Below are 1,143,735 nucleotides of genomic sequence, written 5' to 3' on the forward strand. Positions count from 1 at the left end.
ATCCTTTTTATTACTGTCCATTTTCTGCAGCTTACAGAGTTAACCTGGATGCGTGTACCTGGCAGAAAGCCGAATCTTTTTTTTTTTTTTTTTTGGTAATTTCCAAATGAACTGAATTAAAACTAAATAGATTACTGAGCGCCAAAGAAATAAGAGTACCCAAAGATCTCCCTTACGCTTAAGATATATATTATATTACGTCATATACGGGAAGATCCCCTGGAAGAGGAAATGGCAACCCACTCTAGTATTCTTGCTTGGAAAATTCTATAAACAGAGAAGCCTGGCAGGCTACAGTCCATGGGGTTGCAAAGAGTTGGACATGGCTGAAACAACTTAGCACACACACACATCATATATAGTAAATATGTTTTCAACATCTTAATGAAAATCATTGAAAAGTATTTTTTATTATAAGCTTCCATTTAGGGCACTACTGTCTCTTTGTAATGAAAGATATAATGATCTTTGTCATGGTCTTTGTCCCTTCTGCCCTAGTCTCCTGATTATGTTGCTTGTAATATTGTTACTTTTCCGAACTTTCATATATACAGCTGTGTTACATCTATGCATCTCCCAGTTGCTTGATTTCTTCAGTCTGTAATTGAGTGGATATCATGCTCATTGCCACTTTTTGTTACAATTTCCTCATTCCATTCTTCATTTTGATTCATTTATGGCTTGGCTGGGTTTCATTACAGTATTTCCTTTTCCCTCTTTGCTTTGTTTTCCAGGGGCCCTGTGGGGCTGGTCCTCTACTCCCAGACCTCTTTAGTCTGTGAGATGCCTGATTAGAATATTGGCTGGATATTCATGGATTCCCGTGTTCTCTCCCCGCCAAGAACTTTGTAAACATCATTATTCCGTTGTTTTCGGGTGTTGAAAGTTTCTAGGGAAAAAGAGTAAGGCCAGCAGGGTTTCTGTTTTCCCTTTTGCGGGTGACTTAGTTTTTGTACTGAAGTGGGATTAGTCAAGACACTTCCAGAAAGAACACATTCTTAAAAGTGCATAAATTTTAAACCAACTAAATCTTTGACAATTTCAGCAGTTTTAACACACACACAAACAATAGTCAAAGTTGAATCACTCCCACATAACCAGAGACAGCCTCTCTGGAAAAGTTTGGTAGGTTTCTTTAAAAACTAATGAGTTGGTCAAAAAGTTTGTTTGGGTTCTCCTTTAAGATGAAAAACCCAAAAGGACTTTTCAGCCAACCCAAAAAATATGCAATTACTATATAGTCCAGCAGTTGCACTCCTGGGGATTTATCCCAGAGAAGTGAAAATGTATATATACACAAAAACCTGTACACAAATACCTAGATCAGTTCAGTTTAATCACTCAGTCGTGTCTGACTCTTTGCGACCCCATGGAATGCAGCACGCCAGGCCTCCCTGTCCATCACCGTCTCCTGGAGCTCACTCAACCTCATGTCCACTGAGTCAGTGATGTCATCCAACCATCTCATCCTCTGACGTCCCCTTCTCCTCCCGCCTTCAATCTTTCCCAGCATCAGGATCTTTTCAAATGAGTCAGTTCTTCGCATCAGGTGGCCAAAGTATTAAGAGTTTCAGCTTCAGCATCAGTCCTTCCAATGAATATTCAGGACTTATTTCCTTTAGGATAGACTGGTTGGATCTCCTTGCTGTCCAAGAGAATTGTCATGGTTTGCATCGTTACATCAATGTCCCCACCATCACAGTAACTCTATTTGATAAGTACAAAGTACATTAAATGCCTTGGAGCCCCACACTGACTTAGGCTTCTAGGATGTGCTATTATGGCTTTCCATTTCAGTGTATCCAATCTTATTTTTAACCTGCAGAAAAACACCATTCCTGTCCTGGCTGCACATTTTCCTATGTTACAGATGACTCAGAACTTCTCATTGATCATTTCACACTGTGTACTTCCTTTCTTAGCTTAGTTGGAAAAAAACAAGTTTTTACCACATTTTATCACAAAACATCTTCCTGCTCATTGAGATGAAACACCATGTGCTCTTCTGTAAATACTGCTGACCCAAGCTCTCATCACCATGGCAATGTTTCACTGACATTTAAGCAAGCAAACAGCCTGGCGATTCAGCCACCGTTGCTTTTTTTTTTTTTTTTTCCTTCAGATCATGTGGAAAAGACGAAGTGCCCAGGAAATATGTATTTTGAGAAATCCTCGCCAATATGCTTGACAAAGAAACAGCTTGGCAGTTGCCTTCAGATAATTTTTTTTTAATAAAATAACTGGGTTGGATAGATGCTTTCACTCCAGCCCTCCATGGAATCAATTACTTTTAGTTTTGCTAACTAGCTTGTACAAAAGCACTGTCTATTCATATGAAAAGCTGACAACAGGTTTCAATAAAATAAGGTGAGCAGCACACATGGGCTCCCTACCAGCGCCTCACTTAAAATGAGAAGAAAAGAGCTTTAAAAATAAATAAATAAACTTTTAAAAGACATAAATCCATATGAGGGGCTTCCCCCGGTGGCTCGGGGGTAAAGAATCCGCCTGCAATGCTGGAGACGATGGATATGTGAGTTCCAACTCTAGGTCTGGGAAGATCCCCTGGAGGAGGAAATGGCCATCCACTCCAGTATTCTTGTCCAATCCCATAGGCAGAGGAGCCCGTGGGTTCACAGAGAGTTGGACACACAGAGCGATTGAGCACCCACTGCACCAAAACCATAAGAATGAAGGAAATGGAGGAGGAGACAACAGCCAGTGATAACGGGCAGCACAGTTATGGAAGCTGGTAAACTCATTCAGCAACCGGAGACAAGCTGAGAATTTAGCCACTGCTGGACAAAAAGCCAAGGGGCAGGCAGTGGGTTCCCAGTGCAGAATCTGCCGAGGCCCAGGATTTGGACAAGGCTGGGACGCCTGCAGGGAGAGGAATGCAGCTTTATCCCCAGAGCGGCACAGGAGCTGTGCTCCTGAGTTCTCAGCACACAGACAGCACAGGGTGAGGGTGAGACAGGGCTAAGGAAGAGCAGTCATCCTGACCCTGCCCTCTGGAGGTCCCAGGGTGCTGGCAAGACTTAATCCCACCCTGCACCCTCCAGGAGGACACTGGAGAACTTTTCCTGGGGAAGTTGCCTGACCCAAAAAGAAAAGTCCCACAGCTATTCACATTTTTCATCCCTCCAATGAAATGACCAGGTTGTGACATGGTCACTGGGAGGGTCACCAGTTCACAAACTCTGCCCGGTATCTGCAGCTCCCAACAAGCTTTGTGATGCTTTCCATTTAATTATGAATAGCCAGCCAAAAGCCACGGAACATTTCAGTACAGCCTGTAACCCCAAAAACAATAAAACAGAAAAAGAGAACTAGGATAAACAGAGATTCAAAAAAAAAAAAAAGATACTGAGGGCTTCCCTGGGGGCTCAGTGGTAACTAATCTGGCTCCTATGCAGGAGACATGGGTTCAACTCCTGATCCAGGAAGATCCCACATGCCACAGAGCAACTAAGCCCGTGAGCCACAACTACTGAGCCTGTGCTTTTGAGCCTGGGAGGCACAACTAGTGAGCCCAACTACTGAAGCCTGAGTGCCTAGAGCCTGTGCTCTGCAAGGAGAAGCCTGCATATAGAAACGAAGAGTAGCCCCTGCTCAGCACAACTAGAGAAAAGCTGGCTCAGAAACGGAGGCCCAGCACAGCCAAAAATAAATAAATCTTTAAAAAAATAGGTGTGCAATCTACTAGGTCTGTTACAGAGGCAGGTTTATTTCCTCTATATGAAGCAAACCAAATGCTGGGAGATGGAGATTTGTCACAAAGGTTTATTTACAAGGCAGCCCCCATAAAACTCTCCCCCAATTCCCTTCTGGCCCCTCAACTCCAGCCCCTGGGATTGGGGGAGGGGACTGGAACCACTGCTTCCTTATACAGCTGCAATTATTTGATGTTTTACACAATTCACTTCTTAATCACCAAATACATTTTAATTACATCTCTCTTCCCTGTGTTTCAAAACTGATGAGTAAAATGGCCCTGTTGGTAACAGATTTTCAGAGAATGAAATGCCTTTAAAAGAAAGTTGGCTGTCCTTTCAGAAAATGAAAAAGCCCATAAACTTCCAACATCACGTGGAGACAGCGTGACTAATTATCCAGAGTACGTGATGATGTCCCTGCGCGCACACACACACGTGCACACAAGTGAGAGCAGCTGGCCCAGACAGAAAGAACCTTCTGACTCAGCTTATGCTGCCCTCACATAGTCGGAGGTAAAAGACGATGCAAGAGTACTGAATTTGTCTTTCCCCCTACCTTTCAGGTGTTTTTTTCCCCCTATAAAAGCAAGAAGAATATATAAATAACCAGGAGGGTAATACTCATTTCCTGACATCTGCCTTTTAAACCTTTTGTGATCACGCAGTTGATTATGCCTTTTTTTTTTTCCCCCATAAGCGTCACCAGCTCCTTTCCTCCGGAGTTTTTTTTAATAACAAGGCTTTCCAGGTGGCACAGTGATAAAAAAAAATCCGCCTGCCAATGCATGAGATTAGGGTTCAATCCCAGGACTGGGAAGATCCCATGGGGTAAGAAATGGTAACCCACTCCAGTGTTCTTGCCTGGAGAATCCCGTGGACAGAGGAGCCCGGTGGGCTACAGTCCATGGGGTCGCAAAGAGTCGGACATGACTGAGCAACCTAGCACACACACCAGCCCTTTCCTCCAGACTTGTAACAGCAGCAGCCTACATCTGTTTAATCATATCAGCTGCACAAATGTCCTCAATTCAAATATGCCTTGAACTAATACTTTTCAAACTGTAACATGCATTTGGTCACCTGGAATTTAGTTAAAATGTGTGTTCAGTTTCAGTAGGTCTGGGAAGGGTCTGAGACTCTGACCAGCACCTAGGAGATGCTGGGCTTGATCCTTCGATTGCATTTTCTGCAGCAAAAACTTCAACTATCTGTGAAATGAGATTCTGCACTCTGCCAAGTATGGTATTTCCATGTGCTTATAAAAAGCAGATGCTTTCCAATGTCCTAGCAAGTTCACATGTGTTTATTTTTAATTACTTAAAGAGACTTGGGCAGTTTCTTGCAATTTTTCATTCTTTCATTTCACTATTGATGCATTTCTGTTCTGCTCTTGATTGTGTATCAATAGACTAGAGAAACAGAGAGCAAAAAAGATAAAATTGACTAACACTACAATCTGAGTCCACTCTTTCATAATCTGTAGAATTGGCAGCAAGTAGGAAGCAAATGGCACCCCACTCCAGTACTCTTGCCTGGAGAATCCCATGGATGGAGGAGCCTGGAAGGCTGCAGTCCATGGGGTCACTGAGGGTCGGACATGACTGAGCGACTTCACTTTCACTTTTCACTTTCGTGCATTGGAGAAGGAAATGGCAACCCATTCCAGTGTTCTTGCCTGTAGAGTCCCAGGGATGGGGGAGCCTGGTGGGCTGCCGTCTATGGGGTTGCACAGAGTCGGACACGACTGAAGCGACTTAGCAGCAGCAGCAGCAGGAAGCAAGGACACTAGAGATAAGGAAAATCACATCAAATGACACCTGATTCTTCTTTCAAAAGCCTAATGTATTTCAGAGTAATCCAGTTAAATAATAGACACACATATATAAATATCTAAATGAATAAGTGAATATAAAAAATACAATTAAAAGAGGAAAAGCTATGGAGATAATCCCCGACAGTAGCTGCACTTTTCCTTATGTCATTCCTTTCTGGGAAGCGCTGCTGCAGGCAACCTCAGGGGCAGACCCGCTTCCTCCTGGGAGGTCACTCTGGCTGCCCCTGCAATCTCCCTTCCTCTCTTTGCCCCTCTTGGCAATAGTCACCACTGGCCATGAGCCCTGCTGATGCTCTTAGCCAGGAGGGAATGCTGGGAAAATCCTTCCAGTTCACACGTGTGTCCGCCATCACTGCCATCATCACCTCCATCATAAACAACAAGGCTAACGGAAGGCATCCACTTTAATTCTCCCACACTGGGCATCCCACATACACGTGCTCAGTGCTCAGTCGTATCCAGCTCTCTGTGACCCCATGGACTGGAGCCCGTCAGGTTCCTCTGTCCATGGGATTTCCCAGGCAAGATTACTGGAGTTGGTTACCATTTCCCAGTGGATCTTCCTGACTCAGGGATTGAATCCGCATCTCTTGTGTCTCTTACATTGTAGGCGGATTCTTTACGCCTGCGCCACCTGGGAACATGAACACTCTATATATATGTGTGTGTGTATGTGAGTGTATGCTGTGCTTAGTTGTTCAGTTGTGTCTGACTCTTTGCGACCCTCTGGACTCTAGCCCGCCAGCCTCCTCTGTCCATGGAGATTCACCAGGCAAGAAAACTGGAGTCCGTTGCCATTTCCTCCTCCAGGGGATCTTCCCAACCCAGAGATTGAACCCATGTCTCCTGCATTGAAAGTGGATTCTTTACCATTTGAGCCACCAGGGAAGCCCTACACACACACACACACACACACACACACACACACATACACATATATAAATATTAAACCTTTGGTACCTGTTACTGCCTTTCTTTTTTTCATAAGAAAAATTGCCAGCAAATAGTAACAGGGATGAGGAAGTAGAAATAACCAGTGGCAGTGGAAAATTTTCAAAGTTGATTATCTCATGATAATAGTAACTAATATTCAATGTGCTGGTGGAGAACTGGGTACTAAGACCTCACATGGATTAATTCAGTGCCGTGTGGCTCTCAGAGGAGTTAAGAGGAAGATGCTGTTAGTTCCTCGGCTGGTAAGAAGTGCCTGTTTGACAGTGGGCATGTTTGTGTGTTTTGTGGATAGATGCTCTGGACGTGATTTTATTTTATATGCATCTATAGCTACATTTTTCAGCTTCTTAAATCGTTCCTAGTGAATTTGGTAGAACTGTGCTCTCCAATATTGTAGCCACGAGCCAATTTTGGCTCTTAAACATTTGACATCTGGCTAATAAGATGTGACATATGTGCCCAGTACACACAAGATTTTGAAGACAATGAAAAAAAACTAATGTAAAATATCTCTAAGATTTTAGATTAATTGTTGAACTATTATATTTGGGATATCATGGGTTAAATATCATAGATTACTAAAATCAAATAAATTATTAGTAATACTGCAATATAGTGCTATTGATTTCACCCATTTGTTTTTCTTCTCTCTTTAACGTGGCTACTAGAAAACTGAAACTCACTTATGTGGCTTGCTTCCTATTTGCTGGAACAGCACCGTGTTACGAGCACATTTTCTATGTTCTTTTGCTGAAATCAGGCAGATGAGATGAAGAACTTGTACTTGATTAGTTGCTGGGGGCTGTAGACAAGGTCTTACCTCTCCCAGGTGCGTGTCTCTCCTAAGACCTGTGTCTTGCTCTAGCCTGGTATTTCTCAGCCCCAGTGGAATCACCTTGGAAATTTCAGTAAAAGCTGCCGCCTGGATCCTGCGTGCAGAGATTCTGATGGTCTGGACAGCTTGGCCATCGGGGGTTTTTTAAAGGCCTGCAGGTGAGCTGAAGAAGCAGTGGAAGCTGAGAACCTGATGGGAAAAAAGGATCTGCAGAACTGAGCCCTGGGGACTGAGGTTGTGGGAGGGAGCGGAGGGGGCGGGGTGTTGGCAGAGGGGCTTGGCTCACTCTGCATCTCTCGTACAACTAGATAAGCATGGTGTGGAAAGGCCCAGGAGAATGGTCAGAGCCTGCACAGCTCATTAAAAACTAAACTCCCCTCCCCTTCAGGGTCCTGCGGTGGAGAGGGGAGGAGTGGAGCTCAGTTGGGGTGGGGGTGGTGAGAATGCTTTCAGCTGTGTGAGGTGACACTTCCCCAGGGACCCCAGGGAGGGCTGGCTGCAGAGGTGTATGCCTCTCTCACCTCCAGGGGCCACAGGGCCGAGAGATGCTGCCCTGGAGGAAACCACAGCACTGAGCTGAGACTGGCCTTACCCCCCACCACACCCCCAGCCCCCAGCCTTTGTCCACAGGCTCTGAGTATCCTCCCATCCAGGCCGAGAGCCAGAGTCCAGGAGACGCTATAGCAGTTCTGTGTTTGGTCAAAGGAAATACTCAAATCCATTCATATGATATTCTAAATGTCTACCTACTACGTACAGAATTTCAGAATTCAGGCAACTTTCAACTCTTGAAGGTTAGATTATTAGCATCGAGACAAGAAACTGCCCCCTCAAACCCCCGCTGACTTCAATCAAAGCTGCCCCCCCGCCTGCAGACTTGCCTGTTGAGCAGGGGTCTGGCTACCACTTTATTAAACATATTGGCCCAGATCTTTCTGAATAATTTTTTATAAAACTTCCCCTGCATACCTTCCTGACAAAGTCACTGTTCCAAGGGGGCAGATGGTCCCACCTGCCACCCATCCTTCCATGCTGGAGCGAGACATCTTTTTCGAAGCACATGTTCTCTGAGACCAACCACCAGATCTTCCTCCATCTATCTCTTCTATTTTTCTACCATCCGTTTAGGATTCTGCCATGTTTTGTGAACTTACCCTATGTCCAAGTTGATCAGGGCTCACTAAATGAACAACTTTTGCTCTCAAATTCACCATCATGAACACAACTTGGAAAATGATTACTTTTTAGGATTTTTACCATCAGATACTGCCAGGCGATGAAAACAGCTGTGTCCATGTACGTAACCTTTCCTTCTCAGATCTTTGGGGGAGTAAGTGGGCGGTGCTGAAGACTGTCAGAGCACTCTCTCATTTCCAGACTCTTAAAGATGAAGGGAAGAGCTGCCCAGCGGACGCGAAGCCGCATTTATGAATGAACGCATTCATGGCTGGGTTTCCTGCCTTCTGTGTTTCCTTACAGATCTAAAGTTGTAACTTCCACACAGTACTGAACTACATGAACAGTTTCTATTTCTATTCTCTGTCCCGCGAGGAGAGAATACTTGGCAGCGCATGTAACGTTAAAAAAAAAAAAAAAAATTCCTTTCCTCTGGCTGGCATTCAACTTTTATATTTTTAGATTTGGAAATACGTTTTCCTCTCCCTCCACCCAGCATGTATATTTTTATTCTCCTCTGACTCCTTCCAAACTGCAGCAAAATCTGTTTCCTGGCAATTTGAGAAGTGAGAACTGTCAGAGTTGGGGGAAAAAAAGTGAGGAGACATGTGATGCTGTCATGTTAGCATGGAAACATTGCCCAAGGACAAAAGCAGGGGTTGTCTTGTGATGTTTTCTTCTGCTCACACCAGCATCCTATTTTGATCTCACCGAAGTTTACTCCAGCTGTCCCCCATGCAGACATTGTGACCCTCGTGAAATCAGCAGTGTACCGACTTCGGAAGATAAGGAGAGCTGACGCTCTCACAACCATCAGGACCAAACTGTCATTTGCAATTCATTGTAAATATACAAAGCAGGCAGCCCGCTCAGCTATAGCTCTGATCTTAAAGTGCCCATCCTACTGCTGGGTTAGAAAGTTCGTTCCTTCAACAAGGACTTATCGTGCCATTGCTCTCTGCCAGGCTTGGCTCCAAGCAGCAGGAACAGGGCAGCCTCTGCAACGTTGGTTTTGCAACAACCCTAAACTCTCAGCCTGGGCACTTTAGAGGTTACATAAGACCTGGGCAGCAGGGGCTGGGGAGAGAGGGAGCGGAGTGGGGAGAGGAGTGTCTGCAGAGCTCCCAGAAATGCCAAATCCTTTCAGGTTAGAAGACCATCTTTTCCTTCTGCTGCTGGATTTTTGCCTCCTATCAGAATACGAGCTGACTAAAAAAAAAAAAAAAAAAACAACACATCAACTTTTCTGTTTCCTGTCTGAGGATTATCTAACCACAAACACCAGCACGGATTCCAGTTTTACGTAACACTCTGTGGTACATCATTACACTCCGCTTCCCAAAGAAAAAGAGACAACGTGAGGATATTGCAAGAATTATTTTCACACATGAATTATCGTACAGTATTACAAAGAGTTATGTGCAAAACTCCATTAAAAATCATTTACAAAAGGAAGTACAACACAGTATGTGTTGAGGGTTCCAGATGTATAGCAAAAGCTTGAAAAGGTACAAAGTAGAAAGCCAAACAAATCAGATGACTGGGCATCTTTACACAGTACAATAACATATTTCCATAACTACCTGTGTGACACAAATACAAGAACTCATTCTCTGTGCAACCCCCAGACCCCCACCCAAACAGGTTTCATAAAACAGAAATTGAACTTCACCACACATTCCTACAACACAGACAGGCTTTTTTGGTGCATCGGCAAACTCCTTTCCAAAAGGTATTTATTTAACTCGATGAAACTCACATTATGTGGTTTCTGCCCCATAGAATTTGATGCTGTTAGTTTTGATTTATGTGGAAAAGAGGGGGAAAAAAACTGTTGCTCTAATTTTTTTTTTTTCCTCGTGGGGTTTTCAAAATTGCTTCCAAAAGCAAATAACATGGGACAGATTTTGCAAACCTCACTGCATATTTACAGTATTTTCGGCATAGGTGGTTCCTTCTATCTCCTTTTCCCACTTCCTGTACGGAGCCTGAACCAGCAGGCTCCACTCCTTAGTCTTCTGTTAAGAGTCTGTATTTCCCTCTCAGTCTCTCTCTACATTCATTTCTCTCCTGATCGTCAGCATCACTTGGTGAAAACACAAAACAACACGATAGCACTGAGCGTGAACAAGGTAAAAACAGTACATCAGATCCCCAAAGGCATCCTGTGGCCAGTGTCAGAAATACACCGCTGTAAGAAACCCAGCCGTCTCTCCCCACAGAGTGGCCGAAACATCCAGTTACGGGAGAGAGACTTTTAAAATGCAATACTCTCAAATCCAGCAAGAGATTTCTTTTTTTGCATCAATGTTAAAATCACATGCATAATTATAGAATATCTTAAAAGTTACAAAAATATTTTAAAAACCAATCCTGACAGTTTACCTGCAACTGCTATAAAATTTTCTATGAAATATATAAAAACACAAAGGCTCTTTGTAAAAAAAAAAAAAAAAAAGGAAGGAAGGGTGGATGAAGGCATCCACAGAACTGAGAGGTCCTTGATGCACTGCATCGGACAGTCTTGTCAAACGCCTGCTGCTGAACTCGAGAGGAGCTGGTTCTTAAATGTTTATTCAGTACATATACACACACGTGAGCCAACCTGAAACCTGGCTGAGGGGTAGGCAGCAAGCTATCCAGGACACTTGAACCACTGGATGCAACTCTCCACCTCTGAAGGACAGGTCCTCCTCTTTGCTGAACCTCAGCGAGCTCGCTGGGGAGTCGTGGTTAAAGATGCCCTTGGCCAATTGGGCCTGTGGATGGCTCGGTCACGGGTCCTCAAGGAGGTGACTGCACAAGCCCGTGGACGCCAGAGGCCAGGTTCCTAAGTCTTCCTCTTTGGATGCACCACTGGGAAGCCTTGTGAGTCCCCTAGGAGGTGCTGAGGTCTTCCTCCCCGTTCTGGAAGATGATGCCATAAGGATCCTTCTTGATGCGCTTGTAGACGAAGTGGAAGACGTGGGGCTGTGGCCGGCTGTGCAGCTCGGCCTTGATCTTCTGTGGGTATGTGTCCTCTGCGAGCTGCTGCCACGTTTCGTCCACAAAGAGGAAGAGGCTGTACTCCTGGGGCTCGGCCACCTTGAACTTCTCGGCACAAAGCTGACACACATCTTCAGTGGTGACGTACGGCCTTACGAGGAGGGTCTTTCCAGTGCAGCCACTGTTGACCTCCTGGAATGCAACCCGGAGGTAATTCTGCAGGGGGGATGGGAAAGAGATTCGGGGGTACAGAGTCAGAAGAGGAAGAGAGACGGCACAGGTGAACCCATGGGATGCCAAGGAGAGGCTGGCAGGTGAGCCTCACCAGGACATCCGGTGTCAGGACACGAGGCCCCAGGTAGGGAAGGGGGCTGATCCCAGGCGGGACAGTGGCGAGCACGCTGTGTGGTCTGGGTTGCTGTACTGTTGTTGTCGTTTAGTCGCTCAGTCGTGTCCGACTCTTTGCAACCCCACGGACTGTAGCCCGCCAGGCTCCTCTGTCCATGGGATTCTCCAGGCCAGAATACTGGAGTGGGTTGCCAGATCCAGGGGATTTTTCCAACCCAGGGATTGTACCCGAGTTTCCTGCATTGGCAGGCGGATTCTTTACCAACGAGCCACCAGGGAAGTCCTGTAATTCATCTCAAATGTCAGAAGCAGGAAGTCTGTTCAGACCTGCTCTTTCAGTCCCTTTTATAAAGCTGGGCTGAGAAATTCCTGGTAAAGAGTGTCAACTTACTGCTACCCCGATCTTGTCCCTCTAGCCTCCAAAATTGTGAGAAATAAATTTCTGTTGTGCACAAGCGAAAAAAAGAGTGTCAACTAGAACTGATGCCGGGTTTATTCCCAGTTTGAAAATTAAACCAAAGGGCAGAAGAACCTGAACCAGAATAGCAGGGCGAGACACATAACGTGAGGACACAGGCCCTGTTGGTTTGGACTGCCTTTCACAAAGCCTAAGCAGGGGCTCTGGTGTTACTGCAGACAGCTGACCATCCTTCCCCTCCCCTAAGGGCAATTTCACACCACTGAAGCCAATGCAAGGCTCCAGGCGGCTCTGAACGCCCTGTGGAAAAGTTGGTGGTGGTGGTGGGCGGGGGGGACATGGATTCTGTGGAAAGACTTGGGAGATGCGCTGACTGGGTGCAGGGTGCTGCCATGTGGAAATGGGAGGTGTCGGGGGGGTGGGGGGTGTTGGCAGGCCCCGTGTCATAAGCAGTGCCAGGCGAGCGGCATCACAGGACAGACTGGGGTCCTGACCAGGGGCAGGGTGTCCCAGCCTCCTGCTCAGTTCTCCCAGAGTCTGTGGCCCCGAATTATTCTTCAGTTCCACTTCTTCAGGAGTGGGGGTTATAGGGGAGGCCCTGTTATATCGGATTTTCAGAAAGAAAATAAATACATCTTCCTTTTCAAAACATGGCCGCCCTACTCAGGCATGAAGGGGAGTGAAGCCCTCTGCCTGGGTCCCATGAGGTTCCCCTGAAGGTTTCCTGGGCTGATGGAAAAAAGAGCTCTCTAGGGAAGGACAGTGCACTCTGCACATGAATGATAAAGTCGAGGCTCTGAACCAGAACGTTTCAGGGCACCTCTGAGTACACACCTGCCCTGTTTTACTTACCCCTCCTCTCTCCTCCCGCACCCCACCCCCAGCACACGTGGTCCACACGCCTGGTGTGCATTCACTCACTGACTCCTAGAGAGGACTTTGTGGAGGAGGCCTACACTATCCCCATTTGACCAAGGAAGAAACTGAAATACAGAGAGGCTAGGTAACTTGCCCAAGGCCACACAGCAGGCGAGTGGCAGGGCCAGCGTTCTAGCCTCTTGCCCATGAGGTGAGGTGCTGCCACTCCAGCGTGAGCAGACGCGTCTGTGAGCCTGACTTAGCTGTTCCAAGTGCAGCCTCGCTTCCTGGCTTTGCTCCTACAGCCAAGCTGAGAGCCGACAATCCCCATCTTGGGCCTGTTCTAAGAAGATGTCCGTCTGCAAGGTGAGTGAGGCCAGTGGGGAGGGGTGTGCGTGAGACAAGGGCTCCGTGGACTCCGGGGGGTGTCTCTGGTCGAGAAGCTCCAGATAGAGACAGGGGACTGGGGGAAGGTGGGAATTGGAAGGACATGCATTTTCCTTTTCTCCTGCCCTCTTTCCATGATTCTCCTTAGAGGCTGGGCAGCCTCAGGAACCACTGCCTAGATGGCTAACAATCACTGCATCCCAAGGGCCCATGAATGCTAAATCCCTTAACACCTGGATGTTCTTCAACCATCCCAGGGGTGGGAGGTGCACAGGATGCCTTCTTGCCCTTTAGATTTATGTGCTTGGGAAGGAAGTTTCTGGGAGCACAGCTATCCTCAAGAACACCTTGCTGACCCTGCCTTTCCACAACAGGCTCCTTTAAACCAAATGTACCTTTTGAGTGTTTTCAGAGCATTAAAAAGGCAAAAAGGGCAAGGAAAGTGAATTGGGACACAGAGACAAATCTGGCCTGCCTGGGAATTTACCACATGGACTCAGTCCGGGTTCACAGTTCTGCTGGAAGCTTTTGAAATTGTATTCGAAGACCTATGCAGACTCACTCATCATTTCATAGACTGTAAGCCCATGAAGTGATCCTGTGTTGGGTCAAGATTTCTACAGCCTCAACCAGCCTCTCCTCTCCAGGAAGCATGCACCATAGGAACCCCACCTTCCCAAGCACCTGTCCATGCACAGAGAAAATTCTGGATGAGGAATTCAGAAGACTGGGCTCAGATGCTCATGCTTCAGCTCTGGCCCTACCAGGCTGCCAGAGCTGACACTGCCGGTGAGACCCTAGGGTCTTCTGTTTTGGGGGTAGGGGACAGGGAAAGGAAAAAAGGAATGGGGTCACTGCACCCCTCCGTCTTCTCAGAGAGGCCAGGTCAAGTGCAGGGCCTCACAGAGCTGTTTCCATATGGCAGGTCACCTGTTTGCCACCTGTGCCAAAAGCATCCTTCCTGTAGGCTTCCTGAGTGCCCAGGTGCTCAGTATCCACGATGAATCTTCAGGAGGAAATCCTGCCCTCATCTGACTATTTCCTTAAGGGCAGCAAAACTTGGGCCAAATCCACACACACACACACACACATACACACACACACTCTCTCTCTCTCTTCCTCTCTCTCTTTTAAGGAAAAGAGAGAAGTGAAACAACAAGGTCAGAAGGTGGTTTAAAATATCCCTTTTCCACTGGATGATCGGACAAAGTGGGGCGGGAGGGGGAGTGGGGGGCGTCCCTGAGCCGCATGGGCCGTGAGGAAGCAGCTGGGCCCACCCAGGCTGCTGGCCACACACACCTGAAAGTCATCCACCGAGGGGACGGTCCGGGTGGTGGTCCTGCGCTTGTGCCACTGCCTCAGGGTGTCCCTGGCCTCAGAGCTGAGTAGCCGCGCCGCCTGCTCTTCCTGGAAGTTCTTTATCAGGGAGAGGGCCCCGTAGGCGCTCGTCAGGTAATAGCCTCCTGGAAAGGGTAGACAGAGTGAGTTCTCCAGGGGTTCACCTCTGGGGACCACAGGAGGGTGACCACAGAGTTGGAGGTCAGGCTCCACCTTGCCCCTTCTCTTCCACATGCATTTTTTATTTATTTTTCTTTTTGAGCAAAAGAATCCTCTTCCATCCATTCCTGCATTCCTCCCCACGGATGTGCAGCTAACCCAGACCTGAGCCACTGCACTGCCTGGGGACTGAGGACCAGGCCGTGCTTTCATTGATAGAATTTCCATTCCAAAGCTGAGACTCACAGAATCAACCGAAGTGCAACTGTGAAAATGCTTTTCCAGAAAAGGTCAGAGCTCTGGAGCCTGACCTATTGAGGGGGAGGGGGTGGTGGCTTATGAGGGCGGTGGGGTCCACTGCTGAGGTCAGAACACCTTCCGGTAGGAACACGAGTCCACACACATCCTAGCAACACCTGCTTTGAAGCTTCTCATTTAAGAATTCATATGTTCTAAATTTTAAGTGAACTATACACTTTGAAAGAAATACAGAACATACAAGTGTGCTTACAATAATATGGGTTTTTCAAAAGAACCGCTCCCTCATGCTTCCCTTTCCTACCCTTACATAGGGACTCACAGAACAGGACATTTAAGAAAAGGTTAATTTATAAGGAAAAGGAAGTGACGCCCCTTTTGCCGGAGCATTTGGGAATGATTTCCTATGTTTGTGCTGTGCTGAGGTGCTCAGTTGTGTATAACTGTTTGCGACCCCATGGACTGTAGCCCACCAGGCTCCTCTGTCCACGAGGATTCTCCAGGCAAGAATACTGGAGTGAGTAGACTTTCCCTTCTCCAGGGGATCTTCCCGACCCAGGAATTGAACCCGGGGTCTCCTACATTGCTGGCAGATACTTTACCGGCTGAGCCACCAGGGAAGTCCTCTTATGTCTGAGGGAGTGTTAAAAACACTTACAATACTCCGAAAGGCATGTAAATGTGTTCACAGGTTGGTCCTAAACTATAGGGTTGTCGAATAAGTTCATTCTGGTTTTCCTATAAGATATTACAGGAAAACCGGAAAGAACTTTTTGGTTAACCCAATACGATGGAGGTGCCTTTCTGGAACTTGTAAAGCTCTTCGCTGGAGAAACACTAGAGGGCGCACTAGATGTTTATTACAAACTCCACAACGGGAGCCTGGTAAGCTACAGTCCATGGGGTTGCAGAGTCGGACACTACTGAGCGACTGCACTTTTCTTTCCGCAACTGGACACTGCATGTTGTGGACTGAGAGACATTCTTGGTCCAAATACCTGTTGAATCTCCACCTTGAGCCAGGTACAGAGCCCGGCTGGGTTTGTAAAAATTAGAATCTGAGTCCCTGCTCCATAAATACATTAAAAGAAAACGGATATTGGCCTGTTATTCATGCAGGGACCAGAAGTTAGCTGCGGTTAAATGAGCTTTGTCTGCCAAGTGTCACTTCCACCGCCAAAGTACTGAGTGTTAACACAAGACCCTAAGTTAACACAAGAACTTTCTCTCTGGTCAACACTCAAGATGGCAGGTGGTCCACCATCTAGGAAACCAGTTGAACGCCCCCCTAAGTCATACTGGACGTGGAATCTGAGAAACAGTTTTGTGGTTTTCAGGTCACCGGCAGAGATTTGGGGGTCTTTTTTTTTTTTTTAAGGTTTTTTGATGTGGACCATTTTAAAAGTCTTTTCTGAGTTTGTTACAATACTGTTTCTATTTTATGATTTGGTTTTTTGGCAGGGAGGCGTGTAGGAGCTTAGCTCCCCGACCAGGGATCGAACTTGCATCCCCTGCATTGGAAGCTGAAGTCCTAACCACTGGACCACCAGGGACGTCCCTGGAGGTTATCACTTACTGTAGCATCCTCTCGCCCACTCTGAGCAGCACACCTTCTGTGTATCCATTGTAGGTCAGCCTTTTTGTTCAGAGTCATCTTAATTTAGCAGATTTACCACTCAGCTATAAGCTTTCTAAGGCAGCCCCCACGGTACACAGTAGAGAGTTTCGAGTGGCTGAGTTTTACTAAATATTTTACCCATGAACAAATCACATGATTGAGTGAGAAACTCAGTAGTATGGAATTTAAATGTGACACAGAGGATTTCAGAAAAAACCAATGTGGACCTAAGGACTCAAGAGAGGCTTGTGGAGGTGTCAGAATTGGAGCTTGGACTTGGAGGGACCATGACTGTTGAGTTGGGGAGGGGTTGGTTTCCTTTGAATGTCAAATTTTTCACTCCATGGCTCAAAGTTCAGGCCACTAAGGAGAAAACTCCAAATGCTGGAAGCACAAAACTGACCACACTTGGAAACATGTGGATGCAATTAAAGTTAAGGTTTAAATTTCAGCAAAACTAACCCTGCCACTAGGGCTGTGCACGTCAAAGGGATTCTATGATGTCTTTTGCGTAAATGAAATTACCTGCTTAAACGGCAGAAAACTGGTGTGGGCTGTGCTTTGGGCAGTGGGGCAGGATGCAGGGCAGGACCAGCCATGTGTCTCCTCCTGGTCTGCCAGCCTGACAGGGCCGCCCGGTCCTCCCAGCCAGGAGCCCAAGAAGCCAGGACATGGCTGAGTGAAGGCAGGCTCCAGTGAAACCCTGACTTGACTGACTGCTCTGTGTGTTTTTTAGCTGTGTCCTTGTCTTTCTCTGTGATTCCCGGAGGTGAGGACCCGCCCACCTGTCACTGACACAGTACCCTGGGCAGTGCCTCACTCTGGAGAAATGCTGGGAAAGGTGACAGGAAGTGGCTGTCTCCATCCTCAGGTCACAGGATGTAAGCACGTGTTTGTCCCAAGTGCACACTGACAGCAACAGAATGGTAATTTTCTGAGGGAGGCTGGCATGCCCTTTCCCCGAAGCCCCAAGAGTTCAGCACACTTATCACTAGAATTAAACATGACTGAGGCTCAAAAAAATCCTCGATGCATATTCAATTATAATAATAATGCCGTGGAAGAAAGAAAAGAAGGGCACGGAGATGAATGTATGTCTCCTCCTGGTCCCTGGACAAAGCCACGTGCTCCCTCCCTCCTGGGAACCCCAGGGCAGAGCCAGGGAGGAAGGCTCCGGGCAGGGTCTGGGCAGTTTATCCTGGAGGGTCCGGCCTCAGCATCAGTTTATATTAATGAGGGGAGATAAACCGGGAAGAGGTAAAGGGATGGGTGAAGATACTCATCACTGGTCCTGAGTCAGCGGGTCCCTGCAGGGCTAGAGGGGGACCACAGGGCTCCCTGGAGGTCAGACCCTCTGACCCAGAGCCAGGTCCTGGGGACCAAGGGAATTAATGCACACGTTTGGGGGGTGACTGCACTGCTGTCTCCTCCAGGGAAAATCCCGGGATGATACATTCCCTGGGGAATCCCATCGGCATGTGGATGGACCTTTTTACTCAAGCCCAGACTAAAACTCACTAGAGGAAAAAATGTTAGGTGCCAATTCATCACTCAGAGTCCATCTGGGCTGAGACACATGAAATGAATTGTCAGGATACACAGGCTGAACAAGCTCCGATCTGATCCCCTTTAAGACAAGCTCATACAAGAGTCCTTGTTATTTCAGGCCTGTGCACCATGGTGACAAACACCCTAATTATTTCCATGATAAAATACCTAACCCTTGTGTAAGGAGAGGGATTCCTGTGAAGACGTGTTGCAATGAGGCAGACAGGAGGAGGATGACTGAACTGACAAAGTAAGTTGAAAGCAAATCGCCTGGATTTTTTTACTCCACTGTGGTTTTATGTTAACGATAAGCAGGTGCTATCTTTTTTTTTTTTTTTTAAGAAAAGGAAATCACTGATGCTATTATCATCTTGAAAATCAAATTTAAAAAATAAAGATGAAAACAAAAGATAGGCCTTTGTCCGATTCACAGACACACAGTGGGCAGTTGTTCTGGCAGTGGAAATATTCTGCAGCAAAACTTTACAGCTTCCCTGTGAAATCAAAGAAACCATTTCTTTTAAAAAATGGCCCTGATTCTACTGAATGGTATATATATGTATTTTTTTTTACTGCAACTAAGCAATCTCGGTGAAGTATAATTATGGCAGGGTTGCATTGTTTTGTGTGTTTTTCCGACTTCTCCAAATTTTCTGCGACCAACACTATGACCTCTGTAATCTGGAAAAAAGTCAGTACCTTCTCATACATGAGCAAAACTAAAACGGCTGTTAACCCTGAATATGTCAAGAAGCACCCATGTAAGTGCCAGGTGGATCTGAGGTTTTATTTGGAGGGATGAAAATGTTTTGGAGCTGAAAAGAGTTGGAGGATTGCCCCAAATTGCAACTGGACTAAATGCTACAGAATTGTCACTTTACAATAGTTAATTTTAGTTTAACCATGAATGTACTAAGGGCTATTGCATTGCTCATTTTCTTAACCACTGGACTGCCAGGGCATTTGCATTGCTCATTTTCAAATGGTTATCTCATGTTCCGCGAACTCTGCTTCAATTTACAAAGAAAAGAAAATAAAACTGAAGGAAAGCACCCAGTTCCTCCCACTTCTCCAAAAGCCTGCTACCTTCTCCATGTAGCAGGGACGGATCCAGAAGCTCCATCATGTACTCGACCTCCGTGTCTAGCTCCAGCATGTCACATTGTGCTATGACATAGGTCAGGACCGGCAAAAAGTCATCTGCTCCGTACATCCTCCCTGGAGTAGGAAGAAAGGGGGGGACAGACGGGGTATTTTTAGCCACATTTCTCCCTTTCATGTCCTACTTGCTGCTTTTATTAGCAAACAGCCATGCAGGGGAAGTGAGGTGGGTGTTTCTGGAATTCTACGGTGGGAGGGCTCCTCCCCACTGCCCTCATCAGAGGCTGACCCTAACTCACAATTTCAGGATGAATGTCCGAGTCAGTGAACACAGGGGAGATTGTTTTCCCACTTCCATGAGATGCCTCAATGCAAGCAATAAAATGGGGCTTCCCTGGTGGCTCAGCGGTAAAGAATCCGCCTCAGTGCAGGAGAGGCAGGTAGACGCAGGCTTGATCCCTGGGTCGGGAAGATCCCCTGGATCTACTGGAGTGGGCAACCCACTCCAGCATTCTTGCCAGGGGAATCCCATGGACAGAGGAGCCTACTGGACTACAGTCCATAGGATCGCAAAGAGTCGGACATGACTGAGCATGCACACACGTGCAATAAAACAGTCTTTTTATTTTTAAAGGGTTTAACTTTTCAGCAAGTGACAGAATAAAACATTTGCGTTAAGTGTCTACTTATGATGTTTCTCCTTTGTGTCTTCCTTCCTATTGCTTTCTGTGCAAATTAACCAAAACATAGTGACCAAAACCAACTGGAGCAAGGAACAACTTGTCCTTCTCCATCTTCAGTGTGACTTAAATGTGCTCAATCGCTGTACACTGAATAAATACATCTAATTAATATCTGACCAAAAAAATGGTCAGTCTGTACTGTTTTATTATGACAGAGATTCTCAACTAGCGGTGACTCTGCCTCCTAGGGAAGTCTGGCACTGTCTGGAGACATCTTTCAAGCTCATGACTGGAGGGTGGGCGTGCAAATAGCATGCATCCGGATGCCAATAAACTTCCTAGAGGAAGTGGGATGTTTCCACAGCAAAGGACTAGCCAGCTGTAATGCTATTAGTGCTAAGGTTGAGAAACTGCCTGAGAACAGAATCCTGTGCAGATATAATGTAGGGGACTTCTTATAAATAATTTGACAGACTACAGAAAATACACTTTTTGGGACTTCCCTGGATATCCAGGGGTTAAGACTCTACATTTCCAAGGCAGAGGGCGCAAGTTCAATTCCTGGTTGGGGAACTAAGACCCACATGCTGCTTGGCTCAGCCAAAAAATAAAAGAAAATACATTTCTTCCATGTGAAGTATGTTTCAGAGGCGGTGTTCATCCGCCAGCATCACCACCTGGGCGTTCACATGTTAACGTTTCTGCTCAACAATCTGCAAAGTGCATGCGCATGGTGACCTCCTCCAGCCGTGAGAAACAGAGCCTGTGTTTTCTCTCTGCTGTCTCTCCAGGAAGCAATTTCTCTCCTGGAAACACTGTGACCATCCAGGAAATTAAAAAGGCTCACCCAAGACCTGGGGTACCACAGGACTCATCACTACCCATAAATCAGGGTCACTCTCACATCTACATGGAGGAGCCCTGGGGAAACCTGAGGGCTGACATGTGTGAATTCCTATTGCACTGCATCAGCTCAGGGCAAAGAAGGGATGGCCGATAAATGACTATAACGAGAGCTGAATGCTCCAAGTTTCTGACCCATGCTATCATGGACACAGGCTCTCACGGGCCAGAATGCAGTAACAATAGGAATAATTGGAACTATCTCCACCACGCTTGGGGCTGTGCAAACATTGACCTGTCTAATGCCCACCTTAGGAGGAAGGCTAAGGTCATACCCAGGACAAGAACAGAACTGCAGCTTGGAAGGTTGATTACGGAGGCCGAAGCCACACAGTTAATGAACCCATTCCCAGAGCCAGGTCTCAACTCAAACCCCAAGACTGAGTCTGTATCCACTGCCCTGAATTAAATCTTTTTTTTTTTTTTATCTTAACATAACTTCTTTAAAGGTTTTTTTTTTTTTTTTTCTTTTTTGGATATGGACCAATTTTTAAAGTCTTTATTGAATTTGTCACAATACTGCTTCTATTTGTTTTGATGTTTTGGCCACAAGGCATGTGGAATCTTAGATCCCTGACCAGGTATCTAACTCTTGCTCTCTGTGTTGGAAATGCAGTCTTAACCACTGGATTGCCAGGGAAGTTTCTGAACTAAAGCTTTTATAAATTGGCATTGTACAAAACTCTTGTTGCCCTGTCCTGGATTTTTGGTGCTGTAGTTTGTTGCATGTGGACTAATTTGCCAGAACCAGAGTAACACCTGCATTTTTATGAGGCCCTTGGTGAGGTCAAGAAGCTGAAAGGAAGAGCAGTTGGGGACTGGAAAGCCCAACACGTCCCAGCCCCATCGGAGGGCCAAGAGCCTGGATGGGGTGGTAGCCTCACCTGAGTTGTTCTCCATGACGGTATAGATGAGCTTGCAGACTCTGAGCAGCAGCATGACCTTCTTTTCTGGCGAATACATCTTCTGCATGGTCATGAACTTGACCTTGATTTTCTCCACGTCCACAAAGTCAGGGGTGGGGGCAAAGACGCCTAGCTCCTGGGGATTCCTCTGCCGCACGAGCTGTAGGTTCTCCTTGAGTTGTTTCCATGAGCCATCAGCCACGTGGAAGTGCTTCAGCATGGCCTCGATGTGGCCCTTCAGGGGCTTCAGGATGCACTTGTGCATGGCTTTCTCCAGCACCACGTCTGCCAAAGAAAGCACAGCTACTGTGACCATTGTCTAAAGAAAGAAGAAACGTAGGGCCTGCTTTCTGGAAATGGACACCCGCAACTCCGTGCATTGGTTATCGGGCAGACATGTCCCAACTGCACAGCCAATCAACCAAAATTTAGCTCCACATCAGGCTTCCCTGGTGGCTTGGACAGTAAACAATCTGCCTGTGGTGTGGGAGACCTGGGTTCGATCCCTGGGTTGGGAGGATCCCCTGGAGAAGGAAATGGCAACCCACTCCAGTGTTCTTGCCTGGAGAATTCCCATGGACAGAGGAACTGGCAGGCTACAGTCCATGGGATTGCAAAGAGTTGGACACTGAGCGACTAAGCACAGCACACACGCATTCACACACCACACTTTTTTTTCTTCAGTAAAGCCAAGAAGAGTGAATCTCCCCTAACATTTTTACAGTCTCTCTTGCATGCAGTCAATACAACTGAATATATTTGTTTTAACTACTTTTATACCTTCTCACCCATAAGCACAGGTGAATATTCTAGAAGGTACGCTTTTGACCCAGTCTTTCCACTGAAGAGTCAGTGAACAGCTAAGCAAATGTGTTATGTTAAAAGAAGGATTTGCTAATAGCAAGGGTACCAGCTCCCTCAAAATATTTCCTGAGGGAAAAATTCAACTAAATGCACATGGTATCTTGGATTGGATTCTGGACCAAAAAAGTCTTTCTGTCATTTACTATAAAGGACATAGTGGGGCATTAGATGAGATCTGAATAAAGTCTGCAGATTAGATAATATTGTTAACAGTGAATCTGGCTTCTTTCACACAGACTGTATCTTGGAGACTCGGCCAGCTGTGTCTGGAGCAACAGTGTGCTCTTTTTCAAAGAATGACTCTTCCGTGAAAGTTAATGAAAGTTAATGTTACTGCAGTTTTGTAACACAATGTCCCTATTTTTAGATAAATACCCACTAAGTATTTAGGGAAAAAGGGATACAATGCCTGCAACTAGTGCTCATGATTTAGATAAAAGGAGGGGATGTGTGCATGTGTATATGTGTGTGTGAGCGTGTGTGTGCACATGAGTGCGTGTGTGTGTGTCAACAGAAAAGCACTAACACCGGGAATCCGGGTGAAGGGCAGACATGATTTCTTCATTGACTTTTTGCAACTTTTTTGAATGTCTGAGCTGATTACAAAGTGAAAATTTAAAAATTCTTGAAGTGCGTTTCTGTTCAGAATTAGGAAATGCCCTTAGGTGTGGGAGGCATTATTTCCCCCTCTTTCTTGGAATGGTTTGCCCAATGGAGCTGACGGTACAGTAACCAGGACCACGAAGCTGGAGCTCTGGTCTGAAGAGGGTCTGTGCCGTGAGAAGCTCTCTCTGCTTCTTCCACATCAGTTTTTCCATCTCAAATGTTTCACGTTCTCATCAAAGCTGCCTGGGTAGCAACCACCCCTAGGATACGACACTTAGGGATACGATTTCATCTTGGAAGCCCAGGAACCCACAGAAATAGCCAAGTTATCTCTCTGGCCCTTGGCATTCCTGAGAGACATCAGATGACACAGACTGTAAATGATCACCTATTATTAGAAGATCAGAGGCAAAGAGAAATCTAAGCAGGACATACCTGTAGAAACCAAGGTTGAAGCAAAAGAGGTTATACAGTAAGAAGAAAAACAGAACAACATTTCTTCACATCTGGCATTAAAACAAATTACTGTTTTAAAACAAATTAAAACCAAGTTTGCATTGGTTATGCTGTGTCAATAAACTTCTAGAAAGTCATATAGCATCTCTGACTTCACTTCCAATAGCCACTAGGATGAAAAGTCAACAATAGGAATTAACATTGAGTGCCCAGTTGGGCTAGGCTTTATTTCATTATCTCATCTAATTCTATAGTATCGCTATTATTTTTGCACAATATGACTATTCATATTCTTTTTATAGAATAAGGAAACAGATATAGGGCTTTTTATAGATAAGGAAACAGAGACTTGGAGATGTCTAATGGTTTGCTTGAGCCCATAAAACTGAACACCCTGCTTTTCAAAGTCAATGATTTCTTAGTTCTAAAGTTCATGGTGTTTCATAAACATTCACCAGTTTACTGCTCTAAAGATTCTGCAGCCACATTCCTGGTGACCCCTCCCTCTGCTGGAAGGAGGTCATCAAGGGGGGAGAAAGCCACGTCAATCATTAATTAGGACGCACATGAATGTTGGGAGCAGTGTTACTCATAACAGGCCCAATCTGGAAAGCACCCAAGGCCCAACCCAATGGCATAGATGCCAGGAGATATACACACAATGGAATTCAGAAAATGGAATGCAGACATGGAAGATTCATTCCATGAAAAAGAGCATGCTGCTGCTCCGGACACAACTGGCTGAGTCTCCAAGACACAATCTGTATAAAAAAAGCCAGACACACAAGAGTTGTCTCCTTTAGCACGATGCTTACACAAAGCTCAAGGACAGGCAAAACCAATTTATGATGACAGGTCGGGATGGCAGTCGTCCTGAGAAATAAACGGGGCTTCGGGGGACACTCTCAGGGGGTGGAGATGGTAGATGCCTGTGGTTGATACATGGATAAAGAATTGTCAAGCTAAGCACTTGAAATTTATACACTTCATGGATACACGTTAAACCTCAATAGCCATGTGTATAAATCAAGCCAACCGAAAACACCTAGAGACCAGCCTGGGCTTTTCACCTTGAACCCCAAGGGCAACTTTTAAATTCCGAGCAAGTCTGATCATCTCAGGGCCAGAGTGTGCACACAAACCATCTCCAAAAGGTTCTATGCTGTTCCTGGGGCTGACAGCAGACAGCTCGTCACCAGCCAGCTGAGTGAGTCTCTTGAGCAACTCATCCTTGTCCCCAGGGAAGGGGTGCTGATGCTGACCTTTGAGCCACAAACTCTAGTCTTAGTAGGAAATGCAACAGTGGAAATTTGCTAGGAGGGTTGACATCCAGGACCCATTGCCTTAAAATCCCCAAAGAAACAAATTTTTAGAACATTTTTAAAAGGCTATAATTTAGAAATAAGAAAAACTGGTCTCTCTGCTTTCTTTTTCATGTCTTCACTCCTAATCACCCCTCCCCATCCTCACAAATCTTTAATAAATACAATGAATAAGAAAAAAAGTCCAAATGACAAGGACCCAGTACCTGAGTCTCTCCAAAAGGAAAAGAAGGTCGTGCTTATGAAGCAAGAGGGAAAAATGATTTTAGGAAACAAAAGGAACAGAAAATCTTTCAGAATGTGGACTAGCTCAGAACAAAAGATCAGATCAGTCATATGGCTTATAAATTACTACTATCCGTTTTCCCCTACCATCTCTGGTTGCTTTACATCCAAGAATGATGCTATTCTAGGCACTTTACATGCACTGACTCTTCAGCTCCTCCACCAAACCCCTGGTGGGAGGACTGTGATTTCTTTATTTTATAGCTGAGGAAACCCAGAGACATGGATGCCACACAGCTGCCAAGGGGAGCCAGGACTCAAGCCCAAGAACTCTGGTTATGTCAACTGTGTTTATCTACAAAGAAACAAAACGATGCCGGAGAACTGTCTGCACTACAACACTGTGAGTGTTAGAAACCGATTGCTAACTGGATAACCCACTGGAAGCACAGTTTCTAAAAATATTTATAGAGATCCTATCAACTGGTTCTAAAGTTCATCCACTCAGGGACGTAGTCAGGGGCATCGGCCTAGAGCTCCCTGCCTTAGTGAGACCTGTAAATGCAGTGATTTACAAGAAGCGCTAAACGTGTCGGCCTCTAGAGCCGTGAGATGATTGCCCCGTCTTAGGAATAAGGACAGAAGCCTAAGGTCTGTCACTTCCCTCTGATCAGAGGCATGGATTCCAGAGAAAGTCAGGCACGAGACGGGGACCCATCACAGGACAGGCTCACTCATCAGCTCGTCTGGACACTTTCTGCTCCCCCACTGCTGCTGAAGAGGAAGCGAGAGTCCAGAAGCTGAAGTTCAGCGAAGGCGCGTGTCTTAGAAAGAGTGAGAGGAGGTGGCCTGGCAGCTGGCCCAGCTGTGTCTTTCTAAGTGACTCTGGCCTCTTCACTTCACCTCTCTGACTGTCACTGCCTGCAACTTCTGAACTGCCATCTACTCCTCGCCCAGGGCAGGGAAGACAGAAGGAGCACTCTGAACCTGGTTAAAACAAAATAATTCCCGGTATTCGCCAGGAATTCTAACAGAACCCAAAGTCTAAACAACATGATGTCCAAAAGGGGTAGGTTGCAACCTACATGACAAAGATCAAAGATGAAGTGAGGTCACACAGCCTCTTGGCTTATTCAAGTTCTAGCATTCTTTCAAGAAAGTAAAGTAGAAGCAATAGAAGTTAACATTTGATGACAAGAGGCAGACCTCTTTTGTGGGGAACTCAAACTGCGAAGTGCAAACGTGCACCACCACGAATACCAATGGGCACATCTGTTTGCGCAGTTCCTGGGCCAAGGGGCAGGACGGAAGCCTGTGCTCTGTGCTGGCCCTCACTTCAGCCCTGTCACAATGAATGGGGGCCCTCTCCCCGAGGCACAGAAGTTAAATGACCTTCCCTGGACGGTGGGGAACCTGGTTGTCCCTACCGCAAAGAAGTCAGGAAATAGCATAGTGGCCCTCGCTCTGTACAAGAAGGGCAAAAGGAGCTGCTTCTGTCTTTCGGTGCTAACATGGTCACCTCTGGCTGCACAGCTGGATTAAAAATCAGGGCTGAACTGGACGGGGTACTAAAGTGATTTCCAAGCATTACAAACACTTTTATGTACTTTACATGTATTTAAACTACCCTTTGACTGACATGAATACATAACTCCTATGTGTTTTCCCTTGGGTCTTCTGAGCTATAGTCAGGAAAAGAGGGGCAGTCTTCTGTCTATTTAAACTAACTCTCAAAAATAGTATAGACGTGCTTTTCCTAGGCTGCAAGAGGTCGATCTTTCTCCTGCTCTGTACCTTTTGATAATGTACTAAGAGATCCTCTCCTTCCAGGTGACATGGACACAAGGACTAGCTCAGAGGTCAGAATCAAGGTGGTTTAACTCTTAACTCTGCACCACTATGTCTCTCGGCCTACTTTCAGAATGACTGTCTAAAACACAGCAGGTAACACAATAACTCAAGGGATTAAACCAAACTCTGAATTCAAAATTAAAAGCAAATCACACTAGATATTGAAGCTTGAGTTAGACTTATGCGTGCATGCTCAGTCGTATCCAGCTCTTTGAGACCTCATGGACTCTATGTAGCCAGCCAGGCTCCTCAGTCCATGAGATTTCCCAGGCAAGAATACTGGAGTGTGTTGCCATTTCATCCTCCAGGGGATCTTCCCAACCCAGGGGATTGAACCCACTCTCCTGCATTGGCAGGCAGATTCTTTATGAGTGTACCACTGGGGAATCCCCAGGTTTGAATGTTCATTAAAAAAAAATGACATGAAGCAAGGCAGTTTTAATTGTTTAAAACCCAAGGAATGACTTCAGACTTCTTTCTTACGCACACTATGCTCTCTGGTGTTTAACCACATTTCAGTATCATTTCTCTATAAAGAAAATAAAACACTCATGTAAGTAAATTGATGTTCTCTGAGTTTTAAGGCTACTTTTTCTTCAAATAATGGTAATACTCTTCAGAAAAAATACACATTTTGACAGCCACTAAAGAAAGCAAAACCGTATCTTGTTTTTTATTACTGACTTTTATAAATACAGTTGGCTTATCTGTATCTTCGTTGAGTGTTTGTGTGCAATTTGAATGAAGTAGAAAGTTGAGGATTACTAACATTTTGGGAGTTGGAAAAATTTTGTTTTTCTTGAAACAAGACTTGAAAACAGAGGGATTTCCTTAAGATTAATATCAAATCAGAAGTAAAAATTCTTTTGCTTTAAGAAAATCAAAACAGTATCCACAAAAATGCAACAAGTTCTGCAAAGTGTAGATTTCACTACCAGAAAGTTGGGACTAAGAGAATACCAGTTGAGAACACCAGCTGGGTTTCTCTTCTTCTTCAAAAAAATCTAGTCCTGTCCTCCTTTCCCACAGCTTCTGGGGGAGAGAGTGCTGAATGAGGAGGTGGGAATGTAAAGCCTAGATCTACAGAATTCCATCCTGAAATTAAGGAAGTTGGAGGAGGTATTTCAGTGCTGTAACCCACTTTGGGACTATTCTCTCGTTGGTTGAAAGAGACTGAGGCGGAAGTGGTATGATGTGAAAACCCACCAATAAGGAGCATGTGTTGGGATAACAAATGATGTCACAGGGTCTATATCTTACTGGGCGGGGCACTCAGGAGTGAGTACACTTCACTGTGTCCATGAAGTTACCGATCCTGGGCTTTTGAGGAGGATGCCAAATGGTATACATGCTTTTGTTAAAGCAGTTGCTTGTCCCTCCACGTACCACTTTTGCAGTGTGAAGGGTAGAGAGCTTGTCAAAAGGGAAACAGGATATGTGGCCCTGGAATCAAGAGGGAGCTGGGTCAAATGGGAACTTATCTTATCCTCCCATCAGGAGAGCAAAGCTGATGTCAATCAACCAACATCTGCTCAAGAACCTCTACATGGCAAGGTTTTGTGTGGCAGTGCTTTAAAGAGCAGTCTAAACAGAAGTCAAATTCTCTATGATAGGGCACCACCATTTAGGCTGGCAATTTTACAGCTTTGAGACTGTTTTTATCGTGTCATTCTCACCTGAAAGTGCTGCCCTACAGGGCTATGACAGGAGCAAATGGACAAAGTTGCAGTTGGGTGAGAGCTATTTAGTTTTTTCACTGGCTTTTCTCTGTGCAACTGAAGAACTCCTTTGTGAAGAAGATTAGCACTGTATCCAAACACTAAATGCACATGCGTTCATATGGTTCTTTTTTACATATGAGGGATGGAATTCTACGTGGGTTACAGCACTGAGATACCTCCTCCAACTTCCTGAATTTAAGGATGGAATTCTGTAGATCTAGGCTTTATATTCCCACCTCCTCATTCAGCACTCTCTCCCCCAGAAGCTGTGGGAAAGGAGGACAGAACTAGATTTTTTTTTGAAGGAGAAATCCAACTGGTATTCTTGAAAAGCCTTACAAGCATCAGTTGACACCGGTTCTGAAGAAATTTGAGGTTTGGAATCCTGGGGGTGGCATTTAAAGTGAATCCATTCAAAGTGAATTATAACCTCCCAGGAAGTGAGATTGGTGAAAATAAACAGATAAACCAGAGGAGACCAGGGCTGAATCCAATCTCCCCTACCCACCAGCAGCATAACCCTCCACAAGTCACTTTATGCATCTTGACCTCCATTCCTGAATTTGCAAAACAGAACAAAATCTACACAAAGGTACCACCCGTGAGTTGATCACACAGTTCAAAGGAATCACTGTGTTAACAAGGTCTTAGTAAACTAGTGAGCCCTTCATTTAGGAATATGTAAAACAGATCATTTAGACTCCATTTTCTTGCCAGAGTCCGAATCTAAACGGGCACATTTAAGGGGATTGGTTTTCTAATCATTAGGATCACATCTTTCCTCACAACTGGGCACGTGATGAGTTTCTTAGGTCACCTTCTGCTTTGGCTCGCCTTCCTCTTAATTTCAAAAGCCCAGCACATTCTCTGCACTTTTCAAAACAGAATAATGGTTTCATTGATGAAGCAACAGATAAGATGAAGCATCTGCTTTAATGCAAAAGCTTAAACAAAACAAACCAATAAAAAAGTGTGGCAGTGTGTCCCACATCCGCGTCCGCAGACAGTAGCACTCTGAGCTTCCTCTACCAATGGTGAGCCTACTATCCTAATTCCCTTGAATTTACAAATTAAATGTTTAAGTTAATTTTCAATGAGATATAATTGACAAATATCATATTCCTATTAGGTGCATAATACAATTAAACAATGTTTTCCAATCTCCTTAGTTTCTTATGAGAAAATATGAACATAGGCACCAGCAAGGGAGAGGCTGCTGCTGCTGCTAAGTCGCTCAGTCATGTCCGACTCTTCACAACCCCATGGACTGCAGCCCACCAGGCTCCTCCGTCCATGGGATTTTCCAGGCAAGAGTACTGGAGTGGGGTGCCATTGCCTTCTCTGGCAGGGGACAGGGGTAAGGTTCAAAACACAGGGTTTAAAAAAAATAAATTGGGTTGGGGGGCTTCCTTGGTGGCTCAGTGGTTAAGAATCTGCCTGCCAATGCAGGAGACACGGGTTTGATCCCTGGTCCGGGAAGATCCCATGTGCTGCTGGACAACTAAATCCATGTGCCACAACTACTGAGCCGGCACACTAGAGCCTGTGCTCTGCAACAAAAGAAGCTGCCACAATGAGAAGCTGTGCACCGAAACTAGAGAGCAGCCCGTGATTGCCACAACTAGAGAAGAACCTGTGCAGCAACAAAGACCCAGCACAGCCAAATAAACAAAGTAAAAAAAATTTTTTTAATTTATAAGATTTTTTAATGTGGACCATTTTAAAAGTCTTTATTAAATTTGTTGCAATATTGGTTCTGTTTTATGTTTTGTGTTTCTGGCCACGAGGCACATGAGATCTTAGCTCCCCGACCAAAGGTTGAACCCACGTTCCCCGGTGGTCCAGTGGAAGGCAACCACTGGGCCACCAGGGAAGTCCCCTCAAAAAAACAGGCTCTGAATCCAGAGAAGAAAGTTCAGAAGCTTCACAGGCTAGGCCGGGATAGCCCTGGACACCTGGCTCCAGCTGGCAGAACCCAGCCTTGCCAGGGCACAGGATGCCTGCTTCACAGGGCTGAGGCCAAGACCTACTGCCATCGCTGGGACAGGCAGCCTGGATGTCAGCTTCCCTCCTCCTCAGGACCTTAGATTTTTAGATGGAAAGCTCTATCTTTCCAGAGCAGCAAAGCGTTTGTGTCAAAGACTGCTGGCCACATTCAAATCTGTTTTTGGAGAAGATGAGATCCGGGGCTCCAACCAACAGCAATACCCTATCTGAACTGGCACCTTCCGAGAAGCTAGGAGGAGAGCGTCCCCCGCACCCGCCGGAAGGACCGGCAGCTTCGGTCGGTGCTCATAGCATCGGCGGGGAAGGAAGGAAAGGCCTGGCTCCCCAGGGAGGAGCCTCGTCTCCGTGGGCTGGCTGGCACTGCGGCCACATAGCCCAGCGCTGACATCAGCGCCCGCCTGGCTCTCCCGCCGGTGCGGGGTCTGAGCCGGTCTCCCCTGAGAGGCAGGCTCTGGGGGTGGGGGCGGGACCGAGAGGGCCCGGGCCGCTCTTCCGTTGTCTCGAAGGCAAGCGTTTCCATCCCCAAGGCACATCCTGGGGCACATTCCTTCCAGCTTTCTCTCCAGCAGCCGGGCTCTAACCACGCCCCACCCACCCAGGCGCAAGCCACAGGAAAACAAACAAGGCTTTGATTCCTTTGTGAGAAAATAAAAAAGCTGCTGAAACTCACTTCAAGGAGAGGGGGAGAGAGAGAGAGGCGGGGAGACCCCACCGGCAAACCACACGCTGTTTACTACTTTCCACAAACAGACCCAATCAGAAAGAAGCCGATTCCAGCTTTGCTTTATGAACGGCCTAGAAATGTCGGGTAGCTCTTTTTGATTGCTGCTGCCCAGTGAATGAGGTCTCTGAAATTTGCCCTTCAGAGTCAATCTTCTGAAGTTAAAAAAAAAAAAATCTCTTAAGACTCTAACCCTGGAAAAAGAGAGGTCTTGCCAAATTCAATCTTCCCTTGGCCAAAGTAACTATTAGCAATTCAGCTCTCCAATGAAGTTAGAAAGAAAGTTATTTCCCCTTGACTTTGGAGAAAACACCTTTCATGTGACGTCCAAAATTTGATACTTATTTTTAAAGATACACAAAACAAACTTGTCCATTTGACTTTTTTGTTTTTGCTTACTCCCAAACTTACTGAATTCTGTGATTAGAAGCCAGCAGGGCAGTTTCCCTTTGGGAAGAAGGGGGGCAGGGAGGGGTTCCCTGGGGGCTTTGATGCTGTCACGTTCTGCTGCACTGGTGCTTGCTCCCTGTGGCAACTCACCCAGCTGCACACCGTGGCCTCTGCCCTCCTGAGGGTAAAAAAGGGCACTTTCCAACCAATACAGCACAAACCCCCATGGCTTGCTGAGACACACCTTCAGGAGACCCTCAAAGCCCACACAGAGCACAAAATCAGGCAGGCAACCAGAATGGTCCAGCCCTGAACAGACCCATCTGCGGCTCCCATTAGTCGCTCCCCAAAACGTGTCTGAGCCTGATGCTCAGCCCCCAAACCAGGTATATAACATGAAGTCAACTTCAAGAAGCTGTGTTTCTAGTTCAGATGAGCCCAGGGGGTGGAGTGTGTTGCTGTTTTGAACTCTGGAGAAAACGTCACCCAAGAGAACTAACACAGGATACACTGTCCTGCCAGGCCACAGTATATATATATACTATATATATATATATATTTGTCGTTTATTGAACGTTGATTTACAAAGTCCTATTAGTTTCAGGTGTATATTAACTGATTCAGATATATGTACACAAACACATCCTGGAGGAGGAAATGGCAACCCACTCCAGTATTCTTGCCTGGAGAATCCCATGGACAGAGGAGCCTGGTGCGCTACAGTCTGTGGGGTTGCACAGAGTTGGACACAACTGAGCGACTGAGCACATATATACACACATATATAGATACACACATATGTATTCTTTTTCAGACTCCTCTCATATAGGTTATTACAAACTATTAAGTATATAGGTCCTTGTGCTCTACAGTAGGTCCTTGTTGCTTACCTATTTTACCTACAGTGGGGTGTATCTGTTAATCCCAAACTCCCCATCTCTCCCTCCCACCCCTTCCCCCTTTGATAACCCTAAGTTTCTTTCTACGGCTGTGAATTTCTGTTTTTAAATAATTCCACTGGTATGTATAAGCAATTCTATACACACACACATGTATTTTAAAGGCAAGGTGGCACCCACCTATCTGGTCTTCGGGGATCAGCGATTCGATGGGGGGGTCCAGCTCGGAGCTCTGGGACAGGTAGTTCTTCACCTGGGTCATGAACTGCCGGATGGTCTGCAGGAGGTCGGTGCTGGACACGTGGCACTCCTTGTTCTCCTGCAGAAAACTCACGTAGTCCTGCACCAGGCAGCCGAAGTAGGTGCGCTTGTCACGGGCCAGCTCGGCGATCCGGCGCACCATGCGCTTCTCCGGGGTCAGGAACGAGCTGAAGACGCCGCTCATCTTGCGGAGCTGGGACTTGACGAGCTTAGGCAGCACGAAGGAGCTGTTCCGCTTCTTCTTGGACTTGATTGGGGGGGCCATGGTCTCCTGGTCGCTCTCGCCGTCGTAGTCCTCCAGGCTGCTGTTGGTGTCCGCCTCGTAGCCAAACAGGGGCATGCTGCGGTCCAGGTCCAGCGAGTCGGAGGAGGAAGTGGAAAGGCTCATGTCACTCAGCCGCTGGCGGCCCGCGCGCCACGGGGCCCGGGATGCCGAGGCCGAGGCGGCGGCGCGCCGGGCCCTTGCGCAATCCCCGGAGGCCAGGACCGCCTCCGCCTCCGTCTCCGCCGGGGCAGAGCCCCCCCCTGCGCCGCCCGCCGGGCCCGCCGCGGGCTCCGGGCGAGGCCGGCCGCCGGTCAAGGTCTTGGCGCCGCCCTCCGCCTCGAGGAAAGACGCCTGCTTCTTGAGCCGGGGTGGAGGCACGGGGGTGGGTTTCGTTCCAAGGCGCGCCGCGTCCCCGGGCTGGTGCAGGGCGACGGTTTCCGGCATGCCGGCCGGGGGCGCCACGGGCCCGGCCAGCTGGGGGCCGGCGGGCTGACTATGAATAGCGGGCGGCGGGGGCCGGGGCGGCGGGGACCGAGGCCTCTCGGTGCCATCCGCGTCGGGAGTCCGAGTGCAGGGCCGCCGGGGGCCCCCGCCGAGGTCCTGGCTGTGCACTTTGAAGAACAGGGGATTAATAAAGCACAGGGCCCCGTTGGTCTGGCTGCACTCCAGTTCCGAGGGCGTCCTGGTTTTTATAGAATGCACTCCATTTATCAGGCAGAGCTGACGCGAGGAGGCCGGACTCACACCGTCGTCGCCGCCGTCGGAGGAGGGAGGCCTATGGGGAGGTGGAGGGTTTGGGGGTTTGTTGTCAGCTGGAGAGCTCCAAAAATCTGAAAGTCATTATCGTGAACACAAGAATGTAAATACAGTGCACTCGGCCTGTCCATCACAAACAGCACACTTGCCTGGCAATGCATGGCTTTGGAGGGGAGGTGCTATGCTGGAGTGTGGTGTTTTCCTTTCTCTCTCTCTCTTTTTGCTTTTAACTGCATTCCTTTACTGGAAGGGCTGGAAATGCTGCCAGGCCCAGCTGCGGGCTCCCAGGAAGGTTCGTGAGGCTTTGGGCTTCAAGGCTCTTGAGAAATGGCTTGGCTGTTGCCCACAGAGGGCCCAGCCCTTCCCCAGGTGAGGAAAAAGGAACAGTGGGAGCTGGGAGAAGGCTGTGGGGTGGGGGGGTCCCCGGGGAGGGGTGGGAGGCGGCTTCCCACTTGCTCCACCAAGAGGGAGTTTGCCTGCCCGGTGGCAGCACCCTTTCTGATGGATCCCCTTATCCTGGGGTGCCCTCCTCCACCCCCTAGGGCCTGCAGTTCCCCTTTAATGGGCAGGACGAGCAGCTGGGTCTGTGGACATTACACAATCTGCCTGGGGTTTTACACATTCAGCATTAAAACCCAAAAGCAGGAAAAATGCACTCGCAGGGCCCATCAGCAAAAAAAAAAAAAACAAAACAAAACAGGACAGCCGGGCTCAGGCCAAGGATAAGTGCAAGTTCGACTGTCTTTGTGGTTTGCTGCCCAGTCTTCCCAAATCTCCAGCCTTCTAGCCGTGGCCACTGCGGCTCAGCACACTCTGGAGTGGGGCACATCGCTGTGACTGTAGGCACCCTGCCTGTGCGTCCTTGGACGGACAGGTCGGCCTTCCATGCAAATCAAGGGAGGCTGATAAATAAATACCTGGTGTCATTTCCATCTGGAATAGGTTGCTCTCTCTACCGCTTTGCCTTGCTGTGTTTGCTGAAACTGTGTTTCTTTCCTAAGGGCCCAGAATGGCTGGTCACCGGGATCCTGGAGAGAGGGTGAGGCCAGGAGCCCTGGGCCTGCCTTGTCCTTGCCATGCACACCCCTGACCTTGGCTCCTGTTGCCCGCTTTCTGTCGTCCTTCCTTCCCTCTAGGTCTGTGCTGTCCAACAGGGAAGCCAACAGCCACCTGTGGCCAGTGAGCGCTTGAAATCCAGCTTGTGCAACCAGGGACTCAATTTTCCATCTTATTTCATGTAAACCCATTTAAATGTAAAACCGAACAATTGCATTACTGGGAAACTCAAAGAGGTCTGGAACTGGGGTATGTGAAACTACTTCTTCAGTTGTAAATTTAATGGAATCTAAATACTGATCCATGTATTTTTGCTGAAAATTTAGTGCCTGAATAGAAGTGTGCTGTAAGGATATAATATATACTGGATTTCAAACACTTAGCAAGAAAAAAAGAAGGTAAAATATTTCATTACTATTTAAAAAAAATAGGGATGATATATTGAAATAGCATTTCACATAGTAAATAAATTATAAAAATTAACTGCACCTTTAATCCTCTTCCATGTGGCCACTAGGAAATTTTAAAAGTGCGCGCTGACTAGCCTTACATATTTTTATAGTGGCCAGTATAGGGCTGCTCTAGCTCGAAATTTAACCCTCCTTAAATTCCCACTGTCAACCGTTGTTAAGATTTTGCAAATATAGAACGTGTAGTTCTTGTGTATGTGTTGTTCCCATACAGACTATAGAGCTGGGGAGTGGGCAAGGGGGAGAGACCCTATGGATCCTTAAACCCTTGCTGTGGCTGCCACATAGCAGACCCTCCAGAAACACTTGTTAGATGAACAAATACATGAGATACAGGGTTTTAAAAAGGGATGTCTCTTCACAAAATGAAGTACACAGTAAATATTACACGTTCAATATCTATGGGCTTCTCTGGTGGCTCAGACGGTAAGGAATCTGCCTGCAATGCAGGAGACCTGGGTTTGAGCCCTGGGTGGGGAAGATCCCCAGGAGACGGGAAATGTTACCCACTTCAGTATTCTTGCCTGAAGACTTATATGGATAGAGGAGCCCAGGAGCCTGGTGGGCTACAGTCCACAGGATCACAGAGACTGGGACATGATTGAGCAATTAATACTTTGGCTTTTAAAAAAATTTTGCTTCTGGTGAGTGGCCACCAGAACAGATTTTTTTTTTTTTTTTTGCCTTAGCCTTTTCAGGGCACAAGGGCTGCCCCCAGATACTCTAGTCCTTGAGCCCTGGCACGAAGCACACGTAGCAGGTGGACCACCCACCTGGGAGACCCAGGGACAGAGGTCACCAGAGGAAACAGAGACCTGGAACACGTCCTCAGCAGGGCTAGAATCTAGGTGGTGATGTGACCTTAAACTCAGGAAATGCTTTGAACTCTTTCCAAGGGGTATAAAACTCAGTGGCAGAGATGGCATGACTTTTCAGCAGGGACTCTTACATGGCCCTGGTATTTTTACCAGGACTCTGCCTCCTTGTCCTGCAACGCAGCTGCCCATCAGGCAGGCCTTGGTTGCATGTGGCAATTCTTCTGAGGCAATCTAGGTTTCAGAGAGGAACATGACTCTTAACTCCAGGCTTCTCTGTGAATTCTGCAGGCTCCCCTGGCAATGGCACCCCCTTCAGAACAGATTCTTTAGAGTAAGGGGAAAACGTGCCCAAGGAAGGACATTTCTTATTTGCTGGGTCAAGTATCACAGTTTCTTAGGTTCTAAGAATCCTGGGACTTGCACTTCTGAATCCCAAACTCTCACTCAAATACCATGGCCTTGTTGCTCATCTACCTGAAGACTGGAGCCCTGAAATCTTAAGAGAATTCCCCTTTCCCATCAAGGAGGAAAACTTTGTGTGTGTGTGTATGTGTGTGTGTGTGAAAGTCAAATGCACACAGATTCCCTAGGGCAACAGGACCCAGAAGTGACACTGGGGCAGTGGTGTGTCCTGAGCCCCTACCATCCACTGCCCAGCATGGGGCTGGGTTGAGAGGCACGAGGGGAAGCAAACATCTGGCTGGCCGGAGTGGGGATGCTCGGCTGGGTGAGGGATGTGGCCGAGAACACCAGGGCCAGAACTGAGGCAGAGAGGAACTGAGACAGATGTTCCCTGGAAGCCTGTGCAGTCAGATTCCTCAAAGCACAGAAGTGCCATCTACGCCGTGCGTTCTAGAATAAAACTCAAGCAGGGGAGGTGCCTGCGCCGGACTTCCCTGTCCATCAGGCATGGCCATTCCCCAGCAAGATGCCATAGAAAGGCAGGACCTATGACAGACACCTGCTGGACATTTGGGGGAGCACAAACTCATCAACAGGAGGTGCTGGGGAGAATTGTGGGAGCTCCCCAGGCAAACCTAGCACCTGCCTCTGAGAGCTGGTTCAATGCTTGACTTAGAAAAAGACTCTCAAAAGGTGTGACTCAGGGCCTCCTGAAGTTCTGCCATGGAGGTGAGGGTTACATTCTGATGCAACAATGTTTCAGGGGCCACTGGCTCTGCTCCACACATGCATGACAAGAGACTGGGCAAGGGCACCCACTTACTTAGTCCCAGCTGGGCAAGTTCTTCAAGCTGAGCCTCGGTCTTGGCTGTTGAAATGGCATAAGGCAACTTCAAGGTAAATGGCAGGACGTCCCTGATTTTTCAAAAGAGAGAATACACATGATTACACATCTCATTTCTGTCTCTTGCTTTCATTTCCATCCTAGAAAGGTTTCAGCTGAAAGTATTTTATTTTCTTGTAAGTCTAGTTGATTTACAGTGTTTCCGATATACAGCAAAGTGATTCAGTTTACTTTGCCAACAAAGGTCCATCTAGTCAAGGCTATGGTTTTTCCAGTGGTCATGTATGGATGTGAGAGTTGGACTGTGAAGAAAGCTGAGCACTGAATAATTGATGCTTTTGAACTGTGGTGTTGGAGAAGAGAGTCCCTTGGACTGCAAGGAGATCCAACCAGTTCATTCTAAAGGATATCAGCCCTGGGTGTTCTTTGGAAGGAATGATGCTAAAGCTGAAACTCCAGTACATTGGTCACCTCATGTGAAGAGTTGACTCAGTGGAAAAGACTCTGATGCTGGGAGGGATTGGGGGCAGGAGGAGAAGGGGACGACAGAGGATGAGATGGCTGGATGGCATCACTGACTCGATGGACGTGAGTCTGAGTGAACTCCGGGAGTTGGTGATGGACAGGGAGGCCTGGCGTGCTGCAATTCATGGGGTCGCAAAGAGTTGGACACGACTGAGTGACTGGACTGAACTGAACTGATAGTCTTTTTCCAGATTCTTTTCCATTATAGGTTATTACAAGATATTGAATACAGTGCCCTGTGCTGTGCAGTAGATCCCTGTTATTTAACTACAGCTTTATTTCAACATCGCATCATATCCAACCTGACTTGTCTTGACTGGTGACTGGACTGGGGGGTCATGACTTCTGCCCATGCAGGACAGACTGAGTTCCTGGTTACAGATCAGCAGTGAAGACTGAGTTGCATTCTCAGGCCACTAAACTGTATCTAGAGTTAATATTGGACTCACTGACTATGATGGTTGATCCATCATGCAAATAATACATTAGGTATCAATTTGCTACCTGCTCTGGATTTTGGGGCTTCTCTCATAGCTCAGTGGTAAAGAATCTGCCTGCAATGCAGGAGACCCAGGTTCGACCTCTTCCAACAACACAAGAGAAGACTCTACACATAGACATCACCAGATGGTCAACACTAAAATCAGATTGATTATATTCTTTGCTGCCAAAGATAGAGAAGCTCTATACAGTCAGCAAAAACAAGACCAGGAGCTGACTGTGGCTCAGATCATGAGCTCCGTATTGCCAAATTCAGACTTAAATTGAAGAAAGTAGGGAAAACCACTAGACCACTCAGGTATGACCTAAATAAAATCCCTTATAATTATACAGTGGAAGTGAGAAATAGATTTAAGGGCCTAGATCTGATAGACAGAGTGCCTGATGAACTATGGAATGAGGTTCGTGACATTGTAAAGGAGACAGGGATCAAGACCACCCCCATGGAAAAGAAATGCAAAGAAGCAAAATGGCTATCTGGGGAGGCCTTACAAATAGCTGTGAAAAGAAGAGAAGTGAAAAGCAAAGGAGAAAAGGAAAGATATAAGCATCTGAATGCAGAGTTCCAAAGAATAGCAAGAAGAGATAAGAAAGCCTTCTTCAGCGATCAATGCAAAGAAATAGAGGAAAACAACAGAATGGGAAAGACTAGAGATCTCTTCAAGAAAATTCGAGATACCAAGGGAACATTTCATGCAAAGATGGGCTCGATAAATGCTATGGACCTAACAGAAGCAGAAATGGTATGGACTTAACAGAAGCAGAAGATATTAAGAAGAGATGGCAAGAATACACAGAAGAACTGTACAAAAAATATCTTCATGACCCAGATAATCATGATGCTGTGATCACTCACTTAGAGCCAGACATCCTGGAATGTGAAGTCAAGTGGGCCTTAGAAAGCATCACTACGAACAAAGCTAGTGGAGGGGATGGAATTCCAGTTGAGCTATTTCAAATCCTGAAAGATGATGCTGTGAAAGTGCTGCACTCAATCTGCCAGCAAATTTGGAAAACTCAGCAGTGGCCACAGGACTGGAAAAGGTCAGTTTTCATTCCAATCCCAAAGAAAGGCAATGCCAAAGAATGCTCAAACTACTGCACAATTGCACTCATCTCACACGCTAGTAAAGGAATGCTCAAAATTCTCCAAGTCAGGCTTCAGCAATACGTGAACCATGAACTTTCAGATGTTCAAACTAGTTTTAGAAGAGGCAGAGGAACCAGAGATCAAATTGCCAACATTCGCTAGATCATCGAAAAACAGAGTTCCAGAAAAACATCTATTTCTGCTTTATTGACTATGCCAAAGCCTTTGACTGTGTGGATCACAAGAAACTGTGGAAAATTCTGAAAGTGATGGGAATACCAGACCACCTGGCCTGCCTCTTGAGAAACCTGTATGCAGGTCAGGAAGCAACAGTTAGAACTGGACATGGAAAAACAGACTGGTTCCAAATAGGAAAAGGAGTATGTCAAGGCTGTATATTGTCACCCTGCTTATTTAACTTATATGCAGAGTACATCATGAGAAACGCTGGACTGGAAGAAGCACAAGCTGGAATCAAGATTGCTGGGAGAAATATCAATAACCTCAGATATGCAGATGATACCACTCTTATGGCAAAAAGTGAAGAGGAACTAAAAAGCCTCTTGATGAAAGTGAAAGAGGAGAGTGAAAAAGTTAGCTTAAAGCTCAACATTCAGAAAACAAAGATCATGGCCTCTGGTCCCATCACTTCATGGCAAATAGATGGGGAAACAGTGGCAGACTTTATTTTGGGGGGCTCCAAAATCACTGCAGATGGTGACTGCAGCCATGAAATTAAAAGACGCTTACTCCTTGGAAGAAGTTATGACCAACCTAGATAGCATATTGAAAAGCAGAGACATTACTTTGCCAACAAAGGTCCGTCTAGTCAAGGCTATGGTTTTTCCAGTGATCATGTATGGATGTGAGAGTTGGACTGTGAAGAAAGCTGAGCACCGAAGAATTGATGCTTTTGAACTGTGGTGTTGGAGAAGACTCTTGCAAGTCCCTTGGACTGCAAGGAGATTCAACCAGTCCATCCTAAAGGAGACCAGTCCTGGGTGTTCATTTGAAGGACTGATGCTGAGGCTGAAACTCCAATACTTTGGCCACCTCATGCGAAGAGTTGACTCATTGGAAAAAAACCTGATGCTGGGAGGGACTGGGGGCAGGAGAGAAGGGGACGACAGAGAATGAAATGGCTGGATGGCGTCACCAACTCGAAGGACATGGGTTTGTGTGAACTCTGGGAGTTGGTGATGGACAGGGAGGGCTGGCATGCTTCGATTCATGGGGTTGCAAAGAGTCGGACACGACTGAGTGACTGAACTGAACTGAACTGGATGTTGGACCTCGACTCCCTGGGTGGGAATGTGTGATCCTAAACTGAGATGTGTTATCCACTCCCTTTTCCACGGTAGGTTCTCAGTGAATGTCTGTTGATTTTACTTGTGAGGGGTTCCAGCTGGAGCCCAAACACTGTCCTTTGTGTGCTGGTGGCAGACCTTCCTCTTGAGTCTTCAGGTAGTGTTTGTCTAACTGTGATGTGTGCCTGAATCCCTGAGGGTCTTGTGAGGCTGCGCTTTGATTCAACAGGTCTAGGGGAGGCTGAGGTTTGGCATTTCTGCCAAGCTCCCTGCCCCTGGATCACACTTTGAGCAGAAAAGTCAAACTAAAGGACCTCATGTGACAACCCTGCCCCTAAACAGTCTGATGCCATGTATGGACCGGGAAACACATGCACTGCAGCACTGCAGACCAGCAGGCCCAAGAGGAAGGAGCTGGGCTTGCAAAAGGATCCTGCCATGGCCAGAGCATAGCGTCACCACCGAGACCTCCTGCTTTGTGATCTCCTGCTTTCTCCAAAAGGGCAAAGGCAGACTTGAGAAACATTTGCTCATCTTCATACACAAGGATCTGGACTTCCCTGGTGGCTCAGATGGTAAAGATTCCGCCTGCCATGCTAGGAGACCTGGGTTCGATCCCTGGGTTGGGAAGATCCCCTGAAGAAGGAAATGGCAACCCACTCGAGTATTCTTGCCTGGAGAATCCCATGGACAGAGGAGCCTGGTGGGCTACAGTCCATGGGGTCACAGAATCGGACGCGACTGAGAGACTAACACTTAGACACAAGGATTAGGGTCACGCTCTCAGCACTGGTGAAATCTAAACAGGATTCAGCACACAGCCTGGCCTGATACAGATGGGAGAGAGTGTGCTTCAAATAAATAGATGAACGAACGTGCAATGACAATAATGACTTCTCAGGAAAGGACTTTTTTTTTTTTCCCCATTGATGGTATTGATCTCACAAAGAAAGCATTCATTCATTCATCCAGCAAAGTCTATGGTCATCCACAATGTGCCAGACGCTCTTCTAGGTGCTTCAAACAAAACAAAGTCCACACCTGCGTGAAGCGTCACTCCAGTGGATGCCAGCAGACAGAGAACAAGAACGCAATTCATAGAATCTATGAGAAGCGGATGTGCTCCATGGATAAAAATAAAGCACAAAAGCGGAAAAATAAAGGGGGTTCACGTGTGAGAGTTGGCCTCACATTCCAGGCAGAGGGAACAGCAGGTGCAAAGGCCCTGGGGTGGGAGAGTGTCTGGCGTGTATGAAGAACAGCCAGGAGACACCTCCCCACCCATGCCTGTGGTGAAGTGTGTGAGGGCAACGCCTGGAGTGTTTGTCTGCACAAGATGCTCTGGATATTTCCACTGAAGAAAGTAACTACACCAAACAACTTGTCGTTTACAGTAAGACTGGGCAACACTCTGGGCTATAGCAGATTAAATCTGGACGAGCAGAGAATCTTGGGGCCCTTGAGGCTGTTGACAATGAACAACAAATTAGTAAGATCGATGAAAACAGCAAAACAAGAATAGAGTGTAACAGGGTCAGGAAGGGCTCACATAAAAATATTAGGAGCTGGCAGTCAAGAGGCTCCTCTTTCCAGGGTGTCAAGCCAGGGTCACATCCTGCTTCCAGGAGACCCTTCTTCCCCTAGATGCTGTGATCACCTCCCTCTATTTGTCCCCGTGCATCTGTTCTGGATGAAGCAAGTGGAGTGTCAGGGGACACAGCATTTGTGTAAGAGCTGCTGCCTGACCCAGGAGAGGTCATGGACCTGATGATAATCTTAAATGAAGGCTAACGAGAACCAGAACTTTGTAACGCCAAAGCATCATGCAAATATATGTTTCCATGGCTTGCCCACTTCATGAAAACCTACTTTCTTTAGACGATCTGGGAGGAAAACCACGTATTGTCTGACTCAGGCGGGTTCTTTACCACTGAGTCACCTGGGAAGCCCCAAACAAAAACCAACCTACGTTTATTTTAAGATTTTACTTTGCCCAGCACAGTACCTAGAGCCTAAAACATCGCGTGCTTGGTTTTGGTTTTCCTTGATGACAGAGATGGCAGGAAACCACACCTGTCATTCACTCACGGGTGGTTTTAGGCTTTGATCTACTAGAAAATTAGATGTTTGTGAGTCCTCTCCTGCCGTGTTGGGCAAGGGCACAATCCAGCCCCTCCTCACGTACACCCACAAAAGAGGGTGCCTCCTTCTCACCTACACCCCGGCTCTAAAACTCTCATGATAGACAAAATAAAGCCATCTTTGTTAAAAATGTTTCACTCAAGAGTGTTCGTACCTGCGTACTCATTTTATTTTTTAATTTTGTTTTTACTCCATGTGTACATTTTCTTAAGAGGAGGAGACGGGCTATTAATCACAAAATGTCAACAGAGGGGTCTGCCTGTGAGCACCTATCTTGGCATCATGTGGGTAGGTCACCAAGGCTTCTATGGACTCTGTCCCCTCTAGTCATCCAGTGGCCCCGGACAGCGGTCCCCAGTCTACCATGACCACCGATGGCAGAGATGATATCTTTCTCAGGCTGCCAAACCCTGTATTCTGGGTGGGACGATCTTTTTTTTTTTTTAAACTTATTTAGTTTTAATTGAAGAATAATTGCTTTACAATATTGTGTTGTTTCTGCTATACATCAACATGAATCAGCCATAGGGACACATATGTCCCCTCCCTCTTGGACCTTCTTCCCACCTCCTACCCCATCCTACCCCTCTAGGTTGTCACAGAGCCTAGGTGGGACTATTTTTCGTAACAACAGCAGGCCCATCAAGACATGAACTATGGCGTGTGAATGCTGGCCAACCTCGCCTCTGGCCCACATGCCAGGTTGATCGTCGCTATCAGGGGCTTGCGCCACAGCAAGTGTGCATGTCTGGGGATGTGGGGGTTCTACACTGCCCTCCTCAATTGAGTGGATTCCCTCACACCCGGGCAGGTGGTGTGGGGTTCCGGTCAATCCCATTTAGGGGTGTAAAAGCCCTGTCTCTTCCCCCTCTGAAAGTGCCTCCCTCATCAGGCTGCTGACCGTGGCTTCAGCTGGCCTGGTCTGGGGACCTCCGGGAGTGGACAGCTTGGTGCCTCCTCTACCATCCCTCACCAAGGGTCTAGTCCAACAGGTGTAACAAACATCTAACTCAGTTTTTGAGAAACAGCCCATATATTATATTAACATAAAATAACCCGATTCCAAACAGACTTCTCAGCCACAGGTGGGATGGGGATGAGAAGTATCTTTTGCAAAATACCCCAGGAACACATGCCCATCTCTGCTCTGTCAGCTGCAACAGATGTGCAGAAAAACCCAGGGAACCATGCCCCGCCCCCCTCCCCGCCACCCCCGAGCCAGGCTACCTAAGAGGAGGCAATGTCAGCCTCTGCAGACAATGCGTTTCGATCCTGATTCACAGAAAGAACCCTTGATTTGAGAAACCGGGGTGGCTCACAAGAAAAGAAAGAAAGAAAGGCTTTCCCAATTTGCGCCCTCCTGACACTTGTTAACATCGGGGTTTGGGGCTTAGCTTCATGTAGACTGAAACAGTTCCTTTAGTTACAAAAAAGACAGGGGTACCCAGCAGGCCTGAAGGAGAGGGACACAAGATTTAGGGGCTGAAGGCACCCACAATTCTAGATGAACTGCATCCACTGGGGAGTTTTCAGAGACATTAGGACCTTGATTTATTTTGAAGTAGAAAAGGATATATTGCTTTGCCAGGCAAAGGGGGACAGGGAAGGCCTCTGCCTTGAAAACCTATATGTTCCAATCCCAGAGGAGGTTTGTTTTTTTTTTTTTTTTTGATTGGAGTATAGCCCGTTAACAATCCTGTGATAGTTTCAGGTGAACAGCGAAGGGACTCAGCAACACACACACATGTATCCATTCTCACCCAAACTCCCCTCCCATCCAGCCTGCCACAAAACATTGTGCCGAGTTGCCTGTGCTATACAGAAGGTCCTTGTTGGTTATCCAGTTTATTCTTTTTTAAAAAAATTATTTATTTGGCTGTACCGGGTCTTTATTGCAGCATGTGGGATCTTGTTCCCCAGCCAGGGATTGAACCCAGGCCCCCTGCATTGGGAGCACAGAGTCTTAGCCACTGGACCACCAGAGAATTTCCTATTCAGTTTAAATATAACACTGTGTACATGCCCAACCTAAACTCACTAACTATCCCTTCCACTCCCCCCTCCCCCCGGCAACCATAGGTTCCTTCTCGAAGTCTGTGAGTCTGTGAGTCTCTTTCTATTTTGTAAGTTCATTTGTATCATTTCTGTTTAGCTTCTACATATAAGGGTTGTCATACCATGTTTCTCCTTCTCTGTCTGACTTCATTCAGTGTGACACTCTTAGTTCGATCCATGAGTAATATTAGGATCTTTAAACATTACAGGTTTGCATCACAGGTCCCTTTCTACGTGAGTGTGTGATTTTACATTTACAGGGGCCAGGGCAGTCATTTTGATCTTAAGCCTGGCACAGGGGGGCCTGGGGACCCTTTTACCTCAGGGGCCAATCCTTCCAGGGACATCCAGTAGCTGACAAGCCCTCCAGAGCCCCCTGCCCAGGGTTAATCAAGAAACGTGGGGGCTGTTGACAGCACAGTCACCAAGCAGCGGCTTGACATCAGGAGACAAAGGGAGCCTTACCTGCTGATGCAGTAGAAAGCAATGAGCCGGAATAAATCCGCAAAGCTGATTCCTGAGCCTTCCAGGGAAAAGGCTGGAAAAGAGAGAGTTCGGAAACCAGCTGAGTGTCCCCGAGTGCATCCTGGGAAAGGAAAGGCCCTCGATATTGCTGGCTGGGAGGGCAGGAGCATCTCCGGGCTCCCCGACCAACTCCCGCGCCTGATGGGAACCAGATGTACGGAGGATGCATGGTGGTGGGAGATAGGCCAGGGGAGGGTGGGCGGCCTACAGTAAGTCCAGCCCCTGACTCATCAGAGCACGTGCTCCAGTGCTTGGTAAACAGAGCAGCCCAGACTCAAATTACACAACTGTCTTTTTTTTTTAAGTTCAGGATACAAAACTGGGCGGAGTCAAGGAGTCAGACGGGCTGGAGCCAGAGGCCAGCAGAAGACAGGGCTTGGGGGGACACCAAGGCCCCCCCAGCCCTTGACCCTCCCAGGCCAGACCTCCTGGATCACAAATGTGCCATTTGTGGTTAAGACAAAAGGCAGAAGGAGGGTGAGCCTGGAGGATAACACAGGTTCCCATACATCAGCTTGAGCTCGACTTCGCAGGAAAGATGCTAAAATTGATTTACTTTGAGAGCCCCCGCCCCACCCCACTACTGCCACTAAGTGTGCAACCTTCCAAGAAAGAAGTATTCTGGCAAGACGGTGTGCCATTTTGTAAATCTTCCAAATGATAGAACAGAGAGAGTGGCTTGACTTCAAAAATTCATGTATTTGCCAACCACTCCTTATGCTGTCTTGGCTGAAATACCACCCCGGCAGCCCTTCTTCCAGAAATTCTCCAAAGAGCTTCAGTTCTGTGACAATTCCCTAACTTCAGATGAGTTTCTCTCCCTTCCACATCCTCATTCATTTTGCTTATTAGTTGCTTATGTTGTATTATTTCACGTACTTACTCTTTCTTTACTACCCCTACAGATACACCCTGACTGACAAACACAGAAAGAGAAACACGCCCATATGTACCACAATTTTGTGAGTGGAGTAAAAGGGAACGAACTTGGGTAGCTTAACATCTCTGGCCTTGGTTTTCTCATCTGTAAAATGGACAATAATTATACTTCCCTTGTCTCCCAGAAGGAGAGTAGTGGGTAGTGGAAATTTTTAAAAAATGGAGTAACTTCTGTGAAAGCAGTTCTATGCAGATATGAGTTGGTACTTATTATGCAAAACACTGCTCAGATGTTACGATGAAAGAGCTATGGGGTTTTGGGTTTTGGGTTTTGCTTTTTATGTTTATTTATTGGGCTGTGCTGGGTCTTAGCTGTGGGTGCACAGGAGCTTTAGCTGAGGCATGTGACCTTTCAGTTGCAGCATGTGGGTTCTAGTTCCCTGACCAGGGATCACACCTGGGCCCCCTGCATTGGGAGCATGGAGTCTAAGCCACTAGACCGCCAGCAAAGTCCAAAAATATCTATGTTTTTAAGGCCAGCCCTTCCTCGCAAAGAAGGTAGACCCTGCCCGGGAAGGGGTCATCATGGGAGGCCTGTGGTAACCAGTTATAGGCAGGTTCGTGTTTTGCTCAGACTAGGCAGACTAGCTCTTTCAGCTACTTTAAAACCAGAGAAGTGATAAAGATCTTTGCAAAATAGGGAGGAAAATCATGCAGCCAGGGAGGGATCTCAGACAAACAACGAGAGGAGTTTAAAATACAAAACACTAACTGTACTTATTGTAGGAAGGGAAGGTGGGTGGGATTTTCAAGGTGACTTATCACGGTAAACTGTGGAAATTGTTGTTCATTTGTTAAGTTGTCCGACTCTTTGTGACCCCATGGACTGCAGCACACCAGGCTTCCCTGTCCTTCACTATCTCCTGGAATTTGCTCAAATTTATGTCCATTGAGTTGCTTATGCCATCCAACCATCTTGTCCTTTCACCCTCAATCTTTCCCAGCATCAGGGTCTTTTCCAATGAGTTGGTTCTTTGCATCAGGTGGCCAGAGTATTGGAGCTTCAGCTTCAGCATCAGTCCTCCCAGTGAATATTCAAGGTTGATTTCCTTTAAGATTGATTGGTTGGATCTCCTTTCAAGTCCAAGGGACTCTCAAGAGACTTCTCTAGCACCACAGTTCAAAAGCATCAATTCTTTGGCACTCAGCTTTCTTTACGGTCCAACTCTCACATCCATACATGACTACTGGAAAAATCATAACTTTGACTAGACGGACCTTTGTCAGCAAAGTGATGTTTCTGCTTTTTAATACACTGTCTAGGTTTGAAATGGCTTTCCTTCCAAGGAGCAAGAGTTTTTAAATTTCATGGCTGCAATCACCATCTGCAGTGATTTTGGAGTCCAAGAAAATAAAATCTGTCACTGTTTCCACTTTTCCCCCATCTATTTGCCATGAAGTGATGGGACTGGTTGCCATGATCTTAGTTTTTTGAATGTTGAGTTTTATGCCAGCTTTTTCAACTGTGGATGTTAGAAGGGATTTAAAAACCTCTTAGATTTATCACCTCTTGTCTAGCTGACTTTAAAAAGCCAACTCAGCATCGCCCTTTCTCACTTAATATTTAATTCATTGTCTTTCAGAGGGCGGGTTTGAAATCTACCTTTTGACTCCCTCCTAATGTAAATAAACCCGCAGATCATTAGCCAAGCTTAGTGACTGCTCAGATGACTCTGCACGTGGGAGCTTTTCCCTGACGTCAGCGACCTTGAAGAGGTCTGGGGGTAAACATCACAGGACCCCGTCTACAGCTGACCTGAGGCCAGTCGTAGATCACACAGAGGCTGGCAAGTTCCGCTGGGGCCAGAAACATCTCCTCCAGATCCAGTTAATAGATATTTGGCTCAGCAAGACTCTGAACTCCAGGCTGAGTGGAAGCCTGTACCTGCCCTCAAATCAGTCTCGGGATCTTTGGCTCCTTCCAAGACTGAGGCTGCTCAGCTTATAAATAGAATCTGGCCTACATCAATATACAAACTGGCCTTCACACCTGGGCTTGCTCACCTGTGGCTGAGAGAGGCCTCCCCCTTGGGGCTGTAGGTCCACCTTCTGATTGTCGCTGGGAGGCACAGGGCATCAGGATTGTATGTTCCCCTTTTCCTTGAACACTTGACCTCCCAAAGACTTCACGTTTCCAGGGACCACAAATCAGCAGAAAGAAAGCAACACTCCTGATTCTCTCCTTCCAAAACTTCAGCCAATCCATTTCTCCAAAGAGCTCTGGATTCAGCCTATGACCAGTTGCCCCTTTAGAACACTGTAGAAGGATGGCCTAGAGGGGACAATCCCCTCTAGGGCTATTCAAGGGCTGTGCAGACACACACTTTGGAATGAGATCCCCAAAAAAAGACTGTTGTGCAGCCTGTCCTTCAGCTTAGCCATCAGCAAACCTGGGGACCACACCCAGTGTAACTGGGAAACTAGCCTCTGTGAGGCCCTGTCATTTGCCAGGCAACAGACTGTGAACCTTGCACACAGGCTGTTTAACCGAACTGTCAACAGCTCTCTGAGGTCACCACCATCCCATTATACAGATAAGAAAACTGAGGCTCCTGTGCTAGGTTATCTACAGAGGATAAGTGACAGCTCTGGGACTCAGACCCACGTCTGTCCATCTTCAAGTTGCAGGCCCTCTCCCCCTCCACTTACTTAAAGACCTCACTTCACCAGGACCTCACCACCTGACGACCACTTACTGTATGTGCTTTCCTTTATGGCAAATTCCTTGAGTGGGACTCCAAATTCACAGGGCAGGCGAAGGCAGAGGACCTTCTTCTGCATTTTGGTGGATTTACGAACCAGGAAGATCTAGAGGAGGGAAAAGAAATACAAGCTTAGGAGACATCTAGAAGGCTGGGACCTGGGTGTGTCCCTGGGAAGCTATACACGTAGCTTCCATGCATGGAACCCCTCTTGTAGCCAAACTTCAGGGCTTCAGGTGCACACTGCTGCCATGGAAACTGATGAGCCAGCAGGCCACGGATGCCCACCTTTGGTAACCAGTCTGAGGAGGATCCCACTTTCTCTTTGATGGGAACTTCTCCACAAGACTGAGAACCTCCCCAATCTGTGAAACATTTTCAGTTTGGTGACTATTTTACAGCTCATGATACATACTCTCCAGCCTATGTCTGATAAGGCGTCCTGGCTGATGAACCCTAAATTCTAGACACAGGTAACACGGCTCAGCCATTGGTGGAGAATTGGAAGTTCATTGGCTAGTCTGGCTCATGGGTGTATTTAAGATAGAAATCTGAATTTGTTGCCAACAGTGGACGAGCACAAGGTCTTTCACTTTACACATGAAAATCTGAATGGCCAGTGTCTCTTGGAAAACGGGATAATAAGGCAAGACCTGGCTTGGCCACATCTACTGGAGCTGAAAATGGGAAGTGCTCTGAGGTTCGCTCCAGCCAAGATGCAGGCTGGTGGTCCCTTTACTCCTGATTCACTTTGCTTTACAACAACTCCCTCCAATTCTAAATGGTGTCTTTAGATGTAAGTTTAAACCAGCCCAAGCCCAGTGCTGATCTCAGGAGACCATCCAAGCATATGTTACTATGGAGCTGGGTAAGCCACATACAGCTGTGCACTGCACAAACCTGGGGGCATCATCTACCCAGGGTGTCATCTACCTGGTGGGCGTCATGACAAACAAAGTGGTACTCCCTGGAGTTTGTGGTGTGGTGGCCTGGCTGCAGGCCGGTTTCCTTCTGTGACTCACGACCCTTCTCCAAGGAGACCATCCTGTCCTTTTTCTTCATTCCCCTTTGCTCTGTGTTTGGATATCTGCTCCTAAGGTTCTGTAGTCTTTCACTTTTCCCACCTAATTGTCATCTCTTTCTTGATGTCCGGTCAATAGCTCCTAAGATACTTTTATGAGGGGAGAAGGGGCAATGGGAACTGGGTGTCTGTGGAAGACAGGAAGGTCATCTTCAGGGCTCTCTTTTTCCGCAGTGACCATAGAGAGGTGGCCACAGAATGTGCCAGTTGTGGGAGTCAATAGTTCTGGGTCATCCTGAGGCAGAAGCAGGTGTTCCCACCATGCTTTTGTGATGAGGAAAAGCCTCAAAGTACTGCTAGGAGGCAGCTGCTGGTTGGTGGAAAGAAGTATCTCTCCCTTTGGGAGGTGGGGGTCTCCTTGAGTCTTGACGCTCAGGGAGGGTACAATCTCTGAGCCTTATCTCTTGAACATCCAAAACCTTAGGTCAGCAGTTGGCAGCGCATGGCCTACAGACCAAACCTATCCTGCCACTTGCTTTCATAAATAAAGTTTTATTGACATACAGCCTGCTGCTTGGTCTACATATTTAAACAGCTGCGGCTGCCCTATGATGGCAGAGTTGAGTGGCTGTGACAGAGGCTCTATGGCCACAAAGCCCCAGATACTGTCATTCTGACTCTTCACAGAAAGAGTTTGCCGATCCTTGTCTTAGGGCTATAGATGAATTAGGGATGGTGGCACCCTAAGGACCAGATGCCACTAAGGTTGGTCTTTCAAACCTTTCTCTTTCATACACCCACTCCTCCTTCTGTTCAGGATCCTTGCTTCTCCTGGTGAACTGTGGCCTCTCTTCTCCTTACCCTGCCCTCAGCCCCATCCCATCAGGCAGATCCTGCAGAGGGATCCAGTAGGTGGAGAACCTCCTGCCTGACTTGCTCCCCACCAGTTTCCAGCAGGAATGGACATGCCTGACTCCAGGTGCTGGGGTGAGTTGCTAGGAGGTTGCCTAGCAACACAGCAACCTGCCTCTTTAGAATTTTTTTTGCAGAAATACAAAAGCAGACAACTCAACTTGCAAAAACTGGGGGCCTCACAGAAAGGATCCTGATCATACAGACCTAAACCAGAGGAAACAACCTGGTGTGACGGCCAAGGAATTCTCCACAAGGATGATTCAATACTGTGCCTGTCCTCCCAAACGTGTTCCAGCAGAGGACTTAGTCCTGTCTGCTTCCGTCGGATGAGGAACAAAGACTCACTTGTGAGTCAAAAAGTAACAACCGACAAGCTCTGGCTGATAGGAAACTGGAAAGTTTATTTTTGTGTCCAGCTGTTACAACATTCCTCCGCCAGCTACTGAAGGAATTTTCTCCCCGCCTCTCCATCTATTTCTTAGTTTCTATCTCTTGTGGTGTGTTGTTTCCAGTCTTATTTTATCTGTGATTTATTGTATTTACCCTTGTTTTAGAAGTCTACATTGTACACAATCGCTGTCCCCAAGAACTTTCTATAATGGTGGAAATGTTCTATACTTTGCATTGTCCATTCAATATGGTAGCCACCAGACACTGGGGATAGTGAGATCTTAAAATATGGCTAGTGCCACTGAGGAACCAAATGTTTTATTCTATTTTATTAATGTAACTTAAATAGCTACATGAGGCCAGTGGCCACCATGTCAGATAGCACAGAATATATCTACCTATCACTGAATAACATTTTCTAAGAAACTTCTATAGCATCATGGAGTGGGCTTGAGTTAGATGACACTAGCCTTGGGTGAAAGTGAAAGTTGCTCAATAGTGTCTGATTCTTTGCAACTCCATGGATTATACAGTCCATGGAATTCTCAGGCCAGAATACTGGAGTGGGTAGCCTTTCCCTTCTCCAGGGGATCTTCAACCCAGGGATTGAACCCAGGTTTCCTGCATTGCAGGCAGATTCTTTACCAGCTGAGCCACACGGGAAGCCCTTGTGTAGCCTTGGGTAGGGGAGTGCTGAAGAAACCAAACTGGGCCTTGATTTGTCACTGAGACTACACAAGGGAAAGAGGATGACACTGGCAGCCAGAGTAGACAAGATTACAGATGTGGAATTTTTGAAGGTTGGGTCCTGAATTGGATGGCTGGACCCAGGCCAGGGCTCCCAGGCTCATAATGGAAGGAAAACCACAGACTGAGGACCCCACAACCAGGCTCATCCTCCATGCCACATCTCAAGAAGTCAGGCCTGGGGCCCGTGGCCAGCGGCCCCTCCTCAGTACCCAGGTGCCCTATTATCCCTCAGAGTCTTGAGGTCCCAAGGTCACTGAGCATATGAAGGGCTCTATTTTGGGAGCTGCTCAAAGTTTCCAGAATTTCTCTGCATTGTAACGAGACACACAAACTGGGAACCGTGCTCCCTAGGGGCTGGGAAGAACTCTCTGGAACTCGCCGTCTTTCTCTTTAGGGAAGTGACGGCCCTGCCTGCCTCCCCAGTTGCCCACTTAGGGTCTTACCCCCGGAGGCTGCGCTTGCAGGACTCCCGCCGCCTCCTCCTCGCTCAGGCTCAGCTGCAGCCATATGGGGTGGGTGTGCAGGAGTCGGTCCAAGATGCTGAGCCTGTTGGAGAGGCTGTCGTAGCCCGAGTCCCGGGGGCAGGTCTTGGCGTCCGTTTCCTCGGAGTAGTGATCGTCCTTGTGCCTTACCATGCTAGGAGAGAGAGTTGGCAGGGGTCAGACGGCTGCAGCGAGGTCTCCCTCATGAGGACAGCACCCTGCGCTCTCCTTGGCTGGACCTATCCTGGCCCGAGGCCCCGTCCTTCATCACCACTCCTTCTGTCTTCCCCTCCAGACTGAAAGCTTTCCAGGGGCAGACACTGGGTTCTATGTCACTCTATATGTCTAACATTGTAGCGAGTCCTCAACACCCCTCAACACACTCAACCTTCCCCTTCTAACCCAGTTTTCACAGGGTTCTAAATATCCTAAATGCTGTTTACTCTGTTTTCTGCAATTAGGGCATGTCTTCACCTTGAGCAAAAAGAAACTCTAAGTGCTAAATTCCATACAATAACCATGAGGCCAAGAGTATGACTAGGCAAGCTCTGAAAACACAGACAAACATTCCTCAGGCACACTCATTTCATACCCATATAAACTGGATTTCATTTCCTTTCAGGCACTTTCACTATTAATATTATTTCTAACAGAATCCCACAGTGGAATGGTATTACACTATTCATGAAACCATATTAATATTATTCATAGTTGCCCTAAAGTGGAAACAGTCCAAATCTCCATCAACTAAAGAAAGGATAAATAAAATGTGGTATATCCAGAAAATGGAATTTTATTCAGCCGTAATGGTCACTCATTCTTTTTATTACTGAGCCATTGATCAATGCTACAAAATGGAAGACTTTGAAGACTCCATGGAATGGAATGAAACCTTGAGAATCCCACACAAAGTGAAAGAAACCAGGCACAATAGCGTACTGATCCCATTTATGCAAAATATCTGGGTTAGATAAAAACACAGAGACAGAAAGATTAGTGATTGCCAAGAACTGGGAAGGGGTTGGGGTAGGTCATGACCACTAAAGGGTTTGGAGGTTCTTTCCAGGTAACAAAAATGTTTTGGAATGAGATGAGCTGATGGCTGTACAACTTTGTGAAGTACTAAAAAAACCCACTGAATTTTATGGTATGTGAATGAAATCTCAGTACAAAAATATCACCTTGACGTATATCATCTCCTCTGCCTCCCAACCCTAACCCTATTTCTGAGTACTTAATCCCGATTTTACAAGTGAGGAAACTGAAGTTCAACAAGCTCCAGAGTAATAAACAGCCATGAAATGGCAAAGCCGGAAATCCCAGAAGTTTGGTGTTTCTCCAGCTTTGCAGCTAAGAGGTGAGATCACAAACACCATATGGCTGTAACCTGGTGCTGTCTACTGTTGGCCAAACCTTCAGAAATACTCTCTTATCTGCTCCTCACAGTAGCCCTGAAAGGAGGTGCCAGGATCTTAGCTTTCAAAAAGAGGACCTGGAGGCTCAGGCCAAGGAACAGCGCTCTGCTGAGAGAGCGTGGAGGTCCCCGTCTAAGGCTGCCTAAGCTCTGGGGTATCTTTCCTCTGCCACATTCAGAGTTCTCCATGCTGGTCATCCCTGTGGTCCCCCGTGGTCATCCCCACTGGCCCCAACAGCCAGTGGGACCACCAGGCCTGACCACCCATGTCTGCACGGCTGAGTTCAGGTGGGATACACACCATCTTCAAATGTGTGCACTCCAAGAGACCCATACATGTGGTCTGAAGGAAGCCTTCAACAGTGAAGAAGAAAGGTGACAGGGTCTGAATGTAAGGGGAGAGGGGAGAAGGGGTATGCCACCCCACTATGGGCCACTCTGCTCTAAGAGATCACGTGGGGCATGCAGACCTAGGAACCACACACCCCCCGCCACCCCATGACAGCACATGGGCCACTAGAGACCACACCCCACCTTCTCCCCTGCCATCTCTAGACCTGCTCCAGATCTAAAGACTCTCCAGATCTAAAGAATCTAGGGCTTCCATTCAATATTTACATTTCATCTGTTCTCAAGTAAGGAGTGTTTTCCTTTACTGCTGCTACAAGTTTCCATATGGGGCCACCTGTGCCCAGAAAGGGTAGTTCCTCATTCTGGAAATGCCATTCCAGGGCCTCCAGGTGTTTTGAAGAGAATCTCTGCAGTGCTCAGGACAAACTCTTCACAATGAAGCTGGCATAAACATTCCTTTCCCATGAGGTAAAGAAGGCAACTTTACAGCACTGGTTTCCACCCTCGGCTGCACATGAAAATGCCTGGGGAGGATAAATTTTTGTGATGGCTAGACAGCACCCCCAGAACAAACAAATCAGACACTCTGGGGGCAGAATGCAGACGTCAGAATGGTTCAGCTTCCCCAGGCAGCCCCAGCCTGCACCCAAGTTTATAACCATTGCTTTGCATCAGCGCTTGAGCCTGGGGGAGCAATCCCCTGGGGATGTGACCACATGCGCTTCCTGGTTTCAGCCCCAAAGGTTTTGATTCTGCAGGTCTGGGGTGGGCCCAGGACTCTGCATTTCTACCAAGCTCTGGGGGAATTCTGATGCTGCCAGCCCCAGAGCTCGAGGAGCACAGGCTTGAGGCCTAAGAGTAAAATATGCACTTGAACCCAGACCCAATTAGGTGGTTGGCGTTTGTGTTTTGTTTGGGGCTGAGAGGACACAGGTAACATGCCATTGAAAGAGCTCTTAGGTGATTTCCCTGGTGGCCCAGTGGCAGATGCCATGCTCTCAATTCAGGGGTCCTGGGTTCGATCCCTGGTCAGGGAACTAGTTCCCACATGCTGCAGTTAAGACCCGGCAGAGCCAAATAAATAATAATTATAGGAAACTAAATAAAGACACATGTCAGCCCTGCCATCTCAAGTTGGTGATATTTTGGAAGTGTGAAAGTGAAAGTGTTAGTTGCTCAGTTGTGTCCGATTCCTTGCGACCCCATGGACTGTAGACCACCAGGCTTCTCAGTCCATGGAATTCTCCAGGCAAGAATACTGGAGTGGATTGCCATGCCCTCCTCCAGGGGTTCTTCCCAACCCAGGGATCAAACCCAGGTCTCCTGCATTGCAGGCAGATTCTTTCTTTACCGTCTGAGCCACCAGGAAAGCTAAGAGATGTTTTATCAAAACCAAATTCTCCTTCCCCCAACATGGCAGTCTGGATACTTGTGTACTGAGAGTGAATAGGTTGATACCTCTTCCTTAGAAGGGCCCAGCCTGTGTGGTTAAGCAGCCTTGGTTGTTAAGCAGCTACAAAGCCTTTGTTCTGACAACTGACCTCACCTACAAAAGCCAGGGCCCAGACAGGAAGGCGGTAAATATGATTCATGGGACCTCATAAAGGAGCAACCATAAATTAGACCTTGTCTTTGCAAATGACTAAGCTCACGCCTTTATGCAGCCAGCTGTCTGAGGTTTATAGCCTATGATTACAGGACAGATTGGCTTTTATGGGGACAAGGCTCAGGAAAGAACTAATGAGGGAAACACTGAAGCTGTAGTGGATGCTGTTGGCACCCTGCCTGCCAAGATCCCCTCGATCAACTAGGCACCCGTGCCCCTGTTACTATGAGTGCTGGCTGCCAAAAGCCCACAGCTGCTTCCTTCCCTGGGCAACCCAGGAAGCTAGCCACCCGCACCCACTGGGAGCAGATGCATGGCTCAGGACTTGGTGACACAAGTGGAGAAGAGGCTTTCTGGCTTCAAGGTGGGACAGGTCCAAGGTGGGTACCAGTCAAACTTCAGGGCTCCCTGCAGGGTCAGGCGGAGGCCATACCCCAGCTGATCCCCCATCTCTGTCTGGTTTCCTCCCATCACATCCTATTAGCCCTGTCTCAGGCTCTGCGTCTAGGGAATCCAATCCGAGAAAGAACCCGATGAGATTCGATGCCATGATTTCTAAGACAGATGTGAGGAAGGACAAAGGAGGAGAGGCTTATAAAAGACAAACCACTGAGCAGGAGACACAGGACGTGGTCACAGTGGGGAGGCTGGCACCTGCGATCTGGCCAGCTCCCTTTTTAAGCTTTGTCTGAAGGTGGCAATTAATATCTCCGCCACCGTGCAGAACTGATGAACGGCAGACTTACGTATGGATGCTGACATCAGTAGGTGAAAGATTTAGGGAACAGAACATTTACAGCCTTAAAATACCACCCCAAGTGTTCCTTATTCTGAAGAAGGAAATGTGCCCTGACAAGGGAGAAGCCACTTTGACCGAGTGACCGGGATTGACATCTCCACCACCTCACCTGCTGCCTCTGATGCGATGCTCTGAAAAGGTTATAGCATCACCGGGTCTTCCTGCCCCCAAACGCCTATAACCTGAATCCCTATGGGAGGAAACAGAAAGACCCACATTCAGGGACTTCTGCAAAGCCACTGGCCTGAACTCTTCAAAAATGTCAGTGTGGTAAAAAATTAAAAACAAAAAAGGGCTTCCCTAGTGGCTCCATGGTAAAGAATCCACCTGTCAGGGCAGGGGACCTGGCAGGGCTGGGAAGATCCCACCTGCCGCAGGGCAACTACCCATGCGTCACAACTACTGAAGCCCATGCGCACTAGAGCCCACACTCTTAATGAGAGAAACCACCACAATAAGAAGACTGCACACTGAAATTACAGAGCAGGCCTCGCTCACCACAACTGGAAGAGGTCCTTGCACAGCAACGAAGACCCAGTGCAGCCATAAATAAATAAATAAATCTCACACACACACACACACACACACACTGTGAGTTATTGTAGAGAAAAGGAGACTAAACAGATGTGATAATCTCACTGAGCGCACAGAACCAATCACATACGGCCTCAGAATAAAATGCAGCTAGAAGGAACAATATCTGAATGAGGAATACATATGCAATACTACTGTGTTGATATTTAACCTCCTGACTGTGATAATGTTATTACGATTCTGCAGGAAAATGTTCTTGGTCTTAAGAGAAGCATACTCAAAAATTCAGGGGCCAAGTGTGAAAATGTTAGAAATTAAGTACCAAGTAGTTAACTCCTCCTCACCTCTCACCTCCTCAAAAAAAGGGAAGAATACAGAGGGAAGGAAAAGGAGGTGAAATCCCGACAACTGGTGAGCAGTTATAAATAGTACTCTTCTTGCAACTTTTCTGGAGCTTGAAATTTCTCAAGTATTAGGTTGGGAAATGAGACGGGAAAATACATGGCACCTCACTGTTGTTGTTTTTGTTTTGACTGTGCTACATGGCATGTGGAATCTTAGTTCCCGTACCCACTGCGTTGGAAGGGCAAAGTCTTAATTAACCACTGGACCACCAAGGAAGTCCCTTACTGGGTTTTATGAGCAGAGGATCCATTTATTTATTCAACTATTAACTAGTATTTCCAAATATCTAGGCTACTTTCAGGGAGGGGGGAGATGAAGCTCAATTATGGATTCAGTGAGCCCCCTACCTGCACGTGAAAATCCTGGGCAAATCAAAAAATGCCCTACAGCCCTAAGATGGCTTTAGAGGCAGAGAATAAACACTGAAAAACTCGGACCCTGTCTGCTCTCGTTCCAACTGGGCTCCAGGGCCCGGCAGCAGATGGCCGATGACCACACCTAGCCTGGGGGGCAGGGCTCTCCAACATTCTGGTCACATTCAATGCCAGGCTGTTCAGAGTGTGGGACAAGAGTGGCCTTTCCACTTGGCTGTATTCCTGTCATTCCTGGGACCAGGCGTTGGTAGCCTAGGCAGGTGCAAGAAGAAGCAACGGCAGGCAGTGCATTCTAATTCAGGACCAAGGCCTGCTTCTTCTATCACACATCACAGAATCAGACTCATCTCAGAGGAACCATGAACTTGCAGCAGTGTTCCCAAAGGATGCTTTCTGATCCTCATCCAGAACCCCAGAGTACAGCACAATCCATCCAGGCAGCTATTAAGGTCCAGTGTCTAGACCAAGCGTGTTCAGTAAGGCTCCCTTGTCTTTCCAATACATCACTCCCTCCCAAGCTCCTATCCAAAACAACACATTACTTTACACTTCAGTCTTTCTTAATGATGGGCAAATAAGAAAGCAATATTAATACAAAGGTGCTTCCCTGGTGGTCCAGGGGTTAAGAATCCACCTGCCAGTGCAGGGGACACAGGTTCAATCCCTGGTCTGAGAAGATCCCACATGCCGCAGAGCAACTAAGCCCGTGTGCCACAACTACTGAAGTCCGAGTACTTGGGGCCTGTGCTCAGCAGAAGCCACCGCAATGAGAAGCCCAAGCACTGCAACAAAGAGTAGCCCTGGATCACCACAACTAGAGAAAACCGGCCCACAGCGATGAGAACCCAGCGTGACCAAAAATAAATAAATCTGTTTTATTTTAAAAAGAAAGCAATACATAATAGACATGAAACTTTGATGTGAAGTTGTTTCAGCGCAGCGATACAGTCGGCAACGTTCTGTGTATAAGAATCTTAATTCAGCTGTTGAATAGCAAAAATGCAGTTTAAAGGAACGAGATACAAGCAAATACCAAACTGTCATGCTCAACAAGGGCACACAAGTCTGTTTGGCAAATGGGTCACAGAAAGAGTTCAGTGGTCCAAAGGGCTCTGTCCTCAGTCAGGACATGGGGACAGAAGTATAAACCTCAAAGAGAAAGTTCTCCAAACCTATCCTATGTGCATTAGAAACACATCATTAAGGGACTTCCCTGGTGGTCCAGCTGCTAAGATTCTGTGCTCCCAAAGCAGTGGGCCGGGATTCAATCCCTGGTCAGGGAACTAGATACCACATACTGTACCTAAAGATCCTGCATGACACAACCAAGATCAAAGATCCTGAGTGCTGCAAATAAGACCTGGTGCCGCTAAATAAATAAAATATTAAAACTTCCTTTCCATTAAAAAAATCATTAGGCCAAACAATTATACTTTTTAAATGGACAATTTATATCAACATCTATGATAAGCTGTACTTGATTATTGTTCAAGGGCAAACGCTATTTCAACTAAATCATTTAAATGTGTGCTAAGACTGTTCCTTTCTAGAGCAGAGTGTTAGATCATAGTTCAAAGGAAAAAGGGATTGGTTTAGTTCATTAACAACTTTAGAAAACCTCTCTTAGAATGACTGGCAAGTGCTCTGAAGACTTATATCTATATAATGATATATATAAGGTGGGCTCCCAAACCAGATTCTACGGCTCCCTTCTGGGTGTTTGCATGGAGGAGGAACAGGCATCTTTGCACAAACCCATCCCTTCTGCCTGGGAATTTGGTACCTTTGTGATCTTCACGGAAAACCCATCCTTACTTTAACCAAGTTTTTTGTCTTGCCTCTACTCAAAGAACTCTGTGAGTTGAATCATCTGAGGACACTGGATGACTGAGTCTGCAGGCATTTGGAGGAAGGGTTATTGCAACTCCTTAAAATGCACCTTGGCTTTTGGCCTTTGTCCCTTTTCTTCCCTACATCCCAGCTCTCTGGCCCTACACACCACCTTTGGTCTCCTCTATCAGGTAGTTAGTTCTCTTCTTCAAAGGGGAGTCTGCCCACTGTGCCTGCTCCTTCCTGGCCAATCCCAGGTGTGGGCTGTAGGACTGAGTAACTCACAAGGGCACTGGATTTAGGATCTGAAGGGGTAAGAGGCAGGCTCCACCCAGGTTTCACCTTCCAGGCCCTCCCTGGATTTCCAGCAAATATAACTCAACTCTCAAGGAAGACTCAGAGTTCTTCCTGCAACCTAAGGGCTGGCCTTCCACACCCTTAAGAAAACTAAGAGTTTGTCTTTGTTTACACTGTAAAGGCCTATTACACAAAGAATGAATCAAGAGAAATGGATGGGGCTGGTAATTACCAATAAGTTGCTAGTGTTGTCAGTAAAACAAAATGAAAACAAACAAACAAAAACAATAAGAGCAGAGTCCCGGATTTCAAGTTGCTTTTGCTGAGGACTTTATTACGACTTAAGATTCATCTCCTTGCCTCTTTCCCTGACATAAAGAGCTGAGTCTGGCTACAAAGCAAAGAACTCAAAACCAACCCCCCCCCCCCCCCCCCGGGGGGACAGAATAGATTACTTTTCATATTTTATAACTTTTCAGTGGTTTACAAAAATTGAGAGTAATTCCCAGAGAGTGCTGGATATACTAAGATAGTATATGGAAGCATGGTTTTCATTTTAATGTCCAGCATTTAATAGCCATATGGATTTAGTGTAATTCGCCATTATGGTGGAGGTATTAATTGACTTTTCCCCCCATTTTTTATTGTGGAAAAACACACATAATATAAAAGTTACTATCCTAACCATTTTTAAGTGGTGTTGAATACATATGCATATTGTTGCACAACCATCACTACTGATAAAAAAGAAATGACAGGCTCCAAATGGAGTCATTTGTGCTGAGCCCACTAAAACTTCCTAACCAAGCTAAGTATGGTTTCAACCTTCCTCAAGAATGTGACCTGTAAGCAGCCAACTTGAAATTTCCTGGTTAACACTAATAAGACATACTGTCTAATAGGCCCCTCCTTTTCCTTAGGAGGGTGACCTTGCTATAAACGATGAATTCTTTGCTAATAATTTCATTTTCCCATTTCCTCTCTACCTTAAAAAACCTTTCCTTTCCTGCAGCCCAAGGGAGCGCCTTTTTCCTCCGTAGATGGAATGCTGCCTGATTTGTGAAGTATAAATTCATGAAGCCATTCACGTCCAGACTTCTTTTCCTTTTGCAAATCTAAAACTACCTTTTATTTATTTTTTTAATTTAATTTTATTTTTTAACTTTACAGTATTGTATTGGTTTTGCCATATATCAAAATGAATCCGCCACAGGTATACATGTGTTCCCCATCCTGAACCCTCTTCCCTTCTCCCTCCCCATACCATCCCTCTGGGTCATCCCAGTGCACCAGCCCCAAGCATCCAGTATCATGCATCGAACCTGGACTGGCGACTCGTTTCATATATGATATTATACATGTTACAATGCCATTCTCCCAAATCAGTGCACCCTCTCCCTCTCCCACAGAGTCCAAAAAACTACCTTTTAAACAGTAATTCCCATTCTTCCCTTCTCCCTAGTGCCTGGAAACCACCATCTACTTTCTGCCTCTATGAATCTGACGACTCTAAATCCCTCATATAAGCAGAGTCATGTAGCACTTGTCTTTTCATGGCTGGCTTATTAAATTTATCTTAAATGTAACACGCAGCCAACTTAAAGAAAAATATCAGGCAAATGAATAGCAAAGATGGCACATGAATAAGTGAAAAACTGGACACAACGGATGATGGGCTAAGACGATTCGAGTAAGAAGACTATTTTTCCTGTATTAATCTTCACAAACCTTCTCTTAGTTTCAGCAGGGAAGACCACCCTGAGAAGAGCATCTATCGCCTCTTCTCAGCCCCTCCTTGCGACACTCACACTTTTCCCCCCATTTCATTTCCTTTTATTTCCATTTTTTAAAAATTGGCGTATAATTGCTTAACAACGTTGCGTGAGTTTCTGCTGTACAACGATCTGAATCACCTATACGTATACGTCAAAACTGCTCTTGAGTGTCTGTAACTGGCTGCAACCCACCTGTCAAAACCCAGCACAGGGAGTCCCCTGCTGGTCCAGTAGCTAAGACTTTGTGCTCCCAATGCAGGGGGCCTGGGTTCCACCCCTGGTCAGGGAACTAGATCCCACACGCTGCCACTAAGACCCAGAGTGGCCAAATGAATAAACAAATAAATAAACAAATGCTTAATTTAAAAAAAGAAAAAGCCTCTTAGGTAGAGAGACAGAAAAGATCAGCTCATCCCAAAAAGATACATCTAATAAAAATTTCTGGCAAAGGGACCAATTCCAAATGTTGCTAAACACACATACACATATACATAGCAAACACAAATTTCCCAGAAAACCTTTCATTTCAGAGATGCCTGGTAGCTGATGTACAATGATTTCCTAACACTCTCAGTCATGCAAACACTTCTTTAGAATGTGTGAAGCCAAATAAAACCCACTGTGTAGTGGTCCAGTCTGGAGGAGGGGGCCCCAGTTCATTCAGGCTGTATGTGGCTCCTTTCTCCATTTATAACAGAGAATTTGCCAGGTGAGCTGAGAAGACTCTGACCTACCACTTGGGATGGAAATGTGATGGGCAGAGGCCTGGGAGGTGGCATGTTCTCATAAGGAGTGTGGCAGGTCTACCTTCATTGAAGGGAAATTAGAGGCCATCTAGAGGAAACTAGAGGCCATCTCCTTCTTTGAGGTCAAATGCTAGAAATTGGTAGAACTGGGCCCAGTCCTGAATTGTGCAGTTTCCCTACACCACAAAAATGGGTATTTTCATTCCCCACGGACTTTTTGTCCCCTTGAACTCCGCAAGGACAAAGATGAACAGATTTGAGGTGACGGGCTTTATCCCCCCTGGCCAAGGGTTGCTACTTGCTGGGGGAGGAGGGGAGGCCTTGACTTCCTCAAGAAGATTTCTAAAAGCAGTGACAGGAGGATTTTTATGAAAAAGCTCCATCAACTGAGGACCAGTTGGAGAGAACAGCACAGGAAAGGGAACATCAGGGGATGCGGCCCTGCCACTTGCAGGAGAGGAGAAGGATTCAGTGACTTTTTTACTTATGAACTTCCTGCCAATGACTTACCAGTGAGAGATGGAAAGGGCAGATAGGAGCCTGTGCTGGCAGGGTCTCCCCTCATTCCTGTAAAACTAAGAAAGGAACAAAGGACCTGTTGTCCTGGGCACCCTTGAAGCTGAAAACAGGAGCAGGAGCCAGGCGGGCTGTGTCTCACCCGCTGATCCCGGAGCCCAGCCATTGGCCAGCGTGGAGCTTCATGGAAAAGCAATTCTCCTTAGGGTCACACCACGGGTGTCTCAGAGCCAGATTCAGTCAGACCCTGCATCTAACTGACCCGATGTTCTGCAGCAAAGTCAACTACCAATCCAGTGGCCAGCCAAGGTCTGTAAAGGCCGCAAGAGATCTGGGCCACCAGCCCCACAACAAAACTGGAATCTACTTCCAGGACACACTGTGCCTTTCCAGAATTCTCCAAAAACGTCCTTGTAAGTCAGCGAAAATCATAATCTACCACTCAGATGCCCAGGAAACACTGGCAGGACATGTACCCAGGCAAAGAACGAAAATAACCAACGAGCAATCAGAAGGGACTATATCTCAGGGGGTGGGTTCGTGGTAATACTGATTTTTATTTTTTGCATTATGCTTTTTCTACAATGTGCAGGTTTTGCTTTTGCTGATCAAAAAAGAAATCTTATATGTTCTTTTTAAAAGCCTTCCCTGGGACTTTGCTGGTGGTCCAGTGGCTAAGACTCTGAGCTCCCAATGCAGGGCGCCTGGGTTCCATCCCAGGTTGAGGAACTGGATCCCACATGCTACAGCTAAAACTTGGCGCAGCCAAATAAATAAACAAAAATAAATGTTAAAAAAAAAAAAAAAAACCTTCCCCAATATCACCAGTCAAAATGGGCAAAACAACTGTTTCGGGAACTGTTGATTTAGAGGATGTCTTTACACCTGCTCACCTCATTCTTTAAGGCTGAGTCGCATTTTTGCTAAAACCGCCTCCCACCTGGAATTACCCACATCCTCGCTAAGGTCCCCAGGACATCTGGCACAGTCCACTATTATGTCCTCTTCCCATTATATGATATTTGTTGACCATTCTTTCTTCCTTAAGTTGTGCAACACTTTAGGCTCCTGTCTAGGTATGTTAGCAAATAGCACCTGCTCGAAACATATTTTCTGTAAATTGAACTTAATTGTTGCCACTTTGGTAACAGTGTGAGAAAAGAGTTGGTCAGTCCACGTAGAATTCCTTGATACCATAATCCAAACACCTGCATAGTGGTTGGAAATCAGGAAACATCTTAAGGAACTGGGAGAAAACTGGTCAGGCAAGTCATGGCAGAATATCCTCACGGGCATGATGGGTCACTGTCTTACTGCAAAACTATTTCTGCTTCTGATGAACCGAGCTCTGTCCCCCCAAAAGCACCCCATCATCCTGCTTCCATTGAAGGAAAGAGCAGCTGTGTCTATGGTGTCACTTGAGTGTTTCAGACAAATGGGTCTTCAACTCAAGTCAAAGAGCTTCTCTATCCTGTTTGCCATCAGATAGTCTTCGAGAAAGAAGGTGAACAGGCGAGGGCTGACAAATCAGAATTAATGGAAATATGCGTGGGGCTTCGCTGGCGGCTCAGTGGTGAACAATACACCTGCCAATACAGGAGATGTGGGTTCAGTCCCTGGGTCAGGAAGATCCTTGGGAGAAGGAAATGTCAACCCATTCCAGTTTTCTTGTCTAGGAAATCCCATGGACAGAGGTGGCTGGTGGGCTACAGGCCATGGGGGTCTCAAAGAGTCAGACACAACTTAGTGACTAAAACAACAACAGTGTTAATAATTCTTAGAAATAGATCATGTGTAAGATGAACATAAACTTTGATAACAGTAAGCATTTTTTTAAAGAAAGAATCTAAGATGCTACAAGATATAGCTAAGATTCTGTAGCAAGTGATTATTATGAGCTTCCTAGGAGACAAACCAACTTTTCTGACAGGTGTGGTTGGTTCTGGGCACGGTCTGCTCTCAGATGCTGTGGGACCTAAGGATGAGCCCCAAATTCTGAGGGGCAGACAGGTTTCCAAATATGGCAAAAGAGGAAAATATTGCTTTGCACAGGACACAGACACTATGTCAGGAGACAAAACACAAAGCGATTTTGCCTTTGACGACTTGAACTTGTTCCAAAAGACCTCATGAAAAGATCCTCCAAGACTTTCAGAAGACCAAAAGTAGCTATAATCAGTGGAGAATAGTCACTCTGCATGTACTATTTCAAGAGGAAAAGATGGAAAGGAATAATACAAAGTGACATTAAATTCTGTATTTAAAGTCACCGATATTGAGGACATGTATTTATTAACTATGGGAAACTGTATTGGAGGCTAAAATGTATTCTGAGTTTAAATGAAGAATTTAAGCCCCCCAAATAGCCAAAATGGCTCTACCAGATTTGGGTGCATACGTTTCTTAGTTAGGGATTCTCAGGCAGCACTAGTGGTAAAGAACCCATCTGCCAATGCAGGAGACATAAGAGATGCAAGTTTGATCCCTGGATCGGGAAGATACCCTGGAGAAGGGTATGGCAATCCACTTCAGTATTCTTGCCTGGAGAATCCCATGGGCGGAGGAGCCGGGTGGGCTACAGTTCATAGGGTCGCAAAGAGTTGGACACGACCTAAGTGATATAGGACACACATACTCACTGCAACTAAGAGTGTGCATGCCAGAACTAAAGATCCTGCTTGCCACAACTAAGACCCAACACAGCCAAATAAATAAGTAAATAAATTTAAAAAGGTAGATGACAGCAAGTGTAGATAAGAACAGAGCATTCAGAACTCTCACACACTGTGGGTGGAAGTGCAAATTGACATAATGACTTTGGAAAACTGTTGGGCACCATTTACTAATGTTGACTATATAAGTATCCTACAACCCATCAATTCATTCCTATGTCCCGAACTGAAGCTTGTCACACATGTTCCCCCCAAAGACACAAGAATGTTTAGTTCAGTTCAGTCACTCAGTTGTGTCCAACTCTTTGCAACCCCATGAATTGCAGCACGCCAGGCCTCCCTGTCCATCACCAACTCCCGGAGTTCACTGAGACTCACGTCCATCGAGTCAGTGATGCCATCCAACCATCTCATCCTCTGTCGTTCCCTTCTCCTCCTGCCTTCAATCTTTCCCAGCATCAGGGTCTTTTCAAATGAATCAGCTCTTCACATCAGGTGGCCAAAGTATTGGAGTTTCAGCTTTAGCGTCAGTCCTTCCAATGAATATTCAGGACTGATTTCCTTTAGGATGGACTAGTTCAATCTCCTTGCAGTCCAAGGGACTCTCAAGAGTCTTCTCCAACACCACAGTTCAAAAGCATTAATTCTTCAGTGCTCAGCTTTCTTCACAGTCCAACTCTCACATCCATATATGACCACTGGAAAAACCATAGCCTTGACTAGACGGACCTTTGTTGGCAAAGTAATGTCTCTGCTTTTCAATATGCTATCTAGGTTGGTCATAGCTTTTCTTCCAAGGAGCAAGCGTCCTTTAATTTCATGGCTGCAGTCACCATCTGCGGTGATTTTGAAGCCCAGAAAAATAAAGTCTGACACTGTTTCCACTGTTTCCCCATCTATTTCCCATGAAGTGATGGGACCAGATGCCATGATCTTCATTTTCTGAATGTTGAGTTTTAAGCCAACTTTTTCACTCTCCTCTTTCACCTTCATCAAGAGGCTTTTAGTTCCTCTTCACTTTCTGCCATAAGGGTGGTGTCATCTGCATATCTGAGGTTACTGATATTTCTCCTGACAATCTTGATTCCAGCTTGTGCTTCTTCCAGCCCAGCGTTCACAGCAGCATTATTCAAAATAGCTCCACACTGGAAACAATGCCAATATCCATCAACAGGAGAATACAACTTGTGCTGTATTCATAGAATGGAATACACACTGTATGATTCCAGTTGTATTAAGGCCCCAAACAGGCAAATCTGACTGATGGCAACAGAAGCCAGGAAAGTGTTTACTCTTGGGGAACGGAGATCAGAAGGGAGTACACTGGGGGGCCCTCCCTATGCTCTGGAGGAAGCTTAAAGCCTATCCCACATCTTCAACATTTTATTTCTTTACGCACGAGACTATTTTCTTGGGCTCCAAAATCACTGCAGATGGTGACTGCAGCCATGAAATTAAAGGACGCTTGCTCCTTGGAAGAAAAGCTATGACCAACCTAGACAGCATATTAAAAACCAGAGACATTACTTCACCAACAAAGGTCCATCTAGTCAAGGCTATGGTTTTTCCAGTAGTCATATATGGATGTGAGAGTTGGACCATAAAGAAAGCTGAGCACTGAAGAATTGATACCTTTGAACTGTGGTGTTGGAGAAGACTCTTGAGAGTCCTTGGACTGCAAGGAGATCCAACTAGTCCATCCTAAAGGAAATCAGTCCTGAATATTCATTAGAAAGACTGACGCTAAAGCTGAAACTCCAATACTTTGGCCACCTGATGTGAAGAGCTGACTCATTTGAAAAGACCCTGATGCTGGGAAAGATTGAAGGCAGGAGGAGAAGGGGACGACAGAGGATGAGATGGTTGGATGGCATCACTGACTCAATGGACATGAGTTTGAGCAAGCTCTGGGAGTTGGTGAAGGACAGGGAAGCCTGGCGTGCTGCAGTCCATGGGTTCGTGAAGAGTTGGACACAACTGAGCAATTGAACTGAACTGAACTGAGGTCCCCTAATTGCTTTATGAGCCTGGCGTCTTGCTCTTCCAAGAGGCTTGAATATGTTTAGAATCTCAAAGGGGCTGGTGACTGTCATTTGTCCATTCACTGAATATTTACTAAGTGTATGCTACCTGCCAGACACCATCCTGCGTGTTGGAAAAAAACAGCATTGGGCACAGATGAAGTCTCTGGTCTCACACAGCGTAGTTTTTAGTGTCGGGGGCAGAAAACACAAACGTAAGCCAGTGAGTCCATTTCAGGTCTGTACAAGTTCTACAACTTTGAATAAAGCCAGAGACTTCCCTGGTGGTCCAGGGGTTAAGAATCTGCCTTGCAATGCAGGGGACACAGGTTCAATCCCTGGTTGGGAAACTAAGAGCCCCTACTCCACAACTAGAGAGTCCATGAGCCTCAAATGAAGGTCCCTGCAAGATGCAAAGAAGATCCCACATGTGGCTGCAATGAAGACCCAATGCAGCCAAAGAAATAAATTAATATTAAAAAAATAATAATAACAGCCAGCTGCGGGGACAGGAGAAAGGAGAGTCCATGGGTGACTGCTTCCTGCAGAAAGGGCATTCCAGGCAAAAGGAACGGTAGGATAAAGTCTGGGAGGTGGGAGCTTGCTTGGCCAGGAGCCCAGGGGCTGGAGTAGACAGATGGAGTAGGTGACACTGTCAGAAGAGATTTGCGGGGCAGGGGTGGGGGTTGGATCCCCGAAGGACTGAAGGCTATGGTGAAGATTTTGGTTTTAAATGGAAAACTACTAAAGGACTTTGAACGGGAGGGACATGACTTGGATTCAGATGAACTAAAGTCAGACCATCCTCTGACTTAGATAACAGTTCAGAGGGACTTCTCTGGCAATCCAGTGTTTAATACTCCACCTTCCAATGCAGAGAGTATGGATTTGATCCCTGGTCCAGGAAATAAAGTCCCACATGCTGCGGGAGCTGTGCCAAAAATTAAAAACAAAACAAAACAAAAAAAACCAGTTCAGAGGTGGTGAATCGGTGAAGATAAAGCAGGGGCAGCAGGCAGGGTCTACTGCAGTGCTGGTGAGGAGTGGTCCCACCCTGGATCTATCTTATTGGCAGAGCTGCTAGAGTTTGGAGATAGAGGGGAAGGCAGTTATGAGACAAGAGGTGTCAGGGTTGAAGCGTTTGTGAAGGGAAACCAAGGGCTCAGTCCTGGTCTTTGTAAGTTTGAAATGCCAAGGGTCAGGCTGTGGGAAGCTGGATGCAAACACGTGGATCCAACAGAGGACCAGCCTAGGGATGGATACAAGCTGGGAACCTGGGAATGTTCTGGAGGTGGGAATGCTCGTAATGACGGATGGATGAGACGGAGAGAGGTAAGAGGAAGTGGAACCAAAAAGATTCCATTTAACCTATGGTTGGATCATAAGCCACAAGCCTGGATGGGATCACACAGGAAGTGGTTCTAGAGATGTCTCTGTAAACAAGATACTGTGCTTTCCACGTGCTAACACTGGGCCAAGTGCTTCACAGCTGTTAACTCCATCTTCCTAACAACTCAGAGGTAAAGCTCCGTTATTGTCCCTATTTTACTGATATGGACACCGAGGGTCCTATTCAGAAAAGAAAGGGGATGGTGCAGAGGCCGCTGGGAGTCCCAGGGTCAGGTGGGCAGGGGGACAAGGAGGAAGCAGCCAGTGGCAGGCGAGGTGAGAGGAGACCAGGGAGCCTGGTGTCCCCGATGCCCACGAGTGTCCCTGCAGGGGACAGAAGGTGGGAGCTGACCATGGATAGAAAAAAGGGACATCTTTACTTCCACTAACCTGCTTCCTTCTGAAATTAACTTCCTCCCAGTTTGAATGCAGGCAACACATCTCAGTAGTGCTCTCAGCCCCTGAGACCCTGTCACCACCAGCAGCCCCAGACGCTCTCAGTGTCAGTACAGGCCTCCCTGTCCGCCTCCAGATGAGAGCGGCTCCTCAACGCACAGCCTGACCTGGCTTTTAACATGTCAGTAAAGGAGCACCTACGCTATGAAATCACACGTTAACGATTCTGATCCTCGTATCTCAGTTGTTCCCGCTGTCGCGCTACATATTTTATTTTATGCATGTAAAGTATTATCCTGAGGAGGGGCTCCATGACACCCGAAAAGGCTAAAGACCTCCAGCTCATCTCAATATTAACCACAGAGCAGCCACCGCAGGCAGGAAACCACATCCTAACCTGGGGAGTCAGCCCGTACTTCATTTCGCATCCACCCAGACGCTTCCTGGTGACTGCCTGGGGCAGGTGACGGTAGCCCACAGCGCCCAGGCACCCTCACCATGGGTGATGTCACAAAGGAAGGTGACTGGGATGCCTTCCTGCAGCCACCAGAAGGTGCCCTGCCCACGTCTGGGGGTGGGGGTAGGAGATGAGGGTGGGATGGGGTTAGGGTGTGTCTTCTCTCTACAAGGCTCTCATTTGACTGGGTTCTGCTCCCCTCACTCCCACTGCTTCCCGGTCATCTGCCCTTCAGGGTGCTCTGTGCCAGGCTGACCCACTGTCTCCCTGTAACCACAGACCTTCTCTGCCCTCATTTGCAAACAGCTCAGAGTCCTCCTCGCAGTGCCTCTCCATCATCTGCCTCTCTTGACTTCTTCACTGGGCAAAATGGAGGGATTAAAACTGAGTCCCTGTTCCATGCTCCAAACAGTCAGTGAGAGATCCCAGCACAGAATCCAGAGGCTTCTCAGGTGGGCTTTTTCCATGTCACATGGGTCCCAGATCAGCAGAACTAGGGTCACGATAGAGTTTCCTTCAAGGGTCGTTAGGAGATTCAATGAGCTGGCAGATGTAATGTACTTAAAACAGTGGTCCACACGTGGTGAACACTGTACACATTGTTAAAGATAATCTTGGAAACAGACATTACCGTATGTAAAATAGATAGCCAAGGGGAATTTGCTGAATGACTCAGGGAACTCAAACCTGGGCTCTGTAACAACCCAGAGGGGTGGGATGCGGAGGGAGGTGCCACGGCTGTTCAAGTGGGAGGGGACATGGGTAAACCTATGGCTGAGTCATGTTGATGTTTGGTAGAAACCAACACAACATTGTAAAACAACTACCCTTCAATTAAAAAACAAACTAAAAAAAGATAATCTCAACTTTCCTATTTCCCTTCTAAAAGCCTTTAAAATTCATAAATTCCGTATCAACCAGTATAGCATTCAAGAATAACTGACACTAACATGAAAAAGAAAAAGGTTTCGTGGGATGTTTATAGTCATTCTTAAATTTAAAAACCTTAAAGGAAATGTTAAGGGTGAAGAGAAAAAACCTGGAACTACATTGAACACGGGGCAGAAAATCTCTGATCAAAAATCACTGTGTATTTGTCTAGTTTCTGGGGAAAAAATGAACCCATTAAAACTGTTCATACCAAAGTCAAGGGGAAGTCACAGAATGCCAAGTGGAGGACCATCTAGTCTACCTCCAACATTTTTGTACAAAAGGAGAGGAGACAGCACAGAGTATTTGCACAGCTAAGGGGGGACTTATTCCTCCAGAGACCCAGGGTGTGGACGCACAGACTCTCAGCTGCAGGGTGGCAGCTGCAGGGTGGCAGGGTGCTGCCCTGGGTCAGCTGATTCTCCTTCCTCTATAGCAGGAACAGGTCGGGCTGGTTTGAAACTTGCCCTGACAACCAGATTCACCTGGTTTGCCTGCCTCTGCAGGACTCCTCCTGCCCAGCTCATGACTTGCAAGCAAAACCAACTCCAAAAATCTCACCCTCACACTGCACCGGGCAGCCTCAACCCCATTTCCTGAGAAAAAGGGGAAACTACTAATAAATCTGGCCTCCGAGGCACCAAGTGTCCATGGCATTTTCTACTGACTATGCCCTCCTGTCCTTGCAAAGAACTAGAGCTTCCAAGAACTAGAAGAGGTCTGGGGACTCTCCTCTAGCCTGCCCGCTCCCCACCTCTGTATCCTCATTCTGCAGAAAATGCCAGTCCTTAACTACCTACTTAGACCTTGTGTGTTGTGAACACAGCGTAACACAGGTAGCCAGTGCCTTTCTTCATCGCTTACAACCACATCCAATTTCCAATACGCTGGGTCACATTTTGGGCTAAGGGCCATGGAAGGTGCTGGGGTTGTTTCTGACCTGAGAATGCAAAACGAGTCCATCCTCTTTAGTGCTCCCTTCAAACCTTCTGGAGACAGACACGGGCTACACTGAATTCTGTTTTGCACACGGAGGCTCCCGCTGAGTTACTGTTTCCATCACTGTGAGAAGGTGGAGGTGGCAGACAGAACTTTAGGTTTCCGGGTTCTGATGCCAAGAGGAATGGAGAAGGTGTAAAGTTCAAGTGCCTTCAGATGGATTAATGTGAACCCAGACAACTGGTTCCTAGGCCACTCCCACCTCCTACAGAAGATTCTTCTGGAGTGGCCACCACACCCCCAGTTCCCAAACCTGCCAGGCGACCGGAACAGCTATCCTGGTGGCTACCAGGGTCACATCGCCCCCATCGTGTCCCCGATGCCTAATCGCCTCGGTCACCTGTGGGCTTCGGTGGGTCCCAGGCCATTTTCCAGGCTGACATCTGTCTGCACCATCTCCTGTTTCAGTTCGCCGATCTCCGAGGCAATTGTGTCAATGAGCTATTCAAAGACAAAAATAGTGTGACGTCAGGAAGTGGAAGAGGCGTGCCCAGAGCTGGGCAGCTTCAGCCACTTCAATAGGAGCACAGAGGTGACCACTTTTCTTTTCTTTTTTTTTAAATCCTGGCTTTGTGAATTTCCTTTACCCAGAGGAGGGGGGAAATAGGGAGGGAGCAGCTTCTGAGAAAGAGGAAGAACTTAGGTTTCGGTATCACCCTAAAATATGACATAAATAAAACAAAAAAATATGACACCCAGTTTGCTTTCTCAACATGAACTACAAAGAGGAATAAACAAATCTTGGCAAAACCAGGCTTCAACATTCCTACTGTCAAAGTGAACAGTCAAAATGGATGCCCTGGATTAAACTTTATACCATCCTTATTCTGGTTACAGAAAGATGTCTATTTCAAAGATACATACAGTTGGCAAATCAACTTCCAATGACTTGTTAGGGGAAAGGGAAGAGAGAGGATTGTGTGGGGGTAGGAGTGGGTGAGCAGGCAGTCAGGGAGCCGCAGGGGAAGAGATGGGGAAACGTGTCTTCTTCTCGGAGAAGACTTCTGTGGTCTTGCATGCCTTGCCTACATGCTTGGGAAGAAGCTACATCTGACCCTGAAGTTTGGTCTGAATTCTTGAGCCCCACTTCCTCCCCACATCCACTCATTCAAAAGAATCTTCATGATGCTAATCAGGATCTGTGGAACAGCTACTCAAAGTGTCACCGCTCATTCATTTTTTAAAAAAATGTAGTACTTTTGCCTAGAAAATCCCATGGACAGAGGAGCCTGGTAGGCTGCAGTCCATGGGGTCGCTAGAGTCTGACATGACTGAATGACTTCACTTTCACTTTTCACTTTCATGCACTGGAGAAGGAAATGGCGACCCACTCCATTGTTCTTGCCTGGAAAATCCCAGGGACGGGGGACCCTGGTGGGCCACAGTCCATGGGGTCGCTAAGAGTTGGATATGACTGAGCGATTTCACTTTCACTTTTAACTTTTATGCACTGGAGAAGGAAATGGCAACCCACTCCAGTGTTCTTGCCTGGAGAATCCCAGGGACGGGGGAGCCTGGTGGGCTGCCGTCTATGGGGTCGCACAGAGTCGGACACGACCGAAGCGACTTAGCAGCAGCAGCAGCAGTTATTTTTTCATATGGGGCTTCCCAGGTGGCTCGTGGTAAAGAATCCACCTACCCTGCAAGAGACACAGGTTCAGTCTTTGAATTGGGAAGATCCCTTGGAAAAGGTAATGGTAACCCACTCCAGTATTCTTGCCTGGGAAGTCCCATGGACAGAGGAGCCTGGCAGACTACAGTCGATAGGGTCACAAAAGAGCTGGACACACCTTAGCGGCTAAATTAACAGATGTTTTCATATAAATGTTACTTATGTCAACAAGAAACCAATTAATATTTTAAAATAAACATTTAAATTATTTCTTTCCTAATATAGCAGATATCTGTAGGTGTAACCCACATGTCAAGCCCTCCATAATTTTTCACAGTGTAAAGGGGTCCCGGGGATAAAATGCTTGAGAATCATTGTTCTAGCTTAAAGATGTTGTCGTCTTGCCTCAAGCAGCTTTTATTCCACCCAGACTCTGGAAGAAATTTCATTTTGAGTCTATAGGCTGTACCAAAATGTACCCTTATCTATTCATTCATTCAGATTTTTATGTCTACTCACTTCATGCTAAGCACTCCATGACATTTCTCATGGAGATAATACTGTATTTGGGACACAGACCACAGCACTGAGCATCGAGAAGTTACAGAATGAAAAGAGAATTGAGTGATGCTGTAGGCGGCAGCTAAAGGGTCACCCTAGCTATGGTGGGTGGTCAGGACAGGTCTTTTGAGGAAGTGATGAAGCCCTGAATGACAAGGGAGCCAAGAAAAGATCAGGGGAGGAGCCCTCCACACAGCGAGTCCCAGAGGCGAGGGAGGTTTGTGGAAAACTGTGGTCTGCCTGCCACCAGCCTTTGTCCACCTTCTAGATTACAGTACCCTTGGATTTGAATTTTCAGCTGAGAACCATTGGAGGGCTTTAGTAGGGGAATGGCCATTTTACTTGTTTTATGTTCTAAAAAGATCTCCTTGGCTGCTGGCTACACATGGTTTGTAAGGAAAAGCAGCAAAAGTAGTTACGAGGCAACTGCAATGGTCCAGGCAAGAGACAACGGTGGTATGGACCAGAGTGGTATCAGAGAGAAGGGGGCAAATCCAGGAATCACTGGACATGGAAACTGAGAGATGGATTGAATGTGAGAGAAGTCTCAAGGCCACTCCTAAGTTGTTGGCTTGAGCTATTAGATAGACGATAGTGCCTTTCACTGAGGAAAACATGGGGAAGGATCAGATTTGAGGAAGTAACCCAGTGGACACTGCACAGGTTAAGTTTTAACTGAGTTGCTGGTTGGTCATCAATTCAATGTATTAAGTGACTTCTAATACTAAGGGTGGAACAACTTATACATTTGGAAGTCACTGGAATAGGTCACTGTGACAAGGAGAGACTATCTATGGGGGGTGGGGGGATGGATAAGGGGCCCCAGCAAACAGCTGTGTGCACTCTCAGCACTTAGAGGTCAGGGGATAGGGGGCCAGCCAAGTCCATCCCCTTTGTGTGTGACTGGGGTGCAGGCTGTACGTGGAGCTCCTGGAAGCACTGGGGCCTTAGAAGAGGAGATAAGGGGATTTCCTTTGAGACACATTCCAGAGGCAAAAATTAAAGGTCTGACAATGTCAAATCCTTGAGGATGTGGGAAAACAGGAGCACTTACATGTTGCCGGAGCCATGTTTGGCAAGCACATTGGAAAGCCGTGTGTGGTACCTTATAGAGACACAGACTCCCGTGCACACGCTTGAGAGAAACCCACGCCCCTGGGTGAGATGAGAATATTGGCCGCACTGCTGTTTGTAAGAAAACCAAATTATAAGCATCTAAATGTCCACCAACTGGAGACACTGGATAAATGGAGGTATAGAATACTCCACAGCGGTTAAAATGAATGAACTAGGACTTCCCTGGTGGTCTAGTGGTTAAGACTCTGCATTTCCACCGCAAAGGGCATGGGTTCAATCCTGGATTAGAGAAATAAAATCCCATAAGCCTGCCCAGCGTAGCCAAAAAAAAAAAAAAAAAACGAAAGAAAAAGAAGCAGATTATATACATCAACACACAGGCAAAAGCTCAAACAAGTTTTCATAAAAGCAAAAAAAGAAAAGTGAAACAGATTACACTCAGTATATGAAGTTTAAAACTAAGCAAAATTGTACTGTTGAGTGTTTGTAGATACATATATGAAAACAGATGACTCCAAGATGCAGTATAGGGTTAATCATCCTAGTTCTCAGGAAGAGAAGTGGATGCAGGTGTGTACAGATGGATAGAGGTGTGCACAGGTGGGTGGAAGTGTGCACAGGTGGACAGAGGTGTGCACAGGTGGACAGAGGTGTGTGCACAGGTAGATGGAGGTGTGCACAGGTAGAGCATCTCAGCCACTTGCAGCACTTCATTTCTTAAAGTGGCAAAATGATGATACTAGATGGAGCTAGTGATGAGTGTAATATCATGCGATTTTCTGTATGTTTAATTGACTTCGTCATCAAACTTATTTAGTTCAGTTCAGTCACTCAGTTGTGTCCGACTCTTTGCGACCCCATGAATCGCAGCACGCCAGGCCTCCCTGTCCATCACCAACTCCCAGAGTTCACCCAGACTTGAATATGTAGGAAAATGGAAAAAGGAAGGACTAAAAAGGTGGGAGTGAGTAGGGTGAGCTGGGGGTGTCTGAGTGTCTGTGCAGGGGTCCCCCCTCCACTTTCTAGGGCAGGAAGGTCACACATGGCCCATGAGGGAGCAAGCAGACGTGCCCTGGGGAGGCCCAAACTCGACCTCCAGCAAATCTCAAAGGAAAGATTCCCAACCCAGCACATTCATCCTTTCTGCCCTCAGTCCCCTTCACGGCCATCATCATGAACTGAATGGCTTTCCCTGAGAGAAGCAGCTGACCCCTCCAGCCAGCTTTCTTTGTCCCAAACACACACTACAATCTGTGGTTGTCACTCAATACACCCAGATGGCAAGCCACAGGTGGCACCCCTTACCTGTAAAGCAGAAGGGAAGGGCCAGGGCCCCAAGGCATGAAGGTGGCTGACCACAGAAGCTGCCCTGGCTGGATGACTCTGGGACGCTCTGGATGGATTGAGGGCGTTTTCACCCCTTTCATCTCCCCTCTCCACCCCTTTTGACCCCAACTCATCCATCAGATGGCACAGATTTACCTGACGGATGGACCAGAGGCTAGGGTTCCAGAGCCAGGCCGCCAGAAACAAGAGTCACCCTAAAATGTCTGCTGCTCCCTGAGGTCAGCCCAGAGGTCCCTGATGGGATGTAAGCTGCTCCCCACCACTGATCCCAGATACAGGTGTGTTTGATTGGTTTTAATTCTGGCAGATGTTTGACCTCACCCCTTATGCTCTCATGTTCTTCCAGATTTCATTCTTTGAGGGCAAACAGGGATAACTTAGCACCCACCGAAGGGGAAGCAGTGTGAACCGAAGTTTTAACCTTTTCGTGTGTTAAAGCCAACAGCAGTCAGTTTCCGTGTAAGCTGCTTCATTCAAGTTTCTCCAAATCCACTTACACAACCTGAGACCCCAGCACATCCGGGTCTCTGTTAGAACTCCTCCAGCGGGGAAGGGGCTGCCTACGCATGTGCCAAGCTGGAAGCCAGTGTGGCTTTCCGCAACCCTGAATGGCTGCCCTAGACATGTGTGGATGCCCGAGGGGGTGGCAACACAGCCAAACGGCTGTTACTCAGTGAACTGGCACCAGAGATGGGCCTCAGGTTTCAGGGCACAGAGCCAGTGAGATAGTAGTACTTGTTCAAAACACAGTAGCTATGTTCTCTCCAGAAAACCCCACAAGCAGCAACATAGTCAGGGCACAGACAGCCTGCCCGGAGAAAGTCAAGGCATGGCCTGTATTCTGTATACCCCTCAGGGCTGGGGTGCAGAGCAGGGAGAAGGCTGCTGGTAGGATCAGCTGTTTCTGCATCCGCCACAGGGGGAACAAGCCTGGGGCTGGGTCTCTGCGTCCCTCCTTCATTCTGCTCAGAAAGCCAGTGCCCCCGCCCTGGGCTCCAGAACAAAGTACAGGTAGTACTCCTTGGGATGAGTTTCACCCTACCCTGCAGCCAGGCCAAGGGCAGGAGAATTCGGGAAGCCCCAGGTTCTTTCCCGAGATCACACCCAGGGCTCGACAACATGGAACCTGTGCAGCTCCAGCCAGGCCCATGAGTCTACACTGATATGGACCAATCTGTAATTATTCTGTGTGGGTCATGTGCCTGTCAGGGGAACCTCACCAATGGGGCCACACTTCCAGCAGCAGGGGGTACAGTGTGTGAGGCAGCCCGCTTTGCAGCCCCTACCTGACAGAGAAATGAAGTGCTTCCTACCATATCAGTAAACAATGATGTCACAGTCGTCAGCGATTTCAGCCCTCCAGGGCATTCAGGAAGGAGGAAAAATACCTGAGATCTAACAGCCATCAGATTGCAACCACTCCCTTCAGAGAGCCCAAGGGAGCTCAGTTTAGTTCAGTGGCTCAGTTGTGTCCAATTCTTTGTGACCCCTTGGACTGTAGCACACCAGGCCTCCTTGTCCATCATCAACTCCCAGAGTTTACTCAAACTCATGTCCATCGAGTCGGTGATGCCATCCAACCATCTTATCCTCTGTCGTCCCCTTCTCCTCCTGCCTTCAATCTTTCCCAGCATCAGGGTCTTCTCCAATGAGTCAGTTCTTTGCATCAGGTGCCCGAAGTATTGGAGTTTCAGCTTCAGCATCAGTCCTTCCAATGAACATTTAGGACCGATTTCCTTTAAGATGGACTGGTTGGAGCTCAGGATGTGAAAACAAAAAACACCCAGGACACTGGCCCCAGATAGTTGAGATGCATATGAAAGGGATGATTTCAGTGAGCCCAGACTCCTGCATCTTCCCATATACAGAAAAGCGCTAAATTCCTTGTGATATCTGGTTCTCTTTAATTCACAAAAATACTTTTGATGTTCAGACTACCTACCCTTTGTTGCAAAACTTCTATATAACCTGGCTCCTCACCGATCCCCTCACCCCCCTCCCCTGGAGCAATTCTCTCAAGACTACTTGAGGTGCTACCTCCTGGGCTTAAGTCCTAAAAATTTCCGTTGAATAAAACGTAACTCTCATCTTTTACGTTGCAACTATTTTTTGTTTTTTAAGTCGAAAGAGCGGTGGTGAGGACCCCAGCTGCGGCTCAGAAAGACCTACCTTCCAATCCCAGCCCGACCCCTGTCAGCTGAGTCCTGAATCCCTCGGTACCGACTTATTCCTGAACCCCTGATATTAGGGCTTGGGTTTGGATGAGTTCATAGGATGACGAGATGAAAACACCTTGGAGCCTGCCCCTAAATGCTCTCACATTTTCTTCCTAGTTCAGTCCTCTCTTTATATGAATGGTGACCCGCTAGGAAGCAGAGAGCTGATAAAGCTGACACTTAAAAACAGACTCATTCACCTCCCTGCCTGCAAAGAGGTTGTTTCATCTCCGCTACAAAAGATTAGTGTTCCTGGACTCCAACCCTCCTTCTGCCTGTCTGCCCCAAAGTCTCTAAGCTTGAGATGTGCACACTAGATAACAATTTTCCCCAATGGACTGATGGACCAGGAGAGAAGTTGTCTGACACCCTTGCTTGCAGGGCAGGCTGGAGGGAGGGGAAAGGAGGGACTCAATCTTGCTTTGTTTATTTTAGAGTTAGATAAGAGGAGAGAGATTCTCTTGAAGGTCAAGTTAAAAAGAAAGTGTTTTTAGAGCAAGTTCTGATACAGGAATTCCAGGACTAACTCAGGAATGTTATCAGCGGTTCTTGAAAGATGTGTCACTGACAGATGAAGACTTGAATCCTAGAATGTGGGAAAAGTCTGACTCCCAGCCATGGAATTTCTATTCCCCAAGTGCATTGAGTTGGCCTTGGGATATGATGGGCCTTGACAATCTTATCAGCTCTGTGGGCTTAGACCCACCTCCAGGTCACAAACAACCACTGACCCTCACAACTGCCTTTCCTGTTTCCGCTGAGCTGGCGGAGCCTCTAGGTCTAGTGGGCATACCCCATGCTGGAGTTTTCCTAAAGCAATCTGGAAAATAATTGGCTTGTTACAAACTTTCAGAAGATTCTTGCCCCAGGAACTGTCACCATGGAAACAAAGAAGTAATGAAGGCTGCTTGCCTTCACTTGTAGAGGAGTGTCTGGGGACTGACACTGGAGCATCTTGGAATCTGGCCCTTTTTATGTTTTTATGTGTTAGTTGCTCAGTCATATCTGACTCTGCCACCCCGTGGACTATAGTCCCCCAGGCTCCTCTGTCCTTGGGATTCTCCAGGCAAGAATATTGGAGTGGGTTGCCATTTTCTCCTCCAGGGGATCTTCCCAACCCAGTGATTGAACCTGACCTCAGATTGAATCCTCCCTGCTCTGCATTTGAGTCTTAAAGTCCAGAGTCTTAACCACTGGACCACTAGGAAAGCCCCACCCTTGGTTAATTCGCTTCAAGTGGGAATGGTTTTCCACCAAAGGGACAAACCATGTAGGGATATACTTAGGAATACCCCATGTATCCATTCTATTTTGATAAATGCTTAGTTCGTTTCTAATATGTTGCTGTCACAATCATGATTGTGATGAGCAGCCTTGTGTACCGTGTGAAAACTCAAGAGAAAATGCCAAATTGTAGGCACATAGGAGGTTATGAGGAGGTACCATGTGGCTCTCCAGGGGTCTGTGCCCAGCTGCAGGGCCTCCACCTTCTTTGAAAACATCCACCTCACTTGTCAGCATTTACTGTGTGTTAGTCGCTCAGTCCTGTCTCTTTGCGATCCCATGGACTATATAGCTTGCCAGTCTTCTCTGTCCATGGGATTCTCCAGCCAAGAATACTGGAGTGGGTTGCCATGCCCTCCTTCAGGGGATCTTCCCAACCCAGAGATTGAACCTGAGTCTCCTGCATTGCAGGTGGATTCTTTACCATCTGAGCCACCAGGAAAGTATCAATTTTTTTAAGCTTTGGCTAATCTGATACATGGCTTTTTATTATCTTAGTGCTTTTCAAAGATTATTTTTGTTGGGAAGGAAGAAATTTTTCTCTGCCCTTCTACACTCTTCTGGCTGGTCAAAGAATTAAGAATTAAAAAAAAAAAAGTGGGAACGTCCTTGGATGTCCAGTGGTTAACACTCTGAGTTTCCACTGGAAGGGGTGAGGACTCCATCTCTGTGGGGAACTAAGATTCCACATGCTGTGTGGCAGGGCCAAAATAACTAAAATAAATTAAATTAGGATGAAACAGGTTAACAGCAGAAAGTCAAACAAAGTGTAATAACTTGTACACATAGAGGGGAGCCAAAAGAACCAAAATGGCCAAACCCTTTAAATATCACCTTCAGCTGAAGACAAAAGAGGGCTTCAAAGGGAAGGAAGGTAGTTCTTAGGAGATGGACCAGCAGCTGTTTGGAAAACAAAGGTTTGCTGGCCCCTGCAGATACAATGGGCCATGACTTCCCATCCACTGCCTCATGTGAGTTAGAGGCTTCTAGGCAACGGCTCCCTTCCTGGTACAGGTCCTCTATCTGCGTTTCTTTAGGCAGTTTAAGGGGAAGATCAAAGGTTCTTCCTGAGTCTTCAGAGCTATTGTCTCCAGCTTCAAATAATCTGCATGCCAAAGAGATATTTTGGGGTGGCAAGTTTTTCTTCCCTTCATATTTTGGTCATCTATTTGTATTCCTTCCCAGAGGGGTTATCTGTTCGTTTATTTGTTGCCTGTTTAGGGGTTTGCTGATTTTTCTTAAGTTGTGGATATGAATCCCTTGTCTCAAATACTGAAGATTCCCCCTCATCCTGCTTCTCTGCCTTTTAAATTTCCTTAAATTAAAAAAAAACCAAACATATTTATTTTGCCTGTGCTAGGTCTTAGTTGCTCTTCATTGCAGCAGGCAAATTCTTAGTTCTGGCATCTAGTTCCCTGACCAGGGGTGGAACCCGGGCCCCCTGCTTTGGGAGCAAGAAGTCTTAACCACTGGACCACCCAGGAAGTCCCAACTTCCCTTAAACTTTGAACGTTGATAGAATCAAAAGTTACTTAAGGCTCTTGCTGACTCTCCGCTGTCTAGGAAGACACTCCTTATCTGGAAGTAAGAAAGTCTCCTTGGTTTTCTCTAAGACACATGTCATTTTGCCTCTTCACGTATGACGTATTGTTTCTTTGTAGGCCTGTCATCGTCTGGATTTAATCCTGAGTGTGATGTGAAGTTGGGACAAGGAGGTGAGGGGTGACTGTGATAAGACCAGGGCTAGTTCTACATTACCCGCTCTCCTGGCCTAAACCCTGCCCCGAGGTACCTTCTGCAGGCCAAGGAATGTGCCCAGAAGGCTGCCTTTTCCCAGTTTGCCCAAAGGCTGGGCGTGGCTCAGGACAGGTGAACTCTGCACTGGATTTTTCACCCCATATGGAGAGTCAGAGACACCACAGTATTTATGCCACAGTCCTTACTGATCCAAAACAGCCCTTCAGCCACAATCAGAACTTTGAAAGAAAGTGAAAGTGTTAGTCCCTCAGTCATGTCCAACTCTTTAAGACCCCATGGACTGTAGCCCGCCAGGCTCCTCTACCCACGGAATTCTCCAGGCAAGAATACTGGAATGGGTTGCGATTCCCTTCTCCAGGGGATCTTCCTGACCCAGGGATTGAACTTGGCTCTCCTGCATTGCAGGCAGATTCTTTACCATCTGAGTCACCAGGGAAGCCAATCAGAACCTTCCTAGTTACCAAAAAACAACACCCACTACCTTCTTATTCCACTTTCTTCTTTGGAGTTAAAAAAATACAGCGCACCTCCAACACACGTAGAGGAAAACTTAATAAGCAACCCACCCCTTCCCATCCTCTGTGTGAAGTCAATGGTTTGCCATGAGTAATTTTCTGTTTTTAGCACAAAGTAGTAAATAGCAGTATTTAGAAGAAACAAATATGAGTGAATAATTGAATTATTTAAAAGCAGAATTTTGGCTAAAGGCCCGGCTTCAAATTCCTTTGGCTCTGTTGATTCAAGCCGTGCATTCCCTGAGGAAATCATTTGACCCCCTTACATTTTCTCATCCGTGAACGGATGATGTGTTGAGGGCTGTTTCTCAGGGCCATTTAAGGGTCCAAGGAGGTGTTGCAGGCCATGTCCACAATAGATAGGCCCCTTTATTGTTTGCTGGAGGGTGGGGGGTGGGGGCGGCAGGGAGGCGGGTGTGGAGAGAGGCTTTCAATTGATACCACCCTCCTCAGAGGACAGCAAGGTGAGAAGTGTGGTTTAAGGTGTGCCACCAGAAGCTCCAGGTGGGGTTAAGGATGCTGGATGTGATGGCTGATTGTATATGCTGGGGACGCAGGTCCTGCTGCAATGCCCACAAGGGAGAGGGAGGCCTCCATGTGCTATTTCCCCCAAGCACTTGAATTCCATGGGGCTTGCTGGGGGCCTGAGAAGCATGGAGATTCTTTGAATGGGTCTCTTGGACTACAAGGAGATCAAACCAGTCCATCCTAAAGGAAATCAACCCTGAATATTCATTGGAAGGACTGATGCTGAAGCTGAAGCGCCAATACTTTAGCCACCTGATGCGAAGAGCTGATTCATTAGAAAAGACCCTGATGCTGGGAAAGATTGAGGGCAGGAGGAAAAGGGGACGACAGAGGATGAAATGGTTGGCTGGCTTCACTGACTCCATAGACATGAGTTTGAACAAGCTCCAGGAGTTGGTGATGGACAGGAAAGGTGGTGTGCTGCAGTCCATGGGGTCGCAAAGAGTCGGACATGACTGAGCGACTGAACAACAACTTAGAATGGGTAGAAATATTTGAAAGGCAAAAGCCCCCATCAGTACTTGGTGCACCTTAGGTGTGATGGTACCCGCTGCAGGACTCACCCAGGGACCAGGCTTCTGGACTTTTAGCCTCTTGTTAGACCTTCCTGGTATCTGCAAAGCCCTGCAAACATCAGGTTGCACAGCGGTCTCGCTGACACTAGTGCTTCTGCCAGACATGCTGGGTGCTTCCCCAAGGCCGTCAGGGGGAGGGAACTTGGCCCTCCACGGCCAGCCCCAGGTCCCTGTCAGAGGACAGAAACTGCTTGGTCTTGTGCACAGAGACCCAGAAGGACCCTCAGAGTCAGTTCTGGACCACTGACTGATGGGCGCTGACTGTAAACGCTCCTGCTCCCTCACCTCTGGTCCTTGAAGACAGAGCCAGAGTTACCCTCAAGGGACTTCCCTTGAACTTGGACCCTCGCTCACCCTCTCTGCCCCACTCCGCTATGGGGTTTTCTTGGGAGCACTTTCTGATAAGCCACTTTCGTGAAAAATTTTAGCTCTGGGCTTGTTTCTGGAGACACTGACCCAAGGTGCCCCCAACCTCCCCTGTTTCCTCCCTCCCCTCCATTCACCACTTGAGGCTGATGGTCCTGTGTCTGAGACCATCCTGAAGCCAGGGGCTCTCCCCAGTGGCCCCCACCTGGACGCAAATTCCGCAGAGCAGGAATGGTGTCCTTGTGTTCTGTGGAGACCTCCAAGCTCAGGACAGTTCGGGGCACTTCCCTCTCCTGCCTTCCTCTTGGTAACTTCCCTGTCCATTTCTGTCTAGACCAGGGATAAATCAGGACACGGGGTGGGTGGGGCTCCAGCCTGACCTCAGCTGGACACCACGGGGAAGTGGCTGACACTGTGGCAGCTGCTGCAAAGGCACAGCTCCAGAGTTTTCAGCTGTTCACCAGCGATCAAACCAAGGGAGCTGTACATGCAGAATTCAGAGCTCTGAACCACTGTTCAGGTCTCACTGAGCAGAAGCCATTGGTTGGAAACCCTGGCCCCAGACTTCCCTGGCGATCCAGTGGTTAAGAATCTGCTTGCCAATGCAGGGGGCATGGGTCCGATTCCTGATCCGTTCCAGAAGGATCCCACATGCGGAGGAGCAACTAAGCCTGTATGCCACAACTACTGAGTTTGCACACCTAGAGCCTGTGCTCTGCAACAAGAGAAGCTACCGCTATGAGAAGCCCATGAGCACCGCAACTAGAGATAGCCCTCGAGCAGCAATGAAGACCCAGCGCAGCCAACATTAATAAAGACATACGAAAACAATAATGCGAAGAACTGACTCATTGGAAAAGACCCCGATTCTGGGAAAGACTAAGAGCAGGAGGAGAAGGGGGTGACAGAGGATAAGATGATTGGATGGCATCATCAACTCAATGGACATGAGTTTGAGCAAACTCCAGGAAAGAGTAAAGGACAGGGAAGCCTGGCATGCTGCAGTCCGTGGGTTCGAAAACATTCGGACTCAACTTAGCAACTGAACAACAACCTCTAATGACTAAATTGTAAGCTGCTTCTATCCAAGGGTAAGAGATCTCCACATTGGCTCTACCCTGCCGGACACTCACCTCCAAATATGGGGAGGCTGTGGAGGGCAGAGAGGCCTCTGCCATCAAACACACCAAAGGCTCAGTACAACTTGAAGAGGCCCAGCCCAGAGCTGTTAGTTTAATTATATTTGAAATGATCCTCCACAACAAACACTAATATAACTTTAAACTTAGTGCATCTTTGGGGAAAAATTATTTTTTAATGTATTTATTTACTAATTTAAGGGGAAAATTTTTTTCCTATATTTATTTATTTTTATTTATTTATATTTGGCTGTGCCCGGACTGTGCTGCTGGATGTGGACTTTCTCTAGCTGCGGTGAGTAGGGGCTACTCTCTAGTTGGGTGCCTGGGCTTCTCACTGCAGTGGCTTCTCTTGTTGAGGAGAACAGGCTCTAGGCACACAGATTTCAGTAGTTGTGGCACACAGGCTTAGTCACTCTATGGAATGTGGAATCTTCCTGGACCAGGTATCAAACTCATGTCCCCTGCACTGACAAGTGGATTCTTACCCACTGCACCACAAGGGAAGTCCCAGAAAAAAAAAATTTTTTTTAATGATACACAGAGTGTCCATATAAAATAAGGAAGCAGCCGGTGTGATGTGCCTTGAAATAGTCATTCTGCTGAGGTCCCGATTTACTCTGTCAGTTGTCCGAGGTCGGTGTTGCGTTGGATTCTTCAATGAGTTCAGAAGTTACAGATACCTCTCTATCGCTGCTTGTGGCTTTGAGTCGTAAGGTGAAATAACAAGATAACCAACAAACACCAGGAAGAGCAAAGCTCTTTCTAAGGCTCTGGCACTAATGTTTCTACAGCCCTGGTTTTAGCATCTGTGTCTGAAGTTTTAATGTCGTATGTTTTAAAAAGATTTTTAGAAATGGGTACAGTGGTAATCATCTTGCAATGCAGAGAAATTTTAAGTCAATATATGGCGCACCAGAAATTAACTCAGTCTTACAGACCAATTGTTCTTCCAGCAGTCATGTAGATATGAAAACTGGACTAAAAGAAAGCTGAGTGCAGAACAATTGATGCTTCTGAACTATGGTGTTGGAGAAGACTCTTGAGAGTCCCTTCCAATCCCCAGTCCATCCTAAAGGAAGTCAGTCCTGAATATCCATTGGAAGGACTGATGCTGAAGCTGAAACTCCAAAACTTTGGCCACCTGATGCAAAGAACTGACTCACCAGAAAAGACCCTGATGCTGGGAGAGATTGAAGGCAGGAGGAGAAGGGGACAACAGAGGATGATATGGTTCGATGGCATCACTGACTCAATGGACATGAGTTTGAGCAAGCTCTGGGAGTTGGTGATGGACAGGGAAACCTGGTGTGCTGCAGTCCATGGGGTCGCAGAGAGTCAGACACAACTGAGTGACTGAACTGAACTGAACAGACCAATTATACTTCAAAAACAAACACATAAAAAAAGAGATCAGATTTGTGGTTATCAGAGGTGGGACATGAGGGTGCAGGGGAGAGGAAATTGGAGGAAGGTGGTCAAAATGTACAGACTTGTAATTATAAGATAAAGAAGCACTAGGAATGTAATGCACAACAGGATTAATACAATTAACATTGTATGATATATATGAAAATGGTTAAGAGAGTAAATCCTAAGAGTTCTCATTACAAGGAAAGAAAATCTTTTTTCACTTCCATCAATTTTGTATCTACTGGGTTGTCCAAAAAGTTAACTTTCTGGCCAACCTGCTATATGAAATTATGGATGTTCACTAAACTTATGGTGGACATCATTTCATGATGTATGCAAGTCAAATCAGTATGCTGTACGTAGCTGCATGTCAATTATATCTCAGTCAAGCCGGGGAAAAATAAGAAAAGAAAAAAGAAGCATGTACAGAGTACTTTAAAAACCTCAGACTCTAGGTCAACAACAGGAAAGATGCACAATCTGCTCCATCAAATTGAAGATACTATCATTGAAAGACATGGTGTTACTTTGTATACCACCAAGAAAAAAAAAAGCTGCCAGTAATAATTATAACATATCATTGATCACTGAAGTTGTTGTTCGGTTGCTAAGTCATGTCCAGCTCTTTGTGACTCCATGGACTGTGGCATACCAGGTTCCTCTGTCCCGCTAACTCCCAGAGTTTGCTCAAATTCATGTCCATTGATTCAGTTCAGTTCAGTTCAGTCGCTCTGTCGTGTCCAACTCTTTGCGACCCCATGAATCACAACATGCCAGGCCTCCTTGTCCATCACCAACTCCCAGAGTTCACTCAGACACACGTCCATCAAGTCAGTGATGCCATCCAGCCATCTCATCCTCTGTCGTCCCCTTCTCCTCCTGCCCCCAATCCCTCCCAGCATCAGAGTCTTTTGCAATGAGTCAACTCTTCGCATGAGGTGGCCAAAGTACTGGAGTTTTAGCTTTAGCATCATTCCTTCCAAAGAAATCCCAGGGCTGATCTCCTTCAGAATGGACTGGTTGGATCTCCTTGCAGTCCAAGGGACTCTCAAGAGTCTTCTCCAACACCACAGTTCAAAAGCATTAATTCTTCAGCGCTCAGCCCTCTTCACAGTCCAACTCTCACATCCATACATGACCACAGGAAAAACCATAGCCTTGACTAGATGGATCTTTGTTGGCAAAGTAATGTCTCTGCTTTTGAATATGCTATCTAGGTTGGTCATAACTTTCCTTCCAAGGAGTAAGCGTCTTTTAATTTCATGGCTGCAGTCACCATCGGCAGTGATTTTGGAGCCCAGAAAAATAAAGTCTGACACTATTTCCACTGTTTCCCCATCTATTTCCCATGAAGTGATGGGACTGGATGCCATGATCTTCGTTTTCTGAATGTTGAGCTTTAAGCCAACTTTTTCCACTCTCCACTTTCACTTTCATCAAGAGGCTTTTTAGTTCCTCTTCACTTTCTGGCATAAGGGTGGTGTCATCTGCATATCTGAGGTTATTGATATTTCTCTGGGCAATCTTGATTCCAGCTTGTGCTTCTTCCAGCCCAACGTTTCTCATGATGTACACTGAATAGAAGTTAAATCAGCAGGGTGACAATATCCAGCCTTGACATACTCCTTTTCCTATTTGGAACCAGTCTGTTGTTCCATGTCCAGTTCTAACTGTTGCTTCCTGACCTGCATACAGATTTCTCAAGAGGCAGGTCAGGTGGTCTGGTATTCCCATCTCTTTCAGAATTTTCAACAGTTTATTGTGATCCACACAGTCAAAGGCTTTGGCATTGTCCATAAAGCAGAAATAGATGTTTTTCTGGAATCCTCTTGCTTTTTCCATGATCCAACAGATGTTGGCAATTTGATCTCTGGTTCCTCTGCCTTTTCTAAAACCAGCTTGAACATCAGGAAGTTCATGGTTCACGTATTGCTGAAGCCTGGCTTGGAGAATTTTGAGCATTACTTTACTAGCGTGTGAGATGAGTGCAATTGTGTGGTAGTTTGAACATTCTTTAGCATGGCCTTTCTTTGGGATTGGAATGAAAACTGACCTTTTCCAGTCCTGTGGCCACTGCTGAGTTTTCCAAATTTGCTGGCATATTGAGTGCAGCACTTTCACAGCATCATCTTTCAGGATTTGAAGTAGCTCAACTGGAATTCCATCACCTCCACTAGTAATCCAAGTCTATGCCCTAGCCAGTAATGCTGAAGAAGCTGAAGTTGAACGGTTCTATGAAGACTTACAAGAATTTTTAGAACTAACACCCAAAAAAGATGTCCTTATCATTATAGGGGACTGGAATGCAAAAGTAGGAAGTCAAGAAACACCTGGAGGAACAGGCAAATTTGGCCTTGGAATACGGAATGGAGCAGGGCAAAGACTAATAGAATTTTGCCAAGAAAATGCACTGGTCATAGCAAACACCCTCTTCCAACAACACAAGAGAAGACTCTACACATGGACATCACCAGATGGTCAACACCAAAATCAGACTGATTATATTCTTTGCAGCCAAAGATGGAGAAGCTCTATAAGGTCAGCAAAAACAAGACCAGGAGCTGACTGTATCTCAGACCATGAACACCTTATTGCCAAATTCAGACTTAAATTGAAGAAAGTAGGGAAAACCACTAGACCATTCAGGTATGACCTAAATCAAATCCCATATGATTATACAGTGGAAGTGAGAAATAGATTTAAGGGCCTAGATCTGATAAGATAGAGTGCCTGATGAACTATGGAATGAGGTTCATGACATTGTACAGGAGACAGGGATCAAGACAGAAAAGAATGCTAAAAAGCAAAATGGCTGTCTGGGGAAGCCTTACAAATAGCTGTGAAAAGAAGAGAAGTGAAAAGCAAAGGAGAAAAGGAAAGATATAAGCATCTGAATGTAGAGTTCCAAAGAATAGCAAGAAGAGATAAGAAAGCCTTCCTTAGTGATCAATGCAAAGAAATAGAGGAAAACAACAGAATAGGGAAGACTAGAGATCTCTTCAAGAAAATTTGCGATACCAAGGGAACATTTCATGCAAAGATGGGCTCGATAAAGAACAGAAATGGTATGGACCTAACAAAAGCAGAAGATATTAAGAAAAGGTGGCAAGAATACACAGAAGAACTGTACAAAAAAGATCTTCACGACCCAGACAATCACGATGGTGTGATCACTGACCTAGAGCCAGATATCCTGGAATGTGAAGTCCATTGATTATAGGATACAAATAACTTCAGAGATGGTGGTGACTTTCGAAGCAGTAAGTCTTAGAATTGAAATGCACTATCTTTGTCTTCATGCGGATCAAGGGGAAGGGCCTGAGGCTGTTTTGGTTGATTGTTAGCAGCTCGTTTTGTTGTTTTGATAACAACAAACATGCTGTGTGGGACCAGCATCCTGGAACTTACAAAACAGTGGTGGGCAGATGACCAGCCGGCCTTCCAGCCTCCTGGGCTCCACCTGGCACTCCCTCCAGGTGTGACAGGCCTCGAGAGGGTGTTCCAACAAGCTGGAGGCTGGAAGCCTGGCCAGAACATATTCCTGCACACCAAGCAGGCTTCTCTGCCCAGGAACTGCAGTGTGGCTAAGTTAACCACTACAGTCAACCTTGTCCACCCACTCATCGGTTCTGTCACAGAAACTATTCCTAACAAAACTATACAAAAAAGTTCCCTCCAAAGTCAGAGCTGGGCACTGTCTAACAAGCCTGCCTAAGCATCACCTGGGATCTCATTTTGTTTGATTCTTTTTTTTTTTTTTGGCCACATCGTGAGGCTTTCAGGATCTTAGTTCCCCAACCAGGGATTGAATCCAGGCTCCCAGCAGTCAAAGCTCCGAGTTCTAACCACGGCAGGGCCAGGGAAGTCCCCAACTCTTTTCTTTTACAGAAGGCTCAGACTCTGTAAAGTCAGATGCAGAACTTGTGGGAGAGTGATACGTCACAAATTATGTTTGTTTGGCAGAATAGATATCCCCAAAGGCTTTGGCTTTTTTGCCCTGTCCATCTTGAGCCAGTTTTGTGTTGCTGCTGCTACTGCTGCTAAGTCGCTTCAGTTGTGTCCGACCCTGTGCGACTCCAGAGACAGCAGCCCACCAGGCTCCCCCGTCCCTGGGAATCTCCAGGCAAGAACACTGGAGTGGGTTGCCATTTCCTTCTTCAATGCATGAAAGTGAAAAGTGAAAGTGAAGTCGCTCAGTCGTGTCCGACTCCTAGCGACCCCATGGACTGCAGCCCACCAGGCTCCTCCATCCATGGGATTCTCCAGGCAAGAGTACTGGAGTGGGGTGCCATTGACTGCGCTATATAAAACTGCAGTATTGGAAGGTCAAAAAGTGGTTGCATATCAGTTATCATCAAGCCCATATCTAACCTTGCAAAACTAGATTCACAAAGCTGGCTGATGGTAGATGGTAAAGCTTGTTCAAGATAAACTTCTTCGGCACATTCTTTATTTACTGCTGCTGCTGCTGCTGCTAAGCCACTTCAGTCGTGTCCGACTCTGTGCGACCCCATAGACAGAAGCCCACCAGGCTCCCCCATCCCTGGGATTCTCCAGGCAAGAACACTGGAGTGGGTTGCCATTTCCTTCTCCCTTTATTTAGTAGCCTCTGCCATCTGTGACTGGCTCCAATAGCCTACTGATTTTCTCCTTAATGAGGTAAACAAATCTGTGATGCACATTCACTGTGTATTTGTTTGAGAATTAAGTTTTTTACTTCTATTCATTCTAAGAGACTTGACAGCTGTGTATGTATGCGGTGGGGTGGGGGTGAGGACTGCTTAACCTCTCTGGACTTCAGTTTCCTGAAGCATTAAATACATCATTGGACTTCTGACACCTCTTCTGGCTCAGACTCCTGATGACAACCAGCTGCCCCGCTTAGCCTTTCCGGAATGCAGTGGCATAAGTGTCTGTCACATTCACTTCCCTTTTATCACCTCCAGCTTCCTACCAAGCAGCTGCCTGCACTGGGCTTTCTACCAGCCCTGGAGAAGAAATAATGACTCACCCTTTCTGGAAGTTGATCTGAATGTATACATCCACAGCTCAGTATGCAAACTATCAAATTTGGCATTTCCAATTCTAGGAGATTCAAATAAACACTCAGGTATACGTAAAGAAAGGGTCTTGTGAGCATCACTTACAATAGTAAACAATGGAAAAAGGAGTAAGTGTCTAATAACAGTGACCTCATTAAAAGTATGGTACAGCAAGATGCTGGAATATTATACAGCCCTTAAAATGGTGATTCTATGTTTATTCCGATGGCACCCCACTCCAGTACTCTTGCCTGGAAAATCCCATGGATGGAGGAGCCTCGTAGGCTGCAGTCCATAGGGTCGCTAAGAGTCAGACAGGACTGAGCGACTTCACTTTCACTTTTCACTCTCATGCATTGGAGAAGGAAATGGCATCCCACTCCAGTGTTCTTGCCTGGAGAATCCCAGGGTCAGGGGAGCCTAGTGGGCTGCCATCTATGGGGTCACACAGAGTCGGACACGACTGAAGTGACTTAGCAATATATCAGTACAGAAATTTGTTATTCAGTGGAAAAAACTTGCATATATTGCCTAAGCCCATTTAGGCAATATATTTATTATGGATTACCGTAATGCAGTATAATTATAGACAGAAAGCAAAATTCTGGACTCAGGGACATCCCTAGTGGTGCAGTGGTTAAGACTTCACCTTCCAATGCAGGGGGTGCAGATTTGATCCATGGTTGGGAAGCTAAGATCCCACATGCCTCGAGGCCAGTAAAACCAAAACATGAAACAGAAGCAATATTGTAACAAATTCAATAAAGACTTTAAAAAATGGTTCACATTTAAAAAAAGTATTTAAAAAAAATTCTGGATTCATCAGCATCAAGATTCTCACAGGGCTCCTTTCCAGGTAGAGCAATAAAAGATGGTAAAATATAGGTAACATTCTCTTTCTTCTTTACATTAAAATTTTTTCTACAATAGCTTTTATTTTTCCCATAGAAAAAATAGCTATTTTCTTTGGGAAAAACAGAAGTAATAGAATAGTTCAGCAGGTGGAATTTATACAGAGCCTAGAGTTAACATCATGGCAGTTAGACAAGTCTTCAGAGCTCCTAGGTTTGGCAATATAATGCTCCAGTTTGGGCAATACGTATATGTGTGTGTGTGTGTGTGTGTGTGGGATCAGCTGCTCAGTCACGTTCAATTTTCTGCGACCCCAGACTCCTGTTTCCAGGCAATAATACTGGAGCAGGTTGCCATTTCCTACTCTAGGGGATATTCCAGATTCAGGGATTGAACCTGTGTCTCCTGCATTGGCTGGCTGATTCCTTACCACTGTGCTACCTGGCATAGCAGGTGCTTAAGTCGTCAAATGGAAGGGCCAGTAAGAAACCACTTGGTCAGTGGAGGCCTCAATAAAACAAAGAAATGGGCTGTTCTGCCAATTATCATGGTCTGAGCTACTGAATTAAATTCCTTCTCTTGAGGCCAGACTGACACTCAAAAGGGTTATACCTTACCCACCCAGCCTACCTTTTTTTGGACAAATCTACTCAATTACACATCAGGGGTTGACTTCAATATCAAATCAGGGTTGCTTCTCATTCCAAAACATCAGTTACACATAAGGAAGTTTTCTCTCTCTTTCTTCTTTCTTCAAGTTACAAAAACCAGGGCAAACTCTGAGCTGCACTTTTCCTGTGCCCACTGTCTCTACTCAGCCCCTAGTGCCCCCCTCCCACAACGCTACCAGTTTTAGATGCAGTGAGAGAGAGGGTGTTTCTAGTGGCATTTCCTCAGATGGTTTTCACTCAACACTAGCGGTGTGGGATGTAAACAGGCATGATTTCAAAAAAAAGTTACTGCTCCAATAACACTGGAAATATCCAAGGAAACCGGGTTAAACATTCAATTAAACAAGGTCATGTGGACTCCTCAAAAATGTTTAAAACGCAGGTGTGAGTGAGGTTTCCGAGAAGAGAATGGAGTATCCAAGATTCCACTGTTCTCCTGATCTGGTCTTCTTGTTTGTTTGGTTGTTCTTTAGCTTTTATTTTATATTGGAGTTGTTGTTTAACCACTAAGTTGTGTCCAACTCTTTGCAACCACAGGGACTGTAGCCCACCAGGCTCCTCTGTCCACAGGATTTCCCAGGCAAGAATACTGGAGTGGGTTGCCATTTCCTTCTTTAGGAGCTCTTTCCGGATACAGGGATTGAACCTGAGCCTCCTGTATTGCAGGCAGATTCTTTACTACTTAGCCACCTAGGAAGCCCATATTGGAGTATAGTTGATTAAAAACATTGTGTTAGTTTCAGGTATAGAACAAAGTGATTCAGTACTATATAAATACATGTATCCATTTTTTTTCTAACTCTTTTCTCATTTAGGTTATTATAGAATATTGAGCAGAGTTCCCTGTGCTATACAGTAGGTCCTTGCTGGTTATCTATTTTAAACAGAGAAGCGTGTACATGTCGATCCCAAACTCCCAATCTACCCTTTCCCCCCACCCTCTGCCTCAGTAACTATAAGTTCATTCTCTAAGCCTGAGAGTCTGTTTCTGTTTTATAAATAAGTCCATGTCTTAGTGTTACTGCTGTTTTTTTATATTCTGCATATAAGCCGCACCCCCCCCCCAACCCCTTCGATCTTTAAGACTATGTTGAGGACAATTTTCAGGTTCTACAGAAACTCTTAAGGAAGTGATGGCCTAAGGAGATGCTGACATGGTCCCTAGGAATAGCAATTGCCATATATGGGATTTCAATTTTATTTTATTTAATGATAAGAAACATTTTAAATCTCATTTTGTTCACATATTCTTTTCCTGAATTGGATTGTTTATCTGTGTTCAATTTTATTTTTTTTTTAAAAAAGAGAAATACAGGAGTAAGGAGTCAAAGGGAAAGTAATAGGAGAAGAGCCATGAATCTACAACTTGCAACATTAAGGTGAAATTTTTGAAATTAATCATTGAAAATGTTTTTTCTGTAAATTGAGGATGACAACATCCTCTGAGAACATATACTTAATTTAGGGAAGGAAGAAGGCAGAGGGATTCTGAAAAGGGAATTTGGACTGTAAGAAAATGTAGAGTCTGGTCATTTTCAGTCTTGTGAAGATGATTAACAACTTGGAGGTGATGAATCACAGAAGCACTGAAACTTACTAAAATGCAAAGGCTTAGTTCCTCATCAGGAACTGAAGCACCGATGTGGATGTTGGCGAGGCACCCAGCTCAGAACATCAGATGTACATGCAGCAAGTACAGGCAGTGCCCACCCCTGCCTCCTGGGGTTGCCGCTCCCTCAGGTTCCACTGCAGACACCTGGACCCCCCTGCCTAAGGCTGTGGATGCTCTGAGGACATGTGCAGCGGGGGTGTGGGGGTGTGGTAGGGCTCTGTGCACAGGTTCCCTAGCTTCCTCCCACCCTGGAGGGACAACTCTGACCAAAAAACAGTTTTGCAATGACAGCCACAGTCAACTCACATTTACAGAAGACCGGCCACCTTTGGGGCACCAGGCTAAATGGGCACCAGAAGAAGGGTAAGACATTGTCCCCATCTCTAAACCTGTCACTAAAAAGCCTTACAATGTGACTAGAAGGTTAAGACAGAAAAGTAACAAGAAATACACACCTGGTGAGTGGCCACAGCTGGTGATAACTGGGACACCTCTGATTTACCCCAAAGTCATAGTCATGCCCCCCTGCTCACCGAGTAGACTGCAGGGCCCTCGCTCCGGCCAGCAGACACCAGGAGCCACATTTTGCAAGAGACTCGGGCTTAACTTCAGTTCTAGCGCACATCTCTCACCCTCTGACACATGCTTGTGTACCTTGTGGGTGATGTGCCTTTAATCAGAGAAGTTTTAACGTTCTTACTCAGGGCAAGAGAACTAAGACCTTTAGAAACAGAAGCCATGCCATGTTCACAGCAGCATTACTCACGACAGCTAAAAGGTGGAAGCAGCCCAAATGCTCATTATGGATGAATGGATAAACAAAATGTAGATTACACATATAATTATTATTCCTCCTTAAAAAGGAAAGACATTCTGACACACGCTCCATCACAGATGAACCTTGAGGACATTATGCTGAGTGAAATAAGCCCATCACAAAAGGACACTGTATGATTCCACTGATACGAAGTTCCTGGAATGTAGTCAAGTTCATAGAGACCGACAGTAGCATGGTGGCTGTCAGGGGCTGGGGGAGGAAGGACCGGGAAGTCAGTGTTTAATGGGGATGGAGTTTCAGTTGGGGAAGGTATAAGAGTTCCGAAACTGGTTGGCAGGAATTGTTACACAATAATGCGAGCACATGTAATGCCATGGAAATGTACACTTAAAATGGTAAATTTTGTGTATGGTTCACCACAATTAAAACCCCAAATCCATAAAAATCAGAAAGCAGGGTATCAAAGTTTTTTGTTTTGTATTTTTTTTTTTTTTTTTTACAGATCTGTGCTATAGGGACCATCTTTGGAGAAAATAAGCTACAATAATCCAGTTCCAGCTTTTAAGCCCTGGGCTCCCCTAAGAAGGTAATGGTCATCTGAAGCAAAGCCCCAGAGGCTCCAAGATGTGAAAAGGTGTGACCTCTGGACAGCACGTCCACGAATTCCACACCCGTGGACCCAGGGCCAACCCAGCTGGCACTCTGCAGGTGGTGCCTCTTGGCGCCGGGATAAAGTACAGTTCCCGCAGCCAGGGGTCCCCACACCTCTGCATCTTAAACACTACATATAGAGAACAGACGGATGCTCCACAACCAAGATAGTCAGGAGTGACCAGTCCAGCCTAGGAGGCCTGGAATCTTCCCAGTGCTGGACAGACTCCTGGAACCAGGGGGCCAAACCAAGATCCCCCAGGAGGGAAGAGCTGGCCTTATGACGAGCATCCACCGGCGGGCCCGAGGCTGAGGCCAGAGCTGGACAGCTGGGTCCTAGCCCACATGCCTTCCTTTTGTGCCCCCGAAAAATGCCCCAAAGCTCTCGCCTGGTTTGGGGTCTGAGCATTTTGGTTCAGATGAGACACCTGCTTATGGCCAGATGACTTCTGTGGGTACACAGAAGTCTCTTGAACTCTTCTTGCAACTTTCTAAGGAAATGTGAAATTGTATCATATGAATACGTGATGTTATATAACATGCACATATATGTCAGTACACGAGGAATCCTTTGTGCCATCCTTACAACTCTGCTGTAAATTTGAAATGATATCAGTCAAACCCCTCACTCCCGACTCCTGGGTGGGGTTGAGGTGGGGGGCAGGAAATCAATACAACATACTTAAGAATGAAAACCAGACTGCCAGCAGTCACTTCCCTCTTTCTCCCAGCTCATCTCCAGAGCTTACTCTGCACATTCTTCTTGTTGGGAAATCTCTGCTTTGGAAAGTTCAGGCCACTCCGTTCCTTGTCCTCAAAATCTTTGTCCAGGCACCCTCGGCCTAGTCAGAGGAAGGGTGGCCCACACACCTCTTCCTGCACAGCAGCTGGGCTCCAAGGCCTGGTTGTGCCTCGTTTCTGTGTGCCCGACCACACCCAGCCCCCGGGGCTAACACTTTGCCCCCTGGGGACCCAAGGCTCAGGGGTCACCAGGAAGACCTGCCAAGCTCCCTGATAAGCCCCAGGACCACACAGCCCTGGTTGGAAGGCCAGTTTGAACTCCTGCCCCCTGGGTGGCCTGTGAGGGAGACCATAGATAAGCTCCCTGAGCCTCAGTCTTCTCATCTGTAAAAGGGGCAATAATCAGTTAGTCGGGGGGACGAATGGGAACTGGCTTAGGGGAGGTGCCCAGCCCCTCTGTGGCCAATAAGAGCCCTGGCTGGTTCTGGGTGGGGCTGTGGAGCTCAGCATTGAGTTGTGAAAGTTTCTAGGAGGGAAGCATTTTAATTTCATCATTAAATTTAATTCCATCATCAATTTAATTTCATCATTCAAAGTTAACTTCTGTGTCACAGAGGAAAAATAAAAAATTATTTAAAATTACACACAAATGGTGGTGGGGCACAATTCTTTAGGCTTTGCCCACATACTGTGACTACTAAGCCCATGCATTGACAACACTGCAATGAACAGGCGTGGCCATGTCCCCGCCACAAACACAGGTGCCAGCCGGCTCTGACTTGAAGGTGACAGCTGGCTAACTCTGCCCAGAGTGACTGTCCGGGTCCCTGGGTGGCCCCCCTCCAACCTACTCTGCATATTTCAGGTAGAGGAGCTATTTCAAAGACTCTGGGGCAGGCCTGAGCAAAAAACACACACCAAGACCTCACAACCTTCCTAAAGTGGCAGTGGGCAGCTGGCTGTAGCCCAGAGTTTTCAAGACTGATTCCAAGAAGGTGCAGAGGTGGAAAACACAAAGTCCATGGCTCCAGACGGGCTAAGATGATATGCACAATAAAGATGAGAAGGTGGAGGGCAAGACAGAGGGAACGAGAAGTGATGGGAAGACTTGGGAGTGTTTTGAGAGCAAGGAGAGGGGGCATTTCTGGAGGGGCAGCTGGGCACAGAGACATGGGTAGGTTGACCAGCAAGCCAAGCTGTGCGGGGATGGAGGTCTGCTCTGCATCCTTTGACGTTCCCACCCCTAGAGTCTGATTGGAGATCTGCACTGGAATCCAAGAACCTACATTTCTAAGACATCTCCAGGTGAAGCTGAGACCAGAGCCAGGACCACACATTGAGAACCACTGATCGAGGCTGCCTTGGTAACAAACTCCGGCCAATGAGAACGCTGCCCTTCCATCAGAAGACCACATTTCATGTGTCAATTACTTCCTACTGCTGCTGCTACTGCTGCTGCTGCTAAGTCACTTCAGTTGTATCTGACTCTGTGGGACCCCATATACGGCAGCCCATCAGGCTCCCCCGTCCCTGGGATTCTCCAGGCAAGAACAATGCAGTGGGTTGCCATTTCCTTCTCCACAATTATTTCCTAACACGCAGGTAAATGCAAAGACACATACTCAGGCATCTCACCTTGAGAGGCCTACCTAGTTCATCAGTGTCTTCTGGTCTCTCCAAAAACAAGAATCACCAGGGCCCTTGTTAAGGCAAAGGGTTCCGTTTCCTCCCTTGGTGGTTCTGATTTAGTGGATATGAGAATCTGCATGTTAACAAGAACCTACTGGAATTCTTATCTGTGACTGTTCAGGGAAGGAAATCCTCCTCATAGGAGACCCTTACTTAACAGCCAAGAGAACGGAACCAAGAAGGTAACACCTTCCCTCAGGGGGATGTCCTAAGATTCAATTCAGTTCCAACACCACCCAAAGTCAGCACACTTCACCTGCCCAAAGGAGAGGCCAGTCTCTACAAAAAAACCTGTGCCCCAAACAAAGCAGTCAAGTTCACAGCAGGATGCAGGGTTAGGCCAGGTGTGGCGCCTGGCGCTCAGGGACCCTGCAACCACTGAACCTTAATGTGTTCCAGGTGCTTGGGGGTAATATCACTGAATTTGTGTAACAGCAGCCTTAGGAGGGAGGGAGCCTTAATCGTCAATTTCCAGATGAGGCAACAGGTCCAGAGAGTTGAGGTAAGTTGCTCAAAGTCACATGAGAAGTAGGTAACAAAACTGGGATGAGACCAGGTTTATCTGCCTCCAGAGACCGACTCTCAACTTGACGCCTGTCCTACCTGCACTATTGTAACATCATAAGGATACTGTGTGATGTCACAGTATATGGTGTTAGAATATGCGCCATCATAAGGGATATTTGACTCATTTGAAAAGACCCTGAAGCTGGGAAAGATTGAAGGCAGAAGGAGAAGGGGATAACAGAGGATGAGATGGTTGGATGGCATCACCGACTCAATGGACATGAGTTTGAGTCAACTCTGGGAGTTGGTGATGGACAGGGAAGCCTGGCGTGCTGCAGTCCATGGGTTCACAAAGAGTCGGACATGACTGAGCAACTAAACTGAACTGAACTGAACTGATAAGGAATATTCGGTCTTTGATCCAAACTCTCAGGATCTCCTGAGAGGTAGAGGGAATGGGAGTGTCTTTAGTTACTCACTGCAAACCTTCTTCTATTGGGCCTGAGTTTAAGTCATAGATGCCTGATGGCTAGAAGCCCCTGGAAGGCTTCAGGATGCAGGCTGGTTGCCAGGGGGACCAGGCATATAATTAGAGGGTTGGTATTTTCAGCCCCACCCCTACCCCACCACCAAGAACAGGGGCTGGGGGTTGAGCCAGTCACCAGTGGTCAATGATTTAATCAACATGCCGACAAAACATGGCTTCCCCAATGGCTCAGTGGGTAAAGAATCTGCCTGCAATATAGGAGACACAGGAGACTCGGGTTCAATCCTTGGTTCAGGAAGATCCTCTGGAGAAGGAAATGACAAACCACTCTATTGTATTCTTGCCTGAAAAAATCCCATGGACAGAGAAGCCTGGTGGGCTACAGTCCATGGGGTCGCAAAGAGTCGGATACTACTGAGCAACTAAGCACGCGTGCACACGCACACACACACAGCACAGTAACCTCCGTAAAAGCTCTATGTGGAGGGGTTTGGAGAGCTGCTGGTGCGAGAGGCTAGAGGGTGACACACCCAAACTCCCAGGGACAGATGCTCCTCTGCGTTGGTCCCTTCAGCAGCTTGCCCTGGCTGTTCAACTGCATCCTTCATAACACACTGCTAACAGTAAACAAAGTGTTTCCTGGAGCTCTGTGACCACTGTAGCAAATTACAGCAAGATAAACACTTGCTTTATGGCACTCTGCTCACCAGATACTGCATTTTTTACAAATTGAAAGTCTGTGGCAAACCCACATCAAGCGAGGCTGTGGGCCATTTTTCTAATAGCATTTGCTCACTTCGTGTCTCTGGGTCACATTTTGATAATTCTCACAAAATTTCATACTTTTTCACTATTATGGTATTTGTGATGGTGATCTGTGATAGGGGATCTTCGATGTTACTATAACCAAATGATAATGACTTGCTGAAGGTTCAGATGATAGCAAAATTTAGCAATAAAGTATTTTAAATTAAAATGTGTACTTTTTTTTTAGTCATAATGTTATTGCAAATTAACAGACTATGTTGCTGTTCAGGCACTAAGTGGTGTCTGACTCTTTCGCGACCCCATGGACTGTAGCCCACCAGGCTCCTGTGTCTGGGGGATTTTGCAGGCAAGAATATTGGAGTAGGTTGCCATTTCCTTCTCCAGGGTATCCTCCCCACCCAGGATTGAACCCACATCTCCTGCATTGACAGGCAGATTCTTTACCACTGAGCCACCAGGAAAGCCCCTTAATAAGACTATAGGATATCGTAAACATGGCTTTTACATGCATTGGGAAACCAAAATATTGGTGTGGTATCTGCTTTACTGTTGTATTCTGGAATGGAACCCACAATATCTCCAAAGTCCCCTGTACTGAACTTAAGTACAAGCTGGAAAGAGTGTGGGTGACCAGGAAACCCCCCTACTTGTGATGGCATCGGAAGCGGGGGGCAGTCCTTCGGGACTGAGTCCCTAACCTGGCAGGTCTGTGTAGTGTTAGACTCTGGGTAGTATTAGAATTGAGTTAATCCATAGGTCATCTGCTGGTGTTCACAGAGAACTGAAGTGGTCAGTGTAGGAAAAGCCCACACATTTGGTGTCAGAAGAGCTGTGAGGAGAGAAATGATTTTCTCTGAGCAGTGAAAGAAGATGTGGAACCACACGGCCTCGTCACTGACTACTTCCTGAGGCCCTCCCCACTCTGGGTGACTGGTGTCCTGCTTGCTCAGCCCACCGACCGTGGGTCCCTGAGTCCTGTCCTCCCCTCGGAGATCCTAAGTTGCCTTTTTCCATCCCTTCTCCTTAACATTCATAAACTCAAGTTTCTTCTCTGGGCTGATCTCAGCTAACAGTTCAGAAAGTCCTCATTTATACTAAGTTGTGAATGATGGATGACGTCATTCGACATTCTGTCAGGACGTGCTAACTCAGGGGAACCTCCAGCTGGTGTTACTGGAAGGTGGGGGAGGTATTTTTGGACAGGCCATGCTCCTTTTTAGATGGTAAGGCAAAGGAGAAAGGAGACTCCACCCCACACTAGTTCCTCCCTGGGCAGCTTTCTATCTGGGACAGGGACTCCTGGTACCCCATAAGTTAATGGCAAGAAGCTATTCCTAAAATTCTAGTTTATAATTCCTCTGTCACCCAAGGGTTGTTTATTAGAAAGTGTTGAGGTTTCCAGGTGGAAGACTCCTTTGCTTGGAGTACACCCTCTCATTGTCATGCTCTGGCACTGTTTCACTAGGTCAACTGAAACACTAGTTACCTAAGGGTTGCATCTGTATTTGACTTTGCTCTGTGCTGTTAATGAAGGGCTCAGGCACTGTGAAGTTGCATATCTGCCTGGAGATTTCTGTTCAGAGAAGAGAAAAGATTATCCCAAAGGTTACAGTTGTATTGCCCTGTAGGACTATCACTCATTTTGACTTTAACTTAGCAAACTTTTTACAAAATGACTCTTTTTTTTTTTTGGCCACACTAGGTGGCATGTGGGATCTTAGTTCCCCAACCAGGGATCAAACTGGTGCCCCCTGCAGTGGAAGCACAGAGTCCAGGGCACTGAACTGCCAGGGAATTAATTCCCAGAGTGACTTTTTAAGTCAACTACAAATATATCATTTGTCCAGGTATTCTATGAACCAGCTTTATTTATATTGGCCTCCTAGATTCATGCTTGGTTTGAAGAAAGCTTCAAAAGATGTTCATTTTATATTGCATGATTTAGCTTTTTGAAAATCATACAATGAAACAACAGTCCTTCAAACCTACACCTTCCTCCTGGGTACCCCCCCTAGTTATGAAAACTCAGAGTTACAAGCAAGCCTGCAGAGATGATATGGTTGACGGGGACTGGGAGAATCTTTTTCCTTCCTGATGTTCAAAAGGCAAAGTTCCCTGGAGCAAGTGAGAATGTGCTGAGGCCCAACCAGGCTACATTTAATGTCAGAAAGGGATGGCCAAAGTGTGCTGGGAAAGCGATGCTATAAAACCATGAAGTCCACTGTGTTCTGAAAACATGAACAGGAAATGCTATCCAAAATGTTTGGGGTATTCCTAGAAAGTCATGCCTGGGGAGGGAGAGGACGCTGATCTGTGTCCTAGAGGCATTTGGAGCAGATGGTGAAAGATATGCTTGTGTATCCAAAAAAAGCCATAGGTCTTCCAGAGAGAGGACACTGTCCCCACGACCTCTCCAGATGGAGTTTCCTGGGGAATCTCAGTGGAGAAGGGAGAAGGGACCAGAGCAGAAGCCTCAGGAGGTCTACACAGGGTGGGGGTGGGGCGGGGGGGGCACATGAGAAACTCAGGCTGAGTCCCATTCCCACCCCTGCTGTGGACCAACAACCAGCGCCTGGGGCTTCAGCCTCCCTGGACCTCAGTTTTCTCCTCTGTGAAAGGAGGAGGTTTTCACTAGACAAAATGCAAGCCTTCACTCTCCAATACTTAGCCACCAGCCACATGGGCTCCACAGCCCTTTATAATGCTGATAGTCTGTATCAAGACACACTCAGTGTAAAATACACACTGGGCTTCAAAGGCATGGTACCAATACAAATGTAAAATATCTGATTAATAACTTTATCTTGATGACATGCTGACAATATTTTAGATATACCGTTAGATAAAAATATTAAAATCAATTTTACTCTTTTTTAATGTGGCTGCTTGAACATTTAAAATGACATCTGCAGTTTATTATGTATTTCTATGGAGACAGCACTGCTCTAAGGTCTCTCCAGATGAGCATCTAGAAGCAAAGAAAAGACACATCGAATGCTGATGTCAGGTTTGCTTTGCGTTATTATGAAGAATAATTAGCCATGTGTCAATTGCTCTGACCAAATCTCTAATCACTATTTTGTTTCTACTGCAAGGCACTTAGTCCTCTCCTGGTCAGAGTCAGTGGACAGAAGTCCGCCATCCAGGGGACATGCTGGGAAACGAATGCTCACGTCTCTGGCTTTTAAGCACCCACATATTCATGTAGGGATTTGATCCATGAAACTACTAAAATGTGATTTGGGATTCCATCCATTCCTTTTTTTTGAAATTTTATTTTTAATTGGAGGATAATTACTTTACAGTATTGTGATGGTTTCTGCCATACATCAACATAAGCCTGTTATACAAAGGGAATTAAATCTGAAAGGAAAGATAAGTATTGTATATTAATACATATGGGCTTCCCTGGTAGCTCAGCTGGTAAAGAATTCACCTGCAATGCAAGAGACCAAGTTCAACTCCTGAGTCAGGGATCTTTCCGAGAAGGGATAGGCTACCCATTCCAGTATTCTTGGGCTTCCCTGGTGGCTCAGATGGTAAAGAATCCACCTGAAATGCGACCCAGGGAGACCTGGGTTCGATCCCTGGGTTGGGAGTATCCCCTGGAGAAGGGATAGGCTACCCACTCCAGTATTCTTGCCTGGAGAATTAAATGGACAGAGGAGCCTGGAGGGCTACAGTCCATGGGGTTCACGAAGAGTCGGATACGACTGCGTGACTAACACACACATTAATGTGTATACATGGAATCTAGAAAGATGGTACTGATGAATCTATCTACAGGCTATCTGTTACTTTTTGCAGCCCCGCCATCTCTGACCACTGTTACACAGCACTGACTTCTTGTCCTAGGCGGTGCGTTCGGAGACGTGACTTTCCATAAAGGATCATCTTAAAACTCAAATACTGGGAATCCCTGAGACCTGAGATGGGCAGGGGTACCAGTTCTGGATGATCGAAAATGTGCCTATAGTTTTCAAAACAGAGTAACTTTTCAAATGCCAAGGAGAGACCAGTCATTAAGGAAAGTCAGTTGGGGTGATGCAAACCATCACCCCCAGTTTATCTACTTTGCAGAGTCGGATTTTAGTAATTAGGTTTCTTCAAAGCCAGTCACACCTTTGCTCTTCATGGGGCCAGAGAGCACTTCCAAGCCTTGTCTGAACTCCAACCCCAGGCTTTGTTTCTGAAAGACAAGCATCATTCACCTGCTATTCCAATTGTGCAAAATGACCAAAACGGGATTTCTCAAATGGAGCCTCTGCTGCTGAACTGGGCCCTTGAACATCCCAATGGTTTGTGAGTCCAGGCTCTGGGCATCTCCCTACAGGATAAACGAGGGCTTGAAGGCACAGGACAGCAGGGGCCCTGTGGTCAAACACATTTTCTTTCTGATCAGTTAAGACCAGCCGTTCCCCTGTCCCAGGAGTAAAGGAAGGAGAGGGATCAGCCATGCAGCAACAGGGAACCCTACCAACATGTGGGTGGCCGAGGGCAGGCAGGCCTGGAAGCAAGTAGAAATGCCTGGCAGCAGTCACACTGGTCCTCTTCCAGCATATTCACTGCTCTAAGAAGATCCTCCTCAGGGTCAGAAACACAGTAGCACAAGACAGAACAAGTCCCTCGTGGCAGAGCTCAAGCTATGAATGGAGGGGGATGTCCTGGCACTAGGCTGTAGCCCACGGCTAGGTCTATGTCACATCTCTACTACCGGGTGGACACCAGCTCAGCCCCTGTTGTCAATGGAGAAAGGGGGTGGACACCAGCCTGGAAGGGCAGCTGGGAACCTGATGGGGAGAAAGCAGAGGGTGGGGAAGAGGAAGGACATAGCAGGTTTGGGCTATGGGAGCAGACCCAAGGGGACACAGGGGTAGGATGGGTGAAGGACAAGCTGGGAGGAAGTCTGAAAGTCCTTAAATGTCAACCTGAAGAGTGCAGACCTGGTCCTGGATGTAGCACAGAGCCGGGGTCTGCCAGCAGGCAACACGGATGGATGGAATCATTGGGAAGAACCAACCAACCAACCATCTGCATTCAGAGGTGGTGCAGACGGATTCTGAGTATCACCTGTAGTGCCCACAAGGAAAGAACCAGACCCTAGGTAGGGTGGAGGATGCAGGGAAGGGGAGGAGGGGTGGAGCTTGAAGACCTGAGGGGGATCTGCCAGCACTGGCTGCCTGGATGCGGAAGGGGAGGGGTGGCTTGGGAAAGCTAGGGATCCAGCAAAAGGAAGGATCTGAGATGATGAGGAGCTGCTCAGCCCTGGGCCAGGACTGCTGATAACTCTCCCAGCTCACATGATATCTTCCTTATACAGTCTTCCACACCACACGGCCGTGCAAGGTCACAGCTATTGGTGTCCATGTTGGTGTAGGTGCAAATAACTTTGCTGCCTCCCCCAGGTAAGACCTTTCAGGGCAGGAAGATACTATTCTCACAGGTGGTTGAGGAACATTAGCAATGATGCTGGGAGGGGCCGTGGACCATGCGTTTGTTCAGCACAGGATTTCTGTGTCCAGGATTCCATGATGAGATTTCACGAGCACCATAACCCCAGGGTGTTCTCAATTACCCCAGAATGTTCAGACCATCCGCCTTACCCAGGACCTCATGTCCAGCAACTTAGCTGAATCACTTCCAGGAGCCGGGACAGAGGCAAAGCCACAAATCGAGGCTTGTTGCCAGTGGTTAGCAACTCTAGCTTAAAAGCACCAACTGGGTAGGGAAGATGAGGCTGAAAAAGAGGTCTGGTGATTGCCTTTCAAGGATTCACACTTTGCACAAAATCAGACGAGCCCTAATAACCAAGAAAGGGATAATGACTGTGTGGAATTCAGCTCTGAGTCAAGAATGTAACCATGAACTCTCACATTTATGAAGTGGTCCTACCCGGATGTAGGGCATCACGAGTCTGTGTGGAGGGTGGAAGGACAGTGACACAAGAAAGTCACTCTGATACCTAGATTCAACCTCAGCTCTAGGTCAGACACCACTTTCTAGGAAAGACTGTTCTGGGACCCATGTCGAGTTATCTGTCCTCAGAGTCCCTTTTACTTCTCTCACGAAGCAGTGTTTTCTCCTATGATTATTATTATAGGTTTACTATTATATTGGATTAATATCCTGCTTTGGTACCAGACTGAAAGCTCCATGATCTGGAATGGCTTCTGGATTTTCTCTTCCTGGTGCCTAGGATAGAGCCTGGCTGTTCACAAGTGCTTAGTCAATGTGAGTCAAAATGAAGCTTGAGGAATAAAGGAGGAGCTAGGGGGTTCAGACAGCCCATTTCAGCAGCTGAACACTACCTGGCATTTTCAAAACAAACCTCCAAGGGGTCAATATTAAAGGTTCAAAGGGCAGCTGACTCCATTTTTGCAGGTAACCACATGGAAAAATTGTGGAATAATTAAGAAAGCCTTCCTCAGTGATCAATGCAAAGAAATAGAGGAAAACAACAGAATGGGAAAGACTAGAGACCTCTTCAGGAAAATTAGAGATACCAAGGGAATATTTCATGCAAAGATAGGCTCGATAAAGGACAGAAATGGTATGGACCTAACAGAAGCAGAAGATAATTAAGAAGAGGTGGCAAGAATACATGGAAGAAATGTACAATAAAGATCTTCATGACCCAGATAATCACGATGGTGTGATTGCTCACCTGGAGGCAGACATCCTGGAATGTGAAGTCAAGTGGGCCTTAGAAAGCATCACTACAAACAAAGCTAGTGGAGGTGATGGAATTCCAATTGAGCCATTTCAAATCCTGAAAGATGATGCTGTGAAAGTGCTGCACTCAATATGCCAGCAAATTTGGAAAACTCAGCAGTGGCCACAGGACCGGAAAAGGTCAGTTTTCATTCCAATCCCAAAGAAAGGCAATGCCAAAGAATGCGCAAACTACTGCACAATTGCACTCATCTCACACGCTAGTAAAGTAATGCTCAAAATTCTCCAAGTCAGGCTTCAGCAATAAATGAACCGTGAACTTCCAGATGTTCAAGCTGGTTTTAGAAAAGGCAGAGGAACAAGACATCAAATTGCCAACATCTGCTGGATCATGGAAAAAGCAAGAGAGTTCCAGAAAACATCTATTTCTGCTTTATTGACTATGCCAAAGCCTTTGACTGTGTGGATCACAATAAACTGTGGAAAATTCTGAAAGAGATGGAAATACCAGACCACCTGATCTGCCTCTTGAGAAACCTATACGCAGGTCATGAAGCAACAGTTAGAACCGAACATGGAAAACAGACTGGTTCCAAATAGGAAAAGGAGTACATCAAGGCTGTATATTGTCACCCTGTTATTTAACTTATACGCAGAGTACATCATGAGAAACGTTGGGCTGGAAGAAGCACAAGCTGGAATCAAGATTGCCCAGAGAAATATCAATAACCTCAGACATGCAGATGACACCACCCTTATGCCAGAAAGTGAAGAGGAACTAAAAAGCCTCTTGATGAAAGTGAAACTGGAGAGTGAAAAAGTTGGCTTAAAACTCAACATTCAGAAAACGAAGATCATGGCATCTGGTCCCATCACTTCATGGCAAATAGATGAGGAAACAATGGAAACAGTGTCAGACTTTATTGTTTTAGGCTCCAAAATCACTGCAGATGGTGACTGCAGCCATGAAATTAAAAGATGCTTACTCCATGGAAGGAAAGTTATGACCAACCAAGATAGCATATTGAAAAGCAGAGACATTACTTTGCCAACAAAGGTCCATCTAGTCAAGGCTATGGTTTTTCCAGTAGTCATGTATGGATGTGAAAGCTGACTGTGAAGAAAGCTGAGTGCTGAAGAATTGATGCTTTTAAAGTGTGGTGTTGGAGAAGACTCTTGAGAGTCCCTTGGACTGCAGGGAGATCCAACCAGTCCATTCTAAAGGAGATCAGTCCTGGGCGTTCTTTGGAAGGAATGATGCTAATGCTCAATCTCCAGTACTTTGGCCACCTCATGTTAAGAGTTGACTGATTGGAAAACACTCTGATGCTGGGAGGGATTGGGGGCAGGAGGAGAAGGGGACGACAGAGGATGAGATGGCTGGATGGCATCACTGACTTGATGGACATGAGTTTGAGTGAACTCTGGGAGTTGGTGATGGACAGGGAGGCCTGGCGTGCTGCAAATCATGGGGTCGCAAAGAGTCGGACATGATTGAGCGACTGAACTGAACTGAACTGAACTGAATAATGTTATTTATCTAATAAAGAATCTGCCTGCAATGCAGGAGACCCAGGTTCAATCCCTGGGTCAGGAAGATCTCCTGGAGAAGGGAATGTACTCCAGTATTCTTGCCTGGAGAATCCCATGGACAGAGGGGCCTGGCGGGCTACAGTCCATGGGGTCGCAAAGAGCTGGACACGACTGACTGACAAACACTTTCACTTTCAATATTATAATAACAAATGATATTATTATTCCATGATAACTAATTATGAATAGCTATAGTAAAGAATAACAATGTCTATAAAAAAGAGGAGAGAAAGAAATATAACGTAACTATCAACTTGGAGCATCTAACAAACAAACGAAACAATTTTTAAGCTTTGTGGTGGGGAAGGGGAGACAATACCAAGTAATATAGTTCAGGCCACTTGTCACATTTTCCTCAAGGGCATTTGACTCAGGAGAGAAGTAGACCTGCCCTCAGTCTCTCACTTCTTGTCTGATGGATTCTTTCATAGGACATAACAAGTTAACTACTTTACCTGTTATTAAACTGAAAACACTAAAACAAAAAGATTTTCCCCAGGTGCCGGGAGCCCTCACGGGAGATCCCACCCATGACAAAGGTCGTGCAGAGAAGACCTGACAGGTAAAGGCAGAACAGGACTCGAGGGACTCCCTGGACCTGCTCGATCATCTGCCCCGAAACCAAAATCTGTCTGTCTACTGTTTACTATATTATGCCTTTTACCAACTCTTCTGACATTAACAGGGGGCTGTCCCTAACCACTTTTCTCTGAAGAAAATCAAGTTAAGGCTCTAGTTAATAAGTCTCCTGGGCTTGAAAGGAGCATTTTAATTCTAACCCCTCTGTTACTATTTTAGCTTGCTTGGCAGGTTTATCCACATTCTTGCAACTAATGCACATGATTGTTCACAACACCCCAAGCATAACCTTTGAGCAATAAAAAAGCTTTATTAGAATAATACTGCATTGTTGAGCCAATGTTTGCTACCGAGTTTCCTTATCCCTTACCCAATGTGCGCCTGGGAGTGCATTAGTTAATATAGTTGGTATGCAAGAAAGGAGCCGTGGTTGCACGGGCGCAGGAGGGCCTAGAGGAGCTATCCCACGTTGAAGGTCAGGAAGGGCGGCAGTGAGGAGATACCCCTCGTCCAAGGTAAGCAGCAATGGCTGCGCTTTGCTGGAGCAGCCGTGAAGAGATACCCCACGCCCAAGGTAAGAGAAACCCAAGTAAGACGGTAGGTGTTGCAAGAGGGCATCAGAGGGCAGACACACTGAAACCATACTCACAGAAAACTAGTCAGTCTAATCACACTAGGACCACAGCCTTGTCTAACTCAATGAAACTAAGCCATGCCCATGGGGCAACCCAAGATGGCTGGGTGACGGTGGAGAGATCTGACAGAATGTGGTCCACTGGAGAAGGGAATGGCAAACCACTTCAGCATTCTTGCCTTGAGAACCCCATGAACAGTATGAAAAGGCAAAATGATAGCGTACTGAAAGAGAAACTCCCCAGGTCAGTAGGGGCCCAATATGCTACTGGACATCAGTGGAGAAATAACTCCAGAAAGAATGAAGGGATGGAGCCAAAGCAAAAAGAATACCCAGTTGTGGATGTGACTGGTGATAGAAGCAAGGTCCGATGCTGTAAAGAGCAATATTGCATAGGAACGTGGAAAGTCAGGTCCATGAATCAAGGCAAATTGGAAGTGGTCAAACAAGAGATGGCAAGAGTGAATGTTGACATTCTAGGAATCAGCAAACTGAAATGGACTGGAATGGGTGAATTTTACTCAGATGACCATTATATCTACTACTGAGGGCAGGAATCCCTCAGAAGAAATGGAGTAGCCATCATGGTCAACAGAAGAGTCTGAAATGCAGTACTTGGATGCAATCTCAAAAACGACAGAATGATCTCTGTTCATTTCCAAGGCAAACCATTCAATATCACAGTAATCCAAGTCTATGCCCCGACCAGTAACGCTGAAGAAGCTGAAGTTGAATGGTTCTATGAAGACCTACAAGACCTTTTAGAACTAACACCCAAAAAAGATGTCCTTTTCATTATAGGGGACTGGAATGCAAAAGTAGGAAGTCAAGAAACACCTGGAGTAACAGGTAAATTTGGCCTTGGAATATGGAATGAAGCAGGGCAAAGACTAATAGAGTTTTGCCAAGAAAATGCACTGGTCATAACAAACACTCTCTTCCAACAACACAAGAGAAGACTCTATACATGGACATCACCAGATGGTCAACACCAAAATCAGACTGATTATATTCTTTGCAGCCAAAGATGGAGAAGCTCTATACAGTCAGCAAAAACAAGACCAGGAGCTGACTGTGGCTCAGATCATGAAATCCTTATTGCCAAATTCAGACTTAAATTGAAGAAAGTAGGGAAAACCACTAGACCATTCAAGTATGACCTAAATCAAATCCCTTATGATTATACAGTGGAAGTGAGAAATAGATTTAAGGACCTAGATCTGATAGACAGAGTGCCTGATGAACTATGGAATGAGGTTCGTGACATTGTACAGGAGACAGGGATCAAGACAGAGTGCCTGATGAACTATGGAATGAGGTTCGTGACATTGTACAGGAGACAGGGATCAAGACCATCCCTATGGAAAAGAAATGCAAAAAACCAAAATGGCTGTCTGGGGAGGCCTTACAAATAGCTGTGAAAAGAAGAGAAGTGAAAAGCAAAGGAGAAAAGGAAAGATATAAACATCTGAATGCAGAGTTCCAAAGGATAGCAAGAAGAGATAAGAAAGCCTTCTTCAGCGATCAATGCAAAGAAATAGAGGAAAACAGAATGGGAAAGACTAGGGATCTCTTCAAGAAAATCAGAGATACCAAAGGAACATTTCATGCAAAGATGGGCTCGATAAAGGACAGAAATGGTATGGACCTAACAGAAGCAGAAGATATTAAGAAGAGATGGCAAGAGTACACAGAAGAACTGTACAAAAAAGATCTTCATGACCCAGATAATCACGATGGTGTGATCACTGACCTAGAGCCAGATATCCTGGAATGTGAAGTCAAGTGGGCCTTAGAAAGCATCACTACAAACAAAGCTAGTGGAGGTGATGGAATTCCAGTTGAGCTATTTCAAATCCTGAGAGATGATGCTGTGAAAGTGCTGCACTCAATATGCCAGCAAATTTGGAAAACTCAGCAGTGGCCACAGGACTGGAAAAGGTCAGTTTTCATTCCAATCCCAAAGAAAGGCAATGCCAAAGAATGCTCAAACTACCGCATAATTGCACTCATCTCACACGCTAGTAAAGTAATGCTCAAAATTCTCCAAGCCAGGCTTCAGCAATATGTGAACCATGAACTTCCTGATGTTCAGGCTGGTTTTAGAAAAGGCAGAGGAACCAGACATCAAATTGCCAACATCCGCTGGATCATCAAAAAAGCAAGAGAGTTCCAGAAAACATCTATTTCTGCTTTATTGACTATGCCAAAGCCTTTGACTGTGTGGATCACAATAAACTGTGGAAAATTCTGAAAGAGATGGGAATACCAGACCACCTGATCTGCCTCTTGAGAAATCTGTATGCAGGTCAGGAAGCAACAGTTAGAACTGGACATGGAACAACAGACGGGTTCCAAATAGGAAAAGGAGTACGTCAAGGCTGTATATTGTCACCCTGTTATTTAACTTATATGCAGAGTACATCTGCATATAAGTACCTATGAGAAACGCTGGACTGGAAGAAACAGAAGCTGGAATCAACATTGCCGGGAGAAGTATCAATAACCTCAGATATGCAGATGACACCACCCTTATGGCAGAAAGTGAAGAGAAACTAAAAAGCCTCTTGATGAAAGTGAAAGTGGAGAGTGAAAAAGTTGGCTTAAAGCTCAACATTCAGAAAATGAAGATCATGGCATCCGGTCCCATCACTTCATGGGAAATAGATGGGGAAACAGTGGAAACAGTGTCAGACTTTATTTTTCTGGGCTCCAAAATCACTGCAGATGGTGACTGCAGCCATGAAATTAAAAGACACTTACTCCTTGGAAGGAAAGTTATGACCAACCTAGATAGCATATTCAAAAGCAGAGATGTTACTTTGCCAACAAATGTCCGTCTAGTCAAGGCTATGGTTTTTCCTGTGGTCATGTATGGATGTGAGAGTTGGACTGTGAAGAAGGCTGAGCGCCGAAGAATTGATGCTTTTGAACTGTGGTGTTGGAGAAGACTCTTGAGAGTCCCTTGGACTGCAAGGAGATCCAACCAGTCCATTCTGAAGGAGATCAGCCCTGGGATTTCTTTGGAATGAATGATGCTAAAGCTGAAACTCCAGTACTTTGGCCACCTCACGCCAAGGGTTGACTCATTAGAAAAGACTCTGATGCTGGGAGGGATTGGGGGCAAGAGGAGAAGGGGATGACAGAGGATCAGATGGCTGGATGGCATCACTGACTCGATGGATGTGAGTCTCAGTGAACTCCAGGAGTTGGTGATGGACAGGGAGGCCTGGCGTGCTGCGATTCACGGGGTCACAAAGAGTCAGACACGACTGAGCAACTGATCTGATCTGATCTGATCTGATGCAAGAAACACAAGCAGTAGCCTTGGCATTAGCAACACAACACCCTTGAGGTAATAAGTTCTTCCTTTGTTGTAACCCACTGCACCTTTGCTCCATGTAGCTTTGTTTCCTGAGGGGGACTGCAGTTCGGAAAGATAAAGGGAAAAAAAGTCTTCTGGTTGACCAACCTTTATCGGGAAAGAGTCACAAAATGTTAACAGGCCACAGGGCCAGAAGATAATGTACATAACGTAAGACTCTTATTTATGAAAAGCTATGCAGAAAATGTCCTGGTTCGATAAAGGTAAAACTGATGTAATGTTGAGCTGACTCTGCATGACTTTGTGTCTTTCACTTCTGGAAATGTGTAACTCAGGGTATAAAAGCCCCTTTTGAAAATAAAGCTGCGGATCCCACTTCTCCAGAGCTCTGGTCTCTGTCTTTCTTTCTCTTTCTCTCTCTCTCTCTCTTCCTTTTTCAGGCTGACTCCTTGGAGCACAGATGCTGAGTTCACTTTTTTGCCCGGGCTTCTAAGACCCAATCGGGAAGGCACCCCACGTCTTCACCCAGGAGAGGTGTCCTGTGTCTTCACCCCACCAAGAGGGTGCCTGTGGCCTCCGTGATCAGAGCAAGTCCCATGTCAGGGGCTTTATTGGCTTTCTGTGTAAACCAAGAAATATCAGCCTCTTTCTTTCTCCCTTATTCTTTCTCTTTATTTTTATTTTGACCCCAGACCACCAGGTCCCAATCCATTAAAAGACCCATGTCATCTCTCTTGCTGATGCCGTCCATCCTGAGGGTACCCTAGGATCCTGCTGGGGCTGGACCCCGACACCAAGGACTGCAGGAAAAACTGATTATGTTGAACTTAACAGTAGGTAGTATTAGGTCCAATAAACTCCTTAGGAATTTTTAAAGGCAATTTGGACTCTGTTTTCTCCTTTTACCTGGACTTTAACTACTATGTGAGATTCAGCCCTCTCTGCTTCCTGAGGCTAGGGTGGTGATTACGGACAAGCTGACATTTAGGCTGATGTAGGAGAAGGAAATGGCAACCCACTCCAGTACTCTTGCCTGGAAAATCCCATGGATGGAGGATCCTGGTAGGCTATAATCCATGGGGTTGCATAGAGTCAGACACGACTGAGCAACTTCACTTAATCACTTAAGCAATGCCTTTGGGGAGGGGGACTTGGGTTCCCCCCTTCCAGCAAGATGAAATGAATATCTCAGCATGAGACAGAATCCAAGAACTGGAGATGAGTCAGGAGCCTGGTGGGTTAGCGTCTGGTCCACGGGACACTTGGGGGGCCCCTCCTGTGCCTCTGCTGGTGGATTTTACACAGTTTTGATTCAAATTGACTAAATGGTTTGTGAACTAAGACAGCTACGTCGACAAAGCTCAACTCTCAGGACTGAGAATCGTGGCCATCTGTGTCAACATGACTTGACTAGTTCTTCCAGGAAGTTATTGTAAACCAATAAATAAATCTGCTGTTCACGGCAGGATATTCCTACAAAACAATCTGTCCTGGCACACTAGTTTGCTCACCTGGGAAAACAGCTTTGCTGATCAATGGTTTACTCTCGAAGACTCCCTTTAAGACTCTTGACATGCTGAATCCACCCACCCTGAACTGTATTATGTACTAAGTGACCACAAACTTTGCTGAAACCCAGCCAATTCTCGGCCTGAAAAAGCACAGCTTAAAGAGCCTGGGCATGGACCTCTAAACCCTGTAAAGACACCTCCTAATCCTCTTTGCCTAGACACTGACAGGCCCAGGCCCTGGCCATGTCTTCTTTTGACAGTCACTTGAATGAACTTGGCTTTGCTTTACCAATAAGCTTTTGTGATGAAAATTTTGGAGCCCAGAACTGACACAGGAAATCAGGTTTGAAACAGGAAGCATCTAAATGTGAGTTACTCTATATCTACAACCCACCAGGGTGGGGTAATCAGTAAATATATAGTCAGTTTTCCTCCAAAACATGAAGGCCTCTATCTCATTCCCTTTTTGAGGAAAAGACCTGGTATTTGAACACCTGCTTGTGACACAGTGCAAATGCACGATTTACCTCTGTGTCCCTCTGATTTTACATTTTCTGCATTTCCCAAATTTTCTACAATGAGTTTGCATTATTTGGAGGGTGAGTGAGAGGAAGCAAAGCAAACACCATAAAAAGAAAAGTAATTCCCTTGTGTATATTAGAAACAATTGTCAGGTCTTAATTTAAAACACACACTCAAGAGTATATAAAATACCCACTGAGAAGCTCATCTCATTAACCTAGCAAGGTCCCCCACTGACATCAACAGGCATGTAGAAAAGTGGTCCAGCTTTCATCATGCTGCCTGGGTTCTCTCTTAAGAGGCCTCTGGCGGTGTTTGATAAAATATACCAGCAAAAGCATTCAGTCAGTCTAAGGTAAGGCCCAGGGATCTGTGTGTCCTTCTCTTCTTTTAATGAGCACTTAAATGATTCTCAAAATCAAGCCAAGGGTAAAGCACACTCAGATGCTGAGCCCAGCTTCCATCAAACACCATCCAGATGAAAAAGGAGCAGGTGAGCAGTTGACAGGGAAGGTTGCCTCACCTGTCTCATACAGGTGGCATCGCCCCGTGCCTGGGTGCTGAGCCTGTCTGGAAGCACAGACTCACGAAAGCCCCCATCTCCCACCAAAGCCAGGAGGAGCTTGCAGCTGGGCTCAGGCGAGCTCCCCAGCCAGAGCTGGCTCAGGGAGCAGGCTTCCCCTGCCCCTCTCCACAGTCCTGCAGCTCCCCGTGCAGCCCAGCACCGGCACCGGGAGCAAGACACCCGTCAGCAACCCCGATCGAGGCTCCCTTTTACCTTAAAGAAACTTCCTCGCTTGTCCAGACCGCGGGTGCCCATGGTCTGAGCTGACATGGCCCCCCGACGAGGCTCTCCTGCACGCCGGGGACTCCTGAAGGTAGAGACATGTGTGATGGTTAGTCCAGCCTGTAGGAAATTCCTTTCTAAGCCACAGAACACTCACAACAACCCTCCTGCCAAGATCTTTTTCCATCAACAACAAGAGTGCCATTTTATTTCCCACCAAAGCCCTTCCATCTCCTTTCAGGCTGATTTCCTGCCGCCCATGGCTCAGACTCGGCCCCACCTTCGCCGCCCCCCTCCCGCTCCTCCAGCTGACGGCCCAGGCTCCCGGGGACTGCGGATAGCATAATGATTGCTCTGTGTGTTTGCTTGACCTCACGCTCAAGTCCTAGAGGGACAATGCTAGATGTCACTATAATCTGCTCCAAAGCTCACGGACTTAATGCGGCCGATCACAGAGGCCAGCGGAAGAGTGAGGCCTTGCGTGTCCCAGAAAATCCTGCAGGAATGGGATGAGGTCATTAACAGCTCTGCCAGCCCTCTCCCCCCAGGCAAGGTCAACACAAGGGCACCGGGAAGAAATCCCTCTCTTTTCTCCTAAGAAATCAAAGCTTCGGATGAAATTCTGTGTGCCTACTGACAGAGATTAGTTTGTGTTAAGAAACAGCATGTAAACAGCTCCAGGATAACCCGAGGGGAGGCGGGGTGGACACTGGAACGCAGAGAGGAGTTTAAGGGCATGATCGGGTTCTGAATCATAACTGCAGCTATTTGAGCTTGGAACTGCCCTCACTGGAGCATCAAAACCCAATAATCTTGTCTCCCGGCTCCAACGCCTTCCACATCCACTTATAAATAAAACACACATGCACACAGGCAGCTGGCCCCGCCCCGGCCAATGCGTGCTGAGGAAGCACCTCTGATCCGGTCTAGTGCACCAGGGACGATGATCAAACTGCCCTCTGGCTCTCAGAGGTAGCTGACCCTAACCTCGACCAGCCCGGTAGAAGGACTGTAAAGGAAACATTAAATGAAAACGTGTCCGGGGGATCTTAGAGGGTTCAGCGGCAGGGGTGGGGTGGGAAGGCCCCAAAGACACATGAGCTGCTGCCAGTTTGCTGAGGCTCTTTCATCAAGCACTTGGGGGGACAGAGGCAGCAGCAGCCCACAGACATGTCAACAAACGGAAGAGTTGTAGAGAATTGCTCGCGTTAGGAAGCGATGACCGCTGGAGACAGGCACGTTTCCGCCCTAAGACCCGCCACTCCTTCACATCCGCAGGGGGCTGCAATGACCGGTGGTTTCCATCTCAGAAAATGAGAACACAACATGGACCCGCCCTTCCTTCTGGAGCTGTCACCTATTTCAGTTATGTCTCTGTGGCTCCGTCCCTTTAAAGGTTCAGAGCTGTCTTCCCTCCGATTCTTTCCACTCGGAATCCCAATGGGATGAAGGTCAACCTTCCAAAAGCCTCCTGAGAAGACTGGTGAGTTGTCCATGGCAATTCTGTTGACTCTGAGATTCACATTCACAGGCTCAGCTGCTGCACGGAGCCCCAGTTCCAGGCCCTTTGAAGTTCATCACTTAATTAGCAAAGTCCAGGGGCTGGAGTGCTCCCAAAAGGAAAACACAGTGCTGTCTTCAGAGCACGGAGCAGAACCACAACCACAGTGGAACCTTGAGGGGCAAATGATTAACTGTTTCAACCAAGAAGCACACAAATTAAAAAGTACACTTGAATCCAAGCCTAATGCCTGTAATTCTTTTCCTTCCAGATGCTTTCTCGGCAAGAAATTTGACATTGCACAGCAGTGAAGGAATGGCACGTTGAGAGCCAAGACTTCATTCCTCATCCAGACCTAAGTCTCTTTGTTCTGTTCAGAAGTTTTCCGTATACAAACCCTTTCTGATGAGCCAGGACAGGCAGGGGATACTGCCTATAACCACTGAGAAGTCTGGATTCCTCAAGTTTACTAGCTTACTTAGCTTCCTGAAAACTGAACGTGAACACGTCTACCTCAAGTGGTTCTCAAGGAAACGACCAGCCTGGATTCTGTGTGGAATTGGCAGATGCATCACATTTCTTCCAAAGGATGCAGATTCCATCTCTGCTTCTTCAAAAGGCTATGAGAGCAGGTGACAAAGACAGGCTGCCAAGGGCCACAGCAGGTCCTTTGCAGAGAATGAAATCCACATTATTCGAATTCTTAAATAAAGCTCTCATGGGTCGGGAAGAAGTTTGGGTGTCAGGTCTTTCCTACTGGAGCAGTAGTTTCCTTCCCAAACCATAGTCTCTGACACCCCAACTCAACATGGACAGAAATCTAATACAATTGATAAGGAGACTTTCTTTCCACTTGTGGTTCTCACCTGATCCCTCACCTATCCTGGAGTTACACCAACAATCTCATCCTAAAACCACCCCAGTACACAAACAGACTGAACCAACAAACAGAAAAGGAACGGTAGTTAGAGAGGCTGTCAGATTCCTCCAGACTTACACGGTGGAAGCTTGCTCCTTTCCTGGTTTCCCTGAACAGTGGAGCAGAGTCTCCAAAAAGGAGCCCAGCGTGTCCAGTGGATCTTTCCAGATGCTAGCTGAACGCCAGCAAAAAAGAGAGAGAGAGAGAGAAACCCGAATGGGACCGAAGGACACTGCGAACACTTTGGAAGGACACGGCCAAGCCCTTTCAGTAACAGCACTGAAAGAATGTAAACAGAGCCGGCGCTGTGGTCCAACTACAGGACAAAGGCAGGAAGCGAGTATTCCCAACTCTTCCCCTATGCCAGGCTCAGCCACTTTGGAGGAAGCCTGGCGATGGCTTCCATGTGGCCCCAAGAGCGAGTGCCGAGGTGAAGTCTGTCCTGGGATTTCAGTGTCCAGGACTCACTGCGCCGTCCGACCGGGCTCCAGGTGGTGTGGACCGTGCTGAGCAGGACCGCTCCCGGCCGGCCTTCCAGCCCCTTCCACTGGGAGCCGCTGAGGACGGCGCTGGGCTACCACCACCTGACCTTGGGCTGCAGGGCTGGCCGACAGGGCTAGAACACCCGGCACTTGGGCTCCAGTTCACCAAGCCACGGAGCCAAGTCACTGGCAAGTTTCCAGCTGTTGCTTAAAATTCCAGCTTGCCAGATCTTGGCAAGAGAGGCTGCATCTGAGACGGACCCCAGCCACCCCCTCCCCCCACCCTGATTTATTTAGCCAGCCTCTACCATTCTATTCTGTTCGTTTCAGGTACAAGTTTGAACCCCAAAAGCGGCAGCAGTAATACAGACTCTGGCGACCTCCACTCACAAGTCTGGTTTAAAAGACTCAGCTTCTTGGAGTCATGGGTTTCTCATCTCCTGCTGCTGTGCAAGTCGGCTCTGAAAGCTTTCTAATCACTCCTGTCTTCCTTCTTCCTTCTAACAGCTGAATGAAGCGAGGCAAAGTGGACTTCGGCTCTTGGTAAACAAGCTCTCATTATTATAATCATTTTACAGCCAAACGAACTGAAGTAGAAGAAAGTGACTCACCCCCCGGGGGACCTGTCAGGTCGAGGCCAGTCCTGGGACAGGCATGTCACCTTTCTGCCTGGTTCCTTGCTTGAGTGGCTCCAATGACGGCAGGTCCTCCCTCTTGTGAATATTTTTTGTCTTTACTAAGAGGTAAGAGCCAGTGGGGCGGGTCTGCGTCTGGGTCCAGGGAAGGTCTCTGAATATTTCCATAATTATCTTTGTATGACCAAGGATTTTACAAGTTGGATAGAAAAATCTCTATTCCAGCCCCTGGCTGGACGATTCAAGTTATTTAAATTTAAAATTTGTTCTTTGAACATCTTGTCTCCCTGCCCAGCACTGATTTTTTTCCTCTTAGTCGTCAAACTCTTTAAAGCATTTTGAAGATCATAAACATCTTTTGTTGAAAAGAGAAACTAATTTACAGGAAGTAAGAAACCAGAAGAGAAGAACTGTATTCCCAGGCTCTTGGTAACTGTTTTTAAAGAGAATTAGAAACAATGCTCTGTGTCTTGACTTTCACAAGAGTAACAGAGGAGAATAAAAATAATCTTTCTTCTTTTTTTAGGAAGGTGTTCACAGTGAGACTGTGCATTTCAGCCACTCACAGGGTTGTCCTGTAACCAATTCCAGGGGAGGTCCTTCCTCTTGGAAAACAGCGGGTCTCACCGAGACCCTGCAGAAGCTTTGTTGATGCCTACAAAGCAGGCGTGGACACCTCCACCAAGGGCAGTGAATGTGCCCTGGACACAGGCGGGCAGCTTGGCTGTTACAAACTCCTCCTCCCCACTGATGGGAAACTGCCCCCTCTCCCCCCACCCACTGCCCTCATCTGACCCCTTGGGCCATCCAAGAGTTACTGCCCGCCTCCTTCTCCCTGTCCCTTCTGAGTGACACTCCTCGGGCCTTGGGGCTGCTGCCTGGAATAGGGCTAGGAAGGGAGAGGGGTAGCCCCTAAGGTCATTCTCAGAAGCATGCGTCTTTTAAGCTCCTCACTTGAAAAGCGCCACGTAGTTGGTGGTCACAGACGACACACGTGTGCAATGACCACATGTAAGTGAAGAAGCCCCATAAGCTGCATCGGCCCTGAGCCCAGAGGACACCATGGAAGGAAGTCACACAGGTTTACCGTCTACATGTGAGCACCTGAGTTTAGAGCTCTCCTTCCCGAAGTGCTCTGGCCACAATGGTGTGCACGTGCGCGCGTGTGTGTGTGTGTGTGCACGCGTGCGTGCGCACGTGTGTCCAGCCGTGTCTGACTCTTTGTGACCCCATGGACTGTGGCCCGCCAGACTCCTCTGTCCGTGGGATTTCCCAGGGGAGAACACTGGAGTGGGTTGCCATTTCCTTCTCCAGGGGATCTTCCTGAGCCAGGGATGGAAACCATGTCTCTTGCACCATCTTCTGCACTAGCAGGCATGTTCTTTACCACTTTGCCACCTAGGAAGCCCCCAAAGGGTCTACGCTGGTGGTTCATTTTAACTGAAGGTTTATAACCTGGCGGCACCTAGATGGAGTCCACACTGAAGATACAATAGATGACGTAACACACTTTTTTTTAACACATTGAGTAAACTGTCTCCAGAGACCCTCAGTCAAGAATTCATGTCCAAGTGGTTTATTAGAGGTGCCTTCATGAATCACTGGTCAAGGAGAGGGTGTGACACAGGGGAGAAAGGGCAGCCAGTACAAAGTGCAGCGTCAAGCAAGCAGCCAGGGGCGAGTGGACTGCAGCCCTCCAGGGCTGGAAGCTCTGAAAGCTGGCGTAGACTGGCCTTGGGTCCCAACTGAGGGGCCAGGGAGCTGGGATATTTGTTCAACTCCCCCCAGGTAACTGTGGGAAGCTGCCCCTAAGGGGCCTTGGGTCACCAGCTGCTCCCATATACCCCTGTTGTGGGTAAAGTGGACTGTCAGAGCCAAAGAGAGCCCTCGGGCAAAGCTGGCAGTTGGAAATCAGGCCAGTGTGCATGGAAACACTCAGTACCCAAAGGAGACGGGAAGGACTGAACAATGTCCCCTACACCTGGTAACTCAAACCAGGACATTTTGCCTAAAGTGTGGGTGTCTTGCTTCTCTGTCACAGCGAGCTGTCATCCTCCGACACTGCTGGTGGGAATGTAAATTGGTGCAGCCACTGTGAGCAACAGTGTGGAGGTTCCTTAAAAACTGAAAATACAGTTACCATATGACCCAGTAATCCCACTCCTGGACATATATCTGGAAAAGACAAAAACTCTCTAATTTTAAAAAATACATGCACCCCAATGTTCATTGCAGTACTATTTACAAAAGCCAAGACTTGGAAGAAACTTAAATGTTCATCAACAGAGGAATCAATAAGATAAGCTATAGATATTAATACAATGGAATACTGCTGCTGCTGCTAAGTCACTGCAGTCGTGTCCGACTCTGCTCGACCCCATAGACAGCAGCCTACCAGGCTCCTCCATCCCTGGAATTCTCCAGGCACGAACACTGGAGTGGGTTGCCATTTCCTTCTCCAATGCATGAAAGTGAAAAGTGAAAGTGAAGTCGCTCAGTCGTGTCCGACTCCTAGCGACCCCATGGACTGCAGCCCACCAGGCTCCTCTGTCCATGGGCTTTTCCAGGCAACAGTACTGGAGTGGGGTGCCATTGCCTGCTCCCAATGGAATACTACTCAGCCACAAAAAAGAATGAAATAATGCCACTTGCAGTAACATGGATGTTGATCATCTTACATCATCAGATCTTCACACTAAGTGAAGTAAGCCAGAGAAAGACAAATATCATATGATATCCTTTATACATAAAATCTAAAATATGATACAATGAACTTATTTATAAAACAAACAGACTCACAAACATAGAAAACAAGCTTATGGTTATCAAAGAGGAAGTGGGGGAGGAATAAATTCACAAATTATCTGTGGATTGACAATTATACCCTCCTGTATGGAGAAGGCGATGGCACCCCACTCCAGTACTCTTGCCAGGAAAATCCCATGGACTCCCAGCGACCCCATGGACTGCAGCCTACCAGGCTCCTCCGTCCATGGGATTTTCCAGGCAAGAGTACTGGAGTGGGCTGCCATTAAACTGGGGCCGGGGGTCTCGCTATGACAAAGCTACTATTGGAACAGGGCCCTAACCTGTCTGTGGTATTTTTATTGACAAAGAATTTGACCCACATATCCTCATCTCACCTGCCTGCTAGGGCATCAGGGGCTCCATCTATATACACAAGGCTCCCCCGCAGCCCAAAGCTACTGTTTTAACCAAGGCTTCATCACGGACTCTGTTCTCAGAGTTCTAGTGCTTCCTTTTCCTTCCTGCTCCCTGATTTTGATTATTTTCAATTCCGCTATGATTCCACTAAGGTGCACAAAAGGAGCGGACAGAAGTCAAATCATTCAGCTGGCAGGCTCGTGTGTGATTTCTGGATCACAGCTCTTTGTTTTCTCTGCTTCCAACTTAGGGGGAACAAAAACAAATCAAAATCAAACCACAAAGTGTTTGTGGGGTCCTATTCCCTACCTCCCCACTCCCTTTGCTGAACTCAGAAAGATCTGTCTACAAAAAAGTACAGAAAGAAGCACTCCTTTTTGCTCTCTGTCTCTGAAATGCTGTCTTTCCACTCAACATTCCTTTCCCCTGAAGTCCAGGCTCCCCTCTCTTAATGACAGCACCAGGCTTGAATCTCTGCTTCACTCTGCCCATCAATCACTCCCAGTGCTGCAGGGTCTTTCATCCAAACCTCTGTCATCTTCCCCCCCGTCCTCCGTGTGCACTCAGACCTGGACTGCAGCACCCTTAATGGTTTCAGCATCTCGCTGCTGTCTGTGGTCCCCACTGTCTGTCTGCTCCCCTCCATTCTCAGAGGGATTGGTCCTTTCCAGCCTCCCGCTTCCTGTTGCTGCGATGCACAGGCAGAAACCTGCTTTTAGGAATCTAACGTCCACAGTCCCTGGATGAGTACTCAGGGCCCTTTTCCCATCTGTTTTCAGTAGTGATGTGTGTGCAGACTGGCCCTGTCCCTTCTGGAATGGAGCTCCCACAATACTAGACACTGAGAACATTGCTGATCGGCAGCCCCCTCGTCATGGTGTTTTCACACCTGACATTTGCACACTGTCACCTCCGGTCACACAGCAAACCTGGGCCAGCAAGTTGATGAGTCCGAAGCTGGTAGCCGTGGGCAGGTGAGATACTGAAGGTACGTGACTCCCGGCTCCCTGACCACCCAGGTGGGAAAGCTCTCAGGTGCTGTCCTGTGCTGTCTCCCAAGGTCCTCGTGAGATGAGGCTCCAGTCGCCCCCAGGGAGCTGGCTTGATCACACAGCCTTTTCCCTCCCCCTCCTCACGACGGGCTCAGAGCTGGTGCAGAGATGTCAGCTGGGGTCTGGGTCGCTGCCTTAGCGACCTCGCTGCCTAAGCTTCAGCTCTCCCTTCTTGCTCGACCTCCTGGTGACAAGTGACCAAAGATTCTCTTTGCTGTGAATTTCCACTGCAGCCATGGGAGATCTGAACTTTGGTTTCCTCTGACCAGTTGTAATAATAATCACCCCAAACTCATGCCTGAGCCTCTCTGACTCTGGACCTTCCCTGCCCTCCTGCTAGGACGTTTGGTCACTGCCTGTTTCCGCTCTGTTCAGTGGCTCCTTATTTGTACTCTGTGACATGCTGCAAAATGCTGCTTTTATGTATCCAGAGAGGTCATTGCTATAACTTTCAGAGTTATAGCTCTGGTGGCATGGACAGAAGCGTTTGTGACACCCACAGTAACGCATTGTGATGTCTCTGAGATATTAAAGTTTGGTCCTTATAAAACCCTTCCTTGCAATCTGCACCTGAATCCTTATCTTAGGGTCTGCTTTTGGGGGCAGCCAAACCAAGACAATCACAGTCACACACACACACACACACACACACACACACATACACACACACACTTTAATGGCTGCTCCCCCTTCCCTGTGTCCAGCCCCACTTTCCTGAGATCACCTCCCAGACAACAACTTCTACAAGAATCCTTGTCTCAGAGTCTGGTTCCCTATTTCTCCTAGGAATGCTGCTCACTTGGTACTGAATTCACAATTAAGGGAAACACCTTTGCCAACATAAAATCCACAAACATATTTTGAATAAAATTTCTCTGACCCTGTAAATAACCACTACTCTTTGTGAGCATAATTTACACTCTCCAGGTAAAAATGGAAACAACAGACCTCTACTGCAAACTGTTGCAAAAATTTGACTTACTTGAAAATGAGTTAAAATGTTACATTACTCAATGCAACAAATGATCAATCTATTTTGAACTGAGGATATAATTTTTCCTACCAGAGAATCTTTTTTTGGGGGGCGTCCTTCACTTGCAAAATAAATTCAAAGATTAAGAAGCACACTGGATGATAAGTCCTCTCAGGATACCCACATACTGTGGTCCAGCTCTGCTCCCATGTGACCACAATTAGAGCTTTTAAGAAACTCCTCTGATTTTTCTCATCATAATCACTTGCTTGTTTCCCCCACGGTAATGAGCAATTAATCCCACATTATAAATAGGCCCTTGGATCAGTGAGGGGCTTTTATGTTGTAAGTAACAGAAAACCCAATTCTAATTGGCTTAAGAAGAAACAGTCATGTCTCCTTATAGACGGCTGATTAATTGCAAGAGGAATGATAGTAATCAAACAGTGGAAAAACCAGACAATGCCAGGACCAGGTGAGTGAGATGAATACCTCACTGAGGCCAGAGAGATGCCATGTTCCTCCAGGCCCGAGATGAACACAACATCAGTTAAAGTGCTTCCCAACAGAAGGCGGGGGATCTGAAACTTGTCATAAGGACCACATATGCTCCACCTAAGGGACAGTCAACAAAAAAACTTGCCTGGATTTTGCAAAAATATTGATGTCATGAAAGACAAGGAAAAACAGGAATCGTTCCAGATTAAAAGAGATTAAAGAGATCCAATGCTCCCAAAACTCACAATACTGGACTCAGAGAAAGAAACATGCTACAGAGGGTCCTGGGCTTACCAGGGGGCTCAGAGGCAGAAGAATCCGGTTGTCAATGCAGGAGACACAGATTTGATCCCTGGGTTGGGAAGATCCCCTGGAGGAGGAAATGGCAACCCACTCCAGTATTCTTGCCTGGGAAATCCCATGGACAGATGATCCTGGCAGGCTACAGTCCATCGGGTCTCAGAGAGTCAGACACAACTGAGCATGCATGCACGCGTGCACACACACACACACACACACACACTTAGGGGGTGTTACTGGGAAAACTGATTAAAATTGGTATCTGTGGCTTAAACTACTATATCATACCTGTAAATCAAAGAGGACATGTCTTACATTTGCTCATTCTAGTTTATTTTCATTTAAAATCTTTTAGGTTAATTTTAAGCTTTTTAAAAGTTAGTTTTGAAAATTGAGACACATTACTAATACTGTAGGAACTGGTGAGGCCTTGTCTTACCACTTTCTTTGTACTGTGACTTCTTTTTGGATGTATTTTGCTAAGTGAAACTTGTTAAAATCTTTTGTTATAGTATGTGTGCTGTGTTCGGTCATGTCTGATTCTTTGTGATCCTATGGTCTGTAGCCCACCAGGCTCCTCTGTCCATGGGATTTTCCAGGCAAGAGTACTCGAGTGGGTTGCCATTTTCTAATTCAGGGGATTTTACTGATTCAAGGATTGAACTTGCATCTCCTGCTTTGGCAGGTGGATCCTTTACCACAGCACCACCTTTGTTAACTAAGACTTTTTCTTAAAAAGACTTCCTCACAATGAAAAAAAAAAAAAAGATTAAGCTGCAGTCCTAGATGACAGGACTGTGGGGATGTGAGAGAAGGTCCCTGTTCTGAAGAACATTTGGAAAAGCACATGCTCAAGGGGTGTGATGTCCACTGCTCTCACCGGGCCCAGAGAGGATCCAACCGCAGGGGACAAAGTGGAACAAATTGGCAAATCAGCATAAATGGAAAATAAGGGTTCTCTGAACTACTCTTGCAAATTTCTGGAAGTTTGGAAGTATTTCAAAATCAGAACTTAAAAAACAACTGAGCAATGAAAGTGATTAGGTGACCTGGAGGGCCAAGCCAGTGGCTCCATGATTTTAGCAGGGCCCCACTTCCCTGGCTTTCTTCTGTCTCCTGATTCTACCCTTCTGGGGTCAGCACACCTGTCCTCAGAGTGACAGGTGGTGGACTGGCTGGGGGACCTCAGGCTTCACACCCTCTCAGAAGGGGAAGTGAGGGCCTTCTTTCCCGAAACTCTTCCTTCACGTTTGGAAACTCTGCTCCATCACAGAGAATCTAATCAGGCCGCCCTGGCACTTAGGACATGAAGTCCCCTTACCCACCCACTATAGCAGACACCCCAGGTCTCCTCCAGTTTCACGCAAACTTTCATTCCCATTTCCAGCTCCCCCACGAGCCCACCCTCATCTGCCACAACCCTGAATCTCTGCAACAGACCCTCTCTCTAAACCTGCCCCCTTCACCACCTGGCAAACACTTTCTGTTCCTCCAGACTTGATTCTCGAAGCACCTCTTTTGTGTGACCTTCCAGGGTCCCCCAGTGCAGGGCCTCCTCTTTCCTGGGGGTCTCGACCCTCCAACAGCCTCTCGTGACATTATGAGGCCATATTTCTACTTATTGCCCACAGGCCCTGAGCTTCTGTAGGGCAAAGCTGGGCTATGGTCCAAGGTTCAGAAAGTGCCCACACCCCCACCACACATGGACCCAGCATCACGCCTGCCCCGCCGACACCACGTGCTTCCTGCCCAGTAGAAACCTGTGGAATGAGTTTCATGAGTGAATCTGTGAAACTGCTTACAGCAGGGCTGGACCTGAAATAATTCACTGAAATAAAATGTTCTCCAGTAAAATACATCTTAATTAGGTTGGGTATTTTACTCTGGGAAGGAAAATTACCCTGTTATTCAAGCCACATGGAACCACTGAGAAAGGCATCATTTAGCCCATACGTGGCAAGTGCATAAGTTCTAATTTCCTGTTTTTCTCCGAGAGGCCGCCGTCCCAACCTGGGTCGGGCAGTGCTTGATCGCGGCCCAGCCTTGGCTCAAGAGAAAGACTGTCTTCAAAATATGGGGAAAAGGGAATCTCAGAAAAGCCACGAATCACAAATACCACATCATCAAACAGGAGGGACAGCCACGGTCGTCGGCCATCCCGGCAGCCTTCACGCCCGGGGTCAGGGGCCACGCCAGACACGTGGACTTGATGGTTTTGCAGCCCCTGCTACCCAGGGGAGGCCCTTTCCTGGGGCACAGAAGTGCATCACAGCTGAAAAAGCAGACCGGCTCATCAGCTAGATGACTTTTTCAGAGCAACTAGGGACTCATCCCTCTGAAAAGTCTAAACAATCCCTGTGCTTCATTCATCCTTCATTTTTAGTCAAATCATGGCTCTTAAAAACCTCCCACCGGAGGACATGGCCACAGTCACCCGCGCATCCTGAGACTGGACACCAAGGAGGACACAGCATCCTTTAGGGGGCCAAGAGCATGTGACCCGAATCTCCCTGTCAGGCACACCGGACACAGCAAACTGAGGGGAGCTTGCAAAAACCAGCCTGAGCCCTCAGAAATGTCAGGGTCTTAAAGAGAAAGGCTGAAGACCCATTTCAGGTCGAGGGAGAAAGTACAGATTTAAATGCAATGCATGGTCCTGGACTGGATCTGAATCTAAAGAATAAAAAAGAAAATGGCTCTAAGTAGCATTCCAGGGTTAACTGGTGAAACCAGAATATGGGCTAGAGGTTAAAGTACTGGATCAACATTAGGTGTCCTGCATTTGACAACTGCACTGTGGTGACATGAGAACTACCTTGTTCTCAAGTACACACTGATGTGTTAAGTAGCACACTGACTCTCAAATCACCTAGAAAAAGAAGTGCAAGTGTGTGTGTGTGTATGTGAGTGTGCGTAAGACAGACAGAATGAAAACTGATGTGGGAATATGTTAAAAATGTATTAATCTGGGTAAATAAATGGCATACAAGTATTCTTTGTACTACACCTGCAATGTGTATCAAGTTTGAAATCTTTTTAAAATGTGGAAGTGCGTTCCATTGCCTCATTTTGTAAAATAAAATAAATGAGATTCTTAGTGACAATGGTTTGGAACAGCTCACCATGAAACACTGGAAAACAGTTAATTAAGCAGAGAGGGTGGGAAAGCTTTATTCTATCACTTATACAAAGAGAGAAGGCAATAGCACCCCACTCCAGTACTCTTGCCTGGAAAATCCTGTGGACGGAGGAACCTGGTAGGCTGCAGTCCATGGGGTCGATAAGAGTTGGACACAACTGAGCGACTTCACTTTCACTTTTCACTTTCATTCATTGGAGAAGGAAATGGCAACCCACTCCAGTATTCTTGCCTGGAAAATCCCAGGGACGGGGGAGCCTAGTGGGCTGCCGTCTATGTGGTCACACAGAGTTGGACACGAATGAAGCCACTTAGCAGCAGCAGCAGCAGCAGCATACAAAATAAGTTAGTCTGGCAGTACAATTTGATTGGTGAGTGGTTTTTAAACATTTGACACTTGATATAAAGTGTATTTGTGGGTGTGTTTTATTATTCATTGTGCAATTTGACTATGCCAAACCTTTTGTGTGGATCACAATAAACTGTGGAAAATTCTGAAAGAGATGGGAATACCAGACTACCTTACCTGCCTCCTGAGAAATCTGTATGCAGGTCAGGAAGAAACAGTTAGAACTGGACATGGAACAACAGACTGGTTCCAAATCGGGAAAGGAGTACATCAAGGCTGTATATTGTCACCCTGCTTAGTTAGGCTTTTGAAAGAAGAATCAGGCGTCATTTGATGTGATTTTCCTTATCTCTAGTGTCCTTGCTTCCTGCTGCTGGAAAAACAATTGGTCTGTATGCAGGTCAGGAAGCAACAGTTAGAACTGGACATGGAACAACAGACTGGTTCCAAATAGGAAAAGGAGTACGTCAAGGCTGTATATTGTCACCCTGCTTATTTAACTTATATGCAGAGTACATCATGAGAAACGCTGGGCTGGAAGAAGTACAAGCTGGAATCAAGATTGCCAGGAGAAATATCAATAACCTCAGATATGCAGATGACACCACCCTTATGGTAGAAAGTGAAGAGGAACTACAAAGCCTCTTGATGAAAGTGAAAGAGGAGAGTGAAAAAGTTGGCTTAAAGCTCAACATTCAGAAAACGAAGATCATAGCATCCGGTCCCATCACTTCATGGGAAATAGATTGGGAAACAGTGGAAACAGTGGCTGATGTTATTTTGGGGGGGCTCCAAAATAACTGCAGATGGTGACTGCAGCCATGAAACTGAAAGATGCTTACTCCTTGGGAGGAAAGTTATGACCAACCTGCTGCTGCTAAGTCACTTCAGTCATGTCTGACTCTGTGCGACCCCAGAGACGGCAGCCAACCAGGCTCCCCCGTCCCTGGGATTCTCCAGGCAAGAACACTGGAGTGGGTTGCCATTTCCTTCTCCATTGCATGAAAGTGAAAAGTGAAAGTGAAGTCGCTCAGTCGTGTCTGACTCTTAGCGACCCCATGGACTGCAGCCTACTAGGCTCCTCCATCTGTGGAATTTTCTAGGCAAGAGTACTGGAGTGGGGTGCCGTTGCCTTCTCCAACCTAGACAGCAATTAAAAAGCAGAGACATTACTTTGCCAACAAAGGTCCACCTAGTCAAGGCTATGGTTTTTCCAGTAGTCAGGCACGGATGTGGGAGTTGGACTATAAAGAAAGCTAAGCACAGAAGAATTGATGCTTTTGAACTGTGGTGTTGGAGAAGACTCTTGAGAGTCCTTTGGCCTGCAAGGCGATCCAACCAGTCCATCGTAAAGGAGATCAGTCCTGAGTGTTCATTGGAAGGACTGATGTTGAAGCTGAAATTCCAATACTTTGGCCACCTCATGCAAAGAGCTGACTCATTGGAAAAGACCCTGATGCTGAGAAAGACTGAAGGCAGGAGGAGAAGGGGACAACAGAGGATGAGATGGTTCGATGGCATCACTGACTCAATGGACATGAGTTTGGGTAAACTGCAGGAGCTGGTGATGGACAGGCAGGCCTGGCATGCTGCAGTTCATGGGGTCGCAAAGAGTCAGACACGACTGAGTGACTGAATTGAACTGAATATTTAAGTGATGCTAACAGCTTTAAGATGGGACCATACACCTCACTGCCTGCTAGCATTCCTTCCATCACATCCTCGTCTCCTTTTCAGAAGTTAACAGAATTCTGCTGTGATTGCACAAGTTTATATTCTCACCAACAATGTACAAGATGAAGGGTCTTCAAAAAGCTAAAATTAGAACTACCATATGACCCAGCAGTTCCACTCCTGGATATATATTGCCCCCAATCCTCACTAATTCAAAAATATATATGCACTCCAGTGTTCATAGCAGCATTATTTACAATTGCCAAGATATGGAAGCAACCAGTGTGTCTATCAACAGATGAATGGATAAAAAAGATATGATACACACACACACACACACATAATGGAATATTACTCACTCATTTCAAAAAAGAATGAAAATTTTCCACCTGCACCAACATGGAAAGATGAAGACAGATGAACTTAGAGGGCATTGTGCTTAGTGAAGTAAGTTAGACAGAGAAAGACAAATACTATATGATATTACTTATATGTAGAACCTAAAACAAACTAGTGAATATAACAAAAAGAAACAGACTCACAGATATAAAGAATAAGGTAGTGGTCACCAAGAAGAAAGCAATGGCACCCCACTCCAGTACTCTTGCCTGGAGAATCCCATGGACGGAGGAACTTGGTAGGCTGCAGTCCATGGGGTCGCTGAGAGTCGGACACGACTGAGCGACTTCACTTTCACTTTTCACTTTCATGCATTGGAGAAGGAAATGGCAACCCACTCCAGTGTTCTTGCCTGAAGAATCCTAGGGACGGGGGAGGCTGGTGGGCTGCTGTCTATAGGGTAGCACAGAGTCGGACATGACTGAAGCGACTTAGCAGCAGCAGCAGCAGTGGTTACCAATGGGGAAAGGGAAGAAGGGAGGGGCAACATAGGGATACAGAGGCACAAACTATTAGGTATAAATAAGCTACAAAGAGAAGGCAATGGCACCCCACTCCAGTACTCTTGCCTGGAAATCCCATGGACGGAGGAGCCTGGTGGGCTATAGTCCATGGGGTCGCCAAGAGTTGGGCACGACTGAGTGACTTCACTTCCACTTTTCACTTTCATGCATTGGAGAAGGAAATGGCAACCCACTCCAGCGTTCTTGCCTGGAGAATCCCAGGGACGGGGGAGCCTGGTGGGCTGCCGTCTATGGGGTCCAACAGAGTCGGACACGACTGAAGTGACTTAGCAGCAGCAGCAGCAGCAGAGCTACAAAGATACATTGCACAACACGGGGAATATAGCCAATATGTCTTAATAACTATAATGGATTAAAATCTTTAAAATAGTGAATCATTATATCGTACACCTGTGACATATAATATTGTATCTCAACTGTACTTCCAAAAACAAAGACAAAATAAAAAAAGAAGTTACAAGAATTCTAAACTTAGTGTTCATCAGTCCCCTATATTTCTTTACATGTCTGCTACATTTATGTGCATGTGTACATTTTGTCATATTTTTTTTAAATACAACTTTTAAAAAGAAAGTTGAATTCAGTTTGTGTAACCCCTGAGGGACCGTCAAGGAATATTACAGTTTCAGGTATTTTAATCTTAGAACCATTGGATGGGCTAATCTCTTAGGCTCTTTAGAGATAGTTACCTAGTGACCATGATTTCACACTTCTGGCAAATAACTTGAACACCATGAAATAGTCCATAAAACATGGATCATACTTACAACAACGTCCTGGAACCAGAAAATACCAGTGAGCAGTAGTGACTTAGAAATCTCTTCCTCACTTTGTCTTCAGTGCCTGCAACCACACCATGTTATTAGATTGAAATTCACCATGGCTGGAGCATTTATACCACAGAAATAGGCAAGAACTGCAGGCAGGGGTGTTGTAAACACAGCAAAACACTGAAGGCACCCAGATCTAAGGCATCTTGGATGTAAAAGCGACAAAGTATTTCAGCTAACCTTTCAGATATTCAAAAGGGGGGGAAAAAAGGAAAAATGAAGAACTAAACTTTGTTAAAGATTAAGATTTCACAGCCCAGACAGACTAGTATAGAAAATGTCAAAGTGAATTCAGATGATAATTTAAGAAAATACTGTGCAAAATATCTGGATATAATCATCCAAAGTAATTTACAAATTACATTTTGTCCAGTAGAGAACAAGATTATCTCTTTAAGAATTCTTGCCCTGAGGAAATACCTCCTCCTATAAAGAAAGATATAAGCATCTGAATGCAGAGTTCCAAAGGATAGCAAGAAGAGATAAGAAAGCCTTCTTCAGCGATCAATGCAAAGAAATAGAGGAAAACAACAGAATGGGAAAGACTAGGGATCTCTTCAAGAAAATCAGAGATACCAAAGGAACATTTCATGCAAAGATGAGCTCAATAAAGGACAGAAATGGTATGGACCTAACAGAAACAGAAGATATTAAGAAGAGATGGCAAGAATACACAGAAGAACTGTACAAAAAAGATCTTCACGACCCAGATAATCACGATGGTGTGATCACTGACCTAGAGCCAGACATCCTGGAATGTGAAGTCAAGTGGGCCTTAGAAAGCATCACTACGAACAAAGCTAGTGGAGGTGATGGAATTCCAGTTGAGCTATTCCAAATCCTGAGAGATGATGCTGTGAAAGTGCTGCACTCTATACGCTAGCAAATTTGGAAAACTCAGCAGTGGCCACAGGACTGGAAAAGGTCAGTTTTCATTCCAATCCCAAAGAAAGGCAATGCCAAAGAATGCTCAAACTACCGCACAATTGCACTCATCTCACATGCTAGTAAAGCAATGCTCAAAATTCTCCAAGACAGGCTTCAGCAATATGTGAACCGTGAACTTCCTGATGTTCAAGCTGGTTTTAGAAAAGGCAGAGGAACCAGAGATCAAATTGCCAACATCCGCTGGATCATCGAAAAAGCAAGAGAGTTCCAGAAAAACATCTATTTCTGCTTTATTGACTATGCCAAAGCCTTTGACTGTGTGGATCACAATAAACTGTGGAAAATTCTGAAAGAGATGGGAATACCAGACTACCTGATCTGCCTCTTGAGAAATCTGTATGCAGGTCAGGAAGCAACAGTTAGAACTGGACATGGAAAAACAGACTGGTTCCAAATAGGAAAAGGAGTATGTCAAGGCTGTACATTGTCACCCTGCTTATATAACTTATATGCAGAGTACATCATGAGAAATGCTGGACTGGAAGAAACACAAGCTGGAATCAAGATTTCCAGGAGAAATATCAATAACCTCAGATATGCAGATGACACCACCCTTATGGCAGAAAGTGAAGAGGAACTAAAAAGCCTCTTGATGAAAATGAAAGAGGAGAGTGAAAAAGTTGGCTTAAAGCTCAACATTCAGAAAATGAAGATCATGGCATCCGGTCCCATCACTTCATGGGAAATAGATGAGGAAACAGTGGAAACAGTGTCAGACTTTATTTTTCTGGGCTCCAAAAATCACTGCTGATGGTCACTGCAGCCATGAAATTGAAAGACGCTTACTCCTTGGAAGGAAAGTTATGACCAACCTAGATAGCACATTCAAAAGCAGAGACATTACTTTGCCAACAAAGATCTGTCTAGTCAAGGCTATGGTTTCTCCTGTGGTCATGTATGGATGTGAGAGTTGGACTGTGAAGAAAGCTGAGCACTGAAGAATTGATGCTTTTGAACTGTGGTGCTGGAGAAGACTCTTGAGAGTCCCTTGGACTGCAAGGAGATCCAACCAGTCCATTCTGAAGGAGATCAGCCCTGGGATTTCTTTGGAAGGCATGATGCTAAAGCTGAAACTCCAGTACTTTGGCCATCTCATGCAAAGAGTTGACTCATTGTAAAAGACTCTGATGCTGGGAGGGATTGGGGGCAGGAGGAGAAGGGGACGACAGAGGATGAGATGGCTGGATGGCATCACTGACTCGATGGACGTGAGTCTGAGTGAACTCTGGGAGTTGGTGATGGACAGGGAGGCCTGGCGTGCTGGGATTCATGGGGTCGAAAAGAGTCGGACATGACTGAGCGACTGATCTGATCTGATCTGATACCTTTAGACCCGGAGAAGGCAATGGCACCCCAGTCCAGTACTCTTGCCTGGAAAATCCATGGACAGAGGAGCCTGGTAGGCTGCAGTCCATGGGGTCGCTAAGAGTCGGACACGACTGAGTGACTTCACTTTCACTTTTCACTTTCATGCATTGGAAAAGGAAATGGCATCCCACTCCAGTGTTCTTGCCTGGAGAATCCCAGGGATGGGGGAGCCTGGTGGGCTGCCGTCTATGGGGTCGAACAGAGTCGGACATGACTGAAGCGACTTAGCAGCAGCAGCAGCATACCTTTAGACCAGAGCTCTCTGGATCACTTATCTAGACCATCTCTAATTCCTGAAACCAAAACAAAAGGGAAGGAAGACTTAAAAAAATTTTTTTTCCAACTGTTATTTACAATTAGAGTTTTATATTGTGATATCCGATTCATAAGTTTGGAAAACAAAACTATAACATCTCTTGGGTCTATTTGGATATATGTATGTCTCAGTGTGTGTCTTTGTTTTGGGATATTGTTGGGATTGGTTTGTAAATGAGCTCTAATCTAATTGGCCTAAAGAAAAACAAGCACTTACAAATCAAATAATTCTAAATACAAGAGAAATTAACCTAAATGAATTTCAGGTTCACGTGAATTGGGAAATAATCAGTATTAAATACCTGGTTTTAATGTTTGTTTGTTGATCTAACTAATATAGACATGTCTAAGAGTCATTAATATTAAGCATAAAATTTCCATTGGCCTAGGTTTAATATAAGTTAAATATTGTTATTTTGGGCTTTCTTGGTGGTTTAGACAGGAAGGAATTCACCTGCAATGTGGGAGACTTGGGTTCGATCCTTGGGTTGGGAAGATGTCCTAGGGGAGGGCATGGCAACCCACTCCAGTTATTTTTGCCTGGAGAATCCCATGGACAGAGGAGCCTGGTGGGCTACAGTTAATGGGGTCACAAAGAGTCAGACACGACTGAGTGACTAAGCACAGCACACAGTAGGGAACAACTCCCAGAGGCATGGGGATTGATTGCCCTGCAGGACAGTAACTACTTTGGTCTCTAAAATTGTGAGCCTATTTTAGCAGCTTTGCTTTTAATCGATTATATATACATCAGTCTCCACTTTTTTATAGGTAAGAAATAGATTTATTTAGAGAGAAACTCATTCCACAGACAGAGTGTGGGACATCTCAAAAGGCAAGAGTGGTGTCCTGTGAATTACCTTGGCCATCTTGCTGATGCTTTCTAAACCAGTGAAGTAAATCTTTAGGTCATGCATCTTCAATATCTGCAAAAGCGCTATATTTTAAAAACTCTTTAACGATCACACTTTGACAAAGGAGATACGGGCTGAAATTAAAAGACTTCGGTCACTTTTCCTTCTCGTCAAATTCATGGCTGTCAGCCTTGAGGAGGAGAGACTTTGGACACGTGAGGAAGGAAAGATTCAAAAGGCACTGAGTTGGATAGCTGGTCGCCTTATTCATCAGAGCCAAGCCTCATAGTTCTCGAAACGTAACCGAGTCTGGTTATAATAAGAACCGAAGAAAATCTTAACCACAGACAGATAGATGTTTTGCCAAAAAGCCTGGGCCTCTCTGGGCAAATTTCACCAAAGAACTTTAGGGAAGTTCAGGTTTTCACTCCCCGTTCCAGAAAAGAGGATACGAACCCTGTAAACTAAGCAGTGCCACCAAGATGGTCCATAGGCAGCGTGATGTCAATAGGAACAGTTCCTGCCTGTTAGGAGCTGGCGGGGTTCTGTTATTGTTGTTATTATCTGCCCCCCTCTTCCAGGAGCCTTTAGATGTTTTCCTATTGACTGCACTCGTTTTTTCCCCCTTTTTCCCCTTTTCTGGTCATACCATATGGCAGGCAGGATCTTAGTTCCGAACCCAGGGATGGAACTCATGGCCCCTGCGGTGGAAGCCTGGTGTCCTAACCACTGGACATCCAAGGAATTCCCTCATTAAATGTTAACACCACAGATATACTATATATTTATTTATATGTCAGATGTGAAAAAGCAAGAGAGTTCCAGAAAAACATCTATTTCTGCTTTATTGACTATGCCAAAGCCTTTGACTGTGTGGATCACAATAAACTGGAAAATTCTGAAAGAGATGGGAATACCAGACCACCTGATCTGCCTCTTGAGAAATTTGTATGCAGGTCAGGAAGCAACAGTTAGAACTGGACATGGAACATCAGACTGGTTCCAAATAGGAAAAGGAGTACGTCAAGGCTGTATATTGTCACCCTGTTTATTTAACTTATATGCAGAGTACATCATGAGAAACGCTGGGCTGGAGGAAGCACAAGCTGGAATCAAGATTGCCAGGAGAAATATCAATAACCTCAGATATGCAGATGACACCACCCTTATGGCAGAAAGTGAAGAGGAACTAAAAAGCCTTTTGATGAAAGTGAAAGTGGAGAGTGAAAAAGTTGGCTTAAAGCTCAACATTCAGAAAATGAAGATCATGGCATCTGGTCCCATCACTTCATGGGAAATAGATGAGGAAACAGTGTCAGACTTTAATTTTCTGGGCTCCAAAATCACTGCAGATGGTGACTGCAGCCATGAAATTAAAAGACGCTTACTCCTTGGAAGGAAAGTTATGACCAACCTAGATAGCATATTCAAAAGCAGAGACATTACTTTGCCAACAAAGATTCGTCTAGTCAAGGCTGTGGTTTTTCCTGTGGTCATGTATGGATGTGAGAGTTGGACTGTGAAGAAGGCTGAGCACCGAAGAATTGATGCTTTTGAACTGTGGTGTTGGTGAAGACTCTTGAGAGTCCCTTGGACTGCAAGGAGATCCAACCAGTCCATTCTGAAGGAGATCAGCCCTGGGATTTCTTTGGAAGGCATGATGCTAAAGCTGAAACTCCAGTACTTTGGCCACCTCATGCGAAGAGTTGACTCATTGGAAAAGATTCTGATGCTGGGAGGGATTGGGGGCAGGAGGAGAAGGGGATGACAGAGGATGAGATGGCTGGATGGCATCACTGACTCGATGGACGTGAGTCTGAGTGAACTCTGGGAGTTGGTGATGGACAGGGAGGCCTGGCGTGCTGGGATTCATGGAGTTGCAAAGAGTCAGACATGACTGAGCGACTGATCTGATCTGATCTGATGTATTTCTGTGATTTATACACAAAAACAGTAGGATTTTGAGACTTCCCTGGTGGTCCGGTGGTTAAGACCCCACATTTCCAAGGCAGAGAACTTGGGTTTGAGTGCAGCCAGCAAGAAAAAAAAATTTTAAGTAGGATTTTAAAATTCACCCCACCCCCACCCCAAATACCCCATTTACTGTGAAATGGGCTTCATGAACTTAACAGCTGCTGAGTTTGAGCTGTCAGTAGGGAAGTTCAGGAGTCAGGTGCTTCAACTGACCTGGCATTTCATGGGTGGATACACGTGGGAGTGGTCAGCATATACACATGCTATGGATTGAATTTTGCCCCCTGAATCCATATGCTGAAGCCCTAATCCCATGTACGTCAGAAGGTGGCTGTATTTGGAGACAGACATTTACAGAGGTAACTGGGTTAAAATGAGGTTGTTAGGTCAGCCCCAAGGCAATACGTCTGGTGCCATTATAAGAAGAGAGGGTTAGGATACATAGAAATACCAGGGATGCACACACACAAAAGACCATGTGAAGCAGCAGGGGGAGGGTGACCGTGTACACACACCAAGGAGACGTCTTGGAGGAACCCAATCCCACCAGTACCTTGATTCTGAACATCCAGCCCCCAGAACTGCAAGAAAAGTAATGCATGTTGCTTAAACCACTCAGTCTGTCTATGGCAGCCCTCGCTACCACAACATGGTAGCTGTCGTCATGGAACAGAAAGATCTACCTGGGAGCCGAGCAATCTCAAGACTTTGAGACTGTTCCGTGGAGCCAATACTGCCAAGTGGGCAGAAAGGACAAGGCCTAGAAGCTTCCTGTTGGGTGTAGCAACATGAAGGAGGAGCTAAAAAAATGGGAGGGAAATGGAAACGTCAGCCTTCTACACATATTATTCTACTTGACCTTCTTGTCCATCTTGGGATGGAGGTACCATCTACAATTAATGACTGCTGCAGCTATGACTGGGCTTCCCAGGTGGTGCTAGCGGTAAAGAACACACTTGCCAATGCAGAAGATGTAAGAGACGTGGGTTCAATCCCTGGATCAGGAAGATCCCCTGGAGGAGGGCATGGCAACCCACTTCAGTATTCTTGCCTGGAGAATCGCACAGACAGAGGAGCCTGGAGGGCTACTGTCCATAGGGTCACAAAGAGTTGAACACAGCTGAAGCAACTTAGTATGCAAGCACAGAGCTATGATGGAAACCAGGTGTGTTTGACTCCCAAGAGGCCCCTCCCTCTATGGCACCTTCTATTCTGTTCCTGAGGGTGAAGGCCCAAGGCTGTCAGTGTCTCTGCAGCCTCCGCCAGCTCAGCCCCCTGGAAAGTGAGTGGCTCCTTCATTTCCTGTCCCTGCCAGTTACTGTCCCCTAGGAGACTCAGCTCCATTCCAGTTGTCCCAACATTCTAAGGATGAAAGCCCTGGGAGCGCCTGGTGTGTGGCTGGACCACACTGACTCCCTCCTAAGCCTGCAGTCGCACCCTCTTCCGGCTCCTGGTGACTGAGTTTCAGCCTCCTCACCAGCAATGCACCCAAGCCAGCTGAGCTCCTTGTCCACCTGCACCCTGTCTCCATCTGATATGCAAACTGGAAGAGTGCCTTTTGCTGGACACAGATGGGGAAGGGCCATGAGACACCCGGGTGGTGGAAAACGCCTGGCTGCAGTCGACGCGGTCACGTTTCTCACTCAACAGTCAAGATTCAGTTTTCCCCTTTGGCCCCTTTGGTCCTACTGTCCCCTCTTGGCTACCAGGAGAGCAGCTTCGAAGGCCTCTGGAGTGTATGTCCACTCAATCCTGCCTGCCTGTATGTAAGTTCCCCAGGACAAGCTTCACAGCTGTATTTTATGGAGCTGCCTGCTCCACTTCTCAGTCTCAGAAGTCCCTCTCAGTTCAGAGTGTATTATTCCACATCTCCACTTCCCAGCACCTGGCATGGTGGGGTGCTCCCACGTCTCCCCAAGATAGTCCTGCAGCTGCCACAGCCTCCAGGGACCCTCTCCCAGCTCTGGGGTCTGAACTCAGCAGCTTCGACCTGCTCTTGATCCACTTTGAGACACAGAGTCGACAGCAGTGGTCCCGCCTTCTTCCTGCATGGCCTGTGGCTTCTGCCAACTTCCTCCTGGCTCTGCCCACAGCCTGGGCAGCTCCACCCCAGTTTTGCCAGGGTCTAATTATGAGAAGCAGACCTAAACATTCATCCTGGTCTGTAGGAAAACAGATGAGATCATGGAACTATTGACATTGATCTTTTTTTAGGAAAACTTATGAAGAATAGGGGAGGAGTCAGAAGATTAGGATTGGGAAAATGTTATTTCAAGGGGAGATTTTATTTCCCAAATATGGTCAAGAAAGAAATATTAAGCTAGTGGGTTGTGCAGAACAGTGATGCCCTGGAGACACGAGCATGCTGCCCCTAAAACACGAAGCTCTTGACGTTTTAGTATTTCTCAGCAATAGGGCAGGGGCTATGTTTGACTTCATGAAGGAGTCTGACAAGCCTCTCAAAATATTCTAAGAGATGCAATGTGGGTGGGATGGCAATACAGTCTGCTAACCTAACCACAAAGCCTCTAGAATACATCTATTCTTCATGTCCTTGGACCAAAACCTAACAGTGTTGGGTCTCTTTCTGCTTCATTTCTGCCAATCAGCTGGATTCATCTTCGCAACTTAACCTCTGGAATACTTCCAGCCTCATGTAGATTCAGCTTGACCCAACTTTCATTCTCCCCTTGGAAGAAAATACATTGAACTCGGCATGCAACTGAAGTGTTGAGAGAAATCAGAGAATGGCAATGACAGGCGGGCAAAGATTTTTTAATAGGATACAAAGAGCAAGTGCATGCAACCATCTCCATAGAACATTTAAAAGGGGTAACCATTCAAAAAGGGGTAAAGTAGACTTCATTAAAATGAAAAACTTTGAAAATTAAAAAAATTAAAAATTGGTCTAACGAAACACATTATTAAAAAGCAAATATACAAAGAACTTATACTCAGAATATGTTTTTTAAAAACCCTGAAAACCAGTAAGAAAAAAGACAAAATGAATTTTTTAAAGGAGCAAAAGATTTTAACATAATCCTTCACGAAAGAGACTATGCAAATCTAAAGCACATGAAAAGGTGTTCAATGCTATTACTCCTAAGGAAAATCAGAATTAAAACCAAAACAAGATACATGTAAGCAGTTGAACAGATAAAATTTAAAATCATATCAAGTCTTCCAACAATAAGGAGCAACTGGAAGTCTCCTGCATTGTTGGAAGGAGTAAAATTTGGTCCAACCACGCTGGGAACCTGGAATATCTACTAATATTTATGCTCACTCTGTAACAAGGAGTTCTAGGTCTAGGTATACCTCTAGGAAGGGGCTTCCTAGGTGGCACTAGTGGTAAAGAATCTGCCTGCCAATGCAGGAGACATAGAGACTCGGGTTCAATCCCTAGGTTGGAAAGATCCCCTGGAGGAGGGCATGGCAACTCACTCCAGTATGGACAGAGGAATCTGGCGGGCTATGGTCCATAGGATTGCAAAGAGTCGGACTTGGCATGCATCTAGGATAAATGAGTGTACACGCCAACAAAAAGACGAGAATATCCATGGCAGCCTGATTCACAGTAGCGCAAACTTCTAACAACTTAAATATCCACAAACAGGAAAATGGATAAACAAATGATGTTATTCATACTAAGAATAAGTGTTCAGGGATTAAAAGGAATAGATTGTTGATACAGAGCAAAAGAAGCCAGTCAGAAAAGTGTATATACTTTATGCCACAAATCAGGCAAAACCAAACTATGGTGACAGCTATCAGAGTATCGGCTACTCTTATTTGGGAATAATATTGACAAAAACCATCTGATATGATGGAGACATAAGAGATGTGGGTTCTCTTACAGCTCTTGGTTCTCTCATGTCTCCCACGTCTCCACAGCGCTTTGTGGACTGAAACATTGAGGCTACAGGTGTGTGAGAGAAAAGTTCACTAAGCTGCATATATAAGATTTTTCTTTTATTGTACGAAATTATGTCTCAATAAATATAATTGTTTTTTTTAATGAGGGCAGATAGAGGCTAAGATACTCCAGGAAAGGCCTTAAAAATACAAAAGCAGTCTCTCTTCCTATTTCTTCTTTACTAGCCACCCTGCAGAGTCTAGAATCACTCCATTTGGGGTCCTAGACCCACTTCTTTTTTTTTTTCTCATATCACTGCCAACTATGAATCTTTTATTCTAGCTCTAATAAATTTCTTGCCACTATACAAAATGTGAAAATACCATGAGTCCACCTTTTTTTATTCTTACTGAGATTGCCTATATCTTTTTAAAATTTATTTTTAATTTTATATTGGAGTATAGTTGATTTACAATGTTGTGTTAGTTTCAGGTGTGCAGCAAAGTGGTTCAGTTATACATTCTTTTTCATATTATTATATCCATTCTTTTTCATATTCTTTTCCCATTTAGATTATTACAGAATATTGAGTAGTGTTCCCTATTTCTGTTGACCAATAACTGGAATGCTTCAGTGGAGAAATGCTAAATGTGACAGCCTCTAAGCCACCGGCGATCGCAGACGGTCCATGGTTTCACACACTACCCAGTACACTGAACGCTGCCAGTTAAATCATCACATCACACTATCTTATCCTTTAGAATTCATTTCAATTTTATTGAAGGAGGTCTCAAGCCAGAAGGCTTATCTAGACATATGATGCTATTATATATTATTTTTCTGTATACATTAAAAAATTAATTGGTTGATATAGTCCTAAAACTCCTTCATAGACCGAATCTGGTCTTTCAAGAGCATCACTGTGCAGGACCTTTTAAAAGAGTGCTCCCCACTCTAGTCTGTGGGAATTTCTCCCCAGCCTTTGCCACCAACAGCGCACGTCTGATGCTGGTATTTTCTTTATCTCACAGGAGGAATCAATGAAAGGTTTTCATATGACAATCTAAATTCTTATTCCTTCCTCGAATGGTCCTGAAATGCTATCTGGACTGAAATGCTGAGGCTCCAGGTGTCCACTTAGACCCCCAAGAATAACAAGCAGGTTTGCCCACAACCAGGAAAGGATGACCACTCCATGTTCACGTGGCCCGCAGAGACTACAAGATGCCCCCAACCTGTGATACTCACAATTTCAGAGACATAAATGAATATATAAAGTATCTCATTCTAAGTCATGGTCAGTGACTGACTGACTGGAGGGTTTTGCAAACACCTTAAATCTCAACAGGATGATCAGCCTGAGGTCACAGAAGAGTCATTTCATTTGTATCTCTAAAACTACCATCCAGTTGTACCTAGAGAAAAAGTGGAGATTGAGAGTGACCTGAGCAGGGGTTTCAAAAGGGTAGGACAAAAAATAAGTTGACCACACTACTCCCACCTAAAGGGAGGTGGCCTCCTGGTACCTGTCATGGGTATTTTCCTGTAGAGGAGGTGGACACCTCCAGGAACCAGACCTGTATCCTTCAAGCCATTCAGATCATCCCACCGTGCCCCTTGCCCAGTCTCCACGCTCATAAGCACAATTTGAATTATGACCTGGTGCTGTAAGTAGGTTTCCTAGAAGAAAAGGACACACTGAGTGGATGGTGAGAATTACTGATCCACAGCATATCCCTCTTTCTCATTGCAAATCCATCTGCTGGCACCTTGGTTCATGTGACAACTGTGAGTTAGGTCAGTTAGCAGGAGTCCATGTGAGCTGCAATCACCACCTGGACATGCTGGCAGAAAGCAACTGGATCCAGCTATCCACCGCCCCCCCCGCCCCCGCCCCCCAGTCTTCATGCCTTTCTTCATCTGTACCCTCTGCTACGTGACCTTGCAGGTCCCCCCAGGAGAGGCAGAGCATACTTCCCTGCCCCCGTGACACTGGGCTTGGCTGTGTGACATGCTTTGTCCAACAGGATCAGTGACGTGGGCAGCAGCTTCACAAGTACTTGGGCAGCAGGATTTGCGCCCTGTCTCTGTCACCACACGAGGACCCATCTCAGACAGCCCAGGAGGCTGAGACACATGTGCACCTGAACCAGCCCAGGCCTGGGATCCAGACACAGACGAGCTCCAGCCAACTCACAGACGTAAGCATGAGAAGGAAATGCTTGTGGTCGTGAGCCTCGAGTTTGGGGCGCTTTGTTAAGCAGCACCATTGAAGATGACAGCTGACTGATGCACATTTCCAGCCAGTCTCACTGTAGCTGTCACAGTGCCATCAATGACGTGCAGTTATCCCATCTGGAGCTCTTGGGAGCCTAGGGCTCCTGTCCCTCTGGGTCTAGGGCAGCTGGGTAGGCCTCCCTGGGGCTGGGACTTCTTCCAACCCTCTTCAACTGTCCTTGTCTCCAAGCTTCACCTGTGTCTGGGAACCCAAAACTGCAAATCCTTCTTCCCTCCCTTGAACTGAACCTCCCTTGGCCCAGTATCACCTCTGCAGCATCTAGACCTCTTCCCCCAAACCCACCTTGTCTGCTTCAAGGCTTTCTCTCTGACCCCCTTGCTCCACAATCTTCTGCCCCTGCCCTGGTCCCCAGCTGGCTTGGAGGTCACTGTCAGAGTGCAGTGCCAATGGGATATACATATAATGCTGTATAATGGAATATACGGCACCAGGGGCGAGCATCGGGTGAGAAAAGCGCAGGGAGCATCTTTGCTGAATTCAGGTCCCCCCACCCGACCTCCTAGTAGCCTGTGCTGCACTTTTAGCCACATCTAGGACTATGTTGCTGCAAACAGAATGCAAGATGACACAGGGGCCAAATGGCCTGTGAGAACCGTAAACTACATCACCCATGACCACGTGTGCTATGTCCCCCGTCCAGAATCCAGCCAGAGTCCACACTGATGAAGAGATGTACAACATTTCTCCTTACAAACCATCACCCTTAGGAGAAACGACAGCTTCCCCGGAGCCAGACGGATATTTGGAGACAGAGAACAGCCCCGACCTCCTCGGGGGCCTCACTCGATTCTGTGCTGGGCAAAATGGAGGGCTGGGGGATGGGGCTAGACCTGCTCAGAAAAAGACATGGGGAAGGTCCTCGCAATGTTAGTTTATGGGGAAGGTCATCAATGATGTAGGGTTAAAGCAAAGGTCAACAGCCTCTGTCCTTGGGCTCATTTTCCCAAGGGGCCAGGCTCACAGCTCTCCAGGGACGCCGTGTCCACAGCATGGCCACTTTCAGAGAACACTGAAATTTACTTTAATGAGAACAGTCACTTGTATAAAATCCAACACAGAGGCAGGAGGAGATGCAGGAAAAAGGGACTTGTTCCTTTCCGATAAATCACAAGGAACAAAGAGGGAAAACTTGGATCTCTAAAAAACTGTTTTGTTTTGTTTTTTTTCCCCTAGCCTCATAGATGAAACTTCACATTTTCTGGAGGTTGCTGTTTTGCGGCATTAAGAGACTTGTATTTTAATATAAAAACCACACAACCCTTGCTTTTTCTGTGCCGTGCCATTATCTGACTCTTGGCAGACTTCAAATTCTTCCTTTTAAAATGATTTCCTTTTGGAGGTCAGCTGAAAGGCCGGCTCAAGCACCACATTGATAGAACTGAGCTCTTAAAAGCAGCCATTATGGGTCCCAGTAGAAAAACACTCCGTGGTGCCAGCCTTCCGAGACATCAGGCCTCAAACGTGGCTTTGTGTCAACGCAGCTGGATCCACAGGCGAAAAGTTAAAAGACTGATTTAAAAATGTTTCCACTTCTGGAGAGGGAGGCCCCTCTCCCTGCAACTGTGATGCCGAACACAAGCAAAGAGCTGGGCTAGAAGGCTGTTCCACCAGGGCAGCCGTGGACCGAACTTCCATGCCCAGAGCTTGACTTGTCTTCCAGCCTCTCTCCTTATATCCTGGTGGGCAGGCGGCACCCACAAGTGCCCTGAGAGCTGGTGAGCATCACAGTCCAGAAGGAAAAGTCACACTTTTCTGATTGTTAATATTTCATTGACAAAATCTTAAAACCGTTTATTCTGCAGGCAGGACAAGCTCATCGGGAACCAGAATTTTTTTTTTTTTTTTGACTGGCAGGCAGCTTTAATACAGCCTAAGATTTTAATACCTGCTGAATTCTCTTAAAACTTCTCCCAGGAGCTTGACTTTTCTCTCTGCAAGGTACTCCCTAAGGTAAGGACCGTCGTACAGACTGAATGAACAATAAGACAGGAGTCACAGATACTTAGGGCAAAAGCCAAATTATTTGGATGATTTAAATGGTTGACCACTGGTGAAGAACTGAAAAATTGGTTTCACTCTTGTTAATAGAGAAACGGAGGCATGTCAACATGAGTAGGAGTTTACTGGAGCAAAAAGAGATTCAAATTGAGCAGCACTCAGTCTGAAAGGTAGAAGGAGCTCCCAGGAGCTGCACAAAATGAAAGACTTCCCCAGGCAGAGGGAGTGGGATCCAGGAAGTTATACCAGGTAAAAAGATGGGATGGTTACGGCAAAGTCATTTCCTTTGGGGGACAGCAGTGGTCTATCAGGCAGGCGACCTCACTGCCCCTGATCACATGATTCCTGAGTGTGACTGGTTTAAGATTCCATTTCTGGGAGAGCTGAAACTGTCATGAACTCGGTTTGGTGAAGTAGGGCTTAGCATCAGCAACTGCACTTGGGGGCCGGTTGTCTTATTTTTAATACTCAACGTGGGAAGAGGATTGTCACTGATTGGTAGGGACAGACCACTCATCTTTGACTCTTTTTAAGTTAGCTCTTTAATATATGTATGCAAAAGTATGCCAATTATACACAAACAGCCTGAGGAATTTTCAGAAAGTTAGCACACCTGTAAGCCAGCACGCAAATCAAGAAACAGAATGCCACCAGTCCCTCAGAGGCACCTTCATCCTCTCCTTCCCCCTGGCTTTTATCTTCTCAGGCAGGCATCAGCAAATCCATCCCTGACTGTCTGTGTAAAAAAAGTTTTACTGGAATACAACCACACCCATTCACTTACATATCATCTATATCACCGTGAAAGACATGGTGAGTAGTTGCCAGCAAAGACCTATGGCCTGAGGAGCCTAAAATATTTACTATCTGGACCTAGAAAAAGTTCAAAGACCATTGTTGTAGGGTGGCACTGTCCAGTAGAATATGTAATTTTAAGTTTTCTAATAGCCAGATCAAAAAGTAAAAGTGGCCAGAAGATCTCAGTTGACATTTCTCCAAAGAAGACATACAGATGACCAATGGGCCCATGAAAAGATGATCAACATCACTAATTATTAGCGAAATGCAAATCAAAACTATCAACCACTATAAGGAGGTATCACCTCACACTGGTCAGAATGGTCATCACCAAAAAGTCCACAAGTAACAAAAGCTGCAGCACGTGTGGAGAAAAGGGAATCCTCCTACACTGCTGGTAGGAATGTAAAACGGTGCAGCCACTGTGAAGTTTCCTTTTGTGTTTGTTTTTGGGCATGCCATGTAGTCTGTGGGATTTTAGCTCACTGAGGAGGGACTGGGCCCCTGGCAGTGAAAGCACAGAGTCCTAAACACTGGACCACCAGGGAATCTCCTGGAGGTTCCTTTAGAAAGTAAAAATAGAGCTACCATATGACCCAGCAATCCCATTCCTGGGCATCTACCTACCTGGAAAAGGTGAAAACTCTAAAAGACACGCCTCAGTGTTCAGTACCAGCACCAGCACAATCACAACAGCCAAGACATGGAAGCACCCTAAACGTCCATCAGCAGATGAATGGACAAAGAAGATGTGGTAAATGTATACAATGGAATATTACTCAGCTATAAAAAAGAATGAAATAATGCCATTTGTAACTACGTGGATGGACCTAGAGATTATCATAATGAATGAAGAAATAAGCTAGAGAAAGACAAATATTATATGATACTGTTTATATGCAGAGTCTAAAAAAATGATACAAACAAACTTATTTACAAAATAGAAACAGACTCACAGACAGAAAACAAACTTACGATTACCAAAGTGGAAGAGGAGGAATAAATTGGGAGTCTGGGATTAACAGATACACACTACCATATATAAACTAGATATACCACAAGGATTTACTGTATAGTATAGGGAACTATATTCAATATCTTGTAATAACTTATAATGGAAAAGAATCTGGAAAAATATATATGCATAAGTGAATCACTTTGCTTTACCCTTGAAAGGAACACAATATGGTAGATCAACTATAGTTTAGTAAACAAAAAAAAAGTAAAAAGAAATATGTAAAATTAATCTCCATTTATCCAACACATCTAAAATATTATCACTGTAGCATATAGTCAATATGAACAACTGAGATATTTTCTCTCTTTCATACTGTTTCCAAGCCTATGTATGTTTCACAGATCAATTCACTGCAGCTACACTTAAGTGCTGGACAGTCCTATACGGCCAGGGCCCACTCCAGTGGACAGCACAGTTCTGGAACACCTTCTGCTCTTGGAACCAGAGCTCCAGGACTTATTCCCGCCCTCCCCTCAACCCCAGCTCACCCTACTGCCAGCCAGGTTCCTCCCCTTCAACTAACTGCATGCGCCATTCTGTATAAGCTTCCTTCATTCTTGAAAATATGAATGGAAGACAAACATTCAAAAATCCTACAACTCTTAGTTGTAACACGTCCCTAGGGCAAAGAAAGGTGAGAGAACTGCTTACAGTCTTTAGAGAAAGACTGAGTTGAAAGAGAAAGAATGAGTTGGTGAGGAGAATCAGACTTCATCAGACCTTGTTGGGGGAAATGAGGCTAATAAACAAGCTAAAACAAACCAACACTAAAGCTGTCAGAAGAAGAAAAGAAGGAAAAGAGGACCTGATGAGCATCCGTTCAGGTATCTTTGGCAATTCAGCCATGTGATTATTCTACTGAGCCATGAAAGAATGTTGACTGCAGGACAAAACACGAATTTAATTTTGGTCTGCCTGATGTTACAGAAGCAAACGAGCAAAAGAAAAACTAACTAGCTGCCAATATTTAGAAATTAAGACACACCACTTACCAATGAATTTCTGGCATCTTTGGAAAAATGACAAGGGCAGAAGCAAACGAGCAAAAGAAAAACTAACTAGCTGGCAATATTTAGAAATTAAGACATGCCACGTACCAATGAATTTCGGGCATCTTTGGAAAAATGACAAGGGCCGGGAACAAAGTTTGGATGACAACAGTTGGTGGGATGGACTGGCAGGTGCCCCCCACCCCAGAAGGTGCATGTGCTTTCTAACCGGCCACAGTCACCTTCTTCCAAGTCATCAAACAGCAGTTATGCACCTGTTGACATGGCTCCCTGGCTTTTAGTTTGTACTTTTGCAGTAGACATAACTTTGAGACAGCAAGATAACTTTTTGAAATTATGACAGGGTAATGTTGAAAGCAAAGCAGTTACATCTACTGGCAATGGGGAAATTTTTAGCCGGGGTAAAAACTACTATTTATCAGGTTTATAGTCTAGTGTGGTTTCAATCTGGAGGGGCTTTGATCCTTTAGCTTATACTGGTAGAATAGTTGGTCCCAAATTCAGAGGCTGGCAATTTTTCTTATCCTTTAATTATCTGAGCAGCTCCCAAGAGCACACAACTGTGATCACAAACTCTTTCCAATCACACCAGCCAAACTGGAAAAACAGTCTGCCGACATCATTTCTAGAGTTATTGCCTCTTAAATTATTATGGCTTTGGACCTGACACACTCAGGGGTTTAAGTATGACAATCAGGAAATGAACAGTTTCATCTTTGGCATCCCCACTTCAGCTGCTTGTACCTTGAATTTTGTTCATTGACCTATGTCATGCTGTATTAAGTTACAAAGAGTTTATGAGCCATAGCACTGCATGTTTTATAGACCTATGAAATGTATTCTTTATAAAGTCAACATCTTTTATTTGAAAACATTTTGAGGACCAAAATTTACTTGGTCAGAATAATTTTCTACTTCTAACAAGAAGTTCCTCTCAAAAGAAACTCAAATAAAGTGACTCTATTCTTCCATGTGGCTTGCCATTTTGTTTTGGAACATCCTGGTAGCCTAAATCTGTCTTTATCAAGCTGGACAGTTTGCAAAGGAGCAGCCTCACTGCTCTGAGCCTCAGTTTCCCTGTATTTAGCATGGGGTAGAGACTGGAGTAGCCAATGTCAACATTACTTATTTACACCAGAATCCCTTTCTTCAATTTGTTTTTCTATGGCTGCACCACGCACAGCATGTGGGACCTTAGTTCGACCAGGGATCAAACTCCCATCCCCTGCCCTGGAAGCGCAAAGTCTTAACCACTGGATCACCAGGGACGTTCCCATTTTCTTCGATTCACCAGAAAAGGGCAGAGCTGCCTTGATGATGGGGATGGGTGTTAGGGCCTCAGCTGGGACACCACCCACTTACCCTCCTCACAGGCAGCCCTAGTTGGTCTGATCACAAATGCCCGAATGACGCGCTCATTCCTCTTCTAGGGTGCAGAATTTCTGAACCAGTCGTTAAAATGGCCCAGGGCAGCGGGGCAGCCTGCTGGGAACAAAGAGTTCCCACACCTTTATCAGATGCCTCAACAACCCTGGACTGTCCTGTGATCCACTGTCCCCCACGCCCTTCTGCTCTCTGACCCCCACCCATCTACAAGCTCCACCTCCCTCCAGAAAGCTCTCTCAAACACCAGGGGTGTCCTGCCCCCATCTTGTTCTCCCCGGTCCCTTCTCCAGCACGGAGCACTTCCATCGCAGGGACCTTAGTGCAGCATCACAAACACCTCGACAGGACGGCTGCACAGGGGGGGGAATTGCCGAGGGCCACGCGTCCCCATCACTGGTCTGCTGTTCTCCACGGTGAGTCCAGAGCCTCCCCCCTGATTTCTGACTATGGTAGAGTCTCAAAGGTTTTGACCTTTGAGGAGGTCACCTTCATCACACAATACACCCCTTTACAATGAGGGTACATCACTGTATTACCGGATCATCTTCCACAATAATAATTTTCAGAATAATTTTCTACTTCTAAGAAGACGCACCTCTCAAAAGAAACTTAAAGAAAGTGACTCTAGTCTTCCCCTTGGCTTGCCATTTTGTTCTGGAATGTGCTGGTGGGGTATGGTAGCTGAAATCTGAATGAGAATAGAGAAAGGGGAGGCCCTGCCTCTATGGGTTAGTTGCTCATTTCAACAGGGGTCTTTTCATTCCATTGGTTGGCAAACCCTGTGAGGCTGCAATGGTTACTCCCAGCTCTGAGTGAAGCTATAGATTTACTTCACTTCAATTGAACTGAAAGAACAAAGGCCAACCCATGTTCAAGGCAGCAATGTCAAACAATCCTAGTAAAGTCCTTTTTTGAAAAAGTTGTTATGTGGTATATACAAGGGACTGAATATAACCCATATGATCAAATGCATCCCAAAGCACAGACATCTTTTAGGGAATGAGAGGAGCCAAAGCAGAATGGAGAAAGTGGGGCTTAAGCCCCATGTTGGAGATGATGGAAACATTCCTGAATCTCATTTATGTTTCAACAAAATACTTCCAGCAAATTTTAAGATTTTTAACCTGTGAGTTCCCAGAAAAATAAGGCGTCTTGCTGCTTGACTGCTTTGGAGTAAGTCCAGGCACAAGGAGGTGCCCAGGACAGAACCTCTGAAAACGTGCATGGAGAAGGCCATTGGGGCTCCAGGATCCTAGGGATTTGAAGCTTGGTCCCTTTCTGCGCATCCCAGACTAGACACTCTCCCAGCAATTCAGGGCTTGATTGGATGTGTAAAGACACTTCTGTAATGATCAGAAGTATTTCTGGGTTGGACTCAAGGGTGTGGAGACAACATTCCTGAAAACTGTGGGGAGGGGCTCGCTGTGCAAAGTGAATGATGATGAGTGTTTGTATATTAAAAACAAAACTGCAGTGACCTGAATGGGGAAGGAAACCCGAACAAGAGGGGATATATGTATACACATGGCCGATTCCTTTTGCCGTACAATAGAAACCCACACAAACTGTGAAGTCACTATCAGTTCAGTTCAGTTCCGTCACTCAGTCGTGTCCGATTCTTTGCGACCCCATGAATCCCAGGACACCAGGCCTCCCTGTCCATCACCAACTCCCAGAGTTCACTCAGACTCACGTCCATCAAGTCAGTGATGCCATCCAGCCATCTCATCCTCTGTCATCCCCTTCTCCTCCTGCCCTCAATCCCTCCCAGCATCAGAGTCTTTTCCAATGAGTCAACTCTTCGCATGAGGTGACCAATGTACTGGAGTTTCAGCTTTAGCATCATTCCTTTCAAAGAAACCCCAGGGCTGATTTCCTTCAGAATGCACTGGTTGGATCTCCTTGCAGTCCAAGGGACTCTCAAGAGTCTTCTCCAACACCACAGTTCAAAACCATCAATTCTTCAGCGCTCAGCCTTCTTCACAGTCCAACTCTCACATCCATACATGACTACTGGAAAAACCATAGCCTTGACTAGACGGACCTTTGTTGGAAAAGTAATGTCTCTGCTTTTGAATATGCTATCTAGGTTGGTCATAACTTTCCTTCCAAGGAGTAAGCGTCTTTTAATTTCATGGCTGCAGTCACCATCTGCAGTGATTTTGGAGCCTCCAAAAAATAAAGTCAGCTACTGTTTCCACTATTTCCCATGAAGTGATGGGACCAGATGCCATGAGGGAAGTCACTATACTCCAATAAAAATTAATTTAAAAAGCTAAATATCGAACCTGGACTGGTGACTCGATACTGGATGCTTGGGGCTGGTGCACTGGGACGACCCAGAGGGATGGTATGGGGAGGGAGGAGGGAGGAGGGTTCAGGATGGGGAACACATGTATACCTGTGGCGGATTCATTTCAATTAAAAAAAAAAAAAAAGTTAAAATAAATAAATAAATAAATAAATAAAAAGCTAAATAAAATCAGCAACTTAAAACCAGGAGTGTCTCCTTATTTTAATTTGTGTCTTTCTAGATGCCGCCTGCTCCAAGTCACATAAGGGGAATCCAGGCACCTGATGGAGAACAGACAAGCAACAACCCCCAAACTCCCGCCCTAGTTAAGTGCTGAGAAACCTGACCGCTCTCTCCCAGGCATGGCACCAGAGGCGAGCCATGGGGACGGGAGCCGTGACACCTGGATTCAGCCAGTTCCATCGTGTGACCTTGGACCAGGTGTGTTCTCTAAGAGTTTTGGTCTCTTTGTTCATAAAATTTGAGGTTGAAATTTTGAGTCCTGAGAAAACTAGCTTTTAGTACTTTTAATCCCTTGACTATAGGAAAAATAAGTGCTCAGTGTAATAATACATGGCCCATTCAGAGGATCAGTGAAAAAAGAAGACCCTGGGGACCACATGGCACCAGAAGTGGGGAGGGCAGGCACCCGGGGAAGCAGAGGTGCAAGAATGGAGCCCAGGGGAGCAGCCAGGGCTGAGGGGCTTGAAGGGAGCAAAGGGACCAGGGCTTTCTCACCTCCGACAACAGTCATGGCACAGCAAAGGAAAAGCATTGGGCCAGGAGCCAAGGGACACGTCTGGCTCCGTCATGGAACTGGTTTTGTGACTTTGGGTGGGTGACTGAGCCTCCCTGAGTTTCCATTTCCTCATCTGTAAACTGTAGGCAATGGTTCCTATTTCAAAGGGATCTGCTCATGAAAGCTGCAGGCAAGCGCGGAGCATCTACACAGCAGGTCATTCCCACCCAGACAGAAAGGAGGCCTTCCCCTGCCTCGGTCTTGGTTTTCTTTCCTTCACAAGGATTTGGGCAGCTACAGACCCACAGAAGGGCCTGTCTGCACGGAGCTTGTTTCCTGGGGTCCTGTGCTCCTCCCGGAGGACCCGCGTGGTGGTGGAGCCAAGGTTGCATAGAGCCAGTCCGGGTGAGAACAAACCCCGGGCACATCAACGGGGCAGCGAGCAGAGGCCAGTGCAGGGTTGGACCCGGGCCCTCTGCCCACAGTTCCTGCTGGAATCCTGCTAATAGACAGGTGGGTCCACCTACATACAGATTCAAAAGGACTGCAGAGGCCTGCCGAACTGAGCGGCTGATGCTGTCAGGCCACCGGCAGGTGTTCCAGGGACCAGTGGAGGCTTGAGTGAGGTCCCCAGGGATCCGTGTAAGGGGTAGGGTGGTATCCTGGCGTCACCCTACACCCAGAGCCACCGCCGACACTGGAGAAACAGGCGCTGGCCGGTGGGTGTGCCAAGGTCTGCCACGTCACCCAGTCCACTGTGGCCACGGACAGTCCCACACTTCCTCAACAGGCTTACCCAGGCCTTGGGGTCAGAGCTGACCACATCTGAGATGCGGATTTCCCCAGACAAGAAAGAGCTGTGAAAGGCCAGCCAGCAGCAAGGCCCAAGGTGATGCCCAGTGGGGAAGGGTGTGGCGATAGCCACCATCTGCTCCAGGTGCCCCCTGCAACCACCCAGAGTCCCGAAGGCCCCACTCCATCTCCATTTCCTGCCAGTGCTAAATTAAACAAAACCCCTCCACCACTTATTTATCCAAGTTTTGCTCAAAAAATCTTTTTTCTCCTGTTTTAAAAGATAATTGCATAAAATTATAATCATAAAACTGTGTTCATGGCCTTACAGTATATAAAGAGGTAATTGGCGTGACAAAATTAGCACAAAGGAGAGGACCCAGAACGAGACAGAAGGGGGACTTCCCTGGTGGTCCACGATCCCAAAGCAGGGGGCACAGGTTCCATCCCCGATCAGGGAACTAGACCCCACATGCTGCAAGTAAGACCGGGCACAGCCAAATAAATGGATAAGTATATGTATATTTTGAAAATAATTACACAGAAGCAAAGTTGTTGTTTTTGTTGTTGTTGTGTGTGTGTGTTTCTTTTTCTGTCAAGCCACATGGCATGTAGGATCTGAGTTCCCCGATTAGGGATCAAATCCACACCCCTTGCAGTGCATCATCCTAACTGCTAGACTGCCAGGGAAGTCCCAACATTATAATATGTTACCTAAATAATGCTGGGATTAATCCAAACTTAATTGTTAGAAATTAACATGTTAATTGCAATCTTCAGAGCAACACTAAGAAAGTAACTAAAAAAGAAACAGGAAAAAGGGATTAAAATGGTACACCAAAAAGTATCTATTTAATATAAAAGAAGTCAACATTGGAGGAACAGAGATGCAAAAAGGCATAAGACATACAGAAAATACACATCAAAGTGGCAGATGTAAAGCATATATTACCAGTAATTACATTAAATGTCAATGGATTAAACACTCTAGTAAAACAGACTTGGGCAGAATAAAAGAATTTCTGATGATCTAACCATATGCTGTCTGTGATGGTTAATTTTATATGTAACTTGATTGGACTAAGGTATGCCCTGAAACCTGGTAAAATATTTCTGGGTCTGTCTGTACAGAGGTCTGCAGAAGAGATCAGCATTAGGATATGTAGACTGAGATAAGCCTGAGTGCTGAAGAACTGATGTTTTCCAACTGTGGGCCTGGAGAAGACTCTTGAGCGTCCCTCAGACAGCAAGGAGATCAAACCAGTCAATCCTAAAGGAAATCAATCCTGACTATTCACTGGAAGGACTGATGCTGAAGCTGAAGCTCTAATACTTTGGCCACTTGATGTGAAGAGCAGACTCACTGGAAAAGACCCTGATGCTGGAAGAGATTGAGGGCAGGAGGAGAAGGGGACGACAGAGGATGAGATGATTGGATGGCATCACTGATTCAATCGACATGAATTTAAGCAAATTCCGGGAGATAAGGGAGGACTGGGAAGCCTGGCGTGCTGCGCCAGTTCATGGGGTTGCAAAGAGTTGGACATGACTTAGCAATTGAATAACAACAGCAGTGTAGACTGAATAAACAGCTTCACATGTGTGAGTAAACACCATCCAACCTGCTAAAGTCTTGAACAGAACAAAAAGGTAGAGAAAGGGCAACTTTGCTCTCTCTGTGTCGAGATATTCATCTTCTCCTGCACTCAAGACACTGCTGCTCCTGGTTCCTGGGACTTCAGACTCACACTAGTACTTCCACCCCCGCCCCACAGCCTCCTGATTATAGGGTCTTTGGATTTGGACTTAACATCACCAACTCCCCACACTCTCCAAGTTTTGGATCTGGACTGAACTGAACCCCTTGCTTTCCTGGTTCCCCAGCTTAGAATGCAGATTGTGAGACTCCTTGGTCTCCAAAATCACGTAAGCCAATTCCTATAATAAATCTCTTCACATATCTAGACCTATATTTATATCTATGTCTTACTGGTTCTATTTCTCTGGAGGTACGCTATCTGTAAGAGATTCATTTTCTCTTCAAGGACACACAGATTGAAAATAAAAGAATGGAAAAGGTTATGAAAATAGTATCCAAAAGAGAGCTGGTAGGGCTACCCCAAAGTCAGACAAAGTGGACTTTAAGACAAGTTACTAGACAAAGAACATTTATCATGATCACAGGACCAATCCATTTAACAACAGAGCCTCCAAATACATGTCACAAAACCTGACAGAATTAAGGGAGAAATAGAAATGCAACAAAAACAGTTGCAGATTTCAATGCTCACTTTCAGTAACGAACAGAAGAATTAGAAGATGAACAAGGAAATAGAAGACTGACTGACACTAGGAACCAACAAGACCGGACAGATACCACAGAACACGCCACCCAACAGCTGCAGAATACATTCTTCTTGAATGCACGTGAATATTTTCTGAGAAAGATCATATCTTAGGTCATAAAACAAGTCTCAACACATTCAAAAGGATTAAAAGCACAACAGATGAAATTAGAAATCAGCTGTAAGAGAATTAGGAAATTCTATATATGTGGAAATTAAACAATATACTCAAGTAACCAATTAATCAAAGAAGAAATTATAAAGGAAATTAGAAAATAGTTTGAGATGAATGAAAACAAAAACACAACATGCCAAAATTTATGGGATGCAGCTAAGGCAGTGCTTAGAGGGAAATCTGTATTTGTAAAATGGCTATATTTAAAATACATGAGGTTTCAAATCAAAAGCCTAACCTTTCACCATTAGAAATTTTAAAAACAGCAAACTAACCTAAATCAAGCAGAAGAAAGGAAATAAGATCACAGGGGAAATAAATAAATTAAAGAAGAGAAAATTGAGGAAGTTGTTTCTTTGAAAACATAAACAAAATTGATAAACCTTTAGTTAAACTGAATTATAAAAAGAAGACTCAAATTACTAAAATCAGGAATGAAAGAGAAGACATGACGACCCACTTTACATAATTTAAAGAATAAAAAGAACTATGAGAATTTATATCAACAAACTTATTGTTGATATATAGAGAATACTACAAACAACTACATATCAACAAATTAAATAACTTAGATGAAAGGACAAATTCCTAGAAAGACACAAACTACTGAAACTGACTCAAAAAGAAATAGGAAATCTGAATAGATCTATAATGAAAAGGCAGAATTAGTTTTAAAATACCGCCCTAAAGTTCCTAACATGAGGAGTCCACAACTAGATGACTTCACTCGTGAATCTCCCCCAGTGTTAAAAAGTTAACCAATACTTCACAAACTCTTGCAAAACATAGGAGAGATTGCTCGTGGCTGGGAGGAAGGAGGAGTTGGGGTGACTGCTAATGTTTTCTTTCTGGGGTGACAGAAATGTTCTGAAATTAGATGGTGGGTTATGGTTGCAACCAGAGAAGGCGATGGCACCCCACTCCAGTACTCTTGCCTGGAAAATCCCATAGATGGAGGAGCCTGGTAGGCTGCAGTCCATGGGGTCGCTAAGAGTCGGACACAACTGAGCGACTTCACTTTCACTTTTCACGTTCATGCATTGCAGGAGGAAATGGCAACCCACTCCAGTGTTCTTGCTTGGAGAATCCCAGGGACGGGGGTGCCTCGTGGGCTGCCGTCAATGGGGTCGCACAGAGTCGGACACAACTGAAGCGACTTAGCAGCAGCAGCAGCAGCAGCAGCATGGTCGCAACACTGTATATACTGAAGACCACGTATGCTTTGAAAGGGTGAATTTTCAGTCATGTGAATCATATCTCAATTTTTAAAAAGTAAAAGTCTTATTAAAGTTAGGGACACTATTAAATTTAGTTGATTAAAGGAGTTAGCTAACCACAGCATCCAGTCTGTTTGTCCAGAGCAGACCTTCGCTCCTCAAGACACAGAGCAGATGCCAGCTCATCTCACAATGACGAGCCCTGTGTCGTAAGAGAAGACCTGTCTTAGGCTGACGGTGCAGAATCTGTTTAAAAATAAGTTAGAGGTAACAACTAAAGTTACTTCATGTTGAAAGAACAAAATAGCCTCTCAAATGAGAAAAGATGTGCTTTTATTTTCAAGCTAAAAATCTCTGAAGATCTTTTGTTTTTTGTTTTTTTACATATAGAGAAATCACCAGGATCAAGCAGGTATCCTTCCAAGAATTTGGAAGACCATTAGAAACTATGAAAATACTAGACTGTTTTCCATAATGTCTAATGTGTGGTATCAATGAACACTACTTCATGGGAGGATGAACTGCTATGGCATCCAACCATAAAACAGGCTTCCCATACGGCACCAATGATAAAAGAACCCGCCTGCCAATGCAGGAGATGTAAGAGACGCAGGTTAGATTCCTGGGTCAGGAAGATCCCCTGGAAAAGGGCATGGCAACCCATTCCAGTATTCTTGTCTGGAGAATCCCATAGATGGAGGAGCCTGGCGGGCTACTGGTTGCAAAGAATCAGATACAACTGAAGCAGCTTAGCATGCATGCATGCACCAACCTCTGAAGGTCTTTTGAATAAAAAAGAAAAGAAAAAAAAAAGACCTGATTATTATGAAGTGACTGTATTACCCAGCTAAGTAAAGTACTTTCTTTTTCTTGTCCCCCAACTCAAAATGCATTTCAGGTGCATTACAGAATTGAAAAAAAAATGAGTAGTAAGACTAGATGAAAGAACAGGCATTCATCTATTTCATCTCTGCATGGGAAAGGTCATTTTCAGCATACACCCCAATCCAAACAAAAAAAGAATCAAAAAGGAAAAGACTGATAAATGTAATTATATTTAAAAGTAATCAAAGTATTTGTATATTAACCACATTATACACACAATTAAAAGGTAAAGCAAAGGGGTGGTTTAATATTTGCTAGGGATTTGACAAGAAATAATATAAATACTTATATAATTAATTCAAATAAGTCAGTTAAAAAAAACCTACTTAAATTTCCCAATGGTGAAATTAGCAGAAGTTATGAATGGAAAAATAAAAACCCATGAGAAAACAGGATAGAAAAGATATGTGTTTAATCTGAAAATGTTGAAACTTCTTAGGAATAAAAATGCAAATAAAACTGACAATTAAAGGCCATTTCTCCCTTGAGAAATCAACCCAAATTATGAAGGAGACAAAGCTCAAAGGTGTTGATTCCTCAGAGCCTTTATTTTCCTTTAAGGTGTTTTCATTTTCTTTGAACAATTCCCATGTTTATTGAGTTAAATTCATTCCCAATTATCTCCTTTTCTGCTATTAAATGTAAAGGCTTTCGACTCAGCCAGAGCTAGATCAAAACCCAGCACTGTAACTTGTGGTGTGAATATGTGTGTGTGTTCTCTGTTCTGTGTTACTTCACCTCTCTGAGACTCAGTTTCCACATCCATAAAATGGGGACAAATAAGGCTTTAAGGGAAATACCTGTACATGACAGGTGATAAGTGACAGTAATAACAATGGTGAGACAGCCATGACGACCCTGTCTTGAAACCCTCTACTTCCTCTAAAATGAGCATCTATTGCTTCCACAATTATGAGTCTGTTTTTATACTGGTGCTTTTGTTTTATACTGATATGATTTATATACCTTCAGTTCAATTCAGTCACTCAGTTGTGTCCGACTCTTTGCATCACCATGAACCACAGCACGCCAGGCTTCCCTGTCCATCACCAACTCCCGGAGTCCACCCAAACCCATGTCCATTGAGTTGGTGATGCCATCCAACCATCTCATCCTCTGTCGTCCCCTTCTCCTCCTGCCCTCAATCTTTCCCAGCATCAGGGTCTTTTTGAATGAATCAGATCTTCGCATCAGGTGGCCAAAGTATTGCAATTTCAGCTTCAACAACAGTCCTACCAATGAACACCCAGGACTGATCTCCTTTAGGATGGATTGGTTGGATCTCCTTGCAGTCCAAGGGACTCTCAAGAGTCTCCTCAAACACCACAGTTCAAAAGCATCAATTCTTCGGCGCTCAGCTTTCTGTATAGTCCAACTCTCACATCCATACATGACTACTGGAAAAACCACAGTTTTGACTAGCATCTTTGTTGGCAAAGTAATGTCTTTGCTTTTTAATATGCTGTCTAGATTGGTCATAACTTTTCTTCCAAGGAGCAAGTGTCTTCTAATTTCATGGCTTCAGTCACCATTTGCAGTGATTTTGGAGCCGAAAAAAATAAAGTCTGACACTGTTTCCCCATCTATTTCCCATGAAGTGATGGGACTGGATGCCAGGATCTTAGCTTTCTGAACGTTGAACTTCAAGCCAACTTTTTTACTCTCCTCTTTCACTTTCATCAAGAGGCTCTTTAGTTCCTCTTCACTTTCTGCCATAAGGGTGGTGTCATCTGCATGTCTGAGGTTATTGATATTTCTCCTGGCAATCTTGATTCTAGCTTGTGCTTCCTCCAGCCCAGCGTTTTTCATGATGTACTCTGCATATAAGTTAAATAAGCATGGTGACAATATACAGCCTTGACGAACTCCTTTTCCTATTTGGAACCAGTCTGATGTTCCATGTCCAGTTTTAACTGTTGCTTCCTGACCTGCATACAGGTTTCTCAAGAGGCAGGTCAGGTGGTCTGGTATTCCCATCTCTTCAGAATTTTCCACAGTTTATTGTGATCCACACAGTCAAAGGCTTTGGCATAGTCAATAAAGCAGAAATAGATGTTTTTCTGGAACTCTCTTGCTTTTTCCACGATCCAGCGGATGTTGGCAATTTGATCTCTGGTTCCTCGGCCTTTTCTAAAACCAGCTTGAACATCTGGAAGTTCACAGTTCATGTATTGCTAAAGCCTGGCTTGGAGAATTTTAAACATTACTTTACTAACTTGTGAGATGAGTGCAATTGTGCGATAGTTTGAGCATTCTTTGGCATTGCCTTAAAGTTGCACAAAAATCAACAAAAAAATTTTTTTGAGGGAAGGGGTTCAGGAAAATTACAGGATCTTACCTATAAATGAAAAATCAACTGCAGTGTCAATTTTAGTAACAGAAGAGAAACTCACTATCTTGTCCGATCATAATAGCTATAAAAATTAAATAGAAAAGAATCATTTGATTCAATAAATATAAGAATCATTTAAGATTAGGTAACCTTAATGGAAAAATGAAGAAAGATCTAAATCATGGGGAGAGATATCACAGTCTCCTTGTTGGCAGTCCAGAAATACTCCAGATGACAACATTCTTTAATTTAGTAGAGATTTAATGTAATTCCAATTAAAATACCAACACAACACTTAGGAATGAGGCTGAACTGAATCAGCTGTTTTTCCAAAGAATGAGCTGGTGATACACAATGAGAATTAAAAATCTCTTCATAGTGCAATTTTTAATTTGCTGATTTGAGTGTTGAGGATAAATCCTGCTAGCTTTGGTGTGATACTATAAGAAAACTGTCAGTTACAAATTCACTCTCATTTTCTTTAACTGAAACTAGAATTTACCTGGAAGAAATGGGGAAGGAGAAAATTAAATCTATTATGTTCAGCAGTATCATGGTGAGGCATTAAATACATTTATTCTTTTTTTTTAAATACCTATGGTTGAATTTATTGTGATTTTTAAATTAGGTCTAATTGACATACGATGATAGTTTTAGTGGCTCAGACGGTAAAGAATCTGCCTGCAATGTGGGAGACTTGGGTTCGATCCTTGGGTTAGGAAGATCCCCTGGAGGAGGGCATGGCAACCCACTCCAGTATTCTGGCCTGGAAAATTCCATGGACAGAAGAGCCTGGTGGGCTATAGTCCATGGGGTCGCAAAGAGTCGGACACAACTGAGCAACTAACACTCAAGGATTCACTATTCACTTATATTGCAAAATGATCACAATAAGTCTAGTTAACATCCACCACCATACACAGTCACAGAATTCTTTTCTTGTGATGAGATCTTTTAAGACCTACTCTCTTAGCATCTTTCAAACCTGCAGTACAGTATTACTAATTACAGTCACTGTGCAGTACAGCATCCCATAACTTATTTTATAACTGGACGTTCATACATTTTGACTCCTTTCACCCACTTCCCACACCCCACACCCCACCTCCAGCCTCTGGGAACCACCCAAAGGTGGCTTCTGAGCTCGGTTTTTTGTTTTAATTTCTCTATGTCAGACAGTATAGCACTTGTCTTTCTCCCTCTGACTTATTTTACTCAGCACAATATCCTCAAGTTCCATCCATGTGGTTGGGAAGGCATTCGCATTCATTCTTTAATCCACTTTGCCCAGTAGAGCACAGGACGGAGTGGGAGTGTGCAAAACGATGGCATCATGGGATGACATCACACGAATAGGGAGTGGCCATGTTTCAACCCATGGTCTGTCCTGAACACGCTTGGTACAGAGCTCACATCTCCCTCTGGGTGTGCAGGGTAAGGGGGCGTGTCTGTCACCCCAGACAGCCATACAACCCAACCCAGGCCTGCTGGTTCCCGGCACGGTGCTCAGGCAGTGACCAGGGGATTGGCAAGGGGTGCCCTCAGCTTCCATCACTGTGGGGACCACATGGTGGGCCAGGTACTAGGCCAGTCAGGAGGCAGAGGGAGACGGGAAACCACCGTTTCTAGAGTCTTGCCTGTGGTTTCCATGGGGAGATACAGGTGAGGAGGGAAGGTAGGCTGAGAATTGGCTACCTTGAGTAATTTCAGTGGGCTCTGGGAATAGCAGCTGTCCTTAGTGGTCCATCTACTTCCTGGCCCTGGGGTGGTCAGGACTGGGAGAACAGTGGTCCAGAGTGGGAGAGGCCCATAGAGGAGGTGGTGGAGTTGTGGGCTCCGGATGGGTCAGTCTGCATTTCAAAGATGCTCTCACTGGGTGAGTGGTTTACTGTTTCTGGGATGTTACTCAATTCAGAGTCAGCAGGACCCCAGATGTTAACACATCAGAATGCAGAAAATACAGGACATGGCTGATGCACAACCAAGCTTGACCATCCACGGCACTCTGAGCAGCCCAGGCAGCTTATTATCAGGAGGGTCCTGATCAATCCCTAGTCATGCTTCTGCTGCCTACCTGCTTTTCCCCACATCCCCGGGGCCCTAGGCACCAGGTTTCTTACTTCAGTTAAGCAAGACTCCCAGGAAAGCCCAGCCATGCCCTCAAACACGATACAGTACACTGGGATCTTTCCATAAGATCTGGCCCCATCCAACCCAACCACACATCCCTTCCAGCACTGCTCTTCTCCGTGCCTTCTGTCTTCAAGGAAAGTGAAAGTGAAGTCACTCAGTCTTGTCCGACTGTTTGCAATCCCACGGACTGTAGCCTATCAGGCTCCTCTGTCCATGGGATTTTTTAGGCAAGGGTGCTGGAGTGGATTGCCATTTCCTTCTCCAGGGGACCTTCCCGACCCAGGAATTGAACCCAGGTCTCCCACATTGCAGGCAGACGCTTTACCGTCTGAGCCACCAGGGAAGCCAAGGGGCAGGTCCTAAATACCAGAGCTCTCTATAGTAGTGTGGCAGCACAGCAGGTCAAGTGTAAGACCCCAAAGGGGAGCCACAGGGGAGGAGCCAGCTCTGCCTTTTAGCAGGTGTGCGATGTGGGTGGAAGTAATAATACCAACCTACAAGGTTGTTGTGTGAATTAAACTGGATGAAGAGCGCCTGCACCACTGAGTTGTCGTCATCATCAGTTATAACCCCTAGATGCTGCCTTTCCAACTTATAACATTCAAGACCCAACCAGGAGCATCATCTTCTTAGAAATAGGATGTTGCCAGAGACACCAGTCAGAATTCCAGTTCAGCTCTGTGACCTTTGCAAGTTACAACCCTCGGTTTCCTCACCTGTAAAACGAAGATAAAAACAGTTCTGCTCACAGGACAAAGGTGTTAGTCCAGGTCCTCTGAGATGAAGATATGCACACAGGATCCACTGTGCAAAGACTGTCTTAGAGTGGGAGGGAATGTCTTAGAGGGAGCTCCCCGCTGTGTGGGGAGAGGAGGAAGAAGCAGGAGGTGGGGAGGGTCACCCAGCCGGGATGCAGGTCTCATCCGGTGAAGCAGAGAGGGATGGAAGGGAGCAGAGAGGTATACCCTAGGATGCTGTGCAGCCTGAGGAAGGCTGGGGAGGCCCCAAGGGCTGATGGAAGCAGTAATGACTATCACCGGGGGTTCCTTGTCTCTCAGCAATGGGCCTGACACAGTATCCCTGCTGGGTCAGTCACTGGCTGGGAGACTTGGCGACAGATTACAGAGCGCAGTGGTTGGCGCTATGGTCAATCATGTCCCCTTTAGCTGGAAATCTGCCTTCTCATGGCCGCAAAAGTGTAAGGATGAAATGGATCAAAACAAGTTGTAGAGAAGGATAAACATGATAAAATAAGTATTGTAGAACGTTAATGGTAGAATCTGGGCTTCCCAGATGGTGCAGTGCTAAAGAACCTTCTGCCAATGAAGAAGATGCAATAGACACAGGTTCAATCCCTGGGTTGGGAAGATCCCCTGGAGGAGGAAATAGCAAACTGCTCTAGTATTCTTGTGGGTTGGAAAATCCCACGGACAGAGGATCCTGGTGGGCTACAACTGAGAACCAAGCACACATACAATGATAGAATCTAGGCAGTGTGTATACGGGGGTTCACTGAAAAATTCTTTTGACTTTGTTTGATTTTTCATTATGAAATAGTGGAAAAATAAGTATGCATAACCTTTCTAGGAAAGGCAGACTGGGAACCTTTTGTGAATTTATTTCAAAGATAAGGTCAAGCCCATCTGGTACTGAAGATCATATCAGTATAATTTCTCTGATGTTTTGAATTTGTTGTTTATTCAGCAAACATTTAGGTTCACTGAAAAATTCTTTTGACTTTGTTTGATTTTTCATTATGAAATAGTGGAAAAATAAGTATGCATAACCTTTCTAGGAAAGGCAGACTGGGAACCTTTTGTGAATTTATTTCAAAGATAAGGTCAAGCCCATCTGGTACTGAAGATCGTATCAGCATAATTTCTCTGATGTTTTGAATTTGTTGTTCATTCAGCAAACATTTATTGAACATGTACTGTGAGCTTGTATATACAGAAGATGTTCTAGGGAGGATAAAGAAATAGAAGAGCTTTATCCTGCAGATGTTACAGTAGATAAAACAAATACATAAAGAAAGTTAAATGACAACATTTTATGTCATATCTTCCAGGGCATACATTTTTAAATGTGTTTATTGGTTCTACTGTACAAACACTATGCCTGACAGTTGATAATAATAATAGTAGCAGTCACTTCAGAGAAGGCAATGGCACCCCACTCCAGTACTCTTGCCTGGAAAATCCCATGGAAGGAGGAGCCTGGAAGGCTGCAGGCCATGGGGTCGCTAAGAGTCAGACACGACTGAGCGACTTCACTTTCACTTTCCACTTTCATGCATTGGAGAAGGAAATGGCAACCCACTCCAGTGTTCTTGCCTGGAGAATCCCAGGGACGGGGCAGCCTGGTGGACTGCCGTCTCTGGGATCGCAGAGTCGGACACGACTGAAGTGACTTAGCAGCAGCAGCAGCAGCAGCAACAGTCACTTAACACAAAGCTCCCCACATGCCAGGACTTGTTCCAAAGGCTCCAATATCTGAATGTCTGTCTCAAGACTCATGCTGAAAATTTAATGCCCAAGGTGGTAGAGTTAGGAGGTGGAGCCCTTGGGAGGTGATCAGGTCATAAAAGCAGAGACCCCATGAGTGGAATTAGTACCCTTTGCAAAGAAGGCCTCATAGAGCCCTCTAGTCCCTCCCACCACATGAGGACGGGACAGAAACCAGCAACCAGGAAGACCCTCATCCGTCCACGCTGCCCTGATCTGAGACTGCCAGCCTCTACAGTTGTGAGCAGTAAATTCCTGTTGTTTGTCGCCCACCCAGTTCCTGGTGTTTAGATGCGGCAGCTTAAAGGGACTGACATCTCACTACACTCCATCCTTTAAGAAATAAGTTCCCTCCTGAAGTGGACACCTGTCCTCCATGGATGCCCCAGAACTCTAACCATACTCCTCGCATCAGTAACATCTTACAGAGTAAAGGCAGTTTTTCCAACAGAGAATGAAAAAAATTAAACATTCAAACCCTTATTTCCTGGCTTCCGTGCTCCTGGGCCACAGTCGTTTGACTTGGGTTCTGCCAAGCAGACCGGCTCCTGCAAGGCTTTGCCGGGAACGGAGGGATATGGAGAAAGAGGCAGGATCCAGAACGGGGCAGAGCAGGTATGGCCTGAGTGTCAGTGGGGGAAGGGTCCCCTGACTCACCAGCTTCCTGACCCTTGGCGGGCTGATTCTGACGTGTCCTTCAGGGAGTCAGTCCAACCCACTCCTGAATCCATCCTAGGTTTCGGAGAACTCTGCTCCTCAACATGGCTTCCTGCATCAACCAGCTAGGGGTGATGCAGGGCAAGCATCTGAAAACCTGACCGCTACATTTCCTGATGCCCACAACAGTGGAAAGAGAACTATGACCTCTTTTGGACCCAATCTACTTTGTTCCACCTCGTCTAGCATGCCTTTTGTTCTGCAGTCCTACCCAACAAATCCCCATCTCACGCCCTACAACTCCGGGTCTCCAGACCCGTTTACCTTTCTTCTTCCTAGTGTGTCGGGCACGATGTTGTCTGCCTATGTGCTCTTCCTAACCCTCTCTCCAGCGCTGCTTCTCAGCCTCTGATGGGTAATTTCAATAGCCCTTAGCACTCATGGACCTCCCATTTGCAGATGTAACTATTCTGCATTGGAAGGACTAATGCTGAAGCTGAAGCTCCAATACTTAGGCCATCTGATGCGAAGAGCTCACTCATTGGAAAAGATCCTGATGCTGGGAAAGACTGAAGGCAGCAGGAGAAGGGACGGTAGAGAATGAGATGGTTGGATGGCATCACTGACTGAACAGACATTAAGTTTGAGCAAACTGCAGGAGATAATGCAGGACAGGGAAGCCTGGTCTGCTGCAGTCTATGGGGTCACAAAGAGTCTGACATGACTAAAGGACTGAACAACAAACCCAGGTAATCTGAAATTTTGCAGAGGCACAAATCTAAATCACTAATGCACCAAGGTTGATCAATTGCCTTGGTTTTTCTCTTCCTTCCACTCTAATACCTATCAGTGCTCACACTGGCCAAACCCAGCACAGACCCAGTTAGCAAAGGGAGCCTGAGGCAATGTAGCTGGTTGGGCCAGTCTGGTTGCCAACACAGTAGAATTTGGGAAAAGCAAAACCGGATCTGGGGCCATGGAGGATATGACAATTCAGCAAAAGCTCACGGAAGGCAGGGGGACCACAGGAACCAGGCTCTGGTTAGATTTCGACAAAGGGAGATGCCATGCACCATGGTCTGTTCATAAGGAGTAGGCTTTTGTTTGGTTGGTTTGGACAGTCAGTAAGCTGTCGCCGTAAGTCAATAACAAATAACTCTATATGCATGTCTACCCCAGTTCTCATGTGGGAAAAAAAATGGGGATGAACAGAGAAAAGTGATACAGTAACAGCAGGACATCACAGCCACTGCCAAATGTGGGAAATGAATGCATAGCGCTGCTACAGGAATCAGGAAGAAACATCGAAGACATAACTGGTGGGGATTCCACCGTGTCCACACGTTCTCATCGTGTCACTATGATCGAAACTGTGCATGACACACCCTTGGCCTAACTGGCTGACAGATCCAGGCCTCAGAAGGTTGAGAAAGCAGCGGGAGCGGCTGCTAGTCTTGACTTATTTCCAATTAACGAGGAGGAAGTGATTCGAGAAGTGGAAGTGATGGGTATGGAGAGAAGACGTTCACATCATCTTTATGCTCACGGCAGCCGGGAATGAGAAACCCGGTACAGCTGAGAATCTGTAGTTCATGAGCAGAGACCTCAAAATGCTGAAAGGTGAGCTGACATCTAAAAAAAAATATATACGTCCTCCTTCTCAACTAAGGTGAGCCATTCTTGAAAATGGGGTCTGACACCACAAACACAACTAAATAATTAGCAGAGACATAGAAGAATCACAGTAAGCTGACGTGACTGCACAGACAACTCTGAAGTGAACTCAGAGCTAGAAGGGACAAGCTATGAGGAAAGCTTTGAGGCAGAGACAGATGTAAGTGAGTAGCGTCTATAAACCTAAACCCCAAGAAAGGGTGTCTTGCAAACAGAGCTAAAGAAAATCATCAAATAATTTTTTAAAGGTTCTTTTTTGAAACAAGAGAAGGTTGACCAGCAGCAGAACAAAAGCAAAACACACCTACTCAACTCCTGTCCACTGGAGTGTTTAATACCCATGATGTGTGCTTAGCTGCTCAGTCGTGTCTGACTCTTCGTGACCCCATAGACTGTAGCCCTCGGGGCACCTCTGTCCATGGGGATTCTCCAGGCAAGAATACTGGGGTGGGTTGCCACGCCCTCCTCCAGGGGATCTTCCAAACCCAGGGTTTGAACCCAGGTCTCCTGCACTGCAAGAGGATTCTTTAGCAGCTGAGCTACCAGAGAAACCCTAATACCCATGATACCAACAAATAAAGAAGTAAGACTTTGGGACTCGGAGAAGGAGACCAGCATTAACAAGGAGCACGGGATCCTCAAGGTCACAGAGCAGCTGTAAGAGGGTGTCTGGGTGTTCCACTGGCACGTCCATTTGCCAGCCTGGAGGGAGCAGGTGCCAGGCTGTGATTAAAACTAAACTGCACATGAGATTATTTGTGGTCATCGTCCAGCATTCACAGAGAACTGAAGAGGTGCTGGGGCAAGGCTGGTAGGTAACATGGACCCTGGTTTCAAGACCAGAGAAGGAAGCTGACTCTTGCCTCTAAGGTGTGAGCTTGGGGGCCATCTTGTACATGACTTTAACTGCGGTTACTAGCAAAATGGTCTATCTTTGGGCAAAAGTGCTCATCCCCAGGGTCAGCTTGATTTCCAAAGACAAGGTCTGTCACTCAGTGACACTATGTTTTTGGTAGGGCTATTAGACTAGGAAATCAGTAAAATAAATAAATAAAATAAAAAATGAACCTGTTAGCCATGGATCTGAATTGCAAAAAAGGAGCTGACAAATAATGACACCTTTTTAGTAAGATGGAACATTGTGTGTAAGAGGATGACAAAACAGTAGTCACATGTCCACACGCCCAGAGCCCCCATTGATAAATCATGATCACACAGGAGCAGGCCCCACATTTCTTTCCATGGCCATTCTGTTTAGGGTATTTACTCAAAAGGTAAACTAGAAAAAGGATTGCATCAAGGTTAAGTTTAAAGTAGAGAGAAGTGGTAAATCTTCTAAGCCAGTGTTTTCTAAATCTCAGTCTTGAGAGAAATGCCTTCGTAATTCTTATCACTGTGTACACACGGGTTTTTCTTTGATTAATTTTAAACTTTTTTTTTTTTTTTAAAGAAGCTATGTATTTGATGTGTTAATTATATTTTATACTATAAATTAGGTTCGTAAGAATTAAACAATGAAGTGAAAGTATAAAAATGCTCATCTGAGAACCACTGAAAAATCTTCTGGGCTGTCTCTACCGGTGTCTGTAACATGCTTTGGAAAAAATGGAACCAGATGACATCACTGAGATACAAAAAACAACTCAACTGGCTGAGACCACAGGCTCACAAAATGATGTTTGGGAAAAATCAGTGTGAACTCCTTCGAGCAGGGGGACAGAATGCATCACTGGGGAGCGTGCTAGAGAAGACAACCGAGTGCACACGTGGAAGGGACTCCGGTTGAACTGACTGTGCAAGATGACGAAAGTGCCTGAGTCCCCATTGCACACGGGCTCAGGTAAGCCATTTCTAGGGCTATCCAGGTGGTGCTGCTGGTAAAGAACACGCCTGCCAATGCAGGAGACCTAAGAGACACGAGTTTGATCCCTAGGTTGGGAAGACCCCTTGGAGGAGGGCATGGCAACCCACTCCAGTATCCTTGCCTGGAGAACCCCACGGACAGAGGAGTCTGGTGGGTTACAGTCCATGGGGTCGCAAAGAGTCAGATATGACTTAGTGTGCACACACGCAGAAGCCATTTCTTTGTTGCAGCAAGTCCTGTTCCATGAGTCCCTGGCTCTCACAGAGAACATGGGGCTCAGTTCAGGGGGCACCTATGCAGGGATTCTGCCACATCAGACGAGGTGAGGAGAGAAACCAGGAGGTGAGAGAACAGAAGCCTGGCCACACAAGGATGAGCTGACTGCCTGAGTAGGGTTTCCCAGGGAAGACTGGGAAGCGGGGAAGGATGGGGCAGGTGGGTCATCTCCTTACAAATAGGTTCAACCTACTGGGCTCAGCCTAGGTAAGACCATCAGATGATCCGAGCTGTCCTGGAAGGCCCAGAGCCACTGCTAGAAGGTCAAGCACAGGCTGCTCAAGCATTTGGAGATGAAAACAGCTTAGTCCTCAACCAGATTCCCCAGAAGTAGAGCCCAGGATGGGGATTCAGGTGCACACGGCTTGCTGGGAGTGTCTTGGGGGCGAGGAAGGCAGAGGGGGAAGGATGAAGAGCCCAGCAAGCCTGTGCCCACGGTTAAGTGTGGCCTTGGCCTGACCCCACAGGCAGCTCTATAACATGAATGGAACCAGATTTATCCCACTGGAGGCAGGACCTGTCTTCTATACCCACATCTGCCAGTCGATGACTGGCCTTTCCTGCAGGGTCTGTCCTTCTAAGTGTCACCAAGAACAGCTCTCTGGAGAAGGGGGCCACAGAGAGGCCATCAGAACCCGAGGCCCACCCCAGACTGTGGGGAGACCTTGGTGGTTTAGGAGGATGGTCACTACATGGTTGTTTGCACTTTGGAAATGATTGATGGGACCTGAGTTTTTGTAACTGATGTCTGAGTTCATTTTTTAAAAACTGTAAAAGGCCATTTTTTCTTCTACTTGGCTCCTACTGTGTCCCTGACAGCCAGAACTTGCAAAAATCTCTCTTCCTGAGATCCTAAGAGGCTCCTGTAATTGTTACTAAGTCCAGCAGGGACAGATCCAGGTTTTAGGGAGCCTGAGGCTTATTCTATTTGGGAAGCCTCTGTTATGGGAAAGAATACAAAATTACTAATGCAGGGAATTCCTGGCGGTCCAGTGGTTAGGACTCACTGTTTTCACTGTCATGGACTGGAGTTCAATCTCTGGTCGGGGAACTAAGATCCTGCAATTCTGAAAATTGGCCCCATAGGATGGACAAAAAAAAAAAAACCTACCCTCTGCCCCCAGACATTCACATGATTACTGTTAAAATTGGGATCTGTGACCAGCACAATGGTGACAGAAGATAAAAGGTGTGAAGTCTTCTGAGAAAGACCAGGATGGTTCTACAAAGACGGCAACCTCAGAGTTGAGTCTCGAAGGGTGAGTAGACAGTGGAAGGGGTTCTTGTCAGAGAGAAGAGCATGAGAAATGCCCTTCAGAAGCAAGGGATGAGCAAGTGCTTTGGGATGACCATAAATCCAATTTTTTTTAAAAATTGGAATATAGTTGCTTTACAATGTGTTAGTTTCTGCCATACAGCAAAGTGAATCAGTTATACATATACATATATATCCTCTTCAGAGTCTTCTCTTTTTTTTTTTGGCCATGCTATGCAGCATGTGGGATCTTAGTTCTCTAAGTGGGGACTGAACCCAGGCCCCCTCCAGGGAATGCAGAGTTTTAACCACTGGACCACCAGGGAAGTCCCTATAAATTCAATCTTGCTCACTATTGCTAGGGCACCAAGGGTTCTGTGGAAGGGGAACTGGCTTTGCACAGAACAGACCATCTTGTAGGCCATGCCAGCTAATGAGGATTTGACCATCTGGGTGATGATGAGATACCACTGAATACCTCTGAGCAGTAGGTGACACTTCAGGGGGCCACCCAGGGTGGGAGGTGGAAGGCTGATCCATGCAAAGGGTGGAGCATATGGGTGAGATTCTATTTAAAGGGTCAAGACTTGATACCTGTGGGAGGTGGGTAGAGGAAAGGGAGTCCCAGGTAAGTTTCAGGTTTAATGTGTAAGAAACTTGGATAGAAGGTGGTACAATTCACCAATATACAGCACCCAGAAAAACAGCAGGTATAGTGGGAGAAATGAAACAGATGAATTTTGGCGCAGTTAAATTGGAAGAGGCTGTGGGTGGAGGTGACCAAGAGAGTTGGATGTGACTCTGGAGCTTGGGCGCATGGTCAAGGCTGGAGAGACAGTGTTGGCATAGGCAGGATGACCCACAGATGGCAAGGATGAAATCTGAACTTAAGCCTGAGGATTCTGCTCAAGCATCTGCAGCCATGTCCTGGGACCAGCTCACAGCAGGTCCAATTAGTTCTCTAAATTAAGTCCTGCAAAACAGCTAAAATACGGACTAAAGAAAAGGCTAAAGAGAACAAACATTATGGAAATCACATTGACACCAACTGCTCTTCTTTCCTGTCCGAAGCACGAGTGACAAGATCATCACAGCTGAACATTCACGCCTACACTATTAGTGGAATTGTAAGTTCACTATGGAGAACAGTAAGGGGGTTCCTTAAAACACTAAAAATAGAGCTACCATATGATCCAGCAATTCCATTACTGGGCACATATCTGGAGAAAACTCTAACTTGAAAAGATACTGGTACCTCTATGTTCATAGCAGCAATATTCATAGCAGTCAAGACATGGAAGGAATCTAAGTGTCCGCTGACAGAGCAGTGGATAAAGAAGACACAGTACATATATACAATGGAATATTACTCAGCCATAAAAAAGAATGAAACAACACCATTGCAGCAACATGGATGGAACTAAAGATTATCATACTAAGGGAAGTAAGTCAGACAGAGCAAGACTGAAGAGTCATGCCTAAATCACTTTCTGGCCAGGGCTCAGGCTAGCTAGTGATTTATGATGTTAATAACAAGTAGGGCTTCTAGACTTGTCACAAGTCACACCTGAGGGAGCTGCTGGCCAAGGGGAGCTGAGAGCTCGCTGAACATGTGGACGGCAGGTATTGGCCGCCACCTCTCTCCCTGATACTGCAGACACTGACACCAGCTGTGGTGCTTTTTCCCAGTGGGGTCCCCAGCACCCTCTTCCACACAGCATCCTGCCCACCAGGTAGAGCAGCCCTACTCTGATTCCACCAGTGAAGAAGGGGAGACCCAGAGGTTGCTACCTATCCACCAGCATCAGAGTCAGTGTAGCACATGACTCTCCTGAATGCCTCACCCACATGCTAACACTTAATTTCTAACTGAGCAGGAGGGTTACCGTGTTCTGGATTCCCCAGGCTCCAGATCATCAACAGGACAGACAAAAGCCGAACCTCCAGACGAGAGCTCCGTCATCCCAGGGAAACAGGGCTGGTGATCCTTCTCACTGCGAAGGTTAAGGACTTGTACTTCCTGTACATTCATCTAATATTTGCTCAGGCTTTGTTTGTGTGACCCAGTTCTGACCACAGGGCCACCACACCCAGCCCTCACCTGGGAGCACTGTTAGGGGTTGGCCTTTCTACCTCCTGCCACGAATGCTAATAGACTGACAGAAACAATCAGGTGCAAACACAGCTCCCCAAAGCCACCTGGGGCTCAGACCAGAACATGATCTTCTGTTACCTTGTTCAGTTTATCAAACTGCTTAACCATGGGTCCCTGCTCTTCAGTTGCTCCAGTCTCTTAAACTTGAAGAGGCTTCACTCAGAACAGAAAAATTAAAGAATTCTCCCAATTGTAGATGTCACAGCCATAACACCCTTAGGTCAGGCTGTATTAAGTGGGGACTGGTGGTCAAGGCTGTCAATCAATGTTGCTAAATGTAAGTTGAAACCTAGCAACAATTACTGATATAATTAAGGCATGATCTTGGGAATGTCTTTATAAGTCTGGCCTATGAAGAAAAATCCTTGGCCTTAAAATGTTCTGAAATTAGACTCAAGTGAATTTGATAAAAACATGTTGGACATAAATAAATCTGTTCCAAATTTTTCAAAATTGCATCCATATATCTGTTTCCTCAGGGCGCCTGAAAAGCTTCTGAACCAAATGAGACCTCTGTCTTTCTAACCTGCCTGTGTGCTGTATTGTAGAGATGAAGCCAAGGAGTGTGACAGGCCATACAGACCCCCCCTAAACTAAGGCCTTATTCCTTCCCCAAAGGAAGATGGTGCAGCAGTTTTTACCTTTTCCTCCTAAACGCATGATTGTTGGAGCTAATACCGACCATGGCACGCAAGGTGCCTGGCTGGGCTGTGACTAATCCATTTCCCAGAGGACCTGGTGGTTTGCTGAGCTTGGGAGGAAGTGGATGGCTATGAATCAGTGTCCAGGAGTGGAAAATACAATGTGATTCACATTAACTAGAGGAAAAGGTTGAGGGAGAAAAAACAACCAGAAATTAAAACCACACGCACTCTTATACATCAGCAAATGCCACACTGAGCATGTCACTGTGACTTCTGCTTTTAAAAGTCCAAGGAAGGAAAAAAAAAAAAAGGCAAATTTCAAAACAAAGCCTAATTAAATTAGTTACAGCAAAGCTGAACCAGTACAGTGCATAATGTAGTTATATAAAAACAAATGAGTTCTTTTTAGTGAAGCTGGTACTTGTTACAAAAAAATAAGAAGCCAATACAATATTTGTCCATCTCAAACAGTCCTTTATATACCTTCATTAACTTTTGTTGAATAGTAGAAAACTTTTAACGTTAACTTTCGCTCAAACTGCACTTTTTCTTTGTAGTGAGAATTCTGGCCTCATTTAAGCCTCCTCTCAAGTAGCATCATTTAATTTTCCAATAATGAGGGATCTAGAAATGTAAAATGAAGGAGTGCCGTGGGGCTCCGTAGAATCCAATCAACAAGGAAATAAAAAACAAACAAGAAACCTCAAAGCCACTGGGATCAATCCACCGGGAATCACTGGAAACACTGAAATCACTGGTTCTGAAGAGAGACACAGAACTCAGACTCAAAGTAAGAGCAATTAAGTATCCACATGAGGACTTCCCTGGTGGTCCTGTGGTTAGGACTCTGCACTTCCACTGCAGAGGGCATGGGTTCAATCCCTGGTCAGGGAACTAAGATCCTGCATGCCGTAAGGGATGACCAAAAAAAAAAACCCTCCCCAAACAAAACACTGAAATTGTAAAAACAGAATCATGACTAGAAAATATGTATTAAAAATATATTATATATAAGAATCTATGTGGGCACAGATTATGAGTTTCTTTATTGGTGCTACATGGATAATTACGAATTCAAATTAATTAAGAAAACCTGAACAAGCTTGTGCCGGCAGGCTCAGTTGTGTCCAACTCTTTGCAACCTCATGGACCTCGCCAGGCTCCTCTGTCCACGGGGTTCTCCAGGCAAGAACGAGAGTGAGTTGCCATGTCCTTTTCCAGTGACCAAGCCTGCAAGCCATCAAATGAAGTTACTATTTGGATAGGATTTGATTTATTCCCAAGTGGATTTTAAAGTCAGGCTAGACCGGAAATGGAGTGAATGACGACTGTGTGGGGCGGAAGGTTTTGGGTGGATGTTTTGGGTGGGAGTGTTGTGTGACCTAATGAGTTTCTTGAACAGCTGTAATAATCAGTGGAGACGTTAGGAAATAAAGTGTCACTGATTTTGGAAAGTGGCACCAATCAGTGAAAAGGCAAAGTCAGTTGTGTGGAAGCAGTGGGGAAGAAAAGAGGAGGGAAGGAGAGAGGGTGGCACGGTCACCACCCCACTCCCATCATACATGTCTGCGTGTTCCAGGGATCTGAGCCCCAGGCAAAGAGTCTGGGTGAGGGCTGAAAATGTTTTATTTTTGTCTAACTTTCCCAAGTCTGGGAGTCTTCTTGGGTCGAGCTAACCCAATAACTGAAATCTGCACTGTATGATACGTTGTGTGAGCTCCTAAACACACATCTGCAGCTCCCTTTGCCAGTGAAAACAAAGCAATATTAGAACCAGCATTTGGGGCTCAGATGGTTCAGTCTCTGCATCCTGCATTTAATGCTACTATTTTCTATTCTGACCAACTTAGCAAAATGTGTAATTTACCAAGACTTGAAGAGATCACTCATCATTCCAAGTTACCCATCAGAAAGGCATTTTATAAACAAGTCTGGTTTTCCATAATTTATTGATCATATATTTCCAAACATCAAACTTTCTAAAACATGCAGAACCACATCACAGATAATAAAGACTAGGTATTATTTTCCAGTTGATTTTTCTTGCTGTATTTTTGGTTATAAAATTATGATACAATGAACCATATGGACATTCAAATTTAATGCTTTTGGTAAGTTTGGAAAAACATTTTTTGCCAAAAAGAGCAATACAAATTTGTTATAGAAAAATTAGAAAACAAATTACTAAAATAAATTCCTTAAAACTATCATTCTATTTGTTAATCCTCTGTAGTGCATCCTTCCAGAAGCTTTATGAATGCATCTGTCTCTACTTCCTTACTGGGTTTTATTTCATTTTGTAATGCTTATTATAACCTGCTATCTACAGTGTATTTATTTCTTCAATTATTTATTGTCTCTTTCTCCCACTTCTATGCATCTGTTCCTTCCTTTTAAGAGAATAGACAACTTCTTGGGGGAAAGCACTTTGCCCCTTTTGTTCACTACTAATTGCTCCCCCACCCCCAGACTCAAATAGTGCTTGATGCCTATTAGGAGTTTTAAAGGCCTCGTGAATGAATGAAACAATGAACAGTTGATGCTCACTAACTATTTGGAAAATTGAAAGCTGGTAAGTACAACCTGGCTGACGTCAAGGTGATGGCAAGTAGGTGAGAAGGTCTTCTCCTCATCATCCTGATTCCTTCTGCTGTTGACTAAATCAGCCCATTAATTCTTGTCTGAATTCAGTATATGTAGCTACAGGCATGAATTTGGTTCATGTTCACAATGTGAGAAGTTACAGAAAGAAGAGAGCCTTGAAGCAGAGGCGAGTCTACAATCAGGGTCAGTGTCAGGGGGCAAGAGCAGGGGTCTGTTGGACACAGGTGAGTCTGTGCTCTCAGTGCCACAATGGGGACCACCCAGCCCTCCCAACCCTTTAGATCTGCCATGTGACCGGCACGCCAGGGGCCTCCTGACCGTACCCAGCGTGGAAGGCTGAAGGAGTGGAGAAACTTGTGCCTTAACTTAAGCAAGAGAGATACTAATAAGCTCTTTCATGCTTTTGTTTATGCAACATCTGGACACATTTTAATCACCAATTTCCCATTAACAGAGAAAAAGCGGCCAAGGAAGTATGCCTTCATTTAATAAAGAGCCACTGTGTCGTGACCAGACGACTTTTTCTGGCAAAAAAATCAAAGTTTGATCTTGCCCTTCCCTTTGATTCTTTTAGCAAGCACATCCATGCTGTGAGACAATTTCTGGGTGCACCATCCTGATGGGGTGTGGGGGCTAGCCTTTTTTTAACTTTTTATTTGGACATAATTTCAAACTTCCAGAAAACATGGCAGGAGTCCAGAACCCTTACTAATTAATAAGGAGACAAAAGGACCCAAAATAAACATAAGAAAAGATCAGAAGAGACACACTGCCAAGAAGATAAGCCAATAGCTAATAAGCACATGAAAAGATGCTCGACATCCTTAGTTACGAGGAAATGCTAAATCCACAGTAAGATGAGACTACACACACACACACACACACACACACACAAAGATGAGACTACACGTCTATCAGAATGGCAAACAACAAAAAAGCTGACCACATCAACTGCGAGAATGGAAATTAGTCTCCCATTGTTGGTGGGAATGCAGTAAAATGGAGCAGCCTCTCTGGAAACAGGTTTGCAGTTTCTTAAAGAACCAAACAAATACTCATCCTATGACCCATAAACTTCATTTAAGTACCTACCCAAGAAAATAAAAATCTATGTCCACATAAAGGATTGTATGTGGAATGGAACTGAAACCAATCCAAATGTCTATCAACTGTAGAATGGATAAAAAAAGTGCTATGTCCAATCAATGAAACACTATTCCACAGTAAAAAGGAAACAAACGATGGGCATGCTGCAGTCAGGGATGACCGAGAGCAGCCAGACGCCGTGTTAGATTCCATTTGCATAACATTTCTAGCAAACTTTCAAAGTTTACTAAAACGCCCATACCTGTACACTTAAAGTGGGTTATCTTTATGATACATAAATTAGATCCCAATAAACTAATTTTGGCCTTTCCTGGTGGCTCAGTGGTAAAGAATCCATCTGCAATGCAGGAGACCCAGGTTTGATCCCCGGGGTTGAGAAGATCTCCTGGAGAAGGAAATGGCAACCCACTCCAGTTTTCTTGCCTGGAGAATTCCATGGACAGAGGAGCCTGGTGGGCTACAGTCCATGAGGTTGCGAACAGTCAGACACAATTGAGCGACTAAACAACATCAAAGCTATTTTGACAAAGGGGAACATATTCTAAAGATAGCTCTGTATTGTGCTTTTTCTCTACTCAGAACTATAACTTGAAGACAGTTTCCTATCATCACCATAGTTCTACCTTTTTTGAAAAAGTGAAAATGTTAGTCGCTCAGTCATGTCTGACTCTATGTGATCCCATGGACTGTAGCCCACCAGGCTCCCCTGTCCCTGGAATTCTCCAGGCAAGAATACTGGAGTGGGTAGCCATTTTCAGGGGATCTTTCAAACCCGGGCCTCTTGCACTGCAGGCAAATTCTTTACTGTTTGAGCCACCAAGGATGCTCTCTATCTTTATAAGTGGCTGTCTAACGTTTCACTGTATGACTGTGACCAAATTTAAATAAATAAATTGCCATGGGCACACACACACACACAAAAATGCTCTCCTTTCCGCATTCTGTCCTAAGGTCTCAGAAGGATTTCGCTTCCATTGTGCTCAAATTTAAAAGCTACAAGACCCCCTCCTTCCATTCCCCAAACTGCCCGGCACCCCGATATCAGATGCAAAGGTACCTCACCCACGTCCCCTTATCACTTGCCCTCCCATACATGCCACTTTTTGACTTAAAAAAAACAATCAACATTACTTTTGTTTTGATTTTCTTTTTTAAATCACAAATTACCTACTCCAAAATATCCATCCTCTGGTACCCGTGGCTTTCTTTGATCTGAGGACAGACAGCCGGAGCATGTCTGGGTAGGCCAGAAGACCAAGGAGCTATTGCCTTGCGATGATCCGTGGCAATGATGAGTGGGAGTTGGTGGATGAATGCCCTGTGTCCTCACTCCCGAGGAGAAGTAATTCCAAGGGGAGATCAATGCCACCTCCCAGAACTCCTGGGCAGGCTGGACCCCAGCTGCCCACAGTGGTCAGGGGCTTGTGAACACAACTGCTCCCCTGCTGCATCTCACCTCTCCTCTCCCCCTGCATCCTTCCCACCCAGAAGGATGGTAGTGGTACTTTCTGGCTGGTCCTTGCGCATTCACGAAGATGGAAATCAGCCATAAAGTCCACAGGCATGTCAGCAGCATTCATAACGCGCATGCTGGCATGGATGAGTTAATTAGAAAGCTCTGTTGGGCCAAATAGGGTACCATCACAAAGACCCTAGAGCACAGTCTTGTTTGAAATAGGGTACCACCGTGAAGACACTACAGTACCGTCTTGCTTGGTTGGCCAAGATGCAAACACAGTATAAATAACTTATGAGTGTTTGGAAACACATTTAATCATTTGAGGCTTAGGTTTCTGCCGCAGACCTCCAAGAACACAACTGTCAAGCCACCCTTAGCAGATGCTTTATGACTTAGAACTCACAAAAAGCATCAGATGGCAAGTCTTTTCCATGCTCACTTGGAAAAAGCCCTGTAAATTTATGGCTGCTAATTCCAACCAACATAAAAGTGTCGCCTCCTCTCCTTCCAGCTTCAACTGTATTCGTGCCAGATGGGAGAGCCAAGGTACCAAGAGGCAAAGAAATGACATTTTCACCAAACTCAGAGCACTCTCCCCAATTGTAGGAAACTATACACTTCAGTGTAATTGACAATTTAGTCATCCCACTGGCTGCTCTTATTTCATTCTGACGCACTTGAGCAACTGGTATGTGCTGATGCCAAGTAAAACCATTTCAGGCCGCTGCTGGGGAGGTAGTAGTTGTCACTGAGGGAGCCCAACAACCCTAGACGCCTCCTGAGTCCAGGAGAAGCAAAGCTGTGATACCAGAAGGGGCAGAATCGCCTGCAAAGGGCTGAGCCCCCAGAGGTTTCCAGAACCCGGGGCTGTGTAGCTTCTAATAACCACATCATATGGCTTCCTTGGTGACTCAGTGATAAAGAATCCACCTGCCAATACAGAAGATGAAGGTTTGCTCCCTGGGTGGGGGAAGATCCCCTGGAGAAGGAAATGGCAACCCACTCCAGAATTCTTGCCTGGAGAATCCCATGGACAGAGGAGCCTGGTGGGCTACAGTCCATGGGATCACAAAGAGGCAGACACGACTTAGGGACTGAGCGTGAGCACACAGAAATATCACTGAAGACTTGGGGTTTTGCCCAGAGTTAGAACCAAAACTGCCACTGGAAAAAGCCTTTAAATTTCAGCTTGTCTTTGCCCAATTTGACAGAAGCAGAGGCCGCATAAGAGAGGGACTTCTGGGTTCTGACCAAGGCCAAGGCCAACAGCAGACACCCCACACCCAAGACAGGTGGACTTCACCACTCAGCCTCTTGACTCGGGCATGGCCATGTGACTCGCATTATCAATATGATCACAAGGGAGCACCAGTGAAGAAGTCTCTGCATTTCCGCCTGCACCCCCGCCTCTCTCATGGTCATGAGAAGAGCTGCTCTTGGGCTGCCACTGCCCTCAAGCCTAGATTTAGAATGCAGTCAGGCGGAACAGGCTTGAGCCCAGACCTGAGCGAGAGGCCTTGCTGGATCAGGTTGGAAGCAGTGGTCCAGTCGAGCCCAGCCCGGATCAGCCTCACCCCTCAACCCTCCCTGCGAGGTCAGCAGAGTCACCCAGCTGAGTCCACCCTCGATCAGACCAGCTGTGGCCAACTTCTACAGAGTGTGCTGCATAAACCCTTATTATGGGCTTCCTTGGTGGCTCAGATGGTAAAGAATCTGCCTGCAATACAGGAGACCTGGGTTCGATCCCTGGGTGGAGAAGATCCTCTGGAGGAGGGCACAACCCACTCCAGTGTTCTTTCCTGGAGAATCCCATGAACAGAGAAGCCTGGCAGGCTACAGTCCAGTTCAGTTCAGTTGCTCAGTCATGTCTGACTCTTTGCGACCCCATGGACTATAGCACGCCAGGCCTCCCTGTCCATCAGCACTCCCAGAGTCAAGGGGCTACTCCATGAGCCTACTCAAGGGGTTGCAAAGATCAGACACGACTGAAGGACTAAGCACACAGCCTTGTTTCCACTGTGTCGGAGGGCAATTTGCTGCACAAGATGAACTAATGCAGAGAACAAAGGGAAGTCTAGGAAGCCAGGAGTCCTGCTTCATACATTCTCCTTCCTAACTTCCCTGGACAAATGGGGTAATTTACAGGATATAATTGTGATGATCGTACTTGCTTCAAAAGGTTCCCATGATTTCTCTAGGAACCCCCCAACTTCTGTGTCCCTTACTGGGACAATTCCTAGATGCTCCCTACACGGTCTGTCACAGGTTCCCAGCAAGACTGAGCCCTGGTTACCCACAGCAGTCCCCTGCTCAGGGTCCCACCTTGAACAGCCTCCCACTTCCCCGCCATACCCCTTACTCCCGCACTCTGCCCCCATGCATCACTGCCCATAGAAACACTTGCACTGACTGTTCCGTGGTTAAGACTCCAAGCTCCCAAGGCAGGAGACACGGGTTTGACCCCTGGTCAGGGAACTGGATCCCACATATCTCAACCAAGAGTTCGCATGCTGTAACTAAGACCCAGCACAGCCAAATAAAAAAATAAATGCTTTTAAAAAGATCACTCCTGAAGAACTGAGATTTTGAATTTTTAAAAAAAGAAACACTTGCACATGAATGCTCGACTCAAACTAACACATGGCTCGCTTTACAAATAACAAGAAGCACTTGAATGTGCCAGGCATCATGACACAGAGGTGACTTCACCTCTCTGTGCCTCAGCTTCCTCATCTGTAAAATGGGCTCAAACCACTGCCCAGCAGGGCTGCTGTGAGAAAAGAATGTGTAATGCACCTCAAACAAGACCTGGCTCATGGAAAACCTTCAATAAACGCTACTATTTTGAAGCAAGAATTGCTTCTCCTTGGGCTTTCCTTGTGGCTCAGACAGTAAAGAATCTGCCTGCAATGCAGGAGACCCGGGTTCGACCCCTGGGTTGGGAAGATCCCTTGGAGAAGGGAAAGGCTACCCACTCCAGTATTTTGGCCTGGACTATACAGTCCATGGGTTTGCAAAGAGTCGGACAGGACTGAGCAACTTTCACTTTTCTTCTCCTTATTACCAACAGGCTTCCAAGCTGCATCCTCCTACTGGAAGGAATGGGTAGAATGGAGAAAAAGAAAGCCAGAAAAAAGAGGATGAAGAACAAGGAATATCTTCCATCCTCAAGAAGGTGCAAATATTAGCTGCTCAGTCATGATCGATTCTTTGGGACCGCATGGACTATAGCCCCGCCAGGTTCCTCTGTCCATGGGATTTTCCAGGCAAGAACACTGGAGTGGGTTGCCATTTCCTTCTCTAGGGGATCTTCCTGACCCAGGAATCAAACCCAGGTCTCCTGCACTGCAGGCAGATTCTTTACTGTGTGAGCCACTTAGGGGCTAGATGAGATCCTCCCCATGAACCCACTTTAAATTCCTCCACCAGCTGATGGCAGCACTTGCCTTTAACTAAACGTGAGCTGGGCCAGCAACAGGCATCCTCCATGGATTATATTTGGTTCAGGACATTCTGCTTACTGAGAACCAGAGGCGGTACAAGAGGGGTGTCTAGGTGAAGACACAAGCCACCGATCCCATGCACAAAGGCTGACGGTGATGAGAGCGCACGACAGGTCACCTTTCAACATTCATACCGAAGTCAGTTCTCCCGCGTTGCACATCTGAAAATACTTTCCAGTTGAATAACCCACAGAGAAAAGCAACGCAGAGCCCCGCTGGTTCCTGTTATTGTTTAGCTTACTGTTGCATCTTGTGGAAGCCGTTTATTTATAAAAGTGAGACCCAAAGATGTTTCATCTCACAGGAAAAACAAAGGAAGTGACAAAGAAACCTTGACCTCAAAAGACAACCCCTTAGCCCCATGATAAGACTTTAGTGCTTATACCTGGAATTTTGCACTTCCTTATGTTAACCCTCTTCCTTCTCAAGAAAATTCATACTTCCTGCTTTTAGCTGTTGATTTAGCTCACATTTATCCACTGTCTGCTACAGATTACAGCTTGTGCTAAAAAAAAAAAAAGAACAGGAGACACCGATCAGGCTCTGGCCTCACGGAGCCTGAAGTCAAACATGGGCAATCCAGAAACATGAACATCACTCCACATGCTATGAATCTCATGTAACATGAGCAGAGACCATGAATCTAAGCTCTTGGTGGGGTGGTGGTGGGGGAAGCAGGCAGCCTCATGAGAGGACTGTAAGGCAGGACCCCAGGGCCCAGCTAAGGGCTTCCCAGGTGCTGCAGTGGTAAAGAATCTGCTTGCCAGTGCAGGAGATGAAAGAGACACAGGTTTGATCCCTGGGTGGGGAAGATCCCCCAAAGGAGGAGATGGCAACCCACTCCCGTATTCTTGCCTGGAAAATGCCATGGACAGAGGAGCCTGGTGGGCTACAGTCCATGGTGTTTCAAAGAGTCAGACATGACTCAGCAATTGAGCATGAGCAACGAGTTTAGCTAGGATTCAGATTAAGAAAACAGAGTCACAGCAAACTATACGCACGTAAATCTAGTTCTCCAAAGCTGTGTTTGCTGGTCTGCCTGCTTCAAACGGTCTGCCTTCTCTGAGCAGAGCTGTGTTTGAAGGGCAGCTCCTGGTCCAGAAGGAATGGGCACTGGGGTCAGAGTTCATCTCACAAGCCTGGCATCAGAGAGCCCTGGGGGTTCACATCCCAGCTTGTCATCTGGCCTTGGGTGAGTCACTTTGTCCCAGTTCCACCCGGCAGCTCAAGACTGGAGGCTGGAGCCACCTGAAGTCTCCCTCACATATCAGTGGGGCCTGGCGCACGCACACACACACACACACACACACGCACGCATGCACACGGGGCCTCAGCCGCCTCGCAGCGTGGCGGCTGGTCTCATCGGCAAGTCTGCCCCAAGCCTGAGAGCCAGCCGGGAGCCACGTTGGTTTTGCTGCTCTCAGCTTCAGAGTAACTCAGCGTCGCCTCTGCTGCCTTCTCTGTGAAGGTGGTCACCGAGTCCCCACCCAGATTCCAGAAAGGAGAAAGCAGACTTCCCAAATTGAGGGGACCCAGGGAAACTGTGATCCCCCACAGTGACCTACACAGATGTCCCTCTGACGTTCAATCCCTTTTGTACAGAGATCTATGATTGCATTAAAAAAAAAAAAAAAAAAAAAAGATGAAAAGTGGGGATGGGAAGAGAGGCAAGTGGGGAATGTACCTGAAAGAGGAAAAAGGCTTTTAGGTTGGGACAGGGCCACCATCAGGACCATCTATTCTCGGTAACCAGCCAGCTTCGGTGTTCTCATTTCTGAGACGAGAATGAAATGAGTTAACCCATTGAAGGGCCGAGTCTGCCACACAGTCGGAGCTCTGTTACTCTGAGCACTTACAGTGAGCTGTCCTGACCTTGGTTTGGCCCCGCTGCTTACTGCATCATGACAGGATCCCTTAGGTACCTGAAAATAGGTAAGCATCCTCCCTGACCCTTTTGGAGAGAGGTACCATCCATAGCAGCACACCACAATAGAGCACACAGGTCCCCACGCACAGAAGAATTTGGAAAAGAGGATCCAGGGCCTCAGGGCATGAGGCTTTAGTTGTCACTTACCCTTCACACCAGCATCTCTCAGTTCAGACTCCACCTGCTCACCATCCTGAAAGGGCTTAACGGGTATCTTCCCCAGTGGAAGGTCAGAAGTCCGCAGGTCCTTTCTTCATCTGCAATACACGGAGTTGGCCGTTTAGTGTCTTGTATGCATTTTTTAAATGCCACAGGGCTTCCCTGGTGGCTCTTTGGAAAAGAATCCGCCTGCCAATGCAGGAGACACGGGTTCAATTCCTGGTCTGGGGAGGTCCCATGTGCTGCTGCGCAAATAAGGCCGTGAGCCGCAACTATTGAGCCTGTGCTCTGGAGCCCAGGAGCTGCAATTAACTGAAGCCCATGAGCTCTGGAGCCCTAGCTCAGCAACAAGAGAAGTCATGGCAATGAGAAGCTTCCAAATGAAAACCAGAAAAAAGCCCGAACAGCAACGAAGACCTAGTGGAGCCAAAAACAAACATAAAATTTTTTTTAAATGCCACAAAAACCACCCAGGGACTTGCCCATCACTTGGCTGGGAGGGGTTGCTGAAAGCTAAGGCACAGTCATCCTCGGTGTCTGGAGGGGGGGGGCAGGGTGGATCCAGGAGCTGCAGATACCAAAACTCACCATGCCTAAGTCCCTTATTAAAAGGGTGCAAAAAAAAATAAATAAATAAATAAAAGGGTGCAGTAGTAGGTGAATGAAAGTGGCCCCATATTGGTGGTTCTGTGTCCACAGATTCAACTACTGTAGACCCAAATTTTGCAAAACTGAATCCAAGGACGCAGAGAGCAGGCTTACAGGATGGAGGGCAGACTGTACGGCTAAGGGCCTTTCCTTCCTGTTTTGATCCCTTTTCCCACCTCCTGGTCAGGTTATGAACAGGGGACTTGCCTTACCAGAATGTTGTTTATATCCCTATGCTGATGCTCAGATTTCTAAAATTCCAAATAGTCTTCTGTGGTAAAAAATAAAAGTAACTATAAACAAGGATTCTGTCTTCTCCATCAATCAAGTGACAATTTGTTCCTTTATCCCTTGCATTACATCTGTTGCAACAATTTAAAGAGTCCTGCAATCTGCAAGTGTAGGATTTGGAGATGAAACTAAGTGCAATATGAAATTCTCAAATGACCCCGTATCTTTTCTGTCCTGTCAACACCCTAGCCTTTACAGAATTACATAAGTCCATGAATGCAGTCATCTTGCTTACAAACAAACAGAAAACAAAACACAAACACTAAATTAAGGCTCAAGTTTCCTTTAGCAACCTAAATATCCAGACAAACAAATGGATAAAGAAGATGTGGACTGTAGCCCACCAGGCTCCTCTGTCCATGGAATTTTCCAGGCAGGAATACTGGAGTGGGTCGCCATTGCCTTCTCCAGGGGATCTTCCCGACCCAGAGATCAAAGCCTGGTCTCCTGCACTTCAGGCAGATCCTTTACCATTTGAGCTACCAGGGAAGTCAAGGATGTGGTACATACAATGGAATATTACTCAGCCACAAAAAAAGAATGAAAAATCTGCAGCAGCATGGACGGACCTAGAGATTATCATACTAAGTGAAGTAAGTCAGACAGAGAGCCGCCATCTGATCCCACTTGTATGTGAAGTCTAAAAACATAATATAAGTGAACTTACTCACAAAAGAGAAACAGATTCACAAATATAGAGGACAAACTAATAGTTACTAAAGGGGAAAGGAGGGGAAAGGGATAAATTAGGAATTTGGGATTAGCAGGTACCCACTACTATATATAAAAATAGATAAACCACAAGAACCTACTGCACAGGAGAGGGTATTCTATTCAATACCTTGTAATAACCTATACTAGAAAAGAATCTGAAAAGGAATATGTATAACTGAATCACTTTGCTGTATACCTGAAACTAACACAACATTGTAAATCACCTACACTTCAAAAAAAAAAAAAAGAGTATGTTACTTGAATCTTAAAAAAAAAAAAAAGGTTGAAAAGAACAGGCTGCCAATGGATTGTGCCAACAGTAGTTAAGTGTCAAAAGAAAACATTGTTCCATAATCCTAGTAAATTGGGAAATGAGGAGTTACACAGAGTAAAACAGGTTACTTTGTTGCAAGATTTCTAGGGTCTCTCTAAATATGACCTGGAAGAGTTTTAAGTATGTTCCAGCTCCTATCTTCCAAATTTTTCTGCCCAAAGAGCTTTTGTTGGTGAACACCTCAGGGTCACTGGCATATTTTTTCTCCCTCTCTTTTTCTTTCCTTTCTTCCTCTCCTTTTCTTTAATTGTCTTAGGAAAAGGTGTTGCCATCTCTCTCTCTCTAGAGGAAAGGCTAGAGAGGATGCTACAAAGCAAACTGTGCCACAACCATCAGAGGAAGACCCCTGATAGCTGGGCCATCCAGTAGAGCAGCCTCCAGCCCTGCGTGGCTATGGGTCACCCGAGCCGTGCAGAGTCCGAGTTGAGATGTATAGAAAATAGACACCAAGTTTTGAAGACTTAGTACAAAAAAGTAAATTACCTCATTAACAATTTTTTACACAGACCTCATGTTGAAATATTTGATACACTGAATTAATTAAATAAAATATATTATTTAAATTCATTTAACCTGTTTAACATTTTTTTTAATATAACCACTAGAAAATTTAGAATGACATGTGGCTCCCACTACATTTCTATTGGACAGCATTTCCCTATGGAATAGCCCTCAAGGCCTTCCTGGCTCCTGGCACACCAGAATACAGTTGGTGTACTTGGTGTCTTCTGAATACACACATACACAAAGACACACACACACATACACACAGAGAAACACACAAAGACACACACATGGAGGATGCTTAGCCTAAAACCCCTTGTTCTTTGATGCCAGTTCCTGCTACAATCCAAGCTTTCTCTTAAGCTCTATCTCAAAACAGAGCAGGTCACGGCTGGCATGTATGAAGAATTGATGACACTCCAGGCACTACAGCATGTACTATCCCCCTGATGCTCTTAAGCCATCCCAGCAGCTGCATGAAGAGACTAGCAACAGATTCTCAATTTACAGCAGGACAAAGTGAAATGACCTGGTTTTGTCGGATTGGGCTTCCCTCATAGCTCAGCTAGTAAAGAATCCACCTGCAATGCAGGAGATCCTGGTTAGATTCCTGGGTCAGGAAGATCCGCTGGAGAAGGGATAGGCTACCCACTCTAGTATTCTTGGGTTTCCCTGTGGCTCAGCTGGTAAAGAATCTGCCTGCAAAGCGGGAGACCTAGGTTCAATCCCTGGGCTAGGAAGATCCTCTGGAGAAGGGAAAGGCTACCCACTCCAGAATTTTGGCCTGGAGAATTCCACGGACTGTAAAATCCATGGGGTTGCAAAGAGTCGGATATGACTGATCAACTTTCACTTTCACTTTAGCACCATGAGCTGCTCATGGCAAAACCCAGACTTGTCATCACTGTCCCCACCTTTAACCCCCTTGGCGGTCCTCACCCCCTCCCCACGTCTGCTCTGGGGTCCCGGGTATCACGCTGTCTCACTCCTTTGAAGCCTCGCTGCACTTGGTTAATACATCTTAGTTTACATACATTTCCACAGCATGAATTACTACGTTGTACTATTACAATCTCAATTTTGTCTGATCCACACAGTTTTCTCTGAAGACCAGGATGAACTCTGCTCTTGCTTGAGTCTTCACAGAAAATGGCACTTTGGGGCCTCTGTGACTGTTTGACTAATATACAGAGTATTATATATTATACTTGAATGTCTTCCTCTCACAACCTTTTACAAATTATAGACTTTTGCTGGTGAAAGGGGAATAAGGGAAATTGATGTGGACGCCCACTGCTGACAAGCAGAATAAAATTAGGGGCAGGGCTTCCCTGGTGGTCCAGTGGTTAAGAATCCACCTGCCAATGCAAGGGACACGTGGGTTCGATCCCTGGTCAGAGACGATCCCATGGGCAGCAGAACAACTAAGCTCACACACCTTGACTACTGAGCCGGAGCGACCTAGAGCCTGTGCTCTGCAGCAAGGGAAGCCGCTGTGATGAGAAGCCTGCGCACTGCAGTTAGAGAGTAGCCCTTGCTTGCTGCAACTAGAGAGAGCCCATGTGCATCCGTGAGGACCCGGCACAGCCAAAAATAAATAAGAATCACAACCTGAAGTACCTCAAATCACTAAAAATTAGAAAGAAACTGGGGGCCAAAGAGAGCAGCTGAGTGTCTGTGGTTCCCTCCGGCAGGACCACCTCTAAATACCTTCGCAGTTTCTCTCTTTCAGCTCACACTGTCAGTTTTACCCTATCCTTAACCTTGTCCCCAGAAGGCATCCTGTCCCCTACTTCCCTGACCACAGAAAATTGCCTGAGAAGAAACTGATGGGGGAGGGAAGGAAAAAAATGCAAGGAATTAGGAGAGTAATTACGGGTATTTCCAAAGCAAGAACATTTCTGGTAAGTTTAGAAGACTCTCATCCTTTAGCTACTTTGTTGTCAGAAATGGGCACCCCCAAAAAAAGTCAGAATGAAGATCCCCTAGAAGTTACAATATCTATGAAAAATAAGGATTCAAATTTGTTATTTTCTATTCCCTTTCCAAAGACTTTTGTGTAATGGAGAAATTTTAGATGTTTCCAATTGCTTTAAAACAGACTTACTGCTTAACTTTCCTTATGCAATGATCTCAGTTTTTCCCTCAGAAGCCAGCTTGCCATGACTTCATGAAATTTTTCTCACTTCCGTGGAAAAACATCCAAAGACAGGGCACACCTTCTCTTCTGTGGATCATTTTATTCTAATATGTATTCTTGCAAAGGATGAGCCAAGAATCCTGTTGCCCTTTGACGATCTAAACCTTCCCACTGTACTAACTCACTAAATTAGATTCTTTGATCTTTGCTTAAATATGTAAGATTAAATTAAATAAGATCAACAAGATTGTTTTGAATAATCTTCTCAAATAGGTTCATGGTTTTGGAAACGTTCTCTCATCTTCAGAAATGACCTGCAGGTCTGGGAATGCATATGTATCCATGATGATTCTCTAAACATTTCTATTTCTGTCCTGCCAGTTAAGGAAAGGGGCCAGTAAGAACATTTGCTTATTCATTTTAATGAACATTTGCTGGATTTTGCTCAGGGTCTCAGCTGGACACTGCAGGGACACAAACAGGGTCCTGTTTTGAAATGTGGGGATCTCAAAGGGATGCAGAAGATGAGGGTAGTTTCAATCAGGGGGCAGGAAGAGAGGCATTTTAGAGAAAACCACTTGGTCAAAAGCAGATGTGCCAAAGTCAAAGGATTAGGATCGTCGTTGGCCCTGGGAGGACTGGGGAAGGAAGCAGATAGGCAGCCCAGGAAAGGGCCCGGACCAAGGGGAGGGGGCTTCCACTGTACAATGTAAACACAGCAGAGCTACTGAAACCTGTTGCAGGGTGGGCTGCTGGAGGTGGAAGGGCCTCTTAAGGCAAATAATGAAGGCCTGAACTATGGACTACGACCTTGAACTAGGCAAGGTGATACCTGACACGAGAGCTGTTACGGAAGACTGCTGCTGTATAAGAGGAAGCTCTAAACAGGCCCCCAGAGAGGACAATGAAGCCTTGAAAAGCAGCTGGTGTGGGCGGGTAGAGGATTAGTACATCTTTCGATAAGCTGAGTCTAAGTTGAAAAGTCCAGCGCTAGTTGAAAAATTAAGAGGAGTAAATGTGTATTTCTGTTTCAGGACAGAAAGTCCCCTCCCCGCAAACCCACAGATATACAAATCTGTGTATATCTCTACACACAGATAGAGAGTAAAGAAGAGTAGTCACAGCCGCCCTTGTGATCAACAAAGCCAGGGGTCAAGTTTCCTGTGTGGGAAGCAGGCATCCTGACCACTGGCCTTACTAAGACGAGAGGAATTGCCGGTGTGAGTGGGTGTTGGATTTTTTTTTTTTTAATATAAGTTTTTTATTAGAGTATCAGTTCAGTTCAGTTCAGTCACTCAGTCACGTCCAACTCTTTGTGACCCCATGGACTGCAGCATGCCAGGCCTCCCTATCCATCACCAACTCCCAGAGTTTACTCAAACTCATGTCCATCGAGTCGGTGATGCCATCCAACAATCTCATCTTCTGTCATCCCCGTCTCCTCCTGCCTTCAATCTTCCCCAGCATCAGGGTCTTTGCAAATGAGTCAGTTCTTCGCACCAGGTGGCCAAAGTATTGGAGTTTCAGCTTCAGCATCAGTCCTTCCAATGAATATCCAGGACTTATTTCCTTTCAGACTGACTGGTTTGCTCTTCTTGCAGTCCAAGGAACTCTCAAGAGTCTTCTCCAACACAGTATAGTGGGTTCACAAAGTAGTGATAATTTCTGTGTATACATATATCCCCTCTTTTGGGGATTTCCCTACCATTTAGGTCACCACAGAGCACTGAGTTCCCTGTGCTATTCAGTTATCATTAGTTATTTATTTTATACATATTAATGTAATACATCAATATCGCTCTTCCAATTCACCCTACCATACCCCCCTTCACATTTACCCCTTGGTATCATATATTTGTTCTCTATATCTATGTCTCTGTTTCTGCTTTGTAAACAAGATTGTCTGTATTTAATTTTTTCAGATTCTACATAAATGCAGTAATATATTTGCTTTTCTCTTTCTGACTTTTCTCTCTCTTTCACTCCATATGACGGTCTCTAGGTCCATCCACGTCTCTGCAAACGGAATAATTTTGCTCCTTTTGCCATCTAGTCAAGGCTATGGTTTTTCCAATGGTCATGTATGGATGTGAGAGTTGGACTGTGAAGAAGGTTGAGTGCCAAAGAATTGATGCTTTTGAATTGTGGTGTTGGAGAAAACTCTTGAGGCCTTTGGACTGCAAGGAGATCCAACCAGTCCATTCTAAAGGAGATCGGTCCTGGGTGTTCTTTGGAAGGAATGATGCTAAAGCTGAAATTCCAATACTTGGGCCACCTCATGCGAAGAGTTGACTCATCGGAAAAGATTCTGATGCTGGGAGGGATTGGAGGCAGGAGGAGAAAGGGACGACAGAGGATGAGATGGCTGGATGGCATCACCGACTCAATGGACGTGAGTTTGAGTGAACTCCGGGAGTTGGTGATGGACAGGGAGGCCTGGCGTGCTGCGATTCATGGGGTTGCAAAGAGTCGGACACGACTGAGCGACTGAACTGAACTGAATATTCCATATATACATGCACCACATCTTCTTTATCCATCGTCTGTTGACGGACCTTTAGGCTGTTTCCATGGGTCTATGATTATTTCACTTTTGGATGATTTGGTCTGAGGTTCTGGAGGGCAAGGGATGGACTGCACAATTAGGAATAAAATTCATCCCAACCCTCTCTTTGAAGTCACTTCTCTCTATTGCGACCCAGGATATTAGACAATTTGTTCACCATGCAGCCAATGCAGGAGCCACCCAACCTTGGGCTTCATCAGAAAGCTTAAGACTGGTACCATGTTCTCAGTTCCTGCATTTATAAGGGTTATCGAATTCAAGGACAAGGTAAACAATTCTCCCAAGAATTCTCGTGTTACTTACTTTTGCAAAAAGCAGTAGATTAAAGATCTAAAACTACAAAGAAGAAAACCACCTGAGGATAACTCAGTTCGTTTCCAGTAGAAAGGTTAGTTTACAAGGTACATTTAGAAAGCAACCTAATTCTTCTTAAAAGAGACATGTTCTGGGCTATTAATGTCCTCTTTAAAAATCTTCCAAAACAAAACTACTGAAAAAGGCGCTAGTAGTAAAGAACCCACCTGCCAATGCAGGAGATGTAAGATATACGGACTCGATCCCTGGGTTGAGAAGATCCCCTGGAGAAGGGAATGACAACCCACTCCAGTATTCTCTCCTGCAAAATTCCATGGACAGAGGAGTCTGGCGGGCTGTAGTCCATAGCACCGCAGAGTCAGACGTGACAGAGCAACAGACACACACCCACCCATACACAAGGGATTAGGCTAGTTACTCCTCCTCTCCTTTCTTCTGACATTCTACTCATTCTGGATATCCATCACTGCATAACAAATCACACAAGACTTGGTGGCTGAAAACAACCAGCATTTTATTATCTGGTTTCCGAGGGTCTGGAATTCAGGTAGGGCTCATCCCCTAAGGTAATACAGTGTTATTTCTGCCACATTCTACTGGTTACAAGTGAGACTCAAACCTGCTGCTGCTGCTGCTAAGTCGCTTCAGTCGTGTCCAACTCTGTGTGAACCCATAGACGGCAGCAAATCAGGCTCCCCTGTCCCTGGGATTCCCCAGGCAAGAACACTGGAGTGGGTTGCCATTTCCTTCTCCAATGCATGAAAGTGAAAAGTGAAAGTGAAGTCGCTCAGTCGTGTCCGACTCCCAGCGACCCCGTGGACTGCAGCCTACCAGGCTCCTCCATCCATGGGATTTTCCAGGCAAGAGTACTGGAGTGGGGTGCCATTGCCTTCTCCAGACTCAAACCTAGCCAGATGCAAAGGGAAGAGAGTAGAGGTCACCCCTGAATGGGGTGGGAGGACAAAGAAAACAGGCACAGTGGTGATGGTGGCGTGTCTGTCTTTAGAGAAATACAGTGTCCCCCAGCCTAGAGTTAGCTTGTACAGCAGATGTCTCATTTAAGGAAGCCACGGACAGTCTTGTTTTCTAGGTAAATCAGACAAAGCATTTCTAAGCTGTTTGTAACACAGAGGAGGGGAAGGAAGCATCAAATCTGTGGTTTTTTTTTTTTTAGCCCATATGCAACTTTAATTTAAGCTTCAATACTGTGGTCACCTGATGCGAAGAGCTGACTCATTAGAAAAGACCCTTATGCTGGGAAAGATTGAAGGCAGGAAGAGAAGGGGATGACAGAGGATGAGATGGTTGGATGGCATTACCGACTCAATGGATATAAGTTTTAGTAAACTCCTGGAGATGGTGAAGGACAGGGAATTCTGGCGTGCTGCAGTCCATGAGGTCACAAAGAGTCAGACACAACTGAGCAACTGAACAACAACAGCAGCAAATGCAACTTTAAAGAATATAACACTTGGAAAGCACTTTGTGAACTATTAAATACAGCCGAACTTGTGTTCGCTCAAAGCAATTTGGAAACGTCTCTGAAGTTCTATATCTCTGAAATTCTGACATATTATCAACGGAGATGACACTCTCCTCGGCAAGTTTTATCTACTTAACAAATACCACTTGAGCCACCCTAGGAAAGTGTTTGGGTAATTCTTAGAGTCCTTTTTAAATACAGAACTTGGAAAGTAAAAACCATCACCAAGACTAGCCTTTTAAACTGTTTCTCCTTGGAAGAGGCAGTAAGTACAGCTGTGGGCAAGGAATATTTGCCTTGGGCTGCGGTTTAGGAAAGAAAGTACAGCAAAGTAGGAGCCAGGTGACCGGTCACTCTGCTCCCTCTGGAAGGGATGGTCCCATGGACATCCCAACACAAGTCCATTCATGGAAGCTGAAGTTTATTTCTTCTAGGTTCAGCCAACTCTCATTTCACATCTTCCTGGGTTTTGTCCATTTTAGCTCTGATTTTTAAAAATATCTTCAAGGTTGACATATATAAACATATATGTGACAAATCTATATGTATGACAGCCTTGAGTCAAGAATTTATAAAAAGAAAATGCTTATCTCAGGATATTTAATAATGTTGGAAGGCTGTTTGCTATTATCTTCTGTTTTGGGGTTTGTAGATGTGTTTATGGAGAAGGAAATGGCAACCCACTCCAGTATTCTTGCCTGGAGAAGCCCGTGGACAGAGGAGCCTGGCAGGCTACGGTCTAAGGGGTCGCAAGAGTCGAACACAACTTGGCGACTAAACCACCACCACCAGGTGTGTTTAGAGAGGGGTGAACATTTATCCCCTGAAGTGTTTTGATTCCCAAACTGTTTTCTTCTGATTGCAGCTCTGCGCGTGCATTGCCTGCCACGTTCTGTTCTTTTTGTAATGGATTTTCTTTCCTGGACCAGCAGTGAGCAGATACAGACAAGGGCCTCGGGTGGCTAACGAGGTTTCTCGAGTCCCATGCGCCCTCTGCTGTTGACTTGGTGAAGTGCACTTTCTTTACTGCAGAGAGCGCTTCTGGGCGAGGGGGATTCTGCTATTACAATACTCTTCTTTTTTTTAAAATCTCTGCAGGACTCCTCCAATTTTACCCCATTCGTTGTACTTGCTACACATTATCTACAAGAGGCAATGACCTTTCAGGGTTCCCTTCCTTCTGTTTTGAAGCCTTGGGTCCCACATGCATTCCAATATTTCCACCCAGGACAGGTCTAGGGGTGATGTTGTCTGGTTTGGGTCACCCCACACTCCCTAGAGTCCTGTCCTTTGCTCCAGATTTTCTCTGCTGTCTCTGCCCAGTGCTCCTGACAGGGATGGGCTCAGAGACGCCTGGCTGGACTTGGGTGTTTATCTCATTACTCACAGGAAGTCCTCCCCCGGTTTCAAACCCCACTTACTAACTCTGTGACTTGGGACAGGCTCACTTAACTTCTCAGAGCCTGTGTTTACTTGCCTGTAAAATGGAATCAAGGCACTGCTCTCACAACACTGTTCAGGGTCCCTGAATGGAGTGATGTCCATAAAGTTTCCAGCACGGTGGGACCTGTTTTTCTTTTAATCACAGCCTTTTCAAAAATTCTCATCAGAAAAACTCTATTCAGCTCAGACTTTTTTTTTTTTTTTAATCATAACCAACCTTGGAAAAAACAAAAAATGACATCTAGGAGCAAAACTATTTCTTTTCATTCCCTGAATCCAGCTCCTCTGGGATCACTGTTATTCTCAGACTTTTTAAATGTAACATTGTCCTCTGTGATTTCAAGAGCAAAAGGAGCAAGATGATGCTGTTTGGTTTTCTGCATTTTTGAAAAAATTAGAAAAAGATCAGTTTGAAATTAAAGTAGCCAACAGACCAGAAGCAACAGACTTTCAAAACAAAATACCAAATGGCCAAAAAAAAGTCAGTCTTAAAAGTACAATTTACAAAATTGCATATCTCATAAAAACAAAAACATGAAATGCCTTTCCTTCTAGATTAGACTGTTTTCTCTCCAGAAAGAGGAGGAAAAAAGCAACCAATGATGTGAGATTAAAATAAAACATAAGTGTTATCCATCCCAGCAACGGGCTTCCCAGGTGGCTCAGTGGTAAAGAATCTGCCTGCCGATGCAGGAGCCTCAAGTTCAAACCCTGGATCCAGAAGATCCTGGGGAGGAGGAAATGGCAACCCACTCCAGTATTCTCACCTGAGAAATTCTGTAGACAGAGGAGCCTGGTGAGCTATAGTCCACGGAGTCACAAGGAATCAGACATGATTGAGCAACTGAGTGCACACACACACACACACACACACACACACACCAGAAACATCTAAAGAAATGGCCCACAGGGCATCAAATGTGGAGTGTGTGAGTTGTAAAAACTTGGGCACATAAGTTAACTTTTCTAGGACTCAGTTTCCCCTTCTGAAAGTTAGGTGCTATGAGTCAACAATTTGGGGGTCTTTTGTTATCTGAAGTTCTTTGTCTATATAAATGCTCACAAAATTTAATTCACCATCTTGTCTGAATACCAATACTGCACCTGTTTTACAACACCTCTCGGGGAAGCACGTTCATGTAGATAAGCCACAAATTTGTAAATGCCCGGGGCAGTAATACCCCTTGCATTTCTAAAGTTGTCTCTTTAGGAAATAAAGTCTCAAAGGAGACTTCATTTTTCCTCCCCCCAAAATAAAAATCTACTCAGCAACATTTCAGAGACATGATTTTTTTCTTTTCATTGAAAATATAGCTTCTATAGTATTATTTGCCTTTCTGGGAATTTCATTCGATTTGGAGGAAAATAATACCCCATAAGACTGGATTGTAGCACATGTCACTTGTAATCAGAGATTCCAAGCCTCCCAATATTCAATTATGTTTTTGTCTGTTTTTAAGGGTGAAATCTGACTTAAAAAAAAAAAGTAAAAGCCTAGGGAGGTCACAAAGCAAGGCTTTGCTCTCCCTGAGCATTTTCTTTGTTTATTCACAGTATTCTTAAGTCCATGTGGAATGACAACTGCACCAGAGCCATGAAAGATTTCATGTGAATAGGAAATCCCCCATCACAAAGAAAGTTGATTTTCAGCTGGACACAAATGCAAAGTTAGAGAAAAGTATTGGCAAATGTTCCTGCTTAAGTCAAGATGCTGCAGTTTCATATCTGCTGCTGCTGCTGCTAAGTCATTTCAGTCGTGTCCGACTCTGTGCAACCCCATAGACAGCAGCCCACTAGTCTCCCCCGTCCCTGGGATTCTCCAGACAAGAACACTGGAGTGGGTTACCATTTCCTTCTCCAATGCATGAAAGTGAAAAGTGAAAGTGAAGTCGCTCAGTCGTGTTCAACTCTTCGCGACCCCATGGACTGCAGCCTACCAGGCTCCTCCGTCCATGGGATTTTTCCAGGCAAGAGGACTGGAGTGGGGTGCCATCTAGCCGACAATTTATAAAAGCCTCTTTAATCCCTATAGTGTCATTTTAAGGTAACTGGAATGCAGGATTTAAAATTTCATGTGCAGAAGAAAAAAACGTGTGAAGACAGCAGAGCTCAGGTTTCAAACCACCTTTTCCTTGGTGACACTGGGCTACCGCACCCTGGCTCTGCACTGGGGCAGAGACCCAGCAGACAGGCGAGCAGCAAGCCAAGGCAGCAGGCGCCAGGCGAGGTGGGAATGGGGAGGAGTTCCCTGGGCTTCGAAGGGAAGCAGGTGTGTGAACCTGGCCACCAGTATGGGGGTCAGCCCCACTCCTGCAGGTATAGCTCAGTTAGAGCTCAGTTAGAGCTCCCTTTGTCATCAGTGTCCTTCCCTGACCAGCTTCAACAGGATTTCCACAGCCTCTGCCGGCATCCTCAGTCCTTTTATAGGCTCTGCATGCAAACAGAATGAATAAACAAAAAAAACCCAAACCCTCTGCCATTCATGATGGAGAAATGAGGATTAAAAAGCACTCTCCTCTTGTTTCTAAGATCAGAATTAAAGGTGCCCATTTTATTCACTTCTATTTAACACAGTACTGGAAGCCCTAATCAAAGCAACCAGCCAAGGAAAAAAAATAAAAGGTATCCACTGGAAAGAAAAGAGTAATCTCTGTTCAGAGATCACATAATCGTATATTAGATAATCCTGAATATTCTGCAAACAATTAGAACAAAGAAAGAATCCAGCAAAGTTGCAGTGTACAAAGTCAACACACAAAAATCAGTTGTGTTTCTATACCTTTAAAATGAATACAAAAAGTAAATTAAGAAAATAATTCCACTTACAATCACATTAAAAAGAATATAATATGTAGGAAAAAATTTAAATGTTGCCAAGGGGGCAAAAGACATACTCTAAAAACTAGAAAATGTTGCTGAAAGAAATTAAGACGCAAATAAAGAGGAAGACATCCAGTGTTTATGGACTAGGAGACTTCATATTGTTAAGACAGCAATACTAACCAGATGAAATGCAATCCCTAAGAAAATACCAATGCCAATTTTTTGCAAAAATTGAAAAATTCATCCTAGAATTCATATAGAATCTCCAGAAACCCTGAATAGCCAAAACAACCTTGAAAAAGAAGAACAAAGTTGGAAGACTCACACTTCTTGATTCCAAAACTTACTATAAAGCTACAGAAATGAAAACAATGTGGTACTGGCATAAAGACAGATGTGAAGGACAACAGATTAGGACGGAAAGCACCCAAATAAACCCATGCGTATATGGTGAAATACTTTTCAATGTGGGTGCCACGATGGTTCAATGAGGAGAGGCCTTATAACAAAGATCTTTGACTTTCCTAGCACAAAGACTCAGTGCTAGGAAAACTGGATATCCACACGCCAAAGAATGCAGTTGGCCCCTTAACTGATACCATATACAAAAATTAAAACAGGCCAAAGACTGAAGTGTAAAAGCTAAAATTATGAAACTCTTGGAAGAAAATATAGGAGAAAAACTTCAAGATATTGAGTCTGGCAGTGATTTCTTGGTATGACACCAAAAGCACAGACAACAGGAAAAAAAAAGAGATAAATTGGACTATATCAAAATTAGAAACATGTGTGCCCAAAAGGACACACGCAATTAAGTGAAAAAGCAACCCACAGAAGGGGAGAAAATATTTACACAGCATGTGTCTGATAAAGGATTAATATCTAGAATACAGAGAGAACTTCTACAACTCAATAACAAAAACAAACAACTAGGGTTAAAAATGGCAAAAGGCTTGAGTAAATATTTCTCCAAAGAAGATGTACAAGTGGCTAACAAGCAAATAAAAAGATGCTCCATGTAACTAACCATTAGAGAAAGGCAAATCAAAACCACAAAGAGACACTATGTCATCTATTAGAATGACTATTATCTCCCCTGCCCCAAAAAACCCCACAAAAAAAAACAAAATAACAAGTGTTAGCAAAGATGTGGAAAAACTGGAACCCTTGTGAACTCTTGGTGGGAATGCAAAATGGTGCAGCTGCTATGGAAAACAGTATGGCAGTTCCTCAAGAAATTAAAGAATTACCATAGAATTACCATATTATCTACGGTAATAGAGTATCTATGGTAATAGAATTACCATATTATCTATGGTAATAGAATATCTATGGTAACAGAATTACCATATTATCTAGCAACTCCACTTCTGGGTATACACCCCTAAAAACTGAAGACAAATATCTCTTTTAAAGAGATATTTGAACATGCATTTTCATAGATGCATTATTTACAACAGTCAAGACGCAGAAGCAACCCAAGTGTCCACTGATAGATGAATGGATAAACAAAATACGGTATTACATACAATGGACTAAATTCAGCCTTTAAAAAGTAGGAAATTCTGACACATGCTACAGTATGGCTGAACTTGGAGGACATCATGCTAAGTGAAATAAGCCAGTATTTCACGTGGTAAGTACACAGTGGTATTCATGCAATATGACGTAGGCTGATAAAACAAATGCTGTAGTGTCCCACTTATACGCAGTACCTAGAGTTGTTAAAATCAGAGACAGAAAGTAGAATGGTGAATGCCAGGTGCTGGAGTTATGGTGTATTGGGTTTTTCAGTTTAGAAAGATGTGGAGAGTTCTGTGGATGGATGGTGGTGATGGCTGTACAAAAATCTGAATGTACTTAATGCTGCTGAACCGTGCCCTTAAAATGGTTAGGATGGTAAATTCTGTTATATATACTGGAGTGGGTAGCCTTTCCCTTCTCCAGGGGATCTTCCCAGCCCAGGGATCGAACCCAGGTTTCCCACATTGCAGGTGGAATCTTTACCAGCTGGGCCACCAGGGATACTGGATTGGGTAGCCTATCCTTTCTCCAGCAGATCTTCCTAACCCAGGAATCGAACTGGGGTCTCCTGAATTGAAGGCGGATTCTTTACCAACTGCGCTATAAGGGAAGCCAAAATTCTGTTATATTTCACAACTAAAAGAGAAGGAAAAAGCTATAACCAGTTTGTTAGCTGAAATTCTTTTTGTTAATTAAAGATGAGAATTTGGCGGTCCAGCAACAACCCAGCCTTACAAATAAAAATAGAAGACAGGTAAAGTCAGGGTTGGGCGGGGCTGGAGCAGTGCACCTCGGCCCTCAGCCCACGACTGCCTCCCTTCACTCCCTTTCCTATTTCATCAACTCGCTGCAAAAAAATTAATGATAGCCTTTAGGGCACAGAAAGGATGCAGGCTTGAGGATACCTAGGAAACTGTTTAATGAACAATAAACATCACAAAAATATTTGTGTATTTCTATTTCAGAGGAAATTGTGCAACCAGATTTCCTGGGTATTTTTCTACAGCCATGGGGAGGGGGAGGATCAGACAATGGTGGGGGGGGGGTCAGGGGTCACAGGCTCCTGGAGGCACTGAGTCCCACACCCACCCACACCCTCCATCATGAGACAGAAAGTTCCTCAGCCTGCTGACTCTTGAGAATCAGGCTCTGTCCATGGATGGCACCTGGGGCCATGCTGTCCAGCCCTGATTAGGTTGACCTTGAGCAGGTCAGGTCACTGGTGCGGTCCAAGCCTCCATCTTCCCCATGTCAAACAGGTATAAGAAGACTACCCATCTTTAGGACTGGCAGGAGCAGATCTGATAAGACATCACATGGACTGTGCAGACTCAGTAAAGGTCAGTTCTCACCAGGACTCCCAGGATGGTCAGCCCTCAGGATTCTATCAACAGGCTCCTGCCAAAATCAAGTGGTTTCTTCAGTCTCAATGGAGAGGTCTCCAGCCTTTCTCCATCAGACTCGGAAACCCTGAACCCTGTGTTAGAGGGCGCCACATGTGAAAGTCCTGAGTCCCAACTGCCCAAGGGGCTCTGTCTGCCGGGAAGACAAGCAGCTAAGAGAAATGAACCAGCATCATCCCTTGAGCTGAAACATTTTCAGCCTATGCACATCCTCTCATATACTTTATTTTTTACTGCACTTTGATGCGGCGCATGGAGGCTTCTGGGATCTTAGTTCCCTGACCAGGCATCAAACCTGTACCTCCTGCATTGGAAGGCAGATTCCCAACCACTGGACTGCCAAGGAAGTCCCCCGTCCCATATACTTTCAGTCATCTCCAGGCTACTTATGATGGCTAATACAAGGGAAACAGTTGTGAATACAAGGCAAATGCTACAAAACAGTTGCTGTGTGCTAAGTCGCTTCAGTTGTGTCCAGCTCTTTACGATCCCATGGACTGTAGCCTGCCAGGCTCCTCTGTCCATGGGACTTTCCAGGCAAGAATACCAGAGTGGGCTGCCATTTCCTTCTCCAGGGGATCTTTCCCACCCAGAGATTGAACCCAAACCTCTCACGTCTTCTGCGTAAGCACTGGCAGGCAGGTTCTTCCCAGGCGCCACCTGGGAAGCCCAAATAGTTGCTGGTACAGCAAATTCAAGTTTTTGTTTTGGGGGAGTTTCTGGAATTTTTTTTTTTTTAATGTTTTCTATCCGCAATTGGTTAAATCCACAAATGCAGAACCAGCAGATAGAGGGCAACAATAACATCCTCCCCCTCACAAGATATGAAGATGACCTGGACTGGGGCGATGGCCAGGAAGACTCAGAGAAACACAAAATGGGTACCACACAGGTTCATTTCAGGGCCTGAGCCATGGGACTCAACAGCACTTTGAAAGAATGCAAGGGTTTCACTCCCATCTAACCTCTTTTCTAGGATAGGAATGCTTTTCTCCGGGCACTTCCAATTCCTTTACACGCCACGGTGGCAGCAGACCCGGGGGGAGGGGGCGGAGGGGGAGGTGGGTAATGGCTTTTTCCGTCTAAATATTCCTCTCCATCTTCTGCAATCTTGGGCTTCTTGATCTTTTCCCCACTCCTCTACTTGAAAAAATATCGCTTTTATCACATGTTGCTCCAAGAAAAATACAATGTGCCCAGAGCACATTCCTGTCTGACTTCCTCTGGAAACACAAGTCAGGGTTGATTCCACTCACGGCGAGTGTTCTCACCCATCTTCTTGAACAATCCCAAGGCTCTCTCCCAGCTCAGTGCTCTCTTCAGTGCCCGGCTCAGGGGGGCAGGGAGGGAGGGGCAAGGGATGCTGGAGCCTGTTCAGATGCAAGATGAGTTCAGAAACCTGAGTTCTGCCTGCACCAGTCTTCTGGGGGAAAAGAAGAGTAGAGATCTACAGAGATCCCCAACTCCTGCCCCGGCAAGACAGTAGTGGTTCCACGGGACAGAACCCCAGGGTTCCAACAAAGGAACTGCCAAGGTCATGGTGTTGATCAGGGGGAAAGCAAGGGCAGGTCCATGAGTTTTGTACAAAGCTAAATTTTTATATTTTTAATAGGCTGTGATCAGCATCACTGCACTATTTAGGGATCTGAAAGTTTTACTACTCATTTCCCCAGTCAAGTCATTTGGTCTCTACCTATCCTGAGTCAGCAGAATGAGAAGCGGGTGGTTCATTAAGGGTCAGCCTCTCCAGGGACCCAGACCATGGCAATCGCTGAAACCACGGCGGTGGTTTAATGGCCAGCACATCTCCAAACCAGCAGTCAAGACAGCAGTCTGCCTGTCATTTCTTTAACACTTCTCCTCCCATTCTCAGCTTCCATCCACTGCTGGGAGGGTGCTGAGAACTCCCTACCCTAAGAATGAGGCAGGAGGGCAGGAGAGAGCCGATTCCTATCGGGCACTTTGACCACAGAGTAACCACTCACCACTGAGAATACCCGACTCTACTTCTGACCATGTGAGCTGGTCACACTTCCTGCTCATTTGATCAGTTTCCAACTTTACATCCTGCTATGGGTTGAATGATACCCCCACAGAAAGATCAGTGAGAGACCTGATCCCCAACACCACACTGAACGGGCCCTTTATTTAGAAATAGGGTCCATGCAGATTTCATCAGGTTAAGATGAGGTCTTTGCTGCTGCTGCTAAGTCGCTTCAGTCGTGTCCGACTCTGTGCGACCCCACAGACAGCAGCCCACCAGGCTCCCCCATCCCTGGGATTCCCCAGGCAAGAACACTGGAGTGGGTTGCCATTTCCTTCTCCAATGCATGAAAGTGAAAAGTGAAAGTGAAGTCGCTCAGTTGTGTCTGACTCCTAGCGACCCCATGGACTGCAGCCTACCAGGCTCCTCTGCCCATGGGATTTTCCAAGCGAGAGTACTGGAGTGGGGTGCCATCGCCTTCTCCGATGGTCCCTAATCCAATATGACTGGGGTCCTTATAAAAAAGGGAAATGTGAACACACACATGCAAAGAGAGGGCCATGTGCAGACCCAGAGAAAGGACTCTGTGGGAGGGTGGGAGCGGAGACTGGAGCCCTGTGTCTGCAGGCTGAGAACTGCCCGAGGCCACCCGAAGGCAGGAGAGGAATCCAGACTGTACCATCCTTGGCACCTTCAGAGGGAGTCACGGCAGCCCCAGAAATCTAATATATCTCAGTATTTTCACTAAAAGATGCTCTGGAGATGTGATAGGATGCTGCTAAGCGCATAGGTCCTGGCATTTGACAGACCTTTGTATTTTGGCTTCCCCACTTTTGTGCTGTGTGACCACACACATTACTTAACCTTTCTGTGCCTTGGGTCTATGATCTGAAAAAAGAGGGAAAATAAAACCACTTGCTGTGTCCCACAGGGACAATACATGAAGCAACCATCTCATGCATTGAGATGAAGTAAGGCGTTCGGTGACCCTGGCTGGTGTGACCGTCAGTTGGGATCTTGAAGCCCTTGTCAGTGGAAGCTCATATCTCCTGTAGCCCATGGCGTGCTCCATGGTCACACAACCCTGCATTCAGGAAGGCCTCACTCTTGGTTTAATGCTCTGCTGACACCTTCTTGAAATTAATAATTTTTGACCAGGGGCCCCCATTTTCATTTTGCCTAAGTGAAGTCACTCAGTCATGTCTGACTCTTTGCAACCCCATGGACTGTAGCCTACCAGGCTCCTCTGTCCGTGGGATTTTTCATTTTGCCATTTTCATTTTGCCTGGAGCCTCGCAAATTATGTACTGGTCCTACCTGGCCCCTCCAGTCACACACGTGGGTTGAAAGCTTAAGGTCCCTGGTGTGTGCAGGAGAGCATCTTCTTTAGAAGTGAAGCAACTCTTCAGGGTTGGGAGCCTTTATTAGCTTTAAGCATCTTTATCCCTCAGCCCATTGCTCAAGTCTTTCTGGAGGCTACATTCAAATATCCCAATGTCTTTCAGTTAAGTTCAGTCACTCAGTCATGTCTGACTCTTTGCAGCCCCATGGACTGCAGCATGCCAGGCTTCCCTGTCCATCACCAACTCCTGGATCTTACTAAAACTCATGTCCATCGAGTTGGTGATGCCATCCAACCATCTCACCCTCTGTCATCCCCTTCTCCTGCCTTCAATCTTTCCAAGCATCAGGGTCTTTTGAAATGAGTCAGCTCTTCACATCAGGTGGCCAAAGTATTAGAGTTTCAGCTTCAGCATCCATCCTTCCAATGAATATTCAGGGTTGCTTTCCTTTAGGATGGCCTGGTTGGACCTCCTTGCAGTCCAAGGGACTCTCAAGAGTCTTCTCCAACACCACAGCTCAAAAGCATCAATTGCTTCAGTGTTCAGCTTTCTTTATATTCCAACTCTCACATCCATACGTGACTACTGGAAAAACCATAGCTTTGACTAGATGGACCTTTGTTGGCAAAGTAATGTTTTATAATATGCTGTCTTTTTAATATGCTGTCTAGGTTGGTCATAGCTTTTCTTCCAAGGAGTAAGTGTCTTTTAATTTCATGGCTGCAGTCACCATCTGCAGTGATTTTTGGAGCCCAAGAAAGTCAAGTCTCTCACTGTTTCTATTGTTTCCCCATCTATTTGCCATGAAGTCATGATATTAGTTTTCTGAATGTTGAGTTTTAAGCCAACTTTTTCACTCTCCTCTTTCACTTTCATCAAGAGGCTTTTTAGTTCTTCTTCACTTTCTGCCATAAAGGTGGTATCATCTGCATATCTAAAGTTATTGATCTTTCTCCCGGCAATCTTGATTCCAGCTTGTGCTTCATCCAGCCCAGCATCTGGCATGATGTACTCTGTATATAAGTTAAATAAACAGGGTGATAATATACAGCCTTGACGCACTCCTTTTCCTATTTGGAACCAGCCTGTTGTTCCATGTCCAGTTCTAACTGTTGCTTCTTGATCTGCATACAGATTTCTCAGGAGGCAGATCAGGTGGTCTGGTATTCCCATCTCTTGAAGAATTTTCCACAGTTTGTTGTGATTCACAAAGTCAAAGGCTTTGGTGTAGTCAATAAAGCAAAAGTAGGTGTTTTCTGGAACTCTCTTGCTTTTTTGATGATCCAATGACTTTAATCTCTAAATCTGAGCACTATATGCACTTAAGAAAAAAAATCTCTCCTGCAGAAACTTGTTCCAGGTTTGAGGAAAAGAATGAAGAGAAAGCGTTTTCATGGCTCATGTTCTTCCTAACTTCATGGCCTGAGCCCCAGCGCCCTGGGCTGGGGCTGCTGAGAGAGGGGTGGCTTCTACAGAAACTGGCAGGCTGCCTCACAACAGGCAAGCTTTTATTTTTAGCTCAAAGGGATATTTGGCCTCTTTAGTCACTGTGCCCAAGCCTTCAAGAATCTTCATGCCTTAACTGTTTAAGTCAACAAAGTTGTATTAAGTACCTGCTAGAGACGATGTCGGAGAAGGCAATGGCGACCCACTCCAGTACTTTTGCCTAGAAAATCTCATGGATGGAGGAGCCTGGTAGGCTGCAGTCCATGGGGTTGCTAGAGTCAGACACGACTGAGCGACTTCACTTTCACTTTTCACTTTCATGCACTGGAGAAGGAAATGGCAACCCACTCCAGTGTTCTTGCCTGGAGAATCCCAGGGACAGGGAAGCCTGGTGGGCTGCTGTCTATGGAGTCGGACACGACTGAAGTGACTTAGCAGCAGCAGCAGAGACGATGTGGAGAAAAGGGAGCCCTCCTATACTGCTGGTGAGAACGTGAATTGGTGCAAGCCCTATGGAGAACAGTATGGAGATTTCTCAAAAAACTAAAAATAAGAACTATTATTATGTCCCACTCCTGGACATATACTCAGAGAAAAAATGTAATTCAAAAAGACACATGTACCCCAAAGTTCTTTGCAGCATATTTATAATAGCCAGGACATGGAAGCAATCTAAATGTCCACCAACAGATGAATGGATAAAGATGTGGTATATATACACAGTGGAATATTACTCAATCATAAAAAGGAATGAAATTGGGTCATCTGTAGAGATGTAGTTGGACCTAGAGTCTATCATACAGAGTTAAGTAAGTCAGAAAGAGAAAAATAAATATCATATATTAGCAAATATGTCTGGAATCTAGAAAAAATGGTACAGTTCAGTTCAGTTGCTCAGTCATGTCTGACTCTGAAACCCCATGAACCGCAGCATGCCAGGCCTCCCTGTTCATCGCCAACTCCAAGAGTTTATCTAAACTCATGTCCACTGAGTCAGTGGACATCCAACCATCTCATCCTCTGTCATCCCCTTCTCCTCCTGTCTTCAATCTTTCCCAGCATCAGGGTCTTTTCAAATGAGTCAGCTCTTTGCATCAGGTGGCCAAAGTACTGGAGTTTCAGCTTCAACATCAGTCCTTCTAATTAACACCCAGGACTGATCTCCTTTAGGATGGACTGGTTGGATCTCTTCGCAGTCCAAGGGACTCTCAAGAGTCTTCTCCAACATCACAGGTCAAAAGCATCAATTCTTCTGTGCTCAGCTTTCTTTATAGTCCAACTCTCACATCCATACATGACCACTGGAAAAACCATAGCCTTGACTAGGTGGACCTTTGTTGACAAAGTAATGCCTCTGCTTTTTAATAAGCTGTCTAGGCTGGTCATAACTTTCCTACCAAGGAGTAACTGTCTTCTAATTTCATGGCTACAATCACCATTTGCAGTGATTTTGAAGCCCCCCAAAATAAAGTCAGTCACTGTTTATACTGTTTCCCCATCTATTTGCCATGAATTGATGGGACCGGATGCCATGATCTTCATTTTCTGAATGTTGAGCTTTAAGCCAACCTTTTCACTCTCCTCTTTCACTTTCATCAAGAGGCTCTTTAGTTCTTCTTCACTTTCTGCCATAAGGGTTGTGTCATCTGCATATCTAAAGTTATTGATATTTCTCACAGAAATCTTGATTCCAGCTTGTGCTTCTTCCAGTTCAGCATTTCTCATGATGTATTCTGCATATAAGTTAAATAAACAGGGTGACAATATACAGCCTTGACGTACTCCTTTTCCTATTTGGAACCAGTCTGTTGTTCCATGTCCAGTTCTAACTGTTGCTTCCTGACCTGCATACAGGTTTCTCAAGAGGCAGGTCAGATGGTTTGGTATTCCCATCTCTTTCAGAATTTGCCACAGTTTGTTGTGATCCACACAATGAAAGGCTTTGGCATAGTCAATAAAGCAGAAATAGATGTTTTTCTGGAACTCTCTCGCTTTTTCGATGATCCAGAGGATGTTGGCAATTAGATCTCTGGTTCCTCTGCCTTTTCTAAAACCAGCTTGAACATCTGCAAGTTCACAGTTCATAGTATGGCTTGGTGAATTTTAAGCATCACTTTACTAGCGTGTGAGATGAGTGCAATTGTGTGGTAGTTTGAGCATTCTTTGGCATTGCCTTTCTTTGGGATTGGAATGAAAACTGACCTTTTCCAGTCCTGTGGCCACTGCTGAGTTTTCCAAATTTGCTGGCATATTGAGTGCATCACTTTCACAGCATCATCTTTTAGGCTTTGAAATAGCTCAACTGGAATTCCATCACCTCCACTAGCTTTGTTTGTAGTGATGCTTCCTAAGGTCCACTTGACTTCACATTCCAGGATGTCTGGCTCTGGGTGAGTGATCACACCATCATGATTATCTGGGTGGTGAAGATCTTTCTTGTACAGTTCTTCTGTGTATTCTTGCCACCTCTTCTTAATATCTTCTGCTTCTGTTAGGTCCATACCATTTCTGTCCTTTATTGAGCCCATCTTTGCATGAAATGGTCCCTTGATATCTCTAATTTTCTTGAAGAGATCTCTAGTCTTTCCCATTCTATTGTTTTCCTTTATTTCTTTGCATCGATCGCTGAGAAAGGCTTTCTTATCTCTCCTTGCTATTCTTTGGAACTCTGCATTCAAATGGGAATATCTTTCCTTTTCTCATTTGCTTTTCGCTTCTCTTCTTTTCACAGCTATTTGCAAGGCCTCCTCAGACAGCCACTTTGCTTTTTTGCTTTTTTTTGGGGGGGGGGATGGTCTTGATCCCTGTCTCCTGTACAATGTCACAAACCTCTGTCCATAGTTCATCAGGCACTCTATCAGATCTAGTCCCTTAAATCTATTCCTCACTTCCAGTGTATAATCATAAGGGATTTGATTTAGGTCATATCTGAATGGTCTAGTGGTTTTCCCCACTTTCTTCAATTAAATCTGAATTTGGCAATAAGGAGTTCATGATCTGAGCCACAGTCAACTCCATGTCTTGTTTTTGCTGACTGTATAGAGCTTCTCCATCTTTGGCTGCAAAGAATATAATCAATCTGATTTCAGTATTGACCATCTGGTGATGTCCATGTGTAGAGTCTTCTCTTGTGTTGTTGGAAGAGGGTGTTTGCTATGACCAGTGCGTTCTCTAAGCAAAACTCTGTTAGCCTTTGCCCTGCTTCATCCCGTATTCCAAGGCCAAATTTGCCTGTTACTCCAGGTGTTTCTTGACTTTCTACTTTTGCAAAAAATGGTACAGATGATCTTATTTGAGAAACAGAAATGGAGATACAGACATAGAAAACACACCAAGGAGGAAAGGGGTGGGGTGGGTGGGATGAATGGAGAGGTTGGGATCGACGCAGATACACTACTACGTATAAAACACATAATGAATGAGAACCTACAGAGTAGCACAGGGAATGCTACTCAGTGCTCTGTGTTGATCTAAATGGGAAGGAAATTCAAAAAAGGGGGCGTATATAAACATACAGTTGATTCACTTTGCTGTACAGCAGAAACACAACACTGTAAAGCAACTATACTCCAATATTTTTTTTTTTAAGTATCTGCTGTAGATACGCCAGTGCTACTCTGGCAAAAACCAGACAAGCCCGTAACTTTCCCAGTGCATCTCAGATGCAGACAGGTACTGAGAAGAGAGACTGATAAATGGAGCAGGAGCCCTTGAGATCAACAGCTATGAACCCTTGACATGCTTGTGGTTTTCCAGCCTGTCCACCTCCTGGGGCAGACATAGACCAGGGGATGGGTTCACACAGGGGAGTCCCCTGAGAGAGATGACAACAGAATTCAGGTTTATGCCAAAGAAGGGCTATCACCCTAGACCCCAAAATCCAAGCTGGGAAGGAGGCAGGTGAGGATGTGACATGAATGAGGTGCAGGGACCCGATGGCAGGGCCAGTGGATTGTAGAGCAGGGCAGGGGCTGAGCCAAAGCAACTCTACATGAAAAACAAGGCTTCACATCTCATCATTGAGACAGAGGACAAGGTGGTTTGAGTCCCCTCACCAATGGCCACTGGTAAACTCATCTGTTGAATGTTAAATTCTTCTGAAAATGCTTTAGCTGTTACAGTATTTTGCCCCTGCTTCTGTGCTGGGTTTTCATACGGTGTATAAATACGCTTAGATTGTTTTGTATCTTGGTCCATTTTCCCAGCACTCACTAAAAAAAGTTTCCTCAAAGGTAGTTTTGTTAAATTGAATAACACACAAGTATACAGCTGTATAAGAACCTTTAGTTCAGTCAACCTTCAACAACTACGCTGCCGTTTATTGATTTTTGTCTCTGTTTCTAGAATGATGTTTCATTTATAAAAGCATCAGAACCTCTGAGAACACAGTCTTGGTTTTCAAGTGAGGCTCTTTTTCTCTCTCCAGAAGAACTGAGTACAGCTTCCTCTGAAGCATTCCATTTTTTTCCTCAATCATTTTCCATGGTGTGTACAGGGAATTCTTCAGTACAGTAAACACCAACTAAGGCCCAGATGTTTAAATGAACTTATGGAGAAACAATGGTGAAAAATGCTACTTTTTCATACTATTCATTTTCTTTTACCCTTAATGTTGATCATTTTTTTCTCTTGCAATTGTTATTTTAATGGTTTCTTGGTACTTACACTAAATGATAAAAATTCCGTAGGAAAGTAAGTCAGAAAGGGAAAAACAAATATCGCATATTAACGCATATATATGGAATCTAGAAGGATGGTGCTCATGAACCTATTTGCAGAGCAGTCATGGAGACACAGACATACAGAACGGACTAATGGACACGGTTCGGGGAGGAGGAAGGAGAGGGTGGGATGTACCGAGAGAGTAATATGGAAGCATACATTACCATATGAAAACTAGATGGGAATTTGCTGCATGACTCAGGAAACTCAACCCGGGGCTTCGTAACAACCCAGAGGAGTGATGGGGAGGGACGTGGGAGGGAGGGCCAAGTGAGAGCGGACATGGGTAAACCTATGGCTGATTCATGTGGATGTTTGGTAGAAACTAACACAATTAGTGAATATCGTAAAGCAATTATCCTTCAATTAAAAGTAAATACATTTTTAAAATAGGAAAAAAATAAGAAAGAGATCGATTTCCACCTTATGTCAACAGTTAAAATTAGATCTGATGATAGATCTCTTGAGATCTTAAGTCATAATGTTTAAACTCTCATCTCAGAAATATCTGTAAATGACATGACTGACAAGGCCTTAATCTCCAAAATATACAAACAGCTCATACAACTCAACAACAACAAAAAACAAACCCAATCCAAAAATGGGCAGAAGACTTAAGCAGACATTTCTCCAAAGAAGAAACACAGATGATCAACAGGCACATGAAAAGATGTGCAACATCACTAATCATGAGGGAAATCAAAGTCAGAACCACAGTGAGGTATCACCTCACACCCGTCAGAATGACCATCATCAAAAACAAGAGAGGTTACAAATGTTGCTGATGTGGAGAAAAGAGAACCCTTTCTGCACTATTGGTGGGAATGTAAATTGGTGCAACCACCACAGAAACCAAAATAGAGATACCTCAAAAAGTTTACACTAGAACTGCCATATGGTCAATTCCAATTCTGGATATTTATCCAAAGAAAATGAAAACAGGAACTTGAAAAGATATCTGCACCTCATGTTCACTGCAGCACTATTTACAATAGCCAAGATATAGAAAAAAAACCTAGCTGTCCATTGATGGATGAACGGATAAAGATGTGGTTCAGTTCAGTTCAGTTGCTCAGTCGTGTCTGACTCTTTGCAACCCCCATAAACCGCAGCATGCCAGGCCTCCCTGTCCATCACCAATTCCCAGAGTTCACCCAAACCCAGGTCCATTGAGTCGGTGATGCCATCCAACCATCTCATCCTCTGTCATCCCCTTCTCCTCCTGCCCTCAATCTTTCCCAGCATCAGGGTCTTTTCCATTGAGTCAATGAGTCGCATCAGATGGCCAAAGTATTGGAGTTTCAGCTTCAACATCAGTCCTACCAATGAACACCCTGGACTGATCTCCTTTAGGATGGACTGGTTGGATGTCCTTGAAGTCCAGGGGACTCTATATGTATACAATAGAGCATTATTTAGCCATCATAAAGAGTGAAATCCTGCCATTTGCAAAAACATGAATGTACCTTGAAGGCATCCTACTAAATGAAATAAGTCAGATAAAGAAAGACAAACACCTTATAATCTCATTTATATGTGGAATTTTTAAAACACACACACACAGCCAAGCTCATAGAAAAAGAAGACAGATTGCTGGTTGCCAGAGTTGTAGGTGCAGGGGGTAGGGACAGGGGATGAAATGGGTGAGGGTGGTCAAAAGGTGGGTGAGGGTGGTCAAAAGGTGCAAACCTCCAGGTATAAAATAGGTAAGTCAGAGAATGCAGTGAACAGCATGCTGACTACAGTTAATAATACTGTATTGCATATTTGAAAGTTGCTAAGTGAAAGTCACTCAGTTGTGTCCAACTCTTTGCGACCCCATGAAATTCTCCAGGCCAGAATACTGAAGAGGGTAGCCTTTCCCTTCTCCAGGGGATCTTCCCAACCCAGAGATCAAACCCAGGTCTCCCACATTGCAGGTGGATTCTTTACCAGCTGAGCCACAAGGGAAGCCCAAGAATACTGGAGTGGGTTGCCATTCCCTTCTCCAGCGGATCTTTCCGACCCAGGAATCGAACCAGAGTCTCCTGCATTGCAGGTGGATTCTTTACCAATTGAGCTATCAAGGAAGTTGCTAAAATAGATTTTAAAAGTTCTCATCACATACACAAAAATTCTGTAACTGTATAGTGACAGATGTTACCTAGACGTACAGTGATCACTTCACAATATAAATACTGAATCATTAAGCTACACACATGAAACTAATATAAAGTTGTTTGTTAGAAAATAATTCACAAACTAGGGGTAGTCTGGGTCCTGGCCAGTCACAAGTTCTGAATGGTCCGACTCACCATCAATGCAGGCATTTTCTCTTCCCTTCCAGGCCCCTGGACATGGGCCTCTAGGTTCTGCCTTGACCTCATTCTACTTGTCCTGTGGCCTGTCCCTGGGTTAGTTCACTGGCCCACTCTGGTCCCCTCAGTATCCCAGTACCCCAACTCTGGCTCTTTACTGACAATTTCTACCGAGGTAACATGCAGGACTTTTAAACTCAACAGATTAGAAGTCACACTCAGTATTTCTTCCCGACTCTCTCCCTTGGCCACACATGCAGAAGGACACTCACATGCTCACTCAGGAATACCCACCCCATCTGATTGGTCCATTTTTCTCAAAACATTCCTTTCCTTGACCTCTGTGACACCATCCTATTAAATACAGATCTCTAAAGGAGCCCACATATCTTCTAGTCTTTGGAATAACCTATGAAACAAATCTGCAGACACATGTGCTCAGCACTGGAGACCTAGAAATGCCTCCATCCAAATGCAGATGGACGTTAAATTCACCCAGCCTGTCTGATCACAGTATCATCTTTTCCAGGGCTCCTCCTAGCCCACCACTCTCCTCTGAATCCCTGAAATACACACTGGAATCCTCTGTTCAGCTCCTCTCTTAAATGCAATCAAGCCTGAATAGCCAGGGGTACCAATGGGTGAAAAGTACCTAATAGATTGCAGGCAAGCTCTGATTCAAAAACAACTGCCAACAATGGGTGTGTCTGAATTGGGGGCTTCTGAGGCGCTGTCTAGGGAGGCTGGGTGAGCTCTGCCTGCTTACCGCAGCCCAGGGAGCCCACTCACTAGGGCCTGTTTGCACTGCTGACCAAAGAACTCCAGGTCCCTGAGACCCGATCACACCAGGGGGTGGGATGGGGAGAGCACTGATTCATGTTAATCAGATGCATGCGTGTGCAAATGCTAAGTTACTTCAGTCGTGTCTGATTCTTTGAGATACCAGGGACTGTAGCCCGCCTGTCCATGGAATTCTCCAGGTAAGAATACTGGAGTGGGTTGCCATTCCCTCCTCCAGGGGATCCTTCTGACCCCACAGGGATCAAACCCATGTTTCTGATGTCTCCTGCATTGGCAGGTGGGTTCTTTACCCACCTAGCACCGCCTGGGAAGACTAATCAGATGCATAGAAGCTGGCAAGCCAACAATTCACTCTAAATTTACAAGGGGGGATTACTCTGCCTTTTAAATGTCCAGAACATATATTTTTACTCTTCTGCACACTAGTATTCCTTGAACATTGCCTAGACGTTAGGAGGTTTTGCATGAACTAAGCAATTTCCCCAAGTGGACCCCTTAAGAATGGTGGATCCGGAAGACGCTTCCTGGTTCTGGGGCCAAATGAAGTTGGCAAACATTCCATATTATGGAGTCATCCTAAAGAGTCCCGATGCACATAATAATAATGGCACTGAAAAGTCCTGCAGTGGAAAACCTGCTTAACCTTCTTATTTCTCTAAAACATTTTACCCCTGTGACTCTGTAGTAATGTCTCTGGAAAAGTGCCTCTGAACACACCACTGCGTAAATTCTGTTCTGGACATACACTTCATGGTGTGTGTGTATCTGAGTCCAGCCACCTCCAGCAAGTCAGCAGGGGTTCAGCTAAAGGAGTACTGGGCTTGAGGCTCTACTTCCAACTTTGGTGCTTTAACCTGTCCAGGCCTCTGTTTTTCTACCTACCAAACGGAATTATTAGTGTTGTTGTGACAAACAACTGTGATATTATCTGGAAACGCATTTTATAAAGCACTAGAATAATACGATTATCTGCTAAGGATATACTTATTGCTCTGCAACTCCTCCAAATGCTTTTTACAGAAGGAAACTTCTGTTCACTCTTTCAACACCCATTCACGAAGTGTTAGGCAGTAAGAGCTTGGAGCTGGCTTTCACCCTTAGGAAGTTCAAAGACAGAGGTTGAGCAGGGGCCACTGAATACTGCTCAAAAGTAATTGCTTCCCAGGTGACTCAGTGGTAAAGAATCAGCCTGCCAATGCAGGAGACAAAGGATGCGCAGAAGACGAAGGTTAGAACCCTGAGTTGGAAAGAGCCCCTGCAGTAGGAAATGGCGACCGACTCCAGTATTCTTGCCTGGAGAATCCCACGGACAGAGGAGCCTGGCGAGCTACACTCCGTGGGGTTGCAGAGTCAGACAGGACTGAGCAAACATGCATGTACAATACACACCCAAGGACTTGGGGTGCCTGACCAGGGAAAGGCGGCCGGAATTCAGCTGAAACCACTAGGAATCTGGCAGTATCATCAGACCTGGATTGACACGAGGAACAGGACAGAGCCTCGTGGTGGAATGTGGGCAGTGCCTGTGCTAATTGGGCCCAACTGTGGCTGACCTCTCAGGGCTGCATACCCTCGGACAGAGGAAAAATGAGTTATCTGTCTCCTCCAAGAGGAAGGGGAGGATTTAGCTCCCCAAAGAGATATTTCTGGAGAAGAAAATTCCTCTTTGTAGTGGGTGGTGGCCCTTGAATTTGGAGAACTGGGAGGGGGACCTGGGGTGGGTTTGGGGGAGGGCTGCTTGGACGTTCTCTCTAAACAAGCACATACCTGCAGCCCTAGAGGGAGTCAAGCTGCTTGCATCTATTTCTGCATGGGGGGCGGGGGGGGGGGGGGAGGGAAGGGCTATTTTAGATCTCCTTCTTCCCTCAGAGAACATGTTTGCAGCAGGGAGAGGGTCTCCAGACAAAGGAGGTCACAGTAGCAGGGCGTTCTCCTGTCCCCAGCCTCCAAAGGCTGAGAGCAGAGTCCCCAAACCCCAAAGCTCCTGTCAACCACCAGTGTTCTTTCTGAGGTCCCAAATAGGAGCCCCCCACCGCCCCCCTCGCCCCCCTCAATCCCAGGCCACGATGCTGTAGAGGTGCCAAGGCAGGGACAATGCATGTTTGTTCTAGAGATAGAATTGGAACTGGAGGCCAAAAAGGAAATGCCCACCTCTATGTACACTCATAAAAATACTCTCGCATACTTGAACTGGGTAAAATAGTAGCAGTTCCACAGTCAAAAAACAACTTACAAGGGAAAACAATCCGAAAAAGAATGTATCTCTGTGTACAGCTGAATCACTGTGCTGTATACTTGAAACTAACACAACAGTGTAAATCAATTATATTTCATGTTTTTTTTTAGAGTCACAGTAAAAACAAAAGAACATGACTATTTATTCTGTTTAAAGCCGCACTGCCTAAACTGCAGCATGCCACTCTGCCAAGGCTCAGAAACCCCCAGGTGGGGTCTAGACAAACAGGGCGATTGGAAACACTGTTTCCACCGCACAGTGACGCAAGGTCATAACCACAACCGGTCTTGATGTAAAACGTTGACATTTTGTTCAGGGGATTTTTCACATGAAAGTTGATGGTTTTCAACAGTGCATTAAAATACTATTTTTGTTAATGACCGAGTTCCGCCAGCTGTTTGTTTTTGCTGCAATATTTACAAAGTCCTGTTGGTCGGAAGAGTGCCCTGGGGTTTCCTTACTGAAGACAGCACGTTCCTAAGAAACCCTACTGTGCCTGAAACCCTCAGGGCTGCAAGAAAATACAGCCCCCCAGCTTTCGGGTTTTTGTGGCTTTCTGTCCTGAGTTAGGAAAACCCCCTGCACCCCCCTCCACTAGAGAAGCCAGGCGCCGGTGAGGGCCCGAGGTGGGGGCGGGGTCAGCCTCTCGCCTGTATTTCTTGGCAACACATCACAGGCTTTAAAGCTGAATTCTGCAAACTCTCCGAAGTCCCGCGGCCGTCGGGGGCGAGGGGCGCGGGTGGGTAGACACTGCGCTGGTGGGACCCGAGTCCAAGGGTGGAGACCGAACCCGGAGATGAGGGGACGTGGAAGCCTCAAAGTGTGAGAGTGACCCCCTCCCTTCCGCGCAGGAACCCTGGGCTCCTCCGCCTGCCGCACCGCCATCAATCACCGCGACAGCCCCTTCTTTCCCCGGCCGGCCTCTCCCCCGCAGGAGTGGGTGAGGGGAGGAAATCTCTAGCCCGAGCGTCTGCCCCGCACACTGGCCGAGCGCACCGACCCGGTCTGCCCCGGGCTTGCGACCCCAGCTCCAGGTTGCGCGGCTCAGGGCGCACTTGACACACCGTCTGCATCCCCGCAGGTCCAACTCCATTCAAGTCCCCGCGGCCGTCCGCCGTGCGCCCGCGCACCCCGAGCCCCCGCGCCTGCAGCCGCGGTGTCCCCCTCCCCACTACCCTCCGCGCAGAGGCCCCGGGAGGATTCCCGCTGGGAAAGACCATCCTGGCCCAGTCCCGGCGCCCCTACTCCCTGGTGCCCCCTTCCCCGTGCGTCCCCACGACCCCAGAGCCGCTCGATTGCCAGGCCCCCCAGGTCTCCTCCAGAGGGGAGGAGCGTGCGAGGACTAGCACCCCGCGCCCCGAACCCTGCAAAGCCCCCGCCCGCGTGCGCCCGTTGGGGGGTCTCCAGGCGCTTGGGGTGCAGGCCCAGGGGGTGGGGTCTCCGCTGCTGCCGCCCCTTACCTCGCACAGGCCCTCCCCGCAGGTCTCGGAGAGGGGGGCGACCCGAGCCCCGCGGACCGGCGCCGGGATGACTTGCCCCGCCCGGGAGGCGCTGTTGGCGGAGGAAGAGGAGGCAGGCGAGGGAAGGGCTTTGTGTTTGCCTCGCGTCCTCCCTCGGCTCCAGCTCGGGCCATCCCCCTCCCCCAGCCGCCCTCCCGAACTCTGGAGCGATGGGGCGGAGGAGCCGAGGGGGCGAGGAAGGCGCCTGCGCGACCCGGGTCCACCCCCGCCCTGCCCCCCCGCCCCCCACCCCCCACCCCGTACCGCCCACCCTGCGCCCCGGGACGCGCAGCCTCTACGCTCACCCCGGCAGCCGGCGCCCCGGCGGCAGGGCGGAGAGCTGCGGCAGAAAGTTGATCTAACCCGGCGCGAACCCCGCTGGCCCGGCTCCCGACCCGCCTCGGCGCCGCCGCCGCGCTTTGCTCGCTCCCCCGGGGAGAGCCAGGCTGTTGTTCCCGGAGACAAGGCCCAGCGTCCCCTTTCGATCTGCTCATCCTCCCGGCTGCATGAACACGTGCACCCCCCCTCCACGGAACCAGCCCCACCGCCCCGCCGCAATCCCCGATCCGCCGCGCGGGCTGGGAGCCCTAGTCCCGGAAGCCCGAGTGGGGCGCGGCGCTTTGTCCCCGCTTTGAACGCGCCGGGTGCCTGCCGCGCGATGTTGTGCTCGTCTTCGCTGCATAGGGGGCCGCCTGGGATTGTTTCTGCATGAGCAGCCCAGCCCCCGGCCCGCGAGAGTGCGAGGATGTGGTTCGGCTCCGCGCTGGGAGACCTTTCTCACCCCTGGTGGGGGCGACGCGCACAGGCAGAGAGGCGAGGGGGTGCGGGCGGGTTCACCGCCCCGAACCAGGAGTGGTCTGGCGAGTCCCTGGTGAGGGGAAGTTCTCTCACTTCCCCGCTGGAGAGAAATACCTAAAGGTTACCAAAGTAGCTGGTGTCTCAAAAAAAACAAAAACAAAAGAACAACTCAGAGACACCGTTTTTGGACGGAGCAGAAAAAGGAAGCCAACGGACAGAAATCTTATATTTTGTTTCCTTTCTGCCCCAGACCTTCTAAAAATCCCCAAATTTATCCTTTGTATTCAGCTAGACTCCCAGGAAGACGGAACCCACTGTGCTCGTCTTCTGTTCCAAGTCAACCATTTCGTGAATAATTGAGCACCTGCTTTTGTGCCAGGCACTGCTGTAATGTTTGGAGATGAGCTAGAGGACAGAAGACCAAAAGATCTTTGTTATTGATTCCAAACAAAGATCTCCCTGCCCTTGGTGGAACTGACTTACTTGGACACTTGGACGGGGGTGGGGTGGGTGCAGGGGCAGAGGGTGACCCATGAGCATCAGTCAGTTAATTATCTGGGCTGTAGAGGCTGTCAGCAGTGGGAACTGGAGACAAAGTAAGCAGGCTGGGGAGTCCTTGTGTCTGGGGTGCTCCGAGGAGGCCAGCCTGAGCAGGTGGAATTCAGGCAGGTGAGGAAAGGAATAACCTGCAAAGAGGACTAGGGATAGAGGCTCTGAGCTGCTGGGTAGAAATCACCAGGGTCTACATGGAGGGTAATGTGGTCTGGCTACATTGCTGAAAAATGGGTCTGATGTTGTACCAGAAAGTCCATTGCAAGGGGCAAAGGTGGAAACAAGTTAGGAGACTTGAAATGATCTCAGATTGAGAGAAAGGTGGCCAGCGCAGAGGTGAAGTATGGATTCTTACTGGTTTTGCAGGTAAAAGTGTCAGGAATTCCTCTGCGGTTGGATACACTGGAAGAAGGGCGAAGCAGACAGAGGCAGACCTGGCCCCACATCTCTCCCCCTTCCCTCCCTTCCTCCACCAGGAACGATTGTGTTTTGTAGACAACCCCAGGTAAATACTTGGAGAAGGCAATGGCACCCCACTCCAGTACTTTGCCTGGAAAATCCCGTGGATGGAGGAGTCTGGTAGGCTGCAGTCCATGGGGTCGCTAAGAGTCGGACACGACTGAGAGACTTCACTTTCACTTTTCACTTTCATGCATTGGAGAAGGAAATGGCAACCCACTCCAGTGTTCTTGCCTGGAGAATCCCAGGGATGGGGGAGCCTGGTAGCTGCCGTCTATGGGGTCATACAGAGTCGGACACGACTGAAGTGACTTAGCAGCAGCAGCAGCAGCAGCAGGTAAATACTGAACAGGTATGGCCTCTGCTCCTTTCTTCCTGTTCTTTTCCTTTTCTCCCTTTCTAGCACCCTCTTGAAAACTTCGTTCATCTTGTGGACACAGGCTCAATGTATCCTAGAACTTGGGACCCATTAGGCTGTATTCCCCCCAGGTAAACATTCTACTGTAGAGATGGATTTGGGGGTTACTCAACCAAACTGTTTACTGAGTAGCAACTGTGTATGTGCCAAGCTCTGTTGTAGGCTTTGGGGCTACAGCAGGGAACCAAACAGACAAAACGTTGTGTTCTCCTGGAACCCTCAGTCTCATGGGGAGAGAGTCAATAAACCAGACAAACAAGGAAGATATGTGCCATGGTTGATGAAACGTGCCATGGAGGAAAAATGAACCTGGGGAGGGAAAGAGAGGGTGCTAGGGAGGCTGCGATTTGAGATAGGTGGTCAGAGAAAACTCCAGGAGGGGGAAAAGAAAGAAAACCTTTTTAAAAATAATGAACCTTGGACCCTCTCAGGGACATTCTCACACTTGGCAGGTTTGGTCTCCCCCTGCCCGGGTCCCTGGAGACTGCAGTGTGCACTCCAGTCAGCCGCAGAGATCACAAGTGCTTTGGGCGCACTGCTGTCAGCTGAGGACCAGCCAGCCAAGAAAATGACATTTCTAATGAAGTTATTTCCCTTCCAGAGTAAACCAAGCAGTCCTGGTCTGGAAGCATTGCCCAGAGCTGGCAACTTGGCAATCTGTTTCTTTCCTCTGTTGAGCAGGGCAAATAGAGGTGAGTGTCCTGAAAAAAGTGGTTTGGTATTCCAGGATCTGAGCTGTACAGTCACCACAAGGATAATGATAGCTTCTCTTTATTTATGCATCTGCAATGGTAAATGGGTAACGTTTCCTTGATCAATCCCCATAGCCACCCTGAAATTATTTGAAGTTTTCTTTGTGACCTAGTATAAGATCTATTTTGAAAAAAATTCCATATTTATCAGAAAAGGCTTATTAAATGCTCCCCGTAATCTAGTTCATACTTAGCGTATAGTAGTTGTTCAAAACTGTTTATTCCTGAACTCAAACACCAACTAATTAAATGTGAATTCATCTTTTGCATTTATTCTGTTTGTGTCATTTATTCTTATAATTTTCTTTGCCAGTCTTCTAATTTATATCCTGCTTTCTCCCCTATCCCATTCCTGAATAAAATGAACATTTTCCATTTCAACTGGAGTTCTGACATTTTTCTTTGCATTTTCTACCTCTTGTATTCTAACATTGTCATGCTGTTACCCAGTACATAAATATTTATGGGTACTATGCTTTTACAATGGATGGCAGTTATCAGTATAATAAGCCTCCTTTGCCCCATTAAACGGAGAACGCAATGGCACCCCACTGCAGTAATCTTGCCTGGAAAATCCTATGGACGGAGGAGCCTGGTAGGCTGCAGTCCATGGGGTCGCTAAGAGTCAGATACGACTGAGCGACTTCACTTTCACTTTTCACTTTCATGCATTGGAGAAGGAAATGGCAACCCACTCCAGTGTTCTTGCCTGGAGAATCCCAGGGATGGTGGAGCCTGGTGGGCTGCCGTCTCTGGGGTCACACAGAGTCGGACACGACTGAAGTGACTTAGCAGCAGCAGCAGCCCCATTAAATGTTTTTGTCCTGATTTATTCTGAAATTCCTACCATGACCCCCACTTTCTTTGTGTTTATGTTCAATACATTTTTTAGTCTATCCTCTATTTTAGATCTTTTTTTTTTAACATTTATGCAATTGTTTTTATTAATTCAACTCTAAAGATTGACTGCAGCAATTTTTGGATGGTTGACACCTTAGATTAACACTAATTATATTGCTATAAATTTGGTTCAGGGTCAGAATGGGAATCAGGAAAGAGGGAGAACAATAGAAACAAAAATCTTCAAACACTGAAATGAAGAAATACTTTTTTCCCTTGAATTAATGCTACTTTCCCATAGACTTCCCTAGACTGGTTTGCAGCCTAAGGTAATAGAAAACAAGGCTTGGGCATATGGAAGAAACTGCAGGTTAAGCTATGGTGCCAAGCGAGAGACTAAAACCGCGATCTGAGTGTCAGTCTCAGGCACGGCTTAGGAGCACAGGCAGATTATCAAATGTGTCCCAGGGTTCTTCCATTTTCACCTATTCAATTTCCCCTTTTCTGGCCAATTCAGGGTTGTACACAACCCCCTCGCTGCCTCCCCTGGTGTTTACAGGGAACCCGACAGGCATGTGTGGCTTCTGCTTAGACAGAAAGGCAGCAAGACCAGCTGTGATGCATCTCCTCCAGAACGCCTGGACAGCCGGGTTGGCTGAGGAAGGCTTCCTCAGGCCTCTGGAAGGCCTGGAGCCCCGGGAAAAACACTGCTTACCCTTGGGAAACCTGGCAACAGTTGCCTGTAATTTCTGGTGGGAATGACCAATCAGAATCAATCCATCTCACTGGGAAAGGTCAAGGGGGAAAAAAAAAAACAAAACAGCTTCCCTTCCAAAAATGGTAAAGAGGAAACAAGGAGAGAAGAAACCAAAATATTTAGAATGGCTAAATATTTAGAATGGCATAAAAAGTGATATGCGTAAACTTCTTTTTGTTATTAAATCTAACTAGAAGTTTCCTAAAGTCCAGTTACCAAGTTGAATTGTGTGGGAAAGAAGAGAGACCGGCTGGAATTTTCCTCAGGAGTTCACAGGACCTCTCAGGCTGAGAGGTCCTAGGTTTGCGCTGGGGGAGCCTCTTAATGAATGAGGGCTTGGGTGGGCTGGGCTCCATGCTGGCTCCAGTCCCATTGGTCCCTGCAGAGTGAGCCTGGCGCCATTCACTAGTGTTTCCTGGTGCCTGGGGTGGAGCACTCTGGTACCTGGAAGCAGATGAATACCATGAGCTATTTCTGTAACGACCCACGCTGTCATGTTGCCCTTGGTTCGTGGGGTCACTGGACTTTGGGCCTTGTGGCCTGTAGCCTTGTCCTCGTCTGTTTCCTGGCAATACCTCTCGATGAGCCTGGTAGGATCAGCCACAGGAGTTTGCTGTGGTTGTAGGTGTCTCCCCCGGTGCCGAGGTTTTCTTGTTAGCACTTGTAAGGCTGGGAGCAGAGGCATCACATGGGTTACTCAAAGACATAGATGTAACCAAGCTACATTGAGATCATGTTGACTAGCTATTCTTTGGATGGGATACTTGTCCAAATGAATCAATGTTCTTCTTCAGGGTCTCTACGTCACAGGTGAATCGGGCCACTCGTCCCAGATCCTCATCATATTTACGTTCACTAACAAAGTTCTTGATATCAGCTCTGAGCTCGACCAACTGCTCTTCTGACATCTGAACAGCCACATCAGTCATTTTCTTTAGAAGTTCGGCTTTCTTTTGACGACTAAGCAAAATTTCAGTTGCTTCAGATTTTACTTTGTCCATTTCAGCAAGCAACGCCACTTCCCGATCCATTGAACAGCTCTGCAATTTGGCAAAAGCTTGTTTCATTTTCTTAATAGAAGCATCCATCTCTTCTTTAACTAGAACTTGATATCATGCAAGAGACACTGTGCAGCGCTGGAGGTCTTTCACAGATTTTTCAATATTAGAACCAAGCTTTTTGTTGGTGAAAGAGAGGGGAACATCTTCCATGCCTAGATTTGAAAGCTGAGGTCCTACAGTAGTTCTTGAGAGAGACTTGGCAACGTTCCTATTTTGTTGAGAATTCTGAGTACAGCGCATAGTCAAAGATCTGGCCTCAAAGTCAGAGACACCATTCTCCAGCAAGGATCCTGTTCCATCCAGCATTTCTGATGTGTCAGACTCAGGATCCTCCAGTTCTCTGGCTTCTGTTGAAAGTGTCTCCATACCTTCACTGAGTGAGTCCACAGACTCAGTATCATCGATGGCACCGCTGACATGATAACCATTAATACCACCTTTCTCTGAGGAGGGCACAGGTTGTTTCTCTTGAATGGAAACCGATTTATTGGAATCTGGGATACTGTTATTTGGTTTTGCTGCAGGTTTTGGCTTGCTTTTCTTCTTTTTGTTCTTTTTCTTGCCTGTTACTGTCCATTCTTTGAGTACTTCACTGGCACTACCTTCCATGAATGCTTGTACTGTTTTGTCCACACAATTATCAAAGTGCTGCAAAACCAGGATAATTTCATTGTTATTCTTATTGGGAACTATTATTGCACGCACTGCATTTATCTTTTCTTTCATGTTTTCAAAAGCTCCTCGTTGGGCCAGTACAGTATTGGACTGCAAATCAAAAATGAATCCTGCTGAATCCTTCTGGTTTTGTTTGCTAGACATTTCAGGTTTTTTTAATCTCAAAAAATGCAGAAGAAAAGTATTATTTTGCCTTGTCTTGGTTCTGACTGTAGTTATCTTTGATTTAAAAGGAGGCGACCGAAGGCTGTAGTTGGAGGTGATAAATATAAAATCCTGGTTATTTGAAATCCTGTTCACTAGCCATCGATCTCCTTTTCTTCTCTCATATCAAATTTGTGTCAAGAAATATCATTGTAGACATTCATGTCTCTTTTTCCAGGGAGATTCTATCCTGGGCCCCCACAGTCGCCATGTTCCCTAGTTCTGGCTCTGCATTCCGGATGCTCTGGGGTCTGAGAAGAGGAAAGGCTATTTTAAATCTTTTTGCATCTTTTTATTATGATGAGTCTTTTTGAAGCAACATTTATATAATTGAATTTTCTTTTTAAACCCAACTGATGAATTTCTTTCAATTTTTCCATCTTGTTTTATGATATGGGGGTTTTATAATCCCCTGCCACTTCCTGAGTTCTGTGCTTTTTTGGTGAAACTGACTGTACTTTCTCTCTTCATATTTTCTTTGGGCATTTGAAAAGCATAGTTCTTGTTTTAGCCAGAGTGGTTCATTCCATCCTGTATTCAGTTATGATTCTGTACTGAGAGGCAGACACTGTTCTAGGCACTCTGGTTATTTGATGAGTATATGAAGGGCTTCCCAGGTGGTGCTAGTGGTAAAAACCCGCTTGCCAATGCAGGAGACATTAGAGATGTGGGTTTGATCCCTGTGTCAGGAAGATTGCCCTGGAGAAGGAAATGGCAACACTCCAGTATCCTTGCCTGGGAAATCCCATGGACAGAGGAGCCTGGCGGGCTACAGTCCATGGGGTGGTACAGAGTCGGACACAACTGAAGTAACTTAGCAGGCATGAAGCCAAGAAGAATCTGTACAAACCTGATGAAAAGAACCCTTATCCTCTCTTTGCTTCCTCATAATTTCAGTTACTTTCCCACAATCACTCTTTGTTCAATGAAATATATAAGCACTTAGGCTTAATCACTTTGGTGATTTTCCTGCAAGGCCCCTATGCATGTGTAAAAATAGAATTTGTATGCTTTACTTCTGTTGATCTGTTTTGTGGCTGCTTAAGTCTTGGGCACAGCCAGAGACTCTAAGAGAACAGAGGGAAAGTTTGCCTCCCTACACCATGCAGGTAGAGTCCCCAGGGCATGCTTGTTTATATGTCTCTCCTGGGTTATGTTTGGGTGCAATTTAGGTTTATTTATTTATAATTGGTCGCACTCTGCATGGCATGTGGAATCTTAGTTCCCTGGCCAGGGATTGAGTCTCAACCACTGGATTGCCCAGGAAGTCCCTGGATGTAATTTAGGTTACATTGTAGTTGAGTTTAGCCATAAATTCATTAAATCTGGCCTGTGCCTTAAAAGTAGCAAATAATTGTTGACATTAACTGAAAAAAAGTGTCTCTTTTGAAACAGTTGAGTTACAATGAAACGCTCAGGGTGGCATTTTAGAAATTGTGTGTGGGTGTGCTTACCAGTGCCTGTTTATACCCCACACCTCGCCCAGTGGGAGGACGAGTCCTCAGGGCATGCTGAAGAAGCCCTGTGGAGGAGAGGCGGAAAGAATCCCCCCAGCTGCTTAGGTTTCAGGGGGAGCCCTTCAGTGAACAGTGGTGCTGTTTACTGAGAGGGGAGCAGTTTTGGAGGGATGAGAGGTAAAGACTCCTGGCTGTCTTTGGTTTATTTGAAAACTGTCCCCCTGACTCGGCCCAGGTGCACTGAAGGATTTACCATGCTGTTCTGTTCCCTGCTCACCTCCCAGGCCCCTCATTCTTCCTAGTCTTTGGGCGCTGGACTTCAGAACAGAAACTTTTACATCACTGAATTATTATTTTTCTTCTGTGTGACTCATCTGTTGAGAATTAATTGTATATCTGTATTTGGCCTGATGTCAGGCTGAAACAGCTTTGTCATTCACCACTGCCAGGACATTTCCAATCTCAGTTTTACTCCACACAGGCTAATTTCTCTCCTATAAGTAAACCCCGTTTTCTCTTGGCTTCTGTGCCAACAGCATGTCCTCTGGATCCAGTCTTCCTCCTTCTCCGCTGCCTCCTCCTGCATGACCAGACTCCAGCGAGTGCCCCCCACTTTTGCTTGCCCCCCACCCAGCACCATACCCTTCACACTCTCTGGGTAATTAAACACATTATCTCTACCACTGATCACAGATCTATAACCCCAACTCTAACTTCTGGTGTACCTGATAACTCCCTTACATCTTCTACTCCCGGGAGGTAACAGCTACTCAGTGTTTACATTCTGAAGTTAGAGCTCCTAATTTGTTCCCCTAAAACTCTCCCCAAGCTTCCCTATCTCTGCCTTATCCTTAATTTCTTGCTTTTTCTCACCTTTTTTTCTTCCAGTTTTACTAAGATATAATTGGCATAGAGCACTGTATACATGTAAAGTATACGGTATGCAGATGACTTACATACATCATGAATGATCACCACAGTTTATGAACGTCCATAATCTCTGATAGATATGAGGGGACTTCCCTGGTGGTCCAGTGGTTAAGACCTGTGCTTCCAATGCATGGGGGCATAAGTTCAATCTGTGGTTGGGGAACTAAGATCCTGCAGGCCGCACAGCCAAAAAAGAGTACAAATTTTAAAAATCCACCCATGGTCGAGGGAAATAATTTTTTTAAAAAGCCAAAACCTCTTATAAATATGAAATTAAAGAAATAGAAAATATTTTCCTTGTGATGGGAACTCTTGAGATTTACTCTTAACAACTTTTACATATAACATGCAGCAGTGTTATATACATTTATCATGTTGTACATTATATCCCTAGGGTTTATTTATTTATCTTATAACTGGAAGTTTGTACCTTCTGATTATTTTCATACAATTTCCCTCCTCCTCCTCCCCTCTGCCTCTGGTAACCAAAAATCTGATCTCTTCTTTTCTAAAGTGTAATTGACCCACAGCTCTATGTTAGTTTCTGTTGCCCAACATAGTGATTTGGTATTTCTATATTTTTCAAACTGATCCCCGCAAAATGTCTGCTTACAGTCTGAAACCCTACGAAGACAAGACTCTTGCTTTTTCTTTCGTTCCAACTACAGACACATCAGTGACACCTTCCTGCTTTCCCCACAACATGTAACCTGAATCTGTCCCCTTCTCTCCGTCTCCCTTCCCACCAGCCTGGGCTGAGCCACCACTCCACAGAAGAAGGAGGCTTCTCCCTGAAACACTGCATCCAGTCTGGCCCTCTGAGGATCTTTGTACACACAGCAGGCAGAAGGACATACAGTAAGTCAACCTTCATGTCGAAAACTTTGAAAGATGTGAACATGTTCCTGTATGCCAGCTATTGCACTGAGCTATGCTATGCTAAGTCACTTCAGTCATGTCCGACTCTGTGCGACCCCATAGACGGCAGCCCACCAGGCTCCCCTGTCCCTGGGATTCTCCAGATAAGAACACTGGAGTGAGTTGCCATTTCCTTCTCCAATGCATGAAAGTGAAAAGTGAAAGTGAAGTCGCTCAGTCGTCTCCGACTCTTAGCGACCCCATGGACTACAGCCTAACAGGCTCCTCCGTCCATGGGATTTTCCAGGCAAGAGTACTGGAGTGGGGTGCCACTGCCTTCTCCATTGCACTGTACTATTATGCTTTTCAAGGTACTGTAAGATTAAAAATGTTTTTGTTGTTGTTTTTTTTTTAATGTATCATTCATGTGAAAAGTATTATAAACCTATTACAGTACAGTGCTTTATCGCTGATTTGGTACCTGGACTAACTTTGTCAGACTCATAAAGACGCTTTCAGAACAGAACTGATTTGTGTATGGGGACTTGCTATACTGTAGTCAAAACCGAAGTCAGGTCACATTGCTTTCCTGCTCACCATCTGGCTTCTCATAGTGCTTCTGGAAATTCAGAGTCCTTCTTGAGGCCAACAGAAGGACTCTGGCACTGTGCCCCACCTTGAGGCCCACCCTGCACCGGTCCCCATGGTCCCCCAACTCCCCACTCCCTGCCCCTGGACTCTGGTCTTCTCTTTGTTGGACACACTGGGCTTTTTCCAGCCTCAGAGCCTTTGCAGGACCTGTTTTCTCTGTGGTCCTTTGCATGTTTGCACCTTAGGCACAGAGTGCACTTTTGAAGACTTTATAGACCCAAGAATTCTTTTTTTTTAATTATGTCCTTATAGTCCAGTGACAGTTTGGTGAGTTCTAAAGTTCTAGGTTCAGAGTTATATTTATTCAAAAAATCAAATTCCCTGTACGCTGTGGAGAAGCCTGAGGTCAACTGCATTCTTGCTTCATTGTAGGTGGTCGGCTTCCGTCATCTGAAAGCTGGGAAACAGCAGCTCTGTCTTCAGTGTGTTTGAATTCCACTGTGATGGGGTCTGAGAATTTTTCTTCATCCACAGTGAGGTGCCTTCTCCAGCTGTAGACTCTCATCCGTCTACATTCTGGGGAACTTATAGACATGCCTTCAGGCCCTTACCGGTCTCCTTCTGGATCTGCAAGTCAGCGTCCATCCTCCGAGCCTTTTAACTTCTCCACCTTCCCTCTCCAGTCTCCTCTGCTGTCCCTTGGAGAGGGCCTGGGTCACATCTCCCTGTTCATTGGTTCTTTGTAGCCTTTTTTTTTTTTTTTTGCTGCACCATGCAGTTCGTAGGATATTAGTTCCCCGGCCAGAGATCGAACCTGGACCCTCAGCAGGAGGAGCACAGAGTCCTGACCACTGAACCAACAAGCAATTCCCTGTATCCATCTATTCTTTATTCCACTTGTCACTTTCTGTATCAAAATGTTCTTTTCATATTTCCATCCATTTCCCTTTTGCGGGAGGTCTGATTCTTGTATCATATGTCTGACTTCTTAATATTTGTATCATTGCTTGTTTGAAAATGTTGGTGTAGTTGTGCCAGTAATTCTGCTTCAGGTGGTACTTGTTGTTACATTTGCTGCCCTTCTGGCAGTGGTACCCCCTCAGGCATGGTATTTGAGGGCACTGGCTATTCTAACTGGCATAGGTATTAGAAGAGAGTCCAGGCTTGGCTCCAGGCTGAATCACTCCTCGCGTATAAGGATCTGTGTACTACTTCCCTGTGGCTGCATGTTACATCACTGCACATGTGGCAGCCCAACATATAGCACACGTGTGTGTCACCTCTCAGTTTCCCTGGGTCAAATGTCTGGGTGCAGCTTAGCCAGGTTTCTCATCCTCACGAGGCTTCAGTCCAGGTGTTGGTGGGGGCTATGCCCTCAGCTGAGACCCCTGCACCCTCTGCTGGGTTCTCTAAGCTGGTATGTTTGCTGGCAGAATTCACTTCCTTGCAGCTGTGTGGCTGAGGCTCTTGGCTCAGTGGCAATAAATGAAGACCAAATGGGAACAAGGAAAGACCATTTATTTAGAGCTTTCAATAGCAAGGGAGTCGGCCACCATTATTTGCATTTGGCAGGGACTCAAAGGCAGGTAGAGGGGCGGGAAAGCTTGACAATGGAGCAAAGAGGCAGCTTCAGGTCAGGTGTGCCCAGACTGGGGCCGCTGGACTGGGGAGACTGGATGCAGCTGACCAGCTGTGGCTGGCTCGGGAGCTTGTTGGCCTCTGCTTGGTCCCACATTGGAAATCAGGACAAAATCAGGAGGCTATCAGTTATTAATCAAGTTCTGATTGTTTTGTCAAAGGGAGTTTTAACTTCTCTCCTTTCGTACAACACAAGTTCTGGGCATTTTGGATCAGTGGTTACAGGGGTCATGGTTTTGCTTCCTGGACCAGTGGCTAGAGGCAATGGTCTGATTTCCTACAGGTCTGACTTGTACATGGCAGCCGACTTCCTGGTTGCTATAGGTGGGTTTACCTGGACTGGTTGCTGCAGACTGTGGGTCAGGGTTCTCTTGCTACCTATGGCCGGGCCACCGTCTGTTTGTTCATTTGGTTGTCAGCTCCCAGAGGCAGCCCATGGCCCCCTGGCATGTGGCTGTCTCCTTGGGCTGTTCACAGCGTGGCAGCTGCTTCTTTATGGCCAGCAGAGAGCATCTGTCACTCTAACGCATTTTACTGTTGATAAGAATTCAGTTCACTATCATGAAGAAACAAGAGGGAATTTTATTCTAGCCAAATTGAGGATTATAACCTGGGAAGCAGATTCTTGGAAAGCTTAGAGAACTGTTTCACCTATTAGAAGCGGAAAACACAGACATACACATTTTCAAGACAAAGGATCATATGTCCAAGTGACAGCTTGATATTTTACCTAAAGTTCACTGGACACACAGTTTCGGTAAGCACCTGCAAAGCGAGCAGCAAGTCTCCATGACTCTCTCCAGAGCCGGGAAAACACACTGTTCTTTTAAGAAATTGCGTTGCTGGCATCAGAAGAAAGAAAAAATTGATCTTCACGGTTGAGCAAGCCTTCTTATCTTTGAGGCACTCAAGGTTTGTGTGTAATTCAAATGCACACGGCACACTGGGGAGGAAGGAGGTCCAGACAAATGCAGAGAGGGAATTTTATGTTGAATTTTTCTTGTCCTGCCTTAAAATATAAATCTTATTTCATCACTAGCAAGACAGTTTTTTCTGTGTTATTATGTATTCAAGGGGGTACATGTGCTAAGTTGCTAGGGATTCCTAGGTGGCGCCAGTGGTAAAGAATCTGCCTGTCAATGCAGGAGACTTAAGAGATGAGGGTTCTGTTCCTGAGTGGGGGAAGATCCCCTGGAGGAGGAAATGGCAATCCATTCCAGTATTCTTGCCTGGAGAATCCCATGGACAGAGGAGCCTGTCAGGGCTACAATCTGTGGGGTAGCAGAGTCGGACACAACTGAAGCGACTTAGCACATACATGGGAGTGACAGCCATACCTTTTCCTTGTTCTGTAGGCTGGAAGCAAGTCACAGAAGCAGAGGCTTGTAGGACAGACTCCAGAGTGGGGAGCACGAGGCCCTTTGCCACCTCGTGGGACTCGGCCTACTGCTGAGGGGGAGGGGAGGGGCCCATGAGCCCTGGGGAAATCTGTGGTCACACCCATTACTGCCTTCCACCGGAATCATCCCCACTCTGGGTTTCATTTGGAAACTCCTAGAAGCAGCAGCACTGGGAGATAACTCCTTGCCCTAATCTCTGTCCACCGCTCCCTGGGGTCCACAGGAAGGGATGCCTAAGGGGCTCAGGTCCTGGAGCCTCTTTCCAGGGCCCCCTCACCGTGGTGGGCATTGGGGCTGCCCTGCTATGCTCTAACACTGCATTCACATCAGGGATGCTGGCAGCTGCCTGGGGAGAAGGGGCCCACGGCGCTGTTGCAGGGCAGTTGGGGGAGACACAAGGGAAGAAATAAGAAGCTTTCTTCTAATTAAAAGTGGGATTTGATCACCTAACCCACTCCCCAGTTCTCTAATGATGTGAGTGAAAAGCTGGGTTCCACTAAATACCATCACATGCCCTGTGGCTTAACTCCTCTCCGCTGAGGTTCCCTTCAAGGCGAGACCCTGCGACTCCTGGTATGGGGTCTCTCACCCACTCCTTCCCGCCCCCATCAGTGCTCTGTTATATACTGGTCAAGGCCAGCAAGTCTCAACCTTGGTCGTACATTACACCTGGAGAGTTTGATAAAACCCTGAGGCTCAGGTCACAGCCCTGACCTATTAGAGTCTCCAGGGTGGGGTGCCTGCATCAGCAGCTTTATAGCTCTCAGGTGATGCTAATATGTAGCCAAAGTCCTAGAAAAGTCTGGAAGCTGCAGCCTGTGAATCGGTCCTTAGCCTTGCTGTTCTTTGGGATCACCTGGGAAGCTTTTAAGACACACTGAGGCCCGGGCCTCAGCACCCAAGGTTCTGAGGGAGTTGGTCTGAACGTGGTTGGGATTTTCCAAAGCTTCCCAGGTGCTGGCATTCTGCAGCCAAGGGTGGGAACTGCTGGGCCTGCATCCAAGTAGCAAGGTGCTCATGGGGAACTGGCTTGTCCCTCTGCTCTTCTTGGCAAGAAAAGGGGCATGTGCCCTGTTTAAGTGTGATTCATAATGAGCATGGCCAGAACAGAAAGGTCTGTGTTGCTTTTGTTCAGCAAGTTGAAATGATCAAGAATAGGTCAGATTCGAGAACATAGTTGTCTCTTAGTCGCTCAGTCGTGTCTGTCTGTGACCCCATGAGCTGTAGACAGCCAGGGTCCTCTGTCCAGGGAATTCTCCATGTCCATGGAATTGTCCAGGCAAGGATACTGGAGTGGGTTGTGTGCCCTTCTTTAGGGGATCTTCCCAATCCAGGGATTGAACCCCAGTATCCTGCATTGCAGGCAAATTCTTTACCATCTGAGCTAACAGGGAAGATTCAAGGATAGATCAGATTCCCTGCTGAGATCAGAAAACCTTAGGAGAGTTTTCTGAAGGAGACACTGGGATTTCCCCATGCTAGCATGTTTGGCAGAGAAGGCAATGGCACCCCACTCTAGTACTCCTGCCGGGAAAATCCCATGGACAGAGGAGCCTGGTAGGCTGCGGTCCATGGGGTTGCTAAGAGTCGGACACGATTGAGAGACTTCCCTTTCACTTTCCACTTTCATGCATTGGAGAAGGAAATGGCAACCCACTCCAGTGTTCTTGCCTGGAGAATCCCAGGGACGGGGGAGCCTGGTGGGCTGCCGTCTATGAGGTCGCACAGAGTCGGACATGAGTGAAGTGAGTTAGCAGTAGCCCTAGCAGCATGTTTGGCGCGTGTTTTTATTTTTTAAGGGGGTATTAAGAGACCATTCCTCATCTCCTCCATCGGGTAGTCAGCTTGAGGAGCCATCTCCAAATGGGCAGTGAGGCCATCATCCAGTGGGGTTGCTGAGGGACACAGGATGGAGGCAGAAGGGTAGGTCTGCTCAGCTGAAAGGAGAGAGAGGGAACCACCAGGTCCAGGGTACAGAGCTGCGCCCTGCAAGGTGTGTTGAACAACAGACAAAAGACCCAGCAGATTCAGGAGAGGAGAGGTCGTGTAAAGCAGGGGTCCCCAACCTCTGAGATCTAAAGCCTGATGATCTGAGGCAGAGCTGATATATAACAATAGAAATAAAGTACACAATAAATGTTATGCACTTAAATCATCCTGAAACCATCCCTTCACCTCCTGGTCCGTGGAAAAATTGTCTTCCATGAAACCGATCCCTGGTGCCCAAAACATTGGGGTTGACTGGGAGGACAAATGTGTGACAGCTTCAGTGACACGGTCATTGTCAGCTGCAGGTTTATTTTCACAGGTACGTCCTGCTCGGAAACAGTAAGTCAGTTTTCTAGACTTGGTTTAGAGATTGATTCTAAAGACTGGACACAAACCACATTAACACACTTATAACTGGTGCTCATTTTGCAGCCTCATCACAAGCTAAGATTAATTTTCCTTCTCTGCGAATCCAACATCACTCTTCCCAGGACATTTAAAGAGAAATGTTTCCAGCATCAAAGCCAAATGAATTCTCTTCTTATTCCCCTTCAATTCCTCAAAATCATGATCATGCTATATGTCGACTCACTTCCTGTTGGAAACCTTATTTTTTCTTAAACGTCCCTTCCCTCTGGAGACTTCTTATTGCCTTTCCCTTTCTCTTCCCTCCCTCCCTTTCCTCTTTCCTTTTTAAAATCATTTCTGTTATCAAAGGAGGACATTTAGCATCCCAGACCTTCAGAAATATCCAGACTTTCAATTCCACACACTGCTGCAGAAATCCACTTTCTCTCTGAAAACATGCTTCTGGAGACCTGGACATGGGGCTTTAACACTTAGTGTCCCCCACTGTCCCCTACAAGGACTGGCGGGCATGCTGGTGTTGTGGGGAGTCACATCTACTGGGCTCTCTGTCTGTTGGTCTCTGAACACAGGGCTTACACGGCAGATGCTCTAGGGGGGGCGGCGTTGCTCTCAGGCTAGCAGCCCCGGAGGGTGGACATTCAGTGCTCAGCACAGGCAGAAGTAGGCCGTGGTTCACCCCGGCCCCCGCACGCTCTGTGTCCCTGCTCACCTTCCAGATGTCCAGAGGCTGGGGCTGTGACCCTCCCATCCCCTAGTGAAGTCTTACTCTCCCAGCCTGGCTCCAGCCTCAGCATCTGCTTCTTCCTCGAAGCTGATGTCTCCTGTGGAGAGCCCTCCCTCTTCCTTCTTCCTGCTGCTGGCTGGGCCCTCAGCCTGCCCACCTGCTTATGAGTGAATGGGAGCAGGACTTGCAGAAGCGTGGGTCTCTCTTATGTACCCCAGCACCCCCCGCCCCCTCGCCGTGCCCCCAGACTAAGCTTCATCTCACAAGCCCAGGGTCAAGCCCACCCCTGCAGAATGGCAGCAGGGTCTAGTCCCACCTTGGGGGGCTTTCAGGGGTGTGTGTGTCCAAGTACTGGTCAGGGGCCATGTGGCCCTGGCATCTCCAGGGGCTGCCTGGATGGCTCTCCCACAGAAGCACTGCTGCAGAGGTGGCCAGCTTGGCGAGGCCTATGGCTCTCACCTGGTAAGGGGTGCTGAAGGGTTAAACAGGGTCGTGCCATTTCCCCCATATTCACCAGTGCTTACAATTCTTCCCTGGAAATGACAGCTAAGGTCCCATCAGAGAGACTGGTAAGCTGATAAACTTGGTTCTATTTCAGTGTCGCTCTCTGAAGCATCACAGGACTAGCTTCCTGGAGCTGCCATAGCAAAGTACCACTAACCTGGTGGCTGCAGCAATAGATATATATATTCTCCAACAGTTCTGGAGGCCAGAGGTCTGAAATAAAACAGGGTTGGTTCCTTCTTGCAGGGGCCTGGGGGAGTCTGTCCTGTGCGTTTCCTTGAGTTTCTTGGTGCTTGTGGGCAGTCCTTGGCTTGTGACAGAGTAACTCCAGCCTCTGCCTCCATGGTCATGCGGCATTCTCCCTGTGTGTATCCAAATCTTCCTTTTATAAGGACACTAGTCATTGGAGTTGGAGAAGGCAATGGTAACTCACTCCAGTACTCTTGCCTGGAAAATCCCATGGACAGAGGAGCCTGGTAGGCTGCAGTCCATGGGGTTGCTAGGAGTCAGACACGACTGAGCAACTTCATTTTCACTTTCATGCATTACAGAAGGAAATGGCAATCCACTCCAGTGTTCTTGCCTTGAGGATCCCAGGGACAGGGGAGCCTGGTGGGCTGCCGTCTATGGGGTTGCACAGAGTCGGACATGACTGAAGCAACTTAGCGGTAGCAGCAGCAGTCATTGGAGTAGGGTCCCACCCCCTCAACTCCAGTGTGATCTCATCTTTACTTGATTATATCTGCAAAGGCTATTTCCAAGTAGGGTCACATTTACAGGTTGTAGGGTATAGGATTTGAACATATTTGTGTGTGTGTGTGTATGTGTGTGTGAGAGATACAATTCAATCCATAACAATTATCAAAGTAACTTAAAAGATAAAGTCACAAAATGTGACAAATCATGTTCTTCTTTGAACAATAGTATTGTGAAACTTGCCTAGCTTTACTAACAGCCCTAGCTTTTTCAAATACATAAAGGTTGGTTTATAAATACTTAGATTAATGAAAAATGGAAAAATACATGCTCTCATCTCTATTAAACCCCTAGTTCATGCACACAAATGGAAAAAGAATGATAAACACAAATAGTCCTGTACCATCAATGGCAAAACAAATACACACTTCATAAAAGTATAAAAATGATTGGTGCATTGCAGAGGAAGGAACACTTCCAAACTCATTCTACAAGACCAGCATCACCCTGATACCAAAACCAGACCAGTATCGCTGATGAACACAGATGAAAAAGTCCTCACCAAATTATTAGCAAACTGAATCCAACAATACATTAAAAGGATCATACACCACGATCAAGTAGGATTTATTCCAAGGATGCAAGGATATTTCAACATCTGCAAATCAATCAATGTGATATGCCACATTAACAAATTGAAGAATAAAACCATGTGATCATCTTGATAGATGCAGAAAAAGCTTTTGACAAAATTCAACATCCATTTATGATAAAATCAGTGTATCTCTTTTAAAAAGGTAACCTAAGTTTGTCTCTTGTTTAAGGTTAAAATAATATTTGAGAATGAACTTCTTTCATAATTCTTTTTGTCAAATGCCTCCAAATAGGAATTAACACTTAATCACATGTCTCAATTTTTCAGTTTCCTGCATGTGTTACACTTAGAGTGAGAAGCACCACAGAACTTTTAATTCTATATTGAGCACTTTTTTTTCACAGTCCCTATGAATTTACAAATCCGCAGATCCTCAAAATGCACTTGGATGGTAGATGCTCTAAAGATGGTAACCAGCTTTACCATCTCACCGGTTCCTGTTACTGAGTTAACAATTCTTAGACCTATACTTGTTTTCTTTTACTTTTACATAAAATATACCAAAAAACTTTTTGATTGTGTGCTTTAACATACTTCAGGACTTTTTCTCTATATCCTTGTTTTTGTGGTAGAATGGAAGAAGTTATGGGTCAAAGCTCAGATGCTGTGCTTTCCTGCGACAGGCCTAATAGGTCCCCAGAGGAGGTGACTAACCAGATCCCTCACTGCGTAGGTGGAGTCACATAAAATGCCAGAATTAAACACCACTTTTATTTTCATCTTGTGCTTTTTTGCTAATGATAGTCTATGATTGCTTTTAAAAATAGCTATTGTAGAAGAGGAAGAGAGGAGATGAAAGTTGGTGTGAAATCACTGAATTGCTTTCTGGGGGCGGTATTTCTCTTTTTCTTTAACTTTATATTTTATATTGGAGTATAGCCAATTAACAATGTGATAGTTTCAGGTGGACAGCAAACAGACTCAGCCATATACATACACATGTATCCACTCTCCCCCAAACTCCCCTCCCATCCAGGCTGCCCCATAACACTGAGCAGAGTTCCCTGCGCAGTAGGTCCTCACTGGTTACCCATTTTAAATATAGCCATGTGTACATGTCCATCCCAAGCTCCCTAACTGTCCCTTTCCCCCATTCTTCTGATGGCGGTATTTCAGATGGCCTGAGCAGCTGTGAATGAGACCTCTAAAACCAGTTCCCAGTTGTTTTATGTTTGGATTGGGGTGCTAACTGGGAAAAGGAGTTGCGGGGACAGGAGATCCCTAGGGAAGGGAAATTCAGGGGCGGTCTGGGCTAAACGTCCAGGATTCAGCCTGCAGAGAGCTGTGATTGAATTACTCGCGTGAGCTGCCTGAGGACGGGTTCTCCTCTCACTAACAGCAAGATGGCTGCGCCCAGATGACTGCAGGACACCACCAATGCCAGCATGACAGTTGGTGCTCCCCTGGGTGCGGAAACTACCCAGCTACCCATGCCCTGGGGGCTGAGTCATCTGCTCCTCCACTTCCTGGCTGTGTTTGCTCCTGGCTTTAAACCCTGCCGCCATCCAGCTGTGTCTCAATTATCCTTTCAGAAATGACAGCTTAAATGTCCTCCCAGGGGGACCTGTCCCCACACTTATTACAAAAAATTGCTGTTGCATAAAAACCATTCCCCTCTTTGTTCTATTTTCTGCCTCCTTCTGCTAAATGCAATGACTTTCTTGGTTGAGCTATTTTTTTTTCTCCCCACAGGAAATCTCTCATCTTGCAAATGATGCAAAATCTTATGGAACTTTAGAAGGAAAAAATGTAGAATCAGTCCTGGATTGAATATGGAAAGAAGACAATTCTGTTTATCAGTACCACACAGGAATTTCCAGTATTAGCAATATTCCTGGCAGCGTATCCACGTGAGTCCATGTTTAAAGAGTGGGGTGAATATGAAGATTCACCCTGAGTTAGATCTCGGCCCTTCAATGAAGTTCTCCACAGTTATTCCTTCATCCAATGAAAACAGGGGCTTATTAGAACTAAAAGATGACTCTCTTGCCTTCCAAATTCAGCAATCGGTTCAGTTGAGTTCAACTGAAGTCGCTCAGTCGTGTCTGACTCTTTGCAACCCCATGACTGCAGCACTCCAGGCCTCCCTGTCTGTTACCAACTCCTGGAGTTTACCCAAACTCATGTCCATTGAGTTGGTGATGTCATCCAACCATCTCATCATCTGTCATTCCCTTCTCCTGCCTTAAATCTTTCCCAGCATCAGGGTCTTTTCAAATGAGTCAGTTCTTCACATCAGGTGGTCAAAGTATTGGAATTTCGGCTTCAGCATCAGTCCTTCCAATGAATATTCAGGACTGATTTTCTTTAGGATGGACTGGTTGGATCTCCTTGCAGTCCAAGGGACTCTCAAGAGTCCTCTCCAGCACTGAAGTTCAAAAGCATCAATTCTTCAGTGCTCAGCTTTCTTTATAGTCCAGCTCTCACATCCATACATGACTACTGGGAAAACCAATCCATCTCCAATTTCAAGTGTGTTGCTCTCCATGACCTATTCGGGAAACCCACTTGGTACTTCCTGTAATATTCTCAGGTGCCAACAATGCAGAATGACTTTCTAGAAGAGTATGTGTGTAAATGGTCACCTGTCCCCTGAAGAGCAGAGTGACATTTACTGTCAGAGCTTCTCAAACTCGGATGTTCATATCCATCACCTGGGACCTTGTTAAAATGCAGGTTTTAGGACTTCCCAGATGGTCCAATGGCTAAGACTCTGTGCTCCCAGTGCAGGGGGCTCTGGTTAAATTTCTGGTCAGGGAACTAGAGCCCATGTGCCAGTTAAGAGTTGCATACCACAGCTAAAAGATCCCGCATGCTGCAATTAAAACTCAGTGAACCTAAATAAATAAATAAAAATTAAAAAAAAATTTTAAATGCAGGTTCTGATTCAGGGGGTCTGTGTAGGGTCTGAGATTCTGCTTTTCTAACATGGCCCTGGGTGATGCTGCTGGTCTGAGCACCCTGTGAGCACCGCTTCCCTTGAGGCACCTCCTGTTTCCGGCCAACCAGCCTCAGGACCCCTGGGCATCTTCTCAACACCAAGGAAGAAACTTTACCCTGCTTTTTTCTTTCCTCCCTGGTTGTGCTGTGCAGTATGTGTGATCTAGTTCCCTAACCAGGGATAGAACCCACGGCCACTGCACTGGAAGCTCAGAGGCTTAACCACTGGACCCCCAGGAAACCTGACCATCTTTGTGGGTCAGGTCGGCCCCTTAATACTCTACTGGCTCTGCAGCCACTCATCACATGTGGCTTTCCTCATGCAAATTCAAATAGACAAAACAAGATTAAAAAGGTTATTCTTAGTTGCCCAAGCCACCTTTCGAGTACTCAGCAGTCACGTGTACCTCACGGCTACCATACTGGACAGCAGAGGTGGAGGACAGTCACATTCCTGTGGAAAGTTCCAGCGGACAGTGCCGTTTTACAGGGTTCCCCAAGTCTCATTCTAGTCAAAGCTGCCCACTGAAGGCTGACCCACACTTTGAGTAGCAAAGACCCACAGCATTTCTGTGTGGTTCTGCACAATCAAATATCCCAGATGGTCTGATTATACTCCATGAACTGTGGTTCTGAACCAGGGGCCCAGGAAGAAACATCCAGGCAGCCCAAAGCAGGTAACCAGATCGTCCAGTTCTGAATGATGGCGGGGGAGGGGATGGGTAATTGGAAACACACCCCAGGTGATTCTAATATGGAGCCCAGCCACCACTGCTTTAGGACTGAATTCAGTACCATGACCCGCACGCTGACACGCAGCCAGGAGGCCCTGGAAAAGTTTTCTGGGCTTGTTGTTACAATACACAACTGCTCGTGCCACCTGCACACAGCACAGCTGAGGAGGGTGAGGGAGGCAAAACACCTCCCTCCAGGACACACCTCTACCCTCAGCCCGCATAAGGAACAAGCCTGCCCCCCTCTGGCAGCCAGCAAGGACACCTGCTGTGTGTTCTCAGTTCCCTCTTTGCAACAGCCGGCCCAGGAAAGCTTTGCCTAGGGAAAAAAAAAAATACACGACTTTCCAGGGTGGGGGTGGGTCTCTGAAGAGCCAGCGGAAGACTGCTTGGTTTTGTCTACTCACAGCTTTTTTAATGTTTGCATTTTCAGGTGAAGTCTCTGAGACACAAGATTGCGATTTTAACAACTATTATTACCTTAAACGGAGAAGGCAATGGCACCCCACTCCAGCACTCTTGCCTGGAAAATCCCATGGACGGAGGAGCCTGGTGGGCTGCAGTTCATGGGGTTGCTAAGAGTTGGACATGACTGAGCGACTTCACTTTCACTTTTCATGCACTGGAGAAGGAAATGGCAACCCACTCCAGTGTTCTTGCCTGGAGAATCCCAGGGATGGGGTAGCCTGGTGGGCTGCTGTTTCTGGGGCCGCACAGAGTCAGACACGACTGAAGCGACTTAGCAGCAGCAGCAGCATTACCTTAAAAGTCTAATCAAGATGGGAACCTGAGACACCAGTCCTGTGAAGTCTTCATGCAAGACTTTTTTTTTTTTATAATGGTGCCAATTTTAAATACAGTTTTTATTTAAAACATTGCATTCTCCACTTCCAGTCCAGTGCTTGTAAAGTTCAATGTTAACTTCCTTTCCCTGTGTACACATTCCCTGTGTACACATTCAAGTATCAAGAATGCCCAGTTATTTAGGTAAGAAGAGGTGTTTTTGCAGACATTGAGGGTAAAACAGAATACCATTCTGCCATTTCCTTGCTTCAAGGGTCCCCAAATTAAAACCTGCCTCATTTACTGAAGTAAACATTTTTATGGCAACACATTTTCTGACGCTCATAGCCATCAGTATCCCTCTGAAGCTGCTCTGTGTATCTTCTGCCCCTTGAATTCCCTCTCCATGGGAAATAGATACTGTCTGGGCCAAGCAGGCCCATGAAAACCAGGCAAACAGTTACTGCTGAGCGATTTCATCTTTATGGGATCTGTGTCTCCAACTGCCTTTATGTCCAGACCTTTCTGGCTCCTCTGAATTATGCCTTTAGCAAGAAGAAGGATGCTATTATGGCCACCATGTCATTATCTAGAGCTCAAAAGTTGGGTTAGAATTGTTCCATTTTTATTTCCTGTATCACAGAACCTGGGTCTCTTGTTAACCCAGCCCTCCCCGTGTCGGTGCCTGCTGTGTGTTGGCATCACTGCTCTGCTTCGGTAATGAGAATCCTTGGGGAACCCAGCTCTGCACACCTTTAGGGAAGGGGAGGGGAGAAGTCAGGTCAGGCTGTGACACATGACCAAGTGCCAGGTGGGACCGATCACGACGATCGACAGACGTGAAGTGGGGGGAGAAAACAGAGGGACCTGGCAGCGTTTGAGACTGGCCTCCATTGCTTTCCAGACTGCTGACTCACAACCAGGAACTCCCAGGAAAACTGATATAGGATGCCACCTTCCCAGGGGGGCGTGCGGGGGAACTTACCCCTCACCCTGAAAGGCTGTCTTGTCCCAGATTCACGCGGGGAAACTGTGACGCCTTCCATGCAGCCAGCACGCCTGGGTTAAAATACCACAGGGCCAGAATTCTTTCCTGAAACAAATACCAAAACGGAGTTTAAAATTCGGAATTGGATTCAATTCCTTTTGAGAGTCATAGGTACAACCCTGTTACCTGGTCATCCAGGGCATGCGAAGCACTGACGCCTCCAATGAGTTGATTTGCCTGATTGATAACAAATGAGTGAGTTTTCTTGGCAGGGCTCTCTTTTTTCAGTCTTCAAACATTTTGTTCTTCTTCCTAAGAAGTGCCCTTGGTTAACATCCAGGTGGCAGATTAAATTCTGCCTGGGAGGGTAAAAGACCTGCTTCTGTTACCAAGGGGTCTGGGGAAAAAAATGAAGCAGTACCTTGAATATAATACCTTGCATTCAATTAATAGTAACAAGACACACGTGGGCCTGAGTGGGCATCGCTGCCCCTGGAGCACACATGTTACTTGACTGGCTATGCTGTTGCTTCTCAGTGCAGGGAGAGATCTCATCTTTTTTTTTCTGGAGACCACCCCATACGGGCAGAGACCAAGTATAAAATGTTATATTTCTAGAAGGAAGACTTTGCCTTTCCTCCTTGTCCTCCTCCACCCCAACTGTGCAGAGTCATATCTCAACCCACTTCCTGATTCTTGAGCGCTTTTAGTGGATATAAAAATGTGGCTTTTACCATGTCATCTGGGAGCGCAGTGTGTTCCCTGAGGTTCTCGTGAATAAGCCAGGAGTCCAAGACCAAGTTAAGGTCTGGCTGCAGGCAGCGCCACTCCTGAACCTGTCTCACCTGGGAGTGGCAGTTGTTTCTAGGTGGAAACTGATCTGGGCAGCCTGGGGATGCTGGTTTCTGAGCCCCAGGCAGGATCTCTAGCTGGGGTGTGTTTTCTTGTTTGTTGTTTTGGCTGTGCTGCTTGCAGAATCTTCTTTGCCTGACCAGGGATTGAACCCCGGTCATGGCAGAGAGAGTAAGCTGACTCTAGTGCCAGGCTCTTACTTCTTTCTTGGAGTCATGACATCTGTGTTGGATGGATTTACATCAGTGGAACATGTTTAGATTAGAAATGTAGCTAGATACAGTTGTAAGGTGCAACTCGGAGTTTGTGTGTTGAAATTTTCTCCTATATTCATCGTTACTTTCTGTTGTTGGGATTTAGAACAAAATCTTTTTCACCTGGAAGGAAAATGGTGGTAGCCTGCTCACATCTCTCCCAAGCTAATACTTCCCCAGAATCCTGACTCTCCTGCATTTTCATCTTAAACCATTTGCTCTGATCTGCTTTAGTTTTAATTTTTAGGCTGTCTTTGACTGTGAGTAGATGCTTCCTGCCAGATAATAGAGAATGTGGTTTTGAAGAACTGATCATATTTCTTTGCATACTTTCAGCCATTCTTAGGGCTCAGTGGAAGTAGAAACAAAAAGGAATTTTGAAAGAATGAAAGGAATAATCTATGTCTGCATTGTGTTTTTCTGTAAGCTGTACACCAATGACACTGGTAGATGCTGCTGTAGGAAAAACACGGCTTTATGGGCGAAACACCTTATTTACACCAGTGATTCTCAAAGTGTGGCCCAGACCCAGCAGGGATAGTGGAAATACGAGTTTTAGGGCCTATCCTTAGAACTGCTGAACCAAAAACTCAGGGGCAGGGGCCCCAAATCTGTATTTTAACAAGTCTACAGGTAAGTCTGATGCATAATTAAATTTGGAAAATGCTGATTTAGACCATAAGATGAGTAAATGAATGCAGGTAAATGCATTTTTTCATATATGAAGTTGAATAATACTGTATTTAACTTCTAAGCAATGGGAGGGAACAATTCAACCTGACATGAAATGAATTACTAGATATTATGGAATTAATGTTTTACATATCTGAAATCACTGGACACAGATTCTTCTAATAATAAAGCACCAGGCATCTGGGTTCAAACCCAGATTGGTGGTTGGAGTAAAGGTGTCTGACCAGAGCAGAGGGTTATTATCTAGCGTTTTAAGAATGAATCATCTTAATCATGGGTGAAACATTTGACTTATGTGTCAAAAAGAAAGATATGAAACTGAGTGGATACATTTTTTTTCTGCAAAAATTGAAAAATACTAGTTTTATGTTGAAAGCACTTTTTCACACATGTGCAGCTCTTTTTAGCAATGACTTGTAGGCATGGCTCAGAAGTAACCAAAAAACAAACTGCCAGGATCCAGAAATTCCTTGTCACATTTCATTGCGGGATTCGTATGCAGCTCTCTGGGATCAGTTATTGGATTAATTGTTCCAACAAACCTAAGATGTGATATCACCAAGTTCAGCTTTTGACAGACAGGATAAGATGGATGTTGTATAAAGAAGAAATGTAATTCACATATATTTGAATACACTTACAAAATAACTTCAATTTATGCCTTGAATGGCATAGATGCTGAAACCCTAATCTTACCTCTTCCCCCTCCTCCCACCCATTGCAACAAGAAAAACAAAAGCCAGGATGAGTATTAACTATGATTATTCACTCTATTTAAAACCTCTACAACTTGGCAAGAATGTGTGCTAAACTGTGGTTCAGTAAAAAGTTAATGGGACGCCTGGGTGTACTTTACTAAGGAAATAAACGTCCTGAGTGCAGCAGTGAGTTATCTGAGAGATTTTGGTGAGGTTTATTATCCTGCCTTGTGTTTTGAAATGAACCACAAAGTTCAATGTGAAATCAATCCTGAGGCATGGCATAATTTATCTCATGCACATTGCTAATCTCTGCTTGTCCACAGGCTTAGTTCCTGACTTTTCCAACATCTCTGCAGTGCCTGAAACTCTAGATGATGATGCGATGAACACACGGCATTTTATTTATTAGAGAAAACTTGGCTGAATCAACCGGATTCCTGCAGTTGGACTGTAACACACAGCTGGATAATTGGAAGACTTTCAAAGATCCATTGGGTTGTTTTCATACAAAGTTCTGGTGTCAGATAGATGGTGTGTGTGTGTGTGTGTGTGTGTGTGTGTGTGTGTGTGTGTGTTGAGTAGCCACTGAAGAAAATAAAAATAAATGAGATGTATAACTCAGTACAAGATGACACAAAATCCAAGAAGGCAGTGTCCCATTTACTTCAAAATACTTGATCAAAATGGGTCAGAAGAATTGGATAGTTATCTATTAATGGGATAACCATCCTATTTTGAAAAGATGAAAATAAATCTTGGAAAGAGCAACATTACCAACTCTAATTTCCTATTTCTGTCCCCTCTGCCCCAAACCTGACTATCTTCATGAAAAATTAGGTAAAGCTCTAAGGCTACACTTAATTATATTTATTGCAGGTTGAATGTTATTCCTATTTTATATACTACAACTCAAAACTGGACGTTACAATATTATTACCCTGCCCTCCCCCCTTTTTAAATAAAGACATTTAGGCTTTTTTTTTTTAAACCTGAGTGCTTAAAATAAGTTCATATTTGCTGTTTGAGATACATAGAGTCTCAAACTCTAGCACGTACATTTAGGACTAAGCTACAAATGTCAGAAGCCACAGGTTTAGGAAAACATAATAAGCAGTTCTCCAGGTCTTTTTGGAGGTAAATACAAACCATGTACCTATAAAATGCACTCTCCCTTCAAGGGTAGGACCAGCACTTTGCTTTGGGAAGTGGCAAAGCCATCCGGAAATTTCATGGCCTCTCAGTGTATGCAAGGCCACCTAAGGGCATGTGTGGGGACAGCGACTTTGGTAGGCGCTGGCCACGCTGGGAACACACTTCCTAGAAAGAGGGTGTGTGGTGGTACCGCCTGGGGTCATCCAGGCTGTTTAGGAAGAAGTGCAAGCTTCAGGATCCACTCCCCGCCCCCTCACCAGGGCCACTGAATGCCCTGGTGCATGAAATCACAGCCTGGGAGTTTACAGAAATCAACACATCCCAGAAAACTGCTGAGAGGGTTTCTCAGGTGATACCGGCAGGTTTGGGACGCTGTAAGAAGGTTCTTCCCTCTAACTCATCCCAACCTCTCCCAGATAAATCCCAGGACAGGGAAAACAGCTGCATCAGCAGTTGTGCACTGCTGGACAGCGGTCAGAAGCATGTTCTCAGTCAGCAGTTTAAGGCACAATGTGCATGGCTGAGACCTGGCAGAAAGATGCCCGGGGCTCATTTCAGAAAGGAACCCTGCCCAGTTCCTAGGTCAGCAATCATGGTGCATGAAACATGGAAACAACCAGTCCCAGAATTTCCTCTCTGAGACATTTAGCCTGGAACTATGGTTTCTCAAGATTTCACAGCAAATGTGTAAAAAAACAAAAACAAAACAGGCTTTGGATCAAATGTCTTTGCTTAAGACTAAGACTAAAACTAATCAAGACCAGTATGACAGAATATTTAACATAAAAGCATTTGATGCTTCGTAAGCACCAATCCACATTATGGTAATACCCTGTCCATGTCTATCATGTATTTATAAAAAGCACCAACATAGGAATAAAACACTTTTAGATGTAAACACTCAAGACAAAGCTAAGTTCCTAGTATTTTCCCACCACCTGGGAAGAGATTTTTAAAAATAAATTTGGAACTGTGAATTACCAGCTATTTTTCTTCTGATTCCTATAAAACAATTCTATTGAGGTTCAGGTGGAAACTTGGCTTGTTTGCTCCTCTCGGGCTACTTTTAGATCCTTGTAATGATTTTTGTTTGTTTGGCTGCACCTCACGGCATGCAGGATCTTAGTTCCCCAACTAGGGATGGAACCCCCAGCCCCAGCAGTAGAAGCATGGAGTCTTAACCACTGGACTGCCAGGGAAGTCCCCTGATAATGATTTCTTGAGAGTCATGCAGAATATGGCTTATTATGTATTACTTTCTTTCCTTCTTAAGGAACCACCTTGGGGAAGTCTCAATTTTCACAACTGAAATCTACTAAAATCAGACAGGAGGGTGACTTGAGCCCTGCTGGACATCACTGTCAACGCTGGAATGCTCTCCCTGTTATGTCCAGCTGCAAGAATTCCTAACACACCGTCGCACGTATCCTAAGAATGACAGACCTAGCAGAGAACCTTCAAGATTCAGAGGGGACCCAAGATTTGTCACTTCATACCTGCAATCTGCCAGACACTGACCAGATTCCCAGAGGCGTCAACCAAGAAACAGTAAACATTCGATGACACCATCTTTTCACCTTCCCTGTGTCCTCCTCACTCCAGGGAGAAAGCAAAGAGGAAACTGCTCAAGGAAAGATACAGAACAGAGAAGTTTATTTTACACTATCCGTCCAAGAAAACAATCTCCGTAAAACCAGTGCAAAATGTGTAACAGAATCCGTAAGTGTGTCTCAGCTCAGAAAGCCCAAAGTGGTGATTCCCTCTCCTGCTCCGCTGGCCAGCAGGTGCCCCTCGGCCAAGGCCGGCCTCGGTGGGCACCGGCGACAGAAACATTCAACCCATTTGTAGCAGGTTATTTTTACAATTCATACCAGAGTGTGTACAGGGGAAGGGGAAAACCATACCGAATGAATAGGTGATCAGTGCTTAAAGTAAATACATGGGGCAGCACGGGGCGAGAATCCACAGTTTCAATAAATACAAGTGAACAAGCATGGGTGGGTCTCAACTCGGTGGAGTTGTCTGCGGAGTAATTCAGCATCGGACAGAACCTAGCGGAGCTGCTGAGCAGCGATTGACAGCAACATCCACAGTAACACGCCCTTGAGTGAGTCTGCATCCAACACATTCTGCGTTTCCAAGGTGTCAGTTCTGTTCCTCCTTCCTGTGTCCCCTCCCCACCCCCCGGGGAAGGGAGCGGGGCGCTGGGGCAGCTGGGCGTGGCGACTGGGAGGAGACGCTGGCCCTCGAGCCAGCAGTCAGGGTCCAGTGTACTCAGTACGAGGGGCGGTGTCTGTGCAAAGTGCGCTTCTCCACTTCCCGAGAAACCAGTGTCTGCAACTCCTGCCTCCGGGTCACTCCCTGCCCCGCCAAACACCAAACCAAGAGCAGTCTCAGAGTCTCAGGCGGGAGGCACTGCCGTGCCGGCTGCCTGGTGCTCAGGATGGAGAGGTTAACCCGGGCAGGCAGGCTTCAACTATTGCTTGAGAGGCTAGAAAGAACTGGGGAGAGAGTGATGGTCAGAACGGACAGGCGGTCAGCTGTCTTCTTCCTAGAAAACCCAGGGCCTCAGGGCAGAGCCCCGGGTGTGACGAGAAGGAACTTGTCCAGGGGCCTCTCCAGCCGCTCCTCTGATGGGCGCTAAATCCACACAAGCTCCAACGCACCTGGGCCTCGACCCCAGAGGACGCAGCTGGGATGCCCAGTGGATCAGTGAGGATCCAGAGCCCGGTGAGAGAAGATGCGAGGAAAAAAGTCAACATCTCTGGAAGGAAAAGAAGAAAAGAGGGGAGCCCCCAAACCAAACCCCCAGACTCAGGAACCTAGAAATCAGCCCCAAACATAAGGAGAATCCCAAACGCTCCCTGTCACGCGTGGACCCTCTCCTCTCTCTTCTCCACAGTCTCGGCTCATACATTAGGCCGGTCTTCCATCCAATAACTTAAAAAAGGAGGAGGGATATATACTAAGTTTGCCTGGCACGGGCCAGTTAGCAGCCAGTTTTTCTAGAATCTCAGTCACTGTTCAAAAATGGGGCTTGAAAATTCACGCGGAGGTCGGGAGTCTTCACGTGGAGGAGGGCAGAGACGGAGTCGGGGTGGGGGTCCGGGATTGGCGGGTCGGGAGGCGGTGGAGGGTAGTGGGGTAGGGGCAGGGCCCAGGAGGAGTCGAGGGGGGCGGAGGCCTGCGGGCAGCGCGGAGGCGGACTCGGGCGCCCGCTTGTATTGCACAGAAGGAGGGGCCGAGCTGGGCGCGGCCGCGGGTCAGTGGTCCCCGCACATGGGCAGGTTCACAAACGTGAACACGTTGAACTCCGTCATGATGGAGAAGCACAGGAACACGCCGTATAGGAAAAGGCACCCGCACCCCAGCTTCCTGTCCAGCTGCCACTTGTTCAGGTGGACGCCAAACACCTGCGAGGCACAGAGCAGGGTCAGAGGGCGTGGGGACCCTCCTGGGTTACGAAGCCCCTCCTCCACCGCGTCCCAGACCCCGCATGCGCACCGGGTTTCCCTCCGGCCGCTCTTCCAGCTCCCTCTGTGTTCCTCTTGCGGCTCCGTCCCCAGCATCCTGAGCTCTGACTGTCGGGGCACTGGGACTCACACTTCGGCCTCTCTCTTCCACCTACGCTCACTCCCAGGGGGGTCTCATCCGACTCCTTGGCTCTAAACCCCCGTCTACGTCCTGGTATCTCCAGCGTGGGCTTCCTCCTGAACCAGCTGTTCTGACCTAGCCCCTGGGATGTCAGTTCGGCACTGAAAACTTCAGATATTGGAACTTGCTTCTCCTCCCAGACCTACTTCGTTTCAGTCCTTCAACAGCCCTCCAGGGCAGAGGGGCAGTGGTGAGACCCTGTCCCAGGAATGCCCGGCCACAGCATCCGGCGATGCAGTGCACCGGCAAGCCAGCAGGCACTCGGAGGTCAGACACAAGGTCCCTACAGGCCTCACTTGTCAGTCTCTATAATGCGGCTGATATCAGTGACTACCTATTGGAGTGTGGTGAGCTCCAGATGGGGAAATTCCCGCAGTAAGCACCTGTGTGGCGGTTACAAGCATAATAATCCTAAGTCATACCAACCTGAAGAACCTCCTAAAAAGAATGAATAGATGGGTTTCCACTATTGTGTAAGGCAGTATTTAGTTTGATAAAACCTTGGCATTGGAGTTGCATGCTGGACCTGGAAATGACCTCTCCTGCCCTTGTGAATTCCCATTCTCTACCTATGTATGTTCTCATGACAGGTGTAATTCAACAAATAGTTCTTCAACAATTCAGGAAAAAACACATTGCATTTCCTACGGTGAAAATTCAGTAGCATACATGTACGTCATCAGACACTTAGGGCAGGTGGGTCAGTCCACATGGTGGTGTGAACTCGCTCCCACCAAAGGTGTCAACTGAGTTGGAACAGTACATTATGCAAGTGGATGGATGGCCAAGGCAGTGCAGTGGCATCAGAGTGCATTCACTGTCCAGCAAGTCTGTCCTCGGTCTTTGGGTGTTGGTCACATCCATGGATTTATGGAGATGTTTAGGAACCTGGAATAGTCAATTAATTGGAATATAACCTTCTGTAGCCTCATCTTGCATAAAAAGTGGGATTCCCCCTATTGCTTTTGATAAATGTTTGTGTTTGACATGAGACAGGTTGTGCTTCCGAGAGGAGGCTGGCTCCTTTCAGAAAGGGAGGCTTTCTCGGGGGTTGCCAGGACCCATTTGTGGAGGACACAGCCACGAGACAGGAGAACCTCAAGGCTGACTGTCCCTATCCACCGGGAGGCCAAGCCTATCTGGTGTCCAAACAGACTCTGTAGCCAGAGAACCCAAGGGAATGGGGGCAGAGGTGGGGACTGGAGAGTGGAGAGAGCTGCAGACCCACCGTGACGAAGACGGAGGCCAGGAGCAAGCCCACGGAGTAGATCAACCCCCTGCTGTTCAGCCGAATCTGTAAGAGAGGATGACACAGAGTTAGGCTCCCGAAACATCTGCCAAGTGCGGGGCGATAAATTCTAGTGAGGCCAAGACCCTCCTCCAGGATGGAGGGCAAATGGCAGCTTTGCAGTGGGTATGGCACTTTCCTTGACACCCAGGGGGAACCCTGGCCTGGTCCACCCTCAGCCCCATCCCTTCCCCCTCCAGCAGCGGTATTTGCTGACTGCCCTGTGGCCACTTGAATTCTCCATCCGGCATGGCCTGATTCTTATTTACTGGGGGACTTGACTTCCAGGGAGCTTCCGATCTCCCGACACACAACGTTTAGGGTAAATTTAATAACGTGGGTCATGAGAGCAATATTTTGAAAAATATGACTAAACTTTTTAATCTCTTTTGCATTCAAATGTCTGTGACCTTCACCTGAACTTGATGGGAAGTGGTGAGTGAGGGTTGCTATTTTGAACAGGCAAAGAAGAGTTAACATTCAATTCCTGATATTTTGTTTGTTTTCCACAGTAACACAGTGGGGTTAACAGGCAAACTTTGAAGATTAAAAAAAATACAAACAACAATTTCTGGAATTCTTAGGAGCCCTGTCCAGTGCAACTTCCCATGAGGCATACATAGTCTTAGTTCCCTGATCAGAACCTGTGCTTTCAGCAACAGAAGCAGAGTCTTAACCACTGGGTCACCAGGGAAGTTCAAGGGCAGTAAGTCTTATCCCCGTAAAAAACCAGTTTCTTGGGGTCTTGCTAAGCCAGACAATCTCACCAACCCTTCTCACCTCTGGATAAGACTTGGAGCCTCAACTGTGCAGTGTGGACCTAAACCAGCATCCCCTGCTCCTGCCTCACAGATGCGAGGCCCAGGAAGTGCAAAGGCAGACGGTCCCCATGGCAATGCCCTTCTGAGAGCAGGCAACACACTCGGATTGTTCAGCCTTGACATTTAACGTTGTTTTTATTTCTTGCCTTCGAAACTATGAATTTTATCCTCCAATTCCCTCTTGGCAGTTGCTAGAGAGGAAACAGGAGGCTGGCTGGTTCCTGAGTCAACAGGAATTTAGGCTCCACGGATGTGTCTTTTAGTGCAAACGCACACAGAGACTGCATCACCCCCAATTTCCTGCATGCATGTGGCTCATAAAACAGTCCCCTGAATCCTATACTGTTTGTTTAAGGACCTGAACCTGCAGCCTCAAAGACTCTGACTTCCCCCACATTGCAGTTTAAAATCTCTGTATGTTTTGAGGTCAGCTCCACCCGACCAGCAAATTCTTTTAGGAAAAACAAGAAGCCCCTGGATTTTCGCTAATTGGTTTATAACTCGGAACACATGTGGTTGTCACTTTGCATTTTCTAACTTGAGTGGTTTGAACACTTGCTTAGGCTTGGGTTCCAAGTGGATATGTCCAGCTGGGACTTTACGCTATATAACATCACAGGGTGGGGGGCTTTCCTTGAACAGTGACATGAGGTCAGAAAGTGAATGAGCCGACCGAAGAGAAGCACTGGAACACAGCTTTCTCCCCGGAGTGCGTGACCACACACGGGCTGCACTGAGTTCTCGTGGCAGCTCCTCAAGGTGTCCTGAGCTGCCTGTAAAGGTGAGACAGCTGAGGCTCCAGGAAGTGAAGCCCCACTCTCCCTGCATCTCCACGTGTTCCCAGAAGTTCTTTGAACCCTGTCGTTCTGGGGCTTTTACGGAGGCCTCGTTATGGAGGCACAGCTGATTAAATCTACAGCTGCTGCTGACTGAGGGACTTCCAGCCCCTCTCTCTGCCCCAGAGTTCACAGTATTGGGAAGCAAAGTTCCAGCCCTCAAACCACAGGGTTGGTTCTCCTGCCAACCAGCTCCATCCTTAGAAGCTATCCTAAAGTCATCTCATTCACATAAAAAGATAATTCTGAGGCTTTTAGGAGCTCTGTGCTAGAAAAAAAGACCAAACATAAATTTCTTACTACAAATCGCTGTATTACACAAGGTCAGGGAGCTGGTAAGGGGTCACGTCTGCACTTAGAGTCAGGCTTCAGCCTGAAAATTCTAGACTCTTCAATGCACCTTGCAGGGCACAGGAGAAAAGCCAGGGCTTCCTCTACCTGCTAAGAACTCTCTAGGCTCACATCTGGGCCCCTTACCATCTTGGTGGGACCACCTGACTCCCTGGAGCCCACGCTGGCATCTGTGGTCTGTGTTTGAGGCTCCTCCTCAAGCCCTGGAAGAGCCACCACCCACCTCTCTGGTCACACCTGCCCACCGCCTACTGGGTTCCCTCCCCACACACCCGGAATAAAGTCCTCACCCCATCCTCATCTTCAGAATAGAGTGGTTTTGGGAGGGATCTAAAACTTTGATGGTGAGACTGAATCTACTTCAGGCCTTGGTGACCCAGGAAAGACCCTACCTCCCCCCAAACATCACCTCATTTTTCCTAAAATCTAAAGAGCAAGATTCACCTTAAGGGGATTGGGTGGTGTCATTGCAGCCCCTAGGGCCTTGTTAGAACAGCTTTGAGAAGAACCATTCATTGTGAAGCCCCCAGATGATCCCCAGTTACCCCACTAGGTCTGTGGGAACAGCCTGTGGCCAGGCCCTGGGAATAGTTTCTGCATTTTCCTGGTTTCCATGGTGTCAGTATTCCTGCCAAGGTCAAGTGCAAGCTGCCCATGTGGCCTCACTGAGAGTAGAGTGGGGAAGGGCTCCGTGTAGCTGCCCCGGGGTTGGGGCAGGGTTTGCAGAAAAAGAAAAACTGGCCTGGCAACTGGAACAGAAACTGCATACCAGAAGATCGACTCAAGAATGTTTTTCCTCGAGAAGGAAGACGTGGTAGCATTGAGAACTGACTGGTAGGTTCTGGGTGCACTGGCTGAGTCGGACACATCTTTGCTCTCAGAGGGTGAGGGAAGATGACACCCCACCCCCACCATGTGACTGCAGAGGCAGTGGACATGGCTGGGTGGCTTCTCAGAGGAGGTGACAGCTGGAGGACAGCCGGCATTGGAAGGAGGACATTGGGAAGAGCCTTCCTCCATGTGGCCAGTCTTTCTGGAAACATTCTCCTCATCCTTGCCCTTTCTGGCCGACCACCCCCCAGCCTCCTTCCCTGAATGGTTTTCTCACTACCTGACATCAGGGTATGGTCATGGTTCTCTTCTCTGTTTACACTTACTCCCTGTATGAGCTTTATGCTTAAAAACCCATAGCAACTCTCTTGACTGTCAGAGGTCTTGCCTCTGAATTTATCTCACTGTCTGCCTGATGTCTCCACCAGGATGACCCTCAGACACATCACACCTCATCTGGTTCTAAGCACAACCCTGGATCCTGTTGCTTAAATATGCACTCCCACCCTGGCTCCCCTGGGGGCTCTCTCCCCCAGGTCACATATTCTGTTTTTCCTACAAATGCTTCATAACTGGTCTGGCTGCCCTCTGTCATGTCTGGCTCCACGATGGTGTGATCACTCACCTAGAGCCAGACATCCTGGAATGCGAAGTCAACTGGGCCTTAGGAAGCATCACAACGAACAAAGCTAGTGGAGGTGATGGAATTCCAGTTGAGCTATTTCAAATCCTAAATGATGATGTTGTGAAAGTGCTACACTCAATATGCCAGCAAATTTGGAAAACTCAGCAGTGGCCACAGGACTGGAAAAGGTCAGTTTTCATTCCAATCCCAAAGAAAGGCAATGCCAAAGAATGCTCAAACTACCGCACGATTGCACTCATCTCACATGCTAGCCAAGTAATGCTCAAAATTCTCCAAGCCAGGATTCAACAGTACATGAACTGTGAACTTCCAGATGTTCAAGTTGGATTTAGAAAAGGCAGAGGAACCAGAGATCAAATTGCCAACATCTGTTGGATCATCAAAAAAGGAAGAGAGTTCCAGAAGAACATCTATTTCCACTTTATTGACTATGCCAAAGCTTTTGACTGTGTGGCTCACAACAAACTGTGGAAAATTCTTCAAGAGATGGGAATACCAGACCACCTGACCTGCCTCTTGAGAAATCTGTATGCAGGTCAAGAAGCAACAGTTAGAACTGAACATAGAACATCAGATTGGTTCCAAACTGGGAAAGGAGTACATCAAGGCTGTATATTGTCACCCTGCTTATTTAACTTATATGCAGAGTACATCATGAGAAATGCTGGACTGGATGAAGCACAAGCTGGAATCAAGATTGCCAGGAAAAATATCAAAAACCTCACATATGCAGATGACACCACCCTTATGACAGAAAGTGAAGAACTACAGAGCCTCTTGATGAAAGTGAACGAGGAGAGTGAAAAAGTCGGCGTAAAGCTCAACATTCAGAAAATTAAGATCATGGCATCTGGTCCCATCACTTCAGGGCAAATAGATGGGGAAATAGTGGAAACAGTGGCAGACTTTATTTTTTGGGGAGCTCCAAAATCACTGCAAATGGTGACTGCAGCCATGAAATTAAAAGACACTTGTTCCCTGGAAGAAAAGTTATGAAAAGTGTATTAAAAAGCAGAGACATTACTTGCCAACAAAGATCTGTCTAGTCGAAGCTATGGTTTTTCCAATAATCATGTATGGATGTGAGAGTTGGACTATAAAGAAAGCTGAGTGCCGAAGAATTGATGCTTTTGAACTGTGGTGTTGGAGAAGACTCTTGAAAGTCCCTTGGACAGCAAGGAGATCCAACCAGTCCATCCTAAAGGAGATCAGTCCTGAATATTCATTGGAAGGACTGATGCTGTAGCTGAAACTCCAATACTGTGGCTACCTGATGTGAAGAACTGACTCATTTGAAAAGACCCTGATGCTGGGAAAGATTGAAGGCAGGAGGAGAAGGGGACGACAGATGATGAGATGGTTGGATGGCATCACCGACTCGATGGACATGAGTTTGAGTAAGATCCAGGAGTTGGTGATGGACAGGGAAGCCTGGGATGCTGCAATCCATGGGGTCGCAAAGAGTCAGACTTGACTGAGCAACTGAACTGAACTGAACTAACCCTTTCCCCACACTACAGCTAGAATTCTCTTCCTCAAAGGACGGACAGTCATAGCAGCCCCTCCCTTGTCCCCACGAGCATGGCTCTCAGTGTCCTTGCCCACGTGGCCTCTCTGGGCTCCAGTTCACCCCTGCCACTCATCCCTGTCCCTCCCACACCCCCTCTCACACCCCAGGCAGAGGAACTGTCCTTTGGTCCTTCAGTGCCTGGAACATTCTCGTATCTTGGGGCTTCTACTAGCTGTTCCTTTGCTTAGAAAAAGCCTTCCACCTTCACCTGCTTCGCTTCTGATAATCTCAGTTTTTCAGGGTAAGGATCATTTCCTCACACGCATCCAGGTGCCCTGGCCCCTGCACACAGCGCCACGTGCTGCCCTGAATGCTACATGGCCAGCTCTCAGGAGGGCAGGGGTCACACTGTGCGGTCATGCCCTCCCAGCGGCTGGGGCCCCAGGAGCACAGGACAGTGTCTGTCTGGCTCACTGAGGCAGCCCCAGTGACGGCTACCAGCTCAGCACAGAGAAGGCAGTCAATTCGTGTCTGAGTAGAAGAGTGACCTGGACAGAGGTGTGGTGGGGAGAACTCCTCCAATCACTTCTTTTTACCTCCATGGATTCTGGAATAAGGTGGACTCTTGCTTGGAGAGAGGGAAAGACAGACTTCCTTGCTGCCCCTGTTCGCTGCTTCTTAGGGTTCTTTTACATTTCTAAGCCCCAGCTCAGAAATCTAGATTTTGCCCTAGCTGCCTGGAGCCTGCCTGGTGACTTTCTTAGTTTGGTGGGAGCAGGTGGGAGAGACTTATCACTGAAATGGAATAAGAAGTACTCATTTTCCAAACCGACTTTTAGAAACAGCTATTACTGGGGGCACTTAAGTAGCTAGCTGGCTTCTGAGCAAGACACAAGTACTGAGAAATGTCAAAATCTGTGCAACTGCCTTCCTTCCTTGCTGTCAGATGCCTGAACCTAATACTTTGCACAAAACAGCTGTCTCACTGGTAATTATCCAGTAATCATGACCTGGAAATCCATCTAGGCGAGATGGAAAAATGGCTTCAGAACTGAAGCAGCTCGCTTGCGAGGGTGGGGAAGCCATTAAATCCACACAAGCCACTGAGTACTGATATCAGAGAGACAGGAAGATGTCATGGGGTCACTGAAATGCTAACAGGTGGAGGCCCCTGACTGTCCTTTCAGAAGGAACACTCTCTCCTGGAAAAAGCTGGAGGCGGAGATGAGGGAAGACTAAACATTCAAGACCAATAAGCCTCTAAATTTGCTTTTCCATGAGCCTGAAATTAGCTTTCCAAGCAACTTCTGCATCTTGGCCTGAAGTTAGACATGCCCCTACAGTGTGGCTGGGTGTGGGGGGCTGGCCCAGGGGGCCCGATGGAAGCTGTGGAGGGACCAGGGCGTGGACAAATGGGTCACGGAAGGATCCAGAGTGGTTCCTCTGACATGCAGATGGAAACTGGGTAGACTCACCTCTTACTGCAGCTGCGGGCAGTGGCTGTTTGAGCTGCACCAATGCCTGTGGGATTTTACTCCTAACTTTTTCTGGATGTCTGAGAATCACCACCATGAATGTACATTATTTAACTGGGCTGAATTACAGCCACACTCTCAGGAGCTACTGATGTATGAGGAATGCTCATCCCTACAATTGAGGAAATAAAATGTATTCACTATTTAAACAAGGTAAATGTCCTGCTGCATGGATGGCAAACGCCAAGTGGACATGGTCTCACACTCAGGCTCTAGCAATAGGGAACCAGTGTGGGTTAATGACTGTCGGACAAAGTCGGTCTTGTTCCAGCCACATGTCAAGTGCTTGAATGTCTCATGGGACTAGTGGCTGACTGTATTCCACATTCCATGGCTGGAACATTTCCATCACTGCAGAAAGTTCAACTGGGCAGGCTCTGCTCCAGAGTTTTCCCTGATTAGAATTCTCTAGTTAAAGTTTCTCTAATTTTCTATAACTTGGAAGAAAAGCTATGACACACCTAGACGGCATATTAAAAAGCAGAAACATCACTTTGCTGAGAAAGGTCCATATAGTCAAAGCTATGGTTTTTCCAGTAGTACATATGGATGTGAGAGCTGGACCATAAAGAAGCCTGAGCACTGAAGAACTGATGCTTTTGAACCGTGATGTTGAAGAAGACTCTTGAGAGTCCCTTGGACTGCAAGGAGATCAAACCAGTCAATCCTAAAGGAAATCAACCCTGAGTATTCATTGGAAGGACTGATGTTGAAACTCTGGCCACCTGATGTGAAGAGCCGACTCACTGGAAAAGACCCTGATGCTGAGAAAGATTGAAGACAGGAGGAGAAGGGGGCGACAGAGAACGAGATGGTTGGATGGCATCACTGACTTAAAGGGCATAAGTTTGAACTAGCTCTGGGAGATGGTGAAGGACAGGGAAGCCTGGAGTGCTGCAGTCCATGGGGTTGTGAAGAGTCAGACATGACTGAGTGACTGAATAACAACAACAACAAATTTTCTATGAAGATCATAAGTTACTTTTATAATCAGAAAAAAGGACTAAAAAAAAGGAAAGTTTAATTTGTGGACTGTTGGAAAAACCCAGATTATTCTGGGAATGGCAAAACAGAATCAAGGTGACTTGTATTGAAAGGAACTAGCGAGGCTTAAATGGAAAATACTGTTCTCAGTTGAAGTACAGAAAAGGATGTATACCCAGGGAGGCGGTCCATACGTGACCCAGGAAAAGGCGCTCAGAGGCTGGATGAGAGGGAGTGGAGGGGGCAGCTTGGGATGGCAGAGAGACAGACCCTACAATAGCGGGGCACTCGTGGACCGTGGCCGCTCTACAGCCCCAGTAAGAGGTTATCCTGCAGGTCCCTCCTGTCTGGACTCCACTCTCAACCTGGCACCCCGGACCACAGGACTCATTCATGTCTCCTCCCCTTCCTGAGTAGCCAGCTCCATAAATGACCTGGAGCCCCCTTACATGTAGGTGGGAATGTGTGATTTATGGGAAAGAATATGAAAAAGAAAATGCATATAGATGTATAATTGAATCACTTTGCTGTACATCAGAAACTAACACTGTAAATCAACTATCGTCCAATAAAATAAATTAAAAAAAAAAACCAATATAGGGAAAGATGAAAAAAAAAAATCAACTCACACACAAAAAACCATTACCCTCTAATGGAGAATTGGGTAAAGGGCATAAAGAGATAATTATCTGAAGGAAGAATCTAAAAGGCCAATACATGTGAAAAAGAATGTTTAGTCTCTCTGGTAATTAAAGTAAGATTGACTGAAACACAGTTAAAAAACACAGTTAAAAAAAAAACTCATGCAGCTGAATTTCATAAAAGCCATCAAAAACATCATTATGTAAATCTATGTATCTCATCAGTTTGAATGTCATCGTTTTTGATTAACTAAGAGCACCCACATGGTCTGCCCTGCATGGCATCTAGGCCACATGCCCCCAGGCTTGCTCTGCTCCACTTACTTGGGGCCCCTTCCTGTTCTCCAACAGGCCGAGTGCATGTCTGCCTCAGGGCCTTGGCACAGCTGTTCCTTTTGCCTGGAATGCTTTTGCTCTGCCCTGCCCCAGTTTCTCCATGATTGCCTCTTCTCTAGTTATTCAGACTTCGACTCACAGTCACCTCTTGTAAGGAGCTTTCCCAGACCCCCTCTGTCACCACATCACCTCCCAATTTCGCAGACAGCAGAGAAGAGATCTCAGCTCCTGAGGACACATAATGCTTCCTTCCAATGTCTTGTGCTTATCTTAACTCTCTGGTGAAATCTTCCTGCCAACAGGTAGATTCGCATGAACCAAACACGTATGGCCTTTCTCACCATGTGTTGAGAAATTTCAATGGACACACTCTCCCTACTTCAAACAGCTGCGAGGGAAGCAACTTGGAAACAACCATCATCTGATAAATGAGCCACGATATTTTCTTTGGAAAACACACTTAGCTACAACATATTACACAGATAGACGAAAGCATGCTCAGTGACACGTTCAGAGAAGCACCAACACTGGGTTGGGTATGAATACCACAGAGGCATCATCCTTTTTTTCCTCCCTGACACAGAGAGAAACCTCTAACTGCAGTTTCTCCCTCCATCTCTGGACAGTGTCTGGGACAGGAGTGCCCCTCAGCAGAGGGGGAACACTTTGGCAGGCTGGGAAAGAGCACTGACATCTAGCTGGAACTCCCAAGTCCCCATCTGCAAATCCACCTGGAGTCAGAGTTGGCTTGGTCTTGAGAAAGAGCGTGGGGCCGTCACTGCAGAGTGTGACGGTCACCAGATCCCTGGCAGAGACAGCATCATGTACTTTGTGTCTGTCCCTTCAGGAATAAAATATTTTGCATGCAAAACAAATCTGCAGAGCAAGGGTTGGCGAATTAGGGCCTGCAGGCCAAACCTGGCCCCTCCGCTGTTTTTGCAGAGCCCATGAGTGAAGAAGGGTTTTTACATTTTTCATTGGTTGAAAAGTTTTGAAAAGAATCATACTGTGTCACGACATGTGAAAGTCATATGAAATTCAAATTTCAGCTTCTATACATAAAGTCGGACTGTAACCGCTACGTTTATTGACCCGCCATCACCTGTTGCTGCCTTCAGGCCAACACGGCAGAGCTGATGACGACTGTGATGGAGACCATCTAGGCCACGGGGCCTAAAGTAGTTACCATCTGACCCTTTCCCGAAGCTTGTAACAGCTCCATCTGCTCTCGAGTCCTGAATGTCCCCACGTGGGCCTGACCTTGAGAAGACTTGGCCAGGAGAATTTGTTTCCTCTCAATGCGAGTGTTTCCACACCTCCTCTGCCCTGAGACATAGTCCCAGTGGCTGAGGTCACCAGGGAGAAAATTTCACTTACATAGGATCCGTAATCCACAGCCAGGGTTTGCAGTGCCCAGGGGAGACCGAGCCCAATGAGGATGTCAAAAACATTGCTCCCGATGGAGTTGGACACAGCCATGTCCCCCATGCCTGCAAGGACAAGAGGTCACTGGAGTGAGGAAGGTGGTCCCTGGGGGGTGCCCCGGCCCTTGAAGACTCTCTCCAGCCCCTGGTCTGACAGCCAGAGACCTGGTGGGCAGGTGGGCCAGCCCAGGTGCTCGGGTCTGTCCCGGACCATCCATCACTGTAGGATGATTCCAATTATAAAATAGTCATTGAATATGTATTTTCAATAAATAGAATGAAATATACATTCTATTGAACTGCTGAGCTTTACTTCAAATATGATCATTGGTTAAATGTAATTCAAAAAACTAAATCTGGTTGCAAAATTCTGAACCATTCTGTGGAAAGGAATAAACTCAACAGTCTATAAAGGGCTCATGAGCTCACTGACCCGCACAGTTCAGTGTCATTACATTACCCATCTGCTCCACGCCGTATCCAAGTCTTCTAAATAACTGAGCAACATTAAGGAAAATAGTGTAACCAGTAGAATTTTGTGAGGACCAGTGGAGGACATTTTGCCAAGGGTGGCAGCCACACACTGTTTGCTGAAAACCAATCTCCTCCCGCACAAATCAGGTTCATAAACGAGAGTAGGTGCTGGAAGGAACGTGGCCATCTGGGGGGCTTCCACCCAGGGCTGGGTAGACTGTAATCTTGGTTTTGAGGGTGGAAGGGTCTGTCACACACTGAAGAGTAACGTCTGGCACTTAGGCTATGGGGTCCATCCTCTCTAAGCTCAGTTTCCTCATCCATGAAATGGGTATATGACTGCCCCTAATTCATAGAATTGTTAAATTAAGTAAGATCATGTGTACAAATTGCTCTGTTCAGTGTGGGGCTATCATCAGCAGATGTCAGCTATCACTGTATTTCTTACTATTTTTAATAATAGAAGCAATACAACCCTGGAGGGGATGAGGGGACACCCTAGTATACGAAAGGGTATATGGTATACCTATATAGGTATGTAGTATATACCTATACAGGTATATAGTATATCTAGTATATAGAAAGGGTCTCTGCCTTGCTCGAGGGTGGATCTTCTGGCTTGTTTCCCTGTTATTCTGATGCCAGGAAGACTTCTGACCAGCCTGGCACTGAGGTGGGCAGTGCTCGTGCACAGCTGGGATGCGGTGCCCTGGTAACTGCCATGCAAACTCCCCCTAACCCCTAAGTAGGGAGGTCTGGCTTCCCTTCCCAGCCTTCCCCATGTGGGCCCCACCTTGTCTGGCCACAATGAGGCTGGCCATGCAGTCGGGCACGCTGGTTCCAGCTGCCAGGAAGGTGATCCCCATGATGACGTCAGGAATCCCCAGTGTGTAGCCGATGATCGTGACCTGGGAGCGGGGTGGGGGTGGGGGGGAAGGGAGGCAGGAAGAGGCAGTGAGCAGAGGGCTGATGCCAGCCCTGCCTGCCTGTCGACCCTGTCACCAAAGCTGAAGAGTCTGCAATCTTGGCGGTCTAGGGGCAGCGTCTGCGTTCCGTGTCAAAGACAGAGGGCCAGGAATGTCTCAGGGAACAGAGAGGTGGAGTTACAGAGCCCATGCTTTCCAACCAAAGACTGGCCTTTTTCACACGTTCCTTTGGGTGAGGCAGGCGGCCTGAGAGAAGAGAAACAGAGTTGCTGGAAAAAGGCAACAGCGGGACAGTTTTTGAACTCAGGATGTTCCTGGGGACCCAGAATGGATGGCTGCCATGCTGTGCTAGGAAATCCACTGTCCAAGTCTCAGGTTGGCTGCATGACGAGACTTTACAAGAGTTGGGAGGGGGCTGAATAACACCATCCAGTCCAGTAAGAAAAGCTGTCAGCTGCCAATTCCTTTCCTCCCTTCCTGGCAGCTTGGGAACATCATCTGCCCACATCACCCTCTGCTCCACGGTGGCTTGCTGCTGCTAAGTCTCTTCAGTTGTGTCCGACTCTGTGTGACCCCAGAGACGGCAGCCCATCAAGCTCCCCTGTCCCTGGGATTCTCCAGGCAAGAACACTGGAGTGGGTTGCCATTTCCTTCTCCAATGCATCAAAGTGAAAAGTGAAAGTGAAGTCGCTCAGTCGTGTCCAACTCTCAGTGACCCCCCCCCGGACTGCAGCCTACCAGGCTCCTCCATCCATGGGATTTTCCAGGCAAGAGCACCAGAGTGGGGTGCCACTGCCTTCTCCGCCACGGTGGCTTACATCTGCCTAGAACTCAGGCACTTTTAGTGTAACTTACTTAACTCTCACTACAACCCCAGGGTACACCTACTGGTGTTATCTCCATTCTCCGAGTGGCCTTGGGGCATCCCCTGCACAGAGAGCAGGCCCGTGGGCATGGGCAGCACCTCTGTGTACACAGGGGGAGGGGTTAAGTCAACACCAGAGGCAGTGCTTCTGTTCTGCAAATGAGCTCATTCTGGCTCCCAGTTTTCAGATGGGCAAACTGGGAGGACAGCAGTGGGTGGGACGGAGTGACCAGGGGCGGGTGGCACAAGTGAGTGAGTGGAAAGAGACCCGTTCCGGGTGCCCTGGCCTCAGAAGAGGACAACATGCAGGAGCTAAACGTTAGGTCATTGTGGGATGCGCCCTCCCTCACATTCTATAAAACTGCAAGAAATGCAGACGGCATGTGGCCAGTATCCCACTCCTGCCAGCTCCTCCAGGATCCCTGCATGGGAGTCTGGCCTCCCCTCCAAAGGTTTGGGGGACGTTATTTAAATCTGCTAGGATGCCTGGCTTGGTCTCTTTCAAGCAGAGGCTGTGTGTCTCATTCCATCCAGTGCTGGACTGGATTTGTGGTGGCCTCAGATTCTCTGCCTTCCATGCTCCAGGGAGGAAAGGAAGACACGGAAACACAGCAGTTTCTTGTGGCTGCTCTGGAGCCTTTTGTGCAATGGAGCTGCAAGCATCCTGCTCACCTGTGTTTTTCTGTTCTCACCCTCAGTAGGGTCCCTGCACGAATTGGTTTGGTTCCATGGGGCTTGAGCTGGGAAGAGGACCCTGTCCCCACCGTGCCTATGGTTACCATGGTTACAGCTGAGGCTGGCGTACTGGGAAGCGATTCTCCAGGTCTCTGTACCAGGTCTCAAGGGTTTCTCCTGGTCTCCCCTCACTCCCGGCCCTTTCCCAGGGCTTCTCCGAACCTCCCCCAGAGTGGAAGGAGGCAAACAGAAAGAGGGCAAGCCTAAGATCTGTCAGCTACTTTGCATGTTAGTGGACTTCAGAGAAAAACCACTGGACACCTGGAGGTCAGGGATACCAATGCTATTCCCCAAAGTTGGCACCCAATGAAAAGGTCAAACAAAAACAGTAATGGACACAACATGAGGGAGAAACCCCTGCCTATGCGATTTGGATTGAAAAAAGTATGCCTGTGATGTTGAAGGCAAGGGGTAATTATGAGTTAGTTATGTCAGGTTTACACATTTGCTATTACCTCCAAAATAATCTTTTCAGAACTTTTTTTAGCTCTTGAGTTTAATTCTCCAGCATTTATATTTCATCTCTACCCGATGCTCAAGCACAATTAGATGTACGTATGTCATGGTTTTTAATTTCTTCCCAATTCCAATTATAATGAATTAGGGCCACTCCCCAGTTAAAAACGAGCATCATGCATGGGCAATGAGTGCACTCTGGGTTTCCTAGGATGGCTTTAGGGCAGAAACACTTTTGAGCGAAGGTCCCTCAATCAATGCCAACTCTTGAATCATTGTTTTAGCTTCATAAGGGACCCTTGAGCATTCACTTGGTTCAGTGACTTCATTTTCTGGTTGAAGAAACTGAGCTGAGATGGGGAGTGACTATGATGGATGGAGTGTCACTTCTCATACCTCCCACCTTGCCTCCAGGCTGGCTGCCTGTGACCCTGCAGGCCTTCCCACCAGAGCAGGTCAGGTGTATGTCCCCCACTCCACAAATACTTGGCAGATGGAGGCTGGGTGGAAATCTCAAGCCAAGGCCCCAGAAGGCCCCCATATTTGCCTTTTCCCTCCTGCATTCCTGTGACCCACTGTGAAAAGACATTCCCCAGGTAGCCACAGGTCCAAAGAAAATGGGCAAACACAGAGGAGACACGAACCCCACCTGCTGCCTGAACCAAAGGCAACCGCAATGGAGCTGAAAGCAGACTGATTAGCTGGTGCCCGGTAAGACCAGTCACCCACAGTCTCCCTGCCGACACATGAGCAGGAGGATAAGTTCTTTTGATTCTAAGCCACGGAATCTAGGGCTGGTTGTTACACAGTGTATGGCAGCAACCGCTGACTGATACAGTTACTGGGCTAAAACCTCTGCCCTGGCTCCCCTCTGGAGAGGGGAGTTTCCGCAAGTTGAAGGACGATGTTGAGAAATTCCACTAGGTGGCGCTGTCTCCTGACCCCCACCTTAGACTCTAGGAAGACGTAGCTGCCTGTCCATGGGGAGAAGGACTGAGAGAGGGCTGGTGGTCTTTACCGCCCCTCCCCTGCCTCCACCCAGACCCCACACTCTTCCCTGCACCCCATTTGTATCCTGAGAATCCTCTGCATCCTTGAGTTTCTCTCTGAAGGGACCCAGCACCCTGGGGTCCTGGACTCACCATCCACACCATCATGTAGGAGAAGGCTGCGATCCACAGCGTGGACGAAGCGAAGGTCACCATAAACCACTTCTCCCAGCGGGGCTTGTTGCAGTTGGGGACGGTGAAGTACAAGACGAAGCTCAGGGGCCAGGTGAATGCCCACTTCACTGTTTCCAGTTTGCCAGCTGGGAGAACAACAAAGGCAAAACAAACAAATCAGTGAGGCGCATTTTCCCGCTCCATCCTCAGCATGAGCGTCCCCAGACATTAAGCCTGACTGTGGTGCTCCTTACCACAAAGACTCGAGTGCCTTTCCACCAACAAGACCAAGAGGAATATAAAGTGCCCACCTGCTGGTAGGCCTCAAAATGAAGGATGTGTCGCTTCTGAGGAATACAGAGCTGGGGGGTACGGTTTGGCAAATGGAGCCAGGTGGAAAAGGATGCGGAGGATTCTCAGGATACAAATGGGGTGCAGGGAAGAGTGTGGGGTCCGGGTGGAGGCAGGGGAGGGGCGGTAAAGACCACCAATCCCCTTCCAGTCCTTCTTCCCATGGACAGGCAGCGACATCTTCCCGGAGTCTAAGGGGGTCAGCAGACATAGCGCCACCTAGTGGAATTTCTCAACATCGTCCTTCAACTTGCGGAAATTTTGATGGACGATCTGAAAGCTCTCACGGTTGCCAAAGCATTGCTTGAGTGTTTATATCCCAAGCTGCTATGGATTTGCAAATTCATAATTGCTTCCTGGCTTTATCTGCCTGCTTCTATGGACAAGATGATGGATCTTTTAGTGATGACCTGTCCTACCATCTCAGCTGCTGAGTGCCAGAGACAATGGTGACTATTTTACCAGGAGTTCTTGTAGCCTCAGATTCGAAAAACCCATTAGTTCTCCTTTGGCCATTACTAGCATCCTGCTTAGTGACTAAATAACAACAACAACAAACCATCCTGCATTAAGTACTAACTCACCTCTGAAGAGAAATATCAACCAAGATCTGCAGAAAGGTCTCTGTGCATCCTTTCTGGTCAACTTCCCAGCCCCTATCACCACAGAGTTCTTTCTATTCTCCAACTTCAAATAAATAAAATCATACAGTATTTTGTTTGTTTGTTTGTTTCTACCTTCTTTTATTCAACATAATGCTTTCTGAGTTTCATCCCTGGGTTGGTAACTCATTCCTAATTGCTATGTAGTGTTCCAGCCTGTGAATACACTGTGGTGTGACTGCATTCTCCTGTGTCTGGGATTTGGGCTGTTGCCAGTTTTCAGGTATTACAACTAACGAGGCTGTAAGCTTTTCTGTGTGAATCTTTCTGTGGGCATGTTTTCATTTCTCTTGGGCAAAGACCCAGGAGTAGAAATGCTGAGTCACAGGGTGGGTGTTTTTTTTTTTAACTTTATGAGAAACTGCTGAACTGTTTTCTAAAAAGGACTGTTCTAATTTGTATTCCCACCAGAGTTGAGGTATTTTTTAAATTACACTGTGAAAAGTGATGACTAAAATCTTTAACACAATTTATAATTGTATACTAGCATCCAGCACTTATTTCATACATCTTTCGCCAGTCTCCAAATATTTTCTTAAAATTGCAGTTAAGTTACATGATATCACTTTTGACTCCTGGTCTCCCTAGACTCACAAGGTGGTCTCTAGCGGGAGGAGAGGGGGCTTTCTTATCAGTCCCCATTCTGTCTGTTCTGTCTGAATCAAGTGCCTCAGTTATTTAAACTCCCTGAGCCTCAGTTTCCTCATCTCTGGAATGTTGACAGAGCAGCAGTCCATGGGGTCACAAAGAGTCAGACACAAGTGAAGCGACTTAGTACTCCCACATACAGACACACAGATACATACATCATGCATGTGCACTGTGCTCAGTCACTTCAGTTGTGTCCGACTCTTTGCCTTCCTATGGCCTGTAGCCCGCCAGGCTCCTCTTGTAGGTGGAATTCTCCAGGCAAGAATACTGGAGTGGGTAAGCCATTCCTTTCTCCAGGGGATCTTCCTGATCCAGGGATCGAACCTGGGTCTTTGGCATTGCAGGAGGATTCTTTACCATCTGAGCCACTGGGTAAGTCCATTATATAATATACAGCATATTAAATATATATAAATATTTGTGTATTAATATGCAACATATCAGGCCTTCCCACGTGGCTCAGTGATAAAGAATTCGCCTGCTAATGCAGGAGATGTGGGTTTGATTCCTGGGTCGAGAAGATCTCCTGAGGAGGGAATGGCAACCCACTCCAGTATTCTTGTCTGGAGAGTCCATGGACAGAGAAGCCTGGTGGGCTATAGTTCATGGGTATATGAAAAGAGTTGAACATGACTAAAGATGCACACACAGATGCAGCATATTAAATATATACAGTATATAGAAAGCATGTTATATGCATGCATCACATCAATCATACATGTGCACATGCTATATATGTGCACACACACCTATATTCATGTACACACACATATGCATGCATGTCCTATATCCTCTATTTGTATACTCCCACACAATTACGTACTTGTTAATGATACACACTCCAGTCAAGCCTTAGTGGCAGAAACATGCAAATCCAGGTCCCTGCAAGATTCCCGTGGGAGGGAAACAGATCTTTACCCAGTGGCCAAAGTATCTTGGCCTGAGAGGACCCTCGAGTGCCCTCTGCTGGCCTGAGGGCCTCTGCTCGCTCATTGCTGTGAGGAGGCAGCCCTACCCAGGGGAGGCCCTGGCTGGACACTCAGTCCCCAGTCCTGGCCTTGAATGGTGTTTCTTAGCAGCTGGTGGAGCAGAACAGGGGCCCACACTCGGGCAAGCCCATTCTCACTTCAGAGGCAGAGCCAGGTGCTGACCTTGCTCCCTGGCGTGGCAGAGGAACCCTGAAGATGGCTGGGGGACCCCAGGCCCCAAGCCCATGCCACCCAGCAGTGGCCCACGGACCAGCAGCATCGGCATCACCTGGGGCCCCACCTGGATCACCCAAGTCAGAGCCCACCCCTGGTCAAGGATGCCCACATGAGAGGGGCTGGTGAGGAGGACTCAGGATCCCACTGACTGTCTCAGCAGCTCAGGGCCCTGCGGTGAAGCCGAGACCCCCAGGGGAAGCAGGACCACACAGAGCATCGTTCTCCTTGTGAGCCTGTGCTTCCAAAGGATGGAGGGTGCCTGATGTGGGTGCTTGAGCCCACACCTGCAGCCATGCCTCCTAACGTGTGGGGAGACCCTATGGCCTCCACATGTGCACCCTAATCCTGGGGTGAGGGTGGGGAGCAGGAGTTCAGGATACCCCGAAACTTCACACGTAGGCCCGGCATGTACTGCGTCCAGGTGAGAAACAGGGAGCTCGTGACCCGAAGGGGGCCCTCGATCCCGCTGAGTGATGTGGTCTGTGCACTCTCACACCTCTGTCTCTGATGTCTTCCTGGAGGAGTGTGTATGGGATCCTGGGCCATGGGGCCAACAGAGCACCCAGCCACTTAAAAACTCTTTCATCAGGGATGACGTCAGGCGAGTGAGAGTTCTTGGAGCGAGGTTACAGTGCCGACAGTGAGCTCTGCAAACAGGGGCTGGGGAGGGGGTGGAATTCCAGACACAGCCCCCAAGGTCTGTGCCCCGGTTTTCAGAGCCCGTGCAGAGGATGAACCACCGTCCCTGACTGCGCTACAGTGTGAAGCAGAGCTGGCCTCCAGATAGGCAGGTAATCACTGGAGCCCTTGGAAGCAGAGGAGGAGGCTAGAGCCATGAGCAGAGCGGGGAGGACCAGACAACACACACTGTTCGTTTGAAATGAGACGCCACGGGACGAAGAAGAAGGGGGCCATAGGGTAGGGAGCAGCCCCAGCCGACAGCCACGAGGAGCCACCAGGAACCCTGCCAGGAACCTGAGTGTGCCGGGGCTGCTGGGAAGGACCGCAGCCCTGGCCCCCTCATCACTGCCCCGCGAGCCTTGGAACCCCCAGCCAGGCAGTGCCAGACTTCTGACCCTAGAACGTGAGCTAGCCAATGAGTGTAAGCTGCAAGGCTTGTGCTCATTTGTTACAAAGCAAGGGAAAACGAGCATGAGGCCCTAGAGGGAAAAGTGGGGGGCCAGTCATTCCATCCTTAACATGTTTTTGTCCTGGTCGATAGAAAGGTTGCCAAGAAATGTCACCAAATGTGGCAAAATGGATAAAAAGCCAGGATACATTTTTACTAACAAGCCAGGATTTAACTTTGGGTGATTCAGGGTCTGGGAATCTGGGTGGTATTTTCTAGTTACTTTCGGTTGGCAGTTGACCAGGTTGAAATCTGAGGAGCCTTTCAGGGACCCCGTCGCCCCCTGAGCTTTACTGGCTGGACACAAAGAGGGGCCCCGAAGGACACTGCATCCGAAAGGAACACTCGACTGTGACGCTGCGCCCATGTCTCCTTGTTAAACGGCCTTTCAAGTGGATCCAGCACTTCTTCCTCAGAGCTGACAGCCCCCACTACTTCCAACGTTGCAGAGAAGACACACAGGCTAATTAAGCTTCACGTACTTGACAGTGAATACGAACTGGACCAGCGAACACTTTCTTGAAACAGAAACTTCTGGAAGGTCTGGCAGACAGGCAGAATTCTTTCGGTTTGGTCCACCCATTCCATTAATGGTGGGGCTGGAGGACAAGGCCGCTGGCTCAGCTGAGTCTTTACTGGAGGCAGCAGTTGGTGGACAAGGACACTGCCCTTGTGGCCGGGGTCCTGAGAGCTTACCAGCCTCTGCATGCACCCTGACGCGTCAAGAAACGGGGAGACCCTGGGCCAGCCCCTGAGGTGTGATTCGGGAGCTCTCTGCCCTAGTCTGCATCTCCTGAGGTGCCCACCCTGGAGACAGCAGGTCCTGGGACCTGGGACAAGGGCTGCCTCGTCAGGACAGTGCCCCCACCAACCACGATGGGGTGGGTAATGGTGGGAAACCCCACCCCACAGCACCAAGCCGCCTGGCTGGCAGGGTCACGAACTTTCCTCTTTGGCACCACAGGGTCCAGAGGAACCACTGACAGGGAGCCTTCCTCCTCCAAAGGCCCACATTTCAACCAGGCCTGAAGGTCACCGTCTTGGTCATAGGATCTGCTGTGAAAGAATCTTACCCACTGTAAAGGTTAACACAATATAAATATTTCTACAGCCATACAGCCAGCCCTTGAATTTGGTATCAGAAAGGTCACGCAGTCAAGGGCATCAAGTCAGTGGCTTCAAAACAGCTCAGGACCGCAGCCCGCCCAGCCCTAGCAGGGGCTCTTACACGGGGGGTCGAAGGGCGTGTATGGCCCCTCCTCCTCCTCCTCGTCCTCCTCCTCCTCGTCGTTCTCGTTATTCTCGTTGTCCTCATTCTCGTTCTCTGTCTCGTCACCGGCCTCCACGACCTCGTCCCTCCGCGTCCCGCTCACGCCTCTGTCTGGGGCGCTGCTGGGCCCCGTCCCGTTCTCCACCGTGTGCTTAATTGGGATCTTGATGGCCACCTCGGATTCTCCGTTGGCATAAGCCCTGCTGTTTATCAGTCTCTGTCTCTGGAGAAGGAAAGGCACGTTCTAACACAGAATCCCTCCCCACCCCCCAAGAGGAGCTGTAGATCCTCTCACCCAGGACCCCGGCTGTTGGGATTTTCCCAGGCTGCTGGCAGGAGGTGCTTCCAGAAGACTCTGCAGACAGGTTCTAAGGGACTCCTTAAAGTAACAACCAACTCTAATAGACTTTCTGGGAAGAAGGATTACTCTTTCGTGACCCACTGGAACTTACAAATCCCTTTAGAGGAGAGTCCCCACGCCTCAAATGGGCACTGCTTTTCTACCAGGGTTTGACTGCCTGCGCACTGGGTTGTTAATGCTCCTCTCCAGATGGTAGCACTTCCCTGATCCATATGTGAGAAAGCCATAAAATGTATCGGGAGTAGGATCAACAAGGCTGCCATTCCAGAGAAAGGCATCCCCAGGAAAATGTGGGTGAGACTCTGAAGTACCCTAAACTAAGGTAACCTTAATTTAACAACTACTTTCCTGCGAGTTCACATCCGGGGGCTTTATTCAGAGGGAAGATAATGAGAAGAAGGGACGGAAGAGTCTTTCTATACAGCTGGGAGCTGGACTACATCTCTGGACACGTGGTGGGAAGAGCAAGGACAAGGATGCATAGCTGAGCAAGAATGTTGGGAAACAGCTGAGGGACATTATTGTGTAAAACACTGAGGCAGGCGCTTTTACCTGCAGACTAGGGAACGTCCTCCCTGCCCAGTTCCCCACCCTGGCCGTGGCAGATGGACTTGTGTTCTCAGATACCTCATTGATTAACATGCGACTGGCCATGGAGAGTCGGGTCTTGGGGGGGAAGTGGCTGGTGATCATGATTCGAAGACCAGCCTCAGAGAAAGAAAGCTGATGTGGGTAGGCTGACAGCAGCTCGTCTACCATGATCACTGATGCTTTGCGGTGGAAATTGGCTAGGAAAGTTAAAAACAAAATAAAGATAGCGTTGAGGCTAGGAGTGGGAAAGAGATATTCATTCATCTTCCTTCCCTCCCTTATCTTTCTTGCTCCCTCCCTTTCTCCTTTCTTCCCTCCTTTCCTTCTTTCCATACATCCATCCGCCAACCCACCAACCCTCCCACCCATCCACTCATCCATCCATCCACCCACCCACCCGTCTGTCCTGGAAAGGTTGTGATTAAACTTTGAAGAAGAGTCAACATCTGCTTTCCATGGGCTCATCTATACTTCCTTTGAAATGACTTAAAACAGTTTGAGTCCTTCTCTGACATAGTAAGAATGAATTATAACATAAGAGAATTTTCCTTTCTCCTCAAAGGATTCTTTTCCTGCCACTAATATCTGGGGCATAGGAAAGACCCCAACTGTCTTTAGTAACCCTTTATGCCCTTTTCAAATGTCAAGAGTGTTCACAGTAGGCTGTTAAAAGCTCCAGGACTGATGCTAGTCCAAGCAGAGGGCATGGTGTGGGATGCAGGGCAGACTGGGGTGGGGGGCGGGCAGCTGGCCAGCTTATAGAGGCTCAAGTCCAGAGGGTGCTTAGGGAAAATCCTGTGAAATGATCTGCTAGCAGGCCTGAAGAATACTTCCTCCATGGCCCAAGCTCTTCCGCGTGGATATTGCAATGTGAGGACGCAGCTCACAGGTCACAGCCTCACTCCTGTTCTCCAGGCCACTAAACCATGAAATGATCTCTGGAAATACTGACTAATAGTAGGTAGCTCTCTTTGGTTCTCTAAGAGTATTCCTTTTATTGTTATAAACTACCCTGCAGAGAAGAAATGAAATGAAATCCTTATGTGGGATAGCGCTGAATACTCAAAAGTCTTTCGTTAAACATGAGTATAATTAGTGAGAAATTAGTATAGTATAATTAGTGAGAAAACTACATCAAAAAATTGATTTTCAAATTCTAATAATTACCCACAGATTTCAAACTGAGCTATGTACTTGGAAATAGCCTATAGATTTTTCTTTTTCTTTTTTTCCCTTCCCTGAAAAGTAAGGAAATGGGACTGAGAAGAAATAAACCCACACATTTCAATAGGAAAGTTAAAAAAAAAGTTAAATGAAAACTGAAACACATTCTAGGCAAAAGTAAATGATAATTTTCCATGTTCCTCTAAGAAAGAATATTATTAAGAGCATTGTATTATTTCTCTTGGAATAGCAACTGCTTACTAAGTATCTACTGAATATCAGAATTTGGGGGAGTGATTGAGTGACTAACACTTTCACACTTTTAGGGCTTCCCTGGTGTCCAGATGGTAAAGAATCTGCCTGCAATGCAGGAGACCCAGGTCTGATCTCTGGGTCAAGAAGATCCCCAGGAGGAAGGCATGGCAACCCACTCCAGTATCCTTGCCCAGAGAATTCCATGGACAGAGGAGCCTGGCGGGCTACAGTCCAGGGGGTCACCAAGAATGAGACACGAATGAGTGACTTCACTTTCCCTTTCTTTTCTATGTTATTTTGCAGGTGGGAAACTGAGGTAATATAGCCTGAAAGTGAATTCGGATATAAATATACACTAATAACAACTATCATTAATGGAGTATTTTATATACTCTATCTCCTTAACTTGTTATGAAAATTATCCTCATTTTACAGAAGAGAAAATGAGGCTCATAGAGGTTAAGTAACTTGCTCCAAGGTCACACAGCCAGAATGGGAGAGTCAGCACCTTGAAACCCCTGGCGTCTCCTTTACTATCTTGTTTCTCTGTTAGCAACCTCAGCATGTTTGGTCCAAGAACTTCCACAGCTTCCAGAGGCCACCCATCACCAGGATGTTCCCGGACGCAGCCAATGGGAGGGAGTGGGGGCGATGTTTCCCGGGCAGGCACGCCCTGTGGGGCCGGCGGCACCGGCGCAGCCCCGCAGTGGGGCACGGCCCCAGGGTTACCTCTCTTGAGTAGCACCACGGTTGCGTCGCAGTTGCCGCTGTCGTCCATTTCGGCGTTGTTGGCCAGGCCATTGACCATGTTTCCGGCCCCTTTGGTCTTCCTCTCGAAGCACTGGTGTATGCAGGCGTTGTATCTGGACACGGCCGGGAGCAGAAAGAGCCCATCAGCACTGCCGTTCCTCCCTCCTGGGCTCCTGGCTCCCCAAAGCTCCCCAAAGCTCCCTCAGCCTGGACACGGGTGAGAGACCCGGTGCCTCAGGTTAATATGCTTACTATTTTATCATCCTGTTTTCCCCAGAATATTCAGCCCATTTCCCCAACTTGAGGATATATGGTAAGTGAAAATAAAACCAACTTCAGACGGATAAATAGGGACACACTGCTTTCTCTGCAGTGTTTCATGTCAGTGGGGGAGCTCCGGGATTGAGTTCCCTTACTCATGATCTATGTATGGATGTAAGAGTTGGTCCATAAAGAAAGCTGAGCACTGAAGAATTGATGCTTTTCAACTGTGGTGTTCGGGAAGACTCTTGAGAGTCCCTTGGACAGAAAGGAGATCCAACCAGTCCATCCTAAAGCAAATCAGTCCTGAATATTCATTGGAAGGACTGATGCTGAAGCTGAAGCTCCAATACTTTGACCACCTCATGTGAAGAGCCGACTCATTGGAAAAGACCCTGATGCTGGAAAAGATTGAAGGCGGGAAGAGAAGTGAATGACAGAGGATGAGATGGTTGGATAGCATCACCGACTCAATGGATGTGAGTTTGAGCAAGCTCCGGGAGATGGAGATGGACAGGAAAGCCTGGCGTCCTGCAGTCTATGGGGTCACAGAGTCAGACATGACTGAGCTACTGAACAACACCTCGTGGTCCATGCATGGAAGGGCTGTGATGAGACTCAGAGGGATGGGCAAAGACTCCCTCCTCTGGGCCGTGTCCCCAGGGCCTTTGCTGTCAGGGCCATGCTGGGTGGAGGAAGGTCAAGGTGTCACATCCGTCTGTCCCGCTAGCATCACAGTCCACGTGCACTGGCGGGCTGGCTGCCGAAGTCTCTGTCTGCCCGTGGTTTCCTGAGGTCACAAGCTGGGATCCTGGGAAAGTCTGTCAGTGTTGTGCCATAGTTCCAGGTCTGTGGGGCTCTTGGCTTTATGACAAAATTCTGGGCTGTGTTTCTTCAGAATGACTGAGGGAAAGAATCAAAACCCTGTGTGGAGTTTCTCCCATGTGTGTTGGAAGGAAGGCAGCTTAGTCAAGTTCCTGGGGTGCTCTGGCCCTGGGATGCTCTGGCAGGCACTGTCCTGGTCCCTTTATCATTGGTATTAGAAGACTCCCATGGAGGAATCCTAGGAAACTCAGAGGCAAAGACAGCCAGCGAGCAGCATCTCCAGGGCACTGTGGCCCCCACTGCTTTTTCCACTAAGAGACTTAAAGGTCCTGATGGCTTACTGACCATGGGAAAACCCACTGAGGGGTCCCACCAGCTTGGTCCCTGGCCTCCCACAGAACGGCACCCAAGCATTAGATTCTAAATCCAGCTCATGTGCCACTCAAGCTGAGTTCCCCCTCCTCTTCTTCATCCCTTTTCCTGCTACAGACATGAGGCCCCTTGGGGGTCCCTTCCCACTGCATCCTGTGTTCTTAGTGCAGCTCTGGGTGGTGGGCCTGCCATGGAGATACAGGTGGGGGATCCTCTATGGCTGGGCCCCTTCCTGTTCACCCTGGGAGCCTGAGGTGCTTCCTACAGGCCTGAGGGGGAAGAGAAAGCTAGTCTATAGGGACAGTGGCAGCCATGGAAAGGGCAGTGGGCAGGCCCACTCTCAGGGTTTATAATCTCAGGGCTTGCAAGGAATAGAATGAGAACATGACTATTCTGCAACATGATGAAATGATGGAGCCAGATATTGAGGATCAGCAGCTGCCAAGATAACAGAGCGATCCAGGCGTCTGTTGGTGTGACTCTACACCACTCTGGACACAGTCTAACCTAAATGGGATCAATGACTGACAGGGAGGGACACAGGGGCTGGAGGAACAGGTCACACTACCCCTCAGATGTAATCAACAATGTCTTAACTGTGGGAAACTCTGCAGAGCCATCAATCAGATTTCATTCAAGACTAAATTGCAAGGAAAAAAAAAAAAGAGGGGGAATTTATAAACTCAAAGAGATCTAGAATATGGAGCGACCAAGAGTGATGAGTGGAATTTATTTGGATTCTGCTTTTTAAACTATTCATGACATTTATGAGACCAAAGGAACTGTAAAAAATGATATTTATGAGACTGTTGAGAATTTGAACATTGGATACTGAATCATATTAAAGAATTAGCATTCATTTTAGGTATGATCATGATAGTGTGGCTGGGTTAAAAATGAGTCTTTTTAGAGACAAGTACTGACATTTGGGTAGATGAAATGGTATGATGTCCGGGACTTTACGGGGATTCCCAGGTGGTGCTAGTGGTAAAGAACCTGCCTACCAATGCAGGAGACATAAAAGATGTGGGTTCAATCCCTGGGTTGGGAAGGTCCCCTGGAGGAGGGCCTGGCAATCCACTCTTGTATTCCTGCCTGGAGAACCCATGGACAGAGGAGCCTGGCGGGCTACAGTGCATAGGGTCACGAAGAGTTGAACATGACTGAAGGGACTTAGCAGGCAAGTTGGGGTTTCAGATCATGTGGAGGGAGTGATACAGCTGGCAGTGTGGGTGCAAGTCAATAGTGGGGCGACTCGTGGGGAGCACGTGGGGTGCGTCATGCTATTCTGCTGACTGCTGTGCGGGCCAACATTCTTCATGGCATGGTCTCCTCATCCTCTGTCCCCCCTCCTGGAGGAGCTCCAGGGAGAGGCACTGTTTCTGTCATCTTGACTTAGAATCCACTTCCCCCCCAGAAATACTGACTCTCCAGGGGGTTTGCTTTAAAAGTTCACAACTGTGTGTTGTGTACTTACTTGGATTTGGATGATAGGATACTAATGCTATGTATTGCATCATTATGAGCACTTTCGTGGAACTGAATATCAGTTAATTAACTATTCTATCACATCCCATCCTTACAAACAGCCTTTCAGGTAGAAAGCATCATTCCTTCTGTTCCTAGAAGCAAAAACTGAGATTCAAAATACCAGAACCACCTGGCTCAGTTCTGCAGCCAGGGCTGCAAGGGAGGCACTTGATCTTAACGACAAGCCCACACTGCCTCATCTGGGAACCAAATCCCAGTGAAATGACCCAGAAGGACAGAAAGCAATCCTCGCCAAGGTCAGGTATGCTTCAGGCTCCCTTAAGGTTTCTACCTGCTGGGCCAAACCAGAATTGCTTTTTGACCTTCAGACAGAATGTTTAAAAATCATTTTAAAGCAATCCATCCAGGAAGCAGCTGACAATTCTAATACAGGCTGTTTTCAATGGCTGCTGCTGTTTTATATTTTTAATTGAATGTTTTAAATTTTGTGCTTGCACCCCAAAGCTGCTTTATTGTGAAGCATGCAATTTTATAAATCAGATTTTATAAAACCCAATGATTAAAGCCTCTGATTACTGAGGGGGATGGCAAAAGAGCAGAGATTTCAATTTAGAACTTGGGACCAGAATTTATGCAGAAAATTTCAAGAGCGCAGTAGCTGCCTTTCCCCACTTTATTTGTATCCTGCTGGTCTGAACAGCTGGGAAGTTGGTAATGCTGACGCATCAGCAGAAACACACCTCGTTAGCTTTCACATTGGACTTGGCTTGGGGTAGGGAAATTGTTCAGTGTGTTTTCTTCATGTCCACATGCCCTGCCTGCAACTCAGAGATGTTATGATAGCTCAGTAGAGGGGTGTGGTGCTTATGGAGTGCATGCTAGCAAAATTCTTCAATCTTCCTTCTTTTTAGATAAAAAGAACTTTCTGAAGGCCTCCTTATTCTTGTACAGCCCTTAGTGAATTCAGTATGGGACATGCTTTCATCTAAATTCAGATTTTAAAACCCAAGATCCATGTTCAGCTTATAGCAGACACTCAGTCAGTTCTTCTGGAATAATTGATGAATCCACCTTTTCAAAAGGGGAGATGAGAGCTCTTGACTCACTGGGGTCTCAAAGCACCAAATGTTAAAAAAAAAATAAAACAAACACATGAAATAAAAAATGCTGAAAGAAGACGTGTATTATTGAGGCTTTCTGACGGTGGCATGGATTCCCTGATAGTTTTGCTCTTTGAGAGAAAGAGAAATAAGTTGGCTGCTCCTGTCTTTAAAGGCATTTCCTTGGAGTCTAGAAACTATGGAAAGCCTTTGGGCCAACTTGGCTTTTTTATGGGAGCTGATGTACTGAGGTGTGTGATTTGTGGGAAAAGCACCTGGTTTTGTCATCTTAACTGTGATGTCAGTTACCATCATGGCAATTCCACATCAGGATAACTTTGGGTGAGGTTCTAGTCTTGAAATAGTCTCGTTCAGTCACAAGATCCAGATGCTGGGTCCACGCTGAACATGGACAGTTCCTGAGGTGGAAACTGGGCATCATATTGGGTGGGATGGTGGCAGATGGCTCACAGCCTACCCCGGCCATGGGTCAAGCCAGCTCCTGCCTTCACTGTTCCTGTGACATTGGCCAACGGCCACACTGATTTCTCCCGACAGGGTTCTCAGCCACCAGAAGTAATTTTTGTTAGGCCTCAACAGCAAAGAAAACTTGACGTGTTAGTGGCAGACTGCTACTGGATGCATCCACATCAGCAATTTCTGGCAGCAGTCAGACAAAAGGAACTTTTGCCAACAAAGGTCCGTCTAGTCAAAGTTATGTTTTTTTCAGTAGTCATGTATGATGTGAGAGCTGGACTATAAAGAAAGCTGAGCACTGAAGAATTGATGCTTTTGAATTGTGGTGTTGGAGAAAACTCTTTAGAGTCCCTTGGACTACAAGGAGATCCAACCAGTCAATCCTAAAGGAAATCAGTCCTGAATATTCATTGGAAGGACTGATGCTGAAGCTGAAACTCCAATACTCTGGCCACCTGATTCGAAGAACTGACTCATTTGAAAAGACCCTGATGCTGGGAAAGATTGAAGGACAGAGGAGAAGGGGACAACAGAGGACGAGATGGTTGGATGGCATCACCGACTTGATGGACATGAGTTTGAGCAAGCTCTGGGAGTTGGTGATGGACAGGGAAGCCTGGTGTGCTGCAGTCCATGGGGTCACAAAGAGTCGGACACAAAGAGTGGTCTCCTGTCCTCCCCCTAGAGGAGGCGGTCACTCCTGCAGTCACATGGGCTGGGGAGAGGATGGGCTAATTCAAAGCAATGCAATTGCTTCCGTGGGGGCAGGTGGCTGCAGCACAGAGTATCTCTGCACTGTTTACAAACTCCTCATCTCAATGGTCCTTGTCAAAAAAGATGACCCAGCAGGTTTCTGACCACAGTGCTTACATCTTACGTTAGAACATGGGAAGCATCAGCAACGTAACTCCTGATACAAGTGGTAATCTGCCCAGACTCCATGGGGAAAAAGAATGCATGATCTGGTGGTCTAAAACATGTCCACAGGTAATTGACTCTCCTCTCTAGGAAAGGCAAGGAGTGAAGACCAGACTGACTCTTTTCTAACGAATAGAACATGGCAGAAGGGACAGTGTGTGACTTGTGAGGCTGGATCATAGAAGGTGTTGCTGGGTCCTTCGTGCCCTCTCTTGAATCACCTGCTCTGTGGGAAGCCAGCTCCCGGGTATGGGGACACTGGAACGGTCCTAAGGAGAAGCCTATATGGGAAGTTTTGCCACCTTTCTTATTATGAAAGCGAACAAAGAAACAGTCAAAAACTAGGCTGCCAGGTCCTTAAGAGGGGCAAGGGCAATGTCCCTCTGTCCACATCATCACATAACGCTGAGTGCAGGAAAGAGTTTGGGGAGAGAAACTGAGAAGGGATCTTACTCACTTCATGATGACAATGTAGATGAGATACATCAGCACGAGGACCAAAGACTCCCACCTGTGGACAAGCCAAGAATGGTTAGTTAGCGGAAGCCACCAAGACGCACGTGCCACACCCCAGACTCCCTTAGACGCTCGCGTGATGTGAACAACAACTAAACCTGCCAAGCACGGTAAGGATGAGGTAGATGCAAAAGCCACACACACACAGTTCCTGATCTATACACACGTCCTAGGCAGCACCCAGCTTTCGAGGATTTCTTCCTTCCTCCACTTAAAAGGAGAATGCTTCCTCTTCTCTGTTACTTGCTCACTCCAAAGAGTGCTTTGAGCACAGCAAGACTTCTGTCATATTGCTGAATATAAGACTGCATGTATTAAGTCTGACCACAGCTTAATCATTCACTAAAACAATTCAGATACAAACGGCAACCTGGAGGAATTGACAGGAGCAACCAAGGGACTGTTGGCTTCATTGGAGTAAGGCCTGTTAGATGCATTAGACAGTGGGAGATGGAGACAGAGAAGGAGAGAGGGGAGGGAGGGAGAAGACAAACAGACAGATACACACACCTGGGTCAGGGAAGGTGCTGTCAGAAAGGATAAGAATGAATAAGTGGGAGAATGGTCAAGGGAAAAATAATGAAACCTCTGGAATGTACCTTGAACTTTTGATACTTTGAATGCTTCCTCTAGTTTCTTGATTTTAGTAACTTCCAGTTAGAAAACAAGGAACCTGATTTCTAGGTTCCTCTTCAGGTGTAGAATTTAACTAGTCAATTGAGAGCATCATTTTTGCTTCAAGAAAAGGTTCATGAGGGATGGTCTATGGAGAATTTTAGGTTATGGCTTTCCTGTGCTTTTTCAAGTTCCATGTCTAGAAACTGATCCCGGAGAAATATGTGGTCAAACATGAAAAGGACACACACACAGGTTCCTGTCGCAGTGCTGTTTTAGAAGAATGCAGTGTTGGAGAGAAGCAGTCAGCCGACGAGGTGGGCTCTGAGTTACGGTGAGTAAGGCCTCGCCATGGGCCACCACCATGGGTCAAGAATGATTCTGCAGATACTGTATGAGGCTATTATAGACACAGTGCTGGTGATGCTGGTGATGCTGCTGAAAGAAGTTGGGGGTCCAAACCACCTAAAGTCTCCAGAAGGAGGCTAAGGACTGACACGGACTTGCCAGGAACCTGCTCTCACTTCCTCCTATGCAAGTTTTCACGAGCAAGGCCAGGGAGATGAGAGGGGACTCCTTCTAAGACCAACAGATGGGAAACCACCTGTGAATCTTCTTGCTTCAGGTTTTCTGCACAAACGCAGCAGAAAGATTTCTGAGGTCAACTGTGATCATAACTCGTTGTCCTTATGGCAGCATGGTTAGCAGAGAGCAGCAACACTGAGCAACGCTTAGGCACCTGCTGTGTGCCGAGATAGAGTGCTGGTTGTGTTAACCATGCCATGAGTTCAAGTAGCAATGCCTCTGTAAGTTTTCTTGTGCTGCACTCAATCTCCAAGGACATGTGGGGACAATATCACCATTGCATATGGTAACCAGGTCCAGGTGGATCCCACGAGGAGGTTCTCCCTGGCCTCTGAGCTGAGATTCTCCCAGGCATCTTGATCCCTTTCAGCCCATTGATCACTGTTATTCAAAGAAGACTTCCTTCCTGTTTCTTACGGGTCAGTCAGTATACAGACCATTTGTCTTAGAGCAAGCTCTCCCAGCTGTCTCCCCCTTGCCCTCTCGGGCAGAGGAGAGAGAGTGGCAGGATACCTTAATACCCTGAATAACATGTAACATTTATGGTCAATGTGATATGTCCCCCAACACCTTTAATTCTGAAATCACAGTGACGACCTAGGATGCATAGGTGTTGCTCCTGCAAAGGGCTAGCACTCATTTTGCTGAAAATGAAGACGGCTGGGCTTTGTACATCTTTATTTTTACTTAAAAATGATATAACCTATTATTATTATTTGCATACTCTTTTCCATATGGTTTATTACAGGATACTGAATACATCAGCCCCCTGTGCTATATAGTAGGAACCTATTATTTGTACTTTTTTGCTACCTCATTCTTAGCTTTAAATAACACCATGCAAGTCGCCTACCTGCAGCATCACAACTGCCTATTTCTGAGACGTTATCTCAGAAAAAGTAGCTGTATTTTCACATCACTCTACTTCCACAGATCAAATATTTGAAAAAGGGAACAAGAATGCACAGCACACCCAATTTCTGTTTCCATTACAAACACAGCTGACATGCTCAGAACTCATCTCAAAAAAGGCGGTTTGGACATTGACCCAAATGCAAATGTTCCCACATATTTAATTTGGGCAGTATTTTTAATCTATCAGGAAATCACTGGTTTTTCAGAGCTCCAAGTTTATCTTGAATGTTAGGCAGAACTTTAATAGGTTAAAGGTCATGGAAGTGCCTCCACCTCTGGCTCCTGTGATATATATGGTATTCAGAATATGGCAATGTGGTCTGAACAACTGGAAAAGTTCATCAAATCTTGTCCATGGCCTTGCCCATGGCTGACTGCAGAAAAGGACAGTTAAATCACACCGTCTAATCTGGATGAAAGATCTGTCTCCAAAGGAAGTGCACTAGCCCAGCCCAAGGGAAACGGCCTCTGTTCCGTTAAAGCTGGTTTGTTTGTTGAGATGGACACAGGGTTCCCAAGAAGTGCTAGCCATTCCAACCTGCCCTGACATTTCCCTTTCTTTCCTAAACTCTGATTCTGGTTTTTAAGGTACTATCTCTGAAACACAGCAAGGGGAACTTGGAAGGGGAAGACAGGTACTTACCAGGAAACTTGTTCATCATAAATGAACTGTGAAAAAGAAGATAAAAAACGAGAAGATTAGACACACACATACATGCACACACATGCCTTATCACTGCACTTTATTTGCCCTCGTGGCTGGTTGGTGGGAACCAGGGCTGGGGCTGGTTTGGAGTCTGAAGCATCTGTGGGCACTCCCTTCTGTGCTGGTTGAGTCTCTGGTCAGTGTCAGTGGAGGGAGGTCTGCTGGCAGACTGGGGTGGGCCTGGTTCGGAGAACAGAGCATCAGCCCATTTTCTGTCCGAGGGTGGAGTAAGAGGGAAGCCCAAGCTTGTTATTTGTAGAATTTTGGATCTGGAAGGCAACGCAGAGCTTGGTGGGGGTGTCCAAACAGTAGCCATTTGTGGGCCACCTGGAAGCTGTTTGCATGTCTCTGTGCCTTGTACAGCACCTTCAAGCTCCTATGTAAGCACTTGGGTGTCTAGCGGAGAAGGCAATGGCACCCCACTCCAGTACTCTTGCCTGGAAAATCCCATGGACGGAGGAGCCTGGTGGGCTGCAGTCCATGGGGTCGCTACAAGTCGGACACGACTGAGTGACTTCACTTTCACTTTTCACTTTAATGCATTGGAGGAGGAAATGGCGACCCACTCCAGTGTTCTTGCCTGGAGAATCCCAGGGACAGGGGAGCCTGGTGGGCTGCCGTCTATGGGGTTGCACAGAGTCGGACACAACTGAAGCGACTTAGCAGCAGTAGCAGTAGCAGTGGGTGTCTAGGGACTCAGTATTTTCCAATCAGTCAACCTACTCTTTCATTTCCTCAAAAGAACTTATTTTCAAAGAAAATTTTGCATCACAACTGGAAGTGGAAAATCAACACCATGTGTAGGTGCTGCTGCTAAATCACTTCAGTCATGTCCGACTCTGTGTGACCCCATAGATGGCTGCCCACCAGGCTCACCCGTCCCTGGGATTCTCCAGGCAAGAACACTGGAGTGGGTTGCCATTTCCTTCTCAATGCATGAAAGTGAAAAGTGAAAGTGAAGTTGCTCAGTCGTGTCTGACTCCTAGTGACCCCATGGAGTGCATCCCACCAGGCCCCTCTGTCCATGGGATTTTCCAGCCAAGAGTACTGGAGTGGGTGCTATTGCCTTCTCTGCACCATGTGTAGAGAGAGAATAAAAATTCATGCAGTAACGACTGTGAAGATCCTGGCTGGACGCTGTTAGCTGCCCACGCCCTGGGCCACGGGCCTGCCGTATGTGAAGGGAGCTTATCAGGGTCACATGCAGTGGAGAACACACAAGGCCACACAGAAAACCTCCTTCATCAGTTAGGATGCAAAAGAAATACACAACAGGACTGAATTTATTTAAGCCCTGATCCATATAGTAATAGCATCTAAAATCGCTTCTTATTTTGGGGGGAAAAGTGGTATGATCTTGGCTCATTGATTTACACAGGGAATGGGGCTATGGAGAACATGCATTGTTTCACTGAGATTGCTCACTTAGCTGGAGAGTTGGTCCTAAAACCCAGCCCTGGCTCTAATTTTCTGTTCCTTCCATGGCACCCTATTTGCCCAGATGGCATGGTGTTGAAACCAAATGAGTACCCTCCATTTCATTCCAGCAGGAAGCTCTTTCTTTGCCTACACTCAGGACATGACTGATTTGGGCTCAAGCATCTCTGAGTGACTTTCCGTCGGGCCGGGGCCCACTGGAGTCTCCGAGGCAGAAGCATCCAGTATAGAGGGTGATCATGGCACTGAGATGGTTAACTTGGCTAACAACTGGCATCACGCAGTCGCTGGCGATGATAACCACCACCAGTTGTGAGAGACACAGACAACCTCAAAGCCCAGCAGGTGCAGCTCAAAGGCTCACGAGAGGACCTCCCTCCAGTCACCCCGAAGGCGTAGAGAGAAGGATGAGGAGAAAGTGTCCACCTTTCTTGGTAACTCACTGTTCCCAACAAGACACCGAAAAAGACATTGATTCCATCAGGTTTTGTCCTTCTGTCATCTGTGGTTATTGCATCCAACAGGCTGGCGTTCGGATGAAGATGTCAAACCAGGATGGGAAAAAAGAAGTCAAGGAAACTGCCCTATGACCCAGGTTGGATGGTACAGAATCCATTCCAGTCACTTTTATGTAATCATTAGCTTTAAAAAAAATCCAAGGAATCATGGAACGGAACCAATGACTGAAGTTGGAAAATGTTTTCTATTAATTGAAGTTAATTCAATATCAGTCTTGGGCAACAGGATAGAGCAATCAATTTGTAGCTACTTAAGAGAGCACAAGATACTGGTGAAGAGTTGATTAGATGACCAATTTCATGTGTGTCTCTGGGGAGGGCAGCTGACACTCCACAATATGAAAGCAGCTCTAAGGAAGCCTTATTTCGTGACATATGACAGATGGGGGCAGGGCTCTGTATGTTTTTAGCTATTATCTTAATGATCATAGCAGTGAAAAAACCCAGAATGGGCTTAACTGTGCAAAGGATTCCAAAGTGAGAGCAGAATTTACAGGGAACACAATGTCAGAGAAATAGTGGGGCGCCCCACCATTGGAGGCAAATGGTGTGGAGGGAGAGAGAAGCAGAAATTTCCAGACAACAGAGGCAATGGTGCTGCTCCCTGACCCTAAGAGCCCCAAGGACTAAGCCACCCTGTGGCCCACTTGAGAACACGGTCTGGGTTTGATCTCCCTTCCTCAAAACGACTGGGTGGAAACACCAGGGGCCTCCAAAAAGAACAATACAATGGCTATAAGGAGCTAGCAATCAGGACTTGGAGAGCATCTGAATGGAAAGAGGCTTGTTTGTGGAGAGGAAGACCTGCCTGCGGAGTCTGGCGGCGCCTGGAGGAGGCGAGTTGACTGATGGTCGCCCACACAGGACATCTGCCCTGTTCCCCGAAAAGGTCCTTCCAGGCAGCACATCTCCAGGGCATCCGGAGGGAGCATGGAGCCAGGCTGTCTCAAAACTTCCGATGCCAAGGACAGTGTTTCTCACTGGGTGCTGCTGATGGCTGGATGGAGTGGATTTCTTATTCCTTAGAGATTTTATTTCATTTAATTCTTCTAAGACAAGTGTTGCATATCCCTCTGTATTTTCATGTCCTCTGTGAGTAAAAGAAGACAAAACGACTTCCCCCACCCCCGCAGGCGGGGAGACCAGGGAAGAAGAAAACCTGCATTCACTCTCCTCTCCTGAAATGAGAAACGCGCCCCCAGTTCCAGCCGGCTCCCACTAGGTGGCGCTCACGGTCCAGCCCCGCGCCTGGCCCCGCGGCCCTAGAGGGGAGGATGTGATGAAGGAGGACCATTCCCCTTCTGGGCTCCAGGACATCTTCTGGGCAGAGAGCAAACGCCTCTGGACAGACAGCCTCCCGCGGGCGCCTGTGACCAGCCCACCTCGGTCACGGGGCAGGGTCACGTTCGGGAGGCAGCTCCTTTCTGGGGCTCTGGGATGCTGACGGGCGGGTCCCGTATTTACACTCACATGCGATCACTGGCCCTACTAGGGTGCGGATGGAGCTGACCTCGAGCTGACCTGCCCTTTTTTTCCTGGATGTTGCAGCGGAGCCTTCAGGAAGCAGTGACAATTTATTTTCCTGGGCTCCAAAATCACTGCCAACGGTGACTTGCAGCCATGGTATTTAAAGACTTACTCCTTGGAAGAAAAGCTGTGACCAACCTAGACAGCGTATTGAAAAGCAGAGGCATCACTTTGCTGACAAAGGTCCGTATGGTCAAAGCTATAGTTTTGCTAGTAATCACGTAGGGATGTGAGAGTTGGACAGTAAGGGAGGCTGAGCGCTGAAGAACTGAAGCTTTCAAATTGTGGTGCTGAGGAAGACTCTTGAGAGTCCCTTGGACTGCATGGAGATCAAACCAGTCAATTCTAAAGGAAATCAACTGAATATTCATTGGAAGGACTGAGGCTGAAGTTGAAGCTCCAATACTTAGTTCACCTGATGTGAAGAGCCAACTCATTGGAAAAGACCCTGATGTTGGAGAAGATTGAAAGCCAAAGGAGAAGGGAGTAGAGATGAGATGGTTAGACAGCAACACTGACTCAATGGACATGAATCTGAGCAAGCTCCAGGAGATAGTGAAAGACAGGCTGCTGTGCTGCAGTCCATGGGATCACATAGAATCCGACATGACTTAGCGACTGAACAGCAACTACTTGGGGAAGTAGCTTTCTGTTCTCTGCTGGTTGGCTGAAACCAGGCCCGCGATATCCCCTGTAACACATGTCGCCCCAGATTTGCTGCACAGCTGGTCCTGCCCTTTGACCCACACGTGGTTCCTCCAGATCGACCTCAGGCTTCACCTTAGGCTTTCCAGGTGTTCCAGGGACCAGCTAAACGGGAATTCACAGGAGTGAATATGAAAAAAACACTTTTCCTCCAGGCCTCTGGGAAATAGATGGGCTACCATGGAAACCAGCTTTTCAGTGTTGGCATGTGGTCTAGAATTCTTCCCAGAGACAGGCTTCCATCAGACATGCGACTCCCTGGATGACAGAGCATCCCAGATACTCGAGATGGGACACCAGGGAATGGACTGCCAGGGGTTACAGGCCAGTGAGCCAGAGAGAGAGGCTGGGCTGGCCCCGCACTGTTCGGTGGCCTCGGGTTGGCTGGTTGTAGGCGGTAACCACGGCTGGGTGGCTGCCTTGCTGAAGCTGAGACCTTGTAGCTAGAATCATAATCACTGGCACCATCAGAATTTTAAGCAGTGAAAGTAAAAGGAGAAAATCAACACCATCATTCTCTTTGAAGAGCCTGAAACCTTGAACATCCTCCCCGCTGGGAAGGGAAACTGCTCCCTGCAGATTCTCCTTCCTCGGCTACAGGTGCCCTCAGGAGATGTGCCGTCTTGGAGGCCTGCCTTCCCAGGCTCTGGGGCCGTGGGTGTGGGTGGGTGGCTTAGCTGAGGCCGTGGCGATTCCCTCTAAGAGGAGTCAGATGGGAAACACTGGAAAACAGCCGTGAGGCATGGATATGGTTTCCACTTGAAGGGTAAACAGGAGTTCCCACATGAGGATCTCCAGCGGGCTGACCTGACGGTGCGGGGGGAAGGGAGGGTGGCAAGGACAGCGGGTGTAAAGACAGGGCTGGAGCAGAGCCTGGGCAGGGATTAGGGCAACAGGGGGCCCTTTGGTTTGTTTGAGGAAATGGGACGTTCTCCACATCCTTCCCTGTGAGAATCTTCTGGCCGCCACAGTCATTCCCGCTTTGCCAGGCCCTGAAATGGAACCGTGGGCATGAGGACCTCAGGGTCTCCAGGCTGGAGTGAGAGGAAGGGGCCCGGTGGGGACAGGTCACGGAGGCCAGGGCCCAGAGGACAGCCATCCCTGTGGGTGCCCAGTGTCCCTCCTCTCACAGAAGGGGGAGAGATGGCTTCTGGATTATGGAAGATGAGTCATCTTAATGAAAGACTCCCAGGAGAGGGAGGCTGATGTTCAGTCTCCGGGTAAAGAGGTGTTTCGGGCGCTTCTGTAGAGGTAGATGCATGTTAGGTGCAGTAAAATCAGACTGCATGAGGCCGGTTTTGTTGGATGAAAAACCTGAATTCTTTGCTGGGCTCATATAGTTGTGCATCTTCTTTTCTTGCTCTGGGAGACCTGAGTTGGGGGGCAGCTACCTCACCTCGGGGAAATCCTTGGATTTCTAGAGCCTCGGTGTTACCATCTGTAAAATGGGACTCCTATCACAGTAGCTCGAGAACCTTCATCGTCAGGCCCAGTGCTGTACTCAGTCCTGTGAAGTATGGAGTCTGTGCTTGTTAAAAGGGTGAGGAGGTGGGTACACTTCCCATGGAAGGGTTTGCTCTCCACATCCACGCTATCCAGACGATAGGCGCTAGCCACACGTGGCCGCATGCACTGAAATTAATGAAATAAGGTTCGGTTCCATGGTCTCGCTAGCTGGCTTTCCAAAGCTCAATGGCTCAATGGGAAAAGCATTTGAAAAAGAATAGATACATGTGTATGTATAACTGAATCACTTTGCTGTCCACCTGAAACTGACACAACGTTGTGAATCAACTACACCCCAGTATAAAATAAAAATGAAAAAAAAAGACCCCAAAGGCTCACCTGCCCGGTGGCTACCATATGGGACAGTGCCCTCCAGGCTGTCTTTGGTGGTTGGGTCAGCTCACCTGTCTCTCTTTGTCCCCATGGAATCGCCTTCAGAGTTGGGGGCTGCATTGAGTGGGGGGGAGCGTTACCTCAGATAAGCTCTTTCTGCTGTGCCAGCACTTAGATTGCCCCTGGGGCCCCCCAACTGCCAAGGCCCATTTGGCCCTTCTCCAGGAGGGAAGCACCCCCCAGGCTGGATTTGGGAACCCCGATAAGTTATCTGGAGCCTGTCTCATGGGGTCCCTGGCTACCCCCACCCTAGCCAAGCTTCCCTTCTCCTGATGCTCAAAATCCCTGATCTTGAAGCAGAGATGAAGGGTAAAAATAAAGCATTCCTTTTAGGGCAGCTGTTAGATTGATGATGAAATGAATCATTTGCATTTATGTAAATTACATGATTATGTAAATTACAGTAACATTTCAATAAAGGAAACTATCTGGCCTGCTGGAATTTGGAGAAAGCAGACAAGGAGGCCAGAACTCTCACAGTCAGTTGGGGGTGGGTCCTTGGTGTGAGAGAGAGGCAGCCAGAGGGCCTGTGAGGGCCTGTGGACTATCCTTCAGATGGGCGTGTCATCAGGCATGGGACAGCATCTGGGACTCTCTCAGGACCTAAACGGTGACATCTCTCTTGCAGAGAGAGACCCAAGTCATGGGGCGAGCCTCCTGGGCCACTTCTGGCTTCTCCAGGGCCGATGCGTCCCTGTAGAGTGTCCCCAGGACTAAAGTGGGCACCTGACGAGGCAGGAGAAGGGCACTGAGTGGCTCACACTATATGCTTCAGAGGAGGCGGGCTTGAACATCAGCAACATAGAAACAAACTAGAAAACAGCAGAGAGCAAAGGGTAGGTGCCTCCCAGACACCGAACGGAGCCCCTTGTCTCTAAGCTAACTGTGTGAAGCTCTGCTGGCTTCAGAACATCCCTGCTGCATTTGTGCTTTTGGGCCCGGCCTCTGCATCAGCCTCCAGGCCAGCTGTCAAGCAGTCCAGGTAGGAGCACCCTATCAGCTCTCCCAGGCCCAAGGGCCCCAAGTCTGTCAGAGAAGTTGACTTTCCCAGTGCTTCAGATCCCCAGCCCTTACGGATCGTCCTCAGGGCTGCTCTGCCTGAGCAAGTGTATTTAGAAGCAGCATCTGGTCCCTCTTCATTGGGACTTGGCCCTCCAGGTGAATGAGCTCTTCGTTGTGGCACCTCGGAGGCCCATCTTCTGAACATTTCAGAACCGTAAAAAGGGGAGAGAGTAAAAAGAACAAACCCAAAGAGCTTAATTATTTGGCTGGTTGGTAATTCTTTCTGGGTAGGAAGAGAGCTTCTAAGTACAGGACTTTTCAGTGCCCATTGCAGGGTCCAATGGAAAAGCTTTGTGTTATGCAAGGAACCACCCCCGCCCCCCTGCAAAAGTGACGATGTTACCATGACACTAGGGGAAACACAGAAGGAGGAGACTAGGAAACCTTGACAGAAAGATACAGCGTGTGGAGCAGAAGCCTGGGGCTGGTGCATGGAAGGGGTCTGGGGACACCGAGAAACCTCCTTTGCTAAGTACTGCTCTTCAGGTATTAGATTGTTTTGCTCCTCATGCTGTTTGAAAGTCTCATGTGAAAAGGTCTCCAACAACAAACAGCTGTCAGAAATCCAGACCACCAAGCTGCCACGCCGCCTCCCTTTTGCGGCTCTCCAAGTCTCTTGGAGATCACACTTGCCCCGCAGCAGGTGAGCGTCTGAGGAAATAGTACCCGACTGTCTTTGAGACTGAGTTTCTGCAAGTGCTGCGGGGCCTGCTGGCATCAGAATCATGACGGAAGATCCTGGTTGAACTGAAGTTTCCTGGGTCCAACCCCAGGCCCTTCCGGATTAAAAACCTCTGGGTTGCATGTTTCTGGGAGGCACGCAGGGCATGTCAGTGCTGCTGAATTTGGAGGGACACCATTAAAGTCAAAAGAACCAGGACCAAACCCCCATTATTCAGATGTTCTCTTTTCCATACTTCCTAACAGTGGAGAAAGGTAATTTTTCTTAAGATCATAGTAATCTAGGCTTGATGCTGGCTCAGTAAATACCCAGTCCAGTCTCTAGGTCACAGCACAGAGTCACTTGCTGTTGACTTTCGCCATTGGAGGGAACACAGAGCCGCCGGCGCCCCATGCCCAGCTGGCTCAGCTCTGATTCATCCACAGTAGGTGACTGCTTTGCTCAAAGACCATGCTCGCGTGAGCATCACCCGCAGCCCAAGGAAGCAAAATTGCCTCACTTCTTCACAAGTCATTAGCAACGATATATTTGTTCTGTCTCAAACACGTCCAGATACACTTAACAGAAGACAGATTATTTCACACACAGTTCTAGGAGGCGTCTATGTGAAAATGGAGTGAAGCTGATATCCGCGAGTCTACTGACAGGCGCGGACATCACGGAGCCCTTGCTCCTGGGGTGGGGGTGGGTCTTGGACTTCGCTGTTCTGTCTCATTTCCTTGTCTGTAGTGGGGATGGGTGGGCATCTCTCTAGAATTCAACAAAGTAGAGAACTACTTTCATTACCACCCCCCACAATACATCTCTTGAAAAATATGACTTTCACAAATCATCCTAAAATACCTTGACAGCAGAAGAGCTGAGCGCATGTGATCTATACCAGGTGGGACATTGCAGGACAGAGCTCCTGCAAAGCATGTTTCAGCAGTCTGGGCTGGGTGAACGGAGGCCTCTAGATCTGGGGTGATTGAGCCTTTTCCACAGGTACAAGAACACAGAGCTCATGGGTGTCCTCAAGTCTGCTGACTGGGAATTATACAGCGGAGTGAGTGTTCATCCGTGTGGGCGTCTGAGCCCTGCTCCTCCTTGGGGCTGCTCTCCACTCTCCTGAGCCTCTGTCACCCTTGGAGTGTGGGGGCTGTGGCTGTAAACCCAAGATCTTTGCTGTAGGTTTGCTATTGACTGAAGTACCCACCTGATTCCTTGGGCAAAGTCTTGTATTAAATGTCACTTTTGACTTATTTGCATGTGTGTATGTGTTGGTCACTAGTCGTGTCCAACTCCGTGACCCCACGGACTGTAGCCCACCAGTCTCCTCGGTCCATGGAATTCTCCAGGCAAGAACACTGGATGGGTTGCCATTCCCTTGTCCAGGGGATCTTCCCAACCCAAGGATTGAACCCCGGTCTCCTGCATTGCAGGCAGCTTTTTTACCATCTGAGCCACCAGGGAAGCCCTTATTTGCATAGAGATTTACAATGAAATACTATGCAGGTAAATGCTTCGTAAACGGGTAAGTAAATCCTCGAGCGGATCTATTCCTGTCCAGTAGGTGTGAAAACTAAGACCTGAAGAGACTGATTCCTCTAAGGTCATGAGAGCGAGTGAGAGAAGGACCAGGAGTCAGAGCTCCCACCCTCGTCAGCGTTCTTTCTGCTTTGCCGCCCTTCTATTCCTGGATGGCTCAGCCTGGGTTTGTCCCCACAGGAGACCTGGAGCCACTGCTCATTTAAACAAAGGACTGGCATTTGCAGGTGTCCTTTGTAGAGACAGCATTTGCATAGCTCCGAGGACTGATGGAAGTGGTAGGTAGGGGGTGGCTGGCAGTGATGCTACTTGTTACGTTACTCTGCAATGAGCTCTGTCAGTTAGGGCCAGAGATAAAAAAGAGCCTCAAGTAAGATGGGCTACAGGGGGCACACTGCAGAGATCTTTACAAAGTGAAAATCCATAGGACAATGAAGCAATGCATATGGTGGGAACTGGGGGAAGATCTGTTTAATATCCTTCCCAGGCTAGATGGCTAGGATGGGAGTGGGGGGCTGGAATACAGGAGGAGGTCCAGCCTTGGGGAAATCATTCTACGTGTAGAGACACTTGGACCTGGGACATGAAGGTGTCCAGTAGAGACACCCACCACTAGGGACACAGTGTGGGGTGTCCCCATGAAGGTGGTAATGGCCACAGGGAGTGTGGGACAGGCAGGATGAGGAAGGAAGGTCTATACCCGGGGACACTGCAGTGAGTTACAGCGGAGCCCGTGAGGAAGGTGAGAGCAAAGGATCATGAGAATCCCAGGAAAGCAGCAGGGACGCTCATGGAGCCAGGTGAGCAGAGCCACCTCCTGTTCTGAGCACCGGAACCATCGGGCTGGGTTCTGGGTGACCAGAGCACCTGCCTCTATGCACCTGTTCCACCTGGAGGAGTCCCAAGTTGCCCCGAGCTGAGAAGGGTGATCAGGAGAGAAGAGGCGAGGTGCCCGGCACACACTTACCACGATGAGCGCAACCACGGACAGCGTGTAGTAAATGGAGTCCCTCAGCAGGCACCAGGAGGAGAGAGCCACGACCTGGGGGGAAGGGGCGGCAGGTGAGAAACAGAACACGGACCGTGCGAGGGACACAGCCCGGCTCTGGCGTTGCAGCCGGTGACGACCCAGACACAGCTCAGTGCTTCTCTCTCTGCCCGAGGCCCAGTCCATCTGCCAGTCGAAGGAATTCACTCAAGGTCTTCGGGCACAGTAGTCTGGTCTCCTGAAAATCAGGTGCCAAGATGGGTTTGAACCTGCCAGGACTTCATTACAGGGAGATGCCCAGGAGAGAAGACAGGGAGGGAGCAGGGGAAGGGGGAGGGCTGCCCAGCTGTTACTCCGATCTGGCCCCCAAAGGAGAGGCAAAGCTGGGTTAGATGGACTATCTGAGGAAGGTTCTGCAAAACCAGGTCGAAGTCTCCCAGGAATCTGCCAGCCTCGGTATCCCTGATGCCAAGGAGAGGGGAGGAGCCTACTGACTTGCTGTTCCTGCCAGCACTCTGCCCAGAGCTGGGCATACCCTTCTGAAGGCCCCCAGCCTCTTCTCTCATCTCTGTGATATGCCTGGCCTTGTTGGCACTTGACCTCTGGCTTAACCAGAATTTTTAAAAGATTGATTTGCCTATTGATGTGGAGAAAATGCTGTCTTAGAGGTGGTGGCTCTGCTGAGACCAGAGGACACTTTGCTGGAGACTAAGCAGCCTTGGCCTCTTGTGTGTGGACTTCCTGCAGGCGAAGGAGACCCCTGGCGCCGCAGGAGGGGAGGGGACGGGCAGGGTATTGTGGGCGGGGGACCCTGTTCTGGAGGAGAGTACTCTGCCCTGGGTAAGTCCTTCAGAGTCTTTCATGGAGGGAAACCTGGTATTTTCCCTCTGTTTTGCAAAGTAGGTCCATTTTTGCAGACTCTCTGCAAAAGGAGCCTGGGAGAGTCCCAGATCGGAGGTGCCCCCTGGGCTGTCATTCTCACTCTCTCCCACCTCCCTAGGAAAGCGTCAGCCACCCCATGGCCACAGGACTCATCTAGCTGCCTTTGCCCTTGCCTCATAAGCGGAAAAGGACACAGCAAGTGCCACTCTGAGCTACGATAAGAACAGGGACCAAAGACAGCTGGAAAAGGGATTCCAGGGACGCCACCTTTGGTGTCTCTTCCCTCCTGGATGACTGGGTCCAACTGTAAAGAAAAGATCAGGGCAAAGCCAAACCAGAGAGGGTATTCTGGATTCAAATAACATGAAAGATACGGCTTAAATAGAGCTAAGAATGAATAGCGAGGCCAGCCTCTTTCTGTTAACACACTCTTCCACCACTGCAGGGACACTGAGTATTTTCTGTGCTAATTCTGCCTTGCTTGGTTTGGTATTTGCAGATCCAAGTTTCAGATGAAGGGCTTGTCAAGAAAAGGACTTGCACCACGAGAATCTCTTTAGAACAGAGTGTCCTCTCCAGCCTTTTATCATCTCTCCCTGGACTGTTTACTCTTTGAGCCTGTGGCCGCCACTCACCATCTAAGGAAGAGGACAAATTGGACTAGATTGTTCACGTTCCATCAGGTCATAACAGGTGGTGAATATTTCAAAATGTATTATAATTAAGCAAATGGACTTAAAACACGTGGCAAGTATTAACTCTGAATTTTCTTTAAAATCACTTGGATTTCTAGTTAAAGATAGGTGGACTGAACATCCCAGCACCGCTGCTGCTTCTTGTTCTACTATAACAGGGTTACAGCAAAGGGATTTTGTTTTTTTTTTAAACAAGAGATAAACCTGGGAGAGAAAGAGACTAGAAGAATTGATCAGAGCAACAAAATTTTGAGCTGGAACGCAGAACAACTGAACAATCAAAGTCTTTCAGCTGGCAGTGGACCAAGCTCTAGAAGTGCTGGTAAAGGTGGCCTGAAACAGGATGGCGGCAAGACGGCTGAAGACTTTAATCCCACCTGATACTATTACAACAGTGTTAATCAACTATCCTTCCATATAAAATAAAAAAAAATTTTTTTAATTTAACTGCAGATTTCTTCCCTCACTTCAAATAGACCAGTGACTATACATCCCCCACCTTATCTGAGGCAGGAGACCTGGCATTTACAGAAGAGAAGTTTCAGAAACAGAGGAGAGGAAATGATTGAATAAATAATTAAAGGAAAGTGCTCAGAAGTTAAGGACTTCCATTTTTCTGACACAACAGACAAAAAGATGCACACCAAGGCATATCATTGTGAATATTCTGAATACTGGAACCATAAAAGAGTCCTAGAAGTCACTGGAGAGAGAAAAACAGGATCATATACAAAGAATAATATTTTATTTCTCAGCCAGTGAGCTGAAAGCTAGAAGACAACGGAGGAGTAACTTTGAAATTAGAAAGGAAAATGATTTCAACCTGGAATTCTACACCTGACGAAATTGCTCATTAAGTGTGAGAGGAGAATAAAAATAAAAGTCAATTATCTCAAAATATTTACTTCCTACGTATCCTTTTCCAAAAAGCTACTAGAAGATTGCTCCACTAAAATCAGGGAGTAAAACACTTGTTACATAGAATGTTGGCAAAATAAATCCTTACATCAAACAACAAAAATCTATTGTAATAAGAAAAGATCTCCAGAATGATGGTGAAAGAAGATTCTAGAGAGATGGTAAGAGGAGATTCTAAAAGAAATTTTGCAGCTGGTCAGAAGACACAGCAGAAATGGCGCCAGGAGGACAAAATCAATGGGATATCTTACGGTTCTGGACCCACAGGAAGGAGACTGGAGAGCGCTGGGGACAGAGCACTGCAGCCTAAGCAAGTGAACAACAGCAACAGAGACAACCATACACCACAGGGAAAACACAGAGTTGTACAGGAAAGGAAGACGAATCATTGCTGGTATTGGCTGAGCTATAAACTCAGACATAATAAACGCAGTGTAGACTGCTGTCTAAGTAAATTAATGGTGTAAGTGTTTGGTGAGGATGGAAGGCTGGGTATTTAGGGTGAGCAGGGCTGAGTGCTGAAGAATTAATGCTTTTGAACTGTGGTGTTGGAGAAGACTCTTGAGAGTCCCTTGGACTGCAAGGAGATCCAACCAGTCCATCCTAAAGGAAATCAGTCCTGGGTGTTCTTTGGAAGGAATGATGCTAAAGCTGAAACTCCAATACTTTGGCCACCTCATGCGAAGAGTTGACTCATTGGAAAAGACTCTGATGCTGGGAGGGATTGGGGGCAGGAGGAGAAGGGGACGACAGAGGATGAGATGGCTGGATGGCATCACCGACTCGATGGACATGAGTTTGAGTGAACTCCGGAAGTTGGTGATGGACAGGGAGGCCTGGCGTGCTGTGATTCATGGGGTCGCAAAGAGTCGGACATGACTGAGCGACTGAACTGAACTGAACTGAGGGCTGAAAAAGACCTCCTCCTCCACACTGGAAAGCCTTGGAGAACACTTGAAACTGAAAGGTCAAGTCACTGTTCTAGAAGCATCTGATCTGGAGACATGGAGTGAGTATCAGGAACAACTAAACTAGTGGAAAGCAGTTGCCTCTGAAGGGTGGCAGGCGGCCCTGGTGGGACAGGAGGGTGGCTGTCTTTCATAATAAGCCGCCTGGAACTGGTTGCCTCTTTAAGCTCTGTGTGTATAACTTTAATGAAAATAAAAACTAAAATAAAAATGAGAAAGTGTAATGCAAGTTATCCATTTAGATTTACTGCTCTAAGAAATACACATCCCATTAGGTCTAAATGTCAGACTTGCCTGGATACTGATCTACTGTATCTCTTTATAAATAGAATAGTTTTTAATGTATAGACCATCTCCATGTTTCAGCTCTAGATTCAAAGCCTACAATTACCAAAACCAATTTAAAAAATTTTTTTTATTAAATTAAAAAAACGAAATTTAGTTGATTTATAATGTTTCAGGTATACAGTAAAGTGACTCAGTTTTATATATATATATATATATATATATATATATATATTCTTTTTCAGATTCTTTTTCATTACAGGTTATTACAAGATATTGAATATAGTTCCCTGTGCTACACAGTAGGTCCTTGTTACCTGTTTCATACAAACAGTGTGTATATGTTAATCTCAAATTCCTAATTTATCCCTCCCTACCCCCTTTCCCTTTTGGTAACTGCAAGTTTGTTTTCTATGTCTGTGAGTCTATTTTGGCAAGACCAGTTTTTTTTTCTATAGAAGCAATGAACTGGAGGACAAGAAAGGAGTCGAACCAGAGAATAATTCTCCACACTCTCGAGGGTATTAAAGCATCCTTGATTCTGCAGCATCTATAGTGAAAGCTGTGACCATGACCTGGTGTCCCCTACTTTCCTCTTCTGTGACCACTCCTCACCACAATAAAAAGACTTATCTGACACTTCCTGCAAACAAGAGGACCCAGAAGGTTTATTTAATTCAGTCCTACAGCAACCAGTAAGGTGGGCACTGCCACCCTCACTGGCTGGCAGTGTGGGCATGGCCAAGTTGAAGTCTTGAACACAACGGTACAACTAGCAGTGGGATGAGGGCTGGGATCTGAACCTGAAAGCTTGGATCTCATGGTCCTGACCCCACACCCTATGCTACTGTGAGTAAACAGAGGCAGGGTGAGAGCAGACACCCATCTGTGACATCCCCCATGGAGGTCTTCTTTTCTCCAAGACTTCAAGCCATTTGGCAGGGGCATTTGGTGAGAGACCAAAAAGCAGTGATCACAGCTTCCCAGGTGGCTCAGATGGTAAAGAATCTGCCCATAGTGCGGGATACCTGGCTTAAATCCATGGTCAGGAATATCCCCTAGAGGAAGAAATGGCTACCCACTCCAGTATTCTTGCCTGGAGAATTCCATGGACAGAGGAGCCTGGTGGGCTTACAGTCCATAGGGGTGCAAAGAGTTGGACACGAACGAGCGACTAAAACACTTTCACACACTCACAGCTCAATATAAAAATACACTGCTTTAAAGAGAGCCCAAGCAAGAAATCAAGGCAGAAGGAGTGACCACAGAGACTGCAGACAGGGATATGGACGTGCTCTGGACATATCCCAGGAGGGAAGGAGAAAACTCGGAAACTATTCCATTTAGGTAGTTTTTGTTTTCCTTCTTTTTTTTTTTTTTTAACACCAACACAGCTCATTGTTTGGTGATGGAAGTGTTAGCTTTTCCACAGACATGGATACACTGATGTTTGGATCCAAGCCACTCTCTCTGCTTCTCGGTGGGGGGGCTTTTATCTCTAGATGGAGGCCAGCAACCATCTGACTTAGGCCCCGAATGCACCCATGGGCACAGAGGGATCTGTCAGCACCCTTGCGTCAACATGGGAGGCTCTTTGGCATCTGCCGGCAGACAGCATCTTCTGGAGCACTCTGCAGAGTGAACACAGGTCCCCAGAGAAAGTCAGCAGTGAGTGACGCTGCCCTTGACCTCATTAATCAATAATACAGACAGCGAGAACTGTAAGAGGTCGTCACTGGCAGACTCCTCTGTAAATTAAAGCCAGAGGCTCTGTTCTTCCCCTTTCGCTCTAGGAATCCCTCCCAGCTGGAATTGCATCTTGATATTTCTCTTCTATTTCTGGAGTGCATTTTGCACTTCTTCTATTGAATATGCAGCTTCAGTTTCCTTCTTATAATTGCATTTAATTTCAGAGTGATATGAGGCGAAAAGAAAAAAAAAAACCCACTCTTCTAAAACAGAGGAAAACATCTCCTCCTGTATTCAAATGCTGAATGATCATTTGGAATTCTGACTCCTGCTAGGGAGTTAAAATTAATTGTTTATGATAGGACTATATATTTTCTGTGTATGGATTTGTATTGCAAATCTATATATATCTATTGATATATATGGTGATACATGTACATCATACATGTGGATAGATGACATGTATAATACAATTTAATATTTTTTCCTTGATGGAGAATGGGATTTGACATCGTGGACACATTTTAAAAAGAATGAATACCCTCAACTCATGAACACTTTGCCTTTTTAAAAACCCGTTTAAGCAGGCAGAACACCATAAGTTACATGACATAAACATAAAACTGCTATCATTTCAGAGAAATGTTGTTATTTCACACAAATTTCATGGAAAAGGGATTTGAAAATCATAACATGAGTCTTGTTCCAAGCTTTTGAGCTGACACAGATCCCACAGCCAATTCTTATCTCAAGCAAGACAGCCATGAGATTTGGAGGAAGGCTGGGGTTCTAGGGTGTCCCTCACATGGTCTGAGGGCATTCAGTGATGCTGGGGGCCACAGCAGGTGAGGGACAGGTGGACACCACTGTCTGTTCATTATTCAAGTACCCGTTCAAAATGCTTCAATCCTGGGAGAAGTCGCCCAAATACAAATGGCTCCTGCTTTCTGGAAATTTTCTACTGAGAATGGACAGTCAGAGTCAGGCCACATAAAAAGACAATAATAAACTGCAAAATACTATGAATGTCCTCTTACTACTCTTTGCAAACAGGAACAGAAAGTGAATTCATATTTTAAATTTTACATTTTTCCTAAGGAAACCCACTCTGAGTTCTAGTTTCATGTAAGGAAAACAAATGACAAGTGAAGAAGCTGCTCTTGGAGATATATGACGAGGCCATGCTGGGACCATGCAGGCACACAGCAGTCTCCTGATGGCTCCACACTGGCTGAACCAAACAACCATCAGGGACGCTCTAAGGGTCCGAAGTGCCCAGGATGCAGAAGCACCTTCCCAGTCGTTTAGAACATTTAGCAGGAGCTCTCATGGTGGATGTAAATGCGGCCTGCTAGGCCTTCAAACCTTGGTAGTTCAGAGTGTTCTCGCATACATCAGAATTCTCGGGGAGACGGAGCCACCTTAAGGAAGGACTGTGCGAGCTTGTGCTCCTGGGAACAGGCGTGGGGCCTGTGGTCACTGCCAGACATCGTCACTCCAGCACTAGGGACTATATGAGTTTACCTATAAAAGAAGGGCATTTAGGGTAATTTCAAGTCATCAGCTGTGTTTTCTTGGATTCACCCAGAATCAGAGCCCAGGGCAAGATGTGAGTGCATATACTTTATTTGGGAAGTGATTCTACGAAACACTGTTGGGGAAAGTGAGGCAGGTAATGAAATGATAAAGACACAGCAGCAGGTGACTGGGGCGAAATCCTGGTGGGGCGAAATCCTGGTGGGGCACTATCCTGGGGGCGGGTGCTATCCTGGTGGGGCGTGATCTGCTGGGGTGCTCTGAGGGACCCTGGAGAACATGCCTCTTCCCTATCTTCTCCAAGGGGAGAGTGAGCTGGGGTATTTATCCACCTACTTCCACCAGTCACTGCTTGAGGGCTGCAACCAGAATGTTGATTCCCTGGCCAAGAAGAGCCCACAGATAGAGGAATGCAGGCCCTGGCACGGGGAAGTCAGGCCAGTGGGAACTCAAAAGGTGAGGATGAGGGGTCATGGGAGGGGACACCTGCAGTGTCTGCTTTAACCCTAACCATGGATTTACACAATGATCCAATAATCTGAGTAAGCATTCACACACACACATTTTGTAAGCTCGAAAATACAACCCATTGTCTATACACATCATACCTTTCTTATCCATTCATCTGCCAGTTGACACTTAGGTTGCGTCCACGTCCTGGCTGTTGCAAATAGTGTTGCAGTGAACATAGGGGAGCACGCGCCTTTTTAGATTATAGTTTTCTCTAGATATACACCTAGGAGTGAAGTATCACATGGTAATGCTTATATGTGGAATCTAAAAATGCAACACTTACTAGGCAGACCCAGATCCACAGACATGAAAAACAGATTTAGGGTAACCAAAGGGGAAAGGGAGGGAGGGATAAATTAGGATTTTTGGAGTAACAGATACATTAAAATATATAAAATAGATAACCAACAAGGACCCACTGTGTAGCACAGGGGACTAAGGTCAATATTTTGTAACAACCTACAAGGGAAAAGAAAATTCTGAAAAAGAATAAATAGGTCCACAGAAACCACTGCAGTGAGAAGCCTGCGCACCACAGCTAAGAGAAAGCCCTTGCAGCAGTGACGACCCAGCACAGCCAAAAATAAATAAACAGCATAATTTTTAGAAAAGATGCTGGGAAACCACCCTTTTGTACAGTGTAGAACCAGGCCAGAAAATTCCCGCTCCCTTCTAAGTTTTCCTACTTGATCTATTGAAAAGACAGTATAAAGAATTCTAAAGCACAGTGAATTTATTTATTTTTAAATTTATATCATTTGGGTTAGGAGCCAGGTACACATCAGAGGCAAGTATTTCCTCATTTTATCAATTATGATGCCCAAAAGGACAATGTCTGGGCTTGAATGATCATTTTACTCTCTTGATCTGTAACACATCCTCATGGGACTGGGGTCTCGAAAGTGCAGTGGGGCTTCTCTGCATTTGAAGGGTTGATGGCTGCTGCTGCTGCTAAGTCACTTCAGTCGTGTCCGACTCTGTGCGACCTCATAGACGGCAGCCTACCAGACTCCTCTGCCCATGGGATCTTCCAGGCAAGAGTACTGGAGTGGGTTGCCATTGCCTTCTCCAGAAGTGTTGATGGAAAACGAAGTTAATACATATCATGTGAGTTCAGAAATAAGATAGTTAAGATCACGTATGGGCTTCCCTGGTAGTTCAGCTGGTAAAGAATCCACCTGCAACGTGGGAGACCTGGGTTTGATCCCTGGGTTGGGAAGATTCCATGAAGAGGGGGAAGCTACTCACTCCAGTATTCGGGCCTGGAGAATTCCATGAACTGTATAGTGCATGGGGTTGCCAAGAGTCAGTCGTGACTGAGCGACTTTCACTTCACTTCAAGACCATGTATTTGAGTTGAAGCTTCTGGAAGTAAGAACCTGGCTACAGCACACAATTGCATTATTAGCCATTAGTGTTTCCATTACATGATGCTTTCCATGCTGTCAGAAACCAGTAGTGGAAGCACAGTGGGGAAGATGTCCCACTTCCCTCTGATCTCTCTGCAAATTAGAATGCTGAAGCCAAAGAGGATGGAAAAACAGGAGGACCGGCTCCTTTCCAGTCCACAGGCTTGGGTATGGACTTGGAAGGGTCTGTTTCACACCTGGAAGGAGCCACGTTTCTCTGCATCACCAAGTTACAGAGGAGAGGAAATGTGTACAGTGTACTTCAAAGCGAAGATATCTACCCCCTGCTTGACATGGAATGGGACTTGCATCATCTCAGGAACTAACCTGACTTGGGACATCTCCAAAGGGAAGGAGGGTGGCCGCCCCCCGTGGGAGCACCAGGTTGGAAAGGAAGCACTTGCCCCTCTAGGTGTGGAAGCAAGGTCACATTCTGATCTCGGGGGTGTGCAGTGACATTTTCTTACTAACAAATACTGGCTGCTAGCCTGTGTGGCTCATGCGGCCCCAGTCGATCTGTCAGGCAATGTATTTTAAGTAACTTCTGTGACTCATGGTAGAGAGAACAGGTGACGCCCACGAATCAATCCTGCAGCCAAGGCAGACTGAACCCAAGAAACGTTCTTTAATGGATGTTTGGCAGATCGTTTCCCCTGCATTAAAGATCTTGAGGATTAAAATACGGTAACACCAAAATATACCCAGCCTTGATTTGCATTTAGCAGTGAAGCAGAGGCTGTGGCAGCCAGTCACACCTGCCAGCCAACAAAGCCCCTTCCCCAAAGAGCTGGCAGCTTCTATCCAAAATCGAGGGGAGAGGTTATCTAAGTATCTGTGTTAATTTCACTTTGCGGATGACCATGTAAAGGGGGAGTACTTAGTGCCTTAGTGGTTTAGAGGCTCAGGTATGGAATCTAAGTGCAGGGTGGAAGGTACAACAGTAAGGATGTGGTGCTTATCTAGTTCGAAGAAAGTTGAGACGTGGGGAGGGAAGGCTGTGAGGGTCTCACCCCTCCACCTGTACCCCCTCTCCATCTCCTTCTCTGCCCACCCCCTGGCCTGCAGGCCTGAGCGCAGTCTCCCAGCCTCATCCTCCACGTGTGGTACGGGAACAGAGGCCTGTGCTCCTCCAACGTTCAACTCTCCACCTGGAATGATCATTTTTACCTGCATCAGTCCCTCAGCAGTGTGTTAAGGATCCACATAAAAACCTCGGAGACGCTAAGATTTTGGGGTGAAAGGAACATTGTGCATGGAGGCATCAGGAACAGAATGGCTTTACCTGGAGCACCCTGTCTCACCCTCAGGAAAGAAAACGCCCCTCTGAACATCTGGGGCCTTCAGGGACCCAAGAATAAGTGTTTCCCGGGAGGTCATGGCCTGAGATGCAGCCCCTTCCTGAATAGCCAACATTTAAAAATTGGTTCTTATGAGCCAGATACTGCACACCGTACTTCACTTGCCTTTTCCTTTCTAATCATTTACTTATCCCATTTTACAGATGAGTCAACTGAGGCTACATAACCTGCCCAAGGTTCACAGTTTGAAAGTGACTGAGCCATATTTTGACCAGGTCTGAATTCAAGAGCCCACATGGTCACCCCTTTGCCAAGGTTACTCAACTTAGCTGATCATAAGAGTGACCTGAATCTGACAATGGATCCCCAAGCCCATGTCAGACTTATCTTTTTCTGTTTTTGCACTACACAGCTTGGGGGATGTTAGTTTCTCAACCAGGGATAGAACCCGGGTCCTAGCAATGGGGACCCTAACCACTGGACCACCAGGAAAGTCCCCCCTTTTTTTTGCACCCCAGACCTTTCGAATCAGAGCTGTACATTGGAATATCTTGGAAGCTTTAGGAAACACTGATGCCTAGGTTCCACCCCCAGAGATGCTGAGTTAGTGGATTCAGGCTCTGGCTGGGCCATTGGGATTTCTCAAAGCTTCCCAGGTGATTCCTAACATCTGGCAGGGGTTAAGACCACTGGCCCAGCCTGCAACCACCTGTTAGTCTGCTGCTAAGTTAAGTCGCTTCAGTCGTGTCTGACTCTGTGTGACCCCATAGACGGCAGCCCACTAGGCTCCCCTGTCCCTGGGATTCTCCAGGCAAGAACACCGGAGTGGGTTGCCATTTCCTTCTCCAATGCATGAAAGTGAAAAGTGAAAGGGAAGTTGCTCAGTCATGTCTGACTCTTCGAGACTCCATGGACTGCAGCCTACCAGGCTCCTCCGTCCATGGGATTTTCCAGGCAAGAGTACTGGAGTGGGGTGCCATCGCCTTCTCCGTGTTAATCTGAGGTATGTCCAGATAATCAGAAATGAGGAACTACCAACCATCCCCTGTCCCCTACAATACAGAAGGAAATCCAGCCAGTATGTAAGAGATTTTGAGAAATAACAACAGACTTTACGTATTCCTTATGACCATTTCAGAGCCCACACACTAGCAGTGTTGCCATCCACCACTCTGCTTATAAAGTAGTTCTGTTTTAACATCTCTTTTAGATTTATAATAAAAATTTGCTTTGAGAGTCACATCAGTATAAAACAAGAAGTGTGCAATTTCTGGGTCTCACTTTTAGCTAGAGAGACTCAAAGGTGAGGGCTGGAATCCTCGGAAGGTTTGTTCAGTGGTGTGGCTGGTGGCTGACGTTGGCTGTCAGCTGGGTTCCCAGCTGGGGCTACGGGCCTAACCTACAAACAGCCTCATCTGTGTCGTGTGTGTCAAGACTTTGTTCCTTTTTATCGCTGATCATTATTCCCTTTGTTTATCCGTTTATCTGCTGAGGGGTGTTTGGGATGTTTTGAGGTCTGATGACCAAAGCTGCTCTGACCACTTTGGCATGTCTTTTGATCCAGATGAGGATCTGGGAGGGCTGATGGGGTCATCACTTCTGGCATTCTAAAAGAGCTGACATGGAAGCTGATTGAGGGCTGGGCCTGTATTATCTGCATCCACACTGAAAAGCCCTTCGTTTCCTCCTTAGAGGGACAAGGGTATCCGCAGCAGCATTCTGGTGCAGCCCGGCAGCTGGGATCTGTCAAAGCAAGACTCACTTTCTCCCTTTTCCTACAAACGACACGACTCTAGATCCCAGGAGTCACAGGGCACAAGCCAACCAAAGCAAAAGTGGTCTATAGAGACTTCCCTGGTGGTCCAGTGACTGAGACTCAGTGCTCCCAATGCAGGGGGCCTGGATTTGACCCCTGGTCAGGTAACTATCGGGTAAGGCAATGGCACCCCACTCCAGGACTCTTGCCTGGAAAATCCCATGGACGGAGGAGCCTGGTAGGCTGCAGTCCATGGGGTCGCTAAGAGTCGGACACGACTAAGCTACTTCACTTTCACTTTTCACTTTCATGCAATGGAGAAAGAAATGGCAACCCACTCCGGTGTTCTTGCCTGGAGAATCCCAGGGACCAGGGAGCCTGGTGGGCTGCCGTCTATGGGGTCGCACAGAGTCGGACACGACTGAAGCAACTTAGCAGCAGCAGCAGCAGGGAACTAGATCCTGCATGCTGCAACGAAGATCCCATTTGCCACAACTAAGACCAAATAAATAATAAACTAAAATAAATAAATAAATGTTAAATTAAAAAACAGTGGTCTATGACAACCAAAGCCAGTCAGCACTGCTGCGCTGAAGAAGGTGAGTCAGGCATGCTTGATAATGAGCGTTTCAAAGAGATAAGCAGCCTCCTTGTGCAGCATATAAATTCCACCCATGTGGAGAAAACAACTCAACAGGCATCGCTTTCGACTGGCAACGTCTCAGCACTTAGGCCTGGCCAGAAGCGTAAAAGATAACTGCTGACTGGGGAAATCCAAAGGAAATGGAAAGCACACGGAGCATTTGTTCCCCTTCTAAACATATGAACTATTTCATGGCAGATATAGAAAGGGGTAGGAGGGAGTATTGGCTAACTTCCTCAAAAAAGAAGAGCAGCGGCAGCGGCCTTTTATTGAATATTTACATGTGCCAGGCACCAAACGAGTGACTTTTCTCTACAGGCTTTAGTTCATTTCATTCCTGCACAGGGTGGATGCTAGAGGCTTATGTCCCTCTCAGATTCATATTTTTTGTAGCCCTAACTCCCAGGACCTCAGGACCTGGGGCCTTTAAAGAGGTGATTCAGTTAAAAAGAGGTTCCTAGGGTGGGCTCTAAGCCACATTGACTAGAGTCTTAAAGAAGAGGAAGTGAAAGTCGCTTAGTTGTGCCCAACTCTTTTCAACCCTATGAACTTTAGCCCACCAGGTTCCTCTGTCCATGTGATTCTCCAGGCAAGGATACTGGAGTGGGTTGCCATTTCGTTCTCCAGGGGATCTTTCCAACCCAACCCAGGGATCGAACTCTTGAGGCTCCTGCATTGTAGGCAGATACTTTACTGTCTGAGCTACCTGGAAGTGGTATCATCTGGACCCAAATTATACAGAGGGAGGAGGACCACGTGAAGACACAGGAGGAAAACGGCCACCAGACAAGAAGAGAGACCTCAGAGTAGACAAATCCTGCCAACACCTGCATCTCAGACTTCTGGTTTCCAGAAGTGTAAGCAGATAAATTTCTGTTGTCTAAGCCCCCTAGTGAGTGACGCTCTGTCAAGACAGCCCCGGCTGACTCACGCAGGGCTACGTAATGTCTCCATCTTACAGACGTGAGAAACCGAGGACCACGGCCGCCTGCCAGGCTTGGGTGCCCAGCAGTGGAGCCGGCTGACCGTTTCCAAAGCCCAGGCTTGCAAATGTTTTATAGGAAAGACTGCTTTGCCTCAAGTGAAAAAATAAGAGGGAAGGCGGGTCCCTATCTTGTGGAGCTTACAGCTCACCATGAAGACAAACTCCTGTGTGGCAGGCAGAGAATCAGAGGGAGTCGTAGGAGATGTGTTGACAGAAACAAGGGGCTGGAGCGACAAAGAAGGGGCCCTGAGCCAAGGAATGCCGGTGCCTCCAGAAGCCAAACAAGATGATGAATCGGATTCTCTTCTGTAGCTTCCAGAAGAAACACAGCCCTACTGATGCTCTAGCTTTAGACTTCTGTCCTCCAGAACTCTTAGAAAATCAACTTGTGCTGTTTGAAGCCATAAGTTTGTGGAATTTTTGACAGCGTTGGTAGGAAATGAGTACACCTGTCCTAGTCTGAACCTCAATGACAACCTTGATGCTCCAGGTGCCCAGAGGGGCTGAAACTCAACCGATTCCATACCCAGTAAGGTTCAAATCAGAGTGCGGTTCAAATTCTTTTCCTGAAATATAAACATTCTGCTTTCCTTAGGTCAGTGGCTCCCCACAGCCCTACATCCAAGGTGGTGCCTGCAGAGTGGGTGTCTAATGAACCTGTCTCATTTTCCATCTCCCTCAACAATCCTGGGCAGAGGTCATGGTCAGTCCCATTTTACAGAGAGGCAAACAGAGGCTAGAACAGCAGAGGGACTTCTGGAGGTCCACAGCTGGAGGTGGCAGACTCAGGTCCATATTTGCCAGAGTCTGAATCCCACATTGCTTGCATTTTTTTACACTCTGTTTTTGGGGTAATATACATGATATAAGACTTACTATCTTCACCATTTTTAAGTGTACAGTTCAGTGACATTAGTGAATAATGTGGTCATTAGTAGGATGTTAGTATTGTCATTTGAAGGCTACAAACAATAATTTTGAAACATGGGGCACATTCTTCAGAAATGGCACTTAAAATGATTACTTAGTGTTTGGTTCCACTTGGGTAAGTCAAATCTTTAACACTTTGAATCCCAACTATTAAATAAATGAATGGAATTAGTGAATTTTGTAAATGAATAGACTCTTTATCAATTTAAAGTTATTGAAATGGTAAAAAAAAAATGTTGTTGTGCAACCCTCACCACCATCCATCTTCAGAACTTTTTTCATCTTTGCAAACTTAATCTCTGTATCCATTAAACATTAACTCCTCATTCCCTCCCCCAGCTCCTGGCAACCACCCTTCCACCTTCTCTGCGTGAATCTGACCACTCCGGGTACTTGAGATAAGTGGGATCATACAAGGTCTATCCCTCTGTGTCTGGCTTATTTCAGTGAGCACAAAGTCCTCCAGGCTCAGCCATGTTCACGCTTTTAACTCTTGCATGATTTCCTGTAGATGCACAGAGAAGCCTCAACATGGCTGAGGGTGGGGACTGTGTGGGTCATCTCAGCACCCACAGCCCAGATTTACAGAAACTCGGCACATATTTCTGGTCCTCAAGAATGCTGTACCACTGAATTCTGAGACCAAAGTGTGGTCACACAGTACCTGCATTGCCCACAGAGAGGCTTACTAATTATAACAGAATGAAAGATAATTGTAAAATCCTTCTTTAAGCCCATAATTTCCACCTACCCTCCCTCTCCACAAATCCCACTAACGTGAAAGTACACAACATGAGGTTTCTACCACATTTATTTCCTCTGCTCTTCTTGATTATCAAGATGGGGCAGAAGGAGAGGCAAGAGGCCTTAGGACTCTATAAAATTGAAAATGTAATTTAGAAAAAGAAGAGTTGCTGTATCTTGGCTTATTCGAAACATTCCTGTTGTGAATCTTTCCATTTGGTTACTTTATTCCTCAGCTATAGAATTTCTGTTTGATTCTTTTTAATAGTTTCTCTCTCTTTGTTGATATATTCCTTTTGTTCATACCGTGTTTACTGGATTTCATCTAGCTATCTGTTTTCTGTCTCAGTCCACTCAGCATCTTTGTGATAGTTATTTTGAATCTTCCATCAGACAGTCCATAGGTCTCCCTTTCTTTAGGGTCATGTTCTGGAGATTTATTTTAGTTCTATGATTTGACCATGTTTCCATGTTTCTTCGTATGCCTTTTGATCTTCTGTTGAGATTTGGGCATTTGAAGAAAACAGACACTTTTCTCAGGCTTTACAGATTGTTCTTATACAGGGGATAATCATGTCCAATTATCCCAGTTAGAGAGTATAGATTTCTCAAACCTTTCCTGGGGTCACTTCTTTAGGCTCCTACGTGTAATAATTTCCCGACTGAGGAAATGCGCTGTTTCTACTCATGAGCGCCCCTTTGTGTCTGTTTGTGATACTGCCGGCTCAGAGCGGCAGCTCTGGCAAGTCGAGGGGAGTGGGGGTTCACCTTCCTTCTCAGTGGCCCCCAGGCACCCAAGGTTGCTACTGCTTTCCCTGCTAGTGATCAGAGTCAGGCGAGACAGAAACTGATCCCCTGGGCAGCACGCTAAGAAGCTAGAACGCTGGACATGCGTTCCATCTTTCTCTTCCCTCCAGAGGAAGAGGCAGCCAGACGGGGGAGCTGTCTCCTGATGAGGCTGCACTCTGCTGGGAGGGGACGGATCACGGCAGGTTAAGTGCGATGGACTTTCCCACTTGCCCCAGGGCACCTCTTTTGGCACTGCACTCACCTAGGGTGCTGTGACCTTCCGACTGGCTTTTGAAGTTCTCACACAGGCAATGTATGGTTCATACACCTGGTCCGTATTATTGTTGTCAAATCGGTGTCTCCGTGGGGCAAGGAGTGCCTGGGGCTTCTATTCCAGCAACTTGCTACTGTTATTCTGATGGTCTCTCTCTACTCATCAGTGATATGAACATGTTTGCAGCTATTTCCAGAAGGTATCTGTTCAACTTGGCAGCTGATGAAAATTTCCTTTAAAGTTACTTCACATTTGCTTCTACCTGTGTGAATCCATGTCTCCTTATGAAATCCTGTCACTTATCATTACCCAGTGCTTATACTTGTTCAGAGAATGTGACAGTTAAATACCTCACAAATCACTCAACTGAACATGCTTCCCACTTGAAGGTACCATGGGGTTCCATTCGCTGCTAACTTAGTGGGACAATTAAAATAATATGGGCCAGGAATGATTTAGTCTTCTCTTCCTTGCATCTTACAATGTGTCATTGTTTTATCTATTTTTAAGGAAATTTATTTGGCTCTGCTGGGTCTTAGCTGTGGCACGTGGGATCCTCAGCTGGTAGGACCCAGCTCCCTTACCAGCACAAACAACTTTTTGGGCAACCCAACTCATTATTTCCTTTGGAATCAGAACCCAGGAGTATAAGACCAAAAAATAATCACTTCCTCTTGATATAAGTTGCCCTGGTATCCATCCTAAAGATAGATTCGGTTCTGTTCAATTAAACATCCAATTTTGGGTCACTTGCTATAAACCAAGTACAAAAGTGGATGGTTTTGAGAAAAATACAGCAATTTCTGACTTAATCTATGCATAACTTATGTCACAGCTTTGCTATCAGGAAAAGTGATGTAAATAATATTCTTGCTCTTCTTTACTCTCTTCCTAGAACTTAGGAAAGGTGCTTCACTGTTGTGAGTCTCAGTTTCTTCAGCAGAAACTTATTAACAACCCTCCTCTTTAAGGACATGAGGATGAACAGGGTAACATCAAGTCTTACTGCAGTGCTTGGATGTAGTTGGTACTCAAGAAACATTAACTTACCTTTCATTCTGAATTTTGATGGATTTTTATTGGACTAAGGGGCTTCCCAGGTGGTGCTAGTGGGATAGAACCCACCTGCCAATGCAGGAGAAGCAAGAGTTGCAGGTTCATTCCCTGGGTGAGAAAGATCCCCTGGAGGAGGAAATGGTAACCCACACCAGTATTCTTGCCTGGAAAATTCCATGGACAGAGGAGCCTGGAAGGCTACAGTCCGTGGGGTCACAAAGAGTCAGACATGACTAAGTGATTAAGCACAAGGGACTAAGTTGAAATATTTTATAAATCCAAGCAATATTAAAAACAATAACTGTTACTGAAACAAATTCACCAACAGCCCACAAAGCTACGGTAGACCAAAGTGATGGAAAGTGGACAAACTCTCCCCACAGTAACTATCCCCACAGATAAATGAGAAGAAAAATAGAATTCAACAAATATGGAGAAAGGGAAATCCAAAAGAAATTTGAACCAGATGAAGAGATTAAAAATACGTGAAGTAGGAGAGTGTTGTATTAAAACTCTCAGTGGGATGAAATGGAAAACTGGGACTCCATGGAAAAGATGTATATTTTAAGGAGTTACTATTTGTATTCACTTGTGGCCAACTGTTCTTGAACAAATACACTCCTGTGGGAATAAAGGATACAATATATGTTTGTAGTCACTTTGCCTCCTAGAAAAAATGAAAGAGTAATAACTTGTGGTTTAGTGTTATGGTTACAGCTGCTGTTGACAGCTGTTATGAGCAGCTGCAACTCTATCCCTCAGAAAAGACCTGACAGGTGGTACTGGCTGGGGCTCGACTTTCACAGAGATGGTCTTGGATCAGACCCAGAGAACTGTTGCTGGTGAGATGTTGGCTTAATAATGACTAGCTGCTATTATAGCATATTATATAATGTCAAATGCTTTTGGAGTTTTGCTTTTGTCTCACCAACTAAGACAGGGCATGCAGTGATGCCCCCACCGCACAGGGAGAAACCAAGGAAACAGACACGTCCCCCTCTGAATTCTACTCGCACTTGTACTTTTAGTTCCTCAATTTGACTATATACGGTAAATTTTAGATGGGACCAAGCCTTGTATTTTAATTTCCCATCCTGGGATATATATATTTTGGGTCTATCTGGTAAACTACAAACATGACCCAAGATCATAAAGTTCTTTCCATCAAGAGGTACAATCTATTCCCTCCTCCATCCCCAGTCTGGGCTGACTTGTTTTGGGCCATTGGATGCAGCAGAAGTTCTGGGGCACCAGCTCCAAACCTAGGTGTCTAGAGATCTCGAGCTTAGCTCTCAGTGGGAACCCTTCCACCAGCACGTGAGCCAGCCTGCTGGAGAATATGAGATGCAGCCTTCCCAGCCTGAGACTCTAAACAAACCCAGCCAAGAGCAGCCCAGACCAGAAGGATCATCTCACTGAGCTGAGCTCTAATCGCTGACCCACAGAATTATGAGCCAGGTACAGTGGTTGTTGTTTCAAGCCACTAACTTTTTGTACAGTTTGTTACACAGCCATCGAGAACAGATACTATCCAGAACTCACCCACTTGAATCAGGATTCAACCTAACGATGACCCTTACTAACCTAACTCAGGATTCAGTGAGTATATGCTCACTTCCTCTTTCCAAAATCTGGATGGTCTAGCACCATGTCTCAGACTGAATTATTGGCCCCAATTCTCCACTCTGGACCCACACTCTATTTCACATACCTTTGTAGTTCTTCCTATGAAAGGTAGAAAGAACTTTCCAAGTCCTTTGGACACTGGAATGAGAGCAGAAAGTGATGGTTCACCAGTTCTGACCTTAGAATTCTGGCATATTTTCTTATCCTATTAATTGCACTTTTGCCATCACCATGAGAATACCTTCCCTTGAGTAGCTGCTGCTGCTGCTGTCTCAATCTTGGCCCCAGAATGAACAGATATGTAAGAAATAAATGCCTATTATTGCATACAATTGAGGTTTATGGACTGCTTATTACACAGCAATAGCTGACTCCAACACATAGCTTCACTTTGACAGAGCAAACATATTTGAACTTCCTTCTCAGATAAGTGAGGCAGCATTGGAGGCCTGGATTCCAGGATTCTGGGCCCACGGCCTACAGAGTAATCACTAAGTGAGTTTAGAAAAATGGCTCTTCAGCAGCTAAGACAAGATCAAACTGCAGAGTGCTATCAAAGCATCAGAGAGAGAGGATGGGTGGAAAGGCAGATGCCAGATAAAGAAGCCTCAAAACAAGAGGTGGCGGTGTCTAGCCAAGGAAGGTAAATTCCTTTATGGTTATTGAGGGAATGAAGGGGGAAGGGATGGTTAGGGAGTCTGGGATGGACATGTACACATGGCTGTATTTAACATGGATAGCCAACAAGGACCTGCTTAACAGCACAGGGAACTCTGCTCATTGTTATGTGGCAGCCTGGATGGTAGGGGAGTTTGGGGGAGAATGGATACATGCATATGTATAGCTGAGTCCCTTTGTAGTCCATCTGAAACTTTCACAACATTGTTAATTGGCTACACTCCAATATATAATGAAAAGTTAAAAAAAATTTCCCTTGAAAAAGCAAGTAAGTTCTTGAAGAAAATTAATAGGATATGAGACCCAAAATAGATTTCTTGAGGCCTTGACTCTTTTGAGAGAGGTCTATGTCTTGCCTATTGACAAGAGAAGGAGTTGTTAGGTTAGTTCAGAAAAAGGGCCTTTTGGGAGATTGGGATTAGCAGATGCAAACTATTATACACAGGATGGATAAATAATGAAGTCCTACTGTAAAGCACAGGGGACTGTATTCAGTATCCTGTGATAAACCATAATAGAAAAGACTATAAAAAAATGTATATGTGTGTAAACTGAGTCACTTCGTTGTACAACAGAAATTAGCACAGCACTGTAACTCAACTATTTTTCAATTAAAAAAAATTAGAAAAGGAGGGGGGCTTTTATAGAGAATTATGTAAACTCTTCCCTGGTGGCTCAGCTGGTAAAGAATCTGCCTGCAATGCGGGAAACCTGGATTCAATCCCTAGGTTGGGAAGATCCCCTGGAGGAGGGCATGGCAACCCACTTCAGTATTCTTGCCTGGAGAATTCCATGGACAGAGGAGCCTAGTGGGCTACAGTCCAAGGGGTCGCAGAGTCGGACATGACTGAGCGACCGTCACTTCACATGTAGACTGTAGCTCCCTTTCTTCCTCTAGAGATACAGGAATGTGACAGGCCAGAAGGGGTCAGCACCTGGAAAGTAGCACAGCCCTCTGGGCTGAATCAGGTGTAGCCTCTCTCCTTAGGCACAGACTCGATGTTCTTCCCCAGGTGTCTGGATCACATTCAGACAGGCCCATTTTCCATCTAGCACTGGCTAGATGTATGTGTGCTTAAGGCCTAGAGCAGCTGAGCACAATAGAAACAGTCTAGAATCTTTGCTGTCTGACATGGTAACTGCTATCCATGCGTCATTAGTGGGCACTGAAATGTAACTGGTGTGGCTGAGGAACTGAATTTTAAATGTAAATTAAATTAAATTTTAAATGGGAAAGTGAAAAAAAAGTAGAAGTGTTAGTTGCTCAGTTGTGTCCGATTCTTTGCAACCCCATGGATGGTAGCCCACCAGACTACTCTGCTCATGGGATTCTTCAGGAAGAATACTCAAGTGGGTAGCCATTCCCTTCTTCAAGGTATCTTTCCAATCCAGGGATTGAACCTGGGTCTCCTGTATTGCAGGCAGATTCTTTACTGTCTGAGCCACCAGGGGCTAGTGGCTATTATCCTTGACAGCACAATTCTAGAAGGCAGTGTGACGACCAACTCTAGGTCATCATGAACATTTAATAAATATTGTTAACTTCATTGGAAAAGACTCTATGCTGTGAGGGACTGGGGGCAGAAGGAGAAGGGGACGACAGAGGATGAGATGGCTGGATGGCATTACCGACTCGACGGACGTGAGTTTGAGTGAACTCCGGGAGTTGGTGATGGACAGGGAGGCCTGGCGCGCTGCGATTCATGGGGTCGAAAAGAGTCGGACACAATTGAGCGACTGAACTAACTTGTTAACTATGGGAGCTTATTGAGAGGCCTCATTTCTCAGGGAAGGAGTGAATGAATTACTCATTCCATCTGCTCTGCCCAAATAAGACAGAAGATCCGGTAAGATGCTGGCAGGTGGCATCTTATCTGCTTTCCCCCATTAATGTGCTGGGTTAGGGGGGTGTTCCCAGTGACATCCGACAACAGCTGGGGTAGACCTGCAGCTGCCAGCCCCCCAGGAGCACCTCAGCCCATGGTAAGGCTTTAACGTCAGACAGCTAATGTTCTAGCAATGTCAATTCTTATTCTTCTCGTCTCTTTCTCTCAAGAATGCCTAATCTCACCATCTGCAATGGTGAGATTAGGGTCTCCCAATACAGAGCACTGCAGAACTTGCTGGTTTTAAAGAGCTTTGAACTTGAGATGCTGAAATGCAATCGTTATTGTGTCGGGCTTTCTCCCCAAAGAGGACTGTCAGCACGCAGACTGTTAAGACTCCTCAGTTCATCCTTTCTTTTATCCCCAAAGGAAAGGAATCACCATTTAATCTTATTTCTAACATGCTGGAAGCTGCCCTGATGATAAAAAGATCTGTTTCAGGAATCAGGGTGACTTTGCAGGATTACAGCCTAGATGGGCTAGGAGACCCTTGGGCAAGGCAGATTTTGGTGGAACTCCCAGTTACTGAGTTGAAGTTGGGGATCATGGAGTGAGTCAACCAGGGGGACAATGTAGGCTAGTTCCTCTGAAAATGCAAAGGAGGGTCTTTTTTGGCGAGGAGCGGGCATGGCTTTGTGACCTCTTGATGGGTCCTAAATGATTTTTCCCTCTGCAGAAAAAAGTGTCCTAAACCCACAGATATTCCGTGCCTTTGGTCTCTTCCTTCTTGATCAACCTTGCAATCAGTTAAGATTTTCCCTTGCTGTCATTTAATTTGTATCCATAATTTAGTATTCACAAGTTAGGACGAGAACTGGTTTTTTAAGACCATCGACTGTCATTGAACAATAAACACAAGTTCCTTCAGCCAGTTTTCAATAAACTCAACACAGTACAAACATTAACAGCTTGTAGACTCCTTATCATAGATCTATCCCCCAATGCTCCAAGGGATGGGCCGCAGCCGGGAGAAACACCCCACAAAGCCTGCTTGAAATGGTTTGGATTGGAGGTAAGTTGGGGCTCCAGTGTTGTCAGCTGTTAACAAGTTACTCCAAAACATGGGGGCATAAACCAGCCATTCCTAGGCTCACAGACCCCAAGAGTCCATAGTGCCTGCTCATCTCCATTCTAGTCACATCAGTTGGGGTGGCTTGTGGATTGGGGACTGAAATCATGTGAAATAAGATGGCTTATTTTCATATCTGCCTCCTGGGGTGGACACATGCCAACAGCTGGGGCAGAAAGTCTGGGAGACCATGGACATCCCTCTCCATCCTTCGATCATCTTTCCTGCATGACAGTTCCAGGGTAGCTGGCTTCTTTCACAGCAGCTCAGGACTCCAAAGGTCCATGTCCTGAGAAACAGAGACAGAGCTGAGGGGGAAGCCCTACCGCCTTTGTGGACCCAGTCTGGGGGCATGCAGTGTTACCTCCACTTCACTGTGTTTGGTGGAAGGGAAGCCCTAGCGAGCCCACAGTGAAGGAGACAACCAGACTCTATTTGTTGATGGCAAGAAAGTAAAAGGGTGTGTGGCCATGGGTTGAGCCGCTGCAGGTGGGCAGGAGTGGGTGGTGTGGGGAGGTATGTGGTGCCACAAAGATGAGCTGGGCGGTAGCTGGGAGCCCCGGCCTGCCCCGGGGGTCCACCCTGCCATGGCTTTACACTTTGTTTTTGGGGGAACTGGAACTACTGAGCACTCTTAAACAGTAAAAACAGCTGACTACAGACGCTTTATGAATCTGAGGAAGGAGTCAGGCGTGGCTCTTCCCAAAGAATCCTGAGAGTGAGAAGGCTGTGCATTTAAAATTTGCTCTGCTTCCCTTGGGAGTAACAATTCCCAACACTCTTCAAATTCACACTTATTTCATGAGGTGTTAACTCAGTTGATCCTCACAAAGACTCTGTGAGGCTGGCATGATTACTGTGCCCATTTTTCAGATGAAAAGCAGAAGCACAAGAAGCATAAAAGTTACTTAAGATCACTTAGTTAGTATATGATTGTTATGAGCTGAATTCTGCCCCCCCCAATTTATGTGTTTTTGCTTTAACCCCCAGGACCTCAGAATGTGACTGTGTTTGGAGATGGGGCCCTTAGGAGGTGATGAAGGTAAAATGAGATCAGGTAGATGGGCCCTAATCCTGAGGTTTGTATAAGAAGAGATTGGGACACAGACATGCACAGAGTGGGGACCGTGTGAAGACTCAGGAGACAGACAGCCATCTGCCAGCTGAGGAGGAGGCCTTGAAGAAACCGGCTCTGAGACACCTTGATCTTTGACTTCCAATCTCCAGGACTGTGAGAAAATCACTTTCAGTTGTCTAGGGCCCCCAGCCTGCAGGACCATGTTGTGGGGGCCCTAGCAAACGAATGCAGTGGTGACACCGGGGTCTGGACCCAGGTAGCCCATTCCCGGGGCTGGAAAGTGGGAAAGCACCCCCTGGGGACCTCCCCCAGTGGCCCTCTTCCCAGTCCCCGCCCTTCGTGTCCCCCCCCCACCCACCCCGCGACCCCAGGACAATGTATTTTAAGATGGGCTGGACCTCCTCCCCTGAACATTTCCAGGAGGATGCCCAGTGCAGATGCTAGAAGAAGAAGCCAATGCCAAGTGAGGAAGTAAAAGAAAAACAAACAAAAAAAAGACCGGAAAGGAGATCATTTAAACTAGGACGACAGGAGATTTAAAGCTCCCTGGGATCTGGCTTGGAAGTTGGAGATCAAAAACAAAAATCCCATGGCCCTCAGAGCTTCCCTGCCTTCATTACCCCACGGTTATGTAACCTGCAGCCTCAGCTGAACCGGGTCCAGAGTTCTCACTAGGGCATCACCACTCTTTTCATTAAATCTCTCTTTTTACAACACTGCTGTGACACAGGCAGCAAGTGTCCGGGGCCAGCAGTGGGGCTGAGAGTAGGTGGGCATGTGGGTGGTTCGGGAGCCACATGGCTTGCACACCTCCCCCAGGCCAAGCCACCGTGGCTTGCACAACACCCCCAGGACAGCCCCTAGCTCCGACCTCAGAGGGGACCCTTGAACTGCTCTCCACCAGGAGGCTTGGTTAGACTAGCATGGTTTCCACCCCCATTTGTCCTCCCAGATCTGACTGGAACAAATGTCACAGATGGTATCCATGGTGAGTAGAAAAGACCTCAGGGATGAAGCCAGCCCCACTGGACATCTTGGAGTCCCGAGGTTTTGAGACTGGAGTCTGCTTATACTCCTCATTGGCTGTTGGTGAGGGCGGCAGGAAGAAGGACCTGGACATTTGGCTGCCACAGTCCCAGGGGCTTCTCTGGGAACTCAGAAGTGCCCAGGGGTGGGGGTGGCCCAGATGTACAGTACAGAGCAAGCCCAGCAGGTGCACTCTGAACCAATCTAGAGGCCCATGGCTCATCAGCACGTGGAGTCTGGACCAAGCGGCATGAAGGATCAGCTGTAGAGGAGTCTTGTGACATCAGCTTCATTTGGAGCTTTGTCCCCTTTAGACTAAGCTCTGCAGGCTGGGACCACATCTGCCCGACCCAAGTAGTGACGGGTGGGTCACATTCCCCCCAGTTAGGCCTGTGAGGACATGGACTCCACCTGCATGGTCCGTCCCAAGCAGGCACTTGATAATTGTTGGATGTATGAAAGAGCAGTGATTGGTCCATAGTTCTCCTACCGGTGGGAGGTCTGAAGCACCTGCAGAGGTGGTTTGCTCTCTCCTTCCCCTCTTTCCTTGAAGATGCCCTGGAGGGAGTTCTAAGCTACAGAAGCAGCACCTGGGACAGAGCCAGGTTTGGGCCCTTGGCTGAAGCCATCTTCAGGAGGATGGTGATGCGGAGGGGTGCTGGCATCCTTATAGATGTGGCTCAGTGCTGAATGATCAAAACTCCTCAATGGCTCCTAGGCCTTCCAATATCCTCCAAACAATCAGACACTTCCTGGAACCCGTTTTCTTAGGGTGACTTGAATATAGAAGCTTCCTTCCTAGCTCAAATGCCTGCTGTTCAGGTGGTCCCAGCATCAGTGGACATATCTAGGTCAGCCATCTCAGAATGGACACTGGGCCTGAAAACTGCAGAGACACAGAACTTGCTAGAGTATTTCCGAGAACTCACCTCATGCTGTCCCCTGACCAGGGGCATGTGGATGCTCATGGGTCCTGGGTGGCTCTGTCCAGAGAACTGGAAGGACCTGCTGCCCAGCTCCAGGGGTGAGGTCATCTGGTGAACTCCAGCTGGCACTTCCCCGGCTGATCTGCCTCGGCTGCAGATAGCAGCCTTACCCGAGGTCATGGCCTTCTTGGGTGGCCTTATCCACTAACTGAGAGATGCATTGCTATACAAAGTGGGCCATATATTTTTCAGAACTCTCTGCCAGGTCGGCTGAGGCTTTGGAGAGTCTGCTTTGCAGCCTGACTTCATCTCCCTCCCCCTTCCCTTCACAGGTATTGGTCAATAAAAACATCTTGTTCCCAGAACTCTGTCTTGGTGGGTGTCTTCTTGCAAAAAACCCAGCTGGTGACAGCATGTCATTAATTCATTTAAAATGTCTAGACTCTCCCTGATTTGATCTCTCCCTGATAGATTTTAAAAAAAGAGACAAAACCCAAACATAAACCAAACTACAGCAAACAATAATAATAGCAGCTGGAAAAGGAATTAAACCCCCTGGTGGGAAAGATGCTCTATCCCATAGAGGTCTGTTCAAAGATGAAGCTAAAGACCACATAATCTGTGAGATTAAAGCTTAAAAGATTATGGTTTAAAAAGGGGATTATGGCTTGGATGAGGAGCAAACACAGAGAGATTCACTAATCAAAACATATACACACAAACACCCCCCGCCCCCAGCAAATTTCAATTTGGGTTGTTGGATGCTAACCCAGGAGATCATTTGATCTTCCTTGAACACTCCTAGGGATTCAGCCTCATTCTTCATTATCGGTGTCAGGGTTCTTAGCAGAGAGATCCGTCAAGGATTCATCTGTGTCAACAGAAGCCAGGTCACAGGCAGCTGCAGAGTTGGAGGCAGTTTAGTCAGAATCCACACGGCAGCCCGAGGGGCCTCAGAGCCACAGACCGCACTTTCCTGATTCAACAATGTGAGCTGGTCCTTGGTTAACAAGAGCCTGCATGCATCATGCACAGGATGGGACCCAGGGGCAGAGGACGACATTGTGCTCCCGGAGCCCACAGCCAGGCTGGGCGACCCAGAGGAGCACAAGCAAAGTGCAAAGGGGAGGGCTTCCTTGGTGACTCTGCCTGCCAATGCAGGAGACATGGGTTCAGTCCCTGGTCAGGAAGATCCCACATGCCACAGAGCAACTGGGCCACAACTCCTGAGTTTGTGCTCTGGAGCCTGGGAACTGCCACTGCTGAGCCCACGTGCCCTAAAGCCTATGCTCCGCAATAAGAGAGGCCACCACAATGAGAAGCACGCGTGATACAACTAGACAGTAGCCCCCACTTGCCACAACTAGAGAAAAGTCCGTGCAGCAACGAAGACCCAGCACAGCCAAAAAATAAAAAGCACATAAATAAATCAGAAGCCCAGCGTCTGGTGAAGGAGAGTCAACGGGTCCTTGGCATGAAGGGACAGCTGCTCAGAGAGGAAGGGCTTGAGCTGGGCCCTGCAGGAAGGGAATTTAGAACAAAGATACTACTGCCTGACCAAGACCATAGAAAGAGGTCTTGAATATTTACTGGTGTCATTCTAAGTGTTTTACACATGTTCATTCCTATAATTGTCACAGTGACGTCCCAAGTAAAAACTAGAACCCGTTTCACAGACAAGGGAACTGAGGCATATATAATTTAAGTAATGTGTTCAATGTCATACAGGTAGCAGATGGCTGAGATGGGATTCATTCTCAACGGTGTGACTCTAAATTCTCTTAATTATACATTTAATCTTATGGTTTTCAAGATGCCACTCTCACCAACCCCTACACTTCTGCAGAAACATTGAAGAATAGAAAAGGCGAACAGATGCTTATTCAATCTGACGGCAAACACTGCAGAGCTCATTACTGTTACCACTTCTACTAGTTCCCACAAATACAGAGACCCCTACACTAAATGCTTTTTCATCTCAAAGTTCTTTTTCAGAGCAAGAAGATTTTCCAATTATTTAAAAGCATATACCCAGAGAAAACCATAATTGAAAAAGGCCCATGCACCCCAATGTTCACTGCACCACAGGACATGGAAGCATTCCAGATGTCCTTTGACAAAGGAATGGATAAAGAAGATGTGGTACATATATACACTGGGATATTGATAGTGTAAGTGAAAGTCGCTCAGTCACGTTTGACTCTTTGCAACCCCATGGACTATACAGTCCATGGAATTCTCCAGGCCAGAATTCTGGAGTGGGTAGCCTTTCTCTTCTCCAGGGGATCTTCCCAACCCAGGGATCAAACCCAGGTCTTCTGCACTGCAGGTGGATTCTTTACCAGCTGAGCCACCAGGGAAGCCCAAGAATACTTGAGTGGGTAGCTTATCTCTTCTCCAGTGGATCTTCCTAACCCAGGAATCAAACTGGGGACTCCTGCATCGCAGGTGGATTCTTTATCAACTGAGCTATCAGGGACTTAGCCTTAAAAAGGGACAAAATCGTGCCATTTGCAGGAGATGTGGATGGACTTAGAAATGTAAGTCCATATAGAGGGAAGTAAGTCAGAAAGAGAAAAACAAATATCATATATTAATGCATATATGTGGAATCTAGAAAAACTGCACAGATGAACCTATTTGCAAAGCAGAAATAGAGACACAGACATAGAGAATAAATGTATGGATACTAAGCGGGTGATGGGATGAATGGGGAGACTGACATATGTACACTACTGTGTGTAAAATGCATATGGCTTCCCTCATAGCTCATTTGGTAAAGAATCTGCCTGCAATGCAGGAGACCCCAGTTAGATTCATGGGTCGGGAAGATCCTCTGGAGAAGGGATAGGCTACCCACTCAGTATTCTGGCCTGGAGAATTCCATGGACTATACAGTCCATGGGGTCGCAGAGTCAGACACAACTGAGTGACTTTCACTTTCCACTTTCATGTATAAAATAGATAACTAATGAGAACCTACAGGTAATTACTCAGCGCTCTGTGGTTACCTAAATGGGAAGGAAATCCAAAAAAGAGGGCCTATAATGTGTATGTATGGTTGATTCACTTTGCTGTATAACAGAACGTAACACAACATTGTAAAGCAACTATATTCCAATAAAATTTTTTAAAATAAAATCAAGAAAGAAGAATCCCATCTTTGGAAATCTGTACTTTGGGGTTAGGAAAAATATAAAAATAAAGACAATAAACATGGGGAGAGCTGGCAGAGAAAAAAAGCCTACATGTAAACTAGTTCAAGTGAGAGTGAGTTGCAGAGGTTAAAAAAGTGGGGTTTATTTTGTCCTAAAAAATAAAATCTGTGGACCTAATGTTTCCCTAAAAACGGATGTTCTAAGAGCACTCCCGCCCTGCTTGCTGTAATGAATGGGACTGGAATCCAGCGTTGCCTGTCCCTTGGTGTAATTTCCCCGTAACATGGAGGAAGGACAGCAGATCATAGTGTACTCCCGCCTTCGTGTTTTATTCTCCTTAGTCACAGAGGGAGTCTGGGGTTTCATCAAATCTTCCGAGGCTCTGCCCTAATCCTTTACTCTCTGAATCACTCTTTCGGAAGGATTATGGAGCCCGTGTCATCATCCTTGTCTCACTTTCTCCCTCCACAGGGACACCCCATTTATTTTAACGACTTTGTGAGTGAGGTGTGAGCAATCCTCCAACATGTCAGCTTCATGAAACCTGCATTTTTGGGGGATGTCGGAACATCCAAAAATCCCCATAAACTGGACACAGAGGCTGAGGTAATGGGTGGGAGAGGACGCTATTGTGAAGTATGGAAAGGAGCATGGGAGGGGCAGTTTTTTCAAGTGCTTGGCTCATTAGTGAATATTGTGTGTTTTGGCAACTTTGCTTCCTCGTGCAAACTGCTCACAGCAGGGACTTGGTTAATGAACACCAGAGGCAGACCGGTGGGGACCCCTGGCTCCGCTACACGGTACTCTCTCTCTGTGCCTTTAAAGAAAGCATGTCCTCACTCTTCTTTCCTGAAGCCTTCTTGTGACATGGTAATTCTACAGAGACAATGAAAGCACATCAGAAACATGCAGCAAGTGTTGCTAACTAGCAAAAATAAGTGACTGACTTAGTTATGCTTCTTTGTAGAACTGTGTGTGCTGACAGGAGACACAGACACCAAAGAACTGACTTTAACTCGTGTCATAGAATAATACACTGGGATCTTGAAAACTGTACCATTCATTTGGTAACTAAGCGTTGACCAACCTATAACTTCACGTTATTTGTTGCCTTAGCTTGTATTTAGATCTCATATTGCTAATTAATACTTGTTTATGTATTTTCTCGACACCCTCACCCCCATACCACCATCACCAAAGAAGCTTATACCAGAACAATCAGCTTGGACAGACAGGCTTAGTAGTCTATTAGAGATGATCATTGGCAGACATGAATAATAAAACTGAAAAGATTGCTATGGGAGTTTGAAGAAGAGATTATGTCTACCTGGTGAAACCATGGAAGGCTTCCTGCAAGAGGTGACATTTAATACATTCTTGTAGAATAAAAATGACTATGCTTTCGAAATTGGGAGATGGTGTGGAGTGAACAGAGATAAGTAAGGGCATTCCAGCCAGGAGGAAGAGCACATGTGTAAGCACTTGAATGAGGTAAAACCCGGCACAGACAATGAGTGGTTGGTTCAGTTCTGCTGTAAGCGTGAAAGCCATCCAGAAATGGGAAATGACCACAGAAGGTGGGCCTTGCAGGTAAGAGACAAGATCAAGGGGAGGTTCAGGAAGTTTAATCAGTGTGAAAATGGATTTGAGGAAGAGAGGATAAAGTCAGAGGGGAGGGGCCTCTGGTGGTCCAGGTGCCCAAGGGTGGAGGTCTGTACTAGATTGGTATCAGTGGACTCACAAAGGAAAGGACAGACACAAGCACTGCTGTGGTGGAAGGCTCAATCGGATTTGGACATGGAGGGTCTCCTGTGAGGCTGAGGCTTAAACTGCGGGCGTCAGAAACCAAGGAATGCACTCAGTGTCCTTGGAGAGCTTGGGTGGGAGGGTGTGATGCTTGACTCTGTGTGTCAACTTGACTGGGCCACTCGTATCTAGATATTTGGTTAAACATTATTTGGGGGCACAAATGTGAGGGTGTTTCTGGTTGAGACTGGCTCCCCAATGTGCGTGAGCCTCACCCAATCCACTGAAGGCCTAAAGAGAATAAAAGGCTGAAGAAGAAAGGATTCTTTCTCTCTGCCTGTGTCTTTGGGCTAGGACACTGGTCTCCTGCCTTCAGACTAGGACTTGAACTGGAACTTAACTAATAGCTCTCAAAGGGTTCTCAGGTGTTTGAACTTGGAGTATCCTACGCCATTAGCTCTCCTGGGGCCTCCAGCTTGCTGATTTGCCCTGTAGCTCCTGGGACTTGTCAGCCTCCACAACAGTGTGAGCTAATTCCTCATGGCAAATCTCATCTATATATATAAAATTATGTGTGTGTGTATATATATATATATATGATTATATATAATCACACATATATGATAATATGATTTTACATATATAGTATGTATGATATATATATATATATATATATATATATACACACACACATCTGTTCTCTAAAGAAACCAGACTAATAGTCAATAGACAGAGTTTAGTTCAAGGTTTTGACTTTGAACTGGAGGCTGTCCCCTGGGACCTGGGTTGGAATGGTCCGGCAGCCCATTTGCAAACTAAATCCTGAGGACACAAGAACAGCCCGGGCCAGGGATGGAGGGTGTGGTGCCTGGCAGAGGAGGCTAAAGTCAAGATCAGATGAGTCTGTCCCATATCAGGTAGGGGAGATGGGACTATGGGCAGCTCAGTTGGGAGGGATGTCCCCACTGAGGGGATCCAAGAGGAAGAAGGCATTTTGCGAAGTAAGGCAGAAGAGGATGCCCAGTAGGAAAAGCTCAGTGCGTTTGCACCCTGCTTGAGGAGCTTGAAGAATCGGTCCCAGCTGGGGTGTGGGTCCAGGGAACAAGCCAAGTCTCATGTCATAGGTTCTCAGAGAGTATCTCTGAGCTGACTCAGCTTTCTGGTGGCTTCCTTGAAGACAACTATCTGGATGAGGTGACACATCGCTCTCTCCTTCAGGTATATACATCTCTTTGTTCATTTGTGAAGGGCCCTGAAGGGCGGCAGCGGGGCAGGACCAACAGGTGGACTGAGTATAAAGCCCAGCTTGGCCATACACTGCCCACACATGCCATGGAATGGCCGAAGTGGGCTGGGCTTGAAGCACTGCAGTGAGGTTCTGTTCATGGTGGGACAGTCACTAGCACGTATGCGGACGAGTCACCCCACCCGCCCGAGCATCAGTCCACCCACCCACCCTGGTCATTTTCCTGTGGCTCGTGACCTCCCTGACTTTCTTCCTCTACACCCTCCATCCTACATGCTCAGCCCCCTTTGATCTCCTTCCCACAAGTGAGGGATGCACATATGTCTTCTATTTATATTCATGGACAGAGAGGAGGTTAGTTAGCATACTTCCTTGGGCTCTAAAGATTGATTCAGCAGAATCCAATGTATACTATTTGCCCAGCAGTCGTTCAGATTTAAATTCAATGAGAGGTCTTGAAACTTTATTGGAGCTTGAAATCCCCTACAGTAAATGTGTGTTCTGCATTTCAGCACCAAATAATTTTTAAACACTGAGCTATGGAATAAAAAATAAAATCAATACCAACTGCTATTACTTCTATGGGCAATGCCTGAACCAATCTCCGCCAGAATCACCCTTGCTATAAGAAGCTCAGTTGAGCAATATAAGTCACCCTCCCCCAGGCTGGAGCCCTAAGCCCTTAGCAGGCAGTAAATAGGAGAAGACAAGTCCAACCACATGGGTGGGCAACATGTTTATGGGGAACCCAGGTGGGCAGTTACTCTCCCCTGCCCCACTTCAGGTTAGAATGTGGTTACAGGCATGATGCCACAGGCCTGCTTTATCTCAGGAAGCTGCCTAACTTGGCCAATTTTTCTTTGCTGCATTGCTCACCAGGGCCAAATAGCATACTGGGTGGGTGGGTGGGGCGTTATAAAGCCTCACCCAAGGGTGATTCTTTAGAAAAGACTACTCTCAGTTGAGGGGTAAAAGCTGAGTGTCAGAACTGGCTTCAGAAAGTGGGCACAGCTGCTCAGAACCAAGAGGGCCAGGGAAGGGCAGCCTCTTCCTTCAAGTCCTACCGAAGTCCTAGCTGCTGCTTCCAGCTGCCACTGGATGGAGGAGCTGGAAAAAAAGCAGCCCCATAGGTAGAATGTTTTCCTTTCAAAGCTGTTAAATTGCATTCATTTTCCTTTGGTTTGGCAAGTTCAACAGACTGATTTGTGGGGGAAATGGAAGCTTTAAACAATTTGGTGGTTTGTCTTTTACTGGGAAGATGCTAAAAGATCAGGTCACTAAACAGAGGGTCCTCAGGTAGATGTCAGAAAGCCCCTGCTGTAAAGAATGTCTCCTACAAAGAAGATAGCACATGTTACACCTCTGGATGAGCAGATCTGCTGATGATGTGAATGGCAGCCTGCAGGGTTGAACCTTCATCCTTTAACGGCAGTGAATATTAATTGCTGCAAATCCCAAGAATCAGATGACAGAGGTTTCTGAAACTCATATATTGCTATGAAATTCTATCAGCAAGAGTACATTTTATAGAAAGAAAGAGAGGGAGGGAAGCAAGGATGGATGGAAGGGGAAGAGAATAGACCTCTTTGTGGAGAAAGCTTAGTAGAAGTCCTAATTGGAAATAGACTATTTAAGCTGTGGACTTCAGTGATTTTAAAAAATTATAAGAGAAAAGAACTAGAAATAAGCAGGGTGAAGTCTTTGAACATCAGCTAGCTCTGGCTGAACTGGGTGAGCACGGTTCAGGCAAATACGTCACACAAATTGTGACACCGCCCCTTGCCTCTCTTTGCTCATTCCACACCGTCTCCAGGCTCCCCAAGCCGAGGACTACTGCAGGACTGAGATGAGGGCAGTGTGGTCTGTTGCTTTTTCCTGATACCGTTTGTCTGTCAAGTCAGATGCCACAGGCAGCTGTGTAGAGAGGTGAGAGCGTGGACTTGTCTGAGAAATGAATGGGGCATGATTCCCTGCTGGAATTTGCTGGAAATTTTGCTGGAAATCCCTGATACTTCTGAGCCTGCTTTGTCATCTGTCAAATTTGGAGTAACTTTTTACTGTACTAGTTATCCATTACTGTGTTTAGCAACTTAACGCAATAAACATTATCTCACAGGGTTTCTGAGGGTTTGGAATTTGGAAATGGCTCAGCTGTGTTGCTCTGGCTCAGGGTCTCACTAAATAGGGGCCACAGTCCATGCGATGACTTATAGGAGTCGGAGGAGCTGTGCCTATAGCAGCTCAGTCACATGGCAGGTGACCACATGGACGATGCTTGTTCAGTGTGGGAGGGAGACAGAAAGGCCTGCGTACCAGGACCCTGGGGTCAACAGGATGCTATGTTTAGGGCTGGCTATCACATTTGTCAAATATCTTCATTTTCCAAACTGTTCTAAATGTTATTACAAGGAATAAATAAGAAAATGCACTGCAGTGCCTTGTTCTCAGTCAAGCCTGCCCCCTTGCACGGGGATTTGGTGCAATTCTAGTGTGGCAGACACTCAGTTTAGCATCATGGACAGAGTCCCAGAAGTAGAGAAAGCATGGCTTTACTAGAAATCTGACAAATTACAACTCAGAAGAGGTGGCTACTTAACTGTGGAAGGTGGACCTACAAAGTGGCTGCTCTACAGACAGTCTCAGCTTCAAATATTCCAATGTATTGTTCATAATAAACCATCTTACTGTTCAACTAAACCCCAGTGTTTCCACACACAAAGTGGACTTCCCAATTTAACTCTTGGACCTGGAAATACCATAAACCTTGGTCAGACCAAGCGCTCCGATGTGGGTGAAGGCGGGAGGGACGACCATCCCGGAGTAGGGGAGGCAGATACTCGAGTGAGGATAGCTGATCCAGATGCTAACAGGGAGGAGGGGAATGCTGAGAATATGAAGGGAAAAGGACAAGATTTGCAACGAGACAATGAGGCTAAGGTTAAAGGATCCATTCCCTTTCAGGAATGGACCAGAGGCCGAGGGGAAGGGAGGGACACTGAATGGAAGTCACAGGGAGGGAGGGGCAGGATAACAGGGCGGAGTACCATTCCCCAGGACCAGCAACCAGGGGTTTTGAGCCAATCCCCCACAGCATTCAGGCTAATGGAGACTCATACCTAGATGATGTTACAGATGTCTGCACATGGCATTAACACCTGGAGAGATCGCAGGTAGCACCGGGCTTTCCGACTCCTTTCCACCCACTGTGATGTCTCCCTAGGGAAAATGCCCCCAAATATTTCCCTAGAACATGGTCCTGTTTGGAAGCAAACCCCTCACCAGGCCTCAGGAGCCCATTCCAGATCTGCCTCTACCCCTGGGCTCTCTCTCCAGCAGGTCCCTTCACCGGCATTCGGCCTGGAATGTTCTGGATTGTCACATGGCTCCTCCCTCATAGTGGTCAGGTTTCAGCCTCACTACAGCCCCTTACTCCCTGCTGGTCACTGACGATACCCCATTTTACTATCACCAAACTACTTCTGTGTGAAAATACCTTGTTGACTTACTGGGTCCTTATTTATCATTGGTCTTCCCTCCACTAGACACAGTCAACAGGAGAACTCAGGGGGCCTGTTCATCAACATCACCTCCCTGAGCAATGGAACTATCACTTAGGATGTTTGTACTGATGGAGCAAATCTCTAGCCTACAGGGTGCCACCGGGGCTTGTAGAAGCCTCTGCTGCCCTTTATAGGATAGTGCTTAGCCTCTTAATCATGTCTGACTCTTCGTGATCCTGTGGACTATAGCTGGCCAGGCTCCTCTGTCCATGGGGATTCTCCAGGCAAGAATACTGGAGTGGGTTGCCATGCCCTTCTCCAGGGGATCTTCCCGACCCAGGGATCGAACCCAGATCTCCCACACTGTAGGTGTCTTTACTGTCTGAGCCACCAAGGAAGCGCTTAGAGGATCCCCTGGAATCCTCTGGAAATCCACTGGAAATCCCTACATGGACCTAGCGGGGTGCGGCTCAGGGCAAACCCAGAAATGACAGAGGTGAAGACTGAATGTTTCTCTGCACCGGCTTTGTGAACATGGCAGGACTACAAGCTGTAGCCAACACCCAGGAAGTCACAGCAGTTTTTTGGACTGTATGCGTACATGGCTCCAAGGCTGGCGCCAGCACACTCGGTTCTGAAATGAACAAGCAACTTAATGAGTAATTAAAAAAAGACTGTAAGGGAAAACATGTACCCAAACCCTGCAAGCTCCAGGAAACTTCTTCCTTCTGATGGCAAAAGGATTTCCTGTGTTCAAATACTGGCTAAGTGGTTTGACAACAGCCAGCCAACTGGGCGGACAGGTGTTCAGACCCCTAAAGGACTTGGTCACAGATATGAAGTCATTCTGGACTATTTATGGAGTCTGTTGATCCCATCTCTGATAGAGTTTGCTTGATAATGTGCGCACTGAAAGCCTGCAAACAACCTCAGAAATATCTACAAAATGGACCCCACTTCCATACTGTTCTTTTCTTTGGAAACAGGGAGACATCGGGGACCCTGAAGCTGGAGAAGTGAAAAGTCTGCACGCAGCGTCATCCTGGCTCTCCAGTTGGGGACCGTCCACGGGCAGATGCTGTGCTGTGGCCAGGAGTATGCAGACCAAAACCCACAGATTTCAGCCCCAGCCCTAGCCAAACCAGGCCCAGGGACTTGCTTATTCCCAAGGACCTTTTCCTTCTTAATTCCATTTGGGGTCTGTCGAGGTGGAGCTGGCAGGGTCTGGAGACTGGAGCCTGGGGCAAGGAAAGGCAAGTGGATGGGAGGTGACCCACTGCTGGGGTAAAAGCTGCAGAGTTCCTGCCCCCACTCTAGTCCCAGCTTTGTGGGAAAAACATGACTTGTGAGGTCATGCAAGCAAAACCAAGTCAGCCAAAGATTCCAGGATGGAAAGTGAACACTTCACCCAGGACACGTCTCAGCTTTGCTTCCCTTATGTGAATGAGAACTCATCTGGTGGTCCCCTCAATCTTTCCTTATTGTCCCTGAAACAGAGTCAGTTCCTCTAAAAAAAAGAGACTAGAGAACAAGGGCAGAGGGGCTGACAAAGTCCTGAGGGACAGTGCTGCTGACATGGGACAGTGGAAGGGAATCCCTCCCCTCTTGGTGTCAGGGAAGCACACGGGGCCATGATGTGCTGGTTTTAGGAATGGAGGATAGAAAGAGCCTTAGGATCCATTTAGTTCCCCACCACATCCCAGAATACTCCATAATCAGGGCACATATAATACAGAGTTCAGAGAAGGGCCTCAGTTTCCAAAAGGAGACATCCTTGTGGTTCTCACTTGGAGATGACCTCCCAGGTCACCCATCTCAGCATTCTCTATAACTGGCTCTAAAACAAGAGTTTTCAAGGATGCCCTGGACCTGCCCTGTACATCTAGACCAGAGAGAAGAGCTGTCTGACAATCCAGGACAGTTTCTTCTTCCAACTGTGAGACAAGTTGTACAACCCTCCAAGGGGGGCGGGGGCCTCTGCATGGCTTTGCTCCACTGGTTTATAGAGTCCCACAGAGATTAAGGATGCAAATTCTACAAATCTGGCTGGTTCTGATTCCCACTCTGCTATTCCTACATGTGTGGTCCGGGGCAAATTTCTCCACCTCCCTTTCTGGGCTCTGTTTTCTCATCTGTAAAATGAACAAAAACAACATCCACACCGTGGGTTTGATAGAAGGATTAAAAACAAGTTACATATAATTTTGTATTAACTTAGTTGAGATCCCAATGTATATTAGCTATTAATACATAAGCTGTTTTTAATTAAAAATGAAAAATAGTAAAATAAAAAAGCGAGCAGAAGAAAGTTGTATATTGTTAAAAAAAAAAAACGGGGGGAAAAAAAGCAAAGATGCCATGGGGATTCTGGGACATATGTTTTTAGAAGCTGCACATTGCAGGGGCCACAGGTAGAGCAAGATGGGGGAGAAATAAGGTTTACTGTACGCTGACCATGATGAAATCCAAGGCTCTGATGTTATCTGACAGCTGAGCCAGTCAGTGCTTGAGTCTCCCAGCCTCTGGCTACCACACTGAGTAACCTGTTCTAACATTCCACACCCCAGTGGCAGCCATAGCTTGATCTTGGAAGAAGAATCACAAACAAATAAAGCCCATGAGGCTGTTTTCTTTCTCATTTCCTAGGGAATGGCACTCACATATACCCACTTCAGGGAAGGATGAGCTCTCCTTGTTGCCATGGAGACAGCATCCCCTTGGTTGAGTCAAGGGAGTGAGAGCCCCAGGCCCACCGCTGTTCCATCCTACCCTCCTTGTCAAAGCCAGGCCTTCAGAACATGAGCTCCCCTGTTGCCCCAGATGGTCCATGCACTATCTGAAAAGGTTAATGACGACTGTTTCTTGCTTTTAGAGATTCAGGTTCAGGAGGGAATAAATTCTAACCTCACATAAATAAATGGAGATGGGTCAGAATAAACAAGAATAGACTAGAAAAGTAATTTTATTATATTAAAAAAAGCCCCCAAACCAAAAGAGCAAAATTTACCTTGGTCACCTACCCTGCCTCTCTGAGTCCCTATTGCCTGATGAATCTGAAGGGTTGTATGGCTTGTCAGGAACTCAGAGATTCTGGACATCCCCATGACACTGCAGCCTAGTATGAGCAGATAAAACAACCCGGCTTCATCTGGACCGAGGGTGGGCAGGGGGAAGGGGTGAGGGAGGGAGATGATGGAGAATGCAATGGGTCAAGCCACACCGGGTTACATGCCATGGATTTCAGCGGTTTTGTTCTGGCTTCACCATATGCAAAATCACCACTTCTGGAGGTCTGTGCAGCTCCTAGGTGCCAGCTGTAAATTCACAGGGGCTGGCTGGCACAAGGTGGGCAGTGCTGTCCAGGACTCAGGCACATCCCTGTGTCTGGGAGCCTAGAAGGAGCTAATGAGGGTTTTCCCCACAAGTGACACCAACAGGAGCGGGAGCTCCACGTGCAAGAGCTGGGGGGCTGCTCACTGAGGCTGAGCAGGCGTTCCAAGACAGAAGCCTCCGGGCCAAGTGGCTGGTGAGTAACAGCCAGCCAACCACACTTTCAACGAAAAACCACCTCCCAATGTGTCTCAGTGACCCTACCAAGTTTCTGGATCTGACACTCCGTGGGAGACTTCAGAATGTGTTTGATAACAAGCTGACTGTTCTCTGAAAATTCACTCTCCAAATTTCTCACGACTGAATTGTTCTCATTTGTAGAGTCAGGACTCATGCACATCACGCAGGACAAAAATCCCAGACTCTTCCCTGACTGATCTCATTTGATGCCCCCCCACCATTTTTAATTTACCAGCAAATCCTCTTGATGTCACCTCCAAAAATATTCTAAACAGAACAACCACATCTTCTTATATTTTTGCCCAGAATTCAGCTCTCGCCTCATCGCTGGTTTCCCCACCACCATCTTGTCACCATCAGGTTCCCTCCTCCAAGGAGTCGTCAGAGCAAACTTTGCCAGAGGATAAATCAGACGTTACTCTACAGCTTAGAGCCCTCCCATAGCTTCCCACAGCACCCAGTCCCCACCACGACCCGTCCCCGCCAAGCTCTCTCCCATCTACACCCCTCCCCCTTCCACACTAGGCTCCCAGTTGGCCTTTTCTCTGACCCTCAACAACGCCATGCTTGTTCCTATCTGAACACCCAACTACTGCTTTCCTGGGATTCCTTTCCCAGGTCTCCATACAGTGCTGCCTTTGTAATCTGGGGTTCTTTTGTGACACTTTCTCAGACCACTTCCCTAGAGCTGCTCCTCCTCCTCCCCTACAGGTCCCCCATCCCATTGCTCACGGCATTTCCTTCCAGGTCTCGTCTTTGTACTACAGTTTGACCATTTATTGGCATCCATGCTCCTTGCCTGTGTCCCCCTGCTGGTCTGTGAGCTCTAGCGGTGCCAGGACCTTTCCCACCCTGTTCGTCTTTGTGTGTCTTGTGAATGCACATAAAAGGCAGTGAGTGGAGACCCTCAGAACACCAATCATTTTGTTTCAAGACTGTGTCTCAAGTTCTGTCCAGAGTCCCCACTGTCTCAATCCAGCTTGTCATTGGGGCACCTGGTGGAAGGCGGTGACATATGTCCACTCATCGTCTAATGCCCCAGGCACTGGTCAGATAGTTCCTGGGCACGTTTGTGTCAGGCTATGGGGCCTTGTGATCTCTATCTCTGATCCATACATCAACCCTCCCTTTCTCTGTGTCAAGGGTCACTTAGTAAATGCATCAAAGATTGACTGAGTGCCAACCACATGTGGGCAGTCCTCTGGGTGCTAGAGACAGAGTGGGAACCAGAGGGAAGGAGGCTGGGCTCTCAGGGACTCACAGCCTAGCACCATGATGGTTTCCCAGTGGAAAAGAGCTCCCCTCATTTCTGCAGCATCTCACGCACCCCATCACCTTCGGGATGAGGGGGGCTGGCCACCGCACACGCCTCTTCCTGCTGCCCTTTGCTCTGTTCTTTCCTTGCTCTAGCCTGTGGGATTAGCCCACCCAACTTTTACAGCATCCCAAAGACAACAGCTGTCTATCTGCTTGGCTGGCGTGTTTCCTCTGCTCAGAGAGGAACTCAAATGTCTGAAACAGTGCCTGCAACCAGAGTCTTAAAAAAAAATTTTTTTTTAAGTTTTATTTGGTGCCATTTTCTTTATGGAGTGGGATTTAGTACTGTTTTCTCACTCCATTAAACTATCAACGCTTGCAGAGGGACCTTCCCTGGAAATGCTTTATAAATCAATATCTCTTTTTCCCACACTCTCTATAATCCTTACTTTGTTTTACTTTTCTACAGCATTGGCCACCCCTGGACACACATGCTCTCTCCTTGTTCACTGTCAGACAATCTTGAACCCTCTCTTTCCTTCAGTCCGTCCATCCATCTATCCATCTATCTCCTGATCTTTCATTTCTGTTGGATAATCAATACTCCAACAGATAATGGCCTGCTCCGACTCTATCCTTTCCTCACTGGTGTCTCTCTAGTGCCTACAACACTGCCTGGTACATAGCAGATACTCAGAAATATTTGCTGAATCAATGAATGGACTTACTCCCAAAGATGGAATACAGTAAACATTTCCCCCAGAACCCGATCCATGGACTACTACCACCAGAGGTTTGAATTCACAGATGACGATATGAAGAAACAAACACTTCGAGTTTACGTTTTTTTGTGCAAAGACAGGCTTGTGATTCTAGATCTCCTCAGGCTATGCGGGCTGGCTACGGCTCCCACCACAAACACTTTAACCCATTTGCTCAAACCAGAAGCATGAAGTCTGATCAGTTCGGTCACAGCCCCTGCAGCGCTCTGTGCGTGTGGGGTGACAGGAGGGCAGGTGGGGTGCTCGGGGGACACGTGGCTGCGGGAGTAGACACAGCAGCCTTCCTGGCACTCTGCACACACGGTCACCACTTGCTCACGTTCTGGACTTCTTCACAACTGTGTGCGGGTTCTGCTTATGGACTAAGGGCTTGTGTGCTGGCAAGTGGGTCTCGGTGCCCAGACTGAGGGGGCCTGGGGCCACTTGGCAGTTTCAGGGGGCTCAGGAGTGGATGTGAGGGACTCAAGATGCCAGATCCCCCAGAAGGGTGGAAGTTCAGCTGATGCTACATATGCTAATTTAGGGTGAGGAGGAATTCCCATCTTTCCCTTTTCACTGGATCACACCCTCTGCTTCCTTGTGAGGCAGGTTTTGTGGGAATGCAAAGGCACTGAGCTGTGAATGGGAGCACAGCTGTGGTGTGGAGGGAGCTTAATGCACCAGGCCTCTGAGCTGGGCTTGAGGGGGAGCCTCCCATTGCCGGGCTTTCAGGATCCCTGAAGCCCTAAACTCCTCACAACTTAACAGCTCTGTGACTGACAGGTTACTTGGTCTCTCAGAGCCTCGGTTTCCTCTTTTGTAAAAACACTGTCCTCTTCAGAGGTTTCTTGTGAGGATCAGAGGGGTTTCAAGCATGAAAGTAGTGCCAGGCACAGGCTGACAGCTAAGGATGCTTGTTTAAAGAGACACGATAAAGCAGGCATCTGCCAGCCAGAGGGTTTCTGTCCCTATTGCATTCACCCATCAACCCAGGTTCAGCTGCTTGTGGGGCAGGGGGCCTGGCTGGACAATAGGCAGCAGAGGGGCCGTGGAATCCATCTGGGCGTGATCCTGACCAGAAAGACATGCGTGTCTAAAGATGGACCTTCTACTTGGGGTGGCTCTGGGATGGCTGTAAGGTTCTGGGCTCCTTGCACATTGAAAGGGAAGTGACCTTGCCTTTTTCTCCCACAGGATGAAAGAGTTCTCCAAGAATCTCTTCTATAAACTCAAATGCATCCAACACAATGCCACAGTCACTTTAAAGCATTTCTAACGGCCCTAGTCTTTACTCATCTGAAGATAAAATAAACAGGACAGAATGTCTCAGAAGGATGGTCAAGCATCATGGTACACAGACCGCTGAACTTTAGAGTAAGAGGGTGAAAACCCCACTTAAAATGGAAAATCTTAAAAAAAGGGGATACATATGAACTTATTTACAAAACTGAAGTACAGCCATGGATACAGAAAACAAACCAAGGGATAAGGGGTGGGGGAGGGATAAATGGGAGATTGGAACATACATATATATATATACACACACACACTATATATAAAATAGATAACTAATAATAAACTGCCGTATAGCACAGAGAGCTCTACTCAATATTCTGTACTGGCCAAGATGGGAAAAAGAATCTAAAAAAAAGAGTGGATATATGTATGTGTATAACTGATTCACTTTGCTGTATACCTGAAACTAATATAACATTGTAAATCAACTATACTCCAATAATTCTTTTTTAAATGGACAAAGATTTGAACAGACTCTTGCCAAACAAGATATATGTTTGGCAGGGAAGAAGCACATGAAAAGATGCTCGACATCATGACTTATCAGGGAAACGCAAGTTAAAACTATAGTGAGGTGCCACGCGTGCTCACTAGAATGGCTAAAAGCAAAACAAAACAACAATCTGAAAGTACCAAGTGCTGGAGAAGATGCAGAGCGGCTGGAATACACAGCTTGCTGGTGGGAATACAAAAGGGTTTCAGCCACTTTGAAAGTCTGTTGGTGGTTTCTTATAAACATACTCACCATATGACCCAGCAATCCCACTCCTGCCTTATTTACCCCAAAGAAATGAAATCAGTGTCCACACAAGGACCTGTAATGGATCTAAACACGTTTGTCTGTGTCACACTAGCCCTAGGGTACTGCATAGGCTTTGTTCTGTAGGCATTTATCTGCTTTCTATGATAACCAGGGACCAATGGCTATGTACGTGGAGTGGAACGGATCATAGTCTTATCTCTGGGGAGACGGAGGAAAGCGTGGTTGGTTTCTGAGTAATCTAAACCAACTGGGTAATTCTAGTTCCTGTACCACAGTGATGGGTTCAGGGATGGTCAGGTGACCTGAGTCCAATCAGATTTTTGTTTGATGATGCCATGAGGATGAAGGGTGGGGAGATATTCTTCTTCTTCCTAGTCAGTGTGAAATGTGTATATGAAGCCTGAAACTGCTACAGCCCCCAAGAAAAATAGTTATGTGGAAGGGAACAAAAGAGATTAGTGGTAAGAGAATCACAGAAAACGTGGCTGGAGGCTTGATCAAACCATGCCTGAAGTCCGGTTTTCTTCTGTATTTTTCAGACATTAATACATTCCCATCCTCTAAGAGACCAAGTTAGAGCTGGGGCTTTTTGTTTCCTGAAACCAAAAACCTCTTACCTAATCTAGATGTGGGTTCTGATCTCCAGGGATCATTTCAAGGAAGTAGAACAATCCAGGAACACGTGCTATGAGCCAAAGCTAAAGTGAGAATAGAGAGCTGGGATGAGGATGCAGAGGCCATTGAGGTGGAGCAGCAGAGAGCTGTGTGGGTGACCTTAAAGGAGCCCGGGCCAGGAACAACAGGGTCTATCAGGGGAAGATCAGGTGTGGGGCTCTGTTCGGACCCGGGCTTGTAGGGGAACAGAGGGGACAACCAAGGAAAAGATACCAGGGAACATAAGGGAGACAGCCTTGAGCAGACAGATAGTCACAGGACAGGAGCATCCAGAGGGGACCATTTATGCTGCCAGGACCAACCGCCCAAGGTGGGCTGCCTCTTGCCCAAGGTCAAGCTTGGTCCAAGGATTGAGCAGAGCTGAGCCTGCAGATGGGGCTCAAGCAGGTACAGATGCTCCTCGTCCCCTGCTCTGGACGAGGGCAGGGGATCTGCTTTCAACAAGATCTTCCTAAGGCAGGTGGCCTGACGATGACCCTGGGAGAAACTCTCTTCTACTCGAATGTGGTAGAATATCCAGGGAACACACCAGCTGGACCTGACCCAGGCCTTGGTCTACTCCTGCACCACAAATTCTCCCATTACAGCATCCTGCCTCCTGGGCAGGGCCGCTGCCTGCACTTGGCTCCTCCTGGTTTTTCCATGGATTATTCCTTCTATTCCTTGAGCTTCCCCCCCGCCGGCTACCCCAGCTCCAGCAGGGGATGGCAGGCCTACAGTTCCTAATTTTAGGTTTGGCAACTAGTGGTGTGAGATCTTCAGCCTTGCCTGTCCTCAGTTCCCAGCCTCTTGGGGAGACTGGATGCTTCTCTGGGAATTTGATAGGTGGTGTGTGGCTGGGTTTTGTCTGGTGAACAGTAAGCCAAAAACCAAGGTGCACAGGTAACTGAGGTGACCTGTAGACCTCTCACTGTATTTATCAGCCTGAATCCCCTGTCTGTTTGGGGGAATTGTAAACCCAGCAGTGGACGATGTCCTTTGATTATGAGATCAGCTTCTAGCTGAGCACTGGCTGGGCTGAGTGCTTCCATCACCCAGCTTGGGTCGCCACCATGGTGCTGACATGTCCATTTCTTGCTTTCCTTTGTTCCATTTCCTGTGTGCCTGAGTGCTAAGTCACTTTAGTTGTGTCCGACTCTTTGCCACGCTATGGACTGTAGCAGGCCAGGCTCCTCTGTCTATGGGATTCTCCAGGCAAAAATACTGGAGTGGGTTGCCACGCCTTCCTCCAGGGGATCTTCCTGACCCAGAGATTGAAACGGCATCTCTTTCATCTCCTGCATTGGCAGGTGGGTTCTTACCACTAGCACCACCTGGGAAGCCCCTGTTTCATCTCCTACACTCAACATTTCTAAGGAACACCCATGAGCTAAGGGATAATTATAAGAACTCAATAATAACATCTGGAATTTTTAAGTCGTAAGTTCCCCATGTGAAATGAGAGTGGATTTGACAGTCCGCAGATGTGACTCAAATCCAGGCTTAACTACTTCACGGTTGCCCCCTGCCTCCAGCTACTCAGTCCTCTGTCTGTGAATGAGGACGACACTATCTTAAAAGTCAGGAGGTGCATTTCTACAAATACTTATACAGTATCTAGTGTGATGCCTGCACTTTGGTGCAGGTAAGTAAGTCCCCTACATATGAGCAAGTTCCATTCTGAGAGTGCTCTACTAAGTCACTTTTGTTCATAAGTCCAGCAAAGTTAGCCTGGGTACCCAACAAGTAACGACTGTTACGACTTAGTGCCTCTTGGCAGTACCAGTGACATCACCCCTGCTTTGACACTTGCTTCTGGACATCCTGAGCTTGAAATAAAGATACGGTACTACTGTGCTCTGTACAGTACTGTCCAGTAAAGTACAACCATGTGTTGAGGGTGCACTCACATGACAGCGTACACCAGACACGTGAACCAACTTATGTGATTGCACATGTGAAGGCACATTCACATCTTTAAAAGCTCACAACTTGTAGGCTTATATGTAAGGGACTTACTGTAAATAGCAACTTAAAAAATATATATGTGTATACATATATATATATATATATAACATCTATGTGGTTTTTCTTATTCTTTCCATTTCTCTGCTGAAATTACCCACCCTCATTTATTCTTCCCACCTTTCCCTATTTAAGAGAGATGGTTTAAATGATTTTCTTCTAATTCTTGTATCTGGATCATCTGTGGTTTACTTCTGCGGTCTTTCCTTGGTTATGAGTTCTGTTCCTACCTCTTCACGGGTCCTGTAACTTACTGCTGCATCCTGGAAATTATGTACAGAAGGGTGAGAGCTGAGGAATAATCCTGGTTCTTTTCCCTCTGGAAATCTCCAGTTTTTCTCTCGCCTGTTGGCACAGGGAGGAGGTGATTATTCAGAGGTCAGCCTGGCTTCATCCGACCGGGGCTGAGTGGCAGCCCACTTTGGCTCAGTGCGACACCATCCAGCTTCCCAAGGAAGGACCAGTCTCCCAGTTCTTATCAGGATCTGATCTGGCATTCCAAATTCCCAGTTCCCTTTGCGTCCGTCCATTTCGGGTCTCAGGAGAGTGTGGGAGATGGGGCAGAGGGAATGATTTCCTTCTATTTATTGACTTGCCTTCATTTCCACCTTTCTCAGCAAATCTGGGGTGAGGAGATCAAATCATTATTGTCCCGGATGGTCTTTCAGATGCCAGTGGATGATGCTAGGCTCACTTGTCTCTATCCAGTGAACTTCTGGATCCTGCTGCTCCCCCGCATCCAGACCACCAGGGCTTACAGCTCACGTGGGATGGGCTCCTCTCTCTGGAAATTTGTCCATCAAGCCCTTCTGATCTCCACTGTCCCTTGACATCCCCGTATATGATTTTTACATTATCCAGATTTCTCCTTGCACTTCTAGGGAGCTCAGGCCTTCTGCATCCCAAGTGGAAGCAAAGACTGCCTAGAATGGCAGCTGTTATTTTGAACACAAGGGACATTCCCTGCAATCAGGCTGTCCTGGCCCTGAGCTCCGAGGAGGCAGTCTGGCACTGAGGCTGGTGTCTCCTCCCTGTGAGCTGGAGGTGAGACCTACAGGATGGCTTATGTTCGAAGGCTGTTTTGAGTGTGTAGCCATGCTTTATGGACCCCACTCATATCTCCCCACCTTTTACCATTTCAGGTCCTTCCAACAGCCAGTCTCCTAAGTCTACTTGCTAAGAGGTTTTCTCTGGGCCCCAAAGTCCACCCTGCCTGTGCTCAGTAAATTGGAACGTCACAGAATTAATGTCCCTCAAAGGCAATCCTTAAGCAATGACGAGGAAGGGTGGTAGATAAATCCCCTGCTCTTGCCCATTGGGTGCGAAAACCTGGAGGCTGTGTGCTATGCTATCTTCCCGGCCCCCTGAAGCAGCGATCCCAGCCACCCACACCAGGGACTTGCTGGGGACACACAGCCCTTGGCTGCTTTCACTTCCCTATTTCACTCCCCTACTGCCTGGCTGGCCTGTCCTGGGATCACCTTTTATTTCATTATTTTTTTAGGTTTTTTTTTTTTAAATGTGAATCATTTTTAAAGTTTTCATTGAATTTGTTACAGTGTTGTTTCTGTTTTCTGTTTTGGCTTTTTGGCCACACAGCATGTGGGATTCTAGCTCCTTGACCAGGGATCAAACCCTCAGCTCCTGCATTGGAGCACTTAACCACTGAACCGCCAGGGAAGTCTCTGAGATCAACTTTTAGATAAACTACTTGAATTTTAAATTGCTGTTTAGATTCCTCTGGGGAAACCCAATCTCAGGCAGGCAGGTCTTGATTCAGAGATCCCACCTCTGGGTGCTGTCTGGGGCTGGCATAGGCAAAGTGTTCACAGAAGGAAGGCAAACCCAGCCACTAGAAGATGGACCTCACCAGAGGACATCAGGTACATTTCTAGGATGCTGGGAGAGGAATCAGGGGCTCCTCTGCCAGCCTGTAATAACCGGAATATGAGAATTCTGCATCTGGGATGCAGTTAGACTGTTTACTGTCTGTCTATGCTTATGTCTTGAAAGCTTAACATAACTGAATGGGAGATTTAAATTCATAAGTATGTTGTTTTGCAAAACTGGCAGCAGTTCTTTTAATACAATACATAAGATACATTACTGTGTTGTCTCCAGATCTCAGTGTTCTGTCTTTGTTATTATGTTTTGCTCTTACATAAAGAAAATCTTTAGGACCAAGAACCTTTTCATACTTTCCAAGAAGCAATTTCTTTCTCGTCCCATAAAACTCCCCAAAGCACCTTAGGCGAACTCCAAGGCGCTGGGTATGTTCGCAAATTGCCAATGTAGCAGACATTCAATTACATCGAATTCATCAAAACCCTAATTGAGACAGGAACTCAAGCCTTATGGCCGAATCACTTTAATTTCAGATGGGGAGCAGACTTGGTCACTAATAGCCTTTCACGCCAGGACACCGTTAGAGAAGCCCACGGGTGCTCACTGGTAATTCTCCCCGCAAATACAAGTGCGGAGCAACGTAAATGACACTGCCAAGTGAGCCCCATGACTGGACTGATGAATCAGCTCAATTCCCAAAGTCTGTCCTGTGCTGCCACATGCCTCTGTCCCAGCTCCACTGCCTAGGAGGGCTTCTCGGAAGATAAGGCAGCATCTGTGTCTCACCGAAGTTGGTTTTCCTCCCAGCGATCAGAAGGCACAGGGACCAGGACCAGTCCTCTGAGGTCTTTCTACTAACACCTCCTCAACTTTTTTTTTTTTTTTTGGCTGTGTCAGGTCTTAGCTGTAGCACATGGGATCAGCAGTATGTCGTGCAGGATCCTTTGGTGTGGTGCACGGACTCTCGAGTTGTGACACACTGGCATAGTTGCTCTACAGCGTGTGGGATCTTAGCTTCCCAACTAGGGATTGAACCCTCATCCCCTGCATCGGAAGGCAGATTCTTAACCACTGGGCTGGCAGGGAATTCCCAACACCTCATCTTGCTTCTCATTTTCTCCCCAGCCTTCCCATTCCTCCCCACTGGCATCCCATGGTTGTTCAACTATTTTTTTTTAAACTTTTTTTAATTGGAGGATAATTGCTTTACAAAGTTGTGGTGGTTTCTGCCATACATCAGCATGAATCAGCCATAAGTATATATATATATCCGTCCCTCTTGAGCCTGTCTCCCACTCCCACCTCATCCCATCCCTCTAGGTTGTCAAAGACTACTGCCTTGAGTTCCCTGTGTCATACAGCAACTTCCCATTAGCTATCTATTTTACATATGGTCATGTGTATATTTAGGCTCAGCTGGTAAAGAATCCACCTGCAACTCAGGAGACCCCAGTTTGATTCCTGGGTTGGGAAGATCTCCTGGAGAAGGGCATGGTAACCCACTCCAGTATTTTTGCCTGGAGAACCCCCACGAATAGAGGAGCCTGGTGAGCTACAGTCCATGGGGTAGCGAAGAGTTGGACATGACTGAGTGATTAAGCACACAGCACATGTTTCAGTGCTACTCTCTCAATTTGCCCCACCCTCTCCTTCCTCTGTTGGATCCATAAGTCTGTTCTCTATGTTGAGTCTCTATTGCTACCCTGCAAGTGGGTTCATCAGCACCATTTTCCTAGATTCCATATGTAAGCGTTAATATACGATATTTGTTTTTCTCTTTCTGACTTACTTCACTCTGTATAACAGGCTCTAGGTTCATCCACCTCACTAGAACTGACTCAGATTCATTCCTTTTTATGGCTGAGTAATAGTCCATCATACATATGTACCGCATCTTTCTCCATTCACCTGTCAATGGACATCTAGGTTGCTTCCATGTCCTGGCTATTATAAATAGTGCTGCAATGAACATTGGGGTAGATGTGTCTTTTAGAATTGTGGTTTTCTCAGGGTATAAGGCGAGAAGTGGTATTGCTGGATCATATGGTAGCTTTACTTCTAGTTTTAAAAGAAATCTCCATGGGCTTCCCTACTGTTCCAGCAGTAAATAATCCACCTGCAATGCAGCAGATATGGGCTGGATCTCTGGGTTGAGAAGATTCCCTTGGAGAAGGGAATGGCAACTCCAGGATTCCACTCCAGTATTCTTGCCTGGGAAATCCCATGGATAGAGGAGCCTGGTAAGCTATAGTCCATGGGGTCACAAATGAGTTGGACATGACTTAGCAACTAAACAACAACATATTGTTCTCCATGGTGGCTGTATCAACTTACGTTCCCACCAACTGTGCAAGAGGGTTCCCTTCTCTCCACACCCTCTCCAGCACTGTTTGTAGATTTTTGATGATGGCCATTCTGTTCCACTGTACTGTTAATAAGTTCTAGCAATAGGCAGGTCAAATTATTGCGGTGACCGAGGGTGGAATCTGGAGACAGTGACCCCAGGGAACCTTTTTCTTCTCAGAGCTGACAATGCTGTCTGACTGTACTAGTGTGTGCCGTGTGGACCACGCGCTGCCGAACAAGCTCCGTTTCATCCTTACAGTGATGCTAAGAGGTAGGTGTCCTGTATCCACTCTACAGATGAGAACACTGAAGGTTAGAGAGGTGACATAACTTCTCCAAGGCTCCATGGCCAGCAAATGGCAGAGCCAGGATCCAAATCCAGGCGTATCTGATCCCCGGGCTCATGTTCTTTCCAAAACATCATTTTTTTCTCTCTCTGCAAAGACTTCTGGGATTCTACAAAGGTCTGAAAAAGAGAGCTGGGTAGCCTTGGACCTCTCCAAGTGGGCACAGGACAAGGAGAGTCAGGAGGGAGGTCAGCCCCAGAATCACCATCCAGCTCCTCTAACACCACTGTGGTTGGTGCTTCTCCCCCGATCATGTGAGAGGAGTTTGGCAAGGCCCTTCCAGGGGAGTGAAGTGACTGATCCCAGCACTTGCTAAAGTTCAGGAAGCAATTTGTCTTTTCTGCAGGTGTTCTAACCAAGCCAGTGATTAACCGCATTGCTAATAAATTATGAAACAAGTGCATTCAGCCCACCTCCTATGTAATTAGTTGTGTGGCATTTCCTCGGCACTTTTCAGCTACGTGTTTCATTTCTTTACATTATTTCTCCCCCTTTGGGCCTGACTTTGCATCAAGCTTCAGGAACAAATGACTAACGAACTAGTGACAACACTAACACCGGCCGGGCTAATACTCCTACTGCTACTGCTGTCGGTGACGACGCTAATTAAGAGAGTGCTGACAGCCACGGGCTCTGCGGAATGTGACTGTTCATCTCTGGGAGGCAATGGGAGGGCGGCCAGCATAGGTGGGGGCCAGGGAAGTACAAACGGCCCCAAAGGCAAAGATGGACACTCACTTTTGGGGGGTACTAACTACATTTACGGAGAAGGCAATGGCACCCCACTCCAGTACTCTTGCCTGGAAAATCCCATGGATGGAGGAGCCTAGTAGGCTGCAATCCATGGTGTCGCTAAGAGTCGGACACGACTGAGCGACTTCACTTTCACTTTTCACTTTCATGCATTGGAGAAGGAAATGGCAACCTACTCCAGTGTTCTTGCCTGGAGAATCCCAGGGACGGGGGAGCCTGGTGGGCTGCCGTCTATGGGGTCGCACAGAGTCGGACACGACTGAAGTGACTTAGCAGCAGCAGCAACTACATTTACAAGAGATATAAAAAATGCCATGTCACGAGTCCATAAAATCTAAGACGAGACAACGGACTGAAAGGATGAAGAAAGAAAACATTCAGTCTAGCCAGTCAGGTGTAACTTGATCACCACATATGGACCCAGCTGTCTGGCAGCCCCTTCTGGGGGTAAGCATCCAGCTGTGGGCTCTGGAGCTGACCCCTGATGGGATCAAGGTGTCCCTCTGCCTGTACCCCAGAAGCAACAAACCAACCAGGTGACCCAAACAAACCACTCGGGATGAAGATGATGGGAATGCAAAGCAGGCAGTAAGGGGGGCAGTGGTGTCAGGGAGCAGCTGGCATGAGAGTCGGTGGTGCTGGGTGCCCCCAGCCAGGGTCTGGGAAAGGATGTGGGAGATGGTTTGCAGGAACTTCCTTAGCCCTGCAAACCAACCAGCCGTTTCCAGCAGAACCTGCATCCTTCCTCCATAGCAAGGGGGCTGGAGGGGTCCCCGGGTTCCTCAGTACTGCAAGTGGGAGACCCTCACGGGCTACTGGCAGTCGCTTTTCCTAGAAGATATGGAGTCCTGGCTGTTTGGGCAGAGAGCTCAGGACTGTGTTTCTGAATAATCTTTCTATGAAAGAAACTAGGGCATCAGAGCCAGCCAGGAGGGCCGTTGGCTGCAAACCCCCAGCTGCCACTGCCAGGCTGAGGATGCCCAGCAGCCTCACATGATGGTGACATCAAGTGTCTTCTCCAGATTTTCCAAGACAGACACCAGTTGCACACGGGCCCCACGACACCTTCTGGCAGTGGAATAGTCTCTACAGGTAAAACACAGGCATGCAAAGCCTCTCATGACCCCCAAAGTGAGCTCAAGTGGATCCAGAAGTCAAATGCTTGATCCTTATAGAAAAAGAGAGAATGCTCCCCAAACTGTGACAAGTGAAGAAAAACAATATGTCATCTCCTCTCCCTCCACCCCATTAACTCCATTTCCACTCCTAAGGTTGGTTTACATCATTTCAGTTCAGATCAGGAACACAGCAAAATGAGGGTAACACCCTCAGATCTGCAGGCTGGTTACCTATTCACGTGGCTCTTGAACTCCACAATCCATCAGCCCAGAGATCAAATCACGCTGCTTGGGTTTCCAGTCCTGGCTGGGCCAGTTTCTCAGATCATGAGACCCCATGTCACCTGACCCAAGACCACTGGCCCTTGGGTGCACTCAAGGGAGACAGGCCGCTGCCTTACCTCCACAAGGGCCCCACCATGCCACGTTTTGGTGAGTCTCACCTGCCCCGCGAAGAGCCCACAGACGCCGATGATGCACAGAATGTTAAACACAGCAGAGCCCACGATGGTCCCCACGCCCACGTCGCCCTTGGTGATGAAGACTCCTGAAACACAGACCGAGGTTAGCCGGCTGCTGTGGTGGGCTGTATCCAAAGTGGGTGCGGGGCGGTGGGGGGAGATTTTTATTTATTTATTCATTTTCTATCGGAGCATAGTTGCTTTACAATGCTGTGTTGGTTTCTGCTGTACTACAAAGTGAGTCAGCCATATGTGTACATATATCCCCTCCCTCTTGAGTCTCCCTCCCTGCCCCCATCCCAGCCCTCTAGTTCATCACAGAGTATCAAACTAAGCTCCCTCGGCTATACAGCAGCTTCCCACTAGCTATCTGTTTTACACGCCCTCAAATATGTATACATGTCAATGCTACTGTCTCAGTTCATCCCACCCTCCCCTCTTCCCACCACCCCATGGACACATCTCTGTTCTTGACATCTGCATCTCTATTCCTGCTCTGCAATTATCTTCAGCAGTGCTGTTTTTCTAGATTCCATGTATATGGGGGGGAGTTTTTTAAGTGTTAGTTAGACTGTTCTCAGGATCTACAGGAAACAGCCGAGGCTTGGAGAGAACTTTCCAATCTCTATTGGAGCCTCTGTCCACGGACCATTGGAACAGGGTCTGGGACCCATTCATGCAAAGCAAAAACACCACTTTAATAAGATGAAAACAACCACTCCAGCGGGGGCGGGGAGGCTAGTGCTCTGCCCCTCGGGGTCTCAGTGCTCCTGTTTCCAGAGCCCTCGTTCTTCAGGGAGGACAGAGCTGAGATGTTCCTCAGGTTGGCACCTACCTATGACCGACGTGAACAGCTCCGGGGCTGAACTGCCCGCCGCCATGAATGTGGCTCCCGCCACATCCTCACTGAGGTGCAGGCGCTGCAGGGGAGCAAAAGCATAGGTGAATCGGGTTTCTCCTGGAACAGCAGTGACTGTGACTCCCCAGGTCCCAGCTCAGTCCCTCCTCAGCTTCCCCTTCTCCCCAGCTGGGCCACACCTCCTCCTCTGGGCAGTATCAGGGAGGGGCTACATGTTCCCTCCAAGTAAAGGTTCTGACAAGATCTAGGGATCCCAAGCCAGATGCCCCAGGGGCTGTAGAGATAATGGGGGAGGGGAGTGGTCTTGCGAGGCAGGGTGGGCCTTCACCTCTTTTTTAAAAGCTCAGTTCCCTCTATGTTGCCAAATATTCCTATTTATAGAGATGCCCAAATCCACATTTTTATGTAAAAGATTTTGACTTTTTTCATTATCTTGCTGATGTTCTCAAGCTAAATTAGGCTCATGGTAACCAGTTTTTGAGCCCTGAATCTGGGAGTTTGGGGCTGGGGAGGATCACCCATCCTCAATGCAGCCTTGAAGCCTGGGGTAGAGGGAATGGGGGGCAATGAGAATAAATAGAAAGAGATGGTGAGCCCCGCCAAGATGATCCACACAATGAGCTCTCCGGGTTACCTTGCTTGCTGACCCAAAAGGTGATTTGCAAGAAGGCACGTCAACTGAGGCTGGGTGGCGTGGGGAGCCTTTCTGCATTCACTCCTGGCCCAGAAAGGAAGCTGCCGGCTGTCAGTAAATAGGCGGCTCCCTTGGGCATCCCAGCTTAAGGGACCCTGGTCCCTCTTCCAGCAGCACCACAGTTGCACTTCCCCGCTCAGCCATTGAGGGGCAGCACGGCCTCGGTGAAGGCCCCTGGCTCCACTGACCGTCTGAAGTTGCCGCGGAGCCCTGCTGAACATTTTGACCTGGAAACCTGGGTTCCCTGGATCTTGACTGAGCAGTAAACGTTCCAGGTGTTTGTGAGAAGACCCCAAGATGGAGATGCGGCTGTGTGAAGGTGAAAGGTGTGGCCGTGAGGGTGGCCAGGCATCCCATCTCCCTGGGCAGGTACCCCAGCAGTGCTCAGGGTCCATGGCTGGTTTGCCCAGGCTCGCCAGAAGCTGTGAGCCTCACTCTGCAGTGTCTGCTCCAGCTCGGGCTCCCGCTGGGGCGTTAGCTGTGGAGTCCACCCCGGGGCTCATGCATGTCCTGTTCCTCTCTCTGTTTCATTCATCACATTGCTTCTTCCTTCTGGACCTCCCCTCCTCTTTCACCCCTCATTCATGTCAGCTTTGGCCACATCTCACTGGGTCCTGGTTGGTTGGGGGAGCACTTCCTGCCTTGGGACCCTTTCCATCTATTAGAACAGTCATCAAAAGCTTTCTAGCTTCCTCCTGAGAAACTCCTATGTCTGGGCCGGGCATCCCCAGGGCTCCCCACACGCTGAGTCTTGTCCCTGGGTCTCCCAGCTTAGTTCTCCTGCCGGACTCTTGGCTTACATATGTCCTTGTAAGACACTGCCACTGAGACCGCTGCTCACATCCTGCCCCTGCACAAGCCCTTCCCTGATCTCAAGGTGAGTCAATTCTGTTCCCCTCTGTTCTTCTGTTCCCCTCTTCTCTGCATCTCCAGCTCCAGCACTTCACCTGTCCCCGGGTCTCACTCTGGAGCTGCTCTGAGCCCCAGGCCCCTTGACGGCCAGGATCACACCACATTTCACCTTGATTCCTCCCCAGGGGGTGTGCTCACAGGTGCCATGTGTGTCCCCAGTGGAGGAGAACACATTCTGACAATTGCATGTACATTTCCAGCACCAGGTCTTAACTTGGCTATTAAACAATGTGTGATTAGAGAGTGGTTGGCTTTGTGTGAGGACTAAACTGCTCCTGGTGGGTTTTAGAGACCACAGATGACCCTGATCACTGGCACTTGGTGCCTCCCCCTCTTCTCCACCAGGTGACCCTGTTCTCAGGTTAAATTGCTTTGGACAAAAGGCCTGCACACTGGCCAGCCATCCATCTCAGAAACCAGCTCTCTCACTTCCCTTCTCCCACCTCCACTGTACAGAGGAACCCACTCGGGGTCTCTCTAGGGTTGCTGTGGGATGATTCTCTTTCAAGTACACAAAACTAACTGACTTCAGGAGGTGGAAGAAACTGCTTAAGCTAGTAGTTCTCCAGCGTGGCTTCCAGACCAGCACATCACCTGGGAACTTGTTGGAAATGTAACTTCTGTTCCCCACTGTCCCGCAAGACCCAGTGACTCAGACACGGCGGGAGGGACAGTCCAGGCTGAGGGCAACGTAAAGGGACAGGAGTTCCGGACAGACAGGAGGTGCACCTGGGAGAGACACTTTCTGAAAACGGGATTCTGAATTAAAAATAAAACAGAAAGCTTCCAGATAAAGGAGACCACATTTCAAATCAGAAAAAGAGATGAAAGAAGCAAGAGAATTGAAAGAGCTCTGGATATGCTAAATATTTTCAGATGAAAGGGATGTAATTGGCCCTGGCGTCCCCTGGGCTGACTTCGAAGAGACCCTTTCCTGGTCTCTGCAGCCAGTTCTTTCATTGTCTTGCTCTTGGGGGCCCTGCTTGCAGTATTTCTGCACATGCACAGAGAGGAAGGGTGGTGGAGGTGAGGCTGAAGACTTCTCACTCTTCGCGGACCCCACAAATCATGAGGGAGGATTATGGCGGCAGAATGAAAGAGAGGGGAGGAAGGTGGAGGAAAGAGGAAGAAAGAGTGAGACTTAAAAGAAAAAGAAAGTGGGAACAGAACACAAACCGCATTTCGAGTTACGCCAAAGGGTGCAGGGAGAGCTGGCCGGAAGGGTTAAAGCCCAGCTATGGATGGGCATGGGCTCCTCTGGTAGCTCAGTTGATAAAGAATTCGCCTGCAATACAGGAGATCCCAGTTCGATCCCTGGGTCGGGGAGATCCCCTGGAAAAGGGATAGGCTACCCACTCTGGTGTTTATGGGCTTCCCTCGTGGCTCAAATGGTAAGGAATCTGTCTGCAATGCGGGATATCTGGGTTTGATCCCTGGGTTGGGAAGATCCTCTGGAAAAGAGAAAGGCTACCCACTCCAGTATTCTTGCCTGGAGAATCCCCATGGACAGAGGAGCCTAGTGGGCAACAATCATGGAGTCTCAAAGAGCTGGACACTACTGAGCGACTAACCACTACCCAACACAGCATGGATGAGCACAATGAAACTCTAAGCAGACCAGTGAGTTTCTGGGCTACCATTGCCCACAGCTCTGAAGCATGCTGGTGCCTGGCCTTCCCACCCAGCAGCATGCAGGGCTCCTCAGGATCTCAGTGGAGGAGGCTGGAACAGTTCCAGTGCTCAAACATGTACCTCACAGATCTTTTCCAAGGAGGGGACGAAGAAGTCATCACACACAATGGCCAGCGCGTAGAACATGTACATGGCCTGGAAGAGAGGAGAGAAGGGGTTAAAGTCAGAGTCAGGGCAGAGCCCCTGGGGTGAGGGTCAGGCCACCCTCTGCTTCAAGAACATCCTGTCTTCATTAATTCAGCAGCTTATACTGTACACCAAGTCTTTGCAATGCCTGTCACCTATCACATGCTCACCTTGTCCACCTCCTAGATCCCCAAGTGTGCCATGGATGCTGCTCCCGGGCCTTTGCACTTGCTGTTCCCACTGCCCGGAACACGTTCCCTCCAGATCACCTTGCCTCAGCCCTCCATGTACTTAGGACCTCTGGGTTAATGTCAATCTAAGCAAAAGGCCCTCCCATCCCCCATATTCTGCTTTGTTTTTCTTGATCTGTTTTATATACAACAGGCTAAAAGCCCCAACGCCTCTTACAAGTCCATAAACTCTCTCTCCAAGACCATGTTCCAATATTATGTATTGATCTTCCTCGAGTAAGAAGCTTCGTCTAATGCACAGCAGTGCCAACACTTGGATTAGGACGAGAAATGAGCAGATTTGCCAAGCTCTCTGTGCTCTCAAGGGTGAAGCCTACTGAAAACCAAGTTAGTTTCATGCCCAAGGCAGCATGAGGTAGGACACCCACCCACAGATGCTCTATGACAAGGCTCCTCTGGACACCTAGGGGCCTGCCAGGCCACGGGCTTCTTTCCAGCTCAGAGCACCTGGCATCTGAGGGCAGCCTGCCACTTTACTTACAAGAAACTCTCTTCCAGCTCTTTGCTATGTTACCCACTAGAAGTCAGGTTCCCACTGGGAAAACAGAACAAGATATCGATGGGGTGCTGTGTGTGTCGGGGGGCAGGGGGATGAAGGAACTCTGTACCTTCTGTGCAGTTATGCTGTGAACCTAAAACTGCTCTAAAAGGTCTACCATTAATAATAATAAAACAACAGTATAAAGGAACGAAACAAATGTACAAAGTCAAACTTGAAGATGCAAAGGACCTACTGAAAGTGGTGACACAGATGATTCTATCAATACACTGGTCCAAATACTTCAGAGAACGAGGCATTTGGGGATTAATTTGACCATTCCTATATTTCCAAAGGATAATATAATATCATCATTTACGATGATAACAATACCACCACTATTAATCATATTTGCCCCTCTTTGTTGGGCCAGGAATTAAGGCATGTTCTGGTGGTCTCAGTTCTCCTAACTCACATGGGAGGCAGGCGGTTCCTGATCCATCTCCCAGACACCACAGAGGACATCTTAACTTCTCCAAGGATCCTCTCCAAGCTGCCCACAGGGCCATTGTCACCCCGTGCAGAGGTCGCTTTTGATTTCTGCCTCATCCCCGCTTCCTATTTCAGCTCACTTACTAATGACTGCCTTCGCCAGCCACACAGAGGGAGGGACAGTTTCAGAATCCTAGTCAGCCACTTTTGGGGGCTGCCCGTCAGAGCCACTGATGTCCTTATTTATTTATATTTGAAAAGGTTTATTTTGATTGTGTGTTCACATAAATATACCATTTATACAGAAGAATAAATGTGATCAGCATGAACATTAGTAAACCCTTGCTACCTCTGTATTTGGAGTGAATCCCTCTTTTCCTCTATAAATGAATGGACCGTAAACAGTGTTACAATAAAAAAAAAATCTTTAAGCATATATCCTTTTGCATTTCTAGGATAAGCTTCCAGATGGGGAGTTGTTGGATAATGGTCTTTAATGTTATTATTTTTACAAGGTGCACTGCAAAATACAAGACAGATTGCTGCTGCCACTACTGCTAAGTCACTTTAGTCGTGTCCGACTCTGTGCGACCCCATAGACGGCAGCCCACCAGGCTCCCCCGTCCCTGGGATTCTCCAGGCAAGAACACTGGAGTGGGTTGCCATTTCCTTCTCCAATGCAGGAAAGTGAAAAGTGGAAGTGAAGTCGTTCAGTTGTGTCCGACTCCTAGCGACCCCATGGAGTGCATCCCACCAGGCCCCTCTGTCCATGGGATTTTCCAGGCAAGAGCACTGGAGTGGGGTGCCATTGCCTTCTCCGACAAGATTGGAAGTCTCAAAAAGGGCTGAGCTGGCCCAATACCCTGGGATTGCCCACGTGGAGCCTAGGCCAGTGGAAACTGCGGCTCAGCTACAGCAGCCAAGGCAGGTGAATGTGGGTCGCGCTCTAAAGACCATGAGTGAAGATGTCTGCGGGAGGGGGTCGTCTATGTGAGCTGCAGCTCCAGTATCAGACCACAAGGGCTTTTCTTCCCTGGAATGCATCAGGACATCTCTACTCAGACACCGACCCACGTGCTGCCAGGGACCATGGGTCATGTTTCAGGTTTATGTGTCTTCAAGATACATAAGGGAGAAGGGAGGCAGCTATGTCCTTCACGTGTTCCTCACTATCCTGTTCCAGGTTTGCCCAGAGTGAGGGCCAGGTTTGCCTGGAGTGAATAGGTTCCAAGACGGGAGCACTCAAATAGTAGCTGGTGTTGCCTTCTGAAGCCATTCAGGGAAGTGGCCAAGGAGCATGCCTGGAACAGCGACTGCTGGAAGAGGCAGCCCGCAGCCTTGGAGGGAGCCCAGGATGGGGTCAAGGACCTCACACCCAGTCCTGGACTTGACACTTCCAAGCTGTGTGACCTTGAGAGACTATCCTTAGCTCGCTAGCCTTCAGCACAAACCCCACCATGCTCTCTAGTTAGCTTCTGTGGCTGCTAGAGAGGAGCAAATGGAAAAGAAAAAGAGCCAAGACGTGTCCCAGTCATCCCTGCTGTCTCAGCTGAGATTGATCAAGCTCAACCCAGTTCTGCTAAACCCCAAACACCCACATGCTAAATAAATGTTTATTGTTGTATGTTGTTGAGGTTTTCAGGCCATTTGTTATACAGCACTATTGTAGTAACAGCTTAACAGCTACAGCCAAGGTGATGAAAGGAGCCATAGTGAAAACAATAATAATAAGAAGTAACTTCCAAGAAGTTTAAACTTTGCTGTTGTTCTAAATGGCTATATAGTCAGCTTTTCTAGCCTCCCTGGAACTAGCCATGACCACTGACACAATTTTGGGCAATGGGAATAAGGGACAGATTCAAGTAAAGTCACCCTTTCTTCTTGCCTTGAACTCAGATGTGATGTCTAGAATGCCAGCAGCCATTATGTGACCATGAGACAATAAACATGACAATACATACGAACATGCTAAGGGTACCAGAGCCCCAAAGAATGCTATTCACCAATCTAATGCCAGAAACCACCTGCCTCTGTACTTCTTAGTAGGTGATAAAATGAATCTCCTATTTGCCTCAGTCCCCATTAATTGGGACTTCTGTACTTGCAGCTGTGTGCCTCCCTAACAGATACAAGGCATAAAAGATTCATTCTGCTGGGTGTGGGTGAAGGAGGTCAGAGAAGGCTTCACAGAGAAAGTGGCTAATGAACTAGGATTTTGAAAGATAAATTCTATTTCATCAGGCAATTTTAAAAGTTGATTGGGACTAATAAACTAGAGAACTTTGGTAAAAATAGTTAAACTGCAAAATATCTAAGGTAACAGGAAGTCATCATGGCCTGGGGCTTTATGGGGGTGAATAGGCTCTAGATGAAATGTTGATACACATAAGGACTTCCGAATTGTTGAGGGCAAATGTATCCCACCAGCATGACATTAGCCCCGCTGTTTTATGTGGCATCTACAGTCAGCGGTTTTCACAGACAATTTCCTTTTGCTGCATTATCTGTACTCATGTTTCTCTATCGTTAATTTCAGCGAAGGTGGTACTGGAAAAGCAATTTCTAGAGAAGACTGTAGAAATCTGGCTTTGGTAGAAATCGTTCTAAATCTCCCAGGGAATATGATCAGAATAAACAACAACAACAACAACAAAAAGATCTTCCTTTTTTCCGTCTCTGTCTTTTTCATGGTTTCAAGTGATCATATACAATTATACTTGGAAAAAAGTTTTTTCTTTAAAAATCATTCTCCCCCTCTTGAAAAGTTTGGTGCTGGCCCCATGATGCTATGGCAGGACCAACTCACACACCCACTCTCAGGCTCTGCTACCATTGTAGATATCATTCTGCTGGAACAGCTCACTGCCCTGGTGATTAGAGAGAGACACCATCTCAGCCAGCCTTGGATTCTGACCAAGAGGATCTGAGATTGGGGACCTGGCTGCAGGGAAGAGGAACACAGCAGATGGTTAGGGGTGCCCCCTGGTCCTACCATGTTCATCAGGCTTCAGGGAACTCTGCTGCCTTTCTGTGGGCTTCCAGGTGGTGCTAGTGGTAAAGACCCTGCCAGACAATGCAGGAGACAGAACAGATGTGGGTTCAATCCCTGGGTCTGAAAGATCCCCTGGAGAAGGGCATGAAAACCCACTCTGTCATTCTTGCCTGGAGAATCCCATGGACAGAGGAGCCTGGTGGGTTAAAGTCCATGGGATCGCAAAGAGTTGGACATGACTGAAATGACTTCACACGCACGAGCGCGCGCGCACACACACACACACACACACTGCCTTTCAGTAGTCAGAATTTGCCTCAATCTGCTTGAAGACCTGACCAGAGGATGTTGGTGCATCAGTCCCTGCTCCCTCACTCCCTGAGAGGGTCCCTCCACTTCATCCTCCTGGGTTCCCACAGCTGAATCAAGCTTCAGGAGCCTGTAGTGTCATAAGTTCCATTGCTGACCTTTTAGCAGCAATCTCTCCTTCCCCCATCTCACTTCCTACACCACTAGCAACATTTCCTTCCTTCACAAGTGACCACTGAGTTCTAATCATTGTCTTAAGGTCAGCTTCCAGGAGACCCCAAGTTAAAGTGAGAGGGAAGTGGGTTAAGGAAGACTGTTGCTGCTGCTGCTGCTAAGTCGCTTCAGTTGTGTCCAACTCTGTGCGACCCCATAGACTGCAGCCCACCAGGCTCCTCCATCCCTGGGATTCTCCAGGCAAGAACACTGGAGTGGGTCGCCATTTCCTTCTCCAATGCATGAAAGTGAAAAGTGAAAGCGAAGTCGCTCAGTCGTGTCCGACCCTTAGCGACCCCATGGACTTCAGCCCTCCAGGCTCCTCCGTCCATGGGATTTTCCAGGCAAGAGTACTTGAGTGGGGTGCCATTGTCTTCTCCGAAGGAAGACTGTGAAAGGAACTCAATGCAGCATTGAAACCAAGCTGCACCACCAAATGCAGAATGTTTATAATAAGGGAAACTGTGCAAGGGGGAGAGGAGGGATGTATGTGATCTATCTGTACTTCCTACTCATTTTTTTCTGTAAACCTAAAACTATTCTAAATAAATAAATGTATTTTTGGAGGAGTTTGGGATTAACATACATACATACATATATATATATATATACATACTACAAATAAACAAAAGGGCCTACTATATAGCATAAGGAACTATATTCAACATCTTTTAATAACCTATAATGGAAAAGAATCCAAAAAACATGTGTGGATGTATACATACATAACTGAATCACTTTGCTGTATACCCAAAAGTAACATAACATTGTAAGTTAATTATACTTCAGTTTTTTAAAATAGCTAAAAAAATAAAATAAACAAAACATCGTATAGAAAAAAAAAGAAATCAAGGTGGACCACTCTCAGAAACAACTATCTTCCTAAAGTCGAGTGGGGACAGTAGTTAAGTGTCTGGCAATGAGCTTTTCTTGTTGGAACATAAGTGCCTGACATTAGGCTTTTGATCTCCAGGGCATCCATTCCAAAGGCTCCCGTCTCAATAAACACATCGCCAGCTACACAACTACATGAGGAGACAGGCTGCCTCACCCAGGAAGTTCCCCTTTCAGAAATCCTGTGTGACCCAAATAAGTGACCACTGGACTGACCCCGATTTTCCCTACCTGCACCCTAAACTCCTGCTCTTAGGTTTTAAATTTGCCAATAAAGAGTGAACCAGAGAAACCCTAGACACCCTACACTTGCCCTCAATAAAGGCAGGACCCCAGCTCTGTTCCCCACTCTGTCTCCCCACCCTGGCCACCCATGACCTCACCGTGTGGCCCTATACACCCAAGAATCTGGGAGTAATAAACTTTGTCCTTTCAAAGTTCCCTGGTTGCTGTTTCTGGGGTGTGTCCTGCCATTGAGATAGAACCAGGAGGGCCAATCCAGCCTCAACACTGGCTGCTGCTCAGGAGATGCCCATGGGAGTGCACCAGCAGCCCGACCAAGGTGAGTGCACTCCCAGCCAGAGCATTGCTCTCAAAGGCTGAGGGCAACAGACTCGGGATTGTTCTCTTCACCCCACCCCTAGTCCTCCGTAATCGGCATCGGAAGGTCATCGAAACCACTGCCAACTGAAAAGGATTCTCTCACAGGGACTCAAATGCTAAAGGAGGTTGAGTGTATGTTAATACTCCTGCTCACCAGCATAAACCTGTCATTGTGTTACCTGATGCCTTTCACGTTACCAGATAAAGCCCATGGCTGACAGTGTTCTCGGAGGTCAGCACCCTGGGGTCACTGTCTCAGAGCCGTGGAATGAGATCTGCCTTCTCTTCCTTTGTTCTCTCGACTCTTTCTTCCCCACCCCAATGCCTCTCATATGGGGTCCACTCTGAGAATGGTTCCTGAGTCCCTGAGGACCTCATTTATTTCGCTTGCTTGACAGTTTCTCAGGGAAGTGGGGGTGGTAATTGCCATCTCCCCATAATATCCACTAAAGGCATGTTCTGGGGACAGGTTTCTGTAGCTGGGCTGATGTGTGCGTGGGCCTTAGAGGGGCTCCCTGATGGGGGCAGGCACACACATGCTCCACTGACCCTCACAATCATGGCTGCAGGATGGGGTGCTGGTTCAATCCAGCCTCCTCGCAGTGGGGACCAAGTCATTAACCTGGTTCAGGTCAGCCAGCTAGTGGGTGGCAGAGGCAGGATTTGAGCCCAGGGAACTATCTCCCTACTACATGGCTCTCATCACCACACCATGGCACCTCTCTCTCTTCCTTTATACACATATAGATAGATATAGATATATGTACAGATTTAAAGATTGGAGAAGGAAATAGCAACCCACTCCAGTATTCTTGCCTGGAAAATTCCATGGGCAGAGGAACCTGGTGAGTGCCAGTTCATGGGGTTGCAAAGAGTCAGATATATATATACACAATATATATGTGTGTGTGTGTGTATATATATATATATATATATAGAGAGAGAGAGAGAGAGAGAGAGAGCAGACGGGAGGAGCTACCCCACGCCCCAACGCCCGAGGCCAGGGGCGGCAGCCGGGAGGAGCAACCCCACGTCCAAAGAGCCGTGGCTGCGTGGGCACAGGAGGGCCTAGAGGAGCTATCCCACGTTGAAGGTCAGGAAGGGCTGCGGTGAGGAGATACCCCTTGTTCAAGGTAAGGAGCAGTGGCTGCGCTTTGCTGGAGCAGCCATGAAGAGATACCCTACGCCCGAGGTAAGAGAAACCCAAGTAAGATGGTAGGTGTTGCAAGAGGGCATCAGAGGGCAGACACACTGAAACCATACTCACAGAAAACTAGTCAATCTAATCACACTAGGACCACAGCCTTGTCTAACTCAATGAAACTAAGCCATGCCATTGGGGCAACCCAAGATGGGTGGGTCATGGTGGAGAGATCTGACAGAATGTGGTCCACTGGAGAAGGGAATGGCAAACCACTTCAGTATTCTTGCCTTGAGAACCCCATGAACAGTATGAAAAGGCTAAATGATAGGATACTCAAAGAGGAACTCCCCAGGTCCGTAAGTGCCCAGTATGCTACTGGAGATCAGTGGAGAAATAACTCCAGAAAGAATGAAGGGATGGAGCCAAAGCAAAAAGAATACCCAGCTGTGGATGTGACTGGTGATAGAAGCAAGGTCCAATGCTGTAAAGAGCAATATTGCATAGGAACCTGGAATGTCAGGTCCATGAATCAAGGCAAATTGGAAGTGGTCAAGCAAGAGATGGCAAGAGTGAATGTCGAAATTCTAGGAATCAGTGAACTAAAATGGACTGGAATGGGTGAATTTAACTCAGATGACCATTATATCTACTACTGTGGGCAGGAATCCCTCAGCAGAAATGGAGAAGCCATCATGGTCAACAAAAGAGTCCAAAATGCAGTACTTGGATGCAATCTCAAAAACGACAGAATGATCTCTGTTCATTTCCAAGGCAAACCATTCAATATCACAGTGAAGTCTATGCCCCAACCAGTAACGCTGAAGAGGCTGAAGTTGAATGGTTCTATGAAGACCTACAAGACCTTTTAGAACTAACACCCCAAAAAGATGTCCTTTTCATTATAGGGGACTGGAATGCAAAAGTAGGAAGTCAAGAAACACCTGGATTAACAGGTAAATTTGGCCTTGGAATACAGAATGAAGCAGGGCAAAGACTAATAGAGTTTTGCCAAGAAAATGCACTGGTCATAACAAACACCCTCTTCCAACAACACAAGAGAAGACTCTATACATGGACATCACCAGATGGTCAACACTGAAATCAGATTAATTACAGTCTTTGCAGCCAAAGATGGAGAAGCTCTATACAGTCAGCAAAAACAAGACCAGGAGCTGACTGTGGCTCAGATCATGAACTCCTTATTGCCAAATTCAGACTTAAATTGAAGAAAGTAGGGAAAACCACTAGACCATTCAGGTATGACCTAAATCAAATCCCTTATGATTATACAGTGGAAGTGAGAAATAGATTTAAGGGCCTAGATCTGATAGAGTGCCTGATGAACTATGGAATGAGGTTCGTGACATTGTACAGGAGACAGGGATCAAGACCATCCCCATGGAAAAGAAATGCAAAAAAGCAAAATGGCTGTCTGAGGAGGCCTTACAAATAGCTGTGAAAAGAAGAGAAGCGAAAAGCAAAGGAGAAAAAGATATAAGCATCTGAATGCAGAGTTCCAAAGAATAGCAAGAAGAGATAAGAAAGTCTTCTTCAGCGATCAATGCAAAGAAATAAGAGGAAAACAACAGAATGGGAAAGACTAGAGATCTCTTCAAGAAAATTAGAGATACCAAGGGAACATTTCATGCAAAGATGGGCTCGATAAAGGACAGAAATGGTATGGACCTAACAGAAGCAGAAGATATTAAGAAGAGGTGGCAAGAATACACAGAAGAACTGTACAAAAAAGATCTTCATGACCCAGATAATCACGATGGTGTGATCACTGACCTAGAGCCAGACATCCTGGAATGAGAAGTCAAGTGGGCCTTAGAAAGCATCACTACGAACAAAGCTAGTGGAGGTGATAGAATTCCAGTTAAGCTATTCCAAATCCTGAAAGATGATGCTATGGAAGTGCTGTACTCAATATGCCAGCAAATTTGGAAAACTCAGCAGTGGCCACAGGACTGGAAAAGGTCATTTTTCTTTCCAATCCCAAAGAAAGGCAATGCCAAAGAATGCTCAAACTACCGCACAATTGCACTCATCTCACACACTAGTAAAGTAATGCTCAAAATTCTCCAAGCCAGGCTTCAGCAATATGTGAACCGTGAACTTCCTGATGTTCAAGCTGGTTTTAGAAAAGGCAGAGGAACCAGAGATCAAATTGCCAACATCTTCTGGATCATGGAAAAAGCAAGAGAGTTCCAGAAAAACATCTACTTCTGCTTTATTGACTATGCCAAAGCCTTTGACTGTGTGGATCACAATAAACTGTGGAAAATTCTGAAAGAGATGGGAATCCCAGACCACCTGACCTGCCTCTTGAGAAATCTGTATGCAGGTCAGGAAGCAACAGTTAGAACTGGACATGGAACAACAGACTGGTTCCAAATAGGAAAAGGAGTACATCAAAGCTGTATATTGTCACCCTGCTTATTTAACTTATATGCAGAGAAATGCTGGACTGGAAGAAGCACAAGCTGGAATCAAGACAGCCAGGAGTAATATCAATAACCTCAGATATGCAGATGACACCACCCTTATGGCAGAAAGTGAAGAGGAACTCAAAAACCTCTTGATGAAAGTGAAAGTGGAGAGTGAAAAAGCTGGCTTAAAGCTCAACATTCAGAAAATGAAGATCATGGCATCCGGTCCCATAACTTCATGGGAAATAGATGGGGAAACAGTGGAAACAGTGTCAGGCTTTCTTTTTTTGGGCTCCAAAATCACTGCAGATGGTGACTGCAGCCATGAAATTAAAAGACGCTTACTCCTTGGAAGGAAAGTTATGACCAACCTAGATAGCACATTCAAAAGCAGAGACATTACTTTGCCAACAAAGGTTCATCTAGTCAAGGCTATGGTTTTTCCTGTGGTCATGTATGGATGTGAGAGTTGGACTGTGAAGAAGGCTGAGTGCCGAAGAATTGATGCTTTTGAACTGTGGTGTTGGAGAAGACTCTTGAGAGTCCCTTGCACGATCCAACCAGTCCATTCTGAAGATCAGCCCTGGGATTTCTTTGGAAGGAATGATGCTAAAGCTGAAACTCCAGTACTTTGGCCACCTCATGCGAAGAGTTGACTCATTGGAAAAGACTCTGATGCTGGGAGGGATTGGGGGAAGGAGGAGAAGGGGACGATAGAGGATGAGATGGCTGGATGGCATCACTGACTCGATGGATGTGAGTCTGGGTGAACTCTGGGAGTTGGTGATGGACAGGGAGGCCTGGCGTGCTGTGATTTATGGGGTCGCAAAGAGTCGGACACTACTGAGCGACTGAACTGAACTGATATATATATAATCCCCTGAAGAAGAGCGTGGCAACCCACTCCAGTATTCTTGCCTAGAGAATCCCATGGACAGAGGAGCTGGGCAGGCTACAGTCCACAGGGTTGCAGAGTCGGACACGACTGAAGCGATTTAGCACACAAGCACATATATACATATATTATACATCTCCCCATATTTTTTGACTTTTAAAAACTTCATTTTTTTATTGTGTTAAATATGCACAAGATTTACCATTTTAACCATGTTTAAGTGTACAGCTTCATGGCATTAAGTATCACAGCTGTACCACCATCACCTCTAGATCCTTTTCATCTTTCCAAACTGAAACTGTCTCCACTAAACACTAACTCCCCATTCCCTCTCCTCCCAGCCTCTGGTGATCATCTTTCTACTTTCTGTGTCTATGAATGTGACAACTCTACTAGAGACCTCATATAAGGGGAATCCTACAGTATTTGTCCCTTTGTGACTGTCTTATTTCACTCAGCATAATGTCTGCACAGTTCATACATGCTGCAGCAAGGGTCAGAATGCCTTTCCTTTTCAAGGCTGAGTAATATTCTATTGTAAGGATATGCCACATTCTATTTAATCATTCATCTGTCACTGCACATTTGGGTTGCTTCCATCTTTCATCTATAGTCAATAACTTTGCTGTGAACATTGATGTACAAATCTCTGAGTTCCTTCTTGCAATTCTTTGGAGGTAGATACCCAGAAGTGGAATCACTGGATCATATGGTAATTCTGTGTTTCATTTTCTGAGGACCTGCCATACTGCTCTCCAAAGGGGCTGCACCATTTTACATTCCTTCCAACAGTTTACAAGCTCCAGTTTCTCCATATCTTCACCAATACTTGTTATTTTGTTTTTATTTATTTTTTCGATAGTAGCTATCTTAACAGGTGTGAGATAATGTGATCAAGGCACAGTTTGGGGTTTTGTTAACGAGTTCATTTTTGAAGAAGTAGTTACCAACCCCTCCACCCCAGCCGCACCCCCGCCCCGCCTCACCACCATCAAAGCCCTGCTGTCAGGATAGGAGACAGGTGTGACAGATATAGGAGGCAAGTGTATTCCTGGGCCCCTGGCAATCCTCCACCTAAGTATGTTCAAACATTCGAGGAAGCCCATTCATTCTTTCGAAAGAAGAGTCTCCTTTGTAGAATCAAGAATGAAAACTCCCTTCCATTGTCGTGGGCTTCCTTCCCTTTCAGGGTATTGCCCTGCAGGAGTCTTCACTGGACTCACACAGAACAGACAGAGATCAGGGCTGAGGGAAGGAGGATGGTCAAGGCAGGATGGGAGCAGAGAGTGGTGGCAGCAGGTTTGGGCATGCCTGTCAGAAGCTGCTACTTGGTGCCAGGGCCTCAACTGCCCAGAGAGGATGAGGCAGGCTCTGTGGCTCACTGAACAGTGGATGCCCATCTGAAATGGGCAGCCTGTGCTCTGCCCTAACCAGTGTTGCATGAGAATACGTGCTTAGCGAGGCCAGAGCTTCTGATCTCCCAAGAGAGAAGCTGCGAGTCTGGACTGTTGGGTAGCATCTCTTGAGGCTGAGTAAGGACTATGGATGCCCTGGTGCCCCTACTCTCTGCCTTGCTGATTCTGCTGCCTGCACCCAGGTCTCCTGGCTGCTGTCTGAATGAGCCTCGCAAGCTCTGCCTCAGGGCTTTTGCACGGTTATTCCCTATGCCAGTTTCACTTTCTCCCCAGCCATCCACCTGGCTCTGTGCCTCACTTCTTTCAGCCTTTGCTCAAACCTCACCTTCATGGAGCCTCCTTCTCCTGCACTCTCCTCCTCCTGTCTCTGACCCTGTTCCATTTCCTCTTTTTTCTATTACCAGGATTACCTTCTAGCATACCAAATAATTCTTATCATGGTGCATATTTTATTGTATGTCTCATTCCTTAGAATGTAAACTCCACACAGACAGGGGTCTTTACCTAACTTATCCTTTGATATATCCCTAGTGCCCATACAGGGCCGGCACATAGTATGTGTTCAATAAATAATTCTTAGATAAATGATTGAATTAAACAATTGTAAAACACTCAACCAGCCACACAGAACCTGCCAATTATAAGCATTATAAATTCAGTTTGGGTCCAACTTTCCAATTCTTTGATCAGGAAAGTGGTACACCATCATGTCTGCTGAACATGTAAGCAAAGCATTTGGTATTACAGGTAAACACAGAGCTCTTCACTGGATTTTCTGTGAACTTTACGGAAGGACACAGGGCCTAGGTTTCAGGGGGTGAAGGGGAGGGTGTAGTAAGACCATCTGGAGGAGCTGATGCTTATACCATGTCTGAGAAATGAACAGGTATTAGCCAATCAAATAAACCAGGACAGAGTTGACTAGGCAACAGAACAGCAAGAATAAAAACATGGTTTGTGCTGAAAACGACACTTTGGCTGGAGTACAGATTATGAGTGAGCTGGCACCCCACTCCAGTACTCTTGCCTGGAAAATCCCACGGACGGAGGAGCCTGGAAGGCTGAAGTCCATGGGGTCGCTGAGGGTTCGACTGAACGACTTCACTTTCACTTTTCACGTTCATGCATTGGAGAAGGAAATGGCGACCCACTCCAGTGTTCTTGCCTGGAGAATCCCAGGGACAGGGGAGCCTGGTGGGCTGCAGTCTATGGGGTCACACAGAGTCGGACACGACTGAAGCGACTTAGCAGCAGCAGCAGCAGCAGAGACAGATGAGGCTACAGAAACAAGTTAAGGTTAGTTGGGGGAGTTCTTATACTCTAGACTTAGAGATTTGGGTTCACAGGTGCAGACCATCTATGATGATCAGGAATCATTGTTGACTTTACTGGGAAAACCTTATGATGATGGTGATGATGAAAGTGGTTTTGATGGTATGATGATGGTTGTAATAATGCTGGTGCTGACAGTGATTGGATGATGATGGGGACAGTGATGGAGATGAAGATGGTGATGATGGTGGTTGGTGGTGATGGTGAAGATGGTGATGATGGTGATGATAATGGTGATGACGATGGGGACAATGGTGAAGATGGTGATGGTGATGATGAGAAAGATAATGCTGGTGATGATGATGACAGGTCACACTTTTTGAATACTGACCATTGAGCACACGACCACTGAGCACACTGGCCATATGACTAAGCATAGAAATGCTTTACAACTTAATCCTTTCAACTAGCCCATGAGATACTATTGTTATCCCCACTTTTCAGACAAGGAAATTGAGGCAGACAGAATATAAGTCCTAAGTCACAGCACCAGCACAAAACAGAAACTGGACTTCAACCCCATTTGAATGATTACAGCCCAAGCCAGTCATGGTTCTAACCTTACTTTCAGCAGCAAGAGAAGAGATGTGGTCTGAATGCTCAGGATGCCCACTGGCTTGAGGGTTTCTCAAGACCCCTCATCTTTCCTTGAGTCATTTCTTCCCTTTCTGCCTTTCCTCTACTTCGCCATGATGCTCCCCCTCTCCCATTGCCACTAAAACCGTGTGACATACTCTGGGAGCTCTGAAAACCCCATGTGAGATGGTCTGGCAGCAGGTTTGTTAGCTAGCACTGGCCTCTCCTTCAGGCTCATTGAGAAAGTGACAATGACTTCTACTTTGAGGATATATTGTAAATAATAGAAAATTTAACTTTTCTGGGAGACTTTGAAATTCCAGCATATACTCAACTATCTGCAAGAGGATGGAACTCTTCAAGGTTGGTGAGAAACCTGCTTCTTGCCTTAAAGTTTTTAATAGCAACCAGAGCTGAGTCTTTCTGAGGCAATCCACAGTGAAGTAGGAATTTCCATGCCAGATTCAGAGCTAAGCTTATTAAACAACATGGAGCCTTTGAAAGACGCCAGTCTGGTTAAAGTTATCAAGACATTTATACTCTTGCCTTTCTGTCGTTTTCTTGTTATTCTCTGTCCAAACAGTCTTGGGAGCTGGTGGGTACTGCAGCTGCCAGATAACATCAAACAGTGGACGGCGGCCGAACCCCGGGCAGGTAACCAAAACTTCCAAAAACAGAGCTGGCCTGAGACGTGGGCACTTCAAGCAGGCTCATCATTGGCGCCTCTTCAAACTCATGCTCTTTAAATATTTATTCAACATTTATTTACTGGAAGATGGAGGCGAAAACTCATCCTCTATTAATTAAAAAGTGTATATAGAAATTAAGCCTCTTACTAATGCATTTCCAGCAATGCAGGCATAGTCAATATTCTGAAAAATAGACTGCAAAATCTCCCCTATTTTTCTGTAATTGTTATCCTCTTTCATCTTTCTTTTGCAAAAGGGATTACTCTTAAGTAAGCAATGTCTTGTTGGTGAATTCAAAGTTTTAATATCTAATATTTATGTAGTGAAACACTTTATGCACTATTCATTCTAATTTTAAAATTTCAACTGGTGACATTATTCACAATAGTCAAGACAGAGAAACAACCTAAACGTCCATCAACAGATGACTGGCTAAAGAAGATGTGATGTGTATATATATGTATATATATATATATATATCTTGTTTTATATATACATGTTATATATTATATACATATAATATATAACAATGGAATATTACTAAGCCATAAAAAGAATGAAATAATGACATTTGCAGCTAGACATAGATATCATCTAGAAATGATCATACCAAACAAAGTAAGTCAGAAAGAGAAAGACAGACCCCATATGGTATCACCTATGTGTGGAATATGAAATATGATACAAATGAACCTATGTACAAAACAGAAACAGACTCACAGACACAGGCAACAGACCTGTGGTTGCCAAGGCGGGGGTAGGAAAGGAGTGGGAGCTTGGGATTAGCAGAGACAAACATGTATAGGATGGATAAACAACAAGGTCCTATTGTATAGCTCAGGGAACTATATTCAATATCCTGCAACAAACCATAGTAGAAAAGAATATGAAAAAGAATGTGTATATATATGTATAACTGAATCACTTTGCTATACAACAGAGACTAACATTGTAAATCAACTATACTTTACTAAAAAAATAAAAATTCAGCTGGTGGAATGATGGGAGCCCTTATAAAGTACGTGTGATAGAAATCAGCTGACAGTAGCAAAAAGCAGGAGGATCTGTGCTACTCCTACTGTAGGTGGCTGTTTGCTTCAGGTGGAGGCGATCAATTTATTTGCCTTCAGTTGTGTTGTGCTGGAATGTGAGTAAAGAGGCACCATCTTTTCTTGTTTCTCCAAAAGAATTGTTTTTTAATTTTGTATTGGGGTCTAGCGGATTAACAATGTGACAGTTTTAGGTGAACAGTGAAGGGACTCAGCCATACACATGCATGTATCCTTTCTCCTCTCTTGTTTCATATGCGATGTTTTGTGCTCCTGGGTGGTCAGTGACCTGAGAAGGTGCTCAGGTGGCCACACCGCCATCCAGCTTTGGGTACCCTGGCACGGTCTTCTGCCAGGTTGAAACTACTTCCTTGACTGCATGCCTTTACTGTATCCTCTTATCTGAACTGACCCAGGATACCTTTCTCCTGGAGAGGAAGAAGCTTTCCCATTCATGGTGGAGGGCGACACAGGTCATCCTGCTTGCGATTGGTGTAAAGGGTCAACAGGCTGGATGGCTGTGGGTAGCAGTCCAGCCTGGGGCTGTGTGTCTGAGTAAAACCAACAGGCTTGTGTGGGGCTTAAACTCTCACCTTCATTTTATTGCTTAAGATCTAGTGCAGTTAATGAACCCAGACCAAAGCTTTGTATTATAGTACTTCCAACTTCACACTTCAATGACAATCCACTAAAATCACTCCCAGATGAATACCATGGACTTTTAACTAGGAGGTTCAAAACCTCTCTTGCCAGACAATTAGCTTAGCTGGGCATAGAACGTCCCTCCCCTGGGCTGACATTCAGGGTATTCCAAGGAATCCTTTGTACCCAGACAACAGCATGAATGACTGCTGGTCTTGGGTGTCCTTCGTGCATTCTATTCACATTGTGTGCCCTTAGAAAGCAACAGGGCTCAAGATAGAGATGCTCTCAGACGTTCTACTAAACATCTTTCTGTTGCTGGAGGGACAATGCCTCTGATGAGAAGGGGACCGACTTCTGCTGCAGTCTGTAGATGATGACACCAACATGAGGAACTGGGGCTTTAAGGCAGAAGCTAAAATTTAATCATGCTTACACTCACCTCCCCCAGGGCTAAGAAAAAGCAAGCTGCAGAGCTGCAACTAAAAACCCAAGAGATCGTCTAAAGGCATAAGGGTAAAGCACACTGAAGTATGTGCATGCATGCTAAGTCGCTTCAGTTGTGTCCGACTCTGTGTGACCCTATAGATTGTAGCCTGCCAGAATCCTCTGTCCAGGGGATTCTCCAGGCAAGAATACTGGAGTGGGTTGCCACATCCTCCTCCAGGAGATCCTCCCGACCCAGGGATCGAGTCTGTCTCTTACGTCTAACCTGCATTGGCAGGTGGGTTCTTTATCACTAGCACCACCTGGGAAGCCCACATTGAAGTACAAGAGAGATGATTTCCTGGAGATGATAAAGAAACTGGACAACAGTGGCATCTTTGAGTTACTTCAGTTCTTTCCTGGAACGAATAAACAGGAATGGAAGAAATCTGTCTGGCTTGTTACTCCTGTGAAAGTGTTAGTTGCTCATTCGTGTCTGACTCTTTGCAACCCCATGGACTGTGGCCTGCCAGGCTCCTCTGTTCATGGAACTCTCCAGGCAAGAGTACTGAAGTGGGTTGTGATTTCTTTCTCCGGAGGATCTTCCCAACCCAGGGATTGAACCCACATCTCCTACATTGCAGACAGATTTTTTACTAGCTGAGCCATAAGGGGAGCCGTGGTTACTCCTGCTCTCCCTGTCAATGTAAGGAAGTTGGTGGAGGCAGCGATGAACCATGGTTATGAAGCAGGAACCAATCGATTTATTGTTGCTTAGTTGCTAAGTTGTGTCTGACTCTTTGTGACCCCACAGACTGCAGCATGCCAGGCTTCCCTGTACTTCACTATCTCCTGGAGTTTGCTCAAACTCATGTCCATTGAGTTGGTGATGCCATCCAACCATCTCATCCTCTGTCGCCCTCTTCTCTTCTTGCCCTCAATCATTCCCAGCATCAGGGTCTTTCCCAATGAGTTGGCTCTTCGCATCAGGTGGCCAAAGTACTGGAGCTTCAACATCAGTCCTTAAATGAATATTCAGGGTTGATCTCCTTTAGGATTGACTGATTTGATCTCCTTGCAATCGAAGGGACTCTCAAGAGTCTTTTCCAGCATCACAATGCAAAAGCATCAATTCTTCGGCACTCAGCCTTCTTTGTGGTCCAACTCTTATAACTGTACATGACTACTGGAAAAACCATAGCTTTGACTATATGGATGTCTCTGCTTTTTAATATGCTGTCTACATTCATATAGCTTTTCTTTCAAGGAGCAAGCATCTTTTAATTTTGTGGCTGAAGTCACCATTTGCAGTGATTTTTACTGGAGCCCAAGAAAATAAAATCTGTCACTGTTTCCAATTTTTCCCCATCTATTTGCCATAAAGTGATGGGACCAGACGCCATAATCTTAGTTTTCTGAACGTTGAGTTTTAAGCCAGCTTTTTCACTCTCCTCTGTTACCCCCATCAAGAGGCTCTTTTAGTTTCTCTTCTCTTTCTGGCATTAAGAGTGGTATCATCTACATTTCTGAGGTTGTTGATATTTTTCCCAGCATTCTTGATTCCAGCTTGGGATTCATACCCTGTCCTTTTACATGATGTACTCTGCATATAAGTTAAATACGCAGGGTGACAATATACAGCATTGATATACTCCTTTCCCAATTTTGAACCAGTCCATTGTTCCATGTCTGGTTCAAACTGTTGCTTCTTGATCTGCATATAGGTTTCTCAGGAGGCAGGTAAAGTGATATGGTATTTCCATCTCTTTAAGAATTTTCCGCAGTTTGTTGAGATCCACATAGTCAAAGCCTTTCGCATAGTCAAGAAAGCAGGAGTAGGTGTTTTTTTGGAATTCCCTTGCTTTTTCTATGATCGCCTGCTCCATATCTCAGTAGTGTGGCCTGAGGTGAGCACTTCAACTGCATTGAGGTTTCAGTTTTCCTTGTTTGTAAAATGGGGATAACAGTATCTACCTCAAGTGGTTGTTTTGAAACTAGATCATGTAGAATTCTTAGCACCACAGCTGGAATGTTGCAAGTGTTCAATAAATGCTGAATAATATTACTGGGTCATCATTATTTCAATCACCTTGTTAGAAAGAAAAGTGGAACCAACTGAACTGAAATAGACTCAGAGAATCATTCCTATTTTTCTTCTTTACACAAACACAAGGCAAGATGAGCAGGCATCTTCCTCTCTCCGACTGCATCTGGGGGCCACTGAACTGGAAGCAGGCACTCAAAAATGGTTTCTTTTTCCTTCCTTGTCTCATAAGAGCTGATCCCCATCCAAGGAAACCCAACCCAAGTTTCACATTCCAACAAACACAGGATTTAGGACTCCCCAGCGGTCAACGGCGAAGGCCAACACAATGGTAAAATCCAACCAACCCCTGGATCCGATGTTAATTACAACTGAAAAGCAGATGGTATCTAAATCTAGGCCCATCTGTTCCCTGTCTGTGGGAAGTTTCCCCAGCGGAGAAGACAGAGCCACAGCCAACTTCCTCTTGCCCCAAGGAAGACGGGACTTTTGCATTTAAGAAAACATCTTCTTGTTTGTCATGATAAGATTGTCTCTGATCTACAAAACCACAGAAAATTTAGGTCAGACACCCAACCAGGCAAAGTCAGTGGGACAACCTCAGGAATGTAGACAGCTACTCAAGTTCAAGCTCTCACCACAAGTGAAGCATTTTGGAGATAAGAAAATATTTGAATATGACTTGTGCCTTGGTTTATAAAATTCCCCCTACACTCCATATAGAATTCCCATTATGATGTGGCCTAGATGAGAGAATTACTTGATTGGATTCTATTACTCATATGCTTTTAAACTGTGGTGTTGTAGAAGACTCTTCAGAGTCCCTTGGACTGCAAGGAAATCAAACCAGTCCATCCTAAAGGAAATCAGTCCTAAATATTCATTGGAAGGACTGATGCTGAAGCTGAAAATCCAATAATTTGGCCACCTGATATGAAGAATTGACGCACTGAAAAAGGCCCTGAAAGACTGAAGGCAGAAGGAGAAGGGGATGACAGAGGATGAGATGGTTGGGTGGCATAACCAACTTGATAGACATGAATTTGAGCAAGCTCCAGGAGTTAGTGATGGACAGGGAAGCCTGCTGTGCTTCAGTCCATGGGTCTCAAAGAGTCGGACATGACTGAGCGATTGAACTAAACTATTACTCATACTTACATCATCTGTCTTTTTTTATTGGAATATAATTGTTCTACAATATTAGTTTCTACTGTACAATGAAGTGAGTCAGCCATATGTATACATATGTCTCTGTCTTCCTGAGCCTCCCTTCCACCCACTCCCCCATTCCACCCCTCTAGGTCATCGTGAGTACCAAGCTGAGCACCCTATGCTATACAGCTGCTTCCCACTAGCTATCTGTTTTACACAGGGTAGTGTGTACAGGTCAATTCTATGATCTCAGTTCCTTCCCCCACTGTGTCCACAAGTCCGTTCTCTGTGTCTGTGTCTCTGTTCCTGCACTGCAAATAAGTCATCAGTACCATCTTTCTAGATTCCACATAAATGTGTTAATATGTGTTAATATGTTAATATTTGTTTTATTTGAATTATTTGGTTGGTTTTTATTGAGTAATAAAAACTCAATATTCAGCATTGAGTAATACTCAACATTGAGTAATAAAACTCATACTTACATTACCTGTCTTTTAAACAACTGACAAAGAGATAATTTCTCATTTTCCATTCTTTAAAGCAAACAAAATCTACTAATTGAAGAAGAATGAACATCAAGGCTCTCTTGGGGAATGCCAGTGTCCCTGGGTCTGGTCAGGTGGGGACACTGAATCCACAGATAAGAACTAATAAAGAAAGCATTACCTTACAGACACCAAAAGCACCTCTTCTCTACTGCATTTTATCAGCCAGTTTGCACCAAACAAGGTGCCTTTGACTGTGAAAGAAGGACCATAATGGTTGTTTACTACTGCTAATAGAGTGTTTAAAGAAGCTCGAGGTGCATGGAGTAGATGCTCTGGATGCCCCTTGGACAGCTTAAGAACCTGGTGGTTTCCTTCCCAGGATCGCTTCCCACCTTACCTGGGGCCAGTGCCTCCGTGCATTTCTGCCTAAGGCCTCCTCCTGTACTGGAAAGCTTCCCTCAGCCCATGGGCAGAGCTGCCTGATGGTGCTCAGGATAACATGGGGTCAACCATCAACAAAAGGGGACAGGGTAGGAGTCAGTGCACTACACCCAGCCTGCTCAATCTCAACTGGACAATATTGAGTCGTGTCTACATCACCCCTTGAGATCCACAGTGGGGTTCAGTTCAGTCACTCAGTTGTGTCTGACTCTTTGCGACCCCATGGACTGCAGCACGCCAGGCCTCCCTGTCCATCACCAACTTCCAGAGTTTACTCAAGCTTATGTCCATCGAGTCATTGAAGCCATCCAACCATCTTATCCTGTCGTCCCCTTCTCCTCCCGCCTTTAAAGACCCTTTCCCAGAATCAGGGTCTTTTCAAATGAGTCAGTTCTTCACATCAGTTTCCCAAAGTATTGGAGTTTCAGCTTCAGCATCAGTCCTTCCAATGAATGTACAGGACTGATTTCCTTGAGGATGGACTGCTTGGATCTCCTTGCAGTCCAAGGGGCTCTCAAGAGTCTTCTCCAACACCACAGTTCAAAAGCAGCAATTCCTCGGCACTTAGCTTTCTTTATAGTCCAACTCTCACATCCATACATGACTACTGAAAAAAACATAGCCTTAATTAGATGGACCTTTGTTGGCAAAGTAATGTCTCTGCTTTTTAATGTGCTGTCTAGGTTGGTCATAACTTTTCTTCCAAGGAGAAAGAGTCTCTTAATTTCATGGCTGCAGTCACCATCTGCAGTGATTTTGGAGGCCCCCAAAATAAAGTCTGTCACTGTTTCCACTGTTTCCCCATCTATTTGTCATGAAGTGATGGGACCAGATGTCATGATCTTGGTTTTCTGAATGTTGAGTTTTAAGCCAACTTTTTCACTCTCCTCTTTCACTTTCATCAAGAGGGTCTTTAGTTCTTCTTCGCTTTCTGCCATAAGGGTGGTGTCATCTGCGTATCTGAGGTTATTGATATTTCTCCCAGTGGGCCAAGCTATTCTGGCATTAACAGCTCTTTCTTACCCCCTTGGTTGGCTCCCCTCCTTCCCTGTCTTGTCTCCCTGACTACCTATCTCCTGCTTCTTGGGCTTCACTTCAAATACATGCCCTGTGGCCGGTGGTATGCTGGAGCAGCCCCATGCCAGCTCATAAGGACCAGTTATTAAGCTTTCAAGAATGTTCTAAGTCCATTGATGTATCGGTAGCTTAAAATTAGTCATGGTGTAGATAGTTACAGCATGGAAAATGCTAAAAATCACAGCTTTTTCCCTCGGGAGAACCAGTTGTTAAATATTTACCAGCACAACACAGTCTTCAGCCTAGTCCTTGCTTCTGGGTTTGTTTTGGGCACACCGAAACTAAGTGTGAGTAGCAGGTGCCCCACTGAACCAACCCATGAGCATTTAGGGAACAAAAGAATCAAATTTGCCATGATTATTACAATCATTCCTTCACCGGCCAAATGAATGATTCCTCATGAACTTAACTAGAGGAATAGGATTTACTTCTAAATTAAGAGTTAAGGAAGGAGGTAGAGAAATTGAAAGGGGAAAAACAAAACTTTTGCCACTTGAAATTCATCCCAGAGGAAAATATAGCAGAAAATCTTCATGACTCTGGGTTACACAAAAATTCATTAGATAGAAACACTAAAATTTTAAGGAAAACCAGGAAAGAAAAATAAGGATAAAATGGACAACATCAAAATTAAAAACAAAACAAAACATTGTTCTTTAAAGATACTGTTAAGAAAATGAAGAGGAAGGCCATAGACTGGGAAAAAACTTGCAATATATATGCAACTATATATATATATATATAGGTTTCCATATATATAAGTGATGTATGTGGGCTTCCCTTGTGGCTCAGCTGGTAAAGAATCCTCCTGCAATGCAGGAGACATGGGTTTGCTCCCTGGGTTGGGAAGATCCCCTGGAGAAGGGAAAGGCTACTCACTCCAGTATTCTGGCCTGGAGAATTCCACAGACTGTATAATCCATGGGGTCACAAAAGTCAAACATATATATATGTATATATAAAACTTGTATTCAACAAAAATAAAGAACACTTACAATTCAAAAATAAGGAGACAAATAACCCAATTGAAAACATACAATATTTGAACAGACACTGAAGAATATAAATGAATGAGAAATAAGATTATTAAAAAATGCTCAACATTATTAGTCATTAGGAAAATGCAAGTTAAAAAGCACAATGAGATACCTCTACACATGCATTAGAATGGCTGAAATTAAAAAGACCAGCAGTATTGAGTGTTGGTGAGAAGGTAGAGGTACTAGAACATTCATCACTGGTAGGAATGAACACACTTTCCAACAAGTGTGTTGGAAAAATATTACAAAGTTGAACATACACTTGCAAACCACCCCCCAGGTATTTACCCAAGAGAAATGAGACCATCTGTAGGCACTAACTCGTGTACACGGATGTTCATAGCATCATAATAACCCCAATCTGGAAACAACTAGATGTGGTTGGATAAAAAACAGTGGTGCTGCTGCTAAGTCACTTCAGTCGTGTCCGACTCTGTGCGACCCCAGAGACGGTAGCCCACCAGGCTCCCCCATCCCTGGGATTCTCCAGGCAAGAATACTGGAGTGGGTTGCCATCTCCCTCTCCAGCACATGAAAGTGGAAAGTGAAAAGTGAAAGTGAAGTCACTCAGTCGTATCTGACTCTTAGCGACCCCATGGACTGCAGCCCACCAGGCTCCTCCGTCCATGGGATTTTCCAGGCAAGAGTACTGGAGTGGGGTGCCATTGTCTTCTCCTGTACAAATGGATTCTGTTATTTTAGTTGCTAAGTTGTGTCCAACTCTTTTGTAAGCCCATGGACTGTAGCCCACCAGGCTCCTCTGTCCATGGGATTTCCCAGGCAAGAATACTGGAGTGGGTTGCCATTTCCTTCTCCAGGGGATCTTCCTGACCTAGGGATTGAACCCATGTCACCTACACTGGCAGGCAGATTCTTTACCACTGAGCCACAGGGAAGCCCACAAATGAATTGTATTTGGTAATAAAAGGGGATAAACTCCCTGCATATACAACCCATACACATGACTACATGGATGGATCTCAAAAGCATTATGCTAAGTGATGAAGTTTATATTGCCAGTAGTAAGATCACGTCCAACCTGCCCCCCATGTGACATGCTGCAAAGAGTATCAGGTCACTTCAGTATTTCAGCTGAACAGGTATGACCTAACCAAATCATAAGAAAACTGAACACAAAGCCAGACTGGCCTGGACTCTTTAAAATTAGGAGGATCATGAAAGATAAAGATTAAGGATTTGTCATGGATTGTAAGCAATTACAGAGACATACAGTAAATGCAATGTGGGGTCCTAGGTTGGACCAGAAAAAAATAACCTGGTAAAATTTGAATAAGTTCTGTAGTCAGTTAATAGTACCACAGCAATGTTAGTTATCTAGTTTTGATAACTCTATTACAGTTATAGGAGACGTTACCATCAGGGGAAGCTTGGTGAAATGTATGTGGAGAATTTCTGTGTTATGGTGGCAGCTCTTTCTGTAAGTCTAAAATTACTCTTAGGGAGTTCCCTGGTGGCTCGGTGGTGAAGAATCCACCTGCCAGTGCAGGGGACACGGGTTCAATCCCTGGTCTGGGAAGATCCCACGTGCCTTGGGGCAACTAAATACAGCTCTGGAGCCTGCATGCCCTAGAGTCCATGCTGCCCAGCAAGAGAAGCCACCACAATGAGAAGCCCGTGTACCACACCTAGACAGCAGCCCTCACTCGCGGCAGCTAGAGAAAGCCACAGACACAGCAACGAGGACCCAGTACAACCCAAAATAAACAGATAGATAGTTTTTAAATAGGTTTTTTAAAATGGCAATTTTTAGCATGCAAATCATACCTCAATAAAGGTGATTTAAAAAATAAGCAGTCCAAGCGAAGGGACTCAGCCATATGTATACTTGTATCCATTCTTTCCCCAATCCCCCTCCCATCCAGGCTGGCACATAACGTTGAACAGAGTTCCCTGTGCTATAAAATAGGTCCTTGTTGGTTAAAGACAGTAAAATGCTAAGAATAAAATTAATCTAAGCTAAATAAAGACTGTATATGCAGCCAGATTTCAATTAAGCAACTATACAGGCATAGGAAATGATACTGCTTAAAAATTTATTTCAGAAGATTATACATCTACCTCTAAACTAAACAATATGTTATGGCAAACCCGGGCTTCCCTGATAGTTCAGTTGGTAAAGAATCTGCCTGCAACGTGGGAGACGCTGGTTCAATTCCTGGGTTGGGAAGATCCGATGGAGAAGGGAACAGCTACCCAATCCAGAATTCTGGCCTGGAGAATTCCGTGGACTATATAGTCCATGGGGTCGCAAAGAGTCGGACACGACTGAGTGACTTACTTCACTTCACATGGCAAATCTATAGAGAAGCGTGAGGGAAAGATTTAAAATTAAGGACAGTGGACAACTTGAGGGTGAGTGGAAGCGGCATAGAAGAATGGGGCACTCCTGGGGGAAATGGCACTGGTTATCTTCTATTTCTTAAGTTGGATGCTGGTTTTTAGATATTTGTTTACTATGTTCCATGGCTTATATAAATGTTTTATATGGTCTTCTAAATGTATCAAATTATTAAAAATTAAAAAAACATAAAAGTTAAAATGTGTGCAAATATATATATATATAAAAGCAGTTCCAATGTAACTCAGAAAATCTGTTGCTACTTCAAGGGGCCTGAAATGAGGACACAGTGAGCACAGGAATCTGCATCCTCATGTTTTCCCCACCATCCCTGACCTTATGTCATGCTTCAATCAAGCATGACCTGTTTTTCCTTGTTTTATATACATGTCTGAATACCTACATACATGCATACATAGAGATATACACATTTATTCTTCTTATGCCTTCATTCAAAAGGGGGCAGGTTACTGCTAAAAACCGCTAAACTTTTTCAATAATAGGATTATATTTTGAAACATTCAAATCTAACTTTTTTAAAGAAGAAACCCATCTTTAAGAAAAATGGAAGTATGCAGATGGTTTTAGAGATGGGTGCCAAGTCTGATGTGTGATGCCAACAGCTGGACACAGAGATGAGCTGGTAGATGTTGAGCAACTGACACTCTGGATGCGGGGGAAGCCCTGATATGAAGCATTTGCTGATACCTGTGGTGTAACTACTGCCATCATGGCCAGTGTTAGACCACTGCCATGATGGCGAAGTTGGGAAAAGACAGACATGCACAGTTCGCTATTGTGAGCCAGGTAGAGCCATCGCCAGCACACCCATGGGGCAGATGCGGCTGGAGAAGGGGGTGGAGCTCTGTGTATGGGGGCTTGGGAGAGAGGCCCTCGTGTGTGTTTGGAGGTGGAAGGTCCTCTTTACCTGGCTGATAAAAGCCATAGACAAGTCATGTTGTCTCCATCACAGCAGAGCTAAGGTGTGGAGAGAAAAGAATCACAGTTTGCACTCACAAGCATGTGAGCTGCACAATTAGGAATCACCCAGGGACCCGAGCCCCAAGAGGATGCTGTGCTAGAGAAGAGCGTTTTGCCTGCAGACCCCAAAGGGCGGGGCTCTGGACAAGCCCAGAGGCTTGTGCATCTCATTGGCAGGATGTAAGAACCAGTCAGACTGTGGAGAAGGCCCTACATCTCAGGCCACCTGGAATGAAAGGAAAAAAAATTTTTAATGGATTTGGAGAAGTATGGGGAATGTCCACACTTAGTGTTTTCTAGTTGACTCTTTTTCTATAATTTTGGGGTTTGAGGTCAGTAAGGATGTAGCACAGGCCTATCTGTGCCTTAAGAGAGAAAATGCTCCACAGAGGAAGAATGACATGAACCTGACCACTCAGGAGTCTTGCAGAAAAGCATCCCAATCAGGTGTCACAAACCTGATAGAGAAGTGAGCTACATCTGAGCCGTCCAAGCTGCCAAGCTGACACTGTCCTTCCTTCCTCTCTCCTCCCTTTCTTCCTTCCTTCCACCCTCCCTCCATTCCTTACAAAGCATGAGCTACTACAGCAACATTTTTCAGTCTGGCTAAAACCACTGCCTCCTTCTCAATGTGATGCGATTATTTAGGGCTTGCTGGAAGAAAGCCCACACTTATTAAGTGGCTTACCTGGATGGTGAAATTATTCAGCTGCTTCGGAATTCTCTACCTCTTTGAGTGATGGGGTGGGGGAGAGGACGATTTAATAAGACAAACTTATTACTAACCCCAAGACCAATTTTCCCAGGAGAACACACTACCAGGGAGGAAGGAGTTGTATTTTTGGATTCTCTTTATGCCTAAGGCGAACAGTGGAGAACAGGAACAGCGGCCACTTTTGATGCCCGTGGTGTCTCTTTTTCTGCATCTTTCTGATGGTCAGCCTTTCCTTGCCTTGGAATGATGAAACATCAAGGTGATATATTTGCCATACAGAGGAGGGGGTCCTTGAAAGCTCAGGACGATTCACAGTGTCCTCTGGTCATTTACAGAATGAATTCTGGGGCCTTCTTTTCCCCTTAAAACAGGAGACTTGTCTGAGGAGGTCCTTTGATGCATGAATGAGCTTCATTTTATAAATGAAAAACTGAGTTCTACTGAAGAGGGCATGGTTGTTTCTGGAGGGGGCAGACCAAGTCATGGATGCCACTGCACTAGAAGCAGCTTTCACGGACTCTCTCCAGACCAGAGGTTTTTGGAACAGGCCTGCAGTAATCTGGTGGTCACCTACTGTCCTAAGTTAGGAAGGCACCCATTTCCCTTTCCTCTCATTGAGACTAACGGAAGAAGGCATACTGACTATTCTTGACCTGTGAATTCAACAGGATGGACCCGGATGATGGACTTATCCATCAGTGTTCCTTAGCTTCAGTTTCCTTTAGTAAAGAAGTGTCCAGTCACCAGCAGCTGCCTTGAAATAATTCAGTTTTGCTGCAGACGAGTTCCTCCAGGATTGTGGGACGTTCTCTGAGAGCTGATATCTCTTATTTATAAGCAACCAGTACTCAGAATTTTCTCCCTGGAAATCTTTGAGCTGAACAATAAGCACAGGTTCTGCTGTCCTTTTCAGGGATGCTAACATCTACCTGGGGGCACAGTAACACTCTAGGTTGCCAGTGCTCCTATTAATGTTCAGTCGTGTCCGACTCTTTGAGACCCTATGGACTGTAGCCTGCCAGGCTCCTCTGTCCATGGCATTCTGCAGGCAAGAATCCTGGAGTGGGTTGCCATTTCCTTCTCCAGGAGATCTGTCCAACCCAGGGATCAAACCTGAGTCTCCTGCATTACAGGCGGATTCTTTGCTCTCTGAGCCACCAGGGAAGCCCAAGGTTGCCAAGGCTGTGTCTAACTCAAAGCAGTTTTCTAAAGGTGCAAAGCATTAGAAAACCACACTGCTTTACCTAACAGAAGCAAAAGTATCCGCTTCATCCAAGAGTATGAGAGATCAGCCTTTAGCAGCACTGGACAGGGCCCTTCTGAACCCTCCCACTGACTCTCAGGACCCTTTCTCTGTTGCCACCCCCTGCTCCTTCCAAACCAGGTGGATGGCTTTGTCATCATCAGTTCAGTTCAGTTCAGTTCAGTTGCTCAGTTGTGTCTGACTCTTTGTGACCCCATGGACTGCAGCACGCCAGGCCTCCCTGTCCATTGCCAACTCCTGGAGTTTACTCAAACTCATGTCCATTGAGTCAGTGATTCCATCCAACCATCTCATCCTTATCCCCTTCTCTTCCTGTCCTCAGTCTTTCCCAGGATCAGGGTCTTTTCCAAGGAGTCAGTTCTTTGCATCAGGTGGCCAAAGTATTTGTCATCATGGGCTTGCTCAAGTCTTTTCTCACCTCCATTTTGTTTCTCCACTGGACTTTCCACTCCTCTCTTCACTTTCCCAATTCACTGCAAACCAGGACATGAAGAAAACTGAGACACATGCAGAATTTGCCAACCTTTATCTCAGCTCCGCCTTGCTGCTCCTGGATCCTCTGATGTGTTACTCTGAGTGAGGGAAAGGAGGGGAGGAGAGGAAGCCCTTGCTACACACACGGTGTCCCTCAAGAGGCTCTGCAGGGTTTCCCACTCAGATGTAACAACTCCAGGAAACAGATATCATCAGCCAGCACCTTACAGGTGAGGATACTGAGGCTACCTGAGATGACATAACTTGCCCAACCACCCCCAGCAGGAAGCTCACCCGAAGCCCAGTGTGACTGCTTTCCCTTCCCCCCGCCTCTGTCTCCCTAGAGGCTGCTACAAGTGCATCTGGAGTAGGGTTTGCAAAGAGACATATATGTGAGCCACATATACAATTTACAAGATTTTTCTACTTTTTGAAGTAGTGTTTTTAGTTCAGAAAAAGTAAAATATGATATTGCTTATATGTGGAATCTTAAAAAACGGTATTGCTGCTGCTAAGTCACTTCAGTTGTGTCCGACTCTGTGCAACCCCATAGATGGCAGCCCACCATCTATGGGCTCCCCCGTCCCTGGGATTCTCCAGGCAAGAACACTGGAGTGGGTTTCCATTTCCTTCTCCAATGCAGGAAAGTGAAAAGTGAAAGTGAAGTCGCTCAGTCGTGTCTGACTCTTAGCGACCCCATGGACTGCAGCCTACTAGGCTCCTCCATCCATGGGATTTTCCAGGCAAGAGTACTGGAGTGGGGTGCCATTGCCTTCTCCGAAAAAAACGGTACAAATGAACCTATTTACAAAACAGAGTCACAGATGTAGAAAACAACCTTATGGTTGCTGGGGAGAAGTGGGGGAGGGGTAAATTAGGAGCTTGAGATTAACATACACACACTATTAGACATTGGCTTCCTTGGTGGCTCAATGGGAAATGGTCTGCTTGCCTGTATTCAATCCTTGGGTCAGGAAGATCCCCTGGAGAAGGAAATGGCAACCCACTCCAACAACAACTACTACTACTATTACATATACAATAGAAAATGAACAAGGACCTACTGTATAACACAGGGAACTCAATATTCTGTAATGGCCTATATGGGAATAGAATCTAAAAAAGAGAGGATATGTGTATATGCATAACTGATTCAGTTTGCTTCACACCTGAAACTAACACAACACTGTAAATCATCGATACTCCAGTAAAAGTAAATTTAAAAAAGTAAAAAGAAACTAGTAAAATCTTTTTTAAAAAATGAATATATCCACATGACAATTACACAATTCTATCACATGAAATTGACATTAACCTATTAAGGTGGTATTTATATGTTCGTTTTCCACATGAGGGGTTTGTGATCTGGTGTGTGCCACACAACAGCACATCTCAACTGGGACTCACCACTTTTCACGGGCTCTAGAGACACCCGTGGCTGGTGGCTGCCATGATGGGTATGCACAGACAATGCCCCATTTTCCGTCTCTGGGTTATTTTTTCTTAAATCACAGTGTTGTCATTGGACCCATTCCTCTGCCTTTGAGATCAACACCTTGGATTCACTTTCTGCCTTTTCTGAATCCTCTTTCTCGCTTCTCCACACCCTGCCTCCTAGTGGCACTGCCGGCTTTCTTAGGTGATCCGCCCACCTGCACAAGTTCTCTACAATGTCACCCAAAGGCACACCGGCCCCTCTGGCGCTCTGAATGTGCCCCTTTTTTATACCCCAGTGTTCTAGAGTTCCGTAGTGTATGCTCCTGAAAGCATCCCAAAGCAGACCTGTCCACTCAGCACACACCCTCTCCCTCCCACCACCGGTCCTGAGTGCCATCTTCACTTTCACAGGATCGTTGAAAAGGCTTGGGCTGGCCATCCACAGCTGGCTGATGTGAATGGCATCACTGCACATAAATGGCTTCAGCTGCGTTACTTTTACACACTCGTCAGTCATTCCATTATTAAATATTTACTGAGTGCCCACAATGTCAGAGACGCATTCTGAGGGGCTGAGGAAGAAGTAGGATTATTCCCATCTGGACTCTGGCCTTTTGAAGTTTACACAGCTGTGCTTCAGAGAGGCCGTCCTGCCCTGCGTGGAGTGAGAGCATTTTCTGACTGAGTGTCCCTCTCACCGTAAGAGTCACTTCAGTCTCTTGCGATGCAGTCAGTCACCTTATGGTATCTGTAATCTGCCTACATTCTCCTCACCACCTCCATCCATCATACACAGGTGTGCACACACAGGTACACACATGTGCACATAGGCAGGGGATAGCTTCCCAAGCTGTAAATTGCATACGATTTGGCAGAATAACTCTCTGAACATTAAGAGGAAAGGAAAGAAGGAAGGGAGGGAGAGAGAGAGGGGAAGAGCGAAGCCAGACTGGGTACTCTGCAAGCTCTAAGAATTTTACGTTTTGGCGCTTATCCCCATGCAGACATGACAAAGCCCTGCTGAGTATGGATTCGTGGACTTCAGTAAGTGTGTCCCCTTCTTTCCTTCAGTGATGCAAGATGACACAGGTGTAGGCTGTCACCCAACCTTGTCTGTTCTTATTCACAGACAGTGACACCCAAGGTAGTCAGGGAGGGAAACTCCCCAACAGTAAGAACTGTGAACCAATGAGAGTGGAAGCAGCCAAGAAAATCCAAACATGGGATTTTAAGAGGAGGCAGAAGGAAGAAAACAAGATCTTTTGAAATGTTCAACCCGCAAGTCAGAAGTGAATGGAATCAACTGAAATCGAATGTCATTTCATCATAAAATTATATTGGGCCCCTTTGCTGGTGCCCAGAGATCCAGCAGTTAAGAAATGAGTCCTGTTGAGGCACAAAATAATGGAGAGAAGTGTCACAACTAGGGGGAAATAGGAAGACACAGTGTCTTCTTAAACTTCTAAGGAGACGGCCACGGAAGGAGCAGCTACACTCTAAAGACCTAGGCAGCATGGTGCTGGAATGATGAAAACTTCTGTAGGCTGTATTGGGTAGTCTCCCCCTGAGTTGAGAGGCAGGTGTCTAGACAGCAACACGACGGGGATGAATTTTACTTTGTGGACACCAAAGCTGTCTGCAGGGACCTGGGGGTGTGGCCGGAGAGCTGTTCCTATCTGCTTTCTCCTCTGCTAAAGGGAGAGACTTAAAGGAATCTTTCTATTCCTGGCTGAAGCCTTAGTCGCAATTTTGTGTCTTATGGGAAGAGGACTGTGCCCAGATTGTACTAACAATGAGATACCCAAAGAGAAAAAAGAAGTTTTTCTAAAGATAAATCTCCAAGGAAATGGAAATCTTTTAGGTGAGAGGTAACTAAACTGAAAGTTGTTTCTGAGTCAATAAAAGAGCAAGCAATGAGGAGGTGAGTAGCTTCCGATACAGTCAGCAAAATCGTTTTTCAAGTTTTGGTTTTATTTTCTATGTTTGGGCTTTTGAAATTTGGATATATTTTGAGCCCTAAGAGGGGATCAGGCAGCTGAGGTCAGGCTGTTTGGGCCTCTAGGGAGTGAAGCGAAGGAAGAAAGAGGTAATTAAGGGGCCTCTTGAAAGTGATCCTGAGATTCATTAGGAGAAAAGTTGAGAGTGTGTCCTAAGGGTGGGTAATCAGCTGGAGACTGGCCTTCTGTTGGACTCCTTTGGTGCCCAGAAGCCAAAGGAGCAGAGTATTCCCGGCAAAAGGTCACTTGTCCCTCCAATACAGGGCACTGTGTCTCTGGAGGTCTCCAGAGGGGGCTGGGAGGGTGCAGAACATGAAGAAAAACAAGAGGCTCATGGCAAGTTATGGCAATTCCACCAAGGAATTCAGCTTTCTACACCCATCCCAAGGGCAGGGGAAGATCACATGGATGTGGAATGGGGTAAGAGGGCGTGATCATTAATTAAAACTTAATACCACTTCTGTCTGAATTTTTGGAGAGTTCATTATATATGTGGACAATCTTCTCAACACCTTGACTCTCTATTTCTTGACTTCTTCCTGTCCTCAGATACTCACCTCTGGAATCATACCATTGTAGACCCTGTCATTATTAATATCTACTGTCCCTTCCCAACCTCAAATCTATCCCTTCCACCCTGATAACTTCCTCCACCTTCCCAGAGTATTCCTCTAACATCTCGACTCCAACAAGCCTTTTCCTAAATAGAGCCTCCATCTTGAAGTCACAAGAACCAAAGAGAAGCTTTGCCAGCCAGAAAGATGGGTCTTGGCACATTAATGACACTCAAGGGCATGGTGCTAGCCCTTGAACTGACTCCTCTGAAGTCTCTCCCTTGAGAAAAATAGGCACCTATGAGTTTAAGCCACTCTTCATTGAGTTTCCTATTCCTTGCAACTGGACACAAACTCCAAGGATGCAGAACCCACTAGATCCCTGAATCCTGTTCTCCTCCTGTTTCTTCCCCACTCTCATCTGCTCTCAGACCTCACTGCCAACTGGTTCAAATGTACCTACCACTCTCACCTTTACCCTTTGTTTGCTCTGAATTACTGCCTCTTTTAAGTTTTCAATCTAGTTCCTTAACTACTCATGACTTTCAAGGCACTTACTTTCTTAACCAGACTTAGTGGTTACCATGCTACACAGATACGTGTCTGTCTATCAGACAAAGAGAGAAGGCTAGGGTGACATTGAACGGTTGTTGTTGAATCACACGAATACACCGGGATTCTTGGCCCCTGGAGGAGAATTCAATCCGGGGCCAGAGACGAGGCTTGATCGCTCAGAGCTTTTGTGTAATAAAGTTTTATTAAAGTATAAAGGAGATAGACAAAGCTTCTGACATAGGCATCAGAAGAGGGCAGATAGAGTACCCGCTTGCTTGTGTTAACAATGAGGTTATATAATCCAAAGAATGTCTGGAGGTTGTAAAGACCTCATTGGACCTACTCCCACAATTTACATTTTAAGATAACACTGTCCTCAGGCAAGATACATCCTTGTAAAGACCAGGTCTACTCCCATAATTAACATTTTAAGATAACAGAAGGTTGAATCCAAAGACTGTCCTTAGGCAGGATACATTATTGTTATATAATCCTAAAGAATGTGGAGAAAGAAAAAAAGTTTGTCCTTTCTTCCTCCTTGAGAATTCCAGACCCCTCTCTCCTTGGGGACCCCTAGACTCCCTATCAACCTGCCTAGGAACTGACTCTCTCAACATCTTGTGCGAAGACCCAATTTCATTTTGACATCATGCTGCTAGTCTTTAACTTAAGTTCAAAATAAAAGGTAGAAATGCATTTTCTACTTTTCTTGTCCCCGTGGACATGTGTATATATGTGCATATACTTATACTTCTCTAATTGTGATTTCGTGGCTACACATAAATCAAGAAGATAGACTTCTTTCAATTTCCAGTTGGATGAATTCAGGTACGTCTTTGAAAATGACAGCCAGCCCCACCCTCTCACTGGGTCTCCCTTTTCCTCGTTCTTTTTTGAGATTTGTTGAATCTTACAGGACACAATAGAAATTAGCTCAATGATACCATGGGTATTATTTTGGCTTTTCAAATGGCATATTCATAAAAGAAATGTTTTTCCTCTAAAATTTATTTTAGCTGTTGCCTTTTTAAAGAACCAGAAAGAAATATGTAAAGTAGAAAAGTTAAGAGTGGGAAAAGAGGAAACTGCTGTGATTCTTTAGTTGCATCTAGTATAGCATTGTGAAAGTAACTTTCAGAAATTTGTCTAGCCCAAACTGAGTAAATGGTGTTTTGGCAATTCCAAGCCTTTATTTTTATTTCTCCCAAAGTTTTTCCTAATACAGAGGACTGATAATGATTAGGTATGAATCAAACATTAAGATTTTTTTCAAGAAAATATTGAGAAATTTTATTTTCTAATTACTGTCACAATCTAAAAAGTAATCACCTTGGGAGGTGATATCTTTTTCTCAAGTTTTCTATCTTTCAAAATATATTTGGAATTTAGATTATGAGCATCATATCCTTCAGAAAAAGTCCAGTCATTCAATTCTTGATCATTTGGGAGTATGCTTTTCAAACTATCAAAGGCTTTTGAGGTGAAATCTAGTATTAATAAATCAGTGAAATTAAGTTAGGAGTAATATGCAAGTTGATGCTTTTAAAAATGGTGTCTGTATTTTGGTCAGAACTGAGATATTGGCTCTATCATGTCAACTCTATATTGTCCTTGGAGGACAATATCCTTCATTTGGATGGATTCATTTTGTAGTGTTTCCCGAAAAATCAGCTGTGGCAGAGGAATGTCTAACTATCCACCAAAAACTGGTGCTCTCCCAACAAGGCTGAAAAGATGCCACTGGGAAGTGGTACCCAGCTAAAGATAGCATGTCCCAGCGTCTCTTGTGGTTAGGTGCCGTCATGTGACTGGGTTCCAGCCAATCAAATGTAAGCAGGCAGAAGTGATGGGCACCACTCTCAGGCCTTTCACATCAAGCTCCATGGTCCACATCTGTCCCATTCTGCTGGCTGGTTTCACAGTCAGGAAGATACTGGAAGCCATACGTAGAGGACAGCCTATGTGGGTCAATGCCCTTGACTGGCTCTGGAAATCGGCTAACCTCACTCCTGAAAATGTTGTGTGAGGAAGAATCCTCTCTTGTTCTGCTTGTGTCATGACGCATTTAGGGGTCTGTGGCAGACAGAATTCTAACGGCCCTACGGTGTACATATATTTTCTCAGTTATTCAAACACAATATGCTGCTGCTGCTACTGCTGCTAAGTCGCTTCAGTCGTGTCCGACTCTATACGACCCCATAGACGGCAGCCCACCAGGCTCCTCTGTCCATGGGATTTTCCAGGCAAGAGTACTGGAGTTGGGTGCCATTGCCTTCTCCGCAAACACAATATAGCTGCTGCTAAAGACAGGATTTGCAAGTATAATTATGGTCTCTAAGCAGGGGACTTTCAGATAGGGAGATTTTCTTTGTGGGTCTATCCTAGGCAGATGAGCTCTTCCTGGTGAAAGATATTTGAGGAATGAGAGGCACCCAGGGATATTCTCCACTGATAGCTTGGGAGATGCTGAGATGAGAACCCAGCCAGGGTGTGCCTGGACATCTGACCTACAAATGGCGAGAAAATAAGTAAGTGCTGTATTAAGCTTCCAGGTCTGTGGCCACTTATTACACAGCAATCGGAAACAACACAGGATCTCTTTGTCACTGTAATTAACCTCCCCTAACTGCCACATTGGCCTATTTACTTTACATGTAGACCCCATGGAATATCTATCTCATTGTTAAATGCTTAGAAAATTAGTGATAAAGAGAACTTCTAATTAATGACACAGATTTTCCAAGGCCATTGCTTATAGTGTCAGTGTATGTGTAAACAAACATCTTACATTGTAGACCAAGCCTTCTCATTTGTGACAAGCATGCTCCTTGAAAGCAGAGGGGCCATTCTAAATACGCAACACCAGGGAAGGACGAACTCAGCATGGCAGAAGAGATACAGCCCGATTTGCGCCGAGAAGGGCCAAATGTCAGCCTGGCTTGTAAGCCAATGACTTTCATGCTAGAGCCACGTTCTTCCACATACTGGGCTTGAACTTATCTGCAGGGTGACTGAGAAATCACACAAATTAAGAGGAGGACAGAATGCAGTCAGAAGAATTCTAATATGCCTAAAATTGGCTGGGCATTTTTAATGATCTAGTTGGGGAGGGGGGGAATCCTTGACTGTTCCACAGTTCCCAATACTTAGTTATTTTGCTCAACTCTGCAATGATCACTGCAAACCATCCTGATTTCTGGGCTGTGCCCAAAGGAGATCTCTAATTAGAGAGAGGACGGAGCTACAACCAGGGCAGCAGCTTATTAGAAATCATGAATCTCCTCTTGCTCTGGCTCTGGGACACCATCAAAGGAACTGCAGTTTCAGCATCTGCCTCTGAGCTCAGGGCAAAAGGAGGGTGGGAGAGGGAGTTGATTTTGGCCTGGTCACTTACCCAGCTGTGCTGAACAAGCACATCTCTGGGCCAGAAGAAGGTGGGGAGGGAATATGACAGCGGCCATGCCACTGTAGTCACCTGTGAGATTCTAGTTCATCTCATTTTATTTTGATCACTTGCAAAATAGCTTTATTGAGGTATAATTTACATACCATAAAATTCACCCATTGTAACTGTACAGTTTGATGATTTTCAGCAAATTTCATGCAACTGTACAACCATCACCACGGCCAGTTTTAGGATACTTCTACCATCCCCAAGTTCCCCCATGTCCATTTGTAGCTAATCCTTACTTCCACCCCCAATCTGCAGGCAACCAGCGGTCTGCTTTCTGTATCTTCAGTTTGACTTTGCTACAAATTTCACATAACAGATTACAAAGCCTCTAGTCCTTTGTACCAGGCTTCTTTTGCTCAGCTTAATGCCTGTGGGGCATCCGTGAAGTGTCAGACTCGGAGCTAGGCTCTGGGATAGAGTGATGAGTGAAACCAACGTGGTCCCTACTTTCATGGAGAACTGAGACCAGCAGGGAGAGAGCTGTTAATCAAACAATCCCACAAATAGATGTATAATTACACACTCTGATCACTGCTATCAGAGGAAAGATACAGAGTACTCTTAGCTCACACAGACAGGAGATGTGGTCTGCTCTGTGAGACTCAAAGGAGGCTGCAGAGAGGAGGTGATCACTTAGCTGAGATCTTAGGGATGCACAGTAGTTAACCTTCCAGAGAGGGAGAACAGACAGGCATCTGAAGGAAGGAAGGAGGACAGAGCTGTGGGAGCACATGGTGAGGGGCAGCAGACAGTGGATAAGGAAGAACTGGGGGGATGTTAGCCTCAGCCTGAGCCCAGGGAGGACCTGGGAGTGTGAACAGCACCAGAGAGTTGTCCCATCTGGAGGCAAGAACCCACGGGCAGCACTGATACAAGTGGAAAGTAGGTAGAACTGGGTACCACTTGCTTCTCACCCTAAAATGTGCATACAAGTCTCCAGAAGATCTTGCTAAAGTGTAGATTCCAATCAGTAGCCTTGGAGAAGGCCCAGAGATTCTACATCCTATCCACCACGCAGGTGACCCATACTGGTGGTCCATGGACCACACTTTGAGTAGCCAGGACCAAGAAGACCAGGTAGTGGATTTAGCAAGGGTGACGTTACCAGGTTTCCAGGCTCAGCAATTATAGGAAGTGTAGCTCCAATTTCAGACCCAGGAGATTCTGCAAAGAGGCCAGGTTTGGGAGGCAAGGCCAGGATTTATTCCTGTGGTAAGACAGCCTGAGAGTGCTCCTGACTATGCCCCAGAGAATTAGAAAACCTCTGACTAGAGGAGACCTTCAAAATCACTAGCCCACGGGACTTCCCTGGGGGTCCAGTGGCTAAGACTCTGTGCTCCCAATGCTGGGGGTTAGTGTTCAATCCCTGGTCAGGGAACTAGATCCTACATGCCACAACTGAAAAAAAAAAAAAAAAAAAAAAAAAATCCCTGAATTTCACACCGAAGATCAAAGATCCCACATGCTGCAACTAAGACCTGGTACCACCAAATAAATAAATGAATATTTTTAAAAAATCACTAGTCCACTATTCCTGAAAATGAAGGGAAACCATGCCTCCAATTCTTGGTGTTTCCTACCTTGAGGCGGGTGGGGGGTGGGATCAGGATGGAGGATGAAGAGTGGTGGGCTAGAGAGAACAGGGCTTTGGCTCTTCCAGCCAACTTCTGGAAAGCAGCTCTGTTTTCTACACTGAAGAGATCTGGTTTACAATCTATTTCTTAAAAAAAAACCCAAAAGACAAGGGAAGGAATGACAGGATTTGGTATCGTGTGGCATCGAGAGATGGTGGCCTGATTTCTGGCCATCACAGAAGATTCCTCTCAGCTCTGATCATTATTTGCTCCAGATTCTTGCACAAGCTCAGGAGTGTAGGGTGGGTGTGGCTATGGATTCCCCACCAGCCACAAAATGCTCCTCACCAGCCACATCCTGGGGAAGGGTTTGGGAAAAAGACTCGGACCAGCACCTTGTTTGGAGGATTTAAGGAATGGTGTTTACTTCTAAGGAAATGGAAGCAACCTACAAATCAATCAATTTGTATCAGTAAAAGGGAAAATGGAACATAAACTGTTCTTTGTTTTCCTGGAACCTGAAAAGGTACAAGCCTCCAAACTTCACGTCATTCCTGTGCCCTGGACAAGCTTCAGGATGTCCCCAAGTGGGGACAGGTGGCCTAAGGATACTTTGGGGATTGGGGGAGAGGTGCCCAAACAGCGGGACTCAGACTTTGAACATCCAATCTCATCTCTGAGGAAGCAGTAACATCACTCCATTCCCAGGAAGGGCCCGGGAGTACAGCTGACCTAGATGTTTGATTTTTTTCAACTCCACATGGCAGCAAGAGTCAGAAAACAGAAGCCCTTTTATCTGGTCTTAATTAAACACAATATGCACAGAGGGGAGCCACTCTGAACAAGGGTGGAAGTGAGGCCAGCTGACTGCAGAGGGAGGGTCCCTGATGCAGGAGCTCCTATGTAACTGTCACCCTTATGGAAGCTGAGAGCTGGGAGTTCTTTCCTCCCAGGGTTTACACTTGTCCCCCTTCCTGTCTGAGCTACTCACCAACTCAGACTTGCTCCCGGGGTTCACTAACTGTACGCAGCAGCAGGCTGTCTTTCCACCTGCCTCATAAGCATACTGAATGAATAGCACTTCTCCTTTTCCCCATCACACCCTGAGTCTAACAAGTTAGCTGTCTGGTTCTGTACCCTCACGTGACCTCGCTCCTGCCAGGTCTTGTATTAATGGTGATCATACTCACACAGCCTTATTCTTCCTTAATCCTTGGACCTGGTGCCAGGAGGAAGTGGCACCCTTCCTTCCTCCTTTGATCCCTTTGCCTGTTTCTCTTAGTCTCCTACACGGAGGTTGATCTGAGGTCAGAGCTCAAGTTACTAGAGGGCAGGTTGCTTCACTCAGAATGACCTGTGAGTGTGCCTGCTCCCTCCCTTTCTGCCCCACGTGGGTATCACGTCCATCCTAGAGATTGTGCTATCTGGGCTGGTGTGTGTATTTCCACCAAATTGCCAGAGTTTGGTGCATGGTGTCAGATGCTCACTGAGTTCTTCACTTTGCTATTGTCCTGTGTGAGGTGATGCCCCTAGACAGAGTTGGTGTGGTGACTGACCACACCAACATCACCTCCCCCCTGGAGAATTTGGGACAAGAATGATGTTGCTCGGGCAGACTTTCCCTCACATATCTATGCACAAGTGCTGAATTTCAGGTGTGCTTTTTACGCTTTTTTTTCTTTCAATCTACCTGGTGACACTCTTGCTGCACCCTGCCTGTCTGGCTGGAAACTCAGAACAAAGATGGGAAATGAGAAACATCCATTCTCCATGCAGTTCTAGCCTCCGCTCTCTGAAGGAAGCTGGTGTGGTCTCACCTGGCTGGGTTTCTATGGGGCCAGGTGCCCACTGGGCAGCTTTCAGGGCTGCTTGGGGGAGGAGCCCTGGATGTCACCACTGTCCTCTGGAATCATTTCCTCAGCCTGTGACTGATCCTTTCTGACAACTTCAGATGTGGTAGATGAGGTGCTTACTGGGGAGTTTTGATTTTGAAAAGTGTTCCAAACTCTTTGCAGGCAAAATACAGGAACCCAGAGGATGGCTAGGCTATGTAATAATACAAGGGACCTGTGCATCTCTAAACTCTACCCTGACAACGAAGGGCTCTGAAAACATCTGGGATAAGGGCAGTTGACAGGAATGAATGTGTGGGCTTCAGGACACTGTTTCACAGCTCAGAACAGTGAACACATTCTGGAATCTATGTAAAGGCAAACCACGCCATTCACACTGGGAACTGCACCCGAGGCAGGACTGGATTCTGAGGCTCAGAGCGTTGCTATCCTCATTGCAGAGACACTACCCTTAGGTGACCAGCTGTCCCTGGAAACCTAGCTTATTTCTCAGTGTAGCCAACATCTGCTGGTTGTGGCCACCTACAAAATGTGGGGCTGAGCTCTTCTCAGAATACAGGATCCAGTGCTTCCTCTATGGCCTCTGAAGACTTCCCATCCCACCCTGGGATCCCTCCCTGGGGCCCCTGCCAGAGCCTCCTGGTCACCTCCCTGTCACTTGGCATCCCCAGCACCAGTAGCTGCTTAGCATGGAACAGGACCTTGACACACACTTGCAGAATGAATGCTGTGGGCAAGGTCCTCCAGAGGACAACCCAGGATCACCAGCTGTCCCAATACTGTCTAGGACCCAGAACTTCAAAAAAGAGCTCTCTTTCTCTGCAAAAACCAACCCATATCCAGGCTTCCCTTTCCTTGCCATGCCTACTGTCCCACTCCAGGGCTAGTGACACCTGCTTGAGAATTAGACACCCCTGGGACCACATCTCCCTTACCATCTCACTAGATGTATGACCTTGAAGATGTGACTTCACACAATAGAGCTTTGATTTTTAACTTATAAAATGGGGAGAGGAAGACATACCCACCTGGCTTATTTGGAGAATAAATGAAATCCTGATAATGGTAATAAATATCCCATTTACTGAGACTTAGGGTGTCTCAGGCATGTGTCTTCAATTCAGTTCAGTTCATTCAGTCGCTCAGTCGTGTCCAACTCTTTGTGACCCCATGAACCGCAGCACGCCAGGCCTCCTGTCCATCATCAACTCCCAAAGTTCACTCAAACTCATGTCCATCGACTTGGTGATGCCACCCAGCCATCTCATCCTCTGTTGTCCCCTTCTCCCCCTGCCCCAAATCCCTCCCAGCATCAGAGTCTTTTCCAAGGAGTCAGCTCTTCGCATGAGGTGGCCAAAGTGTTGGAGTTTCAGCTTTAGCATCAGTCCTTTCAAAGAACATCCGGGACTGATCTCCTTTAGAATGGACTGGTAGGATCTCCTTGCAGTCCAAGGGACTCTCAAGAGTCTTCTCCAACACCACAGTTCAAAAGCATCAATTCTTGGGCACTCAGCTTTCTTCACAGTCCAACTCTCACATCCATACATGACCACTGGAAAAACTATAGCCTTGACTAGACAGACGTTTGTTGGCAAAATAATGTCTCTGCCTTTTAATATGCTAGCTAGGTTGGTCATAACTTTCCTTCCAAGGAGTAAGCATCTTTTAATTTCATGGCTGCAGTCACCATCTGCAGTGATTTTGGAGCCCCCAAAAAGAAAGTCTGACACTGTTTCCATTGTTTCCCCATCTATTTCCCATGAAATGATGGAACCAGATGCCATGATCTTTGTTTTCTGAATGTTGAGTTTTAAGCCAACTTTTTCACTCTCCACTTTCACTTTCATCAAGAGGCTTTTGAGTTCCTCTTCACTTTCTGCCATAAGGGTGGTGTCATCTGCATCTCTGAGGTTAATGATATTTCTCCCGGCAATCTTGATTCCAGCTTGTGCTTCTTCCAGCCCAGCGTTTCTCATGATGTACTCTGCATATAAGTTAAATAAGCAAGGTGACAATATACAGCCTTGGCATACTCCTTTTCCTATTTGGAACCAGTCTGTTGTTCCATGTCCAGTTCTAACTGTTGCTTCCTGACCAGCATACAGGTTTCTCAAGAGGCAGGTCAGGTGGTCTAGTATTCCCATCTCTTTCAGAATTTTCCACAGTTTATTGTGATCCACACAGTCAAAGGCTTTGGCATAGTCAACAAAGCAGAAGTAGATATTTTTCTGGAACTCTCTTTCTTCTTCCATGATCCAGCAGATGTTGGCAACTTGATCTCTGTTTCCTCTGCCTTTCTAAAACCAGCTTGAACATCTGGAAGTTTGCAATTCACGTATTGCTGAAGCCTGGCTTAGAGAATTTTGAGCATTACTTTACTAGCGTGTGAGATGAGTGCAATTGTGCGGTAGTTTGAGCATTCTTTGGCATTGCCTTTCTTTGGGATTGGAATGAAAACTGACCTTTTCCAGTCCTGTGGCCACTGCTAAGTTTTCCAAATTTGCTGGCATATTGAGTACAGCACTTTCATAGCATCATCTTTCAGGATTTGAAATATCTCAACTGGAATTCCATCACCTCCACTAGACTTGTTCATAGTGATGCTTTCTAAGGCCCACTTGACTTCACATTTCAACATGTCTGGCTCTAGGTGAGTGATCACACCACTGTGATTATCTTGGTCGTGTAGATCTTTTTTGTACAGTTCTTCTGTGTATTCTTGCCAGCTCTTCTTAATACCTTCTGCTTCTGTTAAGTCCATACCATTTCTGTCCTTCATCGAGCCCATCTTTGCATGAAGTGTTCCCTTGGTATCTCTAATTTTCTTGAAGAGATCTCTAGTCTTTCCCATTCTGTTGTTTCCCTCTATGTGTCTTATATACATACTTTGATTCTTTTTTGTTGTTGTTCATTTTTTAAAACTTTTTAATTTATTTTTTTGGCTGTGCTAGGTCTTCATTGCTGTGTGGGCTTTTCTCCAGTTGCAGCAAGTGGGGGCTACTCTCTAGTTGCGGTGCATAGGTTTCTAATTGCAGTGGCTTCTCCTGTTGTGAAGCATGGGCTCTAAGTGCACAGGGGCTTCAGCAGTTGTGCTCCTGGGCCCTGGGGCACAGGCTTAGTAGTTGTGGCACATGGGCTTAGTTACTGCATGGCATGTGGGATCCTCCCAGACCAGAGATCAAACCTGTGTCTTCTGCATTGGCAGGTGGATTCTTTACCACTGAGCCACCAGGGAAGCCCTAATTTGATTCTTTCTTTAAGACCATATGGCAAGTGTCATTGTTTAACAGATGAGACTGCAGGACATTAGTAACTCTAATGGGTCATTCTGTGACTAGGAGGCGGTCTGGCTTTGACCTTCACTCTCGCTCCACAGACCTTGGCTGAGACACCAGATCACCTGCCCAACTGCTGCCGAGTGTTCATGGCTCTTCTCCCCACACATCTGTGACCTCAGGTGCCTTTCACTTCCTCCCCTCCGATCCCCCATTCCCCATTAATCAACAGCCATCCCTTGGGTGGAGTCAGAAGTGGAGAGATGGGGTCAGTGTTGAGAGGCAATGCCCTTCAACATTCTTTCCTCCTTCCTTCTCCCTCAGGCACAGCCCGAGACAGGGCTCAATTCTCTAAACACGGTAGTGCCAGAGATGTACACCACACCACAGCTACATCCTGAGAGTTTTCTATCATTCTCATTTTGGGATGCTGCCTTGTTTCTGGAGTGACTATCCTACCATAAATGTGGCTGGAAATAGAAGTGGGCCCCAAACTCAGACTTCCTCCAAACACTAATGTTCATCTTGCAGTCACATGAAATAGCCCCCATGAGACAGCAGGGAAAATCCCATCTTTGCAGCTTCAAAACCAAAACAGGGCAGATTTCCCCTGGCAGCACGGGTCCTGACTTCCAGTCAGTTTACCTGAAGCAGGAAAACCTGCCCTTTAGTTTGCATTCTCAGTAAAAGGAAAACAGGAGGGTTAGTCTGCAAAAACATGCGTTGTGCTAAGTTGCTTCCATCATGTCCTATTCTTTGAGACCCCATGGACTGTAGCCCGCCAGGCTCCTCTGTCCATGGGGATTCTCCAGGCAAGAATACTGGATTGGGTTACTGTGCCTTCTCCAGGGGATCTTCCCAACCCAGGGATCAAACCTGCATCTCAGGTATCCTGCACTGGCAGGCGGGTTCTTTACCACTAGCGCCACCTGGGAAGCCCTGCAGAAACATGACCAGCCCCTTATTCTGATCCCCTGATTCTGAGTAATAAGTGATTACACATTTACATATATATTCAGTACCTGACAAACACATAGATGCACCATCTGCCAGCTTCACGTATTCCAGGGTTTCTATACAGGTGGAAGTGCAATTTCACCTGGGCCTCAGCATTCATTACCCAGCTCAGGCGTATCTGCTCTGGGCGTTGCCTCTCAACACTGACTCTCCCCTTCTGACACCCCCATCCAGCCCAGCTATAAGTCCTCCAAATCGGTTGGTTGACTTGATAACGTTTTGCCAGGTGGGAACCCTTGGAATCTCATTGGGAGTTGCCATTGGTTTGGATCCCACAGGCTTGCTTGCTAAAGTCCCCACCAGTAAGCACATCCCCCACTCCTTTTATTTTAAAGATGTCAAATTTTCTTATATTTCAGGTAAGCTTTTCATATTTTAATGGGGACATTCTGGAAACAATGACTGAGAAATGACTTTGGTGACTAATGAGATCATGCATCCTAAGACTGATTCTGAGATGCCAGGGGTCTGTGATTCCAGCAAATGGGGAAGGGGGTAGGTTTCTGCCTCCTTGGATTCCACCTCCATATCCTCTTCCTTCAGGATATCCTAACCAGGGAGAGCACAAAGTAAACAGTGATACTTGTGAACGAACATTTAACACTGACTTAGGAAGGAAGCTGGAAAGAAAGGAAGGAAGGAAGGAGATGTCTGGGTGTATAAGGAGCCCCATTCCCGAGAGCACAAAATGTGTGTGGATGGAGCAGGATCAGGGCAGCCTGAGCGCTGTCAAGAGACGTCTCCCAGGACACTGCCACTGTCATCACTAGCACTACTGTTCAATCTTTCACACACGTCATTCTTCTCTGTCTGAAAAGTTTCCATCATGGGTTTAGCCTAAAAGGAAGGTTTAAGCAAAATATGTTCCTTCTAAAGGGAGACTAAAAGTAAAAAACTGCGTTTCAATCAGAACACATGAGCTGAATCTATGAAGTTTGTTAAACTAGCCAGCTTTCAAGTCTTCACCAGTTCACATTCTTAACTGTGCGTGGTTTTTCAGGGTAATCCTGTAAGAAGTGGGAGAGGGGCATGGGAGAGTACTAAATTATCTGTAATTTTTAATTACTTCAATGTCTATACATTTCAATACACGTAAAGTGACATTGCTATTGAAATAGATTTTCTCTTTATTAATACCTGTCATTGATCTTTGTGACTGACAGGTGAGTTAGGACTACACTGAAGGAAAGGAAGATCGGAGATGTTCTGCTTTTTCCTCTCGGCTTCCTTTCCCATTTCTGAAAATAATTTTGGAAATAAAGCAAATCAAATGCAAATGCTCCCCCATTCCTATGGCACAGAATGTCAGGAAATCCGCTTCGCCAGTCTTTGTGCAATATTAAGCGCCCACACATAACACATGGGATGTTTATTCCTCACTCTGGCACCGGCTTCCTCCCTTCCATACTGTTTGGAATGTACAAATGTGGAGGAGTTGGTGTTACCGGCCTCTGAGAACCTTCTGGTTTCACATTTCTGTAAAGGAACAGCTTTTGTGTTTTCAAGGCAGATTAAAGAATCAATTTGCATTTTAAATGGGCACTGTGGAAGAGAACTGTGTGGAGGGCTTCAGGTGGTTTCTGGGTGGTGCAGGTTGTGCCAGGGTAGGACGCTCGCTGGGAGCAGCGAGTCCCCCGTGCCCCTCCTCCTGGCAGGAGGGCCCACCACTTAGAAGGCAGGCTGTGGAGTCTGGGAGACTGGTTCGAATTCTGAACGTGTTCCCTGAGTGACTTTGGATGGGCTACCTGTCCTCCCTGAGCCTTAGTTTCTTCATCTGTAAAATGGAGCAGATTATAGCAAGTGGGTACGTGGTGTTTACTTGTGTCTGTGGTATGAGTACGGATGTCCGTCAACCATCGGAATGGAAAGATCAGTTCAGGGTCCGTACCCACACTGTGACCCTAACAGCTGTGCCCTTGGCAACTTGAAGTCCTGGAGGAAAAGTGTGAGTGGCAGACTCAGCAAGCTCTTGGGCTGTTGGTGTGAAGAGCACACTCACCCACGGGAGCTCCATTGTGGGCTTCCACCCCAGGCTTCTGCCCGGGGCTGCAGAGGGCAGAACGCAGCCTCTGTGCTTGGGCTGCCATCTCACCAGTGACTCAGGGATTCTGACTTATGTTTTCTTTGTTATTGGAATGGACATGTTTTAACTGAACAGCTTGGTCAATTTTGACACCAGAATGTATTTATGGCATCAGTAGAGAACTTGACCAGTACCTCACAAGCCCCCCCAGAGTCACTCAAGCCTAAGATGAACCATTATCCTGACTTGTATCTGTTTTTGTACTTTAATATAAGTAGAATCATACAGTCCACACTCTGTGTCAGACTCAGTACCCCATGTGTGAGGCTCAAACACCCTGTATGTCGTTACCCTGGCTGTGAAGTCTTCCACTGTGTGACGTGAGTGCCATGTACTTATTCCTTGCACTACTGACGGCGCTTTGGCTACTACAAACGGTGCTTCCATGGACATTCTAGTACTTCTGTTTTGTACATAATATACATTTCTGTTGATACCTAGAAGTGGGATTGCTGGGTCACAGAGCAACTCCACATTGCTGTTCAGCTTCTACTACCAAAAAGTTTTACAAAGTGATCGCATTAATGTATAATTCCACCAACAGCAGATGGGAGTTCCAGTTACTCCACATCTTTGGTAACACTTGGGATTTCCAGTCTTTCATTTTAGCCAGGCTGCACCTCTCTGAGGTACATCTAGAAGGATGCCCTGGCAAGAAGCTTCTTTGGGAACTATCTTCAGGGTCTGCTCTCTTTCTGAATAAAGTCTCTATTCCTTGCCCCAACAACTCATCTCGGTATATTAGCATGTTGTGCATACAAGCTTGGTAACCACTGTTAGTTACTCACTCATGTCCGACTCTTTGCAACCCCATGGACTGTAGCCTACCAGGCTCCTCTGTCCATGAGATTTACCAGTCAAGAATACTGGAATGGGTTGCCATTTTCTTCTCCAGGGGAGCTTCCTGACCCAGGGATCGAACCCAGGTCTCCTGTATTGCAGGCAGATGCTTTACCATCTGAGCTACCAGGGAAGCCCTCTGGTAACCACAGTGCACAGGAAAATACTGTTGACTTCCCACGTTCCACTGATGGAGGGGACCATGTACACAGACAGTCCCGAGTGCATTCATGTTTGGCTCCTGAAGGGGTCTTGGTACTAGCACAGGAACATAGGTATCTTTACCTTTCAGGAAATCCAAAGTGCTTGAAAGAAAATGCTGGTCTCACCTGGTCCTCTTCTGTCTGCCCCTGCTGCCTGCCTCCTCTTGAGAAAGGCCGGCATCATCTCTCTTAACAGCCAACACTCACTGAGGACTTGGTGAAGCTGTGGCTGGGCAGTGTTTTATATATATTTTCCACCATCCTCACAGCATCCTCACGAGGTAGGTAATATCATCTTCTTGTCTTTGAGGAGGAAAAACTCACCTCAGGAAGGCCATGTAACAAGTACACAGCTGTGCCACAGGCCTGGGGGGAGGTGGAATTCCGGCACAGGCCTCCTGCTGCCCACCCACCCGGTGCTGTGCAGTCCTGCCCCCCACAACCGACACGAGGTGTGTCCTGAAATCAGAGATCTCGCTGCACTGAAGTGGGTGGTCCACACTACTCTGCTGCAGTACAGGAGGGCGATGTTGACATAGCCCAGCCTCCAGTGGTCATGTTCCATCAAGTCACCACAAACACCAAAGTAGTGCGGACCAACCCCTTCCTCCTGGAGGAATAGAGGGTCAGGTTCCTGTGAGGCTCAGGGCACAACATTTTCCTCAAAGGATCAACCCAGAATCTTGTTTTATGTGCGTTTCTCTTTAAAAACACCTTCCTTAACACATACCCTTGAGTTGTTAACATTGAACTCATGGCCAACACCAGTGTCTCTTGTGCCTGAATGAAGCTCATCTAACACGTGTATTAATATTTTCTCCATCAGGCACATCCCAGCCTTCATGCACAGGAACCCTAGACCGCACTTCAGCATTGTGCTCGGAGGCAAATATAAACAGCAACCTCATCCTCATCCCCTCCTGAAAGCACAAAAATACAGAGAGCGTGGCACAATGCGGGCTGAATGGGATGCTTGTTGACAGTTGCCTCACTCAACCTCAGCTGAGAACAAGCACGTGCAAATATTGCTTTGGGGGCTGCAAATAAATTTTAGCAAGTAGGCGAATCTGCAAATGCAGAATTTGTGAATAATGAGATCAACTGTGTATTTGTTGGTTGATTGATCTAGGGTAAGAATCTTCTTTATTAAGTGCTATGTGCTTGAGCAAACAGTGATCTCAAGTAAAGCACTGAACTAAGCAGAGTGATGGCCATGCCTTGACACTGCTGCAGATCACCAAGAGAAAACTTTCTTCCAAAAACCGCAGAGATCACTAGGAATAGCTGTGCAGTGTCTGCACTGCACAATCCTTTCGGCTGAGGGGAGGCAGCCTAGTTTGGGCTGCTCCACCCAGGAAGGGGCACCATTTTGTCATTTATCCAGAAGTACCATGTTTACCAGTGGTGGCCTCTCAAAGTGCTTCCTGAATGATTTTCTACAAACGTCCCTGGAAACCTATGAGGTCAGCAGGGACAGGTAGCCACGTGCTTGCTTTCCTGTTGGCAATCAAGTGACTTGTCCTACGATATTCTAAGAGTCACTCTTCCAATGCATGTGGTCATTTCAAAGCTGACAAACCAAGGGGTCCTCTGGGCAGTGCCCACCAGTGTAGTGTTTCCTGTACCCAATGGGATGGACCAGTGGAGGGCCAAGGCTGCCTGCCACCTGCCAGCTCAACTGTTTGCTCCATTTGGGGGTTCACTCTTGATGCTGCCATGCCTTCAACATGACTGGAGAAGCATAGGGCGGTGACAGCAAATGGCTGAGGCCGGCACATGATACAGTCTCTAGCTGATCAATTTCCATCCAGGCCTAGGATGATATAAAGATCTGCCCACAGGTGACCAAAGCCCAGTGTTTCCCACAGAGCTCGGTCATTTCTACATAGGCCTACAGATTCTGAGCAACGTGTCTAACAGGACATGGACAAAGCTGAACCCCAAACCCCAAGTGACCCCCCATTCTGCCTGCCTGGTGATTGCTGCTCCCTCCTCCCATGACACCAGCATCCCTGCTGACACCCTACTGCTGCCTGCACAGACACCATGGAGATGCATCCACCCCAGGCCTCCTCCTCTTTCTGCCGTGCAGCAGATGTTAACCTTCTTCTCAGAGCTGTGCAGCTCATGTTAACCTCCCCCGTTCAGAGATGCTCATGAAGCACCTCTGCGTGTGCCCCACCCCATTTTGCTGCAGCAACATAAAGAACCAAACTTTGTCCTGGAGTGACTACGGGAGCATTCCCAGTTGTCTCTGGTGTGCTATCATGCTGAGAATCCTATTTTATTGATAGAGAAAAGTTGAGACTCACCTCTTGTGGGGTCATGGAGAAGTGGATTCTAAGGTGGTTTTGCTCTTGTATAATCTCAATTAGCTGGCCCTCCATGTCCTGACACCCCAAACAAACATGCCATCTAGGTCCAAAACCCTTTTTCTTTGTTCCACACACAGATTCAACAAGAATGCCAGCCCTGTTCTCCCAATCAAATCACCTCTCCAAAGACCCTCCTGCCTAGAAATGTGGAGCCTCCACTTTCTGGAACTTGTTTCTCCTTGGCTGAGGATCCAAGGGAGCTGCTTGGTGAATTGCCTTTACCAACGGGATATGGCAGAGATGATACCATGCCAATGGGGAGCTTAGGGCAGCTTCTGATTATCTCATGGGACATTTCTAGCTGCCATGTGAAGAAACCTAGGCTAGTTCCCTGGAGGATGATACAACATGTGACCCCAGCTGATAGCCAGTCATCTGCCCAAAGACAGGCACCTGGCTGCTGACAACTGATGAGAGACACACAGGGAAGCCTAGCCAAGACTGGAAGAACCACCTGGGTAAGCCCTGCCCAAATTGTTGACCCATAGAACCATAGCTAAATAAGTGGTTGCTTATATAAGCTACTAAAACAGAGGTTCCTCTGTTACACAGCAGAAGCTTACTGATGCAATATCATTCATTTAGAGCTAAGATCATTAATGGGCCCTGACGGTGGTTAGTCATCATTACTCAAAGTAGGACTTTAGCAAACTGTAAAGTACTTGTGAAAGAAGAATTCTGTGATCAGCTTTGAAAGCCATGCTATTACACTTCCCATATGGAGATTCATGGCCCAAATTTGCATATTAAAAGTTTGTGAGAAACCCTGCATTTAGCACATAGTCAGACAATAACTTAGCATTTCTGTTCCCGATCAATAAAGGAGCCTTGATTTCCAACCTGAAGACCACAGATCCTCTGAGAAGCCCAGATGATTGTACTGGGGTCAGGTGTTAACCTGGAGATGGTGGCAGGTGGTTGCGACACCTCTCCAATGGGAACCAGGTGTCCCTATGCTATGGAATAGATGGTGTCTCTGCTCTTGGCTCCTGACCACCTGGAGGCTTCCTTGTACCTGCTGAGGCTGCAGGACAGGCCACCAAGAGGGCACATGAAGCAGCTTCCAGAAAGAACTGAAATAAGACAAGTGCTGCCTCCAGAAGGTGGATGAGCTGCCTGGAAGTCGTTGCCAAAATCCTCTATTTACAGAAAATGGCACTTTGTAAATACCAAGCTGTGCTATTTATGTAGCTGTTTCTCATCAATATATGTGGGAATTCTGCAATTATCACGAGTGCTCTTCAAAGGCTTCCGGAATTGCAGACAAATGAGGGTCACAGATAGAGTCAGCTGAGCCCCGCAAACCCTATGCCCCCGGCTCCTGCTCTTTCACATGGCTTGGCTGCTGGTGAAAGAGCAAAGGGCAGGGCAGGGCCAGGCCAGAGCCATGACCAGGGTCTAGCCAGATGGCCCCTCTCCTTGGGGCATGGATGGGGGAGTAATGTGGGCGGAAACAAGGCACTCAGGAATCTGGACATGGAGGGATCAGTCCAACAATGACCAGCCCACCCTGGTGCTGGACACAAGGCTGGTGACACTGCCCTGCAGCATGGCCACAGTCCCTGTGTCCACCCTACAACCCCTGGGTCCTCTGGCAGCTTAAAGAACTGGGAGGTTTCTAGAGCTGTGCCCAGAAATAAGGCTTTGGAAACTATCAAACACTGTGCCTACTGACCATGCCTGGAGTCACTTCCAATGTCATCACTCACATCGTTGCCATGGAAGGAGACTTCCCTCCCCATCGCCCACCAACTCAGGAGCCCTGCACCTGGCTCCAAGCCCAGCCGTCAATCCTGCGCTCTGTGCCCTGGGCAAGTTGCCTGATTCCTCTGTGCCTCAGTTTCCTCACCTGCGAAAAGAGGAAGTAATCCCTGCGTCCCAGGTGTTATGTCATGGGACCCTCTCAGAGTCTTAGTGACCCATCTACAAAGCGGGAACAAGATCGGCTCCTGCAGGAGAAGCTGATGAACACGCAGCTCTGAGCGTCTCATCCTTCATTTTCGTGCCATGTTCCCAGCACGAGTCTTATATTTGTCAGCCCCCTGGGAGGGGAGGACCACCTCCCATCCTGCACTGCTCACTGACAAATCTCTCCATCAACATGTCTTCATTTGATTGAAGCTGAGGTAATTATGCAACACTGGTCTCAACATGGTGTCAGCAATTTGCTTCTTTGGGCTGTTTGCTCTGCTAAACCTCAGTCTGTTCATTTATCTAAAATGGGAGGATTAAGGTGGAAGGAAGGTGAGAGGAAGATGCTGGCATGCTCCTCCCACTGTGGGAGATCTGCAGCCAATGTCTGTCCCCCACCCCCAGCCTTTACCTTCATGGCCTGGAGTGGACCAACTGGATGCCCTGTTTGTGCAGCATGGGTGCACACAAGCCCTGGTGCTCTCTGCCACTCTCCCTTGTCAGCATCTTAATGGGAGAGAATAAATTCCTATCTACTTCATTTTCTGAGCTTCTGGGAGATTCCTGATGCACTTGGACCACTGCCGGGTACACTGGTGGCTGAAAAAATGACACGAGGTATCCCCTGTTACCTTGTGACTGATCTTCAGCTGAGCAATGAACACTGGGGGACCTTCTTTCTGCTTGGCTCCCACCCTGATGCCCTGGACTCGTGCACAGACCACTGGCCAAATGAGGCTGGAGTGGTCTAGCATCTGGCCCTTTGCCATGAATATTACTTGGGGGCAGTGGTGGCTCTTGACTCTCTGCAGGAGTCCTGTTCCACATATGGAGCAGCTGCCCACTTTTGTTCTGCCCACACTGGTCATGTGACTTGATCTAACCCCAGGGGCCATGGAAATGAGCCTGTTCTCTTGTGATATGAAGGCACAGAGCCTCGGAGAGTGCCTGTCTGTACGCAAGCCCAGAGCTTAAGCTCCCAACCCCAACCTGCCGAGTTTCACTTAGGCAATATTGATACTCCTGTGTGTTTCCAGGTAGCACAGGCTCGTCAGAAGGGGCTGAGTCCCAGGAAATTGGACAGTGTCATGCCTGACCAGAGACGGGAGTCCTTTTGTCTTTTACTGCACCAATTGTGGCTCCTGGAATTAGACTGGACCTTGAGAATTTTTTTTCACTTATAGCTGAAGAGGCCAAAATATGAGAAAGGCTAGTGACTTTCTCAAGGTCGTAGAGCTGAACAGTGGTAGCCCTGGGACAGACTGGCCCACCACCACTGAGTCATCCTACAGTCAACACAGTAGTGACATCCTCACCAGCCACACTCTTTCTCCTTTGGTGAATGGTGCCATCGCCCATTTACCCCAAAGACAAACAGAGAGAGACCCTCTGCACTCAGTTGGTTTGAAGACATTCAAAGCAGCACAGCTCTCCTGCCAGTGTTCAAAGACTCTATCTCATTATTAGAAAGATCACAACGGGAAACATTCCAGTCTCTGCCACATCTCACAGTGCAGGACACCCCTTCCCCTCCCTTCCCTGAATCTCCATGTCAACACCATCATTAAGCCACACAGAGACGAATACACTCACAGAAGAGCTTTTCCCTTCCTATCAGTTTTTATTTTTTTAAAAAAGACAAGGACCAGCTAATTTTATAAGGGATGACACAGTAAATCATCTCGTTAGTCATCCTGAGTTCTTTCCAGTTTGAACAGACTACTCTCTGAACTGACTTGTCTATTTACTATAGCAAGGGAGACAAGAGGATTCACTTTTTGCCATTTTTGGTATAGAAAAATCTGGTTTCTTTGCTAGCAAAGAGTGGAGCAAAACGTTCAGGCAGTGGCTAGTCATGGAGTATTCACACGTGAGAACCGAGGCATGTGTAGACACTGCACACGGCAGCAGGATGGAGGGTCGATGTGGAATCAGAGGAAGGGGTGCACCCAGGCACCCCAGGTGCGATGAGCTTGAAATGACTGAGGAACACGAGGAAGGTCTGAGGGTGGGAGTGTACTCGGGGTGGGGAGAGTAGGACATGGATGTGGAGAGGTGGGCAGACACAGAACGTGCAGGCCAATCCCCACATATATCATTAAAGGACTGCCTGGACCACTGTGTGGGACGTGGACATGAGGGGAGATCCTGGTCCAGGGGAGGGTGATGGCAGCCTGGACAATAGCCATGCCAGTGAGGATGGAGAGGAGATGGGGATAAGACACAGTTTGGAGGTGGAAAGGCCAGGATGAGCTGATGGCGGTGGGGTAGGAGGGAAAGAAGTCAAGGCTGATTCTATGATTCCAGCCTGAGCAATTCAGTGGATGTGTTTCTGAGATGGCCAATCTAAGGGGCAAGAGGGTTTGTTGTCTTTTAAAAACCCATGGCTCCATTTCAAACTATATTCCAACTCCATATCAATCTACACTCCCTCTTCAATGGAGTGCTGAGTTGCCAAGGGAGAAATTAAACACACTCACACACACACTCCTTTATCCAGAATCCCACTTTAAGTAATTGTGCCTAAGATGGTAAAATGTCTTTCCTATTGCCTTTTAAAAGAGGGTTATGGTATCCATAGATAAGCATCTGTGTATGTCATGTGTGCACTCAGACGGATGTGCACACATCCAGCCTGGGGATAAAATTGCCCTCTGGGACTCGTCCTCTGCAGAGGAGAGTAATAGGTTTTGCCTCAAGCCAACCCTGTGAAACAGAAAAGCAATGAAGTCAGATGAAGCTGGGCCTGTGTCCAGGAGAGGATGAGAGGGCCAGCACGAGCCAAAGCTGCTGGTCCCATCACAGTTTCAGATACTGAAAACCACTCTGCTAACTGCGCTCATCCCTCTAGTTCACAGCACTGAGGAAAAGACAGCTTTAACAAGTTCAAGAGGAGAAAAAGTAGATCCTCAGGCTCCTACCTTTGTATGTAAAATGAGATCCATCAAAGCACTAATAACATAGCAGACAAGACAGACTCCATGTTTACCTTTGGAATCCACTCCCAGGGCAGGAGAGGGCCTTGTATTCTGAGAATGCATCACGAGAGTCCATGAAGAGCATCCCCAGCCATGGGCCAAGGATGAGGCCACAGGTGGACCTAATTTGCATTCTTGCTTTGTCATTTCCAGGCAAAAGAGCCTTTCATCATGAAATCTATTTGCAAATAGCTCCTAGTATTCTTGGGAGTAAGATGAAGCAAGCCTTAGGAAACAAGACTTTCAGAGAGAGTGTCACAGGTGTCCCAGGAGTGGAGGACACACACCCATTGGATTAGGAGTTGGGTAGGTGGGTGCCATCTTCGTCCCTGGGCTGACAGTGAGAGGCAAGTTCGATGGCTGACAGTTCACTCCAAATATCCCCTAAACCAGCTCCCTGGGATCTGGTTCTAAATTCCCCAATGAAAGAGGGGCCACTTATTGAAAGGGCAATTTATCTTTGGTGTTCCTTAAGATTCCTTAAGTGTAAGAACAAGAGAGGACTGCTGCTGCTGCTAGGTCGCTTCAGTCGCGTCCGACTCTATGCGACCCCAGAGACGGCAGCCCACAAGGCCCCCCCAGCTAGCAATGGGAACAGTTCTGGAAACTCTTCAGGAGCTTCTGAAGAGGGTGAGAAGCTCTTGGGATCTCAGGGAAGCAGGGGTAGGGGGAGATGTGGCAGAAGAATCTGGCTCCGTCCTCACTGTGGCCCCCCAGGTTGAATGGGCTTAGCCAAAGCTACACCCCAAACCCACCTCTGCCCACTCCTTAACTGAGAATACATTTGGGTGGTTTTCATACTCAGGCACCAGCTTCAGCTGCTGAAATAACATCTCAGCAGACAGAGGCCAATGCTTCAGGGAAAGAACACTGTGATTGTCACCAATGACGTGTTTGTTCAGATGCTACATGTTGGAGCACATGTTCAGAAAGGACTCTGAGTCCTTGTGAAATTGGGAAACAGACACAGCTCTGTAGGGGCTACAGACATAGCTCGCTGGGGCTCTGCAAAGCCCAAGCTACCTAACAGCACCAACATCGTGGAGACAAGGCATGTAACTGGAGTCGGTGGTTTCAGAGGAAAGATACTGTAAAATTGTAGTCGGTATAGAATATTGTTCACTTTGGGACTGTTGGCAATGTCATCTCAGAGGAACACATAAATTAAGTTTGCCTTGTAGGTAACAAAATAAAGAAAATAAAATAGAGTGGGGACAAGTGGACCAATAATAATAAATTACTATCAATAATGACAAAATATTGATAGATAAATAAGACGAAGAGCAGCATACAGTAGGCTGCAGGTGTCCGGTCCTGATAGGTAAATATTTGGTATCTAAGCAATGTGCCTGCTCTCTCCCATCACCAGTTGGGGCTCCTCATTAGATCAAAGATAACACTGTCTGCTCCAAGCTCATTCTCTAAGCTTCTCTCTATTGCACTGGGTTCAGGATGTGAACCAAAGAGACAGTAGATGAACACCTGTAGCGTCTGTCCAGAAGGGGCTGGGTTCTCATAATTTTGCATCTTCTATAGCCTCATGGGTTTCAGAGAGAGAACAGATGTGCATAATAATAATGGTTGTTGTTTACTCAGATTGTGTGTGACTGTTTGGTGACCCCATGGACTATAGTCCACCAGGCTCCTCCGTCCATGGGATTTTCCAGGCAAGAGTGCTGGAGTGGATTGCCATTTCCTTCTCCAGGGGATCTTCCTGACCCAGGAATCGAACCCGGGTCTCCTGCATTGCAGGCAGACGCTTTACCGTCTGAGCCACCAGGAAGCTAATAATAATGGTAGGTAATATCTATTCAGCCTTTTCCCTAGAAGCAGAAATAGATTCCAGGATTCTAGTGCAAGCCTTTTAGCTGCGAGGGAGGAGTCTCAGAAAGTGACCCCCCTCCAATCCAGAAAAGAGCAGGAAAATAGATCAGGGAGGAAGGGGCGGCTGATCCAGTGTGTTATCCGTAAGATGCTGGAAAGGCACCTGCTGGGGCACCTGGGGGAGACAGGGCTGAATGTGTTTCCCTGTGCACATCGGAGGCATAAGGGAACAAAGGTATTTATCCATCAACCCCTCTCTGACTGAGGGCTACTTCTGGGGGTTGATAATTTCCTGGCACTTCTGGGCTGCCCTGCATTCTGGTAGAACAGGCTCTGGGGATCAGCAAAACCCTGGACTCATGGGAGCAGGGAACTGGGGTTCAGGCAGGCACACCAAGCTATAAATACTAAGTGGGTACAGGGGGCCTTATCCCAGCAGCGCCAGATACTCTACCAAGAGCTCTGCCCACATGCCTTCATATGTTCCTGAAAGCAGCCAGATTCACCTCCAGCGACTGACAGGGAAGATGAAGCTTGACCAGGCAAAGCAGATCGCCCATGGCTATGCGCCTAATCAGTAGAAAAGCCAGGACCGACACTCAGGTGGGTTTCACTCAAAGGGTACGCTCTAAGCCACCACCAGGCTTTATATCCAGCTTGAGGTCCTGGGGAACCAGCCACTGGCCAACATGTGTGCCGCCCGTGGGGCCTGATGGTCAGACTCTGGCTGTCTGAACTGGGTCTCACGCAAGGAGAGGAGTGAGTAACTTAAGATCTTTCGAAACATAATTTACCCTCTTTGTGCTAATCCTCTCTGGACACCAGTTTTAGCTTTGTGTTGACACTGACAAATTAAGGACATGCTCAGCACTTTTGCAAAAGTAAACAGGAAATTCCACAAGCTCTTCTAATCATTTTTCTCTTCCAGGGTGAAATCCCTTAACTAAACACGTCTGCCTGGCCAGAGAGTTGTTGCCAGGACCTTGCTGACCAGATCCTGTGGGTCCCGTTATACGTCGAAACCCCTGTGGCAGCTCCTCTCTAAGGACCCTGGCCTTGGAGCTATAGAAAGGCCTCTGGGCCCCCGTGTCCTGGTGTTCATGAGGATGGGGCCGGCTCCCAGTGGGTCTGACTCTGGTCCTTTGTGGTGGGCTAAGCACAGGTGAGCCACCCTTAGAGAGATGTACGGTGAGGAGAAGGTAAGGACCAAAACACCTAACATTTCTTGAGCATCTACTATGCACTCCCACTTTATAGATGTGGAAATCGAGGCCAGGAGAAGTTCTGTGACTTGTTCCAAAGCCCCTAGCACTTTGGTGATACACAAGCTCTCCTGCTCCTAATCTGGGTATCCTTCTCTCTCATCAAACATCTCATCTTGCAAAATAGGTTAATTGTCTAGCTCAGGGAACTATAGTCAATATCTTATAATAACCTATAAGGGGAAATAATTTGAAAAATAATATGTGTGTTTATGTAAAACTGGATCACGTTGCTGTGCACCTGAAATATTGTAAGTCAACTATACTTCAATAAAAATATATATTAAGAAAAAAGAAGCCTATACATAACCCCACCCCCCCACACACACAAAAATCCCATCTTGGATGCCTGGTGGCCTGTAAGTGCCTTCTACGCATTGTGTGTGTATGAGTTGCTAAACCCAGGCCATCGCTTAGATGCCAAGGGTAAAGGAGTAGCGCCTCTTTCCTGGAGACCTTTTTTCCCGACCACCTCTGCTTTGTGATTTTGAGTTGACAATGCAAGAAAAAGGAGGGATGATGGTCAACTAGAATCTCTAGGTCTTCTAGGGAACACCCTGCCATGCACGCATGCTCAGTTGCTCAGTTGTGTCCAACTCTTTGCAACCCTATATGGACTGTTCCTCTGCCTATGTGATTTTCTAGGCAAGAATACTAGAGTGGGTTTCCATTTCCTCCTGAGGTTACTTAATTTATATTAATGAAAATAAAATAAAATTTAAAGTCAGACTAACCTCTCAGTTAGACTAACCAAGTTTCAAGGGCTCAGTAGCTCACATGGCCAGCAGCTCCCTTACTGGACCAAGCAGAGAGAGAACAACTTCATCAGCGTTAGAAGATTTGAGATAGCACTGTTTTATAGACTTAAAGTGTTCAGTCTCAAGAGCAAAAAAGGAAAGGAATGACCTTGGAGAGACAAAAACCACCCCCCCCTGCCCCCGGGGCTGAGGTGGAGCTTTGATGTACAAAGCTGCCTCTCCAAGTAGGGGTGGGGGCAAGAAGGGCCCCTTCCACATTCTACTGGCACCCTGGCCCCTCTGACCACTGAGAACTGGCTTGTGCATCAATTAGTTTATTCTTTGGCTCTTAACAAAAGCACTCTGAGCCTCAGGGAGGGGAGAGGATCCAAGGACACGATTCCTTAAGATATTATGATTAAACAGAAGACTGGAAGCAGCCAAGGCCCCAGGGAAAAGATATCCGCCCTGTAAGGCTCCTTCCAGAGCCCCTCCCCCAGGACGGAAAGGGGACTGAAGCTCGGAGGAGGCAGGGAGAGGAGGAGAGAGCTCCCCACCTGGGATGGGCTCTCCCCGTTCTTCAGGAACACGTCAAAATTAGCCTTCACCCTGCTCCACGTTGGGGGTGAAGTTGGAGTTGGAATTCAGGCTACAAAGCCAAGACTTCCTTTGGGATCTGTCCGCCCTCCTGTGCTTCAATCACCCCAACTAAGGAAGACTGACTGAACGTATCCTGATCAACATTAGAACAGACGGTGAAGCAAGTTCTCAGACAAGTGTGTTTTCCTGGGGATATTCACTGTTGATAGAAGTTTGCAGATGACAGATTTCCACTCTACCAGGAGCTTCCCAGGTGGCTCAGTGGGTAAAGAACCTGCCTGCAATGCAGGAGATACGGGTTCAATTCCTGGGTTGGGTAAATCTCCTGGAGGCAGGCACAGCAATCCACTCCAGTATTCTTGTGGAGACAAGAATCCCATGGACAGAGGAACCTGGCAGGCTACAGTCACAGAGTCATACATGACTCAGCACAGCACAGCACAAGGAACCCCTGGGTAAATAAGGTAGGAAGGAATCTTTGTCTAGTGGAATCTCAGGGCTGAAGGTTTCTGACAGCCTCAAAACCCGGAAGAACCAAGGAAAATTAAAGTCACAGTGCGGGGAAAGTTTAACCAGAAATGGCTGCTTGATTTCCACAAAGCTCACAAAAAGGAGGGAAGTATAAAAAAAAAAAAAAATGAAGGCAAGCTTGGACAGGGAAGATTAAAGTGTAGTTTCTGAGAGTCAGAGCATCTGTGACCAAGGGCCAGCACCAGGCCAAGGGCAGGGGCTGTGCGGAAAGCCTCCCATGAAAAGCAAACTCACGATGTCCGTGTGCGACGGGCTGTGTGAGCTTAGCTGTGAAGCTTAATCAGGTTTCGGGACACGTGCTAAAAGGCCTGGGTGCTCTGGTGGAGATCCCAAATCACTGCCAGCTGGTCCCTGGGGTCCTCTCTGGGGCAGCCTGGGTGACAGGGCACAACTCTGGGACCCTCCCGAAGAGGGCCTGCCACCCCTCACTGGAGGAGGCCGGATGACGTAAACAGCCATTTATGATGCCCTGAGGGCTGTTCGTCAGGGTACCTGGGACCCCAGCCACATGGCCCTGAGCCGACCTCCGGCCTTCCTGGACCTCTGTGCCCTGGCAGGGGAGAAGAGTGCTCTGGGTTGCCTCTGGCCATGCCTGACCCTATTCCCCAGGCAAGGAGGGACCACTTCCAAGCCAGTGCCTGAGTCACCTCCTGGGGCCTCCCACCCTGCAGACCATAGTTTCCACTCCCTCTAGGTCCCGAACTCCAGGGTCTACATCTTCCATCGCAGGTTTCTGCTTCCTGCCTGGAATTCCCTTCCCTCTTCTCCTTTGGAAAACACCTGCCCACTCTTCAAACCCATTCCGCTGTTGGAGCCTTCATTTCACTCCTCCTGCCCTGGGGGGACCATGGCCGCACTAACATGCAGCGGGAGCCATCCAGGGGGGATCTGCCTCCAATACAGCGGGCTCCTGCAGAACAATACAGCGGGCTCCTGCAGAACAATACAGTGAGCTGTGACCAGACTGTTAGAAGGGTCCAGCCTGGTGCCACCATCCTGCAGGGGCTCAGAGATGCTTCCCAGAAGGCTGAGAGCAGGACTTTATATGTAGCTCCTACAGCTCTGACTTATGCATTTAACTGTTTCCTACTGGTGACAGGGATGACTCAGGTTAGCCCTGGCAGCCTTTCCTACACTCAACGATGTAATCTGACAATTCTTGAGCTTCAGGTGTGCTGGGTGCCATGGTGGGTGGAGCTTGTCCCAGTGCTGAACAAGTTGGGACTGAGTAGCTTTTGTTTTGTGATGTCCAGACACTACATGAGTGTTTCCTGTGAGGCTCGTGTGACGCTGCAGAAGGAGGGTGGAATGGGTTATATTTCTGAGGTTGGACAATATAAACTTGTTCCCTGACCCTGAGGAGGCCACCAGCAGGCCCAGCCTGACTAAATGCAGCAGAGGGGCTCCTCCTCTCCCGAGCCTAGGACCCCTGCATCACCTGCCTGCATGTGGATCCCCCAGGCAGCAGGTTGGGCTTCTCCACTGGGGTCTCCTCCCTCTGAGAGGCAGGTTGGGGAGGAAGCCTGAGTGGGCCTTGGCTGCAGACACAGGCTGTTTGGGTGGAGAATTCTGGAATTCCAGGTGCTGGAGCATGGTCTTCAAGGGGTGAACACTGACTTTGGCCCCTAGACTCCTTGCCCTGTGGTTTCCACAATGCAGGGCGCAGGGCAGGGCAGGCTGTGGCATAAGACACCAGTAATGACAAAGTGTGAGGCTGCAGGTTTATATCCACTCCTCTAGGCAAGGTGGGGTAGAAGGCAATGGCAACTCACTCCAGTACTCTTGCCTGGAAAATCCCATGGACCGAGGAGCCTGGTGGGCTGCAGTCTGGGGGGTCGCTACGAGTCGGACACGACTGAGCGACTTCACTTTCACGCATTGGAGAAGAAATTGGCAACCCACTCCAGTGTTCTTGCCTAGAGAATCCCAGGGACGGGGAGCCTGGTGGGCTGCTGTCTATGGGGTCGCACAGAGTCAGACACGATTCTTCAATTCTTCAGCAGCAGCAGCAGGCAAGGGGGAAAAAAAAGTACCTTTAAGCAAAGGCCGGAATTATCCTGCTTTGTCTATTTAGCTTTCATGCCTGCCTGGGAACTCACTGCCACAGATGGCATAGGCCTTACGGGACCCTTGGCTCATGAAGGACAAGGCAACGTACCTTCCTCTGCCTTCAGCTGGGTTCAGAGGATCCCGGGGCTGGGGGGAGTGGAGGAGGGTGGAAGGGCCCTGCCTTTGGCTGCGACAACACCCTGTGGGAGACGGAAGTTTGTGCTGTTTGGGCTGAGAGTGGAAACCTCATCTCTCAGCTGTCAAGGCCATCAGGGCGCAGAGGCAGCCGGGAGTCCCAGGTCTGATGCAGTGCCTCGGTCTTCTCAGCCTAGCAACGGGGAAGGTTCCCTGGTGCTGGGGTGGCAGCTGGCATCCATAGTAACTGTTCTGTGCCCGTGACTCTCCTGATGGGCAGGAGGGCTGCAGAGGCTGTTTTATCATTTGGGGCCCCTCGAGCCTTTTTTTAAGTGGATGGTTTAAGGGGTTGGGGTAAGTGGGGAAAGACTTGTAGAGTTGATGGCTTTCATTAGGAAAGGAGTCATGCTTAGGCAGCTTATGGGGCCAGAGGGTAAATATATTGCCAGAAGTCGCTCACAAAGCAAGGACAGCAGAACCAGGATCTACCCCACATCTGGTCTGACTCCAGAGCCCATGCTGTGGATGGAAAAATAAGGTTTCTGTCCCCTTCCCTGAGTTATGGTGGGCATGTGACTGCAATAGAGGCTGGCAGAAATGACTTGTGTGACTTCAGAGGCTGTGCCACTCAGGCCATGGGCTTCCTCCTTGTCACCGCAACCCTCCCTCTGCAAGCCCTGGGCTGCCACCTGGAGCCATGCTGGAGGGGCCACACAGAGGTGCTCCAGTTGACAGTCCCAGCTGAGCTAGTCCTCCGGGCACTGCAGCCCAGACACCAGACATGGGAGTAGACGAGCCTTCTTCAAGGGGTCCTCCAGCAGCAGTGGCTCCAGTCCCAGCCATCAGTGCCACCACCAGCCATCCAAGTCTCCCATCCTGGGCCCTGGATCCCGGGGTGCAGCACCCACCTCTGTGCCCTTTCTGAACTATTGATCCCTGCAACTGATAAGCAACAGGATGTAGTTATCTGATATGTCACCCAATTCAGAGAAAGTTTCACAGCAATAAATAACCAGAATGGAATCAAGAGCACGCAGGCGGAGCCCATGCCATGGAGATGGGAAAGAGCACTGATGTGTCTAGTGGAGAATGTGCCCCGAGTCTTAGTTCTGCAGCTACTTCTTCAAGACAGAGCCACCTCTGCCCCCCGCCTCCCCCCGCCCCCCGCCCAACTCTCTGGATGGGGACAAGGAAAATCAAAAGCCTTCCATCCACTGGGCCTGTGGATGAAGTGCTAGGCCAGGGGTGGAGATTAAGAGCCAGAATACATTTTCATGGACCACCTACTACGTGCCAGACACTGCCCCACCACACGACAGGAAGAGGTCTCGGAGGAAGCCACATGCAAAACTACATCCCTGTTCTCATTCCAGCTGTGCACAAAACTACATCCCTGTGGGAGAGAAGGTGACGAGCAATAAGCAAAGAACTAGATAATATTATGTCACAGGGTACTTAGCGCTGCAGAGAAAAGTAAAGCCACGTGAAGACAGGAAGTTTACAGAGGCAGGTTGGGGAAGGACGGACTCCCAAAGAAGGTAGCATTTCAGCAGAGAGAATCCCAACTCTGTTTGACCCCAGAGCCCACACCCTGGGCATGGGTATCGGGGAAAGAAAATGTCCATGTAGCCCCTAGCGTACACACCTGTGGCCTCTTAAAGACAGGACCTTTGGATACACAGTACCGTATATATAAGACAAACGAGAAGAATCGGCTGTAAAGCACAGGGAACTATACTCGATATCTTGTAATAACAACCTAGAACGGAAGAGGACCTGAAAAAGAATATGTACACACACACATATAATTGAATCACTTTTCTGTACACCCAAAACATTGTACATCAACTACACTTTGATAAAAAACTCCTTTTAAAAAGCACGTTTGTTGATCACCTGTTTGGGGCTCACAGACCCCACAGCAGGTGTGTGAACAGGAGGGGAAACCCTTCCCCTCCTTTCCCCTCCCTCGCCCTCCAACTCCCCCCTTCCAGGCTCTCCCCCAGGCCCCGCAGCGGGGCCATCAGCAGGGTACTTACGCAAAGCACGTGAAGGACCACCGCGCCCTGTCTTCGGTCCTCATTGGTGAAGATGTCATTGGGGAACTCGTGCAGGGCTGCGGGATGGAGAGAGAAGAGCAGCTCAGTACACACAGGTGACAACATTTCAGAACAGGAAGCCTTCAGAGCACTGCCTTCTTCAGTCTACTGTGAACTTGGATGAAGAAAAATGACATTTGTAAGTTCAAAGTTCACAAATCTCTAACTGGGAACTTGGTGATTCCTCCTGATAAGAATAGAGGCAACAAATCTCAGCCATGTTAGAAACATGCAGGGCTGTGACCCCAGCAGACACGCTCAGGACCCACGGTCCTACCATCTGCCTGGCTCCCGCTCACCCCCTTCAACACGGGGGCAGCGTGGAGATCACCACTTATGACCAAGGTTCATGAGGACACCTGGGAACCACTACTGTGCAGGTCTGTGTTCTAACACCCTGACAACTTCATTCCAGTGCATCAGTTTCCTTCTGCAGCATCACACGTCCTTGCAAATACTGAAATGTTTCTCACAAGCAGAGGTCTGCGGGCTTCAAGGACTACCCGGGGGTCCGTGGCACATGCAGGGTTAAGTCTTTGCTCTGAACTGTCTGACTGGCCCTCTTTTCCTTGTCCTGCTCTTGCCCTGGCCAGGGCCCCCTTGGCCTCTTAGACTCCCTCCTCCTGCCTCCTACTTCTATACCACATTGCCCTCTGCTTCCTGGGAAGTCCAGTGCAGGGCAGAACACATAAGAAATGTTCTTTTCTGCCCACTTTCCAAACCCAGGACACGGGTGGCTGCTGTGCGGAACCCTGCAGGGCAGGCCTGTCCCTCAACCCCCTGGCCCAGGTTTCCCAGCACTGTCTGCCCCCCACCCAGGGGCGCTTGAATCTGGCCAAAGCGGCACCCTACTCCATGGTTCTGAAGACAACAGGCATTGCCCATAGCTGCACTGCTCCTTCCTGATGTGCCCTGGGGATGGGCTGGCTGCAGTGGGTAGAGACAGAGGCTCTGACAGCAGGACATCTGCACAGGTTTGGGCAGAATTCACAGCAGCATACGCAGTGACCTCTGCTCCCGGCCAGCCGGCACCCACCCTCCCTGCACTTGACACCCACTATGCCTCCGACCCTCCCAGAAAGCTGTTGCTTCTGGACTGTAGACGAGGAACCCAGCGGCAGCAGGACCAGACGGTGTGCTGGAGCATCCACAGGGAGGGCCATGCACCCAGGAGACCAGCCCATGACGCCCTCACAGCTGTGACCTCTTGGCTCCTGGCACGGCTTGCCCATCTTATTTCACCTGGTGACCTCTTCCTTCTGGGGGGCTTCTTCCTAGTGGGGACCTGATCCAATCTAAATTCAGCCCCCACACACCAGAGGAGCAATCTGTGCAGCTGCCATGGGGCTTTTCAGTGCTGGGCAGTCAGGGGTAAATGTGACCAATCCATTTCCCACCTTCCTCCAGAGGTAGAGATGGGCCAATATGCAGGTTACTGTATCCATCAGGACAGCCTTGGGAAACTGAAGCCAGGGTCTGCCTTGTGATGGGCATCATATAAAACCGCCATGCGTGGGGACCACTTACCATCAACGAGGAGGACGAGGGATGTGAGGGGCATCAAGGTGCCCCTGCCACTGATACATGGAAGCCAACCACTGCCTTCCCTCCTGCCCCTCCTGTTGAGAGCAGCAGATGGAGGGAATGAAGGCCATGGTGCAGGCAACCCTACCAGTCTGCAAGATGCCCACACCGTGCCTGCTCCATCATCCTTGCCTCTCTACCAGAGCCCCCAAGAATGGTTTGATCAAGGGCACCATGTCAGTAAGTGACACATTTTTATGTTTTGAATCGAGGCGTTTTGAAGGACTATTGCTAATGCTGAAGTTTCAATACCTTGGTCAGCTGATGCAGAGTCAACTAATTGGAAAAGATCTTGATGCTGGGAAAGACTGAAGGCAAAAGGAGAAGTGGGTGGCAGAGGATGAGATGGTTAGATAGCATCACCAACTCAATGGACATGAATTTAAGCAAATTCCAGGAGATAGTGGAGGACAAAGGAGCCTGATGTGCTGCAGTCCATGGGATCACAAAGTCGGACGGACATGACTTAGTGACTGAACAACAACAATTTTTATTTTAAATGCCCTGGGTGCTCAACAGTGAGTTCAGGAGTGGAATGACCAGGACCAGATGGATGTTCTGGGCTTTGAGTTTGGTAGGGGAGGGTCTCAGCAGAGATCTGGATTCCCAATAAACCCTGGGGCCTGGCTGGGGCTCTTGGATAGGCCCAGGCCGAGAGCTGTGCCCTTGGATGGGGAAGGACCCACAGAGCCCAGTGCTGGCTCTGGACAGGCAGAGTGAGCGCTGTCCAAAGTGCTGGCCCAGGAGGTGTTGGGTGGAGGTTGGGGTAAAAGGGTAGGGCTGGGGACCAGGACACTCTCCTTCAGGCTCCTCCTTCCTCAATGCTCAGGGGAGTGGGGAGCTTGGCAGTGTTCCCTTCTTGATCTGTCTTCCTGGCCTGGTGTCTGACTCATCACCAGCTGGAAACTCCCAGTCCTTGGTCAAGGGTGCCTCCTGCTGTCAGAACTGGCTAGGAGAAAATCAATGAAATTCTCCATGAGATGATCCTGTTACCCAAATGCTAGTCCATGTGCCTGACATGCAGTGAGGCCAAATGATACTGAAATGCTGGCGTTCAGAGCAGAGAAAAATTTTCTGCAGGGCCTAGCAAGGCTGAAGCAAGTCTTATGCCTTAAAAACCCCAAACTTCCTGAAAGCTCTCAGCAAAGCCCTTTTCTAGGAAAGGGGAGGGAGAGGCATGGTTGTTGTTGCAAACTTCTGGTGTCAAACCCTTTATTCCTGAGGTCAGGTCATGGTTAAGGAATGACATGCTTGTCAATCTCCACCAAACAGATGTGATTCTCTCTTCTGACATGAAAGGGCAGGTCCCAAGGCACAACTTCCACCCTCCAAGGTCTAGGGCCTGGTTAAGAGGAGGCAAAGCTCAGTTGTTGGCTCCCTCAGGGCCAAGTCTCCAGACCCTGTCTAGCTGTCATAGCTGAGGGAGCCAGATCCCTAGGACCCAAATGGCCCTCAGGCTCCTCAGGCTGCCTAGACAACAGGGACTGGATATGGCAGGACACAGTCCCAGCCTGGTCCCTGGGCCCCCCCAGCTCACCTGCTGGCCCAAGCCTGGGTGAGCTGGAGGACCCTAGGAGAAGGCCAGGATCCACCTCTTACCTCACTCTCCACCTGATGACCACCACTCTGCTGACCATTGGCTGAAATGCCCATGATTGGTGGTTCATTGACAACTGGTTGCCTGTTCGTGGGACCCAATGCAGTGCTAACCAATGGCCGAGTGGGACCACTAACGGTCACTCACTGACAGTTGGTCACTTGGGAGCGGGGCCCACGGCGGCACCAACCAATGGCTGAGGACCACTAACGGTCACTCACTGACAGTGGTCACTTGGGGGTGGGGCCCATGGCGGCACCAACCAATGGCCAAGCGGGACCACTAACGGTCACTCATTGACAGTTGGTCACTTGGGAGCGGGGCCCACGGCGGCACCAACCAATGGCTGAGAAGGACCAGTAACAGTCACTCACTGACAGTGTAGACCAATAGTTGAGCAGGACCACTAACAGTCCTGAAAAACCACTGCCTGCTAATGGGGTGCAGAGTGTAATGGCATGTGGCAAAGGCCTGGTCTATCACTATCCCACTGCAGAAGCAAGGGGCTGTGAGCAGAGTGGCTCACAGAGCTGGAGGTGACTGGGCAGTGGCTGAGACAAAGGGTGGGTGTGACCAGTCGGGAGGGTTGGAAGGCAGAGGACAGTCAGTTAAATGCTTTCCAATTGCTTCCAGAACGACAACATTCTTACTTGGTGGTTCCCAGTCATATGGAAAGAATGGCTAGGTAAGAATTCCCCCGGAAGCCTCACCTGATGTGGGTCCCACTTTATGACAGCTCTTCTGAAAACATGTACTGGGCTGATGATGAAATTATTATGATGATTTCAGAGAGCTACTGCATGACTTGCAAAGAACATTGTAATCATTTTCAATTCCATCATGTTGGAAGCTTGTGTGACTCATTGGCAAAGACCAGTACCTGACGACCCTAGCCACAGGGGACATGACTCAAGAGCAGCCCCATCACCAGAGACCCAACTGGGGCAGCAGCTTCTTTGGGGGTAAGCCCCCAAAGCTCATCACTTATCTCATCAGTAACCCTCTCCACCCCATATGCACCCTACATAGTGCCTGCCAGTACAAAGTTATTTCACGAAGTATTGTTTTGTCCTGGTTCTAAAGCAGTTTGATGTGATGGTGTTTAATTTCCTTAAGGCAAGGGTCAGCTTAGGCCGAGGAAAGGGCCCTCAGTCAGGCGTCTGGAGATGTGGGGCTCATCCCCAGGCTTCTTGTGGTGTGGCTTTTGCCAACGTGTCACTTCATCTCTCCGGGCCTGAATCTGCCTGCTGGGCCATATGAAAAATGGCTGCGGTTTCTGGTCACTGCTCCCTCCAGTCCACGCAGTGTAGGGTCAGTGCATACAGCAGGTGCCTAATAAGTGTTGACAGGATGAAGACCTCTGTGGGGAGGAGACGGGGTCCCTGACTGCAGATAGCATGAGCTGGCCTTGCCCAGCTGGACCAGTGGTTCAGGAGCTGCTGCTGGTGGTTGAGTTAGCTTCTCTGAGGTTGAACAACCCCCCACGTGAGGCCAGCACAGACTCTGGGCCACAAACTCAGCCCCAACAGTGCTTTCGGAAGGGCCACATCTGCCTCTGAGAAGAGCGTACGGAGACAGAGTGGCCGAATGGCTCTGCCCAGCACTTCTTGGCCTCGGCTTCCTTAACATTTTCCTGTGGCCGTTGGTTGGGCTTTGAGTATAAGCCCACCATGGGAAATGAGGCCTGGGTTCAGGGCCCACCTCTGTGACTCATGGGTTTTCTTTTCCCCTCTCTGAGCCCACCTCCTCCATTGGTGAGAAGGTGTGTGGACGCCATCCGTGTAGAGTTGCTGGGAAGTGTGCAAACATGTGTGAAACACCTCTGCCATGTCATCTTCCTGGGTACCTATTGCTGTTCCTGTTCATTTTAACAGCGATAGGATGTTCGCCCAAAAGGGGGCCAAGGACACATTCCTCACGACGACGGTGTTAAAACACACCGATCACCAACTCCTGCCTGCCTCGCCTGGGTTATTTCTCCAGGATGGTGTTTGGTCCGAAGGAGCCGCATGAGTGCCGGAGCCTCTGATAAGTGCTTCCTGTGTACAGGCTGTTGGGGAGCCCGAGGTCCTTGTGTCATGCTGGCAACCGCTATACATCCAGCTGAAGTTTCCCCCAAATACCTTCAAAATCCTCAAAGTCTCTTTCTGCTCCTCTCCTTCTCCCCCTAATTTTCTTTCCGGTACATCTTGCCAGCCTGGGGCAGGCAGCCGGCAGAGGCAAGCAGTGCTGTTCCCATAGCAACGACAGAGCCTGGAGGGAGCGGATTCCCCTTACCAAGGCAACGGCAATCAGCGGCCTGCTTCTCTCTCCTGGCTGCTTTCCTGGGCCTGAGTTTGATGAGTCTAAATGGAAGTCTGAAGGGGATGGAGAGCTTTTTTTAAAAAATGCAACAGGGACTTTCATAGCATCTTTAGACATACTAATTGCATACTGATCAAATGAAGCGGCTCAAGATGAAAATCAACACACCTAAAAAGGCCCAGCTCCCTGAAAATACCTGAGTGAAAGGAATCTGGGCCTCTGCGACCAAAACAACACCCTGCTCTCATCCAGGTTTGTTTGTTTTTAATCATGAAATACTCAGAGCATCTTGATTGCCTGGCCCCTTGGGGATTGCACCAAGAACTGAGGTCCTGACACTGCCCAGCTCCTCTCTGTAGCAATGGGTGACTTCAAGCTTCTGTTTTAGATGTTCTGATACATCTTGCTGCTCCCTGGGCCCCTGGCAGACACCCTGGGAAGCCGAGTCTGCCAGGTGTGGTGACAGCCCCCACAGAGCCCTCCTGATGCTCTGTTGGTGGTCCCATTCTGCTGTGCTGACATGTAACCTTCCAATACACTGCAGTCATGCCTTGGCCTAAATAACCCTATGAGCTCCCGGGAGTCAAGACCTCTCTCAGGGCAGCACCCACCAGGCCCAGCGCCACAAAAGAGAATGACACCGAGTGAATGGAATCAGACAGCCTTTCTCCTAGGACACAGCTTCTGTATGCACCCAGGACAGAATTATTAGCTGAAAAATGACACTGGGAGGCACGATTCAATAAAACACCCAACAACTGAATTCCAACCTGAGTGGTCTTTCAGGCTGTGGACAAATAACCCATTCTTTCCATCCCAAGACCTGGAAGGAGCACAGGTTTAAGCCTCCTGTGTGGTTAGGTGGGGCCATGCAGATGCTTTGATTAATGAAATGTGAACAGAACGACAGGACGTCTGTTTTCCTGGGTCAACCTCAATAGCCAGGGTCTGACTCACTATTTTGTGTGCTCCTGGCTACATGTCAGGAATGAATCTTTCATCAACCAGGGTCCCTGAGTCAGATATTAGAATCCCATCCCCCTGAGGTGCACATTTGGTAGCCTGAGTAATGAACAGCACTTGCAGTCTCCTTAGCCACTGAGATTTGGGGCTGTTTGTTACCCAACATATCCAAGCCCACTCTGAGCAATGCAATAGCAAATATGTCTTTGGCATCCCTACGGCATTCTGCACATGAGGTTCTGCCTTGAGACAATCTTTCGTTTCTCCTGTCTTCTCCACTAGACTGTGTGAGGGTAGGAAAGGTGGGAGGAAATTTGTTCTTCTGTGCATCCCCCATGCACAGCTAAGTGCCTGCAGAAGAGCAGTTGCCTCATGAGTATTTGCTGATCAGATGAACACATGTGTCATCACTGAAGTCCCCTGAACAAGATTATCTGTGAAAGAATCTATGAAAGTGGATGTATTCACAACTTGAGAAGTTTCAGGCATTCCAGATTCAGTGAGGTTGAGCAGGACACGGGGATGCAACAGGGAGCATGTTGGCAACAGGCAGGTGCAGGCTGCTGTGAAGTCATCATTTGAACTTGCTCCTCAGTCCAAGGACTGTCAGTAACATGAAAAAACTTATTAACAAATCAAAACCATGCAATGAAATACATACTTATTTAGCTCTTACCATGCTCTCAGTACCGTACTCAACCCCAGTCCTAGAAACAAGAAGGATACACAGTCCTGACCATTGAGGAGTTAATAAAAGGTTAGGCTGGGAGCAAGGGAACCCTCAACTCTTAAGTCACACCAATAACATGTGTCCCAAATTGAAGCAGAAAAGTAATCTTTATGGAGTACTGTAAAGATGTATTTATCACTTTTTCATTGCTTCCATGGGATAGGAATCATTATCTTCAACTTACAGAGGAAGAAACTGAGGCTCAAAGAAATTAAGTAACCAGCCCACAGTCACACTATGTTCTTGGAGGAGCCATCATAATTGGGGTCTGACTTCCTAGCATGTTGATGTCTCTGCAATAGAAAAAGCAGAGTGAATGGACTCAGATAGCCTTTCTCCTAGGATACAGCTTCTGTATGCACCCAAAACAGAATTATTAGCTGAAAAATGATACTGGGAGGTACAATTCAATTAAACACCCAACAACTGAATTCCAACCTGAGTGGTTGGAATTGGTTTTTTTTGTCCCTTTCCTTGACTTTTGGGGGCACAAGTCCCTCCTTTCAAAAGCCAGAACCAAAGTTCCAGACTCAAATAGGTTGACGTGTGTGTGGAAACAAGACTGAACAGCACCTCTGTGAAGGAGAATGTAACAGAGGTCGTGGTAACCAGGAACCTCAATCCAGGGTTCCTCCAACTATTACTACAAAGGTATCACCAATCAAATTCACTGACAAATGTCATTTCAGCCAAATGTCTATGTGGTGACGTATGCTCACCAGGCAGCCAGGGTTTTCTAAGAATCTGAATACCTAGATTTGAAGACCTTCTTCATCACTCATGAGTTCTGTGGCCTTGAACTAAATTCCTGAGACTTCTCCAGTCTTAATTTCTTACTGTGCAAGATGAGGGCATGAAAACAATACCAGTTTATGTGATTAGGAGGATTAACTGTGATGATACCTATGAAATACCAAGTACCTACAATCAGGTAAGTAATTATCAAAGGGTAACTCCTTTGATTCAAATAACGAGGAAGGAGAAATACGGACAGGAGGTGTTTCCCAAGGCATCCATGCCCACCTTCCTAGAGTCCCATCATGTTCATGCTGGGCAACCCCATCTCTTTTGCATCTCTTTGCGTGCGGGCCTTCTCCAAGGCTGACCATGGGTGCTCTGCCCTGATACTGCAGGCTGGAGAAGCTGGAGAATTCCTATGACTCATGGCCCTGAGAAGGCCAGGAGAAGCCCTCCACCAAAGTCTGATGGGAGGTTGGGTGTATTAGTATCCTAACTCCCTTCCCACACAGGTGGGGTCATGGGGCACATTCTGTGCTGTTTGCTGCTCTTCTCAGCGGGACTAAGTTCCAGCTTCTCAGAGTGACAGCTGGCTTCGTAACCTTCCTTTGATTGATTGCCTTTCCTTCCTTGTCTCACTTCCCAACTCCCCTGCCTAAATCATCTCCAAAATAAACTTGTACTTGAGCTTGCCTCAAGGCCTACTTCTGGCAAATCCATATTTATACAGAGGGAACTAGGAATTCTGCAGTCTTGTACCCTCCACTTCAACAAACGCTACTCTTTCCAGCAGAGAATTCATCCATATTCAGGTGAATTTCCCTCCAATCAGGGCCTCATTCCCACGCATTTATAGAGAAGTGATGCACCCTGCCTTGTCAACAGCAGCATAGAACTGCCTCCCTCCTGAACACAGGTTGAGAGACCATCTTTGCCCTCTTTTTTGTGGTGCAGAGGTTGATCCAGCACCCAAGACAAGCTCCTTGATTTCCACTCCAGGGCTCTTTTCTCTCATGTCCATATTGGCAGAAGATTTTAAACAACCATCCCACAAGCTTTTCTCCTGGAAGAGAACAGACATTCTTTGCAACTGAAGAACCCCAGTCATTAGTTACATAGAACTTTGGCCTGGCAGGGCCCTGAAGTGTAATTTGATGAACTAGAAACATATTTCTTTATCAATAATAAACAGCTGAGGCACCCACACTGCTCATGTGCCTGAGCCAGCAGCTACTGTAGGAAAATACAGTGATCCCACGAACAACGCTGTGCTCTCAGGCCACAGCCATGGCTGCAGAGAGCAGGAGGCCACTTTGCAGAGGCAATAGCCAGCCACTTGTGTTTGCTGCTCCTGCGGGATCATCATGGCTGTGTCAGTAATGAAGTCTTATTAAAGGAAATGCAATATTTACGGTAAATAGGTCTGCAGTGCTCAGAACTTTATGGTCTCCTTGGACTGCTCTATTCCTCAAAACGTCCCTTGGTGCCAATGGCAGAGGCAGGAGGTTTGGATGGATGACCAGGGGTCTGACCCAGGTAGTGCATCCCTCGTGTTCTCATGTCTGCTTATTGATCCAGAGAAATGCAGACCGACAAGCTGACGTGTGCAGAAACCCGGTGCATAGCTCCTCAAGACAACACACAAGGGCTGGAAAGAATGTGCACTGCTTCTCAGCACCCTGGGAGAGGATGAGGCTCTGTGAAAAACTTTCTTAGGAAAAATGTAATTAAATAGTTCTTTCTGAGTGTTGCAATTCCCTACAGGAATCTATGGTGAACACGTTCACTCTTTCAGCATTTATTCTATTGAAGATGAAGTGTGCACGCCAAATGACTGGTAGTTTCAAAATCGGTGATTTTTTAAAATGTTAACTCATCACATTTCAGAGCTAGAAGCAACCTTTAGGGTTCTGTTGATCTACAGATGGAAAGGTAGTTAGCATAAGGATTTGATGAGAAATGCTGTTGAAGTTTTCCTCTGCTTCCCTTTTTAAAACCTGCTCTCTTTTTTTCTCCATGATATTATTCCATGATCACCAATTTCAGGGATAGAAAGTAGAGGTCATTTCATATGTTCATCAGTTGGTTGGTAATGAGTGACTGCTGGGTTGCATCATCTTGGATGGGGTTCATTGTGGTGAAGCGCTGTGACCCACTAAGGATGGCTCTGCCATGGCTATGGGAAAGGAAATGGGGGCATGTGTGCTTCTTATTTCTCTGCACTGAGCTCTGCTGACAAAAATCCTAAAAATAAAGCAAATTGTCCCTTCTTACTCCTGGCAATAGTGATTACTCTAATTTCTTCTGGTCTTTACCTACTTTAGAGTGTAATCCACTGAAAAGCTGGACAGAGATTAAAAGTGCTTCAGTGACCAACTATACCTCAATTAAAAACATATTCAGAACTCAAATTGTAAAAAAAAAAAAAAAAGTGTTTCAATATGATCCCCCAAAGATGCCAAATATATTCAAGCAGATGTATTAGGTAGCTATGTATTTATAAATATTAGCTTGAAATCTAGTCTGTAGTAATGAAATAAATATCTAAGAAAACTCACAGCTAGTTGTAGGAAGAGATGTAAATAAACAGAAAGTTTATTGTAAATAAACAGAAAGTTTATTGTAAATAAACTTTCTGTGTATTGTAAATAAACTTATAGAAAGTTTTCTGTAAATAAATAGAAAAGTTTGTTTTGCCAAATAAACTATTTGGCAAAACACGATTTAATATTTGGCAATCTCTGACCACTCCTTGAGGGAAACATGAAGAAATGTTACCTGGAGGAAACCATTTTCCCTTTGTGATACATTAGCTATCTTTGAAAAAGCCCCAGTGAACTTTTTGGCCAACCCAATACAAATCGATGACAAGAAAGATATCTTAAGAAAGCCACAATGCTGTCTTGTATTTAGCAAAGCAAAACTGGTCACAGTTTGGAGCAGATAGATCAAAACAAGGGCATCTAGAACCTACTTGAGGTATGTTTAACAATTTTTGGTTGTATATTTACTGTACGGATGATGCACTGAAGAGACTCTGGATTCTGTTGTCTTCCTCTGAAGACTGTCGTGTTTTGCTGGAGCAGTTAGTGGTGCTATCTGGTGCTGGTTTTAAGTTTTTTTTATAATAAAGGCCATTTTTATTATACTCTTAGGCCTGGGATATGGTCCTAATAGGTTTCAATGGGAACTCTTAGCTGTTTAATAAATTTCTTTAACTTTAGAGACTTGAACTGAAAACTCTTGTCTCCCCAGTGCTGGTAGCTACTGAAATGTCTACTTAGCCGTTCCAGCCTTTCAGCTGCTGTCCCTGCAGGAACTGCCTGGAATCCCACACACTCAAAGCATGCACAATTTCAGAGTCAGTCAAGAATTTTAGGGGAATTTATATGCATGTTTTGCACTCTCCCTCTGAATTTTTCTTTCTTTCTGGGGTATCCCCCAAATTTCGGCTGGGAGGACCTCACACTAATCTCTGATGGATTGCCCCAATAAGATCACTGCTCTCGCTCTGCTAGAGCTCTATTCCCATGCACTGTACATCACGGGAACTTGCTCTGGAAAAAGCCAATGGGTGTGGCCCTCACACAATATAGTTCCCTTCTTTCAAACCTCATATACTCTCTATTCTCTGTTTGCTTTATTTATTCACTTTCTGAAGCCTTTAAACAATTGTTTTTCTTTATTCTATTTACAGTCTATAACCATTCCTACAAAAGCATTAATCCAATATGAGCTACTCTACCATGATGGGAAGTCTAAAATCCAGAATATATCCTAGACCATAACCTGCCACAGAAAAGTGTCCAGTAAACTAAATGCACATGAATGTTTCCCCAAACTTGCTACTAGTTATATTAAATCCTCCATGGAACTATTGTAGTCCAAAATAACTGTGTGGTGTACCCCAGGGAAAGTGAAGGTGACTAGATGGGCAGGCAAGTTATGATGGCAGGGCTAGGAGGCAACCTAGTTTCATACTAATTCATATGGATAAACCAAGGATTGGACAGAGAGAAATCAGTACAGTGTAAGATTCCAGGAAGAGACGTGGCAGCCTTGCAAAGCCCTCAACTATAAATATTTCAAGGTCAAGGCAATCCAAAGACACATCTGTGGCAGTTCTGACGTCTCTGACAGGTGATGCCCGAAGGCTCAGAGGCAGGGGAGTGTGTTAGGAGGCAGAGTGCTATCAGAAACCAGTTATAGCCAATGAAGTAGAATCACATCCTGCTCTCCTTTGGAGCCTAGAGGTCCTCTTACACGTTCCCCAGAGTGTCAGATTTTGACATTCCACATGAATTTGGCAGATTGAAATTCCAAGCAATAGAAGGTAGGTGTTTAATAAAGGCTTTTCAAGTCCAAACAAATTTATGAAAGCTTTAGAAACGAGAAAGAGAAGTATGCAACAAACAAACTTGACTAAATCTGGCCATTACCTAAAGAACATAAAGGCAATCACATCTATAATTTTTTTTAAAAAAAGGAAGTAAAGGAAAATTCTGCTCATTTCCTGAATTAGTTGAGACCAAACTCATAAATACAACAACTGGTGTTCACAGTGAGGAGGGAAAGGTTTCACTTTGTTCTGGTGTCAAAACTCCTTCACATTCCCCGTGACAAGTCAGCGACCACTGGGCCCCCTCAGAATCCAGGATTTCTGTGTCAATTCTGGCTAGCTCATGTCTTTCTATGTGCTGATATTTCGCTGCAGGGTTGGTTGGAGTTGAAAACACAGTCAAAGAAATCAACATAATTATTTTGGGACAAAAAGATGCAGAGGCAGTGGCATAAACTTTGTGATGTAATAAACTTGATCATGATGTCATCAAGACCAGAGGCAAATGGACACATTTGCTGTCGTAAGTAAGGAAAAATCTTGATTTCATTTGAAGCAAAGGCTAATCCAAGACAATGAGCATCCTCTTGCCACCCCCACCGTCTGACGGCTGGATTAGCCCAGACTTAAGGATGTGGACCTGCAGCTCACCGGGCATGCTGGACAGATGAATGAGGTGTGATAACTTTGTTGACTTCAAAGGATGGAAAGAAATTCATATTACATCCTCTGATCTTTTATCATGTAAACACTGAATGGGGGGGGCATTTCATGTAGATCTATGGGCAAAACCTATTAAAATAAATTTTTAAAGAAGTGATTCTTCTAGTGTTCAAGATATGTATTTTTTGAGGTGGGGAGGTGGCTGGGAAGAGGTAAAATTATTATTCTGGGAGTGACTCCAATGTTTACATTTTCTGACATACCTCAAATAAATATGACCAGAGTGTCCAACTTACTGCATGAAGATCTCTGATCTCCTAGGTAACAATAAGGTGAGCAGATAGGCCAAGCTACTTTTTCCTCTGAAGATGGAAATGACAAACTCCTTCGAGATCCTGGACCAAGAAAACAAGGTCCGGCCTAATCACGAGCTAATCTAAGAGGCCAGTGATCAGATGCCTACAGATGGGAGGGCAAGTGTGAGCTGCATTATCTAGGACACAGAAGCAAACCAAGGGGCTTGTTCTCAGTGATTTTAAGCAAATGGTTCTCTCCAAGGATACAAGGTTCCTTTGAGAATGATTCAAAGACCAAAAAGATTCTGATTTCTTTACAATCACAAATGTATCCTATAATGCTAGCAGGCTTTTCAGAGACACAGACGTGCACACAAACATTCCCTATCCACTTAACTTAACTCAACAATGCATGGCGTGGTTGTTACACCCACCGCACTGGCTTAAATCCGGCAGAGGATAACTAGGGCACACTCTACACAGCCTTGTCCTCCTGGAGTTTGCAGTCAAGTTGGGGAAGCCAGATTTAAGTGTATACGCAAATTGGAGGCCGATAGAAGGCTATATCCCCAAACATGCTAAGTCACTTCAGTCGTGTCCGACTCTGTGCGACCCCATAGATGGCAGCCCACCAGGCTCCTCCGTCCCTGGGATTCTGCAGGCAAGAACACTGGAGTGGGTTGCCATTTCCTTCTCCAATGCAGGAAAGTGAAAAGTGAAAGTGAAGTCACTCAGTCGTGTCCGACCCTCAGCGACCCCATGGACTGCAGCCTACCAGGCTCCTCCATCCATGGGATTTTCCAGGCAAGAGTACTGGAGTGGGGTGCCATTGCCTTCTCCGATCCCCAAACATACACGTAGGTATATATGTGCATACACATGTGCGTGTGTATACATGTGTATGATACATATCAACCACTGAACAACTATGCCCAAAGGCAGTGGTTGGCCTAAGACAACCAGAACATCTTATGCTTACAGCTCATGACTCTGGCCTCAGGGAGGTGGTCCTCACTTCACTGCTCAAGCGACTGCCGTGACCCAGTGACTGGGGCTGGAAACAGGAAGCTCCCTCCCTCACTGCCTTTCTGGCACCTGTGCTGGGGCAGCTCAGACACCCGGGTCTGACACTGCGGGGGCTCCTGGACCCCTCTTTCTTCCTTGAGGTCTCTTCAGCATGAGGACTTCTCACATGGCCTCGGAGCTACAAAGGCACATGTTTCAAGACAGACACCCAGGAGAATACCCATAAAGTATGGCCCTTTATGACGGATCCTGGGAAGTCACGCAGAGCCTTTCTACCACTGTCAGTCAGTCAAAGGCCTGACTGCCCTCAGGGCTGGGCAGCGGGGGTGGGGGGGTACTGTAGACTCTTTGTCTTGACTTTTAGTGGGGTGGGGGAGGGATCCTACCCTGGAAGCACACGTGGTCCTGGAGTTATTACCATGGCCATTTGAGAAGATGAACACAGGCACTGTTTCCTCTGTCTGAAACGATGTGTTTAGTTGCTCAGTTGTGTCCGACTCTTTGTGACCCCATGGACTGTAGCCTGCCAGGCTCCTCTGTCCATGGAGATTCTCCAGGTAAGAATACTGGAGTGGGTTGCCATGCTCTCATCCAGGAGATTTCTTCCCAATCCAGGGATCGAACCCAGGTCTCCCACATGGGGTGGATTCTTTACCATCTGAGCCATCAGGAAAGCCTGTCTGAAATGATAACTTTATAGCTATATTTACAATGTATCCATTAATATGGATCAGAGTAGGTGGTATTTAGAGTCAGGAACTGAAGCCCCTGTGTGAGCCAGAGCCACAGGTAAGGGCCACATGTGGTGAGTCAGTACTGAGTGGAGCCTTGAAGAAGGGGAAGCTGTAGAGGAGGCCCTCCCAGGTGGGGAGGAAGTGGTAACCAAGGTGTGGAGGGGGGACGACCACAGCTTCTAGGTCCTAATGAGGTGGGGACTCTTCCATGTGTTTCTCCTTGAACAGAAGACAAGTTCTCCAGTGGAAACAGTGAGAGCTACTCACGCACGACCCGGTCATTGCTTTCCTTCTGTGACCTTCCCTAATCCTCGCAGCTACCCAGACAGCTCTACAGAGAGGGAGACTGAGACCAAGTTCACAAAGCGCATGTGCCCTTGGGGCAGACCCTCTAAGGGGGCACCCTTTCTTCTCCTCCACAGCAGCAGCCTCTTCGGAACCCAGGAGTCGGGGCTCAGCTCACATTTCCCCAGGCTCACAGAGATCAAGCACATGCTCATGCGAACCCTCGCTTTGTTTTATCCAAAAGAAAATGCTTCACCCAGAATCTACAAAAGCCTCTGGAATTGCATTGAATTTCATGGTACATTAAAACCCAGAATAGGACCCAAGACGAAAACTGGCCAGGTTTCCTGATTAGCCGTTTACTAAGCCTCAGGCTAGAGAAACAGAACCCTGGACTGTGTTGAGTCTGGGATTTTGCTCCACCGCGTGCCTCGTGGTGAATAGCTTTCTGCATCCAGGGCTTCCTATTCAAACGGAACAATTTTCTAGCCCCTTCCACCCCAAAAGGAGCTGGCTTGGCGTTCTCACCTTATGTAAGTACTGCGAATGTCTACCTGCATCTTGGCATTTGTCATCGGTGGAGAACAAGCTAGGAGTTGAACCCAGATCCTCCCGGGACCTGAGCTCCATCCTGATGGGAAGCGTGTTGGCACTTTTTGCAGGATCTCCATCCCAGGGTGCCATTTTATCCTTTGCATATTTCTGGGCGAGAGATGCTGGTGCCCCAGTGTCTCTTTTGGTGTGTTGGGACCCACAAGAGCAAGGTGCAAAGAGTTGGTATCAGGACTCCGGAAAGATGCCAACTTAAAGCAAGGTTTGGCGTGGGGGAAGCATTGTCCTGGTGCTACTTCTGCTCCTGAGAACTCCTCTGAAAGTCTCTGGGAGGGGCCTGAACCAGCCCTGCCTGTGCTCTGCTCGCCTTACCTCAGATCCCCTTTCTTACGCCGACCCCCTAGGGTGATTGCAGTCCCCAAGAGCCGGCACCCAGAGTCCCCTGAGCTAAAGGCTCTGTTTGGCACTGCCCTCTCCCATTCCCTGGTCCCAGCAGTTTTCCAGGGAGCCCTTCCCAAATCCCTCTCACATGCACGCTCCTGCCAGGCTCTGCTTCTGGGAAGCCAGGCTAACCCAGGAACCGCACGAGCGCTGCTTCTCCCACAAACATCCCCTTGATCATCCCGAAGGAATCCTGCACTCAATCACCACGGGAGTGGGATCCAGACCACGTGAGCGCAGGCTGGGGGTGGGGGTGGGGCTGCTGACTTGTTCCCACGCCCCGGGGTGTGTGCGTGGCAGTCCTACGAAGGGACAGGATCCCAAAGGGGCCTCACGCCTCGCCTGTCAGCCCATCCATTCCAAATCAGCCTGTTTATGCTCTGTGATGACCGTTTCTTCTGTCGAGACTCCAGCATGCCCATGGGTCCTTGTTGCCTGAAGGTGGGCTGGCTGGGGTTTAGGATGGGACTATGCTGGGGTAGAACTGCTCTGAGATGCAGTCAGGAAGGAGTGGAGCAGCCATGGAAACAGCTGCCCGTGGCTAAAGTTTCCAGGGCTAGTGCCAGCGGATGGAGCCAGGGGCATGTCTGACTTGTCTGAGCCACGAGGAGGCAGTGGGATCATCTTCTCACTGTGTTTCACTGGTCTTAAACATGTTCCAGACATTTCTATGTTCTCCTATCACATTGTTTAAAATATATATATTTTCACCAGGAAGCTCAGATCTAAATAGCCAAACAGAATAGGATTTCTGGTTATGTCTTGGTCCGTTGGAAGCAGGAATAGGCTCAGGTGACAACAGAACACCCAGCCCAAATCTGGTTGTCAGAACCTCGTGGTACTTGGGTTTGGGAATGGAAATGGTTGATTTTTGGGTGACCATTTAAAACGACAGAAAGGCAAGTGCTAGAAACAGCCCAAATACGCTCACGCTCTATAGTATCAATAAGTAGGTGTTGGTCAGGGGCAGGACTAGGCATATACAAGGGGGAAAAGTCTTGAAAACATCTTTCACACAAAAGGTATGGACCACACACATCTTGGCCAGCCTTGCCTCTCCTGGGGGAAACTACGCGGTGCTATAAAATGAATGAAATCAGCTCTTTTTATGCCCTCATGTTTAACAAGCCCGGATGAATAGCTAGCTGAGTGCTTACATCAGGGGCTGGCGGTCCTGGGTCCAAGGCTGTAATATTTGACCAGCTACATTCTCTTATGTATCCACCTACTGCCTCCTCCCTTTTCAAAACACATCTATAACCTGTTAAGGTATGAAAGGAAAGGAAACCTCTCACAGACAGATGCCCGGTGCTTTCTTTTCAAGGTAACAAGAACTTGGAGTTTTGTTATAACCAGTCCCAGGTGAAGTCAAGAAGGACAACAGGGAACATCTTTGTAGTAGACACTGTTGCTGGCAACTTAGATCCCCTTCTGTGGGGTGGGTACCCACCTCCTGCTGCCATGAATGTTGTCCGTTGAGTGCATCCTTCTCCTTGAGAATAGCCCTTCTCCTGAGAAGTGACTGATGCATGACACTTCACCTGAAATGCCTGGAAGATTCAGTGCTTACTTCCAGAGCAGCGTGTGGTCAACCCCTGCCTCAAGGTGGGACAACTTTTCAGGGCCATGCATGCTCTCTGGTCCCTGCAGGCTGAGGCTGAGGCTGGCCTGCAGCTGAGAACACAGCTTGGCTCACTCATCCTGCTAAGCCTGTTTCTCTCCCCTCTGCATGAGAACTGTCCATCAATAAATCACTATCTCAGGGACCCAACCCAAGACAGCCCCTTGAGTTGGCTTTTGCTCTCAACTTGCAGAGGGAATGAGGCCTGTCACTGAAACATAAAATCCACATCCTGGGGAGAGGGGAGAGGTGAGAGGGCCTGTGTGCTCAGGGATGAACCAGAGTGAGCTGTGCCTCTTTTGATCCCTCCAAATCACCGCAGCTCAGAGTTGGACCAGTGGTTCTGTCTCTGTTCTGAGTGAAGCCCTGGGCCTGAGCACAGCTGCAGTCCGAGCTGAATGCCCCGGAAGTGGGCTGACAGCTGGGGAGACAGATTTGGATTTGGCACCAGAAACAATCCTGCTTCCTCCCCACCTCCCCAACATCCTTGGAATAATTATAACTGGGTAGGATTTCCTTCCCCCAAATCTCCCTTTGAAGTCTGAAGAGGGATGCTGGGGAGATTTTATATTTTATATGGAACTTATTCCCCAAATGTTTCCATCACTTGGAAGATAACAAGTTTGGATGAACCCAGCATCCCTGCTGTGATGGCCCAAAGATCAATATGCGCAACACTTTTCTTGGTCATTTTCCAACCTCTGGTCCTCCTGGAGTCTTTGTCCTGTGACCACAGGAGCACTTCTCTATCAGAGGGAGACCCTGTTCTCCTTCGTGGTAAGGATTAAAAATGTCTAGAGAGTTCTAATCGCGTGACTGACTTGGGGAGGAGGGCCTATGGATGGGTCAATCCAGGATCTAAACATTCAGGTAATGCAGGCAGCATCTCTACTGGTTCCATGGAGCCTGTAGGCTCAGAGATGTGGACTGATGCCCCTCCAGAGGCAGGGCAGCAACCACAGACCCTCCCTCCCTCCACACAGATCTACACCCTGGGGAGGCTGCTGGGTCCCGCCTGGAAGAAGCATGAGCTATTTTAACTTGGAATGCGGTAAGCAAGGCCAAGAAAGCCGCAGCTAAGAGATACAGTGCAAGACAAGCACGCCCAAGAGAGTATTTTTCCCAACAAATCAGGTCTCTTCCAAGGCCCCAACGAGTCAGGCAGCACTGTGGTCCACAGGCGGCTCACCCTGGAGAATCAGCTGCATTTCAGCGTTTGGGGGTGGGGAGGGCTGGACCATCTCGGGGGGATGAGCAGGGAGTGGGCAGGACAAGTGCACTCCTGACTCTGGACCCCCAACCCTATATCCTGACCCTTGAACCTGACTCTGGACCCCTGATCCTGATTCCTGAACCTGACTCCTGACCCCCCCATCATTCTCATATTCTAACTGGTCCTATTTTCCTAAGAAACTCCTACATCCTCCACCCCTTCACATTCCATAAGCACTTTGCATTTCCACTATTTTGCTCTGTGATCCTCAACCTGGTGCTAAGAGTACAGAAAATACTCAGTGAATACTCGTTGCAGTAGAGGCATGACTATTATATCAAATGGTTTTAGTACTCAGTTTATTCATCTGATGAAAATTCTGGAGTGTTCACTCCGTTCCAGGCACTGTAAGTAAATAGACAATGCTCACCCTGTTTGCTGCAACTAAAGACCCAGTGCAGTCAAAGAAAAGAAAGAAAGAAAAGTGAAAGGAAATAATTATTCATGAAGTATGGAGCCAAATAAAGAAAGAAAACAGGGTGAAGGAAATAATTCCCCATGAAGTATGTGGACATGACAAATAAGTGACTAGGTGATGCAGGCAGTTAAAGTGCAGGCACCTTGGCCTCAGGACTAAAAGGCCAAAGGTCCACAGTGAGTGGAGTGCGATGGCAGCACCGACCTCTCAGCTTCATCAGCTCTCGGATGGGAAAGATGAGCGACCACAGACCTCTCACGTATGCATCAGGTATGGTGGGCTGGCCCCTTGTGCCAGGCCATGCACACACTCTGGCAGGTGAATGGAACTGGCACCATTGCACAGATGCAGAGGTTTGACTCAGAAAGACAATACCTTGCTCAAGGCCACACAACTCCTCACAGTCAGGGTCAGACCTCAATGAGGTATCCTTTGTCCCCAGAGTCCACGCCTTTAACCACAGTGTTGTGCTGATCACCAGGGAGCAAGCCTCTGGCCCAGAGGTTAAGAAAGACATGTATGACTCTGTCAAGGTCAGAAGGTTTCAGTTTTCTCTCATCTTAGTGGACACTTTCAGACCTGGTACACAGTGGACAAGTGCGGACCTGCCCTAACCCCTTTGTTTATGGGTACTTAACCTCCCAATTTAATAATAGCTCTAATTGCATTAATCGTTGAGTCACTATTGTCTTTTGGCAAATGTCCAGGTCAGGCTTTTCTATTGGTTCAAATATGCTGTTCTTATCAGTGTTACATGGCAGCCTGGATGAGAGGGAAATTTGGGGGAGAATAGATACATGTGTACAGATGGCTGAGTCCCTTTGTGGTCCACCTGGAACGATCACAACATTCTTAATCAGCTGTACGCCAATACAAAATAAAAAGTTTAAAAAATATTCTGCCTTTGGAGCTTTTTAAAGGTTATTGGATGGCATCACCGACTCGATGCACAAGAGTTTGGGTGAACTCTGGGAGTTGGTGATGGACAGGGAGGCCTTGTATGCTGCAATTCATGGGGTTGCAAAGAGTCAGACACGACTGAGCAACTGAACTGAACTGAACTGAATTTTATAAAGGATAACGTGGAGGCGCCCAGACATCTCTCTCCCCAGAAAACTAGGTGGATTAGCAACAAAGAAAAGCTAGAGGGACCCTTGCGCTCCGACCCGCCTCTCTCTCGGGTTTAGTGGCTGGAGGAGGACGTGGTGAGAGTCAGGAGGCATCTCCATCTGCTAGCTTTCTCAGGAGTCTGAGAAGACTTTCTTCTGTGGGGAGTCAGCCAGGAGCCACTCTCTCAATTTCCAAAGGGCCATGGTCTGTGCATTAAAGAGGTGCTACTCTGGGCCACCTCATTACTGTCCTCAGGGGCAGATGGCAGAAACATGGCCCTTGTGCTCAAGAGGACAGCTTGTGTGAACTGGCAACGGTTCACATGGCCAATGGTGAGCAGGAAGCATGGCTTCTGGGATCCCTTTGGAAGAGACCTTTGGAAGTTTACCGATTTAGAGATAGGCAAGCAGTTCAGGATCACATGCATGCGGTTGATAAGAACTTTCTCTATTCTCAAAGCTAGCTTTTATTTCCTTCTACCCAAAACCTCCAAGATCTAGTGTTGGATTCAGAAAGAAAATAGGGCAAGACTTGATTCCGTTATTCAATATGGTCAAGGAAATGGCGAACTGCAGAGGGAGCCACCGTCAGGATGCTAGCATGCGGGCTGTCAATTAAGAAGACCATGTGCCATAAAATACTCCCAGCACTGACATTTTTTTTGTACATAATTTGATTTTTCTTCCAAGTTCAAAAGACAGTTCAGGACTCACACACCCTAAGGGCCACTATTAAGCTCAACAGCAGTTAAAACTTCACAGATAGGCATGTGGTGTCTCTAAATAGTGATTTCTTGGAATACCCTACTTTTTTATCTTTTCTTCCAAAGGCCCTTGAGTTCATTTGAAAAAATTAATTAGGAAAAAAGATCCATAAAAGAGCAAACTATGTAAATGTTTATAATAATATCTCCCAAACTTCAGGCCTTTAGTAAATGTTAATTATGAATTGAGAACAAAGGATGTGACCTTTATTGAAAACATTACTCTGGTATTCACTTAAATTTTCTGGAGTCATGGCTTCATTATCCTGCCATCATAATTAAAATGAAATAAAATAAAATGAAACACTTGCCATTAAAACTTATGATCTTAAGTCAGGGTTCTGAAATATGAAAACCCATATACACTGAAGGAAAAGAAATAAAAACCTCATGGAGCCAACAGGGCTTCTCTGATGGTTCAGCAGGTAAAGAATCATCCTGCAGTGCAGGAGACACAGGAGACGCAGGTTCAATCCCTGGGTCGGGAAGATCCCCTGGAGGAGGAAAAGGGCAACCCACTTCGGTATTCTTGCCTGGAAAATCCCATGGACAGAGGAGCCTGAGGGGCTACAGTTCAAAGGGTCACAAAGAGTCAGACACAACTGAGTGACTAAGCACAGCACACATGGAGCCAATTCAATTGTATCGAGAGGGGTCCTGGGTTTGCATTGTTCCCGTTAAACAGTAACTTCCCAGCCCCTGGCACCCACTGTTCTACCATCTGTCTTTCTGAATTTAACGACTGTGGGTACCACATACAAATGCAACCGGATAGAATTTGCTTTTTGTATTTAGCTTATTTCACTCGTGATGAACTGTCACAGAAGATCATCCATGTTGTGGCATGTCTTAGAATTTCCTGCCTTTTAAAACACCTGGATAAGATTCCATTGTATGTATACTCCACATTCTGTTTCTTCATTCATCTGCTGGTGGACACTTGAGGTTCTTGCACCTCTTGGCTACTGTGAATAATGCTGCGGTGGACAGAAGTCTCTTTGAGACCCTACTTTCAATTCCTTTGGGTGTACTACAGAAGTGGAATTGCTGGATCATATGGTAATTCCATTTTTAATTCTTTCAATATGTCTTGATGCCATTTTGTTTTCTGACCCTGACCCCTAAGCCCCACCCAGGACCTCTGTTCCGAGACGCCTCTCCTCCATCCTCAAGCCCACCCTGGAAGGTGTCTTCAGCTCCCTCCACTTCCTGTGAGGCGCTGAAACTTTGCCTCCAAGAATAAAGCCAGAACCAGCACTGCAGACCCCAGCTGGCCCCACACTTGCAAAAAGCTGAGCCATGAGCAGAGGCAACCCCTCCCAACACCCCCGACACAGAGACCCCATGTGCTCAGGCCTCAGGGCACGTGGCCCAGCCTCCCTGCCATGTAGACCCTCCGGTTTCTCTCTGGTGCTCACAGAGGCGATAACTCTGATGACCACACTAAGGAAGCAGGTCTTTGGGGGGCATTTGGAGGCAGGTCTTTGGGGGCATTTGGAATATCCTTGAACCTCAGAGGCAAGAAAAACAGCTGGTGCGGCTGATGTAAATGCTATCTATCCTTCAGATCTCACCAAATATTCCAAATCCTAAATTTAGGTTTGGTTAAAATGCACACACACACACAACTACTCCACAACCCTGCAAGCCACTGAAATGAGATAGATAAATTCTGTGTCTAGCATCCCAGGCTGGCTGCCTCTAGAATTTCTTCTCCATTTATTTCAATGGCCAAGAACTCTTTTCTTTTGGTCCTTCTTCCCACTGCCTTGGAAGCCAAGCTCAGACAAAAATCTGCCAAAGAGCTACTGCTTGTGAACCATCAACCTCTACTGCCTAGGCAGGAGAATTATTGATGACCGAGGGCAGGTGTTTTCTGGAGGCTTTGGATCAATGAATCAGATCTGATCTGCTCACTGGCTCTAAGCTGCCTGGCCTCAGCAGTCATTAATCACAAGTAAACAAGCTAGTCATAAGTAGGTAATTCATTGCTGCAGAGCCTTGATGGCTGCCGTGGAGACAGGAGGAGTGCTGACACATGAGCTCTGACAGAAGGCCATGCCTCAGAGAGGGAAAGACCAGGGCAACTCCAACCCCTTGGCCCATTCCCATAACCCAGCACACTTCCTGTCTGTTGGGCTGGTCTTCCCACTGGATCGTGAACCCTGCAGTTCGATTCAGTGCACACAGTGGCAAAGGCTTATTGACTGAGCCACACACTTCGGGTGTCCTCAGACTCTGCCCATAGGTCCCTCCTGAAATATCTGTGGTCTCACCAAGTTGGTGGCCAGAGGAAACATCTCAGCAGGAGGCTGCTCATTGTTCAGAACATTTCAGCAAGAGATGGGTTTTGTCCTCGCAGAAGCAAGAACACTTTCCAAATGGGAAAGAAGGGAGATTGTCCCGGGATTGCTCCCCCCATTCATTGATTCACTCATTCATTCATTCACTCACTCACTCATTCATTCATTCACTCACTCATTCACTCCTTCACTTACTTAGGTAATATAAGTTGAGCACCTATTACTTGCCGGCTTTTTGATAAGCACTGGAATACAAGGAGATCTCTGCCTAGTGGCCGATCATTTAATTTTACCAAGGAGTATAAGGTTTCAACTGGAATGAGCATGAGGAAGATGCTCCCTGGGGCTTGAGGAGCAGGCGAGGTCCATGACTCCATGACACATGAGCTCTGACAGAAGGCCATGCCTCAGAGAGGGAAAGACCAGGGCAACTCCAACCCCTTGGCCCATTCCCATGGACCCAGGCGAGGTCCATGACTCCCCTGCCTACAGAGGGAAGAAGAGCAGGGGTGAGGTGGAGGGGAACAGAGGGCAACCTGTCCCGGAAGATGAAGTGGAGCTGGGAGGCAGGGAGACCAACGTGGTGTTTATGTGACTGGAGGAGAGTAAGGCTAGAGTGGGGAGAAGTAGGGGAGCAAGAGGTGGGCAGAGCGGGCAATGCCAGCCCGGGAGAGCCAGGCAGCCCAGGCAGCCTAGGTGGGAGGTGCTGCTTTTGGTGCATTACTTATTTATAAAAATATTCATTTTATTTATTTACTAATATTTAGCTGTGCCGGGTTTTGCACAGCCAAATAAATATTTAGGTGGGGCATATGGGATCAAACCCAGGCCCCCAGCATTGGGAGCAAGGAGGCTTTAGCCTCTGGACCACCAGGGAAGTCCCATGTGCATTCTGTAGAAGGGGGAGCTTGATTAGATTTCATCTGCAGGAGGATCACAGTGGCCGTAAGGTGGGGAGAGTGTGGGAGGGTGGAAACCACGTGGGCCAGAACACAGCCCAGGGGAGAGGAAGAAGGCATCCTCCAAGGAGGTGTGGCCAGCAGTGTGCAGTGGGGAGCTGGTGCGGGTGTTAGGGAGAGGCCAGTCTAGGAAGACATCTGGGTTTCTGCCTCTAGAAGCAGGGAGGTGATTAATTGGGGAACCCAGGACAGGGAGGTAAGAGGGGCACTGGATCTGGAGGGTGGCCAAGGGGTCAGTTTGGACATGTGGAGTGTGAAGACCCCATGGCTCTCCAGGAGGCAGTGTCAGCTGGGTCTAGAGTTCAAAGGAGAATCCCGAGGGCAGAGGTCAAGTAGGGGAGGCCCTCAAACTCACTGATGAGAAGAGGTCATGCGGGAAGGTCACCCAGTGACCTGGCCTGACTTTTCTGACTCTCCAGGGAACCTCCTCTCCCCTCCGGCCGCCCCCATGCAGGCTCACTCTGTCCTCCGTCTCAGAGCCATGCTGGGCTCTCATTCTGCATCCTCTGTATGGACAGGTAGGACTGCCCCTTCCCCAAGCGTCCAACTGAAACATCCGAGTCCACTTGAATTTTCCTGACACTTGACTCCAGGCTCCAGACCTGGATCCCTGAGACCCCTCCCTCCACCCCATTAGACTCTTCTCACCCTAGTCGGTTGAATTTCCAGTAACGCCTGAAGCCAGGCCTCTCAGATTCTCACTCTGCTGCTGGCTGGGCAGTTCTAGGCCTCAGTGTCCTCATGTGAATTTGTGGCTGCTTCCTCTTGGCACTCCTAGAACTGTGGACAGCTTAGCAGAGAGGCACGTCAAGTCCTAAATCTACTGTCTGACACACAGTAATTGCCCTATCAATGTCCATCATTATTGTTTTAATTTTTCTTTCAACCCACTTTGTGCACACTGATGGTCAAGATGTAGCAACACAGCATCTGCTCTTGACAGCACTGCCTCCAATATCAATTCCTTCCTCTGGACTTCAACCGCTCGTGTGCAAGGACAGCCTCTTATTTATATTTCCCTCCCCAACTTCCCCAACAACGCCCTGAACGTGCTCGTAAGTGGCCTTCCCTCTGATGCACGTGCAGCCATGAGACATCAGACAAGTCCAGGCAGCTTGTCAGCAGGAGGCAAGACAAGCATTTATAACGTTCCTGCCAAGAACACTGAGGACTTTCAGAGGCTTGTTATTAAACAGGAATCAATATGCATTTATTGAATCCTATTGGGTTTTTCTTACATAACTGAACTCAATTTTGCTGTTTCGAAGGCTTCCAGGAGGACACCAAGTCCCCGTTGTCAGGAAAGATGGGTCTCCTAGGACCCAGATGTTTCTGAGCCATAAACTCAGCTCTCAAAGACTGCGCCCTTTGCCCCAAGGAACTCACCTAAGTCAACTGTCCCCTTGGGACTCCTCCCTTCTCCAAGATCAGCACATAGAGTCTTCCCCGTGCTGAGTGTGATACAGGGTCTACAGAAGGGTTTGGATTCATCTGAGAGTGGGATCTCAGGAGCTAAGTGGGCTAGTTCTCTGACAAAGGCACAGAAGCAAGCCATGAGTGAAGGACCCCACCTCCCATTCTCTAGGCCTCCTGTGGGGAAAGTCCCCAGTTAGTTACTGCAAGGGCACTTAAATTTGGTGCCATTTTTTGAAAATCCAAAACTCAGGTGGCTGTGAGTCCAATGGTGTAAGTGTGGTGCTTAGGACCAAGGTTGCTAAGGTGTGTAAAAGAGGGAGGCAAAAATAAACAGAATAAAACACAGCTTTTGATAAATATTCATTTCACAGAATCAACAAGGATAAGAGACCCCCAGCCTCCAGGCCAGACTCTCCAAATGAAAAAACAGGCTCAGGGAGATGAAGCACCTTCTTAGCCAGCCAAACCCTCGAGTCTCCTAGTTGTTATTCAGTCACTAAGTCATATCTGACTCTTTGCGACCCAATGGAATGCAGCACACCAGGCTTCCCTGTCCTCCATCTCCCAGAGTTTGCTCAAACTCACCTTCATTGAGTCAGTGAGGCCAGACAATTCCAAATTATACAGATCACACTGTTTTGAACAAATTTCATGTTAAAACAAGCAACAAAAGACCAGTGAAATGACACCACCATCTGTGGCTAAGACGTCTGTGTGCTCTCTTAGCCAGACTTGTGAGAAGTGCTTTCTATGCATTTCCCAGGTTTCACAACCACTTTATCAGATACATACATCAGATACATCAGCTGCCATCACTGTTTCACTGAGGGAAGCATTGTACTGCATAGACTTTGGGCAGCCAGCCCCAGTCCACTCAGAAACATAAATGGCACCAAAGCCCCAGGCTGAGTCTTCCTTCAAGGTCCTCAAAATCTGAGTGAGCTGCTACTGTCCCAGCTGTCACCTGAACACTCGTGGGCCTCATGTGAGTGGCAGAGTCCCTCCAGCCCAGGGCTTTCTCCCATCCTGCAGGTGGAACAGTGGAGTAGCTCCAAAGAGACAAGATGGATGCCTCTGGGAGCAACCCTAACCAAAGAGGGATGGGAGCTGGAGATTAAAATTCCCAGCCTCCTCCTCCTCCACTGTGTCCCAGAGCTCCCCCGCCGGACATACAGACTCCCATCTGCCCACAAAAGCTACCTGCTCATTAATACGCTTGGTACTAGTTTCTTTCCCTCCTCTTTCCCTCCCCACTGGTGCACCGATGCCTCTTGGTATCACCTCCCATGTAAACCTCTTATTTGCATCTTTGCTCAAGGTTGGCTCCTTGGGGAGCAAGGCTAAGACAGCAAGAAGGAAGGGCAAAGCCATCCTCTCTCCACATTTGTGAGGATGGGGAGCTTCAGAGAGATGTCAGGAAGCCAGTCAGGAGATTGTGGCTTCCCCAACAAACTCAGAAGAGGCGTGATAATAGAGCCAAGAAGAGCTATGTGTGCAGTGGATAAAGCAAGAGACTTGGGCAATAAGTAATTAACCTGTAGACCTGCCCGTGGTCAGTGGTTCATGACAAGGGAGCTGAAACTAATCAGAGGTTGGCAAGAAAGGAAGCCTCGGGTGCCTATGTTAGCTCCAGAAGACTCAAAGGACCAGGGTGGTGACCCCAGAACCCTGATCTTTGCACACAGGGGTAAGTCGGTCAGCGAACCTGGCTTATGTGTGTCAGAGGCCTTGGTGAATTCTGTAGCCTCCCAGGAACCCACACACAGAGTGGCCACATGGAGGAAACAACAAGTTCTGACTGTGCCTGGGCTATGCCCCCCTTCTTGAAAGTGACTTGGTGCTGGCAACCAAGTCCATCCAATCCCCATTCAGCCCAGGTGCTGATGGTGCCAGGCCCTGGGCTGTGTTTTGGGACAGAGATGAACTTGAGACAGCTCTTTTCCTGCAAGTGCTTATGGTTTTTGGTTCCTTGTCCTGTAATATGAATGGCCTGGCAAGCCTGACCTTCACCTCACTGAGTATTAAAGCTCTTTGTGGACAGAGCACCACAGTGGCCCAGGGTCCAGACTCCTGCTGGTGGAAATACTCTTCCTGCCCCCAGGGGGTGCTGAGAAACATTGCTGGTGCCCCAGAGTGTGGTCACACTTGGGGTGCACTGTAGCTTTCTGAGCTTGACTTTTCAAACCAAATGAATCAATGGTTGTGATCATGACACTCCCCTTTTAAAAATCTTTGAGATTCAAGTTCAGGAAAGCTCCCCTCAGTGAAGAAGGAGGTGTATCTGAACCCCATGGATATTTTCCATGGCAAATATAAGGAAGAAAAACAAAAAACAAAAAAAACCATGGCATAAAGGAAGTCAAGGAAAGCCCTAGCAGTCCATTCCATCAGCAGATTTATGGACCTGAGTCGGGTCAGAAGACCACTTCTGAAATCAAAATAGGATCCTAAAGATGCATCTGTTGTCACGGAAAATCAATAAGGCCCTGAGCGGGCACTTCATCTCTCCCTGGGGTGTCGGGGAGGGGTGTGTCATTTATCATTTGCAGGAAGGCTGGGAGGAGACCAGGGCTGCCAGACAAGGTCACTCCCTGGCTCCTGACTCTGGGCAATCTCTGGATTCAGATTACTAAATGAGATGCCTGCTAATAATCTAGATGACAAATAGTAATAAATGAGTATGACTGAGGACTTCTCACTGACACCGTAGATGGGATTCCTGAAGGCTGTCCAAGGGCGGGAGTAGATGTCCAGGGACCTGGGCCTTCTATTCCTCTGTAGGGTTTTCTATTTCCCTCTGGAGGAGGAGGCTACTTCCCTTGTGAAAATGACAATCACATTATTTCATCCCCTTCCAATACCTTCCCAGCCCAATATTAGTCATGTAATCCCTTCTGGTCTCAAGTCTAAAGGGTTTAATACAGAGAGCATACAGAGTTTCTAGTGTATTCACGTGCCAGGCTGGCAAACAGGAGAAATTGTCAGAGATGCTAATTGAGCCACTTGCTTTGACGGGAGCACTGATATTGGGTCTTTAGGCAGGTGGTACCCCCTGACAGGCGAGGCCAGGGAGAGCTGGCGACCCCTGGTCAGAAAACTCCCCGTCCAAGAACTAGGGTAACTGTGATCCTTAACTTCAGGCTAAGCACTGTTCTTTTTCCAAAGAGTTCTTTCACACACACATATACTGTGGAAGAGAAACTCTGTAACTCAAAATTACCTCCAGGTAGCAAATTAATCTGCAATTAAAATCCCTCTTTTTGGTGGATTTAGCTTGCCTTCAGCTAAAATTGGCCATCTGTTCCCTGCAGGTCTCTCTAGCTACAAACACCTGCCTCTTTCTCCTGCCTTCATTATTTCTATAAATAGCAGCAGCCCCTATATAGACTCCAAGATCTGAAATCATGTATCCTCCGGACGCCAGACCCAGCTCATGTCCAGGGGCTTCCAAATCAAGAGGTTTGTTTCCTCCAACCATCAGCTCTCCTCCAGTGCACAACCATCGGGGGCAGGCCCCTTGGAGGTCCACGCGATGGGGCGTTAGTGACAAGCACGTTTCTCCAGCTCGAATCCTTCCTTTTGCAATCTCTCCTGCTCACTTCTTCTCCCATGGTAACCCTCTTCCCGCTCAACTGCCAACCAACTAGGGACCACAGTCCTTACTGTGATGGTCTACACACTGCAGTCCACACCCCCGCAGATGCCCTGTAGCTCATCCACAGGAAGAGAGTCCTTACCTTACAAGGTTATTTGTGCCTAACTCACAGCTCCCCAAAATCCCATATGTGCCCAGAGGAGTTAGGCTTCCCAGGTGGCACTAGAGGTAAAGAACCTGCCTGCCAATGCAGGAGATGCAAGATACATGGGCTCGAACCCTGGGTCCAGAAGATCCCCTGCACGAGGGTATGGCAACTCACTCCAGTATTCCTACCTGGAGAATGCTATGGACAGAGGAGCCTGGTGGGCTACAGTCTATGGGGTCGCATAGAGTCGGACACAACTCAAACAACTTAGTACACACACATGCCCAGAGGAGTCAGGGCAGTGATACGAATAGAGAAAAGGAGGATTAAGAAGCAAGCGCTACTGTCAGCCCTCCTCCAGAGACCCCTGTGGAATTCTCTGTGTTTTGGGAGAGACCCTTTGAGGTTTCCATAATGACAGATGATGACATCCCAAGCCTGCCTCGACAAAAGCCACAAGCTCTCAGCCGCAATCCCCCCCTTCTTTGAAGCAACCACCTCCAAGCGCTCACCTAGCTTTCTCCAACTGCTGCTGCTACTGCTAAGTCGCTTCAGTCATGTCCGACTCTGTGCGACCCCTTTGATGGCAGCCCACCAGGCTCCCCCGTCCCTGGGATTCTCCAGGCAAGAACACTGGAGTGGGTTGCCATTTCCTTCTCCAATGCATGAAAGTGAAAAGTGAAAGTGAAGTCACTGAGTCGTGTCCAACTCTCAGTGACCCCATGGACTGCAGCCTACCAGGCTCCTCCGTCCATGGGATTTTCCAGGCAAGAGTACTGGAGTGGGGTGCCATTGCCTTCTCCGGCTCTCTCCAACAACACTATGTAATTTTACATATTCTGTATACTAGTCCTTTATCAGACCTGTGTTTGGCAAAGATTTTCTCCCAGTCTGGAGCTTATCTTTTTATTCTCTGAATAGTAGTTTTCACCAAGTTAGTAATTCACCAAGTTAAAATTTCCATTTTTAAAAAATTGTGGCTGATATACAATGCTGTGTTGGTTTCAGGTGTACAGCACAGTGAATCAGTTATACATTTACATACATACGTTCTCTTTTAGACTCCTTTCCCAGAAAACCCAACTTATCATTTTTATTTTCTGCACAATATGGATTGCGTGTTTGGAACTGCATCTAAAAAGTTATTGTCAAACCCAAGGCCATGTAGATTTTCTCCCACGTTACATTCTAAGAGCTCCAGATTTTATGTTCAGGCCTCTATTTTATAACCAAGTCAGTGATTCAGTGTTAGTCGCTTAGTTGTGTCCAACTCTTATTGACCCCATGGACTGTAGCCCACCAGGCTCCTCTGTCCATTGGATTTCCCAGGCAAAAATACTAGAGTGGCTTACCATTTCCTCCTCCAGAGTATCTTTCTGACACAGGGATCGAACCTGGGTCTCCTGCACTGCAGGCGGATTCTTCATTGCCTGAGCCACCAGGGAAGCCCCATTTTATAACTAAAGTCATTTGCTATGTAGCCAGGATTGCCGTTAGCTCTCTTTTAGATCAGGTCCAGGGTTTGCATCTGAGGTAAGCTCAGACTTATCATGACTTAATCAACAACACCTTGGGTGTATAGCAAGGGCTCATCAATATGGACCTCCGAGAGCATTCATATATCCAGCGGCTAGGTTGGCGGGAAAGAGGCTTGCAGGGCATTGGCTCGCACATCCTCATCAGCAAGTGGACTGCTGGGGTCTAACAGAGCAGGGAGAGAGGAAGGCGGGCCTCAGCTGTGTGCTCAGGGGTGAAGCTAACTGCAGCTGGGGGAGAGGAAGGAGGGCTCGGATGTATGCTCAGGGGTAAAGCTAACTGGAGTCTTTCCAGGTAATTTGCCAACATGCTCTGTTAAAAACCCTTCCCTTCTGCTGTGGTCAAGGCTGTTTCCTCTGTTAGAGATTAGGCTCACGTCCTAATGTCAGTTTCAGGCTATCTCCTGGGTACCACTCATCTGTCTGGTTCAATGCTGTGGCTTTAATAAAATGTAAACTACATTTCCATATAGAGTAGGGAAAAAAATGTTCCTTCATTGCTCTTTTTCGAAATATGTTCAGGGCTTCAGATAAATCCAAACCTAAATCTTACAGATTTTTCAATTAAATTGGAAAGATGATTTAAAAATAAGCTTTCATCTTCTCCCCAAGAACACATATTTATGAAAATATTTTAATATCTGTTTAGATACAAGTTGACATTTTCTTTATAGAGGTTGTGCACTGTTAAAGTCAATCCTAAATGTTACATGACTACTTTTTGGTTGGTATTATCTAAATAAAAGATTTGATGCATCTTCTAACGGGTCACTATCAATATTTAGGGGAGCTATCAATATCTGCATATTTATCTTATATCTGACCATTTAAAGCTTTATTACTAATTTTAAGAGATTACCAATAGATTTATATTACCAAGAGATTTATATTATTTTTTTGGTATATAGTTATATTATCCATAAATAACATTCATCTTTCTATTGAGAAGAGCTATCTAGCAGCACCTTTGAAGCAAAGGTGTTAAATAAACATGATCATGGTGGCCATCTTTGTCACAGATACGATTTTTATGGGCCATGTGTGTTTTCTGGGCTTCCCAGGTGGCGCTAGTGATAAGGAACCCGCCTGCCAAAGCAGGAGACAGGAGAGATGCAGCTTTAATCCCTGGGTCTTAAAGATCTCCTGGAGGAGGAAATAAATGGCAACCAACCCCAGTGTTCTTGCCTGAGAAATCCCATGGGCAGAGGAGCCTGGTGGGCCACAGTCCAAAGGGTTGCAAAGAGTCAGACACACCTGAATTGACTTAGTGTAGCGTGGTGTGTTTTCCGGTTACCTCCACTGATGTATGTTGGTTGGTTCACCTCCACGGATGTATGGTTGGAATCAGTCTTTTTGACAGGGGGGGTATCCTTTTCTTTAATATTAATTTTTTTTTCATATAATGTGATTACCCCCCACCCCGTGGAGACCCATCTCTACAAAATAGGACACTGAGAGATATCCTAATGTAGTAGTGTTAGCTGCCCGGTTGTGTCCATCTTTGCGACCCCATCGACTGTAGCCCGCCAGGCTTCTCTGTCCATGGGATTCTCCAGGCAAGAATACTGGAGTGGGTTGCCATTTCCTCCTTCAGGGGATCTTCCTGAGCCAGGGATCAAACCTGGGTCTCCTGCACTGCAAGCAGATTCTTTACCATCTGAGCTACAGGGAAGCCCAAGAGAGAGATACTCTACTATTAATCAATCTTTGCATCACTAAGTTCAGATTCTACTGGCTCATGAAAGAAACTTCTTTTGATGTCCTGACAAATCTAGTTAAGTGTTTCCTTTGGCAGTTCTGGATTCTTAATTTTCTTTCAGACTGCTCTCAGTCTAAACTCTGGGTTATGCTGAAGTTCTAAGCCACTGGGGATAAACACCGCCCTCCACTGCTCCCTCAGAGAAGGCAATGGCAACCCACTCCAGTACTCCTGCCTGGAAAATCCCATAGACAGAGGAGCCTCATAGGCTCCAGTCCATGGGGTCGCTAGGAGTCAGACATGACTGACTGACTTCACTTTCACTTTTCGCTTTCATGCACTGGGGAAGGAAATGGCAACCCACTTCAGTATTCTTGCCTGGAGAATCCCAGGGATGGGAGAGCCTGGTGGGCTGCCATCTATGGGGTCGCACAGAGTCAGACATGACTGAAGCGATTTAGCAGCAGCAGCAGCAGCCACTGCTCCCTGGCTCCCCTGTCCAGGGGCAGTGGGAGGGTCCTGCACAGACTTGGAGGCAGGCATCACTTCGCGGTTCTTCACTTCAGCTCAGTGCCCTGGAGCCCACGTGGGGAACTTCAGAAGCAGCTGACACCAAAACCATCCCAACTTCGGGAGAAAGGCTGGACTGTGGCTGACAGGCTTTATGAAGCGGGCTCCTGGGCCTGAGCTCAGTGAAACAAGGAGAAAATTTCCTCAGACAGTTTAATTAAGTTGAGTGACTTTCACTGTCCTGGAAAATAAACTCAACCTTTTTCTCTATTAGCAAAAATGACAACTCAGCACCCAGGCAGATTGCTGAATTAATAAAAATTCATTTAAAAATCCATCTTTTAATTAGAAGTCTCTGCAGACTTAAGGATCAATCTGCCTAGAGAGAACACGGAGAAATTCTTGATGCCAAGGTCTCTGCCAGCCCATCGCCCACCCCTCCTACACTGCCTAGGGCTCCTTCCCTGGGCTCCTCACACCACCTGTACCTGCAAAGCAGCTCCCAGGCCCTTGGTGGAAGCAGGACAGCTCCCCTGGGGGAGGGTCTTGTGTGGGCTGCACAGATCCTACTATTGACAGAAGGTGGTCAGTAAGAACACGGAGAGCTGGTTCAGATCTTGGTTTCCCAGAGGCCTAGCAGCCTGGCTGAGGGTGAGTAACTCACCAGGTGACCCTGGAGACGGGATTAATGCCAAAGCCTATGGATGGCACAGGTCAGTGCAGGATGAAAGGAGAAAAGCCCACGTGAAGGGCTGAGCCCAGTTCCAGGTAGTGCCCACAGGAGGTCCGCTGTTGCTGGTGTGACGACGAGTACCAACACTGCTAGTTATTATTATTATTCCTCCCTGGCAGGTGGGCGGTGGACCATGTGCTAGGAACCTAGACCTCTGACCTTTGCCAGTTGCATACGCGCTCAGCTTCAGTTCTCTTTCTTTTATAAGGTAAATGAATATTTACCTAGCTTGTTGTACAGAGTTTTAAGGAACACGTGTTTTAAAATCCTGTAGACTAAGAAAAGTAAAGAAAGAAATTATCTTATGAATTGTCAAACAAACTTCACGGAGAAAAAACAGTGCCTCTACAACAACTATACTGAGACCGAAACACTCATATTCCTATGAATAGCATTAATTTATACTCACCCCGTCGGAGAAGGCAATGGTGCCCCACTCCTGTACTCTTGCCTGGAAAATCCCATGGACAGAGGAGCCTAGAAGGCTGCAGTCCATGGGGTCGCTGAGGGTCGGACACGACTGAACGACTTCACTTTCCCTTTTCACTTTCCTGCATTGGAGAAGGAAATGGCAACCCACTCCACTGTTCTTGCCTGGAGAATCCCAGGGACGGAGAAGCCTGGTGGGCTGCCATCTATGGGGTCGTACAGAGTCGGACACGACTGAAGAGACTCAGCAGCAGCAGCATACTAACCTCGTGAAGATGTATCATTTTGCTCATGATGTTTTTACAGAAAGCCCTGCTTCTGTGGTGTCCAGAGAGGTGCAGAAATATCACCTGCAGATGATATAGGGCACACCTGGACAGGTGGAGATAGGCTATCTGACCACATGGGGCATTCGCGGAGTTGTGAGGTGAGAACTCATACTCTCAAACCGGCCCCACCAGGGGGAGCCTGAGAAAATTTCACGCACATCAGGAGCAGCCAACGTGTTCATCACAAAGTGTTCTGTTCTCTCAGTGAGTTTCCACCAGAACAATGTTGTAGATAGACCATCACAAATCTGCTGCAGATTGACCCTTGAGAAGTCCACATCCCACCTCTCATCCCAAGGCAAGGACAATGCCTCCAGCAGGTAAAGGTACTCGTGACACTGATTGATACCAACTTTACACGTGCCTCTGGAATGCCTTGTTGGATCCACACACATGACCACACATGCATTTATGATGTACAGGACATGGGGCCCCATGGCGGGTGACAGAGTCTATTACCTTCTAAGTAATAAACATACTGAAGAATCTGCTGAAAGTTCCATCTCCATAGAAGAAGCACATGTGGACTAGTGCAAAGCTTCTACAAGCTCCCTAAACTCTCCCCCACCATGCATCCTTCCAAGGATTCATGGACCCCAAATGAAGAACTGTTGCTTTAAACAAGAGAGTATTTTAAGAAACAGTAAGCTAAATATTTGCAAAATTGAATCTTTTTTAAACCCCGAGATTACTTGGTATTTAAAGACCTACAAGGCAAATTCCTTTGTAACTCAACAATCTCTGTTATGCAGAGATTTGCAGACTATCATATATATATATATATATATATATATATACACACACACACACACACACACACACTATATATATGTATACGTCTATAGAATATACATATGGGCTTCCCCAGTAGCTCAGACAGTAAAGTATCTGCTTGCATTGCAGGAGAGCCAGGTTCAATCCCTGGATTGGAAAGATCCCCTGGAATAGGGAATGGCTACCCACTCCAGTATTCTTGCCTGGAGAATTCCATGGACAAAGGAGCCTGGTGGGCTATGGTCCAGGGGGGTCACAAAAAGTTGGACATGACTGAGCAATTAACACTTTCAATGCTATAGTATATATATATAAAATATGTACATGTAATATATATATATACATACATACATATATACATATACACACACACACAGATGGCTGCACTGCAAGGCATGTAGGGTCATAGTTCCCTGACCAGGGATCAAACCCTCATCCCCTGCAGAGGAAGTGCAGAGTCTTAATCATTGGACTGCCAGAGAATTTCCTATTTTCATATTTTAAATTCTCAAATATGGCTCTATTTTTAAAGGAACAGTTTGAAATTTTTGGATTAGGTTCACAAACTGTCTGCATCCTTTTTTTTTAAATTAATAATTTGAAAAAAAGAGGCGTTGATGGGGAGTGTTGTCAAAGGAAACTTTTTGACCTTTCCTGCTCTTACTTCTGTATCCCCTTCCCTGCCCCTTCCACCCATTGATGGGCTGGGGCTCTTAATCCACATGTTACACACTCAGAAAATTCCCCTTGACTTTGGCCGTTGTGGGAGGATCTACGCCAAGGAAATCAGCAAAGGCTACCAATCATGAATGGGGGCTTTTGCTTCCTGGAGCCAGTTTACCAGGTGACTCCTGTCTCATTCCCCAGTTATATACATACAGTCAACACCTGGAATGTTCATGGAGGTCACACCTGGCTTTCTGGCTTCCAGATCAAAACCAGAAATGCATAGTAATACAATTCAAGGAAGAAATTAGTGCCAAATTTGATCTTAACGGCATATTAATTAAGGATGAAGTCTGAAAGCAATTTCTGCGAATGTTAGGACCAGATTCATGGAGGGACTGAAACAGTCATTTAAAGATGGGGCAACATTCGGGATCGGCCAGCAGCGAGGGCCTCCTGGCCACGCTGCACACCCCAGCACTGTCCACTAGATCGCCACAGCATGTGAGCATGGAGGCTCTGCTCTTACTCTGCTTCTCCCACTGCTTCTTCAAAGATGCCTTGACCCAGAAACCTCACAACAGGCACAGAATCCCTGAAGCTCCCTCCAAGCCCTTGACACTTGCTGCGCTGGGCCCCCGCTCCTTCCCGGATGCTGTCCTGGGAAATCATAGCATCTCCTTGCTCCCTCCCACTGAATTCCCCTTCCTGAATCCTCCTCGAGGAGGTGTTTACCCCATTCAAGTGGCAAAATTGCAGCCTGAGGTTAAAGCCAACCCTCCACCTGCTCTGGGCCACACCTGAGCAACTGACATGGCTGGAGAGAAATGACACAGCTGGGCTTAGAAGGGCTTTTCCCAAACAGGCCACTAGAACCCAAAGGAGCACCTGGGGAGCGGGTGATCTGACTACATTTTCTATGTGATTTTCTCCCTGCTCTTTGGAGTGATGGCTTCACACTCTCTTCTCTCCCCTCAGATGCATCCTCTCCAACAGCTCATCACTCTGCCTTATGTTCAGAAAAATTAGGAGCAATCAGATTCTCATCTTCTTCTGCCAGAGCCTAGAAGCTCCCTGTATCCACACCATATCCTCTCTCTCTTGCTGTTAAAGGGCAGCATCCCCACAGCTTTAGAAGGAGGTCAGGGGTGCCTGTTCTGGGTCACTTCCCCTCCTGGACTATCCACGACTTTACCTCCTGGTCTCCCCTTTGCTCCTGAAACACAAGTCTCCTTTTCCCTTCCATCATTTCAATCAACAAACAAACAGGTTCCAGAGTCCTCCCTCCAAATACATCTCGTCTTAAAAACAAAGCCTTCCCCAGTTTAACATGCTATGGGCTGCTGCCCCATTTCTGTGCTCCTTTTTCAAAGAAAAACTTGCAAAATGGTAAATTCAACTTCCTCACCTTAATCTTGGACTTAGCTACTCTTTAATCATTTAACGCACTCCCCACCCTCTAAACTCTCTTGAAAATGGCTCTCGCCTAGGTTTCTATAGACTCCATGCTGCCCGATGTTTAAATGAGGGCTTCTCCAACCTTGTTTCCTTGGTGACCATCCTCCTGATCTCTCTTTTGTTTGAGGATGCTGTGATCTTTTCTCCTTCTTTCTTACTGGCCACTCCGTCTTGGCCTCCTTCACTGATACCTCTTCTCCTGGATCCAGATGGTGAAGGACCGGAGGGCTCCATCTCCAACGTCCATCCGGGTCAACTCATGGCTCTAAATGCCATCTGTAAGCTATGTTTCCAAAATGCATATCTCTAGACATGCCAGAACTCCAGGCACATGTACACTTAGGTGACATTCAGACTTAGATCAGTTAGATGAAGGCATATTCGATATTTCTCCCCAAACTTGCCCCTTCTATGCACACTCCCATCTTCCCTGTCTGGGGAAAAAGTACAACAATCCCCTCATTTGTTGACCCACATGTTCAGGAGTTTTCCTTGCTTCTTTTCCTTCTCCTCTCCCATCCAAACCCTCAGGAAGCCCTCTCCACCGTACCCTCGCGTACATTACAAGTCTGCCCCTTCTCTTTACTCTGATCACCTTCACCATCTTTTTCCTGAACCACTGCAATGGCCTCTTTCTTGGTGTCTTGGCTTTCACTTGTGTCCCGCTTGTAATCCATCTCCCCTGCCACTCTCCTCTGGCAACCAGAGTGGTCTTTCAAAACACAAATCAGGTCATGTCACTTCTGGGCTTAAAACATTTCACACCACCCTGCTTATTACTTTCACAGCAGTGACCACAGCCTGTAATGACCTGATTATTTGTTTCCTTATCTGCTTTCTGTCTCCTCTCAATAGAATATAAGCTCATGGCTCAGGGATCCTGTCTTATCCACCATGGTACCCAGCAAGAGGCCAGACACATAGTGGATAGTCACTCTCATATATTTTGGATAAATTAATAAAACTTTTTTTGAAAGGGAGTTCTTTTTATCTAATCTCAAGTCCAGGACAGCTTCTTGTGGTCATCAGAATCTCTGTGCATTAGGAAGGTGAGGTGTGCTTTAAATAGGCCCCAATCCTGGCAGAAGACAGGGCACTCAGAGAACTCCATCCCTGCAGGACGTTTTATCGCCCTCAGACACTGAAAGCCCTAAATATAGGCCAGCCATGAAAGATTCATGAGCTCCTGCTGCGACGGGTCAGAGCCATGGAAATCAGAGACTTCCATCATGGTGGACACTGTGACATTTATTCCTAATCAGCAAAGGCACGTACTTTATTACCTTTTGAGGGCAGAAGAACCAGGGTGATATTCCAGAAGCACAAGAGGCTTCCCTCTGGAGCAAGGAGTATACTTTGCTCTTGGATGCAAACATACAACACCCACGGGCCACTTCCATCGCACAGTGGCTGACAAAAAGGGTGGCCCCGGCTGGACTCCCTTCCCCGTGTCACCACAGGCATCTTAGCTGCTCACTGTCCTCTTTTCTTGGGTGCATTTAACTTAATCCTCGTGTCGGGAGTCTGCAGCATCTTTCCTGAGGCAATGAGACTTTCTGGTCAAAAGGACTATTGGAGGAGTAGCAGCAGGGGTTAGGTCTGAAACGATGCCAGAGTTTGACATTTATAGTAATTCTGATTTATCATTTGGGATCCTACATTCAAGAAAAGTTAAACTTCTATATATGGTGAAAACATGGTATACTTTCTATAACGCATAGGATGAAGACTTTTATTTGAGGTTTACCAATCTACTTCTAAATAGACCCAGGGCAGCTTACAGTGAAATGAAATACAAAACTAGATGGCTAGGGGAACACAGAAAAGGCCACCAAAAGCTGAGTGCCCCAGCCTGAGGACCCAGCATACGTTCCCCTGTAGCTCCAAAGATGTGAGTTCTTAGGCTGCATCTACAGAGTCTGGTTTAACTGGCCCATGGTGGAGTCCGGGCCTCAGTGGGTTATTTTTAAAGTTCTCTGGTGAGTCTAATGTACTTTCAGTGGTGGACGGGCCCGCCCAATAGAAGCATGGTTAGAGCCTATGACATCCCAGAGATAAACCACTCAACACGATAGGGCAGTGACTTCGTGTGGCTGTTTTAAGACATCAAAAACAAAAGAGAAACAGGCCGTGCCACGCCAATTTCATTTTCTGCCGGAGGAGACCGCAAGTTGGTCTGCAGATATAAGATTTTCCACCTTCCTGGAAGACCCCAGAATCGAGCATGAGTTAACCACTTGGATAGCATCAGTAATATCACAGGCACACAATCAGCTCTGGCTTTGATGGGATGTGTCTTAACTAAAGACACATGTCATTACTCGCATCAAACAAGCATGCATTCTAGCAAACCATGTGAGTAAGCATCTTATATTTCTGGGGAAAAAAGGAATATGACCAAGTCCCTTATCGGAAAATATGTTCTAAGTGGGAAGTTTCTGTTGGACATTTCTGTTCCAGATTGTCAGTGAGCCTGGGCATCCACAGCTCTCATGGCTCCACCCTCCCAACCTGCTCTCATAAAGGAATCCTGGAAGAAAGGCTGCAGGAGCACTGACCACATTTGATTCATGAAATCTGCCTTTTGAAGTGCTCTTTCCTGTATGTGCTCCAGGCTTGTCCAGTATAGCAGCCGCAGGCCACCCGTGGCTAACTAAACTTAAGTAAGTTAAATTTCAGCAACATTGAAACTCCAGGACTTCCCTGACTGCTCAGTGGGTAAAGGAGATGCAGTTTCAATCCCTAAGTCAGGAAGATCCCCTAGGAGAGGGAATGGCAACCCACTACCCACTACAGTATTCCTGCCTGGGAAATTGCAAGGACAGAGGAGCCTGGTGGGCCACAGTCCACAGGGTCGCAAAGAGTCAGACCCAACGAAGGGGTCAAACAACAACAACAACATTGAGACTCCAGGCCCTCAGCTGCACCAGCCATACTTCAAGTGCTCAACAGCCTGGGTGGCAGGTATTGCCGACTTGGACAGGGCTGGTGCAAGGGATTTCCAACCCACAGAAAGTTCTATGGGGTGATGTTGTTCTGGACTTAACAGGTCCTCGGCCAAAGTCCCTGCAGAATTATTGATTGGGGGCTGAAGAAGTGAAAGAAGATCAGATATCTAAGCAGCATCGACAATCTCCTTGGGTAAAGAGGAAATCATGGTGTGTTTGGGGGCCTTGGTTTCTTAATCTGTATAATGGGCCTACTCTCTCCTTTCTTCTCTCAGCTTTAATGCACATAAAGCTTGTCCAAAAGGGAGACTACTCCTGAGAAATGTACTGTGTACACAGAATATGCTATTAGTGTTCAGTGAAACAATTTTAAGCACTAACAAACAGCCCCCAGAAACTAGGCCCAAGAGGAAGGATGACGGGGAGCCAATGAGTGAGGAGGGGTCTTTGTCTGGTTTGGGATCAGACAGGTCTCTGCAGGGTCCTTCCTTTCCCAACTGACCTCATCCCTTCCTTTGAGCACACACTCGATGGGCCACACCCACACACACCCTGACTGGCTGTGCACGTACGTGCATGCATGTGTGTGCATGTAGGCAGGTGTACGTACATGTGTGCACACATGTGCGTGAACTCAGGGCCTCAGGAGCCAGCGGTCAGAGGAGGGCGGGGAGGGATGTCACAGTCATGTCACAGGCCCGCTCTGGGAGGACAGGACAGGACAGTCCACTTCCACCAGCAGGGTGGTCACAAGGCCAGCAGTCCCGATGGCCTGGGGATGAAGGACCTTCCACTGCAGTGGCGGTTTTTCACAGGTTCCATGCGGCTGTAAGAAGGTCAACAGAAAGCCATTCATGCCCCAGGGGACTTGGGGACAGTGTGCTGTTTCCTTCTCAGCAGCTCAGCGTCCAGGCCTGTAGATGTGTAGTGTGAAGGGCCCTCTTTATCATGAGGCTGGAAAAGTGGGTGGGGGAAGCACCAGGGCGCCCCCCACCTCCACCTGGGGTGCCCCTCAGCAACCCTGGGAGAGCCTGGTGGGTGACAAGTGCAGCTTCCTCCCAGGACCCCCACCCAGCTAGAAGGAGCCCCATACCTCCCTTCCCCATGCCCTGCTGAGCTCTCATCCCATCTCTAGGCCACCTCTGCCAGACAGACCTTCTCCTGGACTTCTCAGTCCACACAGGCGGCAGAGGAGAGGGGTCCGTCTGCTCGGTCCAGCTTCCTGGCTGGGCACCCAGCGCTGTAAGGAAGGAGTCCTGCCCTCATGTCCCCAATGAGCCCACCTCAGTGCCTACCATCTGTTATGACCCCTTCTCCATCCCTCTCCTGTCACCACCTCTAATTCATGCTCTGCATTTGCCAGTATCAGAACAAATCATGGAAAAGATGATAAAAAAACTCTCCTGTGTCTTGACATTTGCTGACGGAAAAAGATGACGATGAAGGATAAATGCTTTCGTGGAGGGATTCTCCACACAAATATGTACACATACGTCTGTGACGTTATTTCATCGCAACTGAAGTCTTCACTGGTGGAGGGACTTTGTGGGGCATCTCACCCTGGCAAAGAGGGGAACCAGCCCTCCTGTATACAAACTCACGCAGGAAACAACCGGCATGATCAGACCCAGCAAATACACTTCAGGAATCTGGTGTCAGGAAAGGCAGATGTACAAGGATGCAGTGGTGTTAACGATGTAGAGAAACTGGACATCAATTAAGTGCTTCGTGAAGGAAGCCCAGGAGAATAAACACAGAGCATCCCTGTAGGGCAATGGCATGCAGTTATTAAACGCCATGGAATACTTTATGTTGACCATTTACGGTGTTCATAATGTGGCTAATTGAAAGAAGACACTTACACAGCCACCACTGGAGAAATGGAGGGTGGTCCCCCGGGGAGGATGTCCCAATGGTCTCACCATTTAGCATATCTTTAATTCCTCTGATTAATGACAGAATTCCCTAACCAGAATCCTTTCTCTGTTCACTGATATTTTCTTTCTTCAAGGCGACCGCAAGAAGCAGTTGCTTAAACAACAACAAGAACCAAGCTTTTCAGGAAGATGGACATTGAGAATAGGCTTGGCCTGAAAACTTTTGCAAACACACTTCAGAGGATGCGTGGAGTGCTTAGAAGGAGTCTGGACACCAGGAGAGGAAACCCAAACTAAAGCCGTCAGGAGGCAGGTTCCTGGGTGAGAAGCTTGGGAGGAGTAATCAGCAACTTGAATCTGCATGACAGACAGTGATGGGCCCCCAGGTAACCAGGCAGCATCCCTAGGGTGGGCAAGGCCACATTTCGGTAATACACAACCCTCTCCTTCACAGGTGCCCAGCGTGGGGCAGCAGGGGGCTGAGCCCCAGGAATCACTAAGAGAGGCTTGGTTTCCATAGGACCCCTGTGGGCACCCCCTTGGGGCAGGAGGACACGGGGAACCACCTTCAGCTCTTACAGCTTCCACACGGGACAGCACACTTCGCTTCTGCCATGTTTCATTGGCAGAAAACTCATCGCATGCCCACGCCCAGCTTCAAGGGCTGGGATGTAAGAGGTAGCAGGGCTGGGACTCTGACGAGCAGTAACAAGACGGCAGAGACATGGGCGGGAGCAGGAGCTGTGTGGCCACCTGTCACAGACACAGGCAACCGGCGGGGATGGGGTGGGGGTACAAGGGGGAGAGTCACCAACGTCAAGTACATCCTCGGGGGAGGTGCAAAGCAAGAGGAATGTTGAGGCAGACGGCCCGGATGTCAGGGTTGGGGGCGTGAAGCCACAAGAACCCAGTTAGAATGCCTCCCTCTCCACTAGGTCCCTTGAATGAGGGAGAACAAGTCACAGAATGTGGGGGCACTGGCGCTCAGGATGAAGGCAGCCTGAACTTGCCCCCCAGGGAGGGCACGCCACCCTGGGTGTGCCTGGATAACTCTGAGGGGAGCGTGTCCCTCCATCAGGAGCCCTGGATGCTCCTCAAAGACCCCAGCCCTGGCCCTGCCCCTTCCACACCCGTTCCCAGCAGCCTTGCCCTGCACTGGTGGTCCAGGGACCGGCAGCACCCAGGAGCTTGTTACAAATGCAGACCTTCAGCTCCACTCCAGACCTACAGCGTCCTCATCTGCATGTTAACAGGATGCCGGGTGATTCATATGCGCAAAATTTAAGTTTGAGTCCTGGCAGGGCCTAGGAACAACATAGAAACTGGCATTTGCCGACCCTCAGCCTTGCTGATGCTGGGGCGGGGGTGGGGATAGGGCTTGGGGGTGAGGGGATGGGCTGATATTAAGGAGGAAGACACTCAACGGGTGTCCAAGATCTCTCTCAGCCACCCAAAGATCACAAATCCATACTCAGCTCCAGAGAGACAGCATACTAATTCTATTAAAATAAAGAGTTGTTGACCATTTATTAAATATTTCACAAAGCTCACACATTGCATTTGGATGAAAGAACCACTGCTTTCCAAGGTTCCATCTAGTACTCAGAGTCTGTTTAATTTTGCAGGATGTCAATACAGTCCGTGCCATAAAAATCAATCCATGTTTACATGGTGCCTCAAACGCATCCAGAATTTAAGATAATGACGTGTCAGGCACATGCCTGACCATCCATTCCTGGTCCGACTGAAAGACTTGAAGAGTGGTGATGAGCAGGTTACTAATACAAGGAGGTCTTGTAAGAAACCTGGGTTGACTCCATGGTTTTATTCAATGAGTCTTAGATGCGACAATTTTAGAGGATGTGTTGACTGGGAAGAAGATGTTGCTAAGTATAGCAAGACTGGCCGGGATGCTCATGGTTATTCTCAGTATCTTTTAAAATATATCTGATGTATACACTTTCCATTAAAAGCAACCCAACTCAATAAGCCATGCCAGTCACCCAACTCAAGTCAAGTGAGACTGATCCATCACACACCACGCTCGCAGTCTTCTATAGGCAGGCGCTGGGGCCCAAGTCTTCCAAAATTTATGGACACTCCAAGGACCACCTTCCCCCCAATCCTGCCTGCCTAGGTCCATGCTGGAGGAGAGAAGTGAGTTCTGAGTGAGTCTGATAACACTAGCATTTTACCACTCCAATGGGCCAAGGCAAGCGTGTCAACTAGTCCTAAGTTCTCAAGTACCTATAGACAATAATTCTTCAATCCATCGACATAAGTGACTTGACAAAGTCCAACTGGTTAAAAACTCAGCTAATTTTACCCCACTGTCTCTGAGATACAGACAGACACACACAGAGACGTGCATGTGTATATCTATGTGTTTGTATATGTGTCCGTGAGATGTATGGACAAGTGTGTGCATGTGTGTGAGACAGGCTGGAAAACACTCTGCAGGACACAGGACGTGTGAACCCAGAACTCGTCCAGACCTATGACCCACTGCAGCTCCCACCATGCCATGCCGGCCCAGGTGTGCAGAAGTCACGTGGAAAAGGTGCTTATGTAACTGCAGAGCACGTACAACCTGGACCTTCTGGAGGACGAGTCTGGGAACAGATCCCTCGCCGCCCCTCAGATGCTCTGGGATTCCCCTGGGGGCACCTGATCCCGAGACTCTGCCACCTCTGAGCCTCGTAGCTGAAGCTGCCACTTTCGATTACCACGGGCTGGAGGTAATTAATTCCTGGAGCATCCACGTGGGCCTCTGCAGGGGCTGTTCTGTGCGCTCACCCAGCTGACTCCTTCCAGATGGGACACAGGGCGGCTGGAGTGACGGCCCAGAGTGTCTGTCCTCAGAGGCAGCCTGCTTTGGAGCCTTGGTCCCGTGACGGGTGACCCGTGGCTGTCGGGACCCGTGCGACTGCCTGGGCTCACCAGGCGGCCCGGGGAAGCCAGGGCAGGGCAGGGCAGAGCACCGGAAAGCTCCACTTTTTATAGCACCTCTCTAAGTACCCAGGCGTGAGCATTTCAGGGGTGAAAAGCAGGGCTGACTTTTTCCCTGGTGTTCTTCTATCCCATCGAGGAAATTGTCTAATTAAATACACATTTTCTCAAATGGAATCAAATCAAGCACTTTCATTTTGAGTTAAAAAAGGTAGGCCATAAATAACTTTTATTTCAGTCTGAGTGTGTATCGTGAAAAACAATGCTGCTTGAAAATGCCCCAGTTTAATGCCTTCATCTGAAAGTTCAAGTGCAAGGTGGTAAACTGACGTGCCCCCAGGTCACCCAGCAAATGAAGCCTCAGAGGCCGGTCCTCCCGTGCAGCATTTCTCCACCATGACCAAAGACTCAGCTCGTAAAATGTGAGGCTCCAGGAAGATCTGGGATCCTGCCACTAGGGTTTCCCTTTACATCCCAAGCCACATGTCGGTAAGTACTGCATTATTCATTTTCTCTTGAGTTCAGACGTTTTTCTGGATGCCCTTTGCAGTGTTTCTTTTTATAGCATCTGAGAGCTCGCAGAGGAGCCATATCTGGCACATGCCTCCCCTTATATTAATCCCAAGAGAAAGCTCGGGATCTAATATTTAAGCTTCCAAGACATTAACGGGGGGCTCTGCCCAGATTTGCAGTTTCATCTCTTGTCTCTGCAGACACAGTGTCTCTCCCCCCACCCTGAGTGAATACTGGGAAGTGCTTTATGCCCAGGTCAAAGGCCCCCTGATGGCTGAGGTCACTACCCACAGCCCCCTCCCTCGCTCCTGCTAGCCTGCCTTGCCCGAAGACTGGGGTTTGGGATTCATGGGGGTGACAGGATTTCTGAGCCACTGTGAACTGCAGACTGGCAGTTTGTGAGAGAAATGTCACTGAAATGCCAGCCATTCTCAAGACAAAGTGGCGGGATGTGAAAAAGGAGACGGATGCTTGCCTGGAGAAGAAATGAACACATGCTTTCTCTTCCCATGGGCCCTCCTCCCAAGGCTTCCCAATGGTGAGGCCCCAAACAGCAGCGCCCTACCAGATCTTTTTCTCATGGGTCTTTCTTTCAAGATTAACAAAAGCTTTATGGATCCAGATGGGGAAGAAGAGAAGAGCACAGGATTCGTGGGGGAGACGGCACCGTCGGTGACAGAGAGAACCTGTGGTGTGGGGTGTGCCTACTTAACCTTCCCCAGGACACTATAAACCAAGAGCTCGCGCATTTGTGTAAAACTGTCTAATATGCAGTGTTGGACTTTGCATACAGTAGGTGCCTGATAAATGTCACCTAAGGAACTGATTCTGTATTATGGAGACATAGATCATTTCAGTCTCGCAACCAAGTAGTTTGAATTATTCAGCCTCTGTCCTCATTTGGATTCCCCCAGTAGCAGACCCCAAGATAAGTAGTTTATCTGCGGGGGAAGGAGGGTTTCCAGGGAGCAGTAAAGGAGTGGGTGAGTGAGGCCAGGGAGGGCAGGAAGCCAGTCTAGGGGGCGTCATGAGCTTGTTACCTCAGTGGGCAGTTGGGACTCAGTCCCACTAAGGAGGCTCTGAGAGATGGAGTTGAATGGCCTTGGACCAGTTCCACAAAGAGTCGGGGAGCTGGTGTAACCTCCTAAGCCCATACATCATTGGCTGAAGACTGCTCCTGGGACATTAGCTTCCAGGCATTTTCAGCTTGCTCTGTGGTTAGGCTGAGCACATGGCCATGGTTGGGAAAAGAATCTGATAGTTAATCAGTCCACTGATGACCCAACCCTGTATCAGGTTCTATGGAAGAGAAAGAAAACCTAGAGTATCAGAGAGTAGCTGACATCTCTGGCTACTTGTTCCACACCCAGCTCTCCCTCCCTCCTCCTCCTCCTGTCTGGATCCCGATTTTGCTCCAGTGATGAGTTCTCTTCACAAGCAGGGATTCAGGAACCAACAGTGGTGGTTCCATTCTATTTGCAAATCCTTGGCCCAGGAATGGGTGTGAGATGTGAGGGAGGAGTCTTCAAGGGGGCACTGAGAGCCTACCTCCCTGAGAATGAGAGACACAGCAGGGTGGGGAGGGAAGGAAGAAGAGCAGGAAGTCTGCATGTGATGCTACCATGCACCCTTTGTTCCCAATGACACATATCCTCAGCCACATCTGATCACAGCAACATGAACAAAACCAGGCGACACAGCCCTCTACAGCAACTACTCCTTAGCCCCCGTTCCCCACCCAGCACTCATATAGCTGGTTTTAGGAACAGAGTTGGTGTGGGACTTTGCACGTTTCTGGGTTAAATTTCATCTCCTCCATCTCCAGGATGGGGAGACAGTCTCAAACCTTGGTTCTCCCTAATGCTCTGTGGTTATGACTACAATCCTTGGGTCTCTTGCAAATGTGATAATCAGGCCTTTGATGTCTTCAGTGAAATTCTTTATGAACTGACATTTCTCGTTCACTATCATCTATAAAAATGATGAACTTCTGAGGTTAAGAGGGCCATGAGAGAGAACCCTTCTCCCACCCAAGGTCATTAATCACAGTTTTGAAGCAGTCTTGTCAACCAGCTGCTAACATACTAGCTATACGCCATCCATGCCCAGTTATCCGTCTAGCCTCCAATGAAATCATAGCAGATTCTGCAAATCTCGTGTTGAAATCAAGACTCCACCGAACTACTTCATAGCTTTGAATTACTGGCCTGGAAAGCCTATCACAAAACAGGAAATAAACAACAAGTGCAAAAGACGCCTTCAATGAACCTTACATCCATCGCGGGTCAGGGTGTTACAGGTTGGAGACACACAACGCAAACCTGTCTCCCCTCACTGGCCTGACAACAACTGGCTCCTTAAATGTTCAGGAAATGAGAAGGGCCAGTTGCCCAGCCTCTCCCCAAACCTTGGGTCCCATAAATACTGTATTCAATTACATCAGATCTGTCTCTAAGTCCCTGGCTTTGAGCATATCTCCTAACCCCCAGCATCTCCACCTTTTGAACTATGAAATGGTCACGTCACCAAGCTGGCCAGATGTCTGCAAGGAATATTCACTAAAATGTGGAGATAGCAGTTTGTAAAATAGAAAATGGCTCTGTCTGTGATGTTGGTGATCTTTTGCCCAAATGCTTGCAATAAATGAAGTCTTTCGGTCTGTTTTTAGTCTTTTTTTTTTTTTTAAGGCAGCCTGAGAACACTCTCCGTCCCCCAAAGCCCTCTCCTGGGTATCTGTTTTGGGTGCCCTCATTGTTCTATCAGTGGGTGCAAGTCACGTGGAGGGGGAGCAGGCTCAGGAGATGGGTGAGTGCGAACCAGCGTCCTGTATAAGGAAGGGAGGGGCTGGACACATGGTGAAGGCAGCACAGGAGAGGGGGGCATGGGAAGCAGACGCCATGGAGATGTTCAGTCAGAACCTGGGCACTCTCCTGAGCGATAGAAATAAAAACAATAATAAACAAGTGGGACCTAATCAAACTTATAAGTTTCTGCATAGCAAAGGACACAATAAACAAAACGAAAAGACAACCTATAGAATGAGAGAAAATGTTTGCAAACAATGTGACCGACAGCGGCTTAATTTTCAAAATATGCGAACAGCTCATACAACTCAACAACAGCAACAAAAACAACCCAATAAAAAAATGGGCAGAAGACCTAAAGAGACATTTCTCCAAAGAAAAAAAACTACAAATAGCCAACAGGCACATGAAAAGATGCTCAACATAGGGTGCCATAGCTAATCATTAGGGAAATAGAAATCAGAAGTATAATGACATACCACCTCACACAAGTCAGAATGGCCATCATCAAAAAGTCTACAAATAACAATTGCTGGAAAGGGAGTGGAGAGAAGGGAACCTTCCTACATTGTTGGTGTGAATGCAAGTTGGTGCAGCCACTATGGAGAACAGTACAGAGGTGCCTCGGAAAACTAAAAATAGAATTACCATATGATAGAGAAATCCCACTTCAGGGCATATATCTTCACAACTGTAATCCAGGAAGATACACATACTTCTATGTTCATAGCAGCGCTATTCACAATAACTGAAACATGGAGACAAGCTAAATGTCCATCGACTGATGAACAGATAAAGAAGGTGTATACATATACAGTGTGTCTGGTACACACAATACAAAGGAATACTACTCAGCCATAGAAAGAATGAGTTAGTGCCATTTGAAGCAACGTGTGTGCAACTAGAGATTATCATACTAAGTGAAGGAAGTCAGAAAGACAAATACCGCATTATATGTGGAATCTAAACTCTGGCACAAATGAACTTACCTACAAAGAAACAGTCTCAGACATAGAGAACAGACTTGTGGTGGCCGAGGGGGTGGGAGGTGGGGGGCAGATAAACTGGGAGTTTGGGACTAGCAGATGTAAGCTGCTACATTGCTTCCTAGGTGGAGCTAGTGGTAAAGAATCCAGCTGCCAACACAGGAGACGTAAGAGACCCAGGTTTGATCCCTGTGTTGGGCAGATCCCCTGGAGTAGCAAATGGCAACTCACTCCTGTATTCTTGCCTGGAAAATTCCACGGACAGAGGAATCTGGCAGGCTACAGTCCATGGGGCCGCAGAGTCAGACATGACTGAGCACACATAAGCTTTTATTATATATACAGGAAACCACAATGGAAAAGAACATAGAAGAGAATGTATATATGTATAACTGAATCGCTTTGTTGTATAGCAGTAATTAACACAACATTGTAAATCGACTATGCTGTGCTGTGCTTACTCACTCAGTTATATCTGACTCATTGTGACCCCATGGACTGTAGCCCACCAGGCTCCTCTGTCCATGGAGATTCTCCAGGTAAGAATACTGGAGTGGGTTGCCATGCCCTCCTCCAAGGGATCTTCCCAAACCAGGGATCAAAACCAGGTCTCCCACATTGCAGGCAGATTCTCTACTGTCTGAGCCACCAGGGAAACCCAAGAATACTGGAGTGGGTAGCCTATCCCTTCTTCAGGGGAACTTCCCAACCCAGGAATTGAACTGGGGTCTCCTGCATTGCAGGCAGATTCCTTACCAGCTGAGCTACCAGGGAAGCCTGAAATCAACTACAGTTCAACAACAACAACAACAAAAAAACTTCAACACTCACCACTACTGTTCCCAGGCTCCTCCCCTCCAATGTAAACCACCCCAACCACTTCTCATGTCTCCTTGGAATCTTGGCAACTTTTGGTCTGAGACCAGAAGCCAAGGCCCTCCAGAACTTGGTCAGGCTCCTGAAGGACTCTGGTGGTTGACAGTGGGCTCTTGTATCCATCTAGGCACTCTTCCTTCCAAAGGGCGGGATCAGGGTTGAAATTAAACAGATCCCTCACTACCCCTGAAGGATGCTCTGTTGAAGGGTGGAGCCTAACGCTGCCAGCAGGAGGGGCAGCTGTGGTCCTCTGGGCATCTGTCAGCCAAGCACCTCAGGCATCCCCAGTGAGCATCCCAGACCATGCCATCAGTCTCCACATCCTTCCTCCCTAATAATCCTCTCCCACCACCCCCCTCTCCCCCGACACATACACACACACACACCCTCAGGCCCCCACATTAGCCACCTGCTTTCCATTTTTTAAAGCTTCGCCGCTGATGAGTGCTGACAACAGAAGACACAATTAGGACAGAAATTCTTCTGGGAGGCTGATGCCCCGATAGTAGGTCTTTGATAAAGCGTTAACTCCACCCTCGGAAAATTCTAACCCTGTTCTTTAAAAAGTACGCCATCTCTTCTCCTGGGTGTCTCAGATGTTGGTCTGAGGCTGAAATAGAGCAACTGTACTTGCAGGATAAGCCCCCAAGCACCTTATCTTTCACCCGCAATGCCTCCCCAGAGTGGAGCTGGGCTCCTCTGAATCATGTCCTGGCGTTGGGATGAGATGTGGTCTGGGCTCCTGAAAATAGCCACCAAGACAATCCTGTCTTGTAGCATGGGGACAAACAGGCACATCAGGAAGAGCAGATAAGGCTCTGGGTAAATGTTTCCTTCTTTCCCTTTGTTGGGGCTGGAAGCCCACTCGAGCATGCCGAGGAAGAAAAAGGAATTATTGGCAAAGTTTGATGTCCCTCTGACAGCCTGAGATCTGAGGCTCCGGTGGTATGTTGTCCCCTCTAGAGATGGGGAAGAGAGACCAGCACCAGAACGGGATGGCATAATTAAGCAAAGAGTGGAAAGCTATTTATCGACAGCTGAGCACGTAACCTCCTGATGACCTTAAGAACCTCCGGGCCCCATGTCCACTTGCAGCCATCACTCAAAATACCTTTACTGCAGGGGCTACTGGCTAGCCTTTCATGTGCTCTTACAAAAGCAGGGGATTAGCTTGAGTGACAAAACTCTTGGGTTTGTACAAGAGACCTCTCCACTGAGCCCCACAGCTGAGTTATCACAATGCAGGGGACCAAGAGCTGGCTGTGCTCAGAGATGAATAGACTAAGTGGATGCCCATTGATAAGATGACCTGCTGGGGCCGGACACAGTTATAGGAAGCACCCCAGAGACATGACATCGAGTAAGATCAGGTGTGTAGGATGTGAGGTACACCAGTGGCTGAAGAGGCCGCTGGTGCCCTTGCTAAGCTAAGCTGGAGGAAGTGGTATTTTAAAATATATTTTCTTATTCCTTTAATATTTTTTGGTAAATGTCATTGAAGTATTATATACACATAAGAAAAGTGCATAAATTGAATGTTCCAGGTTTGCTGAATTTTCACAAATTGAATACACCAAGGTCACAGGCATCCAGGTCTAGAAACAGGACACTAGCAGGACCCCAGAAGTCCCTCTCCAAAGGGCACCTTTAAAAAATGTGAACCAAGGTGCCTCCTGTTCCCTAAGACCGCATTTCACAAAGCTGTGACCAACCTAAGGGGCACCTTTTCCAAGTCTGCACAAAAGTCTTCTACAGGCCAGTGGCGTCCCAAGAAGTAGCCGCTACCTTCAAGACGTTGCCACACATTCAGGGGGCAGGCAGGTACCAAGATGACAACGTGGGATGCAGGCCAAGGCCAGTGATGCTGCACAGGGGGAGGGGCTGGTGGAGGACTCTCCAGGAGCCATCTCTGTGACAGACAACTTCCGGGAGCGCAGTGCCCAGTTCAAATGTCGCAGAGCCTCCTCTGCTCCCTCCTGTCACAGTCCCAGCCCCTACTCCTACTTGCTGCCATCACTCACCCCCAACCCAGTGACTACTCAAGCCCTTGTCTCCATTCTGCTGCTCCAGGGGGTCCTGAAAGGGCAGTTCTCTGAATGCACCCACTTCAGGGCTGTGTGCACAGGGGCTGCTGAGGGACCCCCTCAGCTGCACTTCCCCTGCTCAGGGTGTGAAGTTCCCCCCTCCCTATTTAAGAGAAAGAGGAGAAATGACCTCTGCTCTCCCTCTGATACTAACACCTCATGGAGCATTTACTAGGTGCAGTTCACATCAGATCAGTTGCTCAGTCGTGTCCGACTCTTTGTGACCCCATGAATTGCAGCACGCCAGGCCTGTCCATCACCATCTCCTGGAGTTCACTCAAGCTCATGTCCATCGAGTCGGTGCAGGGACCACACTAATTTGCTTTGCAGGTTTATCTTGCCGAATCCTGGACCACGTCCTGTGAGACTGGCTCAAGTAAACCCACTCAGCACTGAGGCTTCAGGATGATGTGCTGCCAAGTAGTGGGGCCCAGAGTTGACCTGACGGTCAAGTCCAACCTTATATCCCTGCCCATGACGGGCGGCGGAGGGGGGCGGGCGGGGTGGGGGGCTCATCCAATTAACCACTGGCACCATTGTGGGGATACAACATGGATCTGGAGAACCATCCAAGGCTTCTTTTGGGGAGAAAGGACAGAAGGTCACCTGCTGATGCCACGGTTTCAGGGTTCAGAGAAGCTGTGTGTAACCTACAGTGCTCTGAAGTAAGGCAGGACTAGGGTCAGCTATGTAAGCACCTTCTCTGAAACCCAATATTTTGTTTTCACATCAGAAAATGTGGATTATGAAGACAATGTTGCACTTATGACTGAGGTTAAAAGATTGTACAAAGTAAGCATCAGTGACTTGTGCCTAACAAGCACTCATATATGGCAGACGCCAGGACCACCATGGTGACTTGGTGATGCTAAGATATGGTCAGAGCACCGTGTCTGCTGTTGTGCTGAGCTGGGACCATGGGTTTGGAGACCAGGTCCAGCCATCCTGGCCTGGGCAGGACTGGTGGAGACCCAGGATCCTGACTTTTGAAAGGAGGGAGTGGCTGCCACTGTGGGCCTCCCCTAGGACTCAGAACCAGCTATGGTGGCGGAAGCTGGACACAATAGCTCCTGGGTCCTCAGTCATTGTATAAAAAGTGCCTACTGAATACCTTGCATATGTAAGGATTAATCTTCTATGGTGTTAAGCTGCTGGAATTTGGGGTCTTATCCAGGCAGCAGCTGGAGCTACCCTACATAATTCAACAAGGTGCTTTCTGCACATCTTTCCAGTGTTACAGGATCCACAAGGTGGGTTTGGATGCTCTTAGTGCCCTCATCTGAGTCAGGAGGGCCCCACCGTAAACCTCCAGGCTTGGCCTGGCGGAGCCACTTAATGGCAACGGTGGCCTGAGCTGGTGGCAGATGCTGGCAGTAGGCTCTGAGCCCCGTGGGTGCACGTACGGGTCTTTGCATACAGGATCTGTGGTCCACGCATTTGCCCATCCACAAAGTGCAGTTAACAGAGCTCAACAGGACTCCACAGAAAATCACTAAATTCAGAGAGTTCTATGGATGTGTCCAAAGCCCAACAGCCAGTTGGTGACAAAACTGAAGTTGGTGAGAAGTTCCCCACCAGAGGCATTCTGGTAGAATGAGTCAAGGTCACATGAAGGGCACCCTCCCTTTCTTCAATGCTCAAAGAGCTCATTCAAGTCACCTGGATGCAGAGAATAAAGGTAACTCCTTCCTTCCCAGAGTGATTCCCTAAAGCCACAAGCCTCTAAGAAAACACTGAAGACTCGGCCCTTGGCAACAGGCTCCGGCCAGCAACCAAGTCCAAGATCTGCCCAGAGGCAAACCTTAGACCCAGAATTCACATCTTCTTCCTTACTGCTAGGAAACAGGAACGTGGTAATTATACCACCACCTAATGAGAGACCTGGGTCTCCAGAGTTTGACACTTTTTTATGTGTAAATATTAGCCTTCCCGCTGAAGCAGCTGACTTTCAATCTCCTGTGCTTTCCAACGTTTAATTAAAAGGCTTCAGCACTCTCCGCAGCTGCCTCCACAAGTTGGCTCAGAATAAGTTCTCTTTGCCATCACAGCCTTTTCCTTCCAGAATTTTCTCCAGGGTCACTGAGCCACATTCTCTGAGGAGGCGGCTTGAGTCCTGGACTGGTGAGTCCGGGCTAGTGCTCAAGCCCGGCCAGCCTCACTTTCCACCTCTGGACAGTGGGGTAAAGGTCCCAAAGCTTCCCCACAGGGTTCTTACAAGGACACAATGAGATCCCAGGAGCTCACAAACAGCATATGCTCTTTCCCCTGCTTTTTTACATAATTGGACAGCAGTCAGTCAGTCAGTCCTGTCCGACTCTTCGTGACCCCATGGATTGCAGCACACCAGGCTTCCCGGTCCTTCACTATCTCCCGGAGTTAGCTCAAACTCAAATTTAGTGAGTCCATGAGGCCATCCAACCATCTCATCCTCTGTCACTCCTGTCTCCTCTTGCCCTCCATCTTCCCCAGCATCAGGGGCTTTTCCAAAGTATTGGAGCTTCTTGAAACTGCACTCACTAAATGATGACAATAAATGCCCTTTTTTATTATTAATCAGAATACTTTTGTGGTTTTTTGGTGTAGAAACATAAAAAGGATATGAAAAACAAAATGAACTTATTTATAAAACAGAAATAGAGTCACAAACATAGAAAACAAACTTATGCTTACCAAGGGGTTAGAAGCGGGGAGGGATAAATTGAGAGATTGGAATTGACATATACACACTTCCCTGGTAGCTCAGCTGGTAAAGAATCCACTTGCAATGTAGGAGCTGCTGCTGCTAAGTTGCTTCAGCTGTGTCCAACTCTGTGCGACCCCATAGACAGAAGCCCATCAGGCTCCCCTGTCCCTGGGATTCTCTAGGCAACAACACTGGAGTGAGTTGCCATTTCCTTCTCCAATGCATGAAAGTGAAAAGTGAAAGTGAAGTTGCTCAGCCGTGTCCAACTCTTAGCAACCCCATGGACTGCAGCCCACCAGGCTCCTCTGTCCATGGGATTTTCCACGCAAGAGTACTGGAATGGGGTGCCATTGCCTTAGGCAATGTAGGAGATCCTGGTTTAATTCCTGGATTGGGAAGATTTCACTAGAGAAGGGATAGGGTACCCACTCCAGTACTCTTGGGCTTCCCTGGTGGCTCAGATGGTAAAGAATCTGCCTGTAATGTGGAAGACCTGGGTTCAATCCCTGGGTTGGGAAGATCCCCTGGAGGAGGGCATGGCAACCCACCCCAGTATTCTTGCCTGGAGAATCCCCATGGACAGAGAAGCCTGGTGAGCCGCAGTCCATAGGGTTGCAAAAAGTTGGATGCAACTGAGCGACTAACCACAGCATACACACTTCTATAGATAACTAATAGCAATCTACTGTATAGCACAGGGAACTCTACTCAATACTCCGTAATGGCCTATACAGGAAAAGAATCTTAAAAGAGTGGATATATGTATATGTTTGGGCTTCCCTCATAGCTCAGTCAGTAAGTCATCTGCCTGTAATGCAGGAGACCTGGGTTTGATTCCTGGGTGGGGAAGATCCCCTGAAGAAGGAAATGACAACCCATTCCAGTATTCTTGCCTGGGGACTCCCATGGACAGAGGAGCCTGGAGGGCTACAGTCCATGGAGTTGCAAGAGTCAGACCTGACTTAGCGACCAAAACCACCACCACCATGTATATGTTTAACTGATTCACTCTGCTGTACAGAAGAAACTATCACAATGTTGTCAATCAACTATACTGCAATAAAACTTAGTTTTAAAAATAAAATAAAAAATACAGTGAAGCAGTAAAAACAAAAAACATAGAATAAACAAGCCTACACCCTGGCAAGGCTTTTACAAACTGACCCTCCTGTTGTGGACAGGTGGTGTTGGTGGGCCCATGCTACAGAGGAGGAAGTTACAGTTCTGGAAAGGTTAGGAAGTGGCCCACACATGCCCAGCTGGGACGTGGCTCAGCCAGGATTTACATCTAGACTCACATGGCATGAAAGCCTGTTCTCTCTCCACAACAGATTGTCCCCAGTTCTCCAGGTGAGAATCTCTAGGGGATCTTCCTGACCCAGGAATCGAACAGGGGTCTCCTGCATTGCAGGCGGATTCTTTACCAGCTGAGCTAGCAGGGAAGTCATCCCAAATAGAGAGGGACAGCAATTCTGGGGTCGTTTTGACAGAATCCAACACCAGGGTAATTGGATTAGTTCATCAAAAAGTAACTGTTGAAAGATGTGCTGAGGACCCCAGAGAGAGTGGCAAAACAAAGCAAAGAGGACTGTTAGCTGTGGCCAAGAGGACTCTGGGTGATCGTGCAGCTTCTGAAACAAAAATGAACCCCCTGGAAGCTGCCCGCCATTGGGAGGAGTTCCTCCTCTCCATGTGTGCATCAGTGTTTCCGATTCCCTGCATACAGGACTCTCTAATTAGGCATGAGATGAGTGTCAGCTTTTTCTAAGAAAAGAGGGAAAAGGTGGGTTCTTAGCTGTAAGACTGTGAAATCCCTTCATTCTGTAATTAGCCAGGAACAAATAAGCACCAGGAAGCAGCTGTGTAGCCCCCGTGAAAGGCATGCAGAGGGGGAGGGTGGGCACAGAGCCCCACGGTAGGAACCATGGACAGCCGCCTTCCCTTTCCTAAGGAAATGGCAAGTTCTCCCAAAAAAGGTCGTTCATCCTGAGGCCAGCAGTACAGGCTAGAGCTCTACAACCCTCTCCATCTCATGAAGTGATTGAAATGTTATTCCTGCAATGTAAATCTTCCTGGGCTGAATCCACCTGCAAAACATTTCTCGTTTCCCCCCGTGGGAAACTGGAGCTCAACACTGTCCTCCTTCTTTCTCAAAGCTGGCGGAGCGCCTCCCTGACCCCCAAGCCTCTTAATTGCATGACCAGCAGGGGCTGATGAACACCAGGTTTGCCGACATCCGTGGGAGAATAAAGTTCTGTGACTTCTGGGTTTTAATGTCCGTGAACATTTCCCTTATATGGGGGGTTTCTGGGAACAGAAACGTAGCTCTAAATCCTCACTCCTCTCATTTGATAAACCACTGGAATTTCAGCTTGGAGATGGGCATGAAGCAGGTCTTTTATTTTTTTAATTTTCATGGGCTCCATCTAGGGCTTTGCTGGCCCAGGAGGGAGGGTCTCTCTCAGGGGTCAGCCCATTCCTAGAGCAAACACATGGGTAATAAACAGTAAACATGAGCACACTTTTCAAAACAATCAATCCAGAGCCCTCACGCCAACCACCTCCTTTGTGGAGCTCTCACCTTCTGAGCCACTCTCCACCTGCCCTTCTGGAAGCCAGGGCCAGGTACCTGTAGCCCAGGTAACTGTACAACCAGGACGGTCACTGTACCCCAGAGCCTGCTGAAACTCACCAAACTAGCCAAGCCCAAGGCTGCCCACTCTGCCTCTCCTGATCCTTTCCAAGGAGACCACAATAAAGGCTTTGTCCTCAGACTGTCTCCCCCACCCCCACTCCACTCTTACCCCTGACCCACTCTGGTACTGCCTCATGTGATATGACACACCCCCTTCTCTGGGAAGCTGTGGGACAGTGTTTTCACACTGCTCCTCTCCTGATCAGCTGGCTTTATCGTATCTCAAACTTTCTTATTTTTTAAAAGATTTTTAATGCGGACTGTTTTTAAAACTCTTTATTGAGTTTGTTAACAATATTGCTCCTTTTTTTATATTTTGGGGTTTTTTGTTGTTGTTGTTGTAGCCACAAGGCATACGGGATCATAGTTTCCTGACCAGGGATCAAACCTGCACTCCCTGCATCAGAAGGCAAAGTCCCAAACACTGCACCACCAGGGAAGTCCCTCAAATTTTCTATAAAACACCTTCTAGTTGAACACAAGTCTCTACTAAGTCACTCCCACCACACTCCACATCCACCTCCCACAAAACGGCAGAAAGCTTGAGTGGCTTCATCTCTATCGTGCTTTTCAAAGAGAAAAACCAACAGTTATGATGGAAAAAGAATCCAAGACATGCAGATGCAAGTTTAATACTCTGCATATTGGAGAAAATTTACCTAAAGTGACCTACCTTTGTGACGGCCTGATTCAACGGCAAAGCCTTAGTGCATTCCCTGTGGAAAATTCATGAAAACCACTGCAGAAGCATGATTTCTAAGGATCTCATTAGTTTGTGTAAGAATGCTCTGGGATTTGACCCAGTTTCCACTCCCAAAGTCTGAAAATAAAATATAAGTGTTTTCTGCATAAGGATTTGGTCATGTGTCATTAATCTCCTAATAAAATTGGGGGTGATATTGTCCCACTCAAAACTTAAACTATCTCTAGATGAGACACCACAGAGAAAGCCCACATGCCATTACCACCTGCATTGGGGGACTTCTGATTAAAATCCTGAGATTCTTGCACTGGATAAAATGTACGTGCGTGCTAAGTCACTTCACTCGGGTCTGACTCTTTGCAATCCCATGGACTTTAGCCTGCCAGGCTCCTCTGTCCATGGGATTCTCCAGGCAAGAGTACTGGAGTGGGTTGCCATACCCTCCTCCAGGGGATCTTTCCGATCCAGGGATCGAATCTGCATCTCTCATGTCTCCTTCATTGGCAGGTGGGTTCTTCACCACTAGTGCAACCTGGGAAGCCCACTAGATAAAATATCCACATCTTAATTGAAGCTACCTGAAGGACAGAGCTATAGTCCTAAGGTTAATTAAGATACAGAAGATTACAACTGCCACCAATCAAAGAAACTTCATTGAAAGCTTGAAACATCCTCAGGCATTTATACCTCTTGGAACTGACAGCACGAAATCCATGTGTTAAGATGCTCTTGTGAACACAGGTTCAGTAATGCATCTGGCTACTAAGAGCTGACAAACCATTCCCTCTATTAGTGGAAGCTGCACAGCTGAGTGGGTCTCGGCAGTAACATTACACACTCTTTGGCCAGTCAGATGAGAGACCCTGCTCCTGATCAAAGACTTCCTTCCTCTTTGGTCGCTAACATGTTTCTTTCACTTATGAACACCCTGGAGCTCGAGATATGCATGCAGTGGTATGCATGCTTCAGCTTGCATTCAGTTCCATTGGTATGCATTCAGACTTCAGCTTGAAATTCTCCACGGGTCTTCACCTGTACCTGAATAACTGTGGGCAGCAGAAAATACTCAAGGGGCAACTGAAAGATGGTCGTAGGAGAAGAGCAACCAAGGACTAAAAAGAGTTAGGCACTGTCTAGTCTTCTGTGATTGATGAGTGCTTCTTTTAACTCTGAAATTTTCCAGTGTTTATCAGGATGATCTTTAAGATGACATACAAGCCTGTTTGATTTCCTGAACATGAAGTCAGGTGACCGCGGCTCTTCTCACACCACCTGCTTTGGGGGTTGGAACTGGCTAAGTGCTGTTTATATGAATGTCTCTGTGGCCTCAATGGGAAGACCTTGATCTCTGGTCACCCATGGATGCGTTTTGCTGACCCCAGCCCAGTGCGGGAAGCATGAGGTCGTCCAGGAAGAGAAGGGCTCTTCCCTCAGATAGTCATTCCACTGATCTGAAACTGACAGGATTCAAACCTGACTTCTAAGGACTCTAAAACAAAATGATTCTACAACCTTGTGCCATGTTTAAAGCTCCACTCACCATCCAGAAAGTCTTCCATCCCTCCAAGTCCACCATCCCCTGACTCAGTTTATAATATCGGTGCTTCTTGGTGCTGGGAATAGGGGGCGTGTTGCCTGGCTGGCCATGCAGAGAGTTCCCCCAGTTCAGACAGAGAAAGTATCTTATTAGCAAATGATTATTTGACTTACTTTATCATTTTATCATTTTTTGAACCTCTTTCTTGAATTGTTGCTGACTTCTGTTTGGAGTCCATAGAAAAGAGAGCCAGGTCAGTGCTTCTGCCTTGGGTCTCAGTTTCCATCGACTTCTGTTTGCTCTCAGGCCACACACCCATGGGGTGGCCAGATCCACGGCTATGTTGGCGGGGTCACCAAGGCAGACCCATCTCTGGGAGGACTAGGATGCCCTTGAGAGGCAGCCTTGGCTCTGTGACTCCCTGACAGCCCCAAAGACCCTCTCTCGTGCACCCTCTCTCATGGCCGTCCTGGAGGAGGCTCCCAAAGCCTTCCTGCCCTCCTTCCTTCTCATTACCTCCCTGCCTCCCAAGTTCTCCTTCTTATAAGCTTTGCATTAACAAAGTCCCTGCAGGCTTCCTCCCTCCTCGGCAGCCCCCACGACGACCCTGGGATGCCCCACGGGAGCTGAGCCAGGGCAAAATCCAAGGCTTTACCAGACTCGTGTCCACACGAGTCTTTCTGCCAGCCAACCAGCCAGTGAAACCTTCACAGGTGGATAGAGGCTATTCTGCCCTGACTGCAAAGCCCGCGGGGCTCCCCGTATCCCAGCAGAGGTCCTGACCAGGTGGGCTCCTGAGGGCAGGACTTTGTGGAGACCCCACCTCTGGGTCAGGGTCAGAGACAAGGGCAGAGGCCAAGACTCAAAACAGGAAGGACGGGGCAGGGTATGATCACACATGTGTGTGCACGTGTGTGTGTCTTGCACGGGTGTGCCTGTGTGAGTTTGTGCCTGTGCACCTGTGCAAGCCTGTGTATGTGTGGTCATGGGCTGGGGCCTCTTGAGGGAGCAGGGCCACTTACCGTGGATCAGTTGCATTTTTCTGCACTATTTTCCCCATTAACGTGCTCCCCTAAGGCTGCGGAAACCCTACAGTCCAGGCTCTGCTTTTAATTTCCACACAAATCATCTGCGAGAGGGGCCTCTCCTGCCTTCCTTCCCGGCCCCTTCCCCCATCCCTCCCACCCTTCTTCCAGCTCCATCTCTTCTTCCTCCTTGTCTCCCTGTTCCCTTCCTTCTTCTGGTTTCTCTCTATGGGCATTGGGTCCCCCTGCTTGGTTGGAGATGGCACCTTCTGGGTGGTGACCCTCTTTAAAAGTTCAGTCCCCTCTGCTGTCATCCTCTGTCCTCTTTTTGATGAGTCCAGAAATCCTCACAACTCCTTTGCTGATCCCCTAGAAAACTGCCCCAGAGTTGAGAACCCCAGGATCCAGACCCAGGAATGGGCTTCACCCCAGCAACAGTCTAACTGAAACGTATAGCAAAGAATACAGAAGGGGGCAGGGGGAAGGAAGAGACCAAGCAGAGCCCCTCCCTGGGCCTCAGACCCCAGGGCTTCCCCGGGGATGCCTTCCTGCAGCCGGGTTGAGCTATCTTCCTCCCTCCATCTATTTAATCATAGGACCAGGCTGCTTTCTCAAAGCCGTGCAGACAGGCTTCCCCGCTACACCTCTGGATTAAAAATGAGATGGACTGTGAGGACATTCTCACTGCTTCAGGGTGAGTGGACTTCAGATCAGATGACAAGGTTGTCATCAGCACATAGGAGATGCCTTTTATGGGTCAGTGGGAAATAATAAAGACAGAGTGACCGCAGGGCTGTACTCCTGTGAGGACAGATTTATGAGCCTCTACGAGGCACCGTCTGTAGGTTGTGATGCACCGGTCCAAGGCGCTATTTATCTAGCAGATCAGAAGTGCTTCGAAGACGGTGCTCACTGAAACTCACTGTCCAGTAAAGGGGGCAGCGTATTAAAATGACAAAATAAATTCAAGTTCAATTCCCAACTTCTACCTGAACGTGTCTCTATCCCAGACTGAATCAGACTTGAGAAATAACGGTAACTCCTAGATATGGGGCAGGACTGAGCACTGGAGATGCTGTATGTGTGTATTACCTTTGCATTTGTTTACATGGCACTCCCTACATTTGAAAGATAGAAAATGTTAGTTGCTCAGTCATGCCCAACTCTTTATGACCCCATGGACTGTAGCCTGCCAGGCTCTTCTGTCCATGGCATTCTCCAGGCAAGAACACTGGAGTGGGTCGCCACTTCCTTCTCCAGCGGATCTTCCTGACCCTGCGATCAAACCTGGGTCTCCTGCATTGCAGGCAGATTCTTTACTGTCTGAGCCACAAGGGAAGCCCCTACGTTTATTTCCTAGATTTTTCACTGTAAAAATGAGATAGACAGCATTATCTTGCAATCCTGCTTGAATAGCCCTGAACCACGAGGCTGACTCTCTTCTGTAAGTCACTAGGTTAAACCACTGGAAACTGGCATTTCCATGTATTAAAAGGAGTCAAATGTCAGAAGCTTCCCAAGGGTCAGCCTTATAGCCTAGCCCCTGGATTCTTTTCTGGATGATTCTAGACATAAAGATGAGAACAGTGGGGGACAGCAGAGCTGTCTGCTTTTGTCCACGCTGCTCACACCTCTTCCCGCGTTGGGTAACCTGCAGAGAAGTGAGGCACTGGCTTCTGGAAATTATAGCCCTCTGGCGGGGGAAACCCTATTTCAGATTTTTCAAATCAGCATTATACTTCCTTTTAAAATTCTTTGGGTGTAGAAGGCAGTAAGGTTCTAGTGCTTCCCAGGTGGAACTAGTGGTAAAGAACCTGCTTACCAATGCAGGAGACATGAGATGAGGGTTCAGTCCCTGGGTTTGCAAGATCCCCTGGAGGAAGGCATGGTAACCCACTCCAGTATTCTTGCCTGAAGAATCCCATGGACAGAGGAACCTGGTGGACTATAGTCCATGGGGTCACAAAGAGTTGGACACGACTGAAGCGACTTAGCATGCACACACACAGAGAGGGGGTAAAAGAAGCACTGGTGGGGAGCGGGAACTCAAGGATAGAAAGGAAACGTCTCACACTTATGGTGGATGAGAAAAATCACAATTGGGAAACCGTACCTTGGCTATCATATGTGTAAAATAGCCCTGAAGTGCGGATAAGGGTATTTTGTATTTGTAGCTGGATCACTCAGGTTATACTTTTCCATGCTTATCACCTGGGAGAGGCAGGTAACCGAGCTCCATTCACAGGTATGAACTCGGAAGTCATGCTCTTCTCTTCTGCCTCCCAAAGACAGACTGAGGGCTGCCCATACTCCCCCATCCCCTCAAAGGAGAGAACTGATACCCGTGATAAAGCAGAAGCTCATATTTGGTCAGTTGCACTGGAGGCTTGATCACTTCCAAGAACAGAAACGCCTGTAGGCAAGCACAGAGGCAGAGCTCCATCATCCAGATGTGAAATCTCCTTCCCATCCTCGCTCTTGGCAAGAATCCCTCGGCCCTTGTGTTGCAGGAAGCCATCAGGCACGGATTTCTGAGAAGTCTCTCAGAGCCTCAGGACTCCTCTTCAACACAGAGTATTAACACTACAGAGAGCGGGTGACTGTGTCCAAGTCGACCAGCAAACACAAAGCAGAGAGACTAGGTTGTTCAGGGGTGAAAGGAGACAGCACGAGCTGGCAGCCAACCCTGAGGACAGCAAACGGGAGCCACAACCCTCACAACCAGGCCAGGAGAGAGACTTTTCTGTCAGTTCTACCGAGTTATGAAGAAATGACTGAGTCATGTGCACTAGGCAGGGTGAGGAGGCAAGAAAGACTAAACAAAGTCTGTACTGGAATCAGTGGAAACCCAGATACATGATCAACCAATGTACAGTCATTGAATTGGTACTAAAAGAAGTTTTCAATTATTTTAGTCACTCAGATGTGAGGAGCACAGCAGAGCGGATCCTTGACATGTTCCTGCAGATATGCTAGCTGACGTGTGAAGAGGGCAGACTTGTTGATAAGCTTCTAAAATGGGATTGTGTCCACTGTTATTTAAGGTGCTCATGAACACACAGGGCTCCATCTTTAGTCAAACAAGAACCACTCTGGACGTGAAAACGCATTTCCTGACGGAAGACAGGGGCTCCATCCAGGGAGCACATCCCGGAAATGGTCTACATCCACTGCCTCGCAGGGCTCCCAGCCTCCGGCAAACACTTTACCGCCCTCGGGTCGGCCCAGGACAGGCCAGTCGGGGACAAGGGCAGGTCTCTGGAGGACAGCAGCACCACAGGGACCACCCATGAGGGCCTCAGCCAGCAGCTCATTTCATAGCCAGAGTCATCACGCCTCATACTGGGGCCAGTGGGTATTGTCCTGCCCCCAAGAGGGTGATGAAAATCACTTGTGGTCTGGGAAACATCAAGTCCCTTCGTTTTTTCGTAGCAGTTACATTTTTGAGAAGGCAATGGCACCCCACTCCAGTACTCTTGCCTGGAAAATCCCATGGGTGGAGGAGCCTGGTAGGCTGCAGTCCATGGGGTCACTAAGAGTCGGACACGACTGAGCTACTTCACTTTCACTTTTCACTTTCATGCCTTGGAGAAGGAAATGGCAACCCACTCCAGTGTTCTTGCCTGGAGAATCCCAGGGACGGGGGAGCCTGGTGGGCTGCCATCTCAGGGGTCACACAGAGTTGGACACGACTGAAGCGACTTAGCAGCAGCAGCAGCAGCAGTTACATTTTTGAGAAGGCAATGGCACCCCACTCCAGTACTCTTGCTTGGAAAATCCCATGGGCAGAGGAGCCTGGCAGGCTGCAGTCCATGGGGTCGAGAACAGTCGGACACGACTGAGCAACTTCACTTTCACTTTTCACTTTCATGCATTGTAGAAGGAAATGGCAACCCACTCCAGTGTCCTTACCTGGAGAATCCCAGGGACAGGGGAGCCTGATGGGCTTCTGTCTATGGGGTCGCACAGAGTCAGAGCAGCAGGTACATTTTTGGGTTTCCCTGGTAGCTCAGCTGATAAAGAATCTCACATGCAATGTGGGAGATCTTGGTTCGATTCCTGGGTCGGGAAGATCCCCTGGAGAAGGGATAGGCTACCCACTCCAGTATTCTTGGGCTTCCCTGGTGGCTCAGACAGTAAAGAATATGTCTGCAATGTGGGAGACCTGGGTTCGACCCCTGGGTTGGGAAGATCCCTTGGAGGAGGGCATGGCAACTCACTCTAGTATTCTTGCCTAGAGAACCCCATGGACAGAGGAGCCTGGCGGGCAACAGTCCATGGGCTCACAAAGAGTCAGGACATGACTGAGCAAAAAGCAGCAGCAGTTAGTTACATTTTTGCATCACTTGCTCACTGTGTTTTTCCTCAACCTCCAGATGCCCCTTTGGATGAAGGACCTCTACCTTTAAAGCAGTGGATCTACATGTGCATCCGAGGAAAGTAAAACAAATGTTCCATTTTCCCTGTGCTTCCAGAGGTTGGGGACATTTGGTGATGCACGGCCTGGCCTCAACCATAATCAAGGCCTTAAGTGCCAGAGGCTCATTGCATCCGGCTGCCCCACATGTGCAACAGGCTCTGCATGTCTGTGTCCCAAACTTGTGCACCTATGGGTGCACCCACACACACACATGCACAGATGAGTGCACACACAGACACACACGCAAGTACACAGAGACAGACCCACACACACATCTTCTTCCTCCTGTTTCCTGTCTCAGTGTGCCCTCAGCCCAAACATCTGGGGGTCTTCATTCCTTTGTCCTTCTGTTATTTTTATTCCATGGCTACGCATTCAATCAAAAGCTAAGTCCCTCAGTCAGCCCAACCCCTGCCTCTGCCCCACTCCTGCAGTTCAGACCCTGAGCCATCACTTGCCCAGATACCCACAGGGACCTCTTGTGTCCCATGACACTTGCTCTCAAACCTACTGTGCAATAGAACCTCCTGACAACTCATATGGTGCAGCACAGACGGAAGGGAATGTGGCAATGTCTCACAAAATCACACGTGCCTCTGGCTGCAAGTGCAGCAACCCCATTTACAGGGGTTTACCTGGACAATGCACTTTCACAAGTTGAAATAATTCACCATGGTTTTATTTGCAAGAGTGAAATACTGGAAACAACCAAGTACCCATCCCTTGGAGTCAGGCTACATAAACAATTTTCTAAGTATTGACTCCTGAAATGTAAGTAGTATACATTCCCCCAAAATAAAACTGAAGATGAAATAATAAACTCTAATTATATACAAATGAATTGATTTGTACATAATTATAAGTCACATGCACAAATAATAAATTCAGGTCCTTGGACTAGATACCCTTGGTGGGACATGTACTAAAGAAGAAAATAACTGCAAAGAAATCTCACTTTTCACCGAGTAAATCTGTTGTTGGTGGTGGTGCTATTGGTATAGCAATCCATGAACAACTTTGTGGATGTTGTAGGATGCAGCAAATAAACTAATGTATTGATATATTTGTGCTGGAGAAGACTCTTGAGAGTCCCTTGGACAGCAAGGAGATCACACCAGTCAATCCTAAAGGAAACCAACCTTGAATATTCATTGGAAGGGCTGATGCTGAAGCTGAAGCTCCAATACTTTGGTCACCTGATATGAAGAGCTGACTCATCGGAAAAGACCCTGATGCTGGGAAAGAGTAAAGGCAAAAGGAGAAGAGGGTGGCAGAGGATGCTGGTTGGATAGCATCACCGACTTAATGGATACGAACTTAGACAAACTCCGGGAGATAGTGAGGGACAGGGAGGTCTGGTGCGCTGCAGTCCATGGGGTCACAAAGAGTAGGACATGACTTATTCACTGAACAACAACAACAACAATGGATATATTTGGGAACGAAGGGGCAGTGGGTGTGCAATGGCATCAGATCGTGTAGGATACGAATGTGCATTCCTCCCAGACACCCAAGCTCACGTATTTAGTTATGACATCTGTAACCTGCTTTCAAAGATTCTGAAAAAATAACCCAGAGTGAAGGAGAGCAGGCCAATGGGCAGATGTTAACAACTTGGGAATCCTATGTTTAAGGTGCAGCATTATTTATCGTATTAGTCTTTGAACTCTCCTGCTCGTTTGGAAGTTTCAGAATAAAACGTTGGAGAGAAAATAAGTCTTACTCAGCCCCAGGCACACAGAATGAAGTCTAGGCACTGAGCAGAGGGTCTCGGGGGTCTGGTCCCCACTAGATCTCCTGATTTAGCTCTTAACACCGCCCCACCTCCCAACCCCTTGCACCTGTGACCCCATCTACACCTGCTGGGGTGCACGTCCTCTGTCATATCCTGCCTTCACCCCACCCCCTGCACCCCCGTGGGCCCCTTTCTGCCTATTCACACCATGACTTCTCCTGTAACCTCATCTCAGACAAGACTCCTTGTGGGGCATGATCTTCCTTCACATCTCTCTGCCTTGCTCCAGGCTCAGGTGTTACCACCATCACACCCTGCATCATGGTGCACTGAAATGAACCCACGGGCTTGTGTCCCGCACTAACCAGTAGGCTCCCCAGACAGAAGCGGCTTCAAATCCTGATGGCGTCATGGGGACCCAGCACCCCCAACAGAACTGGCCAACTCTAGGAGCCGGACAGGGACCTCTCTGAACATGGCAGGATGCCCGCTCCTGTTACTGTCCTCCTCTGTTCAAACTCCGGATGGTCCTGGGTTGAAACAGCACATGGGGTTCTGGAGGCCAAGACGGTTCAGTGCCCACAACCAGACAGAAAGTGACCTCAGGAGCAGAGGAAACAATTCTGCAAACCCTTCTGCTGCTGACACCCAGGAAATCCCTCCTGCCTGCAGGGCCTCCTGCTTTCCTTCTCTTGGGGAACAAAAGCACCCCAAAATGTGTAAACGTCTTCTATCCAGCTGACCACAGCCATCCTCCTGCTTCAGAATGACTGGAGTCTTTTACCATGTCGTCCTCTAACTGCTGTTGGCTCCAGTTTCTGTAGTTGGGGCTGAGCAGGTGGAACAGGAAAAGCTGGAGGAAGGGCGGTCTTCACCCCTGAGTCTGGTTCCTCAAATGTCTTCTTGGCACGGCATCTGGCCACCCAGCCCCGTGGAGAGGAGTGAGCATCCCTCACTCCAGTAACACTGCTCCTCTGTTAACCGCCCACGGCCCGTCCTCACATGTGGGATGCAGCTGCCTGCATCTGCCCTGGGTGTGCTTGGCACACAGTTCACGTGCATTTTGTCAAACATCATGCACATCCCCATTTTAGAGACGTGTGAACTGAAACTTGGGAATTGGAGAGGTATAGCTGGTAAGGAGGCTTTTACGGTCAGAAGGTGACAGAGACAGGGCCTCTTGAACAGCTGTTGTTGCTGTTGTTCATTCACTAAGTCAAGTCCGACACTGCAACTGCGTGGACTGCAACACATCAGGCTTCCCTGCCCTTCACTATTTCCCAGAGTTTGCTTAGACATGTGTCCATCGAGTCAGTGATGCTATCTAACCACCTCATCCTCTGCCACCCCCTTCTCTGTTTGCCTTCGATCTTTCCCAGCATCAAGGTCTTTTCCAATAAGTCGGCTCTTCCCATCAGGTGGCCAAAGTATTGGAGCTTCAGCTTCAGAATCAGTCCTTCCAATGAGTATTCAGGGTTGATTTTCTTTAGGATTGACTGGTTTGATCTCCTTGCAGTCCAAGGGACTCTCAAGAGTCTTCTCTGGCACCATAATTCGAAAGCATCAATTCTTCAGCCCTCAGCCTTCTTTATGGTCCAACTCTCACATCTGTACATGACTACTGGAAAAATCACAGCGTTGACTATAGGCACCTTTGTAGATAAAGTGATGTCTCTGCTTTTTAATACACTGTCTAGGTTTGTCATAGCTTTCCTTCCAAAGAGCAAGCATCTTTTAATTTCATTAATTTCCTGAACAGTGAACCTCTCCAAATCACTTGTTAATTGACCACTAATCAATTTAACTTAAGAACTCTCAGATTCCTGCGGACAAAAGAGACTTGCTCATACACCCTTCTGCTGGGTCTCCTTCTCTCCCCTACTCAGTAGGTGAGGTTTCATAAAGAAGTGAGCAATTCCTTCCTGATTAATAAAATAATACCTGCTTGCAATAGGGACTTCCTGCTTAAGCTTTTAGAACTTTTTCATTAGCGGTGACTGCTCATTAGAAACCTGGGGGGAATTTCAAACTCCCAGCGCCAACACTCACCACAGGTCAATTACTTCTGTCACTCTAGCGACCTGACAGCTGCATCTGTCTTTTTAAAGGTCTCCAGGTGATCATAATGTGTTACGAAGGCTGAGAACTACTCAAAGCATTTCACCAAAGTTGCCAAGCAAGGGGGTGAAATCTCCCCATCTAAGGATGGCTGCCAAAGATGCCAAACTCAGAAGGACTGCCCAGGTCAGAAGCCAGGTCCTTGTCAGCACACGGAGCACAGGAACATCCCCAATTCTTTCTGATGCATCATGCCAGAGGCACCCACGCACAGCACTAGCTACCTAAGTGCCTGATCCCTGGACCTGTGACATCTACACCATCACCTAGTAGACTTAGGCCAGTCCTGTCACATCAGTCTCTCCTCTCTCCCTGAGCTCCGGGTCTGCACCTTATAAAAGACCCCAAGTCCAATTCAATTCAGTGGTTATAAGCACAGCATGGGAGCCAGGAAGTCTGGCTCTGCTGACTCTGACTTGCTGCGGAGGTCACCTGCAGGCAGTTTCCCCAGGTAGGCAGTGTCCCATGTCCTCCTGTCTGCAACAAGTCTCTGGCCAAAGTGTGGGTTCAATGGGACCAGACAGATGGTCAGGGAGTGAGCACCCCAGTGACCCTCCGTCAATGGCGGAAATGATGGGTGAATGAAGATCCCTGCTTTCTCATCCCGTGAGGGGTCATCACCGAGGTCTCTAATGGGGTGAAGCCCCAGCTGCCTGAAGTGACTGGTGCCCTCACGCATCCTGCATGATGCTCCCGGCTCTCTTCCTCCCTCCCTCCCCCTGTTCTCTGGGATCCCCTCTACAGCCAAATCCTCTGCGTAGGCTCAGCTTACCCAAGGTAAGACATCAGGAAAACTTGAGTTAACTTCTCTGAGCCCAGGCTTCTCTAAAAGCCCATGGAAGTGGACAGAAGCACTGTACAAGGAGCTGGCTCACTGCCTCCCAGGGGGACAGGTAGGCAAGAAGAGCAGCTTTGACCATGCCATCCTGAGGGGACTTACACCCCTCCCCATGGGGTTCTGAGTGTCTGCAGCACCATCCCACCTGATGGATAAACAGCTGGAAACCTCCAATAATACCCTTTCTAGGCAGGGGTTCAGGGACTTTTGCTTGGAGGCATCAGGCTACTCATTTAAATGATTAAATCAATCAAGGCTAAAGTCTTTAAGCTAGATCCCCAGTCCCTGTGCAAACTGGAGTAAACTCGGCTTCAGCCTAAAGTTTTCCCTTATGTCTTAGGGAGCTGGGGAAAAAAGACACTGGACTTTGACTGCCTGGCTGGTGCCAACAGGTGGTGATGTGTACTTCCACTGGGAGGCACAACGCACCTGCCTGTCACTCTTTTTGTGTCATCAGTGACAACCACCGATCTTTCAAGGATCCTGCATCTCACTGGGGAATGCGACAGTGACGGTCTCACTCTTTTGTGTCCTTTTCTGTTTATTAGCCGAAATAGTTTTATAGAAAAACCTTCTCTCATCAACTGTTTTGTTACCCAAGGTACAGTTTTACAAGGAAGACAAAAATAAATGCTTATTCATTCTTGTTATTTGCTAGTTTTCACAATAAGGAGTTGGCTCCCTAGCATCTTCCAAAAGTGACCCAATGAGTTCTCCTTTTCAGTGTCATGATGGACTCGTGGTCTGATCTGTGCAGCCCTTATTCTAAGTGAGGCTGAAGCCCTCATATCTTTGACCAGTGGAAACCTCTCCAAACTGGCTACTGAGTCCTACTGACATAACCCAGATTTCAATGACTGCGTTGCTGTCTGGCTTGACCCCCGTTCCATCTTGTACATTTCCTGCCCTAGATCTAGAATTAACCACTTCCTTGAGGATCTCTGGTTCTTTAAACAAGGAATGGTATTTAGAGATGAGGGTCTTTTAAAATCCATTGTAAGGGGCATTCAATTGTGCTATCATGCTAAATTGATTCAGTCATGTGCAACTCTGCGACCAGGCTCCTCTGTCCATGGGATTCTCCAGGCAAGAAAACTGAGGTGGGTTCCTGTGCTCTCCTCCAGGGGATCTTCCTGACCTGGGGATCAAACCCACATCTCTTGAGTCTCCTGCATTGGCAGGTGGTGTCTTTACCACTAGCGCAATCTGGTCACTCAATGGATCCTTTCGAAGTGGGCAACTCCTATCTGTCAGTTGGACATTTTCTTGTGTTTTTATTTGATCCTCTCTTCTTCTTTTCCATATTCTCTGTTTTTCATTTGTTTCATATTGATCTAGGTTTAGATTTCATAGCCTCATCCTCTGATTTTTTTTAATTCCTCTCCTTTATTCTATTCCACTTTTGTTTTATTCTGCTTTCTGGGAGATCTCTTCCACTGTATATTACTCCTCCCTTGTTGAACCTTTTGATTTTGTGATTATATATTTTATTTCCAGGATTTCTTTTATGTCCCTTTTTATAGCTGGCTGTTGTTGCTCCATGGGTGCAATAACTTTCTTACTTTTGAGGCTATCACTCACCATCTTCTGATGTTTCATATGTGCACCTCACTCTGTACGTGTCTCAACAAATTTCTTTCTGCCCTACTTTCTGGCTTTGGTTTCTGACTCTCCACTTCGAATGACCCCTTGGTGTTCACTCATATTTGAATAAAGTTTCTGCAGAGTTGGGAAAGTCTTGTTTCTGGCGAGGAAGAGGCTGGTTCCTTCTGGGCTCCAGTGCAGACTGATCAGGCAGGGATGAAGCAATTTCTCAGAGGAACTCCAAAGTCCTTATTAAACTGTAGGTCTTTTCTTTTAGGTGATTGATTTTCCCAAAGACTCCCCGACTCCAGGTTCCTGCCTGATGTGAACAAGTTTGCCTCCACTGATGGGTACAAGCAGGGATCTAGCCATTCAGCATGCAGATTTTCACTGAATCCCCCATAACATTACAGAATCACTCCTTCAGGTCAGGTGATACCTGGGTCAGAACTTCTCAGGCTCAACTTAGAGAACGTGCCTTCACTTCTCTGCTGGAGCTGTGGTTGGGGCTGGTTTCCTGACCGTGTTGTGGGAGAACAGAAGATATTTCTATGAGGTTACATCATTATTCTAACAAAGAATCAACCAATTCTTCCGTCTCCAGACCTCCCTTAAGTCTGTGCCTTCAGGCTTCCCCGGTGGTCCAGTGGTTAAGATTTCAGCTTCGAAAGCAAGGGGTACAGTTTCGCTCTCTGGTTGGGGAACTAAGACCCCACATGCCTCATGGCCAAAAAACATAAAACAGAAACAATATTGTAACAAATTCAATAAGGACTTTAAAGATGGCCCACAGCAAAAAAATTGTTTAAAAAGGTTCACCTTCACAAGTACCTGGCACCTTGACGACGGAGCCTTTCCAGGGTTCTTTCTGGCTGGCCCCTCCTGTTCCCATCCTGCAGGGACGGAGTTGCCAACTTCATCTGCTATGTCAATTATTGCTCATTCTTCCACCCAACAGATGGCAGAACCGTGCTGACCAGTCTCTGCTTCCACTCTCTTAGAATTTGTGGATCCATGCCTTTCTTTTTTTATTGAGGTATATTTGACATATAACCTTATATTATCCTCAATCAATGCCTTTTAAAATTTATGTTATTATCGACATCTAAGGATTTTGTGAAGAAATGGAGTAAAATACATATGCAGTGTGCCATATTTAGCCAAATGTCATCTCCGCTGTAAGAGGGGTGGGGAGAAACTAGATTAGTCAAGACTATTATCTTTTGGGGTCACGAATTAAATTTGATCTTAGTTTTTTGATAGGAAAGGCTGAAAGGACAGTGTTATTACATAATTTATGGGTTAGTTGTCCACAGATGGAAGATGTGCTCTAAGATACATAAAAGGGGTGACTATTATTTTCTTTCTTTTTAATTTTTGGCCATACCATGTGCCTTGCAGGATTTTAGTTTCCTGATCAGAGATCAAACCTGGGCCATGCCAGTGATAGCACATAATCCTAATCATTGTACCCAGGGAATTCCCAGCTATTTTCAATTGTAAAAGGAATAGACATCTTTTCTGGAAAACCTAGGGGAGGCACTTTAAAAGAATATAATAGTTCCCTGTCATGTCACTACCTCAAGAAAACTGATGTGAGCATTTGGTATTTACTTCCAGTCTCTTTCCATTTTAAAAAATGTAGGTGAAATCATATGTGGACATAATTTCCTATTTTTCTTCCAGTCACGTTCTATCTTAAGAGTTTTCCCATACTGGGAAAAACTTTTCACCAGCATCGTGCTTAAGGCTGTATTTTTCATGGAACAGATAAGCCATATTTTTTGAGCCATTCTCATAATTTGGTGCATTTCAACTCTTTCATAAGTAGTGTTCTAATAAACCACGTGTCTGTTATGAATGTCTTTGCACACCAAGGAGGGCTCACATATCTGAGGCCCTCTTCAAGATACATTTCTAGAAGCTGACTTTTGGGGTCAAAGGGCATCCACATATTTCAAAGCTCTTGATGTGTTGTGGGCCAACTGTTTTCCAGAAAGTCTGTGCTTTGCTTGAGTTGAACAAAACATGCTATCTGACTGTACCTCTTTCTGGACCATTGTCCTAGCATCTCTGTTCCTTTGACAGGGGAGATGATGTGCCCGGCTATTTCTATCTGCATTTTGTTGAAAACCAATGAGGTTGGTCGTCTTTGTCATAAGTTGATTTGCCACTTGAATTTTCTCTTTAGAGGTTTGTTTTGTCCTTTACTCTGGTCTATTTTGGGTCTTAATGTTTTTCTTATTGATTTGGATGAATTCCCTATATATTAGAAATATTAATCTTCTTGTTCTGTCCTATTTGTTTCCAGCATTTCCCAGCTTGATGTCTGCTGGTTAATTTTGTTAATGGAATAGCATTACAGAATGAGATTCTATTTTCCTCTTATTTATTTATTTATTTGGCTGCATTGGGTCCTAGCTGCCTCATGCAGGATCTTTCATCAAGGCGCATAGGCTAGCTTGCTCAAAACCTGTGGGATCTTAGTTCCCTAACCAGAAATCAAACCCATGTCCCCTGCATTGCAAGGTGGATTCTTAACCCCTGAACCATGAGGAAAGTGCCCAGAAAGAAATTTTAAAATGTTATGAAGACAAACGATGGATTGTTTCCCCCTTGCTTTCTTTCAGTGCATTTATATTAAACAGTTTCAGCAGGGAGCTTGACTGAAATATTCCTATTTGAGGGAGCTACAGGAGAATGGCATAGAGACTTCAGTTTTTCCTGCTGTTCATTTGCTCCAGAAAAGGAAGTTGTAAATCAAAACGTAATCATAAGTCTGTACTGCAGAGGAGGGGCTGAGGGAAGAGTAAAAGGTGATTATTGGGTGTCAGAATCCTTGATAGAAACCCAAACCAGGAACCAGAGGAGGTAGCCAGTGTAACTGGAACTCCACTGTCAGGAATCTTCCTGGATAGAACTCTATTAAAAGACTGGGCACACATCCAGACAACTCCAAGGGCCCACCTGAAACCTGGCAATCGTCTCCTTGAAGAGGAGTTGGGAAACTTTTCAAACCTTTTTTCTAATGCTGCTATACTGTTCTGTTGTCATAAGGACCCAGGGATCTCAGTGTCTGGAGCCACTTATTTATTTATACAGCAAATATTCACTACATCTTAGCTCTGCCCAAGGCACCCCATGAAGCATCACAAACCGATGTTCACATTTTTCTGTTGTCTTCTTTCGTTTTTAGAAAAGGGTCTGACTTCTAACTACCTTCAGGTCCAGGTCAATTCCCCCCAGCCTCAGACCTCTGGGTTTGGCTGTTCTCAGTGACTCAGGAGGTGGCCAAACTGCAAAAGGGTTGAATGTTCCTTCAGACTGTGGTGGGGAGGGATGTCCCAGCTGGCCACGTGTCAACCCCCCTAATTCGAGCCTCATACCAAGATGGTGCACTCCCGTAGCACTGCCCTCTCCCATTTTAGCTACTCTTCCCAGTTCTGGTTATCTTTTATTTTGGTCCTAAAAACACTGTAATGTCTTCAATAGACACAAGGCGAAGAGAAGGACACCTACAAAATGACACAAACTGGTCAGTTACTGGGAGAGTTGAGTGGCTAGAAGTCGGTCAGGTAATGATTTGCAAGCTGTCCGGCTGTTACTCCACACCAGACAAGCACCGGGGACTCAGGCTGTGAGTCAGTGGCCTATTCTTGTAAGATATTAAGCCAAATGGGCATCTCAAATGAGCATCCTCTACTGTGCCATGAGTGATCCTGAAATAATTTCCACTGGTCAGGCTTTCCAAGCTGCTGCCTTCGGGTGGTTCTTTCTGCCCCTTCCTTACCCCACTCTCCCGGCCTTTTATTTTCTAACTTGGCATTTCACCCATGAGGGAAATGCAGCGGTCACAGTCCATTAGTTCCCATTTCTGTCCTACAGGAAGGTCTTCTCCATGAGCTTTCGGCTCTGTCTTGCCATCCCAACCAGCACATTTTTCTTTGTCTGGTCACTCCCTTTGCCTGAATAATTTCATTAGGGTTTCATTTCATTAGGCGTGAAACAAAGAGGGCTTGGATGAGCTTGAATAAAAATAGCATGAGATGAATTCACAGACCAAATGCTTTAAATTCCTACTTTCTGGGGTTTGAAATCTGCCTAGTGCTATACTCAACGATTCTGTTGATTAATGCCTTCAAAAGTACCCCCGTTGCTGCAGATGGAGAAACTCTGACCCTGCACACACCCACAGCTAAAAAATAGGATGAGAACAGGTGTGGGGGTGAGGGGCCATAAGATCACTCTGCTGTAGCTCACATTGTACATTTCTTATACCCTGGTAGATCCTGAGATGAACACAAAAGAAGTTCGCCAAATACATTAGAAACAAAAGGTGAGTATGCTGGAAGTGTCAAGGGGAAGTCAACATCCCCAGGCCCAAAGCCATGGTGTGCAGCTGCTGGAGAGAGACTGTATCAGAGGCCACTACAGCAGAGCATGTGGGTTTTGACTTCTCAAAACTATCACCTACAACTATCCCAGCTGACGGAAAGATGGCCAGAGCTTAGAGACAGAAGCAGATGAGGTGCTCCCCAGGGACTCCTCCACTGCTCCCCATTTATTTTCCTTAAGTCAGTTCTATCAGACCAGAGGCTTGGACTTTCAAAGCCATCATCAAGCTGCTTGGTGATGGCCAAGGCTGCTAGGTCCGACAATATCTCAACATTTCCCAAATACTCACTTTATTTTCTTGCCAATGAACATAGTACCAAAGAATGCTGAAGACTCATGCTACTGCGTGGGGTCAGTGCACAGACTCACTGCTGCTGCTGTTGCTGCTAAGTCGCTTCAGTCATGTCCGACTCTGTGCGACCCCATAGACGGTGTCCCCCTAAACATTACACTCTCTGTTGAAGAGGCATTTGTAGAGGACATTTCCAGGAGCCGAGGAGGGTGGGCTACTTGGGAACACTGGGGGAGTTCACCACCTCAGGGAGAAGAAGGATTTGGAAACATCCTGATGTAAAAATGTGCTGAGGGGAAGGGTCACACCATGAGGAGCCTGGGGCCAAGCAGGCTTCCCCACACCAGCCAGCAGTGTGCTAAGTAGCTCAGTCATGTCCAGCTCTTTGCGACCCTATGGACTGTGACCTGCCAGGCTCCTCTGTCCATCGGGTTCTCCAGGCAAGAATCCTGGAGTGGGTTGCCATGCCCTCCTCCTCCAGGGCATCTTCCCAACCCAGGGATCGACCCCACATCTCTTACATCTCCTGCATGAGCAGACAGTTTCCTTAGCACTAGCGCTACCTGGGAAGCCCATCAGTCAGCAGAGGACCCACCTTTGCTCTGCCAAGGACTCAGTCTCAAGAGTCGACCAGATTGGAAAGGATTCATGAAGAAGTCAGTCGAGGCATGGCTGCTGTGAAGTACCAAGGAACCAGGAAGGAACCACATGGCTTCTCCCAGACTCCACCTCAGAACAGAGACGTTTCCAGAAACAGCACCCAGCTCCACTCCCTTTCACAATCCAATGTGGGCACTGACTTGTGTCAAATGTGTTAAGAGCTCATGTCTATTTTGAAGGTGGTGTCTTGCACGGAAAACGCTCATTGCATATTTGAAGAAAGAATAAATGAATTTGTTCATAGTGTCACCTCTTGAGGTATTTTCAACTCATGATTCACTGAATTCTTTTAGCCCTTTATATCCAGCATTTCCTGAGCACCTAATTATGAGACAGACAAGGTCTTTGGTGCTGGGACTCCAATGGTGAGCAAGGTGGGACACGGTTCTGCCTTCGTGGAAGCCACAGACCCGACAGCAATGCTGACTTATTCTCCAGCCTTGTGGGGGAGGCAGAGGCGTGTTCTCTTCAGTTCCACCATTTTATCATTTCTTGATCTGATACATCCTCCTCATCTTTCCAGATCAAATGCTGTTCCTCTTTAATCTGTCTCAAATGACCATCACTCTTCCTACAGCACAAACTCCTCATCCCTGGTCCATTGGGGGAACTGCGCCGAGTCAGCACCGCAGGACCCACTACCCAGAGGGGACACTGACCACAGGCTTCAAATCAGACCCAGGCAGGCGCTGACTCTCTGCATTCAACCCACTGTTTTCTGTTGTTTAGTCGCTAAGTCATGTCCAACTCACAATTTTGTGACACCATGGATGGTAGCCCACTAGGCTCCTTCTGTCCATGGGATTTTCCAGGCAAGAATACTGGAGTGGGTGGCCATTTCCTTTTCCAGGGGATCTTCCCGACCCAGGGATTGAACCCAAATCTCCTGCATTGGCAAGTGGGTCCTTTAGCACTGAGCCACCAGGGAAGCCCACATTCAGCTCACTGGCTTGTTAAAAATGGCAAGCACGTGCATCCTGGGGGGCGGTAACTAAATATTAAAATTTCCCCCCAGCTGCCTCCTCCCCACTCATCTGCCCGCGTTTCTCCTCCTTGAACCTTCCTTCTTGCGGTAAAATGGCCGCAAGTCTCACTCAGTGTCTCAGGACACAGTAGGGCAGTTTCTGTGCTGAAATTCACAGCAAGGCAATGCCTTCCTTTTTTCCTTTCATCCTCTTATCTTTTGGGGTCACTACTGCTTAGCTGATCAGTTTCTTCAAGGACATTGTCTAATGCCTTTTGGCAAACGGGGAGTTTAATTTTTCCTCCTCTGGGGACCATATCATTTCACTTCTTTTTAAGTATTTTTTTTTTCCAGGCTTTAATAAGCTTTCTGATAAAGTCTCCCAGCTCCTTGTAAGGCGTTTGCTTTGTTCCCTTACCCCTTTCAACATTCTTCTAAGAAGTGCCCCTATTCTCACCACTCTGTCTTGTTCTATAATTGAATACCTGTGTCACGAGTTTCACTGCATTCAAAAATGTTTCCACATATTTTATTTTTTCATATTAGAGACGTAATGCATGTACATGCAAAAAAAAAAAAAAGGAAGAGGCAGAAAAGTATGAAAATGGAAGATAACCATAAGCCTACTTTCTGGAGACATCCCCGTTAACATTCAAGACCACTCTATTCTGTATATATTTTGTGCATGGATATATTTTTTTACATAATGGCGCTACTATAAAAAAAGTTTTAGCTCTTTTTAAAAGAACTTTCTATGGTATCGTTTGCATCTTCTTGTGTTATTAAAACTCTTCATAGCCATGATTTAGTGGCGCAATATTTTATACTATGGATCTAATTTATTGCACCATTTCCTAACCTGACACTTGGGTTTTTTCCCCTTGGGACTGTAGTTGTGTAAGGAATTTCTCTCCCTCAATCCCTTCTCCAATCAGACAGCCTCCTCTGACTCAGTGGCTCACCCACAAACCTGCCCTGAACCTTCTCCTGGCTACTGGTCAGAATGGGCACAGGACACTGTTCTCAGGGCACCTGTCCTGCCCAAAGCTGCTCAGCCCAGGTTGCACCTGGTGGGTGCACCTTGCCCCCAGACCCCTCAGTGTCAACATCTACCTTCCTGTTTCTGCTTCCTGAAGCCCACTGAGCTGGCCCCACTGCCCCAGCAGGCCCACCCCTGGCCTCCGGCACTGCACACAGAGGGTCCTGGCCTGCCCGCTGCACCCGCTGCATCTCTTCCTGGAAAGGTCACCTCCCAGGTCTCTAAAAGAGAGATGGGAGGGGGCTCAAGAGGGAGGGGACATATGTATACTTGTGGCTGATTCGTGTTGACGTGTGGCAGAGGCCAATGCAACACTGTAGAGCAGCTGTCCTCCAACAACTGCATTTTATTCTATACTTCTCAAAATAAAATGGGTCCAAAAAATTAACTCACTGAAGAAAAAACAAAAAGGTGTTTCCTTGTAATTCTGGTCTCAACCTCTTGGGATCTACAATCTAAAGAAGCAGTGGACATATATAGGTATGCCTGAGTCCCTTTGCTGTCCACCTGAAACCATAACGACATTGTTAATCAGCTATACACCAATATAAAAGAAAAAGTTGTGTTTTTTTTTTTTAAATAAAGAAGCAGTGGGTTCTCCTCCCCACCAGCCACTTTCAATGACCTGACCCAGCACCACTGGCTCCTCACCCAACTCTTCCGGAAAATGGCTAGTTCTTGAAGGTGTTTCTTGATTATCTTTCCCTTCAGGCCAACTCAGTTTCTCTTGTTCCTTACTATGACCCCTTTGCCAAGAATGGTGAAGGTACACAGCAGGAGCTCAATAAATGCTCCCTTGCTGAATGAATGAAAGCATGAAGGTCAATCTCCCTTCCTTGGTGAACTACTCTACAGATGAGTTGTCACAGTATATAGATACACTCTATACCCATAGAATTTCTTAAATCTTGAAAATATCCATAAACTTTGGGCCAATATTTTGCTTCTAGGACTCTCTCCTGCTGACATGGGATGGAAACAACAATTCTGGCAAAGAACAGTCATCAGAACACTATTTATAGCATTAAAAATGGAAAGCAACTCTAATAAAGAAAAATGGGGAAATTGTTAGGCATGTTAATTGCACGTGAATGATGAAATACTATGCAGCTGTCAAAAACTGTGCTTATGAAGAATTTTTAATAACATGAAAATGACAGCAAATGTAATGTTAATGGTATATTTCTGAGTGATAAAATAAGGAGGATATTTCTCTTTATACTTCAGCATTTTATCAAATTTTCTTCAATGAGAATGTGTTTCTTTTACAGATAAAGTAAAGCATTTAAAAGTCTCCAGTTTCTGAGTTTAAAGGTATTTGGTTTTTTGAGGTCCCTATCTTCTTTTCTTTGCAAACGGTAGGAATTTTTTTAAGTGTGACAGAAAGAATGGTCAAAGAAGGAACCAGTTTTACAGGTTTAATCCTGTGAAACCCAGAGCTTCCATTGGAACTGTCAGCAGTCCTCACCCTTGCTGTACCCCACTCCCCTTGAAAGTGGAAAGAGACACCAGGGCTTACTCCAATCTCACTGACACCTGGGCTTCCCTAGTGACTCAGTGCTAAAGAATACACCCGCTTGCCAATGTAGGAGACACAGGAGACTCAGGTTCGATCCCTGGGTTGGGAAGATCCCCTGGAGGAGGAAATGACAATCCACTCCAGTATTTTGGCCAGGATAATCCCATGGACAGAGGAGCTTAGGAGGCTAAGTCCATGGGGTCACAAAGAGTCAGACATGACTGACCATGCCACACACACGCACTGACATCCTCTGGTGAGTTAGTTAGGGTGTAGACACCACAACAAAAACAGCATTGTCAACATTTCCTTGCTAAACCATACAAGATTCATATATATATATATATACACCACACACATATACCTGATTCAACTTGGTGGAGAAAGAGAAATGCATACCATGGACCACAAGAGGAAACTGACACATCTAAATGATTACTCTCATTATTATTGGTGCTGTTGTTGGTTAGGTTTTTTTTTTTTTTTTACTTCCTATGCCTGAGATAAGCACCAGTAACTAGACTCCTAAAATAGATACTTTTGTGACTCAATTCTTCTCCTTGAAGGCCTTTTTCAGCTGCATCCTTCCTGCAGTTCTCTTCTGAAGCCAGGGCAACTCTGATGGCTTCCCTCTCTGTTTTCCCCTCTCTGTTTCTGACATGAAAGGCAGCCCCACTTTGCCAGGCAGCCGCCCTGGACAAGAGAAGCAGCTGGACAAGCACTGTCAGAGCTCATCCCGCCCCTTCTTCACTCCCAGGAAGAGGATGGAAAGTGGAACACAGAGAGACTAAAGATGACAAATGCCTACCATTTGATGGGCTCAGCCCACTGCCCCTAAATCTCCTGGTTCCATCATTTCACAAGATGACCACAGGGACCCATCACTGCTTCCTGGCCTTGAATCTTCATAGGCAGCCTCTTGGCACCAGTGCCCGAGGGTTTCCGAGGAACAGCCAAGCTCTTCTGCCCAAGGACTCATTGACAAGAACCAGCTCTCGTCTCTGGAAACCTCCACTGTCCCTGGATCGATAAACCAAATCAATCCCCCATTTTTTCTACTGTTTTCAAACAAATCCTCTGTGTAGTCAACAGGTATCTTCCAGCAGACAGTGACTACAACCATGAAGTTAAAAGATGCTTGCTCCTTGGAAGGAAAACTATGACAAACCTAGACCGTGTATTAAAAAGCAGAGACATCACTTTGCCAACAAAGGTCTGTATAGTCAAAGTTATGGTTTTCCAGTTGTCATGTATGGATGTGAGAGTTGGGCCATAAAAATGGCTGAGTGCTGAAGAATTGATGCTTTTGAACGGTGGTGTTGGAGAAGACTCTTGAGAGTTCTTGGACAGCAAGGAGATCAAACCAGTCCATCCTAAAGGAAATCAACCCTGAATATTCACTGGAAGGACGGATGCTGAAGCTGAAGCTCCAATACCTTGGCCACCTGATATGAAAAGCCAACTCACTGGAAAAGACCATGATTCTGGGAAAGACTGAGGACAGGAAGAGAAGGGAATGAGAGAAGATGAAATGGTTTGATAGCATCACTGACTCAAAGGACATGTATTTGAGCAAACTCCAGGAGATAGTGAAGGACAGGGAAGCCTGGAGTGCTGCAGTCCATGGGGTTGCAAAGAGTCAGATGTGACTTAGCGACTGAATAGCAACAACGACAATCTTCCTGGGACCAGCTACACTGATGGGTAGAAACTGCCTGGTTCGCCATCTTGTCAGAGATCAACAGGAGAGAGTGCCATGACTGACTAGTGATATCTGTCTCTGATGGTTGGGGGCCACTCAGGAGTATTGCATGTTCCCCAACTGCCACCTCTGACCAGATCTGTCCCTCCACCTCCTCAAGGCTTGTGCTTGTATCTTTGCAATTTCATACCTTATGAGTTGGGTGGGAGGTTCCTCTCACACACAACAGATTAAGTATTAATTGCTCCACCATGTCCGCCTCTTTGTGACCCTATGGACTATAGTCCACCAGGATCCTCTGTCCATGGGATTCTCCAGGCAAATACTGGATACTGGAGTGGGTTGCCACAACAGATAAAGCAACTGTCAATGAATAACTTCACCCATGCACCAGGAGGCCAAGGCCATGGTACTGCCCACCTAAATCAGGGGGACTGCACTGACTCCCGAGGACATGGGGAACGCATGGAACCATGCTGCAGCCCCATGTTCCCCTTCATGCTGCCTTTTGCTCTCCCCACCACACTCCTGCACTTTGTCCCTCTCCTCTCACTGCAGCGATCACTCCATTCTAATAAATCTGTCATTCGTCTCCTTCTCCTTCATGAGACAATAGATTCCTTTATCGCTGGAATCTCACCACATCCTCCTTGTGGGCAGAGTGGATGAGCAGAGAATAGCTTCTCAGTAAAGATTTTTTTTTTTTTTGATATGGACCAATTTTTAAAGTTGTTATTGAATCTGTTACAATATTGTTTCAGTTATATGTTTTGGTTTTTTGGCCATGAGGCATATGGAATCTTAACTCCCCAAACAGGGATCAAACCTGCAATTCCTGTATCAGAAGGCCAAGCACTGGATGGTCAGGGAAGTCCCTCAATAAACATTTTTGAATGGAATTCAACTGGGTCTCTGGATGAAGATCTAAAAGTAGATTGACATATACAGGCTACTATATATAAAATAGATAACTAAAAACCTGCTGTATTGCACAAGGAACTATACTCAAGACTCTGTAATAGCCTAGATGGGAAAAGAGTCTAAAAAGAATGGATGTAAGTATATTCATAACTTATTCCCTTTGCTGTACACCTGAAACTAACACAACATTGTAAATCAACTATCCGCCAATAAAAAATAATTTTAAAAAGTCAGTTCTCTTAGTCTCTGTATGGACACGAAGGAAAGAGGTAGAAAAGCTCTAAAATTGAACTCCAGGCCTTTCAGTTTTTAAATCAACTTTGCCAGTCCTCTATCATTTCACAGTTGTTATCACATATAAATCAACACAAGAATGTTCTTAGTCACTTAGTCGTATCCCACTCTTTGTGACCCCATGGACAGTAGCCCGCCAGGCTCCTCTGTCCGTGGGGATTCTCCAGGCAAGAATACTGGAGTGGGTTGCCATGCCTTCCTCCAGGGGATCTTTCCAACCCAAGGATCGAACCCAGGTCACCTGTATTATAGGAGGATTTTTTACCTTCTGAGACACCACAGAAGCCCAAACACAAGAATACTCAGGTGGACTCTTCCAGATGCAGTATCATTTGGTACCAACATTCAAATACTCTCTCTCTCATACACACAACACACACACACACACACACACACACACACACACACACACACATCATATATATTTACTGATAAGCACTAAAATACTGAATCCTTTGGGGGACGTCACCCTGATATTGTGGAAGGCCACGAAGCCTCTCAGGCTGAACTGTAAGTTTTCCAAAGCAATCAAAGAAGGAAGGATAGGTACAAAATTTCAGCAAGTTCCACAAGGCAATTCAAAATCAGGCTTTCAGAGATTCTTTTTGGAAATTGCATTTGCTGTCAGAGTATTTATTAATACGCTCCTTCAATGCAGAAAATCATTCACTAAAAAAACATGAATATATCTGCAAATCCATGTGTTAAAAAGATTTCATTATTTCACCTGAAGTTCCCTCTACAAAAAGAAAAACACCTAAATTTTATATACTGTCCAGTGTGTACACTCCTATTATCCCAGACAACTGTGCCTTTTGGTAATTTTCCTTAGTAGAAAATAATATTTAAATTCTTCAAATACTTCAAGGTTTGGGATTTTGCTTTAAATCAGTTAGAAATTTTGTTTTAAACCAATGCTGATGCCAAATATATGATTGGAAGTTAGGTTATTTATGTCAGGGTGATTTTTTGAAAAAATGTAGAGAAAACAACAATTGTGGAGACATATGCAGCTGAAATTCTACTTCCATCACTGTGATCAAACCCAAGATGCTATTCTGCCTTTTATGTTTCAGGTACATTTCCATCGATGTGGCCTGGGTACCAATGGTGGTGTAGTTTCACGAGTCTGTCCTACCTCAAAGTGGAAAGGAATTGGAGGTAGCTAGGACAGAAGGCTGGTAGAAGGCCCACCAAAGTTTTGTTTTCTCACAGTGAACTGGTATTCCTAGCTGTAAACTTTACAGAAGAAACAGAAAGATGGATTAGAGACCGATGTTCTGGTGGTAGTGGTGGGTCCTGGTTTCTTGAGGATCCTGATGGAAGAAGCATTGAGCTGGGAGCCTGGTTTCAGTTACACCCACTACTAACCCCCATTCCTGACCCCTACGCTGGAGGCGATGCCAGGAGTGGGCCCTACGGGCGACACAGTGACCAAAGTGATAGAGAAATACACTAGACTTTGGAATTAAGACTCCAGACCCACTGGGGGCAGAGGTGATTCCTGCCTCTCGGAGGGAGCCACCCCCAGCAAGAACACACCCCATGGACAGAGGATGGCCTGGGACATTGTCTAGCAATTCCTGGGTGAGGAGCAGGGGAGGGGCACGTGCTTTCGCTTGTCTTTACCTTCTGTGGTCCCTGTCCTAAAGACCCTGAGAGAGAACGTGGAAGAAAATAAGTGGGCTTTTAAAAATAAGACTGGATTTCCCTACTGGCCCAGTGGTTAAGACTCCAGACTTTCACTTCAGGGTGCACTGGTTTGATCCCTGGTCAGGAAACTAAGATCCCACGAGCCACATGGCATGGCCAAAATGTAATAATAATAAAAATAATAAAGCAAAATAAATAAATAAAAATTAGACCATGTCAACCGTGATAGGCTTTGAGGAAACCAGGGGTGGGAAGCCTCCCGGGTGGGATGTCAGAGGAAAAGAATTACAACTCCATGAGAGGGACAGCCCTTCACCTCCTCAACTTGTCATTGGTCATCACTCCTGTGAGGAGCGGCAGGCACTGTAAGATGACCACCTTGTACCTGGAACAGGCCACCCTGACTGTCCACGGTTGCCTAAGCTGACCCGAGAACCCCATCTTGCCACGCTGCAACACATCAAAGTGGGAAGGAACTAGATTAAAGCTCGCGCCCGACTCTTCACCCTGAGTTGACTCACAGGGACAGGCCAACGGCAAGGCAGGGAAAGAACCAGGGTAAACCTGGGAATCTGCAGGCTCCTGGTTCCTGATAACATCCATCCAAAGTCTACTTACTCAATCCCTGTGCTCAGGCCCTTTCCGTGACCATGGACTCCCTCACATTCACCCTCACCAGGCCAAGTGGATAAGGGCATCTTTATCTGCCCACAGTGCTGGGTCACAGGAACCAGAGCATTTCCAACACTAGAATGGCCACTGGCTTATCCATCCCAGTATTTCACTGTCTGAACACAAGCTCAGGGAAATTAACTCCACAAAGGACTGTGGCCTGTTTTGCTGACTGATCCAGGCATATATAACAGGTGCTCAAAACTCTTGGCTGAATAGAACTGAATTCTGAAAGGAGTGCCAAGGAATCCCTGTTGACAGCTCAGCATGTTCTCCTCCTCAGTAAAACACAAAGAATATGGGGGCAGGGGCAGTGGAGGCGGGCAGAGAGACTCCAGTGCTGGTCTCCTTTGCTGTCCTCAAGCTGAGGAGCCTTAAATTACATGCCTGCCTTGAACCTCTATCCTCTCATCTGTGAAAGGAGAGGAGCTGACTCCACAGTGTTTCCACCACTGTTACCTTGAGCCCTAGAGCTCTGCAGACATGCTTCTGCATAGGAGATGCATGGGGAACTCTGTCTTCATCTTCATCTGTTTTATTATGAGACATCCCAGAAATTTTCATCTGACTAAAGAATTTCACTGCAGACTTCCCCAGCAGTCCAGCGGTTAAGGTTCTACCTTGCAATAAAGGGGTGTGCAGGAAACCCTGGTGGAGGAACTAACATCCCGCATGTCCTGTGGTTTGATGGAAAATTTAAAAAAAAAATTCCTAATGATAAAAGGTAAAAAAAAACACTTAACTTTTTTTTTTTTTTTTTGCCGGTAAGACACTACCACCTGACAATGGTATTATCCCTTAAATCTGGCTACACTGACATCTCATGGATCCTAGAACACCCCTAAAACCCTTCACTCCCCATGACCCCAGATATTCCGTTCCCGCTGCCTAGGATCCCCTTCCCTGGCCTCCCCGTGGCTTCCTCTTTGTTGAACTAATTCTTACTGAAAGGTCACTTTCTCAGCAAAGCCCCTGCTGTTCTCAGATGAATCTGAGTCCCTGTTCTTCATTCTCACAGCATCTGTCCTATTTATTAAGAGTACTTTTCACAGTTAAGATGAACTAAATTGGTACCATCTTGGGTCTAATGTCTGTTCCTCTGGCTAGATGATCATTTCCAAGAGGCTGAGGACAGACTGGGTCTGTTTTGTTCACCAACTTTGTTCTCATACAGAGCTGAACTCATACGTCTTACCTGAAAACTGCTTCTTAAAGCATAACAGAGGAGCCTGGAGGGCTATAGTCTATGGGGTTGCAGAGTCGGACATGACTGAGCAACTAAGCACAGCACAGCACAGCACAAGACGCTGCATAAAATGCTCAGTAAGAGTTCATTCCTGTGGAGGTACCATCCCACATACTAAAGACCCTGGACAAGCCAGGGCCTTCATCCCACTTCCCATACAAAAGGAGAGAAGCCACACCAGCTCTGCCCCAGCCCTCAGGCTCATCCTCTTGTGTCACGTCTCAAGGTCACAGATCACATCACCCTGGGGTGCACCTTCCAGACCTGGGCTATCTAATGTGGAAGCCACTGGCCACATGAAGTGAAATGAAAAATTCAATTCCTCAATCACACTCATCACCTTTCAAGGGCTCAACAGCCGCATGTGGCCAAGGGCTATTGTCCTGGGCAGTATACATACAGACCACTTACCACCATCGCAGAACTTTATTTCTATTATTAATTTTCTTTGGGGTATAGTTGATTTATACTTTTGTGTTAGTTTCTGCCATACAGCACAGTGAATCAGTTACACATAGACACATGTACTGTGTTGTGTGCTAAAGTCACTTCAGTTGTGTCCAACTCTCTGTGACCCCATGGACCATAGCCCGCCAGGCTCCTCTGTCCATGGGATTCTCCAGGCAAGAATACTGGAGTGGGTTGCCATGCCTTCCTCCAGGGGATCTTCCCAACCCAAGGATCAAACCTGCATCTCTTACATCTCTTGCATTGGCAGGCAGGTTCTTTACCACTAGCGTCACCATCCACCCTTTTCTAGAGTCTTTTCCCATACAGGTCATTACAGAGCATTGAGTAGAGTTTCCTGTGCAATACAGCAGGTTCTTATCAGTTATCTATTTTATATATAGTAGTGTGTATATCTGTCTAGTCAAGGCTATGGTTTTTCCAGTGGTCATGTATGGATGTAAGAGTTGGACTATAAAGAAAGCTGAGTGCCAAAGAATTGATGCTTTGAACTGTGGTGTTGGAGGAGACTCTTGAGAGTCCCTTGGACTGCAAGGAGATCCAACCAGTCCATCCTAAAGGAGATCAGTCCTGGGTGTTCATTGGAAGGACTGATGTTGAAGCTGAAACTCCAATACTTTGGCCACCTGATGCGAAGAGCTGACTCATTTGAAAAGGCCCTGATGCTGGGAGGGATTGGGGGCAGGAGGAGAAGGGGACGACGGAGAATGAGATGGTCGGATGGCATCATCGACTCGATGGACATGGGTTTGGGTGGACTCCGGGAGTTGGTGATGGACAGGGAGGCCTGGTGTGCTGCGGTTCATGGGGTTGCAAAGAGTCGGACACGACTGAGCGACTGAACTGAACTGAACTGAAGTGTGTATATGTCAATCCAACTGGTATAGCCACTATGGAGAACTGAATGGAGGTTCCTTAAAAAACTAAAAATAGACCTACCATATGATCTAGCAATCCCACTCCTGGGCATATATCCAAAGAAAACCAAAATTCAAAAAGATAAATGGACCCCAATGTTCACAGCAGCACTAATTACAATAGCCAGAACATGGAAGCAACCTAAGTGCCTATCAACAGAGGAACAGATACACAAAATGTGGAACACTTTCTAGCCAGCACTGTTCTAATGCCTGCTTAGCCTGACACACGCCACATTTCTGGGTTGTCCTGGACCACACAGTTCCCTTCCTAACACCATACCTAGAACTAGCTCACTGCTCATCTCCTCCAAAAGGACAGAGCAATATCCTACAAGCTTTCATCTATCAAAAAAACTAACTTCTCTGATCCTTTAGTCTACCCCACAGTTTTTAAATACTCAGTTGATTTTTTTCATGATTTTCACAGTTTTTGCTAACAACTTCCTTCAGATGTTGGCCCTCTCAATGCTGCCCCCTCACATTGCTGGACTGCTCCTGGAGGTCCTGGCTTCATTCCCCGGGACTCCTAACTCTGGAGTCTGGGCAAAGCCCTGGGTTGGTTCCTAATCATTTCTGTCCTTCTGACACTATGGCTCATTTGCTCCTTTTTTTTTTTTTTAATTTTTATTTATTTATTTTGACTGTGCTTGGTTTTCACTGCTGTGTGGGCTACCCTCTAGTTGCGATGTGCAGGCTTCTCATTGCAGTGGCTTCTCTTACTGTGGACATGGGCACAGGGCGTACAGGGTTCAGTAGTTGTAGGCACATGGGCTTAGTATTTGTGGCTCCCATGCTCTGGAGCTTAGGTTCAGTAGTTGTGGTCCACAGACTTAGTTGCTCTGAGGCATGTGAGATCTTTCCTGATCAGGGATCAAACCCATGTCTTCTGCATTGGCAGATGGATTCTTTTTTTTTCTTTTAATCACTGAGACACCAGGGAGGTTCCTGGCTCATTTGTTTCTAAAGAAAACTTTAGACTGTTGAATCACAGCTCCAATATCTGCATTCATTTCTCACTTTTCATACAAGGCTTGAGAAAAAAATTGCTATAGAGAAAACCTAAGCAAATCTGCTTTCCTGAAATGGACTCTCTTAACTTTGGGCTTATTGCTACTGAGTTCATCATGGATTTGATTATTTTGTGATCATTTCCTCCAAGGCTACTGTCTAATCTTTAGATTAGAGCTTTAAAGCAGTAAATTCTTTCTCTTCTCTTTCATAACATCACATTAAAAAGGGATTTCTTCCTTAGTTGATTCTCTGATGTTTGTCAATTATCCTCATGCAGCTGCTGGCCTGCATCTGGGCTCCTACAGGAGCAGACACTGAGACAAAGATTCAGGTTTCCAAGTTACATCACTGGATCCCAGAATCAGAGAAGCCACTGCAACAAGAAGCCCGAATATTGCAACTAGAGAGTAGCCCCTGCCTGCCAAAACTAGAGGAAAGTCCTAGGGAAATATAAAAATACCCAGCATCAAGCCAGGTAAAATTCACAATGTCTAAATAACCACGGAAAGATTATCAGTGGAGCCAAAGACCAAGAAAATAGGACCCAAGTTGATGAGAGAAAGCCATCAGTCAATACCAGCCCCAAACTGATACAGATGTTAGGAATGGCAGACAAGGATGTTAAAACAGTTGCTATATCACATTCCAAAGTTCAAAAAGTTATGCAGAGATGAGGAAAATACTAACAAGGGTCAAGTTGAGCTTCTACAGATGAAAATATTTTCTAGATGAAAACGTCTGAGGTGAAAATATACTGGGCAGGATTAATGGCAGACAACACTTCAGAAGTTGGAGATCTTAAAGACAACAGTAATAGAAACTATCTAAAATAAAACAGAGAATGAAGATATTGCAACACCCGTCTCTCGACAATTAATATAACAAGTAGCCAGAAAGTAAGTCAGGAGGTAGGAAACCATCCTACCCACCAACTTGGCCTCATTGACACTTATGGATCATGCCAACAACAACAGCAGAAGGCATGTTCTCTGCAAGAGCATACAGCACATTTAGCAAAATAAGCCATATTCTGGGCCATAAAACTAGTCTTCATTAATGAAAAGTGAATCAAGTCATATAAAGTTTATTTCCCATCCACAATGGAATTAAATTAAAAATCAACCACAGAAAGATATGTAAAAAAATCACCCAATACTTGGAAGCAAAATAGTATGTTTCTAAATAAGCCACATGTTAAAGAAGAATGAAAGGAGAAATCTGGAGGCATTTTGAACCCCACAAAAATGAAAACACGTCAAACTTTGTGGAATGTCACAAAGAAGAAACTCTGGCACTATGTATCTATGAAAAATGTTTCAGATCAATGACTCTGGGGTCCACCTCTAAAAGATTAGGAAACAAACACAACTTCCATACTATTTTTCACTGTCGTTACATCACATAGCATTCCCATCAACAGCGCACAAAGGTTCCCTTTTCTCGACATCCTTGACAGCATTTATTTGTTTGTTTGTTTATATCACAGCCACCCTAACAGGTGTGAGCTGATACCTCATTATGGTTTTTATTTGCATTTCCCTGATGATTAGCGATGCTCAGCACCTTTTCAGATACCTGCTGGTCATCTGCCTGTCTTTGGAGAAATGTGTATTCTGTTCCCTTGCCTATTTTTTAGCATTTATTTATTTATAAATGTATGTATGGCTGTGCTGGGTCTTCGTTGCTACATGCAGGCGTTCTCTGGTTGTGGTGAGTGGAGGCTGCTCTCTAGTTGTGTTGAGTGGGCTTCTCTTCTTGTGGAGCATGGACTCTAGGGCATTTGGGCTGCAGCAGTTGCAGCTCCTGCGCTCTAGACCACAGGCTCAATAGTTGTTGCCCACGGGCTTAGGTGCTCCAAGGTATGTGGGATCTTCCCTGACCACAGATCAAACCCATGTCTCTCCTGTACTGGCAGGTGGAGTCTTAACCACTGGACCACCAGGGAAGTCCCTGGCTATTTTTAAAATGAGGTCATTTGTATAGTTTGTTCTTTTTTGTTTTGTCTTTTTCTTTGGTTGCTATCACATTTAGGAGTTTCCTTTGTATTGTGGATATTAACTTTTTCTCAGATATATAGTCACCAAATATTTTCTTCCATTCCACAGACTGCCTTTCCATTTTGTTGATTTGCTACGCAGAAGCTTTTTAGTTTGTTGTAATCCCCAAAAGAACTACATATGATCCAGCAACCCCACTTCTAAGTGCATATTCAAAGGAACTCAAGTCAGTTTCTTGAAGAGATAGCTGCATTCCCGTGTTTATTACCACACTGTTCACAATAACCAGAACAAGGAAGCAACGTAAATGTCCCCTGAAAGATGAATGGATAAGGAAAATGTGAACATACCATATATGTACGCACACAGTAAACAATGAAATATTATTCAACCTTGAAAAAGGAAGGCAATCCCACCATTTGTGGCAACTGAATGATACGAAATGGAATAAGCCAACCACAGGACAAGTACCACATGATACCACTTATATCAAACTCACAGAAGCAGAGAATAGAATCATGGTTGCCCATGGCTCAGGGAGGAGACAGGGAGGCATTATTCAAAGGGCGCAAAGCTTCCATTGTGTAAGATTAATAAGTTCTAGAGATCTACTGTACAGCACAGAGTGTAGAGTTAACAGTACTTTACACTAAGAAATTTTCTAACAGGATAAATCTTCTTTGGGGTTCCCTGGTGGCTCAGCTGTAAAGAATCCACCTGCCAATGCAGGAGACTCAGGTTCAATTCCTGGGTCAGGAAGATCCTCTGGAGAGGAAATGGCAACCCACTTCAGTATTCTTGCCTGGGAGATCCCATGGACAGAGGCTCCTGGCGGACTACAGTCCATGGAGTCACAAAAGAGTCAGACATGACTCAGCAACCAAACAACAACAATAAATCTTATGTTAAGTGTTCTTATCACACAAATAATAACAATAAAATAAATAGGGCAGAAGGTGCTGGATGTTCTCATGGCATGGATTGTAATAATGGTTTCACAGATGTACCTTGTTTCCCATGTCATCAAGTTGCATACCTTTGATATACACAGCTTTCTGCATGTCCGGAGAAGGCAATGGCACCCCACTCCAGTACTCTTGCCTGGAAAATCCCATGGACGGAGAGCCTAGTAGGCTGCAGTCCATGGGGTCGCTAAGAGTCGGACAGGACTAAGCTACTTTACTTTCACTTTTCACTTTCATGCATTGGAGAAGGAAATGGCAACCCACTCCAGTGTTCTTGCCTGGAGAATCCCAGGGATGGGGGAGCCTGGTAGGCTGCCGTCTATAGGGTCACACAGAGTTGGACACGACCGAAGTGACTTAGCAGCAGCAGCAGCAGCTGCATGTCAGTCATACCTCAGTTAGGTGCTTAAAAAAACACAATTAAGTTCAGAGTAAGTAGAAGTTAGAAATAGTACAGATCAGAGTGGTAATGAATTAAACACAGAGAAGAACAATAGAGAAAGTTGTTGAAACCCAAAATTGTTTCTAGAGATTGGCAATAAAATTTACAGATCAGGAATGAGAGGAGTGTCATCAATACAGATTCTATAAACATATTAATAGGGCACCAAGTAAAAATTATGAACAACTTGATACCAATATATTGACAACTTCGATGAAATGAACTAAATCTTTGACAAACAAGCTACTAGAAGAATGGCATTGAAACATGTATACTATCATGTATGAAACGAGTCGCCAGTCCAGGTTCGATGCATGATACTGGATGCTTGGGGCTGGTGCACTGGGACAACCCAGAGGGATGGTTTGGGGAGGGAGGAGGGAGGAGGGTTCAGGATGGGGAACACATGTATACCTGTGGTGGATTCATTTCGATATTTGGCAAAACCAATACAATACTGTAAAGTTTAAAAATAAAATAAAATTTTAAAAAAAGAAGAAATAGATAACTTGCATAGTTCTCTATGAAATAAATTGAATATTTAGTTAAAAACTTTAGTATGTATAAAACTCTAAATCCAGAAGGTTTCACTGCTAAGTTCTATCAAACACTTAGGAAAGAAATAATATGAAGCCTACACAAACTGTTCCAGCTCCCATACAACTTAATTTGTGAGGCCAGTATTCATCTGTTACCTACCAAAACCAGACACAGACATTATAAGCAAAGATAGACTAATATCCCTCATAAATGTAGATGCAAAATTATAAATAAAATTTTAGCAAATTGAACCCCAAAATATGTAAAACAGATAAAATATCATGACCAAGTCAGATGTATCTTAGACTCAAGGTTGGTTTGACATTCAAAAATCAATTAATGTTAATTCACTGTATTAACAAATTAAAACAAGAAATCTTATGATAATCTCAATAGATGCATAAAAAGGACTTGACAAAATCTAATATTATTCTTGATTTAAAAAATAACTGTCAGTTAACTAGGAATACAAGGGAACTTCTTCCATTGATAAACACTATATTGAAAAATCCTATAGTTTACGTTTAGTAAATTTGAAAGACTGGAGTGCTTTCCTCCTAATACAGAACAAGACAAGGACAGCCACTCTCTCCATTTCTGTTCAATATTACAGAAGCTCTAGCCAGTGCAATAAAGCAAGAGAAAAAAAAATAAATCTGTATTTATTGCAGACAACATGATCCTCTATAAGAAAAACTAAAATAATACACAAAAAGCTACTAGAATTAATATTTGCTTTAGCAGGCTGAAGGATAATACAAGATCAATATGCAAATATCTATTGAAAGCTTAAATGCTAAAAATGAACAATCAAAACTTGAAATTACAATGAGATACCAAAAATTCAAAAGTTTAAAAAGAAACATCATTTACAACAGCATAAAGACATGATAAATCTGGGATTAATCAGACAAATGTTGTGCAAGATCTGTACATTGAAAATGACAAAAGATTGCTAAGAGAAATTAAACACCTAAATAAATATACCATCTTCATTTGTTGGAAGAATCATGAGTCTTAAGATGTCAGTTCTCTCCAACTTGACTGTAGATTCAACACAATCCTAATTAAAATCCCAAAAGGGTTTTGAAGAAGAAGAAAAAAAATTATAGCACTTAAATGTTAAATTCAGTAGTGAATGCATATCAGTTAGAAGTCTTAGAAATTGTATCATAAGCCCAAAGGAAATGATGACCAGTGAGAGAAAAGAAAAGGCTCTAATTCTTGAAATAAGCAGAAAGGAAAGATTTAGGAGAAAGAAGTATAAAATGCCTTAAGTATTCAGTAAGGTAGGTTACATTCTTCTAAAGCAATGGTATGAGAAAATGGTGTCGATTTCCTCTGTATGTGAGAGAGAAAGAGCCAGGTTTCTCATGAACCATTAGCAACCACTTCCTCCTGCAATCTCACCACCTCCTGTGGACTGAGGTCCTCAGACAGCAAAGCTTCTGAGCTATAATACTCCTCCTTCAATCTCTCATGAAAGTGCATCAAGAATTAACAGACTTTCAGCATCACAAAGATAGTTTCAAATTATGTTCTTTATCTGCAGCTTCCAACTTACATAATAGATGCAAATAGCCTTGTTGGTTTCTCCAACATCCAACTTGAGAAATTTCATCGTATTTCCCTTACCTCTTTAACTATCACTTTAAAAAAAAGCACAATCTTTCCCTTTATAACCACCTACATTTTGAAGAAGGCACATATTTTCAAGGTAAAACGAAATAAGAGATGAAGACAAGGCCAGTCCTTCCTTGGAAGCCAATAAATGTTTGTTATCTACCAAGTTTTTAGGATTCTGCTTTTGTTCAAAGTATGAAAACACTGCGAAACTCCTGGGTTCAGGTCTCCTTTTCTTTCCAAATGCAGTACTTTCCAACTAATTTGTTATCTTCTTTGGAGGACTGAGCCTCAAAATTTGTATCTCAAATGATTATTTCATACCTTTGGCAAGAACCTAACTGGTTATGAGGAAAAACAAATCATTTGTATTTTGAGGGGAGAAAAACATATGGCCTGCGGAAGAAATTTTGCTAATGAGAAAAAAATAATGTAGGATTCAAGAATTCCAAATCTGTATGTTAAAAATATGCAAGAGAGGGAATAAGGGAAATTTGGAAGAGTGTGTAGAATGTGCTTACCCTGCGAGTGAAAGCCTTGAGTCTGTTGCGTTGGGTTGACATGCACACATGACATACAGTGAATATCAGAGTGTATCATGTTGCTACCTCGAACACTGACATTAATGATCACTTTCTCGTTTATCCCAGCCAAGTTCTCCTCAAAATTGAATCCTATTCCTACTAACACAATCCACGTGGATGTATCCTGATGCCGAATTCAGTTCTGTTGACTGGGATGAAAATGCAAAAGAACATCCATATGCAGGGTTGCCAAGGGGAGGTGATGACTCTGCATGCCTACCCCTGGCAAGCTTTTCCTGGCACTAATTACCATGATTTGACATGACTGCATATTTTTTAGACACCATATGATCCTGGCAAGCGAACGTGTCAGTGAAAATTATACTCCATCAGCTGAAACCTTCCTAAATGCCAGGGAAGTAACGTGATCTGTGCTGTGAGCAGTCTCTAAAAAGGGTACCAATCCTGATCATGTTTTATTCCAATCAAAGGGTTAGCAAATGCACTGCACTTGCTTATTTCTCCTAAACCACTGTGAGTTCTTGACCTGCTCTCCTCAACTGCATGTGGCTCCTGAGTGCTGCCACTGGGGCTGGTGAGTATTTTAAGTGCAGGAGATTTTGAATAAAAAAGAGATTATAAATCCCTCATTAGTGACTTTATATTGATTACATGTGGAAATAATACTATTTCAACAAGCAATAAAGCGGGGTAAATATTAAAGCTGATTTCACCTATTCTTTTACTTTATTTAACGTAACTATTAGAAATTTAAAAGTACATATGTGTCTTGCATTATATCTCTATTAGGTAGCACAATTCCAGACAATAAAGGTTATTATATCCTGTAGACCCACTGCTTGGTCTACTTTAAAGCATAGAAGAGGGGATATATGTATACATGTGGCTGATTCATTTTGCTGTACAGTAGAAACTAACAGGACATTATAAAGCAACTATATTTCAATAAAAGTTAATTTAAAAATAAAGATTGGATTCTGTGTATCTACAATAGATAACTAATAAGAATCTACTGTATAGCACAGAGAACTCTACTCAATACTCTGAAATGACATACATTAGAACAGAATCTAAAAAAGCGTGTGTATATGTACAACTGATTCACTTTGTTGTACAGCAGAAACTAACACCATATTGTAAATCAACTGTATGCCAATAAAAAGTTAATTTAAAAAATAAAGTATATAGATTTGAAAAGCAACCCAAAAAGGAGACTATCCTTTCAGTGAACCCACACACATTCAACCCGCTGGGAGCACCAAGAGATGGTAATTTCCTCTTTCAGAGAAGTAGATGGTCACCTTCAAGGGCTATTGTGCAGCTTCTGTGGTGACGACTGGTTCCTGTTGTTGCTGTTGAGTCACTTAGTTGTGTCCAACTCTTTGCAATCTCATGAACTGCTGCACAGCAGTCTTCCCTGCCCGTCATTATCTCCCGGAATTTGCTTAAACTCATGTCCACTGAGTCAGTGATGCCATCCAACCATCTAATCTTCTGTTGCCCCCTTCTCCTCTTGTCCTCAATCTTTCCCAGTATCAGGGCCTCTTCCAATGAGTCAGTTCTTCACATCAGGTGGCCAAAGTATTGGAACTTTAGCTTTAGCATCAGTCCTTCCAATGAATATTCAGGGATGATCTCCTTTAGGATGGACTGGTTTGATCTCCTTGCTGTCCAAGGGGCTCTCAAGAGTCTTATTCAGCACCACAATTTGAAAGCATCAATTCTTCTGTGCTCAGCCTTCTTTATGGTCCAACTCTCACATCTGTATATGACTACTGGAAAAACCACAGCTTTAACTATATGGACCTCTGGTTCCTGGGGATCCTTTTTGTTGCAGCCAATGTCATTTTCACTATTAAAAAAATAATAATACCCCTAGGGCACCTCCCTGACAGCTAGAAGACTAAAGCCCCCAAACGGGGCCCAAGTTACCTTGTTCAGGCTCAGTCCCACCACCGCCTGTCCCATCCCAATACTCCACTGCATCCACAGACCTCTTCACTGCTCCCAAACTCCTCACAGCCTTCTCCTCTACCTGGAGTGCATTGATCCTTCTTCTATGCCTGTAAAACTCCTACTCATACTTTAAAACCCAACTCAGATGCCCCCTCCTTTGCAAACTCTTCCTGCTCTGACCCCTGCAGCTTTCCAGCATTCTCACCGTCTAATCCCTAGAGCAAAGCTGGATTTCCCCATCATGACTCAACTGCCTCTCTGCCTGCTCTCCTTCAACCCATCCAGGTCAACCCAATGAATGATTTGTGTGTGTTCACATGTGCACATATTTGCATTCGTGCACATGGGAAAGAAAAATCTATAGACCTAACATAATTACTCACTGAAATGTTGAGAGTGGTCAATTCTAGACTGGAACTATGGGTGACTTTTTAAATTGTGGTAAAATGCACATTACATAAAATGTATCATCTTAACCATTTTTAACTGTACAGTTCAGAAGCATGAAGTTTATTCCCATTGCTACTCAACAGATCTCTAAGACTATTTTTTACCTTGCAACATTGAAACCCTGACCCTGTCAAAGACCTCCTCTCCGCCAGCCCCTGGCTACTACCATTCTGCTTTATTTCTATTAGTGTGACTATTCTAGAATACATCATGTAAGGGAAAGCATACAGTCTTAATCTCTTTATGACTGTTTATTTCTCTTAGCATCATGTGGTCAAGGTTCTTCTGTGCTGTAGCAGATGTCAGAGCTTCCTTCCTTTTTAAGGCAGAATAATATTCCACTGTACAGATATACGCAATGCGTTTCCATTCATTCACGACTAGACATTCTACCTTTTGGCTATTGTGAATGACATTGCTATGAACATGTGTGTATAAATATCTTTTTGAGAGCATGCTTTGAATTCTTTTGAATATGTGCCCAGGAGTGGGACTGCTGGATCATACAGTAATTCTATTTTTAATCTGTGAGGAACCTCCAGACTGTTTTCCACAGTGGCTGCACCATTTTTCAAGCCCACCAACAGCACACAGGGTGCTAATTTTTACATATCCTCACTAACACTTATGCTCTGCTTTTCTTTCTTTTTTTTTTTTAACAGCAGGCATCCTAATGGGTAAGAGGAGGTATCTCAATGTGGCTTTGATTTGCATTTCCCTAATGATCTGTGATATTGAGCACCTTGCTATATGCTTGTTGGCCATTTGTATATGGTCTCTGGAGAAATGTTTATTTAAGTCCTTTGCTCATTTTTTAATTGGGTGGTTTGGTTTTTTATTGTTGACTTGTAGGGGTTCTTTATATATTCTGGATAGTAATATCCAGATATATAATTTGCAAGTATTTTATTTTGTTCTAAAGGTTGCCTTTTTACTGGATTCTGTCCTTAGATGTGCAGTTTCAATGTATATGTTAATACTTTTACTCTTGTTGCCTCTGCTTTTGGTGTCATATCCAAGAAATCAATGTCAAATCCAGTGCTGTGAAGATTTTGCCCCATGTTTTCTTTCTGGGGTTTCATAGTTTTAGGTCTTACCTTTAGGTTTTTGATCCATTTCGAGTTCACTTTTGTATGTAGTATAAGGTACAGGTCCAACTTCATTCTTTTGCATGTGGATATCCACTTTTCCCATTTTTTGAAAAGATTTTCCTTTACCCATTGTATAGTCTTGGCACCCTTGTCAAAATCCTTGACAAACCAAAATCAACATATTTTTTGGTTTCGATTCTGGTACTATCCTTCACTGGTAGTGGTACTGTCCTTCACTTTTTAAAATTTCAAATATATATATGTACTCTTTTTCAGATTCCTTTCCATCATAGGTTATTACAAGATATCGAGTATAGTCTCCTGTGCTATACAGTAGATCCTTGTTGTTTATCTATTTTATATATAGTAGTGTACATATGTTAATCCCAAATTCCTAATTTATCCCCCACCCCAAATCTATTATCCTGTTTGGAAACTGTAAGTTTGTTTTCTATCTTTGCGAGTAGCTAAGCTATTATATTTTCACTGAATAAAAATGTACTGGATATCTGCTATGTTAGACACCGTCCTAAACTGGAAATTCAGCTATAAACAAAATAAATCCCCACTCTCCTAGAGCTTGTACTGGGAACAAGAAAAAATGAACAAATAAATACCTGATATCAGAGGTTGTGATATACATCATGAGGTGATATAAAGCAGAACATGCCTGTGATGGTGTGGGCTGCAATCTCGGATCAGGGACAGTCCCCTCTCCCCTTGGTAAGGTCAACAGCACCACTGGCCATTTGGGGAAGGACAAACCAAATTAAATCATTTGATTTATGACTGTGTATTAAGCATGCTGTGAGGAGTGGGAAAGCAGAGAGATGAATGGGAACACCGTCTCAAACTGGGTGAAACCTTGACGTCTGACCAATCACGAAGGAAAGTGAAGACAAAGCACTGAATGGGTGAAAGTGCTGAGGTCATAGAAAATTAACAAGCAATGCCTGAAGAAGGCTTTCAGCTTAGGGGTGGAAGCAGTCGGTGGATAAAACAGGACAGGAGGCAAATGGTTCTCGAAGTTTCTACCTAGGAATCAGCAGAGGTGACGAGGAGGTCATGCAAACACATCAAGTTTCCCCTAACCCAGCAGATCAGACAAAGCAGGTAAAATGCAACCAGAAGCTCCGTAGATCCCATGTATGAACATAGGACGTCAAAACATACATGTGCACTTATAATCAAGGGCATGTGATGCCCGCATGTGAACTGACTATTCCATGTATGTTAAGTACACAATTAGCTCATTTCACAGGACACTCCATCTTTGTCCAGGTGGAAGTTAAAAAAAAAAAAAAAAAAAAGACCCTCAGCTTCCATAGGGAAATGTTACAGGAGGGTGGGCTCCTCCCATATCTTCCCTGCATCTGGTTGCATTCAAAATACCCATAGATTTCTCTTCCTGAGTACAGGGTTAAACAAAGAACTCAAGACCAGCAATGGAATAGCGGCTGTCTGAAGGGATAATATCTCTGGAAACAGACTGGATTAGCCAAGCAGCATCCAGAGAAATAAGTATCTCATCATGATTACCTCCCATTTATAGCCCAGCCTCCTGGGAGGATGCTGATCAGGGCTGCCAAAGAAGATCAATCAATTCAGCCCGATTGGACTTGGTGGCTTTACCACTTGCACTCAGAGAACTGGGCTGGGATCACTTTGAAAAGACATCATCTCTCTTCCCACTCTCTATTTAAACAGAAGCCTCTGTCAGAAACGGATGGAAAATAGGTTTTGGCAGCCGAGTCCATGGTAATGGTAAGAGCTGAATGCTCACAATTTTGCAGGCTTTGCCGCAGAGATGTGGGGCAGCCGCCTGAGTGAGTGTATCAGAGCACTGGCTTGATCCTCTTGGGCCCAATATGCTGTGTTTGTCCACAGCTTGGTTTCTGGGTGGAAAAAGTCAGAACAGGTGATGGAGGGGAGCTGTAATTAAACCCTCTCTAGTTCCCCTCCGGATTTGTGTACTTTAGTTATCTTGTCTTAGATAAGATTTCTACATTTCTACATTGCCTGAAAAGGTGAGAGGGAGGGACGCTGCACAGAGACTCTGGTGACCCTGGGGCCCTGGGTGGCTCCTGAGAAGGGAGGACATGTGAGTCCACGTCGCACATCCACCAGCCGCCAGGCTCCTAGAGCAGAGGTAACAGCCTCTCCAGGTTCTCCCCTAAAAAGATGAGGAAGCTGCTTAATTTTAATCACTATGACTCTCAGGTGTAAAAAAAACAAAAAGAAAAAAAGAACTCACTTTCTTTTCCTTCGAAACCATTTTTTTGTCTTCCTCCCACTGGGGTAAATTAGACAAACTCCTACATGACTTTAATTGATCATGTTATCATCACCAACAGTAATCCAGCTTCTGGGACTTTTCAGGGACTCTGATCGTTCACTGTGTAACGGACATGTGGGGGAGAAAGTTTTGGGTTCCGTGTTCCCACCCACAGATGAGAAATGGCATTTTCTCCTGCATTTGTGGGCCCTGGCATCCTGATCGATCAGCCAAACCATAGCCTTTATGCACGTGGAGTGAATCACACAAATCGCTGACGTGTTTACCAAGAGCAGACACCGTGAAGAATGCTGCCAGGCCCCCAGCAGAGACCCGGCACTTGGCGGATGTCCGAGGAACTGTCAGATGAGATGCTTGGGACAGGGACATCATCTGTCGAAGGCAGAGCAGACACCTCAAATGTCACCTGGGTGGTTTCATTGCCTCCAAAGATGTCTTTCCTTCCATTTCTACTTCAGCAGGTCAAGTCTCATTGCTTCTTTCTGTGTCACATGTTCAACTGGACACTTGCCCCTCCAGGTCACTAGACAAATGGGGACTTTTGTCAATCTTGAAATTGTTGGAAAGGAGACACAACCATGCTTTGACTTGCTAAAACTCAAAACATTTCTTCTGGGAACCTTCTCCTTGTATAGGAGGAATAGCTGCTAACCTCAGTGGTGGAAACTAGTGGGAGGGATGTGGAACCAGAGCCCCAAGGAACAAAGAAAGAAAACAAAGAGTGGCTGCCAATCTCTCAGCACATCTCACCTCCACCACCCAGAAGAGGGGCTCACTCCTGTGTAAAGCATTTGTGGTTCTACAATAACAGAAGCTCGGCGCATAGAGAGCAGAGAGCACTCCCCAAGCCATGCAAGCCTCCTCCCTCTTTCTCACACTACGGATGAACATTGAGGGCGTCATTTAAGTGATGAAACCATCCCCTGCCATAGGACCTTTGCACCTGCTGCTCCAGCTTCCTGGCCATCCATATAGTCTATGCCCTCTGCTCCCATCCTGGCTCAGCAGCATCTCCTCAGAGAGGCCTTCCTAGACTATCTTCCCCATCCCTCTCTCCATCCCCTATTCCTGTTCTATTTTTCTAATTAGCTCTTATTCCCATTTTCCAGACAATGCATTTATTTATTCTTTTTTTTTTTTAACTTAATCACCTCCCCCAGCCAGAATGTAAGCTTTAGGAACATGAGAAGGTAGCTTTGCTCCCTATTACATCTCTAACACCTGTAATAATGCCTGGTATAATATGTGCTCGGGCTTCCCAGATGGCTCAGTGGGTAAAGAACCTGCAATGCAGGCGACATCAGAGATATGGATTTGATTCCTGGGTTGGGAAGATCCCCTGGAGGAGGGCATGGCAACCCACTCCAGCATTCGTGCCTGGAGAATCCCCACGGACAGAGGAACCTGGCAGGTTACAGCCCATGGGGTCGCAACAGAGTCGGACACGACTGAAGCGACTGAGCACAGCACAATACAGCACAGCATAATAGGTTCTCAGTAAACATTTGCTGAAAGGATGAACTGAATGAATGAATATAAAACGTGAGAGAGCAATGCAGCACATTCCTGATGGTAACAGTGGATCTAATATTAAGAACAGGCAACATCTATGCGAGACACTGAGTCAAGCAGCCTATACTTCTCCCCTCCCCTACCCGCACTGGGTCTCTTCATCACCCAGATGTCTTAACCTATTGTGATTTTAGCCTGGCTCTTAATTACAAAGAGTCAGAAATCATTTCCCAGTGCTCTGTCATTTAAGGTTGGCTGCCAAGGAAAACCTCTTAATGCTTTATTCTGGACGCCAAAGGAAAAACCTGTTTTAAAATAGGAATTTAATCTTCACAGCCAAGATTTGGTTGAGTTCAGTCTAGTTCAGTCACTCAGTCATGTCCAACTCTTTGAGACACCATGGACTGAAGCACGCCAAGCCTCCCTGTCCATCACCAACCCCCAGAGTTTACTCAAACTCGTGTCCATTGAGTCGGTGATGCCACCCAATCATCTCATCCTCTGTCATCCCCTTCTCCCGCCTTCAGTCTTTCCCAGCATCAGGGTCTTTTCCAATGAGTCAGTTCTTTGCATCAGGTGGCCAAAGTATTGGAGTTTCAGCTTCAGCATCAGTCCTTCCAATGGTGGATGGAGTCATTTCAGACTTCGGTTTACCTGTCGGCACCACACTTACCTGTTTCACCCATTAATGCTGGTACCTGGTATTCCTACTCATTGCAGGTCCCAGGGAACATCATTCCAAAATATTCCAACCACCCTTTCTTTAATAACTACTCCTGATCCATCCTTCTGCTCAGAGACAACCAGAGGCTGAATCAGCCTAGAGCCCCAACATCCAGATAAAAAGTGAGAGAAAAAGAACAGACATGCAGAAAATCAGTGCTACTGCTGGGTCTTCCCTTCTGGTCCACAGCAGGCACTGGCTGGAGGGATCCTTCCAAATGTGACTCCAAATGTACCTTCTCCAAATGTGAATCCACCTCCAGAAGAACCACTGCAGCTCCTGCTGTTCTTGGACTCCATTTTGCCTCCTGCACAGGATCCTGAGAGACCTGCATTGCTGGGCCACTACCAAGCCCCCAGCTTTACCTGGAACCCCTCCCCCACCTTCCCACCCTGCAGTCTTCTTTCAAATCCTCCAACACATCCTGCTCCTTTGGACCCCAGGGCCTTTGCACAACCTCCATCAACCTTCACCTGGTCAATCCTTTCTGTAGGTTCCAACTCCAGGATCACTTTCATTTCTATGAACCCCTCCTGACACCAAACCCACTGTGTGATCTCATGTCACTTACAATATTGTGCAATAGTAAACTGCCAAACAGATATTTGAATGTTATTTCATAACCAGTTATCTGCTCTACGATGCTGTGAGTTCCCTGTGGGTAAGAACCGGGTTTGGCTTTGCTCATTAACTACTCCCTAGCCCCAAGGATGGCACCTGGCAAATGACAACCTGCCCCATTAAGATGAATTAATGCATATTCAATGTGACCTAGCCAGCATCTGTATCACAGGGTTACTGTTAGCAATTCTATAAGAATACTAACAAATACTAACAAAAAATATTTTATAAAAATATGAAAAATCGTATTCTCCCCAAATCCCAAATGTATATCTGAAGCTATAGAAAAAATCTATCAGATTATGGGGTGTGTGTGTGTGTGTGTGTGTGTTGCGGCCATTGCTGCTATTGCTGTAGTCAGGTGCAGTGGCCCCAGCGAGGAAAGGAGACTTCCGCAGAGACTCCATTATTTTTGACACTACCATGCAGCAGAAGCAGTGGCTGGCTGAGTTCTGTCGAGACCCTGATAATCCATGACTATCCTCCAGTTAACAAAGGTAAGTGAGAGGTGTGTGGGTGTAAGCACATACCCCGGAGCCCCTCACTTCTAATGAAGTAAGATACGGTGCCCAACACATAGGAGGCTCTACGTATACACCCTTAACAAAAAGAATGGGGCCCACCCGAGGGGCGCAGGACACATGATCAAGTCGGTACTGCTCCACTCTGGAGCATGAATCTACCACCCATGACTCATCGGCTTGTCTCTGAAATGCTCTCCATTAGACAGTAAATTTCCAGTTCTAACATTATGCCTCACCTGCTCACAGTAACCACTGTAACCCGGGGCCATCAAGGGACAGTCTAATGTACCACGAAGGCACTGATATGATTTCTTAAGTCCCCAATTAGGTGGACTCTTGGGGTCTATAATTAGCTCCACACACACACACACACACACTTCTTTCTTAGGGAGAACAGAGATCTGTTTCTCAAGCTTAGGTGATACTGATCACATTTGGCTGTTCTCATTAAAAAATAATAATAATAACAATTGATCCCTCTTCCCCAAGACCTAACTCTTTCTGGTAACGGCAAAAGAAGGAAACAGGTAGATGGAGGAAGCACAGAATAACTGCACAGTGAAGAAAGACTCTGCTTGGGGGCTCGTGTACCACATTACCAAGCCCCCCAGAGTTCCAGCCTGCTCACGAGAATTTTTGGAGAGAAGGTAAAGCAGAAAAGGAAGTTTAAACCTTTCCAAACAATCGACAACATAAACAGCATCTTCAGCAAAGTGGCTCATAGAGCCCCAGAACCAAACCTACATTTTGACACCAGCTCATTTGTTCAATTGTGTTCCTTCATTTACTGAATAAACCTTGCCAACCACGTTGATTGGGTCTCGCCCAGACCATGTGTACTTTGCTCAGAATCAGTCGGTTGAGCTTTATTTTCCCTGCAGGGATAACTTACAGGCAAAGGCTGTGCTGTAAACTATCGTGTCTGACTCTTAGTGACCGCATGGACTGTAGCCCACCAGGCTCCTCTGTCCACGGGATTTTTCAGGCAAGAATACTGGAGTGGGTTACCATTTCCTCCTCCAGGGGATCTTCTCAACCAAGGGATAGAACCCAAGTCTCCTGCATTGCAAGTGGATTCTTCACCGCTGAACCATCTGGGAAGCCCCCAGGCAAAGACAGAGGGTTTGAAACAGGAGTCTTGCTCTGGCTATGGACAGCTTCCAGGCCTTATTTATTTCTCCCTCCTTAACAACAGCAACACAGAAAACTTTTTTTAAACTTTATATAGGCCAAACTGTACTCCACTGCTGATCGCTGGCACCACACGTGCCCTGCAAACTCCAGGGGACAAGACACCACTGGGCTAAATGGCAACATCTATATCTGACTCCCCAGCGTTCTCTGTCCCGAACCTCTGCCCACACAGGGATCAAGCAAAGAGTTCCAGAAAGAAAGGATCCTTTAGACCGAGTTGCTGCAAACCTTTTCAGGAAAGGGACAGAGAGTTGATATTTCAAGCTGTGGACCAGGGGTCTCTGCAGCTGATGTGAATGGGTATGTTCCCATAGGACTGTTCTTACATACATGGGGGTGAATGGATTTGCCCCAGGGGCTTTAGTTTGCCATCCTGTGCTGGACTCTGCTCCCATCTAACAAAAGGCTCTTCTGAATGGCTCAGTGAACAGGGGGAGGCTGCGTGGTAAGAACCAGACAAACATGGAATCTGAGAGAGACTGATCAGAGTTCCAAACCCACGACAGGGCACAGCTTTGGAAGGTCTTTTCCCATTTGTTTCATTGAGAAGTAACTTACATGCAATGAAATGCAGAGATTTTAAGTGCACATCCATTGTATCCTGAAACAGGTTTACCTCCACGTAACTAACCCCAGACCAAGACAGGAGGAACAATCCCATCACTCTCTAGTTTGCCTGGTGCAGCCCAGACCCGACATCCGGTTCAACCGGATCTAGAACTTGCACCAGAACGGAATCAAGCAGAACGGATCATGAGGTCCGGCGTCTCTCACTCAATATGCAGGGTCTGTCTTGGCTAGTGGTAAAGAACCACTTGCAAGGCAGGTGATGTAAGAGACGCAGGTTCAATCCCTGGGTCGGGAAGATCCCCTGGAGGAGGGCACAGCAACCCATTCCGGTTTTCTTGCCTGGAAAATCCCATAGACAGAGGAGCCTGGTAGGCTACAGTCTATAGGGTTGCAAAGAGTCGGACATGACTGAAGCGACTTGGCGCACGCGCACACACACACACACACTGCCACTTCAGTGTCCACACCCATTGGTGTCTGTGTCACAGGTCACCGTGGGATGTATCACCTTGCCTATGATTGAGGACACATGGCCCCAGACTCCTATGATCAAACTCATTTCGAATCAGAGTGAATAAATACTGCCAGAAGTGCCTAAACCAGAAACAACATACACCACATTCTCCCCTCTACACTCACATTTCTATGCAGGCCAAAGCCCTCCTCCCCATCCTATATACCAAAGGACCTCCTTGGCTCAGTGTGAAATAGGAAAAAAAAAAAAAGGCACACACTCCAACTCATACATAATCCCAGCTCCACCAGAATCCCAAGTAGGCAGCCCTTGGCAAATTCTCTAGAAACCATGAATGTCTCTCCCCCAAGTCCTTCGAGCTACCACGTGACAGACAGGCCCCTGGCACTTCTTCCCCTAACGCTGGACTGTGAAGCTGGGCTGCATAATTAACACCCATGGTTATCTTTCAATGCCTGCACCTGGTGCTCTTAATTTAATTATCTCTCCGCTTGTACAATCCACTGCACACTGGGGCCTGCCCCACCTAGTCAGCTTGGCCCTGAATCTCCACTTGCCTGCGGGACTTCTCATCCAGAAATAATTAAGAACACAGGGCCCTCTGTCTTGTGGCCAAGTCGGCCGTCAATATTACTGGACCCGGAGGGAAGTTTTATGTCAAAGAAACGGAGTCAGCAAGAAGCCCTGGTTCGAGGGACAGGGAGGGACACTGGAGCATTTCTGCTGAGATGGGAGCAACCAGTAAAAAACTGGCCGTGACCTTTCAGAAAACCTGGAACAATCTGCTTCTGGGCATATTCTTTCCCTTGGCTTACTCCTGGAGGAGAGTGAAATAATGAATTGGGAACAGGCTCCCAGTAAGGCTAGGACGACAGGCTGCTCACAGTTATCCACGTGAGGATGCACACACAGAACAGGGTCACAAGCAAGCTGGGGTGATGCTGGCCCCTCCTGTACGATGGTGCCAGTTTATTCTCCCTCCCAGCCCTTCTATGACTACTGGTCACCAGAAAACCAGCAAGCAGTGATCTCAAACACAGGGAGGCCTCCATGTTTCTTTTTGGTTTCTTGTTGGACACGCGCTTAGCAACCAAAACGTTGTTCCTACCCTGGCAGTTCATGAGCAACAAATAAAACTACAAACAAAATAGCATTACGGGAAATATAAATTGGGGTGCACAATGGATTCCACGAGAGCACCTTATCTGCCCACTTGCCCTCACCTTCATGTATTTTCTTCCAGCGTTTGTCTTTGGGCTCACACATACCCATACACATCCTACCTCTTGTACTGGGTTAGAATGTTTTTATTCTAATGCATGCTCGCTAAGTCACTTCAGTTGTGTCTGACCCTTTGCAACTCTATGGACTGCAGCCTGCCAGGCTCCTCGTCCATGGGATTCTCCAGGCAAGAACACTGCAGTGGGTTGCCATGAGCTCCACCAGGGGATCTTCCCAACCCTGGGATTGAACCTGCATCTCTTAGGTCTTCTGCCTTGTCAGGCAGGTTCTTTACCACTAATGCCACCTGGGAAGCCCCTCCATTTTAATAATCAGCTTTAAATAAGAAAGCTGGGCTGTCCTCAACATCTCTTTATTTCAGTCTGTTTCAAGACACACAAGAGAAGCTTCTAACAGCCATAAGAATTTTGGAGACTTTGTTTTATTTATTAACAAAAAGGCCCTCCGCATATATGCATTAATATACAATATTTGTTTTTCTCTTTCTGACTTACTTCACTCTGCATGATAGGCTCTAGGTTCATCCACATCTCTACAAACGACCCAATTTCATTCCTTTCTATGTCTGAGTAATATTCCTCAGCCATAAACAGCCTGAGTACTGCACATATGGACCATGTCTTCTTTATCCATTCATCTGTTGATGGGCATTTAGGCTGCTTCCACGTCTTGGCTATTGTGATTAGTGCTGCTATGAACACAAGGGTATATCTATCTTTAGAATTATGGTTTTCTCAGGGTATATGCCCAGGAGTGATGACCCAGAAGAGTGGGATGGAGGGGGTGTAGAAGGGAGGTTGAAGACGAAGAGGATATATGTATACATATAGGTATACATATAGCTGATTCACTTCATTTCACAGCTGCAACTAACGCAACGTTATAAAGCAATTATACTCATATATATAAAAAAAAAAGGTAAAAAATAAAAGCAAAAGGCCCTCCCCACTCACATGGCCAATCCTAGTTCATCTTTGCCAAATTCAGAAAAACATTTTTCAGGAGATTTTGAAGTGTTTTTTCCAACTTCTCTGATTCTCAAGGGTGTCTGAAAGAAGAGCAGAACCCTCTCACTTCAGGGGCCCCCCTCTTCGCCAAGGCTCAGCTGAGGGGGGCCCACGGCCTGGCCTCCTGCTTGACAGATGGCTGCATCTCCAAGCCCCGACCCAGAGGTGGCCACGGCACACTCCCCGTGATTTACGATGCCTGCCGCCCTTCTTCCCCCTCACAGAACATGAGGTCCCGTGCACAGTAAATGCGGTGACTTGGGGACTCTGTCACCTCTCTGGGCCCAATCTGTCTTCCAAAGGCCAGAAGCTCAGACAGTGGGGTTTTCTCCTGGGTCTCTGCCTGACCCTCACTTCCCTTTCTGGACAAGAAGCAGAGCCAACCCGGGAGGTGGATGGGGGGGGCGTGTGCCAGGGAGTGTGGTCAGTTTCCTTTCTCTTCAGGATAAAAGAAGAAAATACCCCAACCTTAACTGCATGTTCTCCACCCCTGGTATTATGAAGACTGCTTAGTCTTGGAAGACAGCCTGGCTTCTCTCTAAGGAGCCTGGGGAGACTTTCCCCTCAGAAGGTAAAGGGGAAAACACTGCTGCCTAGATGGGAGGAGCTGGGATTTGGTGCCCAAGAATCTGGGTCTCAGTTCAGGCTCTCAGGAGGCCGACTCTGTGACAAGGATGCCGATGCAGGTGACTAACTTGCGAGGTGGACGATGGCCAGCAGGAGGGTGGGGGGACATGACCCTGGGAAGGGAAGGCCGCCAGTAAAACACGATCTGGGAAGCCAGTTATCCCTGTGGGCTGGTGGGGCCTGACCCCAATTCCCAGGGAATTCTAGGGAGAATGCATGAGCCATGCACCTCAGGGTTATTCTTACACAAGGGCGAGGGAAAGTGAAAGTGAAAGTTGCTCAGTCATGTCCAACTCTTTGCGACTCCATGGACTGTAGTCCATGGAATTCTCCAGGCCAGAATACTGGAATGGGTAGCCTTTCCCTTCTCCAGGGGATCTTCCCAACCCAGGGATCGAACCCAGGTCTCTCCAGCATTGAAGGCAGATTCTTTACCAGCTGAGCCCAAGAATACTGGAGTGGGTAGCCTATCTCTTCTCCAGGGGATCTTCCCGACCCAGCAAATTGAACCAGGGTCTCCTGCATTGCAGGCAGATTCTTTACCAACTGAGCTATCAGGGAAGCCCAAGGGAGAGGGAGTTGAGATATTTATTCACCAACTAATGCTCCACCAGGTGCCAATCAGAGGGGTGAGGAGCTAGTGTACCAGTGGGGTAAGGCAGGCATGGAATCCACTGACAAGCATTATTCTTAAAGTATCATCTCTTTTTAAAATTAATTCTTATTGGAGTAAGGTGCTTTACAATGTTGTATAAACTGTACAGCAAAGTGAATCAGCCATATGTATGCACATATCTGCTTTTTTTTAGATTTGCTTCCAATTTAGGTCACCACAGAGCACCGAGTAGAGTTACCTGAGCTATACAGTACATTCTCATTAGTTATCTATTTTATACATAGTACAGTGTATATGGGGCTTCCCAGGTGGTGCTAGTGGTAAAGAACCCACCTGCCAATGCAGGAGACATGAGAGATAGAGGTTCAATCCCTGGGTTGGGAAGATCCCCTGGAGGAGGGCACAGCAACCCACTCCAGTATTCTTGCCTGGAGAATCCCATGGACAGAGGAGCCTGGCAGGCTACAGTCCATAGGGTCACAAAGAGTGAGATACGACTGAAGCATGGATGCATGTATGCATGCAATGTGTATATGTCAATCCCAACCTTCCACTTCATCCAACCCGACCTCCCAAACTCAAGCACATTTTACATAGGTAGCAGAATCTACCTATGTCTGCTTTATCCTAAGAAGCAATTCTCTTCCCTCTAGCCTTCCAATAAATCAGATTGTCCAGAAGGCAGTCCGAGTTTACTGGCTACAAGTGCTCAATAAAGGCCAGGCAGAGAACCCTGCAGGCCAGGGGCTGAGATGTCCTCGTGGCCTCAGTAGTGGTCTTCCGAGGGCCCCCCGAAATGCATCCAGCACTCAGGGGAGATGCAAGGTCGGGGGGTGGGGTGGTGGTGACAGGGGTTCTGTGCAGTTCAGTGCCTCGCCCCAGGCTGGCAGCACATCCAGCCCAGGCCCTCTGCCCAGGGCCTTCCCTGGCTTTTGCCTCTGTTCCCCCTGGTTGTCCTCTTGTGGTTTAGAGGTCACACTGCACTGTGTTCCTCTTCTTCCGATGAGGAAACAAGGTCCAGATTTTCCCAAGGCACGTGTGAGCTCGAGGTGAGGGTCAAAGGGTCATGAGTCCCCTCCAGGCCGGCCCTGTTGTCTGAGAAACCAAAGTCCTCTCTCTCTCTCAGGCCCAGTCCTCTCCAGTTTTCTAAACTTCTGATGCCATAAACCAATATGGTGCACTACTCCACCCAGACCCTCAGCCTCTCATTCATTCAGCCACTGGGCTCAGGCCCTGCCTCTACAGAGGAGGGGATGGTGGGGCTGATGCTGATGGGACTCAGTGGGACCCCTTTGAGAGGCCTCTGCTTCTGGCTGGACTCCCTTTGGCCTTTGCCGAGGGAGAAATTATTTTGTAAAAGTCAGATCCTTTCTCAGGAACTAAATCCCAGCAGCAAACAAAAACCAGACCGGGAGCCATCCGCTCGAAAAGACAAAGTGGGTTGAGGGCAGGGAGCCAATCCGTAGGCCCCCAACCAGAGCCCAGTGCCAGGGTCTCCCTTTCATGACAAGGGACAAAGAGTCACAAAGCTAAAGGAGTTCTCTCCTTCTCTCTCTCTCTTTCCTTTTTGGGAATGAAGTCAGGCATGCGCCCTCTCCATGTAATTCATTTCCCCTGTGGTCCCAACCAGCCCCGAGGCCACCACAGGAAATGGTGAAGCAGAAGAACTTTCCATAGACAGGTCCAAATATTTGCCTCCTGATGCCACCTGATTAAGTCTGTGATTCTAGCTGCCACGGAGAAAGGCGGAAATCTGCTGGTTGTTCCCGAGTCCTCTGCTCGGTGGTGGTGGAGGAAACGTCTCACATTCGCTGTTTCTCCCCGGGGCCCAACCTCCTGGTCTAAGTGTCGCTTGTATAACCGGGGGCCCATGGGGCTCAGACTAACGCCCATTTTCTCCAGGAGATTGCACTGCCAGTAACAGACAGGAAGCTCCTCAGAGGTGGGAGCTTAGGTCTGTCTGCTGACTTGCTGCTTTGTTCCTTTTTGTGTTTCACCATTTTCCTAATAAACACACGAATGACATAACTGGGTGGGTACTGCCAAGAGGCCAAGGTCAGGATCTTTATTCCCACATGGGCCTTTTTCTTTGTTTGTTTTTTTTGTTTTCAATCAGCTCTGCTTCCTCGAGGAGTATCCCTCGCCCTCAGAGGGCCGCCACGGCCAGGAGCAACATGGCAGTGCCCAGGAACGCCAGGGGTCGTGTACCCGCCTCCTCCAGAGATTCCTGCAGCGAGCTTTCCTCATAAGAGTCTTCTATTCTCTCTCCTGCCTGCCCTCAGCTTCTGTCTCTTCACAGAAGCAGACATCCAGCAAACACAACCACGGCACAGGAGGGATCTCGATGGGGAGTCACGGACTTCTCCCAGTGTCACGTGGTTGGGGCTCCACATGTGGGGTTAGAACTGGGTCTCGGGTCCCATCCACGAGGGGAAGGAAATCCATCACCTTCAAAAGCAGGGGCAGCCTGTAGAGGGCAGGTTATCAGGGAGCCTGCCCCAACCTTTGTAGCGGGGGTGTGGGTGGTCATCACTGATGGCTGGCAGCTGGGAGGCCGAGGTTCCTTTTATGGAATTAACCAGAGAACCAGTTCCTCTCCCTCTTCCCTCGCCTACGCCTTTCTGAGCCACTGCCGGGCCACTGGCTGCCGGGCAAGAGGGATCTGATTCCAAGATCTGGCATGGAGTCCATAATGCACTTTTCCTCTCAAAGCTCCTAGAGCCTGTTCCACGTGGTCTGGCCCTGGGAAGACACTTAATACACCTCAATACACTCTGTATTGGGTCTCCCTCAATATACCTCCTCAGTCCCTCAACGTCCACTACCAACATCAGTTTCTCTTTGCCTAGCTGTGTGATGGATAGAATTATACCCACTCTGCTCCCCGCAGCCCTAAACCAGAGATTCAGGGGAGTGGATGAGTATGTCCCTCGGCTCCCTCCCATCCAAAGCTTCCTTCCCTTCCCCGGGTCACCTCCCAAACAAGGACTGAGTTCAAGTCCTAGCTCACGGTTGCTCCCGGGAACCCATACTAAGACGGGCTGCCTGATGTACTGGGAAGAACCTCGGAGAAGAGGGAAGAAAGTCCAGACTCCGGTGATTAGGTATCTCTGAGCCTCAGAGCCCCCACCTGAAACAAGGGTTGAAATGTTGCCCAGGGAACCCAAGAATGTACTAAAAGAATTGGGACCACCACGTGACCTGCCAGGCTTCAGATGGCCAAGCGTTGATGGGATGTGGGAGTCAAGTTCCTTTTCCGAGCAGCCAGAGCAGTGGGGTGACTGCCCAGGTGAGACCGGACTCTGCTCCCTCTGCTCCTGGTTCAGCATCCTAACTTCCCATCCCCTTACTGGGCGAGGTTGGCATGACATCTTTACTCCATCTGCCTCGGAGGTGGAGAGATGACACTACCCCCGAAGCTTCCTGGCACCGGAGGGTGATTTTAAAAGCAACAGATACATTCTCCAAACTCTGCCATCAAAGCGGGGAGCTGGCTGGGGTCCCTTAAAAGGAAACTCCAATAAGCAGACTGTCAGGCTCCAAACCATAAGCCCTGCAGCTGGCCTGGTGGATGGAGGAGAATTTCCTGGGGTGGAAAGTGATTTCACCAAGGTTGTGAGCGCCTGGAAAGTTCTGACCTGGGGTCGCTTTCTGTTCCTCCCCTAGAAACACAAATGTCTCTCCCATCTGCCAGGTCTCGAAGAGGATGAAGCATCCAAGATAGCAATCATCAAACAACTGGCTGATATTCACTGAGCACCATAGGATGCTACATGCTAGGAGGGGAAACAGGATACAACCGTGAAGTAGTGCATTAGTTTTAAAAATTAACATGCTTGGATCAGAGACGACTCTAGAATTTCAACGTAGCCATTTTGGAAGGCCTTTCACCCACCTCAATGGCTTTATACACTAAACAATTTTAGAATTCTCTTTTTTTTTAAGTGTTTGATTTTTCTGATTTAACTTTCCAACGAGGCATAACGTGCAGATGGAAAAACGTACAGAAGTTCAGTGTAGAGTTCAGTACATTTCAACAAATGCAGGCGCCCTGGTGACCCACAACCCAACAGAGGCACAAGAGCAGTCCATCCCCCCAACAGGTCCCTTGACAGGTCCTGTCAAGGGCAGGTATGGTACCCTTTACACCTTCACAGTTCAGTGTACTTCCCAAGAGTAAGGACATACTCTTACACAAGCGTGGCAAAACTGTCAAAACGTGGACATCAACAATGCTAATAACAGTATGATCGAATCCACAGACCTGATTCATTTCCCTCATTATCTCACTCTCATTTTATTGGAAAAGGACACATTTCTGCACTGGATGCGGTCGAGAATCACACACCACACACACCTGAACTGTCGCCTGAGCCTCCTCCAAACTGGGGACAGCTGCTCTCACTGGCCTTCCACATCCTTGCAGGCCAGGTTGTGTAGGCTGCCCCTCAACTTGGGTTTGCCTGTCGATTCCTCAAGATGTACAACCCTAGAAGTGACTGTGCCCCCCTCAGGGCATCCCATCAGGAGGCACAGTGCCAGCTTGTCCCTACACTGGGTTAGGACAGGGTCAGCCAGCTTCCTCACTGTCAAGTTCCTATTTTCTTATCCCATGGGAATATGCTTTAAGATGATGTAAATATCCTGTTTATCAAGCATTTAGTCACTAGTTGAACTGTTATTTATGGTTCTTGCTTGAAACAATTATGAAGGTTGCCATATGGTGATTTTTCTAATTTCATCATCTCTCTACTCAAAGGAAGAATGTGTCTCATTTATTCATTCATCCATTCATTTATTCAAATGTGGACTCACAGATTCTTTTTTTTTAATTAATTTATTTACTTTAATTGGAGGCTAGTTACTTTACAATATTGTAGTGGTTTTTGCCATACATTGACATGAATCAGCCATGGGTGTACATGTGTTCCCCATCCTGAACCCCCCTCCCACCTCCCTCTGATTCACAGATTCTTATCTTATTCTATGGATCTTATTCGACTGTTACTATCACTAATTATTTTGATCTCAGATGGTCCCAGTTTTGGCCAGTGAGAAGTCCTTCCAAAGCTGGTTGCTGTGTCCTTATGCAAAGTCAGGACTGAGAAATTTCCGGACACTGAGAGACCATGGGCCCCATTTTTGTTTCAGAAGAGATTTAGCTTTTATTAAAAGCTCTTCTTTCAATAAAGCATCCTTTGGCTACACTGTTGGGTCCTGGGGCCAACGGTTGTCATGGCTGCTATTTTGGAGACAGGGGTGGAGCAGGGGCCCTGGGACTGCAGAAGGGGTGGGGTGGGACCCACTCAGCACCAGGAGGAGGGCACTGCCCAGCCTCAGCTGGACACAGGGCACACACCAGCCCCACAGCCAAAGCCAAGCTTGAGAGGCTACCAGGGCAGAGAGCAGCCAAAGCCATGTGCCAGAAAGGAGGGTGACAGGAGCCAATGTCAAAGGGAGGGACAGGCAAATGGGTGCCACGTTCGCAGGACATCCCTGGGCCCCACTGGCTACTTTTAACTCTGTCTGTCCTGTTTTCTCTCTGACTGGACCTTTCCTGTCAGCAGTCATCACCACCAGTTAAAAAACTGTTCTCAGCAGAAACACCAAGCAAGATGGTTCTCAGTTTAAAAGGAATCCAACTTCCCTCCAATTGCTGTCTCACTGACTGCCACCAGTGTGCAAGCTAAAGGTGCATGGGTACACACACACACACACTAACACTCATTCCCATCCTTTACTGAAAAATTGACACTTGATAGTTAACTCTTCCACCATTTATCCCAAGAGTGCGAATTCTACTTTTCCTACTCTATGGTGCCATGTGTCGTGGTGATAAATACCACTTCTCCCGAATTTCATAGCATGAAACACGGAGCCTGTTATTCAACAGATATCCAGGGATGGACACTGGTTAATCATTACAAAACAGAACAGTTTTCTTAGGCAAACATGGGGAATGTACCAATGTCAAGTGGTCAGGCCCTAGGCTACCAAGGAAGTTCCAGCTTTGAGGATGATTCATATCCTCCCAGCCAGACCCTCTCTGTAACACAGCCACCAAGGGCAAAACCAACTGATGCTGACTCCTGTCTCCTCCTCCCTCCCAGGTAGGGTCCTTTCCCAGGTATGGTAAGGACCGGCAAGTGGGAAAATGGAAGGTAGGGAGACCACAGCCAGTCCAAAAACCTGGGCATCTACTCAGACAACGGTCAGCTCTACTCTTTTCCGAGACCACAGACAGTCCAAAAACCTGGGCATCTACTCAGACAACGGTCAGCTCTACTCTTTTCCTAGTCAAAACAAAAGCCCCTGGACACTTCTAGAGTTTTCTGCAATTCATCCTACTGGATGAAGAAGGGTTAAAAAAGAAAGAAACAGTAGGCCTTTCTGTTTAGTTCTCTGCTTGCATTCCAAGCCTATTTGTTAATAATGAAGCAAGGCTCTGTTTCACCTCAGTGAAAATTTCAAGCCTCAATTATCTCAATTTCTTTGCAAAAGCCTGGTCTTTTCCCTTCTCAGCTTCCAGGTTTTCATAAATGGGGGAGCACCTCCTCTACAGGGACCCAGGCTGCCACCTGTGGCCACTTCAATGTAAATTAAATAAAATTAAACGAAAGTCAAGATTTAGTTCATCAGTTGCACTGGCCACATGTCAAGTGCTCTGGGGATGCATGTGGCCAGGACCTTCCATGTGATAAACAGTGTAGAGAACACACTGTCCTCCAGGGAGTCCTCCTTGGTGAGGGGCTGGCTAGCCAACGGGTTTCCCCATGTTCAAAGGAGAGGGAGCTGCGTCAGAGCCATGCCGGGACCTCACGAGGCGTCCTCTGCACTCATATCCATGGATGGCATACTGGGTGCCAGGGGCACACCTGAGGGTGGCGGGGGATGGGGGGGAAGCAGAGGCATTTGACCTGTATCTTTATTCTACTGACATTTCACCTTCTAAATCCTTCCCACTCATTTCTCAGCAAGTTGTAACATTTGCCTCAAAGCGGAACCCAATCATTGGTCCCTATTTTTTTTTTCCTTAAATTTTGATAAAGTAAGTTTGATGATGTCAAAGGTCTCTCTAGGGCTTCTCTGATAGCTCTCAAGGCAGGAGACCCTGGTTCAATTCCTGGGTTGGGAAAATCCCCTGGAGACGGTATAGGCTACCCATTCCAGTATTCTTGGGCTTCCCTGGAGGGTCAGCTGGTAAAGAATCCACCTGCAATGCGGGAGACCAGGGTTCAAAACCTGGGTTGGGAAGATCCCCTGGAGAAGGGAAAGGCTACCCACTCCACTATTCTGGCCTGGAGAACGACATGGACTGTATAGTCCATTGGATCGCAAAGAGTCGGACACAACTGAGCAACTTCCACTTTCACTTTTCAAAGGTCTCTCTGTGACCAAAGATTCTGTCATTATTACTTAGGGTCTCATGAAGAGAGGGGCATATGTAGTTTGGGGACCCATCCAGAGCAGGAGAGCTGATGACTATATCCTGGTTTTAGGAGGACAGATAAAAGTCTAGTCATTGGGATGAGTGAGGAGGTGGTGGGAGGAGAGACTGAATCCATAATCACACCCCAAACCCATTAACATGAAGAGACTACAAGAAAAGAAAAATCTCCAGAGATCTCCTTTCAGTATGAAAGTAAGTCACATTGGAGATAATTATCAGCTTAAATATTTGCCACAGGTCTGCGGTATTTATAAGCTGTTCTTTAAAACAGTCATAGTAACCTTCACTTCGGGAAGTACTGGGATAACTTTTAGGAACAATAAGAGGGTCCATGGGGTCACAAAGAGTCGGACACGACTGAGCAACTGAACAACAAAAAGGAAGATGAGCCCACAGAAGGCATGACTGTTCACAAAGGGCCATGACGACTGCTTTGCCTTTAAAGAAGTTAACTTCCACTCTGATTATCAGGACCTTTGGCAATGGAAGGAAAAAACAGTACTCTCCCACTGCTTCCCCACCTCACCACACACACACACACACACACACACACACACACACACACACACACATACAATGACCCTGTCAATGTGTAGTTTGAAAAAGTAAGACCAGATCATGACGTCAGTTAAGCAGGAGGGTGGGCAGGTAGAAATAGATGGATTTCCTGTTTGAAGAAAGCCTCTGCCAACCTGGAAGGGGTAAGCAAAGAAAGAGTTATTTTTAAGAGTTGCAAAGTTTGAATTGGCTTAAATGTAGTCCTTGCCTGGAGGCAAGGAGAAAAACCCAGATAATAAATAATACCTGGACCAGCATGTCAGGGAAAAATCAGAAAGAAAAAAAGCAAAGGATCTTCATTTTCACAGCGTAGAGCCTAAACCAGGGAACAGGCAACCTTTGCTATTGGACTGTCCAACCTTTGCTCAAGGAAGGACTGGGGGCAGGGGGTCCTAGCAAGACCCGTCACAGACCAGAGTTACAAGACTAGCCTTGGAAATGAACCACTGATGTCTTCTCATTCTTCTGTAAAGTGTAAACAAAAACACCATTAGAAAGATGTGACTGTTTTATTGACCTATAACCTATCACTTGGGCTTCCTGGGTGGCCCAAATAGTAAAAATATCTCCCGGCAATGCAGGAGACCCAAGTTTGACCCCTGGGTCAGGAAAATTCCCCGGAGAAGGGAATGACAATCCACTCCAGTATTCTTGTCTGGAGAATTCCATGGACAGAGAAGCCTGGAGGGCTATATACAGTCCATGGCATCGCAAAGAGTCAGACATGACTGACAGACTAACACACACACGCACACACAGCTTATCATTTAGAAAGTAATCTTGTTCATTTCTGGATATCAGCTCAAAAGAAATTTCCCAGTATCCTATTCTAGCCATATCCTGCCCCATATCTTGCTAATGGTCCTCCCATTCAGAGACCCACCCTAAAGCCCACGGGGAGAACCTACCATGGGAAAGAGACTTGAAAATGCCAACAGTGGAAGCCCCATACTCTGCAGAGGCCATCCTGGTTCCTCTCCATCCCTAGGTCCAGATGAGGAGTGTACCTGGGCTCACCCAGAGGGCAGCAGTTCAGTTCAGTTCAGTCGCTCAGTCGTGTCCCACTCTTTGTGACCCCATGGACTGCAACATGCCAGGCCTTCCTCTCCATCACCAACTCCCAGAGCCTACTCAAATTCATGTCCATTGAGTTGGTGATGCCATCCAACTATCTCATCCTCTGTCGGCCCCTTCTCCTCCTGCCTTCAATTTTCCCCAGCATCAGTCTTTTCAAATGAGTCAGTTTTTCACGTCAGGTGGCCAAAGTATTGGAGTTTCAGCTTCAGCATCACTCCTTCCAATGAATATTCAGGACTGATTTCCTTTAGGATGGACTGCTTGGATCTCCTTGCAATCCAAGGGACTCTCAAGAGTCTTCTCCAACACCACAGTTCAAAAGCATCCATTCTTCAGCACTCAGCTTTCTTTATAGTCCAACTCTCACAATCCATACATGACTACTGGAAAAACCATAGCTTTGACTAGATGGACCTTTGTTGGCAAAGTAAGGTCTCTGCTTTCTAGTATGTTGTCTATTAAAGCATACTAAAACTTGGTCATAACTTTTCTTCCAAGGAACAACCGTCTTTTAATTTCATGGCTGCAGTCACCACCTGCTGTGATTTTGGAGCCTAAAAAAACAAAGTCTGTCACTGTTTCCACTGTTTCCCCATCTATTTGCCATGAAGTGATGAGATCAGGTGCCATGACCTTAGTTTTCTGAATGTTGAGCTTTAAGCCAACTTTTTCACTCTTCTCTTTCACTTTCATCAAGAGGCTCTTTAGTTCTTCTTCACTTCCTACCATAAGGGTGGTGTCATCTGCATATCTGAGGTTATTGATATTTCTCTCAGCAATCTTGATTCCAGCTTGTGCTTCATCCAGTCCAGCATTTCTCATGACGTACTCTGCATATAAGTTAAATAAGCAGGGTGACAATATACAGCTTTGATGTACTCTTTTCCCGATTTGGAACCAGTCTGTTCCATGTTCAGTTCTAACTGTTGCTTCCTCACCTGCATACAGATTTCTCAAGAGGCAGATCAGGTGGTCTGATATTCCCATCTCTTTCAGAATTTTCCAGTTTGTTGTGGTCCACACAGTCAAAGGCTTGGCATAGTCAATAAAGCAGAAGTAGATGTTTCTATAGAACTCTGTTGCTTTTTCGATGATCCAGCAGATGTTGGCAATTTGATCTCTGGTTCCTCTGCCTTTTCTAAATCCAGTTTGAACATCTGGAAGTTCACGGTTCACATACTGTTGAAGCCTGGCTTGGAGAATTTTGAGTATTACTTTGTTAGCGTGTGAGATGAGTGCAATTGTGCGGTATTTGAGCATTCTTTGGCATTGCCTTTCTTTGGGATTGGAATGAAAACTGACCTTTTCCAGTCCTGTGACCACTGCTGAGTTTTCCAGATTTACTGGCATATTGAGTGCAGCACTTTCACAGCAACATCTTTCAAGATTTGAAATAGCTCAACTGGAATTCTATCACCTCCACTAGCTTTGTTTGTAGTGATGCTTCCTAAGGCCCACTTCGCATTCCAGGATGTCTGGCTCTAGGTGAGTGATCACACCACCATGATTATCTGGGTCATGAAGATCTTTTTGTATAGTTCTTCTGTGTATTCTTGCCACCTCTTCTTAATATCTTCTGCTTCTGTCAGGTCCGTACCATTTCTGTCCTTTATCAAGCCCGTCTTTGCATGAAATGTTCCTTTGGTATCTCTAATTTTCTTGAAAAGCTCTCTAGTCTTTCCATTCTATTGTTTTCTTCTATTTCTTTGCACTGATCACTGAGGAGGGCTTTCTTATCTCTCCTTGCTATTCTTTGGAACTCTGCATTCAAATGGGTATATCCTTTTCTCCTTTGCTTTTCACTTCTCTTCTTTTCACAGCTATTTTTAAGGCCTCCCCAGACAACCAATTTGCTTTCTTACATTTCTTTTATTGCAGATTCTCTTGATCCCTGTCTCCTGTACAATGTCACGAACCTCTGTCATAGTTTATCAGGCACTCTATCAGATCTAACCCCTTGAATCTATTTGTCACTTCCACTGTATAATCATAAGGGATTTGATTTAGGTCATACCTGAACGGTCTAATGGTTTTTCCTACTTTCTTCAATTTAAGTCTGAATTTGGCAATAAGGAGAGCATAGGGAAACTCACATTCCAGGGCTCCACCCCAGCGCTCCAGACTCAGGAGGTCTGGGATGGGGCTGGAGAACATGCAATATTCACACACTCCAGGGACCCGCTGGTCCTCAAACTGCATTTTGAGAAACATTTGCTGCTTGAGGGATACCTGGAGTCCCCCCAGGTCTGGCAGAAGGAAAGTCAGATAGACTGAAGAGGCCAGTGGGGAAGCACACTTCTCTTTGGCCCACGGGTTGCCAAGTGCAGGGCCTTCCGGGACAGCATGAGTCAGCACCAGCAGAGCCTCGAGCCCTGTGGGGGTGCTGTTCCCAGGAGACCATGAGCTCCTGCTCAAGAGTCCCTCCATGGTCTCCAGGGAGCCCTGGACAGATGGCAGCCTGGGCTGTTCTTCCGTTTTCCTTCCACTGCGCCTGCTGCTCCCCATGCCAGCTCCCGGGTAGCCCTGGACTTGGCAGGTTCTCAACCCTGCAGACGACAGCACTGCCCAGAGAACACCAGGGGTCTGGGGCCTATGGTCTGTGGTCTGGGTGGGTTGCTGAGGCAACCTGTGCTTTACAAGTTAACTGCTCCTGAGATGCAGACACCAGGCTTGCCTGGGGCCAGCAGCCCAGAGTGGCACTCCCTGGTCCTGCTCCCCATTAGGTTTTGGACACCAGATACTCTGCGGCCCACGTCCCTCCTGGCCAGCGGTGAAGTCACCATCACACTCACAGCTCCCACTGAAGACCCATCACTAAACACAGGAGACCCTCCCAGGTCACCCCATCCCTTGGCGGTTATCTGCATCCCTGCCAGACACATATTGCTCAGAAAAAAATGGCTTCCCGGCCACTGGACCCAAAAGCCCCTCTCAAGTTGCAAACTGACCCTCGAGGTGCTTTTTTTTCTCCAGGAACTATTTTTCCTGGCATACATGTAACATACAACGAAGAAAAAATCCTTTGCTTTTTTAAAACATCCAATACAAAATAAGCTATTGTTAAGGCTCCAAGCAGTCTGTCGTAACTCCCCAGTATGCTGTAAAAACAATAAGCCCCTTGAGGGTGTGTGTTCCTTGGCCATCACTCTCTCCCAGGGTTGGTTTGACTGTTTTGTTCCTTCCATGGCCTCTGTGAATGGGCATCCCCACCAGACACACACGCTAGGCTCTGTACTCTCAGCACTGGTGGGGCACCCAAACAGCTGACGTTGTTCTCAAGCAGACACTTTTTTTTCCTCCCTTTATGTTGCAAACAAGGTCAGTAGCCAATTCTGGATGATAAGCTTAAGAAGATGGGCAAACCTCCATGGGAACTGAGATGCCTGGCATAAGGCTGTCCAAGATGACCAGGTCTGAGGCAGACGCGATGCCCCAGGGGAATAGTCAGGTACATAACACAGTTATTCTTCAGTTGCTATGTGTGAAAACTCCACAGCTTTGGCACGAAAGGAAGAAAGGAAGAGGGCATCTGGAAAGGACCCAGGGCCCTTTGGAAGGCGTTGGCTGCACCACTGACCCACTGCCACTAGCTAAAACAGAAACAGTGGTGGACTCAGGGATGAGAGCTCAAGCCCTCCACTACTCTGGGACACCCACAGTGTCGGGGTCTGCAAGTCCCTGAACTTCTCCAAACACCAGGGCCCTCCACCATGCCCCAGGGTCCTTACCACTGCCTGGTCCCAGGTGGGGCGAGTGGGGGTGTGGGGGACAGTGAAGGTCCAGGGTGGGGGTAGGTGAGGCTCAAAGGCTTGTAAAAGATTTTGTAAAAGTCCACGCAAGTCTGCTGTATAATTTCAGTCTGTCTTTTAACTATCCTCCCGCGGATGTTAATAACTTTCTTTTTTTGTTAGTTTGTCTGTTTTTGTTTGGCTGTACCGTGTGGCATGCAGGATCTTAGTTTCCTGACCAAGGGTGGAACCTATGGCCCCTGCAGTGGTACTATGAAGTCCTAACCACTGGACAACCGGGGAATCCCCAGATGTTAATAACTTTCAACGAAATTCTTTTCAACTTTCAACAGATGAGGCAACACCCTTTTTGCCCTGAGACCACAAGAGACGCAAGTTCAGTTCATCCTCACGCTCTTCTTCTGCTTCCTTGATCCCTCCACTACATTTGGGGGAAGATTGGTCGAAGTAGAAAGGACAGTGGACTCAGAGTCAAGGGTTCGCGTCCTCTATGCTGGGGCCAGCGGTGGGGAGAGGGAAGTTCCCGGGGTGGAGGGACGTCTCCAAACACCAGCTGTCTTCTCTGGGAAACACTTAAGACAGTGTTCATTCTGCATTACAGAAATGCAACGCAGACTTCAGGAATGGAGCTGAGGCTGACAATTCCACCTGGTGAAGAGCCTACTATGCATCAGACTCTTTAACACGTGTTGCCTGCATTATTCAGAGAAGGCAATGGCACCCAACTCCAGTACTCTTGCCTGGAAAATCCCATGGATGGAGGAGCCTGGTAGGTTGCACCCCATGGGGTTGCTAAGAGTCGGACATGACTGAGCGACTTCACTTTCACTTTTCACTTTCATGCACTGGAGAAGGAAATGGCAACGCACTCCAGTGTTCTTGCCTGGAGAATCCCAGGGACGAAGGAGCCTGGTTGGCTGCCATCTATGGGGTCGCACAGAGTCGGACATGACTGAAGTGATTTAGCAGCAGCAGCAGCCTGCATTATTTATGTCTTAAGAGAAACCTGTATTTTCCTTGTCATCATTCGCACTTGTCACATAAAAGCATCACGATGAAACAGATCAAGAAATGCCTCCATGGTCACACACAGCAGGGAGACAGTTTCGACAGAATACAAGTTTCGGTGACTTTAGTTCCAAAGTCCTTTCCCTAAAACCTTGAGGTGATACATGTAAAAATGCCCTGAAAATGCTGACGCCAAGTCAAAGATAAGATGATGTGATTGTCCAGGAACCAGAAATGCTAATTAAAACAGCAGCTCACTCATCCTGTATCGTCAGGGAAGGAGCGATTTCACTTAAGTGAGGTGTTCCAGGTTTCTAAAGGTTAGCCCTAATTAAGAATCGACCTTGCAGAGGCTTTTAATGGAAAATTTTCAAAAGTAATTACACTCCCTTTTGCTATCTTAAATACACACGGATCTGAATTTCAAGATTTCTAAAAATAATCCAGAACGTTAATGAGTATGAGGCAAGAAAATGAGATACAATTGGAAATGTTCTTAGGGTCTGTGACAGGAGTTAAGGGGGACCTGAATGGCTGGACTTGTTCATGTAACAAGTCTACTTTCTCCTAGAATATTTTATTATGAAAATTTTTCAAAAATGCTGAAAAGTTGGGAAAACATTACCCCTCCAACCTAGATTGTAACATCACATTATAAAAGGCTTGTTTTATCACATAGGTACCCATCTGTCCACTCCTCTATCCAGCTACCAGTATGTCTTTTAAAAACGCATTTAAAATTATACTGCAGAGAACTTCCCTGGTGGCACAGTGGATAGGAATCCACCTGTCAACGCAGGGGATGCAATTTCAATCCCTGGTCTGGGAAGACTCCACCTGTTTCAGAGCAACAGAGCCCATGAGCCCCAGTTACTGAAGCCCACGTGCCTAGAGCCGGTGCCCCACAAGAGAATCCACCAAAAGGAGAAGCACGCACCACAACAAAGGGTAGCCCCCACTCATCGCAACTAGACAAAGCCGGTACAGCTACTAAGACACAGCGCAACCAATAAATGAATAATCAAAAACATAAAATCATGTTACAGAGACCAGCACACTTCTCCCTGAATTCTTCAGCATGCATATCATATTCATACTTGTTTGTGGTACTTTTCTATTGAGATGCAGTTCAGACACAATAAAATGCACAAATCTTATGTGAACATTCACTGAGCTGTGACGAGTGATACGCCCTTGTAGCCCAAAGTTCTCTCAAGATGCCGACCTTTACTACTGCCCAGAAGGTTCCCTGGCACCCTAGTCAACTCCACTCTCACTCCCGAGAGTCTACATTCTACAGGGCTTCCTTCTCCTCCCCTTGAGGCCAACTCTACAAGGGCCAGAGGTTCTGTATCTAATCTGTGACCTCATTTTAACTGCAATTATCTGGATGGGGGTCGTGAGAGTAATTCACAGCCACTTTTAGAAAAGTGCATGGGTCTTAGATTGTCTTGCCATGAGGCCAAGAGGCATTCACCTCAACAAGGGCATAGGAGTATCTGATCTTGCCAGCAGGCTGGTCTCTATATAAATGGCAAGCTACTGGATTGTTACAAAGCTTGACCAAGTATCTTTCCACCTGTAAGATCCAATGCTGATTCGTACAAGAAGAGAATTTCCACAGGGGTTAAGATTTCCATGTGACAAAGATTCATCTGGTCAAAGTTACGTTTTTTCCAGGAGTCATGTACAGATATAAGAGTTGGACCATAAAGAAGACCGAGCACTGAAGAACTGATGCTTTTGAATTAGGGTGCTGGAGAAGACTCTTAAAAGTACCTTGGACAGCAAGGAGATCAAATCAGTCAATCCTAAAGGAAATCAACCCTGAATATTCATTGGTAGAACTGAAGCTGAAGGTGAAACTCCAATACTTTGGCCACCTGATGCAAAGATCCGACTCATTGGAAAAGACCCTGATGCTGGGAAAGATTGAAGGCAAAAACAGAAGAGGACAGAAGAGGATGAAATGGTTGGATAGCATCACCAATTCAATGGACATGAATTTCAGCAAACTCCTAGACATAGTGAAGCACAGGGAAGCCCAGCATGCTGCAGTCCATGGGGTTGCAAAGAGCTGGACAGGACTTAGCAACTGAACAACAAAAGTATTTCACTAGTGCTCTGAGGGGCTCTGTTTAGAAAAAAAATAATGGCTCACTGAACTCTTTGGAGCCGTGGTGCCATGACATTCATGTGCTGTTAGTTTGGCAATCATTTACTGAGAAGGCAAGACATTTTCATGTTGAGATGTTGAGACATACACAAGTTCACATGTTGAGACATCACATGTTGGTCTGTTGTGACATTTGCATCTTGAGATGTTGAGACATGAGTGCATTACGACTACTGAAACATTCACAGGTTGACATTCACATGTTAAGATGTTAAGACATTTACATGTTGAAATGTTGAGACATTCACACGTTGATGTGTCAAGATGTTCAACATTGAGATATTCACAGATTGACACAAGGATACATTTCCAGATCCAGATGTTGAGATTTTCACACATTGATACATAGAGACATTCACGGCACCTGGTGAGACAGTCCCATGCTGAGATGTTGAGATATCCACAGGTTGAGATGTAAAGACCTTCTCATTCATCTCTCTGACTTCAAGCATCAGATGACTTGGGCCAGGCCCGAGATACAGACATGGGCTCCTTCTCATCACCCTCTGATGAACTCTCCTTCCGCATCCCTTCCCTGCAGCAGTGCTGATCCCACCCTAGAGGTCTCCACGGGCAGTTTCCACCCATGCCTATGGTGTCCTGCATCTTCCTGCCTGAAGATGTTATCTGGGCCCAGGTGTGTGTACGACTCCTACATGGGCAGGCAAGAAACACTGTGGATCAACCTATGTGGATAAGATTTGAGGGATGAACACCCCAGTTTCTTCACCTGTCAGTGGCTGGACACTGTTTTCCAGAGGGTCCATGCTGGAACTGAGCCCCAGGCATCCTCAAAGGTAGCACCCCCTATTGGTGTTTCTTGAGATCACCTCCCAAACAATCTATTTGTACCCAAATCCTTGCTTCTGATTAAGGTGAGAACCCTAACTGAGCCATCTCCAAAGCACCAGTCCTGTCTCCAAGCACACAGTTGGAAAGCAGGATCAGGACCTCATCCCTGCCAAGAATGAATGCATCCTCTTCTGCAGGCCACCAGGTTCTCAGGTCACCATCTCCTCATGGCACCTCTGCTGAAGCACATGGGTGGAACCCGCTCCTTGAGGAACAGGGGCATCAATGATGGAACTCCACAGAGGCGCCTCACATCCATGATGTCCTTCCCGATGGGAGACAAGCTCACCTCCCACCGCATCCCAGGGAGGGGCCAGTCCTCTCTCCACCTGCAGGTGCCCATGCGGGCAGTGGTAGCAGGTGCTGACAGCTGTCTTTGGAGTGGGGCTGTGGGGAGGGGGCTCTCAGGATGAGTCGCTCCATGTGGAGAGGAGGTGCTGGAGCTCCATGTGGACTGTTCACAGCTTATGTCTCCTAGAATCTCTGGGTGAGCAGATATGAAGGATACTCACAGAAACACAGGAATCTTAGAACATGGGCACCTTGAATGAATGTTTGTTTTAATTGGAGAAACAAAGGATAAAAAAAGATACAAGCAGTGAAACTTCTGTGGAAAATAGTTTGGTGGTTCTTCAGTAAGTGGACCATGGGGATGTTCAAACAAAAATTTGTACACTAATGTTCAGAGCAGCACTATTTACTGTAGGCTTAAAGTGGAAATACCCAAATGTCCATCGACAGATGAGCAGAAACAAATGGGATAGAACCTCACAAATGGAATACTGTTCAGTTCAGCCATAAAGAGGAGTAGGATTGGTACATTCTTATATAGATATATACATACACATATACATATAAATATATTGATACATAATAATATATACATTTATTGATATACGATTATATTTATACATATATTGATACATGATTAGATATAGATAGATACAGTCCATGGAATTCTCCAGGCCAGAATACTGTAGTGGGTAGCCTTCCCCTTCCCCAGGGGATCTTCCCAACCCAGGGATTGAACCCAGGTATTCCCCCATTGCAGGTAAATTCTTTACCAGCTGAGCCACCAGGGAAGCCCAAGAATACTGGAGTGGGTAGCCTATCTCTTCTCCAATGGATATTCCAAACCCAGAAATCGAACCGGGGTCTCCTGCATTGCAGGCAGATTCTTTACCAACTGAGCTACCAGGGAAGCCCTCAAAGGCAGGGAACAGAATTCAAATGTGAACAGTGAGAAGTTCAAAGGGGGAGTTCAAATGCATTTGCAATAGTTTACTTCTTAGATGAGTGATGGCTATGTGGATGTTCATTATATTTTTCCTAGACATCTTTATGTCTGAAATATTTTGTCAGATTTTTTTTTCCTTTAGGAGGTGATGTACTCAACTGGCAGGAGAGGTGCAAACCAATGGGAAGGTCTGGCGGGGAGGAGAGTTTGGTCCCAGTATCAGTGGTTCTTAACCAAGGGGTCTAGGGAGAGAATGTAGGGGACCCTGAACAGGGATGAGGAAATACATCTTTTTTAGTAACTTCTACCTGAAATGCAGCATTACTCTCAAATATAAACGTGGGCAGCAAACTGCATGGTGTATTAGCAATTTCTTAGCCTTTATCACCAATAGCTGTCAGTATTTTACAGCCCATGACACTTTGCAGGTATCTCAAGACAGCATTTATGCTCACCAACAATTCAAAATTACAGTAGTTATCAGACCGTCCACCAGCTCTTGCTATTGAACATGGACTAAAGAAGCACACAGATTATTACTCCATCCCCGGGCTGTTTATTCACTACACTGATAGATATATTTCAACAGAGGCAAATTGTCTTCTGTTGCCCTGTTTTTTATCCAATGTCTTCAAAACAAGATCCTTCAGCAGACTGCCAATGGGTTTGAGCATCCCTTGAGGAGGAGCAGGGTTGGGGTCTCCAAGGAGTCAGGTCAGTGGCTACTAAAGTCCGTGAGGGTCCCCACAGTTTCAGGACACAGAAGGTCAGAAATAAAAATCAGATCCCAATTTAAAGAGGAAAAGAAAGTTGTACTTGTTTATCTCAGCAGATAAAAAATGCAAAGCTGAGGGATCAGGTAAGCTCTTTGCACTGTGCCATTGTCCTGAACCCGTCTCCTCTCAGTCTCCTTTTATTGGATCTTACCCAGGGCCTGTCTTGTGAATTGTTCTGAACACAGATGGAAATGTAACACGAGAACTGAACTAGCGGGTCCAGTCTCCAAGGGAGCCTCCAAAATGACCTGAAACTCAAGTGAAGGCTGAGTCTGTAATTTGGTGATTAGAACCACATGTGACTTCCTCCCTTCTGGCCGGAAGGATGCCTGGGTGGGGCAGGGGCGTGGGGAATTGGCGGATTTCCGACTCAGCCTAGCAGAGGTGTGGCCAGGCCTCAGGAAGTCTGAATCTAAGTTAAAGGATCCCAAGATGGAAGAGAACACCATTGCTTCCAGCAGGAAGCAGCCTTGTGCACCACACAGAGTGGGGTACGTGTTTATGCCCCACAGGGAAGACCATGGGGGTTTCTGTACCTCAGAACTGCCTATAGAATAGGAAATGATGTATCTTAGGAGTGAGGCTAGTGAGAACCTTGCAGGCAGTGGACTCGAATTTTTCCCTTACATCTACCATTTATTGAGCATTTGCTACATGCTAGGCATGCTGCTATGTGCTTTTTTTTTTTGAAAGATTATTTATTTAAAAAAATAAACTGTTAAAAAGACATACTTTGACTTGCATTCTAAACTCTAAATGAGCACTTTAATCTTCTCTTTCATCAGGATGATCCCCTGGCCTCTGATTTATTCTTTATAGAAAAGGCTAGTGTTAATCGCTCAGTTGTGTCCAACCCAGTGGACTGTAGCCTGGCGGGAATTCTCCAGGCAAGAATATTGGAGTGGGTTGCCATTTCCTTCTCCAATAGATAAGGCTAATTTGTCACTAATTGAACAGTTTAGCAGACCTTTCTATATCAAACCATAAATGCAAAGGTACCATTAAATTCTTTTTTTTTTTCTGATTTTTTAATTTTATTTTATTTTTAAACTTTACATAATTGTATTAGTTTTGCCAAATATCAAAATGAATCTGCCACAGGTATACATGTGTTCCCCATCCTGAACCCTCCTCCCTCCTCCCTCCCCATACCATCCCTCTGGATCGTCCTAGTGCACTAGCCCCAAGCATCCAGTATCGTGCGTCGAACCTGGACTGGCAACTCGTTTCTTACATGATATTTTACATGTTTCAATGTCATTCTCCTAAATCTTCCCACCCTCTCCCTCTCCCACAGAGTCCATAAGACTGTTCTATACATCAGTGTCTCTTTTGCTGTCTCGTACACTGGGTTATTGTTACCATCTTTCTAAATTCCATATATATGCGTTAGTATACTGTATTGCTGTTTTTCCTTCTGGCTTACTTCACTCTGTATAATAGGCTCCAGTTTCATCCACCTCATTAGAACTGATTCAAATGTATTCTTTTTAATGGCTGAGTAATACTCCATTGTGTATATGTACCATAGCTTTCTTATCCATTCATCTGCTGTCATCACTCATTATCAGAGAAATGCAAATCAAAACCACTATGAGGTACCATTTTACACCAGTCAGAATGGCTGTGATCCAAAAGTCTACAAATAATAAATGCTGCAGAGGGTGTGGAGAAAAGGGAACCCTCTTACACTGTTGGTGGGAATGCAAACTAGTACAGCCACTATGGAGAACAGTGTGGAGATTCCTTAAAAAACTGGAACTAGAACTGCCTTATGATCCAGCAATCCCACTGCTGGGCATACACACTGAGGAAACCAGAAGGGAAAGAGACACGTGTACCCCAATGTTCATCGCAGCACTGTTTATAATAGCCAGGACATGGAAGCAACCTAGATGTCCATCAGCAGATGAATGGATAAGAATGCTATGTGCTTTTTTAAAAATCAACATTATTGAACTATAACTGATTTGAATAAACTGCAGCCTTTTAAAGTGGACAAGTCCATTGTCCCCAACCGTTCTCTCACGTCCCTTTGTGGTGCATCCATCATGGGCCCACCTGGCCCCAATGTAATCACCAATCTGCTTCCTGCCTTAGTAGATTAGTTTGCTTTTTCTAGAATTTTATGCAAATGAAATCACACAGTATGTACTCCTTGATATCTGGCTTCTTTCATTTATCAGGATGTTTCTGAGATGCATTCAAGTTGTGGTGTGTTTGGTTGTTAATTCCTTTAAGAGCTGAATAGTGGTCCTTTACATGTATGTAACCCTACTGGTTTATCCATTTACTAGTTGATATATATCTGGGTTTTTCCAGTTTGGGGCCATTATGAATAAAACTGCTATGAACATTCACATGCATGTCATTTTGTGATCATATATTTTCATTTCTTTGGGAGAAACACCAAGAGTACAATGGCTGGGCAATATGGCAAGTGTATGTTTAACTTATAAGATACTCCACACTGTTCTCCAATGTGGCTGTACATTTTACATTTCTGTCAACCACAGATTAGAGTTCCAGTTGTTCCACATCTTTGCTAACACTTGGCATTGTCAGGTTTTAAATGTGAGCCATCCTAGTGAGTGTACAGCGTTATCTCATTGAAGTTTGAATTTTCAATTCCCTGATGACTAATGATGTTGTATATCCTTTCGTGAGCTTATCAGCTGATATATGCATTAGTTGGGTTAATGTGATAAAGGACCTTGCTCAGGGGAGACACTTGCTCGTTTCTTGTTTCCTCTTTAAGCAATTTTTAAAGCACATATTCTTCTTGGAGAAGCACCACGTCTCAATAATCCTTGTGTCTCTAGCACAGTATATGACACATGATAGGTACTAAATAAATTAACTCGAAAAAAAAAATAAACAAATGAATTCCAGTTAATTCTGGGATATAATAAAATGACGTTCTTAAGGCCAAGTAGAGTGTTCATCTATAGGTTTTTCTACACTGAATGGCCCAAGATGTAATTTTTTTGATTGCTGTTATTATACTATCTCTCCTTTCATATCAGACCTTCAGCCTCCCCCTGCCTCTAAATAACCCACCTTCAAAACTAGTGATCTGAATCTATCATGGGCTTGTTTGGGATGCAAACAGGTTTGTTTTGACTTCTAAATGTGCAACCATATAAATAAAAGCAAATAGGTCTGAAGGAGAGCCTTCAACACTTTAAAAGATTACCTTGGGGAAAAGTCCTCAGGAGATTCCTAGGTAATGATTTTCCCCACCAAAGGCTGAAAACATGTTGAAACTGAGGTCTCTGGTACAGCAGAATTCAGCAGTGAGGTCCAGAGCAGGGAACTGGGCTTGGGGAGAGAAACCCAGAAAGACGAATCTAGTTCAAACCCCAGCTCCTCCAGTCCTGATTTCCCAGACCCTAGAAAGTTCCTGGATCCCACCCAGGGGAACACAATGCGGTGCTTATGGGGCATTTTAAGAATTAAACGAGGGGATGGATGTGAAATTTCCCCACACATCACTCACAGCAGCCTTGCAATAAGCATCAGATCCTCTCCTCCAGAGCTCCTGCTGCCATGGGCACCAGTCCAGAGCTCCCCTGGCAGCTGGTACCACAACCACCTGCTGCCGGGGCTACAGCTTGGACTCTGTCCTCAGAACTGCCCCTTGGAAGACTGGGCTCCTCATGCCCGGGGGGGTGTCCAAGGACTGATGGATACAAGCAGCCTCAGGCTCCTCACTTGAGCAGGGACCATCGGGGGTGTGACCAGAGCTGCAGGAGTGACCCTTCCCCACACTCCATCAGGCCTAGGCTGAACCTGGCCTGAGCAAGCATCCCCTTTGGCTTCTTGCCCTGCCTTGTCTGCTTCTCTCCTCCTTTCACAAACTCCACCTGAGAGCTCCCCCTCAACAAAACACGTGCTCATGAATCCCCATCTTCCTGCCTCCAGGAACCTGAGACACCCAGGAACATGTGGGCACCACTTCCTCCTGATGCACTGATGCCAAGCATAAGACTATTTGGAGCCACACTCATGGGTCAACTGAGTGTGAAGGGCCTGGAGAAGTTTTCCATAATTCTTAAAATCCACTGACTCTCTGGGTATCACAGTGTTTGGCCCGCCACCCAAACCAATCACCGGAGGGGAAATCAAGGCAATGGAGCAATCAAACAAGAGACATGTGCAAGAGCCTCAGGAGGTACGCAGAAGCAGCAGCACAAAGACAACCTCTGGTAGGGTGCCAGTGGTGTAAAGACCCTGACAAATACCCCAGGAGAGGGATCTGGAGGAGGCTGCGAGGGACCAGCATTAATGCCCATACGAGGGCTGGCAAGAAGCTTAATCACATAACTCAGAGGACATGGCAAACACTGAAGAAGTTCTCCAAGCCGAATCCCAGGCTGGAACAGGAGGACAAACTAGGACAAGAAGCCAGAAGTGACGGGGGTGGCCAGAAAGACAGAGGTCTAGGGGCCTGCTGAGTCAGGCCTGGACTCAGAGAACAGTCCCGCACCGTAGATGGGTCCCGCGGGTCAGTCCAGATGCTGTGTAACCCCGGATACAGAGATGATATAGACAGGGAAGAGCAGGAGTGAGCTGGACTTCTGAAAAGCAGGCCACAATCCACCCACCCAAGCAAACAAGTGTCAGCCACACCTACAGTGCAGCTGATAGTGCCTACAAGGCCAAGGCCATTTCTGGGGAAGACTGGTGAAGCACAGACTCGGGGGAAATGTCTAGAAAGACTCTATGGACGGTGGCCCTGGACCTGAGCCCCTGGGCACCATCAGAGTGGCCACATGAGAGAGGCCACCACAGAGAGGCCAACATGAAAGCGTCCAAGGGCAATGATGACAGTGATCAAGGGACCTGGGAACTGGTTTTTGGGAAAAGCTAGTGGCATCAGAATGTATAAACACATTGAGGAGAGGAACCCCCATCTGTATGCACTGTTAAAGGTCTTCAGTAAACTGTCACTGGGGCTAGGACAGAGGTGAGTGAAAACTCAGCGCATGGTTCTCGTCTTTCCTGGATTTCTCTCAAGGTGATGAATAGGTCAGCGGAGGGCTGCACCCAAGGTTGACTCAAAACCACAGAACTCAAGGAGAAGCTGTCCTAGACCCTCCTCTCTTTGTTCTCCTAACAGAGGATAAGGATATGTGAAACTAACAGGCATATCAAGTATAAACTGGTCTCCCTGTTCTAAGCACTTACGTTAAATCAGAAAAATTTCATCTCCTATGGGAATGCCCATCAACCAGCAATGGCTTCTGTGAGCTCTGGGTTGAGGGTATGTTGATTGATGATTGAAGGCAGGAGAAGAAGGCGACGACAGAGGATGAGACAGTTGGATGGCATCATCACCGACTCAATGGACATGAGTTTGAGCAAGTTCCAGGAGTTGGTGATGGACAGGGAAGCCTGGCGTGATGCAGTCCATGGGGTCGTAAAGAGTTGGACACAACTCAGCGACTGAACTGAACTGATGTCCGGCAAGAGCAATGGAGGGGAGATGGCTACATGTGTGCCACAGATGGATCCTTGTTTTGTTTAGAAAGTCCTAACACATTTAAATGCTAAACAGTTAAATCAAGTTATCTGTATGTGTATTTTAAAAAGCAAACAATTTAACATCGTTTAAATACAGTAGCACAAATAACGTGGTAAAAGCAGAGGCAAAGAGAAAGGAAGGAAGAGAATGAACAGAGGACAGAAGGGCATGGATTCAGGAAAGAGAAGTAGGACTAAATCCAGATAAAAATAAGTCTATCACAGAAATTCTGCAAAGTAACTTTGATGTCTTCCACCAAATTCTATTAATATTTTAATTAAATGTTCTTTTTATGAACTACAGGGAAAAAAAGATATTTAACATTGAAACAGTATTTCACATTTTTCATATATAAACTCCCCAGCTGGGCATTCATTCCTTAGAAGCAGTAGAGCTGGTGACTCTCAATAATCCCTGGCTTAAGGTAGGAGCTAGGGCTGTGAAGAATGGCACCACACCCTCTTCTCCGGAACTCCTGGAGCCCTCCAACCATGCTCACACTCTCAAGACATGTTCTTCAGCCTGCTGGGTCCCTGGCTGAACATGTCACTCACAAGGATTAGCTGTACAACATGAATGAAGCAATCATTCCAGCTAAGAGCTTAGATGTATGTCTCAGAGGGAGCAAACAGCGTAGACAAAATACCAACCAGAGCTCACTGAAGGATGTCAAAATCAAAGAGGCCAGAATGCCAGAAATGAAGGTAACTTGGTGCTGTGCTTAGTCGCTCAGTCGTGTCCAACTCTTTGTGACCCCATGGACTGTCTGTCCATGGGGATTCTATGGGCAAGAATACTGGAGTGGGTTTCCATGCCCTCCTCCAGGGTATCTTCCCAACCCAGGGATTGAACTCAGGTCTCCAGCATTACAGGCAGATTCTTTACTGTCTGAGCCACCAGTCATTCAATCTGAATTTGGACTCCCCAGAAGGAGAATCTGAGACAAAGATTCAAGGCAGCTCATTTGCTGGGAGGGAAAGGGAACTCTGACATGGGGAAGTGGGGCAGGGGAGGAATGCAGACATTGAAGACCTAAGTGATCAAGCCACTTAGGCTGTGGGGTTGGAAGCCAGTGCTCTTGGGGAACCACATGCAGCAGCAGCTCAGAGCTGTCCACACAGCTGGAGAGGGAGCGGGAGGATCTGTACCCCATCTCCCATCACTTCTTGCTTGGGGACTGTTTCCAAGGATGCTCATTTTCTGGAACTTCTGGTCTGCTTCATAGGGCAGGTAGAGCAGTCGTCTCTGGCTTTGGAGGACATCCAAAACCCCTTAGGAAAAAGACTCTGGTTCAGGCAAGAGAAGACTGGGTGGTGCACAGACATAATCTGGGCATCAGCAGTGTCTGTTACACCAGCTGATCCCTTAGTGAGCAAAAGGAAACACCTGACCAGTGTGGCTAATTGTTGGTCTAGAGAGACAGGGTGAGACAGGAGCCCTATGGCTGTCTCCCTATGTGGGATCTGTGGAAGTATGCTGGCTTGTTTCTATGGTGATTTAGGAAACAGCTTCTTGGAGCAGTGACTCTGGAGATGGTTTCTTGGCCAGAGGGTCTTGTAAGCAATACAAATATGTATTGCTTGGCAAAGCATGAGTCTAGCCGGCACAGATGAAGGCAAAAGAGCGCTTGTCCTCAAAAGGGATGTATTTTCCAGGAGGAAGTGAGAACGAGTGATGCAAACAGACAAATTTCCTGAAGCAAGATGAGCTATGCATCTCAAGGGAGGGAAAGGATAAATTATCAGGGAATTTCCCCAAGAAAGAATTATCTGGCTGGGTGGCCATGATGTCTTTTTTGAGGAGGTGAGATTTGAGAATTATGCCACAGACTAGAGAAGGTATCGACAGGAGGAGAGAAGGGAGACCACACCAAGGGTGGAGGAGGAACGTCAGACCTTGCACAGGGGTATGGAAGGGAAAGATGAGCGTGCAGGACATCAGGAGTCTTGTGTGCACAGGCCATGCACACAGGCGTGTGCTGGGGAGCGGGAAGAGATAACACGGCACAAGTGAGGTGGGTCCTGGCAGGGTTTGTGTACGCAGCAGAGACACAGCTTTGTCGTCTGAGAAGCAGGAGGTATAGCACTTTGCCAGACTTGCTAAAGGACATCTGTAGTGGTCAGTCAGCACTGAGGGCCAGAACTGAGGTGGTGACTACATGCACAGCGAGAACAGATGCATGCAGGAGATAAGGAGGCAGTTAGTGAGTGAGGCACAATACTTCTTATCTGTATTGTCTGGCAGAATTTTCCAAGACGACAGAAATAACCCACATCTGCACTGTGACAGCTCAGCCCCACCACAGGTGGATGGCTCATCCAGATACGGCTGGGTTCGCACGTATGGCAGACTGGACCACTAGTGCTGAAATGAGAGTGGACAGAACCTTCCAACCAGCTGGGAGTTCCCAGTTCTCCTTGTAGAAAGCAAATCATCCTCAAGAGGTCCGTCTGAAGTGTGAACCGCCTTTGCCACCCATAAAGAACGTCTGGAGTGCGACAGCGTGAAACTGAAGGTGCACGTGGGGAGCCCGTGGCTTCCAGCAGAGCCTGCACACATGGCTTTGAGGAGCAAGGTCCATCTCCACCTTGAGACCTCCAGAGTCACTGTCCATCATCAACTGGCAGCCCAGGCATGGACAAGAAGCCAAAGATGGACAAACCTTGATTGGGTCAAAGAGAAGTGACTGGATCAAAGTCCAGCACCCTGAGAGGTCTGGAGGCAGCACAAGAGGCCAGGGACTGTTCTAGGCGCCACTGTCAACACGCTTCAAAGACGGCATCTCCCTTCCCCTTCACAGCCCACCCTCATCTGGCGGACGAGACATCTGAAGCTGAGTTCTAACTCATCTATGGTCTCTGCTTCTGAGGCACAGGCTGCGATGGGGCTCAGCACACGTTGCTCCCAAGTCCACGGTCGTCTTCTGTACTGTGTGTGTCAGCACAGCGTTTTTTATTTTGATAATATCACATTTTCATTTCTATCCTGGAATCATTTTTTATGGGGAAGATCTGGACTCTAACTTATAAGTTAATCACCCACAAATATTTATATTTTTAAAACTCCAGTCTATATAATGTTTCCCTTTTCATTTATTAAGAGATTTTTATTTTAAGAGAAGCTTTAGGTTTATAGACAAACTGAGTGGAACGTACAATCGAGAGTTCCCCTGTGCCCTCTCATTCCCTCCTCGGCCCAGTTACCCTGTTATGAATATCCTGCATGAGTATGTTGTATTTATAACAACTGATGAACCAATATTGACTCATTAGTATTATTTAAATAATACACCAAGTGTCACTCTTTGTGTTGTACAGTTCTATGGGTTTTGACAAATGATGTATCCACCATTATAGTATTATACGAAAGAGTTCCACCACTCCAAATATCTCATATAGGTGGTTAATGGTCCATCTACTTATTCTTCCCTTTCTCCATCCCCTGGAACCCCAGGCAATCATGGATATTTTACTATCTCCTTAATTTTACCTTTTCCAGAAGAGCATACATTTGGAGTTACACAGTATGCAAGCCTTTCAGGCTGGCTTCCTTCACTTAGCAATATGCTTTTATTAAGAGGGCTTCCCAAGTGGTGCTAGTGGTAAAGATCCTGCCTGCCAATGCAGGAGACATAAGAGACTTGGGTTCAATCCCTGGGTCAGGAAGAACCCCTGGAGGAGGGCATGGAAACCTAGTCCAGTATTCTTGCCTGGAGAATCCCTTGGACAGAGGAAGCTGGTGGGTTACAGTCCATGGGGTTGCAAAGAATCAGACACGACTGAAGTGACATATAGCATGCATGCACAATAGGTTCCTTTATGTTCTCTTGTGGCTTGACAGTTCATTTCTTCTTATTGAAATAATATTCCATCATATGGATGTACCCCAGTTTGCTTACCCATATGCATATTGAAGGACCTCTTGGTTGCCTCCAGTTTGGGGGCTCTTCATTCTGTTCCGTTAATCTATTTGCCTCTACTTTCACCACTATTGCAGTGTATTTTTAAAATAAACAACAGGAATTTGCTTAAATCTTCTTTATTGAGGCCTAATTTATGTACAACATTTATCAGTTTCAGGTGAATATCACACTGCCTTGATTACTGTAGCTTTATAAAAAGGGCTGAAGTCAGTGTCAGTCCCCAAACATCATTGTTCTCCTTCAATATTGAGTTGGCTATTCTGGGTCTTCTGCTTCTCTGGATAAGCTTTAGAATCATTTTGCTGATATCTACAAAATAACTTGCCGGGACTTTGATTGGAATTGCATTGTATCTAGTCAAGATCAAGTTTGGAGGCACTGACACCGTAACGCTATTGCATCATTCTATCCATAAACATGGGATATCTCTCCATTTATCTAGTTCTTTGATTTCTTTCATCAGAGTCTTCTAGTTTTCCTCATATAGATCTTATACATGTTTTGTTAGACTTACACCTAAGTATTTAATTATTTTGCTGTTAATGTAAATAGTGTTGTATTTTTTACTTCAAGTTCTTGTATACAAGAGAGCAATTGACCTTTGAATCCTTGTATCCTGCAACTTTGCTACAATCACTTATTAGTTCCATGAGCTTTTTTTATTGATTCTTTGGGATTTTCTCATAAGCAATCATGACATCTGTGAACAAAGGCAGTTTTATTTCTTCCTTCTCAATTTCAAAAATAATGAAGGAGCAAAAACTTAAAAACAATAAAATGGCATGCAAGATTGTTTCAGTGATACAGCAATGCACTGTATTGTGGCCTGAACATGTTTACTGCCCTCCCCGTCATGGACCAACGTCCTGTTTACTCACTGGAGGGGGCGGTGTCCACAGATAACCAGATAGTGGTTTCCCCAACCCAGAAACCAATACTCAAAAGTGAAGTCCACCATGAGTCTTTCCAGGCTCAGAACCCAGGGCTTATTTCCAGGGTGTGGACTGAGTCTAAAATACTTCAATATCAGTACTGGCTCCAGGTAAGGTCCATGACCCAGTAATTTTGGAAAATGTGGCAGGGCCAGGCACCCTGTTCGCCAGCATTCTTAACAAGCATGCAACACCTTCTAATCACCTCTCCCTTTATGGTGATAAATCTACCAGCAGCCCCGTAAGACCCTCCACCACTCAGCTTCACTGAACTTATCCAACATGCTTCTCTGTTCCAGCCAGATGTCACTGAAAACCCTAACTGGCTGACCATCTGCATGTGGCCCAGACATTTCTAGACTAGGCCATACGTCTATTTTCATTTCTATTTTATGTCTCCACAAATGCTACTCCCATTCCTCAGGATGGCCTCCTGCCTTTTCAACTCTTATATATCCATCAAGACCCAATTCAAGTAGTCAGACAATGACAAATATGATATCACTTACACATGGAATCTAAAAACAAAAAGGGGTACAAATGAAGTCATGTGCAAAACAGAAACACAGTCGCAAATGTAGAAAACAAACTTATGGTTACCAGAGGTAAGTGGGTGGGGGAAATAAATTGGGAAATTGGGATGGACACATACACACTACTATATATAAAACAGGTAACTAATAAGGACCTACTGTAGCACACAGGGAACTCTACTCAATACTCTGGGATTTCCCAATATATGGGAAAAGGATCTAAAACAATAAAGTGGATATAGGTATATGTATAACTGAATCACTTTGCTGTATACCTGAAACTAAAACAACATTGTAAATCAACTCTACTCCAATAAAAAAAATTTTTTTAAGACCCAATTCAAGTGAAGCCACAACCATCTGGCAGAATTAGTATTTCCTTGAAAAATACCAACAGATACAAAGATGAAAACAGAAATAACTTCTTCCAACCACCAGAAACCCTTTCTTAACATTTGGTATCTATACTATCCAAAAAATAGTATAGCATCTATACTATCCAAATTGCAACTCGCTTTTTGCACCTAGAACATTTATCATAAATATGTTCCCGTGTCACCCAATATCCACAGACCTATTTTTTAATAATTGACCATGATTCCAATGTATGTTTGTCCTACAATTGGACATGATCTTATCGGGTCATCTGACCTATCCAAAGATTGACACTGCCAACTCAGCAGAAATGTATCACGGTGGGTCCACCTAGAGCACAGCATAGGTGCCATGGCTCCATCCCTGCTTCCCATCACTTGGGCAAGACATAAAGGCAGATTAATTAAGGAATCAGCTCTGACCAACGGCCCAGTCACCTCTGTCACTGCCAATATTTTCTGCCTTAGATTTTAAGCTTCAGGAGAACAGAGCCAGTCAGCTTAACTTACTGTATACAGCATCATATTTCCATATTATTTGACAATTGGCAAAAGAAAACCAAACCCACAAACAGAAATTGGTACTTAACCCTTCTTGAAGGTACAAAGTGGAAAGTTTGTGCCCCATCCTGAGTTTCCATATCAACCTGATGCAGGCCAACATTCCAATAATAACAACAGTAATAACTAGTGTTTTATAAAGCTTCAAAGTACTTTTCGATACTTACTATTTTGTGTCCTCTTCACAGACACCCCAAAGGTATATATTATTAGAGATGAAAAAAGGAGCTCCCAGGGAACCCAGTGAGGTTCTCTTGCAATTAAGGGTGAAGCTGAGACTTAGACATCAGGGGCCAAGCCCAGGAGCTGTGCTTACTCCCACTACATGGTGCTCTCTCTCTCTCTAAGGTCTTTTTTCCTCCCAGAATGATGACCACCACCAGGACAGAGCGTCCCTGAGGTGTGGGAGATGACACGCACAGGTCTACAGGATGTGGAATTAGGCTGATGTGGACAACCTTCCGGAGAAGGCCTTCAGAACGCCCTGAGCGGGAGCCATGACTCCCTCCACCCTGCCCCATGCAGTGCGAAGCATGCTCTTGCTGGGCCGGGCACACTCCCCACGTTCCAGCCGAGGTCCTAGCCAGAAACAGCTTCTTTTGTCACCACATCACGGTGACTCTTACAGGAAGGGCCCATCTGGAGCACAGATCTCACAGGGCTGTGGTCAGCGAGCTACAGCTGGATGGACACAGGGTCAGAAGAAGAGATGACAAGGACATCAGAGTTGGTACCCAGAGCCTCCAAACTGAGACCCGTCTTTTGCAAGGATCAGACGGCTGGCCGCACCCTCCGTGGCCTTCAGTTTCTTCATTTGTAGAACAAACAAATCAGCTCAATGATATCCAAAAGGCTGCATTCTATGGGTTTATGGAATGGGAAACTGTTTCCATTTTGTGGACTTCCACAAAATGATGTAAAATTCCAAAACAGAATTCCTGGATGGCTGGGAGTTATGCCCAGTCACGATGCAAAAGCCTTTACTCCATTTCCAAGTCTGGGATCCTTTCTGTGGGACACTATAATATTAACCTTTAGAATCTCTCAAGTGAAACACACAATGCTCCCTGGGTCATCAAGTCAGGTGTTACAGCCCAGGCTTTACGGGAAGATGGACAACTCTTCACGGCCTAGAATCCCGCTAGAACACACTCTAAAACCCAACCTGTATGACCCTCAAGTGATCTTCAGACCTTTTGTCAAATACAGACACCTGGACTCTACTCCTAGAAACTCTGATCCAGAGTGCCTGGTGGGAGGGAAAGGTGTGTGAAAATCTTTCTTCAAGGAAAAATTCCCCAGTGATTCTCACAGCCTCTTCATAACCTAACTTAAACATTTCAACCTAAAATAATTAGTTGGTTTGCCTATTGGGTTTCCCTGGTGGCTCAGACAGTAAAGAATCTGCCTGCAATAAGGGAGACCCAGGTTCGATCCCTGGGTCAGGAAGATCCCCTGGAGTAGGAAATGGCAACCCACTCCAGTATTCTTGCCTGGGAAACCCCATGGACAGAGAGCCTGGAGGGCTACAGTCTATGGGTTCCCAAAAGTGTCAGACACGACTTAGGAGCTAAACAACAACAGGCACCCAGGGCTTGCCAAGGCATCACCCCCACTCCCTTCACATGGCATCCCCACCGGTCTATGTCCAAATGTCTCCTCTTTGACTTGCCTCCTCTTTTGACTTTTACATTTTTATTTATTTTTTTATATTTATTTTTTATTTGCCTGCTTATTTTTACTGAAGTCTAGTTGATTTACAACATCATGTTAGTTTCTGCTGTGCAGCAATGGGAATCATCTCTAAATGCTTCCTTTTCAGAACATGTGCCGTACTGGACTAGAGTCTAGCCCCATGACCTCATCTTAACTTGATCCCCTCTGCAACGACCCCATCTCCAAATAAGGTGACATTCTGAGATGCTGGGGGTTAGGACGCCAACACAGCTTTGCGGGAGGGACACAATTCAAGCAATAACAGACACCATCCTAGTCCTAAAGATCAGAGACCACCCCCTGGGTCCTCATGTGCCCCATGTCCCTGGGACAAGAGCACACCCAACAGATGCAAAGTACATGCAGGGGTGAGGGTCCTGGTTAGACTGTCGCTTCATCAAACAAGCCTTTTTCAGTCTTCTAACTTTATTGAGGCTTTCAATGGCTAAGTCAAAGATCTCTCTTGGTAAATGTCACATTATGCTTGAAAATATGTGGGTTATTTTCAAATATCTTTTGATATTGATTTCTAATATAATTCCACAGTGATAAGACAATAGACTCTGTATGGTTTTAATACATTTAGACCATGAAGTTTTTGCACCTTGTTTTATGTCCCTGGGTATGTTCTGGTATGTCATACTTTATAGTCCATGGGAACATGAATATAATTTGTATCTTACTGTTGTGTGAAAAATGTATAAATCTTAACTATGTTGAATTGGTTCATGGTGTTTTCAAGTTTACTATATCCTTCTAATTTTCTGTATATACATTCTGTTAATTTTTGAGAGTTTGATACTGAAACTCCAACTAAAAATCTTATCTACTTAAAAAATAATTGTAATATAGAGTGGAACTATATGTAACTTTGCTTTGTCTTGTCCAAGTCTCCTGTAAATGTGTTATCATACTTTCCCAATTTAAAAAATAAAAAAAGAGAAACACATAAACATAAAGACATCCGTTGCTTCACACACTGTCACAGGGACATCCTTTGGGGATTATTAACAATTCACTTTATTTCAATCCCCCTCTACCCAACCTATCACGGGTGACACATGATGGATCAAACACTGAAGGTGTTACTAACTCAGAGCTTCCTTCAAACAACTCAGCTTGTGTTTAGGACCCATCTCCAGCCCAGCCCTGTCCCCACCCTGTCAGTTTCTGGCCCTCAGCCTGCAGGGCTTGGCAAACCTCGCAGCCCTGGGTTAAGAACACAACTCTACCCAGCAGGTAGGACAGGGTGGGGTCTCTCTGAAACACCACGTGGAAGCCAAGCGCAAGCAAATGCCAATATTTATGGAGTCCTTTCTGTTTCTTCTAACTCGACCAACCCCTCAGCTTCGGTGCTCCTAACCTGCTCCTATAACTTCTCCTTAGAAAACAGGAAATAAAAGAGTTTCTGAACAGCTCGATAAGTGAACTGACATTATGTTCTACAAATTGTTACACGGGTTCAGAGATAGCGTAGGAATACACATCTGCACGGATTCTCACGGAGTATACTGAGTTATGAGCTCTCCCCTTCTGCAGACACCCACATGGATGCTGAGCTGAGAGGAAAACAAATGAAACAGCTACCTAAGGACAAAAAATGACAGCCCTGCATGAAGCGTGGCCCTCAAGACAAGAAGGAGGACTGCAAAGAGTTTTCCAATCCGTGGTCACAGCCTGGTGAGAGCCCCCCGGGGAGACACCAGGCAGGTCTGATACAATGCTCTGGAAGCATTCAAATTAATGACAAACAGGTCCTGGTTTGTTGGGAGCTTCAGGTCCAAGGATGCCTTTCCACGATTCAGCAAGTTTATAGCTCTTTTGGAGCTTGGCAGGCGTCCCTTGCTGAAGAGAAGCCACCCCCTTTCTCGAGTGGAAAGTCCCTGTGCGATTCAAAAAATGACATCTTCATGGCAACCCCTGGATGTTCCCACTCAAAAGGAGCCGCCCAGACGCGGGCTCAAAAAGGCGGCAGAGACCCCTTCAAAGAGGAAAAATCCGGCATATAACTCAGACTTAAAAATCGCCCAGGGGCTCACTACACTGGAGTCAGACCCATACAAATAATCTCGATAATAAGAGCTGTCATCGAGTGAGTGCTTATCCCACACACTGAACTCAGATGAATCCCAAGCCACTAGCTCGTGGTGTCTCTGCAGTCCTGTTACTGATCCCATCCTGCTATTATAAGACCAAAAGCCTTCAAGGTCAGCATCTTCCCCAAGGTCATAACTGCAGGGGATGGAGTCAGCTTTCCTTGTTCTGTTGACTCCAGAGGCTAAGCTCTTGAGCCCTTCATGCTTTTAAGATCTGGTTCAACTCTGAACAATTGGCTAAAACAGAAGAGCCAATAAGATCAAACCAGCACATCATCCAAGGACTGCCTGATCCCAGAGGCCAAGACAGCGCCCCATCCGGCCACGATGTTCATGTCTCAAGTGGCCTTGGTGGCAGTGAGCAGGCATGATACATCCCGAGGGAACCACATGAGTCTGTGAAGTGGGGCTTGAGGGCTCCTTTGCAGGTGGCTCCGAGGACTGTGGTGCTTGTAAAAATATCAGAGAAACTTGATATGCAACCACCCAACAGGCCCCGAGGTTTGCCGACCCTATTACATGACAAACTGTGGGAGGCAGACCCCAAATGAATGTCCTGTCAAAGGACCTGTTGTACCAAGTCTGGAGAGATGATAAGGCAAGGGAGAACTTGGGTTTGCCAAGTAGAACTTCATTAAAGATTTCATTTCATAGCTTTTTTTCCTTCCTATAAAGGTAGAGATTGTGTAGTCAGTGTCTTAAGATAAAGCTAACAGTGGTTGCTGAAAATAGTTGGATACTTAAATTAACGATTCATATAGATGAAAGGCATGACGTCTGTGATTTCTTGATTGACTTTTTACTATCCTGGTGAAGGAGCCAATGTGATCAATTATAAAATGTCCCCAGTTCTTCATTTATCCCTGTCCAGGCCCCATGCAATTGGATTCTTCAGCTCATTCATTTCTGGGGACAGCTGTTCTTTGAATTTGGGCTGTTCTTAGGATCTCATCTGGCCAAGAGAATGTGGTGGGAATGACATTCAAGACACATGAGACCACCCAATCCAGCCACCCCCCAGATATAATCAGATGACTACAGGCTCAGGAACCAACTCAGCTGACATCAGGTGAACCTGACCCAGATCAGCATCACCACCCACCCAGCTGACCCCTGGATTCAGAAGCCACAGTAAATGCTTATTATTTTAAACACTTGAAATTCAGGGTGTCCTGTTACACAGCTGTAGCTAACAGACACAATAGGGTTCCCAAAGGACGAAGGAAGACTACTTTCCCAAGACACTCCCATGGCAGATATGAACTTGTTCTGAGCAAGCCATTTCTCCAAGGCCATCATCTTATTTACTAAAATATGTTGCTTTGAGAAGAACTCCCATTTATGGACTTTTACTATGTGTGAGGCCCTGGGAGTCCATTTTTTAATTTAATCCTCCCTGCAAAGTTTTTTGGACTGCCACACACAAGGACTGTGATGTAACATTCTCCTGTTCATGAGAAACAGAGACTCGGAGGGGCCAGCTGGCCCAAGGCCACACACTAAGTGGCAGATCCAACATGCGACCCCAAGGCCAACTTCCCTCACGCTCACATGCTTACAAAGTGTGCCTCAGAAGTTCTGTCTCTGTAATTAATTAACGGTGATGTGCTGGGGTTGAAAAGGTTACAGTGGGACCATGTATCAAGTTCATATATATTTTGCAGATTGGAGGTTTCACCAGCTTCCCCCAGGCCAGGAAGGGGTGGCGGGGGGACAAACACAGGCTCCTTGAACTGCTCCCCATGCCAACAGGAAGATTTTTCTCCCATTCAAAAAAGCCAAAAGAAGAATGTAAGTCAGGGTCCAGAAAACTCTTCCTATAAAGGGCCAGGCAGTAAATATTTTAGGCTTTGCAGGCCACATGGTCTTGAATGTGTCCTTGAACCAAAAGAGCAGCCATGGAGAACACATACACGATTGGGCGTGGCTGCGTCTGGTAAAATTTTACTTACAAAACAGGGGTATTTTGCGGAGCCCTAGCCTTAGGAGTCAGGCTATGGGATCTCCCAAAAGAAAATAATTGCTCTAACTCCATAGAACTTTTTTTATTTTTTATTTTACAGTGTTGGTTTTTCTCAGCTTGATGACTCAATCACCAAACCTACCTTTGAATTATTTTAGCTGTTTCCAAAAATCAAACCACCTTCCAAGGACATTTGACTCCATTGAGAAACCGAACACTGTAAGTCCCTGGTTCTGAAAACTGTCCCCAGAGTTCAGCTTAAAGATCTTTCAGCCAGTATCAAATCTTTACAATAAGTGGACTGGATCACATGGAAGAGAATCTGTGTGTGTGTGTGTGTGTTATCTCTTTGACTCTTAAAAATTTAATTTCTTCATGTCAAACACGTCTATTTTTCTTTTGCTGTCTTTTTTCCCCCCTCACAGCTTTATTCAAATACAGTTCACATCTCATACAATCCACCCATTTAAAATGTGCAAGTCAAACTTTTTAATACAGTTCTGCCACAGACTCAATGAACCATGGATCAAAAATATTTTCTTAAATTCCAGAAAGTTCCAAAAAGCAAAACTTGAATTTGCTTCATTCTGGCAACTATTTACATAGCACTAGACATTATAAGTAATCTAAAGATTATTTCCAGGATAGGGAGGATAGAGAATTCCCTGGCAGTCTAGTGGTTAGGACTTAGCGTGCTTGGTGCTGAGGACCTGGGTTCAGTCCCCGGTTGGGGAACTAAGATCCCATAAGCCAAAATTTTTTTAAATAATTAAAAATAAAAAAATAAAGTATGGGGAGGATGTGCATGGGTTATGTGCAAACACTACATTGTTTTATACCCAGGACTCGAGCATCTGCAGATTTTGGTCCCCCAGGCAGATCAGAGACAACAGTGCATTCACAGGGTTGTGGCAACCATTACTTTTATTGTCTTCGTTCTCCGTAAGTGGTAACATGGAGTGAGATCCCACACGTTATTCCTGCTCAACGGCCTTGTGACTATATCCAAAATCAAAATTGTGTTCCCTGGAGGGTTATTTACTACCCCTGAAGAGGTACAATGAGCAGGCAACAGTTATGCCAGCATTGCTTTCTTCCCTTCCATTTTTCTCAAATTACCACCTTCAATGATCGATTCATCTATTTACAATGCAAAAAATTAAAAATTAGCAAGACCAGACTCAGTAGCAGTTTGTTTGCTCAACAAAATGGAAATTTGCATACACGAGTTGGCTCTTTTTTAAAAATTCCATTCCTTCTGAGTTCTCTGATTCGTACTGATGCCACAAACCACTTTGGTGGAATCATTCCTCCTTCTTCTCACTTTGTAGCAGGCCAAGTCCCCCACCTCTCCACAGACACACACACAGCATCCATTTGGGTCCATTCAAGCCCCCACCAGGCTTCCGGGTGGTTCTAGTGGTAAAGAACCCATCTGCCAATGCAGGAGATGTTTCAGTTCCTGAATTGGGAAGATCCCCTGGAGAAGGGCATGATAACCCACTCCAGTAAAATTCTTGCCTGGAGAATTCCACGGATAGAGGAGCCTGGCGGGCTACAGTCCACAAGATCGCAAAGAATCAGACATGAGTGACGCGACTAAGCACGCATACACACGAGCCCCACCAGAACCTGCTTCACAGACCCTGGTTTGAGTGCCCTGGTTGTGGTGGAGTGGTGCTCCAGAGCAAGAAAACCAGCCCAGAGAGACGATAAAAGGCACCTCTCTCAATGACCATCAAAACACCTAACTAGGACTGTTGACATCACAGATAAAAATATCTTTCCAGAAACAACTGGCATCCCAAGGTGTATACACCTACCTGCTAGACACACATACACAGAGATACATGCTCACCATACATACACACACTGCTCTACCTGTGAAGATCAAGAGCCACCCACCCTGAAGAATCACCACTTCTCCAGGCCCCTCATTTCTACTTTCTGGCAGGATCGTACCTCAACAAAACAGCCATCCGGTAGTCACCAGCACCCAGTCCCTGGGCCCCTCCAGCTGCTAAAGAAAAAACCCAGTTTGTCGGACACGGGGAGCAAAAAAAGGGGGATGGGATATTTAGAATGTCCTCCCTAAACTCTCCTGGTTCCCAGACTTCAGGATTCTAGATTCTAGAAGAGGGTGGCTGATGGCATAGGGCAAAAGCCGAGATGGGAACTCATTCACAAGAAAGACTACAGCCTTTATTTCTTTTAATAAAATACTCCATGAGACCTCTGGGTGCCTGAGGGACTGATGCCCCCTGGCCACTTCCTCCTCCTTTAGGGGCTCCCGTGATCCCTCAGACACTCCTCTGAGATTTTGGGTGGTTTTCTCCCTGTGGAATGGGGCCTCTTTAGCCATGATCTGCGTTTCTATTTATTCTTCCCCAACACTCAGGCCTGAAAGTAGCTCAAGAGCAAAAAAAAAAAAATTGGAGAGAGATGCATTTTTGTCATTCTTGGCGTGTGTCAAAGTCATGTTGGAAAAAGAATTCTGGTCAATTTTTAGAGTTGCTGAGAGGCATTGAGTGAGTGTGCTAAAGATATGTTTTGGTATAAAAGACAAAAAAGAGACCGTGTGCTTATACAGTCACCCTCTATTCCGACAGGCGTTCACACCCATGGGGGTGGGGAGAACTGACAAGAGCTGGGAGTCCAGGCTGCCTCTCCTGGTCCTGGTAGGGGCTACAGAGGTGGCCCCCAGGCCTCTTCTCCTGCTCAATGTCTCCCTACAGCTTATACCCCAGGAGGTAGCCAGAGCAATCTTTGGAAACATGAATTCATTAAAGTCATCTCCATTCTGCCAACCTTCCATCAGCTTCCTCTCCAATTGAGAATAAATTCCTCCAGTGGTTGAGTGCCCCAAGGCTCTGACCCCTCCTGTCCCACCCCCAGCCCCAATGTCCTTCTCTGTTCCCCAAGGATCTCTGGCCTACAGTGGGTCTTTTCAGCAGCCAGTCCGTCCATCCAGAAAGTTCTTCCCTGGGTGGGGACAGCACCACCTCCTTCCCATAACCAGGTTTCCATTTTCCCCACAACGCCAACCAAATGGGATCCCTCCCATTAACCCCATCACCACCTGATGACCCCACTTCCCTTCTCCTTAGCAACTTTATTCTTTGTAGATTTCTTTATTCTGTCACATTCCCCCAGGAACAGACACTTCATAAGAACTTGGGGCTTGTCTGCCTGGCACACTGCATGCAAAATGGGATCTGGCTGATGCTGCATAAATCCTGCATAAATCAATCAATCCATCAATAAAAGGGGAGCTTTTTAAACTTTTTTTTCAGAAGTAATTTCAAACTTTCAGAAAAGTTGCAAGAATAGTACCTTGAATGCCCATAAACCCTTCATCCAGATTCACCTTGCTGCCCCATTGCTTCATCGTTCTATTTATAGCTATATAATTTCTATTTATAGCCATCTATTTCCATCCATCCATCTATCCACTCCATTCATCTATACACTCACCCATCCATTCCTCTATCCCCCCACCATGCATCCCCCTACCATGCATCCCCCCACCATGCACCCACCCATCCATCCATCCATCCACCCACCCATCCATCCATCCATCCACCAACCCATCCACCCACCCATCCATCCATCCATACACCAACCCATCCACCCACCCATCCATCCATCCATTCTTCATTATTTCTGAACTGTTCCAGAGTAAATAGCACACATCATGGCCCTACACCTTTAAATACTTCAATGCTTATTTTTCAGTAATAAAAACATTCTTTTACCTGTAATAAAAACATTCTTCTACATGATCCAGGCACACAATTTCAATAATTTTATCATTGATATAATTCTTATATCCAATCTACTGTTCAAATTCAAACTTTGTCAACTTATTTAATAATGTCCCTTAGAGAATTTTTCCTCCAGTACAAAATCCAGTCAAGGTCAGCATGTAGCTGCCCCCTCTGCTATATGCCTGAAAAAAAACACAACACTGAAAATCAACTATACTTCAATTTAAACACACACACACACACATATAAGTGGGATGATCAGTCATGGAGGCAGAACCGTATGTTCTGTGAAGGTAGCAAATCTTGTGACATCCACTCCATCTTGTGTGTGTTCCACCCACTGGCCTCCCTACCTGGGGGTACTCTCTCACAGGGACACGAAAATAGGTTTTTCTCTTGGTGACCCACATACCCTGACCCTGGGGACAATGCCACTGAGGCCGCCTGCCTCTGCACCCCTCTCCAGCCTGGCCACAGAGTTGGAGGACTAAGGGAGGCAAGCAGGAACCCCTCAAAACCTGGAGAAGTTTACAACCATCTCCAAGATCCACCATTCCAGCCATCATAAATAGGCAGGGCCTCAGAAACTCTCTTCCCATTGTGTGAATCACAACAGAACAAAAGGATCTGATACTTGGGTATCGTGAAATATTAATAGGATGTTTTAAAAATAAAATTGAAGAAATAAAGAAACGTTAATCAAAATAAATGGAAGGAACAGTAAACCTTCACGAAACAGTCAGGCCACCTCTCTCCCCTGGTACAAAGTCCAGTTCTAATGAATCTCTAAACAGAAACGTAATTATTGGCTGGATTTATTTTTCCTGGCTTTCCACAGAATCCATTTCTGTAAAACAAAGGAAACAAGCTTTGTTCTATGCTTTTTGCCTTTAATAAAGGAAAACTGAATGTGCTGGAAATTCTCCCTCTGGTCCTCCTGACCCACCGTTCCCAGGCCCCAGCCCCTGCTCTGAGCTCCAGAAGGCCAGACTTGTCTTCTGGGGGCCACTGCTGGCTCCCAGGGGGATTTGGCCACTGGCGGGAGCTTACGGAGGGGAGGAGAGAGTCCAGGGCACTTACTGCCTGTTTCTCTCCTGGCCCCAAGCTGCTGTCAAGCTGCCTCCCCACGGCTCACAGCACCGGGGGCCCTGTCTTCCTCTCCTCCTCCGGCTCAGGGCGCTGATGACCCCTCATTACAGCAACTCCACAGACTGCACTCCCTGTCCTCTTGGTCCTCTCGCCCTGCCTACTTCTCACTAAGTAGATCTTTCCCCAAACTACCTCTATTGCTCCTTGCAAGTATCCCATCTGTTGCTTCCCAGACCCTGGCAGAAGGAAGAGCTCCTGTTCCCCGGGGGCACACCACGACCAGAGGGAAAGACCCCCTCACACACAGTCTGGTGGCCAGGCGTCCTCAGCCATAGTGTCAGTCAGTGGGGAGCAGGGCTTAGAGATTGGCCATGGATGCTGAAAAGGGACTCAGGCTTCTGTCCGGCCTCCTCTCTTGATGGGGTGGGACTCTATTTTGACCTCACGGCCATCTAAGTTATTTTAGGAATTGAAGAGGATGATGCCTCGGGCTATAAATGAGTTGATGTCATCTCAGAAAAAAAGTCCCTCCTTCCATTCACCCCCGTGAGCTGTCAGAACTGAAAAGCTGTGCTCCTTGGCTGTCAACTGCCAGGGCGAAGACTGAAAAGTGAACATACCAGGAGGATGAACTCATTCATCCACGGTCTGAGACACTGTCCGGGACAGCATGTGTCACAATATTAATGCAAATATCAGACTGTGTTCAAGAGCCTGCGAGAACAAGATCATTGACTTCCCCCCATGTCCAGCTGCATAACTGGCCTTCTACAGACACAGCCTAAGGGCATCCCTTTAATGAATCCACAGCTTGATTTTCTCTGATTAAATGGATGGGTAGAGACGTCAAATCATAGTGGCATGGCATCTGGAGACGATGACAACTAGGGCAGCTGCAAGCACGGAGCCCTGCGACCATGAATCTGGGCTTTGTGGGACTGTAACGCCTCTTGGTGTGAATCAGAAAGAACCCTTTTCTCAAAAGCAGAACTGCTCATCCATCAGCTGGAGCAATGAATGCAACCAACGGCTTTGCAGCTACATGGATGGACCTAGAGATGCTCATACTAAGCAAAGTGAGTCAGACCAAGAAAAACAAGTATCATGTGATATCACTTATATGTGGAATCTAAAATACGACACAAATGAACTTATCCATGGAACAGAAACGGACTCACAGACACAGAGAACAGATTTGTGGTTGCCAAGGAGGATGAGGATGGGGAAGGGATGGTGTAAGAGTTTGGGATTAGCAAATGCAAACTATCATGTATATGATGGATAAACAACAAGGTCCTGTTATATAGCACAGGAAACTGCACTCAATACCCTGTGATAAACCAAAATAGAAAAGGATATATATACATATTATATATGTAACTGAATCTCTTTGCTGTATGCCAGAAACCAACGCAACACTGTAAATCAGCTATACTTGAATAAAATAACTTTTTTTTTTTAAGTGCCCCATGGTAAACACCAAAGGGTTTTTAACTTGGATATGATAATATGTTTGTCACCCAATCTCACTGTGGATCTTATCAGTCCTCAAAGAAAACATTACAACTTAAAAACAGTATCGGATAGATCTGAGGGGAATCTTAGCACCAAGAAAAGCAGTGTTCTGGCTGGTGTCCCCTCCTTTAACAAGGCGAGAGGGCAGTGAAATTAGCCCTCTGACATCAATTTGTAACTTATCAGCCACCACAGCAGACAGCCAGCTTTCAAATGACTGAAATGAGAGGAAGCACCCAGTGACTCATGACGAGCATTTTTTATTATTCTCACGCATGTTAAGGTCAGATCGCTGCCGCTACCAAATATGTTCAGTAATCATAACTGATATTTTCTGAGCTCCGATCCCGCACCAGGCACCGCATGGGGACTTGCTATGCCTGGTCTCATCTGACGTTCAGAGATCTCGTGAGTAAGGTCGTCCTGCCTCCGACAGACTCAAAAGCAAATGGTCCTAGTTTAGTAGACTTCTTTTAAGTTTTTTTTTTTTTTGACATGGACCATTTTTTAAATACTTCATTGAATTTGTTACATCACTTCTGCTTTATGTTTTGCTCTTTTTGGCTACAAGCATGTGGGATCTTAGCTCCCCAACCACGGATCCAACATATATCCCCTGCATTGGAAAGTGAAGTCTTAACCACTGGACTGCCAGGGAAGTCCCCAAGTAGATGTGTTTGAATGCCAATCATGGTGTTGATGATAATTACATCAATCAAATGGTTGGCCAAGATATAAAAAATAATTCTGAGAGCAAAGGAACAATTCCCCAGCTAAAGCAAGTCTTCAACCCTCTTGGCAAATGAAGCACTGATTTTAATTCCTCTGGTGGCAAGCATGGTTTCCAGCACCCCTTTGGTGGAAGGTTCCATAAAATGGGTAAGTGGTTGCAAAAGTTCCCCTTAGGCTTCAGCATCTTGTTACTCTCCTGGTAACCCCTCATATAGAATGCAGAATGAAAGCACCCACAAAGAAGCCTGAAGATGCTACCGGCCTCGTGGTAGGAGGTCACCTGAATATGCCTGTCTAGTCCTGCTGGCTTTACAAGGCCTGATCCCACTGCTTCTTGAAATGTCCTGACCAAAGAAAGTCTTCAATGTAAAAGAAATAACAACCTTGCCAAAAAAAATCCCACACTAGGTGAAACCTCCAGGTCCTAGGACATTTCTGGGCTGGACCACCCAAAGGCTTCTGTGTTGTCGACCTGCTTACCCTGCTAACTCATCAGTTAGCACAAGTATAGTCAAACATGGCTCCGGGTCATTCCGTTACAAAAAGTCCATTCAAACTGACACATTTGGCTTTGAAAAAAACAAAAACTGGGGCAATGTAAGCATGGGGGGGGGTAGTGGGAAGTGATGGCTCATATGGTAGCTCTATTTTTAGTTTTTTAAGGAACCTCCATACTGTTGTCCGTGAAAGTGAAAGTGTTAGTTGTTTAGTCGTGATCCCACTCTTTGCAATCCCATGGACTGCAGCCCACCAGGCTCCTCTATCCATGGAATTCTCCAGGCAGGAATACTGAAGTGGGTTGCCATTCCCTTTTCCAAGGGATCTTCCCTGGCCCAGGGATCGAACCTGGGTCAGGGAAGCCCATTCTCCATAACAGTTGTACCAATTTACATTCCCACCAAGAGTGTAGCAGGGTTCCCTTCTTTCCATGCTGTCACCAACACTTATTTGTGGTCTTTTTGAGATGGCCATTCTGACCAATGTGAGGTGATACCTCCTTGGACTTTTGAGTTGCTTTTCTCCAATAATTAGTGATGTTGAGTACATTTTCATGTGCTTCTTGGCCATCTGTATGCATTCCTTGAAGAAATGCCCATGAAGATCTTTGGCCCATTTTTTGATTGGGTTGTTTGTATTTTTGTTATTGAGCTGCATGAGCTGTTTGTATATTTTGGAGATTAATCCCTTGTCGGATGCTTCATTTGAGAATATTTTCTCCCATTCTGTGGCTTGTCTTTGCTTTGGTTATGGTTTCCTTTGCTGTGCAAAAGCTTTTGAGTTTAATTTCGGTCCCATTTGATTATTTTTGTTTCTATTTTCAATACTCTAGGAGGTAGGTCAAAAAATATTTTGCTGTAATCAAAACTACAGTGGGCTATCACCTTACACCAGCTAGAATGGCTATAAGCAAAAAATCCACAAACAACTGCTGGAGAAGGTGTGAGGAGAACGGAAACCGCCCCCACCCACCCACCCCCCCCCCCACACACACACTGTTGGCGGGAATGTAAATTGGTGCAGCCACTATGGAGAGCAGAATGGAGGTTCCTTAAAAACTAAAAACAAGCTACCATATGACCCTGCAATCCCACTCCTGGGCATAGATCCAGAGAAAAACATGATCCAAAAGGATATATGCACCACAGTGTTCATTGAAGCACTGTTTATAAAAGCCAAGACACGGAAGCAACCTAAATGTCAATCGACAGAGGAATGGATAAAGAAGATGAGGTACATAAAACTCTAGGGCATCTTTCCTCCATTGTCCTCTGACACACTTTTAGTTATTTTAAACACATTCAAGTGTAACAAACATCTTAGAGATCCAAGGAATAAGATAATTTTACTCCTTAAGATGACCTGTATTGATTCCTAGCTGATCCAACAGCCTGGAAATAGAAAAGGCTTTCAATTTTCTAAGACCAAAGTCATTCATCATGAGCTTCTTCATTTTTGCTTTTTTGACTTTCACATATTTTCAGTATCTTTATCAGTTCAGGCTTTCCTCTGCCCTCTGCTTCCTTACTTCCAAGCCCAGTGACCTGTGCATACCAGAGACTTGGTAAATGTCTGCTCAATAAATTACTAATCATCTTGCATGTTTCTGAGACTCAGGTTTTAATTCAATTCAAAATTTCATTTGTATTGCTTTCAAAGGCTCTGATGTGGCTGTTCTATTTCTTGAGTAGTGTCGCATTCATGTATGGGGAGATTAGAGACAAAGGTTCATGATGTTTGTCTGCAATACTTTTACCTGATTTTCCCAAATAAATATGTTTTATATATATGTATATGGGCTTCCCTGATAGCTCAGTTGGTAAAGAATCTGCCTGCAGTACAGAAGACCCCTGTTCAACTCCTGGGTAGGGAAGATCAAATCCAATCCTAAAGAAAGGCAATGACAAAGAATGCTCAAACTACTGCAAAATTTCACTCATCTCACACACTACTAAAGTAATGCTCAAAATTCTCCAAGACAGGCTTCAGCAATATGTGAACCGTGAACTTCCAGATGTTCAAGCTGGTTTTAGAAAAGGCAGAGGAACCAGAGATCAAATTGTCAACATTCACTGGATCATTGAAAAAGCAAGAGAGTTCCAGAACAACATCTATTTCTGCTTTATTGACTATGCCAAAGCCTTTGACTATGTGGATCACAATAAACTGTGGAAAATTCTGAAAGAGATGGGCATACCAGACCACCTGACCTGCCTCTTGAGAAACCTGTATGCAGCTCAGGAAGCAACAGTTAGAACTGGACATGGAACAACAGACTGGTTCCAAATAGGAAAGGGAGTACATCAAGGCTGTATATTGTCACCCTGCTTATTTAACTTATATGCAGAGTACATCATGAGAAATGCTGGGCTGGATGAAGCACAAGCTGGAATCAAGATTGCCAGGAGAAATATCAATAACCTCAGACATGCAGATGACACCACCCTTATGGCAGAAAGTGAAGAAGAACTAAAGAGCCTCTTGATGAAAGTGAAAGAGAAGAGTGAAAAGTTGGCTTAAAGCTCAACATTCAGAAAACAAAGATCATGGCATCCAGTCCCACCACTTCATGGCAAATAGATGGGGAAACAGTGGAAACAGTGGCTGACTTTATTTCTTTGGACTCCAAAATTACTGCAGATGGTGACTGCAGCCATGAAATTAAAAGACGCTTGCTCCTTGGCAGAAAAGTTATGACCAACCTAGACAGTATATTAAAAAGCAGAGACATTACTTAGCCAACAAAGGTCCATCTAGTCAAAGCTATGGTTTTTTTCCAATAGCCTTATGTGGATGTGAGAGTTGGACTATAAAGAAAGCTTTATATAAACTGATGCTTTTGAACTGTGGTGTTGGAGAAGACTCTTGAGAGTCCCTTGGACTGTGAGGAGATCCAAGCAGTCCATCCTAAAGGAAATCAGTCCTGAATATTCATTGGAAGGACTGATGCTGAAGCTGAAACTCTAATACTTTGGCCACATGATGTGAAGAACTGACTCATTGGAAAACACCCTGATGCTGGGAAAGATTGAAGGCTGGAGGAGAAGGGGCCAAGAGAGGATGAGATGGTTTGATGGCATCATCGACTCAATGGACATGAGTTTGAGTAAACTCCAGGAGTTTGCGATGGACAGGGAGGCCTGGCGTGCTGCAGTCCATGGGGTCGCAAAGAGTCAGACACAAGTGAGCGACTAAACTGAAGGTGTCCTGTTTTGCATTTCCTGAGAACCAAGTCTGAGACAAAGACTTAGAGCAAGTAGTTTATTGTGAAGTAGATCCCAGGACAATGGAGTGAAGGTACATGGAGAGCACGGAAGGGAAGGGAAACAGGAGCTTTAAGGGGGGTTATACACGGGGGATGATATGGAAGTTGCTGTCATGGCAACAAAGGCAGAGCCCACTGGAAGCTCGGAGATGCACCAGGATTCTTCCCTGATGCTGGGAAAAGATTAAAGGCAGGAGGAGAAGGGGACGGGAGAGGATGAAATGGTTGGATGGCATCACCGACTCAATGGACATGAGTTTGGGTAAAGTCTGGGAGTTGGTGATGGACAAGGAGGCCTGGCGTGCTGCAGTTCATGGGGTCACAGGGAATAAGACACGACTGAGTGACTGAACTGAACCCACTCCAGTATTCCTGGGTTTCCCTGGTGGCTCAACTGGTTAAGAATCCGCCTGTAATACAGGAGACCAGACTTTGATCCCTGAGTTGCGAAGATCCCTTGGAGAAAGGAAAGGGTACCCACTCCAGTATTCTGGCCTGGAGAATTCCACGGACAAAAAAGTCTGGCAGGCTACAGTCTGTGGGGCTGCAAAGAATCAGACACAACTGAGTGACTAACACACACACACACGCACACATATGTGTACAGGTAATAATAATGTATGTTCAACATTTGGTCCTGGACCCTGTACTGGCAAAACGCTCCTAAAACTCTTGGAATTTCCTGAGTGATGGGAGTGGTTTTCTTATTCTTAAGGAGCCCCTTTGGAGCTCATGAGGTGACTCAGGTGGGCTCCCTGGAGAGCCTCAGGCTGGTGTTACTCATAAGAAAGACCCAGTGATTAGAGGGCTAGAACTTTTAATTCCACCCAGCAACCACAGGGAAGGGGAGGGGGAGGTCTGCAGATTAAGTGCTATCAAAATTCTTTGGAGCAACTTGAGTTGATGAGCTTCCAGGTTGGTGAACATGTCCATGTGCTGGGCGGTTGGTGCACCCCAGTCCTACGGGGACAGAGCTTCTGGGCAGGACCTCCCGCTGTGTACCTCTTCATCTGGATGTGTCTGTATCCTTTTATAATACCCTTTCCCCACTTTTTTTTTTTTACTGAGATATAATTCATGCATATAATAGCCTTTAAAATAAACTGGGAAATATAAGTAAGTGTCTCTTGAGTTTCATAAGCCAAATTATGAAATTAACTGAACCAAGGAGGAGGTTGTGGAAAGCTCCAATTTATAGCCCGTGGGTCAGAAGCACAGGTGACACCTGGGACCTGGGACTGAAGGTCACTTCAGACTGTGTCTGAAGTGGGGGCAGCCTCATGGACTGAGCCCTTGACCTGTGGGCTCTGACACTGTGACCAGGAGGACAGTGTGAGGATCGGATCAGATCTGCAGGACATCCAGGAAGTGTCCACTTAGAACTGGAGAACTGCTTGGCACAGCTGGAAAACACACAGAGAAAACACACACACTTGTGTTGAGACACAGAGAGAGATCACGCACATGTCAAACCCCCGACACAGGACATGGACACAGAGCCAGAAATGCTCAGCGTCCATAAGAGCAGCTCATTCCAGACGGAAGGGCCACAGTATCAGCCAAATGAGGGACAGCATGCCTCCCAGAAAAATGAGCAGATGTCCCAATCCAGGAGCTTCACAGCAGCGATTCTGTAACAGTCTCTCAAGTGAGGTGGAAATAATCTTCAAAGCTCCACACAGGCACCCCTCGTGTTAATTTCATAATACAGCCCCTGTGATGTTGGTAAATCACCATGTTTTGACTGGAACGCAAAACACACATATGCAACACCTCTGCAACTTGACCTGCCAGCACCGGACAGGACTCAACAAAGGCAGGAACCGGCTGCAACAGAAGCTGAGCCGTCGGCAATGCCCGGGCCAGCTTGCCTTTAGACACATTGGCTCCAGATGCAGCTTTGACATGACGGCAGGTTTAAGTGAACGTAATTACAGGTGAGCAAGCTGGGTGGACCCTGCTTTTCCAATCCATCCCTGATGCTGCCCGGGAGTGAGGCAGGCCCAGGAGAACGAGCCTACTTGGGAGTCTGTGGGATGAAACTCTGGGATTCCCCACCGATACACCCTGCCCCAAGCATGGGAGGAGCCGATGGCTTTGGTGAGCCTGGTGCACCAACCCTTAAGGTTGGAAGGACCCATAACCCACCATCAAGTGGGCACAGGTGGCTGAACACGTGGTATGAATCCACGTACCTACTGTGAATGTATCAAAACACTCTGTACCACCAGGTACATAATTGCTCCCTGAAACCCCTCCAGCACCCCATCCCGTGCCTCCCTGAGCCCCCTCAGCACCTCCAGCACCGCACTGCCACGTCTCCACGATCCAAAGGATAAGAACAGGGCTCTGGCTCCATTTGACTCAGCGGCCAGTCCTGACCTGTTAGGGCTCCACTTTGTCACTGCTAAGTATTTTAAACTGCACTCTGGCCTCCTAGTTCTTCCAGAGCAAGAATCTACTTTGTTCTTCATTACATCCCAGCACTTCCTATAGTGCATACAGGGCATCCACAGATGCAGGCGAGCACCTGCGATGGGGCAGGTTTGCTGGGGGCAGGGAGATGGGGGGACCTGTTGAGGCCACACCTGCCTTAGAGACACACCCGTGTCTCAGGAACAGGTTCCAGAAGCAGGTCCCAGGAGGTGCTGAGCCTGAGGCTCTGACTGCCCTGCCAGGTGGTTCTGCTGGGAAATGTTGACTTGAGACACATTAGCAATACTACACACACACACACACACACACACACACACACACACACACGCGGAGTGAAGAATGAAGCTATTCTGTCCCTCCCAGTGTCTCCACCATGAGCTTGCAGGATAGTGGAACCCAGGGTCTTTGAGCTGTGTTGTGGTCAAAGCTGAAACCACCTGGTAGGTCTATGCCGGGAAGAGGAAAGAAGATCACCTCAACAGCATATTGGGAGAGGGGGCTGGGACAGCTGTAAGGATACCCACATCTCCAGACCAGGACTCTGTATGGCTGCCCCCTGAGGTCTGGACACAGCTGGACACAAAGGGAAGGTCAGTGTGCCAGCACATGGTTGCCTCCAGAAGGGAAAAGAAACCACCTTGAAAGCTTCCCTGGTGACTCAGATGGTAAGGAATCTGCCTGATATGCGGGAGACTTGGGTTCGATCCGTGGGTTGGGAAGACGCCCTGGAAAACGGAAATGGCAACCCACTCCAGTATCCTGGCCTGGAGAATTCCATGGACAGAGGAGCCTGGTGGGCTACAGAGAATCAAAAGAGTCGGACACGACTGAGGGACTAACACTTCCCTCATGGTGGCCTCCAACACTGCGAGTGGCCAGGAGGGAGCCCTGCTGGCACAACCGCCCATCACCCCATGAGCCTCACTGCCGGCCTCTCCCCCTAAGGTGGCCAGCAGAGCTGTGTCCTCGGCAGATGAGTTGGTGGGCAGCCCCCGAGGGAGGTGCAGCCATGACCCTGGGTGAGGGGTGATCCAAGTTCGCAGACTCTGCCATGCCAGCCTGTTACTAGGGGAGCAAAGTGGGCTCCGACTCCAGGGAAAGAAGGCAGGAGCAAACGGGTGGGGTGGGGCCAGGTGCCCGGAGTAGATGAGGGACAGAGCCAGAGGCAGGACCCAGGCAAGCCCTTCTCCCTGAAACCCAGAGCAGCTCTGAATACCCCTACCAAGCTGCCTGAAATCACAGGAATGTAAAGAAGAGAGGTGTTCTATAAACACCGTGCGCGCATGCTAAGTCGCTCAGTCGTGTCCGACTCTGTGCAACCCCATGGACTGCAGCCCGCCAGGCTCCACTGTCCATGGGATTCTCCAGGCAGGAATACCAGAGTGGGTCGCCATGCCCTCCTGCAGGGCATCTTTCTGACCCAGGGATCGAACCTGCTTCTCTTGTCTCCTGTATTGGCAGGCGGGTTCTTTACCACTAGAGCCACCTGAAAAACTCCTCCTGTAAACACCACACCCCCAGAAAAGAAATCCTATGTCCCTGACAAGAAGGGGAAGGCAAAAAGACCTCCAAAAAAAGGGCATGAACCCATCATGGTGACTCAGGGAGGAGAGGCAGCCCCTTGGCTGCAGGAAGGAGGTGCTATGGGCAGGTCTCAGGTGTGGCTCAGCTAGGGCACCCAGGTCTCTCCTACCACTTGGGTCAGGGTAGTGAGGGCAGTGGCCTGGCAGGGCTGATCAGCCCTGAAGACCCATTTTCCCTTTTGCCTCTTTTCTGTAAACATGGCAGGTCAGGGAGGAGTCACCGTGGGAGCAGAGGAGAAACGCAAGCATCACTGGAACAGAACAAGGCAACTCTGTTCCCCATGCAGGACGTGTCTGACCAGCCCTGGAGGATCCAGAAAAGTCGCCATTTCAAAGCGATGCTAACAGAGTCGGGAGCCCTGACAGCCTGATGTCATCCCCGCTGTCTCCTCTGCAAGGCCCATGTCAGGTGGGGTCACACCCCCTCCTGTGAGTCGGGGTGACTTCACTTCTGGTTGATTTACAGCTCCTGGATGCGTGACTTAATCCCATAGGTCCTGAATGTCCTGCTAGACATTCTCAAGATTGGATTTTTCATCTGACTGATTTATGAACCGTAGCTCAGATGACACAGAGAACCCCTGTCCTGTCAAATGGACCATGGTCCTCGCTCGCCAGAGACCAGATGCTCGTGTTGTATAGCCCCCTGACACCCCCACGGCAGCTGCAGCCTCCCTTCCTTGGCCCGTGTAATCCCGGGGGCCCTGCTTACCGCCTCTGGTTGCTCCTGAGCTTTCTGTCTCACCTCTCCCTCTCCAGCTGCATTGTTAGTGGGCAGAGGCTGCAACCCTGACACCAGTGCCTGTGAGCACAGTGAACACGAGAACTGTGGATTCTGGTTGTGCCATGATTACCCACTCACCCTCCAGCAGAGCCACTGGGTCCACACAGACATAAACATCACCGGTGTCTGTGTTCTTGATAAAATCGTGAGCACCGGGGCCCTACCATGAGATCCCCTCGTGATGACAGCCAGGAGGCAGGGAAGGCCTCAGCCCTGCAGGGTCAAGAATCTGGCCCCAGCCCTTCAGCGACCTACATGGGCTGGGCCCATGATCCCACCCCTTCGAACCACCTTCCACTGACTCCCACTTGGTGCTGGGTGGAAAGTCCCTCCAACGCACCCTCCCACCGTGCCCCTGAGTGGGAGTGTCCGATGCTCACCCCACTCTCAACAACTGGTCCTCAGAGCATCACCCTCCAGAAAACCAGCACTGGGGCCCCTACCAGGGCTGCCCAGAGCCTGCTTTCCATTTCTTGCTTAAAACATTTTCAGTCTGGTGAAAAAGAGGGGGAAACAGGCCTACTGGACAGCAACCTATCACAAGTGAAAGTACAGGAAACAGATACGGGTGTGTGGTGAGCAGGTCTGAGCACAGAGACGCAAAGGACCTTATCTTTGCAAAAAGGCAAAAACCACCCCAGGTGCTCTCCTCCAGCTGGGACAGGATGTAGGTACCCCAAAAGCAGGTGTCTTGACCACCAGCTTGCTTGGCCTCATAACCCATAAAATCAAAGCAAATTTCTCCTTCAGCACTTTTTCCCACATTTTTGTTGTTCAGCAGCTAAATCAGCTTTGACTCTTTGTGACCCCATGGACTGCAGCACACTAGGCTTCCCTGTCTTTCACCATCTCCTGGAGTTTGCTCAAACTCATGTCTATTGAGTCAGTGACGCCATCCAACCATCTCATCCTCTGTCGTCCCCTTCTCTTCCTGTCCTCAATCTTTCCCAGCATCAGGGTCTTTTCTAAAAAGTCAGCTGTTTGCATCAGATGGCCAAAGTTTTGGAGCTTCAGCTTTATGCCAAAACGCGTAGTTAGTGTTCTAAGAAATGAATGTCCTTCTGTGTAGGGCAAACACCACGCGTAATTCATGTCTGATGCGGCCTCCTGCCCATGTCCAGACACACCAACAGGCCACAGCCTGGGAAATGCCAGGCTGTGTTAGGACAAGCCTTGGCTGGCACTCATCCTGGAGCCCATGGGACGGGCAGCATGCCTGGTGGTGGGAGAACTGGGTGGCCTACTCGGCCAAGAACCCACAACAGTCACTCCCTCCAACCTGCAGACAAGGAAGACCTCAGTGAGCGAGGACATTCAAGTGTCCAGGACAGCGGGGGAGGTGATTTAGGACAGGCCCAGGCTCCCTTCCTGAAGCCTCCTTGGAAAACACTGGTCCTGGAAGGAAGACTGTCTGTCTGCAGCCCTGTGACCCTTGACCCTGCAAGAAACCAGAGTAAAACTTGGGGCAGAGAGTTTGTAGGTCAAAAACTACTGTCGTCCTTCAACAGTGCCTGGTTGTCCTGGGTTGTTCAGAAATTTCGTTCAGCCTTTTTTCATCTTTTTTTTTTTAATAATTTTATTTACGTATTTATTTTTGGCTGTACTAGGTCTCGGTAGCTGCACAGGTTTTTCTCTAGTTGCGGTGTGCGGGCTTCTCATTGGGGTGGCTTCTTTGGTTACAGAGCATGGGCTCTGGGGCGATTGGCCTTCAGTATTTGCAGCTCGTGGGCTCAGCAGTTGCGGCTCCCCGTCTCTGGAGCACAGGCTCAGTAGTTGTGACTCGTGGGCTTATTTAATTGCTCCGTGCTGTGTGGAATCTTCCCAGACCAGGGATCGAACAAGTGTTTCCTGCATTGGCAGGCAGATTCTTTACCACTGAGCCACCAGGGAAGGCCCTCTACATAAGATCTTACAGAAAAAGCCAAGCAAACTTTTTGACCAACCCCACAGAAAGCTGAGCTGGATGATGGATGAATGCACAGGGTGACAGGTTCATGCCCGTCATCAGGAAGTGCTCACAGGAAGGGGTTTCCTCCCCGTGCACCCCGATACCCGAACTTCTATCCTCGGCCCACATGTCCAGCATCGCCCTTTCTTCTGCTCACCCTCTGCAACGTAGACCCTCCCAGCGAGGAGCAGGGAGGTCACTCAGCAAGTTTGTAAAGCCCCAGGGGGATTAAACTTGTCACTGAGACACCTCCCTGCCACCAGATGGGAAAGGGCAGAAGGAACGGTTCACGTTCAAGAGCCGCTCAAAACCCCAGGACTGACTCTGAGAGCAGATGGTGCTGCGTGTCCAACCAGACGCGGGAGCTGGAACACCACACGCTTCAGACTCTCAGTTCAGTCTCAACCTCTGACTTGTCAAGTCAACTGAGAAAAGAAAGACCTCGGAGAGGCAAGTCTGGGCCTCAGAGTTCAGACGGGCCCTGACCCAGAACGGGGCTGCATTCCAGACTCGCTCAGGTTCCTGGGGCCCATTCAGTGCCACGCAGGTGCAGAGCCCCAGGGCAAACCAGGGAGGGGGCACCAGCCTCCCCCCACTCTTCCTGGGGAGGCTCTGACCCCCCTCCTGCTCGGAGGGTGGCCTGTGGGCCTCTGAGATGCTGAGTGACGCTACAAGCCCGTGACATCTCCTTGTTCACATAAACGGCTGAAATAAAACCACCACCTCGCCGAGGCCCTTCCCTATCACATGCGGTCTGGACAAATAGCTGAGCAGAAAACGGAAGAAAACAAAACCCATCGGGGTAGCAGTTCAGCAAATAGCCAAATGAAGTGTAAAACGTGTCCTGCCTATGCTTTAATCATCTCTCTGTGTGCACTTGTAAACGAACAGAAAGAGATCCTGAAGGACCCACCCTGTCACTCTCCTCTTGGCAATGACTGTCTCCCTGGAGCTCATGAGGAGGAGGTAACAGGTGCATGAAAAGGAATTTAGCTTTTACTCCACAGGGTTCCATACTGTTGGACTTTCTAGGCTAATTGTGTGTTCTTAAATGACTCTTCTAACTTAAAAGAGCCAAAGATAGAAATATAAAGCTATATATACTTGACCTGTCCCAAGCTTCCGTATAACTGGACCTTTGGATGGATTCCTGGAATGCCTTCCTCTCCACCGGCCCACCCGCTGGGAGTCAGCCAACATCCCATGCACAAATCAGGAGGAGGAGGGGAGCCCTTGGCTGAAGGGAAAATGGAGCCCTGAGTCTCAGCCTCCTGAGCACTCCTCCAACACTGCAACTTAACTAAGGCTGCCTCCATCACCACAAATAACCTTGCCACCTTTATAAAGTAAGCAAGTGCTCTGGTTCACAGGGCTACTTTCAAGCCTGACAGTACACTAGCCTGAATTTACTGTTCTTAGAGTATAGGCTCCAGAGAAGGCAATGGCACCCCACTCCAGTACTCTTGCCTGGAAAATCCCACGGACGGAGGAGCCTGGAAGGCTGCAGTCTATGGGGTCGCTGAGGGTCGGACACGACTGAGCGACTTCACTTTCACTTTTCACTTTCATGCATTGGAGAAGGAAATGGCAACCCACTCCAGTGTTCTTGCCTGGAGAATCCCAGGGACGGGGGAGCCTGGTGGGCTGCCGTCTATGGGGTCGCACAGAGTCGGACACGACTGAAACGACTTAGCAGCAGCAGAGTATAAGCTCACGTCCATTTGCTATTCCAGTATTTGAAACGTGAATTTGACCATGGGCAGGAAGTGGGTGCAAATGTACTCATTAGTCGCAACGTATGAAAGAATCAGAGAAAAAAGTCCTTGTGCCACAGACAGGGCCTGGCAGCCACGCCCTCAGATGGGCCAAGGGCTACCCTGGGCGACTATAACTGCCTTTCTCTGGAGTCATCCTCTTGAAAGACATGCTGCAAGATGAGTTCTGTGCTGACCAGGGCAGCGAGAGGGGAGCTATGTGCTGTCACTAAAGCAAAAAACACCGCTCTAGTCCCCTTGACCACCTCCAAGGATGCGTGCCATCATCTTCTTGGGGTGATGCTTGTCAATTCAAAGATGCCTCCTCCTGGAAGCCTTTCTTCCCCTGCCCCTGCCATCATCCTGACCCTTTGCTGAGCCTGCCAGGCAGCCACACGCCTTCAGCAGAGGAGTCATCACTGTGCAGGGAAGAGGTCAGATGCCCTGCCCCCACCTTCAGGGGGTGAGGCCTGTGGGCCCAAGCTCCCCACCCCCACCAGAAGACCAGCCCGCCCACCCCAGAATCAGGGAAGAGGGTCTGTGTGTCAGCTCCTTGTCCTCATTTCCTGTCTGTGGTCCTGGAGGGATTCTCTGCCTGGCAAGAAATCACTGGTGGACCCTGCAGCCAAAAGCTGCCCAACACTAGGCTGGTTCTCCTCCGGCCCTGGGCCCCTGAACATGGGTTTCGGTTCACGTCCAAAGTCCTCCAGGATCTGAACTCAATTTCACACGAGCATGTGAGCAACCAAAACCGAGGCTCCAATGGCCCTAAAATGTGCTTCTTGATGAAGGAAAGAAGAAAGGAAAAACAGAAAAAAATTTGAGAGACTCCAGGAAAGCAAATAAACACATCTTAGAATGAATTTTACAAAGGCATTTTCCCAGAAGATTTAAAGCCCACTGGCCATCCTGGGAGCTGGCCTTTGCCTTTCCCCTAGAGAAGCTGAATCTGGCTAAAGATACGGGTGGCACGAGGAGCAGGGAGCAGTCATCCACACATCTGGAGAGCAGGACTCCAGGGCGGTTATGTAACATGTGGACTGCGCCATCACGCTCTGTTTACACTCCTGCGGTCCCAAGATTGCAACACAGGCGACAGCTCTGTGCACCAGCCGTGTGGGAGGAACAAGTGACCAGAGTAGCCTGGTTCCTCCCCTGGTGACCAGAGTCAGTCCTGGAGCAGCCCAGCTGGGACCCAGCAGGGAGGAGTTGGTGCACGAAATTCCTGGCCCGGAATCTTGCACTTCATTCCTCAAGCTCTCACACAGAGCCTTCTTGCTTTTTATTTGCTACACAATGGTTAACAAAGGAAGACTGAACGTCTGCCGAGCATACACTAGCAGGGTGTACGTGGAACTATCCTGTGCTTGGGAATCGTCGGGATCGTGTGAGACTCACATTCAGATTCAGCAGGTCCAGGTGGACCTAAGCTCCTGGTGGCCAATGAGCCCCCAGCTAGGCCGACACCTCTGTCCTCTGACCATCACATATGACCCCTGGAATGATGTTAGAAGGGGCAGTGTGAAGGCAAGGGCCCATCTGTTGAAGAAACTGAAAATCATCAATTAGATGCCAAGGCTCCTGGATAAGGTAGCCAGTGGTGGAACCAGCTCCCCAGGACCAAGCAGACCAGGTCCATCCCCGGGGGTCACCTCTGGCATTGAACCTGGCTCCGATTCAGGCCCTCATGACCTGCTGGGCTCTCCTGCTGTGCAGGGTCAGGGCTCTGGGAGGATGGACGCTGTAGTGGGGAGAGGGTGACACTCTGTGCCTCCACCCCAACCAGGTGGATGACTGGGATCTTCCCAGAGCACAGGGTGCCCAGGACACAGGCGGGAAGCCCAGCTCTCATGGGGGGAGAGGTGTCCCTGTCCCTTTACCCCCAAACGATGACCCTCCATCTGCTTGGGAGCGGCGGGTACATAAACAAGAAAGGGCCATCTCAAGTCAACCCGCCTACATGGAGAAGAATCCAGACCCAGTTTCCACTCTCCTTTGGTGGGCCACTTCTCAGGAGGCTGAGGACCCTGCCCCCTTCCAGAAAGCCCTTGACTCCCTAAAGTTGGCTCAGTGCTTTCTCTCCCAAGTAGGAGAGGGGAACCCTGGGCCTGCGCGTCTCAGACTCTGATGTGCACAGACTCACCTGGCGACCCTTAGGCAGAGGGCCCGGCTGGGTGTGAGACTCTATTTCAAACCGACTCACAGGAGATGCTGAAGCTGCTGCTGATCCTTGGGCTTCATTTTGAGACGAAAAAGACTAGAGAGTGTGCCAGCCACCTGGTGAGGCTCTTCATTTGCATTAATATACTAGTAACACCATCACTGGCTTGGATAGACTCAGACCCTCCACCAGACAGATGAAATAGCCAACAGTCTCTGAGATTAGGAAATCCGATCGAGTTTTGGAGCTAGAAAACGGGGGTGTCTGGATTTTAAGTCAGTGGAGGAGAAAAGGGCAAACCACTCCAGTATTCTTACCAGGAGAAGCCCATGAACAGGATGAATAGGCAGAAAGATACGACCCTGGAATATGAGCCCCCAGGTTGGAAGGTGTTCAGTGTACTACTGGGGAAGAGTGGCAGGCAGATACTAATAGCTCCAGAAGGAATGAAGCAGCTGGGTCAAAGTAGAAATGATGCTCAGTTGTGGATGTGTTTGGTGGTGAAAGTAAAGTCCAGTGCCCCAAAGAATAATGCTCCACAGGACATGAATTTGAGCAAATTGCAGAAGACAGTGGATGACAGAGAAGCCTGGTGTGCTGCAGTCCACGGAGTTGCAAAGAGTCGGACACGACTTAGTGCCTGAACAACAAAACCACTTAAGTTTATGTTCTTTCCTCAACAAAAGGAGGGCCCTAGTTTATCAGGAGAAAGTTCAACCTAGGTTCAGTGCATTGGGTCTCAGAAGGCAAGAATACATGGAATTTACTTTAGAAGGATATCAATCAAATGTTTACCAGCTTTTTTTAAATGGTCTGGGGTTTGAGGGAATGTTTCATTTAGTTCATTCACTGTATTTAACAAACATTTGTTGCGTTCCTAGATGTTAACGGCTTGAAAAACTTAGGTAATGACATGGGCACCTTCACAATGAAATCAAGAGTGTACTGTAGCCCGGTTTTGTATTTTTCCACTCCATATTCCAAAAGGCACAGATGATTTCAGACATTTTAATAAAAAAACTAGCTCCACAAATGTTTCTAGGGTGCATCAAAGGAAAAATCTATACTGACAAGCCCTCAGCCAATTTGGGACTTCAACATCTGCTTTTGGAAGAAACCATAGATGTCACCTCCTCTCGCTGGTGAACTCCAAGTGTGTCTTTAGCCTTTAGCAGTTTCAAAACGAAGCCACAGCCCCTCAAAGGAGGAGCTTTCTTTTTACAAGGGAGATTGGGGCAACACTTATAGCCGTGGAACTGAAGAAACAAAAAGTCAAGGACGTGGTAACATCAGGTTGGCCAACACGCCTCGAGGAGACCTTCTCCTTTCGACCTGCTTTATTTGCCCATCAGAAAATCTCACAGCGTGCAAGGAAAATATGCTTAACACGCTCCATCCACAATTTAAGCCACGGCCAGTTTGAAAGAAAGAGAACTGACCAGACACTCATCCACTTGGGAAGCCCCCATCTGTTTCCCAAGGTCCCTCTATTATACCTCTATGGAGGGAGGTCTACATCACGTAGATATTAGGGGTCAATAATGACAAACAAAAATGATAACATTTCACTTTCAAAATTTGTTTCCATGAAAATCAGGAACAATAAAAATGCAAATATTCTCGTGCTGAATTAGGATAAGTTAACCACATGACTCAGTAGCAGGCAGGAGCCATAGGAGACATGGGTTCAACCCCTGAATTGGGAAGATCCCCTGGAGGAGAACATGGCAACCTGCTCCAGCACTCTTTTCTGGAGAATCCCATGGACAGAAAGGAGCCTGGTGGGCTACAGTCCATGGGGGTTCCAAAGAGTTGGACATGACTGAGCATGAACGCACACACACCAAAAGCAACCCAGCATCCACTTGGTCAGAACAGATGTCTGTTTGGTTCACAGGATCCCTGGGCACTCAAGACCTGCACCTCTGTCAATTTTAATCAGTTTCCAAGAATGAGACATTTCAGAGGACCACAACCTGACTTTGAAAATAGTTGGAACTGTAAGTCTTAAACAGAAAAGCACAATTGGCAACATAATTCACATTCACCTGGATGGGATTTCCCCAGGTGCTTTTCCCCTTGGAATCCTGGACTCCAAGGAAGTTAACCAGAATTACCAGAAAGGGGTTCTGCTGCCCAACTGTTTTGGGAAATGTGGGCTTAAATGAACTCAAGCAGGTTATTTCCTGTAGCTCTTAGAGGTTTCGATGTGAAAGTGTCTGGTCTCGCCAAGAACAAGCCTGTTTTCTAAGTTTGGTGGCTCAGGGAAGCCCCTCCCCCAGGTTTGTTTTCCAAACTAGGCCAGATTGCTGGAAAATGGAAATCATTTTTAATATGTTCCAGGCAGTACCTATTTTTCAGGCAAGTGTTACTATTTGTTTTATTTTAATTAGCTCTATGAGTCCGGGAGCAGGAGGACACACAGCGGAAGGCCCGCCCTCATCCACAGAGCTGACCCAGCCCATCTGGGAACCATCACTGACGTAGGGCTCTCATGTTCTCCAAAGACAGGCATGCTGTTCATCCACCCATCCCCCAAACATCCAACCCAAACCCACTCGGTGCCGAGGCCTGGGGTGGGCCCTGGAGAAGGTGCAGGAACTGCCAGACCAAGGCCTGCCCTCGGGGAGCTTCCTGGGGTGACTATTCCACTGCAAGGATCTTGGCAAACAAGTTATCTTGTTCAGCGAGGTTCTATGTTTCCTCATCCTTTCAGAGTTACACAGAAAGAAAAACCATTCTTCACATTTCCTCCTGAAAGAGACACCATTCAGGAGATTCTAAGAAAAAGCGGTGCACTGGGGAGCCTGAGTAACTGGCCCTGGTGTGTGGTGTGGGGGGCAGGAATATATATTTTTTCCTTCCTTCCCCAGGGATGTGACAGCTCCTGGCAGTGTTGATCCTCCGTTGAGAGCTGCTCTCATCCCACACGGGTCTTCCGTGAACAAATATCGCAAGCAGCCAAAACAGGAAGAGTTAAATTTAGAAACACAACTGTCACACTGCATTCAAGAAGGAAAGAGAAAAATAACTCATCAGGTCTTCAAATTCAGTCCAGGCCCAAAGATCCTGGTCCAAGTGTGCAAGGCATGGATTCACTAAGAAGCCAAGGCACCAAGGATGCCCCAGAATCAACTTCTCATCACTCCTGGACCCTCCTCCACAATCCTGTCCTCCCCAAAGAAACTCTTTTTCAGCTTTTGCTGGGTAACTGGCACTCTCTCAGAAACTTTTTTTTTCCTGTACAATGTTTTGCCATTATCTTTTAGTTGAGAGATTTCCAGATTCACAGTCTTTTAAGAAGAGAAAAGAACGAACACAACACTGTAAAGCAATGAGCCTCCAAAAATCCTGTGATAAACCATAATGGAAAAGAATATTAAAAAAAAAAAAGAACGTATACATATGTGTAACTGAATCACTTTGCTGTATAACAAGAGTTAACAGCATGGTGAATCAACCATACTTCTATAATAATAAGGGAAAGAGAGAGAGAGAAAGCACAGATGATGACATTCAGCCTCCTGGTGTCCCTGTCTAGCAGACTGCTTGTCTCCCCCTAGACCCCGCAGGTGAGCCAGGGGATGGGGAAAGAAGAGACAAAACAGGTGGAAACTTAGGAATGGAAGGATTCTCACCTGTTCTATCACAGAGAATCTGCTGCAGTGGCCTGAGAAGGAGGACAGGTACCTCTGAGCCTTCCCACGTGGTCCTGGAAGATGGAGACCCCAGGAAAGTTGAACTCTGCAGAACTGGAGAGGAACCAAAGCTGCCACTAATTGAGCCCCTACCTGGGCTCCAGGCATGGGGTTACACTCAGGGCAAATGTTATTCATTAAGTAATTATCTGAACAACAGCTCACAATTTCTATGCACTAATTACGCAACCTTATGTGCAAGAAGGCACTTCCAGGGCTTCTGGGGCCAAAGCTTACACAATTTGGGGACCCTCTTTATAAAAATGCATATCAAATGATGAATAAAAATGAGACAGAAGATCTTGGAGGGGCCCTAGAGAGTGTGAATAGCCCTGAGGCTCACCATTCCCAGTCCAGGGAGGTGCTTATCAACAGCATCTGCTATGAAAGACAAGGAAATAGAAACTCCTCTGGGAAGTGACGAAACTGGCCCCAGGGCCTCTCCGAAGCCTGTAACAGAGCCAGGTAGCTAAAAGGCGGTGATGCCATCCTCCAGGAGGGAAAAGGAGGCCATCATTGCCTCAGGAACTCAACTGTCTTTTGGTAAATTTGTGAAACTTGATGAGTGTTTTCAAAGCCTTCATTTTTAAAGAGAAATGAAGAGAGAAGTAATTCGTCTCTTTCTAAGTTAACTGGTTTCAAAATCTGCTTGATGGTGACACTATGTCCCATTGAAATGGAAAAACGCATGGGATCACCCAAGACGGAAGTGGTCCCATCCCTCAGGGACCCTCTAAGCTGAGAGATAAGGTCACCAGGGCTTCTTGCTGCTTTTGTGAAATGAGGGCCAGCTTCAAAGTGGTGATAACACTCATCTTGTCTGCCCAGCAAGCTACCCTGGAGGGCATAGACGAGACCCAGAGATGGGGGCGACCCTCCTACCTCATGTAGGTCTGTTCTCTGCCATGAAACACATGGGATGACCTCAGTGGGCATCAAACATTTACATTCTTCTCTAAAAATGGTCATTTCTTCCCTGGAGCTTTTCCTCCAATTCCTTCACCTTTATCATGTCCCTTCCTGAAGGGAGACAGCTTCAGGAAGCTGTTAGAGGTGTTAGGTGTTAGACAGCCAATGCCTGAAACAGAGGACGAGTCTGGTTCATTCTCTGCTTCAAGCACCTGTTAAAACTGTGACACCTTAGATGGGTCCTCTAACTGCTGACTCTAAGGTCCCTTACCTGAAAACTTAGGGTGAGAAGAGTAGGAATCACCCCATGGCAGGGAACAGAAAACAGGCACATATGGATTCCTGGGAATGGACAAATAAGTGGCAACAAAGTCATACGATGGAAAACAAGAGAGCAGTTCAAATGAATGATTTTGCACATACCATCACAGAACATCAGTCTAGTAGAATAACGTTTACATAAATTTGAAAGCAAACCAAACCATATTACTTATTGCTCATGCATACAAATACAGGAGACAAAAACTTTTAAACACAGGTCAACCACCTTGAAAATAAAGCTGATGGTGCTTCCGAACGTGGAAAATCGGAGGAGGTGAATAAAGGGAATGTCCATCTGCTTTGCAACTGTTATATTTCTGATAACTGAAAAGAGACTAAAAGCAAATCAAGAATGTTGTTGTTCAGTCGTTCAGTCAGGTCTGACTCTTTGCAACCCCATAGACTAGAGCAGGCCAGGCTTCCCTGTCCATCACCAACTCCCAGAGCTTGCTCAAACTCATGCCCATCGAGTTGGTGATGCAATCCAACCATCTCATCCTCTTTCGTCTCCTTCTCTTCCCGCCTTCAATCTTTCCCAGTATCAGGGTCTTTTCCAATGAGTTAGTTCTTCTCATCAGGTGGCCAAAGTATTGGAGCTTAAGCTTCAGTATCAGTCCTTCCAGTGAATATTCAGGGTTGATTTCCTTTAGGATTGACTGGTTTGATCTCCTTGCTGTCCAAGGGACTCTCAAGAGTCTTCTCTAGCACCACAGTTCAAAAGCATCAATTCTTCAGCAATCAGCCTTTTTTATTGTCCAGCTCTCATATCTGTATATGACTACTGGAAAAACCATAGCTTTGACTACATGGACCTTTGTAGGCAAAGTAATGTCTCTGCTTTTTAATAACCTGTCTAGGTTGCTTTTCTTCCAATGTTTCTTCCAACATTTAAAGAATGTTATCATTTATTAATTCCCAGAACAAATACATTGGAATTTGTTGTATTTTCTCTTATAGTTATGAGGGTTTTGTTCTCTCAAGATAAAATGTGAAAAACAACAACTGTCGCAGAGAAGTTCCAAGGAGTCATTCATTCAATCAATCATTTGTTCAACAAAGAATGAACGCCAACAGATATTTGGGGCATTCAGGGAATCATCCAAACCCTGGGGATACGACCGTGAATTGACGGCCCTGCTCCTGCCCATGCAGGGTTCATCACCCGCAGGCAAAGACCAGCACGGGTGGAAATGATGAGTCAACACTATGTTCCTGCCTGGAGTTCAGTACAGGGAGGAGTGAGATGCTGGAAGGGGCACCTGGGCGTGGCCAGGCTTTCACTCCAGCTCTGCCACTGCCCCCCACCCCCAGATGCCCCAGGGATGCCTGACTCACAGGCATGGTAGGAAAATTAAGGAGATACTGCAGGTCTCCGTCCAGGCACATTTAGCCCAGCCCTGACTCCAAGGAGACACCCAACAAATACCTGGTCCCCTTACCTCGTCCCTGAAAAAATGCCTGGTCCCCTTACCATTTCTCTGGAAAGAACCTATGGATTTTAATCCTAACTCAGGAATGCTGAGTTTACATCTGAAATAGTAATAATCATGTCTAACACCTGAGCATGACTGTATCAAGTCCAACTTCTCCATGTGTTCTTCAAATATCATGTTTGAAGGAGGAATGTTTGGTGCATAAAGTAATCAGGACAGTGAGGGGGGACTCAGGTCATACAGGGGCCGAGGGCTGGGAGGGGGCAGCTAAGAAACTGAAGAGAAGGAAACGCAAACAAGGAAGACCGGCAGCTGACCTTGCAGGTACGCCAAGCGGAAGAGGAATAAGATTTATTTTACAGAACTCACAACGACTAAAAGGAAGACATTCTGGTTCAGCACGAGGAAGACAACTGTAATAAACCTGGAGGCCCAGGGGAAAAAAAGGCCTCTCACAGGATGTGGGGGGTGAGCTCCCCTCACTGAGGACATCCTGGGACAGGACAGAGGACCACTTTGTGGTGATGTTACAAAGGGATCTCGGGACTTACATGAACTGCTAGGTCATGCAATTTCTTAAGAGTCTCTGCGTGTTAAGAGTTTGTGACTCTAATTTATGGTTTTCAGAGAAGATAAAACATCCATGTAAGTATGTCACTCCTGCCCAGCCCAGTAACCATTCACTAACCCCTTAACAGAACATTCTGTCTGTGGAAACACCCAGCAGGACATTCACAGTTCTCTCCCATGTGTTTTCACATTTTCCCCCACGACAGTGAAGACAAGGAGGAGCCATTCCTGGGCTGGATCAAGAGAGGGGCACTGGGGAGGAGGGGACGTGAGAGAGAAGCCCCCAGGCTGGGTGCCCAGGACCTGCCGTCTGCAGGCCCAGAGCCTAGGACAGGGCCATGGAGCCTAACCGCTGTGCACCCTCCAGCCGTGACGCCCCAGGCAAAGGCCAGACTGTGGGGTCACCACACAAAAGCCAGTTAGGTGTGCAGAGCCAGCCCAAGAGCCCAGAGCAAGGGGACAATGAGGAGACCACCACTGTGATCTCGATTGGATGGAGAGAAACAGCTTCTCCACCCTCCACCCCCTCTGCAGCTGGACTCAGAAGAGGCCCTCAGCCCCAACCTGCTGGCGTCAGAGCAGCTAGAAAACTCATGCTACCTCTAGCTACCATGCTGGATCCAAGAAACATGCCCGTCCTTGTCTGTCCCCACCAAACACCAGTGCTGGGGAGCACCAAGTGAGTCACTGCACCAGACAAAAGAAGGAAGTGATGCATAGCAGAGATTCTCTACTGGCCCCAGAAGCTGTTGAGCAGAATGACCAAGAGTGTATGCGTGTGCCAGTCACTACAGCTGCATACAAAGCAGACCAAAAGGGCAGCTCCAAATAGCAACAACTGTGTATTATCATGTCTGTCTCCTGGTTCTGGGGTGACTGGACTCAGGCAGCTCTCACTTGGGGCCTCACGTGGCTGCATCTGATGGTAGGTGGGGCTGGGGTCATCTAGAGGGTGTCTCTGCTCAGGTGTCTGGGTGGTGATGCAGGCTGTCAATGGTCAGCAAGGCCCTAGCCGATGGCCCCTGTGAAGCCTGAGCTTCCTCCCAGCAGGGTGGCCGGGTTCCTGAGCCACCATCCCAAGAGGAAGAGCTGGGGGAACCCTACTGCCTTAGAGGACTCAGCTTTGGAGATCACAGAGCTTCTGCCACAGTCCATCTGTTAGAAGTGAATCATGAAAGCCAGTCATATTCAAGAGGAGGAGAACGAGAGAAATTTCATGTTGAAAGACAGATCAGAGCACCTGTAGGTATGTCTTAAGATACCATAAGGTACCAGCCTTTTTCAGGGGTTACAAATAGTATCCCTTAGCCGTCAAGGACCCAAATGTCTCAAATTCCAGGTGAGAGTTACTTCCCATTGTGTCAGGCCTTGGGCTGAAGAACATCACTCAGTGGGATGTATTTTTTTTGGAAGTCTCACCTTTGAGAGCTCTAAGAGCTATGAGACCACAGACCTGAATACCAGGGTAACAGGGTTCCCCACTTTAAACACATTGAGCCACCTTGAAAGATGATTTTCTATAAAATATAGATTCCATTTCACACCAGACAGAGCCCAGTGAGGGATGAACTGGTTACCTGAGGATATGGATACTCTAGCTTAATTCTGAAGCTGGACAATCCAGTAAATGCCCCTGAAATAACACATATCCCAGAGAGCAAAGGACACACATTTCTCAATTCTGATTCAGGGTTCACATTCAGTCTTGACCCTGAGTTTACATATGTTCTAGACCTCAGGCCCCAGCAATGCTCCTAGAAAGAATTCTTTTACTTTAGTTGACTGCAAAGGAAAAGATCTGCCTGGTGGACAAAGGTTCTGTTTTCTTGCAGAAGGAGCTTATGCAGGGCTCCTTGGTTTCTCCTTTTCTCAACTTTGACATGTCCTGAGCTTTGCTGAGGTCCCCTGAAGGCCAGCACAGGCACGGATGTAGTCAGATGAATGAGGACAAGAGGGATGTCTCCTGTCTTCCTGAAAGCCCTCTGCTCTTGGCCTGGCCAGAAGGGCTCCTCTGCTGCTGCCAGGCCAGAAGGCCTCCTCTGCTGGGTCTACCTAAGCTCCCACTTATTGCAGGAGGGCCTAGTGAGCGGTCAGCACTTGTGCAAACACACATTCTGATGCAGTAAAAACAAATGGGGTGAGTCCAAGGGCTTCACCTAGCAAGACAAATCCACGCACAGACAGAGGAAGTGCTGGGTGATGCTATGCGCTCTTCTTGGGTCACGATAAGCTTTCCAACCTGTTCAACAACATGAAACCACATCCTTGGGAACAGAGAAGTAGGTGTTTACATGTATACCCGTGGCAGATTCATGTTGATGTATGGCAAAATCAACACAATATTGTAAAGTAATTAACCTCCAATTAAAATAAATAAATTTATATTAAAAAAAAAAAAAGAGAAGTAGGTGTTTAGCAATCGCTGTTGCTGCTCTGCTCACCTTTCTCTCCTTAGCTCTTGGGTGCTCACTGGCCCAACATCCAACCGCCAGCACCTGCCCCTCAATTCCCCTGGGGCTGTCTCTACCCATAGGTGCTACTCCACCTGTGCAAGGGGCATCACCACTCCCAGGAGCAGCCCTCAACCAGTGTTACAGGAGCTGGTGCATCAATACCCCAACTCCCTCACCCCCTTGTGGGAGAACATCCAGGTGTCTTCCATACTCCATCCCAGCTCACTAACCTAGTGACTGCACTATAACTGGTTCAGGAAATGCCCTCTCTCCCCTATTTCACTTCTCTGCTCCCTACTCCCAGGGGTTCCTTGGGCTCATCTCCCAAATAAACTGCAGGCATCCAAACCTTTGCCTCAGCATCTGCTTCTAAGGGAGCCAGAACTGAGTCAAGGTGCCTGATGGTCACAGCAAGCCATGGATGATCACCAAGAGTGTGCCGTCACTGGAGAGTCATATGTGTGTCTCAGAGGCCCTCCTCCCAGTCAACATGTATGTCAGGAACCGACAAAGAAACAAGGAGCACAAAGAATGAAGATTGGGCCAACAAAGGGTTCTGCTGGGACAGAGCTTACTGTGGACAATACGGCTCTCACCCTTTCCAAAGACCCTAACACACACACACACACACACACACACACACACACAAATTCCCACTTTAGCGGGGCTGGTGACCTTCCCCAACCAGGTATCTAGTTCCCAGTGCAGATATATCATCTCTCTCTGATGCTGTTTGTGAGAGGAGTGTGCCCAGCTCCAGTGAAAATGGATGCCATGCCAGCCCCCAGGAAGCAGCTTCCTCAGCAGAAGGAGCACGGCCTCTGACTCAATGAATCAGACCATTTTCTGGACCTTCACGGCTCTCTTCCTTCCACTTCTTGTCATCACTGAATAACTGAATGTGCAGTGTTGCATCAGAAGTAATAACACCTTAAAGACAAGGGAGATCACCCCTCCTCTCTGCTCCCCCTTCCCCCTTCCCCTTTTTAAAACCACAAGGTTGCTTAATCCAGTTTGTGGTTCTGCTCCAAGGGAAGTAAGAGGGGTCATTAGGGGCAACTGGCCATCTATGACTAACCTCCTCTGGCCAACCAAAGTGCTTGCTAATTTCACAGACATCACAAAGGTCTCTTTGAAAGTGGACCTAAAATAAGTATCTAAGGAAAGTGACCAAAATCTACAAGGCACTTCCTAGACAGAAATATACCCAACATGTTAGCATTTACATGGAAAGCACGTCACATGTGTGTGAGTAATCTACATGTATTTGTGTATGTGTGAGTGTGCATGTAGAATCAGGATGCATCTATACTCAGAAACAGGGATGAATCTCAAAAGCAGTGTGCTACAGACTAAGTCTTACATCAGAGAGCATATAGTGTAAGATTCGTGTACAGAAGGTCCTAGAACAAGTACAAACTAATCTATGGTGATAGAAATCAGAAGAGTAATTGTGTGGGGGTGGGCTGGGCTGTGGGTTTATTGAAAAGGGACTTGAGGAAACTTCCTGGAATGATGGTATGTCCCATATTGTGACAGAAGTTGGCCATGGAGTTTGCTAATAGGTACCACTCATGGATTGTATACATTAGACTTGTAAACTTCATTGTGCATAAATGTTACCCAACATTTGGATAAACATCTTGTTACCCAAGATGGATAAACAGATCATAAAGTCTAGCTAATGACACACATGCTAAACCTATATGAGATGGAGTGTATTTACTTCTTCAAATCACTTCCAATTCCACCAAAAAAGAATAAGATAGATTAACGGATAGATACAGGGGTGGAGAGGTGAGTAAACACGATAAAGCCAGTAGTGTGAAATGCAAATTAAAGAACTTAGGTGCTGAGTCTGAGGGTGTTTGCTGTAAAATTCACTCAATTTCTCTGCATGTTTGCAAATTTTCATAATAAAATGTGGGAGTAGGAGAAAAGGTACCTAAAGGCAAGAGTCTTGAGACTAAATGGGGAGAGAGAAGATACAAAATGGTAACAACAATGACACTGTGGCATTGAAAAGACAATTCTCGGTTCATTAGTGTGTGCCCTTGGGAACCACTAAGTAGATCCACTGGGCATCACATTCTTTGTCCTGGGTCTCATTAAAGGAAACACCCTTCTGTGAGCTACAAATACACAGTGATTCCTGCAGAGAGGCCAATATTCTGCATCAAACTTGGGTCAGTGATGAAGACACTCACAAAGAGATGAGTACATCCGTGTTCCATCTTCCCTTCCTTTAAACTCAGTATCAAATTATAATTTAACTTAATAGGTCTCCTATGTGTGGTTAAATGGTACAGACGGTAGGGAAACTTTGTTTCTGGAATATGGCAGGACAGTTGCCCTTGGGACATGGATCACATCTTTCTGGATGAACTGACCTACGGGAAGAGACCTGAGCAGAGAATAAGTCCAGCTTCTTCCCCACTTCTCACCACCCCTTACTTCTCCTTCCTTCATCCACTGACATCCACTTGGCACACCCAACCTTGCACATGCAGTGTAAAGACCTAAATCCCTATCGTTGGTGACTTTTCATGGATTTTCCGAAGAGAGTCAATTAAGATTGCAGCATAAGTGAAATTCCATTTCCCAAGAAAGATCCATTGGGAAGTGGAGGCTGATGCTAACAGGATGTTCATGTGCCCAACATGTATGGTTTGAAAATTAAGAATATTTTTACTTTCCACCTAGCTATTATAATATTAATACAGTCAGACTGACTTTACTCTCCTCCTAGAGGAGACGTCCGCATGCCCAAGCCAGTGCATGAGTGATAACCACATCCTCCTGTGTATAACTGAGGCTTTGGGTGCAGGACCCCTGAGCACACAGTGGGTGCTCCAGAAATGGGCATCAAGTCACAGCTGGATACGTGCTTTGCGCTAAGCTTCTTCATTTTCATATTTATTTGTGTATTTCCTTGGCTGTGCCAGGTCACCATTGCAGGGCACAGGATCTTTTATTGTAGCCTGCAGGATCTTAAGTTGTGGCATTCAAAGTCTTAGTTGCAGCACGTGGGGTCTTGATCCCTGACCAGAGATTGAACCTTGGCCCCCTGCATTGGGAGCATGAAGTCTTAGCTACGGGACCACCAGGGAAGCCCCTTGTGCCAAGTTCTTCACACACTTTATCTCATTGACTCTCCACGGCAACCCTTTCTGTTTGTGCTGTGAATTACCCCCACTTTGCAGGGGAGGAAACTGAGGCTTGGAGAGGTTAAATGACTGGCCCAGGGCCCCACAGCCCATAGATGTCAAAGCAGGATGCCTCTCCAGGTCTGTGGGACCCTGGACCACATCCCTGACTCCACTCAGAAGTACTTTACAATTATAAAATGTGGACATCCCTTCTCTTCTGGTTCTCGCAATGACTCTGAGGCAGGGTGGGTACTCCAAGTGCCTATTTCGTGACCAGGACCCCAGTCCCATGCTCCTGCCAGTGTGGCCTGACCTGCTGGGCTGCAGCCTGTTCTCTTCCATTCCTCGGCCCAGTGTCCCCAGACCCATCGGTGGAGCCCTGACATCCCATTGTAGACACGGGGCTAGGGAGCAAGGCCTTGGCCGGGATGGACAAACCACTGAGCTGGGCTCATGTCCACTTCATTCTGAGTCAGCTTCTAAAATAGGCTGCTAATCTTTAATTCAGGGATTTTATTGTTCTATGATAGACATTTCAGTCACACTAATGGTCTCACACTATATCAGGAACCACAGAAGCGCCAGTGTGATAACCCAGACGTGAACTCATTTAACCTTACTGTCCAAGATGGAAACCTTGTCAACCCAGACCAATCCCAGGGGAGGCAAACTGGAGGGTGGCCATCAGCCCACTGGCCACGGGGAGCGCCCAAGTAGAAGAAGTAACAGGCTTACTGCCCAGATTCTCGAGTGTGAGCTGGTTGGTGGGAGCCACAATAAGCAGGTCAACTCGGACATGCTTTCCCCCAGCCCTCAGCCACACCACTGGCTGTGTCCTGGGAGCCTGTTTAAAAAGTCTGAGGCCTAGGAGACTCTGGGGAGAGAGGTCAGGCCCTCCCCAGGCTACATCCTACCCCAAAGCTCCCAGAGGCCGTCCCAGGCCTGAGAGCATCCCAGTCAGGGACAGAGGGTGGAAGGGAGAGGCAGTCAGCACCCTGAGATCCTGCCCTCAGCTGCTCTGGGTCAGCCTGGCTGCTGAGAGGGAAGGGATTAGGAGGGCAAGGTCAGAGTTACTGACAGGACACTCTGGAATAAGGGGCTAGTCCAGACCAGGGGGTTTTCGAGCATTTTCATTTTTTATTTATTTTTATGATTGATTGATTGATTTTTTTACTTTTTGGCCTCACCACGTGGCACGCAGGATCTTAGTTCCCTTACCAGGGATCAAGTCCACAGCCCTCACAGAGGAAGCGAGAAGTCTTAATAGTTGGACCACCAAGAAGTCCCTGAAGCATTTTTAAAGAATAAACATTGATTCTTCTCTTAAGATCCCTAAGGATCCTTCTAGTGACAAAGATAACATAGCCACCATTTATTGTCGTTCAGTCACTAAACCGTGTCTGACTCTGCAACTCCATGGACTGCAACATGCCAGGTTTCCCTGTCTTGCTTTATCTCCCGGAATCTGCTCAAACTTGTGTCCAATGAGTTGATGATGCCATCCAACCATCCTATACTCTTGCTGTTTTATGAAGCTTAGCTCACTTCATGATGTGAGCATCTAAATATGCATTTTACAGATGGTGGAAAAGAGATTCAAAGAATTCAGGAAACTCACCTGGCATCACATAGGTTGAAAGTGACAGAACAGAGACTTAGGATTTACTCTAAAACCCAAGCGCTTTCCACATTTCACCAATGATTTCACATATCCTCAAACATCCATTATTTTTCCTACACTCCTTGCATTTACAAAGAAAAGATGTAATTTGCAAGCAGACACACCTGGGATAATTTCTACATGACTTGTGACCCTTTCAAGGTGAAAAGAGAATCAAAGTGTGTCACCTGACCAGGTGAGAACCATGAAGGTTAAACCAAGAGCTAGTGTTGTGTTAGGGGCTCAGGTGGCTATTTTTGACCCCAAGACTAGCCCATCAGGTTCCTCTGTCTGAGGAATTCTCCAGGCAAGAACAGTGGAGTGGGTAGACTCTCTTTTCTCCAGGGGATCTTCCTGACCCAGGGATCAAACCTGGGTCTCCTGCATTACAGGCAAATTCTTTACTGGCTAAGCCAGCCTCAGAAGACATAAATTTAGGTTATAATTTTTGTCTACAGGGAGTATATTGCTTTTGAAATAAGATAAGCATAAAGGAAAATTGAGACATTTGTTTTTTTAATAAGAAACAAGTTTTGGGGGAAAATCTGCTTTCTCTTCTTCCAGGGGAATGGGAGAAGTCTCTCACGCAGTTAGAAGTGGTCTTGCCTGAGTCCTGACCAGAAGAATGTGAGCAGGAGGGAGGGTCTAGTCCATAAAACCCAGCTGTGAACAACTCCCCTGTTCTTTCCCCTTCAAGCAGAGAAGCACAGTGACCTTGGAAACCAAGCGTGAGAACAGTGAAGCCTCAAAATGGAAATTTCAGAGTCCACAGACCACCTCTAGCAACAGGGCCACCCACAGACTAGAACTTCACATGAGAAAGAAACTTCTTTTGTGTTAAACCCCCAAGTCTGAAGGACTTACTTGTTACAGCAGCTACTGTTGCCCTAATTCAGTAAAGAACTTGATAAAAATTGAAGAGCAGATCACAATGGGTTTCCAAGGTGTTCCACTTAATGTCCACAGCTACTGTTGGAATCATTATGAAAATTACAACTGTAGAGAGAAGTTAGAGAACTGTTATGTGAGCTAGTCTAATGGAGTATACATTTTAAGACTTTTAAAAATAATCTTAGTTGTTTCCTGGGTTCAAACTCAGGGATAAAACATTAAGGCGATTGAAAACTGTCATTCCTCATATTCTGAAAATATTTGGTTAAAGAAAATATAGTATTAAATTAACTTCATCTGTTTCCTTTTATGGTTTTAATGTAGCTACTAGGAATCTCAAAATTACATCTGTAGCTTGCATTATATTTCTACAGGACCGTGTTCTTCTAAATGATGCAAGTGTCAGATTTTCTAGATAATTATTGATATGCATTGATTATCCATGTGGGACAGCTAGGGGCCCTGCTCTGCTTCTGGAAAAGCCCTGTAACCTCAGGCAGGTCATTCATTTTTTTCTTTATGTAAATGGTGAGAGATTTGGACCTTTCGTGCTTTGTAGATCGGTCATATTCAGTCTCGTGGTATTAAACCAGCTGACCCTGATGTTACGGTTTAAACTCAAAAACAGAAGGATCTCAACCCCTCCCTCTGTACACGACCTGCAGCTGAACCGGCCTTCACTGGCTTGTGCGTCTGAGCCCGGCCCCCAGGTTCTGTTCATGGTCCACACCTACCTTTGGACACCCCCCTGAACTGCTTCTCCCATCCTGACCTGACCTCCCTCCCCCAGGACAGTTCAGATTTGACTCTTAGACTCTGTGGTTTCTGGCCATTCCAGTAAACAGCCACCTGATCCAGTAACGCCTCTAGCACAGCCCCATGGGGTCAGTGCCTACCAGCCTCTGTCCTGAAGCAAAGGCTCAAGGTGGCTTCCGTATGCCCAGAGAGCTCAGACCCAACAAGTCAGGCAGAGAGAGGGAGCTGAGCCCTTTATCAGAAGAAAATGGAAACAGAAACAGACCTTCAGATGTCGAAAGCAAACTTATGGCTATCAACAGAAAAATGCGGGGGAAGGGATAAATCAGGAGCTTGGGATGAACATATCGACCCTTATTATAAGACAGATAACCCACAAGGACCTACTGTACAGCACAGGGAACTCGACTCAATATTCTGTGACAACTACATGAGAAAAGAATCTGAAAAGGGATGTATATATGTATATGTGTAACTGAACCGCTTTGCTGTACACCTGAAACTAACACAACATAGCAAATCAACTATATTCCAATAAATTTTTTTAAAAAGGGAAATGCAGTCATCTCAGAGTGATGCCCACACCAAAGGCTTTCATTTTAAATAGCTTCCTTCTTCCCAAGTTTCTTTGAAAGAGGCACTCTGAGGAAAAGCTCATTTCCTTAAAATACCAAAGAACTAAAAACCAAAAGATGATAGATTTTTTTTTTCTGGAGGCAGACTGCAAAGTGTAGAATAAAATTCTGCAAAGTGTACCAACACACATTCCTAAGAATCCCTCTCTGCTACAGTTGTCTACCACCCTCAGTATTACATTTAGCTGACTTAATTTTCCATGGATCAAATTTATTCAAAGTTAAATTTCTCATAATAATTCATCTGAGTAAACAGTTTCAAGTGTTATTTGCCAAAAGACAATGTTTCCGGGCTCGAGATGAGATTGGCAATGTCAGGCTAAGAAAACAACCTTAAAAATTCTCAGAGGGCTGGAACGATGACAGAAAAATTAGAGCCTGGACCTCAGTCTTTTTCATACAGATCTGGAGGAAAAAATTACAAATTTTCACCAAAAACAGGTCTTCAAGGGGGCAGGGAAGAATGCCATTTAAAAGAAAAAAATTTTTTTTAAAATCTTAGATGTCTTTTTAATGTTATTTATTTACTTATGACTGCACTGAGTCTTCATTGCCTCACGGGCTTTCTCTAGTTGCAGCGAGCAGGGGCTACTCTTTGCTGCCACGCTCGGGCTACTCATTGTGGGGGCTTCTTCTGTTGCAGAACACAGGCTCTAGGCGGGTGGGCTCAGTAGTAGCAGCTCACAGGTTGCTCCATGGCATGTGGGATCTTCCCTGACCAAGGATCAAACCTGGGTCCCCCGCATCAGCAGGTGGAATCTTACCCACTATGCCACCAGGGAAGTCCTTTACATGTCTTTAAAGTGGCAGCTGTCCTATGAAAAGTGAGCCATATCAAGCTCGCCACACCCACAAAGATAGCACAGCCACTGTCCAATGGGCCGGGGATCCTGGCTGTCCCCTGGACCGTGCTCTGGCCTCCTGGTTATCAAAGAGAGGGAGCGGGGAAGGGAGAGGGGGAGGGAGGAACATGGATGGCAGAGAGATAAAAGGACAGGGAGGGCAGTAGGACACGGAATTCTGGGAACACAAAGCAGGGACTTACTAAGGGGAACTGGACCTGGTGTCTTAGGGGTGGAAGAGTTTGTGAGTTCCTATTCTGCACTCATGCAATGGAAGGGGCAGAGGGTTAAACTAGGTCTGCTTCCCAAGTGAGGAAGCAAGCCAGCCCCATCCCCCAACTGTTTCCACAACCAGAACACATCAACCCATCACCAGCCTCCCAGTCAATTTCATTCCCATGGTGTCTCCAGCCAGGGGTTCCGAGGACACAGCCTGAGAATCCCTGTGACATCAGAGGGCACCAGGCACACTTCACAATAAGAGTCAAGTTAACTCCCACCTGTGACCCTGATACTGTGCTTCCCTTGGCCACACCGGCCCCCACACACTCAGGTCCCCATGTGGACACTCAGCGCTGGGCACCAAGGGAGCCCTGACACCATCCCGGGGAGCCGTGAGTGCCCTGCCCTGTGACACCATTGTGAACAGGAAGGAGGCCAGTCCAGAAGGCTGCTTCCCAGCCTGCACTGGAGCTGCAGGATGGGGAGCTCTTGTTTGTTGCCACCCCCCCACCACTGTTGCCCCCCGGAGTCTCTCCTCTCCTCCTTGCCCTGCGCCCCCACTTTCTTGCCAACACCAACAGGTGCTGGCTTCAGCTCTTCTTAGCTGGACATCTTCTGTTCTGCCTGTGAGCTGAGTCATTCCTGTCTCGCGATGGCATTTCACGCGCCTTATTCTTTTACACCTGTCACTCTGAGAAATGCATTCTTTGAAACAGTCAGCAATGCCACTCACAGCGAGCCAGCACCATCTCCCCTGACACATGGTCCCAACTCCAGGGAACAGAAGCTTCCATCGCTCGGCCCTGCACAGAGCTGGACCCCAGTCCCAGATCTGGGCTCTGTACTTTGTCTGACGCCATTCTTTTGCATCCAAAGGTGTGCCCACGGCAAGGTTGGGCTCCTAGAACTGAATCTCCTGTCTCCTGACATCCCAGTCACCGCCCGCATTCTCATTGCAAAAAGATGGTGACATATCTTCGACTGTAAGACCCGATTGGCAAACAGGGTTACCAGCACAGCGGTGACCCGAAGCATCCCTGCCACGCCCCGGGGGCCAGGCCCCCACAGAAGCCCACCTCCCAGGAGACATGCAGTTCTGTCCACATGATAATGACACGTAAACCTTCAACCCGGCTTTCACTTGTAGCTCACACAGCCCCCACGTGCTTCAGTGAAGGGTACTCTTTCAGAGTGCTGAATAACAGCCACAGGGACCCTTGAATTCTCCAGCTTAAGGAATATAGTTTATGTCAGGTTGTAGGCTGTTTTTTGGCAGGGAAAGGTAATCTATTTTTAGTTCTTTCCAGACATCGGAAAGAGAACTTCTATCCACCTTCCCAAGAAAAGCACACACACACAATTTCACCTTCTGTAACCCAAGGGCTAAGGTTCTTTGGGCTGCAATGAAGATTGCATATGTCCATCTAGGCTGATGCTTAAAATGAGGCCAGCGTTTGCATGTAGGATCACTGGGTGGTTGAGCTCCCAGGCCCTTAAAGGGGGCACACTTGAGGCCCAAGACTCTACCAGGTAAGGAAGGAAGAACCACCCCCGCCCCACCCACAAGAGATCTGAGAACTCCATGTCAGGGCTGACAATGCGGCCACAGGCCCAGTCCATCCATGAGCTAAAATGTTTTTTTTAATTTTTAAAGATTATAAAAATCTTTAAAAATGTCTTATAGACAGAGCACCGGCTTTGGGTTCCCTGCAGCATACAGCAAACCCCCGCTGGCTCTCCATTTTACACACAGCAAGGTACGTGTTTCAGTGCTGCTCTGTGACAGTCTGGAGAGGTGGGATGGGGAGGGAGGTTCAGGAGGGAGGGGGCACATGTATACCTATGGCCGATTCGATCGATGTGTGGCAGAAACCATCATAGTATTGTAAAATAACTGTCCTCTAATTAAAAATAAAATTAAATAATAAACATGTACTATAGACACTATAGAAGTATCAGGTCTTCGAAGCCTAACATATTTGCTCTCTGGCCCTTTTCAGACAGGGTGGCCGCCACCTGGTCTAAACAAGCAGACTTCATCCGTCCAGAGGCCACCTGCCTTGGCCAAAGTCTGGCTGAGCTGAGTTCAAGTCCCTTTGATCCCCTTCTGTTAGTTTTCTCTTGAAAGTTCAAAAACATTAGAGGTAAAATGTTCTGAGGAAAGGCACATTCTATTTGTTATATCAAATATAACTGCTGACACATGAACATCCATTTCTTCCAAGAAGCTCAACATCAGAGGTGAGGGTCTGGTTTCAACACCTGTGCCTTTACTGTGACAGAAACAAGGCTCTCAATTAAAAATCAGGCAAAGAGGACAGGACATCCTCACCCACCTGCTCCTGACTTAGTGTCCCTCGGTATGGCACCAGCATCCATATTTTAGACCAGGACTTTGACTCACCTTCTCCCCCACCACCCAAGGGAACAAACACAGAGGTGGAAACACTCCTGAATTGTCCCCCTGGGATCTTGCCTTTGCATTTCTTAGACACCTGCCCCTAAATGTCCTCAGAGTCTCTCTGGATCAGAGCTCAGAGGAAAACCACAGATCCGGCTCTTCCTGGGCTATGGCCACTGCCAGTAGCCCCGTCCCCAGTATAAAGGCCCCAGTGCAGCCGTCATCTTACCTGGTTCAGTGCAGTTCTTGCTGCTCCGCGGTCCTGCATCTTCTGAAGTCAGTGAGTCATTCACCTGCATTAACTTCCTCCCCACAGTCCACTGTGTGTCTTGCCCGATGAAGTCCATGAAGTTCAGATCTACGGAGAAAGACACCACAGCCACACATCACTAACAGCTGGTGTGACCCTTGCCCACGCTGGGTGCCCAGCACCTTCAGCCATCAGCGCTCAGTCCCGCTGACAGCCCTGACACCTCTGACTACTACGCTCAGCATCCTGTCTCTTAACTCCAGGGAGGCTTCTCCACTGCTGGATCCTGCCAGGCCCCAAGCAGCAGCCCTCAGCCAATGACTGCTAGGGGGCAGTGTATCAACACCTCACTGCTCCAGAGGGATGACTAAAGTGTGTGTTCCAATCCAGATTCCAGTCTACTCCACTGGGATGACTCTCTAGATGTCTTCAGGGTGACTTTCCTGATAAAGCACACTTTATTAGCTGTTGTCCTCCCTATCTTCCTGGAGGAGGAAATGACAACCCACTCCAGTGTTCCTGCCTGGAGAATCCCATGGACAGAGGAGCCTGGTGAGTTACAGTCCATGGGATCGCAAAGAGTCGGACACGACTAAAGCAACTGGGCATGCATGCATTCCCCGTCTTAATTCTGTGCCCCCAGTGACATGCTGAGAAATGCTGAACAACCAGTTCTCTGTACGAAAAGTCCTGATTTGTAGCCACTGGTCAATTTCCATGGTGTAAATTAAATTCTCACCATGTCCAATTTCAAGCTACCAATGTGACCTCACTGAATGTGGACTTGGAAAAAGAAAGGGCCCAGTTGGGTCCACTAAGTCAGTTAGACTGGCTCCTGCTCAGGAGCATCTGGTCCCCAACCTGTATCTCTTTGAAGGGAATTCCCTGGTGGTCTAGTGATTAGGACTCTGCACTTTCACTGCTGGGGCCCAGGTTCGATTCCTGATGGTAGAACTAAGATTAACAAGCCATGCGGTGAGGCCAAAACAAAAACAAAAATGATATTTATATTCAGTATTTCCTTGAATCACCTCCCAAATAAAGCACCTGCAATTAACATCTGCTCAGGATCTGCTTCTTGGATCACCCAGGCTAAGACACCATGTCAACATGCCCAGAGCCTAGGCTAGTGAATCCCACATAACAAGATTTCCACAAACATGAGATGAAGAGCACAAACCAGGGGAAAGCTGATCACTGAATGCATGAGTAGGGCTGAGGTCTCCGGCTGAGACGACCATGGGGATGGAAGTGTCAGGACAAAGAACAGACACGGAGGGACACGCTGGGGACAGTGTGGTGCCTTCTGCTCAGGATGCGTTGAATCTGAAGTGTCCGTGGACCATCCGCAGGGTGGTGTGCTGCCCGGATAACGTGGGTGCAGACACTGCAGGGCAACAGTGCAGCTACCCAGAACATCAGGAGAACCATAAACAAGCAGGGAAGCATATGGCAAGAGTATGAATGGGGTTTCCTAAAGAGAAGGAAATGGAAGAAGAAACCATGGGAAACTCAGCATTCCTCCAGAGAAAGTAGAGTCAAAGCCTTCAACAAAGATCATGAATGCAAACTAGTACAGCCACTATGGAGAACAGTGTGGAGATTCCTTAAAAAACTGGAAATAGAACTGCCTTATGATCCAGCAATCCCACTGCTGGGCATACACACTGAGGAAACCAGAAGGGAAAGAGACACGTGTACCCCAATGTTCATCGAAGCACTGTTTATAATAGCCAGGACATGGAAGCAACCTAGATGTCTATCAGCAGATGAATGGATAAGAAAGCTGTGGTACATATACACAATGGAGTATTACTCAGCCATTAAAAAGAATACATTTGAATCAGTTCTAATGAGGTGGATGAAACTGGAGCCTATTATACAGAGTGAAGTAAGATAAGCCAGAAAGAAAAACACCAATACAGTATACTAATGCATATATATGGAATTTAGAAAGATGGTAACAATAACCCTGTGTACGAGACAGCAAAAGAGACACTGATGTATAGAACAGTCTCATGGACTCTGTTGCAGAGGGAGAGGGTGGGAAGATTTGGGAGAATGGCATTGAAACATGTATAATATCATGTATGAAACAAGTTGCCAGTCCAGGTTCGATGCACGATACTGGATGCTTGGGGCTGGTGCACTGGGATGACCCAGAGGGATGGTATGGGGAGGGAGGAAGGAGGAGGGTTCAGGATGGGGAACACATGTATACCTGTGGTGGATTCATTTTGATATTTGGCAAAATTAATACAATTTTGTAAAGTTTAAAAATAAAATAAAATTTAAAAAAAATAAATAAATAAAATAAAATAGACAAGAAAAAAAAAATCATGAAAAGAAAGAAAAGAGCAAGGGAAGTGGTGTCACAGAAGGTAAGCAAAAAGAGAATTTCAAAAAGGACAGAGTTGCCAATGGCCTTGACCACTATGGACAAATCATGTAAAAAAAATTTTTTCAATCATGTAGGAAAAATGTAAAATAACAATAGAGCAGGACCTCAGAGAGTCCTTGGGTTTTGGAAACAGCACACAGATGGCTCTCTAGTGGTTTGGAACTCAAGAAAGACATGACATGAAGCTTTGGCTACCTCTTGAGTGTCCAGAGTTGCTGTGGTCAGAAAATGGATGTAAGAAAAAGACAGAGTCTAATTCATGGGACCAGTGGCCTTTATGAAAGGCCAGAGGCTGGGCCCCACCCAGTCACACCAACCTAGTGTTCTGAAATGGTCAGTAAAGAGTTGAAGGTCATCATACCCTCTCCTCTATTTCCATGGTAATTCTAGTTTCTCAAATGATGTCACTTTCATTATGTAACTGGAACCTCGTGACACTGCTCTGGAAAGAAAGATGGAGCCTGATCACTGTCTCCTGGGTCCACTGCTGTCTCTCTGACACCAAATCACTGCTGGCTCAGAGTAGGTGCTCAGGAAATTCATGTTGGAGTCACCATTCCCACTCAGTGAATGGATATGGTAAGACTCGTGGAAGTTTCTGGAAATCACAGTGCATGTGGGCATCTCACCTAACCCAATAGGACACATATAAGCCTGCAGCTCATGCACTGAGGTCTTCCTCAATCAACTGGAACCTGCTCCCACATGTAAATTTATCAAGCAGCTAATTACAACTTTACACATTAGCCAGAAGAGCCCCTATGTTTATTCTCTCTCTCTCTCTCTCTCTCGACTCTGTGCTTCCAAGGCAGGGGCTGTGGGTTCAACCCCTGGTTGGAGAACTAAGATCCCACGTGCTACACAGAGAAGCAAAAAACAAACAAACAAACAAAAAAAACTACCATATGCAGCCCAACTAGAATAAACCATAATTTAAGACTGAAATACAAAATACCTACATGGTGACCAGATATATCAGTTTAACCATAATTGTGAAGACAATCCTAAAGATATTTCAAGGTCAAAGCAAGATACGTGTATAGTCTGGTTTACCTGAATAGTTAATTCTTAGGATTAAGAATAGTGACAAGCAGAGAAAAAATATTGCAAAAATTCATAAAAAAGGAATAAGGTTAGTGGCCTCAAAATTCAATAAGCAGACTTAAAATACCATATCTCAGAGTGTGAAGAAAGACACCTCGTTTGTCTCAGGCTGGGTTTCCAGAGAAGCAGCCCCTGAGGACAGAGACTTGAGCACAGGTAGTTTACCTGGGGGCGGTAATCCCAGGAAGCAGCCACGGAGGACAGGGCAATGGAGCAGGGTGGGAGCCAGCCGGAGGAGGCGTGTTTCAAGTCTGAAGCTAAAATGCATGAACTAGAGCTTGACCCCTCTGGAAAGCTCTAGGGGACAGTGTACGTATTCAAAGCAGACACCCAGAGGGTGAGGGAGCTGGGGTATTTACCCACCTGCTCTTGGTCTGCCATGGGCTGAATGAAGTCTATTCCCAGGGGACATTCATTCCCTGGCACTTCCAATCAAGATGGACTCTGCTGCTACTGCTAAGTCACTTCAGTCGTGTCCGACTCTGTGCGACCCCACAGACGGCAGCCCACCAGGCTCCACCGTCCCTGGGATTCTCCAGGCAAGAACACTGGAGTGGGTTGCCATTTCCTTCTCCAATGCATGAAAGTGAAAGTGAAGTCGCTCAGTTGTGTCCGACTCTTAGTGATCCCATGGACTGCAGCCTACCAGGCTCCTCCGTCCATGGGATTTTCCAGGCAAGAGTACTGGAGTGGGGTGCCATTGCCTTCTCCCAAGATGGACTCTGGTGCCCAGTAAATGGCCTTAGATAATTAGACACAGGTGCTGGAAGTTGTACCAAAGATGTGAGGACAAGTGATGCAGGCAGGATGCCAGGGGCATCGTTCTGCCTACATGAGACCAACAGAGTGGCCTCTCTGCTCTCATAATCTGGGTCAAAGAAAAATGTCCTGCGGGGCTGCAATCCTAACATTCAGGAAGACTCCAACATTTTGCAAAGAAGCAAGAGCATCCCTTCCAGTGACTTCCAAAGTTCCTTCTCAGGCCAAATTTCCATAGTTCGGTAATTCTGAGAGAAAAGCTGATACCAATTAAGAAATGTAAAAATAAAGCCAGCTATTGTAGCAGAAAATGAGAGGATTTTTTTACACAATGATTCAATAGCTTCAGGAATTAGAGACTATTAAGGCAGTGCCTCTGGATTCCAAAATCTACAAACTTTAATCTCAACAAAAATATATTTGAGCACTGACCACTGATACACAGATGCAGAGACCAGAGTCTGAGAACATAACAGTGATGAAAAAAAAGCACTGTGTTCACTCACTTCCCACTGAGGACCACACGTGACAATATGACACCCCGTTTTCTCTGTCCTCACACAATTGCTGGAGAGGTAGGAAGGGGCAGTTAGTTCTCAGATCAACCTTCCTCTGGAGTAAATAAGTTAGAGTAGAAGTGATCTGCCTAAACTCAGAGCCAACCCACGGCCACATCTACCACCAGCTAACAGTCATCACAACAGCCATTTATTGAGTGTCTATTTTGTGCAAACAACTTTCCATTCTTTGCTATGTTTCATCTCAACAGTCTTTTTTTAGAACTGTTAACTCCGATTGCAAATAAGGAAATCTAAGCACGAAGAGGTTAAAAGACTTGCCCACAGAGCAAGCAAAGAGGAACAAAACAGGGATCTGAACCCAGGTCTGGGGATCCCCAAAGGCCACCTTCTTGGTAGATCCCTGGAGAGGACGGAATCCATCTGGCCATGTTACTCAGCTACCGCAAGACAGAAGCATGATGTAGCCTGCACTTTATAACAGGTGAGACCATCTCATGGGGTCTGCTTCCCCCAAAAACTCTTAGGACCAGTGATGAGGCAGGAGCATCACTGGAAAGAAAGCATCACACACATAAAAAGAAAATGGTCCTGAACCCCACTGGATGTAGGATGCTCAGCTCAATGTGGATTTCTCAGAGACTCAGCCAGTCTCTTGGTCACGACATGGAGGGTTACAGTCTCAGATTCAGGGAGCAGGGGCAGGTGGCCAGTGGGGAAGGCGGAGGGCTTTGGGGAGCTGCCCGCTTCTCTCCCCTCCTCACCCCTGGCTTCCCTGGACTTCTCCGCTCTGCAGGGGCTGCTGCTCCATGAAGCTACGCTTGAGCTACGTCAACAAAACCCCTTGGCCCCCCTCCACTGTGTTCCTGGCTTCTCCTGCCAGGCCCTGGAAGTTACGAGTTGACCTAATTAATCAAGGACAGGGGTGGGGGAGGGTGAAGAGGGAGGCAGCAGGCTCACATGTCCTGTGTCACCAGCTCGGAGCAGGGGAACAGGAGTGGGCCATGGAGCTAGCTCAGCGTACCTGCTGGAGGAAAGGGGTTCCCAACCCGAGACTCAAGCACAGGCATTAAAGAAGGAGTGTGGGGCTGGAAGCCAAGTTTCCATTACAGAGCTGTGTGTTCTCGGTCTCTCTCTCTCTCTTCTCCTCCCCTTCCTCCCCTCTGTGACCAGGGCCTGGAAAGCCCAAGGAGTCCTGACCCAAAGAATGGGTTTCCTCGGGTGCCCCAGGCCCCTCAGCTTCACCCTAAGACTAAATAAATACCACACTTTTCCTAGTCCCAGATAGGGCCCTAAGCCTGGCAGAGAGGTGGGGCTACTGCCACCCCTGCTCCCAGGAGTGGAGGACCCCTTTCAGATGAGGGTTTGATGCAGCAGCATGAGAACTGTCCCCAAGCCTCCTGCCCATGTGCCCGACCACCATCCTGCCCCTTCTCCCTCCACACTCTCCCCGGGGTTTCACCCCTTTCACTGGTGGGATAAAGCAGCCAGCAGGGACCCCAACCCAGATTCAACTCCAAAGGCCAGGCGTGTGTGTCCCACCTCAGCCCAGAGCTCAGGAGCCCAGGGGAAGTGGCCTCCAGGGGTCAGCAGGACCCCTTGATGGAACATATTAACTCTCCCCTGCCCCAGAACCGGGACACAGCATTTCTTCTTGAAAACAGGGATGGAGAGAAATACCCAGAAGGCTCCGGACAGCAAGTGGAGACATGGAGTCTTGCAGAGAGCCTCATGCGACCCTGAGGACAGCGCATCCAGGAAACTCGGTGAACAGAACAAGAGACAGAGCCCATGGCCACAGGGCTGGCCCTGCTGAGCTATAAATACCCCACCCTGCGGTTTACACAGCTGTCTCCACTCTGGGCACCCTGGGTCTTCACCCTGGGGTCAAAGGCGGGTTTGCATCAGCCTGCAGCCCCGGGACCGCCTTCTGCAGACTCTCCTGCACCCTCTCCTAGCGGCCCCCTTCCTGCCCCCCACCCACTCACCATGGTCCTCACCCTCTGTGGTTGAATGGAGGGGGGCAGGGGCGGGGCTGGCCTCTGCATTAGGATTTTCACATCAACTCTGCAGCCGGAAGACAAGCATGGCTCTGCATGGCTCTTGGTCCTTGGAAAGGAGAACAGACTGTGGAGAGCTAAGAGCCCACCATACCCACCAGGAAAGGAAGAAGCCGGAGGCTTTATGGCCTGGACATTGGTCCCTCCATGGCCTCAAACCTTCCAGAAAGATAGAGAAGGCCACAATCTCCATTTAAACCTCTCCTCTCTCTGGTGTCTACATGCCCTGTCCAGTGGGTGCCCATCTCCTGCGCTCTGGTTTCGTGATGGTGATCACAAGCCAGGCTGCACTTGAAACGAATTCCAGTATCAAGGCACCGCACCCCCACTTCAATAGAGAAACCCCACGGAAAGTTGAGGTTTCTTGGTCCCTCTGACAGGAAAGAAGGCTGAGCACAGAAGAATTGATGCTTTTGAACAGGCATGTTGGAGAAGACTCTTGAGAGTCACTTGGACAGCAGGAGATCAAACCACTCAATCCTAAAGGAAATCAGCCCTGAATATTCATTGAAGGACTGATGCTGAAGCTGAAGCTCTGATACTTTGGCCACCTGATTCAAAGAACTGACTCATTAGAAAAGACCCTGATGCTGGGAAAAATTGAAGGCAGGAAGAAAAGGGAACGACAGAAGATGAGATGGATGGTATCACTGACTCAAAGGACATGAGTTTGAGCAAGTGCCGGGAGATGATAAAGGACAGGGGAGCCTGGCGTGCTGCAGTCCATGGGGTTGCAAAAGTTGGACATGACTGAGCAACTGAACAACTGAGGGGAAGAGGGGACAGCAATCCCTGGCCACCTGCCCCAGGGATGCGGCCCTTCCACCGATGCCTGTCCTCTGCAGGGCTCCCACACACAGCGCTCAGTCGGCATCGGCGATAGCATCTCCTGGGGGCTTACAAGAAACACAGCACTAGAGCCGGGCTCTGCACAGGGCACAGAGGAGGCTGAGCTGCTGCTCCCAGGCCCCAGTAAACAGCTTCAAGTGTTATTAGCCAAAACACAATGCTTCCAAACATAAGATGCAGAGGGAGGCTGCAGGGCATGGGCAGAGGGTCCCTGCCCAGTGCTGCTGAGGCCATGATAGAGAACAGGAGCGAGATGCCAGGGCTCTGGGCTGGGTGGTCAGACATGTGCTGTCCAGTCGAGTCCCGCATCCAAAGAGGCTGGTCCCGTGACCACTCCCCGTGCAAATCCACCCATGGAAGGGGAATGGGCAGGTCCAGCCATCTCTCCCCACAAAGTCCTGATGGCTGCAGTGTCTCCCCTTCCCTCCTGACTCCAACCCCTTGCAGCCCAGCCCACACACCCTCCCAACAACCACACTGTCACAGAGCTTCACTCAAACCCTCACCTGGTAGGACTGGGGAGTCATCACAGCATCCCCAGGAAAGACCCCCAGTGATTCTACATCACCCTTTGGGGGTCATGCCCATTGATACAGGGCTAAATTTAAATGACAGACCTGGGAATTTTAGTGGCAAACCTAAAAAAGAATCCAAGTGTTTGAGGTTCCTGGACAAAACCCAACGTGTGGTCCCTGAACCAGACACCTCAACATCCCCTGGGAGCTTGTTAGAGATGCAGAATCAGACCTCCAGGGAGGCTCTGAGTTTAAACAGGTGATTCGTGTGCACACTCAGGTATGGTTGGCTCTGCAGCCTGGTGCTGGGTTGAGTCTTTCTTTTCCCATTTGTTCACAGACAGGGACGGCTGAGCACCTTCCAGTTCCCAGGACAGCACTCGACATGATCTCTCCACCTCTAAGTCCCCAGGGATCAACAAGGACCCCCCCCCCCTCATTGAGCACAAGCCCCTGCAGGAGACGTGCTCTGGCATCCAAGATGCTAGCTGGCCGCCTTGAGACACTTCCTCCATGCAGGCATGCATGCTAAGTCGCTTTAGTCATGTCCGACTCTTAACAAACCTATGGACTATCACCCACCAGGTTCCTGTGTCCCTGGGATTCTCCAGGCAAGAATATTGGAGTGGGTAGCCATGCCCTCCTCCAGGGGATCTTCCCGACCCAGGGATCCAACCCACGTCCTCCATGTCTCCTGCATTGGCAGGCAGGTTCTTTACCACCAGCACCAAAAGCCCCACTTCCTCCATTCCTGCCTGAAAAACAAGATCAGGTCTAGGCAGCTGGGTTTCAAAGCTTCTTCTTTTCAAAACAGCTCCCCCCGCCAAAAAAAAACAGCTCCCTTCTTCCCCACTGCCCTACTAACTAAAGCAAACAGGTACATTCCAAGGACCCCAGGGGCTGGACTTCTGGTCACAGGATTCACCACCTTGGGCATCTGTGGCCAGATCTGTTCCTAGCTGTGGGCTCTTGGAGAAGTGGAATCATATTAGCTCAGTTGCTGCATCTGAAAACTGAAAGGCTTGAATAATCCCCCCCACTAAAGTCCTTGAGCTCGGATTTTATAAAATATAGGGTAGAGTCGTATACCCCAGGAGGATGGGCTGCATGACTTATTAAAGAGTGGGAAGAAAACATGAGAACCCCCACAACTGTATTACATCCCAATTTAAAAATAAGAAAAATGCATATTTAATATTTATAATGCTGGCTGACAGTAGCATCCCCACTGAGCCCAGGTGCCAGCATGTCCCATAATTAACATAATAGAAGGGCACTATCAGCTTCTGCAGGTGGCAGGCAAGGGTCTTGCTCTCAGAGCATCAAGCAAAGTGCCCTTTACATACACTCAGAGAAGCAGATTTATAGATATTGTTTGAGACAGTAAAATTTTTATACTATTTTGAAAGGAGATGGGGGCATGATCATGAAATCTTTTTATACCATCTGGATGCTCATTATCATATGGCAAAGAACTCTTTTAAACTGTTGAACTTAAAGATGAATTATGCATTCATCTACAAATGAATGCATACAAATATGCCAACCTTTTCTGAGACGATTGTAGCCACCAGCTAAGTATGCATTTGCTAGATATTTTCAGAAAACACACACACACAGCCTTTAAGGTGGCATTTTAACCATCAGGTGAAAAAGTACCTACTTTCCTAGAGAAATCTTTTCTAAGGAGAAAACATTTTGAAAACAAATATCAAGAAACTGTGTTGCCTTCCAGAAATGACAGAAATCAGCAGCATCTAAAACAATCATATTTTCTACTGTAAAACATGGATGCAGAATTATGTTACCTGATTAAAAACATTCCACACACAAAGAGTTTCAATGAGTTTTTAATCCATTTGTTAAAAATATGTAAATTCAACACCTTCTGAAAAGTAGCATGATTAATTGATTGAAACCAGAAAAAGTGGGAAGTTGTGAACAAGAAGTCTTTGCATAATTGGTAGATGAGATGGAAAAATTAATGTCTTGACTTAGTAGGTATGGTTTATGATGTTGTTTTCCCCATTTGGATCTGTGTATCTTGGTGAATTATCTAAGTTAGGACAGCCCATAAAGTCAATACTAAACTGAATCTTTAATTAAACTGACTTTCAATTGGCTGTATCTCAAACTATGAAACTAGTATCTTCAAAAATGATTTTAAAATATTCAATCACATTGTCCTCAATAAAATAGTTCTCATAGAACATAACAGTATTAATAATCATAATACTTTAGTAAAATTGAAATATTTTGCTCTATTTTATTCTTTATTATTGCTCTATTATTAAATCTTTATTATTGCTCTTATTAAATCTTTATGATTGCTCTATTACTAAATCTTTACTTTCTTCCTCAAATTTATGTTTCTTGATACATAAATCCCTTAGACAGCAAGGAAATCCAACCAGTCCATCCTAAAGGAAATCAGTCCTGAATATTCAATGGAAGGACTGATGCTGAAGCTGAAACTCCAAAACTTTGGCCACCTGATGTGAAGAGTTGACTCATTTGAAAAGACCCTGATGCTGGGAAAGATTAAAGGTGGGAAGAGAAGGGGACAACAGAGAGTGAGATGGTTGGATGCATCACCGACTCAATGGACATGAGTTTGAGTAAACTCCGGGAGTTGGCAATGGACAGGGAGGACTGGTGTGCTGCAGTCCAGGAGGTGACAAAGAGTTGGACACGACTGAGTTGACTGAACTGAACTGATTATTAAATCTTTATTATTGTTTTTATTAAATCTTTATTATTGCTCTATTACTAAATCATTATTTTATTCCTCAAATTTATGTTTCTTGATACATAAAAATCAGGGGTGGATCCAGGTTTTGTGAGAGCTGAAGTTTATGTAATGTTGAGGTCCCTCTTTTAAACAAAAAAGTTTAGAAACACAAAATTAGATACAAGGCTTAAATGTAAGTATATACAAAATATACATTACAGTATGAGAAAGAGATCTGTTCAAGAAAATTAAAAACATGAAGGGAACATTTCATGCAAAGATGGGCTCGATAAAGGACAGAAATGGTACGGGCCTAACAGAAGCATAAGATATTAAGAAGAGGTGGAAAGAATACACAGAAGAACTATACAAAAAAGATCTTCATGACCCAGATAATCACGATGGTATGATCACTCACCTAGAGCAAGACAGCCTGAAATGCAAAGTCAAGCGGGCCTTAGGAAGCATCACTACGAACAAATCTAGCAGAGGTGATGGAATTACAGTTGAGCTATTTCAAATCCTAAAAGATGATGTTGTGAAAGTGCTGCACTCAATGTTCCAGCAAATCTGGAAAACTCAGCAGTGGCCCCAGGACTGGAAAAGGTCAGTTTTCATTCCAATCACAAAGAAAGGCAATGCCAAAGAATGCTCAAACTACCGCACAATTGCACTCATCTCACACACTAGTAAACTAATGCTCAAAATTCTCCAAGACAGACTTCAACAGTACGTGAACCGTGAACTTCCAGATGTTCAAGCTGGCTTTAGAAAAGGCAGAGGAACCAGAGATCAAATTGCCAACATCCATCAGATCATCGAAAAAGCAAGAGAGTTCCAGAAAAACATCTACTTCTGCTTTATTGATGCCAAAGCCTTTGACTGTGTGGACCACAACAAACTGTGGACAATTCTGAAAGAGGTAGGTATACCAGACCACCTGACCTGCCTCTTGAGAAATCTGTAAGCAGGTCAGGAAGCAACAGTTAGAACTAGACATGGAACAACACACTGGTTCCAAACAGGGAAAGGAGTATGCCAAGGCTGTATATTGTCACCCTGCTTATTTAACTTATATGCAGAGTACATCATGAGAAATGCTGGGCTGGATGAAGCACAAGCTGGAATCAAGATTGCCAGGAGAAATATCAATAACCTCAGATATGCAGATGACACCACCCTTATGGCAGAAAGTGAAGAAGAACTAAAGAGCCTCTTCATGAAAGTGAAAGAGGAGAGAGTGCAAAGGTTGGCTTAAAACTCAACATTCAGAAAACTAAGATCACGGCATCCACTCCCATCACTTCATGGCAAATAGATGCGGAAACAATGGAAACAGTGACAGACTTTGTTTTTTGGGGCTCCAAAATCACTGCAGATGGTGACTGCAGCCATGAAATTAAAAGATGCTTGCTCCTTGGAAGAAAAGGTATGACCAACCTAGACAGCATATTAAAAAGCAGAGACATTACTTTGCCAACAAAGGTCCATCTAGTCAAAGCTATGGTTTTTCCAGTAGCCTTATATGGATGTGAGAGTTGGACTGTAAAGAAAGCTGAGCGCCGAAGAACTGATGCTCTTGAACTGTGGTGTTGGAGAAGACTCTTGAGAGTCCCTTGGACTGTGAGGAGATCCAAGCAGTCCATCCTAAAGGAAATCAGTCCTGAATATTCATTGGAAGGACTGATGCTGAAGCTGAAACTCTAATACTTTGGCCACATGATGTGGCCAAAGTATTAGAGTCAGTGAAGAACTGACTCATTTGAAAACACCCTGATGCTGGGAAAGATTGAAGGCTGGAGGAGAAGGGGCCAAGAGAGGATGAGATGGTTTGATGGCATCATCGACTCAATGGACATGAGTTTGAGTAAACTCCAGGAGTTTGCGATGGACAGGGAGGCCTGGCGTGCTGCAGTCCATGGGGTCGCAAAGAGTCAGACACAAGTGAGCGACTAAACTGAAGGTGTCCTGTTTTGCATTTCCTGAGAACCAAGTCTGAGACAAAGACTTAGTGCAAGTAGTTTATTGTGAAGGGGATCCCAGGACGATGGAGTGAAGGTGCATGGAAAGTACGGAAGGGAAGGGAAACAGGAGCTTTAAGGGGGGTTATACACGGGGGATGATATGGAAGTTGCTGCCATGGCAACAAAGGCAGAGCCCACTGGAAGCTCGGAGATGCACCAGGATTCTTCCTCAAACCACCCTGCAGCAGGATAAGGGCTGTGGCTCCCATTACCCCCTGGCCAAGGGCTACCCCAGAAGCATGAACTCCCCCAAATTCTGAGCTGCACTTTCAGGTGGGCCACGCCACCTACCAGACCCACCTCGAGCCAGAGAGACATATGGTCCAGGCTTGAGTTGGCACCATCACCAGAATGGAGTCTGAAACCACATGGCACTGCCCACAGCAGCTGCAGCTCCAACCCAAAGGAGGGCAGAAGAGCTATCTCAAGGGCCACGCAGGTGTGTCAGCTACTGAAGGTAACCTGGCCTCATCTTACAGTCTCTCTCAAAGCAAGTGGGAAGCTGTGATTGGTCTGGGGCCACATGTAGATTTTCTAACAATGTTTTCCTTTTCTCCCCCTTCTCTCACCACGGAACTAGATGCCAGAACTAAAACATCCTCTGGACGCTTCACAACGAAAGAATAGGACCAAAGAGGGGAGGGGCCGAGTGGGTTTCTTTTAGCTGGAGAGCCACTGAGTTCTCACATTTTCCTACACTTTGGTCCACTGCTCACATCTTTCCAAGCCGGAAACTGATGCTTGCCAGAGGCAAACAGCAAAGTTGAACTGAAATAAAGGGAGCATCCAAGCCCCCAGGGTTCCTTCCCAAGTCAGAGATCTCCCAACAGGACTGGGGAGACAAAGGAGGGAGCCCCCAAATGGCCAGATGGGGACAGGCTGACCCACACCTCCTTCCAGCCTTCCAAGCCACCACTTGCTGCCTGAGCAAGGACACCTTCGCTTCTGTCATTTCAGCCCAATAGCAGCCCCTCCCCAGCTCCCACACAGTGACTTCCTCGCAGTGGATTCCTACTCATTCATGCATGCCCCTCTGGCCACTCCCTCTCCCAAAGCCTGAGAGATGCCACCAGCCAAGGCCAGTAATCCTCTGTCAGGGAGCCAGGAGGAAAACAAAAACGTAAAAGGCCTCTTCCATTGTTTCTAAAAGTGAAGGAAGAAGGGGACAAGGGAGAGGGGGTCAATAAAAGGAAACACACACACACAAGCAGACTGAGATAGGGCGATGAAGCAAGGGATTCTGGGAACCAAGGGCCATGCCCATCTCTTTCTGAATTATGAACTCATATAAGGAAGGGGAATGGGCAGGGAAGGAAGCTGAGCCCCCCCCCCCCACCCAACGCCACCCGCCCCGGTGACATAACCAGTCCATTGATCACACCAGCCTATCTGCAGACACAGCCTCCAAGAAATCCCCCAATGCCTTAGGCATCTTGAATTGTCTTCTGTGTTTTACACAGGTGACTTGATGTATCAGATTAAACCTTGCGTTAAGATAAAAGAATTGTCCTGAGAAACATCAGACTTTGGTTTAAATTCTGGCTCTGTAACTTTCCCGCCCACACAGCCTCATAGGCATGAACCTTTTCCTAGAAGCTGGCCTTACACTCGTGTGATCTGTCCCAAATACCAGCCTGTGTTGTGCTGTGCTAAGTCACTTCAGTTGTGTCCAACTCTGTGTGACTCTATGGACTGTAGCCCTCCAGGCTCCTCTGTCCATGGGATTCTCCAGGCAGGAATACTGGAGTGGGCTGCCATGCCCTCCTCCAGGGGAATCTTCCCAACCCAGGGATTGAACCCGGGTCTCCTGCACTGCAGGCAGATTCTTTACCGACTGAGCTACAAGCGAAGCCCCTAAACAGCAGTCTACCTGGATGCACAAAGCTTTTTAATAAAGGCAGTGAGCCTATGTTACACCCAGGAGTTTGTACCTCCTGCAGTACAGACCCCTGGGTAGAAGACAGGCTCAAGGGTGGACAGTACACCATGGGGAATATAGCCAAGATTCTATAATAACTACAAATGGAGAGGAACCTCTGAAAATAACAGCAAAAATGCCAGTGTCCCCTCTTCAGGGATCCAGGACTCATCAGACCACATCACCACCCGGCGGGATGAGTGACAGCACCTGGCACATTCCCACGCATCCCCTCGTCCCTGGTCATGGCAGCCTGACAGCCCGCCCGAGCATCCCTCAGCTGCAAACTGCATAGAGAAGGATGGAAAAGGGTGAGGAGGTCCAGTCTAAACGCCCCTCCCTCTGAGAGGCTTCTCCTCCTAAGAGCTCAGCGAAGCCACAGAAGGCACTGTGAACCATGCCAGCTGGTTTACGAGGAGTCGAAGCCCATGATGAGTCCCGGGAGGGGGTGGAGTCTCCGAGGCGCTTGGAAAGCCTCTCCTTGCAGCCTCTCGCGCCAGGGCCACCCTGATGGGGTTTTCAAATAGAAACACTGCCTCTCCGACTCGAGGGCATCCCACCCTTTCTGATGACAGGTGTGAGCTGTCACCGCTGCCAGATGATCAGCAGCGAGAGCTCACTGAGTAAGAGGAGCGTGGCCGTCTGGGCCAGGGGGGTCACCTAACTCGGGAAGGCAGAGCTACGGCCCCGTGTCCTCCATGGTCAGGGACCCGGGCCTGGGTGCCCTCAGCCTCGCTGAAGGGTTCCTCTTCCATCTTTTATGGGAAGCAATAAGCCAGAACATTCTCTTCTCCAGAGGCAAAGACGTACTGGCTCTTTTCACAAACGCCTACCAAGGATGCCCTAGCTGAAACCTGGGACATTTTTAAATCTCTGGTTCATTCTGTCCTTGGTTCAGGTTTCCTTAACCTTACAATCACTACCGCTCTTGCTACTATTTCTAAATATCACAGAGGTGTAACTTCAGCAGCGTAATGAATGGACCTCCATGAGCACTGGGCGCCAGGTGCCAAACAGAGGGGCACATGGACTGGACTCGGGATGCTCACCTCCCAGAGAGGGCCCACCTCCTGCCAGGCACCACTTGCAGCTCTCACCTCGTGTCTCAGCACCTCGCTCATCTGCTGGCACCCTTGGGAGGTGCATGTGTTCACTCCCACTTCTCCAGTGAGAAACCCATCATTTGGACTCTAGGCCAGTGACTTGCCCAAGGGCCCATCCTGAACCTGGCCGCACACGGCACCAGGTAAAGGTCTTCAGCACCTGGAGGGCCTGAGGATTTAACTGGCAGGACAAAGATCTGAGATGCTATCTGGCTTTTTAGCAGCAGAACTTGGCCTGGCACCTCCGCCTGATAGTTCCCATGCCAGGAATCCTTCCTTCACCTTCACCTCCTAAAGCTCAGGAGTCTTGCCTCAGCTTCACTCAGAGGCTGTTTTGTATAAGCTTCCCCTTGACATTTCCATCAGAGACACAGGAGGGACAGGACTGATTTTATACAAGTAAAATATGATGCAAGAATCATGCTGAAATTTTACTGTGTTCAAAAAAAAAAAAATGCTGCAAATACTGTATAGCAAAACATTAAAGGGGGGACCTCCCAGGCGGTCCAGTGGTTAAGACTTCACCTTCCAATGAAGGGAGTGAGGGTTCAATCCCTGATAGAGGAGTTAAGATCCCACATGTCTCACAGCCAAAAGACCAAAAACATAAAACAAAAGCAATACTGTAACAAATTCAATAAAGCCTAAAACATGGTCCACATAAAAAAAAAAAATCTTAAAAAAAGTTAATGGGGAAATCTAGGAGATAGGTATCTCAGTGTTCACTGCAGTTATTTCCATGTTTCTGTATGGATGGACGTTTTCATATAAAACATGGAGGGGAAAATAATGTTGCAGAAGGTCCCAAAGGTACATGATTATTCATGGCATCCCCTTTATAACATCTGAGAGTGATAAAAAGAAAGATTATTGCAACATGGCCAAGGTCTATGTGTCCAGGGAACCCCTCCAGAGGGAGCCAGTCTGGGGCCACGTGTGGTCTAACACCTTGGCTGGGTCTTTCTGCTCAGCTGTGCTCTGCTTCGAAGACCATATCTACTGTGCCTAAAAGGCCTCAGGTGGCATGGTACTCTCACCATGGCACCTGCCCACCATGGCAGAGTGCACCATAATCCCCATCATTAAGAAGACAGCCTCTGATCAGTGTCCCTTCCGGAACCAGGACCTGCCACATTGCGTGTGGGAACCAGTACGTTCAGCACCTCCCAAGTTGCACCCTTGTTTTACTTCCTCTTCCAAAACCAGGGTCTGACTTCTGTTCTCATCTCAGGGGCCTGGAGGGCTTCCTTCCCCTCAGTAATAAAACTGTATCAGCAAAGCGTGCTCTGTGGGCGGGGTGGGGGTGGGAATGGGAGGTGGGGGAGGTTTGGAGGGGGCAGGAAATCATTTGGCTCAGAGGCCAGTTGTCTCTGAATAGCTCTATTCCCAAGGTCTCCTCTGGATATGACTGGGACAGGAGAATGCACCTGACTCTAATCCAATTACGAAACAGGCCCCATCCCTGCATTGATGTTAAATCTAGAGGAACAGCATTTCTTTGGTGAATTACTGCCAGGACGAGACAGGGCCTCCACCTAAGTGTACTGAGGGTCCCGCAGCCTATGAATACTTCCTTGCTACCCAGCTTTATCCCCCACCCACTGCACCCACCCCACATCCTCCCGGCCCCACCCTGAACAAGCTCTGGAGGAGCTGGGGTCTGCTTATTCCTCGGCTGAGCTCTCTGGAAAGCTCAGACTTAGTGGAAAAGCTACAGGAAACTGTTCCCTCTCCTATCTCCCTCATCACGATGGTTTCAATTACTGTTTTCTCTGGGAATTCAATTAATTGAAAAGAAGCACAGGAACTAAAGAAGTTTCCTTTTGCCTTATTCCCTACGGAAATGTTAAAAGGGGCTTTTACAGAAGGCCTTCACTACGCTAGGCTCCTGCCCAGACTTTGAAAGGAGCAGAAGAGCTCAGGGCACAGGAAGCAGTCCATCAGAGGATCTGCGGTAACAGCTGGTGGAAACAGGGGACCCAGGGGTGCCAGCCTCCAGGAGCTTAAAACTGTGAACAATGGCACCTCTGGTTTAAATGCAAACAGGTGAAAAGACAGGCAAGGTGTTTCCGGCATCCCTCCCAACAAGGACCTACACTTACGCAGAGCCTGCAGACAACGGCTTGTGGACGCAGGGCTCAGAGACTCTGCCAGTCTTAAAGAGGTCCCTGAAGGAGCAAAACGGGAAGACTCAGCCCACAGGGGAAATACCAGGCATGTCCCGGAGCTTTTCTGCCCTGTTACTTCACAGTTCTGGCAGGTCTCTCCATCAAGCGCAGTAACAGAGACACCCAGCGAAAGGCAGGAGAGAGAAGGTGCCTTCTATGAATTCATTCCTTCAAGGAATCAGTCACTACTAAGAGAAAAAGACACTTCCCCAGATGGTCCTCAGCCCTTGCTGGAGGTAAGATTGGAGGCCACGGTCCAGGCTTTGTCACTGAGTCTTTTACGGGATAGAGGATGCTCTCATGGTCTCCTACTGGGCCATAAGGACTCGAGGAATCCAGGTACACTGGCTTGGCCAGGCAACTCTTCAGCCTGTCTGCCAGCAAGGGATTTACTGCTGTTCCCTCTGGGCAGCGGCAGTCCTGGAGTCAATTTTCCAAGAGGAGGATCGATTGAGGAAACCACTGTTGAAGCTCAGATTGTAAATTTTTTTAAACAGCCCTGTCCAGGGTTACAGATGGCCCTGGAAGGCTCACGGGGGCAGGAGAAAGTGTCAGCCCAGCTCTCTGGCTCACCTTATGTGACTCTCTGTCTCCTTCCAGGATTTCTCTCTAAAAACCTATTTTTGCAAATCGTTTAAAAAAAGACCCAAGTTGGGTTTGAGCCATGGTACTAGATGAGTCATCAGAAGTCCAAACTGGGGAGGGTTTCGTGGAAGAATATAATTTTGGAACCAGGAAGGTCCTTGGAGAATGTGAGCGCAGTGCAGTCCAACAGAAATACACTGCGGGCCACGTATGCAATTTCACATTTTCTTGCAGACACATTAAAACAGTAAAGCACGGCAGGTGGAATTCATTTTAATCATGCTTTACTTAACCTGATATATCCAAAATATTATCATTTCACCATGCAATAAGTATAGAAACTATTTCATCACCTTTATTGAGATAACAACTTATCTACCATAAAACTCAACCATTTAAAGTGTATAATTCAATGATTTTTTATATGTTTACAGAGTGGTGCAATCATCATAATTTTTGAATCTTTTCATCACCCCAAAAAGACAATCATTAGCAGGCCTCTCCACGCACTCCTTGCCCACTAGGCAGCCACTCATCTTCCTTCTGTCCTCATGGATTTGCCTCTTTTGGACATTTCATATCATTGGGGTCACACACCATGTGGTCTTTGGGGACTGGCTTCTTTGACTTAATGTTTTCAAGGTTCATCCATGTTGAATCAGTATCTGTACTTCATTCCTTTTACATATATACATATACATATATATATATATATATATATACACATATATATATATATTTGGCTGCTCCAGGTCTTAGTTGCAGCACATGGGGTCTTTAGTTATGGCATGCAAGATCTCGTTCCCTGACCAGGGATGGAACCCAGGCCCCCTGCAATGGGAGCTTGGAGTTTTAGCAACTTGGCCACCAGAGAAGTCTCAGTACTTCAACCCTTTTAATGCCTGAACAGTATGGATAAAAATTATCAGTGAACTATTTTACACTCTCTTTTCGTACTTATGGAGAAGGCAATGGCACCCCACTCCAGTACTCTTGCCTGGAAAATACCATGGATGGAGGAGCCTGGTAGGCTGCAGTCCATGGGGTCGCTAGGAGTCGGACACGACTGAGCGACTTCCCTTTCACTTTTCACTTTCATGCACTGGAGAAGGAAATGGCAACCCACTCCAGGGTTCTTGCCTGGAGAATCGCAGGGACGGGGGAGCCTGGTGGGCTGCTGTCTATGGAGTCGCACAGAGTTGGACACGACTGAAGTGACTTAGCATAGCATAGCACAGCATTTCGTACTTAGGGCTTTCCTAGTGGCTTAGACAGTAAAGAATCTGCCTGCAATGCAGGAGACCCAGGTTCAATCCCTGGTTCAGGAAGATCCCCTGGAGAAGGCAATGGCCACCTATGTCAGTATGCTTGCCTGGAGAATTCCATGAACAGAGGAACCTGGAGGGCAACAGTCCATGGGGTCACGAAGAGTTGGACACGACTGAGCAACTAACGCTTTCATTTTCACTCTTGTACTTAGCCTTCAAAACCCGTTGTGTCTTATACATGTGGTGTACATCTTAGTTGGACGAGTCACATTTCAAGTGCTCTGGAGCCACATGAGGCTCATGGCTCCAATATTATTGCAGATCCCATCATCTTTAGAAAATTAAATAAAACCCTGGAAGGAGAATTACTTGCCCAAGGCCACAGGCTGGTTAGTGGAGACATCACAGCATGAACCCAAGTGCTGGACCCATCTGATGGTACCAAGCTTTTCCTCCTCACCTTTGCTTTGGGTCATGTGGAGAGGATACAGATGGAAAAGAACAGGCTAGACAGATATCAATGGAGGTCCCCAGGTCCACTCTCCTTCCTCAACAACACCCCCAATGTGGTTGGCCATCATTCTGTTTCCACCTGGGCACAGGCCCTAGAGGACAAGGGCAGAGCACCCAGCCACTGTCACCCTAAAGAAAGCACCTCCCACCATCCAGATGAGCTGGTTCCAACAGCAGTAGCTGCTAAAAGACAACCAAGGTTAAACTGATGGGTCACCAGGAATAACCCGCTCACCTTCCCAGATCAAGGGAGGGAAGATACAGACATCACCTACTCTATGGGGTGCCCATGAGAGGAGATACCGATACACAGGGAGGAGAGCTTGTTGGGTTAAGGAGAGTTGGTGAACTTCTGCCCCTTAGAAATAATGTTACCCATGGATTCCCACCCCATGAATCAAAGGCATTTACTACTTATGGGAAAGAGTAGATGCATTCCTTCTTCTGTAGATGCTACAGTTTAATAATTAATACCAAACACTTCTATGGCAGTTATCATGCACCAGATAGTCTTCTAAGCAATTTATACACAGCAACTTTCATTCTCACAAACATTTGCAGGAGTATTTTTAAGTATTGTAGAGTTGACTCACAATATTAGTTTCAGATGTACACCAGTGATTCAATATTTTTTATAGATTATAAAATCCATTCAAAGTTATTGTAAAATACTGGCTATGTTCCCTGTGCAGTACAATATAACCTTGTGGCTTACTTATGTAATATATTATAGTTTGTGCCTCTTAATCCCATACCCCTACCTGTTTCCTCCCCTGCTCTCCCCACTGCTGCTGCTGCTGCTAAGTCGCTTCAGTCGTATCCGACTCTGTGCAACCCCATAGACGGCAGCCTACCAGGCTCCCCAGTCCCTGGGATTCTCCAGACAAGAACACTGGAGTGGGTTGCCATTTCCTTCTCCAATGCATGAAAGTGAAAAGTGAAAGGGAAGTCGCTCAGTCGTGTCTGACTCCTAGCGACCCCATGGACTGCAGCCCACCAGGCCCCTCCGTCCATGGGATTTTCCAGGCAAGAGTACTGGAGTGGGGTGCCATTGCCTTTTCCAGCTCTCCCCACTGGCAACCACTAATTTATTCTCTGTATCTGTGACTCTGTTTCTGCTTTGCTATATTCATTCATTGATTTTATTTTTGTATTCCACATATAAGAGATAACATATAGCTATCTGTCTTTCTCCGTCTGACTTATTTCACTGAGCATAATACCCTCCAAATCCATCCACATTGCTACAAATGGAAGAATTTCATTCTTTTCTATGGCTGAGGACTATCCCATTGTATATGTAGGCCATGTCTTCTTTAACCATTCATCTGTTGATAGACACTTAGGTTGCATCCATATTTTGGCAACTGTAAACAATGCTGTTATGAACACTGGGGTGTGTGTATCTTTTTGAATTAGCGTTTTCTTTGGATAAATAGCCAGAAGCAGAATTTCTGGTATCACACTCCTTGACTTCATATTATACTACAAAGCTATAGTCATCAAAACAGCATGGTCCTGGCACAAAAACAAACACATAGGTCAGTAGAACAGAATAAAGAGCCCAGAAATAAATTCACACACTTATAGTCAATTAATCTACAGCAAAGGAAGAAAGAATATACAGCGGGGAAAAGACAGTCTCTTCAATAAGTGGTGCTGGGAAAACTGGACAGCTACATTTAAAAGAATGAAATTAGAACAGTCTCTAATACCCTGTACAAAAATAAACTCCAAATGGATTAAAGACCTAAATATAAGACCAGAAACTATTAAAATCCTAAATGAAAACATGGGAAGAACACTCTTCGACATAAAATGTAGCAGTATTTTTTGGATCTGTCTTCTAAGGCAAAAGAAACAAAAGCAAAATAAACAAGTGGGACCTAAACATTTTTTTTAATATTTATTTATTTATTTATTTTTATTTTATTTTATTTTTAAACTTTACAATACTGTATTAGTTTTGCCAAATATCGAAATGAATCCGCCACAGGTATACCTGTGTTCCCCATCCTGAACCCTCATAATTAAACTTTAAAGCTTTGGAATAGCAAAGGAAACCATCCACAAAGCAAAAGACAACCTACTGAATGGGAAAAAATATTTGCAAATGGTATAGCTAATAAGGGATTAATATCCAGACTATCATACAACTCAGGGGAAATAGACCTGAAATAGATATGTTTCCAAAGACATACAGATGGCCAACAGGTACATGAAAAGATGTTCAACATTGCTAATCATCAGAGAAATGTAAATCAAACTACAATGAGATACCACCTCACACCTGTCAGGATGGCTGTCATCAGCACCTAAATGGGTGGGATGGGGGCTGTTGGGAGAGAGGTCCAAAAGGGAGGGGATATATGTATACATAGAGCTGATTCATTTCATTTTACAGCAGAAACTAAAACAACGTTGTAAAGCAATTATATGCCAATAAAAAATTAAAAATTAAAAGTCTACAAATAAAAAATGTTGGCAAGGGTGTGGAGAAAAGGGAATCTTTAAACACAGTAGGTAGGAATGTAAATGGGTATAGTCACTAAGGAAAACAATATGGAGGTTCCTCAACTAAAAAAAGAGAGAGAGATTTTAAAAAATTATTATTATCTGCATTTGAAGATGAAGAGAGCATGGTACAGAGAAGTAAAGTAAGTTGCCCAAGATCACAGAGCTAGTAAGCAGCATGGCAGGCATCTGAACCCAGGCCGTGGGCTCCAGATTCCAGTTTCCTGCCACAGAGCTGCCCTGGAGAAACCTGGGACACTCAGGGAGCCCAGGTCTCTCCCTGTGAAGTCTCCTCCTCTTTGCTGGACCCCCGCCAACCTCCCTGCCCACACAGCATGGTCTCTGGAATCATGCCTTCCAGCTCCAGAGAACATTCACTTGTGGCCATCCCTGCCTAGACTTCCCTTGCTAAAGGCATGAGTCAGGAAGACCAAAAAAAAAAAAAAGTTCCTTATGAGTTATTATTACTTGTCATCACGCTTGTTGTACGAGCCACAAGGGTCCAGATTTATTACATTGGAAGGAGAGCTGTTGAGTTCGCTGCTGAGGAATGACAGACTCCACAACACTTGGATTCACTGCTTTTGTCCCCAAAAACATGCTCCTCACCCTCACCCAACTGCCTGAAATCCTAGCCCAAGACAGCAAGCAGCCCTGTGAGGGCAGGAAAGGCAGCTTCCCTGCCAGTGAACCCAGCCTTCCCTCACTGAGAATGGAGTGGGGTCCCCAAGACCTAATCCCCCAGGACCCCCCGGGGCATCTGGGGTGACCACACAAAGGCATCAGGGTGCCTGGTGTCCACTATTAAGAGTAGATGGCTATCCGTCTGCCCCAGTAATGTCACCCTGTAGGAGGACACACTGGGATGGCAAAGGCCAAAGGTCACAATCCAGCTGGACACTGGCAGATGTGTTTAGTTTCGTTCATACAGTTTTGTGAAAGTTCCCCAATTCTGTACAAAAAGCCAGATTTCCAGTTTCTTTTGCAAAACCAGAAGACCTGGCAAGACAGGCCTGAGTCCCTGCCACAAAGGCACTTAGAGGGCACCTACTCCCCTGTGAATGAGGAAGCCCCCTTGCCCACACCCCAGTCCCCACCACTCCCCACTGCCTTTTACCAGCTCCTTAAGCACAGATGCAGAGCATGTGCCCTGGATCTGGCTGGGAGGATGACGGCGAGGCCTGGGCTTATCAAGCAGCCCCGGCTTACCTTTCCCTTTAATCCACACTCAAACACATGGAGTCGTGTCAGCCAGCATTGCTCCTGTTCTATGATGACACCTGCCTCTCTGCACCCGAGTCCCGCTCCTTCTTTGTCCTTCCACTTCCTGGCTGTTCTTGCGCCCACTGAACTCTGAAACATAAACTCAGAGCTTGTGTTCCCCTGACATGTGAAGGCTTTGTTTCCCCATCCATTCCAGAAGCTAGCTCTTAGAGAAAAGGAACATTTCATATACTTCTCCCAGCTCCTTTTCCTGCCAAAGTAGGTTGGATCCACGGTGGGCACTCAACAAGAGTGATGTGCATGAGGAGAAGAATCTGATGGGGAATTGGAGGAGGACAAGGGCAGAGGCCAGGACTTCGGCAGCTTCTTACTGGTGGAACCTGTACCGAGACCTTGTAAGGCCATGGAGGATAGGGCTATAGGATACAGACAAGGTTCCCATCAGTAAAGATGCTGATCAGTCAAAATTAACAACCACAAGACAATGAAAAAAGTGAATGCCAGCTGACATGGTTCAAGGGTCTGATAAGCCCAGAGGATTGCAACCCAACTGCTCAGAAGAGCTCGGGCTCCGCAGGCAGTGCTAGGGCTGTGCCAGGTGATGCTTGGCATGGGACTCATCCATGTGTATCACACACACATGCATCAGATTCTGGAGTCTGAAGTAATTTCATGCTTCTCATGTAGTAAGAACATCTTAAAAAATGACTGACTCCTCAAACCAACAGAGGCAGATCATATAACGCTCAATACATGGGGTCACTGGATGAACTTCCCAGGACATGACCTGGACCCTGGGATGGACCCTGGGATGCTCAGATGTACGTCCAGAGGATGGCAAGCTTCAGGTCTGTCCCCCTCCTGCACCCACTCCTATAGGAAAGGGCAGATGATCCCATGGACCGCAAGGGAAAATGCTGGGATGCCATCCATAAATGATATCATTCTGTCCACTTCCAGGGGGCCTACTGGACCAGTGCTATTGCCTAATCCCATGGGGAGACCAAGCATCCAGGAATTGCTTCAGAAGTTTCCACATGACCGTGCTTCACCCTGAGAGGCAAAGGACCCATTGCATAATTCTATAAATCCAAATGCACACACATCTTCTATGAGATTGTAAAACCAGGTACCACGTCTTCGTGTATCTCTTTAGAATATAACATAGAGCCACCAACACAGGAGAATTCTAAATATGAATGCGGACCCTCCCCCATATTGGAAGCCTTACTGGGAGATTAAGAAAAGTTTATCATGGGAGCCATGAAAAGAACTGTTGAGTAAGAAATGTGGACTTGTGCTGTCTGGTTCTTGTGATCCAGCAGGACAAAGCCACATAGAGAAAAATATACCAAGACAACCCAAGGGAAACTGTAAAGGGATTCTGGAAAATAATGCACCCCTATTCTAATTTTAGGCTTTTTTTTAAACTAAGAGGAGAGGTAGGAAGGGAAAAGAGAGCAGTTTCTGAGTATCTTTCTGAGTATTGGAAAAGATGAATGCCAACCACACTGTCAGCTCACTGATTTCAACAGATGATGGCAATGATTAAAATCAGCCGTCTGGGTTAATTAGCACCTATTACCGCAAATACATCGTCACCCTGTCACCACCACTGCTTTTCCTTCTTGCTCCAAGTTTCGGTGGCAAAGATTGTGTTACCCACAATTTTAGGGACTTCCCAAAGCTCAGGGTCTCTTCACCGTGAAGGTCATCTGAATGCACCCTGCCTTGGGCCTGCCCCTTCCACTGGTGAAAGACCATTTGGTTCCATTCCAAAGCTAGTTATGTTGGCCCCAAAATTCTTTAGCCTCCAATTCATGGTTGTCTAGGGGAACATTCACTCTGGCTGACACGGTATTGAGAGGAACAATGCTTGCCCGAGATGGCTGTAAAAGATAACGAGGAATTTATTAGGAGTGCTCCGTGTTGTCTTTGATGGAATCAGCCATCACCATAAACTTCCAATCGACTCTGCTAGGCTGCAGAATGCACCAAGAATGCAGCCCGACCACAGAGAAAGTCCACTTGGGGTCTGTACCTTCCATGGCATTAGAAGTTCAAAACATAAAGAATCTGGGTGACTTTCCAAAGCAAGGGAGGTGGACCAGCAAAGGAAATGATCAGCATACCTTGCTGCCAACTATCTGGGAAAACTGCACAAGAGAAGCCAGCTACAGCAGACTGGGGAAGCCTGCCCCAGGCCCCTGTGGCCCTGGAGCAAGTATTGCCGATTCAGGGCTTCTTGGCTTCCCCTACGCACCTGAAGCTGCCCACTTCTCCACCTGAGGGCTTCCTCCAGCACCACGGGAGGCTGATCAGCACAGAAGCAGCTGAGAAGTACAGTCAGCCCTCCATATCGCACATCCCCACATCCCCAGATGCATCAGCTGTGGATCTGAGGCTGGCTGAGGCTGTGGGTCCTGCATCCATGGATACAGAGGGCTGACTCTACTCCACCATTTCATATAAGAGACTTGAGCATCCATGGATTTGGTATCAGGGGTCCTGGAACAACTTCGCCCTCAGATACTGAGGGATGAGTGTCAGAAGATTTAATGCTGGGGGAGGGGAGGAATGCAAGCAGCGCATACCCCTCCCCAAGTCCACGAGCAGGAGGGATCTAGTGACTATACACCCAGCTTCCTGCCCCTGAGGCATGCTCCACACAGCCTGTGAGACATCTCAGGTTGACCAGTTGTTCACGGCAGCATTCGTTACCTCTTACTGGTGTGTTTCTGCCAGTCTGTCTCACTTTCTTCCTTCCTTCTCCTGGAGGAAGTCCTGATTTATCTCCTGTGTCAAGCCCTTGCCTGAGGGTCTGCTGTTAGGGAAACTCCAACCAAGACACAGGCTCAATAGATAGGATTTTAATTCGTAATTGTTTTTCTTCCTGTCTGTGGCTTATTCCACAGGGAGCACTTTAGCTCTCCCTTAAGTTTCCCAAATATAGAAACAGGGGGCAAAGGGAAAACACGAGAAGCAAAGAGGGACACCTTTGTCCCAACAGTAGGGAGAGGCCCAACTGGCCTGACAGCTGCCTACCAGCAGTGGTTGCCAGTGCCTCCCTAGTCTGGAGTCCCTAAAATCTCTCTGCTCACAGGACCTTGCAATTAGGGGCAGAGATGGGTTTTCAGTTCTGAGCACAATTCAGCATCTTCACGGGCAGCAGTATAGCAGAGTGAAAGTGAAAGTGTTAGGCCCTCAGTCGTGTCCGATTCTGTGCGACCCCATGGACATGAGCCCACCAGGTTCCTGTGTCCATGGAATTCTCTAGGCAAGAATACTGGAGTGGGTAGCCATCCCTTCTTCAGGGGATCTTTCCCACCCAGGGATGCAACCCAGGTCTCCTGCATTGCAGGCAGATTCTTTACTGTCTGAGCCACAAGGGAAGACCTGTAGCATAAGGCAGGGAGAATAAATCGATTCTCAATTAGTGATGTCGGAAATGGGACGAGGAGGAGAGGATGGTGGCCAGTACACCAGGCATTTACAATCATTTCTATAAAGACTCTGGAATCAGACAAACTCAAAACTCAAAAATTCAACTCTAACACTGAAGATTGCAGGCATCTTAATCTTTCTATCCAGGTCTCAGGTCCCTCAACTGTGTAAGTAGCAGATAATGGGTACTATTCTAGAAAACTCTAACAGGGATTGCACGTGATGATATGTAAAATCTCCTGGCACACTTCTAGCTCAATAAGCATTTGGTTTCCTTCACCACTGGGAGCCAGAGAGCTATTTAATAAAACGTGTTTTGGATTTCTTAAGCAAATATGTTATTTGCCAAAACTACTTAATATAGTTAATGGTGAAAAATCTCGAAAGGATTAAAACATTTTTTTTTTAAAGCTCTAAGATCATAAACTTCTCTCCCTCTGGCCACACCTCTCCTCTGGTTGAAGAAGTTTTTCCATGGAATTTAACCCTCCGGGCAAAGACATTTGATTCTGAACAAACCGTCATACACCCTTTGGAGTGTGGTAGCCCTAATTCCCAGCTCCATTAAAAACACAAAAAAGAAGATGCTAAGAAATGTGCTTGGATGACGCATGCTTTAAATAATTAACCATCAACTATGCAAGTTGAGACTGCGTCTATTAGTCAACTGCTAGATTTAGAAAGGGGATGGTCCCATATGGCAGGCCGAGACCACACCCCCATCTCAGGAACGCAGTGCTCCCCCAGCGTGGGTATTCCTGCATGAAGACAGTGGGAAGCCGGGCCAGGAAGAAGTCACTTTAAAACCTAGTGCAAATGGTATAAGTGGTGGTTTGGAAAATATGCTAGGAAGTTAGCTGCCAAAAACCAAAAATGAGAGCAATTTAAGGCACTTTCCGTTGCCAGCAAACATGCCAGCGCCTGACATGATGCCCTGCACAGGCAGACACAGAGAACATAGTTGTCAAATGACTTAATGATCTCCAACCCTTGTGCATTCCCTCTGCACACCTGGCATGTCCACAAGTTAAGGTCTGAGAACTATAAATAGGAAAGGCAGCCTTTCAGATCAGACAAGGGACAAGAAGCAAGATCAAGGGCACAGTATGTTTCTCCCCCGAGGAATAACCTTCCCAGCATGCCAAGAACAGACAGTCCTCGCTCTGCACGGTTCTCAGGCATGAATTCTAGGTGTCACGGTTTAGCCAAATAATGCTTGTTACCAAGAACACAGTTCAGGTTTATGTTATGAAGATATGTATTAGCTGGGCAAGACTATACGGCATTGTTGCTTTTATTTTTTTATTATTTTTTATTAAGTCACTAAGTCGTGTCTCTTTTGTGACCCCATAGACTGTAGCTCACCATGCTCCTCTGTTCATGGGATTTCCCAGGCAAGGATTTTGGAATAGGTTGCCATTCACTTCTCCAGGGGATCTTCCCCACCCAGTGATTGATCACACTGGTGTCTCCTGCATTGGCGGGTGGATTCTTAACCACTGAGCCACCAGGGGAACCCAATACACATTAGCCGTGAAAGTGAAAAAGTCGCTCAGGCATATCTGACTCTTTGCAACCCCATGAACTATAGCCTGCCAGGCTCCTCTGTCCATGGAATTCTCCAGGCAAGAATACTGGAGTGGGTAGCCGTTCCCTTCTCCAGAGGATCTTCCCAACCCAGGGATGGAACCCAGGTCTCCCGCATTGCAGGCAGATTCTTTACCATCTGAGCCACCAGGGAACCCCTTATCAGCTGTGAGGAGTTGCTAAAAGCAAAAACTTACTGCTAACTCTTTAGTCCACAGTCAGTAGGTAAATAACACACACGTGGTGACTGGCAGCCAGCACATCAGGATTTTCAGAGCTTACCACCACCAGGGCATCAGTGACTCGGCCACCAGCAGACCAGCAACTGTGCAGCAGTATTGCTCCTTGTCCTCCAGTGAGAAACCTGTGTGACATTCTACAAGATGAGTAACCAAAAGAAGGACCTGGCCAGCAAGACAAAAGTGCAGCAAAGAAATGGCAAGTGGTAATTCTGGAAGGGAAATGTGATCCCTGGAGAAATGGAGCTGAAAGAGACACGACCTGCTGAGTGAAGAGATGCTGATACTCGTGAGGTTGGAGGGACTCAATGGATGCAGCCAGAGGAACCACGGAAGGCAAACTTAAGAGCACAAATGAAGAGAGTGGTCATGATAAAAAGGATGGAGGCCTCCTGGAGGCAGTGAGGCCAGCTCAAAGCTTTATGTGAAAGGGACTCCTGGAGATGCCTTGAGACACTGAACACACAGAAGATAAAATGTTAGGGGCCAACCAAACTCAGAAAGTGGTGGGACAGCTCACCAAGACACGTAAAAGATGCTCAGCCCGCACTGTAAACGCTATTTCAACTACTCCCCATAAGTTTCTTTGTAAAGTACAAAGAAACCCTTTAATTCTTGGTATTTCTAATATTTTTAGTTAGGTACAGTAAATAAATACTAGTTTTACCATTCATTTCACTATCCACTTAAAACCAAGAGTAAGGTAGATTTTCATGATGTGACAAAAAAACTTCAAAGATTACAAAACCACCATCATTTTTCTCATTGAGTGTAAACATTGCTTGGCATGGTTCCAGCTTTTGTGGTCATTTTTACCAACAGGGTCTGTACAACCCTGGTGGGTTAAAAAGATGCCAGGCACACAGAATTCTCTCTAAAAGTAGCTCATAAAGAAGAGAAATAGGGAAACTTGGCCAAGAGACTGGTCCTGATCCCTGCCTCTGATAAACAGGCAAGATGCCAGCTATGTGGTCAGTTTTCTCCAGGACTTCTTTTCTCCCCCTCATTCTCGGTCTATGCTGTGCTCCAGAACAAAAACAAGAAACAAAACCATTTGGTGCAAGGATGAACCTTTACCATTTATCTAGTACTCATTTGGAAAATGGGTTTCCCCCACTGAATGTTCTCAACTGTCTAAGGTACAGGAAACACACATCACCCCTGTTTTAAAAAGAGAATAAAAAAAAAAAAAGCCTGAGAGAAAAGACAGCACTACCGCTAAACCGCACAAGCAGGAAGACTCAGAAACCTAGAACAGTGCTGACCAAACCAACAGAAAAAAACAAATGAGTGCAAGCCACACACGCAACAAATTTTCTAGAATCCACATTGAGAAAGGAAAAAAGAAAAGGGAAATTAACCTTAGTAATTCATTTTAACTAACCCAGCATATCAGAAGTATTACCATTACAACACATTAGTCAATGCAAAATTATTAAGGAGATATTCTCACTCCTTTGAATGAAGTCTTTAAAATCTGGTGGCCGTTTTCCACTGACGGACACCTCAGTCCACATGCATGGGCTTGACTGGCTGCCTGTGGCCCTTGGCTACCGTGCTAGACAGGACTGGGAATTGTCTTGTCTCCAGGAATGAACATTTCTGTGGCTATGGGCTTGATATTTTCATCCACAAAATTACTGCCTTGGCTCTTATAGTCTTGCCTCCTAAAGAGTGTACTGGGAAAGTCATAGATCTCTAGAAAGAGCTGAAGACACTGCAGAAATTGGATTTAAATTTTTTCTTTTTAATTTTCTTTTAGTCAGAAAACTACGAAGCCAAGTGACTGAGAAAGGACTCAGGTGAGGATGGACATCAAGGTGTACAAGGATCAATTACTGCACCTGGGCAGGAAGATGCCTCATCACAGAAGGCCCCACAGAGAGAGCCAGTACCCCAATGGGGTCATTGACTCTGCTTTCTAAGTGGTATATATTGTTCTATTTATATTAACATGTGGCTGACAAATAAATAGGAAATTGGCTTTTGTATACTGATCTTCTATCCAGCAATCTGGAAGAACTTCCTCATTAAATCTAATAATTTTTTAAACTAGAAAATCACAATGTTTATAACTCAGTTTATGTCTTTTTTTTAAGTGATCTGCAAGTTGACCTCATTTAATATTTTTTTTTAATTGAAGTAGAGTTGGGGCTTCCCTGATAGCTAGGCTGGTAAAGAATCTGCCTGCAATGCAGACCCCAGTTCAATTCCTGGGTCAGGAAGTTCTCCTGGAGAAGGGACAGGCTACCCACTCCAGTATTCGTGAGCTTCACTGGTGGTTCAGATGGTAAAGAATCTGCCTCCAACGAGGGTCACCTGGTTCAACCCTTGGGTTGGGAAGCTCCCCTGGAGGAGGGCATGGCAACCCATCCCAACGTTCTTGCCTGGAGAATCCCCATGGACAGAGAAGCCTGGCGGGCTACCGGTCCCTGTGGTTGGAAAGAGTCGGGGACTAAGCACACACAGCGCAGAGTTGATTTACAATGTCTCAAGTGTACAGCAATCTGATTCAGTTATACATACATAGATATATTTGTTGTGTTGTTGTTTCAGTCACTAAATTGAATCCAACTCTTTTGCAACCCCAGAGACTGTAGCCTGCCAGGCTCCTCTGTCCATGGGATTTCCCAGGCAAGAACATTGGAATGGGTTGCCATTTCCTTCTCCAGGGATCTTCCCCACTCAGGGGCTGAACCTGCGTCTCCTACATTGACAAGCAAATCCTTTACCACTGAGCCACCTGGAAGTCAACATACATACATACATATAAACACATATATATGTACATATACATACATACACCACATACACAGTCTTAGACGCTTTTCCCTTACGCATTATTGCTAGATATTAAATATAGTTCCCTGTGCTGTGCAGTAGGTCCTTGTTGGTTATCTATTTTATATATAGTATTGTGTATCTCGGAGAAGGCAATGGCACCCCACTCCAGTACTCTTGCCTAGAAAATCCCATGGACGGAGGAGCCTGGTAGGCTGCAGTCCATGGGATCGAGAAAAGTCGGACACAACTGAGCGACTTCACTTTCACTTTTCACCTTCATGCATTGGAGAAGGAAATGGCAACCCACTCCAGGGTTCTTGCCTGGAGAATCCCAGGGACGGGGGAGCCTGGTGGGCTGCCTCTATGGGGTCGCACAGAGTCGGACACGACTGAAGCGACTTAGCAGCAGCAGCAGCATTGTGTATCTGTCAATCCCAAATTTCTACTTTAGCCCTGCCCCTTTCCCCTCTGGTAACCATAAATTTCGTGACTAGTTTATTTCTTGCAAGAAGATCCAACCAGTCCATCCTAAAGGAAATCAGTCCTGTATATTCATTGGAAGGACTGATGCTGAAACTCCAATACTTTGGCCACCTGATGCGAAGAGCTAATTCATTTGAAAAGACCCTGATGCTGGGAAAGATTGAAGGTGGGAGAAGGGGACGACAGAGGATGAGATGGTTGGATGGAACCGCTGACTCAATAGACATGAGTTTGAATAGACTCCGGGAGTTGGCGATGGACAGGGAGGCCTGGCGTGCTGTAGTCCATGGGGTTGTAAAGAGTTGGACACGACTGAGCGGCTGAACTGAAATGAACTTATTTCTTGCACTGGAAAGCCTTCACCTTTGACCTGTCTTCCCAATTCATTACATTTGCAACAACTTCTGATAAAATATTGATAACAAGAGATAAAGAAAACTCTGGCCTATTCTTAATTTTGAAGAAAGAGCTTTTAATATTTCTTAATTAACGATTACATATTTATTTCCAGGTTTTGATACTCTTTACCCGGCTATTAGTCCTGGTTTGCAGAGCTGAAGACAGAAATCAAGATAGAGAAAGACAATAGGTGTGAATTCTTAAATACTTTTATGCATCTGTTGAGATGAGCACATTTCTCTTTATTTATCTGTTCATGAGGAAAACTATATTCAGTTCAGTTCAGTCGCTCAGTCATGTCCAACTCTTTGCGACTCCATGAACCACAGCACACCAGGCCTCCCTGTCCATCACCAACTCCCAGAGTCTACCCAATCTCATGTCCATTGAGTCAGTGATGCCATCCAACCATCTCATCCTTTGTCATCTCCTTCTCCTCCTGCCTTAAATCTTTCTCAGCATCAGGGTCTTTGCAAATGAGTCAGCTCTTCACATCAGGTGGCCAAAGTATTGGAGTCTCAGTTTCAACATCGATCCTTCCAATGAACATCCAGGACTGATCTCTTTTAGGATGGACTGGTTGGATCTCTTTGCAGTCCAAGGGACTCTCAAGGGTCTTCTCCAACACCATAGTTCAAAAGAATATATTAATGCATTTCAATAGATGAATAAACATATTTTAAACTACTGAATAAAATTTTTAATATTATACAGTTCTTGAGGTTTTCAATCTCTTCTTCAGTCATGTTTTTAAGTAATATCTATCTCGAAAAATGCTAATTTTACTTGAGATTCCTAGTAACTTGAGAGGAATGAGAAAGAGACTTTATCATTTTAATCTCTGCTGCAGCTGTATCAATGAACCCCTTTTCATGCCTAATATTATTCATTTGTGCTGGTCAGTCTTGTCAATAAATCTGTGTATTTTATTGTTCTTTACAAAGAACCAAACTTAGGTTTTGGTAATTCTACTGATTATAACTTGGTCTACTATTTCATTGATTCTATTCTTATTTTTTATTATTTCTTTCCTTCTAATTTCTGGGGGTTTATTTATTTTTCTTTCCCCTAACTTCCTAAACTGAAAATTAACTCATTTATTGTTAATCTTCCTTTATTCAGATATAACAAAATACATCCTATTATTTTTTAATTAATTTATTCATTTTTAGTTGGGGGCTAATTACTTTACAATAATGTAGTGGTTTTTGCCATACATATACATTGATATGAATCAGCCATGGGTGTACATGGGTCCCCCATCCTGAACCCCCCTCCCACCTCCCTTCCCATCCCATCCCTCTGGGTTGTCCCAGTGCACTGGCTTTGAGTGCCCTGTTTCATGCATTGAACTTGGACTGGAGATCTGTTTCACATATGGCAATATACATGTTTCAATGCTATTCTCTCAAATCATCTCACCCTCGCCTTCTCCCACAGAGTCCAAAAGCCTGTTCTTTATATCTGTGTCTCTTTTGCTGTCTCACATATAGGATTATTGTTCAGTTCAGTTCAGTTCAGTCGCTCAGTCATGTCCGACTCTTTGCAACCCTGTGAACCGCAGCGCACCAGGCCTCCCTGTCCATCACCAACTCCCGGAGTTCACTGAGACTCACGTCCATCAAGTCAGTGATACCATCCAGCCATCTCATCCTCTGTCGTCCCCTTCTCCTCCTGCCCCCAGTCCCTCCCACCATCACAGTCTTTGCCAATGAGCAACTCTTCACATGAGGTGGCCAAAGTACTGGAGTTTCAGCTTTAGCATCATTCCTTCCAAAGAAATCCCAGGACTGATCTCCTTTAGAATGGACTGGTTGGATCTCCTTGCAGTCCAAGGGACTCTCAACAGTCTTCTCCAACACCACAGTTCAAAAGCATCAATTCTTCGGCACTCAGCCTTCTTCACAGTCCAACTCTCACATCCCTACATGACCACTGGAAAAACCATAGCCTTGACTAGATGGACCTTTGTTGGCAAAGTAATGTCTCTGCTTTTGAATATGCTATCTAGGTTGGTCATAACTTTTCTTCCAAGGAGTAAGCGTCTTTTAATTTCATGGCTGCAGTCACCATCTGCAGTGATTTTGGAGCCCCAAAAAATAAAGTCTGACAGTTTCCACTGTTTCTCCATCTATTGCCCATGAAGTTGTTACCATCTTTCTAAATTCCATATATATGCATTAATATACTGTATTGATGTTTTTCTTTCTGATTTACTTCACTCTGTAGAATAGGCTCCAGTTTCATCCACCTCATTAGAACTGATTCAAATGCATTCTTTTTAATGGCTGAGTAATACTCCATTAAAAGGAAAGTTATTACCAACCTAGATAGCATATTCAAAAGCAGAGACATTACTTTGCCAACAAAGGTCCATCTAGTCAAGGCTATGGTCTTTCCAGTGGTCATGTAGGGATGTGAGAGTTGGACTGTGAAGAAGGCTGAGTGCCGAAGAATTGATGCTTTTGAACTGTGGTGTTGGAGAAGACTGTTGAGAGTCCCTTGGACTGCAAGGAGATCCAACCAGTCCATTCTGAAGGAGATCAGTCCTGGGATTTCTTTGGAAGGAATGATGCTAAAGCTGAAACTCCAGTACTTTGGCCACCTCATGTGAAGAATTGCTCATTGGCAAAGACTGTGATGGTGGGAGGGACTGGGGGCAGGAGGAGAAGGGGACGACAGAGGATGAGATGGCCGGATGGCATCGCTGACTCGATGGACATGAGTCTGAGTGAACTCCGGGAGTTGGTGAGGGACAGGGAGGCCTGGCGTGCTGCGATTCATGGGGTCGCAAAGAGTTGGATATGACTGAGTGACTGAACTGAACTGAACTGAACTGAATACTCCACTGTGTATATGTACCACAGCTTTTTTATCCATTCATCTGCCAATGGACATCCAGGGAATCTTCCCAACCCAGGGCTAGAACCTATGTCTCTTATATCTACCTGCATCGGCAGACAGCTTCTTTACTACTAGTGCCAGCTGGGAAGCTCCATTAAGAAATTAGAAATTTAGAATTATTACATTTTCCCAGTTAATTGTATCACTTACCATTAAACATTGACTCTTTATCCCAAAGAATAATCTTTGCCTTAAAATCTACTTTAATGAATAATAATATCCAATCCTATCCAATCCAATAGTGCCTTTGGGTAGTGTGTACCTACATCTATTGGTTTGGAAATCCTATATCCTCCTCTTAGAATTTTAGTAATCCCCATAACTTTTAACATGCACATTTAACTTAATAAACTAATAACACTGTAATCAATCAATATAGCCACTCTTCTTGGCAAAAATACAAAGATTTAAAATATTTTTCTGATTACTGGCTCAAATTGATCATTCATTCTTACAGGATTGCTATACACAATCTAAAATATTTTCAAATTCTTTATATATATATATTTATACACATACATATATATATACTATCTTATGACATTCTTCAGGGTTTAACTTCACCTAGAATTTCAGAGAAAACTGTGATGCTTCTCCTAGGAATCTAAGGGTGATCACCAGTGTGAGACAGACTATTGTGTTCATCTCTTGTGATGGGATTCCAGGTCATGTAAAGAAGGGTTCCCAAATCACCTTGGGGTATTTCCATGGCCAGATGTTCTTGGAGAAGACTTGTTCCAGCCCCATCCAAGGCCCAGGTCAAAAGAGTCAAGCTTCCTAGCATTTTCTTTGGTGGGGAGGTTTAACATACAGTCCCCTTTGTACTGATCACAGGGTTTCACTTTCATGTCAGAGTCTCAGAAAACTTCCCCAATCCACTTTCACCCCCAGCCTTGCCTTCTCCCTTGCTTACTGGGATGGGCCAATGCCAGCAGAAAAGATGAAACTGTCAGGGACAGCACACTCCCTGGCTATTCTATGGACGCCTCCAGCAACATCTCTTACTTCCTAGTAAGTTCAGCTGGGCTATGATATAACCCAGTTCTTCCTGCTGCTTTGGACCAGGAGGATTATCAGGTGATCTTGTCTTCTGCGTATCACACAACAGTCACAGTGACCTTCTGAAAGGGCTCATCTGAGTATGTCACTTCCCTTCTGCTTTAAACCCTTCAAAGATTCCCCCTTGTTGGGCCTCCCGTCTCTTGAGGGGGGAATGTTAGGCAGTTAGAATAGAGAAAAGGAGTCCAAAATGGTGGTGGCTAAAAGACAAAGAAAGGGAAAGCCTGCAAAAACAGAACAAAAGAAAATCTATGCACCAGGGTGAGAACCTCAGGTGAAACAAACACACCCACTTCCTGGCCTGTCCTAATTTGCATAGGGCAGGCTCAGGGCTATTCAAATCTAAAAGATGATGCTGTTAAAGTGCTGCACTCAATATGCCAGCAAATTTGGAAAACTCAGCAGTGACCACAGGACTGGAAAAGGTCAGTTTTCATTCCAATCTCAAAGAAAGGCTATGCCAAAGAATGTTGAAACCACCGCACAATTGCACTCATCTCACACACTAGTAAAGTAATGATCAAAACTCTCCAAGCCAGGTTTCAACAGTACATGAACTGTGAACTTCCAGATGTTCAAGCTGGCTTTAGAAAAGGCAGAGGAACCAGAGATCAAATTGCCAACATCTGTCAGATCATCAAAAAAGCGAGACAGTTCCAGAAAAACATGTATTTCTGGTTTATTGACTATGCCAAAGCCTTTGACTGTGTGGATCACAACAAACTGTGGAAAATTCTTCAACAGATGGGAATACCAGACCACTTTACCTGCCTCCTGAGAAATCTGTATGCAGGTCAAGAGGCAACAGTTAGAACTGGACATGGAACAACAGACTGGTTCTAACAGGGAAGGGAGTACGTCAAGGTTGTATATTGTCACCCCTGCTTATTTAATTTATATGCAGAGTATATCATGAGAAATGCTGGGCTGGATGAAGCACAAGCTGCGATCAAGATTGCCGGGAGAGATATCAATAACCTCAGATATGCACATGGCACCACCTTTATGGCAGAAAGTGAAGAAGAACTAAAGAGTCTCTTGATGAAAGTGAAAGAGGAGAGTAAAAAAGTTGGCTTAAAACTCAACATTCAGAAAACTAAGATCATGGCATCCGGTCCTATCACTTCATGGCAAATAGATGGGGAAACAATGGAAACAGTGACAGATTTTATTTTGGGGGGCTCCAAAATCACAGAAGATGGTAACTGCAGCCATGAAATTAAAAGATGCTTGCTCTTTGGAAGAAAAGCTATGACCAACCTAGATAGCATATTAAAAAGCAGAGACATTACTTTGCCAACAAAGGTCCATCCAGTCAAAGCTATGGTTTTTCCAGTAGTCATGTATGGATATGAGAGTTGGACTATAAAGAAAGCTGAGCACAGAAGAATTGATGCTTCTGAACTGTGGTGTTGGAGAAGACTCTTGAGAGTCCCTTGGACTACAAAGAAATCCAGCCAGTCAATCCTAAAGGAAATCAGTCCTGAATATTCATTGGAAGGACTGATGCTGAAGCTGAAACTCCAATACTTTGGGTACCTGATGCAAAGAACTGACTCATTAGAAAAGACCCTGATGCTGAGAAAGATTGAAGGCAGGAGGAGAAGTAGATGACAAAGGATGAGATGGTTGGATAGCATCACCGACTCAGTGGACATCAGTTTGAGCAAGCTCCGGGAGTTGGTGATGGACAGGAAAGCCTGGCGTGCTGCAGTCCATGGGGTCACAAAGAGTTGGACCCTACTGAGCAACTGAACTGAGGCTCAGGAGAGAGGAGACAAAGCTTATAAAAAGAGAAAGCCAAGATGGATTGAGGCCTCTCCTTTGGGGTCAGCCCGCCCTCACGCCTCAAGGGTGTACTATTCTTTGTTTGCCGAATAAAACTCTGAGCTGTAACCAAAAAAAAGAAAAACTCCCCCTTGCTCTGAGGTCAGACACCTAAATTCTCTTCCCCCCACTTTATTGAGATATAATGGACATTTAACACTGTGTACATTTAAGGGGCACAACAGGATGGCTGGATACACATACATGCTGTGAAATGATTATCACAATCAGGCTGGTTAACACCTCCATCACCTCACATAGATGTGTGTGTGTACAGTGAGAGAATTCTCTTAGCAACTTTCAAGCATGTAATATGATATCATTAATTAAAATCAACATGTTATGCATTAGATCCCCGAAATGTTTTCATCTTACAACTAGAAGTCTGTATCCTCTGATCAGCATTTCCCCGTTTCCTCGAGGCTCCTCCTACCCCTGGCAAACACCATTATGTTCTCTATTTCTTTGAGTTCAGCTTTTTCATTTTTATTTATTTTATTATTACCTTTCCTGGTAGCCCAGGCAGTAAAGAATCTACCTGCAATGCAGGAGACCTGGGTTTGATTCCCGGGTGGGGAAGATTCCCCTGGAGAAGGAAATGGCAACCCACTCTAGTATTCTTGCCTGGAGAATTTCATATATAGAGGGGCCTGGTGGGCTACAGTCCATGGAGTCACAGAGTCAAACACAACTCAGTGACTAACACTTTCACTTTCATTTTATTACTATTTTTTGTGTCCTGTGGCATCTTGGGATGGAACCTGGGATGGAACCCATGCCCCTTGCATCAGAAGCAACAGGATCTTAACTGCTTGACCACCAGGGAAGTTCTGACTTTTTTAGATTCCATGTACAACCTCATCATACAGCCTGCATCTTTCCCTGTCTCATTTCACTCAGTATATTGCCTTCAAGGTCCATCTGTGTAGACTCCTGAATTCTTACCACAACATAACACCAGCCTGCCCACCTTCTCCCACACTCCTCTGCCCTGACTCCCTCCACTGCAGCACAGAGGTCTTTCACACTCAATCTCCATCCACCTCTAGGACACAGGAGACACTGGGCTCCCCGCCTTCAGGGATTCAGTGCCAACTTGTTTCTCAGATGTTCCTTAGGTGCTCATGTCCTCAGAGAAGCTTTGTCTGACCTCCAAGCTAATTCAGGCTTTCCCACTACATGCTTCTGCAGCACTTTCCTTTGTAAAATAAAATTCATGTCTTATGGCAAGACAAGAAAAATCCAAACATAAAAAACTTCTCTGTCCTTTGTCTTCCCCTTCTCTGCACCGTGCACTGTGTATCTGCATTATTCACAGACCAGACCTCCCCATCAGCAGGAATACCTGCTCAACCATAAAGAGCAACACTCTCTCAGCACCCACAAGATGACTCCCTCCTTAAAAGATAACATTCCTTCTTGATCCTGTTCGGGCTCACATGAACACTACAATGATATTTAGGTCTGGGTTATGTAAACTGTCAATAATACGTTTTTTGATGTACAGCCCTCTGTCTTAAAAAAACTTACATAACTGTGTCTTGATTTCTAACAGGCACAACAGTTCTCAGGGCTTTCTGAGATGCTGGGTTCCTGGGTTAAAATCCTCAAATTTGGCTCAAATAAAATTTTCCATTTCTTTCTTAGATTGACTGACTAATCTTTTGTCAACACCTTCTAGATCTTATCTCAGCTCCTGATGACACACTCAGTTGTGTCTCTCTGGTGTCTGTCTTCTCAATGGACCCCAGCATTGGGACCCTCACAGCTATGTCAGGGCCTGGCTCAGGGTGTCCACTGACTGGACACTAAAGGAGGACTGACTGATGATCAGTGCAGAAGTCAGCATCTCATTGTAGAAGGGAGGAAGGCCTGGGTGATGGCTCAACAATGGAATGAAAGGAAGAGTCAAAAGGGAGAGGCACTGGGAAGAAAGAATTGATGGTGTTTGGTAAGTGGGTTCAAAGGATATTTTCAAAAAGCTACATATATTATTAGAAAAAACTGGATTATCTGTATTTTAGATGTCCGGAGTATGAAATGTAGGAATATTCAGGTGCAGCTGGAAATGCTGGCGTGGGGTCCCAGAGGAGGAATGAAGATTGTGACCATGTGAACTGGGTGGGTGGTGGCTCACTGGAAGAAGGTGTAGTGTCCGGGAGGGGGTTGGGATAGTGGAGGGCAGACCCTCGGGAAGCATCCTGGGAGCCCATGGAAAGAGGGAAGAAGGGAAACCAGTGAAAGACACAGAGAAGAGCCCTGAGAGGAAAAACAGGAACCAGGGAGGGCCAAGAAAAGAAGGTCTGGGTTTCCAGCAGGAGATGTCAAGGGCTGCAGTGGAGGATCAAGGAGAAACACTTTCATAGTAAGTCTGAAGAGGTTCTGCAAGTTAAATCCTGCCACGAATGCCCCGGCCCTCTCATTTTTCATAACATTATACATCTTTGCAGGATAAACATCAGGAAGGCAGACAAATCAGAAGCATCTAGGATTCCAGGTCCTTCTGAACTGTGAAAAGTGTTAGCTTCAATTAGATTATGTTTAAAGCTTTCAGAGACTAAAAATAAAAGCATGAAGAAATTCCCAACTCTTCGCAGGGGGGAACTGTGTTCTGGAATTACATAGATTGCTTCCCACCTCCCATTTCCCCACCCCACAAGAGCTATGATTCAGAATCTTCTAAGTTATTTGAGCCAATTTATTTCTGGTTCACGGAAATGACATTCCAATGTTATTTATATACTCAACATCTCATACATCATATATGTAAACTTATAAATCATACTTCCTACTCATTAATACAGGTCCTAGGAAACTATACAGGTAAGTTTAGTAATTCTCTTCCAAAATAACACTTCAAGTTATTTGGAGAGTAAAAACCTTGCTTTAGTATCATAAAAACAAGACATTGAGCATCCCAAAATGAAAAAAAAAATTATTATTGCTACTTATACATTTAAAAAGAACAAGAAAGGCACTCTTTGAACAAGTTTAATGCTTAAAATACTGGACTTTACTAAGAAGGGTATACAGAAAAATTTGAACTTCAAGAGAAAACTAAGCATTGTCTAGAACACATCCTTCCAGGCTGTCTGATCCTACTTTTTCTTTGCCCTTGAGCTATTAATTAATTCAATTCTGTAAATTGATAGTAATGCAAAATAAGTATTGTCTACAAATGTGAATGTGTTCAGTGGATTCAACTGACTTCTCCCCACAAATGAGGAAGAGTCCAACTCTGCACATTCATTCCAGTATTCCTGATCCACCTGTATGTCTGCTCTGTGGATTCTCCTCTGAAACACCTATAACATCTTACCGGATTCCTCATCCATAATGATGAGTTCAATAAAATCTTTAATAGATGGTTACTTTAAATCTATATGAGAGCTAAGATTTACCATCTCTGAAAAATTATCATAAGGATGGGTTAAAAGCCAACCTATCCTTCCTGAACACCGGACTGTGTCGAAAACGTCAGCTGCAAACCCAACTGCTGGCATCAGAGTCCTGGGAAAGACTGGGTCCTCCCCACAGCCCAGGCCTCTGTCGGCCGAACCCCAATCTGTTGGGGCACCTCAAACCCGACACCAGCAAAACTGACATCCCACACCTGTCTGTTGACTCAATGGATGAGTATATGGATGAATGAAGTGGAACATTTACAAAAACAGGGTTTTTATTTACTCCAACAGGGCCCACGTGCACTTGCTCCAGACTAAGCCGTCCCCCCACTCCACCGTGTCTGGGTTGTAAACTAATCTTCCTCTTGGATCTGAGACTCCAGGACACCCATTCCCAATCCCACGCCTCACCTCCCTCCCTCCACCTTTTCCAGGAAGTCCTTTGAGTTTTAATTCTCAAATTAGAACTCCCAGTTGAGATGAAAGTCTGCGCTGGAGATCCCAGAGCATCACGACCCCCAGGGAGATGCTGGGGCCAAACACTTTTTCCAAAGCACTGGTCTCGGGACCTTGACAGTATAACTCGGTCAATCAAAGACAGCCTTTCAGACCTCGCTGCCTGGTGGGATCAAGTTCACTTATTATTCAGCATTTCTACAGCCTGGAACATTCATTTCTCGGCACGGTTTTGCAAGTGAGACAAAGGGCAGCCATTCTGCAGTAAGATGAGCCCTACAGTCGGGGAGGCTGATTCACTGCTCATCATGATTGCCTTCAATGAGAGCTAAATGCGCCCTGAATTCATGGCCGCCAGGTGAGTCTGGAAGGAGCATCTTAGCCATAAGGGATGGAACTATTAGTGCTCATCATTGCTGCCCTGGGGCAAACCCACCTTGCCAGCACTTTTCCAGGCTTTGGATTCAGACCTGCCTTGCCTGCCCCAACCTGAGTGAGACCAGGAGGGATTTTCCTGACCACCAGTCCCGCCTTAGACCAAGAAGGACGAATGACGTGAAGGGGAGCCAGGCTGTCCTAAGAGAGGGTCCCCAGCCTGAGTGGGGATGGCACAGATGTTATTGGCAGGGGGAGGGCAGGAGCAGGGGCAGAACAGAACTGTTTCTTGGTGATACCTGAGGGGTCTGCACAGACCCTGGTGACTCAGAGGCCATGGACTAGGCAAGAACACACGGCTGTCAGCTTTGACAGGCCCCATTCGGCTGAAGCCTGGCTTGGCCCACATGTATGGGCTTCTCAGATCCAGGTGGTTTGCTTTCCCAAAGCCTCTTGCAAGATTCTGGCAGGCTCACGGAGACCTGTCCATGTGGCATGATGCACACTGGCGGGTCCAGAAGGGTCCTGTTTACAGGCACAGAGCAGGGAGAGGCAGTGGCCATCACTGGTCAGATCCACGGGTGGTGCAATTTCATTTCTGGTACCTGCCCAGATCCGCTGCGTCTCGCGGGGACACCACCCTGCTGCCGTGAGCCTTGGCTGTGAATGGTTCCCACCTGCCCCCTTCCCCAGAGCACCTGCCTCACCTGGCAGGTAACCCTGCCCCCAAGCCAGGGGCCAGTGAGTGGCTGGCTAAGTATAAAGACAGCCCCTCTACCCCCTCAGACAGGATAGACTCTGGGATACAGCTTGCTCAGGACCTCCCTGTGGGATGCCCTGCCCCCAGCTCAGGCTGTATCCCCTACCCACCCTGCCTCACCTGTTTCCTCCCCCCATAACACTCACCCACCCGGGGAAAGCAGCCTCTGCCAACCAGAGAGCCTGGATACCCTGTAACTTATCTGCTCACTCCCGAGGAGGACGAGTTGCAGTGGGCAGCATCCAGACAGGCTTCCCTGGTCGCCAGGAGCCTGGGTGCACAGCCGCACACACGCAGCTCAGACCACCACCATCCCTGGAGCTCCTGGCTCCCAAGAAGCAGAAGAGCCCTGGAAAGCTCTACGTGTACACATTTCAGAGCCAGCCCTCGCCAAGCAGCGGGACAATGCTATTTCAGAATTTCAGAAGCCGCAGATCCGCTCCAATTAGGGCCGTGATGGCTGGTGGAAACACCATCAGCCCCTGCGTTCAGTGGCAATTACATAAACTCAGGGGGCAGCACCAATTATCACACAGTGACCCAAAGCCCCGAAAGGCATCGAAGCGCCTTTGACAATTTTCAGTGGGGGGAAATGAACAGATTCATCCTTTATTAACACACATTTAGAGGTCAACAGAATTTCTAAGACATCAGATGGTGGAAAAACATAAAACAGGGTGCATTAAACTGCCTCTCTCAGGTGTCGGGAGGTGCAGAGAGGAGATGGAGGAGGTGCACGGATAAGGGCCCCACCCTGGGGACCAAGATGCTCCCTGGCATCCAAGGGATGGCTTCCAGTCCCGTGCTCTGCAGTGGTCAAGGACAGAGAACTGGGGGCCTGCTCACCCCAGCCAGACTGCCCTCCAGGACAGCCCGTATCCAGTCCTGGGCCAGGGCCACCTGGATGCACATCTCTATGACCGAGGCCCCAGAGATCAAGCTGGCCTCTGCAGAAGTCCCCGGGCAGCAGCCCACACATGGGGACAGTCACCCACCAGAGGTACCACCTCCACTCCTAGAGAAACGCCCCAAACAGGTGTCATCGGGGCTGAAGATGCAGTCAGCATGTCCTGATTCCTGGGCCTCCTCCCCACCCTGGGACTTGGGGACCCTGGGCAGGGACATGGGGGTCAGGGTCCACAGGGGAGGAGGTGCCTCTGTCACCTCCCAAGGGTCTCCAGACATTTCCTGTCAGATGCTGTGGCTCTGGGAAGACCTGTTCTCTCTGTTCCTCTTCTTAAATAAGGCTTTTCTCTGAAGAGCTCCAGTGATGACGGTTACAATGGCTCCCGTGTAATTAACACTCTGCTCCATGCTGTGAGGCTGCACACTGGCCTCGGGAGCTGTCCTCGCACATGGATGGGGGCGGAAGACAACTCCTTTCTGGAGATGCTGTGAGATGAGAGAAAGCAAAGTCCACAGAGAAGAGGAGGAGGAGGAAGGAGGGGGCGGTGGAAGAGGAGGGAGGGAGGAGTAGGGAAGAATCCATGACAACAGTAGCATCTGTCGTGGTGGTCGCTTCCATCTAGAGAAGGCCAGGAGTGTGACTTGGTGTGTCTCTCACCTGGCCAGTCCCCTGCCTCCACACCCAACAAGGGTGAGGATGCCACGACACCTGAGACTCCTCCATCCCTCAGTTCCACCCCCTCTTGGCTCTGCTTTGCCCACGAAGCTTTCAGTCCAACAGACGGGATCACAGAGTTCAAGCTCAATCGTCCACTTTGCTTTAAAATCCAGGGTACACTTTACAAAGGCACATCCACGGTGGAAAACTACTTGTGAGGATCTACAAAAACCAAATATAGGCACGTCCCCCCGAGACCCAGTGATTCCACAACGGGGGGCTCAGACGTCATCAACACGCACTTGGTGACCACAGAAAGGCACATACAACTCACAACAAACACTGGAAACGACTCAAATGCCCATTAGTTCTTACCAACACTAAGTGGCCATGATAATGGATCCCCTCCAACCCACTGAAACAGTGTAGCTGGATCTCCCAAGAATAATATTCAGTTGAAGAATATACACACAGGCTACAGTGAAATAACACAGAAACAGGCAAAATGTGCTGTGAGAAGTTGGCTCAGTGGTGACTCCTGGGGTGACCAGATGGATCCACGAGGGGGTTTCAGGAGTGCAGGTGCTGTTTCCTTTCTGAAAATTCATCAAGCTCTACACTTATGGTAAATATACTTTTCTGCGTGTCTGCATTTTGAAAGTTTAATATATGTATGTATATATACGTGCATGTATATATATATATGAGTGTGTGTGTATATATACACATGTGTGTGTGTGTATATATATATATATATATACTTTTTTAAAGGTTTCAAAGTAACAAAATGAGTCACACTCTGTCTGTACGGAAACCATCCTTGTCATTTCCAACTTGGGTTGAACATGGAAAGCGGCAAAAAAAATGTGAGAGGGCCGTAGACTCTGGAAGTGAAGTAAAGGTAAGCAAGGCTTCATCCAGGCCTCAACCAGAGACTCAGAAGAGGCGAGGCTGGGAGGGGAAGCAGGTGGGGTGAGGAACCAGTGAAAAGGAGACAGAATCAGAGCCCCACAGGAGAGCTGGGGGATTCACATCGCTCCACCCAGAGTCTCTCACGGAGGCAGATCTCAGTCCAGCTGATTTCAGCCACACGTGGACACTCCCACCATCAGCTTCTCATGCAAATGACCCTGCATGTTGTACTGAGGTGACGCAGGACCAAAGGCAGGGTACCACATGAGGAGGGTGTGGGGGAGCCAAACATGCACCCCAAATTCCATCCTGGCCCCGCCAGTTTTCAGATGCCTCAGAGACACAGAAGCTGAGCTCACATAGGACTTGAGCAGATGCTGACCCCAAGAGCACAGGTTCCTATGGTTTTGTTTATATTTCTGTAAGATGACAAGTGTTTTAAAATTAGTATTTATTGGCGTATACTTGCTTTACAATGTGGTGTTAGTTTCTGCTGTACAGCAAAGTGAATCAGCCATACATATACTTATATTCCCTCCTTTTTGGATTTCCTTCCCATTTAGGTCACCACAGAGCACTGAGTAGAGTTTCCACGTCTTTAAAGGGACCCCATGCCAGACCTCCTCCTAAGGTAATTCTCGCAGAATCCCTTTGCAGGAAGACTTACAGATGGCCGAGCAGGCAAAGGCAGGCGGCCAAGCTAGGAGATGAGCAGATGGTGCCACGGGCTGACCAAACCCTGACACCCCAACCCACCACCCAGCCCAACTCACCCCTGCCTGGCCAGTGACACCACAATTCCCACACCCTCCCCTTCCACTGCAAAAAGAACTCCACTTTATAAGGAAATGGAATGAACACCTGCAGCTCTGGAGACCTGGAGGGTCTCTAAACCCAAAATGTAAAGAATGTTCCCCCAAAGGGGACCCAGTGTGATTGCTGAGGTAGGTGAGGGTTGAACCCACCCAGTGTGAGTTGTGTTGCTGTAAGTTCTCATTATCATCGTTTCAGGGCAAGCACCACATAATATAATGAATATTTCCTGTTAAAGTTAATTGTATGGTTTGGAAGTGTCTGGGCAGTTCCTTGGGGAAAGGACGAAACTCTACTGCCTCAACTCTTCTCTAAGCAGTGAGGATGATCAACCTGCAGACAATTAAGTTACAGAACCAACCATCCCTCCCTCCCTTTCATCACCCACCTCCCTGGCAATGGGTCTTCTGTCACATTTGTTGGCCGTCCAATTGCTCACTGTAAGCTTGTTTCTTATCTAAAAATATCGTGGGGGTGAAGAGAGAAGCTTACCGTGAAATACAGGCCAGCCTATGGCCTCTCTAGGGATGGGTGGAGACCCCCCAACACCCCCAGGAGCTGCCTGCTTCCCCCAAGTTGTTTTCTTGGTCTTAACTCACATCACTTACTATCAATACCACACAGCCCACTTCAAAGTTATAACATTCTCCCAAATCACAGTAGACACTCATTTCCTAAGCTCTGATGCTTGTTCCTTGGAAGGAAAGCTTTGACAAAACTAGACAGCATATTAAAAAGTAGTAGCCCTCTTTTTACACCATACCATGGCCCACAGAAATGGTAGCAGTGACAGATTTTATTTTCTTGGGCTCCAAAATCACTGTGGATGTTGACTGCAGCCACGAAATTAAAAGATGCTTGCTCCTTGAAAGAAAAGCTATGACAAACCTATATAACATATTAAAAAGCATAGACATCACTTTGCTGACAAAGGTCCATCTAGTCAAAGCTATGGTTTTACTTGCAGTTGAGTACGGATGTGGCAGTTGAACCAGAAAGAAGGCTGAGCGCCAAAGAACTGATGCTTTTGAACTGTGGTGTTGGAGAAGACTCTTGAGTCCCTTGGACTGCAAGGATATCAAACCAGTCCATCCTAAAGGAAATCAACCCTGAAACTTCATTAGAAGGACTGATGCTGAAGCTCCAATGCTTTGGCCACCTGACGCGAAGAGCCAACTCATTGGAAAAGACCCTGATGCTGGGAAAGATTGAGAGCAGAAGGAGAAGAGGGTGACAGAGTATGAGATGGTTGGATGGCATCACTGACTCAATGGACATGAATTTGAGCAAACTCCAGAAGATGGTGGAGGGCAGGGAAGCCTGGTATGCTGCAATACATGGGGTCGCAAAGAGTTGGACACGACTGAGTGACTGAAAAACAACAACAAAACTATATGTAAAACTAGATAGCCAGTGAAAATTTGCTGTATGACACAGGGAGCTCAAATCTAGTGCTACACGACAACTTAGAGGGTGGGATGGGGTGGGAGGTGGGAGGGAGGCTCAAGAGGGAGGGGACATCACATACCTATAGCTGATTCATGTTGATATATGGAGAAACCAACACAATATTGTAAAGCAATTATCCTCCAATTAAAAATAAATTTAAATAAAATAATAAGAGAGACCCCATGGAGCTCCCTCACCCCTTCTACCACATAGAGACATGGAGAGAAGTCGGCCATCCATGTACCAGGAAGAGGGCCCTCATCATATACAGAATCTGCCACTGCCTTGACCTTGGACTTCCCAGCCTCCAGAACCACAAGAAGTAAATGCTGTTTCAATGATGCCCACCCCTTTTCCCAAAGCATATGTGCTGCAGCAACCCGAGCTAAGACCTGCCCCCCACAGGAGGAGTGAGGAGTCAGGAAACACGAACAGACATTCATCAGGGCATGCACCTGTCACCAGCCCTTCGGGGCTTCAGGAAGCTTGACTCAGTGCCCTGTGCTGGAAGGGGCAATGGTGAGAGAGGGTGGAGGGCGAGGGGCCAGAAGGGCAGGTATGAGGTGGCAAGAACCTGGACCTGAAAGGGGAAGGAGAGCAAAGATGAGGGAGGAACTGAAGGAAGACGATGTAGAACTCCAGTTCAGAAGGTGTAGTGAAGACACGGGAACCCGGGGTGCTCAGGTATCACACTTGGGTACCCAAGCTGGAAGGGATCCTGGTGAAGGAGGTAAGTCCGTGAGTTTTATTTTTAGCAACATTCATACTTGAGGATGAAGACAGGCATATTAGTGAAAATTAAATGTTACCCTAGGGTGGCAGGAGGCCATCCCATAAGGAAAGGAAGCCCAACTTCCCTTCCACCCCAAGGAAATCTGCATTTCCCTCCCAATAGCTTCAGGCCCTTGACAGAGCAGCAGAGCTTCAGGAACAAGAAAGGTCTCTATCTTGACCTGTCAGAAGTACAGTTAATCAAGGCGCAAACTGTATGCTTGGGGTTTGTTCCTGTGCAGAGGGAGAAACCCGATTGTCTGTCTGCTCCATGGTTTGTGGCAGTTCTTCTCAAACTTCCATCACACGCAGTAGCAGACCTTGTTGGAACCAAGTTTCCTGGGTCCCATCCCCAAAGATTCCAATTTGGCAGGCTGGGGTTGAGCCTCTGACCTGGCACATCCAACAAGCTCACAGGGATGGCCAGGTGATACAGATGCTACTGATCCAAGGATCTGGCTTTGAACGTTGCCAGCTTCTAGGAGCAAAAATTTATGACATGCAGAAGAAATGTATCGAGCTGTGCAATCTCGATGGCTCTGTGAAACCAAAGGGGAAGCATATTTATAAGAGTAATTCTCATGAAATAAAAATGACTAATGATTCGGGACTGGCTCAGCAGCAAATCTACGTAGGTGCAACTGTAAATGAGCCTTTGAAGGAAGCATATTTCCAGGAGGGTAGTGATTTAAAATTAATGATAGAATTGGAGAGTTTTAGTGTTACCTGTGTAAAGACAATTTACATGGACAAATTCACAGCTTGGCATACATGCTCCCATTTTACAGATGAGGAAACAGAGAACAAAGGTGAGTCATAGTTACAGGAGTGGAACCAGAACCCATGTTTCCAGACTCACTGTCCAGCACGCCTATTATAAACAAGAAGAGCCAACTTTCTTATCCATTGACGTTTTCACAGCAGAAACTATAAAGATGCAGGAGGATAGTGTACTTTTACTGTCCTTCGTGGTGAACAGGGACAGACGAGTCCTGCAGAACATCAACATAAAAGATTTCATTCCTGGTGTCTCCTAAAATAAACCTTCAATCGGCGCTGACACTCAGAACGTTTGTCTGAGGAGTGCTCCCAGGCAGGCACACCTCTCACCTCCCCTTCCTCCTCCTTTCCTTCTCACTCCACCTCTCAAAGCACTCAAAAACATTTATAACACAAACATCAACGTGAAAGAGTCATCAAGGGACACCATGGGACCCCAGAAGCCCTCAGGAGCATCCCTTCCCAGGCTGGACAAGATGTGTCCATTTATGGCTTTCTTGGCTCAAAATTGAAAGATGATGTTGTTCTGGCCATCTTAGGCAAAACAACTGTCCAGATCTGCCTCCAAGGGGACATCCTTCTCCTCCCAGGCTTAGAGCTGTTGTTTGCAATTCTGCACACGCTGCTGGCTTGGCGGACCAGAGGGAGCCTGGGGAGATCCCCTCCCCCAACCCCAGACCATTTACCACTCTTGCGAAATTGAGTCAACGGGTAAAATTTTGTTTTTCCTTCTTCTTTTGTTATCAGAGAAGCACTCAGTGTATAGGAAAACCAAAGCAACTGTCAAGAAGGGAAGATAAGAAAAACAAAATGTCTATTTTAAAAAGTGAAGGTCATCATGTAACGTGTTTTCAGGCGATGACTTCGTCTGATACTCATGACCCTCTCGATGTGTTTTCCAAGTGGGTGTTTCTTCTTTGCTATCACTGTCCCGTGAACACTCTGCTTTTGCCTCCAGTTCTTGTAGCAGTTCTGGGGGTTTCTGATGAGGAACAATTTTCAGTAGAAGGACAATCTGAGGTGGACATAGGTGGGGACACTTGATGCCAGGCAGAGAATGCCTTATGAGTAAATTAAACAAAAACTTAAGAGCTATTCAAAGCACTCTAAGACAGGGACTCTGGTGGATAGAGCTCTACACAGAAACATGTGGAAGCCCTGTAACTTCACAAGAATTGTCTGCAGGTCTACCAGTTAGCCCAGAACCCACCAGTTGACTAAAACCACAGTAAAACTAGAGATTGTAACAGACTCATGCACAATGGTACTTCATTAATAGTAATCAAATATTTTAAATAACCTAAGATATTTTCAGTAACCAACAATAACTAATTATATACATACATATTCAATATATTATATAGGCTTATCCTACATACTCAATGGAATGTGAACTGGCCCGTGAAATGGTAATTATAAAACACTGATGGTTCTCTTTATTTAAAATGTTGCTGCTACTAAGTGGCTTCAGTTGTGTCTGACTCTGTGCGACCCCATAGACGGCAGCCCACCAGGCTCCCCCGTCCCTGGGATTCTCCAGGCAAGAATACTGAAGTAGGTTGCCATTTCCTTCTCCAATGCATGAAAGTGAAAAGTGAAAGTGAAGTTGCTCACTCGTGTCCGACGCCTAGCAACCCCATGGACTGCAGCCCACCAGGCTCCTCCGTCCATGGGATTTTCCAGGCAAGAGTACTGGAGTGGGCTGCCATTGCCTTCTCCATTTAAAATGTTAAGTCCCCAAAATGCAACACAAAACATATCTATAAGTCAAAACCCCAACATAAAGCACTGTATTTATTTTATGATGACCACCTATTTTTTATGAGAGGACCATTCAGTGCATGAGGAATATTTACTAAATATATAAAAATGTTTATGCATATGAGCAAATACTAGAAGGAACACTGGAAATTAACATTTGATCTTGGATAATTTTAACTCACCCTAGAGAAGGAAATGGCAACCCACCCCAGTATTGTTGCCTGGGAAATCCCATGGACAGAGGAGACTGGTGGGAGTCAAAAGAGTCAGACATGATTGAGCAACTAAACCACTACACCACCACCACCACAGCTTTAATTCAATTTCTTTTTTCTTTTTATTTACTTTTTACTTTATTTTCATTTATGTTTATTTTTATCACTTATATAGCAGGGCTTACTTCATCTGGGATGCAAAGCAGGTTTCATTTAGTTGGTACAATGTCTTTTGACCTAAAATAAATAATCCAACAAATAACTACTGAGCTTCTCCTCCATCCCAGGCTCTTCCTGCTCCCAGGAATTGGACGTTCCCAGTGCAGGAGGGGTCAGCAACACAATGAGAAAAAACCTACACAGAATATCCAGTGAGGACCAGCACATGCTCAGGTAAATGCCTCTGTGAGGTGTATACACAGTCGACCACTCTGGCACTCCCTATTTGGTTTCCAGAAAGTCAAACCGTGGCCAATATTGATATGCTGAGTGTATTAGTTTCCTATTGCTGCAGCAATAAATTCCCACAAGCTTAGTGGCTTGAGACAGACCAAACGCTTGCATTTATGGGGGTCAGAAGTCCAAAAGGAGTCTCACAGGCTAAATTCAGAGTGCTGGCGAGGACAGGCTCCATCCAGAGGCTACAGGAGAGAAGCCCTCATCTGCCTTTCCCACCAGATCCTAGGCAGCCCACTGTCCTTGGCTCCTCGCCCCCTTCCATCCTCAAGCCAGGAACGGTATCACCTTCCCTGACTTCTGTCTCCTCCTTTCATGGGTTAGGACCCTTGTGATGATTAGTGGGCCCACCTGGATAACACAGGATCATCTCCCAGCTCAAGATCAGCTGATTAATAACCCTAACACCACCTGCCACCTTAATCCCCCCACCTCCACCACACCACCCCCACAGAATGGAACACATTCATGGGCTCTGGAGCTCGAAATACTTTAAAGTTTCTTAATTTTATTCTTTATACTTTATTCTTAAATGTTCGGCTATGTAAATAATAATAAAAATAATCATTTGCTACCATTGGAAATGTTTTGAGATTCACGCTATGGTTGAATAGTTTTTTAGTGTTAGCTGTTGGTCATGGACGTCTTTGAGAGGAAGGGGGAGTATTACTGCACACCACACTGGGGCAGCTTATGGTTGAAATCCCCAACAGGAAATCTTCAACAATATCTTTCTTCAGAGATGTTTGTTGTTGTTGTTCAGTCGCTAAGTCATGTCTGAGTCTTTGCGACCCCGTGAACTGTAGCCCGCCAGGGTCCTCTGTCCACGGGATTTCCCAGGCAAGAATATTGGAGAGGGTTGCCATTTCCTTCTGCAGGGGATCTTCCTTACCCAAGGATCGAACCTACATCTCCTGCACTGGCAGGCAGGTTCTTTACCACTGAGCCACCAGAGAAGCCCTTCAGGGATGTTTATCACAATGGAAACTACCCCTGCCTACATGTGAGACTTTGAACATGTCACCATAACTCAAACAAGGGTATTGGTACCTAATCCATGGTTTTGTGGAAATAATTAAGGAGGTAACATATGTGACAGAGGTGTGAACCTAGAAAACACAATGACCAGGTGGTGAATATGAGATCAACCTACCTGCTGCTGAATCCCTCTATCCATGATAACTTCATTGCAACAAACTAGAAATTTTAAGCTAAAATCTGAACAGGCATTCTGGGATATTATGGTAATTAGCACATGTCACGTGATTCACCCTTTCCTGCGGTCTCACTGAAAAAAGAAAAAACAAAAACCCAGGAAGACATAAAAGATGCTGAGTGTGGATGAGCCCCTGAAACACCAGAATGGGATGTGACAGGCGGACCACCAGATGGGAACCCTCTCCCAGAAACAAGCTGCTGAAAGAAACCACTTGCAACAGGACCCCTCACCCCATGAATATGTCTTTCTATATCCAATCACTGAGACCCCCAATTCCTGGAAATACAAGTTAACCAGCAAAAGGGGTATGAATGAGGGTATACTGCCTCTTGGAGAATAAGAGAAGGGAGGACAGAAAGAACCGCAGGGAGGATAGGAACTAGGGTTGCAGGTTTTCATGCACCTGGGAAGACCTATCAACTGATCAAAATTATATGAATAAAGATCCATCTAAATATTCAAACTACCAGGTAGCAGAGGGTCATATTCCAATCAAAGGTCCTATTCCCTGGACAAAATGAAAGAAAATCAGAAACTGGTATTTTAAAATACATACATATAAGCACCCTGACAACTTAGAAATTAAAAATCACTTCCCTAAACAACTAATTGCAAAAAAAAGAAAGAAAGAAACTACAAGGCTATCTGAAAAGTACAAGAATGGCCGCATGACATTTTAAAACTTTTAAGGTGAATCTAAAGCTGCTCTCCGGAGAAGGCAATGGCACCCCACTCCAGTACTCTTGACTGGAAAATCCCATGGATGGAGGAGCCTGGTAGGCTGCAGTCCATGGGGTCGCTAAGAGTCAGACATGACTGAGCGACTTCCCTTTCACTTTTCACTTTCATGCATTGGAGAAGGAAATGGCAACCCACTCCAGTGTTCTTGCCTGGAGAATCCCAGGGATGGGGGAGCCTGGTGGGCTGCCGTCTATGGGGTCGCACAGAGTCAGACATGACAGAAGCGACTTAGCGGTAGCAGCAAAGCTGCTCTCAGAGACAAATGTGTCATTGAGCTGTGCTAAATGGCTCAGCCATGTCTGTCTCTTTGGAACCCTATGGACTGTACCTACTAGGCTCCTCTGTCCATAGGGATTTCCAGACAAGAACTCTGGAGTGGGTTGTCATGCCCTCCTCCAGGGCATCTTCCTGACCCAGGGATCAAACCCATGTCTCTTATGTCTTCTACATTGGCAGGCGGGTTCTTAACCCCTGGCGCCACTTGGGAAGCCCCAAATGTATCATTAGCAACAAAGAATAAAAACATATAAATAAAGCACATAAGTCAAGAAATTAGAAAAGAAACCAAAAGAATTAACAAGATTTTAAAGAACTATTAAAGACATAATCAATGACTCATAAAATAGGAGAAAAAGCAAAACTGCAAAGATACACATGAGATGGGTCATCCAAAAATAATAAAACAAACTAAATACAGTCGGATTTGACCAAGGAGAAAAGAAAGAGAAACACGTAAGTCAGAAACGAGAAAATGTTACATAATCAGCATTACAGAACAAGTTAAAATGCAATGCATAATTTTGTTCATTTACAAAATCTTAAAGAGACTAGTGCTTTTCTGGGAAAACAAATTACCTACACAGAAAAGCAGCAAGGGAAGAAATTGAAAAGTTTGTCCAAAATTACCCTCAAGAAACTCTAGGCCAGGCAGTGCTACAAAGTGTTCTTTCAAATTCTAAAGTTGCAGATTATTCCCACGCTTCATAAAATATTGTAGAATGTAGAAAAACATGAGAATCATCAATTTGCTTTGTAAAGCAAGTGTAGTGATAACACCAAATCCTGGCAAGGAAGTTGTATGTCACTATATCATGAATACAAAAAGAAAAATTTCTATATAAAATATGAATCAATAAAATCTAACATCATTTTAAAAGAAAAAATATAGCTACCTAAGATTTATTTCAGGAGCAATTTAATATGGATTTACTGACATTATGTTACATTCAGTTCAGTTCAGTCACTCAGTCGTGTCCGACCCTTTGAGACCCCATGAATCAGAGCACACCAGGCCTCCCTGTCCATCACCAGCTCCCGGAGTTTACCCAAACTCATGTCCATGGAGTCGATGATGCCATCCAGCCATCTCATCCTCTGTCGTCCCCTTCTCCTCCTGCCCCCAATCCCTCCCAGCATCAGAGTCTTTTCCAATAAGTCATCTCTTCGCATGAGGTGGCCAAAGTATTGGAGTTTCAGCCTCAGCATCAGTCCTTCCAATGAACACCCAGGACTGATCTACATTAAACACGTCAATAAATGTTAACAAGGCATTTGACTGCAAACAACATTCATGGCTGCTTTTTCAAAAACTCTTAGAAAACTAGAAATAAAAGGAAAGTTCCATTGCATAATGAAAAATAACTAGATTAACTGACAAGTGATATTAAAAAGCTATTCGAATATAGAATGAATCTTAAAAATCCTCCATAGTAGCAAATTATTGTTTTTATTATTATTTACATAGCTTAACATTTACAAATAAAATTAAGAAATTTTAAAGAAAAAACATTTCAAAAATAGATATAAAAACAAAACAATAGCAACAATAAATAATAACAGAAGAACTTTCACAAATAAATGTAAGAAAAATATAGGAAAATAATCATGAATCTTGACAGATTTTTTTAAAGCCTTGATTAAGAAGCACACTATGAGATGAATCAATGCTGTAAAATGTTGCATTTTCACAGTTCTTTTTTATAAATTTGTCAAAACCTACAGGCATTTGGACAAAATTTAACAGAGATTCTAAAGTTCACCCACAAGGATAAATGAATACTAGCAAATGATTTTTCCCCCAAAACAAGAGGTGAGGAGTTTTGTCCCATCAGATAATTCACATGTGAACAAACTACAATGATTAATTAATGGGAAAATAGAACTAAGTAGATATCACAAGAACAGCTTTAAGCATGGGCTACAGGTGACACTACAAATGTGAGGATAAAGGAAATATTAGTCAATAAACAATTTGTGTGAAATCTGTTAATCTGCTAAGATGGAGAAGGCAATGGCACCCTACTCCAGCTTGGAAAATCCCATGGGTGGAGGAGGCTGGTAGGCTGCAGTCCATGGGATCCCTGAGAGTCGGACATGACTGAGCGACTTCACTTTCACTTTTCACTTTCATGCATTGGAGAAGGAAATGGCAACCCACTCCAGTGTTCTTGCCTGGAGAACCCCAGGGACGGGGGAGCCTGGTGGGCTGCTGTCTATGGGGTCACACAGAGTCGGACACGACTGAAGCGACTTAGCAGCAGCAGCAGCAGCTCCTACTAAGATAAATTTCAAATTAAGTAAAGGGTTAGTTTTTTAAAACATTAAACCATAAAAATGAGGAGGGGGAGACCAAAGGATTACATGATATAAATATATAATTGAGATCCTGGATCTGAGAATAAACAATGAAAAAAAAATAAAAGGGAAAAGAGAGTTCTGACTAGATAAAAATAATTTTTTCTGTATGCCAAAAATCCAGGCAAAATTTACAAAACAAGATAAAAGATTTATACATAGGATATATAAAGAACTCTTACAGATTACTGAGAAAAACACTATTATTCCATTGGGGAAAAAAAAGGAGAACTGACATGAACAAATTTTTCTCACAAGCAAAAAAATACAAATGATCAATAAGAATCTTTAAAAATAATTACAAAATAAAATATTTTCATGTTAGATAATTATAAAACACTGAAATATGTGGGAGCCATTTACTTTATTCAATGAGAAAATTATGAATATAAGCCTTAAGCATGATAAAGATATAAAACTCAGGTTATCTATGTATTAACACTGATAAATATATCAAGCAGAGAAATATAGAAGCAAACATTTTAAATTTTAAAAAGTTAGATTCAATTTGTTTAACATCTATTTGATGACAATAATTAACTGTTTGAAAATGAGTATCTCTAGCAGTTGGTATTAGTAACTGGTCACCTGAGGAATTTCTGCAAATTATTTTTGCATCTTTCTTCTTTGCTTTGAAATGATGGCAGGTTTTAATTTTGTTTTGTTCTGTTGGGTTCAAAATATATTTCACTCTTGTTAGCAATCAATTTCTTAAAATAAAAAACAATTCAGTTTTACTAGCAAAGAAGGAAGGCAAACTAAAGCAATGAGATACTGTCCGTCTGCCATCAAATTGAATTTAAAATGTGTAAAATTATCACAATCCTCAATTCTGGCAGGGAACACTGAATTGAACACTCCCAAACAGTGCTGTTAGAATTTCTAATTCATTCAGATTCCTGGAAAGTCAGACAGTGGTGTGTGGTAGCCTTTACAATGGGCCCACACTCTGACAGTGAAACAGTATTTCCAGGGACCCAGCCTAAAGAGGCCATCAAAGACCTCAGCCCAAGAACAATCATCACAGTGAAGACATGGAAAATACCTCACTATCTCAAATGGAGGCCTAAAGAAACAAATTCTGGCATAATCAGAGGATACAATGTCACAGTTAAAACCATGAGATGTGGAATCCAACAGCCTGAGCCCACAGCCTACTTGGCCACATAGAAACTTGTGAGCTCGAGCAACTGACTTAAACTAATTGTACCTATTCCATTGGTACAGGGAAAGCACTTGGAACAGTGCCCCAAACATGCCAAGTGTTCAATATATTTCACTTAACTTGTAAGAAGTATTATATATGTGTGTGTGTATGTTCTTGTGCATGCTCGGTCACTTCAGTTGTGTCCGACTCTTGGCGACCCTATGGACAGCAGCCCGCCAGGTTCCTCTGTCCATGAGATTCTCCAGCCAAGAATACTGGAGTGGGTTGCCGTACTTGCCTTCAAGGGATCTTCCCGACCCAGGGATCAAACCTGCATCTCCTGCAACTTCTGCACTGCAGGCAGATTCTTTATCGCCTGCAAATATATATAGGAAGCCCCCATATACATTTATATATTGTAAATACATAATAACGTCACACAATACTAAGAAATACTGTGATTTTAATAATATTATTATGCAGACATTAAAATTAATTTTTAGGTTTCATGCCATGGAGAAATCTTTATAACAAGTTTAAAAGCAGACTCCACCAACACTACACAATCTCTTCCAGAAAACAGAAGGAAATACCTCCTGTTTCATTGTGTGGACCCAACAAAACCAGACAAAGATAATACTAGAAAAGAAACCTAGGGCAGGTATCCTGGGTGATCACAGATATAAAAGTCCTCAAGAAAATATGATCAATTCAAATCCAGAAAAATACACCATGAAAAAAACACCCTTGTCAAGTAGGGTTTATCTGTGGTATGCAAGGCCGATTCTATATTCAAAAATCAATCCATGCAATCCACCACATTAACTGTCTAAAGAAGAAAAACCACGAGATTGAATCATTTCATGCAGGTAAATCATGTGATGAACTTCAATATCCACTTCTGATAAAAATTCTCAACAAAGGAAGATTCTAGTGTCAAAAGATTACATACTGTAGCATTCCATCTGTATGACATTCATAAAAGACAAAAGTACGGTGGCAGAGTACAGGGGGTTGGGGTGGGTACAGTGTGATACAAGTGGATAGTTTAAGGGGGATTTTGAGGGGTGACAGTTCTGTTCTGACCATCAGTCAGTTCCACTGTGTATTCAGTTGCTTTTAATTTTAAAAGCAGGATTCAAGACCTTATCCATAGTATTACAGCAATTTTATAATATGTATGGGAGGAAACATATCAACATCACAACCCTGGAAATTACTGAAACCAACCTGTCCTCATGCCCAGATTTATCAAAAGTAGGTTCAATGAGTTTTCTTTCTGTATGTATCCCAACAAACACTTGTGATGTCAAATGAGCAAACCGTCATAATGCAGAAGGTCATTAACTTTCAAAGCTGGGGTTATTAAGATCCTACGAAACTTCGGAAGTCATGTTCAGATCACAGACTAGAATTACAACATGAGGGGTGAAAATAGTTGAAATCTTATAAACTCAAAGACCCCTAACAAGAAAAATTAATGGACACTAATTTTTAAAATGACCAATCATTCTCATGGCTATATGAAGTGACTACCCAGGTAAAAGGTAAGCCAAGGTAAGCCAAAATTTTACCTTTCTCCTAAAGTAAGCTAAAAGTGTTCCATGGACCAAGATTTCTGAACAAACAAATCGATATGCTACAGGAAGTAACTCACTCTAAAAATCCCTAAGTTTCCCCATTTAATGACCACACCACAGGACATATAATTCCCAGCAAGATACCAGCATTTCAGAATTTGAAATAATTTCACCCAGTCCATATGTATCAAATATATTTCTAATCTGAATTTTCTGCTATTTTTGTCTTAAGTATTTACTAAGCAGTAAGTCAGAAAACCAGGATTCTGTTTCCAGTTTAAATTCTCTTTCACATCAGTTTCCTCAAACATAAGATCAGATGTTAACATACTAAAGTGCCCACGATCTCCATCCCCAGTATTCTCCAGCAGTCAACAAACAGTGGTGAATAATGGTAAAAGCAATGTCTCAAAGGGCATGTCTAAACTTCCTGAAGGAGGCAAGTGTTTGGGTGAATTATTTTCATGGAGCATTTATTCAGAAATACTGTGCAAATGACAGACAAAAATTATTCATCAAAGAAAACTGTTAACTAGCCATGCATGGCCTTTATCTGGCACTTAGCTCAGGTTACTGTACCCGAAAGTGATCAAACTGCAAGGATGGAGGCCTCCTCCTCCCCCGACATCCCCCCTAACTTCACTGAGACAGACTGACCTTCTTCACACTCGTCCCCCTGCCCCTCAACTTACAAGCAGTCTTTGGAGTAGAGCAACATTACTGGTGGGGAAATTGCCCTTAATTCTTCAAGTTATCATTTTCTTTTCTTTTTTAAGGATAAGTCAGGTGTAATAGCACCAAGAATAGAATATTTGTATGACATATAATTTTCTCATAAGCTTAATTTTTGGAATAGGTGATAGGAGTTACTTAACGTGACTGTTCGTTTTATACAAAAAGGTACCTGGAGTGTGTATGGTTACAGAGGATCAACACAAGTCATCTTTGTGATGTTGGATCAGTTCAATATTTTGACTGGGTTGGTACACATACAATATAAATGAATAAGGTTAGTAGGCTGCATCAATGTGTCCCTGCTCTGGTTATGAAATTATACTTCACTCAAGTTTTGCAATAGTTTACCATCAGAAGAAACAGCGTTATTTTTTGCCACTGCCTGTGACTCTACAATTATCTCAATAATATTTTTCAATGAATAAGAAAGGATATGGTAAAATCTATGCCTTCCCCCAACCCCGACCATCAGCCCTCTTAAAAGACAACAACCCTTACCAGTTTCATGTGCATAGGAGTTAAAAGGGGCTTCCCAGTTGGCACTAGTGGTAAAGAATCCGCCTGCCAACGCAGGAGACGGAGGTTGAATCCCTGGGTCAGGAGGATCCTCTGGAGGAGAAGACGACAACCCACTCCAGTATTCCTGCCTGGGAAATTCCATGGACAGAGGAGCCTCACGGGCTACAGTCCATGGGGCCACGAAGAGGCGGACATGAGTGAGCCCCTGAGCACACACACTGGAGAGAAAAGGGGGACAGCAGGAAGGGAGGAGAGGAAGGCGGGGGGAGACTCGAGGCAGCTTCAGATGGTCCTGCAACGTATCAGAATAAACTGTCAGCTCTTTCACACAACTGTCCTTGGGTATAGGAGTGTTTCTGCTGAACAGCCCCCCTACACACTCAACCGCCACCTCCTCCCCCACTGGATTCCTGGGAATAACCAGGTTTTTGTCCTTAGGACAGGACACCAGGGGACTCTCCTCTGGGAAATCTGACGGCCCTCTGATAAAGATCTAAAACTAGGAGCACTATCCAGGGACACAGCCAGTCAGGTCACCTTACACAGGCACCATCAGCAGATCCTCCCCCCCACCATGTGCATGGTTCCCAGCCCCCTTGTTAACGGGGCTCACTTAAATACGAGCAGAGGCCACAGGTCCCTTGACGTAAGAAGAAAGCACATAATAGGGAAAACAACAACAGACAAGAGCAACTGGGAGACAGAGAGTTCATTCAAAGAAAAGAAAACCACAGACTACTATTAATATACTTAGGGATATAAAAGATGATACTGTATTGATGAAGCAGAACAGGATGGTACTAAAAATAACTTGCAGAGGAAAAAAGAGCTCTCGGAAGGTAAAAATATGACAGCAGAAATAAAAAGCCTGGCATAAGAATTAGAGGGGAAAAAAAAAGAATTAGAGGGTATGATTAAGAAAACCTACAGAAATTAGAACAGAAGGATGAGAAAAAAATAGGAGAGAAGAGATAATAAAAAAGATCAATGCAGGAAGTCAAACACCCAATAATACATAATCCAGAAAGAGTAAGCAGAGAACTTAGTGTTGTCGTTGTTCAATTTCTCAGTTATGTCCGACTCTGTGACCCCATGGACTGTACCACGCCAGGCTTCCCTGTTCATGACCAACTCCTGGAGCTTATTCAAACTCATGTCCATAGAGTCAGTGATGCCATCCAACCATCTCATCCTCTGTTGTTCCCTTCTCCTCCTGCCTTCAATCTTTTCCAGCATCAGGGTCTTTTCCAATGAGTCAGGTCCTCATATCAGGTGGCCAAAGTATTAGAGTTTCAGCTTCAGCATCAGTCCTTCCAATTAATATTCAGGACTGATTTCCTTTAGGATTGACTTGTTTGATCTTCTTGCAGTCCAAGAGACTCTCAAGAGTCTCCTCCAGCATCACTATCTGAAAGCATCAATTCTTCAGCACTCAGTCTTCTTTATGATCCAACTCTCACATCCATATGTGACTACTGGAAAAACCATCGCTTTGACTATACAGACCTTTGTCAGCAAAGTGATATCTCTGCTTTTTAATATACTGTCTAGGTTTATCATAGCTTTCCTTCTAAGGAGAATCTTTTAATTTCATGGCTGCAGTCACCATCCTCAGTGATTTTAGAACCCAAGGAAGTTAGGGTAGAGGAAATGACAGACAAGTTCCCAGACCTAATGGACATTAGCTTTCAGGATAAAAGAACCAGGTGAATGTACCCAAGAAAATACATGAACTGCAACAGCCATATAACTGTGATACAACTGCACATCAGGAACAAAGCAGTGAGCACACATGCTTTTAGAGAGTGAGAAAACAATTAAAACAATAAAAAACTAAGACACCATCAAACTTCTCAGAGGCAACACTGGAGGCTAGAAGAGCTAAGCCTACAAAATTCCAAAGAAAACATGCTCCAACCTAAACCCTGATCCAGTCTAACACTCTTCTAAGTGTGGGGGTAGAATTAACATATTGTCAAGCCCACAACATCTCAAACCTTTGTTTTGATTCCCACACCCCTGTCTTAGGAGGCACTGTGAGTGTGGTATCCCAAAAATGCATACCAAAAATGAAGAAATAAACTAAGAGAGATACCTATGTGGGTTCCAGGAAAAATGGCTTTCAACATAAGGAAAGCTGGAGGAAAAAAAAAAAAAACACATGGAGGATGAAACTGAAGAAAGATGTCAAGATGACAGCTGGGCAGCAGATTTAACAAGCCACCCGTCCAGATTAGAACGGGCAGAAGAATCTGGAAAAGACTTCTTCCAAAAGAGCGCTGGACAGAATATCTGCACATGAGGGCTTCCCCCGTGGCTCGGATGGTAAAGAATCTGCCTGCAATGCAGGAGACCCAGGTTCAATCCCTGGGTCAGGAAGATCCCCTGGAGAAGGGAATGGCTACCTATGCCAGTATGCTTGCCTGGAGAATCCATGGACAGGGGAGCCTGGCGGGCTACAGTCCATGGGGTCGCAAAGAGTCAGACACAAGTGGGCAACTAACACTTTCATACTCTGGGCACATGAGGAGGAAATGAAGGCAACCAGAGGAAAGTCTGGGCTTCAGTTAATGGTGAAGGCTTAGAATACCAAGCCACCAAATATTAAGTCATGTTCAGAATAGAAAAATTAAGCCCAGTGTATCTCACAGCTGAGCCACCAAGAGCACTGAGGTGGCTGCAATAAGAAACTGACCTGATTGCGGCCAGTGGTGCCCAGTGTTGGCTGCAAGGTAGACCCATCTGCCCCCCTTTAGAAAAATCCCAATGTCCAAGCTATACCCCAGGGCATTATATCACAATCCCCAGCTGGTAGGACCCAGATGCAAGGTTTAAAGTTCCCTGGTGATTACAACATGTGCAGAAGACTGAGACGCACAGAACTCACCAAAGGTGTGATTCCAACCCTCATGCAAACCCTCACAGACCTTTACCTGAAGCAGCTACTTATAATCTTGACTTTCAACCACCCACTATATATCCACCTAGGTGTCCTACCAGTAATCAAAGTCAAAATGTTCCAAAATGAGCATTTCATGTTCTTTCTTAAAAATGACACTCTGTGTGTGTGTGTGTGTGTGTGTGTGTGTGTGTGTGTGTGTGTGTTCAGTCACTCAGTCATGTCTGACTCTTTGTGACCCCATGGACTATATCCTGCTAGGCTCCTCTGTCCATGGGATTTCCTAAGCAAGAATACTGGAGTGGGTTGCCATTTCCTCCTCCAGGGGATCTTCCCAACCCAGGGATCGAACTGACATCTCCTGCATTGCAGGCAGATTCTTACCCACTGAGCCACTGAGGAAACCCGATTAAAATGACTCTAGTAGTAACTTAAAATAGAGTTACCATATGACCCAGCAATCCCTTTCCTGGGCATGCATCTGGAGAAGACTCTGATCTGAAAAGATGCATGCACTCTAATGTTCATAGGAGCGCTAGTTAACAGTAGTCAAGCATGGAAACAACCTAACGTCCATCAAGAGACGGATGGATAAAGAAGATGTGGTCCATACACACCATGGGGTAAAAAAGAATGAAAATCATCCATAGAAAAGAATGAAATCATGCCATCTCCAGCAACATGCACGGACCTAGAGATTGTCATAATAAGTCAGACAGATAAAGACAAATAGCATATGATATCACTTAAATGTGGAATCAAAAAAGTGGTAACAAATGAACTTACTTACAAAACAGAAACAGATTCACAGACATAAAAAACAATTTACGGTTACCAAAGGGGAGGATAAATTAGGAGTATGGGATTATCATACATACATATAAAATAAACAACAGGGACCTACTGTTTAGCATGGGGAACTATATTCATTATCTTATAATAAACTATAATGGAAAAGAATCTGAGGAAGAATACAGAGAGACTAGTGCTAGTGACTCCCTGGTGCCCAGTGGGGCACTCCGTCTCCTGGTCCCCCATGCTCATCCCCATGACCTTTGTTCTTACGTCAAAATCCTGCTCAAGAAACCCACTTGGTACTTCCCGTCCTTCCCAAGTTTAGATTGCAATGCATGTCACGATCGTGAAAATGACTTCTGCCAAGGCCAAACAAGCAGAAGCACACAGGGGAAAAGGAAAAGGAAAATACAAAGTTGCAACATGAAATTCCCTGGAAGTAGGTCGGGTGATGAGCTTACTTTATTTGTTCACCCTCTCTCAGAAAAGAAGCATGATTGACAAACAAGCATGCTGGCTGGATCTCATGATTTAAATCCCCAAGTTGTAGGGGCTTCCCTGGTGACTCAGTGGTAAAGAATTAACCTGCCAATGCAGGAGACACAGCTTCCATCCCCAGTCCGAGAAGATCCCACATGCCATGGAGCAACTAAGCCCGTGTGCCACAACTACTGAACCTCTGGCTCTAGAGCCCGGGAGCAACTACTGAAGCCCTCGAGTCCCAGAGCCTGTGCACTGCAGCTAGAGAGTAGCTCCCAACGGCCGCAACTAGAGAAAAGCCTGCAGAGTGACGAAGAACCAGCACAACCAAAAATAAATAAGTAAAATAAATTTCAATTAGCAACCTGGATGGGTTTGGGCATGCTCCAGAAGGGACAGGGGCCTCTCCCCTGTTCCCCTGAACTCTCACCTAATCCCTGCACTCTGGAGTTCCCAGGGTCAGGACCAACCTGTTCCGTGGTCACAGATGGGTCCAGACAAGTTGCATTTCTATCCACGTCTCAAATACTTTGTATTGCCATTCTCATCCTACCTCCCCACTTTCCGCACATCGATCTCATTAAAAGGCAGAGGTATCACAGGAGGTCTATGCCTAGCACCCTGTCAGTCTGCTGCAGTCTCCCCCCATCCTGGGCACCGTGGCACATCCTCACTTGCCATAAACGAGAGAAGCAATCTCCCCTGCATCTTTGGCAACACTTTGTTTTCATTTTTGCTGGTCTGATACTATAAAATGGTAACTCGTCATTTTACAATTTAGCTTCTCCTGTTACTATCAAGGCTGAGGATTTTTACTTGTGTCAACAGGCCATTTGCAAATGTTTTTGCTTGCTTGTTTGTTTTATGAACTGCCTTCCAGCTTCTTTTACCCATTTTCTGTACATTTGTGGTTTTGTCCTTTCTTCACCAACCCTAACGCCTTTATTTTCCAGGTTCCAGCATCTCCCACCCTGGACCAAGACCTCCTCCACATCATGCTGTATTTCTCATTTGTCTCTCAAAATTCTTGAAAATCAGTTGTTCAATGTGTCTCTTCCCACAAAAGTCAGAGCATCATGAGGATACCGTGGGTATCCATCTCAGACACGGCTATCAGCGCAACAATGAGCAAAAACCTGCCACACATTTCCAGAAAGAAGCAACGAAGATCCCTATGTTTTACACCAGTTGGGTCCAGGCAGAAACTCACTCAAGGGATACTGTTGAAGGGAGTTTCATAAGGGACCATTTACAGAGGTGGGGGCAAGGTTGGGAAGACCAGGGAGGTGAGTGAAGTCCCTAGGACTTGCAACAATGAGAAGCATCACCCAGCCCAGGGGTGAGGATGAAGAGAGAACAGGTGTAGACAGACAGGGACCTCACAGCAGGAGGGAGACTGGGAGATGCCATCCAAATCTGAAACATCACAACTCCATGATTCGAACTGCCCGAATGGTGCCCATCACCGCTTCATGCATAGAAAATCTCCTTCCACTGAATCCTCAATACTTAATTCTCCGATGGCACAAAATGGGACCATGTGTAACACCCCTGCAAATGAGAAAATAAAACCATTGCCAAATAAGCTCTACAGAAACTGAACGCTGGAAGAGGCCAGAAAAACTCAAATTCCCTTCCTGGCAGGACCACCCATTTGCTCTGCGACTTCAGGGACATTTTCTGAACCCTCGCAGACCCCGGTTCCTCCAGGATAAACGTCTGTGTCCTTTTATTCCCCCCTCCAAAACTATTCTGCTCAAGAAACAGAAATCTTCTGAAGGAAAAAGAGAGTTGCCAAAAGCCTATCCTATCAGCCAACTTCCACCAGACCTTGGAATCCTCCGCAAATGGCTGGTTTTGTAATTCTTTGGGCTTTGCCAACCCTTCAGGGTAAAAAAAAAAAAAATCTTCCCACAAGGACTCAAGACTCACAAGAGGAGGAAATCTTTGAGAAAAATCTGGGTTGATGAGCAGCTAAGAAAAGCCAGGAGGAAGGAGACACATCTATATATGTTTAGGCAGAAAATAGAAAAGGTTGAAAAGGAATGTTTTTCTAAAATACTGCTTCTATGAAAGCAACCTTCTGTTACTCCTTCACTCCCCAGTCGACTGGAAAAGACAGAGTGGCTCCTGCTTTCCATTTGTGTCCTCTGAGGCCGGGGCTATGCAGCTCTGATGCGGGCGGCTTCAGTTCAAGTCCTGCCACTGAGTGAAGTGCCTCTGATGGAGGCACCCACCTTTCTCAGGTCAGGGTGAGTCTATGCAAAATAGGTAACAACATCAAATTTGCTGGGTTGAAGGCAGAATTAGAAATCATGAAAACTAGTGTGTGCCTGTAAGCTGGGCTCTGACATACAGTCGCTGGGTTTCAGCACAGGCACTGTCGCTCAGACATCGAAACAGCCTCCACACCGAACAAATGCCTTTTGAGCATCTACTCTGGGTAGGGTGACGGGGTGACAAAGGTGAGAAAAGTTCACAGGGCCCCTGACCTCCTGGGAACTTAGACTCTGGTGAAAAGGAGATGTCATAACGAATACATAATCAAGTCATAACGAAATATATAATTGCCAACTGCAGGAACGGCTACAAAGGGAAGACAGAGTGTGTTCAGAGAGCAAACTGGGGATCCAGTCTGGCCAGGAAGGTCTTGGTCCCGGAAGTGAAGGGTGAAGGATAAACTGCAGGGTGGTGACAATGTGACCTGCATGTGCTATGGGTCTGGGGTCGGGTCTACGGAGCAGAAGGAAGGCCTGCCCGGCCAGGGGAGAGGGAAGATAGAGTTTGATGAGAGTCCAGCCAGCCTCGACCCCTGGGAATCTACAGGAGGGACTGAAAGGTCATGATCAGGGCCCTCCGAGGGATAGGAAGCCACAAAGCTCTGCCACTGAAATCTGAAGCTCAAGTCCCACTGCGGCCACTCTTCACATACCATCTCTGGACCCCCAACCAGGAAGACGAGCAGCGGTGTTACCATGATTGGGTGATCTATCAATAGAAATTGTAAACACACTCATACAGATACACACACATATGCACACATATATACATCCATACACACATATGCATACACATATAACATATAGACACATATATACATACTTGTGCATATATGCATACACCCATATATACACATTTATACATATACACATGCACGTACACACAGACGTGCACACCTATACGTACATACACACACGTATACATGGGATTCCCAGGTGGTGCTAGTGGTAAAGAGCACACCTGCCGATACAGGAGACATAGAGACGTGGGTTTGATCACTGGGTCGGGAAGATTCCCTGGAGGAGGGCATGGCAACCCACTCCAGTATTCTTGCCTGGAGAATCCCATGGACAGAGGAGTCTGGTGGGCTATAGTCCATAAGGTTGCAGAGTCAGACACAACTAAAACAAATCAGCACGCATGCATACACACATAAATACATACACACATACTCATATAAACATACACACACATATACATACTCATGCACATACATAAACACACAAATACATACACACATATACATATACACTGCACACACATATACCACACTACATATATATACATAATCACACACATATATACACACATGTATGTATGCATGTGTGTATATGTACACATGTATATATTATCTGCCTTTACCATCTTGGGAAATATATACAATCACTCCTAAGTCATCATCCCTTTGGATCCTGTTTTTTCCCAAAGACAACCACAACAGCACCTTCCATCACACATGCCCACCTTTCTATATGTCCTGACACTCCTCTGTTGAGTAAGTGGTTGCATCTATGTCCCCTCTCTGTGACTTCGGGTTGACATCTGTCACTTCCTTGATCAACAGAAAACAGTGGCAGTGGTACACACGACACCTGAGGCTGACACATAAAAAGGCCAGGCACATCCACCTTGTTGTCCCGGAGCCCAGCTGCCATGTTCTGGGGAAGCTCAGACAAAGGCACGTGGAGAGGCTACATGTAGATATACTGGGTGACAGCCCAGCTGAGGGCCCAGCCAACAGCTGGCATCAACACCACACATGGGAGTGATGCTGCTTTCAGACGACTTAGGCCCAGCTGTCAGGTCACCCAGTCCTTGAATGTCTCCACCTGAGACCCCGACACAGCCAAGCAGAGGCCAGTCCTCCCCACCAGGCCCTCCCTAAGGCACTGCCACAAAGAATCCTCAAGTAAGAACATAAAGGAGTCGTTTCACACCATTATTTTGGAGTGATCTCTTATGTGGCAACAGTAACCAAGCCAAAGAGTAGCTCCAAGTTTACACATATGTATAATTTTCCTTAATCACCATTCACCACCCTACAAATCTCAAGAGAGAGGATGTCTTCAACCACTCCCTCCAAAGGACCTCTGGACTTTGTCCACACCACTTTTGGAAAAGGAGGACCAGGTTCCTGACTCCAAATAAAAATTAAACACTTTTAAATCACTCAAAACACACAAAGTAATCCATTCAGACTGCAAAAAAAAAAAAAAAAATAGAAAGAAAAAATCTGCCTTAGCAAATTGGCTGTGAAAACATCAAAATGAGATCTTCATCAGCAACAAGTAAATAGGGCACCTTGGGCTTTCCTTCTGCACTGGAGGCTCAAGCGTCTGCAAAGAGTGTGCTCAACTTGAATGTAGCAACGCATAGAAAGGGTACTCGGCCGGGGCCTGGCACTGGAGAACGTGCCAAATTCCAGTTAGCATTATTACTGCTTTTGTTGTTGCGAGAATTAACATTTCCCTTTATTCCAGTGTTAATTCTTCCTGACTTAAGCCTAACAATGCTCCTGTCCCATCTGAGGAGAGAATCTATACTGAGTTTCGTTAGGGGTTCCTAAAAGGGATCTCCAATTCCATACATCAGAAACGTTATTTATATAATACACCTGCTGTACACCTCTATTTTGGTTTGGTAAAAGAACTGTCCTTTTTATTGGAAAAAAAAGAAAAATCAACGTGTGTTAGAAAACAGGCTTCTGAGAAGTTACACTTAATCACTGCATGGTTTTCAAGGTAAATAAACAGAAGCATCACCTTTGATCATTATGAAGGTACCACTCCCCACGTGGTTATATAAATATTACAAGCTGCCCCAGAGAGTGGCACAAACGCTGGGGGACAGAGATGGGATCAAAGAGCCAGGTCACCTCAGGTTCATCTCTTCCTCTGTTCCTCAACTGCTATGTGACTGTAAGTGAATCGCTTGGCCTCTCCAAGTCAGAGTGTCTTCAAAACTAGGCTACATTCCAAACTTTTTATTCATACTGAAAGGACCCTCAAGCAGAGGAGCTCCTAAGTTAGTAAAAGTCACTATTCAGATGGTTAGGTATGCTGAATGGCAATCCCTTAAGCAAAATAATCACTTGCAGATTCACACATGTTAATTAGTATCTTAAAAATTATTTCAAAAAACCTGGGCCTTGAGCAATCTTGCTGCGCATCATGTAATGAAATTATCAATATCTAGTGGAAGAAAAGGTGATTTGAGACAGAATTACAACTTGCATGCCATCCAGGGGGCTCAATGGCACACGCTCCCCTCCCATTGACATGTCACTGTTATCTTAAGTTGCTGGGGTAGGGGTCTTCTCAGGCCCCATATTTATGGGAGGGGGTGTAGAGGAGGTGAAAAGGCAGAAGGAGAGAGACTAATCAGGGGAAGGATGGAAGATAGGGCTGTACACTGGACCCAAATCTGAGTCCCTAGCAGGGACACTTCTGTCCATCCTCAAATGACATCTAGTCACCTAGCTTCAAGTCTGCAGAGTGTCTGACACCCACTTCCTCCGAACATCCCAGCTTTCCTCGGGCCCAGGAAGCTCCCTGCCACTGATGGACTTAACCATCTGGGTCACATTCCCCACTGAGAAAAAAATGTCTTTTGTAGCCTGGAAAGTGGTAGGAAGTCTGTGGCCTGAGAGCCCTGACCTGTAGGAAGATGGCGGGTGTGTAACTGACTTGAAACGGCCCTCTCCATAGTATGGACTGGCTTTACACTTGTCAAAGCTGCGATGATGAAAAGGGGGTTAATGAAAACCCTCCTCCTGAGACAAGGCCAGGAACTGCTTCTGGCAGATCAGACTCTGCCCTTGGAGAGTCCAGCCTCCCTCACTGGGCACCGTCCACTTTCGGATGTCAGTCCCCATGGCCAGACAGTCTAGGATCCTGGAGAAACGCAGAGAACCAGGAGTCTCGAGGGCTCCACTGAGGACCTGGACGGGCTCTCTCCTATTACCATATATGCTGAAGTCTGCTAAGACCTGAACCAAGACCCACCATCCACTTTCCCCACCAGGCAGGAGCACAATCAATTGGGGAAGGTCCCTTTTTTAACTGATTGTACCCTTAAGTATACTTGAGCATCACTATCCAAATGCCTGCCTTCTGCACTTCATAACCCCTTGTATTGGAGCTCCGTGGATCTTAACATCAAAGCATGTATCTGTCACTGTTTTCCCTCCAGAGCATTTCCGTATCTGTTTTCCCACCAAGCGCGCCACTGGAGGAGCCGGGATAGAAAACCGCTTTACAAGAGCTATTCTTCCAAGCCTTTCCTCCGTTTCTCTGACAGCTGCACACCCAGGGTCCAAACTCTTGCCCGTGAACAACTGTGCTGAGCACAATTCTTCAGCAGGTCTATTTCAGCTCAAGAAAGGCCGAGGGCAAAAATAAGACAGAAGTTGTGTGCCGGGAGGGCGCACCGCAGGGCACCCTGAAAGTAAGGTACAGACCATCGGCGGTCCCGTCTAACGGCTTCATCACGCGTTGCAAGTCTGCAAAAGGGATCCGTGTTCCCAGCGAGGGACCAGTGGAGGAGAACCAGTCGCAAAATCTAGCCCGGGGCGCGGGGCGGGGGGGAGGGGGGGCAGCACTTTTTTCCTATCATTAGTTCCCGGGCACCTGTTCTAGAAAGAGGGGGATGGAGCTTCCGAAGAAACAGGCAGTCCATCCCGCCTGTTCTGTTCGGAGCACTAACTGTGTTCACGGGTCTACCAGCCCTCTCCCTGCCCTCCCTCCACAGGCCAAGGAGTTGCACAGGTGGTCACGCGCGCAGGGGCCGAAGCTCACCAGGACAACTTCACTACTGCCCACGGGGGACCTGTTTAGGGGTTAGAGTCCCCACTGCTGCCTCCCTCAGTCCCTCCAGCTCGTGGCAGGAAGCGGGGCAGAGCCGGGAGGCACAGGTGACGGTTCCCAGGGCAGCCAGGCGCCCAGCGTGCCAGCCACGGTCCTACCAGCGCCCCGCGCCCGCGCGCACGGTCCTCGCCTCCCGGGCCCCTCCGCCCGGGGCAGGGGGCGTCCCCAGGCCTGGACGCCCTGCGCCGCCGCCAGAGCCGCAGCGCCCACTCGGGGCGAGCGGCGAGCACTCACCGTCGTGGTCCCGCATGCTCGACAGCGACCAGAGCAGCAGCGCCACCAGGGCCAGGAAGCAGACCTGGCTCAGAAGAAGGTCCCTCCGGCAGCTCCGGCGGCGCTCACGCTCCTCCAGGTCGGGCGACGGCATCCTCTCCGCGCGGCAGGGCAGCGGCCCCGGCGGGGTCCCCGGCGGGCGGCGGCCGCTCCGATCGCGGGCGGCCGCAGCGCGGCTGGTGGCGGGAGGCAGCTCCGCGCGCGGCGGCGGCGCGTCCTCGCTGCGCTCCCGCCCGGCGGCCGCCGCCGCCGCCTCTCCTTCCTCCTGGCGGCCGCCGCGGTTCTCCCGATCTCCGTCCTCGTCGTCGCTCAGTCCCTCCTCCTCGTCGTCGTCGTCGTCGTCGTCGTCGTCGTCGCCACCGGCCCGCGCCGCCGCCTCCGGGCGCTCGGGGTCCCCGTCCTCCTCGCGCGCCATGGCTCCCACGCTCGGCGTCCGCGCTCGGCCTCGGGCGGCGGCGCGGCGGGGGCGGCGGGGGCGGCCGGGAGGCGGGGGCGGCGGCAGCCGAGGAGGAGGAGCGGGGAGGACCGGCGGGAGGAGGGCCCGCCGCGGGCCAACTCGGCCGGCGGGCGAGGCCACCCGGGGCTGCTCCGGCCTCGCCGGCGGCGGGAGCGCGTCGCAGGGCCGTCCGCCTACTCCATGGTCCGCGCGCGGGGCCGGGGCCGAGCCGGGGCCGGGGCCGGGCCGAGCGCGCCGGGAGCTCGGGGCGAGGCGGGAGGCGGCAGCCGGCGGCGGCGCGGCGGCTCGGGCGCGGGCGCGGGCTGGGGGCAGCGGCGGGGACGCGGCGGCGCTGGCCAGCCCGGCGGAGAGGGGGCGCGTGGGGAGGAGACTGAGCCGGGGAGGGAGCCCCGCGCGCGGTCCTGCGCTCGTGCCGGCGCGGGAGGGCCCCCTCTCGGGACACACGCGCCGCCGAAAGGCTGATCTCCGGGGGGAAAAGGGTTCGCCCGAAACTTTTTGAGGAGCGGAGGGTCTCTCCCGCCCCCTCCCCGCCCTGTGCGGGGAGAGGGGCGCCGCAAGTGCGCTTGGCTGCGCGCGCCGAGCCTCCGGGCTCGCTTCCTCCCGCGGGCCTCCTGGGTTTCCCTCCGCCCCTTGTGGGGATCCCCGTGCGCGCCCGGCTCCGGACCTGAAACAGGACTCCCCGAGGCTCTTTGGTTCGCTGGGGGTGTCCTGGCTCCCCCCTCTGGCCCGGGCTCACACTTCACTCGGAATAGTCCTGTACCAAGCCTCCAGGCTGTGGCCGAGGGAAGAGGGTCAGGGCGGCGCGAGGGGCCCCGGCCAACCCCGGGACGAGGCTCCTGACCTTCCTGTCGCCGAGAGCAGTCAGGCTGCCCCCAGTTCTGCGGTCAGAGCCCTAATCCTCGCACTCCCCAGCCGCCACTTGTGCTCCAGCCCTCACCTGCAGCGTTGCAGAAGATGTCCTTTAGAGAGGACACCCGGTGGTCTCAGGTACACCCACCCTCCCTCCTGGGGTTTCCAGCTTCCCCAGTGCCCGGTGCCTCCCTTGAGCTGAGGCTAGGATGGCGGATCTAGCCCCAGAAGGAGATGCCTCTATGGTGGGGCTGAAAACAGAATTGAAGTGAAATGAAAGTCGCTCAGTCGTGTCCGACTCTTTGCGACTCCATGGACAACGCAGTCCCTGGAATTTTCCTGGCCAGTATACTGAAGTGGGTAGCCTTTCCCTTCTCCAGGGGATCTTCCCAACCCAGGGATTGAGCCCAGGTCTCCCACATTGCAGACGGATTCTTTACCAGCTGAGCCACAAGGGAAAACAAAAGAGTTTGTTCAAAAAATGATCACTAGAACCCAGGTGTTGGTTTCTCACTCCTAGGTCTGGGAGGATCCACAGAGCCCAAGGGTGACCCCACCTATGGGTGACCTCCTAGCCCAAGCTCCCCAGATGACCCCGCCTCAGCATCGGAGAACAGCAGGTCATGGCCAAGGACAAAACAGACCTTCCTAGGTGGCTTCCTCACCACAGAGAGATCATCTCACCCAGCATGCCTGAGAGCTCTTGCTTCCTGCGTGTATCATTCCTTTAGTCCTTTCTCAGCCTGGCGTCTCCCCAGAAGCACCTCCCCTACCCTGCCCTTGTTGACCCTTCTGCTCCTGTTGGTTACCAGGTACCAACCATGGTAGGAGGATTTAAACCCTGAAAGTCCCTGGGGAAGGGGAGGCGCTCCAGTCTCATCACCTTGATCAACATTCAGAAGAAAGTTTAGGAGCTCAGAAAACTGTCCTTTATTCAACTAACCAGGAAAGACACTCGCTTTTTCTCATGTAAATAGGAAAAATAAAAGTGAGAGAGGGAATCTGGAACTAATTGGGTTAGGGAATGAGCCACAGGCACAAGGAATTGAGTAATATGGGGGTGGGAGAGGTGTCAGGAAGAGAGCAGGAGGGCAGAGGGGAGGAACTAAGAGTTGGCAATGCCCTGGAAGTGCCCTGGGCACGTGCAGGGAATGAAAGAGCAGAAGCCAGGTGGGGAAAGAGAGGGGAGGGAGACAGAGATGGAGAATCCTTCTTAGGCATGCTGAAGTGATTTTTTTTTTTTTAGTTCATCTTCATTTCAACAGATTTCACAGCAAAGTGGGTATAGCAGAGACAAAGACCCCTGAGAAGCCCAAAGAAGGATGGGTGCTTCCAGTCCCTAGCCTGACAGCACCTGCCGTCAAGGGCTCCCATCCCAAGCAGGGGTGGCTCCTCAGCCGGAAGAAAGTTTCCTTCTAGGGTCAGGAAAGCCCCCTACCCTCCCTCCAGCGGGCACCCTTTGGGACTGGGAGTTGGGGTGGGAGAGCAGGTTCTCACATCCTCTGCCAACCCCGGAGAAAGGAGACAGATCCCGGTGGACTCTTCCCACCTGTGTTTGTCGTACCTGCCCTCTCCCAGTCTTCAGAAGCTCCCCCCAAGAAACTGGATTTTGGAAGGAGCCGGAACTAACTTATGTGCTATTTATCTTTCACCATCAGGATCCTCGTCAATCCTGAGGCAGCTTTCGCCTTTTATTTCTTAATCTGTTTGCATTTGATCTCACATTTTATGCAAAGAGCCTCGGGGAGAAAATCCCAGGCCCTGGTACAGTCGTCTGAGAATTCGCTTGCTTGGAAAGAGAAGCATCACCCCAAGATGTGCCAGGGCCTGCACCCTTCCAGGAGCAAGACAGGCGTGGGTACGAGGCCCCTACACAGCCTGGCAGCCTGGGCTGGGTGCTGGTGTCACCATCCATGCCCTCTTTTTAACCTCCAAAAGCATTCCACGCAAAGACTTTGGACTGGATATGAGGGTGCAGAAGTGGTTCATCTTTCTCACAGATCTGCCTCGATCACAAAGGACCACGTGCACAGACATCAGCCCAGAAGCGAGGCCCGGCCACCAGGGTCTTCTGTGTCCCCCGGCCTCGCTCCCAGGCTCCAGGCGCTCTCTAGCCCACAGTGCCCACACCTGATAGACCTGTTTCCACAACAAAGCAGGGTTGCGTCTCCATAACACCAGACAGTGCCAGTTGTCAGACAAGCCACCGGCGAGAGATGGGAGGAAGAGGGTGGGGGAGGAAAGGAGAAAATCAGAGGAGCCACTTGCTGGGTGAGGTGACAAGTCAGCCTTCTGGGCATGACTGGCTCTTACCCAGGGAGGCGAGGCCTGAGCAAAGAGAGGGAAGACACTGGGTGTTCACAGAACACCTTCAACACTCTAAGGCCATGTGCTGGTGGATGGCGGGGAGTAGGGGAGCGACTTGTGCATAGGGGAGCCTAGGACAGCCCTTGGACATGACACCTGTTCACACCAGACTAGACACAGACTCCCAGGCCTCCGGTCTCGGGACAGGTCTGGTCAACCACGTCCCTGGCCGAACAGACCAGCTGCGCTTCACCTCTAGACATGTCGCCTGCACATCGGGCACTCAGAGGCCAACAAAACCCCAGCGTCTCCGAAGAAGGTCTGACTGCTGATCCCCTCCTCGTTCTTGTCCAATGCCTTCATCAAAAGGCTGGTAAACCTGTTCCTTTAGATGCTTCCTGGGGTGTCGGCACTTCAAAGAGCACAGAATCATCACTCCTGGACAAGTGTGAGTCCACGCTGCAGGTCAGGAGGCTGTGGGAAGGCCCTGTCCACAATCTGGGGCTCGCAGGACTTGAAGCATTCAGTTAGAAATGAACTTAAAAGAAGCTGCTTGTTCTATTTATTTATTTTTTCTTTTTTTAAAGTTTTTATGGGAGTATCCTTGATTTACCATGTTGTGTTAGTTTCAGGTGTGCAGCAATCGGTTATTTTACAATTGTTTCCCATTTTTGTACTCTTTTTCAGGCCAATGGTCAGTGTTTGTTGGGTGCTTTTGACTCACTTCATGGATGTGACTGTAGTTTTTTTTTTTCCCCCTACCCGTGGACCAGAGTCATTATCATAGGTGCCCATCATCTTTTTTTAAATTTACTGAGGATTATTTACATATAGTAACATGCACACGGCTTTAGCACTTAGCTCAATGACTTTACCTATTCATGGACAACCTACTTGAGTTTCAGATCAGGACGTAGAGCATTCTCTGGCCCCCTCATGCCAACCCCTCCTTGGACAATAACCCTCTGAAGGTAACCCCTCTTCCCTGCTCTCTCTCGTGGGTTATGGGTGCCTGTCCTTGAACTTCAGGTGAACAGAGGCTCCTTTCGCTCAGCCTTGTTTCCATGGGATCTGTCCACGTGGATGTGTAGGGCTGTGAAGGTTTCTTTTCGTGCTGTGTATGTGTACATTGTTTTTTACCTAATGCTTCAGCTCCCTTCCAAGTTTAGTGTAAGCCAAGAGTAACCACACCACTGCCTCTGGATCTGAGACAAGTGACCTCCCAGATTGGCTCACTTTAGAAGGAACTTCAGCTGAAACTGAAACAGTCATGGGCTGCCTCTCAAACCGGTTACATGACCTAAGGGTAATTGCAGGACAGCAGATCAGCTGGCCAGCTTAGGGGTCAGGCTTTTAAAGACATGCCTAGAAGAACTGCTATGATGTGCATAAAATTTGGAGGCTGCTTTTTATGGAAAAAGCACAACCCATTTCTTGTACATTCTTTCCATCCCCTTTTTCTTCTAAATGAGAAGAAAGTAGAATTAAGGTGCCATCAGAAAAGACGGCTCCCAAACTCCGAAGCAGGGCCATGGAGGGTCCTTTCAATCCAGCATTAGTGGGTATAAACAGTACAAGGGATCTTGTTGGAAATGTTCACTCCCAGCCCATCCTGAGGAAAAGGATTCAGGAGGCCTGGAAATCTACATCATTCAGACATTTCCAGGGACCCATCTGTGTTAAAGTTTGAGATCTGTTCTAGAGGAAGGGACAGTGCAGCGCGTCTTTTTGGTGGATCCTGGAGGAGAAAAAAAAATCTGAAAAGGGAAACTATGTTACCCAGTCCCTTTTTGTCCAGATTTGTAATTGACTTGTTTTGGATATTTGGAAGAAATAGAGAAAAGAGAGAGGACACAAGCATACCCTGTAGCCAAGGCTATATATTAATCTCTCTCCTGTTTCACAAATGAAAAAATCCTATAAAAAATAATCCAGGGAAAATAATAAAGAGGTTACAATTTTAAATCCTCAGAAGACAAAAAATAAGCAATTACAGTTTGAGCAATTTTCTCATTCTATGAGAATCGTTCAGAAAGAAAACATGTAAACCCACTCATTTTCTTTTGGCACTGTACCCTAGGACAGGTAGCATGCTGAGTGTGGCAGGGGCACTAAGAAGGGACCTGGGGGCCTGTTTTTGTAAAAATATAAACGTTAGGCTTAGGAATCCTGTTTTGAATGACAAAGACAGATGTGTAAAGTGTTTTGTCATTTTTGGTTTCAAAATCTCATCCTGATCAACTACTGTGATATATTATACATCTTAAGTAGCAAAAGCAAGATGCATTATGAACTGTATACTGTCAGTGCTGCAAAATTAAGCAAAATCACTTGCATGTCTCCCTCTATATACTTTAATATAAATATATATATATGTGTAATATATATACATATGTCTGTGCTTAGTCACTCAGTGGTGTCTTACTCTTTGCAACCCCATGGACTATAGCCTGTCAGACTCCTCTGTCCATGGGATTTTTCAGGCAAGGATACTGGAATGGGTTGCCATTTCTTCCTTCAAGGGATCTTCCTGACCCAGGGATTGAACCAATGTTTCCTGTGTCTCCTACTTTGGCAGGTGAACTCTCTACCACTGAGCCACCTAGGAAGCCCTATATATACAAACATACATATGGTCAGCAATGGTTACTTCTAAATGTGGGATTTCTGGATTTGGGGTGGAAGTTAGTGACCAAGGAGAGACTTTCACTTTTTATTTTATATTGGGTTTTATTTTTACAATTGTTTTTCTGGCAGTAGCCTGCCCTATTTTTCTAATAAAAAAAAATAAAGAACAATTAAAAGAATCTGCTCACGTGTAAGTAGTTAGGATGCTGCTGCTGCTGCTAAGTCACTTCAGTCGTGTCTGACTCTGTGAGACCCCATAGACGGCAGCCATCAGGCTTCCCCGTCCCTGGGATTCTCCAGGCAAGAACACTGGAGTGGGTTGCCATTTCCTTCTCCAATGCAGGAAAGTGAAAAGTGAAAGTGAAGTCACTCAGTCGTGTGCGACTCCTAGCGACCCCATGGACTGCAGCCTACCAGGCTCCTCCATCCATGGGATTTTCCAGGCAAGAGTACTGGAGTGGGGTGCCGTTGCCTTCTCCAAGTAGTTAGGGTAAGTTGACTTAAATTAAGGGAATTGACGTGACCTGATTCTGGCCTTGCCCGCTGTGTGAGTCCTGTGCTGACGGCTTGATGCCCAAGGTCGCAGGTTGGGTGGGGAGTTCTGTAGGAAGCAGATCGTTCATCGAATTGGGCTGCAGATCCACCAGCCAGCCATCTCTCTGCTCGCTGACAATATGAAAGACAATTGACAAGCCTTCCTCCGAAGGATGTTGGCTGCAGGGAGACCTTCTGAGGATACATAACATTCAAAAGAGACCCAAGTCAGTCACTCCTTGCACTTCAACAACCTGTGTTATCCACATGAGGGTCCTCACAGCAAACCCTGCCTCCCCCACACCTGGAATCTAACCACAGATTGGAATGCACTTCCATTAGAGCCCAGCTCAACTGCCAGGGTAACATCCCAAGATCTGTTAACACATGGCCCATCCCCGAGTCCCTGTCATGGGAAAAAACCTGAGGTCAGGGTCTGAGACAAGGGGATTTCCCACCCCCCACCCTCCCCTCCCCAACCGTGCTGTATGGGTTTCATTATCTCCTTTGATCCTCCTGCCACCCAAGGTGAGGCTGACAGTCCACACGGCTGGCCTGGAAAAACTGTGGCGCCGCGCCCCCTGGTGGCAGAGGCAGACATGCTCCCGGGGTTGTGTTAATAATGAGCCAGGTCATGAACTGGTTGAGCTTCCTCGGACTGGATCCACGTTTCTGCTCAGACAAATCTGACATTGGGCATGACCGGGGCGTCGCAGGCAGCACTCCATTCCTCCAGAGTTTGTTTCATGAGCGAGGTTTCCTTACATTTTTACTATCAGTTGTACTGCCTGAAGGTACTTAAATATTTCACTTGTTTAAAATTAAATCCCCTTTGGAAATGTACACCTGAGGGAAACAGGCCTCCTAGGTAGCTTGACCTTTCCAGTGACTTAGGGTCCTTGCCGCTTACAATGTTGACCATGGACCAGGAGCATCTCCTGGGAGATGCAGAATCTTGGAGGCCCATCCTCCTACCCCGCGGGCTGGCTGCCTAAGAATCTGCATTTTAATAAAACCCACAGATTTCTGTGTATGTTAAAAACAGAGAAACACAGATGCGGTTGGGACTTCCTCTTAGATGAGATGACTAGGACTTCATAACTTCCCCTATTTGTGGCTAGCTAACAAATTATAACACTCAAGATTACATGTACCATTTTGTTCAACTTGCTGTGTCTCATTTGCTTTTAAACACTTCTTAAATATGGAAAACCAACAAAGCCAAACTCCTAAGGTTTAAACATTCAAATCAGTCTACAAGCAATAGATTCTGAGGTCCTGAGGTATAAGAATTCCAGCTACACCATTAAACGTTTAGCTGTGAATAGCAAGTCCCTCCAATCCGGAAAATATTCAGAAGAGGAATTTCTAAGTTAAATCCCAGGCCGGGCATAAACTATGTTAGTTCACACCACCACCGGTGTACAAGGCACAAAACACGGTCTAAATTAAACTTTGAAAAAGCAGTGTGAGAATTTGAGACTACAACCTTATGTTGATATAATACTTTTTCTTTCAGTGCTTCTCTGCGTAGTCTGCATAAGTCATATTCTCATTAAACTATTATGTCCAAAAATACCAAGTTTTCAAGTCAGATGATAAAAATGATCAAAGGAATGAAAAAACTAGTCCTTTGACAAGTTAAAATAGAGTGTAATGATTTCTTTTAACTTTTTGCATGCTTGCATGCTAAGTCGCTTCAGTCATGTCCAACTGTTTGCAACCTTATGGACCATAGCCTGCCAGGCTCCTCTGTCCATGGAATTCTCCAGACAAGAATACTGGAGTGGGTTGCAATGCACTCCTCCAGGGAATCTTCCCGATCCAGGGATCGAACCCAAATCTTTTATACCTGCTGCATTGGCAGGCGGGTTCTTTACCATTAGCACCACCTGGGAAGCCCTTTAAACTTTTTATTTTGAACTAATTTTAAACTTACAGAAAGTTGCAAAAATAGTTCCTGTCATGAACTTCCCCTAAGGTTATCACATTGGGTATCTACTGCACAATAATCAAATCTATAAAATTAACACAGGGACTTTCCTGTGTTAGGACTTTGCCTTCTAATGCAGGGGATGCAGATTTCAATCCCTGGCCAAGGAGCTAAAATCCCACATGCCTGAGAGCCAAAAAGCCAAAACATAAAGCAGAAGCAATATTGTAACAAATTCAATAAAGACTTTTAAAATGGACCACAAAAAAAATCTTAAAAAAGACTAAATTACCACAGTTATACTATTGCTAACAAAATACAGACCGTATTCAAATGTCATCACCTTTTCTGCTAATATCCCCTTTCTGTTCAAGATAGAATTCTCTGGTCTCCCACACTGCATTCAGTTATTTTCTTTTCCACTAATCTCTGACAATTCTTTTTCATTATCTTTCATGATCTTGACACTTTTGAGGAGTATTGGTGGTTTATTCTATAGAATGTCCCTCAATTTAGGCTTCTCTAATGCTTTCTCAAGATTTGCGTGAGGTTATCCATTTTGGGCAATGAAATGACACTGAGTTCTCATTGCATTGTATCAAGAGGTTTGTAATGTCCATGTCTTATTACTGGTGATGTTAACCTGGATCACTTGGAGTTAGTATCTTGGGAGGTGATACCTTGGAAACAGGTCAACTTGTTTCCCTTCAAAATTTTACCCATTAGTTTTAGCATCCATCGATGGATCCTGTCCCCAATAATGATTATTGTGGTACTCAACCATTTTATTAAAAGTTACTTACCATTTCCCTGAGGTATTTAATAAATACTAGAGGAGACTGAGTGTGTGTGAGTAGGCTGGGAATTTGAGAAGGGAGAAGAGGTATGTTCAAATAATAAACGAGGGGTAGGGACAGGAAAGCAGAAAGAAAAGAAAGTGAAGTCGCTCAGTCGTGTCTGACTCCATGGACTGTAGCCTGGCAGGCTCCTCTGTTCATGGAATTTTCTAGGCAAGAATAATGGAGTGGGTTGCCATTTCCTTCTCCAAGGGATCTTCCTGACCTAGGAGTCGAACTCCCAGGAGCTACCAGGGAAGCCCTGGAAAGCAGAAGGGCTCCTCTAAATGTGATATTGTTAGCATGTCTTGAAATCCCAGGAAGCTGTAACTGTAGCACCTGATTTCAAGACCTCCTAGATAAGATTTCACAACCTCTCCATACATATGAATCTACCAGTCAAGGAATCAAGGTTTGTGAGACTTAGAATTATGCCTTTAAAGGACAAGAAAGCTGTTCAGAGTGGGAAAACCTAATAACTAACCACCTCCATGATCCCATATCTAGTGTTAGTAAAATGCATAAATAAGCCAAGGTAATTACTTACAGTGAAATAGTTGGCATTTTTTATTTTAAAGTCATCCATACTACATTAGTATTAACAAATTCTTTTGATAGACACGATTTTTGTCTTTGATTCCTTGAAATAGTTTTCATAAAGAAGTCTTTGGCTAGACTTACTGGGTATTGTGCTTTTGGTTACCAAATTTTAAAATGTCATGATTCAAAGGTGTTTTGTTTTGTTCTTAAAACGTGTATTCTTCTCTCTTTAAGAGAAACTTCAGAGGCCCTAAAGTTACAACACGAGCTCCTTGCTCCACATGCCAGTCACTTTTATTCCTTCCTAAGCAACAATCTCTGGTTCCAGAACTGTGAGTGCATAGTGTGCCAAAAGCAGGGCTGGAAGGAACCAGGAGGTATTTGCAGGTTTTCCTTAAATAAGGAAACAGGAAAAAAGAAGGAACCAGGACTTTAGCTTAACTGACTTGAAAAAAAAGGAATCAGGACTTTAGCTTAAGTGACCAGAATACTCAAAAAGAGAGGATTCAAATTACTAATATAAGGAACAAAAGAGCCTATATGAATTAGAAGGAAGTACTATGAACGATGAACAATTGTATACCAAGAAATCAGATAACTTAGATGAAATACACAAATTCTTAGAAAGTCACAAACTACCCAAACTGACTCAAGAATAAATAAAATATCTGTATAGACCTATAACAAGAGATAAAATTAGTATTCAAGAAACCTCACAAAGTGCAGGACCAGATGGCTTCACAGATGAGTTTTACCAAATGTTTAAGGAAGAATTTAAATGAATGCTTTACAAACCCTTACAAAAATAGAAGAGGGAACATTTTACAACTCATTCTATGAGGCCAGTATTTTTCTGATACCAAAACCAGTCAATGACATCACAGTGGGAAAAAGAAACTTATGAATATAGATGACAAAATCCTCAACAAAATACTAAAAATCTGAATCCAGTGACATACACAAAGGATTATATACCATGAGCAAGTATAAATTAACCCAGGAAAGCAAGATTGGTTTGATATATAAGAATCAACAAATAATACCGCATTTCAGTAAAATAAAGGGCAAAAACAACATGATCATTTCTATTGATGCCAAAAAAAATTTGACAAAACTCAACATCCCTTTGTGATTAAAAAAAAAAAAATACTCAACAGACCACACAGAGAAGAAAAGTTCCTCAGAATGTCAAAGGGCATCTGTGAAGAAGCCGATGAAACATCATAATAGCAAAATACAGAAGCTTTTACTCTAAGATTGGAAGCGTTAAAAGGTTATCTGCTCCCAAAACTTCTATTCAATATGGTATGAGAGATTCTAGCCAGGGCAATCAGGCAAGAAAAAAGTAATAAAAGGCACCATACTGATAAAGGACAAAATAAACCTATTTCTATTTGCAGGAATCTGCAAAAAAGGTATTAAAGCTAATAAATGCCTTTAGCAAAAATGCAAGATACAAAATCAACATACAAAAATCAATTGAATTTCCTTCCATACCATAGTAGTAAATTTTTGACAATAAAATTTTAAAACAACTCCATTTACAATAGTTTCAAAAAGAATGAAGCACCCGGAATAAATTTGGCAAGACAAGTCCTTAGAAATATACAACACATCATTGAAAGAAACTAGAGACCTAACGAAATTGAAAGACAACTTGTGTTCAAGGACTGGAATACTTACTATTGTTTAGATGGCGGTATTCTTTCAATTGATCTACAGATTTAATGCCATACTTCTTAAAATTCCTGCTGCCCTTTTGCAGAAATTAACAAGTTGGTTTTGAAATCTACGTGAATACAGGCTTTCAGTTTCCAGTTCAACATATAAGGAGATTGGAAGTTGTTGCTCTTCCTTAACAATTTGTCTTGTGTTTATTAACGTAATTAAAAAGCTGAACAAGCTGGAAAAATCAGCAACTCTTTTAAGAACCATTGAGAGAAGTGAGGTCACAGGCAAACTGTTGCCCTCAAAATTAAAGAGACAGACATGAAAATATTAATACAGAAAATCACAAATTACCAGAACAGAAACCCTAGGCACAAACCTCCCAGGAACTCAGTGCCAAGGTAAGAAAAATATAAACTATAATTGATGAGTTACTGGAGGCTCAGGGTGGGCAAGTCTGGGAGGTAAAACTCCAGGGACTGAAGCAGTCATAAGAGGGATCTTACACTTTCGTGTTTTACCTCCTGGGACTTGATCAGATCTTCACAATGATATTGAAGAAAATTCCCTCATGCTTCCAGCATGGAGAGAAGAAAAGGAACCCTTTGAAATATGACAGAGCATTCTGTCCTTCTTCATCAGGCTTGTCCTCAAGAGAAACTCTCTTATCAGACCCTAAACTCTAGGAGACTTATCAGAGCCTAAACAACCCAGGAAATACGCAATTCCAGCCCACTCTAGCCATCTCTCCCACCTAAGCGGGTAGGGGAGACTAAAAAGCACTTAGGAACATCACAGGTCAGAGGTACAGGGTCACTGAAAGACTGAAGTTGCATCAACAGGACTGTAGAACACTCCACTCCCCCTACACCTCACCATCACTTTTCTAAAGGCCTCCTTATGGCAGTTCCATTTACTCAGTATATCACATCTGACTATCAAGAAAAAATTACAAGACATACTAAAAGGCCAGAAACACAGTTTGAAGAGACAGAGCAAGCATCAAAATCAAACTGAGATATGACAAAAGATGTTGGAATTATCAGACTAAGAAGTGAAAACAATCATGATTAATACAGTAAAGTTTCTAATGTGTAAAGTAGAAACCACATAAGAACAGATGGGCAATGGAGCAGAGAGATGGAAATTCTAAGGAAGTGTCTAAAAGAAATGGAAAGGATTGAAAATATTATAAAGGGAGTGAAGAACGCTTTTGATGAGCTCACTAGTACACTGGATACAGCTGAGGAGACTGAATTTGACGATATGTCAGTAGAAACTTCCAAAATGAAAAAGCAGAGAGAAAAAAAAATGGAAAAAATCACAGAACCAAATATCCAAGAATTGTGGGATTACTAAAAAAAGATATAACATCCATATAATAAGAATACCAGAAAAAGAAGGAAGGAATAGAAATATTTGAAGCAATGATGATTGATAACTTCCTCCAAATTAATATTGGACATCAAGTCACAGATCCAGGAAACTCAGAGAACACCAAACAAGATAAGAGCAAAAAAAAAAAAAAAAAAATCTAGGGCATATCATATTTAAACCTTAGAAAATCAAAAATCAAGAAAAAGCTTGAAAGAAGTCAGATTAAAAAAAAAAAAAAAAAAACCTTACCTATAGCAGAGCATGGATAAAAATTGCATTTAATTTCTCTTCAGAAATCATGCAAGCAACACAAGAGTGGTGTGATATATTTAAAGTATTGAAAGAGAAGTACTCCAAGCTGGAATTTTGAACACTACTGAATTATCCTTCAGCAGTGTAGGAGAAGGACTTTCAGACAAATAAAACTTGAGGGAATTTGTTCCCAGTGGATAAGCCCTGAAGAAATGTTAAAAGAAGTTCTTCAGGGAGAAGGAAAATGATAGAGGACAGAAGCCTGGATTTACATAAACACAGGGGAGCAGCAGACAAGGGATACACTTGTGCCCAGTTGCGTCTGACTCTTTGCGACCCCGTGGACTGTAGCCCATCAGGCTCCTCTGTCCATGGGATTTTCCAGGCAAGTTTATTGGAGTGGGTTGCCATTTCCTTCTCCAGGGGATCTTCCCAACCCAGGGATCATTTCTTATGTCTCCTGCACTGGCAGGTGAGTTCTTTACCACTAGCACCATCTGGGAAGCCTCATAGAGAAGGGATAGATCAGATCAGATCAGATCAGTCACTCAGTCGTGTCTGACTCTTTGCGACCCCATGAATCGCAGCACGCCAGGCCTCCCTGTCCATCACCAACTTCCAGACTTGACTCAGACTTATGTCCATCGAGTCAGTGATGCCATCCAGCCATCTCATCCTCTGTCATCCCCTTCTCCTCCTGCCCCCAATCCCTCCCAGCATCAGAGTCTTTTCCAATGAGTCAGCTCTTCGCATGAGGTGGCCAAAGTACTGGAGTTTCAGCTTTAGCATCATTCCTTCCAAAGAAATCCCAGTGCTGATCTCCTTCAGAATGGACTGGTTGGATAAGTGAAGGTAAAATAAAAGTTTTTATTTTTCTTATTCTTAATTGAGCTAACATACAGAAGTTCATTACAATAATAATAGCAACAATGTACTTGACTGTGAGATACATATTTTTGAATGACAGCAATGATACAAAGGACGGGAGGGGAAGATTAGGATTATCTTGTTACTGAACTTGTTACTATAAGGCATTCACACCAACTGTGAAGGAGTGTAGCATAATTTGAAAGTGAACTTGGTTTCATTGTAAATGTATATTACAGACTCTACAGCAGCCACCAAAAGAAGTACAACTGATATGCCAAGAAAGGGAAAAGAATTGAATTGTATAAAATGCTAACTAAAACCCACAAATATCAGAAACAGAGAGGAGAACAAAAATAGGGTCAAAAAAACAGAGCAATGAATAGAAAACAACAGCAAATATGGTAGATCTAAATCCAACTGTATCAATAATTACATTAAATAGCTATAATGGAAAATAATTTCAAAAATATATGTGTGTATATGTATAACTGAATCACCTTGTTGTGTACCTGAAGCACTGTAAGTCCACTATACTTCAATAAAATGTATATATTAAAAAAATAATCACTTTAACAAGCACCCCCAAGCCTCTATTCACTTGGAATCCCACTCTCATTGGGTGTATATTTATTCTGAATAGGAGACATTATATTGTTAAAAGTGTAAGAAATAAAACCACTTTAAACACCAATGGTTTAAAATATAGCAAATAAAAGGCAGATTGTCAGGGTGGATCAAAAAGCAAGACTCAACTACATGTGGTCTCTAAGAAACACACTTAAAATATGAAGCTACACATCGATTAACAATAAAAAGATGGAGAAAGATGTTACCATAGTTACACTAATAAGAAAGTGGAGTAATAAGAAGAAAGTGGAGTAGCTGTATTAATTTCAGACAGGTCAGACTTCAGAGCAAGGAAAGTTATCAGGGATAAAAAGGGATATTACATAATGATGAAGTGGTCAGTTCTCCAAGAGTATGTAACAAGCCTTAATGAGTTTATTTGTGTCTAACAACAGAGTGTCAGACTATGTGGGTCAAAAACTGATGGAGTTGTAAGGAGAAAGAGATGAATTCATTATTATAGATGGAGACTTCCACACCCTTCTCTCAGAAATGGACAGGTTCAGCAGACTGAAAATCAGTAAGGACATAGTTGAGCTCAACAGCACCATCAATCAACTGGGTACAATTGACAGCTATTGATTACTTCATCCAGCAAGAGCAAAATACACATTCTTCTGAAAGCTCACATGGACATTCACCAAGAGAGATCACATTCTGGGCCATAAAAAACACCTTAACAAATTCAAAAGAACAGAAATCACAGAAAGCAAGTGCTCAGGCCACAGCTGAATTAAACTAGGAATCAATAACAGAAAGCTGGAAAGTCCCCCAAATATCTGGAGATTAAACAATACATTTGCAAATGATACTCGAGTCAAGAAGAACTCTCAAGAAAAAAATTAAAATGCTTTGCAGTAAATGAAAATTAAAATGCAACTTATTAAAATTGGTGGGATACAATAAAAGCAGTGTTTACAGGAAAATTTATCGCACTGAATGCTTATATTAAAAAAATAAGAAAAATCTAAAATCAACCATCTAAAACCCTTACATGTTAGGAAAATAGAAAAAGAAAATGATTTGGATTTTATTTAAATTCAAAGTAAGCAGAAGGAAAGAAATAAAATGTCAGCAGAAATCAATGAAATTGGAAGCATGAAAACAATAGATATTATCAGCAAAATCAAACTTCAAAAAGATTGATGACCTCAATAAGCATCTAGCTAGGTTGATTAATAAAAAGGAAGCAGAAAAATGATTAACATAGAAATATAAGAGGGATCATCACTGCTGATCCCAGGATATTAATGGGATAATAAAGGAATATTATAAACAACTCTATACCCACAAATTTGATAACCTATATGAAATAGATGCATTCCTTGAAATGTGCCAAAATTTACACAATTTGAATATTGATCTGAATATGTGTAGAAAAGATAGTATGGTTTTATATATATATATATATTAAAGAAATTGAATCAATAATTAATAACTTTCCAAAACAGAGAGTACCAGACCTGTATCAATTCACTGGTGAACTCTATGAAACATGTAAGGAAAAATTTATACCAATTCTCTACAATCCTTTCTAGAAGGTAATAGATATAAAAAAAGGCCTTTCTAACTCATTTCATAAAGCCAGCATTACTGTGATCTCAAAACCAGTTCATAATGTTAATTTCAATTAATGCTATGGATGCTGGTACAACAGTTTATTATTACTATTTCCCTTACATTATATTATTATTATTGTTGACTGACTTGGGTCCCTCCAAATTCACATGCTAAAGCTTTAACCCCCAATATAGCTGTACATGAAGACAGGAATAAATCACTGAGGTTAAATGAGGTCATAAGAGTGGGGCCCTAATCCAATAGGATCCTTATAAAAGGAAGAGAAACCAGGAGCCCACTCACAGCAGAAAGGCCACGTGAGGACACAGTGAGAAGGAGGCCACCTACAAGCAGGGAAGAGAGCTGGAGTCAGTCCTTCTGGCACCTTGGTCTTGGACTTTCAGCCTCCAGAACTTGAGAAAAATAAATTTCCGTTGCTTAAGCCAGCCGGTCTTTAGTATCCTTTTCAGTTCAGTCACTCAGCCGTGTCTGACTCTTTGTGACCCCATGAACCGCAGTACGCCAGACCTCTCTGTCCATCACCAACTCCCGGAGTTCACTCAGACTCAATGTCCATCGAGTTGGTGATGCCATCCAACCATCTCATCCTCTGTCGTCCCCTTCTCCTCCTGCCCTCAATCTTTCCCAGCATCAGGGTCTTTTCCAATGAGTCAGCTCTTCGCATCAGGTGGCCAAAGTATTGGAGTTTCAGCTTTAGCATCAGTCCTTCCAATGAACACCCAGGACTGATCTCCTTTAGAATGGACTGGTTGGATCTCCTTGCAGTCCAAGGGACTTTCAAGAGTCTTCTCCAACATCACAGTTCAAAAGCATCAATTCTTCGGCACTCAGCTTTCTTCACAGTCCAACTCTCACATCCATACATGACCACTGGAAAAACCATAGCCTTGACTAGATGGACCTTTGTTGGCAAAGTAATGTCTCTGCTTTTTAATATGCTCTCTAGGTTGGTCATAACTTTCCTTCCAAGGAGTAAGCGTCTTTTAATTTCATGGCTGCAGTCACCATCTGCAGTGATTTTGGAGCCCCAAAAAATAAAGTCTGACACTGTTTCCCCATCTATTTGCCATGAAGCGATGGGACCGGATGCCATGATCTTCGTTTTCTGAATGTTGAGCTTTAAGCCAACTTTTTCACTCTCCTCTTTCACTTTCATCAAGAGGCTCTTTAGTTCTTCTTCACTTTCTGCCATAAGGGGGTGTCATCTGCATATCTGAGGTAATTGATATTTCTCCTGGCAATCTTGATTTCAGCTTATGCTTCTTCCAGCCCAGCATTCTGCATGATGTACTCTGCATAGAAGTTAAATAAGCAGGGTGACAATATACAGCCTTGATGTAATCCTTTTCCTATTTGGAACCAGTGTGTTGTTCCATATCCAGTTCTAACTGTTGCTTCCTGACCTGCATACAGGTTTCTCAAGAGGCAGGTCAGGTGGTCTGGTATTCCCATCTCTTTCAGAATTTTCCACAGTTTATTGTGACCCACACAGTCAAAGGCTTTGGCATAGTCAATAAAGCAGAAATAGATGTTTTTCTGGAACTCTCTTGCTTTTTCAATGATCCAGCGGATGGATGTTGGCAATTTGATCTTTGGTTGCTCTGCCTTTTCTAAAACCAGCTTGAACATCTGGAAGTTCACGGTTCACATATTGCTGAAGCCTGGCTTGGAGAATTTTAAGCATTACAGCAGCTCAAACAGACTAATACAATTATTATTCAAATTTTTATAAACATTTGCTCAGAAAGGATAAAATGGTTGATCGTAATAGAGCTGGCTTCCCAGGTGGTTCAGTGGTAAAGAATCCACCTGCCAATGCAGGAGATTTCAGGAGATGAGGGTTCAATCCTTGGGTGACAAAAATGAAAAGATTATTGTTAAAGAAAACCAGATATCTCAAGTTAAGGAATTTAGTGCTTTTCTAAATTGGGAAATGGGAGGATGCAAGAGTCTGGGCGCCCCAAAATCATTCCTTTGATCTGCACTCAGCTATCTGCGGCCAGTATCCTGTGTCTACATTGTGAGTTTCCTCAAGCTTCAGCCTTGGGGGTGGCTGCAGGTTGATGACTGCTAGGTGGCAGGCATTCGGTGTTTCCTTCCTGAATTCCCACAGGGCTCACCATGAGTAGGGGGCTGCAGGGGTTAATGATGATAATCTTTTGTTAATCTTTTGTTTACTGATACTGCAGGCAATATTTTATTTCTCTTATTTATATGCTAAGTCGCTTCAGTCGTGTCCAACCCTGTACGACCCTATGGACTGTAGCCTGCCAGGTTCCTCTGTCCAAGGGGATTCTCCAGGCAAGAATACTGAAGTGGGTTGCCATGCCCTCCTCCAGGGGATCTTCCCAACCCAGGGACTAAACTCAGGTATCATGCCTTGCAGGCGGATTCTTTACCATCTGAGCCACCAGGGAAGCTCTCTTATTTATTCTATGCTAAGTCACTTCAGTCGTGTCCGACTCTGTGTGACCCCATAGATGGCAGCCCACCAGGCTCCCCCGTCCCTGGGATTCTCCAGGCAAGAACACTGGAGTGGGTTGCCATTTCCTCCTCCAATGCATGAAAGTGAAAAGTGAAAGTGAAGTCGCTCAGTCGTGTCCGACTCTTAGCGACCCCATGGACTGCAGCCCACCAGGCTCCTCCGTCCATGGGATTTTCTAGGCAAGAGTACTGGAGTGGGGTGCCATTGCCTTCTCTGCTCTTATTTATACTTTCTTATAAATAATTTATTTATATTTCAATAGAATTTCAAAATTTATAGACTATTCACTCTAAGATATGTCTGAAATGCTTTCGTATATCTGAAAATAAATATTCCAATATGAAAGATAAATCTAAAGATGTCTTATTCCAATCAGCATTGGACAAGCAGCATCGTTTCTGACCGCATATGTGTTCTCTGTACAATCACATGATCATCGACCGGACACAAGGTAGGGTGGTGAAATAGGGGAACTAGGCTAGTAAGACTTCCGAAGATTAGGACCAGGAAAAGTCAAAGAGCAAATCAGAGCCCAATATTGAGGTCAGAGCTAAACTCTGATGCATCCTTACACCATATATCAGCATTTCCTGTGAAACCCAATTGAACTCAACACGCCTAAGTGAACTCTAGCAGACCAGAGTCTCGAGTCTTTGAGAAATGCAGTATCACTTTTAGAATATTTTAAATTTGCAATCTAAAAAGTTTTACCACTTTGTTAAGGTGTCTGTAATAAAAACCAGGCAGGATTTGGGCATTCTGAATGGAACAAGCTCTCCAAAGGCTTATCCTCTGAAGCTTTCAATTACGGCATGCCTGACCTCAGATCTACCAAAGCTGGTCTGCATGCCCTAGCCACCTTGGAGGGGAGCCAGTCATTTCTGTGACTTAGTCAGATCCTTCCAAGGGGAGTAGATGACAACTTTATGGAGGAAGTACCCTTATTCCTGAGCACAGGCAACTCTGGGAGTCTAGCATGACGGATGTGCCAGTGAGAAGTGTTTATTTTTGATAAGTTGTACTTTCTTTTTCATTTAGTTCAAAATAGCTGTAAATTTCTCTTGAGACTTCTTTGACCCATGTGTTATTCAGAAGAGTCTTTTTTTGTTAATTTCCAACTATTACAGGATTTTTGAACTATCTTTCTATTATTGCTTTCCTGTTTAATTCCACTGTGGCCTGAGAACGTATTTTGTACAATCTCTATTCTTTCAAGTGTGTTAAGGTGTGATTTATGACAAAGGACGTGGTCAGTCTTCGTGTAAGAGCCCCATGGGCTTGACAAGATTGTGTGTTCTGCTATTGTTGGAAGAAGTATTCTATAAATGTCAGGGAGACTGATGGTGGTGTTCAGATTAACTATATCCTTACAGGTTTTCTACTTGCTTCATCTATCAGTTATTGAAAGAGGGGTGTGGAAGTCATCAACTGTAAGAGTGGGTTTGTCTATTTCTCTTTGAAATTCAATTAATTTTTGCCTCAAATATTTTGATACTAGATGCTTTCACACTTAGAATCATGATGCTTTCTTGGGAAATTTACCCCTTTACTGTTCTATAATGCTCTTATTTATATCCGACTTTTTTTTCTTGTGTTGAAGTCAGTTTTAACTGAAATTAATGTGATTAACTCCAGTTTTCTTTTGATTCATGTCAACACGATATATCTCTCTATGCCTTTATTTTCAGCATATATGAACCTTTAGATTTAAAGAGAATTTCTGGTGGACAAAGTATATTTGAATCTTTTTTTTTCCTTCACTCTGATAATGTTTGTCTTCTAATTCTGGTATTTAGAACATTCACATATATTGACTACTGGTATAGTTAGATTAATATCTACCACGTTTAAACTGTTTTCTATTCGTCACACTTGTTTGTATTTCTTCTTTCCTGCCATCTCTGGTTTTAATTGAACATTTTATACTATTCCATTTTCTTTCCTTTCTTAGTATACAGATTGTTATTTTAACAAATTTAGTGGTTGCTCTGGAGTTTACAGCACACATCTCTGGGACTTCCCTGGTGGTGCAGTGGTTAAGACTGCGTTTTTCAATTCAGGGGGCACGGGAGTAAGCAGGCTTACTGAGAGGAGCACGCGGTGGAGAGGTCTCTGAGGCCCCCAACGATTAAAGGACTTTCTTTAAAAAAAAAAAGGGGGGGGGCACGGGTTCGATCCCTGGTTGGGAAGCTAAGATCCCACATGTCTTAGGGCCAAAAAAACCAAAGCATAAAACTAAAATAATGTTGTAACAAATTCAATCAAGACTTTAAAAATAGTCTACATCAAAAACAACAACAACCTGACTCATATTTAAAAAAAAAATAGCAATATACATTTGCAACTAATCTAAGCTCACCTTCAAATAACACTATATCATCTCACATGTATTGTTGCTACTTTATAATAGAATATTCCCAATTCTTCCTTCTCATCCTTTATGACTTTGCTGTCCGTTTCATATATCCATATGCTTTAGTCACCCAATACATTATTACTATTATTGAAACAGTTATACTTCAATATCAGTTAAGAGTAAGAAAAAATAGGTACTACATAAAACTGGGCTTCCCTGGTGGCTCAGCTGGTAAAGAATCTGCCTGCAATGCAGGAGACCTGGCTTCAATCCCTGGGTTGGGAAGATACCCTGGAGAAGGAAATGGCTACCCACTTCAGTATTCTGGCCTGGAAAATTCCAGGGACTGTTACAGTCCATGGGGTTGCAGAGTCAGACACGACTAAGCGACTTTCACTTTATTTTTGGAGAAGGAAATGGAAACCCACTCCATTTATTCTTGCCTGGAGAATCCCATGGACAGAGGAGCCTGGCAGGCTACAGTCCATGGGGTCACAAGAGTCAGACACAACTTAGCAACTAAACCACATAAAACTAAAAAGCCTCTGCACACCAAAAATAAAACATGAACAAAATGAAAATGCAAGTTACAGAGTGGGAGAAAATATTTGCAACTTATATATCTGATACGGCATTCATATCCAAAATATAGAAAGAACTCATACAACTCAACAGGAAAAACCCTAATAATCTGATTTTAAAATGGGGAGAGGAACTGAATAAACATCATACAAATGGCCAAGAAGTCCCTGAAAATGTGCTCAACATGGCTAATAGTCAGGGAAAGGCAAATTAAAATCACAATTAAATGGTGATCATCAAAAATATGAGAAACATGGGAATTCCTTGCCAGTCCAGAGGTTTGGACTTGGAGCTTCCACTGCCAGGGCCCGGACTCAATCCCTGGTCAGAGAACTAAGATCCCACAGACGGAGCAGCACAAGAGGTTCAGGGAACCATGAGCAACAACAAGTGCTGGCAAAGATGTGGAGAAAAGGGAAGCCTTATGCACCGTTAGCGAGAATGTAAACTGGGGAAGTCGCTATGGAAAAAAGTGTGAAGGTTTCTAAAAAGTAAAAATAGAGCTACCACATCATCTAGTAATGGCACTTCTGGATATTTATCTGAAGGAAACAAGATCACTATCTTGAAAAGATATTGGGCTCCCATGTTCATTGCAGTCTTATTTACAATAGGCGAGACATGGAAATAAACTAAGTGCCCACTGATGAATGAGTGGATTAAAAAAAAAGAAAAGGCAGCCATTACAAGGAGAGAAACCCTGCCATTTGAGAAACAAAGGTGGACCTGGAGGGTGTTATGTGAAGTGAAATAAGTCATATAAACAGACGGTTTTATTTCACTTATATGTGAAATCTAAAACAAATTGAACGTATTGACAGAAAACAGATGGGTGATTCCCAGAGGCTGGGGTTGGGAGTAAGCAATTGGGCGAAAGTGGGAAAAAAGAGTAAGAAAAATGAAAATGTTTATTTTTATCTTTTAAAAATTCCCTTCTCTAATGCTTTTCCTTTTTTTAATGTAGATCCAAGTTTCTTACTTATGTAATTTTTTTCTTCATGAAGAACTTCCTACACATTTGTTTCTGGACAGGTGTGCTGGCAGTGAATTTCCTCCGTTTTTGTTTAACTGAGAAAATATTTCTCCTTCACTTTTGAAGGATAATTTTGCTTGATATAGAATTCTTAATTTTTTCTTTCAACATTTTAAATATTTCACTTCACTCTCTGCTTGCCTGCACAGTTTCTGATGAGAAATCCTCCATAATTCTTATCCTTATTTCTCTATAGATAAGACCCCTCCCCCCTACTCTGTCTTCCTTCAAGACTTTGTCAGTTTCCTGTAATTTAAATATGATATATCTAAGTGTAGTTTTTTTTTTATATTTGTCTTGGTTTTCTCAGAGCTTCCTAGGTCTGTGGTTTGTGTCTGTCATTAATTTTTGAAAATTCTCTGTCATTATTACTTCAAATATGTCATCTTTGTCTTTCTTTTCTTTTTGGTATTCCAACTGTGTTTATGCTATAACTTTTGGAATCTCCCTACAGTTCTAGAATATTTTGTTCTGCCTTTTTTTTGCTGCTGTTGTTCTTTTTATCCTTATTTTAGTTTGGGAACTTTCTATTGGCATATCTTTAACCTCTCTCATTCTTTCCTTGGCTCCTCTGAGTATACTGATGAGCCCATTAAAGGTTTGCTCCATTTCTATTACAGTGCTTTTTGATTTGTAGGATTTCGTTTTGATTATTTGTTATAGTTTCCATCTCTCTGCTTACATTATCCATCTGTTCTTGCATGTTGTCTAGTTTTTCCATTACAGCCTGTAACATATTAATCATAGTTATTTTTAATTCCCTGTCTAACCAGTTCAGAGTCTGTGTACTAGCTGAATCTGTTTCTAATGTTTCCTTTTTTCTCTACAGGCTCTGATTTTCCTTGCCTTTTAGCATGCCTCGTAATACTTTATTAAATGTTGAACATGATGTATTGGGTAATAAGAACTGAGGTAAAGCCTTTAGTATAAGATCCTGTGTTCATCAGTTTGAGAGTCGGGCTGTGTTTAATATTGCTGTAACTGTAGATGTCAGAGGCTTCAAATTTGTCTAACTTCTTTGTTTTTACCTTTCCTGTTGTCTATGGGCTCCTTAAAGAGTCTGTGCCTTGCAGCTCTGTCAGCTGTAATCCAGTGTTATCAGTTCAGTCACTCAGTCGTATCTGACTCTTTGCGACCCCATGGACTGCAGCACTCCAGGCTCCCCTGTCCATCACCACCTCGGGGAGCTTACTCAAACTCATGTCCATTGAGTCAGTGATGCCATCCAACCGCCTCATTGTCTGCCGTCCCCTTCTCCTCCTGCCTTCAATCTTTCCCAGCATCAGAGTCTTTCCCAATGAGTCAGTTCTTCACATCAGGTGGCCAAAGTATTAACATTTCAGCTTCAGCATCAGTCCTTCCAATGAATATTCAGGACTGACTTCCTTTAAGATTGACTGGTTTGATCTCCTTACAAGGAGTCCAGAAGACTCTCAAGAGTCTTCTCCAACACCACAGTTCAAAAGCATCAATTCTTCAGTGCTCAGCTTTCTTTGTGGTCCAACTCTCACATCCATACCTGACTACTGGAAAAGCTATAGCTTTGACTAGACAGACTTTTGTTGGTAAAGTAATGTCTCCGCTTTTTAATATTCTGTCTATCTAGTTTTATCATAGCTTTTCTTCTAAGGAGCAAGTGTCTTTTAAGTTCATGGCTGCAGTCTCCATCTGCAGTGATTTTGGAGCCCAAGGAAATAAAGTCTCTTACTGTTTCCATTGTTTCTGATCTATTTGCCATGAAATGATGGGACCAGATGCCATGATCTTGGTTCTTTGAATGTTGAGTTATACTACACTCTTACTGATGTGGGGGTAAGCTGCTGGAGAGAGGAAGCATTTTATAATCATTTAATTAAATCTCAGTCTTTTTAACAGGCCCATATTCCTGGGCTGTGACTTTCACAAGGGCCCCTTAGTTTTTTTCCCTTTCCCTTGGGTTCTGGTAAAAATCTTTCCCTGGGAGAGTGAGCATCTGCTTTGGAGAACTCTCTGGGCATGTCTCACAATGATTTCCCCTCCTCTTGTCAGAGCCACGAAAGGATCTTTATTTCTTTTTCAGATTCTGTTGACGTGGACCATTCTTAAAGTTTTTATTGAATTTGTTACAGTATTGCTTCTGTTTTATGTTTTGGTTTGAAGCGCCTATGTGGGATCTTAAATCCTAGACGAGGGATCGAACTCGTACGCCCTGTATCGGAAGGCAAAGTCTTAACCACTGGACCATCAGGGAAGTCCCTGAGGGGATCTTTCTTGGCTTCATGATAAGAATCTGGTGAGGTTCCTGAAAATAGGTCCTGAAAAGCATTGGGCTGCCTAAGACTTCAGACTCCAGAGATTTCACACTTTCAAACTATTCTACACGTCCAAACCCTCATGTAGGTGTTCCTACTTATCTATGGCTCCAGCGCCTTCTGCTCCGGGTAAGCAGACTCTGTGTTCACTTACCATCTCTCCAGACTGGAGGCGACGGTTTACCCTCAGATTTCAAATCCTTGATGGGCCGGAGGAAATCTGTTTATTTTCAGTTTGCTCAGAATTTTTCTGTTGTAAGAACAGGAATGATCACTGCCAAACTCTTTACATGTTAGAGCTGAAACCAGAAGTTCTGAGTCTGTCTTTTTGAAGTAATGGAAAATCTAAGCCACCTGGGAGTAGACAACAGCATTATTTCTTGCTCGGGTAACTGGAGATTTTAGAGGTCATTCAAGACTTATGTCTGGTTTGATCTCCTGGCTCAGCAACACTGATAAGAACACTTAGTCCTTTCATTTTTCTGTTCTGATTCCTCAGTGTCATCTACAACCTGGTTTCCAGGTGGCTGCCAAAAATTTCCACGCTATACACCCCCTCTGAGAAAGAGTAACTCTCCCCAACACTGGAAAGAAAGACTCTTGGGCTTCCATCTTAATGGAACAACCCCAGGTGACGTGTTCCTTGTATACGTTAGCTGTCGCTGTGAGACACTGTGTAATAACCACTGTGTAGTCTTGGTGCCACTTAACCGTGAGTGTTACTCACATGGCTGACAGTCATCTGAAAGGAGATCTGCTTGTGTCATCTGGGCTCCCCCACACATCGCAGGTTGGTGGGGTGTGCTCATGTAGGCTGGGTGACCAGATGGCTCTACTGTTAGCCAGGGAGGCTCTGCTCCACCTCCCTCCCTCTTCTGGGCTCTGAGGCTGAGTCATATCATTGTCATAGAAATGGCAGGGGTACAAGAGGGGAAGTGGAGACACAGACAGCTTCTTATGCATGAACCTGGCACAGTGTCCTTTCCAACAGTCAGAGTAAGACCCACAGCTGTGGCCAAAGTCAAAGGACAGGACAGGATACACTGCTCAAGATGAAGCCATGGTGAGGGCATAAGCGCAGGTGAGGATTATGGTTAAATACTCCATCTGCTACTCTCACGAGTCAGCCAGCCACTGTCTTCACAGGAATTCAGTGCCTTGATTGATAAAGACCAGTCAGAACTCAGACCATAGAATGGCTGATTGATTTCTACTGTATTCATTTGCTAGGGCTGCCAGAACAAAGACTTAACAGAAATCAGCTAACATTTAATAAGCATTTCCTACATCCCAGGATCTATGTTAATAGCATCTTGGGTTTATTTCCCTTAATCTTTACTACCCAAAAAGAGCAAAAAGAAATCAAAATAAAGCAAAACCAAAGAAAACCTGGGAAATAAGGACTAGTGTTAGAGGGAAGTTCCTGGTGGTCCATTGGTTAGGACTCTGCTCTTTCACTGCCAAGGGCACAGGTTCAATCCCTGGTCAGGGAACCAAGATCCTGCAAGCCACACGGCATGGCCAAAAAGCAAAAAAAGAACTAGTGTTAGAGATGTGGAACTAAGGTTCAGAGGGATGGGATAACTTGCCGCAGTCCCAAAGCCAGTGAGGAATGTGGTCCAGGGACCCGGAACCAGACCTGCCTGACTTTAGAGGCCAGGTGTCTAACCACCAGGCGGTACTGCCTCCAGGTGGGTTTGGTTCTGTCCTCCATATGGTGTGTCTTGTATGACAGGCATCCAAAAACTGTCTTGACTGAGTGGCTTTTTAGAATAAAATACTTCCAGCTGTTCTAAAATGTTGAAGCAGCTCTAATTAGTGTAGGCATACCTCTGAGATCTGGGTTAAACCCAGGAAGTCTGCTGCCAGGATGTGTGTATGTGATGAGCCACTTGAAATGAGCTGCCCCTGGGAATAAAAAAAAAGGAGGAGACATGCTTCCCACCTTCGAAAGATCATGGTCACAGCGAACAGTTAGAACATTCAGATGGAACAACAGATTCTGCTTGCATAGGGCAACTCATGAAAACACACAAATGAAAATAAATAGTCCATGTACAGTGCAAGGTAGTGGGGAAAAGATGGATTTTGCAAAAGCCTACCAGACTTGGGCTTTGAAATCATTTCTACCACAACTACCGCACCCAAAACTTGGAGACTGTTTCTTAACCTTTCTGAACTTTTATTTTTCTCAGCTATCTAATGAATATAATTAATGTCTGCTTCCTAAGACCCAAGTGAAAAAATGCATGAAAAGGATCTGTGACAGTGGGAAGTGAATAAATATCCAGTACTCTTGCCTGGAAAATCCCATGGACAGAGGAGCCTGGTAGGCTGCAGTCCATGGGGTCGCTAAGAGTAGGACACGACTGAGTGACTTCACTTTCACTTTTCACTTTCATGCATTGGAGAAGGAAATGGCAACCCACTCCATTGTTCTTGCCTGGAGAATCCCAGGGACAGGGGAGCCTGGTGGGCTGCCGTCTATGGGGTCGCACAGAGTCAAACACGACTGACGTGACTTAGTAGTAGTAGTAGTGTGTGCTAAATCACTTCAGTCGTGTCCAACTCTGCAAACCAATGATCTGTAGCCCACAGTCTCCTCTGTCCATAGAATTCTCCAGGTAAGAATACTGGAGTGGGTAGCCATTCCCTTCTCCAGCAGATCTTCCCAACCCAGGGATCAAATCCAGGTCTCTGGCATTGCAGGTGGATAGGCAAGGACTATAATTTCGGGGGTTTACATTTTGTGATGGAAAATGCATGACTTTCATTTGGGTGGACATATCAGATCTCCTGATCCTGAGAAAGTTATGTAACCTCTCTGAACATCAATGTTTCTTTTTTTGTTGGACAAATCCTGATTGAGCATCTACTGTGTTTGAGGCACTGGACTAGGCCAGCAGAGGCATGACCAATGCAATCCCTGACCTCCAGGGACCCACAGTACTTGTCTGTAGTAGGTACCTTCATCCTGCCCTTGTAGTGACGAAGGACAAGAGATGCTGTGTGTTGAATACCACTGGGCACATAGCAGTTTAGTCTGCATCAAACAAAATTCATCCATGAAGGATGGAAGAATGCCAAAGAGAAGGGTAGTGGGTATGTACTGGTTTTTTGTGGCTGTCACAAATGACCATAGACTTAGTGTTTAAACAATCCAATATTACCATCTTACAGTTCTGAAGGTCAGAATACTGACATGGATCTCACTGGGCTAAAATGTATGCATGAGTAATGTTGCATTCCTTTCTGGAGACTCTAGGGGGAGAGCTAAGGACTGAATTGTGTTCACCCCAAATTTATATGTTGAAGCCCTAACATCTCATGCAACTGTCCTTGGAGCTAAAGCTTTTAGGAAGTTATTAAAGTTAAGTAAGTTATTAAAGTTAAGTTCATCCCCTGAAGAAGGAAATGGCAACCCACTCCAGTATTCTTGCCTGGAGAATTCCATGGACAGAGGAGCCTGGCGGGCTACAGTCCATGGGGTCGCATGAGTTGGACACCACTTAGTGCTTTCTTTCTTTCGTAAGGTCATAAGGCTTCCCAGGTGGCGCTAGTGGTAAAGAGCCCACCTGCCAATGCAGGAGATGTAAGAGACCCAGGTTTAATCCCTGGGTCGGGAAGATCCCCTGGAGGAGGACATGGCAGTCCATTCCAGTAATCTTGCCTGGAGAATCCCATGGGCAGAGGAGCCAGGCAGGCTATGGTCTGTAGAGTCCCAAAGAGCCGGACATGACTGAAGCGACTTAGCACACACACACAAGGACATAAGGATGGAGTCCTAATGCAACAGGACTGGGTATTGGTGGCCTTATTACAAGAGGAAGAGAGAGAGAGATCGCTCACCCTGTGTGCAGGTACCAAGAAAAGACACCACCCACAAGCCAGGAAGAGGACTTGATCTTCACCTCCAGCCTCCAGAACCATGAGAAATCAATTTCTGTCACTTAAGCCACCCAGGCTATTTTGTAATGGCAGCCTGAACAGACTAATACAAGAATGCTTTTTTTCCGTTTTTCCAGATTCTGAAGTCTCCTCCGTTCTCTGGTTCATGGCTCTCCTCCTCCAGCCCTCAAGCCAGCAATGTCACCTCTCTGAATACAGCTGGGAAGGGTTCCCTGCTTTTCACGACTCATGTGATTCGACTGGACCCACTTGGATAATCCAGGAGACTCTCCCCCATGTCAGGGTCCTCAACCCTAATCACATCTGCAAAATGTCTTCCGCCTTTGAAGGTAATACACACAGACTCCAGGGACGACGATGTCTTTAAGGGGCCATTATTCTGCCTACCGCAGGCCCCAGGGAGGTCTGTTTGGAGTCCAGGCACAGATTCTGGAAGAACATCTAAGTGCACAGAAAGAGAGATGAGAAAGTCATGTTTTGTATTTCCAAGGCTCAGCATTTCTGCCACAAAGAATACACTCTGCCAAACAGGGAATGTAAGTGGTCTGGTCAGACATTTCCAAGCAGACATGGTCCCCAAATACCAAGAGTTAGCAGGCCTGGTTTGCTGGCGTCTTTTCTATAGCATACACTTGATTCTGATCATTGATAAAAGAACAAGGGGGGCTCCAGGAACAAGTACTCTAGAAACCCCCACCACTGCGTTCCCAAGACAAGAGAAGCACTTCCCTGGGGCCATCTCCAGGAAGAGAAGGGGAAGGGGCAGAATTTGAAAGCCCCAAGCATTTACCTGGGAAAGAGACTACTTTTTAAAAATTTATTTTTATTTTTAATTGGAGGATAATTACTTTATTATGATGGTTTCTGCTATACATCGACACCCAGATACATTACCATATGTAAAATAGATAGGACTTCCCTGGTGGCTCAGAATTTGCTGTATAATGGAGGGAGCCCAAAGCAGGGGCTCTGTGAAAGAAACTATCATACATTGGAATGAATGAATGAATGTCACTCAGTTGTGTCTGACTCTGTGATCCCATGGATTGCGACCCACCAGGCTCCTCTGTCTATGGAATTCTCCAGGCAAGAATACTGGAGTGGGTTGCCATTCCCTTCCCCAAGGGGATCTTCCCAACCCAGGGATTGAACCAGTGTCTCCTGCATTGCAGGTGGATCCTCTACTGTCTGAGTCACCAGGGAAGCACTTTATAACTGAAAGGAGCCAGCTAAAGCCCAAAGAGAGAATTATTGTTCATCATCAAGGCTGGTTCCCAGTTACCCTGAGGGGTGGGGCAGGGGTGCTCCTAGGGAGATTGATCCTTTTATTGTTAATAAGCAAGTCACACTTTCTTTCCCCACCTGAGGTTGGCATGTGTTCCTGTTTGGCCTCACACAATGTTTTATGTAGCTACACTTACGATGCACTCCAAGAAATGAGTTTCCCATTTCATCCTGACTGGCCTCAATTATATGCCCACTGGGCTGCTCCCCTTTAAGGTTCTTCCTGGAGCCCTAACATGGGACACCTGGGGACAGGACCCCCTTGACCCGAACTTTGCCAACAATCACAGCTTAAGCTCTGCCTAGAGGCAGGAGGGTGGACCAGATGTCTTCCAGCTTAATGAGTCTGTGGTGGGTAATTCAGGGTGACTGTAACAAAAAATTGACTGTCAATATTCATTTGGCTATTGCAAGCTGAAAAGTCTGCTTGCCAGGAGGTCAAAGCCTCCTTCCCAGGGGGGTGCCTCCACCTCCCCCTCATCTGGCTATTTTGCAGAATGGTTGCTATAACACAGAGGGGTACAAATAAAAATCTTATTGGTTTTTCTTACTTTCAAAACATTCCTCTCCCACAAGTATCAGTGACTCTGAAGCTTGAACCAAATATCCTGATTATTTTACCTGGGAAAGAATGATTTATTCCCCCCAATGATTTTATCCTGATAAATATATTATTTCTTAGCATGCCACACAGATGCACACTCACCTCCAACATAGTCAGCGACCCTTCAGACAGGGAGCTGTGAGTGTGCAGCTGATCCAGGTAGTCTTCCATCCACCTGCTGGGCTGTCTTCCCCTGCGCGCACCTCCTCAGGGGCTCCCTGCTTCACCTGCCCTCAGGACATCGGCACAAAGCCCGGTCATAGGCAGGTACCAGGTAGTCAGGGAGTCGGTGTTCCCAGTACGATGGCTAATTTCCACATTGGAGTAACAGAGAGTCTGCAGAAGAGTATATCTTAAAGTTTAAGAACAACTTCCAGGTGTTTCTGAAGCACGGAGCATCCAGTTTCTAAAGATCAGCTGTCTGTGGATACGATTAAACCAGTCTGATGCTCTCTTGTACCTTTTTTGTCATTTGGTGGCACAGAGAAGGACTATCACCCTGCAGTAATTCTGAGCTCCCAGCTTTTTGTTTGATCCATGTTCCATTTTCCCAGGCCACACATTTTGGGAAGGTATTTTTCACAAGAGTAGAGCTGAATGATTTGCCTCCCTTTTTCTCCTAACTGCTTCCTGTGCCTGGAGGCACTCACAGGTCACTGCTCTATATCAGGAGGCCACATGTTGCTCATTCTCCTTGAGAAACATTGCCCCTTTGCAGCTCCAATTTCAATGGTTTGTTCTCCAGGTTCATCTGAATTTCACACAGGCCACTTGTGCCTCAAGCATGCCTGTCTTTTAGTTACACATAAAAAACACTAAGTCAAAGATCTGAACTCCATCCTTTTTCCTTCCTAATTACAAGGTGTCCATAACTTATTATCTAAAATGCCAGGTCAGGGAGAGTGTGAACTTTGGGGAGAAACAGACCTGAGTTTCAATTCTGGCTTTGCTATTTTGCTATGTGATCTTGGGCAAGTTGCTAAACCTCTCTCAGCCTTAACAGAATGCTTCTCTCTCCCAGAGGGAGAGAAGCTCACTGAGGCTGAAGCTGCAAATCCCACTTGGATAAGGGAGGACCACTGTGGCTGTCCACTGGACATGTGGACAGTGTGAGCCCAGCATCCCAGGTGGCGTTAGTGGTAAAGAGCCCACCTGCCAATGCAGGAGATGTAAGAGACCCAGGTTTAATCCCTGGGTCGGGAAGATCCCCTGCAGGAGGGAATGGTAACCCACTCCATTATTCTTGCCTGGAGGATCCCATGGCCAGAGGAGCCTGGTGGGTTACAGTCCACAGGGTCACAAAGAATCAGATATGACTGCACGCAGGCTTAATTTAACTGAGCTTTCTGTTTGTAACCAAGATTCTGCACCAATTCCATGGCCCATGGCTCACATCTTTCTCATTTCTGGGCCCGTGGCCCATTGAGTCCTATCTGCCTCCTCTGGGATCCATTGAGTCCTATCTGCCTCCTCTGGGGTCCATTGACCCTTGCATCTGTCCTGATCACCCATTAGAGCGGATCTTCCAGAGTCCGTGCAGAGGAAGGCCTGTCTCCTCTAGACCTCAGATGTTTCAGCATGCTACTTGGTAAGGGCACAGACTTTGAAAAATTAAAAGGTGAATGTGCACTAGATTTGCAGGAAATTGGTGAAGAGACCCTGGGGGTTGTGGGTCAAGCTCTGACTATAGCATCTGCAGCAGTTTGTCCCTACCACGTCACTGGCCGCCACCGCCCACCCTGAAGGCTGTGGGGATTCCGAGGAGGAAGGGAAAGCATCTGAGGGTGACAGTCCTGCTTTCCATGAACAGAGTCAGGTTGTCAGAAGCCCACCTGAAACCCTTAGGGAGCAACAAAGGGGACAAGGTGGAGACGAGAGGGGGGAAAGGGGGACATAAACCCAGCAAGAAGTCCCCAAACCTGAAAGACAAAGCAACCACACCAGATACCAGCACTGAGTGTAGACAGCCCGGTGCATAGATTCTCGTTGCCTCTGCACAAGCCTCCACTGAAACACAAACACTTTTGGGAAACAAGTGCCACAAGCATGTGCACACATGTGAATGCACGTGGACACACACACACGTGTGCGTGCACACTCTCATCCCGTAGCCTGGTGGAAACCCAGCTCAGCCTGGCTGAGCCTTCCCCAGTGACCATCTCTCAGGCTCAGCTCCAAGTGACACCTTCCTACACACGCAGCACAGTGGGGTGGGGTGGAAGGACACCCTGGGGTGAGTAGCATCCCTCTTTAAACGGACAAGTTCTGTTCTCAGATCATAAGGGTTTCCCCGTGCACCCACGGAGACCAGGCTCTGGTGTTTGCCTAATGTAAGCAGTTAGCCATTCTAAGTTAGGGAACTACTACTGACGATTGCCAAATTGGGTGGGGGGGGGTGGTCGAGTGAGCCCCCTTGTTAGCAGAACTTTAAGAAAATAGGGCTTGTTAATGCCTCTGGAGTCTTCCCACGAGGCGCAGTGGTAAAGAATCTGCCTGCCAGTGCAGGAGATGCAGTTAGATCCTTAGGTTGCAAAGATCCCCTGGAGAAGGAAATAGCAACCCACTCCAGTATTCTTGCCTGGAGAATTTCATGGACAGAAGAGCCTGGCGGGCTACAGCCTATGGAAGCGCAAAGAGGCAAACACAACTGAGCACACACACATACACTATGCCTCTGGCAGATTAAAGAGTTTCAGTGTGATTAGGGAGAGGAAAAGATATTAGACAACCTCCCGACTCTTTTTCCGGTTCCTGAACAAAAGCCTTGAGCGAATCAGGTCCCATAAAAGCCCGGCAGATAAGCCCAAGGTTTGATTTTCTGTGAAGCTGTTTTCAGGTCTTAAACTCACACAGTCTTAAGAATCTCCTGTTTTGCAGGCCCTGCCTTCACCCACTTCCGTGAGGATTTCTGCTCCTAGCCCCTGGTGTGGGGCAGCAGACCCCTGTCCCCACCCCAGCTAAGAAACAGACCAGCCTGAACGCAAGTGCTCAGGGTCCCAACCGTCTCTTTTCTCTCTCTCCCTGACCCCAACACTCCAGATTATTACAGAAGGGGGACTTCCCTGGTGACAAGTTGTTAAGACTTCACCTCCCAAGGCAGGGGGAGCAGGTTCAATCCCTGATGGGGTAGCTAAGATCCTACACGCCTTGTGGTCAAAAAAATCAAAACATAAAATAGAAACAATATTGTAACAAATTCAATAAAGGCTTTAAAAATGGTCCACGCCAAAAAAAAATCTTAAAATTACAGAAAAACCCAGGATGACTTGTTCTAGCCGACTGGCAACATCCTTCAGTGATCATGCAGTTTTTCCTGAAGGAGAGAAAGAAGGTGAATCTGAGAGTAAAACACTCAGGAAAGCTGCACAGAGTGACGTCACTGCCAGAGCACTCAGTGGCCAAGGAGACGAAGATTCTGTTAAAGTCCACGCCGGGAAGTGACTGGACAACTTGGATGAATCATGGAATTAGAGCATCAGTGTCATTTACCAACCCAACCGGCACAAGCCGCCAATCAGCCCTGGTGCACAGGCTACTTCCCAGGAAGAGGTGGGGAAGCTTCACACCAATTCCCCCCTTACACCTGCTGGGTGACTTGGGACTTCAGTTTCCTAGACTGTAAAATGAAGAGTGTGTGATTCTAGTTCTACAAGTTCATGTTATTCCTAGAGTTTCTAAGGCCCAGAACTCTGTCTCTATTCACATGGCCCAGTAAATAAATATTTCTTCTTCCTGGTGCACAGATGTAGTCAGCAAGTATGCTCACGGGTATCCAAGAAGTTAGCAACTCTATTTTTGGAAGGACCATCCCCAGCTGGGGTGTCCAAAAAAAGGACAAATCATCAACAAATAACTCAGCCTTTGGTATTTCAAACACATCATAAAATGAATGGCGAGGGATTTAATAGACTTGGGTTGAGGGAATCTGCCTTATATGCAGAAGAGTCCAAAAACATCATAAAAAATAAAAAAGACCTGCCAAACTCACAAATAAATGTCTCCAAGTCCTGATACCATGTTTTCCTGGTGCATTCCTCAATTTCACTGGCTATAATGGGTTCCTGTTGAAACCTGGATTTCACAACTTTTGTTTTGAATATTCCCGGCAGCACCAGGGAGGATCAGATTTCAAAAAGAACATTTTGGCCTTTGGTGGGGGACAGGGTAGCAATAAGCGCAGTCATAGGATTTCCCCTGTAGACCTTCTTCATCTTGACTTTTTTGCTCCCTCCTCCCCAAGCACAGAAATTCAAGAAAGACCCTGCAGGGCAGAGCTGTTAAAGGGACAGAATGCCATTGCATGGATGCTGTTGGTACCCAGCCCACATTCCCTGGACTCTTACCATTCTTGTGTATGTCAACTTAACACCTTCCAATTGTAAGAGGCTATGCTGAACTACGGAGAAGGCAATGGCACCCCACTCCAGTACTCTTGCCTGGAAAATCCCATGGACAGAGGAGCCTGGTGGGCTGCAGTCCATGGGGTCGCTAAGAGTCAGACACGACTGAGCGACTTCACTTTCACTTTTCACTTTCATGCATTGGAGAAGATAATGGCAACCCACTCCAGTGTTCTTGCCTGGAGAATCCCAGGGATGGGGGAGCCTGGTGGGCTGCCATCTATGGGGTTGCACAGAGTCGGACACGACTGAAGCGACTTAGCAGCAGCAGCAGCATGCTGAACTAAGAGCCTTTTCTGGTTGCTGGAGTCCTCTCTGCCTGGGCCCTGGAGGCTGGAAGGCCAGAAGAAACGCCCACTGGGAGCAATCTTAACCCGCTGGCAGAGGGGAGTAGTGGACCAATGAACGCCCCAGCTCCCCTGCGCCTCGGGAAGGACAGCTCTGAGCAAGCTTCTCCCCGTCTCAGATCTCCAGTGGCTGGCCCCTCGGGCGCTCAGGAACACACCAGCTGTGGCTTCTCCCCCTTCTCTGCCTCACTTCTCTGCTCTCCTATCAGTGCTTCCTGGGATCACCTCCCAAATAAATTAGACTCCTTGGAAGCTCAACCTGAGAAAGCCATTCAGTGTAATTAGACACGTAATCAGATTTTTACATGCATACACTTTTAGTTGTAGACAAGGATATATAGACAACCTTTCTAGATATGATTTAAGGGATCTCCAAACTATTTATTGCAGTGGAATCTAAAAAACAGCCTTCTTTAAGGAGGTTATAGCCTTGCATTACACTCCCTGGTGGCTCAGCTGGTAAAGAATCTGCCTGCAGTGCAGGAGACCCAGCTTTGATCCCTGGGTCAGGAAGATCTCCTGGAGAAGGGAACAGCTACCCACTCCAATGTTCTTGCCTGGAGAATTCCATGGACAGAGGAGCCTGGCAGACTATAATGGACTGGACTCTCAAAGATTCAGACACGACTGAGTGACTAACACATTCCTTTTATCCTTTTATTTCTTTCTCTTATTGCAAAGTGATAAATGCTTATTGCAGAAAAAAATTTTAAATATAACTAAGCAATAGGCCGGAGACGGAAATGGCACATCACTCCAGTACTCTTGCCTGGAAAATCCATGGACAGAGGATCCTGGTAGGTTGCAGTCCATGGGGTCACTAAGAGTCAGACACGACTGAGCAACTTCACTTTCACTTTTCACTTTCATGCATTGGAGAAGGAAATGGCAACCCACTCCAGTGTTCTTGCCTGGAGAATCCCAGGGACGGGGGAACCTGATGGGCTGCCGTCTATGGGGTCACACAGAGTCGGACACGACTGAAGTGACTTAGCAGCAGCAGCAGCAAGCAAATAGGATAAAATTTATGTCATCAATAATCTTATCACCCAGGTTACATTACTGTTGATATTTTGGTGAGCATCTTTTCAAGTGCAAGGATGAATGTGTGTGTATGTACACATGCTCACAAAGAGAATCATGATGTTTACACTGTTTGGAATTCATTTGCTTCCATTAACAATGTCTTAAACATCTTTCATATAAATATTCTTCTGCTACTGCATTTTAATAGCAGAACAGTTTTCTGTTGTGCAGTACTGCCTTAATTCACTTAATCAATTGCTCTTCATTCGATATTCAGGCTGACATTTCACATTTAAAACAGACATTAGTTCTGTTGATCCTCTCCACAACCTGGGAGAATTTGGGTCAAATGGAACAGGGATTGTTTGGCCAATGAACCAGCAGGGCCCATCTCATAAAGGAGGCAGGAATAAAACACTGAAGCGTCACAAGGACCATTAAGCGCTAGACTCTGTGGAACTGAACTTAAGTCGCCTTGAAGATGCCAATTTATCCCCTACCCTGCACACACGCCTTTAACTAGGCCTCCATTCATGGACCCCCAGATTAACAGGTATTGCACCATGTCACCTTAATCTCTGGGACCACCACTGATTGAGTGAGGATGGATACCTGACCCACGGGAGGCTAATCCACTGGCTGGCCAGACTCATGGCTTCTGTGCCCTGGTTCAAAAGAATGAACCAAATCAACCATAGTCTTCTCTTCCCAGGAATTGGAGCTTAGAGATTGAGGGGAAGGTTTCTGGTCATCTGTAGGCACCAGTAAGCATGAGTTTCAGGCAGGGGACCGTGTGTGGGGCCATTTGCACATCAAAGCCATGAGACAGCATTGCTCAGAGGAAGGTTGGGAAGTAAAGATAGGGTAAAAATAACAGAGAGTAGCAAATAAGGAGGGAGCAGAGGGTGGAATTGGAGATTCAGGAGCTGCCAGCTCCCTTCTCAGTTCACACCCAACCTGAAGCCCATTCATGTCTATTCCTTGCTGTATTCTTGAATCGCTTTCCCAGATACAACCTTTCTTTTGTTATTCCTTAACTTGAACTCATCTGAGTCAGTCTATTCTCTGTTAATGAAAGATTTCTTAACTTGGATATAAAGCCTACAGACCTGCATACATGGAGAAAGTCAGCAAGTGCTGGAATTGCTGGGGGAATACTCAGGGCGGAAGCGAGATATATCCTGGCCTTAGGAGGTGAGCGGGAATGGGATGGCAGCGATGAGCTGGACGACAGGCTGAGATGAAGGGACAAGCTCAGCAGGTCTAACAGAGGGTCCCTGCGAGCGCACTGGGTCTTTTCGGAAGAAGGAGGGTGACGGGCAGGAGGGGAGGAAGAGCCCCAGTGAAGATCAAGAGAGACCTCCATTTCATGGCAGAATGCCTGGACAGTGTGAAGAAACTAAATGCCCAAGGAGCAGCCCACCAGCATCACCTGAGGGCTAAAACCTAGAGAGTGCTGTTTGCTCAGTCATAGCTTAGGAATCGAGGTGGTGGGAGAGAGGGGTAGAATGATGCGTCCTGGACACCTGAGCCTCCCCCACTGCCTCAGTTTCCCCACCCTTAGGACAGAGACAGTGTCCTTCTCTTCAACCATCCACAGCTTACCTGGAATTCCTCCACAAATTACATATCAGCCCTGCTACATTCTTGCCCTGGAGCCGGGAAAAGACTGTCCAGGACTGAGGCAGAGATTTAGCACAGCTTTGTCCTTGAGAGCATTGGAAAGCTGAGGACTCAAACATTTCTGGGTGGCAATAATGTTGCAGTGGAGCATTTCTAGCAGGCAGCCAAGGAAGGTCATAACGTGTATGAGCAGGTATCGGTGGCAAGAGATAGAATGACCATGTGAGTATTACTAACAATGTGAGTTTTCCCCCTGGGAAACTGAAAACAGGTGGTGTCATGCACTGCCAATCAATCATCAATCAATCAAAACTTAAAACTTGGTTTCCAGTCCCAGATTTGCCATCATGAGCGTAGGTAAATCATTCCCCTGTCGGAATGGAGGTGGGACCAGGTAATGGTGAAGCTGTCACCCAGGGGCAACGCCCTGCTTCTCCTAGTCACCCCTGAGCGCTGGGTGGGGTTCTGGTGCAAAGCGAAAGAAGTGAATTTAAGTTGTTACTGGAAATCTCATCTCCCTCCCCCCCCATCCCTGCACTTCCCTGTGAGTCCTGGCACTCACCTGCCCACAGGAGGCAGCACGAAGCTGACCCCTCTCTTCCCAGCCCCCTCCCTTCAATTCAACTCAACCAGAAAAAAGGCTGAACCTCTATTTGGTCCCTCCACTGCATCCCATCCAAACTCCTCACTATGGGCTGCTGCAGCTGCTGCGAAGTCGCTTCAGTCATGTCTGACTCTGTGTGACCCCATAGACGGAAGCCCACCAGGCTCCCCCATCCCTGGGATTCTCCAGGCAAGAACATTGGAGTGGGTTGCCATTTCCTTCTCCAATGCATAAAAGTGAAAAGTGAAAGTGAAGTCGCTCAGTCATGTCTAACTCTTAGGGACCCCATGGATTGCAGCCTATCAGGCTCCTCTGTCCATGGGATTTTCCAGGCAAGAGTACTGGAGTGGGGTGCCATCAACTTCTCCACACTATGGGCTAGAAGGCTCCAAATGACATCTAGGACCTGTCCTGTTAGGCAGACTCCCTGGGGCAGCCATTCTACTGACAGGCTACTCTGGGTCAGACCCTTCTCCTTCCTCTAATCAGCTGAGGCCAGAGTAGCTGAGTCTCCTGTGAGAGGACATGCGGGGCTGCTCCCCAAGCCCATCATCCAGGACCCAGAAATTCAAGTGAACCGTTTCCTAGGAAACGTTCCAGGAAAAAAACCTGGTCGTGGAATGGGAAGGGGGACCAGTGTGCAGCACTCAGCCCAGTCCCATGGAGGGGCTCTGACTCCACTGGGGGCTCTGGGGAGGCATCAGAGTTGCCTGAATTGTGGGTGTGGGGCAGACAGGGCAGGGTGTCTAGACCCCCACACCCATCAGTCGGTCCACACTTCTGGGTCTCCGGGCACCCTGGACCCAAGTGAAGGTGGTCAGTCTACCAGGAGAGAGGCATCAATGCTGGATGCCGATGGGTGTGAGCAGACCGCTGCATGGTGTGCAGCACTGGGTCCATGTGAACTGGAGGTGGTCACAAAGGCCATGGTGGGGGTCTTCCTTCTTCCTTTGCAGGGAGACTCTGGAAGCTCCCTGAGCTTGCGGCGTGGTCTGGGAGCTTGTTACATCTGATCTGTGATGGAGCAGCACTGGGGACATCGATAGCGGCTCACGGAGGAAACCACATGGCTGTCTCATCCCTGCTGGGATGGAAACAGAGATCCTCCAGCTCCAGGCGACTCTGCTCCTTCCTCATCAGAGGATGTGCAAGGACCACGCTTCCTTCCCTCCCCCCAAGCCCTCCTCCTCAACCTCTGTTTCTGTTGGAACAACATCATTCACAACAGCCAGGTGGGTGTTCATTGAACCTTTTCTTCCGTTTTCTTTTCTATGCACAGATAATTATGTGCATCAAGTTGCCATGCAGGGGTAAATATTGTAATTTGGCTTCAGGGATATTAGGCATAACGTGGTTTTTGTTTCCTCTGCCTCACCGGCTAAACAGAGAGCATGGCATCTCCTCCTGGAGGGGCTTGGACTACAAATACGGCTTTTTATATAAAAAAAAAAAATCTTTTCTGAGCCCTGCGGTGCATCCTTCATGTTCTGAATAGCAGCATCATTGTGACATCCGGTGGTGGGCAATTCAGCTGGTGAGTCATGCGCCAACGAGATATACGCTCCAATACCATCATGTGATGACAGGCAGCCTGCAATCAAGCGATCAAATGTGGGACTTTTATTAGCAGATTAAACAAGAAGCTTTCTCCAGAGGCTTCTAAATCAACAGAGCCCATGGTTATTGCCCACTCACATTATACTCAAAGAATGCTAGGCATCATTTACATATGAATCCTCACCTAGCTGCTCCAGGAGAGGAGAAAGCAAGTCACAGCAGGCTGACTTCTCTCCCTAGGCTGGAGGAGAGCATTCTAACCTAGCAAACAAACTGAGGTTGCCTGATGTAACAGGGCCACCGAGTGAATGGGGCTGGATTCCAGTTCAGGGCTGGGCCTGTGCTTCATGGACATCTCCTTGGGATCTATCTTGAGATCTCTATGAATTAGTGTGGAGCTTGGGTACCAAAGGAGCTCCTGGTTCTGGCTCTGGAAGGTGGCATGGGCGTCTCCCCAGTGGATGCTCTGAAGGTCACCTCTATCAACCCTAAAACTGAGAATAAATCAAAAGTGGACTTCTATTCCCTCCAAACCTGCCAGAAAATTGGGCAAGGGTGACTGAGCAGCTTGGGGCCATGAATGGCTTTTATAATATTCGCTCAGAATAACATTACGGGGTGCCCAGGAGCTGTGCATGCACGTGGTTCATCCTCTGTGATGTGACTGGAAGTGGGAAACAAGAAGGGTGACCCGGGACTTCCCTGGTGGTCCAGTGGTTGTGACTCCTGCTGGTAATGCAGGGGGCATGGGTTCGATCCCTGGCCAGGGAACTAAGATCTCACATGCTGCACGGCGCAGCCAAAAAAGAAAGAAAAAAGTGTGGCCCTTCCTCTCTGCACTGAAGGCTGACTTCTGGCAGGACAGCAGGGAGGGGATTTCAGCTGAGGATGTCAGCTTAAGTGTGTCTGTCCTGGTGCCCAGCTGTGTGCCTGGACCAGTGACCTCTCGTTCAGTTTCCCGAGTCTTGAAGCCAAGAGTGCTTTTCTCTAGGAACTGGCTTGCAGAGAGCAGAGAACGTTTACACTAAGGTTTAAGGGATGCTGTGATTTAAAAAGAAAAATTAAGGTGCCTGGGAGGAAAAGTAAACACATTATTTTAAAGCTAATTAAACAGGCTTTATGTAGTACCTGCCAGGTGCAATGGATCGAAGGGAATGTACAGTTTAATAAATCTCCAATTTCAGGGGGTTTATGATCCCAGAGGGTAAAGCAGTTTGGAGTGCGATGATGAAAAGCAGAACATGGGAGGTGAGAGGCGCCTGCACACAGGCTCAAGTGCGCGGCCACAGAGTGCTGGGCGCCGTCCCCAGCAGTGGCTGACAACAGCCTCTGACAGAGCCTCTGTCAGAGCAAATGCTTCTGCATGCTTCCTGCGGTCCCAGCACCACCACGAGGACCTCACCTCTGCTCACTCGTGAAATCTTCACATCCGTGCCATAAAGAGGTGCCACCATCATCACCACTTCACAGGTGACCAAAGTGAAACACAAAGGGGAAGCAGAGCACCCTCCCGTCCTACCCAGGACCACCTTCTCTATAGGACTTCATGGCCCTTTTTTGTCTTGTTACTTCTCTTGCCGCTGTGGCACTCAATTACATCAGCTTGGGCTGCACACAGCAATTCAATTCAACAAGGCTGTGTCAGATTTCAAGGCTCTATCAGATTTCAGGGCAGTGCGGCATCAGTAAGGACCATGGCAGGGGCCCCACCCTCGAGGAATCTATAATCCAGCAACAAAGATGACCTTGGATATAGACTCAAATCAAATTCACAGTGGAATGCCCCATGTGCTGAGAAAAGGGAAGGACCGTTTACTGTTAAGGATGGATTTGAAATGATAACCAGATATGGTGTATCTTTTTACACCATATCTTTTTAAACAAGTGATGTTGGGTTTTTTCATGATCATGAAAGTAGGAACTCATTGGAAAATATAGGGAGGATAAAGAAGAAAATTGAAATTATGCATAATCTCACCAACCAGAGAAAAACATTATTATATGTTGATGTATTTCATTCCAATCTCTTCTATCTGCAAATTAAGGCTTGTTAGAAAAAATAGCAATAGAATAGTACTGTTTATGTGATTTTGTATCAACATTTTATCATAAGCATTTTCCATTGTCACTAAAAGTTGTTTGACATATAATCTTTAAAGGCTATATGACACATAATTTTTAAAGTTTACATAACATGCTCACGCATGGACATGCCATAATTCACCAGTCCATTTTACTGTTGTTGGCTGTTTACATTTTTGCCAGGTTTTGCTAAAAACAATGCTGCAATATGTACTGTGGATGTTGTTTTTCTCAAATCTTGCGTGGAATCTGCCTTCTGTAAAAATGGTTAAACATTTGTAAGAAATTACAAAATGTCTAATGAAACCTTATTTGTTCTGATATTGACATTGCTGCTCTAAGAAAGCCAGGTGTCCTAGACCATGGAGGAACCAACCCAGTCTCGTGCGCCCAGGAGAATCTGCCTTCTCAGGCCTCATGCCATCTTATTGGGTCCACTGGCCAGCCGGTAGATGCAGGGCCACCCTCCCGTCACCATCTTGCCATATAGTAGCCAAGTGGTTCCCAGCATCTCCACTTCTATCCCAAATATCAACGGCCAAGTAAAAAATGTTTCCTTTGGCCAATACTCTCCCAAATCCTTAGAAATGAGGCTTGTTGGTCCACTTTGAGTTACATGTCCAGCGTATATTGTTTGATAGTCATGAAGGTCAAGGAGATGAAAATTCTGGCTGGGCAGACCTGTGTCTTAAAGAGTTTCCAGCTATGCCACTTTTACGTAAACAAATAGTAAAATGGGCTAGCCTGGAGCAGATACAACCACCAGTCTCTTGGGATAATCCTAACCACACCTCAAATTCAATATGCCTCCAAATACATCTGTCTTCTCTGCCAAAGCACGTGCTTTCTCCTGTGTCCCCTTGTCCCTGGAAGTCATCATTACATGTGGGAGACCCTGGGCATCAGCTCACCTTGATCCTATTTATATCCCACCCCCCACCTCATGGTGCAGTGGTAAGGAATCCACCTGCCAATGCAAGAAACGCGAGAGAGACAGGTTTAATCTCTGAGTCAGGAAGATTCCCTGGAGTAGGAAATGGCCCCCTGCTCCAGTATTCCTGCCTGGAAAATTCTATGGACAGAGGAGCCTGGTGAGCTACAGTCCACAGGGTTGCAAAGAGGCGGACACGACTGAACACACACATACACTCTTTGCTTGCGTCCACATCAGAGTCTATGAAAGCTAAAAACTTAATCTCCAGTGACTCTCACTGCTGTGTGTAGTCATGCAAACACTACTGGCCAATAATATATAAGCAAGTGATGCTTGGAGCTATTGCAGCCATCTTATAAGGACCAGAGTCATACACTAAGGAAGGAAAAGCACAGAGAAGGGCCCTGGGTCACAGAAGATGTCTCACTATGCTGAACTAGTCTGAACTGCCCACCTCTAGGTTTCCTGTCACATGAGACAACTAAGCCTCTACTTTCTAAAGTCATCATTGTTTGCCATCAAATGTAATTCCTAAGAGATACACCCTCCTCCCAGTCACTAGAGAACCTCAGAGTTTCTTCGTCACTTCGCACAGTTACTCCTCATCACTGCTCAGTCACCTAGCACTATGGATTTTACTTCTCTGGGGAAAAACTAAAAGCCACAATAAACCAGTTGTGTGTCAGCCATGCATGGTGGTACTTTATGGTATTAGCAGACCAAATATGGACTTGGTGGGAGGTTGTTAAAAAACAGACTCAAGTTGTAGACGAGTAATTAACTACAATTATTTTGCTAGAAAGTGTTAAGGTCCTTGCCATGTTTGAAATGTTAAAATGATTCAGTTATTGTTTTTGCTCAGTCACTCAGTCGTGTCCAACTCTTTGTGACCCCATGGACTGCAGCTCATCCTCGGTCATCCCCTTCTCCTCTTGCCTTCAATCTTTCAAACTTTATTTCAATAAAAATTTTTAAAAATATTATTGAATAATAATAGCATCTCTAGCTGTGTGAAACAGAACAAAATATGACTTATAACTCAAACTGCCTTTTAAAGAGAATGGATCCTGTTAGGAGAAGCTCTTTGTCTGCCCTGGATGTAGAAATGCTTTGTGATGCTCTTTTAGGAGCATAAGCTACAGGCCACTGAGTGACCTTGCTTAGTGGAGGGGAAACTCTGGGGGAAAGGGAGGACAAGGGGAGGACTCCGTGTGCTGTGGGAAGGGCAGGTCATGGAGGAGCCCCAGGCAGCTGAGTGTTTGGAAAGGACTTTGAAGAAAAGGAATGAAGACACGGAGGATTAAATTGTTTGTGGTGTGATCCATTAGACAATGACTCGCCAGCTGTTTAGGATTTCCCTGGTGGCTCAGACCATAAAGCAACTGCCTACAATGTGGGAGACCCGGGTTAGATCCCTGGGTTTGGAGGATCCCCTGGAGAAGGAAATGGCAACCTACTCCAGGACTCTTGCCTGGAAAATCCCATGGATGGAGGATCCTGGTAGGCTGCAGACCATAGGGTTGCAAAGAGTCGGACACAACTGAGTGACTTCACTTTTTTTTCCCCAGCTCTTTAGTAATATCCTCCAAGGTTTTGTGTGAGTGACTCAGATGGTAAAGAATTTGCTCACTGTGCAGGAGACCCGAGTTCAATCCCCGGGTCAGGAAGGTCCCCTGGAGGAGGAAATGGCAACCCACTCTAGTATTCTTGCCTGGAGAATCCCACGGACAGAGGAGCCTGGTGGGCTGCAGTCCATGGGGTTGCAAAGAGTCGGACATGACTGAGCGACTAACACTTTCATTTTTTAAAAAATTTATTTATCTTTAATTGGAGGATAATTACTTTACAATTTTGTGTTGGTTTCTGCCATACAGCAATGTGAATCAGCCATAGGTATACATATGTCCCCTTCCTCTTGAACCTCCCTCCTACCTCCCATCCCATCCCACCCCTCTCGGTTGTCACAGAGTACCGATTTGAGCTCTGAGTCATACAGCAGATCCCCGCTGGCTGGCTATTTACATGTGGTAATATACATGTTTCCATGCTGCTCTCTCCATTCATCCTACTCTCTCCTTCCCCCACTGTGTCCACAAGTCTGTTCTGTATGTCTAGTCTCCACTGTGGCCCTGCAAATAGGCTCATTGGTACCATCTTTCTAGAGTCCATATATATGCATTAATATACAATATTTGTTTTTGTCTGTCTTACTTCACTCTGTATAATAGGCTCTAGGAGAAGGCCACTTTTAAACTGAAGAAGGGATCATTTCTCCCCTGGACAAGCACAAGGAAAAAAATATTTGATGCAACAAGGCAATGACCCCAGTGAAAGAAGGTCACCAGAATTTGAGCACACCTGGAACTCACAGGCATCTCGGGGTGGTCTTGGGATTTCAACAAGCCACGGGTTTGGCTTTAAAATTTTAAATTTTAAATAATTTTAAATAAATTTCAAGCTCTGGGAAGCCCCAGCTGATATAAAGTCTTTATGTGATAAAGAGATGACTGTGTTCTTGAATAACACACACCCTGCAAAAGATATATGTGAGCAGATAAGCCATGTAGCAGACCAGCAAATGTTTTTATTTACTATCTTTCTTCTTTATCAAATTCTCAGTAGCCAAAACACATGGATGAAAGACAACGAGATGAAAAATATAAAAATTTGAATCGAGAGCCCTGTAGGGAAAATGTAGGAGGAATTCTGATAGGAGGTCCAGAGGGAAGGATTAGAGAAGATGGCAAGGAATAAATAATCAAAGAGATGTGAAGAGAAAATTCATCTGTACTGAAAAACAGCATGCATCTTGAGATTTAAAGAAAATGCTAAGCACGATAACTTCACAAGCATGATAACTTTAAAATCACATCTAGACCTATGCTGGTAATTTTCTAGCCAATAAGGATGAAGAGGAAGATTCTAAAAGCTCCCAAGAGAAAAACATCTCTTAAAAAACAAGAACGTAAGGGCCATAAAGATCTTATGCCAGACATAATCTCCAGTGCCATGAAAAAATGATATATCTGACTATATAAAGACTACAGATTCCTGCCCTTTGCTATTTACTGAAATCTAAAATAAGACAAAACTTTATATCTATTTGAGACATATATATGTAACTAGATTTAAAAGTCTTGAAAAGGATACCAAGCAAGCTTAATTGGGTGCACCTCTGGAGGAAGGAGGGGGATGACATGGAAAGAATTTTCACTGTTTTTATTGTGTATTCATCTCCATTTCAATTATTGAAATGCTGCCCTATGACTTGAAGCTTTTTTAAAATATATTAAACTCATAAAAACAGAATTCCCTTTGCAAAATAACAGATGAGGAACTGCTTACTTAATTTCATCATTGATTCATTTATTCTGCCCATATTGACTGGCCACCTACTATGTGCCAGGCACTATTTTAGGCACTAAGAATACAGTTGTGAACAAAACAGACAAAAGCTCCTGCTGTTGTGGTGCTTTATACTCTAATTAGTAGAGGTATTGGCTTCCCAGGTGGCATTAATGGTAAAGAACTTGCCTGCCAATGCAGGTGACATAAGAGACACAGGTTAGATCCCTGGGTCAGGATGATCCCCTGGAGAAGGGAATGGCAACCCACTCCAGTCTTCTCACCTGGAGAATTCCATGGGCAGAGGAGCCTGGCAGGCTACAGTCTATGGGATAGCAAAGAGTTGGACACAACTAACGCGACTTAGTACACATGTATGCCAGAAGAGACTCCCCAAGCCTCATTCTTTCTCTCTCTCTCTGCCTTGTTGGGGCTCAGCGAGAGGTGGCTGTCTGCAACCCAAGGGTGAGCTCTCACCAGCCACAGACCCTGCTGGCATCTTGATCTTGGACCATCAGTCTCTGGAACTTCGAGAAAAATATTTCTGTTGTTTAAGCTGCTCGGTCTGCAGCTTTTGTTATTTTGCTATGGTATCTGCAAACTGACTGGCACAGACAACAGCAAGCAGAGTTTTATAGAGCAATATACTCCTAGATGCACGTTAGGCATTTTATGTCTGTTATATCCCAACAGAAAATGTAAAGGATAAAATAAAAGAATGCCTCCAGCATCACCAAGGAGGAACACCTGAACCAGGTAAACAGCTGACATTTCTGGATCCTCTCTTGGATCTGGACACTGGGTCCCAGCTGAGCTGCTGCCAGGAAACAGGGAGCCGGGCCAGCCTGAACTCCCAGAAGAATTCTGGGCTGGAGCAGGATGGAGAACAGGGAGGGTCCTGCTACTGAGAGTCAGCCAGGCCTTCTTTTTCCCTTGGGCAATGGAGGATGGAGGAGGTGGCCCAGCTGGGAGGGCAGAACAGGGCAGGAGATGACCTCTGCACCCTGCCCAGGCCAGTGGTCGTGGTCAAACCCTGGTGACCCCGCCTTCTGTCCCCACAGTGCTTGGTCTACCAAGTGCCACATGACTCTGAAGGCAGAGCTGTTGGTGGACAGCGAGACCCACCCAGATGCTCGTGAGCTGGGTGTATGAGAGACGCTGTGTGATGCAGAGTTAGCACCAAGAGTGGAATGATTCCAGTGGACATTCATTACCTGGTCTGTGGCTTGAAAGAAACATGCTCCCCTTTCCTGTTTTGCTTTCAGAACCTTGGTATATTTCATTTTCTGGCCCCAACCTGACCACATAACAGCACTTTTGACTTGAAACTGCTTTCCAGGAGAACTTCTTGAGCAATCCTGAGACAGGTTGGGACCTGAGACCCTTTGCTTACACCTGGACACACCTCTCCTCCAGCAACAAAATGCAAAGAAACTGTATGGGACTGAAAATAACTGTGCATGCACACTTGGGGCTAATTCTGGACCCAAAAGATACAAAGAGACAGTGAAAAGAAAACTCAACTGCCACTTCTGAGGAGCCTGGATCAAAAACAAGGTGTCAAAAGCAAAAGCAGAGTGCTATGCATGCCCTCAGCACACAATACCACCAGAGGGGTAGGCAAACCACTGACGCTGTCCCTCCAGCCACCTCTGACACACCCCTACCCTCATCCCAAATAAGGAATCAACTTGCCCCACCTCTGGGAGTGAGCAAAGAGCCTGTTAACTTCTCGCTCCCCTCTCCCCACCCTGGCTGCAGCAGGGCCCCCAATAAAGCCTTGCCTGAATTTCCTGTCTAGCTTCTTGTCTATTTCTATTGATTGGGGAAAGCCAAGAAATTGGGTCAGTAACAATCCTAATAAAACTTTATATCTATGCTTTTCATATGTACTCTCACTTCTAAAAATGTGAAATGACTTCCAACCAAAAATTAAAGAAAAAAATTAACTTATTCATTTAGAAAATATTTGTTGATAATAAATGTTGATAAAAGGAAAGGCTCTGCATCCAAATCTAGAGATCTACAGAGAGTGATCATTTACTTAAAGATTCACGGCTAAGTTTCTCTGTGCCTTTAGGAGTTTATTGATTATTAGCTAGGTGAAATATGAAGGGGATTAAAGATGGAAAAAGTAAATTAATACCAGATTGAGACGAACTGAGATGAAAACATTACTGATCAATGAGAAAACGAGATGCTATTTTCAATAGGTTCATTTACACATTTTTTCAGAATACATTTTGTGAAAAGTGTGGTATAACTATGTACAAACGATCCCTTCCCATCAAGTGAACAGTCCTTGATAGTCTTATATGAAAAGGAAAATAGTTTCACTTTATTAATGTAACTGAATTTAGTTACATTATTTCCTATGAATCATCATTAGGAGACAACAGTATGAAGCTATGAAAATCACTTGAAGTATCCTCCATAAAGAATTATACTTTCTCCACTGTTCCCAACAACGGGTGTAGACCTCCTGTTACAGTCTAGCTCGAACTGATGCTGTGAAAGTCAGAGGTTGTGTGAATAAGGATAAATACTCTATTTTGGTCATTTCCCTAAATTTCTTCCTACCGATGTTAGTGAACATAAGAAGAAGATGTGCCAAGGGTTAAGTACTTCTGGTGAAACCAAGTTAGAGGCTGTTTTATTGTAGGGTGTCTCAAAGACCAGATGCACTGAGACGCACGCTGAGTCTTACGATGGGAATGCGTTGTGTGGTGTAGCCCCAGCTAACCTGCTCTGAGGGCAACCTTCATGGAGCATCTTGCAGACTAGTGGTCTATCAGAACACATCCCCCAAAAAAACACTCTTCTGTCTGAAAATATCAGGAAAGACAGTTGTTATAAGAAAAATGCCCTTCACCTTGGGCTCACTCTGCTGTGCGTGGCCACCATGCTTCCTGACATTACAGGACAGAGTGCAAGGCTGTCTTTTCTGGGACACCCTGGTTTCCAGTTCAGAGGCTGTGAGGCACGAAGTGGGATGTGTCTACTTGTGTTCTCCGTAGCATCGCCTAACTCTGACCTCTATCCTCTAAGTTTCACGTTTGACTTGCAGGGTGTCTGTGCAGGGGTTACAGGGATTCCTGCGGTTGGCAAGAGACTCAGGCTACACACAGAGGTGAGAGATGGGGGCAAGGGTGGGGCCAGAGGTCCATCCTGCCCTTAGAGGTTGGCTGAGGGCACTAGCAGGGCAGGGATCCAGGCAGCAGGGAAACCCAGAGGAGGAGGGCTCAGCAGACCGGCAGGGACAGTGAACAGGAGATGGTCATGACATGTTAGTTTCAGCTATGGTTCTGCAGTGATAACAAACAAAGCTAAAGTCTCCCTGTTTTAGCACAACCACAGTTTTACCTCTCACTCATCCCACAGCATGAGATGAGCCAGTGGCTTCGTGAGCAGCTCTTCTCCATGAGGTGACTCCAGGGCCCAAATCCTTCACTTTAGGATGCTGCCATCTTAGCCACGTGGTTTCCATGGTTACTGAGGAGGAGGGAAGGAGACACAAACCACCTAACGCCATGAGCTGGAAACTTTGGAATGAAAATCCACAACCATAACTCCACGGCCCCATCCATTTAGCCAGTCTGCACTTTTCCAGGATCCAGACGTTGACCAGCACTTAGGAAATACTCGATAAAGTCTTGTTGACTGAACAGTGCAGGGTTGCTGGTTTTCAACTAAATGTATTGACTTTCCTATTTCCCTCAAACACGGAGGATATAATTCCAAAAGAAAGCAGTGGACCCTCCGAGCAGGCGATTTCATGGGAAGTTCAAGCAGGCACACTAATTGTGGGGCCTCCCACGAAGAAGACCTACTGGGTTGTTAGCTCTTTCTCTGACTCTTCAGAGCTTGGACAGACAGGCCCACTTACCCATCCTCCAGCAAGTCCCCTGCACCCTGCATGTGCTGCAAAATCTCTGCCAGCTGCTCTTCGGTGGCATACATGAGCTCACCCCCACCACCACCACTAATGGGAATAACTTACAGCAACAAACAAGGGAAAACAGAGATTCGAGAGTTTTCTATTCAATACACAACCATGCTTAGAAGTTAATAAATGTAAAAGGTTGAGAAAATTGAGCATGAGATTAAGGAATGTGACTGTTTCTCAAAACCCAGAGTATGATGAGCTCGTCCACTACAACTGCCCAAGGACTGAGAAGCTGGTACGACCTGAAGCTCTGGCTCATACATTGAGCAGATTTCCCCCACCATCCCCATGACCCAGGGAAAATTCAATCATATCATAATTACTCTTGACCAAGGTGAATGGGAGTGGGGATGGAGAAGCAGCAGAAAAGCACCCACAGTAAAGAGCTGTTTTCTTGGGAGCCCCCTGGGGCTTTTTTATCCTAACAAATGATGTTCATCACTGTACTAATCTAAGAAGGCATTTTTCCGTTTTAAAGGCAGGGTTTCCCAGAGCGCAAGCTCTGCAGTAATTTGATGGAGGTCTCACGCTGTCACAATTAGCATGACCGAGTGATTTTCCAATTTTCAGAATGCCTTGGCAAGAAGGAAAGAATAAAACCCATGCCCAAGCTTACGGCTAAGAAATAATCACAAGGAGTGCTATTCCCATCACTGCCTCCCTCTTAGTCTTAGGTGGTCTGCAGAGCCTGGTCTCTGAGACTCTAGGCAATGTCTCAGGGTGGTCCAGGCTCTGCAAAAGGACTTCCTCTCCTGCCCGCTCCTGGTTGAGACAGATCAGCACAGACATCCCTGGGTGTACCCCCCTAGGGTTTCCCTTAGTTTGCAGGGACTCACTCAGCCTCCTCAGGCAGATGTTCATTGCTGAAGCTCCAGTGCCTGGCATGGTGGCTGGGGCACAGTATGGACTCAACCAATATTCACTGAATTAAACAATCGAGTGTTTGATGCCCTCCACACAGGGGTATAGTGTTTCGCTTGTGGCTCGGCTGGTAAAGAATCTCCCTGCACTGCGGGAGACCTGGCTTTGATCCCTTCGTTGGGAAGATCCCCTGGAGAAGGAAAAGGCTACTCACTCCAATATTCTGGCCTGGAGAATTCCATGGACTGTCCATGGGGTCGCAAAGAGTCAGACATGACTGAGCGACTTTCACTTCACTTTCACACAGGGTAATCAGAGAAACATGGCTAACGATCCCTGCCTTCAAGGCTCTTACAAGCTCGCTGGAGAGATGAGGACAAACACAGGGCATCTACCGTTTTCCCAAACCACGCAAGGTAGCGGCTGTTCCAGGGCTGAAGACCTGCGTGATGTAACAGTCGTTGGCGCAACCTTCACCAGCAAATCACTGGCCCACGCTCCCCCTTCTACTTCAAAGATGGCCGAGCCCGGCCTCCTGGGGACAGGAGACGCCTCCCCTCTCCCACCGCTCATTCTGCAGTCCCCAGCCCCACTCCCACTGTGCTGAAACCCCTGTCCTCCGGGCCTCAGCCACTGCAGTGGTCACCAAGAATGCCCCCTCCCCTGTGACTCCTTCCACGATCAGACCTAGTCCCTGGCAGCCTTGGGAATCAGAGTCTTACACAGCCCTTAGCCAAGCTAACTGTTCTGCCACTGGATTGGGTTATTTTAGTTTATTCCACTTCCTCTTTTACTCTTAAAACATGGTGTACATCCCCTTTGTTTTTAATTAATTTATTTTTTAATTGAAAGATAATTGCTTTACAGAATTGTGTTGCTTTCTGTCAAGCGTCAACATGAATCAACCATAGGTATACATATGTCCCCTCCCTCCCCTTTGTTTTGACAGAAAACAAGTCTGCATCCCTCTTAAGACCCACCCTTCCCTCTCCATATAGTCAAAGCTATGATTTTCCCAGTAGTCATGTATGGATGTGAGAGCTGGACTATAAAGAAAGCTGAGCGCCAAAGAATGGATGCTTTTGAACTGTGGTGTTGGAGAAAAATCTTGAGAGTCCCTTGGACTGCAAGGACATCCAGCCAGACCATCCTAAAGGAAATCAGCCCTGAATATTCATTGGAAGGACTGATGCTGAAGCTGAAGCTCTGATACTTTGGCCACCTGATTCAAAGAACTGACTCCTTGGAAAAGACCCTGATGCTGGGAAAGATCAAATGCAGGAGGAGAAGGGGACGACGGAGGATGAGATGGTTGGATAACATCACCGACTCAATGGACATGAGTTTGAGTAAGCTCTGGGAGTTGGTGAAGGACAGGGAAGCCTGGCGTGCTGCAGTCCATGGGGTTGCAAAGAGTTGGACACGACTGAGTGACTGAACTCCCTCTCCGCCAATCTGTAGGCCCTAGGCTAGGTGTAAGCTTTTCAATGTCTCTTTAGAGGGTAAATACCAACCCTTGGCCACAAAGCCCATATCTTTATTGAAAACCCTGAGCGCAGGTGTTGGGAGTCAGCTCAGCAGCTTAGGGGCACCCCCTCTGTGGTTCTGTCTTCTCCGGGTCCCAGGAGACCAGCCACAGCCTCAGCATCACGTCCTCATTCAGCTGTTTTTAAGGGCAGAAGGTACAGACCCTTCTGCCCACACAGCTCTCTCTTACTGGGGAAGCGGGCTATCCCCCAGCCCTCCGGAAGGCCTCCCTCCACCAAAAGAAACAAGATGGTGATTCTGTTGGCAAGGAAGGTGGGTGAACGTGAGTCAACAACAGCGTCTGCCACCATCAGCCAGGGTGTCTGTGGCCACAGGTGAGGATCGTCTCTTTAGTAGTACTTTTTTCTTATTTTCTTTTTTTTTTTTTTTTTTTTGGTGGGAGTGGGGAGCTCTTTTGGTGTTAATGTAAACAGTGACACTTTTCTTTTTATAAAATGATTAAGCTGATGTCTTTTAAAAAAAATTACATTGGCTGAAACAGTATTAATTTATTTTATTGTAAAACAAGACTGGTGCTTTGAACTTTGTTAACCAAGAGAAGGGGGAATCGGGGTAAGAAATTAGTGATATTGGATGGATGGCTGCCTGGCCAGGAGCTTCTAGAGGGAAGAGGAGGACTAACGGAGTGGCAGTTCCCCCAAGGGGAACTTGGATATCCCTTAAAGACACTGAATTTTACCGTGGCATTGGAACACTTGGCAAAGAAAGCAGGAACAGGTTTTCTGCTACCAATGATTTATTATTTCCCAAGGCCAACTGGGAAGTCGTTTCAGCTGCCCAGCCAGCTCATAAACTCCATTTCTTACTACACCAACTTCCTAACTTGAGAAACCCCGGGAACTCAGGGTGGGCAGACAGAGAACTGTGTAGAACTTCCTCCAGCAGCTCAGAACCTGCGTGAGAGGGACCATTTTACACAGATGTCCTCGACTTTGCCACAGATTGTCCCTGATTCTATAGAGAGGGTCGGGAGATGTGGGGTCTACTTGGGAAAGAGAGCTACCAGATTCTGTCACATGCCTAAAGACAATGGCATCTTCACAGGGCTCCTCAGGTCTGGGGCCAGATTGGAAAAACTGAGAACCTGGTGTGGAGGGATGGAGACCAGTGGGAAGTCCCCCGTTGAGGCCTGGAAAATGAACAGATAGACTGTACCTGGTAATTTTGCTCTGAAGTGAGGCCTGGGTGGGTGTGCTTGCCAAGGACTGGCCTCAGGCCTGTGCTGAGAAGACCCCACCTCCTGCACAGCAGTGCTTCTCATGCTTCGGCCGCACCAGAATCGCCTGGAGATTCTGCTGTGATTCACATGGCTGGACCCCAGCTCCAGGGCTTCTGATTCCATGGTTCTGAGGTACAGCCCGAGAACTGGCATTTCTAACAAGTTCCCAGGGGACACAGTTGCTGCTTGTCTGGGGACCACACTTTGAGAACCACTCTCCACAGCCTCCTTCTGCCAGTCCTTTCCAGTGGGGACCATGCTTCCTTGCTCGTGGGTCTGAAATGACAGCCAGTCACAACCTTGCTTCACGTTATTCAAAAATCCAAGGGACGAGTTTCTCCCTAACTCTTTGGTCAGAACTCTTCTCGAGGCCACCTGGCTTCTTATTCACATTTGCTCTCACTGAGGATGGTCCCCTCTCCCCCCGACATGTGATAGAGAGAGTCCAGCCTTGTCCTGGGTGGTGTCTCCCTTCAATGTCCAACAGAGACCAGTGAAGCCAAGCTCTCTGGGTCATGGGACTTCCCTGCCCCTGCCAGCAGCTTCCAGTCTCTATCTCAGGGTTAACACACATGTGTGCCCATTTCTACTCCCTGGCACTATCTTACCATTTTTCACATGCCCCTTATCTTCTCACAATAGATCCATCAGTATATCACAGGCCTTATTATCCCATTTTATAGATGAGAAAATGAAATAGGTGAAGAAATTCACCTAAAGGATTAGAACCCCAGGTCTGTTCCTGAGGAGAGCCCCAGAATCAGGACTAATTTTCCAGCATCTTGCTTGGTACAGACCTAAACATGAATTACAAATGTCTTGGGAGAAGCTGGACTTCAAGAACTCAAAAAGCACACAGAGAAGGAGAAATATATTGAAAATGTTGAGGCAAGATGGAAAACCAGAATTCCTCATGTGACAGAAGTAAGAGCCCTCCTTCATGTTGAGGGGGAGATTCTCCACATGCTTTGCCATTTTGGCCAGAGTGACGTTGAGCTGGTCACTTCACTCTCCCGAGACTGCAGATGAAAAGATGGGGCAAGACCCCAGGTGTTCTGATTTCAGGTCCTTAGAGCCCCCAAATGGACCTGAACATCAGGCCCTAGGGGGCCCCACAGGAGGAGCTGAGTGGGCTCTGGGAGACTCTGTCTCTGCTGCCCCACAACCCTGGCCTCAACTGTCTCTAGAGTTTGTGCTTCTAATTTATGCAGCATTTGAAGAAGGACAATGGCAGGTTTTGTTTGTTCGTTTTTTGTTTTTTGTTTTAAAGCAATTTGAAAAATCACTGCATAGATAGATCTCTGGTGTCCACAATTTATGTCAAGAAAAAATTGGAATACAATCATTAAACACGAAAGAAAACACAAACGTTGGGCCCATTCTTCAAGACTTCAAGGTCAACTGTCTGATGACCTCTCCTGAAGCAGTGCTGGCTGCTGGTTCCCTGGCTCACAGGACCTGTGAGGAGAGCCTGGCTAGTTCAGCTCGGTTCAGTTCAGTCATTCAGTTGTGTCCGACTCTTTGGGACCCCATGGACTGCAGCACGCCAGGCCTCCCTGTCCATCACCAACTCCCAGAGTTTACTCAAATTCATGTCCATTGAGTCAGTGATGCCAACCAACCATCTCATCCTCTGTCATCCCCTTCTCCTCTCGCCCTCAATCTTTCCCAGCATCAGGGTCTTTTCCAATGAGTCAGTTCTTCACATCACATGGCCAAAGTATTGGAGCTTCAGCTTCAGCATCAGTCTGAATATTCAGGACTGTTTACTTTTAGGATGGACTGGTTGGATCTCCTTGCAGACCAAGGGACTCTAAAGAGTCTTCCCCAACATCACAGTTCAAAAAAATCAATTCTTTGGTGCTCAGCTTTCTTTATAGTCCAGCTCTCACATCCATACATGACTACTAGAGAAACCATAGCTTTGACTAGACGGACGTTTGTTGGTAAAGTAATGTCTCTGCTTTTTAATATGTTATCTAGGTTGGTCATAGTTTTTCTTCCAAGTAGCAAGCGTCTTTTAATTTCATGGCTGCAGTCACCATCTGCAGTGATTTTGGAGCCCAAGAAAATAAAGTCTGTCACTGTTTCCATTATTTCCCCATCTATTTGCCATGAAGTGATGGGACTGGATGCCATGATCTTAGTTTTCTGAAGGTTGAGTTTTAAGCCAACTTTTTCACTCTCCACTTTCACTTTCATCAAGAGGCTCTTTAGTTCTTCTTCACTTTCTGCCATAAGGGTGGTGTCATCTGCATATCTGAGGTTATTGATATTTCTCCTGGCAATCTTGATTCCAGCCTATGCTTCATCCAGCCCAGCATTCTGCATGATGTACTCTGCATATAAGTTAAATAAGCAGGGTGACAATATACAACCTTGATGTACTCCTTTCCCAATTTGGAACCAGTCTGTTGTTCCATGTCCAGTTCTAACTATTGCTTCTTGACCTGCATACAGATTTCTCAGGAGGCAGGTCAGGTGGTCTGGTATTCCCATTGCTTAAAGAATTTTCCACAGTTTGTGGTGATCTGCACAGTCAAAGGCTTCGGCATAGTTAATAAAGCAAAAGTAGATATTTTTCTGGAATTCTCTTGTTTTATCGATGATCCAGCAGATGTTGGCAATTTGATCTCTGGTTCTTCTTCCTTTTCTAAATCCAGCTTGAACATCTGGAAGTTCACAGTGCATGTATTGTTAAAGCCTGGCTTGGAGAATTTTGAGCATTACTTTGCTGGCGTGTGAGATGAGTGCAATTGTGCAGTAGTTTGAACGTTCTTTAGCATTGCCTTTCTTTGAGATTGGAATGAAAACTGACCTTTTCCAGTCCTGTGGCCACTGCTGAGTTTTCCAGATTTGCTGGTATATTGATTATATATATAATATATTATATATTATATAATAATTTATATATTTCACAGCATCATCTTTCAGGATTTGAAATAGCTCAACTGGAATTCCATCACCTCCACTAGCTTTGTTCATAGCGATGCTTCCTAAGGTCCACTTGACTTCTCATTCCAGGATGTCTGGCTCTAGGTGAGTGATCACACCATAGTGGTTATCTGGGTCATGACGATTTTTTTTGTATAGTTCTTCTGTGTATTCTTGCCACCTCTTCTTAATATCTTCTGCTTCTGTTAGGTCCGTACCATTTCTATCCTTTATTGAGCCCATCTTTGCATAAAATGTTCCCTTGGTATCTCTAATTTTCTTGAAGAGATCTCTAGTGGATTACAAACATGCATGAGTATGCTGTATCCACTCTAACACTTGAGTAGGAACGTTCAACACCACTGTCCAAAAGAGTTGGGTAATCTGGCGATTTCAGATGCCACAGGGACATGTAGAGACCTAAAGAGCTGTGGTTTTTCTTCAAGGCCCATAACACACACTAGAGGCTACAAGGACAACCCTACCAAGGCTCAGACTGAAAGCCAGCAGTTACATCCAAGAAGACGCAGTGTTAGGGGTCTTGGCAGACGGGAAAGTTCAAGGGAGGCTGCCTTAACGCCTGCAATATGGGATTAGAAAGACAGGGGGGTGGTGACTTTGGGTCTGAGGATGAGAAAATGAGGTGAGACCTATAGGTTAGGGAAGCCTGCTAAACTCAGTGGGTGCCTGGGTGGATGCCTGGCAATAACTCCTCTCTCTGCCCACGGCCAAGGTATGGGGGGAAAAACACATAAGCAAGCTCTTTGATCTTTATATTTTTATTTTTCATATTTTTTTTAATATTATTGAAGGCCGCCAGGCTCCTCTGTCCACGGAATTCTCTAGGCAAGAATACTGGAGCGGGTCGCCATTCCTTTCTCCAGAGGACCTGACCCAGGGATAGAACCTGGGTCACCTGCACTGCAGGCAGATTCTTTACCATCTGAGCCCCCAGGGAAGCCATATGTATGTAAACTACATTCAATAAAGATGTGACTTCAACCAGCAGTGCCTGAGAGGCCGTAGGTGTTCTTGTTTTTAACCAAAACTCACTGAAAATGGAAGAGGAGAGAGAAAAAAGTAGGGGAAGGGAGAGTAGGGAAGGAGGAGGGAGGGAGGAGGAGAGGGAGGAGAAGCGGGGAAGGAAAGGGGGAGGGGAAGAGAAACTAGCCAGGCCACCTTGTAAAATGTAAGAATGGCCCACCTGCCATCCTCAGATCACTGGAGTACGTGAGAGAAGATAGCACAAATGTTGCCTTTTCTTGAAAACTATGAGAAAAAAGCAAATGCACAGGTTCTTGCTACAGGAGCCTGGTTTCTGGGGGCGTGGGGATGGACAGTAAATATTGAATTACCTGATAATTACTGAATTGCCTGACCCTCCTAAGGACATTCGACTCCTGCTAGTGACACCACCCCTGGGCCTAGGACTTATGCCCTCAGGATTTCCCATGGTTTAGGCAGAAGCCCAGTGCACAGGGACATAGCTCACAGCCTGAGAAGGGATGGGTTTGCCAGTGATCGATCCTCCTGCCATCAAGTCACTCTGGGGACCAATAGGAGCTGGCGGTCACCAAAGCTTTGTTCCAAAGGCCCCAAAAGGCCAGCAGAGGAGGGAAGACATCAACAGAGAACAAGGCTTTCAATTTCTCCTCCCTGTAAATTGATCATTAAATAGCTACCCCAGTGGGGTCGGCAAACGAGATTGAACCGGTAGCCCCGTGAGTGGCTTGGCTAGGCCCAGAGTCTATGGAGCAAGAAAACCTTAGCAGTTATTCCCATTGACAGGACTCGGACGACGAAGGAGATTCATAGCTAAGTCTCGGCAGCTGCTACCATGCGTTGGGGCTGTGCAAGCCTGAGCCAAGGTACAACATTGCAGTGTGCCGGGTGTGTACACATTCTATTTCCTTCTCAAGATTAAACACGCCCTTGCCCTGCACGCCTCTGCTCACAGCCTTCTGGGTGTAAATGTATGAAATGTGTGCATCCGATGTCTGTTTCAAGTTGAAAGGGGAGCAAAAATAAGATGATATTTTTAGACGCTGGGAGAGACAGACTGGATGGGTTGAGAATGAAAGTAAATTCCAGAGACCAAGTGAGCAGATGCTTTTCTTAAATGCAAATAGTCCGACAAATCACCGGGAAGTGACGCGCTGTGTGAGGATGGACTGTCATGAGACACTTGGTCCCTGCCAGTCTTTTTCTTCGTATTCCTGCGCAAACTCAGGAAAGTCCGTGAGAATCTTAAATCCATGATTTAAATTAAACTTGGTCTTCCTTCTGGTTGGAGTGGTCTCCAGTCTGGTGTCAAGAGAATAGCTTTGGTGAGCATGGCAAGAATTCTTGTTTCAAAACACCCAGACCCTAAATGACAAGAGGAAGAATGTTTACCTCTGAGTTCGATCATCCACCTTGTCATCTACATTTTTGGCTTCTTGTTTATAGATCGAAACAATCTAATTTTTAAAAATACTTACTGAATTTCTTCTATACACACATGCTTTACTTAAGTAAACAACATTTTCAGTTAATGGAAGAATCAAAGCTAAAGATGTCCATCTCCAAGAAAACCGGTGTCCAGTGGAGGAGACAGCCGTACAACCCCTGACGACACCAGGTGGTAAGGAGGAAACCACATAGGTAGTTGTGAGATATGATGCCAAGAACCTGGGCTTTGGAGCATCTATCCTCTTTTTTTTCCCTTGACTACACCCTTCAGTGTATGAGATCTTAGTTCTCCAGCCAGGGATGGAACCTGTGCCCCTGCAGTGGAAACACAGAATCCTAATCAATTGTATCTACTATTACTAATAATAGGCCTAACAGACTTCCCCAGTAGCTCAGACGGTAAAGAGTCTGCCTGCAGTGTGGGAGACCTGGGTTGGGAAGATCTCCTGGAGAAGAGAATGGCAACCCACTCCAGTATGCTTGCCTGGAGAATTCCATGGACAGAGGAACCTGGCAAACTATAGTCCATGGGGTCGCAAAGAGACACGACTGAGCGACTGACACTTTCTAAGTTATATTTTGTCTGAAGACTTTTTGAGTCCTTCTCAACCGGAGTTCCAGGAAATTAAGTTCTAATGCCCTAAAGCATCAGCTAAATGTAGTGGATTGCATTCTCCCTAGATGTCTAGAATGGTACAGGCTAGTGTTGCTTTTTTCCTTGGAGGAATTCAGAAAAATTTCTCCAAGCATTATCTGTGGGACTTACTTAAATTGAGAATGGCTGAGTGAGGCCACCCTGTTTAGAAAGACATTTTTACAGTAGGTCCTTATCACAGGGAACTCTGCTCAATATTCTATAATGGTCTATACGGGAAAAGAATCTAAAAAGAGTAGATATGTGTATGTGTATAACGGATTCACTTTGCTGTATACCCAAAACTAACAAAAGATTGTAAATCAACTATACCCTAATAATTTTTTTTTAAAGAAAGACATTTTTAAAGCATCAGAAATAAGACAAAGCCTTATGTTTTTCATGGGTATTTAAAGTCTCTGTCAGGTACTCTACAAAGTTTCAAGAATCTTGTTAGGAATGGACAGAAAATCACTTAGCTTTGGCACAACACTTGTCCTCCAACAACAATAAAAAATGACTAAAATAATGCACTGAGAACAATACAGTCACAAACTAAAATGCATTCCTTTGTTAGCAGACACTCAGAGAATGCACCACTGAAGAAACAAGCATTTGAACGAGCCTGGCAGTGCGGGAGGTTATAAACAGATCAAGCACAGATGTTGCTAACAAGCTTCAGCGTCTGGGGTTTGACAGATTGGTTTCAGTAATGAAATACACAAGAGGTACTTTCGGAGCGCAGCTACAGTAAAGATGTGCAAGGAAAGATACAGTCTCAACAACTGAGTTTTTGTTATTAAATACAAGGTCTTATGAGATTAAAAGAGAATTCTGGGGTGAGGCTGTCAAGATAATACTACGTGGAAGATACACTCATTCCTCATTCATAGGCAAAGTCCTACAGTAAGTTTGTTGCAGCCAAAAGTGTGCCAAGGACTACAGAATGTCAGCAACATGGGCAGACGTATAAGATTAAGACCTTTAAGATGAAGTTGAATTTTTGTGTGTCTTTTGGTGGGGGTCTGCACGTCGCAGCTTGCAAGATCTTTGTTCCCAGACCAGAGATTGAACCTGGGGCCGCAGCAATAAAAGTGCTCAGTCCTAATCACTGGACTGCTAGGGACGTCCTTGAAGTAGAATTTTTATAATACTTTATCACAGAAGGAGACTGTGATGAACTGATGCTTGTGGTTCCCAAAATTCATATGTTGAAGTTCTAACCCCCAGTGGATGATATTTGAAGGTAGGACTTGGGAGACCATCAGGTTTAGGTGAAGTCATGGACATGAACCTCCCCTGATGGATTTCGTGCCTTTATTAGAAGAGCAAGATACACGAGAACGTGCTGTCTCCACAACCACCAACCGCCGGAAGTGCAGAAGCACACAGCCAGAGGGCAGCCATCCGCAAGCCAGCACACAGACCCTCAACAGACACCACGAGTCTGTCCACACGTTGATTTTGGACCTCCCAACTGCCAGCACAGCAAGACATAAATTTCCAGTGCTTAAGCCACCCAGTCTCTGGTACTTTGTTACAGCAGCCTGAGCAGACTAAGGGACCCACTTTGAAACTCACTTGTGGTCCATACAGATTTGTATGTTATTTCACAGCAAAGGGTTTAAAAGATGTGACAGACTTAAGGATGGGTTCTACATTTCTTTTGTAAAAGACAAGTGCTTCAGGTTTGCTGACCTTCCCTGAGATGACAAGTGGCTGTCACTATTCTGCTATCAACACATATTTCTATTTAAAAGATGTTCCACACACGTCCAATCAAGGTGAAGATGACATTTAAGCGAAGTGAAAACAAATTGTTTTTTAAAAGAGACGTGTGCTTCTGAAGGCAGCATTTTCATCGAAGATGTTGGGGGTATGTTCCCAACACTGTGTGATTTTTTTTTAATCATGTGTGTTGCTGTAAAAACTCTTGCTCCCTCCACACTCTGAAAACTTGGAACAGCTTCTGATAACCTTTTAAACAACCTTCCGAACAGAGAATGTCACCAGCTTAGAAATGATTTGTCCAAGATACACAAACACAACACCCTCTGATGAGTTTGCAGGAACAAGCAAACTTGGTTTGTTTGTCATCAAGGTCATCAAGGAGGAATCCACTTTGCCAGAAACATTTCAACAGGAATCTTTGCAAAGTTGGTGGACAGACTGAAAGTTGTGTATTGTGATTTGGTAGGTTTAGCCCACATTGCATTTATTCTATTTAATTCAACTTAGCATGAAGTTGCTACTATGAAACCAGTTTGGACAAATAAAATTGGAAATTTCATATGATTTGAATATATATATATATATATATATATATATATATATATATATATATGGCATCTAGTGGCCTAGAGTCCTGTGGCTTTCCTGAGACAGGAACTTGAACCTCACAACCCATCCATCTCCACTTAGGTGAATTAGGAGTTGGGGACCTCAACCAGAACCACAAAGAGCCAAAGACCTTGTGTCTCGGTCCCTGATGGACTTGGGAACTGCATGGCTTATCAAATGCCTCCAGGGCCTAAGACAGAGATGAGGCTGTGATGGTATTTGGAGGTGAGGTCTTTGAGAGGTTATTGGTTTAGATGAGGTTGTGTGAATGGGGCCATATCATGGGATTAGGAAGAGGAAGAGACACACTAGCTCTTGAGCATCTAAGTAGTGGGTCAAGAGAAGCTAAGAGGCCCCTTATACAGTAATAGCAAGAAGTTCTGTGTGATGGTGAGAGAAAGAGATGCATCCAGCAGTTGAAGGAGGACACAGTGATGGAGCTGGAGGTCAGTGACCTGCAGGAGTCAGTGGACAAGAGCCACATGGGATGAAATACATGATAGAGAAATAAGACCAGAGAATGGAATGTGTCTCTAAGAAGGAAAACTCAGCTTTCCACCTATGGAGGGAAAAACCCAGCTCTTCCTTATAACATCTTTCTTTCCTGTTTTACACACAAACCACTTCACTCTGCCACCAAATGTGTCCAGGTTTTGCCCCACCCCAAGCAATTCTCTGTGACACCAGCTAGGTGTCTTACAGTTTGACCCAATTCTAGTACCATCTGCCTGGAAATACTTTCAGATCGCACAAGTTAAAGGCTCAGTCCCAAGAGACTTCTCCCACCCCCACCTCAGAGACCAATCTCAGGCAGGAGGTCGCCAGGTGAACCACAACTTCCATCCAATCTGGCTACAAATCAGAGGGTCCAACGACCTCCTCCTCAGGTTCAATCAACTTGTTCAAGGAGCTCAAAGAACTTACATTTGGCAATTTGTTAAAGTATATGATAAAACATATGGATGAAGAGCTGAATGAAAGGAAACTTAGGTGAGATCTGGGAGGGTCCTGAGCACAGGACAGCCTCTGTCCCTGTGGAGTTGGGGTGCATCATCCCCCATGTGGATGTAACCCAGAAGCTCTCCAACCCCGTTTTGGGGATTTTATGGCAGCTTCATCCTTTAATATGATGGATCACTGACTCCATTGTCGGTCCTTCCCCCTTATCTGGAAGGTGGAGGATGAACTGAAAATTCCAAGCTTCTAATCATGGCTCATTCTTCCTATCGACCAGCCCTGCTCCAGGATCTCACCCAGTCACCTCATTTAAACAAAAGATGCTCCTATGAATCAGGAAATTACAAGGGTTTCAGGAGCCCTGTGGCAGGAACCAGGGTCAAAGACCAATATACATATTTCATATTACAAATCAAAAGTGCATGGCTTCCCTTGATCCCTCATCTCCGGACACCTTGGCCCTCTGTAGTTTCCTAGAACTGAGATGAAATCCTGAAATAAAATGAAGAAAAACTCTGAAATGACCAAGCACAAGCTCCCGCAGCCTGGCCAAACATAAAAGGGAAATTAACTCAATTAAAGACAAGTTAGAGGAAGTGGCATTTCTTGCTCACCTGAATTGTTTGGCTTGAGATTGCAGCCCTTCAGTGGGCTTCAGCCCTTGGGGGAGGCAGAGGCCCCTTCTCCCAATGGAAGTGTTTCCTCTTCCATCCTGAACAAGAATTCCTTGGGAGCAGAGATTAAGAGGAAAATGGAGCACCTCTCAACTACACTAAGAGCTTTCAGAAGATGCCTTTGGTGTGGAATCTGAAGGGAAAGATGTGATTCTGTAGCAGAGGTGGGTGAATGGGTCTGTAGTTTTTCAGGTAGCACAGCTCATATAGCAAATGCCTCCAAGTTATCATGTCTCTTCTGTGAGCCCTAGGCTGCCTTCAAATTCTTCAAAATAAATGCAGCATTTGATGAGAACAGACAACTTTGGAAGAGATAAAAAAAATCAGGGTTGTAGGCTTTCCATAGATCTTCCTATCTTTCCTGGCTATGTTTCCACTGGGGAGAGACGAGCACAAAAGCAGCCGTAATCAGAAGTATTGATTCTAGTGCTGAAAGCATTTTTCATCCATCTCTGAAATTATATTATCAAGCAAGGAAAGCAAATAGAACAAGCTTTCTTGTTGATTGCAACTATAAAAATGGATGTGGTGTTATGGACCATAGATTTTCAGGGAACTCACTTCTATCTTCTTTAAATATCTTCCTCTAGGTAGCCCCTCTCAGGCTGAACATTCATGGCTGATTTGTGAGCTCCCCAACCAAGACACGTGTGCTCCAGTGCAAAGATTTAGTAATTTCTGGGACATTTTCTGATTTTTTTTTAAAGGGCTTCTTGGAAGATTCCTGGAAACACAGCTCACAACAATAGGTATATGTGTTAGGTGGTAGCTACCTTGCCTTTAGTAAGTTGTAGGTGACTCAATACCTAGTACTGAGTGAGGTGATAGGGACACATGATGCTGCTCCTGCTAAGTCGCTTCAGTCGTGTCCAACTCTGTGCGACCCCATAGACTGCAGCCCATCAGGCTCCCCCGTCCCTGGGATTCTCCAGGCAAGAACACTGGAGTGGGTTGCCATTTCCTTCTCCAATGCGTGAAAGCGAAAAGTGAAAGTGAAGTCTCTCAGTCGTGTCCGACTCTTAGCGACCCCATGGACTGCAGCGCACCAGGCTCCTCTGTCCATGGCATTTTCCAGGCAAGAGTATGGAGTGGGGTGCCATTGCCTTCTCCAGGCACACATAATAAATGAGATTAAATCCAAGCTTTCGTTGACTTAGAGTATTTCAGGCAATACAGACACAGAGACCAGCTCCTGACACACCACAGAAGGAACACTGGAAGGGTGGAAAGCACTGGATATTAGAGTGCCACAAGGAGGAAACTGGCAGACCTGGAAGGCTTCCCAGAAGAGGAAGAATCTAACCCAAGTCATAAAAGTTAAATGGGAATTCCTTAGCAAGACACACAGAATGGATGAAGGTTGGAAGGTTTGTGAGGTTTCGGGAAATTTGCAAAAATCTCAATACAGTGTAAGAGGTACATGAAGTTTTTCTCCAGGAATGTTTATGGAGGTATAATTTACATGCAATAATATGTACCATTTTTGAATAATAATCAGCTATAAAAAGGAATAAAAGGATGCCATTTTCAGCAAGGATGCCATTTTCTAGAGATTATCATACTAAGTGAAGTCAGAAAGAGAAAAACAAATAGCAAATGATATCAATTATATGTGGAATCTAAAATATGACACGAATGAAACTATATGGAAAAGAAACAGACTCACAGACACAGCGAATAGACTTGTGGTTGCCAAGGGGGATGGATAGGGAGAGGGGTGGACCAGGAGTTTGGATTTACAGATGCAAACTATTACATTTAGAATGGATAGACAAGGTCCTACTGTAGAACACAGGAACTATATTCAATATCCTGTGATAAACCATAATAGAAAGGATTTTAAAACGAGTGTATATATGGGCATCACTGAATCATTTTGCTATACAGCAGAGATTGGCACAACACTGTCAATCAACTGTACTTCAATTTTTTTAAAAAGTACCATTTTTAGTGCATAGTTCTATGAGTTTTGACATATACATATAATGATGTTACCACCACAGTCAAAATGTAGAATAGCTCCATCACCTCTAATTTCCCTCCAGTGCCCCTCTGTAGCCAGCACCCTTTCCTGACTCTCTACTCTGGCAGCCACTGATCGGTTTTCTATCCCAGTGGTTTGTCTTTTCCAGAACGTCATATAGATGGAATCATACCGTGTGCAGTCTCATGAGTTTGTCTCCTTTCACCGAGCATAATGCGTATGAGATTCATCCATGTTGTTTTGTATATATACATGGATGTTTTTAGAAACTCAAGGCTACAGATATTTGACATTTACACTAATCATCTGATCCTAAAAATCTAAATTGTGATAAAGTTTTAATTACCAAGAAGATTCTTAGAGGGGATTCTGCAAGGGTGGCTGCTTACATGCATGGATATTCACCTCCATTCCCGTCTTCTCATCTTCCCATCTGGAACAACATGACTCACCGAGTACAACCAAAGGTCACATTAAAAGAAAAGGTCTTTGCCTGGCCCAGTTCACCCTCAGAAAGCCTGTCTACTCCACAGAGTCATGTGAATCCAGAGGGGAAATTCACATGGAAATGCAATGACACAATCCCCGTGGACTGTGGTGGGAGGGGGTGGGGAGGGGGTGCTATGACTTGTCCCCAAAGAGATCCAGGGACAGAGAGGTTTCTGCCATTTTCCAGTAGAGTGAGCACTTTTCCAGGTTTTTCACCCCCACCTCATTAGAGGAAAATAGCCAGTTGAAACACCAGAATTATAACCTCTACGAATTCTAAAGGATACCCACCCAGAGATGAGTGAGAACCATTTAAGAGAGAGATACTTACACTTGGGGAAAAGTTGGAACCCCCTGGGGAGGCTTAAAAGTTAATGATGCTTGAATTCTGCCCCTAGAGATTCTTCATTAATTGGTTTCACTGTGTCCTGGGCTTGGGGATTTTTTAAACCTCCTGGAGTAATTCTCATGTGTGGCCAAGGTTGAGAACTGCCAAATTAAGGAAGTACAGCAACCTGAGGGAGAAGACTAAATTTAACAAGTAGAAGAGATGAATACTGTCAAAAGAGAGCTAATGGAAGAGAAAGATGAACTTAAACCAAAAGCAAGAGAGAGCTCCCAAGAGCACTCAAGTTAACACAACCAAAAACATCTTCTAGAACTAGAATGCTTATTTCTGAAATTACAGGTTCAGTAGACAAATTGAGAAGAAATAGTCTCTGTAGAGAATCAAATTACTGTTTTGGAAGGTCAAGTGGAAGAAGTATTTTATAAATGATTTGGAATTCATAAGGAACTAAGAAAAGAGACTTGGAGGACAGGCCAGGATATGTGAATGTGAGTAATAAAAGATCACTAGAAGGGAAAAGGGGAACAAATAAGGAAGTGGTAAAAAAGGAAGGAAATCATAAAAGAAAATCTCTCTGGGAATAAAAATGTTTTGAGTCTTCAGGTTATAAGAGTGACAGAACCCCAAATAAAATTAATCATAATTTTTTTTTCAAAAAACTCAAACCTCCCATTTATATTTCCTGATGAGATTCTTGAATTCCAATTATGGAAAAGAAAATACTACATGCTTATAGAAAGAAATGACAAATCACTTCCAATGGAAAAAAAGATTGGCTGGCATTAGCCACCTTGCCTGCAATACTGGAGGTGAGATTGTGAGAAGATGTTTAAGGGCGACTGAAAGAGGGCAGAATCTCAAGAATCCTACCCCCGGACAAAAAACCAACCACCTGTCAAGGGAAGATATTTTGTATATGAAGAGACTCAGAAAGTCTATGGGAAAAAGGTGTAATTCTTCCATCAAACCATTCCAGATCATAGAAAAAGATGGAAAATATTCCAAACCATTCAATGAAGCTACCTTAGTCATACTAGCAAAACCTATATGTAGGATGTCCAAAAACAGAAACAAAACAAAACACTATCTAGGTTAACTTTATTTACAAATACACAGGCAAAAAAGTTATCAGTGAAACATTCAAAGTTGAATCTATCAGTATATTAAAGGAGTGATAAACCATGACTCCAGAGGATTTATAGGGCTATAAAAATTATTTAATTCCCAGATAAACATATTTTTTTTAGTGGATAAATTAGTTTCATATGGAATTTAGGCAATATAAATCACAATCCCAGCAGAATTTTTGTAGCTATAAATGAGTTGATTCTAAAATATGTATAGAAAGGCTAAGGAACTAGAATGGCCAAGTCATTTTTAAAAAGAATAAATTAGAGGAATCACGCTGCCTTACTGGAAGACCTACTTTTAGTAAAACGATGGTAACTAAGGCAGTAGAACAAAACCAGAGGCCAAAAAGAGACCCATGCAAAAAGACAAAGTGATTTTTGACAGATTTTAGAGCAAAATTAAAAGGCAAAAGCAACCTTTTGAACCTTTAAAAAATGTAATATCTCAAGGATATTCAATTTAACATAATAATTCTTGAACTACATTTTAAATTATGATACATAAATATTATGCTATACTATAGAGTCATTTTAAAGATGTACCTATCAAAAATCAGATGTTAGAGAGATCTATATAGTAGTAAGAATTCCTACATTTTATTCGAAGTGGTAACATACTGATTCTAAGTCAACTGAAAATTAAGTATGTATACTGTAATCCCTAAAGCAGCCTCTAAATTGTCTAAGAATGAGTCAACATAGACAAATTAAAATGGAATATTTTGAAATGTTCCAATAACACAAAAGAAGGCAAGAAATGAAGATCAGAGAATTGAAAAAAAAAAAAATAGAGGGAACAAAGAGGGAAAAATAACAAAATGAAAGTCCTAAATCCAAAACTCCAAAAATGACGTTGAAGATAAACGGTCCAAATATATCAAGTAAAAGTGAAATATATTGTCAGAATAAACGGGAAAACAAACAAACAAATATATGACACAGTGTAAGCTGCCTGCAAGAAACTCACTTCAAATACAATGACACAGTTAAGTTATAAGTAAAAGGCTGAAATAAGATATTCTATGCAAATATTAAAAGAAAGGTAGAATAGCTCTATTAATATGAAACAAGTAGACTTTAGAGCAAAGCAATTATTAAGGGTAAAAAGAGGTATAATATAGTGATAAAATGTTGATTCAAGAGGAACATGTAATAATCCTAAATGTATACACATCAAATCAATAAGCATCAAAATAGCTGTTGGCAAAAGCTGAGAACAGAAAGAACAGTAGACAAATGCACAGTTACAGTTGGAAACTCCAGTATTCCTCCCAGAGTCACTGATAAAATTAGTTGAATGAAAATCACCAAAGAGGTAGAAGAAATGAAAGACACCATTGAATAACTGGATCCAATAAATATTTATAAAGCATTCCCACACGACATTTTCTTCCAGTGCTCAAGGAACATTCATAAAGGTATACCAAATCCAGGGTTATAAAAAAAGATTAACAAATGTAAAAAGAAGAACTGAAATCTTACAAAAACTACTGTCATTCCAGGAAGACTGCAGGCTTATGCAAGGATATGCTCCCAGGAAACACCATAGGAAGCTTCACCTTCTAGAAGGAGGGAGGGTAAGAGGGGAAACAGACCTCACTAAACTCATCCTGCCAGTCATGACCCCAGGGAACAAGCAAGGGAAAACAGTGAGTCCCAGGGATGGGATACCAGTATCCAGAGTTGCTACAATATGTTGTCTAATATCTCCAGTTTCCAACAAAAAAAATTACAAGACATTCAAAGAAACAAGAAAGTATAACTCATATATCAGGAAAAAAAAAAAAGGAACAGAAACTGCCTGAGAGAGAGAGAAGTCAAAACTAACAGAAAACAACTTCAATTAGCCATTATAAATATGTTCAAGAACTGAAAGGAGCTATGATTAAAGAAGTAAAGGAATATGTGATGCTGCATTATGTAGACTATATAATAGTTATATAATAGTCTATATAACTAGACTATATAATAGTCTACATAATGCTGCATTATGTAGACTATGTCAATAAAAAGACAGACATTATATAACAGAACCCAATGGTCATTTGGGAATTGAAAGGTATAATAATGGAAATGAAAACTCACTAGACAGGCTGGAGGGTACATTTGAACTGGTGGAAGAAAGAATCAGCAAATTTGAAGATAAGTTGATAGAGATGATGCAACCTGAAGAGCAGAGAGAAAAAAGAATGAAGAAAAATGAACATCTCAGAAATGTTTGGGATGCCACTAAGCCAACAGATGCATAATGAAGTACCAGAAGGAAAGGAGATGGAGAAAGGAGTAGAAAAAATATTCAAAGAAATAATTTTGAAAAACTTCCCAAATTTATTGATGAAAATAATAATCTACACATTGAGGATGTTCACCAAACTCCAAATATGATAAATACAAGGAGATCCACAAATAGACAAATCACAGTAAAAATGTTGAGATCTGAAGACAAGGAGAAAATCTTGAAAGCAGTGCAAAAAAAAAGACACATCACTTACCAGGGAATACCAAGAAGAAAATAATTAGCTTCTCCTTAGAAACAATGGAAGTCAAATGCAGTGGGATAACATGTTCAAGGTGTGCAAAGAAAAATAGTCCACCTAGCATCCTAAGATGGCAGAATCTTCTTTCAAAAATAAAAGGAAAAATAAAAGCTCTGTCAGATCAAAAACAGAAATGTGTTAGCAGAGCTGCCTTACAAAAAATCCTACTAAAAGTTCTTCAGGTCGAACACAAGTGAATATGGTATATATTATCCAAACAAACAAAAAGCACCAGAACAGGTTAGTGTGCAATTGTAAAAGATAATATAACTGAACAAAAAAGCAGACCTAAATAAACGGAAAGAAAGCCTGTGTTCACAGATGGAAGATTTAATATTGTTAAGATCGCAATATTTCCCAAAGTAATCTACATATTCATTGCCATTCTTAACAAAATTCCAAGGAGTGTTTTTGCAGAAATGAACATTTTTGTCTTAAAATTCATATGGAATTGCAAGGGACCCAGAATAGCCAACATAGTCAAAAAATAAAAATAAATTTTGAGTATTCTCACTTTCTGATTTAAAAATTTAATGCAAACCAATAGTAATCAAAGCAGTGGCATAAGGATGAAAGTGAAAGTCAGTTGCTCAGTCGTGTCCGACTCTTTGTGACCCCATGCACTATACAGTCCATGGGATTCTCCAGGCCAGAATATTGGAATGGGTAGCTTTTCCCTTCTCCAGGGGATCTTCCCAACCCAGGGATTGAACCCAGGTCTCCTGCATTGCAGGCGGATTCTTTACCAGAATTCTTGCAGGTGGATTATTTACCAGAATTCTTTACCAGAATCTTAGGCCACAAGGGAAGCCTAAGTATACTGGAGTGGGTAGCCCATCCCTTCACCAGCAGATCTTCCTGACCCAGGAATCAAGCCAGGGTCTCCTGCATTGCAAGTGGATTCTTTTCCAACTGAGTATCAGGGAAGCCCAGCACAAGGATAGATGTGTTCATCCGTAGAATAGAATTAGGAGTCCAGAAATGCACTCATATACCTATAATCAATTGATGTTCAACAAAAATGCCATGACCATTGACTAGGGAAAAAAACAGTTTCCAAAAAATGGCTTTGTGACAACAGAATATCCACATCCAAAAGAATGAAGTTGGACCCTTCACACCATAGATGAAAATTAATTCAAAAATAGATTAAAGACCTAAGTTGAAGAGCTAAAACTATAAAATTTTTAGAAGAGAACATGGGGGCAAATCTGCATGACCTTAGATTTGGCAGGGAGTTCTTAAATATGATGCCAAAAGCACAGGTAACACAAGATCAGATCAGATCAGTCGCTCAGTCGTGTCCGACTCTTTGCGACCCCATGAATCGCAGCACGCCAGGCCTCCCTGTCCATCACCAACTCCCTGAGTTCACAAGAAAGGACAGATAAACTGGACTTCATCAAAATTTAAGTTTTATACATCAAAGGTCATTTTCAAGACTGAAAAGATAACCCACAGAATGGGAGAAAATATTTTCAAATAATATATGTGATGAAAGACTTGTATCCAGAACATGTAAAGAATGTGCACAATTCAACAACCTAATAGTAAAAATAAGTCAAGAACTTGAACAAATGTTTCTCCCAAGAAGACATACAAATAGTCAGCAAGCACATGAAAATATACTCAACATCATTAGTCATTAGGAAAATGCACACCAAGAACCACAATGAGACACCACTTCCCACTCAGAATAGCTGTAATAAAAGAGTCAAATAATGACAAGTACTGATGAGGATGGTGGAGAATTGCAACCTTCATTTACTGCTGAGAATAAAAAATAGTGCAGCCACTTCGAAAAACATTCTTTTTAAAAAAAGTATTTATTTATTTATTTAGCTGTGCCAGGTCTTCGTTGCCATGTGTGGGAGCTTTCATTGCAGCGTGTGGGATCTAGTTCCCCAACCAGGGATTGAACCTGTGCCCCCTGCATTGGGAGCACGGAGTCTTAACCACTGGACCACCAGGGAAGTCCCTGAAAAACATTCTGACAGTTCCTCAAAGGATTGAAAATAGAGTACCAGGCTTCCTTGGTAGCCTGATACTTGGCTCAGTGGTAAAGAATCGGCCTGCCAATGCAGGAGACATGAGTTCAATTCCTGATCCAGGAAGATCCCACATGCCGCGGAACAACTAAGCCCATGTGCCACAACTACTGAGCCTGTGTTTAGAGCCCAGGAGTCGCAACTACCGAGCCCCCGTGCCCTAAAGCCTAAGCTCCGCACCAAGAGTCACCATCGCAATGAGAAGCCTACGCACCACAACGAGAGAGTAGCCCTAATAGCTGCAACCAGAGAAAAGTCTGCACAGCAACAAAGACCCAGCACAGCCAAAAATAAATAAAGTATTTTTAAAATTACTGAGTCTGAGGCTACAATTACAAAAACAAAATAAGAGTTACCATATGAACAAACAGCCCCACTCCTAGATATATATCCAAGAGAACTGAAAACATATATCCACAAAAACACTGGTACACAAATGTTCACCGAAAGATTACCACAACTGCAAAAATGTGGATAGAATCCTGCTGTCAGTCCTCTTCATTATAGGGGACTGGAACACAAAAGTAGGAAGTCAAGAGCTACCTGGAGTAACAGGCAGATTTGGCCTTGGAGTAGAAAACAAAGCAGGGCAAAGGCTAACAGAGTTTTGCCAAGAGAACGCACTAGTCATAGCAAACACCCTCTTCCAACAACACAAGAGAAGACTCTCCACATGGACATCACCAGATAGTCAATACTGAAATCAGATTGATTATATTCTTTGCAGTCAAAGATGGAGAAGTTCTATACCCGTCAGCAAAAACAAGACCAGGAGCTGACTGTGGTTCAGATCATGAACTTCTTATTGCCAAATTCAGACTTAAATTAAATAAAGTAGGGAAAGCCACTGAACTATTCAGGTAAGACCTAAATCAAACCCCTTATGATTATATAGTGGAAGTGACAAATAGATTCAAGGGATTAGATCTGATAGACAGAGTGCTTGAAGAACTATGGATGGAGGTTCATGACATTGTACAGGAGACAGGAATCAAGACAATCTCCAAGAAAAAGAAATGCAAAAAAGCATAACGGCTGTCTGAGGAGGCCTTACAAATAGCTGTGAAAAGAAGAGAAGCAAAAAGAAAAAGAGAAAAGGAAAGATATTCCCATTTGAATGCAGAGTTCCAAAGAATAGCAAGAAGAGATAAGAAAGCCTTCCTCAATGATCAGTGCAAAGAAATAGAGGTAAACAATAGAATGGGAAAGGCTAGAGATCTCTTTTGGAGAAGGCAATGACACCGCACTCCAGTACTCTTGCCTGGAAAATCCCATGGAGAGAGGATCCTGGTGGGCTGCAGTCCATGTGGTCGCTAAGAGACAGACACGACTGAGCAACTTCACTTTCACTTTTCACTTTCATGCATTGGAGAAGGAAATGGCAACCCACTCCAGTGTTCTTGCCTGGAGAATCCCAGGGAAGGGGGAGCCTGGTGGGCTGCCATCTATAGGGTCGCACAGAGTCGGACATGACTGAAGCGACTTAGCAGCAGCAGCAGCAGAGATCTCTTCAAGAAAATTAGAGATACCAAGGGAATATTTCATGCAAAGATGAGCACAATAAAGGACAGAAATGGTATGGACCTAACAGAAGCAGAAGATATTAAGAAGAGGTGGCAAGAATACACAAAAGAACCATACAAAAAAGATCTTCATACCAGATAATCATGATGGTGTGATCACTCACCTAGAGCCAGACATCCTGGAATGTGAAGTCAAATGGGCCTTAGGAAGCATCACTACGAACAAAGATGGTGGAGGTGATGGAATTCCAGTTGAGCTATCTCAAATCCTAAAAGATGATGCTGTGAAAGTGCTGTACTCAATATGCCAGCAAATCTGGAAAACTCAGCAGCGGCCCCAGGACTGGAAAAGGTCAGTTTTCATTCCAATCCCAAAGAAAGGCAATGCCAAAGAATGCTCAAACTACTGCACAATTGCACTCATTTCACACGCGAGCAAAGTAATGCTTAAAATTCTCCAAGCCAGGCCACAACAGTATATGAACTGTGAACTTCCAGATGTTCAAGCTGGATTTAGAAAAGGCAGAGGAGCCAGAGATCAAATTGCCAACATCCGTTGGATCATTGAAAAAGCAAGAGAGTTCCAGAAAAACATCTATTTCTGCTTTATTGACTATGCCAAAGCCTTTGACTGTGTGGATCACAACAAACTGGAAAATTCTGAAAGAGATGGGAATACCAGACCACCTGACCTGCCTCCTGAGAAATCTGTATGCAGGTCAGGAAGCAACTGTTAGAACTAGACATGGAACAACAGACTGGTTCCAAATAGAAAAAGGAGTACATCAAGGCTGTGTATTGTCACCCTGCTTATTTAACTTATATGCAGAGTACGTCATGCCAAATGCCTGGCTGGAGGAAGCACAAGCTGGAATCAAGATTGCCAGGAGAAATATCAATAACCTCAGATATGCAGATGACACCACCCTTATGGCAGAAAGTGAAGAACTAAAGAGCCTCTTAATGAAAGTGAAAGAGAAGAATGAAAAAGTTGGCTTAAAGCTCAACATTCAGAAAACTAAGATCATGGCATCCAGTCCCATCACTTCATGGCAAATAGATGGGGAAACAGTGGAAACAGTGACAGACTTTATTTTCTTGGGCTCCAAAATCACTGCAGATGGTGACTGTAGCCATGAAATTAAAAGACGCTTACTCCTTGGAAGAAAAGCTATGACCAACTTAGACAGCATATTAAAAAGCAGAGACATTACTTTACCAACAAAGATCCATCTAGACAATGCTATGGTTTTTCCAGTAGTCATGTATGGATGTGAGAGTTGGACTATAAAGAAAGCTGAGCACCGAAGAACTGATGCTTTTGAACTGTGGCACTGGAGAAGACTCTTGTAAGTCCTTTGGACTGCAAGGAGATCCAACCAGTCCATCCTAAAGGAAATCAGTCCTGAATATTCATTGAAAGGATTGATGCTGAAGCTGAAGCTCCAATACTTTGGCCACTTGATGTGAAGAACTGACTCATTGGAAAAGATCCTGATGCTGGGAAGGATTAAAGGTGGGAGGAGAAGGGGACGACAAGATGAGATGGTTGGATGGCATCACTGATGTGATGGACATGAGTTTGAGTAGGCTCCAGGAGTTGGTGATGGACAGGGACGCCTGGCGTGCTGCAGCCCATGGGGTGGCAAAGAGTTGGATACGACTGAGCGACTGAACTGAACAGAACTGCTGTTAATCAATCAAGGACGAGATAGACAAAACATAGTATTTCTATACCATGGGATATAATTTGGCTGTAAAATACAATGAAATATTGACAACAGAATGAAGTATTGACACATTCTGCAACATGAATGAACCTTGAAAACTGTGTGCTAAATGAAAGAAAATGTCACATTTTCTATTCCATTTATAGGAAATGTCCATAATAGGCAAATCTATGGAAATATATAGTAGATTGGTGGTGCTTAGGCTGGGGGTGAAAGGGAGGAAGTGAAGGGAATGGGAGGTCATAGATTAAGAGTTCATGGATACAAGATTTATTTTTATTTTTTTTTTCTAAATTTTTGTTCTCACTTCACAGCATGTGGCACCTTGGTTCCCTGACCAGGGATTGAACCCTCACCCTCTGCACTGAAAGGTGGGAGTCTTAACCCCTGGACCACTTGGGAAGACCCCAAGATTTATTTCTGAGGTGAAGAAAAATGTTCTAAAACTAACTGTGATGATGGTTGCAAGTATCTGCAAATATAATAAAACTCATCTGTTCGCTTTGAATGGTGAATTGTATGGTATGTGAGTTACACCTCAATAAAGCTGATGATATCAAATGCCAGCAAGAATCTGCACCATGATTACAAGGAGAAATACAGAATAGTTCAGTCACTCTGGGAAACAGATTAGCAGTTTCTTATGAAGCTAAGCATGTACCCAGTTAAACATGACACATCTCTTAGTATTTACCCTAGAGAAATGAACATTTATGTTCACTAAAAAGCTGTACACAAATGTTTAGAGCAGTCCGATTCATAATCCCCCAAACTGTAAGCAATTCAATTCAGTGGGTGAGTAGATAAACAAACTGGTATATTTATACAATGGAACCCTGCTGCTGCCGCTGCTGTGAAGTCGCTTCAGTCGTGTCTGACTCTGTGCGACCCCATAGATGGCAGCCCACCAGACTCCCCCGTCCCTGGGATTCTCCAGGCAAGAACATTAGAGTGGGTTGCCATTTCCTTCTCCAATGCATGAAAGTGAAAAGTGAAAGTGAAGTCGCTCAATCGTGTCTGACCCTCAGCGACCCGATGGACTGTAGCCTCCCAGGCTCCTCTACTCATCAGTAATAATAATAATAATAAACTACTGATTCTCGCATCAACTTGGTTGGATCTCAGGGCCATTAATGTTGAATAAAAGAAGCCAGTCTTAAAAAGTTATGTAATGTAAGATTCCATTTTTTTTTTGACGGTCTCAAGAAATGCAAAGTTAGTGATGAAGAACAGATCAGCAGTTGCCAGGGGTTCAGTGAAGAAGGACAAGACTATAACATGGTAGCATGAGGGAGTTTTAGGGGGTGATGGAACTATTTTTTATCCTTATCATGGCAGTAGTTATAGGAATCTATAGACATGTTAAAATTCATAAAATGACATGCCCCAAAAGTCAAATTCTATGTTCCCAAGAGTTCATTTACTGTATGTTAACTTAAAAATTAAAACTAAAAAAATTTTAATCAATACATAAAAGCAAAATAAAATTACAAAAAAATAAAAAGGACCCAGGAGAGAAAGGGAAGTTAGGAGAATTCACCTAACAGCCCCAAGGCCAGCAAAGGAGACTTTTGAGGAAGAGGTACACAGATACACACAGGTGTACCTAATAGGATTTATATAATGTGCTACCAAGCAGCCATGTGGCAGGCTATGTGATGGACAGGATGCAGGGTACGTGGCTGGACAGCATCCAGTAAGATCACATGACCAGGAGTTGGAGGGAAGTTGGGGCCATGACTCCAGCTGCATCCTTAACCGAGTTCCAGGTAGGAAGGGACCCAATGTGGTTCATGGTTCTCTCTCTGGTGCCTGCAGCATCTCAGGGCGAGAACAGAAGGAAGGCTCCTCTTGTCCTCAGGTGTGTAACACACAGAGTGAAAGGGAGGCAGAAAGTGAGCCACAACAAGAGCTCCTCAGCCACTGTGACCCCAGACACCCGCCCCATGAGAAACCCTCCACCAGGACCCTGCCAGCCCCCTGAGAACTGGCCCAAAGACTGAGTTTTGGGTGGTTTGTTACTCAGCAGTAGCTAACAGATACATGTGGGGAAGTGCCAGGCCACAGAGGAGAGGGCGTGGACCTGCCTTCCAGCATATCTCTTCTCTGCTGAGACAGAGGAGAAGCACAGAAAACTGACCTGGCTCCTAACTCCGCATCCCTCACTCACCCTGCCACCCACCTCATGATATTTAGTCACTCCTGGGCACATGGGACCAGCTTCCCCTGGCAGACACTTTCACACATTTTTTTACAGAGGAAACTGTGATAGACAGGCAATCTGCTTATAACAAGACATGGGTTTGATCCTGAGTGGGGAAGATCTCTTGAAGAAAAAAATGGCAACCTGCTCCAGTGTTCTTGCCTGGAGAATCCCATGGACAGAGAAGGCTGGTGGGCTGCAGTCTACGGGGTCAAAAGAGTCAGACACGACTGAGTGACTAAACCACCAACCATATGAGGGGTCAGTACCGTGAAAGGCAGGCGGAAGAAGTAGGACTGGATAGAAGAAATGTCACCTGCGAGGCAGGCCTTACCCACAGGGAGCTGCCCCAGGTCCACTCCCCACCTCACTCAGTCACTGGACCCCGGACATAGGTCATCTCTAGGGGTGTGACCCAGGAGGAGCTGATAGCTGAGAGTCACCCACTGACTGCACTCCCTGGAAATGAAAGCAAGTCCTTCCTGGAGGGAGACTGGGTCATGTCCTGGCATCCACCATGGATATAATCAGAGTCCAGTGGTCATTGTCGGTGTTTGATATTCTTAAAACAAAGATGGTATAAAATCACCTAACACATGTGTGATTTCACTCAACCTCAGACCCAGGGGCACAGGCTCCTCCTCTTGAAGAAACAAGTGTGTAGAAGGCAGGCGATTGGTGGGGTGGTCAGAGTGTACAGCCCGGCAGCCCCCATTCAGACCGAGCCTCCAGTTAGGAACCATGAGCACCCTCTACTCATAAATCCAACTAATTGAATCACCTGCCCCAGGTCCCATGCATGGTGAATAGACAAGGAGTTTTTTTTTTTTCTTTTTGAGATAGTCTCCATTTTATTTGTAGGACAGAAATTCAAAACCACAGGGGCAGGAATGACTGGAGTATTTGCATTTTGCAAGACGCATTTTTGGTTCTTCACACTTGAAATCACTTAAAAAAAATTTGTGTGTCACTCAGTCATGTCCAGCTCTTTGTGACCCCATGGACTGTAGCCCACCAGGCTCCTCTGTCCATGGAATTCTCTAGGCAAGAGTACCAGAGTGGGTTGCCATTTCCTTCTCCAGGGGATCTTCCAGACCTAGAGTTCAAACTGGAGCCTCCCGCATTGCAGGAAGATTCTTTACTGTCTGAGCCACCAGGGAAGCCCCTAATTGAGGGATAATTACTTTATAATAATTATAAAGTAAATATCCTGGAGGCGGGGCCAGTGTCTGGGGCGGAGGACCTACTGGCTGAAATGCTGCTCCTCAAGTGGCCAAACCTCACACAGAAAAGCTGCCAATAGCCGCCCTCCTTTGTGAAAGTAAAGATGCATTCTGAAACACAATAGTTTAACATTTTGACAGGCTTAGGTTGGGATAACTTCCCAGGGCAATGTCTATGGGCTTACCAAAAAAAAAGCCCTACAATCAGAAGAGTTAGCCAATGTGATTTGCCCAGGAGATTTTTCAACCGGAGATGATGTCTGGGAGTTTGTATGGCAGTGACTGAGTTAGGAACAGCACGGGGCTGTCCTCTCAGGATTACCCCCTCCATGTGCATCCGTGACACAGTGATACCCAAGGAATACTCTTCCCCAGATGACCTCTCACCTTTGTAACACTCCGCTCTCTACCCTTTGGGTGGAGTTTGCAGAAACCCTGGAAAGTGGAGATGCCTAGCAGGTGATGAGTTCCCAGAGACCTGCAGAGGCTCAGATGCGGTGTGTGTGAAACTTCAGATCCAGAACACGGGCACCAGCACAGTCTTGTCAGGTAGTCACAAGATCGGACCCCACTCCTCCCAATGCGGGTGAGGAAGCTTAGTCTACCTCAAATACCAGGATCAACTCAGTCATGGCAGGTTTATTCTTTCTCCCTCACCTTCCTTTTCCCTGGAAAGCTCAGATAAACCTGGTGGCAGAGAGATGAGGAGGTGGGCACACGGGCATCCAGGAGTGGGCAGAAGCTCTGTGGACTGTGGTTGTACCTACCCAGCCTGGGGTCCACTGAGGTGCCCATCCTGCCTGCTTCTGGGCTGCAGCCCTGTTCCCTGCAGTTTTGGGTTCCCACAGGTTTCATGTCCTCCCCACTGTGCTGTGCTTAGTCGCTCAGCCATGTCCAACTCTTTGTGACCCCACGAACTGTAGCCCACCAGGCTCCTCTGTCCATGGGGATTCTCCAGGTGAGAATACTGGAGTGGGTTGTCATGCCCTCCTCCGGGGATCTTCCCAACCCAGGGATCAAGCCCAGGTCTCCTGCATTGAAGGCAGATTCTTACCGTCTGAGACACCAGCAAAGCCCAAGAATACTGGATTGGGTAGCCTATCCCCTGTCCAGGGGATCTTCTTGACCCAGAAATCAAACCCGGGGTCTCCTGCATTGTAGGTGGACTCTTTACCAGCTGAGAAACCAGGTCCTCCTCACTGCAGACCATCAGATCTGCCTGCATCTCAGGAGCCCAGAAAGGCCCCAGCGGACTTGGAGGAACACATGAGGAGACTTCCCTGTGTCTACCTGGCCCTGCAGAGGCTGGCTGGTGCACAGAGGGGCTGCCCTACCTGGGTGGCCTGCTCAAGCATGCCCTGCTATTGGACCCCAACCTCTGCATGGGGTTTCAGGAGCGTGTGGAGAAGCTCAGAGCCTGAGCACCAATGGCCACCATTGTCCTTCCCTGCAGGGTGAGAAAGAGAGAGAGAGAGTGTGTGTGTGTGTACATGTGCCAGGAAGGGACACACCCTCTTGACACCCAAAGTCCACACCTGCCCTCAGACCAGAATTCTCTGTCTCCAGGGAGGTTCCTAAGCTCAAGAAGTCCTTGTCATGAACAAAATGCTATTTATGCAGCCCTTTGCCCATTGCTGAGATGAATTCTCTCCACGTGCTGGTTCCTTTAGTCTTCACAACAACATGTGTGCTTGTGGGGTGTCTGTGTCACAGTCAAGGAGACTGAGTCACAGGGAGCCAGTGAGGCCCCCACGGCTGCCAGGTCTTGAGGCTGATTCAAGCCCAGCCGCTTTCAGGCCTGGTGAACGGCCCCACCAGCTTTGCTGCTTCACAGGACACAGCCCTCCCACCCAAGGACCCCTCTTGCCTGGCGTGTGGCTTCAGTGGGTGCCGAAGGCCCATGTGGACCCCTCCATTAGGCCAAGGTCCAACTCTCCCAGACATCATGTGAGCCATGTGGGCAGACTGGGAGGACAAAGCCCAGCCCCAGGCTTCATCCAGTCCAGGTCACTGACCCTCTGCCCACCCCCATGCCAGTGAGTTAAGAAACAGCACAGGGCCATAGTCTCAGGATTACCCTGAGACCATCATGTCCACCACACCTGGAGCAGCTATAACTTAGCCCTAACCAGAGCCTTGAACATTCAGGGATGTTGAACATGGACCAGAACACACTAGAATCATCCAGGTAGCTGTAAAATACCTCCTCTGCCCAGACCACACCCAGGATTACATCAGAAGCTCTGGGATAGGGCCCAGGGGGTCAGGACTTCAAACTCTCCAGGTGACTCCAGTTGGAACCAGGAAGCCCCTGATCATCTTCAGTATCCCCTCTCTTGACCTCTCCCCCTACAGCCTTCAGCAGTCCCCTGCCTGACCCCCCTTCATCTCTGCCATTAATGTAGACACTGGATTCTCCTGATGAAAAGATACCGTGAGCTCAAACATCCCTATGTTCCCTCCCTGCTGCAGAGCGAACAGTATTCTGCACACACATCAAATCCAGTTATCTTTGCTGAGCTTGCAAAACTGCAAGAGAGCTACAAGCCTCACATTGTTTTAGCCTTGTCTTAATTTTTCAGCAAAACACTCATAAGTTCACGCAGCTGCTATCAGAACATGGCTGTGACACCAACAGAAGCCACCAGGTTGGTAAGACCCCAGGGACGGCAGCCAGAACACATTTCTCCCACTCCAGCCCATATTCAGAGGTGGCTGGCCATGCATCCTGACTGTCAGGACAAAAACTCACTTTTACATTGCCTCTAGCATTCTTCTAGAAGTCACTAAGAAGAAAAGTTTGAAGGGAATTGTTTGGTTTCAACACACATTTTATTGCAAATGTCCTTGGACCTTGCCAACTAGTTTTGCGCAGTGAGCAAGGCACATCTTTTATGATTTCCATCTGTTGCGAGCTGAATGGTGGCCCCAAAAAGAACGACCAACCCCTAACCCCTGGAATCTGCAGACACGACCTCCCATGGCAAATGGAGTGATTAAATTAAGGATCCTGAGAGGAGTGGCTTTTTCTGCATTATCCTGGGCATCCCTTTAGTTCTACCAGCTCGGAGGCCACCAGCTCTCCCCAGCTGAGCAAGGGGGTTTCAGGTGGTCTTGCTTTAGGACCTGTACCCACTCTTTCCTTCCAAGGAAGGAGAAGCAAGGACATGGAGTCAGGCCCCAGGGGAGTGGAGACCTCAGTGCGGAGGCCATCCATTTCCCCAGGTCTGTTCCGTGCCATCTCCTGACAAGTCACAGCAATTAGTCGGTGGCGAGGATGGGAAGGCTGCCAGCTCTCATGTGTTCTCCCCAGCCTCTCTCTTGTTCGCTGAGCAGGCCATCGGCAGGCAGGACAGAGCTCCAAGACCCAGAGCCACAGGTCACTCCCCCAGACCTGGACGCTGAGGGGCAGGAGAGCGTGCCTTCCAACCTCTTTATGTGAATTCCCAGCACCATCAGGATGGGCAGTCCTGCTCCTCAGTCCCCTGCAGGCTGTGCCACGACACCACCTAAAGACCGAAGGCCCATGGGAAGTTCTAGAAAGATGGTGACCCTGTCTCTTCCTGGGAGAAGTGCCAGAGCTTGTTGTTGTTGTTCAGTCACTCAGTTGTGTCCGATTCTTTGTGACCCCATGGACTGCAGCACGCCAGGTTTCCCTGTCCTTCACCAACTCCCAGAGCTTACTCAAACTCATGTCCATTGAGTCGGTGATGCCATCCAACCACCTCATCCTCTGTCATCCCCTTCTTCTCTTGCCTTCAATCTTTCCCAGCATCAGGGTCTTTTCTAATGAGTCAGTTCTTCCCATCAGGTGGGCAAAGTATTGGAGCTTCAGCTTCAGCATCAGTCCTTCCAATGAATATTTAGGACTGATTTCATTTATGATGGACTGGTTTGATCTCCTTGCCCAGAGCTGCCTCTGCGCTGTCTGCAGTGGGTGATGACAACACAAAGGTCAGATGTTGCTGTCCAAACTGCCAAACAAAGCAAATCATCTCTTTTGGGGGCAGTCCCTCAACTTTTTGTTTGTAATTTTTTTTTCACAGATTGATTGATGGCTACATGGGCTGCAGCATGTGAAACTTCCCAAACCAGTGATTGAACCCATACCTCTCAACCCCCAAGTGGAAGTGTGGAGTCTTAATCACTAGACCACCAGGGAAGTCCTTTTTGTTCATAAAGTTAAAAGACCTGACAGCCCCCAAAAGGCCACAAACTCAGGGTTTGGAAAGCCATGGGGGTGGTAAAATTCGTGAAGAGAAGATTCTGAAGGGGACTGATTCTCCACTCCTAGTAGAAGTGATGCCCACAGAGGTGAGAGGGAGGTAGAAAGAGAATTTTCACCCCAAAACTTCCTTTGTCTGGTCCTAAGATACGTTTTATCTTGCTCCTTCTGCTCCTCAGTTTGCCCAGCAGTGTAATGGGTATGGCCATTGTGATGAAACTTCAGGAGGTCAGGTCTGTCAGTGGCTGGTCTCTTCGGCCCCATCTCAGCTCTGGGCAGGGGCTATGGAAGGTACAGAAGATGGAGAAGGTGGAGAAACCCATGTTTCAGCCCCGCTCTGCTTGTCTACAGCACATCATTGGTCCCAAGGACTCTGTGTCCCCACCTGAGAGCAGATGGAGCCCTGAGGGTACCTGTCCTTTTGTGCCCACAAGCACCTCAGGGACCCCAGCTCTCCTCCTGCTGACCTGGTGGAGGAGGACGGCCACTAGTTCACCTCAGGAAGAGAGGGGAGGGACGGCCGTGCACAGCACAGAGTTGAGACACAGCTGGGTCTACATGTGGGCTTGTCACTCACAGCCAAGAGTACATGGTGGAAGAGACAGTGGGTGATTTCAAGGTTGGTTCAGAAAAGCCAATGCAGCGTCCATCTTATATGCAGGAGCCCTTGATTCTGAGGGCCTGAGCCTTTACCTACCGCCAGGCCACACGGAGAGGGTGTGCATAGTCCTGGTCGGTAGCCCCGCCCAGATCCAGCCACCACGTGGGAAGGGCAGGTCCTCCCGGTGATCCAGCCTCCAGCCATGGAGTCTTCCCCAGACTGGATTCTCCTTCCTCCCAGAAAAATGGGAGAAGTTAAGGCCTCCAATGTCAGGAAGCAGACACAAGCCATCCTCACCAGGTCCTGTCTGGAATCCCGAGCCCCAGCGTCTGCAATCATAAAGTGGCCATCCAAGGCTGCTAGGCTTTGTGACACAGAGGTAGAGCCCGGGTCATCTTCCACTTGCCAATGGTTTACCGTGCTCATACACTGTGGTGTTGTTCAATCACTGTTTGAAACCCCATGGACTGAAGCACTCCAGGCTTCCTTGTCCTTCCCCACATCCTGGAGCTTGCTTAAACTCATGTCCACTGAGTCAGTGATGCCCTCCCACCATCTCATCTTCTGTTGCCCCCTTTTCTTCCTGCCTTTAATCTTTCCCAGCATCAGGGTCTTTTCTAATGAGTTGGCTCCTCACATCAGGAGCCAAAATATTAGAGCCTCAGCATTAGTCCTTCCAGTGAATATTCAGGGTTGATTTCCTTTAGGATTGACTGGTTTGATACAGTGTGCCTGGCTCTATTCTGGGCACTAGGGACACAAAGATGAAGAAAACCGAGCCTGTCTTTAAGGACAAAGTCTTGTATGGGAGTTGATGTGTAGCCCACACGAAAGTTAATGGTGCTGTGTGTGCAGGAACCGTCCAGAAACCTAGAGGAGCTAATTCTGGTGGGGAATCTAGAGGGGCTTCCTGGAAGAGGCATCCAGAAGTACAGAAAGGTAGATATTGCCCTGTTTTCTCCACAGAGAATCAGAAGCTGCATAGCACAGTTAAGTTATTGGGATACAAGTTGCAGCAGTGGCTGCTGAGCCCATAAAATCCTACTGAGGCATGTCTGTGCCAGAGGCCCCACCACCACGCTTCTCGACAACACCTGCCTCCCCCACAAGCCTTTGCTCAATTCCAGAAACATGTCAAACTCCTATCACCTTCTCAAACACCCCTCCCACTGGCTAGAACACTGTTCCCACCACTCTTCTTCAAACTTAGCTGTATTTTCCCCGGGGTCGCCTCAGAAAGCACCCCCATCCCCCATATACAGCCCCCCTCCTTCTCTCTCACACCCACCACATCTGCAAGCTTGTAGTCCACTTGTTCACCTGTAGCCTCCCCGGACAGACTGCACACTCCATGCGGGTGAGAACAGGACTGTTTGGTTGACCTTTACACTCAGCACCTAGCACATTACTGACCACCCAGCCGGCCCTCTGTAAACGGTGCTGGAAGAACAAGCCCAAGGATGAATGAATGGCCCCAGCCTTGGGCTTCAGATCTGTCCTCATCTCTGATTTGCTGATTAGCTTTTTCCTGGCTCCTAATGTCACCACCAGTCATGAGACTACTGGAACCCATCCCACTTAGGGACATCTCTCTGCCACCTCATACTGGCCTTAGGAGCTCCCCCATCTGTAAACACAGCCCTCCTAGACTGGGGCTTCCATCATCCACCTGGAATCACCCTGCAAACCTCTCCCCACAGGGGGCCAGGACCCCAGTTAGCAATCACGTCAGCCCCGACACAGGGCTGCGTCATAGCAAAGGGGACAGTGAAGGAAGGGCTTCTCAGAGCCAGGACAAAGGAAAAAAGTCCCACAAGCCACAGAGCATCTCTAAGTGCCAGAGAGCCTCCTCCTCTAGCCTGGAGGAGATCACATGCACCAACATATTCACACTTAGACAAGAAAGGGTTTCATCAGATTTGACAAGGTCGCGTGATGTCATTCCACTGAATCGTTCCAGAGATGACAAAATCAAAGAGCAAATAGGGAGACTGGCTTCCCTAGAGATGCCAGGATGGAAGAGGGCTATTCGCAAAGAATAGTGAACTGGTCTTACCGTGATTCTCAGGCCAAGGACTGACTGGGTGGGGGTCCGTGGCTTTCCCTTGAAATGGTTTTCCTTATGCATTAACTTTGCCTTCTTTTTACCGGGAAGACCTGCAGGACGATGGCTGTGGAGGCGAGCTGTGGCTTCTCTTGGCACTGGCCCTGAAATCAACATAAAGCCCAGGATGCCTGACATCTGGGAGGAGAGATTGTGGACGCCAGGCTCTGCCTGCTGGGGGGGGCCTCAGCGACACTGCCCCTTGGGTTGTGCCACCGTCTTAATAAACACAAAGCCCATGTGTCACATCTACATACAGCCAGGAGAGTTTTACACAGAATCACTCAACAGGAATGCAGATGGCTACCACTCATCACAGCTCAGCTGGGCATGATTTCACAAGCAAACTAGGACCGTCTCTCACATCCAAGGGCCCTATGTTGATTTCAGGGCCAGTGCTGAAAAAGGACACAGCTCAACTCCACAGCCATCATCCTGCAGGTCTTCCTGGTAAAAAGAAGGCAAAGTTAATCATAAGGAAAACCATTTCAAGGGGGAACTACAGACACCCAGCCAGTCACTTCTGTGGCCTGAGAAGCAAGGGAAGACCAGATCACTAATCTTCACTTGCCCTCTTACATGCTGGCACTGACTGAGTCGCTGATCAACAAGAGTACATCAGAAAGACCTAGGATCCAGCCCTGGCTCTGCCCCTCACCAGCTGTGTGTCTGTGAACAAGTGACTTCCCTTCTCTGTGCCTCCATTTATCTTCTGTAAGATGAGGATAATCATAGTAGCTTTTTCAAAGGGTAGTGAGAAGAGTAAATGAAATAGAACTCAGTCCCCACACAAGAAGTACTCACTGAGCACCTACTAGGTTCCACATGCCATTCTAGGTGATCAGGGAAGAAATACACCAGGGAAGAAAATAGACAAAGATCCTTGCCCTCGTGGAGCCTGTATTTGGGTTTGGATAGATTAACAATAAGCAGCGAGCCTAATAAATAAGTATCAATACACTCTGTAGACGGTGATGACTGCTCCAGACAAGAGAATATAAGGTGAGCCAGGTGGAGGAAACACGGCCACTTCGTCCTTCCTACAGCAGTTCCGAGCAACAGGTTGGAGAGGCCATCTGTAGGTTTTCCAATCAACTGCTCAACTGAGCCCTGCTTACAGCGGCTCCCGCCAAGACACCAGCCATGAGAAGAAGCCACCCTCCAAACTGGCCCACCCACCAGCTGAGTACAACCGAACGACCTCAATGGATGGGCACGAAGCAGAATTGCCCAGCTGAGCCTGGCCTGAATGTCCGACCCACAAAACCATGAGATACCATAAAATGACTGTCGTTTTAAATCACCAGGCTGGGGAATGGCTGGTTACATAACAACAGATAATCAGAACTGAACAGGGATAGGGGGCTTTATATAAAGCATATAAACTCCTAGTCCAGCTGCCACAAAGTGCGCTCAGACTGTATCATCCCTGTTATTATCCCACCTGGACCCAAGAGCACAGCCTGCTCGGCTTTGGCGCCTGTGGAATCCAGGAGGAGACACGAGTCCGCTTGCCTCCCTTCCTCCATTCCTTACACCCCGTCCTGGCCTGTCCTTTCCCACTTCTCCCCACATTTCATTCTGTCTCCACTTCATTCTCTCCACATCCTTCTTTTCTCGTCACAGTCCTCTGCTCCCTCCTCCTCCCTCCCCAGCACCTCACACCCTGGAGCCTCACCCCCACTCGGAGCCAAGCCTTCCTCCATTCGTCTACGTTTCTATTTTCTCCAGGATGAAACAGGACCAAGTGCAGACGCGTCCTTGAACATCCCATCAGGGAGGAGGGATGACACATGCTTTCTAGAAGAAAGGAGAGCAGGCCGCCTTGATTACTCCCCTGAGAAACTTCAGAACTTGGGACATTTCAAATTGACATGAAAGAGCCACAGGCAAGGTCACTGGCAGCTATTTCCACCCAATCTGGGCTTTAACCAGCTCTTCTGTCCCCGTCACAGGACGCTCCTCTCAGAGAACTCTGGCCTTTTCCCTGAATCGCAAGAACAAGTGCTGCTGGCCCCCCGGGCACAGGGGGATAAAGGATGCACCACACGTGGTTGCCCTCCCCCACCTCCATGAGGCCAGAACTGGCCACAGTGGCCCCTGCTGTGAACGACCTTCAAGTGAGAGCAATGTGCCCTAACGTGGCAAAGATTCCTCAGCCTGGCTGTGCATTAAAAGAATCTAAAGTGAAAAAGACCTTGATGTTGGGAAAGACTGAAAGCAGGAGGAGAAGGGGGTGACAGAGGATGAGACGGTTGGATGGCATCACCGACTCAATGGACACAAGTTTAAGCAAGCTCCAGGAGATGGCGAAGGACAGGGAAGCCTGACATGCTACAGTCCATGGGGTTGCAGAGTCAGACACGACTGAGTGACCGAACTGAACCGAAAGTGAAAAATGAAAGTGTTAGTCACTCAGTCATGTCTGACTCTTTAGGATCCTATGGACCATAGCCCTCCAGGCTCCTCTGTCCATAGGATTCTCCAGGCAAGAACATTAGAGTGGGTAGCCATTTCCTTCTCCAGGGGATCCCCCTGACCCAGGGATCAAACCCAGGTCTCCTGCATTGCAGGCAGAGTCTTTACTGTCTGTGCCACCAAAAGAATCTAGGGAGCAGGTAACAAACATCCAGATGCCAGAACCCACCCTGAACACACTGAATCAGCCTCTCTGGGGCTGGACTCCAGGCGGCCAACCCAGTACCTTCCTGCTGTTCTCTGAGAACCAGGAACTTTGCATCTAGAAACGACAAAGCACCAATCCCTCCCTGCTTCACAGACCAGACTTTTCCCACCCAGTTTAAGCAGCAGGGTACCTCTCAGTGGCTCCTGTACCTCTTCCTGTTGTGCCTGCTGGCTGCTCCCCTCTGGCTTCAGATGACCAGGAAGGCTGTGCAGAGAGAAACATGTGACTTTCCTTCGCCCAGCAGCTGGCTGAGCAGGTGGCCGTTGTCAAGATAGGAGCGTTCTCTTCCACTTCATCAGAGAGAATGGAGGATGTCTTGAAGCTAAGGCTTGACTCCCATCTGCTCCCCAAGATAAGTGCAGCCTGCTTTCTCTGGCCAAGAGTTGAACAACTGGCAAGGAGAGTCTGGCTCACACCTGCTTTGTGGGAAAGCTTTCACCCTTGCTAAGTCGGGTTTAGACCCCAATCCCATGGTTTGGGAAAGCTTTTTAGCAGCAGAATCAGGGTTTTATTTGGGAATCCCACACTCCAGACAGTTAACAAAGAACTACCCTGATTGACGCTCCAGGTCTTCCTTGCGGCCATTCTTCTTCTGTCAACGCATCAGCAGCTCCCGGGCCGCCTGGTGCTCACAGCTTCCAGGAAACCCAGTTCTGTGCTGCTTCATTCACTCGGTGATTTCCGTGAGATTCAGAATATGTCTGGAGCTCTTAAAATGGCCCAGCAGAATGGAGGATCGTGCTCATTCACCATCTACGGTCACCCAGGACAGATCAGAAAATCGAGCTTGGTGCGCACGTACGCACACACACATACACTATGGGGAGACAGCAAATTAGAAAAGATGGCGTGTTCAAGCTCTCTGGCCCCACATTTTGCAAACAATGTGTAACAGGTGAGAGTAGTTATAGCACTGCGCATGCTCGTCACCAGGTACTCGCTGAGCTGTGGGCTACTTGATGCGGTCCGCCTGCGTCAGCTCCACCTGGAAAAGCCCAGAAGGGTTGTGTGTGGTGATGTTCTGTCTGCTGCTATGGCTGCTGTGCCAGCCAGGAGAGAATAAATACGTCTGCAGTTCCTACGGATCCTCAAATTTTCTTCTAGCCTCTTAGCTCGTGCCTTGCCTACGCAGGGTTCATCGAACAGCACACACAGTGTGAACAGCGAGAAGACTGGCATTGTAAACAGGATCAGCAATACACATATGCACAGCTACCCCTTGAAGATACCCCTAGGACACACTTACTCCTTGAAGCTTGGACAGACTGTCCCTTCCCCGGCGCCCCCTTCCCCCGCCAGCGGCAACTAGAATTACACATGGACCTATTGGTGTTCTTGGGGTTGTCTTTCAAGGATAAGATGTCCACCCTCTTAAAAATCACATACTTTGTTTCAAAAAACCGCATGGGAAATGGAGCAGAGACTCTCTGGGCACTTCATACAGAAACACTTATTCCTATGGATATGCTTTTGATGTTCTTGGAGGCTGCCCCATGCCCACTGCAGCCTCAGCACCGAGGACCCCCCTCCTCCTGCACTTCCAGGATCCGCTGGAGGCTGGAGCTGCCCCTGGTACAGACAGTGCTCCCTTCCTAGGTAGTGGGTAGTTGGAGTCCCAGACCCTGGCTGTCCTCAAGGATGTAGCTCAGCTCATCGGCAGTGAAATGTGAGCTCATCACAGCCGTGAGAAGCTGGTTTGTGTCTCACCTTCAGTTCTGAGCTCAGGTCGGTATAAGCAAGTGAAGGCAAGCCCAGCTTTTCCAGCTGAAACTCTCAGACTCACTTTCCAGCAATTCTTTGACTTAGTCCAGAGAAAGGAAAAAAAAAAAAAACTTTTTCCCATTACCAGTGCCTTCAAGCAAGATTTGACTTTTCAGAGCTGGTCTGCACAGGGGCTCAGAGAACGCCAGCACTGGGTAACGTATGCAGCTTGATAGAGCATCTTCTGAAAATGGAGAAGGGGGAATCACGAGATGCCAAATGATCAAAGGTTCGTGCTTGACTAAGGCCAAGTGTGCTCACTGGACCAGCAGAAGCAGCAGCATCCTCTGGGAAAGTATTAGAAGTGTAAATTCTTAGTTGAGTTCCCACCCTGCGTGCATGCATGCTCAGTCACTTCAGTCATGTCTGACTCTCTGTGACCCTATGGACTGTAGCCCGCCAGGCTCCTCTGTCCATGGGATTCTCCAGGCGAGAATACTGGAATGGGTGGCCATGCCCTCCTCCTGGGGATCTCCCCAACTCAGGGTTCGAACCAGGTCTCAGGTCTCCTGCATTGGCAGGCGAGTTCTTTACCGCTGGCGCCACCTGGCTTACCAAGTCAGAAATTACGGAGCTGGAGCCCAGCAATCCAGGAGATTTCCAATGCCGCTCAAACTTGAGGACCACTGGCTTACGCTAATGGATGGGGCAGCCTCTGACCACGGTGCTGGGATCGAGGAGGAGACAGAGCTGCTGCCCCAGGACTGTGCAGTGGAGGGAGGGTAAGACCAGTGCCTGCAGCAACGAAGCACCCGAGGGAATGGCCACGTGGGCAACTCAGACCAAAGTCAGGGGTCCCAGGGACAAGGTGCTAGAAAAATCCAAAGGGAAGAAAGAAAGGAGGGCGAAGGAGAGAAAAGTCAAAACAGAATAGGAAAAAAACATTTTAATTAAGTTTAAAAAAAATTTTAAGGAACAGATTAAAAAAAGAAGTCCAGGTAGCCTGATGCCCAGCTCTGTGAGGTCCTTGGTGATTCACCATCAGCCCCAGGAGCAGGGCAGCATTAGTTCACATGGCCGATTAGCAGGGCGAGTGCAATGGGGTGGGGAGCCGGAACACTCTAGCAGTCTCTAGAGTCTCCAGGCAAATAGAAAAACAGGAAACCCAAACACTTCCATTCTACTCCTGTCAGTGCGAGCATGCGAAGTTTCTCAGTCGTGTCCAACACTTTGCGACCCCATGGACTCTAGCCTGCCAGGCTGCTTTGTCCATGTGATGATTCTCCAGGCAAGAATACTGGAGTGGGTTGCTATGCCCCCTCCAGGGCATCTTCCCAACCCAGGGATCGAACCCACATCTCTTTCATCTAGTCTGCATTGATCGGCGGGTTCTTTACCACCAGCATCACCTGGGAAGCCCACTCCTGTCAGTACCTGGTAGCAAACACCTACTTGGCACCTCCACACTGTTAGTAGGAAGGAATGTGATGTCCCAGATGGTACAGAGTTTTGATCACAAGGAGTAGCAAACCTGTGAGTCAGATACGGGGATTTTCCTAAGCAGACATTCCATTAAGAACCTTATGGCCTTCTCCCACGCCCCCTCCAAAGCCACATTTCATTTATGTTCATATATGGTGTTGTTTTTAATCCTCTACCAAGTTCCTCTCAGAGCTCCCCACTTTGCAGTGCATTAGTTACCATGGGAACAGTGAGGCCCCAGTGGAATAGGCATAGCTTAATTGATGGATGGAGAAAGTCATTTTGTGCAGTGTTGGATAATTATATATATATTCCTATATTGTATATGATATAATAATAATTATAAATATACATATGTATAATTATGAAATCTAGGACTTTAGGGAAATTCTGACAACTCAAGGAACCTGCTAAAGGAAACAGTCCACACAATGAAGGTAAAATGCTAGCAATATGGAACAGCCCAGCTCACTACCTAGGCCTTACATTGTAACCTGGCAAAAAAAAAAAAAAAAGAATATTGGGTGAGGGACCAGAAGGTAGAATGGAAAGAACACTGGCATGGCAGATGGCAGAGCTGGATTCTTACGCCAGGCACATCCCTAAGTCGGCACATCACTGCCTGGGTGACATAAACCAAGTCACTTCACCTCTCCGAGGCTATTTCCTCATCAACTGAGAGAACCGATCAAAATGTTCTAATCCCCCTTTCCGTGTGCACATCCTAAGATCCCAACCTTGCTTAGTCAACAGCCTCATAGAAGACTAGCATCTTGTGGCAAGGGTGAATTTATTCATCCATTCATTTATCCATCCAACAGTAATTTCTTAAGTATTCGTGTTCAGCCATACTCTAAGGCTGGATGAATCCTGTAGAAAGCTGAAGTGTTAAGACCTCTGTTGAACAGTACTTTTTGAATACAGAGGTCTCATAGCGTGGAAATATACTGGAACATATGCAAACATGTTTCTCACTGGTCAACTCTTTTATATCTTGAGTGCAAGCGTGCTAAATCCCTTCAGTCATGTCCCACTCTGCAATCCTATGAACCATAGCCCACCAGGTTCCTCTATCCATGGGATTCTCTAGAATACTAGAGTGAATACCAGTGTGGGTTGCATGCCCTCCTCCAGGGGATCTTCCCAACCCAGAGATGGAACACACACCTCTCACATCTCCTGCATTGTCAGCCAGGTTCTTTACCACTAGCGCCATCTGGGAGGCCCTCATGTCTTAGCCAGAAACAAACACAGAATGAACCCCAGAGGACAGCTCTACAACCTCATCAGCCAGGCGTGGGTGCTCAGTTCCCTGTGTCCACTTCAACAGGCCCACTGACGCAATGGAGTTTATCTTCCCAAATTATGTATGTTTGCCTCTGCAACTCAAGTATCTTCACTTAAGAGACAGTGGGTCCTGCATGGTTATCGAAAAGCTCAGGATTAAAGACACTGATTTGGTACAACCTCCAGACATTCTTTGGATTATATAACCTCATTGTTAACACTAGCAAGCGGGTACTCTTTCTGCCCCCTTCTGACGCCTATGTCAGAAGCTTTCTCTATCTCCTTTATACTTTTATAAAACTTTATTACACACACACACACACACAAATAAAGACACTAATTTGGTCTAGAAATTTCTCTGGGTGTTTGTTCTTTTTCATCCCTACCTTATCCTCTCTCCAAAATCAAAAATGAGGGACTTCCCTGGTAGTCCAGTCATTGAGATGCCATGCTTCCACTCCAGGGGCATGGGTTCAATCCCTGGTTGGGGAACTAAGATCCTCCATGCCACACACAGCCAAAAAAGAAAAAGAAAAAAAAAAAAATAAAAGACCAGAAGATGATGTTAAAATGATAGTCCAGATTCAAAGATTATTTCCTGGCAGTAAATATTCTTCTATTTTCCAAGAAGGACGTCCCAGGGTCTTCTCTCTTTCTTTCTCCTTTTTCCCAAGGACTTTAACCCAGAGGCCCTATAAAAGCCAGGTTGCCTCAACCAAGCATCACCTGCCTCACTCAGTTGCTTTGTTCTAAATAAAGATGAAGCCAGGAGTAGTCCCTGGCTTATTAAGGGGGCTGTTTATGAGTTGTTTGGTGGTCGTCCATACCAGCCTGCCTCACTATCCTGCCAGATGGGAGGGTTTTTTCCCATATTTTGGGTGATGCTCAAAGAGATAGAGCAACACGTGTCCTATCACAGAGCTTGTGTGAATGAGGCGAGTCCATGAGATTTCAGAGCACAGGGCAGCGTGGACCACAATGTATGAGTCCACACCCATGCTGTATAACAAAACACCCCCAAATGCAGTAGGTTAAAATGATCATTATTAAAATATATACTGATGTAAGTAGTACTGCTGCCGAGTCTGTGGGTCATCCGAGTCATTCTGCCAACTTCGGTTGTGTCTACTCACATCTGGCCAGCTGTGGGTGGGCTGATTACTTTCAGCTGGACTCCCATGGTTGTCATGATGGTCTTGGCCGGGATGAGGGAAGATGGGACTATATTTCAGGTCTAATACTCCCTAAGCAGGTCAGATATACTCTCGTGGTTATTGCAGGAAGGCAAGCCTTAATGCATAAGCAATTTCCCAGCCTCTGCCATGTCACTCATCACATGTGCTAACATCCCATTGGTCAAATCAAGTCACATGGCTGAGCTAGGCATTGAGGAGGGGCCAGAAGGCACTGCCCACAATGAGACGAGTGAAAAATTACATCATCGTTGCAAGTGCATCTCACATCCTCAGCACCCTTTCCACGTCCACAGATGAAGGCAACATTGACAATGGGACTTTTTAAAATTCAGTTTCTATTTTTCAAAGAAATATTTAACATTATGACTTTCATCTGTGGATAGCAGTGAAAATAAGCCTATATTCTAAGGAAGATGGAAAATGAAAAATTTTTAGTTAAGGTATAGATGAAAGATCTATACAGGATCTAGCTTTTACACAATGGAGTATTTACTCAGCCATTAAAAAGAACACATTTGAATCAGTTCTAATGCGGTGGATGAAACTGGAGCCTATTATACAGAGTGAAGTAAGCCAGAAAGAAAAACACCAATACAGTATACTAACGCATATATATGGAATTTAGAAAGATGGTAACAATAACCCTGTATATGAGACAGCAAAAGAGATACTGATATACAGAACAGTCTTTTGGACTCTGTGGGAGAGGGAGAGGGTGAGATGATTTGGGAGAATGGCATTGAAATATGTATAATATCATATATGAAATGAGTCGCCAGTCCAGGTTCGATGCACGATACTGGATGCTTGGGGCTGGTGCACTGGGACGACCCAGAGGGATGGTATGGGGAGGGAGGAGGGAGGAGGGTTCAGGATGGGGAACACATGTATGCCTGTGGTGGATTCATTTCGATATATGGCAGAACCAATACAATATTGTAAAGTTTAAAAATAAAATAAAATTTAAAACAAAACTGTATAATCTTGAAAACAAATAATTTATTTTCGTTTGTCTCTAGTGCAAATCCAGAATTTCCTTTGGACCCACTAGTTGGGTCTAAACAAGGAGCCAGTATCTGAATGCGAATCCTTATAAAGTCAGATATTTATACAGTTTCTAAGATTCCCATCCAACCACTGCAAATGAACTACTTTCAAAGCAACCTTCTTTATAAACTTTGGAATAAGGATAAAATATAAAGCTTTCTCAGGGAGAACAGAAATGAGTAAACCACAAGGTCTGGGTTATTTCTCCTGGATACCTGATTAAAACCAACCATCCCAACGGCCAGGCCAGTTGTGACTTTATGACACTCACATGTTCGCATGGCACCTCGCCCTCTGAACACCAAACATCTGAATGTTCTGAGAGTTTTATAGACCAAACATTTGGATGCTAGAACACATTTTTCCATTTTCCATCTGGGAAGGAATGAACACAGTCTGAGGTTTGTCTCTCAGACTTCCTAAAAAGATGACCTTGGATGCCTCAGGAAAGGCAGCAAGGCAAGTCTGAGTAACCCACATTTCCAGGACCTTCCTTATAATTCATCACCTGAAAGATATCCATGCAAAGTACTCCAGAGTGTTGGAAAGGAAATTAGTGTCCAAGAGATAAGGATGAAATTGAGAATTCAGCATGTTCCCGTTAAGTGCTGGGCACTTTTACAACTGTGGTCCTAACCTATGACACCACTGGCTCCCACTTTCCATGTCGGGAAAATGAAGCTCCTGCGGGTCATGACTCACTCAGATTCACACTGCAGCCTCAGCTGTTGCACAGATGCCATCCATCAAGTACCTAATTATATGTGCACAGAAACCAGGTGGGAAGAGTGAACAAGGTATTAAAGAGAGCCAGTCCCAACGCACAAGCATGAACTGCTGTTTGGGGTATATGTGTGGCCATGGCACCTCTACCTACAGCCTGGCTCTGCTCTGTACCATCCTCCAGACAAGTTACAATGCCAGAACAACCTCCCCCAGAGCAACTGTGATCTGAGAGTTGACAGAAGAAAACCAAACCTCTCCCCCACTAACCCCAGCTGCCATCCTACAGCCCTCACGCCAGAGGAGCTACAGCTGTTGTTTAAACTCTGAGATCTGGTTCACAACAAAGTTTCCAAGAGCAAAAACTCACACATTCAAAGGGGAAAACCACTCCACTTGAGTTAATTCCCTTTTCCATTGCCACCAGCCTCACTGGGAGAATACGGAAGAGGATCAAAGCGCTGGGGTTTTCAGAGGACAATAATTGCCTTGCAGCCCAGGACTCCCTGCTTCCTTCAGCTCAGAAGCTGACTAAGAAGCACGTGAATATGGGCAAGAAAAAGTGCTAGGTCCACATTTGGAATCAACAGACAGGAAGAACCTGTTCCCTCCAGTCTAATTTCATTTTCAACATGAGCGTGTATATTTGTTTTGCTTCCGCTGAAGAATTGATCCTTTGAACTGTGGTGTTGGGAGAAGAGTCTTGAGAGTCCCTTGGACTGCAAGGAGATCCAACCAGTCCATCCTAAAGGAAATCAGTCCTGAATATTCATTGGAAGGACTGATGCTGAAACTCCAATATTTTGGCCACCTGATGCGAAGAACTGACTCATTTGAAAAGACCCTGATGCTGGGAAAGATTGAAGGTGGGAGGAGAAGGGGACAACAGAGGATAAGATGGTTGGGTGGCATCACCGATGTGATGGACATGAGTTTGAGTAAACTCCAGGAGTTGGTAATGGACAAGGAGGCCTGGCGTGCTGCAGTCCATGGGGTCGCAAAGAGTCGGACATGACTGAGTGACTGAACTGAACTGAACTAATGTGACAAACCCTTGGTCCCCATCCTTTCCTTGCAGAAACTGCTCCTAATGTTGGGAGGGAGCATTTGTATGAGATAACCTCTACCTTCTAGATGGTGTCTGGCCTGAGCCATCTCAATTCCTCTGGCTGACCTCCTGGACTTTCTTATATGGAGTTGGCCTCTGCCTGCCTCATTGTCAGAGACCATGACCATGTGAAGTCACTCAGTCGTGTCTGACTCTTTGCAACTCCATGGACTGTAACCTACCAGGCTCCTTTGCCCATTGAATTTTATAGACAAGAGTACTGGAGTGGGTTGCTATTTCCTTCTCCAGGGGATCTTCCCAACCCAGGGATCTAATCTAGGTCTCCTGCATTGCAGGCAGAGGCTTTACTGCTGACCCATTAGGGAAGCCTCATTGTCAGAGAAGTGAAGTAAAGTGAAGTTGCTCAGTCATGTCCAACTCTTTGCAACCCCATGGGCTATAGCCCACCAGGCTCCTCCATCCATGGAATTTTCTAGGCAAGAGTACTGGAGTTGCCATTTCCTTCTCCAGGGGATCCTCCCAACCCAGGGATCAAACCCAGGTCTCCCACATTGCAGGCAGACACTTTACCATCTGAGCCACCAGAGAAAGGCTGTTATCAAAAGAGCCCCTACTATCCTCAGGAATGTTACAAGCACCCAGGTACCCATTGGGCCCCCAAGACCTCAGCAGCCCTGTCCTCTGTCTGCTGACTGATCACAGGGACATCTGTGCTCAGGGAGGTTGGCTGTGACGAATGCTGACACTGCACCCATCTCTGTTGAAGTCAGATTGACACTAGTCATTCTGAGAAACCAGGAAGGTCATGTTGCCTTTCCAAACTCCTATTTCCTGAGCTTCAAAATGGGGAAGAAAAAAAAAAAATATATATATATATATATATATATATACACCTGACTCACTGAAGCATGGAGAGGATTCAACTAAAAAATTAGCAAAATATTATTTCCTTTTTTCTTGAGTAGTTGAGACCAAGGTGACACTGGAGTGATGCTGATGGTTTGATCATAGTAACAGCCACCACGGGAGCCAGCCCTGTGCTGGGCACTGTGCTGGATGCTTCCATCCCTCCCTCCATCTCCACAACACAGCATCTTAAAGGAATGAATGTACAAAGCCTGGTTTGATCTGTTCTTGGAAGAAGATAATGCTTTACTCATATTAGGTCACCCCAGGGGCAACTTCCCAAAAGAGGTCATTGGGCAGATGATGCAGTAAATATGAGGACCCAATCCTTCCAGGAGTTTAACTCCTTCTTGGGGCCATAGATCCTTCTGGATTCAGAGTCAAGTGAACAATCTGCTTTCTTAGAATGGGCGGAATGTCTGACTCCCAATGGAAATACGTTTGGACTGAGACCACCTTCCTTAGGGGATTTGGTGTCAGGCACCTCCCTTGCCTTTGGCAGCCTGTCAGTCATGAGAGGGCTCTAGAGAAGTAGACGCCTGACTTGAGGAGTCTGGATCCATCCATCCACTCAACCAATCACTCGTCCATCCCAACATGTTTATTCAGACCTATGCTACCTTGAGTCAGAACGGGCTGCTGCCTTCCTTGAACTTACATTCTAATTAAGAATTAACCTCAGAATATATTTACAGAACAAAGGAAGAAAGTTTAGAATCAATAGATTGGAATTCCCTTGTGGTGCAGTGGTTAGGACTCCGTGTTTTCAACACCAATGCCTTGAGGACAGGTTCAATCCCAGGTGGGGGAACTAAGATCCTTCAAGCCACATAGTCAAAAAAAGGGAGAAAAAAAAAAACAACAGATAGAGCGCTGGTCTCCCAATAGAAGAATAATTAGTCAATCTTTCTGTAAGACAGTCCAGTAGTGAGTATTGAAACCTAGAATATTTTAATTTCCCATTGATCCAGCAAAGCTACTTCAAGAAATACATCCTAAGGATATCATCATGTATGTGCATGAAGGCTTACTAATATTCTTTGCAATACTGCTTACAATAGTTTTAAAAATTGGAAACAACTTGCTAATGGAAGATGAGTTAGATAAATTATGGCACATTCCAACGCTGGAGTACTGTGTGATCATCAAAGATTATGTTCTATATATATATTGTTAAGTGAAAAGGGCAGGTTATAAAATAATGTGTAGAATAAGACTTCACTTTGATTTTTAAAAATAATATGGGATTATATAGATGGATATAAATATACCGAATAAAACTGGGTCAGCTTAAGGCTTTAAAATGGCTTTCATCATCAAGCTGGAATCGAAGAGTAATGTCTTTACTGAAGGTTTCTGGTGATGATGATAACACACAGTTTTTTTAAATACTTCTTTTGCCAGCCTTCCTTCCTCAAACTTTTGTTCTACACGACAGATAGTGCTTCCCTCCCCTTTCTCTTTTTGACCTGGCTCAGGCCTCCCCCAAGACTCCCAGCCTTTGAGCCTTCATCACTCACCTCTCTCTCCTCCCTGTCATTGTTGTTCAGTCGCTAACTCACGTCCAACTCTTTGTGACCCCATGGATGCCTGGCTTCCCTGTTTTCTCTTCTACTCACTAATATTCTCCTTCTGATACCCTCCCCCCTGCCCTCTCCTCCTTCTCTTCCCCATCCACGTCCTTCCTCCTCACCTTCTGATTCTCCTTCTCCCTCTCTGTCTCCCTCTCCCCCCTCTCTGTCTCCCTCTCCCCACTCTCTGTCTCTCTCTCCCCCCTCTCTGACTCTGTCTGTCTGTCTCCTCCAAATTCCTTCCCATCTCTTACCTCCTCTGCCTTGGAGCATCTCCACGCCTCCACAGAGAGAGACCAACTTGACCCTCTCAGCTTGTCCAAATTTCTTTCCCACCAACCTCCCCAACCAGCATAATAAAGACCTCTTGTCTTAGAAACGGAGGGGAGAGATCCAAACACTTGGAATTTGGGTTTGAGAATCCAAATACTCAATGCCTTTCCTATGTATGTTATTAATTTTGGGTGTATCTGAGCATTAAGATTTAGGGTGATTTTATTTTCTTTATTTACCTGTTCAATGTTTTCAGATTTTCAAAAAGTAAACATGTTTTACTAAATAAAGAGGGAAAAAGCTTTTCTTAAGTGATAAAATATAGTGGACACTGTAGCAGTTAGAATTCTGATCATTTTCCCCAAAGAAATTACAAAGTCCCCCATGAGTGTCATTAGAAACCCATCCTGAAAGGGGAGCCCCCCTGGGACAGGTCCCAACTGCTGTGATGGCCCCAGGAGGCCTCCAAGAGCACCACCTTCCCATCACTTTTCCGGTATGAGTCATGATGATTCCAGCCCTGGCCTCTGATGTCCTCTAGCTGACACCACAGAGCAGAGATGGGCTCCCCCCAAGCCCTGCCAGAGCTGCAGATCTGTGAACAAAATAAATATTGTGGTTGTCTCAAGCCCCTGAGTTTGAGGGGGTTTGTTCTGCAGCCATAGTTTGCAGCACAATTGGCAAAGCCTGGCTCTCAAATTCCATGACCCTCTGAGAACCTGTGTATCCTTTTTCTCCCACTGGGTGATGGAAGGTGAATCATTCACTCCAGTAGGATTGTCCGAGGGCAGGTGGGAGCAGGGCAGAGAGAGACCACAAGGTTCCCCAACAGGACCCCTTTCTCAGCCCCCATGGTGTATCTGTTTTCACGTTTCTGAGACCCACAGACACTCCCCCACGTAGAAGCCACAAATAGCAATCTCTCTGAGAGAGTGGGACTCCACATCGAGCTTCAGGTCACAGTGCAGACGGGGTCTCACCCTGGGGACAGCCTCCCCAAAAGCTTCCACACCAGACACGCTTGACCCCAGGCTGCTGGCCTTGAGATGAGGATTTGAGAGCAAGTGATTTATTCAGAAGGTGATCCCAGAAGACACATAGGAAGTCAGGGAAGTGAGACCAGGGAGGAACAGCAGCAAATAACACGTGTCACCAGGTCAGTTACCCTGGTGAGCCACCGGCACCCAGTCCTGCCAGGGTCACAGGAGACCACCCGGAACCTGCCTCCAAGTCGTCCCATCCAGAGAACAAGGAAGCTGGGGTACCCTCCAAAGCCCACCTGCCCTGCCCCATGCAAGCCTTGAGCAGCCACACAGAACAAACAGCAGACACCTCATGTAGAACAGCAGGTGCCCCAGCAGGAAGCCATCAACCCATGTGAGAAAGGTGAGTGTTGAGGGGATACGGGCGGGCATGAGTGTCTGCCAAGCTGCTGTGAGGCTGGTCAAGGCCCCAGGGTGTCCACCAGAGAAGAGTTGGCAGAGCGTCACCTGCCCTCCCGACTGGAAGGGCGCAGGAAGCACAGAGGTCCTGAAGCAGAAACCTGGCGAGCAGGATGGAAAGGGAGGTCAGAAGGGGAGGCCAGAGCACACAGGATCACAGTCAGGATTTACTCTGGATTTTATGCTGAGTAAAAGGAAAAGCCAGGCTTCCCAGTGGCTCAGACCGTAAAGAATCGGCCCGCAATGCCAGAGGCACGGGTTCGATCCCTGGGTTGGGAAGATGACTTGGAGGAGGAAATGGCAACCCATGCCAGTATTCTTGCCTGGGAAATCCCAGGGACAAAGAAGCCCAACAGGATACACAGTCTGTAGGGCCGCACAGGGTCGGACACGACCAAAGCGACTGAGCACGTGTGGTGTGGAAAGGAGCAGCACAGTCTGACTTGTGTTCTTGAGAGAATCATTCCAGCTACAAAGCTGAGCAAAGACAGTAGGAGTTGATGACCAGTTAGTAGACGGTAACAACACTGCAGGCAAGCCACCGTCACCGTGGCTTCCACCAGCATGGAGGCCTCAGAGGCTACAAGCAATGGGCCGACTCCAGTAAGCTTTGCAGGTCCAGGCACCTGGGCGAGGGGATCAGTTGATGAGTCAAGGGCACCTGGAAGCTGTTTTGACCAAGCCCACGGATGAAGGATTCACAGTTGTCAAGATGGGAGGGCTGGAAGCCTCTTGGGTGGCTGGCAGGTCGGGAATGGGTTGGACGCCTGTCAAACATCTGAGCAGAGATGCCATGTGGCAGCTGCCCAGACATACCTGAGGTTCAGGGCTGAGTCTGGGTTAGACACATGAATCTGCTGGTGAAAATGGATAATAATCCCGTTAAGCTGGCAGATTCCTCTGCCTCCCTTGGTAATCACCACTGGGCTCGCACAGTTGACAATGAACCCTACTGGCAGCCCCGTTGAATTCCTGCCTTGGCCCTAGGGCAACCCGGGAGGCTTCCTTTAGTAGGGAACAGTTCCATGCCTGCTCAGCTACAATTCTCAGGCACGGGGCTGAGTTTTCACCCTCACAACTGTTTCTCCTTTGTTTCCCCCTATTGATCGGTTGCTTGTCCCCAGCCTTGTCTCTTAGAAGCTCTCCCAAGATGGCTGACACCTCTGAGAGGCACCAGTGAGAGCCCCCTGTCCCCTACTGGCGCCCTGAAGAATCAACATCCCACTGACGTCAGGCACCAGCCTTTGCATGTGGAAGCCAAGGATCCTGGGGTGGCAGCGAGGTGGGTTAGACAAACACTGTCCTTGTGCATCTCACTCAGGCCAGAGATGGGATTGCATTCCAGGTTGCTCTGGCGGGGCTGGACCAGCCTCCCCTCCTGCCAAGCCCTGGGCGGTGGGGGGTGGCGGAAGGATGGGACCTGGTGTTCCACAAATGAAGCAGAGAGCATCTTCTCTGAACAAGTGTCGTTTGGATCCAGGCCCAGTCACTGACACCACCTGCCCCATCTGGACTGACCTCAGGGAACCCTGCAAGCCTGCTCCTGGCATCGGAAGGAACGTGCAAGGAGTCTGGACACCCTGTGGGGCATATCAGGAAAGGACCTGGGTCTGCGACTCCTCTGTCCTTGGATCTGATGAATTCTCATGTTTTATGGAGATTTTCTTGTCCAAAAAGCCCCAGGTTTCCGAGCGGGAACGCAGTGCGTCTGCCTTGAACATTTGGAAAGAGCCCCATGTCCAGCCTGCAAACCATGATGTAAAACAGCCTGAGCGGCTGTCCCTAGCCTCCAGCGAGAAGAGAACAAGCAGCTGGACAATACTGTCTGAAGGAGAACAGACAGCCAGGGAAGAGCTAGGAACGTCTCCCCTACTCCACGCGTGAGCTGCCCCCAGCCTCCCACCTCCTCTGGAGAGGACCAGTGTCACCACGGGTCCCCTGCCCGCCTAGGTCTACCCCCTCTCTCAAGAGTCCGTGTCTGGGCTTCTGGTTGCCTCTTGAACAGTTTGAACTCTGGCCTCCCAGGAGTTTTTGTTTATCTTTGCAAAAAGCTTTAATCCTTTCCTCCTTTTCTAAAAGCATCTTAGGGCCCATGGGTACTGTTTACTTCAGGGAGGTCAAGTCAGGATTTGGCGTGGTGAGGAAATCCCAACTCGCTCATCCCTTTAGAGTGAGAGGGGACAGGACGGTGTGGGAATCCATCGCTCTGACAAGTGGGGAGTAGGAAAGTCTCAAATTGGTTCTGGAGCCCTGGGCTGAAGCCCAACATTTCTGAAACTGCTTCCTCCCCTGTAAGATGCAGGAGAGCAAATGGAACTGCTCCCCCAGGTAAGTAAGGGCCCCCCACGTGTGCTGAGGTGTATGCCCTGTACCAGCTGCACAGACACCTCTTCCCTCCCCGCCCCCAGGCTATCTCCCAGCCGGGGCCCTTCCGGTCCTAAATGCTGGATGGTGCAGCACCGCTCACAACAGCCAAGACCTGGAAAGAGCCTACACGCACAAGCAGATGAGCAGACAAAGAAGAAGTGGTGCATGTGCACAATCAAATACTATTCAACCACGAGAAGCAAGGCAGTTCTGCCACTGGCAACAACATGGATGCAGCTTGAGGGCGTTAGGCTGAAATAACCCAGACAGCAAGACAAACACTGCACGTACCACTTACATGTGGAATCTTTTCTTAAAAAGTCAGATTCACTGAAACAAAGAGTAAAAAAAGTGGTTGCCAGGGGCTGAGGGGTGGGGAAAATAGGAAAAGTTTGGTAAAAGGGTATAAACATCCAGCTATAAGATAAAGAAGGTGAGGCTCTGATATGAAATATAATGATAGGGCTGATAACACTGTATTGTATCATTGAAGTTCGCTCAGAGAGTAGAACTTCAATGTCCTCACACATCCAAACACTAATTACACTAATTGCTGCTGAGCGGAGGAGTTTCCAAGCAAAGGTCTCCAAACAGGTAAGGATGCTCCCAGGTCCTGCATTCCCTGCCCTCTCCCCATCTACCTCTGCATGAGATCTGGCTCTGGGAATAAGGAGGTTTCCTCCACCTCCTGGAGGATTCCCCCAGAGAAAATTCTTGCAACGTGAAGGGAACTCAGTGAGAGGGGTCTCCGTGGGAGGAGACCGTTCCATCCACACAGCTTTGGTCCACAGAGCAGACAAGGAGAGCGAACGCTCTGGGCAAGGTTGGTGCCATTCCGGAGACAGAGCAACAGTCGAAAGGAAAACAATAATGAGGGGGCTCCATTCATGGAAGGAAGAGTCATTAAGTGCCCACCGAGTGCCAAGCCCCGAGGGTCCAGGAGTAGACACAACAGGGCTGGAGTCCTGGGAGCTCCTGTTCTCACGGGAGAGAGGGGGTGGGTGGTGAGCAGTCAACAGAGAAACATGTGTCAGCTGGTGAGAAGTGCTGGGGGCTTGGGGGATAGAGCAGGGGGCGGTCTGGGAAGATTTCAGCAGGAACGTGAGTTTCAGTCCGAGCCAGGAAGGAAGGGGGTCCTGCCCCAGATGGCAGGCAACCTGGACAAAAGTCAGGGTCTCTGTGGGGTGAGGTGAGGCCCCATGCCCTCAGGGCCACCTGTCTTTCTAACATCTGGGCAATTGTTATCATAAAACTGAGGGACACTGGCTCACAGCTGTGTGCCATTTGGACAGGAGTGATTTGGCCTGGTCTGTACATTAAGAATTCCTTCCATCCGGCTGCCTTTCCTGCAGCAGCTGCATGGGAATTACCCAAAGACAGGTTAAAACTAGGGATTCTGGAGGCCCCCCCCCGAGACTCTGGCTCGGTGGATCAGGACTGGGAATCTTCCTCTCTCTGCCAGTCCCTGCTTACATATTGGGAGCAGCAGACATTCGAAGGTAAGGCTGCCTCTGTCTCCCTCTGAGTTCTTGCACAAGGTCCAGCCCTGGGTCCCATTGAGAAGCTTTTCCTAATAGCCACCATGAAGGTGAAAATGTTAGTTGCTCAGTTCTGTCCAACTCTTTGTGACCCCGTGGACTGTAGCCCGCCAGGCTCCTCTGTCCATGGGATCTCCAGGCAAGACTACTGGAGTGGGTTGCCATTCCTATTCTAGGAGATCTTCCCAACCCAGGGATCGAACCCAGGTCTCCTGCATTGCAGACGGATTCTTTACCGCTGAGCCACCAGGGAAACCCTAATGACACAGAATTCAGGCCAGTAATTGGCCTTTTCTCATAAACTAAATACTGCATTACAATTCTATAAGATGTGCCCCCCTCAATATACACACACACATACACACATAAAATTCATCTGGGAAAATACAACCCAGAAAATGGGCTACATCAGCAAAATGATTTTAGAAAATGCCCTTCCATCGGCAGGAGCGGTGTATGGAGGAGGAGTGGGCACATCTCTGGGTGGGGGGCTCCTGACTCAGTTATGGGACCTTGAAGTGGGCAACACTCCCCTCACTGTAAAATGAGGGCTGGGCTGTAGGAGACCTGGAGTCGGGTGCACCACTGCTTCTCAACATGGAGGGGTCTTGCAATGAGCTCAGCCCAGCGTGACCAGCCCCAGGTTTGGGCCAAGCTGCCCCCTCACAGTAATAGGTCAGGTGCAGCTAAGTGTCCCACGTGGCACTGATGCCAAAGAACAGAGACTCAAGAGAAATGGGGTCACTGGACTCACGTTCTCCTCTGTATAAAGGAGCTGCCCCAGCCTGTGCTGCGGGGGGAATGGTGACTTGCTGGGGTCAAGGCTGTAATCATGGGTGCACAGGGCCTGGCGGGTGGCTGTTCAGTATCCAAGGTTGCTCATGAGGGCTTGGGAGAGACCAGTCCCCCCAGGGAGCTCTGATCCCTGACGGGGGCTCAGGGCCCTTGGATGAGCTGTGGGTCCCGTCTTATCTCTGATGCTTCCAAGCTGGACTTCAGTTCTGTTCAGTCAAAAGCCCTCAAGGGTTTTCTTCAAGGGGACGCAGAAGAATCAAGGCAGGGTCTCTGTGCAGCTGCCTCAATCCAGCAGGAATGCCGGCTGAAGTCCTCACAGTCAGTTCATCAGGCTGAGAGGTGCATCCGCAGCCACACTTAAGTGCACTCATGGGCACACTGCACTCAGCTGCCCACACTGCGTGCAGTCTGATGCTCCAGGGTGGGGTCTGCACGCTGAAGCCGCTGGTGCCCCTAGCCCTCAGGCTCCATCGAGATTCAGCAGGCACCTTGTCTGACATTCAAGTCACCACACCACCCTCAACGGAGAGGAAGTCACTGTCCTGGGACCTCAGTTCTCAGCCAACACGATGGGGACCTGGTGCCAGGCATGTGTGCAGGGGGCTCCGAGGCAAGGAGGAGCTCTGGTCTCCCCCCAGGCACCCTGGCTCATCCACTGGTGATGTTGGGCTGCCTCTCCCCCCACTTCCTGCCATTGCTTAACACCACCTTCCAAATAAGCCACTCGCCCTGGAATCTTTGCCTGGGGTCTGCTTCTGGGGGATCTGCCTAATTAAAGCCTGGCTGTTGTTTCTCTCCAGCATTCCTCAGACCCCGGAGTCCATGATTCTCTCCTCCCCACCCTCAATGCTCCTTCTCCTCTGCTGTGCACCCCAGCCAAGGATCCAACCTCGCTGGGAGGTGAACTGCCCAGGTGATCCGCATCTCCCAGTCTGCCTCACCTGCCTGAGCTGTGGGAATGTCCAAATCCAAGCCACTGCTGGGTTTGCTCCATCCTTTGGACCTGCCCTGGAGCTGGTATCCAGCAGGTGGAGCTTCTAGAACCAGTTCAGGGTCATGCCTGCCCAGCTGAGCCTTTGCGAGGGTCCACCACCTTGAAACATGCTTGACCTCCTCGTCTCCAGCCAGCAGCCAAGGAACAAGTCCAGGCAACCCAGCATGGTTCCTGGTCAGTGTCCAGCCCTGGAGAACTCACCCCTAAGCTTGGTCCTCACGTCCTCAGCTCCCAGCCTCCTGCCTCTCCTCACTGGCCATGACTGTGCCCCCTGGTTTGAGGGTTTTTCTGACCTTGATGCTCTGGGAGACTCTTCTCTTTGCATCTGGTCCCAGGAGAGCATCAGACTGTGAGAACAGCAATGAAGAAGCAGTTTCTCACCTGGTGGAGGGTTTGGGTAAGTGCACAAGCAATAACAGCCACTGTGACAAGTTCCTAGGCAGGGAAGTCAGTGCCATGGGAGCCCAGGAGTGCACCGAGGGTGAGGTCAGTACCATGACTAAGAGTTCTCCAGGGCAAGAGTGGGAGGGAGACATGAGTGTCGGTCCAGGAGCAGCAGCTACAAAGGCCAGAGGGAATAAAAGACTCTCTGATGAACCCCTGCTACTGAGCGGGGAGCCTGGATTAACACTGGAGCCTTGACAATAAGTAATGACACCTCCTCCCTCCATTAAAATGAGAATTTAAATATTTAAACTTGTGGGTGGTCAGTTCACTAGGGAGCTTTGTTTTCTCACGGAATCCCACCTCTGAGTTCCTCCCTCTGCGTCATTCCATCTCTGCAGGGGATAAGCACCATTATCCACAGAACCATTAAGAAGACATCAGCCAAGGTGCAAACAGCCTAATATAGCCCTCTGTGTGGGCTGCAGCAAAACTGAGCTCTGGGGAGCTAGGGTCCGTGGCTGAGCTGTGTGATCTAGGTAAAAGGCTGCTGCTGCTGCTGCTGCTAAGTCGCTTCAGTCGTGTCCGACTCTGTGTGACCCCATAGACGGCAGCCCATCAGGCTCCCCGTCCCTGGGATTCTCCAGGCAAGAACACTGGAGTGGGTTGCCATTTCCTTCTCCAATGCATGAAAGTGAAAAGTGAAAGTGAAGTCGCTCAGTCGTGTCTGACCCTCAGCAACCCCATGGACTGCAGCCTTCCAGACTCCTCTGTCCATGGGATTTTCCAGGCAAGAGTACTGGAGTGGGGTGCCATTGCCTTCTCTGAGGTAAAAGGCAGGAGATGGTAAAAGCAGCTGATCAAAGATTGCACTGACCATCCCTGCCAACTCCCCACTCCAGGCAAAGATGGAAAGTTCCAGAAGAGAAAGCAAGGTCCCTCACCAGCTCTAGGTGCTCTAGCTCAGCCCTCCATGGGGCTCCCTTGTTAGGAAAGAGACTCAGGTGGATTCATCCCCTCTAGACACTGAGTCTTGAGAACTTGCATTGATTGGCTTCTTTATCATCATGCCTTCTCTGAGTCCATCAACCCAGTGGGGCTGGGGTGGGAGTGGGGAGGATGTTTGCTGGCAAGAAATACAAGGAGGGGTCTCAGAACCTGCAGAGGTGGACAGGGAGGGGCAGGAGATTGGCTGGCGTTAGGGTGGTGTTGGAGTGTTGGGGTTGGGGTGAACCACCCTGGGGGGGTGAGCTGGCGTTGGGATGAGCCACCCTGGGGGGACTGACAGAATCTGAGACCCACTGAGGTCTGGAAGGCTGCTTTTCTGTGTGAGTTGACACTTGGAAAAGGGCAGGTTTACCTACACGCCCCACCCTGACACACGCACACTCATGCACAAGCACACGCATTCCCCCTTCGGCCCTCCCCACCACCCTCCCTCACAAGATGGTTGTCCTCACACCAGTGAGGAACCTTGCACAGGTCCCCCAGGCTGGTCACCTCCCCAAGGGCAGCTTCCGAGTCACTGGAGAAGGAGGTTATGGAGATGCCTTTCTTAAAAACAGGAAAGAGCAGACGGGGTGTCAGAGTCCTGGTGACTCTGGGTACAGTCCCATCGGAAGGATGGCCCAGCCCAGGACCAGGGCTTTATTAAAAAAAAAAACTGCTTTTGTCCAAACCTCTTTAATTACCATCTGTTCTCTGTTCCACTAACCCCCAGTCCTCTGGTTGTCTTGGGGAGCAATGTGGGTGGGTTGTTGTCCACATATCCCATCCCTGCTCCATCTTTAGAAAGATGAAGTCAAGCCACTCAGCACTGCCTAATGCCTATGCTTTCCAAAACGCCGCCCATCTCCACGTTCTCCCATCAAGCACCCCACAGCGACCCGTCCTCATGAGGGGATCACAGGGTGAGGGGGAGCCTGGGGCTTGTGTGTCAGAAAATATGAACACCCTGCAAAGGCTGGCGTCCCTGCTGTGTTTGTGCTCATGGAGGGCGGGGCCCAGGCCAGCCAAGTGGACTCAGGAGCAGGCGGTGCTGGGAGGGAACCTAGAGCCATACTCACGCCCGCTGCTCGTACAAAACAAGGGCAAAAGCAACTTTGCAGGAAGTGGGCTGGCATTTCTGCCAGGGCTTCCCTCAGTTGGAAGTGTGTGTGTGCTGGCCACCTAATTTCTAACACTATGCCTTCACGTGTGCGTGTGTATGTGGACATGTGTGTATGTGGACACATGTATTAATCTATTCATAAATTCACACTAGAACTAGAAGATTGTCTAGAACTGCGAAGGTCTAGAGCAGGCACAGTGAACACCAGTGCAGGCACCAAATCCAGCCAGCTGTTGCTTTCCTATAGACTATGAGCCAAGAATGGTTTTTACATCTTTTAATGGTTATGTTTTTAGCAGCAGCAGTTAGCAGTTTATATAAATACCTACATTATAGTCTCAGTTTTCCCCATTGGCTGGCAAAGTCTGAAGTATATACTCTCTGACCCTTGATGAGAGCATATGTGGACCCCTCTTCTCACACAGCGACTCTCGTGGAGTCAGAGTAATAGACACAGAGGATGTGATCGTCAGGATCTTGGGGTGGATGTGGGGTGCACTGCGCAGTCGGAAGAGTTTGTTCTAGTCCCTGATCAAGGACCTCCAGCTGCAGGTCTAACCTGGAGAAACACTCGGCGTGTAAAAGCAAGATCATAGCCACATTGTTCCTGACAATAATAAATAAACGGGAATTGAGAAGTAAATAATGGTGCATTCAAATGGCAAGCTGCACAACAGGAAGAAGAATCACCTAGACCTGGATATTTGTCATTATGAGCAGACCTCAGAAACACAGTGGTAATTGAAAAAAAACAAATTGCAGCATGATCTGCATATTTTGAAACCAATTGTTTACGTTTACAAGTTCAAAATAATACTATGTGTTGTTCTTGGGTACATCTGTGTGTATATGTTTATATATGAGAAGATGTCCAAGATGGACTGTAGGTATGCACACTTAACTTTCACATTATTGCCCACAGGAAGGCAGGCAAGGAAAACAGGGAGGGAGGTGAGAAGTGAGATGAAACGGTGGCGCCAAAGGAGTTCAACAGCACCAATAGTATATAATCTTACACACTCATACTCATACTCACACCCACACACCAAAAAAAAAAAAAGGAAAATGGATAAAATGCAAGTACAAACTGAGAGGTGGAAAGCCAAGTACCTGTCTTATTATTCTTATCTCTGAATTCACAGAGTAGATTCTAAAACTACCATTGTTTTTGATTTGCTCTTTCCCACTACAGTTTATTCTGAAATTCAAAGTAACTAAAGATCAGTGTGAGGTTTCTGGTCTAATTGGAAGGAACATGGATATTTAAAAATTTGAGAAACACTAAACTGAAGCTGCTGCTGCTGCTGCTAAGTCGTTTCAGCCGTGTCTGACTCTGTGTGACCCCATAGGCGGCAGCCCACCAGCCTCCGCCGTCCCTGGGATTCTCCAGGCAAGAACACTGGAGTGGGTTGCCATTTCCTTCTCCAAAACTGAAGCAGTGGCTTTCAATTTTTAAATCAACTTCATATTGGAGAAGGCAATAGCAACTCACTCCAGTACTCTTGCCTGGAAAATCCCATGGGATGGAGGAGCCTGGTGGGCTGCAGTCCATGGGGTCGCTAAGAGTCGGATACGACTGAGCATCTTCACTTTCACTTTTCACTTTCCTGCATTGGAGAAGGAAATGGCAACCCACTCCAGTGTTCCTTTCTGGAGAATCCCAGGGATGGTGGAGACTGGTGGGCTGCCATCTATGGGGTCGCACAGAGTCAGACACAACTGAAGTGACTTAGCAGCAGCAGCAGCAGCATCGAAATATAATTTACATACAACGCATTTCACCCTTTTAACATACAATTCTGAAAACAAAAACACTAATTCCGAAAGATACGTGCACCCCAATGTTCAAAACGGCACTATTCACATTAGTCAAGATATGGAATGAATGGATAAAAAAGATGTGTATTTATACAATGGAATATTACTCAGTCATAAAAAGAATGAAATTTTGCCATTTCTAGCAGCATGGATGAAATTGGAGGGTATTATGCTAAGTGTAATAAGTCAGACAGAGGAAGACAAATACTGTATGATAACACTTACATGTGGAATCTAAAAAATGTAACAAAGTAGTGAATATAACAAAACAGAAATCGACTCACAGATATAGAGAACAAACTAGCAGTTACCAGTTGTGGGGGAGGGAATATATAGGGGTGATGGAGGGAACCGTACAAACTACTGAGTGTAAGACAGGCTCGAGGATGTACAATGTGGGGAGTATGCCGATATTTGGTAATAACTGTAAATGGAAAGTTACCTTTCAAAACTGTATAAAATTAAAAAAAAAAAAAAGCCAAATTGTATACAGATGGTATGAACTAACAGCACTTACTATGCAACAAAATATTACGCTAACCAAAATAAAGTTATGTAATTGCCTTGAAACAAACTCTTCATCTCAAAATTATATATACTTTTCCATGAATTTCACCAAATAGACACAACACACCCGTGAAACAATCACCACAATCCAAACATTGAACACTTCTGTCTCCCAAACCTCTTACCTCTTCTAACTGACCTCTCCCCGCCAGCCCCTTCCCCTGGTAAATACTGGAGTAGGTTGTCATTCCCTTCTCCGGGGGACCTTCCTGACCCAGGAATTGAACCCAAGTCTCCTGCATCATAGGCAGATTCTTTACCATCTGACCCACTGGGGAAGTCCTCTAATTTCTGAGTGGGTTTCATTTTTTTTCCCACAAAACTTTTCCTTCAAAGAGACACGTGGGGGAAGCCCAGGAAGTGAGCCCTGTGAGATCTGAGCTGTGCTGGATGAAGTGGGGGAGCAGGGGTGCTGACTCTGAAAACCGCAGGAGCTCAGCTGTGGTTTCCTCCTTTTTGAACCTCCTTCTTGAACCCAAGCACTGCTTTTAACACAGTGTTTCTCCTACTGCACATGAGAGCAGCTGCCTTTTTATTATGTCTTGAATGAGAAAACACCTGTGTGCTGAGAGATTTGCTGGCCCATCACGGTGTGGAGGGCATCCATTCTAAGAGAATTTAGTCCCACCTCTAATTTTAGAGATGAGCATTCTGGGACCCAGAATTAAGGAGAAAGTGAAAGTGTTATCGCTCAGTCGTGTCGCACTCTGTGTGACCCCACAGACTGTAGCCTGCCAGGCTTCTCTGTCCGTGGAATTCTCCAGGTGAGAATACTGGAGTGGGTAGCCATTCCCTTCTCCAGGGGATCTTCCTGACACAGGGATCGAACCCTGGTCTCCTGCACTGCTGGTGGATTCTTGACTGTTTGAGCCACCAACGAAGCCCAGAATTGAGGAGGCTTTTGGTTAAACTCATATGGCTGGAGAGTGTGAACCAGCACGAGGGAAGGGACGTCTAGTCAACCCCATTATGGAGTCAGAGGTTCTGACAACACGCCTGATCCCCTCTGACCGCATCACTCTGCCCCAGGATGTCCAGATAGATGTGTCCTCTGCCCCTCCCAGGCAAGTGGTACCCAGAATGCCAGGGGAAGAACTGGGATGGGCTTCATCAGCCCAAAGACTGTGGAGGAATCCAGGACATCACTCTTCCACAAGAAAAGGTGGCCAAAGAGGTTTCCACCTTTCAGGCTCACTCGTCAAACGGGATGAGTCACAGTGCAAAGCCAATAAACATGAGATGGTGCAGCATCCTGTGCATAATAGACATTCAAATAACAGCTGTTCCACTTGCACAGAGCACGTAGAAAGTCACAGAGGACATTTCTTTCCACTCTAACAAAAAAGAAAGGCCAGGAAACCCACAAAAACATAATTTTTGAGTCCATCAGAGAGTTGACTGCAACCACATGAACTAAATACCCAAAGATGGACTCCCCTGAGGGGACATGGGACACAATCTTTCTCACCTTCCTCAGCACATAGCAATCCTGACAGAGGTGGCCTCCCCAGAAGGTGAGGCAGAAATCACCTAAAATTCTAATGACTTCTAGAGGTCAAGTACAGACTAGCGTGTCCAGCTTAGAATCGCTGGGACTTCTAGACACACCGAGTGCTCACAGTCACTCAGGTATTCTTTGCCGCAGGCTTCCCCCAGAAGGCATGGGAAGATGGTTACAATGAGTGTCCCGAGGTGGCACAGGGGTGCGGCTGGTGACCTGCTGCAGTGCAGTCCAGGCCCCGAGCCCAGCCCTCCTCCCACACCCTCCTTCAGATGAAACCACGACCCGAAACTGCTGGGGCAGGCGAGCAAAAGCACCTGAGTCAGACCCTGACCCTGACACAGAGCAGAGGTCTGCTGCTGGGCCTGGGGAGTGGGGAGAGAGGGAAGGGACAGGGAAGTCCCTCCCATCTCAACATGGAGAAACACTGCAGAGCTTGGTTTCTAAGAGCAGTAGGTGATGTGCTGATAAATTCCTCCTCCTGAAAGGCAAGATCATACCTCTAATGATTAGAACAGTTCTATCCTAACAAGGATTTCCTTCAGCCCACTTTATTGTCATCCCTTCCTCCACTCCAAGCTCCTGGCAACCACTGACATAGTTTCTTACCCTTAAACTTCTCCCTTTTCCAGAGTTTCCTAAAACTGGAAGTTAAAATGTGTACAGAATTATGAATCTGACTTCTTTCATTTAGTAGAGCACATTTAGGATTCGCCCATGTAGTTGGGTGTGTCTATTTATTCCTTTTTATTGCTGAGTAGGATTCAATGTGTGGGCCCACCAAAGTCTGTTGATCCGTTTCCCAAGGGAGGAACTGTGACCGTTGATGCTTCTGTATGGTTACAAATAGAACTGCCACAAACACCCGCATGCAAATCAATCAATCATCCTCTGTCTCCGAGACTCACAGCCTGACCTAAGCCCGAGGCTGAACCAGGAGAAGTGATACACCTTTCACCCCCTGCCCTCATCACGAGCACCAGGTGACAAGCACCCAGTCTACCACTGGAGGGTGTCAAGACCATGGAGAATCGACTACACAGGTCCTCCTGAAAGCTGAGTGTAGAACAGGACCCCCCCACCCCGCACCCCAGCACTCCAATCACTGCACTAAGCAGAAGATAACAGCACCACTGATGGAGGAGCCTGAAGGAAACAAACTCAAAACCTAAGGAAACTGACTCAGCCATCCGTGCTAACTGCCTGGTGGGAGAGCCATGCCCTTTCCTGAGTATAAACACTGCTTACTTCAGTCTCTACGGTCTTTCCACAACCAACATCTGGCAAGCAATCAAAAATGCTGAAAGCAAGCAAGAACAACCCACTGTAGAGAGACGAAACAACCACTAGAATCAGACTCAGATGACTCAGAGGTGGGAACTGTCAGACATGGACTTTAAAATAACTGTGATGACTGCGTTGAAAAAAATCTCATGGGAAGATTGTACAGGAATCTAATAAATCAAATGAGGAGGTGAATAACAGGGAACTTCAGCAGAGAGTCAAAAAGGGTCAAATGGGAGTATTATAAACATAGAATGGGATTCCAGAGATTAATTCTTTTTCTGGCCTTATCAGCAGGTTGGATACAACTGAGAAAGGAATCAATGAACTTGGAGATAAGCCAATAAAAATTATACATACTGAAATCTAAAAAGAAAAAGAAGAGTGAAAAAAAAATAGAACAAACTTGCATAAGCTGAAGGAAAATAATAAGCAGTCTAACATAAATGTCATTAAAGAGGAGAAGAAAGAGAATGTAACAGAAGAAATTCTCTTTTATTCTTCATTATTGGTGCAAAAATAATTGCGGTTTCAGACAGTAAAATTTAAATCTTTATAACTAGGCTCAAACACATCTTTATTAATCAAAATAGGAACCATTACAATCAAGACATTTTTGCCAATGAGAAATAAATCTGTTTATTCCTGCAGTGTAAAAATCCATGCCTCAGGACTTGACAAACTCTTGGAAAGCATTTTCTGCATTTTGCTACTCATGGAGGCATTTCCCTGCAAAAAGTTGTTGAGATGCTTGAAGAAGTGGTAGTTGGTTGGCAAGCGGTCAGGTGAATATGGTGGATGAGGCAAAACTTTGTAGTCCAATTCATTCGACTTTTGAAGCATTGGTTGTGTAACGTGTGGCCAGGCACTGTTGTGGAGAAGAATTGGGCCCATTCTGTTGACCGATACCAGCTGAAGGCATTGCAGTTATCAGTACATCTCATTGACTTGCTGAGCATACTTCTCAGATGCAATGGTTTCACCAGGATTCAGAGAGCTGTAGTGGATCAGACCTGCAGCAGACCACCAAACAGTGACCATGACCTTTTTTTGGTGCAAGTTTGGCTTTGGGAAGTGCTTTGGAGCTTCTTCTCAGTCCAACCACTGAGCTGGTCATTGCTGCTTGTCATATAAAATCCACTTTTCATCACATGTCACAATCTACTCAAGAAATAGTAGAGAAGACACTTCAAAGTGACATTTTTTTTTTTTTTTTTTTGCAATCAGTTCATGAGGTATGCATTTAATGAGCTTTTTCGCCTTTCCAATTTGTTTCAAATGCCAAATGACTATACAGTGGTTGACATTGAGTTCTTTGGCAACTTTTCTCATAGTTGTAAGAGAATCAGCTTCAGTGATGACTCTCAGTTGGTTTTGTCAACTTCCAATGGCCAGCCAGTCACCTCATCTTCAAGGTTCTTGTCTTCTTTTCAAAACTTCTTGAACCACCACTGCCATGTAGGTTTGTCAGCAGTTCATGGGCCAAATGCATTGTTGATGTTATGAGTTGTCTCTGCTGCTTTACAACCCATTTTAAACTCAAATAAGAAAATCACTCAAATTTGCTTTTTTGTCTAATATAATTTCCATAGTCTCAGTTCAGTTCAATTCAGTCATTCAGTTGAGTCCAACTCTTTTGCGACCCCATGGACTGCAGCACACCAGGCCTCCCTATCTATCACCAACTCCCGGAGTTTACCCAAACTCATGTCCATTGAGTCGGTGATGCCATCCAACCATCTTATCCTCTGTCATCCCCTTCTCCTCCTGCCTTCAGTCTTTCCTAGCATCAGGGTCTTTCCAAATGAGTCAGTTCTTCGCATCAGGTGGCCAAAGTATTGGAGTTTCAGCTTCAACATCAGTCCTTCCAATGAACACTCAGGACTGATCTCCTTTAGGGTGGACTGGTTGGATCTCCTTGCAGTCCAAGGGACTTTCAAAAGTCTTCTCCAACACCACGGTTCAAAAGCATCAATTCTTCAGCACTCAGCTTTCATTATAGTCCAACTCTCACATCCATACATGACCACTGGAAAAACCATAGCCTTGACTAGACGGACCTTTGTTGGCAAAGTAATGTCTCTGCTTTTTAATATGCTGTCTCGGTTGATCATAACTTTCCTTCCAAGGAATAAGCGTCTTTTAATTTCATGGCTGCAGTCACCATCTGCAGTGATTTTTGGAGCCCAAAAAAGTAAAGTCTGACACTGTTTCCCCATCTATTTGCCATGAAGTGATGGGACTGGATGCCATGATCTTAGTTTTCTGAATGTTGAGTTTTAAGTCAACTTTTTTACTCTTCTCTTTCACTTTCATCAAGAAGCTCTTTAGTTCTTCTTCACTTTCTGCCATAAGGGTAGTGTCATCTGCATATCTGAGGTAACTGATATTTCTCCCGGCAATCTTGATTCCCATTAGTGCTTCATCCAGCCCAGCATTTTGCATGACGTACTCTGCATATAAGTTAAATAAGTAGGGTGACAATATACAGCCTAATGTACTCCTTTTCCTATTTGGAACCAGTCTGTCGTTCCATGTCCAGTTCTAACTGTTGCTTCCTGATCTGCATACAGATTTCTCAAGAGGCAGGTCAGGTGATGTATTCCTATCTCTTTCAGAATTTTCCATAGTTTATTGTGATCCACACAGTCAAAGGCTTTGGCATAGTCAAAGCAGAAATAGATGTTTTTCTGGAACTCTCTTGCTTTTTTGGTGATCCAGCGGATGTTGGCAATTTGATCTCTGGTTCCTCTGTCTTTTGTAAACCCAGCTTGAACATCTGGAATTTCATGGTTCATGTATTGTTGAACCCTGGCTTGGAGAATTTTGAGCACTATTTTACTAGCATGTGAGATGAGTGCAATTGTGCAGTAGTTTGAACATTCTTTCGCATTGCCTTTCTTTGGGATTGGAAAGAAAAAATGACCTTTTCCAGTCCTGTGGCCATTGCTGAGTTTTTCAAATTTACTGGCATATTAAGTGCAGCACTTTCACAGCATCACATTTTAGGATTTGAAATAGCTCAACTGGAATTCCATCACCTCGACTAGCATTGTTCGTAGCAATGCTTTCTAAGGCCCACTTGACTTCGAATTCCAGGATGTCTGGCTCTAGGTGAGTGATCACACCATCGTGATTATCTTGGTCATGAAGATCTTTTTTGTACAGTTTTTCTGTGTATTCTTGCCACCTCTTAATATCTTCTGCTTCTGTTAGGTCCATACCATTTCTGTCCTTTATTGAGCCCATCCTTGCATGAAGTGTTCCCTTGGTATCTCTAATTTCCTTGAAGAGATCTCTAGCCTTTCCCATTCTATTGTTTCCCTCTATTTCTTTGCTCTGATCATTGAGGAAGGCTTTCTTATATCTCTGTGTTATTCTTTGGAACCCTACATTCAAATGGGTATATCTTTCCTTGTCTCCTTTGCTTTTTGCTTCTCTTCTTTTCACAGCTATTTGTAAGACCTCCCACCTCCTCAGAGAGCCATTTTGCTTTTTTTGCATTTCTTTTTCTTGGGGATAGTCTTGATCCCTGTCTCCTGTACAAAGTCATGAACCTCCATCCATAGTTCATCAGTCACTCTGTCTGTCAGATCTAATCCCTTAAATCTATTTCCCACTTCCACTGTATAATAAATTTAAAATAAACAGCAAGTAATAAATCATCATCAAAAAGCATAAAGTGAGAAATCTGCCTTAGAATGATGGTTAACATAATCACATTTATTTAGAATGTATTCCAATATCAAAAGGCAAATTTCAACAAACTGCTATTACTTCTGCATCAACCTAACAATTTTTTTTCTCTGCCTTCAAATTTCTATGTTTAGATTTCAGCAATTTAACTATGGAGTGTGTGTGTGTGTGTGTGTGTGTTATATTTTTCCCGATCTGGTTACACCAAGCCTCTTGCTTATGAGCTTTCATTAATTTTAGACAATTCTTGGTCATTATCTTTACAAATATTTCAAGTATTTGGATTTGCTTAAAGAATGAAGAGTGAAAAATCATAAAACTAAAGGCAAATATGAAACACATTTTTTATAGAATATTTTTAGTCTCAGATGAGAAAATACCGTAAGTTGGTAAAAGTAGTGCTGCTGCTGCTGCTGAGTCACTTCAGTCGTGTCCGACTCTGTGTGACCCCATAGACGGCAGCCCACCAGGATGCCCCGTCCCTGGGATTCTCCAGGCAAGAACACTGGAGTGGGTTGCCATTTCCTTCTCCAATGCATGAAAGTGAAAAGTGAAAGTGAAGTCGCTCAGTCATGTCCAACCCTCAGCGACCCCATGGACTGCAGCCTTCCAGGCTCCTCCATCCATGGGATTTTCCAGGCAAGAGTACTGGAAGTAAACAATAGTGGTGGGTCTTCTAACTAGTTAATCCTTTTCTAGACATCCCAGAAATAGTCCAGTCCATCACCTAACCCACTGCTCCTGTGTCTTCTCAATAAGCCAAGGCCCCACTACTCCTTATGGTTCAAGATATCATCAGAGGTTGTCCCTGTTGAAAAGTAGAGGAAGCCCCCCATCATGTCTGCTCAGCCGACCCCTTGCTCTAACCTGCCAGATGGGCAGCTCCTTGAGAGCACAGACTCGTCTCCCATGGACAGCATCGCTCCTCAAGCCCATGCCACCTGTGTACCCACTCTTCCCCTCTGGAACCTTCGATGACACTTCAAGACCCTCCTAGGTGCAGCGAAGCCCACATCCCAGGAACTACCCACAACCATGGGGGCATGAGAGACCGGTGGCGAGTGTCCTGACCTCCATCCTTCAGGGGAACATTCTCCGTGCTTCTCACACATCTTAACAAAATCGAGCTCTGCTTCTCACAGAAACACACTCTCATTTTTTGTTTTCTGTTTTTAATACACTCTGGTTTTGATTCTTTCTCCTCCCCTGTCTCACCCTCCTGCCTCCTGGGATGACCTCGCAGAAAATCACCTGCACCCAGCTGTGGTCTCAGGCTCTGCTCCAGCCAAAACAGACTCCATATTGATGACTCAGGACCTCGGGGTCTTCTGGCTTCATCAGTCCAGAAAGAGTGTTTGTCATTGCCCCAGTCTCACCAGGGAACAGCTGCATGCCAGCAAGAACCACTTGACTTGCTCATCTGAAGAAATGAGCCAATCGCTCATTCCAGGGAGAAGGGGGCCGGCAGGGTGAGTGCTGCCCTCCCAGGGACCAGTTATTGCTCTGCATTCCTTCCACTGACATTAATGCCCAGAGGAGCCAAGAACATGTGGTCGAGGAGCCAACTGTCCTAAGTTATCTTCCGCACACAAATGCACGGTGCAGCGCCTAAAAAGGGGAAATCGAATCGTGACAAATTTACGGCAGGTTTCGGACCTGGACTGTCCTCAACCCATCTTTCTGTGCTTCTCAAAGTGGAGAGTCTGGGCCAGTGCCCCAGAAGCCAGTGACCCCTGTGACTGAAAGCAGGTCCTTACCATGACAAGCCTGGCAGCTCCCCGGGCAGCATGGCCAGCCAACACCTCCTCCCTCTCAGTGCACTCTGACCCCTGCAGTGAGTCACTTCTCCTCGGGAGCCTGACCACCAATCCATCAAAGAAAAAAGACAGCCTTCTCCCTTTTAAGACAAAACATCTCCTCAAAGCACTGGACTCAGGGCTGTTCAGAGACTCACGGGGGATTCCCAAGGAAACCATGGGACAGCTTAGAGCTTTGCAACTCCTGCAACCCCAGGCTAAACCCCACTGAGAGCCACCTGTGTGCAAATAAGGCACCAAGAGAGATTCAGAGATGAGGAAACCCATTTCCTACTCTCAGTGAGAGTTCAGTCTAATGGGACAAAAGACAGCTAAGAGCACAGGAAGGTGATGCCCTCAGGCTTTTCCAAAAAGGACTCAACTGCCTTTAAAGTTCGTGAAACAGCAGAGGATTGAATTGAGACACGTGCTGTAGGGCATAACTGTGGAACCAGATTTCAAGTGGAAAACTGAGTTAACAATGCCTCAAATCCAGAAAGAGCAAAATTAAAAATCACTAAATTTAGAAATAGTACCTAGTTAGAGGGCTTCCCAGGTGGCACTAGTAGTAAAGAATCTACCTACCAATGCAGGAGCCACAAGAGACTCAGGTTTGATCCCTGGGTCAGAAAGACTCCCTGGAGGAAGAAATGGCAACCTACTCTAGTATTCTTGCCTGGAAAATTCCATGGACAGAGGAGCCTGGCAGGCTATAGTCCACAGGGTTGCCAAGTGTCAGACACACCTGAACACACACACACACACACACACAACCCTAGTTAGAGCTTCTTATACCTGTAGGAAGTTTGCAAACTGGGAGTTTTCATATTTAAAGCTGATATGATGCTCAGGAATGTGATGCTACAGGATGGTTTATAAAGTGAAAATGAGGCAAATATTTACACCCCTTTACAAAGATGGGTGATGACAGTGGGGACTTCTGGATGGCAGGGGATTGGTTTAAAGTGATTCTCTCATATCCTTTTAGGAAGGTGACTGAGGTTTCTTTTACGATTATCAGAGACGTTTACAAGAAATAACTCAAGTATAAGCTAGATTCAGTTCTGCTTATGTGGCTCATGGGAATTCTCATCTGCTCTCCTTTTAGTGTTTCATTTTGGCAATGGATACGGACACTAGAGACATGTAGACCAGGGAGAAATGTAATGAAGGTCCGAAGTGTGTTTTTTCTTATGGGAAGAGAAGCGTTGCCTCTGAGTTCTGCCCAGGCTCCTGGGAAGCCTCCATCTAAGAAAGCACCTCTTTCTATACAGTGGAGCCATGACCAGAGTCTCTCTTCTGCTGCAGGCCCTGGACCAGGCCCCAGCATCCAGGGGAGCAACTCACTCAGTGTAGCTTCGGGACCAACACAGGACCCCAGACATGACATTACCTTTAAAAGCCATGAAACTCCTTAAAAAATGTGAATCCGAACCCCAGAGAGATGCTGTGATTAAAGATGGGATGAGAGTTGATGCTCCTAAAACCCTCTTGGCTTTGTGGAACGCTTCTCTGAGGCGTCCTGACATGTTCAGCTACATCACCTGGGCTTCTCCAGTCTTGAAAGATGTTCCAGCCCCATGATCCTTATCTCAGCACATTTTCAGGCTCAACTGAAGATGAGGCAAATTCCTCAAAGCTTCTGCCTGGAGAGGTGAGGACTGACCTTAGTGACTGGCTGTCCAAAAGAATAGGGCAAAAATGATGTTCTAATGATTCTGAGCCTAAGACATCTTGCCAGAGAAAGACAAATATCTATATTGCTTATATGTGAAACTTTAAAAAAAATGATACAAATGAACTTATTTACAAAACAGAAACAGACTCACAGATTTAAGAGAATGAACTTATGGTTACCAGGGGGAAGAGAAGGGGGCTAGGGAGTTTGGGATGGACATGTACACACTGCTATATTTAAAATGGATGACCAAGAAGGACCTACTGTATAGCATAGGAAACTCTACTCAATTCCATGTGGCAGCCTGGACAGGAGGGAAGTTTGGGGGAGAAAGGATACATGTATATGTACGGCTGAGTCCCTTTGCTGACCACCTGAAAATAGCACAACATTAACCAACTATACTCCAATATAAAATAAAAACTTAAAAAAAAGAAGAAGTCCTGCAACTTCTGTCTCTCATTCTATGGTCACTCCCACTCGGAGCCCAGCCTCCATGCCATGAAAGGCCAAAGCCACACAGAGGCCACACACTCATGCTCCAGTGACAGTCTCTGCCCTGCCAGCCATGTGGCCAAGGCATCTTGAACGTCCCACCCCATCAAGTCCGCAAGTAACTGCAGCCCAGCCTCCTCTGACAGCAACTACACAAGAACAGACCCGCCCGGATAAGCCCGACAAACCTGCAAAAGCATGAGAAATAATATCAAATAATACCAAATTCACTTCATGAAGCCATGAAGTTTGGTGTCATTTTTAACCAGCAAAGAGATAACAAGAGTCCAGGTATAGGGGACATTATAAGAACCAAGTTCCCTGCCCACAACAAGGGCTGGTCCCCTCATCCAGCTGCCCCGTCCTTCACAGTTCTGCATGCCTCCTGGGCACCTGAGAAATACAGGAGGGACTCCTTGCTTCTACACTCCTGCAGAATGCAACAAGTGCACAGCGAAGTCGGGAGTGTCTGGGGAGACTCTCAGGTTCAAGGGCCTCACTGTGCAAAGAACCTGAAGCTCAGAGAGATAAAGGATAAGCTGGTGACAAGGCCAGGGCTGCAGGCTGGCGCACCTGACTCCTGTCCTATGCTTCCGATGAAGCTCCCTGCTGCAGCTCCCTGCTGCCTCCTCACCTGTCCTGGAGTGAAGCAGACAGAGTCTTGAACACATATTCTGCCACACAGAACTTTCCTGGCAGAGTTACTCTGAGAACCGCAGGAATGCTGTTTGCAGGAGACCTCAGATTAATCTGCTCACCACAAGCTCATTGCACTGCCTAGAAGGGGCAGTCTGCCAAGTGAAAGTGAAAGTCGCTCAGTCATGTCCAACTCCTTGCGACCCCATGGACTGAATTCTCCAGGCCAGACTACTGAAGTGCGTAGCCTTTCCCTTCTGCAGGGGACCTTCCCAACCCAAGGATTGAACCCAGGTCTCCCACATTGCAGGCGGATGCTTTACCAGCTGAGCCATAAGGGAAGCCCAGTCTGCCAAATGATGTCCCTTAAAATCGACTCATTACACCTGCTTTGAGCATCTACCATGTCCCCGGACATGAGTTAGGCACAGACATCAGGTACTCGAGTGTAAATAAAGGAATCACTTCTGGAAAGCGATCAGCTGAGGCCAGGTCACAGACAAAGTCTGCTTGCATGCCTTGAGATGAGTCCTCCACCAGCACTGTCTGTCCATGACAGGCCACGGACTCATCAAGGGGCCACTTCTGGGGAGCAACACAAGGCTTCTCAAAGGGTGGTATTTGAGCTCGCTTTGAAAAATAAGCAGGAATTGACAACACAGGTACAGGATGAGGGTACAGGCCAAAAGAAAGAGAAGACAAAGGTATGAAGGTATTAATAATATCCACATTCATCCCTTCCAGATTCTGTTTTCCACACAACTGTAAGACAAAACTCAGCTAAGTTTTCTGCGACTGTGTAACAAGGGTCTCCTTTCCTCCCTATCCCATCACACACTACTCATTTCCTTCTGAGTCCCTTCCTCACCAGAAGGACTTTGAATATTCATTTTCCCACCAATGTTCTCAGCTTTCCCAGTGACTCAGTGGTAAAGAACCCACCTGCCAATTCAGGAAATGAGGGTTCAATCCCTGGGTCAGAAAGATCCCCTGGAGAAGGAAATGGCAACCCAGTCCAATATTCTTGCCTGGAAAATCCCATGGACAGAGAAGCCTGGCAGGTTACAATCCATGGGGTCATAAAAGACTTGGACATGACTTAGCAACTAAACGACAGTAACAACTGATGTTCTGTTTGTGACAATAGAGGTATTTTTCAGGGCTATATAGGCTTTCTTCATCACGTTCCTTTCTCCCTCCTGAGTCGCCCCATCCATGTTGCTAACAATAGTCTTGACCTCTTCTATCATGGTCCTTTCAGCTTTTACCCATTACCCAATTCCAAAGCCACTTCCACATTTTTAGGTATTTCACCAGGCTTCCCTATCCTTCACTGTATCCCAGAGTGTGTTCAGATTCATGTCCATTGAGTCAGTGATGCCATCCATCACATCCTGTGTGTCCATTATCTACCTGACTGACAGTGTAACGGTGAGTATGTGGCTATGCATTTGCCAAAACTGATAAAAGTTTACATTGCAGAATTATGAGGGAAAAATGCAGACAAATCCCAGTAGAGGTATTTCAAAAATACCTTGTTAGTCTTCCTCGAGACTGTCAAGGGACTTCCCTGGCAGTACAGTGGTTAAGAATCAGCCTTGGAATGCAGGCGATGCAGGTTCCATCCCGGCCAGGGAAGTAAGATCCAACATGCTGGGGAGAAGCTAAGCCCACATGACACAACAAGAGAGCCCGTGCTCCATGAGGAAGACCCCGGGGGCCACAGCTGAGACCCAACACAGACAAACACATACATATATTTTAAAAAAGACTGTCAAGATCATCAAAAACAGGAGCCCAAGGAAACACGATGAATGTATTGCGGTACCTGGATGGGATCCCAGAATAGATAAAGGATAATAGGTTAAAACTAAGTAAATCCAAATAAAGTATGGGGTTTAGTTAATAACTATATATATGTATTGGTTCATTATCATGACAAATACACTATGTTAGTAGTAAATAATAAGAAAGTAAACTTGGTCTGGAGTACTTGGGAACTTTGTACTACATTTGCAATTTCCCTTTAAGCTTAAAACTGTTATAAAAATTAAAAGGTTGTCTTAGAAAAAATAAGGGGGTCATTCAAGTGTTTCAATTGGGAAAAGTACCATGACAATCCTAGGGTTTGGGAAAACAGTCCTGTTGGATTGGGAGAGGGAAGGGCTGGCATCCAAGAGGTCACCTGGATCCACTGTGGTTGGCGATGACAGCCTTGACCAGAGTCTGATCTTACCCCCAGCACTGAGGATCATGATGAACTAAGTTCAAGGTACCACACCTCATTTTGGGTACCAGACTCCTTGGTTAGATAGGTTGAAATGGCTGTGTGTTTTGAATTCAAAGCAAATACCAAGGTGAACAGACATCAAAAGCCCAGCTCTAATTGTTCAGAAGTCTACAGTTCAATGAACCTGGAGATGGGGTCTCAACAGGTGCTCCTGAAAGAGGCCTATGGGTCTTCTTGAATAGCTGAACACTAGGGACAGATAACCCATGTTTTTGTCTACCCCTAAACCCTCTTTACCATGACTCTGGCTTGTACCATTGTTGTTGAATAATATCCTTCAGTCCTCATCATAAAACATGTCCCAGGCTTGCTTCTGAGAAACTGAAAACCCCAGCAAAGTAAGTTTTGGTCAAATCCATTCAGCTTTAATGTTCAGTTCCCCACAGAAATGCAGGTCAGTCAATCAGGATGCAATTTGTTGAAAGCCTGCCTTTTAGACAGAAGCATCCGCTAATACAGGAGAAAAGAGAAGCACCGGCATGATGGTGGTGCCTTGCATTTGCAAAAGAGAGCCGTCAGCCACTTGGCTAAGGTGAAGTGTTTTGAAGTAAACATATGAAATTGAGCAGTTTCCTGCTTTCTGTCAGCTAAAGATTAGAAGCCAGAAGTTAAAAGCAGGCATTCTTCCCTTCACAAATGACATGCAGTGCTCAGAGAGCTCTTTGTAAAGCTTCACGGAATGGTGGTTATTTACAGTGGTCCTTGCACCCAAAACAGAAGGATCCTCTAGCTATATTACCTGTGCATAAAGCAGGGATCATGTCCTGTTCAGGCGCCCATAAGCCCCCTCCCCACAATATGCTAACATTACTGAGGGGAAGGAGGAAAGCAAGGTGGGATGGTGGCTGTTGGAGGTTGGTTGGTTGCTTTGTTGTTCTATTTTGGTTTTGTCTTGTTTAATGTCCATCCTAAAGGAAATCAGTCCTGAATATTCATTGGAAGGACTGATGCTTAAGCTGAAACTTCAATACTTTGGCCACCTGATGCGAAGTACTGACTCATTTGAAAAGCCCCTGGTGCTGGGAAAGATTGAAGGCAGGAGGAGAAGGGGACGACAGAGGATGAGATGCTTGGATGGCATCACTGACTCAATGGACATGAGTTTGAGTCAACTCCGGGACTTGGTGATGGAGAGGAAGGCCTGGAGTGCTGCAGTCCATGGGGTCGCAAAGAGTCAGACACGATTGAGCGAATGAACTGAACTGAGCTGAATGTTTAGGTCTTCTCTTGTTTCTGTAACAAGCTCATCAACAGCTCTCCATAAACCAGGGTCAGTAATGGCCCAGCAGATTCAATTCAATGCTTTACGGGACTCAAAGACTTCACCAACAGCCTCCCCTGCAGGATAGGTGGGGTGCCCATCCCTGAAATTTGGGGGAAAAAAACAAGGAATAGAATATCTTCAGATCACAGATTCCTCCTCAAGTAAGAGCCAACAGCCCAGGGCAGCCCTGTTCCTCCCTGCCCACCCCACTCTCCAAACAGGGTACTGCCTTTGCTGGAGCCCAGATGCCCCATTCTGTTTAATCCACACCTGCCTCAGAGGCTCACGTAGCCAATTACCACCACCAACAGAGGATGGGGCCAAAGCTGTGCCAGTTTGATGCGACCCAGACAGTGCGAATCTTTGACCTTTCTCTTTAAAAAAGCACATATTACCTACACCTGTGTACGCATGCATTCATGTGTGCATGCTAAGTCAAACCCATGTCTCTTGAGTCACAGACACAGAAAACAAACTTACGGTTACCAAAGGGGCAAGGTGGGAAGGGGGAGGGATAAATTACTTGGATTAACAGATATACACTCCTATTATAAAGTAGATAAACAACAAGGACCTACTATAAAGCACAGGGAGGTATACTCAATATCTTGTAATAAACTCTAATGGAAACGAATGAAAAATAAATATATACATGTGTATATCTTTCCAAACCAACAAACTCTTTTATAATATGTTTTCAATACTTGTAAATCATCCCATTGTGTATGAAAATATGCATTTATCAAATCCATTTTTTGCTATATTTTTATTATTTCCTCTATTTATAAAAGACATTTTAGTGAACATCCTTAGAACTAAATCTTTGAACAAATCTTTAGTGGTTTCCTTGGGATAAATTTCAGGACAAATAAAGGTTAGGAAACAGTGTTTTGAAACTCTTAAAGCTTTTGCTATTCACTGCCTCACTGAGCTTCAAAAATGAATATACCATTTTCATCTGAGTGGGGCTGCATTCCCACTGACATAGGAGATTATTCAAGTATATTTCTGAAATGACTTCCCTCTGTTAAATGCTTTTATTTTAAAACCTGGGTTCCACATACTATTCATTGCAATTGTGAGTGAACTCATTTTTCATAGTTTGTAACTATAACTTGTATGTAGGAGAATTACAGATTTTTAACCCCTATATTAGAACCCCAGTCATATTTCTGTAGTCTCTTACAAGAGCTTTCTGGTTGACCATTTTAAGTTTCCCAAATAGAAAATGACACAACTGGTAAATGACAATAACGTCCTCTGTAAATCTTCCCTTCCAGAACTTATTCCTCATTATCTGTCTCACTTCTTTGGCTAATGCCGTGTAAAACAATATTGAATTACAGTCGGGACCGTGGCAATCTTTTCTTGTTTCTGACTTTAATGAGACTGTCTCCAATGTTCCTCCATTAAATGTGATGCTTTCTCTTAATTTAAGATTGATGTTTTAATCAGTAAGCAATTGTTCAGCTGTTTTCAGTAACAGAAAACTAAAATTCAACTGGCTGATACAGTAAATTAGAAACCCCCCCATCCCCTGACCCTCCCCCCACCCCCACAAGCTCAGACAAGCTTTGATCTAGTCAATCACCTTCTCCTCATTTTAGGTCCAAGGCTCCTTCCTCTCCTGACCATTGCAGCAGTCAGAGGCTTCCCAGGGCTGCAGTTTTCTTGTTCACATAAAACAGAAGGAGAACATCTTTATAGGTAGCTGCTTTCCCAGGAGCCAGAAGAAATATCCTTATGTCACACTGGCCCCATGGATAGTCACTAATTTATTCCTAAACAGCGGCTGTGGCCAAGTGGACAGGTTATGTTAATTGCTTAAGTCAATTATAAAATAGTCATGGAATGACCCCAAAACAGTACATATCCGTACGATCATCTTTATCAAAATTAAGGACCCACGTGTCTCTTCCCAGTTCAAAGAGTTTTATCAGAAACAGAGACTGACGTTCATCTAATGCCTCTTCAGCATCTATGCTCTCTTTCCTGGCGTCTTTCTTCAGTTAATTATAATTGTTTCTACACTTCAAGATCCTTCAAAGTGATTCTTCTTAGAATTTCTTGCAATACCTTGTAGAGCTCTTTTACCCAGGAGGCATTCAATAAATACCTCAAAAATTTCAAAAAAAAAAAATCTATCTGGAATCTGGCCTCCTGGGAACCTGGGAACTAACAGGGGGCCCAGTAGCCCAAGAGCTTTAAGTCTATGGGACAACACATTAGCTTTAAAAACATTCGTGTTGACTATATATATATATGTGCTTAATGTTGTCCTAGCCTGTGATGCCAAAAATTTTACAAGCTCTAAGTTGATAGGACAACACCTTAGCTTTTAAAAGGTTCGTGTTGAATATATATATACTTAGTGCTGCCCTAGCCTGTGACGCCAAAAACATTAGGAATCCAAGCTATCCCTTCAACCTGGTTTCTATCCAAGCTGAGCCTGGTTGCCTGTGCCGTGTCCTGCAGAAACTAGGGTGGTGTCCACCACTGCATAAAGTCTCCTGCTCCCCAAATGCCGCTTCCCATGTCACTGCGTGTCCTGTTTATTTATGAACTTGTCTCCCCTTTAAGCTCATTTAGGACAGGCTTTCTGTATCTGATTTGCATTTGTGTCAAGCTGAGCAGAATACTTGTGTTTGAAGACAATATTTGCCGGAAGTTATTTTACTCAGAAACATTTTGAAATATCAACTTTCCAGCCATGAATTTCTAGGTCACTGGCTGAGCCTAAGCAAAACATTCAATACATGAGGGAGAAAATGATTCGAGTTTTATTTTAACTTGGATGTTATTGTATCCTCAGACAGTACTCGGCTCTCCCGGGCCCCCCAGGAAATACTTAAAAATGATGCCTTGTATTGGTTCAAAGTTTTAATGGGGTCACTGTAAGTTTCATCTATCAAAAACATTTCCGAAACTCAAACCTCAGTTTGCTGGTAGATGTTGTAGGTGGAGACATTCAGCTTTTACTGTATCATCACTGGGCCAAGGTTGCTTCAGGTTTGACCAACAATAAATCATCAGCTGAGAAATGGGAGAAGCAGACATGTCATTGGCAGAAATTCGTGGAAGTTGCTTAAGCTACTGACCAGGGGCCGCAGGTAGAGATCACTCTGCATGTCCATTATTTCTTGTGTAGAGTTATTTAGAAACATAGTATTTCCCTGGCTTGGGACCTTGTGCATGTCTTTGCATCAGACATTGTGTGACTCTGAATCCTCCTTGGAAATGTGAGCCTAAAATATATTCCACAGACATCTAATATGTAACTGCCATTTCAGGTCACAGTGGTGATAAAGGAGCAAGTACACGGGGGTAAATGCTGCTGCTGCTAAGTCGCTTCAGTCGTATCCGACTCTGTGCAACCCCATAGATGGCAGCCCACAAGGCTCCCTGTCCCTGGGATTCTCCAGGCAAGAACACTGGAGTGGGTTGCCATTTCCTTCTCCAAGCATTAAAGTGAAGAGGGAAAGTGAAGTCGCTCGGTCGTGTCCGACTCCTAGCGACCCCATGGACTGCAGCCTACCAGGCTCCTCTGTCCATGGGATTTTCCAGGCAAGAGTACTGGAGTGGGGTGCCATTGCCTTCTCTGACTGGGGTAAATGGATGGCGGTAAATGTGAAAATGTGACCCTAACCAACAAATGTGTTTGTACCTCTTCTCATTTCTAGAGATTAGCCATGTCTGCTTGCCTTGATGGAGCCAAAGACAGTTGGGGAACTGTGCAATCATTGCATACATTTTGGACTGTCTATCTGAACATCCCAGATGGTGAAATAAGATTTTCAACCTCTGCCTGAATCTGTTTTAGTTCAACCTCAACCCTCACTCTTGTTGCCCACATTTAAGGTCATGTGTTCCCTCCCAGGATTTTTCAGAATCACTGAAATTTGTACAGTCAATAAATCCATAGAAATCAGAGCTGCACGGGACCTCAGAGAGCCTCATTCCACAGAAACGAACCCAGGTGAGCATCCAGACAGACCAGGTAATTTACAAAGTTTACACACCTGGTTAGCACCCAAGGCAGCACCATTAGTCTAGTCTCCCCATTCCAAGAGGAGCATTCTTTCCACAGGGACTCAAAACTGTTATTTCAGTTTGCAAGGACCCCCATCAATCACTAATGACTTTTGGTCATGTAAGAATCAGTGATTATGCCACTGATCTCCTACCAGCCCAACATGGATTCTTTGGAAAAATGTCCATGTGGTTTTACCAGTTACCCATGAAGCCACATCTGCTGATGGATGACAAGTCACCCATCAGAAGAATTAAACTAATGTGTTATTTTATATTAACAGCCCTCCCTGGGATTACACGTGGTATTGTTTCCACATTATTAATTGTTCTCACCTTCTGAGAACATAACAGCTACAGTTCTCCCCACTGGGTTCTCTAAAAACAAAATCTGCTAAACATTCCCCAAACCCAAGTCCAGGGAGAAAAATGTGAGACCTTTAAACAAAATTTTTCATGTTTTATGCCAGAAAACAAGGAACTTTGGTTTGTAGGGGACCTTGTCAAGGGCCAGGCAGAGGTTGGCTCTAGAATAAACATGATCCCAAATGTTGGGGTACCAATTCTATGGAAGTTGTGTTTAGAATTGGTTATTGGTAAGGTTTGGCCCCCTTCAAAAAAATGATTGTTCTTGGGGTCAGTCATCCAGGAAGGAAACTGGAGAGAGGATCCATAGGACTCTTGCTTTTCATCTCTTGGCTTTGAGGAGCTGAGATATCCAAGTGTGTGGGACTCACTTATAGGGGCTAAGGTTGTACCTATCACTTGGGGGTACAAATGCATCTTTGAGAACCTCGTAAAAGCTGTAGACTCCATTCCCAGGAAAATGCACAGGTGCACGTTCAATTACAATTTTAGGGCATCAGTGGGCCTTGCTAAAGTTCAACCGTGGACCTTCCAATGTCCACCCAGGATCTGATATAACAGCAAGCTGGGGCCTAAGGGGAGGAGTGCGTCTTCTGCAGAGAACCCCAAGAATAAACGAAAACAAGACAAAGCTAAAAGGAAACCATACATCGTGGCTAGTTTATCTAGGTTCCTCTCAGCATCTATTTCCATCGTACTATCCAAAAGACTTCAGGAAAGTTTCGTTGAGTGTCAGACTTTTTCAAATATACAATTAAGGAGAAGGGCTATGTCCCTGCTCAAGCCATAACACGGGTGAGAAATCCTCAAGAAGGTTCCTCTTGGGAGGACAAGATCTGGGCTGTGTTGTCCAGTTACCCCCCACAACAGGAAATATACTCCTTGGACAACCCAGGTTTATTTTTCCATTTAGGAAGATGCACGTGTTTCACCACTGACTGTGAAATCTCTCCACATCAGTGAGGATACTTCAACACATCCTCAGCAAACTGGTCCTCTAAGTTGAGCTGATTCTTCATAGAGGTTCAGGCTGCAGCTAAAACTGGATCCCTGATTTTAGGTCTTCTTAATCTTATTTACAAAAGATATAATGGATGTTATAAAAAAATTTTTTTTATTATGCTTTCTGACCTGGTCCTGAAGGTGGGAATTTAGCATGAAGACCACTTACCTCTCAGTTCCTTTGAAGATTCCACTTGGCAGATGAAGGCTTTGGTGAGTGGGTGACTCCAGTTTTTACATGTTGTTGGACTGAATTTCACCTAGTGCTTATGGCTTATGTTGCTGGCCAAAATCTTGGCTTTCTTTGCCCACTGAAGTTGAATAAAAAGTATGGGGACAGAGTTTGGAGGAAATAGAAAGGTGACTTTAATTCTTAGCAGGCAGAGAGGGGAATACAGTAGGTTCATGCCTCAAGAACTGTGCCCACCCCCATGAGGAATTTAGGGTCTTACATAAGATGAGGGGGCTCGCAGTCAGGAGCCAGTGATGAGGAACAAAGGTGGTAGGATCTTGATTTCTTCCTCTTGCATGGTTTCAAAGACAGCCATAAACTGATGTCAGTAACTCAGCGATTGAATCTGGCAGTTCAGTGGCTCTGCAGCCTTCTTCTGATATGTAACTACAGGTGTTGTAAGGGTAAACACCAGATACAGGATGTATTTAGCAGAGAGTCAAAGGGAAAATAGGTGTGAAGTGTATAGCTCCTGCGGAGTTAGAAGGCAGGAAAGCAAACTCAGTTATAGACATGCAGGGTCAGGCCTGCTCTTGTTCTCTTAATCTTCTTTGTTCTCAGGAAAGAGAAAAACTCATTCCTCTTTTTTCCTTTCACTGCAACATGTACAACATGAAATTGTAAACAAGTGAGACAAAGCTGAACTAGGAGACATCAGGGTGAGAGGAAATTTGCAGAGCTTTGGAATCTTCATTCAGGGACTTGGCTGAATGAAAGGGGTTAAGTCTCTGTGCTTTCATTGCCGGGTGCCTCGTTGGAGGACTGAGATTCCACATGTTGCATGGCCAAAACATTTTAAAGATTAAAAAAAAAAAATTATTGACGTTTTTGTTCAGTATTTTACTTTATTTTTTCTAATCTTGTGCCATGTACAAACTTTTAAAAGTATTATGGAAAAGTGAGCATGGTAGTCGGGATAGGGTAGGAAAGGTGAAATAAGCCTACCATCCATCATAATACTACCATTCAGACACAATACAGTTCCTTTGGGCCTGTTTCTTTCCTGTAATTTTTCTAGGTGTTTTGAGTACAGTTGAGATAAAACTCTACAAAGCAATCACCATCCAATGAATATTTATGTAATAACTTCCGATATCATTAAAAGTATAACATAAAGCATTATTCTTAGGAACCACATGATATTCTTCTTCCTGAATGCTCCATGATTTACTCAACCATTACTTTAATGACAGGTATTTACGTTTTCAACTTCTCACTTTTTATAAATAAACCTGCAGCAGCCACCTTTGCATTTTGGCCATAAATCTGGGCCATGTTTAGGATTATATCTTCAGGAAATATTTTTAGAAAGAAATTTATAGGGTCAAAGGAAATGGACATTTTGAAGACTCCAGACATACGCTGTGAAATTGCTGAGCTGCTTGCTTTGGAAAAAGAATGACAGAGAAGACTGCCTTGCCGTTAACAGGCTGGCTCAGTCATGGGTGATGGAAGCAGGGCTGGGTTCACTCCCCATCCCAGGAGAGAGGATTGAACCCATTGGAAACAGAAATTGTTTAGTAAACAGAAGTATAATTAGACTTTCCTGTATTTTCCCAAGTTTTCTACAGAAAATTTATCATCAGATAAATGATTGCGATTAAATGAGCTCATTTACAGAACAGAAGCAGACTCACAGACTTAGAGAATGAGCTTAAGGTTGCTGGGAAGAAGGATGGGGAGAAGGGATAGTTGGGGAGTTTGGGATGGACATGTACACACAGTTATATTCAAAATTGATAATCAACAAAGTCCTACTGTGTAGCACAGGGAACTCTGCTCAATGTTATGTGGCAGCCTGGATGGGAGGGGAGTTTAGGGGAGAATGGATGCTGCTAAGTAGCTTCAGTCGTGTCCGACTCTGTGCAACCCCAGAGACGGCAGCCCAGCAGGCTCCCCCGTCCCTGGGATCCTCCAGGCAAGAACACTGGAGTGGGTTGCCATTTCCTAGGGGAGAATGGATAGATCTATATATATGGCTAAGTCCCTTTGCTGTCCACCTGAAACTATCATAACACTGCTAATCTAATTGGCTATACTTCAGTATAAAAGAAAAAGTTTTTTTAAAAAGGCTTAAAAATTAAATACATTTTAACATGTAATTAAAAGAATTAAGGGAAATATTTATAAATTGTGAATGAGGTTATATTCTATAGTGAAATTTAGTATGTTTATTAATCAACCACTTATTAAAGAATAAGAAAGTGAATTTTGTGTAAAAATTTTAGTTCTATGTATGTGTCTATTTATAAGATCACTATCTTATAAATAGTGATCTATTTATAAGTTAAACAATGGTTTATGAAAACTTATGATTTTGAATTTCTACCATACAAAAATTGACTAATAATTTTAATCCAACTTTGGGAAGTTGTAAAATTTAAATTAATATCTAACATGGATTTTTCTTTTCTTTGAGAAGAAGAGTAAAAGATAAGAAAGATTTAACTTGTGCCAACTCAACACATTCTTCCTCATCCTATCTTTTTCCCACCACTGTTCAAATAAGCAGCATCCTTTATAAAGAAAATAAAAAGTCATTGTGATTATTTGGAACTGCAAAATAAGGACACTGTCCTTGCTTCTTAAGCAATAAATAGCAGAAGAACCCCTGCCCGCCTGACCTAGTACAGTTGACATGGTTTATAAACCTCCCTCCCTCCCAGAGCGCTTCCTTAAGGGATCCTCCCCACTACTGCTCAGCAGCTCAGGTATCATTATGCCTGTCATCCAGATGGAAAGACTGGGTGTCCCCAGATTGAAGCATCTTACTTAATAAATGGATGAGAAAGCCTTGTGGACAACCAGGCTCCAAAAGAACTGACATTCTTTGTTTTCAGCTCCTTTAACTTAATCTTTTTCTTGTTTATATGAAGTCTGCATGCTGCTATGGAAACAGGGGCTGCCCTTGTAGCTCAGTCGGTAAAGAATCTGCCTGCAGTGCAGGAGACCTGGGTTCGATCCCCAGGTCGGGAAGATCCCCTGGAGAAGGAAATGGCAACCCACTCCAGTATCCTTGCCTGGAAAATCTCATGGACAAAAGAGCCTGGTGGGCTGCAATCCATGGGGTCACAAAGAGTTGGGCACGACTGGGCAACTAACACTTACTTACTTATGGAAACAGCACCAGTAGCTCCCAGCATTGTAAGAAGCTGAAGACAGAAAGAACAAGTACGTCTCTCTTTCATTTGCGCCTTGAGCATTGACTGGTGAGGGACCAGCTGTGTTCCAGACACACCTTTCTTTGACTTTGAATAGCATGGCAGCGGGCTATGGGTGGGCTGCTCTTTGTAATATATTCTTCTTCCCCCTGGGGAGAAGTGATTGTCGATATTAGGGTTAGATATGGTTAGATATAGAATAGCCCCGTGGAGGGACAACAGCTTATCACAGCCCTGTGTCCATGGGGACCCCAGAATGATGTTGATAAGTGTCCATCAACTCAGGTAGCTTTTTCTGATGGGAAACACCATAATCCCTAAAATGTGTATGAACCTGTCGACTCCTTTAGAGATAAGACTGCTTTGTACACTTTGAGCTTGTGAGGTCAGTATTGTGACCATCTTCATCCCCAGAGGGGACATGAAGGCCATGTGTGGCCAAAGCTGGCTGGCGGCTCTCCCTGAGTGCTCAAGGAGACAAACTCTCCCAGACTCCTCTGGTTAGGAAGGGGCAGCTGCTTGGACAGAAGGATTGTGGGCAGAAAGGATAGAGCCTCATTATCTCCGGCACCATGCCCCAGACCCTCTAGTCAAATGAAGAGGATATGATCAAGGATTCCAAGGAGGCTCCAGAAGATGGAAGTGAACTGGATCCCTGAGTCACAATGTAGAAGAGGGCCACGTGCTGTTCACTGGACTGTAATATACGTGAACAATGAACACCAGGGACGGGAAGTTGTAAGAAGCCTTGTTTGTTTTCGCAGCATTACCTGGCCTAGCGTAACACATACAAAGTTACTGGCTCAAGATCACCTATGAAGGACATTCAGTTTATACCATCCTCTTGCAACTCCTCCTGTGGAACTTTTAAAGAGGATTAGGAAATTTTGTCTCTAATCTCTTTGCAGTCCATCTCTGCTCATGCTGGAGTAGCTGGAGGCTGGGAGCTGGAATCATCTGACTCTGACTCCCAGACATGTCTGGAGGTTGAGGTTGGCTGTTGGCTAGAACTTCAACTATGGCTGCTGGCCAAAATAAATTAAACACAGCTTCTCCACATGGTCCCTCTATGTCCCACAACATGGTGACTGAGTTCCATATGCGAGCGTCCCAGGAGGACCAGATTCAAGCTGCATCATTTTTTATGATCTGGCGTCAAAAGTCACATGGTGTCGGGGACTCCCTGGTGGTCCAGGGGTTAAGAATCCCCCTTCTGATGCAGAGGACGTGGGTGATCCCCTGGTTAGGGAACTAAGATCCCACATACCATGGAGAAATTAAGCTCCTTTGACATGACTAGAGAAACCTGAGTACGGCAACGAAGAGTCCATGTGTTGCAACAACAACAAAACCAGCACAGCCAAAATTAAAAAAAAAAAAAAAGGTCACATGGTATCACTCCCAACAAAGTCACAAGCCCGTCCAGATTCAAAGGGAAGGACCGAAATCCCCACATCTCAGTCTCAGGGCATTTCAGTGTTGCAGCCATCTCTGGAAATACAGCCAGTCAGCCATTGCTAACAAGACATACAGCAACCTGAGATAAGAGCTTTGGTCACATTTCCCTTTTTTAACAAGAAAAAAAAATGTGTGTGTGTTTAGAAATTTCCTGTAAATGTTCACAAGAAACAGTTGACAATAATTTCTTCCAAGGAATGAGACTGGAAATCTAGGGTGGAGGAAAAGACTACATTTCCATCACAGACCTTTTTACGATATGAATTGTTTCTCACATTTGTGTTATTTTCCTAACACTAATAGATTTTAAAGTGACAAATGGGGATATTCTGAGTTGATTATACACATTTTCCTTTTTTTTTTTTCCTGTTGAAATCATTAGATTCTTTTGGAGGCAAACCAAATGATGCAAAGGAGGAAAAAAAGAGAATTTCTTTGATTTTTCAATCAAGACATCAATTTTCATTTTGTGCTCACTACATGACAATTGGGCAAAATCAGAATCACATTCACACATGCAGGAAATTCTGAATTTCTCTACAGCAGTGGGTACCCGGCAGGATGCATACTCTGGGCACCTGGAGAGCCATACAGAACAAGATTCTCTGGGCTCCACAGCTGACCTCCTGCATTCCAGCCAAGAATCTGCACCTGAAAGTTTGTGCCTGTGATTCGCTACCATCAGCCCGTCCTGGGCTTTTAAACTTGGCTTTGGAAAGAGGACAAATGGTGGCCCTGCCTCTAGGTTGTGACCCACTTGGACTCCAGCCCCACGTTCCAGAGGTGGGCCACCTGAGCTTATCAGGGATGCTATCTCAGGTCCCATCCAAAGCCACCGAATTAGAGTCTACATTTTAGAGAGATTCCATCAGTAATTCTCGGGCATCGAGCACAAGAAACACTTATGCAAAGTACATAATGCAAATAATAGAGAAATAAACAGACAAAAAGTCCTACTTTAAGCGTGCCAAGTTGCTTCAGTCATGTCTGACTCTTTGCAGCCCTAAGCTCACCAGGTTCCTCTGTCTGTGGGATTATTCAGGCAAGAACACTGAAGTGGGTTGCCATGCCCTCCTCCAGAGGATCTTCCCAACCCAGGGGTCAAACCCACGTCTCTTGTGTCTCCTGCATTGGCAGGTGGGTTCTTTACCACCAGTGCCACCTGGGAAGCCCCATCTTCATGAAGCTTATTTTACTTGGAGGAGATTAACAGTAAATGGTAGAAATAAACTTATTTACAAAACAGAAACACTAGCAGATTTAGAGAACAAACTTATGGTTAAGGGGATTGAAGGGGACGGATAGTTAGGGAGTTTGGGATTAACAATACACATTGCTGTATTGAAAATGGATAACCAACCAGGACCTATGGAATAGCATAGGAAACTCTATTCAATATTCAATACTCTATTCAATATTAGGTAACAACCTAATCAGGAAAAGAATTTGGAAAAGAATAGATACATATATAGGTATAACACAACATTGTTAATCAGCTATACTCCAATACAAATTAAAAAGCTTAAAAAAATTCAATTTAAATTAAAAGTTAAAAAAATAGTGATAAGTATTATATACGATGTGAACCGTGAACTTCCTGATGTTCAAGCTGGTTTTAGAAAAGGCAGAGGAACCAGAAATCAAATTGCCAACATCCGCTGGATCATGGAAAAAGGAAGAGAGTTCCAGAAAAATATCTACTTCTGCTTTATTGACTATGCCAAAGCCTTTGACTGTGTGGATCACAATAAACTGTGGAAAATTCTGAAAGAGATGGGAATACCAGACCACCTGACCTGCCTCTTGAGAAATTTGTATGCAGATCAGGAAGCAACAGTTAGAACTGGACATGGAACAACAGACTGGTTCCAAATAGGAAAAGGAGTACATCAAGGCTGTACATTGTCACCCTGTTTATTAACTTATATGCAGAGTACATCATGAGAAACGCTGGACTGGAAGAAACACAAGCTGGAATCTAGATTGCCAGGAGAAATATCAATAACCTCAGATATGCAGATGACACCACCCTTATGGCAGAAAGTGAAGAGGAACTAAAAAGCCTCTTGATGAAAGTGAAGGTAGAGAGTGAAAAGTTTGGCTTAAAGCTCAACATTCAGAAAACAAAGATCATGGCATCTGGTCCCATCACTTCATGGCAAATAGATGGGGAAACAGTGGAAACAGTGTCAGACTTTATTTTTTGAGGCTCCAAAATCACTGCAGATGGTGACTGCAGCTATGAAATTAAAAGATGCTTACTCCTTGGAAGGAAAGTTATGACTAACCTAGATAGCATATTCAAAAGCAGAGACATTACTTTGCCAACAAAGGTTTGTCTAGTCAAGGCTATGGTTTTTCTTGTGGTCATGTATGGATGTGAGAGTTGGACTGTGAAGAAGGCTGAATGCCGAAGAATTGATGCTTTGAACTGTGGTGTTGGAGAAGACTCTTGAGAGTCCCTTGGACTGCAAGGAGATCCAACCAGTCCACTCTGAAGGAGATCAGCCCTGGGATTTCTTTGGAAGGAATGATGCTAAAGCTGGAACTCCAGTACTTTGGCCACCTCATGGGAAGAGTTGACTCATTGGAAAAGACTCTGATGCTGGGAGGGATTGGGGGCAAGAGGAGAAGGGGACGACAGAGGATGAGACGGCTGGATGGCATCACTGACTCAATGGACGTGAGTCTGAGTGGACTCCGGGATTTGGTGATGGACAGGGAGGCCTGGTGTGCTGCAATTCATGGGGTCGCAAAGAGTCGGACACGACTGAGCAACTGATGTGATGTGATCTGATCTGATCTGAAAGACATAGCTATAATGTATTTATATAAGTTATATGTAAATCAGGCTTCCCAGGTGGCATTAGTGGTAAAGAACCCACCTGCCAATGCAGGAGCCATAGAGATGCTTTCAATCCCTGGGTCGGGAAGATGTCCTAGAAGAGGGCACTGCAACCGATTCCAGTATCTTTGCCAGGAGAATCCTTGAGACAGAGGAGCCTTGCAGGCTACAGCCCATAGGGTCACACAGACTCGGACACAACGGAAGCAACAGGGTGGCAAAGATTCAGACACCCCTGAAGTGACTTAGCACGGCAAGGCAGGGTGAGGCGAGGGCACCTGGGGCAGAGGGAGGGGTGGCTTTGAGGAGATGTGATGTGATCTCATAGTATCGTCATAATTTCCCTCTGGCTGCTGTGGGTGGGCTGTAGACACAGGCACCCGGGCCCAAAGCTACTGCAATAACCCAGGGGAGGCAGTGTGGGCCAGAGCAGGGGGAGCATGGGGCTGTGAGAACTGGCCAGGCACCCCCTCCTGCTCCACACGGGCGGTGGGTGACAGCCCCTCTCCCACCCACAGGAGTGAAGGACAGAGCCAGCCTTGTCTGTGCCCCTCCAAAGTGTCACCCGGGCCACGGGGCCTGGGGGGGCAGGAAGCCATGCAAAGCTGAGGTCATGAGTCATAAGAGAGCTAAGGTTGTGACTCCTTTTTCCGAGTTTCAACAGCACGCTGCTTACGATGGCACCACTGTCTGACTGTGTCATTAGCAGAGGTTAATGTGCCCTGTGGTTTTACTCTTCTGTATAAAGCACCATAATGGTGGCCAGCGGGGGAAATTAGCGTCCCTGCAAAGCACAGAGGTCGTAAAAAGCACAGTTTAGTTTCCAGGAAGGTTTGGAAGAAGACCCTGGGTGACACACATGCAATTTCTCCTCTCACTCATTCGGGAGCTGAGTGACTACCATTAATCTCTATCAGCAAAGATAATTAAGTAGCACAGTTGTGGTGGGGAGGTGCCTGGAGGAACAGGCAGAGAAAACAGGAAGCATCTCCATTCAGTTGTACCTACCCTCCCACGGATGGGCTCCCTGCCTACACGTTCATCACTATGTTCTTTCCCTCGGGTTCACCCTGGTCTGACCCTGCCCTCTCCCCACCACCAGGGAGCATCCTAGTGCTTACCCTCCTCTGTCTCATGCCCTGAAGCTGATGCCATGAGTCAACAGGAAGAACCCTTCCAGAGGGACTATAGGAACAAATAAATGCCAGAGAGCTGTTGCCATAGGGAAGGAAGGGGGAGCGCCACACATGGGCTGAAGTGAAGTGCATGAGGCTGCCCAGGGACAGGAGGAGAGCACAGACCCACAGACAGACACAGGGACCCATGCCGCTCCCTGGTCTCACCACCAGAAGGAAAGTGAGGCCTGGGAAAGCAGACTGACTTGATCAAGGCGACACAGGGGGCTGGTGCCCAAACTGGGGGTTAAACACTGAACCCCTTCCGCAAGATACCGCGTTGATTGTGTATTTGAATGATGCAGGGTTGTTCTCCTTGGGGAACAATCAGGAGCTGCGTCCTCCATGATGTGTCAAAATTAGCACTTCCCTGGGGACCCTAAAGGCTAACCCCAATATCTGACATCACCCTTGCCTCACTTTCCATCAAGAAGTATTAGGAGAAAATGCTACTTCCATCCAGGGTCCAGGTTCCCATGTCTTTCCTCTGACCCACCCCAACCCCTTAGGGTGAGCCGGGTTTTTCTGCTGCTCAGTTTTTACTTTCTTGAGTTCCAAAATCACTGCAGATGGTGACTGCAGCCATGAAATTAAAAGATCCTTGCTCCTTGGAAGAAAAGCTATGACAAACTTAGCATTTTCAACAAGAGACATTACTTTGCCAACAAAGGTCCATATAGTCAAAGCTATGGTTTTTCCAGTAGTCATGTATGACTGTGAGAGTTGGACCATAAAGAAGGCTAAGCACCAAAGAATTGATGCTTTCAAATTGTGGTGCTGTAGAAGACTCTTGAGAGTCCCTTGGACAGCAAGATCAAAGCAGTCAATCCTAAAGGAAATCAACCCTGAGTATTCACTGGAAGGAATGATGCTGAAGCTGAAGCTCCAATACTTTTGTCACCTGATGCGAAGAGCTGACTCACTGGAAAAGACCCTGATGCTGGGAAAGACTGAGGGTGGGAGCAGAAGCGGGTAACAGATAATCAGATGGTTGGATGGCATCACTGACTCAATGACATGAATTTGAGCAAACTCTGGGAGACAGTGAAGGACAATGAAGCCTGGCGTGCTGCAGTCCATGGGGTCACAAAGAGTTAGACACGACTTATAGACTGAACAATAGCTGCCTCCGCCTTCCCAAGATCACAGGTTGACTTGGATTCTATTATCCTTGCTCTCGTTCTCTCTGGTTCCCAGTTCTGCTGGGGAGGGTTGGTGTGGAGAAGGGGGAGGTGGGGCCACAGTCTTTCTTACTCCTTAACCTACCAGATTCCTCCATGACTTGTCTCTTCAAAAAACCCAGAATCAAAAGACTCGTACCTGTTTCCTCCAGTTCTCATTTCCTTATGGAGGGTCCCGTGTCATATAACATGTATTTGAAATAAATCTAAATTTAAGCTTTGTCTGTTTAATTTTGAGATCCAGCCCAGGACCCTAAGAGGGTCAGTCAAAGAAAACCTTTTAATCCCCTCTGCTCCCTTATACTAAATCTAAAATACTAGAGAATTAACATAGTCCTTATACTAATTTTCTTCTGTCTGTCTACTCCCCTGAGATCCATGAGGGCAGGGATCTTTGCCTGGTTGTTCACTGATTTCTCACAAGCTTTTCTGAGCTTGGCACACAGTATGTGTTAACTCAAGTCCCAAAGCACAGTGTGGCCAAATAAACTGAACTGTTGGAATTTGGAGCAGAGAAAGGTTTACTGCAGGGCCATTTTTCATGCCTAAAAAGCCCTGACCTCTCTGAAGGAGTTTGGACAAAGCATTTTTAAAATCCAAGTGAGGAAGGAGAGTGGCAGAGTCTATGATCAGCTTGTACACAGTTCTCTGATTGACTGATAGTGAGCAGCAGTGTGGGGTCACAGGGATTAACAGTATCGGTCCTCAGGCTCCAGGAGGCCTGGGACTATGTGCTCTTGGTCAAGTAGTTAACATTGTCCATGTTGGGGGAGGGAAGGATTTTTCCATCTTCAAAACAACTCAGGAAGTTTGCATCAAATACTGTTATCTGGGTACTTCAGAGAGGAACTAAAGCAGAGGATATAGGTAGAGGCCGGTCACCAGAAGGCTCCATAGGGTCTTGCTAGGCATAGAGTAGGCACTTAATGAATAGTTGATACATAAATTAATGATGCTTTCATGGTTAGTCGTTTGCATGTCTGTAGATATTTCTTTAGGAGACAGATAAGTGAGCTGGCTGGGCCAAAGAGGGTGCATTTAAATTTTCAATCAACACAATCAACTTATAATCAAGAAAACACATTTTCTTGAGTGTACTTCCAACACTTCCAACATCAGAGCATGATGTCTTTGCTTCCTCACCCTAGATCAATTCAGTTCAGTTCAGTTGCTCAGTCGTGTCCGACTCTTTGCGACCCCATGAACTGCAGCACGCCAGGCCTCCCTGTCCATCACCAACTCCGGTGTTCACTCAAACTCATGTCCATCAAGTCGGTGATGCCATCCAGCCATCTCATCCTCTGTCGTCCCCTTCTCCTCCTGCCCCCAATCCCTCCCAGCATCACAGTCTTTTCCAATGAGTCAACTCTTCTCATGAGGTGGCCAAAGTACTGGAGTTTCAGCTTTAGCATCATTCCTTCCAAAGAAATCCCAGGGCTGATCTCCTTCAGAACGGACTGGTTGGATCTCCTTGCAGTCCAAAGGACTCTCAAGAGTCTTCTCCAACACCACAGTTCAAAAGCATCAATTCTTCGACGCTCAACTTTCTTCACAGTCCAACTCTCACATCCATACATGACCACTGGAAAAACCATAGCCTTGTCTAGACGGACGTTTGTTGGCAAAGTAATGTCTCTGCTTTTGAATATGCTATCTAGGTTGGTCATAACTTTCCTTCCAAGGAGTAAGTGTCTTTTAATTTCATGGCTGCAGTCACCATCTGCAGTGATTTTGGAGCCCAGAAAAATAAAGTCTGACACTGTTTCCACTGTTTCCCCATCTATTTGCCATGAAGTGATGGGACCAGATGCCATGATCTTTGTTTTCTGAATGTTGAGCTTTAAGCCAAACTTTTCACTCTCTTTCACTTTCATCAAGAGGCTTTTTAGTTCCTCTTCACTTTCTGCCATAAGGGTGGTGTCATCTGCATATCTGAGGTTATTGATATTTCTCCTGGCAATCTAGATTCCAGCTTGTGTTTCTTCCAGTCCAGCATTTCTCATGATGTACTCTGCATATAAGTTAAATAAGCAGGGTGACAATATGCACCCTTGACGTACTCCTTTTCCTATTTGGAACCAGTCTGTTGTTCCATGTCCAGTTCTAACTGTTGCTTCCTGACCTGCATATAGGTTTCTCAAGAGGCAGGTCAGGTGGTCTGGTATTCCCATCTCTTTCAGAATTTTCCACAGTTTATTGTGATCCACACAGTCAAAGGCTTTGGTATAGTCAATAAAGCAGAAATAGATGTTTTTCTGGAACTCTCTTGCTTTTTCGATGATCCAGCGGATGTTAGCAATTTGGTCTCTGGTTCCTCTGCCTTTTCTAAAACCAGCTTGAACGTCTTCAAGTTCACAGTTCACGTACTGCTGAAGCCTGGCTTGGAGAATTTTGAGCATTACTTTACTAGCATGTGAGATGAGTGCAATTGTGTGGTAGTTTGAGCATTCTTTGGCATTGCCTTTCTTTGGGATTGGAATGAAAACTGACCTTTTCCAGTCCTGTGGCCACTGCTGAGTTTTCCAAATTTGCTGGCAGATTGAGTGCAGCACTTTCACAGCATCATCTTTCAGGATTTGGAATAGGTCAACTGGAATTCCATCACCTCCACTAGCTTTGTTCGTAGTGATGCTTTCTAAGGCCCACTTGACTTCACATTCCAGGATGTCTGGCTCTAGGTGAGTGATTATCTTGGTCATGAAGATCTTTTTTGCATAGTTCTTCTGTGTATTCTTGCCACCTCTTCTTAATATTTTCTGCTTCTGTTAGGTCCATACCATTTCTGTCCTTTATTGAGCCCATCTTTGCATGAAATGTTCCCTTGGTATCTCTAATTTTCTTGAAGAGATCTCTAGTCTTTCCCATTCTGTTGTTTTCCTCTATTTCTTTGCATTGATCGCTGAGGAAGGCTTTCTTATCTCTTCTTGCTATTCTTTGGAACTCTGCATTCAGATGCTTATATCTTTCCTTTTCTCCTTTGCTTTTTGCTTCTCTTCTTTTCACAGCTATTTGTAAGGCCTCTGCAGACAGCCATTTTGCCTTTTTGCATTTCTTTTTCTTGGGGATGGTCTTGATCCCTGTCTCCTGTACAATGTCTCGAACCTCAGTCCATAGTTCATCAGGCACTCTATCAGATCTAGTCCCTTAAATCTATTTCTCACTTCCACTGTATAATCATAAGAGATTTGATTTAGGTCATATCTGAGTGGTCTGAGCGACTGAATTGAACTGAACTGAATGGTCTAGTGATTTTCCCTACTTTCTTCAATTTAAGTCTGAATTTGGCAATAAGGAGCTCATGATCTGAGCCACAGTCAGCTCCCAGTCTTGTTTTTGCTGACTGTATAGAGCTTCTCCATCTTTGGCTGCAAAGAGTATAATCAATCTGATTTTGGTGTTGACCATCTGGTGATGTCCATGTGTAGAGTCTTCTCTTGTGTTGTTGGAAGAGGGTATTTGCTATGACCAGTGCGTTCTCTTGGCAAAACTCTATTAGCCTTTGCCCTGCTTCATTCCGTGTTCCAAGGCCAAATTTGCCTGTTACTCCAGGTATTTCTTGACATCCTACTTTGCATTCCAGTCCCCTATAATGAAAAGGACATCTTTTGGGGGTGTTAGTTCTACAAGGTCTTGTAGGTCTTCATAGAACCGTTCAACTTCAGCTTCTTCAGCATTACTGGTTGGGCCATAGACTTGGATTACTGTGATATTGAATGGTTTGCCTTGGAAACGAACAGAGATCATTCTGTCCTTTTTGAGATTGCATCCAAGTACTGCATTTTGGACTCTTTTTTTTTTTTCAAACAGAATAAGTTATTTTATTACAAGAACAAAACAGACTTGCTAACTTTTTGTCTAATTTCACTCATATTACAAATCCAAAGTATATATTATCATAGGATGTAAGTTACCAAACTCCCAACTATTGTGCATAAATGAAATAAACTCGCAGAATTAGAAAGAACATTAAAGTATTTACAGTCTTTATAAATAGTGTAAAGTATATACCATATCTACAGAGTAGATATCGGACTCTTTTGTTGACCATGATGGCTACTCCATTTCTTCTAAGGGATTCCTGCCCACAGTAGTAGATATAATGGTCATCTGAGTTAAATTCACCCATTCCAGTCCATTTTAGTTCGCTGATTCCTAGAATGTTGACGTTCACTCTTGCCATCTCCTGTTTGACCACTTCCAATTTGCCTTGATTCATGGACCTAACATTCCGGATTCCTATGCAATATTGCTCTTTACAGCATCGGACCTTGCTTCTATCACCAGTCACATCAACAACTGGGTATTGTTTTTGCTTTGACTCCATCCCTTCCTTCTTTCTGGAGTTATTTCTCCACTGATCTCCAGTAACATATTGGGCACCTACTGACCTGGGGAGTTCCTCTTTCAGTATCCTTTTTGCCTTTTCATACTGTTCATGGGGTTCTCAAGGCAAGAATACTGAAGTGGTTTGCCATTCCCTTCTCCAGTGGACCACATTCTGTCAGACCTCTCCACCATGACCCGCCCATCCTGGGTGGCCCCACATGGCATGGCTTAGTTTCATTGAGTTAGACAAGGCCTTGGTCCATGTGATTAGATTGACTAGTTTTCTGTGATTATGGTTTCAGTGTGTCTGCCCTCTGATGCCCTCTTGCAATACCTACCATCTTACTTAGGTTTCTCTTACCTTGGACGAGGGGTATCTCCTCACAGCCGCCCCTCCTGACCTTGAACTTGGAGTAGCTCCTCTAGGCCCACCTGCGCCCGCGCAGCCTCCGCTCCTTGGGTGGGGGGTAGCTCCTCTCGGCCACTGCCCCTGGCCTCGGGCGGGGGGTAGCTCCTCTTGGCCACCCTTGTGCGCCGTCACAGCCGCCCGCGCTCATAAAAATTCTTACCTTGTTTCAGTATGGATTTCCCATGCCTACACTGGTGAGATTGAATATTTAGTCTTATATTGATTAGCCACTTCTATTTCCTCTTTGAACTTATTTTATTTAAGTACTTTAGTAGGTAAAACATTTTGGGAAGAATATTATAATTGTTCAGGGAAAAATTTGCCCCAGATTTGAGAACAAGCAAAAGTGATCCCTGAGTCTCCCTTTTTTGGCATCTGGATGTTGCCTAGGGGATCTTCCAGGGATGATCAGACTCTATAGAGGTATGCGCCTTTAACTGACTCGCCATTGATGAGGCTATTTTACATACCTGTAGGGCCAGCAGTTAAAGACAGCTGGCAGCACTGTTCTCGGTTCCTGTCCACAGCAATGCAAATAGATTTTGCCCCACAGAGAATATAACTCTGTAACTCACATTCTGACTTGAATCTGTTGTAACAACTGACTGACTCCTTCAGTAATTAATGAGCTAAATAAAATCTGGGATGTGCATTCATTTTGTATTTGTACGCCATGTTTGTAACGTCTTGAAAATGATACCTTAGCCAGCTTTCCCTAGTCAGCAGAAGGAACTCAGCCGCCCTTGGGGCGGGGGACTAGGGAGGGGTTTTAGGATTATCTACAGTGGTGATACCAAGAATTAATGCTCAGAGTCTGACCTTTCCACTGTCTTTCCTGATTCCAGCTCAGAGTTTGGGGGCAGGGATGGGGAAGGAAGGGTTTTATTTTGTTTAAATCATTATTTTTGCTCATTGCATTTAAAAAATATTTATTAAAATACCTATCTATTTATTTATTTAGTTGTGTTGGGTCTTAGTTTCAGCATGTGGGATCTAGTTCCCTGACCAGGAATTGAACCCAGGTCCCCTGCATTGGGATCGCAGAGCCTTAGTCACTGGACCAGCAGAGAAGAGCCACTCATTGCATTGCAGTCAAACTTGCAGCATTCCCTTTGTGGCAAAGTTCTAAACTTACAGGCAATTTTCCCTTTATCTTTAGAGAAGGCTGTTATGTGATGTTTGTGTTATGACAACATGAGGGAGTGTACGTCCTAAGGCGCTCAGTAGTGTCCGACTCTTTGCCACCCCATGGACTGTAGCCCACCAGGCTCCTCTTGTCCATGGTATTCTCCAGGCAAAAATACTGGAGTGGGTTGCCATTTCCATCTCCAGGGAACATTCCTGAACCAGGGTTTGAACCCATGTCTCTTACATCTCCTGCATTGTCAGGCGGGTTCTTTATCACTAGCGCCACTTGGGAAGCCCAAAGTTACTACAAAATAACGAGCTCCAAAGCCAGGTTTCGTGCAGAGAAAAGGTGATTTTCTCAATTCCTTCATCTCCCTCCCTCAGGAGTCTGGAGGATCTAAGAGAAGACCTTGGAGATGGGGATATTTCATATCTCACAAGTTTTATAGTGCAGCCTACAGCCAAATTTCAGAATCCTGTGAATGTTAAATTTCACCATAAAGATTTGTTTAGCAAAATTCAGCAGTGGGAAATGTTACTAGACAAACAACTGAGTTCATTTCTAAATCATAATGAAAGAAAGAGAAAGATGGAGAAGAAACCTATACACTAAAAGAGACTAACTGGATGTATCAGCCAATCATAATGTGTAGAATGTATTTGGAAAATGGAGAAGGCAATGGCACCCCACTCCAGTACTCTTGCCTGGAAAATCCCATGGACGGAGGAGCCTGGTGCGCTGCAGTCCATGGGGTCAAGAAGAGTCTGGACACGACTGAACGACTTCACTTTCACTTTTAACTTTCATGCATTGGAGAAGGAAATGGCAACCCACTCCAGTATTCTTACCTGGAGAATCCCAGGGACGGGGGAGCCTGGTGGGCTGCTGCCTATGGGATCGCACAGAGTCGGACACGACTCAAGTGACTCAGTAGTAGTAGTAGTATACTTAAAAAAGAATTATTCGTTGTTTATCTGGAACTTGAATTTAACCAGCATCCTGCATTTTATCCAGCAACGCCACACGTGGCAGGGATGGAGCCCAGAGTTCCCTGCAGCCTCTCTAGGTAGTGATGCGGACTGTGCCAGAGGGTGAGAAAGACAGGTGATGAGGTCTTACTTGTGGGCAAGAGTTACTGGATGGGCACGTAGCTTAAGAACATAGGGAGACCTCAGGGGAAGGGGACATAGCAAGGACAGCAGTGGGCCTGGTTAGTCAGAAAGGAGCCCAGGTGTTGCCCAAGCTGAGAAACATAGATGCAGACCCAAGCTCAGAGGCCATCGGAAATGGAAACCTCGGGCACTGGCCTCATGGCACAGGAGAGGCATCAGTACAGGGGGAAGGCAACGTCATGGAGGATCCAGACGTCAACAGGGAAACCCTCTGTGCGTCCTCATCATGGCAAGGTCACACAAGACACTCTTCCGTCCACACTCTCGGCTGCACCTTAGGGAGGAAGAAGGCAGAGATGGAGGGAAGTCTAGGCATCTTACCCAAAAGAGACTGGCATCCACCTAAAGAAACCGCTTAACGTACTCATTCGTATCAAGACTTAGAATGGACAAAACTCGGGGACCCAATTGGATAGAGAAGACCGGGCATAGAGAAATAAAGTGGAATGTACTAATACTTTGTCCACACTTCCGAATATGTGGTAATTTTATGATACACTCATTTTTACATAACACTTTTATCTTCATGATTGCATTTTGGAATGCTTTACATGGTATTAATCATTTAACTGCCCCATGTTACAGCTATTTTCTGGTTATTACATTGCTGTAATTCAATGGTTTTGTGCTACCACCTCAATTGTGCTACCACTGCAATTTTAATTTTCATGTCATCTATCAAGATCTGTCAGTTATTCCTTAACCATTTTGTCTTGCTTAAGAAAATTTTCCTATCTCAAGATTATTAACAAATGTTCCTATATTTTCTCCTAATGCTTTTATACTTACTTGTACATTTGGCTTCTAATTTATTGTATATATAATACATATGATACATTTTATGATTTATCAATATTTTATAGCTGATAATTCAAGAACCCTATAATACACTTCATCATATGCGTTTTGAAAATCCTGTATGTATTTAGAGATTAATTTAGTGATAATAGAAAAATAGTATAAAAACAGTAGGGTTCTTCACTTACTCAAATTTCTACTGATGACATTTATTGACAATTTGTAATTTTTTCATGTAGGTCTTGAATGTTTCTTGTTACATTTATTACTAGATATTTTTTGGTTTTATGGCTATGGAATCTTATTTAGTATTACATTTTCTAATTTATTGTTCCTAATGTTAAAGACATCTTTTGATTTTTTATGTTGCTCTGATATCAGACCACTTTATGGACATCTGTTGTTTAATCGCTAAGTTGTATCACCAGGCTCCTCTATCCATGGGATTTTCCAGGGAAACATACTGGAGTGGGTTGTCAATTCCTTCTCCAGGGGATGTTCCCAACCCAGGGAGGGAACCCACATCTTCTGCTTGGCATGCAGTTTCTTTGTCACTGAGCCATCAGGGAAGCCCAATATAGAAATCTACCTACTTCTAATAATTTGTCACTTGATTTTCTGGGTAATTATATCATCTCCAAATATCTCATTTTCCCCTCTCTTAGTGCATTGACCTCTAGTATAATGGTTAATAGTAGTACCAGTTTTGCTACCTTTGTCTTGTTTCCAGCTTTGATGGGAACGCTACAGGTGTCCAGTAAATATCAAGATATTATGTCAGTTGTGTCAGTAGCTCATAAACCCATAATATCAGCATCTACCTGGTACCCCACCCTCTTTCCTGAGTCCACACTCTCTGCTCCCACCTGCCTGCTATGCTTGGCTGCTTTGGCAGTATGCTATCAATCACCTTGACGGGTGACCCCAAGAATCCCTCTCCCCCAGCTTCCTCAGCCTTAAGCTTGGAGCTCTCCTGGAGCCCTCCTGCAACACCCCTGAGCTGCCCCTACCATTTGAAGAATCTCACCTGCATGGGGTTTGGTTACTGAACTCCACTATCTGATTTCATTTCCCTTCTGACTTTCATGCATTCCTCATAATTTCAGGTCCATGAAAGGTAATACATGCAATTTTATAGATGTGTAATGGATGTGTTTTATGTCTTTTCTGTAATTTCTAGAGATCTAGTGCAAAACTGGGTCCTGGCTTACAGATATACTCATTCTAGTACTTTTATCCAGCCACCTCTTTCCCCTCTTCTCCTGAGACAGGCTGGGAGCTGAGACCTGAGACCCTTCGCTGCTGTGCTTGCAGGACGAACATCTCCTTGAGCAACAAAATACAAAGAAACTATGGGGGACTAAAAATAACTCATGCATATTGTAGTTGGACTGCAAGGAGATCAAACTAGTCAATCCTAAAGGAAATCAGTCCTGAATATTCATTGGAAGGACTGATGCTGAAGCTGAAGCTTCAGTACTTTGGCCATCTGATGCGACGAGCTGACTCATTAGAAAAGACCCTGATGCTGGGAAAGATTGAAGGCAGGAGGAGAAGGGGATGACAGAGGACGAGATGGTTGGATGGCAACACTGACTCAATGGACATGAGTTTGAGCGAGTTCCAGGAGTTGGTAAAGGACAGGGAAGCCTAGAGTGCTGCAGTTCACGGGGTTGCAAAGAGTCGAACACGACTGAGCTACTGAACAACAACAACAATATTGCAGTTGAGGCAAATTAAGAACAACAAAATACGAAAAGACCCAAAAAACCCCAGTTGCCACTTCTGAAGAGCCTGGAGAAAAAGCAAGGAATTGTGCATGACCCTTGAACACAACACCACTAAGGGGGTGGGAAAACCACCTAAGACACCCGTCTGGCCGAACCCCTGGATAAACCCCTACCTTCACTCTATGGAAGGAACCAACTTGCCGCCCTGGCTCAGGGAGCGAGCAAGGGAAACTGTTAACTTGTTCTCGCTTCCTTCTGCTGTAGCAGGGGCCCAGTAAATCTTTGCTGAATTTTTTGTCTGGCCTCTTATCAATTTCCATTGATTAAGAAAGAACCCTTGGTAACACTCCCACAAAAGTCATTTTCACCCTTCATCAGAGACTTGCACCACTTCTCAGCATGTTATCAAGAACTTCTGGTACTGGATACATTTTCTGACTCTACTGGAGTCTCTGGAATGAAAAGGGCTGCCCAAGCCCCCCTGATCCATTATGAAAGCTATTTAGAGACAGGCTGGATATTTGCATCACTGCTGTAAGTTCTGTCCTCAAAGTTACCTTCTCAATCAACACTGGTCCAGAGAGAATGTAAAAAGAGATGAGATTTCACGCTGGTGGCTGAGGTTATAAAAGTCTATTTTAGAAGCTCAGAGAAGTTGACTCTTGAGCTCAAATGGCAACCCGCTCCAGTACTCTTGCCTGGAAAATCCCATGGGCGAAGTAGCCTAGTAGGCTGCAGTCCATGGGGTTGCTAAGAGTCAGACACGACTGAGTGACTTCACTTTCACTTTTCACTTTCATTCATTGGACAAGGAAATGGCAACCCACTCCAGTGTTCTTGCCTGGAGAATCCCAGGGATGGGGGAGCCTGGTGGGCTGCCACCTATGGGGTCGCACAGAGTCGGACATGACTGAAGTGACTTAGCAGCAGTAGCAGCAGGACCTCACAAAGAAGTTTTAAATATCAATGGAATATTACTCAGCCATTAAAAAGAATGAAATAATGCCATTTGCAGCAACACAACTGGACCTAGAGATTGTCATATTGAGTAAAGTAAGCAAGAGAAGGAGAAATAGCCTGTGGCATTCCTTATATGGTAAATCTAAAAAGAAATGATACAAATGAACTTATTTACAAAACAGAAATGGACTCACAGATTTAGAGAATGAACTTAAGGTTGTAGGGGGTGGGAGAAAGTAAAGATGGGGGGAAGGGATAGTTAGGGAGTTTGTGATGGACAGGTACACACTGCTATATTTAAAATGGAGAACCAGCAAGGACCTACGGTACAGCATAGGAAAGTCTGCTCAGTGGTATGTGGCAGCCTGGCTGGGAGGGAAGTTTAGGGGAGAGTGTATACATGTATATGTTTGGCTGAGTCCCTTTGCTGTCCACCTGAAACTATCACAACATTGTTAATCTAATTGACTATACTCCAATATAAAATTTAAAAATTTTTTTTAAATCACTGGGATAAAAAACTGTCCGAGAAAAGTGTCCTTAATCAACTGTGCTACACAGGGGGACAATATTACTTCTAGTTATTTAGAATCACTTTTGATCTTAAAAATTCATAATTATATATTGCCTGACTTTTTTGAGGCACATCTGCTGTTTTCTAGGTCCCTCTGCTGGCTTGGTCTGAGTTGTCTACTTGGGGATCAGTTAGCAGGAATGATTCCATCCCGTGACTCCTCTCTCTAAGGAGATGTGGAAGAGTCAGGCTCAGAAAGAGAAATTAAGAAAAAACAAGAGAGCTAACACATTACTTTTACTCACATGCACCAAAAAGTGTCGGTCTCGTGCGCAGACAAGTGGATTTGTGAGAATGAAGAATCCTCCCTAATTTGCTTTGATTGGAATCATCCCATGGCTGGCTTTAAATTTTCAAACTTGACAGTGGAAACAGCTCAGAAGCCTCGTGGCTATGGAGACTGCTGGGTTCAGGGAGTGGGATGTTAGCTTTTTGAAGACTGAGTCATGACTAGAAAAAGACTTCCAAACCCCCGGCACAGTGAGCCTGAAATTTATCTCCAACACGGTAAGGAAAAGAGGATAAATTCCAACAGATATGACCAAGGTTTTGCTGCCACCTACATTCCATCCCTAGATCAGGCCTGACCTCCAACCGTCACACGGCAGCCAGCACCCTCTTCAATCCCCATTGCTGCTCAAAGTGAAGGTAGTGGCCGGGAGCAGGCAAGAAACCTGGGGGACATCCCATAGCAAGCCACCTGGACTCCTGGTGCACCTGGTAACTCAGCTGCACCTGGACAAGTGACCCAGAGCGGACTCAACTTCAAGAGCAGGCTCCCCATGTGCCTGATGTGAGAGGAGAATGTAGACCTGAAGGATATTATGGTGTCTGGTTTTGATTCATTCGGCTTCAGCTGGGATCCCCTAGAAACTGACCCTGAAATGAAAATCTGAGTGTAAGTAGTTTATTTGGGAGGTCGTCCCATTACAGGAAGGAGGATAGCAGGCCAGGAAGGGAAGCACCCAATAAAAAGCTGAGATGAATCAGGACATCCTGTGGGCAACTAATGGTCCATCACATCAAGCAGTCAGGGAGACACAGTGCAACAAGGCACAGAGCTGTCCAGTCTTTGGGACAAGGGAGAGGACGTGAGGTGTGTATCCATCACACGCCATCACCCAGGGGACACAAACTTCCACCTGCCCACCTTAACCAAGCACACCAGAGAGCGCCCTCTGGTGGACAGCTGCCAGTACTTGCAGGAGGCAGCCCCCAGGACCCCCAGAACAGTGACCGGGAGGGCAGATGGACAGGGCACTGACCCCTCCTGCAACACTGCGAGATGTGCAAGCTTCGACAGCTGAGTTTTCCAAGTCCTCTGCATAACACATCTACCCTTGTCTCCCCCGTGGGCGGATGCAGCCCAGCATCATTTTTGGGACCCCATAGTGGCCTGGCTCAGGCCATTCACGTGCTCTTCCACAGCCTCCCAGATCACAGCTGTGGTCACTGGGGCCTCCTGGGTCATGCCTGTGGTCACTGGGGTTTCTGCAAATGAACTGGAGTCTGTAAAGAAGGAAAACATTTTCCTCAACTCTCACAGGGTCCCTGTCTGGGTCCAAAAGTTAAACTGACAAAGACAAGTTAACAGGAGAAAAGCAGGCACATTTAAACACATTTTTTGAATGTTCACATGTACATGGGAGCTTTCGCAAAAGAATGAAGACCTAAATAAGTGACCAGAGCAGGAGAGCAGGCAGCTTTCACACCTCGCAGAAGAATCAACACATCAGTGAAGAATCAACTAGAAGAGGTTTGGGCTGGGGCAGCCTGCGGTGAAGAAGTACGTGGGAAGATGAGAGTGAGCTCAATGAGATTTGTTTGCACTGATTTCTTGACTCCCAGTTTCCCTTTTCTGGTGCTAAAAATGTCTGCCTTCCTCCTGGCAGAATGTGGGCATCTCTCACACAGGAGTTTTCTGACCTAGTTCAGGGAAGAAGGGAAGGTGGCTGGGGTGAAAGGGTCAGAGCACGCCGCCTGCTTCTGCCGTCTCTCTAATTCCTCCAGCTTGGGAGGGCCCATCTGCCAGGGTGCAGTCTTTTAGGGGAGTGTGTCCTGAACCCCATCACATCAAATAGTAAAGTCAGCCTCCCAGAAGAAAACTGTGCCCTGCAGACCCAGGGGGAGAGGTCGTTTCAGATTCTCAACCACAGCTTTCATCGTTACATCACTCACAGAGGGTTCTACCCCTCAGGAAAGTACCAGGGTTTCTCATCTGGCTAGGGCACCCGGCCTTGACATGGCTCTGGCCATGCTGTCAACTCCCAGTGGGCTGAACGTTATGGAGCCCAGTGTCCTATGCCCCACTCTTGATTCTGAAACTTGTCATGGCTTCCCATTCCCTGAAGAGTAAGGTCCAGCCCCTGAGCCATCAGAATCCATACCCAACCTGGCTTCCCAGGCAAGGAGCCGGTCAAGCAAGCTTCTGAAACATGGACAGGCTAGACTAGGTCCCCTTCAACACCCACTCCTTGGAATACCCTACATCCATCTCTCTGACCAACAAAAATCTCTCATTTAAGGGACAAGGCAAAACTCACCTCCTCCAGGAAGCCTTCCCAGATCACCCCAGCCCAGAGGGAGTCCCAGAGATAGGTCTCATCTGCACCACCCATGTGAATTTGGAACATGTTTTTGTGCTGCAGCTTATTACTATTTTATGTACATTTTCATGGCCCATTGGGATGATGAAGTCCTGGAGCGAGTAAGCAGTGTCTCACACTTTCTCCTGCTTCTCTGAGTTCCTAGCAAGAGCCAGTGGGCACATGCATTTCTGTTGGCGCTGCTGATGGAAGAAGAGACTCCACCAGCCTTCTGTCTGTCCTGGGCTCCTAGGACGGAGCAGGAAGTCGATCACTGCTTGCTTGAGGAATGAATTAGTTTGTCAATCAACCTCTGTCCTTGGCATTGATGGAATCTGAAATAAAAGCATTACTTGGTCCTCATCCAATCAGTTCAGAGTCTTATTCACATTTTGTGTTTTTATTTGGACCTCTCCACCCACTCTAACTGTCACTATGCCCACAAAGGTATCTTGCAAAAGAGAATTCTATGACTTTGTTTTTACTTTTCCCTCAATAGAACATAACCTTTGAAGGGAGAAAGCAAATTTAGGTGGCTTTTTAAATTTTCTCCTTTGGAACTAAAAGCATGGAAATTCAGTACATACAGGACCTGGCATTCATTGTTGCCATGGCACCCTGTCCTTTGAGGGGCTGGAGGATCTTCCCACAATGCAGCTCTCTACAGACTTTCGGGGACTGGGCAGATGGAGCACAGAGCCAGACCCTGTGCTTCTCATCTCTATCTGACTGAACCTAGCCATGGGCTCAGCAAAGTTGGTCCCAGATGATGGCTTGTGGCCCATTTTACATCACAAACCAAGGAAAGCGACTCTGGGAAAGCAGTTCTGTGTGTGACAACGTGGTGGAAAATGACAGAAGTGGACACCAGCATCAGTAACACAGGAGGCTCGGCATCAGGCTCCAGGGAGTCCTGAGCAACGGCGGCCGGGCTGGTGAAGGCTGGGCTGGAGCCCTGGAGACCCAGGCAGGATTCCTCCTCACTCGTAGCCCCTGCTTCTCTTTCTGTGTGTGTGCGGCTCATCTTCTCTGTGAGCCATCGGACCTCCCCCTCCCCCACCACCCTCAGAGACAGACACTCGCACAGTCTGGGCTCGGCACCCCTGCCCCGAACTCACACACCCCAACCAGATACACCAGCCCTGAGAGGCGGGGTCATAGTAGACAGATATGGCTGGTACAAGTCACCTCTGGGGTGTGGGAGGGGGTCTAAAGAATTCACTGTGCCCTGGAAACACACCCTCAACACGTGTCAACAACACACGCCCTGCAGAGGAATGAATACCCGAGGGCCGGCTTCATGACCAGGAACGCCAGGATACAGGAAAACATGGCCCCCGTCCATGAAAGCTGCAGAAGAGCCTCACGACCCAGGCCCGGTTATAAAAGACCTAGAGCCCATCTAAGTTGTTTGCTCCTCGTGGGGACACTGGAGGAGGTGGGATCTCCTCTGAGAGCAGAGTGTTGTTTTTGTGACAAATGTGTTTTCCACCAGCCTTTGAGCACTGCTCCAAGGGAGAAAGAGCCCGTGGGAGAAGCAGGTAGGAAAGGCAAAAGGTGGGTGAGTCGTCTCCAGGTGAACCCTCCTCACCCAGCGGCTGCAGGAGAGGCTTGTGCTCTGTCTCTGACACACCCCAGGACAGGGGAGCAGCTGGGAGCCTTGTCACATGAGCCCAGTCCCAGAAAGAGGTTCTCTCAGTATAAATCTCCGGTTATCTGTTGTTGCTCAGCAAAACAGTGACTTAAAACAAGTCAAGGGCGTTCTCTGGTCATCCGGTGGTTAGAAGGGGTTGAAGGGGTTGCAGATTTGATCCATGGTTGCAGAACTATGATCCCACATGCCTTGGGGCCAAAAAATCAAAACATAAAACAGAAGCCATGTTGTAACAAATTCAATAAAGAATTTTAAAATGGTCGACATTATACACACACACACACACACACACATATATATGTGAAAGCGAAAGTCATTCAGTCATGTCCGACTCTTTGCGACCCCATGGACTATACAGTCCATGGAATTCTCCAGGCCAGAATACTGGAGTGGGTAGCCTATCCCTTCTCCAGTGGATCTTCCTGACCCAGGGATCGAACCTGGGTCTCCTGCATTGCGGGCGGATTCTTTACCAGCCAAGCCACCAGGGAAGCCCATATATATATAAATCACCAGCCAACTGTGTTGCTCACAAACCTGCAGTCTGGACAGGGAGCAACAGGACAGCTTGTCTCTGCTCCATGCAGGGGTGGGGGTGGGGACGAGGCTCCCCCTGTTATACAACTCACTCCCACGGTTCCCAGGCAGGGCTCCTGCCAGCTGGGAGCTCAGCCAGGTGCGGTCAGTGGCCTTGGCTCCTCTCCCCCAGCCGCCCCCAGGCCCCTGGGCCTCCTTATAGCACTGCAGCTCGGTTCCCACAGCAGTACCCCAAGAGGTGGGGAGAAGTGCGCCCCCACCCCAGCCTCACCCCAGGGACTCTGGTTGACCAGAAGTCTTGGACAGACAGGCAGACAGATGGCAGCAGAGATGCTGAGTCATTTCCAGGCCAAGTGGGAAGAGTCCTGCCTCTCTTCTGGGTCCTCATGGAACACTGGCCCCGGGGTAAGCAGGCAGGATTGGGGCGGGGGGTGGCAGGGGACAGCTGTCATTTAAAACATCTACCACCCTGAGACCACCAAGCTGAAGAGACTACCAACACAGCTCAGCTCCCAGCTAGCAGCCGGGTGAGAAAGCATCTTGGACTTGGCTCAGAGAAGCCCCCAGGTGGACCCAGAGGTGGGCTGAGCGGACATGGCTGAGGTACCAGCAGCCTCTGGTACCCGAGAAGAGGTTTTAGGAGCTGACATTGTCCAGCCACGAGAAGAGACGACATAGAGGTGAGATCTAGAGTCAGGACTTTCAACTCGAGTTTTTGGTGAGCATCCTGACCTGGGCAAGTCACTTCATTTCTCTAAGCATCAGTGTCGGCATCCGAAAAGTGTGGGTTAAAAATAACCCTTTCAGGGGGAAGCCTGAGGAATGGAGAGTGTTTGCCTGGTCTCAAAGCATATCCCCACGAGACACATGTGAATTGCAAGAGGGAAATAGCCACTTTATAGTGAAGAAGCCTGGCAGACAGCACTGTACCCGAGTGATCAAAGTCAACAACTTCTCGTACAGAGACAGATCAACATCGCTGCTTCCTGGCGTTGCACCCTGAGAAAACACACCCTCACGTCTGCAAGTTCCTGCAAAGAACGCACAACCCGAGTTTCATCTCGGGGGAAACATCAGAGATACTCAAAAAGGGAAACATCCTACAACATAATTGGCCTTCACTCTTCTGAAATGTCAAGGTGATGAAAGACAAGACTTCTGAAGTCTGTTACCAACTGCAAGAGGTTTAAGGGACTGACAACAGATTACAGTGTCTGAGCCAGTACTTTTTTTTTCTACTACAAAGGACAGAAATGCAATGATGCCTATATACATTCTAGTATTTTATAACTGTATGATTTCCCAACTTTTATAATGCGGTAGTGATTCTATATTTTTGTTTTGGAGAAAGTGAAAGTGAAAGTTGCTCAGTTGTGTTCGACTCTTTACAGTCCATGGAATTCTCTAGGCCAGAATACTGGAGTGGGTAGCCTTTCCCTTCTCCAGGGGATCTTCCCAACCCAGGTCTCCTGCTGTTTTTTTGGAGAAATATACCCTAAACTTTAGGGTCTAAAGAAAAAAGGGGCCGAAGGATATCCTGTCTGTAACATGCTCAAATAGTAGGGAAAAACTTTCTTATACCTTTTCTATAGATCTGAGGTTGCGTCAGAAGTTTCCAGTCAAAAGAAAAAACAGGAACCACCTCACGGCATTGCTGTGGTTCATTTTATTTTACTTACTTATTTTTGGCTGCCCTGGGTCTTTGTTGCTGTGCAGGCTTTCTCTAGTTGCTGTGAGCGGGGGCTACTCTCTAGCTGTGGTGTGTGGGCTTCTCATTCCAGTGGCTTCTCTTGTTGCGAGCCCGGACTCAAAGCACATGCGCTTCAGGAGTTGCAACGCAAGGGCGCAGAAGTCGTGGTGCACAGGCTGAGTTGCTCTGTGGCATGTGGAATCTTCCCAGACCAGGGATCAAACCGGTGTCCCCTATATTGACAGACAGATTCTTAACTGCTGGACCACCAGGGAAATCCCTTGCTGTTGTTTTTAAAGGGTGAAGCCATTGCAACACCTCCATCTCCAGAGCTCCCCTCCCCGCCGAGACGGCTGCATCCTCTCCTGTCATCCCGCCCCAGGGCTCCAGGACCTTCTTGGCCCCCTCTTCCTGGCCACTTTGCCTCTGGGTCCTTCCCATGCTCCATCTCCACTGGCCAAAAAGATTCTTCTAAAAGGCAAATCTGACCCTAAAGGCACTGTGGTCTGAGACTGCACGCTGTATGACTTCTAGTCTTTAAATTTGTTAAGGGGTGTTTTACGCCCCAGAGTGTGGTCTGTGCTGATGAATGTTCCACGAGAACTTGAGAAGAACACCTGTTCTGCTGGTGCTGAATAAAATGGTGCACAGAGGGCACTATCTCCAGTTCACTGATGCTACTATTGAGTTCTAACTCTGCCCTGCTTTTCTGCCTTACAGATCTGTCCACTTCTGATGGAGGGTGTTAAACTCTCCATGTAACAGTGGATTCATCTAGTTCTCCTTGCAGTTCTATCAGTTATTGCCTCATGTAGCTTGATACTCTCTTTTTATACGTGGCTTGCCTGGTGGCTCAGACAGTAAAGTGTCTGCCTGCAATTCGGGAGACCCAGGTTGGATCCCTGCCTGGGTCAGGAAGATCCCCTGGAAAGGGCATGGCAACCCACTCCAGTACTCTTGCCTGGAAAATCCCATGGACAGAGAAGCCTGGTAGGTTACAGTCCCCGGGGTTGCAAAGAGTAGGACACGACTGAGCGACTTAACCAACCCAAACATTAAACACTGCTGTGTCTTTTTGGAGGACTAACTACTTCTTTATTATGGAAACTTCTTTATCCCTGATGATTTTCCATGCTCTGAAGTCTGTGTGTGCTGTGTGCTAAGTGGTTTCAGCCGTGTCCGACTCTTTGCGATCCTATGGACCGCAGCCTGCCAGGCTCCTCTGCCCATGGGATCCTCCAGGCAAGAATACTGGAGTGGGTTGCCATGTCCTCCTCCAGAGGATCTTCCCAGCCCAGGGGTCAAACCCACGTCTCTATGTCTCCTGCATTGGCAGGTGGGTTCTTTATGACTGGAAGCTCTGAAGTCTACTCTGTCTGAAGTTAATGTAGCTACTCCCACTTTTCTTTGATCAATATTGGCATGGTATATCTTTCTCCATCTTTTTACTTTCAGTCTTTATACACCTTTATATTTAAAGTGGACTTCTTATAGACAACATATAGTTGGGTCTTGTTTTTTGATCCACTGAAAATCTCGCCCTTTCAATTGGCATATCTAGATCTTTGCACTATAATTGGCTCACAAGAGAATTTAAGAAAACACTCACACTATAAATCCTGAAATGAATTTTCAAAGAGGTAAAAACTGGCTAATGCCCACTGAGCAATAATTAATTACACCTCCATCAGACACAATTTATTTATATTTCTGTGGACAAGAATCATTTGAATTACTATAGTTTGGCTTAACTTATAGAGCTGCAACATAGCTCTAAGACAATAAAAGGCAGAGATAGTCAGGAAGGGTGGCCCTAGACAGGATATCCAGTGATCTTTCTCACCAATTCCAAAGCTTTCCCAATTTTCCCTGGCACAATTGAACAGATAACTGTTTCTGTTTTTCTATGACTTGCTTTAATTTCCCTTTAGTCCCCATTCAGCCTAGGGAGCAAAAACATTACCTCAGTCAATTTGGGTTCACTTCTTTCCCATGGATATCATATGTAAGTTTTGGAGGTTAAAGCAGTACCATTACTGGGGAAGGGGCTATCTGGTCTTTGGTGTCATCTCTCCAACTTGCAGGACACTCAGGTAAACATTGAACTGTGCACGTTGCCATGGAGACGTCCCTTTCCCCATCAGTTGCTCCTTTATATCTACAAGTTCTTGATGCTATTTCAGGTGCCCCTTTTAGGTATATATCAAAGTTCACCCTCTGAAACTGTGTGTAGGAAAGTCCATTTGGGCCTCCAAAGCCTGGTGTGCCCAAATGTTCATGGGGCCATTTCTACCCTGGGGATTTTTGGGGCCTTTCCCTAGAAGCAGGCTCCAAGACCACTCTGTTCTCAGAGTCCACACAGCCATCCAGAGGCTCCATCCCCTCCTAGGACATGACCCAGGAGGCAAAGCCAAGAACCCTCACCCTCTGTGATCCACCCCTCTCCCTCCCTCCTCTTCTGAAAATCCATGTCTAAGGGAAGAATGGAAGGCACTTCTCCTCCTATGAAGTGTTTTCCTAACTCTTTTATCCATGTTGGATGTCCTGCCCATCCCTCAAAGTATCTAAGCCCCCAAAACTCATGAGACAATAAGAGAGATTCTTGTTTCGTATTTTCTGCTGCCCAGGTCCTTCTCAGAATACAAAGGGCTGGCTCAGAAGGGAAGGTAAATACACTGGGGAGAGACACTGGTTATTATTTCAAACATTTTATTCCACCCCCCACCACATATGTCCCCAGCACAGGGGCTGTCAGGCACCTCTGGGTCCCACAGCACTTGGCACAGGGCTTACACACATCATGAGTTCAGTGCGGGCCAATACACGTGGCATCTAGCACAGTGACATTCAATTAATGTCAGATTCCCAAAAGGAAATCGATGGACATTATGGTTTCGAGTAACAGTTCTGAGTTGCATAAAAGAGGGTTCAAATCTTAATCCTTCCATTTTTCTAGTTTCGAGACTGTGGGCAAATAATACGCCCTTGCTAAATCTCAGCTTCCTTACCTTAAAATGAAGGAAAGAGTCCTGAGTTCACAATGTTTCTATGAAAATGCAATATGATGTTATATGTAATGTACTTAGCATGATGCTTGGCATACAGTAGGTGCTCAATGAATGGTGGTTACCGTTACTGTTATCACCGCTATGAAAGTGAAAGTGGTTAATCACTCAGTCATATCCGACTCTTTATGACCCCATGGACTGTAGCCCGACAGGCTCCTCTGTCCATGGGATTCTCCAGGCAAGAATCCTGATGGGTAGCCATTCCCTTCTCTAGTGATCTTCCCAACCCAGGGATTGAACCTAGGTCTCCCACATTGCAGGTGGATTCTTAACCATTACTCAGACTCTAATTATGCTGCCCAGGACCTAAGATGCCTAGATCTTCTGTAATAGTGGGTTCCTATAGTGAAGTGGCAGCTGCAGCAGGGGAGAGACCTGGCCTGGCATCATCATATTACCTGTTCCCTCATCCAGGTAAGGTAAGCCTCTGGTGGACTCCCAGAGGTAAGAAAGCCCACCTTCTACTGTGCTGTGACCATGATGAAGAAAAGTGTGCACCCCAGTCTCATCACAGGGCACCAGTGTAGGCAGCCTTGCCAGCTGTGTGGTCAGAGGTCCAGGCAGCAGCAAACTGCAAAGGGCACAGTCTCCAGAAACCAGGCCTGTGCGCCTGAAGCACTAGCCTGTGTCTAGAGACAAGGTCCGTTCTTGAGACTCTAAAGTCAGGGCTCTGTCCAACATGAAACAGAGGAATGTAGGTAATGTGCCATTCAGCTCCAGATTGAGACACAAGTTGGGCTTAGATCTCAGGTATTTCTTGCTAGTAAAACCCAACCACTGAGATAGGAGTGGAGCAGAAGTAATCCTTTCCTAGATCAACTAGATAAGACAGAAAGCAGACACTAGGGCAATGACTGTTAAGCTTTAGTCTGCATCAGAATCACCTGGAAGGCTCCTTGAAACACACTTTGCTGGGTCCCAAGCCTGGAGTTTCAGATTCTATAGGTCTGGGGTGTATGGTTACCAGATTTGTTAACAAAAATACATGACTTTAGATTTAAATTTGAGCTAAGTAACCATTTCTTTAGTACTTAATCCCAAATAGCACATGAGACAGACTTAGACTAAAATAATCATTCTTGTTTATCTGAAGTTCTCATTTAATTTCATTATTATTCCAATGAGTCAACTCATTGGGAAAGACCCTGATGCTAGGAAAGACTGAAGGCAGAAGAAGTGGGGAGCAGAGGATGAGATGGTTGAATGGCATCACTAACTTGGTGCACCTGAGTTTGTGCAAACTCTGGGAGGTGGTGAAGGACAGAGAAGCCTGATGTGCTGCAGTCCATGGGGTCGCAAAGAGTCAGACATGACTGAGCGACTGAACAACTGAACAACAACTCATTTAACTGGGGCATCCTGAAGGTTATCTGGCAACCCTACTGGGGTGGGGCTGGAACCTTGGCATGTCTAATAAGTTCTCTGGTGATGCTGTTGTTATGGTCTGAGAACCACTGAATAACTCAGACGCCCCCTTTGGCAATTTCCAGTTCAACTCTGAGTACTACTGGCTGGAGCTTCCCGCCCCAGAGGCAAGGGATCACAGACACCTTCACATATCCAGGTATTTGCCTCCAGGCTTGGAAGTTGGTGACAGAGGCCCAGGTAGTGTAAGAGCCTTCGGCAGCTCTTGACTGTCTTGGTCACTGAGAGGTGGGTTGCAGAGACTCATCGTTTAACCCAAAGGAGTATAATAATTTCAACACCAGAGCTAATCCTCTATGGACAGGGCACACTTGATCTTCTTGGCTAAGTCTGTGCAGACTACCTTGAAAGGAGGAGACACAGGTTTCCCCGTGACAAGGAGCTGCTCCTCTGCATTTGGAAATCACTCCTCGCCTTGGTTTCCTGCAGCAGCACCGTTCAGAGCGCTATGATTCCCCTGCCTTTGCTCAAGATCACAGGTGCTGAGAGATTCAGGGCAGCCCCTAGGTCCTTCTTTATTTGTGTTGACCAAGCACCTGTTTGCCTTCATCCTCACACCCAGGCCCTAGATGGCACGAGAGCTGCAGATTGCTGGGGCCGGGGGTGATTCTTGTCATCTGCCTTCCAGGTAAGCAACTCTTGTTTCCCATTGACTCTATCTGTTTACATGCAGAGAGTATATATAAAGACAAAGAGTAAAGTACTGAATAAAAAGAACACAAAAGAAAACATTTAGATGAAATGAGCAACTACTTACAGCTGTCACATGAGCTTGGGATTGTCCTGTCGCCCCTCCTTGTGTTTTAATCAGTGACAGTGGACACTGGCTTTTAAGTCCACCATGACTGGGTATCCCTGCCAGAGAAGCTAATATATTTGGTCTGGTTGTAGACTGAGCAAAAGGAGTTTTAATGCATATATATGGAATCTAGAAAAATGGTACTGCTGCTGCTGCTTCTAAGTCACTTCAGTCGTGTCCGACTCTGTGAGACCCCTGAGACAGCAGCCCACCAGGGTCCCCCGTCCCTGGGATTCTCCAGTCAAGAACACTGGAGTGGGTTGCCATTTCCTTCTCCAATGCATGAAAGTGAAAAGTGAAAGTGAAGTCGCTCAGTCGTGTCCAACTCTTAGCGACCCCATGGACTGCAGCCTACCAGGCTCCTCCATCCACGGGATTTTCCAGGCAAGAGTACTGGAGTGGGGAGCCATTGCCTTCTCCGAGAAAAATGGTACTGCCGAACCTATTTTCAGGGCAGGAACAGAGATGCAGACACAGAGAATGGACGTGTGGGCACAGCGGGGGTGGGGCAGGGGGATGAACCAGGAGATCAGCACTGACATGTACACTGTCAGGCTTCCCAGATGGTGCTAGCGGTAAAGAACCCAGCTGCCAATGCAGGAGACATCAGAGATATGGGGTCAACCCCTGGGTCTGGAAGATCCCCTGGAGAAGGGCATGCAACCCACTCCAGTATTCTTGCCTGGACAAAGAGTCAAACACAACCGAAGTGATTTAGCATGCACGCACACATATATCGTGTGTAAAACAGAGAGCTAGTGGGAAGCTGCTGTATAGCACAGGGAGCTCAGTTCAGGGCCCTGTGATGGCCGAGGGGGTGGGATGGTGGGGGATGGGGAGGGAAGGTCAAGAGGGAGGGGAAATATGTATATGTATAGCTGATTCACTTCATCGTACGGTAGAAACCAACACAACACTGTAAAGCAATTATACTCCACTAATAAAAAGCTTTTAATTAAAAAATAAAACTCCCCTGGTGGTATAATTAATATAGCAAAATGTTGAAGTTGAACTGTCATCCTGTGAGATCATGACAAACACTGACATCATGAATCCTGCATCCCTGCTCTGGGGGAAAATACACGCTTAGGTTTCCATGAGCCTCTGGTCCCAACAATGCCAACAGCCAATCAACACATAACCTGGTGCTGTGTGTGTTTCTATCTCAGGACACCTTATCTGATGCATACAGTTGACTCATTAGCCTTGAACTCACAGCCCACAGCGTGATCACTCACGCCCCAGTGAAGCTCACCTGACACACGTGTTTTCTCCACAAGGCACAGCACAGCCTCCTGAGCTTAGGAAGACAGACAGCACTTCAGCCCAAGGCACTGAAATTACCAAGAAAACGCACGAGGTGTGGCACTGAACACACAGTGAGGAGGGCAGTGTTTACAGTCTAAGAGCTGAAACAAGCAGGCAGGGCGTGGCCTCGTCCGCCCTCAGCCAGGAGGGGCTGCTCCACACATGCCCTCGAATGACCACAAATGTGGGTGAGTACTGACTTCTGGGACCACAAACCCATTGTAGCAAATAGGCAAATTCAAAGTATAGAATCCTCAGATAATTAGGACAGACTGGACATCTATCATCAACCCCAGAGACTGGAGAGTACAGGTCCCCCAAAAGGTAAGTGAAGAATGCCCACTACAGCATCCTCAAACAGCACGAACACAAGGAGACATGAGGAGTTGAGGAAAAAATTGTAGTCGTAGGACCTCAATTTGGGCACAATGCCCACTAGACTGTGGATGGTTGGTTTTCCAGTTGCTAAGTGGGTTTTAGTAACCCACTTAGTGAGAGACTTTATTTTCTTGGGCTCCAAAATCACTACAGATGGTGACTTCAGCCATGAAATTAAAAGATGCTTGCTCCTTAGAAGAAAAGCTATGACCAACCTAGATAGCATATTAAAAAGCAGAGGCATTACTTGGCCAACAAAGGTCTGTCTAGTCAAAGCTATGGCTTTTCCAGTAGTCATATATGGATATGAGAGTTGGACTATAAAGAAAGCTGAGTGTTGAAGAATTGATGCTTTTGAACTGTGGTGTTGGAGAAAACTCTTGAGAGTTCCTTGATCTGCAAGGAGATCCAACCAGTCAATCCTAAAGGAAATCAGTCCTGAATATTCATTGGAAGGACTGATGCTAAAGCTGAAACTCCAATACTTTGGCCACCTGATGCAAAGAACTGACTCATTTGAAAAGACCCTGATGCTGGGAAAGACTGAAGGCAGGAGGAGAAGGGGACGACAGAGGATGAGATGGTTGGATGGCATCACTGACTCAATGGACATGAGTTTGAGCAAGCTCTGGGAGATGGTGAAGGACAGGGAAGCCTGGTGTGCCGCAGTCCATGGGGTCGCAAAGAGTTGGACATGACTGAGCGACTGAACTGAAGTGAAGTGGGTTTTACATCCCCCCTCATAAGATCCTTACAGGAGGGACTGAATGAAATGTGAAATTACTTCATGTGGTAGAGCTACACTCATAGACATAAGATTCCAAAGTCGAGCCATTAGGTCAAAATATGGAGGGTCATAACTGGCTAAGGTTGATGTGCTACTGTTTGCAAAGCCCTTCAAGACTCATCTTGCTTGTCCACCATGCTGGCTGGTCCCTGCTATCCAGATAGTCCAATGACAGCCAGACTCAGAGGTCCAAAGCCATGTGGGGTCAATCACCTCTGAGTCCCCACAGCCTTAACATTCTGGCTTGGAGAAAAACGTACTTTGGAGAAGTAGTTTTGGATCTTTAATCACTGGGACAGCTTTCAAAGACTCATGTCTGGGACTTCCCTGGTGGTCCAATGATTAGGACTCCATGCTTCCATTGCAGGGGTACTGGTTCGGTCCCTGGTCAGGGAACTAAGATCTCACATGCTGCACAGTATGGCCAAACGATAAAAATAAATAAATACATAGATGTGAAAGTGTTAGTCACCCAGGCATGTCCGACTCTGCAAACCATGGACTGTAGCCTGCCAGGCTCCTCTGTCCATGGGATTCTCCAGGCAAGAATACTGGAGTGGGTTGCTGTTCCCTTCTCCAGGGGATCTTCCCAACCCAGGGATCAAACCCTGGTGTCTGGCATTGCAGGCAATTCTTTACCATCTGAGCCACTAGGGAAGCCATTTTAAAAAGTTAAAAAAACAAAAAAGAAGTTCTGTAGGGGTCCCACGGGGTAGGCTTAGAGGATACAGACAGGGTCCCTACTGTGTCCACTCACAGGACCCCACCTAAACTCCTGCCCTCTGTGCAGAGCCTCCTCCATCTGGCCATCCATCACCCAAAGTGCTGTCAGGCACAGAACTCATACAACACACATCAGCAGAAGGGTGAGCTGACATCAATGTTCTCCTGAAAAACAAAGACTCGGGGCTATGAAGAGAAGAATCAGAGAGCCCCAGATAACAGAGGGAATGTTTTCAGGGTGAAGTTGGCCAGGCACAGTCTTGGACATTCTGGCCAGGATCATTGGAATAAAGGTGTTCCAAACGGGACAAAGTTATCCTGACAGGAGACACCAGGTTCACTGCTTAAAGACAGGAATTAGGGTGGGGCTTCCCTGCAGACTCCCTGAAAAGATAGTGCCTCCAGCTGCCTAGGATTATGGCTTTTAGGGCCAATGACTGTAGGGAGACTTCAACCAGTTTGATTCCAGAAGCTAAATCAAGCTACCTCCTCCCTTAAAAGCAGACAGTTCACCAAAGAGGACGTACAGATGGAACCAAGTTTTGAAAGCACATGATGAAAAGATGCCCCACGTCTTAGCCAACAGGGAATATAATCAAAACCACAGCGAGCTACCACTGCAAAGCCATCAGAACAGTGAAAATAAAAGTGACAACACCAAATGCTGGCGATGACATGGAGAAACTGGATCACCCACGCATCGCTGGCAGGAATGTGAAATGATACATCCAACCTGGGAAACAGTTTGATAGCTTCTTATAAAACCAAACACAATGATCCACAACCCAATGATCCAGAAAGTGTACTCTCAGGCATTTATCCCAGATATATGAAAATTTATGTTCATACAAAACTCTGTGTGTGAATGTTCATAGAAGCTTTATTCATAAGAGCCAAAATTTAGAAATATCCCAGGTGTCCTTCCACAGGTGTGCAAACTGTGGTATATCTACACCATGGAACATGCGTACAATAAAAAAGAATGAATTATTGATACACACACCAATTTGGACAAATCTCCATAAAATTATACTGAGTGGGAAAAAAAAGTCAATCCCAAAGGTTACATACTGTGCAATTTCATTATAAAAGTGGAGACCAGACTAGTGTTTACCAAGAGTTAAGGATTTGTAGGCGATGGCGGGAAGAAGGGCATAGGGGAGCAATGGGAATTTCTGTAACAGGGAAACACAAGAGATCTTTGTGGTAGTGGAAATGCTCTGTATCATAAGTGGGCTGGTGGGTTCACAAGTCTATACATGTGATAAAATTGCACAGAATCAAATATACACAGAATTGAGAACAAGAAAAACTGAGAAATCTAAACCAGAGGGGTGGGTGTGTTCCACTGGTATCAGTATCCTGATTGTAATATTGGACCATAATTTTGCAAGGTGTTCTCATGGGGGGAAATCAGACAAAGGGCACATGAGCTTTCTCTGTGTTGTTTCTTAAACTGCAGGTGAATCTATAATTACCTCAAAATTAACATTTTAATTTTTTTAATGATACAAAAAAGAACAAATGCACATTAAAAAGACTGATTCAAAATCCTGGAAAAAATACAGCCCTGGGGAGAAGAAGGATAGATAGGACAACCTCGACTGGACAGAGTCAAGGGAATAAGCAAAATTGAACCATCAGGTGTTTAGTCACTCGGTCATGTCCGACTCTTCGTGACCCCATGGACTGCAGCACGCCAGGCTTCCCTGTCCTTCACCATCTCCCAGAGTTTGCTCAACTCATGTCCATCGAGTGGGTGATGCCACCCAATGTCTGTCATCCACTCAATCCACCACCCACCCAACTCTGTCATCCCCTTTTCCTCCTGCCTCCAATCCCTGAACCAGGAAGACTGCCTGGTCCAGGAGGTGAAGACTCAGGTCTGTGGGAGGAGGAAGTCTCGGAGTGAGTGAGGTGGGATGACAAGAGACCACAGGGAATGGAGAGGACATCCTTTCTAAAGAGGCAGCCACTGCTCACCTCCAAGACGTTTTTGCCAAGCGAGAAAGCAGACCCAGTATCACCAGGTTTTCCACATTTTCTTGGAATGGTAAAATCTGAATTTTAATAAGAAATCTTCCCATTTTTAAATGTTAGCAGCTAATTTGAAAAATTCCAAAATACTATCCAGGTCAAAGGAAATTAACTGTAACTTGTATTCAAGCAACCGGTTTTTGATCCTCCATCTAGTCCATTCCATCTGCATTCTACTCACCCTCCAGAGCTTAGTGAAGTTTTTATCTCATCTTTGACCCTTTTCTGACTCCCAGGTGGAGCTAAATGCCTTTCTCTGTACTTACCCAACCCACTCCACCTCCTCATCAGTCCCTGTCTTCCAAATATTCATCCCACTGTGTTGAAATGTCTGCTTGCCTGAGAGCTCTGAGCAACTGACTATGGCCACAACAATGCTGTGAACCAAACCAGTCAGCTGGGAACAGGCTAATCTGGGCTGGAGGCTCTGCTGACCCTGGCTTGGTTGGTGTCTATGTCTGAGTTAACTGGGGGTCAGCTGGTCTGGGTGAACCGTAGCTGTCACGGTTCTGCTCCGTGCATCTCATCTTCCTCCTGGAATCAGGGGGTGTGCCCTTTCATGACAGTAACAGAGGGCAGGAAGGAAACGTGCCAGGGCATGCTCAGAATTGGCACCCTGTCATTTCCACCACGTTCTATTTGATAATTCTATCACGGACTGGGAAAATAGACTATTTCCTCACCTCTTTAGTGAGAGGGGCTGCGAGATCAAATGCCAAGGGGGTGGATTAGACATTGAGCAGGATGAGGAACTGAGGTAGTGATGCAGTCTGCACACGCTCCTGAAGTTCACATCCCTGACTTACTTGTCTCAGTCCCTGGAACCTATCCTTGGGCCAGATGCACAGTAAGTGCTTAATAGCTTTTGGGGGGTGGGGTTCGGGAGAGAAGGAACGAGCCAATAAGTAACCTTTTATGGATGAGGGAACACTTCCAGGGGGATGCAATGACTTGCCCAAAGTCACCCAGTTCGTGGAAGATTCAGAAATAGAATTCATGTCTTCTGTCTCTTTCCACCATCACGAGATGCTTAGAAATGAAGCCTCCTTGGCCTGGCACTCACCCCTGTGCACCATGGGTCTGCTGAGGCTGGTATCTGGGGTGGACACCCACAGGCCAGCCCAGAGCCCTTACACAGCAGGACCCTGGGATGTGAATTCCCCCAGATTTGGGTCTGGCTGTTCCCTGCTTGCACAAAAAGGGAAGGAGAGACTGCTCTGCCAGCAGAAGGGGCACAGGGCATCACTGACTTCCCTGCTCCTTACACGCTGATCTCCCATCAGGAGTTCGGAGGAGGCTGCTATTTTAGGGCAGTTTCCTGCAGTCTGATGCTTGTGTTTCTAATCACTGTTGCCACTTGCTAGCATTCCCTTTGGTATAGGAGCAGTTTAAGCCACGTGCATTTCCTGTGCACGTGCATACTCTGGAGGCTGCTTAAGGTGGAATATGGAATTTTATTTGCCTAGAAAACTCAAGCCCCTTTCTCCTCTCCAAAGGAACTGGTGGCTGTGACCTCACAGGGGTGGGGGATGGGGGAGGGTGAAGGTGGGAGCCTGAAACATTGTGCAACCCCTGCTGCAAAAGAGAGGGCAGTCAGCTGGGGTCTCTCACTGCCCCTACCTGACGAATAAGGAGGAGCGACCAGGGCCCCAGCTCTGTGCATTTCCATCTTTCTTGGCTGCAGGTTTAAGAAAGTTGGGTTCTAGCACCAGGCTGTGTTGCCTTAGAGAAGCTACCGGACTTCCCTGCACCCGAGTCTGTAAAACAAAGGCGGCAACTAGAAGTATGTTTCTGAGAAACAGGCTCAGATCCCCCAGAGGTTCACCTCTGAGCAGCTGGCTGTGGAGGGTGGGAGTGGTGGTGGTGGTGGAGGAAGTGGGGATGGCAGAACTTTAGGGAAAATCACGAGCCCACTGGTGGTCGGTGGGCTGCTTCAAGCCACACCCTGAAAATTCATATGTTGAAATCCTAATCCCCGACCTGATGGTATTTGGAGACAGGAGGTCATCAGGTCATGAGGGTGGGGCCCTCACAGTGGGATTAGAGCCCGTGTTAGAAGAGACAAAAGAGAGGCTGCTCTCTGTCTCTCTCTGTGTCTCTGTCCGCCTGTCTGTCTCTCTCTCTCTCTGTAAGACCACAGCTGTCTACAAGCCAGGAAGAGGCCTCTCACCAAAACCTGACCAGGCTGTACCCCATCTCAGGTTTCCAGCTTCCAGAACTGTGAGAAATTTCTGCCACTGAAGTCCCCAGTCCACAGTCTTTTTACATCCATGGCAGCCCACAGCTCCAGGAGGACCAGCCATGAGGACTCTCTGACTGAGAAGGGGGGCGGGGGGTGGAGATCCATGTGGCAGCCAGAGTGAATGATGGCCTCGTCTCTCCTGCAGTGGGCACTGGCCTGCTTCTCTCAGTTCCTTCCTCCACAAGTTGAAGAAAACAGCACTTCTGGGAACAACATCTGCCTCTTCTCTAGCCGTGTTCCATCAGAAGTACCAGCTCCTAAGTTCGTCCTGAGTGAGGGCATGTACTTTAGAGCCAGGGACAGAGTGATCTATTCCTGTGACCTGCAGCGGACGTGGGGTGAACTGCTCAGATCCCCTTCAAGAAAGGACACATGCAGGAGTGAGCAGTGTGGTCGGCTGAGCCAGGACTGTCTTCACGGCCATGTGACACACTCCATGGCTCAGCCCATTCTCAGAAGGCCCCATACTTGGCCGAATGCCCTGCTGTCACCGTCTCTAATTTCTTAGTAATTTTGAACCAAGAGGCCCCATTTTCATCTAGCCCTGGGTCCTGCTTACAGCTTCCAGCTTTGACAGCTCAGGTCAAGCTGAGTTCACATCCAACCAAGAATGGAGCAACGTTGGGCCTAGACGTTTCTCCTCGGATGGTCAGAGGGGTTGGTTCAGACCTTGCCAGGTCTGCACCTACTTCCTGGAGAACACAACAGTTCTGCCCTGTGAGATCCACTCCCCTCACCCAGCTGGATCCATATTCATATACTTTTTGTTTATTTTTAGTTAAGTATTTTATTTTTTCTTCTTTTAAAACTTTTTATTTTATATTGGCATACAGTTGATTAACAATGTTGTGATAGTTTCAGGTGGACAGCAAAGGGACTCAGCCATACATACATACGTATCCATTCTCTTCCAAACTCCCCTCCCATCCAGGCTGCCACATAACATTGAGCAGAGTTCCCTGTGCTGTACAGTAGGTCCTTGTTGGCTAACCATTTTAAATATAGCAATGTGTACCTGTCTATCCCAAATTCTCTAACTATCCTTTCCCTTCCTTTTTAATGGCTGACTAATATTCAACTGCATAATCTGTCCTTGAACATTTAGGTTGCTTCTACGTCCTGGCTATTGTAAATAGTACTGTAATGAACATTGTAATGAACATTGTAATGAACATTGGGCTGTATGTATCCTTTCAGGCCATGTTTTTCTCTGGATATATGCCCAGGAGAGGGATTTCAGGGTCATCAGTTCAGTTCAGTTCAGTTGGTCAGTCGTGTCTGACTCTTTGTGACCCCATGAACTGCAGCATGCCAGGCCTCCCTGTCCATTACCAGCTCTTGGAGTTTACTCAAACTCATATCCATTGAGTCAGTGATGCCATCCAACCATCTCATTCTCTGTCATCCCCTTCTCCTCCTGCCTTCAATCTTTCCCAGCATCAAGGTCTTTTCAAATGAATCAGCTCTTTGCATGAGGTGGCCAAAGTATTGGAGTTTCAGCTTCAACATCAGCCCTTCCAATGAACACTCAGGACTGATCTTCTTTAGGATGGACTGGTTGGATCTCCTTGCAGTCCAAGGGACTCTCAAGAGTCTTCTCCAACATCACAGTTCAAAAGCATCAATTCTTAGGTGCTCAGCTTTCTTTATAGTTCAACTCTCACATCCATACATGACTAATGGAAAAACCATAGCTTTGACTAGACAGACCTTTGTTGGCAAAGTAATGTCTCTGCTTTTTAATATGCTGTCTAGGTGGGTAACTTTCCTGCCAAGGAGTAAGCGTCATTTAATTTCATGGCTGCAATCACCATCTGCAGTGATCTTGGAGCCCAAAAAATAAAGTCAGCCACTGTTTCCACTGCTTCCCCATCTATTTGCCATAAAGTGATGGGACCAGATGCCATGATCTTAGTTTTCTGAATGTTGAGCTTTAAGGCAACTTTTCCACTCTCCTCTTTCACTTTCATCAAGAAGTTCTTTAGTTCTTCTTCACTTTCTTCCATAAGGATGGTGTCATCTGCATATCTAAGGTTATTCATATTTCTCCCCGCAATCTTGATTCCAGCTTGATCAGCTTGCAGGGTCACATTCCCACCAACAGTGTAGGAGGGGTCCCTTCTCTGCACATCCTCTCCAGCATTTATCATTTGTGGATTTTTTGATGATAGCCATTTTGACTGGTGTGAGTCAATATCTCATTGTACTTTTGATTTGCATTTTTCTAATAATTAGCGATGTTGAACATCTTTTCATGTGCCTCTTGGCTATATATCTGTATGTCTTCTTTGGAGAAATATCTGTTTAGGTCTACTGCCCATTTTTTTATTGGATCATTTGTTTTGATGCTATTAAGCCTCATGAGCTGTTTGTAAATTTTGGAGACTAATCCCTTGTCGGTTACATAATTTGCAAATATTTTCTCCCAATCTGCGGTACAGTCATACACTTTTAAAAGCTTCCACTAATCTGTTCTCTTAAAACTGCAGGATTTTCATCTGCAACCTGCTGGAACTTTTAGTTTTCCATAATTGATGGGTTTTGGCTCCAAAATCACTACAGATGGTGACTGCAGCCATGAAATTAAAAGACGCTTACTCCTTGGAAGGAAAGTTATGACCAATCTAGATAGCATATTCAAAAGCAGAGACATTACTTTGCCAACAAAGGTCCGTCTAGTCAAGGCTACGGTTTTTCCTATGGTCATGTATGGATGTGAGAGTTGGACTGTGAAGAAGGCTGAATGCTGAAGAATTGATGCTTTTGAACTGTGGTGTTGGAGAAGACTCTTGAGAGTCCCTTGGACTTCAAGGAGATCAAACCAGTCCATTCTGAAGGAGATCAGCCTTGGGATTTCTTTGGAAGGAATGATGCTAAAGCTGAAACTCCAGTACTTTGGCCACCTCATGCAAAGAGTTGACTCATTGGAAAAGACTCTGATGCTGGGAGGGATTGGGGGCAGGAGGAGAAGGGGACGACAGAGGATGAGATGGCTGGATGGCATCACTGACTTGATGGATGTGAGTCTGAGTGAACTCCGGGAGTTGGTGATGGACAGGGAGGCCTGGCGTGCTGTGATTCATGGGGTCGCAAAGAGTCGGACACGACTGAGTGACTAATCTGATCTGATCTTAAATTTTTATAACCTCTATTAAACAATTAATCATATGGCCTCATCCATCCCCGTCATTAGAATTTATCTGGTAATTTCATTGCAGATCTGCCTTGGAGACAGCGTTGTTCCCCACCTGGTGTACTGTATGGCCCTTATGGGCCTGGCCACCTCTAGGTCATCAAGGGCTCTGGCGGCCAGTGTTATATGCTGTTCTTTCTCAGGGGTGCAGCAAGATTGGTAAACTATCCCCACCCCCATAAGTGAGAGCAAAAGATCTCATCAATCAGGTAAACATCTTTGTGAAAAGTTCAGGGTCCTCAGAAAAACTTCCCAACTCACCCTCTGCCAGGCTTAGATCAGAAAAAAAAGGCACATGAACTCTTACTGGTTTTTTGTTTTAGAAATTTCTCTCGGAGGCAGAATCGTAGGGGCGGTTGGTTGGTGGTAATTTGTGACACTGCGGGTGTAAGTGAGGTTGAAAACGGGCCCTTGGTAACTTAAGATACAGAGAAGGAGCTCCTGGATGTGGTGAGGACCTTTGATGAATGGGTGTGCAGGGCTGTGCTCAGATGAATGGATACATGTTTGAAAAGGGCATCCTTCTTCCTCATGCAAAGAGCTGGATTCCAAAGGAAAGGGTAGTCAGGGGAGAGGGACTGTCCCTGGACTGCCTTCCTAACTCCAAACTCCTCCTCAAAGTCCCCCAGAATCCCACCCCACAACGTGCCTGTGCTTCAGACCCACTTCCAGAGAGACACTCGTGTTTGAAGAGAGTCCTCAGGCTTCCCTGTTAGCTCAGATGGTAAAGAATCTGCCTGCAATGCAGGAGACCCGGGTTCAGTCCCTGGGTTGGGAAGATACCCTGGAGAAAGGAATGGCTACCCACTCCAGTATTCTTGCCTGGAGGATCCCATGGACAGAGGAGCCTGGTGAGCTAGAGTCCATGGGGTCTCGAAGGGTCAGACATAACTGAACGACTAACGCTTTCACTCGGCTGCACAGGAGTTTTGAGCTCACAGCCTCTACCAGGCTTTGATCCTGTTGTGGAAGCCTCTGAGGACGAAAATAAACTTGCTCAGCTTAAAAGCTAGGGGAGTCTTTTATCAAAAATTTTCAGCCACACTCTTTATTGGTGAAAAGAAAGAGAAAAAACGCAGCCCCTCCCCTCACTGGCTAAAATCTTGATTACTATATGTCGTTCCCTGGAAACAAGCATGAACATCTCCAGAAAACATCAACCATTAATAGCACTTAACCTCCTCAGGCTACAAAACAGCCACAAGAGCCACTTAGGGGCAAAGCATCTTCTGATTAGTTCTTTAAGGGAAAATCTCTCCTCAGTAGGAAATGGTCCAGGGGTTGCCAGATGGAAATGTGGAAATACCCACCACCCAACGGTCCAGCAGGCCAAGCTGCCGCGCATCCCAGCATCTTCCCCGACTCCTCCCTGGCTGCATCACTGTAGCCCCTCCATGCCCCACCCCCACCAAAAGCCAGGGTCCCCTGCCCACCCAGCTTCACAGGCACCTGCAAACCCCATCCTGGGCTTGGGGAGCCTACAGCTGTTCTTGAGAGGTAACCAAACATCCATTTTAATTACACTGTGGGCTGTATAAATATTGTGCTCCACAAAATGGTACGAAGCAGATATTTTTAGGGGGTCACAGATGCTTCATGGGATTATCCGAGTCACAGGTCTGGAAGAATTTTTCCTCCAAAGAAAAGGAAAAGCACGTCTCCAACATCTGCTGTGGGGACTCTTGAGGGGCTCGACTCCTTCGCATCGTCAGTTTCCTTCTGAAACCCAGCAGGTGGGCTATAAGCAAATGGAGCAGATCCAACACCAGGCTAACCAGACGCCTGACCCCAACACGGGCTGCGTCCCCACCCTGGACCTGCCTGGCCTCCCGATTCATGATTCACCTTGCAAACACTCCTTACTAAGCACCTACTGGGTGCCAGATGCCATGGCTGTCACTGCAAATGTGGGCGAGACACTAACACACGCTAAGTGGTGGAAAGGGACTTCTGGTCACAAAGATGTACAAGGTTCACAGCATCCCTGGTGGAAACTGCCCTCAACTGGAAACAACTCGAATACCACGGACACTGCTCAACAGGAATGCGCGTGAACCACGACGTCCCACAAGCATGCCTGGAGCTCAGACACAGGAGGAAGAAGAAGATTCTGAGGTGAAAAAGCCGTTTACCTGAAATACACAAGCAGGCATCAGCATGAGGTCAGAAGTCAGAACAGCGGGCACCCTCGAGGAGGAGGGACAGAAGGGGCCTGAGGGGGGCTCCCGAGGTACTGACACTTCCTGTTTCTCAAGTCACGTACTGGCTACAAAGGTCTGTTCCATTTGAGAAAATCTGTGGAGCTGCACACTCATGGTTTGCAGATTTCTCCAGTAAGAGGTGTATTTTAAAATAGTAAAGAACAGCGATGTGCTGTCCCACGGTCAGGAAATGGCCAGGGCAAGACCCAGCCCCAGGTGTCCCGGCACCAGGGTCCAGGCTCTCACCCTTGGGTCCTGCTGCCCCCAAGAATCAGAGCCCCCAGGTGGGGTGCCTGGGAGCCAGCCCCCGCTGTGCTCCAATCTCTGGGTCTCGCATGACTGCCTCCCCCATCTTCTCTAGCTGACTGTAGCCGCCTGAGGGCTTCCTTGGGTGTCTGCAACCCACTGTGCCTGGGAGTCAGCACCACTGTCCCAGGAGCAGCCCCTTTGCAGCCCCTGTCCTTGGTGGGACGCCCTCAAGCTGCGTCCCTGGCATCTCCCTGAAATCCTCTTGGGTTGAGCTCAGAGGGGACCTGCTCAGATGCAAACCCTGCACCTTCTGCTATCCTTCCTGGGCTCACATCCCAACGCCCCAACTGGTGGGACCACAACAGGACCCCTCACACTCGAGGGGCAGTAAATCCCCCTCCAGGCTTTCGTTGCTCAGTAGCTTAGTTGTGTCTGACTCTCTGCGACACCATGGACTGCAAAATGCCAGTCTTACCTATCCTTCACCATCTCCTGAAGCTTTCTCAAACTCATGTCCATTGAGGCAGTGATACCATCCAACCATCTCATCCTCTGCCATCCCCTTCTCCTCCTGCCCTCCATCTTTCCCAGCATCAGGGTCTTTTCCAATGAGTCGGCTCATCACATCAGGGGGCCAAAGTATTGGAGCTTCAGCATCGGTCCTTTCAGTGAAGATTCAGGGTTGATTTTCTTTAAGATTGACTGGTGTCAAGTTAGAAGGGCTCATTTCGCCTCCTTCACTTGTAAAGCAGTCCATCATCAGGACCTCCCTAAAGGATACAGGCAACTATGAGAAAAGTTTCAGTTGGGTAGGTCAAGTATAACCTTTAACCATTCAGGAGGACATTCTTTGGAGACGAGATCTATGTGAATCCTTACAGAATAAGTACAGATGCAAGGTGGAAAAGAGCATCTGAGATTGGCGGTCATTCCTGCAGAAACGAGGAGGTGAGAAGTGGACTATGCCCACTGGGGTGTGTGCCCATCTGGAAGAACACACAGACGCTGGTAACTGCAGGGGCCTCTGGGTATAAAAACAGGAGAAGGGGACCACGAGAGGGATGAAAAACTGAATTTCCTCCATGCTCCTCTGTACTATTTGGATATTTTTTTCCTTATGTGTGTGTTTTTCAAAAAAAAATATTAAGGAGCTTATTTATTCATTCAACAAGCAATTTTGGTATGTACAATGGGTACTGGGCACTAAGAAAATGACATCCAGTGACAGCAGGGAGGCCCTGACTGATTCCCACCTTCGGGGGCAGACTGGTGCTGGGGGCTGTGCAGCTGAGCCCTGTAACCTGTCATCCAGGCTGAGGTCTCTGACCGAGGGGGTACCACAAACTGAACATCAAGATAGCGGTGTGGAAGTGAGACCCAGACAGGATAACACCCACCCACAGCCAGAACACAGGGGTGGAAAAAAAGGGAGGCCATAGAACCTTGGGAAGATGACAGCTGAATGGGGGCAGCTTCCTGGAGGAATTGAGGGTAGGACTTAGATGATGGGTTTGGGGGCAGGTGGAACTCTGGTCTCCAGGAAGATGCTACTCCCCACACCCCAGAACCATGGCTCTGAGGATACATTACACCCACGAGCACCCAGCCTGTCTCAGCCAGGGCGGCTGCCACAAAGCACCGTAGACGGAGTGTCCTAACAGCAGACACTTATTCCTCCAGTTCTCGAGGTTGGACGGCTGAGGTCAGGGGCCACACAATCAGGTTCTGCTGAGAATGCTCTAGCTGGTTTGCAGGTGGCACCTTCCTGCTGCGTCCTCACATGGTGGAGAGAGACGGCGCGTGTGAATCTTGGTGGAATGGGTCTAACGGTTCAGTCCACATGGCGTTACTTACACAGCCACAGGGACTCCGCAGGTGTCATTAAGGTTACCGATAGGCTGACATGAAGACAGAAGATTCTCCTGGGTTACCTGGGTGGCAGTCACCTGAATCCTTTCAACCCAGAGGCAGAGATGAAGGCAGAAGGGTTCAGAGAGCACACTGAGGCCTGAGAAGGCCTCCTCGTACTGCCGCAGGCTTTGCAGAGGGGCTGGCCTAGTGACCAGGAAGGTGGCTGGCTTCCAGGAGCTGAGAGAGCTGGCCTGGCTGACAACCAGTGAGGCTATGGGGACCTCGGTGCTACCACCATGAGGAATTGAACTGACCCTTTCCCGGGCCCCCAGATGAGAGCCCAGTCTGGCCAACACCCTCACTTCAGGCCTGTGAGATGGAAGCGAGGAACCCAGTCAGCCCTGCCCCCACTTCTGACCTGCAGATGCTATGAGAGTGTGAATGGTGCTGTTGGCAGCTGCTGAGTCTGTGGTGAGCTGAGCGCGTGTGTGAGTCCACACAGGAACACTCCACTGAGGTGACCGATGCCGCGCGGAGCTGGGGCCTGAAGGCCGGTACCCACGGGCCCCAGCAAAGCAAGCCTGCCGGAGAAAATGACCACCTAGGCACGACGGCAGGGGGCCACCGACTCAGCCCGAAGGTCCAGGAGGCAGAGCACAGGGTGAGGCCCGGCCTACCTGGAAGGCCCAGTGAGGCCCCCATCCCCCCAGCCTGGCAGGAACAGGGTCCAGTGTGACCAAATGACCCAACTCTTCAAGAGAATCCAGAAACTCACTTTTTACATGAAATATTCTCATTCCAATTTTAAAAACACTGTGCTGGCCAACCTTGAGCAGAGCAAGCAAATGAGAGAAGTCTTGAGCCAGAGGTGAGCTTCTGGGGCATCCACCAACTGTGAGAGGTCAGGCAGAAGAGCACCCAAGTGGGGGCCTTTCCAGGAGGCCATGGGGATCCAGTCCTCCCTACCATGCAGAAGAGGAGGGACTCACACTCACAGAAGACCCCAGCCCCGGTGCCCTGTGGGGGACCCAGTCCCAGCCCCCGACAACCAGACAGCTTAAGGGCAATGGGCCTTTTTCCAGAGGCCGCCACTGAGGCCAGAACGGGGAACCTCCCAGACATGAGCTGGTGACTCTGTCTCAAAACTACACATCCAATTCCAAAATCTGAGTCTGTCCAGCCACTCCACCCAGCCTCCTGGCATCACAAGACTTTTGATGGCACAGGGGTTTGCTGTGTGTTCCCGAGGCCTGAACTCTTCCCCCCTCGCTAGTGAACCAGCCCCCTCCTCGCTCAAGGCTTGGCTGTCCTGTCTAGCGCTCACCATGGCAGCCACCCTTCCGGCAGCCCAACATTTTGGATCCTGTTCCCTCACCCTTGGTAGCTCAGGGTCTCAGCTTCCCAGACCCAAATTCCTGAGAAAGTACTCTACCTGGTTTGAGTCATGTTTCTGCCCCGAGTGATGCTGGGTCAGAGGTCTCTAGCCAATCCATGGGGTGGGCTTCCCTGTGGTCAGATGTCAGTCCAGGCAGGACCTCTCTGTAACCCTTCCCTCCCTCCTCACACCCCTCCAGACCCTTATCCAATTTTTAAGCAAACTCATCTCAGGGCCAATCCCCAGAGGTATGAGTAGGACCATCAGGGGACAGGCTCGAGCCAGTCGTGTCCCTAACAGCAGCCGCCCCAAATGCCTGACACTCGTAAATGCAGCTCAAACAGCACTGCCTGGACTAGGCACGGTAAGTGCTGGTATCAGTGGTCTCTCATATCATCCAAAGACTCTGAGATGCCCACCATGACCACAGGCAGGGGCACTGGCAGCAACACCACACCATTTACCTCCTCATCTGCTGAGTGGCCCAGGTGAGCCAGGAAGCCCCACACCCCACTCCCAAACCATCAGCAACTCCTGACCACAGAGCTGAGAGTCAACTCAGCCCAGGGTCTCTTCACTTCCCTCTGAGAAGATGAGATTTTGACAGCAATGAGCTCCTTCTCTGCCTCGTTCCGACACGGAGAACTTCAGAAACCTGTGCAGGGACCACAGGTCAGTGAGAAAAACAGACACACAATGAGGTCGGAGGATGACTCGTGCCCAGGGGAGGCTTGAGTCTTAAATTCTCTTTATAAAAACTTCATTTTGTGTGAAGCAATTATCCTTCAATAAAAAAAAAAAAAAAAACTTCATTTTGAATGGAGGGCAGAAGGCTATTAAGACAGTGCTATTGAGTTTATAGGGCTCCCCTGGTGGCTCAGATGGTAATGAGCCTGCCTGCAGTGCGGGAGACCCGGGTTTGATCCCTGGGTGAGGAAGATCTCCTGGAGAAGGAAATGGCAACCCACTCCAGTATTCTTGCCTGGAGAATCCCATGGATGGAGGAGCCTGGAGGGCTACAGTCCACTGAGTTTTACGGACACATAGTAAACTGCCTATGTGTATGTAAGTACACAATCTGATCTACGAAAAACATAATGCCTGTGAAACCGTCACCACCCCCAGGGCAATCAACGCATCCACCACCCCAAATTGCCTCCCCACTCCCCACCCATCCCCGTCTCCTGGCAACCACTGACCTTTCTGCCACTACAGTTTACATTTCTACTATGTTACATGACTAGACCACAGGTACATACTTGTTTTCTCTGGCCTTGCTCACTCTGCACAGTTCTAACATTCACCATGTGGTTGTGCCCACAATGAAAATTCAACCCCATTTCTTGCTGAGTAGTATTCCAGGGTAGAACATCCCTTGATCTGTCAATTGTTGATGGACATTCAGTTTATTTATAGTCTGGGACAATCCCAAATACACTGCCATGAACATTCACGTACAAATTTTTATACTTGTGTGTACGCTTTTCTCTTGGGAAAATACCTAGGGAAGGACTAGCTGGATTGTTTGGCAGGCATGTGTTTAAGGATGGCCATTTCCATGAAGCTCCTGGGTGGCTTTTGGAGGGTCCACACTGTGTGTATTTAACCTACAAGATAAGGTGCACACTGGTCATGAGGAACTAATGACCCACACACTCACCCACAGGGAGGCCTCATCAGGCTGCAGCTGCTTCGTTCCATGTGTGGAGGGGGTTCCCAGAAGGAAATATCTCCCAGCATCACCTCTGATTTTGTGAAATGCTCAGCGCACAAGTTCCTGACGCCAGAAATGGCCCACGAGAGGGCTGTGTAATCTGTCTGCGGGAGACCCTCGACATGCTGGAACATCTCACAGGTCTACAGCAGATCAGTTGTGATCTTCACTGAAAGCTGTGCGTGGACCACAGCAGGGGTTCTGTAAGGGCGGTCCCACCAGCATCACCTGGGAGCTGGGCTAGAAATGCACATTCCCCACGCCATCCAGACCTACAGAGTTGAAACAATGAGTGGAGCCCAGCCATGTGGGCTTCCAGGTAATCAGATGTACATTCCAATTTAAGAACCAGCAGCCTAGAACATTTTTTAAGCCCTTCGACTCTACTGGAATTAAATCCATCAGAAGTTATGTTACATCAGGGGCACACCCCCTCTGTGACCTCATTCCATCCCCACAGCTGTGGAAAGAAAGTGAAAGTGTGAGTCGTACCCGACTCTCTACTGCCCCATGGACTGTAGACCACCAGGCTCCTCTGTCCATGGGATTCTCCAGGCAAGAATACTGGAGTGGGTAGCCATTCCTTTCTCCAAAGGATCTTCCCAACCCAGGGATCAAACTTGGGACTCCTGCACTGCAGGCAGATTCTTTACCGTCTGAGCCACCAGGAGAGTTCACCCTTTTAGAACACTGCAACCCTGTGTTAAAGTCTCCTCAAAGAGCCAGGCTGCCAATGGAATACTGCAAAGTGATGGTCATCACTTCTTTCCCAAAGACTCCAAACAAAACAAAAGTTCCAGGAACTCAATCGCTGAAGCATTTAAACCCAGCTGTCAAAACCACCTGTGTAGTTTTGACACCACAGGTGTAGACACCTGGGGCTTTCACCCTAGCGTATTATGACATAAATAAATCTAAGGAAAGAAAAAGACAAAGATTTTAGGTGATACACTGCAACTCTCTTTACTGCTCTAGAACCCTCGCTCCAAATTAACACATCAGCAGGAACATTAATCAAACTTGAATAGGAAGAATTTGAGTAAAAATATTGAATACTTTTTGTTTTAATCTTCAGCTTAAGCATGATTGCTGCTTGACATTGTAATTGGAGAGAAGGTCTGCTCATTTTCCTGATATTCCGGCAGGCTTACCACTTAGCCCAGTCCTTGAAAACTCTCTCCAGCTTCTGGCCAAGCAGAACTTTGCCGCTCACTTTGAACTTGCCGGCAAGGAAAGCCTTCTGAGGGTTCATTTTGCCCAAAATCAACTCCATGAAGACAGGCTCGGGGATTGTGAAGACGGTGTCTGCTGGGAGCCTGGCAGGTCCTCGATACGTGTCCCCAGAGCCGTTCTTCAGATCAATGGTCCACTGGTGGACAGTCTTCCCATCTTTGGTGATGTCCAGTTGGAAGATGGCATTGACTTTCTTCACCAGCTGGTCCCCCACTTCTTTGACGTGCTGGCTGATGTCCTCAAACACTGGGACGGTCTGGAATTCTGACAGCGAGAGAGAGTGTGGCACAGCAGGTTCCTGACCTGGACCCAGTTCCTTGAACTGGCCTGCCTGTGACCCATCCCCTGCCTTGATCTTGAGCTGATGGTCAATTCTCTTCCACATCCCACTGCACTGGTCCTCCTGACCTTGCCGACTGGTGTGTGAGCAGCTGCGGCCAGGTTAATATACACAAGGTCAGATTGTGACATCAAAGGCAAGGCCAAGCGGGGACTCAGGCTGTGTGTGTGTGCCACAGTCTCATTGGCTGAACGGGTGCTAAACACGTGACATGGGGTTAGGGCTCGGCCAGGTCATTGTGACACAGATCCACACCACCACTCCCCTAAACCACAAGGTCCCACAAGCCCAGCCCAGAAAGGTCTGGACCCCGGGCTGGGAATAAAGGAAACTGGCCCGCAGAAGGTTCTCTGGTGACATGAGCTCTGTCTTTTCAACAGCCCTAACTGAGAGAGCACTCATTCTGATTCTTTCAAAAGCAGATGATCTTAAGGTCCAGATACTGGTGCTTCAACTACCTACTGGGGAGTGGGAAAAACTGTTAGAACAAAACAGCTGGTGGAGGAGGGCTCAGCACCAGGGCCTACACTGGAAGCTTCCAGAAGCAGAATGAGAGGGGAAAAAGGAAAGAAACAAATATCCCTGAGGTCGGCAGAAGACGCTGCTGGTCTCACAGGATAACTGCAGACACTATCACAGCCCTCACTCCAAGCCACAACACCGCTGTAGGCACTGCACATGTATTTTATCAACACACAACTCTCCATATAACTGTCTGAGGTGGGTACTGGTACAGTCCTCATTTTACAGATGAGGAAGCTGAGGCAAGAAGTGAAGTGACTTTCCAAAGCCACCCAGTGAGTCGTAGGGCAGCCAGGTTTAAACAGAGGGAGAAAGACTTCAGAGCCCACTTTGGGTCTGCCTGATGCTTTCTCATGATGAGGTTGAGGGCTTGGGCAGGAATGCCACCGCAGGGATCTTGTGCCTTCGCCATGCATCCTATCAGGGGGTCTATGGTGCCAGAATGTCCCCCCACGGTGATGCTGACCTTGATTCCTTGGTTAAGGTGGCGTCACCGGGTGATGGGCAGCTCCCTGCAGAGTTACTGCTTCTCCCTTTGTAATGAATAAATGTCTTGTGGAAGATGATACTTTGAGACTCTGCAAATACCCTGTTTCGTATCACACTCCAGCCCACTCCTGTCTGCCCCCATTCCTGACCCACTAGTGTTAAATGCCCATCACTCTTTTTAGATTTAACGACTGGAATTCTGCTGGAAGAATGAGCTTTCCCTCATTTTTTTCACCTGTGCAATCATTTATTTATCCCAATATGGACTCATGGATATTGCTTTATTCTTATCATCTGTTATGATGATTATTTATTTTCTCACTCAGCTTGTCCCAGATTGGGTCATTGGGAGCTCTGGCCAGGTGGGTACTTGTGTCCTTTCCCCAACATGGTGTTCTTAAATGTAAGTGAAGCTGGTATGGAGTTGCTGGAAGCTCTTTTCTCTCTGGGAGGAATTCAGAAAGTACAAAAGTTTTCAGTACATTTTCTTTGGTACTTGATGGATGAGCTGGTATTATTAACATGGAGCAGTTAAACAAAATCCAATGGGCTCCAAAACCAAGTCTTTCCCCTGAGGCCACCAAGTATGCAACTAATACATTAAGAGTTTAAAATGAAGAGTTAGATTGCCCCAGTAAGCTCGCTGGGAACAGTCAATGGACCACCGAGCCCCATGTCCACCATGCCTGATTTTCCTCAAGGATGGGTTGTCCCTTCTGAACTGTTCAGATGGCTCCCCAACAGGGCTGCCATTCCTGCCTCAGCACGTCAGAGGAGAATACAGTTTCACAGCCCATGCATATCCCTCCATGAGTTCCTATCTTTTAGAGGAGGATATTTCTACTATCGGGCTTCCCAGGTGGCTCAGTGGTAAGGAATCCACCTGCCAAGCAGGAGACTTGAGTTCAATCCCTGAGTCAGGAAGATCTGCTGAAGAAGGAAGTGACAACCCACTTCAGTATTCTTGCTTGGGAAATCCCATGGACAGAGGAGCCTGGCGGGCTATAGTCCATGGGGTCACAAAAGAGTCGGACACGACTTAGGGACTAAACAATAATAAGTACTGGCAAAGGTGTGGGAAAAGAAGCCTCCTACACTGTTGGTGGGAATGTAAACTGGTGCAGCCACGGTGGAAAACAGTATAGTTTCCCTAAAAAACTAAAAATAGATCTACCATATAGTCCAGCAATCTCACTCTTTGGCATATATCCAGAAAAGATGAAACCTCTAACTGAAAAGATATATTCACCCAATGTTCACTGCAGCACTGTTGACAGTAGCCAAGACATGTGTTAAGTTTCTTCAGTCTTATCCAACTCTGTGCGACCCCATGGACTGTAACCAGCCAGGCTCCTCTGTCCATGGGATTCTCCAGGCAAGAATAATGGAGTGGGGTGCCATGCTTCCCTGGTGGCTCAGATGGTAAAGAATCTCCCTGCAATGCAGGAGACCAGGGTTTGATCCCTGGTCATATGAAGACATGAAAGTAACCTGAACATCCACTGACAGATGAATGGATAAAGAAGTCTGTATAATCTCCAAATCCACATGCTGGAACACTAACCCCACCATGTGATGGGTTAGGAAGTGAGATGTGATTAGGACTAGATGAGGTCATAAGGGGGAAGCCCTCATGAGTGTGGTTAATGCCCTAAGAGTCACAGGAGAACTTGCGTCCCCTCTCTCCTCCCTAACTTGAGGATACAGTGAGAAGTCCACAGTCTGTAACCTGGAACAGAGCTCTCCCAAGAGGCTGGCACCCTAATCTGGGACTCCAGCCTGCAGAACCATGAGAAATAAATTTCTGTTGTTTATAAGCCACACAGTTCATGGTATTTTTATGACAGCAGCCCAAGCTAAGACATGTGTACACACAGAAAAGGGTGAAGATCAATAATGATATTAATCCACCACATCCATGGGAAGACAGTGCCAAGCCCTGAAAGCCTTTCTCACTGGAAAAAAAGTTACTGTACTATACCAAACTCATGTACAAATATATTTGTAAAGTCCCAGTAACTTAGATTTTATATATATAGAACAGAGATCATCCCTCCCAAAAGGCATTACTGGCCAGGGTAAGGGCATTCCTATTTCAAGACACAGCTGAAGATAGGGCCAAAGACAGGCAAATAGTTAATTAGATAAAATGTGTAAGATATGCCTACTCATAAATTAATAAGACTGATTGTGAATAAAATAACAGATAAAGTTTCTAAGAAAAGTGATGCATTTTTCTGATGTTCCTGACATCATTCAAAATGTTTTTCAGAATACCTTTTATAACCAATGTCACAAACCAAGGCTCAGCTGGTAAAGAATCCACCTGCAATGTGAGAGACCTGGGTTCAATCCCTGGATTGGGAAGATCCCCTGGAGAAGGGAAAGGCTACCCACTGCAGTATTCTGGCCTGGAGAATTCCATGGACTGTATAGTCCACAGGGTCACAAAGAGTTGGACGCAACTGTGGAAAATTCTTCAAGAGATGGGAATACCAGACCACCTGATCTGCCTCTTGAGAAATCTGTATGCAGGTCAGAAGCAACAGTTAGAACTGGACATGGAACAACAGACTGGTTCCAAATAGGAAAAGGAGTACATCAAGGCTGTATATTGTCACCCTGCTTATTTAACTTCTATGCAGAGTACATCATGCAGAATGCTGGGCTGGAAGAAGCACAAGCTGGAATCAAGATTGCCAGGAGAAATATCAATAACCTCAGATATGCAGATGACACCACCCTTATGGTAGAAAGTGAAGAGGAACTAAAAAGCCTCTTAATGAAAGTGAAAGAGGAGAGTGAAAAAGTTGGCTTAAAGCTCATCATTCAGAACTAACGAAGATCATGGCATCTGGTCCCATCACTTCATGGCAAATAGATGGGGAAACAGTGGAAACAGTGACAGACTTTATTTTTGGGGGCTCCAAAATCACTGCAGATGGTGACAGCAGCCATGAAATTAAAAGACACTTACTCCTTGGAAGGAAAGTTATGACCAACCTAGATAGCGTATTGAAAAGCAGAGACATTACTTTGCCAACAAAGGTCTGTCTAGTCAAAGGCTATGGTTTTTCCAGTGGTCATGTATGGATGTGAGAGTTGGACTGTGAAGAAAGCTGAGTGCCGAAGAGTTGATGCTTTTGAACTGTGGTGTTGGAGAAGACTCTTGAGAGTCCCTTGGACTGCAAGGAGATCCAACCAGTCCATTCTAAAGGAGATCAGCCCTGGGTGTTCTTTGGAAGGAATGATGCTAAAGCTGAAACTCCAGTACTTTGGCCACCTCATGCTAAGAGTTGACTCCTTGGAAAAGACTCTGATGCTAGGAGGGATTGGGGGCAGGAGGAGAAGGGGACGACAGAGGATGAGATGGCTGGATGGCATCAAGCCCTCAGCCACCTCTCAGTGTGTGCCCTGAGGAGATTCAGGATGGAAAAAAGCAGGATAGTGGCCCTAGATAGCTGGGGTATAGACCAAAGCAATGATTTCAGTGAACCCAGACTCTCCCATCTTCCCAAACACAGAAAAGCAGCTAAAGTCATTAACTTGAGGCATCATGTTTTCTTAATGAACAGTAACATTCTGAAGTTCCACTACTGGGTTTTGTTTTTGTTTCTTTCCTGGTGGCTCAGCCAGTAAAGAATCTGCCTGCAATGCAAGAGACCCAGGTTCTATGCTTATGTTGGGAAGATCCCCTGGAGAAGAGAATGGCTACCCACTCGGTATTCTTGCCTGAAGAATTCCAGGGACAGAGGAGCCTGGTGGGCCCTAGACCACAGGGTCACAAAGAGTCAGACACGACTGAGCAACGAATTTTTTAGGACTTCCCTGGTGGCTCAGATGGTAAAGAATCTGCCTGCAATGCAGGAGACCTGGGTTCGATCTCAGGATCAGGAAGATCCCCTGGAGAAGGGAGTGGCTATGCACTCCAGTATTCTTGCCTGGAGAATCCTATGGACAGAGGAGCCTGGAGGGCTATAGTTGGGCTGCAAAGAGTCGAACACGACTGAGCACACACACAGAACTCCTGTATATCCTGGCTCCTCTTCAAAGCTGTCCCTCAGAGCCATCTGAGAGGCTGTCTTCCCAACTTATGGTTCTCAATTTTTAGGTTGTGCCTTTCTCTTTTCTTCAGTCAGCCACCTTCCCTTAACTTCGGGGATGCCTAGAGGAGCGTAGAACCCAATAGAGGTGCTAGAGAAACAAAAGGAGGAACTAAGTGAATGGCACTCATCCTTGAGGTAGGTGTTCACTCAGGAGTCCACCGAGAGGCAGGGGTTAAGAATGACACAGGCCAGGGACCTGTTAGAGGGATGCGACCTTCCTCATGTGGGGGAAGGAGCTGGCTACATAGTTTCCCTGCAGCTGCTGATTGCGTCTGGGCAGGGCCTGAGGGTAGCTGAGCGGCAGCCCAGCCCAGAGATCAGGGAAGCAGTGGGCAGATGAGGAAGCCCGCGAAGTGACCAACCAGGCGAGCCAGGGGACCCCAGATGCTCCCTACAGGTCTATAGCGCCTGAGTAGCCGCACCCACCTTTTCCCCCGGTAGAAAGACTCCGCGTTGTATCATTTCTGCCTTTCAAGGCTCAGGGGAGGTCAGTACCCTGTGCTCACCCTGGAAGTCTGCGTGGATGGGAATACTGGAAAACATAGTTCCAGCTCCACTAAGTTGTTCAGGAGCAAAGCTGGAGCCACATCAAGTGCTTTGATTTTTAGAAACAAAAGTCATGTACACACTGCTATATTTACAATGGATAACCAACAAGGACCTATCGTATAGCACAGGGAACTCTGATCAATGGTACATGCCAGCCTGGATGGGAGTCGGGGTTTGGGGGAGAACAGGTACGTGTACATGGATGGCTGAGTCCCTTCACTGTTTACCTGAAACTATCACAACATTGTTATTTGGCTGTACCCCAATACAAAATGAAAGGTTTAAAGTTTGAAAAACAAAAAACTTCAAACTAACTCTAAGGATAAAATGGCCCAACAGGCTGAGCACTGGCATTTAGCTACGGTGGAGGAAGTGTCATTTTATTCTCATTTTCTTTCCTTCTTTCCCACTCACTGCTGTGGACTCTGGTCACCCCGCCAGAGCAGAACAAAGCAAAGTAAGAAGGACAACTTGCCATGTCCCTAGCCACTCCCTCTAACACACGGTTTGGAAACCCTGACGGCCCCCCTGGAGAAAAGTCTGATGCAGTCAGTCAACAGAGCTGGGTCAGCCCCTAGGTCTTACTGAACTCAGTACATCAAGACCACTGTGGAACAAATTCTGATAAGTTCCTCTGGCTGTTTTGAAAGATTCATCAACCCTGAGCCTGGAGAGGGCCGGGGGTGCAAACCAAAGAACAAGATCTCTGCCAGACAAGCAGGAGCTGTGCCTATCTCAGAAGGATGTTTTTGGTACAGTGTGTTATTTAACTGTGGTCACTGTAACTGTGGACATATCACAGAAGCCCGAATGCTGATGGTAAAGAGAGCCTGTAAAGATCTTGAATTTTGTTTGTTTGTTTAGATGGTTTTTTATTTTAATATAAATTTATTTATTTTAATTGGAGGCTAATTACTTTACAATATTGTATTGGTTTTGCCATACATCAACATGAATCTGCCACGGGTGTATATGTGTTCCCCATCCTGAACCCCCCTCCCACCTCCCTCCCCATATCATCCCTCTAGATCATCCCAGTGCACCAGCCCCAAGCATCCTGTATCCTGCATTGAACCTGGACTGGCGATTCATTTCATATATGATATTATACATGTTTCAATGCCATTCTCCCCAAATCATCCCACCCTCTCCCTCTCCCACAGAGTCCAAAAGACTGTTCTATACATCTGTGTCTCTTTTGCTGTCTTTCATACGGGGTTATCATTACCATCTTTCTAAATTCCATATAGATGCATTAGTATACTGTATTGGTGTTTTTCTTTCCAGCTTACTTCACTCTGTATAGTAGGCTCCAGTTTCATCCACCTCATTAGAACTGATTCAAATATATTCCTTTTAATGGCTGAGTAATACTCCATTGTGTATATATACCACAGCTTTCTTATCCATTCATCTGCTGATGGACATCTAGGTTGATTTCATGTCCTGGCTGTTATAAACAGTGCTGTGATGAACATTGGGGTACACGTGTCTCTTTCAATTCTGGTTTCCTCAGTGTGTATGCCCAGCAGTGGGATTGCTGGGTCATATGGCAGTTCTATTTCCAGTTTTTTAAGGAATCTCCACACTGTTCTCCATAGTGGCTGTACTAGTTTGCATTCCCACCAACAGTGTAAGAGGGTTCCCTTTTCTCCACACCCTCTCCAGCATTTATTGCTTGTAGACTTTTGGATCGCAGCCATTCTGACTGGTGTGAAATGGTACCTCATTGTGGTTTTGACTTGCATTTCTCTGATAATGAGTGATGTTGAGCATCTTTTCATGTGTTTGTTAGCCATCTGTATGTCTTCTTTGGAGAAATGTCTGTTTAGTTCTTTGGCCCATTTTTTGACTGGGTCGTTTATTTTTCTGGAATTGAGCTGCAGGAGTTGCTTGTATATTTTTGAGATTAGTTCTTTGTCAGTTACTTCATTTGCTATTATTTTCTCCCATTCTGAAGGCTGTCTTTTCACCTTGCTTATAGTTTCCTTTGTTGTGCAGAAGCTTCTAATTTTAATTAGGTCCCATTTGTTTATTTTTGCTTTTATTTCAAATATTCTGGGAGATGGGTCATAGAGGATCCTGCTGTGATGTATGTCGGAGAGTGTTTTGCCTATATTCTCCTCTAGGAGTTTTATAGTTTCTGGTCTTACATTTATATCTTTAATTCATTTTGAGTTTGTTTTTGTGTATGGTGTTAGAAAGTGTTCTAGTTTCATTCTTTTACAAGTGGTTGACCAGTTTCCCCAGCACCACTTGTTAAAAGAGATTGTCTTTTCTCCATTGTATATTCTTGCCTCCTTTGTCAAAGATAAGGTGTCCATAGGTGTGTGGATTTATCTCTGGGCTTTCTATTTTGTTCCATTGATCTATATTTCTGTCTTTGTGCCAGTACCATACTGTCTTGATGACTGTGGCTTTGTAGTAGAGCCTGAAGTCAGGCAGGTTGATTCCTCCAATTCCATTCTTCTTTCTCAAGATTGCTTTGGCTATTTGAGGTTTTTTGTATTTCCATACAAATTATGAAATTATTTGTCCTAGCTCTGTGAAAAATACCATTGGTAGCTTGATAGGGATTGCATTGAATCTATAGATTGCTTTGGGTAGTATACTCATTTTCACTATATTGATTCTTCCAATCCATGGTATATTTCTCCATCTATTAGTGTCCTCTTTGATTTCTTTCACCAGTGTTTTATAGTTTTCTATATATTGGTCTTTAGTTTCTTTAGGTAGATATATTCCTAAGTTTTTTATTCTTTTCATTGCAATGGTGAATGGTATTGTTTCCTTAATTTCTCTTTCTATTTTCTCATTATTAGTGTATAGGAATGCAAGGGATTTCTGTGTGTTGATTTTATATCCTGCAACTTTACTATATTCATTGATTAGCTCTAGTAATTTTCTGGTGGAGTCTTTAGGGTTTTCTATGTAGAGGATCATGTCATCTGCAAACAGAGTTTTACTTCTTCTTTTCCAATTTGGATTCCTTTTATTTCTTTTTCTGCTCTGATCGCTGTGGCCAAAACTCCAAAACTATGTTGAATAGTAGTTGTGAAAGTGGGCACCCTTGTCTTGTTCCTGACTTTAGGGGAAATGCTTTCAATTTTTCACCACTGAGGATGTTTGCTGTGGGTCTGTCATATATAGCTTTTATTATGTTGAGGTATGTTCCTTCTATTCCTGCTTTCTGGAGAGTTTTTATCATAAATGAATGTTGAATTTTGTCAAAGGCTTTCTCTGCATCTATTAAGATGATCATATGGCTTTTATTTTTCAATTTGTTAATGTAGTGTATTACATTGATTGATTTGCAGATACTGAAGAATCCTTGCATCCCTGAGATAAAGCCCACTTGGTCATGGTGTATGATCTTTTTAATGTGTTGCTGGATTCTGATTGCTAGAATTTTGTTAAGGATTTTTGCATCTATGTTCATCAGTGATATTGGCCTGTAGTTTTCTTTTTTTTGTGGCATCTTTGTCAGGTTTTGGTATTAGGGTGATGGTGGCCTCATAGAATGAGTTCGGAAGTTTACTTTCCTCTGCAATTTTCTGGAAGAGTTTGAGTAGGATGGGTGTTAGCTCTTCTCTAAATTTTTGGTAGAATTCAGCTGTGAAGCTGTCTGGACCTGGGCTTTTGTGTGCTGGAAGATTTCTGATTATGGCTTCAATTTCTGTACTTGTGATGGGTCTGATAATATTTTCTATTTCTTCCTGGTTCAGTTTTGGAAAGTTGTACTTTTCTAAGAATTTGTCCATTTCTTCCAAGTTGTCCATTTTATTGGCATATAATTGCTGATAGTAGTCTCTTATGATCCTTTGTATTTCTGTGTTGTCAGTTGTGATCTCTCCAATTTCATTTCTAATTTTATTGATTTGATTTTTCTTCCTTTGTTTCTTGATGAGTCTGGCTAATGGTTTATCAATTTTAATTATCCTTTAGAAGAACCAGCTTTTAGCTTTGTTGATTTTTGCTATGGTCTCTTTTGTTTCTTTTGCATTTATTTCTGCCCTAATTTTTAAGATTTCTTTCCTTCTACTAACCCTAGGGTTCTTCATTTCTTCCTTTTCTAGTTGCTTTAGGTGTAGAGTTAGGTTATTTATTGGATTTTTTTCTTGTTTCTTGAACCTTCCCCTTAGCACTGCTTTTACAGTGCCCCACAGGTTTTGGGTTGTTGTATTTTCATTTTCATTCATTTCTATGCATATTTTGATTTCTTTTTTGATTTCTTCTGTGATTTGTTGGTTATTCAGCAGCATGTTGTTCAGCCTCCAGTGAGGACCTTTAATGACAGACACAACAGGAATGAATATCAAAAATGTTATGCCAAAAGACTGCATAATATAAATTCCCTTTAGGAGAAGGGGGTGCAGAGGATGAGATGATTAGATAGAAACACCAGCTCAATGGACATGAGTCTGAGACAACTCTGGGAGGTAGTGAAGAACAGAAAAGCCTGGCGTGCTGCAGTCCATGGGGTTGCAAAGAGTCGGACAGGACTTAGTGACTGAACAACAACAAACGTGAAGTTCTAAAACTGGCAAAACTAATCTATAATGGAAAAAAAATCAAAAGACTCTTTACTCTGAGGTGTGAGGGTGAGATTAACTGGGAAGTGGCATGAAGAAACTCAGGGGTGATGGGTATATTCATCTGTCAAAATTCTCCATGGAGTGATGTGTACTCATGCTTGCAACTTGTTTTGAAATGCATTAAAAGACAAGAGGATTGACGGATGGATAGATAGACATGTAACAAAACAAATACAGCAATATAGGAGTATATGAGTGTCCATGAATCAGCCTAGTACTGAATTATAGGTAGATGTCAACAAACTGACTGGTGAAAAGATGGGGAAAAGGCTATTAGAAAAGGATTCATAAAAGTTACAGTCATTTAGAAGGCAGGCCAGACACTCAGAATACATAGTACGGTTCACACCATTCTTTTTAAACATATGAAATACAATCACCCTGTTGAACTCAGTTCCTCTCAGTTACTAAGTGCTGGTTATGTGACAATTCCAAGTTGAACATACGCAAATTTTGTCCATAGCACATGAAGAATCTCTACTTATTCTCTATTTGGCAGCCTCGTTATCAGTCATCTATAACATAAAGTGCTGCATAACAAACCATCACATCTCAGAGGCTCACAGTAATAAGCAATTATTTCTTGCTTACATGGCTTCAGAGAGGTTAGGGATTGGCCAGTCTGGTGGGGGTCCACTGGCCTAGGCTCCAGGCCCTGTGTCTCTCGTTCTGCTTGATCAGCAGGCTCCCAGGGGCAGGTTCTTCTCACTATGAAGACCACAATACAAGAAGGCAAGACCTCCTGCACAAGTTTGTGCCAAGACTTTGCTCACATTTCTGTTAAAATTCTACTAGCCAAAGAAGTAACACACCTAAGCCAAATAATCACAGCCCCTTATTCACCTAGCTCTGGAAATGGAGAACTCACCTCTTTATTTATCACTGCAAGAGATTCTGGGGCAGCTTCGATTTGGGGTCTAGTGACGTGGAGCCTCTGTCTGCTTGAATGGCCCCCTCCATAGCTTCCACTGCACAGGAGAAACAAATCTCAAGCGTGTAACCACACCAATTCCAGTGAACTGTTCTATTTTGCCTCTTCAGCTCCCCTCAAGGTAGAACCCCACGGGGACAATTACAAACATGGGGCCAAGAGATAGAACACAGGGCACTTCTTTTTCTGCTGCAGGAGAAGTCAATTAGGGTTTCAATTTCCACTGTTAAATGTCACCTTTTTACAACATCCTGGAGGAGAGCTGGCAGCCCTGTCCTTAGGGGGGGGAAAACTCTTTCAAGGAAAGGCTTATTGTCTAAAAAGACACAGAAGGGTCCAGAGATTAAGGGGCCCACTCAGGCTGTCTGGATTTCCTGGAGCTCTCGGTTTCTATTTCCAGCTGAACATCTGGCTCCCTGATAGCCCCCAGAGAGTCTTTTGAGCCTCCCTGCCTCACTTTTCTCACCCCACTCCAGTACTCTTGCCTGGAAAATCCCATGGACAGAGGAGCCTGGAAGGCTGCAGTCCATGGGGTTGCTGAGGGTCGGACATGACTGAGGACTTCATTTTCACTTTTCACTTTCATGCATTGGAGAAGGAAATGGCAACCCACTCCAGTGTTCTTGCCTGGAGAATCCCAGGGATGGGGGAGCCTGGTGGGCTGCCGTCTATGGGGTCGCACAGAGTCGGACACGACTGAAGTGACTTAGCAGCAGCAGCAGCCTCACTTTTCTACCGGTTGCAAAAAGATAATAAACCCCGCTGCCAGGCAATGCATATAAAGTGCCCCCAAGGAGTGCAGGAGGGAGGCAAACTTCTCAAAGGAGAGAGCTGTCAGCATGTATTCTCCTGATCTTCAGGTATCTCCAGTGTCTGGAACCCCTCATTAGAGCATGTGGTCCTTCCCCTGAGAAGTCAGACAAGAGCCAGAATCAATGAAGCCAAAAGACTCCCTTCTCTCGTCTCTGCTACAAAGGAGATGAGTCAAACTGCATGATGACCGGTCACTCTTCTTCACTTGCTAACACTCTGCACCCTATTTTCAAAGAAGGAGCATGTTGTTGGCATGGCTGAAGGGTTAAACACTCCCACTCCATCGCTACAGCCACTAGTGGGTATTTTACCACAGTTTCTGTGCAGGAACTTTTTGTCCACAAAAACCCTTCCTCCACCCAGATGGGTGAGACTTTGAGAGTATCTCCAGTTTCTAAAGTTAGGTCATAAATTGCTCTCCTGTTTGCAGGGTGGTGTTGCCCCTGAAAAGACCCCATCTGTTCATAGTCTGCAACTTATTTTGAAATGCATTCAAAAATTAAGAAGGGCTCATACACTTTTAATTTTTTTAAATTATTTACAACTTTTTTTCTGTTTTTAATTATAGGGGAACTCATTTCCTCCCTCTCTGGGTATTTCACCCTCATCTATAGAACAGGAACATTGGCCTTTTCCAAAGTATTAGGAGGAAGGACAAGGGCAGCTGGAACTCTCATAATGCTGCCAATAAGAACGCCAAAGAGTTCCACTCTGGGAAAGAGGTTTCAGTATCTAAAATGGGTAGGTTGTTTTTGTTTTTTTGGATATATCTGTACAAGTGGAATTGCTGGGTCCCAGATAATATTTCCAGGGATATACCAAACAAATATCTACATTTTTTCTTAAAAGACACATATTAGAATGACTTTAATCAGCCAAATGTGGTAACCACCCATATGCCCATCGACAGTAGAATGGATAAATTACAGGAAACTAAACAGCAATGAGAATTAACAATCTACATCTATATACAACATAGTGAAATTCACAGTCATTGTTTTGAACAAAAGAAGCCAGACCCTCCACCTCCCCCTGCCAAAAGGAGTTCATATAGCTTCTAGAGAGCTAGTAATTTTCTAAATCTCGATCTGAGTGTTTTTAATTTGGGAAAATGTATTGAACCACACATTTATGATGTGTGCTCTTCTGCAGAGGTATATTACACTTCAATGAGAGGTTTTAAATACATATGCACACAGAAAAAAGTGCCCACAAATCAGAACAGAAAGTATTGGAGGAAAGTGTCCACCCAACCTTCCACTTTCTCCCTCCCTACTCCTCCCCAGGGGAAAGCTATGGCTGACTGGTATTGAAGGGGAAGCTGGAATCACAACCACACAGAGCCTGGGTGACCTCTCCTCCCCAGGCTCCCCGGCCCTGCTTCGATCCCCTTGTCTTGACTGCCATGACCTGAAACGTGAGAGGCAATGATTCTCCTTTCTCCTTTCTCCACTGGCACCAGCCAGTGGACCTGCTCTGCAGACCCAAGTACCACTGCTCATGGGCACCCCAAGTCCTGGGGGAAGAAGCAGGGAGCCTTGGCTGACTGTAGCATAAACCATGTTCTCTGGTCCAGGGCTACCAGCAACAGAGGTGCTACTCTGACCTCCAATCCCCATGGCTTACATCTATTTCTCAACTGATCCCAAAGATGGAAGAGGAAGACACATGATTAATGATCACCCCTTAAACTTCAACAACATCTTCCTCAGCAGTTAAGAAGGTGAAGATAAGAATAAATGTATTGCTCTTCTTTTATGAAGCATTAAGACCAGAGGCTGGGAGTTCCTAATGGATCCAAGGAGATGGTGATGCCCCTTTGGAATAAAACCAACTGGGTAATTAGAAAAGAAGAATGCGATTATCTAATCTCCTTCCTCTAAGATTTCCCTGCACTAACAAGAAATTGCTTTTCCGGGTGACTCCTAAACTGGAGATCTAGAGATTTGGAATGTAATATCAGAGGTTATCCCGTTGCTGAGTTAGATGTCCCAGTCACTGGTTGCCACAGATGGAAGAAATGGGGGCGGAGGGAGGTCACGATATTTTTCAGCTCCTTCCATCAAGAAGTGAAGTCCATCTCTCCATCCCTTTGGTCTGGGTCTGTCCAAGTGACTTGCTTTAGACAGTGGGATGCAGCAAACTTAAGACAAGCAGGAGCTTAAAAAGTGCTGCACCATTAGCCATGCCCTCTGATTATTGGAGATATTCCACCACCATCTGAAGAAGACTGCTGAGGGTGAGAGGCCACATGGACCAAGGCCCCAGAAATAAAAGTGAGATGCCTAGATCACCCAGCCCGGCCAAGAAGCCCATGTGAGAAGAGCCACCTAAACGATCCACAGAACCTTGAGAAAGGAAAAATGTGTGTTACCAGCATACAAGCGATCAGAACAGCCAAAATCCACACACTGACAACACCTACTGCTGGAGAGGACGTGGAGCAACCGGCACTCTCATCCCCTGCTGGGGGGATGCAAAACGGAGCAGCCACTTTGGAAGACAGTTTGGCAGTTTCTTACAAAACTAAACACACACTGACCATAGGATCCACCTGTTGTGCTCCTTGGTATTTACTCAAATGAACTGAAAACTATATCCACACAAAAACCCACGCAAGGATATTGATAGCAGTGTTATGCATGATTGCCAAAACTTGTAGCAACCAAGATGTACCTCAGTGGGTTAAAAATGAACTATGGTACATTCACACAATGGAATACTGCTGCTGCTAAGTCGCTTCAGTCGTGTCCGACTCTGTGCGACCCCATAGACGGCAGCCCACGAGGCTCCCCTGTCCCTGGGATTCTCCAAGCAAGAACACTGGAGTGGGTTGCCATTCCCTTCTCCAATGCATGGAAGTGAAAAGTGAAAGTGAAGTGGCTCAGTTGTATCCAACTCCTAGCGACCCCATGGACTGCAGCCTACCAGGCTCCCCTGTCCATGGGATTTGCCAGGCAAGAGTACTGGAGCGGGTTGCCACTGCCTTCTCCCAATGGAATACTATTAAGCACTAAAAAGAAATGAACTATCAAGCCATGAAAAGATACAGGGAAACTTCAAAGCATGTTGCTAAGAAGCCAATCTGAAAAAGCTACATACTGTATGAGTCCAACTATATGACATTCTAGAAAAGGCAAAATTATGGACACAGAGAAAAAGATCAGTGGATGTCAGGGGTTTGGGGGGTAGGGAGGAATGAACAGGTGGAGCACAGAGGAGTTTCAGGGCAGTGTGACTATTCTGTATGATACCGTATCAGTGGAGAGTCATCGAAGTAGTAGTGTAGCATTAGTCAGTCAGTCATGTTTGACTCTTTGTGATCCCATGGACTGTAGCCCAGCAGGCTCCTCTGTCTACAGAATTCTCTAGGCAAGAATACTAGTATGGGTAGCCATTCCCTTCTCCAGGGCGTCTCCCTGACCCAAGGATCGAACCTGGGTCCCCTGTACTGCAGGCAGATTCTTTACCATCTGAGCTACGAAAGAAGCCCCATATCAATGGATGATGATGATGGTTTAGTTGCTCAGTCGTGTCTGACTCTGTGACTCCATGGACTGTAGCCCACCAGGCTCCTCTGTCCATGGAATTCTTACAGGTCATCACTTGTCAAAACCCACTGGATGTACAACACCAAGAGTCAGTCCTTATGTACACTGTAGCTTTTGGGTGATAATGATGTCTCAACATAGGTTCACTGATTTTAACAAATGTCCCACCTTGATGAGGTACATTGATGGTATTGGAGGCTGTGCATGTGTAAGGCCAGGAGAATATGGGAACTCTCTGTATTTTCTACTCAGTTTTGCTATGGACCTAAAACTGCTCTAAAAAATTAAATCAATTAAAGATAACATGTGTTATTCTAAGCCACACCGTTTTTAGATGGCCTGTTACACAGCAAAACCTAACTGATATACTGAGTCAACTGTTGAATGGGGAGGAGAATCAAGGGGAATTGAATCTGCCACATTAGAATCACAGACACTAATGAGAAAACACAGGAGAAAACAGCTGCCACGGAATCCAGGAGTGAATGCAGTCATGCCTGTAGTTGGGCAAGTTAGGCAGAACCAGATGAAAGTAAGTTAAACCCAGATGACTGGGTCTGACATTTTACAAGGACACACTTTTTAGGCCCCATTATGTGCTGTTTTTGTGTTGTCCTTACTATTAGGAGAACGGACTCCCTCCACTGAGGTTTGACAGTAAAATTCCTATTTCTGGAAGCTTCAAAAGTGGGGCACAAGGTAATGAATGCAATTCCTATGTCGACAGCTAAAGAAGCACAGCATGAGCTGCTTGGACCTGAGCAGACCAGCAGGTGCCTGCTCCGGTCACCGGATCCCAAAGGATCTGGTCGTCAGCACCAAGGAGGGGAGAAAAGGCAACAGGAAACGGTCGACATGATGGACTACCTGGAGGTAATTTAATTGGTTCTCTGGAATGAGTGATTCACCACCTCTCTACCTCTTTCACCACCCACCCTGCCTTCAATCTCCCCTGTCCACGCCACACACACACCCATCCACACACACACACACGCACACACACCAGCAAACAATACAACATCGGGCCCGAGTCTCTTTATTAAAAACCCTGACATCAAAAACCAAGGACTTCTCTGGGCATTTGGTATCATGTGCTGAGAATGTGGCCATGGATGGTTAAACAAGAAAAGTCCCTGCAGATGAAAAACTGAAGCCAGTACTGAGGTCAGATTCTAGCCTCAGCAGCTGTGACTCCTCTGACTCAGGGAGTCAGGGAGAACACTGGAGTGGGGTGGAGGGAACAGCACAGCTCATTAACAGACAGAGCTGGCCATGGTTTCAATTTAACACCATTTCCTGAACTGATCAGAATTCCACCAAGGCTGTTAATTGGCTGCTGACCATATGCCTCTCGTTTCTGAATGTGCTTCCTGATTCAACATGGAAATGACAACTGAATACACATTGGTCATACCTGACCTGCCATACCTGAGCCCCTCCATTCACAGTCTCCTCCCATATTCATAGGACGATTGAGGACATGAAAAAAAACGTCCTGGATGGGTGATGAGACGGCTCTTCCTCTTCAAAGACAGGAACAACCAGGGAGCTATGCCCAAATTTGGAGAGCTTTTTCTAGCTCAAATCAAACAATACCTTGAAGATTTCCCTAAATTCTTAACCTGTGACCAAACAGGTTCAAAAAATGAGGAGCTAGGGAGAGATAGATTGGGAGACTGGGGTTGACATATGTAAACTACTATATACAAAATAGGTAATTAGTAAGGACCTATCATATAGCACAGGGAACTCTACTCAATACTCTGCAGTGGTCTATATGGGAAAAGACTCTAAAAAGGAGTGGATATATGTCTAACTGACTCACTGTGCTATACACCTGAAGTGAAGTGAGTGAAGTAAAATTTGCTCAGTCGTGTCCAACCAACTCTTTGCGACCCCATGGACTGTAGCCTGCCAGGCTCCTCTGTCCATGGAATTCTCTAAGCAAGAATACTGGAGTGGGTTGCCACGTCTTCCTCCATACCTGAAATGAATACAAAATTGTAAATCAACTACACTCCAATAAAAATTTTTTAAAAAATAAGGAGTTGGACTCCAAAGACCCAAGAAACAACTGCTTAAAAACTGCAATGTCAAGGTTTATAAAAATGTGTGTGTGTGTGTTAATATTCTGTCCCCACCCAAAGTCATGTTATGATATTGGATTGTCTGAAAACTATATCCCTTCTTTTACCAACCTCAATAAAGTGCTGACAAAATCAGGAGGAAGACAAAGCAGTTGGAATTCTCGTACACTGCTGGTGGAAGTATGGAATATCAGGCTTTTTTGCTGCTGTTGGGAACAGAGTCTGTTGTTCAACATTTACACTACAGCACTGGGGCTTCCCTCATAGCTCAGTCAGTAAAGAATGCGCCTGCAATGCAGGTGACCCTGGTTCGATTCCTGGGTCAGGAAGGTCCACTGGAGAAGGGATAGGCTACCCACTCCAGTATTCTTGGGCTTCCCTTGTGGTTTAGATGGTAAAGAATCTGCCTGCATTGCAGGAGACCTGGGTTTGATCCCTGGGTTGGGAAGATCCCTGGTTGAGAAGGGAAAGGCTACCCACTCCAGTATTCTGGCCTGGAGAATTCCATGGACTGTATAGTTCATGGGGTTGCAAAGAGTCAGACACAACTGAGTGACTTTCACAACAACTACTGGGGGAGCTAGTGAGTGTTTATATCACGCAGGGTTCTTATTTGCAGACAAGAGAATCCACTGCAACAAGTTTAAGCAGACAAGGTTTATTCTATTAGCTGTCTCACAAAACATCTAAGGGGGCAGGAAGCTCAGGTGCTTACATGGCCAGGAGTGATGCAGCCGGGAGACATGTCCCACCTCCCCACAGGAATGTTCCAGCAGAAACCCTACTGCTGTCACCATACACAGTCTGATTTTGGAGGTGTGGATAGTGGAAGATCCCATGTCGCCCCAGAAGCAGCATCCATGTGCCATCTTGTCTCACGTGGATGGGTCTGCTTGGAGGAATTCAGCCAAGCATGGCTCCCCAGCTGCATGGGAGTCTCAGAAAAGGCCCTTTCAGCTTCCCACAATCTACAGCACAGGAAGACATGAGCTAGGGGATTGACAGTGATGGTGAGTGCATGTATCTGATGGGGGTACCTGCTACAGGTATTTGGGGAGGGAGAGCAGATTGAGTCCAGGGGATCTGGGTGGAAGATTCGCAAGGAAGGCTGGAAGTCAGTGCCCAATAGAGGAGTCACCTGCGGGCAGGTGAGGACTGATGTCAGGACAGGGGCTAAATGTCTCAGAGAGGATGCTGAGAACAAACAGAGCAAGTGAGAGGACCTCTGGGAACACTTTCATTTACAAAGTTAGATCCAGTGAGACACAGGTTAAACTAAAGTTGCATTTTGCATGAAGAAGAGGAAAAAGGCTTTTTAATGATTGTTTTCACTGTGGGTTGGGGGAGAAGCAGAAGCAGTGAGATAAAATAATAAATTGGTGATGTTCTGACATAAGTCACTGTCAGGCCCAAAGGGTCCACATACACTTCCTTAGGAGGTGATCAGAAGTCAGTAGGCACCTCCCTGATGTTCACACAGCACCTCACTTTTCCTCAGGGACACCCCACCACCCCCAATCCATGAGGTCCCATCAGCAAAAGTGCCCTGCCCACCCTTACCAACGTGAGCAGTGGGAAGACATCCCAAGTCAGCTCCCCAAGGAATCGGAATTGTTTTTAATGAGATAGAGTTGACATACAATATAAAGTTGGTTTCAGATGTCCTACGTTGACTTCACACATCCATACACCACGTTAAGCTTAGTAACCACCTGCCCTCACAAAGTTACTGCACTGTTATTGACCATATTCCTTATGCTGTGTCACACTCTCAAGGAATCTGAATCGTGAGTCAAATGACAAAGACTCACCTCCCACCCTACCCCCAAATCAGAAGTTATCCCAGAGGCCGTTCCCTACAAAGGTTCCTTCAGGGATCCTCAGGGCTACCCTCTATCACTTTTTTTTTCCTTTTTGGTTGTACTGGATCTCTGTTGCTGTGTGCAGGGCTTTCTCTAGTTGCGGCAAGAGGGGACTACTCTTCGTTGTGGTATGGGCTTCTCATTGCAGTGGGCTTCTCTTGTTGCAGAACTCAGGCTCTAGGCACATGGGCTTCAGCAGCTGCAGCGTGGGGGCTCAGTAATTCTGGCTCACAGGCTCTAGAGCACTGGCTCAGTGCCTGTGGTGCACAGGGCTTACTTGCTGTGCGGCATGTGGGATCCTTCCTGACCTGGGATTGAACCCATGACCCCTGCATTGGCAGGCTGACTCAACCACTAGACCACCAGGGAAGCTTCCTATCACTGTTGAGCTCTCAATGAAAAATGCCTCCATCAAGTCTGTGAGCTTCCTAATGCCCTTCTAATGTTCGTTAGGTTTAAGTTAACTAGTGTCTATTTTTATTGTTCATGCATAAGTGCTGCAGGAGAAAGAGTCCCAGTCTTCTCCTGGTGAGGCATGTGCTTGTTGACCCTCACTCGGCAAATCGCGGGATTTGGCAGGTCACTGTGATAATGGCCGCCAATGAACATGTGTCCCTTTGCAATGGGACATTGCTGCCCCTCCCATCAAGACTCCATCCTTGAAGTCTATGTCTCCACACCACCTGGATCTGGGCTGGCCTTCTGACTTACTTTGACTATTAGAATATGGCGGGTGTGATGGTGTGTGATTTCTGAGTCTAGGCCTTAAGGGGCCCAGCAACCTCCTGGAACCCTGAGGCTGCTACGCTGTGAGGAAGCCCAGGCTCACTGGAGGAGGTGAGCTGGAGAAACAGGCAACCTGTTGAAGTGGTCGTCCAGGTGGGACCAATTTGGCAGTGACAGCAGACGGAGGCAGTGAACAGGGCACAGGCAAAGCTACTGGCCAACTGGGCATTTGCCAAAGGTCCCAGGAAGCAGTGAAAGTGAAGTGAAAAGTGAAAGTCACCCAGTCGTGTCCAACTCTTTGCAACTCTACGGACTATACAGTCCACGGAATTCTCCAGGCCAGAATACTGGAGTGGGTAGCTGTTCCCTTCTCCAAGGGATCTTCCCAACCCAGGGATCGAACCCAGGTCTCCTGCAATGCAGGCAGATTCTTAACCAGCTGAGCTACCAGGAAGCAGGGAGCCCACAAATGAAAAGAAACAGCCTTGGTGCCAATGGAGAAAAAGTCAAAGTGGTCTGGTCAGAAGATCCAATCAGCCAGAATACTGCCTCAAGGCAAAGCCTCCTCTAGAGCCAGGCCTTGCCTCTCTTCCATTCTGGGAAGACTACGAGAGGTGACGAAGCTGCAGAAGAAATGAAGAAATGTGTGAGGCTAGCAGAGATGGGTTCATGAGATTTAAGGAATGAAGCCGTCTCCATGAGAGAAGTACAAGGCAGAGCAGCAAGTGCTGATGAAGAAGCTACAGCCAGTCACACAGAAGACTTAGCCGAGATAATGACTGAAGGTGGCTGCACTAAACAGTAGGTTGTCAATGAGATGAAACAACCTCGGGTTAGAAGATGCCACCCAGGACTTTAATATCTAGAGAGGAGAAATTCACTGAATGTTTTAAGCTCACTATTGAGAGCTACTGCTCAGAAAAAAAAGATTCCTTTCAAAATATTACTGTTCATTCACAATGTACCTGGTTACCAAGAGCTCTGATAGAGACGGACATGACGCATGTTGTGGTCATGCTTGTGAACACCGACCGTATCCATTCTGTAGCCCACGGAGCAAGGTGTCATTTCTACTTTCAAGTATTAGTTTTTTTAACAAATACATTCCATGGGCCATAGCTGCCACATAGAGTGAGTCTCTGATAGATCTGGACAAAGTCAACTGAAAACCTTCTAGAAAGGATTCACCACTCAAGATCCATTGAGGAATTCATGACTCAGGGGAAGAGGTCAAAATACCAACATTAACAGAAGTTTGGAAGAAGTTAATTCCAACACTTATGGATGACTTTGAAGGTTTCAAGACTTCAGAGGAAAACACCTCAGTAGATGATGTGATCTTATATACAGAAAATCCTAACTACTATACCAAAAAAAACTGTTAGAACTAATAAACAAATCCAGTAAAGTTTTAGAATAAAAAGTCTATATACAAAAATCAGTTGCCTTTCTATACACTTAAAACTATCAGAAAGAAAAATTAAGAAAACAACCCCATATACAATGACATCAAAGCAGTAAATACTTAGGAATAAATTTTTAAAAAGTAGGTAAAAAACCCATACATTGAAAACTTTAAGACACAATGGAAGAAATTAAGGAAGACACAAATAACTGGATGAAAAGCCCTTGTTCATGGACTGAAAGAATTCATATTCTTAAAATGTCCATACTACCCAAAACCATCCATATATTAAATGCAAAATTCCACTGGCATTTTTCACAGAAATAGGGAAAACAATCCTAAAATTGATATGGAACCACAAAAGACCCCAAACAGTCACAGCAATCTTCAGAAAGAACAAAGCTGGAGCTTCATTCTTCCTGATTTCAACCTATATTATAAAGTAATCAGAATGGTATGATACTGGCATAAAAACAGACACAGAGACCAATGGAAGAGAATTGAGAGCCCAGAAATAAACCTGATTTATGTCTGTGCTTATAAAATATGTTCCACTAATATTTGACATGGGAGCCAAGAATATGCAATGGGGGAAGGACAGCCTCTTCAACAAACGGTGTGGGGAAAACTGGATAAACACATGCAGAAAAAGACATCGGACCCTATTCTACACCACTCACAAAAATTAGCTCAAGATGGGTTAAAGACTTAAATATAATAGCCGATATAATATTCCTAGAAGAAAATATAGGTAAGAAACTCCATGGCATTGTTCTTTGCAGTGATTTCTTGGATATGACAGCAAAAGTACAGGCAACAAAAACACAAACAAGAGGAACTAAAAAACTAGAAAGCTTCTGCAGAGCAAAGGAAATAATCTGCAGAATGTAAAGGAAAGCCATGTAATAAAAGGAAATATTTGCAAACCATAGACCTGGTAAGGGATTAATATTCCAAATATGTAAGGAACCTGTACAACTCAATAGCAAGCAATAAATAAGGAACTTGATTTACAAATAGGCAAAGAAACTGAATAGACAAATTTTTTCCAAGGAAGATATACAGAAGGTCAACAGGTACATGAAAAAGTGCCCAACACCACTAATCTTCAAGGAAATCAGAACTACGAGATTTCATTTCACATCTGTTAGGATGGCTGTTCTTAAAAAGGAAAGAGATTTCCAATGTTTGTGAAGGTACGAAGAAATGGGAACCCTAGTACATCATTGATGGGAATGTAAATTAGTACAGCCACTGTGGAAAACAGCTCGGGGGTGCCTCAAAAAATTAAAAAATAGAAGTACCACATGATCCAGCAATTCCACTCCTGGTCATATATCTGAAGGAAACAAAACCAGTATCTGGAAGATAAACTCACACTCCCATATCCACTGCAGCCTTATTCACAACAGCCAAGATATGGGAACAATGTAAGTGCCTGTCAATGGACGAATGGATGAAGAAAATGCGGTCAGTACACACAATGAAATATTATTCAGCCAAGAGAAAGGAGAAGATCCCGTCATTAGCAACAATACAGATGAAACTTGAGGGGGTTAAGAGTGAAATAAATGAAGATAAACACTGCATCATCTGAAAACATTCTAGAACCAATGATGATGAAGAAGTTATGTTGGGGGCCTGTGGAACAGCACAGCGCTGGTCAGAAGTCAGCATGGGTTCACAAGTGGCACAGTTGTTCTTGTTCAGTTGCTCTGGGACTCCATGGATGGCACCATGCCAGGACTCCCTGTCCATCACCATCTCCTGGAGTTTGCCCAAGTTCATGTCCATTGAATCGGTCATGCTGTAACACAGTGATGCTGTACTAATACTGTTTGACAGAATCAAGGGATTAATCACCAAATTACTCTGAAAACAGGGTTGCTTGACTTTGGCAAGAGTGGTGACACGGGGAGAAGGAAAGCAGGGTGAGTAAGAACATGACGGATGCATCTATTGACCTGTTAAGAAGATCCCTAACCAGGTGCCAACTCTGCATGCTGCGCTGTGCAGCATGTTTAGCCAGGACCTGGATAAAGACAGAAAAACTCATCTGAGGATAACACAGAGCTGGAGGAAGAGCCAGGATGACACAGAAGCCCAAGAGGCCTGAGCCCAACAGGAACACGATTAAGTTCTTCACTGGGTACCTTCCACTGGCCAGACTCTGGTCACACGGGACACACGTGAGGCTTTAGTTGCCTGCAGGCTGGTGTGAGCCACAGAAGAGATGCGGCCACTCCAGGAAAGTAGCTTCCAACGCATGGGGCGCCTGCTGTGCCCTTGAGATCACATGCAGCTCTGCCCACGGGAGAGACCAAGGCCCCTGGGCAGGGATGGCCTGATCTCAACAGACTTGAAGTGAGCTGCTGCGTGACCTTGGCGTGGCTTCTCTGCTCTCTCTGGTGCTCGGCGCCCACCTCCACTCAGGAAGTGTCTGTATTTGGTCTGTGTTTTGTGTTGCCAGAAGAAGTCTGTCTCCTATAAAGTAAACCACGGAAGGCAAGATTAAAAGGCCCCTGCTACCCGGTGGCACCAGGCAGTGCTCTGTTTAAAGTCCCAGGCCCACAGTCTGCCAAGACCTCTCAGGAAAGCCGTACATGGTACGATTCTCTCCCATCCTCAGTCAAACCATGCTTTAGTGGACAATAAACAGCGAGTTTGATAAATAAGCAGCGAGGAGGAGTCGGACAGGTTGGGAGGGACATGAAGACTGGGATTTACACTCTGTAAGCAGAGCTGCCCCCAGAATCTAATTTTAGCCACTTGTCTCACAGTAAGAGTTGGAAATGACCTTCAGCAGGAGAATAGGAGCCTGAGGAAGGCAGGGATGAACAGCCTCTCTGAGGCAGTTGAGGATGTCGTGGGGTTTCTTCCTGAGCTGTCATGTTTCCTTCCTAACCTCGCCTTGCGGTCAGACCTGACCCTCCAGCTGGCCATTAAGTATATACACGCACCTCTGCTGCTGCCTGGAGTTGAAAGCGACCTTCCAAGATGATGGAAAAGCACTCTTCCACCCAATGCTACAAAAGCAGCAAACATTTTCTGACATCTACCATATTCCCTGCACACTGTGAGGGAGGGGAGATGTTTAAAAACACGGTTGGCTCTCCATCTCTGAGGATGACCACTGCGCAGAGGACCGACTGTCCCACATCATCTTACATAAGGGACTGGAGCACGTACTCTGGTCCTGGACTGTGATGAAAATAAACAAAACTCTTCCCCCACACAAGCAGGCTCAGAACTTCTGCTCTAGCGCTCTCAACATTGCCACCCCCCATCACATGGTGTGGTTGCATCCATCAAGGCAGCATCTGTGTTAATGACACTTAAACCCATTGCTCCACTTTTGTTTCTGACCCAGTGTCTCTTTCACGTCCTTCAGATATTCAGAGTCTTGGTTTTTGCCCCTTCAGCTCATCTCCCTTTATGGTTTTCAGATCCTTCATCAAGTTGACCACATGCTACTGTTCACACTCAGGTCTGTCTGAGTTCCTCTGAGGTGGGATCCGGGAACTGGGTTGTGAGCGATGAGCCTCATGTTTCATCACTGTCCATATGCCAGGCACACAGGCTCTTCTGTCTGTACAGACAGGCTGCAGCTCTTCACTCAGCATGAGCTGCTGGTGATCAAATGCTATGGCAGGAAACCCCTGACAGATCTGTTCAACAAGTCCATTGCCCTACAACAGAGTCTACAAAACTGGAGATTCACTCTGTAAAAGCTGACTTAGACAAGGGAAACAGGACAGCTTCCTGGACCTCAATGCCTGTGGGCTGGAGGAATGACCACAAACTGCATCTGGGTCACCAGGATTTCAAACCAAGAGGTTTACACCACTGCAGATTCAAATGGACCATCTGGATACTGAACAATCTGCACTGGGTCAGAATAAAGCAATTCAGCAAGCCCCTTTCCAACTCTGTGTTCCAAGTACTTGAATGTACAGAGGTGATGTGATCTGAGCTTTTTTCCCCCTATTTTCCAGCTATGTTCTTATTTGAAGCAGACAACTGGATCAGAGTACAGGGGCTGAGAAATTATTATAAAGTCACAGAGTGTCAGCATTACCCATCTATGGCCTTATCATCCTAAATGCGACTCATCTCATCTGATCTCAGAAGCTAAGCACAGTCGGGCTTGGTTAGGACTTGGATGGGAGATTGCCTGGGAATACCAGGTGCCATGAGCTTTTAGAAAAGTTTCAACATCACCAAAATGCCAAATAAGGATGTCTCTTCTATACTTAGGCAAGAAGTATTTCAAGAGAGGATAACTATATAGGCATTAGTATATTACAGATATGCTATGTATATTATGTATGGTAATATATTATTATTATTGACATCATATAACGTCTAAAAATTATCACTGTTGTACCACTAGATCAAACTTAACTGAGAAACCCTTTACCAGACATGGTTCTTCCTTCATGTTGCTATGGGGACTTGGACACCCAGACAGCCATGCGGCTCCTGGGAGGTCATCTGTGTGGTCTGGCATGGTGGGGCTTCCCCCTGCTACATCCCAGAGGTGGATAAACCAGACACAGAGCAGCATGCACGTGGTGTTAGTCACTTGGCCTTTCTGAAGAGGATTTCCTTCACAGGCACATTCCCCTTTCCTGCTACTTACTGTCCAAGGAAAATGGCACCAACTATAAATCACCACAGACAGGCTCTCACCATAGAAGCAGGAGCCTGTGTGGACTCTGAGGGAAGGCCCCCTGCAAAAGGGTTATCTGGAAAGATGTGTATGTATATGCAGAAGGGTCAGACACGTCATATTTCTATAAACACAATCCTTAAGAAGAAACATAGCAGAATTTGGCTAAGAATAAAGTGGTTTGTTGAGCTTTGGAGTTTATTTCTTTTTAGAAAAAAAGAGAAAATTTATAAGATGCAAAGGTCTCACATAATGTATTATCATGGACGAATGTTCTCTTTATACCCTAACATGAGCCCTGGCCTAGCCAGTGTTTGGAAAAACATGGACAGTGTGACCGCATTTGGGACCCATCATGGACACTCAGAAACACACCACAGGGTGAAAGGAGGACTTGATGACAAGTGCTGTCGGGCCAGCCTGTTCCAAGAGCAAGCCGAGAATCAGAGGAACCAACGTGGCCTTCCTGAGGGGACCCTTGAGTGTGTTCCTTGCTGCCCTGTGCATGGGGCACCTTCCCCATCCTGGCAGCACCCATCTCCTCTATTAAGCCACAGCAGCAACAAAAAATGGTAACGCTCCTTTGGTGGTCTTTTGTGTGTTTTTGTATGTTCCCAGTTTCTTATTTCCATCTTCCTTTTCAGGATTCAGGTCCAAGTCTTTAAAGTAGTACAGGTGCCTAGCATCTTTCATGAATTTTTCAGGATCCAGTTCTGCCCAATGATAATGCACTAAAAAGAACAAAGATAAGACATATTACTCAGAAAGGTCCCAAAATTTGCTTTCAAATCATATTAAAATACATGACCAAGCATAACAAAACAGCTAGAGATATCCTTTCAAGTTCATACAACAACAAGAGAATGACAGTGTTTTTTTTCACCTTACTGGGAGAAATGTGCCGTGCTGTCATGTATCAGTGCTAATACCTCTCACCAAAGAGATGCCAATTTAGCAGAACTTCATCCTTAGAGCTCAAAAAGACACCAACCAAGTATCTGGGAATTAAACAACATACTTCTGAATGGTCTTTGTATCCAAGAGAAGTCACATGGCAAATCAGAAAACATTTTAAAGTGAGTGAAAATACAACAATCAAAATTTGTGATATTCATCTATAGCAGTGATTAGAGGAAAATTCATAGTATCAAATGCTTATTACATTAGAAAACAAGAAAGCTTTCAAGTCAATAATTGGAGTTTCCATCTTAAGGAATTAAAAGAATAAAAGCAAAGTAAACCCAAAACAAGCAGGAGAAGGGGAATAACAAGAGCAGGAAGTAATGAAATTTCAAACAGAAAAACAAAAGAGAAAATTTTTTAAAAAGATGACTAAAACTAATATACTTCTTGCTAGACTTATCAAGAAAAAAAGAGAAGAAACAAGTTACGAGTATCAGGAATCAAAGAGGCAACAGCAGAACATTTTACAGACATTAAAAGAATGAAAAGGATATATTGCAACTTTATGCCCACAAATTAGACATGGATAAAATGGACAAATCTCTTGAAAAAAATACAAGGCTCATTTCCAAATACTTTTAACAATGAGGGAGGCAGAGGGATTGGGAGCCTAAAGAAAGCATATGAACAGGGTACAAACTAAATGCTTGTTCTTGGGATATTTTTTATATTGCTCAAAGGAGGGTAGGTTCTTTACTATAGAATGCCCAAGTGTCTTCCTTGGCAATTCTTAGAATTTCCTTTTGCAATTCTGAGCCTACAACAAAAGCCAGATGGTCATGCCAAGATTGACATGGCAACCATTTGTCATCCAGTTTAGTTCAGTTCAGTCGCTCAGTTGTGCCTGACTCTTTGTGACCCCATGGATTGCAGCACGCCAGGCCTCCCTGTCCATCACCAACTTCTGGAGCTTTCTCAAACTCACGTCCATTGAGTTGATGATGCCATCCAGCCATTTCATCCTCTGTTGTCCCCTCTTCTCCTGCCTTCAATCTTTCCCAGCATCAGGGTCTTTTCCTATGAGTCAGTTCTTTGCATCAGGTGGCCAAAGTATTGGAGTTTCAGCTTCAGCATCAATCCTTCCAATGAATATTCAGGACTGATTTCCTTTAGGATTGACTGGTTGGATCCCCTTGCAGTCCAAGGGACTCTCAAGAGTCTTCTCCAACACCACAGTTCAAAAGCATCAATTCTTTGGTGCTCTTTATAAAGCACTGAAGACTATATAAAATTTTCTTTATAGTCCAACTCTCATAACCATACATGACTACTGGAAAAACTATAGCTTTGACTAGATGGACCTTTGTTGACAAAGTAATGTCTCTGCTTTTTAATATGCTGCTTAGGTTGGTCATAGCTTTTCTTCCAAGGAGCAAGTGTCTTTTAATTTCATGGCTGCAGTCACCATCTGCAGTGATTCTGGAGCCCCAAAAAAATAAAGTCTGACACTGTTTCCATTGTTTTCCCATCTATTTGCCATGAACTGATGGGACTGGATGCCATGATCTTAGATATCTGAATGTTGAGTTTTAAGCCAACTTTTCCACTCTCCTCTTTCACTTTCATCAAGAGGCTCTTTAGTTCTTCACTTTCTGCCATAAGGGTGGTGTCATCTGTGTATCTGAGGTTATTGATATTTCTCCCAGCGATCTTGATTCCAGCTTGTGCTTCATCCAGCCTGGCATTTCTCATCATGTATTCTGCATATAAGTTAAATAAGCAGGGTGACAATATACAGCCTTGATGTACTCCTTTCCCGATTTGGAACCAGTCTGTTGTTCCATGTCCGGTTCTAACTGTTGCTTCTTGATTTGTCATCCAAGTTTAACTAAATCCCAGACTTAACAGAGCAGTTTCTATCCCCTCAGATCTAAATTAATTGGATGAACTTCAGTAAAAGCAAAAGCACAGTAGTTTACACATGGAGATGCCACATCTGTAAACATGCTTCCAGCAGATGTACTCAACACAGGTCACACTCTTAGGAAAGAGTCATATTATGAGTAGATGTCTCAATGGAATTATCAGCCTTCCATTCCAGAGCCCAGCTTGACACTGAAGTTCACAGGCCCACATGAGGAAGGCTTGTTTGAACTGCAGCTTGTCCAAGTTCTTTAGGTCTATCTGGACACACAAGAGGAATAAAAATTTCCTCCAGGTCTACCCTCGTGCTCTGAAACCCACCTGCCACAGTTCTGCACTACATTGTAACCGATATCTGAAAAAACACAAAGGTAATACGTAACTTAATTCCCAGAGACCATAATACTTCCATTTTACAGTCCAGAAAAGTAACCCACTTGCTCCTATATTTCAATCAAGATATTAACCCAAACCTAAGAGCCAGGGCCTTTCAACACCTTTCTCACCTGCAATACCAGTAACTAAAATACTGAAACTAGTTTCCATGTCCCATCTTTGGGGAACTCCACCTTCTTGGCATAGATTAAAACCTTTGTTTTTGAACCTAAAATGAGCTTTGGGATCCTGTTTGAATACATTATTCTTTTACATTTCCTACCATTAAATATTCTACATTTTAATGAACTGTGATAATAAATTTATGCTTCAAGCATCCAATGTGCAGATGAAAGTGATATGGTTTACTACACAAGAATAAACGATCCAGAAAGTGCTCATGATATTCTGCTTGATGGTAAACACAGGTCACATTATACCTACAGTATGTCTCCAACTTTGTAAACTTAGAAAGCCATAGAATTTTCTGCTTAGAGAAAACATAAAAGCATTAAGAAGTGTCTAATAACTTGGCACCACTATTTCAAGACCTTATGAAAGAAGCTGCTGGGGTGGTTCTTCTTCACTGCCTTCAAACGCTGGTTGGGTGGGAGAGAGTCCAGGGTCAGGAGCAAGGGCTCCTTCAACAGCCTGTATAAACCCTGAGTCTCTCAAAGATGCTGACTTCCAGCTGATCTGTTTCTGGTTTTAAGCCTTTTGAGCAACCAGAAGATGTGACTGCCAGAGTCAGAACATACACACCACAGACCTGCTCTCCAAACCACTGTCAAAAGAACCTAGTTTCATTTATTTTTATTTAGTTCTGGTCATGGCTGGAAACTAACATGAGCTCATTGACACAGAAAAAGCAGACTGTTCCATGAAAAACATAAGCTACTGGGAGGTCAGTGTTATCAATGAAGGATTCATGCAGCCTGTCTAGCATGTTAGGGACCCCAGTAAGGCCTGTGGCACGCTCTCAGAGCAGACATTCTTCCTATGCATGAGTTCTGTGGGTCCTGGCTTGGCACTGAGAACATAGGGACAATGGTGTCATTTCTAACTGAGAAAGGAAAGCTTGGTGTCAACTAATAAGCCAAGCAGGGGAAAAAATAAAACTAATGTCATTTGATCATGGAAGGAACAAACTCTGACAGCAGTTAGTTTTTATTTTTTGCCTTAAATTCTACCCCACGTATTTCTAATGCATACTTGTTCATATTTAACCACACCCACAGTGGCTCAGATGACGGTCTCAAAAATCTTAGTTTGATCCCTCCAAGCTGCTGCTGCTAAGTCGCTTCAGCCATGTCCAGCTCTGTGCGACCCCATAGACGGCAGCCCACCAGGCTCCCCATCTCTGGGATTCTCCAGGCAAGAACACTGGAGTGGGTTGCCATCTCCTTCTCCAATGCATAAAAGTGAAAGTGAAGTCACTCAGTCGTGTCCGACTCTTAGCGATCCCATGGACTGCGGCGCACCAGGCTCTTCCGTCCATGGGATTTTCCAGGCAAGAGTACTGGAGTGGGGTGCCATTGCCTTCTCCCCCTCTAAGCTAATGCCACCCAAAAGAACTTTGTGCAGTGACAGACTGTGGTCTATCAGCTCTGCGCAGCGTAGCAGCCACCAGCTGCACGTAGCCACTAAGCACTTGAAATGTGGCTACTGTGACTAAGGAAATTAAACATATTTAATTTTAATTAATTTGCATTTAAATATCCACAGGCAAGTAGTGTCTACTATATTAGCACACTCCAGGTTATCAGCAAGCTTAGCTCTGCACTTGAGCAATAAGCAGAATCGTTATTACAGTCAGAGTCTTGCTGATTTGTTTCTAATAAATAAGGCAACTGAGGTGCAAGGAAGTAAATCCAACCCCCTTGCCAGTAAAGTGACATAATATGCCTGCTCCTGTGTAATATCTGCATCCTGTAAAACAAAGGCCAGAACAACACTTGTGGTTTGGGACCAATAACCTCCTTCCAGCAAGAGGAGAGAAAACAGGGCAGAAAATAATGCTGGAAGAAACACTCCTTAAAATTTCCCAGATGAATTGAAAGACATGCATTTATAGATTCCAGAAGTTCAGGAAACCAAAGCAATCATCAGAATGAGGCTTAGATATTTAAAACAAGATGCTGGAATTGTCAGATAAGGAAAAGTAACTACGATTAATATGTTAAGGGCTCTACTGGGAAGAGTAGACAACGCTCGAGAAAAGACAGGTAATGTATGCAGAGAGACAGAAGCTCCAGAAAGGATCAAAAGAAAAGGAAGAGAGCTTCCTGTGGGCTCATCAGCCCCAGGAGAAGTCAGTGGGCTTGCAGAAGGTCAACACAGACTTCCAAACTGAACTTCCAAGAGAGAGAGAAAGGAGTGGGGGGAAAGAAACACACTGTCCAAGAACCTTGGGGAAACTGCACAAGGGATAACATACACAAAACCAAATTCCAGGAGGAGAAGGTGGAAAGAGCAGAGAAGTAATGATGGCCAAGAACAGCCCAGACACCAAATCACAGACCCAGGAAGCTCAGAGCATACCCATCAAGAACCGCACTGGGGCAGATCATAAGCAAACTGCAAAAAACAAAGAGAAAATCTTGAAAGAAGCTGTGTGCAGAGTGGGAGGAGAGGCACACGTTACCTGCAGCAGAACAAGGCTGTGAGTTACACAGGACTTCTCAGGAGAGACTACGCTAGCAAGGAAAGAGTGGAATGAGATATCTAAAATGTTCAAGCGAGAAAACCACCACCAATCTAGAATTCTATACCAACAAAACTATCCTTCAAAAGTGAAAGGGAAATGAAGGCTTGGTTTGATCCACAAGAAACGCTCAAGGAAGTTCTCAGGCAAGAGGAACACGACACAGGTCAGAAACTTGGATTCACATAATGAAAGGAAGTGTATCCCCTGACCAGGGATGGAGCCCATGCCCCCTGCAGTGGAAGCACAGAGCCCTACCCAGTGGGCTACCAGAGAAGTCCCCAGATCAGTTCTTTTTCTTATTCTTGGTTCATCTAAAAAAAAAAAAAAAGTCTTTATAAGGTAATAATAGGTAACAATGCACTGGGCTGTGGAACACACGGAAGGTGACATGAGTGACACAGCATCACCAGGTCTGGGACCCGCTTCCATGAGGCACCTGCACAAATAAGGTGGCCACGCTGTTTGAGGATGGGCTCAGATTAGTGAAAAATGTAGACTGCAAACTCTAGGAAACCACTGGAAAAAGGTTGTTTAAAGTTAAAAAAAATAATAAAATAAAAACACTATCGCAGGCACAGAGTGTCTTATACCATGAAACACCAGCACAGGGATGGAAAAAGTGACAAGAATACTGACACAGGGAAGCAAAGTAAAGTTCAGGAATGAGAGATCCCACCTTCACCAGGGAAACAGCAGCAAAAAGTGACGAGATAGCCTTCTACAGAGCATACACACACACACACACACACACACACACAACTGCTCTAGCACCTTAGAAAGAAACGTGCTCTGCCAGGACTCGTCTCACTATGCAGACAAAGGTTAAGTTGGAAAAGCACACGGATGGCAGCATCCAAAACACTTTCCTTGTTTGGTTTCGAGGGCTGAAACCTCAGGACAGAAATGCGGGTATTGGTCGGGAGTGCCTCTCTCACACCCTCCCAGTGGCAGCTTGGTCGATGCTCAAACAAGGGAACACTGCAGCCTGTGGTCCCAAGTGGAAACCACACTCTATTTCATAGGCAGCAGCCCTGATGCCTTTAGCCATGGGCCAGAAAGAGGGTAACTGAGCTGCGGCCTCACAGGAAACCTTGGATCCTCCTAGCACAGTGAGGAGCCTGAGGAATGGGATGGAGGACAAAAGAGGAGCTGATTTTAGCAGTTTCATGTCCATTTGGTAAGATAAGGAATGTCTGCTGTATAACAGAGAGATGGTGACACCCTGGGAATGTCCTCTGAACCAAGGGGGTTTGGGCTCATTTTCAAAGAAACACTTGCCCAAGATCCTGCAGCCTCTCACTCCATCTTCTCTTGCTTTTTTTTTCTCTCTCAAGCCTCAGAAATTCAGAGCTGCTCCCCTTCAGGCCTGTGATGCTCCTGAGGGCACTTGTTTTTAAAGAAAAGTAAATGAAACCCATATCAAATGAAAACCACAGCTCCCCTCATTGTGGGGAGGTGGGGGGACTGTTTTCCTGTAGAGCAAGGTAGATGGCAAGGTCACCTTCTATCTGTCACCACCTGTCTGCTCTTACAGACTTCTGGACACTGGGTGGTAGCTCTGGGAGGAGCGGCTGGGAGGACACATTTCGGCAGAAGGGCAGCACAGGTCCACAGGCCTCAAACCCCTAATAGACCTGTGGAGACCCCTGTAGGGTCTACAAATCTGGAAGCGTCCCCTGGTCTTCGCCTGGTGTGGGTGTCTCAGAGGACCCCTCCTCAATTTACACCTGCACCAGCCACAGAGTCTCTGCCGCCATCTCGGTGTGAATAACTACAGCTGGACCCCCCATCTTAAACAGTCAGGAAAGGAGGTTTCACTTCAGGCCCCTGGTCCAAAACCCAGCGGCTGCAGTTATATTCATATAAATGTGGCTTTGACATCTTCATGGACCCATCTACACTGCCTCAAGAGCCTCCATCCCATAAGCAGCAGCGGCTGGATCCTCAAGGCTCAGTGAGTCTGTCTCCTACGGTGCCAGCACCTGGGCCCCACACGTGGTCCTGAGGGACCCTGGCCAACTTGGCCACACCTCGGTCTCTAGCACCACAGATCCCTCAAGGCTCACCCAGACACCTGACGGAAGTCACAGCTGAAACCTGCGAGGCCTGTCAGTGCTCGTCAAGGGCTGAGGCCGTGAGACACCTCGCTGCCTGGACGCAGCTGACCACTCAGCCTCTGGGGCTCACCTCCCCTCCACTGAGACCCGCGGTCGGCCCAGGGGACCCAATGCAGCTCCTTTGCACCTTCCCAGGGCAGGCGAGACGGCCCCTCAGCGGCTCTGCCACGTCTTGGTGGCCACGTCTTGCCGAGGGGACCTGGAGGCACCCTGCACAGCAGTCTCACCCACACGGGGTCCCCATCCACCCCGTCCGCTGGGCGTGGTGACCTGCCTGCCTTTTCCACCATCACTGAACTCCACTCACTTAGTTCACAGAAGAAAAACTAAGGAAGCAGAAACGACATAACTCACTCACTGTCACACAGAAACTGGTAGGATGCAGGTAAGAACCTGATGAAGTTCTGAGTCACGGCTGGACTCACTTAATTAGCATAATCAGAAAACTAACTTCAAGAGCCACCCTGCACACTGCCTTTATGTGGCCCGTCACCCCCGGATTTAGGATTTCTGGACGGACTGTAAGTCAGAGGTGGTAACGGTATTTCTGACGACAGAACTGACTATATCAATGATGATCAAGTCCTCAGCAGGTCTTGGAAGAGGTGGGAATGGAACTTTTACACATATATGCCACATAAAAGGTTAAATGTGTGTTCATGAATACCAAACATGACTTATACACCAAATTTCAGGTTCAGAAGACTCCCTTCTGAGGACAGTGAAAAAGGTGGCTTAAAACACAGCATTCAAAAAACAAAGATCATAGCTCTTTCCCCCCTGGAGCCGTGCTGGTTCTGCAGCTCTGTGGCAAGCCGCGGAGTCTGGGTTCTGATCCGCAGGATGGGGTTTGTTAAAGTTGTCAAGAACAAGGCCTACTTCAAGAGATACCAAGTGAAATTCAGAAGAAGGCAAGAGGGCAAAACTGACTACTATGCTCGGAAACGATTGGTAATCCAAGATAAAAATAAGTACCACACACCTAAATACAGAATGATTGTTCGTGTAACGAACAGAGATATCATTTGTCAGATTGCTTATGCCCATATAGAAGGAGATATGATAGTTGGTGCAGCTTATACTCACGAACTCCCAAAATATGGTGTGAAGGTTGGCCTGACAAATTATGCTGCGGCATATTGTACTGGCCTGCTGCTGGCCCGCAGGCTTCTTAATAGGTTTGGTATGGACAAAATTTATGAAGGGCAAGTCGAGGTGACTGGAGATGAATACAATGTGGAAAGCATCGATGGTCAACCTGGTGCCTTCACCTGTTACCTGGATGCAGGACTTGCCAGAACTACTACCGGGAATAAAGTTTTTGGGGCCCTAAAGGGAGCTGTCGATGGAGGCTTGTCTATCCCTCACAGTACCAAACGGTTCCCTGGTTATGATTCAGAAAGCAAAGAATTCAGTGCTGAGGTACACCGAAAGCACATCATGGGGCAAAACGTTGCAGATTACATGCGCTACCTGATTGAGGAAGATGAAGATGCTTACAAGAAACAATTCTCTCAGTACATAAAGAACAACGTAACTCCAGACATGATGGAGGAGATGTATAAGAAAGCTCATGCTGCAATACGAGAGAATCCAGTGTATGAGAAGAAGCCTAAGAAAGAAGTTAAAAAGAAGAGGTGGAACCGTCCCAAAATGTCACTTGCCCAGAAGAAAGATCAGGTAGCTCAGAAGAAGGCAAGCTTCCTTAGAGCTCAGGAACGAGCTGCTGAGAGTTAAACCAAACTACAATTTTCTATCAAGATTTTTCAGATAAGAATAATAAACTTATTGAACAAGCAAAAAAAAAAAAACAAAGATCATAGCATCCGGTCCCATCACTTCGTGGCAAATAGAAGGGAAAAAGTGGAAGCAGTGTCTAGATTTTATTTTCTTGGGCTTCAAAATCACTGCAGATGGTGACTGCAGCCATGAAATTAAAAAACACTTGCTCCTTGCTATGTGTTTTTTAAAGAAGAAAAGCTATGACAAACCTAGACAGCATATTAAAAAGCAGAGACATTACTTCGCCAACAAAGGTCTATACAGTCAAAGCTATGGTTTTTCCAGTGGTCATGTACGGATACGAGAGTACCATAAAAAAGACTGAGTGCTGAAGAAATGGTGCTTTTGAACTGTGGTGTTGGAGAAAACTCTTCAGAGTCCCTTGGACTGCAAGAGATCAAACCAATCAATCCTAAAGAAAATCAACTCTGAATATTCATTGGAAGGACTGATGCCGAAGCTGAAGCTCCAATACTTTGGCCACCTGATGTGAAGAACTGACTCACTGGAGAAGACCCTGATGCTGGGAAACAGTGAAGGCAGGAGGAGAAAGGGACGACAGAGGATGAGATGGTTGAATGGCATCACCGACTCAATGGACATGAGTTTGAGCAAGCTCCAGGAGATAATGAAGGACAGGGAAGCCTGGCATGCTGCAGTCCATAGGGGTCGCAAAGAGCTAGACACGACTGGGTGACTGAACAACAACAAAACTCATACCAACTGCTTCAGTTCATGAATAAAAATCAGTGGCTTTAGGTCAGAGCATCAAGATCCAGAACAAGGTGGGGTTTGTGATGATGACAAAGGAGGCCGAGCATGAAGGGACTCCCTTCCAACTTTGGCTTCATGTTCACATGAGTGTGTGACACACGTTGAGCCCAGATCAGTGGACATGGCTGTCACCTCCCCATAGTGACACTCCGACAAAACACGGAGCCTGGGCCAAGTCAACAGGACCTACAGGACTGACCATCCCACATGGCCCCCTCACAACATGGCTTAGCAACCCCACCTCTTCCGAGATCTGCGTCCTGCCTGTCTGCAAGCTGGCTCCACCGCGCCTGGCCACACCTGCGGGCTCAGCTCACTGTCTCCGTGCTGGCAGCGAGCATCCTAACAGACATCCCACAGGAAGACCCCAGGCACCCCACTCCAGAGGCAGAAGCCACGTCCCAGGTGTTCTCTCACTATGTGGCATCTCCAGGGTTAGGGTTAGGGTTCCCAGGGTTAGGGTTAGGGTTCCCTAACCCTAACCCTAACCCACAGGCGGACTTGATCTGAACCACAGTTCACAGGCCAAAGGCTCTGAACTGCACACCAGCTCTTGATCCCGTGCATTCTGCAGCTGCCTCCCCACTGGCCTGTGCCCTCCAGCCCGCTCCCTAGGGCTGTTGGCTCACCTTTCTAAACTGGAACCTGTGTCCCTTGTGCATCTGACAGCTCTCAGAGCCCCCCCGGGACCCCAGGACAGAACCCAGGTGGCTCAGACCCGCCCACCAGACTCACCACGGCCTGGACTGTTCTGGGCCCCTGCCTCAGACAAGCATCCGGATAGCAGTCGATGTGCCCACTCTCCAGCCTCTGCCCGTGCCCACCTGTCCAGGTCATCCCAACACGCACACCTGCTCTCCTCTCAGCTGGGCAGCTCCATGCCCTTGCCCCCTTCGCCCCGTTTCCACTGGCCCCTCAAGGTCCTGCCCCTCAATCCCTCATTCCCTGGAGTCTCGCCTGCATCCCTCCACACCCCCACGCCAGTGTGCCGGCTGACATGTGGCTGGACGGTTCCCATGCTTCTCCCTGCACCAGTGAATGCTGGCAAGTGATGTGTTCACAGGGAATTAAGCTAAGCCAAGGGCCATCAGGCAGCAGAGACATCGACCCCATGACCTTTAGGCAGGGAGTTGGACCCAAAACTACAGGGAACCCCCTGGAACATGAGTGGGCAGCGCCAGGAGGGTGCAGTGAAGGACAACAGGTGAGAGGCTGCACAGAGTGCCAGCTGCAAGTCCCCCCAACACACAGCTCCCAAGAGGAAAGTGTGGAAGTGGGAGCTCAAGTCTGGAACACTCTAGTAGCATTAAGAACCGCAGCGGTCAGCTGATGCAGGTGCATCTCAGCTCTTCTTTCCATCCTGGAGGGCAGCAGGATTTAAGGCGACCACAAGCGAACGTCCATAAAGTAAACTGCCCCAAGCTGTCCCATCCTCCATCCTTGACCAGTGCCCCCACATAAGAAGACCACGTAGCTCGAGGAGGCCACCCTACCTGCATCCAGCCCACCTACGGCTCCCGCTCCGAGGACACGTCCCCCTCGGCCCCACTGCTGGCACTGCGGTCTTCCTTGCGGGGAGCACTTCTCTCCTTGCTTGACTCAGAAGGCCCTTTGGCTCTGGTTTTTTCTTTCCTCTGCTGCTGCTTTTCAAGCTTTGACAGCTGGTTGTTAAAAAAAGAAAGAAAGAATTATTTTACAAATGTAAACTCATGCCTGTATGTCCAAAACACCAATGACCTCACAGGCAGCAACCACGGACAACGATTTCTGTCTGATAATGTGGGGTATCGCATTGGCTCTGACACACCAGATACCATACCCACTGTCTATCCATCTGACACCAGATGCATCAGACGTGTGATCTCCGTCAGACCCTCCCCATAGCTCAGCCTGTCCCGGGGTCTGTGGGAAGGGTCCACTCATAGGCTGCTCTGACAGGCTGAGCAGGAAAGGCTTTTAGTCTAGTTTATAGTTTAGCTATTTTTTTCTTTCATGGCTCTATAGCTTTTTCTCATGGGCAGGTTGTCTTCCTGTTCACTGTTTCCTAAAGAGTGATAAGCTCTTTAGATAAGCTCACTCTCCTATTTACTGAAGGTTAAGAGAAGCTGTGACACAAAGCATGTGGACATCCCCTTAGCTCTCGGTTTGTCCTGAGACTCATCCATGGTCCAGGCCCTGGTGTTCGCAGCGGGCTGCATGGCGGCTACCTGGAGATGCTGCCATGGGGCCCTCACACATGTCCCCCAGGCCACCTGAGGCCACCCGAGGCCACTTCTGCCCTTCTGGGTGCCTCCCCAGCTTGTTCAGAGACCACAACCAGACAGCGGGAAGACAGATCTGCTGGAACTCTTGAGCAATGCCCAGCACTCCAGAAAGGCATGCTGAGAAACTCATCTGAGGAGATGGACCAAGCTGTGGCCAGAGGACTTTCTTGGACGAGAAGAGCCATCTGTGACAAAGCCTGACAGATGGCAACACCCAGGTTCATGGGCTCCCCAGGCCAAGTCTGCAAACATTTTGCTGTTCACATGGAAAAGGGGGAACCTGAAGGGCTGGCTGCTCCCCACTGGTCTCTGCCCCAAGCCCAGAGACATGAAGAAAAGTCACTGTAAGCAACCTGCCAGATGCTTGCTTTACTATTCTTAGACTCTGAGCTAAACCTTTAGACAGATCAACAATCAGAAACTTTCAATTTGGTCCAGAAAACCAAATTTATTACTGGTTGACTTAATATTCTCTCTCCCCCTACTCCCACTCCAGGTGCCTGAACAACTGCAGTAAATAGCCAGGTTGGTTGAGCAGGGAATTCAATTTTGTGAACAAAGCCTTCTCTTCCCCTTTGACCTGGTGACTCTCTTCCCAGAAAGCTCCCTGGGATAAACTCCCTCTCGTGTGTGCAGGAAAGGCTCCCTGGCATGTGCACTGTGGTATTAATGTATCAGCAAGAACCTAGAAACAACCCAGGTGTCCACCGATAGGAAGACAGGTAATTAGAATGTGGCACAGTCATACAGAGTGATCCTCTAGAGCAGATGGACATGGATCAACATAGATAAGTCTTTAAACCCAGTTTATAGTCAATACAAACCAATGTCAGTTTCAGAAGCCTTAATGGCAGGATTTCAGCAGATATAAGAGGGGCTTGGAGAGTACAAACCAAAGTCAGTTCACTAGTTAACTTTGGGGAGAAAGAGTAGAGCGTGGTATCACAGTAGAATGAATATATACGGGCTCTGACTGTAACCACCGGGTTAACTTCTATAAAAACAAGACGAGCTCTAGAACAGGGCTGCTGACCACTGCCAGACGTGAAATGCTTGCTACTGGCACTCAGGCCAGCAATGATAAGATTCATGCCAGGACATAAATGAACACATGGCTTCCTTCGTCTGCAAAGTCTGACTGTGAAGAAATACCACCGCTGAACTGTATGCTTGGAAGCCACGCTGAGCTCCTCCAGCCCGAGCTCTATGACCTGCTGTGACCTGGTAACAAACAGCTCAAGGACAGATGCTGTGAGCAGGATGGTTTTAGGCAAAGAAGAAACAAGCGAGTATTTTTTTTATTATTATTAAGATATAATTGGCAGACAACATGATATTAGTTTTAGGTGTAATGGCAAAACAAGAAGGTTAGCATTTTACACATCTGAGTAAAGGCTACAAAGAGCTCCTTGCCCTCTGTCCCTCTGCACTGTTATGTTTCCATAAATGATTATTATTTTCTCTGTGCTTTTCTATCACAGACGCGGGAGGAACATCCTTCATCAAGATGCCAGCTGGGCTTCCCCAGAGGCTCAATGGGTAAAGAATCTGCCTGCCAATGATGGAGACATGGGTTTGATCCCTGGGTCAGGAAGATCCCCTGGAGAAGGATAAGGGAACCCATTCCAGTATTCTTGCCTGGAAAATTCCATGGACAGTAGGAGCCTGGTGGGCTACAGTCCAGAGGGTCAGAAAGTCACACACAACTGACTGACTAGGCGTGTGCACACATGCATACACACACAAGATGCCAGCCTCCCTGCCTTGTTTCCCTTCTGGCACTCTTTCCTCTATGAAATGATTAGGACAGGAAATGGGGCCCATCTGTCTAGTTCTTTTTCTTGTAAAATGATCTTGGATGCACAACATGAATGTATATAACCATACTGAACTGTACACTTTTAAATGGGCAGGATGTTAAATTATATGTTGTGTGTATCTTACAACTAAAATAATTTTTACTGAGACATAATTGACATATAACATTTTATCAGTTTCGGGTGTACAATGTGATTCTGTATTTGTATATAGTACAAAATGATCATCACAGTAAGTCTACTTACCATCCACCACCAAGAAAATGTTTAACGACCTTAGAAAACATGATGTTGGCAACCCCTTCCTTTTTTATTTTTCATGTCCTTAGGTTATGGAATCCAAACATCTAGAAATCAACATTCAGCAGTGAACTGTGATAAGCTGCTGCCAGCAGTTTATATTCACATCAGTGTCTGTATGCACGTTGACACATGTGTGTTCTACATATACATGTCTGCAGGCAGATGGATACTTATACATACCTATATAACTGTGAATATGTTCCAAGCTAGCCTCTGAGAAAGCATGACTTTTATTCCCCAAAGAGGATCTCTTGGTTTTGGTTCCCCTCTTTAGAGGTAAATATAAAACAATGTGGCCATCTCCAGTGACACAAGCAGACCAAGGCTCTGTGATGCTGAGAGTCCATTATACACAAAGGCTTGTTTGTGATTCTGTTATCTGCCTCCCACTCTTTAACACTGTTGAGAAACCAGATCCTGGCTGGACGACAGGGAACAATTCCCAGTAGAAGCAGGCTTCCTAAGGGTCCTCAGGTCCCCACATCGCCCATCCAATTCTGCACTGACCCAGGGGTGCCATCAATGCCGAGTAAAACTGCGGGAGCATCCACTTGACCTTCCACCCCAGCCCTGTGCCCGCCGCCCTGGACCAAGCTTGTGGATCACGTGTGACAATTACTGAAGCAACAGGCACAGCCCGACTTTCTGTAAAGGATGTGATGCTGACTCTTTCATTATTTATCTTAAAACAACCCCGACCACACATGGCTCCAGGCCTCAGAGTAAAAGTTTCTCTGCGAGAACATTCTGAACTAACCTAATAAATTTAAGCCTTTTCTCGGAAAAAGTTGGAATCCAATGCAGCCAGAATGTGGAATTTACATCTCAAGGCAAGAAAGCAGTGGATTTTTTTTTTTTTTGAGGAAACAAATGAGAAAGAAAAAGAAGAAGAAAAGGGTGTGCATACAGACTCCTGTAGCACGCCGTGGCTTTCAAGTTAACGAGGACACAAACGGCAAGGAAAATATAAACCACGACAGGCCTGTGGTGACACACCTACACCAGCGCGATGGAGGACTTTTGCTTTTTGTTTCTGTGTTTTTTCATTTTTAAAGATTTTTTATTTTATTTTTGGCTGCACTGGATCTTCGTTTCTGGTGTGGGCTCTCTGGTTGAGGTGAGGGGGCAGCTCTTGGCTGTGTACAGTGGCTTCTCTTCTGCAGAGCACAGGCCCCAGGCACGCACGCTTCAGTAGTCGCAGCTCATGGACTCAGTAGTTGCGGTGCACTGGCTTAGCTGCCCCATGGCATGTGGGATCTTCTCAGACCAGGGATGAAACCTGTGTCCCTTGCATTGGCAGGTGGATTCTTAACCACTGGACCATCAGGGAATTTTTTTTTAATCATCTGAGAGGGTCCATATTGCAAAGCAGTTTGCAAACCATACAGGCTCTAGTGTCTCAAAGTGAAACCCAAACCTTCCAAAGGCAGTTCCAGGCCAAGACAACCCCAGGGGCCAGGTAACCATCCCGAGGTCAGCCCATTCCTCTCACGCCGCATCTCTGAAGGTGGCAGGGGGTAGGTCGGGGGTGGTTGTAGCAAAGAATAGAGGACTGGACTATTTAGACCCAAACCTCCCTGACTCATGCTTAAATCCACTGAGAAAACAAAGAGCTTTCTTTTTAATCAAGATGATCATGCTCTAAGTGCCTAACATACAAATAAGCTGGTTGAACACAAAGGTCACAGTTCTCCATCATAGGGCCCGAAAACATGATCATGATCTGTGGCTCCAGGCAAGAGCATGAGTGAAGTGACCACACATGAGACATCAGGGCAGGGTGGAGACTGCGGCCACACCACAGAGGACAAGCTCCCTAAGCTCTACCAGGGCAGTCACATCCTGTTTTCAAGCATGCAACTGGGCAAAGGTAAAGTCACTGGGGTAGATACAGCCCCCTGGTGGGCTCCTGGCTTTGTACCTCTGCCCAACTGATCCGGACTGCTCTGAACAGCCCACCAACAGGTGTGTCCTTACCAGCATCCCCCGGAGAAACCACACTGGTGGCCTGAGCTACAGTCACCATCCAGTCCCTCCTCTTCCCTCTACTCAGAAGTGGCCCTGAGCCTGCTCTCACACGGACCTGAGGCACAGTCACGAGGACCGGACCTAAGGGAGCTCCAGGGGCTTCAGAGGACCATTTTGCTCCCAAATAAACACAAGTGCATGAGACTTCTCAGAACGGAGGCAGTTCTCAGAATGAGGAGGGGGTGTCTGGGGGACACAGAAGCCCTGAGGAGGGGCAGGGGCAGGGCCAAGCCAGAGGAATCAGCTGTCCTCTTGGAGGGGGGCACGGATCACTAAGTTCCTCACTGTTTCAGCTACATGTGGGCACGTCTGGAGCACGACCAGCTGACAGCAAAGCATCTCATCACACACCCATCGAAGTAAAGGAGAAATGGACCTTCAGGGGGTGAGACTTGCTCAGGGGTCGTCCACAGGATGCAAGAGGCAGACACGGGACAACACCCCAGGCCTCTAGACACCAAGCTCTACATTCTCTCCAGGGAGTCATGTGGCCTTAATCTATAAGCTTCAGTTCAGAAATTTATGAGCACTGGCTACAAGTCATGTCCTGTCCAAGGTGCCAGGAACATAGGGGAGAATCAGACATAGCCCTGGCTTTCTGGGCTGAATGTCCACCACACAAATAACTAGCAATCCCCACTCCAGCCTGGTCTTATTCTCAGCCCTGGGTGTGCATGAAAGGAACTATTACCACCCCGTTTTGAAGTGGAGAAGCTTACAGCACTGGCGACCCCAGCATCCTGCCCAAAGCTCATGGCAGGCCAAGCGGCTACCCTCCTTTGCACTCAGCCTTGCAGATGGAGACACACAGGGACCTTGGGGCCATTTCCTTTCAACAAATGAAAACAAAACCAGCCCTGACCCAGATCCTGCTCCTTAGTGGTTTACCAAAAAGCCACTGCAGGACCTCAGTGTGACTGGATGTTTCTACCTGTGGCTGAAGAATCAGAAGAACCAAACCTAAGGTGAGTGAACTGGATACTCGGCTAAGAGGAAGCAGGATGGGGAAGCCTCCAGAGCAATGAGGACCTGGAAGAGCACTTCGAGGTCACTGGTACTGACCTCAGGAGAGGCCTGCAGGCCCATCAGCGGCAGTAGGAGAGGTGGGCCAGGGTGAGGGAGGCAAGTGTGGCTCCAGCCTGTCCACAGATAAACGGGGTGGCCACGAGCAAGGGGCAGCCGCAGAGGCAATCAGCACCAGGGAACACGGGGTGGCCAGTGTGTGGTGGGCTGGTGGGGTACAGGCCCTCAAGTTCAGGGAAGCCTGAATGGAAGCAGAGCTGAGGGTGGGGCGGGAGTCCCTGGAGGGAGGGGAAGGTGTGCCCACTCCAGGCAGCACTGCCTCTGTATTCATCTTCACTACAGGACACTCACAGGGGAGGGTGCAGGCCCCCCCGGCATGAGGCGACTGAACCAGAAGGTCAAGGGCTGTGGAGGACAAGGCTGAGAAGCAAGAGGCCAAGGGAAGTCAGGGCTGAGCCAGGAGAAGCTGAGGAAGGGAGGGCAAGGCATGGCCAGGACTCAGAACATCCCCTGGCTGGGATCAGAGGTGGGACAAGGTGCTGCTGGGGTAACCATCACCCAAGACAGAGGTGGAGACCTCTGCCAGCTGACTGGGGGGCTGGGTCAGATGGAGACGGCTATGGTGGTGGGCGGTCCAGCACTCGCTGCTGAAACATCTTTAAAGGCGGGTCCCTTCAGCCTGTGGAACAATCCAGTGGACAGTGACATAAAACACGAAATGAAGGAGCAACTCCAGGGTGCTGCAGACACCAGCCAGTCCCAGACTTGCACCACGGTCCACACAGTCAGCATTCCAGCCACCCTGAGATTCTGCTCTTTCCGGAGAAGCTCAGCAGAGGGCATGGCTCTGCGGCTAGGGATACCCATCCAGGCTGAGAGGGTGTGAAGGGGGAGACACAGAGACGTGTGTCTGCTGTTGCCACCACACGCCTGCCCCTCTCAGGAACATCCAACCACCCAGCTGACAGGCGCAAGCAGCCGTGTCGGAGGGACCGAGAAAAGTGATTTCTTTACATTTCTGAACATAACAGGTACCCAGGAACCCCTGATGGAAGGGTCCCTCCTGGAGCAAAATGGTGCCTCAGACTTGCTTCTAACACAATTTTGCAAAAAGGTGTGAATAATTACAACTTCTAAGTGTTTCTGTATGTTCTCACAAATCCCACAAAAACCATTTCAGGTCTTCTTCACTTTTAGATGACAGCCGACTAAAAGGAGCATCTCCCTCCTCAAAGGGCCCACGAGTGTAACCTGAAATGTTAATTTCCTCCCTTAAAAGTCTGTCTTCACACCAGGGAAACAAATGGCCCCTTAGATGGTGACAACCAATTTGTCACCTTGAGCATTCTGAGAAGTCAAGAGCAGGTCATCTTATTCCCAGATTGATTTTGAGCACCACGGAGGGGTGGAGTCAATTGAGAGAGCAAGCTCAAGGCCACGGCCAGGCCGGGGAAAGCACCAGGCCTCCGGACTCCCAGCCGAGCTTCCTGTTGACCTGGCTCCTTAGGAGCCAAAGCTCACCTGGACAGGGGCTTCTGAGGTCAGCCCTAGCGCTGGGGCAGCCAAACCTGTGCCGTCCTTACGAGGGTGGTACCAGGTATAGTCTTGCCCTTGAGATATTTCAATGCTGGTTATTTCCTGTTAGACTGTTCTGTCCTGCACATGAGCAGAATCTAATCAGAGAGTGAAGGAAATAACAAAAGAAAAGCTCAAGCCCCATGAAGTCAGTTACTAGGATTTTTATAGACCGTGGTGTAGATGGAAAAGTTCTGTTCCAACCCACCCCTTGCAAAGATTCCACGAAAGTCTTATGGTGCAAGTCATCGAGATCAAATGTCTCCTCTGCAATTACGTTTTAAAACACCACGAGGTAACGATGGCTCTGCAGACACTGGCCCACACCTGCTGACATCAGGAGGCACGAGCGGGCAACCTCAGGAAGCTGCTGAGGAGGGGACACGGCTGGCATGTCCCCTCGTTAGTAAAGACAGGAGCTAAGAGACAAAATGCCCCACACCCAGCAGCCCATGAGTCCTTCTCAACAGCTCTAGAACCTTCCCTCCATAAGCTCGCCATCCTTCCTGGGTCCACCAACTCCTGCCGCCAGAATGCCCTGACGGTGCCGATTCATTGAAACCGGCCTGCTGACCACTCTCCCACCCTGCAGATCCACCAAATGCACTGACACCAGACAACTGTTTTGCTGGCTAATTAACACACCTGAGACAGTAAAGAAGATGCGCTGTGGAGCAGAGCAATGCTCCACCGACGGTGTTCCTCCTGGGGTCAGGTGCAATCTCACACACACACACACACACACACACACACACACACACACACAGGAGGCAGCCATCCAGCCCCACCATGGAGGTGCAGGAAAGCCCAAGGGCCCCTGCACAGTGACCAGAGAAGCCTGCAGCCTCTCCACCATGGGCAGGGATCCATCAAGAAATGACACAGGCTGGTGCTGGAAACCTGGGAGAGGGCACCCACCTCAGTCTGAAGCCCCCGAGCCAGCCCACGGTACCCTCAGGGGCGGGGCACCTGCTGAGGTCCTGGAAACCTCTGGGCCCACGACCTGCGGCTTCTCCTGCTGCCTAACAGGCCGGAGGGCAGAGGACAGGAAGAGGACAGAAGAGAAGGTAAAAAAAAAAAAAAAAGAGTAGGCCAAACCCGAGTAGCCTAGAGAAACTCCAGGAAGACAGAAGTGTCAGACTACGGTGGGATTTTAAACAATCTATAGAAACCGACTTCCTCGGACTAGTTCTAACTGATCGAGCCATCTTTAAAAACTGGAATTTGTGTCGGGCAATTTGTTTTATTGAACTGTAACTTGATATAATTTCCTATTATGCGATAATTCTGAAACCTCTTTTTTTAAAGTGTCCTTGTGTAATGGAAAATCTGACAACATTCAAAGAGGATGTTGCCATACACGCCAAGGCGTCTGCCATTATGTCAACTGTTGCGTTGTGTTATTTTTAAATCAACTGGCTGCTTAATAAAAACATAACAAAGCAAAGTACACACATGGTACCTAATTTTCATACATTATTAACTCTGCTTGAGGTTTTTGTGGGAATTAAAAAAAGCCGGGGGTGGGGGGCGTGCGGAGAAGTCAGGCAAGGAGGCATCCGTTCCCATCTGAAATTGTGCAAGCTAATTTTATTTTCTAATTTCCCCCTTGTTTACAAAAACCCTCTTAGGCATGCACAGTGGTAGGTGAGGGTGGGGTGCTTGCTGTCTCTGCCTTATTCCTACTCAGCTGCCTGTCCCCCCATCCACCCAGCCTTCCCTGCGGGCGATGCGACACATTGGGTGGTTTGTTTCGGGCCATCGTGGGATGGAGGTCAGCCCAGGCGTGGGCTTCTCCATCCTCGCAGCTGAGGCTGTTGGGGTCCCTGCAGGGTTAGGACAGCTGCCCACCAGCCCACGACTTCTGACCTCCTGCCAGAGCATCTGCACCTTCATCATGAAGACGCCCGCAGGCCCGGCCAGAGCACAGGTGGTCCCAAGGCGAGCACCTCTGGAGGTGACTTCGGTCCCTCACGGGGTGCCCAGGGGTCACACGCTGGCTGCCCCTCCCCATCTGGTTTCCACCCTCCCTGTGCCCCCTGGGAAGACTATCCACGTTAACTACCTGAACCGAAGCCTCTCACTTTGGGGGCACCCCGACCAAAGTGCTTCAGATGCTCTGAGATGAGCCAGGGTCTCATGTGCGCACTCCCTGTGTCACTGGCCAGTGTGACCCCGCATTCTCCACCAGTTGGCACCTGGGATACTGGAGGGCCACGGGGGAGATGAGGGTCCCCCATTCAAGGGGCTGAGGGATGCAGTTTACAGTCCTGTGACATCTCATACAGGTGAATGCTCTGAAGACTGGTCGCCCACATACATGGCCAACAATGTGTTTCAGCATCCAAGAGTTTTGTTGTTGACCACCCCCTCCCCACCCCACTGAGGAAAAGGACCCAAGAGCCCTCCTCACGCCTGTGCCCTGGGCCCTTCCTTCACTGGAAAATCTCCAGAGTGACAGGCGACAGCTAACCTCTCTGGGCCACTGCTGTTCAGAGGCAGAAATAACAGGCGCCTGGTTTATTCAACATCCATCTAGGGCTGGAGTTGATACTGAGCTCGCTGTTAGCACGTGTCTGGTTAATCACTGGGGAGCAAAGTTTAAGGAGACACTAAAACCATTTCAGTGTTGGTATTCCAGTGCATAATTGGTAACAGAAAACTCTTCATGAGCATTTGAAACTAACAGTGCTCTGTAAATGATTCAAAATGTTTCTTCAATTTGCAAGACTCTTAAAAAAGAGGAGGGGGAACCTTTCCTCTGCCCCACTTGGTCTCACATGTTGCACAAATGCCAACAGAGCAGATCTGGAGCAACATAATAATCCAGAAAAGGGGAAGACATGGGCCCCAGAAAAACAGCGCACACGACCTACAGAGAGGTCAAAGCCAGGGTGCTCAGCCGCCAGGGGTTTACCTGTCCACATTGGGGGCGGGGGCAGGTGGGCACGAGGGCTCCAGAGGGGCTCCCGGAAAGGGGCCTATGCTATGCTATGCTATGCTAAGTCACTTCAGTCGTGTCCGACTCTGTGCGACCCCATAGATGGCAGCCCACCAGGCTCCCCCGTCCCTGGGATTCTCTAGGCAAGAACACTGGAGCAGGTTGCCATTTCCTTCTCCAATGCATGAAAGTGAAAAGTGAAAGTGAAGTCGCTCAGTCGTGTCCAACTCCTAGCAACCCCATGGACTGCAGCCTACCAGGCTCCTCCGTCCATGGGATTTTCCAGGCAAGAGTACTGGACTGGGGTGCCATTCCTAGAGAGAGATAATGCTTAGAAACAGAGGTCTGGGAGCAAGAGGACAAAACAGTGCTTTCAGCAGGATCTCAAGAAGAAAAGATAAGTACACACTCCCAGAAAAGCAAAAGACTGAACAAGAGAAAAAAAACATAGGATACAACTTGGATCCTGGGGTGACCATAGTCACAGGGTCATGGCAACATAAAACCATTTACTGATTCAATTAAAATGATATCACAACACTGGGAAGATGGGGGATGTGAACAGTGCAGATTCCTCCTCTACAGTAATGTGAGATAAATAATGTCAGAACTTAGTACATCAAGAAATGGTAAAAGTTTATTATTTAGGGATAAAGAGGGAAAGGACCCAAGGAAACAGCTTAAAGTATGTTAGAGGTACTTGCTTGTGGGGAAGAGAACAAGGACGAGGGAAAACAGGCCAAAAAAGGGTATTTTTATTACAAGCCTTTATATGTTAAATATTTTTAATTATGCACATAATTACTTGAATAGGCAATTTAAAATTTAAGAAAGAAAACTCATACACTGGATATAGTTAACCACAGATCCAATACTACGGAAAGAAATTAATGACTCAGGAAAATCAATTCATGTAATCCTAATACACAGAGGAAAAGATGATAAGCAAAGACAGCAGAAACTTGGAAGTCACGTGTAGGAAGGGAGAAAAGGCGAGATCAGAGCAGATACTGAGAAAGCAATAAGTAAAGACATTACAGAAGGACATGCCACGGGCTCAAGTGTATCCTGGAAGGACCAGCCGTCAGGGAAATTGAGAGAAATCCACACAGAGAGCATCATCTTCTCTTCCACATGACTACATGCCAGCAGAGAGGCAGCAGTAAAGCACTAGGGACCTGGGTGTCCCATGAACGAAAGGATGACTGCATGATGACAGACAGACATGTGGGTAAGGAAGGAAGGAGGCCAACCAGCCATTGGGATGACACCTATAGAACCTGAAGGCAACGGATGATGACCCAAACGTTCCCAGTCAACCAGGGTGTCCCCAAACTTGCAAGTCTTCAGAATGTATCATGGCCATTCCCATCCTTAAAAAATAAATGCATAAATAACTTACTCATAGAACTCCAGCCTCTTGAGAGACGAATAAAGGAAATTGTAGTAAGTAATGTAGCCAATAAAATTGAGTTATGCAAATCCCAAAACTAATCAGTGAAGAAGAAAATAGAAATGTAAACAAGAAATGAATTAATCAGAATCTGAAATTCATGTTCATAGGCAATTTTTTACATAAGAAAAAATGCCAATGCCTAATAAGCTTATGAGAAAGAGCTCAACTTCACTAGCAATTAAACTGATGCAAATAAAACAATGAGATGCAATTTAGAATCCACCAAGTTGACAAGGATTAAACAATGATAATACTCAGCCTTCATGAGGGTTTAAGAAAAGGAACATTACATGATGCTGATGGAGAGTTAGTTTGGACCTCAGGAGTGCAATCTGGCAACCCACAGCAAGTGGCTGCACACTTCGACCAATAATTTCACCTCTTAAAATTTATCTTGTGGAAAATAAGTGGCTTGGTGCACAAAGATACATACAAAAGGGTGTTCAATGAATTGGTTTTTACAGCAGTAAAAACTGTGGAGCAATCTAAGCGTCCACTAAAAAGAGGCTTTCAATCCATTACAAGACTTTCTGTATAGACTGACTGACTCTGAGGCATTGCTATGGAATATTTATGGCTGCGGGAATCAAAACCTATTTAACAGACTTCCCATCTCTTCACTAATTAAAAGAGCTTCCCAGGTGATGCTAGTGGTAAAGAACCCACCTGCCAATGCAGGAGACGCAAGAAACGTGGGTTCGACCCCTGGATTGGGAAGATCCCCTGGAGGGGGCATGGCAGCCCACTCTGCCCAGTATTCTTGCCTGGAGAATTCCATGGACAGAAGAGCCTGGCGGCCTACAGTCCACGGGGTCACCAAGAGTCAGACACGACTAGTGACTAACACTAACTAGCACTAACCTGTTGTTGTGCGGGATGCTCCGTGGGTCTCAGGGTGTTTAGCCGCATCCCGGCCGCTACTCACTAGAAGCTAGCAGCATTCTCCCTCCCCAACCACCTGTTAAAACCAAAATGGTCTCCAGACACTGCAAGATGTCCTTGGTGTGAGAAATGGTTGAGAAATAAAAATAACTTTTTAAAACAAATACAAACAACAACTAAAATACCGTTCTTAGAACTGCTGTGAAATCTCAGTTTATGTTACAGGATAAAGCTGCTCTCTCCAATTTGCCCCTCGGTTAAGCACCCTTTCCCACCTCTTGCTCAGACCTTTTTAAAACCTGAGTCGATGAGGGATCCTGCACTGTTTTTCTGAGGTTCCTGCCCACATATGTGTGTAGGCTGTGTGCCCCCACTGATCCAGGGAACAGAAGAACTGGAGACCAAATCGACCTACCTGTAAACTAACTACCCACCAACCAACCACCTAATTAATTGACTTGGGTCAGCATCCCTAGGTACAGACAGACAGCCAAGAGCAGCCAGACACTTGGGGGAGCACCCACAGCTCAAGAGAGAAGGATCAGGTAGACTAAACAGAACAGCTGACTCTGAGCAGAGATAATTCTGTGAACAGAAATGAACATTTAAAAATCCAATCAATATTTTCAGAGGGCATTAAAAAGACAATACTACTAAACCCTCTACCCCTCTCCATGAATCAAAACCACAAGGAGATACCCCTTTACACCTGTCAGAATGGCTGTCATCAAAAAGAACACATATAACAAGTGTTGGCAAGGATGGGGAAAACTGAAAAACCTCTTACACTGTTGGTGGGAATGTAAATTGGTGCTGTCACTATGGAAAACAGTATGGAGAGTCCTCGAAAAATTAAAAATAGAATTACCATATGATCTAGAAATTCTACTCCTGGGTATTTATCTGAAGAAAACAAAAAAGCTAGTTAGGAAAAAATATATGCACCCCTATATCCATTGCAGCATTATTTACAATAGCCAAGATTCAAAAATAGCCTAGGCATCCACTCATAGATGAATGGATAATGTGTGTCTGTCTGTGTGTGTGTGTGTATATATATATATGTATATATGTATGTATACACATATATATGTATATATATACACACACACATATATATATCACATTTTAAGTGTGTATGTGTGTGTGCACATATATGTATATTATATGTATACATAATTAAACATTATTCAGCCTTAAAAAAGGATGAAATTTTGCAACAACATGGATGGACCTATAAGGTATTAGGCTAAGTGAAATAAATCAGAGAAAGGCATGATCTGTTTGATTTCAATTCTATGTGGAATCTAAAAAATCATAATTGAACAAACATTACAAAACAGTTATAGCTAGAGAGAACAAACAGGTGGCTGCCAGAGGGTTGTGGGAGGAAAGAAATCGGTCAGGAGGATTAAGAGGCACAGACTTCCAGCTACAAAATAAATGAGTTATGAGGGAGAATATAGTCAAGAATCATATAATACCCTGCATGGTGACCAGTGGTAACTAAATGTGATAATTTTGAAACATATAGAAATATCCAGTCATTCTGCTGCCTAACAGGAACTAACATTGTGTGTGCGTGCTCAGTCACTTCAGTTGTGTCCAATTCTTTGTGACCCTATGGACTATAGCCCCCCAGGCTTCTCTGTCCATGGAATTCTCCAGGGAAGAATACTGGAGTGGGTTGCCATGCCCTCCTCCAGGGGATATTCCTGTCTCAGGGATCAAACCCATGTCTCTTGCGTCTCTAGCACTGCAGGCAGATTCTTCACCGCTGAGCCAAGGGAAGCCCCAACTAACACTGTACTATAGGTCAAATTATACTTCAAAAGCAAACTCAAAGAAAAAGGGATCAGATCTGTGGTCACCACAGGGGAAAGGCGTTGTGGGGGATTGCATGAAGGCAGCCAAATGGCACAAACCTCTAGTTACAGGATGAATAAGCAACGGGACATAATGTACAACATGAATACAATTAACACTGCTGTATGTTGTATATGAAAGCTGTTCAGAGAGTTAAATCTAAGAGTTCTCGTCACCAGGAAAAAAATTTTTTCTATTGATTTAATTGTGCATCTATATGAGATGACAGATGCTTCCTAAACTTAATATGGTCATTTCATGATGTATGCAAGTCAGATCATTATGGTGTACACCTTAAACTTATACAACATTGTATGTCAACTTCATCTCAACAAAACTGAAAAAAAGAAAAGAAGACATAATACCCCTAAAAACAAAGAAACAAAACAAAAACACTAGCTGGGGTCAAAAAGCAGCAATCAGAACAACAACAAAGAGAGTTCATGGATACTTAAAACATGACTATCAGAACTTAAAACTCAGTATAAGGGCTGGATAAAATTCAATCATTGTCCCAGGGAGAAAAATAACAGAAAAAGACACAGAAAACACTGAAAAAGTTTAAGACAGAGGAACAATCTATAATAACTATAAAGTGACCTCTAGGCTTTCCAGAAAGAGAGAACAGAAAAGTAAACAGGGGTGAAAGTAAACAACAGCAACAATAACAGGAGGAAGAGACTTCCCAGAGCTAAAAGCAAGCTAGAGAATTGAGATTTATGAAATCCTGGATTACTAATAAACAAGATGAAAACTGGACACGTCTTAATGGAATTTCAGGACACCAAAGAAAAAGGTTCCCACAGGATCCCCGGAAGAAAAAAGAAAGCTACCACCCAGCCGAGGGATGAAAATGGGACCGATCTGCAAGCATCCCCAGAGGCAGGAGAAAACCCTCGGGAATCCTGAAGGATTTTGAACCTACACATCTGTGTTCATACAAACCAACCGTCAACTGTAAGGACAAGATGTACAGTTCAGATTTCTAAGAACGATTACTTTCCAAACGTTCTTCTTAGGGGAAAAAAAAAAAAAAAAGGTGACTTGAAGATGGACATCAGAGCAAATAAAAAAGAAACCCAAGAAGCATAAAGGGTGGGGTTGGGGTGGATCCAGGAAGGGGCCTCTAGATCACGGTGGGCAGCTGAGGCTGAGCCTGCTCCAGGGTGGAGCCAAGTCCTCAAGCTTGGGGACAAAAACTAGTACCGAGAACAGGAACCACCAGTGACAGGGAGGAAAACCTTAGGGACACGGCAAAGACACATGCTGACGAGGACATCAGTTTGCCAGTTCTTAAAAGCATTTTACTGACAATTTCCTCTCCTGACTTATTCCAGACCCCATCTGTCCTCCAGCAGAAATAGTGACAGCTTTGCCTCTGATCCCCATCCTCGGAACAGTGCAATTCCCTTCAGCACTCCCGATGCAGAGACATCTAAGACCGTCCTGCTGCCGGTCACTGGCGGCTGGGGGGCCCTGAGGATGCGGCGTGGCCCACGGTAGCCGCCGGCTCTACGACCTCAGTATTGACACTAGTTTGGCTCCTCCAGTTGGCCTCGGGTCTTCATCCAAAGCTGCTAAATGAGCCAACTGCTCTAATTCACTCTAGAGTCAACATCTGCCTCATCTGGAAAGCAGGGAAAGGGGAATTTATAACATGAGATAGGTAATGGCATCCATGTGAGAGGCTGAATTGCCAAGAAAATTAAAATTAAGGAAGGGGAGCTTGTTATGGGGGTGAGGGGGGACGTTCTACACAGATGGGGAGATTCAGAGGCCCCAGAATGGAGACCAAGCATTTCTTCTGTGAAAAGATAGTCAGCCCTTCCCTCTGTCTTGGCTCAAAAGACCAATGCAAGGGTCTCTTCTCTGGGCACTTCTGCTTCACCTCTCTGTTCTGTTTTTGAAGAATATACAAGTAGACACTTACTCTAAAAACCCTTTGGCAGACAGTTGAAGAAGAGGTTCTCAAAACATTTATTATGCAACAGATTAAAATGATTATAGAGAAATGCCTCCTATAACAACAATAAAGTTACATAACGGGGCTTTAAAATGGACCTCGGGCGTCACACTGCATTAGTGGTATGCAAAACGAACGACTCCAGAAGGTCATTTAAATCAACCGTGGAGTGAGTTTTGTTCCTTCTCGGAATCATCCACGCACTCGATGCGTTTCATCTGGTAGACGCACAAATAAGTAATCTGCAGGACTCACAGATGATTATGTAGGAGCTGAGACCAAAACAAGCGCACAGGACATCACCCACTCGGCAGATGCTTACCAAAGAAAACCAGACTGCTGCGTCTACGGCGCTGAGGTTAGGCAAGTGCTAACTCCTAAGTGACCTGTGTGCCAGCCTGTGTCCCAAGGGATGCCATCCTAGAAGCTCCCCAGGACCCTCCACACCAGATGGCCTTCCTGAGAGCACTCAGCTCACAGGGGCAGCCCCCGGCTCTTTTGCTCCAACCTTCCTCAGACCACACGTGATGAAGGAAAAGCCTAAAGTCTTAAGAGCAAAAGCTCTATCTCTATAAAAGCCTAAAAAGCTCAAAGAACATCGCCCGGATCTAGCAAAGACAGGATGAATCATCAGGAACTAACCTATTTAGGGAAGGTCATTTGCATTGTTTTTAAATGCTATGCACTCCTGATGAGGGAATTTCTCACGGATTCATTAGGCCAAGCTTGTTGGTAACATCATCCCCTCTGGCCACAGGCAGATACTGAGTGCTGTCTTGCGTGTGAGGCATCAGGTAGGGGACAACTGCCTGCACACCCCTGGGACAATAACTCTCTGGGGCTCACAGTCCCTGATGAGAAAACCTGGTACCCTGTGCATCACTGAGTTAACGAATGAAACAGCCAATAGGTTAACTGGTGCTTTACTGATGTACTGACCTTTGTTAGGAACGTTCCATAACACACCATGGGAGGGCTTTCCCTGCTGGCTCGGTGGTAAAGAACCTGCCTACCAGTGCAGGACACAAGAGTTCGATCCCTGATCCAGAAAGATCCCACAGACTGTGCAGCAACTAAGTCCGTGGGCCACAACTACAGAACTTGTGCTCTAGAGCCCCGGAGCCCCACACACCAAGCCCACGCGCAGCAACTACTGACGCCCACGTGCCCTAGAGCCTTTGTTTCCAATAAGAGAAGCCACTGCGAATGGGAAGGCTGTGCATTGCAACCAGAGAGTGGTCCCCGCTTCTGAAACTAGAGAAGAGTCTGTGCAACAACAAAGACCCAGCACAGTCAAAAACAAATAAATTTTTTTAAAAATTGTAGGAAAGCAGCAGCTTTTACACCACCACAGAATTAGGCACTTCTTTCATGGCACCTGTCACCAGGTACTCTCTTCCTAGGATGTCATGCTGAACTGTGTAATTATTGTTAAAAACAAGTATATGAGCAAATCCTAGAAAATTCTAACAGAATAGTAAAATTACATGTGTGCTCTGATGAAGTTTTACTGACTTGCTTATACATATGAGCCATAAATGTGTTCATACTCATTTCTTACCATTTCTCTTACGTAAAAAAAGCATTATTAGAATAAAGATGTTCACTTTGGTGTTACTTACAACTGTGAAAAAATGTAAGATAATCTAGATGTCCAATATAAAGGAGAGTTAGGAACTTATAGTAGAGTGATTTAACAACTAGTATATAAACACAAAAATGATAAACATAAAAATGAATCACCCTCAATGAAGATATTTAAGAAGAGTTTTAATTAGAAGAAGTATGTGGTGGTTACACCAAAATAAAGGTTATATGACTATCTGAAAAAGACTATAAATGAGAAATTAAAATCGTTCCATTAAGAGGAGTAAAATAGTTTTCTGTATTCAATGTTTCAATGTAATGTTGTTTAATTATTTTTTAAAGATTTGCTCTATTTTGGTTATAAGATTTTCCTCTAGTTTCTCAGTTATTTTTTTTTTTTTTTAATGAAAAGCAAAGAAAAAAGCAGTTACCTGGGAGCACAGTAAGTAACTCTTTTCTAGACCCCACCAAGACAGGGCTGTTCACTCTTATGAATGTCCTCAGTGACCTGCAATTCAATCACCCACACGGGACCCTCCCAGCGAGGGCAGGCACCTGGGGTCAGCATGACCAGAAGGGTGGGGGAGACCAGAGGAGATCTGCGACAAAGACGTAGAGACCACAGGTGTCATCTGGCCATCCTGTCTGACCTGGCAAGAGGCTGTTGCCCCCTCCCCCCAAGACAGGGCTGTCCCAGCAGGTGACCCAATTCGCTCAAACACTCGAAGTCCTGAGCTGGGGGAAACGCACTGCGGGGGCCGGACCTGACACCCACCACAGTTCACCTGGAGAATTCTAAGAGAGGCTCAAGAGTGGAGGTGTGCTATTTACACAGAGGCCAACAGAACCTGGGTATACACCAGATCCATAAAGGCACGGGCAGAACGGGTCTGCTGAGCGCTCCCTATAGACCAGAGGCGCGCTGGGAGTGTCCTCTGGGCTCTGCGGCATCCCTCGTGGGTGCTGGGCTCGGGGGAGCCCACTGCTCCTGTTCCTGGAAGAGGCCTCCCTCCCGCTGCCTCCAGCTGAAGTTGCTCTTCAAGCATCTATACCATTTCTATGATGGAAGAGATGAGAGTAATAGAGTCTCCATCGAATGCTGAGTGCTGAGCTGCACAAGCTGCACGAGCACCTCTTGTCTCTGCACCCTCACTGCCGCTCCGCAGGACGGGGACTAAAAGCCTCTCTACTCAAATGGAAGAAAATGCAGCTCAGAGAGCCTGAGAGACGGACGACAGGATGGGCTGCTCTGCACTGACCGCGCTCCCCTTCTGTAACACGTGCTGCTTAACTATCTCTCTTCCTGCTGACCTGAGGGACGGACCCGTGGCCCCCAGTGGCAGTGGGCAGAGAAGGCCTGACGTGTGTCACATGGGATTTCTGTCTCAGCTTCTTGTGCTGCATCCCCACTGTGATGGTGGTTCCGTGAGTGCCAGGCCTTCCCTGCTCCCCGTGGTGTCCCTGTGGTCAGAACAGCCTGACAAGGAGATATTCCGCAATACCTGCCGGCTGGACAAATCAAGCTCATCACCAAAATGTCCTGCCCGGCCCTGTCCACTAGGACTTGCTCTGTGACAGAGATGTCTTGGTCTGCACTGACAACAGCAGCCAGGAGACACATGTGGCCACTGAGTACCTGAAATGTTGCCAGTAGGGCTAGCTAAGGAAAAAATATGTTTTTGCACTATCATCTTCATTTAATTTTTTTTAATTGAAGTAACATCGGTTTATAACTTTGTATGTTTCATGTATATAAAATTTTAACTATATTTCTACTTCTCCACACCTCACAGCATACTCACCACCACCAGGAAAACAGTTAAGCAGGTATCTCAAAAGATTAAGACTAGAACTAACATATCATCCAGCCATCATCCCACTTCTGACTATTTGCCCAACGAATTTGTATGTGCTTAGTTGCTCAGTTGTATCTGATTCTTTGTGACCCCATGGAATGCGGCCTGCCAGGCTCCTCCATCCATGGGGATTCTCCAGGCAAGAATACTGGAGGGGGTTGCCATGCCCTCCTCCAGGGGATCTTCCCAACCCAGGGATCAAACCCAGATCTCCCGCATTGCAGGCGGATTCTTTATGTTCTGAGCCACCATGGAAGTCCTGACCAAAGAATACGAAAAACTAACTCAACAAGAGACCTGCGACCCTGCCCCTCACTGTTCATCATGGCATCATTAACTGCCAAGATACAGAAACAATCCAAGTGCTTGTCATCAGATGAATGGATAAGGAAGATGTGGTGTGTATATATTAATAGTACAATGAAATACTTCTCAGTCATAAAGAAGGAACATGTTTTTATTTTATTTAATCTTCATGAATGCAAAGTTCCATGGCTAGGTATGGCTGGTGCCTGCCCGCTGGTCAGCTGAGTCTACCCCATTCTGTAATAACACAGCCCGATGCCTTCCTGACCATGCCCCACGCCTCTGCTCCCACATCACCCTGTACCAGCCTGGTCCCCATGTGGACACCATGCTGACTAAGTATGCAGTGGGTATGAAGGTGGTACCTTCAGGCACTCATTCAGGAGCAAGAGGAGAAGCAAAATGATTCAAATAAGCACAACTAGTGATGAAGACATGGTTTGGGGACAAAAGCCGATAGAAAACATTCTTCACTGATCACTTTCTCTTCATTGATATAAGTGAGTCTTGGGAACACATAGTCCCTCCCTTCCTACCCCCTCAACCACCCCAAGGAAGAGGCATAGAAAGTCAAAAACAAAAGCAAAAAAAAAAAAAAAGCAAAGAATAATTCTGCTACCAAATTTACCAATTATCAACAATTGGAGTCATGGTTACTCAGGTACCAATTAAAAGCAGAAAAGCTGACTCTACATCCCTGTCACATTTCCAGGAAACGTTCAAATGTAAAAGCAGCAAATGTCAAATTAAGCGAGTTCCAAGTATGAGGTATTTTAAGGAGGAATGCTGATTAATTCATGTGCGGCTCCATACTGTTTGGCAGGAAGACCAGGCAGGTTTTATTAAAGGAAGTGGAACTCCTAGCCTGGTGTATCAGCTGCTACGACTCCAGTTCTGAGTGACAGTTCTCTTCCGGCCTGATGGCCCTGCTTCCAGGATGTCCTTTAGGCCCCTGGCATCAGGGACAACCAGATCAATGGCTGTGAGAGCACCAGCCCTACTCCCTAAGTGATCCTATCTACCAGTACTCTTGCCTGAAGAATCCCACAGACAGAGGAGCCTGGCAGGCTACAATCCAAAGGGTCACAAAGGGTCGGACACGACTGAGTGATTAACACTTTCACAAGTCAGGCTAGTCCTCACCCTGGCGAAACCAGTCAGCTCTGTGATACAGGCAGAGGAGGTGATCCCTTTTTCCTCCACGAGTCCTAGATGCCCCAAGTGCCCCCAGACACATTGCATTCCCACTAGAAACGGCCAGAGGAAGCAAAGATGCAGAGTGGCTGATATAAATATCAACATACCACAGGCCAGAGACTTGCTCCTAAGAGGGCAGAAACCACTTTGCTACCTCCAATTTGCAAATACTAACCCTCTGTCTGTGGCATCATGTCCCTTCATAATCACACATGGAAGAGAGGATCTCCGTTCAGCCCTGGCACTGGCCAACGTGCACCCCAAGTGAGGAATAAACCCAGGAAAGGGGCACAGCTGGGATATGGTGCATACATCTTTGGTATACAGTAGGCATCCAGTAAGAGTACGTTCTTTTATACACTTGGCACTGCACCTTACGCTGCCAGCGAGGTGCTCACATTTGCCACGGGACTTCATCTGGCTTCTACCTCTAGTCATGGTGCCGACAGTGAAAGGTGAGGGGCAGCCTGAGAGCTGGCTGGCGTGAGGGTCTCCAGGCAGCGGGGCTGAGGGTGCAGGCAACAGGTGGCCTCGCCCACCCTGCGCTATTCAAGACAGTGACCACCAGCCACATGGGGCTTTTTTTTTTTTCCTTAATTCATTTTTTTTTTAATTGAAGGATAACTGCTTTACAGAATTTTGTTTGTTTCTGCCAAACATCAACATGAATCAGCCATAGGTACACGTGTCCCCTTCTTCTTGAACCTCCCTCCCATCTCACCCTTCTAAGTTGTTATAGAGCCCCTGTTTTGAGATCCCTTTAAATCTAAACTTAGTGAAATTAAACGTCACGTTCCACACTCATGCTGACCACATCTGAGGCGCTCACAGTCACAGTGGCTGTCGGATACTATGTGGATGCCACAGGTTTCCAACATCACAGAAGATTCTACTGGACAGTGTGGGTCCAGATGCTTGAAAAAAAATAGTAAAATGGACAAGACACCCTGACTTTTACTGTCAACGTGCACAGTAGTTCTAAACAATAAAGAGATAAAAGATGCCTCCCTGTCCCCCAACCCCTGGGACTCCCCACATCCTGTTGTCCAAATAAATCTCCCTGGTGATACAGGGTAACTCAACCACAAGCTGACGACCATCTCAGCTGCATCACTGCTCACATGATGTTAAAAGGGAGGGGGGATAATGTGAGTTCTACTCCCTTTCTCTGTCTATAAGAGAACCACCTTAAAGAAAGCCTACAGCTATTTCTACAAAAAATCTAGAAAGAAAACTAGTAAAAGAATCTATAATTACCAAATGGCATATAGCCCCTGAAAATGGCATGTATACAAGGGGGCAGGTAGATAACCCAGGGCACTTTTCTTGTATCAAATGCACCTGTTCATAGGGCAGAGAAAAGGCAAGGACCTCAGGGCTCTCGTTCCACAGCAGGATCATGTCCCAAAGATGGTTCTAAAATAGAACTTCTTCCTCCAGACCAGACTGGAAGCCACAGAGAACTGCTTAGCTCTCTATGATGATCTGGGCATTAAACATTGATGGGCTACGGACCTTTTCCTAGAAGGATATTAAAAATGCACACTGTTTCTAATTTCAAACCCCGAGACGGTCTGTAAAGCTTCCAGACAGTTCTGTGTTTCTGATTTCTTATGCAGTCCTCCCCTCCCTTGCTGCTGCTCTGTCTCCTTCCCCCATAGGAGGAGGTGCACACTCTCCGAGATTGCATGTTCACTCTCTCAGTGGATCAACTACACTTATTTTCCATGACTGTCCTAGAGCTTACAGCATGCACTTTGTAATTAACTTAAGTCCCTGCACACTGCAGTGTCAACACCTGGGGTGCAGGTCCCGAGAAGGGCATTCCAATTCCTCCCTCCCATCCCTGGTGACTTGGCCGTCCCTTCAGCTCCCCCTTCCCCAAGCCAGCCTCACCCAGGGCAGCATGACTGTGACAGACTGAAACACACAGTTAACTTTCGGATGAAGAATTTTAAAAAATCTAAAAATGTATCCCATCTTGATATATTCTTTCTCTCATACTCTTCTTTATGGAGATCTGAGTTTCTGACCTGCATCATTTCCCTTCTGCCCTGAGGAACTTCTTTCAACATTCCCTGCCAGACTGGGCTGCTGGAGATGAAGTCTCTTTTTGTTGGTCTGAGAAAGTCTCTATTTCTCCTGTGCCTTTGCCAGGTAACTTCATTGAATACAGAATTCTCGACTGGTGGGGGTCTTCTTCACCACCCGAAATACCATCCTCTACTCTCTTCCTGTGTGCACGGCTTCTGACAAGAAGCCCTGCTGATGCCTGTCCTTATTCCTCTCTAGGTAGTGATGCTTCATCTCTAAATTGAAAAACTTTCCAGTAAAACACCTTCCTCTTAAAGCAGATACCCTCTTTATGGAACTCATAAAATCCTCAGTGGGGTAAACCTGAACAACACATGCAATACAAGCCAATTAATGAGGCTCAGATAGATGGCACGGGGTCACAGAAGCATCTGTGAAGGGGTCTTGCCTGACTGCTGCATTGCAATGCTTAAAATAATTCCACGGCTTGCAAGAAAAGCGGGCTGTAAATGAATCTGACTGCTGATAAATGCCCCAAACTGACAGACAGCTCAGCATGTCCAGCTGGTATCTGATGCAGGGATAATCCACTCCCATCCCCCTCAGGAGGCTCCTCTGTCAGGTGTGCGGGTCAGGACTTGGAACCACTTAAACGCCAAACACTTGCCAGACAAACCCGAAAAAAAAACCCCCCCAAAAAAAACCACTGAGATAAAAGTAGAGAATGCTTACTGCTTGCTTCTGGCCATTTGTCAGCTTCACAGAAAGAATGGTTGAAAACTATTATGAACCAAATAAAACAGAAGGCTATCTATGGTGGTTTTAGGGATAATGAACCAACTGGGAAACTCATAGTACAGAAAATTGTCCTTTCAGTCAACTCATTGATTCAGGGAACAAATATTTTAAGACAATGCTGCTGGGAATTCCCTGGAGGGCCAATGGTTTCATTGCCAGGGCTCAGAATTTATCCCTGGTCAGGGAACTAAGAGTCCACAAGCCACTCAGCACAGCACCCGCCGCCCCCCCCCAAAAAAGATGATGCCTCCTAAATTTATCCATCATCCACTCTGAACTGGATTCAGTCTGCACTTGACCCCTTGAAGGATGGGCTTCCACCTGCTCCAGGTGGCCTAGTGCAAGAGCCTTGTCTCTGCTGCAGAAAGTAGCTGCCAGTGGCTCTGCTGTCTCCCCAAGCCCTGCAGCCTTGGTCACATGGCCCGTCAGAAATCGACAGTGCAGGGGGGCGGCTGGCGTTCTAAGCAGGACTCATGCTCAGAGGCAGGGCGCCAGGGGCTTCATTAACCACACCCTGGCAACGGGCCATATGCTATGGATGTCAGAAGTAGGCCTTCAGGGGCAAATCAGTGATTTGTTCATCCGCATCATGGGTTCTCACCAGTGACACGAGGGGCCTTCATGAAATATGGAGTGGTCACAGTATTAGCAACATAAACAGAATGTAAAAGTCCACCTGCTGCATAGCTTCCATGCCTGGGAACCTGGCCCAGGCTCCTGCGCCCATGGGCAGGGCTGTGTACTCTGGTAGGACACAGACCCAGGGTCCCACGCAGACCCTGCAGGTAACAGTTCCTCGTGTCTGCCTGTTACCAGGTCTCTCTATAATCAATCCCGTGGAGCCTCTGGTCTGATGGCTGTTCCCATCTCGTGTTGCAGAAGGGTTATGGGGTGGAATACCTAATGCTCACCCACCTCAAACATCCTGGAGCTGATTATCACCCGCCAGAAAGAATCTGAGCATTGTCACAGCCAGGTTGATTAGGTCAGTTCCCGGCAGTGGTTTATCCATCTTCCCTCCTGTCCATCAGACGGTCGGTGTCACATATAAATCAGAGAGTAATCATTTAAAATTTCATCTTTAATATCTGTTCTTTTTTAAAAAGAGAAAAGGGCGGGGGGGCTTCGAGTTTCAGACTCCCTAGAAAATTACAGACTGGAGAGGCCAATTACAATCATTGCCTCAGCTGGGACATGCGTCACGTGGCTCCAGAGCATCGTTGGAGAGCGGAGAACAGGCGGGGTGACTCACTGTCACGCACTGTGCAATGGAGCCTGTTCCACACAGGGGACAAAGCGGCACCTGCCCAGCAGCATTAACCAAGTACCATCGCCATAGCAACTGTTGTCAGGCCAACAGGCCTTTTCAAAGCAATCAAAGAAAATGTAAATCAAGGAAGCTTTCCGGACTCAAAAGTGGAGGAATAGGGCCCCCGGCTCACTCCTGGATCGACTTCATAAGGGAGTGCTCATTATGGGTGAAGCGATTTAGCAGCAGCAGCAGCAGAGGCGTTATGGGTTTAACTCTGAGAGCCAACTGGACATTTCTTTAACATTGAAGAAACGCCCCTGACATAAAGCCTGGGGTCTCACCAGCTTTCCCCCCGTCCCTCATAGGCCATCCTAATAGATGGTAGAGTTGAACACAGAGAAAGGAGCAGTGCTAAGAAGTCAAAGGACAGGGAGGCAAGGAGAAGATCTGTGTCTGGAGGAGCTTACTGACTCCAAGTGCAAAGCACACTAAAAAGAAATGAAATCAGTTCTCTATGGGGTCCCCCAGAGTGAGCAGGGGAGAAGAGGGATGACGAGATGGAGGGGCAGGACACAGGGAGGTCAAGACGGAAAATGAGTACGACACCGAATGGGTAAAAAATGCTGTCTCCCACGGTGGGAAACAGTGCATCTCCACATCAAGCATAAAGATAACATTCATTGCAAATTCTGAGAGCTTATTTCTCACATACTTTTCAGATCTCCTTTCACAGCAGATCACAGGTACAATATGGCCTCAGCTGTAATCAAGTCTCAAAATATAAATTCCTTGAAGAGAGTGTGCAGAAAACAGCAAGCATTAGAACTCCAAAGATACCTCATGTCTAGTGAGACGAGGTCACAAGTAGGCAGTGGGTTCACCTAGAAGACTCATGTTCCAAACAAAGAACAATTTCTGGGCAGTAAAGTTAGAGATGAGTGGAGGTGTTAACAGCCCACCCAGCACCTGGAAACCTCTTAGTCAGCTCTATCTCCTGCAGTCAGGTGACGGGCTTGGTGCACCTGGGGAGGCCAGCCAAGGTGGGGCTCCAGGCATTCTTGGACCCCTCCCACCTGCAGCCGCAGACACCAGAGTCCTCCGCCACCGACAGGCCGTCTCTCACCACTGCCTTCTCTGCCGTCCCATCTTGATCGCACTGACATCTGGGTTCTGAGCACCTCTTGGTTTCAAAGTCTTTTCTGTGCCTTTCTGTCATACTTCCACTCAAAAGGCTCTCATAGCATTTCAAAAATCTGGGGAAAACCTGCACTCATCACTTACGACCCATGAGACAGGAGCATCAGGATGCAGGGTTGTAGAACCCACCCCCGCCTCCTCCTCACCAAGGACACTGTAGGAGAAGCTCACACTCGTGCATCCTGTACGGAGAGCAGAGGTTTAATTTTTAAAAAGAAGCAATTTTAGTTCTCAAATCAGTGTTGAAGACTTTGGCAGAGCAGACACTCCTGAGCTGTGCCCTTGTCTGTGGATGGATTTGGATAACAGCCTAGCAAAGTCAAGGGAAGAGGAGAATAAGAGGGTGTTCAGGATCTGCTCCTCCACCAGACTCAGCCCCCAGTTTTCCACCCTCCCCTCAGGTTCCTCTGAGACAGGCGTCTGTGGGAGGTTCTGATACTTAGCATAACGTCTTCATTAAGCGGTGCTGGAGGCACATCTGGGGCACAGGGCACCCCCCCCGACTCAGCAGCATCACCTTGGGTGGGTCCTCCCAGGTGACACCAGAGCACCAGGTAGATAATGGGGACCCTTAGCCAGTCTCAGTTACCCTCCCCTAATCCCATGTCCAGTATCCTGGATGACAGAAAACAGAGAAAAACAAAACCCAACAGTAAAACAAACCAGGAACCACTCATCACTGAAATGTTCCCTAAGTCATTGGCACTGCAGAGACAACATGGGCTCTTCAGCAACAGGTTTGGAAGTCAGGGCTCCGTTCACAAAAAAGGCAGCCCTCTTCCCTCTTGGGAAAAGAGCTGCGCGTGTTTTCTTTAGGTTCACAGAAGAGCACACTGAAGCCTCAAACATTTCAGTGCACAAGGATTGTGAAAGGCTGTAAAATTCTTGAACTCAGGCAAAGAAAGCAGAAGCTCCCAAGAAGAAAATATTTACTTGACCATCAAGGTCACCTGCCCAATTTCTTACAGCAATTAGGAATTAATCCACTTTTTTTTTCAGTGAGGCATACTCCCAATAAACAAAATTTCTGTCTTTTTCCAACACTCTTTAATCTATTGAATTGGCAAAAATCCACACTGATACGCAGAGCCCAGTGCTAGAGAAACAGCACCTGCTAATGACCTGAGGAGGAGCCTCTTGATAAAAGCAGCATACCCTGACCGTGTGTCCAGAGGCTACAGGTCTGGGAGCTTACACCAAGAATCAACCCAGGTACAGAGCAAGACTGAGGACACAATGCACCTCCCCAGCACTGCCCTTGAGAGGAGAGGCTAGGATATAACTTAAATGCCCAGCAAGAGGCAGTTAGCTAAACAGACTCGGCTACCTCTCATGGTGAAAACAGGAGGCACTCGTTAAAACTGAGGTTGAAGAGATGATTTGAAGATATGCAAAAATGTCTGTATCATTAGGAAAAATTAGGTTATGAAACAGTGCAGTGTGATCCTATTTGGTAAATTTATACGCAGATATAGAGGGGGTGTACATGCCCTACAGAGGAATGAGGGGAAGTATGACCCAGAAAACAGACTGACAGTACTTTTGTGCTATGAAGTGAGTGTAGTAAAAGTCGCTCAGTAGTGTCCGACTCTTTGCAACCCCATGGACTGTCGCCTGCCAGGCTCCTATGTCCATGGAATTCTCTAGTCAAGAATACTGGAGTGGGTTGCCGTTTCCAGATCTTCAGGGGATCTTCCCAACCCAGGGATTGAACCCAGGTCTCCTGCATTGTAGGTGGATTCTTTACCATCTGAGCTACAATGCCAGGTTCCCATGGAGGGGAGAATTAAAAGGTGATTTTATTTTCTTCTTTGAAAAGATAAGATTGAGTATCATCACTGATTTCAAAAGAAGAGTGTTTGAATAAAATGCTCCCACCGTGCACTCAGCAAGGACGAACCTGTCCTCTGTTACATCTGAGCAGCCGCCCTGCAACCTCCTAGGACACGATTCACTATGTGGTACCCACACTCAGGAAGCATCCTGTTTAAGCTCACAATGGGAAGACAGGATGGATCTTACCGACCAGAAGGGACACCTGGGATGGTGGGAAGGCCAGCCTTCAAGATTCCCTAGGACCTTGTGACCTTGTGAAGCCACACTGCACAGGGCTAACCAGTGTAACCACAGGACACCACAGAGATGACAGTGTGTGACTTCAAAGGCCAGGGCTCCAGGGAAGCCAGCTGTCATGTTGGGAAGACATCTGAGTAGCCCTGTCCATGTGGCAAAAAAACTGAGGCCTCTGGCTAACAGCCAGCACCAGCTTGCCAACCCCAAGGGCTATGCAGGAGACGGGCCCTGCCGACACAGTGGCTGCGACCTAACCAGAGTTCCCTCCCTGGCAGAACCATCCAGCTCCATGGTCCACATTCCTGACTCACAGAAACAGTATGAAAAACGTCTATTGTTGTGTCAAGCCGCTGAGTTTGGGGTAGTTCTCTGCACAGCACTAGATAATGAACACAGATGCTGTCTGGCTTAAAGCATGACCCCCGTGATCCAGGCAGGCTTCACTTCGCAGGGGCAGGGGGGCCATCACCCACATGGCTGCAAGGTGTGTCCCTGGAAACAGGGGTGGGGACTTTTTTCTGCCACGGGGGTCCAGGGCTCCACCAGTGACCTGGGAGGCCAGCCAGCTTCCAACAGTGCTTGGTGAACACTCTAAATGGGACAGTAGAGGACGGGACACCAACCCCACCCCCCGAGGAGACAGCATTTGAGCTTATCAACAAAGAGACCTCTGAATCAACCTGGGCTCTGAATCAATCAAGATCACACATGTGGCCCCAAACTGCAAGCCCAGCCCCCAGCAGCACCAACCAGCTTCCACAATGTAACACTCAAAATCGTGCCTGCCACCCAACAACTCCTCATGTGAACTGTTCGCTCATCTGGACTTCCGATTTCTGCTCCAAGTCGTTCTACAAGTAAGATTATTTTTAACTCTCAATGTTATGACCATTTTTTAAGTGACTTGGGTTAACTGCCCTCTCTATGTAAATGCTACAAGCACAAGCAGTTTGTAATTTAAACAGCATTTTTTCCACTCCCTGCCCTACTCTTTCCTTTTTTTTTTTTTTCCTTTCTGTCATAAACTTTTGGTAAGGATCTCAGGGTTGTCAGTTATTTTAAACACTGCAATGCAAACAACCACTGGAAGTCGAGACAACTCAGGCTTCCAAGTCAATAAAATTATTATTGCTCAGAATAGTGCAATAGTTTCCGTGTATATCACCAAATCACTAAACTGGCAAAAAAGAAAAAAGAAACCACCAAAGTAGGAAAGAAGTACCTCTGATATAAATCCATGGAGAAAAACAGAAATTGAGCAATGCAAATACAGGAAAAAAGCAAACCTGAGAAATTTAATTTGGTGACTTAGGAAGAGAAACTAAAGGGACTTCCCTGGTGGTCCAGTGGCTAAGACTTCGAGCTCCAGTGCAGGGGGCTTGGATTCAATTCCTGGTGAGGCATATAGATTCCACATGCTGCAGTTAAGACCTGGTGCAGCCAAATAAATATTAAAAAAAAAAGAACATAAAGAAAGCGATTCATTTTTTTAAAAAAGAGAAACTAGGCATCTTCTCCCCTTTACTACCAATATTTTTGAAAAAGGGACTCTGTAATGGTTAGTATCAGAATAGAATATAGCAAAATGTTTTCATAATGAAGTCTAAACAGAAAAATATCTCCATGTAAGGTTTTATTATCATCTTGGACAGGTTTTTTTTTTAATGGAGAAAAATGATCAGATAAATGTTGCCAGGCAGTTTAGCAGGACCCTTGGCTGAAAAACACTCTAGTCCACTCAGCCCTCAAAGCCTCCTGTACTGACCTCCCTGGATGCAAGCTGGAAATGCTGCTTCTCCTGCCCTGAAAAGTAAGGCTTCTAAGGGTCGATTCAGATGTGACCCAGATTTTAAAGAGCTAAAGTTCTGAGACAGAGGAGTGACAGCATTTCAGAGGAACTTACTCTCACCCTCCTCATCAACTGGGACAGACGTTATTCTACAGAGTTAGACTCGGAAACTTGACAAGAAGTTAAGACCTCTAGATCCTTCCCTTTTTATTACATAAGAGTCGGAACCTGCAAAGAATTAAGTCCCTCCCACTCCTTCCCCCAATAACATGTGGAAATGAGTAACAAGCACAAAATAATATATGACTCATAGACATTATCTACCATGTAGCATTGATTTGTAGCATTTTTCACACCAGAAAAGGTTTGACATTTTATTAACCATAAGGTGCTTGCTGCTGCTGCTGCTGCTAAGTCGCTTCAGTCGTGTCCAACTCTGTGCGACCCCAGAGACGGCAGCCAACCAGGATCCCCCGTCCCTGGGATTCTTCAGGCAAGAACAATGGAGTGGGTTGCCATTTCCTTCTCCAATGCATGAAAGTGAAAAGTGAAAGTGAAGTCGCTCAGTCGTGTCCGACTCTTTGTGACCCCATGGACCATAGCCTACCAGGCTCCTCCGTCCATGGGATTTTCCAGGCAAGAGTACTGCTTAGGTGAATACAAAAAAAAAAAAAAGTTGATCCATTGACCTCAAATGGTTTAAAACATCACATAAAAACAAAAATCACACTAACGTTTAAGAAAACCTCAGAATTCCAGTTTAGGACTTGAATATCCCGGACAGATTAACCTGTGTGGTGGCTGCCGGTTAACACTCGCAGGTGATGACAGCACCGTGGACAGCGGGCAGCACTCCCTGCGGACACACGACATCTGGTGACTTGTACGCTGTCTGTCGAGTCACTCATCGGACAAGCAGCTGCTGAGCACCGACCACACACCTGACAAGCATCATGCTTAGTGCCCGCAATAGTGAGAAGCTTCAGACAGGACCCGCTGGTGGCAGAAGACGCTCACCTCTTGGCTCAGAAGCAAGAAGCATCTATACCGAGGAACCATGAGGATGGGCTGAGCAGCACCTGTCTGTCCTCTCACAACAGGTGTTTTCTGTATGATTGTAATGACACACCCCAGTCGGCCCACGTATCGATTAAAGGATTACAGACTACAGGATTCACCATGACCACTTCTGCTAACAATGTGATGCTTACATACTAAGTTTAACCAACGGAGTTCCCCCACCAACCCAAAAGTTTTTAAGGGCAGGGAAGACGACTCATATAGTCTAAAAGAATAACAAACCTTTAAAAGAATCCTTGTATACTCAGAGGCTTTTTCTGAACCTAAAATTCTTTACAATACAGAGTTATAATATTATTTTACAAACACTGCTATCAAATAGCAATTTAGGAAGTTTATTTTGGCCCAAACACAGAAGCAAATCTTCTTTTTTTCCCCCAAAGTTAGTATTGGTAAGCTTTTCTATGAACGCCCAAATTCAAAGAACCACAAATGATCACTGATTATTTTAACTGTGGCATGTGAACCAAGCTCACACCCAAGTCTGAAGTCAGGACTTTATACAAAGATACAAAAGTTGCAAAAGCATAACTGGCTCATATGCTTTCTAAATAGGATGACTATTTTCTTTCTAATTTTGCCAATGTTAAAACAGTGGTAACTTGACTTCCAATTTTTGGAAGCCATCCTGCAAGGTGGTTTGACATTGGGAAAGCTCTGGAGTGCCCTGCTGACTGTAAGTTGAAAGGTTCATGCCTACTGGTGAAGCTCTTCCAGTTCATGTTTCCTCCAGGCAAACCTCCTCCTCAGCAAAGCCTTCTTGGCAACCTTGTTACTCTCTAGGACCAGGTTCTGTAGGAAGGGCTGCTCTGCTCCCACTGCCCCCACCTTTTTTTAATGTAGAAATAAATGTCCTGCAAGTCATCAGAAATTAAATAAGCAAATGTAGTCATGCCAAAATCTTCCTACTAAAACATCTGTTCTAACAACAACCAATTAAAGTGATGACAGAGTCAATAAAAAATAGAACAGATGACCATGCTGGTGCTATTTTTAATGCTTTGCGCCATGAACAGCTCAGGAGTGAGGGGTTCAGCTTCCTCAGGCTTCAGCCTCTCAGATGCAGTCAAAGCTTTGAGAGGAGCATAACTCAAGAGTGCCATCAGCCAAAAACATGATGCTGTTCCACACTGATCGAGATGGGCAAAGGCCTTGGGAAACGATGGAAGGGAGGCCATCGACAGGGTATTCTTCGTTCATCACAAGGATCAATTAAAACCTCTCCATGACCCTAGATTCTTTACAACTGCTATGTTTTAAACATTTTTCATCAAGTGTTCTCAATTAAACAGGCTGTGAAAATAAATATCAGAATAACATTTAAACTGTAGAGACCAAGGTCTCAGAATGAAATACTGGAGAAGAGAGGAGCCCCCAGCCCAAGGACGTCTGTGAAGGGGCAGCCTCTCCATCCTGCCTCCCTTCCTCCCACCAAGGAAAGCGCCGCCCGGGCTCTGCGGGTTCCAGTTTGTCTACACTGTGGAGACGTCTGTGTGTAGACGTCTGTCTACACTGTGGAAGAAGGCTAACCATGGAAAGACAAGGATCTCTGGTCTCCACGCTTGTGAGGCTGTCATCACTTCCAGCCCAGACTCTGCAGCGCTGGGCCCCATCACAAGCATCATCAGGAGCACATGGACGCCCCCTGACTCATGGCGGCCTAAGTAAACAGGGAGAATGGGTCACCCGGGCGAGGGGGAGTGTGGTCACATGCTGGCCACTGGTGCTGTTTCACTATAACCGAGATGCTGGGGAACGGGCCCTGGTTACCCGTGAGAAGCAGGAGGCTGAGGAAGGCGGGCAGGTCCCCAGGGCCCAGTCACTGACAGATGCTGACCATGACCAGGAAAAGGACTGCAGCCAAAGAGACACCAGAGCTTCTGAGAAAGACCGTCTGGCCTCTGTGAGGGCCTGGGCTCAAAGGTCAGAGGGAGCCGCTGGCCTGCAAGGGGTGGCAGCACCATGGACAGACCCCGTGGGGCGCAGCAACCCTACCCACCAATACCTGAGTCCAGAGCTTCCGGCCCGGGCTCCTTGGAGGTGGTCTTGGGCACCACCTCCCCACCATTTCTCGCAGATATAGCGCTGCTGCTAAATCGCTTCAGTCGTGTCTGACCCCGTGCAACCCCACAGACAGCAGCCCACCAGGCTTCCCCGTCCCTGGGATTCTCCAGGCAAGGACACTGGAGTGGGTAGATATAGCGCTAAACACCCCCAAAGACTTGCCCCTGCCTGGTCCCCACACCACACAGTGGCCCGTCTGGGTGTCAGATAGCCTTGGGGATGCAATCATATGCCTACCAAGGAGTCCCCCACTAAGTCTGCAATCAAGCGGTCCACGGTGTCCCCTTCCCTGATGGCTAGAGAGGCTCAAGCCAAGACACGTGGCGGGTTGCACGCTGCAGAGACCCCTCTCCTAGGGAGACTCTCACCACCTCTGAGAAGCTCATCAGCCAGAACCAAGGGAAACAAACATCCAAGACCTGCAGCTGCAAAAATGGTCAATTCAATCACAGTAAAGCTGAAAAGAAAACCTTCTGGTGACCTCATATTCAACTATCAAAAAGAGAGCCAGAAAAATCCAGGAAAGGGCAAGTGAAAGAAGCTATTTAAGTTTCCTCCTAAAAGAGCAGTGAGTGGCTCAGAAGAGCTCGTGGTCCACGTGAAAATGAGAACTCTGCAGCTCGCTCTGCTCAGCAGCTCCAGACCCAGAAGAGCACCCACCCAGAGCCACAGCTCATAACAATCAGGGGAGGGCTCGGCTTCTGCGACACTGACCAGGACAGCCGGAGCAGGGGCCGCCACCAGCCCTCTGCTGGGCCACACACAGGACGGGCCCTGCAACAGGTGAGGGTCAAGGTGACCCAACAACAGGGCCCCCGGTGTCCCCCACCTCTGAACAACACAGAGTGTGGCCGTCATGCTTCAGGGCTGACGGGCTCACTCCAAAGTCCTCGACGAAAACATAACTGCCTGCTCTTCCTCAGAGCTGTTACGAACTGACCTCACAGTTTACCATGTATGTATTTAACACGCTGGCATCTCATAAACAGAAACTCAAGAAAATCCGAGACTCGGAACAGCTTGCCAGAACAGCGCGTATAGTCAGGTACCATGGAACGCTCCTGGCTACAGCAAGATCCCAAAATGTGCTTTTTACGTTTCAAAACATAATTCAAAAATAGATAATAAAATCTTGTCCTACAGATATCTGTTATCTGAGAAAATGTAAACACATGGACAAACATATGTTGTTCGATTCAACAGGATTACAAGAGCCACGCACAGGCACGTGTAACATCTTCAAGGAGCTATGTGGAACACGATGCTCCTTGTTTCTTTATGAAACAAGAATTGGCTGGGACTTCCCGGGTGGTCCAGTGGCTAAGACTCTGCACTCCCAATGCAGGGGGCCCAGGCTCGATTCCTGGTCAGGGAACTAGATCCCACATGCTGCAACTAAATGTCCTGCACACCACAACGAAGATAGAAGATCCCAAGTGCCACAACCAAGACCTGGTGCAGCCAAATAAATATTAAAAATAATAATAATAACCGGCAGCCTCAGACTAAAGGTAGTACCTGTCACATTGTGCAGTATTCTAGTAAGTTGCCCTGGGCAGTTTCACACCTATGCGGACCTCTTACTTGGGACGTGCAAGCAATCCCAGCCTGCCGAGGGTGGGTCAGTGACTATGCGGGTGCCAGAGATGGGGCAGCAAGGAGATGGGGGCAAGGAGACCCCTCCAGAAGCAGAGGCACAGGCAGCCCCTACCTCGTGGGGAAAGGAGAGGGCACTTGGGTCAAAGGGCACCAGAGCCCCAGGACTGCTGGAAGCTTTCTGTGGAAACCTGGTGGAGTCAGACCCCATTGGGCAAGAAAACTGATTTGAAGCAACGACAACCAGCTGGCATTTTGAACGCAGAAGACAGGTCAGTGTAGGGACAAACGATGGATCTTTGTCACAATTACTGAGGATGAGCCAAACACCTGGCAGGGCAAATAGTGATGCCCTTATTCCTCGGACAAATGTTTGCTAAAGCTCCTACTACGTGCTGGGGAGGTGTTCACCTTAAAGGGGCACCTATATCCTTTCACGTGCATCCTTTCCAATGACCTAGGAAGGCAACTGCCGTGGGTGAGAGCCACACCCCACTCACTGAGCCCAGCACCTCCCCTCTGCCTGCCCCCCAGGGACCTCGCTCTGGGGAGGCCCTCCCGAGCCCCTGGACCACCTTTGAGCATCACAGTTCCTGCTGTGTCCAGGAACACCTGCTGCTGACGAGAAGCCAGCCCTGCCTTTCTGGCTACCAGCTGCAGAGAACAAAACGCAGAGCCACAACACCAGCTGGTGGGCAAGGCGACTTTCAAGAAACCAGATCCAGAGTTTTCCAGGAAACCAGAGTCTTCCAGGTCTTCTTTTCATGGTAAAACTACCCAGATGTCTTGGGCATCCCCACTGCCCTAGGCCTCTTCATGTCCACATCCTCTTGGTGAGCGTTCCCCCTCACACCTACCACAGGTTGGGAGTTGAGGCCGCCATACTCACCTCGCCCGGTCAAGGCCAGTGGGATCCACAGGCCTGCTGCTGCCGCCCTGCCCCACCCACGATCTACACCTGCAAATTCAGCACAAAGTTCCTTTCCCTCAGCTCTGGGTTTCATTTATAAGGGCTGGAAACTATCGTGCTTTCTGGCTCATGTAATGAGAAAAATGGGCTTCCCTGGTGTCTCAGCAGTCAAGAATCCACCCCACAATGCAGGAGACGCAGGAGACCTGGGTTGTATCCCTGGGTTGGGAAGATCCCCTGTAGGAGAGCACAGCAACCCACTCTAGGATTCTTGCTGGAAAAATCCCATGGGCAGAGGAGCATGGTGGGGTCATAGAGAGTCGGACAAAGCAACTGAGCACTCACGCAATGAGAAAAATCCTTTGATTAAACATACACATATACACACTCATGCTAATTCATCTTCTAAAGCAAACAAAACTATGTTTAAAAAAAAGTTAATACAATCTCTTTCACCAACTATGTGAATTTGAACAAGTCATGTGATTTAAGTCCTAATGTTCTCATTTGAAAATGTAAATAATAATAGCTGACAGTATGGCAGAAACCAACATAATACTGTAAAACAATTGTCCTTCAATTAAAAATAAAGTCTTTTAAAAAAAAAAAATTAAGTAGACAAATTGTAATCTCACTGAAACACATCAAACTGTGCTAAAGGATGACACAAAGTGGGAAGAAAAGGATACTAGGAGGATGGTAGAGTCGAACTAAAATCAGATGTTGGGAAGAAGAGACCAATTTTTCTTACAGAAGAATTCCAAATCATTAGGGTTGCCAGACTTAACAAAGTACAGGACACCCAGTTAAATATGAAGTTCAGATATCTATCACAAGGCACATACTGACATCACAAAACTACTCGTTTATCTAAAAATCAAAGTCATCTGGGGTGTCCTGCAACCCTACAAATAATCCATGTGGATGTTTCTGCTCTAGGAAATGGAGTTTACTCTTCCCTGAACCTCTTCAAGGTGGGCTGTGCTTAGGGGTTCGCTTCTAAGAATGGAGTAGGGAAAATCAGTGCCCCTGCAGCAGAGAGACCCAGCCATACATCACCAGCCAGGGGACCGCGTCTCATGTCCTGTAGATGTCACACGTCCCCCTACATGATGAGACACGAAGGGCCCTCCACCCTGTGTGCTCATTTTAAAAGCCCATGCGTGCATGCTAAGTCACTTCAGTCATGTCCAGCTCTTTGTGACCCATGGACTATAGCCTGCCAAGCTCCTCTGTCCATGGGATTTTCCAGGCTAGAATACTGGAGTGTGCATTGCCATTTCCTTCTCCAGGGGGATCTTCGCGACCCAGGGATCTGACCCAGGTCTCCTGTGGCTCCTGCATTACAGGTAGATTCTTTACCACTGAGTCACCTGGGAAGCCCCTACAAAGATCATAATTCCGGTCTAATCACAAGACACATAGTGGGACAAACCCAGGCATGGGGACGTTCTGCAGGGTATCTCAGGACTGTCAGGTCAGGATCGTGGAATTGCTGCCGTTCCCCTTTGTTAAAAATGAGAAAGATGGAGAAATTGTCCCAGACAAGGAAAGGCAGTAGGGACCCTGAATGGGATCGTGGGATGGACCGAGGGGGTGAATGGAGACAGGTAGATCCAAACAAAGTCTGGAGCCTGGGCCACCGTCAGGCACGCACGCCAGTTTCTAGCTCTGACAGATGAGCCATGGAAATGCAGGAGGGTGAACGATGAGACACGTGGGTAGGAGGTACCCAGGAACTCTCTCCTTGGAGTGAAAACTACCCCACAAGTTTTACTTAAAAAAAAAATCAGAGGTAACAGAATGAAAGGACCTGCAGCATTAACCCTGGGATGGTCCTAGCAAACTTCAAAGGACAAACCTGAGGCAGAAAGTGGTGGGGCTGGTGTGACCCAAGAGCCCTGGAGTGAAGTTTCTGGTCATCGTCTTCTGCCATTGGCTCATGTCCCTTTATAAAGAAGTTCTTATTTTTAAAAAACTTTTAAAAATTAAGATTATTGGCACTTCATAAGTCTTGTCAACTTCCTCCCTGTGTTTTGCTGGAGAATTTTGAAGCCTTTCTGCCTTGGGCACGTCCTTCGAAGTTTGCTGGGACCGTCTCAGGATTAATGCTGCAGGTCCTATAACTCAGAGAAGCCTGCATGCTGGGCAAGCCCTGGCCTCTTGATGTCCATCTCTCTGCGTGTGTGTGGCTGTGTGTCCATTTCATAAGCACATGCACACACATGCACACACATACTGCGATGCTTGACTTGAATACACAAAAAGCTGGGCACACCTCCAGAATCCAGGAAACTCCCTTTTTCTTTTTTATTGATTTTTATCAGAGTATAGTTGCTTTGCAATATTATATTAGTTTCCGCTGTCCAGCAAAGTGAATCAGCTATATATATACATGCTGCTACTAAGTCGCTTCAGTCGTGTCCGACTCTGTGCGACCCCATAGACAGCAGCCCACCAGGCTCCTCTGTCCCTGGGATTCTCCAGGCAAGAATACTGGAGTGGGTTGCCATTTCCTTCTCCAATGCATGAAAGTGAAAAGTGAAAGTGACGTCGTTCAGTCGTGTCCCACCCTCAGCGACCCCATGGACTGCAGCCTATCAGGCTCCTCCATCCATGGGATCTTCCAGGCAAGAGTACTGGAGTGGGGTGCCATTGCCTTCTCCGATATATACACATATCCCCTCTTTTTTGGATTTCCTTCCCATTCACGTCACCACAGAGCAGAGTTCCCTGTGCTACACAGTAGGTTGTCATTAGCTATCTACTTCATACATAGCATCGGTAGTGTGCATATGTTATCTCAGTCTCCCTATTCATCCCTCCCCTTTCCCCGCCTGGTGTCCATACTTGTCCTCTACATCTGTTTTGCTTTGCAGATAAGCCCATCTATACCATTTTTCTGGGCTTCCCAGATGGTGCTAGTGGTAAAGAATCCTCCTGACAATGCAGGAGACGTAAGAGACACGGTGTGTTTGATCCCTGAGTCGGGAAGATCCCCTTGAGAAAGGAATGGCTACCCACTTCAGTATTCTTGCCTGGAGAATCCCACGGACAGAGGAACCTATCAGGCTACCAACCATGGGGTCGGACATGACCGAAGTGACTTAACACGCACATACCATTTTTCTAGGTTCCACATACAGGCGTTAATAAGAGATATTCATTTTTCTCTTTCTGACTTCAGGTAACTCACTTTTACAGAAAACTCTAGAATGAACACTGCCCTCCCTCCTCTCTGCCACCCACCCACCACCAGCACAGATTTGCACCCAGCAGCGAGCCCGGTGTGTAAATACAGAGCACCTTTGTGCACATTCTCCACAGCCTTGGTCCCGGATGTTTCTAGAGCACAGAGCCCTAGGGAGGACCACACTAGAAGCAGTCCACTACCCAGAGGAAGGGTGGTATCCTAGGCACAGGCCTCAAAAGTGAAATCAGGGCTTTCTGGGGTCTGGCCTGGATCGACCTGAGCACGAACGTCCAGAAGGAGAAGCCGGTCGGCCCCTCCTTGGCCCCAGCCATCCTGAGGCTGTAAACAAAATATGTTCAAAGAATTTCTACCAACTCAGATATATACATTTTCAAAAATACAACATGAACATATAAAATACAAATATGACTGAGGCAGTGTTCCAGATTGGAGGAAACCAAAGAGACATGACTGATGAAACCTGGATCTCAGAGAAGACCCCAGCACAGAAAAGTGGGAAAACTAGAGAAATTCACTTTAGAGTTCAGATTAGTTCATCATATTGTACCCATGTTAATTCCTTACTTTTGATAACTATGCTGTGTTCATGTAAGATCTGAATACAGGAGAGGCTAGAGAAAGAAACTTATTATCATTGTGGTAACTTCTTTTCAAGTTCTAAGATCACTCCAAAATAAAAAGTCTGAACAGATACATTTTTGCAAGGAACATGTAAGAGACTATAAAAAGAAACCCTATAGACCACATGCATTCTTCTGTAAAGATATTTCAAAGTTATTGAAAACAGTATGAAAATTGACTTTTATTTCATTTTTAGATTTCAGACTACAAAGTAACCTTTGCAAAGGAAGGCAGCAAAGGTTGAGCCTTACTGTTTGTACCTTGTCAAATGCTAAGCTGGATGGGTGGGTGAATGGATAGATGGGTGAATGGATGGACAGACATAAAGACAGGTGGAGGAGCGGTGGCGAAGCAGGTGGGGGAAAGGGGCCAGATCTAGACCCTGCACTGCCTCACTGGCTTACTGAGCGCCAGCATCGCCACAGCCCTGGCAAAAGAGGGGGAAGATCACCACGTAAACTTCACATGCATGCACACCAAGTCGCTTCACTCATGTCCAACTCTTTGCTACCCCATGGAGTGTAGCCCACCAGGCTCCTCTCTCCATGGGAGTCTCCAGACAAGAATACTAGAGTGGGTTGCCATGCCTTTCTCCAGGGGATCTTCCCAACCCAGGGACTGAACCCGCGTATCTTAAGTCTCATGCACTGGCAGGCAAGTTCTTTACCACAAGCGCCACCTGAGAAGCCCCTATAAACCTTGTGTTAAATACTAAAATTCATCTACAGAGAAATCGCAGGAAGTCATTTTCTGAGTCTGCTCCCCCGGCACTGCATCACTGCAGACTCAACCTGGGCTGGTGGATTTCCCCTCGAGGGGGCAGTAGGAGAAGCAGCAGGTAGCTGGGCCCAGCTACCCATATTCAATCAGAAGACGCTGGCACGAGGGGCTTTAAGATGGCCAGTCCCCCCTCTTCACTGGAATGTTTGCAAGAATCTCCAAGTAAGGAGAATGCTTTCTTATGCTGGAAAGTGGATGTACCAGTGTCTCCTGTCTTACTCCTCTTACTTGTCCTAAATCACTCACAGTAAAGTATTTTTAATTGGAAAAGAACAAACAGAAAATGAGCTCGGATCCCAGAAGCAATGCTGTTCTGAAACGTTTTTTAAAAAAATAAATATTTTGATTTACTAAATTACACGCACAATCCATTTTGAAAGGAGCATAGTTCAAGGTACTTAGTCAATTACTGTCAAACACTTTCTGGGAAACTTTTCTCCCAAATTGGATCATGAAAACAAGATGTCTTTGGGACACCAGCCCTATTAAGACCTTGTCAAAGGAAAACCACTTCTCAGAGGGGTTAGCACTGCCCTTCTGACCCAAGCAGGATGACAAACGGCCAGGGAACTGGGAGGACCAGACCACTGGGCAAAGCCAGAGACACATCATTCCTACCGAGGCAGGACTCCTCCCCCTAGCCCTTTATTCCCCATTCCCGGCACATACCGAAAGCAATAAAAATGATTTTGAAGTAAGAGCCATAAAAAGAAAGTTAATTTATTATTTAGCCTCCCTGAGCCACAGCGTACTATCTGAAGCAGCTGTATCAGTTCAGCCATGTGACAAGAAAGTAGTGACCAGACAGTTGTTTTACATCCGTTTAAAGGGAAAATAGAACCAAAAAAGGGCATGAATCACAGGCTGGAATCAAGATTGCTCAGAGAAATAGCAACAATCTCAGATATGCAGACGTTACCACTCTAACTGCAGAAAGTGAAGAGGAACTAAAGAGCTTCTTGACAGGGGTGAAAGAGGAGAGTGAAAAAGTTGGCTTAAAACTCGACATTCAAAAAACTAATATCATGGCATGTGGTCCCATCACTTCACAGCAAATAGATGGGAAAAAACAGACGCAGCAGCTAGATTTTATTTTCTTGGGGCTCCAAAATCACTGCCAATAGTGACTGCAACCATGAAATTAAAAGACGCTTGCTCCTTGGAAGAAAAGCTATGACCAACCTAGATAGCATACTAAAAGGCAGAGACATCAATTTGCTGACAAAGGTCCGTCTAGTCAAAGCCATAGTTTTTCCAGTAGTTGGATGCATTACTGTACAGATGTGAGACTTGGACCATAAAGAAGGCTGAGCACCGAAGAACTGATGCTCTTGAAATGCAGTCCTGGGGAAGACTTTTGAGAGTCCCTTGGAAGGAGATCAAACCAGTCAATCCTAAAGAAAATCAACCCTGAATATTCACTGGAAGGACTGATGCTGAAGCTGAAGCTCCAATATTCTGTCCACCTGATGCAAAGAGCCAACTCACTGGAAAAGACCCTGACGCTGGGAAAGACTGAAGGCAGGAGGACAAGGGGGAAACAGGATGAGATGGTTGGATGGCATCACTGACCCAATGGACATGACTTTGAGCAAACTCTGTGAGATAGTGAAGGACAAGGAAACCTGGTGTGCTGCAGTCCATGGGGTCACAAAGAGTTGGACACGACTTGCTGCTGCTGCTACTGCTAAGTCGCTTCAGTCATGTCCAACTCTGTGCGACCCCATCAATGGCAGCCCACCAGGCTCCCCCATCCCTGGGATTCTCCAGGCAAGAACACTGGAGTGGGTTGCCATTTCCTTAGAGAGTGAACAACAACAAGAACCAAAAAAGGGGGAGGGGTACAATTAGACCTCTATTCCTATCTAATCTGAGATGTCATTGCATACAGGTGCGCAAAGACATAAAGCACGACAAGCATTTCATTATTAGAAATTTAGTATCAATAGCAATGGAATACTACTCAGCCATAAAAAAGAATGAAATAATGCCATTTGCAGCAATATGGATGGACCTAGAGATGATCATACCAAGTGAAGTAAGCCAGACAAAGAAAGACAAATATCATGTATCACTTACATGTGGAATCTAAAATAGGACACAAATGAACTTATCTACAAAAGAGACTCCCAGACACAGAGAATAGACTTATGGCTGCCAAGGGAGACAGGGGTGAGGGAGGGATGGAGTGGGAGCTTGGGATTAGCCGATGTAAACTATTATATACAAAATCGATGGACAACAAGGTTCTGCTGTATAGCAGAAATCAAAACGACACTATAAGTCAACTACACTTCAATTAAAAAAATATTTTGTTGAATTACCTTTCTTTACACAGGACCCAGCTTGAAGGGCCAAAGTTAAGGAGGGACCTGAGACAGAAAGAAAGTCTAGGCTTGATTTCAAACCTCCTTTCCCTTAAGTGCAGGGGTTGGTGGTGAAGACTTTCAGTGTTTGGACGGGCAAACATGGAGCTGGAGCTTAAGAGTGGTCAAATATACAAAGTCCCCCTCCTTGAGGGCTGGAGGACGGGCACAGTTATGGTGCTCACCCAACATCTGAGCACAAGCCCACGAAGTGAGTGGTCCCAAGAGACACGTGAGCAGAGGTGACCAGCAACTGCTGATAAGGGGTCTCCATCCTTCTCCCCTCCTGCACAGCAGGCCAGTGTTATAAGCTGGGGGAGCCTGGGTCCCTGAGTCAGCAAATGGAGTAGACCCCTACCAACCTAGTCTGTGTTTTGGTGCCAGTAACTTTTACTGTGTGAAGCTACGGAGACATATGAGTGTCTCCTGTGGCAGACGGCATTTCTTTTATTTACTTATTTGGCTGGGTCTTAGTTACCGTATGCAGGCCCTTTAGTTGCAGCACGTGGGATCTAGTGCTCTGACCAGAAATCGAACCTAGGCCCCCTGTATAGGGAGCATGGAGTCATAGCCACTGGACCACCCTGAAAGTCCCTAGCATTTCTTAAGACAGTTCCAATAAAGATACTTCCATTCAGAGAATAATTAAGCTAGAACTTCGAAAAAAAAGAGCAAGGAAGTTCTAAAATGTAGCAGGTTATGATATGTTTATGGGGAAGATGAAAGTATGCAAAGCTGCTCTCATACGTACACGTTTCCTCCATCATCCAACAGAAACACTCACACAAGCAGGAAAAAATTTACATACGAGCGTGTATACTAACACACTGCCCATTTGTATTAGGAAAAAAACAATTTTAACTAAATGCCCTTCAAACAAGGAAAGAATACAGCCACTCAATGACCTGTTCTCTGTGGTCCCCACCCTCTACCCCTAGATGTGTGCTCTGCCCACATGGCTCTCCAGCTGGACCTCAATCAGCACTGCCCACAGCTGGCCACGCACAGGGACACCCGTAAGGTGTGAATTCTCTGTGATGGGTGACAGCCACTGGTGTAGGATGCCAAGTACATGGGGATTTGTCACCCTATCCTATTTATGTGAGCTCAACGTTTTCTATGGCATAAAACTTTAAAAATGTAAATTTCAGAACAATTGCCATAATTAAAAGTGACTAACCTTTGCAATAAACAGAAAAGACTATGCTCACTGAAAGAGGCAAGACCACTAACCCAAGCAGATAAAGCAACTTCTCAAGCATTTGTATCAGTGGCTGGAATGGGCTGCGATTAACTCATTTGTTCACTAAAGCACTCACGTCAGTTCAATGGTGATGGAAGCAGTCTGGATCGAGATTAACTTGACAGTGCATGACCTGGCTTGAAAACACAAAATACTGAGAAAGAAGCATTCCCAGTGGATCCACATTTTCTAGACTATGCTGTAGACCCTAAGACTCAGTTCCTGTTCTGTTGTTACTGGAATTAAATTTAAGTGGAATATCAAAATATAGTGAAACAAATTAATAAACAAAAACAAGCTTTGAAATAACTTTAAATTACAAATTAAAGTCAAAATATGGAAGTATGGTTCATAAACATTTATTCATATCCCAACTCATAATTAAACTAGTAATGTAGCTTTTAAACTAGTAAGTGCCAAAGCTAGTTATCTGCTTTTTGATGACAGCTATTCTGACAGGCGTGAAATGATGTCTCATTGTGGTTATAATTTGCATGTCCCTGATGACTAGAGGTGTGGAGCATCTTTTAATATGTCTATTGGCCATCTGGATACCTTCTTTGGAGAAATGTCAGTTTAGGTCCTCTGCCCACTTTTTAATCAACTGTTTTGTAGATACTGAGTTGCATAATTTCTGTATAGACTCTGGATACTAACCCCTTATCAGATATGTCATTTGCAAATTCTTCTCCCATTCAGCAGGTGGCCTTTTCATTTTGCTGACAGTTTCCTTCACCATGCAAAAGCTTTCTAGTTTAATACAGTCCAATTTGCTTATTTTTGCTTTTGTTGCCCTTGCCTGAGGAGACAGATCCAAAAATATATTTGTATATATATAAATATACAAATATATAATATATATATGTATGTTCTGCCTATTTTCTTCTACTTTTATGGTTTATGATTAAGTTTTTAACCCATTTGAGTTTATTTTTGTGTAAGAAAAAATCATATTTTGGTATAAGAAAATGGGCTAGTTTCATTCTTTTACATGCAGCTGTCCAGTCTTCCTAACATCATTTATTGAAGAGACAATTTCCCACTTTATATTCCTGCTTCCTTTTCAGAGATGAACTGACCATATGAGTGTGGCCAAGAGGGAGAGTGCATGAGGGAGCCCTCATGCACTGTTGGGGGGGATGTAAACTGGTGCAGTCACTATGGAAAATAGTCTGGAGATGTCTCAAAAAATTAATAGAACTACCATAAGATCCAGCAATTTCACTTCAGGATATATACCCAAAGAAAACAAAACACGAATTGAAAGAGATATATGCACCTCTATGTTCACTGCAGCATCATTTACAATACGCAAGATATGGAAGTAACCCAAGTGCCCATCAATGTATGAATGAATAAAGATGATGTGGTTATAAATACACAATGGGATATTAATCAGCCATAAAAAAAAGAATGAAATCTTGCCATTTGCAACAACATGAATGGATCTAGATGTTATCATGCTAAGTGAAATAAGTCAGGCAGAGAAAGACAAATACCACATGATCTAACTTAAATGTGGACTCTAAAAAACAAACAAAGCAAAACAGAAACAGATCGTAGATACAGAGAACAAACTGGTAGCTGCCAGAAAGGGAGGGAGGTGGGAAAAGGAAGTGAAGACCAAGAAACAAATTCCCAGTTATAAAATAACTAAGTCACAGGAACATAATATACATAGTAAGGAATATAGTCAATAATACTGTAATTTTGTATGGTGACAGATGGTTACTAGAATTATCACGGTGATCATTCAGTAATGTATTTAAATGTGGAATTGCTATGTTGTATAACTGAAACTAACATCATATATTAATTATACCTCTATCAATAAAATAAATCGATAATATAACCTTAACAAAAAGACACTGTTAATATCGATTAATGGTCAAAATAGGAGGTTAACATTGTAAGACACTTTGATTTCCATGTCTCCCTTATGAATCTAACCTTTTACTCAACAAAATTGTTTCCCACCTGTCAAACACAGACCATGTTTCTAACTGTGACATACAAAGGCTCTGGAGACAGGCCAGTGATTCCCAGAACCTGGAAAAATACAACAGGATGAGTAAGCCCTGAAGGATGGCTTTGCAAGCCTGTACCAAGGGATTCTGCTCAACACCATCCAACGTTCAGGGAAAACAAGAACACACAGACCTGTAAACCTCAGTGCAATTACAAGTGAACTGAAGGTCAATGGCAAGGACACGAACCCATTTCTAGATCAGCTGACTCCTAGAGGACCAAGTTCCACCCACTGATCTGAGAGGTGTTGAGGCTTCATTTCTTTGAACAGATCATATTATAGATCAGAAAGACGGCAGTTAAGGAAGTTGCATCAGAAGAAACCTTAGACAGGACGACCTGAAAGACTGTCTTCTACTGGAACCCAGTTCGTTTACTTAGTAGCCACGTCCCATGACCTTGAACAAGTCAGTCAAGGGCAGAATCGAGCTTCCCCCCGTCTTGTGGTACTTGAAGGTCCACAAGCACGGATACAAAGCTCAGAAACCATTAGTTCTCAACTGTGTTTCTATTAACAATGATAATCTGCTATGTACTATAATCCTCCTTCAGGTGGAATAATTTCATTTTTCAAAAGTGAGGTTTACTTTTAGATTACACATTAAAAAAAAAAAAAAAACAGAAAAACAACATTCTCAACACTTTTTTTCTTCCAATTTGGATTGGGGGCAAGAGGAGATGGGGACGACAGAGGATGAGATGGCTGGATGGCATCACTGACTCGATGGACGTGAGTCTCAGTGAACTCCAGGAGTTGGTGATGGACAGGGAGGCCTGGCGTGCTGCGATTCATGGGGTCGCAAAGAGTCGGACACGACTGAGCGACTGATCTGATCTAATCTGATAGCTGATTTACCAAGTTGTATTACTTTCAAGTGTACATCAAAGTGAATCAGTTATACATACACATATACCCACTCTTTCTTTTTTTAGATTCTTTTCCCATCCAGGCCGTTATAGAGTATTGAGTAGAGAACCCTGTGCTATACAGTAGGTTCTCATTAGTGTCTCATTTTATATATAGTTCAACACTTCCTTTAAAGAAAAAACAAAAGAAACATCTAGAAAGAAGAGCAGAGCTACCAGGCACAGAGAGAAGGCACATTAAAAGTTTATGAATCCAGGTCTGACCAACCTGTAAACAAGCAGACTATTTGGCTATTGAGCTGATTACCTCTCACATTATTAGAAGCCCCTTATAAGTTAAACTGATCTTCCCAGGTGGTGAAGAATGTGCCAAGGCAGGAGACACAAGAGATGTGGGTTTAATCCCTGTCAGGAAGATCCCCTGGAGGAGGGCATGGCAACCCACTCCAGTATTCTTGCCTGGAGAACCCATGGAGAGAGGAGCCTGGAGGACTACGGTTCACAGATCTCAAACAACTGGACACAACTGAAGCAACTTAGCATGCACTTGTTCCATGGCATGTGGGATCTTGGTTCCCCGATCAGGGATCAAACCCATGTCCCCTGCATCACAAAATGGATTCTTAATCCCTGGCCCAGCAGAGAAGTCCCTCAATTTTTAAAAAACATATAAACTTTCTCTGTACCAGAATGTATTAGAGACAGCAGATCCAGAGAGTGGGAGACAGATAAATGAGTTACATACCAACCGACAGTCTTAGGTTTATATAACTGGAATCACATTGCATGTATTCTTTGGAGTTTTCCACGTAAGTTCACAGATCTCCACTGTGTTCAATTTTTAAAACTAACCAGCCAGTTCTCATAACACCTTTGATGAGAATCCACTTCTTGACCTGATCTGAAACACCATCTTTATTACAAACCAAACTTCTCATCAATAATCAGGCTCCCTTTCAGGCCTCTCATCTCCTCGGTGATGGGTTTCTCTCTTGCTCAGCCAGGACCATCTGTTTTCATTACTGTGACACTGTAATATTACATTTTACATCTAGGAAGGCCAAGTATGCTCCATAAGACAACAGACACACGAAAAGATGCTCAGCATTGCTAATTATTAGAGAAATGTGAAGTCCAGTGAGGTATCACCTCACACCAATCAGAATGGCCATCTCAAAATATCTCCAACAATAAATGCTGGAGAGGGTGTGGAGAATAGGGAATCCTCCTAAATTGTTGTTGGGAATGTAAGTTGGTACAGCCACTATGGAGAATAGTGTGAAGGTTCCTCAGAAAACGAAAAAGAGAGTTATCACATGATCCAGCAGCCTTACTCTGGGGCATGCATCTGGAGAAAACTGTAATTCAAAAAGATACATTCACCTCAATGCTCACAGCAGCACTGAATATTCACAGTAGCCAAGACCAGGAAGCAACCTAAATGTCCATTGATAGAGAAGTGGATAAAGAAGAACTGGTGTGTGTGTGTGTGTGTGTGTGTGTGTGTGTGTGTGTATATAAAGGAGTATTCAGTTCAGTTCAGTTCAGTCTCTCAGTCATGTCCGACTCTAAGACCCCATGAATTGCAGCATGCCAGGCCTCCCTGTCCATCACCAACTCCCAGAGTTCACTCAAACTCATGTCCATTGAGTTGGTGATGCCATCCAGCCATCTCATCCTCAGTAGTCCCCTTTTCCTCCTGCCCCCAATCCCTCCCACCATCACAGTCTTTTCCAATGAGTCAACTCTTCACATGAGGTGGGCAAAGTACTGGAGTTTCAGCTTTAGCATCATTCCTTCCAAAGAACACCCAGGGCTGATCTCCTTTAGAATGGTCTGGTTGGATCTCCTTGCAGTCCAAGGGACTCTCAAGAGTCTTCTCCAACACCACAGTTCAAAAGCATCAATTCTTCGGCACTCAGCTTTCTTCACAGTCCAACTCTCACATCCATACATGACCACTGGAAAAACCATAGCCTTGACTAGACAGACCTTTGTTGGCAAAGTAATATCTCTGTTTTTCAATATGCTATCTAGGTTGGTCATAACTTTCCTTCCAGGGAGTAAGTGTCTTTTAATTTCATGGCTGCAGTCACCATCTGCAGTGATTTTGGAGCCCAGAAAAATAAAGTCTGACATTGTTTCCACTTTTCCCCATCTATTTCCCATGAAGTGATAGGACCGGATGCCATGATCTTCGTTTTCTGAATGTTGAGCTTTAAGCCAACTTTTTCACTCTCCACTTTCACTTTCATCAAGAGGCTTTTGAGTTCCTCTTCACTTTCTGCCATAAGGGTGGTGTCATCTGCATATCTGAGGTTACTGATATTTCTCCTGGCAATCTTGATTCCAGCTTGTGTTTCTTCCAGTCCAGCGTTTCTCATGATGTACTCTGCATATAAGTTAAACAAGCAGGGTGACAGTATACAGCCTTGACGTACTCCTTTTCCTATTTGGAACCAGTCCGTTGTTCCATGTCCATTACTCAGCCATAAAAAAGAATGGAAATCATGTCATCTGTAGCAACATGAATGGACCTGGAGATTATCATACTAAGTGAAGTGGGTCAGAGAGAGAAAGACAAATACCATATAATATCCCTTATATGTGGAATCTAAAATATGGCACAAATGAACTTACCTACGGAACAGACAGTCTCACAGACACAGAGAACAGACTTGTGGTTGCCAAGGGGGAGGGAGTAGAGGAGGGATGGAGGAGGAGTCTGGGGTCAGCAGATGCAGACTATTATATATAGAATGAATAAACAACAAGGTCCTACTGTATGGCACAGGAACTATACTCAATATCCTATGACAAACCATAATGGAAAAGAGAATGGAAAACAATATATATATGTAAAGTTGAATCACTATGCCATACACCAGAAATTAACTATACTTGTAAATCAACTAAAAGACAAAATATTTTTTTAATGGTTTGGACAATATAAAGAGAAATGATAAATTCATGTCAATAATATAAATTTTTACTTTGTCTTTGGTTAGAATGGTATTAAATAGCAAATAAAAAGCACGGTAAGTCCAGAGACTACGGATGAAAGTAAAAAGCTTTACACTGTAGTAACTTTCAGTTCAGTTCAGTCACTCAGTCATGTCCAACTCTTTGCGACCCCATGGACTGTAGCACACCGGGCTTCCTTGTCCATCACCAACTCCCAGAGCTTATTCAAACTCATGTCCATTGAGTTGGTGATGCCATCCAACCACCTCACCCTCTGTCATGCCCTTCTCCTTCCACCTTCAATCTTTCCCAGAATCAGGGTCTTTTCCAAGGAGTCAGTTCTTCATATCAGGTGGCCAAAGTATTGGAGTTTCAGCTTCAGCACTTCCAATGAATATTCAGGACTGATCTCCTTTAGGATAGACTGGTTGGATCTCCTTGAAGTCCAAGGGACTCTCAAGAGTCTTCTCCAACACCACAGTTCAAAAGCATCAGTTCTTTGGTGCTCAGCTTTCTTTATGATCCAACTCTCACATCCATACTTGGACCTTTGTAGTAAGTTTACAGGCACTTTTTCCTGCTTTTTGAGCAAGGAGTCTGGTATTTTGTCTGCAAGTGATCTGGCCAGCCCTTAGACGTTCGAGGTAACAGACCCCATCAAGGCACAGGCCAGGGCGCGGGTCCCTCCCTCTGCAGCTCACACTCGTGGTTCCAGTCGTGGCTTCAGACCAGAACCTCCTCTGACCCGACCCCAGAGAATCTGTGTCATTGGTCTGGGTGCAGCCAGGCAGTGGGAATATTGATTTCTCCCATTACTTTGCTGCATGTCAGAGGCTGAGAACCAGCAGCTTGGATTAAGGCTAGCAGATACCGAGCATACCTGCCCAGTGAAAATCAGTAACGAGAAAGAAAGGCTCTGTTCCCCTTAGAAATGGTGACTCTGAACAGGGCACAGAGCTTCAGGTTTATATAATGCTCCCCCCAGCCCCCATAGCCTTCTTTTCATGGCGTCCTAGAAGCAGGGGAGGAAGACGGAACTACCTCCTGAGCTCTCACGCCTCCTGCCCACATGCCTCTCAAAGGTCACTAAGTGGCTGTGTTAATCACAGCCTTCAGAAGCACTAAGCACCTACCAGAAGCCCACAGCACACAAGGGCTAGCACAGATTTCCTTTTTCTGTTTGAATTAAATTTTTTCTGAAGGCTGACAGAGTTGGCAGCAAATCCAGGTCAGACATTGCTTTAGGAAACAGGATTCAGAAAGAACCTCTGGTAGCACATGTACCCACACCTGGGATAAACCCACTCCACATACACTCCACACTCGGGTACCGGAGCTGTGGACAAGGGGAGCTATGCCGCTCCACTGCTGCCACCCAGTGGCCAGCGGGTGCCACAGCCCTACCCAGGAGCTGCTCGGAGGAGGGACTGGGCAGTGCCACGGATCCTGAGTCAGGAGGTGGCCAGGCCATAGCACAGAGGAGATGCAGGACAATAGGTGTGTTCTTGGGAACGGATGTAGGAAAACAAAACCCTAGGTTCCTGCAATGAAGAGTTGTCTCCACCCCAGACTGAGACAAGCTCCAGGAACTAAGTCAAAGCCAGAAGGTGTCCCTGGCTCCCAGGAGACTGACCAGCCCCTGATTCTGGGCTTACCTGCTTCGGGTCGGAGGCAGCAGCACCAGGGGCTGGAGATTCCAGTTCTATGGTCACAGGCCCGTCGTTCTGAATGTGAACTTGCATGTAGGCGCCGAACTTGCCATCTGTAAGAGCAATGGCAGCCATCACGAGAGGTGGAGACCTCAGGTTAAGGCTCTCCGCGATCAGTTCAATCGGAAACCTGGGAGCAGGGCCGGCCAGCCCCAGAATAAGGGAGACACAAGACCACACACATCAGAGGGGCCCTGCACGCCCTGCAGCCCTGGCAAGTGGGCGGCTGGGGAAATCATGGGTTAACAGGACTGTGAAGCCATGAGGACATGAAGTGTATGAACACTTTAGAGGGCAAAGAATTTGGTAAAATTCAAGTTGAACCAACACCACAACTCTGGAATTCCATTTTGGGGCAGACAGCCCAGTGTTTATGACCTGGGGTCTCATGGGGGGACAGATGGGCACAGTCTGCTGATGACACAGCACTGTTTGACCTTGAGAATCCTGACCCTGAAGGCCAGAGAAGGGCGAGAGGTCCCCAGCCCCTCCCTAGAGGATGGACAAGGAGTGAGAGGGGCTCCCTGGAGGAGGCTCCGCAGGGCACAGGACTTCAAAGGCCACGGGATTCAGGGCCCCAGCCAGCTCTGAGGCCTCTGCGTCCCTCCTGCAACACAGGGAGACCAGCGAGAGGACCGAGGTTGAGATCCAAGTTCGAGGAGCAGGGGAATGCTCCTGTGTGCAGAGTCAGGGTCTGCTCTCCGCATCACGGTCTGAGGGACCATGACTGCCTGCCCATCCCTGGGGGTCACGGTGCACTGCAGCTCAAGACGGGCTCTCAAGACGTGGAGGAGGGACACCTGCTTGGTTCTTCACTCCGGTGGTCCCCACAGTCCCCTGGGGAGGAGCCCTCACTTCACATGGAGCACCTTTCACAGGACGGACCACCTCTGGGGGACAGGCCAAGGAGAAGGGCAGCCCAGGAGCTCCTTGGGCTCCCCCCTCCAGAACGGCTCAGTGCTGGGACCCCCGGACACCAGAGCCACCACAGCAGCAAGGGGCCCCTCCAATGATCCATGACCTCATGGAGGGTCCCGGCAGAACAGGCTCGGGCAGTGGCGCGGGCAACTAAGAGAAGCCAAGCTGCTCCCCATTTTTAGAGGTGACATGGATCTAGTTCCCGCTGGGCAGCCAGTCGTGCTCAGATGACGGTGGCTTCCTGTGGCCTCCACTTAGATTAAAGTGGCCGTTCAGATCCACAGAGCTTTTGTGCTACCCTTGTCAGGAGCTAAAAAGACATCAGCTGGGGAGGAAATCATGTGTTTAATTGCAGGCTAAAAATTATGGCTACAATTAGGAGCAACTTTCAGCCGCAGCTCTCCTCAGGGAAGCTGAAGGCAGGCTCAGGAGGAAAGGAATTATTTCCGACCTTGAATTTCTGTTGCCAGGATATACAGCATATGCTTCACCCCGTTTATCATTCTAAGTAGCAAGAAATTTATTTTCTTTGCCTGTTTTTCTTCAGTTAAGAACAGAACTATTGTGCACCTTTCCACTGGTACAGACAATAAATCCAAAGACATGTTTCAAGAAGTCTTAAAATGGTAATATATTTTTTTCCCAGTCCAGCTCACAGAGTAAAGCCCCCAAGAAAACTTAAAATGGTTAGGAAAAATAAAAACATTAAAAAAATAATAATAATGTCAAAAGGCAGGAACATATCTACAAAACTACATCTGGGCTCCAGTGGTGATATAATCAGGTTGCTCTGAAATATAAGTCCCACATGTTTCCAGCAGCAACACTCCCCACTGGGGCCAACCCCGCAAGGTCCAAGGGCCCTACCAGCCCCAAACCACAGTGCTCCATGTACCGAGAAAGGCTGATGTCCACGCCCCTGATGTCAATGCCTGAAAGCCTGCCGACCTCCACCAGGAAGCCACACCCTGCCTCTCTGTGGCCCGGTGTCTTTCAGGATGACCGGCCACCACAAGGAACGTGCACGTGAGTACAGGCAGGGCACCAGCCCAGAGCCCAGCAAATCAGCATGCAGGAAAACTGGTCACTCTTTTTTTTATATATATATCTATGTGTGTATGTAGGTATTCATTTGGCTGCACCAGGTCTTAGTTACAGCACGCAGGCTCTTTGATCTTCCTCGCATCATGCAAGATCTTGAGTAGTGACATATGAACTCTCAGGGGCGGCACATGAGATCTAGTTCCCTGACCCGGGATCAAACTCCGGCCCCCTACATTGGGAGCTCAGAGTCTTAGCCACTAGACCACTAGGGAAGTCCCTAAAGGCAATTTTAAAAAGATAAGTCACAGGTATAGGTGGAAAGAAACTCCTTTCACCCTTGTCACCATCCAAAGACAGGAAACGACTCAGCATGAAAGGAGAAGTTTAAATCTTTCAGCAGGGGAAGCAGGAACAGTTTAAAAAACTTCATGGACTCGGGGTCTACAGATTCAGATCTCAACAAAGATGTGATTCCCCCATCGAGAATTCCTAGATTTACATGAACAGTAACGCCTCTGGCATCGTAGCACTGGCCAAAGTACGTAACACAGGCTTCCACTGAAAGTTTACGCATGTGATGAAAATGTTTTAAGTATTAATAGTAAAAAGAGAAGAAAATTAAGCAAACCCATAAAAAAATTAAACCCTAACCATGAAGGAAAGACTCGACATGGTCTTCCTCCTTTGGGCACTTTTCTGCAAGATGAACTTGTCAGGGCTGGGACATGCCCAGAGGGAATATGGGTCGGGATGAGGGGTGGAGGACAGTCAGAAGTCTCCTGCATTCCTTAAACAACCTTCCACATTCCTCTAGCTCTCTGCCACCCACCACGGATCAGACCTGCAGGGAATACATAGGTAGCTCTTTTTAATCCCGTGGAGGCTTCTGATTTGCTGAACAAAGCTGACAGGTAAGCGCTTTCCTAGACTGAGCACAAAACGGCTAAGAGTGGGAACAAGATGCTGGAGAGTGGAGATCCCTCTTTTCAACTGTTCCATTCTGGTATCACATTTATTTTTGTTTCCTAACTATAAAAGCAACACATGCTCAGAACTCAACTCTGAGAATGGTTAAGGACACCCGCTAAGCGGTACTTCTAGCATTCAGCTGAAGGATGGAGGCTCCTGGGTGGGGGGTGGGGTGGGGTTGTAGGGGGCCAAATGAGAACTCAGCATCCTGAAGCCCACTCAGGTTGGGGGTGTCCACAAAGCGCCCTCAGCCTCAGGCTCGTTCTGCAAGAGAGGGGAGGACTGAGGATTTGTGCGCTGGGTTTCTCCCCCAAAGCAAGTATTTGAAGGGAAGGCAGAGGATGAGAAAAACCCTCTGAGAACAGCAGAGGTGTGAACTGCGGAGGATGAAAGATAGTCACAGACTCTGACGTTTCTTCCACTGGAGGCGGGTCTCCACTCTTCCCCCAGAATTCGGGCGGCTGAGTAACTGCCCTAACCAACAGCACGTGGGGCATGACACAGGCCACTTTCCAGGCCTGTCTGTGGGGCTGGCGCTTCCACTTCCTGCTCCTTGAAGCGTCCCCTTCTGGTTGGGGAAGCCAGGCACCATTGTAGAAATCCAGCTACTCCAATACAGCTGGGCTAGGAGAAGCCAAGCATCATGGGGAGCCCAGGGGAATTAGATGAGGCAGGGCACAGAAACAAGATGAACAGAGGTCATCCCAGAAGCAGATCCCCAGCCCCAGCCAGCACCGTGGCCGCCACCTGGCAGCGTCGACCCCACCACGGGTTTCTACCATGAAGGCAGGGCAGCCCCTGTGTTAGTTGCCCAGTCATGTCCGACTCTTTGTGATCCCATGGACTGCAGCCCGCCCAGCTCCTCTGTCCATGGGATTCTCCAGGCAAGAATACTGGAGTAGGTTGTCAGGCCCTCCTCCAGGGGATCTTCCCAACTCAGGGATCGAACCCAGGTCTCCTGCATCACAGGACGATTCTTTATCGTCTGAGCCAAGAAATCCCTCAGGCTGATCAGGGTCTGGGACAAGAGCCCGCCCAAGCCCTTCCAAGATTCCTGACCTGCAAAATAGTGATGAAGACAGTCATTTTTTGTTTGTTTTTACTTGAAAATACTGGATTTAGTAGAAAATATCACATTGTAAACAAGTCCATTGATGCATTAGTTTAAAACAGAATGACAGCACAATCATGCCTAAAAGTTAAAGATGAAACACTGGTACCAAACACAGCACTTAAAGAGAGGCCTGAGCTAGGCTCTGAAAGATCTTTCTCAGAATCAGAGGCGGCGGCAGCTTCCAACTGGCACAAAAGCAGGGAGGAGGAGGACACATCCAAACTGTCAGGGCACAGCGGTAACAGGAAATGAGAGCAGCACACTCGTCTTGTGAACAAAGAGTGAAGGAGCGAAGGGCAAAGCATCGTGTTTCCTGATGCCCTGGGGACCTGAGACTATGCCACATGAAGCCAGGAGGGTTAGAAGGGCAGGGTATTTTACATGGGGAAAGGATATTAGGCAACTTAGAAGAAATTGGTGTGTTTTGGGCACTCAGCTCTTAGGGATGTAGACATGTAACCTGGGAGGGGATGGATGTCAATTTGTGGTCATTTCACAGTACATACATACGTCAAGTCACTAAACCTAACACAGCGTTACAGGTCAATTACATCTCAAAAGAACTGGACATTTCTTTTTAATTTCTTGGCATCAGGGTTAAATTTTCTAATTTTCAAATTAAACTACATTGTCTTAAAGTCACTGAAGAGACCCTGAAAATCTTTCAAGAAAGAAAATGTATTCAGCACTTTATGTTCCTTCAGCTCACAGAGGACTTTCCACGTTGGAGGTGAAAGCCAGAATCTCAAAATTAACCCAACGACAGTAAGCGTGTAAAACATACTCCCTGCACTTTGTTCCACTACAGAAGAGCAAGCAAGGCACGGGAGATCACCGTAAGGCCTCTGAAAGCCCAAAGGAGCTGAAAATAAATTCTGATTAAAACCCCTGGCATCATCCATGTTGGCTTTTCATCAGAATGATCTGATGTACCATATCCCATGAGCTTAATTCTGATCCTTTATAAAATTATAGTGTTTACAGTACACTGCTTCAGGCACTTCACATAATGACCTGGACAAAATACACATCTTTTCAAAAAGTAAGAGCTGTTTTTAGGAACACAAAGCACTTAAGGGTACATGGAACACTCGTGTTGAAGGGCTTCAATGAAAGTGGCCTTGTTTTCACCCGCGAGTTCCCTGACAACCATCACTCATGTCCCACAGAAAGGGCTCTCTCCCGTGCTTCTGTGATATTCCTGGTGCTCATCCTTCTAAGGAACTTGGGGCAGTCTCAAACACATCTGAGGTTACTCAGAAATGGGATGATTCTACACGGCAGGCAGATGACACAATGATGGCAGCAGTTAATCCCTGGCTCAGCAAAGAAACATCATTATTCAAAGCACTGAACTCCTAATTGGGGGAAGAACCTTGTTTGTAGCAAAGCCATGTTGGACAGAGGACCCCAGTGGACGTCCACAACCAGACTTGTCCATGGAATTCTAAACTGGGATGTTCCCAGATGAGGGACGTGTATTCCTTCTCTACTAGGACCCAAGTAAAGGGCAGGACTTGACTTAAGGTGAAAGGGTCCTGATCACATAGAACCCATCTGTCCTTTTGGCAAATGGACACTTCACATAAGAGGAAAATTTAATTTAAAGAAATACCAGTGAGGAGCTGGGACAAAACTCCTCTGAACATGACCGATCTGAGGAGCTGACAGCCCTTGAGGTGGGGTTCTGCTACAGAACTCCAGAGTCAGGTCATGACATTTATCCCTTATGGTTGAAAATAGGCCCAATAAAAAAGGGACCTGGGTTTATTTAACCCAGAGAGAGAAAGTTAAAGAACAAGAAAAACTACAGAATTAACTGGTGACAACAGCTAAATGTCTACAGGAGGCTGACAGCAGCAGCAGACACAGTTGTGGTTGATCAGACACAGAAGTGGTCATCCTGCGGTCTCACCCTGAGGTTCATCACCAAAGGAGGCTAAATACACTTTCCCAGTAGCTGAAGCAAAAGGCACACTGCTGCTGCTGCTAAGTCGCTTCAGCCGTGTCTGACTCTGTGCGACCCCATAGACAGTAGCCCACCAGGCTCCCCTGTCCCTGGGATTCTCCAGGCAAGAACACTGGAGTGGGTTGCCATTTCCTTCTCCAATGCATCAAAGTGAAAAGTGAAAGTGAAGTCGCTCAGTCGTGTCCAACTCTTAGTGACCCCACAGACTGCAGCCCACCAGGCTCTTCCATCCATGGGATTTTCCAGGCAAGAGTACTGGAGTAGGGTAACATTGCCTTCTCCAAAAGGCACACTAGGATAGTCTAAATGCAACTCGTCCCCTGAAACATGAAAACAGACTAGAGGTGAATGGCCCTCAGAAGAAAATTCATAATGTTGGATTCACAGTTCTCCTACAAACCAGGCCCACTCTTCTCAGGCATTTTCTAGGCTCCCTCTTGGTCGATGAAGCTTGGATAGCATCTCCCACAACCAGCGGTTAAGTCTACACTGTTCACATGCCAGCAGAGAGCCACACGCAGCCACGGAGTGCTGGAAACGGGGTGGGCCTGGATCAAGGTGCACAGTGAGCAGAAAGCTTCAGTACAAGGCAGGAAAGAAGAACGCTCATCAGGAACTCTCTACACTGACTGCGGGGTCAAATCAGAACCCTGGGGATGTCCTGCACACCAGTTTTGCTTGTTTCTTTTTCCTTTTTTTAGTATGGCTCCTAGAAATTTGAGAGGACATGCGACTCCCCTCTGCGGCCGGCAGTTGCATTCCTCGTCAGGCAGGGTGAATAACCAAAACAAAGCACCCTGCATCCTGTGCGCTGCTGCGCCGCGACACGCCTCAAACATGGACAGAAGCCACGGAGAAGGGTGAACGGTACCATGCAGCCTTCAGAGGACACACATGGCAGCGGCAGGGGCAGCGGCTCCAATGTGGTTTTAACAAAATAATAAACTATTATATAGCACAAGGGCGCTCAGCTCAGGGCTCTGTGATAACCTAGATGGGTGGGATGGGGTAGGGAGGGAGGGAGGTCAAAGAGGGAGGGGATATATGTATGTGTGCGTGCTAAGTCGCTTCAATCAGGTCCGACTGTGCAATCCCATGGACTGTAGCCCACCAGGCTCCTCTGTCCGTGGGATTCTCTAGTCAAGAATACTGGAGTGGGTTGCCATTTCCTCCTCCAAAGGATCTTCCCCACCCAGGGATCGAGCCCGCATCTCTTACGTCTCCTGCACTGGCAGGAGGTTCTGCCCACTGAACCACCTGGGAAGCCCACATATATATACACATAGCTGATTCACTGTTGTTGTACAGCAGAAACTTAACACGACATTATAAAGCAATTATACCCCAATTTAAAAAAAAGTAATAAGTATAAACAGCGAACTTTCTGGAAAGGAAATCTGCAGACTGTTGGTCCTCTGCTGGAAAATGTCCTGGGGACACTGCCCCCCTATCCCCTGGGGGACCCCACCTACCTTTGACGAGCTCCGGCCTGTAGGCCTTGCGCAGCTGCTCCAGGAAGCCCTTGTAGAAGGACTCGGCCTGCTCTGCAGGCATGGCCAGGTGGAAGTCGGGCTTGTTCCCCTTGAGGACACACTGCAGGGTGAACTGGCTGACGCACAGCACCTCGTACTGCTTGTCCATCACGCTCTTCGACCAGTGTTTCCCACTTTCATCCTCAAATACACGCAGGTTTAAGATCTTCCGGACCCTAGGGGAAAACCCGGGTGAGAGCCACCTAGAGACCCGCAAGACCCAGACACACCCATGCCCCTAAAATGTCACCAGTGCTCTGCAGACGGGGAACACTGTGCTGGCTCCATCGCCTACATGACGGATGACCTCGGGCAAGTTCCTTTCCTCCCTGCACCTCATCAGTAAAAAGTGAGAGTGCTGGTCACTAAGTTGTGTCAGACTCTTCTGGACCCCATGGACTATAGCCCGCCAGGCTCCTCTGTCCATGGGATTTCCCAGACAAGAATACTGAATGGGTTGCCATTTCCTTCTCCAGGGGTTCTTCCCCACCCAAGAATCGAACCTGGGCCTCCCGCATTGTGGGCAAACTCTTTACCGTCTGAGCCCTTCAGTAATGGGATAATGCTGCTGCTGTTGCTGCTGCTGCTGCTGCTAAGTTGCTTCAGTCGTGTCTGACTCTGTGCAACCCCATAGATGGCAGCCCACCAGGCTCCCCCATCCCTGGAACTCTCCAGGCAAGAACACTGGAGTGGGTTGCCATTTCCTTCTCCAGTGCATTTAAGTGAAAAGTGAAAGTGAAGTCGCTCAGTCGTGTCCAACCTTCAGCGACCCCATGGACTGCAGCCTTCCAGGCTCCTCAGTCCATGGGATTTTCCAGGCAAGAGTACTGGAGTGGGGTGCCACTGCCTTCTCCGAATGGGATAATAACAGTCCTTTCTTTTATCAGCCCCTCTAATTCACAGAGCTTCCAGTGGGAACTTGAGCTGAGATGACGAACCCTTCTTCACTATCTGCTCCTTCAAGCTGGGGCTATATCAAAACATGAGCTCAGTTCTATTTTCTAGAGAATTCAATTTTTACACAGGGGTAAATGATGACCCTTTTTAACAATTCGGCAAACACCCTGGAGAAAACTCATGGTCAGTGCAGAAATGCAGGAAGATCTGGGGAGAGACATTTTGACAACCATGTCACAGGCTCCTTATAGCCAGAGGGGCTTTCCCTGTATGTGGGGATGACAAAGGACATCCACCTCAGCAAGGAAGAGGACTGGCTAACATTTATAAGGTCAGACTTGAGACAAATAACAAACAACTATTTCCATGCAAGCTGCAATTCCACCCCCTGAACCCACCTGTGTGGATGATGCCAAAGACACGTTCAGAGCCTCTACAAATACTCGCTCGCCACCAGTCTTGTAGGCGCCTTCTGCAGGGGACATGTCCATGGCCCCTTTTCCATGGCTGAGGTCCACCTTCTGTTGAGTCCTCTCTCTGAACCACCAAGTTACATACTAGCTCTCCATTTTGTCAAAGCCACAGAAAGATTCAGACCCAGGCCCCAGCTTTTAACCCCTACACCACCCCCAGCCTCCTGTGTATCTGAGGGACAGCTATGGAAACACCGACATTCGTGAAGTGGTACTGAATGGTCCTTGCCAGACTAACACCTTAGCAGGAATTCGGTTCCAAGTCTGCTTTTCAACCTAACACAAAAGGGACTACTGGGCGCTGCTGCACTTTTGCTCTGGGCACCAAAGGGCAGAGAGAAAACAGATCCAAGCTTTGGAAGAAAGTGTGCCAGGTAGTGCTGGGGAGAGGAAACGTGAGGACAGGCCAGTCAGGCAATAACAGTGACAAAGCTCCCACCTTAGAAGAGAGAGCACCGGCTTCCAGGTCAGGCAGCCCAGGTTCTAGTCTGGAGTCAGGCTTTGTGCTACATACATGTGTGCGACCGTCAGCAGGTAACGTAACCTCACTGACCTGCAGATCCTCATGTGTCCAGTGAACAACTGAGCATTTCTGACATGTGTAACAGGGCCCAGACAGTGCAGCTCAAACTGGAAACATAAACTATTCATGTGAAAAGAGGCTCAGTGTTTGCATTAGGAGAATGGCTCGAGGCTGCAAGAGCACACAGGGACAGAGGCTGAGCTGCGCTCCAGCCCGCCACTGACGTCACCCGCCAGGTGACGGCTCTTCCCTGCCCTCCTCGTCCGTGACACAGAGGTGGCCACAATGCATCGAAAGGCACACAGATGAAAGTGACAGAGGCTCACTTTACAGGAGCAAAACACTACGGAAGTTCCGTGTGTGTGTGTGTATATACATATATGTATCTTTTTTTTAAGTTCTGTTATATATTTATTTATTTGGCTGCACTGGGTCTTAGTAGCAGCACATAGGATCTTCAATCTTCTTTTTGGCATATGCAAGATCTTCAGTTGCAGCATGTGAGATCTAGTTCCCTGACCAGGGATTGAACCTGGGGCCTCTTGCATGGACAGCATGGAGTCTCAGCCACTGGACCACCAGGGAAGTGCCTATATATACATACGTATATATGTCTGTGCGTATATATCATATAAAGAACTAGCCAGCTAGCTGGACAACCAGCACATATCCCACCAGAACAGCAGTGATGTGGAATGTAAGATAAGATGCCTCTTACATGTGCTCCAGTTCCTTCTGTGTATCTTCCAAGGAAATACCCAGCAACACGCAGATGCCCCGTCCAATGGCGCTTATCTGTTCTCCTCCAACTGGGAAGGCAACAAAAGGGAAAAGAGACTCAGAACCAGGCAGGTGCCATGAAGCACGTATGAGTATCCACAGGAAAGCTTAAACGCTGTACTTGTAACTTCTTTGGCAAAGGCCACAGGTACTGAAACATATAAGAGCTTACATTAACTCAGTATTATGATCATAGCTGCCCATTCTGATTTGACATCTGGAATGAATGAGTTGTGAACAACCGTGACACATGATTTTCAGGCCTCATGTTCATTTGTGTTACCATGAGTGAGACACCTGAAATTTTCTATGAGTCTGCCCATCTGTAACAACAGAGCTTTCCTCCCAGAGAATCCAGCTTAGCTATGTTAGTTCTGAGAAAGGAAATACTTGCTTTTCTTGAAAATCAGCAAACTGGGTAACACAATACAGAATGCAAAAACATTTATGTCATACAAAATAAATGATTTCTCTACTAACTGCAGAAAAGAGAAATATACATAAAAAATACATCTTAAAAGTTAAGCTTCAAGTCAGAAAAATTCTATTATTTCCCAGTTTATTACTAATGTTGCATTATAAGCCAATGACCTCCAAATCTTTTTGAATGATGCACCCCACCCATAAAAAATAAAATTCTCTGAACACAGATTTCTATTTCAAATATTTGCGTGTATTTAGAGTCAACTGTTGGAGAAGGCAATGGCAACCCACTCCAGTACTCTTGCCTGGAAAACCCCATGGATGGAGGAGCCTGGTAGGCTGCAGTCCATGGGATCGCGAAGAATCAGACATGACTGAGTGACTTCACTTTCATTTTTCACTTTCATGCATTGGAGAAGGAAATGGCAACCCACTCCAGTGTTCTTGCCTGGAGAATCCCAGGGACAGGGGAGCTTGGTGGGCTGCCATCTATGGGGTCACACAGAGTCGGACACGACTGAAGCGACTTAGCAGCAGCAGCAGCAGAGTCAACTGTACACTCTGGGCTTCCATGGTGGCTCAATGGTAAAGAATCCACCTGCCAATGCAGGAGATGCAGATTCCATCCCTGGGCTAGGAAGATCCCGAGGAGAAGGAAATGGCAACCCACTCCAGTGTTTTTGCCTGGAGAATCCCAGGGACGGGGGAGCTTGGTGGGCTGCCATCTATGGGGTCACACAGAGTCGGACACGACTGAAGCGACTTAGCAGCAGCAGCAGCAGAGTCAACTGTACACTCTGGGCTTCCATGGTGGCTCAGTGGTAAAGAATCCACCTGCCAATGCAGGAGATGCAGATTCCATCCCTGGGCTAGGAAGATCCCCAGGAGAAGGAAATGGCAACCCACTCCAGTGTTTTTGCCTGGGAAATCCCATGGACAGAGAAGCTGGGTAGACTACAGTCTATGGGGTCGCAAGAGTCAGATACGACTTAGGGACTAAACAGCAAGTACACAACACTACCATTTTATCAATGGTGGCACACTACTTAAGCAAGAAACATTATTACAGGGGTCAAACTAAAGCCATATTTCAAATGTTTATCTTCATAATTTTCAATTTTAGGGCCAACTTGTTACTGAAGCTCATTAGATTATTGATGTTTGGTTACTTTATTCTGTACTGACCTAATGTTCCAATCCAGAGAAGGGTCAGCTCTGATATTTTTTTGCTGTCTGCTTCTGCTGGATGATAATATCCATAAATGTTCCTGACAAGGCATCGCATACTGTGCCATGTCCCACATCCTGCAAGCTCAGGAAAGAATGAGAAACCCTCCATTTCTGCAGGCATCTGACAAGGGACCATCTGACAGTCAGAAACCAGGAAAGTATATGCCTCGACTTATTCCTTAAATAACTCTTTTTACAGCTTAACGTTTCTTATTTTTATACTTTAAAAAACCAAACATTTTAATATTTTCTTCTATGCTTTTTTTTTTGTAATGGACTATGAGTGATGAACCACTGACTCAAAATATGAAACCAAAATCATCTATCCTGACATAGCCAGTAAACACTCAGGGTTGTTTGCCTGTTTGTATGGCTTTAGAAAACTTCGGCTCTATTTGTTCTTTAATTAAATCCATATTATTTTCTTACAATATCAGTATTTTAAAATTTTTCCCCAGAGTATATTTTAAAAACTGAAAAAATGATTATTGAACTATGTTCACCATTAAAGTAATGCCATATGCATTATAGAAATTTTTTAAAAAAACAGGAAAGAAAAAAAGAACACAGAACATCCAAAGACAAGCACTTTAGTATGTTACTGATTGATTTCCTTTTGAGATTTCTCCACTCACAGATTTTACTCCATATTTGTTCTCCACCGAATAATATTATATATAAATTTTTGTGTCTCATCTTTTAACAGCACATGGGCATGTTTTCACATTATGAGCTTTTCCTAAACATCTTTTAGTTGCAGCCCATCCAGTGAAACAGCTGCATTCTATCCATGGATGGACTAACCATCCTATTTGGCCAGATAAATGGCTTGCTTTCAAGTTCTCACTTCAATAAATAACACCGTGGTGAAAATCTTTGGACACTAAAGACCTTTTTTTTTTAACAGACGTTTCTGTATAGCATAGTTTTAGGTTCATAGCAAAATTGAACAGAAGGTACAGAGGCTTCTCATATACCCTGCCCCCAGACAGTTCCCCCACCACCAACGTCCCTCATCAGATGGTATATTTGTTCCAAACAATGAACCTCCATGGACACGTCATCATTCAAAGTCCACAGTTTACACCAAGGGTCACTTTTGGTGTTGTGGGGGTTTGAACAAATGTCTCATGACATATATCCACCATGACACTATCATATAGAGCAGTGTGACTGCCCTAAGAGACCTCAGGGCTCTGCTGGCTCATCCCTCTAAAGCTTTTTCCACAATTAGGATTAACATCGTAGATAAATCCTCAGAAGTAGAATCACAATTTGAAGTGTTTCAAATCACTATGTGAAGAGTTTCAACATTTTCATAATGTGGTATTGTCCTAAAGAACAAATTATGCACCAAAGCCTTGAAATGACACTTTCCTTTTGGAGAAGTTATGCCCCTCCCTAGGGATGTTTTATTATAGACAAATGGATTTCTAAAGGGAAAAAACACAGGGCTAGGAAAGACCTGAGATATTTAGTCAATATAAATTTATTTTGTGTAAATATAAATTTATTTAGTTTATAAGTAAACTAAAATAGTTTATTTGATGCCATGTATGTTGGCACCATACAAGACCTCTTCTTTGAGAAGAATTCACCACCTAATTAATCCATTCAAACCCAACCAATCTCTTTCCAACATTCTATGAATCTATTCACATTTCAGCTCATAAAGCTGAGTGAGGAATCTAAAAAAGAGGTATGTATGTATATGTGTAACTGATTCACTTTGCTATGCACCTAAAACCAACCATTGTAAGTCAACTATACTCCAATAAAAATTAAAGAAAAAGCTGAGTGATAGACATGGGGGTTACTGTCTTGTTCCATCCATGTAACCATATGAATATGTCTGAAATGTTCCATCATTTTAAAGCTTTTAAAATTAGATGATCACAATAACCAAGCTAAGGCATCAATGTGCCGGACCATGTTCATAAAGGAGGCTACTACATAATGTGACTCCTAATATTCTCCTCTGTCACTCATAAAATCGGAAGTTGCATTTTAGAACCTTTGAAATAAAATGCCACTCACGAAAGGCCACATGGCAGTGGAGCCAGTCATCCTAAAGCAATCAGAAAATGTCTCTGTTGTAATTCAAGGAGAAGGCCTGGCTAACCAAAGGCTCCTCCAGCACTGCGAGAGAATTCCATCTTATTAACTCCTAACCACAGTTAGCACTCTTGCATGTTTTTTCTTTTTTTTTCCTTAACATGCAGGATGGTTTCTACGTTGTTTTTAATCCAAAGCATGTAATTTAAATAGTAAACTAAAATCATTCAAACTATGCAGCTAATCTCACAGAATCATGTTTTTAATCAGATTGGCAGAATGGAGAGTTGTCGGTTAGGACCAAAACTCAACGTTCTGCAAAGTGTGCTGGCTGCTCATGACGATCACATTGAGCAGACTGCAAAATTCTTCTCAAAAAAAAAAAAAAGGCAATAAACCCCAGAGTTATACTATCCCCCGTTACTCCAGGACCATATCGCAAACCAGTTACCAAAACACCTCAGAAATCATGTTGCAGGACTGAAAAGTAGAATCTCAGATTTAAATACATGGTTTTACCGAGTTTGATGGTTTCTTTAGGGGAGTTTGCTGTTTCGTTCTTAGAGCTATACTTTCTTGGACACAAAAACACGCGTTTGGTATACACTGGCTTGAGGGCAGGGTTATCTACAAGGGAAACAATACTAGAATTCTGCCAATAAGAATAGGAAAGACTAGAAGACAATGTAGTCATTCCAAAAAAAAATAATAATGTTAACATCTTTATGATCTTGTCTGAGTTTTGAAACGATTCCCTTGTACCCACTAGTCATCTGGACCCCTGATGTCCACACGAGACCACAAGTGACCAGGAGAAAGACTGAGGGCCGCGAGGCTCGGTCCACGAGAGACTGGTGGAAAGAAACGCCTCCCGATGCTTCAGGGTCTCCCCGGGTTACGGGAGCGAACACGCTCAGAACCAGCCCCTGCGAACACCTGTCAGGAGCGCGCACCTCGCGGGGCGTCCAGCTCCAGGAAGACCGGGACACGGAGAAAACCCGGGGCGGGTGTGGGGGGACAGAAAGGCACAAACGCCGAGGGGAGCGGCTGGGGAGGAGCTGCGCGCTCCGGAGACGCCCCCCCACGCGCAGCCCAGCAACACCCCGCGGAAGGGCGGGCCGGGGGACGCCCGGGGGTGCGGCCATCCGCGCTCCGAACAAAAGCAAGCGCCGCTGAAGACGACGGTCACCGCGTCCCTCAGCGGAGACCCGGCGGCCCTTGGAGAGCGCCGCGGGCCGGGGGACGGAGGAGCGGTCGGGGTGCTCGGGGCCGCGGGGCTGGGATCGCCCGGGGGCGGCGCCCGGGAGAACCCTTGGCAGGGGCAACCGGGCGCGGGGTCAGGGCGGCTCCTCCCGGCCCCGCCCGACTGACCTGTGACGCTGGCCCGGGTGACGCGCTGCACCACGGCCTTCATGGCGGCGGCTGCGGCGAGCGGGGCGGCGCCGGGCGGCTTCCGGCCTCGGGGACTCCGCGGGCGGCGCGGCGGCCGGCGCCCTCTGCCGGGGATACCCGGAAGCGCGCCGCAGCGCGGCCCCGCCGGCCTCGCCCACCGCAGGTTGGTCCCGCCCTCCGTAAGTTGGCCCCGCCCTCCGTGTAGCCCCGCCCCGCTGTGGGCCCCGCCCACTCCCCGTTCCTGCCCACCCAGAGCTGAGCCCCGCCCAGACTCAACCCCTTTCCCGGCCCCCACTCCTAGGCAGACTCACAGGTGCTAAGTTTCTGCTCACATCCCGCCAGTCATCCCTGCATCCCAGCTTTGTCCCGATTCCTAATCCTAACCGTGTTCCTCCTGCCGTTTCCCACCCCTCTGACTCCAGATCCTCCCAAATTCCTTTTCCCTTGTCTTCCTCCCTCTGCAGCTCCTCAGAAACCAGACATAAGAGGATCTGCTGCCTAAAATAGCCATCTAACTGTTTAGGTCAATCCTAAAGGAAATCAACCCTGAACATTCATTAGGACGGATGCTGAAGCTCCAATACTTGGCCACCTGATGCGAAGAGCCAACTCCTTAGAAAAGACCCTGATGCTGGGAAACATTGAAGGCAGGAGGAAAAGGGAGCAACATAGGAGATGGTTGGATGGCATCACCGACTCAACGGACACGAGTTTGAATAAGCTCTGGGAGATGGTGAAGGACGGAAGCCTGGTGTGCTGCAGTCCGTGAGATCGCAGAGTCGGACACAACTGAGCAATTGAACAACAAACTGTTTAAGTACTCATTTGACCTACCTGTCATGTTTCCTGCAGAGATACATGATTCTGTAATTCTAATTCCTTCTCTAATCCTAATATTTGGCCTCTCTTACAGGATTATTAGAAGGTTTGAATAAAATACACTGTGTAAAAGTGCTTGGAAAGCTGCAAAGGACTGTACAGATATTACCCTAACAATCATTGTCACAGATTAAAAAAAAAAACAAAACTCCTCTGAGTGTGTCTTCTTCAGTCTGATAGTGCTGGTGGGTACAGAGGAATGGGGTTCCTGATATTCCTGAACCAAACTTGGTCTTCCCTGCCCTACTTTTGTGCTGAGCACCTCAGAAATGGCAGCTGGTTTATGGTCTTTTTGTATCTTAGTTTTCATAATTGTGGGCTTCCCAGGTGGCTCAGTGGAAAGAATTCAGCTGCCAATGCAGGAGACTCGGGTTCCGCCCCTGGGTCAGGGAAAATCCCCTGGAGAAGGAAATGGCAACCCAACTCCAGTATGCTGCTGCTACTGCTAAGTCACTTCAATCATGTACCCCAGAGACAGCAGCCCACCAGGCTCGGCCGTCCCTGGGATTCTCCAGGCAAGAACACTGGAGTGGGTTGCCATTTCCTTCTCCAATACATGAAAGTGAAAAGTGAAAGTGAAGTCACTCAGTCATGTCCGACTCCTCGCAACCCTATGGACTGCAGCCTACCAGGCTCCTCCATCCATGGGGTTTTCCAGGCAAGAGTACTGGAGTGGGGTGCCATTGCCTTCTCCAAACTCCGGTGTACTTGCCTGGGAAATTCTATGGACAGAGAAGCCTGTCAGGCTACAGTCCATGGGATCCCAAGAGTCAGACACAACTTGGCTACTGAGCACATATCCACGTTCATTTCTGCCCCACTGTGACTGTGCATGGGTGCTGTTATTTGTAGTCCCTTATGGTTTCTTTGTATCCTGTTGCTGGAGCTGACCTCTGTCCAGGTGCAAGCACTCAGGTTGAAGGTCCCAGGTTTCAGCCTGTGTCACCCTGACCCTTCTCTCCTGAAACAGGTCACAAACTCTCATGTGAGAGATGCCCCTCTATACTGGGAGGAAAGGAGCAGTCTTATTTCCAAAGACAAAAGCTCACCAAGAAGAATCTGAACCAATAAGCTTTGCAGTTTCCCCCAGTTTACTTGCCTACCTCATATTCCTTAACCTGTCATGTTCCTCCATGATTCTTCAGTTCAGTTCAGTTCAGTCACTCAGTCGTGTCTGACTCTTTGCGACCCCATGAATCGTAGCATGCCAGGCCTCCCTGTCCATCACCAACTCCCGGAGTTCACTCAGACTCACGTCCATCGAGTCAGTGATGCCTTCCAGCCATCTCATCCTCTGTCGTCCCCTTCTCCTCCTGCCCCCAATCCCTCCCAGCATCACAGTCTTTCCCAGTGAGTCAACTCTTCACATGAGGTGGCCAAAGTACTGGAGTTTCAGCTTTACTATCATTCCTTCCAAAGAAATCCCAGGGCTGATCTCCTTCAGAACGGACTGGTTGGATCTTCTTGCAGTCCAAGGGACTCTCAAGAGTCTTCTCCAACACCACAGTTCAAAAGCATCAATTCTTCGACGCTCAGCTTTCTTCACAGTCCAACTCTCACATCTATACGTGACCACTGGAAAAACCATAGCCTTGACTAGACAGACCTTTGTTGGCAAAGTAATGTCTCTGCTTTTGAATATGCTATCTAGGTTGATCATAACTTTTCTTCCAAGGAGTAAGCATCTTTTAATTTCATGGCTGCAGTCACCATCTGTAGTGATTTTGGAGCCCAAAAAAATAAAGTCTGACACTGTTTCCACTGTTTCCCCATCTATTTCCCATGAAGTGATGGGACCGGATGCCATGATCTTCGTTTTCTGAATGTTGAGCTTTAAGCCAACTTTTTCACTCTCCACTTTGACTTTCATCAAGAGGCTTTTGAGTTCCTCTTCACTTTCTGCCATAAGGGTGGTGTCATCTGCATATCTGAGGTTATTGATATTTCTCCCGGCAATCTTGATTCCAGCTTGTGCTTCTTCCAGCCCAGCGTTTCTCATGATGTACTCTGCTGCTGCTGCTGCTGCTGCTGCTGCTGCTAAGTCACTTCAGTCGTGTCCGACTCTGTGCGACCCCATAGACGGCAGCCCACCAGGCTCCGCCATCCCTGGGATTCTCTAGGCAAGAACACTGGAGTGGGTTGCCATTTCCTTCTCCAATGCATGAAACTGAAAAGTGAAAGTGAAGTCGCTCAGTCGTGTCCGACTCTTAGTGACCCCATGGACTGCAGCCCACCAGGCTCCTCCATCCATGGGGTTTTCCAGGCAAGAGTACTGGAGTGGGGTGCCATCGCCTTCTCCAGATGTACTCTGCATATAAGTTAAATAAGCAGGGTGACAGTATACAGCCTTGACGCACTTCTTTTCCTATTTGGAACTAGTCTGTTGTTCCATGTCCAGTTCTAACTGTTGCTTCCTGACCTGCATACAGATTTCCCAAGAGGCAGGTCAGGTGGTCTGGTATTCCCATCTTTTTCAGAATTTTCCAGTTTATTGTGATCCACACAGTCAAAGGCTTTGGCATAGTCAATAAAGCAGAAATAGATGTTTTTCTGGAACTCTCTTGCTTTTTCGATGATCCAGCGGATGTTGGCAATTTGATCTCTGGTTCCTCTGTCTTTTCAAAAACCAACTTAAACATCTGGAAGTTCACAGTTCATGTATTGCTGAAGCCTGGCTTGGAAAATAGAATTTTGAGCATTACTTTACTAGCGTGTGAGATGAGTGCAATTGCAAACATAATGACAAAAACATACATACACACACAAAACACAGGCCTGCTTCTTTAGGTCTTCATCTCCTTATCAAGACTCTCATGTCATGTAAGTGAAGTGAAAGTCGCTCAGTCATCTCTTTGCAACCCCCTGGACTGTAACATGCCAGCCTCCTCTGTCCATGGAATTCTCCAGGCAAGAGTCCTGGAGTGGGTAGCTGAAAACTTTATATAAATCTGTATGCTTTTCTCCTGTTGATTTGTCTATCACTTTACTTTTTCAGACCTGAGGAGAATAAGGAAAACTTTTTCCTCCCCTAGAAGAGAAAGTTTCAAGTTGAAAACAAGAAAGAGTCATTTGGCCAGAAAAGACTACAAAATATTATGCTGGAATGTTAAATACTACACACTCAGATCAGATCAGATCAGTCGCTCAGTCGTGTCTGACTCTTTGCGACCCCATGAATCACAGCAAGCCAGGCCTCCCTGTCCATCACCAACTCCCGGAGTTCACTCAGACTCACGTCCATCGAGTCAGTGATGCCATCCAGCCATCTCATCCTCTGTTGTCCCCTTCTCCTCCTGCCCCCAATCCCTCCCAGCATCAGAGTCTTTTCCAATGAGTCAACTCTTCACATGAGGTGGCCAAAGTACTACACACTAAGTTGCCAAAAATAGTATCACCGGTAGTAAAACAAACATCATACACTTCTGATACTTCACTGAGGAAAGACATGCTATCACTTTAGTGGTATTGTCTGCCAAAAACATATAATCTGAATCCAATCATGAAGCAAGATCAAACCTAAATTAAGGAGCATTCTACAGAATGCAGATTGAAGGCAGAAGGGGACGACAGAGGATGAGATAGCTGGAGGGCATTACTGACTCAGTGGACAAGAGTTTGAGCAAGCTCCTGGAGATGGTGAAGGACAGGGAAGCGTGGCATGCTATCCTCCATAGGGTCACAGAGTCCAACACGACTGAGTGACTGAACAACAACTACAGAGTAACTAGAATAATCCTTCAAAAATGTCAAGGAAAAGAAAATCTGAGATATTTTTCCAAGTTATACGGAGCTTTTCTTTTCCATTTTTGGCACCGCACAGCAGACAGGATCTTAGTTGCCCAACCAACGACAGAACCTGGACCCCCAGCAGTGAAAGTTCCAAGTTCTAACCATTGGACTGCCAGGGAATTCCATGTTCATACGCGTATTTCATATACATCTCCTTCTGATTTAGGTGCATTTACGTGGGTTTGTCACTTGCAACCAACGGAGACCAGTGGAGAAAACCCTGCAGCACCAGAGGGCAAGGACCCGGATCCTCACTTTGTACCCCCATCTCTAGAATACTAGTAGCCACTGTTGGGATTTAATCCACATCAGCTGAAAGGATGAGGGTATCTGTGCTGCTCCTAAAGAACCGATGGAGTCTACTGAATCCAGGAGTTACGACCCAGTTCATAATACACTTACCAAGCACCCACATAGTACACAAAGGGCTGCTCCAAGTCCCAAACTAAACGTGGGGGTTTCCCAAACCTAATCTTAAAGGGACCACAGAAGCTCTGTTTGACAGCAACATGAAAGAAGTATAAAGTTACATCAACTAATTTCAGAACACCAAGTTTACAAAGTTCAATATGATATTTCACTTCAATCTTTCACTCCTGTGATACAGAAGGACACCCGCTGAATATGCAATTTACTTTTCTTCAAGGGGATATTTATTGCCTATTTTTTATTTTATTTTAAAGCAAACTTAAATGTATTCACTTTTCACAAATGGAAAGTGGAAATCAAGGTATCTCTCAAATGTATATGCTGAACCAAAGTTCTGTTTTCAGAGTTCAGCAGTCAATCATGATTTTGGTCCAGGGCCACTAGTCCATGATTTCAAATAATTGATGATCCTGGCAGTAACTGGAACAAAATCTTCTCTATATGTGACAATCGTTTCCACATAAAAGCCTTGTGGGGGCTCAGATAGTTCGTTTCTTGAGGCATCCTTTTGTTCTACTTTATCACCTTAAAAAAGAAAAAAAAAAAGGAACATCTGCATCATTAACTTTTTTATCTTTTTTTTTTTATAGTTGATCACAAACTTCTAACTATACAGCAGTCATTAGAATTATTAGTAGAGTCTTGAAAATTAAATAAACTAAGGTAAGAATTACCCCACCCCATCAGATTCCTGACACCATTGTCAAAAGAATTTTTTAAAATAATTTTTTAAAAAAAATGACCACTATAGGGGACTTCCCTGGTAGTCCAGACACTAAGACTCGGAGTTCCCAATGCAAGGGGTCCTATTTCAATCCCTAATCAGGGAACTAGATCCCACATGCCACAACCAAGACACCCGCAGTCAATAAATAAATGTTTTGTTTTTTTTTTCAAATGACCACTACAGAGATAAATGTTTTAAAACGCTCAATTGTGGATATGTGTATTTTCAGGCCCCTGGTAATTTTCAACACCAAACGAAATCATCAGCACAGTTTTTACATAAAAAGCTTTACTGAAATATATTTTTCATATACACATTTAACTCACTTATACAATTCAGTAGTTTTTAGTCTTTCCAGATCTGTGCAATCAGCACCAAATAAAGTTTAGAATACCAGACACACACACACACACAAAAACCCTGATTTTTTTAGCAGTCGCTCCCCACCAAGCCCCAGGCAACGCCTACTCTGGAGGAAACTAGATTTATACCCCATTTCTGAAAGCTGGAGGATTTCCTCTTTGGTAGGTAATCTATTGGGAAAATTTCAATACTCCAGCAGGTGCAAGTCCTGAAACCCTTTGCTCGCTGAATGGGAGGAAGGCTGATGCTATAGGAGCATCGCCTCTTTAAACCACCTTCTAGTGTCTTTTGACACTTGACCGGGAACCTCACAAATTCTTCAAATTCTGAGGACAGTGACGGCCTCATTCAATAACTCAGCAAGGTCGAGGGAAAAGGCTCTAAAAGTCCTTTCCTGCCTGGTTCCATGATAACGATAAGCAGTCGCCCCAGTGCTCCGTAGAATAAACCTGGGGAAGCGGCCCCGCGAAGCCACTTCCGCTAACCGCCCGGACACGGCCCACGAAAGGCCGCGCGTCTGCGGAGGTCCTGCCAGAGAGCCGTACCTGGCGGCTTGCTCTTTTTCTGACTCAAAAAAATCAAGGAGCCCAGCAGGGTCCAGGCGCCCAGTCCGTAAACGACTGACATCCGCCGGTACCAACGAAGGGCTTGCGCCGGCCGCATGACACCGCCGCGTAGACCACACTCCTCCGAGTCTCGGGTGAAGGCGGGCCTTCCGGTCTGCGCGTCACCGCCGCCGCCTCCAATGAAGAGCCGCCTTGGGCAGCCGCTTCCGGCGTTGGCCCCCGATGCATCCTGGGGCGTGTAGTACGGACCTCCCACCCGGAAAGAACTCAGGTGTGGGGCTGGGCCCGAGGGCTTCCGTCTTTTGCCTGGAACCCACGACCTTGCCTTCCATGTGACGGGGCCCTATGACAGCTTCTCTTAAGCACACCTCTCAGTTCAGTTCAGTCGCTCAGTCGTATCCGACTCCCTGCGACCCCATGGACAGCAGCATGCCAGGCTTCCCTGTCCATCACCAACTTCCAGACCTTGCTCAGACTCGTCCATCCATTCGGTGATGCTATCCAACCATCTCATCCTCTGTCGTCCCTTTCTCTTCCTGCCTTCAACCTTTCCCAGCATCAGGGTCTTTTCCAATGAGTCAGTTCTTTGCATCAAGTGGCCAAAGTATTGGAGCTTGCATAATTGTAACGACATGCCTTACAAAGGCTTCAGGTGGCACTTGTTTTGGGGTCCCCCCCCCCTTTTTTTTGGACCCCTTAGCTTGTGGGATCTTAGTTTCCTGACCAGGGATGAAGCCAAGACCCCTGCACTGGAAGCAGAGCCTTAATTACTGGACTGCCAAGGAAAGCCCCTGGCACTTATTTTTATTGGAATATAGTTGATTTACAATGCTGTAGTTTCAGGTATAGAGCAAACTGAATCAGTTTACATATACATAGATCCCCTCTTTTTTAGATTCTTTCCCATATAGGTCATTACAGAGTATTGAGTAGTTTCCTGCACTATAGATTAGGTCCTTATTACTCCTGGAAACTAACAGAGGAGTCCAACAAAAGAAATTCCTGGATGACAGCTGTCGTAGCAATTGTGTGTTAGTTGCTCAGTCATCTCCAACTCTTTGCGACCTCAAGTAGCCCTCCAGGCTCTTCTGTCCATGGGATTCTCCAGGCAAGAATACCAGAGTGGGTTGCAATGCCCTCCTCCAGGGGGATCTTCTACACCCAGGGATCAAACCCAGGTTTCCTGCATCCCAAGCAGATTCTTTACCATCTTAGCCATCGGGGGCCTATGTGAAAGGGGACATAACCTCAAAACAAGAATGAACTCCACTGGGTAGAATAGCTAGAATTTTTATAATTGAGGTAACGTTGGTTTATAACATGTTTCACATGTACATTATAATTCAAGTTCTGTATGCACTGCAGTCACTTCACTACCACAATCCCTAGTTTCCCTCCATCACAGTACAACAGACCCCCCCCCCTTAATCCATTTCACCCTTCCCCATCCCTCCTCCACTGGTAACCACCAATGTGTTCTCTGTATCTCAGGTGAGGGAGGGACAGTGCCACTCCAGACCACTCAGCCTCAACAGCTGCACATTATTTCTTACGTTTCCTTATCTGTTAATATTTGGACAGTAAATGAAGATTAAGTTCAGGAATTACTTGTTGGAGAATTTACATAAAACATACTCAAGACTTACAGAGACTTCAGAAATCAAATATGTATTAGCACTATTTTAACCAATGCTTTCTCCATCCAGATTTATTTCCTTTCTGATCATTGATTTTCATGTAAGCAAGTTGCCAAAATACATTAGCTCTGATTTTATACAGACTCTAAAAGTTAGGATACAAAAAGCATATAAACATCTACCAATACCAAAATGTTTATGACCTTAAAATTTCAGAGAGTAAGAAAAGGGCACAGATAAGGAATATAAATAAATTAAAATCTAAATAGTTACTAACACTTCGATTATTTATTAAAATTCATTGGCAAAGTAAAAGGAATGTTAAGCCTTTATAAACATTTGTGAACACAAAATGACAGTGTTTTCTTCCATTTCCTGCCTATATCCTTAACTCAACAAGCACTGGAGACAGCCAGCTTCTTCAGATGGTCCATGAACACCTGCAGGCTAACGTCATCAGTGAGGATGGGCGCTCCCGTTTCCTGAAATAAAACGAGAAGGGTTTACTGGCAGGTATCTTAAAAGCTGGTTAAAATTCATAAATTAGGGACTTTCCCCTCAGGAAACTAGAAGTGCTGTCCCTCTGCCAAGAATACTCCTGTCACCCATGCCCATCTCCTACCGAGCTAACTAATTTTTTCAAGTGAAGCATAGTTTCCTCACAAAACCCTCCCTGATCCACTAAGATCTGGCCATCCCTGCCACTACACAGTTCTGAGAACATGCTCTCTTACTTCATCCTCTGTGTAATTCTCAGGACTCCTCCAGAGCTGGCTCCCACATGACAGAATTCAAAAGAGCAACAAACTCACCATTAAGAGTAAGAAATGTTAACATCCTCTCTCAAGAACTTATAGAACTATACAGATAATCAGCAGAAGTATATAAGAATTCAACATCACCATCAACTAACAGGACCTAGCTGACATTTACAGAACAATCTATAAATCTATCCAACAGCAGAATACCCAATCAAGTGACCATGGAACATATAGGCCAAACAGACCATATCCTAGACCATAAAACAAACCATCAAATTTTTTAAAAACTGAAATAATGCAAGGTATATTGTTTAACCACAATGGAATCAAAATAAAATCAATAACTAAAGACAAAAAGAAAATCTCTGGAAACTAAACACTTATAATCCAAAAGACAAAAAAGAACTCTCAAAGGAAATTTTAGAAAATGTATCAAACTGAATGAAAACAAGAATACAACAATCAAAACTTGTGGGACACAGCAAAAGTCATGCTGCAAAGGGATTCAGAAGTACTAAATGCATACAGTGAAGAAGTGAAAAGTCTCAAATCAATAATCTAAGCTCCTATCCTCAAGAACCTAGAAGATGAAAGATATAAACCCACAGCAAGCAGAAGAAAATAAAGATTAGAGCAGAAATCAATGACCCAGCAAACAGATAAAAGGACAAGAAAAGGAAATAACGGGTTTCAAATTGGAATGGAAGAAATAAACTGCTTCTACTTGAAGAAGTCTGTAAAAAATCCCAAGGAATCTACCAAAAAACTGTCAAAGGTAGTAAGTGACTCAGGAAGGTCACAGGACACAAGTCTACAAAAATGACTTTATGTTATGCTTGCTGACTTATGATTCTTTGATTTTATGATAGCATAAAAGCAATACTCATTCAGTAGAAATCATACACCGTATTTTACATCTTGAGTTTTGGTCTCTTTCCAGGCTAGTGATACACAGCCCGTTTCCTGTGATGCTGGGCAGGTCCCAGTCAGCCACACTAATCACATGGGTGAACAACCAAGACACAACCATTCTGACCCAGACAACCACTCTGCTTTTCACTTTCAGTTCAGTATTTAATAAGTTACATGAGATACTCAATACGTTCTGTGTTATTATAAAATATGTTTTGTGTTAGATGGTTTTGCCTCACTATAGGCTGATGTAAGTGCTCTGAGCATATTTAAGGCAGGCCAGGCTAAGCTATGATGTTTAGCAGGTTAGGTGTATTAAATGCATTTTCAACTTACGATACATTTATTCAGATGTAATCCCAGTGTAAGTTAAAGACCTGTACTAGCAATGAACAACTGGACACCGAAATTAAAAATACAGTATCACTCAGAGTCACTCAAGAAAAAAAGAAAAACTGATGAAAGAAATAAAAACAGACTTAATAAATGGAGAGACGTACTGAGTTCACAGATAGGAAAGCTCAATAAAGGTACCAACTCTCCCAAAATTGACAGAGAGGTTCAGTGCAATTTTTACCAAACTTCCAGCAAGATTTTTAAAAGATAGATACAAGATTATTGTACAACTCATATGGAAATGCAAAGAAATCAGAATAGTTAAGCAAGTTTTGAAAAAAAAGTGACAGAAACCAGTCTACCTGATTTCAAAACTTACTATGCAGCTACAATAACCAAGACTGTATAGTGTTAGTAGAGAGACAGAAACATAGGTCAACAGGACAGAACAGAAGCCCCAAAGTGGACTCACACAAATATGCCCAAATAATCTCTGACAAATATGCAAAAGCAATCAATGGAAAAAAGGTAGCCTTTTCAAGTAATGGTACTGGAGCAATCGGATACCCATAAACAAAAAATAAACCTAAGCCTCACATCTCATACAAAAATTAACTCAAAATGGATCACAGACTGAAATGCAAATTTAAAGTAAAAAAAGTCACAGGAGATATTTGGAATCTAGGGTAAGACAAAGATTTCTTGACATCAAAAACACAATCCATTAAAAAAAAAGTGCACTTCATAGAAATAACTTTTACTTTACAAAGACCCTGTGAAGACAATGTATACACAAACCAGAAGTGAGAGAAAACATACGCAAACCATGAATCTGACAGAAGATTAGCATCAAGAATATATAACTCTCAAAACTCAATCATTTCTAAAAAACAAATCCAATTAAAACATAGGCAAGACACAGCCTTCACCGAAGAAAACACATAGATGAGAAAGCACCAAAAAAGATGTTCAACATCACTAGCTATTAGGAAAATGTAAATCAAAACCACGATGTTATACCACTCACATCTGTCAGGACACAAAATAAGAATAATGACAACATCATACGCAGACAAGGACAGAGAAATGAGGCTTCATACACTGCAGCTGGGGATATAAAAGGAGACAGTCACTCTGGAAAAAGAGTATGGCAGTTTCTTTAAAAACTGTGAACTATCAGCCAACTCAACTAATGAACTCCTAGGCATTTATCACAGAGAAATGAAGACTTATGTTCAAGAAACTTGTACAAGAATGTTTACAGCAGCTTTATTCCTAATGGCCAGAAACTGTGAACACCACAGCTGTTCTTCATGGGTGAATGATAAACTGCAGTATGTCTACACCATGGAACACTACTCAACCAATAAAGGAGCAAATTATCCACACATCCAACAACCTGGATCTCTAGATAAGCACGCTGAGGGGAGAAAGGCCAGTCCCCCAAGATTATGTGCCGTGTGGTTTCATATATGTTCACTGATTCGCAAAAGTTTCTGCTATACAGCAAAGTGATTCAGCTACATATACATGTGTAAATATATTCTTTTTCACACTCTTTTCCATCACGGTTTATTACAGCATGTTGAATATAGTTCCCTGTGGAACCTTTTTCATGAGAAAATTACAGAAATGGAAACCAGGACATGAGCTGCCAGGTGTTAGGGAAAGGGTGGAGGCAGGAGGGATGTGAGTGGCACTATAAAAGGCAACACAAGAGACCCCTGGGGAGATGGAAATGCATATCTTGACCTCATCAATGTCCATATCCTGGTTATGATATTGTTATAGCTCTGCAAGATGTTACCACTGGGGGAACTGGGTTAAGGAATAGGGGATCTTTCTGTGTTATTTCTTACAACTGCATATAAATTTTTAAAAATTACCACCCCCAAGAATGCTCTATGAAAAATAAGACTCATTTAAGGGAGACATAAATGCTGGGAATAATCAGATAAAGAAGCCAGGGCTGAGAAGTGAAGAGGAGGGAGGAGGAGTGGTGAGCAGGAGCAGAGGGGAGACAGAGCAGGAAGCGGAGGGCTTGGGGAGATGCTGCGTGTCTCTGAGGGGAGCACACGGAGGTCACAGGTCAGCATCCAGTCCTTTGGCATGAACCCATCAAACTCCACTGTGCACTGCAGAAGGGGATCCACATGTCTCCCTGCCCCTAGCCTACACAGTAGACTCTAGTCGCCCCCTTATCCACAGTGGACAGGTTCCAAGACTCCAGTGCCTGACACCACACACGGGTAGAATGGAACCCTGCATATACTAAGGTTTTCCTATACAGGTGTTAACAGGCAGGTGGTGTGGACAGCGTGGATGCACCAGACAAAGAGAACACGGGTGAGAGGGAACAGGAAGGTGTGAGGCTTCATCAGGCTACTCAGAATGGTGTGTAATCAAAAGTCATGAATTATTATTTCTGACTACTTTCTCAGGTAACTGAAACCTTATAAACTGAAAATGCTGGTAACAGAAAATTTCTATATTATTCAAAGTTTTCTTCCCAGCAAAACACCCAAATTATCTCTGGGCCAAAAAGGATTCAATTTGTAGCATTTATTTATTTTCTCACTTCGGGTTTTTTTTTTTTGGTCACACCATGTGGCTTGCAGAATCTTAGTTCTAGGGCAGGGCTCGAACCCTGGGCCCTGGCAGTGAAAGTGCTGAGTCCTAACCACTGTACTGCCAGGGAATCCTCCAATTTGTAGAATTTAAAAGCAACATTTTAAAAAAGTAGCCTGGCCTCTCCTCAATTTCCTGACAGTTACTCACCTGTCCCCAAGCATACAGGTTATTGTGTGTCTGAGACGGATTCACTTTGGACAAAAGAAATCGAGCCTTAAAAAAAAAAAAAAAGTAGATTTAAAGATTAAAAATGGCATTAATATTAGTTTAACAGGAAAAAAACGTCTTTACTTTTTTTTTTTTTGGTTAAATTAGAAGTTTTTTTACCACACGGGAACCCATTTGTTCAGTTTATGCCCAAAGGCTCTCCATTCACTGGGCTCCTGAAAGACGAGGTATATTTTACTCTGGTAATCCTCTCCTTTCCACACCAGCATATTCTAACCACTCATTTAGAAAGAAGTTGTATTTGGAAGCCACCTGCCTGTTGATTTCGGTCACCATGTGAAATACTGACCAGGCTGTGTGGATTTAGAGCCTTCAGAGGCATCGTGCACGAGGCCAGCAGAGCAGCGGGCCGAGCTGGCTCACCTGACTGCCACCGTGCTCTGTGTGGATGTACCGTGGCATCGGGAACCGCGCCTGCAGGATCTCCTGTGCATCATCCAGGGGCGCCTGCAGGAGATGCTTGAAGTTTTCATACTCGGGCATGTCCTGGTAGCCTGCCTTCCGCCACTGGGCTATGGTCTGCAGCAAACAGACAAATCACAACTTGTTGTGGAGATGCTGTAATGACAGTCTTAGGATGGTCCTGACATTCTAACACTCCACTCAGGACCTGTTTCTAGTGACAAGGTCTTAAGTCAGGAAAGACGAGTTGCAGAGGGGAGCCAAGTGGATCTGACCAGGATACCACCATCTGAAAAAAGTCTCAGGTTATAAAACGCCTGTTAATATTAGAAAACAATTTCTTCCTTGCAGGACATTTGAAATCACTTCTAATGTACAGACACCAGAGAGTCAAGTCAGTTGTTAAAAAGAAATGAACTGAAGGTAAAGAATGTATCAATATATAATAGAAAAAAAGAAAACATCCTTGAACATAGAGGATTTTCTTTTGAGGAATCCCTCCTTTCCTTAAGGCACAAACCTCTCAGAGAAAGGAATGAACACCACCTACAGCCATCCTTGGGAACCACAGACCTGGCATAAGGTTCACTGGGCCATGTTATCTCAGGTAAACACTCTAGTCCCAAACTTAGCGGTGTTTACTAGTAACTCTAATGCAATTCCGAAAGGACAGTGTGAATATAAAGAGTTCACTGAGAAAAAGTAAACTGATTTTGCCTGACAACTCAGAAAGCAATAAATCATAGTGATTTAAAAGGACCACCTAAAAAAAAGTATGGAGGTTTCTCAGAAAACTAAAGACAGAACTATCATATATGACCACTTCTGGGTATATATCTGAAAGAACAAAAACATTAATTAAAAAAGATACGTGCACCCCAATGTTCATAGCACACTTCTCACAACTGCCCAGATATGGAAGCAACCTAAGTGTCCATCAACAGATGAATGGATAAAGAAAACATGGGATATATACACAACTCTACCCTAAAAAAAGAACAAAATTTTGTCATTTGCAACAACATGGATAGACTTGAAAGGCGTCATGCTAGTGAAATAAGTCAGACAGAGAAAGATAAATACTGGATCAGCTCACTTATATGTGGAATCTGAAAAATACAACAAATTAGTGAATATAATGAAAGAGAAACAGTCACAAAGATCTAGGGAACAAGCTAGCGGTTACTGGTGGGAGGAGGAAGGGGCAGGATAGAGCTCAAGGATGTACTTAACAACGTGAGAAAAGTAACCTTTAAAAATTGCAAAAAAATAAATAAAAATTGCATAAAAAAATTTTAAAAATGTAAAAGGACCACTTCAGATTTACTTACAGCAAGTAATATTGAAATTACTTAGTATACAAATACCATAACCAAGGTCTTACCTCACCAAGATAAATGACAATTTGGAAGAAGGTGTCCATGAGCAGAATTCTGTCAGCAAGAATGCTGCTGCTGTCCAGGAGCACGGGCTGCAACACAGGGAGAGAACGGCGTGGGTCTTCCCTTGGTGCCCACATGGCCACCTGCCAGCCCCCCACCCAGGGCCAGCCCCCCGCTTCCCTCCAGGCAGCTGCAGGGCCGAATATACACTGCAGGGAGGTTCACCCCCTCTTCGTGCCAAGTTCCCACTTTCTGCTCTGATGGGGCAACTCTAGGTCTCAATTTTGTACAAGAAAGAGATTTAAATAATCTCTCATCAACTGGGAAGCAAGATGAATGTTATCTTCTGCTCTAGGAACCAGAAATAATTCCAAATTTTGTTTTGTGCTAGAAATAAATTCTATCAGAGACATATTTCTCTCAAATCTACTGCAGTAGATGACAGAGAACTACAATGCCTACATGAAAAAGAACATCCTTTAATACCAGTTTTAAAGTTCATTTGATTATGACTTTTATTTCAATAATAAAAGTATACTTAAACTCATTAAGGAAAATCTGAAAATTTCTGCTAAAGAACAACAAATATGGTCATTGTGGTTTATTTTTTTTTATAGTTTTCATTCCTGGTGGCTTTTTAAAAATCATCTTTAATCTAACATAAGGATTTACTTTATTCTATTACTTAAACTTTGTGAATATTTCTGATTACTTAACTTCCCTACTTTGAACATTTGGACTGCTTTCTAATTTTATGCATCCTGTGACTTTTTCCTATGCACGTTTTTTTAATACTCAGAAATGCTGCTAAATTACTATAAAGACTCAAAAGATTTCTTTCTTATAGTTTTGCTCGAAGAGTGAACTTGCTAGACTAAAAGCACTCCATATCAGCTGATTCCTAGTGCCTAGGTCCCTTACCTCTGGGGGGCCGTGGAAAGAGTAGGAATACAGGATGGGCTGGATCATGATGAGGGACTGGGTGAGGTCCTGCCGGGCAAAGTGGTGCCGATAATACGAAGACTCGTCAGGGCTATTGTTGAAGACTTGAAGGAATGGAGACCTTCTAAGATGGAACATGAACTGCATTTACAAAAAAAAAGGACAAAGCACATAACTGTCACCTTCCTAGACCCCCAGAGAGCAGAACTGCCACCACCCATAGACAGAAGAACCAGCCCTCAGGACCAAGGCCTTCAGGCGCAGTGAGCTGAGGCTGGGATGGCAGCCCATGGCCGGGGAACAGGGAGGGGAGAGCTGAAAGATGACCATTCTTTACTGAGGTGAAAGTGGCTGAGATTTGCTGCTCAACAATTGAACATACTCAACACTACCAAACTGCACACTTAAAAATGGGTGAGAGGGTCAATCGTATGCTGTGGGGTTTTCACAATTAGAAATAAACATTTCTAAAAAAGAGGGGGTTCTCTGGGGAAGTCAAAGTTTCCACATGGAAGGTCCAAGGTAGAGAAGCTTGTCTTCTTGTGGGCCTTCTTCTAGCCTCGACAGTTCGCACAGAGGCCAGACGGACACACGTCAGAACCGCCCAGCCAGCCCGTCCAGTGAGCTAGGCTCTTGAGCCTCCCTGAAGCCCTAGAGTCCAAGTTAAACAAGCTAAAGACTGAAATCTAGGTCAACTCACCAAATCGAGTATCCAGTAAGGTAATACCTGTTTGTGTAGCAAAGTCCTAACAAGTTCCCTTAAAAATGAAAGTCTGCTTCTTCCTACTTATTCCTCACTAAGGCATCCCTGAGGGAAGGAGGAAAACGTTGAGTTTGCCTCCTGTTCTGGGGAAGCTGCTCTGTGAAGGGCCCGACCCACACACCCCAGGCCCGGCTACAGGGCTGGCTCCCAGCCACCAAGTGAAACAGGCGCCTGGCCCTCAGCAAACCACGAATCAGAGATCATGCCATGGCCTCACAGCAAGGGGCCTGTTCTGCCTTCTCCCCAAAGTCTGTGCACCTGCTCTCTGGGTGTCCCCTGTGTCTCCCAAGGGGCTCTGGCACCATTTGACCTTGACCTGAATGACCTTCATCACCTACAGATGAAGTCTCCAAACACATGGAGTCTTCACTTTACCCTGAGAGCAGTGAGCTTTATTTATATGACTTTCTTCTTTTGTTATTTAACATGTATTACTTACCTGAGGATACAGAGAGAAGGAATCTGATAACCTAAATGACATGGGGTCTTCTTTGTTATACTGTCCAAACTTCTGACACTGGTGAGAGAAAACAGGAAAAAAAACAACAACAAAGTGAGCATTACCTGAAAACTCCTGGGAAGAGGGCCACGCCCCACCCTCACCTCCACCCCTTCCTGCTCAGCCCAGCACTGCACTCAACACTCAACACCTGTGTGTGGGGAGGAGATGGAGAGATCTTGGAGGGGCCGGAGATCTTGGAGGGGTGGGAGATCTGGGACGTGGGGCTCTAACAGCTCCCATGCAGTGCCGGCTGCAAGGGGCTAGAAGAGGCATCCCAGGCAACTCTTCCATAGGAAAACCTCCAGGACAGGGATAACCTAACATCCCATCTCTCTACCACTCCGCTGTCCTCTCACAGGCAAATTTATGAATGTTTTCTTGTCAGGAAGCATTTAACAGGAGGCTTCCTGTGTGCAGTTGTGGATCTGTCAGGAATCCTCTGTTCTTTATTAATTCATAAATATTCAGGAATTAAAAGGAGAAGCAAGCCTCTCCCAGGGGCTGAGGAATCCAGGCTTTTCCTTCGTTAGTTTTTCTATATGGTGATAAGTACCCTCTTCCTTTTTATGAACCATATGGTAAAAGTGATTATTTACAACCCTCTCTCTTTCATATGGATGACCTCATGTTTCCTTGATAACTTGTAAATTTTGATTTTATTTCTGCTGAAAATAGCTATCTTGTAAGACAGTATAAATACCTACACAATATTGAATAAAACACCTCTGCTCCATCAGAGCTTTGGTCCCCGTGTCTTGCTTTCTCTCTCTCTCTCTCTCTTTCAGGCTATCCCCTGGAGCACAGAGGCTCTCTGAGTTCACTTTCCTGCCCCGGCTTCTAAGACCCTCTCGAGAAGGCGCTCTGCGCCTTCACCCCATTGAGAGGGCGCCTGAGGCCTCCGTGAACAGAGCAAGCCCCATGTCAGGGATTTTATTGGCTTTCTGCGTAAACCAAGGAATATCAGCCTCTTTCTCTCTCCTTTACTTTCTTATCAGTCGACTCCGGACCACCAGGGTCCGGTCCATTAAAGGACCTCGACATTTTCTCTTTCATTCCGATGTCCTTCTCCCACACCCCCTCCTTTCTTTCACACACCCTCTAGTCACCAAAGGATCCAACTGCCCACCGTTTGGAGAAAGCTCATCTCTGGCAACGAGCCTCTCTGCATCACATTCTCGCACAGACCTCACCATCATAAATCCTCTCCTGCCGTGAGCCAGGGGACCCCCAGCCTCTTCAATTTCTCCTGTCAGCCAGCCACTAGAGCAGCAATTTCCTGAACCCCATTATCGAACGACTGATCCTCCTCTGCCTCTTCTGACAGCCCGGCCCCTCCCTCCCCATGACTGCGGCGGGCTCCTCCACCCTCTTCCTCACCTCCCATCCTCACCTCCTTGTCTACAAACAGCTTGACGGCCAGGCCAGTGTCACCCATGTCCCTTCTCCAGATGCAGTGCTGACCTCTGACCTGAGCTCCTTCAGGACTTCTCCTGACTACAGGGGGACGCTTTCCTTGGACATGCTTTGCAAGTTCACACTCAAAATAAACTACTACATTAAAAAAAAAAAAAAAGGAGATTCCTTTCCTCCACTTTCAAGTTGTTCTCCTTTCCCCTTTTCCAGCGCTCCACCATTCTTGCAATTACCCACACTTAAAATCTGACTCTGTGTTGATTTTCTGAGTCCACAGACAGTTTGACCAGGTTCGATCAATCCTCCTCTCAGCATACATCCTGATTCCAAACTTCCTCTCCCCTCCAACCGTACCGCCACCATCCTGGCCTCTGCCCCCTGGAGCCAGAAAAATCCTCCATGGGCCTCCCCAACAGCAGCCCTTTCACCCTCTGATGGATCTTACATGGTGACAGGTGGTATCACGCTGCTGACACACCTCTGCTCAAGAACCACACTTGCCCCTTCCCCTCTGTGACTCCACAACCAGGGAACCGCGCAAACAACCTGCACGGCTGCTCTCCTGCTGCACACTCAGGCACCTGTGACCATGGCCTCTGCAGGTCCCCACACACTGACTGCACACTGTGCCCACAGGCTGGCAGTGCTGCACCCCAACTCCCCCCCAAACCGTCCAAGGTCTGGAGGGAAAATGCAGAAGCCCAGCATTCACAGGGACTCCCGAGTCAACCCTCAACACACTTAGGTCTACACCATCATCTAAACAGCCTGCGTGTGGAGCCTCTTCCCACCTGTAAGGTGAGCCCTGGAGAAAATGTGTATTTGATGCTTTGTTTACACCCTTCTCAGAACCACCAGTGCTTGGTATGAGGTAAGCAACTGATAAAACTCTTGTTTACAGAATATATAAAATAAGAGGTTTCAATGAGTTTTCTTTTCTCAAAAGTAGAATTGAGACCAAGACTGAACTCAGTGCCACTGCCCCCAACTCACCAGCCGGATGAGCTGTCGGTCCAGCCACCGGAGCACATCCGGCCCCTCCTCCGTCTCGGCTCGGAACACCCCCAGCCGTGCCATCAGCACCGCTGCCGCCTCCTGGTCAAACGCCGCTTCGATGTGCTTCAGCTGGCTCTGCACGTCTGCCCAACTGACCGGACATCCCAGGGTGAGGGCCGGCTCTCACATTCACACACGCACCTCTTCTTAATCTCTGCTTTTACACACACACACACGCACACGCACAAACACATGCACACACACATGGGAATACTACTCAGCAACAAAAAAGAGAATTCTATTCCACCATTTCCAACAACACGAATGGACCTAGAGGGTGCTATGCTTACTGAGACACGTCAGACGGAGAAAGACAAATACTAAATATGTTCACTTACACCTGGAATCTAAAAAATGAAACAAATGAATATAACAAAACAGAAACAGATTCACAAATAGAGAACAAGCTAGTGGTTACCAGTCAGGAAAGGGAAGGAGGGAGGAGCAAGGAGGAAGAGGTAAAACCTACTGTGTATAAAATAAACTGGCTACAAGGACATACTGTATAGCACAGGGACTAGAGCCAACATTTTATAATAACTTTGAACGGATTACAACCTATTAAAACATGCGATCACTATGTTGTACACCTGAATCTAATGTGTGCTTGGTCACTCAGTCATGTCTGACTCTTTGCAACCCCATGGACTGCAGCCCGCCAGGCTCCTCTGTCCATGGGATTCTCTAGGCAAGAATACCGGAGTGGGTTGCCGTGCCCTCCTCCAGGGGATCTTCCCAACACAGGGATTGAACCCAGGTCTCTTGCACTGCAGGCAGATTCTTTACCAACTACTTCAAAACAGCTTTTTTTTTTCTTCAAAACAAAACATAAACGTTGAGGCCTTTATGTACTGACAAGAAAGGTGTCCTTGACACAGTAACGAGAGAAGCTTATGCACACCAACACAAAAGCCATCACATATATAATGCACACACGTGGTACATGACTGCCCAGAAATGGGACTGTGGACAGTGAAGCCAGCACGGTAACTGTACTTCACCTCAGGGGAAGCAGGGAGACCCACTCTTTACATAACTATGTGCTGTTTGAATCTTTTACGAGGACGGTATGCTTGTGGGTCACTTATTTGATAAATAAAATAATGAAACATCACTTTTAAAGAACTTATCCCTACTAAAGGAGTGTCTTCTAAGCTGAGTGAGCTGCAATGCTGCCTCCTCCCCTGCACTCTCCTCCCCCCACCCTCGTCCCCACCCTGCTCTGGTCAAATGAGCCAGCAAGGGCTGGTGAGGACCATGCAATCAGTGGATCGCAGAGATGAACAACTAGATACTAGATTCCCTCCACAGCAAAGACCAGGGGCTCAGCAGAGAGGAAGCTGGGGTGCTCACTTGCGGGCAACGGTGGTCACACGGATGCGCCGCTGGGTGCTGGAGTGCTGGTAGTGCGTGACGAACTGGATGGCGCCTCGGCCTCCTTGCGGGATCGGGGCGTTGTGCTGCAGGGCAAGAGGCCTGTGACTGTCAGTGCAGGACCCCACACAAGCAGTCAGAGGCTGCAGGTGCGTCCTAAGACGACCAACACCATGGTGACAGCAAGGTTCTCAAGGCGTGTTGAATGTGACACTTAAAATCAGGGCTTTTCACTTTTCATAATTCTTATCTCAAAAACAGAGAACCAGCTGGGGCTCAGTGACAACTTACTGGGGTGGGATGTCGCGGGGAGGTGGGAGGGATGTTCAAGTGGGAAGGGCCATGGGTAAATCTATGGCTGATTCATGTTGATGTATGGTAGAAACCAATACTGTAAAGCAACCATCCTTCAATTATAAATGAAAAAACTTTTTAAAAAATTAACTAAAGATAAAAATTAAAAGAATACTGGAGTGGGTTGCCATTCCCTCCTCCAGGGTATCTTCCCGACCCAGGGATCAAAAAAGAAAAAAAAGCAACAAGAGAACCATATTCAAATAAACACTGAACACGACTTAATGATATACATGCTGAGGGGTTCAGCGAGGAAAGACACTGATAACTGCAGCTTGCTTCAAAGTCCAGCCAAATAGAAGGAATTGAGGGAAGGCTAGACAATTACAGAACCTCAGTGGTGGCTACTGGGGTATTCACTGTACAATTCTACTCATTCTTCTGTATGTCTGAGTTTAAAACAGTAAAATCCTGGAGAAAAACTGACACACTCAGAAATTCACCAACATTATGATGGCTGATAAAAGCCATTCCTCTTCTGATGACCTTATCAGTTCAATAAAGTGACAAGGGCAATCTCCTGTCTGACTCTGACCAAACCCCAGAAAGAATAAAAAAGATGATGCCAGAATGGTATCGGACCCAACACAAGCCCAAAGTAGCATCAGCTTCTGGAGAGAGAAACCAAAGGCCACTGGTCGGTAATAAACCAGAAAACACAACACGGAGACATGACTATTCACAAAGAAATCCAGCCCACCTGGTTGACTACTTCAAAGTAGATGCCGAGCGTTGTCGTGGGATCCAGGCCACAGATTTTCCACTGGCTCGTGCCACCGACACCAAGCTCCTAGGGGTGAGAAGACGAATTAAAAAGAATTAAGACAAAAAAGATACTCCAGTGATGAACTGCTAATGACAAGTACTGACTCTGAGGACAGGCCCCTTAGACTATCTCACTCCAAACAAAAGCCTGAATTTCAGGCATTCCCTGGCAGTCCAGTGGCTAGGAACTGTGAGCTTCCACTGCAGGGGGGCACAAGTTCAAATCCCAGGTCAAGGAACTAAGATCCCACATCTGCACAGCACAGCCAAAAAATAAAGAAAATCTAAATTTCACGAAAAAAGTAAAATTACAAGCCAGAATAAAGTTTAACACTTATCACAGTGCTTTAAAATCAGGCTTTTCAAATGGGCACTCTGATCAGTTTTCATTACATCACTGAGACGTATCTCTACACAGACACACACAGTGCAGAACACTGACGTCAACTGAGAGGATAAGTCAGGGACAGGGAAGAAGCAAATACTAGAAGAAAAAAGAACCGCCTGCTTAGCTTGAAAGATTTGTGTGCTTCCCCCATTGTTGCTAGACTAAGAAATAATTACAGAACTTGAGCTGTCAAATATTAATTCTTAACCCAATTCCTTTACGCAAAACCGACGTATAAATTCTTGGTAAGAGAACTGAGATTTTAGCTGTGTGAAAGCTACTTTATGTTGAACAGCTGAACGGCTCCCCAGTGATAAGAAGTTCACTGAAGTGTGAAGGGTATCACAGCTTTAAGCATATCATTGAGAAGAAAAGCTACAGGTATCATACACCTAGAACCACAAACCAGGGTCTGAGACATACATTCAACACCTCACTAGAATACGGAAAACCATCCTTGGAGAGCAACATGACTGTGCATTGAGCGTCATGACACCTCTCATACATTTCTCTGAATCCACCCGCAGTGTAAAGGGTCAGCTGAGGACAGCTGACATCAATCCAGTCTCTATGGAGCCAAGCCAGGAGCCTGTGTCCCCAGGGAACAGAACCAGCATCTGAGGAAGGTGACGCTCAGGCAGGAGAGGGGAGAGTCACAGTGACATCAGGTCACAGCTCCTTGTGCTTCATGAGACTTTCCTGAGAAGACTACGAGATGGACGGAGGTCTGGGTGTTCACCTTCCCTTTAACTCCTGCTGGGCAGTGAGGCCACCCCCAGGAATGAGGGTGAGGAAGTAACGGGCCTGCCCACCTCCTTTTCTGGCCTTGTTAACCCTTCTCTCCACACTGTCCACCTCCATTTTTAATACGTGAAACTCATTCAAGTTTCAGACCCACGGGTTCAGGATACTGTCACCCGAAACATGCCATGATGGCCTAAGGATTATTTTAAACTGAAGGTCATTTTTTAAAAGCAGAAGTAAAAAAACTCTCCGTCCTCCTCCTGCCAAGAAGGCAGGAGCTTCTGAAGTAACCACCAAGGACATGCTAGATGCTCATCAGCCCAGAGGTGGCATGGAAGAATGTGTAATGACTTGTGCTTAAAAAACCCTCCTTTTTCATGAGTTTCCCCGTCTATCTACGTTTCCTCCATCTACCACTCTTCAGGATCCAAAGTCCCATTCCTCTGTGTTATCCCTCTTCAACAGATTTATTGCTCTTCTGTTAAGAAGCAACATACTCCCCAAGTTCTAAGCACCCCTTGCAGTTACCTATCACTAGGCACGTACGTGCTGTGTATATGTGTGATGCACACACCAACAAACTTGCTTGTTTGCCTGTTGTTAAGCTGTTTTGTCAGGTCCCGAACAATGAAACTGACATGGGCAGAATAGCACCAGCTGCCAAGCGTGGTCACAAACCATCCAGAGCCCCACAAGGACTTCTCACTAATACACAAACTCCTTAAGTAAGCATTTACCCTGCCTTGATCAGAAGAAAATGGAAAGATGGAACTAGGAGTCACCATTTTATTGAGATTCAAATACACTGAAACACAGGGTTATCAAAGTATAACCTAATGCAATCAGAGGAAAGGCTGCTGGCAAACAAGATACTCGTGTTGTGCTATCATCTCATTCAACTGGTTTCCTGCTGAGGCAAAAAGGGAACGGCCCCTATACTTGAGGCATGAGCAGTATCGCCTCCCCACAGCTCGGCTGCAGGCACACAGATCACTCAGGAAGTGTGGGCCCAAAAGGGTTTCACTTGCATCTAATCATCCGCCCAGCCTCCACTTCACAGCAAATATACGACAGAAAGCAAGTCAAATGAGAAAACAGACACACGGAAACCTCGTGACACTCAAGGACAGAAGACACTGGCACGTGGCTCCGTCTCTTCAACAGATGTCGTCAAACAAGACAAGCTAGAAAGCATAAACAAAACGACAGGAAGTCCATTCTAGATCTTAGAAGACTGAGGATACATAATCCCAGATGCAATGCTGGTTAGAGGGAAAAACAGCTGCAAGAGCACTTGGAGAGAAAGCAGGCAAAGAACGTGACTGTGTGTTAGATGGTATCAGGAAACTGCTTTCCTAGTCTTGAGAATAGCCTTGTCTTCAGAAGCTGCACACTGAAACACGGACTCAAGACATCTGCAATGTGTTTTCAAAGGCAACATAGGATAGCGAATATGGCAAATAGAGGATATCAGATAGGTAACTCAAATGTGGCCAACGAGAGGACAGAGCAATAATCCTGACAAAATGTCCAGGATTGATGAGCCTAAATGGTGGGGAAAGAGGATTCATTACACTCTTCTCAGACTTCCCAGTGTGTCTGAAAACTGTACTTCCCTCGCCGTTGCCTCCTCCCTCCCCATCAACAAGTGTCATGGCTGATCCCTGCTGGACCCCAGAGCAGCTCATCAGCATGAACTAATCAACAACACCTTCTGAGGCAGATTCTAAGTCTATGGGGAATATTTAGGAACAAGGAAGCCTCCCAAGGCCCCAATGAGAAACAGGAGTACAAGTCCCATAGTACTTGGGGATGATGAGGGACTCATCAGAGGCACTTGGGGCAGCAATCCACCTCACCCAGAGGGTTACAGGAAAATTCTCACAAATTATCTTGCCTCTGGCAACTTCAAACTTGCTCTAGGTAGTCACTAGTGAAACAGTCACTGCTGAGGACAAAACTCTGATGTGAAGGGTGAAATCTAGTGCGGGCATCCCCGGTGCTTCCCCTGGGCTGCTCGCTGAATCCTCCCAATAGTGCTATACAGCAGGTCCCATCACTTCCTTTATTCCCCAACAGAGATGCTGAGTCCTGGATCCGTGAAGTACCTTGTCCTGACCACCCTCCCCGAGTCCACATTCAGCCCTCTCGTCCACCCTCAAGTTGAAGATGACGGTGGGGAAGGACATAAACATCATCACCCTGCCCAGAGCCAGCCTGGACAGGCCTCACTGGACCGCTGGTGCACCCTTGGTAGCTGAAGTGTGAGAAGAGGAAGCAGGCCACCAGCAAGGCCACCTCCCCATCTGGTAAGGGCTGAACCGTGCTTCCACGCACTCGAGGAACACCAACATCTGCACGCACAGTGTCACCCACCGCCCAGCCAACTCGAATGGTCTCTGAGAAGTGAGACAAAGGCAGCCCTTCCAAGGGCAATAAGCACATGAGTTTATTTCAAAAGGGCTGTACTCCATGGGATGGAATGCCTAGTGGTTCTCTGGCGCGACCACCCAAGCAGGAGTAGCAGGTGAGGGGGACCTGGGCCTGGCTCCTCTGTGTCAGCTCTGACCCTGAGCAGGACACTGAACCTCTGCGAGCCTCAGCTTTCTCCTCTCTGACCATTTAGATGGATGGATGGAAAGACAGAGATGACACTACCCCTCCACCCCTCTGCACAGACACAAGCCAACAGGTGACACACAAAAGGTCATCCAGCTTCAACCCATCTAAGCGGTCAAATCTGGGACAGAGGAGGGAAAGGTGATGAAGTTTTTCTTACGTTTTCTGACACACACGGTCCTTTCACATTTAGAGACACACAGGGTCCGATGGCTCCCGCAACCTTCAGCTCCCTTGAGGTCTGAGACAGAATTACACAAGAGCACACAGTTAACAACCACTAAGAACCACCCTCTTACAAAGGACACAACTAAAACTTAGAGGAAGAAACGGCAGGGTTATCACTTCACCCAGAGAAAACCCTACAGGGATTCCAGTACACAAAAGCTGGTACACGGTTCTCCATGGCTTCTGTGAAACCAACCAGAACTTTAATAAAACCCTCCTTGAGAAACAGCATGTCTTGTTCCAAAGATGATGCCACATGTCCTGCTTTCTCCAAGTTGAAATGATTGTGCACACAGAGGACAGCAATTCCACCAATGATACCACATTCCTCCCCAATGCCACGAGCCTGCTGTAATGAGTCACAACTGTCAATCAGCAAACATGCTGTCTTGTGTATCTTTAAATATACTTAATTCTGAATTCATTTCAGCAAAGTCCATTCTTCATCTATTTAAATAAACCTCAAACATTTGATGATGTTGTTTGAAGTTTAACCCAGATGATTTACTCATTATCGCCAATTCGCAAAGTAATATTTACCATCGTATTTTCTAATGGTCACTTTGACTGTTTTCTCAGTGACTCAGGATCAAGGGTATAGGTCTACAGTCCCTGAGTGGAAAATAAAAAGCTATACTCATGATGCCGCCCTATTTAAGAGCACTCTGGTCCATCTGCAGGCAGGTGTTATGCACGAATCAGTGGCTGAGTGGGTGCTCAGCCTACCACCCGTAATCTACGGCCTGCTGTCCTAGGGCAGGGCAGAACCTGCGGAGAGAGCAGACAACTCTGTGTTTCAAACACTGATAAATACACAGTTCATTCTTGAGAAGCAAAGCAACCAGAGATGGTGGGATTATTTTGCTGGGAACTTCTTATCTTTATAAATGCTCATGTCCTGCGGGGTGAGGTTTCTCCAAAGCCAACTACTAAATAAGCAGGAACACTATTCTTCCCTTAAATATTTAGAAATATATTGTACCTTTACTTCCAAAGTAGCACCAAAGGCCATTCGGAAATTGCCATTAAAATCTTTACTGAAAATTCTTTGGAATGTCTGCTTGAAGAGAGAAGTGTTGAAAGAATCTCCCATCACCATGTAGCCTCTAGGAAGAAAAAAGGAAAAAGAAAGTGAACCTTTAGATGACTGAAAGCCATTCAGAGGCTTCTTGGGTACTGACAAACAATTAATTTAGAGAAGAAAGTAAAAAGCAAGCCTGTCTATAAAGGTGTTACTGACAATATACTGCTTGCTAATGGTAACAGCCAGTTCAAGCTGTACTCTGGAAAAACACTATTTTTAAAACATGAAACAGAATTAACTAGAACAGCACTTGTATCTTGATCACTATGGCAGTTATATAAACCTACAAGAGATGACAAATACCTCACAGAATTAGACGTACACAGAGATTTTAAAAATGAATGCATGTAAACACTGGTGAGAGCCAAGTCCAGTCCATAATGGAGTTAACTGTATAAACTAAGTCAAGTTTCCTGGTTGTGACATTGTGCTGTATTTATGTAAGTGCCACCACTGGGCTCCAAAATCACTGCAGATGGTGACTGCAGCCAGGAAATTAAAAGATGCTTACTCCTTGGAAGGATAACCTTGGTATCTAGGTTATGACCAACCTAGATACCATATTAAAAAGCAGAGACATTACTTTGCCAACAAAGGTCCGTCTAGTCAAGGCTATGGCTTTTCCAGTAGTCATGTATGGATGTGAGAGTTGGACTATAAGGAAAGCTGAGTGCTGAAGAATTGATGCTTTTCAACTGTGGAGTTGGAGAAGACTCTTGAGAGTCCCTTGGACTACAAGGAGATCCAATTAGTTCATTCAAGGAGATCAGTCCTAAGTATTCATTGGAAGGACTAATGTTGAAGCTGAAACTCCAATACTTTGGCCACCTGATGCAAAGAACTAACTCATTGGAAAAGACCCTGATGCTGGGAAAGACTGAAGGCGGGAGGAGAAGGAGACGAGGATGAGATGGTTGGATGGCATCACCGACTCAATGGACATGAGTTTGGGTGAACTCCGGGAGTTGGTGATGGACAGGAAGGCCTGGCAAGCTACAGTCCATGGGGTCACAAAGAGTGGACACGACTGAGCAACTGAACTGAACCACTGGGAATTGCTGGATGAAAAGTATGGACAGATCGCTTTGTACTATGTTTGCAATTCCTTGTGAATCTTAATTACTTCAATTAAAAAGTTAAAACAAAAATGATATAATCATCAGCTGCGTGTGCTCAGCCACACCTAGAACACGCAGGGATTCTCAAACCCTGCACATCAGAAACGCTCAGCAACTTTAAATACGCTGATGCCCAGGCCATGTGCTGTGCTAATTAAATCCGACTTTAGGAACAGGACTCAAATCAAGAGTAGCTTTTAATGTTCGCAGGTGATGCCAACGTGCAGCAGCTTCAGACCAGCACTGCACGTCTGTGGATCTCACCAAAATCCCCAGAGAGTTTGTTAAAACCGACCGCCACACTGGAGCCTCAGCCTCTGATTCAGGAGGTCTGGGGTGAAGCCCAAGTGTGCACATTTCTAATCAGGCCCCATGGAGCACTGAGGCGGCTGGTTGGGCCTCATCCTGCTTTGAGGACCATGCCTCCACAACGCCATCCAGCCGAGGTGACGACTTGTGCTCTCAACCCACCCCTCACTGCACCCTCCAGGCTGTCAGGAAGTGTGGCTGCTAGGCCAGGGGAGGGGCGGCTAGTTTCTCCGGCATTCAGACCTATTCCCTACCCTTCTCACAAGGAAGTGCTAAAGGCCACACACTTCATGCTTGCCATCTTGCCCGGGTGTCTGGACAACTCTAAGAAATGAAGTTCCTCTGAAACGACAGGTTCCTAGGAAAGCCTGACCTCCCTCCGATCATAGCTTCTTCCTCCGAGAAGTACACCACCCTCCCCAGCCCAGAAACCGCAGCCCAGAGCCAAACGAATGCTCCTGTGAGCCAGCCTGGGCCCTCCCCACGGTTCCACCCCTCATTTTTCTTTCCTTAGAACCACCACTCTCACTTTACTCAGGGAGGGGCTCGCTGTCCACATACCCAGTAAGATTTGGGCAACACTTCATCTCCAGGAGTCCAGTCTGATCAAGGGCACAGGCGTAAATATCAATGCAGTGACCGTTTGCAGCAGTGCGGTTCGCAAGCATCTCATAGTGCTGCAGAGAGAGAAAAACCATCTTCATGGAACAGGGACATCACCCATTAGGTATCCTCAAAGTTTTTCGAGATTGGAAGCTACACTTTTTTTATATGGATGTCATAAATTGTCCCCATGTCCCCTGTTTGATCACATCCACTCTAATCAAGGTCTCAGAACTGGGGCAGATATTTAATGTCAGCGAGATCTGGCAGGTCATCTCAGCAAAAGCAGCTCGCCTGCCACACAGCATGGCCTGGGCAGAGCAGAGGCTGCTCCCCTGAGCAGCCGAAGCCCCACCCTGGGTGACTACACTTACAGCCCGTGGCCAGGAGCACCTACCTTGGTTGCCTTTTTCATGAAGCGGGCATTGTCTTTCTCAATGTCATGCCAGGAACGAATAGGAACCTTTAATTCATCTCCAACCACCATGCCAGGTCCCTGGGTGGGGGGTCCCCCAGTGAACAGCATGATCCTGGCTCCCGTGTTTGGAAAAGTGCCCTGTGACAGGGAGTGGCAGCATGTTAGAGACACACAGCCCGCCCCAAGCATACTTCCCACAGAGATGCCGCAAACACGCGCTCCCTCAGCTGTCGTGAACTGTCGTGGACACTGAGGACACTGCAGCAAAGAGCAGACGACACTATGGACAAGCAGCTTCTCACTTCCAGGCTGAGGCTCTGGAGAGCTTTTATTAATTTACTGTGATCCCACTGCCCTAATGGTCTTGTGTTTCTCAAGAAAACTTTCTGTAATTTTCAAAACACTGAGGGCTCCTTCAGTGTGGACAATAATAATCACTGAAGTACGTTCTGATAAACTAACACAGCCAGCTGACTGGGGTCACAGCTGATTTTTCAGACAAGGCCAAGAACACACCTTCTGCCATCAAGCTTGCAAGGTTTGGGGGCAGGGCAGTAAATTCTGAGTTACCTCCAACAGGCCTACAGCAATGGACAAGGCAACACCAGTGGATCGCAAAGGCCTCTTCCCCTGAGGTACGGGCCACGGGTCCCTCTGTAGCTCCCCAAGGAGATCAGTGAGGTTCATGTCAATCTTGTGAATGGGCTGCAGAAACCTGCATGATTTTGAATGGACACGTCAAATCTGAGTTAATAAAGTACTCTGGTCCTCGGCCCACGTAACACATAGCTACTGCTCTTCAAAACGTGTATCAGAGTAGAAAAAACTTGCAGTTTTTTTTCTTCAAAGTTGTCTCTAACTACAAACACAAAAAACTCAAAGCAATTTTATACAGGACAATCTCTTAAAGCCTAACGTATAATACTTTGCACATGTAGTGTGAAAGAAAATCAATTTCAAACAGGAGCAAATCAGTTTAATTAAAGTTTAAGTGGCCAAAAAAAAACAACAACAGCAACAATCCTAAAGACACGCCTAACAGGAACTCAGTTCATGTAACGTTCACAAGCAGGGACAACCTTCATCGATCGTTCTGAAGATTCTCTCAATGTTTCTCTTAAACACTTGGAGTCATCAGGGAAACACCGGTTTCTTAGAGAAGAGGCTGTAACCATCACCTTATGTTGGCCAACTGTTAACCCAGCCCTTGGCCGTTCTAGGAGTGCAGCAGGCCACGTGAACTAAGTGCCCAGTCTCAGGACACTCAACAGAAGCCTTTTCAGTGTCCCCAGCTTTACAAAATGGGGGGAGTTCCCTAGTGGCCTAGTGGTTAGGATTATGGGCTTTCACTGTTGTGGCCCGGGTTCAACTCCTGGTTGGGGAACCGAAGTCCCGAAAGCTGCAGTGCTGCCAAAATTAAAAAAAGGAAAAAAAGGACAACAGCCACGTGTCTAAGAAGAGGGGAATGACTGTGTGCAGTGCTCTCAAAACCTCTATGGTGATCCAACTCTAAAAGGAAAAGCATCCTGAGCAAAACTGCCCCAGGATATATGTGAACGTATATATTTATATAGATTATAAATTTTCAACATACACTGATGTATTATGCTTATTATTAAACATTAAATATTGATTAGGCCTAATCTTTTCTTCCCCTTTAAAAATAAAATACAAAGCACTCTCGCTGCGCCCTCCCCACCCCCCACCCAAGGGGCCAGGCTCACCTGCTGGACACGGACGGGCGCTCCTGCGGCTGAGCCGGGCGCATTGGCTGCACGGGCATCGCAGGCTTGGTCAGGCCCAGCATGTCCTACACAAACCAAAAAGATGCATTTCTCATAACACGGTAAGAGAATGGCTCCTATTTTTTTCCTTTTTCTTAATGAAACTTTAAGAACTATCCCTGCTCCTGCCTGAGGACAAGCTGCACACTGACCTGGATCTGCTTGGCAGTAAGGTCCTTCGTACCCCGGAAGACGTAACTCTTGGAGATCCCCTCGCAGCTGAGTTCGTGAACCTGTACCATCCTCCCAAACGTGATCAAACCCACCAGCGCGTCCGGAGGAAGGAGGCTCAGGGACATCTGCAGGGACTCCTTGAGTGCTTGGAGGTCATCATCCTCCAGACACGTGTCCACCACATACAGGAAGATCAGAGGGGATGGGGCGCCTCGCTGGATATGGGGGAAAATGGCATACAGTTAGTGTACAGACAGACGTGACCTGCTCTTTTTAAAACAAAACAGGTATGCACTAAATAACAACTCTTTATTTACACCTGTCAGGGATAACAACATCAAAACAAACTTCTACTTACCTCATTAAAAGGTAGGTTTTATCAAAACCAACTGGATGCAGACTATTTGTATCCAACAATTTATTCCCCATTTTGAATGCCAGGCCTTGCTCTAGGTCCTGCCATACATCAGCAGACCAAAAGGCCAGAGATCCCTATCTGCCTGAGGAGCTAACTTTCAAGAATCGAGAAGAGGGGCAGGATTGTGCAGGTAGGGCAGGGTAGGGGTGGAGCTCCACCAGTAACTGGGAGGCTAGGGCAGCCTTATTAAGAAAGTAACATTTTGGATTTCAAAAGAAAAAAAAAAAAAAAAAAGAAGTAACATGTGAGCAAAAAGCTGGAGGGGAAGGAGGGAGCAATGCAGATACAGGGAGAGAGCTCCAGCCTGAGGAAAAGCCAGAACCAAGGCCCAGGGACATGTCTGTGCCCACACACTGAGCAGTCAAGGATCCCGCGGGCCTTGCAGCTGTAAATCGTTCATATGGGCAAGAGACAAAGAAGACAGAGTATTTCAGAAGAAACTCAATACTTAACACTGCTCCTTAAACACATGACAATTACCTGTATCACGTACTCAATTGTAGAAAACTGGGGCATCAATTCAGCAGGCTGGTTCACCTCAGATATGCCTGCGTAAGCTGGAGGAAACTGGAGAAAACAAGACAGAGCAATGTTTCATGAGGGCTGAAAGTTACACTATGTCTCCTATCTTCCATTTATAAAAATAGTAATAGTTTAATGACCACGTATTTATTATGAAAGTATTAAACCTAGAACATGTTACTAAAATACAAAAATCTATTAACACTGCCCTACATCACACTGGAACTTTATTTTAAATGGTTTTCAGATATGTTGTAACTTCTAAATGATTAAAACACACACTATTAAAAACCATTTCCTAATTGTTGCCTATAAATGAAGGGCTGAGATTTTAGCTGTCTTATCAATTATCTATGTGGAATCTAAAGCTTTTATTTAGGTTTATTATTCTAGCTGTGATCAATAAAGTAATACACGTTCATTGTAGAAACCCTGGCAAGTACAAGAAATTTCATGGATAGAAGAGCCTGGCAGGCTACAGCCCACGGGGTTGCAAAAACTGTACATGACTGAGCTACTGAACAAGAAAAATATAAGAAAAAAGAAACAATCCCCCGATCGCACACACACCCACACACACTCCCACCACTTGGAGGCAGCCTCTGTCAACATCTCAGCTTCCACACTTGTTCTTAAGCACAGCTGAGATCATCTTGCATGCACAATTTTGCAACCTGCCTTTTGGTGCTTAACATGTCATAGGTGTCTTCTTTTTTCTCTACAAACATTTTAGATTCGTAGCTTGTATGTTGCTTTTCCTTTCCCCCAAGTTAAAAATTGAGGTATGACGCCGTACATACCAATTTTACCATCTTTTTGAGTGTCCGGTTCAGAGATCTTAAATACACTTATAACACTGTGCGACCACCTCTAACATCCATCCCCAGAACTTTCCTCATCTTGTAAAACTGAAACTCTGAACCTGTTAAACAATCTCCGCTTCATCCCCATCCAGCCCCTAGCACCCACCTCTCCATTACTCCAAGTACCTCATTTAATGGGGATCATATATGCTTGTCTTTTTAGGACTGGCTTATTTCACTCAGTAATATCAGTAAAGCTCAATTACATTGTAGCGTTAAGTCAGAACATCCTTGCATCTTAAGGCTGATACTATTTCACTGAATACAGGACACTTGCTTACCCATTCACCTGGCAGCAGATACTGAAGTCAGGTGAAATGTTTAGCTACTGTGAATACTACTACTATGAATAGGAGTGTATATTTACAAGATCCTGTTTTCAGTTCTTTTGGATATATATCCAGAGGTGGGAATGCTGCATCATTTGGTAAACATCCCTAATGATTAGTGACGATGAGCACCTTTTTATGTGCTTATTGGCCATCCATCTATCATCTTTGGAGAAATTATCTCTTCAAGTCCTTTGGACATTTCTGAACTAGGCTTCCCTGTTGTTGACTATTATGAGTTCTTAAATATTCTACACATTAATCCCTTAGACATACAATTTGCAAATACTTTCACCCACTGTATGAGCTGGCTTTTACTCTCTTGACACTGTCTTTTTGATCCAGTAGAATTCTCACAATTAATAAAATTAAACAGACATCAATTCTGAGTGTAATAGGGTGTAGGAATGTTTTTAAGACTTGCATATACTTCTGAATCGCCCATGGAATCTTGAATGGTGGGACTTCCCTGGTGATCTAGTGGCTAAGACTCCATGTTTCCAATGCAGGAGGCCTGGGTTTGATCCCTGGTCAGGGAACTAGATCCCACATGCTGCAACTAAAGATTCTGAAAGTTGCAATGAAGATCTCATGTGCCTCAGCTAAGACCCGGCATGGCCAAAATAAATGAATGAAAAAAACAAAAATACTGAATGGTACCTGCTTCTAATTCCCAAGCTTATACTCAGTTATCAACTACAGGCTAGTCCTTTATCACTGGTCTCAGTGTGCACTGAGCATGAGACTCATAATTATGATCAAATTAAGAATAAGTAGATTATGACTATCTTAAGATCTACTAGAACAGTATATATTATGATGAGCATAATTAATTATTTGCTAACTGCTTTACCAAGGTATAGTTTATATACCATAAAATCACTCATTTTAAATGCACAATTCAGTGATTTTTAGTAAATGCACATAGAACTGTGCAATACTTATCATAATCCACTTTTAGAACATTTTCTTCATAGACACAGTTCATGTCAAAGAGAATTCTCTCTCATCATTTGGGAGCTCTTAGCTCAATAACTTAAAAATGCTTAAATCAAAACAAGATAAATACTGATATTTGACCCTAAAAGTTAGAAGGGTCAGAAAATGAAAATCCAGTATCCAATTAAAATAAATTGAAGTCAAATGTAATATAAATACCTTCTGTTTTTTGGGTAACATACTCAGTGCTTACAGAGAGCGTACTTAGAAAAAAAAAGAAAGGAGTTCTACGTCCTCTCCACAGCAAACGACAAAGACTCAAATAAAGAAATGGAATGACCATTTCAAAGAAAAATCACGGATGTTCAATGTTCAATATTACCAGGAGAGACCCAAATTCACCTCAATTTTTTCAGTGTAGGACAATGAACTGAAACACAGGGAATACTTTTAAAATAATTATATTCACATACCTGATTTCTCTGGAAACAGAAATTACAGGCCCAAAGTTTTGCTCGATAATCAACCTGACTGTGAGAAAGATAAAATATTACATCCAGGTTCTATTTTCATTTTTAACACAGTACTGAGTGGGGGATTTTTGTAGAAACGAACACCTCGGGCATTAATACGTCTCTGGTCAATAACGTGTTTTAAGCTAGAAAACATTTACGTGTAAACTTCAAGTTCAGTTAATCTCAGAGATGTGTGTTCCTATGTGGGTGCATCAGTGGATGAAGGCACACAACACCTTCTCTGCAGCTCGAGTTCTAGCTAAGGACACAGAAAGGCTCCTTCAAGCAGCAACAGTGAATGGCTACTAAACCCTTTTTTCTCTTTTCTGACTTCCTAGATAATATTTAGAAGTTTGTGAGCTATAAAATTTATTCGTTACTTCCTATGGCCTCATTATCTAAACAGTCTTTATGATTTTCCTAACATCTTTACTTTTTGGATATGTGAAACTACTAAATTTTAGTACTAAAAAGTACATTTCACACAGGAAAAACTCCTCAGATTTGAACCACACTTAGTTCACTTGAAGAAGTTGGGTAGGAATGCTTCTGGGTTGATACACTTCCTAAAACTTGTTGCTTGCCCCCTGCTTTCTACATTTAGAAAATTAACATCAGGAGCTATTATTTTAAAAGAGCAGCAGCATCTTATACATGGGCACATCAAATAAAAGCAAGGAGAATGAAGTTAAAAAAAGTTCCCTTATATAAAAATTTTATCCTTTAAAGAGTATTTATGGCACTCTTTATTTGTTTACAAATTCTTTGAAAGAGTGCCCACATTTACGAGAGCGATCACAGGTCACTATTCCAGGCGCAAAAAAAAGTTACACTTAACAGTAATATCTTTTAAGAGCTCAAATTTCTTCTGCCTGTTACTTCTTCCTGCCGTACGGGATCACCATACCAGGTAGGTGCGACAGAACTGTCTAAAGCACTTGGATTTTTCTGGAAAAAGCTTTAAAGACACCAATAAAATGAACAGTTAAACCAAAAATAAACTGCAAAGCAGAAGGGAAAAACACCAACCAATCCTTTCCCTCCACCTCACCCCGTAAGTTCTAATTCTATTTGGAGTTATCAGGCCGGAGGGATTCCCAAAAGCACTCATTACCTAAGTATCTCACTATTCACTACTCATCTCAGATCTGACATCTTGCCCAAATGAATCACTTTTATGAGAATCACATAAACGTCGGAATTTACTGTAGTTATCCTTTCTACTGGTTTTTAAAAGAGTTCATACCAAAGTGGATTGAGAATGGCTTTGCAAGTTGGCCTGCTGCAGAGCACCGGTTCATACTGTACGGGAGGCAGGTCTGGTCGTTCTTTTAAAGGAGTAAGAAGACAAGCCAGGGGAACAACCATTCTTGTAGCCTCGAGTCTGCTGGAAGGCCACACATTCCAACTAAAACGCACGCCATCGCGTTCTTCATTCTGCTGAATGAACTCCAGGTATGTGGCCATTGTCTAAAAAAAAAAAACTACAGATAAACCCTTAATTGTACTTGAAATTCCCAAATGAACTTCAAAAAAAAAAGATGATGACCTAACTCAACATTCTTTAAACACTTACGTCTAGAAGAACTTGTCACTGGAGAATGCCAACGTCTCACTTCTCTCTGACCCCCAAGGGTCAGTTAACTTTACCGCTACCTTTCCTGTTCCTTTCTCAAATCCCCGTTTCTAGCACTTAAAAAAAATAAAAGGGGCGGAAGGTTTACAATCACTTGGTCATCTCTAAGCTGCATGCAGTTGAGTAAGAGTCATTTAAATCTCCTCAAACAGCACATTATCACTTCAGCCGAGCAGATTTCAACCCTGTGTTCAAGCCCTGTTTCAGAAGCTAGCTATCTTCCTCCCTGACCCCCTTTCCTCCTGATTCTATTTGAGTAAAACATTGTATTAAAATTTACATTCCAAGTGATCTTGGTTTTGTGGCCTTTTCCCTCTTTCCATTATTAACTACAGAGAAAAGACCCAGATACTGATGCTCAAATGCTATTCATGGAGTGAACAGCCCCCAGTTCTTACCCAAAGTACTTCTTGGGATCACCGGAATTAAAGGCCAGTGGACTACTACACTACATACACACCTCACCAGCACCTACCCTCTCACCACAGTCACTTATGCTCATGCCTTGAAAGATTCCAATTTTAACAGCCATCCAGATTAAGTACATTTTCCAAACTCAGATAATGCCAATTCCCCTGAGTGCTCTATACATCCTGTTTACATACTAAAATCTAGGCTAATTACAATTCAGCTATTAGGTAGGATTCAAGGGAACAAAAAGCTCAACAATGGGAAAAAAGGTAAATTAAGGAATCTGTTATATAAGTGGCCTCTAGTGCTCACTTATGCAATGCTAAATAATGACTGTCTCCAATTATTTTAAGATGTGCCATACCGTTAATAATTTGGACAAAGAGAACAATAAACAGCTTATAAATGTGAATGAATCGATTACTCTGCTACACACAACATAGACCATAGAAATTCCAAATGTCTGTTCCAATTAAACCCCTAAGGCATATGTTATTTCTGGCAAAAGTGGGAAACTGAGGCACTATATATACAGAAACACTTCCACAGCTTCCTGGGCAGCAAAAGGTAATTTAGGTGGGAATGAAAGCACTCTCAGCAAGCACCTCAGCAGCCTTCATTAAGTGACCATTTTCCTTCTCAAAACATTTCATTACTAATAGGTACTGCATTTCCATCCTATGTCCCCAAGCATCTACATATTAAAACCTGCACTGTCCATTTGCCACTGCCTGTCTTCCCCTCACTCTTTCAACAGCATGGAATCTTAACTCTGGGCTCACAGCCAACAAGGAACTTCACCAGGTCAATAAATCCTCTGAAACTGCATGCAAAACTGTGTGCATGAGCCAACAGTGCATTTTTATAGAGACGAGTCGACCACTAACATCGTATTTTCAAAGGGGAAAAGTTTCAGAATGGGTTAATAGCTGAATGGATGAACTTTGAACAAGTAAAACTCTAAAGATCCTGTATATGTATCTGTTTAAAAAAAAAAAAAAAATCTGTACCATTCATTCCACCTTAAGGGCATGACTTTTAAGGACGCAGCTAAGGCTAAGCAAGGAGTCCGAAGACCTGGGTTCTTAGCTCCGACTCCGTTACGAAGCGTAAATCATTCAACCTAATTCTAGAGTTCCTCAACTTTAAAATGGACGTTGGATCCTTCCGGAGCCCCCTCCCCCGAGTCCGAGGGATTCTGTGCCAAAAGCAGGCCCGCCGCCCCAGCTGGCGGGGACCGCGCCACTCTCAACAAACCCTTGGGTCACCGATCCCCTCAGTTCCTCCGCCTGCTCGGAAAAGGCCTCGCCCCAGGAGGAACCCACCCGCCCTCAGCAGAGACTCTTGTCCCAGCTCTCGGCCTCTCATCACCTGTGCTGTCCGCTCACCTGGCCCAGGGAGCTCACCTGTCCGCAGCCTTCCGCAACCACAGCTGCTAAAAGCCGGAGTCCGGCTCCCACCACCTAGTCCACCTCAGCTCTAAGCCGATTGGTCAGCACTCTTGTGCGTCACTCCACGGCGCCGTCCGCTAGCCAATCAAACAGGGCCCGGGGGCGGGAGAGAGGAAGGAAGACACTCAGACAGGCTGCGCCGCCATATTGAAACAGGGCAAGATAGACACGCTTCATGCCTCAAAATCACAATTCCTCAGAATACACGTTTTTCCACGTTCACCTCTAAACCCTTCTGCCGCACGGAACACAGGCGCCTACATAACTGTTTTCTAGGCGCAACCAGGGCGCCTCAGGAGCTCACCGCCGTCCAATAAGACGTCCGCTCCCTTCAGTGGGAAGTCCCCCTCATCACCTTAGTTACCGGGAAGCGAGAACGATGACGTCAGGTACCGGAAGAGGGCGTGGCTTCTCGCAGAGGAAACCAAGTTGGACGGAAGGAGGTCTCGGCACGCACGAGGGGGCGGAGCTAAGGGAGCCTGGGGTGCGTCAGCGCAGGAGTCCTGTCGGACTGTTCTTCGTCCTGTGGGTGTTCCTGTCCTGGTTTGTGCAGGTGCATTGACGCTCTCTGCGGGGCCTGGCATTAGTAAACAGTTCTTCTCTATCCGTCATCCTTCCACGAGAAGGTGAATAATTGGGAGCTGTCGTAGTCAAACATTTTAAGAGATTAACGAAACTCCTAACGGTTAGGATGCAACTTTCTAAAACCACCACTACCGTTTTACCCCCTCTAAGCGGCAAAACGGAGCGCGTTTGTTAATCTAATTCAGAGATACCGCCTCTGTATAGCATATAAGAATAAGCAAAATTATATAAATGTAAAACTATTCTTAGATCATAGCAAGGCGTCCAAGAGTTAATTAGCTCAAGTTAGTTCAGTTCAGTTCGGTTCAGTCGCTCAGTCGTGTCCGACTCTTTGCGACCCCATGGACTGCAGCACACCAGACCTCCTGTCCATCACGAACTCCCAGAGGTTACCCAAACGAATGTCCATTGAGTCAGTGATGCCATCCAACCATCTCATCCTCTGTCGTCCCCTTCTCCCGCCTTCAATCTTTCCCAGCATCAGGGTCTTTTCAAATGAGTCAGTTCTTCACATCAGGTGGCCAAAGTATTGAAGTTTCAGCTTCAACATAGTCCTTCCAATGAACACCCAGGACTGATCTCCTTTAGGATGGACTGGTTAGATCTCCTTGCAGTCCAAGAGACTGTCAAGAGTCTTCTCCAACACCAAGTTAATATTAGTACAAAGTTTTAAATGACCAACAGATCATAGAAATAAGTTTCAAGTTGATGTACTCTGAAGTTACTGTTAATATGAAAATTTCTCAGGAATCCCCTCACCGTCTAATGGTTAGGACTCCCATGATCTCATTGCACAGGGCCTAGATTCAGTCGCTGGTTGGGGAACTTAGCTCCCACAAGATAGGCAAATTCTATTCCCCTACGTAAGCCAATGAGAACAAAGCTCCTTTAAGACATGTAGTAATCTAATTTATTAGAACTCTCCAAAGTTACTTGCAGAAAAAGAAAAAAAGTTGAATAATGGTTCAGTTTTATTGAACAAATTTACAATTTTCATGTTTCTAAACCATTATGGAAGAGTAATGTTAGGGTTTTTTTAAGTAATTAAACTGGTGTAACTCTAGGACGTTCAAATAAATTATTCTCTGAGTACGGAGACACAATTAAGGTAATACACATTTGTGTTATATTTCACAGTGCAAAGATTTTACCATGTCCAAGCTCATGCTGCTTGCCCGCACAACAGGCTAATAAATCGGGAGACCACCTGTTGGGGCAAAGAATAGCAACTTTAATCTAAGAGCCAGCAGACCAAGAAGACTGGTTCCCACCAGGTTGAGGAGGGGATGTGTTGATTCTTTCCTGCACCCATTCACAGGTGGGTCTGGTGAGGATGTTTCCTGTGAACTAAAGAAAGGTATTTTAGCTTAACATGCAGCCATGGGAGGCAGAGTTCCTAAACTGGATCATTATGGACACTTTAAGCTTATAGACGACTTCCCTTTAGTGATTAAATTGAAGCAAAAGCAGTAGAATACAAAGTTTAAAGAAAAAGAAACAAATCCAGTATTGAGTCAGATTTATTCTTCTCTTTTACAGAAAGACATAGCTGGGGTTTTTTTTAACCAAACATTGGAAGACTATCATTTGCCAAAAATTTTCTTGAGTTATTTGAACCTGGATTCCTAGTACTAGAAATTTCTGTAAGAAGGATTTTTTTCAATCTATCATATTGAAAGTATTAGAAATTTATTTATTTTAGGAATGTCCGTACTTTATGAATAGTGAATTTTAGGAATAGTTGATTTATGTGACTGTGTAGTTATCTTGATAAATGTGGGAAGGAAGAAAATTTCCTGTTCTTCTAGGTTCTTCTGGCTGACTGAAAAATTAAATCAACATGAGACATTAGCAGGAGAAAATGAAACAAAATTTTAATAACATAGACACAGGGGAAAGACCAGGTTAACTAAATAACTTATCAAAATGTTTGAAACCCTCACCTTAAAAACCATCCTCAGTTCAGTTCATTTCAGTCACTCAGTCATGTCTGACTCTTTGCGACCCCATGAACTGCAGCACGCAAGGTCTCCCTGTCCATCACCAACTCCCAGAGTCCACCTAAACCCATGTCCATTGAGTCACTGATGCCATCCAACCATCTCATCCTCTGTCGTCCCCTTCTCCTGCCCTCAATCTTTCCCAGCATCAGGGTCTTTTCAAATGAGTCAGCTCTTTGCATCAGGTGGCCAAAGTATTGGAGTTTCAGCTTCAACATCAGTCCTACCAATGAACACCCAGAACTGATCTCCTTTAGGATGGACTGGTTGGATCTCCTTGCAGTCCAAGGGACTCTCAAGAGTCTTCTCCAACACTACAGTTCAAAAGCATCAATTCTTCGGCCCTCAGCTTTCTTTACAATTCAACTCTCACATCCATACATGACTACTGGAAAAACCATAGCCTTGACTAAACGGACCTTTGTTGACAGAGTAATGTCTCTGCTTTTGAATATGCTATCTAGGTTGGTCATAACTTTCCTTGCAAGGAGTAAGCGTCTTGTAATTTCCTGGCTGCAGTCACCATCTGCAGTGATTTTGGAGCCTAGAAAAATAAAGTCAGCCACTGTTTGCACTGTCTCCCCATCTATTTGCCATGAAGTGATGGGACCAGATGCTGTGATCTTAGTTTTCTGAATGTTGAGCTTTAAACCAACTTTTCCACTCTCCTCTTTCACTTTCATCAAGAGGCTCTTTAGTTCTTCCTCACTTTCTGCCATAAGGGTGGTGTCATCTGCATATCTGAGGTTATTGATATTTCTCCTGGCAATCTTGATTCCAGCTTGTGCTTCCTCCAGCCCAGCATTTCTCATGATGTGCTCTGCATATAAGTTAAATAAGCAGGGTGATAATATACAGCCTTGATGTACTCCTTTTCCTATTTGGAACCAGTCTGTTGTTCCATGTCCAGTTCTAACTGTTGCTTCCTGACCTGCATACAGGTTTCTCAGGAGGCAGGTCAGGTGGTCTGGTATTCCCATCTCTTTCAGAATTTTCCACAGTTGATTGTGATCCACACAGTCAAAGCCTTTACATAGTCAATAAAGCAGAAATAGATGTTTTTCTGGAACTCTCAACTAAAGACTAAAGAGGATATTGAGGGTGTGGAGTGAGTTATCAGACATCACACAGTAAATAAGGGCAATGTGGTTGGGCAGATTAAACTCACTGCCTTCTTCATTCATAACTTTCTAGAGATGTGGTCATCCTCTTCCTAGTACAAGGAGGGAGACAGCCTACAAATGGAGATCCTTCTTACAAATATAAATGTTTCTTACAAAAGGATAATTCCTACTGGCTAAGAGTTTTTTTCCAAGTCTGCTGTTTCTTAGAAAATAACCAGCTTAAAATAATTAATACACCAAGAGACATATTTGGGGGAAGCAAATTCTATTCCCCTATGTAAGCCAATGAGAACAGAGCTCCTTGAAGAAATGTAGTAGGCTAATTTGTCTCTAAGATATTAAGAAGAGGTGGCAAGAATACACAGAAGAACTGTACAAAAAAGATCTTCACGACCAAGATAATCATGATGGTGTGATCACTCACCTAGAGCCAGACATCCTGGAATGTGAAGTCAAGTTGGCCTTAAGAAAGCATCACTACGAACAAAGCTAGTGGAGGTGATGGAATTCCAGTTGAGTTATTTCAAATCCTGAAGGATGATGCTGTGAAAGTGCTGCACTCAATATGCCAGCAAATTTGGAAAACTCAGCAGTGGCCCCAGGACTGGAAAAGGTCAGTTTTCATTCCAATCCCAAAGAAAGGCAATGCCAAAGAATGCTCAAACTACCGCACAATTGCACTCATCTTACACACTAGTAAAGTAATGCTCAAAATTCTCCAAGCCAGGCCACAACAGTATATGAACTGTGAACTTCCAGATGTTCAAGCTGGTTTTAGAAAAGGCAGAGGAACCAGAGATCAAATTGCCAACATCTGCTGGATCATGGAAAAAGCAAGAGAGTTCCAGAAAAACATCTATTTCTGCTTTATTGACTATGCCAAAGCCTTTGACTGTGTGGATCACAATAAACTGTGGAAAATTCTGAAAGAGTTGGGAATACCAGACCACCTGACCTGCCTCCTGAGAAACCTGTATGCAGGTCAGGAAGCAACAGTTAGAACTGGACATGGAACAACAGACTGGTTCCAAATAGGAAAAGGAGTACATCAAGGCTGTATATTGTCACCCTGCTTATTTAACTTATATGCAGAGCACATCATGAGAAATGCTGGGCTGGAGGAAGCACAAGCTGGAATCAAGATTTCGGGGAGAAATATCAATAACCTCAGATATGCAGATGACACCACCCTTATGGCAAAAAGTGAAGAGGAACTAAAAAGCCTCTTGATGAAAGTGAAAGTGGAGAGTGGAAAAGTTGGCTTAAAGCTCAACATTCAGAAAACAAAGATCATGGCATCTGGTCCCATCACTTCATGGGAAATAGATGGGGAAACAGTGGAAACAGTGACAGACTTTATTTTTGGGGGCTCCAAAGTCACTGCAGATGGTGACTGCAGCCATGAAATTAAAAGATGCTTACTCCTTGGAAGGAAAGTTATGACCAACCTCGATAGCATATTGAAAAACAGAGACATTACTTTGCCAACAAAGGTCCATCTAGTCAAGGCTATGGTTTTTCCAGTGGTCATGTATGGATGTGAGAGTTGGACTGTGAAGAAAGCTGAGCGCTAAAGAATTGATGCTTTTGAACTGTGGTGTTGGAGAAGACTCTTGAGAGTCCCTTGGACTGCAAGGAGATCCAACCAGTCCATTGTGAAGGAGATCAGCCCTGGGATTTCTTTGGAAGGAATGATGCTAAAGCTGAAACTCCAGTACTTTGGCCACCTCATGTGAAGAGTTGACTCATTGGAAAAGACTGTGATGCTGGGAGGGATTGGGGGCAGGAGGAGAAGGGGACGACAGAGGATGAGATGGCTGGATGGCATCACTGACTCGATGGACGTGAATCTGAGTGAACTCCGGGAGTTGGTGATGGACAGGGAGGCCTGGCGTGCTGCGATACAGGGGTCACAAAGAGTCGGATACGACTGAGCGACTGAACTGAACTGAACTGAATTTGTCTCTAAAGTTAGTAAACCATTTCACTCACAACAAAAGGTGAAGACCTTTCTTTTTCAAAATATGTATTCATTTCTTTCAATTTTGGTTCCACTGGGTCTTCATGCTGTGCCTGGGCTTTCTCTAGTTGCAATGAATGTGGGCTATTCTGTAGTTGTTGCGCACAGGCTTCTCAGTTGCAGTGGGTTCTCTTGTTGCAGAGCACAGGCTCTAGGTGCGTGGGCTTCAGCAGTTGGGGCTGGCAGACTCTAGAGCACAGGCACAGTAGTTGTGGTGCACTGGCTCATTTCTCCGTGCCACATGGAATCTTCTTGAGCCGGGGATTGAGCCTATGTCCCGTGCATTGGCAGGTGGGCTCTTACCCACTGAAACACCAGGGATGTCCCAAGACCTTTCTTGGTTACAGCCATGAAGACATAGACATGAACAGAATATAAAACAAAGAATGTTGTCTGCTATCCATTTCTACAGGGATCAGTCATGAGCCACTAGAGCCTCTGACGTACCATACACCCTGAGAAGAATTCAATACAAAACCCAGGATGAAACATTAAGTGTTTTGGATATACATGCCCCTAGGACAGGCTAGTGAACACAAGTTAATATGCTTGATACACAGTTAGGCCAAACAATATCGAAACATCAGAGCCTGGAGTAGAGAAAGGTTTATTGAAGGCCATTCAAGGTAATGAGTGGCTCATGCCCCCCCTCAAAACCCAGAACTCCCCAAAGGGTTTCAGCAAAGCTTTTTTTTTTTTTTTTTTAATAACTAGGCTTTGAGTTCTAATTCTTTTTTCCCCCCCATTCCCCTGCTGCTATTGACTGTTATTGGCTGATACTGACTATTCTACTAAGAACCATTTTGAAATCAGGAATCCGCAACTAATAAAACGGGTTGTGTTCTGCTTTTAGGAAATGAAAACACATTTTCTATAGAAATATTAGTAATTTTAGGTAAGAGATAACACATTCTCGGAATACCACATTCTGTTCCAAATAAGGGGGGTTGGGGGGATGAGAGCACTAGTGGTTTACATCTGCTGGAACCCCTCAAGATTTGCCCGTGCTTCCAGTGGAGCAGGTGGACCAGCAGCTCACAGGAATACGCGCTTTCCACCCCGGAACTACAATTCCCAGAATGCCACGGGGCAGGCTCCCCGGTTGATCAGGCCCCTGAGCACCATAGGTCTGCTGCACACATGGCGGCTCCATGCAAGGCAGTGATCATCCCGGGGAATGGGGGCGAGGATGTGGCCGCCCACGGGTGGTACGGCTGGGTGAAGAGGGAGCTGGAGCAGGTAGGAGCCGCGCCGACCTGCGCTGGGAGGGTCGGCCTGGCGTCGCAGGGCGCTCCGCTCCCACCCCTTGCAAAGCCCTGCCGCCCTGTCTTAGACTCTGCAAGGAGGGCTGGAAATCGGGCTGGTGAAGCAGGCTGGAGGGCTTCTCTGAGGCTAGAGTCCTAGCTTCACCTCTAGAAACTAGAGAACGCCCACTCCCCGTATCTCCTGCAGGTTCAGATAATTTACCTGTCTCCTCTGCTCTCTTTTAATTCATAATGTTGATATATACAAAGGATGTACGTAACACGTGTGTTCATCCTGAAGCACGATGTAATCAATACCTGAGAGTCCTGTCACCAAGCCGAAATCTAGAACCTTCCCAATACCTTCAGAGCCACCTGTATGTCCCTCCATCCCATTTCCCTGCCCACTAAGCCAGTGAACCAGTGAAGTTGTTCAGTCGTGTCCAACTCTGCGATCCCATGGACTTTAGTCCACCAGGCTCCTCCATCCATGGAATATTCCAGGCAAGCGTACTGGAGTGGGTTGCTATTTCCTTCTTCAGGGGATCTTCCCCAGCCAGGAATAGAACCCAGCTCTCCCACATTGTAGGCTAACGCTTTACCTTCTGGGCCACCAGGGAAGCCTGTCTGTTTTTAAATTCAGTCCACTCTGAAAAAAATGTGCTTTTCAACGTCCATATGTATGCTTTAAACAATACCTTGGTAAATTTGGCTTCTTTGTGAGTTTTATAACAATGGCATCTGTGTTGTCTTCTGCAGATTGAATTTTTTTTTAAACCCTCTTCTGTAATTAGGTAATGACTGTTTCCTGAGTTGCCAACCCACTCCAGTGTTCTTGCCTGGAGAATTCCAGGGACGGGGTAGCCTGGTGGCCTGCTGTCTATGGGGTCGCACAGAGTCGGACACGACTGAAGCAACTTAGCAGCAGCAGCAGAGCAGGTCTAGAATAAAATCTCAGGCTTATGGCTGAGAGCCACGATGGAGCTAGAAAAGTGTCCAGGAGGATGGGATCTCCCACTCTCTGTACCAGCTTTGTGCACATCTTACCTATTCCCTGGAGCATAGTCGGATTGGCTCCAGGTCTGGAGCCCTCTGTCTACATATACACTGGTGGTGATAAATGGAGATTTGTAGATGCACATATAGAGATCTGCAGAGCTGGCTGGATAGAGAACTACTGACAGGTGGCAGTTCATGAGGAGGGACTGTTTGTTCATATTTAATCCTATACCATTTAATCCACTTCATTTCATAATAGAAGCAAATACTTATTGAATTGATAAAGCTCATATCAGGTGTCTCATTTCTTATTAGCCATTACTAGTTGTAACTAAGTGCCTTATAATAGTTTTTTCTTTCCCCCTCATATTGTAGATACCTGGTTTCCAGTGTTTGTCTAAAAACATGCCTGACCCAAGTAAGTTTTTTAAATGTATCTTTAAAAAGCCCACTCTTGTTGGGTTTCAATCTTGCCATTTTCTGGTAGAGAAGCCGAAGGGAATACATACCTCAGGATGAATGATGGCAAGTATTTGAGGGGAGGAGGCTACAAACCAAAAGATGTGATAGAAAGTTCTAGGAGGAGCAAGAAGAGCACCCAGGGTTGGTAAAACTTAATTTTCAACTTTGTAAGCAACTTGATTTTCCCTTCTATAATCAAATATTTTCAGGCAGAATTCATGGGTTTTTCATTTCAGGCAGAGATATGACAAAAGTTATAGCATCTCTATGAGATCCTAATAATAGAAAATGTAACTTTGCCACTTTTGTTCTGAGCATGTCTGTGACTTGTCTCAGGAATTTCCTTCTTGGAAAGAAAGAGTATATGTGGACGTCAACTTGAGAGACAATGTTGTCAACAGGATTTCTGTTTTTCAGTTGAAAAGTTTACATTAAAACTTCAGAGTTGTATTTTTTCTTTAGTATTTCCTTACAAGAACATGGTAAAAAAATAAAAACAAAATTATTTACCCAAATTACAGATTTGAGTCTTTCCAACAGCAACACAGGAAACTTTGGCTCCATGAAAAAAGCCCCATCCCCTGTTGGGGTCCTGTAGTTTACTGAGCAATCCTGTGTTAGAAGGGTGGGCAGGACTGAGCTAAGACTGCCCCTGTTGAGTGACAGACTCTTCCTTTCCCCTGAACCGCAGTCACAGCCCGAGAGAGCATCTGGCTGCCCTTCATGGAGATGGAGCTGCACTGTGACGAGGAGACCATCATCATTGGCCACAGCTCTGGGGCCATCGCAGCCATGAGGTTCGGTCCCTGTTGAATGTCACCCCTTCCCCCGCCCCTGCCATGGGCTGCAGCCGTGCTTGCCTGGGAAATAGCTGGTGCATGTCTTAAGTTTCCACTGCAGAGGAAACAGTGCTGCCCTCAGAAGTGGTAATATGATCTGTCCTAATTCCTTCCTGGTTTGGTTAGTGGATTAAAGAAATGTAATCCACTCAGACACGGATACAGTGATCCTTTTAAAACAAGAGTGCCTCCAAACCCCAGCAGCTCCTGACCCCCCCAGAAGAATATCTCGGCCTTGAACACCACCACCACCCATGTCATCTCTGCCATCTCCCCATAGCTGCCCCCTGCCTGGCTTATAGACCTCACCGCAGTCCTTGAACACTCTGAGCACACGCCTTCCTCAGGCCCGTGCTGGCCATCGTCCTACCTGGACTTAGTCCCGAGACAACCTGTGTGGCCTTCTTCTCTCTTTTTTCCTTGTTAATTTTCTGTTTAGTTGATCTATCCATAAGTGTGAGTGGGGTATTAAAGTCTCCCACTATTATTGTGTTATTGTTAATTTCTCCTTTCATACTTGTTAGGATTTGTCTTACATACTGCGGTGCTCCCATGTTGGGTGGATATATATTTATAATTGTTATATCTTCTTCTTGGATTGATCCTTTGATCATTAGGTAGTGACCTTCTTTGTCTCTTTTCACAGCCTTTGTTTTAAAGTCTAATTTATCTGATACGAGTATTGTGACTCCTGCTTTCTTTTGGTCCCAATTTGCATGGAAAATCTTTTTCCAGCCCTTCACTTTCAGTCTGTATGTGTCCCCTGTTTTGAGGTGGGTCTCTTGTAGACAACATATGTAGGGGTCTTGTTTTTGTATCCATTCAGCCAGTCTTTGTCTTTTGGTTGGGGCATTCAACCCATTTACGTTTAAGGTAATTACTAATAAGTATGATCCCGTTGCCATTTACTTTATTGTTTTGGGTTCGAGTTTATACACCATTTTTGTGTTTCCTGTCTAGAGAATATCCTTTAGTATTTGTTGGAGAGCTGGTTTGGTGGTGCAGAATTCTCTCAGCTTTTGCTTGTCTGAAAAGCTTTTGATTTCTCCTTCATACTTGAATGAGATCCTTGCTGGGTACAATAATCTGGGCTGTAGGTTATTTTCTTTCATCATTTTGCCTTCTTCTCTCTTAAGTCTCTGCTCCACGTCACCTTCCAGTGAGGCCTTCTGGAATCACTCCCTGTGAAACAGCAACCTCACCTCACCTCACTGAATCTTACTCCCTTTATATCTGTGATGCCCCTTATTATCTATAGCACTTTTTATCATCTGACATCCTATTCATTTCTTGTCTGTCTCCTGCCACTCAAATGTAAACTCCATTAGGTGGGACTTTTTTATTCTGACACCGAATCCCCAGCCTGGGGGAGTGTCTGGCATATGGTAGGTGCTCAGTAAATCCCTATGGAAAGGTGGAAGCTGTCAACCAGCCCCACCCCCAGTCCTCGGGGTTCACGGGCACATCCCTGCTGCCCTATTAGAACGTCACCCTGCAGGCTTCTAAGGCCTAGAGTAAGGACAGAGTTGGCTGAATAGCCTGTTAGGGTTGGGTTTCCTCATTTGTGAGGCTGGATGACAAAGGATTATTGTTTTGTGTGGCCTCTTGTCCTACTCAGTCTCTCAGGATGTCACATGAATTGTTTGTCAGAGAAATCTTGCCAGGTCCCATAACCTGTAAGCCACACCTGTTGAAGCTACAAGAATGCTTTCTGATGTGGACCTGCAGAATCGTGGTAGGCGTAGTGTTCACAAGCTGCAATGGGTTGTCTGGAAAATGAAGAAATCACTTTACGCCAAAATCTGTACCAACTCAAGGCCAGCTGAATTTTTCTCAGGCCGCTGCTAATAACCATGTGCCTTCTTTAAAGGCAGGAGCCCCTTCCTGACCCCAGTCTCTGCTCAGTAAGGGAACTACCTACACCGTCAGCTGAGCGTCTGCTTGCTGGGCACTGTTTGAGGGAACAGGGCCAGAAACAGCAAGAAGGCCCAGACCTGCTGGGGGGGAAACAGATGTGACACAATGCAAACGAGTAACAGCACAGAGTGGAGCATCGTGTGAGAGGCAAGGTTCTGCAGTAGGACACAGACCACCCGCTCCCGTCACCTGGGCTGGGGAGGTGTTATGCCTTAGAGTGCTGATTCCTGGGCCTCGCTCTCAGTCCTCTGAACAGATGCTCTGGGGCCGAGCCAGGGAAACTGCGCGTTAACCAAAAGGTAAAGCCAGTGCAGGCTGAAGGTGGATGCACCCACACATCGAGATGAATGATTACCCTTGTTATGCTTATTCCAGGCGAGGCCTGCACTACTTTGAGAACTGAGTAGAAGCTCAGGTAGCCCAGGTGAGGCAGTTGCCTGCTGGGCTCCTAGTTCTCCTGCAGTTTGCTTGCTCTTTTTCATACCAAGCTCAGCAGCCTGCACCATGTGCTTTCTGTAGGCTGAGTCAAGTGATTTTGGGTGGCTTACTGCCTTTCTGGGAATTACATTTAACACTAGACATAAGCTACGTCATTCCTGTCTCTCCAGGTACGCCGAGACCCACCGGGTGTATGCTATCGTGTTAGTGGCTGCGTACACATCTGACCTGGGGGATGCGAACGAGCGTGCAAGCGGTAAGTCTGAAAGCAGAGACCCCGGGGAGAGCCCCTCCTGTAGTCAAGGGGCTCCATGATAAAACAGCACTGTCTTCTGACAGGCTAACAAGACGTTTAATCGCACATGAGAAATACTCACCACCCATCTAGATATAAGGTAGGCACTTAGAGCGGTGGACCAGCTTGTAATCCACAATCTAGAACTGAGCCCCCGAACCACACCTTCCCTCTTCACCAGTAGCCACAGTATCAAGCCCTACAGATTGGCAAACTCACAGTGGGGTTCGGATTCTTCATGTCCCTGCTGTGGTCTTCACTAGAGCAGCTAGAGTGGAAATGGTCCACGGCACTGAGATGCTCGGTGTTTTTCTCACAGGCTACTTCAGCCGGCCCTGGCAGTGGGAGAAGATCAAAGCCAACTGCCCTCACATTGTGCAGTTTGGCTCCACCGATGACCCTTTCCTTCCTTGGAAGGAACAACAAGAAGTGGCCGACAGGCTGGAAGCCAAATTGTACAAATTCACTGACCGCGGCCATTTCCAGAACACGGAGTTTCATGAACTGGTTAGTGCAGTCGGGTCCATGCTGAAAGTACCAGCGTAGACAGGATGGCTCCTGCTATCTGCATACCAACATGGGAGGAGGGCAACTATCAGATTATTAATAGTCGACAATCTCTATTATCACGTGAATACCGACACATAAAACAGATCCAATTAAGGCCCAAAATACCTAAAAAAACACGTTTCAGTTTTCAAACAGCATTTTTGTTCTCAACAGAATCTACATCTCCTCAAATTGCTATGACCTAAAATATTCTTTTTCCCACTTGGAAAGGGACAGGGGACAGCTTAACCACCCTTACCTGTCCAAAGTGAGTAAGAGTAAGACAGAAACAAAACCTAGGTTTCCTGACCCCCCCAGTTCGGATTAAAACAGGTTTCATGTTACGATGAAGGAGCTGCACTGCTCTCTGACATAAAACTTTTGTTTTCGGGGAAAGAAAACATGACTGAAGGCCCAGCGTTGGTGAAGAGCTCTGAACGCTCTTCAGTTGGGAGCTGACCCCAGATGTTAACCCAGACCAAGTCCTTCCCCTTTGACACCTGACCCCTCACCCTCAAACACGTCGAGAGTGACACATAAGGAGGTGGAGGCAGGGGTGTGCAGGGGCAGGTGGTGAACATGAGGAGCCGACTGGATCGGCAAGGATCGGGCCAGACCGCTGAGGCCAACCGGGCAATGAACAGGGAGAACTCCTGGGCCCTGTTGCCATGTGGGAATTTTTGCCAAGATATTGCCAATCTTTCTGATTTTTCAATCAAAACAAATTTATACAGTGGGTTTTAAATTTAGGGACTATTGTGTGTGTGTATATATATATATATATGTATATAATCCATATGTACATGAATTATGTTCAGTCCACAGACATATGGGTTATGTTAGTTGGCAACTACAGTGTAAATAAATTTACAAACACTGTGAGACACAAAGTTCAGGCCACCCCTGTGTGACCTCTGCCTTAGGTATTCCCTTAGCCAGGTGCTGTAAATGGTTCTCTGTAAAGCCTGAGAAAAGCCTGAGAAACAGATATGATGTCAAAGGACAAAGTCATGGAACAATTTGGATTCTGTTAGTCTTAAATATTTTAAAAAATGATCTTTCCACGCCTCAAGTTTTGTTCTGTAAAATGCTCCACCTTTCAGTTTCCATGGGCCTTGAGATCTCTTTTAGCATCATTCCATGATTTTTCTTCTAATCACACTCCCTCAAAAAACCCTTTCTCATTTTCCAATGTTTTTTGGCTATGATGATCCCTAAGTATTGCCTCAAACACTTTCCAGTAAATTCACACCTGACATTTGCTTCAGTAATGTGAATTCCCACCATTTACACCTCATGAAGATTTAAAGCTATCATTTGAAGCTGAAGAGTCTTGATTTCTAAATGTGCTTTTAAAAAGTCAGGAGACAGTCTCTAAGCTTTCAGCAGTAACTACCTTAGGGGGCTGGGAATCTTGCTAGGTATGGTGTGGTGGACATCTCTTGTTTACTTTCTACAGCTGGGAATGTTCTGAGTTTGCTGGGCTGAATGTGTCTTTTATAACTAAAAATAAATCTGATGAGTTAGTGAAAAGCAAAGTAGATAAATCAGTTGAATAATTTTCTTAAGAGAGGTTGTGTAGCACTGATATGACTAAGCCTGTAATCAAAGTGCGATTCTGTTTGAATTATTTGGCAGTAGTAATTGTTCTATATATGTTCTTTCTTGTTTTCTGCAGTCCTTTCTTAAAAGTAAAAACTTATACAAATAACAGTCCATAATACTTTGTTGTACTCTTTCTCTGTAGAAAAAAAACAAATACATACAATTGAAAAATAATTAACTTCGCTATTCTTCTTTCCTATAAAAGTAATGAGTTTGGAGCCATATGGCAGTCCAGCTGTGCCACTCAGCATGGCAGCCAGTAGCCTCGGGGAGCCAGCAAGACAATGTGCAGTTCTTCACTCATGGAAGCCACAGTGCAGGTGCTCTGCCATCATGGGTGACTAGTGGCTGCCTTGCTGGACAAAGATACAGAGCATCTCCATCCTGAGAGAAGGTTCCCCTGGACAGCGCTGTGCTAGAGCACATGATACATTCTTCCCTCACCCACCAACACAGTCGAAGTGACTCCACTGAGTTACTTTTGATTGGTTTGCTTAGTTGATCACGATAAAAATTACCGCCCTATAAAACTTACTCATCACCAAACCGAGATCAGAGAAGTTACATGACAGAATCCCACATGAACTATTCATGAAAACTATCAGATCGTGGCCTTTCATGATTCTCTGTTTGACTCTGTACGTACAGATCAGTATAAAGCAGAGACAGGCCTTGACAGACTCCAGGGAATATCTGTGTTCAGGTGAGCAAAATGCCGTACACTAAACGGAGATCAGCTGTGAGGAGTAGGACTTCACGTCCAGTTGGACTTTGTGGTGTTGTGAGCCTAGAGCCCCACAGTTTGTTCTCGTCAGAACTTACTCCTATAAATATCCATGTAACCAACATCAGAGGTGCTGTATTTTTAAATCACCTCTTCCCTTCTTAATATTCAGAATGAAAAACAGGCTAAGGGGAAAAAGTTTAAAGGGACTCTTTAGTCTGGTAGGTAAGGAATACTTATGGTTTAGCCACAGATTGTCAACTTTAAACAATCTCTGGCCCTCAATATATAGTACAAAATCTGTATTAAAAAAAAAAAAATCTGTATTTAAAACGCAAACTGGTTCCTTCTTTCCACTTCTGACTCTGACAGGCCAGGTCCCAGGAGGACAGATACTCATCCTACCAGTCCACTCTCAGGGGAACCGAAGCCCTCTGTAGTTTCTGGCTCCCAGACCCTTCTGGATCTAAAACATACCCAATAATTGAAATGATCTCTGTTTCAAACACCAGTGTCATCAAATGCTAATTCTATAGAGCTCACCACAGAATTTATATGGTTCTTACAAACTGGTTACTGAGCTGAGTTTTATTTTACTATTTATCTCAAAATAACCCTTTGTGATGGTTCTTCAAACTGAGGTTTGAACCCAGGCCCCAGGAGTAACTTTCCTTTCCCTTGGCCCCTGGCTTTTGACCTGGACACAGAAACCTTTAAGTGGCGCCACAAAGTGAAAGTACGACAGCTGAGATCCTAAAAAGCCCTATAGCTGAATTCTGTGCAACAAAACATGAAGTGACCTATTGTTTTCTATTCACCTAAGGATTGGGACTGAAAGTGCTATTGAAACTGAGGACAGTTATAACAACTTCTTGCTTAGTTCAGACCTGTTATATATGGAAACAAATTGAAGATAGGATAAGGAAAGAAGAATGATACTCCCTTCCCCCCCCCAAAAGGAATGGAAGGCAATGGATTATTTTTAGTTTTAATTTTAGTTAGATAAGAATCTAGGGGAAAATTCTAGCAAATAATACAATTGAGCCACAGACTTTAACAACAAAGAGCCAGGGAAGATATTCCCTTTAGGATGAGAACAATGAACATTTATGCACTGAAAACATGTCCTTGACAACAGTCACCGTTTGGGTTTGAGGTAAGTACACCAATGTAATCCTCAGAAAGAACATTTCTGACATAAAAAGGCATCAGTAGTGTGTGGAAAGGGATGCTCTGCTGTCTCCCACCTCATGCTCCAAGTCTGCGTCCTCCCCTGCTATTCCTCCTTCCCCACTTTTCGTTTCTTCTCAATGAAACCGTGGAGAAAACAGAAATGGTGACACTGAGCCATATGTAAAAAATTCCCAATGAAGACCTTGATAAACACCTTTAAAACAGGCATTTTAAAGTTCTGGCCATTATCACAGTCCTTGGCGAATACTGACTCGCTGGCTTCTTTTCTTGTAAATCATCAGAAATCTCGAAAGTTCCAACAGGTGGTCTTCCAGAGGTTCTAAGTATTTTACTTACTGAAGAATGGATTTCTCCACTAACCTTATTATCTGTTTCATACCCTGCTGACTACACTATCAATATAAATTTAGTCTTCATAGATTAAAAAAAAATATTTTTCTGTAGCAGCAAGTCTGTACCTTGAATGCTGTCAAGGGAGTGTGATGTTCCATCATGAATTAAATTATTTGCTCCTGAAGTAACTTCATTTGCAAAACGTCAGCAACGTTCATAGTTCTCTATTAAAATTCGAGCCACTCTGTCATGTAAATACAGTTAGATGGTGAAATCTCACCACCTTCATGGCAGTCATCAAAAACCTTTAGAAAAGAAAAAAGGTTACATTCAAACTCAAGTTTTAAAATTAGTATATTATAGGTAATGTCTTAAATATCAACTAAAACTAAAAATTCTAACAAAATATCCAATGTTTCAAGCATTTATTTAAAGCAATATTAAAAACAAAACTTTCAAAGTGAAAGGTTAGGTCCTGGAAGAAGTCCTGCTCTGATCATGGTTGCCACAGCACTAAGCTGACTAGTCTACCTGTCCACTGGGCAGAAGGCAGGCAACGGTCCAGGATCGGAGATCTGTACACACAAATGACTTAACTAATCAAGTGTTTCATATTTAGTCACCTTCCTTTTTGTGAAAGTGCTAAATAGAATTCCCAACAGAGTAGCCTTTTTTCTGGGAGTTGAAACCAGGGCATGAGCTGTAGACAATAGAAAGCAGACAGGCAGTCTGAGAATATACACACCACAAGAGCAGGGACAGAGCCTGCAGCACGGGTGGGAATGAACAAATGACGAGTGTCGGCGTGCTACAAGGGAGAACATGTCACCTCCGGGTGTGAGGCCTGGTTGTCAAGTCTCAGCTGAATGCTCTCAATCTTCCTTGCCCTAAGTCCCCTCACACTAATACCACTAGCTCTAAGGGTGCAGGAGGATTATGAGACCACAGACATTTTCAAAAACATGTCTGGCCCACAGCAGGTTCTCACCAAACCCCATTACCCTCCCTACTTAGGTGAAATGGTTAGCCCTCAGCAAAAACTGCATTTTGCAGGGAACTCTCAATGTATGCTCAAAGTACGTGGCAGCCTGGATGGAAGGGGAGTTTGGAGGAGAATAGATACATGAGTAAGTATGGCTGAATCACTCTGCTGTGCATCTAAAACTATCACATGGTTAATCGGCTATACCCCAATAAAAAATAAAAGGTTAAGAAAAGAATTGTGCATTTTGGGATCAAGAGCAGAAAACCAATTTCCTTAAGGTGGTTATTATAGGGAAGAATGTAAGGTGATGACATGCTCACTAAAGGTCTGTCATCAAGGTTACATGGTGCTTTCAGCAGCTCTTGCTGGTACGTTAAGTTAGGTGGCATCTGCAGTCGAAGGCAGTAAAGTAGAAAGAGAAGCCATTTTAACTCACTGGGCAGAGTCCGCAGGGTGCCCGGACCAAGCCTGTGGGCGGGATGATGGGACTGACCGCCCGGTAGAGTTTCATGTGTCCGTCCACACTGCCAACGGTGCCCTCTTTGGCAGCAATGATCGTCATCTCTACTTTCCCATCATAAATGAGTGTATTCAAGATGGTCTCTATGTCCTCCATGGACAGCTCCACCTACAAAAGCAGTATGTTAGAAAGGACTCAAAACAAGGAGTCATCCTTCTGGAGGGTGCTGATAACAGTAAAAGGTCACAATTCTTGATGAAGTGGGGAAGGATTGTGCTACAGTAACTGAAATCACAAAGAAGTTGAACAATGGCCTGAGTGAGAGTAGACCACTCAGATTCCAGGGATAGAGCACTGAGCTCACTGCTGAGCTTGATACCTGCTGATGTCTTCGCCCTCCTAGGAGGATCTAGACTTGTCACATTTCTTTAGCAAGAATCTGATGGAGATTTATAAAAATGCTTAAGCAGAAAGGTACTTTAGACAGCAAATAGTCCAAATTCCTGTGCTGTTTTTTTTAAATAAAAGAGAACTGGAGAGCAGAAATGAAAATGACTTGTCCAAGCAGCCACTTCAGCATCTTCTCTGATGGTGAGGGGCAATTAAGCACAGTGTCCATATGTACAGATCTTCCAAAGAATGTGCTGACAGTGCCACTTACATCTCCTAAGTAGGAAGCTACCAATAAATGACAACCGATACTAATGACGGATGTTTGGCACATATGTTGAAATGTCCCCAGGAGAGTCAAGAACTTGTCAGAACAGACTTTTGCATCTGGTAGTGAAATGCATGGCCAGGCTTCCACCCTGCTGCTCTGGAGCCCAAGCTCAAGGACATACAGTTCAGAAAGTGCCTGACGGCCAGGACTGCCTTTGCCTGCCTGGCTTAGGACAGTGGGTTCTACATTTTGCGGATTCTGTAGAACATACACAGATATCACCTGAGAAGAGGGTCTGGGCCAGATGTGTTTAGAATACAGTGTAAACCATATCCCTACAATGAAGCAAAAGTTTTTAAAAATAAGATGAAAATTAGAGACTGGGCTCTGACCTTACTGATTCCCAATTCACAGATATACTTCCACACTTCATGTGATGAAGCAAATGAACTATTTCTTTGTATCATTGGATTCTGTTTGCTTTCTCGTGCGGTTTCTGCCTATTAGGGTAGAAATATAAATTTCATGAAGAATACCAGTACCTTCTGAACACAATTTCTATAGAGGATAATCAACAACAGGACCTATTTTGTTTAGGAAAAAGGACTAATTTCAGTATTTTCAATTCCTATAAGATACAATATGTATGATTAAACATTCCTTATGAAAAAACTTAAAAAAAAAAAAGAAAAACCACTTGGAGGGATGTTTCCTCAGTTATAGCTCACCTTGGTTTGTAGGAATTTAAAACACTGTTGGTTAAGCACCTCCACAAATTCAGATTCAAAATCCTGGTCACTGTACCAGGCCCCACCTGTCACAGAGCGGTCTGGCTGCAGGTTATAGAGCATATACACCTTCTTTTTTGAGGCCTAGGGGAAAAAACCACACACACAGCAGACGGTTAAAAGGTAACAAAGCAGTTTTCCAAAACTAAGACTTAAAAACCCCAAAACTTTATATTTCACACCAGTGTGGGATTTACAGAATTACTGGGACTACAGGACAACATACCAAGTCGCCTTGTGCTTGGCTTCCCCTATTAACACCCGACATTATCAGAGTACATCTGTTATAGCTAATGGACTAAAGCAGCATCTCCAAATGGTCCAATGTGAGCTACAATTTTGAAAATGTTTTTTGATCAGTTGTTTTAAATCATGACATAGCCGAAAGAATGATAAACACCTGAAATATCCTTGGAGCAATATATGTACAGTGAACATTCAAGAGAAGAAAAGAGACTGTTACTCACTGCCACAGACTTAACGGCTTTGATAAGCTTTTTACTTTCCAAATTCTTTAGAATTTTGTTAATTTCTGTTAATGGCAAGTTGCTTTTGTATCGGATATCCCTGCTCCATATTCCTGTAAGAAAGTAAAGTAAGATAAGTTTAATACTATAGGATTTGTGTTTCTTTTCCCATTGCTTATATCTCATTGTAAATCTAGCAAAATATGTATATAATCCTGGAGCATTGCTATAGGAAAAATGACGCACAGGTAAGAATCTCAGATAAAGTAACAAAAATATGCAAAAAAGTTGTATGTTCCATTTTCTAACTGGAAATTTCTTGGAATGCTAGCATGGTATCTTTTAAAAATCATATGATAAGGGACATTTTTCTAAAGGAAGGAAAATCTTGATGTCATTGAATTAACATACATTGGCCTTTCTGTGCCCTCCTACATTCCAGCCTCTTTTTTCTAAAATTTCACTTTAGATCGTATACTGTGAAAAACAAACTTAAGTTTGGGTCAGGGTCAGTTGCCATCCTCAATGGATAGTAATTAAAAAAAAAAAACCTTTAGAGAGCATCTATGTGTATGTATGTCCACTATATTTGGAAAACAGAAAGATTACAGTTCTTACAGTCACTAAGAACCTGTGCAGAAAGCTACGATTTTTCTTTCAAAGAAGGAAATAAGTATTATACGTATAAAGGGAATTTATGTAAAAATATTTTGCTGTATTTTCTTCCCAACAAAAAGGCATAAAATAGGAAGATTTTGTTTTAAATAGAGAATGCTGTCTTCATATTTATTTTTAAAATGTAATTTAACTTCCTAACACATAGAAAAATTGTACAATTTTAGGTTACATCATAATTGCTGAAGCTAATATCAATGACTCAAACAGGTCTTAAATTGTAATAACAGCAATTTAGATCCCATTCTTTGAGGGCAACAGGAGAGGAACTAAACAGCTGTGGAGGGAGCTACATCAGACACTGCCATGGGGCACTAGGTGTCCCATGGTTTCCTACAAAAACCAAAGAGATGTTATGATCCACAATTTACAGATAAGAGGAAGAAACGAAGGCTTCCAAAATTTAGAAAGTGAGGATAAAAAAACCCTTCAGTTTTAATTTATTTGCTTCGGATAATACATGTACATGGTTCAGAATTCAGAAGTTTCTTTCCATCTCCGCCCGTGGCCATCTAGTTCCTGCCTCCCTTGAGGCAACAACAGCATCACTCTTGGGTGTCCTTCAAACATATGTACATTATAAATATGTATACATATGCGTGTGTGAGTATGTGTGTTATATTTTCTTCTCCTTTGAACACAAAGTTCAGCAGACTGAACTGACTACTCTACACCCTGGGAAGCCAGGATCTCCGTCCCTAATATCTGGTCTGAGAGACAATGTTTTTTCTGCTTGTTCCTCTAAAACTTACCTTTATTTCCTGCATCCTCTATGATCTGATACACTAGTTTTTCTTGGTTATCTGATCCTTTCATTTTACTGCAGGGGAATAAAGCAGAATTAAAAAGGCAAAGAGGTACAGGCTAATCTAATCATCTATACAATCACTTAAAGGAATGAGTAGACAAGTCATCACATTGACTTATTTACCAAAAGGGCTTACCTTAAAAAGAATGAGACAGGGCTGTATGTACCAGAATGAAAAGATGTCCAAGATACAGTAAGTGAAAAAAAACAAGTTGCAAAACAGTATGGATAGCATGATCCAAATTTGTTAAAAAAAAAAAAAAAGAAAAGAGATTATATATAAATATATGGTATATAAATATATAATAATCTATATATATTTATATATACCTATAAGAAAGGATATATACCAAATTATTTAGAGTCACTATCTCTGGGGAATGGAACTCCTGTGGGAGGTAAGATGATTTGCAGGACCAGGTTTACATGATGCAATTCTGTACTGGCCTTTCCCACCCAAACATATATTACTTTTACAATATTAAAAATAAAAATCAGGTGCTTACCCAGCATTCTGAGAATCCTTTATTCTATACAGAAGTCCTGTATTGCTCCTTAAGAGATCCAATTGACCCTAAAGTTTTGTTTTTTTTTAAAGAAAGAAAATAGCAGTGAACTATTTTGGAGACATATCAAATCCAATGGCAAGCATTAATGCACTCTTCAATATTTTACACAGACTAAAATATCCTACCTTGTATAATTGTGAGTTCCTTCCTTGAGTACTTAAGATTTTCCCTACATATCACATGTGATATGTATATTTTTTAAACTTAGCTCTTTATATCACCGTTTCCTCAAATATTAATACATAACAATTTCCTACATGTTAGATCCTAGCCTAGTTATAAGATCAATGCATAAGAACTTTAAACAAGCACCTTTAGAATAATAAAAATTCATATTCAAGTAAACTGAATAAATATAAACATAATAAAATACAACATCTTTAAAAAGTTCAGATAAAGGCTATTAATGCAAAAATATTTTGACACAATGATTCCATGCTCTTGCATTTCCTTGAGTCTGAACTTGTGAGAATGCCGATGGCTGTACCACTGGGCTCCTGGCAGTTCAGGGAAGCATCACTGAGAGAGGTTCCCATGAGTCAAGGCTGGGCAGACCCGTAACTTGGAATCAGGTTGGTATATGGGTGAAAAGCAGTCCTTTCCCTCCCTCCCCCGGCCCCCTAAGTGGAAAAAATTGAACCACAAAGCCCAATTTGGAAGTTTCATTTAGTTGTTTAATTTAGTTTGTGAACGTTTAATGAACACCTGTCCTGGGAACATTTTTGGGGTGGGGAGGACAGACATGAATTCCAAGAGAGAATTCCACAGCTGATTTCAATACCATCGGGGTGGCGTGAGGACAGAGCCAAGTGAAGGGGGGGATGGGCTCCCAGGAAAGTCGCTTTGGCCCAGCCTGTGGGTTCAGGGGTGCTGCCTGAGTTGAGTCTTAGGATGAGGAGTCAGTGTGTGAGGAAAGGAGGAAGGGCCTTCTAAGCAGGGAAGACAGAATGAGCAAAGGCCCGAGACACAGAACAGCGTGACGTGCCAGGGAACAGAGAACAAGCTGTTCCCTGTGAAAACTAACTTGTGAGGCAGGGGGTGCAGAGAGATGAGGTCAGTGGGGAAGGCAGGGGCTCAGAGTGGTAAACCCTGGAGTCTGGACTTGAATCTCCAGAGCTGAGAGAAGGGTTTCTGGTGGGAGAGTAACTTGGTCAGAACTGCCTTTAAGACACAGCAGGTTGCTCTGAGGCACACGCAGCGAGGAAGGCCATTAAGATGCACCTAACAGTTCAAGAAGAAGCCAAGAGCCTGAACACATACAGGGGTGGGAGGAGTGAAAACAGGGGAACGAATTTGAGGACAGTTTAAGGCAACCCACTCCAGTATTCCTGCCTGGAGAATCCCACGGACGGAGGAGCCTGGTGGGCTACAGTCCACCCGGTCGCAAAGAGTCGGACACGACTGAGCGACTTCACTTTCACTTTCACTTTAAGAGCTAAAATCGGCAACACTAGTGATTTATTAACAATTACTCCCTTACTTAAAATTCTTGAGTAGCTTCACCACTGCCCACTGCAGGACTGGCAACAGGTGACTGCTGAGGATAATTTTCAGATAGAAAGAAAAAGGCTGAAAGTGGAGTCTGAGGACAAAAACATTTATCACCATACTTCCCAGCATCCCTTGCTCTATGCTTCCAGAAGCTGAAGACCTTCACCATGGTGAAGCGACTAGAAATCACAACACTCCTTCTCTTTTGGTTAGAACAGGGTTCAGCAATCTGATGCACTGCTTTTTTTTTTAATTGAAGTAATGTTATATTAGTTTCGGGTGTACAACATAGTGATCTCAAGTTTTTATAGACTGTACTCCACTTAAAGTTACTATAACACGTTGGCTATATTCCCTGTGTTGTACAACACATCCTGTTTCACCTCTTATGCCCCTGCTCACTTCCCTCTTCCAACTGGTAACCACTAATTTGTTCTCTGTATCTGTGAGGCTGTTTTGTTATTAACATATTCGTTTATTTTTTAGATTCTGTTGGCAAGCGCAGTACAAAATAGCCATATTAAGAAAAAGTCCTTGGGAAAATGGCGAAGGGCCAAAAGTACCCGGCTTTGTGTACTGTGGACAAAAACATCTCCTGCCTTTGGTTATGCTCGGCGCCAAGATTTAATAATAAATAAAGATGTTACTCGAAAAAATGGGTTATGGGATAAGCACATGAGTCACCTAGAACACACTGTCCTTAAAATGTTTTTACTGATTATGTGTTAACCCTGTATGCGCTCTGCTGGCTGTATACTTTAAGCTCTTTGTTCCCGCTTCTATAGAAAGACTTGACTACAAAAATAAACTTGTCAGTCCTTACAAGAGACTGTCCGAGTGTCATTCTTTCAGGTTCGTCGCTTCCGAGTCCCGGGGAAAAAATCCCCAACAGATTCCACACATAAATGATAACATATAGTATTTGTCTTTCTGACTTATTTCACTAATACCCTCCTCCAGGTCCATCAATGCTATTGCAAATGGCAAATTTCATTCTTTTTTTTACAGTTGAGTAGTATTTCATTGTATGTATATGTGTGTGTGTATATCTCTATCTATATGCCACGTCTTCTTTATCCACTCATCTGTTTTTGTTTGTTTGTTTTTTCCCACTCATCTGTTGATGGGACAGTTAGGTTGCTTCCACATTTGGTTATTGTAAATAATGTTTCTATGAACATTTGAGAATTGAAGTTGCTCAGACGTGTGCAACTCTTTGCTATCCCATGGACTGTAGCCTACCAGGCTTCTCCGTCCATGAAATTTCCCAGGCAAGAGTACTGGAGTGGGTTGTCACTTCCTTCTTCAGGGGAACTTCCCAACCCAGGGATCCAACCCGGATCTCCCACATGGCAGATAGACGCTTTACCCACTGTGCCACCAAGGAACATTTGGGTGTGTATACCTTTCTGAATTAGTCTTTTTGTTTTCATTGATATATATACCCAGGAGTAGAACTGCTGGATTGTATGGTAGTTCTATTTTTAGTATTTTTGAGGAACCTCCATACTGCTTTCAATAGTGGTGGTACCAATTTACATCCCACCACCTACAGTGTACAAGGATTCCCTTTACTCCACACTGCCACCAACATTTGTTGTCTGTGGTCTTTTTCATGATAGCCACTCTGACAGGTGTCAGATGATACCTTATTGTTTTGATTTGCATTTCTCTAAAAATACTGCTACAGTTTCTGTCAGAGCATGTTCTGCCTATGTTTTCTTCTAGTTTTACAGTTTCCGATCTCACTGTTAGGCCTTTAATCCATCTTGGAGTTTGTTTTTATATATGGTATGAGAAAATGTCCTAATTTCATTTTTTTACATGTGGTTATCCATTTTGCCCAGCACTACTTGTTGAAGAGACTCTTTTCCCCATTATGCATTGTTTCCTCCTTTGTCTTAGATTAATTGACCATTAAGTGGATGGGTTTATATCTGGGCTTTCTATTCTGTTCCACTGATCTATATGTCTCTTTTTATGCCAGAACCATACTGTAGTATGGTCTGAAGTCAGGGAGCATGATACCTCCAGCTTTGTTCTTTTTCTCAAGATTGTTGTGGCTATCTGGACTCTTTTCTGTTTCACATGCATTTTTGTATTATTTGTTCTAGTTCAGTAAAAAGTGTCCTGGGCATTTTTATAGGGATTGCATTAGATCTGTAGATTGCTTTGGGTCATATGGACATTTTAACAATATTAAATCCTCCAGTCCATGACCATTGGATATCTTCCTATTACTTTGTAGTATTTTCAATTTCCTTCATCAGTGTTTTAGAATTTTCAAAGTTAGGTCTTTCACCAGTTTGTCTCTAGCTGTTTTACTCCTTTTATGTTACTTCGAAAAGAGACTGTTTTCTAGCTTCCTCTTTTTGATAGTTCATTATCACTGTATAAGAAAGCAACAGATTTCTGTATATTAATCTTGATCCTGCAACTTTACTGCATTCACTTATTAGTTCTAATAGCTTTTTTGATTGAAACTTTAGCATTTTCTTTATATAGTATCAAGCCATCTGCAAGTAAGGAGAGTTTCACTTCTTCCCATTTGTATGCTTTCTTTTTCATATCTGACTGCAGTGGCTACGACTTCCAATACTATGCTAAATACAAGTGGTGAGATGGGCCTCCTTGTCGTCCTCCTGATTTTTTCTTTCTCTTTGGCCGTGCCTCACAGCTTGTGGGCTCTTAGTTCTCCAACCAGGGACTGAACCTGGCTCCTGGCAGTGAAAGTGCCAAGTCCTGACTACTGAACTACAAGGGAATTCCTATCTTCCAGATATTAGAGGAAAGGTTTTCATCTTATCACCACTGAAGACGATTTTCTCTGTGGGTTTGCCAGAAACAGTCTTTATTATGTTGAAGTATGTTCTCTCTATACCAACTCTGATGAGTTTTTATCATGAATGGATGTTGAATTTTGTCAAATGTCTTTTCTGCATCTGTTGAGATGATCATGTGACTTTTAATGTGGTGGATTATACTGACTGATTTGTGCATACTGAACCATTTTTGCATTCTTATAATAATTTCCATTATCATGGTGTATGATTCTTTTTGTGTATCACTGAATGTGGTTTGCTAATATTTTGTTGAGGATTTCTACATGTATATTCATCAGAGACACTGGCTTCTGATTTTCTTTTTTTACTATTATCTTTGTCTGATTTTGGTATCAGAGTAATGATGGCCTTGTAGAATGAATTTGGGAGTGTTTCCTCCTTTTCAAATTTTTGCAATGGTTTGATAAGGATAGGTATTTGCTCTTCTTTATGTGTTTGATAGAACTACCCTGTGAAGCTATCCAGTCTTGGACTTTTCTTTGCTGGGAGGCTTTGATTAATAATTCAATTTTACTACTAAAATTGAATTAGTAATCAGACAATTACAATCTGGTCTGCAGAAATTGTCTATTTCTTCCCGATCATCACGTTTATCCCTTAGCTGTTTATTGTAGTTATAATTAATATTTCCATTTTTGTCTTTTAATCTTCATACTAGTTAATGTATTTGATCCAAAGCCTTTACTATATATTTGTCTTTACTAGCAGCAAGATGGAGAAGGCAATGGCACCCCACTCCAGTACTCCTGCCTGGAAAATCCCATGGACGGAAGAGCCTGGTAGGCTGCAGTCCATGGAGTTGCTAAGAGTCGGACATGACTGAGCGACTTCACTTTCACTTTTCACTTTCATGCATTGGAGAGGGAAATGGCAACCCACCCCAGTGTTCTTGCCTGGAGAATTCCAGGGACGGGGGAGCCTGGTGGGCTGCTGTCTATGGGGTCGCATAGTGTCGGACACGACTGAAGCAACTTAGCAGCAGCAGCAGCAAGAAGCAAACAGAAGGTGGGAACAGATTATGCCTATATGTACATGTGTGCCAGTATGTACCTTAGTGACAAATTACTAAATATAACAGTTAAAATACAATTGTCTTGTAAAAATGCATATTACTTCTTTCCTTAGTTTAGGGAGTCTGAGCTGTTTCCTGGTTTGAAGTCTTATCAGTCACAACTTACCACACTTTTGAGAATGGTTTCATTCTACATAACAGAAAGTAATGACAATTATAACATATAAATAATTACATGAACTAGCTGGATTCACCTTACCATGGACAACAGTCTATTGATGGCCACTGCCCGCTGTTGGGCTTCTATATGCGGCATTTCATTCTGAATTACTTGGTCTGTGATTCCATGAGGGAACTGGTGACATAATTCTATAATCCTAGGAACAAAAGAATTAATGATATTCATGTTTTTACCTAGTCCAAGAGTCAGTAGGGGGAAAATATAGGCAGAACAGTTTAGAAGTGTGCCTTTTTTCACATTTGACAGATAATCTGGGTTTCTACAATGGTTCTGAATGAAAGCACATTAAAAATGAGGAAGATGCTTTTGAAGTACACAATTGCATTTTTATTGTATTTAAGAGAAGCATTTCTTATTCATATGAACTTTAAATTAGGACAAAAGTCAAATGAAAACACAGAAAAACACATTAAAGCTGAGGCTTCAATTTTCTCAGATGCAACAAGTATGACAAAGTGAAGAGGCAGTGCCTTGGGTAGCCACAAGTCTGTAAGCAGGAGGCAGATCAAACACTTCTGGAGGGAAGTCAAAGTTTCTTTAGGGACAATTCACCACAACTGGGACCTGGTTTTGGAATCATCCCTAACAAACAAAAATAAACCTCAAGTTTCACCTTGTCACAGGATCATCATGTGTGTTATTAATAACAGTTTAAAAAAGCTGGGGTCTTTATAAATTCTGTGGTAACCTAAACACTTCAGTGCACTGTAGAGAATATAAAATTATAAGATGCTTCAGTTCAGTTTTCACCCGCTCAGTCGTGTCCGACTCTCTGCGACCCCATGGACTGCAGCACGCCAGACCTCCCTGTCCATCACCAACTCCCGGAGTTTACTCAAACTCATGTCCATTAAGTCAGTGACGCCATCCAACCATCTCATCCTCGTTGTCCCCTTCTCCTCTCGCCCTCAGTCTTTCCCAGCTTCAGGGTCTTTTCAAAAGAGTCAGTCTTCGCATTAGGTGGCCAAAGTATTGAAGATGCTTTGGGAGATGCTTTGGGTAAGCGTAAGATGCGTTGGGTGCCCTAAAACCTTCACTTAATTATCGCGCTCAAACCGTTTGGTGTCTGTTGCTTCATAATCGAAAACTGCACCCTAAGTCTGGTTAAACCTTCCGTCACGGGAGTTCCTTGGTAACAAGGGCGATCCTGGATCAGAACGTGTTTACACCAGTACCCCATGGAGTCGCAAGGAGTCTGACACGACCAAGCGACTAACACTTTCCCGGGGGGAAACGCCGAGTCTTCACTCTGGGCGTGGATCACTTTAAGGAAAGGTGCGCCTGAGTAGACAGCTTCCCTGACAGACCCAAGGAAAGGCCGGCCACACAATCTCGTCAACTGTCCGACTCGCTCTGAAGTTCTTAAGAGTGCCGTCTTCCGGAGACGGGAGAAGGGTCCGGGAGAAAGGGGGCCTCCAGAGGCGGGGAACGAGCCTCACTCCCCGATTTACCTGTTTTCGATTTCCACCGGATCCGCGTCGGGCGGCTGCACCTTCACCTTCACCTCGGCCATGAGGGCGCAGGTGCCGGGACCTTGGGGGAAGAGACCTCTCCGGGCGGCCGGACTGCGAGCCGAGGGAAGCCGGTCGCGGGTAAAGACAGCGCTCGGGGGGCGCAAGGGGCTTTCTTCCTCAGGTCGCAGGCGGTCCTTCTTTGCCGGTCGCCTAGAGGTGGCCAAGTCGCGCCTGCGCCGCTTCACGCTCGCGCGCGCTGTTCTGATATTTTCATTCTGGTATTTCGTTCTGTTATTTCCAGAAAATCAGAGACTGTCGCACGAACAAGCCTGGTTCTCATTTTGAGTTGGGAGGCCACCTTGTAGCGCTTTCCAACCTCTGTGAAGGCAAGTTCTCGGACGCCTACGGTTAGGCCTGAAGAAAGGAGCGCTCTGCGGCCGCCTGTCTCCGGGCCAACCGCAGGGGCGGAGCTAGTTGCTAGGAAGCGGGTTCCTGCCAATCACCTGCCCAGCTCCCGGTGGGCGGGGCGCGGCTCGCAGCGTCTTGGTAACCCGTACAGCCGCAGTGAAGGAGAAGACCAAGGGCGGTGAGCGGTGGGCTGCCTCGGTGGGGGCTGCGGAGGTACCCAAGGGGTCCCGATCGGGTCCTGGTGGCTGGGGGAGGGGGAGGGAGAAAAGGGCATCCTTCGTTCAGCCGAGTCGTGGCGGTGTCCTTGGCTGCACCTGAAGGACGGAGACGGGGACCAGACGGGGTTCCGGAACCGGGCGGTGAGGGGCAGTCTGGATGGAGGGATGGCGGGGTGGGGGATGCTGTTGACGCAGTCGGGCCTAGCGGATCGGTCTACGGATGGATCCCCTTCGCTCGGGGCCCACTGGCCTACGCACTGTCAGCCTTTCAAGGACATCGCCTAGTCGCCGCAGGAATTAAACCCCCCCCCCGCCACCCCCAGACGTTTTTATTTTGAACTAATTTTTAACCATTTTTTAATTTTAACTGCCTCTCACGTAAATGAAAATGTGAGGATGGGCACGCTCCAGAGCCCTTCTGCAGGGGCTGTCGCGCTATCCGTATATGTATCTGCAATTTAAATTCTTAGCCTCCGACCTGGAACTATCCAACCAGGCATTAAATTCACCTCTTAAATTTAGCCATCCCACCTTTGGGTTATAGTCTATGACAAACCTCAAACCACAGAGACGTTCGGGGTAGTTTTATTTATTTATTTAAAAAAAAATTTTTGGCGTCATGTCATGCGTGGCTTGCAGTAACTTGGTACCCCCACCAGAGATTGAACTAGAGCCCCTGCAGTGAAAACATCAAATCCTAACCACTGTACCGTCAGGGAATTTCCAAGGCAGCATTGTTTAGAATAAAACCCAAAACTGAAAAGAAAATAATAAATGCCCAATCACAAATTGGTAAATAAGATTATGTAAGTATTTGGAAAATTGTAAATAATAGGGGAGGGTACAAGAAGTACTCTATAAAAATTGAATTTCAATGTAGATTTTAACTGAGTAAAACCTATGCATCCATTATCATTGAAATTTGAACAGACCATCCGAGATGTAAATGGTTTTTAAGGTGTGGGATTTCCCCCCTAAATCCTTTATGTATTAATAATTATGAACACTCCCATACCCAAGAAAAAAATCACTAAGACCTCCATACTTGTACTTAATTACTTATAAATACAGTAGATGGAATGGGAGACTGTTTTAAGGTGTGGGTCCCCCGCCCCCCGAATCCTGGGTGTATTAATAATTTTGAACCCTCCCATCCCCAAGAAAAAGATCACTAAGACCTCCATACTTACACTTAATTACTTATAAATACAGGAGATGGAGTGAGAGACTTTTGTGTTCATTCCTCACTTTTTATATCCATGCCAGCTTTCTTCTGGCTGAGGCGTGACCCTCTGTCATTTTCTAAAGTTTCTTTTGCAGCTTTCACAGGCACGAACCAATTGATGACAACTGCAGGACTTTGAACATGGAGCTTTCCCAAGGGAGCTGGCTCTAAATGAACATTTCATCCTACATACAAAGTTACTTCTGTTCCTCTTGTGTGCTGTCTTGCCTGAAGTCAAGAGAGGTGGTGTACTAAAAAGAGGCAGGTCAGACTGGTAATGATCCAGGGATTGCTTAGGTCTGGTCATCAGTGATGATCTCTGCTCTGACATGTGCATTTAATCTGCTCACTTTAAATTTTATTCCCCCATCCCATACACTCCTGCTTCCCTCCCACCCCAAAGTGAGGTAAATACTCAGGTAATCAAAAGCCCACACAAGATCTCAACAGCAAAAATACAGCAGAGACAATAATTATTTCCATTAAAAATGGTATTTGGGGACTTCCCTGGTGGTCCATTGGTTAAGACTTTGCCTTCCAGTGCGGAGGGTGCCAGTTCATTCCCTGGTTGGGGAGCTAAGATCCCACATGCCTTACAGCCAAAAAACATAAAACAGAAGCAATGTTGTTACAAATTCAATAAAGACTTTTAAAAATGATCCACATCAAAAAAATTTTTTAATTATATTTATATTACACACGACATTGTAAATCAACTATATTTCAATTTAAAAAAAGACAAAAGAAGTGAAATGAGTGTCCCAAAAAAGAAAAAAGAAAAATGATATTTGTAGATGGTAGAGGAACAACATTCTCTTTAGTTTTTACTAGTCTTACTGTATTTGAATGAGAGACTTCTCTTCAGTGTCTGTTCACATATAGGTGTCCGTTGGAATTTATTTTCATCCACTTTTTTTTTTTAATGTAAGGAGGGAAAATGACAGCTGGTTCAGTGTGTGTCCCTCAAATCATACCCCTGCGGGTGCCTCAGCCCGGAAAAGCCAACCATGAAATTGATAACAATACGCTTTTGGAAATGAAATCAGGTAAGAATCAAATGTACTGAAATTGTTTAAAATAACCCTGCCATGTTCTCTATATTCATCTGGTTGTTGATTTACCCTCTTTGCATCCTTTCTATAATCAGAATCTTGGGATGATTGTAAAACTTTCAAAATTTGAAACAATGTTGGTTTCTAGAGTGGCATTTATATAGGTTACAACAGCTGGCTCTTGCCAACCTTCCATTTGTGTTGGAAAGATTTGCAGCAACACTATGACTTACTTTAACCAAGTTGCTGCTGCTAAGTCGCTTCAGTCGTGTCCGATCCTGTGCGACCCCATAGACGGCAGCCCCCAGGCTCCCCCGTCCCTGGGATTCTCCAGGCAAGAACACTGGAGTGGGTTGCCATTTCCTTCTCCAGTGCATGAAAGTGGAAAAATAAAGTGAAATCACTCAGTCGTGTCCGGATCCTAGTCAGGTTAGGATGTCCCATTGCTTCCCCAGACTTTCCCAGGATTCTCAGTGTTTTTCTGGGATATCAGTTTGACCTGCTAACACAGGTTTCCCAGTCAGACAGGTTGGAGAGTGAACAATCCTGGCTTTGAAAACATCTAGTGATCTTCAGTACATTCCTCAGCCTTTCTTAGTCTCAGCCTCTAGACTGTAAGAGACCGATAATATTATCTATAGTTTAGAGTCATTATGAGGATTAATAAATTGATATGTGATGTGAGAGGCACACAGGTTCTGGCACATGGTGATGCCAAAAGACATCACAACTATTTCTGCTGAAATAAAGCAGTGAATGTGTTTCTTTTTCATGCCAGAAACACACACACACACACTCATTTACATATGTAATATAAAGAGAAGGAAAAGTTTTATAGATAGAATGTATGAACAATTACTTGTTTAAAACAGACTCTTGATTTGCAGCCACATGGATGGACCTAAGAGATGATCAAATTAAGTGAAGTAAGTCAGAAAAAGACAAATATCATATGATATCACATATATTTTGAATCTATAAAAAAATGGTACAAATGATCTTACTTACAAAACAGAAATAGACTCACAGACATAGAAAACAAACTTATGGTTACCAAAGAGGGTAGGAGGAGATAAATTCAGAGTTTGGGATTAACAGGTACACAGTACTATATATAAAATAGATAAACAACAAGAACCTATTATATAACACAGGGAACTATATTCAATATCCTGTAATAGCCTATAATGGAAAAGAATCCGAAAAAGAAAAAACTATATACATATGTATAGCTGAATCACTTTGCTATACACTTGAAAGTAGTACAACATTATAGAAAAATAGATTTCAATTTTTTTAAATAGAAAAATTAGACTTCAATTAAAAAATAGACTCTGAGACTCCAGTTACGTATTTGAATAACTAATGTGCATACAAACTATATGTACCGATGATGTGACACCTGGGCTTCCTAGACTGAGAGGTCCAAATAAGAATATATATATTATACTGTGTCTTCCTTTATCTTAAAAGCTAATATTATTTTAAAAATTCCTCAAACCAAAATTCAAGTCTTAATATATGTGCTCATAACCCTCAGGAGAAGTTGGGTAATGATTGACAAATGATGACAGGGTATCCAATTTCTCTAATATCTGAAATGTCTAATAAATGAAGGATTCTGCAATTCAGTGCCAAAAGTAATAATATCCCAATAGGAAAAATGGACAAAGGATGTGAAAAGACATTTTATAGGAAAGGAAATATGTGTTTTAAACGTATGAGAATATGCTCCTATTCACCCTTCACTTGCTTGCTGAGCAGAGCTTATCCTCTGCTTCATTTACTCCCTTGTACTTAATCACCACTTAACAAATTCTATGCAGTCGTTTCCTGTTTGTGTGTGTTTTTTTTTAAATTATGAGAGGAGGGACTTTGGTCACTGATGTATTCCCAGCATCTGAAACAGTGTCTGGCATGTAATAGGCATTTGGTAAATACTTGTTGAATGAGTGAGTGAATCTTACTCAAAATATAAGAAATATGAGTTAAAGCTATGAGATACTTTTTTTTAACCTGGGAAATAGAAATGAAATATCAGCAAAATAAAAGAAAAAATGATCACACACGATATGGTTGAGATGGTGGGTTAACATGCACTTCCATTCCCTGCTGGTAGCAGGGTGAATTGTTTCAATGTCCATGGAGGGAAGTTTGGCAACATTAACCAAAATTACAAACTCACATAGCTTTTAACTCAAGAACAGTACTAGTTCTACATATTTTGCAGATATACTTATAAAAAGAACTCTTTGCAGGGTTATTCATTACAATGTTTGCAATAGCAAAAGTAAGAAAGAAAAGGAAAAGAAGATGGTTTATATGTTCATCTGTAGGGATTGGCTGTTGGCCAGTGATTCATCCATTGGAATAGAATGCACTGCAGCCATAAAGAAGAATGGGGTGCTTTTGAATGGAGCAATATAGGACAATATACAAGATACAATGTTAAATGAAGAGAAAAAGGGTGTGAAACAGGGCATGATATGCCGTTTGTATGTACAAAGAGGGGGAGACTTAAAAATATGTACGTATATGCTTGTATGGATGTAAACTACATACATATATTGGAAGGACAGTTGATGTTATTGGTTGCCTTTGGGCAGCTGATGAGGGCAGGGAGCTTGGAGGGAAAGTTTTCATTGTATATCCTTGTTTGACCTTTTGAATCTTGGATCATCTGAATTTATTACCTTTACCTTTATTACCTTATTACCTTTATTAATTTTCCCAAGAAGTGCACGAATCATTTACCAAGTCCAAATAAAATATAACAAAACCATTTTTTAAGCAATGCTCAAAAATGAAAAATTAGCTTCTGCTTTCTAAGTAGACACTGTGGCTTTAAACCCCTGCTTGGTTTGTATCAGCGCTCTGTCGAAGAGGCAAAATGCCATAGTGGTTCAAGAGCATGGTCTGTGAGCAACTAAGATCCAGCACAGTCAAATGAATAAATTAAAAAAAAATGTTTTAATCCCTCCTGTTTTAAAAAGAAATCAGCCTGATCAACAGATCCAACTTCCCAGAAGTCAGATCAAAATTCTGCTGTCATTTACTAGATTTCTTAACCTCTCTGGGACTCAGTTCCCTCATCTATAATGTGGATATAAAATAGACCTATCTCATAAAGTTGTACTGATAAAATTAGTTAATTCACATAAAGCACAGTGCCTGGCACAAAAAACTCTATTGTTAGTTATTGTTATTCACTTCTACAGTATATATTTTTTAAAAATCTCATTAAATGACTGATCCCTAGGCATTATTCAGGGACTTGCTACTTTAGTGTTAATTCTAGATATCCTGTTTTGGGTTTTTCAGACACCCCGGATGTCAACATATATTATACCCTGGATGGCAGCAAACCTGAATTCCAAAAGAAAATTGGTTATGGTGAAAACACTACCTTTAAGTATACGAAGCCTATTACCCTGCCTGATGGAAAAATACAAGTTAAAGCTATCGCAGTCACTAAGTAAGTCAAGAGCATAATGACTGGGATGATTTATATTTATTATGTTTTAACTTTACTCATTTCAATGAGAATCGGTGCTGGATTATAAAGACACTAAAGAAAAAGTTATCTTAATTTCAGCATATGTCTGTAACCTTTGTGTTTGTCTTTTATTGAGTTATACTGTAAAATACACATATTTACATACATAATTAACATGAGGAAAAGTTTTATGGATAGAACATATAAACAATTACTTGTTTAAAACAGATTCTGGATTTGCAGCCACATGGATGGACCTAGAGATGATCATGTGGGTAAAAGGGTATAGTTCAGTGACGTGCAGTGTGTATTGATACTGTTTTTAGTCTGAAATCCACACTGGGATTTTGGGAAAGTGAAAGAAAGTGAAATCGCTCAGTCATGTCCGACTGTTTGCTACCCCATGGACTGTAGCCTGCCAGGCTCCTCCACCTATGGGATTTTCCAGGCAAGAGTACTGGAGTGGGGTGCCATTTCCTTCTCCAAAGGAAGAGCCTTTTCAGGGTTTGGGACCTCCGAACAGATTTGTCTTGAGGAAAATGCTGCTTTTAATAGACGGTTCTTTTATTCCCCAGGACATGGCCTATGACCACCATGGTTCTCCATCTGATTTTGTACTGACTTTATTGCCCTTCAAAGCTACCATCATCTTGATTTGTTAGGTGTTAGCTAATTCATTCTTTTCTTTGTCCTTTCTTTCCTAGTCAACACTTTTTTTTCAGTTTCAAGTATAGAGATACCCCTTAATTTGGTAAACTTCACCGTGGTAAACGTGGTAAACTTCATCTTTAGAGAAAAAAGATCCTCAAATGCTTTGCAGATTAGTCTGTGATAGAGGAATTATTTTGTGCCGCAAAACAGGTTTGGCCACATTTCTGGAAGACTAATACTGGGGCTGGCCCAGGGAATTTAAATTAGACTCCAGGCTCCCCCTGCTGGCTAAACTACTGCATGGCCTTTTAAGCTACAAATTCTACAATGATGATTGCTTGGCATTAAAAAAATTTTTTTTAATAATAAAATGAAAACAGAAAAAAACCCTGACACATGATTATTCTTTATTAAAAATTGTGATCTGTGGCTTTTCCCACTTGCCAACCCATTTCTACTGAAACAAGTCATCTCAGTTATTGAAAACTAATAAGCTGATTACTCTGGCGCATCATGCTGCAAGGTGACAGTAAAATGAAGTCGCGATCAATGACTTTGTAGTTCAAAGGAGTTAATAGAACTTCCAGCAGAGTCTGAAAAATAAGGACACTGTTTATGCGTCTCACCATCTTGTTCTGTGCCCACTAAGTGTCTGCTCTGAAATGCTGTTAGTATTTCAGATGTGCTCAGCTTAGGAAAAGTACCTATACAAAAAAAATTTGAAAGTTAGTGCTTGTATCTAATTGTGATAAAATAGTTCTTTATGGAAATCATGCAGCTTTGTTCAAGTCTCTGTGTCTAGGTTTTTCAGGCCATTAGTTTCTTAATAAGGAGAAAAAGGCCTTTAGATAAGACTGTTAACAATGAAAGGTCTTTAACATATTAAGAGGAAAACCTGTGGTCATGAAGTTTTGAATGATATACAAAAATATTTGTGATATAGTCAGTGAAAAAAATTAGGATGTAAGATGACACACTAGTATTGTGACACTTGCAAAAATACACAGAGGACTTCCCTGGTGATCCAGGGGTTAAGAATCCTCCTGCCAATGCAGGGGACACAGGTGTGATCCCTGGTCCAAGAAGAACCTTCAGAGATGCTGCAAAGTAACTAAGCCTGTGCTCCACAATAAGAGAAGCCACTGCAGTAAGAAGCCCATGCACCACAATGAAGAGCAGCTCCCGCTTGCTGTAACTGGAGAAACCCTGCTGCTGCTGCTGCTGCTGCTGCTGCTGCTAAGTCACTTCAGTCGTGTCCGACTCTGTGTGACACCATAGCCAGCAGCCCACCAGGCTCCCCAGTCCCTGGGATTCTCCAGGCAAGAACACTGGAGTGGATTGCCATTTCCTTCTCCAATGCATGAAAGTGAAAAGTGAAAGGGAAGTCTCTCAGTCGTGTCCAACTCTTCACGACCCCATGGACTACAGCCCACCAGGCTCCTCCATCCATGGGATTTTCCAGGCAAGAGCACTGGAGTGGGGTGCCATTGCCTTCTCCGAGAGAAACCCTGCACGCAGCAACAAAGACCCTGCATAGCTAAAATGAATAAGTAAATAAATCTGCAAAATACACAGAGATAGAAAAGGGCAGTGATCCTCAAGTGACTGGGAACCAGGCTTCTGCTCAGAGCCACCCAGGCCGTAAACCCGACCATTCCTCAGGATTCAAATGGTCCCTGGATGGAGATGTTTGTGATGTGAGGAAGTTATCTTATTAGGAGGACACTGTATCTTGGATAACAGGCCATGAGCCAGTGATGATGAGCATCCAGGTGAGATGGATGCAGAGGTGAATGAGTTAAACAAGCAGTTCATCTAAAAGACTTTCTATATCTGCATCCAGATACCTGTATCTGTAAATTTGTTTTGTTATTGAGAATAACAAAACACATGCTTCCCCAAAGGTTAGCCGCCCGTAAGTCTCTCCAGCCAGTGAGCATGCAAGTACCCATTGATCATGTTATTTCTTAAATACTGTCATTCACTGATAGGTAGTGGCTGTTCAGACCAGTTGTATATTTCTGAGAATTGTTTTCTCCTTCTAAAAATGTGGCTTAAGACTTTGACATGGCTTAATGGTAAACATTTCTTAGGGCTTCCCTGGCGGCTCAGACAGGAAAGAATCTGCCTACAATGCAGTAGACCTGGGTTCGATCTCTGGGTTGGGAAGATCCCCTGGAGGAGGGCATGGTGACCCACTTCAGTATTGTTGCCTAGAGAATCCCATGGACAGAGGAGCCTGGTGGGCTACAGTCCATGGGGTCACAAAGAGTCAGACATGACTAAGCAACTGAGCACAGCACAGCAAACATTTCTCAACTGTTTTGGAACTGGTATCTATTCATTTCTGGATGTTTACTTAACCAAAGAATTTTAAGTGTTTGGGGACACTTAAAGTTTCAAGAATTTTAAGAAATGTAAAAAAATCAACATGTAAGAAATCTGAGAAATTGCAAAAGAAATAATGAAACAGATAAAAACACATCAAAGGCCAATAGGAAAATCAACGAGCAAAGCAGATAAAGGACACTGAAGGCAGACACCAACTTGAGATATAAGAGTATTAAGTTCCTGGGCAGATCAAGCAGAATCCCTTGTGTTCTAGCTGTGAGCTTTCAGTGCAAATTAGTGAGAGTGAGAGTTAAACATACCAGACAAATACACCAAAGTGTGGTCACAAGGATGTGGCAGAGGCTGCAGACTGCTCCCAAAATCTGTGTTGCCTTCTTCAAGAATCATAGAAGCTTCCCTGGTGGCTCAGTGGTAAAGAATCCGCCTACCAGTGCAGGAGACACGGGTTCGATCCTTGGTCCAGGAAGATTCCACATGCTGTGGAGCAACTAACCCCATGCGCCACAACTATTGAGCCTGTGATCTAGAGCCTGGGAATCACAACTACTGAAGCCCGCACGCAACAAGAGAAGCCACCGAAATGAGAAGCCCGCTCACTGAAACTAGAGAGTAGCCCCCGCTCACCACAACCAGAGGCAGCCTGGGAAGCAGCGAAGACCCAGCACAATGAAAACAAAACAAAATTATTTTAAAAATAAAATAAGTAAAGTTTATTTTTTTAAAAAATAGAGCCTAGGATTTTTAGCAGGACACACATGTGTTTTCAGTCCTCCTTGAAGCTAGCAAGAGCCCCGTGAATGCACGGGGTGTGGCCATTGAATGCACGTGGAAGTGACGTGGCAGTTTCTAGATTGTGCCCTGTAGGAGGAGGCAGGCCGTGGTTCCTGCCAGCTGGAATGTGGCTGTGGTGGTCAGCCACGTTGGGTCACAAGGACGTGTCATGTCCTAGATATGATGGGGCAACAGGGTAGAAAGTCAACCCTAGGCCCTGGGCACCATGGCTCCCATGCATAGCTCTGAGTGGGTTATAGCCCATTGATATGGTTTTTCCAGTGGTCATGTATGGATGTGAGAGTTGGACTGTGAAGAAAGCTGAGCACTGAAGAATTGATGCTTATGAACTTTGGTGTTGGAGAAGACTCTTGAGAGTCCCTTGAACTGCAAGGAGATCCAACCAGTCCATTCTAAAAGAGATCAGTCCTGGGTGTTCTTTGGAAGGACTGATGCTAAAGCTGAAACTCCAGTACTTTGGCCACCTCATGTGAAGAGTTGACTCATTGGAAAAGACTCTGATGCTGGGAGGGATTGGGGGCAGGAGGAGAAGGGGACGACAGAGGATGAGATGGCTGAATGGCATCACCGACTCGATGGACATGAGTTTGAATGAACTCCAGGAGTTGGTGATGGACAGGAAGGCCTGGTGTGCTGCGATTCATGGGGTCACAAAGAGTCGGACACGACTGAGCGACTGAACTGAACTGAACTGACTCTGTTTAAGCCACAGTCGTTTTGATTCTGCATTACAACAATCAAGCCTATATCCCAATACACCAGGGACATATCTCAAGCAAATACCTACAGAGAACATATTCAAGGGTACAGGTGATCAAAACAGGCCAACAGTGTCAAGCGTCAGCGAGTGTGTGGAGAAACTGGAACCCTCAAATGATGCCAGTGGGGATGTACATGGAACAACCACAGGTCGCAGTTTCTAAAAAGTTAAACTCACTGACCATCTGACCCAGTGGTTCTGCTCCAGTGTATCTGTCCACATATATGGCTGGACCAGCCCTTGTTGTTGTTCTTATGATTCCAAAAGGCCCTCAGAGTAATCATCAAGGAACTTGGAAAGAGAAGAAGTTTATTACCTACAAGTCCTGGGGATTATGTGGCACCCAGTGAGGTCACAAATACAAAGAGATGGGGGCGGGGGGAGAGAAGAAGGGACAAATCACAGGCCAAGGGTCTGCTTCTATTAGGGTTGAGGGCGGGGGGCTGGGGGGTTCCATGGGCTCAGTCTTCATTGGTGAATTTTGAATGTATGAGCAAGAATTTACAGTGGGAAGAGAAAAAAATTGCCCAATTGGTCAGTCATGGAAACCAACCAAGATCTCTAAAAGGGCTTCCATGGCGGGGCAGTGGCTGGATCTTCATCTGGTCCTGTGGCTGGTGATGTGTTTACTCAAGAGCACCATCTTTGAAGTGGATGCCTCAGCAAAGCCTAAGTTAGGCACCTGATTACAAACAAGAGAAAACCCAACCTCAGGGGCTCACACTATAAAGACTCATACGTGAATACTCATAACAGTATTAAGTATTGTGACCTCCAAACTGGCAAAATCCAAATGACTGCCCATTGGGGAATGGATAAACAAACTGTACATCTGTAAAATGGAATGCTACTCAAGAATAAAGATGAATGAATTGCTGACACGTGGCAACTACATAGGTGAACCTCAGGAACAACAAAAAACAGGACAAGTAAAGGCAGCCAGACGTGTGAGACTGTATTTGTAGGATTACATTTATCAGCATGGCAACCCACCCCAGTATTCTTGCCTGGAGAATCCCATGGATAGAGGAGCCTGGAGGGCTACAGTCCATGGGGTCGCAAAGAGTCAGACATGACTGAGCAACTAAGCTCAGCACAGCACAGAAAAGGCAAAACTATGAAGACAGGAAGCAGATCAGTGGTTGCCTGGTGTAGGAGGTGGAAGTGAGGAGTAACTAGAAACAGGTTGTTGTAACCCTGGACTGTGGTGGTAGGTGCACAGTTGTATAAATGTATGGAGTATCATCAAATTATATACCTAGAGTAAGTGCATTTTATGTCATGTACATTATACCTCAGTAAAAATGTTTAGAAAAATAAAGAGTATATAGATGAGCTGCTGGTGCTGAGGGGAAATCACCTCCAGAATTTACTTCTGGCCACCTCTCTGTTGGTTTCTCATGGGACTTCTATTGCATCATGGAGGAACAAGATTAATTGTGAAATATTATGAATAAATTGAAAACTGGCTAGTATTTGGGGAATAACTGTTAAAATCTTCCAGGGCAGTGTATATTATGCTACCCACAGTTGGGATAAGGAAAATTCCCATAACTTATGTGGAATGAATGATATACAGGTAACCTCATTCTTTGCTTCAGAATAGTTTCAGGATTAAGGTATGACATCTTTATGGTGAATGTGGTAGATAGTCCTCCAAATGGCCCCCCAGTGAGCCATGCCTCCCACAATATCCCCTCCTTCTGAATCTGGGCTGGCCCTACAACTTACTTTTGACCAAGAGAATGCTCCAGACATGATGCTAAGGCCAGACCACAAGAAGCCTTGCAGTATCTGCTCTGGTCTCTTGGAACATAAAAGCTGGGAGAAGCCAGCCACCTTGTAGGAAGTCTTTGATTTACCTGAGACCTACTACTATGAGGAACCCCAAGTTAACCACCTGTAAAGGGAGATAGAAAGGGAAGGAGGGAGATGACTGGCAAGTCCCCAGCTGACTTAGAACCTGAGGGGAGAAACCATTTTGGACATCTGACTGAGTTGTACTTTCACTTGACTCTGGCCCAAGCTGACACCTGACTGCAACCACACGAGAGGTGGCAAACCCACACCTCTGTGTTCTAAGACATAATGTTTTGCAGTGGCTTATTACATAGCAAGAGATAACTGAATAAGAGTAAGGTTAAGACCATAGAAATGGTAATATTTTGGTCTCTCCAATTTAAAATAATATGATAAATTCATTCTAGAGTCATCTTAATTGCTGGACACCTTGTCTTTGAACCTTTGTGTGACACACAGACTTTTCCTGTTTGGAATAATTTTCAGAGACTGCAGAGAGAGTGCCATTGTAACAAAGGTGTTTCAGGTGGACCCTATTCCACCAGATCCAGTCTCTCCAGAAGACACTGTGGAAAATGCTCTCAAGGACCCTCCGAAGCAGGCAAGTACTGACACTATGATGCATTTGAATCGTCACCACGTCCCTGGTCTCTTTCCTCAGTGGTCACATCTTCCCCTTCATTTACCCCCAGAGTCAGTCTGTCATCCATTTTCAGGTTCTTATCGTTGGGGTCACTCTCAACCACTGCACAGTATCTTTGCTGGTTTCCCACCTTTTGGCCAGTCCCCACCCTGCCTGTTGGAGACTCCTCACTGGCGTCTCTATCTAGGCTCCTGTGTCTTCTCTTCTTACCCTATGGAAGAAAGCAGAAACCCTCAGCCTGGCCTCTCAGAGCCAGTTTCTGTCCTCAGTCATCCTTTCCTGCTTTGTGACTCCCCTGTTTACGTTCCAGCTCAAACTCGATTGTGCATGCTGTGTTCTGTCTCTGCTCCCCTAGCTCCCAGGCCTTCTTTCATCAAGTGCTTTGATCACGTGATTACTCTGCTCCTTGTCTGTCTCCCCCATGTACTGTAAGCTCCCAGGCAGCAGAGAGCAATTCTGCCATACTCCATGTCCTGCATGGGGACAGGTAGGAGAGGGTGGAGGCATTTGTTGAAAAGAAGTATCGGGCTAGTAGGAGCCCTCAGGGGGCATGACCTTCAGTTATGTTGAAAGCTTTGTTTCCAGATACAAAGCCTCACCTCTTTAGAGAATGAACTACACCTATCTAGAAAGGACATTTGAAACTCTAGTCCTTGGGTTCTGGGTATCAGTGGGATGGATCCCAGGGTCAGAGGGTGGGCCAGCCCACAGTGAGGCAGTTAAACAGAAAGTCTCAGACTCTCGTTGGGGTGATGGGAAGTTTTTTTGGGGAGTCCCTTCAGCCTAACAATTAACCAGAGGGCAGCAAAGAGGCCGTGGGACCAGAGTGGTGGATGCAGGCATGGTGTGGGGCCCACTTGTGACCAGGGGTCTACACTGACCGGGAGGCAGCCAGCAGGGGTTGAGCCAACATGTACCAGCAGGTGTTCAGGCTTCAGCCAAGCATGAGGGACTGACCCTAAGGAGAAGAAAGCTAGAGAGAAGCATGTCTGTGTTTCAGGGCCGTGTGTGGGAGGACAGTGGACAGAAGATCTGTCTGGGTCCGACCCCACCCTGTCTTTGCCCCCATAGTCTGGTGGTCCCTCTATTGTCACTGTGTCTCCCAAGAGTGTGACGTCCTACCTGTGTGCTGTCACCTGCCTCCAGGCTTGGCCACTTGACATGGAAGGGGCATCCCAAGCAGGCGTGCTGCCAAGCAAACAGCCCAGAGTCAAAGCTGTGTGTGTCCAGAGACAGTGAGACAAAGGTGACTTGGTGAAAACGACTCTGACCCCTTTCTAGTAAAGAAGTGCAGGCTGTGTCACCGTCTCTCCTATGGAACTTCTAATTTTCATATCTAAACAGGCGGAGTCAAGTGATTGATACATAGTCTCTTCCCTTCTAGGAACTGAAAAATGGATTTGTTGAATCAAAAGGAAGGAAGAAATATAAGAATCCTGAAAGTAAACTGGGTTGGAATGTTAACCTTGGAAAGTTTCCAGGTATGAAGTGACAGGACGAAGATACAAGTTAGTATTCTAAACCACCAAACAGGTTCAGGGCTTGTGTTCTTGTCTTCCGAGGGGTTGACTAAGAAACACCAGGACAGTACAGTAAGATCTCATTTGACTTTTAATGCCATCCTGGCTACAGGAAGGAGAGTCAAGCTATCCAGCAGAGTCAGATTTATCTATTCATTGCAGCACGGGAGACTACGTGGTACAGGAACCGTGGCAATCTCATCAACTAAAGTACAGACAACAGTTGCTGGGGGAAGGTGGGGTTTGGATGAAATTTAAATGAAAGAAGAGTTCTGATAGGTAGGCGAAGCAGAGATCAGTGGGAAATGGTCGCCATGAGGTATGGACCCGAGAAGGGGACCAGGGTTCTGTTTCCTTGGAAACAACAAAGACACATGTGGAAGGTAGTGCCCAGAGACCTTTCTCTGAAGCTCTGCACCTGGGTTGGACATTGAGGCTGCTTCTCTGTGGTTGGATGGCATCACCAACTCAATAGACACGAGTCTGAGCAAACTCTGGGAGACAGTGTAGGACAGGGGAGCCTGGTGTGCGGCCATCCATGGGGTCACAAAGAGTCAGGCATGACTGAGCGACTGAACAACAACTCTATGTCACAGTGACCTGGGTCTTCCAGGCAAGAGTTGGATGTTTCATTCTTACTGATAGGATTTCGAACAGCAAAGTTTTCTGATAATCTGATTTTAGAGAGCAGGGTTTCTTGGTCAGTAAGAAACAGTGGTCACTCAGAGTGGGAACTGTTAGGATGTGTGACAGCTGCAGTGTGTCCTTGGGACACATAAGATTCCCTGCTGACCTTGCAACTGGATTTATCCATTCTCCCCCCTGGTGCAGAATGCTGGGCAATGTGGCAGGGCAGATTTTCATTTTCTCAGTCTGGGCCCACTTTTTTCTTTATTGCTATGAATTCAACTGAGTGGGAGCTTCTCTGCATAGTTACTACATTAGAAAATGTGACAACAGTGTCCCCTTATTAAAAGGTTTCTAACTATGAAGACACATTTGCATGAAAGCACATATGATTTCAGATATTCACAGAATGATGCTTTTGATGTAATTGTAGACATGGGTGAAAGAAGTGACCCTAAAACATTGAAAGACCTTCGCTTCTCAGAGAGTCCGCGGGAAGCCCCAACTTTCCGTGATGAATTGGGCTCTAGACCAGCCCCCCAGCAGCCCCAGGTAACTGCTAAAGAAACTCCTTTGTTACTAAAGATCTACTGTGTTTTTAATGCTTCCTGCAACATACTTTAAGAAAATGTCCCTGCCTTTTCACCATGTTTTATACCAGATACCTAGTTGAACAAAAAAGGCCCCTGTACTCATGGTGCTCACATTTTATTGGGGATGGGGGCAGGCAGATATAAACGTGTGAATAATGGGAAAAATAATTAAGAATAGTGATTTGTCATGAAAAGGATAGACCTGGGTGATAGGATAGAGCCATGGTTTTCCAAGTGTGGTCCCCAGACCAGTAGCATCAGCATCACCTGGGAGCTCATCAGAAATGCAGACATCCAGGCCACCTGCCCCCACCCTGCCCCAGCCAAGACCTGCGGCCTCAGGGCCTTTAGGGTGGGCCTCATCATCTGTTCTAATTGGCCTTTCTTCTGATAAACACCCAAACTTGAGAACCCCTGGGATAGAGAATGACCAGGTAGGAAGAACAGTGTCCTAATTCAGGGGGATAAGAGAAAGCCCCCTCAAAAAGGTGACATTTTAATTGAACCTTCAAGATGAACAGAAACCAGCCCTGCAAAGATCTCGGTCGAGTAACTTCAAGTTCAGGTAAGTGAGGATCACCAGGAGGCTGGTGTGGCTGGAGCATGGTGGGAAAAACGATGGCTGCTGCATATGGTAGGACAAAGCACTGAGATGAACTCTATGTAATTTACCGTACCAGAGGTTTTGCCGTGATTTTATATATGTTCTTCATTTCAGTTCCCTGGGTTTGCACACATAACTGGCCAGAAGAGCTTGACAAGCACAGAGATCATGAGGATTCACAGGGAGACGGACTTTCTCAAGTATGTATTGCTTTCTCTCTACTGTCTGAGTACTGCTAAGACAACAACATGGTCAAAAATAATTTGAAGATGGGGCATAGCAATGGTATTTTCCCCAACTGTTTTGTTTTTTTAGTTAAATTTTTACAAAATTTAAAGGCACAAATGACATACATAAATGGCACTTAAAGAGTACAATTGATATATACGTATAATCTCAAGACTATCACCCCAATCAAGAAAATGAAAAAATCTACCACCTCCAAGAGTTTCCTGCTTTGCACCCTTTTAAAATCCTCCCCTGTGACCTGCCCCATTCCCAGGCACCTGTTGGTCTGCTTGTTGTCATTGTAGCTTAGCTTGCATTTGATCCCATATATTTATAGGGAACAATTCAGTATTTGCTCCTTGGCCAGGCTGCTTTCACTCCGCTTGATGACTTGGAGGCTCACCCATGTTGTATGCATGCACTGGACGTTTCTTTTTAACTCTGATGTGTTCCATCATATGGATACATCACAGTTTGTTTATCCTGTTTCCTATTGGATGTACATCCAGATTGTTTTTAGGTTTTGGCTGTCGCGGATAAAGCTGCTATGAATATTTGTATACATGTCATCCTGTGCATGTATACTTTAATTCCCCTTAGCTCACTAACTAGGAGTGGGGTAGCTGGCTCATATGGTAGGCATATGTTTAACTTTTTAGGAAAACTGTCCATATGTTTTCCTAAGAGGCTGTACCATTTTACACTCCCACCAGTAGTATATGATGGATGGGAGTTCCAGTTTCCCTACATCTTCACCAACATTGTTATTTTTATTTTTGGCCATTCTGGTAGGGTGGGGGTAGTGGTTTTAATTTGCATTTCCCTTGGGGTTGGTAGAGTGGGTGACCTGGATAAAGGTGGTCAAAAGATACAAACTTTCACTCGTAAAATGAGTAAGTCCTGGGGATGTAAGTGGTGAAGATAGTTAATGACACTGTACTGCATACTGAAAGTTGCTAAGAGTAAATGTAAGAAGTTCTCAACATGAGGAAAAAAATTCTGTAACTGTGTGGTGACCGATGCTGACACTGTGGTGATCATTTTGCAGTATCCACAATTATTGATTGTTAGGTTATACACTTGAAACTAATACAGTGCTGTAGTGTCTTCTCTGTCTTTATTGGTTTTGTCTGTGGTTTTATCAGTTATTGAGGAAATTATACTGAAATCTATGACTATAATTATGAGTTTATCTACTTGTCCTTGTATTGCTTTCAGTTCTTTGCTTCACGTACTTTGAAGCTCTGTTGTTCAATATATAAACCTTTTGCATTCCTATGTTCTATTGCTGGATTGACCCCTTTTTCCTTACAAAATAAGCTTTTTTAAAAAAACCCATTTTTATTGGAGTATGGTTGATTTACAGCATTGTGTCACTTTCAGGTGTACAGCAAGGTGAATCAGCTATACGCATACATGTATCCACGCTGTTCCGATTCTGTTCCCACATAGGTCATTACAGAGTGCTGAGTAGAGGTCCCTGTGCTGTCCAATAGGTTCTTATTAGTTATCTATTTTTAAATATAGTAGTGCATATACATCAGTCTCAATCTCCCAGTTTATCCCTCCTCCTGTGAAATAACCTTTTATTAACCCTGGTAATAGTCTTTGCTTAGAAATCATATTTTTCTGATATTAATATCGGCATTACTGCTTTCTTTTGATTAGTATTTGCATGGTGCATCATTTTTTCATCCTTTTCTTTTTAACCTATTTGTGTTTCTCTAGTTAAAGGTTTCTTTTAAACAGCATGTAGTTAGGTCTTGCTTTTAGAAAATAGAACAATCTCTGCACGTGGTGCTGAGAGTATTTATATTTATTCTGATTATTGATATGTTTGAATTTCAGTCAGCTGTCATGCTATTTGTTTTCTGTTTGTCTTACCTATTCTTTGTTGCCCCCCCCCTTTTTTGGCTTGCTTTTGGATTAATTGGGTATGTTTTATGATTTCATTTTATTTTGTATCCTTTGTTGGCTTATTAGCTATAAGTTTTCTTTTAGTGGTTGCCTTAGGGTTTATACTACGTATTTTTAACTTATCACAGTCTGTCTTCAAGTGATGTTAGACCACTTCATATATAGTCTAAGAACTTCCAGTACCTGGATAACTGCAGCCTTTGTGCTATCATGATCATTTATTTTACTCCTACAAATATTATGAACCTCATAATACATTATTACTTTCATTCAATATCAATTTTTTATAGTCCTTTATAGTTCTACTGTGGAGAAGGCAATGGCACCCCACTCCAGCACTCTTGCCTGGAAAATCCCATGGACAGAGGAGCCTGGTAGGCTGCAGACCATGGGGTCGTGAAGAGTTGGACACGACTGAGAGACTTCACTTTCACTTTTCCCTTTCATGCATTGGAGAAGGAAATGGCAACCCACTCCAGTGTTCTTGCCTGGGGAATCCCAGGGACGGGGGAGCCTGGTGGGCCACCGTCTATGGGGTCGCACAGAGTCGGACACAACTGAAGCGACTTAGCAGCAGTAGCAGCAGCATACTTCTACTGTGGTAAAAATACAGTAAAATTTACCATTTTAACAATTTCTAAGTGCACAATTCAATGGCGTTAAGTACATTCACAGTGTTGGGCTACCGTCAGCACCATCCCATTTCCAGAACTTACTCATCATCCCAAATAGAACCCAGTTTGCCCAGTGCCATTGCTGAAAAGACCATCCTTTCCCCAAGTGAACACAACTACAAAGGCTGGTGACTGTTGAGAGGCCCAGGTAGAGACTGGTGCAGGCAACCGAACAACCCAGTGCACAGTATGCAGGTACCATAGACGCTACGCGGTTCAGCTAGGTCACAGGATCGGGGCCCTGACCTGCCTGGAAATGCTTGGCGGCAACAGGGTGACTGACAAGGGAGCCAGTTCCAGGAATCCTTTCACAACCAGGTAGGTAGATGAGGGCTGGAGGACGCCGCCACCACCTAGAAGTGGGCAGACGGTGTTGGGGCAGGACCTCGGACTCCACGCAGGTGAGTGATGGTGTAGGCAGGGCTTACCTGACAGGGACTCCCCAGAGCCAGGTAAGAGTCAGAAAAGTGCACTGTGGACATTACTGGAATTCGCAGGGCTCACCCGCACACACGTCAAAACCCAGGTGCCAGGAGGTGCCAGGGCCCCACTCGGAAGTGGGGTCGAGGCTGCTGATAAAACTGCTGCTGTGCCTGGAAGCAAGAGGCGCCTGGCCTCCAGGTGAAGGGCACCATGGTCCCAGCTGTGTGGGACTTTGTGATAAAAAGGCTTAGAGAAGCACCTCCCGTCTTAAACTTGTTCCACTGCCTTTGAGAGCATTCTGCTTCCTGTTTTGTTTTTTAAGAATGTTCAAATGCTTGTCAATGTTGTGCGCTGCTCAGCACAGGGCTGCTCAGGGGCCTCTTGTGTCGTAGGTGTGCCCGCTGCCTGGTGGCCCGCCCATCGGACCCCTTTGCTCGCTACTGTCTGGAATGTGGCTCCTCTGTGCCGCCCATCTTCGGTTGCCGTCTGCCGCCCCCAGAAGGAGCTCAGGTGAGTAGCAGGATCCTTGAAGCTTCTTCCACTGGTCCATCTGGTCTGTATTTGCAGCAGGAGCATAGCACCTGGCACACGGGAACCACAGGTAGTTGTTGAAAAAACTACTGGCAAATGAATCTTGCTCTATCCAGACTCCTATTTAGGAATCAGAAACACATTTGCAGTGCCATTCCTTTTGTGTGGTCTCAGAGAAGCACAGGCTCAGAAAAAGACTGACATCTTTGGATTTCAGTGGTTCACTTATGGATAAATACATGTTTCCTACTCATATGATATTTCTGTTCATAACCTGGGGACAATATGGAAATATATTCTACAAATGCCACAAGTACTAATTACAGGTCTGTATATCTGTAAAATACACCATTCTGTCCAAAGAAGCTGTTTATATCAGCTATAGATCGATCAGTACGTCTACATTTAAAAGTTTTAGCTGACCATAGATAATAACTGATATTATCCTACCACTAAGTGGTTAGTTAGGGAATTTGCTGAAAGTCCAGTGGCTGGGACCGGGTGCTTTTACCTCCATGGCCCAGATTTGATGCCTGGTCAGGGAACTAAGATCCTGCAAGCTGCACAGCTCAGCCAAAAAAAAAAAAAAAAAACCCAAAAAGGTTTGTAGTTAGTTAGAAAACATACTTGACTTACTAAAAATCAAAACCTTCACCTAAATGTATTCATCTCTTATGCACTTGATACTTTGGGGTTCTTTTGGATTCAGGTTTACAAAATGATGCAGAAGGATCTGGGAAGTTTACTGAAAAATGACCATTTAAAAAGGATAGTCACAGGGTAGGAGGTGGGAAGGAGGTTCAGGATGGAGGGGGCATAAGTATACCTATGACCGATTCATGTTGATGTATGGCAGAAACCAATACAATGTTGTAAAGCCATTATCCTACAGTTAAAAATAAATCTAAGCATTTGGTAGTATTCACCAAAAATAAAAAGATAGTCACTAGGAAAAAGTTATTATTCAATGAATTCAAAGTCCAGAGTTTTAGAATTGAGTTACGCCTTCAAGCAAGAGGCTAGGTGCTTAAAGGGAGATGCTGTAGAAGTTAATTTAATTTACTCTACTCCCATGATATATTTTGAACTCCTTAAAGAAGGTGGTATAGCAAATAAAACATGAACAGGTCTCATTGGTTTGAATTTTCCCTGCTTATATATTTGTTGGTGCAGTGTCAAAGTTGTTTTCTTACTGGTCTGAAAACAAATTTTTCAAAACTTTCTTTGTTGTTACAGGGAGAAAAGGTTATCAGGGATTATAAATATTCAAAATGATGAGCTTCAGAACGTCTATACTGCCTGTAAATGATATTTATTAACATGCCCTAATGTATAAACCGCTTTGTAATCTGAACTATTGAGTTCTTACCATGTCCTGCTCTCAGCTGGGCTTCAGGGACTTAAAGGGGTGGATCCCACTCCTAGGGTCCCAGACCTAAGACACTCAGGGTCTCATTAGAGACGTGCAGAGGGGTTCCTCTCAGCTCCAGAGCCACTCTGCATCGTCCTGCTGAAAGCATACACAGAACTGAGTTGTATTTGTTGGTGAGTTACAGCATCACCTGAATTCACCTTATCAACACATTTCTTTATGAAAGTTGGGGATTGCAGGGGGACAGAAAGGATCCTGAGTGCTGGCTTGGACCCAGATTGAAATGCATGACCTTGATTCCCTGAATTTCTATGAGCTTCGTGCTGGTGGACAAGCTGGCTCTCCTGTCTGAGGAGGCTGGCCCTCCTGTCCTTGAAGTATATAATACCTCACCTGGGGCAGTGGCCTTGAAGGGAGACTCTTCTCAGGATTCACCACCACCTTTTTAATTCCTATATTTCCTGTGTTGAATTTTTTTTTTTTTGCTATTTTAAAAAGTTGAGTTTTTTAACTTATTTTCTAATAGAGCCTGGTGGGCTGCAGTCCATGGGGTTGCAAAGAGTCGGGCACGACTGAGCGACTAACACTTACTAAATAGAGCTCTAGGGAATACAGCAGACTCCTTAACTTCTCACAGTCTGTTTCAGAATAGACTTAAATCTAGCAATACACAGAAATTTCCCTCCTTCTAGAACTCCCTGTTAAGTCCCTGATTACTTGCTGGTTCATCAGTCGCTCAAGACAGGACCATGATCTCAGGTTGGTGCAGCCACGGTCCTCCCTGTTGGCTGGCCACTGAGCGCGTCATCTTGACCGAGCTCCAGATTGTGTGAGCCCTGGCCGCCAGCAGCCACAAAGCTGCTGGTGTTCACAGCCCATCCTGCTCTGATGGAGCTGGAGGAGGACAGGGAACAACCCAAGCGAGACCCAGCAGACGTGTGGGGTCTTCACCCAAGGTTCATTGCTTTTCAGTTCATCCTCTATCTTTGGTTGGCTTTCAGAATCTGAAATGGTTATTTTTTTTTTAACAGTTTTATCCAACTTTATAATTGCCTTTTAATGTATTATAGAAAGGATTTGTCGATTTCCTTACTCTACTGTAAGCTATTTTTTTATTTTTCTTTTCTTTACACCTCTCTTTTCTACAATAGATATCTTTTTACCTTAATAAGAAATGAGTAAAAATGGCAATTATTTAAAAGAAATTTTTTACAAAAGTAAATTAAACCTTACGTTCTAAGATCAATTTGTGCCTTCACGTTTTGCATCTGAAGACCAACCTGGCCTCCTTCTTCATGCAGATGGGCTTATGCACAGAGTGTGAGAACGTGGTGCCCCTGAACACACCCATCTGTGTGGTCTGTGAGGCTCCCCTGGCACCACAGCTGCAGCCACAGGCCAGCTTCCGCCTGAAGGTAATGAAACGTGAATCTGTGACAGTGTGAGTGAAATCTATAGAAATCAATGTTTGAGCAGTTGAACGTCTTTCTTCAGCTGATGGCACTGGCTAACAGTTGATGAACTAACATCCATGAACAAAACCCACTCTCATTTTTGGAAGGGCATCCGCCCAAGAGTTGAAATTGCCAACAGGATCTAAACATCAGGAAAGATCCACAGAAATGTGTTTCCCCAGACATGGGTTTGGAGGACAAATTGCACTGCAGTTCACACAGGTTTTTACTCAGTATATTTTTAAATTGAACATTGTCATTCATGTTGACTTGTAATCTTGTCCTTAAAGTCACTTGATGTTTGTGTTTGCTTTGTTCGATTATGGGTCTCTATCACCTAGAAAAGGAGGATTACATACAGCCTGTCACAAGGGTGAAAAAGTCAAGTATCATGTCGAACTTCAAAAACATCTTGTTAGACAAATGGCATCATGCCAGGAACATTTTGGGGGTAGAATCACTGAACCTACAACCATATCTTTTCTCCATTTTTGAATTTATGGTCCCACTCCTTTTTACTTAACCTCAAGTATAAGTTCACTACAGGATGAAATAGGTTTAATATAGATAACTTTGGGGATAAAAGAACAAAAAATTTCAGCAATAAGGGAAGTGCCCTTATTAAGTGCCCTTAATGTACAGTGAGAACTGTAACACCTCAGGGACTTCCCTGGTGGTCCTGCTGTTAAGACTCTGAGCTTCCACTGCAGGGGGCATAGGTTCAATCCCTGGTCGGGGAACTAAGACACCCCTTGCTGTGGGGCATGGCCGCACTACCTAGGCTACTATGTTAACCATCTTTTCTGTTTTCTTGTTTGTGTGTGTGTGTGTGTGTGTGTATTACAACTTATCTCCAGCTTCCTGACTCAGAAGGTTGAACTTGCCACTCATTTTCTAAGACAGTCTTTTCACTTTTCCAATTCGAAGTGAGAAACTACAGAGCAAATCCAAATTTATATAGAACAAGATTACTTGTAAACATACAATCTTTTGCTTGTCTTGGGTCTTCCTGTGTCTTGTTGAAGCCAGAGATCGAGGGCCTACCCAGGAGTACAGTTTAAACACTGAAAAAAAAAAAAAAAAAAACTCACACAGAAGCAATGTGAAAAAGTTAGTTTGCCTTCCTAAGGCCAGATGAATACTCTTTTTCAGGTTTTTTTGTTTTTCATTTCGGGGTTTGCTTCTTTTAAAACTACGTTCAGTTGTCGGGCACTATTTCTGTTGTAATAATTTCTAAACCAATCCAGTTTCAGGGTCTGGTGTTAGTATAGGGTCTCCAGGCTGATGAACTGGAAAGACTGCTTGGTCATTTCTTTGCACAGCTGTTTTCTCATAGCAACACTTTCTTCTTTTCTTTTCTTGTGGTGGGGGGAAGTACTTTGATTTATTGAACTTAAAGTACTGAATAAGAGAAGGGGATTTTTTAAAAAAAGCATTTTATTTAAATGATTAAGTAGATATGAAACTTCGCAATCCTGGCTTTCAAAGTGTCATGCCTTGAAATACAACCTAAAACTTGAACCAACCTACAGACGCCACTTTAAGTTAACATGGCATATGGCTTCCTTTTTCCATGGTGTGTGTGTATTCAAACTTGTGTTCCATGTAAGTTAATTCAAAAGATAAGTTTTAGATGCTGAAATCATCAGGACGTCTGGCTGCTTCACGGTGGTAGATGCCTCTCATTATTCCACATTATTAACACCCTTTTTGTCCTGGCATTACTACACTACTCAGATGAATGGGAGGAAAAATGAACGTGTTTCTCTGAAGAGATTAGAGAAGCACCGTGGAAACACACAGGTCTCTTTCCCTGTTTTCAAGGAGAGAGTGATCTGCCGCGACTGCGGCACCGGGAACCCGGCTCAGCTGAGATACTGCGTCTCCTGCGAGGGGACCCTGCCGTCCTCGCCACAAGAGGTGGGTTGACCGCACGCACCCGTCCTGTATTTCAGTGGTCGATAAATGTTCATTGTTGATGATGAGAAATATAGTCTACAGAGATGGGGGAGGAAGTTTGTTGGGGAGGAGAGGGGAGAGATCACAAGTGACTCATGGTACACTGAAAGCAGCATTTCTGTGTGTGGAGAGGACACTGCACACTCACCAACACACAACTGTCTTCACAGTCTTCAGGAGGCTTCCATCAAGTCGGCAGTTTCTTAGAATTTCATTTAGTGGCTTTGTGTGGAAGCTGGCGCAGCCGGTGGGGCCCCAATGGCCAGGAGTCATTCATGTGTCACTCACAGGCAGGCATGTCTGTTTTGGTTTTTGTTTAAAATTAATTTCTTTAAGAAAAATTTTAAGCTTTATTTCAGTAAGACACTTCAGATTCCCTTAGATTATAGCCTATCAGTAAGCAAAATGCATATGTACTGGTTTTGTACTGCGTTGCCAAGTTCCAAACTTCTTGTCCTAGGAAAGCAAGCGGAAAAGCACCAGCGCTGGCAACGACTGTGTTATTTTAAGCAAAAATAAGTGCCTTTTCAGCACTTCAGTGAAGTGAGGCTTTAATCCAAAGAAGACTCAGTTCCACTGTGTGCCTGCTCTTTTTTGAAGTTTAGCAAGTGGTGGGCACCATTGCTTGGCTTTCCCGCCAGCCTATCTAGAGTGTTTAAAATGAAGGAATTGAAGTACAATTCAAGTCCAGTGATTAGGTTCTGTGTAGATGATCTATTTCATGTGTATGAAATGATGACTTCCAGGTGACTGGCCCTGGCCTAATAATCCCACAAAGAAGTCAGCATTTTCCAGCCAATTTAGAAGAAAATTCCTGCTTCCTTGGGGCCGTTGCAAAATACAGCTCTCTGACTGTTTTGGGGGGTTGTTCTCATCTCATTGACTTTCCGTAAAGGAATTTGTGTGTGCTCTTTGTTCTAATTTATTCATTGGTGAGGCTATCATAGTTTTACTTGAGCAGAAATACCTTATTTCCAGGGTTTGCAGTGGTTCAGGGCTCTCTTCCCTTCTGGATTTGGGAGGACACTGTGTAGACCTGCCTATGTGGGTCCATGTCCACCTTCCAACTGTCCACGAGTGAGCAGAGGGCGCTTGCCTGGAGCCATTGTGGGGGTGTTTAAAACAGCTTCTTTGTACCTCACAGCCACTCCAGGCCAGGTGCCTCCTCCTCCATACCCAGGCAGAAATCACTTCTTAGGACTTGGGTCTCAGCCCCTGCTTAGTTGGGCTTCCCTGGTGGCTCAGTGGTAAAGAATCTGCCTGTCCAGCAGGAGATGTAGGTTTGATCCCTGGGTCAGGAAGATCCCCTGGAGAAGGAAATGACAACCCACTCCAGTATTCTTGCCTGGGAAGTCCCATGGACAGAGAAGCCTGGGAGGCTACAGTCTATAGGGTCACAAAAGAGTCAGCACGACTTAGCAACTCAACAACAACCTGCTTACTTAAGAATCTGGAGACAGAGACCATTAGTTCTCTCAAACTGAGACGTCTCTCATTGCTATATTCATTTGCATTTCTTTGAGGTTAAACCTTTTCACTCATGTATTGACTCTAGGTGTTTTTCTATGAATCATCTGCTTACCTTTTTAATAAAACACTCAGAATTATTTGTGGGAGTGTCTCATGTAAATAGTGTAGGAGGTTTCGTGTGAAGGGCTAGTCTCTCCTCATCCTAGTCCCTTGGCTCCTACCCGAGAAGTCATCACTGGCACTCAGCTTCTGAGGTCTGCTTTCAGCCACCGGAGGCATGACTAATTAACTGTAGTTTGATATGAACACTGACCCGGTGCTTTGCACCTGGCATTTATCCTGTTAGTAACCTTCTCATTTTCTCCATGACTTCATAACATTACTCTGTCTCTGTATACTGTGGTAGGTTCAGGCCATCCCCTGGTGCTGAACACTTAAGCTGTTTCCAGTTACTTCCTCTGAATCCACAATCCTGCAGGGAATGGTCTTGAATATCCTTCTTAATGTATTTGTTCATCTGCAGGATAAATTCTAGAAGGTAGAACTGCAGGGTCAAGAGAGTATCAGCCTTTCTTCTTTTGATGGCTGCAGTTGTATGGGATGGGCGTAAGCTGTATGGGAAGACTGTGTCTCTAATATTCATGAAAATTTGAAAGTATTTTCTGTCCTCTAGCCTAGTGTTCCGACTTGCTACTCAGTTTGCTTTAAATGTGGGGCCAGCAATCACCCATCTGCTCGCTTCTGTGGCTCCTGTGGCCTTTATGTGAGGTCCTTGGCACGACCCTACGTGGAGAGCAGCCTGGCTCCAGCTGCTGGAGAATTTGGCCTGTTTGCTGAGGTGAGGCCTCCACGCTAGTAAAACCTGGTCCCGGGACGGGGTTTTAACTCTGAATTTGTGTACCCGACCCTGTGAGCAAGCCCAGGGGACAAGAGCCAAAACACTTAGACCCTTCTTGTGGACTTTAACTAGGTGTACAAATGAGTTCAACCAGTTTATGTTTTCAACACATTGATTGCTTTGGGATTCAAAGATATGCACTTATAGATATTCATATCTATATAAATAGATGTGATATTCATAGATATTCATATCAGGCAGATATTCATAGATATGCATTTATCTACACTAAATTGAGGCCTAACCACATATACAAGGCAATAGATGTCATTGCACACATGCTCAGTCGCTTCATTCATGTCCAACTCATGGTGACCCTGTGGACTGTAGCCCTCCAGGCTCCTCTGTCCATGGGATTGTCCAGGCAAGAATAATGAAATGGGTTGCCACGCCCTCCTCCAGGGGATCTTCCCAACCCACGGATTGAACCCACATCTCTCATGCCTCCTGCATTATCAGGCGGGTTCTTTACACTAGCACCACTTGGGAAGCCCTGCTGCTGCTGCTCCTAAGTCACTTCAGTCATGTCCGACTCTGTGCGACCCCATAGATGGCAGCACACCAGGCTCTGCTGTCCCTGGGATTCTCCAGGCAAGAACACTGGAGTGGGTTGCCATCTCCTTCTCCAATGCATGGAAGTGAAAAGTGAAAGTGAAATCGCTCAGTTGTGTCCGACTCTTAGCGACCCCATGGACTGCAGCCCACCAGGTTTCTCCGTCCATGGGATTTTCCAGGCAAGAGTACTGGAGTAAGGTGCCATTGTCATTAGGGAGATTTAAAATACATGGGATAAAATGTATTTTTTTCTCTTGAATTTCTTATGTAGCACACCAAGAAATTTCCCCCTGCTCTTTTATATTTTAGAAAACTTACACTGGGGTACATAAAATTGCTTTTGCCACTTATAACAACTGGGCATATTTGAGGAAAATCTCCCAAGACTATTTTCAGAAGGACTTAATCTCTAACCAGCTTCATGTTAGCCATTTATGGATTTGTCTAAACTACAGAAAGATTTTTCAGGTCTGTTCTCCTCTTTAGATTCTTCCTTTCATCAGAAGAATTTGTGAAGACTGATCATTTGTAGAGAGAATGCACATGCACTCAGCAACTTTGCATCCATTTTTAGGGAGTTCATGCCTTTTTAAGTCTAAGTCCTAAGTGTTAGTCGTTTCAGTCATGTCCAACTCTTTGCAACCCCATTGTAGCCCACCAGGCTTCTCTGTCCATGGACTTTGCCAAGCAAGAATACTGGAGTGGGTGGTCATGCCCTTCTCCAGGAGATCTTCCTGACCCAGGGATTGAACCTGAGTTCTCTTATGTCTCCTGCATTGCAGGCAGATTCTTTTACTGTCTGAGCCACCATGCCTTCTTAACCCAGATTGAAACACAGATACCACGACTGCCAATAACCCAGGTGGCATGTTTGTGCAAGTGAGACACGTTGGTTTTTCCTTAAGACACTTGACTGCCATCTGTTGGAAATTGATTGTAATTTACTAATTTTGTTGGACATTTTCTTCCATCTACCGGAAAAATTGTCCTAATGTGCAAACATACAGCATCCACCAGGTGAATATCACCCCTTTAGATGCAGTGCTCTTGTGCAGTGTGCAACATATACAGCATTACATGAGGGTCCTCTCAGTCCCCCAGGCCCAGAGGACGGAGAGTATCTCAGAGAAAATGCTGGTGCCCGGTAGCTGAGTGTGGATGGTCCACTGGATTGTAAAGTTGAGAGGATGGATTTCTTCTAGGCCTCAGGGAGTAGGACAGTCAGTGGCCAGGGGGTGGAGCTGGCTTCACAGATCAGGCTGGGCATTGCTGGGAAAAACAAGCAGGGAAGATGAGGCAAGACCTGGAAACTTTTTTTTTAGTTCAAAGTAGTGTTTTGGAGTTACTCTTGCTTCTGATTAGGACTGTTTTCTGTGAGTAAAATGGAAAATGAATTAACTTATATTATAATTCTTTTAATGTTTCCTGTCTTGCTCACGTAGCCTCGACCTGTCTGGCAGCCCCTAAACGTTCCTCTGCCCAGGCCTGACGCTGGACCTAAGAGGGATGTGGGCACACAGACCACTGGCCTGTTCTACCCATCGGGGACCCTCCTGGCGAAAAAAGAGCTGGAGGTGGCTTCCCAGAAGCAGAGGCAGGAGAAGACGAGTGACCACAAGCCTCTCCTCACAGCTGTCAGCCCAGGGAGAGGTGAGACAAACACTTCTCTGCAGGGCACCCACACTCAGCGAAAGAGAATTTCCTTTTCTTCCTTTTGATTTATTTTTTATATACAGGAAGTGCCTTTATTTTTCTGTTTCCAAGTCATTTTGGTCTGAATGAATGATAACACTTCCTTAAACTTTTAGCGTGATTTGACCCCTAACCCCATTATCTAGTTTGTAAATGAAATAGCACATAAGCCTTTGTATACTAACATACAAATGTTGGTAGTCTGCATCCCTGTTGCTGTCTGCCATCAGCTCTTTTTAGTGTGGTAAAGTTCACCTGACATGAATGTCACCGTCTTCCCCATTTTAGAGGGTACAATTCGGCAGTATTTAGTACATGAGCAGTGTTGTACGACCATCACCGCTCTTCCTCTCCTTTTCCAGAACGTTTTCATCTCCTCAAAGGTAAACCCCGTCTCCTGTAAGCACCAGCCTTTACACCACCCCCCCCCCAAGTGTGTAGTCACCACTCGTCTGTGTCTGTCTTTATGGATTTGCTTGTTCTGGATGTATAAATGGAACCATATGATGTCTTTTGTGACCAGCTTCTTTCACTTTGTTGTTCAGTCACTCAGTCGTGTCCGACTCTTTGCAACCCCATGGACTGCAGCACACCAGGCTTCCCTGTCCTTCACCATCTCCCCAAGCTTGCTCAGACTCATGTCCTTTGAGTCAGTGATGCCATTCAACTGTCTCACCTCTGTCTCCCCCTTCTCCTCCTGCCTTCAGTCTTTCCCAGCATCAGGGTCTTTTCTAATGAGTTGGCTCTTGGCATCAGGTGGCCACAGTATTAGAGCTTCAGCTTCAGCATCAGTCTTTCACTTCGTATAATGTTTCCAAGTTTGTCCATGCAGCCTGTTTCAATACTTCATCCTCTTTTTATAGCTGAGTGATACTCTATTGTGTTTGTTCATCAATAGTGGACATTTGAGTTGTGTGGCTTTGGCAAGGTCTCTTTCCCTGACCACCGCCAGCCTTTAAGTCCCACATACTGCTGGCCGATTGCTTTATTACTTTCCACAATGCTCTAGGGGTATAAACTGCTCTACAGATTGATCCAGCTAAATGTGAGGCTTTTTTTTTTTTTTAACATGGCTAGTTTTTGAGGTCAGTGTTTGAGATGTTTTTCAGACTTCATGAGAGCTTGTCTTGCTTAGCTGTTTATTTCTGTGCTTCTCTTTGGTAAGGTGGCCAGCCTGTGGTTTAACTCCTGTCTCTAGGCTCCTCTTACTTACTTTCTACCACATCATTCACTGTTATCCTTAGGCCGTAACATCCCCTCCTGTGGGGGCTATGGCCAGCTGGAGGGCCTGCCCCATCCAGAGCAGGCAGCTGCCCTTTGGGCCCAGGCAGCTGAGCCGACGCAGAAGGGCAGGCCTAGTGCGGCCGTGTGTCACCCACCTGGGGACGAGAGAACAGACACATGTGAAATCTCTCAAGTCTTAAGTGGTGGCAATGAATTAGAATTATTGTAAACCCTGTGCCGACTGGAAAGAGGCAAAAGGAAGCTTTTCAGAAACATTCTGCATATTGACGGGCATATATACTTGCCAAGACTCAGACTGTACCTTTAAAATAGGTGTATTTTAAAGGTGTATTTTTAATAAGTTGTTTCTCAATATGCTTAATTTTAAAAGAGTAAAAGAAAAAGACTCCCTTGGGATTTCCCTGGTGGTCCAGTGGCTAAGACTCCACATTCTCAATGCAGGGGCCACAGGTTCGATTCCTGGTTGGGGAACTAAGGTTCCCCATGCCTCCTGGCACAGCCAAAAAATAAAATAAAAAGACCCCAGATATGGCAATCAAAATGTTCCATTGGAATTCTATAGTATTCTGTGATTGTTCTTAGTTGCCTATCATGTCTGACTCTTTGCAACCCCATGGACTGTAGCCCGCCAGGCTTTTCTGTCCGTGGGATTCTCCAAGCAAGAATACTGGAGTGGGTGGCCATTCTCTTCTCCAGGGTATCTTCCCGACCCAGGGATCAAACCTAGTTCTCCTGCATTGCAGGCGAATTCTTTTACCGCCTAAGCCACCAGGGAAGCCCATTCTATGATTAATCATGTGCAAAAAAAAAAAAATTAACCAGGAACAAAAAAAAAAAAAACCAGAACTTACTCTAGTACATAGTCGAGGTTCAGTAAGTAAAAACCATCACAGAGTTTGGCCAAGTGAAGCCAGCTTTCTGAGAACGCATGGCGTGCTGGTCCTTCTCTGCCTTTACCTCGGAGGAATCACCCGTGTCCTCGGTCTTCTCTCCTCCTCAGGATACTGGAGAAAGCAGGTGGACCACATCTCCGCGCACCTCCGGTCTTATGCTCAGAACAACCCTGAATTCCGAGCCTTGATTGCAGAACCCAGGATGGGAAAGGTGGGTGGACTCTGAGTGGAACTTCCACACCGACCGTCCCGCGGGATCGGTCTAAGGTTGCCCCCACTGACTGTCCTGAAACTGCACTTGGCTTGCTCTTTTTCCTTCTCCTTCCTGCTTTCCATGCTTCCTCACTGTCCTCCCCACAGCTCTGCCTCCCTCAATCACTTGCCACCGAGTCTTGTCCCAGGGTCTGGGCACCTGACTGAAGACGGTGCATTGTGAGCATCTTATGCTTCTAGATGCCGCAGGCTGTGGGATTCTGAGTCAGAACCATTGTACTTAACTGTAGGGTTGTGTGTGGGATTTCCCTCATGGCTCAGATGGTAAAGAATCTGCCCACAGTGCAGGAGACCCGGGTTCAATCCCTGCATCGGGAAGATCCCCCAGAGAAGGGAATGGAGGGTTAGACTGTAATGAAAGAATAGTGTAGTATAGCCACATTGGCACTAAATCCCATCCCTTTTCACTCGCCCTTGTGGCCATAAGAGTTACCAGGTAATCTGCGCTCAGTACCTGCATCAGGTCCTCCATCTCTAGTCCTCTCAACATACCTACAGTGGGTAGCCTCACCTTGTGGCAGTTTTGAAAACATGCCCACAGACTCTTGGAGAGTCTGCCCTTCAAAGGATGGAGTCTGCGTCCCCTCACCTTGAATCTGGGTGAGCTTGTGATTGTCTGACTAACAGACTTTGGCGGAAGTGATGCCTGGGCCTCCCAAGGTGTGATCATGCAAGCCTTCCCCTGCTTGGCACGCTCACCACCAGCACTCTCTCATGGAGCCTGGCCACCCCACTGTGAGAAGCCCAAGCCACGCCGAGTGGCCGCACATAGGGGCTCCGTCTGCAGCCCCAGCTGAAGCAAGTCCTTGCATGGTCCTGCCTCGTGTGGAGCCAGGCAGATGACTGACGAGATCCTGGTCATCCCAGCCCCTGAGCATGGAGCCACCTCTTGCCACTTGAGTCCTTCCAGCTAAGACCTCAGGCATGGAGCAAGACAAGCTGTCCATGACATGTCCTTTGGAATCCATGAACATGATAAAATGGTGGTTATTGAATGCCACTAAATTTGGGGGGTTTTACGCTGCAGTAGATAATCAGAACGAGCCTTATTTGACATCCAGGAAAACTGGCTCAGGGAACTTGGTAACCTTCCCAGGACTACACCCTGGGTCTTGGGGATCAGGATTTGAAGCAGGTCTGTTAGATCTCAAGGGTACTGCTATTATAAAGACACATCTATGAAAAGACCTTTTCCTCCGTCATGAGGTCAGAAGAACCTTTAAAAGTTGGCCCAACCCACTCCTCTGCCACCAGGTTAGGCCAACATTGAAACTGTGTCATTGTCAAGTATTGCTAAATTTTTTTTTTATAATCCATTCTGGTGGTTTGTTAAATCTTTGGCCCAGTCTGGGGGTCTGTAGGCTATGACCTGTGGGGTGAATCTGGCCTGTAGTTTTGTAAATCAAGTTTTATTGGATCACAGCTGCACTCATTCATATACTTATTGTCTGTAGCTGCTTTTGTGCTACAATGGCAAGGACCCTATGGCCCACAAAACCTAAAATATTCAGTGTCTGATCCTTAAAGCATTTGCTGAGTCCCATTGATATAAATTCCTTCTGGCACTTACAGAGATAGCAGCTCACCTGAATATCTGGTCCTTGATTGCCAAGGACCTGCCCCACCCCCACCCCAGGTTACCTTTTCCTAGTTGACTTGCAGCCATGTGACTTAATTAAAGTATGTCTCCTGCAGAGAGTATAAATTTGAGTCTTGCTTTCTTAACCAAATCTGGCAGTCTTGACTCTTTGATTGGCGCATTTAGTTCATCTATGATTAATGGAATTATAGATAAGTATGCATTTGTGTCTGCCATTTGCTCTTTGTGTTCTGTTTCATCTGGTTTTTTGTTTCTCTATTCCTGCTTTCTTTCGCGTTAATGAAATAATTGACTGCATGTACAGTTTGGCATCTCAGAGTTTCTTGGCCTCAGGGCCTTGAGTCCCACACTCCTGGTCGTGAATTCTCTTACTTTTTTTACAAGCTCATCTCTGCTACTGTTCATGAGGATGGATATGAAGTCAGCATCAGGCTGAATTATATTCAAGTCTCAAACAAGGTGAGTAAAACTGTCAAAAGTTATTCATTTGAGAACTGACTGACCTAGAAAAGGGTAGCTTATAATTTATTGAAATGCTTCTACATAATCCACAGAAAGGAAGAGTTTCCAATAACTGTAGGCTAGCAATTTCATAGAATTAGATAAGTAACTGAGCTAAACCTCAGAGAACCCATCTTTCAGGCACATAAAAATGTCACGAGAACAGGAATTAACACCCTATTGGTCCTTTAGTTCTCTGGTTACTTACACTCACTAAAGTCCAGGTGAAAGGCTGCATAAGTGTTTGCTATATGTACTTTGACCTCTTTGCCTATAAAAATAAGCCAAACTTTGTGGCCATATATCCCTTGACCTGCCCTCTTATGTGGTAACTGGAACATTGTCACAGGGCCTGTGTGTGACCAACACTAATTGACCGATTCACAGCTTTAGTTTCATTTGACAAGAAGTCACAGTATACAAAAAGAACAATGAATGAATTGAGAAGGTGAGTGAAGAAGGCAAGGAAAAGAAGGGGGAACTTGCCCATGGCTATGACCTGGCCGGATAGATGCCTTGGCCATGCCTAAGTCACAGGGAGGCTGGGAGCGGGATCCCATGGGAAAATGCACGTGAACATGCTCTGAGACCAAAGAAAGTGCTAAATGCTATGATTTCTGTTGTGTGGCTGCAGCAGAACTTAGGCTGGGAGGTGCTTAGGAGAATGGGACTGAGGAATGCAGGAGGTAGGGTTCGAGGGGATGTGGGTGGTGGGAGGCTGAATGACAAGGGCTCTAGCCTGATCCACCAGGAGCTCTGGCATGTGAATCACACCACCTTTGTCCCCAGTTGAGGTGGGGGGAGGGGCATAACCACTAGGGCAAGTCAGCACCCACCTACTGAGGGCAGCTGGGGACAGGGGTCAGCCATGAGTTGTTAGCAGCCAGCGTAGCAGCTGGGATGGTAGCTGATGGGATTAGGGAAACTGGGCAGCCACCAAGGGCATCTACAGTGTGTGTCCATCATGTAGAAGTGAGACAAGTGTCCCCAGATTCACAGTATGTTTCTTCTTAGCCTGTGTGTTCTGTGCTCAAGAAGTAGTGGGTGGCCCCATGGTGGGGTGGGCAGGATGCCACGCTGTGTGAGTGATCCAGGTGGATCAGAATTCCAGGTCTGGCCTTTGTCCACCCATCCTGATTTTACAGACATCCACGTAACCTCATTTTACCTTCTGGTCATAATATTTCCACTTTACAGATGAGGAAACTGAGGCTCAAGGTTCCTAAGGTAGTAAGTGACAGCACCAGGATTCAAGCTCTGCAGCCTGAGCCTGCCCGTCAGGCCGACCTAATTCCAAGACTTGGGAGGGCACAGTTACATACACGTTGTATAGAGGGGCTGGGGCAGCTGAGGGAAAGTGGGCTGGCAGGAACCCATTTGGAGGCTGTTGCCATGTTCCTCGTGAGAGAGCAGGGGCCAGACCGAGGCGGCGTTTAAGAGGCAGAATGGACAAAGCAACACGGTGAGGTCAGGGAGATGTCCAGGACGGCCAGGCTTCAGGCTTGACCATCCGTCATTAACAGAGACAGGGGCAGGTGAGCAGGGAGACCGTTCTTTGTGCTGGGACGTGGCGTCGTTCACTGTGCGTGAATTTTTTCATTGGCCAGAACTTTTACCTGAACAAGGCGATGAATTTCAGCGACCACTTTCTGAGCAGCATCACTGAGGGCGGGAACGGGCTATTCGGCAGCGGGTCCAGCTTGGGTGAGTTGTCCCCTTTCTGGGACCGTTAAAACATTGACCCATTAAATATGGACATTGTTAAGAGGACAAATCCTATGAGTTCTCATCACGAGGAACAGTATTTTGCCTACCTCTTTAGTTTTGTTTCTGTACGAGGTGACACTGTCCACCAAGCTTCTTGTGATCACTATTTCATGGCGTAAATCATCATGCTGCACGCCTGAAAGTTAGGCAGTGCTGGATGTCAATTACATCTCAACAAAACTGGAAGAAAAATAATAATTAAAAAAAGAAAAACCAGGAGACTTCCCTGGTGGTCCCGGTGGTTACGACTTCTTCCAGTGCAGGCGGTAAGGGTTCGATCCCTGGTCGAGAAGCTAAGATCCTATGTGCTTCAAAGCCAGAAAACCAAAGCATAGAACAGAGGCCACAGTGTTGTAACAAATTCAACAAAGACTTTAAAAACGGTGCCCATCAAAAAAATTTTTTTTAATGAGAATAAAAAGGACGGTGGACCAAACACACACAGTGACTCCACAAGGATGGCAGAGAAGTGCTTACCATTTGCTGGCCAGCCACACCCGGCCAGCGCTTTCACCTTCAGGCCGTGTTACCTCCTCTGGCCTCCCAGAAGTCAAGTGTGAGACCTTTGCAGATAGATTGGGGCAGGGGGTACAGTTTGGGGTCTGAAAACTGTAGCTTCTTTTTTTCCCCTCCTTCTCATCCATCCTCTAGTTCTGGACTCAGAGGGCCAGCCCCAAGAGTCCTTTCTGCCAGGTTTCATCAAATAGAAATTTCTATAAAAGCCTTTTCCTCCTCCTGACTTCCAAGGGGGCACGCGGGGAGGGAGAATGGCTCTTCCACAAGGGAGGTGGCAGGGGGCGTCACTTGGTCCTGGACTCCTGTCATTCCAGTGAGCGACTACAGCCAGGGTGCTCTTGACACCGAGGAGAAAGTCACCAGGACCAAGAATTTCAAGACCAAACCCTTTCAAGAGAAGAAGCAGCAGCTTTCGGTACGTGTGCTCCTTGATGCTTCAGCCTGTGCATCTAGTGTTTCGTTTTGAGATTTTTACAGATTTATTCATTTTTAATTGGAGGATAGTTGCTCTCCAGCGTTGTGGTGGTTTGTGCCATACATCAACATGAATCAGCCACAGGTATACACACCACCTCCCTACCACCTCCCACCTCCCACCCCATTTTGAGATTTTTTTTAAATGGAAGAATACTTTTTCATTTTCTGTTTCCTTTTTTTTTTACACTATGTTTCCATCTTATGGAGGTAATACCCTATAAAATCTCTCAAGATTATTCACTGAAATTATTTTACAGTTCTTTCCAGTCTCCTGAACCACCTCTTTTTTCTCTAGAGTCAATTCCATCTGCTTATCTTTCTCTCTTTCTTTTTTTTTTTTTGGTTTGTCTTAAACACGTGCTGACCCTTGGATGTCAGGTCACGTTGACAAATGAAGGGCTGGTTTGATCAGCACAGGAGCCCAGCCTGGGTGCCTGGCTAGGTGTGGGCCCGAGGTCCCTGTCGGCAGAGGGTTCCTGAAGTGGCTGGCCTGGGAAGGCTTCTCCCCTGGTGGGCAATGTGGTGGTGTGAGTGCTGTGGTGTTTTCCATTCCTTCCTGGCCCTCCATCCCTTCCTGGCCCTCCATCCCCTTCCTGTGTCCATCATAGAGACCTGGGCTCTGCCCTTCACTTGCTTGGGCCCCATGTTCCCAGTAGAAGCCTCTGTTAGGCAAATCACCAACCATCTGGAAAACAGCATTGGGTTCAAGCAGCAGGAGAAACCTCCACCCTACTATACCCTTCTCTGGAGACAGGGGGCGCTAGCCATCCCCGCTTTCACCCTGAAGCCCTTTAATAATGCACTGTGGATTCAGCCACACCCAGTGCCCTCCCGCCCTCTGGGCTCCCTGGGGAGAACCCACTTACACTACTGGGGTCCACACTTTGCTTTTCTTCTTGGCTTCAATTCCTGATGCGTCTGATTCCATCTATTTTCTCCCTCTGGAATTCCTCACCATTTCTGATCCACGGACAGTACCTTTTCCAGGTTTCCCACAGCTGTTCGAGTGTAGTTTTTCACAAATATGGGCCCTGAATAGTTTTAAGGGGAGCTTTGGAGAGAGAAAGAGACACGGGTGCCCTTGCTCACCCACCATCCTGCCCTTTGGCTGGATGTCTTTGGTGTGGCAAGGGGAACAGAGGTGCTTAGCCACGAGCCCAGAGCCAGGGTCCCCGCCTAAGATGCAGGTGGATACGGACAGCGTCGGTTCTTCCTCCATCCTCAGTCACATCAAGCCCCGGGCCTCTCAGGCTCACACTCCAGCACCCAGCCTGCAGCAGGGGTTCTCCGCAGGCGGGTGCTCACATTCAGGCTGATTTCAAACACCTTAAAAAGCATAAGTTCACATGGTAAAGAATCTGCCTGCAATGTAGGAGACCCGGGTTCAATCCCTAGGCGATCCCCTGGAGAAGGAAATGGCAACACACTCCAGTATTCTTACCTGGGGAATCCCACGGACAGAGAAGCCTGGCGGGCTACAGCCAGACCCACCTGAGCAACGGACACTACATAAACCATGCAGAGTCAACGTCAGGGTTCACCTGGTTGCTTTTCCTAGAAACACTGATGATAAAACTAGTGTGGGGTTTCTGGGGTTTTTTTGTGAGGTTTCTCATTGCATCCCTGTCCTTAGTAGCACAAACGAGTGTCTGTGTGGAGTCCTTCCCCCAGGCAAGACATCAGAGACCGGCCAGGCTTACTTTAGATGTGTTTACTTGTGCTGCTGGCCATTGAGGATCCTACATACCACACATGCATTCCTCCTACACACCACATACACACCACACACACACGCCTGCATATGCACGCACGCACACACATACACACCCCTACATGCCGGAGTCCAGCTCCAGCAGCCGGGGATTCAACTTGAAGAGGTGAACAGTGTCAGCGAATGAGACAGCCTCTCAGTTTTCTTGGACTGCCTGTTTATTTCAAGTTTAAGATTCTCTTTTATACTTTTACAAAAACATTAGGTCAGAGGTTTGATATTTTCAGTTCCCATTGACCCAGATTTATTTTCTCCATAAATCGTTGTTGCTCTTCAAACAGAGTTCCTGCTTCAGTGATTCTCTGAATCAGCCGTATCATCTATTATCTACCTCCTCTAATGTGTTCTATAGTTGTGATTACATTGTAACTCATGCTACATTCCTGTTTACTACTTATCTTCCTAAATCCTGTTTGCCCCTAACATCCTGAGCTCACTATATCTTAAAAAAGCTTCTAGCTATGCTGCTGCTGCTGCTAAGTCGCTTTAGTCGTGTCCAACTCTGTGTGACCCCATAGACAGCAGCCCATCAGGCTCCGCCGTCCCTGGCATTCTCCAGGCAAGAATACTGGAGTGGGTTGCCATTTCCTTCTCCAATGCATGAAAGTGAAAAGTGAAAGTGAAGTCGCTCAGCCGTATCCAACTCCTAGTGACCCCATGGACTGCAGCCTAGCAGGCTCCTCTGTCCATGGGATTTTCCAGGCAAGAGTACTAGCGTGGGGTGCCGTTGCCTTCTCCGTTCTAGCTATAGTGTATCTAAAAATTCCTAACTTCTATAAGCTATAGTAAAATATGCTAACTTTACAACATTCCTTAAATCTTTAACTTCTAACTGTTTTAATTATTTCTAAGCCCTAAATTCAGTAAACTCCTTTTCCATAAACATTCTCCTCACAAATAGGCTTCAGATAGCAATCCCTCACATGGCCTCAAGCTGCGGCCTATGTGCTCATCCTGGAACACTCCTTTGTAAAAGGCCTTGAGCAAATGTCAATGATTAACTTTATGAATTATTTTATGAGCACAGCTGCAGACGTTTTTGTGCCTTCTCATGTTGCTCTCAAGAACAATAAGCACCTTAATATTCCTTTTCAGTCAACTCAGCTGAGGAGAGGAAAAGACAAGTCAGAATTACAAGGCCTAACTACTTAATCCTGGGTCTGTGCCTGCGGAATGAGGAGAGGGGGCCAGGGGCCGTGCCTCCATTTTGTCAGTAATGCCTAACGCGGCTCCCAACACCTACACATATGCATCACACACACGTACGCACACACACACATGCTCACGCTTACCTGTCTTAGAGGCCCAGAATGTAACCCAGAGAGGAGACATTTGACCTGAGGGTTGAGCTGGCCCAGTGGGACTTGCCAGTAAAAATATTCTGCGGCCGCACAAATGACCAGCTTGTGTGCTCCTGCAGCCTGAAGACAGGCTTCTGCTGAAGGAGGTCGGACCCGCAGGGGAGGGAAGAGCATCTGTGATGGAGCAGCTGCTGGATGAGGTGAGGACAGCCGGCCTTCCGCCCCATCTCGGGCACACTCACAGAGCCGATTAATCAGAAACTGTCCAGGCAGCGGGCCCAGTGCTAGTCAAAACCTGCACAGTAGGGACTTCCCCAGTGGTCCAGTGGTTAAGACTTTGGGTTCCAGTGCAGGGGGTGCAGGTTCCATCCCTGGTGGGGGAGCTAAGATCCCACGTGCCTGTGACCCAAAATCTAAGAAATAAAACAGAAGCAATATTGTAATGAATTCAATAAAGTCTTTAAAAAAATGATCCACATTAAAAAAAGAAAACACACTTCACACTGTTACCTGTTGCTAATTTTTATAGCAAAAAAAATAGGCAGAAAAGTGCAAAGGAACCCAAATAACTTGCAGGCCGGGGGATAGAACCCATGGTCTGTGACTCTGTGCGAGCTTCCTGTCTCCTGAAGAAGCAGAGTGGTCCCTCTGGGGGCCTCCTACTGGGTTGGGGGTGGTGGGGGACAGGAACTCAAGTCCATCACCCATGTGATGCGACAGCTCTGTCTTCAGAGCTGGTCCTGGGCTTCCTGCTTCTCCTCTCTCCTGAATTAAGCAGTTTACTTCTGCCAGGGACTTGCTACTAGGAGGGCAAGCGGGTGCCACGGAACACAGGCTCTTGTGTGAGTTTGTCCCTTTCCCCATGCGGCAGGGAGCCGACCCCAACTGCAGTGACAACCAGGACCGGCCTGTCCTGAGCCTGGCGGCCATGAACCAACACCACGAAGCCATCCCGGTTCTCGTGCAGAGAGGAGCAGACGTGGACCAGCAGTGGGGCCCGTAAGTGAGCCGCGAAGAGGGGAGAGCGCTGGGTGAGGTCACAGCCAGCTGGGGCCTGGTGGGGCTCCACTGTCAGTCTACACGCCCACCCCATTCAACCTGAATCACTTAAGGACCATTTCAACCCATTCTGGCCTGAATGAGAGACTTGACTGTTGTCTGTTTTCCCAACTAGGTAAAACAAAGGTTTTTAAACAGATCATTGGATCATCTTTTGATGGCTTTTATAAATGATGATCCAGTTTGTTAGCTCATAAATTTATTTATATCTGTGGAGCCACAAATCCTTAGTCCTTAGGTGCTAAGCCCTGCTTTCGTCATGATCTGAAATGGTAAGAGTGTTCCCCATGGAAATGTACCCGTGAAGTTACTGCAGAAAGAAAACCTTGTCCTGGCATCTCCAGATACTAGCAGCACTGGAAGGAAGCTGAGTTGACCACCATATCTCCTGGTGCCTCGGTGTCCCCAGCCAAGAAGCAGGACAAAGAGACACTCGGAGACATGGGATGGTTACTTACCTGCCTCTCGAGCCACCTGGCCTGGTGACTCTTTTGTTGACTTGCGAATCACTTTGGAAACTGGGGTGGATGGTGTTTTGAGTCCAGGGCCTTGCTGTTAACAGCTCATATCCCACTGCCTTGATCACAGGTCAGCCACTCAGCCTCCCTCACTATTGCTGAGACCAGGTGGTTTCCCTCTATGAACTGTGCCTCTGAGGATGGCAAGGAGCACAGGGGATGAAAATTCAATAGTTTCACTTCTGCCTTCCTCTGTTTCAAAGTGTCCTCTAGCATTTTTATTCAAAATCCCTTTATTTTTCTATGTGTGTTTTCAAAGGTTTCTGCCCAGTAGGACCCCATGTCAGTAGACAGGACCCCTTTTTAGTTTCACTTTATAGCAGAATGTCTGGGATGTGGGTGAATGCATTTGATGCCTGGAATTTACTTTCTCAGGTTTTCTTACTGCTCTCATGCATCATATCTTGTAAGTTTCGTCATTTACCTACACTTACATTATCATTATTAATAGAAATAATGCCACCGTGGTTTGTGTTAAGGTATACTTTATATTTGTATAATTCCGACAAGGACTTTTTTTGGGGGTTGCAGTGAGTCTTTGTTGCTGTGCAGGCTTTCTGTAGTTCTGGCGAGTGGGAGTTACTCTTCATGGCGGTGTGTGGGCTCATCACGTGGCGGCCTCTCTTGTTGGGGAGCACAGGCTCTAGGCACGGGAGCTCAGTAGTTGTGGCACACGGCTTAGTTGCCCCGCGGCATGTGGGATCTTCCCGGACCAGGAATCCAGCCTGTGTCTCCTACATTGGCAGGCAGATTCTTCTCCACTGTATCACCATAGTAGTCCAAGACAAGGATTTTTAAATTGCGTCTAAGAATAATATTTTTGGTTTGAGAGATTTACAAAAATCTCTCAAGCATGTTTTGAATCAGTGCTTAAGTGTGATGAATCCTGGCTTTATGAAGATCAGCTAAGAGGATAAAACTTCTCTGGACATGGAACAGATGACCTGTTTCTCTTTGGTGTCCTCAGTTCCCATTCTTGCTTTATTGTCATTCTGTAAACTGACATCTTACCCATGGGTGATCTCCTTGCGTTTCTACTAAGTCTAGCTCGTGGCGTATGGTCTGGCTGAGCGTGTGTAACAGTACTTTTTCACATCCCCCTGTGTTGTCTTGGTTACTGTTAACAGTTTATGGGTCATGTAGGATGGGGTTCAGAAAGCAGATTTTTCCACCGAGAGCCAATTCTGCTAAGACTGGTTAGTATTTGCTAGTTTGAAATGTTTGGGCCTGAGTCCTCCCGGCTTCCGTCTCTCAGCTGGATCCAGGACATAAGCTCAAGGCTCCGCTGAGATCTTTAGGCACAAGCCCCTCAGAGATCTGACTTTCTTAGAGAAGAGGCCCTTTGCAAACAAGGACTCACATGCTCTTTCCCACCCCAAGCTGGTGAAGCTGATGGAGAGAGGTCACCCAGGGTAGTCTCTACAGAAGTAACCCCTGTTAAGCACCCTGGCAGGCAGTAGAAAGCCCCTTCCTAGGATTTCTGGCTCCCCGGTTTGTGTCTTTCTTACCAGAATAAACTTATACTCAGCAGAATGGGGATCTTGTTCAGTCGCTTAGTCGTTCAGTCGTGTCCAACTTTTTGCGACCCCATGGACTGCAGCACACCAGGCTTCCCTGTCCTTCACCATTTCCTGGAGAGAAAGTGGATGGCCAAGGAGTAATACACATCCTCCACCAAAGCTGATACCTCTTACCAGCAAACTTTAAAAGCACAACTGGAAGGCCTCACGAGGAGAGGGACATGGAGACGCGGTTTGCTTTTGGGCGGCAGCTGGGCTTCTTCACAGTTTCAAACTGTGAACAGTTTCAAACTTCGCGCCTCTGAGCTCTGCCCCAGGAGGCAGGTGAGGCAAATGCAGCTATCAGTGTACTTAGAGGTTCACTGTGGAGATGTATTGTTAGATAATTCAGGATTTACGCACAGAGAGTGTACCTTGATTCACCGAGATACCTAGATCGGGGTAAACAGTTTGCATTGCTGTACATTGGTAGAAAAGTGTCTTTATGATACAAATTTACAGAGTACCATGGTGTACTTGCTGTGCAAAACCGTGTTCTGGAAAGTCTGATATGACGACGACTAGATACTCAGAGGAACAAACTCACAGCTTGATGTTCTGACATGAGGGTGTGTTCCATCTCATGCCCTTGCTGTGTTGGAGTCAGTCTGAGGAGCAGAGTATACAATGAAGATTTATCATTTTCCCAAATGGACTGTGGTTACGCAGGAAGTATCAATTACTAATCTGGAAGATGTAGCCATCAGCAACCCGGCCCCCCTCACCCCCACACCACCTTCATTCAATAAACTGAACACCCTCTGCTCTCAGTCTGGGGAGAACTCTGAAGGCAGGAGGTCAGGAGTCTACTTGGAAGATGCTCTGACCCTGTGACTAAATAAGTTCAAATGGGAAATGTGTGATGAAGCCCCCCCCAGAACCCAAGGGTGTGAAGTGACAGGTAAACCTTCTACCACCAGGGAGGCGGGAAGGATGAAGGACGAGGAGGCTGGTGTTACCGAGACCTCCGTGGTCAGGCTCCCAGCATGCTGTACACCCCTCACCCTGAATTTGTACCTGGGTGGTCTCAGCTCCCCAAGAGAGGAACAAGCACTGTGTCACATGTGACCTGGTGGCCCTGGCACCTTTAAGGGCACCAGGAGCCACCCACACGTGTGCGGAGTAGACAAAGAATTCAAGTGTCTTAGAGCCCAGGAGATGTGACCTGAAAGACCTCATGAGAAACGTACACTTTGAAGGTGACCCCTGGGAATTTTGCTAATGGTTGGGGTGACAGAACAGTTTGGAGGCAGGAGAGAGCAAAATGTGGAGAAAACGAGCGTATTCTTCTCATCTGTCAAATGGGGGTGATTGTGCTCAAGTCATAGAGTTAGTGGAAGATGAAATGAGTGTTTTGAGGTGCCCGTGAGGAGCCTAATGATTGGACTCTAGTGGTAGCAGTCACAATGCTGTGGTAATGAAAAGGTGGGTTGTCAGGATTTGAGTGGAAAGTGTCAACTGCTCAATGATGGTCAGTGCATAAGACGGGGATGAGAAGGGCCAGGGAGAATAGCCCAAAAAGGTATTAGGACTGGGTTTAAGTTCTGAATTCTTCTGTTGCTGTTAAGAGATGTTGCCAAGCCCTCCCAGTTCCACATTTTCACATTAAGGAAAGGGCATGTGTATTTTATTAATGCCCCAAGCTCTAAGAAGATGAACTTCATAAGTGCTTCTTATACTGTAACATGTGTATGAATCACCCAAGGACCTTGTTAAAATGCACATTCTGTAGATCTGGGTGCAGCCAGGGATGAGATCCTGCATGTCTAACAAGCTTTCAGGAGAGGCCAGTGGTCCAGGTGCCACCATCTGAGTAGCAGGGATCAAAGCCCATTCTTACAAACACCGAGATGTTAAGAGACGGCCCAGCGTGGCCCTCAGTAAGGAGATGGCCTCACGGTGCTGTTCGACATGGGATTTTCCCCATGCCTCACAGGTCAGTGATGTTGATCTGCTCAAACAAATAATAATATCACCACCACCACCAACAGCAATATGAAGGCTGATCCCCAAATCTTAGTTGCCAGGAGCTACTGTATGCCTCAACCCAAAGGCAGATCTTTGGAAAGCCATGGGAATTCAGATGTAAGGCACACAGCCATTCTCACTTCCTGCCTCTGGAGAAAGATGAAGAGGAACTAGCCAATCACACCACCGATTTACCTGGGACCAGGGTCCTTGGCCGGAGAAGGCAGTGGCACCCCACTCCAGTACTCTTGCCTGGGAAATCCCATGGACGGAGGAGCCTGGTGGGCTGCAGTCCACGGGGTCGCTAAGAGTCGGACACGACTAAGCGACTTCACTTTCACTTTTCATTTTCATGCATTGGAGAAGGAAATGGCAACCCACTCCAGTGTTCTTGCCTGGAGACTCCCAGGGATGGGGGAGCCTGGTGGGCTGCCGTCTATGGGATCGCACAGAGTCGGATACGACTGACGAGACTTAGCAGCAGTAGCAGCAGGGTCCTTGGCCAGGTAAGCTGGCGGAATGGAACATACATGAATGCTAAGATCTAAAATTAGATGAGACCTGAAACCACTGGGGTGGCTTGGTACTGAGAGTTCTGCTGTAGCAAAAACCAGTTGAAAGTGCTAAGTTTCTCACTTTCTGGAAAATGCAAAGTCATCACCTGGACAGTTCTGACTCTGGAGCCAGAATCAGGCAGGGGCTTCCCCATACCCACCGTTGGAGGCAGAGATTCATAGACATGTTTACCTGCAATTCTTGCAAGTCATGTGGGTCTAGGAGGCAACACTCCTTCCCCAAGTTTGTCTGTCTGTTCATTCTCTTCATTGGTGTATTCATTTCACTAGTGGTTTCTGAGCACCTACTGTGTGCTGGTCAGCATTCTAGGCAGTGGACATACAGCAGTGATGGAGACAGACCCCGCCCTCATGGAGCTCAGAGTGTAGTGGAGGAGACAGACAGTAAACAAGTAAGCAGATGAATGAATCATTGCAGAGAATGCTAAGTGCTGCAAGGAAAATAAAGCCAGGTAAGAGAGTTGAGCATGGTGTGGTCAGGAGAGGCACCCCCAGGACCAGAGCAGAGGCTCCTAGAGTTAGTCTGGGACAGGCTTGCTTAGGTACAGAGCGGCGTGGGAGGTTGGTTTAACAGTTTCATCATTTCTGGACCTGTCCTAGTGACACTGTCTTATTTATGACTGGGCTGGCAGAAAGATTTCTTAAACTGTGTATGATTGCTGAAAACAATTCATACACACCAAGTAACTTTTCAATTGTATCAGAATAAGATGTGGACCTGACTGAAGAAAACCACATCCTGTGAAAGAGCTTGGCAGGCCTCGGCTACCTTTACCTCTTCATCTGCAGTTCTGTCTTCAAGGACAACTAATGTAAATATTTTAAAGTTCTCCTGGGAGTCAGCTATATCTCTGTCACTAAACAGTATACTTAAACTGGTCCTTCCTGATCTAGCATGCTCAGATAGCATCTGTTGACTCCTGCTGTGATAAATGGTGATTACACTTACTGACCCCACCATCACGTTTTGATCATTCTGTTACTGTTTTTGGTTCTTTACTAATTACTGTGAAAATAACAGTGATAGTCCTCAACTCCTCTACATTGATTATCATCTTTCAGTGATATCACTTGACTGACCCGTGTGTACTGAGAAGTGTGTACAAGTACGTTCAGTTCAGTTCAGTTCAATCGCTCAGTCATGTCTGACTCTTTGCAACCCCATAAATTGCAGCACGCCAGGCCTCCCTGTCCCTCACCAACTCCTGGAGTTCACTCAAACTCATGTCCATCAAGTCGGTGATGCCATCCAGCCATCTCATCCTCTGTCGTCCCCTTCTCCTCCTGCCCCCAATCCCTCCCAGCATCAGGGTCTTTTCCAATGAGTCAGCTCTTCACATGAGGTGGCCAAAGTACTGGAGTTTCAGCTTTAGCATCATTCCTTCCAAAGAACACCGAGGACTGATCTCCTTTACAATGGACTGGTTCAAAAGCATCAATTCTTTGGCGCTCGGCTTTCTTCACAGTCCAACTCTCACATCCACACGTGACCACTGGAAAAACCATAGCCTTGACTAGACGGACCTTTGTTGCAAAAGTAATGTCTCTGCTTTTCAATATGTTATCTAGGTTGGTCATAACTGTCCTTCCAAGGAGTAAGCGTGTTTTAATTTCATGGCTGCAGTCACCATCTGCAGTGATTTTGGAGCCCCCAGAAATAAACTCTGACACTGTTTCCACTGTTTCCCCATCTATTTCCCATGAAGTGATGGGACCAGATGCCGTGATCTTCATTTTCTGAATGTTGAGCTTTAAGCCAACTTTTTCACTCTCCTCTTTCACTTTCATCAAGAGGCTTTTGATGAAAGCCTCCTCTTCACTTTCTGCCAAGTATGTATTAGTGCTCTATATCTTCACTTCTGTCCTTCCTTCCCCTTCCTTCCCACAACTTCTGTTAGTCAATAATTACACAGCACGAATCACAGTTATGTTTATTTGTGTTAACATAACTAAGATGTTCATTCTTCATCCATAGGTTGATTCCAATGGTTGAAAAGTATGGAGAGTAATTGCATTATAATAGCTACATAAATATCATTCATTGCTATATTCTGATTACATTTTATTGTTTGTTGGTTCAAGAAAACAACAACATTTACGCCAGTGAAATAAAATTTCCTTACCAGAAATGTCAAATGGATTCTCCTTACACACCATAAATTATTGAAAATCAGGCCACATTTTTTTTTTTTCACAATCCATGACTAAGTTGTTCATGTTTTATGTATCTTTGATTCCTCTGGACTTTCTGATTGCCTTTGTTTTTTTCTGATTTGAAAGAGAACACACATTTACCACATCTGTAATCTTACCTTGTTCCTTACATTTTCAGTGCTTTTCCTCTTAGAGGCTTTCTTCTTAGAGTATACTTATTAGTCAGATTTTGTGTGGCAGCTCTCTGGCCTTGCAGAACAGTGGTCATCATGGCATTTCTTTTCACTGGAATCCACCTATAGTTACTCTTCACTCTTCCTTATTTCTTGGTTTTGACCCTTGTCAGGCTGGAGTGTGGGCTTAGGTAACCTCTTCAGAAAGGGTATGTAGAAAAAACTTTTGAGTCCTTGAATGTCAAGAATGACTTTCTTTTGTCTTCACTCTTGATTAATATCTTGATATTAATTTCTGTATTCAAAATTATTTTTCCTCAAGTCTTAGTAAGCCTTGTTCTGATTATTTCTAGCATCCAGCATAGCCCATGCAAATGCTACAGCGAATTCTTCCTTATTGTGACCTGTTTGTTCCTCCTGGAAGCATTTACCACTGATGTTCTGAGATTTCATATGGGTATTTTTTTTGATGTACTGTTGTTCATTCATCCAGGTGGCCCTTTCAGTCTGAAAAGTCATGTGTCTTTTCAGGGGAAGTTTCTTCTATTTTTTTTAATCTCTCTTTCTAAAATTCTTATGAGTTAATGGTGGGCCTCTTGAATTGACCCCCTCTATCTGTCTTTTTAAATTTATTTCCCCATATTTTTCATCTCCCTTTTTCTCTCTGTTTAAAGAGGTTTTCTTGGCTCTCTTGCTAACTACTCTTTATTTCAACAGTCAGCTTTTTTACTTTCTCAATTCAGTTCAGTTCAGTTGCTCAGTTGTGTCCAATTCTTTGTGACCCCATGGACTGCAGCACCCCAGGCTTCCCAGTCCATCACCAACTCACAGAACTTGCTCAAACTCATGTCCATCCAGTCAGTGATGCCATCCAATCATCTCATCCTCTGGCATCCCTGTCTTCTCCTGCCTTCAATCTTTCCCAGCATCACGGTCTTTTCTAATAAGTCAGTTCTTAATATCAGGTGGCAAACGTATTAGGGTTTCAGCTTCAGCATCAGTCCTTCTAATGGATATTCAGGACTCATTTCCTTTAGGATTGATTGGGTGGCTCTCCATGCAGTCCAAGGGACTCTTAAGAGTCTTCTCCAGCACCATAGTTCAAAAGAATCAATTCTTTGGCGGTCAGCTTTCTTTATGGTCCAACTCTTACATGCATACATGATTACTGGAAAAACCATAACTTTGACTAGATGAACCTATGTTGGCAAAGTAATGTCTCTGCTTTTTAATATGCTGTCTAGGTTGGTCATAGCTTTTCTTCCAAGGAGCAAGCGTCTTTTAATTTCACGGCTGCAGTCACCATCTGCAGTGCTTTTGGAGCCCAAGAAAATAAAATCTGTCACTGTTTCCATTGTTTCCCATCTATTTGCCATGAAGTGATGGGACCAGATGCCATGATCTTTGTGTTCTGAATGTTGAGTTTTAATATTTTCACTTTTTAACTTTTTCACTCTCCTCTTTCACTTTCATCAGGAGGCTCTTTAGTTCTTTGTTTTCTGCCATAAGGGTGGTGTCATCTGCATATCTGAGGTTACTGATACTTCTCCCGGCAATCTCGATTCCAGCTTGTGCTTCATCCAGCCCAGCGTTTCTCATATACCCTGCATATAAGTTAAATGAGCAGGGTGACAGTATACAACTCTGACATACTCCTTTCCCTATTTGGAACCAGTCTGTTGTTCCAGGAGAAGGCAATGGCAACCCACTGCAGTACTCTTGCCTAGAAAATCCCATGGATGGAGGAGCCTAATGGGCTGCAGTCCATTTTGTCGCTAAGAGTCAGACACGACTGAGCGACTTCACGTTCACTTTTCATTTTCACGCATTGGAGAGGGAAATGGCAACCCACTCCAATGTTCTTGCCTGGAGAATCCCAGGGGTGGGGGATCCTGGTGGGCTGCCGTCTGTGGGGTCGCACAGAGTTGGACATGACTGAAGTGATTTAGCAGCAGCAGCAGCAGCTGTTGTTCCATGTCCAGTTCTAACTGTTGCTTCTTGACCTGCATACAGATTTCTCAGGAGGCAGGTAAGGTGGTCTGGTATTCCCATCTCTTTAAGAATTTTCCACAGTTTGTTGTGATCCACACAGTCAAAGGCTTTGGCATAGTCAATAGAGCAGAAGTAGATGTTTTTCTGGAGCTTGCTTGCTTTTTCTATGATCCATCGGGTGTTGGCAATTTGATCTCTGGCTCCTCTGCCTTTTCTAAATCCAACTTGAACATCTGGAAGTTTACTTTCTAAGAGTGCCTTTTGGTTCTGATTGCTTCTTCTTCAAAGCCTCTGTTTTTGTTTTATGTTGTCTTCAGTCATTTTAAACTTTTTATGTTTGTGTGTCTCGGTTTTTTTCTCTTTGATGCTGCCAGTTTTTCTCAGATGTGCACAATCCTTTATCATCCATTCAGGTTTGCGAATGGGAAATGGGCTAGGTGGGTGGGAATTCTGTGTATATAGCAGGAGCTTATCAAATGACAGGGGGCTTTGCGAGTCAGTGAAGCTATTCTCAGGCTGGGACAAGTGGAAGGCTTCCCTCTGGGCATGGGAGTTGCTGACCTGGTTCTCACCATGTATCATCTTCAGAAAAGAGGCCACCAAACTTTTTCTCCACTGGGATACGTTTATGGCTGCCGATACATCTGCACATGCAGGGGACGGGGTGGTCGTGTTGAGGGAAGGACCAGGGGCCAGGAGAATGCAGACCTTCAGCTGCTCATCTCATTTCTGTCTCCAGCCATGACTCCCACCTTCCATCACTCCTGCCACCTCTGATCAGGAGCCTTTCGTGAGTTCTGGAATGCAGGTACCACCCCTTCCTCCACTGTGACAGCCACTGCTCCCTCACTGGGCCAAGCTGACCAGGCAACGTGGAGAGAGAGTCTGGCACATAGCAAAATATGCTGTCTGACCTCTCAGGCCTGCCCTCAGGGCCCTAAGGCTGGTGTTTGTTTTCATATCACACAAGCCACACTCACTGAAGCCAAGGTCATTGTCCCCACACAAGAATAGGAGCCTCAGCCCTGAAAGGTTATTGTCATAGGACAGTCACCAGGATTCAAACCAAGGGTAAGACCATGTCCCACACATTCCATGAACTCTTGCAGGAAACATACTAACATAGTGTGTATTTGTATAAATTGACTACAAACCAGATCCTTGTGGGATTCCTCACTTTAAAACTTTCTCTCTGATATCAAAGCTTACCCTGCTAATCTTCCAAGGAAAGGAGCAGAAAGGGGAGAGTCAAGAGATTTTCCTGGGTTAGTTAAGTAGGTCATGGGTGAAACCAAGGCCCCGTTGTGCCTGCTCCCTCTCCAGTCTCTCGAGGATTCTAACCAAGGATTTAGCCAGGGATTTTTTCCCACCCAAACAGGCTCCAAAATACAGCTCTTCATGAAGCAACTCTGCTTGGCCGGGCAGGAAGGGAGTGCATCGCTGCCTTACTGGGGTATGTTCCTTGGCCTCTGGGGGACACTCCAACTGCCACAGTGATCCCCCTGTTGGTCTGTGAGGATTTCAGGGGGTCCTGGTGCCCAAACAGCTGACCCAGTGAATGGGGGCCACCATCCCACCACGGCTCCCAAGGCACTAAGGGCTTTTCAAAGCACAATGAAAATGCTGCCCCCCTTGAATCCACCTGGTTGTGGGTTGTGGAGGCTATGGGAACTCTCTGTCAGGACTGGCATTGGACGTGTGAGATCGCAGAGCCTGTCAGAAGGGCTCAGGGTAGAGCCGCCTTTGAGGGCTGGGTCGTGGTGGCCTCTCGGGGAAGTTTGGGACGGGGGCCCGGGAGCCCCAGCAGCAGGGAGGAGTCAGGCCCTGAGGCTCAGGGACTGGAATCCGTCAGCTCACCCCCATTTTCCTTCGCAGATGCAACGCCAGCGTCCAGAAGAAGAATGCGAGAGGCCAGACGGCATACGACCTGGCCCTGGAAAGTGGGGATGAGCCCGTCACCTCGCTCTTTGCTGCTAAGCTTGGCCTGGATGAACGCTAATCCTGAAAACCCCACGGGCATCATTCAGAGAAGTCACCCAGCTCCGGCTGTGCTGTGTTCGCTTCCTTCCAAATGCATATTCGAGGTTTGGAAATCGAGCTTGAGAGCCACTCATAAGATTTTAAAAACTATGTGACAGTGTAAGCCACCCATGCCCTCACTCCCTGAGTATTTCCCCAAACGCCCTGGATCCTGATGAACGTAGTGTACACTAGTGGTGTGTTGCTGCTTGTCTTTGCATTTGCTCTTGAATCTTAATTTATTTCTCAGTACACAGTAATTGCATACTGTTGTTGTTCCGTCTTTAAGTCGTGTCCAACTCTTTGTGACCCAGTGGACTGTAGCATGCCTGGTTCCTCCGTCCTTCACTCTCTCCCGGAGTTTACTCAGATTCGAGTCCCTTGAGTCGCTGAGCTATCTCACCATCTCCTCCTCTGCCACCCCCTTCTCCTTTTGCCTTCAGTCTTTCCTGGTCTTTTCCAAAAATTGCATATGGTTCTAAGCAAAGAAGTGTAAAATCTCGTGAAGTCTCCCTCCCATGTCCGCCCCACGACCACTCACTCCCTTCCTCAGACCACCAGTGACCTCCGTGTCAGTTGTGTGTTTCCAGAAGTAGCGTAGGATTATATAAGCAAGTGTATGTCGTATGTGTCTGTGTTCGTGTAGAGTACACGTAAACGTTAAGTGAAAGTAACACACCTATATTCTGTCCCCTCTTCTAAGACAAGTAGTGGGAAACCACATACTGCTCTGCATGTTATTTGCTTAATATATCTAGTAAATTGGTTCCAAAGTAGTGCATAAAGATTGAGCTTATTAAAGTCTTTCCCTATGAAGCGGAACTCATCACTATTCGTATTGTTATGGCTTGTTCTCTGGTTGACAGGTAAGCTTCAAATAAACCAGTTACAGGAATGTGAAACTGTGATTCATTGCTTTTTTTTCAGATTATCGTCTCAGTCTTCGTGCTAATGTGCTAACGTTGCCATCACGGAGTCTCAGAATTGTTTCTTTTAACCTCTGAAAATAGGATATTCATTAACTTAGAATAATTAATTCATGACCATAAGTGATAGACCCTGTCAGGGTGGCTGCTGGCATCGCCGCCTGCACTTCCTTTCCCAGGGTGGACGCCTGTTGGCAGGGGGATGGGTGCAGAGTCAGACGGGAGCCCCAGTGGGGTTGTGGGCTTGAACGGCAGTGACCCTGGCTCCCAGGTCACAGGCCCAGTGGCCACATAAAGGGCGCAAGGGACAGGGGAGTCAAGTGAACCCCCAACCCATCTCCCTCCCCCTCACATCTTTCAGGAGAGCCAGGGCCCCTCACAGTGGAGCCCGTTGGGGCGAGGCCCCCTAGAAATGGGTACTGAGACACTTTGGGGCAGAAGAGGGTGGGTGTTCACTGGGGACCAACACCTGTGAGAGGATGAGGTGGGGCAGGTCAGGGGGCGCTGCCGGTGGCCACGCACACACCCACCTACCCACACCCTCACCCAACCGCCCCCCAGCCGCCACCACCTGGGCTGCTCTAGTGGCCTCCCCACAAGGCAGGCGGCCGGCGGCTTCCCCTCAAGGGAAGGTCCCAGAGGGTGAAGCCGGGTCCAGCTGTTGATTTGATCACCTGTCCCAGGAGCACCCACCACCATTCCCATGGCTCCTGCTGTGCTCAGCTCCCCAAGGTGTGAGAGGCAGGACCATCAAGAGAGGCGGGAGGTTGGTTCAAGATGGCAGACACATGTACACCCATGGCTGATTCATGTCAATGTATGGCAAAAACCACTACACTATTGTAAAGTAATTAGCCTCCAATTAAAATAAATAAAAATTTTTTTAAAAAAAGAGATAAGGACTTTGAGGGGCCACGTTGGGAGTAAGTACACAGAATGAATCCAAGTGAGTCAGTGAGAAGTTGTCTGAAGAAGGAGGCTCTGTCCTCAGTCAGCAAGCTCCAAAAAACACTTTCCTTCCTTTTCCACCACGGTTGCCTAAAACGGATGGTTACTGTGTAGATTAATATAGAAAGTATATGTCAGCGAAGTATTCAGAGTTAGCTGTTAGCTCTTTCCCTGGCCATTTTCTTAGCTATGTTAAGTGGACATTTATACAACAAACAGATCCGGATTTGGCTCCTCATGTTGAAGAAATTAAATTTACTACCTGCTCATCCCCCGGTGCTCTCAGGCCTTGGACAACTTCCTCATCACGGGACAGGGGACCCCAGGCTTCTTTCCAAGCCCTACCGCCTCCCCGCATCCCGAGCCTCCTAGGTACGCCCACCTGTCCCTGCTCCTGCCGTGATGACGTCACATGTGTGGATGGGGTGGGGGTTGGACAACCAGGTGAAGGAGGGGAGCACTCACGCCCCTGCCTGGCTCCTGAGCTGGGACCTCTTATCCCGCCCTCAGACTGGGCCGACACCACCCATGCTCCTGGTTCTCCGGCCTCTGTGCTCAAACTGGAACCAGGTGGCCAGCTTCCCTGAGTCTCAGCTGCGGACATCAGGAGGTGAGGATTCTCAGCCTTCACGAGGAGCGCTAGCCAGTTCCTGTAATAAATCGATCCCTATTATAGTGTACGTCTATCCCATCGGCTCTGGTTCTCTGGAGAACTCTTGACTCGTGCACTGCTTTAGTCTACTGTCCTTTTTCTTTGATATTCAGCCCCGTTTTCACTCTTTTTCTTTCTCAAATGGGGGTACAACATGCCAGGGACCAGGCGAGACAGGCTGGTCCAAGGTGATTCCCAGTGAGTCACGTGTATGGGAATACCAAGGGGTGTTGCTTCTGAGACTGGATTATCTTATGCGGCAGAGGTGACAAGAGCCTGTGATGTCATTTAAAAATAACAGTAGCAATTAATTGATTTAATCAAAAATTTAATCAAAATTTAGTCCCAGGTGGGCCTAACCTAATCAGTGGAGCCCTTTAAAACAGTGTTTCAAGGTCAGAGACCCGAAACAGCTGAGTCTCTTGTGGTTTTGAAGAAGCAAGCTGCAGGTGGAGGGGCTGATGGTGGCTTCCTGGAGCTGAAGGCCGCACCATTGGGAACTGAACTTGGCCAGTGACTAGTGACTGGGCTTTCTGTCAATAAGCACTTGGTTCCAGTTCTGAAAGGTGAGGCTCACGACTCCAAGCACAGAGCCTAAGGCCCAACACATGCTGTCACCCACAAATCAGGGAGGGCAGGGGCTGTAGGGGCCTGTCTCCCCTCGGGCCGTCCCACCCAACGGGCCTGGAGACGCAGGTTCCTCCTGCCTGAGGGTTGCCAGAGGCCCAGCAGGGCCGGGGTCTCCTCCCTGCAGCCTCTCCGGCCACCCCCAGCTGCAGGAATGCTCCAGGAGTCCCTACCTCTGTCAGGGTGTCCTCAGGCCGCAGTCCTGTGACCAGGGTGGCCTCAATTGCTGCTCTGTGCAGATATTAGCGCTTGGTCTCTGTCCCCTGCGGGCACTGAGGACCAGTCCTTGAATCTGCTCTTTTCACTCCTGTCTTGTCCCTTTTCTGGGGCCTTTGGCCTCAGCGCTGATGGGCTTCCAAGTCACTTTGCTTGGCTCTCTGTCACCGTTCGCCAGGGCAACCCCAGTGCATACCCTGTGGGGGCCAACCCCCCACTCCACCTGTGCCCAGGTCACCCAAACCCACCGGCTGGCATGATGCCTGCACTTCGGTCCCAACCCTGCTACCAAATCCTGGCCCTGCCCTTGCTCAGGCCTGGCCTCCCCAACAACTCTGGTCCCTCTGCTTCCTTCCTCCTATCTTGCCTGTGTCCTGCTCGTTACAGGCACCCACAACTGTCCTCGTGAGAAACCCAAACGCTCTTCCTGAGGTGCCCAGGTCTCCTGGACCAGCAGCCTTAGCCATCACCACAGCTTCTCTGGTTCTGCTCTGAGATCCCACCCGGGCCCCAGAGCGTTACCTGACTCCTCAGCTCCAGGCTGGGAGGCTCCTACCCCAGCCCCTCTGCCCCTCCCTCTACAGAGATGACCTGTCCAGTCAGTTCTCCCCAGTCACATGCCTGTCTCCCCAGAGACCAAACATCTGCAGGCATGAGATTCTGGTACCTCCTTCCAGTCCCCAGCATGGGGCAGTGACACCATGGGTGATGAGTCAAATCGACCTCACCTGCCAGCACTAATCAAGGTTGTTTTAAGATCTGCTTGTCCTCCAAGGGGCTCGGAACCTAGACAAGACGTTGGCCTGAGCTGTTTTCCACGGACTTGGAGTCAGCCGCATCTGTCTGCGCTCAGCCAGCTAAGCTGGGTGGGCGCCAGCATCCCCGGGATGACCTAAGGGAAGTGGGAATCTGAAGCCTGGTTCCACCTGTGCAGAATGAGGCTCATCATACCTTTCCCCAATCACCACTCCCTGCGTTTCAGGCCGCCCTGCTGCCTGACTAGTTATCCTGTAAATACTCAAGTCCCTTGCCTTTGTGGAGGCAGGTCTGAGGTTTGTTCTCCCATCTCCCTGCTCGGTGGCTCTGCGAATAAACCCTCTCTGCTGCAGACTCTGCTTTGATTTCCTGCAAGTCTAGCAAGATGAACATGGTGGGGTAGGTTCTCAGCAAATAGCTGTTGAGAAAATTCACTGTATCTTTGAGTTCGGGCAAAAGAATCTTGTAGACAAACCGCAGGCTTTGCAGCAGGGGGTATCCTGGCTGTGGAGTTTGAGAAACACATTTGTTGTTGTTTTTTAATCAGATAGTTCGGATATAAGGTTGTAAAGAAAAATAAAAGTATGTGTGTCAATAGACTAGAAAATATTTGATATCAAATCTCATAATCTACAAAACTTCAGAATGTTTTACATTTCAAATAATATCCTGGTTATATGGGTTTATAGGTTGTTATAAAACAGGTAACTGTGTTTTATCTCTTTAGGCACATTTACAACCAAGGTGTATATTTAGGCTTCATCAAATTTTGACAGACTAAAGTGAAGAAAATGTGAAAGTCGCTCAGTCCTGTCCAACTCTTTGGGAACCTAGGGACTATAACAGTCGATGGAATTCTCTAGACTGGAATACTGGAGTGGGTAGCCTTTCCCTTCTCCAGGGGATCTTCCCAACCCAGGGGTGGAACCCAGGTCACCTGCATTGCAGGCAGATTCTTTACCAGCTGAGCCATAAGGGAAGCCCAAGAATACTGGAGTGGCTAGCCTATCCCTTCTCCAGTGGATCTTCCTGACCCAGGAATCGAACCAGGGTCTCCTACATTGCAGGCAGATTCTTTACCAATTGAGCTATCAGGGAAGCCCGATTTACTAATTCTGTTACTGGAGATGATTTATTGTTTCTGCAAACCATTACATGCTTATTGTAAGAAAATAAAACAGTGCAGAAGTCTCAAGTGAAGGAGGGATAGTTGTACCATCCAGAGAGTTTTCTAGATGTCTCTGTGGGTAGACTACTTACATACATATCTTTGTTCACTAATAAAGTTGAAATCTATTTTCTTGTTTTAAAAAAATAATTGTCTTAGTTGCTAAGTCATGTCCAGCTCTTTTGCAACCCCATGGACTGTGGCCCACCAGGCTCCTCTGTCCATGGGGATTCTCCAGGCAAGAATACTGGAGTGAGTTGCCATTTCCTCCTCTAGGGGCTCTTCCAGAACCAGGGATTGAACCCACATCTTCTGCATCGGCAGACGGATTCCATACTGCTGAGTCACCGGGAACCTCTGTGCCCAAAGACCAACATCCTGATTTTTTTGCTCCAGGTACCAAGAAATCTGTTCCCTCTTGGGGAAATATCCCTCACTTCTCTTACTCTCTCCTTCAGATTCTTTAAAATCAGGATCAGCTTTTACAGGGAAAGTGAAATTATCCAATCAAAAGGTGTTGAGGGAGCATTTAGTGTGTGCCTGCCCTATGGGGCGGAAAACTTCAGAATATTTCAGACATAAAGAGTGACCCGGTGTGTGACGACCTGCTGTGATGTTGAGAGAGGATGCCAGATGCAGAGAATTTAAGGCTCCCACATGTTAGCAGGTTTGTCCCTTACCCAGTGGCTCAGGAGGTGCCCGGGGAAGGTCACCAATTAAAACTGCAGCCAGGTCTAGTCATCTGTGTCCAGTCACCCTGTCCTGTCAGCCTCTCGGTGCTACAAAGGGCTTTAACCCTCTCCCTTCATTTGAATCCCATGGCATGTCCTCTCTGTGGTAGGATGTGGGCAAGGGTGCGTCCAGCCTTGAGACTTACCTCGTTGCTGAGACTTGACACAGGCTGACATTTCCTACTCGTCCGATTCAAAGTTCTGCATGCTGGCCTCACACTTGGTGGAAGTGCAGTGTTTACACAGAGCTTGTCTGTACCTTCGTGCCCTCCTGAAAACCTGGTCAGACGTCCAACCTCATGTTCCCACATCTCCCCATCTTCCAGGGAACGAAAAAAAAGCATCTCAGAATCTTACGGTTTTGCTGTTTTATTGTTCTTATCGTTTCATTTACGCACCCCACCCCCAAATGGATGCAAGGGCTTCCCAGGAGGCACACTGCTAAGGAATCCACCTGCCAGCAAGAGATGCAGGAGATGTGCATTCGACCCCTGGGTCTGGGAAGACCCCCTGGAGAAGGAAATGGCAACCCACTCCAGTATCCTTGCCTAGAGAATTCCATGGACAGGAGCCTGGGGGCTACAGTCCATGGGTTACAAAGAGTCAGACATGACTGACCATATACGCCTGTGGCTACAGCTGTGTACAAGCAAGTGTAAAAGAAGGCCTAATTAATAGTGACAATGGTAGGGCAACTACAGCACTTGTCTAACTATGGATTTTCAGTGATAAGCTTACCTATATATTCTTTATTCTTTTTTGTTGGTGGTGGTGAGTTGTTTTCTTTTTTTGCCATACCTTGAGGCTTGTAGGATCTTAGTTCCCAGACCAGGGACCGAACCCAGGCCCCCACAGTGGGCGTGCACAGTCGTAACCACTGGACCACCAGGGAATCATTTTTTAACAAATAACTCCAGATATGATTTATTAACCAATAGGCCATGAGAAAGTGCCATTGAATGGAGTTTAGACAGATTCCGAATTTGCTGCTATTTTCTCAGGGAATATAGCTGAAAGAGTTTTAGAGAATCTGAAGCAGAGACATAGGTGATTAATTCTCTTCTTGGGTACAGAAGCAGCAGGCAGGGAGGCTTGGCATTTATACTGACTCAGATACAGGCAGCTTCACCACTGTTTTTATAACATCTAGATTCAAATCACGAGGAATAAGGAATGCCATTAGTCAGGACCTCAGCCTGAGTCAGTTGGCAAGTTTCTCTCTTTAAAAAGAACACAGAATCTGCCTGAAAGGCAACAGATTGCCTGTGATGCAGGAGATGTGGGTTTGATCCCCCAGCCAGGAAGATCTGGAGCAGGAAATGGCAACCCATTCCAGTGTTCTTGCCTGGGAAATACCATAAACAGAGGAGCCTGGAGGGCTACAGTCCATGGGATCACAAGAGTCAGACATAACTTAGTGATTAAACCACCACCACAATGTGAAGGGAATGTCTGAAAAGGCTCCTTCAACTCCACTAGACAACATGAAAATTTACCAACTAAGACCTAATCATCCCTTGGTTCCCACACCACATTCTCAGGGCGGTGGGCAGCAGGGTTACTTTTTTCAGAATGGAAACCACCATTGTTTACTCAGCAATCTGAGCCCTGGTAGGAATCTCTGCAGTTCGATGCATGGAGAGTGGAGACATGCTTTAAAAGAGAGAGAGAAAAAAAAAGAGCTACAGATGCAGCTGGAAGCATATGGTGGCCTTCAGGTTTGAGATAAAATAGCAAAAGTAGAAATGTGTGCTAGCTTTGAAAGATATTTAATGGCTGACTTGAAACAGGCCAGGCATCTTACCTTTTCTCTCCTACCATCTACATCCAAACCTGAGTAATAGTTATTGTCAGGCTGTTTTTTTTGTTTTTTTAAAACGCTTTCACCAAGTTTCTCCCGTGGTTTAAATGCCTCAGTATTTTATTTTGTCCCTTTCCTTTATAATTCCAATTCTAGATTTCTCAAGGTGGTTTTTGAAGCCCTCCAGGATTTGACCTGACCATTAGTAACAATTTATCTTACTTCCCTAATACACCCCATAAAGTCCAGGCACAGGAGTCTCTCTCTCTGGAATCTATAGCTGTTGTTTTCATACCTAAAAATTCTCCCTCCAATTTTTCCTGGGTTTGGCTTTCTCTCCTCTGACTTTCCAGGTCCTTGTTGTCATTCCTTGATCCTACAGGCAGTTCCCCACCTTTGATGAGAACATCCCTGGCTACACCTCTCCTCTGTGCAGGCAGCCCCTCTGGCTGACCGGGAGCACCAAGAGACAGGGGCACAGACACGGCCTTTCGCTGTGGACTGTCCTGGTATTCCATAAGGACTGAGTTGTTCTTTTCTATAATACTGTATGCAGCTCGAGAGCAGAGATCAGAATACTACATTTTGCTTTCTTTTTTCTCCCCAGACTGACATTATAGAGCCGGGCACTCAGTCTGGCTGGCCAGCAGGGTGGCTACACCTGCTTCTGAAATGTTTGCTTCCACACTTAACAGATTAATAAATAGACACTCAGAGGATTTAGCAATCCAAACAATCAGCTCTGATCTAAAAACAGAGCAAAGCCTCTGGTTTCTCAGAACCATTTCTCTCATTCGAGTTGCTTCCAAGTATGACAAAGAATTTGCTTTGGAAAACTTAATTTTTTTTTTTTTTTTTAACAATTGAAATGCTGTCACTGCCAGTTTAGGGTTTTACCAAGTATGTGTTGTGCTTTATCTTATGTCGGCAATTCTAGGTCCCAGATATTTCTTTGGCCCCAGGTTTTTATTTTTCCTCTAATGACAAGATTTGGGTGGGTTAAGATTTAAAATTTTTAATTGAGGTGAGATTCAGGTAATATAAAGTTTACCATTTTGACCATTTTTAAAGTATACAGTTCAATGGTTTTTAACATTTCCAATGTTCTGCAGCCATCATTACCATCGAGTTCCAGAACATTTTTATTACCCACAAAGGCAGTCCTTTATTGTTAATGGGGAACAGTCATCCCCATTTCCTCTTCTCTTAGTCTCTGGCAGCCACTATCGTGCCTTCTGTCTCTTTGCTTTGGCTTATCCTGGATATTTCATATAAATGGAATGTTTGCTAAACTATTAACATGATGTATTGATTTTTTTTTTCCTATGTTGAGCCAGGAAACCACTCAGTCACAGTGTGAAAATCCTTTTCATATGCTGCTGGATTTGGTTGCTAATACTGTGTCAAGGGTTTCTCCGTCCATATCCATAAGGGTTAGGTGTCTGTAGTTTCCCTGTGTTGTCTTTGTCAGGTTTTGCTAGTAGGGTAATACTGGCCTCACAGAATGATTTAGGAAGAGTCTTTTTGGTAAGATTTTGAGAATGGGTGTTAATCCTTTAAATGCTAGAAGTCGCCAATAAGGCCATCTGATTTCAGTCTTTTTTGGAAGGTTTTTGATTACTAACTCAATCTCCTTCTTCGTGTTGGTCTGTTCAGATTTCCTACTTATACATGATTTACGTATTTAGATGTTTGTTCATTTCTTCTAGGTTAACCAGCTGACACACAATTATTCGTGGTGTGTTTACCCTAACTCTAAGCAGTAGCAGTGGTCCTAACCGCTGATTTGATTCACCAAAGGCAGAAGTGGAGACGTCTGAGAGTGAGGAGGAGGCAAGCCAGTAGGGGGCTGCCACAGGAGCTGGGAGAGAGTGGGGAGGGGGCTGCAGGTGAGAGTAAGCGGCTTAGGGGAGGTCGTGTTTCCTGGAAGACCTCCTCCCTCGCCCAAATCCCCTGAACACAGTTCCAGGATCCTCTCCCTCTACAAAGGACCAGGCTGTCCAAGAATCACAGACTGACTCAGTTCTTATGCCATCCAAAGCACTGCATTACTGCGGAACCTTGGCCTCAGAAGCTCGAGATTTCTGTACCACCCCTGATTCCCTACCTTTATAGGTGGGTGAATGAGAGAGGCAGTTGAGGCCACAGATTTGTAAAGCAGCAGAGTTTTATTAGAACAAAAGGCCCCAAACACGACAACTTGAGGTAGATGAAGTAAACTGAGTTCAAATGACCAGTTAAGGAATGTGTTTTCAAGAAGAGCGTAAAATGTTTTGATTTAGTCTGTGCTCTTGGATGGAGAAGGCAATGGCACCCCACTCCAGTACTCTTGCCTGGAAAATCCCATGGACAGAGGAGCCTGGTAGGCTGCAGACCATGGGGTCCTGAAAAGTCCGACATGACTGAGGGACTTCACTTTCACTTTTCCCTTTCATGCACTGAAGAAGGAAATGGCAACCTACTCCAGTGTTCTTGTCTGGGGAATCCCAGGGACGGGGGAGCCTGGTGGGCCGCCGTCTATGGAGTCGCACAGAGTCGGACACGACTGAAGCGACTTAGCAGCAGCAGCGCTCTTGGAGTGGGTGAGGGGGTCAGTAAGGATGCTCCGGCGGGGCCTCGGGTCAGACTGAAATGGTGTTCTGTGGCCGGCACACATTCCTCCTATGTCTGTTGAGGTGGGACTTCTGGATGAAGCCTTGCCCGCACCCCTTGCACATGTGCGGCGTCCTCCCCTGGTGTGTCATCTGGTGGAGGATGAGGTGTTTCTTGTGGGAAAAGCCTTGGCCACACTCTGTGCACAGAAAGGAGTTCTCTTCCAAGTGTGACCACTTGTGCATGAGCAGGGCGGACTTGTTGCCGAAGCCTCGCCCGCACCGCCGGCAGTTGAAGGGCTGCTCCCTTGTGTGCGTGCTGCAGTGCCGGATGAGAGCCGACTGGTGGCGGAAGCCCCGCCCACACTCCCTGCACACATACGGCTTCTCCCCGGAGTGCGTCCTCTGGTGTTCCACGAGGTTGGACTTCTGGCTGAAGCCTCGCCCACATTCCACACACACCAGGGGCTTCTCCCCCGAGTGCGTCCTCTGGTGTCGGATGAGGTTGGACTGCTGGCTGAAGACACGCCCGCAGTCCTTGCACACGATGGGCTTGTGCCCGGAGTGCGTGTTCTGGTGCCTATTGAGATGGGACTTGAGACTGAAGCCCCGCCCACACACCCCACACACGTAAGGCTTCTCCCCGGTGTGTGTGCGCCTGTGCGAGATGAGGGTTGAATTCTGGCTGAATCTGTGTCCGCACACGCCACACACATAAGGCTTCTCCTTCAAGTGTGTCCTCTGGTGGTTGACGAGTGTGGACCTCTGCCGGAAGCACCACCCACACTCCTTGCAGGCATACGGCTTCTCCCGTGTGTGTGTCCTCTGGTGCTTGATGAGGTTCGACCTGTCGCTGAAGCCCAGCCCACAGTTGCCACACACGATGGTCTTCTCCTTCAGGTGTGTCGTCTGGTGCCTGATGACGGCTGACTTCTGGCTGAAGCCTTTCCCGCACTCCTGGCACACGTAGGGCTTCTCCCCAGAGTGTGTCCTCTGGTGGACGATGAGGTTCGACTTATCGCTGAAGCCTCGCCCGCACTCACCGCACATGTACGGCTTCTCGCCGGAGTGTCTCCTCTCGTGTATGATGAGCTTCGACCTCTGTTTAAAGCCCCGCCCACACTCTCCGCACACGAGGGGCTTCTCCCCGGAGTGTGCATTCTGGTGTCCGTCCAGGCTCCTCTTTAGACTGAAGCCCTTCCCACACACCCCACACACGTAGGGCTTCTCCCCGGAGTGGATCCTCTGGTGACTGAGCAGGTTTGTCTTCTTGCTGAAACCCAGTCCACACTCTCCACAGTTGACAGTCCCAAACCCCAGGACTTCGACCCTCTTCAACAGCCTGTCTGTTTCCTCAGGGGTCCCCATTTGTGCAGGGCCGGCCTCTATCTCCATACCTGGGACCCCACCCCCAGAGATGACTGGCTGCCTCTGGGGTGGCCTGGGGAATGCTTCTACAGTACTTTTCTCTGTCTTTCCAAACAAAGGCCGGGCACCTTCTCCCTCCTGCCCTTCCACTTCCTCGATCCAGGCACTACCACCAGCGGCCTGCTGCTGCTGGTCCTCCAGGCACAGGTCTCCTGGCTGGACGGGATCTTCGGCATACAGGCACGTGAAGATCCAGGGTGGGGGACTACACAGCACCTGCTGCATGTGGAATTTCTGACTGCAGAGATCCGGAGGGCAGAAAGGACAGAGGTGGAGTTCTGGCTTTGGTTCTGTGGCAGAGAGAAGAGTCTGAGTCAGAACTGAGACGTGGAGCCGCCAAAGCAGTTCTGCCTGGTCTGATGGTTAAGACTCCAGTCCCTGTTCTTCAAAATGTTTACATCTTCAGGGCCACCCAGCAAGACTTCCTGCAGAGGACCCACTACAACGACCTCCTAACGCACAGCCACCCAGTGACACAAACAGGGTCCAAAGGAATTGTCTGTGACCAAGAGAGCTCTAACCAGAGGACCCACATGGAAACGTCTTTCTCTTTCCCTGTCTCCCTGGGAGGATGGGGTGGAAGAAGAGAGCTGTCCCTGCGCCTGGAAGACCCTGGTGTAGGAGGCAACACAGTGGAGTGGTTAGATACCACATGTGAGACACCTGAACCTGGAGGGTCCCGACTCACGCACAAATACTTATTAGAGGCCTACTCTGGACCAGAATTCCCACAAGGCAGGGCTTCCCTGGTGGCTCAGACAGGGAAGAATCTGCCTGCCAATGCAGCATACACAGGTTTGACCCCTGGGTCGGGAAGAGCCCCTGGAGGAAGAAACGGCAACCCACTCTAGCATTCTTGTCTGGAGAATATCCATGGACAGAGGAACCTGCAGAAGAGCTGGACACAACTGAGTGACTAACACTTTCTTTCACTTTCACTTTCGGGAGGCTTTCAGCAGTAGACAGCACACACACGGTCTAGGCTCCCCAATGACTGGTGCCACGGATCAGTTTGAGTCTTGTTAATTTCCATAATTAACCAAAATAAAAATGGCACCAGGAATCAATATAAAAGTTTTCTTCTCATAGTACCTCTCGTAAGGAGATGTCAACACTGAACAACTTGCTTCAGCACCGCTGGTTCTACTCAGCTGGCGGAATGCAGGATCACATAGTCTGAGGAACCAGGTCCAGACCTCACTGCATCTGCCTGAACACTTGCATTCACTGATGAACTGAACTTTTGAAAACCAACTGTGTATACATCTACATTCTAGAATTATTCCAAGAGTAGAGAATGCTACTGTATTCTGAGACAGGGCCTTCAAAGAGGTGATTAAGGTTAAAAGAAGTCATAAGGCTCTAATCGATATGTCTGGTGACCTCCCTGTAGGAGGAAAGCCAGGATGTGCAGCCTCAGAAAGGCCGGGTTAGGACAGAGTGAGGAGGTGGCCATTCAAAGTCCAGGAGGGAACTGCCAACACCTCTGCCAACCAAGAACTGCGAGCCTCCAGAAACACAGTAAAACCTTTTGCTTCTGCCATGAATTCTGCTGCTGTGTTTCAGCAGCCTGAGCTAGGAGAGATGCTGCTTCTTCTATCTTGAGCTCTTCCCTAAGTGCCTCTGTACCTGCCCTACAGTCTGCCCCTAAGTAAGTCCCATGAAATCCATCAGCTGTTCCAGTAAATGTGAAAGGGCCAAAGTCCCTATTCAAAGATAACAGTTGATTTGGCAGAAAATGCAATAGCAGCTACATGACACCGCAAATCACATTAGATACCATACCAAAACTCTCTAAAAAACAAAGAGCCACAGCAAAGCAGGTGCTAAGACTAATAAGAAATAATAGGATTGATATGTAACACACGACTCTATTTAAAATGGATAACTGATAAGGATCTACTCTACAGCACAGGGAACACTGCTCATGTTATGTGACAGCCTGGATGGAAGGGGAGTTTGGGGGAGAATGGATACATGTATATGTATGGCTGGGTCCCTTCACTGTCCACCTGAAACTATCACAACATTGTTAATCAGCTATACATCAATGTAAAACAAAAAAAAGTTTTTTAGAAAAAAATGAAAGTTTAAGGAATATAATGTGGAACAAAAGAATTTTAACATTAAAAACTTCATTAATGAATGAGATAAAATTGTCATGAACCTTTACATGCCTAACAGTACACTGAAGTGAAATATATAGCAAAAACTTCGAAAGAAATGGAGGATTTGATATAAATTACAATGACATTGGCGAGTAATCTGCTATGACTCTTTCATTCCATTCAGTCGCTCAGTCGGGTCCGACTCTTTGCGACCCCATGAATTGCAGCACACCAGGCCTCCCTGTCCATCACCAACTCCTGGAGTTCACCCAAACTCATGTGCATCAAGTCAGTGATGCCATCCAGCCATTGCATCCTCTGTTGTCCCCTTCTCCTCCTGCCCTCAATCCCTCCCAGCATCAGGGTCTTTTCCAATGAGTCAACTCTTCACATTGAGATGGCCAAAGTATTGGAGTTTGAGCCTCAGCCTCAGTCATTCCAATGAACACCCAAGACTGGTCTCCTTTAGAATGGACTGGTTGTATCTCCTTGCAGTTAGGGAATACCTAATAAACACATGTATATACACATTCAGTTCAGTTCAGTCACTCATTCATATCCAACTCTTTGCCACCCCATGGACTGCAGCATGCCAGGCTTCCCTGTCCATCACCAACTCCTGAGCTTGCTCAAACTCATATCCATTGAGCTTGGGGTTGCCATCCAACAAGCTCATCCTCTGTTGTCCCCTTCTCCTCCTGTCTTCAATCTTTCCCAGCATCAGGGTCTTTTCAAATGAGTTCGTTCTTCCCATCAGGTGGCCAAAGTATTGGAACTTCAGCTTCAGCATCCATCCTTCCAGTGAAAATTCAGAACTGATTTCCTTTACACTGGACTGGTTGGATCTCCTTGATCAAACTGTCCAAGGGACTCTCAAGAGTCTTCTCAAACACCACAGTTTAAAAGCATCAATTCTTTGGCACTCAGCTTTCTTTATGATCCAACACTCATATCCATACCTGACTACTGGAAAAACCATAGCTATGACTATATGAACCTTTGTCAGGAAAGTAATGCCTCCACTTTTTAATATGATGTCTAGGTTTGTCATAGCTTTTCTTCCAAGGAGCAGTTCAGTTCAGTTCAGTCGCTCAGTTGTGTCCGACTCTTTTCGACCCCATGAATCGAACGAAGCACGCCAGGCCTCCCTGTCCATCACCAACTCCCAGAGTTCACTAAGACTCACATCCGTCGAGTCAGTGATGCCATCCAGCCATCTCATCCTCTGTCGTCCCCTTCTCCTCCTGCCCCTAATCCCTCCCAGCATCAGAGTCTTTTCCAATGAGTCAGCTCTTCGCATGAGGTGGCCAAAGTACTGGAGTTTCAGCTTTAGCATCATTCCCTCCAAAGAAATCCCAGGGCTGATCTCCTTGCAGTCCAAGGGACTCTCAAGAGTCTTCTCCAACACCACAGTTCAAAAGCATCAATTCTTCATCGCTCAGCCTTCTTCACATCCGGTCCCATCACTTTATGGGAAATGGATGGGGAAACAGTGGAAACAGTGTCAGACTTTATTTTTCTGGGCTCCAAAATCACTGCAGATGGTGACTGCAGTCATGAAATTAACAGACGCTTACTCCTTGGAAGGAAAATTATGACCAACCTAGATAGCATATTCAAAAGCAGAGACATTACTTTGCCAACAAAGGTCCATCTAGTCAAGGCTATGACTCTTAGCAGACCAAAAACAAGGATATAAACAACTTGAAAAATGTAAATGATTTCTATTATATATGCTATTTCCCTTGATTTAAGACAAAATTAGCTAAGCCTTCAAATTTGATAAAACTGAGAAATAGAAAATCTCCTACAGAAAAAGAAAACATACACTTTTTATTATGAAATTGTCAACAGTATTTTAAAAGCTAAAAAACACACAATTCCCTACAGTTATCTATTCCTCTATCATTTAAAAAGAATGCCAAGTCAAAAAACTCCCCAGAAACTCCACTCTTTCCAATTCTCTACCCCCCAAGCTAACCACTGATCATGGTGAATAATAATGCAGATGTCTATGTTCACATATACATGTTGACACAGTCTTTCACACAAACCCAACTATGTAATAAACATTGTTTTGCAATTTTTCACTTAAAAATGTATCTTCTAAGTATCTGCTTTTCTGTTAAAGAAGGTAAAGGAAAATCTGCTCTTCATTAATGAACAATTAGGAAGCATCATCACAAAAATGGAAAGTTATAAAAAAAAAAAAAAACAGGCTCAGTAAACTGTGGGACAATGTAAAATGGACTAATACACATGTGAATATCATTCCAAAAAGAAGGAAACAGAAGGGAACAAAAGAATCATGAAAGAATCATGTCCAAAAATCTCCCCAATGTGGCTCTAACCATAAATTTATAGGTTCAAAAATCTGAGCACACACTATGACAGGAAAAATAGTGACATTGCAGTCAAACAGCTGAACACCAAAATACAGAAAGCTCTGAAAGTAGCTAGAGGTTTAAAAAGTAACAAAAAAACAAAGCAATAACTGTGGAAATGACAGCTGATTTCTTATCAGAAACAATGAGAGGCCTGAACAGGGGAACAGTATCCTTAAAGTGGTGAAAAAATAAGCCAATCTAAAATTCTAATCCAGGGAAAATATCCTTTTAAAAATATAGGAACAAGAGCCACCAGACTATGTATGTGGGAGAGAACTAAGTGAGGCAGAGATGGCAAACCCAGTACAGGGAGACGAGACACCAGGACGCTCGGGTGCCGCTGCAGGTCTGGAAGGAGGCCAGGAGGGCAGTGCATACGGTGAGCGGCCAGGGCCCGGCAGAAAGACCTCCCCACCCCCAGCCCTCTGAACCACCCAGGGTCCCTACTCACCCAGGCAGCTGACGGGCGAGCATTTCCTCTCTTCTCTCCAGGTCTCCTTCCCTTGCTCCAGCTGGGTGATGAGTTCTGGTTTAGAAAACGGAATGCCTGCTCAGAGGAAAAGAGAACAAGATGGTTGCAGGTTATCCTGCACTCAGAGCCACACCAGGGGGGAGGATTTCTAAAGGTGGTGGGGAAGATGTGAGAGTGGTGAGCTCCCCCAGGGAAGGGAAGCCAGGATGGGAGTTCACTGACCCGACTTCATGCTGTGAGAGAACACCTCCCTCGTTTACAAGAAGATACTGACTAGGAAGAGATGCCAGGCTTACCAGAGAGCCTGCGGGAGGAGGCTAGAAATGCGGAGTATCACACACATATACACACCTGTACACGTTTATAGAGTGTCTCTGCTTTGGAGTCCAACCCAAAGGTAAGGCCAGAAAGCAAGAGGGCTGCTCCAAGTTGCCAGCAGTCAGGACCCAGGTCCTAAGAGATGCAGGCTTACCCAGTGAGACCAGGTTGCTGTAGTTCTCCAGCATCACCTCCCGGTACAGGGACCTCTGAGCAGGGCTCAGCAGCACCCACTCATCCTGGGTGAAATCCACAGCCACATCTCTGAATGCCATGTGTGCCTGTAACACAAAACAGCCCTGTTCACCCGGGAGCCAGCCCTGCCCAGGCCTCAGGGTAAGGGGCAAGGGGGAGGCGGCCCAGGGGAGGCAGGTGAGATCCTGCCTTTCACCCTGGTGCTCTGTATTCCAAGATCTTTAAAGCCCTGTCACCACCTGGGCAGTGGCACTTGTCAACACGTTCAAGGTCCTAGCTGGGCTGATTTGGAGAATACATACAAAAATAGCCTGTAACTTTCAGGAGCTTTATGTTGAGGGAAAGCGCCAGACTTTTGAGTTTTAAGAATTTAAAAGAATAGTCTGAACCACGGTATTAGTGTTGAAGCATCCGAATGACTGAGGTTCACACAATTCAGTTATGGCAATGACCAAACACAACTCAGTCCCTCCCTGAATCCCACAGCCCCTCCGGCCCTCCTTCCCTGAGAGGCACCAACCAGCACGGAATGGTCAAGAGCACGAATTTGAACCCTACTGCCCTGGTTTGGAGCCCATCCCAGCCATCAGCTAGCATCTCTGCTTTTTCAACTGTGGGTAGCAGTCCACTAAACGTCCTGTCCCACACTGTGGTGCTCAGGGTGGGCGTCCCTGCCATTCAGCCCAGAATTCATCTCACATGCCATTCTCACACCCTGCCCAACTTTACTGCCTTTATCGCAACACTGTTTCAAAGTGGAAAGCACCCTGCAACAGGGACATCAGGAGAGGTTTTCACAAGAGGCCCAGGAACTTGGTCTTGAACGAAGCACAGGAGTCTAGGGAAGAGAAATGTGCCAGGTGTTCCCGATGAGGTGTATGGGGAGCACGGAAGAGGACACCTGCGCCAAGGAGGAGAGGAAGCCTGAATCCCGGGACGTAGGACCACTCAGGAGGAATAAAAGGCACTAAGTGGGAGAAATGCAGAACAGGTCGAGCGTAGGACAGCTTGTGGGTTTTAAATGATTGTAAAATATACATAAGCATTTTACTATTTTTACCATGTGAAGTGTACATTTCAGTACATTAAGCATGCTCGCACTTAATGTGGTACAACCATCACCACTATCCATCTCCAGAACTGGTTCATCATCTCACGTTGAAACTCTGTGACCATTAACCACAATGCCCTTTCTCACAAACCCTGGTAACCAACCATCATTTTACTTTCTGTCTCCATGCATTTGGCTATTCTAGGTATCCCAAATATGTGAAATCATACGGTGTCTGTCCTTTTGTGTCTGGCTTATTTCATTCAGCGTAATGTCTTCAAGTTTCAGCCACAGACCAAAGACATACAGATGGCCATGAGACACATGAAGAGAGGCTCAACATCGCTAATTGTTCAGTTCAGTTCAGTCACTCAGTCGTGTCCGACTCTTTGCGACCCCATGAATCACAGCACGCCAGGCCTCCCTGTCCATCACCAACTCCCGGAGTTCACCCAAACTCATGTCCATCGAGTCAGTGATGCGACCCAGCCATCTCATTCTCTGTTGTCCCCTTCTCCTCCTGCCCCCAATCCCTCCCGGCATCAGGGTCTTTTCCAATGAGTCAGCTCTTCGCAAAAGGTGGCCAAAGTATTGGAGTTTCAGCCTCAGCATCAGTCCTTCCAATGAACACCCAGGACTGATCTCCTTTAGGATGGACTTGTTGGATCTGCTTGCAGTCCAAGGGACTCTCAGGAGTCTTCTCCAACACCACAGTTCAAAAGCATCAATTCTTCGGTGCTCAGCTTTCTTCACAGTCCAACTCTCACATCCATATATGACTACTGGAAAAACCATAGCCTTGACTAGACGGACCTTTTTGTTAGAGAAATGCAAATCAAAGTACAATTCACACCAGTCAGAATGGCCATCCTCAAAAAGTCCACAAACAATAAATACGGGAGAGGATGTAGAGAAAAGGGACCCCTCCCACACTGTTGATGGGAATGTAAAATTCGTAACAGACCCTCTAGAGAACAGTATGGAGGTTCTTTAAAAAACTAAAAATAGAACTACCATATGATCCAGCAGTCCCACTCCTGGGCACATATCCAGAAAAATTCATAATTCGAAAAGATACATGCACCCAGTGTTCACTGCAGCACTATTTATTATAGCCAACACACGGAAGCAACCTAAATGTCCACCAACGGAGGAATGGATAAAGAAGATGTGGCACAGCCTTCCCCGGCGGCTCAGTGGTAAAGAATCCACCTGCATTCACACAGTTTCAGTGGTAAAGAATCCTGTGAATTCAGGAGACACGAGTTCGATCCCTGATCCGGGAAGATCCTACAGGCTTCGAGCGACTAAACCCATGTCCTGCAACTACTGAAACTGTATTCTACAGCCCGAGCTCTGCCACAAGAGAAGCCACTGAAAGGTTGTTGTTGAATCACACGAAGACACCAGGATTCTTGGCCCCGGGAAGAGAAGAATTCAATCCGGGGCCAGAGACGAGGCTTGACTGCTCAGAGCTTTTGTGTAATAAAGTTTCATTAAAGTATAAAGGAGATAGAGAAAGCTTCTGACATAGGCATCAGAAGGGGGTAGAAAGAGTACCGGCTTGCTAGTGTTAGCAGTGGAGTTATATACTCTGCAATGAATCCAAAGAATGTCTGGAGGTTGTAAAGACCTCACCAGACCTACTCCCATAATTTACATTTTAAGATAACAGAATTAGCCAGAAGGTTTAATCCAGAGACTGTCCTCAGGCAGGATACATCCTTGTAAAGACCAGGTCTACTCCCATAATTTACATTTTAAAATAACAGAAGGTCTAATCCAGAGAGTGTCCTCAGGCAGGATACATTATTGTTATATAATCCTAAGGAATGTAGAGAAGGAAAAAAAAGTTTCTCCTTTCTTCCTCCTTGAGAATTCCAGACCCCTCTCTCCTTGGGGACCCCGAGACTCCTTATCAACCTGCCTAGGAAATGACTCTCTCACCACCTCAATGAGAAGCCCGTGCGCCACCACTAGAGAGTAGCCCCCACCTGCCGCAGCCAGAGAAAAGCCCAAGCAGCAGTGAGACCCAGCACAGCTATGAATAAATAAAATTTTTTTTAAAAATGTAGTACATCTTTGTACAATGGACTATTACGCAGCCATATAAAGAATGAAATAATGTCATTTTCAGCAATATGGATGGACCTAGAGATTATCATACTAAATAAAGTAAGTCAAACAAAGGCAAATATATCACTCATACGTGGAACCTAAGTTTTTAAAATGATATAAATGAACTTATTTATAAAACAGACACAGACTCACACACTTAAAAAACAAAATCTATGGTTACCAAAGGGGAAATGTGTGTGTGTGGTGGGGGGAGGAATAAATTAGGAGTTTGGGATTAACATACACACACTACAATATATAATATAAAAAGTACATAGACAGGTAACCAACCAGACCCTACTATATAGGACAGCAAACCCTACTCAATACTCTCTAATAACCTATATGAGAAAAGAATCTGAAAAAGAATGAACATACGTATATGTATAACTGAATTACTTTTCTGTACACCTGAAATTACCACAACATTGTAAATCAACTGTACTACAGTAAAAATTGGGGAAAAAAGATGACCTGAATCAAAGTATGAAGGGCCTACAAAGTACCAGGGAGAAGCTGACACACAGCCAACAGCTTCAAGGTATCTTTCTACCGGAAAAACTATCAGGCTCTGAAGAATAACAAGAAAACTCCTAAGTGACTCTAGATAAAAAATATACCAGACTTCCATGAGACTTTTCAAAATCGTCATTCAACTCACGTGCACTGCAGGTGGGAATGTACAATGGTGCAAGCACTATGGAAAACAGCACAGCAGTTCCTCAAAAATGTAAAAATACACATTAGCATATGATCCACCAATTCCACTTCTGGGTATTTCCCCAAAAGAATTGGAAGCAGGGACTTGAATAGATATTTGTACACTCACGTGAGCAGCGTTACTCACAACAGCCAAAATGTAGACGTGACCCAAGTGTCTATCAGTAGACAAACGGATAACACAGTAGTGTGTGTGTGTGTATGTGTGTGTATGTATATAATGGAATATTATTAAGCCTTAGAAAAGAAATTCTGACACATGCTACAACATGGATGAACATTAAAGATACTATGCTAAATGAAACAAACCAGATACAAAAGGACAAATGTAAAATTCCACTTATATGAGGTACCTAGAGTAATCCATATAGACAGAGTACAGCGATGGTTGACAGGAGCTAGGAGGAAGGGGAAACTCAGTTATTGTTTAATGGGGATAGAGTTTCATTCTGAAAAGTTCTGGAAATGGAGAGTGTGAACAGTTGCACAATAATATAGATGTACTTAATGATACTGGACTATAGACTTAAAACAGTTAAGATGGTAAGTCTTATGTTATATATATTTTATGACTTTAAATGCATGGCAAGAATATCATTCAAAGCAATAAGAAAATATTTCGGGGACTTCCCTGGTGGTCAAGTGGCTAAGACTTCGCACTCCCAATGCAGGGGGCCTGGGTTCAATCCTTGGTCAGAGAACTAGACCCCACATGCCACAACTAAGACCCAGCGGAGCCAAATAAATAAATTTTTTTTTTTTTAATTTCACCAAGACAGAGTGCCCAGAAATCTAAGACTGGCTGAATATGAGGAAATTCATTACTGTATATTATAGGTATTAATGAACTGGACCAAGGAGAAAAAACATGATTGCATTTATACATGCTGAAGTATTCTTTAACAGAACTCATCCAACATCCAATTCACTGTAAGACTAATGATCCATAGAACTTTCATTTTGAATTTTAGACTTAGAAGTTGCAAAAATATGAATTCCCATGTAACCTTAATCCAGTTTTCTCTAATGTTAACATCTGAGAAAACTATACTACAATGATCAAAACCAGATTAACGTTGATTATTATTACTATTTTCTAAACTACAGCTCATAACCACATTTCAACAGGTTTTTTCTACTAATGTCCTCCTTCTTCTGGTCCAGGATTCAACTGAGGTTCTCGCACTGCATTTAGCTGTCATATATCTTTAATCTCCTCCAATCCTTCTTTCATGAATGACATTTTTGAAGAACAGCCCTCAATTGTGATTTATCAGATTTGACAAGAAAATGATTAGAATGACCCTAGTTCACTTTTGGCTAGATTGTCTCAGAAGTCACGTATCCTTTTCATACCCCTTGATAGGAGTTCATGATATCGGTATGTTTTACTACTGATGATGTTAACCTTGATCACTTGGTTAAGGCAGCGTCTGCTGGGTTTTTTCATTACAAAGTCACTCATTTTGCCTTTATATTTAATACACATCTTGGGAGAGTTACTTTGAGATTATACAAATATCCTGTTTCTCTTCAACCTTTTACCAAATAATTTTAGCATCACTTTGTGGGAGCTGTCTTCAACCATTATTACTGCAGTGTTGACCAAATGACAATGTTCTACCCCTTCTTTCCTTTGAAATTCATTAGCTGGAATTCTGTAAGCAAGAGTTGTCCCTTCTCTTTTTTTTAAATTAATTCATTTATTGTTGGCTGTGCTGGGTCTTCATTGCTGCATGCAGGCTTTATCAAGTTGGGCAAGCGGGGACAACTCTTCGCGGCAGTGTACAGGCTTCTCACTGCGGTGGCTTCAGTGGTCATGGAGCACAGGCTCCGCTGCTCCACGGCATGTGGAATCTTCCCAGACCAGAGATTGAACCCATGACCCCTTCACTGGCAGCCAGATTCTTATGCACTGTACCACCAGGGAAATTCAAGAGTTGTCCCTTCTTATTTACTTCAGTGTGGATTCATAGCTCATCCTAGGGGTTATATTAGAATATTATCACTATTTTGCTGCTCAAATTATTTCATCAAACACTGGGTGCTCCTTCAGGCTGATCTCATCCCTGCTTTCACCCACAAATGTGCGACAAGGGATGCTGTGCCAGTCACAGGCTTAAGTCTGTATGCTCTCAGAGGGCCCAAGGCACCAGGTTAAGAATATCAGCACCCCTGCTAGAGGGACCAAACAGAAGCAGAGGCCCGATACCATGTGGAGAGGGTGTGGGGCCTAGCAAAGACGACACTGGTGTCTTCACCTGCTTAGGCTAACCCAGTGACAGGAACTGTATCGATGGCTCAAGAGGAGCAAATGAGGTACCCTACCCTCTAACAACCACCTCCTGGTCCAGTGGGAAGGTCAGACAGTCATGACACAGCTTAAGCCCTGGAGTCCTGAGCCCCAGGGTCCCACCATGAACAGGGAACCTGGGAACACTGCCGGGGATGTGCAGGCTGCTCTGCAGGAGGAGAGCATCCCAGCTCATCACCAGTTGACACAGAAACAGAAATGCTCGCGGAAACACAAGCAGACAAGGAATATGCTTCTGTGCAGCTGTAAAGCAGGGTCTGACCAGGCTGGGAGTCGGGGAGGAGACTGAGGAGGAGACTTGGAGAAGCTGGAGGCATTAAAGTAATTCTAAAAATTACCTAGGCATTATGTGCCCCGCACTGTAACTGCATTGCTAGGGTTATCTCCTCCAACATCCCCGGGAGGTGGACACCATTCTGATGATTCCCATCTGGCAGATGAGGAAAAGAAGGCTCAGGGAGGTGAAATAACAAGCTCAGGGCCACACAGCTAGACATGGTAAAACTGAGATTTGAACCCAAGCATCCTGACTTTGGAGTTGGGACAGAAGCAGACGATTAGGAAGGTCTCTTTCTAGCAGGCTGAGTGCCAAGTTCAGTATGTGGACGTCAGGTGCCCAATGCAAGAGGCAGGTGGGGAGAGGGACAAGAAGGTGGAGCAGAGACAAGAGTGAGGGCGGAGCAGGAGTGAGGACCAGAAGGAGAGGGGTCCAGGGCACAGCGTATGTGCTGCTGAGAGACAGGGCAGGTGAGCCTGGAAAGAGCAAAGAGGCCAAGCTGCGGGTGTTCACTGAGGTCCACAAGGTCAGAATCGGGGGGAGGGCCAGACACAGGGACACTGTCCCCCGGAATTCCTCCCCGGCCACACACCTCCCCTCTCCTGCCTCTGAACAGAGCTGCTCTGACTGAAACAGCTATTCATTCCCTTGAGTGTAGTGATGACCCTGTGGTTATTTTACAGGAAGCTCTAATGTTAGAGCTGCCTCCTGAGGTAACTGCAGGGGAGATTACAGGACGGGGACACAGGCAGTGAGGGCCTCGCTGGATGGAACCAGAACAGAAGGCCGAGGCCTTCACAACAGACAAGCCTGAGAGTGCACAGGCCTCAACACACCACAAGGATGGGGGAGGAGGGGGTGGTCAAGGAGGACACAGAGTCTGAACAAGAGTCCCTGGGACAGCAGCCACCCCTACCACAGACCATGTCCCCTGGGGAAACCAGCTGGGCTCTGACCCCCGGGCGGGGCGTGCTGGGCACAAGATGTCAAGGCTGAGCGAAGGAAACCCACCTTTGGTTCAGCACACGGAAGGCGAGCAGTCCCCACGTGAGTCCGGGCTGTCAGGAGCCCTCCCCTCGCCCACCAGGCTTCCTCTCTGGGCAGCACAAGAGCAGAAAGGTTCAGGAGAGTCACTGGAAACTCACGCCCTTAGGCTTTCCTCTTCCTTAAAGGCATCAGGAATGGACCTGTCACAGAAGAAAAGGCTGCGGGCAGCTCGCTCAGAACACAGCCTGCCCCAATAATGCTGCCGACACCAGGCCTGAGCTGACCCACTCTTGCCTCAGACCTTCCTAAGTAAAGTTCTTACTTACTGGGCACTTAGGACTGTACACATCAGAGACAGTTCCAGGCACAGAACCATCTTACTTCATTCTAGCCTCACAACCCAATGGAGTATGATTTATTATCTTTATTTTACAAATGAGAAAACTGAAGCACAGTGAAGTCAGTCCCTTATCCAAGGTGACACCGTTACAAAGTCACAGAGTCTGGATGAAGCTGGCAGCCGAGGCTACGCTCTTCAAGTAGGGCAGGGACAGTGAACCTCTGTGGGTTGTAGGCTTCTCAGTGTGCCATTTTGAGATGAATCAAGATTGCTCCCCAGGTGACAAGGGTTACATCTGGATGGTGGGTCTGTAGAGTTCTATTTATTTCTGTCTAAAATCCCTCCTTAATAAAACTTTAAAATGGAACTCAAAATCCCGAAGTCCGGAAACACCGGAGCCCTGCACATTCGTGACTGCTGGGGTCAACGCAGGTTTCCAGGACCTTTGAGAAACTTGCCCAGTGGGCCTCAGACAACCTCTTCCTCCAAGGCCTGAATCCAGGGGTGACCGGCCAAAAACACACCCAAGATTGCTGCCAAAGTGGCCCGTTCCACACCCAGCCCATCCCCAGGCACATGATGCCCACGGCAAACCACCCACCAAAACTCCTGGCGGCGGGCTGGCGCTCATCCCGGCAACTGGGAAACATCAGGGCTCCATGCCAACTTACTCAACCCTCTGGCCCCCAGGGACTTGGGGATAAAGGCGACACGCCCACCCCCCGTCCCCAATCATCATCGCTCTTTCGGCCAAGGCCTAACGTGTCCTCACCCACAGAAGCCCCGGGACGTGGCTGGATTCCGGCATCCGCCACCACTGGGCATCACGGCTGAGCTTCGCTCACGTCCATCGAAGATGCGCGCTCACATCCCAAATATGACATCCGGGAGGGCACGGCCTGAACCGCGACAGCGCGTCCCGCCGCCGCCTCCTCTGCCCGGCACCCGCACAGTCCCCAGCCTCAGGCCCAGCCAACAGCCCAGACTTTCAAGACCTACCTTTCCATGCAGGGAAGGGCACGCCTGCAGCTTAGAGCCCCACGGGCGCCACACTCACCAGCGAGGAACAAGAGTTCACTCCAGCCACCAGCTGGGCTAGGACGCTAGGACTACACTACCCAGAATCCTGGGCCTAGCGGCGGGACTACATCTCCCAGGATGCTCGGCGCGCCCAGAGGCCTCTGAGGGAGCTGTTTCTCAGTAACATGCCCTTGGGAGAATGGCCACTGTGGCGCCTAGATTTCCGCCCCGCCCCCTCTTTTACAGAGGACCCGGGGTGAAACGCCTCTCCTTCAGTGACCACTTCGCTAACGCCTCCGCCTTAAAGAATACACTCCCCAGTGACCCCAGCAGTGACTCCTGCCTCCGGTGCTGGGCCCACCCCTCGGCTGGCGGAAGTGATGTGCTCGGGGAATCTCCGTTTAGTTCCGGGGTGCGCGGCGGAGCGGACAACGGTTTCCGGGACACGCTTGCTCCAGGGAAAGCAAGGCTGTGTCTGGGCGGGTAGGGAGGGGGTTCCGTGAGCCGCGCAGGCGTGGTGTCGACCAGCTCCCTTTAATTCACTTAAACCCACGGTGGGGACTGAGACTGAGAAGGCGAGGCACCTTACCGCGATCTTACTGTCAAAGGAGGCAGCCCTGGGTTCCGAGCCCATGTCCCCAACTAGCGCACCCGCACCGCTCTCCCTAGATCCTGTCCCTCTGTCGCAGTCCGCGCGTTTATGGGCAATCTCATCCGTCTTCTGGGGGACAGAAGCCTCACCGTTAGACCATAGCTTGGGGCTCAGTCCCTCTTAGTGTCCATTGAAAAAGCAAAATATCAAGAATGACGACCTAAAAGTTGAGAATTGTGTTTCATTTGGTGGCCTTATACCTAGGAGACAGCCTCGCAGCTCTGAGGAACTGTTTCAAAGAGTTCTGGGAGGAGCAGGATATGTAGGAGTTTGCTGAAAAGAAAACAGGGTGGTTGAACATCGGAAGGTTACTGCTTATCACAAAGGAACAGACAGCTTTATGAATTCAGAACTTTTCTACTATGGGAAGATGAAAGAATCTGGGCTCCCTTAAATCATTCCTTTGAGATGCATCTGAAGTATCTAGGGCCAGCATACTGTTTTTCTCCATCCTTAGTTTCCCTAAACGTGCACCCTCAGAGTGCCTGCAGAGGTTGATGGCTTCATGGCAGGCAGCATCCCGTTGTTTACTAAAATAGCATCTTTTTCTTTTTGGTCTACAGCTCTCTGAGTCTTTGTTCAGGGTTCTGATTGAGGTCAGGGAGGTACTGGTGCCATCTGGGACACACCCACTGGGGAGCTGAGGAGCACACCCCCTTCACTGTGGAGGGTGTTTCCACCAAGGCACCCTCTCAGTTTTCCTTACTTCCCCTAGATTTGCTTTCTGAAGTTTTGTCATCTAGAAGGCCAAGAAAATGTTCACATGGCCTGCAAAGCCAAGGAGAGACAAACATTTCCTACAATTCTTTCTCAGCTCCCTGATGGTGCATCTGTCCCCTTCTCTTGCCCAGAGGCTGCCTCATTCACAGTGAATTCAGTTCAGCCCCTGCCCTAAGGAAAGTTCCTAGTCTGACTTGGACACTCTCTCCACATCCCTTTCTGCTCTACGATAGGACTAGTAGTTCACCAAGAAATTAGAGTCCACTAAAAAAAAAAAAAAAAATATATATATATATATATGCACAACCTAAAAACTGAGAATTCTATTTTATTAGGCAGATTTTCAGAGGACCTCAAGCCTAGGAAGCAGCCTCTCAGTTACCTCTGAAGGACTGCTTTGAAGGACAGGGGAGCCAGGATGTATTGGAGTTTTATAAAACAGATAATAAGAACATCAAAAAATTACTATTAATAAAGGAAAACCAGACATCAAGTTAATGAATTTAGTGCTTTTCTATGAAGGAGAAGATGCCAAAATCTGGGTACACTGAAAGCATTCTTTTGACAAGCACCTTAGCTATCTAGCAGCCAGCACCCTGTTCTTTCCCATCCTAGTCCCCTGAAGTACATGGGGATGGGCCTGATGGCTTGAGATCGAGTGTTCTGTTTTTCCATCCTGAGGTCCCTAAGGGCTCACCGTGGGGCAGGGGGCCTGTAATGTGATGGCTTAATGGCCCACAACATCCTTTGTGTAACCATTCTTAGTCCTCACCAGCGATGAACAAAGAAAAGTCGAGAATGTCACCTACCAAATCAGTAAACAAAGGATGCTGTGGCTACTACAGTCACCCCCAACTATGCACCCTGAGGGGATTCAAGATAGAGAGAAAAAGAGTGCTGGTCCTAGATAGTTTGCTCTGTTGTGTCTGACTCTTTGCCATCCCATAAAATCCATGGAATTCTCCAGGCCCAAATATTGGAGTGGGTACCTTTCCCTCCTTCAGAGGATCTTCCCAAACCAGCGATCAAACCTAGGTCTCCCACATTGCAGGCAGATTGTTTACCAGCTGAGCTACAAGGGAAGCCCGAGAATACTGGAGTGGGTAGCCTATCCCTTCTCCAGTGGATCTTCCCGACCCAGGAATTGAACTGGGGTCTCCTGCCTTGCAAACTGATTCTTTACCAACTAAACATTGGGTATATATCAAAGGATGATTTCAAAGAACCTAGACTCTTAGATTTTCCCATACCTAGAAGTGCTAAGTTCATTAACCTGAGATTCTAGTTTTTCTTTAGGTGCGTGCTCAGTCGTTCCAGTTGTGTCAGACTCTTTGTGACCCTATCGACTGTAGCACTCCAGGCTCCTCTGTGCATGGGATTTTCCAGGCAAGAATACCGGAGTGGGTTGCCATGCCCTCCTCCCAGGGATCCTCCGGACCCAGGAATTGAACTTGAGTCTCCTGCAGTTCCTGCTTTACAGGCAGATTATTTATTGCTGACCCACCCAGGAAGTCCCCTGGTTTTTCTTTAAATAACAGTAATATTTTGATGTTTTGACTACCTGTTTTTTTTTGTTTTGTTTTTTGTTTTTTTTCTCTCAAAAACCCCTGTATCTCTTGGCTCCTTCCTTACCTCTTCTGAACAGTACCTCAGAGCCACCTGAGAGGCTGTCTCTTGGGCTTAAATCCTCAGTATGTCCACTGAGTAAAACACAATTCTCACAATTTATCACATCTGTAAACAGTAGGATTTTCGTTTCAGCCCCAATCTCCAGTTCCTTACAACTTTTTTCTCTCGTTTTGGCTAGAACTACAGTTGCTGTTGTTTAGTTGCTAAGTCGTGTCCAACTCTTTGCAACGCCATGGATTGTAGTGCGCCAGGCTCATGTGTCCATGGAATTTTCCAGGCAAGAATACTAAAGTGGGTTTAGGTTGTACATATTTTTTAATTGGACAACACCAACACTGTATTTATCAGACTCACTGATAATTAGTGTTTTGCTCCAGGGTCTCTCTTATGTGTCCAAGTGAACAAGCTCTTCTTTCTATCCTTTGAACCACGTGTAATTGCACACACTGTAGACCCTTAGCTATGTTGGCATGTGTTTCCTAAGAACAAAGACATTCTCTTATGTGACCACAGTAGTTACTGGGTTCAGTAAATTTAACACTCAGTTCAGTTCAATGGCTCAGTCGTGTCCAACTCTTTGCAACCCCATGGACTGCAGCATGCCAGGCTTCCCTGTCCATCAACAAGTCTTGGAATTTGCTCAGACTAATGCCCCTTAAGTTGGTGATGCCATCCAACCATCTCATCTTTCGTCATCCCCTTCTCCTCCTGCCCTCAATCTTTCCCAGCATCAGGGTCTTTTCAAATTAGTCAGCTCTTCAAATCAGGTGGCCAAAGTATTGAAGCTTCAGCTTTAGCATCAGTCCTTCCAAATTTAACACTAGAGCAATATTTTACATTAGCCTGCCATCCACATTCTGGTTTGACAACTGGCCCGAGTGTGTTTTATAATATGTACCCCTCCCCAGCACAGGATCCAGTCTAGGATTTGAGTTTTAATTGTGGTGTCCCTAATTTCCTCTAATCTGGAATATTCCACACTTGTGTTTTTGTCTTTTATGACAACAGCATTTTTGAAGAGTTGGGGCTTCTATTTTGGAAACCATGGTTCTTACTAGGGTCTGCCTAGGGCTCCCGTACAGTTGGGCCCAGGTTGAGGTCCTGGTATGAGCACTAACTGGAGTGGGATTGTGTCCTTCATGAGGCATCACGTTCAGTGCTGCTCAGTTTCTGCCTGGTACCAAAGACCATCTCTGGGTAGACCCTTAAAGACCTTATACCCATTTTTCTATTTTTAAAGCTCTTCTCAGGAGCCAGGAGCTTCCCTGGTGGCTCAGATGGTAAAGAATCTGCCTGCAATGCAGGAGACCCAGGTTCAATCACTAGGTCGGGAATATCCCCTGGAGAAGGGAATGGCAACGCACTGTGGTATTCTTGCTTGGAGGATTCCATGGACACATGAGCATGCTGGCGTGTAGGACTGGCGTGCTACAGTCCATTGGGTTGCAAAGAGTTGGACATGTCTGAGCGACTAACACTACTACTACTACTACTCAGGAGCCAGATACTCTTGTTTTACCTACATCACCTTCTTGAAGCCTCAGAACAGCCAAATGGAGATCACCCCATTTTGTGGATGAGGACACAGAAGCTCAGAGCTGGCAGCAGCCAGTAAGCTGCAGAATCCACCTCTGAGACCCTAGTCCTGCTCTTACCACACATGCATTAAGTGCCCACCACACACCACTCACAGGGCTTGTTAGGTGAATGTGTTACACTCCAAGCCCTCCAGCAGCACAGACTCTGGGAAAGAAGGATATGTCTGCAAGTAAAAACCAGCCAGCCGTGTTACTAGAGACAAACACCACCGAGGTACCAGCTTTCCACTCTGAAGACTTCTTCGGTTAGAACTGTATAAATGTCCTTTTCTAAAGCAGAATCTTGAAAGTTGACTCAGCTATAATAACATTATGCTTAAGGGAGTAACTGATTGAATCTTAATTCTTTTCCTCCCATTTTATTATGAAAATTTTCTGACACAAATAATTGGGAGATTGGAATGTCCAGACGCCCATCACAGTTAATATATTATCATATATATGTATTTGTCACACACCTCTCTTTCTGCCCATCCATTAGTTCATCTAATTTGGGATGCACTGCAAGGTCACAGACATCGGTTCACCCCTAAGCACTTCAGCATGCAAGTCATTAGCTAAAGTTCAGTATTTGTTTACAGCTCATTTTGAAAGTAAAATGTGCTTACAGTGAAGTGTGTGAAACTAACGAGTACCATTTAATGAAGTGTGACAGATGCAGACACCCATAAAACCCCAATCCTTCTCCAGTTACAGAACGTTCCCATCACTCCAGGAAGTTCCCTCAGGCCCCTTCCGGCTACATCCTCATCCTCGTGGCCTTAAGGGCAATTGCTAGATTAGTGATTCTCATCCTAGAACTTCATATAAATGGAATTAGCTTTTTCTCTTTTTTTGAGAAGCCTGTGGCTTTAGCAAACAGTTGCGTAGGTTCAACACAGCTTACTAGTCTCCAGATACACTTATATCTGTAAAAGGATTAGTTTAGGGACTTCCCTGGCTGTCCAGTGGTTAAGACTCCATGCTTTCACTGCAGGGTCATAGGGTCCATCCCTGGTCGGGGAACTAAGATCCGGGCAAGCCAAAAAGGTGGTGCAGCCACACACACACACACACATACAGAATTTAGTTTACAGGAAACATTTGCTTTAGTTGAGTGGTCAGGTTTGGAGGGTTGTACTGGCAAGCCCTCATACCAAGGTAGATGCATTGACAGACTAGATCAAGGCACATCCCAGTGCCATGTGAGAACAAAGTGGTCCCCAGGGCGGGAGAGTCAGTGACTCACAGAGTCAGCCCCAGCCTGGGGCTTCTGGGCCTTCGGACATCCTCAGATACATGTGTCCATACCGCAATCAAAGATACCAGGTTCCTTTGACCTCTTAAGATTCTTTTTAGTATTTCAAAACACCAGATAGAAGAGATACTAACCTTCCACAGGGCACCAGAGACTAACAAAAAATCCCTTTCCCCCTTGGCTTTGGCTGTTAAGATACAATTCTCATGGCTAATATTTCCAGAAAGCCCACACTGTCACTGTCATGGGGTAGAGTGTTCCACACCTCCAATTTCATTTCGTGATGTCAGTTAGAACTACAGTCTGTGCGTCTAAAAGTGAACATGTTTCCTCTAAATATGCACTTTGTTTGGTAGATTTTTAAAAACCTTCAAAACATGAGGCCTCTGGAGAATTATAATGAACAAAACGGCTGGGCTAGTAAGAGGCAGGCCCCTCTTCCGTTGGTTCCTAAGGAAATCCCTTCCTGGGGAGCTTCTGGGGTCCAGGTATAATTAGATCAGATCAATCGCTCAGTCATGTCCGACTCTTTTCGACCCCATGAATCGCAGCACGCCAGGCCTCCCTGTCCATCACCAACACCCGGAGTTCACTGAGACTCAGGTCCGTTGAGTCAGTGATGCCATCCAGCCATCTCATCCTCTGTCGTCCCCTTCTCCTCTTGCCCCCAATCCCTCCCAGCATCAGAGTCTTTCCCAATGAGTCAACTCTTCGCATGAGGTGGCCAAAGTACTGGAGTTTCAGCTTTAGCATCATTCCTTCTAAAGAAATCCCAGGGCTGATCTCCTTCAGAATGGACTGGTTGGATCTCCTTGCAGTCCAAGGGACTCTCAAGAGTCTTCTCCAATACCACAGTTCAAAAGGATCAGTTCTTCAGTGCTCAGCCTTCTTCACAGTCCAACTCTCACATCCATACATGACCATAGGAAAAACCATAGCCTTGACTAGACGAACCTTTGTTGGCAAAGTAACGTCTCTGCTTTTGAATATGCTATCTAGGTTGGACATAACTTTCCTTCCAAGGAGTAAGCGTCTTTTAATTTCATGGCTGCAGTCACCATCTGCAGTGATTTTGGAGCCCAGAAAAATAAAGTCTGACACTGTTTCCACTGTTTCCCCATCTATTTCCCATGAAGTGATGGGACCGGATGCCATGATCTTCGTTTTCTGAATGTTGAGCTTTAAGCCAACTTTTTCACTCTCCACTTTCACTTTCATCAAGAGGCTTTTGAGTTCCTCTTCACTTTCTGCCATAAGGGTGGTGTCATCTGCATATCTGAGGTTATTGATATTTCTCCCAGCAATCTTGATTCCAGCTTGTGTTTCTTCCAGTCCAGCGTTTCTCATTATGTACTCTGCATATAATTTAAATAAGCAGGGTGACAATATACAGCCTTGACGAACTCTTTTTCCTATTTGGAACCAGTCTGTTGTTCCATGTCCAGTTCTAACTGACTTGCATACAAATTTCTCAAGAAGCAGATCAGATGGTCTGGTATTCCCATCTCTTTCAGAATTTCCCACAGTTTATTGTGATCCACACAGTCAAAGGCTTTGGCATAGTCAATAAAGCAGAAATAGATGTTTTTCTGGAACTCTCTTGCTTTTTCGATGATCCAGCAGATGTTGGCAATTTGATCTCTGGTTCCTCTGCCTTTTCTAAAACCAGCTTGAACATCAGGAAGTTCACAGTTTACATATTCCTGAAGCCAGGTATAATAAATGACTTTTAAAATCACTTGATTGTTTTAAATCATGTCTTGAAAATGTGAATGGTTCACATTATAGAAAGCTGAAAGTAAATTTGTGATGAATTGTTCTTTTTTAAAAAAGGCGGAACACTCGAGTTCTGAGTTTGGTGTCTCCTTGATGCGAGGCAGGGGTCAGGAAAGCCAGCTTTAACGAACTGTGAGCATGGACAAGACATTGACCTCTTTGGGCCTCAGTTTTTCTATCTAAAATACGTGGGTTTGAACTGATCTCCTTGAAGGTCCTTTCCAATGAAGTCCAGAGGGCTCTGACCTTTGACCTGAGACCCTCCTCCCCTGGAAGCCTCCCCTCCCTCTCCACATGGCCTCATCGCCACTGAACAGCAGGGGGCACCCTCTACACAGGGAGCCCTCCCCTCCCCATAGGCGGCTGGCCGTCCAGGTGGAGACTGGGCACAGGCCAGCCACTCAGAAGTCAGGGCTCAGCTGTCTAGAGCCAGCCCTTCCCAGGAACAATGGGGATGACCACGGCCTCAGAGGAAACCACCCATCTTGTATCTTTTCAAATATTTGTGAGATTGAAATATTTAAATGTATTTTAAGCATGGATACCATTGAAGATAATGGAAATCATGATGCATACTCTTATAATCGGGCTTCCCTGGTGGCTCAGAGGTAAAGAATCCTCCTGCAGTGCAGGAGACCAGGGTTTGATCCCTGGCTGGGTAAGATCCTCTGGAGAAAGAAGTGGCAACGCACTCTAGGATTCTTGCCTGGAGAATCCCCATGGACAGTGGAGCCTAGAGGGCTACAGTCCATGAGGTCACAAATAGTCAGACATGATTGAGCAACTAAGCACAGCACAGCATGTGCCTGGCATGATTCCAGGCACTAAGGCTTTGACAATAAACAAGACAGAGCGTCTGTCTTCTCAAGAGCTTACAATTTCCAGGAGGATGCCAGGCAATAAATACTTTAAAAAGTAAACAAATAAATGAAGGTGTAATTTCTTTGGAATTAATTTTAGTAACACTGAAATATTACTTGTGGTGTTCTTGATGTTACATTGCCATAGACTGAAAGTGTGTGTCCCTCCAGTATTCATATGTTGAAACCTCAGCTCCAATGTGACGATATTTGGAGGTGGGGCCTTTGGAAGCTGATTCGGTCATGAGGACAGAACCTTATGAATGGGATTAGTGCCCTTAAAACAAAGACCCCGAAAAGTTCCCTCAGTCCTTCCACCATAGAAAAGTTTGCTGTCCATGAGACAGCCGAACCTGAAGCGGGTTCTCACAAGACACCATATCTGCCAGGGCCTTGATCTTGCACTTTCCAGCTTATGGGACTGTCGGAAATAAATAATTTGTTTAAGCCATGCGGTATTTTTGTCTTGGCAATATGAAGGGACCAAGACAAGTGCTCATGTAAGAAAACACCTTGCACTTAAGGAACTGGTATAAGAATCCTAGCAAAGAACTCAAGTCAGGGAGCTGCTGGCTTCCTTCTCCACTTCCAGAAGATGTGGGCAGAAGTTGAGAGGCTGTGGGTTCTCTTCTGGTAAAAGAACTGAGGGCAGCTGGGGACAGGGATCAGCCATGAGTTGTTAGCAGCCAGCGTAGCAGCTGGGATGGTAGCTGATGGGTTTAGGGGAACTGGGCAGCCGCCAAGAGCATCTACAGTGTGTGTCCATCATGTAGAAGTGGGACAAGTGTCCCCAGGTTCACAGTATGTTTCTTCTTAGCCTGTGTGTTCTGTGCTCAGGAAGCAGTGGGTGGCCCCATGGTGGGGTGGGCAGGATGCCACGCTGTGTGAGTGGTCCAGGTGGATCAGAATTCCAGGTCTGGCCTTTGTCCACCCATCCTGATTTTACAGACATCCACATAACCTCATTTTACCTTCTGGTCATAATATTTCCACTTTACAGATGAGGAAACTGAGGCTCAAGGTTCCTAAGGTAGTAAGTGACAGCACCAGGATTCAAGCTCTGCAGCCTGAGCCTGCCCGTCAGGCCGACCTAATTCCAAGACTTGGGAGGGCACAGTTACATACACGTTGTATAGAGGGGCTGGGGCAGCTGAGGGAAAGTGGGCTGGCAGGAACCCATTTGGAGGCTGTTGCCATGGTCCTCGTGAGAGAGCAGGGGCCAGACCGAGGCGGCGTTTAAGAGGCAGAATGGACAAAGCAACACAGTGAGGTCAGGGAGATGTCCAGGACGGCCAGGCTTCAGGCTTGACCATCCGTCATTAACAGAGACAGGGGCAGGTGAGCAGGGAGACCGTTCTTTGTGCTGGGACGTGGCGTCGTTCACTGTGCGTGAATTTTTTCATTGGCCAGAACTTTTACCTGAACAAGGCGATGAATTTCAGCGACCACTTTCTGAGCAGCATCACTGAGGGCGGGAACGGGCTATTCGGCAGCGGGTCCAGCTTGGGTGAGTTGTCCCCTTTCTGGGACCGTTAAAACATTGACCCATTAAATATGGACATTGTTAAGAGGACAAATCCTATGAGTTCTCATCACGAGGAACAGTATTTTGCCTACCTCTTTAGTTTTGTTTCTGTACGAGATGACACTGTCCACCAAGCTTCTTGTGATCACTATTTCATGGCGTAAATCATCATGCTGCACGCCTGAAAGTTAGGCAGTGCTGGATGTCAATTACATCTCAACAAAACTGGAAGAAAAATAATAATTAAAAAAAGAAAAACCAGGAGACTTCCCTGGTGGTCCCGGTGGTTACGACTTCTTCCAGTGCAGGCGGTAAGGGTTCGATCCCTGGTCGAGAAGCTAAGATCCTATGTGCCTCGAAGCCAGAAAACCAAAGCATAGAACAGAGGCCACAGTGTTGTAACAAATTCAACAAAGACTATAAAAACGGTGCCCATCAAAAAAAATTTTTTTAATGAAAATAAAAAGGACGGTGGACCAAACACACACAGTGACTCCACAAGGATGGCAGAGAAGTGCTTACCATTTGCTGGCCAGCCACACCCGGCCAGCGCTTTCACCTTCAGGCCGTGTTACCTCCTCTGGCCTCCCAGAAGTCAAGTGTGAGACCTTTGCAGATAGACTGGGGCAGGGGGTACAGTTTGGGGTCTGAAAACTGTAGCTTCTTTTTTTCCCCTCCTTCTCATCCATCCTCTAGTTCTGGACTCAGAGGGCCAGCCCCAAGAGTCCTTTCTGCCAGGTTTCATCAAATAGAAATTTCTATAAAAGCCTTTTCCTCCTCCTGACTTCCAAGGGGGCACGCGGGGAGGGAGAGTGGCTCTTCCACAAGGGGGGTGGCAGGGGGCATCACTCAGTCCTGGACTCCGGTCATTCCAGTGAGCGACTACAGCCAGGGCGCTCCTGACACCGAGGAGAAAGTCACCAGGACCAAGAATTTCAAGACCAAACCCTTTCAAGAGAAGAAGCAGCAGCTTTCGGTACGTGTGCTCCTTGATGCTTCAGCCTGTGCGTCTAGTGTTTCGTTTTGAGATTTTTACAGATTTATTCATTTTTAATTGGAGGATAGTTGCTCTCCAGCGTTGTGGTGGTTTGTGCCATACATCAACATGAATCAGCCACAGGCATACACGTCACCTCCCTACCATCTCCCACCTGCCACCCCATTTTGAGATTTTTTTAAATGGAAGAATACTTTTTCATTTTCTGTTTCCTTTTTTTTTTTTTACACTATGTTTCCACCTTATGGGGATAAAACCCTATAAAATCTCTCAAGATTATTCATTGAAATTATTTTACAGTTCTCTCCAGTCTCCTGAACCACCTCTCTTTTTTCTCTAGAGTCAATTCCATCTGCTTATCTTTCTCTCTCTTTTTTTTTGGTTTGTCTTAAACACGTGCTGACCCTTGGTTGTCAGGTCATATTGACAAATGAAGGGCTGGTTTGATCAGCATGGGAGCCCAGCCTGGGTGCCTGGCTAGGTGTGGGCCCGAGGCCCCTGTCGGCAGAGGGTTCCTGAAGTGGCTGGCCTGGGAAGGCTTCTCCCCTGGTGGGCAATGTGGTGGTGTGAGTGCTGTGGTATTTTCCATTCCTTCCTGGCCCTCCCTCCCCTTCCTGTGTCCATCATAGAGGCCTGGGCTCTGCCCTTCACTTTCTTGGGCCCCATGTTCCATAGAAGACTCTATTAGGCAAATCATGAACCATCTGGAAAACAGCATTGGGTTCAAGCAGCAGGAGAAACCTCCACCCTACTATACCCTTCTCTGGAGACAGGGGGCACTAGCCATCCCCGCTTTCACCCTGAAGCCCTTTAATAACGCACTGTGGATTCAGCCACACCCAGTGCCCGCCCTCCCTCTGGGCTCCTTGGGGAGAACCCACTTACACTACTGGGGTCCACACTTGCTTTTCCTCTTGGCTTCGATTCCTGATGTGTCTGATTCCATCTATTTTCTCCCTCTGGAATCCCTCACCATTTCTGATCCATGGACAGTACCTTTTCCAGGTTTCCCACAGCTGTTTGAGTATAGTTTTTCACAAATATGGGCCCTGAATAGTTTTAAGGGGAGCTTTGGAGAGAGAAAGAGACACGGGTGCCCTTGCTCACCCACCATCCTGCCCTTTGGCTGGACGTCTTTGGCTGTGGCAAGGGGAACAGAGGTGCTTAGCCATGAGCCCAGAGCCAGGGTCCCCGCCTAAGATGCGGTAAAAACAGACAACGTCGGTTCTTCCTCCATCCTCAGTCACATCAAGCCCCGGGCCTCTCCGGCTCACACTCCAGCACCCAGCCTGCAGCAGGAGTTCTCCGCAGGCAGGTGCTCACATTCAGGCTGATTTCAAACACCTTATAAAGTATAAGTTCACACGGTAAAGAATCTGCCTGCAATGTAGGAGACCCGGGTTCGATCCTTGGGAGATCCCCTGGAGAAGGAAATGGAGAAGGAAATACACTTCAGTATTCTTACCTGGGGAATCCCATGGACAGAGGAGCCTGGCAGGCTACAGCCAGACCCACCTGAGCAACGGACACTACATAAACCATGCAGAGTCAACGTCAGGGTTCACCTGGTTGCTTTTCCTAGAAACACTGATGATAAAACTAGTGTGGGGTTTCTGGGGTTTTTTTGTGAGGTTTCTCATTGCATCCCTGTCCTTAGTAGCACAAACGAGTGTCTGTGTGGAGTCCTTCCCCCAGGCAAGACATCAGAGACCGGCCAGGCTTACTTTAGATGTGTTTACTTGTGCTGCTGGCCGTTGAGGATCATATATACCACACATGCACGCTTCCTACACACCACATACACACCACACACGCACGCACACACACATGCTCATGCTTACCTGTCTTTGGGGCCCAGAATGTAACCCAGAGAGGAGACATTTGACCTGAGGGTTGAGCTGGCCCAGTGGGACTTGGAGAGTAAAAATACTCCGCGGCCGCACAAATGACCAGCTTCTGTGCTCCATCAGCCTGAAGACAGGCTTCTGCTGAAGGAGGTCGGACCCGCAGGGGAGGGAAGAGCATCTGTGATGGAGCAGCTGCTGGATGAGGTGAGGACAGCCGGCCTTCCATCCTATCTCGGGCACACTCACAGAGCCGATTAATCAGAAACTGTCCAGGCAGCGGGCCCAGTGCTAGTCAAAACCTGCACTGTAGGGACTTCCCTGGTGGTCCAGTGGTTAAGACTTTGGGTTCCAGTGCAGGGGGTGCAGGTTCCATCCCTGGTGGGGGAGCTAAGATCCCACGTGCCTGTGACCCAAAATCCAAAACATAAAACAGAAGCAATATTGTAATGAATTCAATAAAGTCTTTAAAAAAATGATCCACATTAAAAAAAAAAAACAAAAACACTTCATACTGTTACCTGTCGCTAATTTTTATAGCAAAAAAAAAAATACAGAAAAGTGCACAGGAACCCAAATAACTTCCAGGCGAGGGGACAGAACCCATGGTCTGTGACCCTGTGGGAGCTTCCTGTCTGCTGAAAAAGCAGAGTGGTCCCTCTGGGGGCCTCCTGCTGGGTGGGGGGCGGGGGAGCGGGGGACAGGAACTTGAGCCCATCACCCGTGTGACGCGACGTCTTCAGAGCTGGTCCTGGGCTGCCTGCTTCTCCTCTCTCCTGAGTTAAGCAGTTTACTTCCAACAAGGACTTTCTACTAGGAGGGCGAGGGGGTGCCACGGAATGCAGGCTCTTGTGAGAGTTTGTCCCTTTCCGCACGTGGCAGGGAGCCGCCCCAACTGCAATGACAACCAAGACCAGCCTGCCCTGAGCCTGGCGGCCATGAACCAACACCACGAAGCCATCCCAGTTCTCGTGCAGAGAGGAGCGGACGTGGACCAGCAGTGGGGTATGTAAGTGAGACGTGAGGAGGGGACAGCGCTGGGTGAGGTGACCCCTGGGAATTTTGCTAACGGTGGAGGGAAGGGGAAGAGATAGCCTTCTGTGGTGATGGAACAGTTTGGAAGCAAGAGAGAGCAAAATGTGGAGAAAATGAACGTATTCTTCTCATCTGTCAAATGGAGGGATTGTGCTCACGTCATAGAGTTAGTGGAGGATGAAACAATTGTTTTGAGGTGCCCGTGAGGAGCCTAATGATTGGACTCTATTGGTAGCAGTCACAATGCTGTGGTAATGAAAAGGTGGGTTGTCAGGATTTGAGTGGAAAGTGTCAACTGCTCAATGATGGTCAGTGCATAAGATGGGGATGAGAAGGGCCAGGGAGAATAGCCCAGAAAGGTATTAGGACTGGGTTTAAGTTCTGAATTCTTCTGTTGCTGTTAAGAGATGTTGCCAAGCCCTCCCAGCTCCACATTTTCACATTAAGAAAAGGGGATGTGTATTTTATTAATGCCCCAAGCTCTAAGAAGATGAACTTCATAAGTGCTTCTTATACTATAACATGTGTATGAATCACCCAAGGACCTTGTTAAAATGCACATTCTGTAGATCTGGGTGTAGCCAGGGATGAGATCCTGCATCTCTAATAAGCTCTCAGGAGAGGCCAGTGGTCCAGGTGCCACCATCTGAGTAGCAGGGATCAAAGCCCATTCTTACAAACACCGAAATGTTAAGAGATGGCCCAGCGTGGCCCTCAGTAAGGAGATGGCCTCACGGTGCCGTTCGACATGGGATTTTCCCCATGCCTCACAGGTCAGTGACGTTGATCTGCTCAAACGAATAATAATATCACCACCACCACCAACAGCAATATGAAGGCTGATCCCCAAATCTTAGTTGCCAGGAGCTACTGTATGGCTCAACCCAAAGGCAGATCTTTGGAAAGCCATGCGAATTCAGGTGTAAGGCACACAGCCATTCTCACTTCCTGCCTCTGGAGAAAGATGAGGAGGAACTAGCCAATCACACCACCAATTTACCTGGTCGCAAAGAGTCGGACACAACTGAGTGACTGATCTGATCTGAGAGTCCTTGGAGGTAAGCTGGCGGAATGGAACATACATGAATGCTAAGATCTAAAATTAGATGAGACCTGAAACCACTGGGGTGGCTTGGTACTGAGAGTTCTGCTGCAGCAAAAACCAGTTGAAAGTGCTAAGTTTCTCACTTTCTGGAAAATGGAAAGTCATCACCTGGACAGTTCCGACTCTGGAGCCAGAATCAATTTCTCAATTCAGTTCAGTTCAGTCGCTCAGTTGTGTCCAATTCTTTGTGACCCCATGGACTGTAGCATGCCAGGCTTCTCAGTCCATCACCAACTCCCGGAACTTGCTCAAATTCATGTCCATCCAGTCAGTGATGCCATCCAATCATCTCATCCTCTGGCATCCCTGTCTTCTCCTGCCTTCAATCTTTCCCAGCATCACAGTCTTTTCTAATAAGTCAGTTCTTCGTATCAGGTGGCCAACGTATTGGGGTTTCAGCTTCAGCATCAGTCCTTCTAATGAATATTTAGGACTCATTTCCTTTAGGATTGATTGGGTGGCTCTCCATGCAGTCCAAGGGACTCTTAAGAGTCTTCTCCAACACCATAGTTCAAAAGAATCAATTCTTTGGCGGTCAGCTTTCTTTATGGTCCAACTCTTACATGCATACATGACTACTGGAAAAACCATAACTTTGACTAGATGAACCTATGTTAGCAAAGTAATGTCTCTGCTTTTTAATATGCTGTCTAGGTTGGTCATAGCTTTTCTTCCAAGGAGCAAGCGTCTTTTAATTTCATGGCTGCAGTCACCGTCTGCAGTGATTTTGGAGCCCAAGAAAATAAAATCTGTCACTGTTTCCATTGTTTCCCATCTACTTGCCATGAAGTGATGGGACCAGATGCCATGATCTTCGTGTTCTGAATGTTGAGTTTTAATATTTTCACTTTTTAACTTTTTCACTCTCCTCTTTCACTTTCATCAGGAGGCTCTTTAGTTCTTCTTTGTTTTCTGCCATAAGGGTGGTGTCATCTGCATATCTGAGGTTATTGATACTTCTCCCGGCAATCTCGATTCCAGCTTGTGCTTCATCCAGCCCAGCGTTTCTCATATACCCTGGATATAAGTTAAATAAGCAGGGTGACAGTATACAACCCTGACATACTCCTTTCCCTATTTGGAACCAGTCTGTTGTTCCAGGAGAAGGCAATGGCAACCCACTGCAGTACTCTTGCCTAGAAAATCCCATGGATGGAGGAGCCTGGTGGGCTGCAGTCCATTTTGTCGCTAAGAGTCAGACATGATTGAGCGACTTGACTTTCACTTTTCATTTTCATGCATTGGAGAAGTAAATGGCAACCCACTCCAGTGTTCTTGCCTGGAGAATCCCAGGGGTGGGGGAGCCTGGTGGGCTGCCGTCTATGGGGTCACACAGAGTCGGACACAACTGAAGTGACTTAGCAGCAGCAGCAGCAGCTGTTGTTCCATGTCCAGTTCCAACTGTTGCTTCTTGACCTGCATACAGATTTCTCAGGAGGCAGGTAAGGTGGTCTGGTATTCCCATCTCTTTAAGAATTTTCCACAGTTTGTTGTGATCCACACAGTCAAAGGCTTTGGCATAGTCAATAGAGCAGAAGTAGATGTTTTTCTGGAACTTGCTTGCTTTTTCTATGATCCAACGGGTGTTGGCAATTTGATCTCTGGTTCCTCTGCCTTTTCTAAATCCAACTTGAACATCTGGAAGTTTACTTTCTAAGAGTGCCTTTTGGTTCTGATTGCTTCTTCTTCAAAGCCTCTGTTTTTGTTTTATGTTGTCTTCAGTCATTTTAAAGTTTCTTATGTTTGTGTGTCTCGGTTTTTTTCTCTTTGATGCTGCCAGTTTTTCTCAGATGTGCACAATCCTTTATCATCCATTCAGATTTGCAAATGGGAAATGGGCTAGGTGGGTGGTAATTCTGTGTATATAGCAGGAGCTTATCGAATGATGGGGGGCTTGGCATGTCTGTGAAACTACTCTCAGGCTGGGACAAGTGGAAGGCTTCCCTCTGGGCATGGGAGTTGCTGACCTGGTTCTCACCAGAGGCTCCACATATCATCTTCAGAAAAGAGTCCAGCTCCAGCAGCCAGGGAATCAACCTGAAGAGATGAGTGGTGTTGGCAAGAAACGACGCAGCCTCTCAGTTTTCTTGGACTGCGTATTTATTTCAAGCTTAAGATTCTCTTTTATACTTTTACAAAAGCATTAGGTCAGAGGTTTGACATTTTCAGTTCCCACTGACCCAGATTTGTTGTCTCCATAAATCATTGTTCCCCCTCAAAAGGAGTTCCTGCCTCAGAGATTCTCTTATCTACTTCTTCTCATGTGTCCTTGTGAATACATTGTAACTCATGCTAATGTCTGAGCTCCATACCACATTCCTCAGTTTATTTCTTATCTTTCTAAGTCCTGTTTGGCCCTAGTATCCTAAGCTCACTATTTATTTTATTTTATTTATTTATTTATTTTTTAACTTCACAATATTGTATTGGTTTTGCCATATATCAACATGAATCCGCCACAGGTATACACGTGTTCCCCATCCTGAACCTTCCTGCCTCCTCCCTCCCCATACCATCCCTCTGGATCGTCCCAGTGCACCAGCCCCAAGCATCCAGTATCATGCATTGAACCTGGACTGGCGACTCGTTTCATATATAATATTATACATGTTTCAATGCCATTCTCCCAAATCATCCCACCCTCTCCCTCTCCCACAGAGTCCAAAAGACTGTTCTATACATCAGTGTCTCTTTTGCTGTCTCGTACACAGGGTTATTGTTACCATCTTTCTAAATTCCATATATATGCGTTAGTATACTGTATTGGTGTTTTTCTTTCTGGCTTACTTCACTCTGTATAATAGGCTCCAGTTTCATCCACCTCATTAGAACAGATTCAAATGTATTCTTCTTAATAGCTGAGTAATACTCCATTGTGTATATGTATCACAGCTTTCTTATCCATTCATCTGTTGATGGACATCTAGCAACATCTGTTGCTTCCATGCCCTGGCTATTATAAACAGTGCTGCAATGAACATTGGGGTACAGGTGTCTCTTTCAATTCTGGTTTCCTCAGTGTGTACGCCCAGCAGTGGGATTGCTGGATCATAAGGCAGTTCTATTTCCAGTTTTTTAAGGAATCTCCACACTGTTCTCCATAGTGGCTGTACTAGTTTGCATTCCCACTAACAGTGTAAGAGGGTTCCCTTTTCTCCACACCCTCTCCAGCATTTATTGCTTGTAGACTTTTGGATCGCAGCCATTCTGACTGGTGTGAAATGGTACCTCATTGTGGTATTGATTTTCATTTCTCTGATAATGAGTGATGTTGAGCATCTTTTCATGTGTTTGTTAGCCATCTGTATGTCTTCTTTGGAGAAATGTCTATTTAGTTCTTTGGCCCATTTTTTGATTGGGTAATTTATTTTTCTGGAATTGACTGTAGGAGTTGCTTGTATATTTTTGAGGTTGGATGTTTGTCAGTTGCTTCATTTGCTATTATTTTCTCCCATTCTGAAGGCTGTCTTTTCACCTTGCTTATAGTTTCCTTTGTTGTGCAGAAGCTTTTAAGTTTATTAGGTCCCATTTGTTTATTATTTGTTTATTTTTGCTTTTATTTCCAATATTCTAGGAGGTGGGTTATAGAGGATCCTGCTGTGAAGCATGTCAGAGAGTGTTTTGCCTGTGTTCTCCTCTAGGAGTTTTATAGTTTCCGGTCTTATGTTTAGATCTTTAATCCATTTTGAGTTTCTTTTTGTGTATGGTGTTAGAAAGTTTTCTAGATTCATTCTTTTACAAGTGGTTGACCGGTTTTCCCAGCACCACTTGTTAAACAGATTGTCTTAATCCATTGTATATTCTTGCCTCCTTTGTCAAAGATAAGGTGTCCATAGGTGCGTGGATTTATCTCTGGGCTTTCTATTTTGTTCCATTGATCTATATTTCTGTCTTTGTGCCAGTACCATACTGTCTTGATGACTGTGGCTTTGTAGTAGACCTTGAAGACAGGCAGGTTGATTCCTCCAGTTCCATTCTTCTTTCTCAAGATTGCTTTGGCTATTCGAGGTTTTTTATATTTCCATACAAATTGTGAAATTATTTGTTCTAGCTCTGTGAAGAATACCGTTGGTAGCTTGATAGGGATTGCATTGAATCTATAAATTACTTTGGGTAGTATACTCATTTTCACTATATTGATTCTTCCAATCCATGAACATGGTATATTTCTCCATCTATTAGTGTCCTCTTTGATTTCTTTCACCAGTGTTTTATAGTTTTCTGTATATAGGTCTTTAGTTTCTTTAGGTAGATATATTCCTAAGTATTTTATTCTTTTCGTTGCAATGGTGAATGGAATTGTTTCCTTAATTTCTCTTTCTGTTTTCTCATTATTAGTGTATAGGAATGCAAAGGATTTCTGTGTGTTGATTTTATATCCTACAACTTTACTATATTCATTGATCAGTTCAGTAATTTTCTGGTGGAGTCTTTAGGGTTTTCTATGTAGAGGATCATGTCATCTGCAAACAGTGAGAGTTTTACTTCTTCTTTTCCAATTTGGATTCCTTTTATTTCTTTTTCTGCTCTGATTGCTGTGGCCAAAACTATGGTGAATAGTAATGGTGAAAGTGGGCACCCTTGTCTTGTTCCTGACTTTAGGGGAAATGCTTTCAATTTTTCACCATTGAGGATAATGTTTGCTGTGGGTTTGTCATATATAGCTTTTATTATGTTGAGGCATGTTCCTTCTATTCCTGCTTTCTGGAGAGTTTTTATCATAAATGGATGTTGAATTTTGTCAAAGGCTTTCTCTGCATCTATTGAGATAATCATATGGTTTTTATTTTTCAATGTGTTAATGTGGTGTATTACACTGATTGATTTGCAGATATTAAAGAATCCTTGCATCCCTGGGATAAAGCCCACTTGGTCATGGTGTATGATCTTTTTAATGTGTTGTTGGATTCTGATTGCTAGAATTTTGTTAAGGATTTTTGCATCTATGTTCATCAGTGATATTGGCCTGTAGTTTTCTTTTTTTGTGGCATCTTTGTCAGGTTTTGGTATTAGGGTGATGGTGGCCTCATAGAATGAGTTTGGAAGTTTACCTTCCTCTACAATTTTCTGGAAGAGTTTGAGTAGGATAGGTGTTGCTGCTGCTGCTGCTGCTGCTGCTAAGTCACTTCAGTCGTGTCCGACTCTGTGCGACCCCATAGATGGCAGCCCACCAGGCTCCCCCATCCCTGGGATTCTCCACGCGAGAGTACTGGGGTGGGGTGCCATTGCCTTCTCCGAGGATACATGTTAGCTCTTCTCTAAATTTTTGGTAGAATTCAGCTGTGAAGCTGTCTGGACCTGGGCTTTAGTTTGCTGGAAGATTTCTGATTACAGTTTCAATTTCTGTGCTTGTGATGGGTCTGTTAAGATTTTCTATTTCTTCCTGGTCCAGTTTTGGAAAGTTGTACTTTTCTAAGAATTTATCCATTTCATCCACATTGTCCATTTTATTGGCATATAATTGCTGATAGTAGTCTCTTATGATCCTTTGTATTTCTGTGTTGTCTGTTGTGATCTCTCCATTTTCGTTTCTAATTTTATTGATTTGATTTTTCTCCCTTTGTTTCTTGATGAGTCTGGCTAATGGTTTGTCAATTTTATTTATCCTTTCAAAGAACCAGCTTTTGGCTTTGTTGATTTTTGCTATGTTCTCTTTTCTTTTGCATTTATTTCTGCCCTAATTTTTAAGATTTCTTTCCTTCTACTAACCCTGGGGTTCTTCATTTCTTCCTTTTCTAGTTGCTTTAGGTGTAGAGTTAGGTTATTTATTTGACTTTTTTCTTGTTTCTTGAGGTATGCCTGTATCGCTATGAACTTTCCCCTTAGGACTGCTTTTACAGTGTCCCACAAGTTTTGGGTTGTTGTGTTTTCATTTTCATTCGTTTCTATGCATATTTTGATTTCTTCTGTGATTTGTTGGTTATTCAGCAGCGTGTTGTTCAGCCTCCATATGTTGGAATTTTTAGTAGTTTTTCTCCTGTAATTGAGATCTAATCTTACTGCATTGTGGTCAGAAAAGATGCTTGGCATGATTTCAATTTTTTTGAATTTACCAAGGCTAGATTTGTGGCCCAGGATGTGATCTATCCTGGAGAAGGTTCCGTGTGCGCTTGAGAAAAAGGTGAAATTCATTGTTTTGGGGTGAAAGTCCTATAGATATCAATTAGGTCTAACTGGTCTATTATATCATTTAAAGTTTGTGTTTCCTTGTTAATTTTCTGTTCAGTTGATCTATCCATAGGTGTGAGTGGGGTATTAAAGTCTCCCACTATTATTGTGTTATTGTTAATTTCCCCTTTCATACTTGTTAGCATTTGTCTTACATATTGTTGTGCTCCTATGTTGGGAGCATATATATTTATAATTGTTATATCTTCTTCTTGGATTGATCCTTTGATCATTATGTAGTGTCCTTCTTTGTCTCTTTTCACAGCCTTTGTTTTAAAGTCTATTTTATCTGATATGAGTATTGCTACTCCTGCTTTCTTTTGATCTCTATTTGCATGGAATATCTTTTCCAGCCCTTCACTTTCAGTCTGTATGTGTCCCCTGTTTTGAGGTGGGTCTCTTGTAGACAACATATATAGGGGTCTTGTTTTTGTATCCATTCAGCCAGTCTTTGTCTTTTGGTTGGGGCGTTCAACCCATTTACGTTTAAGGTAATTATTGATAAGTATGATCCCGTTGCCATTTACTTTATTGTTTTAGGTTCGAGTTTATACACCCTTTTTTGTGTTTCCTGTCTAGAGAATCTCCTTTAGCATTTGTTGGAGAGCTGGTTTGGTGGTGCTGAATTCTCTCAGCTTTTGCTTATCTGTAAAGCTTTTTATTTCCCCTTCATATTTGAATGAGATCCTTGCTGGGTACAGTAATCTGGGCTGTAGGTTATTTCCTTTCATCACTTTAAGTATGTTTTGCCATTCCCTCCTGGCCTGAAGAGTTTCTATTGAAAGATCATCTGTTATTCTTATGGGAATCCCCTTGTGTGTTATTTGTTGTTTTTTCCTTGCTGCTTTTAATATTTGTTCTTTGTGTTTGATCTTTGTTAATTTGATTAATATGTGTCTTGGGGTGTTTTGCCTTGGGTTTATCCTGTTTGGGACTCTCTGGGTTTCTTGGACTTGGATGATTATTTCCTTCCCCAATTTAGGGAAGTTTTCAACGATTATCTCCTCAAGTATTTTCTCATGGTCTTTCTTTTTGTCTTCTTCTTCTGGGACCCCTATGATTCGAATGTTGTAGCGTTTAATATTGTCCGGGAGGTCTCTGAGCTTGTCCTCATTTCTTTTAATTCGTTTTTCTTTTTTCCTCTCTGATTCATTTATTTCTACCATTCTATCTTCTAATTCACTAATCCTATTTTCTGCCTCTGTTATTCTACTATTTGTTGCCTCCAGAGTGTTTTTGATCTCATTTATTGCATTATTCATTATATATTGACTCTTTTTTATTTCTTCTAGGTCCTTGTTAAACCTTTCTTGCATGTTCTCAATCCTTGTCTCCCGGCTATTTATCTGTGATTTCATTTTGATTTCAAGATTTTTGATCATTTTCACTATCAGTATTTGGAATTCCTTATCAGGTACATTCCCTATCTCTTCCTCTTTTGTTTGGTTTGGTGGGCATTTATCCTGTTCCTTTACCTGCTGGGTATTCCTCTGTCTCTTCATCTTGTTTAAATTGCTGAGTTTGTGGTATTTCTGTATTCTGGCCGTTTGTGGTGTTCTCTTTATTGTGGAGTTTCCTTGCTGTGGGTGGGTTCATACAAGTGGCTTGTCAAGGTTTCTTGGTTAGGGAAGCTTGTGTTGGTGTTCTGGTGGATGGAGCTGGATTTCTTCTCTCTGGAGTGCAATGAAGTGTCCAGTAATGAGTTATGAGATGTCTATGGTTTTGTAGTAACTTGGGCAGCCTGTATATTGGAGCTCAGGGCTGTGTTCCTGTGTTGCTGGAGAATTTGCATGGTATGTCTTGCTCTGGAACTTGTTGGCCCTTTGGTGGTGCTTGGTTTCAGTGTAGGTATGGAGGCATTTGATGAGCTCCTGTCAATTAATGTTCCCTGGAGTCAGGAGTTCCCTGGAGTCAGGGTTTGGACTTAAGCCTCCTGCTTCTGGCTTTCAGTCTTATTTTTACAGTAGTCTCAAAACTTCTCCTTCTATACAGCACCATTGATAAAACATCTAGGTTAAAGATGAAAAGTTTCTCCACAGTGAGGGAGACCCAGAGAGGTTCACAGAGTTACATGGAGAAGAGAAGAGGGAGGAGGGAGTTAGAGGTGACCCGAATGAGATGAGGTGGAATCAATAGAGGAGAGAGCAGGCTAGCCAGTAATCACTTCCTTATGTGCACTCCACAACTGGACCACTCAGAGATGTTCACGGAGTTATACAGAGAAGAGAAGAGGGAGGAAGGAGACAGAGGTGGCCAGGAGGATAAAAGAGGGGAATGAAAAGGAGAGAGACAGATCCAGCCAGTAATCAGTTCCCTAAGTGTTCTCCACCGTCTGGAACACACAGAAATTCACAGAGTTGGGTAGAGAAGAGAGGGGTTAGGGAGGAGACACAGGTGACCTGGTGGAGAAAAAGGAGAGTCCAAAGGAGGAGAGAGCAGTCAAGCCAGTAATCTCGCTCCCAAGTAAAAATGGGTACTGAAGATTGGGTTCTTAAAGGTACAAAATTGATAACAAATACCAAAAAGCAAAAATTAAAAATCTAGAGTAGAGTTTGGAATTTCAAAAATACAATGTTAAAGAAAAGAAAAAAAAAGAGAGAGAGAGAGAGAGAGAGAAAAAAAACAAAGTCACAAAAATTATAAAAATATATATATATAAAGTTTGCTTTTAAAAAAATAGGGTCTTTTTTTTTTTTGCAAAGTCATAGTAGGTTATAAAAGTGAAAATTAAAGAAGTAATAGAGGACTTAAAATTTTTAAACATTTTTAAAAAAGAGAAAAAGAATGATTGTAAAAGTAGTAAAAATATGTCTAGGACTTTCTCTGGTGTTGTTGTGGGTATTGTGGGTTCAGTTCATTTTCAGATAGTTCCTTGGTCCAGCTTATATTTCTCACGATCTATAGGCCCCTTCCTATGTAGTTGGAACTAATGACAGGGTTTTAATCTGTTGCACCTGTCACTTCCAAGGTGGTTCCCTCTGTTTTAGCTTCTTCTGTTTGCCGGTCTCTTCAGTGTCTGACTTCCGCCCTGACACAAAGGGGGCGGTGGTGGACACTTTTTGTTTTTTTTTTTTTAAGGCTCACTTTTTCAGTCACGCTGTGGGGAGGGAGGGACGCTGCAAACAAATAACACTGGCGTGTGCTCACAGTGCCTCAGCCACACTGGGCCTGCCCCCGCTCACAGTGCATGTACCCTCCCTGTCCACACTGCTCAGGCTCTAGGTTGCTCCACCGGGAACCGTCCGAGGCCGGCCCTGGGCTGCATGCACCTCCCAGGTCTAAGCCGCTCAGGTTCAGGCACTCGGGTAGTCCTCAGAGGCGCAGACTCGGTTGGGCCTGCGTTTTGTGCCCTTCCCAGGTCCAAGCAGCTCAGGTGATGAGGTGTTTGGCGAGCATGGTCGCTGCAACTTATCGCCTCCCCCGTCCCTGCCACTCAGTTTTCTGGGTGTACAACTGGCGCACCTTCTTAGGTGGATCTTGACCGTCCAGAACCCCAAGAAGTCTTAGTTAGCAAAGAAGCCCACTTACAGTTTTGTAGATAATGTCTCTGTGGGGCTGCAATTGCCCCCTTTCGGTTCTGGCTGCCTGTCACCAGAGGGGGATGGTCTGCAGCCGGCTATCTATGTTCAGTCCTTTGTTCTGTGCATGGGCCTGGCGGTGTCTTAGGTTAGGGCTGGCTTTTCGCGTGGTAGTCATCCCACAGTCTCGTTTGCTAGCCCAAGTTAGTTCACTCAGATAGTGCTCAGGGCATTCAGGCCAGATCCTTACTCTAAGCAATGCAGCCCGCACCTCCCTGCCCAGCCCCCCGCTTGCTAGTGGCGGGTGCAGGCGTCTGTGCTGCTTCTCCGCTGGGGGAGTTACCGGTGGGCTCAGTAATCTGTGGGTTTTAATTATTTATTTATTTTTCCTCCCTGTTATGTTGCCCTCTGTGCTTCCAAGGCTCTCCACAGACTCGGCAGTGAGAGTGTTTCCTGGTGTTTGGAAACTTCTCTGTTTTTAAGACTCCCTTCCCGGAGGGAGCTCTGTCCCTCCCTCTTTTGTCTCTTTTTTTGTCTTTTATATTTTTCCTACCTCCTTCGAAGACAGTGGGCTGCTTTTCTGGGTGCCTGATGTCCTCTGCCGGCATTCAGAAGTTGTTTTGTGGAATTTACTCAGCGTTTAAATGTTCTTTTGATGAATTTGTTGGGGAGAAAGTGGTCTGCCCGTCCTATTCCTCTGCCATCTTAGCTCCTCCTCCTAAGCTCACTATTTCTTAAGGGCTTCTAGCTATTAATATCCCTAAAGTTCCTAATCTCTATAAGCTATAGTAGAATATGCTAACATTACAACATTCCTTAAATCTGTAGCTTCTAACTATTTTAATTATTCCTAAGCCCTAAATTCAGCATATTCCTTTGCCATAAACACTTTCCTCACAAATAGGCTTCAGATAGCAATCCCTCCCATGGCCTCAAGCTGCGGCCTATGTGCTTACCCTGGAACACTCTTTTGTAAAAGTCTTTGAACAAATGTCAATGGCTAACTTTATGAATTATTTTCTGAGCACAGCTGCAGAAGGCTTTGTGCCTTCTCATGCTCCTCTCAAGAACAATGAACACCTTAATATTCTTTTCAGTCTACTCAGCTGAGGGGAGGAAAGAACAAGTCAGAATCACAAGGCCTAACTCCTTTATCCTGGGTACGTGGCTGCGGGACAAGGAGAGGGAGTTGGGGCCGTGCCTCCATTTTGTCAGTAATGCCTAACGTGGCTCCTGACAGCCAACACACTTTTTCTCCACTGGGATACATTTATGGCTGCAGATACATCTGCACCTGCAGGGGACGGGGTGGTGGTGTCGAGGGAAGGACCAGGGGCCAGGAGAATGCAGACCTTCAGCTGCTCATCTCATTTCTGTCTCCAGCCATGACTCCCACCTTCCATCACTCCTGCCACCTCTGATCAGGAGCCTTTCGTGAGTTCTGGAATGCAGGTACCACCCCTTCCTCCACTGTGACAGCCACTGCTCCCTCACTGGGCCAAGCTGACCAGGCAACGTGGAGAGAGAGTCTGGCACATAGCAAAATATGCTGTCTGACCTCTCAGGCCTGCCCTCAGGGCCCTAAGGCTGGTGTTTGTTTTCATATCACACAAGCCACACTCACTGAAGCCAAGGTCATTGTCCCCACACAAGAATAGGAGCCTCAGCTCTGAAAGGTTATTGTCATAGGACAGTCACCAGGATTCAAGCCAAGGGTAAGACCATGTCCCACACATTCCATGAACTCTTGCAGGAAACATACTAACATAGTGTGTATTTGTATAAATTGACTACAAACCAGATCCTTGTGGGATTCCTCACTTTAAAACTTTCTCTCTGATATCAAAGCTTACCCTGCTAATCTTCCAAGGAAAGGAGCAGAAAGGGGAAAGTCAAGAGATTTTCCTGGGTTAGTTAAGTAGGTCATGAGTGAAACCAAGGCCCCGTTGTGCCTGCTCCCTCTCCAGTCTCTCGAGGATTCTAACCAAGGATTTAGCCAGGGATTTTTTCCCACCCAAACAGGCTCCAAAATACAGCTCTTCATGAAGCAACTCTGCTTGGCTGGGCAGGAAGGGAGTGCATCACTGCCTTACTGGGGTACGTTCCTTGGCCTCTGGGGGACACTCCAACTGCCACAGTGATCCCCCTGTTGGTCTGTGAGGATTTCAGGGGGTCCTGGTGCCCGAACAGCTGACCCAGTGAATGGGGGCCACCATCCCACCACGGCTCCCAAGGCACTAAGGGCTTTTCAAAGCACAATGAAAATGCTGCCCCCTTAAATCCACCTGGTTGTGGGTATGGAGGCTATGGGAACCCTCTGTCAGGACTGGCATTGGACGTGTGAGATCGCAGAGCCTGTCAGAAGGGCTCAGGGTAGAGCCGCCCTTGAGGGCTGGGTCATGGTGGCCTCTCGGGGAAGTTTGGGACGGGGGCCCGGGAGCCCCAGCAGCAGCAAGGAGTCAGGCCCTGAGGCTCAGGGACTGGAATCCGTCAGCTCACCCCCATTTTCCTTCGCAGATGCAACGCCAGCATCCAGAAGAAGAACACGAGAGGCCAGACGGCATACGACCTGGCCCTGGAAAGTGGGGATGAGCCCATCACCTCGCTCTTTGCTGCTAAGCTTGGCCTGGATGAACGCTAAGCCTGAGAGCCCCATGGGCATCATTCAGAGAAGTCACCCAGCTCCGGCTGTGCTGTGTTCGCTTCCTTCCAAATGCATATTCGAGGTTTGGAAATCGAGCTTGAGAGCCACTCATAAGATTTTAAAAACTATGTGACAGTGTAAGCCACCCATGCCCTCACTCCCTGAGTATTTCCCCAAACGCCCTGGATCCTGATGAACGTAGTGTACACTAGTGGTGTGTTGCTGCTTGTCTTTGCATTTGCTCTTGAATCTTAATTTATTTCTCAGTACACAGTAATTGCATACTGTTGTTGTTCCGTCTTTAAGTCATGTCCAACTCTTTGTGACCCAGTGGACTGTAGCATGCCTGGTTCCTCCGTCCTTCACTCTCTCCCGGAGTTTACTCAGATTCGAGTCCCTTGAGTCGCTGAGCTATCTCACCATCTCCTCCTCTGCCACCCCCTTCTCCTTTTGCCTTCAGTCTTTCCTGGTCTTTTCCAAAAATTGCATATGGTTCTAAGCAAAGAAGTGTAAAATCTCGTGAAGTCTCCCTCCCATGTCCGCCCCACGACCACTCACTCCCTTCCTCAGACCACCAGTGACCTCCGTGTCAGTTGTGTGTTTCCAGAAGTAGCGTAGGATTATATAAGCAAGTGTATGTCGTATGTGTCTGTGTTCGTGTAGAGTACACGTAAACGTTAAGTGAAAGTAACACACCTATATTCTGTCCCCTCTTCTAAGACAAGCAGTGGGAAACCACATACTGCTCTGCATGTTATTTGCTTAATATATCTAGTAAATTGGTTCCAAAGTAGTGCATAAAGATTGAGCTTATTAGAGTCTTTCCCTATGAAGCGGAACTCATCACTATTCGTATTGTTATGGCTTGTTCTCTGGTTGACAGGTAAGCTTCAAATAAACCAGTTACAGGAATGTGAAACTGTGATTCATTGCTTTTTTTTCAGATTATCGTCTCAGTCTTCGTGCTAATGTGCTAACGTTGCCATCACGGAGTCTCAGAATTGTTTCTTTTAACCTCTGAAAATAGGATATTCGTTAACTTAGAATAATTAATTCATGACCATAAGTGATAGACCCTGTCAGGGTGGCTGCTGGCATCGCCGCCTGCACTTCCTTTCCCAGGGTGGACGCCTGTTGGCAGGGGGATGGGTGCAGAGTCAGACGGGAGCCCCAGTGGGGTTGTGGGCTTGAACGGCGGTGACCCTGGCTCCCAGGTCACAGGCCCAGTGGCCACATAAAGGGCGCAAGGGACAGGGGAGTCAAGTGAACCCCCAACCCATCTCCCTCCCCCTCACATCTTTCAGGAGAGCCAGGGCCCCTCACAGTGGAGCCTGTTGGGGCGAGGCCCCCTAGAAATGGGTACTGAGACACTTTGGGGCAGAAGAGGGTGGGTGTTCACTGGGGACCAACACCTGTGAGAGGAGGAGGTAGGGCAGGTCAGGGGGCACTGCCGGTGGCCACAAACACACCCACCTACCCACACCCCCACCCAACGGCCCCCCAGCCGCCACCACCTGGGCTGCTCTAGTGGCCTCCCCACAAGGCAGGCGGCCGACGGCTTCCCCTCAAGGGAAGGTCCCAGAGGGTGAAGCCGGGTCCAGCTGTTGATTTGATCACCTGTCCCAGGAGCACCCACCACCATTCCCATGGCTCCTGCTGTGCTCAGCTCCCCAAGGTGTGAGAGGCAGGACCATCAAGAGAGGCGGGAGGTTGGTTCAAGATGGCAGACACATGTACACCCATGGCTGATTCATGTCAATGTATGGCAAAAACCACTACACTATTGTAAAGTAATTAGCCTTCAATTAAAATAAATAAAAAATTTTTAAAAAAAAGAGATAAGGACTTTGAGGGGCCACGTTGGGAGTAAGTACACAGAATGAGTCCAAGTGAGTCAGTGAGAAGTTGTCTGAAGAAGGAGGCTCTGTCCTCAGTCAGCAAGCTCCAAAAAACACTTTCCTTCCTTTTCCACCACGGTTGCCTAAAATGGATGGTTACTGTGTAGATTAATATAGAAAGTATATGTCAGCGAAGTATTCAGAGTTAGCTGTTAGCTCTTTCCCTGGCCATTTTCTTAGCTATGTTAAGTGGACATTTATACAACAAACAGATCCGGATTTGGCTCCTCATGTTGAAGAAATTAAATTTATTACCCGCTCGTCCCCCGGTGCTCTCAGGCCTTGGACAACTTCCTCATCACGGGACAGGGGACCCCAGGCTTCTTTCCAAGCCCTACCGCCTCCCCGCCTCCCGAGCCTCCTAGGTACGCCCACCTGTCCCTGCTCCTGCTGTGATGACGTCACATGTGTGGATGGGGTGGGGGTTGGACAACCAGGTGGAGGAGGGGAGCACTCACGCCCCTGCCTGGCTCCTGAGCTGGGACCTCTTATCCCGCCCTCAGACTGGGCCGACACCACCCATGCTCCTGGTTCTCCGGCCTCTGTGCTCAAACTGGAACCAGGTGGCCAGCTTCCCTGAGTCTCAGCTGCGGACATCAGGAGGTGAGGATTCTCAGCCTTCACGAGGAGCGCTAGCCAGTTCCTGTAATAAATCGATCCCTATTATAGTGTACGTCTATCCCATCGGCTCTGGTTCTCTGGAGAACTCTTGACTCGTGCAGTGCTTTAGTCTACTGTCCTTTTTCTTTGATATTCAGCCCCGTTTTCACTCTTTTTCTTTCTCAAATGGGGGTACAACATGCCAGGGACCGGGCGAGACAAGCTGGTCCAAGATGATTCCCAGTGAGTCACGTGTATGGGAATACCAAGGGGTGTTGCTCATGAGACTGGATTATCTTATGTGGCAGAGGTGACAAAAGCCTCTGATGCCATTTAAAAATAACAATAGCAATTAATTGATTTAATCAAAAGGGGGTTGTCCCAGGTGGGCCTAACCTAATCAGTGGAGCCCTTTAAAACAGTGTTTCAAGGTCAGAGACCCGAAACAGCTGAGTCTCTTGTGGTTTTGAAGAAGCAAGCTGCAGGTGGAGGGGCTGATGGTGGCTTCTGGAGCTGAAGGCCACACCATTGGGAACTGAACTTGGCCAGTGACTAGTGACTGGGCTTTCTGTCAATAAGCACTTGGTTCCAGTTCTGAAAGGTGAGGCTCACGACTCCAAGCACAGAGCCTAAGGCCCAACACATGCTGTCACCCACAAATCAGGGAGGGCAGGGGCTGTAGGGGGCCTGTCTCCCCTCGGGCCGTCCCACCCAACGGGCCTGGAGACACAGGTTCCTCCTGCCTGAGGGTTGCCAGAGGCCCAGCAGGGCCGGGGTCTCCTCCCTGCAGCCTCTCCGGCCACCCCCAGCTGCAGGAATGCTCCAGGAGTCCCTACCTCTGTCAGGGTGTCCTCAGGCCGCAGTCCTGTGACCAGGGTGGCCTCAATTGCTGCTCTGTGCAGATACCAGCGCTCGGTCTCTGTCCCCTGCGGGCGCTGAGGACCAGTCCTTGAATCTGCTCTTTTCACTCCTGTCTTGTCCCTTTTCTGGGGCCTTTGGCTTCAGCACTGATGGGCTACCAAGTCACTTTGCTTGGCTCTCTGTCACCATTCGCCAGGGCAACCCCAGTACATACCCCGTGGGCCCCCCCGACAACTCTGCCTGTGCCCAAGTCACCCAAACCCACCAGCTGGCATGATGCCTGCCCTGTGGTCCCAACCCTGCTACCCAAATCCTGGCCCTGCCC

The 1,143,735-nt window shown here is 46.1% G+C and overlaps 13 protein-coding genes, 5 long non-coding RNA genes and 2 pseudogenes across 126 annotated transcripts; 8 read left to right on the forward strand and 12 right to left on the reverse strand.

Annotated features, from left to right (window-relative positions):
- Positions 1–9,873: 9,873 nt before the first annotated feature.
- Positions 9,874–218,542, reverse strand: RIN2 (Ras and Rab interactor 2). 27 transcript variants are annotated; one of them, XM_086333715.1, is made up of 15 exons: positions 218,066–218,243; positions 185,577–185,686; positions 175,923–176,059; positions 116,617–116,710; positions 73,154–73,254; positions 57,582–57,662; positions 53,264–53,456; positions 49,739–49,850; positions 46,044–46,164; positions 37,938–38,029; positions 33,267–34,442; positions 22,004–22,309; positions 19,519–19,650; positions 14,811–14,974; positions 9,874–11,716 (listed from the first exon to the last, which is right to left on the reverse strand). In XM_086333715.1, exons 4-15 carry the CDS (start codon positions 116,671–116,673, stop codon positions 11,393–11,395), a joined length of 2,859 nt encoding a protein of 952 aa, XP_086189841.1. In that variant the 5' UTR covers positions 116,674–116,710; positions 175,923–176,059; positions 185,577–185,686; positions 218,066–218,243; the 3' UTR covers positions 9,874–11,392. The 27 variants fall into 27 exon arrangements, with proteins under 27 accessions (XP_086189841.1, XP_086189843.1, XP_086189861.1 ...); XM_086333717.1 differs by lacking the exon at positions 175,923–176,059 and adding an exon at positions 183,888–184,007; XM_086333735.1 differs by lacking the exons at positions 57,582–57,662; positions 175,923–176,059; positions 218,066–218,243 and adding exons at positions 72,755–72,922; positions 218,410–218,542 and having other exon boundaries at positions 46,044–46,116.
- On the forward strand, positions 117,971–120,434 carry LOC147360877 (uncharacterized). Its single transcript, XR_015139459.1, has 2 exons — positions 117,971–118,108; positions 118,398–120,434. It is a non-coding gene; the product is annotated as an uncharacterized LOC147360877 (long non-coding RNA).
- LOC147360878 (uncharacterized) lies at positions 218,133–247,568 on the forward strand. Of its 10 annotated transcripts, none has more exons than XM_086333746.1 (6): positions 218,133–220,250; positions 220,933–221,023; positions 227,757–227,865; positions 238,124–238,281; positions 244,700–244,871; positions 246,802–247,568. In XM_086333746.1, the coding sequence occupies exon 1, from the start codon at positions 218,133–218,135 to the stop codon at positions 218,814–218,816; it is 684 nt and encodes a 227-aa protein (XP_086189872.1). In that variant the 3' UTR covers positions 218,817–220,250; positions 220,933–221,023; positions 227,757–227,865; positions 238,124–238,281; positions 244,700–244,871; positions 246,802–247,568. The 10 variants fall into 10 exon arrangements, 9 of the variants coding, with proteins under 9 accessions (XP_086189872.1, XP_086189876.1, XP_086189871.1 ...); XM_086333750.1 differs by having other exon boundaries at positions 218,133–219,571; positions 219,821–221,023; XM_086333745.1 differs by lacking the exon at positions 246,802–247,568 and having other exon boundaries at positions 218,133–220,402; positions 244,700–245,149.
- Positions 222,893–224,746, reverse strand: LOC147360879 (spermatogenesis-associated serine-rich protein 2 pseudogene; annotated as a pseudogene).
- Positions 233,265–242,295, reverse strand: LOC147360880 (uncharacterized). 2 transcript variants are annotated; one of them, XR_015139458.1, is made up of 3 exons: positions 242,063–242,295; positions 241,874–241,981; positions 233,265–233,431 (listed from the first exon to the last, which is right to left on the reverse strand). It is a non-coding gene; the product is annotated as an uncharacterized LOC147360880 (long non-coding RNA). The 2 variants fall into 2 exon arrangements; XR_015139457.1 differs by lacking the exon at positions 233,265–233,431 and adding an exon at positions 241,492–241,641 and having other exon boundaries at positions 242,063–242,279.
- On the reverse strand, positions 247,164–676,876 carry SLC24A3 (solute carrier family 24 member 3). 2 transcript variants are annotated; one of them, XM_086333740.1, is made up of 17 exons: positions 675,713–676,876; positions 602,868–602,996; positions 413,461–413,537; positions 349,242–349,316; positions 345,860–345,944; positions 345,007–345,110; positions 292,499–292,573; positions 282,112–282,137; positions 279,295–279,348; positions 273,373–273,506; positions 271,261–271,421; positions 270,231–270,495; positions 264,984–265,150; positions 261,653–261,767; positions 260,339–260,451; positions 250,411–250,476; positions 247,164–250,070 (listed from the first exon to the last, which is right to left on the reverse strand). In XM_086333740.1, the coding sequence occupies exons 1-17, from the start codon at positions 676,164–676,166 to the stop codon at positions 249,870–249,872; spliced, it is 2,301 nt and encodes a 766-aa protein (XP_086189866.1). In that variant the 5' UTR covers positions 676,167–676,876; the 3' UTR covers positions 247,164–249,869. The 2 variants fall into 2 exon arrangements, with proteins under 2 accessions (XP_086189866.1, XP_086189867.1); XM_086333741.1 differs by having other exon boundaries at positions 247,164–248,941; positions 675,713–676,871.
- Positions 676,877–682,074: 5,198 nt separating this feature from the next.
- On the reverse strand, positions 682,075–765,416 carry LOC147360882 (uncharacterized). Of its 5 annotated transcripts, none has more exons than XR_015139455.1 (5): positions 765,218–765,416; positions 706,857–707,090; positions 704,807–705,307; positions 692,493–694,058; positions 682,075–682,721 (listed from the first exon to the last, which is right to left on the reverse strand). It is a non-coding gene; the product is annotated as an uncharacterized LOC147360882 (long non-coding RNA). The 5 variants fall into 5 exon arrangements; XR_015139453.1 differs by having other exon boundaries at positions 765,199–765,392; XR_015139456.1 differs by lacking the exon at positions 765,218–765,416 and having other exon boundaries at positions 692,538–694,058; positions 706,857–708,726.
- Positions 765,417–835,952: 70,536 nt separating this feature from the next.
- Positions 835,953–966,817, reverse strand: DTD1 (D-aminoacyl-tRNA deacylase 1). 3 transcript variants are annotated; one of them, XM_086333781.1, is made up of 6 exons: positions 966,751–966,817; positions 961,610–961,700; positions 958,939–959,174; positions 951,399–951,505; positions 899,297–899,464; positions 835,953–836,224 (listed from the first exon to the last, which is right to left on the reverse strand). In XM_086333781.1, the coding sequence occupies exons 1-5, from the start codon at positions 966,791–966,793 to the stop codon at positions 899,312–899,314; spliced, it is 630 nt and encodes a 209-aa protein (XP_086189907.1). In that variant the 5' UTR covers positions 966,794–966,817; the 3' UTR covers positions 835,953–836,224; positions 899,297–899,311. The 3 variants fall into 3 exon arrangements, with proteins under 3 accessions (XP_086189907.1, XP_086189906.1, XP_086189905.1); XM_086333780.1 differs by lacking the exon at positions 835,953–836,224 and adding an exon at positions 867,422–870,865; XM_086333779.1 differs by lacking the exon at positions 835,953–836,224 and adding an exon at positions 887,400–887,953.
- SCP2D1 (SCP2 sterol binding domain containing 1) lies at positions 860,279–860,992 on the reverse strand. The gene has a single exon (XM_086333782.1). It carries the CDS (start codon positions 860,957–860,959, stop codon positions 860,489–860,491), a length of 471 nt encoding a protein of 156 aa, XP_086189908.1. The 5' UTR covers positions 860,960–860,992; the 3' UTR covers positions 860,279–860,488.
- On the forward strand, positions 896,086–897,062 carry LOC147360885 (large ribosomal subunit protein uL18 pseudogene; annotated as a pseudogene). The gene has a single exon (XR_015139464.1). The product of XR_015139464.1 is annotated as a large ribosomal subunit protein uL18 pseudogene (transcript).
- On the forward strand, positions 965,522–967,798 carry LOC147360886 (uncharacterized). Of its 4 annotated transcripts, none has more exons than XM_086333775.1 (2): positions 965,522–966,950; positions 967,236–967,798. In XM_086333775.1, the coding sequence occupies exons 1-2, from the start codon at positions 966,254–966,256 to the stop codon at positions 967,271–967,273; spliced, it is 735 nt and encodes a 244-aa protein (XP_086189901.1). In that variant the 5' UTR covers positions 965,522–966,253; the 3' UTR covers positions 967,274–967,798. The 4 variants fall into 4 exon arrangements, with proteins under 4 accessions (XP_086189901.1, XP_086189903.1, XP_086189904.1 ...); XM_086333777.1 differs by having other exon boundaries at positions 967,295–967,798; XM_086333778.1 differs by having other exon boundaries at positions 965,522–966,934.
- Positions 967,799–972,069: 4,271 nt separating this feature from the next.
- On the reverse strand, positions 972,070–973,660 carry SMIM26 (small integral membrane protein 26). Its single transcript, XM_086333784.1, has 2 exons — positions 973,504–973,660; positions 972,070–972,393 (listed from the first exon to the last, which is right to left on the reverse strand). Exons 1-2 carry the CDS (start codon positions 973,619–973,621, stop codon positions 972,227–972,229), a joined length of 285 nt encoding a protein of 94 aa, XP_086189910.1. The 5' UTR covers positions 973,622–973,660; the 3' UTR covers positions 972,070–972,226.
- Positions 973,661–975,176: 1,516 nt separating this feature from the next.
- On the reverse strand, positions 975,177–1,005,914 carry SEC23B (SEC23 homolog B, COPII component). 18 transcript variants are annotated; one of them, XM_086333773.1, is made up of 21 exons: positions 1,005,891–1,005,914; positions 1,003,614–1,003,729; positions 1,003,284–1,003,521; positions 1,001,996–1,002,053; positions 999,350–999,436; positions 998,430–998,666; positions 998,218–998,303; positions 997,064–997,208; positions 996,473–996,631; positions 996,034–996,149; positions 993,944–994,067; positions 992,894–992,974; positions 988,918–989,007; positions 987,843–987,949; positions 986,427–986,580; positions 983,958–984,035; positions 982,735–982,896; positions 981,816–981,902; positions 980,393–980,548; positions 979,949–980,014; positions 975,177–975,643 (listed from the first exon to the last, which is right to left on the reverse strand). In XM_086333773.1, the coding sequence occupies exons 3-21, from the start codon at positions 1,003,502–1,003,504 to the stop codon at positions 975,554–975,556; spliced, it is 2,304 nt and encodes a 767-aa protein (XP_086189899.1). In that variant the 5' UTR covers positions 1,003,505–1,003,521; positions 1,003,614–1,003,729; positions 1,005,891–1,005,914; the 3' UTR covers positions 975,177–975,553. The 18 variants fall into 18 exon arrangements, with proteins under 18 accessions (XP_086189899.1, XP_086189885.1, XP_086189895.1 ...); XM_086333759.1 differs by having other exon boundaries at positions 1,003,284–1,003,507; positions 1,005,840–1,005,907; XM_086333769.1 differs by having other exon boundaries at positions 1,005,840–1,005,907.
- Positions 1,005,915–1,012,368: 6,454 nt separating this feature from the next.
- On the forward strand, positions 1,012,369–1,019,786 carry RBBP9 (RB binding protein 9, serine hydrolase). The gene is made up of 5 exons (XM_086333816.1): positions 1,012,369–1,012,503; positions 1,013,883–1,013,925; positions 1,014,661–1,014,766; positions 1,017,334–1,017,419; positions 1,017,778–1,019,786. Exons 1-5 carry the CDS (start codon positions 1,012,405–1,012,407, stop codon positions 1,018,002–1,018,004), a joined length of 561 nt encoding a protein of 186 aa, XP_086189942.1. The 5' UTR covers positions 1,012,369–1,012,404; the 3' UTR covers positions 1,018,005–1,019,786.
- Positions 1,019,787–1,021,310: 1,524 nt separating this feature from the next.
- On the reverse strand, positions 1,021,311–1,034,798 carry POLR3F (RNA polymerase III subunit F). Of its 4 annotated transcripts, XM_086333812.1 has the most exons (10): positions 1,034,315–1,034,784; positions 1,032,882–1,032,999; positions 1,027,214–1,027,281; positions 1,026,844–1,026,864; positions 1,026,652–1,026,719; positions 1,025,225–1,025,337; positions 1,024,698–1,024,841; positions 1,024,362–1,024,469; positions 1,023,285–1,023,476; positions 1,021,311–1,022,168 (listed from the first exon to the last, which is right to left on the reverse strand). In XM_086333812.1, the coding sequence occupies exons 1-10, from the start codon at positions 1,034,374–1,034,376 to the stop codon at positions 1,022,091–1,022,093; spliced, it is 972 nt and encodes a 323-aa protein (XP_086189938.1). In that variant the 5' UTR covers positions 1,034,377–1,034,784; the 3' UTR covers positions 1,021,311–1,022,090. The 4 variants fall into 4 exon arrangements, with proteins under 4 accessions (XP_086189938.1, XP_086189939.1, XP_086189940.1 ...); XM_086333813.1 differs by lacking the exon at positions 1,026,844–1,026,864 and having other exon boundaries at positions 1,034,315–1,034,798; XM_086333814.1 differs by lacking the exon at positions 1,024,362–1,024,469.
- Positions 1,034,799–1,034,845: 47 nt separating this feature from the next.
- DZANK1 (double zinc ribbon and ankyrin repeat domains 1) lies at positions 1,034,846–1,087,494 on the forward strand. Of its 33 annotated transcripts, none has more exons than XR_015139465.1 (21): positions 1,034,846–1,034,938; positions 1,037,098–1,037,214; positions 1,040,542–1,040,695; positions 1,047,558–1,047,672; positions 1,049,099–1,049,195; positions 1,050,295–1,050,413; positions 1,051,173–1,051,258; positions 1,054,693–1,054,810; positions 1,057,505–1,057,618; positions 1,059,482–1,059,577; positions 1,061,760–1,061,924; positions 1,063,982–1,064,189; positions 1,066,477–1,066,580; positions 1,068,627–1,068,701; positions 1,070,351–1,070,447; positions 1,071,341–1,071,441; positions 1,074,695–1,074,775; positions 1,075,447–1,075,574; positions 1,085,162–1,085,381; positions 1,085,952–1,086,026; positions 1,086,449–1,087,494. XR_015139465.1 is itself a non-coding variant. In XM_086333788.1 (21 exons), the coding sequence occupies exons 2-21, from the start codon at positions 1,037,106–1,037,108 to the stop codon at positions 1,086,570–1,086,572; spliced, it is 2,217 nt and encodes a 738-aa protein (XP_086189914.1). In that variant the 5' UTR covers positions 1,034,846–1,035,084; positions 1,037,098–1,037,105; the 3' UTR covers positions 1,086,573–1,087,494. The 33 variants fall into 33 exon arrangements, 18 of the variants coding, with proteins under 18 accessions (XP_086189914.1, XP_086189911.1, XP_086189912.1 ...); XR_015139466.1 differs by having other exon boundaries at positions 1,085,162–1,085,363; XR_015139469.1 differs by having other exon boundaries at positions 1,085,313–1,085,381.
- An 886-nt stretch (positions 1,087,495–1,088,380) lies between these two features.
- LOC147360892 (uncharacterized) lies at positions 1,088,381–1,090,878 on the reverse strand. Of its 2 annotated transcripts, none has more exons than XR_015139486.1 (3): positions 1,090,690–1,090,878; positions 1,088,849–1,089,116; positions 1,088,381–1,088,556 (listed from the first exon to the last, which is right to left on the reverse strand). It is a non-coding gene; the product is annotated as an uncharacterized LOC147360892 (long non-coding RNA). The 2 variants fall into 2 exon arrangements; XR_015139485.1 differs by having other exon boundaries at positions 1,088,381–1,088,572; positions 1,090,690–1,090,840.
- On the forward strand, positions 1,088,952–1,099,510 carry LOC147360893 (uncharacterized). Of its 3 annotated transcripts, none has more exons than XR_015139483.1 (3): positions 1,088,952–1,089,076; positions 1,092,162–1,092,281; positions 1,097,909–1,099,510. It is a non-coding gene; the product is annotated as an uncharacterized LOC147360893 (long non-coding RNA). The 3 variants fall into 3 exon arrangements; XR_015139482.1 differs by lacking the exon at positions 1,088,952–1,089,076 and adding an exon at positions 1,089,546–1,089,684; XR_015139481.1 differs by lacking the exon at positions 1,088,952–1,089,076 and adding an exon at positions 1,090,978–1,091,116.
- LOC147360894 (uncharacterized) lies at positions 1,096,567–1,112,825 on the reverse strand. 7 transcript variants are annotated; one of them, XM_086333808.1, is made up of 6 exons: positions 1,112,723–1,112,825; positions 1,111,408–1,111,492; positions 1,110,458–1,110,549; positions 1,103,876–1,104,002; positions 1,103,383–1,103,478; positions 1,096,567–1,098,726 (listed from the first exon to the last, which is right to left on the reverse strand). In XM_086333808.1, exons 4-6 carry the CDS (start codon positions 1,103,994–1,103,996, stop codon positions 1,097,039–1,097,041), a joined length of 1,905 nt encoding a protein of 634 aa, XP_086189934.1. In that variant the 5' UTR covers positions 1,103,997–1,104,002; positions 1,110,458–1,110,549; positions 1,111,408–1,111,492; positions 1,112,723–1,112,825; the 3' UTR covers positions 1,096,567–1,097,038. The 7 variants fall into 7 exon arrangements, with proteins under 7 accessions (XP_086189934.1, XP_086189933.1, XP_086189930.1 ...); XM_086333807.1 differs by having other exon boundaries at positions 1,111,408–1,111,583; XM_086333804.1 differs by lacking the exon at positions 1,110,458–1,110,549.
- A 7,992-nt stretch (positions 1,112,826–1,120,817) lies between these two features.
- On the forward strand, positions 1,120,818–1,126,086 carry LOC147360895 (double zinc ribbon and ankyrin repeat-containing protein 1-like). The gene is made up of 3 exons (XM_086333817.1): positions 1,120,818–1,122,722; positions 1,123,616–1,123,716; positions 1,125,708–1,126,086. The coding sequence occupies exons 1-3, from the start codon at positions 1,122,647–1,122,649 to the stop codon at positions 1,125,840–1,125,842; spliced, it is 312 nt and encodes a 103-aa protein (XP_086189943.1). The 5' UTR covers positions 1,120,818–1,122,646; the 3' UTR covers positions 1,125,843–1,126,086.
- Positions 1,126,087–1,143,735: the final 17,649 nt, after the last annotated feature.

The sequence above is a fragment of the Bos grunniens genome, chromosome 13, assembly GCF_055505025.1.
Source record: "Bos grunniens cultivar Pamir isolate PY7600 chromosome 13, Bosgru_T2T1.0, whole genome shotgun sequence".
NCBI lineage: Eukaryota > Metazoa > Chordata > Mammalia > Artiodactyla > Bovidae > Bos > Bos grunniens.

Coding starts and splice junctions, on each gene's coding strand:
- RIN2 (XM_086333709.1), bottom strand. CDS start 174,062: ATGAATGTACAGGAAGTACAAGTCCTTAACCTTCGCAGTGAGAAGGAT. Junction 38,030..46,043: donor GCTTTCTACTGCATCAGCAG/GTAAGGCTCCCT, acceptor TTGAAAAATCAG/GGACGTCCTGCCATTTACCT. Junction 22,310..33,266: donor GATCCCCGAAGACCAGATAG/GTGGGTGCCACC, acceptor TTTCTTTGGCAG/ACGTGGTGCTGGAGAAAGCC.
- LOC147360878 (XM_086333746.1), top strand. CDS start 218,133: ATGACTTGCCCCGCCCGGGAGGCGCTGTTGGCGGAGGAAGAGGAGGCA.
- SLC24A3 (XM_086333740.1), bottom strand. CDS start 676,166: ATGGCGCGCGAGGAGGACGGGGACCCCGAGCGCCCGGAGGCGGCGGCG. Junction 602,997..675,712: donor GAGCATGCGGGACCACGACG/GTGAGTGCTCGC, acceptor CTTTCTCCGTAG/ATCTGAACTTCATGGACTTC. Junction 260,452..261,652: donor CCTCATTGTGGCCAGACAAG/GTGGGGCCCACA, acceptor TTGTCCTTGCAG/GCATGGGGGACATGGCTGTG.
- SCP2D1 (XM_086333782.1), bottom strand. CDS start 860,959: ATGTGGAAGAGAATTGACCATCAGCTCAAGATCAAGGCAGGGGATGGG.
- LOC147360886 (XM_086333775.1), top strand. CDS start 966,254: ATGCTTCAGGGTCTCCCCGGGTTACGGGAGCGAACACGCTCAGAACCA. Junction 966,951..967,235: donor GCAGGTTGGTCCCGCCCTCC/GTAAGTTGGCCC, acceptor CTCCCTCTGCAG/CTCCTCAGAAACCAGACATA.
- DTD1 (XM_086333781.1), bottom strand. CDS start 966,793: ATGAAGGCCGTGGTGCAGCGCGTCACCCGGGCCAGCGTCACAG. Junction 951,506..958,938: donor CAGGCCGGAGCTCGTCAAAG/GTAGGTGGGGTC, acceptor TTGCTCTTACAG/ATGGCAAGTTCGGCGCCTAC. Junction 899,465..951,398: donor CTGCCTCCGACCCGAAGCAG/GTAAGCCCAGAA, acceptor TTTAACAACCAG/CTGTCAAAGCTTGAAAAGCA.
- SMIM26 (XM_086333784.1), bottom strand. CDS start 973,621: ATGCGGCCGGCGCAAGCCCTTCGTTGGTACCGGCGGATGTCAGTCGTT. Junction 972,394..973,503: donor GAAAAAGAGCAAGCCGCCAG/GTACGGCTCTCT, acceptor TTCTTTTTTAAG/GTGATAAAGTAGAACAAAAG.
- SEC23B (XM_086333773.1), bottom strand. CDS start 1,003,504: ATGGCCACATACCTGGAGTTCATTCAGCAGAATGAAGAACGCGATGGC. Junction 998,667..999,349: donor CAATTGAGTACGTGATACAG/GTAATTGTCATG, acceptor CCCCATATCCAG/CGAGGCGCCCCATCCCCTCT. Junction 996,632..997,063: donor TTGCTGTAGGCCTGTTGGAG/GTAACTCAGAAT, acceptor TCCCTGTCACAG/GGCACTTTTCCAAACACGGG.
- RBBP9 (XM_086333816.1), top strand. CDS start 1,012,405: ATGGCGGCTCCATGCAAGGCAGTGATCATCCCGGGGAATGGGGGCGAG. Junction 1,013,926..1,014,660: donor TAAAAACATGCCTGACCCAA/GTAAGTTTTTTA, acceptor CCTGAACCGCAG/TCACAGCCCGAGAGAGCATC. Junction 1,014,767..1,017,333: donor GGGGCCATCGCAGCCATGAG/GTTCGGTCCCTG, acceptor CTGTCTCTCCAG/GTACGCCGAGACCCACCGGG.
- POLR3F (XM_086333812.1), bottom strand. CDS start 1,034,376: ATGGCCGAGGTGAAGGTGAAGGTGCAGCCGCCCGACGCGGATCCGGTG. Junction 1,024,842..1,025,224: donor AAGCCGTTAAGTCTGTGGCA/GTGAGTAACAGT, acceptor TTTTTCCCCTAG/GCCTCAAAAAAGAAGGTGTA. Junction 1,023,477..1,024,361: donor GTGAATTGGGAATCAGTAAG/GTCAGAGCCCAG, acceptor CTGCTTTTGTAG/GTGGAGCTGTCCATGGAGGA.
- DZANK1 (XM_086333788.1), top strand. CDS start 1,037,106: ATGACAGCTGGTTCAGTGTGTGTCCCTCAAATCATACCCCTGCGGGTG. Junction 1,054,811..1,057,504: donor CGCCCCCAGAAGGAGCTCAG/GTGAGTAGCAGG, acceptor TTCTTCATGCAG/ATGGGCTTATGCACAGAGTG. Junction 1,057,619..1,059,481: donor AGGCCAGCTTCCGCCTGAAG/GTAATGAAACGT, acceptor CCTGTTTTCAAG/GAGAGAGTGATCTGCCGCGA.
- LOC147360894 (XM_086333810.1), bottom strand. CDS start 1,112,548: ATGCCCAGTGGTGGCGGATGCCGGAATCCAGCCACGTCCCGGGGCTTC. Junction 1,104,003..1,111,407: donor TTCCGTGTGCTGAACCAAAG/GTGGGTTTCCTT, acceptor TTTGTGTTACAG/GCACACATGGCATTCAGAGA. Junction 1,103,479..1,103,875: donor CAGCAACCTGGTCTCACTGG/GTAAGCCTGCAT, acceptor TCCTCTGAGCAG/GCATTCCGTTTTCTAAACCA.
- LOC147360895 (XM_086333817.1), top strand. CDS start 1,122,647: ATGAATTTCAGCGACCACTTTCTGAGCAGCATCACTGAGGGCGGGAAC. Junction 1,122,723..1,123,615: donor CGGCAGCGGGTCCAGCTTGG/GTGAGTTGTCCC, acceptor CGGTCATTCCAG/TGAGCGACTACAGCCAGGGC. Junction 1,123,717..1,125,707: donor AGAAGAAGCAGCAGCTTTCG/GTACGTGTGCTC, acceptor GTGCTCCATCAG/CCTGAAGACAGGCTTCTGCT.